This window comes from Staurois parvus, unplaced genomic scaffold, assembly GCF_062004578.1.
Source record: "Staurois parvus isolate SC_StPar_1 unplaced genomic scaffold, SC_StPar_1.0 ptg000438l, whole genome shotgun sequence".
NCBI lineage: Eukaryota > Metazoa > Chordata > Amphibia > Anura > Ranidae > Staurois > Staurois parvus.
This window is the reverse complement of record NW_028318234.1, coordinates 502,288-1,618,312: the sequence shown is the minus strand read 5'-3', so window position 1 is coordinate 1,618,312 and position 1,116,025 is coordinate 502,288. Positions and strand designations below refer to the sequence as shown.

Below are 1,116,025 nucleotides of genomic sequence, written 5' to 3'. Positions count from 1 at the left end.
CTGCGGACATAGTAGAGGAGATGACCAGAGACTGCGGACAGTACAGGAGATGACCAGAGACTGCGGACAGTACAGGAATGACCAGAGACTGCTGACAGTACAGGAGATGAACAGAGACTGCGGACAGTACAGGGGATGACCAGAGACTGCTGACAGTACAGGAGATGACCAGAGACTGCGGACAGTACAGGGGATGACCAGAGACTGCGGACAGTACAGGAGATGACCAGAGACAGCGGACAGTACAGGAGATGACCAGAGACTGCGGACAGTACAGGAGATGACCAGAGACTGCGGACAGTACAGGGATGACCAGAGACTGCAGACACAGCACAGGAGATGACCAGAGACTGCGGACAGTACAGGGGATGACCAGAGACTGCGGACAGTACAGGAGATGACCAGAGACTGCGGACAGTACAGGAGATGACTGCTGACCTTTGGGGAGGGAGGGGGAGCGGGTACCTCAATTTGACAGGTACCTGCTCTTACTTCCGCGGAGTTGTTCTTTCATCTTACCTGTTCCTCTATCCAGCCACGCGCTGTCTACCCGGCTTCTGTAGTGTGGGTGCTCGGCGGACAGCCGGATGCCCAGTGTGCATGAGCGAGAAGCACTGCGCTTTGTGATTGGTCCGGTGGCTTCTGGGATCTGTCATGTGTCCCAGGTACCGCCTTACCATTCACAAAGAGCACCGCTTCTTGCGCATGCGCACTTCTGACCCGGCTGTCACGCACAATACAGAAGCCGGGAAGACAGCGCGCCGCTGGATAGAGGAACAGGTAAGGTCCCACTGCAGAGCTGAGCGCCCGGCCCGGTATTCTAACACGGCGGTGGTGGAAATACCGGACTGGCCGCTCCATATTCACTCCATAAGACGCACTGACATTTTCCCCCCTTTTTGGGGGGAAAAAAGTGCGTCTTATGGAGCGAAAAATACGGTAATGCCTCGGTTTACAAATTTGAAAAAAAAATTTTTGCAATACAAAGTAAGTTTCCCTAGGATGCATTGCGCCTGAGAGGTTTATAGCGCCACACCTGTGCATGCTGTGGGAAACCGCGTTTCGGTTTACGAATTTTTCGCAATACGAAACGTCCCGGAGAACGCATTAAATTCGTAAACCGAGGTACACCTGTATATTGTACTTTCACATCAGTCCCTGTCCTCATTTAAAAATAAGTTTCTGATGCAGCCAGTTTTTTTTTTAATTATTTATTTTTTGGATACATTGGTAAAGGCTTGGAGAATCTTTTTGGTTTTTATTGCCCACTGTGTCCATATTAGGGAAGTTTCCCCATCTTTTCCTATCACAGACAACAAAAACTCATTATAATAATGTGATCAAGGGTTAAAACTTCTGAGAATTATTTTATCGATGTCTGTACATTCCTGTACTGCTTCCCACTTTTCTTCTTCATTGTGACATCAACAGTTCCTTTGTTTTACATCCAGCGGTGCAATTCTCCCCTGTCCTGTCCACCCTTGTGCATTAGTGTCCTATACATTTCTATGGGACTGTGTCCCAAGAGATGGTTAGACAGTCTCATAGAAGTCTGTGGGGCACTAATGCGCAGGAACTACTGCTGTCCATTTTGAGATAAGTATGCATCAGTTGAGGGGGAGGGTTAGGGTTAGTTCAGGAGAAGGGGGCAAAAAGGAAAAGTACGCTTTTGTTTTATAGAGAATTTATCTTTTAAATTGGTTTGGTCTTCAGCAGTCTCTAGTGAGCAATAAGAATCAATGTGGTTCAGCCCTTACTGACCATCTCTAGCTGCAGGTACAGTAGAGTAATTCATCCTCATAGTTCACAGCAGAAGCAGTGAAGTCCTTTTTTAAAGTTGGCTATATACTGATTTAAAATTTTGGCTAGATCAGAAGGGACTGCATGAATTTTGATCAGTGTTTAGCCATCCCTGCTGGAATGTTTGATTGACCTTTGTTGAAGGGGCATGCTGGCAAACTTTAGCGGATCAGCAGCTGCAGCCACTGTTCAGTGTATTCTAACAACAGTGGGTCCTGCTGTGAATACAATGTTCCAGTAGGAGAGATTCTTCTATCCACCTTGTTTGTGTGGATGGAGGAACCTGTTAGTTTTTTTTTTTCATTCACAAAGATCTCTCGTCCTGGGAGAACCCATTAAAGTTACTGGCTAGAGGAGCCAAACTGTGGTTATCCCCATGTGGAGGTGATGAGTGACTAACTGGAATGAAACCTTTCCACACTGTCCTTCCTTTTATTTTAGGACTGAAATACCACCAGAGCCTCAGTTGTCAAGGAGTCACTTTAAAATATAAGAATCCAGTATGACCCTAAAAGAAAGGGATTCAAAAGATTAGAAAGACATGAAGCAGACCAAAGACTGTGTATTGGGTGGAATCTACACATACTTTGTACTCACTCCACCCTCCATTGACCACTCCTTTTAAAGGTGCACTAAAAACTCTAAAAATATCAACTAAAGTGACTAGAACCCATCTTTCCAGAAATCCCACAAAAGAACTGCTCCCTGAGATGAATGTTCCTGAGACATACAGTACTGTGCAAAAGTTTTAGGTAGGTGTGAAAAAAAATCTTTAAATGAAGAAAGCTTTTAGAAATAGAAGTAGTTTATTTTTTATCAATTAACAAAATGGAAAGTAAATGAACAGAACAGCATCAACTTTTCTAGGTACACTTGCACACAGCTTTTGAAGGCACTCAGCAGGTAGGTTTTTCCCTAACATCTTGGAGAACTAACCACTGACCTTCTGTGAACATAGGCTGCCTCAAATCCTTTTGTCTATTCATGGAATCCCAGACAGACTTGATGTTGAGATCAGGGTTCTGTGCGGGCCAAACCATCACTTCCAGGACTCCTTGTTCTTCTTTACGCTGAAGATAGTTCTTAATGACACTGGCTGCATGTTTGGGGTTGTTGTCCTGTTGCAGAATACATTTGGGGCCAAACACACCCCTTCCTGATGTTATGACATGATGGATAAGTATCTGCCTGTATCTCTCAGCATTGAGGACACCATTCATCTTGACCAAATCTCCAACTCCATTTTCAGAAATCAGCCCCAAACTTGCAAGGAGCCTCCACCATGCTTCACTGTTGCCTGCAGACATTTATTATTGTACCAATCTCCAGCCATTTTTCTGCACCCCAGTTCCTATGCTTGCATGCACAGTTGAGTCCCTCAGCTTTGTTTCCGTGTCAGAGGTAATGCTTTTTGGCCATAATTCTTCAATGAAGACCACTTCTGGACAGACAGTACATGCTTGTGCCTGGATCCTACTGGGTTCCACCAGTCCCGTGCTGATGGCACTGCTGGATATCTTATGATGTCAAAAGGAAGTAAGCATGATGCATCTTTGATCTGCTGCATTAAGTTTCCTTGACTGACCACTACGTCTACGGTCTTTTTTTGCTTCAAAAGAGCTTGATGAATTAATGCTGGTATGAAGCCACAGGGTAGTCACACCAAATATTGATTTAATTTCGATTTTTCTTCTGTTCACTCACTTCTCCATTCCTCAGTCAGCAACGGAACCTTTGACTTTAGAAAAACAATTTATTACCATTCAATTCCATATCAGTGCAAAAGGACCCATATTAGTAATAACTCTTCCATATTCGCAAGGGTTTATATGTTATGGGATGTTATTGCATAGGCTTTTCACCAGTCCAGACAACCTACAGTTGGAGGTGGTGTATCCAAAATTTAAATTTAGTTTTGGACAAAGTAGGGAATGGTTAATGTTCTGATGTTGGTGCCACATTGGGCATATATCTCTTCATTTACTGTACTGTAAGGAAACAGGAAGTGAGAGGGTATTTCCCATCAGACAGTTGTCACCAGAGAAGGTCTCCCCATCTGAAGAATTTCTTGCACCATTTGTTTTTGGAGAAACAGAAAATTTAGACTTTCTTATCACTTTTTGTCTCCATGATAATGGTCACCAGGACCAAGAGAGAGGGCAGATCTCTCGAAAGGGGGCCCAGACAGTGATAATAATTTGTCAGGGGTCTCAACCCTTCCCTACACTATCCAGACCTCAAAATGCCTTTTGTGGTGTGTGACTTAGACATCCTATGAGGCAGTACATGAGATCTTGCGCATGTGCAGACACACCGCGGGGTCTCCAGCATAGTCTGCACATGAACAGAAGATACGGCATATGCACAGATGTGTCGTGGGTCTTTCTGTCAAGTCTTATAGACCTGGCAGGCCTGGTTGTGTGTCTGTATATCTACTGGCTGTTGACTGAAGATGGTGTAGTGGGAGAAGAGTGGAGTAGGAATAATTTTGCCTGCAAGCTAGACAACGCTGGACTCCATGTACTAGTAAGTATGTGGTTTTTTTGTAGATAGGGTCCAGTGTTAGGAACTTAAATTTTCATTTTGAAAGGTAGGGTGGAGTTTGTCTATTACGGGTCTCCAAACTGTCTAAACAAAGGGTCAGTTTACTGTCCTTCAGACTTTAAGGGGGCTTTACTGTGGCTATTGGTGTCAGTGGAAGGAATATCTCCCCATCATTGGTATCAGTGAAAGGAATAGCACCCCATTGTTGTCAATGAGAGGAATTGTGCCCTATCATTGGTGTCATTGGGAGGAATTATACCTCATTATTAGTGCCATTGGGCCTCATTGTTGGTGTCATTGGGAGGAATTGTTCCCCTTCATTGGTGTCAGGAAAGGAGTGATTATGCCTCATTGATGGTGACAGTAAATGAAAGTGCACGAGGGCCAGATAAAAGCAACCAAAGGGCCACAGTTTGTAGACCACTGGTCTATAATATTAGTGACTATTGCTAGTGCTGGATCAGATCTGCTGTATGTTGTACCATGGGTTGCCACTAGAAGGCAGTCCTGTGACATGATTTTTGAGCATCTTTTGAATCACTTACAATTCCTCTATTTTCCCTGGATTGACAGGTGGTTCAGTATTGCCGTAGTAATATGTGATGACTCAAATCTAACATTCAGCCTAAGTTAAAGGAAATATTAGGTAGGTATAATGCTCAAAACAGTTTCTAGCACAAGATAAAATATTTATGACTTCTGTCAATTTCCAACAAATGCATTAGTTTAGAAAGTTGGGCAATCATAGTTCCAGGATTAAAGTGAGACTTTACCTAAGTGAAAAAAGAAGGAACATTTTATTATATTGTAGAGAAGACAGATTGGGGTTGATTTACTAAAGGCAAGTAATCTGTTCATTTTGCAAGGGAAGTTGCCCCAGAGCTTATTGAACTATCCAGCATCTAAATATTTTAAGGAATATGAAAACCCAATCAATAAAACCTCATGTAAGCATTATATATTTACACAGTCTAGCCCATAAAAAGCAAAAGTCCATCCAGTTCAACAATTAAAAAAAAAAAAAAAAAAAAAGGTTACAATCCTACACCCACTGTTGATCCAGAGGAAGGCAAAAAAACACAGCAAAGCATGATCCAATTTGCTCCTGTAGTGGGAAAAATTCCTTCCTGATTCCCCGAGAGACAATCGGATATTCCCTGGATCAAATTTACCTATAAATGTTAGCATCCAGTTATATTCTGTGTGTCTAGGAAAGAATACAGGACTTTTTAAAGCAATCCACTGAGCTGGTGAGATCGGCTTGGAAGTTGGAGACATCCTGTAAACACATCATTCTACTGCACAGCTTGGTGTCATCTGCAAAGACTGAAATTGGATTTTTAATCCCAGACCCTATATAGTTTATAAATAAGTAAGGGTTCCAACACTGAACCATGGGGTACCCCACTGACAACCCTAGACCATTCAGAGAATTAATCATTAACCACTACTCTGAATTTAGCCAGTTTTCTATCCATTTACATATGGATTTTTCCAAGTCTGTAGACTTTAACTTACATGTTAGCCCTGTGTGGGGAACTGTGTCAAAACGCTTTTGCAAAATCCAAGTATACCACGTCCACCGAAACCCCTCTGTCCAAGGTTTTGCTCACCCCCTCATAAAAAGAAATCATATTTGTTTGACAACTTCTGTCTTTCATGAATCCATGCTGTCTGTTGCTTAAAATATTTTTTCCCAGCAAGAACTCATCTATGTGGTCTTTTATTAAACTCTCCAGTATCTTCCCAACTATAGAAGTTAAACTAACGGTTCTATAATTACTTGGTAAAGATTTTGACCCCTTTTTAAATATTGGCACCACAATGGTCTTACACCAACTCAGTGGTACTATGCCAGTCATTAAAGAGTCCCTGAAAATTAGGAATAATGGATTTGAAATGACAGAGCTCAATTCTTTAACCTCCTTAGCGGTTTTCCCGAGTGTAGCTCGGGGTAACATTTCAGTACCAAGAGCGGTAACCCCGAGCTACACTCGGGCTTACCATGCGGCGTTGCTCAGGGGGTCCCTGCAGCACTTACCTTGTCCTTCGCTCCCGCGATGTGTCCCCTGCAGCATCCCCGGCCATCTCCTCCGGCCGATGCCGGCATCTGGCTTCCGTGTTCCAGTCCCTGTGACGTCGGGACGTACGGGCGCCAGAACCGGTGGGAAATTTAAAATTTTTAAAAAATGTCATTTTTGCTGTCATTGCTGTTTCAATGCATTTCACATATATTTTGTCCCTACTGCTTTGTCCTGTGCCCTGCCTGCATTTTGACTGTTCTTTCTGCCTGGAAACTTAGAAAAGTCCATGGCGTCCAAAAAGCGTCCCATTACGTCAAAAGCGGTTTTTAAACAGCGATAGTAAATCAGAACCACTTGCAGAATTGAGTGATAATGATTCGTGGGGAAATTCGTCATCAGACACTGAAAACGATTTTGCGACTTTGCTCAGCGATGTGCGAATTTTCCTCTGTATTTCAAATTTCAGTGTTTTTGGTTTGAATATATTATTGAATTAAATTTATTATTATTATTATTATATTATTTTTTATGATTATTTATTAAATTATAATTTATGATTTCGTGTTTCAAGTTTTATCATACCCGGGATGTTTACTAGACTCTTGTTCGGACAGATTTCAGTGAGTTATTCCTAAAAATTACAGGCCTACAATAAAAAAAACTACATATTTCCATGCAAAAAAATGGTACCGCTTTCAGCACAAAAAATCAGAAAGAATCATACCGCCGAGGAGGTTAAGGACCCGTGGGTGTATGCCATCCAGTCCCAGGTGCTTTATTCACCTTTATACTGTCTAAATATTTTTGGATCATATCAATTGTGAGCCAATGTGGATCATCTGGAGCTGTGTCAATACCATGCCCATTATGGACAAGAGCTCCCCCATGCTCCTTTGTATACACAGAGCTGAAGAAAGTATTTTATAAATTTGCCTTCTCTTTGCCCCCAGTTATCCACTCTAGATTATTTTGTAAAGGACCTACATGCATGGACCAGACCTTTTTGCTAATAATATATTTGAGGAATTGTGGGGGTTTGCCCTGCTATCCTGTCCTGCTGCTGTGTTTGTACTGGAGATGTATGGACTGATCCTCAGATCAGACACTGCTGACCACCCAGGGTCCTGGGCTAATGTCATCACTTCCCATCCTAGAGGGAACCAACTCTTCACTGTTACATGAAATACTGTCATGTATATATAACGTATATAAATATATATGTACTAAATGGTCATGTGTGTGGACAGGCTGTGGGACAATTGTGCAGAGTAAAGATACCATAATTCCCTCATCATTCCTTGTGTATAAGGAGAGGGGGACGCTGCAAAGAAATGAAGAATTCATACCGGAAGTCCATCGGCCACACAGAGAGAGTGCAGGCCTGTGCTGTGCCCAGGCGCCCCTAAGTGGCAGTATACCCTAGGCGGTTGCCTAGTTTGCCTAATGGAAGCACCAGCCCTGGCTACAGTGCTGCTTTCATTGCTTCCTTCACCTACCAGTTTACAGTTAGTGATAGATCAAGGTGAATTTACATACCTGAACTGAACCCGTCAGAGCTATTACCCTTTCCTTATCCAAGGGCCCAGTACAAAGATTCAGTGAGACACAGCCGTGTATGAAAGGAAGCTGATTCTGCTGTGCTGTCTCTAACAAACCCATATTCTTTTTTTTAATGCTTTGTCATACAGTATATTTATATATAAAACAAGGATTGTATACACCAAAACCATATAAAACCGTTTAAAATAATTAAAATAAGGTTGACCCAAAGCCAATATTATTTCCCTTTTAACGGGTATTCCAGGCAATAAGGGAAATTAATCCCCAACCTATAAAAGAGGGAGTTTTGTATAATGCCTTACATCCAGTTCCATTGGGCATTTTCCCTCCCATGCTTCATTGTTTGTGGGTGAGGCCCATTGAGCTCAGAGAAGGTCACACGTGACCTATGGTTTCTCTGCCGCAAATTCACAGTTACATAAGGATTCCGAAAGCCATTAGGTATAGCTAGGGGCCGACAAATGATACAAAATTAATACCAGGATGAACATTTGAACCATTCAACAAGATTAGTTTCCCTGAGTCATTTTAAGGCCCAAATCAACCAAAATGAAGACTTTTTGGGGGAAGTTTATAATTTTTTTTAAGAAATGCTGGGTTTTGTCAAATAACTGTATTTTGTTTTTGGACAGTTTTATGTTTGCAAGCTTACAAATGAATGCTCTAAGGGTCTGTTCACATCAGGCATGGGGGGGGCTGTGTTGGATGATTATTTTGGTGTAGTCCCATTGCAAGACCAGGCAAAATGCACTGTCCCCTATGTGCCCAGTTCATACCACCAGGTTGCAGTGGTGTGCGCTGAAAAAACACAGTGCAGTGCAAGGCAATCTACTGCCTCTGTAAGAAACAAAAATCTCTGTGCTAATAAACAAAAAAACCTACTCACAATGTGTGAAAATGTGTTCTAAATCGCAACTCAGCATTAAATGAAGTATAAACGGAAAGCTGCCAACATCAATATCCTCATACAAATAATAATAATGTAAAACCATGCCTGTAAAGCGCTATCCTTGGTGTTCACAAACATAGGTAGTATTCCTTTAAATCTACTGCCTTGCACGATGCAGTGGCCAATACAACTTAAATAAATGTTACTGTGTGACATTTCAATAATGTTGGTTTAAAAAAAAAAGTGAACAGTACGAAGTATGCTTTGGCACTGCATTGATCCCACTGCATTGCACTGCAAGCCAGCTGCTGCCTTGTAATGGTTAGTTTGAATAAACTCAAAAGGGGTTATTTACTAATATTGCATGGTGCAAAATCTGCTGCAGCTCTGCATAGAAACCAATCAGCTTCCAGGTTTTATTGTCAAAGCTTAACCCCCCTGGCGGTATTCCCGAGTGTAGCTCGGGGTTAACTTTTAGTACCAGAAGCGGTAACCCCCGAGCTACACTCAGGATTACCCTGCAGCGCTTCTCCAGCGATCCCTTGAGCACTTACCTTGTCCTGCGGTCCCACAATGTCCCCCCTGCAGCGTCCCTGGCCATGTCCTCCGGCCGATGCCGGCATATGTCTTCCGGGTTCCATTCCCTGCGAGCATCAGTATGTACGGGGGGCGGAACCAGCGGGAATTTCAAAAAGTAAAAATTTGATATTCACTCAATACACTAAAATCTGATAGTATTACATTACTGTATCAAACCATTTCACATACATTTTGTCCCGAGTGCTTTGTCCGGCGCCCTGCCTGCATTTTTACTGTTCTTTCTGCCTGGAAAATGAGAAATGTCCATGGCGCCCAAAAAGTGTCCCTTTAGGTCAAAAGCGGTTTTAGACCAGCTAGAGAACAGCGATAGTAAATCAGAACCACTTGCAGAATTGAGTGATAATGATTCGTCGGGAAATTCGTCACCAGGCGCTGAAAATGATTTTGGGACTTTGCTCAGTGACGTGCGCACCTGGCGCTCTATTTCAAATTTCAGTGTTTTTGGTTTGATTATATTATTGAATTAAATTTATTATTATATTGTTATTTTTTATGATTATTTATTAAATTATAATTTATGATTTCGTGTTTCATAATTTAACATGTTTACTAGACTCTTACTCGGACAGATTTCAGTGAGTTATTCCTAAAAATTGCAGGCCTACAATAAAAAAAACGACATATTTCCATGCAAAAAAATTTACCGCTTTGAGCACAGAAATATGGACATAATCAGACAGCTAGGGACGTTAATAAAGAAAAAAAACATTGTGGATTCCATAGGGTTGATTTACTAAAACAGAAGAGTGCAAAATCTGGTGCAGCTGTACATGGTACCTAATCAGCTTCTAACTTCAGCTTGTTCAATTAAGCTTTGACAAAAAAACTGGAAGCTGATTGGTTTCTATGCAGAGCTTCACCAGATTTGGCATTCTCCAGTTTTAGTAAATCAGCCTCCATGTCTTATGCCTCACGAACTATGCTGGTGAGATCTCTTGAATCTTCTTTCAATTACAAAATGTCTCGCTTACCATGTTTCATTTTAGAGTCACTTGCCTTATATTACAAATGCAACAGGAGGAATCCAAACACTATGAAAAACCAAATGGGACAGACAGGGAGAGAGAAAGAGAGAGAATGCAAAAGAGTCCATCAGACTCCACCTGTAATGAAAATGTCCCATTTGGGTGGTCTAACCCTTATGATGTAATGTTTCTGGTTCTTTCACTGGACTGCACCTTTAACATTTGCGAATTAGCAAAAGAGCAGCATAGAGGTTACTTCTGTAGAAGGCTGGAGCATTAATATCCTTGGCTGCTGATATTCAAGACATACTGCCAGTACAGGAAATACTTCAGGGTTTCTCCATACTTCAGGCTTCATTTGGGAAATCAGAAGGAGATGTCACATGTCTGAGCCAAATGTGTGGTTACCAGTCACATGACTCCTATTGCTGAGAAACACAATCTGCTGTTTTTTCCCCTAATGACAAAAAGAAATGAGGTTTATAGCAATGTATATAATAAGAATCGGTGGGACATTTATTTTATTGTAAGAAAGTATATGAAAAAGAACTGTTTGTGCTGCACATAGCAGCTAATCAGAACCTCTCATTTAGATTTCTAGTGCATTGAGGATGTTTGGTTGCCTTTTGACAAAACAAATTTAAATCATATTTCAAAGTTACAAAGGGGCTGCGCTACTTTCATGCTATAACAAAGTTTGTTTGGTGGTTTGGTGGTATATTACAGTCGAAATTCTTAATGAAGCCTAAAGATGCATAAAGGAAGCATATCCGTCTTGCTGTAGTTAACCAGTTCACCCCGCGTTCTTTGGTGGTTGGTGGCCTAGAAATTCCATTTCTTTAACTCTTTGTGATGCAGAGGATGTATGACCACAAACATTCACTCTACTCTTCCTTCTCAACTCACATTTGGGAAGCTTGTAAATTGTCGGTACTAGGATGTTTCTAATAGCCAAAGACACCCCATAATGTGTTGCTAGATTTAGGCTTGCATTAAGCTGGCCATAAATGGATCCAAATTTGGACAGTTCAGCAGGCCGAATTTTCACCTTTGTATGGCCATTCCCGCTTGAAAGAAGTCGATCTAATGATCAACTTCTCTTAAACAGGATCATTAGAAAACTTTCATTTGATCAGTGCCTGTACCCAATTGGCTGCAGTGCTAATCAGTGTATTCTGACAATGGAGAAGTCCTCACTGTCCAAATACAATGGCACAGCAGAGAGGATTCCTCTATCCACCTTGCTTGTGTGGATGGGGGAATCCATAGATTTTTGTTCGACCAGCTCGTCATTTGATAAAATGATCCCTGTATGGCCAACCCTAGACGGTGGTAGATTTCTCACTAAAATGAACATATGGTGAAGATCCTGCATCAAGCTTATTGCCTTATTGGTTGGACTTCCAGCAATATTTTCTCTGAATCCTCCAAAGTAGGAAAAGTATAGTGATGGTAATGACCAACAACTGACCTTCATAGATTACATTGCTTGCAGAGATCCAACTGTTTATATGCTCCCATAGTGATTAGTGCTATAGTTTTCAGGAATAAGCTCTTAGGCTCCGCTCACACCAATGCGGTTTTTAGTGCTTTTTTCAGAAACGCACTACAGTCTATTTAATATGGTTTCCTATGAAACATGTTCACATCTATGCTTTTTTGAAGTGCTACATGTTTGGAAAGGGTTATGGACTTTTTTAAAAGCAAAAAGCAGCGTTTTTGCTACAATAGAGTTCCAAGGAGAAAGCATTGTAGTGTGTTTTTGCCACGTTTTGCAGTTTGCATTTTTATTCTGCCCAGCAACAAAAAAATTTGACTTTAACCAAAAAAAAAAGAGAGCTGAATAAAACGCATCAAAAACTAATGTAAACAAAACGCAAAAGAAAATGCAAAAAGCACTGGAGAAAGCATCAAACACAAAATGCATATATGTAAACCAAGCCTTAAGGTCAGGTCCCACCAGGGATGATATCAACATTTTTTTTTTGCTTTGTTCCAGTTTCTTACACTCCAAAAATATCCTGACAGGTTAACAATTTTCTGAATGCACAATTTCTTTGAACCAAAGTTTTGCACAAAACTTGCAGTTTTGTTTTTGACAACATTTTGTCCTATAATTTTGCCTTGTGGAACTGCAAAGCAAAATTAGAAAAAAATGCAAGTAAGAAAAAATCCCTGATTGCTCCATGCACTAAAGTTATCATTTATATAAGTCCAGGTACTCCCCTGGCTGTGCAATGATCTCATTATGCATGTTCCTTTCCTCGTAACTCCACAAGACACCTCTGTCAAGCTGGAAAAGGTTTCTTATTTTTGGTTTCATAATATGTTTGTTAAGCAATTTCTATAAAAAATACAATCATAGAGCCAAAAAGAAAAGACGGGAGAATACCTTCCAAACAGTAAAGGATTATCCAGTTATTATATAGATAATCAATCAATAATAAGTAACAAATGAAAAGAGGAAAGAGAACAGCCACATTTCCCCCCTGACCATAAAACTCTCAGGTACACCCAGGGACAACCAATCCTGAACAGTGTGGGCAAGAAGAAACAAACAGGTACCAGCAGGGCTACTGTTAGAAACTACGGTGCCCCATACAGTCAACCTTGCAGGCCCCCCCCCTAAAAAAAAACATAGTTTACTATGCTTTAGTTATGAATGCACATAGTTATTGATTGGTACCAATCACTCACTGTGTTCATTCATGAAAGGAAGGGGCTGGTAAATGTGATGTATTTACTGGACCCCTTCCCCACTCTCCATCCAGAAAGATCTTATTGTGTGCTTGCCACTGCTGAAGGGAGAGGAGGGAAGCTGGCAGCACTGTGGGGGTGAGCGCACAAAGGGAGCCTGGGCAGCAGGGGGGGGGGTAAGTACTGGAACCGATCCCCTGTATGGCTCTCTGCAGCAGCTGAAGGCCAGCAAGAGGGAGAGAAGAAGTCAACTTTCAGCTGCTGCAGAGAGAGTCATACAGGGGATCCAGTAATTACCCCCTCCCACCATACCAATCACCCTCCCTGCCTACATCCAATTCACCCAGCTGCTTGGGCCCCCCTGGTAGCCTGGGCCCTATACATGAGGACTGGTGGTACCCCCTTATACATGGCCCTAGGTACCAGGATGATTCATACCCTTAAAGTACTGAGAAATGACAGAGCACACAACCATTATTGGAGCCACAGATTATCAGCAAGACTATCGACAAGCGAATCGCTCTGTGTTGGGCATTGGGTCCACACTCTCTGGCCTAACAAAGGGGTAAGGAAGGGAAGAAAAAAAAGGTGTGTGTGTGGGGGGGGGGAGGGGTGGGATAGAAGAGGAGGGAGGGAGGATAAAGGGGAGCTAGGAATGGAGGAAATTAAAGGAGAGAGGGAGAGGAGGAGGGGATAGCAAAGAGAATAAGGAGAGAAGAGGAAAAGAAGTGGGGGTCTCACATCAGTAGGGAGGTAAAAAGGCAAAAACTGGGCTCCTGCAAAACCCCCTGCCTTTTGGTAAGAATAGGGTGGCACCCAGACTTCTGAGCAAATCCAAGCCGGGCTGGCAAAGGTTTCTTGCTCTGTGCCAACTTTTTCCCCAAAAATAGCTTTTTTCGTGAATCCATCTATTGTAAAATGGGGCCGTAAGATCTATTCATCTCATATACTACCATCCATGTGCTAAAAAGCTTTTTTAGTGAATCTGCCTACTGTAAAATGAGTCCATGAGACGCATTCACCTCATGTTCTACCATCTACAGTATGTATTTGTGCTCTTCAGACTGATGATAAAAATACTTAATTGATCAACTCTAGGCCAAATTGTTATGAATGGAATATTATGTAACTGGCCTGTTGAGTACATTGATTAAACACAGAGAAGGTGAAATTAGAGCATGGTGGTTGATTACTCAACATCATTATTTTAATATATAGGTGCAGAATACAGAAGCTTCTCCATCTAGACTGTTGGAAGGCATCCACTGGATTCTTAGTGAAGCTGGGAAGAAATGACAAACACTAATAAAAATAGTGTATTTTATCTGCCTAAACGTAATTATTTTAACGTCTGATTTTTTAAAAAAATTGTCTTAAAGGATAAGTTCAGCTTTTGGAACATGTAACATGTTCCACCTATATTTAGGGTGGAATGTGGAACGTGTTCCAGCAGCTTCAGCCTCTCCCCTGCCAAAGTGACAGCAAGCAGCGATCGTCTCCCTCTGTCACTATTGGAAAAAAACGTGGCCATGAGGGGCTCCGCCCACACAGCCTCTCCTTCATTCACAGTTTACAATTACTTGAACTACAAGTAGAGTCAGTCTTTGCAGCTGACAGCTTGTAGTCCTGATTGGACTGCCAAGTTGCTGATGAGCTGCCTTGTAGTTCATTCACAAGCCCTGCAGTTTGTAAACAGCCAGCACGTATGAAGGTATGAGGTGAAAACTGCAGGAATTGTCTGCAGGAGTTTTGCATTGCACCCCTCATCTACTAATCATGGGTGCAATCAGGGACGGACTGACCATTTGGAAACTCGTGCACTGCCCAAGGGCCCTGGGTCAGTAGGGGGCCCCATGAGATGCCCCTGGTACCTTTTTCATAGGCTTTTTTGAGTTTGGCAAGGACACAGGGGCCCCATGATCCCCTATTGCCCGGGGGCCCCATGAGTTGTCAGTCCGCCCCTGGGTGCAATGCTTATAGAAAAAATTATAAATGCACTTTTATTTCCTGCAAAAATATGTGCATTTATTATTTTTTTTCCCAAAACGTATCCTTTAAGAACAAGTCTCTTGTTTTCTGGAACTTGTAGGTGCAAATGTGGAGAGATTGGTCCAATGTAGGAACACTTTAAGAAAGCACCAGGGAACATTTTAGGTGTCTTGGCTATCTGACTGTTGGAATTTGTTCAAACTTATAATATTATTTTCTTTCAAGAACAACTATTGTGAAAGAGACTTTTTTTCACCTCTGCAGCATGTACATGTACTGATATGTTTGATTATTTTTTCAGTTAATAATTCTGTGGTTTGGCCTTGTCTGTAATGTAATGCCCACTCCCCTTTGGTTTGGCCTTGTCTGTAATGTAATGCCCACTCCACTTTTCAAGGGATAATAACTGTAACTCATACCTTGTTTTTTTTATTATGTATCAGTGCTGTCCAACTAGTAGCCCCTGGCACCTTCTTTTGTGGCCCACTCTGTTCCTCTTCCCCCATTATTCTTGCTGGTAAATCCTGGCTGTCAAAGTGACAGCAAGTACTTGCTCCATATCATATGGCGGCAGCTACTGCTGTGTAAAATAGGCAGTGTAGGGAACATTGTTGTGAAGTCTCCTTATTAAGGAATGCCTTTAAACAATATTATTGTTGCATGCTATTTATTTATCAACAAATTTATAGGGGTGACCTTTGTGCTCCATATGTTAACAGCAAGCTTTTTTTTAATTAGCTGTCCTGTCCTTGTTCTGCTAATTTTTTTTTTCATTTCCATTTTTTTAATCATTAATATTTAAACTCTTTTATTTCATTGTATTCAGTATTTTTTTTATTGTCCCTTAAAAAAGTACAAAATTGTAAAAAAAAATTTTTATTTTTCTTTAGCAAATTACTTTGTACCAGAATCTAATGTAGTGAAAATAACAACTTTAGTATCATTATAAGCAGGACAAATCACAGAATAAATATATATATACCTAGATTGTAAGCTCGAAAGAGCAGGGCCCTCAATCCCCTCATGTTTTGTATTGTATTGTTGTTGTTCTGTCACATGTTCTGTCCCCCATTGTAATGTACAGCGCTGAGCGAACTATTGGCACTTTATAAATACTGTATAATAATAATATATATTTTTAACAATGACACTATGGCGTTTATGCAGGGCTGATGCTTCCACTAGGCAAACTAGGTGCGCACTGCCACCTAGGGGTGGCTGGGCGCAGCACAAGCTGGCACTCTGTGTGGGATGCCACTACATCATGAATGATCCTTAAGCTGAGAGGAGGGGCAGCAAAGGGGAGGAAGAAAGGACAGAGGAAGATGATGGGTGTCTGGGACCAGTGTAGCAGATGAGCTGCCACTCTTTCCAGTGTTTCTCTCAGACTCTGTCCCTTACTGCAAGCCTGTGGAGTTCCAGTCCTTCTCTTCCCATTCATCAGTGGAGGCGGAGCTGCACCTGCGGAGGAAGGTAATGTCTGACTCTGATGTCTCCTGCCTGTGTGAGTGTGACCTGGCCGGCCGGACATCCATTACATGTGCAATGTGTCAGTGAGTGATGAAATCATCACAATTCCACAGCCTGCTCTTCTAGTGTCTGCTGGGCCTGCTGATCTGTGTCGGTGTTGGTGTGTTGTGTTGGATCTGTCACTGTGTGGGATCGATCAGTTCAGTTGCATGCTGTCACAGCATTTTATCTCCCCCAATTGCCTGGGATCTGTCAGAGTGTGGATCCATTACCCTCCACTCACGGCAACTGTCACCCTGCCACTGCCAGCCACAGATACAGCTGTCCGTGACACTGATTTTGTCTTGAATATTAGAGCTGGTGGCATCTTATGCCACTTGTTTTTGCACATTAAAAGAAATTTAGTAGTTTCATATTTTGTTGATTTAATATTATCTACTGTTTTCTTTCAAGAAAATGTTAATTTATTTATTTTTTTTGGTGGGGGGGGGGGGCGTCTATGCACAAAATGACCTCCAGCAGGCCGCTGGTGTGCATGTCTCTGATCAAGTTTATTACCCCTTAATAAAATCACAAAAAAAACAAGCTTAAAGACTGGTTACTGTCTCCTGTGTGCAAGGTCTGAGGAAAATGAGTATTGCCTGGCTGTGCAGGATTATAGGGGACCCAAAAACTCAGAGACTCCTAAGGAGGTAGTGTTACATATACATGGACCATTCATAGACTATGGGTCTCAGCGAATGCGTGAAAGAGGCCTAAGTCCACCTTGATTGATGAAAGCTTCTGTACTGAGCCATATAAACAAATTCTACATGCTGTGGTCTAACCAGGATTTATGAAGTATATATTTCACGTACAAGCATGGTCTGGGGCGACCTGTTGGTGCACTGAATATCGGTTTATTATTGGAAAATGTCAGAAGCTGGTATGAGCCACAACTGAGCCTCCAATCTGAATAGTACTGTCCTCTCCATGTTACTACAACACAAACTAATTGGCTGGAAAAAGCTAATATGGGTCCAAATTCTTAAAGAGAAAAAAAAAACCAAACAAACAAAGCATATAGTGAGTCCTGAATGTAAATGTACTATATACTATGCTCTGAAGAAGGGAGTATGTCTCCCAAAACGCGTTAGCCTACCACACCAAGGGTCTACCGTCACTTTGCATTGTCATTACAGACTCCTCTGTTTTTATCCCCCTTTGGTTTGTGAGTATGCATTTTTATGCTTTTAAATAAATTTGTGTTTCACCACCATAATGCACGAAAAGAGTGCGCCCTGTTTTGCTTTTGTTCACTATAGATGTCAAAAAGTCATATTTAACAATCAATGTCCGTTAAAGGATAAGCATGCTTTATTTAGAAATTCAGCCCTTCTATAGGTATCTGACGTGTGGTCCAACTGTGAGAATACAGTCAACCCTTTTGTTAGCAGAACACTGTTCCAACAGCAAGACCTTAATGAGACTGTGCAGTGCTACAGAGAAAGATGGTTGGGGGATGATGGGTATAACATAGCTGCCAAGTGTCCCTTTTTTTTCTGAAGGGCATTATCTCTGTTTTGTGAATATAAATATGCTAATACCAATATTCCCAAAAGTATATATCACACAAATATATTAAAAGAAAAAAAAATCAAAATGTAACAGTCCAAAAATAGATAAGAAATCAAATTAAATAAATAATGTTATAAAAAGTCACTCTGTGCCAACTTCAATCATCAGTCTTCATATTCAGCCTTTCAATGGCTCAAAGAAACATCATGATTCCTCTTTAAAATAGCCTTTATCAGAATATCCAAACCTCTCAGAGTTCCCTGGTTCCTCCACATGGACTTCTATGAGGTTTTATCATAAGATCTCTTATGATTAAGTCAGGTGACGAAACATGTCAAGGGAAGTGATGTCAGACGTATAGAGGAACTGAAAGTGATCTGGCAGCCATTTTAGAATCTGGTAAAACCTCATAGAAGTCCATGTGGAGGAACCAGGGAACTCTGAGAGGTTTGGATATTCTGATAAAGGCTATTTTAAAGAGGAATCATGATGTTTCTTTGAGCCATTGAAAGGCTGAATATGAAGACTGATGATTGAAGTTGGCACAGAGTGACTTTTTATAACATTATTTATTTAATTTGATTTCTTATCTATTTTTGGACTGTTACATTTTGAATTTTTTTTTTCTTTTAATATATTTGTGTGATATATACTTTTGGGAATATTGGTATTAGCATATTTTTGTATTCACAGTTTTTACACTTTTTGGGGAAAAGTGTATCTTTATGCTATTTCTAGCCTTATTGTACTGAATTATTCAAGGAATACCGTAAAATTCACATATATTATTATCTCTTTTTTGCAGATTGTAATGTCCAAAAGACTGTTTCCCCAGGTGGGGACAGAATGCATGTTCCTGCAACAAGGGCATGCGATATACCCCTCTCACATCCATATTCCCCAAGACAAATTTCTGGCCATAAGGAGTCCCAGAAGACATAAATTTTGCTATAGTCTCATACTGACAGGACACACGACCAGCTATTTGACAGGACACACGACCAGCTATTTCTGGTAATTAGGAGGACCTGTACTGCTGCTTTAAAGAAAAACACACATTAAAGTGGAACTAAGCCCATCAATTTTTTTTTTCAAAACATTTATATTAAAGGCATGTCATAACTGATAACTATCCCAGTTTCTTGTGCTCTCAACTGAACTGTCACACCATCAAATGGCTGGTGTAATAACTGATCACAGGTGCAGCACTATGGCCAATGGAGATCAGAGGCTAAAATCACAGCTTCCTTGGCTGAAAGGAAGAGGAGTGTTTAGTTCCACTTTTAGGACAGGCTTTTCTGTCAAATGCAGGCTTTTACATTTGCCTGCAGTACCAATGCATGTGTTTGATTGCAAAAGGCTGCATTTGATCTGCTTTGTTTGCAATGCCAACCAGGGGCGGACTAACAACTCATGGGGCCCCCGGGCAATAAGGGATCATGGGGCCCCTGTGTCCTTGCCCAAACTCAAAAAAGCCTATGAAAAAGGTACCAGGGGCATCTCATGGGGCCCCCTACTGACCCCGGGCCCTCGGGCAGTGCCCGAGTTTCCAAATGGTCAGTCCGCCCCTGATGCCAACGCATTTCCAATGGAACTTTAAGGACAGGCTTTTCTGTCAAATGCAGGCTTTTACATTTGAATGCAGTGCAGATAGAACACCACTTTAAGAACAGAACCCAGTGTTGGCTCCACACAGCGGTAAAATGCCAGACCAATGTTGAGGTATATGGTGGAGAGCAGTTCCATTATAAATAGGACCCAAAATGTGTCTATTTATAGGTGGTTGTTGTATTAACTGCCTATTAAACAGGTACACTTTAAACTGGGAAAGTTTGTACAAAAAACTCATGAATGAGTGAATTTGTCCTTATTCCATTCTATTTGAAGGAGATTTATAGCTGACACTTTCCTTGGATACAACCTGTGAAATTATATAATGTGCTATATTTGTCTACTTTTTCTTGTTTTTGTTCAGCTTAGTTTAATCTATTTTAATCTGATTTTTTTTTACATCTTTTCAGTGCTATTTGCACCTATACTATTTGTGAATCTTATTTTCAAATATTTTTTACTGTTACATTTGTAAATATGTGCAAATGTTTCTACAGTCATGGCCAAAAATATTGACACCCCTGCATTTCTATCAGATAATGAACCACTTCGCCCAGAAGATTGTTGCAATTACACATGTTTAGGCATTCTTATGTTTGTTTCTTTTGTTTGTATTGATATGACACAAAAAGTGGAGAAACAAAAAGCCAAATCTGACACATTCCACCCAAAACTCCAAAAATGGACTGGACAAAATTATTTGCACCTTCTTAAAATTGTAGGAAATAGTTGCATTCCATGTTTTTGATGCTCCTGTAATTTGTGATTAAACTCACCTGTATCAATTAACAGGTGCTGACAATATAGAAATCACACTGACAATCACTGAAAATGGTGAAAAAATGACTCAACCTTTCTGTTGTGTGTCTCTGTTTGCCACATGGAGCATGGAGAAAAGAATTGTCTGAGGATTTGAGAACAAAAATTGTGGAAAAGCATGTACGATATCAAGGTTACAAGTCCATCTCCAGAGATCCTAATGCTCCTGTGTCCATTGTGCACAACATTGTCAAGAGGTTTACAGCCCATGGCACTGTAGCTAATCTCCCTGGATGTGGCCGAAAGAGAAAAATTGATCAAAGATTGCAACAAAGGATTGTTCGAATGATGGATAAAGAACCTCAATCAACTTCCAGACAAAGTCAAGCTGACCTTCAGGCACAGGGCACAAGTATGTCAGTTCACACCATCTGAATGAAAAGGGACACTATATGGAAATATAAAAAAGCTAGATTGGAGTTTGCCAAAACTTACCTGAGGAAGCCAAAATCCTTTTCGGAGAATGTTGGGTGGACAGACGAAACAAAATTACAGCTCTTTGGTAAAGCCCATCATTCTATTGTTTTCAGAAAAAGAAATGAGGCCTTTAAAAAAAAAGATTACAGTCCCTACAGTCAACCATGGTAGAGGTTCACTGATGTTTTTGGTTTGCTTTGCTGCTTCAGGCACTGGATGTCTTGGAATTATGAAATCTAAAGACTACCAAAGAATTCTGGGGTGCAGTGTAGGGCCCAGTGTCAGAAAGTTGGGTCTCTGTCATGGTCATGGGTCTTGCAGTAGCACAATAACTCAAAGCACACATCAAAAAACACCCAGAAATGGTTTCAGGCAAAGCACTGTAGAGTACTGAATTGGCAAGTCCAGATCTAAATCACATAGAGCACCTGTGGAGAGATCTCAGAACAGCAGTTGGGAAAAGGAACCCTTCCAATCTGAGAGCCCTGGAGCAGCTGGAGAAAGAAGAGTGGTCCAAAATTCCAGTAAAGAGGTGTAAGAAACTCATTGATGATTACCGGAAGCGGTTGATTTCAGTTATATTTTCCAAGGGGTGTGCTACCAATATTAAATTGAGGGTGCCAATCATTTTGTCCAGTCCTTTTTTGGAGTTTTGGGTGGAATGTGTCAGATTTGGCTTTTTGTTTCTCCGCTTTTTTGTGTCATACCAATACAAACAAAAGAAGTAAACATAAGAATACTGAAACATTTGTAATTGCAACAATTTTTGTGGGCGAAGTGGTGCATTATCTGACAGAAATGCAGGGGGTCCAATATTTTTGGCCATGACTGTATAAATGATGAGAAATACATTTCTTGTGTAAATCTTGTGTACAAATATAGTCTGCTTAAAGGGGAATTCCACAAAGCATGTTCAGTAAAATGGATCTTAGCATGTACGCGTGGATTGCTTCTTTGATGGTAGGGATTGATGTAAATGGTATTGTGTTCAGTGAAGAGAATACAGACTATGTCAGTACTAAGGCCCCTCACACTGGGCTGTCTAGGTGCAGTGCATCCATGGCGCGACGGGTGCAGTGTCCAGCCCTGCATGGTTAGGGTCTTGTGAATTCAGGGACGTCTGCACTGAACACAGGTTTTCTGCATTCTGGGCATTTGTCCCTGAGCCCATAAAGCCCTAAACAATGGTACTGCTCAGTACAGCATTCAGTCCTGTCAAGACTGCCTGCAGCTGGGCTGGACACTGCACCTAGACAGCCTACAGTAAATTGAGGCATCATTCACACTGCAAGCGTCAAACTTGCATTAATTGTGTTTAGAGGACATTTCTAACTACATAAAAATGCATGTAATGATTTCTTATTGGTGCCATTCACACTGTGCATTTAAGGGCCCATTCACACCAAATGTAGTGGGATGTTTTGTTTTAATGCATTTCCACTGTGTAGACCAGCGGTCTCCAAACTGCGGCCCCGGGGGCCAGATGCAGCCCTTTGCTTGCTTTTATCTAGCCCTTGGGGTACTATTTAATCCACTGACACCAACAAATTCCCCCCAATGATACCAACGATGTGCCACAATTTCCACCAATGACACCAACGATTGGGCACAGTTCATCCCAATGATACCAAGAATTGGGCTCAATGACAACAATGATGGGGCACAATTTCTCCCAATGAGACCATCAATGGGGCACAATTCCCTTCACTAACACCAGAAATGGGGTATTGCTGTCTCCCACTGATGCCGGGATATTTTCTGGTCCGGCCCCCCTAACGTCTGTAGGACAGTAAACTGGCCCTTTGCTTAGAAAGTTTGGAGACCCCTGGTATAGACCATTCAAAATCAATGTTGGGTAATAGGCATAGTTCACACCAGTGCAGTGCAGAGAAAAAATGTACAGCAAGCCGCAAACATGCATAAACACATAAAAACATTGTACATAAACTGAACAAAAAAAAAAAACTGACTCCTTTGATGACCTGTCCTTTCCCATGCCAAAAACACTTGAAATAACACATTGCAAACATATATAAATGCATGTCAAATGCATGTAAAGGATCATGTGGAAATGCATTAAATATGCATGGTTTCTTGTGTGAATGGGCATGTAATACAGGAATATCTAACTGCAGGAAAAAGTCTGGGAGGCATTAAAACTGGTTTGGCCTTTTGCACATGGGGATGTCTTGCTGTGTTTTAGTTTTCCTGGGAGGGACAGGTACAATGTCCAACCCTGCTGTTTGCAGCCTGTCAAAGTCTATGGCAGGCTGTGGCTGGATGAGGCTGAACGCTGTACCAAGTGATACCCCGATGCAGGGGCGGACTGGCAACTCATGGGGCCCCCGGGCAATAGGGGACCATGGGGCCCCTGTGTCCTTGCCCAAACTCAAAAAAAGTCTATGAAAAAGGTACCAGGGGTATCTCATGGGGCCCCCTACTGACCCCAGGCCCTCGGGCAGTGCCCGAGTTTCCAAATGGTCAGTCCGCCCCTGCCCCGATGTTATGGCCTTATATGTTCAGAGGCAAATGTCCAGAACGCAGAAGGCCTGATAAAGTCCAACTAGCAAAAATACAATTGTTATTTAAAGTGTATGCAACCCAGATACTAACATTGTGTGAATAGCTGTGCAAGGTTTTTTTTTAAAATGTGAATGCTTACTAAATATCTGCTGACGCTGCCAGCTTTTGCTCCTTCCAAGCCCTTCCCACAATAATGTGACAACACTATCCCCTATCCCACCAGCTCACAATGCTGCTGGTGTTGTCACCCTCCCATATGAATTACAGGCAGCAGGGCTTCATCCAGTCTTCTGCAGTGAATGCCGCTGATTGACAGACAGGCGCTCTGATCATGTAGAAGACCTGCGTCAGTGATATCCTGCTTCAGTGATGTCAATGGCATCAAGTAGCTTCTCACCTCCCACAGCCCAATATACAGGTGAAACTCGAAAAATTAGAATATTGTGCAAAAGTTCATTTATTTCAGTAATGCAACTTAAAAGGTGAAACTAGTATATGAGATAGACTCATTACATGCAAAGCAAGATAGTTCAAGCCGTGATTTGTCATAATTGTGATGATTATCGCTTACAGCTCATGAAAACCCCAAATCACAATCTCAGAAAATTAGAATATTACATGCAATCAATAAAACAAGGATTGTACAAAAGTATAAGCATGCATATGTACTCAGTACTTGGTTTGGGCCTCTTTTGCAGCAATTACTGCCTCAATGCGGCGTGGCATGGAAGCTATCAGCCTGTGGCACTGCTGAGGTGTTATGGAAGACCAGGATGCTTCAATAGCGGCCTTCAGCTCTTCTGCATTGTTTCATGTCTCTCATCTTTCTCTTGGCAATGCCCCATAGATTCTCTATGGGGTTCAGGTCAGGAGAGTTTGCTGGCCAATCAAGCACAGTAATCCCACGGTCATTGAACCAGGTTTTGGTGCTTTTGGCAGTGTGGGCAGGTGCCAAGTCCTGCTGGAAAATGAAGTCAGCATCCCCATAAAGCTCGTCTGTGGAAGGAAGCATGAAGAGCTCCAAAATCTCCTGGTAGACGGCTGCATTGACCCTGGACTTAATGAAGCACAGTGGACCAACACCAGCAGATGACATGGCTCCCTAAATCAACACAGACTGTGGAAACTTCACACTGGATTTCAAGCATCTTGCAGTGTGTGCCTCTCCATTCTTCCTCCATACTCTGGGTCCTTGGTTTCCAAATGAGATGCAAAAGTTGCTCTCATCAGAAAAGAGGACTTTGGACCACTGAGCAACAGACCAGGTCTGTTTTTCTTTAGCCCAGGTAAGACGCTTCTGACGTTGTTTGTTGTTCAGGAGTGGATTGACAAGAGGAATACGACATTTGAAGCCCATGTCCAGGATCCGTCTGTGTGTGGTGGCTCTTGATGCATTGACTCCAGCCTCAGTCCACTCCTTGTGAAAGTTCCCAATACTTTTGAATGGCCTTTTCCTGACAATCCTCTCCAGGCTGTGGTAATCCCTGCTGCTTGTGCACCTTTTTCTTCCACACTTTTCCCTTCCACATAACTTTCTATTAATGTGCTTTGATACAGCACTTTGGGAACATCCAACTTCTTTTGCAATTACCTTTTGAGGTTTTCCCTCCTTATGGAGGGTGTCAATGATGGTTTTCTGCACAACTGTCAGGTCAGCAGTCTTTCCCATGATTGTGATTCCTACTGAACCAGACTGAGAGACCATTTAAAGGCTCAGGAACCCTTTGCAGGTGTTATGGCTTAATTAGCTGATTAGAGTGGGACACTTTGAGCCGAGAATATTGCACCTTTTCACAATATTCAAATTTTCTGAGATTGTGGATTTGGGGTTTTCATGAGCTGTAAGCCATATTCATCACAATTATGAAAAATCACGGCTTGAACTATCTTGCTTTGCATGTAATGAGTCTATCTCATATATTAGTTTCACCTTTTAAGTTGCATTACTGAAATAAATGAACTTTTGCACAATATTCAAATTTTTTGAGTTTCACCTGTATATATATAGTACTGTGAAAAAGTGTTAGGCAGGTATGAAAAAATGTTGTAAATTAAGAATGCTTTCAGAAATAGCTCATAGAAAGTGTTCATAGTTTTATTTTTATCAATTAACAAAATGGAACGTAAATGAACAGAAGAGAAATCCAAATCCAATCAATATTTGGTGTGACCACCCTTTGCCTTCAGAACAGCATCAATTCTTCTATGTAGACTGACACACAGTTTTTGAAGGAACTCGGCAGGTAGGTTGTTCCAAACATCTTGGAGAACTAACCACAGATCTTCTTGTCCACAGATCCTTCTGTCTCTTCATGTAATCCAAGACAGACTCCATGATGTTGAGATCAGGGCTCTGTGAGGGCCAAACCATCACTTCCAGGACTCCTTGTTCTTCTTTACACTGAAGATAGTTCTTAATGACATTGGCTGTATTTTTGGGGTCGTTGTCCTGCTGCAGAATACATTTGGGGCCAATCACACGCCTCCGTGATGGTATGACATGATGGATAATTATCTGTCTGCCTGTATTTCTCAGCATCAAGGACACTATTGATCCTGACCAAATCTCCAACTCCATTTAAAGAAATGCAGGAACAAATGTGCAAGGGACCTCCACCATGCTTCACTGTTGCCTGCAGACACTCATTATTGTACTGCTCTCCAGCCCTTCGTGAATGAACTACCCTTTGCTACAGCCGAATATTTCAGTTTGGCTCATCAGTGCAAAACACCTACTGCCATTTTTCTGCACCCCAGTTTCTATGTTTTTGTACATAGTACATGGCAACAAGGCTAAGTGACTCAACTATGCATGAAAACATAGGAACTGGGGTGCAGAAAAATAGCACCAGGTGCTCTGGACTGATGCGTCAAAATTTGAAATATTGGCTGCAGCAGGACAACAACCCCAAACATGCAGCCAATGTCATTAAAAATGATCTCCAGTGTAAAGAAGATCAAGTAGTCCTGGAAGTGATGGTTTGGCCCCCACAGAGCCCTGATCTCAACATCATGGAGTCTGTCTGAGAATACATGATGAGACAGAAGGATTTGAGGCAGCCTACATCCACATAAGACCTGAGGTTAGTTCTCCATGATGTTTGGAACAACCTACCTGCCGAGATGCTTCAAAAACTGTGCAAATGTGTGTAGAATTGAAGAATTGATGCTGTTTTGAAAGCAAAGAGCGATCACACATGATATTGATTTCATTCATTCATTTACTTTCCATTTTGTTAGTTGATAAAAATAAAATATGAACACTTCTATTTCCTGCCTAAGACTTTTGCAAAGTACCGTATATTAACTACTTGTCTAACGGGCACTTTCAGCCCCTTCCTGCCCAGGCCAATTTTCAGTTTTCAGTGCTTTTGCACTTTGAATGACAATTACACAGTCATGCAACACTGTACCCAAATGAGCTTTTTTTTTGATATTTTTTTTGGTATTTACTCGCCACTGGAGTTTTTATTTTTTGCACTATAAACAAAAAAAGAGCAAAAAATGTGAAAAAAGGTTTTCTTTGTTTCTGTGATAAAATTTTGCAAACAGGTAAATTTTTCTCCTTCACTGATGTGCATTGATGAGGCTGCACTGATAGGCAGCACTGAAGGGCACTTATAAGCAGCACTGATGGGCACTGATGAGGTGGCACTGATAGGTAGCACTGATGAGGCTGTGCTGATGAGGCAGCACTGGTGGGCTTTGATGAGGGGGCACTGATGATGCACTGATATGCAGCACTGATGGGTACTGATGGGCGGCACTGATAGGTGGCACTGATGGGCACTGACGGGTGGCACTGTTGGACAGCACTGATGGGTGTCACTCCTGGGCACTGATGGGTGACACTGCTGGGCAACACTGCTGGGCACTGTTGGGTGGCACTAATAATCAGGGCACTGATTATCAGTGCAGATCTCCTCTATCACATTTGCCGGTTACCAGCAGTATTTTCCTCACACTGTGACAGCGTCAGAAAAGTGCTGCCGATATCCGGCAACTGTCTTTACTTTGTGATCTGCTGTGTCATTGGACACAGCTGATCATGTGGTAAAAGGCCGCTGTGATTGGCCTTTTACCTCATCACATGATCAGCTGTGTCCGTAGGACACAGTGATCACCAACAGCGCCGGGTGCACACCGCTGGCGGCGGGCAGGTGGTGCATTCTGGGAGGACGTCCATGGATGCTCTCCCAGAGCTGGGCAACCACATTGTAGCCATTTTTCGGCTATAGCGTGTTTGGGAAGCGGTTAATTTCTTTAAAGTGGTTGTAAACCCTTACATATATCCAGTGAAGTGACCAGCCTCAGGTGAAATACAGAGTTGAACAAATCCTCCTACATAAGTTGTACCTGTAAGGTGTACAACCACTCTAATCACAAAAACTATAGGGTAGTAATATTGTATGCCTGCACTGTATTCTGCATCATTGATCAGTGCTTGACTGTGCCTGCTTGAACATTTGATTGGCTTTTGTTGAAGGGGCATGCTGGAAAACTTTTGTTGATCATCAGCTGCAGCCACTGGTCAGTGTATTCTACCAGTGTGATGGATTTGGTAAAATGCCTATTCTGTTTTCTGTTTAAAATATACATTTTATACATATTTACTTTTATACATTTTTATATTTCTAAATGTATGTGTTGTGTATATTTGTATGTATGTATATGTATATGTATATATATACAGTTGCAAGAAAAAGTATGTGAACCCCTTGGGATTACGTGGAGTTTTGCATGAATTGGGCATAAAATGTGCTCTGAACGTCATCTAAGTCACAACAATAGAAGAACACAGTCTGCTGAACATAATACTACACAAACATTAGATGTTGCCATGGTTTAATTGCACATAACATGTAAACATTCACAGTGCAGGGAGGAAAAAGTATGTGAACCTTTGGACTTAATAACTGGTTGACCCTCCTTTGGCAGCAATAACCTCAACCAAACGTTTCCTGTAGTTGCAGATCAGACCTGCACAACGATCTGGAGTCATTTTGGACCACTCCTCTTCACAAAACTGTTTCAGTGTAGCAATATTCTTGGGATGTCTGGTGTGAATCGCTCTCTTAAGGTCATGCCACAGCATTTCAATCGGGTTGAGGTCAGGACTATAACTGGGCCACTCCAGAAGGCGTATTCTGTGCTGTTGCAGCCATTGTTTTGTTGAATTACTTGTATGCTTTGGGTCATTGTCCTGTTGCATCACCCATCCTCTGCGGAGCTTCAGTTGGCGGACAGATGGTCGTACGTTTTCCTGCAAAATGTCTTGATAAAGTCTGGAATTCATTTTCCCATCAATGACAACAATCCGTCCAGGCCCTGAGGCAGCAAAGCAGCCCCAAACCATGATGCTCCCTCCGCCATGTTTCACAGTGGGGATGAGGTTTTGATGTTGGTGTGCTGTGCCTTTTTTTCTCCACACATAGTGTTGTGTGTTCTTCCCAAACAACTCAATCTTGGTTTCATCTGTCCACAGTATATTTTGCCAGTAGTGCTGTGGAACATCCAGGTGCTCTTTTGCAAACTTCAAACGTGCTGCAATATTCTTTTTGGACAGCAATGGCTTCCTCCGTGGTGTCCTCCCATGTACTCCATTCTTGTTTAATGTTTTCCTTATTGTAGATGTGGCAACAAAAATGTTAGCATGTGCCAGAGATTTCTGTAGGTCTTCAGCTGACACTCTGGGATTCTTCTTTACCTCATGCAGCATTCTGCGCTGTGCTCTTGCAGTCATTTTTACAGGACGACCACGCCTAGGGAGAGTAGCAACAGTGCTAAACTTTCTCCATTTGTAGACAGTCTGTCTTACCGTGGACACATGAACATCAAGGCTTTGGAGATACTTTTGTAACCCTTTCCAGCTTCATGCAAGTCAACAATTCATGATCGTAGGTCTTCTGAGAGCTCTTTTCTGCGAGGCATGGTTCACATCAGACAGTGCTTCTTGAAACCAGTAAACCCAAAACAGGTGTGTGTTTTTTAAGGGCAGGACAGCTGTCAGCAACACATCCAATATCATCACACTGATTGGAGTCAAGGTTGGCTCACTCCTGGCTCCAATTAGCTCTGGGAGAAGTCATTAAGCTAGGGCCTCACATACTTTTTCCTCCCTGCACTGTGAATGTTTACATGTTATGTGCAATTAAACCATGGCAACATCTAATGTTTGTGTAGTATTATGTTCAGCAGACTGTGTTCTTCTATTGTTGTGACTTAGATGACGTTCAGAGCACATTTTATGCCCAATTCATGCAAAACTCCACGTAATCCCAAGGGGTTCACATACTTTTTCTTGGAACTGTATATGTATATATGTGTGTATGTGTATATATATGTATATATATGTGTATGTATATATATATATTGTCTGCTGGGCTTTGTAGTCCTCCTTAACTTGTTTTGCTCAGAGCGATGCTCTCAACCCCTCCCTTCGCACTGAGACGTTTTCACTTAGACTTTGGGAATGTGAGGAGGAGTGAAAAGATAACGGGATGAGAAGCAAGCATCAAGTTTCTACATTTCTCCTATATTTCAACCAAGCAAAATGTGCCTTTCAGAATGTGACTGTATATACGTAATAGTGACGTATACTCTATTGTTCTCTATGTATAAAAGGTTAAGCACCGCCCTGCAATAAACAGAGATGAGATGATGTGAAAGTGGTTGTACTGGACAGTTGTCCGTGTAATTATTTTCCGGCGTGCACGCAATCCATATCTCAAAATTAGGAACAGCAGCAGAAATCCTACCCTGAGCCCAATTGTGGTCCTCCCAACCTTTTTAGCTGGCGCCCAACGTGGGGCTCGAGGTTGTGACCGATGGAAGTCCGCACGTGAGACTGAGCGGCTGGCCAGGACAGACCAAAAGGGATTTGCGCACCCCTGAGAGTACGGTAGGTACTTTTTATACTTACCACTGTACGATTTGTTTCTGTCCAGCCTTGGCGCCAGTTTTGTCGGCTTCCAGAGGTCATCAAGAGCGGCAGGTAATTTTTATTGCTCGCCTGGGGCTGTTTAACGAACCTGCCACTGGATTTCTGCTGACTGTGTATTTGTTCAGTGTCTGTCGTCCTGTGCGACTGTGATAACTCAGTAGACTGATAGATAAGTTGCAATGAGTGTCCTGACCAGGTGAGCTGTTGGCCCCTGGAAGACGGAACCTTGCAATATGTTGCAATGAGTGTCCTGACCAGGTGAGCTGTGGGCCCCTGGAAGACGGAACCTTGCAACAAGCGTCTACGGACGGTGACTCGGGGTTGACGGTGTGAGACCCCTGAGGGTTTAGTTCAGCTGCTGAGGCTTCACGGAGCGAGGGGCGGCAGGTGTAATGTCCTGTTCTGAGTGTATTTGTGGATTAGTGTTTGTTCTGAGATAAGACAGAAAGCAGCGGAGTAGGGATATTAATCTAATAGTTGCCCTCGCTGCCTCTGAAACCGTTAGCTGAGACTAAGGTGAAAGAACAGAACAGATTGAGAAGTTGGGTGACCCAGAGAGAGGGGGGAAGATGGGTCAGAAGACAGTCAAGCCACAGAAAGGATTATTAGTATGTGATATTGTAAAAAGGAGAGAAGGAAGTGAAGCAGTTAAAAAGTTATCTAAAGTAGCGAAAGTTTGTAAACTGAAGGTCAGGATTGGCATAAATTATTGCAGGAACAGAGAGGAATGTTATGTGATGAAGGTTTGCTGAACGTGACAGAAGTTTTGTACAGAACTGGAAAAGTGTTGCATAAAGAAGGATAGTTGGAAGAAATTCAAGAAAATGGCAATTGTATAATGTATTTGTATCACAAAATTGTAAATGGAAGTGTGTGCTAAAACCACCGCCCTATGTTGGAATGTGGGGTGGAGGAGGGGAGGGACAGCCCTGCCCTTCATCTAACGCCTACTTTATGCCCACCACCCCAGCCCAGTACACTTCCTGCTAGCAGCCATCTTGCTACACCTGTGTTGTCACTTCCTGCCCTGCCCAGTACACTTCCTGCTAGCAGCCATCTTGCTACACCTGTGTTGTCATTTCCTGTCCAGCCCAGTGCACTTCCGTCCGGCGGCCATCTTGGTACACCCGGAAGGCCTAAATAAGGCATATACCCAGTTCTCCCTGTTCTAAACCAGGATGGTTCCTACCACACTCCCGTTTTCCCCAATATGGAAGCGTCACATTCACAAGCTGGATATATGAATGACAATGCGTTTGAGCCGGATGATCAACAACCTCAAGCAGGAAGGATGCCGATAGGTATGACTCCCAAACCTATGTCAGATGTCCAATTGAATGACGATGCATCTGAATGGAGTGATCAACAGCTGCAAGCGACAAGGGCGCCAATAGATTTGACTCCCAAACCCACGCACAGTGGAGTACAACCTAAACAGGAACAGTACACAAGACAACACCGTCATTTAAGATTACCGGAAGGGGCACCAGTAATGTATGTCGCTTTTACCCCATCACAAGCAGCAGCCTTAGTGACGAGTCTGCCTGACCCAGAGAAACAGCCAATGCCCTTTTACCGCAGGGTAGTGCAGATACAAGAAACTTACTCAGCTGCTTGGAAAGACCTGCTCAGTCTATGTCAAAGCAAAGCAGGACATGTTTTCTGGCCAGTTACGCAGACGGCCTTCAATGATGCCTGCCTGACAAGTGTTATTTCCTATTCTTCAGGCGTGGAGTTTTGTGCCCAGCTCCATGACTGGGCAAAGGAGAAATTGGCGGATCAGACTACCATGTTTCAACACATCACCCAAGATAAAGGGGAGTCTGTGGAGAAGTATTATGCCAAACTCATACAGGCCTTTGATGATCTTGGCTTCTCTCAATATGAAAAGGCACACACACACATGCTCTCAACTGCTTTTGTCTCATGGCTCAAAGAGGATATTAGGAAAGGTCTGATGGTGGCCCGCCCTGAATACCGCTCTATGAAGATGTCTGACTTACTGTTGGTGGCCAGAGGCATAGAAAACCAAAAAGGGGAAAAAAAAAAAAACCCAGCGCCCCTTATGGTGGTCAATGACGAAGATCCCACCTACACTCGTCCACCACCATTGCCCAATATCAGGGAAAGGATCACCTGTTATAACTGTGGGAAACGGGGACGCTTTAGAAGAGAATGCAGAGCCCCAAAATATCCAAGACAAGACAGGGACCCCCAGGAAGGGCAGTGCAAATATCAACCACCACGCCTCAACTCTCGTTAGGAAAAGGGCAAACCCGTGTCACCCCTTATGGCAGTATCTTCAAACAAGACTGGGGGACCGTGTAGCTGTAATCCAGGATATTCCCCAACCTAAAGCAGCTAAACAACTGCATGCCTTTCTTGGACTCATATCCTACTGCAGGGCATGGATCCCTGATGCATCGATCCTTATGCACCCACTTTACGATGCTCTCAAGTCTGTGCCATTTACTTTGTCAAGTGAGGCCCTGGACAATTTTATTCTGCTGAAGCAAGCAATATCCACCGCTCCTGCCTTGGGACTTCCAGATTATGAGAAACCTTTCAAACTGTGTCAGAAAAGCAAGGCCACGCCACGGAGGTCCTAGCTCAAGAACATGGAGGGCAAACCAGACCCATTGGGTACTATTCTTGCCATTTGGACCCCGTAGCTAGGGGTGGTTCTTCATGTCTAAGAGCTGTCTTTGCTGCTCAAGCTCTGCTGGATAAGACCTCGTTTTAGCACACCCCTTACTTCTTCTGGCACCGCTTGACATTGCCGCCATCCTGAATCAGGTACAACCCCGACACCTGTCCACAGCTAGACATCTACGGTTGCAAATCTCCCTCCTCATTCCTGACAATGTGACCCTCCAAAGGTGTCTTACCCTCAACCCAGCCACTCTTCTGCCATTTTTCGAGGGGGGAGAAGAAGGCGAAGGTGAAGAAGGAGACCCCTGCACTACTCCACATGACTGCCTTGAAATGATGCGCATGGAAACCACACATCTCCCTACAGTGAGTGAAATTCCTCTGGAAAACCCTGATTACACACTTTTTGTGGATGGCTCCATATATGCAGATGAAAGAGGAAAGTACCACACAGGTTATGCTGTGACCTCGGAATTTGAAATCCTACAATCAGGAGTATTATCACCAACTTTCTCTGCCCAGGAAGCAGAGCTTCAAGCCCTCACTACAGCGTGTAAGATGGCAGAAGGTAAAAGAGCTAATATTTACACAGACTCAAGGTACGCCTTTGGAGTAGCTTATGACTTCGGTATCATCTGGAAAGCCAGAGGCTGGAACACTGGTAAAACACGGCCCAGCCATCAAGGATTTAATGGATGCACTGCTCCTGCCTGACCAAGTGGCTGTCTTGAAGGTTAAAGCACATGGTAAACTGAATTCTCAAGAGGCCAGAGGGAACCACTTGGCGGATATAGCTGCCAAAGAAGCAGCGAAAAACCAACGAAAAACGTCTGAGGTGGCAGAAGAGGAGAGTGAGACCTCAGTACAGATACTTTTGGCAGTGCATGTGCCATCTGACAAGCAATACCTGATTTTTATGTAAATGGCCGCTTATACAGAAGAAAGGCTGGAATGGATTGATAAAGGAGCAGACTACGATGGAGAATTGTATTAGATGAAAGGAAAAACTTGTTCACCAAAACATATGCATCCAGCAGTTGTCCAATGGACGCATAGACATGCACATTTCTCTAAGAACTTAATGAACTCACCGATCAGCAAGTATTACTGGGCTCCAGGGATAACCACCTTAACCAGAAATTACTGCGCCTCGTGTGTAGTATGTGCAAAATGCAATCCGGGGAGGACGGGAAAGACACCGCAAAAACATCTGGCAAAACGTCTCTATCCATTCCAGAGGATACAAATTGATCATATACAGATCCCAAAAAGTGGCCGATATGAATATGCCCTAGTGGTGGTGGACATGTTCTCTGGTTGGCCGGGAGCCTATGCTGTTACAAACATGACAGCCAACACCACGGCTAACAAATTACTGAGTGAGGTAGTCTGTAGATTTGGGGTCCCAGAGGTGATAGAGAGTGATCAGGGTCCAGCCTTCACAGCAACCCTTACGAAAAAGAGATTTGGACAGCACTGGGGGTCGAGTTGGCCTAACACACCACCTATCACCCTCAAAGCAGTGGGAAGGTAGAAAGGATGAATGGGACTCTAAAAAACAGGATGCTAAAGATGGCCCAAGAGACTAACATGAGTTGGCCAGACAGTTTGCCCATTGCTCTGTTTAGTGTCAGACACACCCCTGGGGGAAACATGCCCTGTCCCCTTAAGAAATTTTGTTTGGTTCAGCCCCTAGACTTGGCTGTTACTTTCCGCAACAGTTGCAATTACAATCTGATGTGTTAACTGATTATGTGACTGCATTATCACGTGAATTAACCCGTATCCATGTCCAAGTGTTTTCTCCATTCCAGATCCTGAGTCAGATACAGGAACTCACAGTCTATTACCTGGAGATTGGGTATTAGTAAAGACATTTATGAGGAAACATTCCCTTTAGCCAAGATATGATGGTCCATTCCACGTTCTGCTGACCACAGCCACTTCTGTCAAGGTGGCCAGGAAGAACACTTGGATACACGCCTCCCACTGCAAGAAAGTCCCAAACCCTGAGGAAAAGGTGTCATCTACACCATGACAACTATGTTGTATATCCTTTTTCTTTATAAGTCTGACAGAGGCTCAACAGGTGGATATCACCAAAATAGGTGACACCACTATATTTTGGTACAACTCATTCAACACTCATGTAGTTATTTTCACCTTTGATTTCTGTAGTATAGATCCCATGTGGTGCTATGACCATAATTCATATGATCTTGACACAACGAGCATGTTCCGATAGTAGTGACCAGGTATATATATGTGTCATGAATGATTACTGGGGACCAAAAGATTAGAATCAGATTGGAAGGGATTTGGACTGGTGAGTGTGCCCTTGCAAAGGCCATTATGCCTCTCCACATCCTAGCAGAAAATACCCCTGACCCAACGCCTGGCCGTAGGAGGAAGCGAAAAGCTCCTTCTGGAAGTTTTGACCCTCGTGTATATAGATGCCATTGGAGTCCCAAGGGGGGTGCCTAATGAATTTAAAGCCAGAGACCAAGTAAAAGCAAGCTTTGAATCCCTGATTCCCATGATAACTGTTAATAAAAATGTAGATTGGATAAATTACATATACTACAACCAACAGAGGTTTGTGAATTACACCAGGGATGCCCTCCAAGGAATCGTTGACCAGCTAGCCCAGCAATGGGCAAACTACGGCCCGCGGGCCGTATACGGCCCGGCGGACCTTTTAATCCGGCCCGCGGAGCTAGGCTCCCGCTAGATCTGAGGATCTGTCCCCCTCGACGTATCTGCGCATGTGCCGGAGATCGCCGATCGGTTGCTAATGCCTGAAACTGGCACATGCGCAGATACGTCGAGGGGGACAGATCCTCATAGGAGACAGATTTTCATGCTACACCGGAACGGCGCGGGACATGCGAGAGGAACGCGCGGAGCAAAGGTAAGTGAATTGACACAGGGGGGACTTGGGGACTTAATATGGGGAATGAATTACTATAGGGGGGATGAATTACTATATGGGGGATGAATTAATATGGGGAATGAATTACTATGGGGGATGAATTACTATAGGGGGGATGAATTACTATAGGGGGGATGAATTACTATATGAGGGATGAATTACTATAGGGGTGATGAATTACTATAGGGGGGATGAATTACTATGGGGGATGAATTACTATATGGGGGATGAATTACTATGGGGGATGAATTACTATATGGTGGATGAATTACTATGGGGGATGAATTACTACATGGGGGATGAATTACTACATGGGGGATGAATTACTATGGGGGATGAATTACTATATGGGGGATGAATTACTATAGGGGGGAATGAATTACTATAGGGGGAATGAATTACTATAGGGGGGAATGAATTACTATAGGGGGGATGAATTACTATGGGGGATGAATTACTACATGGGGGATGAATTACTATATGAGGGATGAATTACTATGCGGGATGAATTACTATATGGGGGATGAATTACTATAGGGGGGATGAATTACTATAGGGGGGATGAATTACTATATGGGGGATGAATTACTATGCTTACTATGGGGGAATATTACTATACTTACTATGGATGACACATACACATAATTCATCTACTCTTGGTCCGGCCCCCGGGTCCAATATATGAACCCATTGCGGCCCTCAAGTCAAAAAGTTTGCCCACCCCTGAGCTAGCCCCTACATCCTACATGACATTCCAGAATAGGATGGCTCTGGACAGGATTTTAGCAGAAAAAAGAGGTGTCTGTAAAATGATAGAAGGAACTGGAACATGTACATATATTCCTGACAATACTGGCCCGAATGGTAAGGTTACTCTGTCTATAAAGAAATGAGAAGATCTGACAGTGGAGCTGAAAAAGAACTCAGGTATCTCAGACCGGTGGGATCAATATTTTAGCTGGATGAGTGGGTGGCAAAAAGTGCTCGCCCAAATAGGGGTAACGGTATTAATAATTCTAGTTCTTGTAGCTCTGATTGTATGTTGTATTCTACAATTTGTAAAGAAGTTAATAAGCAAGGTTGTAGACAACAGCACACCTACATTTCTCCATCAAGAAGAGGAGGACCCTTTTGTGATGGAAGAGGATAAACCTTTCACTCCTCTACGGTCCCTCCCCGCCAATAGTAATTTCACAATTTTGTAGGGATAGCATCTGACTTCCTTATGTACAAAGTCTGTGGCAAGGGGGGTGATGAAATAGTCATCACCCGTCTAACGTACAGCATAAAAGAGTTCCAAGGTACATAAGGACAGATGAGCTAGGCTTTATAGGGACAGAGTAAAATAGTCATTTTAAGGGGGGACTGTGATGGATTTGGTAAAATGCCTATTCTGTTTTCTGTTTAAAATATACATTTTATACATATTTACTTTTATACATTTTTATATTTCTAAATGTATGTGTTGTGTATATGTGTATGTATGTATATGTATATGTATATATATATATATGTATATATGTGTGTATGTGTATATATATGTATATATATGTGTATGTATATATATATATTGTCTGCTGGGCTTTGTAGTCCTCCTTAACTTGTTTTGCTCAGAGCGATGCTCTCAACCCCTCCCTTCGCACTGAGACGTTTTCACTTAGACTTTGGGAATGTGAGGAGGAGTGAAAAGATAACGGGATGAGAAGCAAGCATCAAGTTTCTACATTTCTCCTATATTTCAACCAAGCAAAATGTGCCTTTCAGAATGTGACTGTATATACGTAATAGTGACGTATACTCTATTGTTCTCTATGTATAAAAGGTTAAGCACCGCCCTGCAATAAACAGAGATGAGATGATGTGAAAGTGGTTGTACTGGACAGTTGTCCGTGTAATTATTTTCCTGCGTGCACGCAATCCATATCTCAAAATTAGGAACAGCAGCAGAAATCCTACCCTGAGCCCAATTGTGGTCCTCCCAACCTTTTTACCAGCAAAGGGTCCCGCTGTGAGAAGACAGTGTCCCAGCAGGAGGATTCCTCCATCCACTTTGTTTGTGTGGATGGAGGAACCTTTTAGTTCTTTTTGTTCACCCTGCCGGCCAGCGTAAATCAGGCAGGGGGAGCTTAGCTGCTTGATTTCCTCAACTTCAATTTTATATGTAATATCCATAGAGATGAGCAATGCCCATGTACAAATATAGGGATGTGGTATTTTTCCAAATTCCGAGAGATTTAGTCGGCTTAGTTTCTGACTGGTTTTCTCTAAGCATGTGATATGTAGAGCTTGCTCCAGCTGGAGTCCTAGAGATAACATCCTATGTCATGTACCCAGAAGGGGAAGTTCCACTTTAAGGATTGGTCCCCCGCTCTCCATTAAGGGTTGGCACCTTTGAGGAGTGGGGGAGGGGAGGTGGGTACCTGAAATTGAAGGTACCCGCTCCCACTTCTGCTGCGATTGCCTAGGCGATCGGAAGCGGAAATGGTCCCCCACCCCTCCTTGTAGTCTTCTGGGACACGTGACAGGTTCAAGAAGAGTACGGTGACAAAGTGCAAATCTACTCGCTCATGTGCAGTGAGCACCCGGCTGTGAAGCAGCAAGCTGTCACAACCAGGTGCCGGTGCCGGAAACACAGGGTGCCGTGTGAAACGGACTGCGGGGGACACCACAGGATCGAAGAACAGGTAAGTATCCATTTTTTAAAAGTCAGTGGCTACAGTTTTTGTAGCTGCTGACTTTTATTTTTTTTTATTTTCACTGGAACTCCGCTTTAAGAATATTTATTACCTGGTCAATCAGCAGGCTTTAGGGGCCGGGCTTCTGATGCATGCTGGGATTGTTATTAAAAAAGTAAATTTCTGGCACATGGTCTTTTTTGTTTTTTTGAATTTCCTTTAGGGCCAGTTCACACAACATGCGTTTCAGTTGATTTTTTCTACATCCAAAATGCACAGAAAGTAGGTTATATGGTTGTCAATGAGTTCACATCAATGCTTGCAGTTCCAGTGCATTCCAGTTGCAGAAAAAAGTACAACATGCTGCATTTTTCCTGCACAGAACTGTACTGGAACATGGTTAAATGCATCAGAAACGCACCAGAACGCACCAAAAACGCACAATGCATATGTCCCTATTTAAACTGAAGCAAAAGAGAGGGAAAAAATGAATCAGAACACATCAAAAACTCAGGTTACCAGTTTAGAGTTACACAAGTGGTCTGGTGCTAGAACTATTGCTCTTGCTCTGACATTCATGGCAATACCTAACATGTGTGGTGTGATCTCTGTTTGCATATGCATGTGGGACCTATGTACGCATTTGCAATTGCACATGAACATGGGGTGGATGAGGCACTGTAAACATTTTTGGTATTATTATTTTTTTTTTTTTTACATTGTACCTTTTTTTTGGGATCAACTTTATTGCTATCACAAGGGATGGACAACATCCCTTGTGGTAGCATTGGCCATTACAGGTCCTCTTTATGGAGAGATCCATAGCATTGGCCGTTACACATCCTCTTTATGGAGAGATACATAGCATTGGCCGTTACAGGTCCTCTATTGGAGAGATCCATAGCATTGGCTGTTACAGGTCCTCTTTATGAAGAGATCTATAGCATTGGCCGTTACACGTCCCCTTTATGGAGAAATCCATAGCATTGGCCGTTACACATCCTCTTTATGGAGAGATACATAGCATTGGCCGTTACACATCCTCTTTATGGAGAGATACATAGCATTGGCCGTTACAGGTCCTCTATTGAAGAGATCCATAGCATTGGCCGTTACAGGTCCTCTATTGGAGAGATCCATAGCATTGGCTGTTACAGGTCCTCTTTATGAAGAGATCTATAGCATTGGCCGTTACACGTCCCCTTTATGGAGAGATACATAGCATTGGCCGTTACAGGTCCTCTATTGGAGAAATCCATAGCATTGGCCATTACAGCTCCTCTTTATGGAGAGATCTATATCATTGGCCGTTACACGTCCCCTTTATGGAGAGATACATAGCATTGGCCATTACAGGTCCTCTTATGGAGAGACCCCAGATCTCTCCTCCTGGCCTTCAAAGCATCTGGTCAAACTGAGTTTGGTTTTATCGGATGCTTTCAAGAGCTGATAATGGCTTGTTTACTTGAGACCGAAACTGGAAGTGACAAAATCCTCGTTTCCGGTTTCTGATGTCACAAAGTGGAAGGAACAACATCAGTGTTTTGTCCCAGGAAGTGGATGCCGCTGGTCACTGTCTTACAGATGCGTCATGGGCAGGGCTGGTGTTAGAAACCACAGGGCCCCATACAGCCAACCTGACAGGTCCCCCTTCCCCACAGTTTACTATGCTTCAGTTATGAATGAACACGGTGAGTGATTGGTTCTAATCACTCATTGTGATCATTTAGAAAAGGATGGAGCTGATAAATGTGGCATATTTATGGGACCCTTCCCCCATCCTCCATCCTGAAGGATCCTGTTGTGTACTTGTAGCTGTTGGTGGTAAGGAGAGGAGGGAAGCTGGCAGCACTGAGGGGGTGGGGACACATGGAGGGCCTGGCCAGCAGGGGGAAATGTAGGGTGCAAAGTGAGGGTGATGGGTGCAGTGCAAGGGAAATGACTGGTACCGATCCCCTGTATGGCTCTCTCTGCAGCAGCTGAAAACCTGTGGGAGGGAGAGGAGAAGAAGCCTGTTTTAATCTGTTGCAGGGAGAGCCATACAGGGGAACAGTTCCAGTAATGCCCCCCCCCACCATCACTGTGCCAATCACCCCCCCACACACTGTGCCAATCACCCTCCCTGCCAACATACGATTCACCCAGCTGCCTGGGCCCCCCTACTGGCCTGGGCCCCATACAAGAGGACTGGTGGTACCCCCTTATCCACAGCCCTGGTATGGAGTCTCTCTGGCAAGTCCTATAGATCTAGCAGACCTGGGTGTGCATCTGCACATGTGATGGCGATTCAAGATGGCAGAATGGGAGAAACGTGGAGACTGGAGAATTTTTCCTGCAAGCAAGTAAACACTGGACTTCATGAAGTCGTAGCTATGTGTTTTTATTTGGTATATAGAATCAATTGTTAGGGATTTTTATCTTTCATTATGAAAATTAGGGTGGAGAACTTCTTTAACAATAGTGACTGTACTGCTCCTGTCAGATCAGAGCTGCTGCTCTGTGTAGTACCATGAGTTGTTCCTAGATGGCAGTCCTGTGACATGAAGCTTGTTGAGCATCTCTTGAATCACTGATCTCCTTCCCTGGAGTGACAGGTGGTTCAGGTTTGCAGTAGTAATATGTGATGACTCAAATGTTTTTCAACATTTAACCAAGGCGAAGGAAATATTAGGTAAGCAGAATGCACAACAAAGTTTGTAGCACACAATAAAAGATGTATGTTGTGTCCATTTCCGACATGTGCAGTAGATTAGAAGGTTGGGTAATCATAGTTCCCGGATTTACCTAAGTGAAAAAAGAAGAGAGGCTTTTTTTTTTTTTTTTTTTTTTTTTTAAGACATACTGGGTTTGATTTACTGAAAGCAAATAGACTGTTTACTTTACAAAGGAAGGTGCACTTTGCAGTGGGAATTGCCCCAGAGCTTACTGAACTTCAACTGATCATCTAAATTAACCACTTGCCTACAGGGCACTTATACCCCTTCCTGCCCAGACCAGTTTTCAGCTTTCAGCCCTGTCGCACTTTAAATGACAATTGCACGGTCATGCAACACTGTACCCTGTACCCCTTTGAAATATTTATCTTTTTTTTACACAAATAGAGCTTTCTTTTGGTGGTACTTAATCACCAGTGTTTTATTTTTTGCGCAAAAAATTAAAAAAAAAAAATTTTTGATTTTCATTTATATAGCAAAAAATAAAAATCCCAGTGGTGAATAAATACCACCAAAAGAATGTTTTATCATCAGGCGATCGGAAGTGGAAGTTGTCCTCCCTCCCGTGATAGGTCCCGAAAGACTACGGGGCCATTCACAAAGTGCAGTGCTTCTCATGCATGTGCAGTGGGCACCCGGCTGTGAAGCCGGAAGCTGTCACAGCTGGGTGCCCACACTGAAGGTGCCAGCGTCAGGGAGAGAAGATGGCCGATGAAACCAGTGGTGGTGAAGACACCACAGGACCGAGGGACAGGTAAGTGTCTGTATTTTAAAAGTCAGCAGCTACAGTTTTTGTAGCTGCTGACTTTTTTTTTTTTTTTCCGGCTGTAACTCCGCTTTAATGTACATGGAAGGAAATGCATTTTCAGTTAAAAAAATTACCCAAAGGTCATTTTTTGTATTTAAAATTTCTGTTCCAAATTTTCAGAATTGTATTACAAGCACAGAGTTGTAGATTCTCCCTCTTTGAGTATCCATTCTTAACCACACTGAACCCTAGATTACCTCCAGAGGTTGCTAGGAAATGTTTGAGCAGTGGCAGATTGACCTCCCATGTGAATGTGCCTGCGTGGTTTTGGGGCCCCCATCACTTTATAAAGACAAAGGTCTGACACCAGTGATATTTTTCATCTTTCTTCCCACTGAACATCGGTGTTGGGGGCAGATGTTAATCTTAGTCACTGAACACAACTATGAGACTCATTCTTCCACTCACTGAATATACTGTAAGGATGACCTTTCCCCATCACCTGCAATGCAGCTGTGCGTTCTTCCCTCTGATCTACAATGTAAGGGGAGTTTCTCCCACTGACCTCCAATGTAAGGGACATACTTCCCACTGACCTCCAATGTAAGGGGCATTCTTCCCACTGACCTCCAATGTAAGGGGCATTCTTCCCACTGACCTCTAATGTAAGGGGCATTCTTCCCACTGACCTCCAATATAAGGGGCATTCTTCCCACTGACCACCAATATAAAGGGCATTCTTCCCACTGACTACCAATGTATGGGACGTTCTTCCCACTGATCTCCAATGTAAGGGGCATTCTTGCCACTAATCTCCAATGTAAGGGGCATTCTTCCCACTGACCACCAATGTAAAGGGCATTCTTCCCACTGACTACCAATGTATGGGACATTCTTCCCACTGATCTCCAATGTAAGGGACATTCTTCCCACTGACCTCCAATGTAAGGAACATTCTTCCCACTGACCTCCAATGTAAGGAAAATTCTTTCCACTGGCCTCCAATATAAGGGACATTCTTCCCACTGATCTAAAATGTAAGGGGCATTCTTCCCACTGACCTCCAATGTAAGGAACATTCTTCCCATTAACCACCAATATAAAGGGCCTTCTTCCCACTGACCTCCAATGTAAGGAACATTCTTCCCACTGACCACCAATGTAAGGGGCATTCTTCCCACTGACCTCCAATGTAAGAGACATTCTTTCCACTGACCTCCCAATGAAAAAATTTGTGAATGAAAGTGAATGTCGAGTTTCTGGCTGAAATTAACATTTAAGAAAGGCTAAGTTTATATTTTAAAGTAGCATTTGTTTTATTAGATTTTCCTAAGATTTCTTCTTGCCGTCTATACTTTTTATTGAGGGCTTGCTAGTTAATTAATTTATTTAAAAACAAAACGGTGGTGGCAGGTCTTTAATTTCTTTGATGTGATACAGGTAGATCTCCACTCCTGAAAGGTTGCCTACCCCTGTCCAAGTGAATGAAAATCATTCATGACCCTTTTTTAACAATGCAACACACCACAACATATATATTGTGGAGCACTGCGGTGTGTTGGGCTCCACTGTACAATGCAGACAATGAAGGCCATCATGACGCACCACACACAGAGCAGTAGCTATGCCATGCATTGTAGCAAGAAGTGTTAATGTGAGCATTCTAGTGTGAATGAATCCTAAGCCCTGAAGATTATTCCAAGGGTCCGTCTGCTGTAAAAAGGTTGAGAGAGACTGGTCTAGAGGCTGTAAATCAGGCTGTGAGTGGTCATTCTTGTCATGTAGAATAAATTACATAGAGAATACATTGTTCTCAATCTGTCTGAGAAAACTGAAATATTTGACAGAACAGTAAAGAACATTCACTATACAAAAATACCTATACAGTGCTTCTATGTAAGTAGGAATGATAGCCTGCACAGATACTGAGCAAATATGCTGACCACATACTACACATGCAAAGAAGCCTTGTTTTTTTTTTTTCGATTTGAATCATGTGGAAGTATTAGGCCTTGTTCGCATGATTGTTCACTACAGCTGTACCTTGGTTTATGAACGCCTCGGTTAACGTAATTTTCAGTTTACAAATGAAAATCCATTGAAAATAATGCCTCGGTTTCCAAATTTTTTATGAATTTTTTTCGCAATACGAAGTGTATGTCGGTGCCGATTTTTAAATGCAATTGCCGGCTTTTTTTTCTTCACTATAGCTCACAGAATTAGCTGTCACTTTCCCCGAAGCTAAAGGATACTTTGTTTCTTTTAACTCCGGAAATAAACTAAAAGGAAACTTTCTCTCTTTTAGCTGGGGAGGAAAGTGACAGCTGATTCTCTGAGCTATAGTGAAGAAAAAAAAAAGCTGGTAATTACATTTAAAAAACGGCACTGATCTATAGTGACAGCGACTTTCTTTTTACTTTTTTCTTACCTCCAGAATGGATTAATTGGTTTTCAATGCATTCCTATGGGAAACCAGGTTTCGGTTTACAAATTTTTCGCAATACGAAACGTCCCGAAGAAAGCATTAAATTTGTAAACCAAGGTATACCTGTATAGTGTTAACACACACAGATGCACAGGTCTTCCATGCGTCCCTGTGCAGGTAGTCCCATTTGTTTCAATTAGGATAGAGCAGCTACACGGACACAGCCGCTGCTTCTGAATTGATAGCTGTGTGGATGTGGGTACATGGCCATAAATGCCCATGCACTCATGGCCATGTGAACGAGTCCTTAGAACCCTCCTCACTTTCTGTGACCCTTATAAGACAAATCAGGAAGTCAGGGGAATCCCCCAATGACAGCCATTAAAACACATGTTCTAGTAAAGTTAGGAAGGCTCTATCAGTATTTTGGTGCTACATTCCCATGAGGGAGATTTATCCTCAATTCCTGCCCAGGTGACGGGTGTCAGCACAGGAATAGAAGAGAAATTTCCTCTTTAGGATCAGCATTTAAAATCTGACAAAAATATCCTCAATGGGGACACAGATAGTATTGAAGTTGTGAAAAGCATTTTAACCCTTCCTCACTTTATTCAAAACTAATAAAATATGTTTTTGCTGGAGCTAGGGTTTCATGCCCATTTCCACCACCCCCTGTCTTTTTGTGTGTGTTCACACTGCTCCATTGAAAAATGCATTAAAAACACATATGCGTTTCTGGTGCATTTTCCTAGCATACACCTGTGAAACATCGACAATGTGACTCATAAACAATCAAAAAATGCAACCGCAGAGCATTTCTAATGCATTTTTTAGGTGTTTTTCATTAATTTTAATAGGGAGATGGGTTTGTGATGTGGTTTTGAAAAGTGCACCAAAGATGCAGCATGCAGGACTTTTAGTCCTCATGCACACTGGACATTTTTAGCCCTGGTTCACATATATTCGGCCGTGTGGTCTGCGTTTTACGCGGGCATGAGAGCCCATTCACTTGCACTTCATCTGAAAACGCAGCCTGCACGGGAATCTCTGTTCCCAGTACGGTTGCGTTTTCCAGTGCAGGCGGTGTGCCACTAGAATTAATGGCACCTGCCCATGGTTCCATGTTCCTCTGCGAGTGTTGCGGCTGCACAGATTTGTGTGCGGATACGCAGCGGCACCACCCGCACAGATGTGCACCTAGCCTTACAGCGGCTGTTTTTGGCTTTTGATGTTTTTTTCTACAGCCAGTAAACCCCCCAGCATGTTATCCTGTGTGTCCATCCACACATAGACTGTAATAAATGTTTTTTGGCTGGAAAAAAACCCCCAGGACTAGTAGGTTTCTAGAGGAGTTTTTTAGCTATAAAAACGATCTAACGCTGAAAAACACGGCACAATACCGATAAAATGGCACTAATCGCTAATACAAAAACTCAGAAAAACTCACATTTTTAACGTGACTTTACACAGCTAATGTTACCAGCGTTATCAAAACACCCCGTGTGAATGGAGCCTGAAAAACACACCTCACATGCAGGTGCCCCATAGGATTTAAAGACAAGCTAAAAACACAGTATACATGCATTAGTGTGAAAGTAGCCCTATACTTATCCCTATTCTGCCCAGAACCCTTTGCCCTGTGTGCTGGACTTATGCCTATTCTGCCCAGAACCCTTTGCGCTGTGTGTTGGACTTATCCCTATTCTGCCTAGAACCCTTTGCGCTGTGTGTTGGACTTATCCCTATTCTGCCTAGAACCCTTTGCCCTGTGTGTTGGACTTATCCCTATTCTGCCCAGAACCCTTTGCCCTGTGTGTTGGACTTATCCCTATTCTGCCCAGAACCCTTTGCCCTGTGTGTTGGACTTATCCCTATTCTGCCTAGAACCCTTTGCCCTGTGTGCTGGACTTATCCCTATTCTGCCTAGAACCCTTTGCCCTGTGTGCTGGACTTATCCCTATTCTGCCTAGAACCCTTTTCCCTGTGTGTTGGACTTATCCCTATTCTGCCTAGAACCCTTTGCCCTGTGTGTTGGACTTATCCCTATTCTGCCTAGAACCCTTTGCCCTGTGTGTTGGACTTATCCCTATTCTACCCATAACCCTTTGCCCTGTGTGCTGGACTTAACCCTACTCTGCTCTGTTTGCCCTGTGGACTACCTGCCCTCTGCTGCCCCATACTGCCACCCTGAGTATAATTTTTCATTGCTGTGTCTTGTGTTGTTCTGTGGACTCGTTTTTCTATTCTCTGAACCCTGAGTTTCCCCAATAAACGCCCTCATGTTGGGTTTTGTGTAATCTGCCTCCATGTGCTCTCTCTCTCTCTCTGTGCTCCTAGGTCATCACACTGGGCAACATTTTTAAATACAAAAGATGACTCCAGCTGGGCTTTAAGTAATCATTCATAACATTAATTTCAGTATTCATCCAGACACTTACCACAGAAACTTTAAAAGACTATACTTTTTCTCATTTTACCTGCACAATCTGTAGGGAACTCTATAATAGCAACATTACATTTGTGTAGTATAATTGAGGATAACTCAGTAATAACAACCTTGTATGTTCTGACTCAGAGTTTAAGGACAATTTTGATGGTAGCAGATGCAGCTCTATTGGAATACTTGAGGATGATTGTCAGTATTAAACAAAACAAATACTATTCAGCGCAACTCGGAAATGAAGAAAAACGTTGTCAATATATAAAAAAAACTAATAATTTCTATGTGGGAGGAAATTGCAGACAAAACAGAAAGAAGAATACTTACAACCAATGCTTTTATCTAATTCAAATGAATGGTAAAAATTTCATCTAAATAGGGACAGTTATGTACTTGTTATCTAAATTGCAAGCAAATGCTGTGAGCAATCATGGGTAGGATCACCTTTTGTACCTGAATAAAAAAGAACTCGGTGTTTCTCTCAAATCTAAACACAGACAGTTTTGCATATACAGTATAAGGGATGCAGTTATTTTTGTAATATTTTGAAATATTATTACACTCTGCTTCCATATTAAATGCCTTTTTTTTTCAAATTCCAGCAATGCAAGTACATGAATTTGACTTTGTATTGGAGTACTAGGGTCATTGGTTTGAATAACCAACCACGGCACTACCTGCCTGGCGTTTGCATGTTCTTCCTGTGCATGTTCTCCCTGTGCCTGCGAAGTTTCCTCTGGGTACTCCAATTTCCTCCCACACTCTAAAGACATGCTGGTAGTTTAATTGGCTCCTGCCTAAATCAGCCTTAGCATATGAATGTGAGTTAAGGACTTTAGACTGTAAGCTTCTTGAGGGCAGGGACTGATGTGACTTTGCTATATATGTAAATTGCTGCATAAATAGATGGGGCTATATAAGTACCTGTAATAAATAAATACATCTTACAGTCCCTATACAACATATATTACATTTGGAGAGGGAGAAGCAGCACAAAGAGTCAATCAAGTGTTCTGCAGTGCACATATGCTAGAAAGCAACATGCTGATAGGATGGGAGGGCAAAGTCACAGATAGATGAGCCAATCAGTGTTGTGTATCTATTTTCACTGTGCAATCACAGGCTGGGGTGAGGAAGAGACCTGTAAGTGTTACTTAACCCCTTCACGCCTACGGGTAAAACACATCTAAATGCCTAAGCACAATTTTTCAATGTTGACATGTGTTAGTAAAACCGTACATATCATCACAACTACTCTGTACATCCAGGTGGATTATACCGTGTTTTTTTCAGGACAAATTGGGCCTTCATTTGGTGGTAAATGGTAATTGATATCTCCTGATTTTTTTTTTATTATCAAAGGAAAACTGGCCCAAAATAGTAAAAAAAAATTTTTTTTTATTTAGCTGTGTGTTTCTTGTTACTACCATAACCTACAACCAAAGAACAACCCAAAATAAATTCTCCAGCTCTTGACGATCGCAGCGATACCATATATGTGTATGTTATTTGTTGTTTGTACCCGTAGTACAGCCCAGAAACAATAGTGCGCATTTTGTTTTCGTCTTTTTTTTTTTTACCTAAAACACACTGACACTGACATTGACCCTAACTGACACTGATACCAATTTTTTTTAAATACTGACTTTTTGACATTGACTTTTGACCCTGACCTTGACCCAAACAATAACCCTGGCACTGAACTAGACCAAACCTTGATCTAGGTATTTTTTCTTCATTTTTTATTATATTTTTTAATATTTATTTATCTTTTTTTTTATTACAAATTTTTTTTTCTCTCTCTATGCCTGGAGTTAGAGAGATACAATGTATCTCTCTTCTCCATTCATAGAGAGAGAAAAATACAAGGGGGCCGGTCTGCACAGTGACTGATCACTGTGATAGCCAATCAAAGGCTATCACAGCGATCATGTGACCTGGAATCGGGAGTTCTGGGTCCCGATCGTTAGAACGGGACCCAGGGCTCTCAGTGACACCGTGGTCTTTGTGCTGGGAGCATGACGTACAGCGCGCTCTCAGCACACAGACAGATACGCAAATATGTGGCCTCACGGAAAAAAGCCCACTTCTGTGAGGCCGCATATTTGTGTGACGTCAGCGTCAAGCGGTTAAAGTGATATTAAAAGTTATATTTTGAAAAAAAATAACAAACATGTTATACTTACCTGATCCTCCTCTTTTTGGGTCCCCTGCCTGTGCTTCTGGCTCCTCCTTTTCAGAGCCTGGGGCCACTCAGGCACACTTGCTCCAAAGCTCCCGATCCCTCCTCAATGGCTGTGGTTGACAGCAATGGCTCCTGCTGCTGTGTCTCAGCCAATGAGGAGGCAGAGATCCGCTACCGTGCATCTCACTGGATCAGGCACGGGTAAGTACTAGGGGGGTTGCATACTGAAGTTCTTTCACCTTCTTGCCTAGAATGCATGAAGGTAAAAAAAACACTCTAAAGCAGACCTTCACCTACAAACCAATGTGGGTGTACCTGGCTGCTACCCTCTCCAACAACTGGATATATATTTATTTAAGTGCTTTCTTTTTTTTTTTTGGTGCTGCCAGACAGCACTTCTTCCTTTCTCACCTAGGCAAGAATGATGTTGCACAGATGTGCTGAAGGCCAGAGACCCTTGGTACACGTGCGGGTTTCCTTGCGCATGCGCGAGAACGTGCAGTGAAGATGGCCCAGGACCTCTTTTCCTGTGTATACATGAGCACAGTTCTGCATGTGCGCAGATGCATCACAGGACTCTGCTAGGCCCAGAAGGTTGAGCTGAGCCCTTTGGTGCATTTATGCATGTGCTGGACATGGCACAGTGAAGGGGCTGTAGCCACAATCAAGGAGACTGGAGTTCTTCTTTTGCATCAGAGAAAAAATCTATTTCCTTTCCTGCCATAAAGGGCTGTGCTTTGTGGCAGAGCTGTGTAAATCTCAGAACTGGATGGACAGAAATACAAATCCTTTTGGCAGGTAAAGATGCTCCCTTATTTATCCTCCCATATTTTATATATTTAACTGTTTGTATTGAGTTCAGCTTTAATCATTACTCTGAAATAGGATCTAATCAAGAAGCTTTGGTGATAATTGATTACAATAATTATTACATTTCTACAGTTGTGTTCACAAGTTTGCATACCTTTGTAGAATTGATAATATACATACCATTTTTAAAGAAAACATGAGTGAGCAGGCAAAACACATTTGCATGCACTCTTTTGTAATAGATGTCTATGAGACCCCGGATTCTTGCAGAGGCCATAGTTGCCCGTTCATCTCGGCAAAATGTCTCTAGGTCATGCAAAGAGTTTGGTCATCTTGGATGAACCGCACACGGCTCGATGATATTAAGGTCAGGAGACTGTGATGACCACTCCAGAACCTTCACCATTTTCTGCTGTAACCACTGGAGGGTCAACTTGGCCCTGTGCTTAGGGTCATTGTCATGCTGGAAAGTTCAGGAGCTTCCCATGTGCAGCTTTCATGCAGAAGAATGCAAATTGTCTGCCAGTATTTTCTGATAACATGCTGCATTCATCTTGCCATCAAATTTCACAATATGCCCTGTGCCTTTAGAGCTCACACCCCCCCAAAACATCAGTGAGCCACCACCATGCTTCACAGTGGGGATGGTAGTCTCTCCAAACATAGCGCTTCTGCTTGTGACCATAAAGCTCTATTTTGGTCTCGTCACTCCAGATAACAGTGTGCCAAAAGCTGTAAGGTGTTGTCAGGCATATTGTAATCAGACTTTTTTGTGGCATTGGCACAATAAAGGCTTCTTTCTGGCAACTCAATCATGCAGCTCATTTTTTGTTCAGGTATCATAGCATTGTGCCCCTGGAAATAACTACCGTATTTTCCGGCGTATAAGGCGACTGGGTGTATAAGACGACCCCCTAATTTTCCAGTTAAAACATAGGTTTTGGGCTATACTCGCCCTATAAGACTACCCCCCTTCTGAGGCAACACCATTTAAAAACATCAGATTTTTTAATTGAAATGGTTATGACTTAACTTAAAATCCTTCAAAATCCTCATGTTCATCCTCTGACATCATAAGTTCATGAATGACATCTTGTGATACATTTGTAAGACAGTCATCATATGGATCAAATTCCAAATTACATCGCTCGCCGTGATTGGCCCAGTGTATACTGTATGTAGCCGCAGCTACCGTACATACACATCCAGCGGGCTGATTACAGTAGGGACGTACCGGTACGTTTTGAAACCGCTTGGCTCAGCGCAGTATACTGTATATACCGCACATCCAGCGGGCTGACAGATTCATCTGTCATAGGGACATTTGTGTTGAGCCAGCTTGGCTCAGCACGGTATACTGTATGTACAGTATTACCACACATCCAGCCAGCTTGACCCAAACAAACTCAAGGTTCACATTTTATACCCCGCGTATAAGACAACCCCCAATTTTTTATTGCCATTTTAACCCGTGTGTGTCACCTTGTGTGTCTGTAGCTGTCACAGTTCCATGCACATTGATCCAGTGCCGGCTTTTGCCTCCTGTCTGAGTTGCTCGGATTCCTGCCAAGCCGCTTTGAACCTAGGTATTATTAAGCCTTTGCACCTGTGGGTTAATGTTCACGCTGTAGCTGGACTCCCCTGGTTCCTGTGGTGTTTGCTGCTGCTTGAGTATTCTTCTATTCTGTTCTGTGTGTTGTTTGGTCTTGTCATTGTTCTCAGTATTATATTCTCTTTGGCTTCTGTCCGTGCATCCCTTCATTTTCTGTTGCTGTGGATGTCCTCTTGTTGTCATTCCTCCTGAATTCCTTCCCAGTCCCTCTGTCTCTGCACTATTGCTCAGCTTCCCCCCCTCTGCTGCGCGTCACCCTTGTTCCCTGCGTCCTTCCCCCTGGTGTCCCTCCTTTGCTTGCTGCAGCAGGTTACCTTGCTACCTTGTATCCTGTGTGTACCCCAAGTCCTTCCAGTGTACTATTTGTTGGCACTGTGCCTGCACGGGTGTGTTAGCCACTTTCTTACCGCCCCTTAGCAGAAATACTGCTACAGGGTGGCAGGAGTGCGCAAAACCACCATTGGCGACCTTGGCTGTCCATCACAGCCCCGCCCAGTGATTCCACGATGGCACCCGGCAATTACTGAGTATTAGGGACAGGGGAGAGACCTGTATGTAAACAATACAGATCTCTCCCGTCAGCTCCTGCACACTGCTTTGTATGGCTCTGCATAGCATAGCAGAGCCATACAAAGCAGTGTGCTTACAGCGTAAAATACACACAGCACACAGTGAAACAGCACTTTGATCACCCCAGATGATAACCCCTTCCTGCCCAGTGTCATTAGTACAGTGTCAGTGCTTTTTATTAGCACTGATTACTGTATTGGTGTCACTGGGGATGTCAGTGACAGTCAGTTCCCCCCCCAGTGTCAGAATGCCCGCCACAGTCCCGCTATAAGTCGCTGATTGCCGCCATTACTAGTATAAAAAATAAAAAAATTTCAGTATACAGTCAGGTCCATAAATGTTGGGACATCGACACAATTCTAACATTTTTGGCTCTATACACCACCACAATGGATTTGAAATGAAACGAACAAGATGTGCTTTACCTGCAGACTGTCAGCTTTAATTTGAGGGTATTTACATCCAAATCAGGTGAACGGTGTAGGAATTACAACAGTTTGCATATGTGCCTCCCACTTGTTAAGGGACCAAACGCAATGGAACAATTGGCTTCTCAGCTGTTCCATGTCCAGGTGTGTTTTTTTCCCTCATTATCCCAATTACAATGAGCAGATAAAAGGTCCAGAGTTCATTTCAAGTGTGCTATTTGCATTTGGAATCTGTTGCTGTCAACTCTCAAGATGAGATCCAAAGAGCTGTCACTATCAGTGAAGCAAACCATCATTAGGCTGAAAAAACAAAACAAACCCATCAGAGAGACAGCCAAAACATTAGGCGTGGCCAAAACAACTGTTTGGAACATTCTTAAAAAGAAGGAACGCACCGGTGAGCTCAGCAACACCAAAAGACTCGGAAGACCACGGAAAACAACTGTGGTGGATGACCGAAGAATTCTTTCCCCAGTGAAGAAAACACCCTTCACAACAGTTGGCCAGATCAAGAACACTCTCCAGGAGGTAGGTGTATGTGTGTCAAATCACCTACGCCCTTGTTTGGTATGGGACAGATGCTGGCTGCTTTTTAGTTAGTTTTTTTATTCACCACTTACCATAAGAGCGCAGGAGGATTTTTTATGTGATTTAGTTTATTATTCTTACCAGTTCACTTTCTGCTGCAGATTATGGATGTATTTGGTTTCATTGATAGTAGACCCATTAATATTGATGAGGTTTTTTCCAAACCTCCGGTTGATCCTAATAGTGACTTAGATACTCAGTTTAGGAGACTGGGTCACCTCATGGAGAAAAAAGTTACCACTTGGTGGGACATGATTACGCATGAGAGGTATCTCAAGGACAAATTAGTCCCGAGACGTCTCAGATGGGATGTCCCCATTAGTGATGGGTTACTAGATACGGAGGACAAAGATGAGTGGTTTAATTTTTTCCAAGAAAGAGGGTTGGAACTGGTTAAATTCCTCCTTAAGAGGAAACAAAAGAAAATGAAACATCTAGAAACCTTGATCTCTGATATTAAGTGTAAACTAGATCCCCTCAAGGATAACCCAGAAGTTATCAATCTCACTAATAGATTATATAAAGACTTGGAAAAAGTGGATCAGGAGGTGAAATGTAGGAAAATCAAGAAGTATCATAGGGATCTTAATGACTTCCATATAGATCAGGTCTTTAAGTGGCAAAGTACTATAGCTGAGACTGAAGCAGCATCTATTAGGACTACACCAGTGAAGGAAATTAGATTTTCAACTAACCCTGGACCGTTTAAACCTTCAGATAATGGTCCCAAATCTCCTTATAATTTTCACCCTATGAGCCATTCCCCCAAAAAAGGCTGGCAACCACGTAATGGGGGACAGCCTAAGAAAAAGCCTTTTAAAAGGGGGAAACAATGGAAAAATACTAACCACACACAGGGAAATAATTACCAACAACCCTACCAGAATTATGCTAGACGTGATAATATATCCCAGAGATACAATCAATATCCATATGAAGTTCCATCACGACCATACTATGGTCCTTCACAAGGCAGAAGCCCTGGGCCTTCACATGGCAGAAGCCCTGTTCCACACTATGGCCATAGGGATTATCACCATCCTTACACCAGCAGCCCTGTATCCACTCACAATAGATATGAACCCTTGAGAACACAACATACTGAGTTTCAACAGAATGAAGGTTTTTTAGAGAGGGGCAGAACCATTCTCAGCCCAGTCCAGAGAAGTTTCGACAGAGGAGGGGATGCAGAGGGGGTTGGAAGGCCAAAAAGAAAAAGAGAGTTGTAGGGGAAGGAGTGTTCAATCTCAGCCCAGTCACACTTACTACTGAAGAACTTTTGGTGTTAGACAAAGGCCTTAAATATGCCCCCCCCGTAACTGCAAATGGATTTAATATGTATATAGATACCCTCAAATATGTGAGAAAACTTAACATTAAGAAATACTTCCATAGCCTGCCAGGAGCTAAGAATGTGATATCTAATGCAAGTAGTGATGTTTTTGCCCATACGGGATTAAGGAATAAATCTTTATTTAATCCTCAAGTAACTAACAACAATCAGCTAGAGGTTTTTAAGAAAATGGTCATTAATGACATGAAAAAACTTGATCTTGGTAAAATGAGGCAAAATAAAGCATTGTACATTGGACAGAAGCGACTGTCCAAAAGGGACAATATAGTTATCAGACCTGCTGATAAAGGGGGGAGTATAGTGATACTTTCAAAGGAGTATTACGAAAAAGAATTGGAGTCACAATTAGGTGACACCAATACATATCTCCCCTTATCAAAAGATCCGACCAGTCAATTTAAAAAGGATCTTGTTGCATTAGTCAAGAAGGGAAAGGACACTAAGGTACTTAACAAAAAAGAAGACCTCATTCCTTCCTTTACCGCAGACTTTCCCTTCTCTTTCATCTTCCTTCCTCCTCCTTCTTCTTCCCCTTCTCCCTTTCTCTTCCCTTCACATTCCTTTCAATTCTGCATAACTCTTAGTTGTTTTATAAATAATCCACTCCTCCCATGTTTTTCTAAATTCTTTGGTTTTATCTTCTCCAATATGGTAAAGCTCCTCCATCCTATATACAGTACATATTCCACTCTGCTAATCCAATCTTTTAATTTAGGGGTTTCCTTACTCTGCCAAAATTTCAGAATCAACCCTTTAGCTGCATTTATTAAGTGAACTATTAACGTATTGTTATATTGCTTCACCGTGAAATCTCCTTTATGAAATATATACACCTAAGGCAGGGGAGGACTGACCATTTGAGCACTCGGGCTCTGCCTGAGGGTCCAGGGTCAGTAGGGGGCCCCATGAGATGCCCGTGGTACCTTTCCTTGGCTTTTTAATAGGCTTTTTTTGGGTGTGGGCAAGGACACAGGGGCCCCATGATCCCCTATTGCCCGGGGGCCCCATGAGTTGTCAGTCTGCCCCTGACCTAAGGGTTATTTGGTGCTCTTCTTGTTATCACATGAATTTGTTGAATTATTTCTTGCCAAAACTCTTGAATATAAGGACAATCCCACCATATACGTGCCATAGTTGCTTCAAACCCACATCCCCTCCATCCCTTTGTGATCATTGTTTATGTGCTATACTCAGTGTACCATCTTACGAGACATTTATAGTTCATCTCTACTATATTCAGATTTATAGCACTATGAGCCAGTCTAAATATTTTCTTCTTATCATGCTCCTCTAGTTTTGTTCCAAGATAATAACTGGCTTGACATGATTACAGTCCTTAAATAATGGCACGACTGATAATGGCATGATCAGTCATATTTTCAATATCAATGCCAAAATGTCATGATTTCTGCCAGGGTATGCAAGCTTTTGACGACAACTGTAAAATGTACAATTGCTTTGATCTCCACCTTTTTTGTTAGTGTAGGGTATTTTAGTTTGCTGTACATTCTATAAGAGGATAGCTCCTTCAAAGCCTCTGGAGTAGCTGCAATATTTCCAATAGAGGAAATGACAGCAGACCACTTCTAGCAGTAAAAGCACAGAGAGAAGGGCACTAGACTTGTATATTGCTCGTACATTTACAGCACCACAACCTGTCAAGTACCATTGCCATCTTTCAGATCCAAGCAGCCTCTCTCCAAGACTTTTTTCTGTTCTTTCTAAGCACACTAGTTCATAGATCTTTGAGATGTCATATAAAACTACTGAACTCTATTGATATTATTGCCGTTTCACAGGGAGCCAAATTTCATTGGATGTTCTGCCAATCTACAGCTGTGGAATGACTACTGGTTTTCATTTAGGTGATGCAATCTTTCTTTTCTGTTCCATGGTCAGGGGATGAAAACACTAGTAAAAGCCCTCCATGGGACCATGATAGCTATGCCATAAATAATGGAGAGCAAATTACAGGCTTGATCTACCTTTTGTGAAAACAAAAAAAATATAAATGCACTTTTGTTAATTTTCTTTTACCTTAATGCATTCTATATAAGTGATCACATATTCTCTGTTATCAGCTGCATAAGAGCTTGGGGAGAAGAAACAGCAGCACACTGATCTTCCCAATGAAAGGTTTTGTGTGTGTGGGGGGGGGAGGGGTAAGGACAAGTCTGATTATTGGAGGAGAGCACACTGAGTTCCCAGCACAGATAGATAGAGAAATTACTGACTATGCTGTGCGCCCATGCTTAGGGTGGTCAGGGGGTAGGACAAGTCTGATTATTGGAGGAGAGCACCAGGGGCGGACTGACAACTCATGGGGCCCCCGGGATATAGGGGATCATGGGGCCCCTGTGTCCTTGCCCAAACTCAAAAAAGCCTATGAAAAAGGTACCAGGGGCATCTCATAGGGCCCCCTACTGACCCCGGGCCCTCGGGCAGTGCCCGAGTTTCCAAATGGTCAGTCCGCCCCTGGAGAGCACACTGAGTTCCCAGCACAGATAGAGAACTGACTGAATATGCTGTGATTTTATGCCTAGTGTGGTCAGGGGGTAGGACAAGTCTGATTATTGGAGGAGAGCACACTGAGTTCCCAGCACAGATAGAGAACTGACTGACTATGCTGTGCTCTCATGCTTAGTGCGGTCAGTTTTTAATAGGTAAGCAGGGGGACTGGCAGGAATTCACACATTGATTTCACACAACGGAAGCAATACAAAAAGAACAAGATATGTTTTCATACCAGTACATGGTACATGAGGCACATATCAGGAATATGAAATGCTGGGTTTGCATATTCCTTAATGGCCCTGTAATTGATTTTTCATTAAATTGTTTTTACTGTATTTTTTGCCTCCTTGTAACATACTTCTGTAATGTAAAATAGATTTTTAAAAATATTTGATTTACAAGAAACTTTGATTTTATGTGATCAATTATAGTACGTATACAGGTAATTGTGGTGCATTATAGGTAATTTTGTACTGCTTCTCACCTGTGTATATATCTACAGTATATATCTATGGTTATTTCTGACCCTCTGAAATTACTATATGTGTCATCACATTCCTTTCTACAGGTAATTGTGGTGCATTATAGGTAATTTTGTACTGCTTCTCACCTGTGTATATATCTACAGTATATATCTATGGTTATTTCTGACCCTCTGAAATTACTATATGTGTCATCACATTCCTTTCTGTTTTCACTGTTGTTTGGTGAAAGGTGGTTAGAATAATCTTCTATTCAAGGATCCTATAGTAAAATAGGTATATATAGTATATACAGTAGAAAACAAATGACTAACTGAGTTCACCCAGGGCTAAGGACAGGACACCTGGAAACAGAGGACTGTCTATTCCAGGAATTTCAAATTAAATTACAGGCTTCTCTGGATTTGAATGGTGCTGCATTTCTCTGTTTTATCATCTATAAAAACTGTTTTAAAGCAGAACTCCGGGGGGGGGGGGATGTTGTCACATGCAGTGGGCCTGCACACACACTGCATGGGTTAACTGCTTGTTTTGTCTATGGGGGAACACAGACCTTATACTCACCTGATTCTCTGGAAAATGGCGCTCCCCCATGTCCATTGGTGGACTGTTTCTGCCTTTTTTACGTCCAGAGCCGGTTTATGGGAGGGATGACCAGAAACAGTCCACTAGCAACACCTCTGGGAGACAGGAGTGGCAGGGACCAATCTCAGGCTGGGATGAACAGCAGATTAGATAAGTATATCTCCCCTCTCCTCATCCCTAGACAAAGAGAGCAGTTAACCCATGTAGTGCAGGCACAGCCCCACTGCATGGAAAAAAATCCCTGAGTTCTGCTTTAAACCAACCTAAGTAAATGCCTTTATTATTGTACTACTTTTGAGTTGTTTAAATTATTGTACTACATCCACATATCTGAAAGGTTAAACATAAAATTCTGGAAGTGACAAAGTTTAACCTTTTATTGTAACATGCATGCGGCATACATTCAAGGTGGAGAACAGCTGGGGGGAGTCAATGGTGGAGAAGGATCTGGGGGTTCTGGTAGATCACAAACTTAATAATGGCATGCAATGCCAAGCTGCGGGTTCTAAAACTAGCAAAATACTTTCTTGTAATAAAAGAGGTATAGACTCCAGAGAGAGAGATATCATATTACCCCGGTACAAATCATTAGTAACACCTCATCTGGAATATGCAGTTCAGTTTTGGGCACCAAATCACAAATAGGATATATGTAATAACACCAGAGATTATTGATATAAATATCTGATTGCATTCAAGGGATCATGAAAAAATTAGTTTTTCCCCCACTGGAACAAATTGAACAGCTGTATCAGCTATGGGTATACGGTTCTGTATATGGGGATTTTCTATTTTTTGTTTTGTTTTTTTCTATTGGTTGAACTAGATGGACTTGTTTCTTTTTTCAACCTGGGAATGCTCTATCTATCTATCTATCTATCTATCTATCTACAGTATCTATTATCCTTCTGTTCATTCTGAGGTCCATTATCATACCCACATCCAGGAATGCTGGCTATGGTTCCATGGACCTTAAACTTCTCGATAATATCAGCAACCATATTCAAAGGAGAATGAGGCTCTTTATATGGTTTTGTAGCCTTTACCTTACCATGCCTGTCTATTAGTCTCTTCCATTCATCATAGGGCAGTTCTTTACTTATCTTTCTCTTGTCCAAGTTGACTATGCTCCACATCATGACACATTTTTTTTAAACTTCTAAGGAGCACCAGTAATTATGTTAATATCATTTTCATTTGTGTTATGTACAAGAATACAGTATATTAGGTCACCAAGCAAAAGCAATGTTTGGTCTATGGACTATGGAATAAAGAATGTGGGTGATATTTACTTTTATCAGTTTCAACTTATTTCCCAAAAAAATTAGATTATCTATCTATCTATCTATCTATCTATCTATCTATCTATCTATCTATCTATCTATCTATCTTTATTCTATTTGCATTATCTGTCTATCTATCTATCTATCTATCTATCTATCTATCTATCTATCTATCTATCTATATTCTATTTGCATTATCTATCTATCTATCTATCTATCTATCTATCTATCTATCTATCTATCTATCTATCTATCTATCTATCTATCTATATTCTATTTGCATTATCTATCTATCTATCTATCTATCTATCTATCTATCTATCTATCTATCTATCTATCTATCTATCTATCATTGATTTATTTAATCTACAGTATATGCAGGGACTACAAACTTCAAAGCACGGTTTCTCAGAGGGCGCTCTCCAAAAGCATTGTTTTAAGTGTTTTTTTTACCTTTTTATATGGCAGTCATCATCTTCTGGGTGTACAGACACATCAGTGAAGTATTTCATCAATGCAGTAGGTAGTGAGCAGGCAAGGAGGTATTGATGTATGGGTAAGCCTTAGCACAAATCTTAATGCACACAGAGAATTGCAGCAATCTTGCTTCCACACTTCATCAATAATATCCATTTTGCTTACCAATTTAGAGAAAAATAGGTTTTGTTGTGTTACTATAGGTTACATCTGAATACAATTGACGCAGTACAAAGCATACAAAGGATTTTAGTTTTAGAAAATTGCATTTGTTATCTCAGTGTATTGTTCTGTTACAGCTTTTATTCCTGACATATCTGTATTTATCTTGCTGGCTTTTCAGAGATGAATTATTTTTCTTTTCCTGAAATATATGAGAAATGATTTTACTCTGGAGAAAAACAGGATACTCCTCATAACACAGTAATGAATTCTGAATAACAAAACAATTTGTGGTGCTACCCCTGCAGGGGTTACTGGTAATAGCTGGTTCTTCCCTAATAGTACAGAGGCTGCCCACCAACACAAGCATCTGTCCATTCACTCCAACTCCAGTAACTCAGTCTGGAAGATGTCTATTTGAAATGTATTGCTTGCAGAACTTTAAACAGGAGAGGGTTAGGGTATGGAATAATCCAAGATGCTGCACATAAACAAGAGGCCACTCTTCTCTAGGGTCACACTCCAGGATGCTGCTGAGAACAGGGCAATGGCCAGTACTCTGAGACTCTGAGATTCGCCTCAGTCCTCAGCTACCTCTGGGACTTACATCCCAAAAGCACACACAGACAGCAGGAATAAATTCAGAGTCATTACTCACAAGTCCCTAGGACCGCTTCCTCTGGACACTACACTGAGAAGGACAATCCTTTTCAGACCCAATCCCCTATGGTGAAGTCCCACAGCTCCTCAGAAGATCACTCCAGGCCCTCAGCCTTGACACAGATGAAACTGAATAACAGCTACACAGTCCACAGACTACCTCAGCGAGGGGCAGCAGCTACCTAGGGCTTGGAACCCTCCTGAGGAGAGAGCAATCTCTCCTGGTCTTCAGACAATTTATCAACTCCCCAGCCACCTTCTGGATACTCATCTCCAGGGATTGGCCAGGCCATTAGAAATATTCAGGCTGGCAATCCCTATGTTCTGTAAGCTTCTTTCAGAGACAGAGGAAAGCAATAAAACTCCCAGCCTGTGAACCCCTGAACAGACCAGAACAGATAATCACTGCTCCCTTGACTGCAGAAGGAGCCAAGAACTAAATTTACCTAGCATCCTACACTAGGAGCGTGCTACAAATTTATGCTAATTTATAAAGATTTGGCAACATTTGGATTTGGGTAATGAGAAAATGTTAAAGTGGCATGTGCAGAATGTTGGGGATAAAGTAGAGAGTGCAGATGGTTTGTATCAAAAAGTATTGTATTCTGGTAACTGTAAGGGATTAATACATGCAATCTTAACATTCAGTCTTTGAATATCATATTTATATTAGGTCTTTATGTTTTTCTCTACCATTACAGACTAAGCTCTACATGAAAGTAGCAGTGACTGGGTTGGGACAAACTATAACATTGCCATCTCTGCATGGAAATGTTATGCTCAAATCCCATGTATCATGTGCAAGCCAGGTCCCTTGGAATACAAGACTGGATAAGATCTGTTCCTGTCTACAGGCAATTTTAAAGTGAACCTGAACTAAAAAAATGAACTGGAAATGCCTAAGCAGTACCCTGAAAAATCTAACTTTTGTGTTGAACTCCTCCTGAAAAATAGCAGTGCACTCCCTGTTCCTGTAGCTTTGTTGCTGTATATCTGCAGTGTGAGATCATCTAAGGCATTGCTGACTGCTAGTGGAATTCACTAATGTCACTACTGTTAGGCAGCCCATAGATGAGTCTTTTCTTTTTCGTTCAAACACTGTGTTGAATGCCAAAAAAATACTTGGTTTCCCCATTTACACACTCCATGTGCATGGGGGAATCCTCCCCGCTGAGCTATACAGTTCCTGCAATCAGAATATACTAATCATTGTTGCAGGCTATAGCCTGCGGCACTGATCAAGCAGGGAAGATCCGACAGGATAGCGGTACAGAAGTTGAGCGGTAGTAAACAATGCCTTTCGTCTTGCTATCTCATTTAACTGCCTTGTGGATAGAGGCTGTTTTTAGTTTTTTGTTTCCTTTCTTATGTCATAGCATTTTAGCAATCTCTAGATAGCAGCTGTGAAAACTTTGTATAAAAATTCATTTTGCTTCATTTCATTTTAATTTCCATCATCACTCTTTTTCCCATTGGCTGGAATATTTTTTTTTTTCCTATCGGCTGATCCAAGTAAAAACAATGATAGTTCTAGAGCAGGGGTGTCAAACTGGTAGCCCTCCAGCTGTTGCAAAAACTACAAGTCCCAACCTTGGACAGAGGGGTGGCAGTGGACGTGGTATACTTGGACAGAGGGGTGGCGGTGGACGTGGTATACTTGGACAGAGGGGTGGCGGTGGACGTGGTATACTTGGACAGAGGGGTGGCGGTGGACGTGGTATACTTGGACAGAGGGGTGGCGCTGGACATGGTATACTTGGATTTTGCAAAACCGTCTGACACAGTTCCCCACACACGGCTAATGTGTAAGGTAAAGTCTACAGGCTTGGAAAAATCCATATGTAAATGGATAGAAAACTGGCTAAAAGATCGTATTTAGAGAGTAGTGGTTAATGATTCATACTCTGCATGGTCTAGGGGTGTCAGTGGTGTACCCCAAGGTTCAGTGTTGGGACTCTTACTTTTTAATATATTTATAAACGATATAGGGTCTGGGATTATAAATCCCATTTCAGTCTTTGCAGATGACTCCAAGCTGTGCAGTGGAATAACGTCCTTACAGGATGTCTTCAATTTACAAGCCGACCTCAATGCACTGTGTAAATGGGCAACTATGTGGCAAATGAGGTTTAATGTTGATAAATGTAAGGTTCTGCACTTGGGGGCTAAGAATATGCATGCATCATACATACTGGGGGGGGTACAACTGGGGGAATCAATGGTGGAGAAGGATCTGGGAGTTCTGGTAGATCACAAGCTTAATAATGGCATGCAATGCCAAGCTGCGAGCAAAATCCTCTCTTGTATTATAAGAGGTATAGACTCCAGAGAGAGATATCATATTACCCCGGTACAAATCATTAGTAACACCTCATCTGGAATATGCAGTTCAGTTTTGGGCACTAACTCACAAAAAAAACATTGGGGAACTGGAGAAAGTACAGAGAAGGACAACCAAACTGATAAGAGGCATGGAGGAGATCAGCTATGAGGAAAGATTAGAGGAACTGAATTTATTCTCTCTTGAGAAGAGGAGATTAAGGGGGGATATGATCAACATGTATAAATACATCAGTGGTTCATATTGTGAACTCGGTGTAGAGATATTCATCCTGAGGTCATCACAGAGGACAAGGGGGCACTCTTTACATCTGGAGGAAAAGAAATGTAATCTCCAAACACGGAAAGGTTTCTTCACAGTAAGAGCAGTGAAAATGTGGAATAGACTCCCAAAAAAAAAACGAATTTTAAAATACATTTCACCGATGTTGTATAAGGATAATTCTCATAGTACTGCCCAGTGACAGACCATGGAGAGGGTCATTGTGATGAAGATGTTATTGTGATAATGCCCACCTGCCAAGCTCATGCTCCCTGCTGAAGAACCCTATCTGGGGATGTGGCACAGCTCAGCAGAGAGAAAGCTGATTCCACCGAGCAATGGTCCTGCTCTGCAGCATGCTGGCAAGACACAGGCTTTTCTACTCAGGCTGTGACTGCTTTCTAGTGAAACAAACTGTAAAGTTGGCCATAGATGTCTATATTTCTTTTGTTCAGCCCGCGAGCTAAACAAATGAAAGCTAACAGATTCCTCCATCCATACTGACAGCACAGATGGATGAATCCCACCTGTCATGCTATTGTATTTGACACCCATGGCTGTCAGAAATTAATATTTGAATTGTGCTTGCTTCTGACTGGATGCAGGCGCTGCTCGGCCAACATTTTTCCAACAGGCTTCTTCAACAAAAGTCAGGCCAGCAGGAATTGCCTGAAATTCGAGCATTGTTTGACCATCTTACATCTTAGTTCCCATCTGTGTGGGCATGTTTGCGCACACATATCCCAGGTAGGGCAATCTATTCATTTCAGTAGGCTGCCCGACCCTTTATTGAAATCATGCTGCCCCATGAACTTCTGCAGATACATGTAGGTGCCATTCAGCACTTGTTGCACCCCTGTGCATCTACTAAAGTGCAGTGCATTTTTCTGCATGTTGGGAATGCGCACAGTTTTTCATGCATTCCCAGCACACAGCAAAGTGAATTGAACCAAGTCTTAGGTTCCATTCACACTAGGGTGGTTTAAATCGAGGGCACCTGAAAACGCAGGGTGTTTTTCTGCACAGCAAATGAACTGCAATCGTGAAAACGAAATTGTGTGATGCACAACGCCCCAAAAAAGATATTGTTTGCGTGATCGCAGCATGTTTGCCATGTGGAAAAATGCGCCACATACGCTGCAAAAAAGCCCTGCGTTTTCAGGTGCTATTGAAATGAAAAGCTCCTGACCACACGATCGTGTGTTTTCACACTTTCACATTGCGTTTTCAAATTGCGGGCAGAATCGAGGCAATTCCGCCTGAGATTTTAAACACCCTAGTGTGAATAGAGCCTTAGACTTTACACCCTTTTTGTTTAAGCACCTGGAATGCATTAAAGTGATATTAAGTCCAAAACCCCAAAATTTAATATGTTGCAGCTTACCAATACTTATATATGGTGGCTGCATTAGTTTTCTTTTTTAGGCTTTTCCCCTCTATTTTCACCTATTGATCTGGCCAGTAACACACCTCCTGTATTGCACTCTGGATGAAGGAGCACAGGGGGCACAGCAGGCATCAGTATTGTCAATCAGGGGGGACAGGAGTGTTAGATGTACCAGCAGATTTAGATACACTAACAAATTGAAGCCAAACTCCAGCTCACACTGCAATTACAGAACCAGTTACAGCAACAGTTTGTTTTCTTTTGGGGTAAAGTCTTTGCAAGAATAAATACAAATTGATCATTGTAAGTGATGCTGTCAGTGGTAAATGGTTTGTCTTATCTGTCTAACTGATACATTTGCAGGAGAGCTTGTTCTGTTGAAAAACAGATTTACTGGCTGGATCACCAGGTGAAAATACAGTAAAGAGAGCGTTAAAAAAAAAAACTAATGCAACTGTCACATGTAAGAACTGGTACGCTGCAATGTAATAAATGTTTGCTTTTGGGGATAATACTGTATTAAACTTATTGAAACTAAAAGTTAAGTTCTGCTATAATGACAATGTAGATTTGAAGACTGATTTCCATTTATAAAGAAAAGATTCAGCCTGGGTTCACACTGATGCGGTGTGGAATTTGCAGAGGTTTTTGTTCGAATTATGCACTGCATCACAATCACACCCCATTCATGCAAACCGCTGCAGGTGTGTATGTTAAATTAACAACACCCCGAAATTGGTCCACAAAACGCGGTGCGATGTGCAGAATCAGATCGTATGGTTGTGAATACCCATGCGATCCGATTCTAGTGCAGACATTTTTGGTGCGGATACGGTGGGATTTGAGCCATACAAAATGTATGGCTCCAATTGCACCTCACAGAATTCGCGTGTGATTTGCACAGGAATGCGGTGCAGTTACTGTACAAATCACACGCGATATACCGCACCGCACAAGTGTGATCCCGGGCTCAAGGAATAATTACAAGTCAATTTTTTAATTTACACAATAACAAACAATTCCAGGCTCTCTGCTTGTAAATTGGTGTTTAATTCATAACAAAGTATCAGAATCTCCATAACGTTACATGGAAACATTTTCATTTTGATAGAATAATCACATAATATCAAAGTCATAAAACATGCTCCTTTGTGTTGTGTATGTGAATTCGATTCACTTTTGATATCAGCTCCGATTTATTAGTTTCCCATACATTATTATAGCAGAAAGGAAGCAAAAGAGGAAATTAATAACGTTTTTGCTTGAAAACCATTCATCTATGTCTGAAAAAATAATAAAGCCACAGAGGAAAGATGAAATCACATCTTCACACAGCCCGGCAGAGCTTGGTCGAATATGTAAGAATAGTACAGCTCCTATTTCATGTATGTCCTACAAAGATTTATTTTTATTAATACATTGGAGGCAATCTGCCACCCACACAGCCTAAATCTACTTGTGGATGTTAGATACTGGCTGGAAGTGATATATTGGGTGTAATGGACACAACCCCCCATCTGCTCCATCTTAAAGTATAAGTTTGCGGTATCGGCATTGGTGCCAATACCATGTATTTTACTTGTACTCGTGAAAATGATTACCTTGATCGATACTTTGCAGTGCGATTTGCGTTAGTGGATACAAATTGCACCGCAAAGATTGGCATGCGATTCCAGTCTGAATCGCATGTGATTTCCCCACTGCTCTTGTGTGAATCCAGGTTTGTCATAGCCCGGGTTCACATAGAAGTGGTGCGGGAAACCTCCCTGCAGGCATTCCATGCTGAGTCTCAGTGGTAGGAGAGGAGAGAAACCCGCAGGCATTTGCAATCCCAATGGCTTTCTCTCCTCTCCTACCACTGAGACTCAGCATGGGATGCCTGCAGGGAGGATTCCCGCACCACTTCTGTGTGAACTCGGGCTATGACATGCCTGGATTCACACTGGAGCAGTGGGGAAATCGTATGGGATTTGGACAGGAATCGCATTCCTGTTCAAATCGTATGCTATTCTTTGCGGTGCAATATGCATCCATTAACGGAAATCACACCGCAAAATATTGGTAATCGGTATTAGCGAGTACTTGACCGAAAGTATCAGTACTCGTACTCGCCAATAAAAAAACACGTATCCGTGCATCCCTACTTTACACACAACTGAGAAACAAGAGAACACAGAAATAAAAGGTAACAACTAGAAAATATATTCAAGTTAAAGAGGATCTTTACCCTGTAAACAAACATTTAAAAATCAGCAGCTACAAATACTGTAGCTGCTGACTTTTAATGGAAGAAAAATATATTTGAAATTTATTTTAAAAATATTCTTCCCAAATATATTGAAATATATTTGAAATGCTACAATTTTGGCCATATTCTATATATTTCAAAATATATTTCAATATATATCTATCTATAGATAGATAGATAGATAGATAGATAGATACTGCATGTTGAAATGCGTTTTTATTACAAAATATATGACAAATATTTTTAAAAATACATTTCAAATATACTGTATGTCTTTAAAAATACAAATCTACATTTTTGGAATGCATTTACAAATATATGTAAAAATATATGTTAAAATGAATTTTTTATATTTAAAAAAAAATCGGAAGAATATATTTAAAAACAATTTTTTTTTAAATATATATATTTTATAAATATATTCTTCACTTTTTTAACATATAAAAAAGTCATTTTAACATATATTTTTACATATATTTGTAAATGCATTCCAAAAATGTAGATTTGTATTTTTAAAGACATACAGTATATTTGAAATGTATTTTTAAAAATATTTTTCATATATATTGTAATAAAAACGCATTTCAACATGCAGTATATATATATATATATATATATATATATATATATATATTTATTGAAATATATTGAATATTGCCAAAATTGTAGCATTTGAAATATATCTCAATATATTTGGTAAGAATATTTTTAAAATATATTTCAAATATATTTTTCTTTCATGTGGTCCCAGGATCCAGCGATGTTCTCACCCAACCCAGCTCTTTACTGGTGTTTGACCAGGAATTGGCATATTAACTGTGGGCAGACAGCTTCAAAGGCTGCTGCTCACTGAACATGCGTGAGCCACAACTACACCCCATGAATGGTCCCACAGTCTCCTGGGACCTATGACATGTCCAAGAGGCTGAGGGGAGAGGTGGGGGAGATGAACGTATGCTGCAATTGCCTAGGCAGTTGGAGCGGAAGTGGGGGAGAGTACCTGTCAAAATCAGGTACCTCCCCCCCCCCAAAAAAAAAAATAATTCCAAATATGGGAGCAGAATGGGGGGGGGGTAACTTCCCCTTTTAGATGAAAATCAATTTTAATTAACTCTAATTAATATAACGGGATGTAACATTTAATTAGTACACTAAACAGATCTGAACATTGCCCTTTCTAAACACAGCAAAACTAATATAACTGGAAGTGCATTGTTTATGGGAAAAACTACAGGAGGCTTGCTGAAGGGAAAACCAGGGGGCTTAGGCAGATAACAGGACTTCATATCATCAGGAAATGACCTTTAATTGTTTCTGTGTCAAGAATATAAATATTAAAACTCCAATCAATAAATGCTCAGCATCCAGCTTTATTTCTATACAGGCAGAAAAAAAAAATGATGGTAATAGATTGAGGTCATTTACTCATAACAAGAGGAAAAAAAGCGGAAATTATGGATTTCTTTCTTGCAATTTATTTAAAAAAATGTATTATCAAGAATGTTCATGAAAATGTAAATCTCAGCCACAGATCAGCCACTAATGATATTCATATCACACAACAGGAAAAAAACATTCTATCACCATAAAAATAGATCTCAGATAGGTTATCCGTTTTATGGTGTCACAGATTATTGTGTCAGAACGTCTCAGCACTATGGGTCTGCGCATTTATTACCAGCATTACTAGCTGGAGAGAACATATTACGGCTTTTACAGAGGACTTGTCTTCCATCCCGGTGGGATTCTGTACATGCTTTCCTGGCAGAATCGGCTTGTTTGGAAGGAAGAGTCACCAAGGCACTTAATTAATTTAAACCATGCAGAACTGATTCTGTTTGTTGAAGGTGCGCAGTGAGTAATGTGTTGTGGAAGATGGGTGGGCATACTGTCTGTGCAGTCTGTACTGATGCACATGTGCCAAAAAAGCTAAGAGAGACATTGTAGTCAGAGGTCAAGATAGGGAAGGATCCACCCTACGCTGACCATCTGAACACTTCTTCATACAGACCAAACCCCATACACAATATGATGTACAAGATGTCCTAAAAGGTTAATAAGACATAGTGGTTAGAGGTCAAGATTGGGAAGGATCCACCCAAGCTGATGATCTGGGCACTTCTTTATAAAGACCAAACCCAACAACTCGAAAGAGACACACTGGTCAGAGGTCAAAAGTTTTCTTTTTCCAAGCTTTGCTTTATTTTCACCCGGTACTCCACTGAATAACATGCTTCCTGTCCCTGGGCGGTTACTCCTTCACTGTATCTATGGAGGGAATCACGGTTGCTGCTCTCCTGATGTGGACTACATATATGACCATATCTGCTCATCTCCATTGCCAAAGAGGCAGTGCAATTAGTAGATTACAGAAGTTAGCTAGGAAAGAAGACATTCTTTGGTGCAGTTTACAGGGAGTGACAAGGACACTACATTTCTGGCAAGATTAGCAGGTATTTTCTGTAACTGCAAAATGTTCTTAGCGTGAAAAAAAAAGAAAACGAATTCAGACACCATGTCTAAGGACAAAAATCTGCAAGATTTTGTATTTTTTGCTTTTGTTGGGTTTAGTTATCCTTCAAAGCAAATGTAAAAATCTTACACTGAGATGGATCGCCTGTCACGCCGAATTGGTGATTCCATCAGAGAACTGCTTCCTTGCTGCTGGTGCACAGGACCAAGGTATTATAGCTTGGCATCGCACCCAGGAGCCAGACAACACTAGCTTAGGTGCAACTGGAACTGTTTGTTAAACAGAAATACAGGTGGGCCAAAATGCCTCCTGAGATGTGTGCAAACCTGGTGGCCAACTACAGGAAACGTCTGACCTCTGTGATTGCCAACAAGGGATTTGCCACCAAGTACTAAGTCATGTTTTGTGAAGGGGATCAAATACTTATTTCCCTCATGAACATGCAAATCAGTGCATAATTTGTTAGTCATTTATTTCTTTTGAATTTTTTGTTGCTATTCTGTCTCTCAGTGTTACAATACACCAACCATTCGATGTTTAGACTGATCATTTCTTTGTGAGTGGGCAAACATTCAAAATCAGTAGGAGATCAAATACTTATTTCCTTCACTGTATATGTTCAACCGTCTATATATAAACTGATCCTTTAAAGGATAAGTTCACCTTTTGGACAAAAATAATAAATACACACTTTTTTGCAGGTAAAAAAAATGTGCATTTATTATTTTTGTATAAAGGAGCCTGGAAAGTATTGCACCAGTGATCAGTAGATCATTGATGTCTTGCAGTTCTCCTGCAGACCTGTCAGAATATCTACTTGCTGTACGGGATGTATGGGATGTATGGCCAAGCAGATATTCTGACAGGAAGCATCAATGAACTACCATGATTCTCCACAGCTCCGTGGTCTTTCATTGAAAACTACAAGTCCAGAGCCGCTAAGGCTGTTGGGACTTGCAGTTCGTTCATTTACGGAAGTCCGTGAATGAAGGACACTGCCGCATGGGCGGAATCCCACCCGGCTGCATTGTTTTCAAATCTGACAGATAGTACAGGGAAACTTCTCCTTGTATTATCTGTCAGAGGGAGGGAGGCAGCGCGCGGCTGCAGCTATGGGAACATGTTACATATTCCACCCTAAAAATGGGTGTAACATGTTCCCAAAGGTGAACTTATCCTTTAAGTAGACACATCTAGGCAGGTACCAGAGACACTGATTGTCCTCTTTTCTTTGTATGATACTGTTCCAAAAAATCCAGAACATAATCATGAAGACTTACAATCTCTACCAGAAGAGACATTTGTACTCTTGTATTACTATATTGATGGCCCTTTAAACTATGATACAACTTTTTGTATGGGCTGTTATTTCAAAAATGTCCTTCACTGGATGCCACTAAAGCTTTTTGTACATGGATATATCTGTAACGGGTGCTATGATTCCTCTCCCACTTACTCTCCCTGTCAGGCAGAACACATACCGTGTCACTGTGACAGGAATGAGGCGGGCTGTCAGGGCCCCCCCCCCCCGCTCGCCCCCCTTTCTCTTCAGTTGCGCGGGAGATTGAGAAAGCTCTCTGTGAACTCAATCACTGCCTGCCCTGTTTTTCCCATCCCCTCCTCAAAAAACTCCACTCTCTTGGCCTCCGAGACTCTGCTCTCTCCTGGTTCTCCTCCTACCTATCACAGCTCTCCTTCAGAGTTACCTATAACTCTGGCTCCTCCTCTCCACTCCTTCTTTCTGTAGGGGTTGTTCTGGCTCTCCAATCTAAGCATTGATAGTGTGATCTCTGTAACTCACAGTTGTGATGAGATAGCGATAACTTCAATCTCAGCTGGATACCACAGTCAGTGACTCAATCGATAAGACATCTTGTAGATCTTGTGAAGTTTATTCCATAAACTGAGAAAATCTTACAACAATGAACATTCGATAGATCAAAAGATCATAATGTTTCCTGCTCCATGACATGAGGCTAGAGCTGCAATGCCTTACTGGGAAAAGGGGTGGGCTATCTATACAGCATTAACTAAACCAAAGGAAAGGGAGGAGCAGAAACAAAATATAGAAACTCTTAAAGGCATAGAACAGTCAATATTACAGTCATGTGAAACATGACAGGGTCCCTCAAGGTTCTGTCCTTGGACCCCTACTCTTCTCCATCTACACCTCCTCCCTTGGTCACTTGACAAACTCCCATGGCTTTAAGTACCATCTCTATGCTGATGACACACAAATCTATCTTTCTACTCCTCACCTCACCCCTTCAGTCTCCTCTCGCATTACTAACCTACTAAGCAACATATCGGCATGGATGTCACTCCACTTCCTCAAACTCAATCTTTCCAAAACTGAGCTCTTAGTATTCCCTCCAGCCCGTGCCCCCCCCCCGACTTCTTCTTCAGGATCAATAACACAACCATCATTTCCTCCCCTCATGCCAGGGTACTAGGTGTAATCCTAGACTCCAATCTGTCCTTTCAGTCCCAAATCCAGTCGCTGTCCAAACCTTGTAGACTTCACGTCCGCAACATCTCCAAGATACGCCCACTCTTAACCTCTGAAACTTCTATGCAACTTATTGACTCCCCGGTTATCTCTCACCTTGACTATTGTAACTCCCTCCTCATTGGCCTACCTCATCACAGGCTATCCCCTCTTCAGTCTATCATGAATGCTGCTGCCAGACTCATCTACCTTACTAACCATTCTGTATCAGTCACCCCTCTCTGCCATTCCCTCCACTGGCTTCCCACTGCCCAACAGATAAAATTCTAAACATTAACAATAACATATAAAGCCATTTATAATTCTGCCCCAAATTACATCACCAATCTTGTCTCCAAATATCATCCAAACTGTCCTCCCCGCTCCTCACATGGCCTCCTGCTCTCTAGCTCCCTTGTCTCCTCCTCCCATGCTCATCTCCAGGACTTCTCCAGAGCTTCCCCCATCCTCTGGAACTCTCTACCCCAATTTATCAGACTATCTCCTACTCTGCTCACTTTTATATGATCTCTGCAAACCTATCTCTTCAGGGAAGCCTATCCTGCCCTCAGCTAATAATGGAATCTTCTACTCCTGCCAGTCCATCCCCCACAGTTACTACCTTTTGTACCACTAGCCCCTGCCTCCTAGATTGTAAGCTCCAAGGAGCAGGGCCCTCCTAACCCTCTTGTATTGAACTGTATTGTTGCTGTATTGTCTCCTGTTATATTGTAAAGCGCTGCGCAAACTGTTGGTGCTATATAAATCCGGTATAATAATAATTATAATAATTGGCTGCATGTAGTCTCGAGGAAACAGGGGGCCCCATTCTAAGCCCAAGCTCCCAGCTTGCACTCTGCTGAAGAAAAAAAGTACAGCCAGAAGCCCAGGAAAGGGGGCAGACAGGGAAAGAGAGAGGCAGGATGTGGGTGAGAGCTGAGGGCGTGTTCAAGAGGCTTTAGACTGGATTGGACTGAACCGGAAGGCTGAGAAGGGGATTTCCAGATTGCTGATCATACTAAGAGAGGAAGGAAAGTCGAGCCTGCAGGTAGGCAGATTGGGACGTCACCACCGCCACCACTACCTTCCCATGACGACAGCAAAAATGGGGGCCCCCTTTTAACAGCAAGCCCATCGCTTCGCATAGCCATTTTAAAAGACCAGGTGAGAGGGTTCTTAACCCACAACACACCACTACATGTTACAAATTCAGTTGTTGTTGCTGTCAGCTATTTAAGTCCAGGATTCTTACAACAGTCACGTAGAAACACAGACTCTGTAGCCCACTCACTGCTGAGGCCTATCTACACCAGGTGCCCATTTAATTACTGCGCACAGTATATCAGCCTTAATACTTCTTGTTTGGCTGCATGGGTCTGAACTGTAAAAAGTAAAGGCATATGACCTCAGGCCTATTCTACTCAAAGAAGCAACAAGTACCACCAGCCAAGCCCTGTACCTGAGAATCACTGCACTTAAATGGACATATTGCTACCAAATTCAGTCCCACTCCCTTACCAGTTTAAGCACCCTCTATCATCATCTGTTGTCCTAAAGATGACTCCCCAAATTTGTCGCTATTTGCTATTTCACCGTCTTTGGGGAAGTGCCATCCAAAGGGACTATACCTTCCCTGTGTACCAACGTAAGGGCCCCATTAAGCCGGCAGAAGAGTCATTCCTATATCTTATGTTTGTTTTTTCATGAGATATTTCTTATTCACTTCATCAGGGAGTTAAATCCTGACTCTGGTTACTGGAAGCTAGCCTAATATCTCTTGCTCTTTTCTTCTCTTCTCCCTAGGGAGAGAAATATCTCAGTAAGAGAGGTAATGTTTAAGTTCTGAGTCTTGCAGGACAGCTTGAATATACTTAAAGTTGAATTGGATAGTGTTGCATTGTTTATTCCTATATGTTGTTTGCTTTTGTGTACAACAGACTTTGATCTTTCTGTGATTATACGTTTGCTAATCTGACTTTAATATCAACTGAAACATTATATAGCAAAAAAGTGTTTGTTTTTTTCCTTCGGTTGTGGGTCTGTCCACTATCATAGTCCACAGCCAGGATAAAGGTATTTCTAACTTGTGTCCTTATTCATATTTGCAGGGATTTCCATTCAACCAGTTGTGTCAGAGGGCCTGAGGTTGTTCTTGTAGTTGAAGTGCGAAACAGGGAACCCAAAATTACCAAGCGGATCCTTCAGGGGTGGTGCTACCAATCAGAAGCTAACATTACTTTGAAATACTTCTACATCTAATAGTACATACAGTATAAGGTCTCTATAGAATGTTTACAAGGTTTTTTGAATGCAGCTTAACACGGGGAATTTTAAATATGTTTGCTTACCATGGTTATATGTCTCTTTGTGTCTAATAAACTTCTTGCACAACATGTGAGAAGCATATAGAGTCACACAAACAATTCGTATATTCCATGATATACTTGTTTGATAGCTGAAAAATATGTTTGCTGATTTTCTCAGAAACCCAAGGTGCTAATAATGTCCCATGCCCTCTGCCTGCACTGACTGTTATCAGTTAGCATTGTTCTCAGCTTTACGTCTCTTTAAGTCACCTCTCCCCTATGTTATGCAGATGACAAGTGGGATACAGTACAATGAAAGAGCAATGTCACCCTAGGACACAAAGTATATTACCAGCAGGAAAAATAGAAATAATATAAAGTGGAAAAATGCCCTAACAGGGAAAACTAATGAAGCTAACTTATCTAAGGACTAGTAAGCTATCAGATTTGTTGGAACTATTTGTTGCTCACAGAATTAAAACTGAAAGCACTGAACTTATCATATCTACATAATGTCATACTGACATGCTGGAAGCCATTTTTTCTGTATATTTTATTAGTATACAAGGTTTCTGAATACATACCTTAACAGCAGACATTCCCAGGTTCTTGCAGCATACTTTCCCAGGTTGTAAATTTGGGGGGCATGGTTGTATAAGATAGCTACAAAATAAAGACTGGACACCAGGGCTTTTTTTTTCAGCTGGAACTTGGTGAAACTCTGTTCCACCACCTCTGGGTCAGGCCCTCTGCTCCTTGCTCTCCACTATCACTTGTAAAGACAGAAGTCCAACTTCTGTGTTTATAAGGACAGCTTGTCTCCCAATGGCTCTGACAGATCTGATCTCCTGAGCAGCTCCTGCTGAGTGCAGGATGGGGACAAGGGAGATGCTGGTGCCCGGGGTGCAGTGTGGAAGCTGACACCCCAATGGATGACCTCTCTGCAAGTGAGAGAGGCGAAGCCACCTACAGTGTTCGGGAAGGTAAAAGAGAAGGAGAGGGGTGAAAGTTAGATGTGGATGGAGGATACAGAGGTTAGCAGCCGTGGAATAAGGCTGAACTCTGCACTATGTACATAGCACCCCCCTCATCTTTGCATGTAGCACATCCCTGAACTCTGCACTCTGCATGTAACCCCACTGAACTAGTCTGCACTCTGCATGTAACCCCACTGAACTAGTCTGCACTCTGCGTGTAACCCCACTGAACTCTGCACCCTGTGTGTAACCCCACTGAACTCTGCACCCTGTGTGTAACCCCACTGAACTCTGCACCCTGTGTGTAACCCCACTGAACTCTGCACCCTGTGTGTAACCCCACTGAACTCTGCACCCTGTGTGTAACCCCACTGAACTAGTCTGCACTCTGTGTGTAACCCCACTGAACTCTGCACCCTGTGTGTAACCCCACTGAACTCTGCACTCTGTGTGTACCCCCACTGAACTAGTCTGCACTCTGTGTGTAACCCCACTGAACTCTGCACCCTGTGTGTAACCCCACTGAACTCTGCACTCTGTGTGTAATCCCACTGAACTCTGCACCCTGTGTGTACCCCCACCGAACTCTGCACTCTGTAACCCCACCGAACTTTGCACTCTGTAACCCCACCGAATTCTGCACTCTGTGTGTACCCCCACTGAACTCTGCCCTCTGTGTGTACCCCCACTAAACCCTGCACTCTGTGTGTAACCCCACTGAACTCTGCACTCTCTGTGTACCCCCACTGAACTCTGCACTCTGTGTGTAACCCCACTGAACTGTGCCCCCTGTGTGTACCCCCACTGAACTCTGCACCCTGTGTGTAACCCCACTGAACTCTGCACCCTGTGTGTACCCCCACTGAACTCTGAACCCTGTGTGTAACCCCACTGAACTCTGCACTCTGTGTGTAACCCCACTGTACTCTGAACTCTGTGTGTAACCCCACTGAACTCTGCACCCTGTGTGTACCCCCACTGAACTCTGAACCCTGTGTGTAACCCCACTGAACTCTGCACTCTGTGTGTAACCCCACTGTACTCTGAACTCTGTGTGTAACCCCACTGAACTCTGCACTCTGTGTGTACCCCCACTGAACTAGTCTGCACTCTGTGTGTAACCCCACTGAACTCTGCACCCTGTGTGTAACCCCACTGAACTCTGCACTCTGTGTGTAATCCCACTGAACTCTGCACCCTGTGTGTACCCCCACCGAACTCTGCACTCTGTAACCCCACCGAACTTTGCACTCTGTAACCCCACCGAATTCTGCACTCTGTGTGTACCCCCACTGAACTCTGCCCTCTGTGTGTACCCCCACTAAACCCTGCACTCTGTGTGTAACCCCACTGAACTCTGCACTCTCTGTGTACCCCCACTGAACCCTACACTCTGTGTGTACCCCCACTAAACCCTGCACTGTGTGTGTAACCCCACTGAACCCTGCACTCTGTGTGTAACCCCACTGAACTCTGCACTCTGTATGTAACACCCCCACACTCCCCAACTCTGTACATAATGCACTTCTAGTATTTAATGCCACATTAAGACCCTTCCACTGTTAGTGAAATTTGGCATACCCACTATTTAATGCAGTTTGGAGTGGAGGTGTGCTTGGGGGGGGGGGGGGGGGGTTGGGGGTCGTGGTTCGTTCACTTAAAAAAAAAAAAATCCCTGCTGCACATGATACCAAGTTGCAAGATTAATTAGGAGGTCGATGTGTCTGACTGAAAAGGACAAAGAACTATTCACAATTTTTTTTTCTCTTTTTCTATGAACCTCTGGAAAAGAGTTCATATTAAAATGTATGTTGCATATGGTGCTTAGTATTATTTGATAGGATTATTTTAATCAAAAATGTAAATTGTATTATTATTATTATTGCATGAAGTGAGTATTTGCCTAGATTAGTATTTTGAGTTCATTATATTACAACATCTGTATGCTACAGAAGTTAGATAATTTAGAAAGCACAGTACAAATGACCTCAGCGAATGTCTATAAGATGTATAGATAGAATTTTTTTTCTCCAGAATCACTTAGGTAGGTTAAGAGGATCTGTGCTGGGGGGGGGCACTTTTGGAGGGGAGAAGACCTATGCTAGAAGTGGGGGTTGGATTTGAAATCCACCCCCCCCTTCCTCACAAGAGCACAAGCCCTCTCCCCTCCCAAAGCGACCCCGCAGCTCATTTCCAACATGTTTGTTGCAAAACATGTTGGCCCATTCTTCCAGTGGCTTAATGTCTATCACCCCCCCATAGGACCTTCCTGGTGGTTATAGTATGTCTTATCATTGGTTTTGTTCCATACAATATGGTGGGCTGTGGGACATTGTCTGTGGAGACATTGTACAATGACTTTAAACAGAAAGATATTTTTTCATGACTTATTGTCAAAATAAAGTACAAGTGATTTTACTAATATGTGGTTATGGTTTCTGTGCCTCTAAAGTCCATCTGCACTTCCTCCCCTTGTTTTTTCCTCTTTTTTTGTCTCATTTCCAACCCACCACCTCCCTACTAGCACAAATGTTGAGGGGGTTCTTTACTGAGGGAGGGGAGGTCTATGCTGAGGAAGGGGGGATCTGTACCGAGGGAGGGGGGTCTATACCAAGGAAGGGGGGTCCGTATTGAGGAAGGGGGTTTATACTGAGGAAGGGAAGTGTCTTTACAGAGGAAGGGGGGTCTGTACTGAGTGAGGGGGGTCTGTACTGAGGGAGTGGTCTGTATTGAGGAAGGGGGGTCTGTACTAAATGGAGAGGGGGTCTGTACTGAGGGAGGGAGATCTGAACTGAGGAAGGGGGGGGGGTCTGTACTGAGGAAGGGGCAGTCTGTACTTAGTGGAGAGGAGTCTGTACTGAAGGAGAGGGGTATGTACTGAGGGAAGGGGGTCTATACTTAGTGGAGAGGAGTCTGTACTGAGGGAGAGGGGTATGTACTGAGGGAAGGGGGTCTATACTTAGTGGAGAGGAGTCTGTACTGAGGGAGAGGGGTATGTACTGAGGGAAGGGGGTCTATACTTAGTGGAGAGGGAGTCTGTACTGAGGGAGAGGGGTATGTACTGAGGGAAGGGGGTCTATACTTAGTGGAGAGGGAGTCTGTACCGAGGGAGAGGGGTATGTACTGAGGGAAGGGGGTCTATACTTAGTGGAGAGGGAGTCTGTACCGAGGGAGAGGGGTATGTACTGAGGGAAGGGGGTCTATACTTAGTGGAGAGGGAGTCTGTACCGAGGGAGAGGGGTATGTACTGAGGGAAGGGGGTCTATACTTAGTGGAGAGGGAGTCTGTACCGAGGGAGAGGGGTATGTACTGAGAGAAGGGGGTCTATACTTAGTGGAGAGGGAGTCTGTACCGAGTGAGAGGGGTATGTACTGAGGGAAGGGGGTCCATACTTAGTGGAGAGGGGGTCTGTACCGAGGGAGAGAGGTATGTACTGAGGGAAGGGGGTCCATACTTAGTGGAGAGGGGGTCTGTACACTTGAGAAATTTGTTGCTTGAAGATCCAAAAACACTCAAGCTTAAAAAATAAATTGTTTTCCATGGTGCCTGTTCGCTTGATCAGGTGTGAACAGGCACCATAGAGAACAATTGATTTTTTTAAGTCTGAGCATTTTTGGAGTTTTGCGCTTCAAGCTTCAAATCGTGCAAGTGTGAATGCAGCCTTAGCGGAGAGGGGGGTCTGTATTGAAGGGGGAACTATACTTGGTGGAAGAGAGGGTGACACCATGTTTTACCCGCACTGGGTGACACCAACCTTAGTGATGCCACTGGACATGAGTCAGGGGATCAGACCCTGATCACATACAGCTTAAAAAAACGTATTTTAATTCAAAATGGAAAAACAACTGATGACAGTGAAAAACCAAGGACCAGCTTCACAATAAGAACTTATTAGCTTGTGTTATTATAAAGACCTTAAAAAACTTTTTGAGTTTATTTTAGGTACAAGGTACAATGAAATCATTAATATAAAAAAGATTTTGAACAAAATATGGGAGGCTCTTTTTACTGTTACCATATTTCTTGTTAGATTTGAGAGGCTTTTAAGCTCATGTATTTGTACAAAATAAATGTCATCCTATATTAAAGTAATTAAATTGCCTGGACTATAAACCCATGATTGAGGAGTTAATGTATTTATGTGGAATGGGAAAATGCATTTAAACTGATTAAACCTTGTGTTGTTAAAATGGAAAAAAAAGAAAAAATAACCCATGAGTACTCGTTTAGAATTATTACTTTAAATCTGATACGACACTCAAATTTTTACATGTTTGTTATTCCCAATTATTTGTATATCAGAAACAAGGTATTTAAAAAAATATGAGATACAGGGTAAGACGCCAAAAGTAAAAAAGTTATTAGAAAAAAGTTTTTTTTTTATTAGCATTAATGGGTAACTTCACTTTCATGGGAGAAAATAGCAAATAAAAAGAATATAATATAGAGTATACAATTGATAAACAAGTCATATTGTAATTGATTGTTGTTAAAATTACCTTTCCTTGTCTGTCTGCAGCTCTGTAATTTTCTGGAAAATGTAGTGCAATATGGCTAAAGAGAGGCGTTCTGTGTGGTGTACAGAATGCCCTCCAGAAATTATATTTCCTGCTTGTGTGATTGGCTGACTGATTTTCCCTGAAGTCTGCACTAAGATTCAAGTCACATTTTTATCATCCCCTTTCCAAAGGGAAATCACATCTAAAGGGATGCAGACTCTGCCAATTTCCTTATTAGAGCCCTGCAGGTAGCTGATTGATAATTAAATTACTCCCATACAGATTGTTAAAATCCTTGCAATGTCCATAAGTCTCCCAGAGGGGAATATTTTTTTCTCAACAAAAGTGGAGTTATAAGTGGAAAATAACCCAAATCAGTATTTATTATTTTGCCTGTAGGAAAGTTATAGAGTTCACAAACTATGGGATATATCTGAAAATTGATCAATTCTGAAGTACTAACAGCCAATCTAATTTCTTGAGGCCCCAAAGTGTTAGAACAGTACAGATATCCCCCAAATGGCCCCTTTTTGCAAAGTAGACAGTCCGACGTATTTCATAAGAGGCATGGTGAGTTTCTTGAAGTTGTAATTTTTTTTTCATAATTTGTTGGAAAATGAAGAAATTAACAAACAAATTTCACAAATTTTTTTTACATACTGTCACCAGTGCAGTACAGCGTCATCATATAACTGGAGTGGTGGTGATCAGGGACACTGACTGGTGACAGTACGAAAAAAAAAAATCGATCATTTGTTTTAATTTTTTTATTATTTTTTATTAATTTTTTCTCCTTTTTTAAGATTTTATTTTTCATATTACACTATGATCAAAGTAGTATAATGTTACCATAGTAACCAGGGGCGGACTGACAACTCATGGGGCCCCTGTGTCAAGAGGCAATAGGGGAACATGGGGCCCCTGTGCCCTTGCTCAAAGAAGCCTATGAAAAAGGTACCGGGGCATCTCATGGGGCCCCCCACTGACCCCGGACCCTTGGGCACTGCTCGAGTTTCCAAATGGTCAGTCCACCCCTGAGAGTAACATTGTACTACTTTGAAGAAGTGATCAGTATTTTTTTTTTTGATTGCTTATAGCAAGCATGTAACTGAATTAAATTGATTCATTCAGGTTTTTTTGTTCTGATTAGCTGTGATTGGCCCAGCTGCACATGTGATTACTGTGACCATGCACAGCTAGACACACTTGTAAACAATGGATAGCATAAAAGGAAGCCATCCATTGTTTACAACTGTCATATGATCTGCTGTGATTGGTCTCAGCAGTTCACATGGTACTGGCAACGGGGCGGTAAACAGATTTGTCTTTGGTACACAGCTGGTGACAGATCTCGCCACAGCACGGCCCTGTGGGCACGCACAAGGCGCAATCCGGGAAGGACGTCATATGACGCCCTCCCGAATCGACAAGAGTCGCACCTGGCCATCATTTTCCTATAGGCTGGGCGGGAAGTGGTTAAATTAGATCTATGGTCACAGTGTATACTTTCAATATACTGTATAACATCAGAATTATAATAACAATACAAAATAGAGGATTTCTTAAAAAAAATCAACTTTCATGCTGTGGATTGTTTGTCTGCTGGCCATCTGTTTCCACAAATTCCTGGATCTCCTGCATGCTCTGCAGCCTCTCCTCTATTTCTCAGAACTATATATCCCATGGTACCTTGCTGCATGCAAGCATAATTCCTGTACTGACTTCACCTCCTGAAGCTCCTCCTCTCAGCACTGCTGTAGTTTCTAAGGCAGGCCCTGTGAAATGTGTGACACCAGTGCCTACTCACAGGGCATAGTGACTACGTGTCACAGAATTCAAGGAAGTAAATGTGTGGGGATCTTCACAAAGTAAGTTCAAGATTGTTCATAGTAATAAGGGTAGGCTAGAAATAATTGAAATACAATGTGGAAATGAATATAGGAATTTTTATTTACACCATAGATACACTTTTAAAGAAATACTTTAAAGCATTGCTCCTGCATTAGAAGACTAAATATTTACCTTTCTTTTCCAAGTAATTATAGACCTGTTAGTTTAACTTCTATAGTTGGGAAGATACTAGAGAGTTTAATAAAAGATCACAGAGATGAGTTCTTGCTGGGAAAAAATATTTTAAGCAACAGACCAGCATGGATTCATGAAAGACAGAAGTTGTCAAACAAATCTGATTTCTTTTTATGAGGAGGTGATCAAAACCTTGGACAGAGGGGTGGCGGTGGACGTGGTATACTTGGACAGAGGGGTGGCGGTGGATGTGGTATACTTGGACAGAGGGGTGGTGGTGGTGGACGTGGTATACTTGGACAGAGGGGTGGTGGTGGACGTGGTATACTTGGACAGAGGGGTGGTGGTGGACGTGGTATACTTGGATTTTGCAAAAGCGTTGGACACAGTTCCCCACACACAGCTAATGTGTAAGGTAAAGTCTACAGGCTTGGAAAAATCCATATGTAAATGGATAGAAAACTGACTAAAATATTATATTCAGAGAGTAGTGGTTAATGATTCATACTCTGAATGGTCTAGGGGTGTCAGTGGTGTACCCCAAGGTTCAGTGTTGGGACCCTTACTTTTTAATATTTTTATAAACAATATAGGGTCTGGGATTATAAATCCCATTTCAGTCTTTGCAGATGACACCAAGCTGTGCAGTGGAATAACGTCCTTACAGGATGTCTCCAACTTACAAGCCGACCTCAATGCACTGTGTAATTGGGCAACTATGTGGCAAATGAGGTTTAATGTTGATAAATGTAAGGTTCTGCACTTGGGGGCTAAGAATATGCATGCATCATACTTACTAGGGGGGTACAACTGGGGGAATCAATGGTAGAGAAGGATCTGGGGGTTCTGGTAGATCACAAGCTTAATAATGGCATACTATGCCAAGCTGCGGTTTCTAAAGCGAGCAAAATCCTCTCTTGTAATAAAAGAGGTATAGACTCCAGAGAGAGATATCATATTACCCCGGTACAAATCATTAGTAACACCTCATCTGGAATATGCAGCTCAGTTTTGGGCACCAATTCACAAAAAGAACATTGGGGAACTGGAGAAAGTACAGAGAAGGACAACCAAACTGATAAGAGACATAGAGGAGCTCAACTATGAGGAAAGATTAGAGGAACTGAATTTATTCTCTCTTGAGAAGAGGAGATTAAGGGGGGATATGATCAACATGCATAAATACATCAGTGGTTCATATAGTGAACTCGGTGTAGAGTTATTCACCCTGAGGTCATCACAGAGGACAAGGGGGCACTCTTTACATCTGGAGGAAAAGATATTTAATCTCCAAACATGGAAAGGTTTCTTCACAGTAAGAGCTGTGAAAATGTGGAATAGACTCCCTCAAGAGTTTGTTCTGGTCAACTCAGTGGATTGCTTCAAAAAAGGCCTGGATTGTTTCTTAGATATACAGAATATAACTGGGTACTAACATTTATAGGTAAAGTTGATCCAGGGAATATCCGATTGCCTCTCGGGGGATCAGGAAGGAATGTTTTCCCCTGCAGGAGCAAATTGGATCATGCTTTGCTGTTTTTTTGCCTTCCTTTGGATCAACTGTGGGTGTAGGATTATAATTCGTTTTGGTTGAATTGGATAGACTTTGGTCCTTTTTCAGCCAGACTAACTATGTAACTTTCTGGCTGGTTACAAGTTCAGATTTGGTTGTCATCAATTGGACTCTGGTAAGGTCTTCAGCATTCTGTACTTCCAGAAAAGTCAAATGCCTGCAATCTCATCTGCATGATTATAAAAATATTGTTTTATATCACCTTTTCCCCTATTTGTTTACAATCTTTGCTTTATATATAAATATTTAATACATGACAAAGAATTCCCAGGGCAATATGGGTTAGCTAAAGAAATAGCATTGCAGACTGAGCTGTCCAATAAAAGTGGAATAGGTGTGGTGAGTGAATTTCAGCTTGAGCCACTAATTTCTAAAAATAGGCATTTCAACAGGGAGAGCCTAGAAAATATTAAAAAAAAAATTACCTGTTTGCTGAAAAGAAGAATGCAAAATGATAATATGAATGTTTTTAGATTTACTGGATTAATATATATATTTATTTTAATTACTTAGTTGTTTGTACTGACAATAATTAATAAAGAAATTGGGGCAAAAAAACCCCTCTAAAGTCCCTAATAACTGTCATGGGGAATCTGCTGGCAAGACTTCAAAAATTACCTGCTTGGAACTGGCGTTACAGAAAAGGAAGAGGAGTCTCTCTTTATTGTATTTTGTTATGTGCATAATAATTACATAACATAGAATGAAGGACTGCCATGATGGCGGCAGAGCTAGAATCATCAAATTTCAAAGAAAAAGATTCACATCACAGTTCTTCACCATAACTGAAATACCATTATGGTTTGAAAGATCCTGATCATGATGGTGACAACACTGCACCAAGTCTGTTTGATGGTTTTTTCAAAATGGTTGCTTGTAGACTTCATTGGAAGAACATGCGACAGGGTGAAAACACAGAAGCACAATTGAGAGACAAGGACAGAGCGTTGTCAGCCTTTAACAGGTAGTACTTAACTACTTGCCAACCGCAGATAGCCAAATGACAGCTACACTGCGGCCGGCCAGTTCTGGGAGGGCGTCATATGACGTCCTCCCAGAACGCGCTCTCCGGCGCGCCCCCGGCAATCTCCGTGATCATTGTGTCCTACAAACATGTGATGTGGTAAAAGGCCAATCACAGCGGCCTTTTACCACGTGATCAGCAGTGTCCAATGACATGCTAATCCCCGGGAAATGCAATTGCCGGTTCTCGGCTGCACTTTCCTTGCTCTGTCAGAGCGTGAGGAAAGTACTGCCGAGAACTGGCAGTTGTCAGAGCAGGGATCGGCACTGATCATCAGGGCACTGATAATCAGTGCCCTGATGATCGGTGCTCAGCAGTGCCTCCCACCTGTGCCCATCAGTGCACCCACCTATGCCCACCAGTGCCACCCAGCAGTGCCACACACCTGTGCTCAATAGTGCCACCTACCTGTGTCCAGCAGTGCCACCCACCTGTGCCCACCAGTGCCACCCACCTGTACCCACCAGTGCCACCCACCAGTGCCCATCAGTGCAGCCCAGCAGTGCTGCCAGTCAGTGCCACCAGTCAGTGCCCAGCGGTTGTGCCAGTCAGGGCCCAGCAGTTGCGCCAGTCAGTGTCTAGCAGTGCAGCCAGTCAGTGCCCAGCAGCGATGCCAGTCACTGCCACCTATCAGTGCTGTCTATCAGTACCCATCATCAGTGCCACCTATCAGTGCCGCCTATCTGTGACACCTCATTAGTGCTGCCTATCAGTGCCGCCTATCCGTGCCACCTCATTAGAGCTGCCTATCAGTGCCCTTCAGTGCTGCCTATCAGTGCCCTTCAGTGCAGCCTCATCAACGCACATCAGTGAAGGAGAAAAATTACCTGTTTGAAAAATTGTATAATAGAAACAAAGAAACTTTTTTTTTTCAAATTTTTTTGTTTATAGCGCAAAAAGTACAGTCAGCATAATTCTCATGGTATCAACTATTAAGAGTACAATTCACATTTTATTGCACAAACCTCCTAATGATAACAGGATTTTTGTTAAACATAAAAACTTACAATGCACTGTTCCAAATTATTACGCACAGTAAGTTTCAAAACACTTTATAGATTGTAAAGAACTGAAAATTGTCATTTGTTATGTTTGTTATGTTTACTGAAATCAAAAGCTATTTTAATCAAACTTTTAACAACATTTTAACATTTTAAACATTTTAACAGGTCACGTTACATTGTAACATAGGACCCCTTACTTGATAGCAGCTTCACAAGTCTTGCATCCATTGAACTTGTGAGTTTTTGGACAGTTTCTGCTTGAATTTGTTTGCAAGATGCCAGAATAGCCTCCCAGAGCTGCTGTTTGGATGTAAACTGCCTCCCACCCTCATAGATCTTTTGCTTGAGGATGCTCCAAAGGTTCTCAATAGGATTGAGGTCAGGGGAGGATGGAGGCCACACCATGACTTTCTCTCCTTTTATCCCCATAGCAGCCATTGATGCAGAGCTATTATTTGCAGCATGAGATGGTGCATTGTCATGCATGAAGATGATTTTATTACGGAAAGCATAGTTCTTCCTTCTGTACCAGGGAAGAAAGTGGTCAGTCATAAACTCCACATACTTTGCAGAGGTCATCTTTACACCTTCGGGGACCCTAAAGGGGCCAACCAGCTCTGTTCCGGCCCAAAACATGACTCCACCACTGCCTTGCTGACGTCGCAGCCTTGTTGGAACAGGGTGGCGGTCCACCAACTATCCACTACTCTATCCATCTGGACCATCCAGGGTTGCACGGTACTCATCAGTGAACAGGACTGTGTGAAAATTAGTCTTCATGTATTTTTCTGCCCAATGCAGCCGTTTCTGCTTGTGAGCATCGGTTAGTGGTGGCCGAATAGAAGGTTTATGCACAGTTGCAAGACTCTGGAGGACTCTACACCTTGATGTCCGTGGGATTCCAGAGGCACCAGCAGCTTCAAATATCTGTTTGCTGCTATGTAATGGTATTTTAGCAGCTGCTCTCTTGATCCGATGCATGGATCTGACAGAAATCTTCCTCAATGTGCCTTTATCTGCACGAACCCGTCTGTGCTCTGAATCAGCCACAAATCTCTTAATAGTGCGGTGATCACGCTTACGTTTTCATGAAATATCGAATGTTTTCATACCTCGTCCAAGGCATTGAACTATTTCACTCTTTTCAGCAGCAGAGAGATTCTTTTTCTTCCCCATATTGCTTGAAAATGGTGCTCTGCTTAATAATGTGGAACACCCTCCTTTAGTAGTTTTTCCTTAAGTTGGGCTCACCTGCCAATCTAATTATCACACGTGTCCGAGATTGTTTTCAGTGATCAAAAGAGCCCTGACACACAATGCCATCCATGAGTTACACTGAAAAACAAAATATTTAATCTTTGTGACACTTAAATAGAATTTGCATAATAATTTGGAACACGGTGTATTTGTGAGAAAAAAATGATAAAAATTTCATATGGGTACAATCTTGCATGACAGCGCAATTGTCATTCAAAGTGCGAGAGCGCTGAAAACTGAAAATTGGCCTGGTAAAGAAGGGGGTATAAGTGCCCGGTAGGCAAGTGGTTAAACAAGGACCTGTATGGCAGGATCCCCAGATATTATGTTAAAAACATGCACATTTAAGAAAATTGAAAATTACTTTTTTTCTTTTTAATGGTTGAACTGGATGGACTTTTGTCTTTTTTTCAGCCAGACTAACTATGTAACTACTTCTTTTAAATTACATTATTGTGTTAATGATTATGAGATTTTAGTTGTTGGGTTTACATATACTTTAAAGTGATCATAAAGGCTTTTTTTTACATTATAAGCCAGCACTGTCCATTCCTTCTTCTTCTGAATGCCTCCTCAGCATGTCGGCTGCCAAGAGGGCACTCGTGTGGGTGTGCCCCAGAACCGGGCTGTGTGTGTCCATAAACACACACAGCGTAGCACAGCCACAAATCCCCTGAATCCTCCATACAGGGTTTGACTGACAGCAGCTGTTCTTGGTGTCTCCCATGAGGAAAAAAAAGAGAACAGCAGTGCTGCAGCAAGGACAGCGCTGGATCGGTGGAGGAGTTAGGCAAGTTATCAGGGATGGGGGGGGGAGCATTTTATACTTTAATGCAGGGATGATAATAAAGGGATGGTAAACAACACTCAGACTTTAGAAAACAAAAAGTAAACATTTATTATATTGCAGCTTACCAATTCTTCTATTTTCATCCGGTAATCCAGCCAGCAAGTCTGTTGTTTTTCAAAAGTCCTCCAGCAGCATGTATCAATTTTTTATGGATGAGAAAATCCATTTAACACTGGCAGTGATGGCTAATCTGCTTTTATTTTTTTACGTAAACCCTTATTTATCCAAAAAGGAAACAAAAATCTGTTTCTATAATTGATTATATAGTGTAAGCTAGAGTTTGGCTTCAGTTTGTTAGTGTATTTAAGAGGTTGATTTACTAAAGGCAAATAGACTGTGCACTTTGCAAAGTGCAGTTGCCCCAGAGCCTAGTAAACGCGGTAAACTTTAACTTTGCAAAGAATACCCAATCTCATGCAAGAAAAATAAAAACAGTATTTTTGCTTGCACATGATTGGCTGATGAAAGTCATCAGAGCTTCTGCTCATTTACAAAGCTCTGGAGCAACTGCTCTTCCAGAGTGCAACTGCACTTTGCAAAGTGGACAGTCCATTTGCCTTTAGTAATTCAACCCCTAAATCTGCTAATACATTTAGCAATCCCCTCCTTCCTAGACTGACAATACTGTTGGCTGTTGTGCCTCCTATGGTCAATCATCCAGAGTTGTGTCTCACCAATACAGTATAAGAGGTGTGGTATTGCCAGATCACCAGATGAAAAGAGGGAAAAAAAGCTAAAGAAAAGAAAACTGATGCAGCCACCCCATCTAACTATTGGTAATCTTCTTTATCTGTCAGCAGGGCTTTTTTTTCTCAGGGAATAGGTGCAGGAACTCCCCCTTTTTGAATCATCCCTTGCTTCCACCCCCTACCCACCTCCCAGTACCGCCGCTTTTATGGAATACAGAACCAAGTATCATTTTGTGGTGCTAAGTAATTTGTATGGAATTTGCTAATGATAACAAGAAAATACCACCTCAGCAATAATAAATCCACCCCAGCAGCAACAGACCCCCAGCAGCAACAACAGATCTCCCAGCAGCCATTATCAATAGACCTCTCCCTCAACAGTAGATCAATCTCCGCAACAATTGACTTCCCAGCAACATAACTCCCCAGCAACAATAGACCCGCAGCAGCAACAACAGATCTCCCAGCAGCCATCATCAACAGATCACTCCCTCAACAGTAGATCAATCTCAGCAGCAATTGACCCCCCCCCCCAGCAACAAAAGACCCGCAGCAGCAACAAGAGATCTCTCAGCAGCGATCATCAATAGACCTCTCCCTCAACAGTAGATCAATCCCAGCAACAATTGACCCCCCACCAACATAACCCCCCCAGAAACAATACACCCACAGCAGTAACAACAGATCTCCCAGCAGCAATCATCAATAGACCTCTCCCTCAACAGTAGATCAATTTCAGCAACAATCGACCCCCAGCAACAATAGATCCGCAGCAGCAACAACAGATCTCCCAGCAGCCATCATCAATATACCTCACCCTCAACAGTAGATCAATACCAGCAACAATTGACCCATCAGCAACATTAGACCCACAGCAGTAACAACAGACCTCCCAGCAGCCATCATCAATAGACCTCTACCTCAATAGCAGATCAATACCAGCAACATAACCCCCCCAGCAACAATAGATTCTCCACCAGCAACAACAGACGCCCACATTAAAGTATATCCCCCTCCAGTGACGAGATCCCCCAGCAGCCAACAACAATAGACCCTCCAGCACACCCCAGCACCCCTTGCTATTACATACATTCAGTGCTGGAGGTGCCGGAACTGTGTCCCCCTGCGTTCCTGCCGAATAAAAGCCCTGTCTATCAGTGTTGTTACACTGAAACTTATCTGCAGATAAGTTTTTTTGTTTTGTAAATACTTCATTACATTTTGTTTTTTCTTTTTCATGTATTCTATATACTACAAAGCAGTGTCCTGTTTGATGGTCCAGTAAATAATCTGACTACACCAAGTAAAGATACAAGCAATAAGTAACTGTCAAAATGGCAAAAAAAACCCAAAATATTGGTTGCCTTCTGAGATGCATGTTTAGTATGGCGTCCTGACAGCAGAACACAAGATCCGTTTGTAAGTTGTTGTGTTACAAAGTCACAGATGAAATAATTTATTAGCATGTAGATCTTTCCCTCCAGGGCTTTGTGATTATTCCAGTAACAGCAAACTCCAAGATGAAATTTGGGGCCCCCATAGGCAAACAGGTAACACGGGGCTGAGGAACGGCTCTAAATATAGCACTGAAGTGACATTTGCTAAACTGTACAAACACCAGTCACTACGCTTTAAAATAGTCTGCTTGTGGATAGTGGAAAAGGTTGTTCAGCCCTACATGAAGGCATGTGTATGTTCTGATTGCTGGGGCCCTGGAGCTTGTTGTTTATACATTAAAAGCAAAATGATGACTTTCCATGGGAGCCACAGGCAGTCTGAAGGTATTTATAATGTCCCCTGAAACCTCTGGCATCCTTCATAACAAACCAAAATGATTTTTTTTATGAGCAATGCTGACTTGGAAATGACAGCCAAATAAGAAAATACCCCTTAGCCCGGGTTCACATATATGCGGTGCAGTATATCGCATGTGATCCGCACAGGAAACGCACCGCATTCCTGTGCAAATCCCATGAGAATTCGGTACAATTTGAACCATACATTTTTCTATGACTCAAAACGAACCACATCTGCACCAAAAAGGTGCAGGACCCTTTTTTTGGTCCGCACTAGAATCAGATCGCATGGGTATTCACACCTATGCAATCTGATTCTGCACATTGTACCGTGTCTTGCAGACCGATTTTGGGGTGTTAATTTAATATACACAACTGCAGCGGTTTGCATGAACGGGGTATGATTGTGATACGGTCGCACAGAAACTGCAAATTCCGAAACGCATCAGTGTGAACCCAGGCTCAGTGCTGTTATGATTTTATTAAAGCTAAACTGCAGTCAAAAGTTCACACTACATGCATTTCAGTTGCTTTTTTTCTGCATCCAAAAAGCACAGAAAGTAGGTTATATGGTTGTCAGTGCTTGCAGTTCCAGTGCGTTTCGGATGCAAAAAAAAAATTAAATCAAGAAGCATATGTGGAGGATGGATATTTATTAATATCAGGTACGTATATAGCGCCGTCAATTTACACAGCGCTTTACATATATATTGTACATCACATCAGTCCCTGACCTTCAAGGGGTGTACAATCTAAGGTCCCTAACTCACATTCATACATCCACATACTAGAGCCAATTTACCTACCAGCATATCTTTGGAGTGTGGGAGGAAACCCACACAGGGACAGGGAGAACATGAAAACTCCAGGCAGGTGGTGTCATGGCTGGGATTTGAACCCACGACCCTAGTACTGCCAGATAGAAGTGCTAATCATTTAGCCACTGTGCTGCCCATATGGGATTAATATTCCCTCTGGAGGTACCATCCCTATATATTAAATAGAACCACAACACTTATAATTGGGGCTATAAATGTACCTCCTGAGGTATAATACAAAAGAGAATATCAGTGCATAAAAACAGTATTTTATTGTTACCATATACATGTATCACAAACAGGGGCGGACTGACAACTCATGGGGCCCCCGGGCAATAGGGGATCATGGGGCCCATGTCCTTGCCCAAACTCAAAAAAGCCTATGAAAAAGGTACCAGGGGCATCTCATGGAGCCCCCTACTGACCCCGGGCCCTCGGGCAGTGCCAGAGTTTCCAAATGGTCAGTCCGCCCCGATCACAAATAAACATCATAAAAAAACATATAAAATGAATAATGTTGCTAAAAATATAACCATGTATCTGTTCATAAGATCCTAGTCTTAATTGGCCGTTGCGTTTCGTGGAAAAAAACACTTCCTCAGGGCCTTGGATCTTGTTATTCACAAACTAGGACAGAATATATATAGTTAATGACATCAGGTAGCAATCACAGCACTATAAACAGTCATATACACCAATTGTATGACATAGAGATAGTTAAGATAATTAACCCCAATTGGTAAATACCCACTCTGAATTGTGAGGAAAAATGAGAAAGGTCACATAGAAAGAATGGAGAGAGAAAAAACAAAAAAGGAGAAATAATGTATATGTATATATATTTATATGTTTGTTATCTTATGTTCACATATGCGACAATGTGTGTCCAATGACAAATGCCTGCCAGGCCTGTGGGGAGGGGCTTAATCATGGAGCACCACGATCTTTGCAACACTTCCAAGGGACTACTGTATAACAAATGGTTTCTATAGTGTGAACCGGCTATAATTGGTATTAAACTCAAAAGCAAACATTTCTTATATTGCAGCACAGCAGCAAGCAGCATTAGATGTGATGTCAGTAATAAAGGAAAAATAAAAAAAGGGTGCGAAAGTCAACTCGCCAGCCAGCTTGCCAACAACCAAATTAACCTGTCTAACAGTATGCGTTAAAAACAGGGGTTTAGTTAGCACACATTTGCAAATACATACATAAGCCACAGAGCCTCATCACAGCACCCTGATAAACTGTGGTCCTTACCAGGGGCGGACTGACAACTCATGGGGCCCCTGTGTCCTTGCCCAAACTCAAAAAGCCTATGAAAAAGGTACCAGGGGCATCTCATGGGGCCCCCTACTGACCTCGGGCCCTCGGGCAGTGCCCGAGTTTCCAAATGGTCAGTCCGCCCCTGGTCCTAACTCTACAAATTTGAGAGTCCCCATAGTAGAGGCACATGTATTTAAAAGATAGACATGGGGCAGGTGCACATCAGGGAGCCCACCCATCTTAAAGGTACAGGACTGCAAAGAACACCCAGCATATAGCACAATGGCAGCATTAGATGTGATGGCTGCATTTTTTTTTTTTAGGCTTTCTTTCTTCTTTTTTATACTGGTGATCCAGCCAGTAAGTCTGTGGCTTCTCAAAAGAACAAGCTCTGCAACAAAATGGGGTTGATTTACTAAAACTGCATGGTGCAGAATCTGTTGCAGCTCTGCATAGAAACCAAGTTCCAGGTTTTATTGCCAAAGCTTCAGCCCTCATACACATTTTTTGATAACACTGGTAACGTTAGCTATGTAAAGTCACATTAAAAATCTGAGGTTTTCAGCTTTTTTTTAGCGCTTTTGCATTAGTGTTTAGCGGAGGTTTCCCACAATTAGCGGCATTTTCCCGTGTTTTTCCGCGTTTGCATTTTTAGCGTGTTTTTTTACCAAAAAAAGTTTTTTTGGGCCAAAAAAATGTCCAAAAACTCCGGTTTGCAGTGTTTTACCGCGTTAGAGCATTTTTACAGCTAAAAAAACACCTCTAGAAACCCACTAGTCCTGTGTTTTTTTTCCAGCCAAAAAATGTCCCAGTCAAAACATGCTGATTACATTCTGTGTGCATGGACACATAGGATAACATGCTGGGGGGTTTACTGGCTGTAGAAAAAAACATCAAAAGCCAAAAAACAGCTGCTGTAAAAACATCCCGTGTGCATAAGGACTCATTGAACAAACTGAAGTGAAAAATGATTGGCTGCCATGCCCAGCTGCACCAGAATCTGAGTGCACAGGTTTTAGTAATCTTTGCTCTCAGTTACAGGGCTGAGACAAGCCATTTAACACTAACGGGGTGCTTACAATGATCAACTGTCATTTATTTTTGTAAGGGTGATCTTCTCCCCCCTCACTAGCTGTCAAATTTGTAAAAAAATGCCACTCATGTCACTCATTCGCTGTCATCTGTGAATGAGAGACTACAAGTCCCGGGAGCCTTTGCGGCTGTCGCCTTGTAGTCCTCAATGAACTAACACGGCGTTGTGAAGCACCACGGTAGTTCATTCATTCTTCCTGTCAGAATATCTGCTTGTTTGTACATCCCATATGGCAAGCAGATATACTGACAGGTCTGCAGGAGACCTGCATGGCACCAGTGATCTACTGATCGCTGGTGCAATGCTTTGCAAGCTCCTGTAGACAAAAATAATTACCTGCAAAAAAATGTGCATTTAATATTTTTTTTCAAAAAGGTGAACTTTAAAATAACATTAGGTGCCCGTTCACACCAGGTGCGACTTGCCATTCGATTTGCCATGCCATGCAAGTTGAAAATCACATGGCAAGTCATACCCTATTGTCCACAATTAGAGCAGTCATATCCAGGGGCGGACTGACAATTTGGAAACTCGGCACTGCCCGAGGGCCCGGGGTCAGTAGGGGGCCCCATGAGATGCCCCTGGTACCTTTTTCATTGGCTTTTTTGAGTTTGGGCAAGGACACAGGGGCCCCATATTCCCCTATTGCCGGGGGCCCCATGAGTTGTCAGTCCGCCCCTGGTCATATCGGAGCGATTCGGACTTGGACAGAGCCGCAGCAATTTCTAAAGTTCTGAATGCACTACTTCAGGTGCGACTTGCATAGACATCTGTGTCTTGTAAGCCACAGATGTCTTGCAAATTGCACTTCAAGTGAGGTGATTTCAAAGTCGGATCAGTGACCAGGGTGTAAAGCCTCAGTTTTTTTTTTTTAATAATAAACATATCATACTTATTGCACCTGCTCTGTGTAATGGTTTTGCACAGAGCAGCCCCAATCCTCCTCTTCGGTCCCCTGCCACCACTCCTGGTCCCTCCCCCCTGCTGAGTGCCCTTATAGCAAGCCTGCTTGCTATGTGAGCACTTGTGCGTGGTCATTCCCAAGCCCCACTTATAGACACATAAAGCACGGCTGTGATTGACACACTTGACCCACTCCTGTGTCTAGGCCAATGAGAAGAGGGAGACCCGGGAGAACCACTGCTCTCATGCACAGCGCTGGATCGAGATCGGGTTCAGGCAAGTATAAGGGGGGACTGTGGTGGGAGCAGCACACAAAAGATTTTTTACTTTCATACATAGAATGCATGAAGGTAAAACCTTCAGCCTTTAACTGTATCTGAGCATTACAAACTGAAAACATTATTTAATTCATATTTAATATTCAAAGCAAACTCAGCCACCCATGTCTCCATGCTTTATATTGCTGAATAGTCACTTTGAAAAGCATTCTCTAGCACTTATAGCAATGGACTTCTTGAGTAAGGGCAGATGATTCATGTGGAATCCATCTGCCCTTAGCTCAGGCATGCAGCCAGGAGGGCCTCCTCCCCTCCTCCAGATAAAAGAAAAAAATGCTCATGAAGACTCCAGGACGTATGACATCATTTTGGTCTAGACTAAAAACCAGGAAGCAACTAAAGGAATGTAGAAAAAAGTTTAAAGCAAGTAAATATAATATACTTTCCTATCTATTTACTAAGGTTGGCAGCATAAGAATTAAACATAGTTAAAGTGTTACTAAACCCAGGACCCTGCATTCACTATATCTGGTCTCCCTCAGTACACAGAACATGGAAATGCAATTATTTTAGTAAATATAAACTGCTAAATACATTTTTTCTTCAACAGTTACAGCAATCTTGTGACTTCTAACAGTGTCTGGTCAAAACTTGTAGGATGAGTCATTCTCCCTGACCCCTGACCCTCTGTCTGGACAGTGGTGATTGGCCCTGTGCTGATCACATTCACCGTCCCATAAATAAAAAAACCTCTTTAGTATTACACACCAAACTGAGCATGTGCAGAGTGCATCCTAAGGCTCTGTACTATCAGCAGATGGATTGGAGACTGCGGAAGAAGAGGAGGATCAGAGAAGACAGGATCAAACAGCCTTTTTACACATTGTGGAGGATTAACCCCTTAAATTTTCACAGTGAGTATAACAAGCACGCTTTACTGCATATACAGACTGATTTTACTGTTGTGGGTTTAGTAACACTTTAATGTTGAATGGAAGAGTTTAGTCTTGTTTTAATTATAGTCTGATCATAGTGCACACCCAGATGGCAGTTGTATCAGAAAAATTATTATTAGCTGGCAGCCAATATTAGAAATGGTAACTATGAGCAGTTGGACAGCTAGGCTGGGGATTGAAACCACTGTCAACCAGGCTTGAAACATGTACAATAAATATTCTGATGTATTTGTTATATGATCTCCTTTGAATTTATAGGCTGTTTTCTAAGCTCATAAGTGTTGATATGTTACATTTATTTTCTTGTTCAATATCTTCATTGGGTGTCAATTAATAAACAAAAGTTGAAGTATAAACACAACTACCAAGGGTCTGTTTAACCAGCCAACGTGTGTACAATGTATCAGAGTAAAATAAAGAACCCGAAACCATAATGTAAGATAGGCAGTTGTTGATTATTTGTACAGTTATGAAGACCGAAACATTAACAAAGAAACTAAATGTAACATGTCACGGATGTTAAGCAGAGACAGTCAACAATTGAAAAAGTAGTGCTGGGCTTTCTTGTTAAAAATTCTGGCCTTCCCTGGTAAACTGCAGTATACTTCATTTTTGTATTTGGACTTAGAAACACTTTAACCACATGCCGCCCAGCCACTGTATAAATATGGCGGCAGGGCGGCACGGCTGGGCAAAACCACTTTTTAAAACGTGTGTTTTGTAAACAGGTAGGGGGCGCGCACGAGGCGCGCCGCCGCCCTACCTGTCCCGCCGATCACAGCCACGGATGTCAGTCGCCGGGTCACAGCCGGTCGTTACCGGCTATGTCCCGGCGATCGGCGGCAATCGCTGACAGAGAGCACAGCTTCAGTAGCTGTGCTTTCTGTCACTTCCCTGGCAGCTCCAGGACAAGCTGATCGGGACAGAAGAGTTTCTCTCTCCCGATCAGCGGTGTCCCGTGCAGTACACCCCCCCGCCCCCTAGTAAAACACTCCCCTCACACAGTTAACCCTTTCCCTTAAAACTAAACTTAACCCCTTCCTCCCCAGTGCCATTAGTACATTGTCAGTGTTTTTTTTTTTTGTACTGATCACTGTATTGGAGTCACTGGGGCTTTCAGTGACCCCAAGTCAGTACCCCACATTATCAGAATGTCCGCCGCAGTCCCGCAGTCCCGCCATAAGTCGCTGATCGCCGCCATAAGTCACTGATCGCCGCCATAAGTCGCTGATCGCCGGCATTATTAGTATAAAAAAAAACTAAAAATCCCAGTATCTTTCCTGCCATTTGTAAACGCTATAACTTTCACGTAAACCAATTAATTTACACGTATTGGGTTTGTTTTTTTTTAGCAAAGACATGTCGCAGAATGCATTTTGGCAATCCTCTGGAGGTCAAGTGGTTAAAGAAACATCTGGAGATTGTGTTGTACTCAATAAAAATTAGATTAGATCAAAATATAGATTTTGTAAATAGTTGCACAAATCTTGTACAACATAAAAAATTAGGACTTGTGTGTGTGTGTATATATATATTTATACACAGTGCATCCAGAAAGAATTCACAGCGCTTAACTTTTGCCACCATTTGTTATGTTACAGCCTTATTCCAAAATGGATTAAATTAATTTTTTCCTCAACATTCTGCAAACAATACTCCATAATAACAACGTGAAAGAAGTTAGTTTTGAAATCTTTGCAACTTATTAAAAATAAAAAACAAAAAACCCACATTTCCTCAAGTATTCACAGCCTTTGCCATGACACTCAAAATTGAGCTCTGGTGCATCCTGTTCCCACTGATCATCCTGGAGATGTTTCCACAACTTGATTGGAGTCTACCTGTGGGAAATTCAGGTGATTGGACATGATTAGGAAAGGCATAAACCTGTCTATATAAGATCCAACAGTTAACAGTGCATGTTAGAGCACAAACCAAGCCATGAAGTCCAAGGAATTGTCCGTAGACCTCTGAGACAGGATTGTATCAAGGCACAGATCTGGGGAAGGGTACAGAAAAATGTCTGCAGCATTGAAGGTCCCAATGAGTACAGTGGCCTCCATCATCTGTAAATGGAAGAAGTTTGGAACCACCAGGAATCTTCCTAGAGCGGGCTGCCTGGACAAAATGAGCAATCGAGAGAAGGGCCTTATCCAGGGAGGTAACCAAGCACCCAATGGTCACTCTGAAAGGTCTCCAGCATTTCTCTGTGAAGACAGGAGAACCTTCCAGAAGAACAACCATCTCTGCAGCACTCCACCAATCAGGCCTGTATGGTAGAGTGGACAGACGGAAGCCACTGCTCAGTAAAAGGCAAATGGCAGCCCGCCTGGAGTTTGCCAAAAGGCACATGTGGGACTCTCAGACCATGAGAAACAAAACTCTCTGGTCTGATCAAACAAATATTGAACTCTTTGGCCTGAATGCCAAGCATCATGTCTGGAGGAAACTAGACACTGCTCACCACCTGGCCAATACCATCCCTACAGCAAAGCATGGTGGTGGCAGCATCATACTATGGGGATATTTTTCAGCAGCAGGAACTGAGAGACTAGTCAGGATCAAAGGAAAGATGAATGCAGCAGTGTACAGAGACATCCTTGATGAAAACCTGTTCCAGAGCGCTCTGGACCTTAGACTGGGGCAATGGTTCATCTTTCAACAGGACAACGACCCTAAGCATATAGCCTACATAACAAATGAGTGGCTCCGGGCCAACTCTGTGAATGTCCTGGAGTGACCCAGCCAGAGCCCAGACTTGAACCCGAATGAATATCTCTGCAGAGATCTGAAAATGGCTGTGCACCAATGCTCCCCATCCAACCTGATGGAGCTTGAGAGGTACTACAAAGAGGAATGAGAGAAATTGCCCAAAAAAAGGTGTGCCAAGCTTGTAGCATCATACTCAAAATGACTTGAGGCTATAATTTGGTGCTAAAGGTGCTTCAACAAAGTATTGAGCAAAGGCTGTGAATACTTATGTACATGTGTTTTTTATTTTTTTTTTATTTTTAATAAATTGCAAAGATTTCAAAACAAACTTCTTTCATGTTGCCAATATGGGTTATTGTTTGTATGTTGAGGAAACAAAATTATTTAATCCATTTTGGAATAAGGCTGTAACATAACAAAATGTGGCAAAATGAATACTTTCTGGATGCACTGTGTGTGTGTGTTTATATATATATATATATTATTTTTTTTTTTTTTTATTTATCTATAGGCTGATATTAGGGACTAGGAAGAAGCCAATATTAGGAATTGCAACTATGAAGAGTTTTAGGGGACATATCTACAATAAATGTTCTGTCATCATTATGCTCATAAGAGACTTTTAATAGAGACAGTCAACAATTAAATAGGTAGTGCTGGGCATTCTCTGGATGAACCTGTTTTAACTCCTTTACTATCCCTGCCATAACTATTGTGGCAAGGCAGTCAAAAGTGGAAGACACTCACTACTGCAAAAGCAGCCGTAAGCTTGTTGTAAATGGACCTACTGGCTTTCCCCTTTTAAGCAGAAGTGATTTGGTGGTACAGCCACTCAAGCACTTCTTCAGATCAGCAAGTTGCAGCCTCACTGATCCCTGTCCCTCTCCATCTTGTTCTCAGAGTTCAACCTTCTTCCCAAGAGCAATGCAGAAGGATTCCTGGTGGTTACTGTGATGAATTAGGCTAGGTTCACATATGTGCGGGTGGTGCCGCTGTGAATCCGCACAAAAATCCGTGCAGCCACACCACCCACACAGAAGAATGTGCACCCACGGGTGACCACCATTAATTTTAATGGCACGCCGCCCGCACTGGAAATCGCAACCGTACTGAGAACCGAGGTTCTTGTGCGGGCTGTTTTAAGAAGAAGTGCAGGGACTTCTTCCCTGCGTGTCCCAGGGCACGGGAGTGCATTCAAATGAATGGGCTCTCGTGCCCGTGCAAAACGTGGCCCGCAGGAATGCACATATGAGAACCAGGGCTAAATCCAGAAGCCAACTCCTCTGAGCATTCCAGGATCAAAAACCCAATATAACTGTAGTGATAAGCAGTTAAGCTGCACATTGGGGACTCTCTGTCCTAAACTACATGAGATAGAGGCAAAGGAGGCATCAGAGGTCTAATAGTCTAAGTACCTATCACTGCTTCTGTACTATCACATGGAGATTTATCAGTGCTCTTGTGAAAGTAATAAAGCCAAATAAAACAAGGAAAACATAAAAAAAATAAAAATAAATAAAAGACCTCCTACACACACATACTAAAGTTAGCACACACATGTACATACATAAATGCCTATGTTACAATACATTAGGCATCTCCCCATGTTACCAGTAGTGTGAGTTATCATTCTAACACTAAAGTCATGAGATTTATAATGCATTGCCCATTTTGGGTATTGGAGTTCTTCATACTTTGTACATATTATTTTGATGCTAGATATACAGTATTTATTATTTATTACCATAGCACAGACTTTAATTATATATTTAAAGTGTATCTAAATCATAAGGAGGTTGTAAACATTCAATTTAAAAAAAAACAAACAAACATGTCATACTTACGCGGTGGTTTTGCACAGAGCATCCCTGATCCTCCTCTTCTTGGGTCCCCTGCTGGTGCTCCTGGCTCCTTCGCTATTGGAGCTCTTGTGCAGGCTCGCTCCCAAGCTCTGCTTTGTATGTCCGTAGACACACAGAGTGCGGCTTGGTTCCTCCCTACTACTTGTGATTGACAGCAGTAGGAGCCAATGGCTCCCGCCGCTGTGTCTGAGCCAGTGAGGAGGGAGAGAACCTAAATAGCCTCAGCTCTCATGCACAGTGCTGGCTTGAGATCAGGCTCAGGTGTGTATAGGGGAGAAAAAAATGGCAACTGCCCCAGTCTATAATTGGCCTTTGCAGCAAGGAGCACATGGAAGGGCGTCCCATGTCAAACAACAAAAAGAAAAATTCCCAGCTCAACTTACCGACCAGCCTGCATCCAACCGAACTGTCTTGTTTAACAGTTTGCTTTAAAAACATGGGTTTAGTTTGCATATATTTGCATGTGCATGTGTAAGCTGCAGAGCCCCTTCACGGCACCCCCATTATTTTTGCATTCCTAACTCTATAATTTTGTGAGCCTCCATAGTAGAAGCACATGTATAATAATGGATAGACTGAGGGCAGGTGAGCCTGGAGGGAGCCCATCCCTCCTTAAAGGTACAGGAGCGCACTGGACACCCAGTATGTAGCACAATGGCAGTCAAGGTGTCCAGTGCGTCCCCTCACCAGTATATCAACAGTACAAACAAATGGCAACTGCCCCAATCTATAACTGGCCTCACATCAAGGAGCACATGGAAGGGCAATGCATGTTGATAGCCAGGGGCTATCGACAACCTTTCAAGGTACGACGCGTCGGGGAGATTGACTTCACATGTCACACAACAACAAAACAAAAATTCCCAGTTCAACTTACCAACCAACCTGCAACCAACCAAATGATTGTCCTGTATAAGGGAGATACTGAAGGTTTTTTACCTTAAAGTGTTACTAAGCCCACAACAGTAAATCAGTCTGTATATGCAGTAAAGCATGCTTGTTATACTCACTGTGGAACCTAAGTTAATCCTCTGCATTGTGTAAAATAGCTGTTTGATACTGTCTTCTCTGATCTTCTTTTTCCAGTGTCCCCCTCTTATCTCCTGATAAGACATATCGTGTGGAGTCAGTCTGCACATGCTCAGTTTGGTGTGTACTGGTAGAGAGGTTTTTTTTTTTTTTGCTTGGGAGAGTGTATGTGATCAGCACAGGGCCAATCTGCATTGTCCAGATAGAGGTCAGGGGTTCTGCATCCTCTTAGAGCAGAAAGAAAACTCTTCCTACAAGCTTTAACGTGTGCTCAGCTGAACACTGATATAAGTCACAAGACCGCTATATATGGTTGATGAGAAAAGGTATTTAGCAGATTATATTTACTAAAATAATTGCATTTCCATGTTCTTTGTACTGTGGGAGACGAGATATAGTGAATGCAGGGTCCTGGGTTTAGTAACACTTTAATGCAGAGAATGGATCAAGAACAGTTGTAGGTAAGTATAAGGGGGATACTGAAGGTCTAATGCAGAGAATGCATTGGGACAAAAAAAACCTTCAGCCTTTAGAACCACAAAAAAATTGACATCGCAGCTTAATAGGCCTTATGTGGTGGCTGCATTAGTTTTTACTTTTCAAGCTAAGGACATTTTCAATTGGTGGAGAAAAGACTTGATCTTGCCAGAAATGCAGTATCCTTGTAACTTCCTGTGAGCTTAAAAGAAAGTACAAACTCATTTTTTGTGTAAACTACGAGCCTCATTGATCCACCACGTAATGGAGAGGAACAAATGCAGACAAGTTTAATGTCCAGCCTGTGTGACAACAAAGACTCCTTCCATGGATACCATGGAGAAAATGTGTTCACATGAAGGGGCAGGAAGTGTGTTATTATTCAAAGAATCGCTAAGTGAAAAAAAAGGAAAAAATCCTAAAAAAGGACTGGTAAGCTGCAATATATAAAAATTTATTTTGTTAGTTTAGAAAAGCTTTTTTGAGAAAAATGTATATATTGTGTTGTATGCACTATATTAATCAAGACTTCCATTTTTTTTTTCAATTCTATAGGTGTTCTGCTTTCGGAAAATGTATCACTTAAAGTAGTATTAAACCCTTAGGGGGTTTTAACCACATTGGGCACATTAAAATAAACACCCCCAGTAAATTATTTGTTAAAATTCTTAGCCCAGAACTTACCGTTTACATCTTTCCTTGTTTCTGGTTCCTGTTCTCTCATTGCTGTTTTTCCTAATGTCCAGTCTTCACAGGAAAGAGTTAACAGTCAGGGGCATATTTACCACAAGGCAAACAAGGCCTAGGGCAACTTTTTTCAGAGGGGCAGTGGCATTTTTTAGGGGGGCATCACCATCCCCCAGAAGAAGGGGGACACATAGCATGGGGGCCAAGTGGGATCCGAGAGAGACTGCGAGCTGCTTGATGATATATGCACAGCCCACTTCTTGTCCCTGGGGATATCCAGAGCTGTGAAGGTGAGTGTCTTTTTTTCTCTCGCTGGGGTAGGGGGGTGGCCAGTGTATGGGGGGCGATGGTAGCAGAAGGCTCTCTCGGGTGGGGGCGGGGGCTAGGGTGTTGTTGATCAACGTCAGGCTCTCTTCATGGGGTTGGGGGGTTTTGGTCGGTGTCAGGGTCTCTCCATGGGGGGGGAGCCAATTGTTTTGTTGCCTAGGGCAGCAGGAAACCTAAATACACCACTGTTAACAGTGCAGCCTTGATCTAGCTTGAAGGGAGAGGGGAGGAAGAGGGAGGGACAGGGGAGTGCCTTGCCATCCTAGTCTACGATGCTGTGCATTTCTTTTTTTTTTTATTTAAATATTTATTGATTTTTCACATTATTACAAATATTCCATAAAAAGAGACACAATACATAAAAATATCACTACATTTCTACTCTGTTCCTTCTATTTACCTCTTTTCTTTCCCTTCCCTCCCCTCCCATCATTTCCCCCCTTCCCCCCCTCCCTCCCCTCTGCAAAATCTCCAATCCCTCTGGGCCCAGTAACTTCGAATAACTTCCTAATTTAGAGTTTTCTATATTTCTCTTTCAATCCCGATTTTTCCCATCGTAAATAATATATTTTCATCCTATCTTCCTGAATATGATAAGATTTTTCCATTCTGCTAATCTGGTTTACCCTATTGATCCAATCCTCCTCCGTTGGCACCTCTATCCTCCGCCAAAACCTGGGGATCAACCCTTTTGCAGCACTCAAGTAGTACCATACACCTGATTCTTTATATTTATTTACTGTTGTCTCAACACTATGTAGGAGACACATGGTTGGGTCTAATCCTATGTCATTTCCAGTTATTATTTCTATTAATTTGACTATTGTCTTCCAGAAAACCTGGATTTTTGGACATTGCCACCATATGTGAAACACCGTGCCCTCTTCCCCACATCCTCTCCAACACATTTTTGAATTCTCCCCCCTCATCCTGTGCTCAGTGCTCGGTGTAATATGCCATCGTGTCAAACATTTATAGTTAATCTCAACTTCTCTCATACTAACACACTCGTGAATTAGTCTAAATATCTTATTCTGTTGATCTTCATCTATCCCCACCCCCATATCTCTTTCCCAATTTGTTATAAAAATTAACTTTGTGTCTGTGTCTAGTTCTGTAAGTATTCTATACATTTTTGTAACACCATGTTTCCCATCTCTACGTGTTTCTAGTAGCCTTTCAAACATATTCCACTCCTTTTTTAATCTCAAGGGTTTTGGGAGAGTTCCTATAAAACATTTCAATTGATGATATTTCCACTCATCTATTTTAGTAAACATATCTCCTCCCATCTCATTTAATTCTTTAAATGTTCTCAATTCCCCCTCTACCAATACGTCTCTCAATTGGATATCTTCCTTTTTAAACCATCTCCCTGATATCTCATCTTTTCCTGGGGGGAAAAATTCCGTGTTTGCAAGAGGCATTAATATAAAGTTGAATTCCCATTTCATGTGTTTGTGTAAATTATCCCATACCCTTAAAACCATTAAAGTGTAAGTGCTTGTGCCCTCTTTAATTCTTCTATAATGTGCTGGAACCCATATCATCTTACTCAAATTAATTCCACTCAGATCATTCTCTATTTTTACCCAACTTTTCCCCTTGTGATTAAAAGTCCAGTCATAGATTCTTGCTAAAATTACTGCTTTGTAATATCTCTTGACATCAGGTAGTCCCATCCCCCCTTTCTCTTTAGTCCTACTTAGTGTTTCATATGATACTCTTGGCTTTTTATTCCTCCATATATATCTTGTTAACATTTTTCTCATTATTTTAAAAAACACCTCTGGGAGTTTGATCGGGATCATTTAAAATCTATACAATATTTTAGGGATAATTACCATTTTAATTAGGTTCATACGTCCTAACCATGATGGATTTCCTCCTTATAATCTTTTTAGTTCGTCCTTAATCTCATTTATCAGAGAAATATAGTTTAATCTATACAGTTGTTTATATGAGGTAGCAAGTTTTATTCCTAGGTATTTTATATCTTTTTCTCTCCAAATAAAGGGGAATTCTTTTTGTAGCTTTTCTTTTTCGCTCTTTGGTATATTAATGTTCAAAATCTCAGTTTTTGTTGGATTAATTTTTAGATTAGATAGTTCACCATATTCCTTCAGGGTCTTCATTATATTTGGTAGAGTTATTCGGGGGTTGCCTACATAAAACAGTAAGTCATCCGCAAAGGCCGCTACTTTGTGTTCTATATTTTCTATCTGGATTCCCTTTACCGCTCCACTATTCCTTATTATTGATAGCAGGGGTTCCAATGTCAATACATACAGCAAGGGGGACAATGGGCATCCTTGCCTTGTTCCATTGGACATCCCAATGGATTCCGACCTCTCCCCATTTACCGTGATGATTGCGGTGGGCTCCTTATATAGTTTACCTATCCATTCACGCATTCTCTCTCCAATCCCCAACACTTCCAAGTTGTCCATCATAAAGCCCCAGTCCACTCTATCAAACGCCTTTTCGGCATCAATTGACAAAAGCATCGGGGGCTTTCCCTTTTCTACTTTTCTGGATAAGCATCAGAGTTCTCAAACCATTATCTCTACCCTCTCTCCCCTGGACAAAGCCCACCTGGTCTCCATGGATCCATTCGGGCATTAGATCTTTCAGCCTGTAACTAGAGCACTGAGAGGGATCTTTTCCCTCCTTATGGATGAGAACTACATGGGCCTGAAGGGATTCCCTCCTCCCCTCCATCCCACCTCCCAATTCATTCATATATTTCTTTAACTTTGGTAACAGTACTTCACTAAATTTTTTATAGTACTTAACAGTATAACCATCCGGGCCTGGGCTTTTCCCTCCCCCTGTACTTCTTAATGCTGCTTCTATTTCTTCCTGGGAAATTTCTGCATCCAAAGAGTTCAGTTGTGTTTCACTAAGCTTTGGCAATCCTGCGTTTTTTAAATATATCCTCCTTTTTTCATTAATACCTTCTCTAATTTCTTTTGATGTTCCTAGGTGGCTGATGTTATACAACTTTCTATAATACTCCGTGAATACTTTAATGATTTCTTTAGTTGAGTGGACCATCTCCCCCTTAGGGCTTTTTATCTTTTCTATATAATTCCTGTTCTTCTTCTTATTCAAGGCTCTCATTAAGTATTTTCCTGGTCTATCACCCCATCTATATCTTTCACTTAATACTTTATTATATACTCTTCTCCTCTCCTCTTCTACCAATCTCTCTAATTCGTCTTTTTTATCCCTTAACTTCTGTCTTGTTTCTATTGTTATTTTTTTCTTATGTATCTGCTCCAATTCCAGGATTTCCTTTAAGAGTCCACTAACCCTCTCTCTTCTTTCTTTTTTCTTTCTTGCTCCCATCGCAATCAGGATTCCTCTTATATATACCTTGTGACTTTCCCATATTGTAGCTGTCGATACTTCCTCTGTCTCATTCTCCTGGAAATATACCTTAATCTCTTCACTGATCTTCTGCACAATATCCTCATCCAAGAGAAGAGCCTCATTTAATCTCCATCCTAAACCTCCCGTCCACCTTTTTCCCCATCCCATTTTCATTACGACTGGGGCATGGTCCGAGAAAGTTCTTGTCTCTATTTCTATTTTAACCAGCATTTCAATAAGTTGATGATCTATTAGAATGTAATCCAGTCTCGAGTATATCTCATGTGCATTAGAGAAGAAGGTATAGTCTCTGTCCTTCATATGCATTATTCTCCAGGTGTCCACCAGCTGGTACTCGTGGATCACCTTCCTCAATGCTCTCAAGGACCTACCCCCTTCTCTCTGCACAAGGGAGGTTGCATCCATTTGTGGGTCCATACAGAGATTCAAATCTCCTGCTATTATCAAACGCCCTTTTTTAAAATCTATCAGTTTTTTTAGCAAACCCTTCAGGAAGATCTCGGGTTTCTTGTTGGGGCAATATATATTGGCTAGTGTGCATTCAATTCCCTGTAGTTTACCTTTCAAAAACAGGAATCTCCCTTCCGGGTCAGTCCTTCTATCTTCCAACTCAAATCTCATATTTTTTGCCAATCCTATTGCCACCCCCTTTGCTCTTTTAATTGGAGAGTCAGCGTAATACCATATAGGATAATATTTGGATTTCAGTTTCACATTAGATTCTATCTTAAAATGTGTCTCCTGCAAAAATACCACTGACATTGCCCTGTGATGTAACTCTTTAAACAACTTAAATCTTTTCCCAGGGCAATTCAACCCATTCACATTATATGTTATAAACTGTATTTCTTCCATCCTTCTTGATTTTATTTATCTCTCTTCTAATTCGTCTCCTCCTATTAGGCCCGAATGACTTGCAGAATATTAACCCCACTCCCCCTGTCCACCTATTAGGACCGGATATCTTGCAGAATATTAGCCCCACCCCCCCCCCTTCCCCCCACCTACCACCCCTCACACCCTCTCTTTTTTTTCCCGTACCCATTTTTAGGCGTATAAACTGCCTACAAATCATTTTTGGATCCATTTCCACCATAGATTAAAATTTAGGGCGTAAGCTCCACCCATGTACGGCTCACCTCTTCTCCGACCCCCCCAATTCCCTCTCTCTATAGTCTAGTCTCAGCGAGAGTCTTTACTCTTTACCTCCCACCCTTAACCATAGCCTCCAAGCGGGTCTCGGCCTCTGGAGGAGGAAGACCAGAGGCGAGAGAGTGAAGAAAAAAAAAAAACTCATTCTCTACTTTATTCTCCCTCTCTTCCCTCCCCAACCCCAGGGCCTCCCTCCCCCCTCCCCCCGACGTGCTGCCAGTCCTCTTTTCTTGCATTAGTTATATTTCCTTTGTCTTCTTTTTCTTCTTCCCACCCAGCTATCTCCATTCTATGCAAGCCCAGTCTATCACAAAAATCTCTTAAGTCCTCCGGAAATCGCAAATACGCTGTGACCCCATTTTTCCAGCCAATTAGAAATACTGAGGTACCCCATCTATACTGCACATTCTGTTTTCTCATTTGCTCCAACAGGGGTTTCAGGGATCTCCTTCTCCTTAGGGTCTCTACTGTTAAGTCCGCATAGATTTGGATAGTCAAGTCTCCAAACTTAATTAATGATCTTCCCTTAGTCTTCTTCCAAATCTCATCTTTGACCCCAAAATTTTAGAACTGGACAATTATGTCCCTCGGTCTTTCCTTCTCTATATCCTGATTGAGCTTTCCTATCCTAAACACTCCATCTAACTTGATCGCGTCTGTTTCAGGTCTATCTCTTATGGAGTTTAGGATTTTTTTAACTAGTTCGTATAATATTTCCCCTTTAGCAGTCTCTGGGATTCCTCGTATTCTAAGGTTACACCTTCTTTCTTTATTTTCTTGAACTTCCATCCTATAGATCAATTTTTTTCTGGTTATTTTCTAATTGGCTTATTTTTTTCCTTAGATTATCTACATTCTGGGCCTGGGTTTTAACTTTCTCATCCGTTTCTTCCACTCTTGATAGCAGATGTCCTAAATCGTTTCGAATAGCTGTCATTTCATGTTTTATCGTTTTTTCCAAATTTTGAAACATTTCAGCCATCTCCTTCTTATTTGGTATCTGTAGTTCACCTTCAGATCCTTTCCTTCCCAGGTCATCCACTATTTGTTGGCTACTGCTGCTATTCAAGCCCAATGATAATCTAGGACTACTTCCTGAACTAGTGTCCATTTCCCCCTTTGTACCTTGGACCCTTTCTGGCGTAGTATTGCCATATGATGTATATTTCTTTATTGTTCCTGTTTGGGACCCTTTGGGCCCTGCTCCCTTGGGACCTTTATTCTTCATATCTTCTAAATATCTTGGTAGACTTGCAATTTTTCCTATATCCTTTACTCTCCTAAGACACCTGGGCCTCCTCTCTTCTTATCTTCTAACCCCTGGGAATCCTCCCCTTCTTCACCCCTTAGTAGCCCATGTCACTCAGGGGTTCACCACACAATAAGCTCCCAGCATTTATCACTCACCCTTCCCTTCTCAGGACGGTGACTCCATACTTGTGTGGGGGGTCTTCACTGCTGCTCAGTCCTGGAGGGGGATTCCTCAGGGTTTCCGATACTATATTTCTTTCTTTCCTCCTCCTTTCTCTTTCCTTTCTTGATCCTTAGAAGTCACCTCAGGGAAGGAGAATGGATCTTCTAATATTTATGGGTCTCCCTGACCCAGGATCAAACAGCCGGCCAGGGGGTATAGGCAGCTATACGCCAGCAGCACCCTGTCACATCAGGGCGCCAGCCAGCATCCACTTTCTCTCAAGGGTCCTCCATAGCTGGGCCTTACTCCTGCAGCCTCTCTCCTCCTCTCTCCGCACGGGTTTCCATTCATGTGGTGCCAGGGGAGCCAATTTGTCACTGCCGCTCAACGAGGGAACCGGCCGGCGTTTCTACTTCCCAGTCGTCCTTTGCGGCGAGCAGCGTGCTCACACCGCCCTGCTTCGTTTCCCCGGCAACCCGACAGCTGCACTGGGATCTCCACCGCAAGTTCTCCTCCGGGAGGTCCGTGTAAGCTCCGCTCTCCCCTCTCCACGCCCGCCTCTCCCTCCACCAGGACCCTCCACACTCAGGTAGGGCTTCACTCCATGAGGGTCTAGGGATGGTCAGATTTGAGGTTATCGGAGAGCACTCACATCGTGCTCTCCGACGCCGCCATGTTTAGGCTCCACCCTCCCACTTTGAGTTGTGTGCATTTCTATTGATGCACACAATGTGGGGAGACACAATTCTAGTCTCCGTATGCAAGGGTGTCTCCATAGGATGCTCCAAGAGGAAGGAGCCACCCTGGGAGAGGAAACCTGTGGGAGCAGCCATGGAACCAGCTTAAACAAGAACATAGGCATTGATTAATAGATAAAGAATCTACATACTAAGTAAGTAATTAATACTAAGCACACACTGTTTGATTTACATTGTCCCTTCTCTTTCTGTGTGTGGATGATGGCACTATAATTATTTTAATATAAAAAAAAAAAATCTAAGTACCTTTTTTCTTAATCAATATACAGCTATCACGACCCAGCTATTTCCCAGCCTATCTGCAATACAACAGGGGCAGGAGGAGTGTATAGTCCACTACTGCTGGTCACATGTTCACAATAAAAATAAAAACTGTCTTTGGGATACAAAGTAAATATGAACAGTTAATATCAATAACATGCTGTAAATTGCTATACAAATGTATATTAGAAATCAATTATTTTCTTATTTTTGGCACAACATGGTGTAGGCAGATTTCTGCCAGTCACAGCTTGTATGTTAGAATAACAGGGAGGTGAAGCCACAATCAATCAAGATGTAATATTCCCCCCCCCCCATTGTGTTTAGCTGATTAGTGGACATGGAGGATGAGGGAAGGACAGGGCTGTCATTTACAATGATGTATACACCCACAAGTATGACTCTGTAGTCACCTGGGTTACTCAGATGTGATGAGGAGGAACTGCTCAGTGTAGAAAATATACTGAAGACTGAGCATGTGCACCAACTGCCAATATTGCTCTGCAACTGCAGTGGGAACATGAGCAGGAGGGGGAGACAAAGAACAGAAGGCTAATTCCGTTTTTTTTTGCAGCATACGGAAAACAAATCCCATGGTGATTGAGTGAGTATGAACAGCATGTAGTACAGCATTTATTGATAGTTTTAAATAATGTGGGTTTATTGACACTTTAAATTAGCAAGTTTGTGAAATGGAAATAGTCCAGCAGCAAAGTATTTAAATATAGATACCTAAAATATAAGCAATGATAAAAAGATCAGTTTACAAATATAAAATCATCCCATGAAAAATGTTAATTTGACCAAAAACCAAAAAGTTCCCATTCAAATAATACACACTTACACATTACATTTTATACTTGTGTATGAACAAGTTATTGAAAGGGCTAATGGGTGGGTGTATGTGTACATATGTTAAGGTTGATAGAGTGCAAGCTCTCTTTGACGAATGTGACTATGAAAGGGGGATATAAGAGCTGTGGTTCTTTTCTTGCATAATGTAGATCATCAGAGAGGTTGAAATGTACAAAAGACTCAATTCACAAACGCATAATGCATGCATAAAACTGAAAATTGAAAATGGATTTTTCAGTGCAGTAAAAGCACGATGGCAAAGGTCAACTGAATGAATCCTGGGTATGCCATTAGATGGATTTTCTGTTTGAGATGTGAGTGCTTAACCCCTAATAGACCCTCTTCCTCCCCCCCAGCTTTTGTGTAAGTGCCTACCTACCTATCATACCTACAATCCCACTGTGCAAAGATCTTTACTGTGTGACCTCATAGCATCTTCTACAAAAACCTTCCATTCTGCTAATGCATGAAATGAACATACACACTATGTATTCCAATAGAAAGCCCATGCACTGTCCATCTGTGCCTTCATTGCTTGTATTCTGACTCTCAGCAGAGGTTCTGAAAAGTAGTGAGACAGTCACGTGTTGGACTTACCCCAAAAGAGCCGCTGTTTCTTCAGGTCCCTTGTTCCCAGAGCCCATGACTCTACAAGCAGCATCACACTCAGGCTGTAATATATATATATATATATATATATATATATATATATATATATATATATATAAATAACACACTGTTTATAAAAATAGGCATCCGCTCTTCAAACAAATACTCACCGGCCACTTTTGTTAGGTTCACCTGTTCAATTGCTTGGTAACACAAATTGCTATCAATCACATGGCAGCAACTCTATGCATTTAGGCTTCTAGACATAGTGAAGACGATTTGCTGAAGTTCAAACTGAGCATCAGAATGGGGAAGAAAGGAGATTTAGGTGACTTTGAATGTGGCATGGTTATTGGTGCCAGACGGGCTGGTCTAGGGATTTCAAAAACTGCTGATTTTCACACACAACCATCTCTACGGTTTACAGAGAATGCTCCGATAAAGAGAAAATAGCCAGTGAGTGGCAGTTGTGTGGACAAAAATGCCCTAATGTCAGAGGTCAGAGGAGAATAGGCAGACAGGTTTGAGATGATAGAAAGGCAACAGTCATGTCAATATGGACCAAAATCTCTGAAAAATGTTTCCAACACCTTGTTGATTATATGCCACAAAGAATTAAGGCAGTTCTGAAGGCTACTGAGGGTCCAACCCAGTACTAGCAAGGTGTGCCTAATAAAGTGGCTGGTGAATGTACTGTATATAAAACAGTAGCAAATAGAATATAGTGTTGGCAGATAAATATATAAACAGTAGCAATTAGGGTATACAGTTGGCAGCAAGTCAATGGTGCATAGAATAACCCTACACTCTTTACTAGGGAAGGTCCTGCCTAAGAGACAATGTTGCAATAGCAGTCTGTATTAAACCTTTTCCCTACTGGCCAACACATTGGGGCTTAGATCCGGCATTGGAGCTCTCAAGATAAGTTACTCCTAACCCTGGTATATACTGTTCCTCTTTAATAGGGTGCAGTGGGGTTTAGCCAGTGGCCTTTCACCAACTCCTGGGGTGGCAGCTGGTCTCCTTCTGTTCTTCTTTGGCAGCTCAGTGAAATCAGTGGCAGCGGCATTCTCCCCAATGATCAGAAGCAGCAGTGGTCACAGACACTGGTGGTCTCCCCAACAATCAGGCGGCAGTCCCAGTCAGTAACATTGGCTTTTTCATCTACAAAATGCTCTGCTAACAGTCTGCAGCATGCTCTGTCTCCCACAGTGTCCTCACCACATTTCCCTGGAGCCTGAGAGCCAAACGTCTCCACAAATGTATGGTTCCATTGCCAATCTGTAATACAGGCTCAGTCTAGGGACTACATCTCCCACATGTCCCAGCAGACTCTATCCTTCCACCAATCCACAGTGGCTCAGTTTCCCCTTCCTCTTTGTGTTCCTGTGTGGTAGGCAGAGCTTTCTGCCAGCTCTTTCTGTGGCCGCATACGCTCCTTAACAGCTTTAGAGAAGGAGGGGAAGTGCAGAGCAGCAGCAAGGATAGTAGCCCAGTCCTTGCCAGGCAGAGCAGGTTTGTAACAGATACAACACCTCCTGCACTCGGAGACCCAGATCAGAAATCAGCAGGTGGAACAATATTATTATTATTATATAGGATTTATATAGCGCCAACAGTGTGCGCAGCACTTTACAAAATGAAGGCAGACATTCCAGTTACAATACAATTTGGTACAAGAGGAAACAGAGGGCCCTACTCGTTAGAGCTTATAATCTAGGAGGAGGGGTTGAGTGATATAAAAGGCAATAGCTGTGGGGGGGGATAAGCTGATGGAGGAAATAAATGACAGTTTACTACGTAGAAGCAGGACAGACGTCTTTAAAGAGAAAGGTTTTCAGGGATTGTCTGAAGGTGAATAGATTAGCAGACAGCCGGACAGATTGGGGTAGGGAGTTCCATAGGATGGGAGAAGCTCGGGAGAAGTCCTGGAGGCGAGCACGGGAGGAGGTGACACGGGAACTAGAGAGCAGAAGGTCTTCAGAGGATTGAAGAGAGCGGTTTGGTTGATATTTTGAGACCAGGTTGGTGATGTAGCTGGGGGCAGAGTTGTGGATCGCTTTGTAAGTTTTTGTTAGTATTTAGAATTTTATTCATTGAGCAAGTGGAAGCCAGTGGAGGGATTGGCAGAGAGGGGTAGCAGACACTGAATGGAGGCCAGTGGAGGGATTGGCAGAGAGGGGTAGAAGACACTGAATGGAGGCCAGTGGAGGGATTGGCAGAGAACGGTAGAAGACTGTCAGGGCTCCAGGGTATGACCAGAGGTATGTGACTGACGCAGGGAAACGCAGGCTTCAGATAAGTTATAAACAATATAATTTATTAAAGACTAACAATACAAACATAAACGCAGTGCACCAAACCCCAAGCTAACACAAATACATACAAGGTGAAACAAACCCAAACCTAACTGATACAGATACACGGTACATACACATATAGAGCACAACGTGATCAGGCAGGCCGGGTCGATAACTATCGGGCAGGTAGGTACAGGAGGAGCAGGCGGAGAGAATGGTCAGGGTCACAATCCAGGGATCAGAACAGGAGAAGTCAGCAGAGGTCAGGATCAAGCAGGGTCAGCAACAAGACAGGAACAGGAACAGGAATGCAGGAACAAGATACAGGGCCCAGGAAAAACACACACACCAAGGCAGAGACTGCAGGTCTGGCCATTCCTTAAATACACCTGCATGATCAGGTTCAGGTGTTTGGCTGGCTGCAGGGTTGAGTCTCTGATTGCTGGGAGCACCCGCTGGCCAGCCCTGGTACTGCAGCCCACAAGGCAGGTGAGTCCCACCATTACTGGCAAGTCCATTCCTGACAAAGACACTGAATGGAGGCCAGTGGAGGGATTGGCAGAGAGGGGTAGAAGACACTGAATGGAGGCCAGTGGAGGGATTGGCAGAGAGGGGTAGCAGACACTGAATGGTTGGTAAGGTGGATGAGCCCGGCAGCAGTATTCATGATAGACTGGAGGGGGGATAGCCTATGTAAAGGTAAGCCAATGAGGAGACTTACCTTTAAGTTTATCCAATAGCCGATCAAAGGTTGTGCAGCTCAAACACAAGGCTGGGGAAGCCCAATAAAAACTGTAACAAAAAACAAAAACAGAAGTGCACCAATCTTGCGCATTACCTCAGTACCGCCCCCAAACTCAACCCATTTAAGATGATGTCGCCATGTTACAACTGTATGCAAGGCACACGGTTGCGGTGCTGTGGATCAGCTTTTTTTCAGTTAAATCAGGTGGTCAAGAGGTGACATATTGCATTCTCACCACCTGTCAAATGCTCTCTGAAGAGCGATTTACCAGGAATAAGCACTGCCGCATGTAAGAACGAGCCCTTGGAGTTACCTAAAGAACAAGAAGTGGGGGAAAATCATCCAGTGAGGACACCTGTTCTAGTGACAATCATCTAAGAGAGGAAATTCCCAGATTTTTGGGGGATTTCCTCTTCTTGTTGTGTCTCTGGTACAGGAAGTGAAGAGAGAACACCCCAACTGGAAACAGAAAGTGAACACTAAATTTACAGTTACTGTTGCCCTTACCTACTCTATAAAAACAAACAAAAAAATTGGGGTATTGTAATGCCTATGAAATGTGTTGGCTTTCGACCCTTTGTTTCTTGGGTCATTTTTACAATAAAGCATCATTGCCCAAATGCCAGGGGCATGAGAGGTGACTGATGTATCATTTCTCCAGGTCAAAGCAATAAAGTCACAAGATATTCTGCTAAGAGCAAGATAAAACCTTGTTTATGGAATAAACCGTGTTTATGACATCTAATAACCTCACATTAGGAGATAAAAACCTGTTTAAGGACATCTAAGTTAGAAAGTCTGGGGGAGATGAGAAGAGGTTTTGGGGTAGATAAGAAGCAAAAGTGTGACTTTTCAGATAACGAACATGGTGGTTGAAGGTGACTCTGTTATCCTCGCTTCTGCTAGCCCCTCCTATGCTGGGTGTGGCACCGCCCACTATTGGACAGCTTCCAGAAAATGGGTTTGTAAGGTGGCGGTCTGGCGAGACCAGTAGAAGCCCCCCCCCCTTAGTGCTCAGAGGACGCTCTGACGCTGGGAATTTTGCCAAAGCTATATGGGCTAATCGACTGGTCGTGCCTACGGCTTCCCCGTGACCCCTTGGGCAGTTTGGTTCCGATGGTATTTGTTCTTCCCAGCTTCCACATAGCTTTGGTATTGTATTAATTCTATGCTGTTATGCTGTCAAATGATGTGTCTATTTCATGCTGTAATGCTCACACTCTTACTGGTGTGTGTTATTATGCAGATTGTGATGACTATAAGATATATCCTCCTGTGTGTTGTGTGATAATAAAAGTGGAGGTTTTGATAGTGCAAGAATTTTGCAGTTGGATTCTGTTATTTCTTGGAGTGCCGGGTGAATGCTATGATGTGCCGGGGCAGGTATTTATTTAGTAGTTGGTTTTCAACATGCATAGAACATTTAATGGTTTAAATGCTGACTAAAAGTACCTGCATGTCTACATGTTGATTGTGTGCATGTATAAGACTTGTTTTTAGTTATTGCACCCAACATTTTTTATTACAGGTATACATATACTTTAATCCCTTCTTTACTATTTAGAATGTAGGGTTGTGGAGCTGAGGGATGGATTGTTATTAGGCTGGCCAATTCTTGAGCACAATACAGTTTGTAGTCCTTGTTTTTTTTTCATTTCTATTTTCAAGTAAAAGCAAAATCAGTGCATTTTATTTTCAATAGCAGCATCCTGTTATTTACAAAATGCAGTAATTTGAAGTCCAATAAAAGGTTCCGCATTGAGCATGGAGAGACTCCTATAATCTAGCACTTTCAAAATAATCAAAATGATTGACTATAAGTGTGTTTACTTGCTGCCTGTGCTCATTTTAGAATAAAATGTAATTTTGTTTTTATTACTAATGTTCAGCATATAATTAAATTTATTTACAAGGTTTGGCATGAAAAATTCCGGGTCAACAATTTATAACTCAAAAACAAAACAATTTTAAAGTGGAACTGAAGTAAAAAAAAAGCAACAATTTGTCATGCTATTGGGAACATCTAGAAATGGGAATTTACATTACACATAACATATGTGCATATCCTCTATACAGTCTCAAAGATTCAACACGTTTTACCATAGATTATAATCCCAGATCTGTAAATCAAACATTAAATATGTGCATAATCGCTACACCATCACAGAATTCACAACATGATTGCCATTATAGTCCCAAATTGTGAAATAAGGTGCCTTTGCTCGTGTTCCAACTTTATTACAGTCGTTCACTTATTCAACGCATTCATAGTGCTCCATACATCAGTGCTCAGAGTGCCCCACATAGACTAAAACTCACCCTCAGTAGATGGCCATCTATTTCTAGAGTGGTCTACAGCGCTTGTGGGGCATTTCCCAATGAAGTTGATCAATGTCTCCAGGTCTAGCAGTCTCGGAGAAGATGTATCACAAAAAGAACAGGAAGGGGAATCCCCTAATGTAAAACCATAATATATTTTATTTTGTTTAAGATAAGTATAAAAAACACATTCACAAATATAGTGCCTCTGCCCGGCACCTGGTGTACTCAGCCTTATTTGTGTAAATGGAAGCTGCTAGGCTAAGTGCTCCTTGGAGCATCAGTGGAAGTTGTGTCATTGAACTTCGACGCGTTACGATCAAAGATAGTCTTCAGGAAGTGAAAATTCCGCCATATTGCTAGTGGTATTTATTACCCACCAGCTGGACGTCCATTTTAATCATGTAATGACACAATATTGCTGGGTACATTTGGTGTTACATATTGCCACGTGCTTAAATCAATCAATTAGTTACCATTAGCATGGCATATCAACCATATAGAGTCAACCTTAGATGTATGTTCACTTTAACCCCTTGGCGCCTGTGCCTCCCAACCCTTTAAGGGTTTCAGAAGCCGGGAGGTGGGGAGGGGGTGTTAGGGTCATGTAACCGCCGTGATTTGCTGTCACGGCGGTCACATGATCGGTAAAGGTCCTGATCGAAAGAGGAGATCGGGACCTTTCCGTGAGTACTGGACATGTGTGCTGGGAGTGTGCAGGGCATGCACTCTCAGCACATATGTTTTTCTTAATTGCACGCAAATGTGCAGCCGCTCGGCGTCAAGGCCCAGACGCTGGCAGGCTGCACAATTGCGTGCGCCGGCGCCAAGAGGTTAATCATACCCTATATCTACCCTGCTTACCCTGCCCCCTAGTGGGGAATGAACTATATACATCCTAATTGTAAAGAGTATTTATATTACCTGCCTATCCCATTAGTGAGTAGACATACATAGCTAAAAAAAATATAAATATAAAAAATGTAAAAATTATATTACCAGAGCCTACTTTGTTAAACACACAGTGGCCTCAAACATTAGAAAAAAGGGGAAAAACAAATTAATTAAGCAGAATTTAACATAATAACAGTCTCCTCTGCTAAAAGTCTGTTAGAATAAGACATAGTAAGTCAATAATGGGGAAAAGATCAGGTGCAGGGAGGCCACAGGAAATATTCGAGACTACTTCTTTTCCCCCTGCCTGGCTTTTTTTTGGCACAGCTTCTAGAGTTCTGTTCTTTTTCAGACTTCATGCAGACAGAGTGTTTAGCCCCAATGCATAAGATCGTGGCATTTTGGTGTGGGTTAAACTGTAAAACTCTGTGAATAATGATACTAATGTTTAGGGCAGTATGCGTTCAGGGATGTATACCCAGAACGCAAGCACTTCAACCCCCCATGTTTTTTTTTTCATTCATACATTTTTTTCACTGGGTTTTGACAAAAAACATAGTGACATGCAAGCATTTCCAGTGGTGTTTTGCAGGAATCTGACCATCATCAGCTGGTTACTTAGTCCTGCGCCACCATCTTCTTCTATGATATCATTGGAAGCTGACTATCTCTTCTGTGTTCTTGTAGCTAGTCCCCTGATGATGCACATAAGCATCATAAGCATGTTTCCAGAAAAAGACAGTTGACATCTAAAGTCTGCATTACGTGTGTTGCATAGTGCCCCAAAGCCTTCTGGGATGCATAATGTAAGTATCCCAGGAGATTGCAGCCAGCTGAATATGTTATTCTCACTTAGGCGAGAACCCAGGAAGCGTGGGGATGTGTTCCCCTAAATAGGAGGAGAGAAGAAAAAAAAAAAAGTCAGATTTGTGAAAGAAAGAAAGAAAGAAGGGAGGGTGTAGGAATTGAATGACGAAAAAGAGGTGGGGAGGGTGAAGGTCCACTTTATACAGTATACCTTGCATGATGTCAACTTTTTATACATCCAGTCTTCCTGTGATGTTATCAGATCATTTGGTTGCAAATACTGATCAGTACCGGAGAAGAAGCTACCACTCTATTACAGGAAAATTACTGCTGTTTGGGATAGACACAGATAATACTTTTGGTGCCTCTATGGATTTTTTAGCCACTGGCTGTATACAGTTGCTGAAAGCTGCACAGTATGATCATCTGTTTTATTATATCCTCCAGTATTTTTTAGAAGAATATATTCTACTGGTTTTCTTGGTCGATGTGTTAATACTATTAAAACCATAGCCAGTAATAATACTAACAATTTAGAGCCCAAAGCAATGGTAGTGAGTGCATGACTGACAGCTTGGCATGGACTTAATGCGTTTCATTCACCCGGGCAGAGTCCTTGATCCAGCTGTAAACATCACTTGACCGCTCTACTGGGAGCTAATCATAAGTTCCCTGGACAGAATGTGTCAAACATCTGGACACAGAGAGATGTTTTTACATGGCTCCAAACACTGAAAAATATTGGAAATGCTAATTCTGCTAATATCATCAAGAGAGGCTCCCAGGTGGACTCTATCCATGAACTATTCCTGCAAATATTATCCAAACCCTCGTCATTGTTATAGTGTATGTAATTGTATTCTGCCTATTTTCCATTAGGTTTTGGATGGGCTGCCATGCTTACGTTGGCAAAAGTTTCCTTTTATTTGGTGCTACATAATTTAACAACAGACACATGAATAGTCAGTTTTACTGTACGCCTAAATTGACATGTTGTACATTTGTATGCTTTCAGTATGTATAAAATTTAACAATGAGCTTTTCTTACTTGCTCTCTTTTGTTCTGCTAAATACCCTACTGACAGTGTTTTGTTATATCTTATAAGTGCAAAAATTGCCTGTTGATCCTTCCAGAAATTTTGTGAGCTGATAATTGTCGTTGCTCTGCTTGTGCTGACTCTTGTCAGAAGAACCCCACCCCTCTATGATATGGGCCATAGGAGAAGGATAGGGTTCTATTGTCCTACTTGTCTTCTGTATTCTGAAGGGTGAGTGAGTATTGTCATCCTGGAACAAAAAGTATGTATAATAACTGGCAGAATCCCTAGGGAAAAAAAAAAAAAGATGTCATGTTGGGGGTTTTGTACTGTTCTGATTTTTTTTTTTTTAACCAAAGGTAAGTGCCATTTTTTTATTTTAAATATTATATTTTCTTTTTTTCCAGTGAGGCGTGCATGTGTACCACCAGCTCCAGTGGTGTGTGTTAACCTGCATCTCTCCCAGTGGCCAGAAGATTAACCCAGTGTGCCGTGAAGAATATGCACAGTCCTTGCCCATGCTTACTGGACCATATGTTCCTGGTCATGGACGATAAGAGTCTAGTAGGTATTTTGTGGGTCTCCATGATATTTTTTACAAAAAAGTCAGGCAGCAAGTAAAAGTAAATCACCATCCCTAGTATGGAGGCCCACAACAATACAATTAAATCCCTGAATATCCATCATTGGCTCACTAAAATGGCAAGCAGGGCTTCTTCTTATTCATGAATGCAGAGAAGGTGTTTGATACAGTTGCCTGAGACTACATGGTGACAGTCTCTGCTCATAGTGGCTTCTGGGGAAAATGCGAGAGGGAATATCAGCTCTGTACACAACACAACAAACCAGAGTGAAAGTCAATGGACACCTACTGTATCAAATGTCTTGACAATAAATAATGGCACCAGACTGGGATGCTTCCTATCTCCAAACCTTTTTGTCTTGACATTAGAGTCCTTCGATGTATCTGCTTAAGTGCTGACATTAAAGGAATTACAATTGCGGAAAAGGATATAAAACAGCAGCTTACGCAGATGACATAGTGCTATTCCTTTCCAAACCTCATGTATTCCCAATATATTAAGAGAGCTGAAGTTATTTGGTGCTAAGTCAAACCTGAAAATTATTTATTCTACTGTAAGTCACATGCCCTTTCTGTTAGTTTCACGCTGTCAAGCTAACTTTCCATTCATCTGGAAGATAGAAGCTATCACATATTTAGGGATACAATTTCCTCACAACCTCAAAGATCATGGAATTACCTACCCTTACTGAAGACACTGCAACAAGATATAAAAACTTACGATAGACTGTTTTTTTAAGGTTTGGCAGGAGAGCAGCATTAAAAATGACTGTAACACCCAAATTCCTATACATATTGCAAGCCATCCCTATCAAACTACGTTTTTTGCTGTATTATGTAAAACATTTAGTACCTTTTTCTGGAAAGCAAAGACCCTGAGAATTAGCTCTACACAGCTCTCAATTTCCAAGGCAAGAGGAGGTACTGGCCTCCCAGACATGAAATGCTATTATAAAGCCTGCCAGCTTGTCAGACTTGTGGACTGGCATTTAGATATTGCTTCTAAAGACTGGGCAAACCTGGAGAAATCCTTTACTCCAGGCTTTTTAGAAATAATACCATGGACAAAAATGCAGAGATGCCCATATTGACTTAACTGACTATCCATTCATTGAATTGATCTTGCATTGTTTCTGCACTATTGCTAAATTGTCTACTTTGTTTATTGTACCATGTCTGATGACCTATATATCTTCTAACTCACCTGGATTGCAACACTTTTTTGTCTTAGACAATGTGGCTTTAGTACGATCTCCTGAGCAGGCATTTTTTATGAGCAGAGGACTTTTCTACAGAGACGGACTTTTAGTGTCCTGCCCTCCAAAGCCCTATTTCCCTTATGGCCGTACTTCCAGAGACACTTTTTGAATCACTCGAAAAACCAGGCAGGCTTTAGCAGCCTCATAACACCTTTGACAAAACTGTGTACTTCACAAAACCCACAAAGCCATCTCATTAAACCATACTGTATGCAATGTACTTATTTCACAAATACCTATCAAAACAGCCGCAGTTGCAAACACCTGGGGAAAAGATATAGAATTGGGCCTTTTGACAGAGGACTGGTGATCTGTATATACATCTATTCATAAAGGCTCATTGAACATTTCCACTCAGGAGCACAACTACAAATTATATTCTAGATGGTATGGAATACCTGCTTTGCTTCACAAAATAAACCCCTAAGTATTGGATCGCTGCTGATGTGGTGGAAAAGGGTACTCAGTTGGACTTGGTTGCAGTTGGTGGACCTACCCCTATCCACAGACATTTTGGACTCAAGTTCATAGTATAGTTTCTAGAGTCACAAGCTATACTATATTGCTAAAAGTATTGGGACACCCCTCCAAATCATTGGATTCAGGTTTTCCAATCATCTCCATAGCCACAGGTGCATAAAATAACTTTTGGGATGAATTAGAGTGGAGACTGCGAGCCAAGCCTTCTTGTCCGACAGCAGTGCCTGACCTCACAAATGTGCTTCTGGAAGAATGGTCAAACATTCCCATAGACACACTCCTAAACCTTGTGGGCAGCCTTCCCAGAAGAGTTGAAGCTGCTATAGCGGCAAAGGGTGGGCCAACTCAGTATTGAACCCTACGGACTAAGACTGGAATGCCATTAACCACCTCCCGTCCGGCCGTTGTATATAAACGGCTGGACGGTAGCAGTGCAGGGTCAGGCGGCCTCCCCGCACCCTGCTTGTGCAGGCTCCCTGGGAGCACGTAGCACCGTGATCCGGTTCACAGTGGAACACCGATCGTCAGATGGGACCTCTCTGCGAGGTCCCGATCGTATGATCACTGATTGGCCAATCAGTGATCACATGCAGAGTAGTAAGCAAGATGTCACTTCTGACATCATTGCTTACTACGTGTGAGGTCACATGGTAAAAGGCTATTCACAACAGCCTTGTACCATGTGACAAGCTGTGACCAATCACAGCTCACACAGTAGTTCTCAATGGCTGCAAGAATGCAGCTAGAAAGAAGGAGAAATTATTGCTTTTACAGCCTTTATGGGTGTAAAAGCAATCAGTGTAAAAAAAAAAAAAAAATCTTCATCACCCCCCACAAGTAGTACAGTGTCACCATGATGACACTGTACTGCTAGGGTGACAGTATGTAAAAAAAAACCCAACATAAATAATAATATAAAAAAATAAAACAAATCTTTAAAAATTATCATTTTTGGTTATAAACTAATTTGGGTTTTTTTTTTTTTACTAAAAAGATAACGGAATAAATGTTGACCAAAATTTATGGTGAAATATTATTTATTTGCAAAATGTTGTAAGAAAAACACTTTTTTTCCAAATTTGTGGACTTTTTCATTTACAGAGCAAAAAAAATTAAAAAATCCCAGTGGTGAATAAATACCACCAAAATAAAGCTTTATCTGTCTCAAACAAATGCTAAAAAATTCATATGGGTACAATGTTGCATGACCGCGCAATTGTCATTCATTTGTGATAGCACTGAAAGCTGAAAATTGGCCTGGACAGGAAGGGGGTAAATGTGTCCGGACTGGAAGTGGTTAAAGATCATGTGCATGTAAAGGCATGTGTCCCAATACTTTTGGCAATATAGTGTATCTCCTTGACTTCTCCACGACCCAATATATACTCCATTACTCAATGGTTCTTGGTAAATCTTATAGTACGTATCTGATCATGCACATGGTGGCAGCTCAGATGTGTATACCCGTCTATTGGATGCAGCAATGCAGCCCAACCCTTAGGGCTGGGTCACACCAGATGCAGTCCAGTGCATTTTTTTTCTGCATCAAAAATGCATGCACAGTGTTTTCCATATATTCCAATGACCCTAGTTCACATCAGTACAGTCAGTTTCAGTCAGTTTCCGGTTCAGAAATTGCTGGATTTTGTCTGCACAGAACATAGCAAAACACATCAAAAACAAACCAGAACAGAGTGTGGTGTGAACTGTAAGCAAAAATGTATCCGGAACGCACCCGGGGCCAATTTATGTGGTGTGAACTGGCCTTAAAGACTAGTGTACAAGACTGAACGATGTGACTGACATGGAGGAGCTTATCCATATTTCAAAAAGTAGAATAGAGTCCTTATACAAAACATAGTACTTCTGGAGACATTTTACGACACTACAGACTTTAGTGATATTATTTCAATCATGCCCTCTTTTGGAGTGCACGTGACATGACAGATTCATCTTTGTGGTTACTCTAGTACCAGACCTCATAAATGTAGTATCACTCCCTGTAAGATCTCGAATAATCAAAGTTTCCACCTCCTCTTACTCTAAATGTATCTTCCACACTGCCCTCCCAAGTTGTTGGGGTGTGGACCTTTTGATAGTCTGCATCACAGTACCTCCAAATCTCGTTTCCAATTCTTCCTGTAACCCATCTTCCCCTCCCCCTTCTTTTCTTCTTTCTTTCTCTCTTCTTTCTTTTTTTTTCTCTTTCTCTCTGTTTTCTTTTTCCTTAATTTCTGTTGTTATAGTTTAATATTTAGTTCAGTGGCAGCTTTCTTCTTTGCTTCTTAGTTAGGTCTTCCATGACCCATCTGACTGCTTATAGAGTCGTGTTCCTCCCTCGGGGTGCATACTGACTTATGGGGAGGCTGACTCTGCACTGCCTAGTAAACCCTTTTACTGTACTTTTATGTTCATTGATGGCTGGCGGTGGAGACAATTATTTAGGTGATCATAGTCCCTGCCAAGATGTATATTATAATCTTTACTGGTTTGTTTGACCCTGGTAGTTGTTTCTGTATCCATTGGTGCTTTACATAAACTTTTTACTCATACTTTATGCTCTTGTACCTCTTGGTTTTAAATTTAATGCATATCTTATTGTATGCAAAACACTTTCCTGTAAGGCTATCCCTGCCTTACAAGATCAAGATGACACAAACATATACAGGGATGGAAGGGCTTTTTATTTGTTCCAATGGACTATTGGGTGTGGAGGATGTACCACTGGCTGTAGATGGCCCAGTATGCACTTGAGGTACTAGCCCTCTCTGCTGCACATGTCAGAGAGGAACATAACTGCAGCGGGGAGGATTTGTGCCTAAGAAACTGAATGTTAATAAAATGAATCAGACATTTATTACAGGGGACTACCAAACACTCACTGCAGATGCTACCAATAAAACTAATATTTTTCATATACTGTATTTAATGAGGAAAAGGGCAAATACTTTTTGGATATATAGAATACAGTGGGGGGAGTTGCAATGCACCTACTGTGAGCAGTGATGTATTTAGGCTTTGTGCTGCCTAGAAAAAGTGGAGGAGAGGAAAGAGCCAGGAGGAGGTGAGCTGTGTTCTGTTCTTTTGGGCTCTCCCTCCTGTCGTCCGTGCAGCATATGAGAGCGGCCACTCAGGAACACCTGGGTACCCCCTCCATCCGGCCAGGTCTGTCTCTCCCTCCAGCAGCAGAAAGCTGATGGGAGGGAGAGGGGTAATAACCTGAATCCGGCTTTCAGCTGCAGGAGGGAGAGATACACAGTGCATTCTTCTGCAACTGCTCTCCCCCACCACACCGATCCTCCTGCTGTCCGGGCCACCTACAGGACTACTCGTGGTACCACTCAGATGGCGGCCCTACATGGCTCTGTCTGCCGCTGCTCACCAGGCCCCTTCTTCAGTGTCCCCCCCTAAAAATTGCTGCCCTAAGCAAATGCCTTGTTTGCCTCCTGGTAGATGCGCCTCTGATTGTGAGGGTATGCTGTGTTAAGCTGGAAAAAACAGACATTCTTAATCAGACTGTCAGCAAGATCTGCTTGATACGCTCTAATCACCCCAATCTAAACATTAAAAAAGGAAATTACCCCAATTAAAAGACAAACGTAACTAAGATGTTGGCAATTGAATAGCTAGCTATCAATCAGTTGTTGCAGACAGATATCAGCCTATAAAAGGATTTTCAGATGTATGGATCTCTGCACACAGACAGGGCACAAAGGAAAATGTACCCCGGCACTGCAATTCACAGAACTTAATTTAATAAAAGCTTTAACATGTTAATATCATGTGTGTCAGGAACATCAATTTAGGACCCTCTTCCTGCATACAATGACATACAGTTCAAAGTACTTTGGGAACACTGCAACACACATTTCTTAAAATGAACCTAGGTTCTGTTTAACCCCGCGAGCTCCCAAAGCTCCAGTGGTAAACTGCTCGTGCTACCGCAGCACAGATTTGAGGGCTTTATGTTTGATAACAGCAATAGTACGGGGTTTGTGTATGGCTTCTAAAAGATCATTTACTAAAGATGCATGAGAAATACCTTTTCTATCTGCTGTAACAAATCCCCTTCGCTGCCAAATCTTAACAAAGTCATGTACTACACCAAATGCATATTTGGAATCTATGTAAATGTTAACATATTTCCCTTCAAATAATTCACAGGTATGGGTCAGGGCTTTGATTTCTGCAGCTTGTGCTGAGAGATAAGGGAGGAGCTTTGCTTTCCATACCTTACCTGGGAATTGGACAATTGCATATCCTGACAAGTAGACAATGTCTACTTTCAATGTGTACTTTCAATATGTAAAGCCTTTTTTTTTTAATTGCTAGCTTTTATGAAAATACCAGCTGGTGATACTGATATATATTCCATAGCCGTAAAGGAGCCGCTTTGTATATCAGGTTCTCAATTCTTATGCCACAATGCTACAAATACCTAGATATGCACAAATATCAGTGTTCTAACCTGCTGTTAGAAAGACCAAATTCATGTCAGTTCTCAAAGAACTGCGCATGCGCACAGAACAGACTACATAACTGTGCACAGAATCAGGGTTTGTGTAGATGTGCACATGGTCCTGAATCTGTGCATGGTTCTTTGGATAATTCTGTGCACATGCGCAGTACTTTGAGCACAGGCATGAACTCTTTATGACATCTGTACACAACTGCGATAAAGTAGCAGGAAATAAACAACAGACTGCTTGACTGCAGGTAAAGCATGTATATTGGCACAAATTAAAGGTAAATAATCATGCATGAATGAATAAGTCAACGGACGTTGCCAGGGGCAGACTGACAACTCATGGGGCCCCCAGGCAATAGGGGATCATGGGGCCCCTGTGTCCTCACCCACACTCAAACCACAACCCAAACAGCTTATGAAAGGTACTAGGGGCATCTCATGGGGCCCCTTACTGACCCTGGGCCCTCGGGCAGTGCCCGAGAGCCCGAATGGTCAGTCCGCCCCTGGACTTAGCCCTTTTTTACTCTCAATAACTTAACAGCTATGAGAATTGAATTGTAGCAGCTCAATCTTAGTAATTGTACCACAAGAGCATAAATCTGACAAAAAACAATATCTGCAATGAACAGTGTTAATAAAGATATACAATTGCTTCTCTGCAGTCAGTAGTCAGTAAAGGCCTCAAAGTTCCACTCTGTAAATATATATAAAAACTACAAGGGGTACCTTTTGACTATGAGCAACTAAATGTATGGCCTGTGAAGCAGTCAGCAAATAGTTGTTCCCTGGTTCTCGACCTTCTGCCAGCTATTCGGTGGGGCCCATTCTTTAGGGTGGTGCAGATAAGTACCATTTCTTTAAAGCTCTGCATGCAGTGGTTTGAAGCTACTAGGTAGATGGTCAGCCCTCCCCCCCCCACCCACACTTTCTGCTAGCAGTGGCAAAATGAAAACACCACAAGTGGCCGCTCACCAGTTCCAGGCACACAGCAAACCCCGATCTGGATATTTGGCTGTCAGCAATCCCTCTGGCTCTGTGTTCAGGGCAAATATTTCTCTTGGCGACTCCAGCACCCAGCTGTCCGGTATGTGGTTTCTGGTTTCAGGATGCGGATGGTAACAGCACAAAGTGCAGCAGAGTTGTGTACCGTTCTGGTTCCCTCTCGGCAAAAGAGCATCCGCACTCACGTCCTCTTAAGAGTCACTCTCTGGGGATTGCTGTTTGCCATCCTATTCATTCACATAGCTCAGTCTTTTCCCCAGACGTCATCTCCAATAGTTCAGTATGGTTTGCCTCAAAGTCTCTAGATTCCTTTATGCCTGCTAGCTCCCTCTGCTGACTGGAGGCTGGACAACATTGACTGAGTCAGCATTAAAGTCCGATAGAAGCATAGAGCTAAGCAACACAGTGTCCTTGTAGTTGCTCCCTCATCTAGCCAAGCACCTGGCTACAAATATAAAAGTTCTGGCTTGGGCACTGTGTTGTAGGGTGACTATGCTCCTTCCAACTTTAAACTTCTGTCCTGATGCACATTGCCATGAGAAGGTCTACTCTATTGAAACCCCCCAACCCCCAAAGTGCCTACAAAGGCAATTTAAACATAAAGCTGTTGCAAAAAAAAAAAACCTTATTTTGGCTTTCAATGTTTCCAGGAGGTGCCAGTGAAGTCACCATACCTATCTGCTCCCTTTTTGGATAGCTGTGAGATGTACACAGTCAGTGCTACACTTAAGTACTTTACAACCAAGGATAAGGTTCGTGTTCACCATTTTCATGGGCTTGCTCAATATACAGTATAGTGGATATTTGCGGGTTTGCAAGTTAGAAACATTTGGTCAAAACCTTTACAAGATCACTGCCAGCTATAACTATCCATAGTGCAATGCATATCTTTTGTCTAGGGTCAGCTAAATCACAAGAGCCAAAAAACTGAAGATATGGATAACCCAATCCCCTCACTATCATAGGGTGGCCACCTAGCAACCATGTTGTCAGAGTCTATTGTTATTTGGGAAAGTTGAGGGTTTGTTATAAGTAGAGATACTGTGCTCCTGACTGATGAGCTTTATGACTTAGCACTATAGAGCAAAACATGTCAAGGCTTTCATACTGCTGTAAGGTGCCTTTTTGAAAAAACGTTTTTAATAGGGGAATAATAAAACCTGTCCTTGTGGATTAAAGAATATGTGAACCCAACATTTCACATTCCTGATATGTGCCTGCTGTACCATGTACTTTATGAAAAGTATCCCGTGTTTGTATTGTCTTTGTATTGCTTACTTTGTGTGAAATCCCTGGTGTTCCCGCCAGTCCCTCTGCTTTCCTAATAAAAACTGACAACACTGGGCATGACAGCACAGCATGGTCAGTTTGCTGGCTGTGCTAGGAACTCAGTGCGTTCTCCTCCAATAGTCAGACTTCTGCTGACACGCCCCTGCGCAGCCATTCCCTGGGAAGATCAGTGTCCTACTGTTTCTCGCCCCCAAGCTCTATGTTCTCAGCTGCATAATGAGCTCAGAGGGTATGTGATCACTTACTAAAAATAATGCATTTATAATGTTTTTTATATGTATACAAAAATATTTTGCCTTTCATTCCTATTTGAAACTGAATGGGTTGTTTTACAAGGTGAGGATTTACATATACTTTAAGCTGATGAACTTGAGTTCTTTCAGGAATTTATAGCCAATAAAGAGAGAATCTACAAATCAATGTATGATGTAAATATGATACAGAACAAAAATGCACATCACGTCACTAAATTAGTTCAAGGTAATATCAATTACTCAAAATAAGAAGTCACTAAAATACTATATATAATAATTAGTATTTAATATAAGATCTCTATACTGCAATTAAAAGTTAACAAAGATTCAAAACTCCTATCTTTTCTATAATAGGGTGAATCCTATCTCACTTTGTAAAGTCACTGTATGACTCCTCACCTTAAAGTGATACTAAACCCAACACCCTGCGTTCACTATATCTGGTCTCCCAAAGTACACAGAACATGGAAATGCAATTATTTTAGTAGCTATAAACTGCTAAATCACAAGTGTAATAAAAGCGCCACACCCTTAATACTTTAAAGCAGCAATTCCACCTCAAAGAAACCAATTAAATTTCTTAGTGCTATAACTTAAATAAAGGAATGCGCTAAAACCACAAACTATTCCTAATTTAGTGTAGAAACATTAGTGCAAAAGATATATATATCTATTCTCAATTAATATCAAAAAATATCAAAATTATGTGCAAAACTATTTTTTAGTGCATAAGTAATTTAAATAATTAAATTTGTGAATATAAAAATTGTCCAATTCTGAATTTCTTCAAATGTCCAAACAAATCCTTTTCAAATTCAGGTGCTCTCAAAGAAATTGTGCCAAAATCCACCACCAAAGTAAAGTTGGGTAACTCACCAGAGCTCCATGCCGATCAATCTCTAGATCAGCAAAAAACGCTTTTTGCTCTGGGAGCAGATGCAATAAATCAACTTCTCAGGTGTGATGATCAATAGCTACACAATCATCCATAAGGTAGGTATCCACCACTCAATATAATGGTTCCAGGAGCATTATATCACTCTCTCTTTTTATATCTCTCCACCGAGGTCATGTTTGGGAATGAAAGAGAAAATCATGGTGCAGCCAGTTTTTTTATGAAAGTATCCAACAATTTAATAAAGATTTACACTCACAAAAAGGGTGTCTTCACCGCCCCTTGAAGACGTCATTCATGACGAAACTAGTAGGGCTTGGCTTACTGGATGCTGACGTCTGTGGAGAAGATTGAGTCACGAGCGCTGTAGTGAGTGTGAGGGGAACAGGAGACTGTTATACCATTTGCTGTTTTATGCTGTTATACTGGTGTCGGTGAAGACACCCTTTTTGTGAGTGTAAATCTTTATTAAATTGTTGGATACTTTTATAAAAAAACTGGCTGCACCATGATTTTCTCTTTCATTCCCAAACATGACCTCGGTGGAGAGATATAAAAAGAGAGAGTGATATAATGCTCCTGGAACCATTATATTGAGTGGTGGATACCTACCTTATGGATGATTGTGTAGCTATTGATCATCACACCTGAGAAGTTGATTCATTGCATCTGCTCCCAGAGCAAAAAGCGTTTTTTGCTGATCTAGAGATTGATCAGCATGGAGCTCTGGTGAGTTACCCAACTTTACTTTGGTGGTGGATTTTGGCACAATTTCTTTGAGAGCACCTGAATTTGAAAAATATTTGTTTGGACATTTGAAGAAATTCAGAATTGGACAATTTTTATATTCACAAATTTAATTATTTAAATTACTTATGCACTAAAAAATAGTTTTGCACATAATTTTGATATTTTTTGATATTAATTGAGACTAGATATATATATCTTTTGCACTAATGTTTCTACACTAAATTAGGAATAGTTTGTGGTTTTAGCGCATTCCTTTATTTAAATAAACTGCTAAATACCTTTTCTCATCAGAAGTTAGAGCAGTCTTGTGACTTCAGTAGATCACTGGTTAAAGCTTGTAGGAGGAGTTTTCTTTCTGCTCTAGGAGGATGTGAAACCTCTGACCTCTGTCTGGACAGCGCTGACCTCTGTCTGGACAGCGCTGACCTCTGTCTGGACAGTGCTGATCACATGCACTTTCCCAAGAAAAAATATAACCTCTCTAGCAATACACACTAAACTGAGCATGTGCATGTGACTACGGATTCAGTCTGTATCAGGTGGTCATTTCAACAAGAGGAGGGGCAGAGAAGAAAAGATTGAACAGCCTTTTTGCACAATGAGGAGGATTAACCCCTTAGGTGAGTATAACAAACATGCTTTACTGCATATAAAGACTGATTTTACTGTTGTGGGTTTAGTAACATTTTAATAATGTGATTTCTGCTAGAGAATCTTGGAAAACATTAAGCCAGTCAGCCTATCTAACATCAGTCCAACTTGATCTCTAGAATTAACAAAGACCGTGTGACCAATGCCAAGGGCACTATAGCAAATTAGGGTTCATGCAAGTTCATGCTATGCATACACATCATTATGTATTTTACTCTGGCTAATGGCTAATGTCACTTACATGAGGTTGTTTACAAAACTGTTCAATGTTCCCTCGAAAATGATAATTTCTGTTTTCCACACATGTACTAGTAATGATGAATTCTGTTAATGGAATTTAGCACATCAACACAGCTCTGTAGTGTAGAGCGGGTCAATTCATTTTAATGTCAAGGTTAGTCTGTTTTTTGAAGAACAGCATAGCTATATGTCAATGCATAGTAAGGTACGCAACAGATTTTAACCTTCACTTTAACCACTTCAGTATCGGGCTCTTTTACTCCCTTCCTGCCCCGGACAAATTTCAGGTTTCAGCGCTCTCACACTTTAAATGACAATTACGTGGTCATGCAACACTGTACCGAAACTAACATTTTATCATTTTGTTCACACAACTAGAGCTTTCTTTTGGTGGTATTTAATCACCACTGGGGTGTTTCTTTGGTGAAAATAACCCACATCAATATTCATTATTTGCTCTGTAGGAAAGTTCAATCCTGAAGTACTGACAGCCAATCTAATTTCTTGAGGCCAAAAATGTCAGAAAAGTATAGATATCCCCCAAATGACCCCTTTTTGCAAAGTAGACAGTCTGACGTATTTCATAAGAGGCATGGCGAGTTTTTTGAAATTGTAATTTTTTTGTCATAATTTTTCGGAAAATGAAGAAATAAAAAAAATAATTTTCACAATTTTTTTTTTACATACTGTCACCAGTGCAGTACAGCGTCATCATATCACTGGTGTGGCGGTGATCAGGGGCACTGCCTGGTGACAGTACGGAAAAAAAAAAGTGACTTTTTTTTCATTTTTTTTATTTTTCTATTATTTGTTTATTTTTTATTACTTTTTTTTAAGATTTTTTTTCATATTACACTATGACCAAAGTAGAATAATGTTACCACAGTAACATTGTACTACTTTGGAGAAGTGATCAGTATTTTATTTTTTTACACAATTTGATTGCTTATAGCAAAGAATTTCTTTGCTATAAGCAAGCATTTAACTGAATGAAATCGATTCATTCAGGTTTTTTTTTGTGATTAGCTGTGATTGGTCACGGCTAATCCCATGACACAGATGGGCTGTGATTGGCCCAGCCTGTGCATGTGATCACTGTGACCATTCACAGGTAGACACACTTGTATATAATGGATGGCATGAAAGGAAGCCATCCATTGTATACAACTGTCATGTGACCTGTTGTGATTGGTTGTTGCATGTTACTGGCAACGGGGACAGTACACAGATCTGTCATCGGCCGTGTCCGAGGTACACAGCTGGTGGCAGATCTCGCCACAGCGCAGCCCTGCGGGCACACGCAAAGCGCGTTCCCGGAAAGTTGCCATATGACGCCCTACCGGAGGGATGAGAGGCTCGCCCGGCTGTCATTTTACTATAGGCCGGGTGGGAAGTAATTATTAAGATACTATGATCTTAAAATAAGTTCAAAAAGAAGGATCTACTAAATAACTGGATACATCATGTGGGTCTTTCAGCTTTGCCCTATACTTTAGAAACCACCACCAATACCGTAAACGAAATATAGCCAACAAAAGCTTTTCGATAACTCTGAAAAACAAAAAATAAGCACACACATAAATGTGTAGGATAAACAGTGCTTATTTGTGACCCAAAGAGCAATCCTTTGTATGGATTCCAGTGGTGGGGCTTCACTAAAGTGCGTTCAGGGATGCCAGGATCAGCAAGAACAAGTGGAACCTAATGTCAAGCTGTTCTGGTGCAGCGACTCACAGCTCAGAGGAAAGAGTTTTCCCTGCCAACACATTTCAGGGTTGGATACCCCTTTCTCAGGTCTGATTGACAAAGTACCAAGTTCTTTATTGATAGCTATATTGCAGAAACATTTACCAGGTAAAAGAACTAAACATTTTTCAAAACACGTCTACAAAATCAATGGCATAAATAATATTAAAAAACAAACTTTTTTCAATAATATGAAAAAAAAGGTCACACGCTATTTTGAATGTGCAACATATTATTTTTAAATAGGATTGTGAAGATGACACTGTAAAGATGCTTCACAATGTTTCTCCATTTGGACCTCAAATGACAAATTTCTAATGTTTGTTGCAGGGTAAATCCTGGGTTGAGTTTCAACATTTGCAGCCTACACTGGTGTTCTAGCACTCAGAAATTATATGTGGCTTTCGTCTCTCAGAAAATACACACTAAAGTTTATTTCAAGATAAAACATACCTCGTCTCTCCCTCTAAGCCTGGATTCAATCTTCAGCATTTTCATGTCATTTTGGAGTGATTTTTGAGCATTTTGTGCCCATTTTTCATGTGTTCCTAGGTTTGAGCATATTTGTTTTAGCCAATGGAAAGCTACTTATTAGAAAGAGGAGATGGTTGTTAGCTGCAAAATCACATCAACAATGGGTGTTATTCTCATTTTTCAGGTGTTCCTGTAGAAGTCTGTTGAGGCCAATTATGTGCGATATTTTTCAGAAAAGCTCTGCCCTGCAGGAGATTTACCCCCCCCCCCCACCTTCATGACCAGGCCATCTTTAGCTATGAGGCGTTGCGCTTCTGTAACTGACAATTACACGGTCATGCAACCCTGTAAAAAATTAACTTATATCATTTTTTTCATACAAATAGTATTTTCTTTTTGTGGTATTTGATCACTAATGGGTTTTTTTTATTGTTTGCGCTATTAACGAAAAAAGACCAAAAATCAACAACATTTTTTTTGCTATAAAATATACAGTATCACATAAAAAAATAAATTTCTTCATAAATTTAGGCCAAAATGTATTCTGCTGCATGCCTTTGGTAAAAGAAAAAATTAATTGGCTTGCGTGAAAATGATAGTTTCTAGAAATGACAGTAAATATACTGTACTATAATTTTTTTGTTTAATACTAATAATGACAGCGATCAACAAGTTATAGCGGTGACACGAATACAGTGGTCATTGCTAATAAAATGCACTGACACTGTACAAGTGACACTGGGCAGGAAGGGGTTAAGATCTTGGGCAATCAAAGGGTTAACTGTGTGCCTAACTATGCGTAATGTGTTGACTGTATGCTGTTTTACTAGGGGATGTGACAGATTTTGCCTCCCTGAACAGCAGGGTGACAAAAACTGTCACATCCCCACTGTCAGCAGAGAATGCTATGTTGTTTACCAACACAAATCTCTCTCCTGTCACTACCTCAGACAATCAGTCGGTCCTGGCCGTAAATCACTTGCCAGAACCTGCTGATCGGCATGTCAGAGAGCCAATCGCAGCGTGGGTAGACCCCCTGGACGTCCCCTGGATGTGGCGTCACCGCGCACATCGGGAACACTCGCGGCATTGTGACCCGGAGCGAGATCTTGATACATGTTAAAGCTGGTTATACTAGTGTCGGTGATGACACTGAAAAATGTGAGTGGCTTTTAATATTCATTTTATTAAAGCAGTTTTGAAGTTTTCAAACTATGCAAACTCTCTTCTTCCTTTTTTCTTGCTGTTTATGACGGTATTCATATTCTGATGATTCTGGAGTTCCTGGATAAAGAGCCGGTGTTCCGACGCTGATAAGGGTAACCCCCAGAAGGGAACTCTTGGTGGCTGGTTTATAACGTATAGAAATATATTTTGATGAGTTGAAGCTAGCACAATTTGGTGGTGGATACACAACTTGGTGATGATTTACGGTGTCGCAGAGTGATTCTCCATAGAGGAGGAAAATGAGTTCGTTAACAATACTTGATTCCTTGAAGGATTTTTGAAATACATAATGGCGGTACATATGAGTAAAGAAGAGCTACAATAAAAAACTGTGGACTTTGCAAATACATAATTTTTTGTTACAATCGGTTGTTTGTTGAATATGTAAAATGGTGACACAGTTTGGTAATTTTTAGTTATATATGATTTTGATTTGTCACTTTATGGGTATGTTATATCTGCCGGGACAATGATAAAGAACTGAGCCCAGCTCTGTCCTTTGTAAGCTTGCTACATGTGGCAGTTTTTCCACTTGTGGATCCCTGGGTGTTCTGATGTACTCACTCTGTCCTCTTTGCTCCCACTGCTCCAGGTCCCAATCCCATTCATGCTGCACTGCTGAATGTATCCTCCTGAGCCAGCCTGAGCCCAGCCTGGAGGCCCCCCCTGACCTAGGGAACCCCTCCCAGGCACAAACAGTCTCCTCAGCACTCCTTCTTCCAACCGACTCCCCTGTCAACCTGACTCTCCCATATTTATGGGCCAGTCCACCTCTCTACCAGGGCCTCCAAATATGGGATTGGTCAGACTCCCATAAACATACAGATTAGGTCTCCACCCCTTCCTGATTACAAACTTCTGGAAGCTTCCACAGTCCTCCAGAGTCAGAAGTCAGGATAGAGCCACAACCTGTTAGGTCATCCAGCTGAATTGCAATAACCCAACCTCAATCACAGACTCACACAGTCATACACAATGATTTTACCTGCAGTACACTACACTACTCTAGTAGCACACTAGAAGGTGCTACAGAAAAAAGTTTTGGAGCTTCTTTGGGGATTGCTCCTTTCAAGTGAATGGACTGCCCTTTGGCAGAAAGGATCCAAAATGCACAAAAAAACTGTGTGTGCGGGAATGCGAGTTCTGCTACACTGAGATGTGAACAGGGCCTTAAGGTGACCTGTAACTGTCGCCTTTCAGGCAGGTTGGCTTATATTAAAACCTGGGACTACACCATATGATAAAAGTATGAGTCATGGCAATGAAAATTTGGCTCTGTGTTTAAAATTTTGCAACCCATTTTTCAATCTGCTTACTTAAAAGAGAATACAAAATAGTCATATATGATTCATATATGTAAATATTTGTAACATTTTCTCTTTTTAGTCCTTAGTGTGAGTATGGTAAATAAAGAGAAAAACATAAAATGATGATGGTGCAGATTGATTCTTGTTATTGTGCAAGCTCACTTGTCTCATCTTCTGACAGAGCCCATAAACTTTAACCTTACCATGCCAGGTTTTTTTTAATTCATGCTCATTCTTTTGCACAGCATAGAACAAAATATGGATCTTCCACTGTCTGGCTATACTGTTTGGCAGGGGTGTCCACACTGTCCACAACAAGATGAATTGAACAGGATTTACAAATCATTTGATGCATAAAGCAGTTTTACTGAAGTTCTGCTTTAAGGGAACCAAAGATCATAACTCATCAGTATAATCAACAGCAACAGCTTGAAACAAACACACATTACCATGTCTTTGGGGAAAAACACAGTTTCACATTTTAAACAACAAATCTGTAATTGGAGCCTTATTCAGCCAATTTACCTATAAATTATTGACTATCACCTTGACTAAACCATTATGAGGGTGCAGGAAAAGGTCATTGTCTAAAATGATAGTCTTCCTGGCAAAGGCTTTATTGACTTACTGGTTTTTGCTCTGTTCTGGTGCGTCCTGACAGCTGCCCTAAACTTCATTGTGTGGAACATTTTGTGCTTTTTTAAACAGGGATAGCAAAGTTTCTCAAAAATGCTAAAACACAATACAAACTGTAATGCAAACATGATGGACAAAGAAACTGTAAAATCCACCTTGTATGGTATTGTTACATAGTTACATAGTTAGTCTGGCTGAAAAAAGACAAAAGTCCATCCAGTTCAACCATTAAAAAAAAAAAGTTATAATCCTATACCCACAGTTGATCCAGAGGAAAGCAAAAAAAAAAAACCCAGCAAAGCATGAGCCAATTTTCTCTTGTAGGGGAAAACATTCCTTCCTGATCCCCAGGAAGAATCTAGGCCTTTTTTAAAGCAATCCACTGAGCTGGCCAGAACAAACTCTTGAGGGAGTCTATTCCACATTTTCACAGCTATTACTGTGAAGAAACCTTCCCGTGTTTAGAGATTAAATTTCTTTTCCTCCAGTTGTAAAGAGTGCACCCTTGTCCTCTGTGATGGCCTCAGGGTGAATAATGTATATAAATTATAAGTACTCAGATGCTCACAGCCTCCAGTATGACCCACTTCATAACCAGAAATATTAATCTAAAGAGGAAAAGAGTGTACTTGTTTGCAGGTGCAGTTAGCGTACTTCTCACTAGATGGCTCTGTTCCCCACATAGACTGGTATAAGGAAAAGTGGTAGTTGGGTGTTAGGCCCCTTTAAGAAAAACACATCCTCTAGTGATGGAATGGATGGAGTTAGTGCTCATATAAATGCCAGGATAGGAGGGGCCTTGTGAATTGGGGCAAGGGAGCCGACCCTCCCCCCCAGAGCTTTCCAGATATAGTCAGCTACTGTAACAGGGCCTTTAACAGAGCTGCAACCCTGGGTGAGGTGGTTCTACACCCAGCAGGGCCAGCTGTAGTCGCCTCAACTCTGTTACAGTTGTTTGTAGGCCATGAGTAGGATGCAAAAGGCCTTCCAGTCCAGACCAGATTCCTCTGAAGTACAAGTATACTTGGAAGTGAGTGTGCCAACTGGGAGTCTGCCCGGCTGGGCAGAGCTATGGAGGGGACATTGAGAGAGACAGGTATACTAATGAGGGCACCTTGATTATATTTGGTGATGGAAGCTGAAGGCTGTTGACTTAGTATACATGGGGGAAGTAGTCCTAACTCTGTGGTGCTCCCAAGGAGAGGAATTGATAAGAGATGGCTTACAGATTATGTGCTGGTGTTCAGCTACAAAATGTCTGCTCCTCTAATGTAAATATACACAAGATGTTTTCCATCTATTTGAAACCATATTTAGAGTCCCTATTGTGATTTTGAGGAGGAATTATCCCACAGTCCATGTAGCTACAGGGATCAGTGACTGCTTGTTTTAAAGATCTTTTACTGCTTTTTAAAAAAAACAAAGTCTGGGCACAGGTACAATTTAGGATTGGTCCCACTTCAGCTAAGTAATAAAAGGGTAATGCCCACCATACCCAGCATTTTAGTTGACCTAAAGGCTCCTTTCACATACACAAAATGCTTTTTAGAGTGTTACCACATGCACATTATTATGAATTATTCTGTGTGTTGTGTTAAAGCAGTATTTTTGTATGGGCTATCAACAAACCATGATGCACCAATAGCTGGATATGTATCTTTTTGAAGCACACAGATGGGAACAGATAAGTATGTTGCAATGCATATGCCTTTGGGTCAGTGGTGTCCCGAGGCAGGTGTGGGGAGTTCGGTCCGCACTGGGTGACACTGACCGCACGGGTTGACACCGGACCCGCTCTACAAAAAGGTAAATTGTAAAGCAAGCCAACGATCCCCGCAGGATGGATCGGATCCATCCTGCGGGGATCGTCGGCTTTCTTTACAGCTTACCGGTGTATCGGTAAGATGTGTCTCCCATGTAGATATGTCCCCCTGAAGCAACTGCGCATGTCCCAGTTTCAAGCACGATCAATCGATGATAGAACTACTGCTATCATTGATTGATTGTGCCTGAAACCGGGACATGCGCAGTTGTCCCGGACCCACTCCAAGAAAAGGTAAGTTGTAAAGAAAGCCGACGATCCCCGCAGGATGGATCGGATCTGCGGATTGAGCATAATGGATCGGAATCCAATCCATTATGCTTAATCTGCAGATCCGATCCATTCTGCGAGGATCGTCGGAGGGGGAGTCACCAAGTGTTACCGCTCTGGGTGACACCAACCCTAGGGACAAAACGAATATATAAAGAGGACCTCCTGCGCTCAGAACCTAATATAACTATAAAGGCTGCTAACACCTGCACCTTATTACCTAGGGACGCCTCTGCTTTGGGTTCATTAGCAAAGTGCATTAGGGTGCCATTCAAAATGAAAGGCAAAGCAATGCATCTCACTGCTGGTTGTGTGTTACTGTCTGCTATGACTACGTACAGCTAGAATGGAGAATCAAAGCACAAGTGTTCAATAATAGGGGTCACTACTCACTGCTGCTGGTATAATACTGTTCAAAGTGAAGTATACTGGCCCAAGAAAACAGCGCTGTGAAAATGTAGTAAAACAATATCCACCCGAGCAAGTTAACCACAGGCCCCAAAAGAGATATGAACATTTGTTCATATTTCGACAATAGAACTGGCATTTTTAGGTGTAAAAAGAGAGGCTGTCTTACCTGCCAATTCATTACACATGGTCGTTCAGATGTTACTGACCAGAAGGGCAACCTTTTCCATATAAAACAGTTTATAACTTGTTCCACAGACCATGTGATCTATGTGCTTTCATGCCCTTGTAAGATATTGTACGTGGGCCGCACTATACACCATCTACGTAAGCGTATAGGAGAATATTGCAGGTTGATCAAAGATGTTTGTAATAAACACAGTGTTCCCCGCCATTTCCTGCATACCCATAATAAAGATTTTGGGTGTTTGGAGGTTATGGCGATTGAACACGTAGAAAAAAGATCCTTGACAGAAAACGAAAGATTTTCTCTTCTATGCAAAAGGGAAACCTTTTGGATTTTTAAATTGGGCTCAATGGCCCCAAATGGATTGAATGAAGATCTGGAGATCCACAGTATTGTCTGATTATGTTCTATATCAGGGTTTCATTAGGCACGTTTAGTTTTTGATGTTTGTTTTTTCTTTCAATTTTTTAATTATTTACATGTTTGCACTATTTAATATTAAATTTTTTTAATATTTGTTTATCTATCTGTAGGCGTTAATCTCTAACGGAGTGTAGTGACTCATTTCATAGTTCCTTTTTGATGAGCAATAGTAGTAAGTGCCTCTATTTTAATGTTACTATTTTCCATTGTTGGATCTAGTTTTATAATATGAATAAATCAAAGAGTGCGCTAAATATAAGTAAATACAAAAATTATTAGTTTAAAATAATGATGTCCGTGATAGAAAACATTTTATATAAAAGTCCATCCACCATAACAAAGTAATTAAACAGTTCTGAAATCTTGTATAAATCAAACACTGTGCAAAAAAAATCCACCACCGAATGAAATGGGTACACTCACCAGAGCTCCATGCTGACCAGCATTTCTGATTGGCTGCAATTAGTCTGCAATGAAGGCTGAGTGTGTGATATATAGTTGTGTAGAGACGTCTATCATCCATTCCGCCCCGTGAGGACGTCAGATGACGAAACTAGTAGGGCGGGGCTTCTTTTGGATGGACGCTCCTCGTAGACTGTCGGCTGTGATATCGCGGTGGGCGAGGCTCGTCCCTGTTTTCTTGAGGCTGTCATTGCTGGTGTCGCTAGACACCCTGTTTGTGAGTGCATTTCTGACGTTTTAATAAAACATTTTGGTTTTATGATTTCCTTTTTTGATTCCCCGAACATGATCTATGGTATGGAGACGTCATGACTACCTGCTGTTAGGGCTATTCCATATTGTGCTGACTGGCTGCTTGCAGTATATTGCTCCCAGTTTGGATTACTTCTGCTGATCATCGCTCCCAGAGCAAACGCTATCGTTGCTGATTTATAATCTGGTCAGCATGGAGCTCTGGTGAGTGTACCCATTTCATTCGACCGCCACCCCCCCACTTTCCTGCCCCAATAGTACTGCCCCCCTGAAAAATGCTGCCTCATGGTAAATATGCCCCTGCTCTCAGTACAGACCCCCCTCCCTCAGTACAGACCCCTCTCCACCAAGTATTGACTCCCCTGCCCACCAAATATAGTCCCCCCTCAGTACAGACTCCCCCTCCCTGAGTATAGACCTCCTTCTCCACTAAATATAGATCCCCCTCTCCCTCAGTATAGACCCCCCTCCCACTAAGTACAGACCCTTCTCCATAATTATAAACCCCCGTCTCAGTACAGACCCCCCTCCACTTGTCCTGGTAGGGAGGTGTGGGGGTCAGATATGTGCTGGGTGGGGGCTCTTTGGGAGGGGAGAGGACTTGTGCTCTTGTGTGGGGTCGGATTTTAAATCCAACACCAACCTCTAGCATAAGTCCTCTCCCCTCCCAAGGTGCCCCCCAGCACATATCCTCTTAACCCCCCCAATCCCTAATTTTTTTAACTTGCCCCCCTTCCCAGTCACTCTGTCCCCCTCTTCTGCCCAGGAACAATATAAGAAACTTGGTATAGACCTCAGATCAGCACAGACATGCACAGCGGTATCTCTCCTCCTCTTGTACATGTAAACAGTGGAGGAGAGGGAGGCAGCTTTGGTGCGCTCTGCTGGGAGCCACCCGGGGACAGAGATGCCCATGCCGATGGGTGTCACCCTGGTTTGGTCCACACCCCCCACACCCCCATAGCAACATCACTGCACACACAATGAGCTTCTGCTCTCTACTGGCTCTGACCTGGCTGTGTGTGCCCTGCAGATAGCAGCTCTTGTGTGCACTGCCACTTTCTGTGTCACTTCTGCCAGGGGTCAGCGCCGCCCTCTTGAAAAATTCTTCCCTAGGCAAACGCCTTGTTTTCCTCGCGGTAAATACGCCCCTGCTAATAATCTGATCATTCGTGCACAGCTTTTTCATGTGAAAATATCTGAATAAACAAGCACAAAAATGTTCTTATGAGATAACAAAATCAAGGATTTTTGTGTAATTAGTATAGCATTTATACCAAAAAAAATAGTCACCAAGACTGAGCATGCTCGGAAACGAAAGAATACATTACATCACTTCTAGAGTTGTGTTCTGGTTTACGAGAACTTTAGTAATCTCTTCATTTTTTATATGAAAGTGGCATGCATAAAAAAGGACGATCATTTGTCTGATATTCTCATCATGTGTGTGAGGCTTAAGGCACAGGCAGAAAAAAATATCTCCTCAAGGCTCTAACATTTTTTTTCTATTGTGTTTTGTAGCTGTCTTTGTTCCATAAAAGATATTTTCTATCGCTACTTACTTAATCCAAATCAAATATAAAGGTTTTCACTGGTGTTGGGCATTAAGCTACAACTAAAGTAAAACTTTTTTTTTTGGATACAACTGGGAGGGATTTAGCCTTTGTTAAAGGCTAAAAAAAGTGTTACATTTAATTCTATTTTATGGATTGTAGGGACCAATCCTTAAGGATGAACATTGGGGAACTGGAGAAAGTACAGAGAAGGACAACCAAACTGATAAGAGGCATGGAGGAGCTTCGCTATGAGGAAAGATTAGAGGAACCAAATGTATTCTCTCTTGAGAAGAGGAGATTAAGGGGGGATATGATCAACATGTATAAATACATCAGTGGTTCATATAGTGAACTCGGTGTAGAGCTATTCACCCTGAGGTCATCACAGAGGACAAGGCGGCACTCTTTACGTCTGGAGGAAAAGAGATTTAATCTCCAAACACGGAAAGGTTTCTTCACAGTAAGAGCTGTGAAAATGTGGAATAGACTCCCTCAAGAGTTGGTTCTGGCCAGCTCAGTGGATTGCTTTAAAAAAGGCCTGGATTGTTTATTGGATACACAGAACATAACTGAATATTAACATTTATAGTAAAGTTGATCCAGGGAATATCCGATTGCCTCTCGGGGGATCAGGAAGGAATTTTTTCCCCTGCAGGAGCAAATTGGATCATGCTTTGCTGTTTTTTGTTGCCTTCCTCTGGATCAACTGTGGGTATAGGATTATACCTTTTTTTTTTTTTTTTTAATGGTTGAACTGGGTGGAATTTGTCTTTTTTTCAGCCAGACTAACTATGTAACTGTGTGTTGCCAAAGAACCTGCATGGCACATGGAACACCTGTGAGTTGGAGTTAGAATATAGTTTGAGCACTCTATATTTTCTTCTTATTATGCATCAAAGATGTGCACTGGGAAGCTTTACTCATAAAGAAAAAATGTTAAGGATAAACCTGATTTAGTCATAATAAAATATTGTTAAGAGTTTTTAATTAAGTGCTTTCCAACTCAAGGACCCCTCGTAATAGATACAATCTCTTTTCAAGATTACAGGGATTTCTATCACAGTGAGTCACATAGGGGTTGATATACTAAAGACAAAAAGGCTGCACTCTTAGCAAGTGCATCAGAACTTAGTAAATGAGGGGAAGCTCTGCTGACCTCTTCACTAGTTTTACTAAGTTCTGGAGCAAATGCCCTTGCAGAGTGCAACTGCAATTGAAAAGTGCACCTTCTATTTGCCTTTAGTAAATCAACCTCAATAAGTCAATCCTAAAGGTAGCATGGAAACAGCTGAAAGCTAAACCCCTAGCAGATAAAAAAAAAAAGAGCACAAAATAGTGCAGTTATGTTATTAATCAATAAAAAACAGTTGCATATACGTTTAATGCAATTAGTATAACACCTTCATATTTCTTAATATGTCTGGGCAATATTAAAAAAAGCAATACATGCATATTTTTAGCTGTTTCATCTCTTTAAAGACTCTGGGTTTGGATTGTTCTTTAGAGAGCATTTGTCAGGTGGTAAGGAGGTGTTTTATCACCTCCTCACCACCTACTTTAACCTGCAGTAGTGTGCTACAAATTCATATATTGTATGAGATTTTGGGGCACTTGCAGAGTGGCCCCATTCAGTACTTCTACCAAAAGTGACGGGTGTAAATCCTGCCACAGCCACAAAGCATCATGGGCGCAGCATGTGCACACTCCTGGCCGCTGCCTCTGTAGCTAAAGGAGGTAGAAGTTGAGGGGTAGTAACCACTCAACTGCAGAGTTTTACCCCCATCCCCAACCAACTGCTAATGTGAACAAGCTTATACTGCCAGTAATGCACAGTAGTATGCAAAAGTTATAGGAAGTTGTGAAAACAATGCTGTAAATTAAGAATGCTTTCAGAAATTGAAGTGTTAATAATTTATTTTTATCAATTAACAACAGAAGAGAAATACAAATCAAATCAATATTTGGTGTGACCACCCGTTGCTTTCAAAACCGCATCAGTTCATCTAGGTACACTTAAACACAGTTTTTGAAGAATCCCATCAGGCATGTTGTCCCAAACATCTTGGAGAACTAACTACAGATCTTCTGTAAATGTAGGCTGCCTAACACCTTACTAACAAAAGGTAAGGCTTTGCAACAAAGTTTGTTAAAATCCTTGCAAGGTCCATAGATCACTCAGAGAAGAATGTGTTTTTCTCAACAATAGTGGAGTTACTATTTAAATATGGAGGTGACTAGTGCATGGTTTAGAGAGTTAGGGAAGATGCCAGAAGAGAGGGAGAGATAGAAGATGTGAGTTAGAGAGTGTAGGATAGAGCCAGAGGGTGACCGTAGTACTTGCAACAGAACAGCGTCCAGGGGGCACATGGTTTAGCAACCTCATCTATAGTAGTGGGGATGAATGTGGGAAGTAGAGATTGTCTCTTTGGATGTGGAGTGTTAAGGAGGGAAGGTATCTGTGCGTCAGATCTCCTCACGAACTGTATCAATTTTTTTATTTTTAAGTGATTGGCGATCTCCTGGGCAGTGAGTGAGTTAGTGGTGGAGGACAAAGTAGAGAGTTAAAGGTAGAGAAGAGCTGATGGGGACTGGATGAGAATTTGTTAATAAGTGTGATAAAATAGGTCTGCTTGGCAATGTGAAGGCAAGAATTGTATTTTTGGGAGGCAGATTTCCAGTAAATTTGTTGATGTCTTTCTAAGACTTAGACTTATGTCATGAATGCTTAAGAGAGCCGCTACTTTTTTTTAGACTTCTGGTGTCATCTGTTTGCCAGGGTTGTAAGGGTCAGGGCCTGATTTTGTGTGTAGTGAGGGGGTGAGAACCTCCACAGTGGAGGACAGGGATCTATTGTAAACAGAAGTGGCTAGATTGGGGCAGGGCAGGAGTGAGCTTTTGTCATAGAGGTGGTTAGTAGAAGAATAGAAAAGCCAAAGGTTAAAATGGCGAAGGTTTCTATGGGTAAATGTTAGGCAGTTACAGGGAGAGGTGGCAGAAGAGAGGGAGAGAGTGAAACTAATAAGGTGGTAATCAGAGAGAGGAAAAGGCTTGTTAGAGAGGTTGCACGGAGTGCATAGGTGAGAGAATACAAGATCAGGGGTGTTGCCTTCAGAGTGAGTAGAAGCATACATCCATTGCTTCAGGTCAAAAGAGGTTAGACTGAGAAGTTTAGAAGTAGCAGGAGTGTTAGGCTCCATGCACACTGGGTGTTTTAATAACGCTGGTAATGTCAGCTGTGTAAAGTCACGTTTTTCAGTGTTTTTTTAGCATTTTTGCATTAATGTTTTTCCGTGTTTTTCTGCGTTTGTGGCTTTTAGCATTTTTTAATGAAAAATTTTTTTTTTATTTTTGCTCAAAAAAAGGTTCGAAAATGCAGGTTTGCCACGTTTTACCAAATTTTGCCACAGTTTACAGCATTTTTCAGCATTAGAGCATTTTTACAGCTAAAAAAACTCCTCTAGAAACCCACTAGTTCTGGGGGTTTTTTTCCAGCCAAAAAATGCTGATTACAGTCTATGTGTGCATGGACACATAGGATAACATGTTGGGGGGTTTACTGACTATAGAAAAAAATGTCAAAAGCCAAAAACTGCCACTGTAAAAACATCCAGTGTGCATGAAGTCACTGAGAATGATTATGGGAATATCAGAGGAGAGAAAGTAGGACAGCCAGGAAAAGAAGTCATCAAGAAACGTTGATATCTGTCCAGGGGGTTGGTAGATTACAGCAATTCTTAAATAAATTGGAGAAAATAGATGTATACAATGAGCTTACAAAAAAGGAGAGGGACAGAGAGGGAGGAGAGTGAAGAACCTGAAAGGTGCTCTGTGGGAATAGGAGGATTCCCTCTCCACCTCCCTTCCGTCTACTGGGTCTGGGGGAGTGAGTCCAGAGAAGGCCACCATGGGAGAGGGAAGCAGGAGAAGCAGTGTTGGATTTATGAAGCCAGGTTTCAGTAAAAGCAAGTAGATTAAAGGAGCTAGTGACAAAGAGGTCATGGACAGAGGTAAGTTTGTTGCAGACAGAGCAGGCGTTCCAAAGAGCACAGGAGAAGGGGAGGCTAGTTTTGGGTAGAAGAGGAATGGAAACTAAATTGTGTGGATTGTGGCTGCTGCCATAGGGTGCAGGGTAATGGGTGCATTGGGTACCATTAAATGATGGAGGCCCAGGGTTTGGGGATATACAGTATCTCCAAAGGTTGGGAGAAGCAGAAGGGTGAAGGAGGTAATATGTGAGTGTGATTTATATAAAGGGACATGCCTAGGTTTTATTAGTATTAGTATTTTATTAGAATAAGGTGGAGGTGATGAGTGCAGTAATAGGGAGAGGACAGAAGTAAGGATGATATATACAGATTGTGGGGCGGAGAAAAGGGGTGAAAGAAACAGAGTTTAAGGAGAGAGGACACAACTGTGAAAAGAGGTAGAGAGTGCATGTTACAGAAAGGAAGGAGAGCTGAATGGGTAAACGAGGTCATCTGCAGTCTGTTTGGTGTCTTGCAAGTAGTTTGCTGTAGATTTTTGCTTCATGCAATCAATGAAGTGCAATAGCAGAAGTGCCACTTAAATAAAGATCACTGCTTTGTTGAAAGAATTCCAGTATGTGCCCCCCATAAAGGTGGTCTAGCTTTATACTGTGATAGATGGGAGTGGAATTTACAATTATTCAATCAGGAGTTATTAATAAGCACACAGCTAGCAGAGCAAACGTTTCACACCTCAATCAAACTGCAACACCAAGAACCAAGAGGGCAGAGTTGTAAAGATTAAGATCAGCCCATAATTTAGGTAAGACACTAAAGAACAAAATAATGTGAACAGGGCTACAGATGGATGTGAAGCAGTGGCATATATGCAAAGTTACCGTAAAGACATTGAGAGCAGTCCGTCTGTGTTCAGTTTGCATGCTTATGTGGAAGGGAAGTAAGCATGATGTGTTTTTCATCTGCATTAAAGTGTTACTAAAGGAAAAAAAATATTTTAATGGAAATAACAAACATTTTATACTCACCTGCTCTGTGCAGTGGTATTGCACAGAGCAGCCCCGATCCGCCTCTTCTCAGGTTCCAGGTACTCAGGTTCTCAGGTACTCTCAAGCTGTCTATCTATCAAGCCATGCTCCATAGACTCGCACAGTGGGACTTAGCACTGCCCCCCACTTCCTCCTCACTGCATTTGATTGACAAAATGGCTCCTGCTGCTGCTACTGCTCAAGTCCTATGTGAAGAGGAAGAGAGAATAAAGGAGATGTAGCCTTGCACAGTGCTCTCCCCTTTACACAGGAAAGGGGGGGGGCAGAGAAATATAAAACATTTTTTACCTTAATGCAAGAAATGCATTCAGCTGAAAATGTTTTTAGTTTTAGTATCACTTTAATTTTCCTTGGCTGACCACTGCATTTACGGTCCTCAATATTGCCTTTTTCTTTGTGCTTTTTAGAAAGAGCTTGATGAATTAAATTAATACTGGTTTGAAACCAAAGGGGAGTCACACCAAATATTGATTTGATTTAGATTTTTCTTCTGTTCGCTCACTTTGCATTTTGTAAATTCATAATAATATACAATTAAATCAGCGCTGAGCGAACTATTGGCGCTTTATAAATACTGTATAATAATAATAATAATAATATATTTTTTTAAAGCATTCTTACTTTACAGCATTTCTTCACACCTGCCTATAACATTTGCACAGTACTGTATGTCATACATCACTGGCAGTTGGTCGGTGGAGGGTTTTCACATACCTTGAGTAAATCTGTCAACTTTCAGATGGAAGCGATCAGGTGGCTGTACAGCCACCTGATTACTTCCATGGATCCCTGTACCTTTGCCCCCATTCCCCATTGGGATATTTGTGATTCGTATAGAGCCAGTTCGATTTGACTGACGGATTGCTGACGCTCTGGCTTGCTCCAGTCGCAGGATAGATCTTGGTAAAAGTTTTATCTCTGTTTTTTATTCCCTTTTATTTTATAGTGAATGGTCATGTGTGTGTCTTCTTGTATTTTTTGTATTTCGGTAACTTTTTATATTTTGTACATATTTTATGCACTGCCCACTTTCGGGAAATTAAATCTTAAAATTAATTAGTGACTTCTGTGGATTTAAGCACGTGCTCATATCTTCGGAGAGATTAGATTGGAGAGATTAGATTGGATTAGATTGTATTGTATTTTAGTGCCTTTAAACACTCGGTCAAGCTCATTGCCAATCTGTATGCAATTGCACTATGTGTGGGCAGATTACGTGCAGATTGTAAAAGGTAACAGATCGGCCAGACGGAGATCTGTGTGTGTGGGGTGTCCCAGCAGACCGTTCTGCGGATAAACTGTTGGGTGGTGGCAGGCTACCTTTTGTGGTGTGTCTGGTGCAGGGGGGTGTGTGGACAGTGGAAGGGTGATTAACACCGGGCTTCAAGCTGTAGGTAGCTGGAGGGACCTTAGAAGGGTGTGTAATTACTAAGCTGGTCCTCAACTCTAGTCAGTGCACCAGATTGTATATAAGATTTGTATCTTCCAGTGTGTGGTCGACCAGCTGGATTGGAGTGGAGTCTCCATCTGGTGGTGGCCAAAGGTAGTGCGGACTGTGAAAGGGTATCACTGCTGATCTTTTATACTGTTTTATATATTCAAAGTTAAGTCCCCTTTATTCCCTCTTACCCCCAAGTCACGGCCGCACATGCGCACCTCGGTTAGCTAGTCACTGTGGGCGTGGCTTGTGGGGGATCCATGACAGATCACGACAGTACCAAACACCATTCGCATGAGCACTTTAAAAACACATTTCTCACTCCACACCCCTTCAGCTAATCAATAGAAAGAAAGCTAAACTATAAACACACATATTACTAGCTTGAAAATTCAGTCTTGTGGCAGGCCATATTCAACTCTTCTACCTTGGATGCTGGGCATTGGCTGGTTAAACTGTCTATCGTAGATGTCTCCACTGGACTCTTTAGTGTTAAAGTGGTGGCTTCATGAGGAGGGTAAGAAGACATGGCTGATAAGCCAAGAGAAATGGGGAACAGCCACCACCAGAAATGCAGCTGGGGGGGGGATGTTGTTGAAAAAATCATTTCTCTTTTGTCTGGAGTTGGGCTTTAAGTCTATATGACCATTATTACAGTATCTATGGAGGAATTGCCATATAGTCCTGTACATTCTACAGCAGGAGTTTCTAAACTTTCTGAAGCGAGGGTCTGTTTACTCTCCTTCAGACTTTAGGAGGGCTAGACTGTGTCCAGGGGCAGTAGAAAATGCCCCAGTGTCAATGAGTAAACAATGTCCTATCATGGGTTTTAGTTCGAGGAATTTAACTCCATCAATAATATCAGTGTGAAGAATAGTGCCTCATTGTTAATATCAGTGGGAGGAATAGTAGCTGATTGTTGGTATCTGTGGGAGGAATAGAGCCCAGTCATTGGTATGAGTGGGAGGAATGGTGACCCATCATTGAAGTCAGTAAAAGAAATGGTGTCCCATCATTGGTGTCTGTGGAAGGAATGGTGCCCCATCATTGGTGTCAGTGGAAGAAATAGTGCCCCATAATTGGAGTCAGTGGAATAAATGGTGCCTCCTCATTGGTTTCAGTGGAAAGAACAATGCCCCATCATTGATTCCAGTGGAAAGAATGGTGCCCCATCATTGGTATAAGTGAAACAAATAGTGCTTCATCAGTGGAGTCCCCATCATCGAAGTTATTGGAAGGAATGTTGCCCCATCATTGGAGTGAGTGGAAGAATTGGTGCCCCATCATTGGTGTCAGTGGAAGGAATAGTGCCCCATCATTGGAAGGAATTGTGCCCCATCATTTGAGTAAGTGGGAGAAATGGTGCCCTATTATTGGAGTTGATGAAAGAAATGGTGCCCCATCATTGGTGTCAGTGGAAGGAAAGGTGCCCCATCATTGGTGTCAGTGAAAGGAATAGTGCCCTGAGGGCTGGATAAAGGCAATAAAAGGGCAGCATCAAGCCACCAGACTGCAGTTTGGAGTCCACTGTTTTAAAAAATAGTTCAGCCAAGCGTAAGAAGCATGATTCACCACAATGTTATTTAAACCAAAATGAAATAAACTAAAATGAAATATCCTTTAATTTTGTCTCTTTTTGCTAAAATTCCTGTAAACATTCCATTGGTTGATCTCCGTGATATGGTGCTCGGTATCACTTTACCCTAAAAAGAAATGAGAACACAATTTAAGTTTAAAATGGCTTCAGGCAAAACCCAGTAAAAGCAAACTGCTTTGCATATATAGTAGCAGCACATTACAGTTCAAAAGCATTAACAATTCAAATAGATATTTCCTTCCATTGAATTATGAATGACTACAATTTCAGTCCTAATACACTCTTAGCGCTTTCACACGTTCCTTAAGGCAATCATTCAAATGATGTAGCAACAAATCTGACTAGCCGCAGGCTATAAAGATATAAATGAACCAAACTGAAAGTTAAAACCTTATACAGCGCTTTCAACACAGAACAACAAGAGGTTCTTTAATGGAAGCATGTTAAACTCAAATATAAGTGAGCACTATATTTTTTTTAGTATGAGTTTTTAAACTGATGTTTTATTTATTTTTAATATTTATATAAAATATTTTATTTACAAAAAAATATTGAGTCCACTCATAATGCAATGATCCCAGAGCATTATGTGCTTTCTCAAGAGGGCGCCTATCAGAAACTGATATGTTCAGACCTGTTTTCTCTGGCTGAAACTTCATATCCCCTGTCCTTTGAAAACAGAAGACAGAGATAGGTAAAGACAGGAATTCATTCCACTGACTCTTTCAGCTGTGTGCAAATTTCAGCTTGAGCTATTGGAATCTGTAAACAACTATTACGACAGAGCAGTTAGGTGTAGACATGGAGATATGTAACTAGGGTTCCATCTGATGTCTGCAAATATAGGTGCAGCCTCTTTCTTAGTAATTTTTTGTATTCACATTACTAAGCAAGAATAGAAAAAATTTTTAGTCCTGAATTAATAAATAAGTCAAGGAAATATTAAGCGGGATTTCCCTAACTCAATCCCCCTTCCATCCCTAATTCAACCTCTTCTCTCCAACTCTGTCTTTCCTTTGTCTGGTCCCTACCCTTCCCGTTGAAAGCTGCAATGGGCTTCTTTGATTGCCTACAGCACAGGAGTCAAACTGGCGGCCCTCCAGCTGTTGCCAAACTACAAGTCCCATGAGGCATTGCAAGATTGACAGTTACAAGCATGACTCCCAAAGGTAGAGGCATGATGGGACTTGTAGTTTTGCAACAGCTGGAGGGCAGCCAGTTTGACACCCCTGGCCTACAGAATTCTAAGGGTCTGGCCACACCCTTTTTTATATTTTCTATTGCCCAGTACTGTAGTACATGACTACTGACATTCCTTGGGATATACAATGTCTGTGTGTCAGTTGTTCTTTTGCAATTTCTGATGGGGGTGTCTGCCTAATCGTTCTTCTGTTTACTATGTTAAAATCAATAAAATCTATTCCTCATACAAAAAGTCAATGAAATATACATATACTATATGGTCATAAATTTGTGAATACCAGGATTATGAGTTTATTTGATATCTGGTTCCAAAACCATAGGCATTAGTATGGAGTTGGAGGCTATAACAGCCTTTACTCTTATCGAAGTTTCCCCACAAGATTTTGGAGCGTGTCTATGTAAATGTGAGCCCATTCAGCCAAAAGAGTATTTGCAAGGTCAAGTGCTGATATTGGACAAGAAAACCTGGCTTGGCGTTACAGTTCCCAAAGGTGCTCAATAAGGTTGGAGTCAGGGCTTTGTTCAGGACTTTACCTTAGTCCCAGGGACAATAACTATGAACTTTGGATTTGAATACATTTTAAGTACACAGTCAAGGAAGTTGAAGCCTTACTGGCAAAATCAAAGAAATCTCTGATGGGACAGTAAAGCAGCCATTGGAGGTAATAGCATATTGAAAGTAACAGCAGGGTTCTGATGATGCCCACATTTTGACTGCATTGTAGTTTCAGAGCTTTAGAATGGACAACAGGTTTTCTTTACATATTGCTTTTTACCATCTCAATTGAAAGACATGATATTTTATATTCCTCCTATAAAGTTTTCATTTGTAATATATTATGTAACAAAAAAAAGCAAAATCATTTTTAAACCAATTTGAAATAGACCAAATGAGAGCGAAAGAAAAAAGGAGAGATGAATGTAGATAAAAATGTTTTATTCAGGTTTATTATGTTCAATCATCCCAAATCAGAGGCTGTTAGAACACCAGAATGCAGGAAGGTTATATTATTAACTAAAACACCTTATAACAATGTGAATATGTTTTTCTATTATGTCACAGAGAAACATACAGATAATGATGGTTATTTTATGTTCTTGTCCAGACTATATATACTCTGAAAATTATATTAAATGCTTAAATTGACAGATGCCCATACATTACCCTATCTTAAGGTTGCTTCACAGGTTAAACATTTGCTTTTAAATCAAAATGTATTGATTGAAATGCATGCATGTTTAGATTTATTTTGTTTTTTTTAATTATTGCAGTACACTATTGCTTCAATAAAGCTGTTTACTTAATTATTTTAGAATGGACCTTTTATTACCTTTTAAGTTCATATGTCAGCATGAATCCTTTGAGGACACTTGTGAAAGTTGCCTCTTCAAGTTTAAACATGTTTTAGTAAACTATATACCAGTATTTTCTGGCGTATAAGACTACTTTTTATACTTAAAAATATACCCCAAAAATTGGGGGTCGTCTTATACGCGGGGTATAAAATATGAACCTTGAGTTTGGGTTAAGCTGGCTGGATGTGTGGTAATACTGTATATACAGTATACCGTGCTGAGCCAAGCTGGCTCAAAACTAATGTCCCTATGACAGATTAATCTGTCAGCCCGCTGGATGTGCGGTATATACAGCATACTGCGTTGAGCCAAGTGGTTTCAAAACGTACCGGTACGTCCCTACTGTAATCAGCCCGCTGGATGCGTGTATGTACGGTAGCTGCGGCTACATACAGTATACACTGGGCCAATCATGGCAAGTGATGTATTCTACTAATGAATACAAAGCCTGCTTGGATTGGCTGAGTCAGAGAGGTGGGCTGATGATGTCACAACCTCAGCCAATCCAAGCAGGCTTTGTATTCATTAGTAGAATACATCGCTTGCCGTGATTGGCCCAGCGTATACTGTATGTAGCATCAGCTACTGTACATACACACATCCAGCAGTCTGATTACTGTAGGGACGTACCAATACGTTTTGAAACAGCTTGGCTCAGTATACTGTATATACCGCACATCCAGCGGGCTGACAGATTAATCTGTCATAGGGACATTTGTTTTGAGCCAGCTTGGCTCAGCGCAGTATACTGTATGTACATTACTGCACATCCAGCGGGCTGTATATATACTGTATATATACTGTATGTAGCCGAAGCTACCGTATTACCGCACATCCAGCGGTAACCATCTGGTTTGGAATTTGATCCGTATGATGACTGTCTTACAAATGTATCACAAGATGTCATGCATGAACTTATGATGTCAGAGGATGAACATGAGGATTTTGAAGGATTTTAAGTACCGGTAAGTCATAACCATTTCAATTAAAAAATCTGATGTTTTTAAATGGTGTTACCTCGGAAGGGGGGTAGTCTTATACGGCGAGTACAGCCCAAAACCTATGTTTTAACTGGAAAATTAGGGGGTTGTCTTATACACCCAGTCGCCTTATACGCCGGAAAATACGGTAATATTAATTAGAAAAGACAAATGGACCGCGCATAATCATAAACATGTGTATACAGTATATTCAACATATCACAAAACAGTCCCATATTAGTGAAACAAGTGCATATGCTTGTGCTCGGCTTATATTCGATATCCTGATTAATGGATCATCTCCAAAAAAGTGCTCCACTGTGCTCGAGAGATCCTTAGCCTGTGACCATTTTTATAAGGTACCCCCAATAAAATTACCAACCAGTTTTACACTATGGGATCCCCCTTCTCTTTCTTTGTATATGTTGATATACATTACCCTTCGTGCAGAGGTGTGGAGATAGCTGGTACTTTGAAAACTGTCCTTTAAATATCATGGACCACCCCAAGGATAGATGGTCACAGGCTACGGATCTGGAGACAACTGGCTTACTGGGATTGTCCCGCAAGCATTAAGGATCTAGAGATAGATGGTCATTGGATAAGGGTGAGTGTCAGTCCATGTGGGGCACTTTTTCGAGCACAGTGGAGCACTTTTTTGGAGAAGATCCATTAATCAGGATATTGAATATAATCTGAGCACACACATACACACACAGAAACATGTACACACACGCACAGAGACACATGTACACGCACACACATACAGACACATGTATACACACAGGCATGTACAGACACGCATACACACAGATACAGTCAGGTCCATAAATATTGGGACATCGACACAATTCTAACATTTTTGGCTCTATACACCACCACAATGGATTTGAAATGAAACGAAAAAGATGTGCTTTAATTGCAGACTGTCAGCTTTAATTTGAGCGTATTTACATCCAAATCAGGTGAACGGTGTAGGAATTACAACAGTTTGCATATGTGCCTCCCACTTGTTAAGGGACCAAAAGTAATGAGACAGAATAATAATCATAAATCAAACTTTCACTTTTTAATACTTGGTTGCAAATCCTTTGCAGTCAATTACAGCCTGAAGTCTGGAACGCATAGACATCACCAGACGCTGGGTTTCATCCCTGGTGATGCTCTGCCAGGCCTCTACTGCAACTGTCTTCAGTTCCTGCTTGTTCTTGGGGCATTTTCCCTTCAGTTTTGTCTTCAGCAAGTGAAATGCATGCTCAATCGGATTCAGGTCAGGTGATTGACTTGCCCATTGCATAACATTCCACTTCTTTCCCTTAACCACTTCCCGACCGGCCGTTGTATATAAATGGCCAGACGGTGGCACTGCAGGGTCGGGTGGCCGTTTATAAACGGCCTCCCCGCACCCTGCTTGTGCGCGCTCCCCGGGAGCGCGCAGCACCGCGATCTGGTGCCCGCTGTGTCCTCCGGACAGAGTGAAACACTGATCGTCGGACGGGACCTCTGTACGAGGTCCTGATCATGTGATCACTGATTGGCCAATCAGTGATCACATGCAAAGTAGTAAGCGAGATGTCGCTTGTGACATCATTGCTTACTACGTGTGAATTCTGTGAATGATCACAGAGGTCACATGGTACAAGGCTATTCACAACAGCCTTGTACCATGTGACAAGCTGTGACCAATCACAGCTCACTCAGTAGTTCTCAATGGTTGCAAGAATGCAGACAGAGAGAAAGAGAAATGATTGCTTTTACATCCTATATGGGTGTAAAAGCAATCAGTGTAAAAAAAAAAAAAAAAAAAAAAAAAATCTTCATCACCCCCCAAAAGTAGTACAGTGTCACCATAACAGAATAAATGTTGGCCAAGATTTATGATGAAATATTATTTATTTGCAAAATTTTATAAGAAAAACACTTTTTTTCAAAATTTTTGGACATTTTCATTTACATAGCAAAAAAAATTTAAATCCCAGCGGTGAATAAATACCACCAAAATAAAGTTTATCTGTCTCAAAAAAATGGTACAAAATTCATACAGGTACAGTGTTGCAATTGTCATTCAAAATTTTATAGCGCTGAAAGCTGAAAATTGCCCTGGTCAGGAAGGGGGTAAAAGTGTCCGAACTGGAAGTGGTTAAAAAACTCTTTGGTTGCTTTTTCAGTATGCTTTGGGTCATTGTCCATCTGCACTGTGAAGCGGCGTCCAAAGAGTTCTGAAGCATTTGGCTGAATATGAGCAGATAATATTGCCCGAAACACTTCAGAATTCATCCTGCTGCTTTTGTCAGCAGTCACATCATCAATAAATACAAGAGAAGCAGTTCCATTGGCAGCCATACATGCCCACGCCATGACACTACCACCACCATGCTTCACTGATGAGGTGGTATGCTTAGGATCATGAGCAGTTCCTTTCCTTCTCCATACTCTTCTCTTCCCATCACTCTGGTACAAGTTGATCTTGGTCTCATCTGTCCATAGGATGTTGTTCCAGAACTGTGAAGGCTTTTTAGATGTCGTTTGGCAAACTCTAATCTGGCCTTCCTGTTTTTGAGGCTCACCAATGGTTTACATCTTGTGGTGAACCCTCTGTATTCACTCTGGTGAAGTCTTCTCTTGATTATTGACTTTGACACACATACACCTACCTCCTGGAGAGTGTTCTTGATCTGGCCAACTGTTGTGAAGGGTGTTTTCTTCACCAGGGAAAGAATTCTTCGGTCATCCACCACAGTTGTTTTCCATGGTCTTCCGGGTCTTTTGGTGTTGCTGAGCTCATCGGTGCGTTCCTTCTTTTTAGGAATGTTCCAAACAGTTGTTTTGTCCACGCCTAATGTTTTTGCTATCTCTCTGATGGGTTTGTTTTGTTTTTTCAGCCTAATGATGGCTTGCTTCACTGATAGTGACAGCTCTTTGGATCTCATCTTGAGAGTTGACAGCAACATATTCCAAATGCAAATAGCACACTTGAAATGAACTCTGGACCTTTTATCTGCTCATTGTAATTGGGATAATGAGGGAAAAACACACACCTGGCCATGGAACAGCTGAGAAGCCAATTGTCCCATTACTTTTGGTCCCTTAACAAGTGGGAGGCACATATGCAAACTGTTGTAATTCCTACACTGTTCACCTGATTTGGATGTAAATACCCTCAAATTAAAGCTGACAGTCTGCAGTTAAAGCACATCTTGTTTGTTTCATTTCAAATCCATTGTGGTGGTGTATAGAGCCAAAAATGTTAGAATTGTGTCAATGTCCCAATATTTATGGACCTGACTGTACATGTACATACACAGAAATACACACACACAGACACATGTACATACACACAGACACATGTACATACATACACAGACACATGCACAGACACATATACACACAGACACATGTACTGTACGTACATACACACACATGTACATGCACACACACACAGACACATGTACACACACATACATACATACATGTACATACATGCAGACACATGTACAGATACACACATGTACATACACACAGACACATGTACATGCATACAGACACACACAAACACACACACACACACACGTGTACACGTACACACACCCATAAAAAGTTGCAGCACTTCGTTGTTCACTCACAGAGCCGGGTACTGCAGGGGGAGGCAGAGAGCACAGCACACACTTCTTCCTTTGCTTTCATTGCGCTCAGCTATTGAGCAGTCTGACGGCTCCCAGTGCCAATGGCAGATCCGGCCTGAGCTCCGAGCCTGCTCAGCAAGATGGCCCTGGGGGACACACTCACCCCACCATAATTTCCACTCGCCATTGGCGAGCAGGCGAATAGAAATTTCAAGGCCTGTACTACACCAAACCAAAATGTATGCATCTATACATACTGTATATGTCTATACATGCACTTACATATATTCATACCATATCAATACCTCCGTCTTCAAATGATTACAAAAAAAATCAATTACAATCATAAGGAAGTGCTTAACGTCACCCATACCATGATCACATACAGAATATCTGTGAAAATATATATATAAACAAAAAAATCATATATATCATAAATTAAATACAAAGTGAAGTAATGTAAACTTAGTTGACATTTATAAATAAAGAATATGTCATTCTTCATCCTTCTTTTGTCCCACATAAATTGGTAGTTGAAGAATGCTGTTTTATATATATATGTAGTATGTAGACTTAATTTATATCACTTCACATTGTATTTATTTTTAGTTCTTAGATTTATATTCATTTTTTTGTATGTGTATTTTTACAGTAACCATGTTATGTAATGGACACTTCCTTATGATCTAAATGTATTAAACTAAATTTCACTTGTTAAAATGGAACTTAAGTACGCAATACTTAACTTAAATGGTCTGATACCCACAAGGCCCCTTGTTAGCACCAGCACCTTCTCCCTGGCTTCTTCCAGGTGCAGGTCTTTGGCCATCTTGATTGGCTGGTGTGGGGTGACATAACTCCCATGCATGTGCAGGATTTTAGGTATCTTGGCACATATGCACAGTGCCGGAATGTATACTGAGCTGTGCATGCATTCTAAGGAAGACTGTAAGCATGCTGGTAGGTTTATGTTATTGTAGAAGAGATATTGCAGAACTTCAGACTGATGTGTCCAGCTCTTTACCACTCTGCTCTCTCCTCCTATCAACATGCTCCTTGCACAGAAGCACAACTAATTGGCTTCTTATGCTGCTTTTCTATTCCCTACTTCGATCACTGATGTAGAGTAGACTAGAGTAGTCCAATCTACGTACTTACGCTGCTTTTATTAAAAAAAATGCATTTAATGAGATATTAATTGAAATAGAACCTGCAATAATTTGTGTCTTTTTTTTACTGCCTGGAGTTCAACTTTAATTATACTACCGTAGTTTGTGTGAGCTAAAAAAGTGACACTGAAAAGGACTGCTTTGAATGAATGTTGATGTATTAAAGTTAAGTACTTTCTTTTATTATTTTCCTGCCTTTTCTCTATAATAAAAAGTTTATTTTGAAAATAGTTTTTTTCTGATTATCGTTAATAAACCATGTAGAACAGAAAAACAGCATTATTTCAGACCAGTGGTATTAGCACCATTCTAATCTCACCATGAAGAGGCTTCTCTGAAATTTTTCATTTTCTATCAAATATCTTTTGAATGGTAATAAATGAAGATTGGTTTTGCAACACTTTTGCTTTGTTTGCATTGCTGTCTGCCCCTCAGCCTTATTTTCAATAAATTATTGAAAGAACCTGGAAAAAACGTGTCGTACAGAATTGTCAGATAATGCTCTGTATATGTAGCACTACCCCCTTAGGAGTTACTGGATTGTTTTGGTCCCCCTGTAGTGCTGTACAGCCAGGCAACACGCATTTCCACTACGACTTGCATCCAAGAGTCGGAAATCAGTCCTTGAGTTTGTTTTTGATATTTTATTAGGGGTATATGGGATGCCCAATGGAACTGATGAACTGAGGACAACTTTCTGTAACTACAGTTGTGTCCAAAATTATTCAACCCCCAATGCTGTAAAGGGGTTTAGGGACTATAGTGTACATTTGGAATTGTATTCAGAATCAAATCCTACAAGGACGTTGTAACTACCCAAATGCAACTAAAATGACATCAATTGTTTATGTAATACAGTAGTAAATGGTTCTTATGTGGTTTCTTCATTGCCACAATTATTCAACCCCTTAAAGACTACCACTCTGAAGAACAGAGGTTCATACAGGTGCTTTCCATCAGGTATTGAAAACACCTGTGGATGTCACCGAGCAGCAATCAAGCATAATAAGCACCAATTAGGCAGCTTTAAAATGACTGTGATACTCAGCTCCTTCTAGACATTTACTGGTGTGGTTACAAACATGGTGAAGGCAAGAGAATGGTCCAGGAAGACAAGAGAAGAGGTGATTTCTCTTCACAGGAAGGGCAATGGCTATAAGAAGATTGCAAAGATGTTAAACATACCAAGAGACACCTTAGGAAGCATCATTCGCAAATTCAAGGCAAAGGGCACTGTTGAAACGCTACCTGGTCGTGGCAGAAAGAAGATGCTGACTTCGACTGCTGTGCGCTACCTGAAGCGTAGAGTGGAGAGAAGTCCCCGTGTGACTGCTGAGGAACTGAGAAAAGATTTGTCAGATGTGGGTACAGAAGTTTCAGCCCAGACAATAAGACGCACACTGCGTAATGAAGGCCTCCGTGCCAGAACTCCCAGGCGTACCCCCTTGCTGTCTCCAAAGAATAAGAAGAGTCGACTGCAGTATGCCAAAAGCCATGTGGACAAACCACAAAAGTTGTGGGATAGTGTTCTGTGGACTGATGAAACAAAATTAGAACTGTTTGGGCCCATGGATCAACGCTATGTTTGGAGGAGGAAGAACAAGGCCTATGATGAAAAGAACACCTTGCCTACTGTGAAGCATGGTGGAGGGTCAATCATGCTTTGGGGCTGTTTTGCTTCTGCAGGTACAGGGAAGCTTCAGCGTGTGCAAGGTACCATGAATTCTCTTCAGTACCAGGAGATATTGGATGGAAACGTGATGCAGTCCGTCACACACCTGAGGCTTGGGAGACGTTGGACCTTTCAACAGGACAATGATCCCAAGCATACCTCCAAGTCCACTAGAGCATGGTTGCAGAGGAAAGGCTGGAACATTTTGGAGTGGCCATCGCAGTCACCAGACTTAAATCCGATTGAGAACCTCTGGTGGGACTTAAAGAAAGCAGTTGCAGTGCGCAAGCCTAAGAATGTGACTGAACTGGAGGCCTTTGCCCATGAAGAATGGGCGAAGATACCCGTAGATCGCTGCAAGACACTTGTGTCAAGCTATGCTTCACGTTTAAAAGCTGTTATAACTGTAAAAGGATGCTGTACTAAGTACTAAGATTGAATGTCACTTGGGGGTTGAATAAAACTGATAATGCTGTGAGCACAGAAAAGACATTTGTGGTTATTTCATTATAACTGTTATGTTATATTTGTCTGACCTACAAGTGCCTCTTTAATGTAAATGTAAGCAAGATGACTGAATGATCAAAAGCAATGTCAAACTGGCCAAAACACTCAATTTCAGTGGGGGTTGAATAATTTTGGACACAACTGTACTTACAAGTCTACTGCAACACAGTCTCTTTTGGAGAGCTAGCCAGCATCTCCCAGTGTACCTCTCCAGACCGCAAATATTCCTCGATCTGGCTGCCTGAAGGAAATCCCTGGACAGGGGTTTCAGTCCTACCACTTTAAAAGAAAGACAGTCCCAGCAGGTTGCTAATCTGATTTCCCACCAAAGTGCTCCTTCCCCTATCTGGCCCAGGGGGGTGTAGGTTTACTCACTTGTCTCTCTTCTGTGCTGGTATTGATTCCGTGGTTGCTACCAGACCTTCTAGCCGCTCCTCCTCTGCTGCTCAGGTGGTCCTCTCTCAGGGGGCGGGTGAGAGTGCAAGCTTTCTTCTTGTTCAGCTCCTCTGCCTGTAGGTGAGCCCCTCTCCCATCTGGGCTCCTCCCAGGCACCTGCACTCCAGCCTACTTCCATTTTCCACACGATCTCTCCTCCAACTCTCCTGCTCTCTCATATTTAAGGGTTATTTTGTCCCCTTGCCAAGCCTCCTCTTGGGGATTGGTCAGAATTCCTTGAATATGCAAATAAGCCACTCCTTACATCCGCCCACTGCTTCTAGAACCCTCTCTAGTGCAGGGGGAAGTCTCAGAGAGCTTATTTTGCAGACCCTTTCAGCCCTGACCATAATTGGACCCCTCTAGCTATTGCACCTGGACTGCTATCCAGCCACTTAGCTGAAAATGTGATTCTAGCTCCCCCTAGCTACCTAGGAGGGTGCTACATATATAAATATATTTTTTTGCCCAACCAAGAGCTGTGTTAAACTCGAGGCTGATAGAGGGAAAACACAATTTAATTCAGTTATGGCTACATAATAAAATCCTAAATGTGTTTTTATGTTTTTTTGGACATAGAACTAGCATACATTTCTGAATTTTTCCAGATATCAGCCTTGCTGTTGTAGCACCTCCTAGATAGATTTTTGATACTTTTCATTGTCCTCAAGCCAATGAGGACATAGAATATTTTTGGCGGGGTGATGACTGTAGCACCTTCCAAGATAGATGCTAGGAGCAGATAGATTTAGCTCTGGCTCACTGTAATAAGTGTGGCTACAATTATGGGTTAGGCTAATTTAGTTCTAGATCACTGTAGTCAGTCATCTGCTATTGGTTAGGTCTGTTCTGTGTCTCACAGACTGCAGGTTTATTTTCTCTCTCCCTGTATTTTCAGACCTTCTGGTCAGTTCTGGAACATAGGTGTGGTATAATGTAAATGGCCAGCATGAATATTTATACTGTCCCAGCCAATCTGTGTGAGTAATGCACAGGTGGCTGCTGGGAAATGGGTATAAATACTCTGAAGCCTGGGGCAGTCTCGTCTTGTCCTGTAGGGAAGAAGTCCAGCCTGGACAGTCCTGCTATGTGCTTGCTGTTCTTGAGGCCTCAGCTGAGCTAGCTGAGAGGCCTGGATGCTCAAAGTGGCTAAAGCTGACTGAGGGGCTGTCGTCTGAGGATCTAGTCTGAGGTCACTGTAAAGGTGTCTGTAAGATTTTGGCTGGAGGCACCCATCTTCTGAGGACATTTGTGAGCACAGACTGGTATGAGAGATCCTAGATACTGTGGACTGCCCATCTCTCTGGTGCTAGAGAGTAAACTGTGTGTGCAAAGGGGATACCAACTCATGTCCTGAAGATCTCAATCCATCTAGTACTTTGTGAAGGGTCTCTGCTCAAGTTGCTCAAAGAAGAAAGTTTTTGTGCCCTTTTTAACTACTGCAAAACAGCAGTTTTTATTGTCAAAGGCTCAATGAAGCTCAATTCATCTGTCTCCCTAACCAAGTTATCCCTAAAATAACACCAAAAAGAACTCCCCTAGACTGTTCAATGAGAAAAAGAGTGACTGTGACTGTGTGTCTGGCTCCGGGGAAAATTTGGGAAAAGACCTCAGGGACCTTTATAGCTGCAGGCTCCTAACAGGGTACCATTACACTGTAATCCCCTGCAAAGAGCACTGAGCGAAGATGGGGGAGCACTGTAAGCCATTCAGGCTCTACTGCAATGCACAGTGCACTAAGAATTGTCCAAGAGCAGAATTATGGGGTTTTGGGTTGATTTACTAAAGGGAAATAGACTGTGCACTTTTGCAAGTCCTAGAAGCCACCACCCCACTGCCTAATGACTTGTTTCAAATTGCAAACAAGCCAGCTGACATCCAGGGTGACATCATCTACCACAAATGGTCATGGCCATATCTGGTGAATATCAGCTAGTTTACATGCAGCTGTGGGGCTGGGGTAATGTGTTGGCAGGATTGCTTTTGTTTTCAGTGGGTCACGAAGATCATTGTTCAGCATGATTGACATGGATCTGCTTCACTGGGCACTGTGACTGATGATGGATTTACATTGTGGAGCATTTTTTGTGTTTTCTAATAATGGACTTTTGTCACAGTGTGGTGTGTTTTAATTGATCTTTTTTTACAAATGACTAACGAACTTATTCAATGGGGGGAGGGGGGTCTGACATCCTATTTTAAAGGGCGTGTCCTGATTCTGATAAGTCCCCACTTGCATACCCCCAAAACCACTGGGCCAGGGTTGTGAAGAGGCCCTTGTCCTCATAAATATAGGGACAAGGTGCTTTGGAAGGAAGTGCCTGCCCCATAAAGTTTGATCTTTTTTTGCGGATCACTAACCAGCTTACTCACTCACTTGGGGGGTGCTGGTATTTTAGAGTGGGTACCCGTAGACCCCCCACAACCACTGGGCTTGGGTTGTGGAGAATAGTCCCTTATCTTCATCAACATGGGGACAAGGTGCTTTGCCAGGAGGTGTCCTCCCCATATTGAAAGCATGTAGTCTGGTATGGTTTGGGAGGGGTACAAGCTTATTGCCCCCCCTTTTTTTGACCAGCCAGGCCACATTCTCAAATAAGGGTCTGTTTTTGGGGAGTTCCATTCTTTTTTCTTGTTTTTTGCATGGAATCCCCTCCAAAAAATCCATGTCAGTCTTTTATCCAAGCATGCAGACTTGCTGGCTTGTAAATAGAGGCCGCAAGTGTGCAGTGCCTCCCTGCTGAACCGTATCAGGCCAGATACCCTCAACATTATGAGGGGGACCAAGCTGATGTCAACAAGCACCTCTTCCCCACAACCCTATCCTATAGTTGTTAGGGTGTACAGCTAGGCTTATCAGCTTTGGAAGCCCAAGAAAATAATATCCTCCGATGTACTGTATATGAGTAAGGGTTATTCATTTACAAAAAAAAGATCAGATAGTAAATAGACAGACATACATTGTGACAAATGTCCTTTATTAGAAATAAATAAATAAGTATATATATATATATATATATCAGTCAATCATGATGTTATTCCATCATCAATCACATCATACAGCAATGTAGATCTATGGCAAATCAGTTGGTGTTGTTCATCAAGATTGACTTGGATCTACTTTTTTTTTTTTTTTTCAATAAAGGACTTTTTCCAACGTAGGTGTGTTTTTTACTTCAATTGTTTTGTGAATGTATAACCAGAGGTAGTGTATACAACCTTACTCATTTACATGAGGGATTATATCTAGGGTCCACTTATTTTAAAGGCAAGTTCTATAGTCTGTCCCCTTTCCAAAGTCCCCCCTGCCCCCCCCCCCATCTACGCACTGTTGTTGTGCTAATCTGAAGGCCACACAAAGTTTGGAGGTCTTTATCTATTGACTCTGCAGACAGTTGGCAACTTCTGCACAATGTGTGTCATTTTACGTGGCCTACCACTTTGTGGCTGAGTTGCTGTTGTTCCCATTTGCTTCCACTTTGTTATAATACCACTAACAATTGACTGTGGAATATTTAGTGGCAAGGAAATGTCACGGATGGACTTATTGCACAGGTGGTAACCTATCATGGTACCATGCTTGAATCCACTGAGCTCCTGAGAGTGACCCATTCTTTTTACAAATGTTTGTAGAAGCAGTCTGCATGCCTAGGTGCTTGATTTTATATACCTTTGGCCATAGAGGTGTTTGTAACACCTGAATTCAATGATTTGGAGGGCTGGCCCAATACTTTTGGAAATATAGTGTAGATCACACCTTTAGTCTGCCTGGAATGAAAAGACGGTCCAGAAATTGCATTGTTTTGTAAGTAGTTTTCAAACAAAACAATACTGTCAGCCCAGTGTTTTAAGAGACTAGATCTTTCAATGGAATGAAAGTATTGTTTATGCATTCTTTTCTACAGCTATTTTTTGCTTTTCAAAGATGAGATATTAGACAGCCAAAATAATCCCTTTCTCTATGGGCTCTGTCCCTGTAGTCAGTTCTTGTTAAGCCATCTGTTCCACAACAATAACTCTGGAATCTGCACATGTTTCTGTCATGTATGCATCATTTATAATAACATTATTTTGATTACTGTACATTTTTAAGCAAGTACACAGGTCCCACAAGCTATATATTCTGGAAACCATTTGTAAATCCCCATAGACCTGGTGCATCGTGCTGTGGTTTGTCTTGCCACATCCTACAAGTGGACAGGTAAAGCCCAATTATGGTCTTGGGATCTCCACCACTCAATGCCCTCCTTTATTGAAGCAACATAAACATCAAGGGATAGTATGCTTACCTTTTTCCAGTGCCCTTCAACAAAGAAGTCACTGGTCCTACTTACCTTCTTCTTTCTCTGGTGGTTGCTGGATACTATATGCTGCATGAAGCGTGTCAGATAATGAAGTGGCACCTCTCTCTGCACCATTCTTCTGTGAGTCCATGGTGGAGGGGCGAACACCTGACACCCTGGGCCTACAGGAAGTCAGTTACATGATGCTGGGTACACTATATGAGCACAATTATCATATTATTAATGTTATTATTACACTTAGAAATTTTCTTCTTCTGGTTTATAACAATCATTTAACATGGTTTTGGGTTAAAAAGACAAATTTAGGCATTCAGATCACATACCATCCAAGTTACTATTGCATAATCTATCATGATTTATGTTTAACAGAAGCGTTCATTGACTTGAAATATGGTTAATTTTGTGCTGCCAAAAGACAAAAAAAATCCCCCTCCACCCCATCAAGGATAACATCATGCCACACCAGGTTTGCATGCTGTAAGGCCAGTGAGCATGTAGGTCCCTCCACCATGCTGATCTACATGGCTTTTTGGTTCTTGAGTAGAGACTTGAGAGGAGTCCCGAGAAAAGGAGAACCTCTCTCAATGCTGCAGTTCCTTATACTGACAGGCAGTGGGATTTCAGCACCTCCAGTGCAAAGGAGAGTCAGTGGCAAGAAATAACGTTTTAAAGCCCAACTTCATATTGGGTCCCCCTTTTCCTGCCTTGCACCACAACCAACCGCCATCCCCAGGAACATCCATAAAATATCTTTTTTTTCTTACTTCTTTGGTCTGGTTATGTGATGTGTCCTTTTCCTCATCCTTCCCCAATGGTGGGCAGGTGTTGAATGCTGCAGAAAGTAATGCCATGTAATGATGTGTACCACACAATCTAAAAGTGGACAGGCGGGGGGAAAAAGTGCGATGAGTATGCGAGGGACAGCACAGGAGAGGAGGTGAGTATTGCAATGAAAGCTGACTTTTTATTTTAACTTTTGCAAGGCTATTTTTAAAAGAAAATCTCAAGCTGGAATTGGACTTTACCTCTAAGACAACAACTCTTTGAAAGCAGCTACCTCGCATCTTAATAAACACTTTACGCAAATAATCTGGGTTTTTTTTTTTTTAGAAAAAAAATGGAGGGTGGAAGGTTCCAATAGTTAGGTTCTGATTGGCTTGGTTTTGTGAATACAATACAGAAAGTATGGAGTTAAAGTTGTAATACAGTGTGATTAGATTTTATTTTAACCACAAAAAGGTGTGATAAAAAAAATTAAGCTTAGCAGAGCTGATCCTGTGGCATTGTAGACTTGGCATTGTGGACAGTTCACATACTATCACTAATGCTGATCATAGAGCAATATTAACCACTGTGAGAACTAGCATAAAGGGTAGAACTTTTACAGCACACTGCCACTCGCTTTCTTTGTTTTTTTAGGGCTGTTTAGCCAAATTTTATTTAAAGGAAAGTTCCATACAATATGTTTCCCACGCAAGGGTATCCACCATCAATAGAAACAAAACAAATATTCAGCCTCCTGGCTCTCTCGGGTATACAGCTAGCAGCCCCTTGCTGCTCTGGCTCCCACCTCTCCTAAGTGGAGCCCTCCTGACTCCTGGTCAACGACCTCCTGTCTGCCGGGGTGAAGCCCAGAACCCTAGTCAGGTTATTATTTAAAGCCCTGCACGCATCTGTACAATTAGTGTGCTGGGGGTTAAGAAAACATGGACCCTATACGAGAATGGTTTGCTAGGATCGACAAAATTGAGGAAATGGAGGAATTGATTTCTGTAGCTAAGGAACATCCCGAGAGATTCAGAAAAAGATGGGCATGCTGGAGTCATTTCAAATCCACACCTACCTATCACCTAATAGTACACGATCAACAGAAACCCTCTGGCTGAATGTCTATTTACAATGCTGTAGGGGGAAATACCCTGATAACTGAAGACGCCTCTCTCACACATAAGGATGGTCTGTGGATCTACACCTCAATATGCCTTTTGGGGTTCGTGATCCACGGGTTACCCCACTGAACGATCCTATACGTATATTTTAAGCTCTAAAGTACCTGTCTGGCTTGTCTAATACATGAAGAGGTAACCCCTTCTCTACACCCTCCCCCCCCCCCTTTCCTATACCCTAGTTTTGAATATGTAAACAATGACCGTCACAATATCCAATGCTTTCCCCACCCCTCTCATCACACTACCTTACCATTAAAAAGTTGACAAGAGTCAAGATGAGATAACATTCACCAACACTACTTCACCCATTTGCCTCTTGTTATCCACCATTTTGCATTGTTTGATTGATGTAATGTTTTACACCACTTCATCTTGTATGACTGTTTACAATTTGCCCTGTCTGCGAAACGGGAAGCAACATGTTATGTCGCTGTTTTGACTGTGATTTATGATTGTACATGCTATAAATGCTTTGTTTTTGTCTTTTCTTATAAAAATAAAGTATTTTTTTGGAACAAAAAAGAAATCATGGACCCAGGATTAGAGATTTCATCCCTCCTAGATCACTTTGAAATCTCCAGGCTCCAGATCCATAAACGGACTTTGCGAACAAATGAAGAAACTTAAAAGCCAGTTTCCTCTGCATTAAGTAAACCCTCTGGAGCCCCTCAACCTGTTTAGTTGAGAATCCTGGGATATAACTTTGATTCTCACAGTGACAGTGCCCAGAACTACCACACCACTTTAAGCTCTGGTTCACACTTCTATGACTTGTGATGTGACTTTGACCTGTTGCACCCTATTTGTGGCTATGGTACTGTTAAAATCGGTGCAACTCAACGAAAATGGTTCCTCCACTATCTTTTTGTGATTTCATGTGCGACTTGCATGGACATCAGTGCATGAAGTCACACAGATATCGGCAAGCTGCACATGAAGTTGCACTGATTGGTGGCTTTGAAATCGTGCTGAAGTAGCGAAATTTCAAAATTGCATTTGGTGCGAACCAGGGCTGAATCAATGACATGAAGGTAGAATAGATCAAGGCAACCTACCACATTATTAATTCTTTAATCAAGAAGGATCAAGGATTAAGATGATTTCATTAATGAATTAACTATCTTTCATTGTACTATCAATAAAGATAAATTCCCTTCCAATGCTTCGCATAGACAAATATGTAAATAAAGACATATACGTATAAAGTATGAACATAGAAGCACACTACAACATTAATAAAATAGCCTATAGAAATACACCCCACCCACTGCCATTGATGCTCTTCTTTTATATACAGCAAACCCTTTGGCACTATATAAACTCGATGTAATAATGTAATAATAATAATAATAATAATAAATACCTACAGAAGAGATTCAAATTTCAAACTATCCTTCTAAAAAGGTTATGTATAATAATGTATAATCTATCATAAAACCATCAGACTGGTACTACGCCTCATTCCTCATCAAATGCTATGTTACTAATGATCAATTGCATTTATACACTCGGCTGCAGGGGTGTATTTAGGCTTTGTGCTGCCCTAGGCAACTCAAAAATCGGCGCCACCTGCAGAGAGAGCCTGACATTGACCAACAACACCCCTGACTCCCACCCAATAGAGCCTTCCACTACCACTGCCCCCCATACACCAGCCACCATCTGCCCATGGCGAGAGAGAGAAAGACACTCACTTTTACAGCTCTGGACATCCCCGGGAACAAAAGTTGGGCTGTGCATACACCATCATAAAATCCGCAACCTCTCTCGGAACCCATCAGGTCCACATGCCACATGTGTCCCTTCTTCTGTCCCTTCAGTGCTGCCCCCCTGAAAAAGTCCGCCCTAGGCAAATGCCTTGTTTGCCTTGTGGTAAATGCTCTAGCGATAACAAGCTGTAAAGATTTTTGAAAATGCCTGACCACTGCCATGAGTATGGCCAACTTTATCAGATTTAGATAGAGCTGTCTATGAGCTGTACTGGAGGAAATCGGCTCACTTCCTGTCTTGTTTACAACACCCCTAAATAAATAACTCCACTGTATCTAAAACTAAAAATAAAAAATAGGGTGCTATTTTACATTTACTTAACCACTTGCCCTCCAGAGGATTTACCCCCCTTACTGACCAGGCCAATTTTTGCGATACGGCGCTGCGTTACTTTAACTGACAATTGCGCGGTCATGCAACACTGCACCCAAATGAAATTTATGTCCTTTTTTCCCCACAAATGGAGCTTTTTTCAAGGGTATTTGATCACCTGGGCGTTTTCTATTTTTTGCACTATAAACAAAAAAGGCCGACAATTTTGAAAAGAAAAACAATATTTTTGACTTTTTGCTATAAAACATATCCAGGAAAAAAATTTAAAAAATCAAATTTCGGCATAAATTTAGGCCAAAATGTATTGTGCTCCATGTCTTTGCTAGAAAAAAAATTCCAATACGTGTAAACTAATTGGTTTACGTGAAAGTTATAGTATCTACAAATGGTGGTGTATATACTGGAATTTTTTATTTATCTTTTTATACTAGTAATGGTGGCGATCAGCGACTTATAATGGGACTGCGGCGGGCAATCTGACACTGGGGGGGGACTGACTAACTGTCCCTGACATCCCAATGACACTAATACAATGATCAGTGATAATAAAAAGCACAGACACTGTACTAATGGCAGGAAGGGGTTAACATCTGGGGCTATCAAAGAGTTAACTGTGTGCGTTTATCTATTTTGTCTATGTGTGCGTTACTGTGTAAGCACGCTGCTTTGTATTGCTCTGCTATGCAGAGCAATACAAAGCAGCATGTTGGTGCTGACAGGGGAGAGATCTGTATTGTTTACACACAGACCTTTGCCCTTTCTGTGTTCCTCAGCGATCGCAGGGTGTCGGCGGGGAATCTCCGGTTGGGACCCAGCGATTGACAACTGTACCCACCAATGGTAGCGCAGGTAAGGTGCGCCCCCTACCTGGCAATACAAAGTCACGTATATATACATGATTTTGCACAGCCCTGCCACCCTGTAGCAGTACTTCTGCTATAGGGCAGTTGGGAAGCGGTTAAACAATGGCACTTGTATAAAGTGAACCTGTCAGATATTATATCTAAAGATCACACATCAAAAATATTATGTATAATATTATGGCTAAAGTTTAGACATCAAAAAGGTGCATGCAAATTGTAATTACCTTTCCATTACAGAAAAGACTTCAGGTAGCCTGACGTATAGAGATGTATTAATAAAACATTCAATGCACCAATGCCAGAAGCATTTGTGGGAACTAATTGATATATAACCGTAGGTTAAAGTGTTAATAAACCCAGGACCCAGGACAGGTACAACTTATGTAGATTTGTTTCATCCCTGTGTATCACCCGAGGCTGGTAAATAGGTATATGTAAGGCTTTGCAACCACGTCAGGCTTTAAAGTGTTACTAAACCCCGGACCCTGCATTCACTATATCTGGTTTCCAACAGTACACAGAACATGGAAATACAATGATATTAGCAAATATAAACTGCTAAATATCTTTTCTCATTAGCAGTTAGAGCAGTCTTGTGACTTCTATCAGTGTCCAGCCCAGCGCTAGCTAAAGCTTATAGGAGCAGTTTTCTCTAGGAGGATGCAGAACCCCTGACCTCTGGCTGGACAGTGCTGATTGGCCCTGTGCTGATTACATGCACTCTCCCAAGAAAAAAAAAACCTCTCTAGCAATACACACCAAACTGAGCATGTACGGTTCAGTCTGCCTTATCAGGAATAAGAGGTGGTTGCTTGAAAAAGGGGAGGATCAGAGAAGTCAGGATCAAACAGACTTTTAAAAAAAATGCAGAGGATTAACCCCTTAGGTTCCACAGTGAGTATAACAAGCATGCTTTACTGCATATACAGACTGATGTTAGTGTTGTGGGTTTAGCAACACTTTAATTCCTATTTCTTCAGCTCAATCTAGTGACCAAATTGCAGTATAGTTTTCTCATTGAGGTATTTCGGAATGTTATACCACATCTTGGCCACTAGATGAAGCTGATGATACAGACGTTATTCTAAAAAAAATGGTGAACTTTTGGTCAGCTTGCAAGAATGCTTCTGACATTCGTGCAACAAATATTTTATAAATAGACCTCATAGTATAGGCTTTTCCAGCTTACGCTTTGTGCGATCCCTGCTGGTGCTAAGGCCATGTCTAGGATTGTCACATTATCCTTTTAATTACTGGCACATCTCAGCATTCTGTGGATAAATGGATTCAGTCCATTCTTTATCTAGATTTAATCACCTACATAATCTGTGCAATTCATGTGTTTTAGTATTTAGCCATGTAGCGCCCACCTGCCCGCAATGTACAGCAGATGGGCGGCGCTGTAGGCAAAGCAATATACCCATACGTAGATGCCTACTTCTGGGTTTTGTACATAGTGGGAGCCTGTCAGCAAGTCCCGGCCAATAATTCACACCCGGGACCTGCTCATCGACTGTGTACAATCACAGCCCAGAGCTCTGTGTTGACAATCAACACAGAGCTCTGTACAGAAGGAACAATCTCTGTGTTTCTCATCCCTGCAAAGTAGGAATGAGAAACGTAGAAATCTCTTAGGCAAAGCATCACACTTTACACATAGTTAGGCACACATTTAACCCTTTGATCACTCCTAGATGAAAAACCCCTCCTAGCCAATGTTACATAGTTAGTCTGGCTGAAAAAAGACATCCAGTTCAACCATAAAAAAAAAAAGTTACAAACCTACACCCACAGTTGATCCAGAGGAAGTCAGAAAAAAACCTAGCAAGGCATGATACAATTTGCTCCTGCAGGGAAAAAAATTCCTTCCTGATCCCCCGAGAGGCAATCGGATATTCCCTGGATCAACTTTAACTATAAATGTTAGTATCCAGTTATATTCTGTGTATCTAGGAAAGAATCCAGGCCTTTTTTAAGTGAATCCACTGAGCTGGCCAGATGTCAGTGTATAGTGTTATTACTGATTACTGTATTCATGTCACTGGTGATGTCAGTGTCAAGTTAGTCAGTTCCCTCCAGCATCAGTTAGTGTCAGATTGCCCGCCACACCATCACATTAGCAGCATAAAAAAAATTTAAATAAAAATTCCATTATATATCCCATAGTTTGTAGACGCTATAACTTTCACGCAAACCAATCAATATACACGTATTGGGATTTTTTTTATAAAAGACATGTAGCAGAGCATAATTTATGAAGAAATTTGAATTTTAAAATTTGTTTTATTGGACGTGTTTTACAGCATAGTAAAAAATATAGGGTTTTTTTTCGGAATTTGTATTTTTTTTTCTGTTCACGTATCACAAACAAACCCAGTGGTGATCAAATACCACCAAAAGAAAGCTCTGTTTGTGTGAAAACAAAAATGGTAAAAATTTTGTTTGGGTACAACGTTGCATGACTGCACAATTACCAATTAAAGTAGCGCAGTGCAGTATAGCGAAAAATGCCCTGGTCATGAAGCAGCTAACATTTTCTGGAGTTCAAGTGGTTAAAGTATATCTAAAGCCAAAATGTCTTCTCTTTTTTTGGCTGAAGTATCCTGTAAGCCCTGACATGTTTTTTTTTATTTGCAGTCTGTGTACCACTGGGGAGCGTTTGCTGCACTACTTCTGGGTATTCTGGGTAGTGGAGCCTGCTCCCTGTGCCAGAGTCTGTAGCATGCTTAGTGAAACATATCTGTAGCACTGCCCCTTGGGACAAGCTGGAATATATTATGGGCCCTGCGCTCAATAGATCCAACCCTAAGCAAACCCAATCCCTCTGGCACAACTGGTAATGAATAGCAAATACCCCGCCAAGAAATTTGCTGACACAGGGTTAAATGAAACAAGAACAATTTTATGGAGAATGAAATGCAGTGTAGAGGGGTGGGGTTCCCCTTTCAACTTCAAAACTTACTTTTCTTCTTTTATGCAATGCAGTAAATTTGGTCTGCCACTAGAGGGCTTCACAGCCAAGAGTCTCCGGATGGCAGAGCCGCACTTTAACCCCTTGACGCCGACATAACACAAATATGCGGCCTCAGGGACCTGGGCTTTTTTCCGTGGGGCCGCATATTTGCGTACCTGTCTTTGTGCTGGGAGCGCGCCGCTCGGCGCGCTCCCAGCACCAAGACCGCGGTGTCACTGAGAGCCCCGGGTCCCGTTCTAACGATCGGGACCCAGGACTCCCGATTCCGGGTCACGTGATTGCTGTGATAGCCTCTGATTGGCTATCACAGTGATCAATCACTGTACAGCCCGGCCCCCTTGTTTTCTCTCTCTCTATGAATGGAGAAGAGAGATACATTGTATCTCTCGAACTCCTGACATAGAGAGAGAAAAAAAAAGTTTGTAAAAAAAAAAAAGATAAATAAATATTAAAAAATAAAAGAAAAAATAAAGAAAAATACCTAGATCAAGGTTTGATCTAGTTCAGTACCAGGGTTAGTGTTTGGGTCAAGGTCAGGGTCAAAGGTCAGGGTCAAGGGCAAAGGTCAGGGTCAAAGGTCAGGATTTAAAAAAAAATTGGTATCAGTGTCAGTTAGTGTTAATGTCAATGTCAGTGACAGTGTGTTTTATGTAAAAAAAAAAATAAAAAAAAAGACAAAAACAAAATGCGCACTGTTGTTTCTGGACTGTACTACGGGTACAAACAACAAATAACATACACATATATGGTATCGCTGCGATCGTCAAGAACTGGAGAATGTATTTTGGGTTGTTCTTTGGTGGTAGGTTATGGTCGTAACAAGAAACACACAGTTAAATTTAAAAAAATGATTTTTTTTACTATTTTGGCCCAGTTTTCCTTTAATAATAAAAAAAAATTAGGAGCTATCAATGACCATTTACCACCAAATGAAAGCCCAATTTGTCCTGAAAAAAACAAGGTATAATCCACCTGGATGTACAAAGTAGTTGTAGACGATATGTACGGTTTTACTAACACGTCAACGTTGCAGAATTGTGCTTAGGCATTTAGATTTGTTTTACCCTTAGGCGTGAAGGGGTTAAGCAAAATACAACTGATATCAAACAAATAAACGTACTTATGCTCTATCAATGAAATGTATTACCCACACCGATGTATGATTCTGCTTCTGAGGGGCGTTAGCCAAAAATCACCTCAGAGTCAGAACAGAATGCAATAAAGAGGTACCTCTAATAAAGCTACTAAGCCAGATTCCCCCACTTCAGTCCTTGTAATGGTGGAGCTCTAGTTGGTGCACGTTTAGTCCTTACAATGAAGTAAATAGCAGCTGAAGGCTTCTCTGGAGTTTCAGCTGGTGTGGGTTACATCAGATTTCACTAGGTTTCTAGGCTGAGAGGGTCCAACCTCAGTGTCTAAAGGCAACACAAAGCACCCCAAGACCAGGGGCAGTCGCAGGATGCAATCTCCCAGTATGTGTCAGTCCCCAGGGCAGACAGTCTCAATTATACTGGTGGTGAGGGGCAAAGCAGGCAGAGGGATCTGTGGCTTGCACAGGGCCCCGGATGGGTGAGATCCCAGCAGTGGGGTGTGGATGTCCCAGTCTATATGCAAAGTGTAAATGGTGTGTCTTACTTTCTCCACTGGGACAGCTCACCAGACTCCGAACACACAGCAGGGTCCCTCTATCCGCGCTGAGTGCTGTAGTGCCTCCTCCTCTGCTTGGACGGGCTCCACATGTCCCTGTCTTTTCTCCAGCCTCGTGTCTCTCTGTTCTCCCCTTCACTTCCTGCTTCCTCCTGCTGAGAAGTGGATGAGTCATGAACTTGGCAGAATGCCCAGGTTTTACAAATAGGGGAGAGAGAGGAAGGACTGACTGCTGAACATGTGATAAATCCTCTTGTACAAGGAGCCTGTTACATATCTGTGCTAAATGGTATTAATACTTAGAGCTCTGGAACCCAACCTATCAGCTCGAAGCCCCCCCCCCAAAAAAAAAAAATCTTATTTTTTATGTAAGGACACTAGGATCATGCTATGCAAATTTCATAATGGCCAGAACTATTTTATTTATTAGAAATATACTGCAGAAAAATATAAATAGATGACTATTTTTTCTGCCCCTCTTATATGTATTTTTATGTGTTGTATTGAACTGCATCAAGTTATTATTATTTTGTAATATGCTGACATCTTGTGGCAGTTCTTGGCCACTACATCTTGGTTTCTTCCTCTGTCTTTCCCTCTTGTTTAGTGTTAGTTACTTTAGTCCTAGTTAAACCCTACCTGTTTCTTCGATGTTATCTTAGCCAGTGTTAGTACTTTACAGAGACAGGACTTAGGAAAGTCATTGACTTCTGAAAAAATCTGTCCTGTCCTGCAATTGTCTGAAGTAAAATTGTGTTTGATTCACCTTTCTGTGTCTTATTGAAGAGTTAGGCTGCCTGTGGATGGTGCTCAGTCAGCAGGTGATCATACTGTCTAGACCATGGATGTCAAACTGGTGGTCCTCCAGCTGTTGCCAAACTAAAAGTCCCATGAGGCATTGCAAGATTGACTGTTACAAGCATGACTTCCAAAGACAGAGGCATGATGGGAATTGTAGTTTCGCAACAGCTGGAGGGCCGCCAGTTTGACACCCCTGGTCTAGACAGACTAGGTCTAAGGAAGCATGTCAATGAATAAAGCGGCATTTGAAACAGAACGCTATCAATATAGAATGAAAGTGCTGGCATCACCCTCAACTGTCCTTAAAGTATAGATAAAAGTAAGTTTTTTGTTAGTTTTGGATAGAGTGAACAGGGGGAATAGCACATCAGGCTTTTATTGCTGACTTTGCCCCTGTTATGGATATTCACCCTCTCTATTTGTCCTGTTTACTATTATCACAGAGAGTGGAAGGGAAAGAAAATACCAAATTTGTGGGTTGTCACCAGAACAGGAATAGAGGACAAGTCTGTTCCTGTTTTTTTCTATGGAACAGGAAATGAAGGGAAATCTTCCCTATAGAACACAGATTGCCAAAAAAAAAAAAAGAATTCAAAATGAAGTAAAATGTTTTTTCTTTATTTTGTAAAGACATAGGTGCTCTCAGCTATTAGAGTCTCCCCAGTGGAGTTTCCTTCCTAGACCAGGACTAGTTCCACCTAAACGTAAGTCGGTTCCAGGTTAAAGGTGATATTAGGTGTGGTCTGTGATCAAAATGTAAAATATTGATCAAAAGTGGGGAGTTTGTAAAGGAAATTTGTAAATTCTAAATAAAACTGTATTCTATTGGGTATGCTTTGCCTATGTATTGCACACTGCACTCCTTGTGCATGGCACTAATAATGTTTTCATTACATTTGCATTCCTTCCAGTTCTGATTAGAATTAGCTTGTCTATATAATGCCCCTTGTTACCATAAAAGTACAATTGTAATATCAATACTATGTAATCATGCATACAAAAAACTTCAAATGCTCCGAATAAACAGAACAGTGATTTGGAAAGATGCTGAGTGTATCGTTTTGTGTCTGTTCCCTACTGCAGTAGTTATTAATTTGGAATCACTAATCAATATGAGGATAGGAGTTGCCCATCTACAAAATTTTAATTATTAATGTCCAGAACAATTTCTACTTAATTTACCAAGCTGTTTTAGAATGTAAAATCCTAATAAATCAATAGTTTGATGATCTAAGCAATTTTTTGCGTTAATTGCATTTACTTTTTATTACAAGTACTTATTTAGTCCTGTCAATTTATTTTATTTATTTCTTTCAGGTACTTATATAGCGCCATCAATTTACACAGTGCTTTATATATATATTGTACATTCACATCAGTCCCTAACCCTCAAGGGGTGTACAATCTAGGGTCCCTAACTCACATTCATACATACACATACTAGAGCCAGTTTTAGACAGGAGCCAATTAACCTACCAGCATGTCTTTGGAGTGTGGGAGGAAACTGGAGTACCCGGAGGAAACCCACGCAGGAACAGGGAGAACATGCAAACTCCAGGCAGGTGGTGCTGTGGTTGGGATTTGAACCAACAACCCTAATACTGGCAGGTGGAAGTGCTAACCATTTAGCCACTGTGCTGCCCATGCATTTATGCAGTGCTTTACATATATATTGTACATTCACATCAGTCCCTAACCCTCAAGGGGTGTACAATCTAATGTCCGTAACTCACATTCATACATACACATACTAGGGACAATTTAGACATGAGCCAATTAACCTACCAGCATGTCTTTGGAGTGTGGAAAGAAACCCACGCAGGTACAGGAAGAACATGGAAACTCCAGGCAAGTGGTGCCGTGGCTGGGATTTGAACCAATGACCCTAGTACTGCCAGGAGGAAGTACTAACCATTTAGCCACTGTGCTTCCCATGCATTTATGCAAGCATTTATGCACAGCTTTACATATATATTGTACATTCACATCAGTCCCTAACCCTCAAGGGGTGTACAATCTAAGGTCCCTAACTCACATTCATACATACACATACTAGGGCCAATTTAGACAGCAGCTAATTAACCTACCAGCATGTCTTTGGAGTGTGGGAGGAAACCTACGCAGGCACAGAAAGAACATGCAAACTCCAGGCAGGTGGTGCTGTAGTTGGGATTTGAATTGATCACCCTGGTACTGCCAGGTGGAAGTGCTAACCATCTAGTCAGTGTGCTGCTACTTGTTTAAGTTTACTACGCTGGAAGATTTATGGAACCTTCATCTGCTTGTATAATAAATAATACGATTGAAGCCCCCTAGTGGAGAGATTGGTAGATTTAGTAATTCAGCTGGTTGCTCTACCTGTTTTTGATTTAGAAATGAAATGTTTGTATTGTAAAACAGAGTTTCACTATTGTACTACTGCCAGAACTATAGAAAAAGCATATAACTGCTGAATTTGTCTACTTTTCTGTGTATTGATCCACGTGTGCTGGGTGTACATGCAATGAATGTCTTTGGAGGCTAAAACAGGACTGTATCTAAACTCTCCATCCATGGATCCTTAGTTCAACTGGAATCCTGTCAACTGACGGGAGGGATGTATTTATTTGTCAGCATACACACATTTATCAACACCTCTTAACCATAGCTGAATTCCTCAGAGCTCAGTGGAAAACATGAACCAGCATGAACCAGCACCCTACAAAGTTTCTCACATAACCATACGCATGAAAGTCTGTTCCAGTTGGGAAACACTTCAATGATTTTGGCCAGTGCAGTAAAGTAGGAGAACAAGTATGCTTCATGACCCTTCATGGGCTAGTCCACTGCATATATATATATATATTCGAAAAATTAAAGAAACACTTTGAAAACACATCAGATCTCAATAGGGAAAAATATCATGCTGGATATCTATACTGATATGGACTGGGTAATGTGTTAGCACCGTAAGGATGCCCCATCGTTTGATGGAAATGAAAATTATTAATATGCAGAGGACTGAATTCAAAGACACCCCGAAAATCAAAGTGAAAAAATTATGCAGCAGGCTAGTCCATTTTGCTAAAATTTCATACACACATGGGTACACAGTTTTTGAAGGAACTTGGCAGGTAGGTTGTTCCAAACATCCTGGAGAACTAACCACAGATCTTCTGTGGATGTCGGCTGCCTCAGATCTTTCTGTCTCTTCATGTAGTCCCAGACAGACTCCATGATGTTGAGATCAGGGCTCTGTGGGGGCCAAACCATCACTTCCAGGACTACTTGTTCTTTATGCTGAAGATAGTTCTTAATGACTTTGGCTGTATGTTTGCGGTCATTGTCCTGCTGCAGAACAAATTTGGGGTCAATTACACACCTCAGATGGCATGACATGATGGAAAAATATCTGCCTGCGTGCAGAAGCACTGTGTGTATCTAGAAGAATTGATGCTGTTTTGAAGGCAAAGGGTGGTCACACCAAATATTGATTTGATTTGGATTTCTCCTCTGTTCATTTAATTTCCATTTTGTTAATTAGTAAAAATAACATATTAACACTTTTATATCTAAAAGCATTCTTAATTTACAGTATTTTTAACACCTGCCTAAAACATTAGCATGGTACTTTGGTAAACCTTCATCTGACTCAACAAATACAATTATCTGCAGTATCACCCTACCTAGGGCTGGCACAGTGATTCAGATCCCTGGTGCAACCACTCTACGCTGAAGTCTGATCCCATGGTGGTGTTCCTGGCACATATTGGAGCCATTGTCCTATGGAGTTTGTCAGATTTCAAAACGTACTAGAGAAATGGATCACTGTGTTAGACCTAGACAGGCTGTAGGAGTAACATTTAACTCTGTTATGTGATTTTACCAGAGTTTGTGGACACCTAATGATATGGTGCCATTCCCTGCAGCATTCTCCTATGAGTCAAAGTTGAACTAAAGGCAAACTTGATTCATTGGATAGAAAAAGGGAGCATCATAACCCCTGTCTCTTTTTTTGCCACCTGTGTTAGGCTAACATAGAGCTGCTTCTACAGGCCGAAGAAAAAAAAAAACTCAACTGCCTGTATAAGCAGCATTTCTTATGTCCAAAGTTCATGGACCCTAAAGCTCCAGCAACCAGCATCTTCAGGGGAGGGGTAGTGCTTCCTTTCAATCCTCACAAGGTCCTAGAGAGAGAAAGATCTTTCACAGTGACATCATCAAAGGGCTGAACTGGACGTATCCTAAATATTAAGCAATTTCCCCAGCATGCGTGACCAGCGAAATCATTGGGTAAATTGTTGGCTAAATCGTTAAACATGTATAACACAAAAGAGCACCCCTCTAGCCAGGGGCGGACTAACAACTCATGGGGCCCCCGGGCAATAGGGGATCATGGGGCCCCTGTGTCCTTGCCCAAACTCAAAAAAGCCTATGAAAAAGGTACCAGGGGCATCTCATGGGGCCCCCTACTGACCCCGGGCCCTCGGGCAGTGCCCGAGTTTCCAAATGGTCAGTCCGCCCCTGCCTCTAGCACACCTTGCTGGAACATGCTCAAACAGCAAGCAGAAGAGAAAATACATCTGAGATCACTTCTTCGAAGGTACAGATAGGAAGCTTTCAGCCCACAGCTTTTATAGAACAAATATATATTTTTGTATAAAAAGGAATTAAGCAAAAACACCCCATGTATACATATGCAGATGTGTATGTGCACAGGTTTGTACTGTTCTCCTGTCTCAGGTGAATTTTCTTCCGCACATCTTCCTGTAGAGAGGCCCTGCGGCTACACGATTCCTGGATCCACCCTTGCCACTCTCTAGGAAAACTGTCTTTCTAATGTCAGTGTGAGAGATAATTGTTAATAGTTGGGTGTAGTCCAAGCCTGGTATATTAAGACACCTTCATCTGCTCTATGTATAATTAACCTTAGACAGAACAATACATTCACGTGTTCAGACTGGTTTTACATGCACATCTTTCCTATATCCTTCACACTCAAGGTATGGATCTCTTTTCCTCTTTATGGAGCAAGTGCTATATGGAAAGGCTTTTACCTGAGAATTTTTATTGTTTCTCTTAAAAGGACAAACAGGATAAATGTGTGATAAATCCCTTCAAAAGAAGGCCATCAAGAATATCCAAAGGAAGCAGAAATGTATCTTGGTAACACAATCCTCTGATGATGTTCTGTACAGCACTTACAACAGCTTGTAAGAGGACAAAGTGAGAATTGTTAATGGTAATCACAGTTCTGTAACTCCGTCACTCCTAGGCAGCTACAGACCAATGGGCAGAGTGCGTTGCCAAAATGTGAGGCAGCATAAGAGGGTGTGGTTAAAAAGAGCCGGGGCTAAGCATATATATTGCAGCTACTGTATTCATATTTCAGAGTCTTACCAATATACTGTAAATCCAGAGTTATAGCACCCATAAAGTATTTCGATAAAGTTGATCTCCAAGACCAATAGTAATATGTGACTTACATAAATCACAATTCACAAAGTTATAACACAAGGATAAGGCTCTCCATGTGACTATAATTTTAAAATTTCATGGGACTCATCTGAAAATAAATGTCTCTTTTCTGAAAATAAGTATACTAAGTACAAACGTGCCTTGGTTAACATAATTTTCGTTTACTAATGAAAATCCATTGAAAATAATGCCTCTGTTTACAAATTTTTTTCGCAATATGAAGCAAGTTTCCCCAGGATGCATTGTGCCTGGGAGATTTATAGCGCCGGCCCCGTGCCTTTAAAGTGCACTCTATAAAGAGTTTTGAACAGATAAGACTTTTTTAACTTTTTTCTGACCTCCAGAATGGATTATTTGTTTTTCAATGCATTTACGCATTTTTTTCGCAAGCAGGTTTCCCCAGGATGAATTATGCCTGGGAGGTTTATAGTGCCGGCCCTGTGCATGCTGGAGTCTGTGGGTAGCACGTGGTGTCGAGTGTGGAGGTGTTGGAGTGGTTTTTGCATCAAGTTTTGGAGCCGTTCTGGAAATTTTTAATCATGTCTCTGTACAGTATTTATGCCTTTAAAGTGCAGTTTATAAAGAGTTTTGAACAGATAAAAGACTTTTTTTTACTATTTTCTGACCTCCGAATGGATTAATTGGTTTTCAATGCATTCCTATGGGAAACCGCGTTTCAGTTTACGAATTTTTTATCCAATTGCTGACTGCTTACTGTAGCTTTACTGCTACAGTACAGGCTGGCTGTTCAAAATAATATATATATGCATGATTTTGCTTTTCCATGTAGGGGGCCGACCAATCATCGAGCTAGCTTCAGGAGAGAGATCTGTGTTGGTAATCAACACGGATCTCCCTGCTTTGCAGGGAGACAAAAACTGTCACTTCCCCTAGTAAAACAGTACACAGTCAAGACATTACACATATTAGCACACAGTCAACCCTTTGATTGCCCCAGATGATAACCCCTTACCCCACACAAACACCCTCTGCCTGCCCTGTGTAGTCCTCTGTCCAATGAGCGACAATCCATAAATTATAAGGGGCTGTCCTCCCTAATCACAAGGAAGTATGTTGTTGTCATCCATTAGGGAGCAGTGGCACATTGCCATCAAAATGCCTTGACCCAGGTCAACATTCCAGTGCACATCTGGTTCATTTGATCTTATATCAGGCCAGTACATCAGTCATTTTAATCTCTGTATCACCAGGAGGTCTGACATGAGGCTTTCCTATCTCCCATTCCCCACCACCAGTGGGCATGCGTAAATCCTCTCCGAGATAAAGACCTGATGTGCACCCTTCTGCTATACACACCCTGCTGGGTAGTCTTGCTCTGCTGGCATTCCAGGCTACCCCCAGCCAAATCCGGATGGCTTCAGTCTAATCATTTCTCAACAGTCCAAAAATGTGTGTATGTATATATATATACAGTCATGGCCGAAATTGTTGGCACCCTTGATATTTCTCCAGGAAATCATGTATTTCTCACGAAACGTATTGCATTAACACATGTTTTGCTATACACATGTTTATTCCCTTTGTGTGTATTGGGACAAAACAAAAAAAGGGAGGAAAGAAAGCAAATTCGACATAATGTCACACAAACCTCCAAAAATGGGCTGGACAAAAGTATTGGCACCCTTTCACAACTGCGGATAAATAAGAATGTTACAAGCATGTGATGCTCCTGTAAACTCACCTGGGGCAAGTAACAGGTGTGGGCAATATAGAAATCACACCTGAAAGCAGATAAAAAGGAGAGACGTTCACTTAACCTTTGCATTGTGTGTCTGTCTGTGCCACACTAAGCATGGACAACAGAAAGAGGAGACGAGAACTGTCTGAGGACCTGAGAACCAAAATTGTGGCAAAATATCAACAATCTCAAGGTTACAAGTCCATCTCCAGAGAACTAGATTTGCCTTTGTCCACAGTGCGCAACATTATCAAGAAGTTTGCAACCCATGGCACTGTAGCTAATCTCCCTGGTCGTGGACGGATGAGGAAAATTGATGAAAGATTGCAACGCAGAATAGTCCGGATGGTGGATAAGCAGCCCCAAACATGTTCCAAAGACATTCAAGCTGTCCTGCAGGCTCAGGGAGCATCAGTGTCAGCGCGAACTATCCGTCGACATTTAAATGAAATGAAACGCTATGGCAGGAGACCCAGGAGGACCCCACTGCTGACACAGAGACATAAAAAAGCAAGACTACAGTTTGCCAAAATGTACTTGAGTAAGCCAAAAGCCTTCTGGGAAAACGTCTTGTGGACAGATGAGACCAAGATAGAGCTTTTCGGTAAAGCACATCATTCTACTGTTTACCGAAAACGGAATGAGGCCTACAAAGAACAAAACACAGTACCTACGGTAAAATATGGTGGAGGTTCAATGATGTTTTGGGGTTGTTTTGCTGCCTCTGGCACTGGGTGCCTTGACTGTGTGCAAGGCATCATGAAATCTGAGGATTACCAAAGGATTTTGGGTCGCACTGTAGGGCCCAGTGTCAGAAAGCTGGGTTTGCGTCCAAGATCCTGGGTCTTCCAGCAGGACAATGACCCCAAACATACGTCAAAAAGCACTCAGAAATGGATGGCAAAGAAGCGCTGGAGAGTTCTGAAGTGGCCAGCAATGAGCCCAGATCTAAATCCCATTGAACACCTGTGGAGAGATCTTAAAATTGCTGTTGGGAAAAGGTGTCCTTCCAATAAGAGAGACCTGGAGCTGTTTGCAAAGGAAGAGTGGTCCAAAATTCCGGGTGAGAGGTGTCAGAAGCTTATTGATGGTTATAGGAAGCGACTGATTTCAGTTATGTTTTCCAAAGGGTGTGCAACCAAATATTAAGTTAAGGGTGCCAATACTTTTGTCCAGCCCATTTTTGGGGTTTTGTGTGACATTATGTCATATTTGCTTTTCTGCCTCTGTTTTATATTTGTTCCAATACATACAAAGGGAATAAACATGTGTATAGCAAAACATGTGTTAATGCAATACCTTTTTTGTGTGAAATACTTGATTTTCAGGAAAAATATCAAGGGTGCCAACAATTTCGGCCATGACTGTATATATACAAATGTTGCACCTTCCATCAAACCACATGTTAAAACTAAATATTCTGACTAAACCCTCTGCTGTTTATTCTCTCTAGCAAATTTTGCACAAAAACTGTTGGAATACATTGTTCATGTATTTTTGTGCAACAACTACAGTACATCAGTGTTCAGTAGAGATATATATTCAGCCAGTAGATGGCAGTGTTTATAGGTTTGTACCTGCATATATGATAGAACTCTATGTCTTTTCTGTATAGTACAAATTTCCTATTTCCTGTTTGCAGCAAAGAAGCAGATAATAAGCACATGTGGACTGCACAATGTCTGTTCTGTAGAGATATATACAGAATCTCTAACAAAAACAGGGATTTTTTTGTTTACATACATTACAATACATGGTTAACCTGACCAAATGCATCAAAGCAAACTTTCTTTGGCCAGTCATATTCTGCTCTGCAAAATGTAAATTCTACAATGGAGAGCTCCAGGTTCAGGCCTGGTAACTGACCTGCACTGCAATAGGAATAAGATATACCTGTGCTCACATCCACATACTCTTACATACTTAACTAAACCATCAGGTGCTAAAGGGGTGCTAAACATTCAGAATGAACCCTCTGTACACTGGTATACAACAGGGATTTGTGTTCACATATTGCAATACATGTTAAAAGGTTTAAGGCAGGGTTCTTGTTATTGGTTGGTAACTTGGCAGTCTGGTACCAGCAGTGTAGGAGACTTGGTCTGGACCAAAAAATAAGAATGGGGACCAAGAATCCTGTTGTCATATAATGTATAGGTCAGAGTAATAAGTATGGAAGGTTTGATCGATTTGATCCAATTTATGTACCTGTACTTGTGAAGGTTGTATTTTTAGGGATAGAGGTACAATCATGGCTAACTCTGATGGAACAAGCCAAAGATAAACTGCTCTTATCTCTGTGTTCATAAAGGAGCTGATGAAGGGTGTGACAGGCACGGCATCAGACCCCAGCCCTTCTCACCAAACTCGTGACCGAAGGACTAGCCAATCTAAAACCGCGCTGTCACGTGTGTAACAATGCCACGCCCACCCTGCACCCTGCACAACGATTTTCCAGCTAATTGGACCACAGTCGATGTACCTGCAGCCTGGGAGCGTTTGTTACTGGGTCAGGTTAATTACGCAATTAACCCTTCACACTGCCACCACCTCCTTTTTATACAGAGAAAGAGGAAACGCAGCAATACGCTAGGATGTTTGGTTAACCGTCAGTATCCCGCTATCTCTACAGACCGGTTATACAGAGGGTTAAATACTCATAGTAGCGCTCTTCGGCGGCAGGGATTCGTAAGTTACATTCAGGAGCTATAGAAACAGTTCAGCACTTTTAGAAAGTAAGATTTATTACCAAAAGGTCAAAAGGGTGCAGTAAAAATATTTATAGAAAGAAGGTGTAACCAATTGTGAGGGACCGCCGAGCGGCACCACTAGCACTCCACCGGTCAGGCGTGCCCAGAGCGCGGAGTCTAAGCCCCAGGGTACTTGTTCACCAGGGCCCCTGATGGTGGGGATGGATTTGTAGTACCCCGGGACCAGGTCGCCACTACTGAGCACACCTGTCAGTGGTAGAGGTGTTTGCCAGGGGCTCCAACCAGGGAGAGCCAGATGTGAGGAGGTCGGGTGACCCCGATGGGATGGATGGATGGCTGAGCAAGTGCGAAGTCAGACAGGCCGAGTTGGTAACGTAGAGGACGGTAAGGTACAAGGGAGCAGGCAGAGAATCGTCGGGTCACACGCCAGGTCAGCAACAGTAGGTCAGATCTAATGAGGGGCATCCAGGGAGAGAGGTCAGGCAAAGCAAGGGTCTGGGCAGGAGAAATCAGCAGGTCAAGAACAATCCGGGTCAAATAACTTACAAGGCACAGGTTCAGAATCACAGGAAGGAGGTAAGACCAGAAGGCAACGAAATTACAGCTCAGGGACATTTAAATATCCTGCCCTGCGCTGCCATTGGTGCCCAGCGGGCGGCCGCGGCTTCTACTGCGCATGCGCGAACTCGAACGCCGCGGCCGGCCCGGACCTAGTGCCCGTGTCCCTGCACAGGGCGGAGCAGTGTGCCTGCGCCGGGACCATTGCGGCAGGGATCGAGGGGATCCCTGACATTGCCCCCCAACCTCCGGATGCCCACCCAATCTCTCCACCACGGGTGATCACAAAGAAACCTCCGGACAAGTCTAGGTGCATGGACATTATGGGCTGGTTCCCACGAATTGTCCTCAGGGCCGTAGCCCTTCCACTTGATGAGAAATTGGGTCTGGCCCCCCCTTCGTCGGCACTTCAGGATTGTCTCCACCTCAAATTCTTCTTCCTCTTCGACTGTTATGGCCTCCGGGGGCCTGGATTCCCGTTCCGGGAAGGCATCAGGGACTGCCGGCTTCAACAGGGACACGTGGAAGACAGGGTGGATCTTGAGTGTCTCAGGGAGAACAAGTTCATAGGCCACTTCATTGACCATCCGTTTGATGCAAAAAGGGCCTATAAATTTAGGTCCCAACTTTTTTGACGGGCAGAGCATCTTCAAGTTCGATGTAGCCAGCCAAACCTTCTCTCCGGGCCGCAACACCAGATCCCCTCTTCGCTTCCTATTAAAAGCCCTCTTGTAGTCTTCTTGGGCTTGACGGATGGCTTCCTGTAGTTTTTTATTGTTTGAAGTGAAAAAGGTTAGTGCATCCTGTGTCGCTGGAATTGGGCATTCCGGGACTAAATCCGGGAGGAAGACAGGGTGAAACCCATAGTTGGAGAAGAACAGGGACTGCCCTGTTGCTGAATGGCAAGCGTTGTTGTACGCGAATTCCGCCAAAGGGAGAAGTGGCACCCAGTCGTCCTGAGAGAATGATGTGTAGCATCGCAGGTATTGCTCTAGGGTCTGATTGGTCCTTTCGGTCTGACCATTGGTCTGAGGGTGAAATGCCGAGGAAAGGGATAGCTTGATATCCAGGGCTTTGCACAATGCCCTCCAAAATCTCGAGGTAAACTGCACCCCTCGGTCCGAGACGATGTCTTCGGGGACCCCATGCAGTCTAACAACCTCTCGGATAAAAGCTTGCGCCGTCTCGGCTGCTGATGGAGTCTTCCGTAAAGGAATGAAATGGGCCATCTTGGATAAACGGTCCACGACCACGAGAATTGCTGTGTGGTCCAGTGAAGGTGGAAGCTCGACTATGAAGTCCATAGAGATTTTCTGCCAGGGCCGTTCAGGGATGGGTAATGGACGTAGCAGGCCCCACGCCTTATTTCTTGAAGGCTTGTTCCGCTGGCAGATGGCACAGGAGCCCACGTAACTTTTACAATCCTTGGCCATGTCCGGCCACCAGAAGGAACGTCGGAGAAGTTCCAGGGTCTTGACCGGGCCAAAATGTCCTGCCATCGGGTGGTCATGGCAATGTCCCAAGACTAGGGTTCGGGCTTCCTCCGGCACCACAATCCGGTCCTCCATCCATAGGAGTCCCCCCTTGTTCTGGAGGGGCGCCCCATCGGAGGTAGACATTGCTGTGCACGCTCTCAGTATCTCGGAGCAAAGGTTCGTCAGTATCTCGGAGCAAAGAAGCTTCCCGCAGGCAGAATAGTGTCAGGTACCGGGATCTCCTTGGCGTTCTCGTACATACGTGACAACGCGTCTGGCTTCGTGTTTTTTGATCCCGGCCTGTATGTGATGTGGAACTGGAACCTCGAGAAAAACAATGCCCATCTTGCTTGTCGTGGGCGCAAACGTTTGGCCGTCCTCAGATATTCCAGGTTCTTGTGGTCCGTGAATATCAGGATGGGATGTGAGGCACCTTCCAGCAGGTACCTCCATTCTTCTAATGCGGTCTTGATAGCCAGTAGTTCTCGATCCCCAATGTCGTAGTTCTTCTCCGCAGGGGTAAGTTTCCGTGAGAAGAATGCTACTGGGTGAAGTAATTCCTTGGCGCCCTTTCGCTGGGAAAGGATGGAGCCAACCGCGTTTTCTGATGCATCTACTTCTAAGATGTAGGGCAGGGAGGCGTCGGGATGACCCAGAATGGGTGCCGAGGTAAATAACTTCTTTAGTGCTTCAAAAGCTTCCTGTGCCTCTGGCGTCCATCTGAATCACGTCCCAAGCTTGGTTAACTGAGTGATGGGGGAGACCAGACCCGAGAAGTTCTTGATGAACTTCCGGTAGAAGTTTGCGAACCCGATAAAACGTTGGACGCTTTTCCTGTCCGTGGGTTCAGGCCAATCTAGGATCGCAGAGACCTTCTGAGGGTCCATTGCGACCCCCGTGGTGGAGATAATCAGACCCAGAAATGTAACACTAGCCTGTTCAAAGCAACATTTCTCTGCTTTAGCGTACAACCCATGCTGCCGTAACCGCCCCAACACCTTTGTTACATGTACCCTGTGCTCCCCCAGGGAGGATGAGAAAATCAAAATGTCGTCTAAGTAGACGATGACAAAGATATCCAGGAAGTCCCTAAAGATGTCGTTTACAAAGTGCTGGAAGGTGGCCGGCGCATTGCACAACCCGAAAGGCATGACCAGGTATTCGAAATGGCCGAAACGGGTGCGGAAGGCCGTTTTCCACTCATCCCCATCCCTTATGCGAACCAAGTTGTAGGCTCCCCTTAAGTCCAGCTTGGTAAATACTACTGCAGCTTTTAAGCTCTGGAATAATTCTGGTACCAGTGGTAATGGGTAACGATTTTTGATTGTGACCCTATTCATTTCTGCCAAAGAAGATCCCTGCACCTGCTGGGGAAGTGGAGGGACGGATGAATCCCTTCCGGAGGCTGTCCTCAATATAATCCTTCAGGGCCCCTAATTCTAGCTCAGAAAGGGGAAAAATTTGCCCGAAGGGAATTTCAGAACCGGGTAACAGATCAATAGGACAGTCATATGGGCGGTGGGGGGGTAGAGTATCTGCTCCCCGTTCACTGAACACATCAAGAAACTTATGATAGGCTGCAGGAATCACTTGTTTTAGGCTGGCATCCCCTTCAGAGCACAGGAGGACCTGGGGGACCTCTGGGCCCAAAGTTCGGCACAGTTCCCGACAGTATGGGGAAGGGAACGAGACAACCCCAGTTTCCCAGTCAATTTGGGGGTTATGGGCCCGCAACCATGGGAGCCCCAGAATGACTGGGAAAAGGGGTGATGCAATAGCATCCAGGCGGAGGAGTTCCCGGTGCTGACCGGCAATGGAAGTCACAATGGAAGGGGTCTCCTGGTTAACCACCCCTGACTTTATCCGGGAACCATCAACCAAAAAGATGTGAAACCCCTTCTCCTTTGGACGGAGGGGGATACCCTGCTGGTAAGCAAAATTGATATCCACAAAACAGCTGCATGCCCCCGAATCAACTATGGCCGTCACCTCCACGGTCCTTTCTGAAAGCTGAAAGGAGAGGGGGACAACTAAGTATTGGGACGGATTCATATTGCCAATAGATAAAGAAGATGAGGTGAACTTACTCAGTTTCTGCGGGCAGGAACGTACCATGTGACCAGCTTCACCGCAGTAGAGACACAGGTTCTGGGAGCGTCTGCGCTGGCGTTCCTCTGGCGGTAGTTTAGGCCGTGCCAGGCCTAGCTGCATGGGTTCGGGAGCATCTTCAGACGGCAGGTTCTGGATGTTTGGCCTAGTATGTTGACTGGATCCTTGGAATGACCCCCAGGTATTTCCGCGACCCTGACCAGACCTCTCCAATCTGCGCTCCTGTAGCCTACGGTCAATTTTAATGGTGAGTGCAATCAAGTCCTCTAATGTCTCGGGCACCTCCACCCGGGCGAGCTCGTCTTTCAGAGCCTCAGATAGGCCCATACGGAACTGGTGCAAAAGTGCGAACTCGTTCCAGCGAGTGTCTCCCATCCAGCGCCTAAAGTCAGAGGCGTATTCCTCAGCCGCTCGCCGACCTTGTCGGAGTGCGTATAATGTGGCCTCGGCCGAGGCCTACCGTTGTGGGTCATCGTATAAGATGGCCATAGCGTTAAAGAAGTTGTCAACCGTAACCAGATGGGGATCATTATTTCCCCTTAGTCGGTGGGCCCAGTCGTGGGGTTCACCCTGCAACAGGGAGATAACAAACCCCACTTTCACCGATTCTGTCAAAAAAGTCCGTGGTTGCAGTTCAAAATAGAGCAGACAGGAGTCACGGAATGACCGAAAGCGTGTGCGATCCCCGTGGAAGCGCTCGGGTAAGGGTACTCGGGGTTCCGCCATAGGGAGTGATGCGGAAGGCCCAGGAGCCGGCTCGTGGGCTGCTGCGACCGGAGGTGCAGGAGCCGGGGCCTGTGAAACAGGAGCAGATATGGTGCAGGCCTGAAACCGATTCTCAATCTGCAAACATCTGTCCTGTAACGTGTTTACTGCTTGCGTCAGGGTAGCCAGGTGCCTGCAAACCTCCTCCAACGGGGAGGGTCCTCCTCGAGGCTCAGTCATAGCCTTCTGGTACTGTGAGGGACCGCCGAGCGGCACCACTAGCACTCCACCGGTCAGGCAAGCCCAGAGCGCGGAGTCTAAGCCCCAGGGTACTTGTTCACCAGGGCCCCTGATGGTGGGGATGGACTTGTAGTACCCCGGGACCAGGTCGCCACTACTGAGCACACCTGTCAGTGGTAGGGGTGTTCGCCAGGGGCTCCAACCAGGGAGAGCCAGATGTGAGGAGGTCGGGTGACCCCGATGGGATGGATGGATGGATGGCTGAGCAAGTGCGAAGTCAGACAGGCCGAGTTGGTAACGTAGAGGACGGTAAGGTACAAGGGAGCAGGCAGAGAATCGTCGGGTCACATGCCAGATCAGCAACAGTAGGTCAGATCTAATGAGGGGCATCCAGGGAGAGAGGTCAGGCAAAGCAAGGGTCTGGGCAGGAGAAATCAGCAGGTCAAGAACAATCCGGGTCAAATAACTTACAAGGCACAGGTTCAGAATCACAGGAAGCAGGTAAGACCAGAAGGCAACAAAATGACAGCTCAGGGACATTTAAATATCCTGCCCTGCGCTGCCATTGGTGCCCAGCGGGCGGCCGCGGCTTCTACTGCGGATGCGCGAACTCGAACTCCGCGGCCGGCCCGGACCTAGTGCCCGTGTCCCTGCACAGGGCGGAGCAGTGCGCCTGCGCCGGGACCATCGTGGCAGGGATCGAGGTGATCCCTGACACCAATATATATATATATATATATATATATATATATATATATATATATACAGAGCACAACAGCACAGCAAACAGATAACAGAAAGAAGTTTAGGTAAATAAGTACTTGCCAAATAAATGCCTGGGGTTAAGCAGTTTCAAGTCTGATGAGCTAAAAAGGGATTTCTGGTCTCGCACTCGATTTCGTTGTTGCAGCGAGATTCTCCTTTGCTTTCTGTCCGATAGATGTTATATCGCAGACAGTCCTCACTTCTCTGACTACACCCAAAACATAACAGCTTCTTTTTCTACAGAACATCAACTGGTATCTTCACTACCTTATTTGGCAAGAGGATTGTTTAAACAGCTACACTGAATGCATTCCTGAGGGAGGGGGTGGAATGAGGGGATACAGAAGACTTTTTAATACAGGGAGTGCCTGTGCCTGGCTCTTGTATGCACAATACTACACCTCCCCCCCCCTCAAGTGATGACATATGAGTTTAAGAGCAATACCAAAATGTAGAAGTTTGGGGTAAAATGGAGAACCGCACCTCTCCCTGTGGGCATGATTGTGACAAAGGGTCTCCCTATGTCTCAGGCAGCCTTGGTCAAATATTGCTGGAAATTTAGAATGTTTTTGGACTCTGGAGTAACTCCTGAGATATAGCTTTAGCAAATGTTGCATTGTGAGAGTGTTCTAGAATATGGATATCTTAGAGAAGTCTAGTAGGGCTGCTGATTTCTCCACCTTTGTATGTTATTTTCACTGTTCTGAGGCGTGGGGGTGTTTTGTTTTAGTCCTCACAGCATGTGTTATCATGATCATGTATGAGGTGATAAAAAACATAAGTGTATGGGAATGTAGTGGTCCTAAGAATGTAAGCTGTTAGGGTAGGTAGCTTAGGGAGTATGCAGGCATGTACCAACAAGCGGAATGTTTTCTTTTAGCACGTTAGACTTGCTTTGGTTAGGGAAGGGTTAAGCTCTGGGTTGCTGGTTTCCTGGGCTTTTGTGGGTCCCACCTTCCATCCTGGTCAATATATATAGAGAGAAGGCCAGGCTTGAGAGAGACCCTGGGTCTCTTGGGAAGCAGGAAGGTCCGAACCACCATGAAGAATGTAAATAAACCTTCATATACCACCCTTAGGGGACCCTCCAAGTATAGACTTTGCCAAGCATGAACTCTCACCTATACAGGTATGTCTGGACAGCCACCGAAGAGTTAGTTAGGGGAAGACTGTAATGCACATCTGGACTGCATGCATTTCGTAAAAGTTATTAATCCTTCAATGGCCTGGTCTGAAATCATTGAAAAGGGTACATGGTGGTTACTGACATATTGAAAGAACAGTGCCTGTATAACATACATGGGGTACAGAAGTAAGGCCACTACAGAGGGTTAACTTGGCAGAAGAATTAGAGGAAGAGAACAGTTGCCATGGGTAACCAGGAACTGGTGGGAAGCGAACAGCAGCAGGTTCATATGGTATTTGACATGGGTGACGGGACCTCTGGTAGTGAGGGGGGCAGTGTTCTGGCCTCCCCACTAGCGGTCGGTTCCCCCCAAAAGTGTCTGGCAGTAAACTCACAGTAAAAAGACCTCATGTACCCAGCCGTAAAGTATGGAAGAGTAAAAGGAGGTAAATTGATGTGCATGTATCAGGTCCGCACTAGTGCACGCCTGGACCCTATTCTGTCACTGGGAGTATGGTGACAGAGGTACGCTGGACAGGTGGAGAGGGCATAGGCTCACAGACGGTGTATAGTAACATGGGACAGTATGTTTTACAGAGACTCTGTACATTAAAACTATTACACACGGTGAACTGTTTGTGTCTAGGTCAAGGTTCCTCCATAATGTTGATTTCAATTGAAAGCAGCCCCATCTGGTCCAGAGCATTGACGAGCGCACGCACACTAGTAAGGGATCCCCATGTGCAGGGCAAGTAGGCTCCACCCACAACTAACCTGCACTGGGTTTCGGTACTAAGCTTTCTGGGAGTTGTACAATAATTGATGTACAGTTGTGTTCAAAATATTAGCAGTGTGTTGAAAAAAGTGAATAAAGCTCAAAATCCTTCTAATAGCTTTTATTTCCATACACACAAATGCATTGGGAACACTACACATTCTATTCCAAATCAAAACATGAAGAAAAATATATCAAATTTCTGTTGTTCCTCTGAAAAAATTGAAGAAAAGTGAATATTAGACTGTTCAAAAAAATAGCAGTGTTTGTATTCTTCTTTACAAACTCAAACATTCATTATATAAACTGAAAAATGTTTGAAGATTTTGCTTTCCTTTGAATCACTTAATGAATATTTAGTTGTATAAGCACTGTTTCTGAGAACTGCTGTACATCTGTGTTGCATGGAGTCACCCAACTTCTGGCACCTGTGAACAGGTATTCCAGCCCAGGATGATTGGACTACATTCCACAGTTCTTCTCTATTTCTTGGTTTTGCCTCAGAAACTGCATTTTTGATGTCACCCCACAAGTTTTCTATTGGATTAAGATCCGGGGATTGGGCTGGCCACTCCATAACGTCAATCTTGTTGGTCTGGAACCAAGACGTTGCACGTTTAATGGTGTGTTTGGGGTCGTTGTCTTTTCCTCTTCAGCATAAGGCAGCATGACCTCTTCAAGTATTCTGATGTATTCAAACTGATCCATGATCCCTGGTATGCGATAAATGGGCCCAACACCGTAGTATGAGAAACATCCCCATATCATGATGGTGGTGCAAGCAAGCACCACCTTCACTGTCTTCACAGTGTACTGTGGCTTGAATTCAGTGTTTGGGGGTCGTCTGACAAACTGTCTCCGGTCACTAGACCCAAAAAGAACAATCTTACTTTCATCAGTCCACAAAATGTTGCGCCATTTCTCTTTAGGCCAGTCAATGTGCTCTTTGGCAAATTGTAACCTCTTCAACACATGTCTTTTTTTCAACAGTGGGACTTTGCGGGGGCTTCTTGCAGATAGTTTGGCTTCACATAGGCGTCTTCTAATTGTAACAGTACTCACAGGTAACTTTACACCTTCTTTGATCTTCCTGGAGCTGATTGTTGGCTGAGCCCTTGCCATTTTGGCTATTCTTCTATCCATTCGAATGGTAGTTTTTCACTTTCTTCCACGTCTTTCAGGTTTTGGTTGCCATTTTAAAGCATACTTATTTTAAAGATATTTGCGATCATTTTAGCTGAGCAGCCTATCAATTTCTGCACTTCTTTATATGTTTTTCCCTCTCCAATCATCTTTTAATCAAGGTACGCTGTTCTTCTGAACAATGTCTGGAACGACCCATTTTCCTCAGAATTTCAGAGAGAAATGCACTGTAACCAGCATGTACAACATTTGCTGCCTTCCTTGCTTAAATAAGGGCAATAATTGCCACCTGTTTTTCAAAGAATGAATGACCTCACTAATAGAACTCCACACTGCTATTATTTTGAACTTTCCCTATTTCAATTAGTGATTCAATTACACAGAATCAGCAGCATGCATGTCATGACTGTTGGGTCTGTTGGATTTCTATTACTCTGCTACACCTGCTAGTAAATTATTTGCCATGTAGAAATATCATTTCTACCAAAAACAGTGATTGATCAGGTTAGTGATGTCTGACTGCTATTATTTTGAACACAACTGTACTTACAGTTGCAAGAAAAAGTATGTGAACCCCTTGGGATTACGTGGAGTTTTGCATGAATTGGGCATAAAATGTGCTCTGAACGTCATCTAAGTCACAACAATAGAAGAACACAGTCTGCTGAACATAATACTACACAAACATTAGATGTTGCCATGGTTTAATTGCACATAACATGTAAACATTCACAGTGCAGGGAGGAAAAAGTATGTGAGGCCCTAGCTTAATGACTTCTCCCAGAGCTAATTGGAGCCAGGAGTGAGCCAACCTTGACTCCAATCAGTGTGTTGATATTGGATGTGTTGCTGACAGCTGTCCTGCCCTTAAAAAACACACACCTGTTTTGGGTTTACTGGTTTCAAGAAGCACTGTCTGATGTGAACCATGCCTCGCAGAAAAGAGCTCTCAGAAGACCTACGATCAAGAATTGTAGACTTGCATGAAGCTGGAAAGGGTTACAAAAGTATCTCCAAAAGCCTTGATGTTCATGTGTCCACGGTAAGACAGACTGTCTACAAATGGAGAAAGTTTAGCACTGTTGCTACTCTCCCTAGGCGTGGTCGTCCTGTAAAAATGACTGCAAGAGCACAGCGCAGAATGCTGCATGAGGTAAAGAAGAATCCCAGAGTGTCAGCTAAAGACCTACAGAAATCTCTGGCACATGCTAACATTTTTGTTGACACATCTACAATAAGGAAAACATGAAACAAGAATGGAGTACATGGGAGGACACCACGGAGGAAGCCATTGCTGTCCAAAAAGAATATTGCAGCACGTTTGAAATTTGCAAAAGAGCACCTGGATGTTCCACAGCACTACTGGCAAAATATACTGTGGTCAGATAAAACCAAGATTGAGTTGTTTGGGAAGAACACACAACACTATGTGTGGAGAAAAAAAGGCCCAGCACACCAACATCAAAACCTCATCCCCACTGTGAAACATGGCGGAGGGAGCATCATGGTTTGGGACTGCTTTGCTGCCTCAGGGCCTGGACGGATTGTTGTCATTGATGGGAAAATGAATTCCAGAGTTTATCAAGACATTTTGCAGGAAAACGTACGACCATCTGTCCGCCAACTGAAGCTCCGCAGAGGATGGGTGATGCAACAGGACAATGTCCCAAAGCATACAAGTAATTCAACAAAACAATGGCTGCAACAGCACAGAATACGCCTTCTGGAGTGGCCCAGTCAGAGTCCTGACCTCAACCCCATTGAAATGCTGTGGCATGACCTTAAGAGAGCGATTCACACCAGGCATCCCAAGAATATTGCTACACTGTAACAGTTTTGTGAAGAGGAGTGGTCCAAAATTACTCCAGATCGTTGTGCAGGTCTGATCTGCAACTACAGGAAACGTTTGGTTGAGGTTATTGCTGCCAAAGGAGGGTCAACCAGTTATTAAGTCCAAAGGTTCACATACTTTTTCCTCCCTGCACTGTGAATGTTTACATGTTATGTGCAATTAAACCATGGCAACATCTAATGTTTGTGTAGTATTATGTTCAGCAGACTGTGTTCTTCTATTGTTGTGACTTAGATGACGTTCAGAGCACATTTTATGCCCAATTCATGCAAAACTCCACGTAATCCCAAGGGGTTCACATACTTTTTCTTGCAACTGTATAGACACCTTGATTTGACTGAAATTATGGAAAACTTAATTTTTTGCACAGTAATGTAGCAGAGAGATCTGGACTTATAAACCTAGACAAAATTGGCAGCGCCTATCCCTCACTATCTGATTTTAATAGTACTGAGCCCCTTGTTTTTAATTGATCTTTTTTACAGTCACAGCTGTGATGGAGTTCCTGCCAGGAGGAACTGATGGGAAGACAGTCACATCTGGTGGCTAGCCTTAATGTCCATTTGGCACCCACCTCTGCTTCACAGTGGCTGCTATTTTCTTCAGACTTCTGTCTACACCAGAATGTTTTATGTTGTTGGCAAAAGATAAAGAATACTAAAGACAGATCTGATTATTCCCCTTTTCTATGACATGTTTTTTCTAATGTCATTTATTGCTATGGTACTGTCATACTTTTTGAAGTAATACTGACCTGGTTCACATCTGAAGTCCTACAGTAGGATTTGAAACTAAATATCACTATCATGAATTGTGGCAAGGTTGCTATTTGAATAGTAAAAAACCATTGGTAAGAATTTTCTGTTTAGGGAATAACTATATGTGGACAGTGGGCATAAAAGACTGAATACACCCTGTGCCCTTTCCCTCTCCACCTCCTGACTAGGTTGCTATCTGCACAGAGTTTGTATGTTCTCTTTGTGCTTGCCTGGGATTCCTTCCAAAGTTTCTCTTGTTACTTTGGTCTACGGCTTTTGATGCTTGGCAAGCTTTCTCATAGATGCTTCCTAGTTTCCACTTTAGCCTTCCACATATCCCCAATGTGACGCAGGAGAAGTGTGGTAAGGTGCAGTTTCAAAGGCCAAGTCCAATGGTAATCTGGCTTCCCGCCCAAATATCAGTAAGTATAGGGAGTACGCATGCACCCTGGCTTGTCCCATTTCATGTTCTGAATAACGCCCAAAGTAAAGACCCGCAAGTTCTTGAACCATCTTTGTTTATGGTATCAGCTACCTCCCACTCCTCCATTGCTTGAATGACCCGATCAATTCAAGTATCAAAATCATCTTCCCAAGAGGGGGTGGGAGTCTTGCTGGAAAAGAACCTCAGATTGCGATACCTGTAACTGGTAGTTGAGATGGAGTTCTTCAGTAGATTTTTGGCCAAGTTGGTGACCAAAGGTCCCTTAGGAGCGGTAGCCAAAGTGGAAGTGGAGGTTGAGGTGGGAGCATCAGGGTCAGGTGTGGCCGCCCAGAACTTTTTTGGGTTTAGTCCTGATCTGTCAGATCGTATGAGTTGGGATTTCACCATTTCAATCAAGCAGAGGCTCCCCCATTGTATGGAGGGGATCCCTTTCTTCCACTTGGTCAGAACATAGGTGTGGATCGCACCTGGATTGGACCTGAAGTCCAAGATGTACACTTGATGGCCTGGAAGCTGCATGGCTAGCACCTGTTTGACCTGCTCTTCAGTCCAGCATCCACCAGGGATGTCGAGCACCAAGTCTAGTTGCCCGTTTTGTTCTCGACACCACTCAATGACAGCTTTAGGCTCCATTTCTTCTAACTCATAGGCCTGTTGAATAAAGGAACCCTGAACGAGTCCCCACTTGTAGCGTTACCCGTGCAGGAGCCATTGGTAGTATTGGGTCCTCTGCTCTTTTCCTGGCTGTTGGCAAAACCTCACTCCTGCTGACACCACCATCAACACCTTGGCTAGATCCCCCCAGCAGTCACACGAGAAAGGCACACACTGACTGTTATAAAATAAAAAGATTTTATTGGCAGACCAGAGTGGTTGGGCAATAGAGCAGTTCAATGATATTTAGTTAACACATGATAAAACCATGGAATACAAATACAATGCAATTAACTTTGGTACCTTTAAGGTGAAGCTAAACAGTTACTGCAGTAACAAGAGCATAAACAATAGTTCTCTGACCAAGAGATCACGTCCGAAGTGATTTCAAATAGCTAGCAACAAGAACAGCAGGCACTTCACTTGAGGGCTTGAGGGCTCTTAGTTGGGAGAGTCTAGGTTTAGGCCTAAAAGTTTGCTACATTTCCTGCAAAGCAGTGCTGCTACCAGGCAGGTTCTTGTGTATGAACAGTCCTTTAGTATAAACTTCTGCCAGCTTAGTTGGGGCCCTTTAAAGTTGGCACGCAAAACATGGTAATGTAGTGGAATGTGGTGTCAAGAAGGAAGTTCAACAAAAGGTTGGTTGGACTCAGTCAGTGGGTATGCCCCGTTAAGTGGGCTAAGCAAAGGCAAATGTGATCGTAAAATGTGAAGTAAATCCCTCTATACGTGAATGGCTCACCCGAGTGGGTAAAGCGGCGGACATGGAAGAACTGGTTGCGACTGTTCTCGACACTCCTACGAAATTCTCTCACGTATGGGCCTGTTGGACCCATTTTCTGACTACCCCGGAGTATCGATCCCTCATGGACCAGCCTGTCTGAACCTGATATGGACTTCTCGATAGTGTCATTTAGTAGTATTTGACCTGAGGGTGCTGTCATACTCCCCCCTGTGTTACATGCGCATTCTTTCGACGCCGATGAAAGCGTATGTTCCACCCACTCCCGTTACTGTTTGTATTGAGGATAAGATATTTTTGACAGTTGTCCCCTCTCTTATTTTACCCTCCATATTTGCTTCCCTTCCTCCCTCCCCCCTTCCCTCCCCCCCTCCCCTCCTTTTTTTTTTTTTTTCTCTCTCTCTTTCTTTCTTTCCCTTTTTTCTCGCCTTCTCTTGTCTTTTCTTTTCATATGCTTACACACGTCTCGGACAATTTTTCCAATAGAACATTGAGTAGGTGGTCAGCATCACCTCCCGCAATTCGTCAGCGGTTCCCACGACAATTACTCCTACATTCGCACAATTCCATCATCGTATTCTGTAGTATTGACTTCTACTTAGGTATCGTATTTGCTCGTCTTCCCCCTACAGATTTTTACCGCAAGACAATATGGTAGGAGGCCAAACGTCTCTTTCTTTTTAGCACTTGACAAGCCTACCTAAATATTACAGGCACAACCCTGTCGTGGCCTAGTTCATCCACACTGTTTGGTTTTGCGTTGGACCTCATTTACCTTTGTATGATACATGCTTTGCTGTATGTCCTATGTACACTTCATCTGTACATTTTCGTGTGATCACTTATATCTTGTTTTCAATAAACTTTGTTTTTTGGAAAAAAAAAAAAATGTGAAGTAAAAAGTATGCAATGCAGAAATAGGGGATGGGGGGAGGAATAATCCAATTTACAGTCTGAGTTCAGTGTCAGTTTTGGTGTTAAGGGCGGCAGCTTCCAGTAATAGATGGCAGAAAGGTGTTTAGCTCCTATCAGGTATAGTGTCAGTGAGTGATTATAGCCCAACTAGGCCTGTATGGCAAACAAGAACTAGTCCAAATTAAAAAAATAGTGTCTGGGTCAGTAACCCTCTCACCCAATCCTTCTGAAGCAGTCTGGGAAGAATGTGAGTTGTCATACAGTGGGGGAATCTGGATAAATGCACCTCATACAGGATGCTGGAAGATCTCCCAGGGTTCAACGCTCGGCACACCAGTTTGCTCCTTAGCTCGACAGCAGGTCAATAGAGTGCAGCCTGGTCCGATCCAGTTCAAACAGCATGGCTCAACACAGTCACACACACATACTCCAGTTTACATGTCTCTCCCAACTGCGCAATCTCCTTCCAGGGCGATGGAAGTCATCCATCCCCTTGGCCGGTGCTTCTGGGCCTTGTAGTCATGACATCAGCTTTACTGTATGGAAAGTTCTTCTTCAAGACTACATCTCCCAGAATGCTCTGAGCACTTGTTTTAGGGCTATCTATGGCAAGGTAAAGTGCTAGAAGCTGCCATCTTTTGGGCAAAAATAAAATATTTTTTTTATTGTGCCTTCCTTAATCAATAACATAGTGCAATGACATGACAGGGAACCATTAATATTATATTAAATAATGGTTCACAGTTGTGTCATTGCACTATATTACTGACTATGGAAGGCGCAATAAAAAATGTATTTAATTTATGTATTTGGATTGTGGGAACACTGTCATTTGTTTGTAGCCACTCGGTATTGTTATAAACACTGTAAAAGCCAGAGGAAGTTAGCTTTTAGGGTCACTATAGTTGGTAGCACAGTGTAACATATAATTATTTAGTTCATCTTTTGGGCAAATAGAGTTCTACGTCCTCAGTAACAATGCCCAGTGTAACACATCAGACACTCCCCTCCCCTAGCACTCTGTAAAAGTAAGAAGAGCTAGCCTGGCCACCGCACACCTCACCTGGCCCAAGTGGTTAGCAGGTAAAAGCAGCCTCAGCTCAATTCATCCAAACCATGCCCCCGACATGTTTCGTCTTACCCACAGGGCTTAATCATGGAGGACCTCCATAATTAAGTCCTCGAGAGGGGCAAAACATGGGCTGGGCGAGGTGCGCAGTGGCCAGACTATCTCTTCCTACTTCTATAGCATGCTTTGCGATTGGACGAACCCTTCCCCAGCCTGCACCCTCGCTAGTCAGCGGCATACAATTCATTGGAGCTTGTTAGTCTGAGCAGGGGCCACTAAGCATTTATCGTGGGTCCCTCACCTCCCCCAGACTGACAATGCTGCTGTCCAAAGGTGTCTCTGTGCTCCTTCATCCAGAGTGGAGGTTCTTACTGGAAGTGTGTTACTGGCCAGCTCACCAGGTGAAAACAGAGGGAAAATGCCTAAAAAAGAAAATGAATGCCACCACCACATCTAATGATTAGTAAGCTGCAATATATTACATATTTGGTTTTGGGTTTAATACCAAGTTTGAAGCATTATTGAAAAGGGGAAGTTTGTTAAATAATGAAGAGCTGACTTTACAATATGTGGTGTTTGAAACAAAAGCTGCTTATTAATTTTCCCATTGATGAGGTGTACTTTGAAAATAAGAAGAGACTGAAAACAAACCCTTGTGGTACTGCAGCTATAATAGGCAGAGGAAATAAAACATAGATGTATATTTATCAAGCAATGAAGGTTAAAGTGCAGGTGGCTGCATAAAACTGTAACCAGATCATGACCTTCAGAGATTGAGTTGGCCAGAACTCACACCGACTGTGAGCATTACTAATCATAATCACAACACCACAAGAAAGCACGGCATAGGAAAGCCGAGTCACCTTGCTTCAAGGCACACACTCTGGAAAGAAATTTGTGTGTCCAGAGCCTGGGCTTGTGCTTGCAGGCACATTGCTGGGGGGCAAATAGATGACTGATCTATGGAAAGACCAAGCCACGGTTCCAGGAAGATTCCACTGATCAAGGAGACTGAAAAGATGTTCTCTCCTAGACAGGTGCTGTGAGCGTCACGTACCCATAACCCTCCAGGCTAATTTAATCTGAGAGTTAGCTGATCAGTCAGGTTTTGAAGTGTCAGACAGCCATTTATTTAAAAAAAAGAGCGAGCGTTTATTAGAACAGAATGTTTTCATTGTAAAGAATTTTAAAATGTGATGAATTCCAAGTATGGCAATTTTTACGTAGTTGCATTGGTCCAGCTTGTGCTATACCTGTGCAATCCCTGTGCAAGCCGGAAATACAGTGGATATAAAAAGTCTACACATCCCTGGTAAAATGTCAGGTTTCTGTGATGTAAAAAAATGAGACAAAGATAAATCATTTCAGAATTTTTTCCACATTTAATGTGAGCTATAAATTGTGCAACTCGTTTGAAAAACAAAACTAAAATCTTTTAGAGGGGGGAAGTAAACATAAAAAACTAAAATAATGTGGTTGCATAAGTGTGCACACCTTCTTATAACTGGGGATGTTCAGAATGAAGCAATCACATTCAAAATCATGTTAAATAGGAGTCAGTACACACCTGCCATCAGTTTAAAGGAGCTACAGGAATATCTGGCAAGTACTGGCTGTGTGGTACATGTGACAACAATCTTCATATATCTGGACTATGGGGTAGAGTGGCCAGAAATATCCAAGCCCAGCTAAATTTTGCAAAAAGCACATCTGAAATCTCCCAAAAGCATGTGGGAAAATGTGTTTTGGTCTGATGAAACCAAGGTTGAACGTTTTGGCCATAATTCCAAAAGATATATTTGGTGCAGAAAAAACACTGCATGTCACATCGCAATCCTTCCTCTGGATCAACTGTGGGTATAAGATCATAACTTTTTCTTTTTTTTTTATGGTTGAACTGGATGGACTTTTGTCTTTTTTCAGCCAGACTAACTATGTAACTATGTAACACCATACCCACAGTGAAGCATGGTGGTGGCAGTATCATGCTTTGGGGCTGTTTTTCTTCAGCTGGAACTGGGGCCTTAGTCAAGGTAGAGGGAATTATGAACAGTTCCAAATACCAGTCAATATTAGCATAACACCTTCAGGCTTCTTCTAGAAAGCTGAACATGAAGAGGAATTTCATCTTTCAGCATGACAACGACCCAAAGCATACATGCAAATCAACAAAGGAATGGCTTCAACAGAAGATTAAAGTTTTGGAATGGCCCAGCCAGAGCCAAGACCTGAATCCAATTGACAATCTGTGGGGTGGTCTGAAGAGAGCTGTGCACAGGAGATGCCCTCGCAATCTGACAGATTTGGAGTGTTTTTGCAAGGAAGAATGGGCAAATATTGCTAAGTCAAGATGTGCCATGCTGATAGACTCATACCCAAAAAGACTGAGTGCTGGAATAAAATCAAAAGGTGCTTCAACAAAGTATTGGTTTAAGGGTGTGCACACTTATGCAACCATATTATTATTTTTTTTTTTTTTACTTCCCTCCACCTAAACGAGTTCAGATTGTTGTACAGTTTATAGGTTACATTAAAGGTGGAAAAAGTTCTGAAATGATTTATCTTTGTCTCATTTTTTTTACATCACAGAAACCTGACATTTTAACAATATATAAATAATGGAAATGTGTAATGGTTTAGGGGAAGTTTTGTTTTGTGAATTTTTTAAATCAAAGACTGATGATTTATATCTATTTTTGACTATAATATAATATTTTTTTTTAAAAAACAAACACTTGATTCTCAGAACACTGGCACAGCAGAGCAGTTTTCTTTGCAGCTCCTTTGTCTGATAGTGTATAGAAAACCCTCAGCGCTATGGACCTCCTAAAAAACTTCTGCGGCTAACATATAATGTGTTCCCACATGTACAACATAAATAAACAAACTGAAAATGCAGTGCAACAATATATATACAAAATATAGTGCTAAACAATAAATACGTGCAAAAACAAATGACTTTACTTGTGAAAATCAATGTGTGCTATACCAGAGGTCTAATCAATACATTATTATTATTATTATTATTATACAGGACTTATATAGCGCCGACAGTTTGCTCAGCGCTTTACATTATGGAGGGAGACAATACAGTAACAATACAGTTCAATACAAGAGGGATTAAAGGGCCCTGCTCCTTGGAGCTTACAATCTAGGAGACATGCATATAGGACTCCATATACTGCACATAACCAGTGCTTTACATGAATTGTGCACACAAATACCGAATAATTGTCCTTAACTTCTTGCCGACCGCGCATAGCCGAATGACGGCTTCACCGCGGCCGGCCAGTTCTGAGTGGACGTCATATGACGTCCTCCCAGAACGCGCTCTCCTGCGCGCCCCAGGGGGCGCGCACCCGGCGATCTCCGTGATCGCTGTGTCCTGCGGACACAGCTGATCACGTGATGTGGTGAAAGGCCGATCCCACCGGCCTTTTACCACGTGATCAGCGGTGTCCAATGACACGCTGATCACAGGGAAATGCAAGTGCCGGTTCTCGGCTGCACTTTCCTCACGCTGTCAGATCGTGAGGAAAGTACTGCCGAGAACCGGCAGTTGTCAGAGCGGGGATCGGCACCGATCATCAGGGCACTGATGATCAGTGCCCTGATGATCGGTGCCCAGCAGTGACACCCGCAAGTTCCGCCCAGCAGTGCACCCACTAGCCCCGCCCACCCGTTCCCAGCAGTACCCCCACCTGTGCCCAGCAGTGCCCCCACCTGTGCCCAGCAGTGCCCCCACCTGTGCCCAGCAGTGCCCCCACCTGTGCCACTCTGCAGTGCCACCTACCTGTGCCCAGAAGTGCCACCTACATGTGCCCAGCAGTGCCACCCACCTGTGCCCACCCACCAGTGCCACCCACCTGTGCCCACCAGTGCCACCCACCTGTGCCCACCCACCAGTGCTGCCCACCAGTGCCACCCACCAGTGCAGCCCAGCAGTGCTGCCAGTCAGTGCCACCAGTCAGTGCCCAGGGGTTGTGCCAGTCAGTGCCGCCAGTCAGTGCCCAGAAGTGATGCCAGTCAGTGCCGTCTATCAGTACCCATCATCAGTGTCACCTATCAGTGCCGCCTATCAGTGCTGCATATCAGTGCCGCCTATCCGTGACCCCTAATTAGTGCTGTCTATCAGGGCCGCCTATCCGTGCCACCTCATTAGTACTGCCTATCAGTGCCCTTTAGTGCTGCCTATCAGTGCCCATCAGTGCCGCCTATCAGTGCCCATCAGTGCCGCCTCATCAACGCAAATCAGTGAAGGAGAAAAAATACCTGTTTGAAAAATTTTATAAAAGAAACAAATAAACTTTTTTTTTTTTTCAAATTTTTTGCACTTTTTTTAATTTATAGCGCAAAAAGTAAAGCGCCCAGTGGCGATTAAATACCACCAAAAAAAAGCTCTATTTGTGAGAAAAAAATGATCAAAATTTCATATGGGTACAATGTTGCATGACCGCGCAATTGTCAATCAAAGTGCGGCAGCGCTGAAAGCTGAAAATTGGCCTGGTAAGGAAGGGGGTATAAGTGCCTGGTAGGCAAGTGGTTAATAGTGAACTGTCCCTTTAAATCTTGAATATCAGCACATGGACTTGTGTGGTATATATCTCATAAATTTTGATCCACATACACCAATTATAAGTGTCATTAGAATATAGTCTCAAAAATTGGTGAACCGTCCCTTTAAATCTGCTATAGCCGGAAATACAGTGGATATAAAAAGTCTACACACCCCTGGTAAAATGTCAGGTTTCTGTGATGTAAAAAAATGAGACAAAGATAAATCATTTCAGAACTTTTTCCACATTTAATGTGAGCTATAAACTGTGCAACTCAGTTGAAAAACAAAACTAAAATCTTTTAGAGGGGGGAAGTAAACATAAAAAACTAAAATAATGTGGTTGCATAAGTGTGCACACCCTCTTATAACTAACCCTCTTATAACTTGAAATAGACCACACTATTATATACACATGTACGGTGCTCCTGTGTCACCCCTAAGTGCTCATCCGCTTCCAACACTCAATTGCGCTCACCTCCAAGTTTGACCTGTAATGACAGGTCAAAGTACATTTTCCCCTTTAACCCGGGAGGGTATACTGGTACATAAATCTTCACCACCGTTAGCCAGCACTTTTAAACATCTCCAGATTGCTCCACATCCATGTGAAAAAAAATGCTCCATATAGTGTAATATTGCCACTCAAAATAGCCTTTATTTAAATCATTCTAGTAAACCTCACATTAAAATGTGTCCTCTTGGGACACTACAGGGTTAAAAACTTACTATACAGTGTTTGCTGTGAGAAGTGTGCAGAAATCCCTTATCCAAAATGGCAGCACGTACACTTCTGGTTTACAGCCTGATGCCATCGGCGCACCCTACGTGTTACGTCTGTCAGGGATGCGGGTGTGACCAGAGATGTGTGTACTGACACAGGGAAACGCAGGCTTCAGATATGGTATAAATAAGACAATTTATTAAGACTAACAATACAAATATAAACGCAGTGCACCAAACCCCAAGCTAACACAAATACATACAACAAGGTGAAACAAACCCAAACCTAAACTGGTATAGATACACAGGTACATACACATATAGAGCACAACGTAGTCAGGCAGGCCAGGTCGATAACTATCGGGCAGGTAGGTACAGGAGGAGCAGGCGGAGAGAATGGTCAGGGTCACAAGCCAGGGATCAAACAGGAGAAGTCAGCAGAGGTCAGGATCAGGCAGGGTCGGCAACAAGTCAGGCAGAAACAGGAATGCAGGTTACAAGGTACAGGGGCCCATGGAAAACCACACACCAAGGCACTGACTGCAGGTCTGGCCATCCCTTAAATACACCACCTGCAATCAGCCCCAGGTGATGGCTAATTGCCAAAGTGAACCTCTGGGTGTTGAGAGCACCCGCTGGCCAGCCCTGGTAGTGCAGCCCACAAGGCATCATGAGTCCCACCACTATTGGCAAGTCCATTCCTGACAACGTCATATCATGTGACTTCATTGTCTGATAAAAACCTCAGACTGAGCCACCTCATAATGGAGGAGTCATGACTCTGATACATCATATAGTCCTATATAGTTCTGAAGAATAATCACCCTGAAGCAGACCTTATGCTAAAATCAGAATGTTTGCTAATTTACAAACAACCTTCTCCCCAAGTCAAAACCGTGCATTACAATAAAAAATAACAGCAGTACAGTATTGTACTGTGTAGGTCACCAATTAAAGCAGAAAGTTTATGAATTATACCCTTATAGTAGCGCCATTCTCTGCATCATCATGTTGTAGGATGCCGTAATGACATGTACAGGGAGGGGGTCCATGGTGCCCTGGCTAAGAGAAAATGGGTAGAATGCCATTGGCCATCTTTCAATCCTTCAACCCTGAAGAACACAGCCACTGGACCACAGATCATAAATCTTTAGGCAACAGCTGATTTGTACACCAGCTAAGCTTTTTTTTTCTTAAGAAATACTAGACATTGACTTTTGTTATATTTAATAATTTTTTACAGTTTTTTTTAGTTCAGAAATACAAACAAACCACAGTTGCCAGAACCCCCCTTCCCCTTCACCCCACCCAAAAATTGTCTTGATGTGACAGGAACACCATTTGCTAAACAATGTGAAAAGCCATTGTGATCGAGGTATGGTGATCCCTATATTTTTCATATAAAGGGTTGTCAATCTTCTAAATGTATAATGTAGCCTTTCCTCCTGGGAGCATTCTTCATAGAACTTAGCCCATCTCTTTTACATGTCACCTGATGACCCCATTCTTAAACTCCACATGCCTTCATGGCTGAGGTAGGGAGGTGATATAGATCAAATATGGTGGAAATGGCAAACCGCCTGGGCTTGGTCGCAAATCTTTCACAACCTTTAATAGATATATCCTCTCCTGATCTTTCTCCTAAACATCCATCAGTGTTTCCTTGGTCACCAGACTGCACATTGCATCTAGGGGAACATTTCCAGCTCTGTCAATAAATGGAGTTTTCCATAGAATCAACCAAATAACGGCTTTCCAAACAACATGTGGTAAAGGACGCTATGGATACAACATGGGCCTAGCAACTGTGGGTTACATGACTTGGCCCCCCCATAGTAGCAAATAGCTACACTCCAAATTCAAATAATTCACCAAATTTATGAGTTGGTAGAAATTAAAGTAATCTTGTGCTCTTCTATTCACTGTATGTATTTGTAAAGTCCTGTTCTGTATTTTTACAATTGCTTTTAAACCTAATAGAATATCTGAAACCAAATTATAAAGGGGACTATGCTGCAGCTGAACACACCTAGTGTGTTTAGGGAAGTATGTGCACCGGGATGAATGAATTGACTGAATACCCTTCTTAGTGTTCATATAATTAAATACCCTTCTTAGTGTCCATATAATCAATATAAAAAATCAAAATGTAATCAAAATAACAAAATAAAGTCCATAAACAATTTCTTCCAAAAAAAAAAAACAACTCGCCATGTAAATCCAGTATGTGCCGTGTACCTCAAAATAAAAAAAAACTCAGTAGTGCATTATCCTCACATAAATTCATCAAAATATCCTAAATACTTAAACAAAAAAAAAACCTTATAGGTCTCATGCAAAAATGCATAAATTGTGCAAACACATGGTGACCTGTGAAATACATGATAGTGAACCACTCTGTGTATTTATAAAGTACTTCAGTGAACACTCAGTGTACACATCTAATGTGGCTGAATTTCATACCCTTACTCAAAATAAGTGATAAGCCAGCCTTTATATATATCCAAAGGAGGGTACAGATATAGATCTGCTAGGACTGGCCCTTCACCGGGATGAATGGCCAGAACACAAGCAGTCTGCACTCTGAACATTCATCCCTGGGCGCATACTGCCCTAAATGGAAGTACTGCTGAGTTCCACACTCAGTCTCTATCAGATTCTTATAGAATTTGACAAGCTTTCTGGATGGTATGCTTGTGCCCTCCAGCTAAACACCCGAGACTCATGCACCGGGGTCTGAACACCCCATGTATATGAGGCTAAACATGATGCACTTTACAGCTGTTTTCCTGGAGGTAGACTTTTACATACAAACATTCCTTTAAATAGTTCTGGACATACACAGTACAGTATATCATATATTCTCTTATTTATTCAGTAAACATGGCATGCTTTTTGCACAGAGAACACTTTTTGCTGTATTATTGAACATTTTGAGACTCTTGCTGACAAGACGGTTGTCTGTTAATTAGAGGGGAAAGCATAGATAGTGGAAACATTGAGGCCAATGCAGAATTTTCAATTGCAGACATTATTTCATTTGGATGCCATGACTGTTTAATTTGTTAAAATGCCATAGAACCTTCTCTGTGATTCACAATTTGGCTTTACCAGAAGCTCAAGCAGGGCAAGCTGCCTCTCTGGAGGCCAAGGCAGTCAAGTGAAGGTCATCTTGGGACACAGAGCCTTTAGGTGGAAATGTCACTGAAAACATAGTCAGGCCTAATGTGCTAAAGTAGGACTAAGACAAAAGCTTTAATATGTTAATGTAGTATTAGAAGTTGTTAAAGCTGAATTTCAAACACAGGTATTGTGAATCTTTACTACTCACATTAATCCTGTAATATTGTTATTGCTCCATAAGCTGAGCTCTCTGTAAACTCCACTCAGTACTGTTGGTATGTACAGTGGGAGCTGTACTTCTGGATCCCCAGGCCTTGCAGTGGGGTCTAGGATCAATACTAGTTCTGGTGCTGTACCCCCACACCCTTGCTCTGCTGTGCCATCCTCAGGGTACAGCACAGTTATGATGGTGTAGCCATGCTTTGTGAAGAGGAGCAGCACCGAAACTGGTTTCAATCCTAGGCCCCACTCCAATGCCATAGGGAGCCAAAAATACAGCTAGCTCCTGAACTAATAAAAACATTAAGTGCACAAAGATGTCATCAATCATGAAATGCGTTGGTCAGAGTCAACATCGTCATGACGTCACCATGGATTGGGAGTCCAAAAGCATTCCACACTATTCCCGGGACTGGCTTTTATTTCACGGTGCTGTTGTTGTTTTTAATAGATATGAGTATTGTGACAGTGTGGTGATCTGTCATGAAGTTAAATGGATATTATGTCGCCCAGGATTCTCAACAAGGCAGGTTGAGGGGTTCCAGGGTGCTTGCTTAATTTGGAGGAAACTGTGTTTTCTGCTTCCTTGGTGCTTGGTAAACTCTGTTTGGGATCTGGAGCCTGGGTGGGAGGATATCTCCAATCCTGGAACCAAGTTATAGGACCGGCCAACACATTGATTATGCAGGTTGGTTCTGGGATTTTTGTAGAAACAGGACCAGGGTTCTGAGCTCCATTCTCCAGAGGAGTCTAGGTGTGTGCAAGGGAGAAGCCTGAGGGATGCTTGTGTGCACTGGAAAGGACAGAGTCCCAATCCTGAGGACCAGAGCAGGAAGGGGCTGCCAGCTGTGTGGACAGTGTTGGAGAGGAAGTGGTCTGTGGGAGACAGACAAGAGCCAATAGTGGAAGGCCTGAGCAGAACTGCTGTACGTAAGCCAGGGAGCTGATTAACTATTTTGATGCATGTGTAACCCAAGAGACTGAATTGGCTGTTATTTTGTGTTGATGGTGGAACTCCCTGTGTGGGAAACATACATTGTATGGACTTTTTTTTGTTTTCTTTAAAAAAAAGTGGGCCAACAAGCCCTTTCTGGCATGGACTATGCTCACTGGTGAGCTCTGCCCTGAGCTAAACAACCCCCAAACATTACAGTACCTTTATTTATATTAATAAAATCAGCTTGGATGATTTTACTCTACTATATTTTGGTGGGTAAAGATAGTTCTAGTCATCCATTTTTCTAGCATAAAAAACGTTTTGTGATAAAAAAATTTGATTGAATTTGAATGACATGAATTATTATGATTAGACATGTGCGATTCATTTTGTTTTCATTCTTTTTTCGGACAAAAATTTTATTTTCGGACATTCAGATTTATCCAAATTTCTAAATGGCAATGAATCTGAAAAAGCATATAACGAAAAAAACAAATGCATTTGTTTCATTCAGATTTTCGAATTTGGTCAAAACATATCAAATTCATTGTGAATAGCTGATTGTTAAGGAGCGGAAGACCACTGCATCCCTAACAAACCTTGACTCATCTGCTGTCAGCAGGATTCCCCATTGATACACAAGGGACCCCCTCCAAACCATGCCAGGCCCTTCTGGTCTGGTATGGATTTTGAGGGGAACCCCAGGCCAAAATTAAGGAAAAAAATGGTCTGGTATAGATTTTAAGGGGAATTAAATGGCAAAAAAAGTCACCCCCCCCCCCCAATCCTTACCAGACCCTAATCCAAGCATGTAGCCTGGCAGGCTAGGAAAGGGGGGAATGAGTAAGCGCCCCCCCCTGAACCATATCAGGCCACATGCCCTCAACATGGAGGAGTGCTTTGTGGGAAGGCCCCCCCAAAGCAGCCTGTCCTCATGTTGATGGGGACAAAGGCTACTTCCCCACAACCCTGGCTGGTGGTTTTGGGGGTCTGTGGGCGGGGGGCTTATTGGAATATGGAAACCCCCTTTAACAAGGAGGCCCCCAGATACCAGTCCCCTCATGTGAATGAGTAGAGGGTACACAAAAAAAAGTATATAAAAACACAGTATTTTTTACATGTCCTTTATTAACTTCCCCCTCCAAAAAAAAAAAAATGTTCCTTGAAGTAGATCCAATGTCAATCATGATGAATGCCGACCAGCACAAAAAGAAAAAAAGAGCCGCCCACCAAACACGATGTGCCTCGTCCAGGGATACACGCCAAATGACAGGTAAACATGGGGGTGGGGTCACCCAATGACAAAGGGGACTTCTCATGAAGAAACTCATTGGAGGTGGAGCATACCCCCGCAGGGGTGTGTATGGAAGATGGGCAGGGCTTTATGAATGAAGGACAGATGAATGAATAAAAGGTCCACCTTCTCCCATTCATAGAGCACTTTTCATTGCTAGAGGCTATGGCACAGTTTCTATGAATGGAAGAGATGGACGGGCATAGTTGGCACTCTTGACAAGTGCCTATGACAGGTCCAGTGGCTGTACTAACCTCTACAGCACTGAAAGATTACTGCTGCGGGTGTATGCGGGGTGGGGGAGCAGAGGATTGAACATTTACTGTAAAAAAAAGAGCAGACATCAGCACCAGGAAAACGTCACATTCAATGTAAGTACTGTCCCTTGTGCTGATTAAAAAAAAAAGAGAAAATAAAAAACTAAACTTTAGTTTAAGCGTTAAAGCAGAGCTCCACCCAAAAGGGGAAGCTTTAAAGACTGTTCCCCCGCTCCTCATTAAGGATTGGCCTCTTTGGAGAGCGGGTATCTGAAATTGACAGGTACCCACTCCCACTTCCGCTATGATCACCTAGGCCAGGGGTGTCAAACTCCATTTGATCTTGGGCCGTATCAGCATTATGGTTGCCCTCAAAGGGCCAGTTGTATCTGTAAGACTAGATGTCCAGAGCACCCCTCCCCCTATTAGATCAGATGTGAAGAATCCCACACCCTCCCTGACATCACTGTGCACCCCCATTTGGGGCAGAGCTGGAAAGCAGAAAGTGCGGGGTCTGGAGGAGGACCAGAGGAGGAGTGGAGTCAGTTACCAGAGTCAGCTGAATGCTGAGACCAGGGGAGGCAGAGATGAGGGGGTGCTGCAGCTGCACTGAGAGGTGCAGGATTTGGCAGAGGAGTTCTATTCTCTCTGCTGCCGATTGCTGAGACAAGGTGGGGGCGGAGACAAGGTGGTACCTGCAGGAGAAGTGCAAGGGCCACAGGAAGTGGCCTTGTGTTTGACACCTGTGGCCTAGGCAATTGGAAGCGGAAGTTGTCCTCCCCCCTCCCTCCCCGTTGTCATCTGGGACATATGACAGGTCCCAGAAGACTACAGGACCATTTACAAAGCGCAGCGCTTCTCGCACATGCGCAGTGGGCACCCAGCTGTAAAGCCGCAAGTTGTCACAGCCGAGTGCCTACACTGAAGATGCCGGCTCCTGGAACACTGGATGGCCCATGAAATGGGCTACAGGAAGGACGCCGCTGGATCGAGGGACAGGTGAGTGGCTGTTTTTTAAAAGTCAGCTACAGTTTTTGTGGCTGTTGACTTTTATTTTTTTCAGTGTAACTGGAATCCACTTTAACCGCCTCCCACCCGCCATATAAGGAAATGACGGCGCAGGGCGGTTCTCTCGTTCTGGGAGGATGTCATATAACGTCCTACCACTCTAACCGCGTATGCACAGCTCTGGGGGCACGCAGTGTGGCGATCGGTGGTGCGCTGTGTCCCAGGGACACAGTGGATCACTGATTGACATAAGGAGCCGAAGACTTCGGCTCTGTCATGTGATCAGCTGTGTCCAATCACAGCTGATCACATGTAAATAAGGAAATGCCGGTTATCGGCATTTCTCTTCTCACGAGCTGTCACGCTGACAGCTCAAGAGGAGAGGAGAGCCGGTAATCGGCATTCCTCAAAGAGGACATGTACACTGATCATCGGGGCACTGATGATCACTGTGCTCTGATGATCAGTGTAGCCCCAGCAGTGTCACCTGTCAGTGCCCATCAGTACCACATGAATGCCACATATCAGTGCCTACCAGTGCACATCAATGCCAGATATCAGTGCCCATCTGAGCTGCCTTTCAGTGCCACCTATCAGTGTCAGTCAGTGCCACTTATCAATGCCAGTCAGTGCCGCCTATCAATGCCAGTCAGTGCCACCTATCAGTGCTGCCAATCAGTGCCACCTATCAGTGTCAGTCAGTGCCGCCGATCAGTGCGTTTCAGTGCTGCCTATCAGTGCCGTCTATCAGTGCCAGTCAGTGACGCCTATCAGTGCTAGTCAGTGCTGCCTATCAATGCCATATATATACACAAACTAAAAAATCCCAGCGCCAATCAAAGAAAGTATACAATTATGCAGCTGTGCACCAGTGAAAACCACCAATAATGAATAACACAAAAAACAGCGCAAAAATTAAATAAATAAAAATAATCACAAATAAATAAATGTCCGTGCAAAAAAAAAAAAAAAAAAATATATATATATATATATATATATATATATATATATATATAATATAATATTTCAAACATAAGTCCTTATTTTCTCAAAAGGATTTCCAAGACAATGTTCCAAAATGTGCTTCCACCTAATCACCACGTGAAAAATAATATTGACCGCACTCACCAGATGGAGGTGAGTAATAAGCCTCATAGGATATAAGGGATCCTATAGCCCCTCAGGAGGAACTCAAATCGCCTTCTTCACTCTGCTTAGATACAGCAATCGACTCCACTCTACTTCTCCATGGAATCCTCAATAATGTGCAAGGGAAGAAAGGCTACATAGTGTAATACTGCCACTCAATACCATATAAATCCATAGAATAAGGACACTCACATGTTTCAATAAAATAACAGGCCTTGTTTAATAGCCTCAAAGGCTTCAAAGGAACAAGTTTCCAAATTGTAAATATAGGGATCTCACGCTTTAAGAATCACTGTAGAAGATGACCAGCTTTCCACCTCTAAAATGGCCGCTTGAACCGCAAAAGTCGGCGTGCGTTCCAAATACCGGAAGTGGCATAGACCAAGATGACGGCAGACCGGAAGTGCATCAACGCGTTTCGCCCCACCCACAGGGCGTTCTCAAGGTCTTGAGAACGCCCTGTGGGTGGGGCGAAACGCGTATCACCCGAGGCTGGTCAATAGGTATATGTAAGTCTTTGCAACTACTTCAGGCTTTAAAGTGTTACTAAACCCAGGACCCTGCATTCACTATATCTGGTCTCCCACAGTACATAGAACATGGAAATGCATTATTTTAGTAAATATAAACTGCTAAATACCTTTTCTCATCAGCAGTTAGAACAGTCTTGTGACTTCTGTCAGTGTTCAGCACAGCACATGTTAAAGCTTGTAGGATGAGTTTTCTTTCTGCTCTAGGAGGATGCAGAACCCCTGATCTGTCTGGACAATGCTGATTGGCCCTGTACTGATCACATGCCCTCTCCCAAGAAAAAAAAAACTTTCCAGCAATAGTCACTAAACTGAGCATGTGCAGAATGGCAACGGTTCAGTCTGTCTTATCAGGAGATAAGACGTGGACATTTGAACAAGAGGAGGAGCAGGAAGTCAGGATCAAACAGCCTTTTTATACAATGTGGAGGATTAACCCTTTAGGTTCCACAGTGAGTATAAAACCCCTGATCTCTGTATGGACAGTGCTGATTGGCCCTGTGCTGATCACATGCCCTCTCCCAAGAAAAAAAAACCTTTCCAGCAATACCCACTAAACTGAGCATGTGCAGAATGGCAACGGTTCAGTCTGTCTTATCAGGAGATAAGACGTGAACATTTGAACAAAAGGAGGAGCAGGAAGTCAGGATCAAACAGCCTTTTTATACAATGTGGAGGATTAACCCTTTAGGTTCCACAGTGAGTATAACAAGCATGCTTTGCTGCATATACAGACTGATTTTACTGTTGTGGATTTAGTAAGACTTTAAAGCCTGGAGCTGAGCTTTATATACCAACATTTTTCAGGCACACCTTGCTTAAACTACCAATACCTTCACATGAAGGCACATCCATTTTCAATAGGCCCTGTGCAACTTGCATGTATTTCATTACACATGTACTGTATATCCTGTTTTATGCATTTTATTGACCATCCTTATGGAACACGTTTATATTACAGGATCGTTTTTATCCAAGTGGAATATATCTGACTGTAGAGGTTTTACAATATTACAATAAATAATGCAAGTCTACAGTCTGCAGGAAACGCACGCAGATGAATGCTGGGTATGTGGAGGTCTGAAATTCACAACATTGCCTTGCAGTACTTTTCCTTTCTGGCTCCTTTCTATATAGAGCCATTAATTCTGAGTCTGACTGGGAGACTTGCAGCATCTGTTTACATTCTTAGCAGGACTGCACAGGATTCTACTCTATAATAACGCTGCCTATATGATTAACCCCTGAATCACCATGAAAAAGGCTCATGATTAGAGCCATACTGATGGTAGCCACATACTAATCAGCATTTAGTTTTTGCTTAAACTGTGTGATAGTTTAGTTTAAAGGATTCACCCCACAACTTCCTTTTTTCCCTTTAAATGATGTCCTTTGTTTTACTTTTTACTTTTCATTATGTTCCTTTACTCTTAAAACTTTGTACATGAGAAATAGCTCTCATTACTACCTGTGACATCATCACCAGGCTTGTAAAATTCTAGGAGGGGTAGCAGCTGAATGGTCAGTTTTTATTAACATAGGTATGCCCCAGAACTACATCTGTCAAGAGCCCTTTTCATGCACACATTAGGAGAAGTAATGCTTGTACCATACTTCATAACATAAAAAAAGAAAGCAGATGCTGCTCCTAATTAAAGCGGAATTAAACTGGTTCTAAAGGCTTTTTTTTTTTTAAATAACAAACATGTCTATACTTACCTACTGTGTACAGTGGTTTTGCACAAAGCAGCCTGAATCCTCCTCTTCTTGAGTCCCCCAACAAGGCTTCTGGCCCCTCCCTCCTGTTGTGTGCCCCCACAGCAAGCAGTCATCAATCTGCTATAGGCTGAGTGGGATGCTCCTCCTTCTGAGTGGATGTCACATGACGTCCTCTCAGAAGGCGTTGCTCACGCCACCATGCAGTTCACCAGACACAGCTGATGACTGATCACTACACTGTGACCAATCACAGCAGATCACATGACAATTGTAAACAAAGGATGGCTTCCTTTCTTGCTGTCCATTGTATACAATTGTGTTGTTAGCTGTGATTGATCGTCTATACCATGTGATGAGGTTTGGCCAATCATATCTAATCACAACAAAAGACACTGAATGAATCAGTTTCATTCAGTAAAAAGGGTTACTAATATCAATTCATTGGTATAAGCAATCATATTGTGTAAAAAAAAACAAATTAAATCCTGACCATTTCCCCAGAGTAGTACAATGTTACTCTGGTGTGTTGAAAAAAAAATCTTAAAAAAAAAAATTGTAAACATTTTTTTAATTAAATGTATTTATTTATTTATTATTTTTTAAATACTGTCACCAGCCAGTTTCATTGATCACTACTACACCAGTTATATGATACCGCTGTACTGGACTGGTGATAATAAGAAAAAAAGATTGTGAAAATTCTAAATATTCGCCATGATTCTTACTAAATATCTTGGACTGTCTATTTTCCAATAATGGGTCATTTAGGGGGCATTTGTACTATCCTGGCATTTTCGGGCCTCAAGAAATGAGATTGGCCATCAGTACTTTAGGATTGATTGTCAGACATAACTACCATAGTTTGTGGATAATTTTCCTACAGACTAAATAATATATACTGATTTGGGTTATTTTCACTAAAGAATTGTAGTAGAATACATTTTGTCTGTCTTTTTTTGTTTATTCAGCAGAAAGTAAAATACTCGGTTGTGATTAAATACCACCAAAAGAAAGCTCTATTTGTGTGAAAAAAATATAACTTTTTTTTCTGGGTATTGGGTGTTGCAGGACTGCGCAATTGTCATTCAAAGTGCGACAACGCTCAAAGCTGAATATTGGCTTGAGCAGGAAGGGAGTAAAAGTGCCTGGTATTGAAGTGGTTAACCAGTGCTCTGCTGGACACAGATAGAAGTCACAAGACTGCTCTAACTGCTGATGAGAAAAGGTATTTAGCAGTGTATATTTACTAAAATAATTGCATTTTCATGTTCTGTGTACTGTGGGAGAGCAGATATAGTGAATGCTATAGTAACACTTTAATTGAACAAGTTGAAGTTAGAAGCTGATTGGCTGCCATGCACAGCTGCACCAGATTCTGAGTGCTCCACTTTTAGTAAATTCCCCCCTATCTATTTTAGGGTTTCTCCCCTATCTATGGAAAGGCAATGGAGACACACTTTCATAGCAGCACCATCTAGAGAGGACAGTTTTAGATGGACTTGACTAACAAATTTAAGCTGAACTCAATCTAATAATTGTAAAGCCGATATAGGTGTACGTTTATTATTTATCTCATTCAAGTTCTCTGCAGTTCTCAAGAAATATCATCTCCTTTGTCCCCGTTTATAAAGCAGAGAACATTTGTTCCCAGAAGGAGAAGAGAGAGGTTTTTCCTCTGAGATCTGTGTAGAAGGGAGAGGGGCTGCATGTGATCTGGGATAATTGTGTGATTACACATCACCTGAGTTTAACCTCCTTAGCGGTAATCCCGAGTGTAGTTCGGGGTAAAATTTCTATACCAAGAGCGGTAACCCCGAGCTACACTCGGGTTTACCATGCGGCGTTGCTCTGGGGGTCCCTGCAGCACTTACCTTGTCCTTCTCTCCCGCGATGTGTCCCCTGCAGCGTCCCCGGCCATCTCCTCCAGCCGATGCCGGCATCCGGCTTCTGTGTTCCGGTCCCTGTGACGTCGGAATGTACGGGCGCCGGAACTGGCGGAAAATTTGAAATTTTTAAAAAATGTCATTTTTGCTGTTATTGCTGTTTCAATGCATTTCACATATATTTTGTCCCAACTGCTTTGTCCTGTGCCCTGCCTGCATTTTGAATGTTGTTTCTGCCTGGAAACTTAGAAAAGTCCATGGCGTCCAAAAAGCGTCCCTTTACGTCAAAAGCGGCTTTAGAACAGCGATAGTAAATCAGAACCACTTGCAGAATTGAGTGATAATGATTTGTGGGGAAATTCGTCATCAGACATTGAAAACGATTTTGCGACTTTGCTCAGCGATGTGCGAATTTGCCTCTGTATTTCACATTTCAGTGTTTTTGGTTTGATTATATTATTGAATTAAATTTATTATTATTATATTATTTTTTTTAATGATTATTTATTAAATTATAATTTATGATTTCGTGTTTCAAATTTTATCCTACCCGGGATGTTTACTAGACTCTTGTTCATACAGATTTCAGTGAGTTATTCCTAAAAATTACAACCTACAATAAAAAAACTACATATTTCCATGCAAAAAAATGGTACCGCTTTCAGCACAAAAAATCAGAAAGAATCATACCGCCAAGGAGGTTAAACAGTGAAACCAAAGTTAAAAAGACCATGCAATACATGAAAATAATAAGCACTGACCACTGGTACTTTTTTACGCACATTTTTGCACTTACATGTTGTTTCAGTGTAGTTTTTTTTCTACAGCTAAAACACACAGAAAGTAGGTTATATAGTTGTCAATGTCAAAGTTCACATCGGTGCTTGTAGTTCCAGTGAGTTCCAGTTGCAGAAAAAAAGTAGAACATGCTGCATTTTTTCTGCACAGAACTGTACTGGAATGCGGTAAAACGCATAAAAAATGCACCAGAATGCACTGGAATGCACCAAAAATGTACTGGAACACACATGTCCCTATTATTGGGGCAGCACAGTGGCTAAATGGTTAGCACTTCCACCTGGCGGTACTAGGGTCGTTGGTTCAAATCCCAGCCAGGGCACCCCCTGCCTGAAGCTTCCATGTTCTCCCTGTGCCTGCGTGGGTTTCCTCCAGGTACTCCAGTTTCCTCCCACACTCCAAAGACATGCTGGTAGGTTAATTGGATTCTGTCTAAATTGTCCCTAGTATGTGTATGTATGAATGTAAGTTAGGGACCTTAGATTGTACACCCCTTGAGGGTTAGGGACTGATGTGAATGTACAATATATATGTACAGTGCTGCATAAACTGACAGCGCTATATAAGTACCTGAAATAAATAAATACATTTAAATTGTAGAAAAAGAGAGGGGAAAAAATTAACTGGAATGCATAAAAAACTCACTGGAACACTTGAAAAAAAGGCATCAAATACACACCAGAACACATCAAAAACATGCATGTGGAAATGCATCCAGAACACATCTGGTCTGCATTTCTATAGTGTGAACCAGCCCTAAATGTGTAAAAAAACACACCAGAACATGTCAAAAACATGCATGTGGAAACACATCTAGACTGCACTTCTATAGTGTGAATTGGCACTAAATGTATATTTGTATTGCGCATTTTATCATGATTTACATGCATTTTGCCGCTTTTTAACATGCTGTATACACATTTAGGCACTTTAATGCACATTTTGGCACAGGCTATTTTAACATGCATTTTGGCGTAGTTTGTAATGCACATTTTGCGACTTTTCTTAGCACGTATTTTGGCACATTTTTAAAGTGCATTTTGATTTGGTTATTATGCATATTTTGGCAAACTGCACATCTGCTAGCCACTTTTGGATTCCATTAACAAATAACGACATACATTTTGCATGTGTTTCCAGAACACACACAAACACACAGTTAAAAAATGAGCCAAAATATATGTTAAAGAGCACCAAAATGCACATAAAAATTTCAACTCCCATTTTTTTTTAAATTTGTGTTGAAAAAAGCAGCAAAATGTTTGTTAAAAACTGCACCCAAATGTGCATTAAAAAGGCCCAAAAAAGCCAAACTGAACCTTTTTTGGGAATGGAGTGTTGTGTGTTTTTTCAATGCGCATTTTAGTGCGGTGATAGTGTATGGGTCAAATGACAAAATATGCTGCAAAATGCATGTCTGCTAACAGCATTTGGGGTGCCATTAACAATGAATGGCACCCAAAAGTATACTGCGTATTTTAACACAATTTTAGCACAATTTGGAATTGCGGCAAGAATTGTGCAATTCTGCTAACAATTCTGCATTGCTCAGGTATGAATGGGTCCTAAACAACAATACACTATAACTATACTGTATGTGTGTGTATATATATATATATTGTGGGAACTCGCTTCAACGTGGTAGACGCACACAGCTACTCGCTTTCTTTTTCAGGGCCTTTTTAGCCCACTTTTATTTAAATGAAAATGTCCCATAACATAATGCTTCCCACGCAGGGGTATCCACCAACAAAACAAAGATTCAGCCTCCTGGCTTACACACCGTTCAATGTCTGTCTCCTGCAGACTCTTCCCAAATTATAGCCACTAGCACACAGCTAGTCTGGCTTCCACCTGACTCCAAGGCAGAGACCTCCCGTCTGCCAGGGTGGAGCCCTGCTGACTCCTAGCTGCCGGGGTGGAGCCCAGAACCCTGGTCCTGACCCTACAAAAGAGCCGCGCACACCTGTGCAATCAGTGTAATGGCCATTCCCAAAACCTGGTCCCAGGATTGGAGATTTCATCCCTCCCAGATCTCTTTGAAATCTCCAGGCTCCAGATCCCAAAACAGACCTTACAAACAAAGGAGGAAAGTGAAAAGCCACTTTCCTCCGTATCAAACACTTACCCTGGAGCCCCTCAACCTGCCTTGTTGAGAATCCAGGGTGACAGATCGCCACACTGTCACATATCCCCCCCCTTTGTTTTGATCCCGTAGGGGGCAGAACACACCACTTATACCTTCTGGCACCTCTTTGCCAGCTCTCATTTACAGGGGTCCAATCTGGTCTAACCATACCTTTCCTAAAGGGGAACTCTACCCAATGATTCCTTTGGTGTCTCTCCCCAAGCCCCATTGTCACTCTGCTATGGGCTCTACTCAGACTTTCCCTATTCTTTTTCCGGGTGCATTTCCATAAAAACTTTCTCTCCTGAGATCTTAACGGGGTCCCCCTGGCCTTTTTACCGACCTTTCTGCCCTTTTGCTTCAGGTGATCAGGTTTCCTAATACCTTTCTCAGTATTACTGTCCCAAGGCTGTAGGGGAACTATTTCTACTGTATTTGTACCAGGACCACCCCTCCTATTTCTGGTACCATTGGATATCAAACCTGCATGACTCGTCACCACAACATTCAGTTTACCATGAACAGATATATACCAGTCAATATTACACCTCTCAATATCTTTTCCAGCATTTGTTAGGACAGTGTCTGGAGAGGGCACACACACCATAGGGCAGCCATCACCCACGTGAACCTCACAAAATGCCACTTCACCTGGTGTCATGCACTCTGCAAGCAGCTGTCCAACCATTTTAACTTTTCCTACACCACTTGGATCTGTATCCAAATCCGGTACAGATGAGCTCTCTTTTGATCTATTTTGCCAGTTTTCACATACCATTTCTCCCTGTATTTCAGGTGTCTTATCAGAACTGCTACATAAACCTCTTTTTGGCCCAATGACCCTGATTTCTTTATGCACATCCGTTTGAGCCCTGGTCAGGATTTCTGCTGTTCTCTGGTCCATGCTCGGCCCTTCCATCTCATGTGGTTTGTCCACTGGTGCAGTCAACACACCCTTCACTGACAACTGACCAGCACCATCCTGGACCATAGCAGCAGAAATGCTTCCCACCTGGCTGTTAGGAGGTAAAACCTTTTTTGACTCTTTTTCCATTTCTCCAAAACATTTCTCATATATCACATTTACAGGTAATCCAGTGGCGTACCCTGATACAACTTTTAACACCATCAACAAATTCCGAAACAAACAACTTTCTTGTTCCCATTTGAACTGTACAGCCAGCCATTTGGTGCTCCACCTAGTGGTACTCCGCAGTACCAGACCATCTGACTGTGGAGGAGACACCCCAGTATACATTGGTTGTACATTCCAAAGTTCAAGCATCTCCTTTAATACTTTGGATACAACCCAACCACTTGATTCTAAACCTAAGAGCTTCCTGACCATATTTAGGGCACTGGGAACGCTGAGAGACTCACCTGCTGAGACTTGAGAAGTTGAAATTTTTAAAGGGACCTTCTCCAAGCTGGAGACAACCACAGCCTGGTGCTCCACCAGAGCGCTGCCATGTGCTGGGCTCACTCTCAACATCTCAGACTCAGCATCCACAAGCTGCTCCTGATCATTCCCAGTGACAACATTATTTTGACACTCCATGCCAACATCACTTTTGTGGGTCACAGACAAAGTCTCTGCTGTATGCACGCCCTTATCTATAGGCCGTTCTATAGATCCTCCAATTGGCACAGCAGAAACAGTGTCCACATTTTTTTGTATAAAAGCCTCATCTAACAACGAGATTAGCCTTTTACCCCAACTATCCCAGTCCATTGTATATGTGCTCAATTCGCCAGTGCTCCTCAGCACCGATCCATCCGCCCAAGGAGACACACAAGAATAGACGGGCTTAGTTGCAGATCCATTGCACAAATCACTCTGGATCACATCAGACTTAGGTAACACCTGTTTTCCAACTGCAGGTTGCAATACCTCACATCCACCACTTTGCTCTGGTGGTGCTTCCTGAATTACACACACATTTGCATTTTTGCCAGGCTGCATTAACCCGCTGTTCACCTGAACACTTTCAGTAATATTAGGCTGCAGCAACACACTCCTATGACAAGGTGCAGTTCCACTCTGCTCCACCAGAGTGACATCGCAGTTGTCCAGGGCAACCTCCGGCTCCAATACACGGAGACCCCTAGAGATGTCTAAGGACACCTGTGCTGTCTTACCACCAGTTGCTATGGGAAACGACCCATCTTTAATTACCGCTTTTGCACTGCAAGAGCTCAGGGTTTTCCCAACAGCAGAACATTTCACATCAACATTAGCATTTTTAGCTCTTGTGGGCTGTACTATCCCACTACCAACCTGTGACTGGCACACATTAGTGACATCACTTCCTTTTTGAGAGCCATGCACAGGTTTTACTTTAATTCCTACCTCCCCACTGTACAAGGCACTGCACAGGGAAAAGTCACTTTCAAAAGCACGTTCAGTGGCCCAACTAACTGGGGTCACTCCTACATCAGAATGGACAGTCTCATAACCAGTCCTTCTCAACATGACAGTCCCAGCCATGGTTTTATCACACACGGTCTTACCCACCACAGTTGTAGGTGTTGCCATCTTCATTTGAGTGCGTCGTCTCATAAACACATCCTCAACTGCACTTTCCTTGGCAATGTTTCCTTTGCCCCAAGGTGAAGTAACAGACGCCCTCATAGGCTCCATGGACTCTCTGACACCCCCTGCAGGCCCAACAGAAACTTCCTCCCTGTTGCCAGAGGTGGTTGTTGACATTTTAAAACCAGAATCTGGGCTTGCAGTTGTCGACATTTGCCCAATATCAGCAGTATTCCAGAGTGTAGGACAGGAAAAGATCCCATGACCCCACTGACCACATTCCAGGCAGGGTACATTTCCACTCTTATCTTTGTTGGGACACTGAGCCACATCTTCAATGCAGCTCCTCCTTCCAGGCACTACTTTTTCTCCAGTCGCCATGGGAGATTGCACTCTCCAAGCAGAACTTTGCTGGCTCTTTCCATCACGCTGTATTGGCTCCTCTTGATACCACTTGCCATGATCCTTGTGCGACATGACACCCCATACACAGACAGCCCGACTGGCCTCCTCTGTGTTGCTATGGGCCTTCACTCTTGGTCCTGGCCTCTGGTCAGTCCCTCTCCTTGCACATAGCATACGCTTCTCTCTGCTGGACCAACTCTCAAGCCGTGACACATTCACATTTTTCACAACAGCTACTGGTTTAACTGCAGCAGTGTTGCCAGGGGCAACAACACCCCTCTCCCAGGTACGGACATCCTGCAGCTCTCTCCTTGCACTGAAGGTTGGCTTGCTTTCCTCTGTAGGTTGGTTCAATGCTGCCAGGTGCCGCTTGCACCAGTCCACAGCAGACTCACCCACATCTAAATTTCCCGGCTTGGCTGGGGCATGCGGTGTATAACCCCCTAGCCACAGGGCTCTATCTCTCGCTTCAGCAAACATTGCTTCCTTTTTCTGTTTTGACCGCCCCATCTTTGCAGTCATGCACACAGCAGTGTGTTACACAGTTCAGCAACACCATTGAACACTGTCTCTTTAAGGCAAAGTCCTTTTCACTAGCAGGTTCTCCTCACCTGCACACACAGATAGTGCAGACTTATGCACCAAACAGTTCATATAACTGATGAACTTACTTCAATCGCCGGGATCTCCAATTCTGCCCGCATCCTCCACCATATGTGGGAACTCGCTTCAACGTGGTAGACGCACACAGCTACTCGCTTTCTTTTTCAGGGCCTTTTTAGCCCACTTTTATTTAAATGAAAATGTCCCATAACATAATGCTTCCCACGCAGGGGTATCCACCAACAAAACAAAGATTCAGCCTCCTGGCTTACACACCGTTCAATGTCTGTCTCCTGCAGACTCTTCCCAAATTATAGCCACTAGCACACAGCTAGTCTGGCTTCCACCTGACTCCAAGGCAGAGACCTCCCGTCTGCCAGGGTGGAGCCCTGCTGACTCCTAGCTGCCGGGGTGGAGCCCAGAACCCTGGTCCTGACCCTACAAAAGAGCCGCGCACACCTGTGCAATCAGTGTAATGGCCATTCCCAAAACCTGGTCCCAGGATTGGAGATTTCATCCCTCCCAGATCTCTTTGAAATCTCCAGGCTCCAGATCCCAAAACAGACCTTACAAACAAAGGAGGAAAGTGAAAAGCCACTTTCCTCCGTATCAAACACTTACCCTGGAGCCCCTCAACCTGCCTTGTTGAGAATCCAGGGTGACAGATCGCCACACTGTCACAATATATATATATATATATATATATTTTTTTTTATTATTATTATAATTATTATTATTATTTCAGGTACTTATATAGCGCCGTCAATTTACGCAGCACTCTAAATATATATAGTACATTCACATCAGTCCCTAACCCTCAAGGGGTGTACAATCTAAGGTCCCTAACTTACATTCATACATACACATACTAGAGCCAATTTAGACAGGAGCTAATTAACCTACAGACATGTACTGTACACTATGTATAAAATACAAACAGGGTCGGACTGACAACTCATGGGGCCCCCGGGCAATAGGGGATCATGGGGCTCATGTGTCATCGCCCACACCCAAAAAAGCCTATCAAAAACCCAATGAAAGGTACCAGGGGCATCTCATGGGGCCCCCTACTGACCCCGGCCCTCGGGCAGTGCCCAAGTGCTCGAATGGTTAGTCTGCCCCTAAATACAAATATACATAAACATATATAGGTATAATTTATATCAATGTTTAATCCCACCTGTGCATATTAGGAAGAAAGAAGCCTTTTTCCTCACATCACAGCAGCTTCTCATCAAGATTCTCCAGCTCTGGGCTGGAGAATCTGGGACGGGGATATTTTAACCTCTTGGCGCCAGACGCACGCAAATGTGCGGCATCCCGGCATCTGGGCCTTGACGCAGAGCGGCCGCACATTTGCGTGCAATTAAGAAAAACATATGTGCTGAGAGCACGTGCCCTGCATGCTCCCAGCACACATGTCCGGTACTCACGGAAAGGTCCCAATCTCCTCTTTCAATCGGGACCTTTCCCGATCATGTGACCGCCATGACAGCAAATCACGGCGATCACATGACCCTAAAACCCTGCCCCGCCTCCCAGCTTCTGAAACCCTTAAAGGGTCGGGAGGCGTTGGCGCCAAGGGGTTAAAGAGATGGCCAGTGAGATCTTCGAATTTCACCTTCATAAACTGACCATCTCTATAAAAGTGAACGACAGAAGGATGTGTCCTGTGATGAGAAGTGAAGAAAATGTTCTCCACTCCTCACCTCAGCTTCATAAACTGGCACACCTGAGAGATCAGCTGGATTATCAGGATCTCTGCTTTTCTCTTTCATAAACAGACATCATAATAACTTTTTTCTTTTGAGATAAAGGTATTAACTAAATGAGTAAAACGTTGACCATTGTAAGTTTCCCTGTCAGTGGTAATTGGTTTGTCTCAAACCTCTACATGACACTTTTGCTGGACAGCCTGGTCTATTAAGTTGAAAAATAATAGCAGGATCAAGAGGTTAAAAAAAAGTTAAGTTACAGGGGGGACTAAGAAAAACAAAGAGTGCTTTGGTAATGCTAGCGCCAGACTGGATCATATATGTCATTTATAATTTTGTCTTTAATGCCAATTTAAACTTGTTTGTGTTCTACTTACTATAAATAGTTAAAAGCACATAGGAAAAACAATATTCAAATATTTTAGAGATTTACCACCTGCTAAAATACTTCTCATCAACTTGACACCTTGACACATACTCTGAAACTGATCCAACAATATCTAGTGTCCATGCTACCCCTACACAGTATTCCAGGGTTCAGGAGTTACTGACAGCTACCGAACACCAACACATTCCTACCGACAATGCATAGCACAGAGATGCATATCGCTGCAGTGCTTAAGCAGGCCATAGACTTGGAGAAAACCGTCCGTTTTTTTTAGAAAATCATAAAATCGGTCGTTCAGTCGGCCGACGTTGCTACCATTGTAAAAAAAAGTCGTCTGGTTTTCGTCCCATCTACGGCTGGCAATTAATATAATAGCGGTGTCCCTGCATAGAGCCCTGCTATTATATTTGACAGAAGAAATAGATTATGCAGAAGAAGAAGAAACAACATTGTATCTATTTGTACTTGAATAGAAACATCTGTTTCCGAAATGGATACAAATATATACAATGTTGCAACTTTTTCTTCTTCTTCTTCTTCTTCTTCTTCTTCTTCTTCTTCTTCTTCTTCTTCTTCTTCTCCTGCAAAATCTATTTCTTCTTCTGCAAAATCTATTTCTTCTTTTCCTGCAAAATCTATTTCTTCTTCTTCTTGATATTCTATTTGTTCTTTTTCTTCATATTCAATTTATTTGAAAATCTGAAAAAAGAACGGCCGATTTGACCATAATTACCGTGAAAATCGTCCAAACGACCAAATCGGCCGACGATTTTCCAGCAGGGCAGATTTTATAAATGTCTTAAAATTACGAAAAACGGCCGACTGATTTCCCCACTAACGATCTGAATGTCGGACGATTTGTTTATAGTCTATGGCCTGCATTACCGACCATTCTGGAGTCACACAACATAAACCTAAGAATTGCTGACAGAAACAAATCAAGAATGTATCCCTTTTGGTGCATAAAAGGTACGACAATATATATGAACTTATTACAACATTAACGTAAGTAATATATTATATTTCATTATAATATTAAAATAATAATGTAAAACTGTCTAAAAGCGATCATCTAAAAGCAAACAATCATTAGAAATAGTGTTTGAAATCAGCTATTTTATTTAGAAGAAATACAAAATATAATGTATAACTTTTTTTTTTCTTAAAAGGGGTTTCATCTCCTCTTGTAGAGTGATTAGGACTGCAATGAGCTGAGTCAGCCATACCTCTCTCCAGAAGGTGGCAGTTGTCCAAGGTCAAAGCTATGTCACTCTGAAAAAGAACAAGTGGATTTGGGAACCCCTGGAGAATCAGGGGCTGATTTGCTGATGTTAAAGTGTTAATAGACCCACAACAGTAAAATCAGTCTGTATATGCAGTAAAGCATGCTTGTTATACTCACTGTGGAACCTAAGGGGTTAATCCTCTACATTGTGCAAAAGACTGTTTGTTCCTGATTGCTTCTTCTCTGATGCTCCCTTTCTTCTACTGCCCCCAATCCATCTGCTGATAGTACAGAGCTCTAGGAGTCACTTTGCACATGCTCAGTTTAGTGTGTAACCTAGAGAGGTTTTTCTTTTTCTTTGGGAGGGTGCATGTGATCAGCACAGGGCCAATCGCCACGGTCCAGGAAGAGGGTCAGGGGTTATGCAGCATCATAGGACAGTCAGAGCAGAATGAAAACTCCTCCTACAAGATTAACACATTCGAATGTGTTAATCTTGTAGGAGGAGTTTTCATTCTGCTCTGACTGTCCTATGATGCTGCATAACCCCTGACCCTCTCCCTGCACAGTGCCGATTGGCCCTGTGCTGATCACATGCACTCTCCCAAAGAAAAAGAGGGTAGATGTCACAAGACTGCTATATACTGCTGATGAGAAAAGGTATTTAGCAGTTTATATTTACTAAAATAATTGCATTTCCATGTTCTGTGTACTGTGGGAGACCAGATATAGTGAATGCAGGGTCCTGGGTTTAGTAACACTTATAGGCCATTAACTTTGAAAGGGACCTTTCACTTTTCAAGGGAATTTTCCCTTACCTTAGTGAATGAAGTGAAGCGCTGATGACTTCTATCATCCAGTCCATAGATGCCAATATTTCAAAACAATTTTTAGGGATGCTTTTTTTCCTGTATGCCCAGAAAGACAGTGTAGGCGGAGCAGTATGTTAATTAGAGGCAGGGAATTTATTCATGGGTGTGGCCTAACACAAAACAGAATGGTGGGGAAGCGTGCCACAACAGAAAATGGGCGTGGTTTAAATTACACTAAATATTGGGCGTGGCTTAAATGGGGTGTAGTTAAACAGAGTCTGAGATTCTCTTGGGCTCCCCGCATGCAATATTGCTCTCCACCCCAACATTCCAAAAAACAAATAAACACAAACATAGACTTATCTAAAAAAAACTTAATGTAAACATAAAGAACTGGTTCACACTCACTAATTGGTTGCTAGAGGTTACAGCACATCATTACGGCTCACTGATTGGTTTCTAGGGGTTACTGCAGTTAGTACGGGACTATGGTCTGAGACTGCAGACGTAGTACAATAGTTGGTCAGGGACTGCAGGCATAGTACAGGAGTTGGTCAGGGACTGCAGGAGTAGTACAGGAGAGAGTCAGACTGCAGATGTAGTACAGAAGAGTGTCAGACTACAGGGGTAGTACAAGGGAGGGTCAGAGACTGCGGAAATAGTACAGGACTTGGTCAGAGACTGCGGGAGTAGTACAGGAGAGGGTCGGAGACTGCGAGAGTAGTACAGGAGAGGGTCAGAGACTGCAAGAGTAGTACAAGAGAGGGTCAGAGACTGCGTGCGTAGTATAAGAGAGAGTGAGAGACTGCGGGAATAGTACAGGAGAGGGTCAGAGACTGCAAGAGTAGAACAGGAGAGGGTCAGAGTCTGCGGGAGTAGTACAGGAGAGGGTCAGAGACTGCGAGAGTAGTACAGGAGAGGGTCAGAGACTGCGGGCGTAGTACAAGAGAGTAAGAAACTGAGGACGTAGTACAAGAGAGAGTGAGAGACTGCAGGTGTAGTACAGGAGAGAGTCAGAGACTGCGGGCATAGATAGTACAGGAGAGGGTCAGAGTACAGGAGGTGGAGAAGCTGGTGAGGGTTGTCTTGTTTGGTTGTGTTGGAGGAGTGTCCAATCACAGTACAGAGCCCTGTGTCTACAAACACACAAGGCTCTGTGCACTGATCATCAATCTGGATGTTTCTGGAAGCTTGGGGAAAAAACAGCCAGATAAAAGCAGCATGCATTGCACATTGTTAGATGTCCTTTGCCATCTTTATAAAGTTCCATTACCTTGTTACGCAGATCCTTTGACAGTTATATTCTGCTTCCAATGGCTCAGTATGGAGCCTGCTCAGTGCATTTACATGAGAGCAAACAAACTCAAGTTTTAAATTAACCCTTAATTGCCATTTTAACTAGTGTCACCTTTTGTGTCTGTACCAAGGCCAAACATTCCAGGGGATGTAACCTTTTGATCAGGGTCATTTGGGTGATTTCTGTTTTCATTATGATTTAAAAAAGAGCCAAACAACTATGTGATAATAAATGGCTTCATATGACCATCATCCTTAAATAAAATACTTTTTTGGCATGATCAGTCATATTTTCAATATAAATGGCAAAAGTTCACAATTTCTGCCAGGATATGAAAACATTTGAGCACAACTGCCCTGGAAATCCACAAGGATCTACATGAAAACAAAAGTACAAATATATATATATATACATATATATATATATATATATATATATATATATATATATTCATATGGAAGAAACATATATTTGAAGTATATTTAAAAAAAATCTGAAGAACATATTTAAAAAATATATATTTTATAAATATATTGTTTTTAAATATATTCTTCAGATTTTATTAACATATAAAAAAGTAATTTTAACATATATTTTTATGTATATTTGTAAATGCACTCCAAAAATGTAGATTTGTATTTTTAAAGACATACAGCATATTTGAAATGTATTTTTAAAAATATTTTTTCATATATTTTGTAATAAAAATGCATTTCAACATACAGTGTATGTATATATATATATATATATATATATCATGTTGAACTGCGTTTTTAATATATATATAAATATATGAAAAATATTTTTAAAAATACATTTCAAATATACTGTATGTCTTTAAATATACAAATCTACATTTTTGGAATGCATTTACAAATATATGTAAAAAATCTGAAGAATGTGTTTAAAAATATATATTTTTAAATATATTCTTCAGATTTTTTTAACATATAAAAAAGTAATTGTAGCATTTCAAATATATGTCAATATATTTGGGAAGAATATTTTTAAAATATATTTCAAATATATTTTTCTTCCATGTATGCCTAACTATGTGTAATACGGTCAACAACAGTAAGAATGTGTCAGTGTAGTAAAAAAAAAGGGGGAACACCATTTAAAAATCACCTGAAATTGTAACCTTATCCTCATGGGTCCTGAACACAAAACAAGCATTTCACCATAACTTTGATACCTTTACATAGGCTATCCCTTCTTCAGCCTATCATGAATGCTGCTCCAAACTCATCCAGTTTACCAACAGCTCAGTGTCTGCCACCCCTCTCTGCCAATCCCTCCATTGGCTTCCGCTCACCCAAAGAATGAAATTCTAACAACCTACAGAACATTGCCCCCCAGCTACATTACCAACATTGTCTCAAAATACCAACCAGTTCTCTCCGCTCCTCTTAAGACCTCCTACTCTCTAGCTCCCTTTTCACCTTTTTTCATACTTGCCTTCAGGACTTCTGTAAGTCTCCCCCATCCTTTGGAACTCCCTACCTTATTCTGTCTGACCATCTACTCATTCCTAAATCTTTTAAGTTGATGTCCACCTTTGGAAAATCCCCGAAAACCCATTAAAGTCCTATCCTGCCTCTAACTAATAAACTGTAATATTTTTTTTTCCATCAGCTAATCCCCCACAGTTATTACCTTTTGTATCACCTGCCCCCCCCCCCCCCCCCATTTTATTGCCTGCAAGCTCTAACAAGTATTGCCCTCTGATAATCACTGTTGTATTGTGACTTTTTAAAGTGCTTTGCAAACTGTTGGTGCTATATACATCTTAAAAATTAATATTAATAATTTTAACAAAAAAAAATCAAAATATGCATATCATTTCAGGTTGTTGTTGTTTGAAAGTCTAAAATTGCAATGATATCCAATACCATTTTTCCATCACTAAGAGCTAAAATGTTCTCTTAAAGACAATTGCAGTCTACATTAAAGAATATGTAATCCCAACATTTCATATTCCTGATATAAGTCTGAAGTACTATGTACTTGTGTAAAGACGTCTCCTGTTCTCTTTGTATCGCTTCCTTTGCATGTAATCCCTGGTGTTCCTGCCAGTTGTTTGCTTTCCTATTAAAAACTGACCACACACCTTGGTCATATCTCTAGCCATGCTGGAAACTTAACCAGCCCTCCTCCGATGATCAGACTTGTCCTGACACACACACACACACACACACACACACACACACACACACACACACACACACACACACACCCACACACCCTGCACAGCCATTCACTGGGAAGACCAATGTACTGCTGTTTCTCCTCGACTAGCTCCTATGCAGCTGAGAACAAAGGGAATGTGATCACTTATAAAAAAGGGGAAACGTGTGTTTAATGTTTTTATATGTATGCATAAATGTTTTGCTTTTCAGTTCTGTTTTAAACTGAATGGGTTGTTCTACAAGGCAAGGATGCACATTTTATTTCGCCCGATGCCCAGGACATACAGTTCTGGGCATTGGGCAGGCATTTTTTTGTAACAGTTAGCCCTGCTGTGGGCAAGCAGCATGGTTTACTTGTCAAGTTGAAGCATTCAGGCGCCTGCGCTGCCACCAGAATGCTTCCACACACTCCAGTAAAGTCCCCCCCCCCCCCACTATGTATCCCAGGCTTCGCTTGCCCATCTGTGGGCCTAGGACTGGGTAGAGGGGATGGAGCAGACTGGACACATGTCCACTCTTATCCCCATCTTGTTTTTCACCCGGAAGGGACGTGTATGATGTCACTTCTGGGTTCCCCAGTTTCCCAAGCCATCAGGGCCAGGGAAAGAATGCAATACAGTTTGATCTTCACTGCATTACATTCATTGGACCACAGAAGAGACATGTAGGGTCTTTTAGACTCTGGATAACACTTTATTTGTTTTTTTACATAAATGTGTTACATTAAATCTTCTTCAAAACACTCTACAAGACCAGCCACTCTATGCCCAACTGTCATCCACCAGCAAGAGCTAAAGCAGAGATAAACTCCATGATACTTACCTATCCTTCAACAGTTCAATGCCTCTTGCCAACAGCTTCTTCGGGGTACTGGGCTCTAGCTGTCTTCACTGGCTGTTAGGGTTTAGTTCTTCTTTAACCACTTGCCCTCCTGAGGATTTACCCCCTTAATGACCAGGCCTCTTTTTGCTACTTGGCACTGCACTAATTCAACTGATAATTGCGCGGTCATGCAATGCTGCACCCAAACAAAATTTACGTCCTTTTTTTTACACAAATAGAGCTTTCTTTTGGTGTAATTTGATCACCTGTGCACTTTTTATTTTTCACGCTATAAACAAAAAAAGGCCAAAAAGTTTGAAGAAAAACAATATTTTTTACTTTCAGCTATAAAAAATATATAGTAAACTCAGAGTTGGTTATAAATTTAAACCAAAATGTATTCTGCTACATGTTTTTTGTAAAAAAAATCCAATAAGTGTATATTGATTGCTTTGTGTGGAAGTTATAGCGTCTACAAACTATGGTATAAATACTGCAATTTACGCCATTTTTCTGCTATACAGCGCTGCGCTAGTTTAACGGACAATTGCGCGGTCATGCAATACGGTACATATATTAAATTTACATCCTTTTTTTCCCCACAAATTGAGCTTTCTTTTGGTGGTATTTGATCTCCTGTGCGGTTTTTATTTTTTGCACTATAAAAAAAAAGGCTGACAATTTTGAGGAAAAAAACCCAATATTTTGGACTTTTTGCTATAAAACATGTCCAGTAAAAAAAAAATGCAAAAATCAAATTTAGTCATAAATTTCTGCCAAAATGCATTCTGCGACATGTCTTTGCTAAAAAAAAAAACCAATACGTGTAAATTAATTGGTTTACGTGAAAGTTATAGCGTTTACAAATGGCGGGAAAGATACTGGGATTTTTAGGGTTTTTTTTATACTAATAATGGTGGCGATCAGCGAATTATGGCGGTGATCAGGGACTTATGGCAGAGACTTATGGCGGGACTGCGGCAGACATTCTGACATTGGGGTCACTGACATCCCCAAAAACACTAATACAGTAATCAGTGCAAAAAAAAAAACACTGACACTGTACTAATGGCAATGGGGAGGAAGGGGTTAACTTTATTTTGCAGGGAAGGGTTATAGGAGTGAGGGGAGTGTTTTACTAGGGGCGGGGGTGTCTACTGGGCGGGGCAAGGCTGATCGAGAAAGAGAAACTGTTCTTTCTCGATCAGCTCATCCTCGAGCTGACAGGGAAGTGACAGACAGCACAGCTACTGCAGCTGTGCTGTCTGTCACTGTTTGCCGCCAATCGCCGGGAAACAGCCGCTAAGGACCGGCTGTTACCCGGCGACTCACATCTGCGGCGGTGATCGGCGGGACAGATAGGGCGGCGGCGCGCCTCGCGCGCGCCCCCTATTAGTTTACAAAACACGCGTTTTAAAACGTGGTTTTGCCTGCGAGTGCCGCCCTGCCGCCGTATATCTACAGTGGCTGGGCGGCAAGTGGTTAAAGATTGATGAAAGAAAGGGCCTCGGTCTTTAGGGCTCATGTACACTGCAGCTGATAAACTGACGTTCAGGAGCTTTTCTGCATATTTTTTGCAGCCCCTGAACTCACCCTAATGTTTTCCTATGTGTCCATGTACACATCGTCGTTTACAGTTGTTTACAGGCAGTTGAGTTTACAGTAATTTTTTTGAACACACCAAACTTGCGTTCAGGAGTAGATTACATCAGCGTTTCAAACGCCAAACGCTTGTAAGCATGGCTAACCATGTTTCTAAACGTTTGCGTTTAGAAGCGTTTTTTAACTGTTCCATGCCCAGATGCTGTCCAGAGACTTTTTTCATCATCAGAAATGCATGCAAAGCGTTTTCTAAGTATTCAAATGGACCCGATACACCAGAGCAATCAGTTCGAAGTTTTGCATGAAGGAAAATATGGTAGAACGTGCCGCATTATGCTCATGATGGGATCCATAGTGAATACAACCAGAAAAGGCAGGTCATCTCAACACATACTGCTCTCTCTGCCTCTGCTCTCTCTATTTCTCTCAAAATGTCTGAAATAGTTAATTGTTTTACTGTTTTTCAGTGCATTCTGGGCATTTTGGAAGGTCTCCTGAGGTTATCTTTAAAAACCGCTTCTGATGCAAACGCTCATAAACTCGCATAAATGCGGTATGCAAATGCAGCTAAACAGACATTTTTTAACCTACGTTTTCCAGCAGTCAGTTTCCATCATTCAGAAGTGTTTTCCAGATGTCCCGTGTACATGGAGCCTTACATGTTAGTAGTTATGTAACAAAGGTCATGAGAATGGCTCTAGTTATAGTATAATAAGCATTTACATTCCACAGTGATATGGGAACCAAAAAAACCAACATGCTATATAGTTCTGTTTATACCAAATGACAGGACTGACTGCAGCTGCAGTGTTAATGGCTCTATTTAGTCGTCTAGCAGACTTCTATATTGCACCTAGAATATATAGCTTTGACCTGTATTTGTTTTTCATGCTGCCTTCGCTATCCAAAGACCCAAACATATTAAAGAATATACAAACCTTTAAAAATGTAAAGAAAAAACTACTTGTCCAAGGGACTAATTTGGGGTCCCAATCTACTTGTCTGAATAAAGAAAAATAACTTTAACCAAAAACGTTTTTAAATCTGAGGTGCTTTTTGGAATGTCTGGGGATTTTAAAAATGAAAGAGACTTTGTGTCGGTTCACACTGATGCGAATTCTATGCAGGTTAGATGCAACCCAAAAAGATAGAAGATAGAAAAAATAGATTTGCATGTAATCTACAAAAGCATTTATTCCAATGCAGGCTGATCACATATTGTTCATGGTACTTTTACGTGTTAGTGTTTTCTTTTTCAGGCTTTCTTTTCCTTATTTTCGCCTGGTGATCCAGCGAGCGAGTCTGTTGTTTTTCTAAAGAACAAATTCTCTTGCAGATGTAGCAGTTAGACAAATGAGACAAACTGGCTTTTATTTATTTCCAAAAGAAAGAAAGCTGCTTTACATTACTTTCTGTAACTGCTTATAAAGTGTTAGCTGGAATTTAGTTTCAATTTGTTAGTGTATATAAATTTGCTAGTACATCTAAAGTCTTGTACACTCGATGAGAATATCGGACGAATGATCGTCCGGGTTTTTTTTTGCATGTTAGTCTCATATCGAAAATGAGGATGTTACTAAGGTTACAAAAACTCTCATACAACAGAATACAATGTCAGAAGTGATGTCATGTATTGAATTGTATTGTAATGTATTCCTTCATTTCTGAGCGTGCGTGGTCTTGGTCACTCAATTTTTTTCAAACAAATACTGTACTGACTAAACGTTCATTTTGGTATCATACAAAAGAAAATGATCGTGTTTGCCTCTTCGGATACTTTTGCATGACCTGTCATGATCGGCTCTCAAAAGCTGTGAACTAATGATCAGATTATCGGACGATCACTCCGAAAGTGGTATTTTACGTCCAATTTTCTCATTGTGTGTACTAGACTTTACACTCCCCAGATTGCTGCTGTCTGCTGTGCCCCCTGTGCTCCTTCCTCCAGAGCGGGGGCATTCTAATATAGGAGAAGTGTTATTGGCCAGATCACCGGGTGAAAACAAAGGGGGATAAAAAGCCTAAAAAAAAGACACTGAAAAATACAGAACCCTAGCACAAGAAACTAATGGGACTTTTAAGGTACCATACCAACAATAGTCATAAATAGTTTGTAAAAAAAATTACACAGTAATAAAACACATGATTTTGAAATATATTTGAAATGCTACAATTTTTGCCATATGCAATATATTTCAATAAATATATATTTTTTATATATATATATATATATATATATATATATATAAATATCTTTTTATACATATATATAAATCATGTTGTTTTAAAAATACATTTCAATGTCTTTAAATATACAAATCTACATTTTTGGAATGCATTTACAAATATATGTAAAATTTAAATAAATGTATTTAAAAATATATATTTTTAAAAATATATTTTAAATATATTCTTCAGATTTTTTTAACATATAAAAAAGTAATTTTAACAGATATTTTACATATATTTGTAAATGCACTCCAAAAATGTAGATTTGTATATTGAATATGGCCAAAATTGTAGCATTTAAAATATATGTCAATATATTTGGGAGGAATATTTTTAAAATATATTTCAAATTACCTTGTTACGCAGATCCTTTGACAGTTATTTTCTGCTTCCAATGGCTCAGTATGGAGCCTGCTCAGTGGATTTACATGAGAGCAAACAAAATCACGTTTTAAATTACCCCTTAATTGCCATTTTAACTAGTGTCACCTTTTGTGTCAGTACCAAAGCCAAACATTCCAGGGGATGTAAACTTTTGATCAGGGTCATTTGGGTGATTTCTGATTGCATTATGATTTACAAAAGAGCCAAACAACTATGTGATAATAAATGGCTTCATATGATCATCATCCTTAAATAAAATACTTTTTTGGCATGATCAGTCATATTTTCAATATAAATGGCAAAATTTCACAATTTCTGCCAGGGTATGAAAACTTTTGAGCACAACTGCCCTGGAAATCCACAAGGGTCTACATGAAAACAAAAGTACAAATCTATATATATTCATATGGAAGAAACATATATTTGAAGTATATTTAAAAAATATATATTTTATAAATATATTGTTTTTAAATATATTCTTCAGATTTTATTAACATATAAAAAAGTCATTTTAACATATATTTTTACATATATTTGTAAATGCACTCCAAAAATGTAGATTTGTAAATTTAAAGACATACAGTATATTTGAAATGTATTTTTAAACATATTTTTCATATATTTTGTAACAAAAATGCATTTCAACATACAGTGTATGTATATATATATATATATATATATATCATGTTGAAATGCGTTTTTATTACAAAATATATGAAAAATATTTTTAAAAATACATTTCAAATATACTGTATGTCTTTAAATTTACAAATCTACATTTTTGGAATGCATTTACAAATATATATAAAAAATCTGAAGAATGTGTTTCAAAATATATATTTTTAAAAATATGTATTTTTTAAATATATTCTTCAGATTTTTTTAACATATAAAAAAGTAATTTTAACATATATTTTAAATATATTTGTAAATGCATTCCAAAAATGTAGATTTGTATATTGAATATTGCCAAAATTGTAGCATTTCAAATATATGTCAATATATTTGGGAGGAATATTTTTAAAATATATTTCAAATATATTTTTGTTCCATATGGGTAGGTCCATCACAAGTAGTCCTCAATTGCCAAAGCTCAATTTTTTCGTAGTTTCCGTAAAGGGACAGTGTGGCTAGTACAGACAATATACCATGGAGCCAAGCTGTATACTTGTGATGGACCTATATTTAACCTTCCCCTCTTTTTATATATTGATAAAAAAAAAAATGAATGCAGCCACCACATCTCATGGTTGGTAAACTGCAATATATAACATTTTTGAGTTTGGGTTTATTACTCCTTTAAAGTGGAAGTAAAGTCCACATTTTAAGTTGCAGCTACAGGTGAGGCTATATTACAGTGAATACCTCCTCAATGTGCACCGTTTAGGAGATATTCACACAGCGTGTAGCCGGTGATGTCATGAGCTCTGAACTGACGACACAGCGCACTGCAATTATGGGCTCCTGTGCGCATGTGCAGGAGTGACGTCATCATGGATCTGGCCATTCATACTGCCAAAGCTTGCGAACCCGGAAGGAAGACTGGGTGAAGATGATGGCACCGGGGAGTTGTGGCAGCAAGGCACTGGGGGACACCATGTACAGGCAAGTCTGTCATAATGTCACAATGTGCTACTATGCGGTGCATACTAGTACATTATGACCTAACACTGCAGGGGGCCCATTATTTAGGATTTTTTGTGGGCGGTTTATTACCGATTTAAATAACTGTTGTGCCTCTAGCCACTGCCTAAAATTACTTACAAAATAACCAAACATTTCTACAAGTGTTCGGCCATTTTATAGATGACTCGGTGAAACATGTTGTTTATTGAAAAAGTTCCAAATGTATCTTCTGTTTCTTTTTCCTATCTATATGTCCAAGACAATTGGGTTTGGCTCTGCCATATGGGAAGGTCTATTCCATGTAGGATTCGGAAGGAAGGAATTTATTCTCCTCTCTATGATTAACATTTGACCTGGCTTCAGGAAAAAAGGAAGCAACCAGAATTTCACCTTTGATCAATAAATATTTCCTTGTGTTCTCCCTTTTCCTGTTGGTAATTCTGTTTCTTCCATTAGGGATTGTATTTACATTTTCTGCTTTTGAGGGCTGTGATATTCCTCTGGTGCTGGGTTTACATACACTTTATGTCATCCATCTGTTTATAGGTTTTGTGGCCTTGAGGCATGTTGGAGACAAATTCAGATGACAGAGGGTTCATTTTCTCACATTTTTCCGACTATTATGCTTTTTGTATTTTCAGCTAAATTTGGGTTCTAGACACAAACAGATTGTTTCTTCTATGACACCAGAGCAGTGGTGATATAATGCTAACTGATAATTATTCATTTTAATTTCAGATTTTATAGTGATTGTAAACCTCTGAAATGAAAAATGAACAAAGCATATCTCTCTATAGCAGTGTTTCTCAAGTAATGGGTCGCGACCCAAAAGTGGGTGGTGACCAGGAGAGGACTGAGCCACGGCGCAGGTGCCCCCCCATACCTCTATAATTCCCCTACCATCACCCCAGACTTTGAGAAACTTATCAAGAGCAAGAAGCATCCCCAGTTTTCCCATGAGTTCTAATTAATTTCATATTACCGTTTATTTTATTGGGTTTTTACCTCAACAGCACTTTCATTTTCACAAGTTGTTTTGTGGAATAAATTATAATGTTTCAGAAATTAGATTATTTTTGGGTCACGACTTAATCACCAAGGTCAAATGAGGGTCCTGAGGTTTCACAGGCTGAGAACCACTGATCTATAGTGTGTAGGTCTGTGCGCCTCTATCCAAAGCACCTAGTACGATTTCTGTCTCCTCTCTCTGTAGGCAGATGTTGTCTTCACTGCTGGTGGAGCGCATCTTAGCCTGGAGAGGCCCAAGAGAAACAACATTTCCCTATGGTTTCCAGGGTGAATGGGGCAGCGTTCCGGTTGGCTACGCTGCACCCATGTGACCCTCGGCAGCCATCTTGGGTCAGCAGGGTCTATTTAAGTCCCTGCCCCTGGGTTTTGGTGTGTGTATAGTATAGGGAGAGAGACCCCTAGTGGCAGAGAACATTTCCTGGTGAGGAGGGAAAGATTAGGGGCTCGCTATCTTAGAAGAGAGTGTCAGGGAAAGGATCACTGCTGGTGGTGCTGTGGCTCACTTGCTCTATGGGCTGCAGTACTGGGACCTACGAGCGAGTGCTTTTCAGCAGCCAGGATCCCACCTCCTGCAATCAAGCTATCACCTGAGGCTGATTGCAGGAGGTGTACTTAAACAGTAATCATGCCTGTAATCAGTGCCTTGGTGTTTGTTTCCCATGAGCCTGTGTTATCCTATGATCCTGTTTCCTTGAACCTGTTACCTACTCCTGTGATCCACGCTGGGTCCTGTCTTTCTCCCTGCGCCCCATGCTTGATCTCCTGTGTATGACCCCAGCTAGCCCTGACTATGCTTTTATTCCGTGTCCTGTCTTCCTCCCTGCTCCCCATGCTTGATCTCCTGTGTATGACCCCGGCTAGCCCTGACTACGCTTTTATTTCTGTACATGTATATATTGGGTGCAGGTTTTGGTTATTTGGTTTTTGTTTGCACTGTACATTTTGTATACTGGTGTATCTCACAATAAATTATATTACCTACATCACTCCTGAAGCCTGATATTCCCTGTGTCAGTCCACACATCTCTGGTCATATCCGGATTACTGACAGGGAGCTTCTGTCTCAGGACCGAACTGGCCAGGCTGCAATTCACCCTCTGAAACAGATGTTGTTGGCACCTCTCCTTTGTCACATCTGACTACATTGAACTGTGAGTTGTTTCCCTAGTGGTGTTCTCCTGCCTGGGTGTCTGTAAAGTTGGCATTCTGTTTAATACAAGTTTCAAGTTTTGCAGCAACCAAACCTGTATTTACTACCCGCACCACGCTTCACCTACCCACATCTCCATCCTCTTCTGCTTGAGTCACTTCTGACAGTCTATGCTAGGACCAGACAATCCTGGAAGATGGTCCTGCCCCCCCCCCTCCAGCACACAGCCTGTGATTGGCAACCTAAGCTGTGCATGTTTCCATATGAGATGTGCAGTGTCCATTCCCTCCACTCAGCTCAAAGATTACACTCAGCACCCTGATCTATGTTGTGCAGTGTGGGACATCAGATCCCCACCCCCCTATCTTCTGAAGCTCAGAAATGCTGTGCAAATTTTGAACTTTGAACTGCTGCAGAGGAAAGAGGGCTCGAGATAAACAGGTACAACTTATGCAGGAGGGTTTGTTTATTGCTTTGCATTACATTTTAATGGACAATGACCCAGTATCATCCGTTTGACCAGTAAGCAGTAGAGCAATTGCCTTAGCTGTGCAGATTAATGTATGTTACAAGACTGGCTGAACAGAACTACAAATACTTTTTCTGGTAAAATAGTAATCATATACTGTATGTATTTCAGTTCTGTACTTACAGTCATGGCCGAAATTGTTGGCACCCTTGATATTTCTCCAGGAAATCATGTATTTCTCACGAAACGTATTGCATTAACACATGTTTTGCTATACACATGTTTATTCCCTTTGTGTGTATTGGGACAAAACAAAAAAAGGGAGGAAAGAAAGCAAATTCGACATAATGTCACACAAACCTCCAAAAATGGGCTGGACAAAAGTATTGGCACCCTTTCACAACTGCGGATAAATAAGAATGTTACAAGCATCTGATGCTCCTGTAAACTCACCTGGGGCAAGTAACAGGTGTGGGCAATATAGAAATCACACCTGAAAGCAGATAAAAAGGAGAGACGTTCACTTAACCTTTGCATTGTGTGTCTGTCTGTGCCACACTAAGCATGGACAACAGAAAGAGGAGACGAGAACTGTCTGAGGACCTGAGAACCAAAATTGTGGCAAAATATCAACAATCTCAAGGTTACAAGTCCATCTCCAGAGAACTAGATTTGCCTTTGTCCACAGTGCGCAACATTATCAAGAAGTTTGCAACCCATGGCACTGTAGCTAATCTCCCTGGTCGTGGACGGATGAGGAAAATTGATGAAAGATTGCAACGCAGAATAGTCCGGATGGTGGATAAGCAGCCCCAAACATGTTCCAAAGACATTCAAGCTGTCCTGCAGGCTCAGGGAGCATCAGTGTCAGCGCGAACTATCCGTCGACATTTAAATGAAATGAAACGCTATGGCAGGAGACCCAGGAGGACCCCACTGCTGACACAGAGACATAAAAAAGCAAGACTACAGTTTGCCAAAATGTACTTGAGTAAGCCAAAAGCCTTCTGGGAAAACGTCTTGTGGACAGATGAGACCAAGATAGAGCTTTTCGGTAAAGCACATCATTCTACTGTTTACCGAAAACGGAATGAGGCCTACAAAGAACAAAACACAGTACCTACGGTAAAATATGGTGGAGGTTCAATGATGTTTTGGGGTTGTTTTGCTGCCTCTGGCACTGGGTGCCTTGACTGTGTGCAAGGCATCATGAAATCTGAGGATTACCAAAGGATTTTGGGTCGCACTGTAGGGCCCAGTGTCAGAAAGCTGGGTTTGCGTCCAAGATCCTGGGTCTTCCAGCAGGACAATGACCCCAAACATACGTCAAAAAGCACTCAGAAATGGATGGCAAAGAAGCGCTGGAGAGTTCTGAAGTGGCCAGCAATGAGCCCAGATCTAAATCCCATTGAACACCTGTGGAGAGATCTTAAAATTGCTGTTGGGAAAAGGTGTCCTTCCAATAAGAGAGACCTGGAGCTGTTTGCAAAGGAAGAGTGGTCCAAAATTCCGGGTGAGAGGTGTCAGAAGCTTATTGATGGTTATAGGAAGCGACTGATTTCAGTTATGTTTTCCAAAGGGTGTGCAACCAAATATTAAGTTAAGGGTGCCAATACTTTTGTCCAGCCCATTTTTGGGGTTTTGTGTGACATTATGTCATATTTGCTTTTCTGCCTCTGTTTTATATTTGTTCCAATACATACAAAGGGAATAAACATGTGTATAGCAAAACATGTGTTAATGCAATACCTTTTTTGTGTGAAATACTTGATTTTCAGGAAAAATATCAAGGGTGCCAACAATTTCGGCCATGACTGTACCTGTTTACCTGATGTTCCACTTTACTTATTAAAGTAAAAATCACAAATGCTCTGGCACATTAATACAGACAAGAAACATGTACACTTACAGTATATGGAATTACATGGTTTTTACTAGTCAAGTAAAAACAATTCTGTTATATTTTTAGACATTTGCTTTTCGCTTCATTATGATTTTTTCTTTTGGATGAAAATGTCATTTTCACAGATTTGGAAGTATTTGAATCTCTGAACTGACATAGTAATGAATACCAACGAATCAGAAAAAAGTTACAACTAGATTAATGAATGCTTCATTTGGATGATGTCACTTGATGTGTTAGTAGTTTGGGCCCATGGGGAAATGAATAAAATTTTAAAATTTGTTCAATAATTTGGATTTGGATAACAAATGGATACGAATTTTGCTCTATTCATTAATTTGGATGCACATGGTGCCAGCTGATATTGTCCAATTAGCTCATGCCATTTTCTATTGGGGGGTTGGACTAGAGTCCAAAAACATTGAATCCTTTTGATTTGAATTATTCTGATTTGATAATATATTGAATACATAACAATCTTCTGGAAAAATTGTAAACATTTTTTAATCCACCTGGACCAACAAATATACGAAATGAATGCTGAAGATACATAATGAATTCTGATAATAAATCGGTTTAACATATGGAATATGACAAAACAAAATTCCTCAATAAACAAATGCATCTGAAATGTAAAGTGTAAAGGCATATTTAAAAAAACAAAAAACAAAACAAACATATCAAAATTACCATGTTTTTGCACAGAGAAGCCCCGATCCTCCTCTTCTTGGGTCCTCCTTCCTGTCGGGTGCCCCCGTAGCAAGCAACTTGCTACGGGGGCACCTGAGCAGGTGCTCCCCAGCCGCAGGTCGGGGTGTCCATTCACACACGGGGCTGTGGCTTGGCAACGTCCCCTCTCTACTCATTGGCTCACTGGCTGTGATTGCCAGCAGTAGGAGTCAATGGTTCCTGCTGCTGTCTCAGCCAATGAGAAGAGGGAGTCCCAGGATAGCCAAGACTCCAACGCACATCGCTGGATTGACAGGGGGCTTAGGTAAGTATTAGGGGGGCTGGGGTGATGCTGCACACAGAAGGTCATTTACCTTTGTGCACATTTTACTGTGTTTAGAAAAGAAAAGTTTGGCATTGTCTTTGTGTTGGGACAAGGAAAACAATAAAAACATCATAGACAATGTCACAATATAACACTCATTCAAAACTAAAAGAAAGAGTTGTTACACAGAAAAATCACTTTTGTTAGCTATTCCTGTAAAAGACAGCGGCTCCTATTCAATCATAAATTGAAACATAGTAAACACAGCTAACTATGCTTCCATTATGAAAGAACACAATGAGTGATCAGTACTGTCAGGAATGGACTTGCCAATAGTGGTGGGACTCACCTGCCTTGTGGGCTGCAGTACCAGGGCTGGCCAGCGGGTGCTCTCAGCAATCAGAGACTCACCCCTGCAATCAGCCAAACACCTGAAGCTGATTGCAGGGGTTGTATTTAAGGAATGGCCAGACTCACAGTCAAGGCCTTGGTGTGTGTTTTTCCATGGGCCCCTGTACCTTGTATCCTGTATTCCTGTTCCTGTCTGACTTGTTGCCGACCCTGCCTGATCCTGACCTCTGCTGACTTCTCCTGCTTGATCCCTGGCTTGTGACCCTGACCATTCTCTGCCCGACCCTCTGTACCGCACTGCCAGTGAGTTACTGAACCCAGCTTGTGACCCCGACCACTGTCCCGCCTGTTCCTGGTACTCCGTTTGCCCGTTTGCTACTGACCCGGCCTGCCTGACTACTCTTTGTATTGTATGTATTGTTATCGGTGGGTGGTTTGGTTTGTTTGCACTGTGTTTATGTTTAGTTTTGCACTGTGTTTTGTATTGTTAGTCTTAATAAATTATATTGTTTATGCCATATCTGAAACCTGCGTTTCCCTGTGTCAGTCCACACACCTCTGGTCATACCTGGAGCCCTGACAAGTACCAATCACTCACTGTGTTCATTTAGAAAATAAAGGGGCAGGAAAATTACATATTTACACGCCCCTTCCCCCACTCTCCATCCTGAAGATCCCATCAGCAGCTGGTGGGATTGGAGAGGAGGGAAGCCTGTGGGGAGGGGGACAAGGGGCCCAGGCAGCTAGCGAAGAGCAGTGCAGTTGATGGGGGAAATGACTGGAACCAATCTTTTGTGGCTCTCCTGTCTGTCAGCTGCTGCAGTGAGAGTCTCACAGAGAATCAGTTGCTGTTATTTCCTACACCCGCGCACTGATTATCCCTCCTGTCCACGTGACATTCCCCCTGCAGGGGCCCCCCCATGTATCTTGGGCCCTATGCCTGATGCTGCTAATCTTCAGGAGATCTTTAGTACCTGGCAGAGGCCTGTTACATGTCTACGCATGCATGGGATATTCCAGGATGGTGGTGTGGAAGCAGGAGAGCAAGCAAGGGAGAGCTTTAACTGCAAGGAAGATAACGTTGAACCCCATGGACTAGTATTTTTTGTATGAAAGTGGAATTCAGGGCTTTACCTAAATATCTCATATTAAAATGCTCTTTCCCCCTTTACACATTATGACTAACCTATGTAAGAAAGATGCATATACTTGTCTATTTTCAGCCCAATCCAGTGTGGTCATGTAAGCTCTCCTGTGTCAACCAGCACCAGCACAGGGGAGAGGAGGGAGCGCTCGACAACAGCTGGTAATTCCAACAGCGGTAATGTCATCCATAGGCTCCATATGGTCCATAGGCTCCACATGGTCCATTTGTTGTTGGCCCTTCATCCTCTCCTCTGCAGCTTTTGCTGGCTGACGCAGGGGAGCCGGGTCATGTGACCAGACTGGAGAGGGCTGAAAATAGGTAAGTATATACATTTTTCTTATACAGGTTGGTCAGAAATTGTGTTAGGAGGGGGGAGGGAGTGTTCTTAAGAATATTTAGGTAAAGTCTGGAATTCTGCTTTAACATACAGGGACAATTATTACATGGTCATAGAGGGAATTTAGTTAAACCCAAGTACGGTGACATTAAACACAACAAGATCCACTGCTCATAATTAAAGTTTAGAGCTGCTTCTGTGTTGACATACAAACCAAAGTACAAGAAGGGAAATAACGAGAAATTCTGGTTTTTGATAGCGTACATAGAGGATTTATGACGGAAAACACACCTAGCCCTTAGTTATAGATCTACATACATTCCCCTATGCAGCTTCATACGCAACAAACTGCAATGCACTGTGTGTTCTGATACCTTTCTAACTTTTCAGGAATTTGAGCTACATACAGTAGCTCTTCTTTTGGATCAGACTACACGGGCCAACCTTTGCTCTCCACATGCATCAATGAACCTTGGTCACCCCATCGCCAGTTTGATAGTTTACCTTTCTTGGACAATTTTTTTTTCTAGGTCCTGATCACTGCAGACTGGGAACATCCCACAGCAATGAACCTTGGTCGCCCTATGCCCTATCGCTAGTTCGATGGTTTACCTTTTTTGGACCATTTTTGATTTACTTTAACTGACAATTGCGTGGTCATGCAACGCTGCACCCAAATGAAATTTACATCCTTTTTTCCCATGAATTGAGCTTTCTTTTGATGGTATTTGATTGCCTGTGTGTTTTTATTTTTTGCACTATAAGCAAAAAAAGACCGACAATTTTGAGAAATAAAACCTATATTTTGGACTTTTTGCTATTAAACATGTCCATGAAAAAAATTTTAAAAATCAAATTTCATCATAAATTTAAGCCAAAATGTTTTCTGCTATATGTCTTTGGTAACAAAAAATCCCAATACGTGTAAATTAGTTTATGTGAAAGTTATAGTGTTTACAAATGGCAGTATAGATAATGGGATTTTTTTTTACTACTAGTAATGGCGGCAACTTTTAGCGGGACTGCGGCGGACATTCTGACACTGGGGGGACTGACTTGGTGTCACTGACATCTCCAGTGACACCAATACAGTGATCAGTGCTAAAAAAAAGCACTGACACTGGACTAATGACACTGGGCAGGAAGATGTTAATGTGAAGGGTGATCAAAGGGTTAACTGTGTGCTGGAAGTGCTTTACTAGGGGGCGGGGGTGTGTGTGCTTCACTGTAAACACTCTGATCTTGATGGCTGTACTGTGCACAGCCATCCAGAGCAGTGTGCTCGAGCTGACAGGGAGGAAGATTATTTGTAAATAAAACAGTTCTCCTACCCATCAGAGATGCTTGGTAATCACCGGGCGCCAATGGGTAATTACCCGTTGATTGACATCTATGGCCATGAATGGCGGCGTGGATAGGGCACGTGTGCATCTTGCGTGCCCGCTACTCGGAAATGCAAAATCACGTATATATACGTGATTTTTTCGCACAGGTGCCACCCTGTAGCAGTATATCTGCTATAGGGCGGTCCTTTAAGCCGTTTAGTTATATAGGTTTCAAGGTGGGGTTCCATGGATCAGACTTGTTTTTCCAGCACATCCAACAGACGTTCAATTGGATTGAGAGCTGTAGAATTTTGAGGCCATGTCAGCACCCCAAATGTGTTATTTGTTTTCAAGAAACCATTTTTTAATTCATCAGACCAGGCCACCTTCTTTCATTGCTCCTTGATCCAGTTCTGATACTCATGTGCCCATTGTGTCATGGGAACCCTGACCGGTCTGCGGCTACGCAGCTTCATACGCAACAAACTGCAATGCACTGTTCTGATACCTTTCTATTGGAACCTGCATTAACTTTTCCAGTAATCTGAGCTACCAACAGTAGCTCTTCTTTTGGATCTGTCAGGGATCCGGGTATGACCAGAGATGTGTGGACTGACACAGGGAAACGCAGACTTCAAGTAAGGTGTAAACAATATAATTTATTAAAGGCTATACAATACACAAACGCAGTGCAAACAAACCAAACCTAAACTAATATAAATATGTACAACGAAGTTCAAACAAAACCCAAACCTTAACTGATATAAATATGTATGGAGCACAAACGTAGTCAGGCAGGCCGGGTCAGTAGCTAATGGGCAGACAAGGTACAAAGGAGCAGGCAGAAGAGTGGTCAAGAACAGCCGGGGTCGGTACAAGCAGAGTTCAAGCAGTGTCAGAGTCTAGCAGGAGCGTCAGGCAGGCAGGAGGCAGGATACAGGAGGCAGGGCACAAGGGACCAATACACCAAGGCACTGACTGCAGGCCTGGTCCTGCTTTAATACACCTCCTGCAATCAGCCTCAGGTGATGGCCTGATTGCAGGAGTAAGACACTGGCTGCTGAGAGCACCCGCTGGCCAGCACTGGTACTGCAGCCCACAGGGCAGGTAAGCCCCAGCACTACCAGAGATAAGACCATTCCTGACAGGATCAGACTACATGGGCCAGCCTTCGCTCCCCACATGCATCAATGAACCTTGGTCGCCCTATTGCCAGTTTGATGGTTTACCTTTCTTGGACCATTTTTGATAGGTCCTGACCACTGGAGACTGGGAACATCCCACAACAGCTGCAGGTTTGGAGTTGCTCTGACTCAGTCGTCTAGCTATTACAATTTGACCCTTGTCAAAGTCGCTCAAATCCTTACACTTGTTCATGTTTTCTGCTTTCAACTTCAGGGACAACATGTTCACTTGCTGCCTGATATATCCCACCCACTTTCAGTTGACATTGGAAAGAGATAATCAATGTTATTCACTTTACCAAAGTACAAGAAGGGAAATAATGAGAAATTCTGTTTTTTGATATTGTAGACATAGAGCAGTAGTCTCCAAACTGCGGCCTGTGGGCCAAATGCAGCCCTTTGCTTGCCTTTATCTCTCACAGGGTACTATTCCTCTCAGTGACACCAACAAGGAGGCACCATTTCTTCCACTAGCACCAACTATGGGACATTTTTCCTTCCACTGACACCAATGATGGGGCACAAGTCTTCCCACTGATATAAACAATTAGGTACTATTCCCTCACCTACTAGCAAGGATGGGGCACTATTCCTTCCTCTGATACCAATGATGGTGCACTATTCCTCCCCCTGACACCAATGATGGGGCACTATTTCTCCCAATAACACCAATGATGGGGCACTATTCCTCTCACTGTCACCAATAATGGGACACTCTTCCTCCCCCTGCCACCAATGATGTGGCACTATTCCTCTCACTGTCACCAGTGATGGGGCACTATTCATCCCACTGACACCAGTCATGGGGCATTATTCATTCCAAATATACCAATGATGGGGAACTATTCCTTCTAGTAATACCAATGATGGGGCACTGTTCCTCCCACTGATACCAATGATGGGGCACTGTTCATCCCATTGATATCAATGATGGCTCACTGTTCATCCCACTGACACCAATGATGGGGCACTGTTCATCCCACTGACACCAATGATGGAGCACTGTTCATCCCACTGATACCAATGATGGGGCACTATTCCTCCCACTGATACCAATGATGGGGCACTGTTCATCCCATTGATATCAATGATGGCTCACTGTTCATCCCACTGACACCAATGATGGGGCACTGTTCATCCCACTGACACCAATGATGGAGCACTGTTCATCCCACTGATACCAATGATGGGGCACTGTTCATCCCACTGAAACCAATGATGGGGCACTATTCCTCCTTCCACTGACTATAAGCACTATGTCATTTTTTTTACTCTTATTGACGCTGGGACATTTTCTGCTCCCACTGAGCCTTCCAGCCCTCCTAAATTCTGAAGGACAGTAAACCGGCCCTTTGTTTAGAAAGTTTGGGGACCCCTTTCATAGAGGATTTATGACGGAGCACACAACTAGCCCCTAGTTATATATCTACATACATTCCCCTTTGTAAATAAGAATAGAGAATTCTGAAAAATCATTCATCAGAGCATTTGATCTTGCATTCATAAAGTCAACTATTTCTGTTCAAAAGCCCTTAAAATTTCACCCAGACCTACTACTTGAATGGAATTCCGGACATATTGAACAGGTCTCTTTTCTGCTTAGAACATGCGTATCACAATATGTACGCTTATCCTTGAATGAAAACCACTTTCACATTTAGAATTTTAGAATAGAAACATTTTCCACCCTGCTCCTTTTAATTTTCTTCATCACTGTGGCTTTGGCCTCAATAACCTTTAGAAAATTAAATATTACAAAAAAAAAAAATCCAATCAAAATGTTACTAGTGTATGGCCAACGTTTATATAGAAAGCTATACTACACTGGTCAGCCATACAATTATGACCACCCAGCAAAACCTGTCCAGACATGGGCTTCACTAGACCTCTGACAGTATGCTGTGGCATCTGGCACCAAGCCATCAGTACCAGATCCTTTAACCACTTTCCCTACAGAGGATTTACCCCCCTTTTTTTGTGTGCTGTGTTACTTTAACTGACAATTGCGCGGTCATGCAACGCTGCACCCAAAGGAAATTTACGTCCTTTTTTCCCATGAATTGAGCTTTCTTTTGATGGTATTTGATTGCCTGTGCGTTTTTATTTTTTGCACTATAAGCAAAAAAAGACTGACAATTTTGAGAAAAAAAACCTACCGTATTTTCCGGCGTATAAGACGACTTTTTACCCCTTGAAAATCTTCTCAAAAGTCGGGGGTCGTCTTATACGCCGGTAACGGCATGCTGACACTTTTTAGGGGGGCGGCGCGGTGCCGCCGCCGCCCCCCCCTTCCAATAAAAGAGAAACTAAGTACAGGGGTGGGCAGGGGCTGCTGTCTCTTACCTGGCTCCGGTCCCACAACGATCCGGTCTAGGAAGTGCGGCTGCTCCTTCATTCGGTTCGTCCACTGGATGTTTGCGCGGCTGCTCGGCTCCGCCTCCTCACCGGTGATTGGCCGCCAGAACTGTAGCTCAGGAAAGGCACACAGGCGGCCAATCACCGCCGAGGAGGCGGAGCTGAGCGGCCCCGCGAAAATCGAGTGAAGGAGATGCAGGTAAGTGTGCTGTGCTTAGGTGCTGCTGCAACCACATATGCTGGCTGCAGCAGCACCATACTGGAACAGGGGTCAGCAAGTGTCAGTTGGAAGAATAGTGCCCCATCATTGGTGTCACTGATACCAATGATGGGGCATTATTCCTCCCACTGACACCAACGATGGGGCACTTTTCCTCCCCCCCCACTGACACCAACGATTGGGCACTATTCCCCCCCCCTCACTGACACCAATGATGGGGCACTATTCCACCCCCCACTGACACCAATGATGGGGCACTTTTCCACCCCCCACTGACACCAATGATGGGATACTATTCCTCCCCCCCACTGACACCAACGATGGGGCACTATTCCTCCCCCCCCACTTACACCAATGATGGGATACTATTCCTCCCACTGACACCAATGATGGGACACTATTCCTCCCACTGACACCAAAGATGGGGCACTATTCCACTGACACCAATGATGGGGTGCTATTCCCCCCCACTGATACTAATGATGGGGCACTATTCCTGTCACTGATACCAATGATGGGGCACGATTCCTCCCACTGACACCAATGATGGGGCGCTATTCCTCCCACTGACACCAATGATGGGGCACTATTCCTGCCACTGATACCAATGATGGGGTGCTATTCCTGCCACTGATACTAATGATGGGGCACTATTCCTGCCACTGATACTAATGATAGGGCACTATTCCTGCCACTGATACCAATGATGGGGCACTATTCCTGCCACTGATACCAATGATGGGGCACTATTCCTCCCACTAATACCAATGATGGGGCACTATTCCTCCCACTGACACCAATGATGGGGCACTATTCCTCCCACTGATACCAATGATGGGGCACTATTCCTCCCACTAATACCAATGATGGGGCACTATTCCTCCCACTGACACCAATGATGGGGCACAATTCTTCCCACTGGTGTGCACTGGAAGAGGGTTAGTCTTATACGGCGAGTATAGCCCAAACACTACATTTTAACAGGAAAAGTAGGGGGGTCGTCTTATACGCCGGAAAATACGGTATATTTTGGACTTTTTGCTATTAACCACTTGCCCTCCTGAGAATTTACCCCCCTTAATGACCAGGCCTCTTTTTGCTACTCGGCGCTGCACTAATTCAACTGATAATTGCGCGGTCATGCAATGCTGCACCCAAACAAAATTTATGTCCTTTTTTTCACACAAATAGAGCTTTCTTTTGGTGGTATTTGATCACCTGTGCGCTTTTTATTTTTCACACTATAAACAAAAAAAGACCAAACATTTTGAAGAAAAACGATATTTTTTACTTTCAGCTATAAAAAATATATAGTAAACTCAAAGTTAGTTATAAATTTAAGCCAAAATGTATTCTGCTACATGTTTTTGGTAAAAAAAATCCCAATAAGTGTATATTGATTGCTTTGTGTGAAAGTTATAGCGTCTACAAACTATGGCATAGATACTGCAATTTACGCCATTTTTTTGCTACACAGCGCTGCGCTAGTTTAACGGACAATTGCGCAGTCATGCAATATGGTACATAAATAAAAATTACATCCTTTTTTTCCCACAAATTGAGCTTTCTTTCGGTGGTATTTGATCGCTTGTGCATTTTTTATTTTTTGCGCTATAAAAAAAAAGGCTGACAATTTTGAGGAAAAAAACAATATTTTGGACTTTTTGCTATAAAACATGTCCAGTAAAAAACAAAAATGTAAAAATCAAATTTAGTCATAAATTTCTGCCAAAATGTATTCTGCGACATGTCTTTGCTACAAAAAAACCCAATACGTGTAAATTAATTGGTTTACGTGAAAGTTATAGCATTTACAAATGGCGGGAAAGATACTGGGATTTTTAATTTTTTTTTATACTAATAATGGCGGCGATCAGCGACTTATGGCGGCGATCAGTGACTTATGGCGGCAATCAGCGACTTATGGCGGGACTGCGGCGGACATTCTGACACTGGGGGGGAACTGACTTGGGGTCACTGACATCCCCAGTGACACCAATACAGTGATCAGTGCAAAAAAAAAACCACCGACACTGTACTAATGGCACTGGGGAGGAAGGGGTTAACTTTATTATTCAATGAAAGGGTTAACTGTGTGAGGGGAGTGTTTTACTAGGGGGCGGGGGTGTGTACTGCACGGAGACACACTGATCCGGACAGATAAACTCTTCTGTCCCAATCAGCATGTCAGGAGCTGTCAGGGAACTGATAGAAAGCACAGGTACTTCAGCTGTGCTCTCTGTCACTGATTGCCACTAATTGCCGGGACATAGCCGGTAATGACCGGCTGTGACTCGGTGACTGACATCCGCGGCCAAGATCGGCGGGATAAGTAGGGCGGCGGCACGCCTCGCGCGCGCCCCCTACCTGTTTTGAAAACACACGTTTTAAAACGTGGTTTTGCCCAGCCGTGCCGCCCTGCAGACGTATTTCTACAGTGGCTGGGCGGCACGTGGTTAAACATGTCCATGAAAAAAATTTAAAAAATCAAATTTCATCATAAATTTAGGCCAAAATGTATTCTGCTACATGTCTTTGGTAAAAAAAAATACCAATACGTGTAAATTAATTAGCTTGATTTAGCATGAAAGTTATAGTGTTTACAAATGGCAGTATAGATAATGGAATTTTTTTTTTACTACTAGTAATGGCGGCAACTTTTAGCGGGACTGCAGTGGACATTCTGACACTGGTGGGGAACTAACTTGGTGTCACTGACATCTCCAGTGACACCAATACAGTGATCAGTGCTAAAAAAAAAAAGCAGTGACACTGTACTGACACTGGGCAGGAAGGGGTTAATGTGAGGGGCGATCAAAGGGTTAACTGTGTGCTGGGAGTGTTTTACTAGGGGGCAAGGGTGTGTGTGCTTCACTGTAAACACACTGATCTGGATGGCTGTACTGTGCACAGCCATCCAGAGCAGTGTGCTCGAGCTGACAGGGAGGAAGAATATTTGTAAATAAAACAGTTCTCCTACCCATCAGAGATGCTTGGTAATCACCGGGCACCAGCAGGTAATTACCCGTTGATTGACATCTGTGGCCATGAATGGCGGCGTGGATAGGGCTAGTGTGCATCTCGCGTGCCCTCTACCTGGAAATGCAAAATCATGCATATATATATATATATATATACGTGATTTTGCGCACAGCTGCCGCCCTGTAACAGTATATCTGCTATAGGGCGGTCCTTTAAGCCGTTTAGTTATGTAGGTTTCAAGGTGGGGTTCCATGGATCAGACTTGTTTTCCCAGCACATTCAACAGACGTTCAATTGGATTGAGATCTGTAGAATTTTGAGGCCATGTCAGCACCCCAAATGTGTTATTTGTTTTCAAGAAACCATTTTTGAATTCATTAGAACAGGCCACCTTCTTTCATTGCTCCTTGATCCAGTTCTGATACTCATGTGCCCATTGTGTCATGGGAACCTGACCGGTCTGCGGCTACGCAGCTTCATACGCAACAAACTGCAATGCACTGTTCTGATACCTTTCTATTGGACCTTGCATTAACTTTTTCAGTAATCTGAGCTACCAACAGTAGCTCTTCTTTTGGATCAGACTACATGGGCCAGCCTTTGCTCCCCAAATCCATCAATGAACCTTGGTCGCCCTATCGCCAGTTTGATGGTTTACCTTTCTTGGACCACTTTTGATAGGTCCTGACCACTGCAGACTGGGAACATCCCACAACAGCTGCAGGTTTGGAGTTGCAATGACCCAGTCATCTAGCTATTACAATTTGGCCCTTGTCAAAGTCACTCAAATCCTTACGCATGTTAATTTTTTCTGCTTTCAACCTCAGGGACAACATGTTCACTTGCTGCCTAATATATCCCACCCACTTTCAGATGACATTGGAAAGAGATAATCAATGTTATTCACTTTACCTGTTAGTGGTCATAATGTTATGGCTGACCAGTGTATTGTGACTTATAGAATGTTATCAGACAATGTACTAAACTGCCTCATTTCATCACCTTCTCTGTCATACCTTACACATTCTTTTTACAGACATTATAAAGTATAGTGATAGCAGATGTTTCATCCAGACACACTGTATACCACCCACTAACAAAATCATGGCATGATCTAGGGATGTGCTGGGGAGGGCTATGCCCCCTCCAGGATTTCAGTGTCCCTCTGTATCCTGCCCTGCTTACCCACTGTCCTTAGTCCTGCTAACCCCTGTCCTTTGTCTTGCTGACCCCCTGTCCTCTGTCCTGCTGACCCCCATCCAATGTTCTGCTGACCCCCTGTACACTGCCCTACTGACCCCCTTTCCTCTGTACAGCTGACCCCCTGTCCTCCGTTCTGCTGACCCCCTGTCCTCCATCCTGCTGACCCCTGTAATCTTCCCTACTGACTCCTATACACTGCCCCACTGGGCTTGCATCCTCTGCCCCCCTGATATTTTTTCATGCACTCCCACATCAGACAGGCTAGATCCAGCCTTGAACAAAATCCAATACTTATAAAGCCATTGTATTAAAGATCTATAATATTAATCACTTTAATTATTGAAATATAAATTGATCACACATTTTGTCAGTGATATAAGGCAGTCTTTAGTTTGTGACAGTGAGCGAAGAGATGTTCTAATTTTTTTCTTTCCTGATCTGTCTCTGGATCTCGGATTGTGCTCACTATACCTATGTACTCTATGACTATATCACATGCTGAAATGTTAGTCATCTGCTTCATGCATGACTAGTTGTGTCCAAATCACAGATCACTGCCAATGACACATAATAAATAGTTATACATAATGAATCCTCCTTTCTTTCCTGTGTTTATGTTTTTTATTCCCCCTTCCTTTATTTAAAGGATAGCTAAACTCAAGAACAAAAATGTAAAATGTTGCAGCTAACAGTCCTTAGATGTAGAGGCTGCATTAGTTTTATTTTTTTTAAGCCAAGAACATTTTCAACAAATACAGAAAATACCTGTAGATTGTCCTAGAAATGCCATGTTCTTGTCACTTCCTGTGAGCTGCATTGAAAAATATATTCCTTCTCAGCTACCTTCTTCAATCTGCCCTCATGGAATGAAGATGAAGAGATATGTTTGCAGTCCTTATCAGAAGAGCAGCCTATGGGGGCAACTATGGCTCCCTCCAAAGATACAGTGGAGGACTAAGGTAGCCACCCAGAGACATGCTATTTGCAGGATTACCAAGTGAAAATAAAGCAGAAACAAAAAACTGTAAAAAGGAAATTAATGCAGCCACCACACCAAGGACTAGTAGGCTGCAATATATAAATTTTTTTTGTTTGGGGTTTAGATATACTTTAACCCTTTCCCTTCCTCTTTTCCCCTCCTCCAACCACTCACTTCTACGGACATTATGGACTTAAGCTACATTTATTTTGGTGATGATTTTGTCATATACAGTAGCTATTATAGCTAATATAAATCATTTTATATATACAGTATATATAATAGTATTGTAAAAGTGATACATATAGATATATATATACAGTTGCAAGAAAAAGTATGTGAACCCCTTGGGATTACGTGGAGTTTTGCATGAATTGAGCATAAAATGTGCTCTGAACATCATCTAAGTCACAACAATAGAAGAACACAGTCTGCTGAACTTAATACTACACAAACATTAGATGTTGCCATGGTTTAATTGCACATAACATGTAAACATTCACAGTGCAGGGAGGAAAAAGTATGTGAGGCCCTAGCTTAATGACTTCTCCCAGAGCTAATTGGAGCCAGGAGTGAGCCAACCTTGACTACAATCAGTGTGATGATATTGGATGTGTTGCTGACAGCTGTCCTGCCCTTAAAAAACACACACCTGTTTTGGGTTTACTGGTTTCAAGAAGCACTGTCTGATGTGAACCATGCCTCGCAGAAAAGAGCTCTCAGAAGACCTACGATCAAGAATTGTTGACTTGCATGAAGCTGGAAAGGGTTACAAAAGTATCTCCAAAAGCCTTGATGTTCATGTGTCCACGGTAAGACAGACTGTCTACAAATGGAGAAAGTTTAGCACTGTTGCTACTCTCCCTAGGCGTGGTCGTCCTGTAAAAATGACTGCAAGAGCACAGAGCAGAATGCTGCATGAGGTAAAGAAGAATCCCAGAGTGTCAGCTAAAGACCTACGGAAATCTCTGGCACATGCTAACATTTTTGTTGACACATCTACAATAAGGAAAACATTAAACAAGAATGGAGTACATGGGAGGACACCACGGAGGAAGCCATTGCTGTCCAAAAAGAATATTGCAGCACGTTTGAAGTTTGCAAAAGAGCACCTGGATGTTCCACAGCACTACTGGCAAAATATACTGTGGACAGATGAAACCAAGATTGAGTTGTTTGGGAAGAACACACAACACGATGTGTGGAGAAAAAAAAGGCACAGCACACCAACATCAAAACCTCATCCCCACTGTAAAACATGGTGGAGGGAGCATCATGGTTTGGGGCTGCTTTGCTGCCTCAGGGCCTGGAAGGATTGTTGTCATTGATGGGAAAATGAATTCCAGAGTTTATCAAGACATTTTGCAGGAAAACGTACGACCATCTGTCCGCCAACTGAAGCTCCGCAGAGGATGGGTGATGCAACAGGACAATGACCCAAAGCATACAAGTAATTCAACAAAACAATGGCTGCAACAGCACAGAATACGCCTTCTGGAGTGGCCCAGTCAGAGTCCTGACCTCAACCCGATTGAAATGCTGTGGCATGACCTTAAGAGAGCGATTTACACCAGACATCCCAAGAATATTGCTACACTGAAACAGTTTTGTGAAGAGGAGTGGTCCAAAATTACTCCAGATCGTTGTGCAGGTCTGATCTGCAACTACAGGAAACGTTTGGTTGAGGTTATTGCTGCCAAAGGAGGGTCAACCAGTTATTAAGTCCAAAGGTTCACATACTTTTTCCTCCCTGCACTGTGAATGTTTACATGTTATGTGCAATTAAACCATGGCAACATCTAATGTTTGTGTAGTATTATGTTCAGCAGACTGTGTTCTTCTATTGTTGTGACTTAGATGACATTCAAAGCACATTTTATGCCCAATTCATGCAAAACTTCACGTAATCCCAAGGGGTTCACATACTTTTTCTTGCAACTGTATATATATATATATATATACACACACACACACAGTTGTGTTCAAAATAATAGCAGTGTGTTGAAAAAAGTGAATAAAGCTCAAAATCCTTCTAATAGCTTTTATTTCCATACACACAAATGCATTGGGAACACTACACATTCTATTCCAAATCAAAACATGAAGAAAAATATATCAAATTTGTGTTGTTCCTCTGAAAAATTGAAGAAAAGTGAATATTAGACTGTTCAAAAAAATAGCAGTGTTTGTATTCTTCTTTACAAACTCAAACATTCACTATATAAACTGAAAAATGTTTGAAGATTTTGCTTTCCTTTGAATCACTTAATGAATATTTAGTTGTAGTCGCACTGTTTCTGAGAACTGCTGTACATCTGTGTTGCATGGAGTCAACCAACTTCTGGCACCTGTGAACAGGTATTCCAGCCCAGGATGATTGGACTACATTCCACAGTTCTTCTCTATTTCTTGGTTTTGCCTCAGAAACTGCATTTTTGATGTCACCCCACAAGTTTTCTATTGGATTAAGATCCGGAGATTGGGCTGGCCACTCCATAACGTCAATCTTGTTGGTCTGGAACCAAGATGTTGCACGTTTACTGGTGTGTTTGGGGTTGTTGTCTTGTTGGAACACCCATTTCAAGGGCATTTCCTCTTCAGCATAAGGCAGCATGACCTCTTCAAGTATTCTGATGTATTCAAACTGATCCATGATCCCTGGTATGCGATAAATAGGCCCAACACCGTAGTATGAGAAACATCCCCATATCATGATGCATGCACCACCATGCTTCACTGTCTTCACAGTGTACTGTGGCTTGAATTCAGTGTTTGGGGGTCGTCTGACAAACTGTCTCCGGCCACTAGACCCAAAAAGAACAATCTTACTTTCATCAGTCCACAAAATGTTGCGCCATTTCTCTTTAGGCCAGTCAATGTGCTCTTTGGCAAATTGTAACCTCTTCAGCACGTCTTTTTTTCAACAGTGGGACTTTGCGGGGGCTTCTTGCAGATAGTTTGGCTTCACATAGGCATCTTCTAATTGTAACAGTACTCACAGGTAACTTTACACCTTCTTTGATCTTCCTGGAGCTGATTGTTGGCTGAGTCCTTGCCATTTTGGCTATTCTTCTATCCATTCCAATGGTAGTTTTTCAATTTCTTCCACGTCTTTCAGGCTTTGGTTGCCATTTTAAAGCATTTGCGATCATTTTAGCTGAGCAGCCTATCATTTTCTGCACTTTTTTATATGTTTTCCCGTCTCCAGTCAACTTTTTAATCAAAGTACGCTGTTCTTCTGAACAATGTCTTGAACGACCCATTTTCCTCAGAATTTCAGAGAAATGCACTGTAACCAGCATGTACAACATTTGCTGCCTTCCTTCCTTAAATAAGGGCAATAATTGCCACCTGTTTTTCAAAGAATGAATGACCTCACTAATAGAACTCCACACTGCTATTATTTTGAGCATGCCCCTTTCAATTAGTGATTCAATTACACAGAATCAGCAGCATGCATGTCATGACTGTTGGGTCTGTTGGATTTCTATTACTCTACTACACCTGCTAGTAAATTATTTGCCATGTAGAAATATCATTTCTACCAAAAAGAGTGATTGATCAGGTTAGTGATTTCTGACTGCTATTATTTTGAACACAACTGTGTATATATATATATACATGTAGCACACCCTTGGGTGATGCTTGGCTAGATATATAGGTTCAGCTCCCACCTGAATCTGGTGACACCTCTGATTATACCCAGAACACTCCTACACTCTGAGAATATTTTTTATGGGTTTTATTGAAGAAGACAAACCCTGAAAAAGAACCAGCTGATTTAACACAGGTAATGTACATAAAACGCAGATACCACTTTGCATAACACAGTTAGTAAGAAATCACTCTTCACTCGCCAAAGACTCCAAAAACTGACAAGTATCACACTGACTAGGGTGGCACATGAGAGTGACATTGAAACATGAAACAATAACTGTTAATGAAGTTAAGCAGCTTATTGACATTTGTTATAGCAATACGATCTAGAGCAGAAATGTCCTACCTAACCACTGGCCAGTGGGATGAAACTTAAAGTCTCTCAACGTTGGGGCCCTTTAATCAATGGAAGAGCGCTCACTCTCTGCATGGGAGAGTATTTGTAATCCAGGGGTAGCAGGATAGCACAATCTACTTTAAGCAGAATCTTCCAGTGAACATTGCAATAGAAGAAAACAACACTTCAACAAAGTATTTACCATACAGGTGAAATCCTGATATACTGACACTTGCTCTGTATATTTAAAACAGCAAGCTTCTGTGGGGACTTGGAACTAAACACACTCTTCAGCCACAGCACAAGTTTTGAGGAGACAAACCAGTAATATACAGAGACAGAGTTCTCTCATCAATCAGCAACAGGAATAGCTAATTCTGAGCAGCTTGGGCTTTCCAAGATATGTGTCACTCTGAGAATTAGAGAGCAGGCTTTCTCATGACCATTCTCCAGAGATGAACAGCAAATGCAGCAATATCAAAATCCCCTTTCATCACAGAGTACTCACTGTTTCTGGATTGTCCTCTAGATAGCATTAGACAGCAATAGAAATCCTCTCTCTTTCAGCAGCTCCAGACTTTGAGAGACACATGCACTTGAGTGGCTGTAATCCTGAGTGTCAGCAGGACAATCCTTAGTTTGCACACTGTCCTCCTGCAACAATTTTTCTGCTACACACTCCCAGCCCAGTCCATGGGCTCTAGCAGCACAGAGAGTGAGACTTTGTGACTTTACACCAGGAGCCCTTGCTCCATGTGGTCCCCTGAAAATGTCTACCTCCCCACATGTGCTTCTTCTTACTTTTTTTCCTCTCTCCTTTCCTCCACAGCCAATCATAAGTTCAGCTGCAACAGTGCTGCTATGGGTGGATCCTTCTCAGCTGTAGCAACCACCAATCAGAGCATAGTCTTGCTTTTCCTGTCTGTCACTCACAACGAGAGAAAAGGTAAAAAAAAGGCTTTGCAACTGCTGTTTAAGATTTAAAGCAATCAGCACATCTCTACATACAGTATCTCACGGAAGTGAGTACACCCCTCACATTTTTGTAAATATTATATTCTATCTTTTCATGTGACAACACTGAAGAAATGACACTTTGCTACAATGTGACGTAATGAGTGTACAGCTTGTATAACATGTAAATTTGCTATCCCCTCAAAATAACTCAACACACAGCCATTAATGTCTAAACCGCTGGCAACAAAAGTGAGTCCACCCCTAAGTAAAAATGTCCAAATTGGGCCCAAGTAGCCATTTTCCCTACCCGATGGCATGTGATTCGTTAGTGTTACAAGGTCTCAGATGTGAATGGGGAGCAGGTGTGCTACATTTGGTGTTATTGCTCTCACTCATATAGGTCACTGGAAGTTCGACATGGCACCTCATGGCAAAGAACTCTCTGAGGATCTGAAAAAAAGAATTGCCGCTCTACATAAAGATGGCCTAGGCTATAAGAAGATTGCCAAGACCCTGAAACTGAGCTGCAGCACGGTGGCCAAGAACATACAGCGGTTTAACAGGACAGGTTTCACTCAGAACAGGCCTCGCCATGGTCAACCAAGGAAGATGAGTGCACGTGCTCAGCGTCATATCCAGAGGTTGTCTTTGGGAAATAGAGATATGAGTGCTGCCAGCATTGCTGCAGAGGTTTAAGGGGTGTGGGGTCATCTTGTCAGTGCTCAGACCATAAGCCGCACACCGCATCAAATTGGTCTGCATGTCTGTTGTCCCAGAAGGAAATGTCTTCTACATGATGCACAAGAAAGCCCGCAAACAGATGACAAGCAGACTAAGGACATGGATCAATGGAACCATGTCCTATGGTCTGATGAGACCAAGATCAACTGATTTGTATCAGATGGTGTCAAGCGTGTGTGGCGGCAACCAGGTGAGGAGTACAAAGACAAGTGTGTCTTGCCTACAGTCAAGCATGGTGGTGGGAGTGTCATGGTCTGGGGCTGCATGAGTGCTGCCAGCACTGGGGAGCTACAGTTCATTGAGGGAACCGCGAATGCCAACATATACTGTGACATACTGAAGCAGAGCATGATCCTTCCCTACTGAGACTGGGCCGCAGGGTAGTATTCCAAAATGATTATGACCCCAAACACACCTCCAAGATGACCACTGCCTTGCTAAAGAAGCTGAGGGTAAAGGTGATGGACTGGTCAAGCATGTCTCCAGACCTAAACCCTATTGAGCATCTGTGGGGCATCCTCAAAGGGAAGGTGGAGGAGCGCAAGGTCTCTAACATCCACCAGCTCCGTGATGTCATCACGGAGGAGTGGATTATTTTAAAGGGGGGTGATTCTTTTCTATACCCAATATGTACCTGCAACTATTATAGATTATGCATACAAACCAGTGGTAACCTGTGAAGCTCTGGTGAACTCCCTGCCCAAGAGGGTTAAGGCAGTGCTGGAAAATAATGGTGGCCACACAAAATATTGACACTTTGGGCCCAATTTGGACATTTTCACTTAGGGGTGGACTCACTTTTGTTGCCAGCGGTTTAGACATTAATGGCTGTGTGTTGAGTTATTTTGAAGGGACAGTAAATTTACACTGTTATACAAGCTATACACTCACTACGTCACATTGTAGCAAAGTGTAATTTCTTCAGTGTTGTCACATGAAAAGATAGAATAACATATATGAAATATTTACAAAAATGTGAGGTGTGTACTCACTTTTGTGAGATACTGTGTATATATATATATATATATATATATATATATATATATATGAATATATATATATATATATATATATACTGTATATTAAAATTACAAAACTGGGGATTGGGGTGTACTTATTTAAATGTCCATCACATAAAAATAGTCCCAATACTGTATTTTCCTACATATTGAGCCTGAAAGGCTCTGTTTGCATGCATAATCTATGAATGATAGTTGCAAGTGCTGTTGAACCTTATTTAAATATATATATATATATATATATATATATATATACATACATATACAGTTGGTATAGAAAATAATCACCCCCCCCCCTTTAAAAAAAATCACATCTTGTTGCTGATGAAGACAGACACAGTTTTTGTTTTTTTCCAGCTGTATTTACGCAGTGCAACTTATAACATCCAAGTGAAAGATGTAACACCAACATGTCAGAGAAAAAAATTTCAAAAATCAAAAACAGAGTCACTGAGTTGGAAAAATGATCACCCCCTCAATGGCACACAAACCAATTGACTTGATCAACTGTGATCAGCTGTGGTCATTTTGCTTAGCTTAGCATGAAAATAGCATTCCTGGAACATTTCTGTTCCCAGTAGTGCAACTGAAGCAAACAATCAACTATAGGTAGCAAGGCACTGTTAAAAGATCTCCGGAACAAGACAGGAGATGGATACAAAAAAAATTTCAAAGGATTATTAATGCCTAGAAGCTCAGCAAAGTCTATTTTTAAGAGATGGAAGGTATTTAGTACATCAGAGACCCTCGCTGGATTAGGACGTCACTCCAAACTGGATGAAAGGGCCAGGAGAAAACTGGTCAGAGGGTCTACCAAGAGACCTACAGCAACTCTGAAGCAGTTGCAGAAGTCGATGACAAAGAGTGTTCATTGTGTGCATGTGACAACGATATCACAAATTCTCCACAAATGTGGCTTGTATGGGAGGGGTGCAAGAAAAAAGCCGCTCCTCAGGCAAGGCCACATGCAGTCAAGACTGAGCTTTGCAAGGTGCACCTGGAAGATTCTGAGGCCACATGGAAAAAGGTGTTATGGTCAGATTAGACTAAAATTGAATGATCTGGCCTCAACACTAAACAATATGTCTGATGGAAATCTACTACAGCTCACCATCCAAATAACACCATTCCTATAGTAAAGCATTGAGGTGGTAATATCCTGTTATGGGGGTGAGTGTCCTTGCATGACCTAGTCGGAGCCCAGACTTAAACCCCATTGAAAATCTGTAGAATGGCTTGAAGACTGCAGTCCACAAACGGTCACCAACAAATTTAACTGAACTTGAGCAGTTCTGCAATATTGCAAAGTCTAGATGTGCAAAGATACATATCCCAACTGACTAAAGGCCGGAATTAAACCAAAAGGTGATTTAAAAAAATACTGACACAAGAGGGTGATCCTTTTTCCAATTCAATGATTCTGTTTTTGAATTTTTTTTATTTTTTCCTGACATATTGGTGTTATATCTTTCACACGGATGTTATTATACATTGCACCAAGTACAGCTGGATAAAACAAAAACTGTGTCTGTCTTCATTTCAGGGTACACAGCAACAAAATATGATTATTTTAAAGGGGGATTTTTGCTATAGCCAATATATATATATATATATATATATATATATATATATATATATATAAATATAATATTATATGCATATCATATATATTATATATTATAATGTCTCCTAGATTCTAAGCTCGAAAGAGCAGGGCCCTCGAACCCCTCGTGGATTGTTTTGTTACTGTATTGTCTCATGTTCTGTCCCCCGCTAAAATGTACAGCGCTGAGCAAACCTTTTGGCACTATATAAATACTGTATAATAATAATGTACACTATATTGCCAAAAGTATTGGGACACCCCTCCAAATCATTGGATTCAGGTGTTCCAATCACCTCCATGGTCACAGGTGTATAAAATCAAGCACCTAGGCATGCAGACTGCTTCTACAAACATTTGTGAAAAATGGGTCGCTCTCAGGAGCTCAGTGACTCCAAGCGTGGTACCGTGATAGGTTACCACCTCTGCAATAAGTCCCTCCATGAAATTTCCTTGCTACTAAATATTCCACGGTCAACTGTTAGTGGTATTATAACCAAGTGGAAGCAACTGGGAACAACAGCAACTCAGCCACGAAGTGGTAGGCCACGGAAAATGACAGAGCGGGGGTCTGTGCATGATGAAGCGCTCAGTGCGCAGAAGTTGCCAACTGTATGCAGAGTCGATAACTAAAGACCTCCAAACTTCATGTGGCCTTCAGATTAGCACAACAACACTGTGTAGAGAGCTTCTTGGAATGGGTTTTCATGGCTGAGCAGCAGCGCCCAAGCCTTACATCACCAAGTGCAATGTAAAGCGTCAGATGCAGTAGTGTAAAGCACGCCACCACTGGACTCTAGAGCAGTGGAGACGTGTTCTCTGGAGTGACCAATCACACTTCTCTGTCTGGTAATCTGATGGATATGTCTGGGTTGGTAGTTGCCAGGAGAATGGTACTTTGCTGACTGCATTGTGCCAAGTGTAAAGTTTGTGTTTTTGTTTGTTTTTGAATGTTTTTTTTTTCCTAAGATGTTGATGTTATATCTTTTACTTGGATGATATAAGTTGCATTGAGTAAATACAGCTGGATAAAACAAAAACTGTGTCTGTCTTCATTTCAGGGTGCAAAGCAACAAAAATGTGATATTTTTTTTAAGGGATACATATATACAGTTGTGGCCAAAATTATTCAACCCCCACTGAAATTGAGTGTTTTGGCCAGTTTGACATTGCTTTTGATCATTCAGTCATCTTGCTTACATTTACATTAAAGAGGCACTTGTAGGTCAGACAAATATAACATAACAGTTATAATGAAATAACCACAAATGTCTTTTCTGTGCTCACAGCATTATCAGTTTTATTCAACCCCCAAGTGACATTCAATCTTAGTACTTAGTACAGCATCCTTTTACAGTTATAACAGCTTTTAAACGTGAAGCATAGCTTGACACAAGTGTCTTGCAGCGATCTACGGGTATCTTCGCCCATTCTTCATGGGCAAAGGCCTCCAGTTCAGTCACATTCTTAGGCTTGCGCACTGCAACTGCTTTCTTTAAGTCCCACCAGAGGTTCTCAATCGGATTTAAGTCTGGTGACTGCGATGGCCACTCCAAAATGTTCCAGCCTTTCCTCTGCAACCATGCTCTAGTGGACTTGGAGGTATGCTTGGGATCATTGTCCTGTTGAAAGGTCCAACGTCTCCCAAGCCTCAGGTGTGTGACGGACTGCATCACGTTTCCATCCAATATCTCCTGGTACTGAAGAGAATTCATGGTACCTTGCACACGCTGAAGCTTCCCTGTACCTGCAGAAGCAAAACAGCCCCAAAGCATGATTGACCCTCCACCATGCTTCACAGTAGGCAAGGTGTTCTTTTCATCATAGGCCTTGTTCTTCCTCCTCCAAACATAGCGTTGATCCATGGGCCCAAACAGTTCTAATTTTGTTTCATCAGTCCACAGAACACTATCCCACAACTTTTGTGGTTTGTCCACATGGCTTTTGGCATACTGCAGTCGACTCTTCTTATTCTTTGGAGACAGCAAGGGGGTACGCCTGGGAGTTCTGGCACGGAGGCCTTCATTACGCAGTGTGCGTCTTATTGTCTGGGCTGAAACTTCTGTACCCACATCTGACAAATCTTTTCTCAGTTCCTCAGCAGTCACACGGGGACTTCTCTCCACTCTACGCTTCAGGTAGCGCACAGCAGTCGAAGTCAGCATCTTCTTTCTGCCACGACCAGGTAGCGTTTCAACAGTGCCCTTTGCCTTGAATTTGCGAATGATGCTTCCTAAGGTGTCTCTTGGTATGTTTAACATCTTTGCAATCTTCTTATAGCCATTGCCCTTCCTGTGAAGAGAAATCACCTCTTCTCTTGTCTTCCTGGACCATTCTCTTGCCTTCACCATGTTTGTAACCACACCAGTAAATGTCTAGAAGGAGCTGAGTATCACAGTCATTTTAAAGCTGCCTAATTGGTGCTTATTATGCTTGATTGCTGCTCGGTGACATCCACAGGTGTTTTCAATACCTGATGGAAAGCACCTGTATGAACCTCTGTTCTTCAGAGTGGTAGTCTTTAAGGGGTTGAATAATTGTGGCAATGAAGAAACCACATAAGAACCATTTACTACTGTATTACATAAACAATTGATGTCATTTTAGTTGCATTTGGGTAGTTACAACGTCCTTGTAGGATTTGATTCTGAATACAATTCCAAATGTACACTATAGTCCCTAAACCCCTTTACAGCATTGGGGGTTGAATAATTTTGGCCACAACTGTATATATATATATTGTAAGCTCCAAGGAGCAGGGCCCTCCTGACCTTCTTGTATTGAACTGTATTGTTGCTGTATTGTCTCCATTTATATTGGAAAGCGCTGAGCAAACTGTTGGCGCTATATATAATATATGCAACCAGGTGAGGCCCCAATAAAAAGAACAAAATTAATAAAATACAAGGTGGTTACAGCGCAGCGAGCATAAAGCGTTGCCAAATCATAAAAGATTACAGCAACTGTTATTATGTAGTATTGTAGCTATTGATGTATCATTTTTTTCATGCAGCAATAGGTTATGCTCACTGCTGTAGCGCTCTCTCTCCCCCCCCTCCTCTCTCTCCCCCCCCTCCTCTCTCTCTCCCTCTCCTCTCTCTCTCTCCTCTCTCTTTCATCTCTCTCCCCCTCGCCTCTCCTCTCTCTCTCCCCTCCCGCTCCTCTCCCCCCCCCTCTCCTCTCTCTCTCTCCCTCCCTCTCTTCTCTCTCTCCCTCCCCTGTCTCTCCCTCTCCTCTCTCTCTTTCCCCCTCTTCACTCTCTCTCCCTCCCTCTCGTCTCTCTCTCCTCCTCTCTCCCTCTCTTATCTCTCTCTTCTCTCTCCCTCTCTTATCTCTCTCTTCTCTCTTTCTCCCTCCCCTCTCTCTCTCATGAATATATTATATATATGTATATAATAAAATATTCCATACATACACCAATACTATATATATATTATATGTATATACATGCTGGATAGATTTGTATTCATATTATAATATATATGTGCTCATGTTATATTCCTAGTAAAGTACATGACATGTGTAATAAATGCATGTATATATATAACAGATGTATATATATAACAGATGTATATATATAACAGATGTATATATATAATAGATGTATGAATAGATATTTTGTTGTTTGTTGTTTCCTGTCAATGACAATAATAATAATAATAATAATAAACCGTCCAGAGTGCCCCCCCTCGCCCCCCGTCCTGCAGTCCCCGAGGTTGTCCTGTAGAGGGCGGCTGACGGTCCCAGCAGAGTGCGGCGCTCGGGCTCCGCTCGCCCACCAGTAGAGCCCCATCCTCCGGAGTATGAGGGGATCGGAGCGGACGGAGCGTGCTTGTCGGATCCGGTAGGAGTGCGGGACATCCCGGTGTGAGGGGCGGAGGAGGTCCCGCTGCCATAGAGGGGAGCCCCCCGCGGCAGGCAGAGTGCGGGCTGACAGCTGGAGGGGAGGAGGGAGGAGATCAGCCCGGACACCGAGGACTCCGCCAGAGCCGGCCGATCCGCCGCCTGCACGGTAAGTTGGCAGCAGAGCGTGCAATCTATGGTCGGGGAGGGCGGTGCTGTGGCCGGGACCGGGGTGGGTATGATCCTGGAGCCGGGAAAGTTTCCTGTGCCGCCCGCCGGGCTCGGGGATCGCTCTTCTCTCTGGTCGCCTCTCTGTAACTGTTTGTTGTAACTTTGTGCCCGATCTGATCGGTGGGGACATCCATGTGATCTGTGCATGAATGGCAGCTCCGATATATCTATTGCCGGGATTTGGATGGGACAGAGCTTTACATTCACACCAGTCCTTGTCCAAGGAGCTTACAATCTGAGGTCTCTGTGCACATACACATACAAGAGTCATTAACCTACTAGCTGGCTGTGGAGTGTGGGAGGAAACACCAATACCCTGAGAGCCCACAGGAGCACAGGGAGAACATGCAAACTCCATGCAGCTAATGCCCTGACTGGGGTTAGAACCCAGGACCCCAGTGCTGCAACTCCAATGTGCTACCCACCCTCCATAAATATCTTTACATGACGTGAGATACTTATTGCAGGGATTTATATAGTACCATATTTATACAGGGCTTTACATGCTGTGCATTCACATCTGTCCTTGCTCAAGGAGCTTACAATCTAAAGTCCCTGCCTATATATATTATGGTCACTTTAGGCAGGAGCCAATAACCTACCAGCTTGCCTTTGGAGTGCGGGAGGAAAACCATGCAGGCACAGGAAGAACATGCAAACTCCATGCAGATCATGTCCTGACCAGGATTATTATTAATACAGGTACTTATATAGCGCCGTCAATTTACGCAGCACTTTACAAATATATATATATTTTGTACATTCACATCAGTCCCTAACCCTCAAGGGGCGTACAATCTAAGGTCCCTAACTTACATTCATACACACACATACTAGGGCCAATTTAGACAGTATCCAATTAACCTACTAGCATGTCTTTGGAGTGTGGGAGGAAACCGGAGTACCCGGAGGAAACCCCCCCCCCGCAGGCACAGGGAGAGCATTCAAACTCCAGGCAGGTGGTGCCGTGGTTGGGATTCAAACCAACAACCCTAGTACTGCCAGGTGGAAGTGCTAACCATTTATCCACTGTGCTGATTCAAGCTCTAGTGCTGCATGGCAGAAGTGCTGACCACTGAGCCACCAGGTATAGGTGTCTATCCCAGGGGCTATACATTACATGACATTAGGGACTCATTCAGGACAGGTCAGCCCCATTGACCAATGCAGTCCCATCTCCTAGACAAGGCAACTTGCCTTAAGTTCTATTTTTTCGGATCCATGCTGCATTCGTCTGCACTGAAACAAGTAGGACAGATTGCATTGTATGCGGTGTATTGCACCGTGCTACAATGTATCCCAACACACTGCAATGCATAGAGGCAGAAGAATTGCTATTTCATGACTTTTTAATAAAGTTTAAAAAAAAAGTGACAAATGCATACACAACACACACCAGCAGGAAAGCAGTATAGAGAGCATTATGCACGCCTGCTGGTGTGAATGGGTCCTGAGAATGGTGGATGAGTGGAGAACTAATGGGAACTGATCAGATTTTAATATTTTGGTGGTGGAGAAAGAGGAACGTTAGAAGATTTAGATTTTAGAGTTAGCACTGGTTCACACCACAGAAACGCAGACCGGGTGTGTTCGAGATGCATTTCTGCATGTGCTTTTTTAATGCGTTCCGGTGCATTTTTTTTTTATTTGCTTTTTTTTTTTTTTTACATTTTCTGGCAATTGCATTTTGGGGTGTCACTAATTTATCATTTACACCCGCACCAGATCGCATGAACAAGATGCGATTGCAATGCGGTCCAGGAAACGCTGCAAATCCTGTGCGTTTCCCATACTGCATTTTCTACATTTTCTGGTGTAATGCATTCCTGTGCATTTTTTATGTGTTCTGGTGCATTTTAGATGCACTCTGCTGCGTTCCAGTACAGTTCCATGCAGAAATAAGGCTACGTTCACACTAGCATTGTGTGCAGGCGGCAGAGAGGCGTTTGGGAAGCGTTTTTACCGCTTCCCAAACGCCTCTGCCAATTCTGCACATTACAGCACATGGTGCTGTTCTAACGGGAGCGTTAGCATCGCGGCAAAACGGACGCCTCTGGTCGAGTCAGGAGGCGTTGAAGTCTCCTATTCTAGTCTATGGTGCCGCTCCACAAACGCCCGGCTGGCGTTTGCGGTGCGGTTGGGACGCAGTTGCGGGGCGTTTGCAGAGCGGTAACACCATTCAAACTGCATTGTAGGCATTTGTGGGGCGTTTTTAACGCTCGGCAAATGCCTAGCAACTGCCGCTAAACTGCGCATGCGGCGTTTGCGGAGCGTTAAAAAATGCTTCGCAAACGCCAGACCAACGCTTGGCAAACACTATAGGGGCGTTTGGCAAGCGTTGGTAAAACAGCCAAGTGTGAACGAGCCCTAATACAAATAAAACATGTCCTACCTTTGTTGACTGTACTGAAACGCACTGCAATGGTGTGAACTTTGCCATTGGAATCCATGTAACCTACTGTCCATGCCTTTTTGATGCAGAAAATAAATGCATCGGACTGCATGTGGCCCTTGTGCGGTATATTGCATGTAATTTGCACAGGAACCGCGTCGCATTCCTATGCAAATCAAATGCGAATTGTGTGTGGTGCGATTTGAGCCATACATTTTGTATGGCTCAAATCACACAACATCTGCACCAAAAAGGTGCAGGACCCTTTTTTTGGTCCGCAGTTGAATCGGATCGCATGGGTATTCACACCTATGTGATCCTATTCTGCACATCACACCACGTTTTGTGGACCGATTTCAGGGTGTTTTCAACTTAACATACCCGCAGTGGTCAGCATGAACAGGTTGCGGTTGTGATGCGGTGCAGAATTCGCACAGAAAACGCTGCAAATTCTGTACCACATTAGAGTGAACCCTAAAGTTCAGGTCTGGATGGTTGCATTTTGTTGCGATGTAACAATGTATTTACTATAACTGTGGGATACCCTGGAAGCTAGAAATCACTGATCCCAGGTTCACACTATGCGGTGCGGGACACCGCATGCAATTCACACAGGAATTGCACCACATTTGTGCGGTGCGATTTAAGCCATACATTTTGTATGGCTCAAATCGCAACACATCCACCTCAAAAAGGTTCAGGACCCTTTTTTAAATCTGCACCTGATTTGCATCACATAGATATTCTTACCCATGTGATGCGATTTCTGGCAATTGCATTTCGGGGTGTCATTAATTTATCATTGACACCCACACCAGTTCACATGAACGCGATGCGCTTGCAATGTGGTGCAGGAAACGCACAGAATTGGCAGCGTTTCCTGCACCTCATTGGTGTGAACCGGATCTGAAGGTGACATCACTCCTCCAGTAATCTCCAATTCCATGTCCTGTGCCAAGCGGCTGCCCTGTTGCATTCTGAACATAGGAGGTCGCTCGCTTGGCACAGGCACCGTTTATGGCCCATTCACACCACATGCAGTTGGATGCATTTTTTGACTGCATTCAAACTACATAGACAGTCAAAATGCAGATTATCCTATAGGCATAGTTCACATCATTACAGCAAGCTTTCATTTTTCTGCACCGCTCACACGCAAAAATGCGTGCAAACGTATGTAAGTGCTCCACAACGCATCACAGTGCACATAAAAGCCCAAAGAATGACAGAAGGAAGCGATGTCACAGGGCAAACGCAGATGGAAAAATGCACGTCAACAGCATGTAAAGTCGCAGAAAAATTCACATCAAACGCATGCAAATGTGCATGAAAGAATGCGCAGTAGATGCGCGGTTTCTGGTGTGAATGGGCCCTTTGCATTTTCACAATGAATGCAGTATTCTCTGATTGGATGAGGTGGAGATCGTGACGTCACCTTACTACCTTGTTCAACCAGAGAATGTTGTGCTTTCATTGAGGAAAAGCAGAGTGTTTCCTGAATGGTGGCCATTCCAAGCAAGCGATCTCCTGTGTCCAGTACGCAGCAGGGCAGCCACACGGCATGAGCCTGGAAGCTAGCAGCAATCACAGTAGTAGTGGTGCTCACTACAATGATTTCCAGCTTTTACTAAGATCCCACACTTATGGCACATGCATACTTACATTGGACCAATCTGGAACAGTGTGGCTGTGTAAAACTATCCATACCTGGAATTCATCTAGAAAGTAGAACTCCATGTAGTATGTTTTTTATTATTGTTGGTTTTTCTTGTAAGTAGCTGGAGTTCCACTTTAAACAAGAATTCTGAAGGGAAATAACCTCCATTATGTGCTAATTGTCTTCTCTTCGATTTTAATGGCTCAGCCTTGTAGCTTCATAGTATAGTTAAGGATTTAAAGACCGCTCTATTGCTGCTGGCTTGGAGCTTAGAGTCCCTAGACATGGGCTGCTGGCTTGCTGGGGCTTGTAGTCCCTAGAAATGGCATGGGGCTGTACTGCCCGAATACGGGCTGCTGGCTTGCTGGGGCTTGTAGTCCCTAGAAATGGCTTGGGGCTGTAGTGCCGGATACGGGCTGCTGGCTTGCTGGGGTTTGTAATCTCTAGACATGGACTGGGGCTTGTAGTTCATGTACACATGCTGCTGGCTTGATGGGACTTGTAGTCCCTAAACATGGGCTGCTGGCTTGCTGAAGCTTGTAATTCCTAGACATGAGCTGCTGGCTCGATGGGACTTGTAGTCCCTAGACATGGGCTGCTGGCTTGATGGTACTTGTAGTCCCTAGACATGGGCTGCTGGCTTGATGGTACTTGTAGTCTCTAGACATGGGCTGCTGGCTTGATGGGACTTTTAGTCCCTAGACATGGGCTGCTGGCTTGCTGGGGCTTGTAATTCCTAGACATGAGCTGCTGGCTTGATGGGACTTGTAGTCCTTAGACATGGGCTGCTGGTTTGCTGGGGCTTGTAGTTCCTAGACATAAGCTGCTGGCTTGTTGGGGCTTGTGATTCCTAGACATGAGCTGCTGGCTTGATGGGACTTGTAGTCCTTAGACATGGGCTGCTGGTTTGCTGGGGCTTGTAGTTCCTAGACATTAGCTTCTGGCTTGATGGGACTTGTAGTCCCTATACATGGGCTGCTGGCTTGCTGGGGCTTGTAATACCTAGACATGAGCTGCCACCTTGATGGGACTTGTAGTCACTAGACATGGGGTGTTGGCTTGTTAGGGCTTGTAATTCCTAGAAATGATCTGCTGGCTTGATGGGACTTGTAGTCCCTAGACATGGGCTGCTGGCTTGCTGGGGCTTGTAATTCCTAGACATGAGCCGCCAGCTTGATGAGACCTGTAGTTCCTAGACATGGGCTGCTGGTTTGCTGGGGCTTGTAATTCCTAGACATGAGCTGCTGGCTTGATGGGAGTTGTAGTCCCTAGTCATGAGCTGCTGGCTTGCTGGTGACTTGTAATTCCTAGACATGAGCTGCTGGCTTGATGGGACTTGTAGACCTTAGATTTGGGCTGCTGGCTTGCTGGGGCTTGTAGTTCCTAAACATAAGCTGCTTGCTTAATGAAGCTTGTAGTCCCTAGACATGGGCTGCTGGCTTGCTGGGGCTTGTAATTCCTAAACATGAGCTGCTGGCTTGATGGGACTTGTAGTCCCTAGACATGGACTGCTGGTTTTCTAGGACTTGTAGTCCCTAGACATGGGCTACAGGTTGTAATGGCTGGATTAAAGGCACTGTAAAGTACAGTGTAAGTGTAATGATTTCAGTGTGCTGTATATAATGTGATTGATAAGAAGAAGTTAAATTGTCAGTTATGTGATATTAAAGTCTTCCATGGAATGATACCAAAGCGGTATGGCAGCACCAGCCATGTTTGTTTGAGTGATCATGTAACTGAGAATTGTGAAGGATCCCTAACTCTGACAGTATCCCCAGACCTGGTATATGCAGTGCTGGTAGCCCAGGGTTTGGAACCTAGATGATACTGTGTAACAAGTCTGATGGGGGTCATAGTTGTAGAGGTGAGCGATCATGTGAGAACGCAATCAAAAATCGCGCTAGTAGCTGTACTGTAACTGCGCAGTAAGTTTTGGCTGACGTGCTGGGACTGGAATTATGTGTAGCTGTGCCTGTGTGATTGACACGGGATCAGGTTCACACTCTGTGTATGTGGGCTGCTGGGTGCACACTGTGTTCTTGTCTGAGCAATACAGGACACTGATCACCCATGGCTGGGTCATGTCTGTCTACAGCTTTTTGTCAGAGTTAGTAAATGTTCATCTATTCCATATACCGGGGTGTATTCCTCCTCACAGCTCAGTGCAAGGAACTACACTGCTCACCTTTCCCTCTGTCCTTTCCTTCTATTTTTCTGTCTTCTCTCAGATTGATTTACGAAAGGAGTTATGTTCATCCTGTCTGAAGAGAACTCAGTATGAAAATAACTCCTTTAGTAAAGGAGTTATTTAGGAGAATCAGATTCAAGAGAATAAAAAAAAAAATAGAAGCCTTCCCTGAATTGGAGAGAAAAAAGATTTCTTATAGAAATCAGCCCATGTGTACTTTGTTTCTTTTCATATTTTTTTTGTTATTGCTACACATTCTCTTCCATCTTTTTTTTGCTTTCTTTTCTCTACTCCTTTTTACTGTAACTGCTTTTCTCTGCCTAAGGCTCCATATACACGGGACGTTTGGAAAACTCTTCTTAACGATGAAAACTGACTGCTGGAAAATGTAGGTTAAAAAATGTCTGTTTAGCCGCGTTTGCATACCGCATTTATAAGCGTTTGCATTTAAAAGCGTTTTTTAAAAATAACCTCAGGAGACCTTCAAAAATGCCCAGAATGCACTGAAAAACAGTAAAAAATTAACTATTTCAGACATTTTGAGAGAAATAGAGAGAGCAGAAGCAGAGAGAACAGTATTTGTTGAGATTAGCTGTCTTTTTTTTTTTTGTGGTGTTTGGATGTGTTCCAGCTCATTTCTGTGCAGAAATTATTTCAGCAGTGTCTGACATATTTTCTTTTATGTGAAACCTCAAAGTATGGTGTACCGGGTCCATTTGAGTACCGGGAAAATGCTTTGCATGTTTTTTTCATGATGAAAAAAGGCTCTGGACAGCATCTGGAAATGGAAGAGTTAAAAAAAAATTCCAAACGCAAATGCTTATAAACGCGGTTAGCAGCATTTCACAAGCATTTGGCGTTTGAAACGTTGATAAAATCTATTCCAGAACGCAAGTTTGGTGCGTTAAAAAAAAGACTGAAAACTCAACTGCCTGTAAACGACGATGTGTACATGGACACATAGGAGAACATTAGGATGAGTTCAGGGGCTGCTGAAAAAAATGCAGAAAAGCTCCTAAACGTGAGTTTATCAGCTGCAGTGTACATGGAACCTTATTTAAGTCCCTCTGTTTTTCCTTCTTTCCTTCCATTCTGTTCCCTACCTTCCTTTTTTTCCCTTTTTTCTTCCATCCTTTCTCTCCTTCCTTCCTTTTCTCTCTTCCTTTCCTTTGTCCTTTTTCTTACCTTTTGCTCCTGTCCCTACTTTCATTTTTTCATTCCACCCTTTCTCCCTTCCAATTCCCTTTCCTTTCCTTTCCTTTCCTCTCTTCCTTTCCCGTTCCTTCCTTCCTTTCCTTCCTTCCAGCTGTCTTTTCTTTCTTACCTTTCATTCCTTTACCTACTTTCCTTCCATCCTTTCTCTCCTTCCTTTATCTCTCCTTCCTTCCTCTTTTCCCTTTTCTCCTTTTACTTGCCTTCCTTATTCACTTCTTTCTTTCTTTCTTTCTTTCTTTCTTTCTTTCTTTCTTTCTTTCTTTCTTTCTTTCTTTCTTTCTTTCTTTCTTTCTTCCTTCTTTCTTTTTTCCTTCCTTTTTTCCTTCCTTCCTTCCTTTTTTCCTTCCTTCCTTCCTTCCTTCCTTCCTTCCTTCCTTCCTTCCTTCCTTCCTTCCTTTTCCCTTCTTCTTCTCCCCTTCCTTATTTCCTTTTTCCTTCTTCTTCTTCTCCCCTTCCTTATTTCCTTTTTCTTCTTCTTTCCTTTTCCTGTCTTCTTCCTTTCATCCTCTTTCCTTCACTCATTTTCTCTTTTCCCCTTTTAAGTCTTATTTGTAATTCTAGATTTCCTTCTCTTCCCTTCCTCCACTCCTCAGTGTTTTCTTTTCTTGGTTTATTGATATACAGCACAGAGATGTTTTTATACTTTTTGAAGATGTTCATGCTCATGTTTATCCTTATTTATATAACACAAGCTTTATGATCAGTGGAGCGATCACAGCCTGTTATCTACAATTCGATCAGAGAGCTTTTCACAGTAGGTCTTTTAGTACGAAATGTTTACTCAAGTTGAAAAGAGATTTCGCCAATCATGTATTGTGCATGTTTATGATCACGCTGTAAATATCTGCAAATGTACTGTAGCAAAGTTTTGTTCCCGCTGAGAATTGCCACATTAGTTCATCCTTTACTGTGTAAATTAGTTTTTGCCATTGGCAAAGCTGACGACCAGTACATAGCCTTTATTCTGTGTGGAGATGAAGAAATAAATGTATGTAGTTCAGCATCCCCAGCATCTCTATGACCTATGTCCTAGTGCAGGGGTCTGCAACTTTTAAGACATAAAGAGCCACTTGGACCCGTTTCCGAAGGGAAAAAAAAGACTGGGAGCCGCAAAACCATTGCAACATTTAAAACAAATCCGCCACTGCATATATTGTTTCTTACCTTAATGCTATATACAGGATCGTGCAGTTAGCTTCATCCCCCATATAGTAATTCATCCCCCATAGTAATTCATCCCCCATATAGTAATTCATCCCCCATAGTAATTCATCCCCCCTATAGTAATTCATCCTCCATAGTAATTCATCCCCCATAGTAATTCATCCCCCATATAGTAATTCATCCCCCATATAGTAATTCATCCCCCATAGTAATTCATCCCCCCTATAGTAATTCATCCTCCATAGTAATTCATCCCCCATAGTAATTCATCCCCCATATAGTAATTCATCCTCCATATAGTAATTCATCCTCCATAGTAATTCATCCCCCATATAGTAATTCATCCTCCATAGTAATTCATCCCCCATAGTAATTCATCCCCCATATAGTAATTCATCCTCCATAGTAATTCATCCCCCATAGTAATTAATCCTCCATATAATAATTCATCCCCCATAGTAATTCATCCCCCCTATAGTAATTAATTCCCCATATTGTCTCAATTCACTTACCTTTGCTCCGCGCGTTCCTCTCGCTGTGTTCCCGCGCTGTGTTCCGGTCTTCAGGGCGGACTGTGAGAGCAGTTTGTCACGCTGCCCCGCCTACATCCTGGCTGCCCCGCCTACATCCTGACAGCTAATGTTCCACGCTCCGCGGGCCGGAATAAAAGAGTCCTGACTTTTGAGGCGGCCGCCCGAGAGGAGGGAGGGGAGCGGGCGCCCGGCACACAGAAGAGCCGCATGTGGCTTGCGATCCGCGGCTTGCCGACCACTGAAACCCTATTGCCTGTCACCTGGTGGGCAGTGTGCTCCGGAGCCGCAGCAAAGATGAAAAAGAGCCGCATGCGGCTCTGGAGCCGCGGGTTGCCGACACCCTTCCTAGTGCTACAGATTATGGACTTGCTATAGACACAGCACCATCTAGTGGCTGAGGATAGACTTACACCTGTAGGGAGCCTAGGAGCGCCACTTTTCATCTTTTTTCAGAATCCAGTGATGTGTACAGGAAATTGGGGAGACGCAAAGGGGATGATTTACTGAAACTGGAGAGTGCAAAATCTGGTGCAGCTGTGCACGGTAGCCAACCAGCTTCTAACTTCAGCTTGTTCAATTAACCCCTTCACGCTGGCGCCTCCCTGCCCTTGCTTCAATACAGGGCACTTTTACCCACTTCCTGCCCAGGCCAATTTTCAGCTTTCAGTGTTCTCACACTTGAATGACAATTGTGCAGTCATGCAACACTGTACTCAAACTAACATGTTATCATTTTGTGCACACAATTAGAGCTTTCTTTTAGTGGTATTTAATCAACACTGGGGTTTTTATTTTTTGCTAAATTAACAAAAAAAGACCGCAAATTGTGAAAAAAGCACGTTTCTTTGTTTCTGTTATAAAAGTTTGAAAATAAATAATTGTTCTTCATAAATTTAGGCCAAGATGTATTCTGCTACATGTCTTTGGTGAAAATAACCCAAATCAGTATTTATTATTTAGTGTGTAGGAAAGTTATAGAGTTCACAAACTATGGGATATATCTGAAAATTGATCAATCCTGAAGTGCTGACAGCCAATCTAATTTCTTGAGGTCAGATGTCCCCCAAATGACCGCTTTTTGCAAAGTAGACAGTCTGACGTATTTCATAAGAGGCATGGTGAGTTTTTTGAAGTTGTTATTTTTTCGTCATAATTTTTCGTAAAATGAAGAAATTAAAAAAATAATTTTCACAATTTTTTTTTTTACATACTGTCACCAGTGCAGTACAGCATCAGCATATAACTGGTGTGGCGGTGATCAGGGATACTGACTGGTGACGGTACCAAAAAAAAAAATTATAATTTTTTTATTTTTTATTACATTTTTCTCTTTTTTTAAGATTTTTTTTTTCATATTGCACTATGACCAAAGTAGTATAATGTTAGCATAGTAACTTTGTACTACTTTGGGGAAGTAATCAGTATTTTTTTTTACACAATTTGATTGCTTATAGCAAAGAATTTCTTTGTTATAAGCAAGCATTTAACTGAATTAAATCGATTAATTCAGGTTTTTTTTGTTGTGATTGGCCACGGCTAATCACATGACACAGATGGGCTGTGATTGGCCCAGCCTGTGCATGTGATTTCTGTGACCATTCACAACTAGACACAGTTGTATACAATGGATGACATGAAAGGAAGCCACCCATTGTATACAACTGTCATGTGACCTGTTGTGATTGGTCACAGCAGGTCACATGGTACTGACAATGGGGCCGGTACAGGGAGTGAATAAGTTGCTTAATGGATTCCATGGTTAGGAACGGGCTTATCTTGGAGATGTTATGGAGGTGAAGTCTACAAGATTTGAACAGCGATTGGATTTGGGGCTGAAAGGACAGATGGGAGTCTAGGATTGCACCTAGTACCCTGGAATGAGAGGAGGGACTGATGGTTATAATATTGATCTTGATGGAAAAGTCAGGGGACACGGGCTGGAGGGAATAGTATGCTCAGTTTTAGAAAGATTGAGTTTGAGGAAGTGGAGTGACATCCATGCCGATATATCACTTAGTATGTTAGTAGTGCGAGGGGAGACTGAAAGGCCCCAGCACATTGATCTCCCTGGTGGCACAGTGAAAGAGAAGTGCGTAAGCACTTCTCTTTTGGCAGAGCTTGTGAAAGGGAGATATTTCCCATTTCTCCGCAGGCACACAGAAGCTGATGTGCACATAGTGATTAGGGTGTGCCCAGGCACAACCGGCACACCCTGTGCGCCCAGGCACAACCGGCACACCCTGTGCACCCAGGCACAACCGGCACACCCTGTGCGCCCAGGCACAACCGGCACACCCTGTGAGCCCAGGCACAACCGGCACACCCTGTGCGCCCAGGCACAACCGGCACACCCTGTGCGCCCAGGCACAACCAGCACACCCTGTGCGCCCAGGCACAACCGGCACACCCTGTGCACCCAGGCACAACCGGCACACCCTGTGCACCCAGGCACAACCGGCACACCCTGTGCGCCCAGGCACAACCGGCACACCCTGTGAGCCCAGGCACAACCGGCACACCCTGTGCGCCCAGGCACAACCGGCACACCCTGTGCGCCCAGGCACAACCAGCACACCCTGTGCGCCCAGGCACAACCGGCACACCCTGTGTGCATGCCTATGATGTTAACTACATTCATTCAGTGGCCCAGGCATTCCTCTGTGAGCTGATAGTCCATGTAGGTAAAGTCCATTCCTGGTGTTCCTCCGGAACCCCCAGCGTCTGTAGCGGAGTTCTAAACACAGCAGTACTTACTCCAAATCGAGTCTAGGCAGGAAAATTGGTTCTCCGGACCTCAGCATTCCCCCTTTTTATAGCACAGTTGGGCTGGCTGAGACCCAAAAGCTCGGGAATACAGAATATATGCTTAACCCCTTCTTGCCCAGCCTGGGTCAGTTGCTAACTTACTAAAGCAGTGTTACAACCTGCTTACATTCTGATGCTGGACAATAACATTATATACAAAACATATTCATCTTCTTTCCTTTATATGCTTCAGTGCTACATTCTTTTACTATTCTGTGACTTATTTACATTCTGTGCAATGGTATTGAAAAATCAATAAAAACGTATTGAACCATAAAATGCTAACTAGGTTTCGTAGCGAAAATATTACAGGACCCCCCCCCACCTTCCCGGAAGTACTCCTATAGCATTGTTGAAGGTGATTTTTTTTTTTTTGTGGATGTCCGTGACCCAAAAATGCACAACCCAAACTATTATGTCTGAAAGATGTGTTTGAGTATTATAATAAATCCCATTGTAAAGTATTGGCTAAATACTGTAGATGCCTGGATTTATTATCCTGACTGCAGTTCTGTAATGGTGTGAAGGGGTCTCTGTAGACTTCATCTGAGAGGGAAAAGGAGAGGTTCGGGAGCTCACAGAGGACATTACAATGAGGCAGAAAAACACAATAAGAAACAATTTTGCTGAACAATAGATTACAGGGCCATGAGGTAGTAGAGGTGTATGTAATATTTGGGGGGAATAAGCTTATTGGTTTTTGGCAAAGTCTAATTTGACTTTTCTATTCTTCAGGCTTATGAATGGTTTGCACCTTGTAGTGAACCCTCTGTATTTGCTCTCGTGAAGTCTTCTCTTGATTGTAGACTTTGACAATGATACGCCCACCTCCTGGAGAGTGTCCTTCACTTGTCTGGATGTTGTGAATGGGTTTTTCTTTACCATAGAGAGGATCCTGCGATCATCCACCACTGTTGTCTTCCGTGGACGTCCATGCCTTTTTATGTTGCTGAGCTCACCAGTGCGTTCTTCTTTCCTCAGGATGTACCAAACTGTTGATTTGGCCACTCCTAATGTTGCTGCTATCTCTCTGAAGGATTTTTTTCATTTTTGAAGCCTTACAATGGCCTGTTTCATTTGCATGGACAGCTCCTTTGAACTCATGATGTAGGTTCACAGCAATAGATTCCAAATGCAAATACCACATTTAGAATCAACTCCAGACCTTTTACCTGCTTAATTAATGAAGAAATAATGAAAGAGTAGCCCACACCTGGCCATGAAACAGCTTTTGATTCAATTGTCCAATTACTTTTAGTCCCTTGAAAAAGGGGGGATGGCTACTCTTAAGAGCTGTAATTCCTAAACCCTTCTTCCAATTTGGATGTACATACCCTCAAATTAAACCTGAGAGTGTGCACTTTCAGCCCATATCCATTATCGAACTATAGCTTGAAAATGTTTTGGTAAATACCTGAAAAAATCTAAAATGGTGCCTGTGTCCAAATATATATGGACCTAACTGTATGTTCAAGAATTTTAATTTCAAGAATATTCGTTTGATTTTCTAATCGTTAGCGGGGTCAAACCCATGTTAATTGTCAGCAGCAGTGATGGGAAAATTCGAAAGGGCTGGAAGGAAAACTTTTCTCAATCAAACAAATTTTTGGCCAGTGTATGTGGTTATTGTTTAGAAATTATACTCATTTTAAAGTTGAATGTTAAAAGCAAAGACAATTTTCGAACGACATTCGTCCATACATTGAATGTTCAATTAATTTTTGTATAACTTTTCTTACGAATATTCTTGTACTAATATCTACAAGTGTATAGCCTCCTGTCTACTTTTTTATGGAAGTGATTAATTTCAACATGTGCAGTAAAATGTCCCCCCCCCCCCCCCCCGCCCCTTTCCCACACACACAAACGCTTGACCTCCCTTATTCCCGGGTGCCCGGGACATTGATGGCAGGTATCAGGGAGAGCAAAGGGAGTCCAGTAAACATTTGTTAGCTGTTTTCTCTCATCTAGAATGAACCTGGAAGCTGCAAGCTCTGATGGCTTCCAGGTTCAGAGCTGTTTAGAGTTGACATTAGGGGTCCAATAGATCCCTGATGATACACTCTACAGGTTGTAAGCTCTAACTAGCAGGGCTCTCTGACTCCTGTATTGAATTGTATTGTCAATGTACCGTTTGCCCTACAGTTGTAAAGCGCTGTGCAAACTGTTGGCGCTGTATAAATCCTGTATTATTATATTATCTCTTAAAAGAATATCTGCTATTACATAGGGGGGTTGTCAGCTTTGTCACCACCTTTGTGGTAACAATCAAGTTAAATTAAATAAATAAATAAAAATAATTTTAGGGCCCCTTCACACTGGGACGCAGGGCATCACATACGAACACACTGCCCTTGTGAGATGTACACGGTTGTGAATAATTGTTAATGGCACTCCAAACAAATCCGTGTTTGTGGCCACCAGACCGCACAGAAAAATAAATGGAATGCGTGGGAAATCACAGGTCCACATGGGAACCTGTACAGTCCAGTGTAAAATAGCCCTTAAAAGTTATTATTTAATAATAATAATAATAATAATAATAATAATAATAAAAAGAGCCACATACATTTAAAATCCCCCGCTCCCCGACAATGGCGCCACACATATTTTGAATTGCCGCCCACTCCAAAGTGAGTGCAATAATTCTAGGGCCATCATTCACTGTTCATTCTAAATTGATGAGCTGGAAAGGCTGAAATTGTAACATTGTGGTTGATTTACTAAAACTGGAGAGTGCAAAATCTGGTGCAACTCTGCATAGAAACCAGTCAGCTCTCAGGATTTATTGTCTTAATTGAACAAGCTGAAATTAGAAGCTGATTGGCTACCACGCACAGCTGACCAGATTTTGCTGTCTGCAGGTTTATTAAATACATTTTTTGCTGTTTTATGGGTGCATGCAGTTTTGAGGCTTGATATGTTTGGTATCTATTTACGTAAGGCAACCTCATCTTTTATATTTTATCAAAACTACTGATTTTTATAGTGTGTTTTTGTGCACTAAAATGAACTTGAATGCTTTTCTACTGGAAATATGGGCTTGCTGTTGAGATAATATCATGGAACTTAAACATTTCAACTGCCACCATTTTATTTTACCTATTTGGGGCTTTTATGTTATTTTCAAACTGGGTTTAAGTTTGCTCCTAAGTCCTCATGCACACGGGACGTTTTTAGCTTTTGATTTTTTTTTCTACAGCCAGTAAACCCCCCAGCATGTTATCCTATGTGTCCATGCACACAGACTGTAATCAATGTTTTTTGGCTGGAAAACCCTCCCAGAACTAGTGGGTTTCTAGAGGAGTTTTTTAGCTGTAAAAATACTCTAACACTGAAAAATGCAGCAAACCGGGGTTTTGGGGCATTTTTTTGAGCAAAAAAATGCTAAAAAATGCAAACGCAACAAAATCGCCGCTAAATGCTAAAGCAGAAACGCTAAAAACCACTGAAAAACTCACATTTTAACTAACGTTACTGGTGTTAATAAAACGCCCCGTGTGCATGAAGCCTTAAACTTGTATTGTTTGTTGTCAGGATTGGAACAAACTGCAGGCAGTCCCCGGGTTATGAACAAAATACGTTCTGTAGGTTATGTTTTCAGTTGAATTTGTATGTAAGTTGGAGCAGGTATATTTTTTTAAAGTGTTACTACACTCACAACAGTAAAATCAGTCTGTATGTGCAGTAAAGCATGCTAGTTATACTCACTGTGGAACCTGAGGGGTTAATCCTCTGCAATGTGTAATAAGGCAGTTTGATCCTGACTTCTCTGCTCCTCCTCTTGTTCAAATGTCCACATCTTATCTCCTGATAAGACGGACTGAACCATAGCCATTCTGCACATGCTCAGTTTAGTGTGTATTGCTAGAGGGTTTTTTTTTCTTGGGAGAGTGCATGTGATCAGCACAGGGCCAATCAGCACTGTCCAGACAGAGATCAGGGGTTCTACATCCTCCTAGAGCAAAATAAAAACTCCTCCTACAAGCTTTACCAGTGCTCTGCTGGACACTGATAGAAGTCACAAGACTGCTCCAACTGCTCATGGGAAAAGGTATTTAGCAGTTTATATTTACTAAACTAATTGCATTTCCATGTTCTGTGTATTGTGGGGGACTGGATATAGTGAATGCAGGGTCCTGGGTTTAGTAACACTTTAAGTGTAACTCCAGCCAAAAAAAATATTTTGACGTTTTGGATAGCATAGGGGAGGGTTAACTGGCCATGCATTAATGTGATTTTGCTGACAGGTCAGCAGTACAGTGGGTGGCAGCATGCAGTGAGCAGCAAGAGGCTGCCTGGTTGTTTCTGGGACCAGCATGACAACATGCTGCCTCCATTCTTAAATGCGAGTTGTATGTAAGTTGGATGTTTGTAACTCCGGGACTGTCTGTATAGCATTTGATTGCTGTTGTAAGTACCCCGGCAATATTATAGTTTATCCCAACTCATGTCACCGTTGTCGCTTGCTCTACATGGAACTGTGGAGAAAAATATTAGGTTTTTAAAAATATTTATGCAGTGCTTTATTTATATATATATTACACTCACATCAGTCCCTAACTTTCAAGGGGTGTACAATCTAAGGTCCCTAACTTACATTCATACATACACATACTAGGGCCAATTTAGACAGGAGCCAATTAACCTACTAGCATGTCTTTGGAGTGTGGGAGGAGGAAGCTGGAGTACCTGGAGGAAACCCACACAGGCACAGGGAGAACATGCAAACTCCAGGCAGGTGGTGCTATGGTTGAGATTCAAACCAACGGCTCTAGTACTGCCAGGTGGAAGTGCTAACCATTTAGCCACTGTGCTGCCCCGCATTTCTTTTCAATAATTTTTTTTTTAGTTAAATTGGATGCAAATTAAAATCATCTCAATTTCAACTGCAGACATCATGGGGTTTATTTACTAAAGCTGGAGAGTCCAAAATCAGACTCCCTCCTGCATAGAAACCAATCAGCTTCCAGGTTTCATTGCCAAAGCTTCATTGAACAAGCTGAGGTTAGAAGCTGATTGGTTTCTATGCAGAAGGGAGTCTGATTTTGGACTCTCCAGCTTTAGTAAATAAACCCCTATAGGTCTATAACGTTACAAAGCTACAGTTGCACATTTATACAAAATTATATATAAGACATATTTACCCCGTGATTGGGGTTCACAATTGTAATGCCAACAAAAATAAAGTGCAAGCTTCTTAATTGTAATCTATTTCACTGTTCTCATTTTTGACTAAAAAACTTAGTTCAGTCCAAATGTGACAGGAATAAGCCTTCTCCAGCAATCAGGGTAATGAATCATCACTAAGTCATGTTCTGTCCACATAGTGAAAAGTATTGTCAATGTAGAAGGTCATCAGCCACTATTGACGGTATCAAAAAATAAGCATGGTGAAGCAAATGGAGGTGAGATTTAGATTGAAATCATAAAGTAAAATAGAGAGAGGAAGGTACAGAAGAAAGAAGTAGAAAGAAGAAGAGGAAATGACAGAGAACGAGTTCTCTACGATGTCATCGAGCCAAATCAGGGGGTCCCATCACACATGCAACAGGTATCTATCAAGGTCTCTTGGGAGATGCTGTTCTATCCAGGGGAACCAGATCCGCTCAAATTTACAGGGTTTATCAGGAAGTATTGAGTATTTTTTCATGAATCACGTAATCTTTTACATTACAAAAAAATAAAACAGAACATATGCAGGTGTACCTCAGTTTACGAATTTAATGCGTTCTGCAGGACTTTTCGTATTGCAAAAAATTTGTAAACCAAAACGTGGTTTCCCGCAGAAATGCATTGAAATCCAATTAATCCGTTCCGGAGGTCCGAAAAGTCTGAAAAAAAGTCTTTTATCTGTTCAAAACTCTTTATAAAGTGCACTTTAAAAGCATAAATACAGTGCAGGGACATGATTAAAAAAATATTCGTAAATGCATTGAAAACCAATTAATCTGTTCCGGAGGTCAGAAAAAAAAGTATAAAAAAGTCTTATCTGTTCAAAACTCTTTATAAAGTGCACTTTAAATGCATAGTACTGTACAGGGACATGATTAATAAAAATTAGTAAATGCATTGAAAACCAAGTAATCCGTTCGTATTTTCATTAAAAAAAAAAAAAAAAATTACGTTAACCAAGGTGTTCGTAAACCGAGGTACACCTGTGTGTGTGTGTGTATGTGTGTATATATATATATATATATATCCAAATGTGAGAGAGGTAGTGGGCAGGAGACAGAGGAAAATACGTTTTTGTTTAGGGTGAAGGCCCACTTTAACAACAAAGGGGTGAAGGTTTACTTAAAGAATGGGTAAGAAGGCCCACTTTGAGGATGGGGATGAAGGCCTGCTTTAAGGAAGATCTGTTTTAATCAAGGATTGAAGATCTGCTTTAAACAAGGGGGTGAAGGTCCACTTTAAAGAAGGGGGTGTAAGTCCACTTTAAAATAGGGGTGAAGGTCCACTTTAGGAAGGGGTGATGGTTCGCTTTAAGGAAGGAGGTGAAAATCTGCTTTAAGGAAGAGGGTGAAGGTCCGCTTAAAGCAAGGGGGTGAAGGTCTGCTTTAAAGTGTTACTAAACCCCGGACCCTGCATTCACTATATCTGCTCTCCCACAGTACACAGAACATGGAAATGCAATTATTTTAGTAAATATAAACAGCTAAATACCTTTTCTCATCAGCAGTTAAAGCAGATTGGTGACTTCTATCAGTGTCCAGCCGAGCACATGTTAAAACTTGTAGGAAGAGTTATCATTCTTCTGTAGGAGGATGCAGGACCCCTGACCTCTGTCTGGCCAGTGCTGATTGGCCCTGTGCTGATCCCATGCACTTTCCCAAGAAAAAAAAAGCAAACTGAACATGTGCAGAGTGACTCCACACGGTTATGTCTTATCAGGAGATAAGAGTGGGACACTGAAAGAAGGGGAGGATCAGAGATGTCAAGATCAAACAGCATTTTTACACAATGCAGAGGATTAACCCCTTAGGTCCCACACGGAGTATAACAAGCATGCTTTACTGCATATACAGACTGATTTTACTGTTGTGGGTGATATTGTAAGGAAGGGGGTGAAGGTCCACTTCCAGGAAGGGGGTGAAGATCCACTTTAACTACAGCACTAAAAAATCAGGTCTCCTTTCCTGCCATACAGGGATGTGCAGCATAACTGTGTAAATCTCAGGACTGAATGGACAGAAATACAAATCCTATGGCAGGTGAACCAGCTCCTATACAAGTATTCCATCTGTGTGTATATAGCGGTTCTTCTGGAATTGAAGTGTAAATGCCTTTGTGTCTCCATCAGTATAGGATCGTTTCTACGTACAGTAGTTGTGTATTTTATCAGTAATGCTTTCCTATAATATGTACAATGTAAGTTTCTGTTTTGTCGTATTGTGACCCTTCGCAGATGGCAATTAGGATCACTTTATGTTAGAGCGTATCTTGTTTACCAGGACTTTTGATGGTTCATCTGAGACGTCACCAGTAAATATGAGATGTAAATAAGATGAAATCAAAGTGCTCATGTCTTCAAAGCCTCTCAGCTGCTGGCGTCCTTGGTGTTCTGTTTTATTTACCTTCGGCTTGCCTTAGGTTTCCATTGAAAAGGCAGACATCTGGTACCAAGCCACTGTTCACGGGTATTCTAGAGAGGTGGAGGAAGGGAGGAGTGTCTGCAGTACTGACGTTTCTAGTCACTTTCTTTATTTCATCTTCGCGTTTGAGAAAAGTTCCAGCTGGAAAGTGATTATTTGTTATGTTGGTTTTGTAGATTACCCCTATGGGATATTCTGTAGGTATTTCACAAAGTTCTTTCTGAAGACATTTAACCACTTCATTCCCCGGACTTTTTTTTTCCCTAAATTCCCTTGAGTCCCAGAGAATTTTTGGCCATTTGTCAATTCTGCACATTATCTTTGTAGACTACCCTGACATATTACATATTGCTTTTTTGTCAGGACAGAAAAGGCTTTCATTTTTTTAATCAAATTTAGGTACACTTATTCTTATTTCCTTTTTATTTGTGAATAAATAGTAGGAAATTGAAAAAAATAGCATTTACCCATTGCAAAATTTACATAATTTGCCCCCCCCCATTTATTTTCCCCAAAATATTATCAACAAAGCCTTCTAAAATAATATCACATTTATGCGACTTTTATGTAGTATAGTGGTAAGGTAAAGCTCAAAGTGAGCATACACATTTTGTTTTAGGAGATTTAAATTCTACTGCATATCTTTAAAAACAGTAAATGCACTTAACAACAAGCCCTCACTTACCCCTGTAGCTGCAGGCACTCTGGAGCAATTCATCTTCAAAGTTTGCAGCATAGACAAGTTGCTCTCTCAGCAGCTCAGCACTCCCTTCCCTCAGCTTCTTTTCTGTGTTTACATAAGACATTTGAAGGCTGAAACACTTCTGAGATACAGCTGGGAGGGAAAGACAGAGGGGAGATATGCTCTTGAGTTACCACAGAGAGGGGGGCTGAGCTCCTAAGTCACTGCTGAGAGGGGGGAGCAGGGGGAGCTGAGCTTCTGAGTCACCACTGAGAGGGGGGAGCTGAGCTCCTGAGTCACCACTGAGAGGGGGGAGCTGAGCTCCTGAGTCACCACTGAGAGGGGGTAGCAGGGGGAACTGAGCTCCTGAGTCACCACTGAGAGGGGGGGAGCAGGGGGAACTGAGCTCCTGAGTCACCACTGAGAGGGGGGAGCTGAGCTCCTGAGTCACTGCTGAGAGGGCGGAACAGGGGGAGCTGTGCTCCTGAGTCATCGCTGAGAGGAGGTAGCAGAGGGATCTTAGCTCCCGAGTCACTGCTGAGAGGGGGGAGCAGGGGGAGCTGAGCTCCTGAGTTATCACTGAGAGTGGGTAGCAGGGGGAGCTAAACTCCTGAGTAATCCTTGAGAGGAGGGAGCAGGGGGAGCTGAGCTTCTGAGTCACTGCTGAGAGGAGGGAGCAGGGGGAGCTGAGCACCTAAATGATCCCTAAGAGGGGGGGAGCAGGGGAAGGTGAGCTCCTGAGTCACTGCTGCGAGGGGGGGGAGCAGGGGGAGGTGAGCTCCTGAGTCACCGCTGAGACTGGAGAGCAAGGAAGGCTGAGCTCCCGAGTCACTGCTGAGAGGGGGGAGTTGAACTGCTGCAGGAAAAACTTGAGCAGCTTCAGAGCTTCTGCTATAAACTTTGAGAGTAAATTGCTCCACAGTGCCTGCAGTTACATAAGTTAGTAGGGCTTGTTTTGAAACTTAAGTACTGCGTGATAACGGAAATAAACCTTTCCTGAGAGAAACACAAGGGTGCTATTCCTAACCTCCTTTGCAAAATGCTAGTTGCTTGGCCATAATGCTGACAAACTGACTTTAGTACTTTCTAATTCTCTTTGCTGCAACCAGTATACTGATGAGAAATATCAAAGCCCCTTTTTGAATTCTACATTTGAGTTAGTTACTCGAAGTATTGAAGCCAGAGGGTCAGCATGAGAGCATTTTCCGAACAAGAAGCAAAAATATCAGAATCTGTGTTTCTCTCAGTTTTCTTGAACAAATGGGCCTAGTGACAGGAAGGACACAGGTCAGACATATAACAGGAAGCATGGTGAGAAAAAAGTGATAGGAACAGAAAATGGGAGTCTCATTCTTCAGGGTTGCAGATAAAAGATACAAATTAACAGATACTATATTAATTAATACTTTATTAAACATGTATTTTTCAGTGCAAGCAGTGTAAGTACCCGGCATGAGCCGGGTGCTGTCCTTGTACAGCAGGGCTGGAATGTGAGAGGAAGAAGCAGTACAACGAACCAATCAGTTCATGTGGTGACAGGAAGCATGCTGATAGAAGAAGAAATCCGAGTGACAGAGAGATGAACTCATCAGTCTGCTGCTTCTCTTTTCCATGTCCAGTCACAGGCTGAACCTGAACGTTCTTTGAATGATGTTGGCCGGCAGACTGAGGACATCCAGGAAGATATTGCAGGGCAGATTTCTGTTTGGAAGGCTAAAAGCCAATTGTTACTTTAAATCCTCATGCACACGGGACGTTTTTACAGCGGCTGTCTTTGGCTTTTGACGTTTTTTTGTACAGCCAGTAAACTCCCCAGCATGCTGTCCTGTGTCCATGCACACATAGACTGTAATCAGTGTTTTTTAGCTGGAAGAAAGAACCCAGGACTAGTGGGTTTCTAGAGGAGTTTCTTAGCTGTAAAAATGCTCTTAACGCTGAAAAACACGGTAAAATGCTTCACACCGGCATTTTTGCAAAAAAAAAATGCAAATGCTGGAAAATGCTGCTAATCACGGCAAAATGCCGCTAAACGTTAAAACCATTTGACCAGAATATGAAATAATACGAGGGAGACCTCTGTACTCTTTACAAAGGAGATTCCTGTGCCCACCATACAATACATACAATGCGATACAGGACTGATACAATGTTGTAGAGATGGAATGTTTTTTGACAAGTGTTCCAGACTGAAACCCTCTGCAGATGAGAACAGATCACCTCAATTTTACATTGGCTGTTTTTGGCTTTTGGCAGTTTTTTCTACGGCCAGTAAACTCCCAACCATGTTATCCTATGTGTCCATCCACACATAGGCTGTAATCAGCATTTTTTGGCAGGAAAAAACCCCCCAGTGTTCTAGAGGAGTTTTTTTATTGTAAAAACGCTCTAACACTGAAAATGCAGCAAAACGTGGCAAAGCAGAGTTTTTGGACGTTATTTTTAGCAAAAAAAAATTTTTTTTGGGGGGGGTAGAAAAAAACCACTAAAAACCGCAAGCGCAGAAAAACGTGGCTAAACGCTAATGCAAGAAATGCAAAAAAAGCTGAAAAACTCACGTTTATGTTAATGTGACTTTACACAGCTAACATTACCAGCGTTATCAAAACACCCCGTGTGCATGGAGCCTCATATTATTAATGGTCTGTTCTTATTTGATCTAATTTTTGTGGAGTTCTGCTTTAGCCTGAGAACATTTTTTCCTTATTGATTAAAGTGGCTCTTTTAATGAGATCAGGTTATCACAGCCAGTTCTTTTTGGATAGTAGAGTTATTGGCTGGGATGTGGATAACCTGCGTTTATTCCCTGGAGTCAGTGGACTGTGCGCTGTTGGCTGAACTTATCAATAAATGTCTTGTTAACTGAGCGACTCCACTGCTTGGTACAACAATAGTAGCAGCATAGCCGTCCTTAAAGAGCGCTCTATCTCGGAATGAATCGGAGACGGCCTCTCACAGCCCGGTGTTTATAGTGTGAGGTTTTGGGGGCTTTGCGCAGGGCTTGCAATTATCTGACCATCCATCTGACAGGTTGTACAGTTTTTCCAAGGAAACTTGTATTTCACATGTGTACAAAGCTGTCCTGTTTGCACAACCTTCTAACATGCCTTTCCATTTAAACAGCTTTTATTCAGTAAATGTGCTCAAAGTGGTGAAGAAATCTAAACAGACAGCTGACTCCTAGGGGCCTATTTAAAAAAAAAATGCATTCGTGCAGAAGTCAGGAATCATAATCAATAATATTTGTAATATGTGTGAAATGTCAGTTTCTATTTGCTGCCTTTCGCAGGGCGAATGTAACAATTCCGAACAATCGATCCTAAGAAATAAACCTTAACAAGGATTTTAATCTTTAAAAAAAAAATACTGTAGCTGCTGACTTTTAAAAAAATGGACACTAACCCATTCAGAGATCCAGTGCTGATCTCCGGTCTTCAGGTCCCCAACGTGTCCAAAATCACAATGAGAAGCTGGCTGTGACTCTTTGCAGCTTCAAAACCAGCTTCCTAGTGGGCATGCATGAGCCGCCCTGCACTGTATGAATGGTCCCACAGCCTCCTGGTACTTGTGACGTGTCCCAGAAGGCTGCGGGCACGGGAAGAGTGGAAGCAGGTACCTGCTAAAACTAGGTAGCCGCTCCTCCTAAAATGAAAAAACAACCTGTATAGGTGGGAGAGGAAGGCAGAAGGGGGTGTTAAAGTGGAACTTCCCTTTAAGGGTAAAGTTCCACCAGTTGACAAAATAGCCTAATGCTATACTGTATATAGAAACGCTATAGGCTACAACCATTTTACCAGAAGATGAAATAATACGAGGGAGACCTCTGTACTCTATAGAAAGGAGATACAATGTGCCCACCATACAATGTGCCCACCATACAATACATACAATGCGATACAGGACTGATACAATGTTGTACAGACGGAATGTTTTTTGAGAAGTGTTCCAGACTGAAACCCTCTGCAGATGAGAACAGATCACCTGTAAGTCCTCATGCCCACTGGACATCTTTACAGCGGCTGTTTTTAGCTTTTGGCCTTTTTTCTACAGCCAGTAAGCTCCCCACCATGTTGTGCTATGTGTCCATGCGCACATAGGTTGTAATCAGCGTTTTTTGGCAGAGGCGTTTTTTTGGCTGGGAAAACCCCCCCAGAGGTGTTCTAGAGGAGTTTTTTTGCTGTAAAAACGATCTAGCACTGAAAACACAGCAAAACGTGGCAAACCAGCAATTTTGGACGTTATTTTTAGCAAAACAAATAATTTTTGGAGGGGGTTAAAAAAAACACTAAAAACCGCAAACACGGAAAAACGTGGCACAACACAGCTAATAGCTAATGCTAGAATGCAAGAAATGCAAAAAAATGCTGAAAAACCCATGTTTTTAATGTGACTTTACACAGCTAACACTACCATGCCCCGTGTGCATGGAGCCTAAACAGTGGAATGCATCAATGTATCGATTCTATGTTGTAGCTGATCCATTACAATAATGGTGGTGAGCACAGGAATCTTTATACACTTTGTACAGTGTGGGAAGATACAATAAATATAGCTACAGTTTTCTAAAAAGTATACAGTGCCTTGACAAAGTATTCATACCCCTTGAAATTTTCCACATTTTGTCATGTTACAACGAAAAATTAACATCTCACGGAGCACTGTTCAATCCATCATCCGAAAATGGAAAGAGTATGGTACAACTGCAAACCTACCAAGACATGGCCAACCACCTAAACTGACAGGTCGGGCAGGGAGATTGAACAGTGCTCCGTGAGATAATAAAAGCTTGGGATTTTTTTTTTTTATACCTAACCCTGCTTAAACCTCTACACCTTTATCCCTGACCTGTTTGGTGTGTTCCTTAGCTTTCATGATGCTGTTTGTTCACTAATGTTCTCTAATAAACCTCTGAGGGCTTCACAGAACAGCTGTATTTATTCTGAGAGTAAATGAAACACAGGTGGACTCTATTTACTAATTAGGTGATTTCTGAAGGCAATTTGCACCACTAGATTTTAGTTAGAGGTATCAGAGTAAAGGGGGTTGAATACAAATGCATGGCACACTTTTCAGATATTTATTTGTAAACATTTTTCAGTGTCTGCAAAAGACTGGAGACTGGGGGTGGAGGTTCACCTTCCAGCAGGACAACGACTTGAAACATACAGCCAAAGCTATAATGGAATGGCTTACAATAGATCAAAGCATATTCAGAATGACTCTGTCAAAATCCAGACCTAAATCCAATTGAGAATCTGTGGCAAGACTTGAAAATTGCCGTTCACAGACACTCTCCATCCAGTCTGACAGAGCTTGAGATATTTTGCAAAGAAGAATCGGCTAACATTTCACTCTCTAGATGTGCAAAGCTGGTAGAGACATCCCCAAAAAGACTTTCAACTGTAATTGCAGTGAAAGGTGGTTTTACAAAGTATTGTTTCAGGGGGGCTGAATACAAATGCCGCCACACTTTTCACAGATTTATTTGTAAAAAATGTTGAAAACCATTTATCATTTTCCTTCAACTTCTTAATTATGTGCCACTTTGTGCTGGTCTATCACTAAAAATCTCAATAAAATACATTTATGGTTGTAACATGACAAAATGTGGAAAATTTCAAGGGATATGAATACTTTTTCAAGGCACTGCATATGAATAAATAAATAAATATTATATATATACATATATATATATATATATATATATATATATAATATTTTAGCTTGAATAAAAAAAAAATAACAGTAGATAGAATTTAAAAAAAATAACAGTAGATAGAATTTAAAAAAAATAACAATTGGCAGGTGTTCAGGAGGCACTATTAAGGCCAATTTTACATTGCGGGACAGTCGGCTTGTGGTTGCAGTACGTCCCCATTGAAGTCAATGGGTGAGTTTGACAGGCAGTGCTGGCTGTGAAACTCTGCACCCCATTTTTTTTTCCAGGTCAGTAGTTATTTTTCCTCTACTTGCAGCATTTTCTGGAGACAAAACATGAGGAATAATGCATTTATTGGAAATACTTTAAAGTAAACCTGCCATGGTGTCACAAAAAGCAAAATCAACCCACGGCTAAATAGTGGGCAGCTTCCAGTGACATGCAGTGCCTTAGGTGTACTTTGTGACTAGTTCCCAAAAATGCCTGAGCACTGCATTATAGGATATGGACCAGACTGTCCATTTTTACCCCTCTGTCTGGAATTTTGGATATTTTGGGTATATAACGTAACTGCACAAACATGTAAGTACAAAAAACTTATGGTGGGTTAGAGATGAGCGGTGAGGGGGAGTTCAGAGTTTGGCTTTAAAGGATAAGTTCACCTTTCAACAAAAATATTAACTGCACATTTTTTGCAGATAAAAAAATGTATTATTCTTTGTTATAGGAGCTTGGAAGGCATTGCACCAGTGATCAGAGATCAGGGGGGTGGTCATTTCATAACATGTTATGAAAGGTGAATTTATTCTTTAAACTGTCAGCACTTTGTGAATCCGTTGAGAATCCCCCCCCCCCCTTAAATTTTTTGTAATTACATTTTTGTGAAGTTACGTGACACGGTACTTGTAGTTTCTCATTCGTAGAATACTGTGAATGAGTGACATGGCCAGATTCACTTTGTGAATCCATGGAGAAAAAAATATTTGCAGAGTTAGGTTGTGATTCATTAAAGTGGTTGCAAACCTCAGACGTGAAATATGAAAAAGCATATCCCTCCACCAAAAGGAAAATGGTGACGGGAGGAACCTCCAGCATATTGATAGCCTTGTTCCCGTAAGCTATATGGAGAGGGGTGTGCCTCTTCCCTCCAATCAGCTGTCAGAGCTCTCCTCACTGAGTTCTGCAGTGTGTAGTTTCAGCTCTCCATCCCCCGTTTTCTGAGACCTCAGACAAACTTTGTACAGATGTAGAGAAGAGAAGACGATAGATAAACAAGTACAACTGATGTAGAAGGATTTATTTCCTTTCTCTATATTACCTGATGCCAGTCTTGTCAATGACTATATATGTAAAGGTTTACAACCACTTTAATGACTCACAGTAATTACTTAATGTTGTTGCTCAAAACTCAAGTCTTCTGACTACATTTTTCAAATGTTTTTGAATCCCTGAATTATGTAGTAAAGCATCACTTTCAGAAAACAGAAGGTAAATGTGGAATAAGGAGCTTGTTTGGATCTGCAATGGAAATGATGATATTTAAACCCATACCGTTCTAAGAAGACTGCGCTGCCTGCTAGCTTCTTATAGTGTATAAATATTTTACTCTAATTATAGCTTTGGCAGTATTCGATGTTAAGCTGTGATTTTAATGGTTACTTAGCTCTATCTAATAATAATGTTGTTACCCTATTGAGCGTAAAACAGATTTCAGTTGGATGTTCAGGTACGATCACATCACCAAAAGTTGTTCAAATTAAAAATGTATGATGAATACTGTACTGTAGATAGATTCAAGTGCATGCCTGCACTCTCTTGTGGTGGATAATTTAAAGTGGGGTCAGACAGATAATACAGCCATCCATTTCGACCCCAATTAATTAATAAAAGTATTGTACAAGTCTCAGTTCTATTCAGGCTGGAAGTGAAGGATGTGCTTGTTGTCTGACATGTATTACAGAGCAGGAGCATGGTTAGGACTTTAAGAGATATGCCTCCCACATCTTACCTGCCCTAGAAGTGAGCATTGTACAGCTCTATATGACAGGAGGGTCAACCACCAGCCTGAACCACATCTAGAATAAGCTTCCCAGAGGACCCTCGTGAGTGGCACTGTTTGCACAAATGGCGCATCATCCCCTAAGCAGAAGAACATTACTGGCACCAGCTTATCTTGTAGGAACATGTGATTGGTTGGGTAAATCCAATCCCAGCAAGCAAGTCTTCACCAAGATTAGTTGGCCAATGGATATCTGGAATGTGTTGGAGAGTGCTGATGCTTATATTTTTTTGTTTTCTGATCCAGTCATAATTTTCTTGGTCATTTAACCAGGATCTTATGTGTGGGAACCATTGGGGCCCCTTCACATTGTTGCATTGTGGTAAAACATCTGTTTCTGCAATGCACATACCGCTGTACATTGGGATGCCATTCTAAATGAATAACCGTTTCAACACAACGTGCCTTGATTTTTTGCTGCATTACCGAAATAATTAACATACTTCATAACACACATTACAGAAGGAAGTCAAGGTGTCTCCTCATTGTTGACCTGTGTAGAATAATGCCCTTAATTTTGTACATGAGGGCTGTGAGTAGGAGTTGCAAAGCGCAATAACATTTTTGTGCATGTACCTGGAAGATTTATTAAAAAAATAAGCTGCTTCTGTGTCTTTTTTAAAGCAGTCCTTTCACTGAAAGAATAAGTAGGCAGCTAGGTACTTAGTAGTCTCTGTCTTTGGGGACATGTAAATGGGCATTGTTTTTTCGCATTTGATGTGCGCTTAAAAAGAAAATCAAACGCAGGTCAGCAGGTTCCTGTTGGTGCAGTGTGGATGACTGTTCTGTTTCTGCATTTGACCTATTTTGCATTGTGTTTTTTTGGGCACTATGGGGATGTGTTTGCAGTGTAGGTTAAGCAGGTCAAACTCTTCCTTGCTCCAATGCATTCAAAGGAAAAGAACAGCGCTTGAGAAGAACTGTCTACATGAGCTCTTTAATAGCTGGTGTCATTAAACTAGAAAATGTATGAAGCATTTGAAGTAAGAACATTTGTTTTGCATATTTTTGTTAGGTGAAGGCACTGGAATCCACAAATGTGAGCAGAACCTACAATTTTGTTACTGAAGGTATTTTAAAAATTCTATCCAATATCTTACAAGCAGCCAGTTGGACAGCTAAGCCCAGATTTTTAATGTCCAAAAAGGAAATAATGAGAGGAAAAAAACATAAATGTCACATGCTATCACCAGAGTATGGTGTAAGAGCAGGGGGGGGGGTTCTCCAAGCTTTTACTAAACATCATAGGCCAGTGAAGACTACACCCATATCCAAAAGAGGATTGTTGTGAAATCCAACCAAAAAATCAGATCCAAAAGCCATTGCTTTTTACAGGATTTTCCTGGTTGATTGCTATTGTTTTATTGGGATAAGGTTGGAACTTGGCAAAACCATTCACTTTTAGCAAAAGCAACTGTGCATATTCTTGGATAGATCATTTGCAAAAAATCTCTTTTTGGCCATTTGATCTTCTAAAGGTAACTTCTAGTGTATTTATGGATGGATCATTTGTGAGAAAGCTCATTCAACCATTGGATCTTCAGAAGGCCATTTCCAGTATATCTGTGGATAGATCATTTAATTTATGAGAAAGCTCTTTTGGTCTTTGGAGCTTCTGTAGGCCATTTCCAGTATAATTATGCATTGATCATTTGTGAGAAAGTGCTTTTGGTCTTTGGATCTTCTGAATGCTATTTCCAGTGGTTCCTTTTAACAAACCCAACAGCAAAAATCCATACTGCCTTCTGCAGGTCACAGGGAAATGTTTCCAGTTTTAAATGCTGTCACAAATGGTCCGTTATTGTAAGCATAAATACCTATAGACCAGAGGACTCCTGGTTGATTGCTATTGTTTTGTTGAGATGAGGTTGATCTTTCGGCCTGTAGATCTTCTCAAGGACATTTCCAGTATATTTATGGATTGATAAACAAATTAGTGCAGCACCTTCCTATTAATTACCTAAAAATTCATAAATAATTAATAAGTATATACACATTTACAGAAAACTCATATGCACAGTAGTATATATCTTGATGTAGATTTTCTGTTTCACCACTTTATCTTCATAACGCATAAAAAAAGAGTTCCTCCACCAACACTCAAATTTTGCTCTCACGTGGAGTTTTTTGTCCTCACATTATACAATGCTTTGGTTACACCATGCTTATGTCCTCTATATGGGACAAAATAAAATTTGGATTCCCCTGTTAGCACTCCTTTTCCCACAGCAGGCTTTAGATCTTGCCCTCCTTCTCCTTCTCTCCCCAGCGATCCGTAAAAAAAATGGAATAGGCAGAAATAGTACTTTATCATTTAAACACTTTATTAAAATAAATAAAAAATAGCTACTCATATGCTTTTGGTGCTAAATGGCACCAGATATATACTGCATAACAGCAATACACTGCCTCCATTATTCTATACTCTGATTTCGCATTGCGTCATGACGTCAGCTGGTTCTAGAGTTTCTATTGTTGTTGACGGCGCCCATTTTGCCTAGGTGCTGCACTAATTTGCTTAGTTTTGAGACACATTGATGAGTATCTGTAGGGTGTAAGTGACTTTAATTGGAGTGATTATTGATTTTTAGTATATATATATATTTCGTTTTTTTGGTTGCTTGCAGGATTTTTATACATATTTATGGATTGATATTTTGTGAGACAGCTCTTTTCAGCCTTTGGATCTTCAGAAAGACATTTCCAGTATGCTTATACATAGATCATTTGTAACAAAGCTCTTTCGACCATTGAATCTTCTGAAGGCCATTTTTAGTAAATTTATGGTTAGATAATTTGTGAAACAATTCTTTCAACCTTTGGATGTTCTGAAGGAAATTTCTGTTATATTTTTGGATTTATAATTTGTGAGAAAGCTCATTCAGCCTTAGTATCTTCAGAAGGACATTTCCAGTGGTTCCTGTGAACAAGCCAAGAACAGAACTCCCTACTGCCTCCTGTAAGTCTTGGAAAGATGTTTCCAGTTTTACGTCCTGTCACAAATGGTCTATTTATTGTAAGCATAAAGGCCTATAGACCAGAAGACTCATAAAAAAAATGTTCTTTACATCTTCTTTACAGTGTGAGTTATCTGATGCTGTCTCCGCATATCTTGTGTCTATGTGTGAAGTTTTTGGATGTCTGTGTATTCCATTTAAGCTGACGTAGCCAAACCATGTCAACGCCCACTAAAGGAATAGAGTGGACGAGCAAACTGTCTTGGCAGCATTACAAAAATCTGTTCTAATGTGATAAAAAGCATTTCACATCACTATAGTTTCCTGTCTGCAACTATAGGAGACATTCTCCTCCCCGGGACTAACGCACATAAGGATTTATTTCCTAAAGCTGGAGAGTGCAAAATCAGGCTCACTTCTGCGTAGAAACCAATCAGCTTCTAACCTCAGCTTGTTCAATTAAGCTTTGGCAATAAAACCTGGAAACTGATTGGTTTCTATGCAGAAGTGAGCCTGATTTTGCACTTTCCAGCTTTAGAAAATAAACCCCATAAAGTCTGAAAGTCTATAAACTGCATTCTTACATAACAAATATATTTATCTATTCTAATCTCTAATTGAAATATACTGGTCGTATAACTCCAAGATGCATTCAGGTGTATGTATGGCCATGGAATGCTGAATAGTTATCATAAATGTATAGGTTTTATTTCTGTATAACGTGCTTTCAGCTATGTTGGAATAATGCACTGTGTTGCATTGATTCCCAAGGCATTATCTGGGTTTCAGCTTACAGTATTGAGTCAATGATGGAGAAGCATCTGGATGTTCTGTTAGATCATAGACGTAATGAAAGCAAGCAATTCAAATTTGCATCCTACTGAGCAGGATACAGTTTTGAATTTAAAGAAGACATATTCGTACCCCTGTAGAAAGCATAACTAAAACCTCATGCACACGATGAGAATATTGGACAAATGATCGGCCTTTTTTTGCATGCTAGTCTCATTTTGAAAACCCAAAGCTGTGTACTAATGCTCAGATTATGGTACGATCGATCCAAAAGCGGTATTTCACATCTGATTTTCTGATCATGTGCGCTAGGCTTTAAACTAATATGCAGTTCAGTTTTAGGTACCAACTCAGAAAAGGTTGCTGCAGAGAAGGGCCACTAAATTAATAAGAGAGATGGAAAGCCTCATCTATGAGGAAATATTAAAGCGGAGCACCACACAAAAGGGGAAGTTCCGCTTTAAAGACTGGTCCCCCGCTCCCTGTTAAGGATTGGCACCTTTGAGGAGTGGGTACCCGAAATTTACAGGAACCCGCTCCCACTTTTGCTGCGATCGCCTGGGCGATCAGAAGCAGAAGTTGTCCTCCCTCCCTCCCTGTAGTCTTCTGGGACATGTGACAGGTCTCAGAAGTCTACGGGACCATTCAGAAAGCGCAGCACTACTCATGCATGCACATTGGGCACCCAGCTGTGAAGCTGCAAGCTGTCACAGCCAGTGCCCACACTGAAGATGTCGCGCCTGGAACACAGGACACAGCCGGTGAAACGGGCTGTGGGGGGGACACCGCGGAATTGAGGGACAGGTGAGTGGCTGTTTTTTAAAAGTCAGCAGCTACAGTTTTTGTACAGTTTTTTACAATTGTACTGGAACTTGGCTTTAAGGGCTTGTGGATGTGCATTATGCACCCTTGTGTTCATTGTGCACCAGTGCGTTGTAACAACACCTTGCAGTGTTTACAGTGTTCACACTTTTCCAACTTTGTACCCAGCAGCTCATTGCATTGCACTGCCATGCATTAAAATGCATTGTGCGTTGATTAGACTAATTGTTAGAACTTTATGATAATGAGACGGTCTTGATATTGCAAACCTTGAAAAGATCAAAATATTCAGACTTCTCAATCAGTGATATTAGAGAGTATGTAAACCCAACATTTCCTATTACTGATATGTGCCTGCTGTACCATGTACTTGTATGGAGAAGTATCATGTTCTCTTTGTATTGATTCCTTTTGTGTGAAATCCCTGTTGTTCCTGCAAGTCCCTCTGCTTTCCTATGAACATCTGATCACACTAAGCAGAACACACCATGGTCAGTTCTTTAGCTATGCTTGAAACTCAGCCTGCTCTCCTACAATGATTAGACTTGTTCTTGCACCCCCCCCCCCTGCACCTCCATTCACTGGGTAGTTTAGTGGACTGCTGTTTCTCCTTCCCCAGCTCTTATGCAGCTGAGAATGTAATAATGTGGTCACTTATAACAAAAGGGGGAAAGAAGAGTTTTATAATTTTTTTTTTTTATATCTATACACAAATGTTTTTCCTTTCATTTCTGTTTTAAAGGCAAATACGTTTTTTAGCATTTTTTTAAGAGAAGTAATGTTGAGAGAGAGGTACATGAATATATATTATTATTATTATACAGTATTTATAAAGCACCAATAGTTCGCTCAGCGCTGTACATTATAAAGGGGGACAGAACATGTGACAGAACAATAACAATACAATGCAAAACATGAGGGGATTGAGGGCCCTGCTCTTTCGAGTTTACAATCTAGGAGGGAGGGGATGGTGGCACAGGAGGAGAAAGCTGTGGGGGATGGAGTGGTAGGAAGAGTGAAGGAGGTCGGCAAGTTAGCAGGGGGTGGGGCAGGCTTCCCTGAAGAGGTGGGTTTTCAGGGTGTGCCTAAAGGAGAGGAGAGTAGGTGATAATCTGATGGGTTGGGGCAGGGAGTTCCAGAGGATGGGTGACACCCTGGAGAAGTCCTGGAGGCGGGTAGAACAACATTGCCACATAAATATACAGATTGGGTGTCATAATAAAAATGAAGCCAAAAGGAATAAGTATCCTAAGGTGTCATACACAGAAATGGTACACATAGTAAGGACAAAACGTAATGAGGTGTTGTTTAAACTCATTATCCAGTAATGCAGTTAGTGCACCAATATGTATGGACTGCCGTAAATGTATATTAGCAGAACAGCAGAGTTTAATAAAAGCAATGCCATTTCTCTGTATACTAATGATTATGTAAGTGTAAGAAAAATAAAATTAGAAGGGAATGATAAGAAAAAGAGTAGGGGGGATCTGGAAGGCATACCCAAATGAGTGAAAATGGTAAACTGCATGATGATGAGGTGACTTACTAAGAATATCTTATAGGAAAGTGGTGACTCTATATTGTATCTTCAGGAGTGGAGTTGAGGGTACGTAAAATACTTCTTTTTTGGGAGGCAATAGAACCTGGTAGGATGAGAGAGCAAGGGTATATTTGGGGATTGAAGTAGAGATTCGTTATAGATCCTTTTGTATATTGCAAACATCGTGGACCAAAATGGTTTGATCCATGGGCAGTCCCACCAATTGTGTAAATAGGAGCCTCTCGCCACCACAGTGCCAACAGGTAGCTGGAGTAGAAGGAAAAGCATGGTGGAGAGACATCTGGTTCCTATACTTTCGTGAGATGATCTTGCAGTTTTTCTCCTGAGCATGGCTAGAAATGGTTGATGTATGAGTAAATAAGAAAGGTTTCAACCAATCCGATTCAGAGAAATCACAACCCAATTCAGTGGACCAAACTCTAGTATATGTGGGCAACTTGTCTTGACAGACTGTTTGGAGGAGTCTATAGGAGGTGGAGAGTACATGTCTGGGTGTTTCGCTAAAAGAGCACAGCTTTTCAAATTCCATAAGTGGGCATCTCACAGACCCAGTCAAGCATAATTTCTTGTAAAACTTTGCCAGTTGAGAGTCAGTTAACCAGTCTATTGTGGGTAATCCCCTTGTATAAGGAAGGTCGGTGCTCTCCGAAGGTGGATGTGTTAGGGTATGGGAGACAGGCCAATTGGTTCTTAGGTAAGGAGTGAACATCTATCCCTTGAGGTAGGTCCAAGTTATCATAATAGTGGCATTAATGAGGATGGGTCTGACGATAAGTGATGGATGAAGACTGCCTTGTAACATGTATGAAGGGCTGCTAAAGTCAGGGGTGAGATGTCTTGTAGACAAGATAAGATACGCTGAAAGCCCCAGGGAAGGGCACGCAGGTCAGATGGAGAAAGGTCTTGTTCTATTTGGACATAAGCTTTAGAAATAGGACGGGGGAACCATTCTGACAAACTAGAGAGGAGGGCAGCCGAGCGGTATAAATCTTCATTTCTATTTTAAACTGAATGGGTTTTTTCACAAGGTGAAGGTTTACAATCACTTTAAGTGTTCTTTCATGAAACTAGGGAAAGAATGTTAAAGGGTAAGTTCACCTTTTCTAAAAAAAAAAAAAAAAAAAAAATGACCCCGGAGGGTCAGGGTAAAGTCCTACTTCTTTGGGAGGTGAACTAGAGACACACCCTTAAGTGCACTTTTTATGTGCATTTTTCTCTTTTTTGTACACTTAGGTGTTTAGTTTTTGCGCTCCACCACGAGTTCAAAAAATGAAAAAAAAAAAAAAATTAAGGTATCTTGCCCACCGCTCCAGACCCCTCTGCACATAGGGACCATGGCCTGTGCCGCCAGTGTAGTGGTCCATACACTACAATACACAGCCGCAGAGTGGGTATCCATCATAATGCTTGCAATGGTTAGAGTGTTAACACGCTGATCAATGAAACGTGCTTGTTTCTGGGACACCTTACTGGAAGAAGCCTCAGATACACTTCTTATTGGTCAGAATTGTCATGTGGCTGCACTGGCCAATCAATGCTTGCCACTGTGAGTGTTATGATGAATACTTACTCTGAGGTTGTGTATTGTGGAGGTACAGAATTATGGCCACTATAAGTAGCGGAGTCTGGAAAAGTGGCCAGGATATTTGAAGTTTGTGCCTATTTTCATTTTTCTTGAAAAGGTGAACTTATCCTTTACGGTTAGGTGCACTCGTTTGAAACTGCATTTTTGTAATCCTCCTGTCATGCATTGTCGCAAGTTATCATATGTTGTCGAATGTGCAGAAAGTTGCACAGGTGTGAACAGGGATTTTGAGTACCACAAAGTTTCTACAACCCTGGCCAAAAATTTTGAGAATGACTCAAATATAAATTTTTATAAAGTCTGCTGCTTCAGTGTTTTTAGGTCTTTTTATCAGACGTTACTATGGTATACTGACGTATAATTAAAATCATTTCATAAGTGTCAAAGGCTTTTACTGACAATTACAATAAGTTTATGCAAAGAGTGAATATTTGCAGTGTTGACCCTTCTTTTCCAAGACCTCAGCAATTTGCCTTGTAATGCTGTCAGTCAACTTCTGGGCCACATCCTGACTGATGGTAGCCCATTATTGCATAATTTGTTCACCCTCGTCTTGAGGATTGACAACAAGTTCTCAATGGGATTAAGGTCTGGGGAGTTTCCTGGCCATGGACCCTAAATTTTGATGTTTTGTTCCCCAAGCCTCTTAGGTATCACTTTTGCCTTATGGCAAGGTGCCCCATCATGCTGGAAAAGGAATTGTTTATCACCAATATGTTCTTGGATGGTTGGGAGAAGTTGCTCTTTGGGGATGTTTTTGTACCATTCTTTATTCATGGCTGTGTTCTTAGTCAAAACTGTGAGTGAGCCTACTACCTTTGCTGAGAAGCAACCCCACACATGAATGGTCTCAGGATGCTTTACTATGGCCTGACACAGTTCTGATGGTAATGTTCACCTTTTCTTCTCTGGACATTACCTCAGTCCTCAGCAGTCCGATCACTGTATCTTTTGCAGAATATCAGTCTGTCCCTGATTTTTTTCCTGGAGAGAAAGTGCTTCTTTGCTGCCCTTCTTGACACGAGGCCATCCTCCAAAAGTCTTCACCTCACTGTGCGTGCAGATGCACTCACACCCGCCTGCTGCCATTCCTGAGCAAACTCTGCACTGGTGGTGCCCCGATCCTGCAGCGGAATCAACTTTAGGAGATGGTCCTGGCCAGGGGCGGACTGACCATTTGGAAACTTGGCACTGCCTGAGGGTCCAGGGTCAGTAGGGGGCCCCATGAGATCCCCCTGGTACCTTTTTCATAGGCTTTTTTGAGTTTGGACAAGGACACAGGGGCCCCATGATCCCCTATTGCCCGGGGGCCCCATCAGTCCGCCCCTGGTCCTGGCACTTGCTGGACTTTCTAGGGCGCCCTGAAGCCTTCTTTACAACAATTGAACCTTTCTCCTTGAAGTTCGTTTTGATCCGATAAACGGTTGATTTAGGTGAAATCTTAGTAGCAGCAATATCCTTACCTGTGAATCCCTTTTTATGCAAAGTAATAATGACTGCATTTGTTTCCTTGCAGGTAAATTAATATGCAGTTCATTCTCAAAACGTTTGGCCAGGGCTGTACACTTTAAGAAAAGACGTGATCTTTTATTGTAGCCTTAATATGTATACACATGATGGAGATCGATTGCGTTACATTAGGCATAAAAACAACAATCTATTTTTGTATAGCCAGCATTGCGACAGAAGAAAAATAAAAGAAATAAATGAGGCTGAAATAGACTGTATCGTGCTTGTGGGATCAGCACTGTAAAGGGTAAATTTCCCATCAGAGGAAGGTCGTGCTGTGTTTCATGTGGACTCTACAGTATATTACATAACCTGTAACCTGATCGTCATCTCACTGATTCACTGTACAAGTGCATTTCAAAAATGATCATTCTAGAAAGAAATGATAAATAAAAGTGATCTTTTAATATTTGCGTTACGTAAAATCTAAACATTTCTGCAGATATGCGAACTTTGCAAATTGTAAAAAAGACACATTGCTGGTTTACAGGCCTATTTATATTAAATATGGAGCACATTTGAATCATTTCAACATAATTAGGTAAACCACTTTCCATAAATCATTTTAGAAAAGGTCACCGAAGTTATATTCTTAAAGGTCTGAGAGGTTTTCAATCTACGTAAATGTAAAGTGCATGTTTAGTGTTGTCTAAAAATTGGACTTGAATCTAGAACAGAAACGGTAATGGGTACATTCATTTTTTCAAGAAATATAAAAAGGTGAACTGACGTTGGATATCCTGGCCACCCCACTGCACATAGGAGCTATGATGCCCCCTGCTGCCGGTGCAGCGGTCCGTACCCTATACACTGCAATACACAGCCCCAGAGTGAGTATCCATCTTGCAATGGCAAGCACTCATTTGTCAGTATGTAGTACATAGAACACTATTTAGTGCATTTATGTATTCATTTAAAGTAGTTCAATGTATTCTTGGTATTTTTTAATGCATCTTGTTTATGTACTCTAATATTACCTAGTATGAGCATTTGTAGCACCTTGTACAACAGCCTGGTTGAGGAAAGGGCAGCTGTAAGGGCCAATCAGGTTTCCTGAATGCATGTGTAAAGACAAGGAATGTGCTGATGAGAAGAGCCAACAAAGTGAGAGGAGGAATGAGCTTCTGCTGCTCCTTCGCTGTCCATTGACAACTTTTTCAAAGTTCTGTCCATGAGGTGACAAAGTACATGGTGTTGTCCCATGTTCCTTCATACTTTTTAAGTCTAGCTACAAGAATGGACATGGCGCCCCTTTCCCCGCCCCCACGGCTTTGTTCTGACAGCAAGGCTCTCTGGAGGGACCGCTGTGAATCAAGCTGCTGGAGTCGCCTCACAAGCCAAGGAAGAGATGGTAGCCGGTATACTGCAGTCTTTGTGCATGTAGCACCATTCACTGTAGCACTGCTCAGAGAGTCTGGCCCACTGTGTGAAATTTACATTACACAGAGCTGAGTTGGCACTTGGTTTCCTTGTATTGTACATCAGCTCTGCCTTCATATGGCTGCTATTTCCACACGTGAGCTCATTGGGCATTGTGCTATTATTCTAATAACTGGAGCCTCAAGCTTAATGTCCCCCCATCAGTCACCTTACAGAATAAAGCAATGGAAATGGCAACGATAAAACACTTTGAGCTGGTTAAATGGTTCTCACTTCTGCCTGGCAGTACTATGGTCATTGGTTTGAATCCCAACCACGGCACCGCCTGCCTGGAGTTTGCATGTTGTCCCTGTGCCTGCGTGGGTTCCTCTGGGTACTCTGATTTCCTCCCACACTCCATAGACATGCTGGTAGATTAATTGGATCCTGTCTAAATTGTAGTATATAATAGTATCTGTATGCATGAATGTAAGTTAGGGACCTTAGATTGTACTCCCCTTGAGGGTTAGGGACTGATGTGAATGTATAATATATATATATGTAAAGCACTGCATAAATAGACAACGCTATATAAGTACCTATAATAAATAAATTAAAATAAATAATAAATATTCTCACAGAAAGGTGGAGGAATTTGTCCATCATGCATGGATTACCATAACCCACTTGGTGCATGCGCCAGCATTCCTATAACTTTGACAGTGTACAAAGGAAAAAAAAGGAATCTTGGGGCTTTTTTAGGCAGCCTTTCTCAACCAGGGTGCCCAGGCACGCAGGGTTGCCTTGAGGTTTCCTCAGGGATGCCTTGGCAAAATGTCTAAAAATTGCCCAAACCTTGTATACAAGCCAGCGGGTGTATGAAGTCTGCCTTTTAGTTACACAAAGCCACGGGTTTTCATTGTGCACCATTACGACCTTCTAGACACAGCATCCTGACAACCAATGACATCATCAGTTGAAAAGGAGGATGTCAGTTGCCTGCACAGCATCCTAGTTTGATCCTTGAGAAAGACGAGCGCCATCTGGGTGTAGTAGTAAAACAACCAATTTAATGCAATAAAAGCAATTCACTCACAAAGGTAAGGTAGTCATAAGGCATGGATAATAAAGGTGGCCATCAGTAAAGGTCCGCAGTGGTAGTGGCTGTGAGACAAGTCGCTATCTTTGATCGTCAGTTCCTGGTGTGGACACCACTTCCGCCTTTGGCTGTGTTTCACGCCGACCAGGAAGCCCTGGGAGCGTCCAGAGCAACCTGGCAGCCGGCTCACAGACACTACCACTGCGGTCCGGGATCTTTACTGATGGCCATCTTCATTATCCATGCCTTATGACTACCTTACCTTTTGTGAGTGAATTGCTTTTATTTCATTAAATTGGTTGTTTTACTACTACACCCAGATGGCGCTTGTCTTTCTCTTGCATTCTTGACAGTCTTCTCCTGCTCTTACTACACGCTGCCTTACAGTGGACACTAAAGACTGTAACATACTATGGACTCTCTCCCCTATTAGCAATACTATTGGTGGTATCTAGTAGCACTCAATTGTATCTGTTCTACTAGTTTGATCCTCCCCTGCCCCTTTCCGTCAATGTTGGGGTCACATTAGCTAAGTAATGGAGAAAAACTGAGGGAGAAGAGAACACTGGAATACTACTTAGTACCAGTATACAAAAGTGTATTTGCTTTGGAAGAAAAAATCACCTCGCCCTTCAGAGCATGGGCTAGTGTGAACCCCTAGCCTTGGGGCTCGTTCATACAACAATGTGTGCAAAAAATATGGCAGGCACGACTTTTAAAATCCCACCCCACCAAACAGCATGCTACTGCAGTACTATACACTATACAGTACTATGATGTTGTTGCGTTATATAAAACTATTAGCATAGTTTTTCACATTTTAGAATGGGGTACCATTTTAAAATTATGGGCAGTCTTTAGGCACCCCTTTTTAGAATGGGGTGCCTCAAGACTATCTATAATTTTAAAGGGTGCCTCGGGACTGTCCATAATTTTAAAGGGTGCCTTGACTGAAAAAAGGTTGAGAAACACTGAGGTAAAGAAATAATGTCAGTGAAAATTTCCTTTTTTTTTTAACTAATCTTTAAACCCCATGTGAAAACAAGCTGGTAGATATTATATATAACCTTGACATAAACTTCACAACTGACCTATATACTGTGTCAAAGTTACACATCTCAACACATTTCACGAAACAACGGTCCACTTCTTCAGGAGTGAATGGAAGATAGGGATCTTGAATATACAGTATAAATTATTAATTAGAACCAACATGCAATGTAAAAAATAGGTTATATAGTCAGGTTGAAGGTACAATATATACATACCCTTACTCAGTAACTTCATAGGTAACACCATGCAATACAGTTAAAAATGTCCATGTCACTCATGCGCCTGGGACTTGAGATATCCAAGAGGAAAAGTCTACAGAGGATATTACATTGAGCTCACTTCACCCAGATCAATTTCTCTCATTGGTTAGGACAGAGCTTGATAAATCCCAGATGCCAGGTCGCCATGTGGACTAGAAATTGCATCCTGATGCCTGGGCTTTTGAAAAGAGAAAAAACCCCATCTACAATACACAGGATAACACTACCGTATAGTAGTAAAGTCCATACGTGCCTATGGCTCTTCCATTACACTGTAAGGAGCGGAGTAATTTCTTTGAAGACCAATGGCATGGAACTCCGCGGCTGCTCTCTGGGAAGATGTCTGTCGCACTGGAGACAAAGCAGTACTGTGTGAGTGTCCTTTAGTATGCGAGGCTGATGACAGGTACACAGAGATCTGTATGAGCTGACTTATCTGCCAGGAGGGATAAGCGGACAGATGTCAGGGGTGTCTTTCCAGAGCTGGGGTTGGTCCTCACTCTGCGGGCTCTACCTCTGGCTTCATGTGGTAAGAGCGAGCCCTGGGACGGTCTGCCATGGTAAGTGATGGGTGGAGGGAGAGGCCATACAAAGTCTGTCATTCACTAACTTCATTCCAGCCAACGGATCTACAAGACTGCAGTTCCAACCAAGTTTTCTGTTTATTTAATGTTTTCTGCTTCCACTTCATGAACCACTCTCCTCCACTCCTGTGTTCAGCTGCCCATACATATTTTACAATCTCTGGGCAATCTCCTGTAGAGTTACCAAAATTATATAAAATGAGGACCTACCTAAACAATGCTTTCTAAATAGGCAGACCCTTGCAGCACATAGTTGATTGAAGATCTAAGGAGATTATACAATCCAATTGTATAGTGTATGATGAGCTTTAAAGTTGGACTTCATTGTCCGTGTTGGACAGTCGCACTCTTTTCTCAAGCTTGGCAATAAGCACTCCTGCCCAACACGGACATCGCACATGCTCAGAAACGCGTTGCACATTCTTGCCTCCTAACTTTTTTAGCTGTTTCCTAGACTCAAAGCAAATCTGTCAAGCCCAGGGTTAGGAGAATGGCAGTATGAAAATTTTAGCCATGAAGTCAAGACAAATTAGGGCAAATAATTAAAATATATCAAAGAAGGTGCAGAAAAAGCTATTTTATGGCCACTAGAGGTAATAGCAGATATCTCATTATATTGTACCAAATCATACACTTACTTTAAAATTCAGTACATTAACGACATCCAAACAGCCCCTTGAATTTAACATAAACTTATCATAAGACAAAAACAGGAGACACCATTGTTCATCCATACCTGAAGGCATTGGTTTTCTGACTGATATGTTGACACATTAGTACGATCTGCGTCGCTGACCTGGAACAAGTGTGCAGGTTTGAAATGTCAGAGTCCTTTTCTGCATACTTTTCTGGTCAGGGTTAGTGACTTATTGTCCAATGAAGCAAGGTAGCATGACAGCCAGGCAGATCACATTTTCAGAAAGGAAAACCACAATGGCAGTCCCATATATTTTTTTAAAGCCATGTGTTGAGGGAAACATGTAGGCTGCCATTACTGGTCCACCTCTGCAATGGAAGGTGTGAAACAGAGATGGTAATCCATGAAGCTGGTTGCTTCCTGCATATCGGTGAGCTTCTGTATTTGGGGGTTACAAGTAACTCTAGAAGAAAATCTCTTGAGGGTGCAGGAAATTGGAGATGCTTGCTATCCAGGATAGAAGTATTTCACTTTTTTTCCTGGCAGTAGGTTCACTTTATATCTATGTTGTCCTCCAATTGCCTGCTAGCTGTTATTAGAGTATCTTCCGAAACCGTACTCTCTAAGCTCCAAAATGTGCAATGTAACATCCAGAGAACATATGGGGAAACACTGTAAGGTGATGATTGTGGTACACAACTGATTGCTATGATGAGCACAAAAGGGCATTCTTCCCCAATAAATACCCATTGGAGCACTGCCCACATAACAAAGTACGACAGAAACAATTAGTCCCCCATAGCAAAAAAAAAAAAAAATCAAAACCACAGTTTCCAGCGGGCATGCCTAGATGAGGATGACAACACTAGGCCTTCTTGGGGGATCCTGGGAAAGCTGAGAATCCCAAATCCTTTGCAAATGATATCTTGCACAGTACTGGAGGCTTGAGAATTCTTAGTATCCTAGGATCCCACAGTGGGGTCCACTAACATCACCAGCACCAACAGGAAGCGTCCACAAGATGTAGTGTTAGGCCTGGTTCACACCAATCTGTTTTTTAGTGTTTTTTGCAGAAACGCACTACAATTCATTTAACATGGTTTCCTGTAGGACACGTTCAAATGCTTTTTTGAGCAGTTGCTTTTTTGAGCAGTTGCATTTTTGGAAAGGGTCAGGGACTTTTTTACAAGCAAAAAAGCAGTGTTTTTGCTACAATAGAGTTCAATGGAGACACCGCTGAAACGGATGAAGTGTGTTTTTTGCCGTGTTTTGCGTTTTTATTCTGAAATGCTTTTTAGCTGAAAAACGCAATCCGCGGTAAAAGTGCAGCAAAGAAACACGTGTAAAAATGCAAAGTGAAATGCAAAAAACAGTGCAAAAATGGCTCAAAAGGTTTGAACCAAGACTTACATAAGTATTTTTTACAATTATCTTTCAAAGATTTTTATTTTTGCCATTTACTGAGCAGGGTGGAGCTCCTAGTAAATTACCAAATTGCATTTACTTGACAGGCCTGCTATAAAATCAGTTGAGTATCACGGCGTAAGAAATCCAGTTCTAATTTTTTTTTTTTATAGCAAATTAGACTGAGGAAAGCTGTTTTTGTAATCCACTGGGTAGCACTAAAGAAGCAAAATTATGAAATGCAATAAACTAAAATGTAATAAACCTCTAAGCAAAGCATATTTAAGCACTTTATTAGTCTTATTAAATGCTGTTTTCACAAATTAATTTGTTCACAATGGCTAATCTATCCTTAGATACATTTTAAAATGACAGAACATTGTAATTACAGTTTTACTAAACCCAAGACCCTGCATTCACTAAATCTGGTCTCCTACAGAATGCAGAACATAGAAATGCAATTATTTTAGTAAGTATAAACTGCTAAATACCTTTTCTCATCAGCAGTTAGAGTAGTCGTGTGGCTTCTATCAGTGTCTGGCCGAGCACTGGTTAATCTTGTAGGTGGAGTTTTCATTCTCCAATGAGGCTACAGGACCTCTGACCCTCTGTCTGGACTGTGCTGTTTGGCCCTGTGTTGATCACATGCACTCTTCCAAGAAAAAACAAACCTCTCTAGCAATACACACCAAACTGTGCATGTGCAGCTTGCCCCCAAGGCTCTGTTCTATTAGCAGGTGGATTGGGGACAATAGAAGAAGGGGAGGATCAGAGAAGACAGGATCAAACATCCTTTTTACACAATGCGGAGGATGAACCCCTTAGGTTCCACAGTTAGTATAACAAGCATGCTTTACTACATATACAGACTGATTTTACTGTTGTGGGTTTAGTAACATTTTAAGGGCCCATTCACAACATTTCCCTTGAGCTGCACTGGGCAGCTTTGCTCAGTGCAGTTTCTAACTCAAAGACAAGGCAGTTTGCCTTGTTTCTATAAAGCCAGGTTAAACCATTGCTTTTTCTGTGGTGTCTGCGAAAAAAAAGTACTGCATGCACTACTTTTTTGGCAGTGCAGCACGTTGCAAACTTCTGCATCGCAACGCAGCTGCAGTGAATTGAACTGGATGAAATGTCACTTGTGGCATTTCAAAAAGTTCTAACAAAAGTAAAAAAAAGTTAACTGTACAATGCCCTGGGATCGACGGATCGGTACTGTTCCTCCCAACGCACACCAGCTGTGTGTTTGGCATGGGTTGTTGGTGTGAACAAATTCTAAAGAGAGCCGGTCACTAAGGAAATCAATTATTTTTTTGGATATGGATGTGATCAGGGAAATGTAAATAATTCTACAAATTAATGAAAATATTCAAGCTACTAAGGCGTCTTTCACACGGGTGGCCAAAGGTATGGCGTTGTGTGAAAAACAGACAGCTAAGCCGTGTTTTTTCAGCCCCCAGCACCCCACAACTGTAAAATACAGCAAGAAAAGGCTGTCTTCTTGCCTCAGAAAATTTAAAGTGGACCTAAATATAAAAATATATTTATAAATACATACATATATACATTATTTATATATATATATATATATATATATAATATTAAAAAACTGCTAATGGGCAGGCTTTTTATTGCAGAAGCACTGCCAGTCTAAGTTGTCAATTCAGCCAATGGGGCCATGCGATCGCCCTTTAGAGCATGGGCTAGTGTGCACCCCTAGCCTTGCTGTTCATACAACAATGTGCGCAAAAAGTACAGTAGGCACGACTTTTAAAATCCCACCCCACCAAACAGCATGCTACTGCAGTACTATACATTTGCGTTTGCGATGCTATTAACAATTAATGGCACCCACGTGCATTTAACAGCCATCTTTGGATAAATTCCCCCACATGGGGTGTATTGGGGAGAGTTGGAAACAGGCATTTGAGGAATAGATATAGGGGGAGATTTACTAAAACTGGTGCACACATAATCTGGTGCAGCTGTGCTTGGTAGCCAATCAGCTTCCAGGTTTTATTGGCAAATCTTCATTGAACAAGCTAAAGTTAGAAGCTGATTGGCTACCATGTACATCTGCACCAGGTTCTAAATACACCAGTTTTAGTAAATCAATCCCATAGTCTGATCAGAAAAAAAACACAAATTCATAAGGAGGCTTGCTGTCATAAAATAACTATTTCATTTGAAAGAGAAAAAAAGTTGCACACTCATGCAGTATTTTATGTATGCGAAGTGTGTGTTTTGATGAGTAATAATTATTGCAATTATAATTGCTCATGATACTGCATAATATCATATGCGATTGTGGATGGTCAGGCCAAGAATATGACCACAAGATACATGAACCCTGGAGCAAGACTTTGGTCCTCTCCATCTTACTCAGTTGTGTTTTTATCATACGCTAATGTATTGCTTGGTTTCCACCCCTCCTCCATCTGCTTTTATGTGGTTTTATCTATACTAGTAAATAATAATAATTTGTGTTCTTGATTTTAATCTTTGATATTTTTCATTAGGAATCGTTCTGTTATTGTCACTTTTGTGGGTTCATGTATGACATGCCCCCCATTACATTATACCCCCGCAGGCAGACAAATTGTACAAATATTTTTTTGGTAATGGGCTGTGCTGTCTGTGATAGACACACTTGTGCTGAATTGTCTTGGCAGTCTTCGCATTCTCTTTCATGCTCCTTCACAGTTAAAGGAATTTAATCCTTAATTACACCGGTAATTATAGTATATTTTCATTTGAAAAAATGTATGTCTGTACTCTATGAACTCTTAAAACAGAAAACTCTTGTGCTACGCATATATTAGGAAGCTGAATTCCTCGTCTACATTTTATGTGCATTTTATTTAATATAGAAAATCAGCTTGGTTCTGCTTTTATTTAATATACTGCAGTAAATTAGATTTGTGGGTTCAATGGCTGACATTATGGTGAACTGGGGGCTGAAATATATGTTCTGCAGCACAGTGCGGCCTTGTCCTCTTATAGTACACAATGAACCAGGGCCAGATCTAGCCTGTCTGATTTGGGGGTGCAGTGAAAAATATCAGGGGGGCAGAGGATGCAAGGTCGACAGAGCAGTGTATAAGAGGTCAGCAGGGCAGAGGATAGGGTCAGCAGTTTGTAGGGCAGTGTACAGTGGGTGATCTAGTCAGTGTGCAGTGGTTAGCATGGCAGAGGACAGGGGTTAGCAGGGCAGGGTACAGGGGTCAATAGGACAGAGAACAGGGGTCAGCAGGGCAGGGTACAGGGGTCAATAGGACAGAGAACAGGGGTTAGCAGGGCAGGGTACAGGGGTCAATAGGACAGAGATCAGGGGTTAGCAGGGCAGGGTACAGGGGTCAGTAGGACAGAGAACAGGGGTTAGCAGGGCAGGGTACAGGGGTCAATAGGACAGAGAACAGGGGTCAGCAGGGCAGGGTACAGGGGTCAATAGGACAGAGAACAGGGGTCAGCAGGGCAGGGTACAGGGGTCAATAGGACAGAGATCAGGGGTTAGCAGGGCAGGGTACAGGGGTCAGTAGGACAGAGAACAGGGGTTAGCAGGGCAGGGTACAGGGGTCAATAGGACAGAGAACAGGGGTCAGCAGGGCAGGGTACAGGGCTCAATAGGACAGAGAACAGGGGTTAGCAGGGCAGGGTACAGGGGTCAATAGGACAGAGAACAGGGGTTAGCAGGGCAGAGTACAGGGGTCAATAGGGCAGAGAACAGGGGTCAGCATGGCGGAAGACAGTGGTCAGCAGAGTTGAGGACAGGGTCACTGCTGGCAGGGCACTTAAAGCGGAGTTCCACTCACTCTGTAAAAAAATAAGTCAGCAGCTACAAAAACTGTAGCTGCTGACTTTTAAAAAACAGCCACTCACCTGTCCCACGATCCCGCGTTGCCCCTGCCGCAGCCCATTTCACCAGCCGCCCCGTATTCTAGGTGCCGACATCTTCAGTGTGGGCACCCGGCTGTGACAGCTTGCGGCTTCACAGCCGGGTGCCCACTGCGCATGCACGAGTAGCGCTGCGTTTCCTGAATGGCCCCGTCGTCTTCTGGGACCTGTCACGTGTCCCACGAGGCTTCGGGGAGGGAGGACAACTTCCGTTTCTGATCACCTAGGCAATCGCAGTGGAAGTGGGAGCAGGTACCTGTCAATTTCGGGTACCCGCTCCCCAAAGGTGCCAATCCTTAATGGGGAGCGGGGGACCAATCTTTAAAGCGGAACTTCCCCTTTTGGGTGGAACTCCGCTTTAAGAGATTTCCTCCTCCCGACACACAGCACATAGCTGAGAACGGTATCCCTCCACACAGTGTGTAGCTGGCTACTGCAGCTGCCAATCCAGTCAGGGGAATTGCATAGGTCAGAACTGCAGCATAGCAGCCAGCTACACATTGTGTTAGGGAATCTGATCTCAGCTACATATTATGTGGGGGGGAGAAGATCTGTTAAGTGCCTTGTGTGCAAGCGGGCAGTTCCAGGACAAGATCATCTAGAAAACTGCGCCCCCACCTTCTACCCCTCCCTCCAAAAAGAAAAAAACAGCTCTAAGCAACATATTCACCCCTAAGCAAGCTCAAAATCTACCCAACCAAAAATGCAAAAACTCTCCATCCTCACAGTCCATGTCCTCCTCCCAGCAGAAATCTTTGCCCCCCAATCCCACCTTCCAGCTCAAATCCCCCCAATTTCCCACAAATCTTCCATGGCCAAAAAAATCAAACTCTTCCTCCCAAATTCCCCCTTCTAGTGCTTCCCCCAATCCCCCCCAGTACAAATCCCCAGTCCTAGTGTAAATCCTCTCCCCAAATCTCCCCTCGTAGTACAAATTCCCCCCCCCAAACCCCCCTCCTAGCACAAATCCTCCCCCCAAATCCCATCTCTTTGTACAAACCCCCCCCATTCCCCTCTCTTTGTACAGATTTTCCCACTTAATTCCTCCTCCTAGTACATATTCCCTCCCCAATCCCCCCAACACAACTCCCCCTAAATCCCCACTCCTAATGTAAATCTTCTCCCCAAATCTCCCCTCGTAGTACAAATACTTCCCCCTAAACCCCCCTCTTGGTACAAATCCTCCCCCGCAATCCCCCCTCTTAGTACAATTCCCCCCCTTAATCTTCCTTCGTAGTACATAGCCCCCCCCAATCCTCCCTACAGTACAAATTTCCCCTTATCCCCCCACCTAGTACAATCCCCCCCCCCCCAAATCCCCACTCCTAGCACAACCACATGCATATTATCCTTCCCGGCACAAATCCCCGCCCCCACCAAATTCTCCCTCCTTGGCACAAATCCCCCCTCTTAGCACTAATCCTCCCTAATTCCCCCCTCCTAGCACTAAAAATTCCCACTCCTAACACAAATCCTCTCCAATCCTGCCTACTAACACATTCCTCCCCCCCCCAATTACACTTGCCAGCACACACAGCCCTCCACCACCCCTCCTTCACAAGCTCCCCCTCCCCCAGTCTTGTGGGGACTACAGGAGTAGTGAGGAAGTTCAGGTTCTCTGTGATCTCCCTCCTCCTGTCATAACAGCGATCCTCCATACAGAAGGTTACATAGGATCGCTCTTATATCTGACAGCACACAACTTGATTTACCCGCCCCTACCCACATTTTTAGGAGCTGACAGTCTTTGGAGGAGATGGGGGCGAGTAATCAAGCCGCGTACTGTCGGATGTAATAGCGATCCTATGTAACCTTCTATATGGAGGATCACTGTTATGACAGGAGGGGAAGATCACAGAGAGCTCGCACCTCCTCCCCACTCTCTGCCACTGTCACTTCTCCTGTCTGGACTGTATACTGTAGTTCACTGCGGCCGACTGAGTGCAGGGATGAGGGCACAATGTACATAGGGGGCACCCTGCTTGTGGGGGGGGGCACATCTGAAATCTGGGTGTGGTCATGCAATGAACACGGGTGAGCAAACATTATATGCAATGACCTTTTGTTTCTTCTATTTTTAGAGTATGAGAATCTCTACTTTCCATATATGATAAGGATTTTTAGGAATGATTCTATAGCAAACACCAAAAAGGTGCTCTAAAATAAATCTAATTCAACGACTAAAAACTCATATACAGTTGTGACCAAAATTATTCAACCCCCAATGCTGTAAAGGGGTTTAGGGACTATAGTGTACATTTGGAATTGTATTCAGAATCAAATCCTACAAGGACGTTGTAACTACCCAAATGCAACTAAAATGACATCAATTGTTTATGTAATACAGTAGTAAATGGTTCTTATGTGGTTTCTTCATTGCCACAATTATTCAACCCCTTAAAGACTACCACTCTGAAGAACAGAGGTTCATACAGGTGCTTTCCATCAGGTATTGAAAACACCTGTGGATGTCACCGAGCAGCAATCAAGCATAATAAGCACCAATTAGGCAGCTTTAAAATGACTGTGATACTCAGCTCCTTCTAGACATTTACTGGTGTGGTTACAAACATGGTGAAGGCAAGAGAATGGTCCAGGAAGACAAGAGAAGAGGTGATTTCTCTTCACAGGAAGGGCAATGGCTATAAGAAGATTGCAAAGATGTTAAACATACCAAGAGACACCTTAGGAAGCATCATTCGCAAATTCAAGGCAAAGGGCACTGTTGAAACGCTACCTGGTCGTGGCAGAAAGAAGATGCTGACTTCGACTGCTGTGCGCTACCTGAAGCGTAGAGTGGAGAGAAGTCCCCGTGTGACTGCTGAGGAACTGAGAAAAGATTTGTCAGATGTGGGTACAGAAGTTTCAGCCCAGACAATAAGACGCACACTGCGTAATGAAGGCCTCCGTGCCAGAACTCCCAGGCGTACCCCCTTGCTGTCTCCAAAGAATAAGAAGAGTCGACTGCAGTATGCCAAAAGCCATGTGGACAAACCACAAAAGTTGTGGGATAGTGTTCTGTGGACTGATGAAACAAAATTAGAACTGTTTGGGCCCATGGATCAACGCTATGTTTGGAGGAGGAAGAACAAGGCCTATGATGAAAAGAACACCTTGCCTACTGTGAAGCATGGTGGAGGGTCAATCATGCTTTGGGGCTGTTTTGCTTCTGCAGGTACAGGGAAGCTTCAGCGTGTGCAAGGTACCATGAATTCTCTTCAGTACCAGGAGATATTGGATGGAAACGTGATGCAGTCCGTCACACACCTGAGGCTTGGGAGACGTTGGACCTTTCAACAGGACAATGATCCCAAGCATACCTCCAAGTCCACTAGAGCATGGTTGCAGAGGAAAGGCTGGAACATTTTGGAGTGGCCATCGCAGTCACCAGACTTAAATCCGATTGAGAACCTCTGGTGGGACTTAAAGAAAGCAGTTGCAGTGCGCAAGCCTAAGAATGTGACTGAACTGGAGGCCTTTGCCCATGAAGAATGGGCGAAGATACCCGTAGATCGCTGCAAGACACTTGTGTCAAGCTATGCTTCACGTTTAAAAGCTGTTATAACTGTAAAAGGATGCTGTACTAAGTACTAAGATTGAATGTCACTTGGGGGTTGAATAAAACTGATAATGCTGTGAGCACAGAAAAGACATTTGTGGTTATTTCATTATAACTGTTATGTTATATTTGTCTGACCTACAAGTGCCTCTTTAATGTAAATGTAAGCAAGATGACTGAATGATCAAAAGCAATGTCAAACTGGCCAAAACACTCAATTTCAGTGGGGGTTGAATAATTTTGGTCACAACTGTAAGCTTTAGTATGCTAATGTAATTTAGGATGTTCCATCCGGGCCCTATAAACCCTGTCATGGCCATGAAACAAAGCATTGTGGCTACAATATGCAATCTCCCCCTGTCAAGACCGAGGTATGAACCCAAAACCCCTGCTGTGTCTGGCAATGGCTCTTCTTGTGGTGCCACCTGAGATGCTGGACAGCACCCTGTCTGACCTCTTAGGACAGTCTTGCCTTGTTTCTTGTTTCTTGTTTCTAGAGAGCTTTGAACTCTTTGTTCCTCCTATGTATTTCCTGATTTAAAGCGGCGTTCCACCCAAAAGGGGAAGTTCCGCTTTAATGCTTTGTCCCACGCTCCCCATTAACGATTGGCACCTTTGGGGAGTGGGTACCCGGATTTGACAGGTACCCACTCTCACTTCTGCTGCAATCGACTAGGCGATCGGAAGCGGAAGTTGTCCCCCTCCCCGTAGTTGTCTGGGACACGTGACAGTTTCCAGAAGACTACGGGGCCATTCACAAAGCGCAGCGCTTCTTGTGCATGCGCAGTGGGCACCCGGCTGTGAAGCCGCAAGCTGTCACAGCTGGGTGTCCACACTGAAGATGCCGATGCCAGGGAGAGAAGACGGCTGGTGAAACCACTGGTGGTGAGGACACCGCTGGACTGAGGGTCATTTTACATGGAGGAAGTTTTCAAACTCATTCTCAAAATGGTAATTTTACATGGAAGAATTCTTCAAATTTATTCTCCAAATGGTAATTTTACATGGAAAAATTCTTCAAACTCATTCTCAAAATGGTAATTTTACATGGAAGAATTCTTCAAATTTATTCTCCAAATGGTAATTTTACATGGAAGAATTCTTCAAACTTATTCTCCAAATGGTAATTTTACATGGAGGAATTCTTCAAACTCATTCTCCAAGTGGTGTGGCAGTATTTATAAAAAAAAATGTAAAATGTAAATAAAAGAGAAGCGAAGGGTTAATATCACAACACTGACCAAATAAGCTACCCCAGTTGCTCAGTGCAGCGTGAGCCCTACTTTTCCTTCTCTCTGTACTGTGTATCCTGGAGGTCTCGGGTTGTGTCTGTTGAAAAAGTAACATCCCCAACTAAGCCTTCAATAGAACTTTATAGTAATTTAAAGAAAGCATCAATTGTGGTTCCACCCTGTAATTCACGGTGATGCAGATGAGGTCATGATTTTACTGCCAAAAAGTATTATGTTTTACTTGCAGCCTCATAAAGGCTGGTCTCCACTCCCCCTGTAATATCTCATGTATAAATAGGACTCTGAAGTTTATATTGTCTCTTGCTTCTGACATTAAAACAAAGTGGCTATCATTTCATAAGCGCTTGCAGAACTATTGTTTGAATCTTGCAGAGGCTTGCTAGGGTCAGAGTTGCAATCACTGTTGGTGGTCCAGAAGACTTGTCAAATAGAATATTCTGAGTACACAGCAAACACCATGCCAGGCGTACCTCTTGCTCACCCTGTCTAGCCCTCTTGTTCCTTTTTTTTCTGTTGGCTGCATTAGTTTTCTTTTTTTCTGCTGATTCTGTCAGTAACACAAATCTCATAATATAACACAGCGCAAATAATACAACATAAAAAATAAATTATAATAAATAAGTCCAAGAAAAATCCAAAATAAAGTCCAAAGTCCCAAAAAACGTGATGAAAAAAGTGAAAGAAAAAACTATTTCATAAATTTTCCAGCTTGCTCACATTATCAGTGGTGAATCATTTCTCCCACACTCACCAGATAGAGTGGATTCTCAAGCTGATACGGCTTTGAGAATCAAAACAGGCTTAGAGGTAGGGTGTAGTTACCTCAGATATCTTTCCTTTTATCGATTACTTAATGGATCTCCCTCCAAAAACGATTCCATACAAGGCGATAAAAAATATAAAAGAAAATACCAATAGTGTGATACTGTATGAGGCTCAAACAAATATTAAATGACCATCATTACACTCACATTGGGTAGATTTATGACAAGTTTACATATATATGAAACCTCCCAAACAACTGATGGTGATCCCTCCTTAACTTCCTCCAAACTCTCATTCATGGGTGGATGGATGAGGGTGATTAAATGAATTTATAACCAACTTAGATAGACATGAGAGCCTCCCAAACCGCCACTAGTGATTCCTCCCTTATTTCCTCCAAACTCTCGCTCACGGATGGATGGATAAAAAATGCAAAAGAAATAGCATAATACTGCATAAAAAACATCTTAATATTGTGGTGAGGCCCCTAATGCACATATTAAAATTGCATAACAAGCCTTTTGAATAGATGAAAACTCCATCGGCAGGCTAAAACAGCCCCTCTGACATTTTCAGTAAAGTAGACACAATTAACCAGCATTGCCAGAGATGAGCTAGCAGTAGTGGGGAAATTAGATTGTCCTCCCCACACTAAAGATGGCCGCGAAACACCGCATCAGCCTGCGTTCCACTCACCGGATGAGACATCACTCATTCAAGATCGGAATCGGAAGTTACGTCAACGCGTTTCACCCCTCCTACAAGGCAAACAAAGGTAACACTAATTTAGTCCTGGGATGACAACTCAATGGCCCTAAAACCAAAAATTAGATATAAAGTTCCTCCTGCGCTCCTATATTCATGATAAATATATTGTAAGCTGCTAACACTCAAACCTAAACCTTATAAGTGTGCATGCAAAATGATATAATAAAATAGTGTAGTGCTAATAAATAAACATGCATATACCATAAATGTAAAATAATACAAAGATATAAAAATCAATGAATAAATAAAACAAATCCAAAGTGATCTGATCCAATCGGGATCTACCTTGTGACACATAAACACGGGATATGAACAACGTGAAATAACAAAATGGTCCTAAATAGGACCCCGTGTGGTGAAAAATCAAATAACACCAATGAGAACCCCCAAAATCCCTAATTGGGATCAATTAATAGAAAACACAGACTAGTGCAAACAACCGTGAATCCCCAGAATTGGGGGATAATCAACTTAGTCAAAGTGACAGGTGCTTAAATAATCAACAAATATAGATAAAACACTCAATTAAAGACCATAAGTAAATATAAATAAACACAAGTGTTCCAATAAATAAATGAAGTGAAATATATATCAAATAAATTGTACATAAAAAAGTCCACAAATTATCTTCAATGAAAAAGATTCATGCTGGTGATGAGGTGAACGTGCGTTACATATAGTGTAGTAATATCAACACTTAATATCGTAAAATCTGCGTTTTCTCAAACAAATGTGGACCGGACCTCATCCAAAATGACCGCCGGCCAACTTCTGGTTGGCATGTGACATCACTTGCTGACGCGTTTTGTCATTACGACTTTGTCAAAGGATCACCTCTTATCTCCAGACCGAACCATAGGCATGCACATGCTGAGTTTGGTGTGTATTGCTAGAGAGGTTTTTTTTTTTGTTCTTGGAAGAGTGCTTGTGATTAGCACAGGGCCAGTCAGCACTGTCCAGGCAGAGATCAGGGGTCCTGCATCCTCCTAGAGCAGAAAGAAAACTCCTCCTACAAGCTTTAGCTAGTGGTGGGCTGGACACAGGATTTGTTTTTGGTAAACGCTAATGCGAAAAAGCTGAAAAACTTGCATTCTTAATGTGACTTTACACAGCTAATGCTACCAGCGTTCCTAAAATGCCCTGTGTGCAATGGAGCCTTAGGCACAACAGAAAATTGGAGAAAATGTCTCCAATGTGAGGGAAAACTCCTCTTGGACAGTTGTCACTGGAACAAGTGTCCCCCCCCGGATGGTGTCCCCTCGATTGCTGTTCTGGTGAAAACTTTAAATTATTTATTTCCTGAATTTTCAGTGGCCACCAGGACAAATGGAGTAAATCTCACTAGAGGATGCAGCAATAAAAACCTGGCAAGGGTTCTGACCTCTCGCCGCTTTATTTAAAACCAAAAAAAAAGTTTGGGCTGTAGATACACCTCAAGGCTCCATACACACGAGGCCTTTTAATAATGCTGGTAACATTAGCTGTGTAAAGTCATGTTAACAATGTGAGTTTTTCACCGTTTTTTAGCATTTTTGTATTAGTGTTTTGCCGTGTTTTTTGCGTTTGCGCTTTAAGTTTTATTTGACCTAAAAAAATTGGGGGGGGGGCAAAAAAAGTCCAAAAACGCTGGTTTGCCACAATTTATTGCACTTTGCCGCGTTCTGCAGTATTAGAGCGTTTTTACAGCTACAAAAACTCCTCTAGAACCCACTAGGTCTAGGTTTTTTTCCAGCCAAAAAACGGCCCTGCCAAAAACTATTGCTTAAGATCTATGTGTGCATGGACACATAGGATAACATGCTGGGGGGTTTACTGGCTGTAGAAAAAAACATCAAAAAACAGCCGCTGTAAAAACATCCAGTGTGCATGAGGACTAAATAGTAGATACATCTCATTCTGAACCCTGAATTGCGAAGTGTGTGGAGGGGGTTGGGAACTCCTTTCTGCGTATTAGAAATTGAAAGTACTTGGAGAAAATAATCGGAATTGCTAGCGTCAGCTGTCTGACAAACCATTATCAGCCTCTTCACTCTTCATTAATTCTGTGACTGTTATTGTAAGTGCTAATGATGTTCTGTAGGCAGAATCCCATCTGCTAATACTAGAAAGAACTTCCAAACTTGCTGATGAATGAAATGCAAACGGTATACGTAGCTATAACATTGACTTGGAAGATAAGAGCACACATTATATACATTGTAGACAAAATGCTGGCCTCCCTGCAGCAGTATCTGGAACATGCTCCTGTGATTTAATAGGGATCTCCACTTCTCGGAATAAAATGGGAGAGTATACCGGTTATGGTGAAAAAGGACTAAAGCAATCAATAAGCATAGCACAGTAAAACTTACTTATGCTAGTGCTAGCCCTCTGAAGAGCGATCTCATATGCGGGGTGGTTGCAGGGCAGTTGCAACATGTTCCCATTCATTGAGGGGATCATTTTTGGCATGCTGCAATGCAAAAGGGTGGGGGTGGGAGGCGGTAAAAAAAAACCTGGGATTTTACCATGGCTAGAAGGTTTTGGAGACTGCTGCAGGTATTTGCGCCTCTGAGTGCCTGCAATTTGAAGTGGAACTACACTTTCCTCTCCTTTTCAGCCAAGGAAGCTGCCATCTTAGGGGTTGATTTACTGAAGGCAAATAGACTGTGCACTTTGCAAAGTGCAGTTGCTCCAGAGCTTAGTAAATGAAGTAAAGCGCCACTTTGCAAAGAATACCCAATCACGTGCAAGGAAATGAAAAAAAACAGCATTTTTGCTTGCACGATTGGATGATGGAAGTCAGCTGAGTTTCTGCTCATTCACTAATCTCTGGAGCAACTGCTCTTTGCAAAGTGCACAGTCTATTTGCCTTCAGTAAATCAACCCCTAAGTCCTCATGCACATTGGACGTTTTGATAACGCTGGTAACGTTAACTGTGTAAAGTCACGTTAAAAACGTGAGTTTTTCTGCTTTTTTTAAACGTTTTTGCATTAGCGTTAAGCCGCATTTTTTTTTACCAAAAAACCCCAATTTTTTGGGTCAAAATATTCCAAAAACGCCGTTTTGCGGCGTTTTACCGTGTTTTTTTGCGTTTTGCAGCGTTAGAGCTTTTTTACAGCTAACAACTCCTCTAGAAACCTACTATTCCTCGGTTTTCTTTCCAGCCAAAAAACGCTGATTACAGTCTGTGTGCATGGACACATAGGATAACATGCTGGGGGGTTTACTGACTGTAGAAAAAAAACGTCAAAAGCCAAAAACAGCCGCTGTAAAAACATCCCGTATGCATGAGGACTAAGATGGCAGACAAAAGCTGGTTTCATCCCGCATGGTTTCCCATACCTGTGATATTTGTGTTATATATAGATTGTAATATGACATCTGCTATTGTGCTTAGTCCTCATCCTGAATGTGTGGAGGAAGCAATACTTGTATATAATCTTTCTGTTAATTGGCCTTCGTTTGAAGGATGTTCATTTGAATTATTGTTTCATTCAGAAACAAACATTGACATACTGTACAGACAATAAATACACTGAAGCAACATGCTGTATCTCAAGTGTCAGAATAATTGGAGCCTTTCATAGACTGAACATGGTAATTATCAGTGTTCAGTCTGCTTTCAGCAAAATTGCTCATGAAAAGTGTGTCACTTAAAGTGTTACTAAACCAACAAAAGTAAAATCATTCTGTATATGCAGTAAAACATGATTGTTATACTCACTGTGGAACCTTAGGGGTTAATCCTCTGCATTGTGTAAAAAGACTGTTTCATCCTGTCTTCTCTGATCCTCCACTTCTTCCGCAGCCCCCAATTCATCTCCTGATAAAACAGAGCCTTGGGGGTTGGCTGCACATGCTCAGTTTGGTGTGTATTGCTAGAGAGGTTTTTTTTTTTTCTTTCGAAAGTGCATGTGATCAGCAGAGGTCCAGTCAGCACTGTCCAGACAGAGGGTCATGGGTCCTGCAGCCTCATAGGACCATCAGGGGAGAATGAAAACTCCTCCTACAAGCTGTAACCAGTACTGTGCTGGACACTGATAGAAGTCACAAGACTGCTCTAACTGCTGATGAGAAAAGGTATTTAGCAGTTTATAAAATAATTGCATTTCCATGTTGTGTGTACTGTGGGAGACCAGATAGCGTGAATGCAGGGTTCTGGGTTTTGTAACACTTTAATCATGTGTGTTTTACAGGACATGTGACTCCAAAAAATGCACCAAAAATGCAACACCGGTGCGTTTTGTATGTGTTTTTGCCATGTACTCCATTGATTTCAATGAGGAGGTGCAGTTTTGGTGCTTTTTTTACCACACAAAACCTGCATCAAAAATGCAGCAAGCAGTATTTTAAAAAACACACCAGACCCGAAATAAATACATGCAGGGGTGTCCCTAGGGTTGGTGTCACCCGGTGTGATAACACTTGGTGACACCCCCTCCGACGATCCCCGCAGAATGGATCGGATCTGCGGATTTAGCATAATGGATCGGACTCCGATCCATTATGCTCCCTAATCCACAGATCCGATCCATCCCGCAGGGATCGTCAGCTTTTTTTACAACTTACCTTTTCATGGAGCGGGTCTAGTGTCACCCCATATAGGTTGCATGTCGATGATCCCCGCAGGATGGATCGGATCTGTGGATCAGGGAACATAATGGATCAGACTCCGATCCATTATGCTCCCTAATCCACAGATCCGATCCATCCCGCAGGGATCGTCAGCTTTTTTTACAACTTACCTTTTCATGGAGCGGGTCTAGTGTCACCCCATATAGGTTGCATGTCAATGATCCCCGCAGGATGGATCGGATCTGCGGATCAGGGAGCATAATGGATCGGACTCCGATTCATTATGCTCCCCAATCCACAGATCCGATCCATCCCGCAGGGATCGTCAGCTTTTTTTACAACTTACTTTTTCGTGGAGCAGGTCTGGTGTCACCCCGTATAGGTTGCATGTCGATCCACAGATCCGATCCATCCTACGGGGATCATCGACATGCAACCTATACGGGGTGACACTAGACCCGCTCCATGAAAAGGTAAGTTGTAAAGAAGGCTGACGATCCCCTCAGGATGGATCGGATCCATCCTGCGGGGATCGTCAGCTTGCTTTACAACTTACCTTTTCAAGGAGCGGGTCTGGTGTCACCCCATGCGGTAGGCGCCACCTGGTGTGAAACGCATCCCCCACACCTGCCTCGGGACGCCACTGGATACATGGAATACATGGTCACACGTTTTTCTTCCACTTTTTTTAATGCAAAATCAGAAAACAACTGCGTGAAAGCAACCTTACTGATGGGCTAGACCAGGGGTGGGCAACTGTGGCCCTGCAGCTGTTGGTGAACTACAAGTCCCATGATGCCTCTGCCTTTGGGAGTCATGCTTGTAACTGTCAGTTTTGTTTGCAATGCCTCATGGTACTTGTAGTTCTACAACAGCTGGAGGGCCACAGTTGCCCACCTCTGGGCTAGACCCATAATTGAGCATCCGTTCTCTGTGTACGTTTTGTGGAGTCCGGGACATTTTTCACAGAATTGCCTTAAAGTAAATGATATGTTTAAAGTAAATCGTCTTTGAAATGAAGCCAGCAAACACAGATGCATACAATCACAAAATATGTCCAAGCCTCAGAAAGTTTGCAGTCTAGAGGATATATAATAGGAGAATTCCTTATCAGTATTATTAGCATAATAAAATCAAATCTCCAGGGTGAGACACACTTATCACGGTGAAATTTCCCCACAGACTTCCCAAGGCTGTCCAGAAATAACGATTTCTATGCAAGCCCCATTACTGTGGCTTCATTAGCAGTAATGATCTGTAATGAGTTGTATGTACAGTTCTAGACTGGGGTCATTGTAAAGATGCCGCTACTGCTACACCATCGAAAAAAGGCAGAAGAAGCTGTAATTATCCAACAGCTGTAATGCCTTCTGTCTATAAAAATATAAAAACAAAATGATCAAAGTTGTTCTTATGTCTTTAAGCGTTCTATAGGAATGTCATGTTCTTCTTTTCATCTTTTTTCTTGCTAAATACATCGCTCACTTAAAAAAAAAAAAAAAACTGCTGATTTTAAATCTGAGTTTCTGTTTCTTATGTTTAAAGCAGTATTAAACCCAAAAGCAAACATTTATTATATTGCAGCTTACTAATTCTCTGATGTGATGGCTGCATTTGTTTTCTTTTTTAGGCTTTGTTTTTTTTGGTTTCATCTGGTGATCCAGCCAGTAAGTTTGTTGTTTTTCTAAAATTCATGCTCTCCAGCTGAATGTATCACCTTAAATGGATGAGACAACCAATCTACTACAGGCAGGGGTAGTTAAAATGATCAGATTTTATTTATTGTAAAACCTTTATCTCAAAATGAAAAAAAAAACTGTTGCTGTAACTGATTATAAGTTGTGAGCTGCAGTTTGGCTTTAGTTACTGTGTACAAATAAAACTTCAGCGCAACAAATAACTCCTCAAATTCCTGTGTATACCAGTGCTGCTGACACTTACATGCGTTTCCACACACAAAAACATATATCATAAAATAGTGCCGCGCATATATCTCTATAACCTCATATATGAATTGAAGCATCCAGACCATGTGATTATGCCACAACGGTGAATACACTCAATACAACTTCAAAGTCCATAATGTGTGCTTGATGCATGCGTTTATAATTTGTTATATTGTATATTTGTACAAGTATCTCTCTATAGTGGAATAGTGTACCACAACTCCAGTGTCTGCCAGATCTTTCTGGAGGGATCGTGCAGTCAAACGTGGGTTTTGAATTGTTTTTCTCACAATCCTGCGAGCTGTTCTGTCTGATATTTTTCTTGGTCTTCCAGATCTTGCTTTAACTTCCACTGTTCCTGATGACTGCCATTTCTTAATTACATTCCGAACAGAGGATATTGACATCTGAAAACGCTTTGCTATCTTCTTATAGCCTTCTCCAGCTTTGTGAGCGTCAACTATTTTCAGTTTCAGTTTTCTAGACAACTGCTTAGAAGAACCCATGTTGCTGATTGTTGGGGCAAGGTCAGATGAGTCTGGGCATTTAAAACCTTTGAGATTGACATCACCTGGTCTTCCCAGACGATGATTGAGAACAATCCATGACACTGGCAGGTCTCAGCTTTGCAAAGGGGGCAGTACAAGATATTAACTCTGCAGGGTGCCCAAACTTTTGCAGACGCCATTTTTTTGTTTTCTGTTATTTTGAAAGTGTAAATGATGGAAATAAAATCTAACTTTTGTTGACATATTATAAGAATGTCTAATCTGTAATTTGATGCCTTTTGGAGATTTTTCCATCTTTCCTTGGCTTCTTTATGCACATTAATACAAATTTTTAGCTGGGGTGCCCAAACCTTCGATCCCCACTGTATATACTCCCTCCTTTTATGACCCAAATTGCATAGGTCAGATACCGCTTTTCCCTTTTAACCCGGGTAGGTATACTGCATAGATGATTCCACTTTCCTCCTCACTTTCCTCCTTGCCATAGTGTAGTATATAAATATAGCGTGATTTATTTAAAAACCAAAGTGCACTCACATTTCAAAGTGTCCTACTGGGACACCACAGTAAAAAAAAAACCTTGTTGTAATGTATTTTCAATGTGTTCAGGAATTTCCAAGATGGCGGCTCGTAAACTTCCTATTTAGCAGCTTGACGTCATTGGCCCACTCTACGCGTTACATCACATCACGTGACTTCCTGAGGAACTCCTGAGGAAGTCAAGTGATGTCGGGTTCTGCATCCTCCTAAAGCAAAATGAAAACTCCTCCTACAAGCTTTACCCAGTGCTAGCCTGGACACTGATAGAAGTTACAAGACTGCTCTAACTGCTGATGGGAAAAGGTATTTTGCAGTTTATATTTACTAAAATAATTGCACTTCCATGTTCTGTGTACTGTGGGAGACCAGATATAGTGAATGCAGGGGCCTGGGTTTAGTAACACTTTAATACTGCTTTAAGGAATGTCATATGTAGTGATACTGTGTTCTTATTAACTGTAGTTAGATATCACTTCTGCACCTCATTAGTCACATTACTTACCTGTAATGAAGTAAATCCCATTATGTACAATCTGCTGGATTCTGTAGAAATCTTCACTGCAGGGCTGCCCTGTCCTCTTCCTGCTGATCATCCAGCACTATGGGGGTTAACAACACTGGGTTCCACTTCACTAAAGGTGATCGACGAGGACACATCTCCTCCTTTCCTCTCCACCATTGAGAAAAGTTCTTTCACTGATTACACCATTTGTAACAAGATCTGTGAATGGAGGAGAAAATCCTATAACTTATCAGACTCTTCCCCCATTCATAGATCATATTACAGGCAGTGTAATCATTGAAGGAGGAGGAAGGGTGGCGTATCCCTGTCAGACTGTCTGTAATGCGGCTGAGACCTGAAGCTGTGAACCCCACAGTGCTGGAAGTGCAGCAGCAAGAAGAGGACAGGGCAGCCCTGCGGTGAAGATTGCTACAGACTCCGGCATCCTGCACATCATGGAACATACTTCATAACAGGTAAGCAATGTAACTAATACTGTAAAGAGAAAAAGGTTTTTTTGTTTAACTAAACTTCAGGTTTAGGGCCGGATCACACTAGGAGTCATGTACGAATACGCTGCATGTTCCTGTGGGATTCACATGTTTCAGTGTGGTGCAGTTTCATTCTGTTCATTTTGAATAGGCTCAAATTGCATTGCACTGTGCCAAAAGTAATGCATGCACTACATTTGGAAACTCACTGACCGGATCACATGGTACTTCTGCGTTTGCCACCGGCATTTTTGGTGTTGTTAACTTTGACACCCGCTGCAGATCGAAACTGCAGTGCATTTTAACCTGTTGGCGCCGGCTGCATGAAAATGTGCGGCCTCCCAGCGTCTGGGCTTTGGTGCCGAATGAATGCACATTTGCATGCAATTAAGAAAAACATATGTGCTGAGAGCGCGCGCTCCCAGCACACATGTCCAGTACTCACGGAAAGGTCCCGATCTCCTCTTTCGATCATGACGGTGAATCACGGCGGTCACATGACTCTAAAACCCCGCCCCGCGTCCTGGCTTCTGAAACCCTTAAAGGGCCGGGAGGCGCCGGCGCCAAAGGGTTAAACATGCAGGAAATGTATACAGATCGCGGGTCTTGACTGCATCCTGGTGTCAACAGGGCCTTAAATTTAAACTCGCGTTCACACCTGAATGATTTTTCAAGTGTTTCCCCAAGAACAACAACACTCGTGTCCTCATGCACACTGGACGTTTTTACAGCGGCTGTTTTTGGCTTTTGACGTTTTTTTCTACAGCCAGGAGACTCCCCAGCATGTTATCCTATATGCCCATGTACACCTAGACTGCAATCAACATTTTTTTGGTTGGGACTTTTTTTGGCTGGAAAAAAAACCCAGGACTAGTGGGTTTCTAGAGGAGTTTTTTAGCTGAAAAAACGCTCTAACGCTTAAAAATACTGCAAATCGCAGCAAACCAGCATTTTGGACTTTTTTTTTACTATTAAAAACACTAAAACGGCAAACACAGAAAAATGCTAAAAAAACCCTGAAAACTCACATTTTTAACGTCACTTTACACAGCTAACATTATCAGCGTCATTGAAATGCCCAGTGTGCATGGAGCCTGAAGATTCCCATTAAATTCAATAGTACCCATTCACACCTGAGTGTTGTGATGCGAAAAAAACTACCAGCGCTTCTTTTCATGCAGAATTGTGTGGTTTTGGCCCCACAGACAGGAACACCTGAAAACACACAACACAAGCGTTTTAACATGTTTTGCGCACATTTTAGCACCTAAGAGCCAGCTTTCTTCTCCTAGCAACCTCAGGTCTGTGAAAAAATGAAGGCTTCTGAAGTGTCCATGTTGGATGAGGAGACTTTAGTCTGCCTGGTGAGGGTCCACAGGAACCTCCAGGAGCCCAGCAATGCTTATTTCAAGAACCGTGGCTAGCAGCAGAGGGCCTGAATAAATTGTCATAGCAACTATAGCTCAACACCACACAGAAAACCAGGAAGCAGATACAAGGACAATAAAAACTTCTTTTTATTCTGATGGTCTGTAGCTGGCCGCACAGTTGGGCCATGTCATACAAGTGATAGTGTCACCGAAGACAACACACCAGCAATGGGATCACTAAGAGACTACTTACCGGTTTCTATGGAGGTGCTCTCTTCCAAACCAGACCATTGAGATATCGCTCCATGGCTGATCTCCCAACCCCCTCACTTGCAAAGGAGATTTACAGTAGCAGCATTCCAAGCCAGTGAAGGAGCAATTCCATAGAGGTAAATGAAAGACTCCTGAAAGTGGTATGTTATCAGCAGCAGGATCGCGCTTGGGACATGGTCCTCTGGGACAACTGACTACTGTGTCTATGAAGCTACAAATTGCTGGCTAACATGTTGTTACTGACAATGATGATTCCTTAGTTAGCCAAGAATGTCAATCTAAACGTCCTTCGCTCAGCTTAGCCACCCATTGGCCCACTTCTGTTGCATACAGTGACATTTTAAAAATCCAGTTTCTTTGGATTTAAAAGGTGCCCTGACATTCCTTCCCCACACTTCCCCTGCCCAATGTGCTGGAGGAATATCCCGTACATTTGGCTATAGGGCACCCGTGACTTAGTTTAGCTCTTTGTATGCAAGTATCCAATCAGCAGGCCTGATTATTGACATATGGTGGAAGCTTCCTTAGCCCTGGGCAATGTTTTAAACCTGGAACTTGCACAGGAATTTTTGAAAGGTCTGGTGGCAGATTCAGGTGGTGGTAGGTAATGCAAGGAAGGTATCTACTGGATAATTATGGCACCTAAATAAGTCTCTACTTTTAAGCCCGTTTTTTCTCAGGGTAGACTCCAATGAGATGTGTGGAATGATCCCCTGCTGATCTGAGCAGAGCGGGCAGATGACTCCGTTTATGGCTCAGTTTATGCAGAGTGGACATGCACAGAGTCTGCTCTGATCTATAAGTGGCCTGGAGTAAATGGACTCCGTTGTCCATTTACACCCGGTTACCTCTGCTCCACGTAAACGGAAGAGGAAAAGCTGACAAGTGGACCTGATCGGAACGCTCATCTGAAATGGGCCTTTTTCTTCATGGTACCTACTCGACAGCTTCTACTTTTTTTTTTATGGCTCCAACACGACAATCTATTTTATTTTTTATGGTGCGTACAGAGCAACCTTTGTCATTTTTTCATCTAGTATGGTTTAAGGTTACCAGGGGGAAAATAGACTGTGCACCTTGCAAGTGCAGTTGCACTCATCTCCTCCAGAACTTGGTAAACGTGGAAAAGCTCTGCTGATTTCCATCAGCCAATCAGGTGCAAGCAAAAATACTGTTAAATTTTCTTTGCACCTGATTGGGTATTCCTTACATAATGGAGCTTTACTATATTTACTAAGAAAAATGAGTGCAACTGCACTTGAAAACTGTGCAGTTTAATTATCTTTAGTAAATCCACCACATGGTGTTTCTTTAAAGATTCCTTTGTAGTGCATAGCATATGCAGAGTGTGGGTTAGGCAAATCCTTCTTTTCTAGGCGCTTCCACAGATTCTGGAGGAATACTGCAAAATGAGTGAGGATTTCATCTTCTTGTTGTCTGTGGATGAAGAATATTCACCTCTGAGACTGTCACATTCTCCTCAAACAGACCCTCCAGGTGCTCCACAATCTGTTCTAGGCTAGAGCGGGAATCATCTTGCAGCACCATCACTGCTCTGTGGAATTCATCCTCCAAGGAGATGATGGCTAGCTCCGCATTCAGTCAGCCTGGGACCTGGTACAGGTGGGTGGCACTCTTTGGTCTCAGCTCCCACTCCGACAGGGAATATTGGACCCATTGAACGTAGGCACCAAAGCCAATGCCGCTCCTAATGGTGCCATAACAATTCCCACTCTGCATCCACTGCGAATAGGGGCATAGCCTGCTGACTGGCGCCAAGTGTGGGTTAGATGCGTGGTGCGGCTGCAGAAAACACAAAGTCCCAGATTGCGGTAAACAGTGTATTGTAGAACTTGTAAAACTGTACAACTGCCTGGTGGGAAGGAAAACCTGACTAGAAACCAGAGTCAGCAGTGTGTAGGCCCGAGTTGGATACAGTGCCTGTCCAGGAGAGCGGAGTGCGACTTGGCCGGTTCAATCCAAGGGGGAGCTTTCTGAGATGCAGATAAAGGCCCTACGCTTTCCCTACTCCTCCGATACTTCTCCCTACTGTTATTGCTGTCCCTGACAGATAGATGCTCTGTCCCTACGTAAGCCCCTACACAAATGTGCTCCAAAACCCAGGGGCAGGGACTTTAAAAAAAAAAGAAAAACTCTCCTTAATGCAAGATGGCCACCAGGATCACCTGGATCTAGTGTAGCCAATCGGAAAGCTGCCTCAGGTGACCAAGGGAATCCTAGAAAAACTCACTTTCCTTTGACTTCCTCTTCCAGTTGCATTGCCATTCTGGAGGAGCGCCACCTGCAGTGGAGAGTGTAGACTGCACCTGGCTACAAGTGCACCGAATAAAATAAGCAGAATGTCAGAATAAAGCCATTTGCATGGAGAACGAGACTTCCGCTACGAACGGCATGTTTTCCTGCAGATTGCAAGAAGCTATTATGTGCAATTATGTTTCTGGTCAGTCCATTTAGTAGATAATGTATGTAAACTGTAAACTATAATTGCATATAAACGCATGTACACTGAAGTACAATGATACATGAAAAAAAAAAGGTGGATAAAGAAGGGTTTTTGCTTCCTTTAACATTCTGCTACACACGGCGACCTACTATAGGTTCAGGCTAAGGTTAATGCATACAATAGTAGTATCTTGTAGATGATCAATGCACAACCAATGTGAGTGGATCTGTGTACTCTGTGACCCACTGATGGTGCTATATAAATACACAAAGTAAATAGGCAGAAAAGATACTGTATTTTACCTCAGCTATGATTTTCCTGCCTACATTCACTGTCATACTTACCAGCATATTTATCCCAGCCCCCAGGACACTGCCAACCCCCTTCCCCACAGCCAACACATATCGCACCTAACTAGCAGTCAGCTCATATAGTGAAACATCCATTGGGTGATCTCTGGTTAGATATCATTGGGTATGGTGAAAACCATTTTCTATCGATTGCTGGGTATCAGATGATAGAGTTTGTATATCATTTGATGGTTTGTATGACCACAAGTTGATTGAAAATGATGAAAATTGCCTGAATAAGCAACCCTGAATGATAGGATTCAGAAACTCGCTGTAGTTCTAGCAACAGAACCTTCATTAAAGTGATGCGGACACACACGCGTTGTTAGGGCATGTCAAGGAAATCACTGACAAAGCAAAAAACAGTTCAGTGTGCTTGTACTGGTGATAAGAGATAGACTTTGGAGCTTAATTCCTCAGAATTAGCTTCCTCTTAGGTGTTTGTTTCATTATCAGAACAGGGATTCTACCAGATCACGTGCATAACAGAACTTCTCAAAGTGCTCACCAGTGTAAAGGTCTCCGGGGCTTTCTAATCATACAGTCAAAGCACTGTCATTATGGCAATTACCTCTACACACAGTCCTTTGTTTCCATCTGACATAGAGCTGTAAAGCTGGCCAGTGCACACAGGTCGGGAACGGCAAACTGCACACTGGGTTATCAGGGAAAGACGTAATATTAAGTGGATAAGGCAACCTGTCCAATCACTGTTTTCCTTCTGCTTAGCCTGGACAGCAGGACATGTACAGTAGACCAGCCATTCTCATCCAAAGGTCCTCCAGAGGTTGCTAGGGGTTACTTGAGCTTAGATCATTGACCTCCTATTTTATGGTACCTGCATAAATCTGGGTCCAACAGCACATGGCAGAGCCAGTGGCTTTACGCCAAAGATCTTTTCAGCTATCTGTAGGGTTGACATTAAAACTACCACTGTAAGGGGGCCTTCCTCTCACTGATCTCTAATATAAGAGGCATTCTTCCCCCTGACAACCAATCGAAGGCATTCTTCTTACTAATAGTCAATGTAAGGAACTTTCTTCCCACTGACCACCAATTTAAGGACCTTTCATCCCTTTAGCAGTCAATGTAAGGAACATTCTTGTAAGGTTCCCATCTGTACCGCCCCTTGATGATGTCGGTGTGACGAAACCGGTTGGGCGTAGCCTACTTGATGTGGACGTTAGAGAGCCTTGCTGTTCTGTGCTGTATGGGAGAGATCTGTGGTGAGCGTTAACTGTATCTCAACCCTTTTTTGCGATTGAAGCTGGTGTCTGTTGGACACCTTGTTTGTGAATTTCCTTATACCTTTTTTATTAAAGAGATAAATGAAAAAAACGTATTGCACCATTATGTTCTCTTTTTTGCCCCTGAGTGTACTGCATGCTCTCATGGAGGTATGAGAAAGAGTGGAAAAGTTCATCATAAGAGCTTGGGCTGCAAAGTTGTTTGGCTGTGATTATTATTATCTGGAAGTATCTGAAACATCACCATATCTATTTGGACATTGGGTTCATTGCTCCCAGAGCACAAGCGCTGTTGCTGGTTTATTATCTGACCAGCCATTAGCTCTGGTGAGTTCATTTAATCTCCTTTGGTGGTGGATTTTTCACAATTGGTTCAAGTCACTGAAGATATATATATTTTTTGGACACTAATTTATGTTTGGACACTATAATTATTTATTTAAAACACTAATGTTTTTTGGATGATGATATACACTTTTGTATAAGTTTGTTATTAGCGCATACCTTTTAATTCGGATTAATGTAAGGAACATTCTTTTCATTGACTCCTCATTCTTCCCACTAAACACCAATGTAAAGGAAATTCTTTCCACTGACCATTAAAGTAAGGAGCATTCTTCTCACTGACAGCTCATCCCTACTTACTTAGTGTGTATATATCCACTTGCAAAGGTGCATTTATTTATTTATTACAGATACTTTTATAGCACCATTCATTTACACAGCGCTTTACATGTATATATATATATATATATATATATATTGTACATTCACATCAGTCCCATCAAGGAGCATACAATCTAAGTTTCCTAACTCACATTCATACATACTAGGGCCAATTTTTTATTTTAGATATGAACCAATTAACCTACCAGCATGTCTTAGGAGTGTGGGAGGAATCCGGAGTATACCCACGGAGGCACAGGGAGAACATGCAAACTCCAGGTAGGTGGTGCCGTGGTTGGGATTCAAACCAATGACCCTAGTACTGCCAGGCAGAAGGGCTAACCCTTTAGCCACTGCATTTTAAGCATCCAATCCAATTCAAATTTCAATAAGATATTGTGACACAAGTTTTTTTTCCTCAAAGGTTATTCCAGCACAGCACAGTCATTTTCCAGCCTCCAGGTTATTTGTAGCACAACTTTGTCTACTCTTTCAGCCAGACAAAACTGCTCTAAACACAACCTCTTTGCTTAATTGGTTCTATCGATGTCTTGGTTAGACTTCCAGTCTGGTTCTCCTATATCAGTGAGTGTCAGTATGCAGGCACTGACACTCGGGTCACACATCGGTCCATTCAGGGCCAGGCAGGCCTGGACATGTGCTCTCAAAATGTCCTCAGATGCATCCTCAGCTACAACAGATTCCACAGGAGAGCCCTGATCAAGTGCAGCTTCTTTTATTTGTAGACAAAACCACCCTGTCTCTAACTAAACCCCTTTGATAAGCTACCTGTTCAGAGGTAGTATGTATTCTTTCTTTGCCAAAACTGGTTCTTCCAGTGTAATATACATATTTACACAATGAGAACCAGTATGTTTACCACAAAATATAGATATATGTGTAGTCATGGCCGAAATTGTTGGCACCCTTGATATTTTTCCTGAAAATCAAGTATTTCACACAAAAAAGGTATTGCATTAACACATGTTTTGCTATACACATGTTTATTCCCTTTGTATGTATTGGAACAAATATAAAACAGAGGCAGAAAAGCAAATATGACATAATGTCACACAAAACCCCAAAAATGGGCTGGACAAAAGTATTGGCACCCTTAACTTAATATTTGGTTGCACACCCTTTGGAAAACATAACTGAAATCAGTCGCTTCCTATAACCATCAATAAGCTTCTGACACCTCTCACCCGGAATTTTGGACCACTCTTCCTTTGCAAACAGCTCCAGGTCTCTCTTATTGGAAGGACACCTTTTCCCAACAGCAATTTTAAGATCTCTCCACAGGTGTTCAATGGGATTTAGATCTGGGCTCATTGCTGGCCACTTCAGAACTCTCCAGCGCTTCTTTGCCATCCATTTCTGAGTGCTTTTTGACGTATGTTTGGGGTCATTGTCCTGCTGGAAGACCCAGGATCTTGGACGCAAACCCAGCTTTCTGACACTGGGCCCTACAGTGCGACCCAAAATCCTTTGGTAATCCTCAGATTTCATGATGCCTTGCACACAGTCAAGGCACCCAGTGCCAGAGGCAGCAAAACAACCCCAAAACATCATTGAACCTCCACCATATTTTACCGTAGGTACTGTGTTTTGTTCTTTGTAGGCCTCATTCCGTTTTCGGTAAACAGTAGAATGATGTGCTTTACCGAAAAGCTCTATCTTGGTCTCATCTGTCCACAAGACGTTTTCCCAGAAGGCTTTTGGCTTACTCAAGTACATTTTGGCAAACTGTAGTCTTGCTTTTTTATGTCTCTGTGTCAGCAGTGGGGTCCTCCTGGGTCTCCTGCCATAGCGTTTCATTTCATTTAAATGTCGACGGATAGTTCGCGCTGACACTGATGCTCCCTGAGCCTGCAGGACAGCTTGAATGTCTTTGGAACATGTTTGGGGCTGCTTATCCACCATCCGGACTATTCTGCGTTGCAATCTTTCATCAATTTTCCTCATCCGTCCACGACCAGGGAGATTAGCTACAGTGCCATGGGTTGCAAACTTCTTGATAATGTTGCGCACTGTGGACAAAGGCAAATCTAGTTCTCTGGAGATGGACTTGTAACCTTGAGATTGTTGATATTTTGCCACAATTTTGGTTCTCAGGTCCTCAGACAGTTCTCGTCTCCTCTTTCTGTTGTCCATGCTTAGTGTGGCACAGACAGACACACAATGCAAAGGTTAAGTGAACGTCTCTCCTTTTTATCTGCTTTCAGGTGTGATTTCTATATTGCCCACACCTGTTACTTGCCCCAGGTGAGTTTACAGGAGCATCACATGCTTGTAACATTCTTATTTATCCGCAGTTGTGAAAGGGTGCCAATACTTTTGTCCAGCCCATTTTTGGAGGTTTGTGTGACATTATGTCGAATTTGCTTTCTTTCCTCCCTTTTTTTGTTTTGTCCCAATACACACAAAGGGAATAAACATGTGTATAGCAAAACATGTGTTAATGCAATACGTTTCGTGAGAAATACATGATTTCCTGGAGAAATATCAAGGGTGCCAACAATTTCGGCCATGACTATATATATATAAAACAAAGCATTTAGGACAGCCTACTACATTTTGTACAGTAGATACTGAACATAGGTCATGGCATTCGGATATATTTCAAAATCCGTGTCGAGCTGTTCCATCCATGGGCCTCCCAGGACTAGAGCTGGAATGGCTCCTAGACTTCCCATGCTTCTTTAGATTGCTCCATAGGAGTGGACTGTAGAAGTGAATGTAAACACTATGCTTCTGTATTGCATAGTGACGTCATGGTGCTTCCTGTCAGTGCAGAGGCTTGCAGCTCTGTCCAGTCAATCCCTTCAGTAGATTGCTGCTGTAGTGATCTATTGCTTGCTGATTGCAGCATCCTAATATAAAGTACCTGTCTGTGATTAGTTCACAGTATAGCAAATTGTGACAGGGTCTTTTTAAATCCACATAAACGTTTTACATGTTAAACATTGCATTGCAGGACCCACTTGGAGGCGACTTCCATTAAAGTCTATGGGCACAAGTTGGATAGAAGTCGCCTGGAAGTAGTACAGGAATCTTTCTAAAGTCGGAGCGACTTCAGTAGTGCTAAGACAGCTCTCATTGACTAACATGGGATTTCACATGTCATGCGACTTGGGGTCTCACAAGTCGGATCCCAAGTCATGGCCAAGTGAACCGAGCCTTAGGGTGCAAAAGCAGCACACAGCTAATAATAAATATTGTGCTTTTTACTGTAGGTTTGTCTCATTTACTGTACACAATAACATCTGCGAGGGGCTGGAAAATCTTAGAGAATGTGAAGTCTTTTTATGGATCTCTCATCGCAGCCTTCCTTGTCATGTAAAGTATGTGAGCTGATTCCTGCAAATCCTGTTTTACAGAACATACAGACAGTGGATTGATGTCCTGAGGAAGTCGCGTCAATGACAACAGCAAGGCCTTGCGATACGGAGCCCGGCTGCAGTATGTACATTTCCCTTTCCTCTACAAGTCAGATGTTATTCTGTATCAGCGATTGCAGCTGTGTTACCAAGTTGAAATATAGTACATCTACATCAGGGGATGGCGACATGTTGTGAAAAAGAGTGAGATCTTATCGGTTCTTGACTAAAACTGAATTCATTGTGAACCACCCGCTAAGTAAGCCAAGGCTACCAAGTTTGCCCAGAGTTTTAAAGACAGCATAAAAAAATTAATCATGCTATGAATAACATGCAGTTGGAAACCGCATTCTTGGTATTGTTGGGGGGGGGGGGGTTATGGGCTTACAGCTAGGGTTAAGGTTTAATTTAAGATGTATGCAAAACCAACTTAGTGAGTAAGGACAGTTAGGGCCTCTGTCCCGTCAGTGAGATTTTCCTTCACTTCCTGTCCTAGGGACGCAGCAAGAATTATAAGAGGAGCTCTTACCAAAGGTGAGGAGCTACCATGTCTAAGATAGTGGTTTCCCCATTGGAATTCCCCATTTCTTCTTGCCTCTAGTTCCTGTAAAAATATTTTAGATTTTTCATCCTTTTCTGTACTGGTTACAAACCAGGGCCAATAGTTGGTTTCCAACCAGGACCAATAGTTGGTTACCAACCAAGACCAATAGTGAGGGTGAGTCTCTGCAGCTGGGACACAGACAGCAATAAAATCCTGACACATGTTCTAAGCTATCCACAATCTATCCAAAACAAAAAAAGTGAAAGCTTTGGCTTTGTATACACTTTATTAATACATGATGATTAAAGCCCAACTCTAGGCTGATAAAAAAACTATCCCCTGCAGTGGGGCTGTTCCCACACTGCAAAGGTTAATAGCTCATTTTGTCCAGGGGAGAGGAGAAACTATGTTACTTACCGGATTATCCGCTCATCCAGCAGGCAACACTCCCCCACAATCCAGAAATGGACTGTCCCTCATCATCCTCACGTCAAGATAGGAAACTATGGACCCTTAAACTGCTTTGCCCAAAGCTGGGCTTTAAATTTTGTGGATCAGGGTAAATATTAAGGGTTAAGGTAAGGATTGAGTGGTAAGTTAAAGTAGATCTTTAGGCAAAACTTTTTTCTTCAGTTTGGATAAAGCAAGGGAGGGTAATAACCCCTGTAAGATTTTTTTTTTTTTCTCCATCAGTGTCTCATTGCAGAGATTTCCCTTCACTTCCTATCCCGTACCCAAACAGGAAGTGAGAGGAAATTCCTGCAAATTAAGGGAATTCCTTGGGGACCCCGAGGTTACTAAAATTACTGTTCCCATTGGAAGATTTTCCCTCTATTACTTTTCTGGAGACAATCCAAAATTTGGGATTTTCTTTTACCTTCACCTTCAATCATAATGGTAAACAAGAGAAATAGAGAGGGTGAATCTCCATAACGGGGACACAGGAAGCAATAAAAACTGACAGACATTTTAATCCCTCTCCACTCTAGAAAAAGTTTTGCTTTTAGTTATACTTATAAGGTTACATGTTAAGGTTTCAATTTAAAGTGTGCCTATGCTGGTCTCCTTTATGATAAGCAAGCATAGTCATTCAGAACAATCTTCTCTAGGTGCCAGTATGTAGGGTCAACTTTGTCTCAGAGGGACCCAAGAGCTCTGAAACATGAGGCAGGTTTCCACTTTGCCTAGGAAAACATTGCTTATCACCACCTACCTATTAATCTTCCTCGTTGGGCCAGTAGCAAGGTATGGGAATTGGGGGATGGAGCTAAGCACCAATGTTGTAATCCCACAGGTGGTCAGGAAATGGGAAAACAATGAAGCAACCAAAATTTTGAATGTCGACCCTACTAACCTTCTTCTGCCTTTGGCACTGGCCCCTAGGCTTGTGTAGTGTATGGTAAATATGGCTTTGACTGGTTTCTGATGTGGAAAAAAGGGGTAAAGCAGGTGTATTGTAAAGCATGTGGTCAGTAATATTGGGCTGAGCATGGATGACTCCATCCACTCTACTGTTATATTCTGGCAGCCACGGCTACCTCGGCTGCTGGTGCTGTCAAACAGTAACTGGATCTGATAGGATGCAGTCACTGTTGAGCTGATAATTTTCTACCTTGGCTCACTCGGTTTGAAATCAACTTTTGTCAAGTCTGGTTGTACCTGCAGGGCCATCCATGGCTCAAATTTTCCTCTAATTCAGGAATCAGCCAGAATTTGACCTGTCTGTGGGGACCTTGACTTGTGCACAACACTGTATGCTAGAGTTTAGAGAGACAGATAATTAGACAACATACAGAGGTCATGCAGAGGTCCGACATGTCATGAGGCAGATCAAAGACCTCTAACAAGAAACCATGCAAAAGTCCTTCTCTTCATAATCAAGTAGGACATTGAAGGTGCTCTTTTAATCACATAACCCATGCTTCTAAGTAATGAACCTTGTCATCATTCAAGTAAATTGATTGGGGAAACCGTGACTGGTTACATAAAGATCCAAGGATGAACACTGATTTTACAGTTTATAAGTCTGTCCTTTCAAGTACCACAAAGTGTTTACATAGTAATTGAATTCACTCTTGAAAAATTGTAGAGGTTCTTAAACAGATATTTTACGGGAGCAGATAATGAGGCATCAGCTTAGCTGTCTGCATGGAGTTTTGAAGTGGATAGTGAAACAATCTTTAAATTCCTTTTCCTCTCTTTCTCACATTTATCAGTAGAAAGGCTGAGTGCCAACATGCTGTGCGAGGACCTGTGCCAACCAATCACATGGCAGATTTTGAAGCTGCCCCCATGGTCTTGTTTCCCAACACACTACTAAAGTCTAAGCATCCTGGTTGATGAACATTTAGGAACTTTTCTCTAAAAGGGCAGAGTTGATAAAGATACAGAAGAGGGCAGCTGTGTTAAATAATGGCTAATCAATCCAAACTAAATTTTACTTTTTAACTTTTTGTATGTTTTCTCTAGTAATGAGGTCTTTGTGTTTGATGTAACAGTCCCATGTCTGAACATCTCCTGCCGCATATATGGCATGCCAGTGGAAGGAATAGCATCAGTGGGTCAAGGAATGCTTCCCAAGCATTGGTGTTTAGTGGTCACTTACCTTTGAATATGTGGTCCTGTGCTGTTCCTCTACTGGCTGTCTAACTTGAACTATACAGGCACCATCGGACTGGAGATCACTTAGCCTGACTATGCCCGCTCTGGTACTTTGCTGGATGTTGGACCATTCTTCTCTCACAGCAGTACTGTACATATTTTTGGGGACTGCTGGTATAAGTAAATTTAAATGTAGCCTGGACATCCTTCTTACTAGAAATGGCAACTATTCATCTTACCTGTTTCTGCCTGTATTGTCTGTACTGCCTGCATTTAGTGGTTTTCCATTTCTTAGATAGATAGATAGATAGATAGATAGATAGATAGATAGATAGATAGATTAAAACCCATTTACGGTAAAATAAGTTTTACTTGCCTGATCCTTTGCTCACCTTAGCAGGTGGTGCTCTCCTCTACTCCCATGTGCTATGACAGTGGCTGTCCCTTGACATCCTCATGTCCAGTTCGGGGCTGGGGGCATGGCATTGGAATTGATGATATCAGAGGACATGCGAACGTTAGAGTGTAGGGGAGAAGAATTAGTATTACAGCCTTATGTGATTCCGCTAGACCCAAACAAGCACTTAATCCTTGCAATGTTGGGGCGGCCCCACCAAAAAGAAACATTTTTCCTTCCCTGGAGTTAGATTTATAGCAAGATTAAAACAAAAATGGAATATTTTGCAGTTTACAATCTTTAAATGGGGTGGCTGCATTTGCTTTCTAATTTATAGGCTTTTTTCTTAAATTTTCTCTGGCAATCTTTACCTCTCAGGATGAGCAACGGAGATACCTTCGTACAGTAGCATTGTCAGTGTGGGGAGAGGGTAGTGTTAGATGTACTAGCATATTTAGATGGACTTGACTAACAGTTTAAAGCTGAACCCCAGTTAACAGTTTTTAAGCAGTTACAGCAAAGTTTTTTTTTTACTTTTGGGATAAAGGTTGTAAGCACCCCTGTCAGTGGTTTGTCTCCACCCTGTAACTGTCACTTTTGCTGGACAGCTTGGTCTGGTAAAGCAAGTTGAAAAATAAAAGACTTAAATGATCGGATCACCAGGTGAAGATAAAAAAAAAAAAAACTCTTAAAGAAAAGACACCTAATGCAGCCACCACTAAGAATTGGTAACTGAAATATATATAACATTTTTGCTTTTGGGTTTGGATATGCTTTAATTTTTATAACATTGATGTGCTGGCTAGCTTATTAGTATGACATAGAAATTCTAGAAGGGAAGTGCAGGAGTCTTTTTATGACTTTAATCGTTTTTACTATCAACAGAAATAGGAATGCAATGAACATTAGGTTTTCTTTCTTTACAGAAAGTTGTGTTTTAGAAATAGTGCAATAGCCTTATGTTTATATGGGGAAAGTGTTTAGCAGAGTTCCTTTTTTTAACATGAGCAATTCATTTATCTTGCAGCCTGTGTTCTCACAGTGTGCAGCACAACATTGGCACCGCAGACTTGCCGCTTTTTAGGCTGGGTAAACTAGCCGTGGCTTGGAAGCAAAATGACATTTTCCTTGCATAACCAACCGCACACTCAGCGCTCGCACTGTATGGACTCTATTCAGGAGGGATTATTATGGTTTTGTTCTGCACCCAGTCCCAAGATGTGAAAGAGCCTTCTGAAGCAGAAATATTATATTTTTCTTGGTTATAAGGGGAATCAAATCTTTTCTGTGTACTTCACATCTCATCTAGTAACTTTGTTCAATCATGTTGCAAATCGCCACAAATTTGATATATTTCCAGAGTTTAATTATAAGAAATTAGCCGCCATTATGAAGATACTATTGTTATGTGGACAGCAGGATTCTTTTATTCAGTGCAATTAGATTTCAGTCTATTGGGACATTCAGTGGGTGGTAACGAATAACATGACACTAACATTTTGTGAGGGAAATTTTTTTCCTTTGTAATAATAATGCACCAAGGGAAAAATAATCCATTGACAATATACAATATTGGGGGGTACACTGTTGGCCAGAACTACAGAGGAAAATGACTTGGGGGTATGTATTTCAGATGATTGCAAAATGAGCAAACCGTGTGACCAGGCAGTGAGAAAAGCGGATAGAATTCTAGGATGCATCACTAGAAGGGTAACCAGCAGGAGGAAGGAGGTCCTGATTCCCCTATATCAGGGGTGGGCAACTGTGGCCCTCCAGCTGTTGTAGAACTAGAAGTCCCATGAGGCATTGCAAAACTGACAGTTACAAGCATGACTCCCAAAGGCAGAGGCATGATGGGACTTGTAGTTCACCAACAGCTGGAGGGCCGCAGTTGCCCACCCCTGCCCTATATAGATCTTTAGGTATCACTAGAGGGGTCACCAGCAGGATGAAGGAGGTCCTGATTCCCCTATAGAGATCTTTAGTTATCATTAGAGGGGTCACCAGCGGGAGGAAGGATGTCCTGATTCCTCTATATAGATCTTTAGTTATCACTAGAGGGGTCACCAGCAGGAGGAAGGATGTCCTGATTCCTCTATATAGATCTTTAGTTATCATTAGAGGGGTCACCAGCGGGAGGAAGGATGTCCTGATTCCTCTATATAGATCTTTAGTTATCACTAGAGGGGTCACCAGCAGGAGGAAGGAGGTCCTGATTCCCCTATATATATCTTTATTTATAACCAGAGGGATCACCAGCAGGAGGAAGGAGGTCCTGATTCCCCTATAGAGATCTTTAGTTATCACTAGAGGGGTCACCAGCAGGAGGAAGGAGGTCCTGATTCCTCTATATAGATCTTTAGTTATCACTAGAGGGGTCACCAGCAGGAGGAAGGAGCTCCTGGTTCCTCTATATAGATCTTTAGTTATCACTAGAGGGGTCACCAGTAGGCTGCTCCTTCACTGCTTGCGCATGAAGCAGTTGTTAAGTTATAACTAAAGGACAAAACCTTTTTTTTTTGTCTCAGATATAGTGGAGAGGAATGAGAACACCTGTCTGGCTTTTTTTCTGCAGTCTGTGACCCCGTTAGGGAGATTTAGCCTCTCTTTTTGTCCTGTTTACCACGATCAGTGAAAGTGAAGGAAGATCCTACATTTATGGATTGTCACCAGAACAGAAATAGGAAATCCTCCAATGGAGACACTAGTTCTGGTGACCCCTGTGACAACTAGGGATCCCCTGACTTTGGACGGGTTTCTGCTCACTTCCTGTTTTTGTTATGGGACAGGAAGGGAAAGAAATCTCCCCAATGGGATCCAGATAAAAAAAAAAAGTTTCCTTAGAAAAAAACACTCATATACAGCCTTTTTCTACACGCATTTAGGGGAATTTAACTTTTTTCAGGCAGAAAGCTCCTCTCAAAAATGCAAACCAAAAGGGTTTTTTTCTGCTTCAAAACACTTAAAACAGGGGTCCTCAAACTTTTTAAACAGGGGGCCAGTTCACTGTCCCTCAGACCGTTGGAAGGCCGGACTATAGTTTTAAAAAAAAAACTATGAACAAATGCAGACACAGTACAGGAGATGACCAGAGACTGAGGACATACAACGGCGGCGGGTATACTGGGCCGGCCGCTCCATAAGACGCACAGACGTTTCCCCCCCAAGTGTGTCTTATGGAGCGAAATAGTGCCTCATCATTGGTATCAGTGGGAGGAATAGTGCCCCATCATTGGTGTCAGTGGGAAGAATCGTGCCCCATCATTGGTGTCAGTGGGAGGAATAGTGCCCCATCATTAGTGTCAGTGGGGGGAGGAATAGTGCCCCATCATTGGTGTCAGTGTGGGGAGGAATAGTGCCCCATCGTTGGTGTCAGTGTGTGTGGGGGGGGGAAATAGTGCCCCGTCATTGGTGTCAGTGGGGGAAGGGGATAGTGTCCCAACATTGGTGTCAGTGGGAGGAATAGTGTCCCATCATTGGTATCAGTGGGAGGAATAGTGTCCCATCATTGGTGTCAGTGGGAAGAATAGTGCCCCATCTTTGGTGTCAGTGGGAGGAATAGTACGTCATTGGTGTCAGTGGGGGGGAATAGTGCCCTGTCATTGGTGTCAGTGTGGGGGGGATAGTACCCCATCATTGGTGTCAGTGGGGGAAGGAATAGTGTTCCATCGTTGGTGTCAGTGGGGGGTGGAATAGTGCCCCATCGTTGGTGTCAGTGGGGGGGAGGAATAGTGCCCCATCGTTGGTGTCAGTGGGGGGAGGAATAGTGCCCCATCATTGGGGTCAGTGGGAGGAATAATGCCCCATCATTAGTATCAGTGACACCAATGATGGGGCACTATTCCTCCCACTGACACCAATGACACTTAACTTGCTGACCCCTGCTCCAGCATGGTGCTGCTGCAGTCAGCACAGCACGCTTACCTGTCAGCTGTGCTTCTTCACTCCGGCCTCTCCCTCACTCGATGTTCGCGGGGCCGCTTGGCTCCGCCTCCTCGCAGGTGATTGGCCCCCTGTGTGCCTTTCCTGAGCTACAGTTCTGGCGCCCAATCACCGGTGAGGAGGCGGAGCCGAGCGGCAGCGCGAACATCGAGTGAGGGAGTGGCCAGAGTGAATGAAGGAGCAGCGCTTCCTGGACTGGATCGTCATGGGACTGGGACACGGAGCCAGGTAAGATACAGCAGCCCCCTGCCCACCCCTGTACTTAGTGTCCCTTCATCGTGGCAAGTACGCCCCTGCCGGCGGGCCGGATATATGTCCTCGGCGGGCCGCAGTTTGAGGACCCCTGACTTAAAGTATGCCTCTAAGCGTCCTAATATGCATGGACACATTGGATAACTTTGAGCTGCTTCTACAGGCGAAACAAAAAACTCCTTTAGAGGCAGCGTTTTTTTAAGCCCAGTGTACATGGATCCTAAAGATTGCGTTCTTTCCCCCTGTTGTTAGAACATAACTTTGCGCATGGGAGATAATATTATATACTGTATATTTTATATATAATAAATGAAGAATGACTTAGGCATCAAAATATGTTTATGGCCTGAAAATGCAATGGCATTTATAATGGGCTGACCCAAACTTTATCCACAGGCAACAAACCATTAAAGCAGTAGTAAACCGCCCAAAACAATTCAGGAAAAATGGTCCCCTTCAAAATAACAGCATAATGTGCTAGTATGCATCGCATACTAGCACATTATGAAAGACTTACCTTAGAACGAAGCCCTCCAGCAGCACGCTGACACCACTGACAGGGCTTCCATCTTCACCTGGTCTTCCTTCCGGGTTCAACGGCTTTGGCTATTTGACTGGTCGAGCCATGATGACATGCCGCAGGAGTCATGGCCATGGCACAGCTTTCTCCATGAATGTCACGCCATCTGTTGAAAACTCAGTGAGCATGCGCCAGTGCTGTCACCGACTGCTACTATAGTAAATATCTCCTAAACAGTGCACCTACAGGTAAGCCTTATTTGGGCAGAACAGTGGCTAAATGGTTAGCACTTCCGCCTGGCAGTACTAAGGTCATTGGTTTGAATCTTAACCACTGCACCACCTGCCTGGAGTTTGCATGTTCTCCCTGTGCCTGCGTGGGTTTCCTCTGGGTACTCCGGTTTCCTCCCACCCTCCAAAGATAGGCTGGTAGGTTAATTGAATCCTGTTTAAATTGTCCCTAGTATGTGTATGTATGAATGTAAGTTAGGGACCTTAGCTTGTACTTCCCTTGAGGGTTAGGGACTGATGTGAATGTACAATATATATATATATATATATATATATATATATATATACCCCACAGATTAAATTGATGCTGCTATACAAGTACCATAAATAAATAAATAAATTTCAGGCTTACCTGTAGGTACAAATAAGGTAAATTTACCACCACTTAAAAGGAAACACATTAAAAAATCTTCTTCAGATCCTGGCGCTATCATGTTTTATTGTGGATTTTGCTTCAATAAAGATTTTTGGAATTTCTGTATTTCAGTGTGCGGCCATCCTCTTTATTGGAGATAATGGAAACCCATTTCATTTGCAAGCTATGGACTATGTCTATTCAGACCTAAGCTGGGCAACCAGCCCCCCTGCTAATACTAAGTCTGGGGATGTAAACCTATCCATTAGGAAAGGTGAGGTGGGAAGCTGATACCAAAATTACATACAAGGACCTACTCAGCCTCTGTCAACAGCATCCAAATTTAAGCCATCCACAGCCAAGACCCATAAACCCGTTCACACTGATACCATTAACATGTTTGTAACCATGTGGGAGAACAAGTAAATCATATACTGAATCATCCAGTCTTCAAAGAGAATTCAGGGGGAATCAATAGATACTGAAAGCAGATCCAGACCGATGTCTAGCAACATACTGCCACGCCGCTGATAATACAGGAGAGGGTTAGAGGTTCCTTTAAGCCTCCATCGCTCACTAACCTACCTAGACACAAATCAGGCTGCCTCTCATTCACAAATAATTTTTCTGTGTGACCATTGCTCATGGATTCCTCGGCATCAACCTGAGACAAAGGTCTGGGAGAGATTTAAGTCTGATGCAGCTAGACTGCAGCGCTCAGATGTGGCAAAATTCTGCATCTGGATGCAGCAACACTCTATGCTAGGGCCACATACAAGCTAGACAATTAGATGCATCCAGTTTCTGGTTTCAGGACACAGTCTGTTCCCAGAGTCGCTCAGAACCCCTAATTGCATGTAACCACTGGGAGTGAGGTGCAGCCAGGAGCGGACTGACAACTGATGGAGCCCCGGGCAATAGGGGATCATGGGGCCCCTGTGTCCTTGCCCAAACTCAAAAAAGCCTATGAAAAAGGTACCAGGGGCATCTCATGGGGCCCCCTACTGACCCTAGGCCCTCGGGCAGTGCCCGAGTTTCCAAATGGTCAGTCCGCCCCTGGGTGCAGCATAGTATGGCACTAATAATAACACCACTAGATGCAGAAACTGGTCTGTTATAGAACCTGCAGAACCGTCTCAACAACCTGGTGGGCGAAACGCACTTCCGGGAACTCACAGTCATTGTATAGAGTCAGCGGTAGTAGGCCCAAGCTGAATATAGCACCTGGAGAGGGAGGTGGAATGAGGCATGGCTGGTCCAACCCAAAAGGGAGCTTGCAGAAGTATAGACATAGGTACTAAGCTTTCCCTACTCCTCTGGGACCTATCCCTACCACTAGTACTGTCTCTAACAGATGGGGTACCTCTCCCTACACTAGCCACTTAGCAAATGCATGCCAAAACATTGGGGCAAGGACCTAAAAAGGCTATACTTGGCTGATGGCCACCAGAGTCACCTATATGCAGAGTAGCCAACTGCAACACTGCTCAAGGCGACCATGGAAACCATAGAGAAACAAAGTTTCTCTTGGCCTCCTGCCCACTGCTGTTCCACTCCAGGCGCGCGCCACCTACAGTTGAAAAAACAGACTGCACCTGCCTACAAGTGATTACAAGCAACCTGTGGCTGTACAGGCCATTAATTTGTACTTTGTGCAGATCTGGCTGTGCCACTGCTGACTGGGGCTGTTTGCACAAACTTCACATGGAGGTTGTTTTTTCCAATCAGCAAGAATTACAGATTCTCACAGATGCCTTAGTACTGAAGATGAGACCATTTCATTCAAAACAGTCACACAATTAAGAAGTAGTCAGAGGCGGGATTTATTGTGTTGTAGAGGTATAAGAGCTGAAGAGGGAGGAATTTATGAATGAGGGTCAACTCTTCAGTCTGATTCACACTGTTGTGGTGCCTTACCGCACACATGTAATGTGCACTTTTTATACGTTAACAAGGGTTCTTTATACAAAGCGCTTACCAGGCCTAGGGCAAGGACAGTAGTAAAACACCTGCAGATTTGCACTGGATTATATAAAATTGCACATAAATATATAAGAATGCATGTAAAAACTTTCATTATAGTGCATGTATGTTTGTAAATTGCAAATTGTCAGTTTTGTTTTCATTTTTAGAAATGTTTGTAGATTTTCTGGTCTTGCGGTGACAGGTTTATATTATCATTTTATATGCATTTTCAGTGCTCATGTAAGAGAGATCTGCAGGGAACTAGGGCTAAAGGTTTGATTCCCAATAGAGTCTTTTGCTTAGTATAGCCCATAGTGACTCTTCTAAGTCCATGAAGTATTTTTAGCCACAGGTGACATTTTCATCCACACAATCAGTGAGAACGCCGGAGAGTCTTCTGATCACCGAAGAGGAAATACAATGTGACACTTTTTGCTCGCTAGTATCTCCAATATCCCATCCAGTGTGATGACAGCCTTGCCGTGCCTTGTGCTGTTAAGTAGGTTGATGGCAGGGCTGAGGACTGAGGTTGATGGCAGGGCTGAGAAGACATGTCTAAGGGCACAGTAGTTCTGAAAAATTAGGGGTTTTCAGGAAATCTATAAAACAAATAAATCACTGAACTGCTCTATAAATATCCTTTCAGGCTCCATGCACACTAGCGTTTTTTTTAAGCTCCTAGAAGCTATTATCAGCATATTTTTTTCTGCTCCTAGAAGCTAAATCATGTTATCCTCTGTGTCCACGCACACTACTTTAGGCTGTTAGCGTTTTTTGAGCTTCAGGTTCTAGGAGCAGAAAAAAAAAGTTTTTGTATAGTTTTTTGGAGTGTTTTTCCAGCAGAAAAAAAACGCTAAATCCTGCTAAACCCCACTAGAAAGCTCCTAACAACTTTTTATTCTATTTTTTTTCCCTCTAAATGTACTTTAAAAATGCTAATAAAACACTTATGCTCCTAAAATGTTACTAAAAAATGCTATTACCAGCGTTTTTTATCCAGCGTTTTATGAGCTAAAAAAACCAGCCATCAGTGTGCATGGAGCCTTACTGCAATCTAGTCCAGGAGTGCAACCGAAGATTTATTTGAAGTTGTCAAAATTTACATAATTTTACCAGCCTCAGGCAGACATGGCACCTCCTGGAGAACTGTCTGGCTTGGATTCTACCAAGGACCACCATCTACATGACGTTGTATGTTTTCCCAATGTTTACAAATGCTTTTTCGAAGTGTTGTTAAAGCGGAAATTCACTCTTTCAGTCTAGGGTTACACTTGTGCAGTGTGGGACATGGTTTGTGATTCGCACAGGTATCATCACATGTCTGATGAAGGAGTCCTGCAAGGCTCCGAAACGTTGCTCCTGCTGTAACAATGTGATCGCTTAATAAAGCTTTTGGACCTAGTTTAGAGATCCATGGTGTGCAGGTGACATTCTTCTTTGACTACACTCGGTTCCAGCCAATGGTTGCTGCAGCACTCACACAGCAAACGCTAAAAACAGGAGTGTGTGCGTTGGGATTGTGCATTCGCATTCCTGTGCACATCACATGTGATGTGTGTGTGGTGCGATTTGAGCCATACAGTTTATATGACTCAAATTGCATCACATGCGCACTAAAAGGGTTCCAGACCCTTTTTTTCTGCACCTGATTCGCATTGTATGGGTGTTCACAACTAAGTGATCCAATTTCTGGCAATCGCACTGTAGTTTGCAATCTGTTTCAGGGTGTTGTTAATTTAGCATTGACACCCGCAGCAGATCGCATGAATGCCATGCAATTGCAATGCAGTGCGGGAAACACATTTATTGCATCGCATAAGTGAACCAAGACTCAGTCAATATTGACAGATATTAATCCTTATGCTGCTAGCATTAGTAAATAGATAGGAAATTATATCATAGTTCCTAAATTTAAACTTTGATTCATACCTAGGCAAACAATGCCATACATACCAGGAGTCTTTGGGGGGGAGGAGGGGTTTTCTCAGCTAAGTACACCCTCCTGTCTGCATGTCTGAGCTAAAGGCAGATGAATCATCTGCCCTTGCTCAAGATGGCCACAACCAGAAATGCTAGGGGTTGTTTTTCAAAGTGTTTTCTCTGCAAAATAAAGCATAGAGATATGGATGGGTGAGTGAGTTTGCTTTGAATATTAAAAATTAAATATGTGGTGTCAGATGCATTGCAGTTTATTTATTTCAGGTACTTATATAGCACCATCAATTTATGCAGCACTTTACATGTATATTGTACATCACATTAGTCCCTAACTCTCAAGGAGTGTACAATCTAGGGTCCCTAACTCACATTCATATATAAGGGCCAATTTAGACAGGATCCAATTAACCTACCAGCATGTCTTTGGAGTGTTGGAGGAAACCACCGGAGTACCTGGAAGAATCCCACGCAGGCACAGGGAGAACATGCAAACTCCAGGAAGGTGGTGCTGTGGTTGGGATTCGAACCAAAGACCCGAGTACTGCCAGGCGGAAGTGCTAACCATTTAGCCACTGTGCTGCCCGTTGTAACATTGCAAGATTTTCTAAGGACGTACTCATACATGCAGCAGCCCTTGCCACCCCTCTGAATAGTAATGGCTTTTGACAGGCAAATGGGGAGTCAATATGTCACCTTCTCACCACCCAATTTAACCCTAAAATTGCTAACCTACCTCACCACAACAGCATGCATTGCATGCGATTGCAGGTGGGTTTCAGTGCAGACCCACTAACTTGAATGTGTCACGTTTGGCAGTGGTTGTGTCTGACAAATGAGACAGAGGGTTTTAATTTTTGCTTCCCGCATTACGTCAGCAGCTTGTTTAGGTGAGTCGTCGTTGGTGTGTGTGTTTTGGGGGGAGCAGTGGAATTGTGGTAAAAATGTGGCTCAGCCACCTCCTATTACAGCCCCCTCCTTCCTGGCCGTACAACTAAGCCCTTAGAGAGGATATAACGTGAATGGATTACCCCTTCACTTCCCCTGGTGATATGATGAGCTGTAAGGGGAAATCTCTCTAACATACTGTACCTACCAATACATTTATGACATATGTTCTAACCCTTCCCCAGCCTATCCAGACCAAAAAAAAAAATAAAGTTTTTGTTATCCACTTTAAGGGTTACCTCTGCAATAATCGCCTTCCTGCTACCATTTCCACAATATACTGTAGTTCCTAATTATAGTAAATTAGTTTCCTCTCTAACGTAATAGCAGCAATCTGCAGGCTTCAGCTGCATGTCTATGAAATTCTATGTTTTGGTTACAGGACAGCTCCGTTTGCTACTCCCGAAAGAGCCACTGTTGTTTGGATTCCCCTGTTCCTAGTGCCAATGACTGTCTAGATCAGGCTTTCTCAACCTTTTCAACACAGAGGAACCCTTGAAATATTTTTAAGGAATCTTTGCTAATAACTACTATATCTATGGCTCATTGTACATTTGTGTGATGGTCATTGAGAAGAATGATCCTCACATTTCTGGTTAGTAGGAAGAAACCCCCCCCCCCCCTTACAGATAGCTAAAAAGAGCATTGTGTCTATGAGAACTTATCTGAGAGCAGGGGCGGACTGACCATTCGAGAACTCGGGCACTGCCTGAGGGCCCGGGGTCATTAGGGGGCCCCATGAAATGCCCCTGGTACCTTTTTATAGGCTTTTTTTGAGTATGGGCAAGGACACAGGGGCCCCAGGATCCCCTATTGCCTGGGGGCCCCATGAGTTATCAGTCCGCCCCTGTCTGAGAGGCAAAAATTGTCCCTTGGTCAAGGAACCTCTGACAACCTCTAGAGCAGGGATATCAAACTGGCGGCCCTCCAGATGTTGCGAAACTATAGGTCCCATCACACCTCTGCCCTTGGGAGTCATGCTTGTAACTGTCAATCTTACAATGCCTCATGGGACTTGTAGTTTGGCAACAGCTGGAGGGCCGCCAGTTAAACACCCGTGCACTAGAGGTACCTTGGTTGAGAAAGGCTGTTCTAGGCAGTACTGCACTCTGACACAGCAATGCTGAAAGAAAGGTGTTTTATTCAGTCGACAGGCCCAACAGAGCAGATAACAACACCACTAATAACACACAAAGGCAACAATTGCATGAAGAACACAGTTTGAAAATGGGATATGGTCAAAAATACTTATAAACAGGTACCTGGAACCTGTTTCTAGGGGGCAGAGGCTATGCCTCCTAGGCCCTGACTAAAGGGTTGCCTTGAGTATGGGAGATAGAGATATGGACTGCACTGTGGCTAAATGGTTAGCACATTTGGCTGGCAGCACTAGGATTGTTGGTTCTAATCCCAGCCATGCACCACCTGCCTTGTGTTTGCATGTTCTCCCTCTGCCTGTATGGGTTTCCTCCCACACTCCAAAGACATGCTGGTAAGTTAATTTGTTCTTGTCTAAATTGGCCCTAGTATCTTAGATTTTATGCTCCTTGAGGGTTAGGGACTGATGTGAATGTACTATATATATATATGTGCTACGTAAATTGACTGCGCTATATAAGTACCTGTAATAAATAAATAAAATATACACACAGGAGGCTATCGAACCCTTATAATCCTCCCTCCCACTGATCAGTTCATCTCCATTGGTGGCCAGCATTGGGGTCCAAGACTATATTGGAGTGCTCTGAAAAGAGTTTTTGTAAATCCCAGGAGAAAAGAAACACTCCTTAGAATAAATCCCTGGGGATACCAAAATAGGAGTAGTGCTTTTCCATTAAGAAGTATTGCAAAGATGGCGGTCTCTCACCACTCTGATGACTGTCACGAAATTCCTTTTTCTTTCATGGGCATCCAGACCACTAGAGACACGGGCTGGCGTTCTCTGAAGGTGATGCAGTCATGAAAGTTGTAGCTGGGAAATGGGATGAAGCAGTCTGGGATGTTCTCTCTCACAGCACGCTGGGCCTTGCGCTCTGAGCAGAAAATCAAAAAACACTCTCACCCTCTCTCTGTCCTCTGCACACACTTGGCTATCTCTCCAGCAGAAGCAATGTCTGAAACACTGTAGCAGTTCAGACTCCATGCAGTAACACACACAACAACAGCGTTTCCCTTTGCTGCTCTCTCCCTGGCTTTCCTTGTGTGTTTCCTTGAGCAGCAGTCTGGGTTTCTTCTCTGCCTGCATGCTGCTTCTCCTTTAGCACTCCCCATCTTAAGGGACTTGTGGTCCCACAAAGTTTCATCTGCCCTTGAGACTTTAACTCCTAACAGCCCCTGTCCTCAAGGGTCAGCAGGTTGGCTTTTCAGCCATGCAGCAGCCAATTGTTCTTCTATCTCCTAACTGTAGAGAGGTGGGCTTGCTTTCTGATGGCCCCTGCTGTAGCCAGCAACAGCATCCTTTCTACCTCCTCTTGCCTTGATACCATTCTGTTCACCCACAGCTGAGGAGGGAGAGGGATGACAGCCGCGGTAGTATGTGTGAGCAGCTGTCACTAACTTGGTTCACATGACTGCCAAGCCACTGGTCCTGCTGGTAGGGCTTCACATGTCATACACGTAAGGTGGTCTTGTACAGCTCAAATTTTGACCAATTCCTCCTGATTTAACAAACGTTGGAGCTGTGGTTGGTGCTATCAGTTGGTTTTTCAGTTGACGTTTGTGGAAAGAGCTGGGTGGAAAATTGCTGTTCGAACAGTTACAATACTGCATCCAATCAGATACAGCTTGTGTTCAGAATTCAGTAGCCCCAGGATCCACTGGCTCCTGAATACAATAGCTGGCTGGGAGATTCCTTCATCCATACTGTTTAGCATAGGTAAGGAGATCTAAAGGTGCATGCCTAGCTTTAGGCACCGTACATACAATGAGAATATCAGACAAATGAACGTCCACTTTTTTTTTTTTTTTTAAATTTTAGTTTCATATCCAAAGTGAAGAGGTTACTAAAGTTATAAAAATTCTTGTAGAACAGAATAAAAATTTGAAAGTGATGAAATGTATTGTATTTGTATTGTATTTTCAAATTTTCTTCAAATAATTTCGGATGATAGCTGTGTACTAACAATCAGATTATCGTATGATCGCTTTGAAAGCGGTTCTTTTCGTACGATTTTCTGTACTAGGCTTTAGTCCCATTATATACTTTAGAAATATTGTGCAGTTTTATCTGAACATATGCTTTTATTTAAATTACTATTTACATAATACATTCCTTTAGGACTAAATAACATGTTTTCTTTATACCTAGAAATACAGTAATGTATCCATCTCCCAGTACTTTCATAATTCATTAGATGTCAAAGCTTTATGACTGTAGGTCAAGTGGCACCAATTTCCAAGGATCATGCAGTGTAAACATATAATTATGTGAAATATGGCACAAGAAGCTGTTTGGCTTAGACTGTAAATCCAATATAGGGTGCTGTATTGAGTGGTGTCATTTCATCATATAGTGCTATTTACCTAATGGCTGAGGCTGTAAATTGATACTGATAAATCTAACACGTGGAGTTGTTAGCTTCACAACTAAGACTGTAAATCCAGTAGAGAATGCTGTGCAATTTAAAATTAGTCCACATAGATGTAGAGGTCATGGCATAGACCAGACATTCTCAGCCAAGGTTTTTCCTGAGGTTGATAGGAGTTCCTTGAGCTGTGGCTGGTTGACCATTCATCTTATAGTGCCTCCATATTAAAAGAGAGGGCGCATCAGTCTAGCGCCTTATCTCTTAAATGGTTTATTCAAAAATTGGTAAATATATCTGCTCAAAAACGTCATAACTGACAAACCACATTAGAGCAACACCATCAGTTCTTCCACTCCACTTGCTCCTAGGCTTGGGAGGACATCACCTAGGATCCAAATTATTTGATGTTTTTCAAGGGCAGTACCCTCTTCCTCAGAGCCACAGTGCCAGGACCAACACTACTTGGCAGAGCCATCTGCCTAAATCCATTGTCCTTTTTGACTGTTCTTAAGGGGGGCATTCTGACCTCCACTGTAACTGGCCACCACTGTAAGGGGCATTTTTCCCAGTGACCCCAACAAATGGGTTTTAGCAGGGTGTCCCTTAGACCTGAATATCATTTTAAGTGTTCCTTTGGGACAAAAAGGTTGTGAAAGGCTGGCTTATACCCTTGGTGCTAAGCCCTCTTTACTCCTATTACGCACCCCTCTGTGCCCCTGCAGACACTATCCTGGTGTTTTGGTGCTTACTCAAGCCAATGAAGGAAAATATTCTTTAGACTGTGTGGTTTGGTTGATAATTTCATACAATCTTACTTGTCTTTTTATGTTTCTTTTTTTTTGATCTTTTAAAATGCAAATTGCTGAAAGAAATAATAAATAGGGTGCAAGAAAATTTTAAGGTGGGTGTAAGGAGCACAAGTGTGGAAGCATGGATTTGTAAAGGAGCTGTAATAGCAATGATCTCTAGTAGTTTGATGTAACGGGTCTGATTTACTAAAGGCAAATAGACTGTTCAATTTGCATGGGAAGTTGCACTTTGCAAGGTAATTTTCTCCAGAGCTTAGAGAATGAGGTAAAGCTCTGATGACTTTCATTATCCAATCATGTACAGTAGTTTTGTTTTATTTCATTTGCACATGATTGGGTATTTTTTGCAAAGTGAATCTTCACCACATTCACTAAACTCTGGGGGAAAATCCCTTCCCTTGCAAAGTGAACGGCCTAGTTGCCTTTAGTAAGTCAACCCCAATGTGTCTCCCTTCTATGACTGTCTTCTGAAGCTATTCCCCAGTCTCCAACTCCTGTATAATGGGGTTGATTTACTAAAGTTGGAGAGTGCAAAATCCGGTGCAGCTGTGTATAGAAACCAACCAGCTTCCATTTTTTTTTGTCAATGCTTAATTGAACAAGCTGAAGTTAGAAAGTAAGTGGCTACCATGGACAGCTGCACCAAATTTTGCACTCTCCAGTTTTAGTAAGTCAGCCCCAATGTTGGCAGTCTCTGACCATCCCTTTTTGTATGCTAGTAGTCTCTGACCATCACCTCTTGCATGTCAGCTACAGTGCCTTGAAAAAGTATTCATACCCCTTTGAAATTTTCCACATTTTGTCATGTTACAACGAAAAGCGTAAATGTATTTTAATAAAATCTTATGTGATAGACCAACACAAAGTGGCACATAATTGTGAATTGGAAGGAAAATAATAATGGCTTCCGATTGCCCAATGGATCAAATTCAAAATCCTAACACTGACGTACAAAGCTGTCCACCATACTGCCCCAAATTACATCACTGACCTAATATCCAAGTACCACCCAACACGCACACTCCGCTCCTCACAAGACCTCCTTCTCTTTAGTTCCCTGGTCTCCTCCTCCCATGCCCGCCTCCAGGATTTCTCCAGGCTGTCACCCATCCTCTTGAACTCCCTACCCCAACCCATCAGACTATCACCTACTCTCCTCTCCTTTAGGCGCACCCTGAAAACCCATCTCTTCAGGGAAGCCTACCCCACCCCCTGCTAATTGCCGACCTCCTCCACCCTTCCTACCACTCCATCCCCCACAGCTATCTCCTCCTGTGCCACCACCCCCTCCCTCCTAGATTGTAAGCTCCAAGGAGCAGGACCCTCGAACCCCTCGTGTATCACATTGTATTGTTATTGTACTGTCGCATTTTCTGTCCCCCATTGTAATGTACAGCGCTGAGTGAACTGTTGGCGCTTTATAAATACTGTATAATAATAATAATAATAAATGGTTTTCACATTTTCACATAAAATCCCAATAAAATACATTTACATTTTTGGTTGTAACATGACAAAATGTGGACAATTTCAAGGGGTATCAATACTTTTTAAAGGCACTGTATCTAGTATTACATTTTCTGAATATCATTTGCAGCGCTGTGATGATATCAGGGGCCACACTTGAGGCTCCGTATATCAAGTAAGTTGACCATGATTGGCTTAGATGGTAAAACTAATACAGAGGGATGTGCTGTGATAAGCTAATCATGGAGCCATGGAGCTCCTGATACACATTATGACGTCTGTATAGATAACTGAACTTTAAATTGTAAATCCAGCCCATTAAAATGTCTGGCTCATGGCAGAGGCTGTAAAACCATTACATAGTGCAGTGATGTGATGTGTAAATTCAACACATCAAACTAGAGAGCTCAGATGACGAAGCCAGTGGAGGGCACTATACCTTGAAATTATATACCCTGGATCTCAAAATGTTTGGGTCATGACTCAGTCTCTAAATCCAATACAGGCCACAGTGACATGAGATATAAATCAGGCATCTGTTGGAATAACACATATCATAAAACAGACATCTAATGTCTATGGGAATTTTCAAAGGAAACAACAAAGCAGTTTTCATTATTAATCTTAATGGAAACTTTCTCTGTGCAAATTTAGGATTCGGTTTTCATATTTTTACATGCTTACTGTGCAGCATTTTCAGTGGATTTCAGTGGATTTTGCCATTCTGTTATTTCTTCACTAAATGACCATTGTGCACAAATTACAAATGAGGCAGTCTGCACATCAATATACAGGGATTAGACGAAAAAAAAATGGATTTTCAGGTGTGAAAGTGACAACATGTTTTGCGTTAAAAGCAAAAGTGATGTAATGTTCTTTTGTGTCCACTGTGTGATGAGACACCTAGCTAACAGGTGGGAAGCCTCACTTTTATCATTCACTGTATGCGTTGCTAGTAATATGAAGTCATGTCAGAGCTTACTGAGCTTCAAAGAGGGCAAATTGTTGGTGCCGCTCAGCTGGTTCCTCTATGACTGAAGGTGCCAATTTATTTGCTGTGTTTCAAGGTACATTATCAAAGTTTATGATGGCATATACAGTTTTCAGGAAATCGTCATCTGATAAGCATAAGCGCGGTTGACATGGTCAACTAACCAAAAGAGACAAAAGGCCATTGCGCAGGATACTGTCATCCAAAGCTTTGGATATCTTTGTATATCCTTTTTAATCTTTATATGGGTCCATTACCTTGTTATGCAGGTCTTTTGACACTTATTTTTTGCCCCCCATGGCTTAGGATCTAGCCTGCCATGTAAGAGCTAACAAAGCTTACAAGAAATAGTCACATGGGGTGGCTTGTAGAGGAACAAAGAGGAAGTGGATAGATCCTTGCTATTAAGTGAATAGCTTCCTTGCTGTGAACATGCAAAGTATGCGCACCAGGCCTCTTGCACAGGGGCATAACATTTACCGATGTTTAGACCTCTTTTACATGGTCGTAACAAAATGCAGTTAAAATCATTTTTTTTTTACAGAGCCAAACGCAGCTGCATTGTTTTAATGGAGGCATTCACACAGGTGCGTAAACATGCACTGTCTTTTGGTTCATAACCAAAAATCTGCATCAGAGGACATGTGTGTACACATATACCATTGAGAAAAAGAAAAGGACAATCTTATGTATTAAAGCAGATTTATTTAGGCCTGTTGCACACTGTACTGATGTATGGGTATCAGACATTCCAGGCAGAAAAAAAAATGTAAGGATGGTCTGTATATTACTTGTGCGCATTAATGACAGAAATGTGGCATATGTGCTTATTTTGTGTATCTTTGTGAGTATACACACAAATATACTGACCGGCAACTTAGATTTCTAAATTTTTTTTTTAGTAATCTATACGAAGGACATGTTTACACGCCTGTGTGTACAGGCTCATTTAAAACAATGGGCTACATTTAGATCAGTTAAACAAAAAACACCACCTGTATGCTTGAAAACTGTATGTTTTCAGGCAGCAAGTGTGCAAGAGGTCTTGCTGATCATTATATAGGAACTTTTTGCTCTTTGCCTTAAAGTGATAGTAAAGGCAATTTTAAACTAAATAAATAAAAAAATAAAGATGTCATACTTGCCTGCTCTGTGCAGTGGTTGTGCACAGAGCAGCCTCAATCTTCTTCTTCTCGGGTCTCCCGCTGGTATTCCTGGCCCTTTCCTTTTGGCAAGTGCCACTAGAGCAAGCAGCTTTCTATAGGAGCACCCAAGCAGGCTCGCTGAACAGGCGCTGCTCTGCTTGTCCATTCTAATGCAGAGTCGCAGCTTGGCCCTGTCCCTCCTCTCCTCATTGGCTCACTGACTGTGATTGACAGCAGCAGGAGCCAATGGCTTCTCCTGCTGTCTCAGCTAATGAGGAGGAAGAGTCCCTGAAGAGCCGAGGCTCTTGTGCATATCACTGGATTTCCATGAGGCTCAGCTAAGTATTAGGGGGGCTTGGGGGGCTTTGGCACACAGAAGGTTCCATAGACAACAATGCACCTGTGTTCAGATCAGTAAAAAATGTGGTTGTGTTTTACTCCTGTGTGCAAGAGCTGTAAAGGTGGCAACACACAGCCAGAGGAATGGCTGTAAATGCATTGCCACATACAATAAGGAAGTAAATGGAAACAGCAGGATCAACCAGGTATTCACTAAATCAGAGACCGTAAAAAGGTTAACAGCTAAAAGGCAGAAAACTTAATCTGAAATAAAAAACACTTAAAAAAAGATTTAAGTTTAATGACACTTTAAATTAAATGTGATCAGGCAACTTTGTTTTAATTTAAACATAAAACTTATATGATGGCAAAATTAGAGTGAAACTTTTACAAAAGATAGAACAAGCTATCAAATGTCATTTTTTGAGGTTGCCAGTTTATATCACAGGCTTGTCATCATTCTCAGTAGCCCCCTGGGGTGTGCCTGAGCCCTGAACTGGAGCTGACATCAACATGCATGCTGCAGTGCATCCACGTTTTTAAAGGCTCACACGCTAAGCAACGGAGGAATTTTAGTGTGATTTTGGCATATGTTGGTTGATGCTATTTTTTTTTCCTTTGTAGTTTTTACGTCAATTAAAGAACTTAGAGGGTTTAGCTATCTTTAAAGCAAACTGGTGGTCAGAATAAAAATTTTAATCTGCCACTCACTGATGTCATAACAGGCATCATCAGATGCTTGAACATTTGTTTTACTTTTTACAAAGTCCCAAAAAAACAAATATATTAGTAACCAGCGTCTGTGGTTGTGGATTTTGGCCCACCTTTTACAACTTCACATGCCTTGCTAATGATTGAGGCCACCCACTATAGTAGTGGACCAATAGTGAGGTGTAGAAGATGGGAGGGGGCAAGCTAGAGCCCACAACTTCATGAACTAGTCAATATTTTGGGCCTCCTGGGTTTAGCTCACAATTGAAGCAAGCTGTATGTGGTTTACACCCTGCATTCAGAGGTATAAAGGCAATTTAAGGGATTATCAGAAGTAATTACAGATGTAAGAAAATTCCCCCACTTTGGCAATATTGTCAGTTTTTAACCTGTGCACATTGGAGGGAAATTGACAAAGAGTGGTGCCGGCATAAGGCCTGTTCCACTCTCATAAACTGAGAAAATAGAGCAGATCCTGTTTGCACCCTATTTTTAATTAGGCACAATCTGTTTTGTTTTCTATGCTTTGTCTGCACCAGACACAGTACTGATAGCAGGAGAGCTGGAGCTGCTTGCCTCGGCCTCCTCTGCCTGCTTCTGCCTCCTTCTTGTTCAGCAGAGAGAGGCTGTTAACTTTTTGCCCTGGGTTAACTGATGATCTTATAGGCAGGGAAAGAATATTTCTCTTCCTATATTTATGCTTCGCCATGTAGTATAATTACTATATAGGCAAAGAGAGGCATGTGGGCTTTCTGCCAGGTTACTGGCAGACAGTTCGCATCCTTTACGCCAGGTCCAGTCTGCTGGGGATCTGTGTCAGTTTTCTATATAGAAAGCTGCTCTAACCATTTTGTTAATCAGGCGTGGAACTCAGGCCAGTTTCTATTTCACTTAAAAAATTGGCTTGTTCGGTTGAGTATACACTAGTAAAATTTCAGGTTAACCCCGGCAGGTTAACAGAAAAACATATGCATACATGGGCGGACCGCCAGATCAGAAAATAAAGGAGTCCTAATTAATTTATTGGTATTGTGCTAAAAAAAAAGCCAACACGTTTCAGGGGGACAACAGAACTTCCACCTAATCAGGGCTTCAGGTAAAATTAAAACCTTGAATGGACTTGTCTGTGCAAGGAAGCAGGGAAGCTCATTTCTGGATAAGACAAATTACTGGCCAGCAACATGTGCATGAGCATTCAAGATCCTTGCCTTGGCTGGTTTTTAGCACAATACAAATAAATTATTTTGGACTCCTTTTATCTTTTGGCCTGGCTCTCCTTCAATGTATGCACTATAATAGTGCAGGAAGCTTTGTTAATTCTTTCCATTCTGTACCTGCCAGGTTTACTTTAATAAAATAAGCAGTAAACCTGTGCATTGTTTGAGATTGAGCAATATCCTTTTTTTTAACAAACTGCATCTTGTAACCATAATCATGAGATAAATGTGAACAGGCCATCGAATGTCTTGTCGTGTCTTGTGGCGGTTATATAGTCCTGTTCACAATCTGTATTTGGTTTCCTTTACATTATAAGAAATACTGACTGTGATACTGTTTTCATATAATTCAAAAGTTATGTTGGTGGATGCTATGTAGTCATCGTAGAGCTTACAGAGGTGTAAATGACGGTTTCCACTGGAGTAACTATCTGTCACAGCGCTTGGTAGGAAAATTATTATGGAGACCCCTGACCCTCTTCATCTTGATTGAAATCTTACATGAAACATATGACATTTTAAATCAATAACAATTCTTGCTAGCAGTCTGAAAAAGGGGTCCAAACTATAAAGACAAGCTGTTTTTCCCTGGATCAGTTGCTATGGCTATATCTAGTAGTATTCTATAGATCCTAAAGATGAATTGTTGCCATATACACAATTAAAATACATACACTATATTGGCAAAAGTATTGGTCGGGCTGCCTTTACATGCACATGAACTTTAATGGCATCCCAGTCTTAGTCCGTTGGGTTCAATATTGAGTTGGCCCACCCTTTGCAGCAATAACAGCTTCAACTCTTCTGGGAAGGTTGTCCACAAGGTTTAGGAGTGTGTCTATGGGAAGGTTGGACCATTCTTCCAGAAGTGCATTTGTGAGGTCAGGCACTGAGGTCAGATGAGAAGGCCTGGCTCGCAGTCTCCGCTCTAATTCATCCCAAAGGTGTTCTATAGGGTTGAGGTCAGGACTCTGTGCAGGCCAGTCAAGTTCCTCCACCCCAAACTCGCTCATCCATGTCTTTATGGTCCCTGCTTTGTGCACTGGTGCGCAGTCATGTTGGAACAGGAAGGGGCCTTCCCCAAACTATTCCGACAAAGTTGGTAGCGTGAAATTGTCCAAAATATCTTGATATGCTGACACTTTGAGTTCCCTTCACTGGAACTAAGGGGCCAAGCACAACCCCTGAAAAGCAACCCCACACCATAATCCCACCACCACCAAACTTTACACTTGGCACACTGCAGTCAGGCAAGTACAGTTCTCCTGGCAACTGCCAAACCCAGAAACATCCATCGGATTGCCAGACAGAGAAGGGTGATTCATCACTCCTGCGAACACGTCTTAAATGCTCTAGAGTCCAGTGGCGGCATGCTTTACTCCACTGCATCTGACTCTTTGCATTGCACTTGGTGATGTAAGGCTTGGATGCAGCTGCTCAGCCATGGAAACCAATTCCATGAAGCTCTCTATGTACTGCTGTTGTGGTAATCTGAAGGCCACATGAAGTGTGAAGGTCTTTAGACAATTGGTCACTTCTGTGCAATGTGCGCTTCAGCATGTGCTGACTCCGCTCTGTCAATGTATGTGACCTACCACTTCGTGGCTGAGTTGCTGTTGTTCCCATTTGCTTCCACTTTGTTTTAATACCACTAACAATGACTATATTAGTAGGAATATTTAGTAGCAAGGAAATTCACAGATGGACTTATTGCACAGGTGGCAACCTATCACGGTACCATGCTTGAATTCACTGAGCTCTTAAGCAGGACCCATTCTTTCACAAGTGTTTGTAGAAGCAGTCTGCATGCCTTTGTTCTTGATTTCATACACCTGTGGCCATGGAGGCTATTGGAACACCTGAATACAATGATTTGGAGGAGTGTACCAATACTTTTGGCAATATAGTGTACGTAGGAATCTGCTAAGAGATTGTGTATTCAGATTTGTGATCCATACACTTCTTCCATACATGGCAGCCAGATCTTTGATCTCTACTACAGCAGCACAGCTTGGTCAAGACCACACCCCAGTCTGCTTGTCAGCAGCAGTAAAGTGATTAGGTCATCCCTCTCTTCAAGAGTTGTCCCTGAGATCACAAAAGCCTGCCCTGACATGTTTAAAGGCTTCTTCAGAGGGAAAAACTTGTCAAGGCTGACCTGCTTTTATGAGGACCCTCCATTGCCCATGTTAATTTTTTTTTATCCATGAATGGTTTTTATTCTGTGGAACTTGGTGGAGATTACAAATTCAACCCTGATCTTTGCGGCACCTATATGCCTTTCCTGGCTGATTATCACAAATATGTCTCTGCACGTGTGGAGGACACGATTATCAGCTACATACTGTTTGACATATGCAGAGCAATGGGAATTATGCTTGCCATGTATTTAATTAGATTTCCTTTTTTGAGAACTTCTTAATATATTGCTCTCATCCATTACAGTTTACTCTATCAAGCCATGCTTTTACCTATATTTGGGACTGTATATACCATAAAAAATTTCATCTCTTGCAACAGTAGATATGTGGTTTATATGCTTGAATGCACCTGCCACAAACAATATGTGGGCCGTACAAGCAGGAGATTAAGGGACCGCCTACGTGAACACGTTTACAATATCAAAAGAGGTTTTAAGGAACATTCACTGTCAAAACATTATAGATTTTGCCACAACAGGGACCCCACCACCCTTAAATTTGTGGGGATTGATGTTGTCACTCCACACTGGAGAGGCATATACAAAAAACGGGCTGTTTCACAATTGGAGACCAAATGGGTCTTTGAACTAGGTACCCTACACCCTTTAGGGCATAATATAGAAGTTGACGTGAACTGCTTCATAGACAACAGCTAAATCTGCTTTTTATTAGTACACATACTACTTTATTACCAATTTTTACCAGATTTTTTGCACTTTTACCCATTTGACAGACCTTATCCATGATTCATGCCTATTCTGCTCTATATCACAAGTTTATTTTATTTATATATTTTCACATACAGTTTTTATGCATAGAGCGTATTAACTATTTGGATTTTACTGATATTGATATTATCTCATGCTATTTCTGGATTTTGTGCATTCTATTCTATATTTTTGAATTGTAATTTTTTATTTCTGTTTACCATGTATGATTTTATATCACGGCGCACAATTTACCATTGATTATTATTCATTGTCTTATACATCAATTTTTATAATTTTACCACATCGCACCCCCTGTAACATTTTATATAATCTTTTATCTATGGTGACTCTATTTATTATTTATCTTTTTTACTTGTACTTTTTCCATTGACAAGAATTATCATGCCTAGCAATCCCTGTAATCATATACATTCTATGTCATTAATTAATCCTGATCGGGTGCGATATAATCAGTGTGTCCCATTACATAACCACTTAACTTTATTTCCCCCTTTTTTCACACAAGGCTTCTGATATATAATGTAATTGCCATTTTTAGTAAAAGATTTTCCGGATTCTAAGTTTGTCAATCTTAATTACGTCTTCACAGCTGTTGTTGTGACCCCAATCCACGGCAAAATGGCACCTATACGAGGCGCATGCGCACTTTGCACTCTTCAACAAAATAGCGGCGATGCAGAGCGCCTGCGGCACTTTCCCAATATAAGGAATTAATGTCTGTCACGGCAGTGTTGGTCTCCCCTCTGACGATGTGCGTGGCACGAAAAGCTTTAGAAGGAACCAACACACCGTGACGTCACACCGCTGGAGCCACGTGCAGGTTGGGCGGCCATCTCGGTCAGTGCTGCGTTCACTCTGCAATACTGTTAACCCTTTTTTAATCAAATTTCCATGGAATAAAGCTTTTGAAATTACTACACTATGGGCACTTCTTCTGTGGCTCTTTCTTGGAGCTATTAATTACAGAGCCTGCAGATGATCCTTACCTATCCAGCACCCAGAGGAGGGAATCCCTGTAACCAGTCTGAGCACCCATCCATCCTAAAGGGGACCTCTGGATGAGCAGATTTCACTTAATCCTAAAATCCACTGCTGTGCTGTTCCATACCTAAAAGGAAGTTTGCCAGATGCCTGACATACCCCTCTTCCCTAAGTGGTCCATGGTGGATATATTTATATGCGCATATACTATGCGCTTCTGGTGAGTGCGTCATTTTACCGTTACTTCCAAGCACAAGCATTTGAATGCTGCTACAGTTGGGATCATTTATCATCATTTATTATTTATGAACTTTTATTTGTCCTTTTATTCATCATTTTATCAGCGCTGCACTTTATTTATACAGTTTTATTGAGGTTTATATGGTTACCTTTAGTGCTACAGCTGCTACACCTAGAGCGCTCACTTTGTCTTATCCCAAAGTTGATCATCACAACATTACAAGAATTTTTGTGAATATACAGACTTTCTTTCTTCATTTATATGATTACATGTCATAAGGCAATGCCTTTACGTAGAAGCGGATGCATGCGGCACTCCTCACTGCTTTGCAATATACTATTTCTGCAGATGGTTTATGACCCAGTTATAAAAATATTATTGTATTTTGTGTTCACACCAGCGATCCCACCTTGCCCTTAGTTCCTCCAGCCCTATAACAGTAGTTCCGTACCTCCCTGCGAACAGCATACTTTTCTTGGGTGCAACACTCTGCAAGCTTCAATGTAAAAAAGTAGTATGTACAGAACATTAGTTCTCTATGGGACATTTTGTGTGCCATAGTAATCAACATCATATTGAAATCATATGTTAAAATCATATTGTACACTTAAAACCATAATAAACAAAAATTGTTAAAAAATTATTCGGTTGCAGCCAAGTTTTTAGTGTTCAAAAATGTGGGTGTTATTTACTAAAACTGGAGAGTGCAAAATCAGCTTCTAGGCTTTACTGCCAAAGCTTAATTGAACAAGAAAGTAGAAGATGATTGGTTACTATGCACAGCTGCACCAGCTTCTGTATGCACCAATCTTAGTAAATCTTCCTCTCTGTCCCACAGCATTAATCAAAGTGCAACACTTGTATATGTATAAATAAATAAGAATTATATAGCACCAATACTGGGCCAGTACATCAAGGTGTGTATTGGTCGGTATAACAAGCGAAGCAGTGGCAATTGACTTCAATGCATTTTGCACTTGGCTTTCTCAGAAACACAAAGTAACTTAGAGTATGTTTAGAACAACCATAAGCAAAGGTGGATAAGCAGATAGATTATACTAAATAAATGAAGCTTACATGAATTCAGACTAAAGCAGCCCTTCTTAGCCAGGGTTCCTCTAGAGCAGGGGTCTCCAAACTTACTAAACAAAGAGCCAGTTTATTGTCCTTCAAACTATAGGGGGCCAACAGGAGTGGAAATTTTCCTGGCATCAGTGGGTGTAAACATCACCATACTTGGTATTAGGGGGAGGAATAGTTCCCCATCGTTGGTATCATTGGGAGGAATAGAGCCCCATTGTTGGCATCAGTGGGAGAAATAGTGCCCCATTATTGATTTCAGTTGGCAGAATAGTATCTTGTATCAGTGGGTGGAATAGTGCCCCAAGGGTTCGATAAGGCCAAGCAAAGGGCCACAGTTTGGAGACCACTGCTCTAGAGGTTGCTTGGGGTTTCTTGAACAGTGATATATTTCTGCATTTCGGATAAGTTGCCACTGACAACAATGATCTTTTTATCTATCTGTAAGGAGGGGAGTCTGCCCAGTGACCAGCCTACAAATGTAAGGAGCATTCTTCCCACTAACCATACCACTAATGTACTGTGAGCTGTAGATAAAGTAAACATTATCAGGGATTCCCTGAGATCATAACGTTATTTCATGGATTCCTCCATATTAAAGAGGTTGATCAAGGCTGGGCTAAAGAATGACATGTGGCGCAAGCCGAGAGCTAAAAACCTTCCCTGTTTGGGAACCACAGGGGGAGACAAGAGGACAGCCAGATCACAAACAGTAGGATGTAGATCTATGAAATCTTAATTTTACTTTAGTACTAGGTGGACCATCTCATCCCAAAGCCCCACCTTTTATCATATTCTTTGGGAGTTTTTGGTGACTCCTATTTTATATACCTGATATTGATATAATAAACCTGAGACAATTTTATCATTATATTTTTTGATGCATCCTGTTCTGCCCAGATCTCAATTCTATTCATTACTATAACTCTATATATGTTCCACTCTGGGATCTCTTTCAGATGTACAGTACCATGAGCTTGGAGCATGCTCAAATTGAAATCTGTGCTGAACATAATTGATCTCACTTCACAATTACCGAGTATTCTGAGTATCTATATTTGACATCCGGTTATGCAAGCCTTCGGGTGTCATCCAGATCATTTTTACTGGGTGCACATTTGCATGATCCTTTGTACAGTTATTGTTCAGCCTGCTCCTGGAAGTCTTATTCTAGGAACTTTTCATGGCACAAGCACGAGGGAACGCAGCAACTTCCAATAATAGTACTGTGGTCTGGCTGTAATGATAACAAACTGCTTCCCAGTTTTCGCCAACAGTGGGCACTCTCCTTTCTGCTTATTTACATATTTAGAGTATTTAAATGTGTACCAGTTGATGAAAGCATTGAATCTGGTGCCTGCACATGTCTTTTATGTTTTCTTGTGTACTCCAAGACTACTGAACCCCAGATTACAAAGCAACATTACTGTTAGCCCACCTGTTTTCTGTCATCTGCACCTTATTGACTCGTATGGTTGTATTAAGGAGAAACTTGTGAAGAGATAGTGGGAGGCAACCCTACCCACACCCTATGATACAAGGGGCTTTGTGTTCTAGAGATAAAGAGCTCCATATCTGTTATACCAAAAAAAAATGTGCCCATCCCGGCAGGGGCGGACTGACAACTCATGGGGCCCCCGGCAATAGGGGATCATGGGACCCCTGTGTCATTGCCCAAACCCAAAAAAGCCTATGAAAAAGCCAATGATAAGTACCAGGGGCATCTCATGGGGCCCCCTACTGAGCCCGGGCCCTCGGGCAGTGACCGAGTGTTCAAATGGTCAGTCCGCCCCTGCATCCCGGTTGTGTTGTATGTTACATTTGCTGAGCCAATGCACTGTACACTGTGCTGAACATAACACACTTTCTAGACTTTTCCCAACCTTTATGTTGTGCAGTACGTTACAAATTTCACACTGAACGCTGTGCTGTATATCATATACTCCTATATCACTTATCATTATAGTATTCTTATTTAGTAGTTCTTCTTACCAGAAAATATTCATACCACTTTTTAGCAGATGTTTTTTCATATAACTAGGATTTCTAAATTTCACCCTTTTTAAAGAACTCTTCCTTCAATTTTTTTCTTCTGTTTTGATCTGTTGGACTAGGAAGAAAGTCAGTGTTTCCAACCTCCTGAAGCAATTTTCTTTTTTTTTTCTTAAAAAACATGGAAAATTTACTGACAGCATTTTTTACTGACAGCTTGAACAATGACATTAAAAACTAAGACTATCAATTTTTAAACAGTGCAAACACAATATGGAAACACTGACAATACCCATAACAAGCAATTTAACTGGTTTACACTAAGTCCTCATGCACACTGGACGTTTTTACAGCTGCTGTTTTTGCCTTTTGCCGGGTTTTTTTTCTACAGCTAGTAAACCCCCCAGCATGTTACCCTATGGGGTTTATTTACTAAACCTGGTTGACTCAGAATCTTGTCCACTTCTGCATAAAAACCAATCAGCTTCCAGGTTTTATTGCTGAAGCTTAACTGAACATGCTAAGGTTAGAAGCTGATTGGCTACCATGCACAGGTGCCCAAGATTCTGAGTCAACCAGTTTTAGTAAATCTCCTATTATGTGTCCATGCACACGTAGACTGTAATCAACAATTTTTGGCTGGAAAAATAACACAGGACTAGTGAGTTTCTAGAGGAGTTTTTTTAGCTGTAAAAATGCTCTAATGCTGAAAAACATGGCAAAACGCTGTAAACTGGCATTTTTGGACTTCCCCCCCCCCCAAAAAAAACGCTAAAAAGACACAAACACGGGAAAATGCCGCTAAACGCTAATGCTAAAACAGCTGAAAAACTCACGTTTTTAATGGAACTTTACACATCTAACGTGACCAGCGTTATCAAAACACCCCGTGTACATGGAGCTGTACAAACGTCAACACAGCATGGCAAATTATTAGCCCCTGATATTTACAGACAGCTGTAAAAATCACTGATTTTTACAAACTGTCTGTAAATTTACTGACCGTTGGCAAGTACATGCAGTACCTAGGCCTATGTTTCCTACATGCTTTTCAAGTCTAGCTATGAGGGCACCCTCCACAGACGTCCAAAAATGTAGCTAGCCAGAAGATGGCTGTTAGATAACTGGCACTGGTCTCGGCTGCAAGCACTTGCCCGAAACAAGTGGCAGCAAGGGGGACAAAGAAGGACAGGAAGCTGACATGCCTATCCATTCCTCTGCATTCCTCTTGCCAGTTTGTCTGGGAAAAGTTCTTGGAACCAAGAGATACACCAGTTCTCAAGCAGCTGTCGCTCTGCTAGCTATGCCCTGTTAGCCTCATAGTTAGACTTACAAAGCGTAACTTACAAAGCATGTAGGTACATGAGTAATGTATTTTTCCCCTTATGAAACAGTGAAACACTGAGAAAAAAAATGTGAGTTCAGTGAATGTTTGCTATTTGGTCCTTAAAATAAATCTGTGGATTGTACATAGTAGGCAAGTTGGTATGTAGGCAAAGAACACTTCCCCTATTTTTAAGACCATGAAGTGTATTTCTATCCAAAATGCTTTGTAATACCAGAATACAAATACAAGATAAACTTATTTTCTTTGGGGAAATTTCAGAGGGTTTTTACTATTTCCTGTCTAGTAATCATGTAATTAACAACTGGCATTATTATACAAACAAGGTTATTTTGGAATGTATTTGGCAGAAGTAACAGCTAACATAATCTTCTAAGGAATTCTTTTGCTTTGAGATTGGTCTTCAGGATTTGTTTAAAATGCGTCTTTACTCAACTTTTCAAAACACAGTGTGGTTTGCAATTGTTGAGATTTTCTTCTTTGGACCCTAATGAAGGCAAAAGCAAAAAAGTGTCCTATCTCATTGTCATTAGCACTTGTGTGGCTCTCAATTTAAAAGAGATTTTCCTTTTTATAGGGAACATCTATAAATGTTTATTGCATGGTAAGTGGTATCCTGAATGTAAATTTTGCCTACAATCCCTTTTAAAAAAAAATTAGAAGTGCACGTTCTCTGCCTAGGCCCCCCCGTTTCTGTATCCTAATAGCTGTAAATCTGCAGCGTGGGATCATCTAAGGAACTATGCCTCTGACTGATAGTCTTATAAGGTTTGGCGGGCGGATTCATGATGTCACTACTGTGCTGCTCACAGTTCTACTTGCTGGAGAGAAAGCTGTATCTGAAGACCTGCATTGCAAAAATCTACATAATGTGTGTATCTATGTTTCCTCTACATATCCTGTTTTTCTTTATCCCATCAGTTATCAGATCACCAGTGATAAGAAGGAAGCTGTGACATGATAAATCAAAGCCTTGCTCCTTTAGCAAGGTGACCACCTCCTAGAGACACAGTGCAGAATAAAGCATTGTAAGTCAGCAATGGGGAAAGCTCACTGGCATGGAGCTCACAGACATTCAACATTCTGGAGTGTGTCATAATTAAAACCTGTCACAATTTTGAAAGCCAGCATATAAATGTGAAGCTGCACTTGCTGCCCTGTTATTCCAGTTCTGGAGCTCAGACAGGATATGTACCCTGATCTCTGCTAGGAGACAGTGAAGTAGTCAGATCAGTATACACCCCAAGGGCCTTGCAGTGAAACAGTGCAGGTGCCCATCCATGAACTCCCATAGACAACCGGCCAGAAGCCCACTAAGTATCCCGGTTAGGAGTCATACAGGAAGTCATATAGGGGCACTAGAAGCAATAATGATGCACAAATACACAGTTTGCACTGTTATGTTGCTCTTCTTTAAACTGAATATAAAATTACATTTTGATGATAACTAATGCTAATTTAAAAGACTAAGTATACATATAAAATCAAGAAGTAACCTGATAGACGTTTTAACCCTTCCCCACTCCATCCACAAAAATGTTTGTCTATAAGTACACTTTAAATTAGATGGACTTATCTTTGTAGTTGATACTTTTACTGACCAGTGTTACCTTGCCTCCAGAAGTATGAACTTCAAGATAGTTTGAAAGGATCTATTGTGTTGGATGCTCTAAGCTATAAAAATCAGTGAGGAGAGCATCAAAGGGAAAGAGAAAGCTTAGAACTGTATGAGAATGTAATGGTGGTGGTGGAGGTGGTGAAAGGAGGTGAAAATGGAAAATAAAAACTTCAGAAGATACATAGCCATTAATAAAGACATCTGACAAAGGAGATTTTGTTTAGAAAGTGGAAGTATCAGCTACAATTGGTCAGCTGATTTTACATACACTATAGAAGTAAGCATCTTTACTGTTCTCAAAAATAAAGCATAGACTTCTTGAAAAAGTAGACTATTTGAGAAATTGGGAGAAATTTGTATGAGCACAGATCCTGTGTTCTGTAATTTAATAAAATGTCAGCTATTATCCGTCTACCGTTTTACAAAGTAGAATATGTTGGCAAAATGTTGCATGGCAGAAAATGTCTTTGGTGGCAATTGGTACCAGATTACAGCTCAGCTTTGTCCAAAGATTGTAGACCAGTGGTCTCCAAACTGCAGCCTGCGGGCTAAATGCAGCCTTTGATAGCCTTTATCCGGCCATTGTGGCTCTATTCTTCCTACTGAAACCAAGAGTGGAACATAATTCCTGCCTCTGGCATCAATAATTCCTGCAACGCAATGGGGCACTATTCCTTCTACTGACCAACGGTGGTATGTAATTTCTATACTCCCGCTGACCATGAAGCCTGAGGCATTGTTTATTCCCATTGAATGCAGGATATCCTCTACGCCCACTGGTCAAAATCCGGCCCTCCTAAAGTCTGCAAGATAGTAAACTGGCCCTTCATTTAGAAAGTTTGGAGACCTCTGCTGTAGACCATAGGTTGTAAGAGCACATTTATGGCTATGCAGATACAATCTGCAGAGCATGCCAGCATTGGTTTACCATGAGTAAAACATTAGTTATCAGAGCCTCTTTTTTTCCCAACTTCCCTTGTCAAGGATTGTCCCAAGCTTCCCAAATATACAAGATGTTTTTCTTATCTAACCAAAAATGGAAGGTTCAGGAAACTGTCATCTCATGTATTCTGGGCTATAACTTTCCAACACTATCGATTTTGGTAAGGCGTTTTGGATTGAAAAAGCTTATGGCTCGTACCAGGCTGATGCCATCTGTCTTGATATGGCTACAGTGGAATCTGTGATCGTTGATATGTCTATTTTTCATTCTTTCAGGTTTTGTAGGTATCTGATGATGTAAATGGTAGTTGCTTGAATTTGCTAACAAGTTTTATCTATTTGTGTAGTTAAAGACCATCAAAACCTGCATTCTTAACTGTAACATTGTATGTGTATTTTGCCCAAGTGAAATTATAACTGCAAACGATAAACTGCTTTTTAACAGGAGGAATTCTGTCTGTGCGCTTCACAGTTTTGTTAGCAATTTAGTTTCCATCAGCTTTAAACCACAGCAATCAGTCATTTACACTTTATTTTGTTTTCCAAGGTTTGAGCAACGGTGGTGAAAACATATCATAATCTTTTCATTGCAAAAAAATTCAACCACTTCATTTTGTTATTGATTTTCATACAAACTGTGATAATATAATTACTTTAAACCTAAAAACAATTTGGCAATTTGTGACAGATTTCTATGATTAAAAGATAACATATATCTCCAAAACTGTGAAGTGGACAATTTTAAAGTGTATCTAAACCCTAGATGAGATGAGATCAGATAGCTGTATTCGTTTTCTTTTTTTAGGCCTTTCTCCTTTATTTTCACCTGGCAATCCTGTGAATAGCACACTCCTTGTCCCTAGGTGGCTATGCTCACTCTTCTACTGTATTTATGGAAGGAGCCATGTGGCAGGAATCAGCAGCAAGGATGATCACTTAGGAAACTGTAAATAATAAACCTTTTTAGTGTCAGTGAAATTATTTCAAAAACTCCCAAAATTATTCTTCCAAATTTTGATCCATAATCATCGTGTGTCTCCAAGAATGCCGTATACCTCCAAAGAATAAAAAAATAGAACTGGATAATGTCTTTTCATATTTTTTTGTGTGGTTTTGTGTTTGCACAGAAAAAGTATTTTTTATTATTTAAAAAAAAAAGTTTTTATATATGATTTAATAACTGTTCTACTGAGGATAATACACTATCCAGTTCTATTTTTATATTCTTTGGAGGTATACGGCATTCTTGGAGACACAAGGTGATTATGGATCAAAATTTGGAAGAATAATTTTGGGACTTTTGAGGGTGTTTATTGTATCAGTTTGCTATGTATTTTTTTTTGGGATCCAGATTTTGTATATTAATATATATATATATATATATATATATATATATAAATATTAAAACAAAAGACATCTAAACACCAGCACCTACCTACATGACCTAACAGAAATACTAGCTGCTAAACTAACTATATACAAATGGGGAATGCAGGGGGAAACTGGAGTTACAGGCAACATATAGGAAGGGGGAACCAAAACAGGAATCAGGAACGAGAGGGAGTGGAACAAGGCAGCAGAGTTCGGTGTAAAGGTACTAGGCAGAGAGCCTGATCAAAGAACAGTATCAGGCAGCAAGCAAAGCAAAACACTGGAGCAAGATATATCAGCAGAAGAGGGACTAAATGCCCTTCCACCAGCCAGCATCAGGTGGAGACTACATGGATCTGCTGGCTGCTGGGAGCCACCAGTTAGTGGACACCAGAACTAAAACCTTCCAAGCTGGGAAGCACAGGGCCATTAGCAGGTGATCCAGATCTTGACACTATGATTGTCCCACAAGCTGAACTTCAGACATGAGAGTTGAACAGCCAGGTCGCCATTGTTTTTCACCTATACCATAGATGTTTACAAATCATGTTTGATGCAAAGTATACATGTGTGCTATATATTTTGTTAGGCTTTTGTTAATGGCAAACTTGTGCAGGTATGATTATTAGTTCCTTTTGAAACGAACTGCCAGGAGGGCAACCCTGCCCTTTTTTTTTTTTTTTGTAAAAAAATAGTGATGCCCAGAATTTCCTCGCATCTCTATGTTGGAGTGGGCAGCACTCTGGTTTAGTTAGAAAACATTTCAGAGAATCGTCCTACAGTAACAGTGAATGTTTTTCGACTGGATCTGATGGCTCTTTTACGTACAAGTGGTTATAACATGTTATTACAGGTGTTTAAATACATTTCCCCTTTTGATGTAGGCATCTAAGTGGATTGACATATTACCTTGAAATGCTTCCTTTGAACTTGACCAAATTTGCATCAGACTTTCAAATCATCATAAAAGGCATACCATTTTTTCTGTCCACTAAGTTGGCCTGTCTTGTGATTTAGCTTTAGTTTGTCGATCAGGGTATTTTCAGTAGTTTCACTTGACAGATACTGAGTTTTGTGATCACAAGCCTTCATCTGGTGGTGTTTTCTTCCAAGAATTATTTTATTTTCCATGTATTTAACCTTTACTTTAGGTAAAGCACAGCAGTTGTGCATGGTGTTTAAAATGGCTGAGCAGTCTAATAGTTAAGCTTGCCATATACAGCTCAGATTTCGGCCAATTCCTCTGCTTCTTTTTAGTAGGAGTTTGTGTGGAGAGTCACAATTGTGCTTAGGGGGAGTGGTTGTTACTCAGTTCTTCCAGGACAGGGCACTGTAGTGTTAGCCCTCATTTACATTTGTGTTCCCCTCTGAAGAGCCATCTGTGTTTGGATATCTCTTCAAAGGGCATTTAACAAGCAATGAAGAGGTGTTTTATTCATCTTCTCACTGCCTGTTTTAACCTCTGAAACAGAGATGTATTCAGTTGACTTGGTCATGTTTGGTGGGTTTGGAGCCATGGCATGTGCACACCCCCCTTCACTGCCTTTGTAGCTTAACCCTCTGCACCCGCCCCTTGTCCTTTTAAGAGGGTCTGTACACCCAGGGGGCAGGAAGGATCGGCAATTAAATGACCACAGTGATTGGCTGTCACAGTGGTCAAATAATTCGGAGCCTGTCCTGCTGGGTGCTGATTGTAAGTGGGGGCCGAGAGCTGTTTTTGTCAGCTCAATCTCTGTGCTGGGAGCATGTAGCGAGTGTGCTCTCAGCATTGGCTGTACAGTGGCGCACATATGCAACACGTGGCCAGTAAAACCCGTCTATTTGCTGCTGCACATATGTGTTATTCCGGCAGCAACAGGTTAAGGGAGAGTGATTGGGGGGGCAGTAAAAACACTTCTTATCCACACATTTTCACAAACTCTCAACCATAAGTGTAAATGAGGCCCAAGGTTGGTGTGAAAAGCGTATTAAACATGACCGCTGAGAAGCCTAGGTACATTTTGACCACTAACGTAACAAAGAACCTTGTCCCCCAAAAAGACACAGAGGCTGATTAAGTTGGAACTTGGGCAAGGCCACAGCTTTATTGAACTTTCCAAAATGTAACAACATTTAAAGAAACCATATAACAATGCCAGTCATGGTTATACCGTGAGCATCCATAACAAAAACACAGATAGTCTAAGAGGCCTGTCTTCACCATCAGTGACAGACAGGCATTAAACTGACCCCAGAATTAAAGTTGAGGGCATAGCCCATAAAGCAATATCAACCACTGGCAAGGTAAAACTGCCAATAAAGCTGTGACAAAACTCACAATGGGGGGGGGGGGGAGGGTGGGCAACTCTTGTGACATCTGAATCTCCTGCCCCTGCGTAGCCTTTTTCTATAGTTCAGGCTCCATCTAGTCATCTCATGTCTTGGTGGCCAATCCTATCCGAGCCACTGAACATCCCTGTTATAGGTTTATGCCCACGTAGCTGCCAAGCTTCCAGCAATCAAGGCTCCCTTTCCCAAGGAGATGGGGGGGGGGGGCAAGGGGCTTGAATTCAGAGATAGCCAGTGGCTAGCTTTGTCTGAAGAAGGTAGACAGTGGCAGCCTACATATTTCTCTTACTACAGGTTTCATATCCTCAGGGGAAAAAATCTATAAGAAATACTGCTTAAAGCCGAACTATACTCTCTCAATAAACATGAACTATTTTTATTTCTTATGCCGCTAGCCTTAGTATAAATAGATGGGAAGGTATATTATATTTACTTAAACTTTTTTTTTCTTTTTTTTTACATTTCATCAGTTTTTTCCTGGTTTCTGGCCTAGGCCAAAATGATGTCCTGCATGCCAGGAGTCATGGGAATCATTTTTTCTTTCATCTGGAGGAGGGTGTTTCTCAGCTAAGCAAACATCCTGCGTGCATGCCTTAACTAAAGGCAGATATATTCTAGTAAGTAAATTTTACGTGAATCGTCTGCCCTTACCCAAGATGGGTGCAGCTAGAAATACTAGGGGAGTTTTTTTTAAAGTGTTTTCTCAGCAAAATAAAGCATGGAGACATGGAAGGCTGGGTAAGTTTGCTTTGAATACTAAAAATGAATTAAATAGCATTTTCAGTTTGTGGCCCTAGATACAGTTTTGTTCCACTTGAACTGGTCAACATGCTTTTATCAATCAATCACATATGGATAAATTCTAAAATTGTGACCTTTTGTCTGTCCATTCCTTCTCAGCATGTCTTTGATGTGAAGATCCAATGCTGAGAGCTCTTAGAGCACTTTACTATGAATGGTGGCACTCGATTATAAAAGAAGCTATGATGTGAGCAGATAATGGGCACTTTGAAATCTTGAGTTAAAAACACTGCTGTAGAGAACCTATCTGAAGATGTCAGCTTCTCAGGGCAGCACATTAAAATCTACCGGCTTAGCAGAGAAACAAAGTGATTTTAAAGGATTTTTTTTTAATAACAAACATGTCATACTTACCTGCTCTGTGCAATGTGGCACAGAACAGATTCGATCTTTCTCTTCTTGGGTTCCCTGATGATGCTCTTGGCCCCTCCCTCCTGCCTAGTGCCTCCAGTGCAAGCAGCTTGCTATGGGGACACCTGAGCAGTCTTGCTCCCAAGCCACTGCTCCATGTGTCTATTCACACATGGAGCACGGCTCAGGCCTGCCTCCCTGACTGACAGTAGTGGAAGCCAATGGCTACTGCTGCTGTCTCAGGCAATGAGGAGGGAGAGACCCAGGAAAGCTGAGGCTCTCATGTACATCGCTAGATCGGAAGGGGGTTCGGGTAAGTTTCAAGAGGGGCTGGGGAGGCTGCTGCACACAAAAGGTTTTTTTACCTTCATGCATAGAGTTTTTACAGCCACTTTAATAGACACATACAACAGTCAATATAGAGTGCATGTGTGTATCTCTCTCTCTCATCTGTTTTGTCCACAAAAACATCTAAATCAGCTTGCTATAGGCAACAACATTAATATTAAAGTAGAACTATAGGCAAAACTTTTTTTTTCATTTTGGATAGAGCAAGGGAGGTTTATAACCCCTGTCAGATTTTTTTTTTCCGTCTGTTTCCCATTATGGAGATTTACGTTCACTTCCTGTCCCATAGCCAAACAGGAAGTGAGAGGAAGTCCCTGCAAACTTTTTGTTCACATGAAAAAAAAATCAGTATTTTTTGCTAGGAAATTACTTTGAACCCCCAAAATTATATCTTTTTTTTAATTCAGACACCCTAGTGAATAAAATGGTGAGTGCTGTAATATTTTATGTCACATAGTACTCGCGCAGCGATTTTTCAAACACAATTTAAAAAAAAAAAATACACTTTTTTTACTTTTAATTCACAAAAACACAATATATTGGCCAATTATTTGGTAACATATAAAAGATGATGGTATGCCACGTAAATAGATACCAAACATGACATGCTTTAAAGCTGCGCATGCCCTGTGCAATGGCGACGAACTGCATACATTTTTAATGTCCATAGGCAACGCTTTAAAAGCTTTTACAAGATACAATTTTAGATTTACAGAGGAGGTCTAGTGTTAGAATTACTGCCCTTGATCTGATGTTCGTGGGGATACCTCATATGCATGGTGCAACCGCTGTTTACATACTGGCACAGGGCCAACGCTCGTGCACGCAAGTGAGGGTCCTTTTTTTTTTTTCTTCAAGTTTGATTTTTTTTTGTTATTTTTACACTGTCTCTTTCAATTTTTTTTTTTGATCACTTTTAATGCTATCACAAGGAATGCAAATATCCCCTAGAACTTCAATGGGCATTGTCATATATTCTTTTTTGAGAAATCTGGGGTCTATCAGACTCTAGATATCTCCTCTGCCCTTACATTATCTGATCTCACCAAGATTGGTGTGATCAGATGCTTTCCCAATTTACAAATGGTGCTGTTTATATCCTGCGAAACTGAAGTGATGAAATGCTCGTAGCTTCCGATTTCTTAGACTATAGAGATGATTGGCACCATTCCGGACTCCAATCCACTCTGTGGTCAGCTGGCAGAAACACCGGCTGCATTCTCAGGTTCCCCCCATGGCACGGGACTGTCCGAGAAGGCCGTGGAAGGCAGCGGGGGAGGGGGGGCATCATCTCCTGCTGCTTGTAAAAGCAATCCTGCAGCTAATTAGCCACTAGGATTGCTTTTACATGAAAGCCGATTGCTGGCTGAAAAAAAACGATACCAGGATGATGCCTGCAGTTGTTACTGTACTGTCTCGTGTACTGTCTCCCATTGTAATGTACAGCGCTGAGCAAACTGTTGATGCTATGTAAATACTGTATAATAATAATAATATTATAATATATATATGCCGAAGCATAGGGGCCATCCACCCACTGGCCACCCCAGGCCCCCATGCTTCAGCATATATGCTCTTTTTTTTAACTGCGGATGAAAAATCTCATCCAACAGCGCTGCTTATACTGACTTATGTATATTCTGAGAGCAAGTTCCTGTTGCTGTCAGAATAAACAGATTGGTGCTGCAGCTGAATGACATTCCTGCAAAGAAAACAGCAATGGTTAACAATAAAACAGTAAAATCATAACAGTAGAACAGTATCAACAACGACAACTATTTTTGCTTTTTTTTTTTTTTTTAAATTTCCCCTAAACTTCAACTTTTTAAAACAAATTGTAGGGTATCTCAAAATGCGATAGCCAGTTTCCTGACTACCTAACATCTTTCAAGACCCTGTGTAAATATGTGCCCTGAACTATGCCTTGCTGTACCCTATACTAATACTCCACTGGTAGCGACAGAAGCAGTCCTTGAGGCAGAGACCAGGTTGGCCAGGACAGGAGGGACAAAAAAAGCGTGTGTCGCATCTTATTCCGTGTCTGCTACAGACATGACATCTTCTTTGGGGTGACCTTTAGGTTGGGCTTTGACATCCGGAAAATGCCTCTCATGCAGCCGGCTAGCTGCATCTGGATTTGAGGATTGGGCCACAGCACCTTCTGGATACAAAAGGGCCATGATGATCTCTTCCTGGAATTTTAGAAAGGATCCACTTCATCCAGTTGCTTTGTAAATTACGTTATATATAGCCAATTGAAATAAATAAACAGACACCTTTTTGTACCAGTGTTGAGCTTTCCAGGAAACTAGTAGTTACGGATTCATCATTTGGTCGTTGAAGTGGACACAGAGGGGTTTCTCAACAACGCCAGATACCGTGTTAATTTGGACTGTCGTGTCTGCGTGAATGGAAGAAGACAGGATGAAAACATCCCTTTTGACCTTCCACTTAACTGCGAGCAATTCATCATTCCTCAAGCAGGCTTTCTTCCCCTTTCGGGTATTTACAAGCCATTGGGGGAATCCCCAGCAATTAGGTCACACGGTACCACATGCGTCAAATACAAGATTGTACAAATGTCTAAATAGTGGCACGCTTGTATACAAGTTGTCCACGTATAAGTGGTACCCCTTACAGAACAAAAACGACACCAAGTCGCAAACTATCTTGCCAATGCTACCCATGTAGTCAGGGGGCTCTACTTCGCTGTCTCTTCACTCATAAACCCTAAATTTGTACGTATAGCCTGTGGCCCTCTCACAGAGCTTATACAGTTTGACCCTATATCTGGCACGCTTACTGTTTTAATGCAAGGCGGCCAGAAAAGTGAATGAGGGACTCATCCATGCAGATGTTTTGCTGGGGAGTATACACATCTGCAAATTTCTCAGTGAGGTGGTTTATGGATTTGTAGCTGCTGACCTTTTTTTTTTTTTTCGTGAGGGAAGAACCACTCTAATGTCTAATTATCACTTAAACCATAGTCTTAGTTCCTCGCACGACCGCCTGCTCTCTAGCTCCCTTGTCTCCTCCTCCCATGCTCATCTCCAGAGCTTCCCCCATCCTCTGGAACTCTCTACCCCAATTTATCAGACTGTCGCCTACTCTGCTCACTTTTAGTCGATCTCTGAAAACCTCTTCAGGGAAGCCTATCCTGCCCTCAGCTAATAATGGCATCTTCTATTCCTCCTACCAGTCCATCCCCCACAGTTATTACCTTTTGTACCACTAGCCCCTGCCTCTTAGATTGTAAGCTGCAAGGAGCAGGGCCCTCCTGACTCTCTTTTACTGAACTGTATTGTCTCCCGTTATATTGTAAAGTGCTACGCAAACTGTTGGCGCTTTATAAATCCTGTATTATAATAATAATAATAATGTGCTTTACTAAACAAAAATACTATAGATACACAAACTACTTGCAATAGTAGGAAAACAATACAATACATAGAGAAGTATCACAAAATATGCATACAGTATATACATGCACAAGCTATCTATCTGTTCTAGCATAAGAATGTATGTGATAGGGATGCACCAAACATTTTACACAAAGGGCCAGTTTACTGTCCTCAGGCTTTAAGGGGGGCCAGACTGTGGCCAGTGTGAGTAGAAAATTTCTCTGCATAGGTGGGAGTAAACCCTGCCCCATCATTAGTTTTAACAGGAGGAATAGTGCCCCAGCGATAGTGTCAGTGGGAGAAATAGTGCCCCAGCGATGGTAACAGTGGGAGGAATAGTGCCCCAGGGATGGTGTCAGTGGGAGGAATAGTGCCCCAGCGATGGTATCAGTGGGAGGAATAGTGCCCCAGCGATGGTATCAGTGGGAGGAATAGTGCCCCAGGGATGGTATCAGTGGGAGGAATAGTGCCCCAGGGATGGTGTCAGTGGGAGGAATAGTGCCCCAGGGATGGTGTCAGTGGGAGGAATAGTGCCCCAGCGATGGTATCAGTGGGAGGAATAGTGCCCCAGCGATGGTATCAGTGGGAGGAATAGTGCCCCAGTGATGGTATCAGTGGAAGGAATAGTGCCCCAGGGATGGTGTCAGTGGGAGGAATAGTGCCCCAGGAAATGATGTCAGTGGGAGGAACAGTGCCCTAGGGGTGGTGTCAGTGGGTTGAATAGTACCTCATCATTGGTATCAGGGAGAGGAATAGTGCCTCATTATTGGTATCAGTGGGAGGAATAGTGCCCCACCATTGGTGTCAGTTGGAGGAATAGTGTCCGAAGAGCCGGATAGAGGAAAGCAAGAGCCGCATCTGGCCCCTGGGCTGCAGTTTGGAGACCACTGCACTAAACCGTTACTTAATCTGGGTGGTAGATTTAGTGTAATTCCCAGGTAAAGTTCCCTTCTTTGTTCTGGAGTCGTCTTCCTTCTATCCATGATCTCTTCCAGACTGCTCCTTGCTTCTTGGAGTCCTCCAAAACTATTGCTTGCACTCTGTTCAGCACATGGCTTTATTCAAGTCTTCTGTTCCCTCCCCCTACTTCCTGCCAACATCACTTCCTGTTCCATGGGCTCTGTGAACCAATCAAATGAGTAAATTAGCATATGAATAGAAGAAGCCCAGCTTCTAAAAACAATAAATGGTAACTAAAATGTGTTATTCCATTTATTGATGCTATAAAAATCATGAAAATATCCACAGTAGCACATACGTTGATCCATTAATACATTTTGTTCTGCTGTAGTTCTGTGAAATTCTGCGTGCAATGGGATTTTGTGCACTTTCCAGCACTGTACACACCTGCTGTAAATACCAATCATACCTTGGGATGGTACAAGTGGTGCATTTACTCCTAATCTTGGTTGCAGAGAATAGATTATGTGATAACTGGCAGCTGTCACTTTTCTTCTGCTGTCTTCTGAATCTGGGAATGGGGGCAGCTGTTTTCAGAGAATGTATTCCGTTTTCACATGAACCAGACAGAAAAATATTTCATTAATCCCTGCTTGACAAGAAGAACAAATAGCGCTGGTTACAGATTTTATGCAGTCCTTGTCTGCCTTTACAGCATTTGAGTTCGGAGAGTGAATGATAGTGTGGAAAAAAAATAAAGTTCCTTGGGTATTATATTACTAATAATACAGTATACTTCCAAAAGACCTTTCAGCTAACTTGGCTTGTGATAGCCACTGACTTTGCAATTCTTATTTTTTTTAATTGTTCACTGCAAGCTCAATCCAAAGGAGATCATTGATATGCTAGGAGAAGATGTATGGGTGCTGAATTTGCACGTACATCCATCCACATTTTCAAATAGGTTTGCAAATTTATTGCACGGGAGGAGTTTTTGCAGCTTGTAGATTAGATACAGAATAGATGGCACTGTTACAGTTGCAGTAAATGGCATTCTTTTTATTAGAGTGTAAAAAACAGGTTGCGCTTCAGTGTAAACAAACATCAGACAAATAATATCAAAATGTGCAAAACAAGTAAAAAAATATATATGTAGAAATAAATCAATAAAGTCCAAAAAAAAAAAAATTGTTCAAATAATCAGTGAATGTCCAAAAACTAATATCACCGAGTGAATACACCACCAAAAACGGTTACATCAAACTCACCAGAGCAATATGCTAATATGTGATACACCAGTATAAAGCGCTTTTTGCGCTTGGAGCAGTGATTAGTATGATGACAGCAACAATAAGAATTTTGCAGGGTGAAATCCAAGAAGTAATAATCTGCAGCACTGAAAATCCACTTCACAGTTATCGATATCCTCAATAAAAGATGTTCAGACCGCCACTCAGGAGAGAAAAGGACAAACTCATGGTGCAGTATATCATAAAAACATTGTATCTTTAATAAAAAAAATCACTCACAAGTATGGTGTCCAGACTGACACCAGTAACAACAGCGTGTGTAAAGCAAATGAGACCAGCTGAGCTTGCACATGCACCGTGCAAGCAGACCAGGAACGTGCTGACGTCACATCCAAAAGCTCCACCCTACGCGTTTCGTCATCGACGTCCTCACAGATCGGATGGATGTGAGACGTCAGCACTTCATTAAATACCGGTAAACAGCTGACAGGTAATGAGAGAGGACCGCCCGCGCAATCCAATCACAGGATAAAGCCGTCACATGGAGCAGAAGAATGTAGTACCATAAAACCAAGTACTGGAATGACATACAACTATATCATAGGCATAGGGAGAAAGTAACAATGTAAGAAAATCTGTCATATAACAATATGGCAATATAGATATATGTAATGTATCATAAACAAAATACAGTAATAAAAAGGGAAATGTTAACACTAAATAGTAAATGGCATCTCACACTCTAATCTTAACAAATAGAAGGTGGGTACTGAAGAAAATAATCTGTCATATAACAATATGACGATATAGATATATACAGTGGGAATCAAAAGTTTGGGCACCCCAGCTAAAAATTTGTATTAATGTGCATAAAGAAGCCAAGGAAAGATGGAAAAATCTCCAAAAGGCATCAAATTACAGATTAGACATTCTTATAATATGTCAACAAAAGTTAGATTTTATTTCCATCATTTACACTTTCAAAATAACAGAAAACAAAAAATGGCATCTGCAAAAGTTTGGGCACCCTGCAGAGTTAATATCTTGTACTGCCCCCTTTGGCAAGTATCACAGCTTGTAAACGCTTTTTGTAGCCAGCCAAGAGTCTTTCAATTCTTGTTTGAGGTATCTTTGCCCATTCTTCCTTACAAAAGTCTTCCAGTTCTTTGAGATTTCTGGGCTGTCTGTCACGCACTGCTCTTTTAAGGTCTATCCATAGATTTTCAATTATGTTGAGGTCAGGAGATTGTGAAGGTCATGGCAAAACCTTCAGTTTATGCCTCTTGATGTAATCCCCCGTGGATTTCGAGGTGTGTTTAGGATCATTATCCATTTGTAGAAGCCATCCTCTGTTTAACTTCAGATTTTCACAGATGGCATCAAGTTACCATCCAAAATTTGCTGAAATTTTATTGAATCCATTTTTCCTTCTACTCATGAGATGTTCCCTGTGCCACTGGCTGCAACACAACCCCAAAGCATGATTGATCCAACCCCATGCTTAACAGTTGGACAGAGGTTCTTTTCATTAAATTCTGTGCCCCTTCTTCTCCAAACGTACCTTTGCTCATTCCGGCCAAAAAGTTCAATTTTAACTTCATCGGTCCACAGAACTTCTTTCCAAAATGCATCAGGCTTGTCTATATGTTCATTTGCAAAGTTCAAACGATGATTTTTGTGGTGAGGACGTAGAAGAGGTTTTCTTCTGATGACTCTTCCATGAAGACCATATTTGTACAAGTATCTCCTTATAGTGGAATAGTATACCACAACTCCAGTGTCTGCCAGATCTTTCTGGAGGGATCGTGCAGTCAAACGTGGGTTTTGAATTGTTTTTCTCACAATCCTGCGAGCTGTTCTGTCTGATATTTTTCTTGGTCTTCTAGATCTTGCTTTAACTTCCACAGTTCCTGATGACTGCCATTTCTTAATTACATTCCGAACAGAGGATATTGACATCTGAAAACGCTTTGCTATCTTCTTTAGCCTTCTCCAGCTTTGTGAGCGTCAACTATTTTCAGTTTCAGTTTTCTAGACAACTGCTTAGAAGAACCCATGGTGCTGATTGTTGGGGCAAGGTCAGATGAGTCTGGGCATTTAAAAGCTTTGAGATTGACATCATCTGGTCTTCCCAGACGATGATTGAGAACAATCCATGACACTGGCAGGTCTCAGCTTGGCAAAGGGGGCAGTGCATGCTATAAATTCTGCAGGGTGCCCAAACTTTTGCAGACGCCATTTTTTTATTTTCTGTCATTTTGAAAGTGTAAATGATGGAAATAAAATCTAACTTTTGTTGACATATTATAAAAATGTCTAATCTGTAATTTGATGCCTTTTGGAGATTTTTCCATCTTTCCTTGGCTTCTTTATGCACATTAATACAAATGTTTAGCTTGGGTGCCCAAACATTCGATCCCCACTGTATACCATAAACAAAATACAGTAATTAAAGGGAAAAGTTAAAGTTATATAGTAAATGGCATCTCACACTCTGATGTTAACAAATAGAAGGTGGATACTGAAGAAAATAGTCCAATCAAAGAACAATACCATAAAAAAAAAAAGAAATTGAAAAATATGAATTAAAGTGTATGTAAATGAAATAAAAAATATAAAAATTAAATCACGAAAAAAAAATAAAATTAAAAAATAATTAAAAATTGGTGAGAAAACAATTTAAGTCAATATCCACATTCATTCTATGAGGTTTGAGGGTATTCAGTTCGTAAATCCAATAGGTTTCTTTCTTAGAAATTTCATTAATTAAATCTGTGCCTCTCCAATGTGGTTCACCAAATCAATAGCATAAAATGTCAATAGGCTGGGGTCACAATTATGTTTTAATTTAAAATGCCTTGAAACGCTATGTTTCTCAAACCCCTTTTTTATATTTCCAATATGTTCTCCTATTCGTGTTTTCAGACATCTCCCTGTCCGTCCCACATACTGAAGGTGGCACGGACATTCTAAGATATAAACCACATTAGAAGAGTTGCAGGTAATCAACGATTTGATTTTATAATCCTTCTTGGAACAAAAAGAGCTAAAGGTTTTTCTTAGACTCTTTACAAACTGTTCTGCAACATATACATTTGTTACAATAAAAGAAACCTTTTAGGTCTGGAAATAAATCTATCCTTTTAGGAGGATCTAAAACATTCCAAGCTATCCTAGTTCTTAATGATTGATTCTTCCTATAAACAAATCTCGGTTTATCGGGGATGATTTTTTTCAAAGTATCATCCTGTAACAAAATCTGCCAATATTTTTTGAAAATGCGTTCGACATTCTTGAATTGCATGTTGTAATTAGTGATAAAACTGAAGGTATTATCAAACTTCTTAGAAATCTTGTTGTCCAAAAGGAGCTCTCTATTCCCATCAATAGACTTTCTTTCTTTAAGAAGAAAGGTCCTCTCATAACCCTTCTCCACAAATCTCTCGATAATGGTATCAGTTTGATTAATATAATCTATATTCTTACTGCAATTTCTTTTTATCCTTGTAAACTGGCTCCTCGGTGTATTGATAAGCCACCTAGGATGGTGTCCACTTGTAACAGGAATTAAACTATTTTTATCAACTTCTTTAAAGAAGGTTTTCTTCAAAATACCACCATTACTTTTATATAACATGGGGTCCAAAAAGTTTATCTCGTTCAAATAACTTGTCCCCGTAAACTTGAGTCTATACATATTATTATTAATGTGTTTAATAAAATTGTCAAGATGCCCTTCCATATTATGATGATGTCGTCAATGTACCTTCTGTATAGCGCCATCTCTGGCCACCTATCAAAGATACATTCCTCCTCCCATTTATCCATCACCAAATTAGCCACACTGGGGGCATACTTGGCCCCCATTGCAACACCCCTACATTGTTGAAAAAACTGATTCTTGTACCAAAAGAAATTGTTCATCGCTAACTTCAGTAGTTCAATAATCAAAATTCTTTGGGCTTTTTTTTAGGGAAGATTTGCGTCTCAGAGCCCATTTCACAGCCTTAATCCCAGCCTCCTGGTTGTTGTTGTTAGTGTATAGCGATTCTTCTATAGTGACTAACAGGCAGTCACCTAAATTATCCAAATCTTTTAAGATATTAATGAGCTGACCACTATCTTTCAAATAGGCCTTATTATTAATAACTATATCTTGGAGAAAAAAATCAATATATTCGCCAACTCTGGCGAAAAGGGAATTAATCCCACTGATAATGGGCCTACCAGGAGGTTTTTCTTGATGTTTATGTATTTTGGGTAAATAGTAAATGGTTGGTATTTTAGGGTTTTTTATCACCAGATATCTAGCCTCTTTCTCACTTAGAACCCCTATTTCTTTCCCTTTTTTAATAATATGTTTCAACTGTATTTTAAGTTTCTTAGTGGGATTACCTGTAAGACGTATATATGTATCTTTGATATTTAATAACCTATCCATCTCTGCTTCATAATTATCTTTGTTGAGGATGACAATGCTCCCTCCCTTATCTGCTCCCCTAATCACTATATCCTTCTTTTTTTCAAGATCTTCAATACCCATGAGAATATCTTTAGGAGTGTGATGAAAACCTTTAATATTCATATCTTTCAACTCTTTTTCTACCATATTTTTAAATACTTCCAGAAAGGAATTACCCAAATTCTTGGGGTTAAAGGTGGAAGCATTCCTTAAACCACTATTTTTAAAACCATCAGATACCAAAAGAGATTTGTCGTTTTTATGTTTATTAAGCTCAAAACATTTTTTATATTTCATTTTCTCACAAATTTTTGCAAATCTATAACAACATCAAATTTATTGAGATTGGCCTTGGGAACAAACTTAAATCCAAAACCTAAATCCAAAACTTTCAATTCACGTTCAGTGAATGTGACATCACTCAAATTGTAAATACCCATACTTAATGCATCCTTTTTCTTTTTTTGTCTCCTGCCTCCTCTCTTTCCTCTGTATCTTCTATTCTTTTTTTTTTTCGTGATTTAATTTTTATATTTTTTCTTTTCATTTACATACACTTTTTTAATTCATATTTTTTAATTTTTTTTTTTTTATGGTATTGTTTTTTGATTGGACTATTTTCTTCATTATCCACCTTCTATTTGTTAACATCAGAGTGTGAGATGCCATTTACTATATAACTTTAACTTTTCCCTTTTATTACTGTATTTTGTTTATGATATATATATCTATATCGTCATATTGTTATATGACAGATTATTTTCTTCAGTACCCACCTTCTATTTGTTAAGATTAGAGTGTGAGATGCCATTTACTATTTAGTGTTAACATTTCCCTTTTTATTACTGTATTTTGTTTATGATACATATATCTATATTGCCATATTGTTATATGACAGATTTTCTTACATTGTTACTTTCTCCTTTAATGTATACATTTTTGTATTTGCCTATGATATAGTTGTATGCCATTCCAGTACTTGGTTTTATGGTACTACATTCTTCTGCTCCATGTGACGGCTTTATCCTGTGATTGGATTGCGTGGGCGGTCCTCTCTCATTACCTGTCAGCTGTTTGCCGGGTGCAGTGAATATTTAATGAAGTGCTGACGTCTCACATCCATCCGCTCCGTGAGGACATCGATGACGAAACGCATAGGGCGGAGCTTTTGGATGTGACGTTCCTGATCTGCTTGCAGGGCGCATGTGCAAGCTCAGCTGGTCTCATTTGCTTTACACACGCTGTTGTTACTGGTGTCAGTCTGGACGCCATACTTGTGAGTGAATTTTTTTATTAAAGATACAATGTTTTTATGATATACTGCTCCATGAGTCTGTCCTTTTCTCTCCTGAGTGGCGGTCTGAACATCTTTTATTGAGGATATCGATAACTGTGAAGTGGATTTTCAGTGCTGCAGATTATTACTTCTTGGAATTCACCCTGCAAAATTCCTATTGTTGCTGTCATCATACTAATCACTGCTCCCAGAGCAAAAAGCGCTTTATGCTGGTGTATCACATATCAGCATATTGCTCTGGTGAGTTTGATTTAACCGTTTTTGGTGGTCTATTCACTCGGTGATATTAGTTTTTGGACATTCACAGATTATTTGAACAATTTTTTTTTTTTTTGGACTTTATTAATTTATTTCTACATATATATTTTTTTACTTGTTTTGCACATTTTGATATTATTTGTCTGATATTTATTTGTTTACACTGAAGTGCAACCTGTTTTTTACACTTTGTTACATCCTATATATCTTTATAGGTTAGGTTTTGCAGCTTAGTGTGCTTTTTTGTATATACATTTTCCGTGGCGCTGGTTCTACTCATTATATTGATTCTTTTTATTAGGTCACATAGAATAGAAGGGAATAAGTTGGTTTCTGGAAGCCCGTTATCTGAAAAGTCTTCATTAATCAAAACGAAAATAAAAGCAGTTATAGCAAGTATCATTTATATTTTATTACTGTGTTTGGTTCCTAGAGGGCAAAATACATGAAGTGTTTTGTCCCATTGTCCTGTGTCCTGTGGATGGCTAGCTACGTGATCAGGGAGGATGTGCCACCCTCTCCCCCCACAGCTGTCCGACAACATAGCTAGAAAGGAGATGGCTACATTGATAGCCGGCCCATATTTCTGGCTCCAAGCAGTTTCTCAAGACAAGTGCTTGATATATGGGATACTGACCCCCCCACCCCTTCTTTCTTTGATACTGACCCCCCCATCCCCCTAAGCATTTCTGTTACTGGCACTTGTCCTGGGGAAAGTACTTAACCGGAGATGAACGCCAGCTATCAGTGCAACCATCTCTTTGCTAACTGCATTGTTGGACAAATGTCGGGGAGAGAGATGTACTGTCTCTCCTGGCTCCCTTCTCTCCTCACTGGCTCACACAGTAGCGGGAGGCACTGGCTCCTGCTGATGTCCAACACAGTCAGTGAGCCAATGAGATGAGAGCAGGGGTGGGGCTGAGCTACACTTTGTGTGTGAATGGACACACAGAGTGCAGCTCAGGAGCGAGCCTGCTCAAGTACCCCCATAGCAAAAGGCTTGCTAATAGGGGCACATGGCAGGGGGATGAGCCAGGACCACCGGCAGGGGACCCAAAAAAAAAGAGAATCAGGGCCGCTCTATGCAAAACTATTTCACAGAGCAGATAAGTATACATTTTTTTTTTTTAATCTTTCTTTTAGAATCACTTTAAAACAAGCCATCACTGACCTTTGTAGAGACAGGTACTGTGGATCAATGCATCCTCAAATTCATAGCAGAATCATTGAAATCATTCAAGTCTTTCACTCAGCAGCCCTGCTCCCCCTCCCAGAGATCCTGCTCTGTGTGTGCATTAAAGATTAGAAGGATGGAAGACTGCTGAATCACTGCTGGGAGGAGCGAGCATGGATCGAAATGTGGACGGTTCAGTAGGGACCTGAATTTTGATCCTTGTTTGGGTGTCCCTACTGGACAAAAGTTGATTGTTAGAACTGGACTGTTGGAAATGTTTTCCCGATCAGTTGGCTACAGCTGCTGATCAGTGTATCCAGACAGAAGAGAAATCCCAGAATACAATGGTACACCATGGAGGATTGTTACATCCACCTCACTTGTGTAGATGTGGAAATATTTTCATTTTTTTTATCAGCCCACTGATCAGTTATCATTAGCTATGCAACTGTTTCTGGGATTGCTAATTATATAACTAATCAATTGTTGTAAGCAATGCATCACAGCAATTCCCAAGTGCATGCTTGGCTGGGGAGTTTTGTAGGCAGCTGGTAACAGAAGCAATCTTTTCACTTAACATCTGTTGAACACAATGCTTCAGTGAGCTAGCAACACTTGTTGGAATGAGTGATGGGGTGCATGGTGGTCATTCCAAGAATCCAAAAATTTTCCACTTATAATAACTTGGAGAAAAGCCCTTTCAAAAATCATCGTAGCTATATAGCTAATAATGTCATGTTAAAATCTTTGTAATGTTCTTAGCGAGATCTCAGGAGCTGCACAAAGGAGGAATGAGTTCACAAGGAAATATATTCTGATATCTCACAGCAAAAGAAGGTCAGTGGAGTGCCTTGTAATTTACTTCTATGATATGAGTTATCTTCAGTAATCATCAGAGAAGAGTTGAAAGAACTCCAAGCTGGAAGTTAACAAGACCTGCATACCAAATGTAGCGTTCCCTCGACATCAGAATACAGGAATAAATAACAAACCTTTCCATCTATTATGAATTTCAACGTGCTCACCTGTTTAAGGGTTCACTTTACTCTACTGGGACCTGGCTGTAGTCATAGTTACATAGTCTGGCTGAAAAAAAGACAGAAGTCCATCCAGTTTAACCATTAAGGTAAAAAAAAATTATAATACTACAGCCAGAGGAAGACAAAAAAACCCCAGCAAAGCATGATCCAATTTGTTCCTGCAGGGAAAAAAATTCCTTCCTGATCCCCCGAGAGGCAATCAGATATTCCCTGGATCAACTTTACCTATAAATGTTAGTATCCAGTTATATTCTGTGTATCTAAGAAAGAATATAGGCCTTTTTTAAAGCAATCCACTGAGCTGGCCAGAACCAACTCTTAAGGGAGTCTATTCCGCATTCTCACAGCTTTCACTGTGTCATGGGCCATATGAGAGATGGACTTTCTTCAAAAAAGGTTTGTTACAAAATGATATCATTTATACTTAGCTGTCATGTTGCAATGCATTTTACTTTTTCACTTTATAGATCATACCAGTTGATTAAAGCGTATTAAAAGACTTTATTTGTTTTGGATAGGGTGGTGAGGATTTAGAACCCGTGTTAGGTTTTTATTGCTGTATGTGTCTGCAGTGGACAGCTTCACACTGTCTATTTGTCTTTATGACCATTGTAACTGGGACTGAAAATGAGGGAAAATGCAAAATATTAATTGTCCCCAGGTCATGAATAGAGGGGAAATCTTCCAAAGGTGACACTTTGCATACTTTTGCGTCTTTTAGGTTCTTTGCAGTATAAGCAATGAAGCTTAGATACCTCTGTAGTGTATGATTGTTTGTTTTACTAAACAGAAAAACTGCCCATAACACTGCAGGAAAAACATTTGACTGCATACAAAGTATCAAAACATATGCAAACAATTTACATATGTCCAAACGATCTAACTCTCCCATCAAATTAGCATGGGCAATGTATGCAATAGGTATACTGAACATCTACTTAACTTGGGCCTCCGTTTGATGGAGTCCTCTTATGGCTCCTTTCTTCTTGCCTTCCAACACATGGATTGTTCAAGTCATTCTTCCCCCCACACTTCCTGCACATCATTTCCTGTAGCATAATTTCTTGTCCTGAGCTTCGCATTTCAATAGGGGAGGCATAGCTTCTAAAACAATACATGGTCTTAAAAATGTTTATCCATTTTTATACCATAAAAATAACTAAAATTGCTATAGCAACACACACCTATTCTGGGATAGACGATCCTTGATTTGGAGAGATTTACTGTCACATTTTGTTTTGTCTCAAGACAGGACAATCTCATCTGTGGGACACAAACAGCAAAAAAAACCCTTGACAGTGGTTTTAATTATTCTCTACTGTGCCCATAACTAAAATAAAAAGAGGTTTTTGCTTAAGATAATCTTTACAAAAAAATATACAATACAATGTTGAAATATAACATTTATAAACTTTATTTTGTTAAACTTTGGATAGAATGTAAAGTTAAAGTGATTCTAAAGCTAAAAACTTTTTTACCGTAATGCATTCCTTGCATTAGAGTAAAAAACATTTTATATTGTTGATTAAGCACGAGATCGTGTGAAACGCGTTAAGTCCTGTATTCCTGTCCTGGTGTTTTGTGTGTCCTATGGATCAATAAATATACACTATATTCATTTATCCTCCGATGTGCGGCTGACCCTTCTTCCTGTTGCATCGTGGCAAGCCATTGCCTGCACCTGTTGTGGATTGATCTGGATTGTTTGCCTGAGCGGTATACCTTTTGTTCTTTGGGTACAAAAATATTGCCAGGTAGTTCAACAGGTCCCCCCACAGGTAAAGGCAGAGGGCAGTATTCAGTGTGCTGCAGGAAGGGCACACAAGGCCAAAACCTATGTTAAAGAAAATATCTGATGTTTATAAATGAATAAATAAACCATAATTCTCTGAGAAGGGTCTCAATGAGCTCTGCATCCCAAAGAAACAAGCCACCCAGCCACAGGAGTAGTTACAGGGTTGTTATCCTACATTGGATTATTGGTTTCCAAAAGAAAACAGTCTGTACATCATGCAGATAGGAATCAGCAAAGAAAGGGCTGAAAAACCATCCATCTGAAAGGAAAAATCACAAAAAAGCAACTCAGTAATTGAATATATAAATACAGAGATATCCCAGATGTATATTTAGCAATAGTTTTTACAAATGTATGGCTCTTCATAAACTATCCAATATAGACTTCTCTTAAGAGAACCAGCAATAGATTGACAACATTGCATTCCACCAACACTGAGTGCCCCACTAGGTTCTGCCTTATATATATATATGTGAGCTCCTCCCACCCCACCCAACACAGTAATGTCTTGGCGGGATGCAGATACAAAAATTAGCACCATTCTGCCCATCTCCCTCCTCCCAGTCTGTGGGTTCTGATCTGCCCTGTTGAGCGTAGTGATGTCATGCTGTGAATCGCATCATGACATAACGATGTGACGCCACACAGGCTCAGTGCACCACTAAGTTCCGCCCACGGCAACAACAACCAGGTGGGACATGGATATCACCTTCAGCGACCAAACTCCTCAAACCAAGACATCACCAACAGAGTAATTGCACATGCACGTCCACTACTTTACCAACACAATCATCCAAAACCTTAGGTGCCCTAACCAGCACCATCTAGTGGTATCTATTTGTAAAGCCACTTACTGCAACCAAAGCCCAACATAATTGTGTATAGAAACATATATAAACTCTGGAATAATAAACTAATATTAAATCAAATAAAAGATACCTCAATAAACTCCCAATGACATTCATGAATATCCATCTTGTTGTAGTAATAGTTGGTCAACATCCCCCCTCTTTCGGGGAGGGGTATGTGTTCCAACCCAGAGAAATGTATTTTAGCTCAAAATAGATTGTGATAATGTCCAACATGTCGACTTATTGCAGTCTCAAACTTCTTTTTGTTGATCAAGGATACGTGCTCACAAATGCATTTGTAAAATGCTAATTTAGTCTTCCAATGTAGAAAGATCCACAGTCACATTGCATCAAATGAACAACCCCAACAGATTGGCAGTTGACACTCGTGACCTGTTGACAATAATTGCATCCACCACAGGATGACGTACCTGACCTCCGAGCGGGTGATGCAATTTTTCTAATGTAATGGCTTTGTACCAATTGGTCCTTTAAGGACCTAGATCTCTTGAATGTTATTTCCAGGTGGGTGCCAATATATTTAGAAACAATGTCATCTGCTTGTAAAAGGTACCAGTACTTTCCTAAGATATGTTGTACTTGTTTGTGCTGACCAGTATACTGAGTGATAACCCTTGTGGTACTAGGCACACCCCGCACTTTCTATTGACGAATTAAAATAGGTCTATCTACTTTGGTATGATTGTACGCTTTTCTCAAGCAAGATTTGCTGTATCATCTCTGTATCACCTTTCTTTTAAAGTGGATGTGATCAGTGCAATTATTTTTAATCCTCAAATATTGAGTATATGGAATACTCGAGATCAAAGAGAACAGATGGGATATTGTGGCAAAGAGAATTGTATTTACCGTCGATGGTTTCCTAAACAGAGATTACCCATCACTACCACTGGGATGAATGTAGATTTCCACATCCAAAAACGTAATACATTTTTGATATTAAGTCATAGTAAACTTTCAAGTAAAGTAATTGGTGACTATATTTGACAAAAAACATCTGTAATTCCTGATGGGTACCACCCCAAATAAACTGTCATCGATAAAACAATGCCAGGTAATGATCTTGTTTAGGTCATCTTGTAAATCCTCACTAGCAAACAAATTGCTCTCCACCTCCCCAGGTACAGGTTGGCATAAGCGGGGGCACAACTGGTCCCCATAGCCACACCCTGCATCTGGAGGTAGAGGGAGCGCCTAAACATAAATACATTATGTGTGAGGATAAAGTGTAGTAGTTCAAGTATGACATTTGTAATCAATGGCAGATTGGTGACATTTAAAGAGAAAGGTACAGATTGCTTCAATTCCTAAATCATGATGTATTGAATTATACAATGCTTCAACATCAACTGCGACCAACCAAGTTCCCTTCAGAACATGCATCCCATCCAAAATCCTCAAAAGATCTATAGTGTCCTTCACATGTGAAGACAATAAATTCACATGTGGATATAAATTCTTATCAACAAGCTGACTAGCCTTCTCTGTGAGGAAGCACCTACCCGGTACAATTTGGCACCCCAGGGGAGCTACTACATTTGGTAACGCATACAATGAGAGTGTCTTTCCTATCACTTTCTGTCCTGTCAGGCAGTGGGGGTATATCTCCCCATTAGAGAAACAGATTGCAATAAAAACCTGACTCTCTCTTTCCTGCTGTCTCCTAAACATAATATGTTTTGTCTGGAGTTGTGACTTAATATGTTGTTAATCATTTCTTTTTTTTTCCAAGTTGTTTTTGGATCAAACATGATCCCTTGTTTTTTATTTTACTTATTTTTATTGCCACTATCATACTGTCTTTGATTGATTGAGATTTTTTTTCCATATTTTTTTAAACTTTATATTATTATTTTTATTATTTCTTTTAGGGCTAGGTCACACCAGAACACTGTGCAGGAAAGACACGTTCCGTTTGCATTTCTCGCACTGCGTTCACAATGCATTGCCTTAGTGATATGCTGCGGGTGCCAGTACATTGTTAGCAACACCCCAGTTGTGCAGTTGCGAGCACCATACTGGGCAATTTGGTGCAACGTGTTTTTCAAAGGTAGTGCATGCACTACTTTTTCATGTATTCTGGTCCACATTCTTGTGTGCTTCCTGAGCGTTCCCCTGCTTTGCAATTTTGCAGTCCATTAATTTGAATGGGCTGCAAATCGCATTGGAACGCACACAAAGTAGTGCCTGCACTACTTTTGAAAGGCACGCAGCACCAAATTGCTGCAGTACCATGCAATCTGGTGCCAGAAAACAGTGGACTTGCAATCTGTGTTTAGGGTGCCATTAACAATGTATTGGCACCCACAGCAGATCACAATTGCAGTGCATTTTGAACACAGTGCTGGATATGCGCACAGAATGCGCCTTTCCAACATCACGTTCTGGTGTGAACCAGCCCTTACACCGCATACAAAGAGGATTAAACGAAAAACAATGAAATGAGATTAACAAATATCAGTTGACTTAAAAAAATCTGTATTCAACACACTACAAGGCATGGTAGCAGTTGTTTCCATTGTAGGGAGAGAGAAGGGATGTTCCTCTTGTAGAATATTGAATTAATTTTGCTACGGATATTTTACAAGCCCCATAACACCCCTGTGAACTCAGGGGTTTCCCAGGTCTTTTAGAACCCTAGCTATGTACTGCATACAGAACAGTGTAAAATGTATTATTTACTATCAAAGCTGAACTTCAGGTAGATAGTAAAACACCGATGAATGCCATTATGTGACTGTAAAAAAAAAAGAAAAGAAAGAAAAAGAAAAAATATATATATATAATTTTATTTTATTTTTTTTTAATACAGCCAGTATAAACAGAAGAATTTGACTTACTTTCCAACTTCTGTACAGCAGAACCTGATCCATTCTGCTACGTAGCAGTGTATGTGTGCTGGTAGGGAACATGCTGAGAGGAGGAGAAAGCAGTCCTTATCGGTCTGCTGTTGTTCCTTCAATCTAATTACAGGTTAAGGGATGGAAGGTGACTAAGTGGTGCAGGTTAAATACAGCAGAGAAATGTCAGGTCACTGGGCTGGCTTTACTATGTTGTAGGGTTCTGTAGATCTCAAGAGTGGAAGAACAGAAAAACAAATCCTTTATCAGATAAGACAGATCCATATATGAATTTTAATTCTGTGTTTAGCTTTCCACCTCTAAAGCCTGTAGGTTCTAGTCATTTGTTCCCCAAAGCAACACCTCTTTGCTAGGGATATATTTTTTTCTGAATAATATGACAGTGTAATAAGCTTCTATGAGATGACTTTGTTTCTAACGATGGGGAAAAATCTGTGTGGTCAATAACTAATAAGGGAAAGTTATCTCTTTTCCTTTGTTGGTGTGCGTTGCAGTGCGTTAAAAACTGCTGCATATCCAATTTCTTGTCTTTTTCTGCACATTGGCAGCCCCTATTAACATAATTAGGCAGCCTTTGCAGCATATGTTAACATGTAAATGATCACAAATGCCTGAAGGTTGTCCTTTAAGTCATGGTCCCACCCACCTGAGTGCAGCCCAAATAGTCTAATACTTACTTCTACCCCCATTTCAGCTATGTTTGCTGTGTGGCCCATTCCAGAGCCACAGCAGCTTTTCTTAAGAAAGCACCCTTGCCAGGGCACCTTCCCTCTACGCTTGCATGCTGGGGTCACATTTATTTCTATGGAGAGCCAAACTCATGGTAGGGCCTCCAGTGGTCCTGCAGACTACAGCTTTTCTATAGCCTACCCAGCCCTCACCTAATTGCTGATCTCCTCCGCTCTTCCCACTACTCCATCCCCCACAGCTATTTCCTCCTGTACCACTCTCCCCTCCCTCCTAGATTGTAAGCGCCAAGGAGCAGGGCCCTCGAACCCCTCGTGTATTGTATTGTTACTGTACTGTCTCGTGTACCCATTATAATGTACAGTGCTGAGCAAACTATTGACGCTATATAAATACTGTATAATAATATAGAAGTGAATAGGACACAATGTCCATGTGCCGAATTTTTCTAGTGGTAGAGAACCCAATGGGTTCTTCCTAAATCACCATTGCCAGGGCACCTTTAGTCGGCACATACATGTTGTGGCCCTATTCATTCCTACTTATGGTAGGGCCTCCAGTGGTCCTGTAGTGTACAGCTTTCCCATGGAAATGAATTGGGCGCAGCAATAATGTGCAGAATTTAACCATTGGAAGAAAACCTAATGGGTTCCCCCTGAAGCACTCTTGCATCCGCACCATTCACTTCTATGAGGAGCCATACTCATTGTGGAGCCTCTAGTGGTCCTGCATTGTACGGCTTTTCCATGGAAATGAAGGGGGCACAATACCCATGTGCTGAAATCACCTAGTAGAAGAGAACCCAATGGGGGCTTTGTGACTGCAGACAAGACTGCATGGTGAGCATTTCAGGGCTGGGTCAGAGATACAAGTATCAGACCATAGGGGCTGCACGTATTAATAATCTGTAACATAGAGTCAGTGAATAAATGTTATAGCAGCTGCAACTAGATAAGTGATGTATTGACCTCACATTTAGGAAAACATAGATTTATTTCTAAGGAAAGCAGTAGTACAGTCAAAATCTGACGTTAATAAAACATCTTTGGGTCAGCATGACTTTATAGCTCCTCTGCGCATTATACAATAAAAGTGAAATATATGTCAGTAAAAACTGCATCTAAACCAGCCAGATATATGTGCTTTATGTCTATCTTGTATTGAAGCCAAAATTGCAGAAAACACTAAACAGGGCTGTTGGGCAATATAAATTTTACATCACCTTGGAATTATCATTGAGACTGTAAGCTTGATTGTGATTGCGACTCATGTTTGGATGGTAGCAATGAGAATAAAAGTGTTGGCTTGAAAATACACCTCGCAGTTTTTTAAGTGTTTGAAACTCCAGGAATAAAATGAAAGCACCTAGGGGTGTCTGCACATTGTTTTGGATATACATACATTTTGGTGCTTTACAGAAGTGCCATAGTGTGCCTCCCACATTCCTATTGGCCTATCACATGGGAAACAAGAGGGGTCATAAAGCTTGATATATGTTCATCGGGACTTCCCAGCATTCATGGCTGCTGTGGTGTTTGAGAAGACAGTCAGAGGTATGTGAAGGTACACCTAGGTGCTTGCATTTTAGCTCTGGGGTCAGTTTAGGAAGATGAAAGGACTGACCAGTAAACTTTAATCCTCATGCACATAATGGCTTTAGTTTTGCCGCTAGATGAATTCTTGTGATGCGGTTTTGATATCTTGCCGTTTTTGATTTTGATTGCTCCCATCCAGGCAGCAGTCATAATCACAACCAAAACCTTTCATATGACTTCAACACACTGTAAAATGGAATGGAATGTGGAATTACAAACTATGCATAGAAATGTTTTTTTAAGACTGCAATTATATCATTATCATCTGCCTTCAAGGGTACATTTACTAACCCCACAAAAAAGAAAACTGACAGTGGGAATTCTGCATCTGGAGAAGCTTACACATACAACCCAATTCAATGAATCCAATGAATTGCAATATTGTGCACAGAGATTTCTCCAGATTCTCAGATTCTTTTGATGATATTATATAATGTAGACGATAACATATTTAAAGTCTTTTGCAAATTTACATTGAGGAACTTTATTTTGCAATTGTTTTATGCCTTTTTTTTTACCTAATCGTGTTACTGACCTGTTGTTAACCTAATTAGTTGCAAAATGTTCTTCTAGCTCTTCCTTGTTGGTACCACTTAAGCCTAGTACACACTATAAGTTTTTTGTTCAACCCAGCAAAAAAAAAGCTGACAGATTGCCGTACTAATGCAAGCGATATTGGTGCAGCGATCTCCCCTACTGTGCTATTCTGTTCTGACAGGGGGATTGCCAGCTGATTTCGACCGATATTCGGCTCATGTGTACTTATCATTACTTTGCCAGCTTTTTGTTGCCATGTCCCAACTTTTTTTAAATTTGTTGCTGCCATCAATTTCAAGATGATCTTATTTTTTCTAAACATTTGATTGGTTTTCTATTTTACAGTGCCTTGAAAAAGTATTCATACCCCTTGAAATTTTCCACATTTTGTCATGTTATAATCAAAAACATAAATTTATTTTATTGGGATTTTATGTGATAGACTAACACAAAGTGGCACATAATTGTGAAGTGGAAGGACAATGATAAATGGTTTTCAAATTTTTTTACAAATATCTGAAAAGTATGGCGTACATTTGTATTCAGCCCCCTTTACTTTGATACCCCTAACTAAAATCTAGTGGAACCAATTGCCTTCAGAAGTCTCCCAATTAGCAGAGAGTCCACCTCTGTGTAATTTAATCTCAGTATAAATAAAGCTGTTCTGTGAAGGTTTGTTAGAGAACATTAGTGAACAAACAGCATCATGAAGGCCAAGGGACACACCAGACAGGTTAGAGATAAAGTTGTGAAGAAGTTTAAAGTAGGGTTAGGTTATAAAAAAATATCACAAGCTTTGAACATCTCATGGAGCACTGTTCAATCCATCATCCGAAAATCGAAAGAGTAGGGCACAACTGCAAACCTACCAAGACATGGCCGTCCAACTAAACTGACAGGCCGGGCAAGGAGAGTATTAACCAGAGAAGCAGCCAGGAGGCCCATTGTAACTCTGGAGGAGCTGCAGAGATCCACAGCTCAGGTGGGAGAATCTGTCCACAGGACAACTATTAGTCGTGCACTCCACAAATCTGGTCTTTATGGAAGAGTGTCAAGAAGAAAGCCATTGTTGAAAGAATGTCATAAGAAGTCCCTTTGCAGTTTGTGAGAAACCATGTGGGGGACACAGCCAACATGTGGAAGAAGGTGCTCTGGTCAGATGAGACCAAAATTTTACTTTTTGGCCTGACAGCAAAATGCTATGTGTGGCGGAAAACTTACACTGCACATCACCCTGAACTCACCATCCCCACCACGAAATATGGTGGCAGCATCATGTTGTGGGGATGCTTTTCTTTAGCAGGGTCAGGGAAGCAGGTCAGAGTTGATGGGAAGATGGATAGAGCCAAATACAGGGCAATCTTAGAAGAAAACCTGTTAGAATCTGCAAAAGACTTAAGACTGGGGCGGAGGTTCACCTTCCAGCAGGACATCGACCCTAAACATACAGCCAGAGATACAATGGAATGGTTTAGATCAAAGCATATTCATGTGTTAGAATGGCCCAGTCAAAGTCCAGACCTAAATCCAGTTGAGAATCTGTGGCAAGACTTGAAAATTGCTGTTCACAGACGATCTCCATCCGGTCTGACAGAGCTTGAGCTATTTTGCAAAGAAGAATGGGCAAAAATGTCCCTCTCTAGATGTACAAAGCTGGTAGAGACATCCCCGAAAGACTTGCAGCTGGAATTGCAGTGAAAGGTGGTTCTACAAAGTATTGACTCCGGGGGGCTGAATACAAATGTCGCCACACTTTTCACATATTTAGTTGTAAAAAATGTGAAAAACCATTTATCATTTTTTTTCCACTTCACAATTATGTGCCACTTTGTGTTGATCTATCACATAAAATCCCAATAAATTGCATTTACGTTTTTGGTTGTAACATGACAAAATGTGGAAAATGTCAAGGTGTATGAATACTTTTTCAAGGCACTGTATATTGTAAATAAAATATGGGTATGAGATTTTAAAATTATTACATTCTGTTTTTATGTAGACTTTACACAGTGTCCCAACTTTTTTGGAATTGGTGTTGTAGAATGCTCTTCTGGAGCCCCCAAAATCTTGGTTTGGAATGTCAAGTTCTGCCCCGTCTGTTCCTCCTCTTGCACTGCTCTATTGGTCCCCTGTAAGTCTGCATGACCGCTGACCTTCTGTCTGGACAGTGCTGATTGTCCTTGTGCTGATCACATGCACTTTCCCAAGAAAAAAGAAAAACCTCTCTAGCAATACACACCAAACTGAGCATGTGCAGAGTGTCTCCACACGATATGTTCTATCAGGAGATAAGAGGGGGAGGATCAGAGAAGACAGGATCAAACAGCCTTTTTACACAATGCAGAGTATTAACCCCTTAGGTTCCACAATGAGTATACCAAGCATGCTTTACTGCATATACAGACTGATCTTACTGTTGTGGGTTTAGTAACACTTTAAATTCTGGGTCAGAATTTTTTTAAATACAGATTTACCTTAAATGCAGCCTATCCCCCATATAGTGTGTATTACATTGAATTATTAAGTTATGCATTAAAGCCCAGTTTCTTCTTGGTCCAAATAAAAAGTAATGAAAAAAAAGACCAGCATCATTCAACCCACTTTATTAGGGCATCAAGGCTCTACTCCTTGCCCTGAATCCCAAATAAAAGAAAAAAGCCCAGATTTGGGCTTTTTAAAGTAAGTATGCTTTTAGCTATTTAAACTTGACCTAGCATCAAATCCACTTTACCATCAAGTGCATGCCTGCTATCGAATGTACAAGTTGAACATTTACAAGTATTTATTACCTCTCAGAGGTCACAGTGCTCCTTCTGACAATAGGACTGGGGGATGCGTTGACTGTGAGTCATATAAGTGACGTGGTTTAGGTGCACACTGTTCTTGCATTTAGTTTTTTTTTTTCTTTCAAACGATGTGGCAGCGGGCTGAGAACGAAAGGTAAAAGAACAGGTAACAGGTGAATGCAATGCTTTCAGCACACAAAACCCACAAAACAAACATTGAATCTAACCTAAAACATTATCTAAATCAAAACACATTGTTTAAAAGAAGGCCTTGCAGCAAATCAACCACAAAATAAATTGAAGGGCAAAAAGAACCCCAATAATAACAAGAAGGTTGCAAAGGGATTGGTTGCCCCTCCAATGGCTGCCCCATTTTATAGTGAGGGGGTTAGTTTAAACTGTAATTCCATTTTTACAATCAGGTTGGAATAACACCTATTTTATATTTGTTACATATCCCCTTCACATAGCATGACTATGTGGATTACTTTTTTTTAGATGCTTTGTTCTGGACCCTCCAAGCAAGGAAAATCCTACATAGTTCTCTTTGTTTATGAGGCGGGCAGGGCAGCTGTGTTTGCTATAATTATCCTTGTCTGTATTGTACAGGCAAATCTTCATTATTATTATTTTTAGATGTTGAGCAAAGAACTCTGGGAAATCATCTATGTGCAAAATTGTAAACCTACAACTGTGTGTCAGCCATAAATCATGTTAAGGGCAGCACAATGGCTAAATGGTTAGTTCTTCTGCCTGGTAGTACCAGGGTCATTGGTCCAAATCCCAACCACAGCACCACCTGCCTTGGAGTTGCATTGTCTCCCTGTGCCTGCGCGGGTTTTCTCTGGGTACTCCAGTTTCCTCCCACACTCCAAAGACATGCTGGTAGGTTAATTGGATCCTGTCTAAATTGGCCCTAGTATGTGTATGTACGCCCCTTGAGGGTTAGGGACTGATGTGAATGTAATATATACAGTGGGGCAAAAAAGTATTTAGTCAGCCACCAATTGTGCAAGTTCTCCCACTTAAAAAGATGAGAGAGGCCTGTAATTGGCATCATAGGTAGACTTCAACTATGAGAGACAAAATGAGAAAAAAAATCCAGACAATCACATTGGCTGATTTGGAAAGAATTTATTTGCAAATTAGAATGGAAAATAAGTATTTGGTCACCTACAAACAAGCAAGATTTCTGGCTCTCACAGACCTGTACCTTCTTCTTTAAGAGGCTCCTCTGTCCTGCACTCATTAACTGTATCAATGGCACCTGTTTGAACTTGTTATCAGTATAAAAGACACCTGCCCACAACCTCAAACAGTCACACTCCAAACTACACTATGGTGAAGAGCAAAGAGCTGTTGAAGGACACCAGAAACAAAATTGTAGACCTGCACCAGGCTGGGAAGACTGAATCTGCAATAGGCAAGCAGCTTGGTGTGAACAAATCAACTGTGGGAGCAATAATTAGAAAATGGAAGACATATAAGACCACTGATAATCTCCCTGGGGCTCCACGCAAGATCTCACCCCGTAGGGTCAAAATGATCACAGGAACGGTGAGCAAAAATCCCAGGACCACACAGGGGGACCTAGTGAACAACGGCTACCATCAGTAGCACACTACGCCACCAGGGACTCAGATCCTGCAGTGCCAGACGTGTCCCCCTGCTTAAGCCAGTACATGTCCGGACCCGTCTGAAGTTTGCTAGAGAACATTTGGATGATCCAGAAGAGGATTGGGAGAATGACATATGGTCAGATGAAACCAAAATAGAACTGTTTGGTAGAAACACAACTCGGCGTGTTTGGAGGAGAGAGAATGCTGAGTTGCATCCAAAGAACACCATACCTACTGTGAAGCATGGGGGTGGCAACATCATGCTTTGGGGCTGTTTCTCCGCAAAGGGACCAGGCCGACTGATACATGTACAGGACAGAATGAATGGGGCCATGTATCGTGAGATTTTGAGTGCAAACCTCCTTCCATCAGCAAGGACATTGAAGATGAAACATGGCTGGGTCTTCCAACATGACAATGATCCCAAACATATGACCCGGGCAACAAAGGAGTGGCTTCCTAAGAAGCATTTCAAGGTCCTGGAGTGGCCTAGCCAGTCTCCAGATCTCAACCCCATAAAAAACCTTTGGAGGGAGTTGAAAGTCCATGTTGCCCAGCGACAGCCCCAAAACATCACTGCTCTAGAGGAGATCTGCATGGAGGAATGGGCCAACATACCAGCAACAGTGTGTGCCAACCTTGTGAAGACTTACAGGAAACGTTTGACCTCTGTCATTGCCAACAAAGGATATATAACAAAGTATTGAGATGAACTTTTGATATTGACCGAATACTTATTTTCCACCATAATTTGCAAATACATTCTTTCCAAATCAGCCAATGTGATTGTTTGGATTTTTTTTCTCATTTTGTCTCTCATAGTTGAGGTCTACCTATGATGCCAATTACAGGCCTCTCTCATCTTTTTAAGTGGGAGAACTTGCACAATTGGTGGCTAACTAAATACTTTTTTGCCCCACTGTATATATATATATATATATATAAAAGTCAAGCACTGCATAAATTGACAGCGCTATATAAGTACCTAAAATAAAATAAATGCTACAATGGGGCATAAAAGCTATTCAGACTCCATGGGGTTCTCTGTATACGGTACTCATGGTGTTTGGCTGCAGGCGGCAATCACTGTTATACAAGTTTGCTCGTGTGATAAATAACTGAAGGTATATTGTGTCTAGAAATATCCACACAGAGAACATACTGTACTGCAGGTATGTAGGACCATCAATCTCTTCCACATATATTATGCAGAAAACATTTGCACGAAGATTTATGATGTGTCAGTCATGTAAACCTAGTGAGACAACGTTACCTTCTCCTCTTCTGTTAGTACTTGCACATCTTCAGTGATCAGCTGCTGGGATTAGTATAGTCTTGTTTTCCATAATTTCCTGTAACATCAGACTGTGCTGGGAGACTATGCGTAACTGTAAGAAGCAAAGCCGCCTGATGGAGTGATTAAAAGCTTATTTTGTTCCATTTAAAGCAGAGCGCAAAGCTTTAATGTAGTTATAACTTTGTTAAAGATGAATAAAGCTGAACTCCAGCCCTAACTTCAACTGCAACTCAACGCATTTAGGCATCTAGACATGGGGAAGATGACTTGCTGAAGTTCAAACCAAGCATCAGAATGGGGAAGAAAGGGGTTTTAAGTGACTGTGAACGTGGCATGGTTGTTGGTGCCAGATGGGCTGGTCTGAGTATTTCAAAAACTGCCGATCTACGGGGATTTTCACGCAAAACCAACAATAGGGTTTGCAGAGAATGGTCTGAAAAAGAGAAAATATCCAGTGAGCAGCAGTTGTATGGACAAAAATGCCACGTTGATGTCAGAGGTCAAAGGAGAATGGGCAGACTGGTTCGAGATGATAGAAAGGCAACAGTAACTCATGTCAGTATGGACCAAAATCTGAGGAATGTTTCCAACGCCTTGTTGAGTTTATGCCACAAAGAACTAAGGCAGTTCTGAAAGCAAAAGGGGGTCCAATCTGGTACTAGCAAGGTATCTAATAAAGTGGCGATGAGTGTCATTTTTGTTCTTTTTCTGTCCAATTGTGTCAGACTATGCTCACCCTTTCCTCCCCACCCTGCCTTTCATAGAAACCAATGCTATAGCTTCTATAAATTAAACATGGATCTAAGATTGGAGGACAGGTGGATGCTTTGCCCCTCCATTCATATGAGTAGGAAGAACGGGTATAGTTGGGCATTTTTGATGAGCCTGTGACAGCCCCTTAGTTCTATTAAACCCCACCACACCTGAATATTATGGCAGTAGGGGGAAATCATGGATGGAGAAGGAGATTGCCTAACAAAAGAGGCATCAGCACAAGGGACAAATCCTACTGACTGTAAGTTATGTCCCTTGTCCTGATTTTCATGTGTTTTTCTTTTTTTTTTTTTTTTTAATTGAACTGAGGCTTTAACTTCTTGTTCCATAGATGCACAGAAGTTGAGAGGAATTCATATTGAGGTCTTCACACTCCATCTTAAGAGAAGTAAAAGTTTTGGCTGTATATTTTAAGGGCTTGTGTAAGTCTCACGCTCAAAGTCAAGTCAAATGCAAAATACTTTCAAGTGTTTCTGACTTGTTTTTGAGTTGCTTTGATTAGCATTTTATAGATACAGTATGATTCTCAGTTGCTTCAAGCTGCTTTAGGCTACTTTTACATTAACTCTGAACTGGGAAGAAAAGCGGCTCAGATGCAAACAAAACTCATTTAATAGGAGAAACCCTGGTATTATCACAAAATCTAAAATTATGTGTCCCCTATAAACATATATCGTTACCTGCACCACTGATCCCCACTGTGGTGAAGAGAAACTTCCATTTAAAGAACCTGCGTAATTCAAAAAGTCATAGATGTATGGCTTTTCATGACAATCGTCATCATTGATCGTGTTATCGGTCAGTGGTTGATGAGATGTAACTTTCCTGACACTCTAAACAGAAAAAGTGGCTTGGATAAGCTATAGAACTACTTCAGCATTACAGTTGAATGTGACTAAGTTCTACAGGATGTAATTTTTTTATTGTCAAGATAATAGAGAAAATGGCACAGTACTTACAGAATCCACAATGACATTACTGCAACAGCAGGATCACACATAAACAGAACAACGTGGATACGCAGATCCCGTAATGAACAGAACAGAAATGGTAATCAAACAAAACAGAGGCCACAAGGATCCAAAACTTTCTTGACAATATCTTGCTTTTTTCCTTTTTACGTCTTATTCCTTCCCGGCCAGATGTAAACAGAAATGGGAGAAAGGAACAAAGCCCAAAACATGTCTTCAAACAATAAAAAAAAACACATCAACAGCAACCTCTGGTTCTCTCAAAATGTCTCATCAAAGAGAATGGGAGATGCACATGAACTTCCCCATGGGGTGGAGTGGAACCACACACCTGATATAAAATATCACACGTGCAGAAGTCGGTCCACTATCAATTGAGTATGGGCAAGCACAGGTGTATTCAGCCAACCCTGCCATACCTGCTGAAACTTACGATAAACATTGGGATGTTGATACCTGAGTTTAAAGAAGTGGAAGTAAAGAATTAACATAATCTAGCCATTGCTTACTAGTCGGAGGAGCCAATGATAACCAGTACCTTGCTATCAACTTGCTAGCCAGATATGAAAGTCTATATACCATAATATACCATCCTGCTTGGAACAGTTCTTGGTCCAGTGTCCCCAACAGACAATGCAAGGGATCCTGGGGAACAGTATACTAGAGAAAAAAGTTGGAGAACTTCACTCCAATATCTATGTATCTTGGGGCAATGCCAGAGCATTTGAATGAAATCACCCTGTTGGAGCCTACACCTCGGACAATCAGGTGAATCCCGCCTGCCCCACCGATACAGTTGCACAGGGGTCCTATACGCTCGATGGAGAATAAACAATTGAGGCAATTTATGAGAGGGAGAAAGAAATTCCCAGAACAGATTCCAGGGCAGCATCCCAGACATCTCCAGCAAACTCTCCAATATCCCGGGACCACTGCGCCCTGCTCCAGAGACTAGCGTGATCCTGTACTGTGGACAATAGCTGGGAGTATACCTGAGACTACAAGATGTAATGTGAAGAGTTCCTAGATTGGAAGCTCTAATAAGCAGGACCCTCTGTTTCCTCTTGTACCAAATTGTAATGAACTGTAAAGTCTACATTCATTTTGTAAAATGCTGTGCAAACTGTTGGCGCTATATAATATCATAATTTACTATCACATGATATCCCATGACAAAATAAAAAGAAAAGAAAAAAAACTTTACTGTCCATAGAAAGTTAACAAGGTTATTTGTATCTTTTGATTTTAAATTAAAAGTGTTTTGATAGCCAAAACTTTTTTTTGTAGTTATGAATAGAGTAGGGAAAGTGGGGATGCAACACTAAATCTGTCTAACAAGTAGGGCAGGCGGTGTCAAACTCAAGTCCATCACGGACCGCATCAGCATTATGGTTGCCGTCAAGGTACTGTGAGACTAGATGTCCAGAGCACCCCACCCCTCTTACATCAGATGTCAAGAGCCCCCCCCCACTGTCAGAAGCCAAGAGTCCCCCACCCTCCCTTACATCATAGTGCACCTCCCTTACTTTGTGCTGCTGCTGGAAAAAAGTTGGGGGTGGAGCTGGGAAGTAAAAAGTACAGAGTCTGGAGGAGGATTAGAAGAGGGCGGGAGTCAGCTGCTAGTCTGCTGAATGTTGAGACCAGGAGAGGCGGAGGCAATGGGGCGTTGTGGCTTCTATCGACTTCTGAGACGGGAAAGGGAGAGAAGAGATTAGCCTCTTCATGGCTGCACAGTGAGGTGCAAAATCTGGTGGAGGAGTTCTGTTCTCCTCTCTGCTGCCCACTGCTGAGACGAGGCGTGGGCAGAGACAAGGTGGGTGCCACAGCTTCATGAGAGGTACAAGGGCCACATGATATGGCTTGGTAGGCTGCGTTCGCCTTGTGTTTGAAACATGTGGAGTAGTGGTCACTGGGGGTCAAGGGCGACAGATGAGATTACATGGTGTACATTAGGAGTTTTCATTAATCACATAAGGCTGTTTGAACAAAGATACATACAGAAAGATAACATTAAAAAAAACACAATCTACACGATTGCAAACGCATGACCTGTTTTGCACTTTATTGTGGATTTTACTTTCAACCAATATTCATACTCATACTGAGCACTATCCACTTGCAGTTAACACTTTAATGTTATTGTGTATTATGTTTACTGTGCATATATTGTATTTTGGCACGATCTACTCAGCAAATGCATGACCTGTTTTGCACTTTCAGTACTTGGCACTTATATATTTTTTGGGGGGATTATTTAGCACTAGTTATCTATACCTTTCAATACAGTGTGGTCACTTTATACTGTATGTATTTTTATATCATTGCACCTACTTATTTAGTTTTTCATGTGAAGCGCTTCACCAATATTGTTTTTTTTTATGTCATACATCCTGTGGTATTGGGAATAGGTGGTAGCAGCTTGCATGTATTTGGGGTTGTGTTTGTTCTTACCAGTGGAGCGCAGGGGGATTATTTTTTTATTTTTATAGAAAGATAATATTGCCATTAGACATAGCTAATAGAGGTTCATGTGAAATGAGGAGGAGGTAATGGGAAAAGGAACTAGGCCTTTTTTCTTACCAGCAGAAATTGGCCACTTAATTATTGCCACCAACCGCACCATAGCCAGAGTCTGGAAATAGCTTGCTTTCTCATTTGCAGAGGTGAAGAGCATCTTGATGACCCTAATGATTCATGAAAAGATGACCAGTATCCTCCATGACTCCCACCCTACATTTCTCAAGGTGTGGGCCCCATGGTGGTCCTACATTTTTCTTTCTCTGCATTCATCCAATTTGGGCATCCCTGGCTGGTCCCTCCTGCCCCGTAGCCTAAGGGAACGTTCTTTTCTTCCTCTTTGCTCTCCCCCTTTCTCTATTTTCTGTCTTATTCTTCTCGCTCCTTCCTTCCCTTTTTTCCATCCCTTCCCACCCCCCCCCCCCTTTTTAATGGTTTGCATTTTTAAAGTAGACTGGTGAGTCCGCGCCCCAAACCCTTTTCCAGCCCCTGGGTCTTAGGGCATCTTGTGTTGACCCCTTACCTTGCCAGAGAGTTACTGTTGTTTGACATTTCATTTCTTTTGAGCATTTTACGTTATCCATGCTATTCTACAATGTGCCTATTACCTATGTCCCCTGCATGGGAATACTGTGATTGGATTTTCTCATTTGCATTTCAATAAAGATATTGTATCAAAAAAATTACTTCCAAACGATGACATCGATGTGTTAAAGCTGATATGTTATGTTAGTGATTGGATCTGCTTCTATTAAATCTACTTAATATTTTTTATTACCTGTAGCCATGGCCACTAGGGATAATAAGCTACTATTGCAAGATGGTGAATCTCTCTCATTGGACTGTGGCATCCTAAAGCTTAAATTATCTCCAGATAATTGCTTTAGGTTTGGCAGGGAAATAGTTACAGGCCAGCCGTAGTAGTAGGCGATGAAACAGATCCAGCTATTCTTCAGATGGAAGTACGCCAAGCTTACTGATATTAAAGAACAGAAAATAGGTAACAAGGACTTTTAGTGGCCTTTTAGTCATCTACATGCAGTGTTGTAATACCAACTAATAAACAAGGTATTACTCATGGTTTTATTAGTGTTTTGTAGTGCTCTCTAATGTGCTAATCATTGGGCTTTCAGCAGAACTATTCTTCATTTAGAAACATAATTAAAAGAGAGTACATTATTAATTAAAGGCTGAACTATGGTTGGTGAAGCAGATTCACAGACTTAGCTTGGGTCCTGGCCAGAAAGGTTTAACCTCTGCAGTACAGCAAATTGCTACTGGAGCTTATGGAAAACATGAATGCTGTGTGAAAATGTTATGCAGTGACATACCTCTTGCAGTGGCGAAAACTGTGATCACAAACACAGGGAAATTCATAAACGGGTCTAAGACACTCTTTAGAATTCCAACGTGCCTCCACATGGCAAATGTCCATGCAGGCGATACTCCACCTTCATCACAGTTGCTGCAGCTGTCAGACAGCACAGCGGTGGGGAGCTTTGTACCTTGGGGTGGTGGAGTCTGGGAATTCAGGCACTAGTTCCCCATCAGGTCCTCTCCCCTTGTGATTGACAGCAGGCAGTGGCTGGCTTCTTAGCCAATAGACAACCTGCTATTGGCTATAGAATCTGCCTGCTGCCAATCACAAGGCAAGAGCAAGGCAAGATGGGGAACTAGTATCTGTAAATACCCATCAGGCTCTGCCCACTGAAGCATCATTGGTTGCTGGGAAGCCAACAGCGTCCTTAATATCCAGAGATATGGAGAGGGTAGCGGCAGGAAATGTGCCGCTCTGCTACTAGGGTTGCCACCTCATCCCTTTAAACCCGAACACATTAATTACACAGGTTCTGAGGCTAATTTAATGCAGATAAGGCATCTAGTGAGTTTAACCACTTCAAGTCCAGACACTTTCACCCCCTTCCAGTCCAGGACAATTTTCAGCTTTCAGCGCTATCACACTTTGAATGACAATTGCGCTGTCATGTAACACTGTACCCATATGAATTTTTTTATCTTTTATGAGACATATAAAACTTTATTTTGGTGGTAAAAATGTTTAAAAAAAAGTTTTTCTTATAAAATTTTGCAAATAATCTTTCTTCATAAATGTTGGCCAAAATGTATTCTGCTATCTTTTTAGTAAAAAAAAATAACCCAAATTAGTTTATAACCAAAAACTACAATTTAAAAAAAAAATATATTTTTTTTATTATTATTATTATTATTATTTTTAACATACTGTCACCCTAGCAGTACAGTGTCACCATGGTCACATTGTACTACTTGTGGGGTGTGATGAAGATTTTTTTTCTTCTTTTTTTACACTGATTGCTTTTACACCCATAAAGGCTGTAAAAGCAATCATTTCTCCTTCTCTCTGGCTGCATTCTTGCAGCCATTGAGAAATACTGTGAGAGCTGTGCTTGGTCACAGCTTGTCACATGGTACAAGGCTGTTGGGAATAGCCCTGTACCATGTGACCTCTGTGATCATTCACAGATTTCACAAGTAGTAAGCAATGATGTCAGGAAGTGACATCTTGTTTACTACTGTTCATGTGATCACTGATTGGCCAATCACTGATCACATGAATCGGGACCTCACACAGAGGTCCCGTACAGCGATCAGTGTTTGGTCCTCCGGTGATCGGTCCTCCGGACACAGCGAGCACCGATCGCAGTGCTGCGCACTCCCAGGGAGTGTGCACAGGCAGTGAACGCAGGTGACGTTTAGAAATGTCAACCCACTTCGGCAGCACTCCCCTTTATCTGCATGGGCCGGATGGGAAGTGGTTAATTACCACCTTAATCAGCCCCAGAACCTGTGCAATTAATATGTGTTCGGGTTTAAAGGGATGAGGTGGCAACCCTATCTGCTACACTGTGTACAAGGACGAGTGCTCTGTACAGAAGTTAGTGAATGTTTAGGGTAATTCTCATTTACTCCATGTTAGGAATATGTGCATACCCTGGCCAATAGTTCATGTAAACTCCCACATGTACCCAGTGAAGTGACTGGCCTCAGGTGATACACAGAGATGAAACAAATAAGTTGTACCTGTTTATCTGAAGTCTTCTCTTCTTTACATCCATTCAAAGTGTGGAATTTATAAAGCTGTCTGAGAATTCAGAAAAAAGGGGGCAAAGAACTGAAATTACACACTGCGGAGCTCAGTTAGGAGAGCTCCGAGAGCTGATTGGAGGTAAGGCCCCCTCCACACAGCACACAGGAACAGAGCTGAGGCTGTCAATCTGCAGGAGGTCTGTCCCCTGTCATAGGGTTGCCACCTCATCCCTTTAAAACTGAACACATATTAATTACACAGGTTATATGGCTGATTAGGTGGTAATTAACCTCCCTGGCGGTATTGCCGAGTGTAGCTTGGGGTAAACTTTCAGTACCAAAAGCGGTAAGTCCGAGCTACACTTGGGAATACCATGCAGCGTTGCTCCAGGATCCCTGTTTCACTTACCTTGTCCTTTGCTCCCGCAATGTCCCCCTTGCAGCGTCCCCGGCCATCTCCTCTGGCCGATGCCGGCATCCGTCTTTCGGGTTCCATTCCCTGCGAGCGTCGGGACGTACGGGGGACAGAACGGCGGGAAATTCAAAAATTTTAAAAGTGACTCACTAAATACACTAATATCACATAGTAAAACATTACTGTATCAAAGATTTTCACATACATTTTGTTCCGAGTGCTTTGTCCTGTGCCCTGCCTGCATTTTTACCGTTCTTTCTGCCTGGAAACTGAGAAATGTCCATGGTGTCCAAAAAGCGTCCCTTTAGGTCAAAAGTGGCTTTAGACCAGCAAGAGAACAGCGATAGTAAATCAGAACCACTTGCAGAATTGAGTGATAATGATTTGTGGGGAAATTCGTCATCAGACACTGAAAACGATTTTGCGACTTTGCTCAGCGATGTGCGAACTTGGCGCTATATTTCAAATTTCAGTGTTTTTGGTTTGATTATATTATTGAATTACATTTATTATTATATTATTTTTTATGATTATTTATTATATTAAGCTCCAAGGAGCAGGGCCCTCCTTTCCCTCTTGTATTGAACTGTATTGTTGCTGTATTGTCTCCCGTTATATTGTAAAGAGCTGAGCAAACTGTTGGCGCTATATAAATCCTGTATAATAATAATATTATAATTTATGATTTCGTGTTTCAAATTTTATCATAATCGGGATGTTTACTAGACTCTTGTTCGGACAGATTTCAGTGAGTTATTCCTAAAAATTACAGACCTGCAATAAAAAAACAACATATTTCCATGTAAAATAAATTTACCGCTTTGAGCACAGAATTACTGACATAATCAGACCGCTAGGGAGATTAAACTCACTTAATGCCTTATCTACATTAAATTAGCCCCAGAACCTGTGTAATTAATATGTTTTCGGTTTTAAAGGGATGAGGTGGCAACCATGAGGTGGCTACACTGACACCATTTTTCTCTTGGTGTCAGGAAAACTTGTCAGACGTGATTCATGTTGATAGCAGAGGAATAAAGCAGCAGACAGAGAAGACACTCAGTGCTCTTAATTGAGGCAAGTACACACTATAGAGGGATATGCTTTGTTCATATTGTATGTCTGAGGTTTACAACCACTTCAGGGCATTACAGCTGTCTCAAAATTGCCCCTGCCCTGTAATACACTCCATAAGCAGGGACTGGAAGCACTGGGTAGAGCCGATCATAATTCATGATGTCTTGATTGGTAGCAATGAAGCTGGGAGAAGAGTGATTTACCGCAGCTGCCTTGAATGCACACATTTACTCCTGGAGTTAACACATATAAAGTAAAAGGAGTCACTTACCATAGAACCTGAAAGTGTTTGAGATAGCAGAATCTGACATAAAGCTAATGTAACACATGAAATTTAATTTCCCTGCTGACACTTTTACCTTAGAAATCCCTCAAATGCAGACCTATAATAAAAGTGAAATACTGGCTGTAAATGCATATATTGTAGGTAGCCATGAGACTTGTCTTCCTTTGGAAATGCTGTATTTCTGAGTGTCTGCTATTGCCGAGGCTCAGAAGTATAACATGGGGGAGGTAGCTGCCCTAAACACAGAACAGGCAGAGGGTGTAATATCACAGTATAAAAATACTGATTCTTAGATGTGATGGCTGTATTAGTTTTCTTTTTTAGGCTTTCTTTCCTTTATTTTCATATGGTGATCCAGGCAGTAATTCTGTTGTTTTTCAACAAGCTCTCCTACAAATGTATCAGTTGAAGGGTTGAGATGAACAATTTACCACGTGACAGGGGGGCTTATAATGATCAGCTTTTATTTATTCATGTAAAATTGGGGTGAACAACCTGTTGATTGCGATCTACCCATCAATCCCGGGCAGGTGACGGGTAGATTGCATCTCTTCCTTGCTGGCTTCAGACTGCTCCTCCCACATGTGCAGAGTAGCACAGGGAAGTACAACTTCTTGGCTATGCTGCTGACAAGAAAAAGGAAGGGGATCCTAGACAGGATAGGCAGTGGGGGTGGCATTTACTGGAACTGGTCCCCTGTACCCCTCCCCAGCAGCTGAAAGCTGACTTCTCCTCTCCTAGAGGGGGGACATACAAGGGATCGGTTCCAGTAAATTCCGCCCCGGCTGTCCAGTTTCCCCGTCCTTTTGCTGACAAGGCACCACCCATGTGCTGCCCTGGTCCAAGCACTGACGCCCCCTCTGGCTCCTGGGGGATCATTTCAGGATGGAGAGTGGTGAAGGGGCTGGTAAATAAGTAATTTACAGGCTGTTCCTTTTCTGAATGAACAGAGGGGGGTTGATTTCCTAAATCTATACATAGAACCCAATCAGCTTCCAGGGTTTATTGTCAAAGCCTAATTGAACAAGCTGAAGTTAGAAGCTGATTGGCTACCATGCAGATCTACACCAGATCTAGTACTCTCCAGTTTTAATAAATCAACTCCAGTGAGATGTCTCAAAAATGAGACATCAGGGGCTTGTTTAGACCCCTGATATTTCACCTAAGCCCCCAACAGGGTTGTTTAAAAAATTGTTAAAGATATTTGTACAAAATGTAAAAAAAAATAAGAAAATCATATAATAAGAATAAAAAACTCCTTACATCATCCTCTGCACTACAGATACTGTCCTCTGCTCTACTGACTGACACTGTCCAACTGCCTTACTGATACTGTCCTCTGCTCTACTGACTGACACCGTCCAACTGCCTTACTGATACTGTCCTCTGCTCTACTGACTGACACCGTCCAACTGCCTTACTGATACTGTCCTCTGCTCTACTGACTGACACCGTCCAACTGCCTTACTGATACTGTCCTCTGCTCTACTGACTGACACTGTCCAACTGCCTTACTGATACTGTCCTCTGCTCTACTGACTGACACTGTCCAACTGCCTTACTGATACTGTCCTCTGCTCTACTGACTGACACCGTCCAACTGCCTTACTGATACTGTCCTCTGCTCTACTGACTGACACCGTCCAACTGCCTTACTGATACTGTCCTCTGCTCTACTGACTGACACCGTCCAACTGCCTTACTGATATTGTCCTCTGCTCTACTGGCTAACACCGTCCAACTGCTTTACTGATACTGTCCTCTGCTCTACTGAGTGACACCGTCCAACTGCCTTACTGATATTGTCCTCTGCTCTACTGACTGACACTGTCCAACTGCCTTACTGATATTGTCCTCTGCTGTACTGAGTGACACCATCCAACTGCCTTACTGATATTGTCCTCTGCTCTACTGGCTAACACCGTCCAACTGCTTTACTGATACTGTCCTCTGCTCTACTGTGTGACACCATCCAACTGCCTTACTGATACTGTCCTCTGCTCTACTGACTGACACCGTCCAACTGCCTTACTGATATTGTCCTCTGCTCTACTGAGTGACACCATCCAACTGCCTTACTGATACTGTCCTCTGCTCTACTGAGTGACACTGTCCAAAGGCCTTACTGATATTGTCCTCTGCTCTACTGACTGACACCGTCGACTTTAAAAAAAAGAAAAAAGAAAAATTGCCGCTCTCTTGTGATCTGTGATGTCTTTCATGTTGTTCAAGTAGATCTCCACCTCTCGAAGGTTGCCTATCCCTGATGTATAACCTTTATCCCAAAATTAAGAATAAAATTGTGTGCTGTAACTGCAGTGTGATCTAGAGTTTGGCATCAATTTGTATATAATCTGCTAGTACATCTAACACTCCCCCCCAGAATGACAATGCTGCTGTCCAAATGTGCCCCCTGTGCTCCAGAGTATACACCGTGTTCCAAATTATTATGCAAATTATATTTTTCTCATTTACCTAAATAATTGATGTAAATAACAGTCAGCATAATTCTCATGTTATCAACTATTAAGAGTACAATTCACATTTTATTGAACAAACCTCCTAATGATAACAGGATTTTTGTTAAACATAAAACACTTACAATGCACTGTTCCAAATTATTACGCACAGTAAGTTTCAAAACACTTTATAGGTTGTAAAGAACTGAAAATTGTCATTTGTTGTGTTTGCAGCATATTTACTGAAATCAAAAGCTATTTCAGTCAAACTTTTAACAACATTTTAACTTTTTAAACATTTTTACAGGTCATGTTACATTTTAACATAGGACCCCTTACTTGATAGCAGCTTCACAAGTCTTGCATCCATTGAACTTGTGAGTTTTTGGACAGTTTCTGCTTGAATTTGTTTGCAAGATGTCAGAATAGCCTCCCAGAGCTGCTGTTTGTATGTAAACTGCCTCCCACCCTCATAGATCTTTTGCTTGAGGATGCTTCAAAGGTTCTCAATAGGATTGAGGTCAGGGGAGGATGGAGGCCACACCATGGCTTTATCTCCTTTTATCCCCATAGCAGCCATTGATGCAGAGGTATTCTTTGCAGCATGAGATGGTGCATTGTCATGCATGAAGATGATTTTATTACGGAAAGCATAGTTCTTCCTTCTGTACCAGGGAAGAAAGTGGTCAGTCATAAACTCCACATACTTTGCAGAGGTCATCTTTACACCTTCAGGGACCCTAAAGGGGCCGACCAGCTCTGTTCCCATAATTCCGGCCCAAAACATGACTCCACCACTGCCTTGCTGACGTCGCAGCCTTGTTGCAACAGGGTGGCTGTCCACCAACCATCCACTACTCTATCCATCTGGACCATCCAGGGTTGCACGGCACTCATCAGTGAACAGGACTGTTTGAAAATTAGTCTTCATGTATTTTTCTGTCCAATGCAGCCGTTTCTGCTTGTGAGCATTGGTTATCGGTGGCCGAATAGAAGGTTTATGCACAGTTGCAAGACTCTGGAGGACTCTACACCTTGATGTCCGTGGGACTCCAGAGGCACCAGCAGCTTCAAATATCTGTTTGCTGCTATGTAATGGTATTTTAGCAGCTGCTCTCTTGATCTGATGCATGGATCTGGCAGAAATCTTCCTCAATGTGCCCTTATCTGCACCAACCCGTCTGTGCTCTGAATCAGCCACAAATCTCTTAACCACTTGCCTACCGGGCACTTATACCCCCTTATTTACCAGGCCAATTTTCAGCTTTCAGCACTGTCGCATTTTGATTGACAATTGCACGGTCATGCAAGATTGTACCCATATGAAATTTTTATCATTTTTTTCTCACAAATAGAGCTTTCTTTTGGTGGTATTTAATCGCTGATGGGCACTTTACTTTTTGTGCTATAAGCAAAAAAAGTGCAAAAAATTTTGAAAAAAAAAAAGTTTTTTTGTTTCTATTATAAAATTTTTCAAACAGGTAATTTTTCTCCTTCACTGATGTGCGTTGATGAGGCAGCACTGATGGGCACTGATAGGTGGCACTGATGGGCACTGATAGGCAGCACTGAAGGGCACTGATAGGCGGCACTGATAGGCAGCACTAATGAGGTGTCACGGATAGGTGGCACTGATATGCGGCACTGATTGGTGGCACTGATAGGCGACACTGATAATGGGTACTGATAGATAGCACTGATAGGTGGCACTGACTGACATCACTGCTGGGCACTGACTGGCGGCACTGCTGGGCACTGACTGGCACAACCGCTGGGCACTGACTGGTGGCACTGACTGGCAGCACTGCTGGGCTGCACTGATGGGCACTGGTGGGTGGCACTGGTGGGCACAGGTGGGTGGCACTACTGGGCACAGGTGGGCGCACTGCTGGGCACAGGTGGTGACACTGCTGGGTGGCACAGGTGGGCGCACTGCTGGGCACAGGTGGGTGCATTGCTGGGCACAGGTGGGCGCACTGCTGGGCACAGGTGGGTGGCACTACTGGGCACAGGTAGGTGGCACTGCTGGGCACAGGTGGGTGCATTGCTGGGCACAGGTGGGCGGAACTTGTGTGTGGCACTGCTGGGCACCGATCATCAGTAACCCTGATGATCGGTGCCGATCCCCGCTCTGACAACTGCCGGTTCTCGGCAGTACTTTCCTCACGATCTGGCAGCGTGAGGAAAGTGCAGCCGAGAACCGGCATTTGCATTTTCCCGGTGATCAGCGTGTCATTGGACATGGCTGATCACGCGGTAAAAGGCTGCTGTGATTGGCCTTTTACCACGTCACGTGATCAGCTGTGTCCGTAGGACACAGCGATCATGGAGATCACCGGGTGCGCGCCCCGGGGGGCGCGCAGGAGAGCGCATTCTGGGAGGACGTCATATGACGTCCACCCAGAACTGGCCGGCCGCAGTGCAGCCGTCATTCGGCTATCTGCGGTCGGCAATTAGTTAATAGTGCGATGATCACGCTTAAGTTTTCATGAAATATGGAATGTTTTCATACCTCGTCCAAGGCATTGAACTACTTCACTCTTTTCGGCAGCAGAGAGATCCTTTTTCTTCCCCATATTGCTTGGAAATGGTGCTCTGCTTAATAATGTGGAACACCCTCCTTTAGCAGTTTTTCCTTAAATTGGGCTCACCGGCCAATCTAATTATCACAGGTGTCCGAGATTGTTTTCAGTGATCAAAAGAGCCCTGACACACAATGCCATCCATGAGTTAAACTGAAAAACAATATATTTAATCTTTGTGACACTTAAATAGAATTTGCATAATAATTTGGAACGCGGTCTAGAGACTGTAATACAAGAGGTGTGTTACTGGCCAGATCACCAGGTGAAAACAGTTGGAAAAAAGCCTAAAAATGAAAACTAATGCAGCCACCACATCTAATGATTGGTAAGCTGCAACATATTAAATTTTTGTTTTGAGTTTAATACCGCTTTAAGGACAAAATCACATTCAAAAGTGGGAATAAAGTCTCAGTTTAATAGAACTATGAGCAGGTAGGTTCTTTATTGCAGAAGAGACATGCTTTGTCTGTTCTATAATAAAATCGACATTCCTGCCAGCTCGCAGTCTCCTATGGAATGTACACTGAGCTTCACAAGCACAGCTCCATTTACATTCTGGCACAGATTCATGTGTTCCGGTATGACTATACTCTTGCTCATGCGCAAGCATGACATCATCTTGTGCCAGCCAATGAAGGCAACTGCAGCCTGACACCCACAAGAAGCCAGGTAGAAGATGCCAGCGAGGGATGTCAGACCTTTGAAGGAAAGGTAAGTATTGTGTACTTTATTTCCACTGTATAGTTTATCTCAAGCAAAAGGAAAAATGCTCCCTTGTGGCTGTCTTTGCACTTAAAAGAATGTTTATGCATGGAAGGAGCGCCAGACCGAAAGATAAGAGTCCAATTCATTTATTGGCATTGTGCTAAAAGACAGCCAATACGTTTTGGGGGTCAGAGGAACTGCCTCTTCATCAGGGCTTCAGTTAGAAATGAGAACCTCAAATCAGGTCAAAGTAAGGCTGTCTTGTGCAGGGAAGCGGATTGCTGGATTAGAAGAATTTCTGGCCAGCAGTATCTGCATGAGAAACCAAGACGTTTCAGATTCTTTAGTTAAGTCAATCAGTTGGTTTCCTCATATTTGTTCGGAAAGAATGATTCGTTTTTGGAATTTATTTCATATATTTGGATTCATTTCCTATATTTGCTGTTTCGAATCGATTCATAGTTTCAGAAGTATTTACGTTACCTCGGCGACTTGCTTACGACTTCGATGCAACCTGCTTGTGACTTCTGTGTGACTTGCTTGTAACTTCAGTGCCCTTGTTTGTGACTTTGATGCGACTTGCTTGCGACTTTGATGCGACTTGCTTGCGACTTTGATGCGACTTGTTTGCTGCTTTGATGTTTGGAAACTTTGGCATTGTCCAGTCATAACAATACAGAGTGTGACGCATATTATTGATCTTTCAAAATCTAAAGTCGCAAATGAATGAAATGAGTGAATAAAATGAGTTTGTTGTTTTTGTTATCATTTATTTTGTATTTTGTATACATTCATTACTATTGTGATTCCAAGATACATCAGAATCTGTCAATAACAAAAATTTTGTCCGAATTTTGATTAGTAAAGAAACAACTCTCACATGTCTGTCTGGCGCCCCTTCCATGTCTGCATGTTTTTCTCTGGTAATCTGCTGGCATACCCACTGGAGGGTAGCCTTGTCTGTCAGCAGACTAACCTGAGCCACCAAGCTCTACAAATGTTTCTGCCCTCTCATCACTTTGTATAAACTCATACCAAAGTCCCAGCACCTCTTGGATGCCTTTTGTTTTTTCATTGAAACAATGGTTCAGTCCTCCACACCCCTCAGCAGCCAGCACTCTCTTCTAGTCCTCAATGTTACGGAAGTGAACTGTCCCTTGGTGTAATCACTACTTGATGTCAGAGGACCTGCAACCACCAGATTTTGGCGGAAAGGGGGGGGGGACACACACAATCTCCCTCCCCTACGCTCTGGCGATTGCAGGTCCTTTGACATCATCAAGTCATGATTACATCAACTGCCACAACGTAGGGAACTAGAGGAGAGTTCCGGCTGCCAGAGGGTGTGGAGGATTGGATAGGAAAAAACTGCTTTTTGTGGCCTCCTAGATTTAAACAAGTATGGGGGCAGCCCCACTGCAAGGGAGCATTTTTCGATTTTGCCATTTGAGTTCAAGTGTTACTAAACCCAGGACCCTGCATTCACTATATCTGGTCTCCCCGGACCCTGTATTCACTATATCTGGTCTCCCACAGTACACAGAACGTGGAAATGCACTTATTTTAGTAACTATAAACTGCTAAATACCTTTTCTCATCAGCAATCAGAGCAGCCTTATGACTTCTATCAGTGTCCAGCTGAGCACATGTTAAAGCTTGTAGGAGTTTTCTTTCTACTCTAGGAGGATGCTAAACCCCTGACCTCTGTCTGGACAGTGCTGATTGGCCCTGTGTTGATCACATGCACTCTCCCAAGGAAAAAAAACTCTAGCAATACACACTAAACTGAGTATGTACAGAGTGACTCTGTTTTCAGTGATCAAAAGAGCCCTGACACACACTGCCATCCATGAGTTAAACTGAAAAACAATATATTTAATCTTTGTGACACTTAAATAGAATTTGCATAATAATTTGGAACGCGGTCTAGAGACTGTAATACAAGAGGTGTGTTACTGGCCAGATCACCAGGTGAAAACAGTTGGAAAAAAGCCTAAAAATGAAAACTAATGCAGCCACCACATCTAATGATTGGTAAGCTGCAACATATTAAATTTTTGTTTTGAGTTTAATACCGCTTTAAGGACAAAATCACATTCAAAAGTGGGAATAAAGTCTCAGTTTAATAGAACTATGAGCAGGTAGGTTCTTTATTGCAGAAGAGACATGCTTTGTCTGTTCTATAATAAAATCGACATTCCTGCCAGCTCGCAGTCTCCTATGGAATGTACACTGAGCTTCACAAGCACAGCTCCATTTACATTCTGGCACAGATTCATGTGTTCCGGTATGACTATACTCTTGCTCATGCGCAAGCATGACATCATCTTGTGCCAGCCAATGAAGGCAACTGCAGCCTGACACCCACAAGAAGCCAGGTAGAAGATGCCAGCGAGGGATGTCAGACCTTTGAAGGAAAGGTAAGTATTGTGTACTTTATTTCCACTGTATAGTTTATCTCAAGCAAAAGGAAAAATGCTCCCTTGTGGCTGTCTTTGCACTTAAAAGAATGTTTATGCATGGAAGGAGCGCCAGACCGAAAGATAAGAGTCCAATTCATTTATTGGCATTGTGCTAAAAGACAGCCAATACGTTTTGGGGGTCAGAGGAACTGCCTCTTCATCAGGGCTTCAGTTAGAAATGAGAACCTCAAATCAGGTCAAAGTAAGGCTGTCTTGTGCAGGGAAGCGGATTGCTGGATTAGAAGAATTTCTGGCCAGCAGTATCTGCATGAGAAACCAAGACGTTTCAGATTCTTTAGTTAAGTCAATCAGTTGGTTTCCTCATATTTGTTCGGAAAGAATGATTCGTTTTTGGAATTTATTTCATATATTTGGATTCATTTCCTATATTTGCTGTTTCGAATCGATTCATAGTTTCAGAAGTATTTACGTTACCTCGGCGACTTGCTTACGACTTCGATGCAACCTGCTTGTGACTTCTGTGTGACTTGCTTGTAACTTCAGTGCCCTTGTTTGTGACTTTGATGCGACTTGCTTGCGACTTTGATGCGACTTGTTTGCTGCTTTGATGTTTGGAAACTTTGGCATTGTCCAGTCATAACAATACAGAGTGTGACGCATATTATTGATCTTTCAAAATCTAAAGTCGCAAATGAATGAAATGAGTGAATAAAATGAGTTTGTTGTTTTTGTTATCATTTATTTTGTATTTTGTATACATTCATTACTATTGTGATTCCAAGATACATCAGAATCTGTCAATAACAAAAATTTTGTCCGAATTTTGATTAGTAAAGAAACAACTCTCACATGTCTGTCTGGCGCCCCTTCCATGTCTGCATGTTTTTCTCTGGTAATCTGCTGGCATACCCACTGGAGCAGTGGTTCTCAACCTTTCTAATGCCGCGACCCCTTAATACAGTTCCTCATGTTTTGGTGACCCCCAACCATAAAATTATTTTCATTGCTGCTTCATAACTGTAATTTTGCAGTGGGAGGAGTAGTGCCATGTCATTGGTGTCAGTGGAAGGAGTAGTGCCCCATCACTGATGTCAGTGGGATGAATAGTGCCCCATTGTTGGTATCAGTGGGAGGAATAGTGCCCCATCATTGGTATCAGTGGGAGGAATAGTGCCCCATCGTTGGTATCAGTGGGAGGAATAGTGCCCCATCACTGATGTCAGTGGGATGAATAGTGCCCCATCACTGGTGTCAGTGGGAGGAATAGTGCCCCATCACTGGTGTCAGTGGGAGGAATAGTGCCCCATCACTGATGTCAGTGGGATGCATAGTGCCCCATCGTTGGTATCAGTGGGAGGAATAGTGCCCCATCACTGATGTCAGTGGGATGAATAGTGCCCCATCACTGGTGTCAGTGGGAGGAATAGTGCCCCATCACTGGTGTCAGTGGGAGGAATAGTGCCCCATCGTTGGTGTCAGTGGGAGGAATAGTGCCCCATCGTTGGTGTCAGTGGGAGGAATAGTGCCCCATCGTTGGTGTCAGTGGGAGGAATAGTGCCCCATCGTTGGTGTCAGTGGGAGGAATAGTGCCCCATCGTTGGTGTCAGTGGGAGGAATAGTGCCCCATCGTTGGTGTCAGTGGGAGGAATAGTGCCCCATCGTTGGTGTCAGTGGGAGGAATAGTGCCCCATCGTTGGTGTCAGTGGGAGGAATAGTGCCCCATCGTTGGTGTCAGTGGGAGGAATAGTGCCCCATCGTTGGTGTCAGTGGGAGGAATAGTGCCCCATCGTTGGTATCAGTGGGAGGAATAGTGCCCCATCGTTGGTGTCAGTGGGAGGAATAGTGCCCCATCGTTGGAGTCAGTGGGAGGAATAGTGCCCCATCATTGGTGTCAGTGGGAGGAATAGTGCCCCATCATTGGTGTCAGTGGGAGGAGTAGTGCCCCATCATTGGTGTCAGTGGGGGGAGTAGTGCCCCATCATTGGTGTCAGTGGGGGGAGTAGTGCTCCATCACTGGTGTCAGTGGGGGGAGTAGTGCTCCATCACTGGTGTCAGTGGGGGGAGTAGTGCCCCATCACTGGTGTCAGTGGGAGGAGTAGTGCTCCATCACTGGTGTCAGTGGGAGGAATAGTGCCACATCATTGGTGTCAGTGGGAGGAATAGTGCCCCATCATTGGTGTCAGTGGGGGGAGTAGTGCCCCATCATTGGTGTCAGTGGGGGGAGTAGTGCCCCATCATTGGTGTCAGTGGGAGGAATAGTGCCCCATCACTGGTGTCAGTGGCGGGAGTAGTGCCCCATCACTGGTGTCAGTGGGAGTAGTGCCCCATCACTGGTGTCAGTGGGAGTAGTGCCCCATCACTGGTGTCAGTGGGAGGAATAGTGCCACATCATTGGTGTCAGTGGGAGGAATAGTGCCCCATCATTGGTGTCAGTGGGAGAAATAGTGCCCCATCATTGATGTCAGTGTGGTGGAGGGGAGAATAGTGCCCCATCATTGGGGTCAGGGGGGGGGGGGGGAATAGTGTCCCATCGTTGGTGTCAGTGGGGGGAGGAATAGTGCCCCATCATTGGTGTCAGTGGGAGGAATAGTGCCCCATCATTGATGTCAGTGTGGTGGAGGGGAGAATAGTGCCCCATCATTGGGGTCAGGGGGGGGGGAAATAGTGTCCCATCGTTGGTGTCAGTGGGGGGAGGAATAGTGCCCCATCGTTGGTGTCAGTGGGGGGAGGAATAGTGCCCCATCGTTGGTGTCAATGGGGGGAGGAATAGTGCCCCATCGTTGGTGTCAGTGGGGGGAGGAATACTGCCCCATCGTTGGTGTCAGTGGGGGGAGGAATACTGCCCCATCGTTGGTGTCAGTGGGGGGAGGAATAGTGCCCCATCGTTGGTGTCAGTGGGGGGAGGAATAGTGCCACATCGTTGGTGTCAGTGGGGGGAGGAATAGTGCCACATCGTTGGTGTCAGTGGGGGGAGGAATAGTGCCCCATCGTTGGTGTCAGTTGGGGGAGGAATAGTGCCCCATCGTTGGTGTCAGTGGGAGGAATAGTGCCCCATCGTTGGTGTCAGTGGGAGGAATAGTGCCCCATCGTTGGTGTCAGTGGGAGGAATAGTGCCCCATCGTTGGTGTCAGTGGGGTGGAGGGGAGAATAGTGCCCCATCATTGGGGTCAGGGGGGGGGAAATAGTGCCCCATCGTTGGTGTCAGTGGGGGGAGGAATAGTGCCCCATCGTTGGTGTCAGTGGGGGGAGGAATAGTGCCCCATCGTTGGTGTCAATGGGGGGAGGAATAGTGCCCCATCGTTGGTGTCAGTGGGGGGAGGAATACTGCCCCATCGTTGGTGTCAGTGGGGGGAGGAATACTGCCCCATCGTTGGTGTCAGTGGGGGGAGGAATAGTGCCCCATCGTTGGTGTCAGTGGGGGGAGGAATAGTGCCACATCATTGGTGTCAGTGGGAGGAATAGTGCCCCATCATTGGTGTCAGTGGGGGGAGTAGTGCCCCATCATTGGTGTCAGTGGGGGGAGTAGTGCCCCATCATTGGTGTCAGTGGGAGGAATAGTGCCCCATCACTGGTGTCAGTGGCGGGAGTAGTGCCCCATCACTGGTGTCAGTGGGAGTAGTGCCCCATCACTGGTGTCAGTGGGAGTAGTGCCCCATCACTGGTGTCAGTGGGAGGAATAGTGCCACATCATTGGTGTCAGTGGGAGGAATAGTGCCCCATCATTGGTGTCAGTGGGAGAAATAGTGCCCCATCATTGATGTCAGTGTGGTGGAGGGGAGAATAGTGCCCCATCATTGGGGTCGGGGGGGGGGGGGAATAGTGTCCCATCGTTGGTGTCAGTGGGGGGAGGAATAGTGCCCCATCATTGGTGTCAGTGGGAGGAATAGTGCCCCATCATTGATGTCAGTGTGGTGGAGGGGAGAATAGTGCCCCATCATTGGGGTCAGGGGGGGGGAAATAGTGCCCCATCGTTGGTGTCAGTGGGGGGAGGAATAGTGCCCCATCGTTGGTGTCAGTGGGGGGAGGAATAGTGCCCCATCGTTGGTGTCAATGGGGGGAGGAATAGTGCCCCATCGTTGGTGTCAGTGGGGGGAGGAATACTGCCCCATCGTTGGTGTCAGTGGGGGGAGGAATACTGCCCCATCGTTGGTGTCAGTGGGGGGAGGAATAGTGCCCCATCGTTGGTGTCAGTGGGGGGAGGAATAGTGCCACATCGTTGGTGTCAGTGGGGGGAGGAATAGTGCCACATCGTTGGTGTCAGTGGGGGGAGGAATAGTGCCCCATCGTTGGTGTCAGTTGGGGGAGGAATAGTGCCCCATCGTTGGTGTCAGTGGGGGGAGGAATAGTGCCCCATCGTTGGTGTCAGTGGGGGGAGGAATAGTGCCCCATCGTTGGTATTAGTGACACAAATGATGGGGCACTATTCCTCCCACTGACACCAATGATACTTACTTTGCTGACCCCTGCTCCAGCCTGGGCTCGCTCTCTCACTTACCTGTCAGCTGTCTTCCTTCTCTGGCCGCTCTCCTCTTCACTCACTCCGGCAGCTCCCTCGGTCTTCTTTGATGTACGCGCGCTGCCGCTCGGCTCCTCCTCTCCAAGCTCCACCTCCTCGCCGGTGATTGGCCGCCTGTGTGCCTCTCCTGAGCTACAGTTCCGGTGGCCAATCAGCGGCGAGGAGGCGGAGCTGCTGAGCGATCCCGGAGGTGTGGCCAGGTGACAGGAGCAGCGTATCATCCCGCCCACACATCGCGGAGACAGCAGCGGTGTCTCGGTTCCTAAGACCATCGGAAATATGTGTTTTCCGATGGTCTTAGGCGACCCCTGGGAAATGGTCGTTCGACCCCCAAAGGGGTCGCGACCCCCAGGTTGAGAACCGCTGCACTGGAGGGTAGCCTTGTCTGTCAGCAGACTAACCTGAGCCACCAAGCTCTACAAATGTTTCTGCCCTCTCATCACTTTGTATAAACTCATACCAAAGTCCCAGCACCTCTTGGATGCCTTTTGTTTTTTCATTGAAACAATGGTTCAGTCCTCCACACCCCTCAGCAGCCAGCACTCTCTTCTAGTCCTCAATGTTACGGAAGTGAACTGTCCCTTGGTGTAATCACTACTTGATGTCAGAGGACCTGCAACCACCAGATTTTGGCGGAAAGGGGGGGGGGGACACACACAATCTCCCTCCCCTACGCTCTGGCGATTGCAGGTCCTTTGACATCATCAAGTCATGATTACATCAACTGCCACAACGTAGGGAACTAGAGGAGAGTTCCGGCTGCCAGAGGGTGTGGAGGATTGGATAGGAAAAAACTGCTTTTTGTGGCCTCCTAGATTTAAACAAGTATGGGGGCAGCCCCACTGCAAGGGAGCATTTTTCGATTTTGCCATTTGAGTTCAAGTGTTACTAAACCCAGGACCCTGCATTCACTATATCTGGTCTCCCCGGACCCTGTATTCACTATATCTGGTCTCCCCGGACCCTGTATTCACTATATCTGGTCTCCCCGGACCCTGTATTCACTATATCTGGTCTCCCACAGTACACAGAACGTGGAAATGCACTTATTTTAGTAACTATAAACTGCTAAATACCTTTTCTCATCAGCAATCAGAGCAGCCTTATGACTTCTATCAGTGTCCAGCTGAGCACATGTTAAAGCTTGTAGGAGTTTTCTTTCTACTCTAGGAGGATGCTAAACCCCTGACCTCTGTCTGGACAGTGCTGATTGGCCCTGTGTTGATCACATGCACTCTCCCAAGGAAAAAAAACTCTAGCAATACACACTAAACTGAGTATGTACAGAGTGACTCCTAGAGCTCCATACTATCAGCACATGTATTGGGGACAGTAGAAGAAGGGAGGATCAGAGGAGTCAGGATCAAACAGCCTTTTACACAATGTTGAAGACTAACCCCTTAGGTTCCACAGTGAGTATAACAAGCATGCTTTACTGCATATACAGACTGATTTTACTGTTGTGGGTTTAGTAACACTCTAAGATTTAAAGTGGAACTAAATTCTGCAATACTTACCACTCCTTCAGCCTGGGTTCACACTGAAGTGCAGAATTCGCAACGATTTCTGTGCGATTTCCGCACCGCATCTTATTCAAACCCCCTTCATACAAACCGCTGCAGGTGTATATTTTAAGTTATCGACACCCCAAAATCAGTTTGCAAAGCTCGGTGTGATGTGCAGAATTGGATCGCATGGGTGTGAACACACATCCAAATCTGGTGCGGACTAAAAATACAGTCTTGCACTTTTTTGGTGCGGATCTGATGCGATTTGAGCCATACAAAATGTATGGCTCAAACTGCACCGTACAGAAATCACATGTGATTTGCACAGGACTGCGGTGCGGTTCCTATGCGAATCACATGCGATGTTGCCGCACCGCATCAGTGTGAACCCAGGCTTAAAGGTCTGACATCCCTCGCTGACATCTTCTGCCCAGCTTCTTCTGGGCTGCAAGGGAGGATTGTTCCTTTCTGTAGAGTATGGCTGTGACGTATATGTAAACGCACAAACAATATGATTACATTGTAGCCCACCAGTCTGTAGATGGGGTGTGTTCTATGACAATAATACATTTTATAGAAGTCATATATCCGTATGTCTTCACCTTCAGTGCACACATCTGTACTTATCCCATCACACTTGTGCTATATCTTTTCCTCCCAATTGGTGTGATGGATGAAACAATACATGTACAGTCAATGCTTGTTCTAGTGGAAGATGCAGAACTGTGTCACCGAGCTAGCTGACCTAACAAAACCTGACGATTGTGCTCCCAGCACTCCTAGGGGCCATCATACTAGGAGTGGATTCAGCCTGCATGGAGAGCTGAGACATCAGGCTTTTCTATTTTTGGCAAATTGGAGTTAGATAATGTTCTCGACTCTTCCTTCTCTTACTTCATCGTAAACAAGGGTGTTTTTATTTGACATTTTATGTTTTTCTTGTCCTGTTGCCAATTTTTATTTTTTTTCCCTTTATTCCCGTTTTTGTGTTTATTAAAAGTCAGCAGCTACAAAAACTGTATCTGCTGACATTAATAAACACGCACTTACCTGTCCGGGGTCCAGCGATGTACTCGCCCGTGACGTCCCTTCTCTCCTTCTGTCCTCCACGGCGCCGCCATCTCTATTATGGGCTCCGGGCTGTGACCGCTTGCAGCTTCACAGCCTGGTGCCCACTGAGCATGCGCGATTCGCACCGTGACTCCTGATTGGTCCGGCAGTTCCTGGGACCTGTGAAAGTTCCCAGGAGACTGCAGGAGCAAGGAGGGGGCCAAACGTCCGGCTCACTTCGCCACGGCAAACTGAGCTGGAAGTGGGAGCGGGTACCTGTTAAAACCAGGTACCCACTCCCTCCCCCAAAAGGTGCCAAATAGGTCAGTGAAGGGGGGGAGGAGGCAAATAAGCGGAGCTTCCGCTTTTCAGTGGAACTTTGCTTTAAATATGTACCCCAAATTTATTTTTAGCCTTACACAGTTGTTCAGGCTTCTCTTCTGTACTTAAAAACATTTCAGATTCACTGGGCTTTTCTCCTGCTAGTCTTGATCTGCCTGCATTGCATGGAGAAGCACAGAGACCCGGTGATAAAGTCACTAGGTCTAAAATGAGATATGTAATGGAGAAAAAAACAAAAAACGTTTTTTAAAAACCGTTTCCATGCCGCCTTGTAGCAGAAATACTGTTACAGGGTGGCACAGATGCGCAAAATCACGTGTATGTGTGTGTATACGTGTGTGTGTGTGTATATATATATATGATGTGATTTTACAGTTCGGGTAGGGGCCGAATATGCGCCCTACCCACGCTGCCATTCCCGGCCTCGGCTGTCAATCACCGGCACCCGATGATCTCTGATTATCTCCGATGGGGGAGAGACCTGTGTATAAACAACACAGATCTCTCCCCCTGTCAGCTTCTGCATAGCAGAACCATACAATGCAGTGTGGTTACAGTGAAACACACACACAGCCCCCATAGTGAAATAGCACACAGTTAACCCTTTGATCACCCCACATGTTAACGTCTTCCTGCCCAGTGCCAATAGTACAGTGTCAGTGCTTTTTATTAGCATTGATCACTTTATTAGTGTCACTGGGGATGTCAGTGACACCAAATCAGTCCCCCCCCAGTGTCAGAATACCCGCCACAGTCCTGCTATCAGTCACTGTTCGCTGCCATTACTAGTAAAGAAAAATAAAACATTCCAGTATATACTGTATATTGCCCTTTGTAACTTTCATGTACACCAATTAATTTACACTTATTGGGATTTTTTTTTTTAGCAAAGACATGTTGCAGAATACATATTTGCCTAAATTTATGACAAAATTTGATTTTTTTTTACCGGACATGTTTAACCATTTCAATACCGGGCAATTTTACACCTTCCTGCCCAGGCCAGTTTTCAGGTTTCAGCGCTCTCACACTTTGAATGACAATTGCGCGGTCATACAACATTGTACCCAAACTAAAATGTTATCATTTTCTTCACACAACTAGAGCTTTCTTTTGGTGGTATTTAATTACTGCTGGGGTTTTTACTTTTTGCTAAATTAACAAAAAAAAACCCAGAAATTTGGAAAAAAACACGTTTTTCTTTGTTTCTGTTATAAAAGTTTGCAAATAAATAATTGTTCTTCATAAATTTAGTCCGAGATGTATTCTGCTACATGTCTGGTGAAAATAACCCAAATTAGGATGTATTATTTAGTTTGTAGGAAAGTTATAGAGTTCACAAACTATGGTATAGATCTGAATATTGATCAATCCTGAAGTACTGACAGCCAATCTAATTTCTTGAGGTCCAAGAATGTCAGAACAGTACAGATATCCCCCAAATGACCCCTTTTTGCAAAGTAGACAGTCCGACGTACTTCATAAGAGGCATGGCGAGTTTTTTGAAGTTGTATTTTTTTTGTCATAATTTTTCGGAAAATGAAAAAATTAAAAAAATTAGTTTCAATATTTTTTGTTTACATATTGTCACCAGTGCAGTACAGCGTCATCATATAACTGGCATGGCTGTGATCAGGGACACTGACTGGTGACAGTATGAAAAAAAAAAAATATATATATATATTTTTATTATTTTTTATTCAATTTTTTTTCTTTTTTTTAGGATTTTGTTTTCATATTTCACTATGACCAAAGTAGTACAATGTTACCGTTGTAACATTTACAGAATTTGCTTATAGCAAAGAATTACTTTGCTATAAGCAAACATTTACCTGAATGACATCGATTCATTCAGGGTGGTTTTTTTTTTTTTTTTTTTTTTTATTTGTGCTTAGCTGTCATTTGGCCACAGCTAATCACATGACATGTGCATGTGATCGCTGTGACCATTCACAGCTAGACACTAGTATACAATGGATGGCATGAATGAAGCCATCCATTGTATACAACTGTCATGTGACCTGCTGTGATTGGTCACATGGTACCGGCAACGGGGGCTGATACTCAGATCTGTCATCGGCCGTGTCCGAGGTACACGACCGGTGACAGATCGCGCCGCTGCGCGGCTCTGCAAGAGCGCAATCTGCGCATGTGTGGGAGGACGCCATATGGCGTCCACCCGGAACGCTGATGACATTTGCCGGCCGCCATTGGGCCATAGGGCGGGCGGCAAATGGTTAATAGCAAAAAGTAAAAAATATAGTTTTTTCTCTCAAAATTGTCGGTCTTTTTTTGTTTATAGCTCAAAAAATAAAAAATGTACAGGTGATCAAATACAGAAAGAAAACTCTGTGGGAAAAAAATTTGTATGAATAAAAAGTTTTAAGCACCCCTGTAAAATGGTTTGTACCAACCACTGTAACTGATACAGGGGTCTCCAAACTGTGGCCCGAGGGCCAGATGTGGCCCTTCGCTTGCCTTTATTCCAGCCCTTGGAGAACTACTCCTTCCACTGATATGTGGTGCTATTTCTTTCAATGACACCAAAGGCAGGGCACTATTCCTCCCATTGACACCATCAATGGGGTACTATTCCTCCCACTGACACCATAGACGGTGTACTGATTCTCCCACTGGCACCAATAATTTAATTTTTTTTTTGTTACTCCCACTGACCACCAAGCCTATGGCATCGTTTGCTCCCACCAATGCCAGGGCATTTTCTACTTCCTCTGGACACAGTCCGGCCCCCCTAATATTTAAAGGGCAGTACACTGACTCTTTATTTCGGAAGCTTGGAGACCCCTGCTCTTAGAGGATAGCTTGGTCTACATGTAAATGTAGAGAAAAATATAAATAGAGTGAAATGAAAATAAGTAGTTTATATGCTGAATACTATCAATAGTATCATTTGTACCAGAATCCAAAATTTTTGTGCGCCTTTAAAAAAATCATAATCCTGGGCATGTCAAACAAAGTCTGTAATGAAACTATACATAAGGGGAATTTACCTTTAGTGAAAACTGTATGTCTAAGCAATCAGTAAATGCAATGAAATAGGCTTCTGCTGCATGGATGCAAACCTCAATTTTGTAATTCTTTCATTTACATTTTCTTAAGAAAGTACAACAAGACATGGATGAGGTCATAATAATCAACACATTGGAAAACAGAACCAGCTACTGTCTTCAGTTTTTACTGGAGTTTTTACTTTGTTCGGGTTTTGAAACATGCACTGACCGGCCACTTTATTAGGTACACCTGTTCAATCTCTTGGTAACACAAATTGCTAATCAGCCAATCACATGGCAGCAACTCAGTGCATTTAGGCATCTAGACGTGATAAAATTGACTTGCTGAAGTTCAGAATGGGGAAGAAAGGGGATTTAAGTGACTTTGAACATGGCATGGTTGGTGGTGCCAGGCGGGCTGGTCTGAGTATTTCACAAACTACTGACCTACTGGGATTTTCACGCACGACCATCTCTAGAGTTTACAGAGAATGGTCCAAAAAAGAGAAAAGATCCAGTGAGTGGCAGTTGTGTGGACAAAAATGCCTTGTTGCTGTCAGAGGAGAATGGGCAGACTGGTTTGAGATGATAGAAAGGCAACAATAACTCATGTCAATATGGATCAAAATCTCTGAGGAATGTTTCCAACACCTTGTTGAATTTATGCCATGAAGAATTAAGGCAGTTCTGAAGGCAAAAGGGGATCCAACCCAGTACTAGCAAGGTGTACCTAATGAAGTGGCCGGTGAGTGTATATCACCCTGATACTTGTGAAAAGGAGTTAGACCTCTGGTGCTGCACCAGTTGAAGGGCTGCATGCGGCCGTTTGGTATATGATGTGCAGTCCTTGGAGCTCAGTAGCCTGTAGTGGAAAAATTAGGTTGATAGAGTTGATCTCTAGTAGCCTCGTGTAACATTTTGCCAGTTTTTAATTGTCTTCTGTAGCATATCCCTAGCCAAAAATGGAGCATGTCCACACTCTCTGACCCTCATTTCCTCTATTAGGTCTGCAGTGTCTGACATTCCTCTCAAGCATTACATATATTGAACATTATGTGCGGCTCTTTGGTGAAGTCAGGGGCCACATTTGAGGCCCTCTTCAGCACATAAATTGGCAACCACTGAGTTAGACCCTAAATTGTCACATAGTTAGTCTGCTGAAAAAAGACAAAAGTCCATGCAGTTCAACTATAGAAAAAAAAAAGTTTTAATCCTATACCCACAGTTGATCCAGAGTAAGGCGAAAAAAATTTGTGAGCCAGGAAGACTAGGAGGAGGTTGATAACAGGGGTTGAGGCATTCCTTGACATACATTCTGAGTAGTATGCCCTCTATGGAAGGACAGCGAGTATGACTGATAAGATTGGTAGAACTTCTCTCCAGCTGGGTATGAGGTTTGGGTGTCTAGGATTAAAAAGTCAAGAAACAGATAAAGAGAGGAACAAAGAGAGAGAGAACAAAAAAGAGGGGAAAGGGGGAGAGAGAGGGATGTGTCCTTAAAGTGATATTATACTTTCAGTTTTCTTTTTTAAGTACTTTTAATAGCTACTGAGCATTCAGTCTCTTTTATCTTTTAATTGTTCCCTGAGTTTCTGTCTAAGCTGCTGCCATAACTGGTGCCCCAGGTTTTCTGTTTCAGGGTGGCTCCTTTCTCTTGCAGCATCCTACAAAGCCACCCTTGCATGCAGGGACTAGAGTTGTGTCCTTCTACACTGTGCACCTCAATAGAAACACATAGCCCTGGAGCCTAGGATGCCCAAGCATTTTCCTGCTCCTTCCTCCTCCTGCCCCCTACCTCTGCCTAGCTAACAGACCGACTGCAAACTGTACTGTCTACTGTTAACTTTCCCCTGTGAAGAACAGAAGTTCAGGGAAGCAGCACTGACAGAGCAGGAGCCAGCAGCACTGGAAGTTTTAAACCGAAAGTGCTGGGGTAAGGTTTTTTCTGTTTTTTTGGATTTAAAGATATAATCATTTAGTGAGAGTGAGAAGTATTTTAACAAATAGTTTACTGGAGAACATTTATTTTATTGTGCTCAATGTGTTAAGGAAAAAAATGCTGAGGATCTAATGCTACTTTAAAGTGGTTCTAAAGCCTTAAGGCTTTGCACCTTAATGCATTTTATGCATTAAGGTGAAAAACCTTTTGTGCTGCAGGATTCCCCCCCCAAGCCCCCCTTATATTTACCTGATCCCAATCTGATCCAGCGATGTGCATGAGAGCAGGCGCTCTGGCCGCTGTTTCCCTCCTCACTGGGCAAATTGATAGCAGTGGGAGCCATTGGCTCCTGATGTTGTGCCAAGTGAGTGGGGGGCTGTGTCAATGGAAGCAAACAGGGCTGCATGGGAGCGAGCCCACACGGGTACCCCCATGGAAAGCGGTTTTCCATGGGGGCACCTGCTGAAGGGGAGGAGCCTGGAGCACCAGAGGAGGACCCCAGAAGAAGAAGATCAGGGCTGCTTTGTGCAAAACCATTGGACAGAGCAGGTAAGTATACCATGTTTGGTAATTTAATTTAAAAAAGGAAGCTTTAGTGTTGTTTTAATCTAATGTTTTTTAATTTGCTCCCTCCTGTGCCTCCCTATTGGGTCTTTAGAAGTAAAAGGAGGTAGAACCTAGACTGACTTTGATAAGAAAAGTTGAACTTTTCATATTTCAGCTGCTGATATCTTTATGGTGTTGCAGTTTTTACTAAAGGTAACCTTTAGAGATGTGCACAATGGAAAAATGTGTTTGTTAATAAATAGTTAATAATTGTTTTTCATCATATCCGTTATGTTAGAATAATTTGTTTCAGAATTTATTTTGTATATTCAGATTTGTTTTGTATGTTTGTTATTTTGAAATAGATTACAAATTTTAATTTTGAAATTCGAATTTTGAAAGACGGATACATTTGTTCAATTTTATTCTATTCTAATCTATTTTTTCTATTCTATGGTTTTCAATTCTATTCTAATCTATTCTTTTTCATTCTATTTAATTTTTCTATTCTAATCTATTCTGTTTTATTCTGTTTCTTTCTATTCTGTTTTGTTCTATTCTTTTTTATTCTATTGTGTTCTATTTCATTTTATTCTATTCTATTCTGTTTTATTGTAGTAGTGTAGGGTATTGCAGGGAAAATTATGTGCATGATAAGAGTGTGGAGGGTATTATGGGGGGAAATAGGTGCAGAAGTTGGGTGTGGAGGGTATGAGAGTGGGTACTATGTGTAAGACAGGAGTGTAGAGAGTTTGACAATAAATGCAGGAAGGGAGTGCGAAGTATATGACAATGAGCAGTATTTGCAGGAGAGGAGTCCAAAGGTATGACAAGGGGCCATATGTGCAGGGCAGAATTGTGGAAAATATGACAGCAGGCAGTATGTGCTGAAGAAGAGTGTGGAAGACATGACAGCAGGAATAACTGTTTATATTTGAATTTACAAATGGTGGTTACTGATCTTTCCATAAGCACATGCACCAGGCACAGAGGGGTCCAGCAATGACATTTCTCAGGATAGGTTTCCTGATGGTGACAATATTAGGCCATTGGATATGGCTACTTGTAGTCTCCATGTGACAGGTTGATAATGTAGGAGTACAGATGGTGGACAGGACAGAGTGTTGACTCTATTACAGGAAGTAACCTAACAAAGACCTTTGTGGTAGGATCAGTAGCGGTTATTGTAATTAAAGCTTCATATTTAAAAATTACATTAGCATGTCGCAGGTCATATGAGATTTTATTGATTGGGTTTGCATATACTTTATGGTGCCAATTTATCAATGTTTTTACCTGAGACTGACACATTTTATTAAACTGAATCTTAGGTGTGAATCTTGTGGGAAAACACTGAAAAAAAGACTTCTAACTGTTACTGCAGCAACAACAGTATGCACTTTCATATGTAAATGCTTCCTGCCTACACACCCAGCATAACAATTAGTGACCTTTATTATATTCTCAGAGACTTGATTATGCTGGAGCTGAGTTCAAACACTTGATTTTAGTCTGATCAGCACATAGTTATTTGTCTCAACTAAAGTTTTCTGCAAAGCTAAAAGTGCTTGATAAATCGATTATTTAAATTAATGAAGCAAAAGATGATGGCCTTAAATCAAATGAAGTCATTCCAGAGTTTCTGCAAAACGGAAATTAAAATACATTTTGGTTGATTTTATTTTTATTTATTAATTTATGAACATTTACACGGTTGTTTTCTGCATGTGTTTCTTTACTACAAGTACAATGTTTTAAACATTGTAATACATGTTAAAGGATTTTCAGAGCACCATGGGTTAGCAAAAAAAAAAAAAAAAACATAATAAACAACACAGCAGTAATAGTTTCTTTTTGGGCAGGATCTCTTTCATTGAAACCTCAGACTGAGCTATCCAATAAATTATTTTTACATTCAACTACTGTGAGTGCCATTATCCTGTTTTCTAAATTGCACTGAATCTGAACTTGCGGTGTTTAAGCCACTACAGCTTTGCACCATCTAATCTGAAAAAGAGATTGCAAAGTACAGAATTATATAACAGAAGGCTGTTTATCTATGCAGAAGCAGTGAAATGGTAGATTAAAGGTAAATTAGATGAACTTTCTGATTTCTTGACAACATACTAAATATATGTTTATTGTGGTTTTACTTGTTACGTGTGATTACATTTAAGTCTAATTTCAGTTTCATTATGTTATTTATTTCTATAGATTCAGATTTGCTTCCAATGGAATATTTCCTTCATGTCTCCGTGGACCACCAATAGATTCACGACAGCTGGAGGTAGGAAATATTTTCATGAATGTCTTATATTTCGTTTAGCTTCAGAATGTGAATATAGGGGTCAGATCTACTTGAAAATGATATTTGGTGTGAGGTGGCTAAGTCACTCTTTTGTAGTCTTATATCTTTTATGGGTTAAGCAGCAAGACCATGCAGTCATACATAGTTGACCACTTGGACCCTGTCCACTTTGCTGCCCAAAATGGAGTCTTAGTTGGCTTCTGCCCATCATGAAGTCTTATTTGGTTCCTGCCCACCATGGAATCTTAGTTTCTACCCACTATTGAGCCTTAGTCAGTTCATGTCCACCCTGGAGTCAGAACCAGTTCTTGCCCACCATGGACTTTAGTTGGTTGCTTTCTGCCATGAAGTCATAGTCAGTTCCTGCTAACCATAGAGTTTTATTATATTACTGCTCATCATGGCTTCTTATTTGGATACTGCCCACCTTGGAGTCTTTATTGATTCCTGCCCACCTTGGAGTACCAGTTTATTCCATGTAGTCTCAAACTTCTTGCTACAGGGCTGAACCCCACTGCCCCTGTTGCATGCAACTACCGTAAAAATATCGTAAACAGAAAGACTGAACTTGTTTTATAATTGGCAGAATGGCGGAGAGCTAGGAATTTAGGAGCAAAGATCTAGCTAGTGAGTCCCTGAGAGACTGAAGAATCTGTCAGATGTTTCTACCACCAGGAACATCAACTTTACACCTTGGCATCCCTTCAAAAGACCAATACCATTACTATAAAATTCTTTGCAAAAGGATCTGCCTTCTAATATTTCCAGTATGGGAGATTACAGGATAAATCAGCCATTCGCTTCTGAAGAGTGATCTATAATCCAAAGTTTTCTGTTGTGATGGAACCTCATAATGGGAGATAAAAGATATATCTAACGAGGAGGGTGGAGTCCCAATGCTCTGGTTATGAAAATCAGAGATCTCCTCACCAAAATCCTTGAAAGGTTAAAGGGAAATGGTAATTGAGTAATTCTATTAACATATTTTTAAAACTAGATTACTAAATGTGGATGCTGTGAGACTGATTTTTATAGTTTTAGTAATGCCTAGTACACAGGATCAGAAAATCAGATAACAAAAATCGCTTTTAAAAGGATCGCACAATAATCTGATCGTTAGTACACAGCTTTCAACAGCTGATCACCACAGTTCACAGTGTCTGTATCGAAAGGGAAAAGAACAAAAAAGTTATACGATAACAGAGCGAACAATTTTTACATAGTTAGTCTGGCTGAAAAAAGACATCCAGAAAAAAATCCATCCAGTTCAACCATAAAAAAAAGTTATAATCCTATACCCACAGTTGATCCAGAGGAAGGCAAAAAAACCCAGCAAAGCATGATTCAATTTGCTCCTGCTGGGAAACAAATTCCTTCCTGATCCCCCGAGAGGCAATCAAATATTCCCTGGATCATCTTTACCTATCCAGTTATATTCTGTGTATGTAGGAATGAATCCAGGCCTTTTTTGAAGCAATCCACTGAGCTGGCCAGAACCAACTCTTGAGGGAGTCTGTTCTACATTTTCACAGCTCTTACTGTGAAGAAACCTTTCCATATTTGGAGATTAAATTTCTTTTCCTCCAGATGTAAAGAGTGCCCCCTTGTCCTCTGTGATGACCTCAGGGTGAATACCTCTACACCGAGTTCATTATTTGAACCACTGATGTATTTATACATGTTGATCATATCCCCCCTTAACCCCCCTAGCGGTATTCCCGAGTGTAGCTCGGGGTAAAATGTCAGTGCCACAAGCGGTAACCCCAAGCTACACTCGGGCTTACCATGCGGCGCTGCATAGGGAGTCCGTGCAGAGCTTACCTTGTCCTTCGCTCCCGCGATGTGTCCCCTGCAGCGTCCCCGGCCATCTCCTCCGGCCGATGCCGGCATCTGGCTTCTGTGTTCCGGTCCCTGTGACGTCAGGACGTACGGGCGGCGGGAAATTTGAAAATTTTAAAAAATGTCATTTTTTTCAAAACAAATTTTTCATAGTAAAACATTGCTGTTTCAACCCATTTCACATACATTTTGTCCCTACTGCTTTGTCCTGTGCCCTGCCTGCATTTTTACTGTTCTTTCTGCCTGGAAATTGAGAAACGTCCATGGCGTCCAAAAAGCGTCCCTTTAGGTCAAAAGCGGGTTTAGATCAGCTAGAGAACAGCGATAGTAAATCAGAACCACTTGCAGAATTGAGTGATAATGATTCATGGGGAAATTCGTCATCAGACACTGAAAACGATTTTGCGACTTTGCTCAGCAATGTACGAACTTGGCGCTCTATTTCAAATGTCAGTGTTTTCGGTTTGATTATATTATTGAATTAAATGTATTATTATTATATTATTATTTTTTATGATTATTTATTAAATTATAATTTAGGATTTTGTGTTTCAAATTTTATCATACCCGGGATGTTTACTAGACTTTTATTCGGACAGATTTCAGTGAGTTGTTCCTAAAAATTACAGCCTACAATAAAAAAACTACATATTTCCATGCAAAATAATGGTTTCAGCACCAAAAATCTGAAATAATCATACCGCTAGGGAGGTTAATCTCCTCTTTTTAAGAGAGAATAAATTCAGTTCCTCTAATCTTTCCTCATAGCTTGAGCTCCTTTTTTCATTTAATCAGTACAGTATTGGTCCGAAAAAAATCAAGAGAACAAGACTGCGCATGCTGGGAAAAGAAAAAATACATTACAATACAATACAATACATTACATCACTTCTGAAGTTGTATTCTGTGATTCGAGAATTTTCAGAACTTTAGTAACCTCTTCATTTTTGATATGAGACTAGCTTGGAAAAAAAATAAATAAATGGATGACCATTCGTCAGATATTTTCATCGTATGTACGGGGCATTAGGTCCTGGCATATTCACTCACTCGCCGGATTGGTAAACCAGAGGGTGAGACCCTTGCTTGACTGTTGTAGCTATAACATACCACACTAGTTTGTTTTTGCATTGCAATGTTGACACCCTGTGCTGGATTCTACATATATGCTCTACATACAGTATACTCATGTGTCAATCCAGCAAGGTCTGTTTGGCGGTGGCATTTTTTCAACACAAAATAACTGAGCTATAGAGGCAGTGTAGGAGCTCATTTATCAATATGTTTTGGCCACAAGCAAAAGTTGATACATATTTAGCTCCTGTGGATGTCTATTATCAGAAAAACCAAAGGAATTTAGCCATGGGTTCCAGATTTTTATAGCTGTTCTTGTGTATCTAGTATCGAGTCAACAGCCTTCCGACCTTCTAATAGTTAAAGTGTATGTCTAGCTAAACCTTTTTTTGTTTTGATATAATAGGATGGTTTAAACCCCTGCCAGTTCATTTTTTGCTACCACTGGGTAGCATTTCCATATACGTCTTGTAAACGTGCAACAGGAAGTTAGAGAAAATCTCCCAAAGTGAGGGGAGCTCTCCCTAGCTTTCCCTATATGAAGATATTCCCTCACCACTTATTCTGCGGACAACTCCAAAAATTTTGGATTTCTCTTCATTCTTTCTAGATGGTAAGGGTCACCAGTACAAATAGAGGGGTGAATCTTCCCAATTGGGATACACAGACAGCAATAAAAAATCTGGCCCTTCTCCACTGTATCAAAAACTATAGAAACTGTTTAAAGACACATTTTAGGCACTGAAAACTACAACTCTGAAGCCACCAGGATGCATGTCTTATGGAAGAAATGGAATGTGCCCCATCATCGGCTAGGCTCCAGTTAGGAAGCGGGAACTGCATCAGTGTGCAGTGCAGGCATGGGTAGAGAGAAGATCATCAGTTTTATACATATAACACCAAGTACTGCTGAAGTACATTGCTTGTAGAAAACCACAGGTGGGTTGGGAGAAGCTGCATTGGCATAGCAGATCTGAGGACAATTTGGAGAGACTTTTCTGGTTACTTGCAAAACCTCTTTACATTGATGGTCAGTGGGAAGAATGTTCCTTACAGTGGTGGTCAGTGGGAAGAATGCTCCTTACAGTGGTGGTCAGTGGGAAGAATGCTCCTTACAGTGGTGGTCAGTGGGAAGAATGCCTCTTACATTGGTGGTCAGTGGGAAGAATGCCCTTTACATTGGTGGTTAATGGTAAGAATGCTCCTTACAGTGGTGGTCAGTGGGAAGAATGTTCCTTACATTGGTGGGCAGTGGGAAGAATGCTCCTTACAGTGGTGGTCAGTGGGAAGAATGCCTCTTACATTGGTGGTCAGTGGGAAGAATGCCTCTTACATTGGTGGTCAGGGGGAAAGAATGTCCTTTACATTGGTGGTCTATTGGAAGAATACCCTTACAATGGTTGTCAGTGGAAACAAAGCTCCTTACATTGGTGATCTTTGAAAGAATATCCATTACAATGGTGGTCAGTGGAAATAAAGCTCCTTACATTGATGGTCAGTGGGAAGAATAGCCATTACATTGGAGTCAGTGGGTAGAATGCCCCTTACATTGGTGGTCATTGGGAAGAAAACCCCTTACATTGGTGGTCAGGTAGAAGAATTCCATTCTTACAGTTAGTGTAAAAGATAATTGGTGTCAGTGGTTACTTATCTAAGATTAGGAAATGGCTCTTTGATAATGTTTGGAAACCATAACAACCTCTGGAGGAACCCTAGGATTCCACAGAACCTTGGCCTAGAGAGGCTGCTGTAGATGGCATCTAAATAAATAATCTGAAGAACAAGCAAGCAATTTGATGCAAACATGTTACTTCAAAATGTCTTTATCAATCGGGTAAAATAACTTTGAACTACTTCTTATGTAAACACTTTAAAAGGTTCCTAATAAAAATTATCAAGGAGCATTCTGCTAATGAATTGAATGGTACTGAATGTTTTATTGACTGTACCACTATGAAACAGTTTATTGTTATGTTCTGCTTCCTAATCAACTGATATTAACTGTTCTTTTGTTAATACGTTGTTGCAATATGTTTATTAATTGGTTACAATGGACAGCGTAGTTTGAAGCTGATTGATGTGGACATTGGGTTTATTTAGAGAAGCAGGGACTTAATCACCGGACTAATGCAGACTGATGTCTTTATCTATTAAATTATTGTTTATACCATACAGTATTGTTCCTTGTAATTACTCTCTTAAACTACAGAGCAGTTACACATGTCTGTATCCTATTAAAGTGGAATTATGCTATGTTGCAAACAGCACCCCTTGTAATTATGTATACCATTGTTGCTTCTTCCTAATCATTAAATACATTTATTTGATTTGTAATCTAATGTATACTATATTCCTAAAGTGGAAAGATGCTACTTCCCAAACAAAGATGCATGGCTGCATGACACAGTTATGTGTATCCTGGTGCCTGTGCAGATTTGGGCTATGTTCACAAATGTCTGTCACTGATCAGCCTCCTGGAACAGCCTATATTGACATGCAGACTATAGTGTTGCATTCTGGGTGGGTGGTAGGAAACTGAAGACATGCTTTCTTTTGCTTGCAGCAGAGTGCTAATGTCAGCCTAGACACAGTCATCAGAATGGAGCGCAACAACTGCTTTAAAAGGATTAAACGTATCTGGAACTATGCTGCCATTGAATATTGTAACATTTCAAGAATTTGTTCATGTAGAAAAGTTACTAAAAGGTCCATTTTAAACTGGGTAAGCCTAATTTGCCTTCAGCTAGTAGGAAGGAATGACAGCAGACAAACTGATATCACAAAGGTGAGACTCAGAGTGGGAATGAGGAAACTAGATCTATCTATACAATGTCGAGCACTGACCCATATACAGATTTGAGGGTCTTGGCCTACAAAGCGTCAGGATAAAAGCCCCTGACCCCTGAGCTAGGCATCTAAAGGTCAATGATCAGCACTAGCTCACCATGTGGGACGCAGAGTGTGTGCTGCATGTAGTCAATGGGAGGAAACTTTTGCACGAATGCATCAATGCTCATTTGTTTCCTAGCAATATTCTACTCAATGCACACATTAGCAATAAGGTGCCGGCTATCCTTTAAAGCGGAGTTCCGCCTAAAAAAACCCCAAAAAACAAAAAAACCCCTAAAAGTCAGCAGCTACAAAAACTGTAGCTGCTGAATTTTAAAATACAGCCACTTACCTGTCCCTCGATCCAGCAGTATCTTCACCACCGCTGGTTTCACCGGCTGTCTTCTCTCCCTGGTGCCGGCATCTTTAGTGTGGGTACCCGACTGTGACTGCTTGCAGCTTCACAGCCGGGTGCCCACTGCGCATGCACAAGAAGCGCTGCTCTTTGTGAATGGCCCCATAGTCTTCTGGGACCTGTCCCAGAAGACTAAGGGGAGGGAGGGGGAGGACAACTTTCGCTTCCGATCGCCTAGGCGATCGCAGCTGAAGTGGGTACCTGTCAAATTCGGGTACCTGCTCCCCAAAGGTGCCAATTCTTAATGGGGAGCGGGGGACAAAGACTTAAAGCGGAACTTCCCCTTTTGGGTGGAACTCCACTTTGGTCATTATTCTTATGGGCAGCTCTGCAACTAGCAGTCCTGTCTCTGACACCTTGTCAAAATCGCCAGTGGCAGGAGGCTACCTGTTTGTCCCTATGGCATCACTCCCTCTGTACCTGAGGCAGGGAAACGTTGCCCTCATTGCTAGCGATCGAGATTCACCAGCCTTCAGCAACAGAGCAGCATTTCACTATATCTGGTTACACAGTCAGCTTTTTTATGGATCCTGTCTATTTGTCTCTAGCCCATGTGTCATCAGCATTACTGTGACAACGTCTTTAAATTATTGTACTAAATGGAAAAAACACTTTAAAGCACTATAGCTGATATACGACTACAGTGCAGCTCTCTAGTTTTGGGAGGACGTCCCTGGACACCCTCCCATGGACACGTATCAGGGGCGCTCTGTGACCGCTGTGTGCCTTGGAAACAGCGGATCACAGATCAGGGTAAAGGGCCAATCACAGCAGCCCTTTACCATGTGATCAGCTGTGTCCAATCACAGCTGTCACAGAGTAAACAAACACTGCTGGTTCCTGGTTATTGGCTCTCCTTTCCTCACACAGAGACCTGTAAGGGGCACAGTGAGTACAATGCTTACATTGATACACAGTGCCCTGATCACCAGTGCAGCCTCATCAATGCCCTAATTATCAGTGCAGCTAATCAATGCTCAGTGCCTATCAGTGCCTCTTCATCAGTGCAGCCTCATCAATGCCTATCAGTACATCCTTATCAGTGCTTATCAGTGCAGCTTCATCAGCACACATCAGGAAAATTACTTATTTGCTAAATTTTATAGAAACAAAGAACACTTATTTTCAAAACTATCAGTCTTTTTTCTGTTTATTTAGCAAAAAATATAAAACCCAGTGGTGATTAAATACCACCAAGAGAAAGCTCTATTTGTGTGAAAACAATCATACAAATGTCGTATGGGTGCAGTGTTGCATGACTGAATACCGTATATACTCGAGTATAAGCCTGTGCTGAAAAACGGCCCCCTCGGCTTATACTCGAGTCAACGTCTGCAGATGGCTCCCCCCCCCCTTCCAACAGAAGGGAAACTACGGTAAGTACAGGGGTGGGCAGAGGGCTGCTGTCTCTTACCTGGCTCCGGTCCCACGACGATCTGGTCCAGGAAGCGCGACTGCTCCTTCATTCGGTTCGTCCACTGGATGTTCGCGTGGCTGCTCGGCTCTGCCTTCTCACCGGTGATTGGCCGCCAGAACTGTAGCTCAGGAAAGGCACACAGACGGCCAATCACCGGCGAGGAGGCGGAGCTGAGCGGCCCCACGAAAATCGAGTGAAGGAGATGCAGGTAAGTGTGCCGTGCTTAGGTGCTGCTGCAACCACATATGCTGGCTGCAGCAGCACCATACTGGAACAGGGGTCAGGAAGTTTCAGTGGGAGGAATAGTGCCCCATCATTGGTGTCACTGATACCAATGATGGGGCATTATTCCTCCCACTGACACCAACGATGGGGCACTTTTCCTCCCCCCCACTGACACCAACGATTGGGCACTATTCCTCCCCTCCCCCCCACTGACACCAATGATGGGGCACTATTCCACCCCTCACTGACACCAATCATGGAGCACTATTCCACCCCCCACTGACACCAATCATGGGATACTATTCCTTCCCCCCACTGACACCAACGATGGGGCACTATTCCTCCACCCCCCCACTGACACCAGTGATGGGATACTATTCCTCCCACTGACACCAATGATGGGACACTATTCCTCCCACTGACACCAAAGGTGGGGCACTATTCCTCCCACTGATACCAATGATGGGGCACTATTCCTGCCACTGATACCAATGATGGGGCACTATTCCTCCCACTGACACCAATGATGGGGCGCTATTCCTCCCACTGACACCAATGATGGGGCACTATTCCTCCCACTGACACCAATGATGGGGCACTATTCCTCCCACTGATACCAATGATGGGGCACTATTCCTCCCACTGACACCAATGATGGGGCACTATTCCTTCCACTGACACCAATGATGGGGCACTATTCCTTCCACTGATACCAATGATGGGGCACTATTCCTCCCACTTATACCAATGATGGGGCACTATTCCTCCCACTGATACCAATGATGGGGCACTATTCCTCCCACTGACACCAATGATGGGGCACTATTCCTCCCACTGATACCAATGATGGGGCACTATTCCTCCCACTGACACCAATGATGGGGCACTATTCCTTCCACTGACACCAATGATGAGGCACGATTCTTCCCACTGGTGTTCCCACCCTCGGCTTATACTCGAGTCAATAGTTTTTCCCAGTTTTTTGTGGTAAAATTAGGTACCTCGGCTTATATTTGGGTCGGCTTATACTCGAGTATATACGGTAATTGTCATTCAAGGTTTGACAGAGCTGAAATCTTAAAATTGACCCGGGCAGTTAGGGGGTGAAAGTGTCTGTTATTGAAGTGGGAGGCATGCACGTGGGAGGACGAGCCCACACTGTACCTGTCTATTGGCTATAGTGCAGGTGGAAAGTGCTTAATCTACTTAATCCCTTACCCTCCAGATTTACCCCTCTTACTGACCATGCCATTTTTTGCAATACGGTGCTGCGTTATTTAACTGACAATTGCGCAGTCATGCAACACTGCACCCAAATGAAATTTGTGTAATTTCTTTCCCATACATAGACCTTTCTTTCGGTGGTATTTGATCACCTGTGCGTTTTATTATTTTTTGCGCTATAAACAAAAAAAGACCGACAATTTTTGACTTTTTGTTATTAAACATATCCAGTAAAAAACTGTAAAAATCTCATTTCTTCCTAAATTTAGGCCAAAATGTATTCTGGTACATGTTTTTGTTAAAAAAAAAATCCCATTACGTATATAATAATTGGTTTACGTGAAAGATATAGCATCTACAAATGGCAGATAAATACTGGAATTTTTTTTTATGCTGGTAATGGTTGCGATCAGCAGCGGCGGGCATTCTGACACTGGGGGGGAACTGACTAACTGCCACTGACATCCCCAGTGACACTAATACAGTGATCAGTGCTAATAAAAAGCACTGACACTGTACTAATGACACTGGGTAGGAAGGGGTTAACATCTGGGGTGATTAAAGGGTTAACTGTGTGCTATTTTACATGATGTGCTGTGTTGTGTTTTACTAGGGAGACATGCTGCTTTGTATTTCTCTGCTGTGTAGAGAAATACAAAGCAGCATGTCCTTGCTGACAGGAGATAACTGTGTTGTGTACACACAGATCTCTCCCCTCTCAGCCCTGCTGACAATCATTGAATCCTGGCCCAGAGTCACCGGCGGGACCCAGTGATTGACATGTCCAGCAGCCAATAGCAGTGCAGGTAAGGCAGCGTACACGCGCATGTGCCCCCTACCCGCAAATGCAAATCACATATATGTGTGTGTGTGTGTATATATATATATATATATATGTATATATATATGTGTGTGTGTGTGTGTGTGTCTATATATATATATATATATGTATGTGTGATTTTGTGCAGCCCTGCCGCCCTGTAGCAGTACTTTTGTCATGGGGCGTCGGGAAAGTGCAGCTTTCCCCCCAAGAAATTCAAAGTCAGCTGCTACAAATACTGTAGCTGCTGACTTTTAATATAAGGAAACTTACTCGTCCAGGGGTCCAGCACCATCTCCCCCCGGGATAGTTCTTCACTAGCCTCTGTGTTCCTAGTGCGGGTATAGCAAGTAAGGGAAACCTGAAGTGAAGCCTTGCGGCCTCACAGTGGGTTCCTACTGCGCATGTGTGTATTGCGCTGTGCCTTGCGACTGGTCCCATAGTCTTCTGGGGGGGAAGGAGGGGGCCCAAACTTCTGGCTCAGTTTGTCGTGGCAAACTGAGCAGGAAGTGGAAGCTGGTACCTGTCAAAACCAGGTACCCTCTTTCTCCCAAAAAGTGCCAATGGCAGTGAAGTGGGGAGGGTGCAAACAAGCGGAGCTTTCCTTTTTGGATGGAGCTCCGCTTTAAGAAAAAAAAAGTGTTTTATTTTTGTTTGTTGCTGTCCCAGATTTTCCTGCACTTTCTATCTGGTGAAACCATTGTCACCAGGAGAGGAGGAGCCCATTTACACCAGTCAGGTTCCTCACAGAGGGTTTAATGCACGTGTGTTTAAATGGGGTGCCTAATGCACCACTACAGACCAAAATGTAGCTGCTGCAACTTTTTATTGCAACGCACAATAGTAAGTTATCGTGTGTCATGGTGCTCTTATATGCAGTTGTGTTGTGAAGGTGCATTGGAGTGCCATTCAACTGTGAATGGCACCACAGCATGCCAAACCCATGAAACACAAGGAAATGCAGCGAATGGTTTGATTGGGCTGTAAGGCCTCACGCACTGAAGCTAAATCTGCCCGTTTTATAGGCATTTGACTTTTTTTTTTTTTTGCTGCCCCTAAACGCCCCCTATGTTAGCCTATGGGGTTATTTAATAAAACTGGAGAGTGCAAAATCTGGTGCAGCTGTGCATAGAAACCAATCAGTTTCCAGGATTTATTGTCAAAGCTTAACTGAACAAGCTGAAATTGAATTTTGTACTCTCCAGTTTTAGTACATCAACCTCTCTGTGTCTGTGCACACATAGGCATTTACAGGTGTTTAGAGGCAGGAACGTTTAAGGGCGGAAATCTGAATGCACCAAAATTTGGTTCAGGGGAGGAGCATTTGGCAAAAAAAATAAAAAAACATTAAGTTGCTTAAATGCTAGGCACCTTGTAGTGCTTAGGTGTTTATTAATTGCAGTAGCCAGAATAAATTACTATTCTGGGCAGTGAAATTAATGAATGCATCTAAATGTGCCTAATTGCGTTTGAAAAATACGCCTTTAGGGCAAGTTCACACTAGATGCGTTTCAGTTGATTTTTTTCTGTATCCAAAATGCACAGAAAGTAGGTTATATGGTTTTCAGTGTCATACATCAATGCTTGCAGTTCCAGTTGCAGAAAAAAAAGTAAAACAGATTGCATTTTTTCTGCACTGAACTGTACTGGAGCGCGGTAAAACACATCAGGAACGCACCAAAAACGCACTGGAACGCATGTTTCTATTTAAATTGAAGAGAAGTAGAGGGGAAAAAATTAACTGGAATGAATTAAAAAACGCACTGGAATGCACGTCCCTATTTAAATTGAAGAAAAATAGAGGGGAAAAAAATGAACTGGAATATATAAAAAACGCACTGGAATGCATCAAAACCGCACTGAAATGTGCCAAAAACTCATTCTGGACTGCGTTTCAATATTGTGAAGCAGCCCTTAGGCGCATTTTTAACACTGCTTTTTTCCTGTCAGAAGAAAGGCTTTCAGACGAGTTGTGTGTGCATGAGGCCCAAGGCTCCATTCGCATCTCCACATAGTGGAAACATGTTTTTATGCAGTAACACAAATCGCGCATAGGGCAGCCCATTCACTTGAATAGGCTATCCTACGCGAGAAAAATGCCCCATATAAGTTGTTGTCGTTTTTTTAGAATAAAGCATGGCACTTTTTTACAGCACTTTTTGGTGCATTTGCAGCACATTTGTTGCATGACAAAACGCACAGCAAACACGAGCCCACTACCCATGCGTGGGGTGCCATGAACATGTGCGATGCATGTTTGCAGTGAGTTTCTACATGATCGTGATGGGGCCTTAGGGGAAATGTCTTTAATGGAAATCTGGACTGCAGACAAACAGAGTTCAGATCCTTCTCTACTCTATCCAGACCTAAAACAAAGATTTGGCATTCACTTTGCTTTATTTTATTTTTGTGTCTGCTGGATTCAAACTCCAAAGGCATGGACAGCAATGGATCAATAACAAGAGAAATGTGCTGGTTTGCACACAGCTCTTGTGAACAGCAGGACCTGGCGCGTTCATTGCTCCAAGCCGATAATAGCACAGCACGCTACTTCTGTTCCTTCTTTTCTTCATAAAATAGAGAAGTATCACCTCCACCACTAAGGAGAGTTTCCAACTTGTGTGATAACAAATTGTAAACTCTTCAGGCGTTGGTTGAGAAGCTCAATATTGGTCTTTTAAATGGCCTGATAATGTCACAAAAAGGTGAGAAAGTCAGGAAAATCACTTGATCCTTCCATCTATGGGCCATGATATAAAAAAGAGAAAGTATGCGTTTTGGAAAAATCCGAGAGCAATCCTTGTGCAATCTCTGTCTTATGGTGGCTCTTTGTCACTAATATTACTGGTCCTGTAATGGGCCTTCATCCCCTGATTTACTGTCGGACCCTCCATATTCCGATGTGGCGTTGTACTGCCGCATTCACCTTGGGTTAAGAATGCTACTGAAAACAATTCAAGCCAGCCATCAAGACAGATATATGGCCCTCATTGTAATTCATAGATGAACTGCAGTCCCCTAAGCTGCAGATCTGCAGCCGGATCAGACTTCCCCTGCAGAGGATCACAAGCCACAGAAATACCCCTTGAACACCCTTTGTGCTCGAGAGAGAGAGCGGGGATTCTTGGAGCTGTCGCTTCTCTCACCACTTTGTGTTGATTACTTTGTTGCTCCTTGAGAAGACAAATAAATGATTTTAATTGCAGAGAGTTAATGGTAACACATCCCATTTATCATTGTGTATGATATGAACAGTAAATGTGGAGCTGCTATGAGGGCCCATTCCATGTTCTATGTGCGTTTCCCGCATAGCATTCAAAATGCACTGCAGTTGCACTCTGCAGCAGGTGTCAATGTTCTCTTAAAGTGTTACTAATCCCCGGACCCTGCATTCACTATATCTGGTCTCCCCGGACCCTGCATTCAGTATATCTGGTCTCCCCGGACCCTGCGTTCACTATATCTGGTCTCCCCGGACCCTGCATTCAGTATATCTGGTCTCCCCGGACCCTGCATTCACTATATCTGGTCTCCCCGGACCCTGCATTCAGTATATCTGGTCTCCCCGGACCCTGCGTTCACTATATCTGGTCTCCCCGGACCCTGCATTCACTATATCTGGTCTCCCTGGACCCTGCATTCACTATATTTGGTCTCCCCGATCTCTGCATTCACTATATCTGGTCTCCCCAGACCCTGCATTCACTATATCTGGTCTCCACGGACCCAGAATTCACTATATCCGGTCTCCCCGAACCCTACATTCACTATATCTGGTCTCCCCGGACCCTGCATTCACTATATCCAATCTCCCCGAACCCTGCATTCACTATATCCAATCTCCCCGAACCCTGCATTCACTATATCTGATCTCCACGGACCCTGCATTCACTATATCTGGTCTCACAGGACCCTGCATTCACTATATCTGGTCTCCCCGAATCCTGCATTCACTATATCTGGTCTCCCCAGATCCTGCATTCACTATATCCGGTCTCCCCGGATCCTGCATTCACTATATCTGGTCTCCCCGGATCCTGCATTCAATATATCTGGTCTCCCCGGATCCTGCATTCAATATATCTGGTCTCCCCGGATCCTGCATTCAGTATATCTGGTCTCCCCGGACCTTGCATTCACTATATCTGGTCTCCCACACTACACAGAACATGGAAATGCAATTATTTTAGTAAATATAACCTAAATACCTTTTCTCAACAGCAGAGCAGTCTTGTGACTTATATCAGTGTCCAGCAGAGCACTGGTTAAAGCTTGTAGTTGGAGTTTTCCTTCTCCCTTGATTGTTCTATGAGGCTACCGGACCCCTGACCCTCTGTCTGGACAGCACTGATTAGCCTTGTGCTGATCACATGCACTCTCCCAGAAAAAAAAAACTCTCTAGCTATACACACTAAACTGAGCATGTGTTAAACTTTAAAGTGTTACTAAGCCCACAACAGTAAAATCAGTCTGTATATGCAGTAAAGTATGCTTGTTATATTCACTGTGGAACCTAAGAACCTAAGGGGGTTAATCCTTTGCACTGTGTAAAAAGGCTGTTTGATCCTGTCTTCTCTGATACTCCTCTTCTTTTACTGTCCCCGATCCATCTGTTGATAGTATAGAGCTCTGGGAGTCCCTCTGCACATGCTCCGTTTGGTGTGTATTGCTAGAGTTTTTTTTTTCTTTGGGAGGGTGCATGTGATCATCACAGGGTCAATCTCTCACCATTTAAGCTGACGTGGGTTTACAGTGGAATTTGTGTGATCACTGTGTACAGAAGTCACTGTGAGTTAGAACAGTGCAGTCACTGCCACGCCCCCATCCCTCATCCATGGTCTCATTACATTTACAAACCATGAAGTGGGTGTTACTAAGTGGGTGGAGCATGGTTTCTGAATCCCTCCCCCTAGGTCTTTTTTATCACTCTGCAGTATGACTGCTTTTCCAGAGCCAATTTATGAACAGTAATTAGAGGTGATGAATTTACAAGACGGCAGTGAGTGCCCTCTCCACACAGAAACCTTGATTGCCATGGACATATATGCGCGGCATGTCGCCATTAAAGTGTTACTAAACCCACAATCGTAAAATCAGTCTGTATATGCAGTAAAGCATGCTTGTTGTACTCGCGGCGGAACCTAGGGGGTTAATCCTCTGCATTGTGTAACAAAGGATGTTTGAACCTGTCTTCTCTGATCCTCCCCAGTGTCTCCTAAATATCTCCTGATAGAACAGAGGCTTGGTGGCAAGCTGCACGTGCTCAGTTTGGTGTGTATTGCTAGAGAGGTTTTTTTTTTTTTCTTGGGAGAGTGCATGTGATCAGCACGGGGCCAATCAGCACTCTTCAGACAGGTCAGGGGCCCTGCATCCTCCAAGAGGAGAAAGAGAAAACTCCTACAAGCTACAACCAGTGCTCTGCTGGACACTGATAGAAGTTACAAAACTGCTCTTACTGCTAATGAGAAAAGGTTTTTAGCAGTTTATATTTACTAAAATAATTGCACTTCCATGTTGTGTGTACTTTGGGAGACCAGATATAGTGAATGCAGGGTCCGGGGTTTAGTATCACTTTAAGGCCCACCCTCCCTGCCACCGCTCATGTGCAATATATGGTCAGCAAGACCTTAACACCAATTTGTTTATTGTGAGCAATGACTACATATAAAAAGCAGAAAAATGCACAATAAGACTGCGATATTATCAATAAAAACATGTAGTATTATCAATCTCAGATTGCAGTGATGCCCAGAAAAGAAATACCATACTACAAAAAATAGCAGTAATAATTCAGGGGATGCAGAATTTGTCTCACAGCATCATAGAGAAATCTATTTCCTGCTGTTATTAATCAGCATGGTATATTGAAGGAGTGTGTGAGAATGTCACATTCTACATATGGAAGCATCTAGCTTTGCTGTATAGGGGTTTACAGGATTTTAAAGGCCATTTCTAGCCAAAACTTTCTTTCCTTTTGTTTTGGATAGTTTGGAAAGTATTAGCCCTGGTTCACATCTATGCGGCCGTGTGGGCCGCGTTTTGCACGGGCACGATAGTCCATTTATTTGAATGGATTCCCGTTCCCTGTGACATGCGGGGAAGGAGGTCCCTGCACTTCTGAAAACACAGCCCGCATGGTAACCTCGGTTCCCAGTACAGTTGCGTTTTCTAGTGCGGGTGGCGTGCCATTAGAATTAATGGCACCCGCCCGCGGGTCCGCATTCCTCTGTGCGGGTGGTGCAGCTGCGCGGATTTTTGTGCGGATCCGCAGCGGCACCACCCGCACAGATGTGAACTTCACCTTAGAGCCCGTGTCAAGTGTTATCTGTGCCCCCCTGACTTTCTGTTATGTCTCACTGCCATCACCTGGTTAGGAAGTAAGGGGAAATCTCCCCAGTGGGGATAAAAAGAGGTTTGGCAGTAGTTGGGCTTTAACTTAGATTTCATCTGACAGTGAAGCAGAAGCATACAGGCGTTCCTCGGTTTACGAACGCCTCGATTAACGTACTTTTTGGTTTACAAATGAAAATCCATTGAAAATAATGCCTTTTGTTTACAAATTTTTTTCCGCAATGCGAAGCGATTTTCCCCAGGATGCATTGCTTCTGGGAGGTTTATAGTGCTGGTCCCGTGCTTTTAAAGTGCACTTCATAAAGAGTTTTGAACAGATATGACTTTTTTTTTACTTTTTTCTGACCTTTGGAATGGATTAATTGGTTTTCAGTGCATTTACAAATTTGTTTTTGCAATACGAAGAAAGTTTCCCCAGGACGCTTTGCGCCTGGGAGGTTTATAGCCGGCCCCGTGCATGCTGGAGTCTGTGGGTAGCACGTGGAATCGAATAAGGAGGTGTTGGAATGGTTTTTGCATCAAGTTTTGGAGCCATTCTGGAAATGTTTAATCATGTCCCTGTATTATTATTATTATTATACAGTATTTATAAAGCGCCAATAGTTCGCTCAGCGCTGTACATTACAAAGGGGGACAGAACATGTGACAGAACAATAACAATACAATGCAAAACATGAGGGGATTGAGGGCCCTGCTCTTTCGAGCTTACAATCTAGGAGGGAGGGGATGGTGGCACAGGAGGAGATAGCTGTGGGGGATGGAGTGGTAGGAAGAGTGGAGGAGGTCGGCAAGTTAGCAGGGGGTGGGGTAGGCTTCCCTGTACAGTATTTATGCCTTTAAAGCGCACTTTATAAAGAGTTTTGAACAGATAAGACTTTTTTTTTTTTTTTTTACTTTTTTCTGACCTCCGGAATGGATTAATTCGTTTTCAGTGCATTCCTATAGGAAACCATGTTTTGGTTGACAAATTTATCCCAATACTAAACGTCCCAGAGAACGCATTAAATTCGTAAACCAAGGTATGCCTGTACTTTTAAATTGACAGCATATAGCAGCCAAGATAGAATAAACAGGGTGCATGGGTTTTGATTCTTCAGTAGCTCTCTGCAGCCCTCTATGTGGATCACACCTCTCCCAAGATAAGAAGATGTGAGCCCCCTGATTGACAGTAATGGAACGCTGTTTAAATGCCATAAAAATAGACACTGAGCAGTGACACACATCAGTGGATATAGATATACTAATGTTAACCCTTAACAACCAGCTAAGGGTGTTTTATATCTTGCCTGTGCATTCTCTTCATCCTGATTTTCAGTTGGGTTGACCATACCTTTAAAATCTCATGATCAGCAGTAGGGGTAAGAATATTTGCATCTTTGTGATTGTATAAATGTGCATACAGGAGAAGAGATTATCACTTGTATGGTAGCAGTTCATATCACTTTAAAATTAAGTCCCCAGTGCCTAATAAAACGGATACATTAAATGTGCGAGGCAGGGAGGCTCAGTGCTCAGTTTTATAGCTCTAGATTGATGTACACCCACAATCCTCACTCATTACAGCTAATGGTAAAAGCTATCTAGCATGTTTTGTGTATTTATTATGTAAAGACAGCTTACACATAGCCAATGTACCAACAGAATCTGTGCTCTACGGCTTCCTTTAGGAAACTAAAGGGGTTTAGTTATCTACTTAGGAATGATTTTATTTAATTTTTTCATGAATTAACACATACATATGAATAATTAATTTTTTTGTTAGCTAAATAAATATAGCATAGTGAAAATTTGCAGTCCTCTATCTAGCCAGCAGATGGTACTCTAGTCTCTTTTTGACCTATTAAGCTATTTCAACTGTCAGCTGTGCTGAAAGAAGCCAATCATGTGCAGAACTGGAATGAGTAATCACTGCAGGACCTAATTCCTAATAATTGGCACAGTAAAGGCTTCTTTCTGACAACTCGAACATACAGCTCAATTTTGTTTAAAGTGTTACTAAACCAACAACAGTAAAATCAGTCTGTATATGCAGTAAAGCATGCTTGTTTTACTCACTGTTGACCCTAAGGGGTTTATCCCCTCTGCATTGTGTAAAAAGGAAGTTTGATCCGGTTTTGTCTGCCCTTCTCTTGTTCAAATGTCCACCTGATAAGACAGACTGAACCCATAGCCACATGCACATGCTCAGTTTGGTGTTTATTGCTAGAGAGGTTTTTTGTTATTTTCTTGGGAAAGTGCATGTGATCAGTACAGGGCCAATCAGCACTGTCCAGACAGAGGTCAGGGGTTTTGCACCCTCCTAGAGCAGAAAGAAAACTGCTCCTACAAGCTTTAACCTGTGCCCTGCTGAAGTCACAAGACTCCTCTAACTGCTGATGAGAAAAGGTATTTAGCAGTTTATATTTACTAAAATAATTGCATTTTCATGTTGTGTGTACTGTGGGAGACCAGATATAGTGAATGCAGGGTCCTGGGTTTAGTAACACTTTAAGAATTGTTGTATTGTGCTCCTTTTAAAAATCCACGCTGTCTTTTTCCAGAGCAGTCTGTAATTCTCCTGAGGTTACCTGTGGGTTTTTCTTTGTATCCTGAAAAATTCTTGTTGTGGCTTCAATCTGTCTTGGTCTAACTGAGTTTAGCTTGGTATCAAGAAATCCAAAAACTTTACACTTCTTAATAGGTGATTGAACAGTACTGACTGGCATATCCAAGGCTTTATAAAGTTCCATTACCTTGTTAGCAGGTCTTTTGACTGTTCCTTTCTGTTCCCCATGGCTTAGTATGTAGCTTGCTCAGTGCATCCACGTGAGAGCTAACAAACTCATTGACTATTTATATGCAGACACTAATTGCAATTTAAAAAGAGGCAGATGTGGGAAATTAACTTTTAATTGCCATATTAACCTGCATGTGTCACTTTGTGCATCTGTACCAAGGTCAAACATTCCAGGGTATGTAAACTTTTGATCAGGGCCATTTGGGTGACTTCTGTTATCATTATAATTTAAAGAGTCAAACAACTATGTAATATTTAATGGCTTCATATGATCACTATCCATAAATAAAAGACATTTGTTTGGCATGATCAGTTATATTTTCAATATAAATACCAAAATTTCACTATTTCTTCTGGGGTATGCAAACTTTTGAGCACAACTGAATATGAACCCAAAAATAAAAGAAAAACTAACAATAGTAATAATCCAAAATCATTAGTTTCTATTTATCAGACAGATTGCAATACAGATTGAATATATTCTGAAAATTCAGTTTCAGCTTGGCTAAAATTTGATCTGCAAAGCACAAAACATCCCCACAAAGAATAAAAATATTTGGTTGTGTGCCAGTAGAAAATGGTTAAGATCCTGACAGTTTTTATGTCCTACTGGGGAGCTTTCTGTTTACTTACTCTTCACTTTGAGAATCTTTCCAAAGTAAAGGGGAAACCTCTTATTAGCCCTGGTTCACATATATGCGGCTGTGCGGGCACGAGAACCCATTCATTTGAATGGACTCCCATGCCCGTGACACGCAGGGAAGAAGTCCCTGCACTTCTTCTGAAAACTGGGCCCGCACAAGAACCTCAGTTCCCAGTACGGTTGCCTTTTCCATTGTGGGCTGCATGCCATTAGAACTAATGGCACCTGCCCGCGGGTCCGCATTCCTCTGTGAGGGTGGTGCAGCTGCATGGATTTTTGTGCGGATCCACAGCCACACCACCCTCACACCTAGCCTTACTCAGTTGTTGCCAGAACAGGTGTCCCCATTTGGAGATTTTCTCTCACTTGTCTTGTCACAGTGGTCATCAGGACAAGTAGAACAGATAAATCTCCTTAACATAGACAGAGGCAGCAATAACATCTGATAAAACAACACAAATTAGCTAGAATACCCTGTAACCCTGGTAGTGACCCAGTTCTTCTGATGCATCTATCTGTGTTCATTGGATTTAATAAATTCCCATTCACTTCTCTCCTATAACCAAAACCAACGTCTTTTCATACACCCCTTACTTTTGTGGATGACTTTTAAGTTTTAGCTTTTCTTTTCTAGATAAGGGAATTTATTTTACTTTGAAATAAACATTGCATAAAAGCTGGCAACTTCACCAAGACTAACAAAAAATCACAGCAAACATTTGCATGCCAGACTGGCAAAAATGTGCATGTCTGGATTACTGGTCGATATAGGGCAAATATTGAAAGGCAAAAGATAAAGAATTGCAAAAAAATTCACCTGAAACCAATCAGGTGCCCTTTATGCAGACTAACCTTACCTAGTTAAATTAGGGTGCACTGTCTCTGGGATAGTTTTTTGGCATAATTATTGCTCATTCAATGTCGCCAGACACATCGCAGTCAGTAAACAGGTGAAGCCATATTGCAAAGTATTTGAAGAACTTGCGGAACAGTTTGCGCAACAGACACTTTCCTGTGGATATTGTATAAAAAATAACTTTTGGAGATATGTGTCTGCCCAAGGTATTATACAGGAATAATATTGTTTAAGTCCCAAGTAAGGGTACACTATATGACCCAAGGTATGTGGACAATCCTCCAAAGTATTGATTTGAGGTGTTTCCTGCGAAGGGTATGGTTAATTCTACAGCATACAAAAACATTTTAATTAATTGTGTACTTTATGCTAGAGCATACAAAAACATTTTAATTAATTGTGTACTTTATGCTACAGCATACAAAAACATTTTAAACAATTGGGCACTTCCAACCTTTCGTTAACAGTTTGCAGAACTGTTGCCAATAAATGTACTACAAATAAGCTCTACCTGAAACCTAAATATGACAAACTTAACAGCCACAATATTGGTGTGATTCACTACAGTCCCCAAGAGTGAAAAGACGGGCCAGAACCTTGGGACACTTGACCATCACTCCTGTCAGCTGTTTGGACATTCCTTTCCAAACCATGGTCAGCCTGCTGTGAAGGCTTTCAACAAGATTTTAGAGTTTATCTGTGGAAATTTATGTCCATTCAGCCAGAAGAGCATTTGAGATATCAGGTAATTATGTTGGACAAGAAGACGTAGCTCACAACTGGTGTTTCATTTCATGTCAAAGGTGTTCAGTCAGGTTAAGGTCAGGGCTCAGTTGAGTTCCTCAACACCAAACTCCTCAAACAATATCGTTATGGAGCTGGCTTTGTGCACAGAGACACAGTTATACTAGAACAGAAAAGGGCCTTCCCCAAACTGTTGCCAAACAGTGTAAGTACACAATTGTCTAAAATGTCTTTGTATGCTGTAGCGTTAATAATACCCTTCACGGGAAATTCCTGAAGGGGTGTCCCCATTCCCTTGATGTAAGCTCTGGTGTCCTCAGCATCTGTGTTAGGCCTCTTTCACCTGGGCTGGAGTCCATTCTGATTAGCATAAGATCTGTGAGCTGATCCCCTCCTGATCGGAGCAGAGTGGGTGGATGACCCATTTGTGTCCGCTCAGTTTCTGAAAAGCGGACATGGACAGTGCCAGTTCTGCTTTATGGCCGACTGGGAGTAAATGGACTCAGCAATCTGTGTACGCCCGGCTTTCTCGGATCTGTTCCGCCTAAATGGAAGAGGACATAGGGCCTGATCAGACCCAAAGGTGGGCAGGCACAAACAAACACAAGTCCTTTTTCACCCGCCTTTCCATAGGGGGATGAATGGACCTTCCGACAAGGTCCACCCTAGAAAATGACAGGTGGACCTTATTAGAACTCCCATGTGAAAGTGGCCTTACAGGTTCTTCTCCTACTAAAGCTGCTCATCATAAATATTTATATGCAGATTACCAGCTATTGGTTGAGCAGAGAAGCAAAGTCCATTCATATTGGATGAGTCGCAAAGGATACCAGGTCTCATATATTTTTGTTTGGGTCAAACCTGCCAGCAGTGACTGGAGAGCAGCAGAAGTAGTCGCCCATGTATTTTGGATTTTTGAATGATGTTGTATTTCAGAGACTATGAGAGGCAGGCAATCCCTCAACACAGTAAATGTTTATATACAGAGAGGGTTCCTGTTTCTCTGAACTTGCAATGGGATGTTAAGGGCTCATCTAAATGAGAACTAAGTGGCTGTTGATTAGAGCTGACATACCCATTCCAAATGACAAATATCAATGGAACAGATTACCCGTTTCAGTACCTACTTGTTCATTTAGACATCTTTATTGCACAGCCTAATGTCATCTCAGCCTTTCAAAATAAAGCACATTCTCAGTGCTTTCACTCTTGATTGAAATACAACAGCCATTAATTGTTCATGACAGTTGATGGTGATCCTTTTTTTTTCAGAAGTGCTGTAGACCTCATCCCTACTCCTAATCTAGTAAGCATGAAACATGAGATGCCACTAACCATCCTCTCAATATAATATATGCAGGACAGCTGGGACAGTGATCACATGGCCATGGTCTGTAATGGCATCTCCAGAATTGAGCACAAGACGATTTTCGGTAATCAGAGCCAGGCCCCATTACAAGGAGCTGTTCTGTTCAAATAAACAAGACAGCTCGTAAAAAGGGTTTATATGCAGACTTACAGTGTACGGTAGCATTTTCTTGCTAAATGGCTGTATTAGAGAGGAATGCACACTTGGGACATTGGGCAGATATTATTTCTTGAAAAGCTCACAGATTATTTTGCTTTTTCTGTGGAGCATTTTAAGGGGAACACAACACATGCTTTTAAATAATAGGGGAGATTTGTTAATTCATAGGACCCCTGTGCGCTTAGCGAAACAGGCAGGTCTTGTTTCTGAGCCCTCTTCTGAAAATGTTTTTTTGCCTGGATGTCATCTAATGGGTTCAGTTCTTTTTGAATTCCTTACCCAAAGCAGGATGCAAATCAGGAATTCAGATTTACCTGTTATTTCACTTGCCACATTCTTGGTCTTGATAAGTGACTTGGATGGTATTGAAGTCATAGAATCAGTATGACAGCCAAGCAATTTTCAGAAGGAGGTATACAAAGAACAGCCTATAAATATATACTGTATATAATATATACAGCGGGTAAAATAAGTATTGAACAAGTCACCATTTTTTCTCAGTTAATATATTTCTAAAGGTGTTATTGACATGAAATTTTCACCACATGTCAGTAACAACCCATGCAATCCATACATACAAAGAAACCAAAACAAATACGTTCAGAAATTAGGTTATGTGTAATAAAATGGAATAACACAGGGAAAAAGTATTGAACACGCTAACTGAAATGTATTTAATACTTTGTACAAAATCTTTTGTTGTAATCACAGCTTCAAGACGCCTCCTTTATGGAGAAACTAGTCGCATGCATTGCTCAGGTGTGATTTTGGCCCGTTCTTCCACACAAACAGTCTTCAAAACTTGACCGGGATGCCATGAAAGTTCATGTGCATGTAAAGGCAATATTAGTGTATTTACTGAGAAAAATGGTGATGTGTTCAATACCTATTTCAACTGCTGTACATACAGTATATGTACACATTTTACATTTTCCCCCAGGAAACAAAGCATTGCAGCTGTGCAAACATAAGAGAAACCAAATTTTTTCAATTCTTTGTTTTATGTCATTAATTGCAGATATGTCCTCTAGAGCTTCTCACATGTACATTGGTCAGATTCACACTCTAAATGTAAGTTGGAATCTGAAAGGTGTCTGATTTCTCATAGTTTGATACATCAGGCACTTGTACAAATGAGAGACAGCAAGGGGCCTATAACTGTGAAAACCTCTCTTGCATTGTCCATGTGAGAGACAGCAGGGAGTCTATAAATGGCAATAACTTTTCTGTATTACAGATAGGCAAGCAAAGGGGCTCCCATGATCGCAAGGTTACTAGTTAAAAGTAGAGGGATGGACTAAGGTAGAAGATTATACCTGGATGAAAAAACGAAGGTCTAATGCTGACCGTACAATACTGAAAAATGTATGCACATTCACCTTAAGGTTTATAAAATTATACAATATAATGATAAACCTAAATAATTTATTTGCGCCATTAGGCAGGTCTTGCACTGCATAGTTGGTGGTAGATTTAAAAGAGATTGCACAATCTGATTGTATAGTGTATAGTCATCTTAAAGCTTAATTCCAAGAATTCAGCAACTTTACAAAAAGTACAGGTCCAATTAGGTACATGTCCCCTTCGGGACTTGTCTCTATTACTTATATATGAAAGATTTATTGCAGTACAGGAGGATGCACAGGATGCTCAAGGCTGTGATAGAGGAGAAAAGCACACAGAGCAGCTATGCTCTCCGCTTTCCTCTGCTGCACATTCACAGATGCCTTTGTATTTTGTGATTGATTTCTCGTAATACAAAGGCTTCTGTGAGTGGGCAGAAGGAGGGGAGGTGAAGGCATAACAGTTGCAGTGACTCTGCTCTTGAAGAAACATTGACTCACAGAAAGCAGCATTGGAAATGCATAAGTTATCTTCCTAAAGCATGATAAACCTGTCAGATGTGAATAATAGAGATAAGTCTAGGAGGTGGCAGGCACCTCGGTAAACTTAACTCATGGTATGCCTTTTACAAAGTAGCTGAATTCCTGCAATTTAGCTTTAAGCATGCTGCTAATAAGCAACAGGGGATAAGGTCCTAAAGTTGCTTTCTATTGAGGACTTTTCTAGGGGGGCATGTCTGGGGAGGGGATTGGGAACCTTTGGCCTCAGGGTCAAACACAATCAACTATCTTTTTCCTAGTAGGGACAGATTTATGTAAACAAAAGAAAGTGTACCTTACATACAGTAGTGTGCTTTGGTACTTCCGTCTTTGGTGGACATTGTAAAAGGCTAATGTTTTTCTAATGGATATGGTTTTTGTGGCACACCTTGTCAGACCTTCCAGTATCAACTTTCTTTGCGGCTCTTGACATTTGGCCTAGGACACCTCAGAGCCACAAAGGGATTTGGTGCTGGATCACAGGACTGAACAAGGTAGCTTTTTAATGTCTAGCATGTGTCACTGACTGTGGATCCTTCTCATGTTTGAATGTTGAAATGTCTCCACTCAAGGCCATCAGCCCAACATCTCATAATACCAGTTTGGGGGGCAAATGCCCCTCTTTCCCACCAGCACAGTCCTCCCTTGACCATGACCCCTGCTACAACAGGGATGAGCTGTAATCAAGTACCTATTTTCTTGACAATCACCATCAAGCATTCTGGTTTGCATTGCTCATGAGGTTGCTGATCCTTAATGTAGAACAGAAATATATTTTTACTGTTTATAGAGCTTTAATAATACAAACTTTATTACTCAACAAGGGTTTTTTAATAGGTCAACTAGGGATCCAGAATATATTAGAGGGCTTGCCAAGATCATTTCTTCTAATCTGTATTTATCACTTTAATAAAGAGTGCTAGCCTCATCAATTAACCTTGGGGCTATAGCCATTATTTCCTTTGGTAAAACTGCCCTAATGTGAAACCGAGGTGCGTAATGTGGATATACAAGCAGCTGTAAAGTAGCAGCATAGCAGAGACGGTTTCTCTGTGTCTACCCAGATGGTGGTTTTTGGCAGGTTGACAGCATGACTTGTATAATTGTGTTGCTCTGGGCTATGTATAAGCAGCATTATTAGATAGGAAATGTTACAGCATTAATCTCAGTAAGGCTGCCAAGTAAAGTAGCAAGTGTGATATCTACACTGCTCTTCAGGGCCACAACAAGACCGTAAAACAGCCTTAGAATATTAAAGGGCATCTCTGCCCACAAAATGTATCCTTGGTGCAGTTATCTTCACCAGAATTCATGTTGTGCCAATTTGTTGCCATCATCAATGGTGCCAGCTTCCATTATGGATTATCAATGATGTAGGATGCATCAGTAATCAAAGAATACAGATGTGCCCCCACAGCAAGATGTTCATTATGGCCGTAAAGAGAATGTGTTAGTTTGCTTCTTCATGGTAAAGTTACAGGTTCTCCTTGAAATACAACCTCCCCCTCTACCTTTTCAAAACTCAGCTTTCCACTCATGCCCATGCTTCTCCGTTCCTCTTATGGAAACTTTACATTGCATGGTACCATAGCTTACACAGGGAACAATAGAAGGTGCATGTTACTACATACAGCAGGGACCATGGAGAACGAACATAGCCACCTTCTAACAGAAAGTCAGATCACAGCAGCAGAAAAATGATTTGGACATTTGGAGGAGGCTGAAAGCAATAGGAGGTACTTTTTTGAGGAACACATGATTGAATAGACGTTTTTTAGTGTCACTTTAACTTCATCCTCCTGCTAACAGAAAGGGAGGCTATGGTTAATATCAGGGGTTGTCCTAAGAAGAGAAAGTAGAGGACAACAACACAATTTACTGTATAAGAATCTCACCACTGGAATTTAAAAGAGATGATATAAGCAGCTGGATAATTTAAGCCCTGAAAAGCAAAACATCAATCTTGGTTGGAGTTGGCCTTTAAAGAGATATTGTCCCTCTTGCCCATGCAAAGTGACATTGTTCCTACAGAGGGCATCCCCCAAACCTTTTATTCTTCACTTTACGTGGGCTCCCTCACAGCTCCTTTCTATCTGCAGCCAACAAGAACACCTGGCACTTCTGGGTATGGGGGAGCATGTGAAAAGCTCCCATGAGATGGGGAGCAATGTACTACGCTTGAGCTCTGTCACATGACTGAGTGACATCACTCCACCCCTAAGTCACCAACATAGTCAATTTCAGCACTCACTACAGAAGGAAAGGAGAGAGTGCAGGTACGGTGAGTGCAAGCGGGTGGGGGTGGTTGCCCTCTGCAGAGATAGTGGGGCTGATTTTCTAAAGGCAAATAGGCTGTTCACTTTGCAATAGAAGTTTAGAAGTTGCACTTTGCAAGGCAATTTGCCCCAGAGATTAGTGGTAACGTTTCACTTTGCAAAGAAAACACAATTGTGTAAAAGGAAGAATAAACATTTTTGCTGGCATGTTTGGATGCTGTAAGTCAGCAGAGCATCACCTCATTCACTAAGCTTTGGGGCAAATTCCTTTACAAAGTGTAAATTCCCTTGCAAAGTGCACAACCTTTAGTAAGTCAACCCCACTGCCACCGTCAGTCTCTCTTTAAACCCGTTTCTAGCAGCATAAAGCTTGGCTAAATAGGTGCAGCTATTTCTTTTTTTGGAGGATCGGTAAAGGGAAAGAAAAAATTATACGGTGTTAAAAGTCACTGTGTCTGCGAAAGTTCTGGCTTGAATGTAATTTTACCATTTTTTTAAATGAAAGACCTCTGTGCAGATCTCACATAGACTCCCTGTATTCAGGATAATTAGGAGAAATGTTTCAAGTGATATTAAAGGCATTTTTTTTTAATAACAAGCATGTCATACTTACCTGCTCTGTGCAGTGATTTTGCACAGAGCAGCCCCTATCCTCCTCTTCTTGGGTCCCCCTGCTGGCACTCCTGGCCCCTCCCTCCTGCTAAGTGCACCCAAGCAGGCTTGCTTCTGAGCTGCTGCTCTGCGTGTTCATTTACACACGGAGACGTGACTTTGCCCTGCCCCCTCTCTCTCCTCATTGGCTCAGTAGCTGTGATTGACAGCAGTTGGAGCCAATGGCTCCCGCTGCTGGCTCAACAAATAAGGAGGGAGAATCCCAGGAGAGCCAAGGCTCTGGTGCACATCACTAGATTGCAATGAGGCTCAGATAAGTATTAGGGACGGCGCTGCACCCAGAAGGTTTTTTTACCTTAGAATACATAAAGGTAAAAAACCTTGAGCATTTGCAACCATTCTAAATGTAATATACACAGATACTAATTATTAAGGGTATATTTATATGGCCATAATGAAATGAATAATGATCTATGCAGGAGCATGCTGACAGAAATATCCTGCTTAAAGTGCTTGCATTTACGTGTATAGATGAGTAAACGTCTGTACAACATTTAGATGCATGCACGCGTTTACGTGTATGCTGACCTTGGACACAGATTTATCTATTTTGATTTTATAGATCTGATCTCAGCACCAGCTTACTGATATTTATGCAGTGTTAGCCTTTAGGAAACAATAGAACTATGATGAGATCTGTGGAAAAAAAAGTACTAATAAAAATGTTGCGTATTTGCATCTATGTGTATGAGCAATAGAAAAAAAAATGTAAGTTAAATTAATCAAGCTTAGGTTGTTTCCATCACCAATTATAATTAAAGTGATGCACAGAAATTATTATTATACAGGATTTATATAGTGCCAACAATAAATAACTAAATAAATTAAGAACTCACATGTGCTAAAAAAAATTAAAAGTATGAACATAATTTTTATATGTAAACCATAAAATGTTATTAGGTAAATAGAGTGCAATAACTGCAACATTTTGTCTTACTTTAACTGCAAACGTTTTAAAAATTGGCAGCATTCTTCCTGGATTTATTGAACAAAAATTCTGCTATCCCGCCAGCTACAGTCATGGCCAAAAATATTGGCACCCCTGCATTTCTGTGTCAGATTTGGCTTTTTGTTTCTCCACTTTTTTGTGTCAAACCAATACAAACAAAAGAGATAAACATGAGAATGTCTAAACACTTGTAACTGCAACAATTTTCTGGGTGAAGTGGCGAAGCAGAGGTGGCATTATGTGACACAAATGCAGGGGTGCCAGTATTTTTGGTTATGACTGTATGCCACTTTTACTGAAACACTAAATCTAATCAGACCTGTCTGCGGTTTGTTTTAACGTTCTTTTTTCTATGCAGTCATAGCATGCTTTTTCCATGCTCCTGTTGAGTATGGATTTTACTCCCTGAAAATTGAGACTTTTATTCTCTGAGACTGCAAGTATTAATTCAGGAGTATAAACTCGGCCTCCTGATACATATGTGAGCTCTGTCTGTCTTTGTGTGCCACACAACACCTGTACATGTGAGATGACATTACCAAAGCTACATGGAGGAGAGACTGCACATTTTTATAAAGCCTGTCTCAGTTCTCAAATTTCAGTAATTCAAATTTCAGCTGAAAAATGTGCACATTTAATTTGAAGACAGATTAGAGGTAAAAGAAAATGGGAAACTGTTCTATTTGCAGCCAACAAAAAATGTACACTGAAGGGAAAGATCACTTTTTGTGCTCAAAGTCATATCCAACAGAAACAAATTTGCAGTTTTTGAAATTAAAGTTTGCAGTTTTTAAAATTAAAGTGATATTTTTTTTTCATTTACTTAAAATAACAAACACGTCTATACTTACTTGCTCTGTGCAATGCAGGGGTCCCCTGCCGGCACTCTTGGCCCCTCTTTGACGGGTGCCCCCATAGAACGCCGCGTCCATTGCTCCCATGTCACAGCATTTGATTGACAGCAGTGGGAGCCAATGGCTCCTGCTGCCATCAATCTGCTTAATGAGAAGAGAGACAGCAACTACGACTAGAGCCACTGCTTTCGTGCACATCGCTGGATCGGATCGGGGTCAGGCTAGAAAGGGGGGGGGGGGCTGCAGCACAAAAGGTGTTTTACCTTAAGACATAGAATGCATTAAGATGAAAAACCGTAAGACTTTAGAACCACTTTAACTTTTGTATTATTGGTAATATTTTTTAGGCTTATGATATAAGCAGAGTTCTAGGTAAATATTTTAGAAAATATATATGTAAGCCATCTGCCAAGGTTAATGAATTTGCTGATAACTCACACTTTTATGTTTCCCATTGGTTTGGATGGCCTTGTTGAGGAACACCGTGACCACACCATGTTCCTCAACAAGGCCGCTAAAGTTTCAGAAGTGCTAGATAGGTATTTTTCCACTACAATTCAACCCTTCCTGTGCCTATTTTCTAGTCGTTTCCCTCCAAACTGTAAGCTGAAACCAGCAATTGAGAATCTGAAGTAGTCTACAATAGTGGCTGTTCTTATGCTTTTCCCATGCAGAGTAGCTGTCTACAATGGAGATGTCCATGGACTAAGCATAGGAATAGGATAGAAACAGGGTTTATGTAGACTGAAAAATGGGCAGATGAAAAAGAGCAATTAGTTTCTCGTTTCCATAAAATTCTAGGTTTCCTTGTTTATCCTTACTGTCTATTATTGCTTTACTTTGCATCAGCGTGTGATTTATGTTCTACCAAGTGTTCTTTAGTCTGCTACTGATTACACAGTACACATCCAAGACGTTACAAATGGGCTTGGGAAGCATTTGCTGCATATTCTTATTCAGTTGTGCAAATATGAACGTGAGACCTAAAGCCACACAAAGATATTACAGTATTTGCAGGCGGGTGCTTTTAAAGGGCATCTATAGGATTTTTCTTTGTAGAAATATGTGCAGTGTCCTCCTTGGGCTCATAGGTCTGTCTGTACCACCTTGGTTCATTTTCCAGGCTTTGTGTGCTCAGTCTGTACAGGCTCAGGGCCTGTCTATCTTTGGGGTCTTGTAGCATCTTCAGGTATGGGTTCAGTTTGTAGTTTGTCTGTAGTGACTGGTAAGTAGTTTCTGGGATTTTATTTAATTTCTCCATTCTCTGAACATGCCACATTGTTGGAAGTTTGGAAAGAACTAGGTGTTGATGAATTGTTGCAGGCCACGTTTGGCCTGGTCCTTGTTGGCCAGTAAGTCTTTATAGTGGTATGAGTTGAGGCTACTGTTTTGTAAGTGGTCCCAGCATGATGGTCCTCTCTTCTGTATTGTAAGCGGCAAAGGGAAACTGCCCAGCTCAGCCTAGCAAGCGTTGTAGGTGCTTCAGTCGAATTGGAGGAGGGGCTTGCAGATTTCCAGATGGGATATTTCTTTTGGACTAGACTTCCATTTGGGTGGGTGCCAGGGTCCCAGACTTCCCTGGAAGAAATAAATATGGTTAGGAGATAGGATAATGACACCATTAAAGATTTTTAGCCAGACTTACATCTCCTGATGTCACAGAAGCTGCTCAATACCTTGGCCTTGAAACTTCCTGATTGGTTCATTTCTAGGCTGAACTATCTGTAGCCATTAGATAAATCATAAATCTATTGTACAGCGCTGAGCAAATCCTTTGGCGCTATATAAACTCAATGTAATAATAATAATAATAATAATAAAAGTGCAGCTTAGCAAACTTGATCTGTGCTTGATTAACTGCAGTGGAAGGCAGAGGTAACATTAAGGGGTCTAATAGACCCCGGATGTCTCTATAAAGTAAACCTATCCCTTGGCCATACTATCACATAGAGATAATAGCAATGCATTTAAATGAAAACAGTGTTAAAATAAAATGATAAAAATCAGATAAACATAATTTAAGAAAAAACATGAAAGCACCCCTTTTATCCAAGATAACAAGCATGCCTGATATGTTTGGTATATATTTACACAACACCAAGCAATCTTTTATATTTTACCAGAAAATGTAGTATTTTATTGTGTTTGTGTGCACAAAAATTCATTTTAGTATTTTTTTCTGAAAGTATGCATTTGATAAACAGTTGCAACATAAAAAAAAATGCAACTGCTACCATTTTATTCTACAGGGCCTTTGCTTTCAGAAAATACAGGATTGTTTAAGAATTTTAAATAATTGTCTAGCAAAAATGCAGATTTTACTATGCATGTGAAACATTAAACTGCTGAGGATTTCAAGTGATTAAACAGAAAAACTCCAAGCAGCATAAAAATAACCAATAAACTTGCATAACGATTACATGATTACATACCAGGTGTGTAGTATTTTCTTCTTCAGGGCTGTTCACAAACCACTGTTAGCAAGCAGGATATAAAAACACAAAAGTTATTCAAAGGTTATTATTATTATTATTATTATTATTTTGCCATTTATTTAATTTAATTATATCATTTTTCCAGCTAAGACCAGTCTACTTCTAGCATTGTAAATAGAGATGATTATTGTGTGAGAATGGAATTCCAGCTGCTGATTATGTAACATTTAGAACAGTTAATGTGACATTCAGCACAGACATTTATGAATGTAAGCATGAACGCTGTTAAATTTTACAAGCTGTTTTACACTAAATTCATAAAAAGTCATAGAATGTTTTCCCATAAAATCATACTCTGCTGTACCAGGGTCTAGTAGTCAGCAAGCAAAGCCAATGCAAGATTTCAGAATAATGTAGTTAAAGCACATGAATGCGTTCTTTTTGAACAGAGTGTGCAGTGTAGTAAAATGATATGCTGAACAAAAAGAGAAATCAAGTTAATAGGTCGATCCAGCCAAGCTGCTGCATCAAAAGATCATTAAAATGCAATGTACAGTTGTTTAGCAGAGCTGCACTCCCATATCCTCGCCTGGACACTGGTGCCCTCAGTGTGCACAGTGCTAGAGTGCATTCTCATGAGATTTGAGATCCACGGCTCTCTCAGGATTCCACTGGACAGGTGAATAATATCACCCGTGTGAGGATGCTAGAAGCCAGGATGTCCTCATTTTTTTTCAATTGCTCATGATTTTTGCACAATAGGTGGAGCTCTGCTAAATAGTGGTTCCTTGGATTTTGATGCAAGGTCAACTTTAAATACAGAGTTGTGTGTAAGCAGGGTGACAACACTTAGGTTCTGCTGACGGTTTAATGCTGCCCTACTATCTACCTACTATGAACTGGTACTGAGCAACATTATAAGATCAATAGCACTCACACTGGTTTCCTACAAGCCATAATCATCTCCCCTTTGGACCAATAGTTTACAGGGCAGGCAATCCCTCTACAAGTCTACAAGTTTTCAACATCACAGCTGTCATTTGGCAACTCAGTATGTACAAGAATTAGGTTTTTACACTGGCTGCATTAAAAAAAAATGTAAAGCCCAATTCCTATTGTCAGTTGTGATTGATTTTTGCTTGAAAATGCCTAACTGTTGTTCTCGGTGGAAATGAGCTTCATGGTGTCCCACTCCAGTGCTCTATGCTGGCAGAGCAGACTAATAGTGTGTTCTCACATAGACTTGTATCACCAAGGAAGAGAGGGCCAATTTTGTTACTGTGTGGCATCTGACCTATTTCTGTGAATTCTGTTGGACTTTAAAAGAAATTTCACCCAACCACCCCCACCCCAGATTAACTTACCCTCCAGATACTTTTTTCACTGGGTTTTGGTCAACTAACCTTTTTGTGACCTTTTTTCCCTGAATTTTGTCCCTTATCTTAACCTTGGCTCTAACACTGCACTAGATCGAACCTTGATTTATTTTTTAATTAATTAATATTTTTTTATTACTTAATTATTTTTTTACACAAGTTTTGTTTGTTGACATTTTTCTCCCCTGCAATTAGAGAAAGATATCCTGTATCTTTCTCTGAATTCAGAGGAGAAAAAAAAACACAAGGGAGGACTGCACAGTGACTGATCACCGTGATAGCACCGTGATAGCACATTACAGGCTATCACAGTGGTCAGGTAACTGAGAACCAGGAGTCACAGGTCCCAATCGTTAGTATGAGACCCGTGGCTCTCGTGAGACCTGGTCTCTGAGCTGGGAGCACTCTGTGTGGCGCAATCCCATCACAAACACAGGAATGCATATATGCGGCCTCATGATAAAGACCCACTTTCATGAGGGTTAACATACTCACATGCCCCAGGAATCCAGTGTTTTTCTTTGTGTCATTGGGTGCCTACTGTCACTTTCAGGTTTTTGTAGTTGGCCCCCTGACACTCAACTGGGTCCTTCATCATCCAACTGCTGGGTTGAAGCCAATACCTTCTTGGATATCTGAAGTAGATGTTCTGTGGGGTGCTGGAATAGGGTTGGCGTCATTGTCACCTAGGCAGGAATGGAAGCAGGGGTGAAGTGGAACAAAATTTCCCCCGAAAAATGGTAAACAAGCAAAAAAGTATGACATTTTCAAGTGTGTGGAGGAGGGAGGGTTGCAATGCTGCAAAGGTGGTTTTTGCTGTGTAGGTCCACTTTTAAGCCCTGGTTCACACTGATGTGGTGTAGAATTCGCAGCATTTTCAGTGCAAATTCCGCACCGCATCAGAATCGCACCCCGTTCATGCGAACCGCTGCGGGTGTATATGTTAAGTTAACACCACCCCGAAAGCGGTCCGCAAAATGGTGTGCAATGTGCAGAATTGGATCACATAGGTGTGAATACCTATGCGATCTGATTCTATTGTAGGACTCAAAAAAGGGTTCTGCACATTGTTGGTGTGGTTGCGGTGCGAATCGCACCGCACACAAATAGCATGTGATTTGCACAGGAATGCAGTGCGGTTCCTGTGCAAATCACATGTGATATACCGCACCGCACATATGTGAACCCAGGCTAAATGATAAATGAACAAGAGACTGTTTCTTATATGTTTACATGGATTTGTTTTTAAAATAACTACAGTGTTTCTATGTAAAGACAGCTGTATTTACAGTATAGGATTGGAAGAGATTTATATTGCACCACCATTCATAAATTACATTTACTCTGTATTTAATGTGGCTTTTATTAGTCCCACTTCTGCACAAAGTGACCCTGTACTGGTCCTTTAAATACAACCATATGTTGCAGGATGGGGAGGCAGTATAATTATATCCTACCATGAATAAGTAGGACAAGGCTTTATATTTGCACACTGAAAGTAGGCTGTCTGTTTCTACCAATCACCTATTTTCTCTACACTTACATCAATGGTACATTTTTGTAGACCTACAGAGAGCTTCTGTGTAAAATCACTCTCTGCTGCCCTATGTATATCCAATTACATTTTGATGACTTTTACAATGTTTTGTCCAATAATCTTTCTTTTGCTGGAATACACTTCACACAACTCTTACATAGGCACCGGTGGTTGGTATAGTAAGATATTACAACACTCAAAGATTTAAAATATTACTAATAAAAATCATTCTGGAGGAAACACCCAGAGAAACCCAATAAGTTTAATAACGTTGAACACGTGTAGTTCTACATCAACATTAGTCATCAAACCTAGTGCCTCGAAAGATGGATCATTACCTCCCCTGCTTTGTGGCTGGATACAACTCTTACCCTCCAAGGATCCAGGTCACTCATGGCTCCCAACTCTTTTGAAAGACTGTCCCATTTTTGGTACCAAATCCCTCTGTCCCTCTATATTCCTCAATTGTCCCTCATTTTTGGTCAGATGTCTACACCTATATAACAAATGTTCTATTCACCTACCAAACACATCTTACGTTACTAAATCTTTCATACAATCTCTAAATTATAGCGTTAGGTTTACAAATATAGGAGAGGATGCAGGGAACTTGGAAGATCCAGGCACATATGGTAGTATTGCCCAAGAGTACTATTACTTTGGGAGGAGATTACTAATATTATACAAGACAACTGCAGATGGACCCCTGGAGGTTTCTGTTTCACTTTTCAAAAATACTAGTGGTCCAATATAAGAGGTCTTTATCGCTCTACCTGTTGAACGTAGCCAAGGGGTTGATCCCTAAATATTGGAAATCACAAAAGATACCAAGTATTGAGGAAAGGATCAGGAAAGTTGATAACGTGGTATAGAAGAGATAATGCATGCATGTGAAGACACCCTAGATAAATGTGTAGCTATATGGGAAAATTGGTTACAATTAAAGAAATCGGAGAAGTATCAGAAGAAGTGTCTGTTGGATAAATAAAAGAGATGTAATGTGAATAGTAATTTTGTTTGTATTTGGATTTTTTTGGAAATGGAAAACAAAATAAAGTGAGAATAGTTTTTTTTTTTTTTTGCAAAAAATGTGTATATATATATATATATGAAAGAAGCCATTTGAAAGGGAACTTTTATGTTTAATCAGTCATTTTTTGCATTTTTCCTGGTCTGTGTAACTGGGGGTGCAATAGAGATTTATCCTTTCTTACATACTTTGTGCTAAAAGATATCCCTCTTCCTGATATCAGAAAGTTGTGGGATATGAGATTACTTGCATTAGCCACCTTTCTTGATCCCAGGGAGCCCCCCCCCCTCCCATTTTCTTCCTCTACCAGGGATCTTCCTTTTGTATCCCTGTTTTTTTTTTCTTGCTTGGTCTTGGTATCCAGAAAAGATTGCTTTCAGCATGCTCGAGTCTTGCAAATTCCAGTGCCAAGTGTAAATTTTAATAATCCTCATCTGTTAAAGCTATTTGGTTAAAAGGACTTTCTGCTCCAAGCTGCTCCTTCCTGGTACCACTCAAACTCTGGATGCAGGAAGCAGGCTGAACTGTCCACATTCTCTTATTGGCAGTGAAAGAAAAGGCAGCCGCACACTGGATAGGTCACAAGCATCCACATTTATTGTAGAAACTGTCCACAGACATGGCAATGGCGGTCCCCGCCCTAGGACGACCCCACTAATGCATTTCACACAATCAGGGCCTAAACGTAAAGCCATTAAAGCCAATAAATAACACATTTTTTTTTATACCAGGAGCCAAGCAATTACTTTGGTAGTATTTTTGTGTCTTGTCACTAGGAAAACCAGTGCAATTGTTTAATTTTCATTGAAATAAGCCATCTTTTGAGTTGACCCTCTTCTATCCATGGGACCAGGGAAGGAGTTCATAGACCTGTGTAAGTTCCATCAAGTCACTTTGAAGCTTGCTCAGGGCTCTTTTGCCTGTTTCCAGCAGTGGAATGGAATGGCATGGGAATGAGCAATGGTGAGAATATGCAGCTTTGACAAATAAGGTGACCCTATTTCTTTGCCTTGCAAAGGAAAAGGTCACTTTAAATGAGAACACATTTCTATGACTCCATAAAAAACATTTCTTTTTTCTTTATATGGTTACTAAATGCATTCACTATCTCTGGTCTCCCACAGTACATAGAACATGGAAACGCAATTACTTTAGTAAATATAAACTGCTAAATACCCTTTCTTATCAGCAGTTAGAGCAGTCTTGTGCCTTCTATCAGTGTTCAGCCAAGCACTGGTTAAAGCTTGTAGGAGGAGTTTTCATTCTCCCCAGATTGTCCTATAAGGCTGCAGGACCCCTGACCCCCTGTCTGGACAGTGCTGATTGGCCCTGTGCTGATCACATGCACCCTCCCAAAGAAATACAAAAAACTCTCTAACACACACCAAACTGAGTATGTGCAAAGTTACTCCTAGAGCTCTGTACTATCAGCAGATGGATTAGGGATAATGGAAGAAGGGGAGGTTCAGAGAAGTCAGGATTTTTTACATAATGCAGAGGATTAACCTCTTAGGTTCCACAGTGAGTATAACAAGCATGCTTTACTGCATATACAGACTGATTTTACTGTTGTGGGTTTAGTAACACTTTAAGAAAATGGTGATGTTTTTATTGGCATAAAACAGATTCCATCTGTCCACTTAGGGATCCACAAAATAATTGACCTTCATGGTCTTGGCCTTTTGTGTTAATATTTAAAACTGTAATTTTGAAATTTGGGTACCATAGTCTCACTGACTTCAAATCTATCATAGTAAATCATCATTGATAAGGCAGAAGCAAATTACTTTTTTGCACAATAAGTAAACTGATTTTGCTGTCTTGGTTATCACATCTCTAACTTTTTTTAGTTGGAAAAGTTAAAGCAGTTCAGTGAACCATATTACAAATGTGTCTTGTGAAACATGTTGGTTTTACAAAATCAGATGCCTGATCGAACTGGCCTGGCCCCAGAATGCTGTTTACCTCCTATTTCTGATCATTTTTTTTTTCTCCACAAATTTCAAAGCATGGATTAAACATTTTAATAAATGTGAATATTTAAGGAGCTAGGAAGTCACACTTCATGGCTGTAAAATCATTTTTGAATCCTTTTCATTTCAAATTTGTCTTTCAGCTCCATAAAAGGGGGAAACTATTATTTAGGTTAGAAGTATGGGAATTTTGCTGAGTAAGTCTTTGTTTTGTCTCTGCGTAAGCTAACACAAGAAGATAGAGCATGAGATGGTAAATATAGGATAAGGGCTATATATTATAAGCTCTGGAGGAGTTAGGTGATTTTTTGTTGTTTTCTGTTTGCATGGTGCGCTCAGCTACAGGACTGTGTTTACCAGCAAGGACTGCATGTTCTCGGGAAATATGTGTGAATCTTTATATTCCCTTTTGAGATACGAGGGCAAATTACTTTTTCATAAAGGTTTGATAAACTTGATATAATTTTTTTCTAAAGATTCTTAAGAATATTTAGTGTGTCACTGGATTATAAAACATTGATAAAAGTGATGGTGGTGAACAAATTGCAAGAAACAGTAAAAAATAATCAGGAGACGGTAAACCAAAAAGACTTAATGCATTGAAAAAAAACAAGAAGGGTATTTAAAGGTTCTCCATCTTCTCCACATGGAAAGTTGTAGAGCATGATTCAAATGGAAGATTTCTTTGGGTTTGGACACCCTGGGTTGACAACCTGCAATCTTCAGGATTAAATTCAGATTTTGTAAGAATTTAGAATACTTGAATTTACCTATGCACCAGCTTCTGCCTTTCCCCTCCCAACTTGCTTTTTTTGCTTTCTCTTGGGCTAAGACAGCTTCCAATATTTTCTGCTCAACCTTCCTTAAAGTTTTGTCTCATTAAAGGGTTGACGATTCTTTATAATAGGGTGACAGTTAACTGGTTCACTAGCACTTCTCAACTTTTACATTCTATTTTACTTAGGAAATTTTTATGGCAAAACAGATTAAAAGAGAAGTTTGGGAATTAAAAAGTACAAACATACATACTCACCTAGATGACTGCCAATCCCAGCTGAATCTGTCCCCTGACGCTTCTAAGACTGAGAACTAAGTGAACAAAGACTGCTGATTGCTCAGTTCTCAGTCTTCAATGAGCACAGGGCAGTGATGTCAGTCACCAGCTTTATGCTCTGCCCCTGCAGCACTCATTGGAGTGCCGGGCTGTGAAGAGGGTAGGAGCAACTGGCTCAGGCTCTCAGCAGGCCACTGAGAAGCTGAGTCAGCTACCGGTCCAGGCATCTGGGTGCTTCTCGACTTTAAAGTCGGGGTCTCTCCAGAGCCTGGACCAGCTCTGTTACATCAGCCGTCAATGGGCTTTAGCCCGCTATCTGCTGATAATGGGTCAAAGGAGTGTACAACAAAGTTGGTAATTTAAAAGCTATAGACTTTATCAAGACATAAAGCCTTTGTGAATGAAGTATGATTCATCACTGTGTAAGACCCCATTCACATCTGAGTGTTTTGTAGCTCAAAACTCCAAAATTCTAAGCAACCCATGGTTTTCAGTTGTGCCCGTTTACATCTGAGCATAGTGTTGCTAGAGGCATGCAGCTCCAAAAAAGATACGTCAGTCTCTTTTGAGCTACAAGCCTAAGGATTGGTTCACACTTATGCAGTTTGTGGTTGATGCATTTTACTGGTGCGTTTTGCATTTTTTCACGTGTTTTTGACACTTTTTTTATGCGTTTTGTGTTTTTTGGTATCTGTTTATTATTGCTAAGGGTCTGTTGTCATATAAGAAATGCACCAAAAACGCATGCACATATCTGTTTTTGACACTTTTTTATGCGTTTTGTGTTTTTTGGTATCTGTTTATTATTGCTTAGGGTCTGTTGTCGTATAAGAAATGCACCAAAAAAGCATGCACATACGGTTTTCATGTATTTTTGATGCAGTTCCATTGAAGTCTATTACACACAAAATGCAATCTGCTGCCTGGAAAAATAGTCCCTGACCCTTTCAAAAACCATCACTGGCTCAAAAACACACAAGTGTTAACTAGATCCATAAGAAATCATGTTAACTGGACGATAGTGCATTTCTGCAAACTGGAAACCGCACTGAAATGTGCATGTGTGTGAGCCTAGGGTAAGTGTTTTGGCCCCAATAGACTTTATTGAGAGCGCCTGAAAAATGTGCAAACACACATGAAAAGAATGCCCAAAATACACATTTTTCACCCTAGTAACTAGTTTTCTATTGGCTAAAAAAACCTCTCCATCCACAGACGCCCACTAAAACATGCAAAACAAACCGGGAAAAAATGCCCCAAAAAAGCCTATAAAGTGGCCAAAGATGCTCAGCTCAACTGTGAATGCAGTCTAATATGCGTTGGCTTGTGGTTCATGTCACATATATTTCAACAATGTACATTAGAGTGATTGTACAAACATTGCACGTTTTGGTGCGTTTCCTAGAGAAACCACCAAGAGCAATACTGACATACTGTTGATTTACTAAAGCTGGAGAGTGCAAAATCTGGTACAGCTGTGCATGGTAGCCAATCAGCTTCTAACTTCAGCTTGTTCAATTAAGCTTTGACAAAACATCTTGGCTGCTGATTGGTTTCTTTGCACCAGATTTTCCAGTTTTAGTAAATCAACCTCACTGTTTATAAGTATCAGTTTTAATGTTGGCCACAGATGTCTTCTTCTCTTTTAAAAAGCTGCACCCACATGTCCATACCTAGATGATAGCAGATGCTTAATTGTATTCTTTTTTTAAATAGTATTCCCCCAATAGAAGTGCATGGGGTGGGGTGGGGGGGGGTAGGGCGTCTAGAAGTCCGTATAGGTTTACGACCCTACAGGTGAAACTCGAAAAATTAGAATATCTTGCAAAAGTTCATTTATTTCAGTAATGCAACTTAAAAGGTGAAACTAATATATGAGATAGACTCATTGCATGCAAATCAAGATAGTTCAAGCCGTGATTTGTCATCATTGTGATGATTATGGCTTACAGCTCATGAAAACCCCAAATCCACAATCTCAGAAAATTAGAATATTACATGCAATCAATAAATCAAGGATTGTACATAGAACAATATCGGACCTCTGAAAAGTATAAGCATGCATATGTACTCAGTACTTGGTTTGGGCCCCTTTGTCAAGGTCCTACCTTTCCTCAGACCTTGTGCTGCTCCATGTGCTGGCATCCATCTTAGGTGTCTGCAAAGCATTGTGGGATCCTTTATGCTTTCAGCCCTCTGCGGCTCCTCCCCCAGGAGGTGGAGGCTTATCACATATAAGTCTGCTGTTTGTGGCTGTCCATTGCATTCGTGTCCTGTCTGTTGCACAACAGCAAGCTCCTGTTTAGCTACTCGTTGCTTTCCTGGATACTGACTCGGCTTTGGCTAAGATTCCTCCTGGCTGCTGACCCCGGCACTGGCAACCATTCTTCCTGGCTCCTGATCCCGGCTCTGGCGACGATTCTTCCTGGCTCTTGACCCCGGCTTTGGCTACGATTTCCGCTGTTGGACTTGCATAGACTCTTGTCTTATTTTGATATTAATAAACCTACCTTTTATTGCACCTCCTTGTGTGTCTGGCTCCTCGCTCCCTGACACCCTTGTGCAGCAATTACTGCCTCAATGCGGCGTGGCATGGAAGCTATCAGGCTGTGGCACTTCTGAGGTGTTATGGAAGACCACGATGCTTCAATAGCGGCCTTCAGCTCTTCTGCATTGTTCGGTCTCATGTCTCTCATCGTTCTCTTGGCAATGCCCCATAGATTCTCTATGGGGTTCAGGTCAGGCGAGTTTGCTGGCCAATCAAGCACAGTAATCATGGAACCAGGTTTTGGTGCTTTTGGCAGTGTGGGCAGGTGCCAAGACCTGCTGGAAAATGAAGTCAGCATCCCCATAAAGCTCGTCTGCGGAAGGAAGCATGAAGTGCTCCAAAATCTCCTGGTAGACGGCTGCGTTGACCCTGGACTTATTGAAGCACAGTGGACCAACACCAGCAGATGACATGGCTCGCCAAATCAACACAGACTGTGGAAACTTCACACTGGACTTCAAGCATCTTGCAGTGTGTGCCTCTCCATTCTTTCTCCATACTCTGGGTTCTTGGTTTCCAAATGAGATGCAAAAGTTGCTCTCATCAGAAAAGAGGACTTTGGACCACTGAGCAACAGACCAGATCTGTTTTTCTTTAGCCCAGGTAAGACGCTTCTGACGTTGTTTGTTGTTCAGGAGTGGCTTGACAACAGGAATACAACATTTGAAGCCCATGTCCAGGATCTGTCTGTGTGTGGTGGCTCTTGATGCACTGACTCCAGCCTCAGTCCACTCCTTGTGAAAGTCCCCAACACTTTTGAATGGCCTTTTCCTGACAATCCTCTCCAGACTGCGGTCATCCATGCTGCTTGTGCACCTTTTTCTTCCACACTTTTCCCTTCCACATAACTTTCTATTAATGTGCTTTGATACAGCACTTTGGGAACATCCAACTTTTTTTGCAATTACCTTTTGAGGCTTTCCCTCCTTATAGAGGATGTCAATGATGGTTTTCTGCACAACTGTCAGGTCAGCAGTCTTTCCCATGATTGTGATTCCTACTGAACCAGACTGAGAGACCATTTAAAGGCTCAGGAACCCTTTGCAGGTGTTATGGCTTAATTAGCTGATTAGAGTGGGACACTTTGAGCCGAGAATATTGCACCTTTTCACAATATTCTAATTTTCTGAGATTGTGGATTTGGGGTTTTCATGAGCTGTAAGCTATAATCATCACATTTATGGCAAATCACGGCTTGAACTATCTTGCTTTGCATGTAATGAGTCTATCTCATATATTAGTTTTACCTTTTAAGTTGTATTACTGAAATAAATGAACTTTTGCACAATATTCAAATTTTTTGAGTTTCACCTGTATAATCCTGGGGGCATCCTTTAAGGTAAGGTGACATTTGTCATCCAAATTCTTGGGAAAAAAACATACTTCAAAGTATAGCTTTAATATGAATGAGTCACAGGATAATAACATTCTAATTAGCTCCTTTGAACTGTTGCTTAATATGTTCTGTAAAATTATCTGTTAACCGAATAGAAACTTTGAAATAGTGCTTTTTTTTTTCCCTGTTTGGAAACTGTCTACCTGTGAAGTTTTCTGGAGAATCCCCCTCCTTTATCTGCTAGACAGATGAGTCATTAGCAAACAGGTCTCAGTAGTCTTTTACTCTGATTAATGCTTTGCAAGCTAAATAGATTCAGAATAAGCTAGATTTCAGAATGAAAGGAAAAAGGCACAGACTTTATCATTTACATGTTTTGTAAACAGTGATACAGCTTGAAGTACTAAGGCCTAGTGAATGGGGTCATGCTGACACTGTCCTGCAACCATGTGCAATGCTTGTAGTTGTAGTGCAGTGGTATGGGCTTTTGAGAGTTTAAACAGGTGGTAAAGAAGCGATATATCACCTCCCAGACAGCTGTCAACCATCCTCTAAAAAACAATCTACCATGGATGGATTCTCAGAGGTATGCCTTGGGTGGCAGCATTTGTAAAGAAGCCCTAAAAGTGTTGACTGTTTAGTTGCCTTAGTGAATGTTCTCCTAGCTAAGTGACCAGCCCTAACGTCATTAGTAAATCAGTCCTCTAGCCTTATGATGCAGAACTAAACTAAGTGAACAGAAGAGAAATCTAAATGAAAGCCATATTTGGTGTGACCACCCTTTGCCTTTAAAAAATCATCAATTCTTCTAGGTAGACTTGCACACAGCAGGTTTTTTTCAGTAGGTAGGTCATTCCAAACATCTTGGAGAACTAACCACAGATCTTCTTTGGATGTAGACTGCATCAAATCCTTCTGTCTCTTCATGTAATCTCAGACAGACTCCATGATGATGAGATCAAGGCTCTGTGGGGTCCAAACCATAATTTCCTGGACTCCCTTTTCTTCTTTATACTAAAGATAGTTCTTAATGACATTGGCTGTATATTTGGGGTCATTGTCCTGCTGCATAATAAATTTGGGGCCAACCACACACCTCCCTGATGGTATGGCATGATGGAATAGTATCTGCCTGTATTTCTCAGCATTGAAGACACCATTGATCCTGACCAAATCTTCAGCTCCATTTGCAGAAATGAAGCCCCAAGCTTGCAAGGAACCTCCACTATGCTTCACTGTTGCCTGCAGACACTCATTATTTTACCGCTGTCCAGCCCTTCACGAACAAACTGACTCCTGCTACAGCTATATACTTCAAATTTTAACTCATCAGTCCAGAACACCTGCTGCCATTTTTCTGCACCCCAGTTCTTATGTTTTTCTGCAAAGTTGAGTCGCTTACCTATGTTTCAAAATTGGAGTTATGGCTTCTTGGCCACAATTCTTCCATGAAGTTAACTTCTAGCCAGACGTCTTCAGACAGTAGATGGGTATACCTGGATCCAGCTGGTTTCTGCCAGTTCTGCTGGCACTTTTGGACATCTTCCAATGTGAAAAGAAAGTAAGCATGATGTATCTTTCATCTGCTGCATTAAGTTTCCTTGGTCAACTACTACAACTATGGTCGTCAGCGTTGCCCATTTCTTTGTGCTTGAACAGCACATCTTGAAACCCCAGTCTGTTTTGAAATGTTTGCCTTGTGTCTTGTTGTTATGCTTGGTCTTACCATGGTGTATGACCTGTAACATGAAACTGACTTTTACAACCTAACCTTAGTAGCAGAGTTTGGTTGTTCCCTACTCAGTTTTAAGCCTCATACACAGCTGTTTCTGTTTCAGTTAATGATTGTGTTTCAACCTATATCTGAAATTGGTGATCATTAGCACCTGCTTGGTATAATTGGTTAATCATTCACCTGACTCTAATCATACAAAATCCCTGACTTTGTGATAGTGTACAAAGTGTGCAAGTGTAAGAATTGATGCTGGTTTGAAGCCAAAGGGTTTAGTCACACCAAATATTGATTTGATTTAGATTTGACTTCCGTTTGCTCCCTTTGCATTCTGTATATTGATAAAAAACTGAAATATATATTTTTGAAAGTATTCTTTTTTTTACAGCATTTCTTCACATCTTCACAGTACTGTGTGTGTATGCATATACATACACACATACACACACACACACACACACACACACACAGTGATGTATTTGGCTTTTGTGCTGCCACACTAAAATTGGCCGCTTCCCACCACCATCAACACTGACTCAACCCCTCCACGCCCAGACTCCCAACCCCCACTAAAATTGGGCACCCCACCACCACCAGTGCCCCGCCACTAAAATCAGGCGCCCAACACCACCGCCAACCCAGCCCCCCCCCTCCAGCCGTCGCCACACTAACCTTAACCTCTCCAGAAAGCAGCTGGCCATCCCCGGAGCCAAGCCCAGGTGTCTTCCATTTTTGTGCGGAAAGCTTATACCCTCCAGCAGCGCACAGCCTCCTCAGATTCCCAGGGACTTGAAAAGGCGCATGCGCACAAAACATGTCGTCATGGTAACCGGCCTCCACTCCTGCTTGTAGCCACAGTGTTGGTTCCTCCCATCCGTCTCCCGGACATCTCGGTGACGCCAAAATCATGTGGTCCCTACCTGACAGGCGTTTCCTACCACCATGCAGACTTCCATCATAGCGGATGGGCCATCCATCCTGACCCAGGCTTCCCCTAAAGCCACAGGCTTGTGACTTTCGTTTTTATCCATTGTCTTTATCAATAAAGGTACACCTCTTGGTGAGATTCTTTCATCATTAAACTCTCCACAGTGCTTTGGTTTCTCTGGAACTTTTTGGATTCACTATGGGAATGTTTGACCATTCTTCCAGAAGAGCATTGATGGCACTGATGTCGGATGAGAAGCTCTGGCTTCCAGTCTCCACTCTAATTCATCAGAAAGGTATTCTATTGGGTTGGAGACAGGACTCTGTGGAGGCCAGTCAAGTTCCTCGCTTGCTTTATTCACTAGTGCGCAGTCATGCTGGAACAGGAAAGGGCCATCCCAAACTTTGCCACAAAGTTGGGAGCATGAAATTGTCAAAATTGTCTAGGTATGCTGATGCCTTAAGAGTTTCTTTCACTGGAAAGAAGGGCCAAGCCCAACCCCTGAAAAACAGCTCCACACCATAATACCCCTCCACCAAACTTTACAATTGGCACAATCTAGTCAGGCAAGTACCATTCTCCTGGCAACCACCAAGCCCAGACATGTCCATCAGATTGCCGGACAGAGAAGCATGATTCGTAACTCCAGAGAACACATCTCTACTGCTCTATAATCCATTGGCAGCATGCTTTACACCGCTGCATCCAACACTTTGCATTGCACCTGGTGCTGTAAGGCTTGGATGCAGCTGCTTGGCCATTCCATGAAGCTCTCTACGCACTGTGGTGCTAATCTGAAGGCCACACAAAGTTTGGAGGTCCTTAGCTATTGACTCTGCAGACACTTGGCGACTTTTGTGCTGCAACAAGTACTGACCCTGCTCTGTCATTTTACATGGCCTACCACTTCATGGCTGAGTTGCTGTTGTTCCCTGTTGATTCCACTTTGTTATAATACCACTAACAGTTGACCGTGGAATATTTAGTAGCAAGGAAATTTCATGGATGGACTTATTGCACAGGTGGCAACCTATCACGGTACCACGTTTGAATTCACTGAGCTCCTGGGAGCGACCCATTCTTTCACAAATGTTCGTAGAAGCAGTCTGCATGCCTAGGTGCTTGATTGTATACACCAATGGCCATGGAGATGATTAGAACATCTGAATCCAATGATTTGGAGGGGTGTCTCAATACTTTTGGCAATATTGTGCATATAAACCAAAATTTTTTTTTGTTTTGATTACAGTATGGACTAATTAATACCACTCTGAAAGGAAATATTTGCCTGGTGGCCGGATAAATAAGAGAGTGTAGACCGTTGGCTCAGTTGATCCTCTACACATTAGGAGGTGGTTCAATCCCTAGAACTAAATGCAAGCTACTCTTACTATTGTATTGTTCCATTACCACAGCTGATCTGTGGTATAAACATGTAATGAGGATTTTGGATGATCAGTAATGGCAAATGCTTCTAATAATGGAAAATATCAGAAGTGTGCTTCTTGGACTGGGGGATTACAGGCTGGTGGAGCAGCAAACGCTTATATATTATACATGATTGCAGCCTTTTTTTTTTTCCAAAGAATAAGAATTTATTCTAAGTATAAAACATAAGTATTAAGTATAGGGGTACCTTGGCAAAATGCCTAAAAATTGCCCCAGATTTATCCACAGGCCAGCAAGTGGATCAAGCCTGCCTGTTTTTGTTACATAAAGCCAAAGGTTTTTATTGTGCAGCATTACAACGAGCTGCTAGTGTTCTAACAACCAATGAAGTCATTCATTGATAAGCATATTGAGTGTTCCTTTTTTGTCCCTGTACTGCTCCTCTCCGTCAGCACTGGGGTCACATTAGTTAAGTGAGTGTGAAACAGGGGGAGAAGAGAAACACTGTAATACTAGTCATCACCAGTGTGCAAAGGAGTATTTGCTTTGTAAGAATAAATTACCTCTAATGTTGGGTGTCCTACGTGTGTGGATCTTGCTGCTTTATGTAAAACTATTAGTTTTCTTTTTTACATTTTAGAATGGGGTGTCTTGAGATTGTGCAAAATTTTAAAAGATGGTGCGAAAAAAGGGCGAGAAACCCTGACTTATGGTTTATAAATATTTTATGGATATTGAGTGTTATGTCACACACATTTGTTCCTGAGCTGAACTTTAGGGGAACATGCTCCTGAAGCATTAATATACTACGTGTTGTTTCAACATATTTGCATTCTATGCAAAGCCGCATGTATACATGGCAAGTCATACATCTATGGAAGGGATATTTATTGACCTTTCTGAGATTTGTGAAATATGAGTCAAGCCTTTTGACAAGTACTTGTACATGATTCCATTATATCCAGAATCAATACGAACTTTATAAGTAAAGGCATGTGAAATAGGCATCTCTATCTATTCCATTCCTCTATATAACAGGAATATCTGTTTGTAAACAATATATGAATTAGGTGACTAAGCCATTGACTTGCTAATCGCTTACATTGATCACCTGTTTTACAAATGAAGACGTTTTGTGGACTTTGCGCAAATTGGAAAATCTTGTTTTAAATCCCCTCTACATCAGTGTAAATGTGTGGACCAACCAGACTTCACGCTTAAAGGAAATTTAATGTAAAACAGTTAAAAATGTGAATCTTTTCAAAAGATATATTTCAGACATTTTTCAAGATTTTCAGATGTAGCACCTTCCTAGATAGATGCTAGGTTTACATTTAGTTAGATTTAGTTTGTATTTTGATAGGTGAATTTAGTTGTCACACTGTAGTCAGTGTGGTTATAATTGTTAGGTAAAAGCATAACTTGCACATTGCAATCAGTGTTGCTGTGCTCTGCTAGTCAGGTCTGCTCAGTTTGCTCAGCTGCTGCCAGCCTAATAGCTCCTTCTGCATCCAGAGAGCTCGAGACGTTTCTGGATCATCAGGTGTGAAGCTATGCAGATGGCAGCATGAATAAATTCCCAGCCTATCCCAGAGAGGCTGTGATGGCATGTTAGGTACCTGTATATATTCAGTGACCACACGGGTCTCGGGGTCTTTCCTGTATAGAATTGTTCCAGCCTGGAACTACTGCCGTGTGTCTTCAGGTGGGCGACCTGAGTGCCTGAATGCCGAGACCTGAGTTCCATAAAGCTGACTGAGGGGCCGTCCATTGAAGATCTGGTCTGATATCATGGAGGAAGGGCCTTGTGAGTAAAGACATCCCTAAAGGATCTTTGTGCTGCTTAACCCCCCTCTGGTGCAAGGAAGTCAGTCGTGGGTCTAGTAAAGGGACACCAGCTGGTGTTCTGAAGAGCTTTGTTCATCTGTCCTCCTTCTTAAAGGAATACTGCTCTGGGGCTCTAAGAAAGAGTGTTACTAGTACGTAAAGCTGAAGTCCACTGTTTGTTTCAAGCACGGACTCTAACATAGCTTGTTCTGAAGTTTAGATGAAGTCCTCAAGTGTACATAGTTTTTATTTTTGGAGTATCCCACTTATCTCCCTCATCCCTATCCAAGTTCTCCAAAAATAAAAACAACAAAAACAACATCCCTGACTGGTTATTGGAGAAACATGTCAATGAGCTTATGTGCCTGGCTCTGGAGCAAAGCTTTTGAGGAGGATCTGGACACTATTCCTGCAGCTTCTACAGGAGTAACGCTACACCTATATGCGCTGACCACCAAAACTATAAATGTTTTATAGCTTTAAGTACTGATGTACTTGATTCCTCGGTCAGGATCAATAGCACAACTATAAACCCATCCCAGAATACCAGGGTGCTAGGTGTAACCCTGGATTCTGAACTATCCTTTCAGGCCCACATCCAATCTCTGTCCAAATCATGCTGCCTCAACCTTTGCAACATCTCCAGAATACGCCCCTTTTTAACCAACGATACCACAAAGCTCCTAATTCACTCCCTGGTTATCTATCGCCTCGATTACTGCAACTCCCTCCTCATTGGCTTACCTTTACATAGGCTATCCCCCCTCCAGTCCATCATGAATACTGCTGCCAGGCTCATCCACCTTACCAACTGTTCAGTGACTGCTACCCCTCTCTGCCAATCCCTCCACTGGCTTCCGCTTGCCAAATGAATAAAATTCAAAATACTAACAACAACTTACAAAGCCATCCACAACTCTGCCCCCAGCTACATCACCAACCCGGTCTCAAAATATAAACCAAACCGCTCTCTTCGATCCTCCCAAGACCTTCTGCTCTCTAGTTCCCGTGTCACCTCCTCCCGTGTTCGCTTCCAGGACTTCTCCCGAGCTTCTCCCATCCTATGGAACTCCCTACCTTAATCTGTCCGGCTGTCTCCTTATCTATCCACCTTTAGATGATCCCTGAAATCCTTTCTCTTTAAAGAAGCCTATCCTGCTTCTACCTAGTAAACCGCCATTTGCTTCCTCCATCAGCTCATCCCCCCACAGATATTACCTTTTGTATCACTTAACCCTTCCTCCTAGATTGTAAGCTATAACGAGCAGGGCCCTCTGATTCCTCTTGTACCAAATAATTATGTAACTGTAATGTCTACCTTCATTTTGTAAAGCGCTGTGCAAAATGTTGGCGCCAGGGGCGGACTGACAACTCATGGGGCCCCCGGGTAAAAGGGAATCATGGGGCCCCTGTGTCCTTGCCCAAACTCAAAAAAGCCTATGAAAAAGGTACTAGGGGCATCTCATGGGGCCCCCTACTGACCCCAGGCCCTCGGGCAGTGCCTGAGTTTCCAAATGGTCAGTCCGCCCCTGGTTGGCGCTATATAAATCCTGTATAATAATAATGCATTATTTCTGTCAGAGACCTACAGATATTTTTAATAATTTTTTAGGTTGAAAAGTTTATTTTTCCCTTTTTTTAATTTGTTTTCCCTTTTTTATGTGTGTGTTTGTCTTAAATATGTTGATAATAAATTAATAATGTAGTTAATAACGTGTCCAAATTTTTTTTTTTTTTTTTAGATATATATTATACATTAGTAGTAGACCTTTATTTAATTTCCCCTAATGAAGCTATTAAGACATGACAAGGGGTTGTAACCATTTTATACTTTATCCAAAACTAAAATAAAACACCCTGTCCTGTCTCTATAATACATAAAAAAAACTGTTGCAGGCATAACATACAGGCACAGAGGGGTACCTACATATACCTAGTGCAGCTTCAAAAAGCTTGCAGGTATGGCCGAATGCACTTTTTCATAGTGTCAAAGCTTGCCCACCTCTTCCTGCCTCCTGCACATTACATGTTAGCTATAGCGATGGGCATATGGGAATGTGCAGGGCTTAGTGGCAGCTTTTGACAATGCCGAAAGTGTCAGAACCATCCCCTGTCACAACAGCGCTAGGCTTAAACTCTGCTGATATACAGGAAGATCGAGTACACTATGCGTAACCACCTCCATACTGGAAACTTTCACCCAATTCCTCCTCAGGTCAATTTTCAGCTTTTAGCACTGTCACACTTTGAATGACAATTACAAAATCATGCAACACTACCCAAATGAAATGTTTATAATTTTTTTTCACACAAATATACCTTTCCTTTGGTTGTATTTAATTACCCCTGGGTTTTTTTTATTTTTTTTCTAAATAAAGGAATAAAGATAAAAAAACACGTTCTTTTCTTTCTATGTTATAAAATTTTGCAAATAAATAATCTTTCTTCAGTAACCTCCCTGACGGTATTCCCGAGTGTAGCTCGGGGTAAGGTTTCAGTACCAAAAGCAGTAACCCCGAGCTACACTCGGGCTTACCATGCGACGCTGCTCCGGGATCTGTTCTTCACTTACCTTGTCCTGCGCTCCCGCGATGTCCTTCCTGCAATGTCCCCTGTAATGTAATCCGGTGGATGCCAGCATCTGTCTTCTGGGTTCCGTCCCCTGCGAGCGTTGGGACAGAACGGCGGGAAATTTGAAAATGACAAAAAGTGACATTCACTAAATACACTAAAATCACATAGTATCACATTACTGTATCAAACCATTTCACATACATTTTGTCCCGAGTGCTTTGTCCTGTGCCCTGCCTACATTTTTACTGTTCTTATTGCCTGGAAACTGAGAAACGTCCATGGCGTCCAAAAAGCATCCCTTTAGGTCAAAAGCGGTTTTAGACCAGCTATAGAACATAGTAAATTAGAACTACTTGCAGAATTGAGTGATAATGATTTGTGGGGAAATTCGTCATCAGACACTGAAAACGATTTTGCGACTTTGCTCAGTGATGTGCGAACTTGGCGCTATATTTCAAATTTCAGTGTTTTTGGTTTGATTATATTATTGCATTAAATTTATTATTATTATATTATTATTTTTTATGATTATTTATTAAATTATAATTTATGATTTCGTTTTTCAAATTTTAACATGCAAGGGATGTTAACTAGACTCTTGTTCGGACAGATTTCAGTGAGTTATTCCTAAAAATTACAGGCCTACAATAAAAAAAATACATATTTCCATGCAAAAAAAATGTACCGCTTTGAGCACAGAAATATGGACATAATCAGACCGCTAGGGAGGTAAATTTAGGCCAAAATGTATACCGCTACATTTCTTTGGTAAAAATACCCCAAGTCAGTGTATATTATTTAGTCTGTAGGAAATATAGTATATTTTTGAAAAACGTTTTTGGAAAGTACAGTCGAAAGTATTTAGTAAGAGGCATGGTGAGTTTTTTTGAAGTTGTAATTTTTTTGTCAGATAAATGTGGGAAGCTTGCAACTTGGAACTTGTGTGTTAAATCTTTATCTTCTACAGGATGATAACAGGTAAAAACAGCTGTTATCACATTGTAGCAAATAAAGATTTAACGCAGATGTTCCCAGTTGCCGGCTTCCTACATTTATCAGCATTTGGTATAAGTGACTTATGCAGGCTATACATGGGTCGAATTTCGAATTCATTTTCTTTAGAAAATTGAAAATTTAGTGCGTTTTTTAATCCGATGGTTCCATCATTGGTTTTGAAATTCAAACAACCAAGCATTCAATTTCACCTCATTTTGTTGCAGAAAATAATTTTCGTGTCCAAGAATTTTCGTTTATATTTCTCGCGCGATTCTCCCATCATTGATTGGAAAGTCGCTCGACTTTCAAAAACTTTCCAACATGCCCGATAACTCAAATTCGATGATCATACGAAAATTGGCCATTTCTGTGACCCACTAATGGTGCGAGATTCGAACGAAAATTCTTAGAAAAGATTGTAGAAAAAATATTCTTTTGGAATTCGACTCATGTTTGGCTGGCTTAAGGGGACACTTGAAGCCTGAGTGACGATACTTGCAAGACTCCAGATTATGATTTACCAGGACCCTGATGTGAACACTGCTTTCTTTTTTCTATTCATGTAATTTTTTGTCACTTTTTTTGGAAAATGAAGAAATAAAAACATTTTTTTTTTTTTTTTACATACGGTCACCAGTTCAGTACAACATCATCATATAACTGGTTTGGCAGTGATCAGGGGCACTGACTGGTAACAGTATGTAAAAAAATATTTTTTTTTACATTTTTAAACTTTTTTTTTCATTTTTGTTACAATTATTTTTTTTAATGGTTATTTTACACACCATGACCAGATCAATACCGTGTTACCATAGTGACCTTTTTTCTACTCTGGGGAGGTAATCAGATTTTTTTTTTTTTCCATACTGTGATTTCTTATAACAGTGATAATTACTGTTATACAAAAGGGATAACAGGCGCATGGTGTGGCAGTCCGTGTATGTTTGATGAGTTCCAAATGGGCAGGGGTAGAGGTAGTCCAGTAGGCACTAAGGGCAAGCTGTGTAGGAGCGAAGCATAACTCTGCAGAAGGCAGCCTGATGAAATAGCGTGCCCGGACTCCTCTCATCCTGCACATGCTCAGAAACACTTCGCATTTTGATGACGTCAGACGCCACATGTGCTGATCCTGTACAGCTTGGAGACTCTGCCAGGCTTCACCATCTATACTGCATATGCACAGCACCATCTGCTGGCAGATACCTTGGAGATTCCACCATGTTGCACATGCACAGCACCACCTGCTGGCGGACTCAATCGATCTCCTCTCTGGATCAGTTACGCAACAACATCCGGCTACAGACATCTCACCCTCTTACCCATGAGCCTGTTTTTAAATTCAAAGATGTGAGTTACTACTTATCTTTCTATTAAATACCTTCACAGTACACACTTAGAGGCGCTATAATTACTGTTATAAACAACCATTTTTTATGACTGGCATTCATTCATCCAGTGTGTACTATTGTGAAGCTGTGATTGGCCAGCTGTCTATACCATGTGATCACTTTTTCCAATCAGAGATCAACATAATAGCAAACAATGATTGGCCATGAAAGCCATTCATTATGTACAATTGCCATGTGCTCTGCTGTGATTGGTTACAGTGATCACATGGTACCTGCAGTAGCTCAGTAGACTAATCTGTCATCCACTGTGTCTGGTGGATACAGCACGCGACAGATCGTGCCACAGCGTGGCCTGATCCTTGGAGGACGTCATATAATGTCCACCCAGGATGGCAACCCTCTCACTCAGCCATCATATTAGAATAGGCTGGATGGGAAGAGGTTAAATATGTGAGAGTGCTCACTCCTGTTATACTGGGGGTAAATACTCAATGTATGCTACATCCTAATAACTAGCCAGGACGTGTGAATGCTGACAGGTATAAAAGTTCCATTATTATGTTACAAAACTTCACAGTGTATTTAATCTACTGAGGCCCATTGACTATATTGTTCATTTTATTAAAAAATGCGGCCTTTGAAGCAGAAACACAATTAAAGCTGAACCCATGCTGCTCCTTGCACTGGCCAATAGGGAGATGTCATGCGTAGGAGAAGAAGGCAGTTAGATACCAGGAATATTTACTGTATGAGAACCCATTCTTGCCACCTCTAGTAAGTTTATGCAACAGATGACATTTTTTTCTTAACTTCTGATAGGCATACCTATGATTCTATTTAAAATATCACTCTTTAATGGACACTGACAGCTTTGGATGCATTATTTGGTCAAAATAATATGTTTATTTGCTAGGTGTAGAAAAAATGACTACAAGAATTCAAGTCAACCATCTTGTGGAGAACCCTCAGAGATACAATGCAGCCTTCTCTTGATTGCTTCAGATGAGGTTTTCTTCTTGCTTCTTAGGAGGGATGTCCATGGTTGTGTATGAAGGATCTTTCTTAAGTTGACTATAATAGTGTGTTGTGGAATCTCTTGTATTAATATGTTTGTCCCAAAGCATTTCAAAGAAATAACTTTAAGGGCCTCCTTCTGTAGATGACACTCAAGAGATGAAAGACACAGGAGGACGTCTGTAGGTGGCTGGCAGTATGAAAATTGTTTTTTTTTGGGTGCCCAAGGAATGTTTTGTTTCAGAGGAAATGGGCTTCTTGCTCCATGGTAATTGTCCTATAAAAATGTAAATCTTTTCTTTCTGTTAGTGCAAAGCTGACCCAACTAACCAGTCGGGTCAAACATATGTTTGGTTAAAAGAGAAAGCCAGCATTTGTTCCAGATTTTTTTTTAACTGAGTCAATTGATGATCTTTACTTCACCAGATAGCAGACGGGCAAAGTCATGGCTTTTCCCTGGGTTTCATGCTGTGCCAGACAATTGTCAGATAACTCCATGTGTCTGCTATTCATTTTGATGCCAAGTTCAAAAGGACCATTAAAGTCCGTGTCTATTTGTAGACTATTTCAGCAACTATTGATGCCCTTGAAAGTCTGAAACAGGAACTCACCTCTGAAAGCGGTGCCTAGAAAAAGACAAGCAGAGGGCAACGCTCAACAATATTGCCTATGGTTTTCCTGCAGCAGATCTTTCCCTATTACTTACTAAACTTGCTCTGCACGCTGTATGGAGGTGGCCATCTTGGTAAAGGCAAGACTTTTGTTTTCTTATGTCACAGCCTAAAGTAAGGAGAACAGTGAGCAGTATTGTAGCAAACCTCACTGCAAATCTTCTGAGACCAGCTGTCAGAGAGCAGTTCATTAAATTTCACACTACAGATATACAGCTACAAGGCCACATGAGTGCCTAGGTACCCTCACATATCAGGAGGTGCACTGCTATTTTTCAGGCAGAATTCCAGAAAAAAGGGTATATATTTCAGGGTACTTTTTCAGCTTGTGCATCATATAGTTCCTTGTGGAAGGTTCCAGTAGACATTCATATAAGAATTTCATGAATAATAATTGTATTAAAATATCAACGATGTAGTGGAAACTCGAGACGACTTTGAAGCTGCAAGAAAGTAACAGGCAACTCTTAAAGCATATCTAAATCACAAAACAAAAGTTTATTATATTGTAACTTATCAGTGTTTAGATACGGAAGCAATTTTAGTTTTCCTTTTTTATTTGCTTTTTTTTCCCCTCTATTTTCACCCATATTCTGTGAATAACACACTTCCAGTCTCTTGATGACTACACTCCCCCACTGTATCTATGAGGGAGCCATGGTTGTCACACATTATTGCGGAGCTATGTAGGCAGCTATGGATAGCATTTTGCTTTTGGAATACAGTTGAGTTTGTCGTTTTGATAGTCAGAGGGGCTGATTTACTAAAACTGGAACATGCAAAATCTGATCCAGCTGTGCATGGTAGCCAATCAGCTTCTAACTGCAGATTGTTCAATTAAGCTTTGGCAATAAAACCTGAAACCTGACTGGTTTCTGTGTACAGCTGCACTGAGTGTTTCACTCTCTAGTTTTAGTTAATCAACCCAAGAGGGACATCCACCGATAGCTAGATTTGAAGCAGCAGAAAGGAAACCTTCGACATGTCCCTCAAGTGCCCAAGTCTAGCTACACCTATGAGCTGTAAGGTTTTCTGGAAATAGTAAATGTACTATTCAAACTACTCACTCTGACCTACAAAGCCATTCACAACACTGCCTCTAACTACCTCACCAACCTGATTTCCAGGTACCACCCTACCCGTACCCTTCGCTCTAAACAGGACCTCTTTCTATCTTGCTCTCTGGTCTCCTCCTCCCACGCACGACTGCAAGACTTCTCCAGGTCCTCCCCCATCCTCTGGAACTCACTACCCCAATCCATCAGACTGTCACCTTCCCTCCTCACCTTCAGGCGCTCCCTGAAAACCCACCTCTTCAGGGAAGTCTACCCCACCCTCACCTAACAGCCGTTCTCCTTCATTCCTCCTACCACTCCATCCCCCACAGCCACTTCCTCCTGTACCACTACCCCCTCCCTCCTAGATTGTAAGCTCGAAAGAGTAGGGCCCTCTAACCCCTCGTGTGCTGTTTGTTGTTGCTGTACTGTTTCATGTATTGTCCCCCCTCTATTGTACAGCGCTGAGCAAACCCTTTGGCGCTATATAAACTCGATGTAATAATAATAATAATACCAGCTTGGACTATTTTAGAGTAAATTTGTATATACCATACCACTACTCCAATGGTCTCCACTTGCTTCTGGGTCCCATGCTGAGTGGCTGGTCTGATGCTTCTTGAAAATAGGAGGTCAGCTGCTTAGCACAGACACTCTGTGAATGAGTGCAAAGTGTTCTGTGATTGGACAAGATGGAGAAGCAGGACAGTGTTGTCTTGCTCTCCACTTTGTCCAATCAGAGAATTATTTGCATTCATTCAGAAAATGCAAAGCATTCTCTGAATGGCACCTTTGCCAGTTGTTCAACCTCCTGTGTTCACAATTCATCAGCCCAGCTGCTCAATGCTGGACCCAGAAGCAAGTGGAGATCATTTGGGTGGCAATGTCAACTTCATTGATTACCAGAGACATTGGCCAGGTATGGTATATACATAGTTAAATTTGTCTAAGCTGGATCACTATAACTATGTCTATTATAGCCATGCCTGGAATTCTTGAGTCTTCATTTTCAGTCTACAACTGTATGAGAAAGGTCTGTATTGTGTTTCTTATTTCCATTAAAAGGGTAATTACATTTTTCTTTTCTTAAAACCCTTTAGGTAGCTATAAGAGAAATAATCAAGAGTCATGCATGGTATATACAATGCATCTTTAGACCCTGGAGGAGAAAGTGTCACCGTTATTGGTAGGTCAATGACAGGCCAGCTTTTATTGCTTAGGATGTAAATGAAATGATGTGTTTGACTTCACACTGACTCAACAAAAGGCAGTCCTCTGATGCCATGGTCTGTCTTAGCTTTACGCCAAGGTCAATATGTGGTAAACAAAGTTCTTTTAATCTATATACAGTGCGGTGTGACATGTTCAGTCACATCTACACATTCCTGTGACATTTAACCTGTATATATTGAAACAGACTGCATACCTGAGAGGCAGATTCTACACAACACGGCTTTAAAGGTGAACCCCAGCATACAGCTAAATAAACAGATGAAACAGATATGTAGAGGTTGTTTTACCTGCCATGGATTTGTATTTAAGTTCATACTTTTTTCAGAATTATACAGCTCTGCCAAAAATATAAATACAGCTAGGCCTTGTTTCTGCCCTCAGTCATTGACTGGACAGTGAAGGGAGAAGCAGCAGACTGACAAGCTCATCTCACCGTCATTCTGCTCTCTTCTCTTATTGGCTTGTTTCTTATTAGAATATAGGTACTACAGGACAACTGATTGGCTACTTGTGCTGCTTCTTCCTTTTCCAAGGCAGATCTCTGCCGTACTGTACTCTGAGACTACAACAGGCTGAAACCAGGAGAAATTTAGGTGCTTAGTGTAGACATTAGTCAGCAAGTTCGGTCCCGCTAAATCACTTCATGCTGGCCCATTTTGCAGGTATAGATATTTAAAACATTAAAAATAAGTGCCTGTACTTTTTTAAATCAAGCAATAATTCTGTCTCACACTGCTCTGCACATTCTCAGTTGCTCTTTTTTTTGGCACTGTGCCAAAAATGTGGAGGCCAATCTACTGACAGTGGTGCACATGCTCTTACAATCCATCTGTCCTTGCTGAGCAATATGGCTGCATAGTGTGAGAATACTTTCTAATGCCTGAAATTCTGCAGACTATGTGACATTGTCTCTGCTTTCTGATTGGACACTATTATATATTGTTGCATCGGTGTCATACGCCTTGAGCATTCATCCCCTGTAAGGCCATATATGCACTTCCTCTTTCTGCCCAACAGTCACTTCTAATTCATGTCTTATTTCAGCATAAAGTATTTACCCCCAGAATTCCTCCCCCCCCCCCCCAAGAGCATATCCCAGCGGTATATTTTTTTCCTCTAACAAGAATCAGTTTTTACTACTTCCTGTAACATCACTATGCTTATGAAATGCTTGCAGAGACAGTTGCTGGGAGGTCCGTTTCTACTGACATAAGAAGCCCCCAGAACTATGTATCCCAAGAGCTCTTTCCCTGCAGGCAGTGTGTTGGTAGGCTTCTGGAAGTCAAAACAGCAGAACTGTTTTTTCAGCAAAAGAAATGTATATACGAAGAGAGGGACAGGGAGGAGTGGGAGATAGGTGAAGTTCTGTATTCCAGCAAGCAGGACTAGCAATGCTGGTTGGGATGGTCAGTGATAAAAAAACTCTGCATTGTTAGAACAAGCAGGAAGTTAGGTGCATACTGGATTTCTCTTGAGTCAACTTTTTTTTTTTGTATTTACAAAATTTTTAAAAGGATGCATTATGAAAATGTGATTTCCAGCAATAACAGGTTAGCGATAGGGGCCTTTTAAAGTATAAACATGAAACAAGATTATATACAAGGAAATATCTGTAAAGTACAAGAAAATCCCTCTTAGAGAGTTGTTATTGGAAGAAGGGATCAGGATTGGGGCTTAGCTCTAGCAGGGATCTGCTGTCAACATAGGGACCTGTACTTTGACATTATTGCTGGATTTTTTGGTCTGATGTTCATAACCAAGTCAATTTGAGAAGCCTTTAAATCCCTATTACGAAACAGTGTACACCCGACAAAGCTTTGATGATGCAGTAAAAACAAATAAATAAACTTGTGAGCCACTGAGGTGTACTTAAAAAGTATGAGTATTAGATCGCTGGTTAATATGCCCACTCTCCTATAATGTGCGTTTATAAACAAAATATTTAAATAATTACCGCGCTCTGATACCATCAAAAAGTGCAAACAAAAAAGTGCAAAGTGCTTATAAAATAATATAAAAGTAATAAATATAAAGTGACTGATGTGAGTAAATAAATAAAAAAGGTATAAGAATTAAATAAATTGATACAATGATATCATATTGTCAAATCACTATATGTGCCATCCTTATATAAATGTACAACTATTCCATCTGTAAACCACAAGAGAATAAATATACTATAAATAAAAATAAAAATGAAAAATTAAAATTAAAAAACTGCTGTGAAGAAAGCAACAGTACTGTCCCAAATGTGTCCAGCAAAGACGGATATGCTCTCCTTCAGTGTGTATATCAGGTCTTTGCAATAATGTTGTAAACCTGTGTGACTGCAGGGCTGTGAGGGAGGAGTATCCTGATCCTTGCAAAGACCTGATCTACATACTGAAGGAGAGCATATCTGTCTTTGCTGGACACATTTGGGACAGTACTGCTGCTTTCTTCACAGCAGTTTTTTAATTTTTAATTTTTATTTTTATTTATAGTATATTTATTCTCTTGTGGTTTACAGATGGAATAGTTGCACATTTATATAAGGATGGCACATATAGTGATTTGACAATATGATATCATTGTATCAATTTATTTAATTCTTATACCTTTTTTATTTATTTACTCACATCAGTCACTTTATATTTATTACTTTTATATTATTTTATAAGCACTTTGCACTTTTTTGTTTGCACTTTTTGATGGTATCAGAGCACGGTAATTATTTAAATATTTTGAGGATGCAGTATTTCAGAACACACCTCAGTAGACTCTAAAATCCAAACGTGTCAATGTGCTCTACAACATGGGGACCCATCAACTGGAAAATTCCATGGCGTTGGGTTGCCATCTTCCATGCAAATAATACCTATTGGATTTCCTGTATATGGCATCAGATAATAATCTGATCCCTGGCTGACCTAGCTGTCGCACATGGTGAAACTTTGATCAATAGTTGTGGCAGCATCGAAATGAACATCTATTCTCAGTATCCCTGAACTGTGCCAGTTAAAGAAGCTGACTGATCTTCATATTCTTCCAGTAAGTATATGTATGGCCACTTAAAACAAAATCCATGCACTTCACTTAAAGCAATCTACAGACAAGCAACTTCCCAGCCATACAAGTTAAGTATTATTAAATCCTGAAAAAACAGTTTGGGCCTTGTAGCAGCTCCAAATCTCTCTGCTTATTTTATTCGGGAATTCATAGCTGGTTACAGAGTTGCTGCTATAGCTTGCTACAATTCTCATCTGTGATGCTGCAAATCGCTAGTGTGCTATGATCATCATCATCATCCTGATGAACGACTAATCTAAAAATCTCTTGGAATTTCAGTGGTACAGACCTTTTGGTGACCACAATTTATTTTGTCTAGCAACGAAAACACCAAAAAGCGCGATTCTGTAGCTACTACAAATCGCTTTTACAAAGTCACCAGTGTGACATGAGCCAAATGTTATGTGGCAAAATTTTTATCCATTGAAAATGAAAGCAGCTATCTTTGAGGGATGAGGTCATAGCTAATCCTGTTTGTAATACTTATATATTATTTTTTTTTACATTTTTAGTATTATATTCCTGAGAACGAATAGATATAAAAATATCCATACATTTCTGTTCATGGTTAGAGTAAGTTTCATGGGGTCTTTTTGAAAGATATATTACAATTTAACATATGCATGAGAGCGCAGGCAAGAGTTAGGGATTGCCTTGGCGTCAGGCCATGTTTTTCATTACACTGTTTTTGTTGGTGTCAAAAACTCTGTGCTGAACACTATCAGTTCTGGGTGCCATATATTAAAGTATCATGATTAATACAGTGAAATAAATTAGGAAAATATAGATACCTCTTGAAACACACATTGAACAATACTAGTCTTGATAATAACTCTAACTGTGGAATGTTAGAGTCCCTTTGAAGTTGAACTGGGGCTAGACTTTTTGGCATACATAGTTACATAGTTAGTCTGGCTGGAAAAAGACAAAAGTCCATCCAGTTCAACCATAGAAAAAAAAAAAGTTATAATCCTATACCCACAGTTGACCCAGAGGAAGGCAAAAAACCCCCCAGCAAAGCACGATCCAACTTGCTCCTGTTGGGGAAAAAAATTCCTTCCTGATCCCCCAAGAGGCAATCGGATATTCCCTGGATCAACTTTACCTATAAATGTTAGTATTCAGTTATATTCTGTGTATCCAAGAAAGAATCCAGGACTTTTTTGAAGCAATCCACTGAGCTGGCCAGAACTAACTCTTGAGGGAGTCTATTCCACATTTTCACAGCTCTCACTCTGAAGAAACCTTTCTGTGTTTGAAGATTAAATTTCTTTTCCTCCAGACATAAAGAGTGCCCCCTTGTCCTCTGTGATGACCTCAGGGTGAATAACTCTACACCGAGTTCACTATATGAACCACTGATGTTTTTATACATGTTGATCATATCCCCCCTGAATCTCCTCTTCTCAAGAGAGAATACATTCAGTTCCTCTAATCTTTCCTCATAGCTGATCTCCTCCATGCCTCGTTTGGTTGCCCTTCTCTGTATTTTCTCCAGTTCCCCAATGTTCTTTTTGTGAAATAGTGCCCAAAATTGAACTGCATATTCTAGATGAGGTATTACTAATGATTTGTACAGGGGTAAAATGATATCTCTCTCTGGAGTCTATACTTCTTATAATACAAGAGAGGATTTTGCTCGCTTTACAAACTGCAGCTTGGCATTGCATGCCATTATTAAGCTTGTGATCTACCAGAACCCCCAGATCCTTCTCCAGTATTGATGTATTATACATGCATATTCTTATTCATCTTGTAAGGACATTATTCCACTGCACAGCTTGGTGTCATCTGCAAAGACTGAAATGGGATTTTTAAACCCAGACCCTATATCATTTATAAATATATTAAAAAGTAAGGGTCCAACAATGAACCTTGGGGTACACCACTGATGACTCCAGACCATTCAGAGTATGAATCATTAACCACTACTCTCTGATTACGATCTTTTAGCCAGTTTTGTATCCATTTACATACAGATTTTTTCAAGCCCGTAGACTTTACCTTACACATTAGCCTTGTGTGGGGAACTGTGTCAAACGCTTTTGCAAAATCCAAGTATACCACGTCCACCACCACCCCTCTGTCCAAGTATACCACGTCCACCGCCACCCCTCTGTCCAAGGTTTTGCTCACCCCCTCATAAAAAGAAATCAAATTTGTTTGATAACTTCTGTCTTTCATGAATCCATGCTGTCTGTTGCTTAAAATATTTTTTTCCAGCAAGAACTCATCTATGTGGTCTTTTATTAAACTCTCCAGTATCTTCCCAACTATAGAAGTTAAACTAACAGGTCTATAATTACTTGGTAAAGATTTTGACCCCTTTTTAAATACTGGCACCACATTGGCCTTATGCCAATCCAGGGGTACTATGCCAGTCATTAAAGAGTCCCTAAAAATTAGAAAAAATGGCTTTGAAATGACAGAGCTCAATTCTTTAAGGACCCGTGGGTGTATGCCATCTGGTCCAGGTGCTTTATTCACCTTTATACTGTCTAAATATTTTTGGATCATATCAATTGTGAGCCAATATAGATCATCTGGAGCTGTGTCAATACCATGCCCATTATGGACAAGAGCTCCCCCATGCTCATTTGTATACACAGAGCTGAAGAAGGTATTAAATAAATTTGCCTTCTCTTTGTCCCCAGTCACCCACTCTAGATTATTTTGTAAAGGGCCTACATGCTCGGACCAAACCTTTTTACTATTAATACATTTTAAGAATTTTTTGGGGTTGGTCCTGCTATCTTTTGCAATCTTTTGCTCGTTTTCAATACAAGCATTTACATTTGCTTAAAGCACCTCTAGGACAGTTGGACCTACAGGTAAACTTACAATAATGCTTACCTGAAGGGACAAGGAATATCTCTTAATCATGCACATATACTGTAGGTATATGAACCAAATGAATCCCCAGAGGGGAAAGAAGAAGAGGATTTTATTGGTACTGAGAGGAGACAAGGTATATTAAAAATACAGCTTTATTTACAAAAGATTGGGCAGACTGGTTTCTACGACATTCAGATGGTAGGGTCTGATTATGGCTTAAACAACATGGAAACATGGATCCATTCTTCTTTGTAGCAACAATTCAGGCTGCTGGTGGTGGGGTAATGGTGTGGGGGATATTTTCTTGGCATTAGCAAAGTGTACCTAATAAAGTGGCCAGTGAGTGTATATGGGATGTGGTACTCAATTTTGGCAGTATTCAATTTTTTGAGTTGCCATATAGCTTCATCAGGGTAGAACAGTTGATTGAAAGGGGCAAAGAGGTGTAGAGTACAGGCTTGAGAGTTAAATGGTCTGGAGTGTAAGGGTTGGAGGCAAAAGGGTATGGGATGTAACCAACAGTATACATGAGCATGGATTGCTTCATGTCCTGCCCCTTGCTTTTCTGTTCAAATATAAAAATAAACCAGTGACATACACAATTCTACATATCACACAAACACACAGCAGATGTATCATATACGGAACAATTTTATAACATCCATATTCTAGGATAATTTTGAGAATAGTGAAAAAATAACCATTCAGTATTAGCTGTATGCAATATTGTCAAACAAGCGGGCAAGAAAAATACGAGAAATTATGTAGTTTCTCCCTCTATAGGTCAACCATGGTTCCCAGTGTTGGTAAAGCTTATGCTGTGTACCATCTTTGTAGGCCATTACCTTTTCATACCGTAAAATAATACCAATCTGACATTTCACTTCAGATACATTTGGTATTGAGGAAGATTTCAAGTATGAGACCGGCCACTGCCAAAATGTTAACAACTATGGATCTCAGTTGGGGTGGATACTTGTCTACATTTATGTTGAGAATCGCTTACTCTACATTGGCTTTTACCAAAACACCTGTTACCTCAGCAAGGAGTCTATAAATTGAAGTCCAGTAGCTCTGGATATGGAGACTTGACCAGAGCATGGGAGACAGCGTGCCTACCATCCCACATCCTCTCCAACAGGGATTGTTTTTACCGTTAGAGAATTTGGCTGTAGAGTACAGGGTGAGGTACCACCTAAGGTGGATCTTTTGACCAATTACCCAAAAAGAGTGGTTATGTAAGATGGTTTTTTCCACTGCTCCTCAGTTTAGGATGTCTGTAGTTCTGTTTCCCATTTGATTAATGGTGGGCTTTTAACAAACAGTAGTTTGGAATTAATTTTGTGGTAGAAAAAAAGAGATTCCCTTGGTGTATTTGGAAACTGAATTCCAGTAGGAAGCCAGCCTGGCATATGTCAAATATTCAGTAGAGGGAACTTGAAATTTGTGCTGTAGTGTTTTGAAGGCAGAACATTTCCCATTGATAATGAGATCGTCGATAACTGCCCCCAGCTTTTCTTGTGGTGCCTGTCCTCCCCTCCTGGTGAGCATTTCACAGCAGGTCAGACCTCTGTTTGGAGTCATGAACTCTTCATTACAGTCCCTGTAGTGTCAGCTGGAGAGAGATTTCCCTGTTTCTCTGCTGATGTATTTTTGTTCTAATGTCCAAATCAGAATGGAGGTCAATATTGAGAAGGGAAGACAAGACGCTTTGTCAGGTTGGGAAGGAAGCAGCAGTAACCTTCAGAACAATGTTTGTTTTCATTATTTTCAGCCAAGTCAGAAAAGCCTGCCAGAGTTATTTGCAGCTGCCAAAAGATAACGTTACTCAGCAGGAGTTCTTTCAATACTTTTCTGAGCTCCATCATGGCACATAAAAAAGACAGTGTTTTCTATTGAAAACTGAATGCATGAAAATTGAACTCTGCCATTCAGCATGTCTTCCAAGCAACATTTGGGATTTAACTGTTTAGAAGGAAGCAGGCCTATTTACAGCTCAGTACTGTCCCGATTTACAACCATAACCTAGTATAACAACAAAAATTAACCACCTGTGGACCAAGGACATACTAGGTACACCCTACAAGACCTTAGGCCAGTGGTGGGCAACCTTTTTTTTCAACTGAGCCAAATCTCGCCAAAACCACGATTGAAATTTATTTTGAGAGCCACATTTTTAAAACTGAAGATACATCCCCCATATAGTAATTCATCCCCCATAGTAATTCATCCCCCATATAGTAATTCATCCCCCATAGTAATTCATCCCCCATATAGTAATTCATCCCCATGTAGTAATTCATCCCCATGTAGTAATTCATCCCTCATAGTAATTCATCCCCCATAGTAATTAATCCCCCATATAGTAATTAATCCCCCATATAGTAATTCATCCCCCATAGTAATTCATCCCCCATATAGTAATTCATCCCCCCTATAGTAATTCATCCCCCATATTAAGTCCCCAAGTCCCCCCTGTGTCAATTCACTTACCTTTGCTCCGCGCGTTCCTCTCGCCGTGTTCCCGCGCCGTTCCGGTGTAGCATGAAAATCTGTCTCCTATGAGGATCTGTCCCCCTCGACGTATCTGCGCATGTGCCAGTTTCAGGCATTAGCAGCCGATCGGCGATCTCCGGCACATGCGCAGATACGTCGAGGGGGACAGATCCTCATAGGAGACAGATTTTCATGCTACACCGGTCTTCAGGGCGGACTGTGAGAGGAACCTAGCGGGAGCCTAGCTCCGCGGGCCGGATCAAAAGGTCCGCCGGGCCGTAGTTTGCCCATTGCTGCCTTATTGCCTGTCACCTGGTGGGCAGTGTGCTCCGGAGCCGCAGCCAAGGTGAAAAAGAGCCGCATGCGGCTCTGGAGCCGCGGGTTGCCGACACCCGCCTTAGGCCGTTAACGCATAACCTATATGTCCTATATTGCCTCACTGTGTACGGTTCTGACTGCACCCTTGCCAGTACGTACAGACAGTAAGGATGAAACACTGTATATGCTTGGGAGTGGGAGGTAATCATCGGTAGACATAATGTAACTGTGTTATTATATTGTAATTGGCTGCAGATGCCTGAAATCTGCTCTGTAACTTCAGTGAAAGGATCCTGCAAACTGAAACAAAGGAGTTGTTTTATATATAATTTCCATTTTACTTCACATAAATCAATTAGGTAACTCTAATTAGCCCTAGTATAAGATTTTATGCATGGCCACACTGGCTAACAGAGATGGGCATTTAAAGGCTGAAAAATAAAACATCAAATATGCTCAAAAGTGTGTTTTTTTTTAATGGCCAGTGTGCATGAGGCCTAATATTTTTCTATGGTAATAATTGTTTTAAAAATTATCACTGGCCTAACGGAAAAAAAAAATCTTATTTAAAGCAGACCTTCCATGAAAATGGAAGGTTCACATTATTGCCAGCCATCTGTTCTCAAAACACAACTGGTTTTTCAAACTATTGGTCAACAAACTGCCCCACCCCCTTCTTCCAGGAGGCATGAGTGCTCAAAATCTAGCTGTTTGTTTTTGGGGGACCATATTCCATGAAAGGTCTGCTTTTAAAATCTAAGAAAAAAGGTAGCAAAAGAAATACCCATTTATCTCTTCAATATCAGTTATTTTATACATTGATAACTGAATCAGTAAGCCCACAGTGGAAATGTGCTCTGGTCTATAGGTGATCAAGAGCTGCAAGACCTGAGGTGGTTAAAACCTATTTCTAGGTTTCACTATTATGATATTATATTGATGGATATAGATTGTAATGATATTATAGATGATTTCCAAGGACTATATCATACTTCAGAATAGAATAAAAAATTAAAGTGTGCAGGATGGGATGGAGAGGGTGGGGGTGGGGGGGTAATTTTTACTTGCAGATGGGCTTTAGCTGAAACCCTTGTCACCATATTTTTGACTGTTGAAGTTTGATTTATTTAGAAATAAAAATATAAAATGTAAAACTGTAAAATTTAGTAGTTAAAATTTATGTGGTCCATCCTACAATTAAAATGCATATATTGGCATAATAAAAGAAAAAAAGAACATTCAGGCCATCTCTACAATTCATACACATTTCCCCCTGTTTTATCTGTTTCAAAAATGCTGCAAGTGCAGAAAAATATCTGATCCTTCCAGAAATCAAGTGAATTTCTTACTTCCTAGGCCAGTTCCTATTGACGTAGACACTACTCCCAAATAACAAATTGTAAGATACTTTGTCTGTGTGTGTCCATGCCTGGGTCACTAATTTTAAATGAATCCAAGAGATGGGGGGAGTAGATTGGGAATAAAAGGCTGAATGATGAGTCTACTGTGGATTGTAACAACATTGACGAGGTTCAAGTGCCTGTGAGATGACACGTGCATTATGACAAGGTCCAAAGCAGCATACCCAGCTGCAGATGTGCATAAATTTAACTATAATGTGTATCCAACTAGTTATTGTCATTACCCTTCTCAGCCCAGATTCCCAAGCCTTTGTAAACTAGACTCTAAATCTGCAGTGTCTTGGGAACTGGCTGTGATATTGATGATACACAGCTGTTAGCATACACAGAATCCTACCAGAACTCATTCTATCATTCTACTTCTCTTCCTCACCACTGCAGAAAGGTGAATGTGTATACACTTTGTATATATATATATATATGTACATACACACTATATTACCAAAAGTATTGTAAAGTCAGGCACTGACTGGTGCAGTCTCCGCTCCAATTCATCCCAAAGGCATTCTATCAGGTTAAGGTCAGGACTCTGTGCAGGCCAGTCAAGTTCCTACAACCTAAACTCACTCACCCACGTCTTTATGGACCTTGCTTTGTGCACTGGTGTGCAGTCATGTTGGAACAGGAAGGGGCCATCCCCAAACTGTTCCCACAAAGCTAGGAGCATGAAATTGTCCAAAATGTCTTGGTATACTGATGCCTTAAGAGTTCCTTTAGTCAAGCCCAACTTTTGAAAAACACCCCACACCATAATCCCCCCTCCACCAAACTTTACACTTGACACCGTGCAGTCAGGCAAGTACCGTTCTGCCAACTGCAAAACCCAGATGTGTCCATTGGATTGCCAGACAGAGAAGTCACTCCAGAGAACACATCTCCACTACTCTAGAGTCCAGTGGTGGCATGCTTTACACCATGGCATCCGACGCTTTGTATTGCACTTGATGATGTAAAACTTGGATGCGGCTGCTTGGCCATGGAAACCCATTCCATGAAGCTCTCTACGCACTGTTGTTGTACTAATTTGAAGGCCACACGAAGTTTGGAGGTCTTTAGCTATTGACTCTGCACACAGTTGGCAACTTCTGTGCACTGTGTGTTTCAGCATACGCTGACCCCGCTCTGTCATTTTAAGTGGTTGTTGTCCCCAGTTTCTTCCACCTTGTTATATCACTAACAGTTGACTGTGAAATATTTAGTATTGTTTGTAGAAGCAGTCTGCATGCCTAGGTGCTTGATTTTATACACCTGTGGCCATGGAGGTGATTGGAACACCTGAATCCAATGATTTGGAGGGGTGTCCCAATACTTTTGGAAATGTAGTGTGTGTGTGTGTATATATATATATATATATATATATATATATATATATATACACACACATACACATACAGTATATACACCTCTTGCAGAACATTCTAGTCTACAGCTGAAGTATGTCCTTGTGAAGGTGTAGAAATACTGTAATGAAAAACAGAAGAATGTGTAATAGGATTAAACATTTTAATGTGAAAACTGTGCTTGTTTTCACTGCACAAATATTTAATTCTCTTGGAACAATATATTTGCATTGGCATTCAGTAAATTTTCATTTGCATACATTTGCATTTGTGTTTAGTGGCAATGAGTTCCCTTCCCATCCTATGTGATTTATCTCCACAGCTGCTCCACTTGTCCTGTTCTGCTTTTGCTCACTAGTTATGTCAGGTGCCTGAACTCTAAAGGCACAGTTAGGCAAAACTCAGCCCACATTATAGATAGCCAGTGACAGAATGTAAAGACACAATCCAATGCATATCAGTCCACTGTGATGTTGGCCAATGGGGTCCTGTGAGGTAACCCCAGTTTGGAAACCCTTGATTTGACTTAATGTGTCTCCAAACTTTCTAAACAAAGGGCCAGTTTATGGTACTTCTGAGTTTAGCAGGGTCAGACAGTGGCAAGTGGGAGTAGACAATGCCCAGGTAGGAGGAGGAATACTACCCCTTCATAGGTATTAGTGGATAGAACAGTGCCTCATCATTGGTATTCTTGGGGGGAATAGTGTCCCATCATTGGTATTAGTGGTAGGAACAGTGCCTCATCATTGGTTTCACTTGGAGGAATGTTGCCCCACTGTTGGTGTTGGTGGAAAGAATGGTGCCTCATCAACAGTGTCAATGGGAGGAATAGTGCATCTTATCAGTGGGAGGAACAGTGCCCCAAGGGTCAGATAAAAGCTAGCAATAGGCCCAGGGGCCGCACTTTGGGAACAAATATTTTTTTCTTAGTCAGTGGTCTCCAGTTTCATGATGTTTTATTGCTGTCTGTGTCCCCACTTGGGAGATCTTCTCTCATTCTCTGATAAGGGTCATGCAGACAGAGAGTCAGCTGTGATCTCTTTAAATGGGGCTTCAGCAACAGTAAGAAAACTTGTCAGGAAAGTCCAGGATGATTAAATTCTCTGCTAAGTTTGTATTGCCATCTGTGACCCTTTAGGAGTTTTTTGTCACTCCCTGTCCCAGGGGACTCGTCATCAGGACAAGAAGTGAAAAATCTTCCATACAGTAACTTTTTAATAAAAAGCAGTTATAACCCTTGCCTACTTTTTCTAAAACTAAGCAAATCTTTGGCTGGTGTTACATTTACAGTGAAACTAAACTTTGATTTAAAAAAATTAAATTTATGTATTCTTAAAGAGGAACTTTACTATTAACAACTTGATAAAAAATAATGTTCTTTAGTAGTTCTGAGCAGCAGTAAATCTTTAGGCTTTCAGCAGATTGGCCTCTAGTGGCTATGATTTTCGGCACAGTACCAAAAAATAGAGAGCAACTGCGCATGTGTAGAGCAGGGTTAGACAGTGTATTATTGGAATTTACAGTAACAGTGCCTATAAACAATATACCTGCAAAACGAACCAGCATGAAGTAATCTAGCAGAACTTAATTCTATGACTAAAGTTCTACTTTAACTCAGAAAAGTCCCTTCTATTGCTCTCAGCCATCTACAAATCTCCTTTTTGGTTTTTGCTACTGTGATCCGACTTTCTGTTAGAGGGTGGCTGCCTTCATTATCCATGGTCTCTGCTGTATGTAGGAACATAGCCACCCCTTCTTGCTTGCTCCCAAGATGGGCTATGGGATGTGTAGTGTGCATAGAGCAGTGGGTATGACTGCAACTAAGGTGCACTACTCTTTCCAAACAAAAGGAAGAAAGGAGTAAAAGGAGAGGTTCAAAATGTCATGGAGAACGTTACAAGGAGGCAAAAAAAAATGCAAGAAACAACTTCATGAAAAATAGATTATAGGGCTATTAGGTAGGAGAGGTGTATGGATTATTTTTGGAGAATAAGGATATTGTTAAATGTCACCATGCTCTAAGCAGTATTGGTATGAATAGGAAAGCTGAACTAAATGAATTTGGAATTACTAAAATCTAAGAAAATGCAAATTGCTTTTACAACAGGAAAAAAGTAGAGTGGAGACCTTTCAATATATCTTTCAAAGTGAACACAAATGAGGATAACCTCCTAGGATTTAAATGTCAGCCTCTATCACTCATAATTGAACTAAACCCACCTATATTTTACAGCCAAGGAAGCTGCCATCTTAGCCTTTGTTTGATCTGCATTTTCCATTGTGCTGCACATGTGATCAGCTATTACACCAGCCATTTGATAGCTCGACAGTTCTCAAGAGAGTTAACATAAGCACACTAGTAACTGCAATAGTAAAATTCAAGGCATGCTTTGAATGTAACTGTTTTGGTAAACAGTTAAATTGGTGTGTCTTATTTCCCCTTTAATGCACAAATTAGAGTTCCCCGCCACCATGCATGGTGCATGTCCATCCTAGGAACGGAGGAGGACACTATTTTAACATAGCATTAAGGAATATTTTGTATGATGCCTGGCTGCTCTCCCTTTGGGATGACTTCACCATTTGGATACATCTAAAACGGAGGAAGTATACTGATCTTATTGTATATGTCATATCCTAAATGTTGGTAAGTCTACCCATCATAGCAGTGTTGCCTGGCTATAGTGATAAATTATGTATTTGGATGATGACACCATAGTTCCGATTAAATAAATCCCACAAAACACGTAGACTAATTGGATGTCCTCAGTCTAAATAAAAACGTATGAAAAGTGAATCAAGGGATTGATATTGTATAGTATATTATAGATTGTATTGTATAGTATAATACTATAGATTGTTTATGATATGTTAATGTTTTTTAAAAATTCATGATGCATTAGATGTATGTCTCTAAATTTGAAATACTCAGATAGCCTGGCATTAAAATCCCAGGAAGTATATCCTCATTTGTGTGCATGTTGATGTAGAACTTAAAAAGAAAAACTAAAAATGCCACTAATCAAACATTTTCTGTGTAAAACGGCCATCATCACCTTTAGTGGCCTTTGCACCAAGTTTCAAAGATGTCTTTGTGGAAAAACTGACAACTTACCCAACAGAAAAAGAGGAGTCGATCAATAGTGCACAAAACGGGCACATTTCATGGGGAATAGTAGTGTTAGTCATCAAAAGGAAATATTATACTGCAAATATAACTCTCAATTGCATTGGCTTACATAATTTTGATGAAGCTTCAGCATGGGGTCAAGGGGCCTGAGACCTGTTGATCACTGATATAAAACATGCTGAGAAGAGGAAGTAGCTCAAAGCACCTTTGGGAATATCATTAGAGAGGAGGATACAAGGGACACAAAACTGGTTAGCATATGTCATTCAGGGTATTGTCTCTAATATGTACAACAAACATTGCCTTAACCCCATGTTTCTAACCATCTTCCTATAACGTCCACACTTCTATAACACATTTGTATCTTTCTAAATATTTTTCTAAGCGTTTTTCTTCGGGCTCATGGACATGGACACATTGGAGCACATAAAGTAAACTATGGTCATATTTACACACCTGAGAGTCACAGGTGATGCTTATAGCCACCTATACCAATAACTCACAGGATATGGCTGTATGAAACTGTATATGAGTGTACACAGTGTACAAGGTGTCACAATTTAATTTCCAGAATGGACTGTAAAAAAAACCCCAAAACATTAACCACTTCCTGTCCAGACACTTTCACCCCCTTCCTGTCCAGGCCAATTTTCAGCTTTCAGCATGATCACACTTTGAATGACAATTGCACGGTCATGCAACACTGTACCTATATGAATTTTTTTTAGACAGATAAAGCTTTATTTTTGTGGTATTTATTCACCCCTGGGATTTTAATTTTTTTTGCTATTTAAATGAAAAAGTCCAAAAATTTTGAAAAAAAGTGTTTTTCTTATACAATTTTGCAAATAAATAATATTTCATCATAAATCTTGGCCAAAATTTATTCCGTTATCTTTTTAGTAAAAAAAACCCCCACAAATTAGCTTATAACCAAAAATTATAATTTTTAAAAAATGTTTTTAATTTTTTTATATATATATATATTTTTTTTTACATACTGTCACCCTAGCAGTACAGTGTCACCATGGTGACACTGTACTACTTGTGGGGTGTGATGAAGATTTTTTTTTTTTTACACTGATTGCTTTTACACCTATATAGGATGTAAAAGCAATCATTTCTCCTTCTCTCTGGCTGCATTCTTACAGCCATTGAGAACTGTGAGTGAGCTGTGATTGGTCACAGCTTGTCACATGGTACAAGGCTGTTGTGAATAGCCTTGTACCATGTGACCTCTGTGATCATTCACAGATTTCACACATAGTAAGCAATGATGTCACAAGTGACATCTTGCTTACTACTCTGCATATGATCACTGATTGGCCAATCAGTGATCACATGATCGGGACCTCACACAGAGGTCCCGTCCGACGATCGGTGTTCCACTGTGTCTGGAACAGCGGGCACCGGATCTTAGTGCTGCGCGCTCCAAAGGAGCGCGCACAACTAGAAAATGCGGGTGCCGTTTATGAACGGCAACCCGCCCCTAGAGTGACACCGTCCAGCCGTTTAAAAACAGTAGGCAGACGGCAAGTGGTTAAACACCTCTGCATTCTTCAAAAGAACGGATGACATTTGAAGACAATGTCCTTTCTGATCTTCTGTCAACATTTGAGGCACCATCTTTGCAGAAATCTTTCTCCTTCCCAAATCCTCTGTTAGAATCTTCCGCACTGTTTTCCTGTTGATGTTCAATTCTTCTGCCATCATTTGCACACTCAGTCTTTAATCTGAGTGTACAAGGGTTTGCACTCTGTCAACATTTGCTTCTTCCATTGCATTTTTGGCTGCCCACTTGCGCCATCGTGGACATTTTCCTGCCACTCCATAAACTTCCTATGCCATTCAAAAACACTTGATTTCTTCATGGACTGTTAATTATAAGCCTGTTGTACCAGAGCTAAAGTTTCACTTGCATTTTTGCCAATTTAGACGCAAAAGTTGATATTAATCTGCTGCTCCAGATTCCTGTCACTCATTTTCCACCAACAGCATACCACACACACACGTTTAATTTCTTCTACTACTCTGTAAAGACTGAGTCAACTGGTCTGCGACCCAGGTGAGTGCAGGTTAGAACATGTTCGAGTGCGAATGGCTGTACGACTCACCACCATAGTGCTACACTGCAGCTATTTCGGGAATTAAATTGTCACACTTTGTAAGCTTGCATACAAGTATACATATGTGTATATGCCTAAAGATGTTTACACCCACGTACATTCACATATGACTAAGCATGTTTATACCAATGTACAGCCATATCCTGTATTATATTTGTACAGGCTGCTGTACACATCACCTGTGGCCCTCAGCACCAAAATAAGACTGCATTTTATGTTTTATGCCCCAGTATGCCTGTGTGCATTCTCCTTTTAGCCCCTCCTGAAGCAGGGAGTGGAGGAGAGGTCAACTAATGCTAGCTTGGAGGGTTGGGTATTAAATAATTAGTAAACTTTAAAGTTTATATGAGATTTAGTGATTTGTCTTACATATATTGTAACACTGAGTCCTAATACAGTTTGTTGGTAACTGTTAAGTGTGCTCAAAGTATGACAGATCAGCAGAGTAAAGTTAGAGAAGGGAAAGTAGGGAGAATCTGTGGGCCCCTATAGTCAGGACACCCTTCAGAAATTTTGGGGCCCCTACACGGCTTTAGGCCTGTGCCCCCTTGGGCCTAACCACCAACATTCCCCAGGGCACACCCACTGTCTGTCCCACCGAATCCCATCCCATATCCTCCCCTCCTCCTCCAGTCCCACCTCCCCCATACCATGTCCTCCTCTTCCAGCTCCTCTTCCAGTGTGACAGGGGTAGAGGGACAGGTTGGGGGCAGCAGGACAGAAGGGGGGTAGTGGGACAGGTGGGAGGCAGCATCACAGGAGGGGGAAGCATCACAGGATGGGGGCAGTGTCATAGGTGGGGGTAGGGTCACAGGAGGGGGGCATCAAGACAGAAGGGTGACAGAGGGACAGGTGGGGGGCAGTGGCACAGGGGGGGGGACAATGTGACAGGATGGTGGGCAGGACGGGGGCAGCAGGACAGGTGGGGGGCAGAGGGACAGGTAGGGGGGCAGCATCACAGGAAGGGGGCAGCAGGAAAGGATAGGGGAGCAGGACAGGTTGGGGGCAGCATCACAAGAGGGGGGCAGAGGGACAGGAGGAGGGCAGTGTCACTCTAATCACACACAGCTTGGGAAGCACCAGTCCTTCCTCTCACCTGTTTTGCAGTGGCTCCTCTAGATATTTTAGTAGAGAGGTTCTGGTACCAGGAGGGGTGGCTCAGCCTGTGTCCCTCGTACACCAGGATCTTCCACGATGGCTTCCTTGTCTTCTTCCTCCTCCTCCACGGGGCCCTTGCCGGCACCCCCTGGCCTTACCCACCCAGCACAGGCGCACAACCCTGTTGCTAACGAGAACCATCTTGACAGCGGGCCCCGACTGCTCCCTGCACACACATGGGATCCACCCGCTGCTCCACCCTGCTCTGCTTCCTGGCAGCTGGTCCACTCTGACAGCAGCTCCCCAAGGCAGCTGTACTGCATTAAAGATTGCCCTGGTTAGGGTCCAAGCCCTTTTGAGACACCCAGGCCCCCTACTTGTGTTTGAGCTGTCCCTCCCTCCCTGATGGCGGCCCTGCCTATGGTTACCAGAGAAAGTCTGGCCAAACACAGTCGACCACCCCCTCCTCCTCAAAAAACTACACTCCCTCGGCCTCAGAGATTCTGCTCTCTCCTGGCTCTCATCCTACCTGTCACAACGCTCCTTCAGCGTTACCTATAATGCTACCACCTCCCCCTCACTCCCCCTCTCTGTTGGGGTCCCTCAAGGCTCTGTCCTCGGGCCCCTTCTCTTCTCCATCTATACCTCCTCCCTTGGCCAACTCATACACTCTCACGGCTTCAACTACCACCTCTATGCCGACGACACACAAATCTATCTCTCAACCCCCCACCTCACCCCCTTGGTCTCAGCCCGAATCACACACCTACTGAGCGACATATCAGACTGGATGTCGCTCCACTTCCTTAAATTGAACCTCTCCAAAACCGAGTTTCTTGTCTCCCCCCAGCCCGGACACCACCCCCCATTGATTTCTCCGTCACATCCAACAACGCTACCATCAAACCCGCCCTGCAGGCCAGAGTACTGGGTGTCATTCTGGACTCCAACCTATCCTTCCAGCCCCAAGTCCAATCTTTAACAAACTCGTGCAGACTCCACCTCCGCAACATCGCCAAAATCCGCACGTTCCTAACCCCAGAAACCACTAAACAGCTCATCCACTCCCTCATCATATCACGACTCGACTACTGCAACTCCCTCCTCACTGGCCTGCCTCGCCGCTGGCTATCCCCTCTTCAGTCCATCCTGAACACGGCTGCCAGACTCATTCACCTTTCCAACCGCTCTGTCTCTGCCACCCCCCTCTGCCAATCCCTCCACTGGCTTCCGATTGCGCAACGGATCAAATTCAAAATCCTAATGCTGACGTACAAAGCTGTCCACCATACTGCCCCGAACTACATCACCGACCTAATATCCAAGTACCGCCCAGCACGCACACTCCGCTCCTCACAAGACCTCCTTCTCTCTAGTTCCCTGGTCTCCTCCTCCCATGCCTGTCTCCAGGACTTCTCCAGGGTGTCACCCATCCTCTGGAACTCCCTGCCCCAACCCATCAGATTATCACCTACTCTCCTCTCCTTTAGGCACACCCTGAAAACCCATCTCTTCAGGGAAGCCTACCCCACCCCCTGCTAACTTGCCGACCTCCTCCACTCATCCTACCACTCCATCCCCCACAGCTATCTCCTCCTGTACCACCATCCCCTCCCTCCTAGATTGTAAGCTCGAAAGAGCAGGGCCCTTGATCCCCTCATGTTTTGCATTGTATTGGTATTGTTCTGTCACATGTTCTGTCTCCCTTTGTAATGTACAGCGCTGAGCGAACTATTGGCGCTTTATAAATACTGTATAATAATAATAATAATAAAATAATAATTTTGAGCAAACATGCATAAGAATATTCATATGAACATTAGTATGAAAACTTTCAGTACATTCAATGACTTGGCAAATGTCGTTCGAAAATATTTCAACATTTTATTTGCTTTTAACATTGGATTTTTGGAATGAATGTACTTTCCCAAATGAAAACTATTAGTAATGTATTAATTCAAGAAAAAATTTCCATCCTGCTCTTTTGAATTTTCTTGGAACTACTATTGAAAACAAACGTCAATTTGAACCCACTAATGAATGAAAAATAGAATGAATGTTTTGAACAAATTTCTACTAGTGTATGGCCAGCTATTAACTGTCAGTGGTTGCACTAGTTCATTCAAAAATTGAACCAAGAGACCCAAATGGTATTCCGCATTCTTGTAGAAAAAAAGGAACGGTCAAGAAGATAACCAACATTTTCTGCTAAGATTTCTGTTGTGTTAGTACTGCTGTTATTCCTACAAGCATATTGAAAGGTTGAATTACACTTTGATCGCCTCAGCCAAGATTCCGGAAGGGTAGCAGATAACAGTACATAGCATTCAGTGTGATTTTTCAAGTATTTACTTGAATAAAAATCTTAAGAACTGCATACCACAGAAGACTGCAAGTCTGCACTGTCAGCTAGGTAATGCCAGGGAAAGGAAGGGGTGCCAGTAGAAAGAAATGTTTTCTTTTATATAGCATACACAGGCAAATTCTACATTGTTCCTACTGGTCTGGAGTTTGTTCACATTGAGGTGTACTGTGGAATTCGCATTACTTTCCTCACTTATAACTAGAGCAGTATTTGAATGCTCATTATATAACAACATATAGATGTAAAAAAAACTGAATCAATACCACTAACTACTTAAAGTGGTTCTTCAGCCTGATTTCCAAAAATTAAAAGCCAGCAGCTACAAAAACTGTAACTGCTGACTTTTAATAAACAGACACATACCTATCCAAGGATCCAGCTCCATCCTCACCCGGGCCAGTTCTTCACTGGTCTTTGGGTCCCTGGCGTCAGCATCTTAACTGTGGGAAGCTAACTCTATGCAGCTTCACAGCTGGCTCCCCACTGCATATGCGCGAGCCATGCTGCACCATGTGAGTGGACACATGGCCTTCTGGAACCTGTGATGCATTCCAGAAGATTGTAGGTGGAGGAGGGGAGAACTTCTGGTGGAATCCCCTAGGCAAAGAAGTGGAAGCGGGTACCTCTGAAAACTAGGTACCCGCTACCCCCCCCCCACCCCCCCCAAAAAAAGTAGTGTGCCAAATATGGCAAAGGGGGAGGAGGAAGAAATGCGGAACTTCCCCTTTTTGGGTGAAGGTCCGCTTTAAAGCATAAGATTTATTTTTTTCTTGGGAAAAAAATCAAAAGTACAGAAAATATCTGTTGATCCTAACAGAAATGCACTGGATGTCTTGAGGATGTGCATGGCATTATGAAATCTGAAGACTACAAAAGAATTTTGGGGTGCAGTGTAGGGCCCAGTGTAGCAATTGTGCACACAGCTATAGAGGCAAACCTCCATTTTGGCAAAGGCCTCCATCTTCTATCATTTTCTACTCCCAAAACAGCTTCCTCATCCCCCCTCCCTCTCTGTTGAGTGACACGTGGTCCCTGGTTGCTGAGTTCAAAAAGGCATCAAGGCCCAGCGGGAGAGCTCATGGCTATAAACCCCAATTAGCCTGCTAGACTCTTGCTGACAAAGGATTGTAAAACCATAAACCAAGTCCTTCACTGAGTTCAAAGACATTCCAGCTAGCTGTGAAACATACTTACATTTAAAAACCCAGTTTCCCATATAATTTTATATCTACAAATAGGAAATAATTACACAAATATGGAGCACATATTCGGATGGCTCACTTTAATACAAATTGTCTGGACACGGGGGAGGAGCCTGAACATGGCGGCTGTGGGGAGCGAGTGGCTCTAGCTCGCTGCTAGGACCCGCTTCCCGACCTCCCTAGGGACCCGCTAAAGAAATCGCCTCACCGGAGTCTGGAGGGCAGTGGAGCTGAGCCCGGAGAGCCGGGGATGGCCGTGAGACGGAGGCTGTAGAGACGTGCCGGTTCCCCCGGCGCTGTGTAGAGAGAGAGATCCAAGCGGCTGGGAAGTGAGGTGACGTGGAGGGCGCACGTGACCAGCCGCGGAGGATCTCTGGGGGAAACCAGAGACCGGCCGGCGTCCTGATATGACAGGGAGCTGCCGCTCCTCTGTTACCGGCTTTTTAGGGCTCATAACCCCCGGCTTGCTGCTGAATATAACCCTCGGCCGGCTGATTGATCCTGGGCCAGGGAGACCCGGGAATACCAGAAGACCCACCCTGCGTCCCTGGGGCGAAATTTAGAGAAAAAAGCGAAGCACAGCGTTGGAGACCCAGAGGACTCCCCCCCAGGATTGAGCTGATGTGAAGGACCTACATCCAAGCCTGGAGCCGCAGTCGGGGTGAGTGAGAGCTGATGTGAGCTTGTGGCGTAATAGACCCCTAAGTGACAGTGGGGGACAAAGGGGCTAAGGAGGTGAGGGGAGGATTCCCTGGGTCTAGAAGAGAACAAAAGAAGAGCCCTAGGTGCTTTAGGAGAACAAAAAATAAGGAAAAATCATAAGTATATCTGGTCCACAAATCATAAAGGAGCGGTATAACCCCATCTAGAGAATATAGAAGACAAAAGACATATAGAGAATATGAAGAATAAAGGCCCCAAGGGAACAGGGCTCAAAGGGTCTCAAACAGGCACGATAAAGAAATTTACATCACATGGAAATATTACGCCAGAAAGGGCCCAAGGCGCAAGTGCAAAAGAGGAAATGGACACTAGCTTAGGAAATAGTCCTAGATTATCACTGGATATGAATAGCTCCTGTAACCAACAAATAGCGGTTGGCTTGGGGAAACAAGATCGTGATGGTGAACTACAAGTATTAAATAAGAAGGAGATGATAGAAATGTTTCAAAATCTGGAGAAAATGATAAAACATGAAATGACAGCTATTCGAATTGATTTAGGGCATTTGATATTGAGAATGGAAGAAACAGAGGAGAAAGTTAAAACCCAGGCCCAAACCATAGATAATCTATGGAAAAAAACAATCCATCTGGAAAAAACTCAGAAAAAAATGCTCTATAGGATGGAAATTCAAGAAAATAAAGAAAGAAGGAGTAACCTTAGAGTACGAGGAATCCCAGAGTCTGCAAAAGGGGAAACATTATATGAACTAGTTAATAAAATTTTAAATTTCATAAGAGACAGACCTGAAACAGACGGGATCAAACTAGATGGAGTGTTCAGAACAGGAAAGTTCAAACAAGCTAATGAGAAAGAAAGACCGAGAGATATAATTGTCCAGTTCCAAAAATTTGGGGTCAAAGAGGAGATATGGAAGAAGATTAAGGGAAGATCAGTAATTAAATATGGAGACTTGACTATCCAAATTTATGCGGATTTAACATCAGAGACTCTTTTGAGGAGTAGATCCCTGAGACCCCTGTTGGAGCAAATGAGAAATCAGAATGTGCAGTATAGATGGGGTAATGCAGCATCTCTAATTGGATGGAAAAATGGGGTTACAGCTTATCTGAGATTCCCGGAAGAACTGAGAGACTTTTGTGATAGACTGGACTTGCAAAGAGTGGAGATAGCTGGGTGGGAAGAAGAAGAAGAAGGAAAAGGAGTTACGGCTGATACAAGAAATAGAACTGGCAGCGGGTGGGGGGGGGGGGGGGAGAAGGAGGGAGGTCCAGGGGTTGGTGAGAGAAGGGAGGGAGAATTAAGTAAATAATATGTTTTTTCCTTTTTTTTTTTTTTTGTTCTCTCCCATCCACCCCTGCCCCACCCCTGTCGTTGTGGAAGCCCTTCAGGAAGCTCCGGTTAAGGGGGGGAATAAAGGTTATTGTCAAGCCCAATTGACAGAGAGAGGGGATCTGGGGAGGTCGGAGGAGAGGTAGCCGTCCATGGGCGGAGCTTACTCCCAAAAAATTTAAATCAATCGTGGAATTGGATCCACAAATGATTTGTAGGCAGGTTGTAAGCCTAAAAATGGGTAGGGGAAAAATAAGGAAGGGGGGGTGGAGGTGGGGGGGGTGAGATGGGGATTGGGGGGTGGGGGCGGGGGTGGGCAAGGGAGTTAGGGTGGGAGAGAGCAGGGGGAGGGGAGGTTGGGCTAATATTCTGCAAGATAGTAGCGCCTAAAAGGAGGAGGCGAGTTAGAAGAGAGATAGACAGAATTAAGAAGGATGGAAGAAATACAGGTTATAACATATAATGTGAATGGGTTGAACTGCCCTGGGAAAAGATTTAAGTTGTTTAAAGAGCTACACCATAGGGCAACATCAGTGGTATTTTTACAGGAAACACATTTCGAGATAAAGTCAAATGTGAAATTAAAATCCAAATATTATCCAACATGGTATTATGCTGACTCTCCAATTAAAAGAGCAAAAGGGGTGGCAATAGGGTTGGCAAAGAACATCAGATTTGAGGTGGAAGATAGAAAGACCGATCCGGAGGGGAGATTCCTGTTCTTGAAAGGTAAATTACAGGGAATAGAGTGCACGTTAGCCAATATATATTGCCCTAATAAAAAACCGGAGAGCTATTTGAAGGGTCTGCTGAAAAAATTGATGGACTTTAAAAGAGGGCGTTTGATAGTAGCAGGAGATTTAAATCTCTGCATGGACCCACAAAAAGATACAACCTCCCCTGTGCAGAGAGAAGGTGGTAGGTCTCTGAGAGCTTTGAAAAAGCGATCCACGAGTACCAACTGGTGGACACCTGGAGAATAATGCATATGAAAGACAGAGACTATACCTTCTTCTCCAATGCACATGAGACATACTCGAGACTGGACTATATCCTAATAGATCATCAACTTATAGAACCGTTGGTTAAAATAGAAATAGAGATGAGTACATTCTCAGATCATGCCCCTGTCATAATGAAAATGGGATGGGGGAAACGGTGGACGGGAGGCCTAGGATGGAGACTAAATGAGGCCCTTCTTTTGGACGAGGATATAGCTCAGAAGATTGGGGAAGAGATTAAGGTATATTTTAAAGAGAATGAGACAGGGGAAGTATCGACAGCTACAGTATGGGAAAGTCACAAGGTATATGTAAGAGGAATCCTGATCGCAATGGGAGCAAGGAAAAAAAGAGAAAGAAGAGAGAGGGTCAGTGGGCTCCTAAAAGAAATCATGGATTTGGAGCAGATACAAAAGAAGAAAATGACAAGAGAAACAAAACAGAAGTTAATAGATAAAAAAGATGAGCTAGAGAGATTGATGGAAGAGGAGAGGAAAAGAGTATATAATAAGGTACTAAGTGAAAGATATAGATGGGGAGATAGACCAGGAAAATACTTAATGAGAGATTTGAATAAAAAGAAAAATAGAAATTATATAGAAAAGATAAAAAATCCGAAGGGTTAGTTGGTATATTCAACTAAAGAGATTATTAAATTATTTACGGAGTATTATAGAAAGTTATATAATATTAGCCCCCAAAGCTCGTCAAAAGAAATTGGAGAGGATATTAAAGAAAAAAGGAAGACCTAAAAAACGCAGGATTACCAAAGTTAAGTGAAATACAACTGAACTCCCTAGATGTGGAAATTTCCCAAGATGAAATAAAAGCAGCAATAAGAAGTACGGGGGGTGGAAAAAGTCCAGGACCGGATGGGTACACAGTTAATTACTATAAAAAATATAGTGAAATACTGTTACCTAAGCTAAAGAAGTATATGAACAATCTGGGAGGAGGGATGGAGAGTAGAAGAGAATCTCTTCAGGCCCATGTTGTACTCATTCATAAGGAAGGAAAAGACCCCTCTCAGTGCTCTAGTTATAGACCAATTTCATTATTGAATATCGATACTAAGCTGTACGCAAAGGTGCTAGCAAATAGGCTGAAAGATCTAATGCCAGAATGGATCCATGGAGATCAGGTGGGCTTTGTCCCAGGGAGAGAGGGTAGGGACAACGGGTTGAGAACTCTGATGCTAATCCAGAAAAGTAGAAAAGGGAAAGCCCCGGTGGTGCTGCTGTCGATTGATGCCGAAAAGGCGTTCGATAGAGTGGATTGGGGCTTCATGATGGACAACTTAGAAGTGTTGGGGATTGGAGAGAGAATGCATGAGTGGATAGGTAAATTATACAGGGAGCCCACCGCAATTATTACGGTAAATGGAGAGAGATCAGAATCCATAGGGATGTCCAATGGAACAAGACAGGGCTGTCCTCTGTCCCCCCTGCTATATGTTTTGTCATTGGAACCTTTGTTGTCAATGATAAGGAATAGTGGTGCTGTAAAGGGAATCCAGATCAAAAATATAGAACACAAAGTAGCGGCCTATGCAGATGACCTATTATTCTATGTAGGTAACCCCCGAATAACATTACCAAATATAATGAAATTTTTGAAGGAGTATGGGGAACTATCAAACTTAAAAATTAATCCAACAAAAACAGAGATCCTGAACATCAATATATTAAAGAGTGAAAAGGAAAAGTTACAAAAAGAATTCCCCTTTATATGGAGAGAAAAAGCTTTAAAATACCTAGGGATAAAACTCGCTATCTCTTATAAACAACTGTATAGATTAAACTATATTTCCTTAATAAATAGACTAAGGAAAAATTGAAAATATTAGGAGGAAACCCATCATGGATAGGACGTATAAACCTAGTTAAAATGGTAATTATACCTAAAATACTGTATAGATTCCAAATGGTTCCGATCAAACTCCCAGAGGCTTTTTTTAAGATAATAAAAAAAATGTTAACAAGACATATCTGGAGGAATAAAAACCAAGAATATCATACGAAACACTGAGTAGGACTAAAGAAAAAGGGGGAATGCGACTACCCGACGTCAAGAGATATTATAAAGCAGTAATTTTAGCAAGAATTTATGATTGGACATTTAACCAGAAGGGGAAGAGTTGGGTAAAAATTGAAAATGCACTGAGTGGGATTAGTTTGAGTAAGATGATATGGATTCCAGCACATTTTAGAAAAATTTATGAAAACACAAGTAATTACACTTTAAATGTTCTAAGGGTATGGGATAATTTACACAAAAATATGAAATGGGAATTCAACTCTATATTAATGCCTCTTGCAAATACTGATTATTTCCCCCCAGGAAAAGATGAGATATCAGGGAGATGGTTTGAGAGGGAAGATGTCCAACTGAGAGATGTACTGGTAGAGGGGAAATTGAGAACATTTAAAGAACTTAAAGAGAAGAAGGGAGATATTTTTATTAGAATAGATGAGTGGAAATATCACCAACTAAAATGCTTTATTGGGAAATTACCAAAACCCTTGAGATTAAAGAAGGAGTGGAATATGTTTGAAAGGTTGTTAGAAACACGTAGAGATGGGAAACATGGTATTGCTAAAATTTATAGAATACTCACAGAATTAGACACAGACACAAAGTTAATTTTTATAACGAAGTGGGAAAGAGATATGGAGGTGGTGTTAGATGAGGATCAATAGAAAAAGATATTTAGATTGACACATGAGAACGTTAGTATGAGAGAAGTGGAGGTTAATTATAAATGTTTGACACGATGGCACATTACACCAAGTATTGAGCACAGGATGAGTGGGGAGAATTCAAAAATGTGTTGGAGAGGATGTGGAGAGATAGGCACAGTGTTTCACATGTGGTGGCAATGTCCGAAAATTCAGGCTTTTTGGAAAACAATAGTTAAATTGATAGAAATAATAACTGGAAATGACATAGGGTTAGACCCAACGATGTGTCTTCTACATAACGTTGAGATAACAGTAAATAAATATAAAGAATCAGGCGTATGGTATTATTTAAATGCTGCAAAAGGGTTGATACCCAAGTTCTGGCAGAAAACAGAGGTGCCGAAGGAGGAAGACTGGATCAACAGAGTAAATCAGATCAGTAAAATGGAAAAATCTTACTATATGCAGGAAGATAGGCTGGGAACATACTATTCGAGATGGGAAAAATGGGAAAAATCAAAAGTGAAAGAGAAATATAGAAAATCTTAAATTAGGAAGTTATTTAAAGTGATTGGGCCTCGTGAGACTGGAAAACTTGCAGAGGGGAGGGAGGGAGAGAGAGAGAGGAGGGGAATGGGGGGGGGGAGGGGAGGGAAAGAAAAGAGTTATTAGAAGGGGTAAAATAGAAATGTTAAGACTACTTAAATGTATTGTGTTTCTTTTTATGAAATTTTTTGTAATAACATGAAAAACCAATCAATATTTAAATTAGAAAAAAAAAATAAAATACAAATTGTCTGATATATTACATTCCCTAGCTGACATATACAGGAGAGCAGAAAATGATATCTCCTTAACCATCACAGCAGGTATGTCATATTTCATACCTAGACGTTAAGCAGATGCGCCTGCATATTAATCTACTAGTGGCAAGGCTGCTTAACACACCTAGGGTAAGTTATGGGTCATGATATCAACTTGTGAGGGATTTTGGTCTCCACCTACACCTCCCTCCCCAAATGAGGCGATTGGTTCTCTGCTTCAGGGAGACACCCTGCTGAGTTCCTAGAAAAAGGCTGTTATGCTTGAAGCAGAGCTAAGCTGAGTTGAGCTAAGTTGAAGTTTCTCCCTTTTAACATCGGCACTAACTTTGGGAGATAAGGCGCCCTTCTGCTCTGAAACTTGATCTGCTTAAACCAAGGCTGACAGCAAGTACTTTACCTACCTAAATTTCTTTCTGTTATCACTTTGCTGTGTTATTGCTCTCTGTGTATATATATATATATATATTGGCTACATCTTTTTCTGTAAATATTTTTATTGCACCCTTTTGATCTTTTAGTAATAAATCTTACTTTCTGAAAGTCTTGAACTGTTTCTAAAGCTCTTTTATGCAAACTAAGAACCCCTGTCTCTGAAGAGCTCTACTGTGTGTGTTTAAACCTCTGTATACCCTGCCTGCGGTGACAGTGGTATACAGACGATTATACAACCATCATAGTGTTATTGCTGATATTGCCGAGTTTCCTCTTTCTCTGTACAAAAAGCAGGTGGTGGCAGTCTGAAGGGTTAATTGTGTAATTATCCTGACCCAGTAACAATCGCTCCCAGGCTGCACGTACACAGATTGTGGTCCATTAGCTGGAAAATCTTTGTGCAGGGTGCAGCTGGGCGTGGCATTGTTAGGCACGTGACAACGCGGTTTTAGATTGGCTACTCCTTCGGTCACAAGTTTGGTGAGAAGGGCTGGGGTGTGATGCCGCGACCGTCACACCCAGTGTAAGAAAGCAGTTGGTGTAAGAAGAATGGTCCAAAATTCCAGTAGAGAGGTATAAGAAACTCATTCATAGTTACAGGAAGTGATTGATTTCAGTTTTTTTTTCCAAGGGGTGTGCTACCAAATATTAAATTGAGGGTGCCAATAATTCTTTCCAGTCCATTTTTGGCGTTTTGTGTGGAATGTGTCAGATTTAGCTTTTTGTTTCTCCACTTTTTTGTCTCATACTAATACAAGCAAAAGAAATAAACATTTGTAATTGCAACAATTTTCTGGGCAAAGTGGTGCATTATCTGACAGAAATGCAGGGGTGCCAATATTTTTGGCCATGACTGTAGGTCCCATTTGAGTTTTCTCTGCTGGATTATAGAATACCATCCTCCTTATGTTATGAGACGAGGGAGAGATGTTTTGTAGTCCATGTGAAGGGAATTGGGCAGAGCTGACAAAATTGCTTGTAATTTCAAGTAGAACTAAAGGCATAACTTTTTTTAAATTTTTGGAAAGAATAAGAGAGGGTTTTTCTGCCATCTGTGGCACATTGGGAGTGTTCCCTTTACTTCCTGTCCAACGCCTAAACAGGAAGTGAGAAGAAATCCCTCCAACGTGAGCGAATCCCTGGTTGACATCAGCATCACCAGAACTAATGACCCTAATGGAGGATTTCCATTTCACTCCTGTTCTGGTGAGAAGCAAAATATGGCATTCTTTATCTTTAACTGTTAATAGAAATGGTAAACAGAACTATCAGGGAGGGTGAATCTCCCAAGGGTAAAGTACAGAAACAGTAAAAACATGAAAGAGGTTCTATCCCTCTCCACTGTATCCAAAACTGAAAAAGTTTTGTGTTTAGCTATACTTTCTAAAGGCAAATAGACTGTGCACTTTGCAAGTGACGTTGCACTCAATTTCCCCAGAACCCATTATTTCCCCAGAACACATTGCATGTGGTGAAGCTTAAAGAATACCCAATCAGGTGCAAGGAAAATAAAATTTTAAAAAACAGTATTTTGCTTGCATATGATTGGATGATGGAAAACAGTGGTGCTTTTAGTAAATCCACCCCACTGTATTGTCAGCTCAAGCAAAAGGATAGAAGCTCATGGATTTCGAGCAGATGAATGGATATTTTACTGTACTTGCGGCATTTTTAAAAAGACAAAATAGTAAAATGTTTGTGTGCTGAGACATTGCTGAGATGTACTGAATATTTATTTATTTTTGCCCAGACATACTGACCCATGTGTATGTGTCAGATCTAAAGATATTGGTTGCATATTAAGTAGATAACAGTACTCTTCCCTATACTTTTATTTTGTTACTCCCAAGAAAGCCATCTTCTTCTTTATTCTTGCATCTTCCAGAGTTGGCATTTACTTACTGGACTGAGATGCCATCCCGGGATGATGCAGTCATATTAACCGTCATATGTCTGTGGAGTAGCCTATATGTTCTTGGCTTTTTGTGGGCCTGAGTATTCGGCTAAGTTTCCCCCCACCCCTTGCTGTATCTCACCTTGTGACTTGCACAAAGGGCTACAATGCACTGATACTGTGGGAGAGTACATGGAGAAATTGCCTCTTCCTGCCTGCAGCAGACTGATGGCTTCAGTCAGCAGTGCAACTGGATGAACTTTAGCAGACTACATGCACTGGATCAAGCATACTGAGGCTTTGACCTCTCAGACCTCCATACAGAAAACCTCAAGACCAAAATGGGTTTATCTCATTACAGTTTTGATCAGGTGCCATCTTGTTTGGAGTTACAACCAGTGAGAATGACACCATGTTTGGTATTCAAAATATACTGCTCAAAAAAATTAAAGGAACACTTTTGAATCAGAGTATTGCATCACGTCAGTTAGACTCCTGGGATATTGATCTGGTCAGTTAAGTAGCAGAGGGGGTTGTTAATCAGTTTCAGCTGCTTTGGTGTTAATGAAATTAACAACAGGTGCACTAGATGGGCAACAATGAGGAGATGACCAAAACAGGAATGGTTTTACAGGTGGAGGCCACTGACATTTTTTCCCTACTCATCTGTTTTGACTGTTTTTCACTAGTTTTGCATTTGGCTAGGGTCAGTGTCACTGTTGGTAGCATGAGGCGATACCTGAACCATACAGAGGTTGCACAGGCAGTCCAACTCCTCCAGGATGGCATTTCAGTATGAGCTATTGCCAGAAGGTTTGCTGTGTCTCCCAGCACAGTCTAAAGAGCATGGAGGAGATTCGAGGAGACAGGAAGTTACTCTAGAAGAGCTGGGCAGGGTCGTAGAAGGTCCTTAACTCATTAGAAGGATCGGTATCTTCTCCTTTGTCCAAGGAGGAACAGGATGAGCAAAGCCTTACATAATGATCTCCAACAGGCCACTGGTGTGAATGTCTCTGACCAAACAATCAGAAACAGACTTCATGAGAGTGGCCTGAGGGCCCGACATCCTCTAATTGGGCCTGTGCTCTCTGCCTGGCACCATAGAGCTCGATTGGCATTTGTCATTGACCACCAGAATTGGTAGGTCTGCTACTGGCGCCCTGTGCTTTCCACAGATGAGAGCAGGTTCAGCCTGAGCACATGTGACAGGCATGAAAGGGTCTGGAGAAGCTGTGGAGAACATAATGCTGCCTGTATCATCGTTCAGCATGTCTGTTTTGGTGGTGGGTCAGTGATGGTCTGGGGAGGCATATCCATAGAGGGATGCACAGACCTCTGCAGGCTAGACAATGGCACCCTGACTACCGTTGGGTATCGGGATGAAATCTTTGGACCCATTGTCAGACCCTACACTGGTGTAGTGGGCACTGGGTTCCTCCTGGTGCACGACAATGCCCGGCCTCGTGGCGATTTTATGCAGGATATCATTTTTTCGGTCCATCCGACGCTGCCAGGTTTTACCCCATACTGTATAGGAGCTCAGTGATGTCCTGGACCAGATCTGGGAGGAAATACCCCAGGACACCATCCATCATCTCATCAGGAGCATGCCCCGACATTGTCAGGCATGCATACAAGCACGAGGGGGCCATACAAACTACCGAGTACCATTTTGAGTTGCTGCAATGAAATTTCAGCAAAATGGACTACCCTGCTGCATAATTTTTTCACTTTGATTTTCAGTGTGTCTTTGAATTCAGTCCTCTGTAGGTTGATAATTTTCATTTCCATCAAACAATGGAACATCCTTACGTTCCTAACACATTATCCAGTCCATATCAGTATATCAGATATCCAGCATGAGATTTTCCCCATTGAGATCTGATGTGTTTACAAAGTGTTCTTTAAATTTTTTTGAGCGGTGTACTTGCCAGAAAATTGATGTTTATACTCAGATGCTGAATTTTAGGGATTTTTTATCATGGATCATTTCACATAGTTTTAAATAGTGTGTGTGTGTGTGTGTGTGTGTAGGAAATACTATGTTCAGAATTTGAGTGAACTGGCTTGTTCCCATGCAGATCATTGAGGGCTCAAAGTTCATGTGATTGTTATTGTCTTTTCTAAGATTAAGACTTCTGACATACTTATGCAGGTTTTTTTTACAACAGGACAGTGATCTCATCTCAACCCTGCCAAGCTTACCAGATCGTTATCTACAAATTGTGAATGTAGGGTAAGTCTTTCAAACATTATTCATCAATGTATAATTTTGCTTTTCAATGTATTGTGTGTTTTATGTGTACTATTATTGGGTATATAGATAGTGTGACAGTGCTGTGCCTTGTCATGGTGTGAAGAGGAGTTAGTGGCACCCAGGTATATCAACAATGCAGGTTGAGGGGCTCAATGATACTTGGAGAAGGCTGGATTTTAATTTGTTTCCAGGAATAAAAATTACTGATGGGTCCTGAAGCCTAGAGGCTTTGTAGAGTATTGGTTGAGATGAAGCCTCCAACCCTGGGTCCTCAGTTTGCTGACAACCAGTATATTGGATGATTAGGTACAGCCCCTTTAGTATAGGTGCTGGCATTAGTCCAGGGCTCCACCCAGGAAGTAGAGATTTCCACTCCAGGAGTTGGGATGAGAACCAGAAAAGCTGAGTAAGTAACGTCTAGAGGATACAAACAAGGACCTGAAGCTTGCAAGGCCACATAAGTGGTACTGCAAGTGGAAGTCAGAAGGCTGGTGAAATGTTGGTGTTGCTTATGGAAGATGCTGAAATAACCCTGCAAGAATAACTCATGTGTTTTTCGGAACATTCTTTAAATAAAAGTTGGCAAGAAGCCACAATAAAGAAGATTTTACAAGTGGCTGAAACCATTAAAGCTCTACATATGATGCTAATTCCCACGACAGAAAAAGTTTATTAAAGTGGTCTCTAATTATTACAATCCAATCCAATTACCAGCCTATATTTTTAATATAATGCCACTAGAAGGCAGGGAGGACGAACTTTTAAAGCCAAGGTATTATGCAGTGGTTATCTAAAAATGGATCTAAATCCTCCTATGTGCCAAGGTGATGCAATCTTAGCTTCTCTTTCGATCCGCAATGGTCATGGACTTGTGATCAGCAATGGCACCAAGCAACTGAGGACCTAAAAGACTGGCATCACACTGGTATCTGTGACAGTTACTACCAGAGGTATACTTTGTATGTAGCATGCACTGCCCATGTGCTAGAAGGCAGAATGTAAATGATTACACTGCGGAAAACGATATTGCTATATTTGATTAAAGCATAAATAACATTTACTGAACCTTTCTAACTTGAACTTTCTTTTGCGAAACAGATAAATCAGTGGGTTTAGTCCAGCTTTAATGCATTTATGTTCAAAGTTAATCAAAGCTTAGATATACAGACCAATTTTATCAGTTACATGTGCATCAACTACTTTGATTCTATCTTTATGATTAAAGTGGAACTAAAGTATTGGTTATGACAGACTGTGAGCAACCCAGCTATTATCACAAGAGAGACATACAATGTACCTTCTGCAATAATATGTACCTCCACACCTGCCCACAGCAATCTCCAGCATGTAAACTGAGCTGCGCATGCTCAACTCAGCTTACAGTGCTGGTCCGTTTCCTGTGTGCTGGGATGAGTGACTTCTGCACACATGCAGGACTGATGTCATTCTGCTCTGGCCAATGAAGATGGCCAAAGACCGGTACACAAAAGAAGATGATGGCATTGCCATGGACAGGGACATTGGATCCCTTTAGCTCCACTTTAAATTGCCCGCATATTGTTTATATTTTTGCAAGGACATATAAAGATTCCATTTGGTACAACTGTTTTGACAAGTGGACAAAAAAATGTTCATATTAAGTTGACTTATAATTTTTGTAATACTATACTTGTGCCAGACAATTAATGTATTAAACAGAGACACACTGCTAAGATTGGACCTTTTTTTCTCAGTGAATCCTTCATCTTGCATGTGGTCTTTATACCATAGCTCACATAGTGATTGGTTCCCAGATGTTAGTGAAAGCTGTCAGGGAATGCTGGGTTTGACATCTAGCAGCCATGATAGGTGTTGGCTGGTAGCTGTCAAACAGATAACATAGACTGACATATCCTCAGCAGTGGGCATTACCCTGTCCCAAAAATCTTTAGAGGCTGCTATGAGTAAGCACAGGTATAGGGCAAAATGCGTTAGCTGGTTACCTCCCTCCTCCACTGCTCTTTTCAAGATGTTTTTTACCTGTTTTGTTATACCTTTTTCCAATAAAAGTGGTTCTCAGTAGTGTGGCCATTTAGGCTCATTCAGCTTGCTGGTGTAAGAAAAAAAACGTATTAATGTTTGCCCTGCCTTTTGCTACATAGTTATTTCTTAGATCTAAAGGAAATTGGACAATCTAATTGTAACTTTTGGTGAACTTTATATGTATATCTTTCCCTTTTTCCTTGAACAACTTATTATGTAAGCCCAGAGTGTCATTGTAATTACAATGACTCAAGCCAACAGCTGATCTTTTACTAATTTCTTCCCTTTATTATGGTGTTAGAATTAAGATTGCTGTGGTGCTAAATATTAACTAATGTTCCTTCTAATCAGACATCCCTTATCTACAACACACGATATTAGCGATAAATGTTCTAAAACAGCCTGACAATAGAATATCTGTGTTCCCTGGATACACCTAGTTATGGCTGACAGTGAAGAACAACTTGTGCTATTCAGAGTTGAGTATCTTATCACAAGTCTTGTTGGCTGGTTTTGCCTTTATGTTTAAAGTAAACTTTGCAGATGGGTCTGTGTTTTTCTTTTGCAATATATTTATCAGAGCTGCTGCGCAAAATCCAAAAGCAAATATGTAATATATTTTAGCTTACTAATTCTTGGTGTGGCGGCTGCATTCGTTTTCATATTTTTCTCTTGTATTATCACCTGCCAGGAAGTTTGTTAGAGGGTTGAAACAAATCATTTACCACTGACAGGGTGCTTGCAATGATCAGCTTTTATTTATTTACGCAAAACCTCAGAAGAGAAAAAAACAGTGTTGCTCTGCTTAAAGTATAACTAAAGGCAAAACTTTTTTTAGTGTTGGATAAAGTTTAGATGGATTAGAACACCAGTTGGGTTTTTATTGCTGTCTGTGTCCCCGTTAAGAAGGTTCCCCCTCTCTATTTGTCCTGTTTATCATTATCATAGAGCTTGAAAGTGAAAGAACCCAAATTTTGGGTTGTCCCCAGAAAAGTAATAGAGAGGAAATCTTCCAATGGCGACACTAATTCTGGTGACCTGGGGGTCCCCAAGTGATACCCTTAATTTGTAGGGATCTTCTCACTTCCTGCTTTGACTGAGAGAGAAAGTGAAGGTGAATCTCCACAATGGGAAACAAAAAGCAGAAAAACCTGAAAGGGGTTATGCCGTCCCTTACTCTATCCCAGTGGTCTCCAAACTGTGGCCTGGGGGCCAGATGTGGCCCTTTGCTTATCTTTATCCGGCCCTTGGGGCACTCTTCTTTGATAAAAGGCACTATTCTCCCCACTGATAACAACAGTGGGCCATTTTTCCTCCCACTGACACCAATGATGGGGCACTATTCCTCCCACTGACACCAACACTGGGGCACTTTTCTTCCCCCTAATACCATAGATGGGGCATTGTTTACTTCCACTGACACCAAAACATTTTCTACTTCCACTGGCCACAGTCTGGCCCCCCTAAAGTCTGAAGGACAGAAAACCGGCCCTTTGGTTAGAAAGTTTGGAGACCGCTGCTCTATCCCAAAAGAAAAAAAAAAGTTTTCCCCTAGTTCTACTTTAAGTGTTAGCTGGAGTTTGGCTTTAGAGCCAGTTCACACTAGGAATCGCACAGGAATGTGGTGCATGTATTTCTGTGCAGTGCGATTTCAGCCCGATAATACTGAATGGGCTGAAGTCACACGTCACCACGCCATGCACCATGTTATGGAGCATGTGTAATCCTTTCTCAGACCTTCGAGGAAGGAGCACGCATGCTCCGTGACACGTAGCCACATTCACACACAGCTCTGTGTCCCTGGACAGACGTCACTCCCGCCCCAGCATTGGCAGTGCACTCCAAGCTGGGTTGCAGTACTCTTCCACCTCCTGGCTCTGGTTGTTGGCTCTGGCTGCTGCAATATCTATACAGAGACACAGCAAAGGCTGCTTTTGCACAGTGGGATCCTGCAGCTAGGAAGGCAGTTGTGTTTACCCTTTTGATAAGCAAGTTGCAGTTTTTAACATGTGAGTTGCCAACTTATGAGCTTAATAAAAATTGTTGCTTTTCTGCACTTAGATGGCGCTACCCTTTTTTGCTTCCACTTTAAAGATAATTTTTTTTAGTCTCTGTATGCAATGTCAAAGTATCTCTACAACAGCAATATACAGTATGTTGTGAAATTGCATTAATATACTATTTTTCTACAAAAAACATAAGGAAGGGATGTAGAGGGGATTGAGAAGGAAGAATAAGGATTCATAGTACAGTAGGAGCTCTGTATGGGTTATGAAGGTGAGATAAAACAAATCCACAGGTCCCAAACAGCTTTAACTTTGGTCTGTGAGTTATTCAAAATGCTGAACAGCATGTCATTCACCATGATCCAGTTAAGTTTGTCCTTGACTAAGTGCAGGGGGATCTATAACTTTTACCAGCTCCTAGCTACAGCTATTTCAACAGCCAGAAACATATGCAACAATAATTTTCTTGATCCCCTGAGGGTGATGACTCAAGGTTACACAGTGTAGAGGAGGGTATAAACCCTAGTCCAAAACCTTTGAACTTTCGGGCACAACCACTATATGTGAAACATAGTGCCCTCGACTGTGCATCCTCAAAAACATTTTGAAGATATCGCTGAAATAAATTGAGCAATTTTTGTAGTGACTAGATACTATTTGGGTGTTAATTTATTATTTGCTTCTATTGCGGTTGTGTTAATTGAGACTAGATATACAGTATTGTGCCACATAGAAGATCCAACGGTCTTTTTCAGATCGTTTCCCAAAGCATCGTGTAGCACAATTTCTGGGTTGTCTCATGTAATAGGATTGTGAAAATGTGGCCTTTCACCCTGGATAAATTTTTCTATACCTTTTCATGGAGTGTCTACTCCATTGCTGGGTCATCTATGATTAGTTGCTGCAGTTGGTGGGGTCTGCGTCTTTAGGCCATATTTACACGGTTAGAATTTTGTTAGAAAATGTTAATTTCTTTTTTTCGTACCGTGCATTTATTTTTATAATGGTTAATTGGAACAAATTATAGAAAGATGGAGCGTTTCTTGTTTTTTATCTGAACAAACAAGATTCTAAGTGTGAAAGCGGTTGGAAAATGTAGGAAGAAAATGTACTTATTGTAGTGCACGTTATTTCATCTGGAATTAGAACTTTCATTGTTACAAGCATTCATTCCTTTAAATGATTATGTATGTTATCAGAATATATGAATTATCTATACACTAGATTTATAAGCAGACACAAGTGTATATATAAATGTAATATATAACTTTAAATAAACTTCACTTTGCATTATTCTTCTGTTAATTTTACAAGCAATTAAAGAAACCTACTTTAATATGCCTGGAAATCCATTCAAGTAGCTGGTCTGGATGAAACATTTTAGGTCCTTCTAACAAAATTAGTAGGTTCAATGATGGCAAGATTGAATACTCTTATGAATGATTTTTCAGAGTGTTCAACCAAACATGCAACTATGTATGGCCAACTTAAAGCGGAACTTCACTCTCTCAATCAACATGGATTTGTTCTAATCATTATGCTGCTAGCCTTAGTAAATAGATAGGAAAGTATATCAAATTTACTTACTTTAACCTTTTTCGTAGCATTTTTTCATTTACTTCCTGCTTATTCCTTGCCTAGGCAAATGGTGTCATACATCCCAGGAGTCTTCAGGACGGGAGGGAGGGTTCTCAGCTCAGCCAATGCCTGAGCTAAGGATAGATGGATTCCAGGAAGCAATTGCTACATGAATCATCTGCCCTTACTCAAAATGGCAACTGCCAGAAATGCCAGGAAATGTTTTTCAAAATGATTCAGAATGATAAAGCATGGAGACATAGATGGAGGAGTTTGTTTTGAAAATTACAAATGAATTATAGCATTTTTAGTTTGTGGTACCCAGATGCAGTCCAGTTCCACTTTACGTTACAAAGACTAAGGCAGCATACAGTGGATATAAAAAGTCTACAGACCCCTATTAAAATGTCAGGTTTCTGTGATGTAAAAAAATGAGACAGATAAATAATTTCAGAACTTTTTCCACCTTTAATGTGATCTATAAACTGTACAACTCAGTTGAAAAAACAAGTTAAATCTTTTAGGGGGGGGGAAGTAAACATTAAAAAACAAAAAAAGTGTAGCTATGTTCAGAATTAAGCAATCGCATTCAAAATCATGTTAAATAGGAGTTAGTACACACCTGCCATCATTTAAAGTGCCTCTGATTAACCCCAAATAAAGTTCAGCTATTCTAATAGGTCTTTCCTGACATTTTCTTAGTCGCATCCTACAGCAAAAGCCATGGACTGCAAAGAGCTTCCAAAGCATCAGAGGGATCTCATTGTTAAAAGGTATCAGTCAGAAGAAGGGTACAATTTCCAAGGCATTAGATATACCACGGAACACAGTGAAGACAGTCATCATCAAGTGGAGAAAATATGGCGCAGCAGTGACATTACCAAGAACTGGACGTCCCTCCAAAATTGATGAAAAGACGAGAAGAAAACTGGTTTAGAGGCTGCCAAGAGGCCTACAGCAACATTACTGGGCAGCACAGTGGCTAAATGGTTAGCACTTCTGCCTGGCTGTGCTAGGGTCGTTGGTTCAAATCCCAACCATGGCACCACCTGCCTGGAGTTTGCATGTTCTCCCTGTGCCTGCGTGGGTTTCCTCCGGGTACTCCGGTTTCCTCGCACACTCCAGAGACATGCTGGTAGGTTAATTGGCTCCTGCCTAAATTGGCCCTAGTATGTGTATGTATGAATGTGAGTTAGGGACCTTAGATTGTACATCCCTTGAGGGTTAGGGACTGATGTGAATGTACAATATATATGTAAAGCACTGCGTAAATTGATGGCGCTATACAAGTACCTGAAATAATAATAATTAAAGGAGCTGCAGGAATATCTGGCAAGTACTGGCTGTGCGATACATGTGACAACAATCTCCCATATTCTTCATATGTCTGGGCTATGGGGTAGAGTGGCAAGGCGGAAGCCTTTTCTTACAAAGAAACCAAGGTTGAACTTTTTATCCATAATTCCAAAAGATGTGTTTGGCGGTAAAACAACACTGCACACCACCAAAAGAACACCATACCCACAGTGAAGCATGGTGGTGGTAGCATCATGCTTTGGGGCTGTTTTTCTTCAGCTGGAACTGGAGCCTTAGTCAAGGTAGAAGGAATTATGAACAGTTCCAAGTACCAGTCAATATTGACACAAAACATTCAGTCTTCTGCTAGAAAGCTGAACATGAAGAGGAACTTCATCTTTCAGCATGACAATGACCCAAAGCATACATCCAAATCAGCAAAGGAATGGCTTCACGAGAAGAAGTTTAATGTTTTGGAATGGCCCAGCCAGATCCCAGACCTGAATCCGATTGGAAATCTGTGGGGTTATCTGAAGAGGGCTGTGCATAGAAGATGTCCTCGCAAACTGACAGATTTGGAGTGTTTTTGCAAGGAAGAGTGGGCAAATATTGCCAAGTCAAGATGTGCCATGCTGATAGACTCATACCCAAAAAGACTGAGTGCTGGAATGACATCAAAAGGTGCTTCAACAAAGTATTAGTTTAAGGGTGTGCTCACTTATGCAACCATTTTATTTTATTTTTTATTTTTACTTCCCTCCACTTAAAAGATTTCAGTTTGTTGTTCAACTGAGTTGTACAGTTTATACATTATATTAAAGGTGGAAAAAGTTCTGAAATGATTTATCTTTGTAATTTTTTACATCACAGAAACCTGACATTTTAACAGGGGCGTGTAGACTTTTTATATCCACTGTACATACAGTTTATCAGTCATCTGGCAAACACAAGACTATGAGATTGGCATTTAATAAGGCTGAAAATTATAACTGAAAGCTGGCTAATGTCCGTAATGAGGCACATCAAATATCCATTGTTTGACTTTGTTAGAATCTAGTGTCAGTTACGACATCTATTTACTACTTGAAATCTCTATAAAATTTATTTTTGCAGTGGATCTTCGGCAAGGGGGTTTATTGGTGAATTTGAATTTTTCAAGCCAATAACAGGTGGCCAAGGTGATGCAGAAATATGCAGAATGCATAGATATGGTCACTTGTACATGTGTGTTTGAGACTGTTTCAAAGGGATTTTGTTGACTGTAAACAGGATTTGCATTCTCATACTAGATTAATGCAAAACCCACTTGAAGCAGGTCAACTGCTGGTTAAAGGCACATGTCAATAGATTCTGAATATTCTCAGAAGGATCTCAAACTGATGCCATCATTACAAGCCAAAGCCTATCTACACAGATCCAATGACAGTTGAATTGTAGGTAATGGTCAGGCATCAGTTAAAGGGTAACTTCAACTACAGCTTTTCTTTTCTAGATTACAGATAGTGTGATAAGGGTTAAAACCAGTGTCAGATTTAAATATTTTCCTGAACTTTTAATTTGCATAGATAATGGGAATTAAGTGGAAATCTCCCGAAATTAGGAGAAATCCTTCCTCTGAGAATGAACACCAGACAGGTGTTCCCTCTGGACAATCATGGTGACAACTGTAAATAGTAAGATTACGTCTTCCCAGTGGTCCCACAGGCAGCAGTACAAATCTGGCAGATGTTCTATTCCTTCTCCACTGTATTCAAAACTAGAAATATAAGTTTTTCCTCCAGTTATACTTTAAAAGTTTAATGACAGAAATACATTTTTTGGTACAACACATGAATACCTACACTAATGATCACACATGCTTGAATTTTTGTGTCTTCTGCATACACCCGAACCATTGTTGTTCTTTCAGAAGGACAGTAGACATTCGCAAATTTAAGGAGAGGTCAACTTAACCCATCATCTACCTTCAAAGATACCCATAGATTGCCCAAACTTAATTTAAATAATTAGTTAATTAAGTTAAAGGATAAGTTCACCTTCAGGAACATGTTATATGTTCCACCCTTTATAAAGGGTGTTCCTGCTCCTGCAGCGGCTCGGCGGTCCAAGTCCTCTGTGTGATAGCAGTATGGAGAGAAGTTCCCCATTCCAGCTGTCACTTTATGAAAAGAGCCCAGCCATGCAGGGTTCTGCCCACATGGCCACGTCATTCATTCACAGACTTCTGTGAATTAATTAACTACTGCTTCTTTTTGAATGTTGGCTTGTAGTTCTCAGTGAGCTATCAGGGCGCTGCTGAGCACTCTGGCAGTTCATTGATTCTTCTTGTAAGTATGAAACTGCCTGCCTGTATGATATATGAGTGTACGAGCAGACAGCTTATATTGACAGTCTGCAGGAGTCCTGCATGGCACCAGTGATCTGCTGATGCTGATGTCCACTCTTCTCCCTCCCCTCTAGCCAACGGTGAGCCGGGCCCGCAGATGGGCAAGCGGAGCCCAGGAGACCTCACACTGGGGGAGAGGAGAGGCTGGCACTGTGTGAAGCAATCAGCGGCAGCGCTGCCACAGATTGCTTAACCTGACAGATGAGCCCTGCTGCTTGCCCGCAGCAGTGCTAAAGGTAGAAACAAACTACCTGCCCGGCACCCGGAACTACATGTCCCAGGTGTCGGGCGATAGGATTCCAACATCCCTGAGGTAAACCATTTCCAACATAGCCAGTAAAGTCTAGTAGAGAAAAGTAAAAAGGAGGGATAAGAGAGCACTACTGAAACCGGAAGGGAAGAAGAAGGGAAGAGGCAGGGGAAGAAAGAGAATCCTAAAAGAAGAAAGGAAGAGCTTAAAGTGGGAGCTCACTCAATCGACATTGCCTATTTTTAATCCTTATGCTGCTAGCATTAGTAAATAGATAGAAGAGTATATCATATTTACTTGTTTTAACCTCCCTAGCGGTCTGATTATGTCCATATTTCTGTGCTCAAAGCGGTACATTTTTTTGCATGGAAATATGTATTTTTTTTTATTGTAGGCCTATAATTTTTAGGAATAACCCACTGAAATCTGTCCGAACAAGAGTCTAGTAAACATCCCGGGTAGGATAAAACTTGAAACACGAAATCATAAATTATAATTTAATAAATAATCATAAAAAATAATAATATAATAATACATTTTTTTCAATAATATAATCAAACCAAAAACACTGAAATTTGAAATATAGCGCCAAGTTCACACATCACTGAGCAAAGTCGCAAAATCGTTTTCAGTGTCTGATGACGAATTTCCCCACGAATCATTATCACTCAATTCTGCAAATAGTTCTGATTTACTATCGCTGTTCTCTAGCCGGTCTAAAACCGCTTTTGACCTAAAGGGACGCTTTTTGGACGCCATGGACGTTTCTCAGTTTCCAGGCAGAAAGAACAGTAAAAATGCAGGCAGGGCACAGGACAAAGCACTCGGGACAAAATGTATGTGAAATGGTTTCATACAGTAATGTTTTACTATCTTATTTTAGTGATTTTAGTGAATGTCACTTTTTGTCATTTTCAAATTTCCGTCCCCCGTACGTCCCGACGCTTGCAAGGGACAGAACCCAGATGACAGATGTCGGCATCTGCCGGATTACATTGCCGGGGACACTGCAGGAGGGACTAAAACTTTACCCCGAGCTACACTCGGGAATACCGCCAGGGAGGTTAAACTTATTTTTTTTTTACATTTCTTCAGTTACCTCCTGGTTTCTTGTCTAGGCAAATTATGTCATACATCCCTGGAGTTTTCAGGAGGTGAGGAGAAGCTTTCTCAACTAAGCACACCTTCCTGCCTGCATGCCTGAGCTAAGGGCAGATGGATTCCAGCAAGTAAATGCTACATGAATCATCTGCCCTTACTCAAGATGGCCATGGCCAGAAATGCTAGGGGGGTGTTTTTTAAAAGTGAATTATCAGCAAAACAAAACACGGAGACTTGGATGGATGGGGGCGTTTGCTTTGAATATTAAAAATGAATTAAAAGGCATTGTTGGTTCCTGGTGCTCAGACGTGTGGTAATTCTGCTTTATTTACCAGTAACAACACCATGCACAGCTTGAAAATGAGCTCCAATCCACATATGTTACAGATAGAATTGTGTCATAAGGGAACCTAAAAGATTCTGTCATCATTCGGAAAACCAGCATCAATAAGGAGCAAAGTTAGCCTTTAATATCACTTTAAGGATGTTTGTTCAATTATATAATCATTAGTGGGGTCAAATCAACATCCATTCTTGTCAATGGTGAGCAGGATGGAAATGTTTTCTCGAATAAACAAATTTCTATTGTGATTGAGGTTCTTGTTCAGGAAACTCCATTTGTACCAAAATCAAATGTTAAAAGCAAACTAAATTTTGAAGTACTATTGAACAATATTCATCCAGTCATGAAATCTACAAAGAATTTTCAGACGAATATAATATTGTAAATCTACTAGTGTATAGCCAGCTTCAACCTCACCCTAGGACAGATAGTATGTTACTAAAAACGAATGCAGCCACCTCAGCACTAGTAAGCATCAGCGTCGTACATTTTTTTTCTTGGATGTGGATACACTTTAATACAACATAACATGCAAGATTCTGATTAACCACTTGCCTACCGGGCACTTATACCCCCTTCTTTACCAGGCCAATTTTCAGCTTTCAGCACTGTCGCACTTTGATTGACAATTGCGCGGTTATGCAAGATTGTACCCATATGAAATTTTAACCATTTTTTTCTCACAAATAAAGCTTTCTTTTGGTGGTATTTACTCGTTGCTGGGTGTTTTACTTTGTGCGCTATAAACAAAAAAATGTGCAAAAAATTTGAAAAAAAAATAGTTTCTTTGCTTCTATTATAAAATTTTGCAAACAGGTAATTTTTCTCCTTCACTGATGTGCGTTGATGAGGCAGCACTGATGGGCACTTATAGGCAGCACTGATGGGCACTGATAGGCAGCACTAATGAGGTGGCACGGATAGGCGGCACTTATGATGGGTACTGATAGACAGCACTGATAGGTGGCACTGACTGGCATCACTGCTAGGTATAGACTGGCGGCACTGTTAGGCATTGACTGGCGCAACTGCTGGGCTCTGACTGGCACAACCGCTGGGCACTGACTGGTGGCACTGACTGGCATCACTGCTGGGCTGCACTGATGGGCACAGGTGGGTGGCACTGGTGGGCACAGGTGGGTGGGCACAAGTGGGTGGCACTGCTGGGCACAGATAGGTGGCACTTCTGGATGGCACTGCTGGGCACAGGCAGGTGTGTGGCACTGCTGGGTGGCACTGGTGGGCACTGCTGGGCACAGGTGTGTGTGGCACTGGTGGGCACTCCTGGGCACAGGTGGTTGCACTGCTGGGCACAGGTGGGTGCACTTCTGGGCACAGGTGGGCGGAGCTGGTGGGTGGCACTGCTGGGCACAGATAGGTGGCACTTCTGGATGGCACTGCTGGGCAGGGGTGTGTGGCACTGCTGGGTGGCACTGGTGGGCACTGCTGGGCACAGGTGTGTGTGGCACTGCTGGGTGGCACTGGTGGGCACTCCTGGGCACAGGTGGTTGCACTGCTGGGCACAGGTGGGTGCACTTCTGGGCACAGGTGGGCGGAGCTGGTGGGTGGCACTGCTGGGCACCGATCATCAGGGCACTGATCAACAGTGCCCTGATGATCAGTGCCGATCCCTGTTCTAACAACCGCCGGTTCTCGGCAGTACTTTCATCATGATCTGAAGGCATGAAGGCATGAGGAAAGTGCAGCCGAGAACCGGCAGTTGCATTTCCCTGTGATCAGTGTGTCATTGGACACGGCTGATCACGTGGTAAAAGGCCGCTGTGATTGGCCTTTTACCACATCACGTGATCAGCTGTGTCCATAGGACACAACGATCACGGAGATTGCCGGGTGCGTGCCCCCGGGGTGCGCAGGAGTGCGTGTTCTGGGAGGACGTCATATGACGCCCTCCCAGAACTGGCCGGCCGCAGTGTAGCTGTCATTCGGCAACTGGTTAAAGTGATTGGAAAGGATACATTTGCCCACCAAGCGCTTTTACTCCCTTCCTGCCCAGGCCGATTTTCAGCTTTCAGCACTTTTGCACTTTGAAATACGATTACTCAGTCATGGAACACTGTAACCAAACTAAATTTTTATCTTTTTTTTTTGACAGATAGAGCTTTCTTTTGGTGGTATTTAATCACCACTGGGTTTTTTATTTGTTGGCATTGATGTGCACTGGTAGGCACTGATATGTGGCATTGATGGACACCGTTATGTAGCATTGATGGGCACTGACAGGTGGCACTGATGGGGCTACACTGATCATCAGGGCACTGACCATCAGTGCCCTGATGATCAGTGTAGATGTACCCTCTGAGGAATGCCGCTTACCGGCTCTCCTTTCCTCATGCACTGTCAGTGGGAGGAGAGGACTGTTGATAACCAGCATTTCCTGCTTACTTGCGATCAGCTTTGATTGGAAACAACTGATCACATGACAGATCCTGTGTCATCAGCTCTTTACTGTGATCTGCTGTGTCCCAGGGACACAGCGCACCACCAATTATCACGCCATGCGCCCCCGGGCGTGCGCATGCGCAGTTAGAGTGGGAGGACATCGTATGACATCCTCCCAGAATGAGAGAGACGCCACCCGCCCGTCACTTCCTTGTATGGCAGACGGGAGGTGGTTGAAATAACAAACATGTTATACTTATTCGCTCTGTGCAGTGGTTTTGCATATAGCATCCTTCTCTTCTTGGGTCCACCTCTCCTGGCTCCTCCCCCCGCCAAGTGCCCACCTTAGCAAGCCAGTTGCTATGGGGGCACTTGTGTATGCTCAGCCCCACCCCCCGCTCTCTCCTCGCGGGTTGTGATTGACAACAGCAAAAGCCATTAGCTGCTGCTGCCGCCTCCATGCCCAATGAGAGAGGGAGCCATGAGAGCTGCTGCATAATGGTGGGTCAAGATCAGGCTCTGGAAAGTTCAAGGCAGGGCTAGGGGGGAGCTGCACACAGCTGCCTTTCCAACCACTTTAAGTCATTTTACTAATTGATTGTGCTTTGTTCTGGGGACTCCTGCCTGCTTCTGTTCTGAAGATAATACAAAAACCCCTCTGTTCTGGGGATATTATTATTGTGTGCTGATTAAACATGTATTGGTAGGTTGTAGCAGAATGATGATCTCAACAATGCAGTAGCCCTATATTTGTCAATAGAGTTGTATTTCCTATCATCATTCAGTGGCCTTGGGCTGTTGGACATGAGTCATTTAGATAAACAAGCTGTAGGGTGAATTGAGCCGTCTTATTAGATCTCATAAATGTGTCCAGGATAAGATAGTATGTTGTCATTGAAAAGGAATTGACACGGCCTAATTTTAGTTTAATCCTATCTTCTCACAACTTCCACTGCAGAGCTTGTTAATAGGAAGAGCAGACCACTCTAAGAGTGTATCTATACCCAAAATGTATTTTTAGTTTTGGATTGAGTGGGGAAGGATTAGCCCTGCTGTCAGGTTTTACTGCATTTGGAGATTCCTTTACTTCCTGTTCGATAAAAAAGTTGTCCACAGCACAGGAAGTGAGGGGAAATCTCTCTTACTGAACCTTGGATTGAAGTAAAAACTGACAGGAGTTTCCCTATTCTGTCCAAAAAAAGAATGTATGGTTATAGCTATTCTTCGATGAAGACTCCTGATTACCACAAACAGGGAGCATAGATATTTTCATGGAGCTAGGTGCAGACTGTTATTAATATAGTAACAAGCACTGTGTTCACATGGATGTACTTAAAGGGAGTTTCAGTCACACTGTAAATAAATACAAGTCAAAAACTGTAGCTGCTGACTTTTGAAAAACAGACACTCATCTCTCCCTCGATCCTGGGGTGTCCTCGCACCGGTCAGGTGGACCGACCATCCTGTCTCCTCAGCACTGGCATCTTCGGTGTGGGCACCCGCCTGTGACCGCTTCACAGCCAGGTGCCCACTGCGCATGTGCGAGTAGTGCTGCGCTTTCTGAATGGTCTCGTAGTCTTCTGGGACTTGTCATGTGTCCCAAAAGACTACAGTGGGAGGGGGGAGGACAACTTTCACTTCTGATAACCTAGACCAGTGGTCTCCAAACTGCGGCTGTTTGCCTGCCTCTATCCAGCCCTTGGGGTACTATTCCTCCCACTGACAGCCAACAAGGAGGCACCATTTCTTCCACTGGTGCCAACTATGGTGCATTTTTCCTTCCACTGACACCAATGATGGGTCACAAATCCTCCCACTGATATAAACAATTAGGTACTATTCCTCCAACTAATACCAAGGATGGGTCACTATTCATTTCTCTGACACCAATGATGGAGCACTATTCCTCCCACTGACACTAATGATGGGGCACTATTCCTCCCACTGGCACTAATGATGGGGCACTATTCCTCCCACTGACACCAATGATGGAGCACTATTCCTCCCCTTGACACCAATGATGGGGGCTCTTCTTCCCCTTGACACTAATGATGGGGCACCATTCCTCCCACTGGCGCCATTGATGGGGCACTATTCCTCCCACTGTTCTTCCCCTTGACCATTCCTCCTCTTCCCCACCTTCCACTGACTACAAGCACTATGTAATTTTTTTACTCTTACTGACGCTGGGACATTTTCTACTCCCACTGGCCACTCCAGCCCTCCTAAAGTCTGAAGGACAGTAAACATGGGAGTGGGGACCTGTTGTTTTTCAGTACCTGCTCCTCCTTTCCCTCCCGCTACCCAAAGTTGCCAATCCTTAATGGGAGCGGGGGACAAGTTTTTAAAGCAGAGCTTTTGGGTGGAACTCCGCGCTTTAAGCATACACCTGTGCCAGGGTTGTTTTTGCCTACTTGGGATGCACAAGTGTTCAGGTCATGTGTGTGCAGGCAATCCCATTCATGCCTATTGGGAGAAGCGGCTGCATGAACACAAATCTGTGTCCCTAAATGCAGAAAGTTTGAGTTCGGGGACACACACCCACACGGTTGACACGTTTAACACAGAGCAGCACAGAAACTCTACAAAACAGGCAAGTGTGTATTATAACATTTCTTTACAGTTAATATTCCAGTTGTGATTCAAATAATGGTTTCCCTAAAAGATGGAAATACAGTTTAGAACAGCAATGGGCAAACTACGGCCCGCGGGCCGTATACGGCCCGGCGGACCTTTTAATCCGGCCCGCGGAGCTAGGCTCCCGCTAGGCTCCTCTCACAGTCCGTCCTGAAGACCGGTGTAGCATGAAAATCTGTCTCCTATGAGGATCTGTCCCCCTCGACGTATCTGCGCATGTGCCGGAGATCACCGATCGGCTGCTAATGCCTGAAACTGGCACATGCGCAGATACGTCGAGGGGGACAGATCCTCATAGGAGACAGATTTTCATGCTACACCGGAACGGTGCGGGAACACGGCGAGAGGAACGCGCGGAGCAAAGGTAAGTGAATTGACAGAGGGGGAACTTGGGGACTTAATATGGGGGATGAATTACTATAGGGGGGATGAATTACTATAGGGGGGATGAATTACTATATGGGGGATGAATTACTATGGGGGATGAATTACTATATGGGGGATTAATTACTATATGGGGGATGAATTACTATATGGGGCATGAATTACTATGGGGGATTAATTACTATATGGGGGATGAATTACTATGGGGGATGAATTACTATGAGGGATGAATTACTATATGGGGGATGAATTACTATAGGGGGGATGAATTACTATGGGGGATGAATTACTATATGGGGGACGAATTACTATATGGGGGATGAATTACTATGGGGGATGAATTACTATGGGGGATGAATTACTATATGGGGGGTGAATTACTATATGGGGGATGAATTACTATATGGGGGATGAATTACTATATGGGGGATTAATTACTATGCTTACTATGGGGGAATATTACTATACTTACTATGGATGACACATACACATCATTCATCTACTCTTGGTCCGGCCCTCGGGTCCAATATATGAACCCATTGCGACCCTCAAGTCAAAAAGTTTGCCCACCCCTGGTTTAGAACCTATTAGGGATGCACAGATGCCGATACCAAGTATTTTCATGAGTACTCGTACTTTTGAAAATACTCCTGATACCTTAATCGATACTTTGCAGTGCGATTTGCGTTAATGGATGCAAATTGCACCGCAAAGATTAGCATGAGATTTGAACAGGAATTTCGAACTGCTCCTGTGTTTGTTATTGCCCTGGTTCACACAGGAGCGGTGTAGGAAAACTCCCTAAAGACATCCCATGCTGAGTCTCAGTGGTAGAAGAGAAAGCGGTGGGGATGTGATGTCCATGTGACGGTGCTGACCAATCAAATGTCCTTTAGCCTGAACTGTCATTGCTGCAAGGAGAGTGGATTTCAAATCCGCACTGCTTTCTCTACTCTCCTACCACTGGGATGCCTAGGATGCCTACAGCTACAGGTTGAATGGGAGTATTTTGACAGAAGCTGTTTTTGTATTGCAGACATGCCAGGCAACAGATTTTAAAGCAAAGTGAAAATTAAGTTCAGTTTTAAAGTGCCAGATACAGATGTTAGTCAAGGTTCTATTGTGTACTGTTGGTTTTGAGTCTCCTAGAGTTGTCTGTATTTTGTATCATTTACAAATGAACATATTTTAAGGTAAGTCCAGGTACACTTTAAGGCAGGGCCTAAAATGTCAAGTTCTGAGCTACTAGCCAGGCCTTGAGAGTTACTCGTCACTAGTTGCCCCACCCAACCCTTACCCTGCTACACCCCTAATTCTGCCCCTAAACATGCCCTCGTAAATTATTTCATGAAATGGCACTGTTAAATGTTACCCACATTACATCAGGGTCCCCAGAGTCCCCCCATATTACATCAGTGTCCCCAGAGTCCCCTCACATTACATCAGTGTCCCCAGAGTCCCCTCACATTACATCAGTGTCCCCAGAGTCCCATCACATTACATCAGTGTCCCCAGAGTCCCCCCACATTACATTAGGGTCTCCAATGTCCCCCTAAACACTCCAGCATACTTAGACCATGCACCTCATAGAACCATAACCCCCCATAATCTTTCACTCACAAAACTATAACTCTACCAAGCATAACCTACCTACTATCCAATCCAGCAATGCCTCAAATGCCCCATCCTCTACCACCCATAATAACCACATAATCCTGAACCTGACCAAACCACCCATACATGTAGGTTTACATACAGACACATGTACATACACACACACAAACAGAGACAATTGTACACACACATGGACATGTACATACACACACACAGAAACATATACACACACGCACAGAGACACATGTACAAACACAAACATACAGAGACATGTATACACACACAGACACATGTACAGACACACATACATGTACATACACAGAAATACACATGCACAGATACATGTACATCAGGGGCAGACTGACCATTTGGAAACTCGGACACTGCGGGTCAGTAGGGGGCCCCATGAGATGCCCCAGGTACCTTTTTCACAGGCTTGTTTGAGTTTGGGCAAGGACACAGGGGCCTCATGATCCCCTATTGCCCGGGGGCCCAATGAGTTGTCAGTCCGCCCCTGATGTACATACATGCAGACACATGTACATACAGACACACAAACACACACACGTACATGCACATGTACACGCACACAGCCACATGTACACCCACACACACATGTACATACATACACACACACGTACATGCACACACATATGTACACACAGACACATGTACATGCATACACAGACACACAAATACACACACACACACACATGTACACACACACATGTACACACACACACATGTACACACACACACATACACACACACGTACACACACACACACACGTACACACACACACGTACACACACACACCCTATAAAAAGTTGCAGTACTGCGTTAACTTCACTCACAGAGCTGGGTACTGCACTCTAGGGGGAGGCAGAGAGCACAGCACACACTCCTTGCTTTGCTTTCACTTTGCAGTCAGACGGCTTTCAGTGTGAGTGCGACAGATCCGGCCCTGAGTTCCAAGCCTGCTAAGCAAGACGGCCCTGGGGACACTTGCCCCCCACTATAATTTCCACTAACCAATGCGAGCAGGCGAGTGGAAATTTCAAGGCCTGCTTTAAGGTTTAGTTATTTAAACCGAAACTGTTAAAGAAAAATATAAACTCAAAATGTTACTTTTATTCCTTCTTAGCTAAACTTCAAGTTCCTTCTGATTGTCTCTCCTCTCACTGCCTTGGGTTATCTGGGTCCTTCTCAATATGCTGCACAGGGTGAAGAGTTCATTGGAATGAGGCTAACAATATGAGTCTTTCAAATTCGTAACTAACCATCAATGAAGAGTTGTCTCTCTGCTGGATCTCTAAGAGATCAGATGATTCCAGTACTGGAAGTATATTTTTGGGTGGACTTGGTAGTAAATTAATACGGTCATAGTCATTGGGCACGATTCCAGCCAGTATCATCTAGTCTGTAATATTTAATCTTGCCGACTAAATACTTAAGCTCTCATAATCCACGATCTTATATCCACTATATTAATCCATGATATTAACATACTTATGTTTCCTACAATGATGCAGTACACTAAGGGATTTATTTATAAAATCATTTGCAGAGCTGTTCGACTTGTGAAACCCCATGAACATTCGTAATCAAAATTCTGTTAGATAATTTTTTCTCCTGATCAAATGGTATTCCTTTGTAGAGAATAGAGTAAATCAGGATATTACTTACTTATGTACTATGATTGTCAGCTTAATCTAGTGGCCATAAAGTGAGAGTGAGTGAAAATGGACAAGGCTACATGACTAAAGGAGTAACAGGTCAGAGGAGTCAAATGTGAGTTCTGTGTTTAGGGGGTGTAGGTCTTGCCTGACTGGAGGCTGATGGGCAGGATGGAGCCATAAGGGTTGTTCACATGAAAGGTGCTGGGTATTAATTCCAGAAAGCTCAGGTGAAGACATTTCCCCACCCAACCTCCCTTGACTTGCAGTCAAGGGTTGTTGGGAGGTGTTCACATATAAAATAAATAACTATGTAATATATAATTTTTCTCTAAGCAGTTTGGCGGATGAGGGGGTATTTGGGGGCATCAGATTTTACATGAATGTTTACAAAACTGGGGGACCCATCTAGGGTAAGGCACTTCCACATGGTTGGTTATTAGTGTTTCTCCCAGGAGCTTGGTCCCCTGGGGGGGAAAAAAGTAAGTATGTGAGTTCATAACGACTTTTAGTTGGTTGGGGCCTGGCTGAGGACATAGGTGATTCAAGTTATGAATTGTGCCTTTCAGGACACCCCAAAACCCCTCCTAATTGCACTGTCAAAATTGTTTATTTTTTATGTTAATGTTATGTGTTATTTATTTTGTTTTGTAAATAAAATAGTTGTCATGGCTGTTCAGGCTCCAATAACTCTAGTGCAATTTCAGATGCGACTTGAGAACAGAATCACAGAGTTGCATGACAATGGAATTCACATTGTTTTTAATGGTGCTTGTTCATGTAAATGCAATTCTGCACAGCGCAATTTTGGAAAAGGTTCCTGTACTACTTTGGTGAGATTCCAGCCCCTTAGAACATGGAAACCGTATCCAAAGTCAGGACCAAGGTCTAAAGCTGTGACCTCTTCAGTGTCTGGCGATTTCTCTTTTTGCTGATCCACCTGAGATGCTGGACAGCAACCTCTATGATCCATTGGGCAATCCTGCCTTGTGCCTTGTTTCTGCTGAACTCCTTGCTCCTTTAATCAACTTCCTAATGAAGCCATGTCTTTGCTCTTCTTATTTGCCTGATAATTGTGCTCTCTCCAGCCAATAATTTGCTCTTGTCACTCCTGCTGCTGTCTGTATCTCCGCTACCATTCATTACCAACTTTTGGCTTGTTACTCAATTACGCTGCTGCTTAACCCCAACCTGCTACCACTTGTTACTGACATTTGGTTTGTTTACTGACCACACACTCACCTCCTGGTGGGGTACACTTGAGAACCGCATCCCAGTAATAACATGGAGCAAAATCCATCTCCACCATCAGGAGCTCTGGTGAGCAGTGGTTAGTGCTTAGATTCTGCACCTCAGTGAGCCTGAGTTGGATCAGTAAAGACTTGGGATAATGTCTTTGAGAAAGAGGTGTTAGCAAGACCTTGGTGAGGTTGTCACAGAGGGAAATGTCTGTAAGTTGTATTATATGAAGGACCTACTGCCAGAACATGCAGATGGAAGGGCACCTCCAGAATACATGTAATAGTGTAAGCCCAATAACTTTTTATTTGTGCCCCATTTGCACAGAACTAATGTACATGCAATTTACAGGAAGTATATCTCTGGCAAGTTTTTATACAGTGGCAAAAATAATTATTTGATCTACTGAAGATTTTGTAAGTTTGTCCACTTACAGAGAAATGAAGGGTTTATATTTTTATCATAGGTGCATTTTAATTGATAGAGACAGAATATCAACCAAAAATCCAGAAAAAACACATGATACAAATGTTATAAATTGAGTTGCAGTTCAATAAGTACAGTATTTGATCCCCTACCATCTAACAATACTGCTGGCTCCCACAAACTGGCTATGTACTCATATGGTACACAGATTAGTCCTGTCAATTTAAGAAGGTGCTCCTAATGAAAATTCATTATGTGTATAAAAGACACCTATCCACAGAATCTCTTTCTTTCATTCAAACCTCACCACCATGGGCAAGATCAAAGAGCTGTCAAAGGACATCAGGGACAAGATTTTAAACCTGCACAAGGCTGGAATGGGCTACAAGACTATCAGCAAGAAGCTTGGTGAGAAGGAGACAACTGTTGGAGCGATCATTCGCAAATGAAAGAAATACAAAATAACCATCAATCGCCCTCGGTCTGGAGTTCCATGCTAGATTTTGCCTTATGGGGAAAGGATAATCATGAGAAAAGTGAGGGATCAGCCCAGAACTACACGGGAGGAGCTTGTGAATGATCTCAATAGCAGTTAAGACTACAGTCACCAAACAAACCATTTGTAACACAATACGCCACCATGGATTGAAATCCTGCAGTGCCCACAAGGTCCCCCTCCTCAAGAAGGCACATGTACAGGCCCGTCTGATGTTTGCCAATGAACATATAAATGATTTGGAGAAGGACAGGGAGAAAGTGCTGTGGTCAGATAAGACCAAAATTGAGCTCTTTGGCATTAACTCGACTCGTCATGTTAGGAGGAAGAAAAAAGCTGACTATGACCCTAAGAACACCATCCCTACAGTCAAGCACGGAGGTGGAAACATTATCCTTTGGGGCTGTTTCTCTGCTAAAGGTACCGAGCGACTTTGCTGCATTGAGGGGCCAATGGAAGGGGCTATGTATTGTAAAATCTTGGATGAGAACCTTCTTCCCTCACTGAAGATAGGTCGTGGATGGGTCATCCAGCATGACAATGACCCAAAGCATACCGCCAAGGCAACAAAGGAGTGGCTCAAGAAGAAGCACATTAGGGTCATGAAGTGGCCTAGTCAGTCTCCAGACCTTAATCCTATAGATAATTTATGGAGGGAGCTGATACTTCATGTTGCCAAGCGACAGCCAAGAAACCTTAAGGATTCGGAGATCTGTAAAGAAGAGTGGACCAAAATCCCTCCTGAGTTGTGTGTAAACCTGGTGACCAACTACAAGAAACATCTTACCCCTGTGCTTGCCAGCAAGGGGTTCTCCACCAAGGACTAAGTCATGTTTTGCTTTGGGATCAAATACTTACTTTACTCACTGAACTGCAACTCAATTTATAACATTTGTATTGTGTTTTTTCTGGATTTTTGGGTAATTTTCTGTCTCTAGCATTTAAAATAAACCGATGATAAAAAAAATTAGACCTATCATTTCTTTGTAAGAGAGCACAAAATCTGCAGAGGATCAAATAATTATTTTCCCTACTGTAAATACACCCCTATGAGTTACTTTGTTTTAAATGCCATAATTGGACCAATTTGAATGGGAACTATGGACCCCAGCCTTCAAATTGCCCCCTATCATTGAGCATCATTCAACCTGTCATATGAAATATGTCTATATTCACAAAACTGCCAAAGTATGGGCCCAAGTTACTTTGTGAACTTTTCAGTTTTGTGTGCTCAGGGATTGGATCCAAGATGTACATACAAAGTGTGTCGACTTCTGTCTCACTTGAAGTTAGCCCTTAGAGCTATGGCCACTGGGGCTTTAGGACTGTTAAAGACACAGGATATAGCTTTGGGAAGATGAAAAATATACTGGTATAACCGTACTGACATTTGCTAGTAACATGGCTGTTTGGTATTGTGTATCTTGTAGTTTTTTTGACATACTGAGGTCCACTGATTGCCCAAATCCATCTTGAACTTTGTACTTACACCATAGCAGTGTCCATATGACAAGTGCCACTTTCAGCACATTTCATTTTCAGGACAAGCGTGCCTTGTACTCTATGGAAACTGATAAAAGCAGGATCAATAACAACCATTTAAGCTGTGAACCATCTGTTTACATATAGTTCATACAATTTATGGTGTTCTCTGCTTAACGAGGTCATTTCATAGAAATAGGGGATAGTGGTATAGCGCACACGGTAGCTAAATTGCAGCTTATATAGTGAAGGCCACTAATGCATCTGCTCAGCACATAGATAATTATACACTAAAATGGAAAAGTTGCCTAAAATATTTTCTGCTCAGGGTGCGTGAAGGGATAATGTGTAGGACTAAAACACCACTCTGCACAAAAATATACATACTTAATGGATTTGACTGCTTCACCTATTTTAAAGAAAGGGAAAAGAATAGTTATAAAGGTAAAATTTTAGAATTTCTCTAAGATTTCTCTAACATTTAAAACAGAAAAGGTATAGTACAGTATGACAATCTGTGTGCATTATGTCATGTTATCTTTTGTAGAGTGGTTTATATAAAAATACATTAAAGCCTAGTGATCCCTTTTGATCTATTACTCGCTGTAAATATAAAATATGGGTCAATCACAGATGTACAGATATTTAAAGCCCAACTGAACCCTCATGATTTGCATATACAGTAAAAAATATGATCTTTTATTCTTTAATCACTTGCTGTCCATAGATGGTATATTAATGGCCTGGATTCACGTGGTTAAAACCATCTCACTGCTCCATCTATGAGCATGATGCTGTTTTTTCAGCCAGCTCACGGTTTTGCAGTAAAAGTGATCCAGGCAGCTGTGGAGCGATTTGCACAACTCTCTTGTACTCCACAACTGAAAAGATAATTCTGCCAGTGTGATCATGCTAACTCTTTGTCCAACAAGCAATCTGGTAACAAACATTGTAGTGAACATTGAAACAGCAACACTGGCTGAACAGAATTTACAAATGTCATGGCAGAAAAATCAGTTCACGTCATATTTTAAAATAGTTGTATACTCTTTAATATACCCGTTAAAGTGACTAACCTCAGGGGATGCACAGAGATGATTCAAATCCTCCTTCATAAGTTGTACCTGTTTATCTGCGGTGCTCTCACCTCTACAGTCATTCAGAGTACACCGATCAAAGGCTTCTTAGCAGTAGAAGTCAGGGGGTGGGGATCTGATGTCACACATTGCAAAACATAAAGCAGGGAGTTAAGTGTAATCTGAAACCTGAATGGAGGGAATGGACACACCTCTTCTACACAGTCTCATACGGAAACATGCACAGCTAAGGCTTTCAATAAACTGCTGTGTGTCGGAGGGGGGCGGGGCCATCTCCCAGGATTGCTTAGTGTGGGCATAACCTGTCAGATGTCACTATGCAGATAGCAGAGGAATGAGAGATGAGACAGAAATCACACTTGGTGCTTTGGATTGAGGCAAGTAAACACTATACTGTAGTACAGGGGTGTCCAACCTTTTGGCTGGGCCACATTGGAAGAACAAGAATTGTCTAGGGCCGCACATAAACACATACACTAACAATAAAGATAGCTGATGAGCAGAAAAAGTCAGACAGGTCACCGATATAGATAATGTACCTATCTGAGTAATAAAACTTCATTTTCTTGGTAATATTCTTTATTATAAAAGTGAAAGATGGCAACATAAAACTAGTGCGATATTTGACACTGTTTTTTATAAACTAACGCATCAATCTCTGGTTTGGTGGCTGTAGTAGCAATTCTCAAGGTGCTCATCAGATATTTTGGTTCTGCTGTTCGTGTGCTTCATCCTTAAAAATAGTTTCTCACAAATATGGGTGCTGCCAAAAACTGATGACATGAATAAGGCACGATTGTGAAGAGTGGAAAATATTTCTTTGAGAAGATAAAAATTATAAAAGTCCAGTAAAGAGACTGTCAATTTTTTATTCCGCTGTAAGCGTTTACACATTTTTGCAGAAAAAAAAAATCAACATTTTTAAGCAAGGTTATGATATTGTGTTGGGCCGCATTCATAGCCATTGTAGGCCACAGGTTGGACACCCCTGCTGCAGAAGGATACGTTTTGTCCATTTTTCATTTCAGAGGTTTACAACCACTTTAGCTACATCTTTAGCATTCTTCTACAATTGCCACTCAGTTCTGTTGGACTTTATGTGCAATTGTGATTCACCTCTAAATGATGCAAGGCTATAGAATAAAAATTAGCATCTTTTCAAAAACAATCCTCATCTCCATCTCATTCTGCACATAAAATTCATATATGCAATACACAGGGAGAGCACAGGTGTCTGCTTCTTGTTACCACTTCTATCATGTCTTGACATATGCGGCTCATCCTGTATGCTCATATTGGTGTGTACAGGGCAATCAGCCAAGGATATTCCTACTGGAGAAGGCTTCCTTCCCTTTCAGCCAAATTCTGACATTCATACATCTCCTCCTTACACATTTAATTATCCCATACAGAGGAACATAGAGGAAACAGGCTGTCACTTTTAATCTTCTGACTACCTTACTGTCCCATAGGCACGCTCCTAGGAGGAGACCTTTCTGTGCACTTTAGAACTTGCCTGGCCTTCCAATGAACAGCAAAATATAGTGTCTGCTCTAAATACATTCAGACAGGCTTATTTAATAAGGCGTGGTGATGTGTAACTAGGATAATCTTGGCAAACAACCAGAATTTTATCACTGATAATTGTATCTAATTTTTCTTTTTTTTTTCTGTTGAAGTATCCGATTTATCTTTAGCAGAGTCGTTTCCATAGGTTTCAGAAGTTTGAACATCATCAGTGCATTGGCAAAGCTGTTTTGGCTGTAATACGTCTTTGGCAGGCCACAAAAGTTGAGAGGAGACTTGCTGGAAAATTGCTGGATTCCTCCATTAACACAGTCAGTGTTGATGGTGAAATCCCTCCCCCCTCCCATGCAGTGCTATTGTTTTCTGCCAGCGGAGGACCCTTACCTGCTGGTAGAACACACTGATTAGTGTTACTGGCTAAATCCGGCAGAACTAATCATTCAGGAAAAACCCAGTAGGTGGGTTGTACACAAGTCTATTGATAGATGCAACCAGGGTGCCCATACATGGATTGAAAATCGGCTGGTCCCTGCTGAACTGGCCGAATTTGAAACCATGTATGGGCCGGCTTTTGTCTCCAGGAGGGGTATGCCTTAGTAAATTTAGCTGGATATAATTAGCTGGATATAATGGTGGCCAGACACATAGCGATTTATACAGTTCTTCAAATAATATAAAAGAAAGGTGTATAGGACCTCTAGTGGAAAGGACTATAAGATCGCATTAATCGGAGAAGTGTTTTTTTATTCCTTGTAAACTGATTGATCATTAGTCTGATTGGCTGTGGCAGCAAGCACAATCACATTAAACATGTATATCAATAAAATCACAGTGTATGGTCTATTAAACGATCTGTGGAAGTGGAAATATCATAGAACAGACTCTGCGGAGGGGGAAACTACAACCTGCTTCATTGGGATTAGTTCCAAGCAGTGGAAGCTGCCATGATAGAGAAATAAGCCGGATCCTCCTCTATGACGTCACTTCCATTATCAGTTTTAGGTTTTAGTTTTTAGGTACCAGTACTCATGCAGATGCTTAGTATCGGCACTGATACAGTTGTCAGTATCGGTGCAAACCTACTAAACACCTACTGGATTATAGACAGCTTTTCACGGCAAAATTGTCATGAGAAAATTTTTTCTGACCAACTTCTGAAAATGTTGCTGCTTGGCTGTTTTGCTGATCCTTTTGTTCCCAGTTGCTAACAGTAACTGAGCTGAACTCCAGGAGTGATATGTATTGAATATTTACATTGGTCCAACCTTGCATATTATAGATATGCATATCGCATTCCGCTGGGTGGGTAAAGTGGAAATCACTAGTAGTTGGCATTACTACAGTGATAGATACAATCTTCCAGGTCCTGCTTGGATTCTGTGTGAGAGGCTTTCCCCCCTGCACATTAAACACAGGGGTGCTCACTTGGCACTACCACCAAAAATATAGCCCCTTGTATTTTTTTCAATGAAAAAAAGGTATTCTCTGATTGGACGAAGTGGAGAAGAGTAGTAGTGACATCACAATTTCCACCTTGTCAAATCTGAGAATGTCTTGCATACATGGCGTTCTATGAATGGTGGCAGTCCCAAGCCAGGAGCCCACTGTGGTCAGTGTGCAGAGGGAAAGCCAATTGCACAGAACCTGGAACATCACAAATTTCCCTGTAGTAGTGCGAACTACTACATAGATAAGGTAGGAGACATGCATATTGTGCCAAGCTGGACCAATATACACTCACCGGCTACTTTATTATGTACACCTTACTATTGCCTAGAAAATACTCCCCCCCCCCCCCCATTACACCACCTCCAGCCTGAACCGTTGATACAAGGCAGGATGGATCCCTGCGTTCATGTTGTTTATGCCAAATTCTGACCCTACCATCTGAATGTCATATCAACCACTCTGCCCATTTTCTTCTGACCTCTGACATCAACAAGGTATTTTCGTCCAGAGAACTGCCGCTCACCTTTCTCTGTAAACCCTAGAGATGGTTGTGTGTAAAAATCCCAGTACTGTAGATCAGTAGTTTTTGAAATACTCAGACCAGCTTGTCTGGCACCAACAACCATTCCACGTTCAAAGTCACTTAAATCCCCTTTCTTCTCCTTTGTTCAGTTTGAACTTCAGCAAGTCATCTTCACCATGTCTACATGCCTAAATGCATTGAGTTGCTGATTGGCTGATTAACAATTTGTGTTACCAAGCAATTGAACAGGTGGACCTAATAAAGTGACCGGTGAGTGTAAGTATGCAACACAGATCATTCCAGGAGTTCAGCTTTAAAAACAGCTCAAAATGTAGACTCAGTACACTAGGCCTCAATACTTTAGTCTTTTTCCTATAAATGATATATGTTTCATATATTGTAGTGGATAGTATTTGTATGATCTCTAGTAAAATCAAATACTACTGATACGCTGCAACATTGAAATGACACTCAGGGATTTGTGATAACAAGGATTAAGCCCTGAATACCAGGAAATACACCATCTGACTTGGAAACAAGAGTGTTACACAAAGCATAGATTGCTTTTGAAGTAATGACTTTCCACTTTGTTTGTTTTGCCATCACAACGCGTTTAAGCCTGAAATTTCGGCAATTTGTGTTCCTCTCTCAGTTTATATTTCAAAGTCTTTCTACCTCACTCAGCATTCCAAAGCTCTGCCGTGTTTCCTGACATTAGTAGACTTTCAGGAAGCTTGGAGCTTTGAGATAACAGTTCTAGTCCTGATATTCACAGGGTACTTTGAACAATCATGGAGGATCAGGCCTGGGTAGTTTATGTGCCTTTCTTTGTCACAGAAGGATCTCCGAAGCACATAATTCACTAACATATGTGTAAAGCTGAACTTAGACAGGTGCAAAAGATTTGCATTTCTTTCCATTTAGTCCTGAGATTTATGATCGTTCACGTGGGCTGGAGAAGTTTGGAAACCACCAGTCACTGAAGTAATACTCCACATTTCCATTCCTAAGGTATTGACTATTCAAACCCAGAACCAAGACACTGAGGACGCACCCTGTCTTTTCCTCTGCATATAATAGCATTTCGGAGGGTGATGCAGAACATGATGCATTCCTCACCAGCCACTCGTGTCTCACTTGACACACATCTTGTGACAACAGCATCAATGTATTTATTGTATTTACTCTGCCTTATAGGCACTTTTCACAGGGAGCCATCACACTTTCTATGTCACAAGGCCTTTCTCTTGTGACTCCCCAGATCAGCTCCCTAGACCACTGTAGGCTCCAATATGGGAACGAGCCCTGAGATGAGGGACCTGTCCTCTCACCAACCAGGGCTGCAGTCTCCTACCCAGGCTGGCCGCTATGTCATGTACATCTGTCCCAACCTTAAAGGTTAAGATGTGCTACACACAATATATGCTTGACCACAAGGGTTAACCTGATACAAATGTTCTCCAGCAGCACAAGGCTGCCTAACTCAGAGGGATGCATAGCTTAAACTCCCAATGTATACTTCTTTTGGATACAAGGTTACACTAGAGTTTGACTTGAATACTCCTCTCAGTAATTGACATGAAAAACTTCGTCAAGTTTTTTTACTGATAAACTTGAGAGTTGCATATACTGTACACTTCACATCATTCTCCAGAAAATCTTCCACGTACATGTACAATTGGTTGTGTACAGCTCGGCTGTGCTATTTGTTGAGGTGTAATTGGCTGTTCCGCTGTACTGGTTCACTGTCCCTGCCTGTGACATTGGGTAAGATACAGAGAGAACTAAGCGTGGCCCATACCTGCACTGGATAAAGTCCATAGCACTGAAAAGTCAATGAAACTTGGATTATCTGTAGAAAGGGCCCATGGAAGGGGTAGATAGTAAAGAATAGAAATTATATCACAGCAGTTGGTCCTCACAAACCTATTCCCATAGGATTCCCCCAGGGTCAGTCCTGTGCAGCTATATATACCCCAGAAAGACAGGATATGACATTCCTGCAGAGGAAGAAGTCACTCATACGACCCAACTCCTTCAGCAATCAGCCAGGACATTTAAAGTCTCACAACACCATAAAAGGAGAGGTACAGCCAAAGCTTCTTTGACTGTACTTTTTCCTGTAGCTCACAGGAGTGCAGTTCGTTCTGCACTCCTTTGACCCATTTTCAGCTGATATCACTCAGCCAGTCCAAGCTGGGGAAAGATCCTGACTTCTCAGCGAGCCACTGAGAGCCTGAGCCAGCTGCTCCCTACCCCTTCACAGCCCAGTGCTCCAGTGAGGGAGCAGAGCAGACAGTGGTGAGAACTCAGTGATCAGCAGTCATGTGATCACTCAGTGCTCACACTTAGAGCCGGCGGGGGGACAGATGCAACATTGGACCAATGCTGCATCCACCTAGGTAAGTATAATTTAGGGGGGAAAAAATCCAAACGTCTCATTTAACACAGATAAAATACAACAAAATAATGACATGCAGCAGGCACATGCCTAAAGGTGGCCAATTCTTTTGCACTTTACTTTGAGGATTAATTGCTGCACAGTGCCTGCAGTTACAGAGGTCATTGGGGACTTTTTTAAAAGTTAATTTGCGTTTTGTTGAGATTATTTATTTACTGCAAATACATGAGTTCCCACAGTCTGCCACACGTCCACTTTCATTCATTCTTCTTCATTGCTTACTGATGCTCTAACATCGGTAACATCTTGATAGATGTAACAGAATGGGGAGGACCTCTTAGACGAGGCTCTGTTCTTTGCTACAGATTTAATTTAGTCCTACAGAGTGCAAAATCTGTCTTATCTGGAAGGTGTGTCTGGATCTCCAATCCTATGACAGTTCACATATACATACTGTGTGTAATGCAGTAAAGCTGTAATGTGTAAAGCTGTAATGCAGCATCCAAAAAACAGAGTTTTTAGGTTACAGCTTGTCAAAAAATGTAAAACCAGTCTTTATAACGTGAGGATGTGAAGTGAGGATAAGGCTCCATGCACACTGGGCGTTTAATAACACTGGTAACGTTAGCTATATAAAGTCCTGTTAAAGACGTGAGTTTTTCAGCATTTTTGTAGTGATTTTGTATTAGCGTTTAGCCGCGTTTTGCTGTGTTTTATAGTTTTTTTTTTAACCAAGAAAAGTCCCTGCCAGAAACCGTTGATTACAGTCTATGTGTGCATGGACACATAGGATAACATGCTGGAGAGTTTACTGGCTGTAGAAAAATGTAAAAACGTCCAGAGTGCATGAGGACTGACAGCTGGCAGTAATGTGGAGGGGAGTGTTGCTGGCATGTGCGCAAACCAGACACAGCACAGTCTAGACCAGCCTTGCTCAACCAAGGTTTCGGGACACCCTGGGGTTCCTGTAGAGGTTACTAGGGGTTCCTTAAGCACTTAGCAATTTCTGCCTCTCAGATAAGTAACCACTTTTTTGGCTATTTGTAAGCGCGGAAAGATTGGGATGGGTGGGTTCTTCCCAATGGTCACAGGCATTTTTTCTGCTGAGGCTAATGTACAGTGAGCTGTAGATAAAATAATTATTTGCAGGAGCTCGCTGAGACCGAAAAGTTACTTTAAGGGTTCCTCCATGTTAAAAAAGGTTGAGAAAGGCTGGTCTAGAGCAGTGGTGGGCAACCTTTTTTTTCAACTGAGCCAAATCTCGCCAAAACCATGATTGAAATTTATTTTGAGAGCCACATTTTTAAAACTGAAAATACATCTCCCATATAGTAATTCATCCCCCATAGTAATTCATCCCCCATATAGTAATTCATCCCCCATAGTGTAATTCATCCCCCATAGTAATTCATCCCCCATATAGTAATTCATCCCCCATATAGTAATTCATCCCCCATAGTAATTCATCCCCCATATAGTAATTCATCCCCCATAGCAATTCATCCCCCGTATAGTATTTCATCCCCCGTATAGTATTTCATCCCCCATATAGTATTTCATCCCTCATATAGTATTTCATCCCTCATATAGTATTTCATCCCCCATATAGTAATTCATCCCTCATATAGTATTTCATCCCCCCATATAGTATTTCATCCCTCATATAGTAATTCATCCCTCATATAGTATTTCATCCCCCCATATAGTATTTCATCCCTCATATAGTAATTCATCCCTCATATAGTATTTCATCCCCCCATATAGTATTTCATCCCTCATATAGTAATTCATCCCTCATATAGTAATTCATCCCTCATATAGTATTTCATCCCCCCATATAGTATTTCATCCCCCCATATAGTATTTCATCCCCCCATATAGTATTTCATCCCCCCATATAGTATTTCATCCCTCATATAGTAATTCATCCCTCATATAGTAATTCATCCCTCATATAGTATTTCATCCCTCATATAGTATTTCATCCCCCCATATAGTATTTCATCCCTCATAAAGTAATTCATCCCTCATATAGTAATTCATCCCCCATATAGTATTTCATCCCCCATATAGTATTTCATCCCCCCATATAGTAATTCATCCCTCATATAGTATTTCATCCCCCCATATAGTATTTCATCCCCCCATATAGTATTTCATCCCTCATATAGTAATTCATCCCTCATATAGTATTTCATCCCTCATATAGTATTTCATCCCCCCATATAGTATTTCATCCCTCATATAGTATTTCATCCCCCCATATAGTATTTCATCCCTCATAAAGTAATTCATCCCCCATATAGTAATTCATCCCCCATATAGTATTTCATCCCCCATATAGTATTTCATCCCCCCATATAGTATTTCATCCCTCATATAGTAATTCATCCCTCATATAGTATTTCATCCCCCCATATAGTATTTCATCCCCTCATATAGTAATTCATCCCTCATATAGTATTTCATCCCTCATATAGTATTTCATCCCCCCATATAGTATTTCATCCCCCCATATAGTATTTCATCCCCCCATATAGTATTTCATCCCTCATAAAGTAATTCATCCCTCATATAGTATTTCATCCCCCACAGTACTATTCCCCCCCCCCCCTTCTAGTAAGCCAAGTCCCCCGTGTCAATTCACTTACCTTTTGCGTTCCTCTCGCTGTCTTCCCGCGCCGTTCGGGTCTTCAGGGCGGACTGTGAGAGGAGCCTAGCTCCCCTCCCCTCACGTTCGGCACGCTGCCCCGCCTACACACATCCTGACAGCCACATCCGCAGGCCGGATTAAAAGGTCCGCGCGGACTTTTGGGGCTGCCAACCGAGAGGAGGCAGGGGAGCGGCCGACCGAGAGGAGGGAGGGGAGCAGGCGCCCGGCACACAGAAGAGCCGCATTAGACTGGGTAAAGAGCCGCATGTGGCTCGCGAGCCGCGGCTTGCCGACCACTGGTCTAGAGGGACATCTATGTCATTTTCTAAACTCTAGTCCATCTACTGCCCCCTGCTGCTTGTCTGGTTATTTAAAGTTACAACAGGAAACTGCCTTCTTTATGTAGATATACAGTACATGAAAGAAATGGCTGCTTCATTTTTTTCTCTGGGTTTTTAAGTTTTCCGAGGGACAGTAGTAATATTAAAGGGAAGTGAAAAATTAGTAAAAAGCAAAACATACTGAAAAACAAAAAATTAGAGAAAATTAGGATAAAAAAATTTCACCACATTACTCTAATTTAGAAATAAAGCATTCAACTTGCTTTTGCATGGCGTAAAATGTCGATGTATGATTTTGTAGTGAAGGAAGAGCAGCTGGAAATCTGGCGTATTCATTGATGACACGGATTTTGGTGGCTTTTTTTTTTTTTACCAGCAAAGGAATTGCTCAGGACACAATGGGGTGGATTTACTAAAGGCAAATAGACTGTGCACTTTGCAAGTGCAGTTGCTGCAGAGCCAATAAATGAAGAAAGCGCAGCTGACTTCCATCATCCATCGTGCGCAAGCAGAATTTTTTTTTCTTGTATGTGATTAGGTATTCTTTGCAAAGTGAAGTTTCATCTCATTTACTTGACTCTGGAGAAACTGCAGAGTGCACAGCCTATTTGCCTTTAGTAAATTCACTCAATTATTTTAGATTCTTAAACATATCATAATAACTATTCTAACCTTTAGAAACACAGGCAGTTCTCTTTATTTTATTCTTGCTGTAGAAGGAAAAACAGTGGTGCTGTGAAAAAAATTGCCCAATTAAATACACATGGAATAGAAAGCCTTAAAATGGAGCCATTATCGAGTGACAGTATTTGCTCACAGAGGCCAAGGGGCACGCACTGTTTGGTTAAATCATTGCTCTTTAGTACATGGGATAGAAGACAGAACACAGTGGAGGGAGAGATACTTGGTGTCTGGGGAACATACTGCTGTGTGATTCTTTGACTGGAATTGACTTCACATTCACAGGTTCTATTTTCTTTTATGGGTTTTTTATATCTTCAAGGCACTTTTTGTTGTCCTATTAGTTTATTTGTTTGGTGTGTTTTTTGATCCTGAAAGGACTTGTAAAAAATTTGAACTGGAATTTTGAGACGCCAGCTTAGAAAACAGCAAGTTATCAATGAATGCAGGTAGTTATACACCTATATGTAGTCATGGTATACTGAGGTCTGCTACTAACTAAGGCAAGTGTAAGATGATAAAAATCTATGTTCTGACATTCATGGTGTTCTGCAAATGTGACTTTCAAGTGTCATTTGAAATTGTTGTTTGCTGTTTGGTTTCTTTTCTACTTTTTCCCCACAATTGTAATATACTGTATCTGTGTATAAATATATATATATATATATATATATATATATATATACACACACACAGTGTGTGTGTGTATATATATATATATATATATCTATATATATATATATCATCACCGGCTACTTTATTAGATACACCTGTTCAGTTGCTTGGTAACACCACTATTGGTAACATTGCTAATCAGCCAATCACATGGCAGCAGCTCAATGTGTTTAGGCATCTAGACTTGGTGAAGTCGACTTGCTGAAGTTCAAACCGAACATCAGAATAGGGAAGAAATGGGATTTAAGTGACTTTGAATGTGGCATGGTTGTTGGTGCCAGACGAGCTGGTTTTATTTCAAAAACTACTGACCTACTGGGATTTTCACACACAACTATCTCTAGGGTTCACAGAGAATGGTCCGAAAAAGAGAAAATATTCAGTGAGCAGCAGTTGTGTGGACAAAAATGCCTTGTTGATGTCAGAGGAGAATGGGCAGACTGGTTCGAGATGATAGAAAGGCAATAGTAACTCATGTCAATATGGACCAAAATCTCTGAGGAATGTTTCCAACACCTTGTTGAATCTATGCCATGAAGAATTAAGGCAGTTCTGAAGGCAAAAAGGGGTCCAACCCGGTACTAGAAAGGTATACCTAAAAAAGTGGCCGTGAGTGTACATACAGTATATATTTTATATAGATGATTACACAGTATATATTTTCTTTGTAAAATGGTCATTGACTGTACATGCAGGCTCATATATGCATTCCTTGGGCCCTCCTTGCTGGCATAAAAAGCAGCATTGTGCAACTAACAGCTGGGGTTATCCTTGTGTCTTTGATATCCCATGGGAAAACATTCTTTACCTTGAACCACAGTATTATTGATATTTTTACGCAGGTGGAGCTTTGATTGAATTTGGAATCTTTAACAGAGCTGCGGTGTAATAGTTACTATGTATGAAGCTTGTAACTATGTGTGATTGGGCCCATAGCAAAATCATTAGAGTTCGCATCCTCTCCCTTGGAAAGGTAGTTTCTTTAGTGATACAATGGCTTGGTTAGCAATCATATACCTGTTCCTAAGCTATATATACTGTATGTGCTAGTTGTATTCCAACAGATTCACCAAATTCCAATTCTACCTGCATAAGTCACAGTGTTAGCCAGACATCTTTTGGCCATTGTGCTAAGCTAGGATGTTTGCAACTTACAAGGTCTACCTCCTCACCTTGAAAGGGTACTTTATTGTGAATACTGAAATTCCATCCCAGAAAACAATTTATGGGAATAATCCTTTTTTTTCTTCAGTCTAGTCTGGACCAGCTTTTTGCCTTGAGTACCATCATATGTCGAATCTGGACCTTAGCAGTTCTTTTTCAGATCCTGCTTGATTCTAATTCCTTAGTGAAGGCCTTCATACAGGTTGTCACTCACATTGTTCCTACTGTACATCCCAGAGTGACTCTGTGGAATCTAAACCCAGTCCTGTTGTCTTTCAGAGAGTCCCTATTGGGAACATTCCTTTGTCTACTGTTTCTTGTAGGGTCGCTTTTCTCGCCACCATTACTTCAGCATGGTAAGTTCCTGAGTCAGTGGCCTGTAAACTCTTCAAGGAGAATGTTGATTTAGGGCCTGTGGTCTCTTTTTCTCCTCAAGGTGCTTTATTTTTTCCAACTTAAACAGGACATTGACTTGCCATCTCTATGTCCTATACCTAAACAGCCTAAAGCCTGTTTTTTTTTTTTGCATGCTAGTTTCATATTGAAAACGAATAGGTTACTAGAGTTACAAAAATTCTCGAAGACAGAATACTACTTTGCCAGATGATGTAATGTATTCTTTAGTTTCTGAGCATGCGCAGTCTTGGTCACTCAATTTTTTACAGTCGAATACTGTACTGATTAAACAAAAATCGTTCTGTTATCTTAAGAGAAAAAATTTTGTGCTTGTCCCTTCGGATAATTTCGCATTGACTGTCGTGGGCTCTTGTAAACTGTGTACTAACAATCAGATTATCAGACGATCGCTCCAAAAAGCGGTATTTTTTGTTCAATATTCTCATTGTGTGTACCAGGCATAGGGAGTTTCACATGTGGTGTGTGCAGTTCAAGTTTATCTTTCAGCTACGGACCCTTTTCATTAGTCTGACGCTGTCACTTCTGAAGGTCCCCGCAGGGACCTGTTTGCTTCTCATACAACTTTAACTGGGTGGATTCATCAAATCTTTCTTCAAGCTTATGCCCTCAAGGACAAGGTTCCCCCTTTCTGATCAATGTGCTCTCCACCAGATAATTTAGTGCTTGTCAGCATTGGACTGTAGTTTTTCAGATTTGAAAGGCTGCCGCCTGGTCTTCAGTTCATTAACCCTTACCAGGTGGACATTCCATGTGTCATTTATATCAGACTAGTCTGGTATATCCCAAAAAAATTTTACATTTGTGGCAAGTTTCCTTATAATGAAGGTCCTCCAAAAATATACAGTGAGGAACAGAAGTATTTGAACACCCTGCGATTTTGCAAGTTCTCCCACTTAGAAATCATGGAGGGGTCTGAAATTCACATTGTAGGTGCATTCCCACTCTGAGAGACAGAATTTCAAAACAAAAATTCAGGAAATCACATTGTATGATTTTTAAAGAATTTATTTGTCTTGCACTGCTGAACATAAGTATTTGAACACCTAAGAAACAGCAAGAATTCTGGCTCTCAAAGACCTGTTACTGTGCCTTTAAAAAGTCCACCTCTACTCCTCTCATTAATCTAAGTTAGTAGCACCTGTCTGAGCTCTTTAAAGACACCTGTCCACCCCACAGTCAGTCAGACGCCAACTACTACCATGGGCAAGACCAAAGAGCTGTCAAAAGACACCAGAGACAAAATTGTGGACCTCCACAAGGCTGGAAAGGGCTACGGGGCAATTGCCAAGCAGCTTGGTGAAAATAGATCAAATGTTGGAGCGATTGTTAGAAAATGGAAGAGGCTAAAGACGACTGTCAGTCTCCCTCGGACTGGGGCTCCATGCAAGATCTCACCTCGTGGGGTATCACTGATGATAAGAAAGGTGAGGAATCAGCCTAGAACTACAAGGGAGGAGCTGGTCAATGACATGAAGAGAGCTGGGACCACAGTTTCAAAGGTTACTGTCGGTAGAATACTACGCCATCATGGTTTCAAATCATGCATTGCACGGAAGGTTCCCCTGCTCAAGTCATCACATGTCCAGGCCCGTCTGAAGTTTGCCAATGACCATCTGGATAATCCAGAGGAGGCATGGGAGAAAGTCATGTGGTCAGATGAGACCAACGTTGAACTTTTTGGTCTAAACTTCACTCGTCGTGTTTGGAGGAAAAAGAAGGATGAGTTGCATCCCAAGAGCACCATCCCTACTGTGAAGCATGGGGGTGGTAACATCATGCTTTGGGGGTGCTTTTCTGCAAAGGGGACAGGATGACTGCACTGTATTAAGGAGAGGATGAAAGGGGCCATTTATTGTGAGATTTTGAGCAACAACCTCCTTCCCTCAGTCAAACCATTGAAGATGGGTCGTGGCTGGGTCTTCCAACATGACAACGACCCGAAGCACACAGCCAGGATAACCAAGGAGTGGCTCTGTAAGAGGCATATCAAGGTTCTGGAGTGGCCTAGTCAGTCTCCAGACCTAAATCCAATAGAACATCTTTGGAGGGAGCTGAAACTCCGTGTTGCTCAGCGACAGCCCCGAAACCTGACAGATCTAGAGGAGATCTGTGTGAAGGAGTGGGCCAAAATCCCTGATGCAGTGTGTGCAAACCTGGTCAAGAACTACAGGAAACGTTTGACCTCTGTAATTGCAAACAAAGGCTTTTGTACCAAATATTAACACTGATTTTCTCAGGTGTTCAAATACTTATGTTCAGCAGTGCAAGACAAATAAATTCTTTAAAAATCATACAATGTGATTTCCTGAATTCTTTTTTTAAATACTGTCTCTCAGAGTGGGAATGCACCTACAATGTGAATTTCAGACCACTCCATGATTTCTAAGTGGGAGAACTTGCAAAATCGCAGGGAGTTCAAATACTTCTGTTCCTCACTGTATGTCTCCAAGTGAGGACCTGACCCACAGCTTGCATTCCTCTGTACCAAAGCAGCAGAGGACTAAATTGGTATTATATTATACAGGGTTTATATAGCACCAACAGTTTGCTCAACGCTTTGCAATATAAAGGGAGACAATACAGCAACAATATAGTTCAATACAAGAGGGTTATGGGGGCCCTGCTCCTTGGAGCTTACAATCTAAAAGTGAGGGGCTAGTGGTACAAAAGGTAATAACTGTGGCGGATGGACTGGTAGGAGGAATAGAAGATTCCATTATTAGCTGAGGGCAGGATAGACTTCCCTAAAGAGATCGCCAAAAAGTGAGCAGAGTAGGCGATAGTCTGATAATTGGGGTAGAGAGTTCCAGAGAATGGGGGAATCTCTGGAGAAGTCCTGGAAATGCGCATGGGAGGAGGAGACGAGGGAGAAGGGAGCTAGAGAGCAGGAGGTCATGCGAGGATCGGAGAGTACAATTTGGGTGGTATTTGGAGATAAGATCAGTGATATAATTTGGGGCAGAGTTATAAATAGCTTTATATGTTATTGTTAATGTTTTGAATTTTGTCCATTGGGCAATGGGAAGCCAGTGGAGGATTTAGCAGAGAGGGGTGGCAGATATGGAACGGTTAGTAAGGTGGATGAGTCTGGCAGCAGCATTCATGATAGACTGAAGAGTGGATAGCCTGCGATGAGGTAGGCCAATGAGGAGGGAGTTACAAGTCACGGTGAGAGATAATAAGGGAGTGAATAAGTTGTTTAGTAGTTTCAGAGGTTAAGAACAGGCTAAATAGATTGAGCATCATTTGGCTGTCACCCCTGTCTAGATATACATGATATTTGTTAGTCTATGGATTAGCGGTGAATACTAGAGTGCATAAGTCCAAAATAAACACAGTTTAGATGTTAACCAGAGATGCAGACTGGCTAATCCTGGGAGATCAGTGGGGCTTTAATGATTCAGACAAAGAAACGAATGCCATTTGGTCTTATTTTGCATTGTAATGTAACTGATGACAATTTGTAGAATACCATCAGTGTTTGCATTATCGAAGTTAATGATGCAGAGAAGCAGAAATTTTGCTTTCCCCTTCCTCTAGATTTGCAGTTTCAGAAGCAGATGCCTTCTTCTGAAGCAACCATTTTTGCCAGCACAACCCCCCTTAGCAAATACGGGCTCAACATCACTGTGTCTGTAACACAATCAGTGCTGTACTCAGTGATATTGAGCCTTCATTGTTAGCAGGCTCCGTGTCAGTGAAGAGGGTCAACCACTGTTCCTGACTGTGTGTCAAGTGCATTGACCAGGCAGGGAGCTCAGTAAAGCTTATCAGGCTCTGCATTACTTTGCTGTACTTGGAACAGAGTGTTATGGACACCTAGACCTGAGTGTCACCCCCAAACCTGGCTGCCTAATGAACTTTTCCTATTAACCCGCAGGTGATTGGTTACTAAGACCGACCTAGCAACCAATCACCTGCTGGTTAATATGAAAAGTTAATTTGGCCAGCTCCTCTTCCCACCCTCCATCCTGAGCCATGCTGTCCCACATCACCCCCCCTTACAGTAGTGTCCTCTGCTCCCCCCTTTTCCCCCTTAGCAGTGACCTCTGACCCCCTTCTCCCCACCCCCGAGCAATGTTCTCTGCCCCCCTTTTCCCCATAGCAGTGACCTCTGGCCCCCTGCTCCTCCCCCCAGCAATGTCCTCCGCCCCCTTTCCTCCATAGCAGTGACCTCTGGCCCCATCTCTCCACCCCCCAGCAATGTCCTCTGCCCCCCTTTCCCCCATAGCAGTGGCCTCTAGCCCCCCTACCAGCCGTGTTCTCTTCACCCCCTCTCCTCCTTCCGTCCCATGGACAGGTCTTTTAAAAATCTTAAATTCCAGCAAGTGGCTGGGGATCGGAATTTTTCTGCCCCCCTACACTAGTGCCCTAAGGCAGCTGCCTAAGCAGCCTTATGCTGGCGCCCAGTATATGGCTGATTAGGCAGCCGCTTTAGGGCACCAGGGTAGCTGGGGGAAAGCAAAAATCCCGATCTCCAGCCACTTGCCGGGAGTTCCGATTTTTAAAATACCTGCCTTCCAACGATCCCATTTATTATCCTCCTGGAGCAGCTGAAAGTTAACATCTCCTCCTCGCCCTCCCACCAGCGTACAGCTGCTGCAGGAGGAAAATCCAGAGGATTGGTTCTATTAAATGCTCCCCCCGCTGCCCGTCCCGTCCTTGTTCCTCCTTTTTTTTCTGCTGCTTGGCCCCTTCCCCAAGTGCTCCCCTTTCAACTGGGCTCCTAAAAAAATTGTGAAAAATCTAAAAAAATAAAAAAGTACAATTAAAAACTACAAACACCATCCACTACCCTACTGACACTGTCCAGTGCTGTATTAACACCATGCAAATGCTTTACTGACGGACTCCAACCTCTGCCCTACTGACACCGTCCACTGCCCTACTGACTGATACTGTCCATTTTTAAGGTAGGCTAAGTTTGTATTTTTACAGTGATATTTGTGTGTTCTATTTTTCTACATTTTCCTTGCTAGTTTTTTTTTTTTTTTTTAAATGTCGCTGAACCCTGGTGATCTTTGATGTCTTCCATGTTGTTCAGGTAGAGCTCCACTTCTCAAAGGTTGCCTACCCCTGTCTTAAACTAATGCCTAGAACAATTAAGTTTTCTTGCCCTTGATGTCACCACTTGTCCTCCAAGTTGTTAGTGATTTCTGGCTGCCAGGGGAAGGGCTCAGCAGGACTGCATTGCTAGAAGTGAAAGGGGGCAGTAACAGGACTGCAGAAGGTGAGAGTGCAACAGTGACTAGTCATCTCTACTGGAAACTACTGCCCTATGTAAGGCATTGAACTAGCAAGGTTTACGGATGTGCTATGGAGGCTCTACTGCAAGTTTAGTTAGTGGCTCTTTAGTTCACGATGATAGATATTTAGTTAGGGACCTTCATGCTGACCTCAGTAGTCTTTGGTGGGAATGGGTATGGATGGGAACCTATAAAAGCACAAAAAATGTGGACACTGGGGAGGGGGAATATAATCTAGGTAGGAGACCTTCAGAGCTGAAGCAGAAATATGGCATAGCATTTATTGCTGGGCAGAGATCATCTCCTTATGTAAGAATTGAAAAATGTCTTTTGTGCTGCAGTAAATACTACCATGAGGCAAGGAGAGAGGAATGTGGGTTGGATTTTGTTGGAAATAAATATAGCTTGTATGGAGCAGAAATATATCCATGTGTACTTCTATTATACGGGCTGGTGATCACCAGAGATTCATAATTTGTTCTCCTCTAAAACTCCTCATTTCAAGTATTGTAAATAAAACTGTATATGGAAGAGGAATAAAGAAAGAACAAAAGTCTCTTCTAAACTTTTTATAGGGCAATAAATTTATAATGTATCAACCTGTAGAGAAAAAGATGTATTCTCATGTTAACATAGTGGGATTGAGGAGTAGAGCTTGTCAAAGTAAATTGTCATATAGATTAAGTTGCCGTTAAATACAAATTCACTTTTCATAAACCACCCAATCATGTGCAAGGAAGATAAAAAAAATAGGATTTTACATACAATGGGGAAAATTTTTTAATTATTTGATCTCCTGCAGATTTTGTAAGTTTACCCACTTACAAAGAAATGAAGGGTCTATAAATTTTATCATGGGTGCATTTTAAATGATAGCGACAAAAATCCAGAAAAAACACGATACAAATGTTATAAATTGAGTTGCAGTTCGGTGAGTAAAATAAGTATTTGATCCCCAAGCAAAACATGACTTAGTCCTTGGTGGAGAAACCCTTGTTGGCAAGCACAGAGGTAAGACGTTTCTTGTACTTTCTGGTTACTTGGTTACTAAGTTTGCACACATCTCAGAAGGAATTTTGGTCCGCTCTTCTTTACGGATCTTCTCTAAATCCTTAAAGTTTTATGGCTCTCCCTTGGCAACTTGAAGTTTCAGCTCCCTCCATACATTTTCTATAGGATTAAGGTCTGGAGACCAGCTAGGTCACTCCAGGAGAGATCCCTGCATCACATATTGTTGTGTTGATGTGGGGATCTACCCATTTAATTTTTTTTTCATTCAAACCACTGGTTGAACTGAAAAAAATTGCACATGTATACCAAGCTAAAGCCTAGTCTAGGGGTGCTCAACCTTTTGAAGAATGAGGGCCACTTAAATGATTTGGTAACCAGTCATACACCACAATAAAATGAAATGGTTCAGAATTTCGAATTTTATTTTTTCAATAGCATAATGAATATTTTCCTCCTGCAGTCGCTGAATGCTAGTGGGAGGGAGAGGAGGAGAAGTTACAGGAGGAAAATAGAAATGATCAGTTCCTGTATATGCTGCCCCTGTCACCTCTCCTGTCCAAGCATAAAACAGAATGTGACCAGGAAGCTGCACGGGCCCCATGGATCATAGGGTGGGGTTGCCACTGTGACCCTTACACCAGTGGTTGGCGGGTGTTGTAAAAACCACCTGTCCCTCAAATCACAAATATAAACAAGCCCTTACTGTTCTGAGCCCCTTCTAAGGCTGCTTTCACATTGATGTGCTGTGGTTTACCCACACTGCGAGTGCAGAGCAGTGCACATGTGGCTTTTCTGCGCTTTGCCAAAGACTTCTATCATATCTTGCAAGTGTGGTGCACGTTCTAAAATAGAACAAAAACTCCTGCATTTAATTTGAGGTCAAGGGCGACATCAGAGGGCTCTGAGGGCCACATGTGGCCCACAGGCCAGAGGTTGGGCACCCCTGGTCTAGTCCTTTGGCAAATCAACCCATTGTCTCATGTAAAGCAAATAATATCAGGGAGCATTTCCTTATATTTACCAATTATAGACTGTCATAAATTTTAAACTATAAGTGAAAAACATTGCATCCTTTTCTGAAACATTGTTAAAAGAAAGAAATAGGAAATTATAGCCAAAGTTAAATTATAAAAAGATTATTTGATAATTTAAAGTGGTTATAATTGCTTTTTTTCTTAACAAAACAAACATGCAATACTTGCCTTCTCTGTGCAGTGGACTTTCACAGAGAAGCCTCAAACCCCCTCTTCTGTGGTTCCCTGCTGGTGCCTTTGGTTTTCCCTCTTCAGTGTCTGCCACCATAGAAAGCTCCTTGTTATGGAAGCAGACATTTGGGGCTCTCTCCTGAAATGGGCCGTGTGCCTCCAAATACACACACAGAGTCAGGGGTGTACCTACAGGGGTCCCAGGTCCCAGGTGTCACAATTACGTGCGCCCCCCCCTTTATACCTGGATAGGAGGAACAGCAGGGGTGGCTGCATATAGGGGAATCGATCTCTCCATGTTCCTCCTGCAGCCGCTGAATGTCTGCAGGGGGTAGAGGAGGACATGCCGGCATTCATTGGCTGCAGGAAGAACATGGGGAGATCAGTTCCTCTATATGCAGTTTCCCTCCTATCCAGGTTTTTTCTGCTGCCCCCCATGTGCTCTCTAGCCACCCTGAGCTGTTTCATGACCCCCCTGCTGTCTCCTGCCTGCCCCCTCAATAACCTGCAGCAGCTGGCAGAAGATGGCAGGGGGAACCCGTCAGCGCTGCGGGGGATCTGTCAGGATGGAGAGCCCCTTCCTTTTCTGAATAGAGAGGCAGTGATCCGTACCGATCACTGACTCTGTCCATTCATAACTGAAACATAGTAGTAAACTGTTTTTACTATATTTCAGTTTGCGAATAGAGGGGGAGCTCTGTACAGAGCTATTCCTATCCATTCATTCAGTGCAGCTGAGCCCGCAGGGAAAGAGATCGAGGGCGGTGTCCTCAATCTCCTTTCTCTTTCTTAAAGGTGGAACATCAGAGGTCTGTTTAGACCCCTGATATCTCACCAAAGCCCCCCAATGGGGCTACTTAAAAATATCTTGAAAAGAATTTTTAAAAATCTTGTAAAAAAGAAAAGAAAAAAAAATCCACTGGGCCGTGGATTTCCGCCACCAGGCTCAGAGGGAAGGGCGCTGGCTGAGGGTTAGGGGGGGCATTCATGGTTTCTTGCATCAGTGCCCTGCAGGTTCTAGTTACGCCATTGCCCAGAGTGGTTCGGCTCCACCCCCACTTTCTGCTCACAGGATTTGATTGACAGCAGCAGGAGGCAATAGCTGTGAATGCAGGAAAAGAGCCACTACAGATGGGCACAGCAATGGATTGAATGAGGATTCAGGTACATATTTAAGGGGTGAGGGGGCAATACTACAACTGGGACATTTTTAAATGAATGCAGGGAATGCAATAACGTAAAAAATATCTTGGATTTAGAACCACTTTAAAAGAATTATTTGAATTGCAACTTACTCAGAGGCCAGATCTGTACAAATGAATAACATTTGTGTTCCCAATATAATTATTTCAGAATCATTATATTTTCAATTTCTGTATCCTGTTGTATGTGCAAGAAGATTACATATAGAGATCTCTGATATTTAGGTATTTGTAGAGTACATGGACTAAGGAAATCTTAATTACATTTTTATATCTAAATATAATAGAAGATGCATGTGTAAATTCTTTATATTCACCCAGTAATAATATTTACATGGAAAATCCCATGCAGATGGATCTAGGCACCTCCAGCAAGTTCTTGGGAAATTTGTAATTGTAAATTCTGAGTTAAATACCATCTGGTAATAATAAATTCCCAGACTTGTCATTTGTAGCTGCTTTCAGACTATTAAAATTAACCCATTTATTTTGTTTTGTAGTTAATGAGATTTGTAATTCTTTTTCTATTCATATGTGAAAGTGCTGAAGTACTCTGTTCCTTTTCCAGTTTTTGGACCTCTCATCCCCTATTTTATATACTTTAGGCTCCATTCACACTTGAGTGACTTGTTATGTGACTTTGGACAAATAAAGTCGCATTACGTTATTTTCAATGATACCCGTTCGATTCTAAGTTAATTAAAATAGCAAACATGTTATACTTACCTTCTCTGTGGAATGGTTTTGCACAGAGCAGCCCTGATCCTCCTCTTCTCGGGTACCCCGCCAGCACTCCAGGCTCCTGCTCTTCGGTGAGTGCCCCCGTGGAAAGCCGCTTTTCATACCCATATGTTAAAAAAAATCTGAAGAATATATTTTAAAAATATATATATTTTTTTTTAATATATTCTTCAGATTTTTTTAACATATAAAATAGTAATTTTAACATATATTTTTACATATATTTGTATATGCATTCCAGAAATGTAGATTTGTATTTTTAAAGACATACAGTATATTTGAAATGTATTTTTAAAAATATTTTTCATATATTGTATAATAAAAATGCATTTCAACATGCAGTAAATCAGTTGTGTTCAAAATAATAGAAGTGTGTTGAAAAAAGTGAATAAAGCTCAAAATCCTTCTAATAGCTTTTATTTCCATACACACAACTGCATTGGGAACACTACACATTCTATTCCAAATCAAAACATGAAGAAAAATATATCAAATTTGTGTTGTTCCTCTAAAAAAAAATTGAAGAAAAGTGAATATTAGACTGTTCAAAAAATAGTAGTGTTTGTATTCTTCTTTACAAACTCAAAAATTCACTATATAAACTGAAAAATGTTTGAAGATTTTGCTTTCCTTTGAATCACTTAATGAATATTTAGTTGTATAAGCACTGTTTCTGGGAACTGCTGTACATCTGTGTTGCATGGAGTCAACCATATTTTGGCACCTGTGAACAGGTATTCCAACCCGGGATGATTGGACTACATTCCACAGTTCTCTATTTCTTGGTTTTGCCTCAGAAACTGCATTTTTGATGTCACCCCACAAGTTTTCTATTGGATTAAGATCCGGGGATTGGGCTGGCCACTCCATAACGTCAATCTTGTTGGTCTAGAACCAAGATGTTGCACGTTTACTGGTGTGTTTTGGGTCGTTGTCTTGTTGGAACACCCATTTCAAGGGCATTTCCTCTTCAGTATAAGGCAGCATGACCTCTTCAAGTATTCTGGTGTATTCAAACTGATCCATGATCCCTGGTATGCGATAAATAGGCCCAACACCGTAGTATGAGAAACATCCCCATATCATGATGCTTGCGCAACCATGCTTCGCTGTCTTCACAGTGTACTGTGGCTTGAATTCAGTGTTTGGGGGTCGTCTGACAAACTGTCTCCGGCCACTAGACCCAAAAAGAACAATTTTACTTTCATCAGTCCACAAAATGTTGCGTCATTTCTCTTTAGGCCAGTCAATGTGCTCTTTGGCAAATTGTAACCTCTTCGGCACGTCTTTTTTTCAACAGTGGGACTTTGCGGGGGCTTCTTGCAGATAGCTTGGCTTCACATAGGCGTCTTCTAATTGTAACAGTACTCACAGGTAACTTTAGACCTTCTTTGATCTTCCTGGAGCTGATTGTTGGCTGAGTCCTTGCCATTTTGGGTATTCTTCTATCCATTCGAATGGTAGTTTTTCGCTTTCTTCCACGTCTTTCAGGTTTTGGTTGCCATTTTAAAGCATTTGCGATCATTTTAGCTGAGCAGCCTATCATTTTCTGCACTTCTTTATATGTTTTCCCCTCTCCAATCAACTTTTTAATCAAGGTACGCTGTTCTTCTGAACAATGTCTGGAACGACCCATTTTCCTCAGAATTTCAGAGAGAAATGCACTGTAACCAGCATGTCCAACATTTGCTGCCTTCCTTCCTTAAATAAGGGCAAAAATTGCCACCTGTTTTTCAAAGAATGAATGACCTCACTAATAGAACTCCACACTGCTATTATTTTGAACATGCCCTTTTAGTTAGTTTAGTTCAATTACACAGAATCAGCAGCATGCATGTCATGACTGTTGGGTCTGTTGGATTTCTATTACTCTACTACACCTGCTAGTAAATTATTTGCCATGTAGAAATATCATTTCTAACATAAACAGTGATTGATCAGGTTAGTGATGTCTGACTGCTATTATTTTGAACACAAGTGTGTGTATATATTATATAGATTGGTAGTTGCATCCTGTCAGTTCCACTAAGGTCAGAAAAGACAAAAGTCAAGTAGACAATGGGGTTGAAAACTGGAAAGTACAAAATCTGGTGCAGCTGTGTATGGTAGCTTCTACCTTCAACTTGTTCAATTACACTTAGAAAAAAAAAAAAGAAAAAACCTGGAAGCTGATTGGTTTCTATGCACGGCTGCACCAGATTATGCACGCTACAGTTTTAGTAAATCAACCCCATTGCATGTTCAAACCACTCCTCTTAAATCAGACTTTCATCTACCAGATCACCAGAAGCTCTGTTCCAGGCCACTACCCCCCGTAATTTAATTCTGCACCTTTTTTGGGCTCCTTATTTTTTTTCCATTTTACACTTGGCTCCACCCTCTCGACGCAATTCTCGATGGCACAATGATGTGTCCCTGCTGCCACAGCCTCCTGGGATTCCATGTCACATATTCCAAAGGAAATAACAGTGGCCGTTGCATGGAGCTGTGGTTGTCATCAGGAGTTGGCAGCCTGAACACGGAAGAGGCAGGCTTTTTATGATGAGAAGGACCCAGATGGCAGCACGGGACCCGGGCTGTTGCACCTGATCAGCGGATTACAGCAGGACAATGCTGGATCCATTGGGCAGGTGAGTATCTAAATCCAAGACAACAATGCATGGTTACACTGCACTGGGGAAAAAAAATCTGTATACCGATAAGTCAAATAAAAAAAAAAAAGAATTATGTGGTATTGAATACAGAGTTACATGAACTTGTACTGTACCCTTTATACAGTATCTGCCTGGAGTTCAGCTTTCATGTAAAGTACCATCCAGCACTAAGCTACGCAAGCATGCTCCAAGCTGGAAAAAGCGAAAAAGTGCCAGCAATTGCTCCAAACATCACTCCTGCTATGTATTGATGAAGACATTTTTCTGCTTGCTGCTGCCTTTTAAAATCAATTTGAATAAAAGAGCCTTTGGGCGAGGATTTCTTTGTAAGGACTGTTTATAAGCCCTTAAATGCCAAGAGAGGTGCTGATCCTGGCACCAGGCGATCTTTAAATATTTCTAAAGGTTTGTGCTACCTTCTGTGGAACACTGTCCATCCATTCCTATCTTGAAATTCACACAGCCCATGAGATGCCGACCCCAAGAGTTCATAAACTCCTTTGCGCAGCTGTATATCTAAAGCTTGGTCTTGTGGCTTTTTTAGCCATTATTGTATAAATAGCCTGTTTTGTTTTACTGCTTTTTTACATATTACCTGTTGTATTGGGATCTTGTGCTGTACATTTTTTTCTGAAAATCTCAATAAATACTTTGTAGCAAAGCCAGTTGGATGACACCAGGAATACAGTGGAGGTCCTCTTTTTACCCCAAGTCTTCTGACTGGTCAATGAAAGAGCTGTAGAAAGCTGAATAGGTCATCCCTCTGATCACTTTGCTCTCTCCTATTAAAACATATTTGAGTGCAGTAGACCTGATTGTCTCCCAGTCCTACCCCTCTCTCTCCCTGTGTTGCTGTACAGGGGACTGCAGAAGGCTGATACCAAGTCAAATTCAGATAGTTATACGAGTTACATTTCAGAAATACATTTAAAGTTCAAACGTTTCAAAGTTTTATTTTTTTAACTTAATCTCTGCATTAAGGTAAAAAGCATTCCACTGTCCTAGCCCCCCTAGTCCCTAAACACTTACCTGGCTCCTGACAAAGCTCCAGTGCTGTCTCTGGTTCCAGCGCCGCTCCTCGCACTTCCTGCTTTCACAAGATACACTGAGGGCAGTGGGAGCCTTCTGCTGCTGTCAGTCAAACTCCTGTAAGAAGGGAGCGGATGTGTAGCATCTGGAGCGGGAAGAAGGGGACATTGCCATCTGGAGACCACTAGAAGTGTAATATTGTTGCACAGAGCAGGTAAGTATGATCTCTTTTCTGTGTTTATTTATTTCTTGTGTATTAGACCTTAGCATTGCTTTATTGATTTTAACTGCTTCCTCACTGCCCTGTAGCCACCCTATACTTCTACAGGGTGGCATTGGCGGCTACATATGTCCATCACCGGGTCCCAGCCAGAGATTCCCTACCGGACGAGCGCCGAGAAACAGTGACAAGGGAGAGACAACACCGGTGTAAACAACACAGGTCTCCTGCCAGCAGTAACATGCTGCTGTGTATTTGCACAGCAGAGAAATACACAGCAGCATGTTTCCCTAGTAAAACAGTCAGGGCTGCTGTTAGAAACCACGGGGCCCCATACAGCCAACCTTAACCTATAGCAGATTGACGGCCGGGCGGGACACTCGCCGCTGTGACTGGGCGTCATATGACGTCCTGTAAAAACTAGCCAGGCGATCTGTCACCAGCTGTGTCCACAGGACACAGCCGATGACATATCACTACAGCGGTCTGTTGCCAGTGTCATGTGACTGCTGTGACCAATCACAGCAGATCACATGTCAATTGTATACAATGGATGGCTTCCTGTCATGCTATTCATTGTATACAATTGTGTTATTAGCTGTGATTGGTCAAAGCGGTCACATGGTACAGACAGGGCCAATCACAGCCCATCTGTATCATGTGATGAGCTTTGCCCAATCACAGCTAATCACAACAATGATCAGTTTCATTCAGTAACAATGATTGCAAATATCAATGAAATACATTGGTATTAGCAATCATAATGTGTAATAAACAAAAAAAAAAAAAACCTGATCACTGCGCTTCTTAATTCACCTACAGTGTCAAAATTCACTTCAAAACTCGTGCACCCCTACCGGTTTTGCTCTCACCTCACATATATGACCAAACCATTAAGTGAGGTCATGTACAGCCTGTGTCCCTGTAATTGGGCCAAGTGTGGATGGGATGTTGTCCTGCTGAATGGGATCCCTTTCGCTCACCTAATGGCTCTCCTCCAACGGTGGGTATGTTAGGAGAATAACCAGATCATAGTGCTTTATCCTTAAGTTGATTGTAGCCGTATTAGTGCATTTGCCACAGAAACAATTGAGTACTGTCCGTGATACTTTTTTTATTTGCACTAACAAATAATTTTAAGGACAAGCTTTCAGGGAGTGTCCCCTTGCTTGTCCTTAAAATTGTTTGTTAGTGCAATAAAAAAATTATCACGGACAGTACTCCATTGTTTCTGCTTTATCCTTAAACACTCATTTATTAATATAAAATAGTACACTCACATGATCAATGTACAAAAAGAACTTTGTGGAGAAATTGCCTCCTGAATTTTAGCAGTGATGATATCCTGTGTATAGCCAGCTGGTGTCAGTATAAAACCATCGAGCGTTGTGACATAAAAGCCCCTCCCCTACACGTTACGCCTCCAGGCCATCAGGGGAAAATGATTGGACGACATGCCACTCGTGCATCCTTGTATAAGGGACGCTTCAGCGCCATTTTGTAGAAGCCTGCATGGCATTAGCCATGTTACTAAAATCTGCTGTGCCTAAACAGAAATCTAACAGGATCGCTACAATTAATTTATTGTGCAAAGGTTTTCTATACTTACCGGACCCTTCTCCCTCTCTCCATCCTAAAGAATCCTATTGTGTGCTTGCAGCTGTCAGTGTAAAGGAGAGGAAAGACGGCAGCACTGGGGGCACACAGGGGGTGTAAGTGCAGCTGGGGGCAATTACTGGAACCAATCCCCTGGTATGGCTCTCTCTCCAGCAGCTGAAAGGGAGGGGGAGGAGTGGAAGCCAGCTTTCAGCTGCTGCAGAGAGAGTCATACAGGGGATTGGTTCCAGTAATTGCCCCCTGCTGTGCCGATCACCCTCCCTGTCCACATCCAGTTCACCCAGCTGCCTGGGCCCTCCTGTTGGCCTGGGCCCCGTACTGGATGACTGGTGGTACCCCCTTATCCACAGCCCTGAAAGCAGCACACAGTTAACCCTTTGATCACCCCAGATGTTAATCCCTTCCTGCCCAGTGTCATTAGTACAGTGTCAGTGCTTTTTATTAGAACTGATCATTGTAATAGTGTCATTGGGATGTCAGTGGCAGTTAGTCAGTCCCCCCCCCAGTGTCAGAATTCCCTCCGCAGTCCTGCTATAAGTCGCTGATTACTGCCATTACTAGTATTAAAAAAAAAAATATTTAATTCCAGTATATTTACCGCCATTTGTAAATGCTATAACTTTCACATAAACCAATTAATTTAAATGTATTGAGATTTTTTTTTATTAAAGACGTAGCAGAATACATTTTGGCTGAAATTTGATTTTTAAATTTTTTTTTTACTGGATATGTTTTATAGCAAAACGTCAAAAATATGTTTTTTTATTTCAAAATTGTCTGTATTTTTTGTTTATAGCGCAAAAAAAAAACCTGCATAGGTGATCAAATACAACCAAAATAAAGCTCTATTTGTGGGAATAAAAGGACATTTATGTACAGCGTTGCTTGACCACGCAATCAGCAGTTAAAGTAAAGCAGCGCCGTAACGCAAAAACTGGCCTGGTCGGGAAAGGGGGTAAATCGTCTGAAGGTCAAGTGGTTAATGACTGCAAACTGCAATGATTTTTGTCTTTTCATAGCTGCCCAAAGATCAGCTTTAACCCAGAAATAGGGCATGATGATATTTTCATTTTTGCGAAATTATTATTATTATACAGTATTTATAAAGCGCCGATAGTTCGCTCAGCGCTGTACATTACAAAGAGGGACAGAACATGTGACAGAACAATAACAATACAATGCAAAACATGAGGGGATTGAGGGCCCTGCTCTTTCGAGCTTACAATCTAGGAGAAATCACTACAAATACAAGCATAACCCCATATGCAGCCACATGGCCATGGCAGGACCAATTGCTGACTGCAAAAATAAATAAATACAATAGAGTAGTGGCCATTTAAAAGGTTGTTCTCCCTATTTCTTGTCTGACTATTGCTAGAGGTGCCCTGATCAGTTGCCTTGCTGATACAATTTGGTAAATATCTAACCAGCATTGGGACTGATTTTCTAAAACTGGAAAGTGCTAAATCTGTTGCAGCTCTGCATAGAAACCATTCAGGTTCCAGGTTTTTTGTCAAAGCTTAATTGAACAAGCTGAAGTTAGAAGCTGATTGGCTACCATGCAGAGCTGCACCAGTTTTTGCACTCTCCAGTTTTAGTAAATCAGCCCCATTACGTCCTAACAGCCTTTATAAATCCTGCTATCCCCTACACCCTTCCTGTAGTATTGGTTTAGCTAAATCCTGTGCCTCATTATCCCCGTCTCTAGAATCCCAATCATTCTCTGCCTGCACTTGATGTAATAAGATTTCAGTTTAATCTTGTAAAGTAGCATTTAATTGCCCTATTTATTACTTTGGCACATGCTTAGGAAAATAATTTGTTTAATACCATGCTTCTTGTTCTTTGTGTAGTTAAACTAATTTGTCACTCAGACAAAAAGAAAAAAAAAAGTCTAATTAATAATTCCAAAACAACATAGTGTGTGTGTGTTCTGCCTCTGTAACATACAAGGTTGGCTATCAAAAGAATCATTGAAGACGCTAAAGGTCATTTAGCGTGCAGTCATTTGTGAGACTGAAGAATGGGCTGGATGTCGGCATATAAGCAGAAATGAGAATGTCACTTTTTCTTCCAGATGACTGATTATAATTAAACACAGACCTTCAGTTTTTGCTTTCAGCATACTGCCTTTGTAGTCTAGTTTAGAAGATCAGCACCTCCCTTTTGGCAAATTAGACATTAGCCAGATAATTAGTGTTGTAGTTATGCATCACTGGATGTGCATGATGGCTTGTCTACATCGGGTCCTCGAAGAGTTAATTCGGTAGGGTATAATTCCAGCTTCCAAAATGGTGAACCCTAGCTTCCTGAAGACGTCCAAGTACAGATGAAACTAGTTGAAACAGTGTTCCCAGGGCTGTGGATAAGGGGGTACCACTAGTCTTCCTGTATAAAGCCCAGGCCAGCAGGGGGGCCCAGGCAGCTGGGTGAATTGGATGTGGACAGAGAGGGTGATTGGACAGCAGGGGGCAATTACAGGAACCAATCCCCTGTATGACTCACTCTGCAGCAGCTGAAAGCTGTCTTCTTATCCTCCCCCTCCCGCTGGCTTTCAGCTGCTGCAGAGAGAGCCATACAGGGGATTGGTTCCAGTAGTTGCCCTCCACTTCACCTGCACCCCCCTGAGTGCACCCATCCCTATAGTGCTGCCGGCTTCCCTCTCCTTTCCACTGACAGAACACAATAGGATTCTTTATGATGGAGAGAGGGAGAAGGGTCCGGTAAATATGTCACATTTACCAGCCTGTTGCTTTCCTGAATGAACACAATGAGTGAATGGCACCGATCATTCACTTTGTTCATTCATAACTAACTATTTGGGGGGGGGGCTGTCAGGTTGGCTGTTTGGGGCCCTGTGGTTTCTAACAGCAGCCCTGAGTGTTCCCCAGCCGATAAGTCACATCCTATCCCTGGAGCACAAGCCAGCTTCTTGGCTTGGGGTGGTGGCAGCCATCTTAACCATAAATGTTGTATGTACCTGCTGCTGGTCCTTAGGCACATACACATGAGTGTGGTCTGATTGTAAAGTGTTATATGGTTTATTAAAGTCAGCTGCTTTGCGCAATAAACCTTTTCCCTGATACCGGTTTTTGAGTGGTGGGGTATTGCATTGGAAGAAATTGTATCCTGGTACCTATCAATGGTCACAGTGGTGGCAAGACACACAGTGGGTCCAACCAAAAAAGCACAGTGAGACCTATCCAGTAATAGAAGGTCCATCCACTGTGGTGAGCGTAAATCCATGTGGGATCACCTGGAGCATCTGGAAGTGGGCACCTGTTTATCTGGTACTAATGGCACCAGCACCTGTTCACCTATCTTTTGGTTTTCAAACAACTATCATTAGAATGGAATTTATTGATACATTGGACATTAGTTGGATTTTCTGATGTGGTTTCATTTATTTATCTAATGTTTGCATTTTTACATGTTTCAAACTGTTTAGTAACCTTGATTTACATTTTTGACAGTGCGGTCTATACACATTTATAGGGTTCACAGATGTGGAAGTTAGACACATTTTGAAGACTGCAGCAGCCATAACCACATTCATCCTTGTTTCCTTATTTTTGGTTTCTTTTGGTTTTTATTGTTATTTTTTTCTTTTCCTGTCTCTGATCAATCAAAATGTTCTTCTTGGAGGAGGAGAGAGCAGCCTGCACCTCCTCCCACTCTTTTCTCCTTCCCAGGATTGACTTGCTTCATCTTCTGCTTTCAGACAGGAGAAGGAACTCTGCCATCACTGCTCCTTTCAGTGTCGCGGTATGGGCAGGAAAACCTGTTTGCAGTCATGATGGACCTGTTGCGAACCCTGCCATAGAAAGTTAGTAATGAAGAGGGCCTGATAGCAGATGGTAAATTCAGTAACAATGAGAGAAGGGTTCACAGTTCTGGTAGTAGTATGAGACTCACCTGCACATCTATGTGCCAAATGTTTCCAGTTTAGAGATCAGTCAGGGGTTGATTGAACCCACAACAGTAAAATCAGTCTGTATATGCAGTAAAGCATGCTAAGGGATTAATTCTCTGCATTGTGTAAAAAGGCTATTTGATCCTGTCTTCTTTGATCCTCCCCTTCTTTTGCTGTCCCCACCCATCTGCCATAGCACAGAACAGCAGTGGCAAGTCTGCACATGCTCTGTTCAGTGAGTATTGCTAGAGAGATTTTATTTCATCTTGGGAGGGTGCATGTGATCAGCACAGGGCAATTATCTCTGTCCCAGACAAAGGGTCTATGATTATGCAGCCTCATAGGACAGCCAGAGGAGAATGAAAACAGGATATAGTGAATGCAGGGTCCGGGGTTTAGTAACACTTTAAGGAAAAATAAGAGGAAGGATAGATCATTTTTCAGATGACTTTTGAAGTCTTTAGAAAAGAGATGGAAGTTAAAATATTTTAAGCAAACTAAAATCAAAGTTAAAAGATCCAACTTAAAAAATCAGGTATTTTAAATGCTTAAATACAGCTTTCTTCTTTTCCATATACAACATTTTTCTCCCTTGCAATGTGTCTTTGAACCTTTTTATACTATAAATTTGACATTTCCAAGAGCACAGCCCCCTTTCTCTGTATAGATCATAGCCCTCTCCTCTTCTGGAAGTGTCTAACTGCTCTCTGTGCTGGTCTAGCTCCTCCATCTCCCTCCCCTCACTCCTCAGTAACTTTTTCTAAGCTTCTTGGGGAAGAGCAAAGAGGTATACTATAGATCAGCTGTCTCAAAATGCGGCCCAGGGGCCAGATATGGCCCTTTTCTTGCTTTTATCTGGCTCTTGGGAAACTATTTCATCTACTGATACCAACAATGGGGCTTAATTCCACCCACTGCACCAGTGAAGAGGAACAATTCCTTGTAATGACACTAATGATGAGGCACAATTTCTCCCAATGACTCCAACCATGGGGCCCAATAACAGCAACCATGGGTCACAATTCTTCCCACTGACACCAAAGATGGTGTCAGTGTTTTTTTTTACCCTGGCGTCAGGATGTTTTCTACTCCCAGTGGCCACATTCTGGCTCCACTAAAGTCTAGAGGACAATAAACTGGCCCTTTGTTTAGAAAATTTGCAGACCCCTGTTATAGATCATCCTTTCTGAACCTTTTCTTCACAGAGGAGTCCTTGACATAACTTTCCAGTCTCAGAGAACCCCTGCTAAAAATGACTTTATCTACAACTCATGATATATTAATGTGATCAGGTCAGTGGGAAGAATGCTCCTCAAACTTGAGGTCATTGAGAACAATTACCCCCTTACAGATAGCTGAAATGATCAATGGTGTCAGTGGGAACTTATCTGAAAGACAGAGATTGCCCAAGGAACACCTAGCAACCTCTGGAGGAACACTAGGGTTTCATGGAAGCCTGGTTGAGAAACCCTGCTATAGAGTATCACTTGAATGACAGCTCACGTAGCATCCAAGATGGCAGGCACAGCTGCAGTCTCAGGCCTTTTGGATTTCTACAGGGGAAGCTTTTATAGATAAACAACATGCATAAACTTTGTTAAATATACATACAGTATATGAGAAGATTGTTGCTGAAATTAATGATCTGGGGACAGGGTTCACTTTGCACTGAATGGGTCTTCTCACCCTTTCTGCTTTATTATACCACTCCATTGACCTATGAGAGCTGTTGGATTCCCAGTGTTGTTGGGTATGTGGAAGCATTTAACCTCCTCCCATTATGCATTGTTTGTTTGGGCCTGAGCGGCCATCCTCTAGGGCCAAACACTGTCATGTGACAGAAGGGGTGACATTAAAAACCCCATGGAAGCATCAACACCTTTCAGTGCATTGCTGATAAAAGGTGAGGACTACAGAACAACAGAGTGGCAGGAGAACCCGGGGAAGGGGAGTACAAGTGGACGTGGGTGGGTTTTTAGGAGACTCCGAATGGACGATGTTTGACAGTTTTTTTAAAGTGTAAAAGATATAATGTTTATTAATTAAATAATGTCTTTCCTGCTAAGCTAAATTAGTGATGTCATCCTCGCCTTGGTGAGGACTGAGGAAGCGGGAGTGAGTACTGTCAAAAAGCTACTCGCCCCCCCAAAAAAAAGATAGAGGCTTGGGAAGGAAAACAGTCAGGGCAATTTTTGTTTTAGGTAACCTATGCAGAACTTGGTATGAATATCCTGAACTTAGAAGGATACAGAGGGATTTTCTGAGATGCCGTTCTCCAAGTTTGACTCTCACAGAAGTGTTATCTCAGTTTCTCCTAGATTGTAAGCTCTAATGAGCAGGGCCCTCTGTTTCCTCTTGTACTAAGTTGTATTGTAACTGTAATGTCTACCTTCATTTTGTAAAGTGCTGCGCAAACTGTTGGCGTTATATAAATCCTATATAAGAAGAACAGAAAGAAAAAAAATGCAATGCAAAGGCGACATTGCAGGATGTTGTAAACCAAGATGAAAGCGACTACAATATAAGTGCATTTTATGAAGAAAGTCGGGAACAATACCCAGAATCCTCTTTAAGGAAAACAACATGGACCCACTTGTTCTGTCATTAGTAAAGCACTTCCCAAGCCTTGTCAACAGCCTGTAAGGCCAAGCAGATGTTAGAGAATAATTGTGTTTAGTAAAAGGGATCTATATATGTTAGGCCTTCTGACGCTTTAATAACCTCCCACAGGTCTGCTCATTAGCCAAGTGCGATTCACTCTTTATTCCCCAACCTTCAGGTCAAAAAACAACTAGATAACAGAAATGGTATTGGCTTCTCTGTGGCGACCTGGGTTGTCAGCGTGGCCCTTCCTGTTTCTTCTTTGAGGCTAATGATTATTAAAACTAGACTAGGTTTTATCTTGAAACGTGATGGAAGGATGATAAGAAAATGTGGTCGATGTCTCCTGGAAATGTGTAAAGGTCACTCCTGTCTGTGCTGGGGACAGAAACATTTTATGAGGTCACCGTCTGTCCTTAATTATTTTTATATCACTGCTCTGCATACAAGCCAGCAAAGATAACTAATAATGAAATAAAACGACCTAAGGCTGCAAGTCAGTCAGATACAAAAACACAATTTGAAGTGCAGATACAAAAGCATCATTTGAAACACTGTCACCCTGCCACCACAATGTAGTTACACCAGGGGTGGACTGACCATTTGAGCACTCGGACATTGCCTGAGGGCCCGGGGTCAGTAGGGGGCCCCATGAAATGCCCCCGGTTATAGGCTTTTTTGAGTGTGGACAAGGACACAGGGGCCCCATGATCCCCTATTGCCCGGGGGCCCCATGAGTTGTCAGTCCGCCCCTGAGTTACACCAGCATTTTCCATCTCCTACACATAGCCCTACAGCCCCATTCATACCTTTGAGTTTTGTTGAAGGAAGCTCCCTGAAAAACATAACCTTGAAAATCCTATGGTTTTCAATGTGCCTGTTCATACTCGAGTATTGCTTGAAGCTTGAATCTCAGAAAAGCACATGACCTGCTTTTGGTTACAAACTTCAATCGTTTTTTAACCCAATAGATGTCAGTGAATGAAAAATGTGCAAAATGCATGTATTGAACTTTTTTCCCTAGAGACTAGCTTTCCATTGGCTAAAAATAATTAAAATAAAAACACCTGCAAAAAAGGTGCATGCATAGGAGTAATGGGCTAGCCATGTACTTCAGGAAGTAGGTCAGTAATGGCATCCTCCATGTTTTTCTCAGGAGAGGTTTACTTTAATCATAAACCTTAACCCCTTGGTGCCCATGCCTCCCAGCCCTTTAAGAGCTTCTAGATGCTGGAAGGTGGAGGCCGGCATTCGGGTCATGGGACCACTGTGATTGGTTGTCACAACGGTCACATGATTGGAAGGCTCCCGATGGCATGTATGCATTGGGAGCTTACCGATCCCATGTGCTCTCAGCACTGTAAGTTGTTTATACAGGGCCACATACATGCAGCCGCTCAGAGTTGAGGCCCATCCACTAAAAAGCCACATATACACTTACTGGCCAGTTTATTAGGTACACCTTGCTAGCGCCAAGAAAATATCCCCCATGCCATTACACCACCACCACCAGCCTGAACCATTGATACAAGGCAGGATGGATCCATGCTTGCACGTTGTTTACACTAAATTCTGATCCTACCTTCTGAATGATGAAGCTGAAATCGAATGCCCATCCTCTGACCTCTGATATCAACAAGACATTTTTGTCCACACAACTGTCGCTCACTGGATATTTTCTGGACCATTCACTGCAAACACTAGAGATGGTTGTGCGTAGAAATCAGCCGTTTTTAAAATATTCAGACCAACTCACCTGGCACCAAAAGCCATGCCACGTTCAAAGTCACTTAAATCCCCTTTATTCCCCATTCTGATGCTCGGTTTGAACATCAGCAAGTCGTCTTCACCACATCTAGATTCCTAAAGTTGCTGCCATGTGATTGGCTGATTAGCATGGTAATGGCCGATGCAAAGTGGTTTTAATACTGAATTGCAGATGGGAGATGTAAAATAGCCAAGACAATAGGACATAATTGGAGCATCAGAAATTAATCTGTAAGCATTAGGTTCACACTTGTGAAAAGCGCTGTGTTTTTCTGTATAAGAAAACTGCAGGTCTCCACAAGGGTGCATAGAAAACAATGGTTTTGTGGGTGCCTCATTTGCACTTCCTCACAGCTGTCAGGTTGTGAGTGGGGCCTACTCACCCTGAGCATAGGGGTACCTCATCTCGTGTATGTGCACACTAATGCCTGGGACCAGGTGGGGCCGTGGTCATGTGGATTCAACATTAAAGTGGTTGTAAAGGCTCAAGGTCTCTTGCCTTCATGCATTCTATGCATGAAGGTAAAAAACCATCTGTGTGCAGAAGTGCCCCCAGCTTCCCCTCTATTTACCTGAGCTCCCTCTTGATCCAGCAATGTGCACAAGAGATCCCTCCTCATTGACTGAGACAGCATTCAGAGCAATTGGCTCGTGCTACTGCCAGTCACAGCCAGCTAGGAGAGTGCGGGGGGGTTGGTATGCAGATGTGCTCTGTGTCTAAATGAACAGAGAGAGCAGTGTTTCAGGAGCGAGCCTGCTCGGGTGCCCACTTGGCAAGCTGCTTGCACTGGGGGCACTCGGCAGGAGGATCGGGGCTAGGAGAATTGGGGCTGTTCTGTGCAAAACCACTGCAAAGAGCAGGTAAGTATAACATGTTTATTATAAAAAAAAAAAAATATATATATATATATATATATATATATATATATCCTTTAATACTCTTTAATATCACTTTAAGGCGGAACCCCAGCTTAGAAATGGGCCGTACACCCTGTGCAGCTGTGTAATAACCCTCAACTTCCTCCTGTGACACACTTCATCTCATATTGTTGCCCACCTTGTCTTTCCAGAATGTGGCATAAAAAGTGGGATCTTGCTGAGCCTGTCCAGCATTGCTCTGCCACCTCACTCCCAGTGACAGAATAGGGTCCTGCCGTGCACTAAGCACGGAACTTATTTACTGCTTACTCTCCTGTACCTGCGGTGGAGTACATGAAGTCTCCATACCACGGGTTCAGTCCTGATTACTTCTGGGGAACCAACCACGAGGGAAGAAATCAAAGTACCAATCCCCCTCACTACTGCAGTACTTGTCACCCATGCCTGGTACCACTCTCCACTGTCTAGCTGCTATTATATTCCCACCAGTTCATGGTTAACCATAGCTACTACATACTTCCCGCCACCGTCTATGCTCAGTAAACCCTTTGTGGTGGCCTTCCGTTTCTTCCTCTTCATCCCTGTATGTGCTTACAGGTCCTGTTCTTCTAAATACGACATATACTACTATGCACCTCCAACATTACTGGACATTTTCAACAGTACAGTCTCAAGTGCATAAACAGTCTTTCCTAGCTATCTATCCGCAGGCTTCCCCTTTGCAAACCTTCCCCAAGTAAAGTTCATGGTCTGGAAGAGTTCTCTCCCAGGTGGATTTCTGGGTGTTATGCAAGCTATTTGTTACATCCTTGTGATGGACCTCTTGATATATTTTCCATATGGCCATGGCAAAGAGCCCCTGAGCAGAGCCTTCTCCCTTTTTATTAGCAACACAGGGCATAGGGCAGAGCCCAGAAAACTGTGGGAAAATGCAGAGCCTGGCTAAACCCCTTCCCAATTGGGCAGACTGAAAAACTATCTTAACAAAACACTAATACCCGTAAGCACCTGCCTAAAATCTGTGTTGCAGAACTGTGCAGAAAACTGCCATTATTTTTCCACGGGTCTCCTTGAGACTTTGAGTTTTTATGCTTAGCAATTGAGCTGCCATGCATAGAAGTGAATGAAATATATCTTTCCATTAAAGTTTAGAAGAAAAAAAAAGGGAAGCAGCGCAGGAAAAAAGTTAACTTTTTTCACTCTATTGAAATGTCTCAAAAAATTGTATTCAACTTTATGCAGCAGAGCACATTGTGATGCGGTGTAGTGCATTGCAACATGCTGTACAGCATAAAATGCATCCTACCCAACTTTTTTTTTTCAGCTCATATAATGCAGCGTGACTGTGTGAACTGAACTAGTAGGACATAAGGCAGGTTGCCTTGTCTCTGAGTATGGGCTGCATTGAGCAATGCCCATGATGTGAATGAGCCCTTATTACAGCTCACAAAGAAGATGATCATCTTTATCAAATGAGCTTTGTTAGAAATATGGAGACAAGCGGAATCACAGTATACACACTATGCTCACAATGCAGTCTTTTTCTAGACTAGTCCTGCCTCTGCATCTGGAGGGACAGGAAGGTCTGTAAGACATTAGCAATGACTGATTAATGCAATTACATTGTCCAAGACATGCAACCAATGTAAAGATCGATTTTTTTTTTCGCTGTATGGGGAAGCACGATAGCAATGGCACAAAACCAACAGTTCTGTATTAAAGGAAACTTGGACTGAGACAAATGCAGGGCCTGCTATTGCTGGGCTTCTTCTGAACATGCTGGTTGCCTGGCTGAGCCTACAGAGTCTACTATTGACTTTCATGCTGGTTACTTAGACGTCCCTGGCCTGAGCACTTTCTTGATCACTGACTCGGAACAAGTATGCAGCAAGTGGATTTAGAAGAAAGATAGAACCCTGATCTCCAGATTTCTTGATTACCCTGGATCAGTGTTGAAGCCTCTGGATTGGCATAACAGCTAGGCAACAATAACAGTTGCTGCTTTTGTTTTCTCCCAGTACAGGTTTATTTTGACGTTAAAGTGTTATTAAACCCACAGCAGTAAAATCAGTCTGTATATGCAATAAAGCATGATTGTTATACTCACTGTGGAACCTAAGGGGGTAATCCTCTGCATTGTTTAAAAATGGTGTTTGATCCTAACATCGCTGGTCTTCCCCTTCTTCCAGTGCCCCTTTTTATCTCCTGATAAGGCATATTGTGTAGACACTCTGCACATGCTCAGTTTGGTGTGTATTGCTAGAGAGGTTTTTTTTTTTTTCCTTGGGAGAGTGCATGTGATCAGCACAGGGCCAATCAGCACTGTCCAAACACAGGTCAGGAGTTCTGCATCCTCCTACAGCAGAATGAACACTCTTCCTACAAGCTTTAACCAGTGCTCTGCTGGACACTGATAGAAGTGAAAAGACTTTTCCAGGGTCGGACTGACAACTCATGGGTCCCCCGGGCAATAGGGGATCATGGGACCCCTGTGTCCTTGCCCAAACTCAAAAAAGCCTATGAAAAAGGTACCAGGGGCATCTCATGGGGCCCCCTACTGACCCCGGGCCCTCGGGCAGTGCCCAAGTTTCCATATGATCAGTCTGCCCCTGGACTGCTCTAACTGCTGATAAGAAAAGGTATTTAGCAGTTTATATTTACTAAAATAATTGCATTTCCATGTTCTGTGTACTGTGGGAGACCAGATGTAGCAAATGCAGGGTCCTGGGTTTAGTAACACTTTAAATAAATGCTTTATCACTCAAGGAGGGCTAAACACAGTGCAATCTGATTTTGTGTAAGTGTAATTAAGAATCTGTAATTTCTATTTTAGAAGTTGGTATATCTTCAACAACACTGCAAGAGGGAGGGTTAACACTAGAAACCAATCACATATTCTCCATGCACATGTGCTGACAAGAGACACACTGACAGAAGGAGAGAGCAGTGTAAGCAGAGGAGTGAACTCCTGCTTCTCCTGACCAATCACAGGATAGGAGTTAGAAGAATACCTAGCTTCAACACAGCCAGGCACCTAGCATTTGAGAAAGTGGACTGCAATATCAGCCCCCATTGCAGTCACTTTAAGAAATTAAAGCAGAACTATAGACATTTTTACAACTGACTGCACACTAGGGTTGCCACCTCATCCCTTTAAAACCAAACACATATTAATTACACAGGTTCTGAGGCTAAGTTAATGCACACAAAGCACTAAGTGAGTTTAATTATCACCTTAATCAGCCCCAGAACCTGTGTCATTAATATGTGTTTGGTTTTAAAGGAATGAGGTGGCAACCCTACTGCACACACAGTTCTCTACATATCAATTTATCTGAATTACCGATCGAAAATTGTGAAAGAAATTAGCTGACAAGCAAAAGCTGGCCCAGTTCGTCCACTGCTCTTCCCACCTCCTACATAACCTTTAATGTAGCTACTGGAGTTCAGTGAAGGGAAATGCTATAGAGCAGGGGTGTCAAACTGCTGGCCATCTAGGTCCCATCATGCCTCTACCTTTGGGAGTCATGCTTGTAACTGTCAATCTTGCAATGCCTCATGGGACTTATAGTTTGGCAACAGCTGAAGGGCCACCAGTTTGACACCCGTGCTATAGAGTGTTTTGAATCTAATGGGCCGGCTGACATCACATACAAGATGGCGCACCCACCTTCTCAAAACAGTTGGATGGTTACACATTTTTTACAAGTAAACAGCATGAATAACATACATTAAATGCACCCCGGTGCCACCAGGTAGAGGGAAGGGAACCCAGCAACTGTCTGTTTGTCGTACTCACCTTCCTCTTACTGATACAGAAGTAACATGTAAAACGTCATTTCCGGGTCCCTGTGTCACTTACGAAGAAGTTGACGGAGTGCGATCTGCATTACATCAACTTAATTGGAGGACAGGTGAGACATCAGGGGTCTTTTAGACCCCTGGTGTCTCGTTAAAGAGAACCTTTCACCACAGATCAACACATTGGGGACTTACTGTCATCTATGTAATGACAAAAAAGGTAAGTAAAATAAATGTTGCAAGAAGTTAAGTAAATAAAACATTATAAATCACTTAAAGTTCCAAAAAAGCACTTAACCCCCCCCAAAAAAAAAATTTTGAACCCCCTTCTACCCCCAAATACATTCAAGTATGAACATACATGTACACGCCAGGGGCACTTATGCACAAAAACAGCATTTGTGCTACATGAGAGCAGTAATTCTACACCCAATATTTTTACGGTTAACTCTAAATTGAAGATCTGTAGGAGCTTTTAAAGCATCCCCCATGGAAAATATAGGATAATGAGATTTGTCGCTGTTTCACAGATGCATGCAGTTTTAAGGTTTGACATGTTGGGTATCTATTTACTCAGCACAACCTCTTTTATATTATACCAAAAAGTGTGTAATTTATTTCATTTGTGTGCCCTAAAATTAACAAGTGTATTTTCTACTGAATATTGAGCCAATATCATGTGAACTAAAAAAAACCGAACTACCACTATTTTATTCTCTGCTTTCAAAAAATATACAATATTTGGAGGTTTTATGTAATCTTCAGGTCTAAAATTACTTTTTTAAACGTGTGAAAAAAATGCAAAAACAGCACTGGAAGTGAAAGAGTTAAAGCTAAGCCAATAGCTCATTTGATAGTATGACCAAAACATGGATAGAGAGGAATTCCCAAAAATGTTTTAGAAATTTGAGTCATTTTTCTTTGTTTTGATCAGAACTTAGACCAATCGAATTGTAACATTCACTTGTAGTAGGTGGACTGGAATTGAGCACTAGGCTGGAATTTAATTGTTACTTTCACAGGTTTTCCACTCTGAACCTTCCAGGAACTTGACAGCTGCGTATTTCTTGGGCTCATTATTTATGTCTCCAACCGTTCAGGTTAATAAGCTCACATTTAAATTGTAGAGGGTGTTATACGTGAAGCAACAAGGATTTCCCTGGACAATATAGGGCAGTATGAGGCAATTCTTTCACCTTTATAACTATTTCCTTTACCTTATACAATGTATTATATATTTGCTCAGTCTTTTTGTTTTCTCAGGTATATTAAAGCAGAATTATGCTTTTCCCATTAAGGGGTGTTTTAATGTGTATAATGAGGGAGAGTAATTACAGAGAGACTACAAACTTGCCCGATTCCTGGAGATGTTAAAAGACCCCAAGCCTGGGGTCTGAGCCTGTACAAAGTGAGTGCCCACAGCCTGGAAAACGAATCAGGCCTATAAACAGACCTATAAGCCCAAGAAAAGTAGACTTTGCAGGCAATGTGGCCAGGGGATCCTGGAGGATGAGACCCACTACCTGCTACAGTGCCCAAAATACTCAGCAGTGAGGGATACACACTTTCAGAGACTCTTCACTCTCATCCCCATCAGTAGTTAGAGATACTTACTTTCAAGGACTCTGCACAACTTTATTTCAGTAGAGGAGAAGAGGAAACCCTTGCCCCTCATCCAACGCATACAGACTCCTCATTCGCTTTAGCAATGCCAAAAGAGCTTATTTTGAATTTGAGAGAATAATCAGAAAGAGAATAATGCAAGAGAGAGAAAAATAAGAGAGAGAAATTGCATAAGGTGCACTTATGAGCCTTATGGCACCTTTGTGGTGCAACATTACTAGAAGTTTGATGCACGGGTACTATGGTACTCTTAAAAGGATAGGTATTTTTTTTAAATAGTTTCTTTTATTATTTAAATATACGCTCCATATTTTTATTCCTGTTGTGGCTATGGGACAGGGCAAAGGGATAGAAAAAAAAAATTGAGACCGGTATAATGCGGGCCATAGATGAGATGAAAAACAACCGAAAATCGGCCTATTTTCGGATCGTTAGTGCGGTAATCGGTCGGCCGTTTTTTCGTGATTTTTTACCTTTTAGATTATCAGTCCTGCTGGAAAATAATCGGCCACATTTGTCGTTCTGCCGATTTTCGCGGCAATGATGGACAAATTTGCCGATCTTTTTCCGATATTTAAAAATGCGCATGACCAGTGACATGAAAGAAGAAGGAAAAGAAGAAAAGGAAAATAATAGAATATAAATGAAAAGAAATCGAATTTGATGAAGAAGAAGCAATAGAATAAGAAGAAGAAAAAAAAAAGAATTTCAGTCCGATATTATATTGGACATTTAAAAGTATAGCAACATTGTATCTATTTGTATCCGAATAGAAACATCTGTATCCGAAATGGATACAAATAGATACAATGTTGCAACTTTTTCTTCTTCTGAATATTCTTTTTATTCGTATTCTATTTCTTCTTTTCCTTCATATTCTATTTCTTCTTCTGCATATTCTATTTTTCTTTTTATTCGTATTCTATTTCTTCTTTTTCTTCATATTCTACTTCTTCTTCATATTCTATTTCTTCTTCTTCTGCATATTCTATTTCTTCTTCTACTGCATATATTCTATATAATTGCTGGCCGTAGACGGGACGAAAATCAGCCAACCTTTTTTTTACCAATAGTGGTAATGTCAGCTGATTGAACGACCGATTTTTTTGTTTTAAAAAAAAAAAAAAACGTCCGGTTTTCTCCCTGTCTATGGCCTGCATTACCCTCTCTAAAGCAGGCCGTAGACGAGTTGAATAATGAAAGTTCTGTCAATATAAAATTGAAAATCACTCATACGATTGTGCCATCAATTGTTTAGATTTTCTAAAAAAACCCAGCATGTTGGATCTGGCACTTTCAATTACTGCAAGGTCGCGTGTCACAGCTGGCACAGTAATGATGAGAAACAAATGATTCCACGATCAACACAAATTTAGTTTTTCAACTCATCTGTGACCTGCTTATTTCTATCCAAAATGAAAAAAAAAAGATTTGTTTTTAGTTTTACTTTAAACATAAGACTTCATTCACCTCTGTATCTATAGACATTGCTAAACCAATGCATAATACAGCATTTGATTAAATGCTGTTGGCTGCAGCGCAGTCCCAAAGCACCAGATCTGAATGGTGTCTGTACATATTGATTTTGGAGGTTCTGGGGGTGTTCTGTTAATGCTGACCAGGTTCATTCATTCATACAAAAGTGAGTGTGGGGAGTGTATACTCCAACACTATGGGGACTTGTACAATAGGTAAGGCAAATGGATGGCCGAGCCTTCATTTATTGGTTGTTTCTTCCCTACCCATGATGGAGCATCTACTACCATATACAGGTCTACCATGGGGAAGAATTAAAATTAAAAACATATGAAACTAAATATTTCAACCAAGCTAAGTTGGCTTCTGTTTATTCTACAAACCGCAAAGTATGTGAAAACTCCAGCTGTTGTTGTTTTCGTGGCCAGGACCCAGTTAAATAACTGTACAGAACTCCCAAGTATTGTGCAATTATTAATTTAATTTATTTTTGCATTACCACACAGCACAGGATATTTGTTTCAATGATGTGTCAGCCACATGCTGTGTAAAGATAACTGGTCATAACAGAAAAGTGGAAGCCCTTAGGGGGATTATTGCTAATCCGCTTACATTTCCTCTATGTACATCTACTTGTATTTAAAAATGAGATCAACCCGATTTAAAAAATGCCAGCCATTAGAAAAGTGTTTCTGGAGCTGGATCACAGAAGTATTAGCTGCTGTAGCACCCCATAATCCCAGAAGGCTAATAGGGATCCCCAGTGGTCAGGTGGGCTGACGTTTCTCTACAGAGTAGCATTCTTGTAGTAAAGGTGTGAAGAGATGGGCACCAGTCAATTTTGGAGAGTTAGAGTTTATTCAGGCCAATAAACTCCAGGCTAGGGCACAGGACACCCAAAAACACGATACTCGTACTCCAAAAACCTACTCCAAAAAGACACTAAAAATATTATTTACAGAAAAAAAGGATCTTTAAGGGTTGGTTTACCTTTAACGGACATTTTCCAAAAAATCCTTCATGCATTCCAGCATCCCAAGTACATTTCATACCTATGTTCAAATAATTGATTGTTCACCTCCATACATGTAGGCTGTATGCAGCCTGTCCAAATAAACCCCTTAGTAGCTGATTTCCCTCTTCTGCTGGATGAGCCGGATGTTAGGACTGCACCCCAAAGGCTGCTCTGGCTTGTTCAAGCACTCCCTCTGTAGCAGCAGTGGCTGAGAGAATACACTGTGTGTGTGCATTGATAAAAAAGTTGGAGCGGTCTATGTGGGTGCACTTCTAAGTCTGGCCTGTCCTACCATTACTGTAGGTCAAGGTAGAGGGGGTCAGTTACTAAGGAGTTTTTTCAAAGGTAAGCCTGCATATTTATTTTTATTTGAAACTAAATTTTGAAATTCTCACATAAGCACATTCATGACTTGTTCTCCTTCAACAAGTAATCATGCACAGCAATCCCAGCTTTGACGTTCAGCTTCAGCACTCCTGTGGAATGGTTTCCCCTTGCCGAAAGGTTTGGTCCCCCTCAAATTGGCATTTCTATTTTAGGTGGACGCCAGCTTCTTGTATTTCTCTAGAACTCCAGCAGTGAGATCTCTAGTCCCTCTGGACCTCCCGCATAATTTTTATTTATTTCAGGTACTTATATAGCGCTGTCGATTTATGCAGCACTTTACACATATATTATACATTCACATCAGTCCCTAACCCTCAAGGGGTGTACAATCTAAGGTTCCTAACTCACATTCATACATACACATACTAGGGACAATTTAGACAGGAGCCAAATAACCTACCAGCATGTCTTTGGAGTGTGAGAGGAAACTGGAGTACCTGGAGGAAACCCACACAGGCAGAACGTGCAAACTCCAGGCAGGTGGTGCCGTGGTTGGGATTCGACCCAACGGCCCTAGTACTGCCAGGTGGATGTGCTAACCATTTAGCCACTGTGCTGCCCCATAATACAGCTGATACAATAGGAGCTACAGTTAAACTACACAAATTGGGAGGCAGAGAGGGGACAGCTCCTTGCTAAAGATCCACAGCAATATAAAAAGTCAAAGTTCAACTTACCAGCATCCATCTGTAACTAAAATCAGTTTTATAGACAACCCCAGTCACTGCTCTCCACCATCTGATGGCTGCTGGATCCAGATGGTCCGTGATCCATACACAATATCAAAAAAAGAAAAAGCCACTCTCCTTACTTTTTTCTTGCTTGTTGGAGAAAATGAGCTTTGGGTGAAGCCTTTGCCATTCCTCTATCATGAAAGCCACAACCACCAATTCAGACTTTCCCTGGGGTACTCTGAACATGGAGCCACCTGTACCTGACTATGCATTCTGGCACTACACCCCTAGTATTGAGCTAGAATCTTATTTCTGAATAAATTTGGCTTCTGTTCAGGATTGATTATCTGCAGTCTTCTGCTATATTTATAGAGCATAATCACCTACACAAATAAACATATTCTTTATTTTGTGCAGGCCCCAGAGAAATGGCTTTTTGGCTGCTGCTGACAACACTGATGCTGGTCTGCCAAGGTGGCTTCAGCACCACAAGTCAAGGTAAGACCTGTTATTTATATAGCAGATGCATACGTTTTATATAACACGAAAGATCCGTCAATGATTGTCATTTTTTAGTGTTTTCTGAGTTGAATTATTTTGCACAGACAGATAGATGGACATTATATTGATTTAGACTGTTTGTGACCAACATGTGTGAACTAACAAATATGCTATTGGAATGGAAACGCTCTTTATGTGTTCAGACACCTTGCTAAGGGAAGCCCAGTTTGTCTGATATACTGTATCTCTTTTCATGACAATATTTTATTTAAACTAATGACTTTTGTCTGTTGTATCTGGTCTGTGCTTTATTGCAAGAGGTGTTTATATCACTTCCATTACTTAAAGGGGACCTATCAGTGTGTTTTTATTTACCATTAAAATGCAATTCTACACATATTCTGTCAAGGTCAGCATGCTGGGAGAGAACAACATCTTCTGAATATGCTAAAGGCATTGGGAAGCATTTCCTCAGTCTTCCCTCCTTCCAGTGATCACTCAGACTGTACATTATAACAGGGGGTCTCCAAACTTTCTAAACAAAGGGCCAGTTAGCTGTACTTCAGACTTTAGCTGGGCTGAACAATAACTACCAAGAGTAAAAAATGCCCCTGCATCAGTATAGGAGTAGACAATGTTTCAGACTTAATTGTCAGAGGGAGTAATAGTACCCGTCATTGGTATTTGGTATTAGAGGTAGGAATATTGCTCAGTTGTTTATATCCATGGGAGGAATTATACTAAACTGATTATTATATGCCCGTGCTATGGTAAATATATATTAGAATCAATATTAATAATAATGAAAGTGCACTATACAGTAAATAGCAAAACAATCCTGGAACTGCTGCTGTTATAAAGGATGAACCTTCCAATTAACAAATTACATATATTAACAGTGCTGCCCTCACTAGATGTGTCTTATTAAATAACATATATTATGAAGGCCTTATGCGCAATAATCCAATCAAAATGAATAAAGGGAAGTAAGTGCAGTCCCTGGAATAAAGTGCAATACTTATAATGGTGCAGGAACCACAGTGCTGTGTTCCCCGCCTGTGTTCCACCACTCACCAGATGGTGTTGATCCTTAAACACTAAGGGCTGCTTCACACTATAGAAATGTAATTTGGATGCGTTTCTGCATGCGTGTTTTTGATACGTGCTGGTGCATTTTTGATGTGTTCCAGATGCCTTTCCTTTTCTCTTTTTTGGGTAATTTGAGACCCACTGCATTATTTATGCATTCCAGTGCAATTCGGTTAATTTTTGAAGCGTTTTTGTGCATTCCAGTGTTTTTTTCTGCGTTTTACCACATTCCAATACAGTTCTGTGCAGGAAAAATGCAGCACAATCTACTTTTTTTCTGTAACCGGAAAGCACTGGAACTGCAAGAACAGTTCCAGTGCTTTCCGTTGACAACCATGTAACCTACTTTCAGTGCAGTTTGGATGCTACAAAAAAAAAACACACTGGAACGCATGTAGTGTGAACCAGCCCTAAGGGTCAAAATGCGCTTGAATGGAAAAAATCTAAACTTGGGCTCCATCACTCCTCAAATCAAAAGTGGAATTCAGAGATGTATATTCATTGTATGTAAAGAGGATTACAAAATAGATCTACATAGCTTGATACTGTTTTTTTTTAATTAAAAAATCATTAAAATCTAGTTACACTCTCAAGAAAATAGATGAGAAAGGTACAGAATGCTGAAGCGGAAACACTGCCGCACCATATGTGACGTCACCGAATGTCCCCGCCTAATGCATTTTGCCCCTTTCACAGCAGCTATGGCTGCTGGTGATTTGTTCGTCTTATATGTCACTCGCTACTCCCACTCCTTCCCAGTCACCACCCAGTACACCTTACTTATGATCTAATTTCCACTTTCTCCCTTGTCCATATTGATATCTATTTTGGTTAGGGTGGATAAAAATCGATTTTTTTTAAAAAAATTTAAAAAATCGGATTTATTTTATTTAAATTGGATTTTTCTCAAATTTATTTTAATAAAATACTTTTGGAGTAAAAAATCTATGTAAAGATAGTTTTCTATTTAAGATACATTAATAATTTAGTTTATTCAGCATGAAATGGAGCTTAGCTATGTAGCATGAGGCTGTATATTCTGCAATATTTACTTTTTTGGTAAACTCATTCATGAATCCAAGCTCTGCAAGCTGAGATAATATGCACTGCATTAATACATTGACATAATTTCACAGTAACCATGAGAAAAAACATGAAATAACAGAATTTAAGTATTTCTCCAACTATGTGTGATTAACCTAAAATCGGTTCTGATATCGCTGTTTTACTAACCTTACCGCTTATTATTCTAAGAAGGAAACCTTCATTTGGTCTGCAAATTTTAAAGATTCTAACTACCAGCAAGAATGAGTTGGATTCCTTACATTTAAAGAGCACCTGTCATTTTAGATCCATCATGGCAGCGTCTGTTAGCGGGCATCCACTCACCTGATGCCACCACGTCCCTCACCTTGTGTCACTGCTGCATCACCAGCCGTCCCATTAAAGTGAATGGGACTGTCAGTGAGTCAACAGCAGGTCAGAGGAGGAGCCGCTGTGGAACAAAGATGACAGTTGCTCTTTAAAAATTCTGATTTAAATCGAGCTTTTTCACTAGTGAATTAAATCGTGATTTAAATCAACTTGATTTAAATCAAATCCACCCTGATTTGGGTGTATACTGGTTCACAGTGTGATTGGGACAAGAGCGATCACCATATTACTAAACTCAACTCATAATACATTGATAAAAACCACATAAAATAGCTACATAGAATACCTTCATTTAATATGAAATAATTACTTTAACAACATATTATTTCATAACCATTAACTCCTATATTACATAATATTTCCCCCTATAGGGCCTTACTATACCAATCATAATACTTAAAGGGCATCCTATATTAACCATCATACATCTCATGAAATTCATAACTAAAACTATAAAAATCTGTAAATATTAAATTTATAAAATAATAATAATAAAAAAGGACTTAATATTACATTGGGTATAGAAAAGAATCACCCCTTTAAAATCACATTTTGTTGCTTGCAGTCTGTATTTACTCAATGCAACTTATAACATCCAAGTGAATGATATAACACCAACACGTCAAACAGAATCACTGAGCTGAAAAAAGAATCAGCTCTTTGTGTCAGTATTTTGTTGAACCACCCTTTTCTTTAATTCCAGTCTTTAGTCTGTTGGAATATGTCTCTACTAACTTTGCACATCTAGACCTTGCAATATTTGCCCACTCTTCTTTGCAGAACTGCTCAAGTTCAGTTAATTTTGATGGTGACCATTTGTGAACTGCAGTCTTCTAATCATTCCACAAATTTTCAATGGGGTTTAAGTCTGCGCTCTGACTAGGCCATGTAAGGAAATCCACCTTTTTGTCCTTCAACCACTGTGAGGTCATTTTTGCTGTGTGCTTTGGGTCATTGTCATGTTGAAAGGTAAACCTCTTCCCATTGACAACTTTCTGGCAGAAGGCAGCAGATTTTCTCCAAGAATTTGACGGTATTTAGCCCCATCCATTTTTCCTTCTATCCTGACAAGTGCTCCAGTCCCCCATAATACCCCCATAACAGGATATTACCATCTCCATTGCTTACTGTAGGAATGGTGTAATTTGGATGGTGAGCTGGATTGGATTTCCGCCAGACATATTGTTTAGTGTTATGGCCAAATAATCCAATTTTAGTCTCTTCTAACCATAACACCTTTTTTCATGTGGCCTCAGAGTCTTCAAGGTGCGTTTTGGCCTTTCTTGAGGAGTGGCTTTTTTCTTTCAACTTTCCCATACAAGCTACATACGTGGAGACTTTGTGATATTTTTGTCACGTGCACACAATGACCACTCTTTGTCATCACTGCCTGACACTGCTTCAGAGTTGTTGTAGGCCTCTTGGTAGCCTCTGACCAGTTTCCTCCTGACGTCCTCCAGGGAGGGTCTGTGTTGTACCAAATACCTTCCACTTCTTAATAATAGACTTCACTGTTCTTCTAAGTATTGATAAAGTCTTTGATTTTTTTTTGTAGCCTTCTACTGACTTGTGCCTGTCTACAACTTTATCCCAGTGATATCCCACCCATAGTTGATTGTTTGCTTCAGTTGCACTATCAGGGACTGAAATGCTCCAGGAAAACTCTTTTCATGCTAAGCTAATCAAAATGACCACAGCTGATTACATTTGAAAGTCAATTGTCTTTGTGTGCCATTGAGAATGTGATTTGCTGTGCCTAATTGAGTTTACAAGTCATTTTTAGGGGGGGGGGGGGGTGATCCTTTTTCCAACTCAGTAATTCTGTTTTTGAATTTTTGAATTTTTTTCTCACATGCTGGTGTTATGTCTTTAATTTGGATGTTATAAGTTGCTGAATAAAAAAAACTGCATCTGTCTTAATTTCAGGCTGCAAAGCAACAAAATTGGATTATTTAAAGGGGGGATTCTTTTCTATACCCACTGTATATATTATAAGTTATTTAATAAGATGCATTTGGTGAGGGCAGCCCTGTTAATAAATGTAATTTTTCATTTCATCATTGGTTAGTGGAAGGAATATTGCCCCATCATTGGTATCAGTAGGAGGAATAGTTCCCCACTGTTGATGTCTGTGGAATGAATGATGCCTCATCGTTGGTGTCAGTGGAAGGAATAGTGCCCCATGGTAGATGTCTCTGGAAGGAATGATGCATCATTGTTGGTGTCAGTGGAAGGATTAGTGCCCCACTGTTGGTGTCAGTGGAATGAATGATGCCTCACCATTGGTACCAGTGGATGGAATAGTGCTCCATTGTAGGTGTCTTTGGAAGGAATGATGCATCATTATTGGTGTCAGTGGAAGAAATAGTGCCCCATTGTAGTTGTCTTTGGAAAGAATGATGCATCGTTGTTTATGTCAGTGGAAGTATTAGTGCCCCAATGTTGTCCGTAGAATGAATGATACCTCACCGTTGGTGTCAGTGGAAGGAATAGTGCACCATCGTAGGTGTCTTTGGAAAGAATGATGCATCATTGTTGGTGTCAGTGGAAGGATTAATTCCCCACTGCTGGTGGTAGTGGAAGAAATTATGCCTCATCATTGGTGTCAGTGGAAGGAATAGTGTTGCATCGTAGGTGTCTTTGGAAGGAATGATGCATCATCGTTCATGTCAGTGGAAAGATTAATGCCTCCCAGTTGGTGGTAGTGGAAGGAATGATGCCTCATCATTGGTGTCAGTGGAAGGAATAGTGCCTCATCGTAGGTGTCTCTGGAAGTAATAATGCATCACTGTTGGTGTCAGTTTAAGGATTAATGCCTCCCAGTTGGTGGTAGTGGAAGGAATGATGCCTCATCATTGGTGTCAGTGGAAGGAGTAGTGCCTCATCGTAGGTGTCTCTGGAAGTAATAATGCATCATTGTTGGTGTCAGTTCAAGGATTCGTGCCCTACTGTTGGTGTTACTGGAAGGAATGATGGCTCATTGCTGGTGAGAGAAAAAGTGCCGCAAAAGCTGGATAAAGCCAAAAAAAGGGTTTCCTTCAATCTGCAGGCCGCAGTTTGGAGACCACTGCATTATAACATCATTTATGGTTAGGGACGAGAGCCAGCAGTAGGGGGCATATGTATGAAGAGCCAGTAATGTAAAGGTCCAAACTGGATCAATGTAACTCTGCAATGCAAACAATACCTGGAGTTAACAAAAAAATTAACACTCAAGGCTATGTCTGGTTTAAAAAAAATTGGACTTGTGTGGACTATTTCAGTACCTTTAACTGATTGTAATGGGTTGATATTGTTATGTTTTTGACATTGATATTGTTGAAATTTCTCTCAGTATGTAAGAGCCAAGGATACCTAAGATAGTGAATGCTGTGACCCTGCTTTTTATTATTATTAGTAATATTATATCAGATGATGAATCCACTTCCAAAATAATAATACTAGTGTTATTAGTACAGAAGGCCATCTTATGAAAAGAAAACCCTATGAGATTGGATTATTTATTTATTTTACAAGTTGATGTAGGGCCAAATGTTTGATAAAATGTAGCAAAATAGTTGTTATTCCAAGTATTTATTTGAGCTAAGAAAACTCTCAACAATGTTGAACATTTTAAAAAGAATATACAGTAGGCGACATGCTTTTATCATAAGTTTCCAAAAAACTCTTTCACTATCATTTAAAGGATAAGTTCACCTTTTGGACCTTTTGGGCACGGCTCCAACTATGGGAACATATATTCCACCCTAAAAACGGGTGGAACATGTAACATGTTCCAAAGGTGAACCTAACCTTTCACATAAGTCATTTTTTATATGAATTAACATAAATCAATAGTCAATAAAGAAAAACAACAAATTAAGTCACAGGAAGAACAGCATAAGGGATTGGTATGTTAATTGTCATAGTGTCTATTATACAAATGTGATGAACATCTGTGGCCTGTCTTTATACGGATCACCCTCTTCATAGAGAAAGAAATTTCCTGTTCAGAACTCTCTGAAATAATAGGACATGTGTCAGGATATTATCGGTGATTGTGTCTGATTCGCAGTTCAGTACTCATGCCAACATTCAGTCTTGTGTAGAAAGGAGACGGAGGACCAGTGCAGCAAAAAACAACAGATATAGCTTGAATGTTAACAGGGATGTAAATATGAATATTGGGGCCCCACAGCAAAATTTTGATGGGGCTCCCTGGCTAACCCTCTGTAGCAGTTTTGTAGCATCAACTGTTCCATAGTATGCCGACATCTAGCCCATCTAATTTTTCATCTTAGCCTAGTTTTAGGCCACTACAACTCAGTTGCTATGCGATTTTGGTTTCTTACTCTGCTTCCCTCCCCATTTATTCCATGTTCCTTCAGTCAGTAATAGTACTTTACAGAGACAGGGCTTAGAAAAGTAATTGGAGGATATTTACTTAAACAGGTATACACTGAATTTGGTGCATCTGTGCATAGTAACTAATCAACTTCTAGTTTTTATTGGCAAAGCTTAAAGTGGTTGTAAACCTCAGTCATGAAATCTGAACAAAGTACTTATATCTGTAGTGTTTACTGTTGTCAGCATGTGTCATTTTTGACAAGTTATACTGACACCAGAGATAAAATGGTGACCTGGAAGAGAGCTCAGCACACAGCCTGTTTATTCACAACACAGCGCTGCACCATTCCTTTGTTTCTGTGCTGTGTGTGAAGGGGGGTGGGTCCCTTTCCTCCAATCAGCTTTCACAAATTGTACCAGAGCTCTAACTGCAGCTCCCCGCCACCTCCTCATTGCTACTGGCAGATGCAGAAGGATTTTATCTATATTCAGCACTTTTGAAGGGATGTAGAAAAGAGAAGACTGCAGATAAACAGATAAAACTTATAATAGGATTGATTTCATCTCTGTGTATCATCTGAGGCTATTCACTTCACTGGGTATGTGAGAGGGTTTACAACTACTTTAATTGAAGAAGCTGAAGTTAGAAGCTGATTGGCTATTAGGCAGAGCTACACCAGGTTCTGTGAGCACCAGTTTTAGTATATCTCCCCCATTGTCTTTTTACAATTTAAAGGACTTGGAAAAGCATCCTGTATACTGTAATTAGCTGAAGTAAAATTGTTCTGGATTCAATTATTTTATTAAAGAGTTAAGCTGCTTGTTGATGATGCAAGGTGAGCAAGTTACCATACTGTCCAGACAGACTGTGTCTAAGAAGGTATGTCAATGCATATGTCAGCATTCAAAACAGCTGTCCTACAAGGTTTTTAGCTGGAGAGGAACTCTTGTGACTCTGACTGGCTTAAGCTGGGTATACACACACAGGTTTTTTTTTTGTTTCTTTTTTTTTTTTCAACCAGCATGTTGATTGGAAAAAATACTGACAGATCCTCTCATCAACACAATGATGTGTAATGCAGGTGTAGCACTACCCCCTTAGAAGTCGCTGAGTTTTTGGGCCGACCTATAGTTCTGCACAGCCAGGCAACACACATTTTCTTCCACAGTGGAAAGAGTAAACAGTTCTTCAGCTTGTTTTTGTAGTTTTATTAAGGGATATTAAACTTGGATGGGGTTGAGGGGTAGGGGTATATGGGATGCCCAAGGAACTGTAGAAGCTTGAGGACAAACTCCTTAGCAAGTATGTACAGATGTGGACAAAATGAATGAAAGCCTCTCCATTGAAGAACTCTCCAGCCCTCCTGGTGTACCTCCCCAGATGCCTGAGGGAATCCCTTGGCAAGGGGACCTAGAAATTGCCACTTCAGCAAAGCAGACCTAGATGAGGAGCTATTTGGGTTTGCCACCTGAGTGCCCTCTCCCCTTATCTGGTCCAGGGGGTGTAGGATTACTCACTCAGTCCTCTCCGTTGAAGTTGATGGGTTGGTGGCTGCCTTTAGGCCTTACGGTGGGCCGGCTCTTTCCCTGCTCCACAGGTAGTCCTCTCTCAGAGGACAGTGATGCTGAGAGATCCTCCTCTCCAGCTCCTGCCTACAGATAGGCCCCTCTCCTGGGCCCCCTCCCAGGCTCCACAGTCCAGCCTTCTCACACCATCTTCCACCCAACTCTAACCTTCTCTTCCCAGGCTCTGCAATACTTAGGGGTTGCCTTGGTCACCATGCCCAGCCTCCTGCCAGGGGATTGGCCAAGGTCCCTTAAATTTGTGGATCTAAGCTTCTTCCCCTCCTCCATCCCTCCTACCCCAGGCTCCATCAAGCTGCTGTGACTATTGTCACACCACTGAGTTTTATATAGCATGAGCTTAAAAAAGGGATGTGACTTTGTACATAGCCTTGTGGATTATCTGCTAATTGGAAAAAAAACTATAGAAATCTGTGTGCATGACATAATGGTTGCAGTATGTTTAGTCTCAGAGGGTGATGAATGTTGTCCCATAGGCTGCGGTGTTGTCAGAATAGAAAAAGTTTCATGATGTGTAGGAGACCTCTATACAGTCTGGAAGACAGCCGAATTCAGAGGAACTGACAAGGGAAAATACAGTAAGGGTTTGGTTACACATACTGTAGTTCTCTGAAGAGTAATCCGGGATGGGTCGCTTTTCAGAGTGTGTTTGAGAGATCGTGAGGTGCCATTATGTCTGCTTCTCGCTGCCTATTTTAACCCCACAAAGCCCACAGCACCATGTCTCAACCATGTACATTACAGGGAGGTTGCTGTGCTGTCCTATTTAGTTCTACTTGCCAAAGACGTTCTGTTTGAAACCACCAAGGGGATAATTTTCGCTGTTCCATGATGAATAGTATCATGGCCATGGCATGTGTGTAGCTCCCTATGGATGCCTTTGCAGCCTGGGAAAGGCAGTAAAAAAATGGAATAACCGTCTGTTTTTACTGCCCCCCAAACTGTAAGTGTAAACTAAGCCTAAGGGAAACTTTGTAGCAGAGATTTATATTAGTTAAAAATGTATCAGTTTTTTTTACCATTCTTCTCTTGCACTCCTTTTGCACTTTTGTGACCCAGAATTAGCCGACAGTGGGCCAAAGTCGACTGTCTACTGATGTTACAGAGCTGCTCTAGTCCCTGGATGTACCCTGAAAATAATGTCAGGATCTACCCAGATGCCTGACCAGCAGCTTGCTCAGCCTCTCAGTGCACTGCTGAGAGCCTGAGTTAGTTGCTCCCACCTTGTCCACAGCCTGGAGCTCCAGTGAGGAATGGAGGGGCAGACCAGAGAGCTGGTGACTTACAGACACTGTTCAGGCAGACCCAAGAACTGAGTGACCAGCGATCATGTGATCGATCAGTTCTCAAGCTAAGAGCAGTCGATGCTGCAGCCATATAGGTGAGTATGTATGTTTGTGTTTTTACTTCCCACACTTCTCCTCTAATGATTTGTAGCTTGTAGAGAGTTGCTGCTGACTACATTGCTTATCTGGACAGCCACAGATCTCTAATGTGCCGTGGCCATCGGCAGCTGCATTGGATAACATGAACAGCTACTGAAGATGGCAAATGTTTTGCTAGCAAAAGGTCAATCACTCAGCAAAGAGCTACAAATTGCTTGGAATTTCAGCAACACAACATTGACTGTAACTCATTTTTGTCTAGCAATAAAATTAATAAGGGCTGCTATAAAACCACTGCTAGAAAATCACTGTCGTGACATGGGACTAAAGAAAGCCAATGCAAGAGGTGCTGGAACCTTCAATACCTGTTGATTCAGAATAATGAAAAATACATTCATTTAATTGGCTTACTACATTCAGTAAGGCTGCTCACATCAAACAAGGATCCCCTAAAGTGGGTGCAGAACAAAAAATACAATAGAAGCAATAAGCCAAAAGAGTCGAATGTGTTTTCATGATTTTTAAGCAAAACTAACATAAAACATCCATTGCGCTTTAGGAGCTCACATCACACTTTTCTCTTCAGGCTACAAAAATATAAACATTATAAATAGGGGAAAGCCAGTATTTTCATTCTGTTTTTATTTACTTTTGTAGCCCTGATGAAGGAGGTGTGCTGTGATTCCCTGAAATGAGTTGGCTGTTTTATGTCAATTTTTATAAAATATTTTGGACTCTTTTGATTCGGTGCTCCTACTGTATGTTTTTGCTTTGAATGGGACAGAAAACACCGCTCACCATAAACACACAAAGTATTCATAATTAGGGCTTTTTTTCTCACCGAGAACGCAGTTCCAGTACCACCAGCACAGAATGTATGTAATGGCAAAGTGGTGTGGGTATGCTGGGGGGTCTATTGTTGCTGGCTGCTTTGGGATGTATTGTCACTTGGGGGATTTATTGTTGCAGGAGGGTCTATTGTTGCTGGTGGGGGATCTGTTGTTTCTGGGGGAGGGTCTACTGTTGATGGCTGCTGGACGATTTATTGTTGTTGGTGGGGGTCTATTGTTGCAGGGGTAGATCTATTGTTAGGGGTATTTTGTTGTGGGGGGTAAATTGTTACTATGGGGAATCTATTGCTGCTGTGGAAGTCTTTTGCTGCTGAGGGTTCTGTTATTGCTGGGGGGGGGGGGGATAAACACTATGGATAAAAGCGCACAGATGTGTCCCAAAAGTAAAAAGTGAATCATGTCAACTGTCAGTGGTAAAAGCTCAGTGCTGCCATGGTAAAAACACATAGGTATATGAAGAGTATAGACAGGAGCCAGGCGCTGTGTAGTTTTGTGGTCATATAAAACACCTTAGGTGGAGGTGAGCCTTTAATAACAACATCACAGGATAACAGAATAAAACACCAGCCTGTGGCTTTAAGAAGCCAGGTTCCTAGATGGATGGCCCGTCCACTCAGAGGGGAGCAGTGGAAGAGATGAACGCCTGTCATTGCAGGGACCACGTATTCCCGACGTCCCCAGGTGACGTCACTGCAATGTGAAGGAGATGGAGGGGAGGAACCCATGCTGGAGCCGCAGCTTAGGAGGAGGAGGCCGGTTGCCGAGACAACATGTTTCACGTGCATGCGTTTTTTCAAGCCCTGGCCTCCTCCTCCTAAGCTGCGGCTCCAGCGTGGGTTCCTCCCCTCCATCTCCTTCACATCGCGGTGATGTCACCCAGGACGTCGGGAACACGTGGTCCCTGCACTGACAGGCGTTCATCTCTTCCACTGCTCCCCTCTGAGCGGATGGGCCGTCCATCTAGGAACCGGGCTTCTTAAAGCCACAGGCTGGTGTTTTATTCTATTATCCTGTGATGTTGTTATTAAAGGCTCACCTCCACATAAGGTTTTTTATATGACCACAAAACTACACAGCGCATGGCTCCTGTCTATATTGCTGGGGGGGGGTCTGTTATTGCCTGCAGGGAATCTATTTTACTGCTTTTCTTGTTATTAACACATTCAATATAAGGCTCCATGTACACTGCAGCTGATAAACTCATGTTTAGGAGCTTTTCTGCGTTTTTTTCAGCAGCCCCTGAACTCTCCCTAATGTTTTCCTATGTGTCCATGTACACTATGTCATTTACAGTCGTTTACAGGCAGTTGAGTTTACAGTCATTTTTTTTAACGCACCAAACTTGCGTTCAGCGGTAGATTTTATCAGCGTTCCAAACACTTGTAAATGCATCTAACCGCATTTTTTTTTTTAAGCGTTTGCGTTTGGAAATTTTTTTTTAACTCTTCCATTTCCAGATGCTGTCCAGAGCATCATCATGAAAAATCCATGCAAAGCGTTTTGCCGGTACTCAAATATACCTGGTACACCATACTTTGAGTTTTCAGAAATGAGCTGGAACACATCCAAACACCACAAAAAAAAAAGAAAAAGACAGCTAATCTCAACAAATACTGCTCTCTCTAGCATTCTGGGCATTTGGGAGGTTCCCCTGTGCTTATCTTTAAAAAACACTTCTGAACGCAAATGCTTATAAACGCTACTAAACGAGCATAAACACGGTGTGCAAACGTGGCAAAACTGACGTTTTTTAAACCTGCATTTTCCTGCTGTCTATTTCCAGCGTTCAAAGAGTTCTCCAAATGCACCGTGTACGTGGAGCCTTTATTACTTAGCACCACAAAATGATACTTGGTCCTGTATTCTCTAAAAGGGACCGAACAGGGAGGTCGGTTGAGGGTGGAACTAAGAGATGGTGCTTGGGGATGGGTAGGGGGCAGAGACAAGGGGTGACTTGGAACAGGAGAAAAACTCTGAGAAAAAAGCCCTGATAATAATTATACAGTTAGCCTGTTCAGATGGGATTAGCAGATGCTGATGTTGTTACTTATCACCTTGTAGATGGTTTCTGAGAATCATTTTGCTCGTCTGAAATAATGAACCCCAGTCGGTGTGGGTTCTGCATATATATGATGCTGTATGCCTTTAAGTAGGTCTTGTAAGGTTCCTTTCACACATTTCATATGTGAAGGATTGGCTAAGAAAACGTCATTCCATGTGTCAGTTGTTGATATGACTTGGTCTAATGCCATTCTTTTGTCTCCAAGGAGGTTTTTGCTGTCATCCATGGGATGTCATCCATGCTTGTTAGAGATGTCTCTACAGAATTGTCTGTGCCTCATTAATGGATCACTCCACCCAGTACTGACCTTCAGTTCTGAGCACATCAAGGCACGCTGAATTTTCATCTTATATCTTTTTGGGATCCCAGCTGTGGGATCTTCACATCTGAGCTCCTAGGTCAGGGGTGTCCAAACTATGGTCCTCCAGCTGTTGAAGTACTACAAGTCCCATCATGCCTCTACCTCTGGGTGTCTTGCCTGTGGATGTCAGAGTCTTGCAAGGCCTCATGGGACTTTCAGTTCCTCAATACCTGGAGGACCATAGTTTGGACACCCCTGTCCTAGGTGCATCTATCTGTGGTTGTTCAACCTTTCAGTCTCCATTTTTTTTTCACTGTACAGAATGTGGCATGATGTGAGACTCATTGGAGAAGCAACACAGTGATAAGTTCATCCCTCTGTTACTCTGCTTTCTCCTCCTATCAGCAAGTTTCTTGGCAGCACATGTACTATTTGGCTGCTTGTGCTCCAGGGACTGCAAGAGGCTGACACCAGATCAAATTCAGTTACTTACACTGTATGCATTTAAAAAATACATTTACTAATGTATTAATGATTAAAAAAACTGTGTTAATGCACTGTATGTGTTTTATATCCTCTTGCATTAGGGCATGGCCACCAGTACCTTTTTGAGTAGTAAATAAGTACCTGTAATTCCATCATTCTGTATAAGCTTCAGATGCTATATGTCAGCGGTTTATACTGGAAGTTCACAGGATTCTTCAGGAAGCTAGTCTGCTTACAAGTTCACCTCCAATGCCCCATACACACGATGAGAAAATTGTCCGAAAACTTTAGCGGAACCACTGATCGAACGATTTTCTCTTCGTTGATGAGCAGGATGTTTTAACCGATAACGATATAGTGAACGAAAAAATCTGGTTGAACAACAGTGAAAAATGTTGTCGTTTTGCATACGAGCGACCGATTTTCTATGCGGTGGTATGACGGTCGTACGAAATAAATCTGTCATGCATGAGAAGAAACAGAAGATGACTCGGATGTTTATGTCCAAGGAATCTTTGTAACCACGAACGAAAAATACAAATGTTAAATGTAGATTGGCCTAATGAGATAAGTAATAAAATAATATTTTATGTATCATTATTTATGTATATAGATAATGTAATAAACTATATTATACTCATTGCTGGTAATTGTTGTGTTTATCGCTCGTTCTGGCCGGAAGGGCATGGCTACAAGGTCACACGGACACTGCATCACTTCCACTTGTACGGAAGACGTCAACACTGCATATTGCCCAACGAACAATTTTTTTAGATTGGTTAATGTGGGCCACAATTTCAATGAACGAACGCCTCTCGGTCGTCGGATGACCGATTAGTTGATTTTATAATTGTGTATTCCCACCTTACCTTAATCCTTGCAAATTACAGTTGTGGCCAAAATTATTCAACCCCCAATGCTGTAAAGGGGTTTAGGGACTATAGTGTACATTTGGAATTGTATTCAGAATCAAATCCTACAAGGACGTTGTAACTACCCAAATGCAACTAAAATGACATCAATTGTTTATGTAATACAGTAGTAAATGGTTCTTATGTGGTTTCTTCATTGCCACAATTATTCAACCCCTTAAAGACTACCACTCTGAAGAACAGAGGTTCATACAGGTGCTTTCCATCAGGTATTGAAAACACCTGTGGATGTCACCGAGCAGCAATCAAGCATAATAAGCACCAATTAGGCAGCTTTAAAATGACTGTGATACTCAGCTCCTTCTAGACATTTACTGGTGTGGTTACAAACATGGTGAAGGCAAGAGAATGGTCCAGGAAGACAAGAGAAGAGGTGATTTCTCTTCACAGGAAGGGCAATGGCTATAAGAAGATTGCAAAGATGTTAAACATACCAAGAGACACCTTAGGAAGCATCATTCGCAAATTCAAGGCAAAGGGCACTGTTGAAACGCTACCTGGTCGTGGCAGAAAGAAGATGCTGACTTCGACTGCTGTGCGCTACCTGAAGCGTAGAGTGGAGAGAAGTCCCCGTGTGACTGCTGAGGAACTGAGAAAAGATTTGTCAGATGTGGGTACAGAAGTTTCAGCCCAGACAATAAGACGCACACTGCGTAATGAAGGCCTCCGTGCCAGAACTCCCAGGCGTACCCCCTTGCTGTCTCCAAAGAATAAGAAGAGTCGACTGCAGTATGCCAAAAGCCATGTGGACAAACCACAAAAGTTGTGGGATAGTGTTCTGTGGACTGATGAAACAAAATTAGAACTGTTTGGGCCCATGGATCAACGCTATGTTTGGAGGAGGAAGAACAAGGCCTATGATGAAAAGAACACCTTGCCTACTGTGAAGCATGGTGGAGGGTCAATCATGCTTTGGGGCTGTTTTGCTTCTGCAGGTACAGGGAAGCTTCAGCGTGTGCAAGGTACCATGAATTCTCTTCAGTACCAGGAGATATTGGATGGAAACGTGATGCAGTCCGTCACACACCTGAGGCTTGGGAGACGTTGGACCTTTCAACAGGACAATGATCCCAAGCATACCTCCAAGTCCACTAGAGCATGGTTGCAGAGGAAAGGCTGGAACATTTTGGAGTGGCCATCGCAGTCACCAGACTTAAATCCGATTGAGAACCTCTGGTGGGACTTAAAGAAAGCAGTTGCAGTGCGCAAGCCTAAGAATGTGACTGAACTGGAGGCCTTTGCCCATGAAGAATGGGCGAAGATACCCGTAGATCGCTGCAAGACACTTGTGTCAAGCTATGCTTCACGTTTAAAAGCTGTTATAACTGTAAAAGGATGCTGTACTAAGTACTAAGATTGAATGTCACTTGGGGGTTGAATAAAACTGATAATGCTGTGAGCACAGAAAAGACATTTGTGGTTATTTCATTATAACTGTTATGTTATATTTGTCTGACCTACAAGTGCCTCTTTAATGTAAATGTAAGCAAGATGACTGAATGATCAAAAGCAATGTCAAACTGGCCAAAACACTCAATTTCAGTGGGGGTTGAATAATTTTGGCCACAACTGTATATGGCAGAGAAAGCCCAGCTCTTGCCACTCCGGCCATAAGCACTGCATGTCTTATGGGGCTTCAGCACTATAGTTGCATCTCCGCACCCCTCTCCTCTTGGTCATTCACAAGATGAGGCCTAGAGTCATGTATTCTGGGAATTGTAAGGAAGAGAGATGCGACCATAGCACTGGAGTTTATGAAATTGCAATGTTTACAGATAGGGGGGCCAGGAAGTACAGTGGAAGTTGGACTTCCTCCAAAAGATAAGCTACCTCAGTATTCCTCAACCTTACAGAAAGGAGCAGAGAGGAGGCATGAGCCGGGAGGAGGTGTAAGCTGTGCTCTCTCCCTCCTCTCTGTATACACGAGTTAGACGGAACACACTGACATTGGGATGTACAGGCAGATTTTGTCCTTTTCCTTCACTGCCCCAGAGGATTTTCATAGTTTAAAAACCCCTGAGCTAAATGATTGCAGGACTTAAAAGTATGACTGCATTACAGCGAGGCCCTCTTAAGGAAGGAGAATGTTTGCCTGCTTTAAGCCTGTGAAGGTAATCCTGCCCAGAATTAGGATTTAATATTTCCAAACTACACTGAGAATGAATCAGGGGACATTTTTTTTAATTAGATTATTTACGGAAATAATTTTTCAGTTAAGTACAGAAAAAAAAACACAAGTATTTCTATATGAATTAAAAAACTTAGTACAGAGTACAAATAAAAACAAAAACATGAAAGTGTTAAGGGCACGGGACATATTTATAAAGTAGTGAATCTGACATGAACCAAACATTCACTGTAGGTGAATCTTCCAGGTGCCGGTGTTTAAAATGACAGTGATTGACTCACCACCAGTGAATGTTTGGTGAAAATCACATTCACTGCTTTATAAATAAACCCCTTTTAAAACTTTGACTACTTTTACCTTCATTCTCTTTTGAAACATGGGGCTAAAATGTAACATTTAAAATATTCTCAACCTGTAAAGCGAATTTGTTAACTGGAAAAGGTTTTCCAAAAAAAGGCAGCTACAAAAGACCGATCATACTTACCTCTCCTACAGGCGCTGCCCTGGATCGTCACTTGCTGAAAGTTAGGGCTACCAAAGACATATTAGCATCCAACACTGTTCGGGATTGGATGTCTGGTGCCTTGCAGTGAGCTGTGGTTCATCTTGATGGCCGCAACATCACTACAGGACAAAACTGCGACATAGCGAATGACAAGAGAAACCACATCTCACCATGGCAGCCGTAGCACTTCCACAATTGATGATCTGAGGCAGCGCTTTCTAGAGATGTAAGTATGAGCAGTCTTTTGTAAATGCCTCTTTACTTTTAGGAAACTTTTTTGAGGCAACAGTGTCTTTAAAGTAAACCTGTCATACCCCAGGCAACCAACTGAGCATAAAAATTGAAAATACATAATCAGGCATTATCTTCAGCCCCTTGGTGGGGCGATAGAGAAGTCCAGGACCTGGTGACAGTTACCCACAAAGTAATCCGGGACTACTAGCTTCTCTGGCCCAGCTCTGCCTTTAATAGCTCTGGTGAAATTCAACTCTTGCTTAGACCCCATACCTTGGTTGAGCTCCATGTCAACTACCAGGGGGGTACATATTCAGGCATTATCTTAACTCTGAGGAAGTCACCTGGATCGTGACGTAAACGCGTTAAGGTACGCACTGACATCATTTCCGGTGGCGCGGTGACGTCATTTCCGGCGTCGGCGCCATTTCTGGAGGGATTGTGGAGCTGCATGCATTTCTTAGCGTGAGAACCATCGAAACACACCCATGATATGGGAAAAAGCTGATCTTTGTCATTTTACATGTGAGTGGGCATTTTATTTATATTCATGTTATTATTAAAACTGGATTACACTATGGAGGATCTTCTTTGTTTTTAATGGTATCTTAAACGGTTTTGTGGAATCGAGTACCTAGGAGATAGGAGAAGATATTGGAGGGATCTATCCATATGTTCCATCCTTTGATGATGCCTTATTGGGTGTATAAGGTCACCTACATAGCTGTTTGGCCCAGTGGGTCGCATCAAGGAGGTGAGGGGCCATCTTGGCCATCTGTGGATTGACCGCACACTGAGTGGCACTGTGATCACCTCACGGAGGTTTGCTGTGATTTTTCACCATCATTGGCATTTATGGACTGCTGCACATAGTATTCATTTTATGAGCACCTAACACTGAATATTTATTGTGCATTCTATATGTGATATTTCCATTTATCTCATTTGTATTTTAGTATAGGTTGTTAGCGCTGCACTATTTTTTGTATTTTTATGTTCTTTCCTTGTGGTTGAGGCGAGTGTGTGCTGCTTATTAATAGGTGTTCCATTGAGCGCAGGAGTTTTTTTCATTAATCCAGGACTACTAGGGTCTCTGTCCCAGCTCTGCCTTTAATAGCTCTGGTGAAATTCAACTCTTGCTTAGACCCCATACCTTGGTTGAGCTCCATGTCAACTACCAGGGGGGTACATAATCAGGCATTATCTTTAGTAAAATCGGTATATCAGAACAATAGGTTGATCCAGAGATATAAGCAGTTGAAATTACACCTCTATTCCAAATTTTCCTGTAAAGTCATTCTTGGCTTTATGAACAGTCCCACGTCATAGCCTATCCATTCTAGCCATCCTCTTGGTCGTGCGATAGTGAAGTCCAGGACCTGGTGACAGTTACCCACAAAGTAATCCAGGACTGCTAGGGTCTCTAGCCCAGCTCTACCTTCAAAAGCTCTGGTGAAAACCAACTGCTGCTTAGATCCCATACCTTGTTGAGCCCCGTGTCAACTACCAGGGGGCGCCATAACTTTTGCTATGACTAGAGAACATAGTTTTATGTTTCTGCATCAATTATTTGTCTGTCCATACTGTTTTTATTTATGGCAACCTCTGCCTGTACATTATTTTCATCATATGTTCAGAAATAATTGTCAAGTTCTGTAAAAGGTTTACTTTAATGGGTATTGTTTCTCCATAAAACATTTGTCATCCATTTATTCTATAGAGGGGCACATAAGTCCATTAGCAAGATTTAGCTCATACTACATACTGTAAATTATACGTGAAAACCCTGTGGGAGGTAGGGGGTATTTACTTAAAATGCCTGATTTCTTTACATTGTGATGAAAGCAGTCCTGGAGGGATCCCTTTATATAAATGATTAATGGATACCCCACCCTGAATGTAACTGAGTTATATCCTGAGTAGATAGCACTCCTAGGAAATTACAGTGAGTGAGCGATTGACCAATTCTTACTGGGACGCAATGAAAGTAAGAAGTAACAGTACAATGAAACTCTGCCTGTAAACAAAATAGAAAAGAACAGGTACTATACACTCCATTCTAACCACCCCTTGGTGGGGTGATAGTGAGGTTCAGGACCTGGTGAGTCTTGATTTCTCTAGAGATGGATGTGTGTGAATATCCCAGTAGATTAGCAGTTTTGAATACTCAGACCGTTTCGCACCAAAACCACGCCACGTTCAAAGTCAATTAAATCCACTTTCTTCCCCATTCCGATGCTCAGTTTGAACTTCAGAAAGTTGTCTTCACCACGGCTAGATGCCTAAATGCATTGAGTTGCTGCCATGTGATTGGCTGATTAGCAATTTGTGTTACCAAGCAATTAAACAGGTGTACCTAATAAAGTGGCCTGTGAGTGTATGTAAGGTGCTAAACTGCTTGAAGGACCTAAAGGGTAACTCCACTTTTGTACAAAAAAAAAAAAACCTAGCAAATTTAAAAAAAAAAAAGCATATACAATTGCTACACAAACCATGTTGTAATTTAATGTTGTTAAAAATTACCTTTCCTTTTCAATCTGCAGCCGATGTAGTTTTCTGTAAAATTCAAAGCGTTATGGCTGCCTGGAGGCAATCTGTATATAATTAGTGTACAGAATTTCCCCAGAAATTTTTATTTTTTGCTTGTGTGATTGACTCGCTGATTTTCCAAAAAGTCTGTACTAAGATGCAAGTTATATATTAGGCATCCCCTGTAATATTTTTAGTGAGACACTCCATAGGGGTAATTATATCTAAAGGGATGCAGACACTGCAACTTTCCTCATTGGAAGACTGCAAGTACATCAGCTAATTATAATGGACACAGACTCTCCCATTCAAGAATCAGCACTACAAAGACATAATTGAACATTCAGCTTTTCTTAAGAACAGAAATAGGTAGGTACAGTACGTTGCAATTGTTGGGAATTGTGTACAGTACATTGCAATTGTTGGGAATTGTTTTTTTTTCTCTCAGCAACAATGGAGTTATTTTTTACCAGCTGACACATTTTAAGCAGTCACAGTAACTTTTTTTCTTTTGGAAACTTTATGAATAAAAGATGACCATTGTAAGCACCCCAGCAGTGTTGTATGGTATGTCCCAACCTCAAACAACTGTCACTTTTGTTGGACACCTTAGTGACAGTTAGAATATCAAGCTTCTAGTTCCCTTGTCTTCTCCCCCAACAGTTTGAGGTGGAGTCCTTCCTGTTGTGGTTTGTTCTGTTATGAAGCTAATTCTTAGGAAGCGGAATCTTGGCAGATACAAAGAAGCTGGACTATGGTGTGAGCATTGCCTGGCTTACAGAAACCATTGCATGTTTCTTGGCTGAGGAAGAACATGACTCACTTTGAGTTTTTTAGGACGGGTCCAGTTTAATGTGATTAACTACAACTATCATGTCCTGGATAAAGAAGAACCTTCACAGACATTTTGGCTTTACATAAACTTCAACAGCTAAACTAAGATAGCATAACAACTTCAAGTGATTATAAAGCCATATTTTTTTTCGCTTTTTTTATTGGGCAGCACAGTGGCTAAATGGTTAGCACTTCTGCCTGGCAGTACTAGGGTCGTTGGTTCCAATCCCAACCACGGCACCACCTGCCTGGGGTTTGCATGTTCTCCCTGTGCCTGTGTGGGTTTCCTCGAGGTACTCCAGTTTCCTCCCACTCTCCAAAGACATGCTGGTAACTGAATTGGATCCTGTCTATATTGGCCCTAGTATGTGTATGTATGAATGTAAGTTAGGCACCTTAGATTGTACATCCCTTGAGGGTTAGGGACTGATGTGAATGTACAATATATATGTAAAGCGCTGTGTAAATTGACGGCGCTATATAAGTGCCTGAAATAAATAAAATAACAAATATTTTATTCTTACCTGCTCTGTGCAATGGTTTTGCACAGAGTAGCCCAGATTCTCCACTTCTGGGGTCCTCCACTGGCGATCTTGGCTCCTTCCCCCTACCGAATGCAACTTGTTATGGAGGCACTCCTGCAAGCTGGCTCCCGAGCCAGATCTGGAGCAAGCCCCCCAACTGGCTGTGATTGACAGTAGCAGGAGCTACTACTACTCTCTCTGAGCCTATGAGAAGGGAGAGAGTTGCTGTTCTCGTGCACAACTCTGGATTGAAATCGGCTCTAGTAAGTATGGGATGGGGGAGCTTGACAAAGAAGCTTTTTTTCCTTAATGCAGAGAATGCATTAAGGTAAAAACCTTCAGCCTTTAGAATCACTTTAAGCGCTCGCCAGCACAAGCCGATAAGTGAGTCCCAGCCAATGATTGCCAGCTGAGACCAGCTGATCGATGTAGAGGAAGACAGGATAGAGCTCTGTGAATGTAAACAACACAGAGCTCTGTCCTGTCACCGGGGATGTGCCAGTTTTTGTTTCCCTGCAAAGCAGGGAATAAAAACTGGTACATCCTTTAGTAAAAACAGCACACAGTGAATTTGCCAAGCACTGTTAGGCACACAGTTGACTCTTTGATTGCCCTAGATGTTAACCCCTTCCCAGCCAGTGTCATTAGTACAGTGTCCGTTTATACTATTAGCACTGATCACTGTATTAATGTCACTGGTTCGCACAATGTCCCAAAAGTTTGCATTAGTGTCAGATTGCCAGCCACACTATCACAGTCCTACTATAAGTCGCTGATCAACGCCATTACTAGTATAAAAATAAAAGTATAAGCGCTGAGCAAGCTATTGGCGCTATATAAATCCTGTATATTAATAATAATAAAAGTATTTTTCTATTTTCATTATAAGAAAATAGTTTGTAGTGGAGCCATTCCTTAAGCTAAAATTGTTAGTTCTGTTGTTAGTTTAGCTCTTAGGAAGCAAGCTACTAGTAGATAAAAAGAAGCTGGACTTGCTGCATTGCCTGGATTAAGCAGCCTATAAATTAAGGTAGTATCCAAGACGATCAATGGATTGATTTATGGATTGGATACAACCAGTCTGCCCATAGAGGGATTGAATCTCGGCTAGTCCCTGCTGAACCTGCCAAGATTCAATCCATCTTTGGTTGGCGTTACAGCTGCCATGTTTTTTGTTCAGGAGAGACTTGACTCACTTTGACTATACAAAGCTACATCTGCCACTCTTGTGCAAAGTAGATGAGACAGTACTTTAGATGTCCCAGAATTTCATTCTAAGCCACTGGCATGTCCCTAAGGCCCCTGCTGTGTGCCCTTCCCTGAGCTTCATTGTACCGAGTGGTACCGGCATTTAGAGCACTGTCTAACAGGAATGAGGTTCTGGAACATAGGTCTTCTTCCTTCATGGAATCCCGTCCCTAACTGACCAGGGCTCTAAACACCGGTACCATTTGGTACATCGTTCAACCTGGTCCAGCAGGGCTGGAAACTGCACCTGTTCCTCCCTGGCGCACTAAAGAGCTGGTAGGAATACACTGCAGCTGAATGGCCCCATGTGCAGTGGGTCTATTGTGTTCAGTGCACGCAGTGCACATAAGGCCCAAGGGGGCCAAGTTTGCACTAATTGCATACGTTGATAAGATTCAGTAAGTGCTTCTTACTATGACACCATCTTTTGATGCTTGCATTTGCAGCTCAAAGGAGATCTGCGTATGCCAGTGCTGCACCTGCCCACAGAAGGGGTGCTGACAGTATGCTGTTAAAGTGTGCACATAATACATTCACATTCACATAGGGCAGCACAGTGGCTAAATGGTTAGCACTTCCGCCTGGCAGTACTAGGATCGTTGGCTTGAATCCCAACCATGACACGACCTGCCTGGAGTTTGTTTATTCTCCCTGTACCTGCGTGAGTTTCCTCCCACACTCCCAAGACATGCTGGTAGGTTAATTGGATACTGTCTAAAATTGTCCCGAGTATGTATGAATGTAAGTTCATATCTTAGATTGTACGCCCCTTGAGGGTTAATGACTGATGTGAACGTACAACATATATATAAAAAGCGCTGCATAAATTGATGGCGCTATATAAGTAGCTGTAATAAATAAAATAACACTCACTGGCCACTTTATTACCTACACCTGTTCAATTGCTTGGTAACAAAAATTGCTAATCAGCCAATCAGATGGCAGAAACTCCGTGTATTTAGGCAAGTTCAAACCGAGCATCAGAATGGAGAACAAAGGAGATTTAAGAGACTTTGAATGTGGCATGGTTTTTGGTGTCAGATGGGCTGGACTTAGTATTTAAAAAACTGCTGATCTGCTGGGATTTTCATGCACAACCATCTCTAGGGTTTACAGAAAATGGTCCAAAAAAAGAAAATATCCAGTGAGCGGCAGTTGTATGGATGAAAAATGCTTTGTTGATGTCAGAGGAGAATGGGCAGACTGGTTGCTGTGACATTCAGATGGCAGGATCAGAATTTGGTGTAAACAACATGAAAGCATGGATCCATCCTGCCTTGTATCAACGTTTCGGGGCTGGTGGTTGTGTAATGGTGGGGGGGGGATATTTTCTTGGCACTAGCAAGGTGTACCTAATAAAGTGGCCGGTGAGTGTACATGCACCAGTCACTACAAATGATTAAAAAAACTAAAATGTATTTATAAAACCTATATTAGTATGCATTCCAAAGGTGTGAGGGATGGCATGACAGGTGTTCACTGGGTACAAATGAATGGCTGGTGCTGGCACTGATCATATGTAACTGCTCACACAAGTGGTTACATGTGATCAGCGGCTGTACCTGAACCTAGACACATAGGGGTTTATTTACTAAAGCTGGAGAGTCCAAAATCAGACTCCCTTCTGCATAGAAACCAATCAGCTTCTAACCTCAGCTTGTTCAATGAAGCTTTGGCAATGAAACCTGGAAGCTGATTGGTTTCTATGCAGAAGGGAGTCTGATTCTGGACTCTCCAGCTTTAGTAAATAAACCCCAGATGGTCTGCATTGAGGGTCACCGGCTATGGCCAGTGTACATGCACCCATAACATAGAGTGATGGAACGTAATGTCTGGAGGAAGGGGGCCCAATTTGACATTCAGAAGACACCTGTTTTGATCTTTGTCTGGGGGACGAAGCCAGGAACTCTGATGAGGAGATCTCCTCTCTGGAGTCCCAAGGAGATATACGAAGCCAGGAGATAAATCTGTTTTTGAGCGTCCACCCATATTTGTAATAATTATGCTTTCATTCTTTTCATGCATGTCATGTAATGACAGCTCTCAGGCTACAAAGAACAAAATCCCAGTTGTCCCAGGGTCCCATCCCTCTGTCTGATTTATTTTGACATACATTTCAAATGAAAGTCTGACTTGTTTCCATGCCTTTGCTGGACCTCTCTGGATCATAGGAGGCAGATTGACAGAGGAGCAGCATGCTGAAAGGTTGACAGATATGTAACAGAAGAAAGCACTGTGGACCGCTGGGGCCACAAAGGTAGCAGTGGTGTGATATTACAGCGTTCTCCCATGCTACTGAAATGATATGCCTCGTCTGCCATGCATACTAAGGCATTGCTCATTCCCATACAATGTGCTGTAACATTACGTAAATGTGTTTTCCAGTCTCAGGCATTGTAGAGTCCGTTGCACTGGCTCCCCTGACCTTGGTGGCTGACCCTTTGTAATAGTGGTTAGTTCATGACACTCATTGGACGTGATGAAAACACAGGCAGCAAAGTTTGTTGTCTGTTCAGGTCACAAGGGATCATGAGGTCCCGCCAAGGAGACATTTCATTTATTTTGGAAGTACTTATTTTCAGCAGTGATGTGAGTCAGAGAGTCAGGATGTACAATGTCAATGAAGATTTGGAGTGGGGAGGGGGTTTTGTTGATGTATTTTAGAGAATCATTGACGGTTGGGAATTCGATGGAAATGGAATATTAATATGATTAGGGTGACGTATAAAAGATTTATGTTTGCCACTTATTTAGCTTTACTAATTTAGAGGGCTCTGCTGCTACTGTTATGTGCACTCAAAAGCTGGATGAATGTATAGGGTCCAGCAGTTGACAGAACTTCAGCAAGTGACCTCTGGCAGCGAACTCTCATGCTGAAAGGTCAGACCCAGACGAAGTACAGGCAGTCCCCGGGTTACAAACAAGTTCTGTAGGTTTGTTCTTCAGTTGACTTTGTATGTACGTTGGAGCAGGTACATGTTTTAAGTGTGACTCCAACCGAAAAAAGTATTTGCAAGTTTTGGATAGCATAGAGAAGTGTTAACACCCCTGTAATGTTTGTTTTGCTGTCTGTCCCCCTGTTCAGAAGATTTCACCTCACTTTCTGTTCCTGTGACAAATGAATTTTGAAAATGTTGGGTTGTTGTGGAACAAGGATTGGTGATAAAGCTTCAGTGGAGACTCCTTTTCCCCATGATAACTCTTACAGGGGTAAATTTCCCTTCCTAGGGGTAGATTTCTTCCCATTTCCTGTTGTCTCGGGGACAGGAAGTGAGAATAAATCTTTCTAATGAGGATACAGACAGTAGTAAAAACCTCACAGTGGCCGTACATGCTTTGTGGTGCACTACGTTACCAACAATGTCCATTGACTTCTTTGGTGCGACTTGGTGCGTTAAATGGGCAGCCCATTTAAATGTATGCTAATGTGCATCAACGCACCTGTGTTACTGCAATACATAAATGTATATGCAGTAAAGTATACTTGTTATACACACTGTGCTTTGTGTAAAAAGGCTGTTTGATCCTACCTTCACTGATCCTCCCCTTCTTTTACTGTCCCCAATCCATCTGCTGATAGTACAGAGCTCTAGGAGTCACTCTGCACATGCTCAGTTTAGTGTGTATTGCTAGAGAGTTTTTTTCTCTTTGAGAGTGCATGTAATCAGCACTGTCCAAACAGAAGGTCAGGGGTTATGCAGCCTCTCATAGTACAGTCAGAGCAGAATGAAAGCTCCTCCTGCAAGATTAACCAGTGCTCAGCTGGACACTGATAGAAGTCACAAGACTGCTATATACTGCTAATGAGAAAAGGTATTAAGCGGTTTATATTTACTAAAATAATGGCATTTACATATTGTGTGTACTGTGGGAGAGCCATGGCTTTTTTTCAGCGGGAACGTGGAGGAACGCAGTTCCGGCACCTCCAGTACTGAATGTATATAATGGCAAGGGGTTGGGGGTGTGCTGGAGGATCTATTGTTGCTGGCTGTTGGGGGATCTATTGTTGATAGAGGAGATCTATTTTTGCTGAGGGTGGGGCCGTTATTGTTGGGGGTCAATTGTTACTGGGAGAGATCTAATGTTGGGCGGGGGGTCTATTGTTCCTGGCTAGGTCTATTAATGTTGGTTGCAGGTAGATCTGTTGTTGCTGCCGGGGTCTGTTGTTGTGTGAGGGGGGTATTTTATTGCAGGCAATCCATTTAGCTGGGGTATCTATTGTCACGAGGAGGGAGGGGGTATTGCTTCTGGCTGCAGGAGATCTATTTACTGCTTTTCTTGTTATTAATTTCTGCACAAATTACTTAGCACCACAAAATTAAACTTTAATCTGTATTCTCTACAAAGGTGGTCCTGGGAGGTGGGTAGAAGGTGGAATCAAGGAATGGTGCCTAGAGGTGGGTACAAGGCAGGGGTAAGTGGTGACTCTGAAAGGGTGGGTTCCAGCACCTATTCTCTGAGCCCTGGGGACCAGATATAGTGAATGCAGGGCCATGGGTTTAGTAACCCTTTAATAGTCATTTCAAATTACCATCTAGCTTCATTTTGTGGACATTTTCCTGCTCCTGGTGATAACTGTCAATGGGACTGAAAGTGACTTTTACTTGGCAAGGGAACAAATATTGTGGTGACAACTGTCTAAGGACCTGTGTTGATGGGCTTTTGTTCACTTTAAATGGGTTTCGCATTTCCGTATGGCTGCACACTGATCAGTTTTTCTTTCATTTTTGCATTTAAAAAGGGGAAGAAAAGTACATGGCCATTAAATCCTATGAAACTCTTCACACTGGTCAGTTGTGGGTCTGTAGTGTTCTTCAAAGTCCTGCAAACTGCATTTTTGGTGCATGTTTGGTGCCGTAAAAAAAATGCACCAAAAATCACATCTCCATTGAAATGAATAGAAAACTCATCAAAAACGTGGCAAAAACGCACCCACAGTTTTTTGGGGGGTTTTTTGGTGCATTTCTTGAGTCCTTTTTTTCACAGGTGCAAAATGCACGTGGCAAAAATGCATATGCCTTCTTTATCACGTTTTTGCAAGTAACTTAAAGAAGGTCTAATGCATCTGTCAATGAACTCTGAATGATCTCAGAAGGCTCTTGAACGAATGCCTTGGACACAAGCCCAATGTCTGCCGACAGAGAAATTCCCTCACTTTGGAGAAATTCCCTCTCATTTCCTGTTGTGTCTATGGACAGGAAGTGGATAGAAATCTTTCAAATGGGACACAGATTGCAGAAGAATCTGAAAGGGGCTAACCTTTCCTCTCTATTCAAGACTAAAAAGTTTTGTCTTTAGATATACTGTAATAGAAAAAAACTAAAATTGAAGTCCATTCGTGCTTCCTCCAGCTTCATAACTGAAGTCTACAGGAGCCATAGCATTGCACTCTTTATCCACTGATCACTGTTGCAATGCTTTGCAGGCTCAAATGGAAAAATGAGTGAATGCGCATTTGTTTGCATTATTTATTACAGGTACTTATATAGCGCCATCAATTTACGCAGCACTTTACATATATATTGTACATTCACATCAGTCCCTAACCCTCAAGGGGTGTACAATCTAAGGTCCCTAACCCACATTCATACACACACATACTAGGGTCAATTTAGACAGGAGCCAATTCACCTACCAGCATGTCTTTGGAGGGTGGGAGGAAACTGGAGTACCCGGAGGAAACCCACGCAGACACAGGCGGAACATGCAAACTCCAGGGAGGTGGTGCCATGGTTGGGATTTGAACTGACATCCCTAGTACTGCTACAGGGAAGTGCTAACCATTTAGCCACTGTGCTGCCCCATTACAGATACTTTAATTATTTCTTGCAAAAGGTGAAATTCTCCTTTAAAGAATATGTAAACCCAACATTTCATATTCCTGACATGTGCTTGCTGTACCATGTACTTGTATGGAGAAGTATCCTGTTCTTTGTATTGCTTTTTTATGTGAAATCCCTGGTGTTCCTGCCAATCCCTCTGCTTTCCTATTAAAAACTGACCACACTAGACGCACCATGGTCAGTTCTCTAGCTGTGCTGAGAACTCAAGCTGCTCTCCTCCAATGACCAGACTTTTCCTGAAACCCTTCCCTGTGCACAGTCATTTACTGGGATGATCAGTGTACTGATGTTTATCCTTCCCCAGCTCTCATGCAGCTGAGTACTGATGGAATGTGATCACCCATAAAAAAGGGAAAATGGTATTTTTAAATTTTTTTATATCCATACATAAATGTTTTGCCTTTCATTTCTATTTTAACCTCCTCGGCGGTATGATTCTTTCCGATTTTTTGTGCTGAACGCGGTACCAGTTTTTTGCATGGAAATATGTCGTTTTTTATTGTAGGCTGTAATTTTTAGGAATAACTCACTGAAATCTGTCCGAACAAGAGTCTAGTAAACATTCCGGATATGATAAAACTTGAAACACGAAATCATAAATTATAATTTAATAAATAATCATAAATAATAATAATATAATAATAATAAATTTAATTCAATAATATAATCAAACCAAAAACACTGAAATTTGAAATACAGAGGCAAATTCGCACATCGCTGAGCAAAGTCGCAAAATCGTTTTCAGTGTCTGATGACGAATTTCCCCACAAATCATTATCACTCAATTCTGCAAGTGGTTCTGATTTACTATCGCTGTTCTAAAACTGCTTTTGACGTAATGGGACGCTTTTTGGACGCCATGGACTTTTCTAAGTTTCCAGGCAGAAAGAACAGTCAAAATGCAGGCAGGGGACAGGACAAAGCACTAGGGACAAAATATATGTGAAATGCATTGAAACAGCAATGACAGCAAAATTGACTTTTTTTTTAAATTTCAAATTTGCCGCCGGCGCTAGTACGTCCCGACGTCACAGGGACCGGAACACGGAAGCCGGATGCCAGCATCGGCCTGAGAAGATGGCCGGGGATGCTGCAGGGGACACATCGCGGGGGCAAAGGACAAGGTAAGTGCTGCAGGGACCCCCTGAGCAATGCCGCATGGTAAGCCCGAGTGTAGCTCGGGGTTACCGCTCTTGGTACTCAAATTTTACCCCAAGCTACACTCGGGAATACCGCTAAGGAGGTTAATGGCTTGTTTTACAAGGTCAGGCTTTACAAGGGGAGGGGTGCTAGAATGTGCTAGAGAGTCTATTGATACTGGCTGCTGGGGGATCTGTTGTTGCTGGAGAGGGATCTGTTGTTGGTGGGGGGGGTCTGCTGTTGCTTCGGAGGTCTGTTGTTGCTTGAGTACGGGTCTTATGTTGCTGAGGGTCAATCCTTGCTGGGAGGGGTCTATTGTTGCTGGAGGGTCTATTGATGCTGGCTGTTGGGAATCTGTTGTTGTTGGGATGGATCTGTTGTCACTAGGGGGTTGATTGTTGCTGGGGGGGATCTGTTGTTGCACGCTACTAGGGATCTATTGTACTGTCTTTCTTGTTATTTCCAAATTCCATACAAATTATTTAGCACCACAAAACTTTGTTCTGTATTCTCTAAAAGTGGTGGTATTGGGAGGTGGGTACAGGGTGGAACCAAGGAACAGAGGGGAATAGGGGGTGGAGACACGTGGAGATTTGGAAGGAGGGAGTTCTTGAACCTATTCACTGAGAAAAAAGCCCTGCTTTAAATATATTTTGATGTCTAGTTGTTGAAAAATGACATATATTCTAAAAACAGGAACTCCTTTCTACAAAACTTGTGAATTGCTAGTTAAAATTTATTAAAAAACTCTATGAATTATATGAACCGTATTATAAAATATATAGAGAGTATGTTAACTTTACCATCCACACCACACAAAGGGAGCCCTGCAGGTATAGTCCTATAGGTTGTTATTAGACGTGGCATTTTATATATCTCTTCTGCTGTGGTTTATTAGACGTTCATGTGTTATTTTATTTAAAGCAACCTGGATCTAAATGCTGTCTTGATATCATTCCATATTAGACAGACATTTGTTTAAACCATTTGGATCTTGATGAAAAAAAAACAAGCAGGCAATATAAAAAAATAAAAAAAAAATTTCTTCATAAACAAGAAGAGTGTTTGGGGCTGGGCTGCCCCCGTGTGCTGACTTGTATATTTAGGCCCTGAGCTAGCCAGATTGGGTCAGATGAGGACAGGGACAGAATAATCTAGGAAGAGGTCCAAGAAAATGGAACAAGTTAAAAGCAAGGAACCGTGCTCCAAAACCGACTCTCTGTAGTGGAAAAGCAACATAACACATTGCGGCTTGTTTTTTTCATGGTACTTGGCCATTTTTAGCTACTTACTTATTTTTTTGGTTGCAAAGGCATAGTATATGTGTTAAAGAACATTTCTAAACTGAATAAAGGTTACTTCTGTGTTGTAGCTGTAACAGGGTGACAGTATTCTGGCTTCTTATCTCCTGGTTTGGTTAACTTCTGGTGGGCTATGTGTGTAATTGGAGGGCAGACAGCAGGAATGAAAAAGTCCCTCAGACTGTCTAGAATATGGGACAACCTTTACAGTGTTGTATCGTGTATTTGCCGATATAGACGATTAAAGTAAACATGCTGAGATGATTTTTTATATATAAGCTCTGCAGTGCAGTGTGCACGCTCAAAACTAACACAAGGTGCAAAAACAGAGTGAGCACACAAAGGTGAAGCACACAAAAAAGTGTACACTTGGTCCGTCTTCAAAGAGAATTGACCCTGGCCCTAACACCCAGGGTGCAAGACTCCTAATGGGGAAATCAGGCATACTGCATTCTTCAGGGGACCTTCCGAAGCAAAGTCCACTCAATACTAGATGGGGCTCCCTTGAAAGGAGATCCCATGGAATGGGGAGAACCAGATTATAAGGCCACGTGCCCTCTCCCCAAGACTTTTAAGGCAAGTTCGAAGGCCTACACCCTTCTAATCGAATGAATACAGTGCCAAAGTGCTGTTATAAAAGTGTGAAAAACAAACATAAATGGGGTAAAGGAGAAGAGCTTTGTGCCCATGTACAATCCAATGGCAGGCCTGCTGAGATAAATATGGGGGCTGCCACTGCTTACCCCATTCCTGAAATTCTAGTTGCCTAGCTGTTATGTGGCTTATTGGTTAGCACTTTTGTCTTGCAGCAGTGGGGTCCTTGGTTTGATTCCTGGCCAGGACACTGCCTGCATGAGGTTTGCATGTTCTCTCATGTCCTCCCATGTTTGCATGTTCTGCCTGTGCTTTCATGTGTTTCCTCCATTTTCCTCCCCTACTCCAATGGTTAATTGGCTCCTGTCTAAAATTGCCCTTAGTATGATATTCTACTAATTGTATCCAAGATGGCTGCCCCAACAACAGCGGATAAAGAGTCTCCAGTCAAAAGAATGCAATAGAAATATACATAAGAATTAAAATTAGACCAACCCACTGGCTTTAATACTTTTTTTCATTCCCTGCCCCTGAAGTCATACATAACACGCAAGTCAAAGAAAAGTCATCTGGGTATTTGGGATCAGTTACTCCAAACTTGGCATGGCAATCCGGCACCCAGCATTTTGCAATGGCAGTCTCAATGTTTCTTTCATCATTGGTGTTCTTTATGGCAGAAATGCACTAAGCACTGTCAGGAATATTTTGTAGACCAGAGCAAAGACTAGTGATAATGTGTTACTTGCAAAACTGCTTGTACTCATATAAACCAATTCCCAGAAATCACATCAGTGAAAGACGAGAACTGAGTGTTTAGTATGGGTTACGGTATTCTGCATGCTATCACTGCTTTGACCCCGGAACCTAACCATTGACCACATCCCAAGTCCTGCTGGATTCACATTAATGCATTGTATGTTTCACTGTGCGATACTGTAATGCATAGTGATGCACAAACTTCAATGTGTTAGATTGAAATTCAGTTTTAATGGCACATCAAAGCACTGTTCTAGTAGCATTAACACACTCGCATTGCATTCAAACATGGTGATGTCCAAGTCGTTTGCTGTGGGCCATAATAAATGAGCTACCATAATGCAACAAACATTTAGCCCCGTTCACACTGGTGAGACTTAGCATGTGACTTGTGTCACATAGGGGTTTATTTACTAAAGCTGGAGAGTCCAAAATCAGACTCCCTTCTGCATAGAAACCAATCAGCTTCTAACCTCAGCTTGTTCAATGAAGCTTTGGCAATGAAACCTGGAAGCTGATTGGTTTCTATGCAGAAGGGAGTCTGATTTTGGACTTTCCAGCTTTAGTAAATAAACCCCATAGAGTCGCATAACAAATGAACACACATTTTTTCAATGGCGGGCATTCCAATCAATGCAACTCAAGTCGCAGCAAATTTTAAAAAGGTTCCTGCGCTACTTTGATGAGATTTCATTGAGACGTAGTCAAATAGTTACATGAAAGTCGCAAGCAAGTTGCACTGGAAATCACATGACAGTGGGCTCACAGCAGTGTGAACTGAGGCTAAGTAGTACCGGAAAAAAAATGAACAAATAAAACAAATTAATATAACATATACAATTGCTACGCAAGCCATATTTTAATTTAATGTTATTAGAAATTACCTTTCCATTAATATTTATTTCAGGTACTTGTATAGTGCCGTCAATTTACACACATATATTGTACATTCATATTAGTACCTAACCCTTCAGGGGTATACAATCTAATGTCCCTAACTCACATACATACACATACAATTTAGACAGGAGCCAATTAAACTACCAGCATGTCTTTGGAGTGTGGGAGGAAACCCACGCAGGCACAGGGAAAACATGCAAACTCCAGGCAGGTGGTGCTGTGGTTGTGATTCGAACCAATGACTATAGTACTGCCAGGCAGAAATGCTAACCACTTATCCACTGTGTTGCCCATGTTGCACTATTGTAATGTTCTGTAAAATTCAATACAATATGGCAATTTGGAGGCGTTCTGTACACAGTGTACAGAATTTTTCCAGAAATGTCATTCCCTTCTTGAGTGAAGAACTCTGCACTAAGATACAAGTCAGGTTTTAGGCATCCTTTGCAATAGGAATTATATTTTTGTGAGATACTGCCCTACCCTAGGTTCAGGTTTTTTGCAGGAACGCAGTACAGTCCATTTAATATGATTTCCTATGGGATAGGTTGACATCTCTGTGTTTTCCCCGGTACGTTTTTTAGAAAGGGTCAGGGACTTTTTTTAATGCAAAACATTGTGCTTTTGGTTCTATAGACTTCAATGGGAACGTTGCAGAAAAGCATGTGTTGCATTTTTGCTGCATTTTTGTATGCATTTTTTTAGGTATTTTGCATTTTAAATCTGCCTAGCAACAAGAAAAATAAAAAAAATGAAAAAAAAAACGCATCAAAAACACAAGTGCAAAAACACAATGCAAAATGCAATGCAGAAACGCCTCAAACGTAACCTGCATAAATGTGAAACTAGACTAAGAGTTATTCACTTCTAAAACGATGCAGACCCTGCAACCTTTCTCATTAGAACACAGAAAGTACATCAGCTGATTAAAATGAAATAGTCGTGCCCGATCAGAATCAGCTTTTACTTCAGAGCAGAAACAGGTAGAAGTCTGCAACAAAGTTTATTAAAATCCTTGAAATGTACATTAATCGCACAGAGGGGAATTTTTACAGCAAAAGTGGAGTTACTCTTAAAATCTCTATTTTCCATGTTTTATAGCTATGCGTGAAAAGAGATCATTATGTAAATCATGTTAGGAATGTGCGGTAATATTTAAAAAAAAAAAAACAACTTGTTTGTATATATAGTATGCAGTGAATAGGGTTAGTGTCCATATACAGACTCTGCATCTTTCTTTACACTGCTATAAAAACTAAAATAAAATAGCTGCCAACAAAAGAAGAGGTCACCTTATCAATAAAATAGGTTTAGGGACTTGAGCATCAAATTTAGTATTCTCTTTATTTCATCCAGCACATTATTATGAGATTTCAGTGTGACAAAAACATAACTCCATCATAAACTCATTTTGGATTTGAAAGAACCCTTTCTCAAGTGGGAGCAGAAGCCAGGGGCGGACTGACCATTTGGAAACTCGGCACTGCCCAAGGGCCCGGGGTCAGTAGGGGGCCCCATGAGATGCCCCTGGTACCTTTTTCATAGGCTTTTTTGAGTTTGGGCAAGGACACAGTAGTCCCATGATCCCCTATTGCCCGGGGGCCCCATGAGTTGTCAGTCCGCCCCTGGTTGAAGCACAAAACATGCTAACCAGGGCACATTATAAACCCACAACCACCAACCAGGAGAAGGTGTAGTATCCAAGTGCAAAAGAAGAGGAATAATACTTCCCTTCCCGATCTTTTCTGCACCAAATAAATAACCTTGCCAGTGTTCTGTATTGGCTCATAGTTGCCAGATGTCCCAGATCATGTTGGACAGTTCCAAGATTTTGCACAATGTCCCCCATTTCCATGTACCGTGAGCTGGCCCACAGGATTCTGGACACCTGGCATTTGGCAACGTGACAGCAGAGTGCTGGAATGCTCTAATGAAATAAATCTGGTAGTGTCCGTCAGTGTGACCTTTACCCAACAGTAGCCCTATAGTTCCAGCCTGATGTGGAGAAGCAGGTACATGCAGTTTTCTTCTTGATCCCTTCAAGGTGTCGCTCCTAATTATTTTCAAATGTTGGCAACTATGGATGTAGGAGCTGGTGGTTGTAACCACAGGGTGCAGCGGGAAACCCAGGCCTTTCAATGCACCTGGAAATGTGTTGGATGATAAGGATTCTTCAGCTGCTGTAGCTCTTAAAGGCAGTAAAGATCAAAGACACTCCTGCAAGAGCGATAAGTAATATACATTATTATTATTATACAGAATTTATATAGCACCAACAGGAGACAATACGGCAACAATACAGTTCAATACAAGAGGGATAGGAGGGCCCTGCTCCTTGGAGCTTACAATCTAGGAGGGAGGGGCTAGTGGTACAAAAGGTAATAACTGTGGGGGATGGATTGGTAGGAAGAGTAGAAGATTCCATTATTAGATGAGGGCAGGATAGGCTTCTCTGAAGAGATAGGTTTTCAGAGATCGCCTAAAAGTGAGCAGAGTAGGCGATCATCTGATAAATTGGGGTAGAGAGTACATCTTCATTCTTCTTATACATCTTCATTTTCAGGCAGCTTTTTTATGCCTTTTTCTTTTTGTAGCAATGTCGTCACTTTAAAGTGATCCTGGGGTAAAAGCCAGCATGTAAAAAATACATTTAGGTGGGCAGAGTCCGGTTTATTAGGAGGCGCAGCCTTACCAGAATGCCGAAATAGGAATCATTTTCTTTAAAATAGCAGGGGAGAGCTAGAACACCTTTTAGATTTTTTCATTTATGTCTGTCTGCCCATCTTGCAGGTTTTACCGCACTTCCTGTGACCTGAAACTTGCATCAGAAGGACAGAAAAGGAGGGTGGATCTCTCTAATAGAGCCTCAGGTAGCAATAAAAACCCAACAGGACTTCTAATTTTTCCTAACCCTTTCCAAAACTAGGAAAAAATTTTTGGCTTGATATACACTTTAAACTTTCTATTTTCAAACCCGAATACGGTTGCACACATAGGGCAGAAAGTAAGCCCTTTAGCCATGTATAAGCTCCGACCTGGAAAGGAAAAGTACAAGTACCTTGACTATGCGCCCATTTGCTTCCCGAAGTCTGCACAGCTGTGAAATGAGTGCATTTTATGACAGATGCAGTACAGGATTAATACCCATTCAGGAGATATTACAGCTAAAATGCACATAAACTTCCTACTTTAGGAACACGGTCATATCAGTTTCCTTTTCTGTTTATTCTAAATGAAGATTATGCGTTAAGGCTGGTATATTTAGAAATACATTTTTGGTCTAGCCATCTACAAAGCCAACAGGTTTAAAACTCACCAAATGAATGTATTCATTATTGCTACTTGTTGGCAGTAAATGTTTAGCTATAATTATTACATTTCTGACTCTCGGCTATAGACTTTAACAACAGACCCATAATTTGTGCTGAACGCTGCAATGCATAGAGGAAATTGATTAATGTTGCTATTATGGGAAGAACAGTGCATTCTGGGTAGTCTTGTTATAGCCATAAGTGGTTATCAAACAATAATGATATTTCTCTTTGCAATGGTATTTGAAGCATGGTTGAAAAGAAGTGACTGCCTATGAATCCTTAATTAAGGTAAATTGACCTTGTTTTAAGTAGAGAATTCAACAAACGTTCAATAAGACCCATCATTCTTGAGGCATTCTTTGATGGAGTCTCGCTCTATAAATATATGGAGATAATAATACAGTTGGCTGTTTTTGTTGTATTGATTGCATTCTCTTCTCCATATCAATGGCCAAGATATATTTAGGCAAACACAAGATCTGTTTGAATGTATTCCAGCTTACAGGTCATTTTGCTATTATAATTACATATATCAAGTTAGAGCAAGGTTCCACAAATTCATCAGCTCATCAGTCCCCCTTCATGAAGCTTCAGATAGTTAATCAACCCCATCAAACATTTATTATATGAACATAATCCAATAAATACTATAAATGCTATAATAGTACTCCAAATAAGAATAATAATGATTATATTTTTGTGTATACTGTCAACACCTCTGCTTGGTTTTAGCAGCTCCCATAATGATTGTTACAGTGCTGAAATGTAAATATATTCATATATTATATATTGAGTTACATTAATCAGTTCTAGAACCTTTTTTATTGCTATATGTGTACTCACTGGCTCCCAAGAGAGTCTGAGGTAGGTAATCTCATTGGCTTCCCAACAGAATTTGTGGTGGGTGTACTCTTTGGCTCTCCAAGAGAGTTTGAGGTGGGTGGTGTAGTATGCTTAATATGGGAAGTAAACATATACACTGCTCAAAATAATTAAAGGAACACTTTTTAATCAGAGTATAGCATCAAGGTAGTTAAACTCCTGGGATATTGATCTGGTTATTTAAGTAGCAGAGGGGGTTGTTAATCCTTTTCAGCTGCTTTGGTGTTAATGAAATTAACAACAGGTGCACTAGATGGGCAACAATGAGACGGCCCCCAAAACAGGAATGGTTTTACAGGTGGAGGCCACTGACTTTTTTTTCTCTACTCATCTTTTCTGACTGTTTTTCAATAGTTTTCCATTTGACTAGGGTCACTACTGGTAGCATGAGGCGATACCTGGATCCTATAGAGGTTGCACAGGCAGTCCAATTCCTCCAGGATGGCACATCAATACATGCCATTGCCAGAAGGTTTGTGGAGTCTCCCAGCACAGTCTCGAGAGCATGGAGGAGATTCCAGGAGACAGGCAGTTACTAGGAGAGCTGGACAGGGATTTAGAAGGTCCTTAACCTATCAGCAAGACCGGTATCTGCTCCTTTGTGCAAGGAGGAACAGGATGAGCACTGCCAGAGCCCTACAAAATGACCTCCAGCAGGCCACTGGTGTGAATGTCACTGAAGAAAGAATCAGAAACAGACTTTATGAGGCTGTCCTGAGGGCTCGACGCCCTCTAGTGGGCCCTGTGCTCGCTGCCCAGCACCATAGAGCTTGATTGACATTTGCCATTGAACACCAGAATTGGTGGGTCTGCCACTGCCGCCCTGTGCTTTTCACAGATGAGAGCAGGTTCACCCTGAGCACAGAGCGTCAGACGTGAAAGGGTCTGGAGAAGGTTTGGGGAACGTTATGCTGCCTGTAACATGGTTCAGCATGACTGTTTTGGTAGAGGGTCAGTGATGGTTTGGGGAGGCATATCTATGGAGGGATGCACAGACCTCTACAGGCTAGATAATGGCACCCTGACTGCCATTAGGTATCGGGATGAAATCCTTGGACCCATTGTCAGACCCTACGCTGGTGCAGTGGGTCCTGAGTTCCTCCTCATGCATGACAATGCCTGGCCTCATGTGGTGAGAGTATGCAGGCAGTTCCTGGAGGGTTTAGGAATTGATACCATTGAATGGCCCAACGCTCGCCTGACCTAAATCCAATAGAACACCTCTGGGATAGCATGTTTTGGTTCATCTGACGCCACCAGATTGCACCACAGACTGTCTCAATGATGCCCTGGTCCAGAGCTGGGAGGACACCATCTGTCGTCTCATTAGGAGCATGCCCCGTGGGAGCCATACAAACTACTGAGTACCATTTTGAGTTGCTGCAATGAAATTTCAGCAAAATAGACTAGCCTGCTGCATCATTTTTATACTTTGATTTTCAGAGTGTCTTTGAATTCAGTCCTCTGTAGGTTGATAATTTTCATTTCCGTCAAACGATGTGGCATCCTTCTGTTCATAACACATTACCCAGTCCATATCAGTATAGATATCCAGCATGCTATTTTTCCCCATTGAGATCTGATGTGTTTTAAAAGTGTTCCTTTAAATTTTTTGAACAGTGTATTTACAGTATATCCTTCTCAGAAGAAGGATGGATTGTCATAGCCACACAACTGAAAGCACGCTAGTAAACAATAAAAAGTAACAAAACACGACTGATGAAGACAACTCAAAGCTGCTCTCACTGGTGGCTGACCATGAAGCCCTGGCTAATACTGTTTATTGCTTGCAAGCCAACTCCCCTTAATGACTTAGGGACCGGCATGGAGCTCCACCAAGACCTCCAAAAATAATTGACCCCAATTACCCTTCCATCATCAATCGATTACTTTTTGACCCCAAGAAATGTACTGACCCTCTTTTGACCCTCATCCATCTGGATACCCCCATCAACCCCTTGGGATAACTGTTGACCACTTTGGGTAGGAACCTTTGTTAGGTTTCATTTCTGTATGTACCCCCGTTTGGGGGAATCACCTCTCTATCTGTCCTGATCATTATTTTCACCAGGACAGGAAGTGATGGAAAATCTAAAATGTTGCAATTTTCATAGGATCAGAAGGTGAGAGAAGATCTTCCAATGAGAACAATTGGGAGTGATAACTGTCTCTTCCTACCTCCACCATTGCATCATTGTGTTCAAAGTATTCAAAGTATAGCAAAGAAAGCTCCTATTGGTTTATAGGAGCATATTTTTTGTTACTGGTTTAGATCTTCTAATCTTTGAGAAGTTAAGCAGAAGGAATACCAACAGTCTTTTCCTTTTGTGATAATGGTTTTACCCAAATGGGTTAAAGTATTGTAAGTACATCTGTCAGTGTTAAAGCCCAGGGCCATAGGCAAACTCTGGGCAGACCTAATTTTTTTACCCAATCCTGACCGCCTACTCCCCTTTAATCAATCCTGCCAGATGTTATGGTCTTCTTATCTGCTGAAGCCAGTTATACTCATCTAAGCCCCCAACCCCCCCATCCAGGTCTCTCCATGACATTGTTTTTGCCTGTGGGGACCGCTAATCCAATGTTACTTCTCACTGGCCAGTCTCCTCCACTCCTCTCAGTTTGATATTCTTTTTTCCGGAACCTAAGAGAACCCCTCCACTCTCAGGCCAATGATAATTGTCCATGTAATGATGAAGAAAGAATGGCCTAGCCTAGGATGATCACGTTACTTAAGGTAAAATATAACAGGTTACTTCTATCCCAGAGTTGGGCTTTAAATGGTTTGTCTCAACCCTCTAACTCTCCCTTTTGCAACTTTAGGAACATATCTATATTTAGACAGCCTATTCAGTACATTTGGGTAAAGTGAGATATTGATTTGCAATAACAAATGGCCAAACTTCAAAGTCATATTAGATAAAGCTTAATTTTAGTTATTTGCTATGGGTCATGGCATCTTGTGCTATGCAGTACATGTTAAACACTAATATGTGCGTTATTTATGATGTCTATGGAAAAATCACTCATCTCCATTCTTTTACCTAATTGGCTTTTCAATAAGCTCCACCTCAAATAGATCACCGTGTGCTGTACTCGTTACAAAATACATGATGGGGTCACATAAATGGAAAATAACCAGCCCTCAACTTTGACATGATTTGTGAAAGCTGTTGTGTGCTTTCTAGAATAAGCCTACCGTTAATTTGCAAATCCTCTCAATTATGTCAGATTGTAAGTCACTCTTCACCTCATTCCAAGGCAGAACTTGGCTCAGTACACTGATATGAGCACAGTTGCTTTTTCTAAGTAAAAACAATTGTGAGAATAAAATGTGTTATTATAAGAATGAATCCAATGTAATAAAGCCCCATTTATTCATAATTGAATACTGCATATAGAGCACAGAATAGGCATGGAAAAATATGGTAAAAACAAGTTATTTTGATACATTAGGAGGACGTCATAACCAGATGCAGAATAGTAGATAGGCCATTGAGCCTTGGAGTGGCAAAACTTTAAAGTGGTTTTAAACCTCTGAAGTGAAAAATGAAAATAGTAGAAAGGCTTTATTTTTATTTGCCTGGACATACTAATAGAGGTTTCATGATTAATAAAGAAAACCCTCTATTAAAATATTAATAGAGGGTTTTTAAAAAATGCACTTATATTCTAAGCTTTAAAATTATATTGGCAACACCCTCAAGGATGTAGTGAGATTTACCCAAAAGTTTGAGTAAGTAAAAAGGTAGCGCTATCTTCAGAATAGATAAATATGTTGGGTATTATGATATATGTATATACCAGCCTTTTTCAATCTTTTCAACACAGAAGTACCAATGAAATAACTTTCCAGTCTCAGGGAACTCCTGCTAAAAATTACCTTATGTGTAACTCGTGATACATTAGTGTGATGGTCAGTGGGAAGAATTGCTCCTTACAGTTTTGGTCACTGGGAAAAAAATTACCCCCTTGCAAAGAGCTAAAAAGATCAATGGTGTCAGTTGGAACTTATCTGAGAGGCAGAAATTGCTCATTGCTCAAGCAACCTCTGAAAGAACCCTAGGGTTCCATAGAACTCTGGTTGAGAAACCCTGGTATATACTGTGGCAGGATGTGTAATGGCCAGTAGTTATTCATTACCTCTTTGAGGAACTCATAGAACTCATCCAATGCCTGAACAAGTTTAGCTTGTTTGTGTCAGTCTGACTACTGCCTTTTCGATTTGCTTTGTGGATTCTAATCTCGGCCTGATCTTTGGATTACTCTGCTGTCTGCCTGTCTGACCATGCTTGTAGGCAGGGCCATTAGAACATGGGCTTATGTTTCCTTTCCTGGTACCACTAACAAGCCTTTTACCATAAGTTTACATTAGGCTAGATTCAGACCTATGCAGTTTTCCTGAGGCCTGCGTTTGCACAGGCACAGCATCCCATTCATTCAAATAGGCTGCTGTACCTGGAGGAAATGCAAGGAAAAGGTCCCTGAACCTTTTTATAAAACCACAACCGCCTGCTTTGATACCAGACATGTTTGAACACACATCTGTCTGCTGCCTGCCTTAATTCCTGGCATGCCTGACCACATCTCTCTCTCTCTCTCTGCCTCCTGCCTGGACCCCCAGTCTGTCTAAACATGCTTCTTTCTCTGCCTGCTTTGTCACCTAGCTTCTCTAATCACTCAACTTTCTGCCCTCTGCCTTGACCCCTTGCCTGTCCATTTTGCTTCTGCCTCTCGATTTGGTAAGGCCTTAGGAGGAGCCAGCAGAGCGTGACATCGTAGCCGCCCGGAGCCACGAGGAGGCCCGGCGGCCATATTACTTTTGGTCAGTCACACTATATATTTTTATTATTCACTGATTAAGTGTTTCTGCCCTGTTTTACCACTACTAATTTTGGAATAAATGTTCTTGATTTTACTTACTACATTATGAGGTGTTTTTTGGCTCCTATTTGGAGCTAACAATTTTTAGGACACCTTATCTATTTTGGCCACCGGAGGGAGTTCCTCGCTCATGATTCACCTAAGCTAAAGAGGATCTCTGGATTTGGAAGCTGTTCTTCTTTTTTACCAATAATCGCCTGCTCCCGGATGGTTACCCACTGTACCCGCTTGATGAGGGATTTCCAGGGGTCATACTACATATGCGCTTTTATATAGCGCGTCCGGTGAGTGCGCAATTTTACCATTTGATCCTGGGCTTACTAGCTTCTATGCAAGATCCTGCGTTTATTCGCCTGGACATTACTATTTACATTATTTATCTGAAGTACTGGTCATTATTTCTATATCACAGTGTGTTTTAGACTATCTGAGACCTTTATGGGCCTCCGAATCTTATGTCATATTTATTAGCGCCGCACTTTATATTTTCTATGTATTTCTGAAGGTTTTGCTGTGATTGCCTGGGGTGCATTGGCTGCTGATGTGGGAGCGCTCACTTTCTTGTTTCTCTTCACCTGTCAGTGTTGCCCATCAGTTCCGCATATCAGTGCAGCAACATCAGTGCCTCATCATCAATGCCCACCAGTGCTGCCTCATCAGTGCCACTTCATCAGTCCTGCCTTTCTGTGCAGCCTCATCAGTGAATGAGAAAAATTACCTATTTGCAAAGTTTTATAATAGAAACAAAGAAAAACTTTTTTTTTTGCTTGTTTTTTGTTTATAGTGTAAAAAATAAAATCCCCCAGTGATGATTAAATACTTCCAAAAGAAAGCTCTATTTGTGTGAAAAAAAAATGATAAAAATTTCATACGGGTACTGTGTTGCATGGCTGTGCAATTGTCATTCAAAGTGCGACAGCACTGGAAATTGTCCTGGGCACAAAGGGGGTAAAAGTGCCCGTAAGGCAAGTGGTTAATGTGGGTAGGGGGATTTAAATAGCATTGCTACTGAGCACCAGTGCAGGAGCTGAAAGTGTGTGTGTATGGGGGGGGGGGGGATACTGCCAATGCAGGGGGTTATTAGGGTTATTATTGTGTCCACTGACACCAATGCTGGGAGTTATTACTGCAGTTATTGACAGCAATTCTGGGGTTATTACTGTGTACACAGAAACCAATGCTGGGGCTATTACTGCTGTCACTAGCGCCAATGCTGGGGCTTTTTACTGTGTCCATTGACACCATTGCTGGGGTTGTTTATTGCTCTCACAGACATAAGTTTATTGCGTCCACGGATGACTCAAACGTTCTCCTCCATGTGCAATGCAATACATTGTAAAAAATGTAACAGGATCACCATTCTCAGGCAGAAAATGCCTGTTGTGCAGTGCTTTGGAACTGTCAGGGGTCACATTTCAGGCCTTCCAATAGTTTGAAGTTGACCACCACTGCTTTATAGTCTTTGTTGTGATCTTTGTGGATCTTAAATAATGAATACCTTTAAAATAAAAGCAAGCAAAGAAATCAGGAGTAGTGCTTGTTGAGAATATTTAAACAATTCAGTATCCATCATCTGGGTAAAGGTACACTTTAAGTAGAGAGCTGCTGTCCTTCTGTTGGAAATTTTGATTTATTTTAGAGATGTGCACACAACCTGCCTATATAGTGGAAATATTGATTCTTTGTCCTATAATTTATTCTTCATTTTGCTCTTAGACTTAAAATTTATTAGGCGTAACCCAGAGCCTGTGCCTGTTATGCGTATTAATGGCTGCATTGTAATCTTGGTAGTGCTGACGTGTTTGTTTTTGGCATTCAGTATATCTAGAGATACATCAAAGAGATAAATGTAATGTATGCATTTTATATACAGTCACTCACTGCAGCGCTCATTAATCCAGATACGTGGTGTAAATTTCCCCTGTAGTCTACAAATCATAGCAAATTTCTCCTCAATAGCTCTATGTTATTTTCTCTGTGTCCAAGTGAGTATTGATTCTCTTCAATCCAACTTGAGCTGGGAATATTTCTTCTGAGTTATCCCATAACATCCTCATCACAAGCTATGCTTAATAATGTATTAAAAAGAACCGTTTTCATTATATTACAAATATCTTAAACCCAAGATCTTCTGTTATTTATTCCCTAGATTTCTGTGTTTTTTTCTTCATATTCCATACCAACAAATAAATAGTGATTTCAGTCTTTCAACTTATGTTTATTCGTTCATTTTTTTGCTTATATGTCTTGACATTTTTAAGGAAAAACTCCAACCAACAAGTGAGATTAGTGCATTAATGCTATTGATTGCTTTTCAGGAAACATTGTTCCGTTTCTATTCCCCCCAAGAAGACTTTGTCATTGGACCATACATTTCAACTTAAGGTTATACGTTCATTTAACATAAAGGTGATAAAGTTGAGAATTTCATGCAATAAGCAAATTTCAGCTCATTTTGAATACCTAATCATGTGCACATGTTTTTAACAACAACTGGAGTAAATATTTCCACAACTTTTTTTTAGGAAGAGTCTCAACTGTAGTAAATCAGCCTCAGAGTCTACATTGGATCCATACTAAGTTCTGCCTCTTTTCCAACACAATTTCACTATTAGATTAGCATTGAGATTAAAAATGTTGCCAATTATAGGCATGAATTACCTAAAGCAGAATTAAACCCAAGTAGTAGTTTCTAAAAAGGGGAAAAAAAAACCCTTAACCGCATGTTTTACATCCCAAAAACATGATGCAAGGCTTAGTTCTGAAGAAAGACTTTTCTTAATCGATTTAACCCTGGGAACACAATGGGTATTGTGAGAACACAATCCCAGCAAAGATTTCGGCACTTCTTAGAAGGCATGAAGGTTGCACAGTGTGCATGTGCTAGTTAATTATTAGTATATGGATTTATATAGCGTCAACAGTTTGCGCAGCGCTTTACAATATAAGGGAGACATTACAATTACAATACATTTCAGTACAGAAGGAATAGGATGGCCCTGCTCATGGAGCTTACAATCTAAAGGAAGGGGGAGGTGATACAAAAGGTGATAGCTATGGGGATGATCTGGTGGAGGTGATTTAAGTACAGTTCTTAGGTGGAGGTGGGGTAGGCTTCCCTGAATAAGTGAGTTTTCAAAGATCGCCTAAAGGCAGACTGGTGAGGGCTGACCGGACATACTGTGGTAGGGAGTTCCAGAGGATGGGAGAGGCTCTGGAGACGTCCTGGAGGTGAGCATGGGAGGAGGTGATGAGGGAGCTAGAGAGGAAGATCTCTTGGGAGGAGTGGAGCTGGCAATTTGGGTGATATCTGCGGATGAGGGTGGTGATGTAGCTAGGGGCAGTGTTGTGGATGGCTTTGTAAGCTGTGGTTAGTATTTTGAATTTTATACATTGGGTTAGTGGGGGCCAAAGAAAGGATTGGCAGAGAAGGGCAGCAGTTGCCAATTGGTTTGTAAGGTTGGTGAGTCTAGCAGCAGCATTCATAATAGACTGAAGGGGGAATAACCTGTGTAACGGTAGACCAGTGAGGAGGGAGTTGCAGTAATCAAGGCGGGATAAAATCAAGGCATAGATAAGTTGTTTTGTTGTGTCATTGTTCAGAAAGGGGCAGATTTTGGAAATGTTCTAGAGGTTGAGGCGGCAGGATTTAGCCAGTGATTGGATGTGGGGCCCAAAGGAGAGATCAGAGTCTAGGATTACCTAGCCTAGCACCCTGGCATGAGGGGAAGGACCATTGGTTGTGCTGTTGATCTTAATGGTAAAGTCATGAGTGGGGGATCAGGGGGAAAGAAATATTACAAGATTGAGTTTAAGGTAGTGGAGTGACATCCATGCCGATATGTCACTTAGTAGATTTGTGATACGTGAGGAGATTGAGGGGGTGAGCTGGGGAGTCGAGAGATAGATCTGGGTGTCATCAGCTTAGAGGTGGTATTGGAAGCCATGGGAGGTTATCAATTGGCCCAGGGAGGAGGTGCAGAGAGAGCAAAGGAGGGGCCCAAGAACAGAGCCTTTGGGGTACCCCAACAGAAAGAGGGTGTAAGGGACCGCCCGGCGGTACCACTAGCACTCCACTGGTCGGATGTTCCCAGCGCACGGAGTCTAAGCCCCAGGGTACTTGTTCACCAGGGCCCCTGATGGTGGGGATGGACTTGGAGCACCCTAGGACCAGGTCGTGACTACTGAGGACACCCGTCAGTGGTAGGGGTATTCGCCAGGGGCTCCCACGGGAGAGAGCCAGGTATGAGGAGGTCTGGAGACCCCGTAGAGAGGGACGGATGGATGGATGGATGGATGGCTGAGCAGGAGCAGGGTCATACAAGCCGGGTCGGTAACTATGGGGACGGTGCGGTACAGAGCAGCGGGCAGAGAATAGTCGGGTCACACGCCAGGTCAGCAACAGCAGGTCAGATCCAATAGGGGGAATTCAGGAGAGAGGTCAGGCAAGCAAGGGTCAAAACAGGAGAAAACAGCAAGGTCAGGGCACAATCCGGGTCAGCAACTTACTTCAGACAGGGTCACAGGTTCACAGGATACAAAAGACCAAAAGGCACTGAATGACAGCTCAGGGCCGTTTAAATATCCCGCCCTGCGCTGTCATTGGTGCCAGGCGCGCGCCCGCGGTCAGCACTGCGCATGCGCGAACCTGATTGCCGCGGTCGGCCAAGTCCCGGCGCTCGCGTACAGGGAGGTGTACTGCGCCTGCGCCGGGACCAGCGGCGCGGCGATCTCCGACATTGCCCCCCCCCTACGGGCAACCTCCGGATGCCCACCCGATCTCTCCACCACGGGTGATCACGAAGAAACTCCCGGACTAGTCTAGGTGCGTGGACATTATGAGCCGGTTCCCAGGAATTGTCCTCAGGACCATAGCCCTTCCACTTAATTAGGAATTGGGTCTGGCCCCCCCTTCTTCGGCACTTAAGGATCGTTTCCACCTCAAATTCCTCTTGTCCTTCGACCGTTATGGCCTCAGGGGGTCTGGATTCTCGTTCTGGGAAGGCATCTGGGATCACTGGCTTCAGCAGAGATACATGGAAAACTGGATGAATTCTGAACGTGGCCGGAAGGATCAGCTCATATGCCACTTCGTTGACCATCCGCTTTACCTGAAAAGGCCCCACAAATTTAGGTCCCAATTTTTTCGAGGGACAAAGCATCTTTAAGTTGGTTGTGGCCAACCACACCTTCTGCCCAGGCCGCAACGCCAAATCCCCTCTTCGTTTCTTGTTAAACTCCTTCTTATTGTCCTCTTGGGCCCGAGCGATGGCTTCCTGGAGTAATTTGTTATTGACGGAGAAGAAGGCCAACGCATCCTGCGTGGCTGGAACTGGGCATTCAGAGACCAAGTCAGGGAGAAAGACAGGGTGAAACCCATAATTCGAAAAGAATGGGGACTGCCCCGTTGCCGAATGGCTTGCGTTGTTATAAGCGAACTCCGCCAGGGGTAACAGAGACAGCCAATCATCCTGCAGGAAAGACGTGTAGCAACGCAAGTATTGCTCCAGGGTCTGGTTCGTCCTCTCGGTCTGACCGTTGGTCTGAGGGTGGAACGCGGAGGAGAGGGACAACTTGATGTCCAGGGCCTTGCACAGAGCCCTCCAAAACTTAGATGTAAACTGGACCCCTCGATCAGAGACGATGTCCTCGGGTACTCCATGAAGTCTAACGATCTCCCGGATAAATATTCGCGCCGTCTCAGTTGCTGACGGAGTCTTCCTTAGTGGCACGAAGTGAGCCATCTTGGATAGGCGATCAATAACCACCAGAATTGCTGTGTGGTCTTGTGACGGTGGGAGCTCGACTATGAAGTCCATCGCGATCTTCTGCCAAGGCTGTTCGGGAATCGGCAAAGATCGCAACAGCCCCCAGGCTTTGCTCCTTGACGGTTTGCTCTTCTGGCAGATGGTACAGGATCTCACGTAGCGCTTGCAATCCTTAGCCATGTTTGGCCACCAAAACGAGCGCCGGAGAAGCTCCAGAGTCTTGACTGGGCCAAAGTGACCCGCCAGCGGGTGATCGTGGCAATGCCCCAAAACCAGGGTCCGGACTTCCTCAGGTACCACGATAGAATCCTCCTTCCACAGGAGTCCCCCTTTGTTCTGGAGGGATACCCCAACTGGGGTTGGTGTGGCCGTAGATGCTTCTATTAACTTGGAGCGAAGGTCCGTCTGGAGCGCCAAGAAGTTCCCTGAGGACAAGATAGTGTCGGGTACCAGTTCTTCTTCGGAGTCCTCAAACATACGAGATAGCGCGTCAGGCTTCGTATTTTTAGATCCGGGCCTGTAAGTAATATGAAAATTGAATCTGGAAAAGAACAGGGCCCATCTTGCCTGCCGTGGGCGTAGACGCTTGGCAGTCCTCAGATATTCCAGATTCTTGTGGTCTGTGAAAATCAATATAGGGTGTGAGGCACCTTCCAGCAGGTATCTCCATTCTTCTAGCGCTGCTTTGATAGCCAGCAGCTCTCGATCCCCGATATCGTAATTCTTTTCTGCTGGGGTGAGTTTCCTCGAGAAGAATGCTACGGGATGGAGTAACTCTTTGGTGCCTTTCCGCTGAGACAGGATGGATCCTACCGCATTCTCCGATGCATCTACCTCCAAGATGTAGGGCAGGGCCGCGTCCGGGTGGCCCAGGATGGGTGCCGAGGTAAACAGCTTTTTCAGAGCTTCGAAAGCTTTTTGAGCCTCTGGTGTCCATTTGAACCGGGTTCCAAGTTTGGTTAGTTGGGTAATGGGGGAGACCAGACCCGAGAAGTTCTTGATGAACTTCCGATAAAAGTTCGCGAACCCTATAAACCGTTGGACACCTTTCTTGTCCGTGGGTTCAGGCCAATCTAAAATTGCAGAGACCTTCTGGGGGTCCATCGCGACCCCCGCAGTGGAGATAATCAGGCCTAGAAACGTGATGCTAGTTTGCTCAAAGCAACATTTCTCCGCTTTAGCATATAACCCATGCTGCCGCAATCGCCCCAAAACTTTCGCCACATGTATCCTATGATCCTCTAGAGAGGGTGAAAATATTAGTATGTCGTCCAAGTAGACGATAACGAAGACATCCAAAAAATCCCTGAAGATGTTGTTCACAAAGTGTTGGAAGGTGGCTGGTGCATTGCACAGCCCAAATGGCATGACCAAGTATTCAAAGTGGCCAAACCGGGTACGGAAAGCCGTTTTCCACTCGTCCCCCTCTCTTATGCGTACCAGGTTATAGGCCCCCCTTAAATCAAGCTTTGTGAAAATAGCCGCAGCCTTTAGGCTCTGAAACAGTTCTGGTACCAATGGCAATGGGTAACGATTTTTTATCGTGACCCTGTTCAGCTCCCGGTAGTCAATACAAGGCCTCAGGGTTTTGTCTTTTTTCTCCACGAAGAAGATTCCCGCTCCTGCTGGAGAAGTGGAGGGGCGGATGAATCCCTTCTGGAGGCTGTCCTCGATATATTCCTTCAGGGCCCCCAATTCAAGCTCAGATAGGGGGAAAATACGCCCAAAAGGGATTTCAGAGCCTGGTAACAGGTCGATTGGACAGTCATACGGGCGGTGGGGGGGCAGAGTGTCGGCTCCCCGCTTACTGAACACATCCAGGAACCCATGATAGGCTGCGGGAATAACCTGTTTCAAGTCGGAGTCTCCTTCGGAGCAAAGGAGAACTCGGGGCCCCACGGGGCCCGAAGTGCGACAATGTTCCCGACAGTATGGGGAAGGGAACGAGATTGACCCGGTCTCCCAGTCAATCTGGGGGTTATGGGCCCGTAACCATGGGAGCCCCAGAATGACTGGGAAAAGAGGTGATGCAATAGCGTCCAGGCGGAGGAACTCCTGGTGCTGGTTGGCAATGATAGTGGCAATGGGGGGAGTTTCCTGATTAACCACCCCCGATTTTATCTGGGAACCATCAGCCAAAAAGATGTTGAAGCCCTTCTGTCTGTGTTGGAGAGGGATACCCTGCTGGTGAGCAAACTCTAGATCCAGGAAACAGCTGCATGCCCCCAAATCAACTATGGCTGTCACCTCCACGATCTTTCCTGGAAGCTGAAAGGAGAGGGGCACTACTAAGTATTGCGAAGGACAGGTATTGCTAATAGACAAGGAAGAAAAACGGGTGCACTTACTCATTTTTTGAGGGCAGGATCGCACCATATGACCAGCTTCACCGCAGTAAAGGCAGAGGTTCTGGGCTCGTCTGCGCTGGCGTTCCTCCGGTGATAATTTAGGCCGTGCCAGACCTAGCTGCATAGGTTCCGGAACATCTCCTGGAGGTGGGTTCTGGATGCTTTGTCGGGTTGGTGGGCTGGGGCCTAGGAATGGACCCCAGGTATTTCCGTGACCCTGGCCGGACCTCTCAAGCCTGCGTTCCCGCAGTCTTCGGTCAATCTTAATTGTCAGGGCAATAAGGTCTTCTAGAGACTCGGGAACCTCCACCCGGGCCAGCTCATCTTTCAAGGGATCGGAGAGTCCCATACGGAACTGGTGCAATAGAGCGAACTCATTCCAGCGTGTGTGTCCCATCCACCGCCTGAAATCAGAGGCGTATTCCTCTGCCGCCCGCCGGCCCTGTCGGAGCGCATATAAGGTCGCTTCGGCAGAGGCTGCCCGCTGTGGGTCATCATACAAGATGGCCATTGCTTCAAAGAAACTATTGACCGATCCCAGGTGAGGATCATTGTTTCCCCTTAGCCGGTGGGCCCAATCCTGGGGTTCCCCCTGTAGGAGTGAAATAATGAATCCTACCTTCACGTTTTCGGTCAGGAAGGTACGGGGGTTGTAGCTCAAAGAACAAGAGACAGGAGTCGCGGAATGACCGAAAACGTGTGCGGTCCCCGTGAAAACGCTCCGGTAGGGGTACTCGGGGTTCTACCATAGGGAGCGGGGCGGAAGCCCCTGAGACTGGCTCCTGAGCTACCAGGGCCGGGGGTGCAGTAACCGGGGCCTGTGGGGCAGGATCAGAAATAGAGCCAGTCTGGATGCGATTCTCCAGCTGCATGCATCTGTCCTGCAGGACCGTTACGGCCTGCGTCAAATTAGCTAGGTGCCTGCAAATTTCCTCTAACGGGGAGGGCCCTCCTCTAGGCTCAGTCATGGCCTTTTGGTACTGTAAGGGACCGCCCGGCGGTACCACTAGCACTCCACTGGTCGGATGTTCCCAGCGCACGGAGTCTAAGCCCCAGGGTACTTGTTCACCAGGGCCCCTGATGGTGGGGATGGACTTGGAGCACCCTAGGACCAGGTCGTGACTACTGAGGACACCCGTCAGTGGTAGGGGTATTCGCCAGGGGCTCCCATGGGAGAGAGCCAGGTATGAGGAGGTCTGGAGACCCCGTAGAGAGGGATGGATGGATGGATGGCTGAGCAGGAGCAGGGTCATACAAGCCGGGTCGGTAACCTTGGGGACGGTGCGGTACAGAGCAGCGGGCAGAGAATAGTCGGGTCACACGCCAGGTCAGCAACAGCAGGTCAGATCCAATAGGGGGCATTCAGGAGAGAGGTCAGGCAAGCAAGGGTCAAAACAGGAGAAAACAGCAAGGTCAGGGCACAATCCGGGTCAGCAACTTACTTCAGACAGGGTCACAGGTTCACAGGATACAAAAGACCAAAAGGCACTGAATGACAGCTCAGGGCCGTTTAAATATCCCGCCCTGCGCTGTCATTGGTGCCAGGCGCGCGCCCGCGGTCAGCACTGCGCATGCGCGAACCTGATTGCCGCGGTCGGCCAAGTCCCGGCGCTCACGTACAGGGAGGTGTACTGCGCCTGCGCCGGGACCAGCGGCGCGGCGATCTCCGACAGAGGGAGAGGAACGAAGGAGGAGGAGTTGTATGTGACGCTGAAAGTGTGCTGAGAAAGGTAAGAGGAGAACCAGGAGAGAGCAGATTCATGGAGACCGATGGAGTGGAGTTTACCGAGGAGGAGCGGGTGGTCGACTGTGCAGTTTAAGGTTAAACCACTTCTCGTCCAACTTCATAGAATACGACCTGAAATTGAATAGATTTCTCCCTATGCTAGAATCACCATTTAGATATTTGTATATTGTGATCATATCTTCTCTTAAGCATCTGTTCTCAAGGGAGAATTCATTTAATGTTTGTAGTTGTTCCTCATAATTAATGTCCTCCAGCCCCCTTATTAGCTATGTTGCCTTTCTCTGGACTCTCTCCAGTTCCAGCACACCCTTCCTGAGAATTGGTGACCAGAACTGGACGGCACACTCAAGATGTGGTTGAACCTCCTATTCCTTCTGTATTGTAATTGTTCTGTCCCCCATTATATTAAAAAGCGTTGCACAAACTGTTGGCGCTATATAAATCCTGTATTATAATAATAATAACCAGAGTTTTGTGGTAGAATTATAATCTTATATATTGAGTGGCTTCCCTTTTTAATGCACGCTAATAGTCTTCTAGCCTTGCTTGCTGCAGCTTGGCATTGTATGCTATTGCTGAGCCTGTGATCTACTAGGACCCCCGATCCTTTTCCATCCTTGATTGCCACAGAGGTTCTCCCACTAGCAAGTAACTTGCATTCATATTTTGAGCCACCAAGTGCATTACTTTACATTTTTCAATATAGAACCTAATTTGCCATGTAGTTTGCCAACCCTTTATTTTATCAAGGTCTTCTTGTAAAGACCTCAGTACTGTGATTCCAACTTTGAATGCTGTTTTTCAGTTGCAAAACAAATTACATATTGTAATGTGCATGTTTCCACCCAAAACTGACCATAGCATTCAAAACATTGGCATGGCAATCAAGCAAGATATTTCAGGGTTTTCATATGAAATATGAAATCTGTCAAGTTCATAACAGTGCTATCAAAAACTCTGAGTTCTGAACAGTTTTTCTAAATTTCTATACGGATGTTAGAACAAAATTCTACTGGTGTATGGCCAGTGTTTTACCTGTATCAAATAAAGGCCAGCACTCACTCTCCATGAACATGTTTCCCTCTGTTATTATTTAGATTTGTGCATTTTGGGGATTTCAGGACTCCAAAATGTGTTTTTGTTTTTTAATGCAAACTTTTAAACTTTGCCATTTAGTGAATCAGGGCTCTTGAGGGCACCTAAAAATACTAGTGTATGCCAATGTCTGTCTGAATCCTGTAATTGATTTTTATCTCGGGCGGCACAGTGGCTTAGTAGTTAGCACGTCTGCCTTGCAGTAAACAGGTCATGGGTTCGATTCCTGACCATGGCGCCTCCTGCATGGAGTTTGCATGTTCTCTTTGTGCTTGCATGGGTTTCCTCCCACACTCCAAAGACATGCTGGTAGGTTAATTGGATCCTGTCTAAATTGGCCCTATTATGTGTATGTATGAATGTGAATTAGGGACCTTAGCTTGTTCACCCCTTGAGGGTTAGGGACTGATGTGGATGTTCAATATATATATATATATATATGTGTGTAAAGTGCTGTGTAAATTGACAGCACTATATAAGTACCTGAAATAAATAATAAATATTGGCCATACTATATATGCACGCTTTACAACCCCTTGTGGCTGTGTGCATAAGCTCTTAAATTGGTCACACACTTTGCAGTCTGATTGTATGGTTTCAGTGTGATCCCTTTTAGATCTACCAAAAGCCATGTTTTTGCATTCAGTATTTTTTATTGTCAAGATTGAAAGAAAAAGTACAGATACATATATTAGAAAACACAGATGGTGTAATTGACATGGCAATCAAGCAAGATATTTCAGGGTTTTCATATGAAATATGAAATCTGTCAAGTTCATAATAGTGCTATCAAAAACTCTAAGTTCTGAAGAGTTTTTCTAAATTTCTATACGGATGTTAGAACAAAATTCTACTGGTGTATGGCCAGTGTTTTACCTGTATCAAATAAAGGCCAGATGGTGTCATATTTGGCTCTACGGACTTCATATGCATGTACGTCTACTTTTTCCAGAACAACTGGGCTTAATGCTACTGTGATAAATATTTATATATCAGAATATAAGATGTGCTTGTGAGGCTAACACATTAAATAGAGTCTATTACACTGGATTGGCTAACAACTGAACTACAGAGTGCAGGGCAACATCTAAAAACTCACATGATATATTTAATATGTTATAATTGGGGGCCAACTATCATAGTAGATGTATATAAAAATGTATAACGAGGATTTATAACAGCTATCAACATAGTAGTAGGTCCAGATCTAACATGGGTGGAGTAATAGATACAGTATATAATATGGAGTATTGGTGGTCAACTTTCTTAATATAGGGGACCTCAAGTGCGGCCCCTGACATTATCAAAGGGCTCATATAATATTCAGTTAAGATAATGCTACAGAAAGATGCCAAAGACTTTAAACATACAACAGCAGATGCTCAAGGACTACAGGCTGCAGGACTACAGGCATGCTACAAGAGAGGATCAGAGAGTGCCTTGCTACAGGAGATGGTAATAGACAACATACCACAGGAGTTGTTGGGAGACTGGGAGCAAGCTTCAGGAGATATAGACTAGAAAAATAATGCATGGGTCACACAAAAAGTGTCAATGTTGGGCGCCATAGAGGTGAGGACTCACTGTCCACCCAACAAATAGTGTCTTAGCACTCACTTTTACTCATGGGATCCAACAGCTCTGACTGTAATACTTATGACTATTAGAATGATTAGGTGCTGCATCCAAAAAGAATGTGGTTAGCCATAATTGTGTCTTTGTTAGTGAGCGAGAAATAATTAACTGTATTCTTTTTCTCCCGAAATTTCAGTGCAGCAGATGTATCTAGTTATTGTGAAGTTATTAAGAAGCGATGTTGCGCAATCCTGAGCAATGACTTGCAAAATCCATGCCAGGGTAGATTTATTACTGTCATAAATATGAAACCACACCAGGTTATGAGTAAGAAAAAACAACTAAATATATTCAATATGGGACCAGCATTATTGGATCATGGTATATGTGGGCCTTGCTTTCTTTATAGTGCGGCATAAATGGCATGGCAAATTTGCCCCAATATTCGCAATGTCTGGACGCAAGTTATTGATAACTATCCATATACTGATACTACCTTGATACTGTTCTTGTGGATGACCTGGCAGCCTGTCTGTTGCATGTTACTCCAGTGTCAGTCAAGCGATATAAAAATTCTCTCTTCAAGTTTCTTCTTAGTGCAGCCAAATCTATCCCGGCCATGCGGAAGGAATCTTCTCCACCAACTATTAAGCAACGGCTGGACCGGGAGTCTGATCTTCAGTTATTAGAGCAATTTTGGATAGAGTAAAGAAGCGTTTTAACCCCTGCCAGATTTTTTTTCCATCTTTGTCTCATTGTGGAGATTTCTGTTTACTTCCTGTCCCATAGCCAAACAGGAAGTGAAAGGACATTGCTTCAAATTAAGGACATTTCTTGGAGACCCCCATGTCACCAGAACTAGTGTCCTCATTAGAAGATTTCCCCTCTATTACTTTTCTGGGGACAACCCAAATATTTTGGATTCTCTTTTACTTTCACTTTAAATGTTAATGGTAAACAGGACAAATAGAGAGAATGAATCTCCTTAACCGGGGCACAGACAGCAACTCAAACTGACAAGCGTTCTAATCCATCTCCACTCTATCCAAAACTAAATTTAAAAAATTGTCTTTAGTTATACTTTTATGGCTGATTTGAAAGAACAGAGAGACATTTCAAAAGTTGGATCCCTTGGTTTGTATACAGGGATCTTGAAGGTGTGGTAATAGGTCCATAAGAGACTCGATGGTGCTGCGAGTTCGAGAAGGATTAATTCCTCTCCCCATTATTCCCCCTCCCCCACTCCCTTCACTCCTTTTTCCCATCCTTTTTTACGGACTCTCCCTATGTTGACTTTAATCTATTTTCCCCTGTGAAATTGGAATATGTGAGGTGGATTGACAGGGTCTTGTAGCGCCCTGAATAACCATGAGATGTATAGTGGTTGACTCGTGTTAGTCACAGATTCTGTTCATTTATTATATACCTTACTGGAGTGCTGTTTTATACTTGTCCTTGCAAGTCACGTTAGTCATCCTGTTTGTTCCACTTTGTTGGAATTTGAAATAAAGAACTTATAAAGAAAAAAGACATGGCAGATAACAGGCTTCTCTAATAATATACACTTACCGGTCACTTTAATAGGTGCACCTTGCTAGTGCCAAGAAAATATCCCCCCCACCATTACACCACCAGTGGTTATTTGAGTTACTATTGCCTTTCTCTCATCTCAAACCAGTCTGCCCATTCTCCCTTGACCTCTGACATCAAGAAGGCATTTTCGTCCACACAACTGCCACTCACTGGTTATTTTCTCTTTTTTGGGCCATTCTCTGTAAACCCTAGAGATGGTTGTGCATGAAAATCCCAGTAGATAAGCAGTCACTTAAATCCCCTCTCTTCCCCATTCTGATGCTTGGTTTGAACTTCAGCAAGTCATCTTCACCATGTCTACGTGCCTAAATGCATTGAGTTGCTGCCATGTGTTTGGCTGATTAGCAATCTGTGTTACCAAGCAATTGAACAGGTGTATCTAATAAAGTGGCTGGTGAGTGTATATTGCCCACAATGCTTCTGGAAGCCAGAGCAATGTAGGCTTTTGTTATATGAAGCCGGGCAACATACTTTTTTTTTTTACTTTTAGTTTTTCAAGCAGAATGTACTTTTTTTATGTAAAATTATAAAACAATTTGGTAGTGCTGACATATACACCTCCGTAGTGATTCATGTGAAGTGTAAGTTTTAATGAAAAGGCCACATTAATATTCCACAACAGCCTCATGAGGATTTTACTCTGCCTCCTATTACTGTTGTTTTTATAAATTTATACTGAGGTGTGATTCATCATGTTGAGTCCTCATTAGTTCAATATCATTTTCCTGCTTGCAAATACATGGAATTAAACTTAAGTGCGTACACTTGCCTCCTCAATAAATGTATATATATATATATATATATATATATATATATATACTATATTGCTAAAAGTATTGGGATGCCTGCCTTTACACACATATCATGAGCTTTAATGGAATCCCAGTCTTAGTCCATAGGGTTCAATATTGAGTTGGCCCGCCCTTTGCAGCTATAACAACTTCAACTCTTCTGGGAAGGCTGTCCACAAGGTTTAGGAGTGTGTCTATGGGAATGTTTGACCATTCTTCCAGAAGAGCATTTGTGAGGTCAGGCACTGATGTCAGACGAGAAGGCCTGGCTCACAGTCTCCGCTCTGATTCATCCCAAAGGTGTTCTGTCGGGTTGAGGTCAGGACTCTGTGCAAGCCAGTCAAGTTCCTTCACTCCAAACTTGCTCATCCATGTCTTCATGGACCTTTCTTTGTGCACTGGTGCGCAGTCATGTTGGAACAAAAAGGGGCGATCCCAAAACTGCGAAGTTGGGAACATGAAATTGTCCAAAATGGCTTGGTATGCTGACGCCTTAAGACGTCCCTTCATGGGAACTAAGTAACCAAGCCCAACTCCTGAAAAACAACCCTACACCATAATCCCCCCTCCACCAAACTATACACTTGGCACAATACAGTCAGGCAAGTACCATTCTCCTGGCAACCGCCAAACCCAGACATGTCCATCAGATTGCCAGACAGAGAAGTGTGATTCATCACTCCAGAGAACACGGCTCCCTGTTCTAGAGTCTAACGTTCTTTACACCACTGCATCCAATGCTTTGCAATGCATTTGGTGATGTAAGGCTTGGATGCAGCTGCTCGGCCATGGAGAAGCTCTCTATGCACTGTTGTTGTGCTAATCTGAAGGTCAAATAAAATTTGGAGGTCTTAAACTGTTGGCTATGCAGACAGTTGGCAACTTCTGCGCACTGTGTGCTTCAGTATACACTGACCCCAGTCTGTCATTTTACATGGCCTACCACTTCGTGGTTGAGTTGCTGTTGTTCCCAGTTGCTTCCACTTTGTTATAATCCCACTTACAGTTGACCGTGGAATATTTAGTAGCAAGGAAATTTCACAGATGGACTTTTTCTACAGGTGGCAACCTATCACGGTACCACGCCTGAATTCACTGAGCTCCTGAGAGCGACCCATTCTTCACAAATGTTTGTAGAAGCAGTCTGCATGCCTAGGTGCTTGATTTTATACACCTGTGGCCATGAAGGTGATTAGAACACCTGAATCCAATGATTTGGAGGGGTGTCCCAATACGTTTGGCAATATAGTGTATATATACGGGTATATTGATTTTGTTATGTTTTCCTTAAGCTGGCCTTCACTTGAAGGAAAAAAAAATGTTTGTCCCGCAGGATCAAACACGATCTTTAGCGGTGATAAAATGATATGTTTTTACATGAGTTTTCCATCACTTTACTGCTTTTATTTAAAAAATTAGGAAAATTGCAATTAGCCCTTAGCTTGTTATTGCAAAGCCAAGTTGACATGCTTTGTTTAGATTGTCTTTGGTATTGTCTGTTCCTCTGTATTTCCTTTTCATTTTGTATCCCGAACAGAAGTCAGTTCTAAGTCATTCCCTGTTATTGTATAAAATGTTCTCCTATCTCTTAAGCCGAAAATGATTTTTTCTGTTTAACCAGCCTGCTTGAGATTTAAAGTACAGTTGATGAGGATTTGGATGAAATCTAAAGGTTTTCATTAGAGCACATGCAATAGTGAACAGCGTTTTATTATAAATGTTTTCGAGAGCAGGCTATTAATCAGGCGTGTTTCCTAAGTGGTTATGCTTGAAATGTTGGTAATGTGCTGTTATTAAGGGGATATTGACAAGCAATATATGAAAAATATTTAAATCATGTACCCTAGATTAAGGAAGGAAAGCATCAGGTACACTGTTACTGGGATTATTTAAAGAGATTCCCTCCTGAAAATGGGTAAATTGCAGGGATTGGTGACATTGACCTTTATGCTTAAAATATATAAATTCAAAACTTTTTTTAAACCATTTTGGATAAAGAATTGACAGGTTAAAGTATATGTCACCTTGTAAAACAACCCATTCAGTTTAAAATAGAAATGAAAAGCAAAGCATTTGTGCATAAGAGCTAGGGGAGGAGAAACAGCAGCCCTCTGATCTTCCCAGTGAATGGCTGTGCTGTGCAGTGTGGAAGAGGCATGTCAGCAGCAGTCTGATCTTTGGAAGTGAGCAAGCTGAGTTCCAAGTACAGCCAAAATACTGACCAAGCTCTTATGCCTAAGGTGGTCAGTTTTAATAGAAAAGCAGAGGGACTGGCAGTAACACCAGAGATTTCACGCAAAGGAAGCAATACAAAGAACAGGATACTTTTCATACAAGTACATGGTACAGCAGACACATATCAGGAATATAAAATGTTGGGTTTACATATTATTTAAAGTAGAATTCCATGCCAAATGTAACTACTCTTATAAATGCATCCCTCCCTCTCCTATCACCTATGGTGACTAACCTGTGTAGTGCAGATGTCTATACTTACATATTTTCAGCCTGGTCCTAACCCATCATGTGATCCCTTGTGTCAGCCAGCGGTAGCTGCATGGGAGAGGAGAGAGCGCTCCAACAACAGCAGGTAAAGTCTGGAGTGGTGACACCACCCATAAGCTCCTATGGTTAATCCATTGTTGGCGCTCTCTCTTCTCCCCTGCAGCAACTGCTGACTGACACAGGGGAGCCGAATAATGTGAACGAACCGGAGTGGATTGCAAATAGGTAAGTATATACATCTTCCTTACATAGGTTAGTCAGCCTGGGTGTTAGGAGGGGGGAGCGGGCATTTTTAAGACCATTGCAAGGGTTCCTTTTCACTTCCTGCCTTTTCTGGAGACAAGTCATAATTTTGGATCTTCCCTTTCATTAACAATTCTTAGGGGTTTAAGAGCACACACGGCCACTCAATGAAGTTGTAGGAGAAGCAGATTAACAAAAAAATGCGTAAGGGGTACTTTACTGTCAAAGCAGTAAGGGTAGGAAACTATCTTCCACTAATGCTGGTGTCAGCAGGAAGTTTTGATTATTAAAAAAAAAACAACTCTTATATGGGCATCTTAACAACCACAATATACAGGGATATGGGAAATGTTTTTAACATAAACATGCCCATACCCACACAGGTTGAACTGGATGGACTGGTGTCTTTATTCAACCTTAAAGTGGTTGTAAAAAGGCCTGAGGTTTTTTACCTTCTGTGTGCAGCACCCCCCCCCCCTTCCAATACTCACTGGAGCCCGATCTCGGTCCAGCGATGTGCACAGGAGACTCGGCTTTCCTAGGTTCCCCTCCTCATTGGCTGAGACACAGCAGGGGGAACCATTGTCTCCTGCTGCTTTCAAACACAGCCTTTGAGAAGGGAGCAGGGGACAGGGCTGGGTCCCGCTATACTGTGTCTTATGGGGCTTGGGGACGAGCACATACCAGTGCCCCCATAGCAAATGGCTTGCAGTAGGAGCACTGCTCAGGAGAGAGGAGCCAGAAGTGCCGGCGGGGGAACAAAGAATAGGCTGCTCTGTACAAAACCACTGCACAGAGCAGGTAAGTACGACATGTTTGTTATAAAAAAAAAGAACCTTTAGTATCGCTTTAACAACTATGTAACAATTGTCACCAGGACAAAATAAGAGGGTAAATCTTTCCAATGCCAATAGCAATAAAAACCTGTCAGGGAATGTTCACCTCACTATTTAATCTAAAACTAGAAAAAAAAGCATTGTAGCTGTAGTGACACTGTATAGTACATTGGTGCCTTTCTGCTTGGCACTGACTCCATTCTCCCCACAGTCAGCATATTACCCCCCATCACCCCTTCACAATAACATGTTCACTTCTCCTCCCAAAAATATTTGACTGGGGTTTCATTTTAAAGATTTTTCTTTACAGTGTCAGTACCCTAAGGCTAAGGCTAGGTTTACACCTATGCAGTTTGTGTTTGATCCATATCTGCAGTGCATTTTGCATTTTTGCACATATGTTTTTGATGCGTTTTGTGTTTTTTTTTTTCCCTGTCTCTAGGCAGATTTAAAACACAAAACTCATCAAAAAGGCAGCAAAACACATCAAAAACACACTACATGCTTTTCTGCAGCGTTTCCATTAAAGCCTATTGAAACAAAAACGCAACTTTTTGCATTTAAAAAAGTCCCTGAGCCTTTCCAAACAACGCATCTGTTGAAAACCTGGTGAAAAAATGTGAATGGGTCCCATAGGAAATCATGTTAAATGGACTGTAGTGCGTTTCTCCAAAACATTGCGGAGAATGCTTAGGTGTGAACCTGGGGTAAAGCAGAACTAAACTCTTTTTTACATTTCTTGTTGTTGCCTGGTTTCTGCCCTAAGAAAGCCAAAATGATGTCATACATCCCAGGACTCTTCCTGGGCATTTTTTCTTTTCATCTGGAGGAGAGGCTTTCTCAGCTAAGAAAACCCTCTTGCCTGTATGCCTAAGCTAAGTGCAGATGGATTCTAGGAAGTAAATGCTACATGAATCATCTGCCCTTACTTAAGATGGCCGTGGCTGAAAATGCTAGGAGGGTGTTTTTTAAAAGTGATTTCTCCAAAAAAAAAAAAATCATGAAGACATAGATAAATGCCTGCGTTTGCTTTGAATAATAAAAATGAATTAACTTCAAGTCACAGACTGGGTCTGGTCCATATATAGTACTGTGCAAAATTTTTAGGCAGGTATGAAGAATTGTAAAGTAAGAATGATTTCAAAATATATATTTTAATTGTGTATTTTTATCAATTAAAAAAATCCAATGTGAGCAAACAGAAGAAAATGTTAATTAAATCAGTATTTGGTGTGACTAATTATTGGCTTCAAACTAGCATCCTTTCTTACACTTGCACACTTTATACATTTGCACAGTCAGGGATTTTCTGGGATTAGAATCAGGTGTATGATAAACCAATTATACCAAGCAAGCGCTAATAATCATCAATTTCATATGTAGGTTGAAACACAATCATTAACTGGAACAGAAACAGCTGTATAGGAGGTCTAAAGTGATTGTAAAGGCTGAAGGTTTTTTACCTTCATGCATTTCATGTATGAAGGTAAAAAAAAAACCTTCAGTGTGCAGCTTCCTCCTCAGTTGCCACAAATACTTACTGGAACCCGCACGAGAGCAGTTGCTCTCCTGGGTTTCTTCCTCCTTATTGGCTGTGGCACAGCAGCGGGAGCAGCTTGCTCTGAGGGCACTCGGCAGGGGGGAGGAGCCAAGAGTGTTGGCAGGGGACCCGAGAAGAGGAGGATCGGAGCCTATTTGTGCAAAACCATTGCAGTAAAGTATAACGTGTTTGTTATTTTTTTAAAGCTGAACTTTTAGTATCACTTTAAAATTGGGTGGGGAACAGCCAAACTCTGCTACTAAAGTGAGGTTGTGAAAGTCAATTTCATGTCACAGATCATACACCATGGCAAGACTGAACCCAAAAGGTAGTTATACTGCATCAGCAAGGTCTCTACCAGGCAAAAGTTTTCAAAGCAGTAAAAAAGCATGCCCCTTTTTGATTTAGTGTTGTTGCAGCCTGACTTTTCCCAACTTCTTGGCTAAGCTTCCCAAACTGTCTTTACCCTGACTAAGAGATGAATTAGTGATTAAACTGATTGGGTCAACTTGGCTAAGAGATGACTGTTGATTGGGATAGGTTTATGGTACCAAATGGATTGCAAGATAATAAATTAGGCTGGCTATATTGGAAAAAAAGATGACTCCCCACTCAAGCAAGGTAGATGGAGGAATCCTCCCCACTGTGTAATTGTATTCTAACAGCAGGAACTCCTACACTGTCAGGATACACTGAATAGCTGCTGCCCCCGCTCATCCACAACAGTTTTCCAACAGATCCATTCAGGGATTGAAATTCAGCTCTCCCTGCTGAACTGGCTGAATTTCAATCAATCTATGGCCATCTTTAGTATGGTCATCTGGAATGAAGCACATAAGTTTCAGTAATATAGCCATATTAGCACATTTTTATGTGTGTGTAATATGTGAGTGAAGGTCAGGGGCAGCCAGCAGTGTTACTTTAGGGTTCATTTAGCATAGTTGACTTTGCAAAGTGAATTTTCACCTAGCTTAGTACCTAAGGTCGTTTGAAGTGAAAATTCACTGTGCAGAAAAAAAATGTACATTTTAGAATTTTTTCTTGAAAATGATTGCATGTTTGAAAATGGCCATCTGCCCCTGATATGGCCCTATGTATATATACACTCACCAGCCACTTTATTAGGTAGGCCTGTTCAATTGCGAGGTATCACAAATTCCTAAACAGCCAATCACATGGCAGCAACTTAATGCATTTAGGCATCTAGACGTGGTGAAGACGACTAGGTGAAGTTCAAACCGAGCATCAGATTGGGGAAGAAAGGGGATTTAGGTGACTTTGAACGTGGCATGGTTGTTGGTGTCAGATGGGCTGATCTGAGTATTTCAAAAACTGATCTACTGAGATTTTCACGCACAACCATCTCTAGGGGTTACAGGGAATGGTCCGAAAAAGAGAAAATATCCAGTGAGCGGCAGTTGTGTGGAGGTCAGAGCAGAATGGGCAGACTCGTTGCTGCGACATTCAGATTGTAAGGTCAGAATTTGAAGTAAAAAACATAAAAACATGGATCAATCCTGCCTTGTATCAATGGTTCAGGCTGGTGGTGGTGGGGGTAATGGTGTGCGGCATATTTTCTTGGCACTAGCAAGGTGTACCTCATAAGTGGCTGGTGAGTGTATATTTATATATAATATATACATGGATTGCTTATCCATAGACATTGTTTCCAGTATTCAGGACCCAAGGCAGTCAAGCACAATTTTCTTTAAGGCTGGAATTTCTTGCATAGTCTGCCATTACTTTGTGAGATATCTCATTACACACATGCACAGTGTGACAGATTCCAGAATTATTTTCTGATAACAATATTAGCTGCTCTATTTCCATGCAGAAATCAATGCCACATTATCCTATTACCCTTCTACTGTACATACTATGTGCATCTGTAATCCATTGTCTACAGCCGTGTCTGAAACTAGAATCATGTACAAAATATCAATGTTATTCCTTCCAATGATTTGCTTTGCCGACTTCCCTTTAACATGTAATCATATCTGATTTTGTCGATTTAATGGATTGTAATCACTCGATTCCTTCCATCATGTTTCTTGCAGGACAGTTATAACACTGTATGTTTTTCCCATGTTAAATAAATGGTCATTTATACATAATAACTTGCAAATTAATATTGATTTCAATATTGATAATATGGATTTTAAGATGTTAAATATATGCCATTATCTTTACAAATGTTAATAATACAGCTCAAAATTGAACTTCCAGGGTCAAGCTTCTTGTGCCATCACTGTATTAAAAATGCAGTTCTGTAATATAAAGTGTCTGTAAACCCAAATGCTAAAGTGTAACTTGTGCCCCGTTTGACTTAAAGTGATTGGAAATGATTATTTTTTTTTAAATTAAAATAACAAACGTCATACCTGCTCTGTGTGATGATTTTGCACAGAGTGACCCTGATCCTCCTCTTCTCAGGTCCCCCGCCGATGCTTCTGGCACATGCCCCCTGCAGAGTTGCTATTTGCTGTGAGGGCACCCATGCATGCTCGCTCTCGAGCCAACTCTGTGTGTCCATTGACATACAGAACAGGGCTCACTCCCTCCTCACTGGCTGTGATTGACATCAGGGAAAGCCAGTGGCTCCTGCTTCTGTCTGTGAGCCAATGAGGTGGAAGAGACCAAGGAGAGCCACTGCTTTCGTGCACATCGCTGGATCAAGATCAGGCTGAGGTAAGTACAAGGGGGCAAGAAGGAAGCTACATGCAGAAGGTTTTTCACCTTAATGCATAGAATACATTAAAGTGGTTCCAAAAGCTCAAGGTTTTTTACCTTAATGCATCCTGTGCATTAAGGTGAAAAAACCTGCTGGGTGCAGCTCCCAGCCCTCCCTTATGAGCTTCATCTCAATCCAGTGATGTGCATGAGAGCAGTGACTCTCCCTGGTCTCTCTCTCCTCATTGGCTCACACAGTAGCGGGAGCCATTGGCTCTTGCTGCTGTCAATCACAGCCTGTGAGCCAATGTCTATACGCAGAAGTGCAGCTTGGGAGCGAGCCTGCTCGAGTGTCCTCATAGGAAGAGGCTTGCTAATAGGAACACTCGGCAGGGGGGAGGAGACAGCAGTGGACCCAAAAAGAAGAGGATCGGGTCTGCTGTGTGCAAAACCATTGAGCAGATAAGTATAACATGTTTGTTTTTTTTTTTTTTAATTCTTTCAATTTTAATCACTTTAAGGTGAAAAAACATCTGCCCTTGGAACCACTTTAAATATAGTTTTGTGGGTTTTTTTTATTTTGGTGTGATTAACTGTTTAATAAATGCATGTTGAGCCTCCACCACATTTTTTTTCTTATGGGCCCCCAGGAGGTTTATGTCCCATGCCCAGAGTAGTAGCACATTATGACAGACTTACCTGTCAAACGAAGCCCTCCAGCACTACGCTGTCACCACTCCAGCAGGTCCCAGGCACTTCCATCTTCATCCAGTCTTCCGTCCAGGTTCGTGCTGCTCAGCCGCTTAAATGGTCAGGCCATGATGACATCACTTTGGTGCTCAGGTTACATTTCCACTGACAGGCTCGGGGGGTGCGGGGCACTTATGACAGAAGAGACCTCTCGAGTCAACTTTGTGTGTCCATTGACATACAGAACAGGGCTCTTTCCCATCCTCACTTCCTCCGATTGACATCAGGGAAAGCCAGTGGCTCCTGCTTCTGTCTCTGAGCCAATGAGGTGGAAGAGACCCAGGAGAGCCACTGCTTTCATGCACATCGCTAGATCAAGATCAGACCTCTAAGCTCTCTTCTCCTATAAAAACCCTGCCTGTCAGCAATTTAAAAAAAAATATAGCACTTGATTAGGGTGACCACCAGCTTCCTACATTGCAGGAGAGTGGTCACCCCCTGTGTGAAGTGTGTTAATGCTATTGGCAGATGACATCATGTATGTCATTTTTTATGTTGCCCATAGCTTCTACTGTAAATAATACTTAGATTGGGAATGGCTTTGCATGTTCCATGTGCTACACTGTTTGGTCAAATCTAAGCCGGGGTTCATATACGTGCGGCTCAGTATAACCGCACCGCATTCCTGTGCAAATCACATGCGATCTGTGTGCGGTGCGATCAGAGCCATGCATTCTGTATGGCTCTATTCGCACCAAACCCGCACCAAAAACGTGCAGGACCCTTTTTTGTGTCCGCACTAGGATCGGATCGCAAAGTTATTCACACCTATGCGATCCGATTCTGCACATCACACCGCGTTTTGCAGACCGCTTTCGGGGTGTTGTTAACATACACACCCGCAGCGGTTCGCATGAACAGGGTGCTATTCTGATGTAGTGCAGAATTCGCACTGAAAATGCTGCGATTTCCACACCCTATCAGTGTGAACCAGGGCTAAAGGTGGATCACGGTATATATAAAAAGCGGAATTTAATTATTCATCACAAAAGTACATAACAGTATAACTTCTAGAGCTGGAATCTGAAGACTGGGTATTCATAAACAGTTAGTTGGTGGTGACCGGCCAGCCCAGGAGTAAAGAAACAGTTGGCAAGCAGCTTAATTTCAGGCAGCTACTTCCATAGTGTATGGCTGTCATCTCCCCATAATCACTAATACCTGCTCCATCTGTTCTCAATCTTAAAGCATTTAAAAATTTATTTCCTAACCATTTTGTAGGTATTTCTCCATCACTTGGGATAACTTTACAGCAGACTGAGGATGGGAATGTGACCTGTAAAATATTACTTAAAGTACATGTGAACCATACCTTGTAAAACAACCCATTCAATTTAAAATAGATATGAAAAGCAAAACATTTGTGTATAGATATAAAAAAACATTATAAATACATTTTTCCCTTGGCCTCACATGCCCTCTTTTCTCAGCCGAATAAGCAGCTCAGAGAGCTAGGGGAAGAGAAACAGCAGGACACTGACCTTCCCAGTGAATGGCTGTGCAGGGGTGTGTGTCAGCACAAGTCTAATCATTGGAGGAGAGCAGGCTGAGTTCTCAGCACAGCCAGAAAGCTGACCACACTGTGCTCTAATGACTAGTGTGGTCAGTTTTTGTTTTGATAGGAAAGCAGAGGGACTGGCAGGAACACCAGGGATTTTACACAATGGAAGTCATACAAAGAGAACAGGATAATTGTTCATAACAAATTCATGGTACAACAGGTACATATCAAGAATATGAAATGTTGGGATAACATATTCTTTAATTGTTAAAGAGAAAAAAGATATCACTCTTCTGGCTATGCGGTGTGGCAGAGGTGCATAGCTAGACAGAGTAACATTTTTAGGGTCCATGGCTTTAAAAGAAATGCCAGTTCTTTTGGCAGAAAAAAAGCTTATATGGAGTATTTTGTACAGGCATTTAAGATTGTTTAGTGTTTTTTTTTTACTTTCTGCCTGAAAACTCTCAACAAAAATGTTTTTCTCCTAAACGCTGAGCTTAGAATGTGGCTCTAATGTCCTAATGTGCATGGGACACATAGGATAACATTGAGCTGCTTCTACAGGCAAAACACAACACGCCTGTAGAAGCAGCAGTATTTAAAGTGTTACTAAACCCCGGACCCTTCATTCACTATATCTGGTCTCCCCGGACCCTGCATTCACTATATCTGGTCTCCCCTGATCCTGCATTCACTATATCTGGTCTCCCCTGACCCTTCATTCACTATATCTGGTCTCCCCGGACCCTGCATTCACTATATCTGGTCTCCCCTGATCCTGCATTCACTATATCTGGTCTCCCCTGACCCTTCATTCACTATATCTGGTCTCCCCGGACCCTGCATTCACTATATCTGGTCTCCCCTGATCCTGCATTCACTATATCTGGTCTCCCCTGATCCTGCATTCACTATATCTGGTCTCCCCTGACCCTGCATTCACTATATCTGGTCTCCCCTGATCCTGCATTCACTATATCTGGTCTCCCCAGACCCTGCATTCACTATATCTGGTCTCCCCGGACCCTGCATTCACTATATCTGTTCTCCCCGGACCCTGCATTCACTATATCTGGTCTCCCAGGATCCTGCATTCACTATATCTGGTCTCCCACAGTACACACAACATGGAAATGCAATTATTTTAGTAACTATAAACTGCGCTGAGCAAACCTTTTAGCGCTATATAAATACTGTATAATAATAATAATAATAATAATAATAAATACTTTTTCTAATCAGAAGTTACAGCAGTCTTGTGACTTCTATCAGTGTCCAGCCCAGCACTAGCTAAAGCTTGTAGGAGGAGTTTTCTTTCTGCTCTAGGAGGATGGAAATCCTCTGACCTCTGTCTGGGCAGTACTGATTGACCCTGTGCTGATCACATGCACTCTCCCAAGAAAAAAAACCTCTATAGCAATAAACACCAAACTGAGCTTGTGCATGGCTATGGTTCAGTCTGGAGATAAGTGGTGGTCGCTTGAAAAAGGGGAGGAACAGAGAAGAAAGGATCAAACAGCCTTTTTACATAATGCAGAGGATTAACCCCTTAGGTTCCACAGTGAGTATAACAGGCATGCTTTACTGCATATACAGACTGATACTGTTGTGAATTTAGTAACACTTTAAGCCCAGTGTTCATGGACTCTTAGATGGTAAAGCAGCTCATGAACATAGATTGTATGAACTAAGGACTCGGAGGGGGGGATTGTAGTGTTTGGGACCCGGGGCACTCCACAGAAGGTGCCCTGGGTGCCCGATGCTAGCGCAACTCTGCCCTGCAAGGATTTTGCACCCAGGCCAACTGTCCCTGTGGCCCCACCTATGCTACACCACTGTGGCGGCAATTACTGGCAGGATCATTGTAATATTTCTCATTAAAAAAAGAAAATTGTTAGGAAGGTTTTCCTTTTGGGTTTACCAACATTTTTGTGATTAGATGATAACTTTTGACAGGTCACATGACTGGGCTCTCCTAGTGTTTTCTTTTTATCTCTCTTCCATTCAGAACAGTAGCACAAATCACATCAATTTTATTCCTTTTTTAAGCAGCTTTTTAAATTGGCCAATGTGTTTAGCCTGTTGCCTGGAGTTGTGTTTAAATAGCCTTTCATTCTGTCTGCTATTGAAGAACAGGGACCTGCATTTGTGTAGCTTGCTGAACGCAAACTTGGCATGAAAACTGTCCTGTTTCCAATAAGACACTTATGTCTGTTATATTCTGCTCACACTTATGTTGTAATGTGATTTAGAACTGCAATAAAACTTATGTTTTACAACTATCCAGGGAACATCATAACTTCACGGAAACCCATTTATCTAGTTTTATCAAAGGCATTGCAGGCATCATTCAGTCTCTTCATGCTGTTTCCTATGGGGGCACCAATCTCATATCACATGACTCTGTGTTCTGATTCTCCTGGCTGTATGGGTAAAGCAGGTTTGGACTCTAAGAGTGCCATCCTGGAATCAGAGAACACAGTGCTCTTTATTTTCACATATATAAGGATTTCGATAAAGTGACTCGCTCATGAGAGAACTATGGAGCTGTCATTGCTTGCTAAATGCCTGGCTGTAGCTGACCTAAAGTGGAACTAAACCCATCAATTTAACAGTTTCCCAAAACAGTTACATTCAAGGTATGCCAAAATGATAACGGTTACAGTTGCTTTATTTATTTATTACAGGTACTTATATAGCGCTGTCAATTTACGCAGCGCTTTACATATTGTACATTCACATCAGTCCCTAACCCTCAAGGGGTGTACAAGCTAAGGTCCGTTACTTACATTCATACATAAGGTCCAATTTAGACAGGAGCCAATTAACCTACCAGAATGTCTTTGGAGTATGGGAGGAAACCGGAGTACCTAGAGGAAACCCACGCAGGCACAGGGAGAACATGCAAACTCCAGGCAGGTGGTACCGTGGTTGAGATTGGAACCATCGACCGTAGTACTGCCAAGCGGAAGCCATTTAGCCACTGTGCTGCCCTGTAAACTGGACTGTCAAGCACATTTGCAGCACCATGACAATTCCAGATCAAACTGAGGCTAAGATGGCCACTTTCTTGGCTGTAAAGGATAAGATGGTTTAGTTTTGCTTCAAAGCAGAATGTCAGCCCCCCTCCCCATTTTTGTTTTCAACCCCTGCTTATCTGATGTCGTGTTCTGCACATTTGATACTGACCCACCAACTGGATTCAGCATTGTATTGCTGAGATCCTCTTCTGACCAGCCCCCGCTTGGTTCTGCGCCGCCATCTTTTTGTGTGACATCATGGGGAGGCTGCTTGCTCTTCCAGGTTCAGCCAGCGAGTCTCATAAAGATACACCGCTAGGTCCACCCCCTTCACCTTTGTTAGTGAAGGGCTCTTGGGATATGTGACATGCATGATCCAGGATAAACAGCAAGCATAGAGCATTCGTCAGGGTGAGTTATGTGAATGAGGGGGGGGGGACCTTTTTACTGAAAAAAAGTCAAATTTAAAAAAAAAATCCCCAATTTGTGTAGCAGAGAGGTGAAGGGGTGGATAGGAAGGAGACTTCATTTCAGTATGAAAATCCACTTTAAAGTGTTACTAAACCATGACCCTGCGTTCACTATATCTGTTCTCCCACAGTACACACAACATGGAAATGCACTTATTTTAGTAAATATAAACTGCTAAATATGTTTTCTTGTACACAATATATAGCAGTCTTGTGACTTCTATCAGTGTCCAGCCAAGCACTGGTTATAGCCTGTAGGAGGAGTTTTCATTCTCCTGTGACTGTCCTATGAGGCTACATAACCCCTGACCCTATGGCTGGACAGTGCTGATTGACCTTGTGCCAGTCACATGCACCCTCCTGTGACTAGTCCTTTAACCATTTGGTGCATACTTAGCGGCTGCATCTACAAGGGGCCACTAATATGACCAGAGCTCACAGACACTATCGCCGTCATTGCCTTTCACTCACTGAATCGTGATCTTCGTCAGGACATTGAGCGATATGCATGTGGGTATGACTGTAGCATGTCACAGCCTGGTGAAATGGGGAAATACTGAGGTGACAACATTATCAGCCCCTATTTTAAAAGTGGTTTGGGAAAATTCAGTTATATTGGCCTTTTAATGATGATTTTTATATGTGATCTGTATTTAATAAAGGTTGTTTTTTTACTTCTTTTCACAATATACTGCAGTTGGTTTCCTTGTGAGGCTGCTTTCTATAGGTTAGCGCCTCTTTAGAGCTTTCTATTTACATTTTTGGTTGGTACTGTACATAGTTTTATGGAACCCCACCCTATTTGGTGTCGGTTTTTGTGAAGCTGTTTCTAAAAAGGGCCACCTTATTAGTGATCACTAAATCACTGTATTGGTTCAAATTGGATTTAGAACCCAAGACACACAAAAGTATTTTATTTTTATTTTTTTGGTTGGTTGAACTTGTAATCTAACAAGGAAAGATCTGCAGCCTCCATTCATCTCTCATGACATTTCCCCTTTGAAGAGGAGGGCAAGCAAGATAAATGTCTGTATACAGCTTATAATTATTTGGTCTGCAGTCAGTGTTCCTTGAATCAGATACCAATAGAGCTCTTGACTGATAAGTTAATATAGTTTTTGCCTTTTCTAATAGTTTAGTAGCATGCTGAAGCACAAGCAATTTATTCTTCGCCGCAGTATTTTCAGTGTTCAGATTCCTAATCTTGAACAGAGAATTGTTAGAGAATTTAATTTGCTATGAAGTGTTTTATATCAGTTGTTCATTACCATTTATATAGAATGGAACTTTTTTTTTTTTAAATTTGTGCCTAAGAATATATATGCAGCATCAGATATTCTAGACCAGGGGTGGGCAAACTTTTTGACTTGAGGGCCGCAATGGGTTCATATATTGGACCCGGGGGCCGGACCAAGAGTAGATGAATGATGTGTATGTGTCATCCATAGTAAGTATAGTAATATTCCCCCATAGTAAGCATAGTAATTAATCCCCCATATAGTAATTCATCCCCCATAGTAATTCATCCCCCATATAGTAATTCATCCCCCATATAGCAATTCGTCCCCCATATAGCAATTCGTCCCCCATATAGCAATTCATCCCCCATATAGTAATTCATCCCCCATATAGTAATTCATCCCCCATAGTAATTCATCCCCACATAGTAATTCATCCCCCATATAGTAATTCATCCCCCATAGTAATTCATCCCCCACATAGTAATTCATCCCCCACATAGTAATTCATCCCCCATATTAATTCATCCCCCATATAGTAATTCATCCCCCATATAGTAATTCATTCCCCATATAGTAAGTCCCCCATATAGTAATTCATTCCCCATATAGTAAGTCCCCCATATAGTAATTCATTCCCCATATAGTAAGTCCCCCATATAGTAATTCATTCCCCATAAAGTAAGTCCCCCATATAGTAATTCATTCCCCATAAAGTAAGTCCCCCATATAGTAATTCATTCCCCATAAAGTAAGTCCCCCATATAGTAATTCATTCCCCATATAGTAAGTCCCCCATATAGTAATTCATTCCCCATATAGTAAGTCCCCCATATAGTAATTCATTCCCCATATAGTAAGTCCCCCATATAGTAATTCATTCCCCATATAGTAAGTCCTCCATATAGTAATTCATTCCCCATATAGTAAGTCCCCCATATAGTAATTCATTCCCCATATAGTAAGACCCCCATATAGTAATTCATCCCCCATATAGTAAGTCCCCCATATAGTAATTCATTCCCCATATAGTAAGTCCTCCATATAGTAATTCATTCCCCATATAGTAAGTCCCCCATATAGTAATTCATTCCCCATATAGTAAGTCCCCCATATAGTAAGTCCCCCCTGTGTCAATTCACTTACCTTTGCTCCTCCGCGCGTTCCTCTCGTATTCCCGCGCCGTTCTGGTCTTCAGGGAGGACTGTGAGAGAAGAGTTCGTCACGCTGCCCCGCCTACATCCTGGCTGCCCCGCCTACATCCTGACAGCTGCAGAGTCCTGACGCCCGAGAGGAGGGAGGGGGCGGCCATCCTAGAGGGGGGGCGGCCATCCGAGAGGAGGGGAGGGGAGAGGAGGAGAGGAGGTCGCCCGCCCGCCCGAGAGGAGGGAGGGGAGCGGGCGCCCGGCACACAGGAGAGCCGCATCTATTGTAAAGAGCCGCGGCTTGCCGACCACTGGCCTTGCGGGAGCCTAGCTCCGCGGGCCGGATTAAAAGGTCCGCCGGGCCGTATACGGCCCGCGGGCCGTAGTTTGCCCATTGCTGTTCTAGACAGTAGTAATGGATGAAGCGTGGGCATTCTTGGCCATAGGGAGTCTTTGGATGAGGATGATGCATTTGTTCTTAGCTCTCGTAAGCCGTAACCGAACTGGTGCAAGGTTGCCAGGTTTGAGAACTGTAAGCTTCCTAGTGTTTCCCTCACTACTAAAGTATCCCCTAAGTTTCACACCCTCCTAAAACTTAACTCCACTCATACATGAACACTTAAAGTGCATGTAAACTCAAATGCATTTCTCCCTTTTGATCCATTAACAGTACTATTAAAAGTGTGTTTGTTATATCTGTTAGGTAAGTGCCCAAAATGCAGTGCCTGTTACCTGCCAAAAATCTTATGCGTTGATAATTTCCTCTACTCTCTGACTTTGCTGCATTTCTATCAGATACTTTTTTGCCAGCTCTGTCTGTGAACCAAAAACACTCCCCCCTATATTATAAAGCACTGACACCAGTGAGGGGGCATTACTTCTCCCACTGACACCAATGGTGGGGGACTATTTTTCTCACTGACACCAACAATGGGGCTCTATTCCTCTCACTGACACGGACAATGGGTCACCATTCTTCCCATGGGCACCGATGATGGGGCACTATTCTTTCCATTGACAACGATGATGGGGTACTATTCTTCCCACTGACACTGACGATGAGGCACTATTCCTTCCACTGACACCGACAATGTGGCACTATTCCTCCTACTGACAACAATAATAGGGCACTATTCCTCCCACTGACACCAGTGATAGGGAACTTTTCCTTCCACTGACACCGACAATGTGGCACTATTCCTCCTACTGACACCAATAATGGGGCACTATTCCTCCCACTGACACGGACAATGGGTCACCATTCTTCTCATGGACACCGATGATGGGGCACTATTCTTCCCATGGACACCGATGATGGGGCACTATTCTTCCCTTTGACACCTATGATGGGGTACTATTCTTCCCACTGACACTGACGATGAGGCACTATTCCTTCCACTGACACCGACAATGTGGCACTATTCCTCCTACTGACAACAATAATAGGGCACTATTCCTCCCACTGACACCAGTGATAGGGAACTTTTCCTTCCACTGACACCGACAATGTGGCACTATTCCTCCTACTGACACCAATAATGGGGCACTATTCCTCCCACTGACACCAATGATAGAGAACTATTCCTCCCACTGACACTAAGGATGGGGCATTATCTCCTTTCCCTAACACCAAAGATATGGCATTGTTTACTCCCATTGACACCAGGACATTTCCTTCTGCTGTCCACAATCCAGCCCCCCTATAATCTGAAGGATAATAAACTGGCCCTTTTGTTTAAAAAGGTTGGTGACACTTATTTTAGAGAAAAGAAAAGGATAAAGTGGTCCTTATAGTCCTGTCTTAGGGTGACAATGCTGTTCCTCCATAGATACTGTATGGTAAGAACGTTGTCACCCTGGAGCAGGAAGTATGTTACTGGCAGGGTCACCTGGTGAAAATAAAAGGAAAAAAAGCTTGACAAAGAACTAATGAAGCTACCATATCTGAGGACTGGTAACCTACATTATGTACATTTTTTAATATGTGCTGTAGATACACTGTAGCACCAGCCACCAAAAAACATTCCTTAAAGTAGACCTTCACCCTACTGACCTACTTTCTGGTAATCCACTCCTACCTCCCCCCTCTCTCACAATTGGATTTTTAAAATAGTTTTTAGCACCCTTCTTTTGAAAAACCAAGAATGACATTTCAGTTGCCCACATGTGCTGTGGAATACCTAAAGGCGTTTTGGGATGCATAAGGCCAGTAGGCCTCAGTACATGCGCTGCAACACGTAATCATGGGGCTGGCTGTCTCTTCCTGGAAGATAATGCATTGGGACCAAGTAGGCAGCAGTGGAGTAGCAGTTCAATATGAAACACTGTCGGATTCCCTTGGCATGTGAGAATACTTTTTGTCCATAACCCAGCAAAAAAGGTAAAGAGGGAAGAATTCAGGAAACATGAAGTTCTTTAATTCATAACTTAGCCCCCTTCTAATGCTAAACACCTAAATTAACACTTAACCTCAAAAACCCTGACCCTTAATACTTATCTTTTTCCCTGAAACTCCAAAAAAATTAAAAGCTAAGCCTATCCAGTAAACTAAGCCCTACCACCAGTTAAAGCTTATTCTCATACTTATCGCTTTCTGTGTTGTGTGAAAGCCTGGAGCAACAATATCTTTGAACTACAAAATGGATTCCGAATTAGCATTGCCCAGTTAATACAATGTTACCCTCAATATGTACCGTGTATCAGATTTTTAAAAAATTGCCCATTTGTGGGAGATTAGCAAAGAATCATGCAGGAAAAACTCATGCAAAAGAAACAGGTTGCTGAATTATGCCCTAAAATGTACAACAGAATATCAGCTGGTACTATGCACATACATATGTATGGGTTCTTTATTTCCTCACATTTACTAAATGAAAATCAAAGTGCAGTAAAAGTCAAACTAAAATAACTCTTTGTAAATGTTCAGTGCTCAGAAACCGTATCTGTGTGCATGACATCAATAGGGGACTAAAACCATTACTTCCATTTCTGATAAGGGTGTTTTTAAACTTTCTGGATAACTGGTTTTCAGACAACCAATTCCAAACCTCCGCAAACAACCTGAAAGTGAAATATTAGTAGCCCCTCTCCACCATATGTTTCCAATTGTCAGGAAAAGATGACCTGTGAGTTTGTACATCATGCTAGTAGGCATAGCTTTTTGTCAAGAAACCCAACAGAGATAATGATGGATTCTGTTAGCACTCACAAAGGCTTTGATTTAAGACGTGCTTCAAGGTGCTGCAATATAATACTATGTTCAAGTGTTTGGCAGGTGAACCAGTTCTTTCATGTGTGTACCATATGTTTTTATAACTTATCAATAACTGAGTCTGCTTAGATGTTCTTTTGTTCAGTAGCTCTATCTCAAGTTTGTATATAAATGTTGTTGTAGCGAATCATGCCATTTCCCCTAAAAAAAATATAAAAAGTCTTTTAATCCTCTCCCCAGCAGCACACACTCATCCTTCCTTAACTCCCCACCATTCTATTGAGCAGCCAAGAATAAAGAATATTTTGGGTATGTCCAGGTATGTTGGACCATGTGATGCACTCCATTGACAGCTCTGGGCCAGTCACCAAGCACCAGAGATGTCACTTGGGAAGGGTCCATATTTCTCTGTAAGCTATGACTTGAGCGGTGCAGAGCTTACATGGGGCAGCATGTAATGCTTCCAGCAGAGGAACAGAAGGGCAAGGAAGGAAAGGTAAGTGTTGGGCTGGATATTAAAGCAGTACTAAACCTTCCAATTCTCTCCTCCACTCCAGGGATGCAGTGTCTGCGAGCTCCCTCACTGGCACCAACATCTTCTCCCTAGTTTCTTTTCTTATTACCATAAAAGTGATCAGGTGGCTGTAGAGCCACCCATGTCACTTATACTGAATAACCAATTGCCAGCTGACAAAAATAACACTAAGTTTATGGCAGCAGCTGCAGCCATGAGCATTTTTTAGCCACTCAAAATCCAGGATGTTTTAAAATGGCCTAAGAACATCAAGTGGTTAAACTGTCAGTTTAGTAACACTTTAAATTAGTTCTACAGGCTGAGACTTTTACTTTAAAGTTTAATTGTAATGCCTCATATTACCTCCACTCTATCATCCTCCAGCTTCTTTGGGTTCAGATGCTGATCTTTTCTGCACACATCCGTTAAAGTGATTGTAAACGTTGGATTTTTTCTTTGTAAACAACAAACTTGTCAACTTGACAAACTTGCTCGATTCTCCTCTTCTGGGGTCCTCCACCGACACTTCTGGCTGCTCCTGCTTTCAGAGTGCCTTCTATAATATACTGTACGTTGCCCCTATAGTAAGGTAAAAAAACATCTGTCTTTAGAATCACTTACTTCCTTCTCATGCCCTGGACTACATATCCCATGAGGCATCGCTCCTCACACATTCACAAGCTCTCAGGCACTTATTAACATGTATGGAGGGTGTACTGAGCTGTATGTGTGCTGCACTGTATTTTCTGATATGTCAACAAATAATTCATTGTGTATGCAGGCCAACTAATCAGCTGACCAACTAATGAAAATTTAGGATGCACCAATACTGTTTTTTTTTATAGGCGAGCACAAGTACCGATACTTTCAGTCAAGTACTCACCTATACCGAGTACCAATACTTTGTGGTGCAATTTGCTTTGATGGATGCAAATTGTACCTCAAAGAACAGCATGAGATTTGAACAGGAGTGCGATTCCTATCAGTGATTCTTCTAGTTTCCCTTTCCTCCATGTTTTCTTTCTGATTCCTTTTTTTTTTCTTGTTTTATTTTCTTTCTCCTTTCTTCTAACCTTTTTTCTTTCCTTTTGTTTTTCCGATAATATGTTGGATTACTGCTGCTATTATTTGGTTCGGGTTTTTTGCCGCCCCTCCTTGATGTCATTGGACATTTCGTTATTTGGCTAATACAGGTCAGCAGGATGTATCTGTTCATGTGTTATTGTTCTGCTCTGCCCCTGCGTGGGCGTATCTTGAGCTTGTTGTATTCTTAAAACAAAACTTTCTTAATAAAAATATTGAAACAGAACAGGAGTTCGATTCCTGTCCAATTCGCATACGGTTTCCCCACTGCTCCTGTGTGAACCCAGGCTTGTCATAGCCCGAGTTCACACAGGAGCGGTGCAGGAAACCTCTCTGCAGGCAACCCATACTAAGTGTCAATGGTAGGAGAGGAGAGAAAGTGGCACGGATTTGAAAACGCCTTCTGCTTTCTTTTCTCTACTTGCAGCAATGACAGTTTGGGCTAGACGGCATCTGATTGGTCAGCTGCTGACCAATAAGATGCCGTCTGGCCCAAACTGTCATCACTGCAAGGAGAGGAAAGAACTCGAGGGATTTCAAATTTGCATTCCTATTCAAATCATTAACGCAAATCGCACCACAAAGTATCGGTTAATGTGTCAGGAGTATTTTCACGAGTATAAGTACTCATGAAAATACTCAGGATCGGTACCATTACCGGTATCGGTGCATCCCTAATGAAAATAGTTGAAAACTATTTTCAGAATTGATTATGTCGATTAGTTTCAGCCCTACACTCAATAGTGATATTGTATATACAGGTGGAGCTTGATGGGCGGAGTCAACCTGTGGTTCCTTAATGTCTTATATACTCCAACAGTGAAACTCCTCTGCCATAACTCCTGGCTCTGTTTCTTTCCACCTGGGAGGTTTGGATAATCCTACCTACTTCTGAGTTTCAATATCTCCTGTCCCATTCACTACAAAAAAACCATAAATTTAATACCCCAGCAGACAGAGCAAGTCCCCTTCATAATGACTGTAACGATTGTGCGCAATAGAGACAGTAAGCTGGACGCAACAGTCATCTTGTGAGGGTCTCATGAGAAGTGTTCCTAACCCCCCCCCCCCCCCTTGCAAACTATGGAATTTGTAGCTGTAACTTTTAACAAACTTCAAAAGAGCCTCTTATCTTAATTAAAACACAAAGCTGCCCGGGCTGTAAACAACTAATTAGTCTTGGCAGGATGTCTGTTTCCACTAACCATGGAAAACACTTTCCTCTACCCTATCATAAAACAATAATAACACTCCTTAGATATCATAGACAAGGGACTGACTGGATCTAGTATAGAGCTCTTGCTTAGCATTGACCAAGGAACATCTTAATGGACTTGAGAGCCACATCAGCATTTTTTGCTTGGACAACTGGACTCTGCTAAAACCAGGACTATGCAAGTATTCTGTCTTCTTAACTTCTTTCTTTTATTTTTCTGTTGCATTATTGTTCTCTTTATATCTTTGTAACATCCTTTTCTGTAAATATTTTATTAGTTGCATCATTTGACCTTTTCATTAATGAACCCTATTTTGAAAAGTGTTAAAAATTATCTCTAGGGCTTTCAATGCAAACTAATGAATCCCTGTCTCTTGAAGAGTGCTACTGTATATAATAATCCTCTGGATATACTTGTGCGTGGTGGCAGTGTGTGTTCACATTTGTTCTTGCTAACATTGTGAAGGAGTGATAGGTCCAAAGCTATCTGGTGGTAGTTTGGAGTTTGATGGGTTAATTGCGTAATTAATTAACCCTGTGACAATTGCTCTCAGGCTGCTGGCCCATAGATTGTGGTGGACAATCTTTGTGCAGGGTGCAACTGACATTGACATTGTTATGCAAGTGATAGCGGGGTGTGAGATTGGCTGGTCCTTTGTCACGAGTTGGTGAGAAGGGCAGAGGTCGGGCATCGCGTCCATCACAATGACCATAGAAGGCCTGTAGACTCATTAAAAGCAAACTCACCCATCCATCCATGTCTGTATGCTTTATTTTGTTGAGCAATGACTTAAAAAAACCCATCTCCCTAGCATGCCTAGCTGCATCCATCTTAAGTAAGGGTAGTTAATTCATGTAGCTTTTGCTCCCTGAAATCTATCAGCCCTTAGGCCAGGCATGCAGGTAGGATGTATGCTTAGCTAAGAAAGCCTAGGGATACATTCATAGGTAAAACAGCTGACATTTATGCAATGCCAACTGGGAAAAAGGTGGCAAGGGGCAGGGCCAATTGGGACTACTCCATGTGCACCCACAGCGGTGTATAATTCAGGTTTATTATACACTGCTGCGGGTGCATATGCAGTAGTTCCAATTGGTCCTGCCCTTTGTCACTGTCTTCCCTGGCCACCAATGTATAAATGGCAGCTGTTTGTCTATGTAGAGCTTGCTTGACAAAGGGGATGGAGCCCCTGAAATGTATATCGGCCTCCCCATCCCAGACATTACAGGTTGGAGTTGACAGCTGCACATTTTCTCTCATTGTGGCTGAATGCCCCGCTGGCTTTCCCGCCCATCCCTGGCTGTGCTAGATGTGCACACTGTTCACACTGCTGCAGGTCCTGCTCAGCTGGAAGTTAGCATATAAAGAATAGATAGACTAATGCGGGACAAAGCCCCTGTACACTGGGACCGCGGGACAAAGGTGAGAATGCGGGAAAGTCCCACCCAATCCGGGACTGTTGGGAAGTATGCTTTAATGGCTATGGCTGAGAAATCAGTAATAGACATCTTTCCTTTAATGCAAAATGTGTACGATTCAGTCTTCCAGAGTCGATTTACCTGTTTTCCATAGATTTCCATACGTTGTCTACATAGAAAATATATAAATAGTCATTAGAATATGTATTTAGTATTTATCATGTCACCCTAGAGAACCCCTTGCATTGGGTCAGGTTTAAAGTTCTATGTATAGGTTCATTTGTGATATGTCTGATGGGAACTGGAGCAACGCATTGACAGCATCATGTCATCTGCCTGTCAATACCGAGTTGTTGACCCTTGCTGAATGTGTCAGGAGACCAGGGACATTGAGTGGTGAATCTTGACAGATAAGGCAGCACAGTAGTGAATTATTTACAAGCACTGGAAGGTGTTTATCTAGGGCATCCATGTATACTTTTCCTGCATATGACAGCAGATGTATCAGCTTGTATGGTGCTTTGGTAAATGTTGGTACTCTATTAAACAGTGATACCAATAATAATTGCCAGAGAGGCACATGGGGCAGTGATAGCATGTGGGTTCCTACACACCGGGTCCAAACCTAGTCACAAAAAACAAGCTGCTGGCTCGTTCTGTCGACCTGAGACACAGCAAAAAAAAAAAAAAGCCTATAGAGGTACCAGTCTTACCCTATGCTATAAAAAAAACAGTAAATAATTAAATAATAGTAATTCCCATCTGTATTGCCATTGGAGATTTAGCCTCATTTCCTGTCTGATGAAAGTGTTGTCAATGTAAATCCTTCTAATGAATCCAATAAAATCTCCCCAATGAAGCCCCAGATAGCAGTAAAGCCCTCACAGGGTCTGTAGTTTTAAATGGGTGTCAGGGTTGCCAAGCATCAGTAAATTCACGGACAGTTTGTAAAATCAGGTATGTCTACATTTGTCTGCGAATATCTATTACGGAGCTGAAATCTGCATGTCCGTAAAGGACATTCATGGACAGATGTAAAAATTATGGATTTTACAAACTGTCCGTGAATTTACTGATGGTTGGCAAACATTGGTGGTGTCATGGGGTCATAACATGAGAGGTGGTAACAAGGCAATTTGTGCTTTGAATATGTGAGTGTTTTTATCCTTGAGTACCAATAAATGTTATATACAGAGAGCACTGTTGGTCCCATTCTTTGTTTTACATGCCATATAATCCTCTGAGAGGTGCAAGCAGTGGAGACAAACAGTGTGTTTGAGAGTCAGTACCTTTAATAGGAGGGCACATAAAGCACATTTTGACCTCAAGTCCCTTTTAGAGGTCAAAAGTTGGAGGTGAGCATTTATTATCGGCATGAGGTTAAAGTATGTATGACACCATTGATGCATGATTTCATGGAAGATATTGAGCATGTTGGTTGGAAGCACACATTTTTATGGACTTTATTGTGTTATATAGACTTTTGTTTTTTTTCACATGATTGATAGAATTTTATGTTAAATTGCACAACATCATTTTGTATATTTATGTAATTTTGAGGGTGTGGTGGCACCACTTTAACTGTGTATGAGCAGCAACTTGTGATCTCACATACAGTGCTTAGCATAAATGAGTACACCCAAACAGATTTGTCAGAAAACCTTTACTTTCAGAATCAACATTTTCTATGGGACACTATACTACAAAATACTCCCACAAATGCGGGCCATTGATTGCAAACAAGATTTGTTAATTTGCACACACAAAAAAGATTTTTCCCTAACAAATTCATTTAATAGCAACATCCTAATTAACAAGAATTCAACCACAGAGTCTAATTATTCATTAAACAGGTGTCCAGCAGACAGTTGATTATAAAAGGACATTACTTAACAAAGAAAACTCCTCATTTCATGCCATCAGCAATAGCACCACATGGAAGAGGAAAGTCACAAGGCCTGAGAAAGAAAATAATTCTTTACACAAGAAAAGTGAAGGCTATAAGAAGAACAACAAAGCTTTACTTATCAGTCAGAATAGTGTAGCAAAAGTGATACAAAAATTTAACAAAGATGGAACTGTAACCATCTCACAGAGACATCCAGGCCATCCATGGACATTAACACCTCGGCAGGAGCATCTTGCATCTAGATTGGGGTAGAGAGTTCCAGATGATGGGGGAGGCTCTGGAGAAATCTTGGAGATGAGCATGGGAGGAGGAGACAAGGGAGCTAGAGAGCAGGAGGTTGTGGGAAGAGTGGAGAGGACGGTTTGGGTGATATTTGGAGACAAGATTGGTGATGTAATTTGGGGCTGAGTTGTAAATTGCTTTATATGTTATTGTTATTGTTTTGAAGTTTATTCATTGGGCAATGGGAAGCCAGTGGAGGGATTGACAGAGAGGGATGGCAGATATGGAACGGTTGATAAGGTGGATGAGTCTGGCAGCAGCATTCACGATAGACTGAAGAGGGGATAGCCTGCGATTAGGTAGGCCAGTGAGGAGAGAGTTAAAATAGTCAAGGCGAGATATAACAAGGGAGTGAATCAGTTGGTTAGTGGTTTCAGAGGTTAAAAACAGGTGTATCTTGGAGATGTTGCGGAGGTGAAGTCTACAAGATTTGGACAGTGATTGGATTTTGGGCTGAAAGGACAGATGGGAGTCTAGGATTACACCTAGCACCCTGGCATGAGGGCAGGGACTGATGGTTGTATTATTGATCTTGATGGAGAAGTCAGGGGAGGGGACACGGGCTGGAGGGAAAAATATGAGCTCAGTTTTAGAAAGATTGAGTTGAGGAAGTGGAGTGACATCTATGCCGATATGTCACTTAGTAGGTTAGTAATGAGAGAGAAGACTGAAGGTTTGAGGTGAGAAGTAGAAAGATAGATATGTGTGTCATCAGCATAGAGATGGTACTTAAATCCATGGGAGTGACCAAGGGAGGAGGTGTAGATGGAGAAGAGAAGGGGTCTAAGGACAGAACCCTGAGGGTCCCCTACAGAAATAAGAAGTAGCAAGGAGGAGACAGAGTTATAGGTAATGCTGAAGAAGTTCTGCGATAGTTAGGAGGAGAACCAGGAGAGAGCAGAGTCTCGGAGGCCAAGAGAGTGGAGTTTGTTGAGGAGGAGGGGATGGTCAACAGTATCAAAAGCCTCAGAGAGGTCAAGTAGTAAGAATACGGAGTAGTGGCCATTGGTTTTAGCAGTTAGAAGATTATTAGTGAATTTTAGTAGTTTATTTGGTAATAAGACTAGTCTACTGCATAAAGGGCAGTTTCTGGCCATTGCCAAGAGGCGCACTGCAGGTTCAGTACTTTAGAAGCTAGTGAAAAAAAAAAAAACATAAGAAAAGCATAGATTGGGTTGGAGTGGATGAGAGCTTTTTTTTTTTTTTAAATTGTGCTCTAAGCTTAAAAATAGTGACCACTTTATTAATGATGTATTTTTCTGTATAATGGTTGCATGAGGAAATGGGGCTGTCACTAATTGCTTTTCTTGAAGGAATAAGCTTTATATCAGACATTTTTGGCCAGGGTTCCGTGGATTCTATGGAGGTTGCTAGGGGTTCCTTGAGCTGAGGCTGACTGTCCTCCCATCTAATGGTGCCAGCATAACTCCAAGTCTAATGCCATTTGGCAGATCTTCTTAGCTGTCTGTAATGGTGGTATACTGACCACCACTGTAAGGAGGGCTTTTCCCAATGACTATCAATATCAAAATCATTTTTCCCATGACTCCCATTGAATATCTTATAGCAGGGGATTCCTAAGACCTAAGAATTATTGTAAGGGTTCCTCTGGGTTAGGTTGAAAAGGGGTGCGTTAGAATCTCATCTTTGTGTCACCAATGGCATCTTCCATTTGTTTATGTTGACAAGTTTGCTGTCAAAATTACTTTAATTGTGAAAAAAGCACATAAAAGCATATTCAGTATTTTCATCCTTTTGTAGCTAAAAGTTAAAAGTAACAATTCTTGTATTGACACATGGCACATCATACTATACAGGTGGTATGCCAGAAGCTTTAATTAATGTACATTATGGGCATTTTATGCTGTGTGAAGATTGCTGTCAGCATCAATACACTCCATTTTTTTCTGCATGTATCAGGATACTGCCATTAATCTGCTTCCTCATCAGAGCCTTCCCTGTGGCTTCCACTGTAGCTGCGGTCAACCAAAGGTCAGGCAAGAGCGTCTTCGTAATTATTTAACGCGATTGTTATTCAGACCCTCTATAGTGTAAAGACCTGTGTCGTATTTCTTGGCCTGAGAAACCCAGCTGTCCCGCTTTACATAAAGGCCTCCTGATGCATGTTATGTATTCCAGCACTCTGATTAAATATGTGGATGACTTGAAATTAAATGTAATGATTGCTGAAATCAAAAGATGTTGTTTTTATTATAATCCTTTACCAGTTGTGTCTCAGATTCTGAAACTGGAAAAGCTACTGATATATAGACTGGATGATCTGCTGAGCAAGGATACCTGGGATAAATTGTTGTCTGTGTATGGCCTGTTATAGGATCATTGGCAATTGTGTCATTAACAGCTCTGACATTATTTATTAATAATGTTGCAGCGCTTTACATATATATTGTACATTCACTTTAGTCCCTGCCCTCAAGGAGCTTACAATCTAAGGTCCCTAACTCACTTTCATTCATACATACTAGGGTCAATCTATACAGGAGCCAGTTAACCTACCAGCATGTCTTTGGAGTATGGTGGATAACCAGAGTACCCGGAGGAAACCCATGCAGGCACAGGGAGAACATGAAAACTCCAGACAGGTAGTGCCGTGATTGGGATGTGAACTAATAATCCTAGTGCTGCCAGGCAGAAGTGCTAACCACTTAGTCACTGTGCTGCATAATAATATAATATAAGTAGATGTGGTCACACACAGCTCCTAATTTTAATTCAATTATATTAATATTTGATGTCATCTAAATTTGAAGTGTATTTGTTATTGAAAATACAATATCCGCAAACTTTCATTTGATGATTCCACAAATACTTTTTGATACAGCGAGGCTGATTTACTAAAACTGGAGCACTCAGAATCTGGTGTAGCTGTGCATGGTAGCCAATCAGCTTCTAACTTCAGCTTGTTCATTAAGCTTTGACAAAAAAACCTGGAAACTGATTGGTTTCTTTGCAGAGCTGCACCAGATTTTGCACTCCCCAGTATAAGTAAATTGACCCCACTGTGTCTGCATGTCTCTAATATTGCAGAGAGTTCTAGGCTTTCCAAATGAGAAAGACCAGCACTAGCTGCAGACTTTCTGACTTCTGCATTATCTAACTGGGCACAGTACAAATTTGCTGCTTACCATTTTACTTGCTCCTTTCTGAAACTCCAAAACTGAAGTTTTCTTCTGCTATGAAGAGGGGGCTAAGGAGTTTACCAGAAATAACTCTGTCTATACTGTGCTTGTAGTTCTCATTATCAGTGGTAATCTAGTTGTCCACACTGTCAATCCTAACAAATGGTTAGAAGCCAGCCTCCGTTCTATGCTGGGAGTGCACCCAGTTGTGTACCCCCAGACCTGTGACTGCACTGTCCAGTCACTGTTTATAATCAGAGGCTGTTAGGATGGGCTCCTGAACATTACCATTGTGACATTCAATCACAGTGGTCACATGATCGTGAAGCCCCAATGTTAAGATCCCCTTAAAGGGCCTAATAGCTTTATATGTATTCTGCAAGAACTATGTGAGTAAGGGGTTAAAATATACTGTATGTCATATTGAGAGAGGATGTACCTTATGTTTTAAAATACAGGAGAAGGTTTACATACCATGTTCACTATTTTGGAACGTTTCCAAGATCCCTAAGTGTTGGAAATTCTGTATATCATCCTACACAACAGACAGTGCGCAGTCCACATGTATTTTTCTGCGTCACTGCAAGAAGGAAACGGGAAACTTTATTAAGAGAATAGACATAGAATGAGCGAACTATTGGCGCTTTATAAATACTGTATAATAATAATAATAATAATAATATACCAAAGATGCATCTACAAACACTGCCATCTACTGGTTGAAGAATATATCTCTACTGAATACTAATGTAGTTCTTGCACAAAATACATGAACACTGTATTCCAACTCTAGAAAGTAGCTGGTTGAATCCCAGGAAACGTTTTAAAGTTGATACATAGTATAAGTGGTGATTTTTCAGAAATTGTGTTGCTCTGAGAGTTACACAACTTTCAGGGAAATGCTAATGTTTTGATCAAAAGGATTAATACAATAATATAACAACCTAACAACTAACCTCCTCCACTCCACCCACCACTCCATCCCCCACAGCCATCTCCTCCTGTGCCACCTTCCCCTCCCTCCTAGATTGTAAGCTTGAAAGAGCAGAGCCCTCGAACCCCTCGTGTAGTGTATTGTTACTGTCTTGTCTCATGTTATGTCCCCCTGCTACAGTACAGCGCTGAGCATACCCTTTGGCGCTATATAAATACTGTATAATAATAATAATAATAATAATATACAACTCCCATGCTGATATGCATAATCTATGAAAAAGTGAATAACAAAATGAAATAAATTAGAAATATCAAAACAGAAAAAAAAGACAAGAATATAGCTGCTGTCATTAAGAAAATGTAAAAAATAAAGTGAGCTCTTTTCTCATGCAATGATCTCAGTATGGCTTCTCATTATCTTTCTTAGATGCTCTTTCTTAGATTCTTATGCTCTTTCCCCGTTAGATGGGCAAATATGGCTTTTCTTTAAAAATAGTTTTAAAAGACATTCCCGGTTTGTCCATACAGAGCAAAGCAATTTCCCTGCAAAGGGTTGATTATACCATCCTCTGCCTGCAGAACAGTTTGTTTAGAAGCACTTTTGAGTGCATTTAACTTTCTGCCATTTTACCCAGCCCTGATAAAGGGGAACTGTATGTCCTCCAAAACACACTGACTGTCTTTTGCCATGCTTGTTGTAACCTGTTAAACAGTAAAGATGTTGGACTCCTATGAATGTTTATTTGCCATTCTTTTCATTTAGTGCTCTCTTTGCTGTATTTTTCAACTCACGTGAATGCCCACTCCTTGGGGATCCCCTTCATTTTGGTTAGCTGCCAAATACAGGCCAACTGGGCTCAAGTAATGACTTTGTCCACATTTTGAAACCTGTAAAAATCCGTGTCCAATGCCCCTTTACCACTACTTTTTGGACTTCTGCATGAAAATGCTGACAATGTCCCTTTAAATATGTTCTTAGACGCTAGGTGTTAGGTATATATTCATCTTCTAGAAGCAGAAAAATACACAGTCTTGGCACTGTAATTATGTTCTTTCACAGTACATTGAACAGGGGACATAGGAAGATGAGATGCAAGTCATTCACATGTTGCGTGTTTTTCAACTTGCTGGACCCTGTTAATGAATAACCTCTATATGTTGGTCAATGTGTAGAATAGTTCAAATTGTTTTGTTTGCAGTGTGTAATTTCCAAAATGTACAGGTCAGCATGTTAATATGTAACTACCTATTGAAATGCATACCTGTTTTCAGAACCTGATGTACATAGCTACCTTTGGAGATTACTGAGCCATTCATCATGTGCACCTTCAATTAACTGTTAAAGAAAAAAATTAAATACAAATAAAAGCAGTCTTTCTCTGTAATATACACAGTGAATCCAGAAAGTATTCACAACGCTTAACTTTTGCCACATTTTACAGCCTTATTCCAAAACGGATTAAATTAAATTTTTTCCTCAACATTCTGCAAACAATACACCATAATGACAATGTGAAAGAAGTCTGTTTTGAAATCTATTCATCAAAAATAAAAAAACACATGTACATAAGTATTCACAGCCTTTGCCATTACACTCAAAATTGAGCTCTGGTACATCCTGTTCCCACTAATCATCCTTGAGATGTTTCCACAACTTGATTGGAGTTGACCTGTGGGAAATTCAGTTGATTGGACATTATTAGGAAACGCATAAACCTGTCTGTATAATGCCCCACAGTTAACAGTGCATGTCAGAGCACAAACCAAGCCATGAGGTCCAAGGAATTGTCCGTAGACCTCCGAGACAGGATTGTATCAAGGCACAGATCTGGGGAAGGGTACAGAAGACTTTCTGCAGCATTGAAGGTCCCAATGAGCACAGTGGCCTCCATCATCCATAAATGGAAGAAGTTTGGATCCATAAGGAATCTTTCTAGAGCGGGCCGCCCAGCCAAAATATGCGATCGAGGGAGAAGGGCCTTAGCCAGGGAGGTAAGCACCTGATGATCACTCTGAAAGAGCTCCAGCGTTTCTCTGTGGAGAGAGGGGAATCTTCCAGAACAACCATCTCTGCAGGACTCATCATACAGGCCTGTATGGTAGAGTAGCCAGACAGAAGCCACTCCTGGCAGCCCGCCTGGAGTTTGCCAAAAGGCACTTGAGGGACTCTCAGACCATGAGAAACAAAACTCTCTGGTCTGATGAAACACAGATTGAACTCTTTGGCCTGAATGCCAAGCGTCATGTCTGGAGGAAACCAGGCACCGCTTACCACCTTGTCAATAACATCTCCACAGTGAAGCATGGTGATGGCAGCATCATCCAATGGGGCTGTTTTTCAGCTGCACATACTGGGAGACTAGTGAGAATCGAAAAGAAAGATGAATGCAGCAATGTGCAGAGACATCCTTGATGAAAACCTGTTCCAGAGTGCTCTCGACCTTAAACTGGGTTTCAACAGAACAACGACCCTAAGCACACAGACCACATAACAAAGGAGTGGCTACGAGCCAACTCTGTGAATGTCCTGGAGTGGCCCTGCCAGAGCCCAGACTTGAACCCGATTGAACATCTCTGGAGAGATCTGAAAATGGCTGTGCACTCACACTCTCCATCCAACCTGATGGAGCTTGAGAGGTACTGCAAAGAAGAATGAGAGAAATTTCCCAAAAATAGGTGTGCCAAGCTTGTAGCATCATACTCAAAATGACTCGAGGCTGTAATTGGTGATAAAAGTGCTTCAACAAAGTATTGAGCAAAGGCTGTTAATACTTATGTATGTGGGTTTTTTTTTCATTTTTTAATTTTAATAAATTGCAGCGATTTCAAAACTATCTTCTTTCATGTTCTCATTATGGGGTATTGTTTGTAGAATGTTGAGGAAAAAAATGAATTTTTATCCATTTTGGAATACGGCTGTAACATAACAAAATGTGGCAAAAGTTAAGCGCTGTGAATACTTTCTGGATGCACTCTATGCTCATTTCTCCCATTATCAGCCCTGCCTAGGTTCTCCAACGTTCTTCCATAGAACGTCTCCCCCATGTACTAAAGATGAGGAGAGATGGAGGGGCAGAGTACCTCCTCTTTGGTTTCAAGATAGACAGATGGTCCTATGAAGCCACTCCTCATCTCTGATCATGTGGTCACTTCTTAGCTGATGTCATAATCTACAAAATGAGAGCAAAGGTTCTACATTATATCTGAGGATGTCAAGTACCCAACCACATTCATAGGCAGGAGCAGAGAAAGGAGCCATTTGTGTCGGATTTGAGAAATAAGGTAAGTATTCTTGTATTTCACAACCAGGAAGGATGAGGAGGACATCCACATGTTTTTATTGTAAGCTTATCAGAGTTTATCTGCCTTTATCTGTGGCTTAATGAAGACTTAGTGAAGGCTTAGTCCTGGGAAGACTGAGATTGAGCTCTGCAGTCATTTTTACAGCAGTTGTTTTCTTTTTCCAGGTCAGAATCCTGCACAACGTCCTCTTGTCTTTTTCGGTCAGTTGACCATGTCGACCGCGCTTATGCTTATTGGACAACATTTTCCCAGAAACTGTATACGTATGCTGTCATAACCTTTGCTACTGTACCTCACTACATGGCAAATAAATTGGTAACTTCAGTCATAGAGACACCAGCTAACTGGGCACCCACTTTGAAGTTCAGTAAGCTTTGACTTGACTTTCTTTTACTAGCAAGGCACACAGTGAATGACGAAAGTGAGACTTCCCACCTGTTAGCTAGGTGTCTCATAATTCAGCTGAAGCAAAAGAATGGTACATCACTTCCAGTTTCAACACATAAATGTGGTCACTTTCACACCTGCAATTGTGTAGTGTTTCCATTTTTTGTCTTACCTCTGTATGTCTCGAATACTCCAAAAGCGAGACCTGGTTGCTGCTGCCCACCTGGGAGTTTGGGGTGTTCCCATCCATTTCTGCATGTTCCAGTATCTCTTGTTGTATTGTCCATGTTAATAAAATAAAAAGAAATACAACGTAAAGAGTGGGAACCTCTTATAATGGCAACAATCGGCCTGCAGATGCAGAGGTGACAACAGGAGTCTTCAAGAAATATAACAAACTGGCTGGTATGTCAGCTGTCCAACATTTGTGAAAATCTGAAGTTAGATTAACCTTTTAAAATACTTTTTGTTCTACTCATTTAGGTGATAATGGCCATTTTATGTGCCTGTCAAAGAATTAAAATAGGCATCAGATGTTCTGATACATCTTTGTCATACCCAAGCATACAAACAAATTTATATATAAATATATATATATATATATATATATATTATATACCCATACTGATGGACTGCTAAAGGTTCTGATACCTATTTTGTTATTTTTCTACCGACGATGAGGGGTGCAGCAACGGCATGTTTTGCGTCACATTTTGAAGCTAAAGGCATCTGTCTTTCCCATCTCAGATGGTTGGTGGTGTGTGTTGGGCTGTTTCCTCTTCAGGAGGCAGAGTGGGTCTTCCAGGAAGCAGAATTGTTATTTCTTCCAGAGCAAAGGTTGCCCTTCCAAGCAAATTCTGATTGTTAGGAGGTTATTACAGGAAATGTAATCAAGAGTTGAAGGGCTGCTAGTTTCCTAGTTAGTCTGTTGGGGATCTGTATTTTTTCCTGCATATTGCTTCAGAAAAAAAAAATTGTGGCATGTGGCTGCAGCATGTGAGTGAACAGATTTACAATGGATTTATCAAGTACTATTGAATTATGAAGATTTAAATTGCAAGCAATGTGTTTGTGACTGCATAGTTATTTAGAATGGTTTGAACCAACTCTGTAGTCAGCATTAATGCATACAAACATATCACCTACTTGTGCTTGTGTGTGTTCTGGGATGGAGATTAGTTTCTTGCTAGTTGCCAACTACAGTGCATGCATAAAGTATTCAGACCCCCTTCACTTTTTATAATTTTGCTATGTTGCAGCCTGATAGTACAATTGTTTAAATTCATTTTTTTCCCTCATTAATCTACACTCCGTACCCCGTAATGGCAGATAAAATTAGAATTTTGGAAATGTTTGAAAATTTATGAAAAAAGGAAAAACAAAAATATAACATTGCCAAACATTTTCAGACCCTTTGTGACAACACTTGTAATTTAGCTCAGGTGCCTCCTTTTTCTCTTGGTCTTTGCTGAATTTTTCTACATCTTGATTGGAGTCCACTGGTGGTAAAATAAATTGATTGGACATGATTTGCAAAGGAACACACTTCTCTATAAAAGGCTTCTGAGCTGACAGTGCATACTGTATCAGAGTAAAAGCCATAAGGTCAAAGGAATTGCCTGCTTAGAGGCAGAATTATTGCAAGGCACAGGTCTGGAGAAGGCTACAAAAAATTCTACTGCACTGAAGGTTGCTGAAGATGATCGCTCTGACTGAGCTCCAGGGATTCTGTCTGGAGATGGGACAAAGTTCCAGAAGGACAACTATCACTGCAACCCTCCACCAATCTGGGCTTTATGGCTCCACGGAAGCCTCTCTTCAGTGCAAAGCACATGAAAGCCCGCTTCGAGTTTGCAAAAAGGCTTTTGAATGTACTTTATGAATGCACTGTATGTACAAAATAGTTCTTACTGTTATCATTATTTACCTCTAAGCAGAAAAAGCACAAATGAGAACTAACTTCATTGTGTATATCATCGGGCCATAGTTAAATTTGAGTCCAGTAAATACAAAATATTACATACAGTGAGGAACAGAAGTATTTGAACACCCTGCGATTTTGCAATTTCTCCCACTTAGAAATCATGGAGGGGTCTGAAATTCACATTGTAGCTGCATTCCCACTCTGAGAGACAGAATTAAAAAAAAAATTCAGGAAATCACATTGTATGATTTCTAAAGAATTTATTTGTCTTGCACTGCTGAACATAAGTATTTGAACACCTGAGAAAATCAGTTTTAATATTTGGTACAGAAGCCTTTGTTTGCAATTACAGAGGTCAAACGTTTCCTGTAGTTCTTGACCAGGTTTGCACACACTGCATCAGGGATTTTGGCCCACTCCTCCACACAGATCTCCTCTAGATCTGTCAGGTTTCGGGGCTGTCGCTGAGCAACACGGAGTTTCAGCTCCCTTCAAAGATGTTCTATTGGATTTAGGTCTGGAGACTGGTTAGGCCACTCCAGAACCTTGATATGCTTCTTACGGAGCCACTCCTTGGTTATCCTGGCTGTGTGCTTCGGGTCGTTGTCATGTTGGAAGACCCAGCCACGACCCATCTTCAATGCTGTGACTGAGGGAAGGAGGTTGTTGCTTAAAATCTCACAATAAATGGCCCCATTCATCCTCTCCTTAATACAGTACAGTCGTCCTGTCCCCTTCGCAGGAAAGCACTCCAAAGCATGATGTTACCACCCCCATGCTTCACAGTAGGGATGGTGTTCTTGGGATGCAACTCATCCTACTTTTTCCTTCAAACATGACGAGTGAAGTTTAGACCAAAAAGTTCTACTTTGGTCTCATCGGACCACATGATTTTCTCCCATGCCTCCTCTGGATCATCCAGATGGTCATTGGCAAACTTCAGACGGGCCTGGACATGTGATGACTTGAGCAGGGGAACCTTCCGTGCAATGCATGATTTGAAACCATGACGGCGTAGTGTTCTACCGACAGTGACCTTTGAAACTGTGGTCCCAGCTCTCTTCATGTCATTGACCAGCTCCTCCCTTGTAGTTCTGGGCTGATTCCTCACCTTTTGTTATCATCAGTGATACCCCACGAGGTGAGATCTTGCATGGAGCCCAAGTCCGAGGGAGACTGACGGTCGTCTTTAGCCTCTTCCATTTTCTAACAATTGCTCCAACAGTTGATCTATTTTCACCAAGCTGCTTGGCAATTGCCCCGTAGCCCTTTCCAGCCTTGTGGAAGTCCATAATTTTGTCTCTGGTGTCTTTTGACAGCTCTTTGAGAGCCAGAATTCTTGCTGTTTCTTAGGTGTTCAAATACTTATATTCAGCAGTGCAAAACATCTTTGGAGGGAGCTGAAACTCCGTGTTGCTCAGTGACAGCCCCGAAACCTGACAGATCTAGAGGAGATCTGTGTGGAGGAGTGGGCCAAAATCCCTGATGCAGTGTGTGCAAACCTGGTCAAGAACTACAGGAAACGTTTGACCTCTGTAATTGCAAACAAAGGCTTCTGTACCAAATATTAACACTGATTTTCTCAGGTGTTCAAATACTTATGTTCAGCAGTGCAAGACAAATAAATTCTTTAGAAATCATACAATGTGATTTCCTGAATTTTTTTTTTAATTCTGTCTCTGAGTGGGAATGCACCTACAATGTGAATTTCAGACCCCTCCATGATTTCTAAGTAGGAGAACTTGCAAAATCACAGGGTGTTCAAATACTTCTGTTCCTCACTGTATGAGTATTTTTTATGTATTACTGGCTGACAGGAATTAGGAACTCCAAGCAAGATCAATAGCTTTGTCTGGTTTATTTTATGGCTGTTTTGTAACATAAAAGAGAGGAGTGGAAAAGATCAGATACGCTGGACTGCTGAATGTTTAGGAGGACCACAACCCCTTCTCTTATGGCAAAGACAGGGTTGCCTGCCTGCTTTAGTCAATTATATAATGGCTGCCAGATAGCAGGTAGACAATGCTAGGGTTGTTTTTTATTAGGAATCCCAGCATACTACAAACAGTGTCAAGGATGCATACTGTATTAAATTATTATTTACTGTATAAAAGAATATATATAATAATAAAAAAAAATAAAGTAAAGCTCTTATACTTCGATTTTTGCTTCTGGCAGTTTAAAGAAACTGGGCTAGGCTAAGGGGCATTATGGCAACCCCGTTGCTGTATGGGCACCTGACGGCTTTAAGCATGCTGTGCGTACCTTTCCTGCATTCCCTTGCCATTAGACTGCCCAGGTGCCAGTGGGCCTATAGCTTCCATCAATAAAAAGTGATCTATGAATGAAGGACCTTTAATTCAACCCTGTGTCCTCAATTCATAGATCGCTTTGATTCATAAATGGCTTTGTAAGTTGTTGTTAGTATTTTTAATTTTATTTGTTGGGCGAGTGGAAGCCGGTGGAGGGATTGGCAGAGAGGGGTAGCAGACACTGAATGGTTGGTAAGGTGGATGAGTATTCATGATGGACTGGAGGGGGGATAGCCTATGCAAAGGTAAGCCAATGGGGAGGGAGTTGCAGTAGTCGAGGCGAGAGATAACCAGGGAGTGAATTAGGAGCTTTGTAGTATCATTGGTTAAAAAGGGGTGTATTCTGGAGATGTTGCGGAGGTTGAGGCGGCATGATTTGGACAGGGATTGGATGTGGGCCTGAAACGATAGTTCAGAATCCAGGATTACCCCTAGCACCCTGGCATGCAGGGATGGGTTGATAGTGGTGCTATTGATCCTGACCGAGAAATCAAGGGAAGAGGCACGTGGGGGAGGAAATATTATGAGCTCTGTTTTGGATAGATTGAGTTTTAGTAAGTGGTGTGACATCCAGTCTGATATGTGAAGGTCAAATTTTGACAACTCTTGACACAAGGTCACTGTGCTATCCACAAACCTATGGTATCCATCTTTCATAACCATTTTATAGAATAAAACTTTTTCTAAGGTCTAAATATTCAGTCTCAAAGTATGAAAGCCATCTCTTATAATGAAATATACTGCTGTTGTAATGTAAACCCTTCACATACATTTCTCTTTGCATTGCACTTCCTCCTCCAGGAATTCTAGTATTTGTGGAATGTATTTTATCCACAGATGTTGACATATTTCAGATTTACGCACTGGTGGGTGAGACTTTGGCCATTATGATGTAACTCAGTGAAGGCTGTCATTCTCCATTACCGTTTGTGGTTACAAAAAGAGGCTGGAAATGCATAGTAGAGCTCAGAAGCTTAAAGCTAAGCTCAAGCTGCAATATATAATAAAATTTATAGCCCAACAATTTTAAAAATAAAAAAATAAGCTTTTTCTGCAATATTCACTTTCAACCCAGAGCTGAACCCTATAGTCATTCTTTTCCACAACTAGATGCCCTCAGTCACATGGGTTCAATGAACACAGACTACCTTGAACCCTCCTTCTATGTAGGAATCATTACACTGCCTGGGCTCAGAGCATCACTGCACTATATGAGCACTGTTCACTGCAGTAGTAAGGACTGCACTGAACTGCTGTTTTGATGCTAGTGATAGGTTGCGTCATATATATAATTTTTCATTTTACCCATAATTCTACTTTTAGGGCTCGTGCATGCATTACTGCACCGCTTATGATGTACACTCAAAAGCATCGTTACTGATGCGCTGAAAACAGTGCATCACACTGTTTACTCATTTTTTGTGCAAACTTTATTGAAATGTTACAAAATTGACATTTTGTTAAGTGCTATTGGATGCAGCCCAATGTGATACAGTGGACAGTGACACATCATGCTGCACTAAAAAATATGCTGCATTCGGTTTTTTTGTTTTTTTTCAGCACACGCCACTGATAGGGAACAAGGTGTTTTGCCTTGTGCATATATATTTGCTCATCTAATAATATAATATATATATATCTATATATACACATTTATTGTGTGAGTGTGTATATATATATATATATATATATATAAATATTTATATATATATAGTGTATGTATACTGTGTGTGTGTGTGTGTGTGTGTGTATGTATGTATTTATATATATATACACACATATATATATATATATATATATATATATGTATATATATATATATATATATATATATATATATATATATATACCATGTGACCAGAGGCCAGATAATACACTGTTACTATGTACTGTATATCTGCTGAGCTTTGTTGAATAAAGACTGAGACTCTTCGCATAGTCTTGGTTTCTTTTTGGAGCAACATACTAACTGCAACATTGCCCTCTAGAGAGAGAACAGGTAGGTGCATGTGCACCCATTGGCATCTGAAGTTAAAGTATCCCAGTCAGTGATACTGTATTATAAACTTTCTATACACACAAGACTAAAACATTGGCTTTCCCCATAGCTTTGATATTCTGTTCACTATGGGATCCCCAAATTCCAGGGTTGCTAATATATAAATTGTGCATTTTTTAGCAGCGCCATTGTCTTTCCCATCCGACATCCTGGATTTTGCATGTTTTGGGACATAGCATTTGTAAATCAAGTGTTTGGTATATGACTATTTTGCATTCTTTTTTTTAAATATTTTCACTTTTTTTTAATAGAAAACATTACAGACATTTCCACAAATGACCTTCAAAAATTTAAAGTACCGTAATAGTGCTTCTTGAGACATACAGTCTAAAGAAATGCTTCCATCAAGAACAATCATTAGAGATATTGCTAAATATTAATTTCAGATGTTAGAAACTGTTGTGTTTTTTGAGTGCTCTGCAAAGTTTACTAGAGGGGCCCGGACTCAGGCCTCCTCATATTCTACCAAGGAGAGGAAGCGCTGAACATGAAAGCGAATATTAGCAAGTAGAATTAATGGAGTAAAAGCAAAAGGGGGAAAGAAATAGAAAAAAAAATGGGGGGAGGGGGGTTTGTAAAATAAGACCCCCTTCCATCTCCCAAGAAGAAAACAGAAATAAGAGCCAGTATAAAACTCAACTGATCCCCAGTCGACCAGTCTCACAGTAAAAATTGCAAAATCAGGTCTCGGCTATGTGAGCTTGTTTAATTATTGTATTAGTTGCTTGTAGAGGAGGTGAAGTCTATCCACAATATTTTGCATTCTTTTTGGTGGTCAACCTCAGCATTGTTTTTTTTGTGGTGGTCATAGATCTGCAGTTTTAGTATTGATCCTTGCTTAGTTGTAACTGTTTATTATGTACTTTTTTTATATGTTTTATGTCAACCATTCTCAACCAGGGTTCCTCCATAGGTTTCTAGGGGTTCCTTGAGTTTGGTTGATTTTTCCCCTATTTGATGGTGCCTGCATAGTTCAAGGGCCTGCACCACTTGACTGAGACAGTGGCATGGCACCAATAATCTTTTTAGCTATCTGTAGGGATGGCATTCTGACCACCACTATAAGGGTCATTCTTTCCATCAATTTAAGGATGAATTGGTTTTATAAGGGGTTCCCCTAGGATCTTAACATTTTTTCAAAGGTTCCTCTCAGGTAAAAAGACAAGAATGAGGAGAAAGACTATTTAATGTAGGTTGTTGTATGTCGTACACTAGGTATATTTTTCTGCTTTGTACATGTGACTAGCAATCACTTTAAAAGGACCATGAAGCAAAGGCACAGTTTTTTAATATTATGCCATTGCAGCAGCAGAATGTGTGATGTGTGGCTGGAATGGTAGATTTTTCACAATTACTAAATAAAGAGCAAATCACAGAAATTGTGTAAAAAAAAAAAAAAAAAAAATCAACGATCAGTCTGTTATGTCAATCATTGCTTCTTTTTCTATACAAAAGGACCATGGTAGAGGTGATTACAATGAACCATGATTTTTTTTTTTTGGAGCAAGGGAGAAACCTTATTTTAGGCTTTGTCAAAGTCAACAAAAAGCTAAAGTCACTCTAGCAAATTACAGATTGCCTTTTCACGGTCCATTGCATTATATCTGATAATGATGTTGGTTCCCTTGAGTTGAGTTGGTATTCATCAACTTCAATCACAGAATGCACCCTTTTAGAAATCGGTATACAGTATATTAAGCACCTCTTGGCCATTAACATTATCATATTGCTTTTGGCTAACCTGTGCTATTGCTATTGTTTAGCATTCAGAGCCCTGTATCCATCTAACATCTATCATCTTTGCTTATATTTACACTAGCCAACCTGCACATTTGCCTTGCTGTCTGATGGCCATGACCTGCCCTCATATGACTTTATTTGTCCTGACAGCTACTATAGTATTAGGGCCCCGGAGACTGGTCATCAGACATCATTGTACTTATGACAAGGGCTGAAGGGGCTCCTTGGCACAATAAAGGCCATACCACGTGAGAGAGGGGAGATATGTGGAGAACTTCTTCAGTCTTTAAAAGATACTTAAGTAAAATAAAATCTGATTGGTTGCCAGAGGCTTCTACATTAAGTACAGCATTGCTGCATAAGCATATACATGTAGGAAAATATTTCCTCTACATTTGGAGCCCGGTTTTGTGATTTTTTTTTTTAATAAAATGTATTAAATCAAATTACATGTCATATAAAGGCAAGTTATGCAGAAAACATAGTTGAACCAACATGGACCTGCAACAGTGTATGGTAGATGAAGGATTCAAAGTTATATGATTGCATTCATGCAAAGAAATGAAATGAGCAATAAAGAAATGTGCTTCTGACTAAGGAGAAAAATAAATGTCTGCTTTGTGTGCATATATCTGAAGGCTGTTAATAGCAGAAGGTAGTAAGTTATTACCAGTTTTTTGCGAGTGTTACTTTTCCTTGCTTTGGGATATTTTGTGGGGTGTTTTTTTTCTCTTTTTGATCAATGAAAAGGAGACATAATACAAAGGGAGATATAGTCGCCAGGAGCTACAAATAACATTAATAAATAGGGTCCCGATAGTCACAGGAATGAGGGTGGAAAAGTCAGTCTCCCCAATATTTTTTTTAGAAATATAATTACATTAGGATTTGGATACAGATAGTCAAATGCATTACACAAATAGTAGATAGTAGAACATGACATAATGGTAACATTCAAGAGTAATATAGTGAAGTAGCAATATTGTTTTCAAAGTTGCTGAGAGAACACGTGTAACCATCCTCCTGATTCTTCCAATTTAAAGTACAGAAAATAGACGATCCCCCCATATGGTATAAAAAGATAGGTCAAGAGGGTATTCAACGGGTCTGCAGGGGTGGGGCTGGTCCCCCACTCCCCTTATTGTATTAAATTTTGTTGGACAGTCTCTTAGTAAGCTAGTCTATAAAGAGGTAATACTTTACAAACTAATTACTTCCAGGCATTAACAGTTAGGACCGCATTGGATGTCCAATTTAAAATGAAAGTTCTTTTTGCATAAAACAGAAGATGCTAGAAAGTTTTTGTAGCTGCGATAAGATCTCTAGTGCCCCGTTTTGTGATGTTTGGTTTTATAGGTGGTGTGCCTTTTTTTTTTTTAATTTATCAAGTAATAAACTTTTATTAGAAATAGCAGGAGTATACATGAGAAGTGCAGCTTACATCTCCATTCATCAAAAGTAGTTTAAAGAGCATAGATACATTTCATTACAAATCTCATTCATAGACAGCATCACAGGGATAACATGAGACATTTACAGTAGCAGTTAAAGCAGAATGCAAGGGGTATCACACTTTTACATATACTCTTGAGAGTATGTAGCGGTGGGTATTAAAGCATTGAAGTAATGAACTCTCGAAAACCTAAAAGATTAGATATCAGACTCCCATTACATATAAAAGCTAGATCAAAATAACAAGGGTATGGGAAAGTGTGTGTGTGGGAAGGGGGATGGGGGAGAAAGGTAGAAGGAAAAGGGAAAAGAGAGGGGGGATGAATAAAGTAAGGAAAGGACAACAAAAAATATTAAATTAGGGACTAAACTATTAAATAAGGGATGTAGTAGCATGATATTCACAATACCATCACCCCTTAATGCATATGGAGTAAGGAAAGGAAACTGCATTGAAAGGAGCATAAAGGTTCAAAGATATAGGGTAGCGAAAGGTAGGGTTGTGAAGAAGGATACAACCAGTCCGCTCCAACAAAGAAAGTCAAGGGTAAGATGGAACAGCCAGTCGGCCTTAGTCGTTAATCCGTGCTGTCCAGATTTTATCAAACTTTTTGTGACAGTTCTTACTTTCATAAGCCAACATAAAGTGTGGCAGGACCTTACCAAGCGACCTAGTTCCACATCAATCAGGATACCCAGGAGCAACACCCTGGGGTCAAGGCTAAGGGCCAGGCCATGAACACCATTTATTTCCGCTACCACTGCTTCCCAAAAGGGATGAATCGGAGAACAGGACCATACTATATGGAAAAATGTACCCTCAACCAAATGACATTTTCCACACAGGGGGCTAACCGTGGAGTATATGGTGGCCAGACACTGGGGGTAAGATACACCCTATGATGGAACTTTATTTGTATAAATCTATCTTTGGCAAAATGCATATGCATGATATATTTGCATACAGAGTCATTTCAGCCATCTTCCAGTAGTGCCTTTAACCTCCCTGACGGTATTCCTGAGTGTAGCTCGGGGTAAAGTTTCAGCACCACAAGCGGTAACCTCGAGCTACACTCGGGAATACCTTGTAGCGCTGCTCCGGAATCTCTTCTTCACTTAGCTTGTCCTGCGCTCCCGCGATGTCCCTCCTGCAGTGTCCCTGGCAATGTTATCCGGCCGATGCCGGGATCTGTCTTCCGGGTTCCGTTCCCTGCGACGTCAGGATGTACGGGGGACGGAACTGGCGGGAAATTTTAAAATTTTAAAAGTGACATTCACTAAATTCACTAATATCACATAGTAAAACATTACTGTATCAAACCATTTCACATACATTTTGTCCCGAGTGCTTTGTCCTGTGCCCTGCCTGCAGTTTTACTGTTCTTTCTGCCTTGAAACTGAGAAACGTCCATGGCGTCCAAAAAGCGCCTCTTTAGGTCAAAAGCGGTTTTAGACCAGCTAGAGAACAGCGATAGTAAATTAGAACCACTTGCAGAATTGAGTGATAATGATTCGTGGGGAAATTCGTCATCAGACACTGAAAAAAATTTTGCGACTTTGCTCAGTGATGTGCGAACTTGGCGCTATATTTCAAATTTCAATGTTTTTGGTTTGATTATATTATTGAATTAAATTTATTATTATATTATTATTTTTTATGATTATTAAATTATAATTTATGATTTTGTGTTTCAAATTTTAACATACCCGGGATGTTTACTAGACTCTTGTTTGGTCAGATTTCAGTGAGTTATTGCTAAAAATTACAGGCCTACAATAAAAAAACTACATATTTCCATGCAAAAAAATGTACCGCTTTGAGCACAGAAATATGGACATAATCAGACTGCTAGGGAGGCTACAAGGTTTGTTGTTTGTTTAAAAAAAGATGACAGGCTGCTTTTCAAACATGCTATTAAGAAATACAAAAAAAGTACTTGTGGAAACACAAGTCATTAAAATCAAACACTGTTCAACACATCATTTTTGTTTTAAAAAAGTACATTGTTGTATTAAAACTACATAACTAAACTGTGAATATGTCAGCCTTTTTCCACAGTAAAACAAAATGCTAGCCAGCTTTCTGGACTATTTATTTATATTTATATGTTATATTTTATTTTCACACTTTCTTGCTTTATTGCTTCATGCAATGTCCGTTTAAAGAGAGAGGACAATTTGCTGTCCAAGGTGTCTCCATTGGTCCTATATCCAGAGTAGAGACACCCTATGGCAGTAATAAATAAAGTAAAAAGAAATGAAAACGAATGCGGCCACCACATCTAAGAATTAATAAGCTGCAATATACAGTTATATCCATGTATATTTTGACACAGGCACAATTTTCATACTTTTGGCTCTTTATGCCACCAGAATAAATGAAAACGAAACAATCCAAATGAATTTGAAGTGCAGACTTTCAGCTTTAATTCAAGAGGCTGAACATAAATATCAAGTACAAATTTTAGGAACTGCAACCATTTTTATACACAGTCCCACCATTTTCAGGGACTCAAATGTAATTGGACAAATGAATATAATCATAAATAAAATGTTTTTTGTTGAGAATCCTTTACTAGCAATGACTGCCTGAAGTCTGGAACCCATGGACATTATCAAAGACTTGATGTCCTCCTTTCTGATGCTTTGCCAGGCTCTAACTGCAGCTGTCTTCAGTCGTTCTTTGTTTGTGGGTCTTTCTGCCTTTAATTTTGCCTTCAGCAAGTGAAATGCAAGCTCAGTTGGGTTGAGATCAGGTGATTGACTCGGCCATTGCAGAAGATTTCACTTCTTTTCCTTGAAAAGCTGGGTTGCCTTTGCAGTGTGTTTTGGATCATTGTCCATCTGTACTGTGAAGCGCCGTTCAATCAACTTTGCTGCATTTGGCTGAATCTGGGCTGACAGTATATCTCTAAACAGTGCAGAATTCATCCGGCTGCTTCTGTCTTCTGTCACATCATCAATAAACACCAATGACCCAGTGCCACTGGAAGCCATGCATGCCCATGCCATCACACTGCCTTCACCATGTTTTAAAGATGACGTTGTGTGCTTTGAATCATGAGCTGTTCCAAGCCTTCTCCACACTTTTTTCTTTCCGTCATTCTGGTACAGATTAATCTTAATTTCATCCATCCAAAGAATGCTTTTCCAGAACTGGTCTGCCTTTTTTCGCTGTTTTTTGGCAGTCGAATCTGGCTTTTCTATTCTTCAGGCTTATAAATGGTTTGCACCTTGTGGTGAACCCTCTGTATTTGCTCTCGTGAAGTCTTCTCTTAATTGTAGACTTTGACAATGATACGCCCACCTTCTGGAGCGTGTCCTTCTCTTGTCTGGATGTTGTGAATGGGTTTTTCTTTACCATAGAGAGGATCCTGCGATCATCCACCACTGTTGTCTTCCGTGGACGTCCATGCCTTTTTATGTTGCTGAGCTCACCAGTGCATTCTTTCCTCAGAATATACCAAACTATTGATTTGGCCACTCCTAATGTTGCTGCTGTCTTTCTGATGGATTTGTTTAGTTTTTGAAGCCTTACAATGGCCTCTTTCAATTGCATGGACAGCTCCTTGGAACGCATGATGTAGGTTCACAGCAATGGATTCCAAATGCAAATACCACACTTAGAATCAACTCCAGACCTTTTACCTGCTTAACTGTTGAAGAAATAATGGAGTAGCCCACACTTGGCCAAGATACAGCTTTTGATTCAATTGACCAATTACTTTTGGTCCCTTGAAAAAGGGGGGATATCTACTCTTAAGAGCTGTAATTCCTAAACCATCTTCCAATTTGGATGTACATACCTTCAAATTAAACCTGAGAGTGTGCACTTTCAGCCCATATCCATGGTATAACTATTGCTTGAATATGTTTTGGTAAATACCTGAAAAAATCGAAAATTGTGCCTGTGTCCAAATATATATGGACCTAACTGTGTTACAGTTTTGGTTTTGGTTTAAAAAACCGCTTAAATGTTACCTTTACTTTATAGGTTATGAGAAAATGACTCCCAGAGCTAAAAAGCCAGAGGGCCCCTGAGACTTTTAAGCCACTGCTCTGATGACCTGCTAGAACCTTTGTTGGTAACATACTCTACTGTCCAGCTCCTCAGTAATCACAACAGTATCAAACACTTAACCCTGAGGTTACATTCCTATTTTTTATAGGCTCTCTTATGTAATCTTCTTATGCATACAGTACATAGGAGACAACATATGTTATCAGCACGAGTTCATACAGTTGGCAGAGCATCAATATTTTTACTTCAGGATAACTTTTTCCTCTATAGCCCAGGGGTTTGATTCAAACCCAATAAGACAGGAAATATAAATCTTTCCAAGGTAAGCAGGCACATGATAATTTAATACATATGATCATTTATTACTGAATTTTCAAATTCTCTCTTCAGCCCAATCATTCAGGACCTGGCACAGACATAGTAGTTAGCTCGTAGGCCTTGCAGCACTGGGGTCCTTGGTTTGAATTATCTCTAGGGCACTATCTACATGGAGCTTGCATGTTCTCTGGAAGTAGCTGAAAGAGGCTGGAGAAGATTAGCAGCACTAAGTAGCATAAAAAGATTACAAAAAACACTGTGAAGACCATATTTTATGAAAAAAATGGCAATTGTTTATGAAACTGCGCTTTAGCAAACTAAATGTCGCCCTGTTAGTGTTTACTGCAACTTTAAGTTGTTTTACAGCAGAGGTTAACCGCATGCCGCCCAGCCACTGTACATATACGGCGGCAGGGCGGCACTCACGGGCAAAACCACGTTTTAAAACATGTGTTTTGTAAACAAATAGGAGGCGCACCGCCGCCCTATTTGTCCCGCGGTTCACCGCCGCAGATGTCAGTCGCCGGGTCACAGCCGCTCCTTAGCGGCTAAGTCCCGGCGATCGGCGGCAAACAGTGACTGAGAGCACAGCTGCAGTAGCTGTGCTGTCTGTCACTTGCCTGGCAGCTCGAGGATGAGCTGATCGAGAAAGAAGAGTTTCTCTTTCTCGATCAGCCTTGTCCCGTGCAGTACACACCCCCGCCCCCTAGTAAAACACTCCCCTCACTCCTATAACCCTTCCCTGCAAAATAAAGTTAACCCCTTCCTCCCCATTGCCATTAGTACAGTGTCAGTTGTTTTTTTTTTTGCACTGATCACTGTATTAGTGTTATTGGGGATGTCAGTGACCCCAAGTCAGTACCCCCCAATGTCAAAATGTCCGCCGCAGTCCCGCCATAAGTCGCTGGTCGCTGCCATAAGTCCCTGATCACCGCCATAATTCGCTGATCGCCGCCATTATTAGTATAAAAAAAAACCTAAAAATCCCAGTATCTTTCCCGCCATTTGTAAATGCTATAACTTTCACGTAAACCAATTAATTTACACGTATTGGTTTTTTTTTTTAGCAAAGACATGTCGCAGAATACATTTTGGCAGAAATTTGACTAAATTTGATTTTTGCATTTTTTTTTTACTGGACATGTTTTATAGCAAAAAGTCCAAAATATTGTTTTTTTTTTCCTCAAAATTGTCAGCCTTTTTTTTTTATAGCGCAAAAAATAAAAACCGCACAGGCGATCAAATACCACCAAAAGAAAGCTCAATTTGTGGGGAAAAAAAAGATGTACATTTATGTACCATATTGCATGACCACGCAATTGTCCGTTAAACTAGCACAGCGCTGTATAGCAGAATAATGGCGTAAATTGCAGTATTTATACCATAGTTTGTAGACGCTATAACTTCCACAAAAAGCAATCAATATACACTTATTGGGATTTTTTTTACCAAAAACATGTAGCAGAATACATTTTGGCCTAAATTTATAACCAACTTTCAGTTTACTATATATTTTTTATAGCTGAAAATAAAAAATATTGTTTTTCTTCAAAATTTTTGGCCTTTTTTTGTTTATAGCGTGAAAAATAAAAAGCGCACAGGTGATCAAATTACACCGAAAGAAAGCTCTATTTGTGTGAAAAAAAGGACGTAAATTTTGTTTGGGTGCAGCATTGCATGACCGTGCAATTATCAGTTGAATTAGTGCAGTGCCGAGTAGCAAAAAGAGGCCTGGTCATTAAGGGGGGTAAATCCTCTGGAGCTCAAGTGGTTAAATTTGTTTCTGTACATCTTTTTCCATGCATCCTTTTTCAGAGCTCTATTATTACAGCATAGCTCTTGTTAGGCATGGGTCACAAAGCTAACCACATAAAAATTAGGCACATGATTGGTAACAATGATGGACTCTTTGGGACCCAAAGCCAGGTGACGTTTGTATGCTAATTTGAGCAGTTCAAACAAAAGTGGATTGGGGTTGCTACTGTTTTTAGTTGTGTTGGCTTCAGCAGCTGAGAACCAATCTGTGTTACTACACACAGGAGCCCAAAGCCAACTGGGGACTTTCGTGTAAATTGGAAAGTCTCTTTAAATGTGATCAAGCCTTTAAATTCTGAGGAACACCTTTCAGTTATTATCGTCGGAAGAACCATCACACCTTGTAGTGGCATGGCTGGGCTACGAGGTTTGAGTGGTGTCATCTCTGTCTATCCTATTTACATTTTTTTCCAGTGCATCTTATCCATCCATTTCCATGCAACATTTATTACTTGTAGGACTTTCCACTCGATCGTCAGGTTAGCGAGCTGGGAGGTATGGCACATCGGTGTTCAGTGTGTGCCAAACCCAATCCTTCTTCGTCTGTCAACACACTGTACATCTTTATCATGGCTGAGTACCCAGACTGAGTGAGGTTTATAGAGGCATCACTAAAAAAATCAACATGAGTCTGAATACAACTTTGCTATGTGGTTATATACTTAGAGTGAGTTTAGCAGCTCTTAAAGGGACACAGTCATTTATTCATTTAGGTCTCCATAATTTGTCATATATACTGGTAATAATAAGATACTAATAATAAAAAAGTGATATTTTAAAGGCTTTGTATCTGTGTAATTAAAATATTTGAGAACAGTCATCTTAGTCCTTTGAGATAGAAGGAACAGCTTTGCGTTACAACTTAAAACTGTTACTATCTCACTTTTTGGTATAGTCAGTATGACAGTTTGAAATCTACATAGTGGCTTACTTTTAGTAGAGTCTGCTTTCCAAATGTAGTATCCTGCCACGCTGTCTCAGCTGGTACTGAATCTGGGGGTGGAATCAGGCAAATCATAGCACAATAATGTTATCCTTGTCCCCTGTACTACATCACCAGTCAAACCTTTCTGTACCTTCGTGAAGTTGGAATATTTAAAGAGTAAAGATATTCATCGATGCCCATCCTGTCACTTAGCTCTGATGACTGATGACTAGCGTTTCAGTAGTTCAGTCAGTCACCACATTTTACTAGACAGCGGTGAATATTATATAGATTCTTCACCAACTCAGTAATGCCCCCACCAAACTCTGCTTGAATAAAGAAGCAGGACTATGGGCACAATTCACTAAGCTGTATCTTACCACGTCCGAGTATGCGGTAAGATACTGCACAATGTTTTTTAAAAAAACGTTTGGATTCACTAAAAAACGCTACTAAAATACAGCATGAGTTATTTTATCAAGTCATGCAGTATTTTAGTAGTGAAAACCATGCGTTAATGTTTCAGCTGTCAGCGGGGTTCGCCACTTTTTATTTTAGTACATTTCAGAACAGAACTCCTAAGATGAGTGCCAGCATATCTCAGGTTTTAAAGAACAGTGCCAGTATCTCTCAGCTACTAGAGAACTATGAATAACAATGGAATGTATTGTCTTTGTCCTCATGCAAAGAAGGATTCAACCCTGTACTAGAATAGAACACATGTAATGTGCTTGTCAGGTGACAAGACAACTCGTAATTCCATTGTGGAAGATTTAACTACATATCCTTAATTGTCTGCAGACAATAGCTGGAGACTATTTTTTTTTCATCTTCATAAAGTCAAACTTGACACATAATGAATGCTGTTCAACAAAAAGCAGGAGAGTGGTTAATGTACCATGGGACTCTTTGATAAAAGATAACTATTAAAGGCTCATATCAACACTAAAAACCAATTAATTTATCTTTTATAATGTTGAAAGGAACTCTTATAAAACAAAACACTTACGTGGTTAGCCTCTCATTGAATCAGCTTCCTATTGATCCACAGTTTTGAAGCAGTTAAGTAAAATTTTACTGAAAATAGCCCTGTGCCATGCATGAGAAAGTGTTGGGTTTACTTTAAAGCCAAACAACAAGGGCAAAAAGGTCAGCCTTGTAACCTCCCATTGGGCATCTTTTTGCCTTTGTTGCTTGGGTCACAGTTGTGAGTTACGCGGATCACACCATTTATTTGTATTATTTTGGGTGAGTTGGCGTCATCTCACGTGGTTGTTTGTACTGTCACCACATATTAGGGCAGTGGCTATGGTTGATTCCTTGGCATCATTTTTATCTTTTTTGACTTTACTTTAAAGCCAAACCCATGTGGTATCTAATACTTGCCTTCCCTTTGTTACTCTTCCCCTCCATTCTCTGTCAAAGAGTGAGGAGAAGGAGTTGATCCCAGTGGAAGCTTACGCAGAGATAAGGATTCTTTATTCAATGTGATAACGCTAAGCCCATCATCATGCATCAGCGCTGATACGCAAGGAAAGAGAGTATCCTGTACTCCTTTGTACCCAGATTTTCTGGGTATTTCTTCACACTACTGGCAAGGGAAAGAAAGGAGAGTTTATACAGAAAGGGTCAGCATTCAAGCTAACCTTCAAAAGAAAAAGTAGATGGCTGCACACTCCATTGTAACAAAAAGCCAATGAAAGACATGACAGCATGAGGATATACAGGAGACTGTTGACGAATTTCACGCTACAGAGACCTTACTCATAACCATAATTGTTAAGCGTAAGCACTTTGTAGCATGAAGATTTTGGAAATGTCCAATTGGAGTGTGCGGACATCCATTTTTTCTTTTGAAGTTTTCATTGTTGCGAGCCGGACAGGCACCATTATGTAAGGACCTGTGAATGGATATTTGTGGACCTACCTAGAGCGGTACTTTACTTGTGTTGGACTTTTAGGATCATGATTTATCATTGTTAAACTGGTCCAGCTTAGATAAATGTTATTATACATAGCTAATACCAGATGAGCCACTGGAGAAGATGACATTCACTATAGTAGTTGGCACTACTACAATGATAACCACAATGTTTTGGGTTAAACTGCTCCAGCTTAGATCAATGTTATTATACTTACCTGATGAGCCACTGGAGAAGCTGGCATTCACTATAGTAGTTGGCACTACTACAATGATAACCACGATGTTTCGGGTCCTGGGCCAAGCAAGCTTCTAAACTGCACACTGACCACAGGGGGTTGCTTGCTTGGCACCACCACCATTCAAATAACTCCATGTATTTTTTCAATGAATACAAGGTGGTCTTTAATTATGATGGTGGACAGGAAGGTCCAATCTGAAACCACCTGATATTCATAAACAAAATTTAAAAAAATATTACGATTGCCAGCTTCCAAAGTTGTTCCGCAGGTAGAAATATGCATACTTACATTGGTCCAAGATGGACCAATATAAGTATGCAATAAAGAACATACCTAGAGTTCAGCTTAGAAGTAAACCTTCTGCTTTTCTTAAGGTACAGGTTCACTATACATCGTGGCCCTTTATAAGGCTGGGCTCTCTTACAGTATATTTATCATATTTTTTGCAAGTTATTTCCTAAAAAGAAAGCTCAATCATTCTGGAAATTTCTTAAAAGACTTTCTGTCTTTCCTTCTGACACACATAATGTTGTTTTAAGCTTGTCATTAACCTTGGTATCCACAAAACAAACATCCTAATTTCACTGCTTCTGTGTAGAACCTTGAAGAAATATTGAACTTCTCGTCTGAAACATGAAAAGATTCCCAGAGGTCATTTGTAGTCTGGTATCGCATCTTGGATACATAGATCGTTGGTTGCCAGGAACACAGATAGTGCCTTGTAGACAAGCCGAAGAATGGAATGTTTATCATCAGTGTAAAGTTTGCTGATGCTCTGGGGAAACACTCCACATTTCTGAGCTCCCTCTTGCGTTTTTTCCACTTCAAGTGCCGATTACTTCTAATAAGTTCCATAAGTTTCTCTGGTTAATTTTAGATCAAAAATATTTTTTATTACAAGTAACTCAGAACGCTATAAGGTTTATGCGTCAAAAGAAGCCTCCAAGTAATGTTAAATTTCTATATACTTCCTCAGGATGCTATCAAGAATTTTTCCAGATGATTCAGTTTATTAGTAAAATATTTACAAGATCACAAAAAAGAGACAGCAGAGAAAATTAAATGTATATCTAGTAGCAGGAGCAGTAATCTTATATTAATTAAAAAAAAGATTTTAGCTTCTGCATCAGTGAAAAAAAATCATTCTTTTTGCCCCTGTGATATCATCTAAGGGGGCTGCTGAGGTCTTCACATCAAAAGAGGTAAGATCCAAAAGGGTGCCCTTCATCTGGAGGAAGTGCCACAGGGTGCCCTCTTGGATTCCATTTCTGAATTAGTTTCAGCTCAGCTATGATTGGCATGCAGCCACCGATAAATTTCCTCCTTGGCATAGGTGGCAATGCAGCCTCGAGCAGGGTTATGACACTACAGGAAATTCACCATAGTCCTTTCAGCATTGTCACCCTGCAAAAACAAGTTGGAGTCCCTGGCAGAATCACCAAGTATTTAAATATGGTAATCCGTATCAAATGAAACTTTTGTTAGTTCTTTTGAACAATGTTTGACCTGCATTTTTTAAATTTGGGTATAGCTGAACATTAAATTAAACACATTTGAATGTGTTCAATATATAAGAGCAACTCCAACCAAAAAATGTTTTTGATAGAGTTTGAAATTTTAGAGCCACTGCCAAGTTTTGTTGCCAAACGTGTCTTTATTGGAGAGCTGTGCACATATTCGCCAGCACACTAAGGATGTTCAATGTTGTCTCAAACTTTTATTGCAGAAAGATCACATCAGAAAGGTGCAGCAGGAGCTGCACAGGACCCCTTTGTCAGGCATGTGATATTATTGGAGAGCTACCCCCTATTTTTTTCTCTTTGTATTGGATATATGTCCAATTTTTCCTGAACTGACAGTCCTGAAGTGTGGTAGTGCTGTGTAAATCACAACACAGGCTGGACAGAATTACAGATCTTTTGAAAGAAATAAAGTTTACTTTACTGATACGATAAAATGTTCAGACAGGAATGGTGTGAGTCTTGCCAGACCTTTATGGTAAGTCTGCTACTATGTGCTGCTATGCTACAATAACACTGTAACTCTGTAGCCCTATTCTTGTCTGTATGAAAATCCTTGAAATGAAAAAGTTTACTTAAATGTAAATCAGCTTTGTTTTAGACTTTCTGTCCAGTGCAGAACGGTAGGGTGTTTGATTTCAATGTACAGTATGTTTTTAAAAAGTTTGGTTGCAATTATGCAATTACTCATCATGGTCCTGTGGAACAATCATGTTGATAACTTAAATCCTTAGATTAAAAACTATTTAAAAATGTAAAATGGTGACCTTCAATGAATAAATGGGTACAGTATACAGCTTAAAGTGGAATGCAAGACTTTTAACTGTACTCTGAAATATGTTCCCACCTCCCTTCCAACTCATATTATAGCTACCCTGTAAAAGGAAGATGCTTATACTCATTCTCAGGGCGCTCTGGTCTGGTCAAAAGATCTCCACAGCAGCTGGCTTCAGGGGAAGGAGAGAGCACCAACAACAGGTCTAATGCCTGGATGGTGATATCACCCATAAGTTTACTATGGGGCCTCCGTTGTCGGCTGACCCTCCTCTTCCCTGAAGCCACCACTGGGAACCAATCATGTGACCACCCCTGAGCGCTCTGAGAATAGTGAAGTATAGGCATCTTCCTTCTACAGAGTAGTTAGAATAGGATTTAGAAAGGAGATGGGAGAATATTTAAGATTAGACAGTTATAACCTGGAATTCCACTTTAAAATTTTAATTTTATAGCTCTTGACAGTGAAGACATTGAGGGTGATTTACTAAAGGCAAATAGGTTATTTGCTTTGCAAGGGAATGTGCCCCAGAGTCAATGAGTTGAAGTAATGCATACTATTCAATCAAGTGCAAGCAAAAACAATTTTTTATTTGTTTTTTAATTTCCTTGCCTGTGATTGGGTATGCTTTGCAAAGGTTAATGTTAACACATTTGCTAAGCTCTGGGGAAAATACCCTTGGTAATTTCAACTTCCCTTGCAAAGTGTATAACCTAGTTGCCTTCAGTATTACAACTGCTTTGAATCAAACGTGAAAGAAATGTCTTCCTTGTTCTCAGTCTTCATCTGTAGTAACAGTCCAGGCTGCAAGTCAGGTAAATGTAAACCAAGCAGTTTTTGTATCGGCCTGGTACTGTGATGATAGGAAAGAAAAGGCAGGTACAATAGGTCATATTTCCAATTATGCTTGATATCCCTGTATTAAAAAAGCAAACGTGTTTTAAATGTATAGTTATACTGCTGCTTAAAGAAATTAATAATACATAGTGATATTTAAAAAAAAAAAAAAAGTTTAAATTCCTGTATGTCAAAAAGCAGCATCAACTACTTCTATGAGGTCCATACAAAGCCTTGACCTTTTAGTTTGTTATGTCCCATCTCTCACTTTAGTAAAGGATGAATAAAAACTTTGTCCTGGCTCCCTGAAGGCTGCGGCTGCCCTGCAGGCACACTGTGTGCAGATCATATTTTATTCCCTCGGGATACGATTACTGTGAAATTCTTTTCTGAGTGTCTATGAGGACCTGTGCCAGTGCAGTTCTCAATGTGCCAGGCTGTATAAAAGTCACTGGGCAACATGCAGAGAACTGTAACTGGTGGCCCAGCGTGTAGCCAGTGATGAATTCTCTTTTTCTTTTTTTTTTTCTTTTTTGTTTTTAGCAGAAATTAGAGATTTTTTTCTTACTGGCTGTTTTTTATATATATATATATATATATATATATATATATATTTTTTTTTTTTTTTTTTTTTTTTTTTTTTTTAATTTTATAAAAAATATTTGAAGACTAATGTTTCTAGTTTCTTAATTTACAAGTATGACAGACTCTTATAGCCTTAATGTAGCGATGTGCATTATACCACACAGTACAGAACATTTTACATGCCATTCCTTTTGATCCCAATCGCAGTGCACAAATAAGCACAATTTGCAGTGCTCTGCAAAAAAAGTATGAATTATTTACTAAATTTTATTACATTGAGGGATTGTTACAGACCATTTATTTTTAATAGATAGCCTAACACGCCTTGCATTGCAGTGCAGTTGGATGTAGCGGGAACAAAATCATTGGGGTTCACTTACTAAGGGCAAATAGACAGTGCACTGTTGAATTCCATCATCCAACCATGTGCAAGTAAAAATGCAGTTTTTTTTTTTTGCCCATTTTTCTTACATATGATTGGGTATTCTTTGCAAATTGAAGCTTTACCTCATTGACTAAATCTTGGAGCAAATGACCCTTGCGTGCCTTTAGAATATCAATCCCTGTACATTCACACACCAATGCACACAGAAAAGTGTGAGTGAGGATTTTAGCTTTCCTTTATATACTGTAAAAATATAGGATTTTCTGTAACGCTAAACAGAAGTATTACTCGAGACTTGTCAGTTATTTTGGTTACATACTGCCAGTTGCAACGTTTTATCTTAAACTGAATGATATCACAGAGTGTTAGATTATAAAGCCTACTTTGTTTCCATAGTTTTTCTTTGGAAAAAATGGTTGTGTTTCATTATTTTTAAACTGTTATTATTTTTATATTTTTAGAATTATTTTCAATGTAACTTAAATTACTTTAAATAGTGGTTCTGTGGTTCAAAAGTAGTCACTTGAAGAGTTATCCAACCCAATCTGTCCCTTTGTTTTATCAAGCTTCCTCTAAAGTGGTAGTAAACTCCATGACTAAAACAAAAACGTGGGCTCCCAGTTGGTTTAAACCAGTGGTCTCCAAACTGAGGCCCTTTGCTTGCCTCTATCCGGCCCTTGGGGTACTATTCCTTCCACTGACACCAACAAGGAGGCACCATATCGTCCACTAGCACCAACTATGGGGCATTTTCCCTTCTACTGATACCAATGATGGGGCACAATTCCTCCTACTGATATAAACAATTAGGTACTATTCCGCCAACTAATAGCAAGGATAAGGCACTATTCCTGCCCCTGCCACAAATGATGGGGCACTATTCCTCCCCCTGCCACAAATGATGGGGCAATATTCCTCCCCCTGCCACCAATGATGGGGCACTATTCCTCCCCCTGCTACCAATGATAGAGCACTATTCCTCCCCCTGTCACCAATGATGGGGCACTATTCCTCCCCCTGCCACCAATGATGGGGCACTATTCTTCCTCCTGCCACCAATGATGGGGCACTATTCCTCCCCATGCCACCAATGATGGGGCACTATTCCTCCCCCTGCCGCCAATGATGGGGCACTATTCCTCATAGCAAACCCAATGATGGAGCACTATTTATCCCTCTGACACCAATGATGGGGCACTATTCCTCTCCTTGCCAGCAATGATGGGGCACTATTCCTCCTAGTAAACCCAATGATGGGGTACAATTTATCCCACTGACACCAATGATGGGGCACTGTTCCTCCCACTAATACCAATGACTGGTCACTACACCCTGCTCCAAATTATTATGGAAATTATATTTTTCTCATTTACCTAAATAATTGATGTAAATAACAGTCAGCATAATTCTCATGTTATCAACTATTAAGAGTACAATTCAAATTTTATTGAACAAACCTCCTAATGATAACAGGATTGTTTTTTAAACATAAAACACTTACAATGCGCTGTTCCAAATTATTACACTCAGTAAGTTTCAAAACACTTTATAGGTTGTAAAGAACTGAAAATTGTCATTTGTTGTGTTTGCAGCATATTTACTGAAATCAAAAGCTATTTCAGTCAAACTTTTAACAACATTTTAACTTTTTAAACATTTTAACAGGTCACGATACATTTTAACATAGGACCCCTTACTTGATAGCAGCTTCACAAGTCTTGCATCCATTGAACTTGTGAGTTTCTGGACAGTTTCTGCTTGAATTTGTTTGCCAGATGTCAGAATAGCCTCCCAGAGCTGCTGTTTGGATGTAAACTGCCTCCCACCCTCATAGATCTTTTGCTTGAGGATGCTCCAAAGGTTCTCAATAGGATTGAGGTCAGGGGAGGATGGAGGCCACACCATGGCTTTATCTCCTTTTATCCCCATAGCAGCCATTGATGCAGAGGTATTCTTTGCAGCATGAGATGGTGCATTGTCATGCATGAAGATGATTGTATTACGGAAAGCATAGTTCTTTCTTCTGTACCAGGGAAGAAAGTGGTCAGTCATAAACTTCACATACTTTGCAGAGGTCATCTTTACACCTTCGGGGGCCCTAAAGGGGCCGACCAGCTCTGTTCCCATGATTCCGGCCCAAAACATGACTCCACCACCGCCTTGCTGACGTTGCAGCCTTGTTGGAACAGGGTGGCCATCCACCAACCATCCACTACTCCATCCATCTGGACCATTCAGGGTTGCACGGCACTCATCAGTGAACAGGACTGTTTGAAAATTAGTCTTCATGTATTTTTCTGCCCAATGCAGCCGTTTCTGCTTGTGAGCATTGGTTAGTGGTGGCCGAATAGAAGGTTTATGCACAGTTGCAAGACTCTGGAGGACTCTACACCTTGATGTCCGTGGGACTCCAGAGGCACCAGCAGCTTCAAATATCTGTTTGCTGCTATGTATTGGTATTTTAGCAGCTGCTTTTTTGATCCGATGCATGGATCTGGCAGAAATCTTCCTCAATGTGCCTTTATCTGCACGAACCCGTCTGTGCTCTGAATCAGCCACAAATCTCTTAATAGTGCGATGATCACGCTTAAGTTTTTGTGAAATATCTAATGTTTTCATACCTCGTCCAAGGCATTGAACTATTTCACTCTTTTCGGCAGGATAGAGGTCCTTTTTCTTCCCCATATTGCTTGAAAATGGTGCTCTGCTTAATAATGTGGAACACCCTCCTTTAGTAGTTTTTCCTTAAATTGGGCTCACCGGCCAATCTAATTATCACAGGTGTCCGAGATTGTTTTCAGTGATCAAAAGAGCCCTGACACACAATGCCATCCATGAGTTAAACTGAAAAACAAAATAGTTAATCTTTGTGACACTTAAATAGAATTTGCATAATAATTTGGAACAGGGTGTATTCCTCCTTCCACTGACTACAAGCACTATGTCATTTGTTTTACTCCTACTGACGCTGGGACATTTTCTATTCCCACTGGGCACTCCGGTACCTCCTAAAGTCTGAAGGACAGTAAACTGGCCCTTTGTTTAGAAAGTTTGGAGACCCTGGTTTAAGCCATAATGTGCTAGTATGCACCACATACTAGCACATTATGGCAGACTTACATTACCTTAAAATGAAGCCATCCAATGGCATGCTATCACTGCTGACAGGGCTTCCATCTTCACCTAGTTTTCCTTCTGGGTTTGCCATTTGAATGGCCGAGCCGCAATGACATCACTCCCACACATGTGCATGGGAGCCACAACCACAGCACAGAGCTCTGAATTGATGGCATACTCAGTGTGCTGTCAATTCAGGGAGCAGTGTGCATGCGCTAGTGATGTCCCCGGTTGCTTCCAGTGTGACTATATCCTAAACAGCACAAGTTTAGAAGATATTCACTATACTTACAGGTATGCTTATTATAGGTACAAGTTCAAAAGTTGAGTTTACTACCACTTTAACTCCTTATAGCTATCTTGTGCATTCTGGGACTTGTAGTATCTGGACAATATGAAGCATAAAATATATAATTGTGTACTATTGGCATAAATATACAGCTAACACACCTGGATAAAGTAAAAGTACAACAATGTAAACACTTGGCGAGTGTATGTTGGATAGCCCACAGCTCATAATCCTATTTAGTTTGGCAGAATATTCATAAACAGGGTATTTGCTCTTCTATAAACATACAAGGCTTTCACTGATGGTGTAGTAATCAGGTGAGACATCTAAAGTACTTCACAGAATGTGGATACTGTCCCGTGAACATAAAACCACAGGGCACAGCTCAATAACCACAATACACATCTCTCATGTATCCTATATTACTTCCCCTCTAACTGTACAGATGACATGTATAAGACTCTTCCATTTTATTTGGCTTTTTTTGTTAATATATATTTTGAAGGTTTTTCAGTTTTGATGATTTTAGAAATAAATGCAATATAACTATGCTGGAATATTTTATATATAACTGGCTTACATTTTCGGACATTTTTTTTTTCACTGATAGACATCTTCACTACCACTACTACTCCTTGTTGGTTGAGATTCTCTTTGTTTCTTTTTTAATTGACTGAGGTTTTGTTTTTAATTTTTTTTTTCCATTTGTTTTTTGATTCTTCGAGCCATGTCACACTAAGGGAAGATTTAGGCATGGGTCTAAATCTTACTTGCCTTTGAAGCCCAGTCTGTGTTTGGTTCACGCTCCGGAGTCTACTGACAGTCGATGTGACACCTTCTCATTGCCTGTTTTAACCCCATTGTTGCCAAAAATTGCGCCTCAAACACATGCATTGTGCGAAGTTGCGGGGTGTTTGCAGTGCTTTCCTTTTTACTTGAATGTGTACCGTTCAGTTGCCTTACTGCCCACCAATCACTACATGTTGGGTGAACTTTACCATGGGTGCGAAGCAAAGCACTATGTCTGCAGCATGTAAACATCCATATTCCAGCTTAAAAGATAAGTTCACCTTTAAAACTTGTTACATGTCCACTCATTTTAGGCTGGAACATGTAAAATATTACAGCATCTGCACCCTCTCCACCCGATCCCCCCTTCCTGTGACAGCGCTGAGCTACTGATCGTGGGTGCAACGCTCTGCAGAAAAAATAATAAATGCACATTTTTTACCTGCAAAAAGTGAACTTCGCGTTTAAGGGGGGAGGGGGGTTGGCAGTCAGCAGAAATGAGGCTCAACTGAACATTTTTGCCGTCCCCCAACTATAAAGGAAGCCTAACTTTTTTTTTTTCCTGCTGGCGATGACTTTCCAGCAGCAATTAGTTGTGAATAATAATGTTATTGATACTTTCTAATACAGTTGTAACTATGCAGGCACCATAGATGCTTTTGCTGTTTCAGAAATGATCTTTCTTGCCTTTTTTTAAAAGGTTAAAAAGTTCTGTCATGTGATCATGCATCTCTTCTTTCTGATAGTGGGGGCAGGGTAAAGGATGCTGTGCAGACACAAAGTGTGCCTGTATGCCATGATCAACCTGAGGCAAGATGCCTGCTGTGCTTGAGCAGGGGGTGTATTCAAGAGGCAAGCTGTGATTGGTTGGGGGGTGTGGTGGCTAAACAAACAACCCAATACAGGCATGCTGTGTGTCTGCACAGGGTCCTGTACCTCTGAATGACCAGCCAAAGGATACAAACTAACCACTCTAACATAGATCAGCTTCTGTGCTTAGTGTGGTCAGCTTACAACAAAGAAAAAAGGTGACTGGCTGGATCATACAGGTACTTTAGATGGAAGAAGTACATGAAAATGATAGAGATTATGATTTATGTAAAACCCTCCTAGTTGGGTGCTAGGATTTGTATAGTTAGGATAAGTATAGCTGTGTTTCTCTGCTTAACAGAGAGACTGTTAGAAAAATTGAATTGGTATTCTGCTTAACAGAGTGCTGCAATGGATTAGTAAGGTCTGGTCATGATGCTCTGATGCTGCCTTGTGTTCTGTCTGCCTTCTCAAAGCAATTAGAGCCTTCCAGAACCTGGGTGGGAACTAGACAAATGAGCAGCATGAATATGGAGACAGCCCTGGCCAATTGCAAGGGAAGGTGGCCCTATTGCTTGCTGGGAGTGGTATTTATGTTTTGTGAGCACATGGGTTCAGTGTCTTTCCCAGGAAAGGATTGAACCAAACCAGGCTGGCGGCAGGCTTGCCTCCCCTGGCACAGGCTACCATGTGGCCTCAGGTGGGTTGACCTGAGGGCCTGAAGTTAGAGAAAGTGACCCTTGTTCTACAGTAAGCTTAATGAGGGGAGCTGTCTGACAAAGTTCTGTCTGGTATCACTGGAGGGTTTCGCTTGGGAGATTGGAAGGAGGCAACCATTCTGTCCTTGGACTTGTAAGTACAAACACTGAGGAATTTGGGGAGTTGTGTGCTTGCTACTTCCCCCTGGTGCTTGATAGTCAGCTTTAGTCTGAAAAGGAAAGGGAACATTGGTTAGTGTTCTGAAGAGCTTGTCCAATTGTTGCTACTACAAAGGACTTTGCTCAGCCATGTTACTTTTGGGCTGTCATAACTGGCTTGTACCTGAGGAGTTCAGTCCTGTAACTACTACTACTGCAAAAAGTTACTTTGGTCACTCCTAAACTACTTGCTGCTACAAAGTAAAGGGAAATCTGCTATCTGCTTCAGCCAAGACTTCAAAAGCGCTTAACTAAGAGATCAGCTAGATGTCTTCAGTGTGACTAGTTCTGAATTTGGAGTATCCTACTACATTCCCCATCCCTATCCCTAGTTCTACAATAAAACTCCAAAAACAAACATCCCCTAGACTGGTCATTAAAGACAATGAGCGGAAGTATGTACCTGGCTGTGAAAAATACCTGGTGCCTGGCTGCAGGGCGAAGAAAAGGGAAACCTTGGCAAAATTACAAGCGGCCCTTATGAGAATGGCACTACATTTATAAAATGCACATATGTGAACACACAACTAGAAAAAAATAAATATTTAGGGTCTTAGATTCTCACTCTCTAGTAGCGTTTGAGTGACATTTCACAAGTTCATCCAGCAAGGGAGCAAAGCTGTAGGTGAGTGTTATCTGATCTCTTAAAAATCTTGTTGCTGGCATGTTGGTGCTATCAACAGGATTGTTAGTGTGACAAAAAGCATTGTTTTCAACTATCACTAGTTATACTGAATGATTTTTAGAGTTTGCATTTACAGATCCCATTACAGCCACCCTAACTCAGAAACCAATACCAGTTGACCCCTAAAATAATCCTGGGGTCAGGGGATGTCTGTGGAGTTTATAATGCGTGACTTGCACAATAAACCCATACATGTGTATGCACTACTCACTTGAAAAGAAAAGATTTCCTGGTTGTCAGATGATGCAGACATGACCAAACTCCAACTGATGCCTATGGCAACTTTTCAGTTTCAGATTCACAGCTATAATAACAACTCTGCAGATATGGTGCATGCAACTGAGGCATTTTATTTATAGAGTCTTGTTCGGCAACTGTCAACGCAGGCGGTTCATGGAAAAGGGAAGCGCATTTTTAATCTTAAGAATTTGTTTTTTACTTAAATTACTAATGTACCATTAAGAGCATAGATAGAGCACATTAGTTCTGGCTTGCCATGATACATTAGAAAGCTTTTTTTTGTTTTGTTTTCTGTGTGTGATCGACCTGATAGAGGATGAATAATTCATACAATTCCTCTCTTCATAGTCAGAGTGAAGTTTAACAAAGCTGAACACAACTGATGCCTATGCAGAGCTGGCATTTAAAGTGGTTGTAAACCTCTGACATGAAAACATGAACAAAGAATATCCTTTTATAGTTCGTACTTGCCTCAATCCAAAGCACCAAGTGTGATTTCTGTGTGCTCCCTATTCCTCTGCTATCTGTATGAGTAATTACTGACAGATTGTGCTGACTCCAAGGGATGGAAGACGATGGGCAAAGGAAATTCAAGCACACAGCTTCTGATTGACAGCCTCAGCTGTGCATGTTTCCTTATAAAACTGTGTAGAGGTGTCAGGACTCCAGGTATGACCAGAGGTGTGTGGACTGACACAGGGAAACGCAGGCTTCAGATATGGTATAATAATATTTATTATTAGCTGCACAAATAAACAAACACAGTGCAAACAAAACTAACCTTAAGCTAATAGGTAACACAGTGCAACAAAACAAACCAATAGGTAACAGTGCAAACAAACAAACCAATAGGTACACAGTGTAGTCAGGGCTGGAGAGGTGGAGTGGTCAGGCAGGCCAAGCCCACAGCATGGATTTCCTCAGGGCGTGGGGTCTAAGTCCCAGCCTGCTATTCACCAGGGCCCCTGATGGTGGGGATGGACTTGGTGCAGACTGGAACCAGGTCGCGACCCCTGAGTGCGTCCGGCTGTGGTAGAGAGTGCTGGCAGGTCCAGGTCCGAGCGGGATGGATGGATGACAGTCAGGAGCGAGCGTGGTCAGACTAGCCGGGTCAGTAACGGTGGGGACAGGCACGGTACAAGCAACAGACAAGAGTAGTCAGGTCACATGCCGGGTTCAGTAACTCACGGGCAGCACGGTACAGAGGATCAGGCAGAAGGATGGTCAGGGACGAGCCGGGGGTCAGAGCAGGAGAATGTCAGCATGGATCAGAACAGGCAGGGTCGGCAACAAGGAACGCACTACAGGAACACAGGTAACAGGAATCAGGAACAAGATACAGGGGCTCATGGGCAATATACACCAAGGCCCTGATTACAGGTCTGGCCATTCCTTATATGCACCTCCTGCAATCAGCCTCAGGTGTTTTGGCTGATTGCAGGAATGAGCCTCTGGTTGCTGAGAGCACCCGCTGGCCAGCCCTGGTAATGCAACCAACAAGGCAGGTGAGTCCCACCACTATTGGCGAGTTCATTCCTGACAAGAGGGGTGTATGTCCATTCTCTCTACTCAGGTCTCAGATTACACTCAGCTGTCCTCTCTGAGCTGTGCAGTGTATACCATCAGCTCCCCTCTCCCTGCCTCTGGAAGATCATGCCCTCCTCCTGCCTCTTGAAACTTTCTTTTGGTCTTTAAGTGTAAAAGTCAGCCTTATTGACCAATAGGGAGGCTGAGAGGAAGGGAGCAGGCCAAATGCAATTTGTACTGGAAAACTTTGGCTGCCTGTATTTCCAGGATGCCAGTAGTAAACCCCACCTATGGATTTTGTGTGTTACGCATTTTACCAAAAGTAGCAAAGACTAGTATAGCATCTTATAGTGAAAGGAGACAGGCACAGTACCAGTGGTCTTTTTGCTAACAACAGGTATTATTTCAGGCAGTTTATGCCCCCCCTCTGTGGTACCCAGACCTGAACTGATCTCTCTGTTCTTTTGTTCTTTGCTATGGAGATGATTGTCCTACAGTGCAAAACCAAGCATGTGTTAGGCTTATTTTTACTTCGTGTTTCCTGAATATGCAACAAATCACACAGGAAATGTATGTTTTTCAGCACGTTTCGGAAAGGCCCTGCAAACACATGTAGCACTTGTGGTGCTAATAATTAACAGCACCCCAAAACGCGGTTAGAAGATGCATGGTTTGTCATGCAGCAAACCTGCTACAAATGTGCAAAAAATGCAACGATCTATACCCAAAAAGGTTGTGGAGCATTTGGCATGCATAGGGCAGCTCATTCAAGTGAATGGGCTGCTCTCTGTGTGACATGCAGAAATGCGCAAAAAGCACATGAGCGGGAGTGAGCAATCCTGCTACGTGCTGGTGTCAATACGACCTTAGGGGCAAACGACACGCCAATGCATGTGCTCTTAGTGACTTTCAAAACTGTCGATTTACATACCTGGTTGGTCAGGGTTCTGGATAGTGCTAAGGGGACAGAATGTTATGGCTGCCAGGTGAACCACTATATTAAAATATAAAATACACGTATGTGAACAATATGTAATTCTTGTTACCAGTCTTCTGATCAAGGCATTGTAGCCAGATTATGGACCTCCCTCAAGGCAACCATACAGTATTTCAATGCATGATCCAGGACCTGCCCTATCTGTGATTCAGCAGTGACGGTGCTGCACACTGATAGGGTCTCCCTGTGCTCTCCCCTCCTATGTCTATGTGTATGTGAAGCAATAGAACCCTACTGTAAGTACTGTCCTCCTCTCCCAGTATAGGAAGCTGGTATTCAGATTTAGGTGCTTACAGTGAGGAACAGAAGTATTTGAACACCCTGCGATTTTGCAAGTTCTCCCACTTAGAAATCATGGAGGGGTCTGAAATTCACATTGTAGGTGCATTCCCACTCTGAGAGACAGAATTTTAAAAAAACTAATTCAGGAAATCACATTGTATGATTTTTAAAGAATTTATTTGTCTTGCACTGCTGATCATAAGTATTTGAACACCTAAGAAACAGCAAGAATTCTGGCTCTCAAAGACCTGTTACTGTGCCTTTAAAAAGTCCACCTCTACTCCACTCATTAATCTAACTTAGTAGCACCTGTCTGAGCTCTTTAAAGACACCTGTCCACCCCACAGTCAGTCAGACGCCAACTACTACCATGGGCAAGACCAAAGAGCTGTCAAAAGACACCAGAGACAAAATTGTGGACCTCCACAAGGCTGGAAAGGGCTACGGGGCAATTGCCAAGCAGCTTGGTGAAAATAGATCAACTGTTAGAGCAATTGTTAGAAAATGGAAGAGGCTAAAGACGACTGTCAGTCTCCCTCGGATTGGGGCTCCATGCAAGATCTCACCTCGTGGGGTATCACTGATGATAAGAAAGGTGAGGAATCAGCCCAGAACTACAAGGGAGGAGCTGGTCAATGACATGAAGAGAGCTGGGACCACAGTTTCAAAGGTCACTGTCGGTAGAACACTACGCCGTCTTGGTTTCAAATCATGCATTGCAAGGAAGGTTCCCCTGCTCAAGTCATCACATGTCCAGGCCCGTCTGAAATTTGCCAATGACCATCTGGATGATCCAGAAGAGGCATGGGAGAAAGTCATGTGGTCAGATGAGACCAAAGTAGAACTTTTTGGTCTAAACTTCACTCGTCGTGTTTGGAGGAAAAAGAAGGATGAATTGCATCCCAAGAACACTATCCCTACTGTGAAACATGGGGGTGGTAGCATCATGCTTTGGGGGTGCTTTTTTGCGAAGGGGACAGGACGACTGCACTGTATTAAGGAGAGGATGAATGGTGCCATTTATTGTGAGATGTTGAGAAACAATCTCCTTCCCTCAGTCAGAGCATTGAAGATGGGTCGTGGCTGGGTCTTCCAACATGACAACGATCCGAAGCACACAGCCAGGATAACCAAGGAGTGGCTCCGTAAGAAGCATATCAAGGTTCTGGAGTGGCCTAGCCAGTCTCCAGACCTAAATCCAATAGAACATTTTTGGAGGGCGCTGAAACTCCGTGTTGCTCAGCGACTGCCCCGAAACCTGACAGATCTAGGGGAGATCTGTGTGGAGGAGTGGGCCAAAATCCCTGATGCAGTGTGTGCAAACCTGTTCAAGAACTGCAGGAAACATTTAACCTCTGTAATTGCAAACAAAGGCTTCTGTACCAAATATTAACACTGATTTTCTCAGGTGTTCAAATACTTCTGTTCAGCAGTGCAAGACAAATAAATTCTTTAAAAATCATACAATGTGATTTCCTGAATTTTTTTTTAATTCTGTCTCTCAGAGTGGGAATGCACCTACAAAGTGAATTTCAGACCCCTCCATGATTTCTAAGTGGGAAAACTTGCAAAATCGCAGGGTGTTCAAATACTTCTGTTCCTCACTGTATGTAAAAATAAATGTAATTCTTTTAACCAACAAATCATAGGATTAAATATTTTTTTTCTGCCTGGAGTTCCATTTAAATTTTTTCATATAACATTTTTTCACAAAATTCCTTTGTTGAGAGCACTCATTGCTTATATCTGTGCAAAGTTTTGTATTCATTACAGCTCCGTCCACCAAGCTGAAGAAGTGGCCATGCCTTTTAAAACCTTTAAAGATTGTTTGGCAGAAGGAGTTACAACAGGGCAGTTTCGGGGGCAGTAAAGGGTGCTATTATACAAATTCAGAAAACTGCAGTGAGATCACAAGCAGGCGATGTTTGTTCCTTTTAGTACACTCCTAATGTAGTTAATGAAACCACTAACACATTTTTATTACTACCCCATTTCTATACTTAGCAGCCTGGAATTTAGCTTGAAAAAAGGAAGTCATAATATCTGCTGCTGATTACTGCGTTTTACATCATCATTGCTCTTTGCGCAGCATTATAGTACAACCTAGTAGCATGTTAATTGAGAGAGAGTTTACAGAAAGTGGACCCATATGCTCGAAATGCATTAACCACTTGAGCTCCAGAGGATTTACCCCCCTTAATGACCAGGCCTCTTTTTGCTACTCGGCGCTGCACTAATTCAACTGATAATTGCGCGGTCATGCAATGCTGCACCCAAAAGAAATTTACGTCCTTTTTTTCACACAAATAGAGCTTTCTTTCGGTGTCATTTGATCACCTGTGCGCTTTTTATTTTTCACGCTATAAACAAAAAAAGGCCAAAAATTTTGAAGAAAAACAATATTTTTTACTTTTAGCTATAAAAAATATATAGTAAACTCAAAGTTGGTTATAAATTTAGGCCAAAATGTATTCTGCTCCATGTTTTTGGTAAAAAAAATCCCAATAAGTGTATATTGCTTGCTTTGTGTGGAAGTTATAGCGTCTACAAACTATGGTATAAATACTGCAATTTACGCCATTTTTCTGCTATTCAGCGCTGCGCTAGTTTAACGGACAATTGCGCGGTCATGCAATACGGTACATAAATGAAATTTACATCCTTTTTTTTCCCCACAAATTAAGCTTTCTTTCGGTGGTATTTGATCGCCTGTGCGGTTTTTATTTTTTGCACTATGAAAAAAAGGCTGACAATTTTGAGGGAAAAAAAAACAATATTTTGGACTTTTTGCTATAAAACATGTCCAATAAAAAAAAAATGCAAAAATAAAATTTAGTCATAAATTTCTGCCAAAATGCATTCTGCGACATGTCTTTGCTAAAAAAAAAAACCAATACGTGTAAATTAATTGGTTTACGTGAAAGTTATAGCGTTTACAAATGGCAGGAAAGATACTGGGATTTTTAGGGGGTTTTTTTATACTAATAATGGCGGTGATCAGCGAATTATGGCGGCGATCAGGGACTTATGGCAGCGACCAGCGACTTATGGCGGGACTGCAGCGGACATTCTGACATTGGGGGGTACTGACTTGGAGTCACTGACATCCCCAAAAACACTAATACAGTGATCAGTGCAAAAAAAAAAAACACTGACACTGTACTAATGGCAATGGGGAGGAAGGGGTTAACTTTATTTTGCAGGGAAGGGTTATAGGAGTGAGGGGAGTGTTTTACTAGGGGGCGGGGGTGTGTACTGGGCGGGACAAGGCTGATCGAGAAAGAGAAACTGTTCTTTCTCGATCAGCTCATCCTCGAGCTAACAGGGAAGTGACAGACAGCACAGCTACTGCAGCTGTGCTCTCTGTCACTGATTGCCGCCGATCGCCGGGAGATAGCCGCTAAGGAGCGGCTGTGACCCGGTGACTGACATCTGCGGCAGTGATCGGCCGGACAAATAGGGCGGCGGCACGCCCCCTATTTGTTTACAAAACACACGTTTTAAAACGTGGTTTTGCCTGTGAGTGCCGCCCTGCCGCCGTATATGTACAGTGGCTGAGCGGCATGCGGTTAAACATACAAAACTAAAATATATATATATATATACACAGTTGTGTTCAAAATAATAGCAGTGTGTTGAAAAATGTGAATAAAGTTCAAAAATAGCTTTTATTTCCATACACACAAATGCATTGGAAACACTACACATTCTTTTCCAAATCAAGACATGAAGAAAAATATATCAAATTTGTGTTGTTCCTCTAAAAAAAAGTTGAAGAAAAGTGAATATTAAACTGTTCAAAAAAATTGCAGTGTTTGTATTCTTCTTTACAAACTCAAACATTCACTATATAAACTGAAAAATGTTTGAAGATTTTGCTTTCCTTTGAATCACTTAATGAATATTTAGTTGTATAAGCACTGTTTCTGAGAACTGCTGTACATCTGTGTTGCATGGAGTCAACCAACTTCTGGCACCTGTGAACAGGTATTCCAGCCCAGGATGATTGGACTACATTCCACAGTTCTGCTCTATTTCTTGGGAAACTGCATTTTTGATGTCACCCCACAAGTTTTCTATTGGATTAAGATCCGGGGATTGGGCTGGCCACTCCATAACATCAATCTTGATGGTCTGGAACCAAGATGTTGCACCTTTACTGGTGTGTTTGGGGTCGTTGTCTTGTTGGAACACCCATTTCAAGGGCATTTCCTCTTCAGCATAAGTCAGTATGACCTCTTCAAGTATTCTGATGTATTCAAACTGATCCATGATCCCTGGTATGCGATAAATAGGCCCAACACCGTAGTATGAGAAACATCCCCATATCATGATGCTTGCGCAACCATGCTTCACTGTCTTCACAGTGTACTGTGGCCTGAATTCAGTGTTTGGGGGTCGTCTAACAAACTGTCTCCGGCCACTAGACCCAAAAAGAACAATCTTAGTTTCATCAGTCCACAAAATGTTACGCCATTTCTCTTTAGGCCAGTCAATGTGCTCTTTGGCAAATTGTAACCTCTTCAGCACATGTGTTTATTTAAACAGTGGGACTTTGCGGGGGCTTCTTGCAGATAGCTTGGCTTCACATAGGCGTCTTCTAATTGTAACAGTACTCACAGGTAACTTTAGACCTTCTTTGATCTTCCTGGAGCTGATTGTTGGCTGAGTCCTTGCCATTTTGGCTATTCTTCTATCCATTCGAATGGTAGTTTTTCCCTCTCTTCCACGTCTTTCAGGTTTTGGTTGCCATTTTAAAGCATTTGCGAATCATTTTAGCTGAGTAGCCTATAATTTTCTGCACTTCTTTATATGTTTTCCCCTCTCCAATCAACTTTTTAATTAAGGTACGCTGTTCTTCTGAACAATGTCTGGAACCACCCATTTTCCACAGAATTTCAGAGAGAAATGCACTGTAACCAGCATGTACAACATTTGCTGCCTTCCTTCCTTAAATGAGGGCAATAATTGCCACCTGTTTTTCAAAGAATGAATGATCTCACTAATAGAACTCCACACTGCTATTATTTTGAACACAACTGTATATGTGTGTGTATATATATATATATATAGTGTATATATAATTTTTTTTTCTTTAGTTATTATTCTTTAAACTTTTTTATAATTATATATTTTATTTATTGTTTATTTTATTGAAAGAACCATATATTCTGTATCACATTGAGTGGACATATTCATCTTAACGTTCATTAATTAATAGTACAGAGAGCTAGCAAATTACCATTCAAGCTGCAGATAATTCACACAAGGCAGTTCCGATGGAAAACCCACCTTATAAATCATATTCAGCTTTGAGTGAAAGTCATTGGTAGTCTACAGTAATTTCCTTTTAATTATTAAAGCACAGAATATAAATCTCATGCCTGAAAATATATTAATCTTGGTTATGGATGGCCAGAAGGGAAGAACCATCTGAACACAAGATATGTGCTTTGGAACTGGATTTCAGTGAAGGTCAATGCAAGAACTATGCCAGTGATTAGGTGAGATCACAAGGCCAAGATTGACCAATCAGATGTTTCATTTGCCTATAAAGCAAATGGTCCAACGTGTCCAGCTGTAAAATTCTGTATTTTAGTTTCATAAACATTAATAATAAAATCATATATGCAAACATAAGTTGAATGCATTATTTTATTAGCACCACAAACCAAAAATGCTATTTAATTTATTGTTATTATTTAAAGTAAACTCACCCATCCATCCATGTCTCCATGCGTTATTATTGAGAAATCATTTTGAAAAACTCCCCCTAACATTTCTGGCAGTCGCCATCTTGAGTAAGGGCAGATTATTTATGTAGCATTTACTTCCTGGAATCCATCTGCCTTTAGCTAAGGTATTGGCTGAGCTTAGAACCCCTCTTCCTCTCCTGAAGACTGCTGGGATGTATGACATCATTTGCCTAGGCTGGAAACCAGGACGTAACTAAAGAAATATAAGAAAAAAGTTTAGAAAAAGCAAATCTGATATCCTTTCCTATCTATTTACTAATGCTAGCAGCACAAGAATTTAAAATAGTCAATGTTGATTTAGAGAGTGAAGTTCCACTTTAACTTTGGAAACTGTGCCCGAAAACTGTAGGAAGTTGGCCAAAGGACTAGTTACCATTATCTGTGTTTTTTTCTTAAAATGTCTTGTTCTGCACTGTCTCTCTTAGTGGAGGTAGCCATATTGGAAGAGGAACAGGATTTTGCTTCAAGACTGGTGGTCTAATGATTGTAGGGGAGCATAGAATGAAATAAGCAAAAGCAGGGAGATCCTTTCACTACAATTCTCTGGGAACAGCTTCCTCCCCAGCAAGGAGAACAGTGGGCAGCACATCAGTGACATTTAATTTCACTCCAAATCTCATGAGACTAGCTGTGCCTTAGATGGTCCTATACTGCAGATATACAGCAATGGGCACAGGAAGTCCAATGCTATTTTTCAAGAGCATATCAAGACAAAACGTAAATATTGCGTAGTCACAATTACCACTTTTACATGTTCCTTATAAGATAGTAGACTTTTAATTTTTGTGTTCAGATCCACATTAAGCACAACTAAATATAAAATAAACACTTTCAGTTTCCCTTGCAGTATTTTTAGGCCTCATGCACACAAGATGTTTGTAAACTCTCCTAGAAGCCATTCCTCCTGAAAGAAATGTATTGGAAGAAAAAACTCCTGCGTTTAGGAACATTTATAGGCGTCAAGTGTTTGGGCGTTAATTCATTTCATTGGCCAGAATAATAATTTAGACGCGTTTACAAGCGTCAAGCATTTTTTTCTGTCAATACTTTGCTGCTCCTGGACGCACTGACCCTGGGTTTTTTTTCCTGCCTGTAAATGCCCCTGCCACTAAAAGCTTCTAAAAGTCTATGTGTGTATGGACACATAGGATAACATAGAGGGGTGTTTACAAATGCCCCTAAAAGTGGCTGCAAAAACGTCCTGTGTACATGAGGCCTTAATATGAAACTGAGACCAAGAAGATAGGAACATGACCTCAAACTAGCAGAAGCAAAGTTCAAAACTAACCTTATAAAGTATTGTTTGCCGGGAGGAGTAGGGGATGCTTGAATGAGAATTCCAGCAGAGCTAGCGATTCAGTCAGCAGTAGGTGAATGTTAACAAACTTGGGATAAACATGGTGTAGAAGCAAAAACTAAAGGTGAAAAATGACTGGGGGTGGAGTTGGGAGAAGGGGTGAGTCTCCCCAGGGTCTCATGAGTTTGGGGTCAGTGAGTAACAATACACTGGGAATCTGTGATAAATATTATACTGATTGCACATCGGTGATGTGTCACAACGTTTGACACCTTTTAGGTGCAATCCTGTACCGCTTCCCGTCTGCCCTATAGCAGAAGTACAGCTACAGGGTGACCCGGGTGCTCAAAATCATGTATATATACTTGATTTTGCATTTCCAGGTAAGGGCCGTTCGCGGCCGCGGCTGTCACTCACCGGGTCCCAGGCAGTGATTACTCGCCGGTGCCCGGTGATTGCCGAGCATCTACAATGGGGGGGAGAACTGTTTGTAAACAAAACTGTTCTCTCCCTTGTCAACTCCTGCACACTGCTTTGCATGGCTGTGCATAGCACAGCCATGCAAAGCAGTGTGCTTACAGTGAAGCACACCGACACAGCCCCTAGTAAAACAGCACACAGTTAACCCTTTGATTACCCCACATGTTAACCGCTTCCTGCCCAGTGCTATTAGTACAATGTCAGTGCTTTTTATTAGTACTGATGACTGTATTGGTGTAACTGGGGATGTCCGTGGCACCAAGTCAGTTTTCCCCAGTGTCGGAATGCCCGCCGCAGTCCCGCTATACGTCGCTGATCGTTGCCATTACTAGTAAAAATTAAAATAAAAATCCCAGTGTATATACCGCCATTTGTAAATGATATTACTTTCACGTAAACCAATTATTTTACACGTATTGAGATTTTTTTTAGCAAAGACATGTAGAATACATTTTGGCCTAAATTTATGAAGAAATTTGATTTTTTTAATTTTTTACTGGACATATTTAATAGCAAAAAGTAAAAAATATAGTTTTTTTTCTCAAAATTGTTGGTCTTTGTTTTATAGCGCAAAAAATAAAAAACACACAGGCGATCAAATACCACCAAAAGAAAGCTGTATTCCTGGGGGGAAAAAAAAGGACCGCGCAGTTGTCAGTTAAAGTAATGCAGTGTCGTAACGCAAAAAATGGCCTGGTCAGGAAGGGGGGTAAATCCTCTGGAGGACAAGTGGTTAAATATGTTTCACCTATTAACCCCTCCCTCTAATCTGCCCTTGTCCCACCCCCATGGCAAAGGGTACAATATAGAAATAGAATGCCAAGGGGTACCTATGTGAAAAGCTTGGGAACCACTAGTCCAGATTGTTCATAGAAAAATCATTTAAAGGAAGTACCAGAGGCAATTAACAGAGAGGGAATATTTGTGAGCCACAACATAGCGATAGAAAATGAACTCTCACATTGGCCCCCAAGCTTTGTTATTTTGTGTATTATTATAATTTGTATTCATTTTGTATATCAAAATATGAAACACTGAATTAAACCTGGGCAAGAACTAGGAAAATGACAGGCAGAGCCAAGTAGAAAGAAATGTGATCTTTCATGACTCGTTTGTTGCTCAGCTGTTTTTAATGCGGTTATTATTTAATATTTACCAGCTCACGCTGTTCAGTGTCAGTGACAATTCATGTACATCTGACCTCTACATTTAAAGGAGGATTGAAACCTAATTAGAGACGAATGTTCCGCTGAGTGTTTTGCAGCTGGATCCTAATTTTTGGCCGGGGCTCAGTTCTCTCTACAGAACGCTGAAAGCAGATCTTTCTCAGAATTAGCACTGTGCAGTCCCTCTCTGTCACTCGCCTCTAGTCCTTGAAACATGAGAGTTGTGGTCATTGTTCTCCCGCTTTTCACCACTGTCTCAGTTACAGATATGACAAGCTTGCTCTGTCCTCCGGCCTGTCATCGCTCAGAGCCCTGAAGTGCCGCTTTTGGAAATGGACACTCAGGAACTGATTAGGAAACTTTGGAGTAAAGTTAAAGTAAGATTTCTGCCCTAATGGAAGAGTGCAAAAACACCGCTGCAGGCGAAGCCACACCAGGAATGCCAACCCAACTGTAGGAGTGCCGGCTCAACTCACCAATGATAGCATTACGAGAAGATCTGGACAGCCACACATCCTGAGAATCACCCTTATTCTTAAAGTGGAGCTTTCCTCTTAAAGGGAAGTTCCACTTTTCTGTATCCTACCTCCTTTTTAACTTTTTGGCGGGGGGGCGGTACCTGGTTTTGACAGGTACCCACTCCTGATCCCACTCCCAGTTTGGCTTCCCATTCCCCCACCCACAGCCTCTTGAGTCTGCTACAGTCTTTGTAGCTGTGTAGCTGCTGAATTCTATTTTTTTGGAGGAGGAGGGGTGACTTAAGAACTTCCTTAAACTCTGCGTAAAGCGTGAAACATGTTATCCTCTTTACCAGCTCACTTTGCTTGATGCCTGTGTTGCTATTTATCATATTTAAAGCTATATTTACCTAATGTTAATTCAAACAAAGGTGGAGTCATCAACATAATATTTCAATAAGGGCAATTGAAACAAATACCAAAAGAAAAAAAAATATATATAGGGGATAATTTAAATATGTAACACAGTGGGTAAGTGGTTAGCACTTCCACCTGGCAGTAATAGGGTCATTGGTTCGAATCGCACCCACGGCACCTTCTGCCTGGAGTTTGCATGTTCTCCCTGTGCCTGCATGGGTTTCCTCTCGCACTCCAAAGACATGCTGGTAGGTTAATTGGATTCTGTCTAAATTGGCCCTAATATGTGTATGTATGAATGTGAGTTTTTGTACATCCATTGAGGGATAGGGACTGATGTGAATGTATTATATTTATGTAAAAGCGCTGCGTAAATTGACGGAGCTATATAAGTACATGTAATAAATAAATGTACCTCCAGAACTAATAACAATACAACAATATTAGTAGCTAACATGTGCTTTTATTGTATACACCTCAAAAAATAAAATTACTGACATATGATTAAAAAAATTATCTTTTAATTTGCACTAAATGTGTTCTTCAATGTTTAAGACATCCCAACATAATATTTTGCATTCAGTCTATGCGTTTTGCTGTCGTTCCGCTTCTTCAGGACTGGGGATGTGCTTTAACATACACACTGTCAAACTAAGATCTATCCATAAAAAGAGATAGATAATAAAATTTCAAAAATAATATTATTATACAGGATTTATATAGCGCCAACAGTTTGCGCAGCTCTTTACAATATAAAGGGACACAGTACAATTACAATACAGTTCAGTACAGAAGGAATAGGAGGGCCCTGCTCATGGAGCTTACAATCTAAAGGAAGTGGGAGGTAGTACAAAAGGTGATAGATGCAGGGAATGATCTGATGGAGGTGACTCAAGTACAGTTCTTATTTGGAGGTGGGGTAGGCTTCCCTTAATAAGTGAGATTCAATCAGATTGCCTACAGGCAGACAGGGTGGGGGCTGACCGGACATACTCGGGTAGGGACTTCCAGAGGATGGGAGAGGCTCTAGAGAAGTCCTGGGAGGAGGTGACGAGGGAGCTAGAGAGCAAGATGTCTTGGGAGGAGCAGAGTGGGTGATTTGGACGATATCTGCGGATGAGGTTGGTGATGTAGCTAGGGGCAGTGTTGTGGATGGCTTTCTATATTGTAGTTAGTATTTTAAATTTTATACATTGGGTTAGTGGAAGCCAATGAAGGGAGTGGCAGAGAGGGGCAGCAGTCGCTGATCAGTTGGTAGGGTGTATAAGTCTCGTAGCATAATTCATAATAGACTGAAGGGGGGATAGCTTGTGTAACAGTAGGCCAGTGAGAAGGGAGTTGCAGTAATCAAGGCGTTATATAACCAAGGCGTGGATAAGTTGTTTTTTGGTGTCATTAGTCAGTAAGGGGCGGATTTTGGAAATGTTTTGGAGGTTGAGGCTGCAGGATTTAGCCAGTGATTTGATGAGGGGCCCGATGGAAAGGTCAGAGTCTAGGATTACACCTAGCACCCTGGCATGAGGGGTAGGACCAATGATTGTGCTGTTGATCTTGATGGTAAAGTTATGAGTGGGGGATTGGGGAGGAGGAAATATTACAAGCTTGGTTTTAGAAAAATCGAGTTTGAGGGAATGGTGTGATAGGCCAACATCAAAAACATATATTATAGTTTAAAAGTCTTTAGCAATTTCTCTAGTATAAGTATTTCAAGCAATCTTATGTTTTATTCATAAATATTTCAAATTAACATGTCCTCTAAAACAGCCTTCCTTTTTTTTTTTTTTCCCCAGAGGAACCCTTGAAACAATTTCAGGTCTTAAGTTACCCTAAGGGAAAACCAATTAATTGGTGATCAGTGGAAAAACTGCCTCTTACATTGTTGGTCAGTGGGAAGAATACCCCTGACACTGGTAGTCAGTACAAAGAATGCTTCTTATATTGTAGGTTAGCGGAAGAATGTCCCTTACATTAGAGGTCAGTAAGACGAATGCCCCTTACATTGGCGGTCAGTGGGAAAAATGCTCCATACATTGGTGATCAGTGAAAAGAATGCCCCCCTCTTACAATGGTGATCAGAATGCTACACATACAGACAGTTTAAAGGATCATTGGGTTTATGCAGCTGGCTCTGCCAAATGGTGTTGGCCCTGGAACTATGTAGGCACAATAAAATGGGAAGCCAATCAGCCACATCACAAAGAATCCCTAGCAACCTCTGAATGAATATCTTGTAAATATTAATAATTGATGAGAACTGAATTTACCAATACTATTATGACACTGTTTAAACCAAATATATTTCCAGGACACATCTTTAAAGGTACATTTACTCATTAGTAGTGCTCTTTGAAAGCAAAAGGCTCTGTTTGTGACTCACTTTTCTGATTTTAGCAGTTGTTCCAGAAGGAAGGCCAATGAGACTGTGTGATACGCCAATGGACACTTTAGACATAATTTACAAATCTGTATAGGAAATATCCTAATATGGAGCAGAAAAAAAATATCAAAATGAGATGTATAAGTCACACCAGAAGTTACTTTCCATGAAAAAATAAAGTAATTGTATATTCATTGACCGTACACATTAATTACAATAAGTGTAGGGGTCTGGTTATTCCTAATGTTACCAGCTTGAGCTTCTTAGTGCACTAACCAGTGGCTGGGAATAGTATTAGGCCCAACTTTCAGCTTTGGTACCTCAGCATTGTGCAACATACCAGTACTTCATACTGCTGTTGGGATCCCTCTGTATCTAATGCCTAAGAATAATTGCAGATTGATTTATCTGTGGTCCCTGAGCTACTGGTGTTTCACAGGCATATGTCAGGTGGCCCCCTAACCATTTTTCTTCACTATACCATGATGGGTTGGTTTTAGTCATTGAGAGCAGCAAATAGGCCACTTCAGAGTGACGTGCCTTTAGCTGGTGATCTTTACTGGAAAGAAATGGACCAAGGTATAGATGGACCACTGCAATCTGTAGCCTTGATTCAAGTGGTCCATAGATGATGAAGCTGTTAGAACCAGAGCTATCTCCAAAGTAAAGACTCACAGCGAGCAGAAGGAACTGCTAGTTGTCAGCTGGAACCCACAGTAACAAAAACATGTCAATTAGAGCATAAAAGCTTATATTAATACATTATATAGTCCTTTGTGTTGGAGAGCAAGTTAGTTGCTCGCATTAACTTCTTGTCCTTCAACCCCACCACTTTCCATCAAAGGAGAGTAATAAAAGAATGTTCCGTGTGGGAACTGGAAGTCTAGTGGCACACTTTACAGTAATATCTTGCCCAAAAAGTACCTCTTACCAAGTATACTTGACATCCACTTTGTTGTCTGCTGTGGTATTTTGCAGCTTCAGGTTGGTCATCAAGAACTGCTTTGTCTGATGTCACTAGATGGCCAATCAATATTTTCATGCATCAACTGTCAGGGTTGGTTGAACACTAACCAAGAAAAGGTTGCTCCCATCAATTTTTCTCTGCCTGGTGATGTATCACCACTGGACAGTGGGCAAGGGGCAGGCTGTCTACGCTTTGGTGATTGTTTCATGTAGAAGCCTCTAATGCTTTTTAACAAAGCTTAACTTTTTTCTGATTGTAATTATTATATATGCTAACAATGACAATACTTTTAGAAGAAGAAAATATAAATCTCCTAGCAGAGATAATGCTAACCTATCTGAGCTCATCAATATTCATAATTTGGCCACAGAAACAGCAAGGGCACCACCATCTGGCCCAAGCAAAAACTGCTTACCCTCTCATGGAATTCCAAATGATTTATGAATGTTTCAAAGTTTCATATGGGATAGTCTTGTTTTCCTGTCTTTTTACGCTTAGGAGCACATTAGGCATCGGTGATGTTTTATGCTATCGTGTGGCTTAGAGATCATATCCAATTTTAATATTTGTCTAATAGTACCAAAATTGTATACTTGCTAGTATAGCTGTGTTTTTCCACGGCGTTCACAGAGGAGGGATTCTGTGTATGAAGGTCAATAACTCATTGTTTACACAGTCAGTAAACAGTGAACTCCCTCCGATGAAGGCTGGAGCATTCTTTCCCTTTCGGAATGTGTCCAACTTGGACTTTTCTTGGCAACGATTGTCTGGCTCATCTCTGGCCTCTTCCCTTCCTGTATATGAATTCACAGTTTTGCCATAGATCTCTGTCACTTTGCTGCTTTTTTCACTTTAGCCAGTAAACGTTTATCTGTGTGAAAGCAATTAGAAAATCAGTGGCCTGTTGGAAAGGTGCACTTGATTTTTAACCTTTTCTCTGCAAAGCCCTGCGTCCAATTTTGTACCTCTTTTGGCCAAACCATTTTATGCTATTTTTTACATTCATGAACTTAAAAGTTTGTAAAAGACCCCTCCAGAATGGAATAGTAGAATTAAAGTATGGTACAGTCCATTACAAACATCCCATGACAGTTGAGCAAATGTTAATAAAAATACCCTAAAAAAACATTAGGGCGCACTAATATAGCATAGTTTTCAAAACATTTAATAAACATAAAACATGAAACTGCATTGGTTTATTAACAAATATTTATAATTTTATTCTTGTGCTTTTTTTTTTGCAGGTATATAAAAGCTTAAATAAGCACCTTACAGTAAAAGTCTTCAAATGTTATATTCAACCAAAAAAAAAGGAAATTCCTGAGCTCAGTGTATCACCACACAGAAAAGCAGCACACTAATCATTTGAATACATGAACATAAAAAAAAACTTAAATTAAAATAGTCTGCTATATTTTTAAATAAATGAAATTAAGAGATTACATTCTTAAAACTCAATATGGTCAGTGAAAATAGTATATCACAAAATATCAAAAAGATGTAAAACAATATAAAAGTTCAGTGCAAAACAGCTTATAGTGCAAGTCCCTATTTAAAAATGTGAAAAATTGTTGCGCAAAACCAGAACGCACGCACGCTGTGAAAATGGTGATGTGCCCAGAATCACACTGTGTCCCCTTCTGAGTGCCCACTAGAGCTCAAACTCCTTGCCGGATGGATAAGGTCTCAATATCAGAGAGAACAATAGTGCCGGACTGCCATGCAGCTCTAATCTCCACAGGTACATCCGGTAACTCGGCATCTCAAACCAAAATTTATTTGGATTATAAGGGGAACAAAAAGACAAATCCTATAGTGTAGTATATTAAAGCACAATTGTAAAATATAATAAAATGCAGCGCTAGTATATCTGTGACACTCACAGAGTAACTCAATAAAAATACAGTAGATATAAAGTTCCCAAGTATTGATAAGTGCAGAATAAAGTGAAGGTTCTGTGACTCCTGTGGCGGTGAAGAGGAGTATAGATGTACACTAACCAGATAGATGAAATGCTTGCGCATGGAGTATATAAGACCTACTCCAGGTACTCGCGGTATGAATCACTGGAATAGGTAGTAGTTCTCTAAGCCACAGCCACCAGGTGTCATGGGTCTGTAAAACATCAGGGGTCTCCTGGAATGCCGACTTCCGCCACCAGAGGGGGTTCTTTAAAACTTTGACATCAGACTTTAAGTAGGCAGGAATCAGGTAGACCTTCAAAGAATGGGGCTCCCATGGAATAAACAGGGCCCATGACAAAGCTTCTGATAGTGTAGTAACTTTAATGCAGTAAGTGATAAGCATACAAGGAAAACCCTTACATTAAAAAATCCAAGATGGCTGCCGGCTGTGTATGATAAGCCATGCGGTGCAGCAATCAATATAGTCCAGTAGAGGGCACTCACTGACGCGTTTCGTGTATAATACACGTTATCAAAGGGCTTTCTAAAGCACAATTGTGTTTATTAAAAGAGCAACACTCACATGAGATATGTAGAGTAAAATGAAAACTCCGCCACTGATCCACCAGAAGGTGTGATGATGTCAAGGACCATGCCAATGTGTTTCTCTGCTAAAAGGACATCGTCAGGGGAAAAGGGCTCTGTATATTTAACATTATAGTTAAATGATGACCCTAAAGCTCCACATGTAGTTGTGCATTAACGCGTGTTATAAATGTGCATTTTTAACTTTGTTTTAATGTTTTATCACTTATGGGAAACATGTCTTTTTATACTGGAGATGGAGATCCAGGAAACAAAATCCCACACCTCCTTCTCCCATTTTTGCGGCTTACACTGAGTATGAACCTGAGCATGTAAAGCATATTCCTAGGAAGCATCAGCACAAAAAAAAAATCTGTCAGTAGTTCGATTGTTAGAGGTGCCCTATGTGGTTTGTTCAATGGATAGGCATGAATAGTCTACTTTAGTAAAACATCCAATTACTTTATTTCAACGAATAAATTGCGTTTTATGACTTTAAATTGCCACTTCCTCAGTTCAAGATGATCAAATTGGTGCAGAGTTGGTGGCAGTGACGTCATCTAGGTGGATCACATTTAGCAGGGTGGGCTGCTGTTTGTGCTGCTTCTAAGTAGCTTACTATACCTCATTACCTGTCGAGGAGACAGGAGGTATCCTACACATCCTTGGCAGTCAGAAGGTAAAGCTAAATGCTGGACAGGTGGTAGCAAAACAAACAAGAAAAGCCAACAAATGCAGTTATGTATACATAAAAAATAATCCGATTTATTTTAAATGTAGCTAGTATAAATACCTCTTGTAGTCTCCTGTACAGCAGAACTCAGACAATGAGAGGAATGGGGAGCACTGGGTGCCAATCAGTTGTACAGAGAGACCACTTGAGTCTGCTGCTGTTTCCTACATATCATGTATTCATTATTGTACATCAGTGTTCCTCAACCTCTTTTTAGTCACGGCACCCTTTAAAATTGTACACAATCTTGAGACAGCCCCAGGGCCATCATCAGGGGGACAGCCAATACAAATGTAGGGGGCCTGAGTGTTCCGAGGGGCCCAGCCATCGGCAGGGATGGGTGCAGGCAAGCTACATGGTGCACTACAGAGGAAAGGTCGGCAGCTGCTGCAGCTCTGTGTCACTGAGCTTAAACATCGAGCTCATTACTGCCACCTCTGGTTACTTCATGCACTCCATGTGGCTGCTTCTTGCACTGTTATGTGCTATGATCGGCTGCAGCTCTTCTGTCTGAGCGATGTGTCAGCTGGGACAAGGAAGACCTCGTTTTGATAGGGGCTGTGTGTGCAAGTGAAGAGGGGGGGGGGGTGTTTGTGTACAGGGGGGAAAGGAGCTGTATGTGTGTGTTTAGAAATGAGTGTGTGTGTGTGTGTGTGTGGGGGGGGGGGGGGGGGTGAGTGTGTACAGGTGTGTACGTGGGGGGGGGGGTGAGTGTGTACAGAGGTGTACGTGGGGGGGGGGGGGTGAGTGTGTACAGAGGTGTATGTGTGGAGGGGGGGGTTTCTGAGTGTGTAGAGGTGTGTTTACAGGTGTGGGTGGAGGGCTGAGTGCATACAGGTTTGAGGGGGATGGGTGTGTACAGATGGGGGGGGGGCTGAGTGTGTAAAGGTGAGGGGGGCTGAGTGCGTACAGGTGAGGGGGGCTGAGTGCGTACAGGTGAGGGGGGCTGAGTGCGTACAGGTGAGGGGGGCTGGGTGCTTACAGGTGAGGGGGGCTGGGTGCTTACAGGTGTGGGGGGGCTAAGTGCATACAGGTGGGGGGGCTGAGTGCCTACAGGTGTAGGGGTGTATACAGGTGTGTGAGAGCCATGGGTATACAAAAGTGTGTAGGCCCTGGGGAATGATGGGGGTCAGGTCAGGGGGGCTAAGCCTTAAGCTGTATATGTGGCCCAAAAAATATCTAATAGCTGCCCTGGGCACCCCATTCTAAAATGTAAAAAAAAAATAAACTAGTAGTGTTACATAACACAGCAACATCCACACATGTAGGACACCCAACATTAGAGGTGATTTATTGGTTAAGTTGGTGTTGTTTACATTGCGCTAAATATTGGGTATGGCTTAAATGGGGAGGAGTGTAGAGTATGAGATGACTTACAGTGCAAAATGTGGTAATGTTATATAGGAAATGTACAGCACAGAACAAGGGGGCAAAGATGCCAAGTGTGAACCCTTCTCTAGTGTACAGGGGTCAGTAGTATGTATGGGAGCCCCCAGAGGTGTGTAGTATGTGAGGCAGTGTCCAGAGGTGTGTAGTATGTGAGGCAGTGTCCAGAGGTGTGTAGTATGTGAGGCGGTGTCCAGAGGTGTGTAGTATGTGAGGCAGTGTCCAGAGGTGTGTAGTATGTGAGGCAGTGTCCAGAGGTGTATAGTATGTGAGGCAGTGTCCAGAGGTGTGTAGTATGTGAGGCAGTGTCCAGAGGTGTATAGTATGTGAGGCAGTGTCCAGAGGTGTGTAGTATGTGAGGCAGTGTCCAGAGGTGTATAGTATGTGAGGCAGTGTCCAGAGGTGTATAGTATGTGAGGCAGTGTCCAGAGGTGTGTAGTATGTGAGGCAGTGTCCAGAGGTGTGTACTATGTGAGGCAGTGTCCAGAGGTGTGTAGTATGTGAGGCAGTGTCCAGAGGTGTGTAGTATGTAGTAGTCAGCAGGAGAGAAGCCTGGGTGACAGAAGGTCAGTAGGGGGGTCAGGAGGGCAGAGGTCTGGGTGTCAGTAGGGCAGAGGACAGGGGGGTCAGGAGGGTTATGTATGGGGGTCAGGAGAGCAGAGGACTGGGTGTCAGTAGGGCAGAGGACAGGGGGGTCAGGAGGGTTATTTATGGGGGTCAGGAGGGCAGAGGAGTGGGTGTAAGCAGGGCAGAGGACAGTGGGGTCAGGAGGGTTATGTATGGGGGTCAGGAGGGCACCATACAGGAAGCTTGGGAAGGCACAGTACAGGGGGGCACAGTCTCCATGTGCACAGTGGCACAGGTAAGGTGCTGTCCCATATCTACCTGTTTGATGTTTGCCAGCTAACAATACTTTCCAACTTCTATCTGAAAGTCTAAACATGGAAGTAAAAAAGTTGACAAAGAACAGGATGGCATCTCCTTTTTCATGTAGCACTGTCCTGACTGTAAAACCCCATGTACACGAGCATCTTCTAAACTCGAGTTTAGGAGCTTTGGCATTTTTTTTCCAAAGCTCCTAAACTTAACTCCATAAAAGCCTATGTGTCCATGTACATACAGGCTTTTAGCAGAGTTTAGGAGCTGGCGTGTTTAGGGGAGGTTAAACTTCCCTCTCCTGAACGTGGAAGAATCACATTCAGGATAGGAACATTTTGACCACTGGCCGTGGGAAAACGCAAAATCACTGTACTGCGGTAGCCGCGATTTGCGTTTTCTAGCAGCTGGCGGTCAGGGTAGGTTCATGTACATGGAGCCTTAGAAATTGGGCAGAGCAGTTTTTAACCCAATTTCTCACAGTCCAATTGCAAGATTAGAAAAAAAAAAAAAAACTGGCATTTGCAGAAACTTTTTTTTAACTCAGCAGTGAGCAAGCAGGTAATGACCAAAGGAGTTGCAGTCATCTTACAAATAATGGAGCACTCTGCCCCCACAGTCACTTACCTCCATGCTCCTCCTTCTCCAAGTAGAAATCAGACTGGGCGTGATCATTCTTGAGGCCGGCTGCACCGCCACCCCACCCCAAGTGAAAGGGAATCACCCCTTGGCTGGCCACTCTCCTTCACAAGTCCTGACCAATGAAAAGGAAGGAGGCAGGCACCAGCTGACACTTCCTCGGCATCAATCAGAGTCCCGCAGCCGCTGAATGGCACTGCTGAGGGGGAAGCGGGAGGAATCTGTGACTGTGTGTACACCGCATGTGATGTTACTCGCCCTGCCAGCAGGGGCACACTTCGTAGTGAGCTCAGTTTTCCATGACAGGGCATCGTTTTTCGGGAATCAGCTCAGGACGAGGTCACACCGGGACAACAGTCAAATATTTGTGAATGTCCTGGGCAATATAGGGCAGTTGGCAACTATGCTGTTATGTCCATCATTGAAGGAAATGTAACCTATGTACACAAGTGCCTTGTTTCATTTTTGTGAAACTCCATAAAAATCTATAGTAACCGAAAAGCATAATATACTATAGTTTGTGATCATTTACATGCATACTAAGCTGACCAGTAAAAGGAACAGGGATTGGGGCAAACCAACAAAGCTGCCAGTGTTGCTTGAGTAGTTGCAGCCATGTTTTTACTTTAGGCTGCATGCACACGGGGTGTTTTGATAACGCTGGTAACATAAGCTGGGTAAAGTAACGTTTTTACGTGAGTTTTTCAGCTTTTTTTTAGCATTTTTACATTGGCGTTCAACGGCGTTTTGGCGCATATGCGTTTTTTAGGGTTCTTTTGGTAAACAAAAGTCCAAAAATGCTGGTTTGTGGTGTTTTGCTGCATTTTGCTGGGTTTTTCAGTGTTACAGCATTTTTACAGCTAAAAAAGCTCCTCTAGAAACCCACTAGTCCTGGGGTTTTTTTCCAGCCAAAAAACGTTGATTACAGTCTATGTGTGCATGGACACATAGGATAACATGCTGGGGGGGTTTAATAACTGTAGAAAAAAACATCAGCACAGTGGCTAAATGGTGAGCGCTTCCGCCTGGCAGTACTAGGTTCGTTGTTTCGAATCCCAACCATGGCACCACCTGCCTGGAGTTTTCATGTTCTCCCCGTGCCTGCGTTGGTTTTCTCTGGTTTCCTCCCACACTCCAAAGACATGCTGGTAGGTTAATTGGCTCCTGTCTAAATTGGCCCTAGTATGTGTATGTATGAATGTGAGTTACGGACATTAGATTGTATGCTCCTTGAGGGTTAGGGACTGATGTAAATGTACAATATATATGTAAAGTGTTGCGTAAATTGACAGCACTATACAAGCACCTATAAAAAATAAATAATAATAAAAACAGCAGCTGTAAAAACGTCCAGTGTGCATGAGGACTTAAAAACTGTAGCATCAACCCCTCCGGAGTGACTGCAAATAAATGAGTTTTTCTTACCTGCTCAGAGGCCTTCAACCCTGGTACCAGCTCCAGCAGCACCCCAACAAAAAGCAGGCTCAGTCCAGGGGTGTCTTTTGAAGATTTATTGCAGCATGTGAACGTATGCAGGAGAGAGGGATGAGGGTTCAGGATACCCGAGGTAATCGCAGCTGTATTAGTGCACTTGGAAAAAGAACAATTGAGTACTGTCCGTGATACCTTTTTTTTTATTCGCACTGGTCTGCATGTAGCTGTGGAGAAAAATATAAATAAACGTATGTGAAATAAAGAAATATATTGAGATACTGAATTTATAATTCATCAGAATTTCATGTTAGTGTTTCATAAAGTTGTATTAAAACCAAAAACAAAAGATTAGTTTATTGTAGCCTACCAATTTTTGGGATATGATAATATAACAGCATTAAGTTTTGTTTTTGTTTTAGTTTATATTCACCCAGTAAGTATGTAATTTTTCTAACAGGTCAAGCTTTCCATCAAAAGTGGCAGTTAGATGGTTGAGATAACTCATTTAACACTGACAAGGGTGATTACAATAGTCTGCTTTTATTCATGTATGTATAACTTTTATCCCAAAGGGGAAAAAAAAACATCCTGCTGGAACTGCTTAAAAAGTGTTAGCTGGAGTTCAGCTTTAATTGTTAGTCAAGTCCATGTAAATCAGCCAGTGCATCTAAAACTAACCAATCCACAGATTGACAATGCTGCCATCTAAAGGTGACACCATTGCTTTTACAATGGAGTGGAGACACCCTAAGACAGGAAGTATTACTGGCTGGATCATCAGGTGAAAATATGGGGGGTGGGGGGAGCAAACAAAATAAAGAAAAGAAAACTATGCAGCCTCCACATTGGACTGATAAACTGAAATGTATTACATTTTTACTTTTGGGTTTAATACTGCTTGAACCACTTGCCCTCCAGAGGACTTACCCCTTCCTGACCAGGCCATTTTTTGCGTTATGGAGCTGCGTTATTTTAACTGATAATTGCACAGTCATGCAACGCTGCACCCAAATGAAATTTACGCCCTTTTTTTTCCCAAATAGAGCTTTCTTTTGATGGTATTTGATCACCTGTGCTTTTTTTTTAATTTTTTGCACTATAAACAAAAAAACTGACAATTTTGAAAAAAAACAATATTTTTGACTGTTTTTGCTATAAAATATATCCAATTAAAAAAATTTTAAAAATCAAATTTCGTCATGAATTTAGGCCAAAATGTATTCAGCTCCATGTCTTTGCTAAAAAAAAATCCCAATACGTGTAAATGAATTGGTTTGCATGAAAGTTATAGCGTCTACAAATGGCGGTATATACTGGAATTTTTTTTTTTTATATACTAGTAATGGCAGTGATCAGCTACTTATAGTGGGACTGCGGCGGGCATTCTGACACTGGGGGGGAACTGACTAACTGCCACTGACATCCCAATGACACTAATACAATGATCAGTGCTAATAAAAAGCACTGACACGGTACTAATGACACTGGGCAGGAAGGGGTTAACTGTGTGCTATTTTCTGTTGTGCTGTGTGTGTTTTACTAGGGAAACATACTGCTGTGTATTTCTCTGCTGTGCTGTGCTGTGCTGTGCAGAGAAATACACGGCAGCATGTTACTGCTGGCAGGAGAGAGACCGGCGTTTTTTACACACAGGTATCTCCCCTGTCAGTGATACTTGGTGATCGCCGGGTGCCGTCAGGGAATCTCTCGCTGGGACCCGGTGACCGACATTTGTAGCCACCAATGGCAGCGCAGGTAGGGCGGCACGCGCGCCCCACCTGGAAATACAAAATCACGTATATACAGTATATATATGTGATTTTGCGCAGCCCTGCTGCCCTGTAGCAGTACTTCTGCTATAGGACGGTTGGGAAGCGGTTAAAGTGAACCTTTGCTTTGTCCCTCCTCGCCCCGGTTTGCTGCTACATATAGAGGCATTTGTTAATAAGACATAAGTTACTGTAAACTTTATGTAGAAATCAAGCTTTGTTTCTCCTTCCCTGCCTCTATTCACCTGTCAGAAAAAAGAAGACCTATGTGAATTCCAAATCAGGGCTTACACCATGCTAAGGTTGGCCAATCAGGCATCCATTTCTGCATCATTGGAGGAAGGGGAGAGAGTCACATGCTCCCCCCCCATAATTGGAAGTACCGGTACCTTACAAGGCTTTGGTGGGCTTAAACATTTGGGTTGCAAAGGGAGCATGAGTTGAGCAAATAGGAGAACCTGTATGGACAAGGCATGGGTTCTTTTAAAACCTTTTAAAGGCAGACCAATTTATTTTTGTAAGCCATTTGCTCCCAGTTGGAATAAACCGTGAACCAAAATACCTGCCAGGCATATGGTTTGTTCATAAATCCCATGGTGTTTGCGTGGGTTTAAACAGCAATAACCCTGCAGTCGAGTATCCAACATACATAACATGGAGCCATTCCACATAAGACAGTTGCCAGGCAATTAATGTCAAGAATGACTTGTAGAAGCTTTATGTGTAGGACATCATTAATCACCCAGCATGCTGTTGGTTTAATAGGAACCCTTTGCTCCCGTGTAACTCGCGTGTGGCAGTACTGCAAAACCATTGCGATCACCTTAAAGGGGAATTTTAACCGTCTTATAACTGGTAGACACTTGGCTAGCAAAAGACAGCAGAAACCCTGATCTTTTCATGAAACAAAGAGTAATGTGTTGCAGTCCAGATGCATGGAATTGGAATGTATTGGTTTTTCAGCAGCAAACTGCTTTTAGTGTATCTGCACAATCATTGCTTTTTTTCCATATGACGGTAAGGCTAGCCACTTCTATGGAATCATTCTGCTGTTATTATCCATGCAGGCACATACACGGGCATTTGTTAGGAAAAGAAATTGATAATTAAGCAGATCATTTTTTTTTCTCTCTTTCTTATATCTGCATATTGCTGAGTGAAGCTAGGTTCACATCTAGGCAGTTGATGTGTTTTTCCAGTGCGTTTTGCTTTTTCTTTTTTTTTTTGGCTAATAGGAAAGTATGATAGTTCTGTTCATGGAGAGTGACTTTGATGTGACTTTACACTCTCTGGCATTTAAGTAGCATCAAAGTCACATCAAAGTAGTGCAGGAACCTTTATATGTCCAAAGTCACATGTTATGTTTAAGGGTTAGGGTTAAGAGCAAGGGTTAAAGTGTTACTAAACCCCGGACCCTGCATTCACTATATCTGGTCTCCCACAGTACACAGAACATGGAAGTGCAATTATTTTAGTAAATATAAACTGCTCATCAGAAGTTAGAGCAGTCTTGTGACTTCTGTCAGTGTCCAGCAGAGCACTGGTTAAAGCTTGTAGGAGGAGTTTTCTTTCTGCCCTTGGAGGATGAAAAACCTTTGACTTCTGTCTGGACAGTGCTGATTGGTCCTGTGCTGATCACATGTACTCTCCCAAGAAAAAAGAAAACCTCTCTAGCAATACACACTAAAATGAGCATGTGCAGAATGGCTATGGCACAGTCTGTCTTATCAGGAGATAAGATGTGGACATTTGAACAAGAGGAGGAGCAGAGAGAATCAAACTGCCTTTTTACACAATGCAGAGGATTAACCCCTTAGGTTCCACACGGAGTATAACAAGCATGTTTTACTGCATATACAGACTGATGTTACTGTTGTGGGTTTAGTAACACTATGATATAAATATCAAAACATGGTATTATTATTATTATACAGTATTTATATAGCGCCAACAGTTTGCTCAGCACTGTACATTATAATGGGAGACAGTACATGAGACAGCACAGTAAAAATACAATATACGAGGGGTTCAAGGGCCCTGCTCCTTGGAGCTTACAATCTAGGAGGGAGGGGAGAGTGGTACAGGAGGAAATGGCTGTACTTCCAACAACAACACCCCCCTTCCATTCTACTTGTGGCCATGGTGGCATTCATTGATGCTTTGTGAAATCCAGGATAGTAAAACAAAAGTCTCTTTTCTTTTATCAAGAGTATGATGTTTAACACAGGTAAAAAAAATGCCTTGAAAGATGCCTCAAACCCGCCCTGCAGGCCAGAGTACTTGGTGTCATTCTGGACTCCAACCTATCCTTCCAGCCCCAAGTCCAATCTTTAACTAACTCGTGCAGACTCCACCTCCGCAACATCGCCAAAATCCGCACGTTCCTAACCCCAGAAACCACTAAACAGCTCATCCACTCCCTCATCATATCACGACTCGACTACTGCAACTCCCTCCTCACTGGCCTGCCTCGCCGCTGGCTATCCCCTCTTCAGTCCATCCTGAACACGGCTGCCAGACTCATTCACCTTTCCAACCGCTCTGTCTCCGCCACCCCCCTCTGCCAATCCCTCCACTGGCTTCCGATTGCGCAACGGATCAAATTCAAAATCCTAACACTGACGTACAAAGCTGTCCACCATACTGCCCCGAACTACATCACTGACCTAATATCCAAGTACCGCCCAACACGCACACTCCGCTCCTCACAAGACCTCCTTCTCTCTAGTTCCCTGGTCTCCTCCTCCCATGCCCGCCTCCAGGACTTCTCCAGGGTGTCACCCATCCTCTGGAACTCCCTGCCTCAACCCATCAGATTATCACCTACTCTCCTCTCCTTTAGGCGTACCCTGAAAACCCATCTCATCAGGGAAGCCTACCCCACCCCCTGCTAACTTGTCGACCTCCTCCACTCTTCCTACCACTCCATCCCCCACAGCTATCTCCTCCTGTACCACCATCCCCTCCCTCCTAGATTGTAAGCTCGAAAGAGCAGGGCCCTCGATCCCCTCATGTTTTGCATTGTATTGGTATTGTTCTGTCACATGTTCTGTCCCCCTTTGTAATGTACAGCGCTGAGCGAACCATTGGCGCTTTATAAATACTGTATAATAATAATAATAAACATGGTCAGGACCTCTTACACAGCTTTTGGTTGTGTCCACCCCTTGAGCAACTATGGTAAAACATCTTCCAGTTGTTCTGGAATAAATAAGTTCATGGCACCAATTAGCCCATCTCTGGTAGTTTTGGGGTTACCCTGAGCTTACTAGGCAGTGGGGTAATAAATCAAAAACCCTGGATATAGCAGAAACTGCTTGCTGCTGCCTAGGAATGCTGAGCTCCCAGCTAGACCGACCTTCTTCTTCTTCTTGGGATTTTAAAATTGTCATCTAATGTCTATAGCATGAAGACGTGCACAAATAATGACTGTCTTAAATTCAGAAAAGATGTTCTAATCCTTGAGAAAATGTGATATTACACAGACACAGATTGGCTGGCAGGTCAAAATTCTGTTGGGCTTCTTCAACCAGAAACAAAGATTTCAAATCATTTAATAAGAAGGGTATTAGAATACCACATTCTGAAAAATGTTTACTGATTCCAGTGGTAGGGAGGAGACTCTGATAGAGGAATACAAATGCTGCAAAACTCTCCTGCTTCAAGACTACAAATACAGATGCTTTATCTGCAAATTAAAAGTGACAGAAATAAAGAGGTTTCCAGGGAAATGTTTATTGAATCGCATGGGAAAAGAAAGAAATGTTTACATTTGTAAGTTTTTTTGGTTTTCCTAGGTAACCCTAGCTTTCATCTTAGATTGTGAGCTCTAACGAGCAGGGCCCTCTGACTCCTACTGTATTGTAATTGTACTGTCTGCCCTCATGTTGTAAAGTGCTGTGCAAACTGTTGGTGCTATATAGTTACATAGTTAGTCTGGCTGAAAAAAGACCAAAGTCTATCCAGTGTGTGTCTACGTGTGTGTGTATGTGTACATGTGTATGTGTACGTGTGTACGTACATGTGTGTGTGTGTATGTATGTGTACATGTGTTTGTGTGTACATGTGTATGTGTGTTTGCGTACTTGTGTACGTATATGTGTGTGTATGTCTGTGTGTGTGTGTGTATTTGTACATGTGTGTTTGTTTTTATATGTGTGTATATGTATTTTACTTTTAACCTCGACCCCCTATGTATTGTCCTTTCAGAATTGCTATTTTAGGACTTGTTTGTAATAGCAGCAAGGACTGCTCCTCCTCTGAAAAGCAATCCATGCTCAGATCGCTTTTCCGAGGCATTTGACAGGTGGTAAAGAGGCATAATGTTGCCTCCTCACTACCTAGTTTAACCCTGTAAAAAGCAACACCAATCCCCTCACCACAACTGCATGCCATGCAATGGGGGGTGGTTGTAGTTCAACCCCATTCACCTGGAGGTATACTTCCAGCTGCGGCAACAGCATGTGTATACACCCAGCTGCTGTTTCTGCAGCTAAAGGGGAGCAGTTGGGGTGGTAAAAGGAGCTCAATTGTGTGGTTTTACCACCCTCCAACCTCACAGGTGAAAAGGCCCTTGGTTCACATCTGTGGGGCTGTGTGTAGGGCTGTCCATTCATTTCAGTAGGCTGCACATTCATTTCAGTAGGCTGCACATTCATTTCAGTAGGCTGCTCATTCATTTCAGTAGGCTGCCCATTCATTTCAGTAGGCTGCTCATTCATTTCACTGGGCTGCCCATTCATTTTAGTAGGCTGCTCATTCATTTCAGTGGGCAGCCCATTCATTTCAGTGGGCTGCCCATTCATGTCAATGGGCTGCCTTGCCAGCAGAAATGCAGGGAAAGTCATCCCTGACCTTAGTTTTAAAATTGCACCCCACCAAAAACACCAAGTTTGCCAATGTTTGGTGTAACCCCTAAAGAGCAGAGCATTTGCATGTCAGGAATGAGCGCGATTTTGTGTGCGCTCCGCGACACACAATATCGTGAACCAAGTCTTGAACAGGGGTACTTCATGACTGAAAATATTTTTCAAGGGCGCCCCGACTGGAAGGAGGTTGAGAAACACTGCTCTGATGTACATAATGCACAGTACTGAATATTGCAGTGAGATATATGTTACTGCACTGGAACTGTGTGAATGGGCCCCTAAAACATTTTTTGGTTGGAGATACGCTATATTGTGAAGCCAAAGATTTCCAACGTCTTTCTGCAATAAATCAGCTAGGAGGATGGAAATAATAGGATTGTCTAGAATTATTCCATAAGTACATTACCGCAGTGTTTACTTGAAACTTGCTTATTCTACCTTAGACTTTGTAGCCCCTCCAGAACAGGCTGTTCACAAATCTCAGCTCCTGCTGTGACCTCCAGAAGTGTCGGTAATTGATTTTCATAGTAGGCCAGTAAAATAATTTTGTTTTCGTACATACACACAGCACGCATTATTGGATCCAAGTTAACAAAATCACCAGCTGCCTGGGGAATATACGACGGCTGGGAATGGCTCACTGTGGAGCAATGTTGCTTTATAAAAAGATTTTAATATAGAAATAGCTGACAGCAATGTGTGAGTCGATGTCTGCGTCCTGTTCACAACAATTCAATTAACCCCGTTGTTCTGTTCTCTTTAGAAACTTCGAAAGGGCCTAGAATCACCCGCTGCCAATCACAAGAGCTTGAGACAATAACGTGTTATTGGACTTATGGAGATCTTCAGAACTTGTCCAATTCGATAAAGTTCCAGTATAAGACAAGGTATCAAAGCTTTTTTGTATTTGTTTTAGGGCTCATGTACACGAGACATTTGGAAAACACTTGTGAACAATGGAATCTGACTGCTGGAAAACGTAGGAAAAAAAAAAAACATCAGTTTAGCCGCGTTTGCATACCACGTTTATGTGCGTTTGCGTTTAGAAGCGTTTTTAAAAGATAACCTCAGGAGACCTTCCCAAATGCCCAGAATGCACTGAAAAATAGTAAAAAATATTTCAGACATTTTGAGAGGAATAGAGAGAGCAGAAGCAGAGAGAGCAGTATGTGTTGAGGTGACCTGTCTTTTCTGGTTGTATTCACTATGGATCCCATCATGAGCATAATGCGGCACGTTCTACCATTTTTTCCTTCTCGCGAAACCTGGAACTGACTGCGCCGGTGTACCAGGTCCATTTGAGTACATGGAAAACTCTTTGCATGCATTTCTGATGATGAAAAAAGGCTCTGAACAGCATCTGGACATGGAACAGTTAAAAAACGCTTCTAAACGCAAACGCAAAAGTGCACATCCATACAAGGTGGTGGATTGCCATGTTGGATCATGAGCACTTTTGAATATCCCACTTGGTATCGCTGCACCTTGTAGTTTCACAGATTTCTTCACTAGCTGGAGAGCACACAGGCATCACCTGGCATTTCTGTGACTTGTACTGCCACTGACAGTTCATATTTACCATATAAAATTATTGCTGAGATTTGTAATGACACAGAAATTTTTATAAGATTTGATACAGTATCGCTCAGAAGTGAGTACACCCCTCACATTTTTGTAAATATTTTATTCTATCTTTTCATGTGACAACACTGAAGAAATGACACTTTGCTACAATGTGACGTAGTGAGTGTACAGCTTGTATAACAGTGTAAATTTGCTGTCCCCTCAAAATAACTCAACACAGCCATTAATGTCTAAACCGCTGGCAACAAAAGTGAGTACACCCCTAAGTGAAAATGTCTAGGTTGGGCCCAAAGTGTCAATATTGTGTGTGGCCACCATTATTTTCCAGCACTGACAACCCTCTTGGGCATGGAGTTCACCAGAGCTTCACAGATTGCCACTGGAGTCCTCTTCCACTCCTCCATGATGACATCACGGAGCTGGTGGATGTTAGAGACCTTGCGCTCCTCCACCTTCCATTTGAGGATGCCCCACAGATGCTCAATAGGGTTTAGGTCTGGAGACATGCTTGGCCAGTCCATCACCTTTACCCTCATCTTCTTTAGCAAGGCAGTGGTCGTCTTGGAGGTGTGTTTGGTGTCAATATCATGTTGGAATACTGCCCTGCGGCCCAGTCTCCGAAGGGAGGGGATCATACTCTGCTTCAGTATGTCACAGTACATGTTGGCATTCATGGTTCCCTCAATGAACTGTAGCCCCCCATTGCTGGCAGCACTCATGCAGCCCCAGACCATGACACTCCGGGGAGGGAAAATGGCTAATTGGGCCCAATTTGGACATTGTCACTTAGGGGTGTACTCACTTTTGTTGCCAGCGGTTTAGACATTAATGGCTGTGTGTTGAGTTATTTTGAGGGGACAGCAAGTCTATACTGGTATAAAAGCTGTACACTCACTACTTTACATTGTAGCAAAGTGTCGTTTCTTCAGTGTTGTCACATGAAAAGATATAATAAAATATTTACAAAAATGTGAGGGGTGTACTCACTTCTGGGAGATACTGTATATTTTATTAGATTATGTCACACTGATATTGTATGATCACAATATTCACATAAGCACCTTATGATTGCATTTGACATGTATTTCTAGCGCTACACTTACATTTGTACTCATAGAATGAACAGGGTTGACTTCTCCATTGACTGTAGCAGGTTTTTTTTGTTTGTTTTTTATCTATAGTATGGATGCATTATATCATTGAGGCTGTGTGAGCTAGGTGTCAGCCCAGTGATGGACAGCTGTGGAGAAATAAAAACCCTGCTGAGTCCTTCAAAGCAAAGCTATAACCTCATTTACATTTCTGACATGGGTTTTGAAGGATATGGAATGCTATGTTTGGAATTGGATTTTATGAAACCAAGAACTTTCAAACTGACCTCAACCTGATTTGCAACTGACCTCAAAATGATCTTAAGTGTCTTTGTGCACTGACCCTTAATGTGGGCCAGAATTTGAAAAGTCAAGATGCTATAGGGATCACTAGAAATGTTAATTGTGCCTGAAAAATGTACTTTTATTTTCAACTCCTCTAGCAGTGACTGTTCTGTACCTTGAACTTCCAAGCTGTGTAACTACAATGTGAGATCTTCTGAGACACTGCTGAGCAAAAAAAGTCATAGCTGGTAGAATAATTTAGTTTGAGTACGCATAGTAAAATGGACCTGAACTTAAAGTATATTAGTATATTATTGTATTACTCTTTATAGGGAACATCTAGAAATGTTAAAACAAAAAACATAAAACTAATTAAAAAGGGATCACAAATAAGGGTTAAGTGTTGAAAAGAGCACATAAAAAAAACAATCCCTCCATAGAGAACAGGTAAAGATATGTAGAGACTTACCACCTAGGTTAACTTCTCCTTTAGTCATCCATACTAAAAAAAACAAGCTTAACCACTTGCCCTCCAGAGGATTTACCCCCCTTTCTTACCAGGCCATTTTTTGTGATACAGCGCCACATTATTTTAACTGACAATTGCGTAGTCTTGCAACACTGTACACAAATTAAATTTGTCATTTTTTCCCCACAAATAAAGCTTTCTTGTGGTCATATTTGATCACCTCTGTGGTTTTTATTTTTTGCGCTATAAACAAAAAAAAGACTGACAATTTTGAAAAACAAACAATATTTTTGACTTTTTGCTATAAAACATATCCAATAAAAAAATTAAAAAAAATCAAATGTCTTCATAAATTTAGACCAAAATGTATTCTGCTAAATGTCTTTGCTGAAAAAAAATCCCAATATGTGTAAATTAATTGGTTTACGCAAAAGTTATAGCATCTACAAATGGCAGTATATATACTGGAATTTTTTTTTTTTTTTGCGGCTTATGTAAGGGTGGCGATTAGCAACTTATAGTGGGACTGTGGCGGGCATTCTGACACTGGGTGGGAACTGACTAACTGCCACTGACATCCCCAGTGACACTAATAAAGTGATCAGTGCTAATAAAAAGCACTGACACTGTACTAATGACACTGGGCAGGAAGGGGTTAACATCTGCAATGATCAAAGGGTTAACTGTGCTGTGTGCTGTGTTTTACTAGGGAGACATGCTGTTTTGTATCTCTCTGCTGTGCAGAGAGATACAAATCAGCATGTCCATGCTGACAGGAGAGAGACCTGTGTTGGTTACACACAAGTCTCTCCCCTGTCATCTTTACCCAACGATTGGCGAGTGCCGGCTGGGAATCGCTGGGTGGGACCCGGTGATTGACATCCCTAGCCGCCAACAGCAGCATGTCCCCTACCCGGAAATGCAAATCATGTACAGTTGTGTTCAAAATAATAGCAGTGTGTTGAAAAAAGTGAATAAAGCTCAAAATCCTTCTAATAGCTTTTATTTCCATACACACAAATGCATTGGGAACACTACACATTCTATTCCAAATCAAAACATGAAGAAAAATATATCAAATTTGTGTTGTTCCTCTAAATGGAAGAAAAGTGAATATTAGACTGTTCAAAAAAATAGCAGTGTTTGTATTCTTCTTTACAAACTCAAACATTCACTATATAAACTGAAAAATGTTTGAATATTTTGCTTTCCTTTGAATCACTTAATTTAGTTGTATAAGCACTGTTTCTGAGAACTGCTGTACATCTGTGTTGCATGGAGTCACCCAACTTCTGGCACCTGTGAACAGGTATTCCAGCCCAGGATGATTGGACTACATTCCACAGTTCTTCTCTATTTCTTGGTTTTGCCTCAGAAACTGCATTTTTGATGTCACCCCACAAGTTTTCTATTGGATTAAGATCCGGGGATTGGGCTGGCCACTCCATAACGTCAATCTTGTTGGTCTGGAACCAAGATGTTGCTCTTTACTGGTGTGTTTGGGGTCGTTGTCTTGTTGGAACACCCATTTCAAGGGCATTTCCTCTTCAGCATAAGGCAGCATGACCTCTTCAAGTATTCTGATGTATTCAAACTGCTCCATGATCCCTGGTATGCGATAAATAGGCCCAACACCGTAGTATGAGAAACATCCCCATATCATGATGCTTGCGCAGCCATGCTTCACTGTCTTCACAGTGTACTGTGGCTTGAATTCAGTGTTTGCGGGTCGTCTGACAAACTGTCTCTGGCCACTAGACCCAAAAAGAACAATCTTACTTTCATCAGTCCACAAAATGTTGCACCATTTCTCTCTAGGCCAGTCAATGTGCTCTTTGGCAAATTGTAACCTCTTCAGCACGTCTTTTTTTCAACAGTGGGACTTTGCGGGGGCTTCTTGCAGATAGCTTGGCTTCACATAGGCGTCTTCTAATTGTAACAGTACTCACAGGGAACTTTACACCTTCTTTGATCTTCCTGGAGCTGATTGTTGGCTGAGTCCTTGCCATTTTGGCTAATCTTCTATCCATTCGAAAGGTAGTTTTTCGCTTTCTTCCACGTCTTTCAGGTTTTGGTTGCATTTTAAAGCGTTTGCAATCATATTAGCTGAGCAGCCTATCATTTTCTGCACTTCTTTATATGTTTTCCCCTCTCCAATCAACTTTTTAATCAAGGTACGCTGTTCTTCTGAACAATGTCTGGAATGGCCCATTTTCCTCAGAATTTCAGAGAGAAATGCACTGTAACCAGCATGTACAACATTTGCTGCCTTCCTTCCTTAAATAAGGGCAATAATTGCCACCTGTTTTTCAAAGAATGAATGACCTCACTAATAGAACTCCACACTGATATTATTTTGAACATTCCCCTTTCAATTAGTGATTCAATTACACAGAATCAGCAGCATGCATGTCATGACTGTTGGGTCTGTTGGATTTCTATTACTCTACTACACCTGCTAGTAAATTATTTGCCATGTAGAAATATCATTTCTACCAAAAACAGTGATTGGTCAGGTTAGTGATGTCTGACTGCTATTATTTTGAACACAACTGTATATATACATGATTTTGCACAGCCCTGCCGCCCTGCAGCAGTACTGCTGCTATAGGGCGGAGGGAAAGTAGTTAAAAAAAATTGTTATTGAAAATTCAAAAATATTACTTACAACAAAATGTTGTATTATAAAAAATAAGACAAATTGTCTTAGACACACTCATACACCAATATGTAACAAGCAATCAGGTTGTTAAATAAAGGGAGACCATGGCAACCCAGGGCAGCAGTACAGGTCTCTGAAGGAACCCCCAGTATAAAGTGTTTCAAAATAATCTTAAATCACATTGATTACCAGAATTCATCTCCCTAACAGCTTCCCTCATCACTTAGTTGCCAAAAAGTAGCCACCCACCAGGTCCTAATGACCCTTTCAGAGTTTTGTCAGTCCAAAAGATGTTTAAGAATAAAGATGACATGGTTTGCAGCATAGAAAAGCTCAACAGGCAAGAGCCAAACACTGTATAACTACAGTAAGAGATCTTCTAAGGCACTGCTAACCGAAGAATAATTTAGTAAAAAGAAGAACCGCACTGCATGGGTTGACTGCTCGTTTTGTCTAGGGGAGCACCGAAACGCTATACTTACCCTTTCCTCCAAACCTCCAGAAATCTGCTCCCCCCCACGTCCAGTGGTAGACTGTTCGAGCCATCCTCATGTCCAGAGCTGGTCTATTGACATCAAGAACAGTCCATTCACAAGACTGCTAGCGTGCAGGGCAGGAGGATCGGTGGGGACCAGCCATGCACTTGGAGGATCAGCGGATTGGGTGAGTATAAAAACATTTAACCGATGCGAAAAAAAGAAAATAAAAATTTTGCACAGAGTTTTTCTTTAAGTACAGAAAGTAAAATGGACCTGAACTTATTTTAGCTGTGCCTAAGATGTACCCTAAAAAATGTGTTCTTTGTCTTGAATTTCTCTGATATATAGCAGTGCACTCCTGTGCCTGGAGCTTTAAAGCTGTATACCTGCTGTGTGAGATCATCTAAGCCAGGGGTAGGCAGCCTTAAAGAGGTGGAGATCTACCTGAACAACATGGGAGAAGTCAAAGATCACCGGGCACAGTCTCACCTCCTCACAGCTGATTTAAACCTCTAATTGCAGTACTACCGTGTCACAATCGCATGCATTGCACAGCAATCATGGGTTTAAATCAGGTGATGAGGAGGCAACATATTGGGGGGTGGTAAAACTGTGCAGTTGAGTCACGGTTTAACCCCCCCTATCCCTGCTCCCTTTAGCTGCTGAAGCAGTAGACAAAGGAGTACACATGCCACAGCAGGAATTACACCCCCTGTTGCTTTTGGTGGTGCTACCGCCTGTCAATCGCGTAAATGGGGCCACTCTGCAATTGCCCCGTAACTGCATGCTTCTGCAGGGTTCAAGGGGTTAAAGCAGGTGAGAAAGCAACACACCACTGCCTTTTTAACCCCTTGTTTGCTGTACTGCACAATGTTGCAGGGCACTTGCAGAGCGGCCTCATTCACCTAAATTGGTCGTGCTTGGCAGGTGCTACACCCACCAACCATGACAGGGCATATGAGCAGCACTACAGAGGAGACATCAGCTTATGTGGTTCTTGCTGCATACTACAGCGCCAACTTTACAAGTAGCCTCTTTGCATTGCAGTCTGCTTGATGCTCTGGGATGGCGGGTCAGCAAGCCCTGACCATGATCTAACAGTCACCTGGCCGAGGTCTACTGGTAAATCACGATCTACTGGTTGCTGACCTCCACCTAAAGCAATGCTGCCTCTGATTGCTAGTCTCATAAAAGTCTCATAAAATTTGGGGTGAGATTGGCAATATCTCTGTGCTGTCTACTGTTTATATCACTGGACAGAAAGATTTACCTACCGTACTTGTTTCTGCTTCATTCATTTTGTGAATCTGTGCTTCCTATACCTCTACTGTGCTTCTTAAATATTTTTACACCAGTCGTGATGTGCAGCTCTAACATGAGAAAGCAAAGCCTCACTCCTCTACCAAGTTGGTCCCATCCCCACAAATACATAGAACAGAAAAAAGGCATGGTAACTCAGTAAAGGTACTGCGTAGGCACAATTAAAATGTTACCTATAAATAGCAGATCTGCCCCAATATTAGATAGGACATTAGGCTGTACGGGTGCTGTGCATGCGGGATCTGGGTTTGTAAGTCTGTGTCTGAATGTCCTCTCAATATTGCTTTTGTAGTGACCATCAATGGAATGACTGCCTCGATACCAAGTCTGCAGGTAGAAACAGCTGTTATTTCAGCAAGGAACACACCTCAGTCCAGTGGAATTATCACATCCGCCTTATTAGTGAAAATGTTACATTTGATGAACGTTCATTCATCATCGATGAAATTGGTGAGTCCATGCAAACTCCTGACGATGCCTCTATTTGTACAAGTATGGTCAACCTACTACACATAGTATTCCAATGCAGCTTCAATTTACAAAACATGGATGGTTTACTTTTCATCTACAAGAATAATGATAAACATATACATAAGATTGCTGTGAGGAGATCAGATAATTGTAGGATCATTCTGACATGCTTTTATTGTTGAAGTGTGCATGTATAGCCCCTGTACAGACACTTCCAGGTCTTGTCTATTTTTAGAGGGCCCAGTCAGTTGGTAGAGTTCTACGGGGTGGACACAGAGGAGCCAGGTATACACAGTATGATGTTTATCGACAAGCTTGTGACAACATGTCATGTCTGTAGGTACTTTAAAGCCTCATCGTTTTTGATAGCTATGGAAAGGTTAGATCCATTGTTTTTTTCATCTATTCTCTATACAGTATTATCCATAGTCACTCGTGAAGTCTCCACAAAAATGCAGAATGAGTGCCAAAGAGGCTAAACATGGAGTGTAGCTTAAACTAATGCACTAAATGCATTTAAATAACAACAGTATATTTTTCATGCCTACTTAACCAATCAACCTCCATTCAGATCCACATTTTACATTTGGAGAGGCTTTACTAAGAGAACATACTAAAAACAATTACAGCATATTTCCCACAGCGTATTTTCGTACAATACTCTAAAATTGAACCTGTAGACCATTTTAAATGTTAGGTTTATTAGCCATAAAACCACTCTCTCTGTCCTTTTCTAAAGCTGGTATATTATTATTAGCTGCTTGACTTCCCTTGCATCAGCCCACCCACCATTGCCCCTATTGACCAGTGTCCCTGTTGATCTGTTTGGCACACTGATTGGACTGGGTGAATGGCTGAAAAGTATTTAGCTCAAAGCAAATCTCCAGCTTTCTTGAAATGCAAGTATGGCCTATTTTATCATGTATAGTTATGCATAGAGCACCAACAAGAACAACATTTCCCAAAATGTGCATAGTATACCAATGGTGGTACTTGGCGAGGATGAGAATTTATTTTGAGTGCATATGTTTACTGAAGTAACAGGTACCTTTACCAGGAACTAAAAGGAGTTTCTGACATAAACCATAGAATAATAGTGTCTTATTTTATAGTTTTCAGACTGTCTGGTCCACAGCTTTCTGCCACCCAGGGCTGTGCCTGAACTGCTAACTTTAGATGGTGGTGATCCCTCAGTTTTATCATCTCCACATTGCAGTAGTAGGATAGGCTCCAGATCCCACATCGTAACAGTTTCAACTCTGTGTACAAGCAGAAGGCTGCTATAGACCATGAGCAAAGGAACAAACAGGAACCCAGCACAAACTATACTCTGACAGCCAATGCAACAAAAGAATATTGTAGCAGTTTAGGTTGGTGGTGTATGTGTAGGATTCATTTGGACTTCTTGTGATAGTTCTAAGGAGCTATCCAACTTCAAAAAAATTTAACTGAAACTAACAAAAAGTTTGTATATCTGACATTAGTTGTAAATCATTTTTGTACTGTGTGTATCAGACTATTTATATTTCTTATTTTTTTTTATTTTTTTTTTTTTTAGAACAACCTGCATCTAACTCAGAAAAACGGCTAAGCTCTATGGCACAGAGCACCAGAGACCCTTTGCAGAAGACCATGAAAAAGACTTGTAATTTAGTTATTATACTTTAATGTTTTATATATTTGCACATTACTTGCTATTTGTTACATTAGCCTGATGTTTTTGATGAAGATAACCAGGATATATCATAATACCTCCCAGATATCACTACTTTAATGGGACCATTGCGGTTTTTTAATCGAAAAAGAGGTGGGACTTGAGTATAGCGGGTTTGGAATCATCTGGATATGGTCAGATTTGGCCTGAGATCAGGCAAATCAGTTTAAGCCTTCGAAATTATATAGAGTATATATGTGTCAGGCGCTTCCATGCACTAGCTCTGCTTTTAGGAGCGGAGTTCCTCAACATTCTGCAGGACCAGGTTGTCAGAAGGTGATATTATTATTATACAGTATTTATAAAGCGCCAACAGTTCGCTCAGCGCTGTACATTACAAAGGGGGACAGAACATGCGACAGGATAGGATAGAACATGTGATAGGATCAGCACAAACACATGCTGCAAATCACATTATTTTCAGCAAGAATTAGTGTTGTGTTCATGTTTTTATAGCAATTCTGCTTAATATGGTCTTTCTACATTACACTCCAAGCATCCTGTAGTGATACCTTTGTGACAGAGCCCTAAGCATTATAAAAAAACTAAATATTTTTTGTAGATTTTGATAGTGTAGGAAAAAGATAAAATCTATGAAATTAAGGGACGTCTTCTGTTAGATAGTTGTCACCAGAACAACAGGTGTCCCCATTGGGAGATTCACCATCACCTGTTGTCACAATGAAAGCTGTATTCTCCCACGCAGGTCCCCAGGACAAATAGAGAGGGTGAATGTACACAACAGGGACACAGTGATAAAACCTAATGGCATTAGATACACTTTCAATTTCTGATCTTTTATATTAGGTAGGTTACAGAGACCATACCTAAACAGTTTTAGAGGCAAAAGAAAGTGCAGCTTTAATAACCAAAATAAATTAACAAAAACATATAAAGAGCACCTTAAAGCGGAGCTCCACCCAAAAGGGGAAGTTCCGCTTTAAGGACTGCTCCCCCGCTCCCCATTAAGGATTGGCAGCTTTGGGGGGGGGAGCAGGTACCCAAATTTGACAGGTACCTGCTCCCACTTCCGGTCCGATCGCCTAGGCGTCCTCCCTCCCTCCCTGTAGTCTTTTGGGACATGTGACAGGTCCCAGAAGACTACAGGACCATTCATGAAGAGCAGCGCTACTCGCAAATACGCAGTGGGTACCCGGCTGTGAAGCCGCAAGCTGCACAGCCGGGTACCTACACTGAAGATGCCGGCCTCCTGGAATACAGGACGGCCGGTGAAACGGGCTGCGGGGGACACACTGTGGGACTGAGGGACAGGTAAGTGGCTGTTTTTTAAAAGTCAGCAGCTACAGTTTTTGTAGCTGCTGACTTTTATTTTTTGACAGGGTGAGTAGAACTCCGCTTTAAGCTAATGATCAGCGCAGAAAAGGTTTTGCTTGTCTTCCATTGTATGTTGACTAGATAATGAATTTGTCTACAGTATTTTGTGTAATGCACACTAGTGGCTTAGCATCATGATTGTGAACTGTTTTTAAAACATTATTTTTATTAACACATCTTTTGGTGGCCTTTAGATCCTCCTGGGTGGCCAAGAATCACAGAGTGCCGATCATCTCAGCTGGAAACCTTTACTTGCCACTGGACCTATGGAGATTTTCATAACTTAACCGGCTTGTTAATGCTGCAGTATATAAAACCGTTAAGTACCTCTTTCATATTCTTCTATATAGGAAAGGATTGCACAACTTAAAACCAATGAAATTGTTTAAAGATATAATTCCGTCCTCGTTGTATTCAAGCTATGCAGAATGTATGCATTAATCTGTTCTTTTAACCTAAATATTCCCATTTTTGATAATCTGATTCATTTAATTTTCTTAATAACATTATTTAGGTAGAATTTTGTATCATTAAATGCTGACATGCCATGTATACTACCTATTAACATGGCATAGCCAAAAAGCTTGTCCTTTAACATAATAACATTAATAAATACACGCTTCTGTTTTCAGTACTAAATCTCACAGACTTATTAGAAGGCAAAGAGGGTCATAACCATTAGAGTGTGTCTCCATATTAACTAGTAAACGTGGCATAGCTGAGCTTTCAAAGAGTGTCACTGAAAAGGGGAAGGGGCAGATCAGCAGTTGCAGGTATAGGGGAACAATACTTATTGGATCAGGTAGTTGTATCTTCCTAAAAACACCGAAAGACATGAAATTATAACTAGTTCAGATCACTGTCTTCTCATGTCTTTGAATACCTTAAGTGTCAAGGGTTAGCCACCCTAGGATCGTGACATCTGAAAACCCTGTTGCCCAATCTGTGTTGTCTGTGTTTCCATGAAGTGATCAGCAAAGACATGGATCCCAAACATGATGTGTGTTTTTATTTATTTTTGCAATTTTTTTGGTGAATGAGTAGGGGTACAATGTACCCTCTACTCGTTCACATGGGGGGCAGGATCAGGGGGCTCCCTTGTTAAAGGGGAAGAAGCCCTTGTCCCCATCATCAAAGCACACCCCATGTTGAGGGAATGTGGCCTGGTATGGTTCAGGAGGGGGCTTGATGCTCGGATAAGGGTCTGGATTGAATTTGCAGGGGGGACCCCCACGGCATTTTTTTCCCTATTTTTAATTGTGGCATGGGGTTGCCCTCAAAATCCATACCAGACCTAAGGGTCTGGTATGGATTTGGGGGGGGGGGGGGCTTGCTTTTTTTTTTTTTTTTGGCGTGGCTGTTTTCTTAAATTTCAATTGTCAGTAATTTTTTTAATGGGGGGTGGGGGCTTGCTTTTTTTTTTTTGGCGTGGCTGTTTTCTTTTCTTAAATTTCAATTGTCAGTAATTTTTTTGTTTACATTCAGCTGTCAGTAGGGACCCACACTTACAGCAGATGAGCCATTGGCTGGTTGTTAGGGACGCAAGCGGCCAGCTTGCCACAAAAACTAAAAAACTCTAGGAAAAAACGCTCATATGAACGTTTTTTTTTTATCCAGCGTTTTTCCAGCTCTTACTGCGCATGGAGCCTTAGATGCTGGGTCCTACCTAGTAATTCTCTGTTGTCTCTTACTAAGAAACTCATGATCCTTATAGCTTGCAGTAGACTATGGACCTGTGCAAATGAGCTAGTTTTCACATCAGAACTGTTTATTTTTCCATGCAAGTAAATAGGAATTTCAAAACCAACTTAAGCACTTGACCTCCAGAAGATTTACCCCCCTTCGTGACCAGGCCATTTTTTGCGATTGGGCACTGCGTTACTTACTGATAATTGCACGGTAATGCAAGGTTGTACCCAAATAAAATTTGTCATTTTTTTCCCACAAATAGAACTTTCTAAAAGAAACAGCTTTTTAAAATGTTTTGCGCTATAAACCAAAAAAGACCAACAATTTTGAAGGAAATAAACATATTTTTTACTTTCTGCTATAAAAGATATCCAATAAAATTTTTTTCAAAAATGTAATTTTTTCATAAATGTCCAGTATGTATTCTGCTATATATTTTTGTTAAAAAAAAATCCCAATAAGCGTATATTGATTGGTTTGCAAAAAAGTTATAGTGTCTACAAATTATGGTATATATACTGGAGGTTTTTTTTTATACTAGTAATGGCAGTGATCAGTGACTTATAGCGGGACTGCAATGTTGCTGTGGACAATCGAACACTAACTGACACTTTTGACACTTTGTGGAAACCAGTGACACTAATACAGTGATTAGTGCTAAAAATATGCACTGACACTGTACTGATGACACTGGCTAGGAAGGGGCTAAACATCTAGGGCAATCAAAGGGTTAACTGTGTGACTAGCTAGTGTTTTTAACGTAAACTGTGTGCTGCTTTTACTAAGGGAAGGGATGGATCTTATTCCCTGCTTTGAAGAGGCACACGATCCATCACTTCCCCCCTGTCAGAACAGAGCTCTGCCTTGTTTACATAGGCAGAGCTCCATACTGTGTCTCTGCCCGATGATCTGTGGGTGCTGGCAGACATCCGTTGGCCGGCACCCGCAGATCAGTTTCTGCAGTGAATAATCACAGCCGAAGCAACCCGTTGGCAGTGTGCATGCGCGTCCCCTAGGCGGAAGTGATATATATCCATGATTTTGCACAGGAGTGCTGCCCTGTAGCAGTATATCTGATATAGGGTGGTCTTTAAGTGGTTTTAAAGTAGGTTGATGTAGTTTAGGAGGAGGTCAAATTCAGGTGAAAAGGAGGTCAGTTGCAGGTCAAATGCATTTAAAAGCCAGCTGCATTTGCTGATCTACAAAATCCACAATTTCTTGACACATGTCTCCGTGATAAGAAGTGTTTATAATTAGGCTACAGAGAGACCTTCGATGGTGAGTTGAGAATCATTGGTCTGCAAACTTGGAATTAAATCCAGAGCACCAAGATACCAATAACTTGGCCTGAAAAAAAACAAAACCCGGGGCAGAAGAACTAAGTACATTTCTCTGTAAAATGTTCAAGTTTAATCAATAGACTTTACTCATAGATAATATATTTTGATACACCTTAACACTCCTAATGTTATAAAACTATATTTATGTTTGTTTGATTTTCTATGAAATAACTTATCATGTGTGTCCTCTTCGCAGAGGCCTGAATTGGACTGATTGCCCTGACCCAGTATCTGCTGGTGAAAATGGATGCTATTTCAGTAAGAACTACACATCGATGCAGGTTCTTTATCATGTTCGCCTTGTCAGTGACAATGTCACCTATTATGAATACAGCTTCACCATTGATGAAATTGGTAAGCAGTTGTTTTTCTATAAACTGAAATTTCGAATGAACTTAATTTATCCTTCATCTAAAGCTTATGAATTGAGGGCATGCATAAACATGAGGCACCTAGAGATGCCATCACATTCAACTTCTTTTAGGGTACTTGATGCCTCCAGGGTGTCTTATTGTGTAAACAGCAATTTCAGCTTCCCTGGCCCTCAGACTCCACCTGTCAACCCTCACGACTGGATCACAACTATGATGGATGGGCTCAGGTATGAATAATATGTATGGTGTCTCCAAGCTTAGCAGACATAGGATCATGGTATCTAGAGAGACTTGCACAGGCATTTAGCTATCAGTTTATATGCTCCATATTTACTGCAGGTACACTTTGAATAGAATATGTACTCCAAAATCATCCAAAATGTACAGCACATGTTCAGGTCATGTATGTGCTGTAAGGATGTCCAAATACACTCTATTTCCAAAAGTATTGGGACGCCTGCCTTTACACGCACATGAACTTTAATGGCATCCCAGTCTTAGTCTGTAGGGTTCAATATTGAGTTGGTCCATCCTTTGCAGCTATAACAGCTTCAACTCTTCTGGGAAGGCCGTCCACAAGGTTTAGGAGTGTGTCTATGGGAATGTTTGACCATTCTTTCAGAAGCGGATTTGTGAGGTCAGGCACTGATGTCGGATGAGAAGGCCTGGCTCACAGTCTCCTCTCTAATTCATCCCAAAGGTGTTCTATCGGGTTGAGGTTAGGGCTCTGTGCAGGTCGGTCAAGTTTCTCAACCCCATCCATGCCTTTATGGACCTTGATTTGTGCAATGGTGTGCAGTCTTGTGGGAACAGGAAAGAGCTTTCCCCAAACTGTTCCCACAAAGTTGGGAGCATGACATTGTCCAAAATGTCTTCTTATGCTGACACCTTAAGTGTTCCATTCACTGGAACTAAGGGCCAAGCCAAGCCCCTGAAAAACAACCCCACACCATAATCCCCCCTCCACCAAACTTTACACTTAGCACAATGCAGTCAGGCAAGTACCATTCTCCTGGCAACTGCCAAACCCAGACATGTCCATCGGATCGCCAGAGAAGCGTGATTTGTCACTCCAGAGAACACGGCTCCACTGCTCTAGAGTCTAGTGGCAGCATGCTTTATGCCACTGCATCTGACACTTTGCATTGCACTTGGTGATGTAAGGCTTGGATGCAGCTTCTTGGCTATGGAAACCCATTCCATGAAGCTCTCTATGCACTGCTGTTGTGCTAATCTAAAGGCTGCACAAAGTTTGAAGGTCTTTAGCTATTGACTTTGCAGACAGTTGGTGACTTCTGCACACTGTGTGCTTCAGCATGCGCTGACACCGCTCTATCACTTTATGTGGCCTACCACTTCGTGGCTGAGTTGCTATTGCTCCCAGTTGCTTCCACTTTGTTATAATACCACTAACTGTTGAATGTGGAATATTTAATAGCAAGGAAATTTCACGGATGGACATATTGCACAGGTGGCAACCTATCACGGTACCACGCTTGAATTCACTGAGCTCCTGACCCATTCTTTCACAAATGTTTGCAGAAGCAGTCTGCACACCTGGGTACTTGATTTTATACACCTGTGGCCATGGAGGTGATTGGAAAACCTGAATCCGATGATTTGGAGGGGTGGCCCAATACGTTTGGCAATATAGTGTATATTGCACTAAACATTTGTGTACCTGAATATTCACCAAAAGTGCATCATATTGTGGTATATCACTTAGTGTTGCCATGCTAATATTGACAACTCCAAAAGTTGCCAAACATTTTTGTTAACTATGGCATCCTTAGCATCCCTGTCAAATGGCTTTCTTCTGTTTTTACTGCAGATCATATACAAGCTTTATGCACGGCAGCATCTATCTGCTGAAAAGTGAAAACTTAACCCATTCACTTTGGAAGGAATGCATGTCTGTTTTGCCATCTAAAAATATTAAATCAGACGGGCCCGGACATGTGCTGGCTTAAGCAGGGGGACACGTCTGGCACTGCAGGATCTGAGTCCCTGGCGGCGTAGTGTGTTACTGATGGTAGCCTTTGTTACGTTGGTCCCAGCTCTCTGCAGGTCATTCACTAGGTCCCCCCGTGTGGTCCTGGGATTTTTGCTCACTGTTCTTGTGATCATTTTGACCCCACGGGGTGAGATCTTGCGTGGAGCCCCAGATCGAGGGAGATTATCAGTGGTCTTGTATGTCTTCCATTTTCTAATTATTGCTCCCACAGTTGATTTGTTCACACCAAACTGCTTGCCTATTGCAGATTCAGTCTTCCCAGCCTGGTGCAGGTCTACAATTTTTTTTCTGGTGTCCTTCAACAGCTCTTTGGTCTTCACCATAGTGGAGTTTGGAGTGTGACTGTTTGAGGTTGTGGACAGGTGTCTTTTATACTGATAACAAGTTCAAACAGGTGCCATTGATACAGGTAATGAGTGCAGGACAGAGGAGGCTCTTAAAGAAGAAGGTACAGGTCTGTGAGAGCCAGAAATCTTGCTTGTTTGTAGGTGACCAAATACTTATTTTCCACCATAATTTGCAAATAAATTCTTTCCAAATCAGCCAATGTGATTGTCTGGATTTTTGTTCTCATTTTGTCTCTCATAGTTCAGGTCTACCTATGATGCCAATTACAGGCCTCTCTCATCTTTTTAAGTGGGAGAACTTGCACAATTGGTGGCTGACTAAATACTTTTTTGCCCCACTGTATTCTCTTTGAAAAAAGCCCTGGTTATAACCTTTGGCAGTTTTTTTTTCTTCTTTTCCCATCTGTGTCCCACTGGGGAGATTTACTTTCACGTCCTGTCCCACAGTGAAAAGAAGAAGTGAAAGGAAATCCCTGCAAGTTACAGGAATTCTTTGTGGCCTCCAAATCACCAGAACTAGTGTCCCCATTGAAAGATTTCTCCTTCATTATTTTTCTGGGAACAACCCAAAACGTGGGATTATCTTTTACTTTCACTTTTGGTGATACAGGACAAATAGAGTGGGTGAACCTAATGGGGGCACAGACAGCAATACAAACCTTATAGCTGTTATAATCCATGCCCACGATATCCAAAACTAAAAAAAAAATTGCCTTTAGTTATATTTTATTATTGACTTTTTCTTTCAAAAATGTCCTAACTCTTTCTTTCTTTGGTTATTCTTTTTTTTAGAACTAAGCTCTATGGCAGTTAGCACCAAAGGACCTTTGCAGAGGTACATAAAGAGGACATGTAAGTTTGCTAATATACTTTATTTTATGTGTTTTCACATCACTTTCTATTTCTTACACCATCCTAATGTTCAATTTAAAAAACGGCATCCAAGAGGTGCTGGGACTTAGACATGAGTTTCTACAAAGTAATTTGAGGGCAAAAACATTTTAAGTACCCATTGGCTTAGGTAAGGCTGATCACAACAGACAAGGCTACCCTCCAGTGGGTACTCCAGCAGGTCACTCAACAAAAACATGCATACATGGAAGGAGAACCAGAGCAAAAGATAAGAGTTTCAATTCATTTATTGATATGTTGCTAGAAAACAGCCAACATGTTTTGGGTGTCAAAGGTACCAACCCCCCACCTTTCATCAGGGCTTCAGTTAAAAGGGAGAACCTTGAATGGACTCAAAGTAAGCTTTTCCTGTTTAAATCTATGCAGGGAAGCTCATTGCTGCATTAGAAAATGACTGGCCAGAAGCATCTGGAGTCAAAATTCTGATTGCAGATGCTGCTGGCCATGAATTTTCTAATCCAGAAATCAGCTTCCCTACACATATTTAACCACTTCAGCTCTGGAAGATTTTACCCCCTTCATGACCAGGCCATTTTTTGCTATTTGGCACTGCGTTATTTTAACTGGCAATTGTGCGGTCATGCAATACTAAATACAAATTAATTTTATATAATTTTTTTCACACAAATGCAGGGGGGGGGGGGGGGAACTATACTTTTGTATCCAATCAAAAAAATCGAATTTCTTCATAAATTTAGTCCAAAATGTATTCTGCTACATATCTCTGTTAAAAAAAACAATAAGTGTATATTCTTTACTCTGTAGAAAAGTTAGCACCCACAAACTATAGAATATGTATCTGAAAAGTGATCAATCCTGATGTACTGATGGATTATCTCATTTCTTATGGCCCTTAAATTGCCAGGACAGTACAATTACCCCCCAAATTATCCCTTTTGGAAAGTAGACAATCTGAGAAGCATGGAAAGTTTTTTGAAGATTTAATTTTTTGGAAAATAAAGAAATTAAATACTTTATTTTATAATATATATTTTTTTACATATCATCACCAGCACAGTACAGCATCATGATATAAAAGGTGTGGCGGTGATCAGGGACACTGACTGATGACAGCATGTTAAAAAACAAGTAAATAAATAATTGTCAAATAATTTTTATTCAGTATTTGAAAATGTTTTTTATGTTTATATTTTTTTTTTAAATAAATCATTTTTTAAATAATTTCATCAGAGTAATTCAATGTTATCATAGTAACATTGTACTACTCTGGATGGTGATCAGGGTTTTTTATTTTTTGAAACTCTGATCTTATGCTTTGAACTGTCACGAATGGGTTAAGTTCATGACAGCTGTGAATACTAGTGATCTGTGATTGGCTATAGCTAATCACATGGCGCAGGGTGCTGTGATTGGCCCAGGTACCATGTGATATCCAATCATGGCTCACTAGTAAAGGTAGCACAGCTTTTATGAATCTTTGTTGACGTTGTGATCATGTGATTGCTTAGCGATCATGTGATCACCGGGCCCCATGTACCAGGATCTTCATTTCGCTGTGTCACTGCATGACACTGTGTGGACCGGGTCACCGGGTGGGGGTGGGGATAGGGATGTTGTGTGTGCGCCTAAGGGGCACCCCTCTGAGCCTGTAAAGGCAAAATTACGTATGGCTACATCGTTTTGCCTGTCCATAAATTTTGGAACTGCCTCATTCTTTCAATATTCTAGACAGGCAGCCCCATCTGTTGAGAAACATGGGAACTAACTCTGAATAGATTCATTTTTGCGCCAAGTGAAGAAGCAGAGGTTTCTGAGCGTGAACCTTTGTATTATCAAATGAGTGAATCCTGGGTGAAAAGTTTAATAGATTTACTCTTTATGGTTTGCATATAAGTGTCAGGTGCTTCCATACACTTGTGCTTGGAGTTCCTCAGCATTCTGCTGAGCCAAATTGGGAGAGGTATCTAGAAGAATGACAGTGGCAGCATCAACACAAACACGATGCACACCACATTATTTTAAGTATGTAGGAAAGTAAGGCCCGGAGCGATAAAAAAAAAAAAAAAATAGCGGAAGGCAGACATGACAGTGTGAAGAGGGGGTACAAGCCTGGAAGAGGTTAATAGGAGGCTGTTTGCATTTGAAGCAAGAGGCTTTCCTGATTGGGGGGTGGTGTTTGGCTGGGTAGGGTCCTGGGCCAGCTTGAGGAGGGGTGGTTTAGACCAGGTGTCCATTAGAAATCAGAGGACAACGAAGACAGCCTCCCACCCAACCTCCCTGTGTTTGTCATTTTGATGCTGGCAATTGTTGCTTTAGCTGATGTCATGGCAGCTGGGCAGTTGTTGGTCTTTGGAGGTGGTAAAAGTTTAGGCTAAGAAAATGGTTGCAGTTGAACACAGGCACAATTTTAGATTTTTCAGGTATTGACCAAAACATATTCAAGGTATAGTTATACAATGGATATGGGCTGAAAGTGCACAATTTCAGGTTTAATTTGAGGGTATGTACAGTGGGGATCGAAAGTTTGGGCACCCCAGCTAAAAATTTGTATTAATGTGCATAAAGAAGCCAAGGAAAGATGGAAAAATCCCCAAAAGGCATCAAATTACAGATTAGACATTCTTATAATATGTCAACAAAAGTTAGATTTTATTTCCATCATTTACACTTTCAAAATAACAGAAAACAAAAAAATGGTGTCTGCAAAAGTTTGGGCACCCTGCAGAATTTATAGCATGCACTGCCCCCTTTGCCAAGCTGAGACCTGCCAGTGTCATGGATTGTTCTCAATCATCGTCTGGGAAGACCAGGTGATGTCAATCTCAAAGGTTTTAAATGCCCAGACTCATCTGACCTTGCCCCAACAATCAGCAACATGGGTTCTTCTAAGCAGTTGTCTAGAAAACTGAAACTGAAAATAGTTGACGCTCACAAAGCTAAGCTGGAGAAGGCTATAAGAAGATAGCAAAGCGTTTTCAGATGTCAATATCCTCTGTTCGGAATGTAATTAAGAAATGGCAGTCATCAGGAACAGTGGAAGTTAAAGCAAGATCTGGAAGACCAAGAAAAATATCAGACAGAACAGCTCGCAGGATTGTGAGAAAAACAATTCAAAACCCACGTTTGACTGCACAATCCCTTCAGAAAGATCTGGCAGACAATGGAGTTGTGGTACACTATTCCACTATAAAGAGATACTTGTACAAATATGGTCTTCATGGAAGAGTCATCAGAAGAAAACCTCTTCTATGTCCTCACCACAAAAATCATCGTTTGAACTTTGCAAATGAACATATAGACAAGCCTGATGCATTTTGGAAACAAGTTCTGTGGACCGATGAGGTTAAAATTGAACTTTTTGGCCGGAATGAGCAAAGGTACGTTTGGAGAAGAAGGGGCACAGAATTTAATGAAAAGAACCTCTGTCCAACTGTGAAGCATGGGGTTGGATCAATCATGCTTTGGGGTTGTGTTGCAGCCAGTGGCACAGGGAACATCTCACGAGTAGAAGGAAAAATGGATTCAATAAAATTTCAGCAAATTTTGGATGGTTCCTTGATGCCATCTGTGAAAAAGCTGAAGTTAAAGAGAGGATGGCTTCTACAAATGGATAATGATCCTAAACACACCTCAAAATCCACGGGGGATTACATCAAGAGGTGTAAACTGAAGGTTTTGCCATGGCCTTCACAATCTCCTGACCTCAACATCATTGAAAACTATGGATAGACCTTAAAAGAGCAGTGCGTGACAGACAGCCCAGAAATCTCAAAGAACTGGAAGACTTTTGTAAGGAAGAATGGGCAAAGAAACCTCAAACAAGAATTGAAAGACTCTTGGCTGGCTACAAAAAGCTTTTACAAGCTGTGATACTTGCCAAAGGGGGCAGTACAAGATATTAACTCTGCAGGGTGCCCAAACTTTTGCAGACGCCATTTTTTTGTTTTCGGTTATTTTGAAAGTGTAAATGATGGAAATAAAATCTAACTTTTGTTGACATATTATAAGAATGTCTAATCTGTAATGTGATGCCTTTTGGAGATTTTTCCATCTTTCCTTGGCTTCTTTATGCACATTAATACAAATGTTTAGCTGGGGTGCCCAAACTTTCGATCCCCACTGTACATCCAAATTGGAGGAAAGGTTTAGGAATTACAGCTCTTAAGCGTAGCCTACCCCCCTTTTTAAAGGGACCAAAAGTAATTGGACAAATGAATATAATCATAAATAAAATGTTCATTTTGAATATTATGTTGAGAATTCTTTACTGGCAATGACTGCCTGAAGTCTGGAACCCATGGACATTACCAAAGACTGGGTTTCCTCCTTTCTGATGCTTTGCCAGCCTTTCCATGCTTATATGTATTTATAATTGTACTTGACGTGTTTTCTGGATATCATCCACTTCATCACTTCATCAGGAGCTAATATGAAGACACGACTAAGAAAAACAACAGTAATTTTATTAACACAACAGTTTTTACATAATAAACAAATCATGTCCATCATCACCTTGCCAATTTGGCTATCTGAGAACCACATGCATGTGAGCTTTGCTGTAAACCACTAGAGACTCAGGAAGGGAAAAAATGGGACCCAACCAACAACCAGGAGCAGCCAAAACCCCGACCCTCACATAGCTGGTATCACTGAAATTGGTTATTATTATTATTATACAGGATTTATAGCACTTTACAATATAAAGGGAGACAATACAGCAGTGATACAGTTCAATACAAGAGGGTTAGGAGGGCCCTGCTCCTTGGAGCTTACAATCTAAGAGGGAGGGGCTGGTGGTACAAAAGGTAATAACTGTGGGGGATGAACTGATAGGAGGAATAGAAGATTCTGTTGTTAGCTGAAGGCTTCCCTGAAGAGAGAGGTTTTCAGAGATCGCCTAAAAGTGGGTAGAGTAGGCAATAGTCGGATAGATTGGGGTAGAGAGTTACAGAGGATGGGGGAAGCTCTGGAGAAGTCCTAGAGACAAGCATGGGAGGAGGAGGCTAGAGAGCAGGAGGTCGTGCGAGGAGTGGAGAGGACAGTTTGGGTGATATTTGGAGAAAAGATTGGTGATGTAATTTGGGGGGAGTTACAAATGGCTTTATATATTATTGTTAATGTTTTGAGTTTTATTCGTTGGGCAATGGGAAGCCAGTGGAGGGATTGGCAGAGAGGGGTGGCTGATACAGAACGGTTAGTAAGGTGGATGAGTCTGGCAGCAGCATTAATGATAGACTGAAGAGGGGATAGCCTGCGATTAGGTAGGCCAATGAGGAGGGAGTTACAATAGTCAAGGCGCGATATAACCAGGGAATGAATAAGTTGCTTAGTGGTTTCTGAGGTTAAGAACGGGCGTATCTTGGAGATGTTGCGGAGGTGAAGTCTACAAGATTTGGACAGTGATTGGATTTGGGACTGAAAGGACAGATGGGAGTCTAGGATTACAGCTAGCACCCTGGCTTGAGGGCAGGGACTGATGATTGTGTTATTGATCTTGATGGAGAATTCAGGGGAGGGGGCACGAGCTGGGGGAATAGTATGAGCTCCGTTTTAGAAAGATTGAGTTTGAGGAAGTGGAGTGACATTTATGCTGATATGTCACTTAGTAGGTTAGTAATGTGAGAGGAGACTGAAGGGGTGAGGTGTGGAAAGATAGATTTGTGTGTCATCAGCATAGAGATGTTACTTGAAGCCATGGGAGTTTATCAAGCGACCAAGGGAGGAGGTGTAGATGGAGAAGAGAAGGGGTCCAAGGGCAGAACCTTGAGGGACCCCTACAAAAAGAGGAAGTGAAGAGGAGGAGGCAGCGTTATAGGTAACACTGAAGGAGCGCTGCAATAGGTAGGAGGAGAACCAGGAGAGAGCAGAGTCTCAGAGGCCAAGAGAGTGGAGTTTGTTGAGGAGGAGGGGATGGTCAACAGTATCAAAAGCCGCAGAGAGGTCAAGTAGTAAGAGTACCGAGTAGTGCCCATTGGTTTTAGCAGTTAGCAAATCATTAGTGAGTTTTAGTAGGGCAGTTTCAGCGGTTCTTTAAGCAGTCTTAACCTTTTCACTGCCAGAGCCATTTTTGCGTTTTTTTGCATACATGTTTAAAAAATCATTTTAGGCCCAAAGATTGCATAAACTCCCAAAACATTATATATTTTCTGAAAGCAGACACCCTAGAGAATAAAATTGTGGTAGTTGCAATTTTTTTATGTCACACAAGATTACCACAAAAGTCTAGGAAACGCAAACTTTCAGTAACAAAAAAACAAAGTAAAGTTAATAAAGTTAATTTTAGGGCACACAAATGCAATAACCCAATTTTTAATAAGATATAAAAGATGAGGTTGTACTGAGTAAAGAGATACTCAACATGTCAAACCTTTAATTTGTGTGTGCCTGTGAAATGGCGACAAACTTCAGTACCATATATTTTCCTGACAGTGAAAAACCACTACGCAGTTTAAGAGTAAGGTGCTTCTCCTCCAACAATTTCATTGAGTGGCCCCGTGTCTTCTTACACTGCCTGAGAATGGATAGTTTATTTCCTATGCTAGAATCACCATTAAGGTATTTGTATATTGCTATCATATCTCCTCTCAAGCATTGCTTCTCCAGGGAAAAAAGTTTATATTTCAATATATTTATTAAGGATTTTTATAAAACATTATACAGAAAAACAGAAAACGCAACCCACCAACATGACGAGTTGCAGAACATCAAGCAATAAAACAGTACATTCAAGTACAATGTGTAGCAACACAACAACAAAATCGACCAATAAAGCGTAATGAGGAATTTGGGGAGAAACGTTTAAATGCCCCCTATAGGTCATTAAATGTCATTAAATTGGTGTTACAGTTCTGTACTTTAACATGCATTGCAGTATCCCGCAACAGAATTTCCATTTTACTGCAATATAATAGTCTAAATCTGACTGTTTAGGCATAGTAAACATTTATGGCTTAGCATCATTTGATTGTCATATATACAAAATAAAAATGTAAACTATACGTTTATAAACTTATCCTTTTAACTCTCTTATAGATCCTCCTGGGTGGCCACAAATCACAGAGTGTCGATCCCCCCAGCAGGAAACCTTTACCTGCCACTGGACTTATGGGGAACTTCATAACCTAACTGGCCTGATAAAGCTGCAATATAAAAAAGGGTAAAGTACATTTTTCTTCAATAACAAAACATTATGTACTGTATGGAATGGACATATAAAAAAATCTAATGAACAAAGGTCTGCACCAAATGGACTGAAGGTTCTCCATCTAAGCTGCAGTCATACAGTGACAAAATGTCTTAAAAATATATAAAGAATTGTGACTGTGCTATGACAGCTAAACTACATTGAGTATGTTTACAAATAAATAAAATGTGATGTAGTGATGCTTGCATAATATTACATAAACATCAATCCATCGTGGTTGAACAATTTGAATAAACTGGATACAAAGTGTTCATAATACCTAAATAAATTCTAATGAATTAATATAGGTGTCATCAATTACTTCACAATCAAAGTGAACTGATATCAAAGTGGTCCAAAAAACATGTGTAAAGTTCATAGGATTCCAAATGTAACGTAATCCAACACCACAGAATGAAAATCTATGCTTAATGTGAATTCCATGCATTAATCGGTGCTCTCAGAACTCTCATCTCCAACGCATGTAAAAGTGCGTGTTTGATGAGACATCTCCACAGCTGATCATTATCTCCTTTGGCCATTAGGGGCTATCCACTCCTCCTCCCTTATGGTAGATGTTAAAGTAGCCTTAAGGATCCACCATTTCACTGAATAACAGTTGCCTCACCCAAGAGGGAATATTCCTCATATAGTGTAGTAGATGAATAAAACTTCCAATATTTATTAATATTGCACTTACATTCAAAATAAAAGTACAGTAATTTGTTTTACAGATAAGAATTTGCAGCTTGTACTTCCTTTATCTGCCTTCGCTTACGCCCGACGCGTTGTGTCACGATCACGTGACTTCATCAGGGAACAATAAATATGTATATAAGTGCTTGCAAAAAACATCTAGGTAAATAATATGTGCAAAAAAATGTAGGATGTCAATAAATATATGAGTGAATCAACTAGTGTAAAAAAAATATCAAAATGTTCTGATTACCAAAATATATTTCGTTCTGAGTACAAAAAAAAAACAAAATCAGATCAAAAATGTGTGTTCTCCATGTATGTGTGTACCATCAAATCAACATTTCCATTAATATCCCTCCAACATTTTTTAAATGTATTTATTTATAACTAATTTAAACTTTTTAAAATTAATTAATTTATAAGTTATATGTTAAAAAAAAGTTGGGATATTTAATGGAAATATTGATTTTAGTGTACATATATACATAGTGAACACATTTTTATTTGATCTGGGTTTTTTTTCATATTTTGGTACTCAGATCATTTTGATATTTTTTTAAGCTGGTTTATTTACTCATATATTTATTGACATCGTAGATTTTTTTTGTGCACATATTATTTACATAGATATTTATTGCAAGCACTATACATATTTGTTATAGTTTAACTGTCATAGCACAGTCACAGTTCTTTATATATATAAAAAATCTGGCTTTCAGACTGGTCCACTCTCATTGCTGCTGTTCTGTGTAGGAAGGTATTGCACAGTGTTACTTAAAGCAGAACTACACTGTATCTGAGCAGCCCAATCAAAAATGCTATTTATTTCATGTTTAATATTCGGAGCAACCCCCCCCCCCCCAAACAACCAACCATCCATGCTTTATTTTGATTAGAAATCACTTTGAAAACCATCCCCTAGCATTTCTGGTCATGGCTATCTTGAGTAGGGGCAGTTGTTCAGTGAAACAGTAGATCCTTAAGGCTACTTTAACATCTGTCTGCATGCCTGAGCTAAGGACAGATGGTAGTGGAATCCATCTGTCCTTAGCTCAGCATGCAAACAGATGTGTGTGCTTAGCTCAAAAAAACCCTCCTCCCCTCCTGAAGACGCCTGGGATGTATGACATAATTTTCCTAGGCCTTGATACCAGGAAGTAACTACAAATGTAAAAATAAAATTAAAACAAGTAAATATGATATACTTTCAATCGATTTACTAATTCTGGCAGCATAAGGATTAAAAATAGTCAATGTTGGTTGAAAGAGTAAAGTTCCGCTTTATTATCACTGAACTGATCAGGAATATACATACCCTGGCTACTTTATTAGGTACACCTAGCTAGTGCCAAGAAAATATCCCCCACACCATTATACCCACCACCAGGCTGAACCACTGATACAAAGCAGGATGGATCCATGCTTTCATGTTGTTTACGCAAAAATACTGACTTTACCATCTGAATGTTGCAGCTAAAATCGAATGTCCATTTTCCTCTGACCTGTTCAATTGCTTGGTAACACAAATTGCTAATCAGCCAATCACATGGCAGCAACTCAATGCATTTAGACATCTAGACGTGGTGAGGACAAATTGCTGAAGTTCAAAGCAATCATCAGAATGAGGAAGAAAAGGGATTTAAGTAACTTTGAATGTGGCATGGTTGTTGGTCCCAGACAGGCTGGTCTGAGTATTTCAAAAACTGCTGATCTACTGAGATTTTCACACACAATCATCTCTAGGGTTTACAGAGAATGGTCCAAAAGAGAGAAAATCTCCAGTGAGCGGCATGAAAATGCCTTGTTGATGTCAGAGGAGAACGGACAGCCTGGTTCGAGATGATAGAAAGGCAACAGTAACTCAAATAACCACTTGTTACAACCAAGGTATGCAGAATACCATCTCTGAATACACAACATGCATAATGCTATCATGTCAATATGGACAAAAATCTCTGAGGAATGTTTCCAACATCTTGTTGAATCTATGCAACAAAGAATTAAGGCAGTTCTGAAGGTAAAAGGGGGTCCAACCCGATACTAGCAAGGTGTACCTAATAAAGTGGCCGGTGAATGTATGCTTGCTTGACTTTCTGTAACATACCTTACTATGTACATTTTCTCTTATTAGAGATTTGGATTGGGCTGACTGCCCTGACATGGTGTCGGCTGGTGAAAACACATGCTATTTCAGTAAGAACTACACAGCGGTTTGGGTGACATATCAAGTCCGTCTCGTCTTTGACAATGAGACATTTGATGACTATCACTTCAGTGTCGATGACATTGGTAAGTTGTTTTCTTATGAACTAAAATTCATAATGAGCTTGTGGTAATTATAACTCTTATACAGTCATTTATGTTTACACTTTTAGTTAAAGATGGACTCCAAATTCAGCCAAAAGTAGGATGCTGTAAGGACATTCTAATATATTAAATATCTGTGTACCATTTTAGAACTACCTGAATATAAATTAGATGCCCTGAGAAAGAAGGGGCAGCACAGTGGCTAAATGGTTAGTACTTGCGCCTGGCAGCACTAGGGTCGTTGGTTCGAATCCCAGCCACAGCACCTCCTGCCTGGAGTTTGCATGTTCTCCTTGTGCCTGCATGGGTTTCCTCCTACGTGCCAAAGACATGCTGGTAGGTTAATTGGATCCTGTCTACATTGGTCCTAGTATGTAGGAATTTGAGTTCGGGATCTTAGATTGTACTCTCCTTGAGTGTTAGGGACTGATGTGAATGTACAATATATATGTAAAGCGCTGCATACATTGACAGTGCTATATAAGTACCTGAAATAAATAAAGGAAAGAAGCTTTGTGAACTATGGCATCAGCTTTTGGCTTCTTCTTGTTTGTGCTGTAGTTTTTATACTTGTTCAGCATCATCTATTGACTGAAGGGAAAATGCCTAGCCCATTCTTTTTGGAAGGAATGCATGGCATGCATTGTTTAGTATATACAATATATTATATGACCAGCCAGCAGGCTGCAGCTGTCACTGTTGATTTCAATGGGGGTTATTTACTAAAACTGGAGCGTGAAAAATCTGGTGCATGGAAACCAGTCAGCTTCCAGGTTGTATTACCAAAGCTTAACTGAACAAGCTGAAGTTAAAAGCTGATTGATTTCTACGCACAGCTGCGCCAGATTCTGAATGCACCAATTTTAGTAAATCTCCCCCAATGTGTAAAAAAAGTTACTTAAATAATATGTATGTGTAAAATAGCAAAAATATATTTTCACATTGTAATATACTAATCAACGTATTAAATAAAAACACTAGCAAGGTATTTATTAACCAAAGTCATTATTGTCAAGTTAATCAGCACTTATTCCTTCTGTTGCACTACATTGTAGCATGTTGGAAAGAAAACATTTCATGTATTGGCTACATATTGGAATAAATGGCAAAACGCGTATGAATGTGCGCATGAGTAGGAATTCCACAAAGTTAGATTTCTGCTGTCATTGCACCATGTCATCTATTTGTATTCTGATTTGTAACATTTTACAATTTTGTTTATTAAGTGCGTCCGGACCCTCCCATGGCTTTGAGCTGGACATCTCTCAACGTCAGCGTAACCCATTTATACATGGACATTGAGCTAAACTGGCAGCCTCCAGCCACAGCTGATGTTAAACGTGGATGGCTCACACTTGACTATGAAGTACATATAAAACTGGCCAGTGCAGCAAAATGGAAGACGGTAAAGATATATTGATCATGTTCACAGGCAGGCAGAATTCAAGATAGATTAGAGATGACTAGGGAAGTCCAAGCCAAAAAGAAACATATACAGTATAGTATGTTCCAAGGGGAATTAAATATTTGATAAAATGTTTTAAAAAAAATGTGCCAGAACTATCACTATATAATGTACACTACAAAGCCAAACGGTTGTGGACGCCTGACAATTACTCCTGTCTACAGTATATGGCCTTGCGTATGTCCATACCCCTTCAAATAATAGTGTTCACATGTTTCCAGTGAAGGGTAGTAATAATGCCACAGCATACAAGGACATTTTAGACAATCATCTGACAAAAGTTTGGGGAGGTCCTTTTCTTTTCCGGCTTGAATGTTTCCCTGTACACAAAGCCACATCCAAAAAGACATGGTTTGATATGGAGTAACACTAGTGACCTGCACAGAGCCCTGACCTCAACCCTACTGGACACCATTGGGATGAATTCAAATGCTGGTTGTTAGCCATATTTTCTTGTCTAGCACCAGAACCTGACCTTACAAATGCTACAGTATTTTAGTCAAATTTCCATCAGACATTGTTCAAAATCTCATGGATGGCCTTCCAAGAAGAGTGGAGGAAACAAAAAAGAGGGGCACAACTCCATATTAATGCCCATGGTTTTAGAATGGCCTGTCCAACAAGCTTATATAAGTATATTAGTCAGAGGCCTACAAACCTTTGGACCTGTAGTGTATATGTTGTTAAAGAGGAACTGAACGTTTGAAGCTGTGCCCAAAAACAGGTCGACAGAAGTCAAAAGAATAGTCTGCAGTATTTGCAGTCCTTTCCCTGCAGCTGATCTTTTCTTTCCCCATTACTGACCTACTATGCTTTGTTTTGCACTGTGTTTTGCTTCCTTGTGTCAGAGCCCCCAGCAAGGAGAACAGTGACCTGCACAGTAGTGCCATCACCAAGTCACACTCCAAATCTCCTGAGACTAGCTGTCAGAGACAGCAATGCTTCGCACTGCAGATATACAGTTATGAGACTGTAAACATGGGAGTGCCTAGGCACACTCACATACCAGGATGTGCACTGTTATTTTTCAAAAAGAATTGCAAAGGTACATTTTTCAGGATACTGCTTAGGCACAATTAATATTTATAAATGTTCACTACAGCAAAACAAACCTTCACTTTTTGAATTCAGTTCAGCTTTAAAGCTGAACCACAGCCTACAAGTGCAAGTACCTGAATCTCTCTTGATATTGGCCTCCTATTATCCCCTGTAGAGTGACAATCATTCAGAGAGAGGAAGGTCCCACGTTAGAAGCCAATCTGACTCCGTTACCTGTACTAAGCGTTGACATGCTGACAGAAAGGAGAGCATACATATTAACTGTAAATGTAAATATGGCTGCCTCATGCCCATAATTAAAGGATAAAATCACCTTCCATAAAAAATAGTGAAAGCGCATTTTTTTGCAGGTAAAAAAAATGTGCATTTATTATTTTTTGTGTAAGGAGCCTGTAAAGCATTGCACCAGCCATAAGCAGATCTCTGATGCCATGCAGGTCTCCTGCACGCTGTCAGTGTATCTGCTTGCTTGTACATCCCACACGGGCAAGCTGATACTTGCTGACAGGAAGACTGAATGAACTACCACAGCGCTCACAATGCCATAGTAGTTCATTGAGGACTATAAGCTGTCGGCTGCTAAGGCTGTCAGAACTTGTAGTGTGTTGATTCACAGAGAACTGTAAATGAATGACGCAGCCGTGTGGGCAGAGCAGCGCTGTTTTTGAAAAGTGACAGTTAGTACGGGGAACTTCTCCCCATACTTCTGTCAAAGCGGGTGGCTGCAGGATCGAGAACATGTTGCTAACAACGGGTGGAACATGTATCATTTTCCCAAAGGTGAACTAATCCTTTAATTACACATAGAATATTTTTAAAACTTTAAAGTGGAATTCTAGTCATCATCTAGAGTGCTGTGAAAAAGTTTTTTCCCCCTTCCTGATTTTTTATTTTGTTGCATATTTGTCACACTTAAATGATTCAGATCATCAAATAAATGTTGATATTACACAAAGATAACCCAAGTTAATGCAAAATGCATTATTTCATTTATTAAGGGAAAAAGGTTGTCCAAACCTGCCTGGCCCTATGTGAAAAAATAATTACCCCCCTTGCTAAATAATGAATGAATTGTGATTAACAAATGTTTTTGGAAAGCTGAGGTAAATTTCACTTGCCACACCCATGCCCATTATTGCCAGACCTGTTGAATGAAGAAATCACTTAAATAGAAGCTGCCTGACAAAGTGAAGCACGCTAAAAGATCTAAAAAAGCAACACATCATTCCGCCATCTAAAGTAATTCCAAAACAGATGAGAAACAAAGTAATTGACATGCATCAGTCAATGCCATTTCTAAGGTTTTGGGACTCTAGCGAACCATGGTGAGAGCCATTATCCACAAATAGAGAAAGCTTAGAACAGTAGTGAACCTTCCCAGGAGTGGCCAGTCTATTAAAATTACTCCAAGAACACAACAACGACTCATCCAGGAGGTCATAAAAGAAAATGGCGTCCATGGGAGAGTTCCAAGGTGAAAGCCAGTGCTGACCAAAAAGAACACAAATGCTCCTCTCACATTTGCCAAAAAACATCTTGGTTATCTCCATGACTTGTTCAAATATTCTGTGGACTGATGAGACAAAAGTTGAACTTTTTGGAAGGTATGCATCCCTTTACATCTGGCATACATCTAACACAATCAAATAAAATATCCACGCTATGGACTAATTCCCAGGTGTATATTAAAGCAGCCGCTGACACACAACCCTATGGGGACATAAATATGAAAACAACAGATTTTTGGTGTGGCGCTACAAAACACCTTCCCCTTATTCAAAAGGAGAAGTGTTTTGTAGTGCCACACCAAAAATCTGTTGTAAAATTAACACAGCATTTCAAAAAAAGAACATCATAGCAACAGTCAAACACAATGGTTGTAGTGTGATGGTCTGGGGCTGCTTTGCAGCTTCAGGACCTGGACGACTTGCCATAACTGATGGAACCATGAATTCTGCGCTCTACCAGAAAATCCTGAAGGAGAATGTCCGGATATCAGTTTGTGACCTCAAGCACTTGGGTTATGCAGCAGGACAATGATCTGAAACACACCACCAAGTCCACCTCTGAATGGTGCAAAAAAAGCCAAAATTAAGTTTTGGAGTGGCCTAGTCAAAGTCTGGACTTAAATCTGAGATGCTGTGGCATGACCTTAAACAGGCCATTCATGCTTGAACACCTTGCTGTGTCGCTGAGTTAAAACTATTCTGCAAAGAAGAATGGGCCAAAATTCCTTCACAATGATGTGAAAAACTCATTGCCAGTTACCACAAACTCTTGATTGCAGTTGTTGCTGCCAAGGGTGGCACAACCAGTTATTAGGTTTAGGGGGCAATTACTTTTTCACATACGGCCAGGAAGGTTTGGAAAGCTTTTTTGCCATAATAAATTAAATCATTTAAAAGCTGCATTTTGTGTTTACTCGGGTTACTCGGGTTATCTTTGTGTAACAGTAAAATTTGTTTGATGATCTGAATAATTTAAGTGTGACAAATATACAAAAAAGAAAAAATATCAGGAATAGGCTGAATACGTTTTCACAGCACTGTAACTAACACTAAACCTACTTCCTTCAGCACTCTAAAGCTATTCTATCTAACCCTGTAAAGAAAAGATCGCTATACTTACCTATTCTGAAGCTGCTCCGGTCAGTCCAAGGCTGAGCTGTCAGAGGTTGCTTCTGTGTGCAGGACAATTGATGCCCATAGTAAGTCTCTGGGTGACATCATCGCCAAGGTTTTTCTCAGCCGTTGTTGGCTTTCTTTCCTGCACAGATGCTGCTACTGGAGATCGGACAAGAGTGGCTTCAGAATAGGTAAGTATAGCGATCTTTCCTGTACAGGATTAGATAGAATAGCTAAAGAAATGGGATTGGGAGTAGTTTTAGCCTTAGTTAGGTAATGACTGGAATGCTACTTTAAAACATATTGGTAATATTGTTTACATTTTTATTGAGAAATACTTTAACAAAGAATAATGATGACCGTGATCTTGTTTAAATATTTAAAGATGTATGGATAGTGGAGCGAGCGCTGATATTGGTATCAGTAATAAGCAGCTGAACACACTGAAGGGTACACCAAAAAAAACCTCAAATGAATCAATATAAAATAGTGCAGCGCTAAATAAATGATTGATGTCATCTACCAAACGCATGTATATAATAGATGCGTTTTGTGCCACAAATAATACTGAAGAATATTACTCAGAAAATGAGCATATAAAATAAAAATGAAGTAAAATGCAATCCATAAGAAACGTATCGTCATGATGAGTATGTTGATATAAAATGTCCAAAATTATTTAAACTTCTTAAAACTGATGCAATCTTCAAAAAACTTCTATATAGTCCCAGAATACTGATTCCACTTGATAGAGTGTGTAGATAAACATATAGAATGCACACTCACCAGAAGCGCTAATGAAAAGCGCATTGTATCATAAGTTCCTGAACATGCCCCGGTCCTTCGGGTGTAATCAGGTGTGTAGCCAGGGATTGGATGATCTTCCCAATGGTACTGGTTGTTGATAGCCAGTGCCAATAATCAAGCTTTTCCGGGGTGCTGGGATATTCACTGAAGATGGTACATTCACTGAAGATGGTACTGAGGGATTTAAAGTGCTCAATACAGAGCAAACATTAGGAATATCCCATAGTGTAGTATTTTAAAAGATGCTTTATTATTGGTGCCTAAAATATGATATAGAAAAACATACAGCACTGCAATATGAGATAACAGATGCTGCAATATAAATCACATAAATGTGCATGAAACTGACCAGCTGGAAAAATGTGGTGGCCGTCGGATCCCCGGCTTGACGTCAACGGCTAACAAAAGGGCTCCTCCTTAACGCGTTTCGAACACAACGTTCGTTGTCAAAAGGGGTATGCATACAGCCCTTTTGTTAGCCGTCTATTATATACATGCGTTTGGTAGACGACATCAATCATTTATTTAGCGCTGAACTATTTTATATTATTTAAATATTTAATACATTGGGCCACGTAAGAGAATACACCTAGAAGAATCATGTAGTCCATTTGAGTGTAATAAAGTCAATGAGGACTTTTTACTAAAACTGGAGAGTGCAAAATCTGGTGTAGCTCTGCATAGAAACCAATCAGCTTCCAGGTTTTATTGCTAAAGCTTGACTGAACAAGCTGAAGTTAGAAGATGATTGGCCATCATGCACATGTGCACCAGATTCTGAGTGCACCAGGTTTAGTAAATCTCCCCCAATATGTTAATTTCATTGTTTTATCTTAAAAGCTAATTCCACAAAATAATGTCTCTTTATTATTTGCTTCTTCTAGTATGATTCTGTGAAAACCACATATTTATCGATCTATGGCCTATTGATGGAGAATGAGTACTGGGTGAAAATCCGCTGCAAGCGGAAAGAAGGTTATATGTTCTCAGAATTCAGTGAAGTGCTAATAATCCAACTTCCAATGAGATGTAAGTATCAGGAATTAACACTGACTGGGGGCCAACCACTCACTAATAAGTCCTTATTAGATTACAAACACACATGAAAATGAATGGGTGATAGTCAAAGGCAAGGAAAAAAAAAGGAAAACACCAGCATTACCATTACTACTACCATGACCCCTTGCAGTCTTTGCGAATTTCAAGCTTGACACCTTACTTCTACCATTGCTTCCCATTTGACCTCATCTTTTGCCGGAATAATGTTGTGTCTTTACGACATGGCTGGCTGCATTTCTTTTTTCTTCTTCCTTTCCCTTTCTTTTGTGCACACTGTTTTTAAAGATAAGCTTTCTAATGAGAATACAAATTGTCTGGCAGTCACTGACCCCACATATTAAAGCCAGAGGGTTGGCATTACAGTCAGACAACTAACATCTATAACACCTGCTATCAATGACCTGGAATCCAATCCAGAATCCAAAGGTATCGCTTGTGCAAATGCCAACTAAATGCCTAGAGGAACTTGGACTCATCAATTTATCAAATTCTAAACTTTCAAAACCTGAAATAACAGTCCTCTCCAAAGGCCTCACATTCTGGCCAACCACCAAATTGGATAATTTGCAAATATTGTCAGATATGGAGGAATTCTTCAGGAGACTTAGGCTCAAAGAATATTTTCATAGTAATGAAAGGAATCCAATGACAATGGAATGCGACAAAAAGGAAAAGAATAGCAATTCACACCTCCACAAGGACAGAACCCCAAACTGAACACCTATATTGACAGCTTCAGACTGCGAGTTACATTCCTGATGTCCACCCAGCAAAAGAAAATGTTACACAATCTGTCACCACTGGAGTAAAGGGCTATAATTGATCTACACAATAATTAGGCTATCAACATCAAACCAGTGAATAAAGGGGGAGCAGTTGTTGTGATAGATACAAATACATACAAGAGGGCCAGAGGCAGCTGGCAAATGGCACTTACTATAAAAAACTGGATTATGGTCTGACCCAGGATTTTACTGAGCAATTAAAAGGTCTCATTAAAACACTACCAACCCACCTACATTCAGAGCTTATCAGCGCGATACTGGATAATCCAGAAATTGGGAACTTCTGCATGCTGCCCAAGATCCACAGGCCAGGAAATCCAGGCAGACCCATCATAACAGGTATGAACACACTTCCCGAACAAATCTCAGGTCTTGTAGAAAAAATTTAAAAACTGTTAGTCATGAATACTGCTAGTATCCTGCAAGACACAACTGATTTTCTGAACAAGATCAACAACATTTACCACCAAATACACTTCTAGTCAGTATGGATGCAGAATCTCTGTACAGTAATATCCCTCACAAGGATGGGTCAGCCGCATGTCAAAGATCCTTATCATCCTCACCAAACGTTAAGGATGTTACACAGCTCATTGAATTCATTCTTACACACAACTAATTCGCTTTCAATAATAACATCTATCTTCATTGTATGGGTACTGCTATGGGAAGTAAAATGGCACCCCAGTATGAAATTTTATTTATGGCTGACCTGGAGGAAAAATTCCTGAACAGCATACAATAAAAGCCATACAGATACTATCGCTATATCGATTATATTTTCACCATATGGACAGAAGGTGAAGAAAATTTAAAACTTTTTTTACTCATTGTAAAGTGACAAATATTTCTGCGCCAATAAAAAACTACAAATTCTAAACTGCCTCTGTGCAATGTGAAAAACACAAATAATACCAAATATACATAAACAGCGCAAAAATAGACCTCTAAATAAAATAAAACTTTTTTACATAAAGTGAATAATCCTATTAAATTTATCATAAACCATAAATTAATAGTGGATGTCCCCAATAATAATAAACACCAAAAGTCCGTGTATGATGAAAATAGAAATTTCCAAAAATTCTTCAAATGTAAAGAAGCTTCCACCTTCCACCCGTGCAAACCAACATCAAATGCACTCACCAGATATTGGTGAATGAGAAGCCTTTAGGGATTTTAAAGGGATCCTAAACCCTCTTTAGCATCCACTCTATGGAATTCTTCACCCTCAGAATAGGCTCCACCGTTCAACCGGGAGAGAAAAACCTCAAATAGTGTAATATTGCCAATCAACGATATAATTAAAAACAAAGATTAAGGGCACTCACATGTCAGCAGCTTTAAAAAACACATGTATTGTTTTTAATTATATTGTTGATTGGCAATATTACACTATTTGAGGTTTTTCTCTCCCGGCTGAACGGTGGAGCCTATTCTGAGGGTGAAGAATTCCATAGAGTGGATGCTAAAGAGGGTTTAGGATCCCTTTAAAATCCCTAAAGGCTTCTCATTCACCAAATATCTGTTGAGTGCATTTGATGTTGGTTTGCACGGGTGGAAAGTGGAAGCTTCTTTACATTTGAAGAATTTTTGGAAATTTCTATTTTCATCATACACGTACTTTTGGTGTTTATTATTATTGGGGACATTCACTATTAATTTATGGTTTATGATAAATTTACTAGGATTATTCACTTTATGTAAAAAAGTTTTATTTAGAGGTCTATTTTTGCGCTGTTTATGTATATTTGGTATTTTTTACTCATTGATCAACAACTTTCACCCTTCAATCACACTAAAAATTGATTATTCAAACACACATGTCAACTTCCTGGACTCTACAATACACATCTGAGATGACAAGTTGCAAACCTCAATATACAGGAAATCCACTGACAGATGTAACTATCTCCATAGTTCCAGTTTTCACCCCCAACACAGTAAATGGGCCTTTGTGCACAGGCAGGCCATCTGATACCACCAAATATGCTCAGACCCGGAAGAAAGAGATAAACATCTCAGGATACTAGCAGACCCCTTCCATAAGAAGGGTTACAAGAACAAAACCCATCAATATCGGCATAAACACAGCCTTGAAAATCCAAAGAGTAAATCTGCTTCAATACAAAAAGACCGTGTATCTCTAGTAACCACATATAATCCAACACTAGAAGGGATAAGAAAGATCTTCAAAGATTTACAACCCATCATTATAGAAGATGAAACCCTAAAAGAAATATTCCAGCAACCCCCAATACTGGCTTTCAGACAACCACCCAGCTTCAGACATAAACTAACCAACAGGAAACTTCATTCTGATCATGAAGTCACATATAATGAAGCAAACCCTGCAATAAAAAATGATGCAAACTGTACTACCAAATCAATTCATCTAAAAGTGTCACACACACAAAAGGGACCTTTACTATCACTGGATCATACAGCTGCACCTCCAGTAATGTTGTATAATAAATGTAGCAAAGGATCTTATGTTGGTGATAAAGGAGAGAAGTTACAAACAAGGATGAATTTGCACAGACACACCATCAAGGAACATAAGGAAGATATTTTCTACACACATGTGAGACATCATTTCTCACAGATAGGCCACACTATGGAAGACCTCAGTGTCTTAGTTCTTAAAGAGAATTTTAAAACTATTCAAATAAGAAAAACTTTTGAACTAAGAATTTTAGTTCTATTTGACACAAGAGATATTGGCTTAAATCTGTGACTCTATTCCTGCCCTCCCCCCTTGGTCCAATCCATAGTTCAATTACCATTGCTGTGTACATTTGTTTTTGTTTTTTTGTCTTATTTTAACATTCTGCTAGAACTTTGTGCTTTACTACTGATGGGACCTTGAAGAAGGGGACACACCCTGAAAGCTTGTCCTGAAAAATTGTATGTTAGTGCAAATAAAAAAAAGTATTGCGGATGTTACTCAATTGTTTGTGCACTAATATGGCTACAGTCACCTCAAGTCAGACAACTAGCAATTTTAGAGAAAGGCCAACAGCAACCTATGTAATTCTCTGATGACAGGTTTCTTTTAAACGTTCCAGTTTAAATTTCAGTATTTTGGGGGTATAGGGTACTTGTGAGTGCTACCTCTTCTCTCCCACAATGCAGTGCTTGGAATGTGAGAATTTCACATGGAGAGGCAAGGAAGGAGTGCCCAGAAGAATGCATGTACCTAATATAGGATCTTAACATGGAATGCAGCGGGGATCAGAGGGGTAGACAGGTGTAAAAAAAAAAAGAGGTGAGAACAAAGGACGTCCGATATAGACTGGCAGGTAGTCCCCCACTGTATTTCCACTGTCTGAATTTGATTTTATCTTGGTTCAGTAAAGTGGACTGTTTGGAGTGTAGTCGATCAGACGTCTTTTGTTCTCATCTGTGCAGCACACGAGCTGGGCTAGCACCTGAAGGAGGAGTTGTGATTGGAGATTAGGAGTCTCTCTACCTTGAGCAGCAATAAAAATATATGTAAGAAAAGAAAGTAGAGGCATCAAAAGGTGCCTTCTAAACAGCAGGGGGTCTATTTGATTAAATCTAATACAGGTTTAATTTAAAAGACAGGAATCAAACAGAAATAACGTGTTTTCACCAGCTGCATGTGCTGTGTGGGTGATCTAACATTAATGGATGTGATATGATATTATTGATGTGTGATATCCTGCTTTCTTATTCAGTGGGTGGAGTTTGACATATAGACTACATACTAATATGTTCTTAAAATATTTTTGTTTTAGTGCCAGATTCTCCATGGCCATTGTTTGTGATCACTGGAATATTTGCTGTTGTGGTGGCATTGGCATTTTTAATATTTTGCAAAAAGAAAAGGTGAGTTTATTATTTGCAAAAGGTGCATGTGCAAAAGAAAATCCAATACAAGTACACTAGACACATTCCTAGCATTCATCTTCTGTTTTTTACTTTTTACAATGGAACACAATGAAGCCTTCATAACTCGCTTGCATTGCAAATCCAAATAAGAGGGTTGTTCCTAACTTTACTCGCTCTACTCAAACCGACTTGTTCTACCAGCTTTGCCTTTTTTAACTTTGGCGAAGTACAGTGAAAGGTCAATGTGGTTGTATGTTAGATATGTATAATTAACAAATATAGCTGGATTTTATGCAGTAGACTATAGTAAGGTAGTATATTGTTTCATCATGGATCCTGATCCATTCTTAAAATTTGATAATCACCGTTTAAGATCTTATTACATCCTATTTCCATACACAGTTATATATTTATTTCCTGCTGTATTTAGCCTGTAAATTGTATTGGTAAGGTGCTACAAAAACATATAGGGGTATATGCTATTCTATTGAGATTTGTAATGTTGTAAAGGTCAAGGAGAGGTTTTTTTTTTTTTGGTCATTCATACATAGTGTTGTATAATAAAGATTCTCTATATTTATATATATATATATATATATATATATATATATATATGTATGTATGTATTTTTATATCCTGTGTTTCAGAGTGGTACTTCTTGGTTAGGTGGTCATTTATACAACTGGTGTGTACATTTGTTGATTTTTTTTTATTTATTTTTTTATAGACAATTATGGGCTTTATTTGCGAAGCAGTATCTACTGCTTTAAGACCCGTGGTAAAATACTTTTTAGTGTTTTTCAAAAATTTGTTTGCAGTTCACTACTGAATTACCGCATGAGATATTTTATGAAGTGATGCAGTGTTTTAATAATGAAAACTAGCCAGTGGCCGCCGTATCCTTGACAGCCATGGCTCATCTGCTGTCAGTGGGATTCCCCGCTGACAGCAGAATGTAAACAAAAGAAGTGCCAGCAATAAATTAAAAAGAAAACAAAATAGCATGGGGTTCCTCCCCAATCCTTACCAATCCCTTCAGTTCTGGTATGGAATTTGAGGGGAACCCCAAGCCAAAAATAAAAAAATAAATGGTGTGGGGTCCCCCCAAAATCCATACCAGATCCTTATTCGAGCATGCAGGCCAGGAAAGGGGGTGGGACGAGTGAACAGCAGGTGACCCCATCCCCTTATGACATCATTGACTGAGACATTCTGGGTCAATGACTTCATAGTAGGCAGGTCATACGGTGACATCGAGTGGCCCCGTCCCTTAGTTTATTTAGTGTCATATAGGCTGCGGAGCAGTCATTTGACCAAGCGTCGGTGCAGGTCAGGGTTTTTTTTTTTTTTTTTTTTTTCGTGTAGGTTGGCTTCCAGCATTCCTTGTGATGGGTGTTAGAGCTAGTTCAGGGGACTTTTTTTTTTTTTTTTGCTTTTTTGAATAAAGTACTTGTCAAAAACTGTCTCTGGGTTTTTATTAACTTTGCACATTTTTTTTCGTAAATGAGGTACTATGTACCCTATACTCATTCACATGATTCCGATAAGTCACCCCCCAACCCCATAACCGCTGGGACAGGGTTGTGGGGAAGAGACCCCTGTCTTCATCAACATGGGAACAAGGTGCTTTGGACAGGTGTGTCAGAACCTAAATACCGCATGCGATGATTTAGGGAATGGAGCACATTGTCCTGTTAGTTTGTTTTCTTTCGTGATTAGCTGCCCATGAAAATGCATTGGGTTTGATTTACTAAAGAGAAATAGACTGTGCACTTTGCAAGTGAAGTTGCACTCTGCAAGGGAATTTGCTCAAGGGCTTAGTAAGTGAGCTTAAGCTCCCTTGACTTCCATCATCCAATCACGTGCAAGCTCGTTTTTTTCCTTGCATGTGGTTGGGTATTCTTTGCAAAGTGAAGCTTTTCCTCATTTACTAAGCTCTGGAGCAACTGCACTTGCAAAGTGCACAGTTTATTTGCCTTTAGAAAATCAACCCCATTGTGAGCAATTAGCAAGTGCGGAGCATGCGTTTGCAGTATCTAACCTATACTTGAGATACTTCTACAACAATGTATAAATTAAACAATCAAGTATCAACTGCTTATCAAACGCATAAAGCTCAACCACATTACAGACTCATAATAAATACATGTCAGATGTATAAGCATAACCTTAATGTAGTCCATATCTTCCTTGGCTTTGGAAAAGTAGACATTCTCATAAGCCCTTACAACCTTGACAGTCCTGAACTGACATCAGAAAGAAGCATATTTTACATAGCAACATGGAGTTCTCTGATGCCCAGGACCATAGCAAGAGATGCTAAAATCGAGTACGGCAACTTTTCATGCAGTACATAATGGAGAAAGGGCTTGTGTAGAAACGCTTTGTGTACAGATTAGAACACATCACTGCTCAGACACATGCTTTTGAATGCAAAACAAGCGGGTTTGCATGTGACCTGCTTAGCCTGCAGCACAAACGGATCTCATTCTGATCCACTGTGTCCAAAGAAATGTAAAGTATATCAAACACAGCTACGAGTGGCCATCCATACTATACAATAAAAGTAGATGAAAGCCTGCAGACTAGCTATTAGAGTGAATTTCATATGCATGTAAAATAATAATTGATCAGTTGTAAGATAATTTACAGGATGATGACTTGACCCTGTGCTTGGAAATTGGATTTTATATGGCAGCCTAAAGAGTACCATAGAAAAAGAAAAGAATTACGATCTCGGACAGTTTGTTTTTTTTTAATGGAAAATGTAAAGAATATTCAGCTTGCTGGGTGACCTTTATGACAATGTGATGCTTTCTAACTTTTTTTTTTATTACATATTGTTTCAAACTTTAATAGTACATATTTTTGGCTAGTATAATCTTGCTTCTCTTTCATCTCTCAGGCTGAAGATGTTGATTCTTCCCCCAGTGCCAGCTCCAAAGATTAAAGGAATTGACCCTGCTCTGCTACAGGTTAGTATGACACCAGTGATGTTTACTTACAGTAAATTAGATAAGCAGAGAGATTTGTACAGTATCATAATGTTTTTTTCTTGTCCATTGAGGGACACCGGAAGTCTTTAACCTTCATGTTATATTTCCATTTATAGGAGGATTGGACACTGGGAAACTTAAAAAAAAAAAACTCTAGGCCAGCCCAGACTACTACCAGCATGCCTCAGCTGTTTGCTTGTGTCTTAGGAAGATTAATGACTTTTCTTCAGCTCTGCTGTGTTAAAGACTATTGTATGTTTGCTAGAACTTTTTTTCCTACTCTGACTTTTTTTTTCTTCAAACAAGACTGTTCTCTATATCAAAGCTAGAGTTTGTTTTTGAGTGCAGCTATGCTGTGCGTTGTCCTCAACTTTGGAGTGGCACGTCCAGATGCTACTGGAGTGGAGATTGTGAGGATAGTCTGGAAGTGACCTTCAGGCACTGGGAAGTTCTTTCCAGACTCTGATCAGGTAAAAGCAGCAAAGCACTATCCAGGGCCAGATCCACTGGCGTTGCCTCAGTGCTTGCCCTATCTTTAAAGACTCACTTTGTGATTAGGCCCAATAGGCTGGGCTCTGGCAGCTATATCATTTACATAGGGCGAATGGCAACTTTTAGATTTCCCTTTTCTTAACGGTTGCTACCCCAGAAGTGGTCAACACTGTGGGAATGGGCACTGATCATCCATTGGGTGGAGTGTTGTGCACACATGATCTTGCCATCTTCTTGTTTGATACAACAAGCCATTTTGTTGATTTTGATCTTTTTGCCATACAACATCAAAGAAGCATCTCCCTGATGCTGCTCATGTCTGCAAAGAGCCACGTGGAACTCCAGTCTTCAGTCAGCTGTTGCTGCCTTCCTACAGTGACTTTGGTTACCTCCAGTCACCTTCACCTGGTGCAGCTGTTCAGGTTTCACTTCATCTGGGGCTCCAAGATGGACAGAGTGAAGCGGGCAGTCATGTTCAAGGAACCCCTCAAGGGCGGTAAGGGCGTGCCCGACATCGCCACCCAGCTGAGGGTGTTCTTTGCTTGCAACTGCGTCCGCAGAACTTTGCCCAGACGGATTATGGACTCTGGCGGGAACGCAATGTCTCGCTTCTTCCTGTTGCCTCTCTGGAGGTCCCTGGGGTGGGACACTTGGGATAGTTCCATCCCCTACAACTGGGACACTCCTTGGTACTACTTGGATACCTTCAAGTTCATCAGGGAGCAAGGGCTGCAGGGAGTCAAGCCTGACTTGTGGAAGCCAAAGACTATCTACAAGCTCATCCGAGCCAGCGACATTTCGGAGTCGGTTCCAGGCCTGCCTTCAGACACCTGCAAGGTGGTCTGGAGGAATGTTTCTTCCAACATTCTTACCAACAGGCACAAAGACCTGGCATGGATGGCAATCCAAGGGGGGTTGCCTCTCAGGACATTTATGCATGCCAGGAACCTGAGCAGATACAGACACTGCCCCTTCTGCATCATCCACGAGGAAACGTCTTACCACGTTTTCTGGGAGTGCTCATTTGCTCAGGCCCTGTTGGGGGCCCTGGAACCTGAACTCAAGGACTTTGTACCACAGACAGCCATCACTCACTTTGGGGTGTTGAATGGACTGTTCTGTGGAACCTTTTCTCTGGAGGACATTGACGGCGCCTGGCGGGTGCTGTGTTGTTTTAAGGACGCTTTATGGTGCGCCAGAAAGCGCCTCATCCACCAGCGGGAGAGGATGTCCATTGAGGACTGCCGCAGACTGATCCTCAGTCTGCTCAGAGACTATTCCTTGATGGACTTTAAGGAGGAAGAGGACATCTGAAGATTTCCCCCTTCCCCCTACTCCCCCTTGCGTGTCTTTGTCTTTTCAATAAAGCTTCGGGCCTGTGTTTCTTCCCCCCCCCCCCCCCCTTCCCCTTCCCACACACACCCGATGCCTATTGTTGATCGCAATATCCGGTTTTCGTCTTTGCATGCACTAGTATTATTAGGAAACGCAATGTGTATTAGAATGTTACAGTTTTTGGGGTAAGCGGCGTTATGCATGACGTGGCGGTCAGGGGATTCATCCTCTGCACATCACGTCAGGCATCATACCGCTGAGCGACTGTATTTATTTCTGAATGTATTTATTGTATGCTTGGAACTATATTGCCATGTGGTGCGCTGCGTCGCAGTATATATACCCCGATTACACGTATCATGTTGTTTTTGATGCTTCTGTAATAAAAGCTGTTCAGGTTTCATGAGTTCAGTTTCTTACCCTGAGCCTTACACTGCCTTACTGCAGTGTGGTAGCAACATATCTGATTCTAAACATGGGGAAAATGTCCTGTTCTGCTGGGTGCCCTGAGCTCACACTCTGCTAACATCTCTGGGAATACTTGCTATGAACCAATTGACAGTGTTGACATCTTCAGGCTGCAGTCATGTTGCCCTCTGCTGCTAGAGGCAATTCCATCATCCAGTTCCTCTTTAGCTCTTTTAGGTGTGGCAGATTCTTCTATTCATTTGGCTGAGGCTTTTACTACAACCAGCCAAGACTTTATGGCCCAAATCATCCAGTTATTTGCTGACTGTGACTACATAGGCCACAAGCATGCTCCTGCACCTTCTCTAGCAGATCCTCTGTCTGATTTTCCCTAGGCCTTGTCGGCTTGTAAGCCATAGGCTGTAGAGATTCTGCTTCAGCAACTGTTTGACAGACTTGCCACTGAGGTGTGGCAGTCTACTGCTATGACTCCCAACTTAATAGAAACTCTTACTGATGTGTGTTGCCTCCAGTCTTGAGTTCTTTAAAGCTCCTAAGGCTGCAAAGACTTTCCCATTGCACCTGCTTATCCAGCTCATTCTCTGTGAAGGTTAGATTGGATACAACCTGACAAGCTTCCCCCCACCCCGTGGATCAGACAATGTCCAGCCTTGACAAGGTGCTTACTACTCCAGCAGAAGACATGCCTGCCTTTATGGACCCAGCTGTTAGGTGGTTGAAAGACCTCTCTAGAACTCTGTTCTGGCTAGAGGGCCCTACCTTACACTCCATCCTGGCTGTGATTTTACTTTGTTGGCCCTTCTTATTATGTGTTATACCAGTTCTCCTATACATGTATGGTATGTTGCTTCTGAGTGTGGCTTTTCTATGATTCAGTATTGTAAGGGGTCTTCCTTGAGGATGTTGTGTTGTGTCTTTGTTTTCCCCCTTTTTCCCTACGATATTTTGTATTCTGCTAAAACTTCTAAATAAAGAATTAAAAAAAAGATGGGGGGGGGGTCCCTAGTTCCTTGTTCCTTACTAATCATCAGACTCTGTGGGATCATTTTACAGCGGGCTTAGGTACCCATGCACATTATTTAATCTTAGCTTTTAAAAGTCTTAGTCTGTAGAGCGTCACACTCAACAAGCATTTTAAAAGCTTCTAAGAACCCTTGAGCTTAAGCCTTAATAGAGGTCTTAATGGAAACACTGTTGTAGTTCTAATGCATTTAACAAGCTTCAACAGAGATTTCGCAAGCTATGGGGGAACCTGAGCTCTGTAGATGATTTGTAAATTCCTGCTGAAGCTCAATTGATTTCTTCAACAATTTCTGTTTTTCAAGCTCTTGTTTACAAGCTAAACAGAATAAGAAATATCTCTGTGTACTTAGCCTAACAAAATGTATGTTAAAAAATGGCACTATATGCACATTTGTTCAAAGCTAACACTGTGTATGCTTGATTCCGCACTATGCACACAAAGGGTAGTAAACTCAACTTGTCAAAGTGTCCAGTAAAAATAGTGTCAATGTTTCCCTTAGCAACCAATCAGCTTCTTAATTTTCATTTCTAATCTGGGTCTTTTTGAAAGCCAATAAACAGCTGACTGATTGCCTTGGAATACAATGGCACATTTCCTTTATGACAGTTTCATAAACAAGGTTAGCTTGTGAATTGTGTTCTTTTAAGTATTAAAAATTTCTTTTTGTGCATTTATGATCAAACTTTCTTTGCAGAAAGGAAAACTGGATGAAGTTAGCTCAATACTTGCCAGCCATGACAGTTATAAGCAACAGCTGTGCATCGATGACCCTTGGGTAGAATTCATTGAGCTTGACCTTGATGAGCAGGAAGAGAAAAATGAAGGAACGGACACTGACCGACTCTTAGGAGAAGAATACCCCAAGACACATAGTTGCCTGGGTGTCAAAGATGATGATTCTGGCCGGGCCAGCTGTTGTGAACCTGATATTCCTGAAACTGACTTCAGCAACAGTGAAACGTGTGATGGAACATCGGACACTGGACAGACTCACAACACAAAAGACAACCAAGCCGATCTCCTGTGCCTTAGTGACAAACCCAACAATGGAGGAATGGCCACGAATTCCCACATGCCAAATGTTGAAAAACCAAGCACAAAGCGTGAAGATGGTAAGTTAAATCCGTTACTCACTGATGGCACGCCAAATGTGCCTGCTTCAACCCAGCTAAGGGGTTCAAAGCCGAGCATGGATTTCTATGCTCTTGTAAGCGATATCACACCAGCAGGACGACTTCTGCTCTCACCAGGGCAAAGAATAAAGATGGAGAATGAAGAATGCAGTGAACCAGCACCCACCCAACATCCCACAACCCTCAACATGGACAATGCTTATATCTCTGAGTCGGCGGTGACAGCATTCTGCCCTGTGAATTTCCCAACAGAGAATGTCCCACAAAACCCAAGCATGGATAGTTATTTCACACCTGAAAGCCTTACAGCTGCTGCCATGAGCTCTCGTGCCTCTGAAAAAGCTTCAAGCTACGAGGCGCCCGTGGCGGACTATACCTCCGTTCACATAATGAACTCACCACAAAACCTTGTGCTTAACACTACTGCTCCACCAGGGAAAGAATTTACCCCACCCTGTGACTACATGTCCGCAGATCAAGTGAACAAAGTAATGCCATAAGACAGATCATGTTCCTTTGAAATCATGTTTCAAAGCATGGGCTTGTATGTTGAAACCAAAAAGATACAATGTCTGCAAGCTTTTATATGTGTTTTTTCCTTGTAAAGCTTAAGCTAATATATTAAGTGTAAAAAACAAATGCCAAAATGTTTATCAAATGATTTCATTTATGTTATAGAATGTAGCACAGGGAAACCTGTTTTGGTTACTGTTCATTGTGATGTTAACCTGGAGTAGGTATCCTCTGGGATTTGCAGGTTACATCTTTGAGGCTGATGCCAGCTGCAACTCTCCAGTGGTATCAAATGTTGCCTGTTTTTTCTGATTTAAAGGGGTTGTTTATTTTTGGAAAATCTGTTTAGCAATCACTCTGGATTGACTTTCAACCTGATTCCAGTAAAACTTACAAGCTGGGATATAACAGTAACTTCAACTCAAAGAGATATGAAATTGCTAAAAACCGGATCCTTCTCTGCTTTTCCACCATTTCGCCACACCCCTCTCCCAAGAAGCGTGAAGGAGGGAATGCTGCTCCACATGTTCAGTGTTTGCAAGACGTGGTGCATGGAACTTACACAGGCTTAGAGTTTAATTTGTTCTTAGCTCTGCCCTCTCCAGCGTGGCACCATGTCTGACAAAATTCTCCTTTCACCTCCTGGAATAAATGATTGTACTTATCATTATTATTTACATTACATTGATGTGATATTGCATCAGATGTGAATGAGCAGTTGTGGTGCCTGTAGCCTAATCGGTTTCCTTTTGTGCTGCAATATACAAGATTTAACATCCCTTGTGTACATGACTGTCTGCTGGACGAGAGTCTTTAATCAGACCATTCTACTTGTACACACACCTCTGGTTCCATCAGTCTGGTCCACACTTTATGCAGTCAGTCATAATGGAAAGGAGCCCATGATACGCAACAGTTGGGCTTTTAAGTGGGACCTCTACTGGAATTGATACAGTATATGACCAGAATGTTGTGAACACCTAACCATCACACCTGTATGAGTTCATCAAACATCCTATACCAAAACTTTGGACATTAATATGGAGTTGGCCCCTCCTTTGCAGCATTACTAATCTTGACTCTTCTGGGAAGGTTTTCCTCGATATTTTAAAGTATGTCTGTCTGAATTTCTGACCATTTGGCCACAAGCGATGAGCAGAAGAGATGAGTTCCACCTCACTAAACTCATTAAACTATTTCTGTATGTAGCTGGCATTGTGCACAGAGGCACAGTCATACTAGAACTGAACATGGCCTTCCCCAAACTTTTGCACAAGGTTGGAATCTCACAATTGTCTAAACCGTCTGTTGCATTAACAGTAGCCTTTAATGGAAACTCCTGAAGTGTTGTCTATATACTCATGGTCATATAATGTACATAGGCAGAAGTGCCTACCTAAATCATAAACTTTATCCAAAAGTGGACAACTCCTTTAAAAGACAAACTCCAGGCATACAGCTAAATACATGGGTAAAATACATAATTGTTTTACTTGACAAAGGATTTGGGTAATTTTGGTAGGCCATTTTGGCTTTGCTGATCAGCAAGATCACTGTGCTACTTCCTAGTTAGCAGCATTACTGCTTCCTTAAGCCAGCCATAGACGGTTCAAATCTCAGCTCATTCGCCAGCAACCGACAGAGATTTGAACCATTAATGGGCAGGGTGAATGTACCCAAGTTGATCAATCGATAAACCAGGGTATGACCAGCCTGCTGGATTTTACATGTGATTATTGCTAGTGGCTATTATAGCCACTAGCACTGATTACTGTGTTCTCCCTGCAGGGGCGGCTTCCCCTACCCCCTCACCAGGAGAAAACAAGAAAATAACCTGTAAGACTTTGTTTTGATGCTCCTGGAATGTATTTAGCTGATTTAAACTGCCGTTTCAATAGGGATTTAACTAAGTACTACAAGTGTCACCTTTCTGGTTATGCAGTGAAAAAGTTGTGTATAAATCACAAGATTGGCTGTGCAGAATTACAAATCCTGTGGCTTCTAAAACAGTAATATTCATATTAAGTGTTAATTGAATTTGTTTAATGTAATCAGGGTTTACAGTAGGTTGGATTTGCAATTCTTTTTTTTTTTTTTTCTTATTTGCATACTTTCATTGATTGTGTGGATTACTGACTTTTGAACAAGTAATCAAAAAATGGACAGTTCAGGATAGTTAAGAACACTAAAGAAAATTATTAATTTTAGCTGATATATTTTATTATGATAAGATTTAAAGCATGAATTATTTTCTATAACACTGCATGTTGTAAAAGCCGCATCACGTGACCATCCTGCAAATGTAGCCGCTGTTCTTTGTAAGATCAGTCTCTCATTCAGTCGTTGTACACAACGACTGAATGAGAGACTGATCTGAAATTTCACTGAAAAATCTTTTCAGTGAATTTTTCTACAGAATCATTTTTTTATGTCCAGGAACAAGACTCACAACTTTTAATTCCTGTGCAGTATGTATACAGAAAAGAAAGATACACAGAAAATCATTGTATAACATATTTTTCATAGTGAGGAAATATGAATTACTGACTATTTTTATGAATAAATAATGTTAAACTGCCTTTAGCCTGACAAGTAGGGAATAAATGGCCCATTTATCAAATAAAGCATTACAATTTATGAAGGCCTGACCTACCAGTTGGGCTCTTCCTATTCGTAGGTAAGATGGGCATCTTGTCCCAATCATTTTTATTAAAGAAAAGCAGTATATTTGAACTAGGACACTCTCCTCTTTAAAGCAAACTCTTCATAAACCTGGGTTGTTCCAACTGAGCATATGATGAAAAATGCATGTCAAAACAATCAGTAGATCTACAGATGTAGGCTACCCGAAGTGACCATCTCTGTTTAAAAACGTAAATAGAAACCTAGCCTGCAAAGAAAAGCATTCAAAATTCCCCTTCCTGCCACCCATTCTGCTGTCTTCAAAGCATAGGCTTTCTGGAAGAATTTCCAGCATTTCCAGCTATGTTGGATGCATGGTCCCCAACTGTTCTCTGTGGTTCCTTCATCAATACTGTGTCTTGTGACACACCAGGAAGTGTTGAAGGCTTTAAATCTTCGTCAAGCCTGTCTGTTGATGAAGATGAATTCGGTGGCATGGGCAGGTAGATAGGTAAGTTTTATTATAGCCAACAAGAAAACCTTGGGTGAGACTCAACTTTTAAAGCTTGGAGATTTTCATATAGTCAGCTTCATTTAGCTATGAATTTACCTAATTTTGCTAGTCACTAAAAATAAGCCCAATGCATAGATTGATGACCTTTTTTAAAGTAGGTATTTAGCTTAAAAAAATAAACCGTATTTTAAAAAAAAAAGAAAGTGTGAAGAAAATCACCACATTTTGGTCACCTTTATAGTATCTGCATGTCTGTTTGTCCCCCGTTATCCCAATTATACACAACTTCATTTCCAAGTTGCTAAAAATGAAAAATATACCACCAACAATTTGACTAATCTCTCTGGTGCAAGGGGAAACAACTTAAAAAGTAAAAAATTGAAATAAATGATAGGACTTTACTCCTGCTGTACACAATCCAAGCAACTGTAATGACTATGCCAGGAATTAAGATCTTACTACATTAAATTAAAATTAGCCATTGTTTGTCTCTAAATCAGATTAATGTAGATTCACCTAAACATATGAAAATGCAAACTCAAACTTTATAAAATTCTGTTGTTTTTTTTTTATTTAATGTTATTTAAAAATCAAATTATTGAAAAAAAAATTCCAGAGCACTTTCACAAATTGTGTTACTATAAAACCCAATTCAATTAAAATTAAAATACATATATAATAATGTGAAATTCTAAAATTTTATTATATAAAGTGCTAAGTCTATTCAAAAAGTGTCCAGTGATGTAAACATAAAAAAAATCATTCAAATCATCAATATTTAAATTTCTTCAATATAATGTCTCATGCAAAAAAAATTAGTATATCAATAAAGTATATATATATTATTATTATTATACAGTATTTATAAAGCGCCAACAGTTTGCTCAGCGCTGTACATTACAATGGGAGACAATACATGAGACAGTACAATAACAATACAGTGCGATACACGAGGGGTTCGAGGGCCCTGCTCCTTTGAGCTTACAATCTAGGAGGGAGGGGATAGTGGTACGGGAGGAAAAGCTGTGGGGGATGGAGTGGTAGGAAGAGTGGAGATCGGCAGTTAACAGATGGTGGGGTAGGCTTCCCTGAAGAGGTGGGTTTTTAGGGTGCACCTAAAGGAGAGGAGAGTGGGTGATAGTCTGATGGATTGGGGTAGTGAGTTCCAGAGGATGAGTGATGCCCTGGAGAAGTCCTGGAGGCGGGCATCGGAGGAGGAGATCAGGGAACTAGAGAGAAGGAGGTCTTGTGAAGAGCATATATATATATATATATATAAAATGTATTTTAATTGGATTGGGTTATATAGTAACACAGTTTGTGATAGCATTGTCGGAATAATATTTTAAATATTCACTGTATCAATTAAGATAGCAGTTGCACTGTTTATTTAGAGATTACATCACTTTTATACGGTCTATGGTGCAGTTCTGGTTTAGTTAATATAAAATAAAAATAAAATGTTTTTTTAAAAGCTATTAATTTATTTCGTAAATAGCTGAGGTCAAAGGAAATAAAAATTCAATGTCCCTTGAAAGTAATGGATATCATAACCCTTAGCTTAAGATTTTACCTTTTGCTCCACCTGCAGCTTAAATTGTGGTACTGCGACCTGACCATTGAAATATAATGAAATGCTAACATCCATATTCTTATTATTATACGGGATTTATATAGCGCCAACAGTTTGCGCAGCGCTTTACAAAATGAAGGTAGACATTACAGTTACAATACAATTTGGTACAAGATGAAACAGGGCCCTGCTCGCTAGAGCTTACAATCTAGGGATATTAAAAGGCAAATCAAATAGCAAGACAGTGTGCAAATGTTTTATGGGTTTTAGTGGGCTATTAAACTTTGTACATTACTTCCTGCCTTATTTAGGTGACTCTATCATTTAAACAAAAAAAAACATAAAAAAAGACAGCCTGTAATAGAAGATTCTTCTTTCCTATATTCAACAGGTAGCAAGTCCTCACTTTCTTTGCATTCTTCAAGAGCCACGACCTTCGCCAAAATCTTTAGCAATTGACACCTCTTGGCACTGTGGCTCCTATTACTGGCCCCTACATCCCTAAAAGACACAGTAGTGACGTAGTGGCTGGCAGAAGTAAACAAATCAGAAAACGGGGACCAGGCACCAACACACCCAGAAGTTTGTTAGATGTGAAGGTTCTGACAAAGGTCTTAGCACTTAAACAGAGCAACATTTGGACTCACTGCCCAACTAGGAGGAAAATATGAGTCTGCTATTGGAGGCAGTTTTTCTTTTGTTCATTTTAAAGTAGCCTTCTCCTACTACATCCCAACATGATCAGCAAGTAAGCATCAGAGCTCTGACCTAGCAGGAGTGCAGGAGGAGAGTGCCCTTCCATGTGACTGCTCAGGTGACTTTCTGGAAGGGATTAGGTGGTAATTTAGACTAGAAACCCCTTTATGGTTTACTGTCAACAGCATTAATCTTGCCGTTCATGTTTAAAAAAGCTTGATAAATGGGCCAACTTATCGTCAGTAGCATCGAATCACATTATATGCAGGTTACATGTATGTTCTAAGACACGAAAATGTGCAGGGAAATCAGATACACGTTAAATGTTAAGTCATATATTTTAATGAGATAAAAAAGAAACCTATGTGCATATCTCCTTTCCAACAAGCCTAGATAAGGTTCGGAAATGTGACTTGTGAATACCATAGAGTGGTTGTGTATGTGTATGCTCCAGGGGTGGACTGACAACTCATGGGGCCCCCGGGCAACAGGGGATCATGGGGCCCCTGTGTCCTCGCACACACTCAAACCACACCCAAAAAAGCCTATGAAAAGGTACCAGGGGCATCTCATGGGGCCCCCTACTGACCCCGGGCCCTCGGGCAGTGCCCGAGTTCCCAAATGGTCAGTCCACCCCTGGTATGTTTTTAATATTGGTTCTTAGCACAAACTAAAGGACATGATGAGTACATGTGCAGTAAAGCTGACACTATTGTAGTGTTTGACGTAAAAGGCAGCACACAGAAAAAAGGACAGCGGATGTTGTTATTGCAGAGAATCAGCTGCTGATATAATACAATTCCCATCAGCTCTCAACTAAAAAAAAAAACAAAAATGAGCCTCTTATGTTAACTACTGGCAAGATTTAAAGCCCAATTGTAGTTTAACCCAATGACGCCGATGGCATGCAAATAGGCGGCCTCTCGGCTTCTGGGCCTTGACGCCGAGTGGTCGCATATTTGCGTGCAATTAGAAAATACATATGTGCTGAGAGCGTGCACCCTGCATGCTCCCAGCACATATGTCTTCGACTCCCGGAAAGGTCCCGATCTTACCTTTCAATCGGGACCTTTTCTGATCATGTGACCGCCGTGGCGAAGTGCTGGTGCCAAGAGGTTAATTTCAACCTAGATAGATACACTTAGGCTAGGTGTAGATCTGTGTCCATGTTTGGAACACTTTTCAGAGCAGTTTGACAGGAGATGAGAAGGCGATGTGACGCCTCCTCACCGCCCATTTTAATCCCATAATTGCCACACAAACGAGGTGCAACGTGTGCCAAGCACATGGTTGAAGGGCGTTTTCTGCGCATCTTCATTTGCATGATGCCCACTAAACGTGACATGTTGGACAATTTTTGTCAAACTAAGCTGCTGCCATTGCAGCTTAAGGGGGGTGGTTGGGGTGCACTAAAAACACAGCTTAACTGCATGTTTTAAGACCCCCCCCCCAATGGCAAGTCTAATAGAGTCTGTAGGGTGCAGTATAGGGTGCAATGTTCTATTTTTGTGTGTGTGCAAAGCATTCTCAAGCAGAAGTCTACAGAAAAGACGACTACTCTGTGTGACAGCAGTCATCTCTCTGCATATGTACTCCCATTCACACGGCATACCTGAAAATATTTTTTAAAAATATTCCTTACCTTTTTAGTTGTTTTAATTAGACTCATACATAGGACACAGCTTCTTTTGTTTTGAGTAGATGCCAATGTGAAGATAAGGGACAGACTGAAGCAGTCCATAGATTATGACATTTTCTTTCCTTCCACAATCAATGATGGAATCCCTTCTGCAGCACTACTGTGTTCTGCCAATGTTGAGTTTTCTCTGCAAGCACATAATGATCACCGCTGGCAGCTATAGCCAACAGCAGTAATCGCATGAAAAAAATCCGATAGGCTGGTTGTACTGAAGACGATCAATGGATCAGTACAACCAGCCTATCCATAGATAGATTGAATCTCAGCCAGGCCCTGCTGAACCGGCTGAGATTTGTTACATTTTTAGCTGGCTTTAGAAACATTTTAACATACAGTAAAGTGGACAACCCAGTCCTTGAGATCTTTTGCCCTTTGTTAGGACAGACAGCCCTGCGAACCTAGTTAACAACTGATAATGAGATCTGACAGCATATTACAGAGAGGGTTAATTACAGCAAACAGAACTCCCCAGCGCACTCATAAACATTACATAGAAAGGGAAAATTATTTAGGGAGTTTTCAGAAAAGACAAAGCAAAAAAAGGTAAGCAGAAATTTTAAAACCTTTTTTTAAAGCCATGCTAAGTGAATAGGAACATATAACAAATATAAAGTAGCTGTAATTTGGCTGCTAAAGTGGAAATACTCTGTACATTAATGAGGCCAGAAGTATTTGGTGGTGCTGCTCCAGGCTGAGCAAGATAATAGGGATACCAGCATAAGAAAAACTCATCCAGCGAGCAATGAACATTTTTGCTTGAAACCACTGCAGGCCTTAGCCAATCCTAGTATGGATGTGTACATGTGAAAGCCTCAGTCAATACCGCCCCACGGGTCATGTACCCTGACATGTTTTTCCCCACCCACCAGGGCTTAAGTTGTAATTTAAACTACAATTGGGCTTTAATAATAGAAATCACAGAGCAAAAAAACATTTATCAAAAGTGAAATGGTTACTAAACCCAGTGTCGTCCCTAGGCAGGTGCGGGGGGTGCGCGCCGCACTGGGTGACACCCATCGCACAGGGTGACACCGAACCTGCTCCACGAAAAGGTAAGTTTTAAAGCAAGCCGACAATCCCCGCAGGATGTATCAGATCTGCGGATTGAGCATAATGGATCGGAGTCCGATCCATTATGCCCCCCAATCCGCAGATCCGATCCATCTTGCGAGGATCGTTGGCTTGCTTTAAAACTTACCTTTTCGTGGCGCTCGTGGAGAGATCAGTTAACCCCATATAGGTTGCAAGCCAACAATCCCTGCAGGATGGATCAGATCTGTGGATTGGGGAGCATAGTGGATCAGACTCTGATCCATTATGCTCAATCCGCAGATCCGATCCATCCTGCGGGGATCGTCACAGAGGTGACACCAAGTGTTACCGCACCGGGTGACACCAACCCTAGGGACACCCCTGACTAAACCCACAACAGTAAAATCAGTCTGTATATGCAGTAAAGCATGTCTTGCTATACTCACTGTGGAACCTAAGGGGTTAATCCTCTGCACTGGGTAAAAAGGCTGTTTGATCCTGTCTTCTCTGATCTTCCTTTTCTTCTACTGTCCACAGTCCATCTGCTGATAGTACAGAGCTCTAGGAATCTCTCTGCACATGCTCAGTTTGGTGTGTATTGCTAGAGAGTTTTTGTTTTCTTTGGGAGGGGACATGCGATCAGCACATGGTCAATCAGCGCTGTCCAGACAGAGGGTCAGGGGCTATGCAACCTCATAGGACAGTCAGAGCAGAATGAAAACTCCTTCTACAGGATTAACCAGTGCTCAGCTGGACACTGATAGAAGTCAAAGACTGCTATATACTGCTGGTGAGAAAAGGTATCTAGCAGTTTATATTTACTAAAATAATTGCATTTGTATGTTCTGCATACTGTGGGAGACCAGATATAGTGAATGCAGGGCCCTGGGTTTAGTAACACTTGGAAGATGAAAATTTTGAGATCAGTCCAACTTGCACTAACATTTCATCAGAGACTTTCCTCCCAAACTAAGGACAACTGAGACATTTGGAAGCAATTAGATGCTCTGTTTTTTGTGACAGCTGGAATATTCTTACAACAGGCATCATCTCCAGATTCTCCTGCTCTAGTTTTCATAAACAAGGCAAGCCGCTGCGTTTAGTTGAGAGCGTTTTAGTGAAGTCCGACCTACTAGAGCACAGAACACAATGGGAATTGTTGAGCGGCACAAGCACTGCCAGGCTTTGTTACAACAGCAATGAGAACGCATTGCAGAAATATGAGAACGCATTGCAGAAATATGAGAACGATGTTTCAGCTGTGCTAAGTGAACTGGTTTTTTTATTGTACCACATAACATGGTACACCACACTAAGCTACATATGTATATGAGGACTAATACTCAGTACAGTTCTGCCAGCATTAGAAATTAATTATAAAAACTATGATAGAAGTTTTGTCTCTAAGGTAGTAATGGTAAATAGCTTCTAACTTGCTGCTAAAATTGTTTTACATCTATATTATTTAGTGTTATGTTAATATTTGTCATGCTGGACACTAATGGATCTGTTCAAAGGAAATGTCTCTGTGGTCGTTATAAGCATTATCTATAAAGTGCGGCCACCCACAGTAACCAATCAAAATGGATCATTCAGCTGATCTGAATATGGTGAATTGACATCTGATTGCTTCCTATGGGTTGCACACTATCATTGATCTGTGCGTTGTTTTGTCAGCATATTTAATTTAGTGCATTGTTTTGGTAAGCATGGTTGAAAATTTCTTGTCACTGAATTCTTTTTCTTTTTCACTGTTGATGCTGTTTCCACTAACCCTAGGTTCACACCCAAGCGTTTTCTTTAGCTTTTTGCAGAAACGCAGTACAGTCCCTTTAACATGATTTCCTATGGGACAGGTTCACATCTCCACGTTTTCACCCGGTGCATTTTTTTTGGAAAGAGTCAGGAACTTTTTTGAAAACAAAATGTTGCTTTTTTGTTTCTATGGACTTCAATGGAAACGTTGCAGAAAAGCATATATTGCATTTTTGCTGTGTCTTTGATTTGCCTAGCAACAAGAAAAAAAAAAGCAAAACGCATCAAAAACACAATGCAGAAATGGCTCAAACACAACCTGCTTAGCTGTGAACCTAGCCTTAAAAAGCATTTTGCTTAAAAAAAATAATGCCAATAGATTTTTCAGTGTGTCAAAACATAAAAGATTCACCTCTTGGTCTTTACTGATAATGGGATCAACAGCTCCAATTCCTCATGCAGTACCACTTGCTGGTAGTCAGAGATCACAGCCCATTTGTTCGGGGGTAATGTTGCTCTATGAGCACCATTATGATAGAGCACCGTTTCGACTCTGTTTATGGATTTGAGACCACAGAGTAATCCAAGCAGTTCCAGGACTATAGAACCCTCTGCTGTTTACAGGCTCCCATGGGAAGATCCCTTTATGCCAGTATTATAGGTGGAGTGCCAATTAGCAGGAGTGAGGGAACACGTTTAATTAATGGAAGCCCCCTTTAAAAAGCACAAATTTGCAATGTACAAGTATTTCCTGAACACTGGTAAGAAAAGCAGTGCAATGCATGTTATACCAGTTGATAAACCAAATATGCTGTCCATGCTTATTCGGTAACAAGAAAAAATGCCTATGGAGCAAAACACAAATTTCAAAGTTTAGTAGCAACCAAAGTAACCAATCAGAAACAGGCTTTGGCTAAAGTAAGGAAATAAATACTGGCTACTGTGAGTAATAGTAAGGCTGGCCATAGACTACTTTTTTTTTTTTTTTGTGGCCAGTGGGGTGATCAAAAAAAAAAAAAAAAAAACGCATTCCTCCATCCACTAGCAAAGTGAATGGATTAATCCTCCCCACTGTACCATTGTTATTCTGACAGGACTCAAAATACAGTGATCAGAGGCAGCAGCTCCTGATTGAGAAAAATTTAACAACAAGCCAGTTCGACAAATGTCAATCGTTAGATCGACTTCTTTTGAGCAGGAGCGGCCAGACATGGATCGAGAATTGTCCGGTCCCTACTTAGGTGTCCGTTTATGACACAGAGAATAGCTGCGATTCAACAGATCTCAGCTATTCTCTGGTCATTCACAGTTTATGACACTCAGGAGATAATGTCAGCCCTTCTCTGGAGATCTGTGTTCTCCCTCCAGATTCTCCAGCCCAGAGCTGGAGAATCAGAGGGACCGAAAACTAAGCAGAGATAATTTACCTCTGCTTAGTAAACTGATCTTTTACTGTAATCTCGCGAGATTATAGTAAAATGAGCCGTTTTTCAGAGTTTGTAGACCGTTCTCCAGCGTTTGGAGACCGTTCTCCCTTCGTTCGGAGAACTGCTTCATAAACTGCATTCACAGGAGAACTGTGTTCTCCGAGAATGCTGGAGAACTGAGCAGAGATCTATTACCGCTGGTTCATGAACGGACACCTTAATTAGTTGAATTTCGATCCATCCACAGCCAGCTTTACTGTATTTAGCATTTTGCACCTTTCCTTATTTATTGAATAAGGCTGTTTCTTCATGTAAGATACTATACTGCCAGTGTAGTTGAACACCATATGTACCTAGACATGTTGCACACATGTCAAGAATGTAAACATTAATTTGCAGTTCCTTATATAATGACAGTACAAAAACCCTTCAACTGATTGGTTTTATCATCTTTTATTTTCCCTTTGTTTCTTCTCCAATTTTCTGTTTCTTTTGCTTGATATCCTTCATGTATCTTCTAATCTTTGCCTTACTTTCCCCTTTTTTGGAAATGTTAGTAAAGTAAAGCTGTCTTCTTCTTAAAGTGAATAAACTGTAAGTATCTAAACATGTGCATGAGTGCCCAGGCAGATATAAAACCCAGGAGCTTCATTATACAAATTCTGATTTCTGCTGACCCACCATCTGTGCAATTGAGCAAAGTGATTGGCCAGCAGTGAGATGTGGGAAGGGAAGTCCTTCTTCAGCTTCTGTTCAGAATTTGCACCATACAGCATCCTAGGTTTTGATGTTTTTGGCTGTGCAAGATATAGGCACCTCTAGATGCCTACATTTTATTTTTTCCTAACGTTTTAAAGAGAACCTGAACTATGAATGTTGCACCCAAAAAGGCAAGTAGAGGACAAAGGGTTTTTTTTCAGCAGTATTACGTATGGTCTCCCTGCAGTTGATTTTCTCCCTATTACTGGCTTACTGTTCCTTGTTCTACTGTGTGGAGGCAGCCAGCTTATTAGAGGCAGGCCTTTACTTCCTCATGTCTGAGGACTGGTAGAGGAATATTAAAGAAGTAGAATTAGAGATTGAAGAAGCAAAGACCCACAGAATGAATGAAACAGAAGCAGGGAGATTCTTGCACTGCAGGTCCTCAGGTAGAGCTTCCTCTCCAGCAATTGGAGAACAGGGAGCAGCACAGTAATGACATCACCAGATCTCACTGCAAATCTCAGCAGACTAGCAGTCAGAGTCAGCAGTGCCTTAGATGATCTCAAATTGCAAATATACAGCTATGAGGTTCAGAGCTCCCAGGCACAGGAAATGGTTATTTTAGGATACCTTTATGACAAAAGGTAAATCATTTAGGATATTGCTTATCCACATTTAATATTTCAAGATGTTTCCTATAAAATAGCAAATCACTATGAGTTCAGGTCCACTTTAAGAGCTTTCTGGAGATGACAGGGAAGCTTTAACTTTCATCAGAATGTATAAACAAAGCACTTGTGTACATTTTAATATTTCTAGTTCAAAATAAGAGCAATGTAATAATTTAATAATATATTACATATTTTTAAATATAATATTGTTTAAAATAAATAAAACTAATTAGAAACTACCTGTGAAGTTTAATTTGCTGCCTACACCAAAAGTGTTTACCATCCTCTATATCTCATCTACAAGATCTTCATTTCTCTTGTACAGATCCTCATAGAAAGTATATATTTTATTATGAAAGCAATGTTTCTTATGCTATGTAAGGTTTTTTAGCCAAAAAAAATAGTTAAATACCTCAATCAATTTCCGAATGTCAGTTTGGTACTTTGTCTGGTTACACAAGCCATTATAACCCATTAAAATGTGCATTTCAATTTATATTTGATGTTCATCATTGTTATATCTGTGTTCTCTTATTTTCTTTCAGTCTTAAATAAATTTATTTTCTTGGACGTTTTTTATCCCGAGTGTTATTATCTAAATTGCTGCTGCAATTCTGATGAGAAATTAAATGAAAACAAATTTGTTCCATTTAAAACAGCCGCATTTGATTTTGTAACAACACCATTAAGTTAATGGGTTTGTGACAGGCTCAGTATAATGTTTACCTGTAATTGTACCTGATAGTAAATGTAATGGTAAGATTGAATATGGAATATAAAAGAGCCTTCGCAGAAATAGGAAATCATTTTATCTGACATTTCAATGCCACTTTATATTTAAAGTGTCTGTAAATCCTAACAATGAACTTCTCTTACTTGCTTCCCATTGGTCTTTTAAACATACCAGTTAAATTGTTTTGCCAATCTGTTTAATAAGTGTAAAAAACAGTTGGATCTGACAGAAATGTAATGCTGTCCTGTGCACTCTGCATGATTATCTCAAACAGTGTTACTAGCTCTGTCCAATTTTCCCTGTGAACTACAGTACACCTCCTATGTTATTGAGATAAGGAGAGTGGGGGGCGTTCTCTTGTCCCAGTACACTTCCTTTCCTAAGCTAGGGCTGCTTCTCTATAGGTACAGTACAGTAAGTGAGCGTTGTCCTGAATAGGAAGTGTGTTACTGGCAGGATCACTAGACGATGCAACCACAGCATACTTACCTTTCTGGTGGCCTGTGTCTTAAAATTCTGCTGTGTTGCAGATCTTTTTCCACTGCAGTTATTGGAAACTTCTAGTTGTGATGAACATGTGTTCCTCCGCCACATGTTACGGTCGTTCACTATGGGACATGGGGACACATTGTGCATGGCAGGGAAGCAGAAGTTTCAAGAAGCGTGAAATATTAACCCCGTGGAGCCTGCGCCTCCCGGCCCTTTAAGGGTTTCAGAAGTCGGGAGGCGGGGTTTTAAGGTCATGTGTATGCTGTGATTCGCCGTCACGGTGGTCACATGATTGGGAAAAGTCCCTATTGAAAGAGGAGATCAGGACCTTTCCGTGAGTACCGGACATGTGTGCTGAGAGTGGCGTCAAGGCCCTGCTGAGAGCGGCGTCAAGGCCCAGACGCCGGGAGGCGTGCAGCCGGTGCAAAGAGGTTAAAGAGAAAAACACCAAATTAACTGGCTGCATGTGATCTGATCTGAAAGATGTTCACTTTCTGGATCTTATATCCTTATTCTTTAGTATCTTTAATCTTTAAGTCCATCTTAAGCCACTTGGCTGTATTGCTAAAGGAGTAGAGTCTGTCCATTTAACAAAAGTAAATAAGTTATTTTCATTTTTTAAACAAGTTTTATTAAGCATTTTTAGATGGCACAAAGACAAAGCCTAGCAGCAGAATATTACATGCCATTATAACATGGCAACTAACTATAATTTCACAATACAAACAAGCATACCAACACCTATTACTGGAATTGGAGAAATGAGCAGAGTTGTGTGTACCCCAATAAACATGTATTAGGATTGAGAGCCTTAACCAATAATGAGTGGGGATTCAACAAAACAAAATGGGAAGATAGGGGTATGTAGAGCTGCTTATATCACATCTATATTTATCTGATTGGGCTTATGAAGCCTTCCATGGTGTGATTTTGTGTTTGCCTAGGGTGTAGCCAGGTGCTTGGCTAAAAATGAAGAGTGAGAGAAACACTGGCTGCATCTGCACTCTGTAGCTGCTGCCCTGCGATGCTAAACTGGTTAACAGCTACTGTATATCATAAATAAATCAATAAATAAATAAATCACAGTCCAGTAATGGTGCTCGTTGATTCCCAGTGCAAAAGTTAGAAATGCGCACTAACCAGAATCAGTATATTAATAATACGCATGTGTATATGATATCATGGAGATTCCCCTCTCTTTTCTGGTCTGGTAATGGGCAGGAGCTGGAGATAGTAGAGATGAAAGGGAGGTCCAGCAGGTCACAGAAATCCTTACAGAAGTGTGTGAAGTGGAAAATTCCTCCTCTCAAAGGCTGGTGCAGGGATCAATCTGGGTCTGCAGAAGCTGAAAAGGCTCATCGCAGAAGACACAGGAAAGAACCCATAGTGTAGTAGGTTGATGAAAATGATTTTATTCAAGAAAAACAGGAGTGTTCAGAAAAAACTCACAATGGTGCCAGGTTTAATCAAATGACTGACCCTTTAAGATTAAAGATGGCCGCCGAGCCTCCACGTGGCACCAGCGGCGTAGTGTCAATGGCGTCCTGGGCTCCATCTGACGCGTTTCGTGTGCACGCACTTCTTCAGAGGTAGAGCTGCTGCCCACCAGACCAGAAAAGAGAGGGGAATCTCCATGATATCATATACACATGCGTATTATTAATACGTTTCTGATTAGTGCGCATTTCTAACTTTTGCACTGGGAATCAGCGAGCACCATTACTGGACTGTGATTTGATTATTTATTGATTGATTTATGTATTCATTTGCTTTGGTTTCATTTATTATTTATATCTGTCCGCCATATAGTAACATCACACAGCGCTGCATTTTCTTTATAAATAGACTGAATGAGGCAGCACTGCATTGTGTGAATTGTAGTTCAGAGGACTGACACTACTGTAATCAAGAGCTTTTGAACTGCATTTTCCAAGTAGAGAGTACCAGGAGGAGGAGAGAGAGTTGCATTTTCTCACGCTGTACAGGACACAGCTTTCCCTTGACATTATGGAGATCAGAGAGTGCACACTAGAGTCTAGTGTGCACCATCACTGCTGCATATCGATGGCCCAAGCGGGCTCCAGAGCTCTGAGTTTGGGGGTACCGACAGCCATGTGGGTACAGACTAGAGAGTGGGCTAATTGCTTTGTGTGACCAGATGGGGAGCTGATGTGTAGGGATCTACTATCTGCTGCCAGAAAGAGAGACTGAGCCCTTTAGGAACTGAGCATACGGCCATCTAGTAGCCTTATTGCTGCTTGCATATTTGAAGGGACTATTCTCATGTGCACCTACGGTACCATTGGCTCCACTGCTAGCCGACTAAAGAGTTAGGGCTAAAGGCTGCCCCTTAACACCTGCTAAACAGAAACATTTTCCTATTGCTTATGCTAAGAGGTATCTCTCAGGGGGCATTGTTCCATATCCTAGCCATTCTCCTAGAGGGCACTCTAGACTAGTTATGCACTATTTGCTGACTTTAGAACTATTTGCTGATTTGTTTATTGCTGACTTTGCTGAATCATGAGTTAATTCCAGTCTAGTGGTACAGAATTCTAAGTTATTTTGGCATAGTGTCTAGCAGACCGTGTCTGAACCTACATTCTGTGTGCTCATTTATGCCCAAACCATCGTTTGCTCTAACCTAAACCAATGCATTAAGTTAATTTACCACTAAACAGTCTTGTGTCTATTTCCTCTATTTCCTGATACTAATTCACAGTCGAGTTAGAGGCATTCATACTTATGTTCCTATAAGTGCCTGCAGTAACTGTCACTCAAACAAGTGTGCCAGAGGGGCTGAAGTTGTTCTTGAAGTTTACACACAGAACAAAGAACTCAAATTACCAAGTGGATCCTTCGGGAATAATGCCACAATTGGTTGGATCAGTTTTGGCACGCCACTCCCTATAAGTAAGCATAAATTGTGTTTCTGTCAGCTCTAGTGTGGTCTCAGCCACAGTGGGGGTAACATTTGTGATTTCAGTGTCCTATAACCGCTCTACGTTTTAGAAGAGCAGATACGAGTCCACTGTGGGTGGCTTTTTCCTGTTTGAGATGTTGTTTAAAGCCTAAAGAGGAGCATCAGAGGGTCCTTCTGGATAGTTGTATTTTACCTGTTTGAATGAAGATTATCACTTGATCCCAAAAGAAAAATATTTATGCATGACCATACTTGGTGAGCTAAGGTGGGCCGATGGTATTCACATGTTGGACACTGCGAAACAACAGGAAAAGAGGAATGAGCTATTATTGTTTGATCAAACGTATCTGCATCCTATTTACCAAGTTCAGTGAAAATTCACTTTAAGTGAACAGTCTCTGTATCTTTAGTAAATCAGCCCCTTTGTGTTACCTGCAGTTGCCGTAAATCTGCTCAGATGTCATCTGATGAATCAAACCTGCAATCTGCTTTTCAGGCCAAACTCAGTATTTTACTGGCATAAAAGCTGAATTTCAGACACATAAAAATACAGGTTACTGTATTTAGGTATTTTACTAAAAATTAACTGCTCTTGGTCCTTCACTGTCCAATCACAGACTGGGGGCAATGGAAATGCTTTGGCATGTAAACAGCTCCTTGAACCTCATACTGTTCCATGTCCAAATACACCACCCCCAACCCGTTCATTGGAGGTCACTAAATGATTAGGTCAGTAGGCAAAGGCGAATTTATACTGAGAATGTATTGCACAGCGTGTGCCATACTTCACTAAGTCCTTATTTGTTGGTCCCCAAAGATGGGAGAGGAAGGGACCATGGATACATATGTATACAGCAAATGAACTGCTAGGAGTGCAGTTGAGGCTGATGCAGCAGAAAGGTGAGGTGGTTAGTGCTGCCCATGCCTGACATATTGCTGAGAGTACAGGGCCTGCTCCTAACCTTCTCCCTATGCCCTTCCAGAACCAAACCAGTTGACTTTCCTCTGCAAAACCCAATACCATCCTTTTCCCCAGCCATAGAGCACCCAATGGACCCTTGTCCTGTGAAATATCTACCAGAAGAATTCATACTATCTGAGAATATCTTGGCCCATATAGGAAATGTATTCTTGCAGCAAGAGGTTGGCTATAGATGCACCAGGTTTGGAGGACAGGCAGATAGTTATGCAGAGCATACCAAAGTCTTGTGCCATGACCTAGATATTGAATGCATTGAACCTTGCTCTTTTCAATGTGGGAATAAGCTGTGTATCATGTACACAGGTACGTTGTGGTACTACTTCTTGGGCTGCTTCAGAGAAGATTGCTTCTGCATGGAGCATGTAAGCACCACTGTGAGCAATTTTCTCACTCTGGGAGGTCTGGGTATCTGCTGGTTTGCAGAGGGCTTATATCTAGCAACAACAGCAACAAATATACAATTGATGATATATATTATCCATGGGGACACTGCAATCTGATACAAAGGCAAAACACTGAATGGTTTTCCCAACTGCTGCCATATGTAAGATAAAATTATGTAAATACATTATACATTATATCACAAATATCTTAAATTGAACTATAATAATCGTAAGAAGAATGTTAATAGTTTTCAGTTGAATAGACTTAACAAATGGAGCAAATCAGTAGTAATCTGATAATCACCATAAACTGGGGTTTATGCTAACTGATTTGTTTATCAGCAGCAGCAGCAGCAAGGCCAGCAGAAAATGCCAACTCCATAATGTGCAACCAGGGATTTTCAGTATCAGCAATGTACATTAGCTAGCAGTGCTGGGAGGAATGATCTGCTTGATGGTGCCTGTATAGTTATGGCTGAGACAACATCAAGCCTCTAAAGGAGCAAAATAGAGCAAAGGGCGCACACAAAGGTAAGTGACCATATGCACCAATGCAGCAGAGACTTTTCTGATTCCACTAATACCTATGACAGAGGAGATACCTTTATATAAGAGCACTAGAAAAAGCACATATGTGGGACAGGGAACATTTTGCTTTCATGTTCCAATGCTGAAGTGATAATAAACTTTTTTTTTTTTGAAGAGGTCCACAGGAGGAGATTATGAGTCTTCTTTAAAAATTGTCTAATTTCTTCTCCTCCAGACAGTCCCCAAATCGCAAGCCCCCTGACAGTTTCTGGGTGTCTCCTTTAGCTAGCTGGCTGTTAAGGTGACACCAGTGTGTGCACATTCCTGGCCGGTGTTGTGTTTGCCCATTGACACACACAGCGCCTGGTAAGCCACGCCCATGCACCCCCCTCCTCCCAGCATTCAGTACCCTCCTCTACAGCTTGGAAGAGTGGAGAAGCAGCCCTTGACCTAGAGATGGGGATAAGACACCACAGGTAAATGTTTGTGAACACGGGAATAGAGGACGGTACTGGGGTGTGTTTTTGTTTTGTTTTTTTCACCTTAATGCAGAGAATTCATTAGGGTAAAAAATGCCTAGTGCTTCGTACCACTTTGAGTATGCCAGCAACCACAGAGATTGAGCAGGCAGGGCAGCAACTGTAGAGTAAGATGGAGGTCATGAGGTTATTTAACCTACTCAGCAGGTCACATGTGTCTCCTGAGCGACCTTCAATGCACATTTTCATAATTAAGGCCCCTTTCATACGGACTTCCGATCGGGTCCGCCTGCCTCTTTTTGAGGCGGACCCGATCAGAACCTCTATTCTTTATGGAGTGGAGGGTGTAAACGGACATCCAATCTAATCCGCTAAAAAGAAACAGATGGGGATCCGTTCCCCTTCCGTCCATCAAATAGGATTGGATAGCAGTCAGATGGAAAAGGACAGGCAGTCCGTTTCCATCCGACCGCACATAGAGGACAGCGGGCTGTGTCCGCCCTGCAGCACCGGAGCAGACACGGACCTGTTATCTGCTTGCTCAGCGGGGATCAGTGGACAGATCCCCAATGAGCAAGTGGATCCGCTGACAGGTCCACCCTGTGTGACGGGCCTTAGGCCTTACAGGGGTGTGTTAAAGTGTATACCCGAGGATGGCAATGTTTACTTGCATGGGGATGCACAGGTGTTTCATGCATCCCTGTGCAGGCAGTTCCATTGATATCAATTGAGAAACAGTAGCTGCCTAGACAAAGCTGCTGCTCCCAACTAAACATGTAAGTGTGTGTCTTTGTTTTCCAAAACAAAGACACACACCTATAACCACACAGCTGTCAAATTGGGAGCAGCAGCTGTGTTCATGCAGCCACTGCATCCCATTTGACATAAAAAGGGACTGCCTCCACAAGGATGCACAAAAGACCTGGAACTGACTGCGCTGGTGTATCGGGTCCATTTGAATACATGGAAAACACTTTGCATGCATTTTTGATGATGAAAAAAGGCTCTGGACAGCATCTGGAACAGTTAAAAAAGGCTTCTAAACGCAAACGCTTATAAATGCAGTTAGCCGTGTTTACAAGCGCTTGGTATTTGAAACGCTGATAAAATCTACTCCTGAATGTTTGGTGCGTTCAAAAAAACTACTGTAAATTGAACTGCCTGTAAACGACTGTAAATGGCATTGTGTACATGGACACATAGGAAAACATTAGGGAGAGTTCAGGGGCTGCCGAAAAAAATGCAGAAAAGCTCCTGAACATCAGTTTATCAGTTGCAGTGTACATGAACCCTAACATGCTCTCCGTGTTTTGTGATGTTTAGGAGTTGGCTGTGGAATAATGTTTAAAATATTAAACTCTGTCTGTACTGTGTGTGTTCACACTTCTTCATTCCCACCTGTAAACTAAATTTGAACACTGTCCTAACGAAGGGTTAAAGGAGACGTTTTAGGTTCCAAAAAAACAAAACACATACCTCTTTGCTGCAGCTGTTCCAAGTCGGCCTCTTTGCTGCAGCTGTTCCAAGTCGGCTCTAAGACCAAGAACTGAGCGATCACATGACTTCTGATTGCTTAGTTCTCGAAGAGGAGAGCAGTGACTGCCAGTTACAGCTCTCTGCTCTGTCCCTCCAGTGCTCATTGGAGCAGGTGGTTACAGCTGGCTCTGGCTCTCAGCCACTTGCTGAGAGGCAGAGCCAGCTGTCAGTCAAGCACCTTGATGGGTCCCAACACAATGGTTGGGATTCTTCTAGAGCAGGGGTGTTAAACTAGTGGCCCTCCAGCTGTTGCCAAACTACAAGTCCCATGAGGCATTGCAAGGCTGGCAGTTACAAGCATGACTCCCAAAGGCAGAGTCATGATGGGACTTGTAGTCTGGAGGGCCGCCAGTTTGACACCCCTGTTCTAGAGCTTGGAGCGTCTCTGTGATGTAAACCGACAACATACTTTAGCCCCACCGATGGCTGATTCTAGGTCAGAGGAGAGTAAACGTAAATGCACTCCTCTGACCCAGAAGGGAAGTATGGCCAGCTTCTCTTTTAGACATTTAGAAACTGCCCTCCTGCACTGTATGTGGATGAGGGATATTGTGGGGACAGAGCCACTTAAGACTGTCCAGATTTCTTAGAATCAGACTCCTTAGAAACATCTGTAGCGCTATCACCGTAGGAGCCGCTGGATTGGATGGGTCCTCTTTTCTTTGCCTTGAACTTCTCCGGAACCTCAGCCCCTCTGACACACCAGGTTGAGTGTAAAAACATACAAAATCACAGGAAATCACTGAAGGTAATACTTAGTACCCAATAGAAGTGCTATATCAAAAAAGTCCAAACCAGGTAATAAATGCAAACTTAATATACTGTCACCCAATAGGGTTGGTAACTAGACAAGCATTAAATGGAATAACAATGGTAATAACACAATTTAGCATACAAAGTGATTAACAGTATGGACTAGGCATAAGATAAGATGACATTCAGTGTTCAGATTAGCATAAACAGTAGCAAGGCCACCTCAAGCGCAACAGTGAGCAATAGTAAAGTTTACTCTACTGAGCGCTGGAACTTTACTCCCAGAGTGCATTTATGGTGGTGATGCACGTCCTAGACCAACTGGGTATACTCTGTCCAAAAGAAAAGGAAGATAGTAGCGAAGAAGGCAGGGGGACAAACGGGGTTTGCAGAATAAATATGGGAGGGGCATATCTTTTGAGATATTCTTCTGCTGGCTATTGTTGGGGCCCTTTAACAGTGACTTTGCACTTAACGACAGTCCCAGTTAACCTACATACAGTATATGCACAGTATACACTCACCGGCCACTCTATTAGGTACACCTTGCTAGTACCGGGCTGGATCCACTTTTGCCTTCAGAACTGCCTTAATGCTTTTGTGACATAAATTCAACAAGGTGTTGGAAACATTCTGCAGAGATGTTATTCCATACTGACATGTGTAACTATTGCCTTTCTATCATCTCAAACCAGTCTGCCGATTCTCCTCTGACATCAACAAGGTATTTTCATCCACACAACTGCCACTCGCTGGATTCACTGGACCCTAGAGACGGTTGTGAGTGAAAATATCATAGATCAGCAGTTTTTGAAATACTCAGACCAGCCCGTCTGGAACCAACAACCATGCCATGTTCATAGTCTTTTAAATCCCCTTTCTTCCCCATTCTGATACTCAGTTTGAACTTCAGAAAGTCATCTTCACCACGTCTAGATGTCTAAATGCATTGAGTTGTTTCCATGTGATTGGCTGATTAGCAATTTGTGTTACTAAGCAATTGAACAGGCATACCTAATAAAGTGGCTGGTGAGTGTTGCCTTGGAAGAGGTGCAAGATAGATGTGATTCAGAAGCGGTAAAGGTTCGGTATATTGAAGTAAAGGGTTGGTATAGGTGCAGTCTAGGTTTACAGTAAGTGCAGTTTAGAGTGCAGTATGGGTGTGGTATGGACTGTGTACATTTGATGTCCTGATCTCAGAGGCTCAGTCTCTGCTAGCAGAATCAGCAATGGGTGAAAAGGCCTCTCACTAGTCCCAGGAATGTTGTGGTAACCTCTCACTGTGGAATGGGGGGCCCCCATTCAATCTCAATCCCAAAAGCCTCCAGTGATCAGCCTTGTGAAGCAGAGGGTCAGTGGGTGCTCCAGTCTTCCTGCAGCAGCAGTGCAGGTGATGTGATGTGGGCAGTGCAGCACGGCCCCCGGGTGTCCTCCCAGTCTCAGGTTCAGATCTCCGCTGATATGGACTCCAAGTTGGAAGGGAATATCCAGACAGAGGTGCTCTCTCTTTAACTTTCTTGGTGCCAAGAGGAAGAATTTTCATGAGCAGTTTAATAAAAATCCTCTATCTGCTCCTCCTACTGCACAGTGCATATTGGGATTTGTAAGGTAAGGAGTCTATTTTCCCTTTGTGTGACTGCTATCTCAAACTACCACTCCTAGGAGTGGTCTGTGAGCTTGTTTGGTTTTAGTTCTCCCCCTGCTGGCTGGAGGAAAATGCTGCAGCATAACAACAGTATATCCGTAGAGGGAAAAAAGAATAAAAATCTCCATGTCCATATTGCTGTAGATCAGCATCTAAAAGGTAAGAAGTACTTTATTTTTTAAGGTATGCCAAGGTTATGTTATGGAAACACATAACGAACGTTGTATTTCTCATATTGCAAAAGTAGAAATGCTCTTTAACCGCTTCCCGACCACCCTATAGTAGAAATACTGCTACAGGGCGACACGGGTGCGCAAAATAATGTATATATACGTGATTTTGCATTTCAGGATAGGGGGTGCATGTGAGGCAAGCGCGCCCTACCTGCGCTGCCGTTCGCGACTGTCAAACACCAGGTCCTGGCCGGTGATTACTCGCTGGCTCCCGGTGATTGCCGAGCATCTCCGATGGGGAGGAGAACTGTTTGTAAACAAAACAGTTCTCCTCCTGTCAGCTCGTGAACACTGATTTGGATGGCTGTGCACACTGATTTGAATGGCTGTGCACAGGCTGTACACAGTACTGTGCTTACAGTGAAGCACAAACACACGGCCCCATAGTAAAACACACCCAGCACACAGTTAACCCTTTCATTGCCCCACATGATAACCCCTTCCTGTCCAGTGCCATTAGTACAGTGTCAGTGATTTTTTTAGCACTGATCACTGTATTGGTGTCACTGGGATGTCAGTGACACCAAGTCAGTTCCCCCCAGTGTCAGAATGCCCGATGCAGTCCCGCTTTAAGTCTCTGATTGCCGCCTTTACTAATAAAATTTTTTAAAAATTCCAGTATATATACCGCCATTTGTAGATGCTATAACTTTCACGTAAACCAATTAATTTACACATATTGGGATTTTTTATTTTAGCAAAGACATGTAGCAGAATGCATTTTGGCCTAAATTAATGATGACATTTTATTTTTTAAATTCTTTTACTGGACATGTTTAATAGCAAAAAGTAAAAAAATGTTTTTTTCTCAAAATCGCCTGTCTTTTTTTTTTAGAGCGCAAAAAATAAAAACCGCACAGGTGATCAAATACCACCGAAAGAAAACTCAATTTGTGGGAAAAAAGGACGTAAATTTCATTTGGGTGCAGCTTTGCATGACCGCGCAATTGTCAGTTAAAGTAACGCAGCCCCGTATCACAAAAAATGGCCTGGTCAGGAAGGGGGGTAAATCCTCTGGAGGGCAAGTGGTTAAAGTGGTTGTAAACATCAGACATGAAATATGAAGAATGCATATCCCTCTATAGTGTGTACTTGTGTAAATTGAGAGCACTAAGTGTCATTTCTCTCTGCTGCCTCCTTCCTCTGCTATCACCATGAATCAGTTCTGACAAGTTTTCCTTACACTAAGAGGAAAATGGTGACAGGGGAGGTACCTCCAGGAGATTGACAGCCTTGGCTCTGTTCCTGTGAGCTGTGTGGAGGGGAGTGTATCCCTTATCACCAATCATCTCTCGGAGCTCTCTTCACTGAGCTCTGTAGAGTGTAAATTCAGCTCTCCGACCCTTTTTTCTGAACTCTCAGACAAGCTACAGTGGATAGCTAATGATGGCAGGTGTGTACTGACTCCTATTTAACATGATTTTGAATGTGATTGCTTAATTCTGAACACAGCTCCATCCCCAGTTATAAGAGGGTGTGCACACTTATGCAACCACATTATTTTTTTTCAATTGAGTTGTACAGTTTATAGGTACCATTAAAGGTGGAAAAAAGTTCTGAAATGATTTATCTTTGTCTCATTTTTTTACAGCACAGAAACCTGACATTTTACCAGGGATGTGTAGACTTTTTATATCCACTGTATATAAATTCAGTACTTTAAATGGATGTAGAAAAAAGGAGACTATAGATAAACAGGTACAACTTATGAAGAAGGATTCATTTAAACTCTGTGTATTACCTGAGGCCAGTCAGTTCATTGGGTATAATTAAGAGTTTACGACTACTTTAAATCCAAATTCCACCTTTGTTATAATTTTAAATTGTTTCTTTGGGCTGAGCTGGTCCAAATGAATTATTTAAAATGATAGAAAAGCTGGAGACGGGCTTTACATACATTAGTTGAACATTTAACTTTGGTTGGTTGCTATGGATAACACAAGCAGTCCTTCCCCTGGTCACTTGTTCAGCCCCAGTGTCTGGAATGGAAGAATAGACCATTCAGAGATCCATTATCAGGATAACACACTATAACAGCAGCTTGTGTTTAGCATATGAATTCCATGTCTGTGTGATAATGTGATGGGTACAGAGTAGTTCAGCACATCAATTATGTTAATTTGTTATTACCAAAGCAGATTGGGCAGCTGAGAACTGTGAGATACATGATTACTCTGAGGACTGAGAATAACAACCGCCATGTGCCTGTATGATCTTGATTGGCTGAATCATGGGAACAATGTGTCACTGTGCTAATGGTATGCAGAGAGATGCACTAATCCTCCCGTCAACAGAATAAAAAGCCACAAACAAGACTTTCAAAGGTATTTTCTTTTTACATGATGAGTGGATCTACTCAATCCTAGCTTGTTATAATTAAAGGGTCAGTCCCTCTACATTTGATATTTCTGTTTTTATTAGGTGCTGGAGAGAAAAATCTGAACAATAAACTCTGGCTGCATAACATTTATAAAGCAGTGACATTCACTAAACATTCTCCCTGGTGTTTGTGATTAAAATTAGGAATCTTTCAAACAGGAAGCCAAAGAGTGATTGCACCCTATCAGAGGCATTTACTGTTCAGGTATTCAGACAGCCACAGGTGCCATGGCTAGCTGAATACAATACCTGACGAGAGATTCCTCTATATACGATGTTGAGTGTGGATAGGGGAACCAACTGATTTTGCTGATTCAGCCCACAGGATTGAAGAAGAGTATTTGGGCTGTGTATGTCCAGCTAAAGCCAGACAAGATCTGTCCAATGACAGGCAGGAGGCAGAAAGAGGATAATGTTCTATTGCCTTATGCATTGTATGATATGCATGAATTGTGAGATATTCTGAGAAAATATTGTCTAAAGGCAAGACACGTGTACTCCTTCTTGAATCTTGGTGTGCCTTGCTTATTTCTTCCAGATCTGTGCAGAAATCCAATGTAAAACAATATTCCAACATGATAATGACCCCAAACACACCTCCAAGACGGCCACTGCCTTGCTAAAGAAGCTGAGGGTAAAGGTGATGGACTGGCCAAGCATGTCTCCAGACCTAAACCCTATTGAGCATCTGTGGGGCATCCTCAAACAGAAGGTGGAGGAGCGCAAGGTCTCCAACATCCACCAGCTCCGTGATGTCGTCATGGAGGAGTGGAAGAGGACTTTAGTGGCAACCTGTGAAGCTCTGGTGACCTCCATGCCCAAGAGGGTTAAGGCAGTGCTGGAAAATAATGGTGGCCACTCAAAATATTGACACTTTGGGCCCAATTTGGACATTGTCACTTAGGGGTGTACTCACTTTTGTTGCCAGCGGTTTAGACATTAATGGCTGTGTATTGAGTTATTTTGAGGGGACAGCAAATTTACATGTTATACAAGCTGTACACTCACTACGTCACATTGTAGCAAAGTGTAATTTCTTCAGTGTTGTCACATGAAAAGATAGAATAAAATATTTACAAAAATGTGAGTGGTGTACTCACTTCTGTGAGATACTGTACGTGATTTTGCGCACCTGTGCCGCTGTGTAGTGGTATATCTGCTATACGGCGGTAAGCGGTTAAAGTGGTTGTAAAGGCTCAATGTTTTTTACCTTCATGCATGCTATTCTGGCTTCCAAAGAGTTCAATTTTGGTCTCATCTGACCAGACTCTATTCTTTCAGTGTTTCACAGGCTTGTCTAAATGTTGTGCAGCAAACGTTAAACGAGCTTCAACATACTTTTTTTTCAGCAATGTACTCTTGCATGGTGAGCATGCATACAGGCCATGGCGGTTGAGTGCATTACTTATTGTTTTATTTGAAACAATTTTACCTGCTAATTCCAGGTTCTTCTGAAGCTCTCCACAAGTAATATTTGGCTCCTGGACAGCTCTTCTAATCAATCTTTTCACTTCTCTGTCAGAAATCTTGCGAGGAGCAATTGGTCGTGGCCGGTTTATGGTGAAATGATGTTCTTTCCACTTCTGGATTATGGCCCCAACAGTGCTCACTGGAACATTCAGAAGTTTAGATATACTTCTGTAGCCAATACCATCAGTATATTTTGCAACAATAATGTTGCAAAGGTCTCGAGAGAGCTCTTTGCTTTTACACATCATGAATGTTTCTTGTGGAACACCTTGGTAATGAGACACCTTTTTATAGGCCATCAGTTGAGACTGAACCCGCTGATATTAATTTGCACTGACAAGGGGCAGGATTGCTTTCTAATTACTGATAGATTGCAGTTGGTGTCTTGGCTTTCCATGCCTTTCTTCACGTGTTCAATACTTTTTCCCTGTCATTTCATTTTATTACACATAAATACATTTCTAAACTTATTTGTTTCTTTGTATGGATTGCATGGGTTGTTACTCACATGTGGTGAACATTTCATGTCAGTAGCACCTTTAGAAATATATGTACTGAGAAAAATGGTGACATGTTCAATACTTATTGTACCCGTTGTATGCTTTGTTCATATTTCATGTCTGAGGTTTACAACCACTTTAACAACAAAATTAAAAAAACATTCTCACATTTAAATACTATCTTACAAAATAAAGACCTTTTTTTTGCTTATTAACGGATCTGAAATCCAGCACTGTATCTTGTAAAAAGGCAGAGCTCGGCCTTTGCCAGTCCTGCACCTAATGATTTCCTCCTGGACAACACAACAGATCAAGGCAGAGTGCAATCGAATGGCCTTGTGCCACGCTCTGAGTTGAATCTAATTACACAGCCAGCGCACGCATATGAGGCAGTCAATATCAGTTCCCTGAAGCCAAGCGCTGTTTATAGGATTTAGGAGGCAGTAAGCATGCCTAGAGCAGCTCAGCCAGTTATATAGTGATCACATCTGTGTGTGTTATGAGCAAAATGTGTCTTTGGACCTGACTTCGGCATTATCCGGAATATCCGTGGCCCTGTTAGAATTGTAATGCAATCGTACAAGATAATAATGGGGCTACAAACATCAACCAGTGATAATGATTTTTATTACCTGTTTAATCATTGAAGTGGGATGTTTGTTTTCTTGTCCCTTAATAAGAACATTGGGTTCTGCAGGGGCTAGCTCTGTAGCCTGTGAGTCAGAGCCATTATTATTGTTCAAAACACATTTTTTGTGTCTCTAGACTGATAGGTAGTTGAAAAGGTTTTAAACTCATGTTTAGCTTTCAGATATCAGATAACTTGTCAACCCCTTCCCATTGCTGCTTCCCGGCCCTTTAACCACTTCAAGTCCGGGAACTTTCACCCCCTTCCAGTCCAGGGCAATTTTCAGCTTTCAGCGCTATCACACTTTGAATGACAATTGCGCGGTCATGCAACACTTACCCAAATTAAATGTATTGCAGAGACAGATGGGATATTGAAGGGATCTTCAATATTTCCGGATCATACAGCTGCACCTCCAGTAATGTTGTGTACCTTATCCAGTGCAGAAAATGCAGCAAAGGATCTTATGTTGGCGAAACAGGACAGAAGTTGCAAACAAGGATGAATTTGCACAGACATACCATCAAAGAACATAAAGAAGATGACCTCTGCACACCTGTAGGACACCATTTCGCACAACCAGGCCACAATATGGAAGACCTCAATGTTTTGGTTCTGAAAGGAAAATTCAGATCTATCCAGGAAAGAAAAACTTTTGAACTAAGAATGATAATTCTATTTGACACAAAAGATAACGGCCATAACTTGGACATGGGATTCATCAACCATTATCCGACAGCTTTATGACTATCTATTAGCTGAAGCTTGACCCCCTCTGTGTGAGTGTAGTATCCCCCTCCCCCCCTCACTCTTGATGTATCTTATCTGTAGCCTTTTTTTTTTTTTTCTCAATCCCTTCTAACATTCTGCTTAAACTTTGTGATTTGTAATAGTACTGTTTGGACTTTGAAGAAGGGGACATACCCCGAAAGCTTGTCCTCAAAATTGTATGTTAGTGCAAATAAAAAAAGTATCACGGACAGTACTCAATTGTTAGAGACAGATAAAACTTTCTTTTGGTGGTATTTACTCACCACTGGGATTTTTATGTTTTTTGCTCTATAAATGAAAAAAAACAAAAATTTGGGGGGAAAAAAGTGTTTTTCTTATATAAATTTTGCAAATAAATAATATTTCTTCATAAATCTTGGCCAAAATGTATTCAACTAGATTTTTGGTAAAAAATAATCCCAAATCAGTTTATTAAAAAATATATACTTTTTCGAAAATGTTATTTTACATTTTCATTTTATTTTTATTTTTTTTTTTGTACTACATTGGGGGGTAATGTTTTTTTTTTTTTACTGATTGCTTTTACACCCTTAAAGGCTGTAAAAACAATAATTTCTCCTTCTCTGGCTGCATTCCTGCAGCCATTGAGAAATACTGTGAGAGCTGTGATTGATCATTCACAGAATTCACAAGTAGTAAACAATGATGTCAGGAAGCGACATCTTGTTTACTACTGTTCATGTGATCACTGATTGGCCATGAATCGGGACCTCACACAGCGGTCCCATACAGCAATCATGTTCCACTGGACACAGCGGGTACAGATCATGCTCCCAGAGAGCGCACACAAGCAATGGATACGGGGGACATTTTGAAAATCCCCAGGGATCGGCAACGCTCCCTTCCGGCAGTTTATCGGCATGGGCCAGACAGGAAGAGATTAAGAGATTATAAATGCCAGGAGGTGGAGGTGAGCATTGTGATCATGTGATCTGTGATTGGCAGTCACAGCGGTCACATGATTGGAAAACTCCCAATCACAAGTATGCAATGGGAGCTTTCTGGTACTCGCCAGTTACTGGGAGAATACAGCACAGTAATGTGTTTACACAGGGACACATATATGCGTTCGCTCGGCGTTAAAACCCACCCACTGAGAGACCGCATGTATGCGTACCTACAACGGGAAGTGGTTACGGATGTAGTGTGAGCCATTAAGGCAGCTCCTCCTAGAGGCAGGGGTACGGCTACAACAACATGTTACCACCCTTCAAATACAATGTTGAATCAAAGATGGAAACAGATCTGGGGGTCCTAGTAGATGACAGGCTCAGCAATAGCATGCAATGCCAAGGTGCAGCAAGCAAGGCCAGCAGACTTCTAGAATGAATCAAAAAGGGTATTTACTTAAGAGATAAAAATCTCATTTTACAAAACTCTAGTTTGGCCAGATTTTGAGTATGATGTCCAGTTCTGGTCAACAGTCCTCAGGAAGGATGGAATGGGAAACTGTTCAGAGAAGAGCAATAAAGCTAATAAGGGGACTGGAGGACAGTTATGAGGAACAACTTCAAGCATTAAACGTATTCTCCCTGGAGAAGAGGCAGTTAGGAGTAGATATGATCGCAATATAGAAATGGGGACTGTATCACTAGGAGAAAAGTGAAAAAGAAATGTGGCCACACAATGAAGTTGGGTGAGAGGTGGTTCATTCTTAAACTGTGTAAAGGGTTCTTTACTGTTAAAGTGGTAATGATGTGGAACTCCTTTCCACGGTTGGTGGTTTCAGCAGGGAGTGTAGATAAATTCCCAAATATAGAAATGGGGAATGTACCACTAGGAGAAAACTGAAAAAGAAATGTGGCTAAACAATGAAGTTGGGTGACAGGTGGTTCAATCTTGGACTATGTAGGGGGTTCTTTACTGTTAAAGTGGTAATGATGTGGAACTCCCCTCCACAGGTGGTGGTTTCAGCAGGGAGTGTAGATAAATTCCCAAATATGCAAATGAGGACGGTATCACTAGAAGAAAACTGAAAAAGAAATGTGGCCACACAATGAAGTTGGGTGAGAGGCTGTTCAATCTTGAACTGTGTAAGGAGTTCTTTATTGTTAAAGTGGTAATGATTTGAAACTCCCTTCCACAGTTGGTGATTTCAGCAGGGAGTGTAGATAAATGTGTTTCTTAGTGAACACATTGTACAAGAATATGGAAAATGGTAGTGACACACACACTCTCAGGTTGAACTGGATGACCCAGTGTCTTTATTTAACCTTACCAACTATGTAACTATGATGTTAAAGCGGAACCACATTCCCGAATACACTCACCTCCACCTTCAAGCGATGCGCCTTTTACATCCCTCACTGGCTGCTGTTATCTTCTCCCTAGGTGCTGGGTTTTCAGGCCCTTTGCCTGTCCAGTAGGGAATGACATCATCCTGTGTTTTCCTCTGCTCCGTGTACATTCAATAGCAAACTACGAGTAGACAGGTGTGTAGCATTGCATTTTAGTGGCTCAAGAGAACCACGCATAGAGGATTTATGTCCAAATGCAAGGTGGCCTATGTGGCAATTGTGCGTATAGATATAGATGCTGACAACCCTATTTGTATCATACTCTACAAATATCATTCTCACTCCGTCCAGTCCCCCCATTCCCCCTTTGAATGGAATGTGGTCTGTGTGTGTGCACTGGGGTCACAAGTGCATAAGGCACAGCTGGATAAGCTTCATGGTTGTAACCCCAATTAAGCCTGGTGCCAGAGGCTCTGACAAACACTTTAATCTGCCCTGTCGTAACTATAACTCAGTCGGTCACTTGACATGTAACCCTTACGTCAGAGTGGCCATAAAATGCACATTCCACAAGTCACTTTTCATACAAATTCATAAACTTCAACAGGAACAGGGCACATTAAAATAAAGCATATATTCAGATAGGTAATTTTAATACAAGTCACCTGACACCTTACACCCCTAGGTAGCGTCTACAAGAGAGTAGAAAGCAATATATTTTTATCTGGAATGGTAAGATATGACATATTTGGTGTCTGGACGTTCAGAATATGATTCTGCATATTAATCTGCCAGTGGCTATGATGCTACATGCACCTATTGAAGGTTATTGACTATGGTATAAACTTGGGAGGGATTTGGTCATAGCCTGGGTCCCCGCCTAACACCCCTCCCCAAATGAGGCGATTGGCCCTTGGCTTCAGGAGACACCCCCTGTTGGGAGACTACAAAAAAAGGCTGACCCGCATGCAAAAGAAAAGAGATTCTCCCTTTTAACACCAGGAACCATCTTTGGGAGAAAAGGCAACCTTTTGTTCGGACACTTGGACTCTGCTTAAACCAAAGACTTCTGCAAGTATCCTTTCTTCTGAAACTTCTTTCTTTTATTTCTCTATTGTTTTATTGCTCTATTTATATATATATATTTGCTACATCTTTTCTGTAAATATTTTAATTGCACCATTTTGACCTTTTTAGTAATAAATCCTATTTTCTGAAAAATGTTGAAACTGTCTCTAAAGCTTTTAATGCAAACTAAAAGAAACCCTGTCTCTGAAGAGTGCTACTGTATGTTTTAACCCTCTGCATACATCTGTCTGCGGTGGGCAGTGTGTAAACAGACGCTTATTCAAACATCATAGTGTTACTGCTAAGATTTGTGAGTTTCCTCTTTCTCTGTACAGAAAGGAGGTGGTGGCAGTGTGAAGGGTTAATTGCATAATTATCCTGACCCAGTAACAATTACTCTCAGGCTGCTGGCACATAGATTGTGGTCCAGCGAGCTGGAAAATCTTTGTGCAGGGCGCAGCTGAGAGTGGCATTGTTACGCAAGTGACAGCGCATTCTGAGATCGGTTGGCCCTTCGGTCTCAGTTGGTGAGAAGGGCTGGGGTCTGACACCACGCCCGTCACAGCCTACAATTGTATGTGCATGCATATGCGACCACATTATGGCATTTTTGTGTGACTGTTGTTGAGAAAGTGAACTAACTCCATAGTTATCGATAGGTTGGTGAGAAAAGTCGATTACTGAGTAGCCAGCACCATCCAGGGGAGACAACTATCTACACTCAGGGCCCCTGTGTTAGGTGGCTCTGAGGAAGAGGGTTTCCCTCGAAACGCATCAGCCTTTACCTTGGTCGGCTCCTTTCAGGCACTATAGGGCCCATTGGGTCTCAGTGGTTAATACACCAAGTGGTGATATTTGCTATGCGGTCATTCACTTATCCGTTGGTCTATTCACGCTATCTACACACTCCATGTGATACATCTAGGACAGCTGCCTTTAGGCCTCCTCGCTCATGCGCAGGAGATTTGATATTTCTAGTTGGACTTTATTAGGTACATCTGTTCAATTGCCTGGTAACACACATTATTAATCAGCCAGTCACTCAATGCATTTAGTTATCTAGACGTGGTGAAGACGACTTGCTGAAGTTCAAACCGAGTATCAGAATGGGGAAGAAAGGGGATTTAGGTGACTTTGAATGTGGCATGGTTGTTGGTGCCAGACGGGCTGGTCTAGGGATTTCAAAAACGGCTGATCTACTGGGACTTACACGTACAACCATCTCTAGGGTTTACAGGGAATGGTCCAAAAAAGAGAAAATATCCAGTGAGAGGCAGTTGTGTGGATGAAAATACCTTGTTGATGTCAGAGGTTAGAGGAGAATGGGCAGACTGGTTGCTGTGACATTCAGATGATTGGGTCAGGATTTGGTGTAAACAACATGAAAGCATGGATCCATCCTGCCTTGTATCAGTGGTCCAGACTGGTGGTGGTGGTGTAATGGTGTGGGGGATATGTTTTTGGCTCTACTAAGGTGTACCTAATGAAGTATTTTGCTGAGAAATCACTTTGAAAAACACCCCCTAGCATTTCTGGCCATGGCCATCTTGAGTAAGGGCAGATGATTCATGTAGCATTCACTTCCTGGAATCCATCTGCTCTTAGCTCAGGTATGCAGGAGGATGTGATTAGTTGAGAAAACCCCTTCTCCCCTCCTAAACACTCCTGGGATGTATGATATCATTTACCTAGGCATGGAAAGCAGGAAGTAACTGAAAAAAGTTTTAAAACAAGCAAATATAATATACTTTCCTATCTATTTACTAGCACCATAAGGATTAAAAATAGTCAATGTTGATTAACACGTTCCCGCCTGGCCTACAGCAGATTGACGGCCGGGCAGGACACTTGCCGTTGTGACTGGGCGTCATATGAGGTCCTGTCAAAACGAGCCACTCAAGCAGCCGCGGGGCTGCGGGGAACGCAGCCTGTCACCGGCTGTGTCCACAGGACACAGCCAATGACATATCACTACACCGGCCCATTGCCAGTGTCATGTGACCGCTGTGACCAATCATAGCAGATCACATGCCAATTGTATGCAACGGATGGCTTCCTGTCATGCCATCCATTGTATACAATTATGTTGATAGTTGTGACTGGTCAAGGCAGTCACATGATACAGACCGGGCCAATCACAGCCCATCTGTATCATGTGATCAGCTTTGCCCAATCACAGCTAATCACAACAAAAGACAGAATGAATCAGTTTCATTCAGTAACAATGATTGCAAATATCAATGAAATACATTGGTATTAGCAATCATAATGTGCTAAAAAAAAAAAATCCAGATCATTTGCCCAGAGTAGTTCAATGTTACTATGGTAATATTGTATTGCTTTGGTCACAGTGTGCTGAAAAAAAAAAAAAGAAACATTTGAAAAAAAATATATATAAATTCAATTATTATTATTATTTTCACCAAAGAAATGTAGCAGAATACATTTTAACTTGAATTTATGAAGAAATTTTATTTATTTGCAAAATTTTATAACCGAAACGAAGAAAAGTGTTTTTTTTTTAAACTTTCATGTGCTTTTTGTTTTTTTAGCAAGAAAAACTCAGTGGTGATTAAATACCATCAAAAGAAAGCTCTATTTGTGTGAAAAAAATGATAAAAATTTCATATGGGTATAGTGTTGCATGACCGCACAATTGTCATTCAAAGTGCGACAGCGCTGAAAGCTGAAAATTGACCTGGGCAGGAAGGAGGTAGAAGTGCCCAGTATTGAAGTGGTTTTAACCTCTTCACGACGGTAACACACAAATGTGCGGCCTCCCGGCGTCTGGACCTAGACGCCGAGCGGCCGCCCATTTGCGTGCAATTAACAAAAAACATATGTGCTGAGAGCGTGCACCCTGCGCACTCCCAGCACACGTCCGGTACTCCCGGTCTGATCTTTCGATCTTGACCTTTCTCGATCATGTGACCGCCGTGATGGCGCGTCACGGCGGTCATATGAACCCTAAACCCTGCCCTGCCCGTCCTGCCTCCTGGCTTCTGAAACTCTTAAAGGGCCAGGAGGCGCCGGCAGGAAGGGGTTAAGAAAGTGAAGTTCCGCTTTAAGGTCTAAATCCGGCCCTGACCATATAGTTATGTAATGTCTGAGGTAAACACTGCAATGCACCCATATAAAAGAAAAATATATTTGAAATATTTTTTATATATTTTAAAAATATATGTTAAAGTGACTTTTTTATATGTTAAAATCTGAAGAATATCTTTAAAAAATATATATTTTTTAAATATATTCTTCAGATTTTTTTTTACATATAAAAAAGTCATTTTAACATATTTTTACATATATTTGTAAATGCATTCCAAAAATGTAGATTTGTATTTTTAAAGACATACACATATTTGAAATGTATTTTTTAAAATATTCTTCATATATTTTGTAATAACGCATTTCAACATGCAATATATATATATATATATATATATAAAGAATATCGCCAAAATTGTAGCATTTCAAATATATATCAATATATTTGGGAAGAATATTTTTAAAATATATTTTTCTTCCATATGGGCAGTTCCCCACTCCCCCTGCTATATCACATTTAATAATTATTACCAATACAAATACTGGCTGTGAACGTTCTTGTCATGAGAGGACAAGAAATGATATTGCTGTGATAAAAATGAAGGTTTCATTTTATTAGTAATGTTCTGACAAGAAATGTGGAAGCCATTTGAGGGGAATTCATTACAGGCCGGGCCTGTACTGACTTTATAACCGTGTCACATGTTCCGGCCTGCAGTGTGTGCTCGTCATACAGACACTGACTGACACAGGAAAGGTCCCAAAATCTCTGTGACAGAGCAGATATTCTGAGCCCGCCATACTATGAATGAAGATATGAATCAGGAAATGAAGAAACACTCTTCTGTCAACCTTGATACGCTTCTGGAGGAATATTCACATATCGAGAAGGTAAATCTGAGACTGGGCCCAAGATTTGTCTCTGCAAATTCAAACACTTTCAGCCATTTCTGGGGTTATGTATGAGGAGGGAGATAAGAGGAACAATTATAGTTTGATCAGAATTTACATCTTGGATAAGGAGAAGATTTTGTCAGGATTTGTTTTGGGTCTGTGACCCCATTTGAGGAGATTTTCTCTCATTTCTTGTCCCTGTGACACCAGAATATTAAATGGGGAAAGTGGTTTTTACCAGAAGAGGAGGACACAAAAAGAGCTAAAAACTAAGAGGCCTAAGATGTTCTAAGGCCTCATTTACACAGACGTACTACAGTGTACACCCATCCGAGGGCCGTGTTTACAATGTATCGGGATTCACAGGTGTTCTGTGCATCCTTGTTCAGGCAGTCCCATGTCAATTGTGACGCAGTGGTTGCACGGACACAGCTGCTGCTCGCAATTTGACATCCACTTAGGTTTGGGTGCATGGCCTTGAATGCACACTGTCTGCGTTCGGCCCTGTGCCTGCACCAGGGGTGGACTGACAACTCATGGGGCCCCCGGGCAATAGGAGATCATGGGGCCCCTGTGTCCTCGCCTACACTCAAACCACACCCAAAAAAGCCTATGAAAGGTACCAGGGGCATCTCATGGGGCCCCCAACTGACCCTGGGCCCTCGGGCAGTGCCCGAGTTCCCAAATGCTCAGTCCGCCCCTGGCCTGCACCCGCTCAGACCTTAAATTTGGAGCAATGGCTGTGTCCTGTTGCAATGAGATAACAATCTCCCTTTCTCACTTATTGCCTGTGCACATTCCCTGCCATTTATTGGGCACCCTGGTCTTTACTTTCCTCTCTATACCAGTTTTTTGGTTGTTGGTTCTCCTCAGAACACAGTGTGGGAAGGACGCTTTCCCACATTTTCTGCACCTTGTTCAAAACGCACTGCCTTTGCGATCTGCTGCAGGTGCCAATACATTGTTAACAGCACCCCAAATGCACATCGCAAAGGCAGTGCATTTTGAACACGGTGCAAAAAATGGTCACGGAAAGCATCCTTTCCACACCATGTTCTGAGGCACCAGATCACATAATAGTGCAGTACCATGCAATTTGGTGTGGCACACTTTTCAAAAGTAGTGTGCATAGTACTTTTTGTGCAGTCCAGTGAGATTTGCAACCCATTCGAACGAATGGGCTGCCAATTCACACTACAGGGGAACATACAGTAATCGCACAGGAACGTGGTCCATGTCCTGGTGTAAAACGGCCCTAAGTCTGTTTGTATAAACCACTTGCCCTGCAGAGGATTTACCCCCCTTCCTGACCAGGCCATTTTTTGCGATACAGCTCTGCATTATTTTAGCTGACAATTGCACGGTCATGCAACACTGTACATAAATAACATGTATGTCCTTTTTTTCCACAAATAGAGCCTTCTTTCAATTGTATTTGATCACCTCTGAGTTTTTTATTTTTTGCACTATAAACAAAAAAAGACCAACGATTTTGAAAAAAAAAATTTTTTTTACTTTTTGCTATTAAACATATTCAATAAAAAAAATAAAAAAATCAAATTTGGTCATAAATTTAGGCCAAAATGTATTCTGCTACATTTTTTTGCTAAAAAAAATCCTAATACTTGTAAATTAATTGGTTTATGTGAAAGTTATAGCGTCTACAAATGGCGGTATATATACTGGAAATTTTAATTTTTTTTTATACTAGTAATGGTGGCGATCAGAGACTTATAGCAGGACTGCGGCGGGCATTCTGGCACTGGATGGGAACTGACTAACTGCCACTCACATCCCAATGACACTAATATAGTGATCTGTGCTAATAAAAAGCACTGACACTGTACTAATGACACTGGGCAGGAAGGGGTTAGCATATGGGACAATCAAAGGGTTAACTGTGTGCTGTTTTCAGGGACATGGATAAGGGGGTACCACCAGTCCTCCTGTATGGGGCTCAGGCAGCTGGGTCAATCGGATGTGGACAGGGAGGGTGATTAGCATAACAGGGGGCAATTACTGGAACCGATCCCCTGTATGACTCTCTCTGCAGCAGCTGAAAGCTGGCTTCTTCTCCTCCCCCTCCCCCTGGCTTTCAGCTGCTGCAGAAAGAGCCATACAGGGGATCAGTCCCAGTAATTGCCCCCCGCTGCACTTGTTGTGTGTGTTTCACATTATGTGCTGTGTGCTGCTTTACAAGAAAGACATGCTGCTTTGTATTGCAGCCCTGTTAAAACTACACCCCGGGTGGAGAACATGCTCCTTGTATGCTCCCAGCACACCAGCGGTGATCAGCAAGCTCCTGATGCATACTTTTGATCAGGAGCTTTCTAATCATGTGATTGCTGTGACAGCCAATCACAGCGGTCACATGACCCAAAGGCCCGCCTTTGCCTCTCAGCTTTTAGAAAGGACTGAGAGGCAGTTGGTGCCAAGGGGTTAGACAAGCCGGTTTGGCATCACTGAGTAGGCGTCCCTGTATGGCCACTGCATCTGTCACACAGGTGGCAGCCATGTGCTAAGTGACACTGAACCTGCACTCTTTAATATACTCCATGCCAGGGGCGGACTGACCATTTGGAAACTCGGGCACTGCCCGAGGGCCTGGCGTCAGTAGGGGGCCCCATCAGATGCCCCTAATACCTTTTTCATAGGCTTTTTTGAGTTTGGGCAAGGACACAGGGGCCCATGATCCCTATTACCCGGGGGCCCCATGAGTTGTCAGTCCGCCCCTGCTCCATGCCATTGAGGACAGGCCCAGTGGTCAGGTGGGGAGCTTAGTAAAGCAAAGCATGTGGTTATCAGACTCTGTAATTTGCATCAAAATCTCCCCTTCCTCTGAGCCCAATCCATATTCAGGTAGCACCTTCTAAGCTACTGACAGGCAGTAAGGAAGCAATGTGACTCCTCCTCAATGCCTGTTTTACCTGCATTTGTTCTGACAAACGTGCTGCAACCGAGTGCATTGCACATGGTTGCAGGGTGTTTGCAGCACTTCCCCATGTCAGGGGAACTTTCCCGAAGGTGTGAAGTGAAGCATTGTGATAGCTGCATGTAAACACCCTTCACCCGCTGCCTGTTGCAGCTTAAGGGGGGGGCAGTTGGCGGGCATAAAAAAACGTGGCTCAACTGCACATTTGAGCCTTAGTTTAGACCACTGCAGCCCCCGCAGCTTTACTGAGCTGCACTGAGAATGGTACGTCCAGAGGCGGACTGACCATTTAGAAAGTCGGGCACTGCCCGAGGGCCCGGGATCAGTAGGGGGCCCCATGAGATGCTCCTGGTACCTTTTTCATAGGCTTTTTTGAGTTTGGGCATAGACACAGGGGCCCCATGAGTTGTCCCCTATTGCCCGGGGGCCCCATGAGTTGTCAGTCCGCCCCTGGGTACGTCTGTTATAGACATTCCAGCCTCAGTATTGCCCTGCACTGTGCCGCCTCCATGAATGCCGCTTGTGGCAAGCTCCTTAACCACTTCCCATCTGGCCCATGTATATAAACGGCTGGTTGGTGGCAGTGCAGGGGCAGGTGGCTGTTTATAAATATCTTCCCCGCTCCCTGCTTGTACGCGCTCCCTGGGAGTGCGCAGCACCGCAGTCCAGTGCCTGCTGTGTCCTTCGGACACAGTGGAACACCAATCGTTGTACGGGACCTCTGTGCGAGGTCCCGATTATGTGATCACTGATTGGCCAATCAGTGATCACATGAATAGTAGTAAGCAAGATGTCACTCCTGACATCATTGCTTACTATGTGTGAAATCTGTGAATGATCACAGAGGTCACCCGGTACAAGGCTATTCACAACAGCCTTGTACTATGTGACAAGCTGTGACCAATTACTGCGCACACAGTATTTCTCAATGGCTGCAAGAATGCAGCCAAAGAGAAGGAGAAATTAATGTATTTACAGCCTTTATGGGTGTAAAAGCAGTCAGTGTAAAAAAATAAAAATCTTCATCACCCCCCACAAGTAGTACAGTGTCACTATGGTGACGGTATATAAAAAAAAAATAAAAATGTAAAACAAATTTGGAAAAATTATAATTTTTGTTTATAAACTAATTTGGGTTATTTTTTTTAACTAAAAAGATAACTGAATACATTTTGGCCAAGATTTATGAAGAAAGATTATTTATTTGCAAAATTTTTTAAAGAAAACCACTTTTTTTCAAACTTTTTGGACTTTTCATTTATATAGCAAAAAAAAAAAAAAAAAACCCAGTGGTGAATAAATACCACCAAAATAAAGTTTTATCTGTCTCAAAAAAATGCTAAAAAATTCATATGGGTACAGTGTTGCATGACCGCGCAATTGTCATTCAAAGTGTGATAGCACTGAAAGCTGAAAATTGGCCTGGACAGGAAGGGGGTAAAAGTGTCTGGACTTGAAGTGGTTAAAAGGCCTCAGGGGTAGCACAGTCCTGCTGACAGCAAACAACAACATGATCAGATCTGCCCCTAACAGTTCTGCCACCCTAGGCCACAGCCTGTATTGGCTGTGCAGAATTACAGGCCACTTTGGCAATGACGTACCTGAGGCCTGCAAACACCAAAATCTGGTACCAGTCAATGAAGCAATTGGGAAAAAGAACAGCAGATAGAACGGCAGGAAGAATGTAGCAGGAAAAGTGAGAAAATGTGAAAAGGGAGTGCAGGCTTTGAAGACATGTTTGTGGCCCTTTAATTCAGCCGAGGGAAAAATAATGAAAACAAGTTCAAAGTGGGAACCTTCTGCAGCTGTTTAATGGAAATGGATGCAGCTGTGTTTTGTAATACACATATTAATGTCCTGAGAGCACTAAGCAGCATTATCTATCAGCAAGTACAGATCATTATATAAAACAAGCTATTATTCTGTAAAATAATTACCCATCGTGTTCAGTGTGTTTTGTACAATTGCATTGTTTGTTTCTGTACAGAAATTTTCAGAGGTTAATGGAAAGAATAACCTGCTCGAGATTCAGCTGGAGCGATTAAATAGATTGTGGAAAATAAGCCAGGCAAGAGAACAGAGCTCTGCAGAAGGTATGAAAATAATGCTGTCCAGTTGTTGTTTTTATTGCACAGTGTTGTCATAAAGGGCTCTGCCAAACCTAAAGAGGAAGACCACAAATGCAGGTATGAAGGGCAGACCTTTGGCTCTGAATGCAGAGGTCTCCAGATGCCAGTACCATTCAGCGTTCAGCCTCATCCAACCACAGCCTGCTATAGCCTTTGACAGGCTGCCTTCATTGCAGCCACTGCTCCTCTCTCTCCTGGACGCATTGAAATGCCAGGAGAGACACACTACTACTAGACGACCCCGTGTGCAAGTAAGCCCTCTGTACTTGAGAACACTTATACTGGCAATGCACTATTTCCACCACAGTGAAATGTGATGGAAGCAATCTTATAGAGTGGCTATCCCTTCAAGTAAGAACAGGCTGTGTAGTAGTAGGTGATGCTGTAGATATAGCAAATATAAGACCTGTAGCACCAACAGGATACGAATCTATAACAACCATTTTCAACATTTTCAACACAGAGGAACCCTTGAAATAATTTTCCAGTGTGAGGGAACCCCTGATAAAAATGACTATATCTACAACTTATGATACATTGATTACTGTATCTACTTTAGTGTGATGATCAATGGGAAGAATGCTCCTTACCCTTGTGGTCATTGGGAAGAATTCCCCCCTTATAGATAGTGTCACGTACCTGATAGAAGTCTGAATTGACGAGGTCAGCCTCTCTTGTATCTCCACCCCAGGCCCCACTGAAGGTGGAACAGATGGTTACAAGGGACGAGAGAAACACGAGTGCCTGCGGATGTTGATTGCAGAACTTGCAGCTGGAGGTGTAACCTCGGTAAATCAAGCAGGCATCCAGTCAGGAACAGAGGAGATGCCGGAACGGCCATCTGAGGTTAAGGAAGCACTCCACTGGAACTGCAAGATCTGGGTACATGGCTTTCTGAAACGTCTGATAAGCAAGAGGGTGGAACACACCATGATGACAACCAGAGCTGATATAATATTTAGCCAGGACAAGCACTCGGCAGGACTGTATAGCCAAACTGGAGCCGAAAGCGTAGTCAGGGTCAGCAACAAGCAGGCGATGAGGTACCGGAACATCAGACAGGGATGAGGTTAGGAGGAAGCCAGGATCACAAACCGGTGAGCAGAAGCATAAACAGAATCCAAGAGCAGGTCAATAGCAAGCTGGGTCAGTAACGGATACACACAGGATACAGCGGGACACGGAATTAGCTGAAGACCAGTCAGCACTAAGAGAGAGTAAGAGCCTTCTTTAAATAGTCCGTCTGGCGCCAGAAACTGTGGGCATGCACCCGTGTGCGCGCATTTTTGCACGCATGCGCAAGCCTATGCTCATTTTCATTAGCAATGCGCCCGTGCTCATTTCTATGCACAATGTTGCGCGCATGTACATTTCTATGGGTCAGTCGCCGTACAGGAATTCCCTTACAGATAGCTAAATAGATTAATGGTGTCAGTGGGAACTTATCTGAGAGGCAGAAATTGCTCATTGCTCAAGGAACCCCCAGAAATCTCTGGAGGATCTTAGATTGTACCCCCCTTGAGGGTTGGGGACTGATGTGAATGTACAATATTTATGTAAAGCGCTGCGTAAATTGACGGCGCTATATAAGTACCAGAAATAAATAAATAACCCTAGGGTGTCATCAAACCCTGGTTGGGAATTCCTGCTCTATAACACAGAGTCTAGATAGTTTACTGAAAGGTCTAGTTCACCTTTCTAGAAAGAAAAAATTAAATACCCTACCCACCCTCTTGTCCCCCACCTCACTGTACTTACCTGACAAGTTGTCAGTGCCCACGCAGTTGGTGTAGTGGTCTGTGGATTTGAAATGGCCACTCTTCTTACAATTCTTTCTGTGGGGCTTAGGGTTGAGGTTTACTGAATCAATAATGTGAAGTACAAAATAACCTCCTACAAGGGGCAACAGCACACAAGGGTACAAACAGATTACAGCAGAGTTCATTTTGCGTTAAGAGGAAAGCCATGTACCTAGATTAGGGGTGTCCCAGAGTACAGCATCCCCAAACAGAGTCCCAAACCACAAGGGGGAAACACGATGATCAAAGCCTTGCAATTACATTCTGAGTCCTGATGGTTCAACACAGACAATGCAGGTGACCATTTCTCCAGTATTTTTCAGTTCTCCAGTTATTATTCTTTGCTAGCTTCCCAACAAGCTGTTGGTATCAATCACCTACTTTCTATGGTACCCTTTCACCAGGGCAAGGTAGCAATTTAATTCCAGTGGCTTCTAAAGTCATAAGTAACACTCCACCTATAGGGACACACTGTAAAGTCCCTGACCTACCCTACATCCTCAACCGAGTAAGTGAAAGCAGGAAAACCGGAATCCTGCATGATTTCAAACTTTTCTTGTTCAATATATTTTTTTTAGCAAACAAATGATACAAAAAACTATGAAATATATCAGGACAATATAAACAGCAATATCTGATATAAAATAACATTCATCAGAATGCCTGATCAGCTGGTAGAGCAAGTGAGTATATCGTTCAAGCTGTGAGAGGGTAACCATTGTTTTAAATCATTAGGCTACTGAAATGAGTAATAAGAATACATTCAGGAGGAGTTGGAAAAGGAAAAGGGAGGAAAATAGTAGGGGTTTCCAGGGGTCATTGTGAGCAACGAAGAGAGTGGACCGTATCTTAATTGGGTCTGAACAACCTTCAATTAAGGTTCATGGAAAGAATCATCAACATTTGGGAGATTAAGGTGAGAGACCATGGATGCTATACTTTCAGATATTTCAAAACTTTATCCTATAGTGTTAGCTTATATTTTACAATGTGTAGGCAGGTGCAGTTAGCTACTTTGCCACTAGGCGGCTCTGTATGAGAATAGTGTCTGGTTAGAGCAGACAGTGTCATCAGGTGCTAGGCCCCTTTTAGGTAGAGCCCTCCTGCAGTGATGTCATTTGTGAGTCAGCACCCACATATAAGTCAGGTTGGGAGAAGCACATACACGCTTGGGGCATGGGCAAAACACTTCACACCTATGTGCATGTAACCAGAATGTGAAGGCCATGGATAGGGCAGGAGACTGGGAGGAGACCTGCACTCAGGAAGAGCTGGCTGTAGTCTTTGTCCTTTATGGAGGTGGGGGTCTAGGGCAGATTGCAAAAGGCCTTTTAGGCCAATACAAGAGTTCCCTGTGTGAGGCTACTTCCCTGGAGGTTCCTGGGACTGCTGTACCTAAGGAGGAGGTGACTACAGAAAGCACAGTCCTGTGAATGCTAATGACCCTGGGGAAAGGAGAGACAGAGGGAAGCTTAAGGTGCTGCATGTGCTTTCACATGTGACTACGGCAGACTGTCCACTAAATGTGATTGACTGTGGGATGTCAAGTGACTCCAGATTGTATGTTGATGTGCTGTGACGGTTATGCCATATGCAGAAATCCATCGGTAAAGTGCAACAAAATACTTTGTGCGTAGACATTTCTTCTGTTGGGTATGCAAAGATCAATGGCCAGGAATGTCATGTGGAGGCTTCTGGCATGGAGTGGGGCACAAGATGGCGGAGGGTTCAGCCTCAACAATAGGGGCAGTGTTCTAGTAGGACAAGAGCAGGGGCAGGGACTTGTACATTTGGTGCCGCTTCCAGCCAATGACAAAGCCAATGTCCTTCTTACATGTGTATGATGGCTTGTGTAATACGGTTTTTGGTCTCGACTATGCAAACAGAGGTTTGTTTAGCTTGAGCCATCATCTGCTTAGATTCCATAGTTATCTGTAGCAATAATTTAAAATGAGATAGGGTAAGCTCCTCTGGATGTTTATTAGCAAAGCAGTAAGGGGATCTTGAACTCAAACTTTTATCCTTTTATTGTTTATAAATTCAAAAGGGCAATAAATGAATGATAGCGGACATGTGCGTTTATGCTTTGCGGTAACCTGCGGTAAAAAGCGGTGTTTTACCACATATTATGGTATTAAGGCACTGCAGCACTATTCCCTTTGAATAGCATCCTAGTATGCTGTTTCGGTAGGGGGTAAAGCAGCCACCCAGCATTATAGCACAGCCATACAAAGGAGTGTGTTTACAGCATAAAGCACACACAGCCTACATAGTAAAACAGCACACAGTTAACCCTTTGATCGCCCCACATTAATCCCTTCCTGGCCAGTGCCATTAGTACAGTGTCAGTGCTTTTTATTAGCACTGATCACTGTATTGGTGTCACTGGGGATGTCAGTGACACCCAGTCAGTTTCCCTCAGTGTCAGAACGCCCGCCACAGTCCTGCTATAAGTCACTGATTGCCGCCATTACTAGTAAAAAAAAAAATTCTAGTATATATATATATATATATATATATATATATCACCATTTGTAGATGCTATAACTTTCACGCAAACCAATTAATTTACACATATTGGGATTGTTTTAAGCAAAGACATGTCGTAGAATACATTTTCGCCTAAATTTATGACAAATTTTTTTTTTACTGGACGTTTAATAGCAAAAAGTAAAAAATATAGGATTTGTTTTTCAAAATTGTTGGTATTTTTGTTACTAATGCAAAAAATTAAAACTGCACAGGTGATCAAATACCACTAAAAGAAAGCTCTATTTGTGGGGAAAAAAGTATGTAAATTTCATTTGGGTGCAGTGTTGCATGACTGCGCAATTGTCAGTTAAAATAACGCAGCGCTGTATCGTAAAAAATGGCCTGGTCAGGAAGGGGGGTAAATCCTCTGGAGGGCAAGTGGTTAACACATGGCACCACAATGCTTGATGGTGAAGGTCCCCAAACCAGAAGTAGAAAATCACTTTAATACAGTAATATTTTTTTATGTTCAGGTATATGAGATTTGTCTGAAGCTGAATTAATTCTACATTCATTTACATAAAAAAAGAATACTATGCCTTTGTGTTACAACAATAATTTGTTCATTGTGTTTATGCTACATGCACACATTCATAGCTGTGTTACTGCTTATTAATGTGCAGAGTGTGCCGCTTTACAGAATATGATAAAAGGGCTGCAGGAGACAATGGAAGCACAATGTAACATGAAAGGTAAGCCAATCTTTAAACCCTCTGTAAAGATATGATATACAGCAGCATGGATCTGAACTTCTTTGGTTTCAAGTTTGAATGATGTTTTCTCTGAAATTCCAATATTAAATGTCCTTATCGTTTGTTTCAATTGTTAGGGTGGCTTTGTTCCCTTTTCAGGGTCCCCTTTATGAACAGGCTCCCTCAGCCAAACGTAACGACAGCTTACTCCTTTAACTCCTCCCCTGGGTAGTGATTGACAGGTGTGGGCGCACATGCTTTTTGCAGTAATGGCTTTAAGAATGATGGGACATGTAGTCCCAATCTCGTGTCTTTATGACATTTACCATGCACCTTCCCTTCTTACCAGAAATTCAGGGAAGCGATGCTGGCAAAAAGGAGCCAGGGGTTTTGAAACCTATAACTAGTAAGTGACTACAGACATAATTTTTAAACATATATTGTGTTATATGCTTCCTATATGTGCATGGATACTTTATTGTTAAAATGATGGGGGTTTACTAGTACTTTAAAATGTTAGTAAACTAATTTTTTTAACTTTTACCTACAGCTAAGCTTATAATAAAGCTTACCTGTTGGTAAAATGAATATCTCCTAAACCTGCGCCGTTTAGGAGATATTATTCCTGTTTATTAGAGCTGGCGCATACCTGTGCCATTCCTTCAGAGTACTGTGCCATGTCCCGGGACTCCTGCGAGCATGTGCGGGAGTGACTTCATCGCAGAGTGACTGTCAGGGCTCCCAGGTATGACCAGAGGTGTGTGACTGAAGCAGGGAAACGCAGACTTCAGATATGTGATTAACAATGTAATTTATTAACACTAACAATACAAACATAAACGCAGTGCAATACTAAACATAATACAGTGCAAACAAACCCAACCAACCACCCACAGATAACAGTACATACAAGCAAGCGTCGTCAGGCAGGCCGAGTCAATATCAATTGGGCAGGTAGGTACAGGGGGAGCAAGCGGAGAATGGTCGGGGTCACAGGCCAGGTTCAGCAGGTAGCAAGCAGCGTAGTACAGAGGGTCAGGCAGAGGGATGGTCAGGGTCACAAGCCAGGGATCAGAACAGGTAGCAAGCAGCGTAGTACAGAGGGTCAGGCAGAGGGATGGTCAGGGTCACAAGCCAGGGATCAGAACAGGTAGCAAAGGAACAGAAACAGGATTCAGGACAGATACAGGGCCCAGGACAAACACAACACCAAGGCAGAGTCTGCAAGTCTGGCCATCCCTTAAATACACCAGTATCATCAGTTCCAGGTGTTAGCTGGCTGAAAGGTTGAGTCTCTGATTGCTGGGAGCACCCGCTGGCCAGCCCTGGTACTGCAGATCAAAAGGCAGGTGAGTCCCACCATTGCTGGCCAGTCCATTCCTGACAGTACCCCCCCCCCCCTCAAGGAGCGGCCTCAGGACGCTCCAAACAGTCCTAGCTGGGAAAAATGTTCCACTGCCCGGGTCTGGTAACTGGCGGGATATCAAAGACTGGCACACCGGGCAGGACTCCGGGCAGCGGTACACCGGGCAGAGGCACATCGGGCTGGACTCCGGGCAGAGGCACACCGGGCAGAGCCACACCGGGCAGAGGCACATCGGGCTGGACTCCGGGCAGAGGCACATCGGGCTGGACTCCGGGCAGAGGCACATCGGGCTGGACTCCGGGCAGAGGCACATCGGGCTGGACTCCGGGCAGAGGCACATCGGGCAGGACTCCGGGCAGAGGCACATCGGGCAGGACTCCGGGCAGAGGCACATCGGGCAGGACTCCGGGCAGAGGCACATCGGGCAGGACTCCGGGCAGAGGCACATCGGGCAGGACTCCGGGCAGAGGCACATCGGGCCACCAGGCGAAGCGGCAGGCAGCGGGCCACCGGGCGGAGAGGCAGGCACCGGGCCCCCGGGCGGAGCGGCAGGCACCGGGCCCCCGGGCGGGGCGGCAGGCCTCGGGCCCCCGGGCGGGGCGACAGGCCTCGGGCCCCCGGGCGGGGCGACAGGCCTCGGGCCCCCGGGCGGGGCGACAGGCATCAGGCCCCCGGGCGGGGCGACAGGCATCGGGCCCCCAGGCGGAACTACAGGTCTCGAGCCCTCAGGCGGAGCGGCGGGCGCCGGACCCCCGGGTGGAGCGATAGGTCTCGTGCCCTCAGGCGGAGCGGCGGGCGCCGGACCCCCAGGTGGAGCGACAAGCATCGGGCCCCCGGGCGGGGCGACAGGCATCGGGCCCCCAGGCGGGGCGACAGGCATCGGGCCCCCAGGCGGGGCGACAGGCATCGGGCCCCCAGGCGGAGCGGCGGGCGCCGGACCCCCAGGCGGAACTACAGGTCTCGGCCCTCAGGCGGAGCGGCGGGCGCCGGACCCCCGGCTGGAGCGACAGGTCTCGGGCCCTCAGGCGGAGCGGCGGGCGCCGGACCCCCAGGTGGAGCGACAGGTCTCGGGCCCCCAGGCGGAGTGACAGGTCTCGGGCCCTCAGGCGGAGCTGCGGGCGCCGGACTCCCAGGTGGAGCGACAGGTCTCGGGCCCTCAGGCGGAGCGGCGGGCGCCGGACCCCCAGGTGGAGCGACAGGTCTCGGGCCCTCAGGCGGAGCTGCGGGCGCCGGACTCCCAGGTGGAGCGACAGGTCTCGGGCCCTCAGGCGGAGCGGCGGGCGCCGGACCCCCAGGTGGAGCGACAGGTCTCGGGCCCTCAGGCGGAGCGGCGGGCGCCGGACCCCCAGGTGGAGCGACAGGTCTCGGGCCCTCAGGCGGAGCGGCGGGCGCCGGACCCCCAGGTGGAGCGACAGGTCTCGGGCCCTCAGGCGGAGCGGCGGGCGCCGGACCCCCAGGCGGTGCGACAGGTCTCGGGCCCTCAGGCGGAGCGACAGGTCTCGGGCCCCCAGGCGGGGCGGCGGGTGCCGGACCCCCAGGTGGAGCGGCGGGCGCTGGACCCCCAGGCGGAGCGACAGGTCTCGGGCCCCCAGGCGGAGCAGCGGGCACCGAGTCACCAGGCACGACAGTGGGCTCCGAGTCAACTGGCATGACCGCTGGCACTAGGTCAGACATTGGATCGTCTGGCTGGACAGCGGGCATCGGGTCACCAGGCATCAGGTCATTTGGCTCGACAGCGGGCACCGTGTCATCTGGCAAGGCAGTGGGCTCCGAGTCAACTGGTATGACCGCGGGCACTGGGTCAGACATTGGATCATCTGACCGGACAGCGGGCATCGGGTCACCAGGCATCAGGTCATTTGGCTCGACCGCGGGCACCGCGTCATCTGGCAAGGCAGTGGGCTCCGAGTCAACTGGTATGACCGCGGGCACTGGGTCAGACATTGGATCGTCTGACTGGACAGCGGGCATCGGGTCACCGGGCATCAAGTCATTTGGCTTGACAGCGAGCACCGCGTCATCTGGCAAGGCAGTGGGTTCCGAGTCAACTGGCATGACCGCGGGCACTGGGGCAGACATTGAATCGTCTGGCTGGACAGCGGGCATCGGGTCACCAGGCATCAGGTCATTTGGCTCGACAGCGGGCACCGCGTCATCTGGCAAGGCAGTGGGCTCCGAGTCAACAGGCACGACAGTGGGCACCGGGTCATCAGGTACCGGATTGTCTGGCTCGACAGCAGGCATCGGGTCACCAGGTATGACAGCGGGCACTGGGTCACCAGGCATCAGGTCATTTGGCTTGCCAGCGGGCACCGCGTCATCTGGCAAGGCAGTGGGCACCGGGTCACCAGGCATTGGATCGTCTGGCTCGACAGCGGGCATCGGGTCACCAGGTATGACAGCGGGCACTGGGTCACCAGGCATCAGGTCATTTGGCTCGCCAGCGGGCACCGCGTCATCTGGCAAGGCAGTGGGCACCGAGTCACCAGGTACGACAGCGGGCTCTGAGTCAATTGGCACGACAGCGGGCACCGGATCAGGTACCGGATCATCTGGATCAACAGCGGGCATCGAGTCAACTGGCCTAATAGGATCGTCAGGCTGGATCAGTTCATCATGCTGGGTAGAGGCATCAGGCTGAGTAGAGGCTTCAGGCCGAGTAGAGGCATCAGGCCGAGTAGAGGCTTCAGGCCGAGTAGAGGCATCAGGCCGAGTAGAGGCATCAGGCCGAGTAGAGGCTTCAGGCCGAGTAGAGGCTTCAGGCCGAGTAGAGGCATCAGGCCGAGTAGAGGCTTCAGGCCGAGTAGAGGCATCAGGCCGAGTAGAGGCATCAGGCCGAGTAGAGGCATCAGGCTGAAGAGAGGCATCAGGCTGCATACAGGCATCAGGCTGAAGAGAGGCATCAGGCTGCGTACCGGCATCAGGCTGAAGAGAGGCATCAGGCTGCGTACAGGCATCAGGCCGAGTACAGGCATCAGGCCGAGTAGAGGCTTCAGGGCGAGTAGAGGCTTCAGGCCGAGTAGAGGCATCAGGCCGAGTAGAGGCATCAGGCCGAGTAGAGGCATCAGGCCGAGTAGAGGCTTCAGGCCGAGTAGAGGCATCAGGCCGAGTAGAGGCATCAGGCCGAGTAGAGGCATCAGGCCGAGTAGAGGCTTCAGGCCGAGTAGAGGCATCAGGCCGAGTAGAGGCATCAGGCTGAAGAGAGGCATCAGGCTGCGTACCGGCATCAGGCTGAAGAGAGGCATCAGGCTGCGTACAGGCATCAGGCCGAGTACAGGCATCAGGCTGAGTAGAGGCTTCAGGCTGAGTAGAGGCTTCAGGCTGAACCACGGAAGGCAGGCTCACCGGTTTGGATACTGGCAGGATGGTATTGGTTGGAAAGAATTTTCGCTTTTTTCTGGTTTTAACTACTGGAGCACTGCAAGTAAACGCAGGTCTGCAAACGAATGGAGCAGCTGGAGACAGAGAAGAACTGGAGGATGGAACAGGAGAGGGAGCAGTTGCTACAGAGGGCTTTTTTACAGGGTTAAAGGCAGGATAGGTGCAGTGAGTGGGAACAGGGTACTGACATGCGGTAGATAGCCAAGTATACTGGGCTGTAACTGGAGGAGCTGTTGGGAATACAGGAGTAGAGTTAGAAGCAGGACTGGGTTTTTGTAAGCTGACTGAGGCTGGGTGCAACAAGTCTGTCCATGTCTGCAGTAGGGGTTGAACAAAGCTGAGCTTACACAAAGCCTGTCTGGTCAATGACTGCACTGCGTTTATACAATCTCTTAGTGTCTGTGGTGAACATGTGGAATAACGCTCCAGAAAGTAACCCACATCATCCTCTAATAACCACACCAGGGACTCTACCTGGTCTGCACTAAATGGTGGCAAAAATTCATCCCTGCATTCGGGGGAACCAGATGAAACCAACTCAGCACAAACCTCAATCAATGGCTGCACCTCAGAGAACTCTGTGCCCTGATCTACTAGAACATGAGCGAGCCGTATACATTCTAGCAGTTCATCCCAGGTATACTCCTTCAGAGTTTGATAAGCATACTCCCTGTCATCAAACACTAGCAGATATAAATACGCAACCTCATCCAGATCCATCCTTCCCATCAACAAGCCAAGATGGCTTCCCTGTGCAGCCACTTCTGGTCAAGATTGGCCTTGGTGTAATGTCAGGGCTCCCAGGTATGACCAGAGGTGTGTGACTGAAGCAGGGAAACGCAGACTTCAGATATGTGATTAACAATGTAATTTATTAACACTAACAATACAAACATAAACGCAGTGCAATACTAAACATAATACAGTGCAAACAAACCCAACCAACCACCCACAGATAACAGTACATACAAGCAAGCGTCGTCAGGCAGGCCGAGTCAATATCATTTGGGCAGGTAGGTACAGGGGGAGTAAGCGGAGAATGGTCGGGGTCACAGGCCAGGTTCAGCAGGTAGCAAGCAGCGTAGTACAGAGGGTCAGGCAGAGGGATGGTCAGGGTCACAAGCCAGGGATCAGAACAGGTAGCAAGCAGCGTAGTACAGAGGGTCAGGCAGAGGGATGGTCAGGGTCACAAGCCAGGGATCAGAACAGGTAGCAAAGGAACAGAAACAGGATGCAGGACAGATACAGGGCCCAGGACAAACACAACACCAAGGCAGAGTCTGCAAGTCTGGCCATCCCTTAAATACACCAGTATCATCAGTTCCAGGTGTTAGCTGGCTGAAAGGTTGAGTCTCTGATTGCTGGGAGCACCCGCTGGCCAGCCCTGGTACTGCAGATCAAAAGGCAGGTGAGTCCCACCATTGCTGGCCAGTCCATTCCTGACAGTGACTGTCAGACAGCCGGAGCTCGAGAACCCAGAAGGAAGACCGGGTGAAGATGGAAGCCTCTGCAGTGGTGACAGCACGCCGCTGGAGGGCTTTGTTTTAAGGTAAGTTTTACATAATGTGCTACCATGTGATGCATACTAGCACTTTATGACATTACCTTGCAAGGGACTTTTTTTTCCTGCGGTTTACTACCGCTTTAATTTTCAAGTGAGCTTAAAGTGAACTTGTCCAGTTATCAAACCATCAATAGCATCAAAAGGCCATGTGGACCTTGCCTGTAAGTATGCTTATTACTCCTCCAATAGATTTCTCGGAGCCCAGCAATCACAAGGCCCCCTCTACATGTTGGGACTTCTGACTGTTCTGACTGTCTGGGCAGTAAACTCCACTCATTTCAGATGTAAACCACATCCCTACCATTCCTATTCAACAGACTAAGTACTGAAAGCAGGGTCCAGGTGCATTCTGTAGACATGTGGGTGGGGCTTAAGGCACCCTATTGGGGATCACTAAGAACTACACTCGCTAATTAACTAAACACTAGGCAGGAGTTTGCGGTCATGCAGAATCAGCAATAAGACACTACTCCAGACTTAGAAGCAAGCAACAACTAACACCACTACGAGTGAGCAACACTCTAGACACCACTACAGTTGGAGAACACCAACAGTATAGGCCTTTACATACTGTAGTCACATAGTTAGTCTGGATGAAAAAAGACAAACGTCCATCCAGTTCAACCAAAAAAAAGTTATAATCCAATACCCACAGTTGATCCAGAGGAAGGTAAAAAACCCAGCAAAGCATGATCCAATTTGCTCCTGCAAGGGAAACAATTCCTTCCTGATAACCAGAAAGGCAATCGGATATTCCCTGCATCAACTTTACCTATAAATGTTAGTATCCAGTTATATTCTGTGTATCCAAGAAAGAATCCAGGACTTTTTTTTTTAAAGCAAGCCACTGAGCTGGCCAGAACCAACTCTTGAGGGAGTCTATTCCACATTTTCACAGCTCTTACTGTGAAGAAACCTTTCCGTGTTTGGAGACTAAAACTCTTTTCCTCCAGATGTAAAGAGTGCCCCCTTGTCCTCTGTGATGACCTCAGGGTGAAGAGCTCTACACCGAGTTCACTATATGAACCACTGATGTATTTATACATGTTGATCATATCCCCCCTTAATCTCCTCTTCTCAGGAGAGAATAAATTCAGTTCCTCTAATCTTTCCTCATAGCTGAGCTCCTCCATGCCTCTTATCAGTTTGGTTTCCCTTCTCTGCACTTTCTCCAGTTCCCCAATGTTCTTTTTGTGAATTGGTGCCCAAAACTGAACTGCATATTCCAGATGAGGTCTTACTAATGATTTGTACCGGGGTAATATATCTCTCTCTGGAGTCTATACCTCTTTTAATACAAGAAAGGATTTTGCTCACTTTAGAAACCGCAGCTTGGCATTGCATGCCATTATTAAGCTTGTGATCTACCAGAACCCCCAGACCCTTCTCCACCATTGATTCCCCCAGTTGTACCCCCCCTAGTAAGTATGATGCATGCATATTCTTAGCCCCCAAGTGCAGAACCTTACATTTATCAACATTAAACCTCATTTGCCACATAGTTGCCCAATTAAACAGAGCATTGAGGTCGGCTTGTAAATTGAATACATCATGTAAGGACGTTAATCCACTGCACAGCTTGGTGTCATCTGCAAAGACTAAAATGGTATTTTTAATCCCAGACCCTATATTGTTTATAAATATATTAAAAAGTAAGGGTCCCAACACTGAACCTTGGGGTACACCACTGATGACCCTAGACCATTCAGAGTATGAATCATTACCCACTACTCTGAATACAATCTTTTAGCCAGTTTTCTATCCATTTACATATGGATTTTTCCAAGCCTGTAGACTTTACCTTACACATTAGCCATGTGTGGGGAACTGTGTCAAGCGCTTTTGCAAAATCCAAGTATACCACGTCCACCGCCACCCCTCTGTCCAAGTATACCACGTCAACCGCCACCCTTCTGTCAAAGTATACCACATCCACCGCCACCCCTCTGTCCAAGGTTTTGGTCACCTCCTCATAAAAAGAAATCACATTTGTTTGACAACTTCTGTCTTTCATGAATCCATGCTGTCTGTTGCTTAAAATATTTTTTTCTAGCAAAAACTCATCTATGTGGTCTTTTATTAAACTCTCCAGTATCTTCCCAACTATAGAAGTTAAACTAACAGGTCTATAATTACTTGGTAAAGATTTTGATCCCTTTTTAAATATTGGCACCACATTGGCCTTACCCCAATTCAGTGGTACTATGCCAGTCATTAAAGAGTCCCTAAAAATTAGAAACAATGGCTCAATGGCAGTGAAGCGCTTGTATCTCATGAATACAATCATGTGTCTCCATAAAGTATAATAGTAAATCAAAGTGACCACGATATATATTAAAAATATGTGAACTCCCTCTAGTGGATAGAAAAAATAATGTCAACCGAAATGACTATATTGGCTAAATATCACACATTAAGAACCTAAATAAGTAGTGCATAAATCAGATATACTAAACAAAGTATATATACATGAAAACAGAATAATTGGCCACATACAATGGTGTCTAAATCAAACATAACTAATATATGCCATAAGTGAAAAAGACAATATCAAAGGTGAAAAAATATTCCATGCATGTGACTGTGCTTTAAGCTGGAACACACACGTGATCTCCACTTCTAAGTGCAAGTACTCTCCTTCAAATGGCAGCAATGCCTGCTCACCTCCCTTCCTCGACCCACACAGGGCCTCAAAGCAGTTACCACCTCAGTGGTGTATTCCTGATGAAGTCAAGACGCACGTGACGCAACGCGTCGGTTTGTCTACTTCCTGGTGACGTATGTCCGGACACAGTGGCCATATTGGATTCCCCCAGGTGCATGCATATCTACCCACAGGCTGGGAAAAACGCTTGTTTATGGAAAGGAGCATGTGAGTGGTTTACTTTGTCACTTTTTACTTTGCCTATTAAAACTTACTACACTATGGAAGGCTTTCTTATCTTTTTATGAGTTGCATAAGAGAGGAGGAGGATTAAGGAGTCTGCCAGAGGAATACACCACTGAGGTGGTAACTGCTTTGAGGCCCTGTGTGGGTCGAGGAAGGGAGGTGAGCAGGCATTGCTGCCATTTGAAGGAGAGTACTTGCACTTAGAAGTGGAGATCACGTGTGTGTTCCAGCTTAAAGCACAGTCACATGCATGGAATATTTTTTCACCTTTGATATTGTCTTTTTCACTTATGGCATATATTAGTTATGTTTGATTTAGACACCATTGTATGTGGCCAATTATTCTGTTTTCATGTATATATACTTTGTTTAGTATATCTGATTTATGCACTACTTATTTAGGTTCTTAATGTGTGATATTTAGCCAATATAGTCATTTCGGTTGACATTATTTTTTCTATCCACTAGAGGGAGTTCACATATTTTTAATATATATCGTGGTCACTTTGATTTACTATTATACTTTATGGAGACACATGATTGTATTCATGAGATACAAGCGCTTCACTAATTTTATGTTTATTTCTTGCACTTATTGGTATTAGTTAAAGTGACAGCAGCTGTACTGTGTCAGTTATTCCCATGAGCGCAGGAGGATCCCATACTAATGGCTCAATGGCAGAGCTCAATTCTTTAAGGACCCGTGGGTGTATGCCAACCGTTCAAGGTGCTTTATTCACCTTTATTCTGTCTAAATATTTCTGGATCATTTCAGCTGTGAGCCAATGTGGATCATCTGGGGCTGTGTCAATACCATGCCCATTATGCACAAGAGCTCCCCCCATGCTCCTTTGTATACACAGAGCTGAAGAAGGTATTTCATAAATTTGCCTTCTCTTTGTCCCCAGTCACTCACTCTAGATTATTTTGTAAAGGGCCTACATGCTCGGACCGGACCTTTTTACTATTAATATATTTGAAGAATTTTGGGGGGTTTGTCCTGCTATCTTTTGCAATCTGTTGTTTGTTTTCAAATATTTTCAGCCTCAATTTCCTTTTTACATATTCTTTGTAACGTTTAAAGATAGCGTTCCTTCATTTTTATATTTAATAAAAGCTCTTTTCTTATTTATAGCTTTTTTAACTTTGGCCGTAAGCCACATGGGTTTGATTTTTAGCCTTTTAAATGTGTTGCCCATGGGAATATATTTTGCAGTGTGTTCACATACAGTCTTTTGGAAGAACTCCCATTTCTGTGTTGTGTTCATCGATGCCAATATTCCCTCCCAGCCTAAGTCTTGGAGAGCAACCTTGGAAAATTAGCTCTCTTAAAGTTGAGAGTTTTTATTTGTACTGTTTGTGCTTGTTGTTTACAGCAGGAAAGGAATAAACAAATAAATTAATGAAATCATGTTATGGTCACTGCTACCCAGATGTTCTTTTATATGAACATTAATAATAAGCTTTGCATGGTTTGAGATTACCAGGTCCAGCACAGAGCATCATTCCTAGTTGGGGCCTCTATGAACTGTACCATAAAATTGTCCTGTAGTAGGTTTAAAAATGTTTGCCCTTTACCTGTTCCTGCAGTACAATTACTCCAGTTAATTTTCGTGTAGTTAAAATCCCCCATTATTATCCCTGCCCCAGCCCTTGCAGCCCTTTCGATCTGTGCAAGGAGCTGAGTCTCCACATCCTCATTAACACTGGGTGACCTATAACAAACTCCAGTGATTACCTTTGTAGTACGCACCCCCATGTGCAGTTCCACCCATTATGCTTCAGCCTTATCACACTCTCCATCAACTAGGTCTCCTTTCACACTCGCACTGAAATCACTTCTCACATAGAGACAGACACCACCACCTTTCCTTTCCCTGTCTCTCCGAAAGAGAACATAGCCAGGAATATTAATGGCCAGTCATGTGAAGAATTAAGCAAATATTCAGCAATACTAATTAAATCATAGTTCTGTTCATGCACCAAAGCTTCCAACTCACCTATTTTGCTTGGCAGACTTCTGGCATTGGTGAACAAACACTTTAATTCATTGACACCGTGTGCACACGTATTTTGCATATTTTTTACTTTCATAAAAATGGTACCAATTCCAATGGTTGTTTGTAACATGGGAAACTTCTTATCTGCCAAAGCCTTCCCCTCATCTTTCCCCATTCCACTCACCGATAAGTACTGACCCCTGTCTGATCTGTCTACCCCGTTATAATCTAATTCTCCCTCCCCTCTCGATCCTAGTTTAAATACTCCTCCAGCCTCCCCATAAACCTCTCCCCGAGCACAGCAGACCCTCTTCCATTTAGGTGCAAACAATCTCTAGCATATAGGTTGCAGATCAATGAAAAGTTGGCCCAGTGCTCTAGAAACCAAAATGCTTCCCTCTTACACCAGGTTTTTAGCCATGCATTGAGTTCTCTAATCTCCCCGTCTTTCCTGAGTTATGCATGGCACAGGTAATACTTCAGAGAATATCACCTTGGAGGTACTTCCCTTCAAATTGCAGCCTAGTTTTTTAAATTGATTCTTAAGGAGCCTCCACCTTCCATGTCCAACATGGACCAAGACTGCTGGGTCATACCCAGTCCTTCCCAGTAATTTATCAACCCGGTCCACCACATGCCGAATCCTGGCACCAGGGAGACAGCAAACCATTCAGTTGAAGCGAGCCTGGTGACAAAATATTTTATCAGTCCTTCTGAATATAAAATCCCCTACTACCACCAGCTGTCTAGGCCTTCCTGCACTACCCTCACCACCCCTCGCAGATGGTCTGCTCTCCCGGATGTTAGGGATAGCAGTGACATCCAGGGCTGCTACCCCTGATCTTGCCACCCCTACATCTTCATCCAACTTGGCAAATCTGCTTGGGTGATCAAACCCAGAGCCGGCCTACCTTTTCTGTGAGCCCCTACCACTCCCTCTTGCTACAGTAAACCATCTGTCAGGAATGGACTGGCCAGCAATAGTGGGACTCACCTGCCTTGTGAGCTGCAGTACCAGGGCTGGCCAGCGGGTGCTCCCAGCAATCAGAGACTCAACCTTGCAGCCAGTCAAACACCTGGAACTAATTATACTGGTGTATTTAAGGGACATTCAGACCTGCAGACTCTGCCTTGGTGTTGTGCTTTTCCTGGGCCCTGTATCTTGTTCCTGCATCCTGCTCCCTGCTCCTGTTCCTGTCCCTGTCTTGTTGCTGACCCGGCTTGATTCTGACCTCTGCTGACTTCTCCTGTTCTGATCCCTGGCTTGTGACCCCGACCATTCTCTGCCTGACCCCCTGTACCTACCTGCCTGTTAGTTGCTGTACCCTGCTCATGACCTCACTATTCTCCGCTTGCTCCCCCTGTACCTACCTGCCCGATTGATATTGACCCGGCCTGCCTGACGCTTGCACTGTATGTACTGTTATCTGTGGGTGGTTTGGTTTGGTTCGTTTGCACTGTGTTATGTTTTAGTATTGCACTGCGTTTATGTTTGTATTGTTAGTGTTAATAAATTGTTTATAACTTATCTGAAGTCTGCGTTTCCCTGCGTCAGTCACACACCTCTGGTCATACCCGGGAGCCCTGACATTACACCAAGGCGAATCCTGACCAGAAGTGGCTGCACAGGGAAGCCATCTTGGTTTGTTGATGGGAAGGATGGATCTGGATGAGGTTGCGTATTTATATCTGCTGGTTTTTGATGACAGGGAGTATGCTTATCAAACTCTGAAGGAGTATACCCGGGATGAACTGCTAGAATGTATACGGCTCGCTCATGTTCTAGTAGATCAGGGCACAGAGTTCTCTGAGGTGCAGCCATTGATTGAGGTTTGTGCTGAGTTGGTTTCATCTGGTACCCCCGAATGCAGGGATGAATTTTTGCCACCATTTAGTGCAGACCAGGTAGAGTCCCTGGTATGGTTATTAGAGGATGATGTGGGTTACTTTCCGGAGCGTTATTCCACATGTTCACCACAGGTACTAAGAGATTGTATAAACGCAGTGCAGTCTTTGGTCAGACAGGCTTTGTGTAAGCTCAGCTTTGTTCAACCCATACTGCAGACATGGACAGATTTGTTACACCCAGCCTCAGTCAGCTTACAAAGACCCAGTCCTGCTTCTAATCTATCTCCTCAAAGCTCTACTCCTGTATTCCCAACAGCTCCTCCTGCCCTGCTATCTACCGCATGTCAGTACCCTGTTCCCACTCGCTGCACCTATCCTGCCTTTAACCCTGTAAAGAAGCCCTCTGTAGCGACTGTTCCTTCCCCTGTTCCATCCTCCAGCTCTTCTCTGTCTCCAGCTGCTCCATTCATTTGCAGACCTGCGTTTACTTGCAGTGCCCCAGTAGTTAAAACCAGAAAAAAGTGAAAATTCTTTCCAACCAGTACCATCCTGCCAGTATCCAAACCGGTGAGCCTGCTGTCTGAGAACCTGCCTTCCGTGGTTCAGCCTGATGCCTCTCTTCAGCCTGATGCCTCTACTCAGCCTGATGCCTCTACTCAGCCTGATGCCTGTACTCAGCCTGAAGCCTCTACTCAGCCTGAAGCCTCTACTCAGCCTGAAGCCTCTACTCAGCCTGAAGCCTCTACTCAGCCGGATGCCTCTACTCAGCCTGATGCCTCTCTTCAGCCTGATGCCTCTACTCAGCCTGAAGCCTCTACTCAGCCGGATGCCTCTACTCAGCCGGATGCCTCTACTCAGCCGGATGCTTCTACCCAGCATAATGAAGTGATCCAGCCTGATGATCCTATTAGGCCAGTTGACTCGATGCCCGCTGTTGATCCAGATAATCCGGTACCTGATCCGGTGCCCGCTGTCGTGCCAATTGACTCAGAGCCCGCTGTCGTACCTGGTGACTCGGTGCCCACTGCCTTGCCAGATGACGCGGTGCCCGCTGGCGAGCCAAATGACCTGATGCCTGGTGACCCAGTGCCCGCTGTCATACCTGGTGACTCGGTGCCCGCAGTCTTGCCAGACGACTCGGTGCCCGCAGTCTTGCCAGACGACTCGGTGCCCGCAGTTCCGCCAGTTGACTCGATGCCCGCTGTTCCGCCAGTTGACTCGGTGCCCGCAGTCTTGCCAGACGACTCGGTGCCCGCAGTCTTGCCAGACGACTCGGTGCCCGCAGTCTTGCCAGACGACTCGGTGCCCGCAGTCTTGCCAGACGACTCGGTGCCCGCTGTTCCGCCAGTTGACTCGGTGCCCGCAGTCTTGCCAGACGACTCGGTGCCCGCAGTCTTGCCAGACGACTCGGTGCCCGCAGTCTTGCCAGACGACTCGGTGCCCGCTGTTCCGCCAGTTGACTCGATGCCCGCTGTTCCGCCAGATGACTCGGTGCCCGCAGTCTTGCCAGACGACTCGGTGCCCGCAGTCTTGCCAGACGACTCGGTGCCCGCAGTCTTGCCAGACGACTCGGTGCCCACTGTCGTGCCTGGTGACTCGGTGCCCGCCGCTCCGCCTGGGGGTCCGGCGCCCGCCGCTCCGCCTGGGGGCCTGAGACCTGTCGCTCTGCCTGGGGGCCTGAGACCTGTCGCTCCGCCTGGGGGCCTGAGACCTGTCGCTCCGCCTGGGGGTCCGGCGCCCGCCGCTCCGCCTGGGGGCCTGAGACCTGTCGCTCCGCCTGGGGGCCTGAGACCTGTCGCTCCACCTGGGGGTCCGGCGCCCGCCGGTCCGCCTGGGGGCCCGAGACCTGTCGCTCTGCCTGGGGGTCCGGCGCCCGCCGGTCCGCCTGGGGGCCCGAGACCTGTCGCTCTGCCTGGGGGTCCGGTGCCCGCCGCTCCGCCTGGGGGCCTGAGACCTGTCCCTCCGCCTGGGGGTCCGGCGCCCGCCGCTCCGCCTGGGGGCCCGAGACCTGTCGCTCCGCCTGGGGGTCCGGCACCCGCCGCTCCGCCTGGGGGCCCGAGACCTGTCGCTCCGCCTGGGGGTCCGGCGCCCGCCGCTCCGCCTGGGGGCCCGATGCCTATCGCCCCGCCTGGGGGCCCGATGCCTGTCGCCCCGCCTGGGGGCCCGATGCCTGTCGCCCCCCCTGGGGGCCCGGCGCCCGCCGCTCCGCTTGGGGGCCGATGCCTGTCGCCCCGCCTGGGGGCCCGATGCCTGTCGCCCCGCCTGGGGGCCCGATGCCTGTCGCCCCTCCTGGGGGCCCGGCGCCCGCTGCTCCGCTTGGGGGCCCGATGCCTGTCGCCCCGCCTGGGGGCCCGATGCCTGTCGCCCCTCCTGGGGGCCCGGCGCCCGCCGCTCCGCTTGGGGGCCCGATGCCTGTCGCCCCGCCTGGGGGCCCGGTGCCTGTTGCCCCGCCTGGGGGCCCGGTGTCTGCTGCTTCACCTGGTAATCCGATGTGCCTCTGCCCGGAGTCCAGCCCGATGTGCCTCTGCCCGGAGTCCAGCCCGATGTGCCTCTGCCCGGAGTCCAGCCCGATGTGCCTCTGCCCGGAGTCCAGCCCGATGTGCCTCTGCCCGGAGTCCAGCCCGATGTGCCTCAGCCCGGAGTCCAGCCCGGTGTGCCTCTGCCCGGTGTGCCGCTGCCCGGAGTCCTGTCCGGTGTGCCGCTGCCCGGAGTCCTGCCCGGTGTGCCAGTCTTTGATATCCCGCCAGTTACCAGACCCGGGCGGTGGAACATTTTGCCCAGCTAGGACTGTTTGGAGCGTCCTGAGGCCGCTCCTTGAGGGGGGGGTACTGTCAGGAATGGACTGGCCAGCAATAGTGGGACTCACCTGCCTTGTGAGCTGCAGTACCAGGGCTGGTCAGCGGGTGCTCCCAGCAATCAGAGACTCAACCTTGCAGCCAGTCAAACACCTGGAACTAATTATACTGGTGTATTTAAGGAACATTCAGACCTGCAGACTCTGCCTTGGTGTTGTGTTTCTCCTGGGCCCTGTATCTTGTTCCTGCATCATGCTCCCTGCTGCTGTTCCTGTTCCTGTCCCTGTCTTGTTGCTGACCCGGCTTGATTCTGACCTCTGCTGACTTCTCCTGTTCTGATCCCTGGCTTGTGACCCCGACCATTCTCTGCCTGACCCCCTGTACCTACCTGCCTGTTAGTTGCTGTACCCTGCTCGTGACCTGACTATTCTCCGCTTGCTCCCCCTGTACCTACCTGCCCGATTGATATTGACCCGGCCTGCCTGACGCTTGCACTGTATGTACTGTTATCTGTGGGTGGTTTGGTTTGGTTCGTTTGCACTGTGTTATGTTTTAGTATTGCACTGCGTTTATGTTTGTATTGTTAGTGTTAATAAATTGTTTATAACTTATCTGAAGTCTGCGTTTCCCTGCGTCAGTCACACACCTCTGGTCATACCCGGGAGCCCTGACACCATCTTCCTACCTGATAATCCTGACTCCACCTGCCACATCAATCCCATTAGCTACCTGCTCAGAGAGCAGAAGACCCCTTTTAAGGTTGTTGGTGCTGCCCAGTGTTCCAACTTGCTTCTCCAGATCTTTAACTCAAGCTTCCAGAAGGGCAACCCGCTCACATCTGTCACAGCGGTATCCATCCTAGAGCTGATGCTCCATTGTTGCATACATGCGGCACACTGTACACTGCACAAAACCTTCCACCCTGCTATCACTTATTAACCCAGTTACAATATTAACAGGAAATATCAGTTGTCACTTAAAGGTTAGTAGACACCTGTTATTATCTCCTGTTTTCCATTCCAGTTTTTTAACTCCACTTAATCAAATGTCCACTTTGTCAAAGGTCCAGTAAGCAATATACAGGAAAATTCAAGAATGAGCAAGCTCAGAGTGAGCTCTACAGAAATTTATATAGTACCTGGAGCACCTGTGACCAATTAACCCCTCCCCTTAATCAGCAAACTGAAGGAATGTAAGGAAATATATATTTAAAAAGTGATAGAAAAGGTAATTTAAAAAAGTAAGAACCTGGTGGAAATAATAGCAGTAGAAATATTTATACTTTTTTGGGGGGAAGGGGGTTATTTGCATCTCATTCATAGCAGAATATAGAATCCAAAATGTGTTCAGTGACCACAGGAGTGTTCTCCAGTAGCGGCACAGGTGTTCCTGCAACCTGAAGAATGCAATCAGATCTTGTTCCTGTCCACATTTAAAGTGGAACTAAACCCTCCTATCCTTTACAGTCAAGGAAGCTGCCATCTTTGCCTCTATATGATCTGCAGTTGACATCATGCTGCACATGTGAGCAGTTATGACACCAGTCATTTGATGACTTGACAGTGCAGTTGAGAGAGCAAGCGACTGTGAGAGTTATCACTAGTGGTATGCCTTGAATGCAACTGTTTAGAGAAACCATTACATCATTGGGTTTAGTTCTACTTTAGTGGACCTAGCATTAGATTTTTTTCATCCTAGGACTACACAAGCAATTAAACCTTGTTGTTACTGAGAAATGCTGAGCTGCTTGTTGAACTTAATGTCATTAGAATCATATTGATTTCAGTACGCAGCAAAAGAGGTGGCTGCCAACAAGTTGATAAAGTGGTTGTAAATTCAATATAAGAAAATCAGTTGACAGGCAGGGCTTTTATAAGAGAAAAAATCCTAGAGGCCCTAAAGGTGTCTTCTGTCTTGAATGCCCCCCACCCCCACCTGTCAGCGGGTAATCTAATCTGAGCCACACAAGTGCAGCTCTGACCCCATTTAGGGAACACTCTGCATGCTTTGGCAATGTGGCTCCTATGCACAGAAGTGACATCACCTTGGTCCAGTGCGGCTGAAGATAGGAAACATGGAAGGAAGACCAGGTAAGATGGCAATACCAGGGGCTGCAGTGACAACACAGCACTGGAGGGCTCCATTTTCAGGTAAGTCTGTCATAATATACTATTATGCAATGCATACTAGTACATTATGGCTTAAATCGGCTGGGGGACCCATTTTTTTCTTTATTAGCAAGAGTTTACTAACACTTATCATTGTAGCCCTATTGTTTGCCCACCTTTATTTCTTTTTGCACCTCTTCACTAAACAAGCTAATAAAAGTGTAACAAGACCCAAAACGTTTTCGTTTTGAATGGAGTGTTAATGTTCCCATGGTAGAGTGATAAAAACCTGATAGAGGTCCCTTGCCATTTTTCAATAATTATTGACACTGGAATAGAGATGGAATCTACCCAATAATGGATGTAACAATAAAAAAAAACTTAAGAGGAGCAATCTCTCCCCACTCAATTCAATACTAAGGAAAGCTTAAATTAGAGCCCCACTTTAAGTAATGTTTGCTCAGTCTCCAAAAAAAGAGGTTTGCCGTGCTTGTACTGTATAGATCAGTTTTCTGAGGCAAGGTGTGGTATCCTGATAATGTTCTGTTTTCTTTTTTTATGAACATTTATAGGCATTCACAGCTTGTATAACCAGTGTGTTGCTTTTGTTTTTATTCAGCACAAAATGCCAGCAGAATAAACTTGTTATCCATGGCCAATAATGTAATTAATTGCATTTGCTGAGATGCAGTAACTATTCATGTTTAAATTAGAATTATTGAACACTTCTTTTTATATTTAGATGAAAACTGCAGTCAGAAAAAGACTATAAATGACTTAGAGGACAAACTACAAGGTGTCACACAGGTAAGACTGATTAAAAGTTTGCAGTTTGTGCAGTTTTTCCAGGATCAGTTTTGGTCAGGGTGCTTTTTATGGACAACATTCTAATTGGGGCCAGACTGCCTCCCAGTGTAGAGGGCCAAAGCATGAACTGAACGTTGAGTTCTAGCTTTTTGACTCCTGTTAAGCATCTGAAAACCACTGGCAAGAGCCACTGTGTGAACAAGGTTTAAAATGGCTCTAAACCCTAACCTTTTTTTCCCCATCTGTAGGCAGCTGCAGTTAGCTAGTTTGCCACTAGATGGCTTGCTGACAGAATAGTTCTGGTGACAGTGTCATCAGGTGCTAGGTCCCTTTTAGGTAGAGCCCTCCTATATAAATGTCATGGGTGAGTCAGCACCCACATATATACCAGGTTAGGAGGAGCCCTAGTTGCACTTGTGGCATGGGATCCAAGCACCCCACACCAGCACAGATGTAACAGCGCATGGAGGCCTTTTTCAGGGTAGGAGACCTGGGATAAATAGACCTGCACCCAGGAGAACTGGCAGTAGACTTTGTGACCCTTATGAAGGTGGAGGCTAGGGCAGATTGCAAAAGGCCTCTTAGGCCAGGCCAAGAGTTTCTTGAGTGAGGCTATTGCCCTGGAGAGTTACAGGAGACGTGTACCTATGGAAGAGGTGTTTACAGAAAGCCCAGTCCTGTGAGTACTAATGACCCCAGGTGGAAGTAGAGACTGTTAAAGGGAGATGGCCGCTTAAAGCGCTGCATATGCTTTTACATGTGACTACCGCAAACTGTCCACTAAATGTGATTGACTATGTAATGTCATCTGGAATGTATGTCGAGGTGATGTGACTGTTATGCCATACCTCAGTACCATCAGTAAAGTGCAACAACTCCATGTGTGGGCATTCCTTCCTTGGGATATAAAGGTCAATGTCTGGGAATGTCATGTGGAGGCTTCAGGCATGGACTGGGCACAAGTATGGCGGTAGCCAGTAGCACAAGTAGGTCATTGTGCCTGTTTGAAATCTCAGATCCAAGCATATAAACTATTTTGGGATTATTATTGGAAAAGGCAGTTTGCCAATACTGGTTTCTACCACCCATCAATACTCTTCCATAGAAAAAGACTGGAGGGTTCTTACATTGAAGATTTTATTGAAATTGTTTGACTCTCACAGGCAGCCTGTGCAGCTGCTATAGGGACCAAGGAGCAAAGGGGGCCAAGTCCTTTTTTGAAAAGGAATTTAAAATTGCTGGCTCAAGGAATGCGAAATGCAGAAATTTCTGTGCACTGTTCGCAAATCAATCCACCAGCCCAAACCAGCATAGATTCAGATGACCACCAAGGAGAAACTCCACTGCTTTGTTACATAGCTCAGGCAGTAATTCACAAAAAGGAAACACTCACTAAACAGCTCCACATGCAATTGTAGACACTGGAATAACTAAATCAAACTGCCAGGCTACAATGATTTTTTTTTTTAAATATTTATTAATTTTTCAGATAAACAAGTTATACAAACATACGCATTAAAACCTTAGCATATTATCAAAACATTTATCGTTTAATCCCCCCCTGTCCCCCCCCACCTATATACCACTCCCCCCCCCCATCCAATCCCTAACCCCTTCTGCTCTGTATTTTCCTGTTCATTTCTGGAGATCGTAATCCCTATAAAGGAAGAACAAATTATGTTTCCATATTATTCTATGTTAATCCCCCATAACCTCTAAGGCTGGCCTTGACTTTTTGAATTCCTCCCATTTGTTCCATCTTGTATGGTGACTCTCCATCTTTTCTTCATTCAAATGATAAATTTCCTCCAATTTACATATTTGATCCACCCTATCCACGCAGTCCTTTATTTTCAGAACCTCCTGTCTCCTCCAATACTTGGGTATCAGTCCCTTTGCTGCATTCAAATAGTACAATAAACCAGATTCTTTGATTCTTTATAATTTTTAACTGAAAGCTTAGTACTATGAAAAAGGCAAATCTCTGGGTCTACTTGAATATCAACCTATGTAATTTTCTGAATCAAGCTTACTATTTTCCCCCAATACTCTTGTATTTTAGAACACTCCCACCATATGTGATACATTGTGCCTCCACATCCACGCCAACATGAAGGTGAATTATCTCCACTCAATCTGTGTGCCACACTCGGTGTGATATACCATCTTGCCAAACACTTATAATTCATTTCTACTTCCTGCATATTTATATTTCTGTGGATTATTCTATACATTTTCCTCTGTTTTTCTGCATCTATTGTTACTCCTATTTCTCTTTCCCATTTTTTTTATATATGGAGGACTTATATCTGTATTTATTTCAGTGAGAATCTTATATATTTTAGAGGTTCCGTGTTTCCCATCTCCCTGGGCTACAATGATTTAATTATATTGCCCCCTAACTTGGTTAAGGGTATAAATAGTTGCCTTGTAGATTGTCCACTACTGACCATGATTTTTAACGGGGTTTGACAAAGAGTGCATTAAAGGCCACCCAACTCTGGCCAGCAATATTTATGGGGTGTATAAAGAACACTCTGTCACTAATAATGGCTCCATTACCATTATGGTTCTATTGAGCCTTGTGATTTTCCATTATGCCTCTGCTGCACTGGCTTTGGTGAGCCCCATAGCTGGCTTTTCCAAAGACAAATCTTAAAGTGATCTTAAACTTTTATTATCTCAGAAGAGGGGGTTCACACGTACTGTACATTAGATTGTTTTTCTTCTTTTCAATTGTCCCACTCCTTCATTTCTTACCTTCCCAGCTAACGGCTGGTAATATGAGACCTAAGCCAAGCTCTGTCCATCCACAGACAAATAGCGCCCAGCAGGTCATACCCCTGCTCCCTCCTCCTAGTAATTTGATTGGTGGCAGCAAAAGCCTATTAAGCAGTAGGTATATGCAAGCGCTAATATAAAATGACAGCAGCTTGGACACTTAAAGGTACCGCAGAACCCTTGGAATAAATAGTATACAGAAAATAGTGCAGCGCTGTGTATAGAAAATTAACCTGACGTGTTTCGTGCAAAGCACATAATCATACGGTGTAGGTAATTTTATTCCAACAAAGATAAAATTCATACAAGGAAAGGATAAACCAAGAAACTGACCATGTGTATAAAGATGGCCGCCAACGGTGGTGGGGACGTCAGAATGCTGTAGCCCCTTACCCTGACGAAACGCGTCAGGGTAAGGGGCTACAGCATCCTGACGTCCCCACCGCCGTTGGCGGCCATCTTTATACACATGGTCAATTTCTTGGTTTATCCTTTCCTTGTATGAATTTTATCTTTGTTGGAATAAAATTACCCCATTGAATGCAGTATCACGCTATGTGGCATTATTCTTTGGTTGCCTGCGAGTCTCATCACTCGCAGAGACCAGTTTAGAGGTGTCCTGAGATCTTGATACCAGTGGAGTTGTCCTCAAAGACACAAGCGTGGGAACCTGAATACGCCTGGAAGTGATTATCCTGACTGAGCCGATGAGACGATTATGATCTCAAATGCATTTTGATAACGCACTTCTGGTGAGTGCGCAATTCATTCATTTATCTCTACAATTTTTTCATACCATCATATAGTATGAACTACAGTCCTCGAATTTTGAACTGATAGGACTCAGAGTTTACAACCTGAAATTCTATGACTTTAACCACCCACATGTGGTAATATACCATTGTCTGTAATTATATTCATAACATTTTTGTATTTATATGATTACTTTTCTATACACAGCGCTGCACTATTTTCTGTATAGCAAAAGCCTATTGCTCTGCTTCCCTCACTTACTCTACCCTACAACCAGTTTAGGTAATGGCGCTGATTGTTCTGGAACCTGAGGCAGTCACTAATATTTTGGGATGGGGGGAATTTTTGTCATTTTAAATTTTGTTCAATCTCTAACCTCATAATCAGCTGGCACTATGAATACCAGCATCCTTTGAATAATTCCTTATTAGCCAATAAATCCAACCCATCTAAATCTTTGTTTTTCAGGCTACTGATTGAGGGACTTGCAAGGGGAGATTTCAATTGTTTTCCAGATGGGACAGTCAATTGGGAATGAACGTCTTACAGGTGGAGTGGGAGGGGGCTTTTTTTCTGAATAATAAATGATCTATGTCTACTATTTTCCAAGAAAAAAAAAGCTTTAAAATATTGTTTATACAAATAAAACCATCCATAATGGATTACAGAGATTTGCAAGTATGCCAGGTGGCTCATTTAATATGCTCACAGCACAGATTTCACAACTAGCATGTTGATACCCCCTTTTCCAATGTAGCCCTTACAATCTCCTGTTGCAGTATATACATATGAAAAGGGATGTTACAATACTACATGTTTTGTAACGCAACACCCAGTTTTTTTAATGGCCACCAATCATTGTGACACTTGGTCCACAGAAAACTGTCCCTACCATGGGCTAGTTGGTTGTGTGTGCCTCCCAAACCAAATTCCATGGTCTTTCCTGTGCTGTAGACAAGGCCATGGATGGTTGTATGGCATAAGATTAGGTCATGCTTGTTCTGTGTTGTAAAATAAAAAGTGCCTCCAGCAGAAAAGTCAAGTGTGAAGCATTATTGTCAGCTAAGGAAATTGTTCTTATTTCTTTTTTAATATGAATGGATGTTTTGTTTTATATTTCACTTGGTTAAATATGGAAATACATTTTTTTAATGAGGCCTTTTTTAATGAAGCCTGTAACGTGGACAGAAATGTCAGTTATTCTGCCATTTCTGATTAACAAGGTACAAGGTCTGGCTGAGCTGCAAAGAGCAGGAACTCATCAACTTTGTTCTGTATGGAGATAATCCTCTTATTGTCATGCTCTGAGTACATGGAAATGCATACTCAATCCCTGTGTTTATTTAGAACATTTGCAATGTTTTTAATTGGGCTCACTATAAGATGCATCAATTCTAAGAACATTTTTGTTTAGAACAAACTTATTGCCTATGCTGTGAAAAGTGCCTTGTTCTCTAGAGAGCAATTAGCTATATAAACAAGTCAAATAGATCTGACATTATCCACTTATCCATTGCGATGAAACATAACTGTGGTCTGAAACCAAAACGAGATATCTCCCCAGTCACTTTTTAATTGTACTGGGTCTTCTGCGTGTTTAGCATGTATAAACATTTTGATATGAAAAAATGACAATCATAATACTCCTATGAGATTATTTAAAGATGACCTGTCATACGACTTCACAATAAATGTAAATCAATAGGGAACATGTCAGCATTAACAAATCACTTGTTTCTTGCCATAGATTAAAAAAAGACACTGCTTCAGGGCTTCCAGATGAGATGTGTAGCCTACACAAAGATCACATGGCCCCTGGCTACTTGGAGCACTGTGGGTGTTTTTCAACAATAGAGGATGCAGACAGTTAATTGCTTTCAGTTAGAATGGCCCTGTCCTGTAGACTTGCAGTAAGGTTCAGAAAATATCATATGTACAAAAAATGCCATATAATAGGCAGTGCAGAAAGCAGTAGTCTAAACCAACCATCTTCCAGTTTATGGAGACCAGATCACTTATCACTAATGACCTCTGGTTGCAATGGATTACTGTACTTTGGACATCATCACTGTTCTTTACACTGTCTTGGTAAATAATAATACAAGTAGAGGGATAATGTCAGTACTTCAATGTCATTGCAGTTAACCTAAAAACAGTACAGTTGGTATATTAAAACTGGAATAAAATATTCCACATTGTCAAACTCATTAAAGTATACCCTCACCTTGTAAAACAACCCATTAAGTTTAAAATAGAAATGAAAGGTAAAACATTTGTGTATACATATACAAAATGGGAAAAACAAGGTATTTATAATGTTTTTATAAGTGATTACATACCCTCTGTTCTTAGCTGCATAGAAGCTGGGGAGGAAAAACAGCAGTACACTGAGCTTCCCAGTGAATAAAAGGATAAAAGGAAAAGCAGCAATAAAATATGGAGAAGTAAATCTACAGATCTTTGCAGATTTATCAGTGGAAACACTGACAAGAAGAAGAATATTGAAATCATTGTTGGGACAGATGAGAAAGCAGAATGTTCGATGTCCGGAAGACTTGAGAGACTTTTGTGAGAGACTTGCACTACAGAAAATAGTTATCCCAGGTTGGTAAGAGGGGGTAATGGAGATGTGGGGAATAGAAAAGGAGGGATGGCAGGCAGCCCCAAGTGGGAAAAAACATTAGAGATTTCCTTTTTTTTTCTCTTCCTCTTGCCCCCCTACATCCTCCCCTTGTCCCCCCCCCCCATGCGGGGGTGGGGGTTGGAGAGAGGAATTCTTTTTTCTCTCTTCGCTGTCTCCCTTAGAAAGGCGGGACATGGGAAGCTGGACAGATATCTGGAAACGCAACCAAGGTATTGGGAACGCAGATTGGAGAGGCATATGTTGTCAGAGCCCCACCCTATGGCTGAATCGATGGTAGGTCAGAGCCCCACCCTATGGCTGAATCGATGGTGGGACTAGGACCACAAATGATTCGTAGACAAAATAAAAGCCTGGGGGGGTTGGGGAAGGCTATGGGAGGGGTGGTTGGGGTGAAGGGTGGGGAATGGATAGGTGGGTAGGGGTTAGCTCTGTGTTCCTCGTGAAAGATGCTGGCACTCTACTCAGGAAGAACTCTAGTGGAGGAATTGAAATATGTATGGGAAATGGAGGACGTTAATTTTGCAACCTATAATGTCAAGGGGTTGAACAACCCAGGGAAAAGGCATAAGAATCTCAGAGAATTACAACAACGATCTATTGCATTGGCATTTTTACAGGAAACTCATTTACTGCAGGAAACAAATGTGAAGCTATACTCTTGGTACTATCCAACCTGGTTTTATGCAGACTCACCGATTAAGCATGCAAAAGGAGTGGCAATTGGTATAGCTAAAAATTTAAGGTTTAAGTTGGAAGAAAAGGTGGAGGACCCTGAGGAGGGCTCCCTGTTCTTAAGAGAGAAATTACAGGAAATAGAATGTACATTGGCAAATATTTACTGCCCCAATAGAAATTCCGTGGTTTATTTGAAACATATTCTGAGAAAACTCCTGGATTTTAAAAAAGGCAAACTAATTGTGGCAGGAGACTTTAATTTTTGCATGGATCCTCAGACTGATATGACGTCACTTGTGCAGAGAGAGGGAAGTAAATCTCTGAAATCCATACGAAGAATGTTGTTTCAATGTCAACTTGTAGATATTTGGAGAAACAAATATCCTAAAGACAGGGATTATACGTTCTACTCTCCGGCACATGAGACATACTCGAGGTTAGATTACATAATGTTGGACCATAGACTTTTGGAGTCCCTGGTTAAAGTAAATATAGAAGTTATAACAATATTGGATCATGCACCTGTCACAATTAAGTTATTATGGGGAAGAGAGCAAAATAAGTTAAACACGTGGAAATTAAATGAGACACTCCTTCAGGATCATGAAACGGAACGGAGAATAAAAAAAGATATAGAACAATACTTAGAAAGAAATTAGACTGAAGGAGTTTCAATGGCAACAGTGTGGGAAGCCCATAAGGCTTATATCATGGGAGTCTTGATAGCGATTGGGGTAAAGAAAAAAAAGGAAAGAAAAGAGACAATTAATACACTTTTTAGGGATCTATATGAATTAGAACAGCTTCATAAAAAGAGAATAACAAAAGAGATTCAGCAGAGTATAATAAATAAACGAGAGGAACTATGTAATCTAACGGAGGAAGAAATAAGGAGAGCATTTAACATGATGGCAAGTGAGATATATCATTGGGGGGGGATAGACCAGGGAAATATTTAAAGAGAGCACAGAGAAAAAAGAAATCAAGGAATTATATTGAGAAAATTAGAGATGATAATGGAGAACTGGTTTATTCAACCAGATATATTGCTAAAGTATTTAAAAAATACTACAGTAAATTATATAATGTCACCCCCCAACGGCCCATAGGAGAAGAGGGAGAAAACATTTTAAAAAGACTGATATATTTAAAAGAGGCGGGATTGCCGAAGTTAAGAGAAGAACAGTTAATATGCCTAGAGAAATCGATAACGCAAGAGGAAATCCAGGTGGCGTTGAAGGGTACAACAGCAGGGAAAAGTCCGGGACCTGATGGGTATAGTGATATATTATAAAAAATTTAAAGATCAATTAATACCTAAGTTCTGGTTATATATGAATGCATTGGGAGAAGGGATAGAAATGAGGGAGGAATCTCTGCAAGCTCATATTACAATCATACAGAAAGAGGGAAAAGATGGAACTCTATGTTCCTGTTACAGACCTATATCACTGTTAAACACAGCCACTAAACTACAGTGGGGCAAAAAAGTATTTAGTCAGCCACCAATTGTGCAAGTTCTCCCACTTAAAAAGATGAGAGAGGCCTGTAATTGGCATCATAGGTAGACCTCAACTATGAGAGACAAAATGAGAAAACAAAATCCAGACAATCACATTGGCTGATTTGGAAAGAATTTATTTGAAAATTATGGTGGAAAATAGGTATTTGGTCAATATCAAAAGTTCATCTCAATACTTTGTTATATATCCTTTGTTGGCAATGACAGAGGTCAAATGTTTCCTGTAAGTCTTCACAAGGTTGGCACACACTGTTTCTGGTATTTTGGCCCATTCCTCCATGCAGATCTCCTCTAGAGCAGTGATGTTTTGGGGCTGTCACTGGGCAACACGGACTTTCAACTCCCTCCAAAGGTTTTCTATAGGGTTGAGATCTGGAGACTGGCTAGGCCACTCCAGGACCTTGAAATGCTTCTTACGAAGCCACTCCGTTGCCCAGGCAGTATGTTTGGAATCATTGTCATGTTGGAAGAACCAGCCACGTTTCATCTTCAATGCCCTTGCTGATGGAAGGAGGTTTGCACTTAAAATCTCACGATACATGGCCCCATTCATTCTGTCCTGTACATGGATCAGTCGTCCTGGTCCCTTTGCGGAGAAACAGCCCCAAAGCATGATGTTGCCACATGCTTCACAGTAGGTATGGTGTTCTTTGGATGAAACTCAGCATTCTCTCTCCTCCAAACACGACGAGTTGTGTTTCTACCAAACAGTTCTATTTTGGTTTCATCTGACCATATGACATTCTCCCAATCCTCTTCTGGATCATCCAAATGCTCTCTAGCAAACTTCAGATGGGCCTGGACATGTACTGGCTTAAGCAGGGGGACACGTCTGGCACTGCAGGATCTGAGTCCCTGGCGGCATAGTGTGTTACTGATGGTAGCCTTTGTTACGTTGGTCCCAGCTCTCTGCAGGTCATTCACTAGGTCCCCCCGTGTGGTCCTGGGATTTTTGCTCACCGTTCTTGTGATAATTTTGACCCTACGGGGTGAGATCTTGCGTGGAGCCCCAGATCGAGGGAGATTATCAGTGGTCTTGTATGTCTTACATTTTCTAATTATTGCTCCCACAGTTGATTTGTTCACACCAAGCTGCTTGCCTATTGCAGATTCAGTCTCCCCAGCCTGGTGCAGGTCTACAATTTTGTTTCTGGTGTCCTTCGACAGCTCTTTGGTCTTCACCATAGTGGAGTTTTGATTGTGACTGTTTGTGGTTGTGGACAGGTGTCTTTTATACTGATAACAAGTTCAAACAGGTTCCATTGATACAGGTAATGAGTGCAGGACAGAGGAGCCTCTTAAAGAAGAAGGTACAGGTCTGTGAGAGCCAGAAATCTTGCTTGTTTGTAGGTGACCAAATACTTATTTTCCACCATAATTTGCAAATAAATTTTTTCCAAATCAGCCAATGTGATTGTCTGGATTTTTTTTCTCATTTTGTCTCTCATAGTTGAGGTCTACCTATGCCAATTACAGGCCTCTCTCATATTTTTAAGTGGGAGAGCTTGCACAATTGGTGGCTGACTAAATACTTTTTTGCCCCACTGTATATGCAAATGTTCTGGCAAATAGGTTGAAAGACCTAATGCCGGAATGGATTCATATGGATCAGGTGGGTTTTGTTACTGGGAGGGAGGAAAGGGACAATGAACCGAGATCACTGCTTTTGATACAAAGAAGTAAGAGAGAGAAAGCTACTGTACTGCTCTTGTCAGTGGATGCAGAGAAGGCTTTTGATAAGCTGGACTGGGGGTTCAAGTTAGACACGCTGGAAGTTTTTGGGATAGGTCCCAAAATAAGAGAATGGATAAGGAAGTTATACTGTATAGTCAACCCTCTACTTCAGTGAAGGTTAACGGAGCGTTATCTGAATTTTTTAAAATGTATAATGGGACAAGGCAGGGATGTCCATTGTCACCTTTACTGTTTGCATTATCTTTAGAATTTCTCTTAGCAACGATAAGGAATAGCATAGCCATAAAAAGGATCCAGATAGGAGAGACAGAGCACAACATAGCAGCGTTTGCTGATGACATACTATTCTATGTGGTAAACCCCAAGTTGACATTGCCCAACTTAATGAAAAGAATGAAAGGTTATGGAGAACTGTCAAACTTAAAAATTAATCCAACCAAAACTGAGATGTTACACGTTAATGTTCCAAAAACTGAGAAGAAAGAGAATTTCCCTTTTTATGGAAGGAAAGAGAATTAAAATACCCGGGAATAAACCTAACCGCGTCCTTAAAGAACCTATATAAAACAAATTATATCCCATTAATAAATGGGATCAAGGAGGAATTAAGGAAACTAGTAGTAGGATTCCTATCTTGGATAAGACAAATAAATTTGATAAAAATTATAATTGTTCCAAACATTCTGTATAAATTCCACGTTACCTATACAGCTTCCAGGAATGTATTTTAAAATAATAAAAAAATGCTAACCAGGTATATTTGGGTGAATAAAAAAATGAGAACAATTTATGAAAGTGTATACAGTGTTCAGCGAGCGCTAAAACAAAAGCAGCTATTGCACTTAAAAGGAAAAACCATATGCCTTTAAGAAAATCAATAAATAAGGTAATAGTGCAGCGCTGCACTATTACCTTATTGAGAATAAATTATGAAGTGCTATGAAGAGATAAGGAAAATGGGGGTTTAGGTGTACCAGATTTTAAGAGATATTATTATTCAGTATTATTATCACATATTTTTGAATGGACATATCATGCATGTGGGAAAAGTTGTGTAAACATAGAAAATATACTAAGTGAGACACAATTGAGTAGGATGGTGTGGTTGCCACCTCAATATTGTAGGCTAGCAGAAAGCATGAGCACTTACACACGAACTGTATTAAAAACTTGGGATATAGTTCACAAACAAATGGCATGGGAATCTAACTCCATGTTGATGTGATGGTGGCTACAGATTTCTTCCACCTGGGAATGAAAACATTTCGGGTAATTGGATAAGAAAGGGAGATTAAGTTAAAGGATATAATCAATGGGGAAGAAATCTGTTCCTTCCAGGAGCTGAAAAACAAGAAAGAGCTGTTTACTAGATTAAATGAGTGGGCTTTGTTGCAAAGCTCCCTAGGCCTCTAAGGACAAAAGTTGATATGAACCCATTTGAACAATTACTTAGCACACATAGAGACGGGAAGCATGGGACTTCCCCAATTTATAAAATCTTTACCAGAATTATAAAAGTCACTGCCCCTTTGTATAAGGAGAAATGGGAAAGGGAATTGGGAATATCATTAGCCGAGCAATAGAAAGAAAAATGTTTTAGATTAGTGCATGGGGCTGTAGATATGAAGGTGGTGGAAATGAACTATAAATGTTTAGCACATATGCAATATGGAGATAAATCACTTATGTGTTGGCAGGGATGTGAGATTAAGGGCACAATGGCACATATTTGGTGGGAGTGTCCAAAAATTCAGGAATATTGGGGGGGGGGGGGAAATAATTCACAAAATTCAGGAGATAATTGGGTTAGAATTCCGAAAGACCCAGGGGTATGCCTATTCCACAGAACTGAGCTTTCCAGTGGAAAATTTGGTGTTATTCTATTTTATAACCACAGCAAAAGGACTGATACCCATTTCTGGAAGGAAGAAGAGGTACCAAAATAAAAGATTGGATAGGAAGGGTGGATTATATGTATAGAATGGAGGAACTTTATCAAATGGAAGAAGATAAAATGGAGAGATTCTGAGAAAGGTGGGAAAAAATGGGATGAGTTTAAGAGATCAAGTAAATATGATGAAATGAGAGAAATAGAGGAAAAGGAGACAAGAGGACCTGTATAATTAAAAGTAGAAAGTAAGATAGGAAGAGGACGAAGGGAATCCTGAGGACACCCAGGAAGGTTGAGGAACAGGAAGCTAAGGGAAAAGAAAGTGGAGTGGGAGTAAGGGGGAGGGATGGGGGGGTGGGCTTTTTGGGGGGAAGTTTAAATAGGGGAATGTAATTTTTATTTTTATGTTGAAATGTAATGATGCAACAATTTATTTTTGCTGTTTGAAATATAGACAGGATACTTTTTCATGCAAGTACATGGTACAGCAGGCGCATAACATGAATATGAAATGTTGGGTTTGCATACTCTTTAAAATATCTTGGAATTGCCTTAGTTAGGGCCTTCATTGATTTTCTGTCCATCTCAAGAGGAGACAATCTGGCAATAGTGGCATTATTCAGAAGACCTTTGTTGTGCCTTATAGTATATGTGGGTTCCCATTTCATCCAGCATTGGTACTTTTGTTTAGCATCTGAAACCAAGCAAAACTAACCTGAATCTACTGTCACCTGACCCACTCTGGTGGTGGTGACCTGTGATCACAAGTTGCTCTCCTATGCTCAGCCCACTGGTCAACCCATCTTCATACTTGAAGGCTTCAGGACCCTACGAGGACGCTAGTGAGAACCTGGTAATGGATTCTTCTTAAAGCCAATAGGCAGCATCCATGTCACCAATGCAATCTGGGCATTGGAGCGTTAGGTGAGTAATTGGGGCCTTTAATTACAATTTTTAAAATTAAATATATGGATTAGGTACAGGTGGGTGGAGTGGGAAAATGGTATTTTTTTCCTCCCTAGGGATCAGCGATAAGGTCATAAACAGTCTTAGTGACCAATAGAATAGGGAAGAATGGGGTGCTGGAGGGAGAGGAAAAGCTTGACTTTTATCGAAAAAGTAAAGATTTACATAGAAATTCAGCTGCCAGTATCAATGTGTTTGATGTTAAGTTTTCACTCATAACTTATGGTTCTGCATTTTTTTCATGATATGTTTGAACTGCCCAGTTTTTTATCATAGGAATTTCATATTACAGTACATAATATATTTTAAAACATATACAGTATCTACATCAAAGACTATTTAATAACCAGTCCCACTTCAGAACATAAAGTATCCTTGGTGCTGGAATGTGGAGGAAAAATTGTGTTATGTTCACTGATAGTCCGTAGAAGTATCTGCGCAGAGGTGATCTTTACTATTGTTGGTTCTACAAAAGAATTATTCTAATCAGCCTGAGTGGGCCTATGTGAAAAGGATTAGTAATGATGAAAAAGTTATTCAATTATGGGATTCTCAGAAGACTAAGAAGATAAGAATAGTACTACATTTTACTAGTGTCATTTTTCAAGGAAGTGTGTAGAACAGCTTCCTATGTAGCCTTTCAGGCAGATAAGAACATCATTCTGATAGAAGGTCAGTCTCAGGAACATTCATTTAAAGCTTCTGATTTTGTCTCTATACCTCCACATTTATTTTTGTGCGATCAACTAAGTTTACACCAAGCCAGGCCTCAACAAAACCTGCTCAGTTCTCCATTTCTGTCCATTCTTCTATAAGGAGCCAAAGATGACAACGGTGGTCTCTTGAACAGTTCCCATCTGAGCTTCCTTGGAAGCTCAGGGCTGGCAAGGAATCTGCCCAGGTGTAGGAGCTGGTAATACACCAAGGATACACCAGGTCCAGATACAAGTAAAGTCAAGTTAAGGACCGGGGTTGGTAACAAATGAGCAGCAAAGTACCAAATCATAATTAGAATCAAGGTCGGGAACAAGTAGACATCATCAGGTCAGCCAAAGCCAGGTCAGTAACAAAAGTCACAAGTTCAGGATTAGAGTTCATGGGTCACAGGGATACAGCTGAAAGATCATTCAGCACTGCCCATAGGTAGCCCTCAGTTGTACTGTAAATTGCCCATTTGATGCCAATGTTCCTAAGAGACTTGAACCCATATTGCAGGGGGTTACTGCCCCATTAGTGTGTCCTGCCTTTCTGGGTGTTTAGTCTCCTATCTTTTATGGGCCTTAAGTGTTGGATGGGATTCCCAAAGGACTAAACCTGCAACCACTGTAGAAAGTGATGGAAAATCCAAAATGTTATCATTGTCCTATGTCAGCTCCCTAAGATAGTAATTGCATTCACTTTGGAATTCATGTCTATTTCCTGTTGCATCTCCAGGAAAAAAAAGTGAAGGTATATCTTCCTAGTGAGATACAGGCAGTAAAAAAATAACCTGAAGAGGGTTTTAACCCTTCCCTACTCTATCCAAAAGTTAAGAAAAAAGTTTTGGCCACACAAGCAAGAAACATATCGGCTTCTTTCACTACATTTGCAAAGAAAGGAAGTGTTGATTAATTGGTTGGTTGGTTATATAAAGTTTACTAACTTGCATTTTGGATTATTGCACAGTTATTCTTTATTTACATGTATTTATTTCAGGAGTACAAGAACAAGATTGAATTACTAACGAATGACATGCGAGACAAAGAGGAAGAGTTCAAGGCACAAATGGAGAATAAGTGTTGTGAGGTGGAGGCCAAATGTAGGTTTCACAGCATTTAGCAGATGTGTATTGAAAGTATAACTCCAAGCAGATATAGGCAGACTTTAATTTGGAGGACAACTCCACTTTCACTCTCAAAAAATGATATGACACATACAATTCACTCTGCAGCCATCTATGGTTTCTAAAACTGCCAAAAAAGTTCTAACACTATGTTGCTCTCATGACAAAATTGCCACTCTCCCCACCTGCTCCTACTCACCCTCTCTTCATTCCCCCCTCTTCTCCATTACGGACTCTCTCCCTGCCCCCATGTGTAAGCGGAGGGAAAACACCAGGAATTTCACTGGGAAAGAAGAGAAGTGAGTCATATTCTCCCCAATACCTAGAAATACCAAATATGTCACTTTGCTGCTGGAAGCTAATCAAGCGATAATGGAGCAAAGGAAAGGTAAGTACATAAAGCTGAGTAGAGCAGCAGTTAAGTAATTATTGCTATTTCCTCATAGGCAACATGCAAGTTCATGTAAAGTGTGTATTTTATCTTAAGTTTCTGACGTGTTTAACTGCATGAAAATAGGAATGTAGTAACTAACCCTCAATGACTTTCCCCCATCACCTTCAACTCTGTTAAACTCCTTAAAGTATGTGAAAAACCAAACATTTTGTTTGCTAAAGCACTAACATAAACACCAAAGTTACCAATTGCCCCAGGTCCTGTGAGACAATCCCGGGGGATTTGGGATACTATCCTATGGTGCGCATGACACAGGACACTCAGCCCACACCAGTGCAGAGTGGCAGTGTGGTGCTGGGTAGTCAGACACTCTCTGTCTTTCAGTAACCGGCTCTGAAAGAACGGCGTATTGTAAGGTCAAACAATCTCAGGCCAACAGTGGAATTCCTGGCCCAAAGTGCTGAGATTAGGGGCAGTGGTGCGGGAGCGTGTGATCAGGTAAGCAAAGCCATTGACCTCCAATAGGGGGGTTATTATTACTACCACTGACCTCCTATAAAATGGGAGTGTGTTAATTATCAGTGCCACTGATCACCAATGAAAGTCAGAAGGGGGTTAATATGGCTGCCATTGACCACCGAGGATGTGGGTTATATATCCCTGTCAATGACCACCAATGAAAGGGCAGTTAATTATCACTACTGTTCTGTCTTGGCATCGGTTGTACTTGTGGCGAGATTCGTTTAGACCCAGTCTGTCAGAATGTGTGCAGCAAGTTGAATGATCGCCTTAACAGATAGTTTACTCAATGAATAACAACTTCAGAGGTATTTTCCAATGCTTCTTTATGCTTCAAGGTAACAAAGGTATGAACATAAAAGGTGTTTTCATAGGTAAATTTCCAGTGATGTCACATAGCCTCCTCACTCTACAGCATCTTGATAACTACTAAACAAAATGAGTTACAACAGGAAATGGAGAGTGGAAGCAACCAACTAGTCAGAAACAGCAGGGGTGTGTGGATGATACCAAATAACATTATAACATAACATGTAAATAACAACAGCTAAACAGTAAAGCTGCGTGGCAGCACACTCCCCGTCTGGTATCGAGAGATACCACTACACAAATATTTTCTTCCTTTTAAAATACTATTAACATTGCATACAGTAAAATACTATCTAACCTTCTCAATTCTGCAAGTTAGCTATATTGGAGGTCTTAAGTGACTCCCTCACATAACACTGAATCAGAATTACTAGAAGCAGGCATAATTAGGACAATCTCAGTAACTGGTCTGAGGAAGGTTTTTGAGTCTCCGTCCTTAACGATCCTAACTTCCACACTTCGGACTCTTCCATCATCACTGGCAATGGCTTTTGTAATAAGTCCAACTGGCCACTGGATCCGATGAGTTTGCTGGTCTTTTAGCAGGACCAGGTCCCCTTCCTTTAGGTTGGGATTCTGGGTTTGCCACTTTTTACGTCCTTGGAGAAGAGTGAGGTATTCCTTCCTCCATCTGTCCCAGAAACGATCTGCAAGGTATTGTGCGTATCTCCACTGACGTTTATATATGTCCTTTTCATCGAAAATACCTTTTGGCGCTGGAATCTGTCCAATCTTCTGGCTCAATAATGTAGCTGGAGTTAAGATAGTCGGAAATTCTGGGTCTGTAGATACGGCAGTCAATGGTCTTGAGTTGATTACTGCTGCAACCTCAGCAAGGAATGTGGTGAGCACCTCATGAGTAAGGCGTGAAGAACTCACGTCAAGCAACATTGAGTCCAGTATGCGCCTTGCCATCCCAATCATGCGTTCCCATGCTCCGCCCATGTGTGAAGAGTGTGGTGGGTTGAATTTCCATACGCAGCCTTGATCACTCAAATAATTTCCAACTTGTTGTTGGTCTATCTGTAACTCTCTGCAAGCACCAATGAAATTAGTTCCACAATCTGATCTCAACAACTTCACAGGACCTCTTAGAGCAAGAAATCTCCTTAGAGAGTTGATAAAACTTGAAGTGTCCATTGACTCAATCACTTCGATATGTACAGCTCATACACTTAAGCAAGTGAACATTACAGCCCATCTTTTGCTGTTGACTTCACCACCACGAGTTCTTCTGGCCATTACTATCCATGGTCCAAACACATCGATCCCAACATATGCAAAGGGTGCATCTTCACTCAGTCTGTCTGCGGGTAGGTCAGCCATCTGTTGATACTGCTGTCTACCTCTTAACTTCTGACATTTGACACAGTTATGGATAATCGTGGCTATTTGTCTTTTCACTCCAATTATCCAGAACCCTGCAACTCTGATGGCACCTTCGGTATAGTGTCTTCCTTGATGTCTGACTCTCTCATGGTAATGCCGGATAATCAAGGTTGCCAAATGGTGGTTTCTTGGTACTATCAAAGGGTTCTGTTCCCTTCTTAGCAGGTTTGACTTATTCAGTCGTCCCCCAACTCTAAGCATGCCTTCATTGTCGATTATTGGGTTCAGTTTGAATAGTGGGCTACCCCTTGAGACTGGTCTATTGCCTCTCAAACACTTAATCTCTTCTGCAAAGACTTCTTCTTGCACACGATGTATGATAAATAACTCTGCCTTCTCATACTCTAACGCATTGGGTAACTCCTTGCAGGTGTGCCATCCATGACAAGACAATGTCTGGTTGGACTTGCGGAAAATCTGTGCAATATGACTCAGTCTTGCTATAGTCTTCACCAATCTTTTCCAAGAAGAGAAATGTTCAAAACGTCTTACCTCCAAGTTTCTTCTTGAGCAGATATTAGAACTCAATGTTATAACTTCAGGGCGGATTTCTTGATCAGTGTCTGGATCCACCAGGTAGAAATCGATATCTTCTTCTGAGTTTGTAGAAGACTGATCTGTTAAAAACTTGGGTCCTGTAAACCAAATGGTTTGCGTGAGGACAACTGCTGGCACTGAGCTCGTGGCAATGTCGGCGGGATTCAAACCAGTCGGGACATAGTTCCATTGTTCAGGTCTACTGATTTTTCTTATTCGTTCTACCCTGTTAGCCACGTACACATAGAACCTTCTTACACTGTTGCATATGTAGCCAAGTATGACCTTGCTGTCAGTGTAGTACTTAACCTGATCAATTTCAGTGTCCATTTCATTTTGTAGGAATTCTGCAACTTCAACAGCTAGGGTTGCTCCACACAATTCTAATCTTGGAATAGTGTGAGCCGGTTTTGGAGCTAACTTGGCTCTTCCTAGAAGAAACCCGACATGGGATCTCCCGGAGGAATCTATGATCTTGAGATAAGCCACGGCCGCTATAGCCTCGGTGGACGCATCACAAAAGATATGAATCTCTTTCCTCTGACTTCTTGAAGTTGAAGTAGGTGAATAGCAGCGTGGGATATTAAGTTCTTCCAGTACTTTCAAGGAGTCTCTCCATTTCTCCCATTTAGGTAGTAGGTCTATTGGTAGAGGGGCATCCCAATCTGTCACTCTCTCAGTAAGCTGACGAAGTATGGATCTCCCTTGGACGGTAACTGGAGTCACGAAGCCTAGGGGATCGTAAAGGCTATTGACAGTTGACAGGATTCCTCGTCTGGTGAATGGCTTCTTGGTGTCAGAGACCTGAAAGGTGAATTCATCTGAAGTTACATTCCAGAGAAGACCGAGACTCCTTTGCATGGGTAGGGCATCTACTCCCAAATCCAAATCCTTCAAATCTTTAGCATGATCTTCTGGATTAAAAGCCTTCATTACTTCACTGCTATTAGATGTGATCTTATGAAGCCTTAAGTTAGCAGTCAACAGGAGCTGTTGAGTTCCTTTTATCAGATTGATGGCTTCTTCAGGTGTTGGGAAGGATTTCAGACCATCATCTACATAGAAATCTCTCTCAATGAATTGCCTGGTGGCAAATCCAAATTCCTTTTCACCTTCCTGTGCTGTTCTTCTCAGTCCATAAGTTGCCACGGCAGGAGATGGACTATTGCCAAAGACATGGACTCTCGTGCGATAATCTATCACCTGATCATTAATGTCATTGTTGCGGTGCCATAAGAATCTGAGATAATTTCTGTGGTCTTCTTTGACTACGAAACAGTCGAGAACATCTGTTGGATGTCAGCTGTCACAGCAATGGGTTCCTTCCTGAACCGTATCAACACTCCTACAAGGTTGTTCGTTAGATTTGGACCTGTTAGAAGAACGTTGTTTAAAGAAGTTCCCTTGAACTGAGCGCTTGAGTCGAAGACGATTCTGATTTGCTCCGGTTTACGAGGATGGTAGACTCCAAAGGATGGAAGGTACCAGCATTCTTCGCCTTCTACAAGGTCTGGTGCTGGCTCGGCATGATGGTTATCTAGAATCTTCTGCATGAATGCTAGAAAGTGATCTTGCATCTCAGGTTTGTTGCGTAGAGTTCTCTTAAGTGCAGCAAATCTGGTTAAAGCTTGTTCTCGATTGTTAGGGAGAGTAAGCCTTGGTACACGAAAGGGTAATGGAGCTACCCAACTGTTGGAGTTGTCCTTGAAGAACTCTTCATTCATAATCTTGATGAACTCGTCTTCGACCGAAGGAGCAATCTTGTTGTCATCACAAGTAGTCTGGTACACTGCATCACCAAGATCCTTGTGAGAAGTGAGCTTGCAAGTAATGCCTTGGAGTACTTGATATGGAACTTCAGGATTGAAATCAAGTCTTTCCTTCACATAATAGTGCAATGGACATTTCATCGATCGATAGGTGTATGATCCCTCCACATTAGTTTTGTAAGAAGCTACATCCAAGAGCTTGTGAGATCGATCTAAACAAACTTCTCCTATTATCACCCATCCAAGATCAAGTTTCTGGGCATAAGGAGCATCATCTGGACCGTTACATAACTCTCTTATTTTATGAACTCTAGGAATGTCTCTCCCTAGAAGAATCAAGATCTTCGCATCCTTGCTAAGTGTAGGAATGCATTTAGCAATGTGGCTCAAATGAGGGTGATGACGTGCAACCTCAGGTGTGGGGATCTCTTCTCTGTTGTTCGGTAATTGATCACATTCGATTAGAGTAGGAAGAGGAAACTCTATGTTCTCATATTCTGATGCCACTATGAAGCCATGGGCCCTTCTTCCAGAAGTACTGACCCTTCCTGCGCATGTCTGCAAGGTATAGGACCAGGCCTCTCCATGAATGTTGAATAAGTCAAAGAATTCTGTACTTGCCAACGGGCGATTGCTCTGATCGTCGAGTATGGCATACATTTTTATGGCATTTTGTGGATATCCTTCAGGAAAAACCCTTACAAGACATATCTTGCTGCAAGACTTGCTATGAAGCCCTTCTCCACACACCTCTGTACATCTTGTGGTTACGGGGTTGGCATGTTGCTCAGTTCTCTCCCCGCCATCATCTGAGGTGGTCTTGGGGTTGCTGCCGGGTGAAGGTTTCCTTTTGAACAGGTCTGCATGGAGTGCGTCCACATGCCTCACACTGTTGCACAGGGAACATCTGATGGCGATCTTACAGTCTCTAGCGAAAAGATCGGAGGATGCACAACACTTATAACAGATATTATGTTCTTTGAGAAATGTCTTGCGTTCTTTGATAGGCTTGTCCTTAAATGCACGACATTTGGAGAGAGAATGTGGTGCATTATGAATGGGACATTGTTGATCAAGATTGCTTGCCTTGGTATCTTGTAATTTAGTGTCTGTAGCCAAGACGTTGGACGTGATAGCGATCTTCCTCACGGCAATAGGATGCCTTAAGTCCCTGAATTTACTGTTGGTGGCAATACCCTTTGAAGTAGTTGAAGGAAAGATGGTTGTATCTGGATATAGGAAGCTTGGGTCATTCTTGGTTCTTGCGATCTTCCTGACGAACTCTGCAAAATAGGAAAAGGGGGGAAAGGAAACATGGTGTTCATATTTATACTTCGATCCTACGCTAGTCCACTCTCCCTGGAGATAACTAGACAACTTTGCTACAATAGGATTTACACCCTGAGCAGTGTCTAAATAGCTAAGACCTGGCAAACTAGGATCTGACTTAGCAATTTCAAGTTCATGAAGGAGGTCACCTAACTCTCTAAGCCTATGATTGTCCTTAACAGAAATCTTAGGAAAGTCTTTTAGTCTCTGGAATAAGGCAGATTCAATGACTTCGGGGCTCCCATAGTCTTGTTCCAGACGTTCCCAGGCAGCATTGAGGCCTGCTTCAAAGTTGTAAATGTAGACGGATTTAAGTCTCTTTACTTGTTCTGAAGATTGACGCCCCAACCACCTTATTAGTAAGTCAAGTTATGCTTGAGGTTCAATATCCAAGTTCTTGGTTACCGCCTTAAATGTAGATCTCCAACTCCTATAGTTCTCTGGGTGGTCGTCGAATCTAGACAGTCCAGTAGTAATTAACTCTCGCCAAATCATGTACTTACTGAACTCTGCAATATCAACCCTTTCAGTTTTTACATCCACAGGTGATACTGATGGTGCACCATCTTGAATCATGGTTGGTATCTGATGCTGGCTGATAGGTGGAGAGAAAGGTATTGCAGATGGGTTCAATCCAGGTAAGGGTCTGATGTCTGAAGATCTCTGTGTGTTTGAAGTTGAAGTTAACTGTATTACAGGAGGTATAGAGTTCACTCTGTAGTCTTCTGTTGTGCCCTTGTAATCTCTGTTCACATATGGTTGTGGTGGCACATGAGCTGGATAAGTTGGTACACTTAATTTTGTGGCACGCGGTAGTTGTGGAGTGTCTCTGTTGGAAGGTGCGTCTGGTTGATCAGCTTGCTTTGACGACATGTTGCCTTCTGATTGACTTGCTGGATGATTATGGGAAGAATCTCCAACTGTAGGTGGAACTGTATCATCGTGGTTCTGGGTTAAGACAAACTGTAGGGTCCTTTCAACAGGGTCTTGACAAGCAGCCAAGCTGGGACAATATGCTCCTTCTTCTTCTAAAAGGGCTTGTTCCAAGACGGATAATTCTGCTAAGGCTACTTCCTTTTCTCTATTCTTCTGAAGGATTTCTAGCTGAGCCTCTGATTCTGCTTGTATTCGTTTAGCTTCTGCCTTGAAGGCTGCTTCCTTGCTTTTAGCTTCTGCCTTGAAGGCTGCTTCCTTGCATTTAGCTTCTGCTTCCTTGCATTTAGCTTCTGCCTTGAAGGCTGCTTCCTTGCATTTAGCTTCTGCTTCCTTGCATTTAGCTTCTGCCTTGAAGGCTGCTTCTCTTTCAGAACAGGTGGCTTGAACCTGGGCTACTGCAACCTTTTGGCGAGCTTTGAGTATTTGGTCGCTCAATGTTGACCTTACAGAGCAGGACCGCAATGACTTAGAAGATGATTTATGATATGAGCGGGCAGATCTATTTGATTTTCCTGAGTGTCTGGAAGAAGCAGATATACAGGATGTAGTTTCATGTAGTTGTGCTAATCTACCCTCTATCTGTGTCTTTGCTTCAATATAAGTGATATGTCTCTGCTGGTCAGTAGCAATAAAGTTCTTTAACTCTAGTGAAGCTTCCTCTAAATTGGAATGTGACAAAAGGGAAGAGTACTTTTCAGAAAGTCTTTTATAATTCTCAAATGCCTTCTTAACCCTTGAGAGGGCAGTGTTCAATTGCTCAGAATTGTTGCTAGTTTCATTACTGGCTGTTATACAACTTAAAGTTTTCTCCCATAATGCAGTCAGGTTACTGTATGTCTCTTCCTTACTTGCATCATAAGCCTCTCTTGCCTTCAAAGATGGATGAGGGGCTCTAACAGGACGAGCAGAATGCAGCATGGTGTCTGTTTTATCTTGATTACATGCAGGTGACTCATAAGTGGGATCTCTGTCAGACATAATGACAAGTGCTGTAGTTTTAATGTCTTGTTGGAAATCTGCAGAAGCTCAGCTCTGTAGGTAGTTACTTTTATTTGCAAGCAGGCTGAGCTGGTGAGCTGAATATTTGTATCAATGAGGCAGCTAGAGCAGCAGCCTGGCTCACACTGGATGCTTCACTCAGTGCACAGACAAGATTACTGTTCTTCATACAGGAGAATGGTTACTCACAGTTCTGAAGCTGCAGAGATGGCTGTGTGATGAATTCTCATGGAGATTTACTGGAAATTTACTGTTCTGTCTTGGCATCGGTTGTACTTGTGGCGAGATTCGTTTAGACCCAGTCTGTCAGAATGTGTGCAGCAAGTTGAATGATCGCCTTAACAGATAGTTTACTCAATGAATAACAACTTCAGAGGTATTTTCCAATGCTTCTTTATGCTTCAAGGTAACAAAGGTATGAACATAAAAGGTGTTTTCATAGATAAATTTCCAGTGATGTCACATAGCCTCCTCACTCTACAGCATCTTGATAACCACTAAACAAAATGAGTTACAACAGGAAATGGAGAGTGGAAGCAACCAACTAGTCAGAAACAGCAGGGGTGTGTGGATGATACCAAATAACATTATAACATAACATGTAAATGACAACTGCTAAACAGTAAAGCTGCGTGGCAGCACAACTACTACTGATCAACAATGAAGGGGGTTAAATATGCCTGCCACTTATCACAGATTAAAGAGGAGCTTATTATCCCTGCTACTGACCACCAATGAAAGGGGGTTATTTATCAATGCCACTGACCACCATAGAAAGAGTGGTAATTATCCTTGCCACTGTCTACCAGTAAAAGAAGAGGTTATTAGTACTGCCACTCCAATGAAAGTGAGGTTAATTATCCTTACCACTGCCCACTAACGAAAGAGGGAATAATTATCAATGCCACTGACCACCAATAAAGGGTTCCCCTCTCATTTACATCAAATTGCATCCTGAACCTTGTGCTTCTGCTGGGAAGAAGCCTGGGGTAGAGCTGGGAAGCAGAAAGTGCATCATCTGGAGGAAGACCTGAGGAGGGCGGAGTCAGCTGCCAAAGTTTGCTAAATGGTGAGACCAAGGAAGGCGCAGACGAGAGGGTGCTGCAGCTGCATAGAGAGGTGTAGGATCTGTAGTTCTGTCCTCCTCTCTGATGATGACTGCTGAGACGAGGGGGGATGTGACGAACCTCTTCACGGTTGCATGAAGAGGTGCAGGATCTGGTGGAGGAGTTTTGTCCTCTTCTCTTCTGCCAACTGCTGAGACAAGGTGAGGGTGGAGACAAGGGGTGTGCTGCAGCTGCAGTAGAGGTGTGAGGGCCATATGAAATGACCTGGTGGGCCTTGTGTTTAACACATCTGATTTAAAAGTAAGCTGCACATTCAAGAACACTGAAAATAACCTTTAAAGTGATATTATCCACTTCACCACTGGAAGGTCATACCCCCTTGATGACCAAGCCATTTTTTGCTATTTATCACTGCACTACTTTAACTGATAATTGTGCAGTCATGCAACACTATACCCAGTGACATTTCTATATTTTTTTCACACCAATAGAGCTTTCTTTGGGGGGTATTTGATTACAACTGGGTTTTTTTTAATAAATTTTAAGATTTTTGATCATTTAGTAAAATGACCAAAAATTTTGAAAAAAACCTTATTTTTTTACCTTTTGCTATAAATCATATCCAATAAAAATTTTTTAAAAATCAAACTTTTTAAAAAATTTAGGCCAAAATCCAAATAAGTGTATATTGATTGCATTGCATGAAAGTTATAGCTTCTACAAACTATGGGTTATATACTGGAATTTTTATTTATTTTTCTACTAGTAATGGTGGTGATGAGTGACTTATAGTGGAACTGTGATAGTATAATCTGACTGAATAGAACAATCTGACACTAACGGACACTGCGTGGGAACTAACTGACACTGATATCACCAGTGATATTAATACAGTGATCAGTAATAATACTATACACTGTCACTGTACTAATGACACTAGCTGGGAAGGGGTTAACATCTCCAGGTGCTCAAACGGTTTAGTGTGTGCCTAGCAAGTGTTATTGTGTGTATTATGTGCTGCTGTTTACTAAAAATCTCTTTGTTCCTTCTTCCTGCTTTGCAGGGAAAAGAAACAAAGAGATTGTTCCCTCTGTACAGAGCCCTGTGTTGATTGTCATCACAAGGTTCTGGGCTATGATTGTACACAGCGGATCAGCAGGTTCCAGCCTTGAAACATTGGCCAGGACCTGCTGACTGACTCCCGCTGTGTACAATCACAGTGGGAGTCGGCGTGCGTGCGCTCCCTGTACCTGGAAGAGGTCTGGTAAGTACATCTCTGTGCCTGTACAGGCTGCCCCTTCCATCCACAGTACATTGCGGGTGGGCGGTCCAGAAGTGGTTAATATGATAAAGCTTGTATGATATTTGAATGATTGGACTGACATTTATTTTAACTCCAAGACCTTTTTTGAGTTTTCCAGGTACTGTCATGGCCAAAAATATTGGCCCCCCTCATTTCTGTCAGATAATGCACCACTTAGCCCAGAAAATTGTTGCAATTACAAATGTTTAGGCATTCTAATGTTTATTTCTTTTGTTTGTATTGTATGACACAAAAATGTGGAGAAACAAAAAGCCAAATCTGACACAATCCACGCAAAAATGGACTGGACAAAATTATTGGCACCTTCTTAAAATTGTAAGAAATAATTGCATTCCAAGTTTGTGATGTTCCTGTAATTTGTGATTAAACTCACCTGTATCTAATAACAGATCTTAATGTTCCTGTGTCCACTGTGCACAACATTATCAAGAAGTCTACAGCCTATGGCACTGTAGCTAATCTCCCTGGATGTGGATGAAAGAGAAAAACTTGATCAAAGATTGCAACAAAGGATTGTTTAAATGGTGGATAAAGAACCTCAATCAACTTCCAGACAAATTCAAGCTGACCTCCAAGCACAGGGTACAACTGTGTCAGCTCGCACTATATGTCGTCATCTCAATGAAAAGGGACGCTATGGTAGGAGACCCAGGAGGACACCACTGCTGACACAGAAACATAAAAAGCCAGACTGGAGTTTGCCAAAATTTACCTGAGCAAGCCAAAATTATTTTGTGAGAATGTGCTGTGGACAGACAAGACAAAATTACAGCTTTTTGGTAAAGCCCATCATTCTACTGTTTTTGGAAAACGCAATGAGGCCTTTAACCACTTGCCTACTGGGCACTTATACCCCCTTCCTGCCCAGGCCAATTTTCAGCTTTCACACTGTCAGCGCTGTCACACTTTGAATGACAATTGCGCGGTCATGCAACACTGTACCCATCTGAGATTTGTATAATTTTTTTGAGACAGATAGAGCTTTATTTTGGTGGTATTTAATCACCTCTGGTTTTTATTTTTTCTTAAACAAACCAAAAACCACTGAAAATTAAAAAAAAAAAGCTTTTTCTTAGTTTTTGTTATAAGATTTTGTAAATAAGTGATTTTTCTCCTTCACTGATGTGCGCTAATGAGGCTGCAGTGATGGGCACTGATAGGCTGCACTGATGGACACTGATAGGTGGCAATGATGGCCATTGACAAGCATCACTGATGGGCACTGAAAGGCAGCACTCATGTATGGCACTGATAGGTGGCACTGATAGGTGGCGCTGACACTGATAGGCGGCACTGACTGGCACTGTTAGGTGGCACTGACTGGCACTGTTAGGCGGCACTGATAGGCAGCACTGACGGGCACTGATAGGCGGCACTGACTGGCACTGATTGGCATTGATAGGTGGCACTGACTGGCACTGATGGGTGACACTGAAAGGCAGCTCAGATGGGCACTGATATGTGGCATTGATGTGCACTGGTAGGCACTCATATGTGGCAGTGATGTGGCACTGCACACTGGCAAGTAGCATGGATGAGCACTAACAGCTGGCACTGATGGACACTGATAGGTGGCACTGCTGGGGCAACAAAAATCATCAGGGCACACTGATCATCAGTGCCCTGATGATCAGTGTACATGTCCCCTCTGAGGGATGTCGATTACCGGCTCTCCTCTCCTCTTGAGCTGTCAGCGTGACAGCTCGTGAGGAGAGAAATGCCGATAACCGGCATTTCCCTATTTACATGTGATCAGCTGTGATTGGACACAGCTGATCACATGACCGAGCCGACATCTTCGGGTCTTTCCGTTGATCGGTGATCCGCTGTGTCCGAGGGACACAGCGCACCGCCGATCGCCACGTCCCAGAACGAGAGAACCACCTTGCGCCTGTCATTTTACTATATGGCGGGCGGGAGGTGGTTAAAGAAAAGAATACAGTCCCTACAGTCAAACATGGTGGAGGTTCACTGATGTTTTGGGGTTGTTTTGCTGCTTCAGGCACTGGATGTCTTAATCGTGTGCATGGCATTATGGAATCTGAAGACTACCATAGAATTCTGGGGTGCATTGTAGGATCCAGTGTCAGAAAGTTTGGACTGAACACACACGTCAAAAAGTACCCAGAAATGGTTTCAGACAAAATGCTGGAGAGTACTGAAGTGGCCAGCAATGAGTCCAGATCGCAATCCCATAGTGCACCTGTGGGGAGAACAGCAGGGAAATGGAATCCTTCCAATCTGAGAGACCTGGAGCAATTGGCGAAAGAAGAGTGCACCAAAATTACAGTAGAGAGGTGTAAGAAACTAATTTATGGTTACCGGAAGCAGTTTGATTTCAGTTATTTTTTCCAAGGGGTGTGCTACCAAATTTTAAATTGATGGTGCCAATATTTTTGTCCAGTCCATATTTGGTGTTTTTTGTGGAATGTGTCAGATTTGGCTTTTTGTTTCTCCACTTTTTTGTGTCATACCAATACAAACAAAAGAAATACATATAAGCTGTTGTAATTGCAACAATTTACTGAGAGAAGTGGTGCATTATCTGATAGAAATGCAGGGGTGCCAATATTTTTGTCCATGACTGTAAATCTGTTTCTTGATCAATAACATTTTACATTTGTAGTTTATCCTAACATACTATACATTATTATTTCCAGCACAGATACAGATTCATATTTGTAGCAGGTTTTGCTCTTTTCTATATTCTGTGGTTTAATTGGGAAGATTTGATGAAACACCTGAGTAATGTGGGGTCTATATGTACAGTAGGTACACAGTTTAATTGAATTGTGTTAACCGGTTGCTGACCAGCCACAGTACATATACTATGGCAGGGTGGTACCACTGCACAAAATCACATATATCGCACGCCCACCCTACCCGCGCCGCTGATCGCTGCTGTGGGTGTCAATCACTGGGTCCCGGCCGGTGATTACCCGTCGGGTCCCAGCAATAACTGACAAAGAGGATGGCTGCAGTATTTACACTGCAGCTCTGCTCCCTGTCAGTTCCCAACACACAGTTCCTGAGAGCCCCCTAGTGAAACACTCCCCCCACACATTTAACTCTTTGATTGCCTAAAAATTTTAACCCCTTCCTCCCCAGTGCCATTAGTACAGTGTCAGTGTTTTTTTTTGCACTGATCACTGTATTGTGATACTGGGAATGTCAGTGACCCAAGTCAGTTCCCCCGCAGTGTCAGAATGTCCACCGCAGTCCTGCAGTCCCACCATAAGTCGCAGATCACCGCCATAAGTCGCTGATCACCGCCATAAGTCGCTGATCGCCGCCATTATTAGTATAAAAAAAAAATCCCAGTATCTTTCCCGCCATTTGTAGATGCTATAACTTTCACGTAAACCAATTAATTTACACATATTGGGATTTTTTTTTTTTAGTAAAGACATGTAGCAGAATACGTTTTGGGCAAAATTTATGATGAAATTTGATTTTTAAATTTTTTTACTGGACATGCTTTATAGCAAAAAGTCCAAAATATTGTTTTTTTTCTCAAAATTGTCAGACTTTTGTTTTTATAGCACAAAAAATTAAAAATGTACAGGCGATCAAATACCACCGAAAGAAAGCTCAATTCGTGGGAAAAAAAGGACGTAAATGTAATTTGGTTGCAGTGTTGCATGACCGCGCAATTGTCAAAGTAACGCAGTGATGTAGCACAAACCGCTTCTGTAACCGCTTCCTGACCGCCCTATAGCAGAAATACTGCTACAGGGCGGCACAGGTGCACAAAATCACATATATATGAGCCGGCGATCGGCTTTCATGTAAAAGCAATCCTAGTGGCTATTTAGCTGCAGGATTGCTTTTACAAGCAGCAGGAGATGATGCCCCCCCTCCCCTGCTGCCTTCCACGGGCAGTCCCGTGCCATCGGGGGAACCTGAGAATGCAGCCGGTGTTTCTGCCAGCTGACCATAGAGCTGATTGGAGACCAGAATGGTGCCAATCATCTCTATAGTCTAAGAATTCGGAAGCTACGAGCATTTCATCACTTCAGTTTTGCAGGATATAAACAGCGCCATTTGTAAATTGGGAAAGCATCTGATCATACCGATCTTGGTGAGATTAGATAATTTAAGGGCAGAGGAGATCTCTAGAGTCTGATAGACCCCAGATTTCTCAAAAAAGAATATATGACAATGCCCATTGAAGTTATAGGGGATATTTGCATTCTCTGTGATAGCATTAAAAGTGATCAAAAAAAAAAGAAAGGCACAGTGCAAAAATAATAAAAAAAATCTAAATAACTTAAAAAATAAAAAAATAATAAAACTTGCCCCTCCCATGCGCTCACACCTGTGTGCAAAAGCATTGACCCTGTGTCGGTATGTAAACAGCGGTTGCACCATGCATGTGAAGTATCGCCATGAACGTCAGATCAAGGGCAGTAATTCTAACACTAGACCTCCTCTGTAAATCTAAAATGGTAGGTTTTAAAGGCTTTTAAAGTTGCCTATGGATATTAAAAATGTATGCAGTTTGTCGCCATTGCATGGGGCATGCGCAGATTTAAAGCACGTCATGTTTGGTATCTACTTACTCGGCATGCCATCATCTTTTATAGTTTACCAAATAATTGGCCAATATATTGTGTTTTTATGCATTAAAAGTAAAAAAAAGTGTATTTTTTTTTTAAATTTGCTTTTGAAAAATCGAGTACTATGTGACATAATTAATTGTAGTTCCCACCATTTTATTCACTAGGGTGTCTGCTTTAAAAAATACATAATGTTTGGGGGTTTAAATTAGTTTCCTAGCAAAAAATACAGATTTTTTTCATGTGAACAAAAAGTGTCAGAAAAGACTTGATCTTTAGATGGTTAGAAGAGTGAGTGATGTGTGGCATAAACTTCTAATGCTGGGCATAAAATGCCCCCACCCCCCAAAACGACCCCTTTTTGGAAAGTAGACACCACAAACTATTTGCTGAGAGGCATGTTGAATCAATAGAATAATTTATTTTTTTAAAACAAGTTTTTGGAAAATGACAAAAAATTTTTTTTTTTTTACACAAAATTGTCACTTAAATGATTTACTGCTCACACATGCCATGGTTATATGTGGAATTACTCCCCAAAATACATTTTGCTACTTCTCCCGAGTATGGGGGTACCAGATGTGAGAGAGGTTTTGGCAAGCTAGCCAAGTACAGGACCCCAAAATCCAATAAGCACCTTCAAGCTTTTAAAGGTCCTCATTTCCTCATTACACTTCCAGACAACCTATCACAGTTTCAGAGGCCCTGAAATGCCAGGATAGCACCAAATCCCCCCAAATTACCCCTGTTTGGAAAGTAGACACCCCAAGGAATTTGATAAGAAGCACGGTAAGTATTTTGCAGATCTCATTTGTTGCCGCAAGTTTTTGGAATATGAAGAAAAAAAACAAAATCATATTTTTTATTTTTTTATATTTCAAAACCTTGTAAAAAAATTGAAATCTGTAAAATACTCATCATGCCTATTTTTAAATTCCTTGGGGTGTCTACTTTCCAGAAAGGGGTCATTTGGAGGGGGTTTGAGGCTATCCTGGCATGTCAGGGCCTTCGAAACTGTGATAGGTAGTGAGGAAGTGAAATGAGGAAGTTACGCACCTTCAGGCTTTCAAAGTGGTCATTGGATTTCAGGCTCCTGTATGTGGCTAGGCTCCCAAAAAGTCTCAGACATGGGGTATCCCCATACTCGGTAGAAGTAGCAGAATGTATTTTGGGGTATAATTCCACATATACCCATGGCTTGTGCGAGAAATAAATAATTTAAATGACAACTTTGTGTAAAAAAAAAAATGTTTTTATCATTTTCCAAAAACTTGTGGAAAAAAAATAAATCTTCCATGGACTCAATATGGCCCTCAGCAGATAGCTTAGGGTGTCTACTTTCCAAAAAGGGGTCATTTGAGGGTGTTTGTACTATCCTGGTATTTTAGCACCTCAAGAAATGTGATGGGCAGTCAGAAAGTAAAAGCTGTGTAAATTCCATTATCTATACCATAGTTTGTAGACGCTATAACTTTCACACAAAGCAATCAATATACACTTACTGGGATTTTTTTTAACCAAAAACATGTAGCAGAATACATTTTAGCCTAAATTTTAGGTTTTTTGGATATTTTTTATGACCAAAATGAGAAAATATTGTTTTTTTTAAAAAAAAGAAACTTTTTCTTCAAAACTTTTTTTGTTTATAATGCCAAAAATAAAAAGTGCACAGGTGATCAAATACCACCAAAAGAAAGCTCTATTTGTGTGAAATGTACCGTATTGCATGATCGCACAATTGCCCAATAAACTAGCACAGCGCTGTATAGCAAAAAATGGCGTAAATTGCAGTATCTATACCATAGTTTGTAGACGCTATAACTTTCACACAATGCAATCAATATACACCCTTTGGGATTTATTTTTACCAAAAACATGTAGCAGAATACATTTTGGCCTAAATTTATAACTAACTTTAAGTTTACTATATATTTTATATAGCCAAAAGTAAAAAATATGATTTTTCTTCAAAATGTTCGGCCTTTTTTTGTTTATAGTGTGAAAAATAAAAAGAGCACACGTGATCAAATACCACCAGAAGAAAGCTCTATTTGTGTGAAAAAAGGACATAAATTTCGTTTGGGTGCAGCATTGCATGATCACGCAATTATCAGTTGAATTAGTGCAGCGCCGAGTAGCAAAAAGAGGCCTGGTCAGGAAGGGGGTAAATCCTCTGGAGGGCAAGTGGTTAATTGGTTCTTACACTAGACAGTTGTTTGTAAACTTTGATTGGGCTGTGTTTTGGCCAGCTGGTATCACCTGTCCCTAGTGTCCACAATGTGGTCTTAAATTGTAATGTCCCAGTGCTCGTAGCATGGCTCTGCAAACATACTTATCAAGTGTGTGCCATTTATGTCATTTCAAATACTGTTAGTTCTCCCCAGTGATACCATTTTTCCCAAGCAGTTATTAAAAAAAGGCGTTTTTTTTTTTAATTTAGCTGTACATTGAAATAAAGTCAGTTTTTGCTCATTATGTCATTTCTACATTTTATACATAAACAGTGTTGCTTAAAGAAGAGGAAAAAAGTAAGCTGCTTTCTAAGAAGGAGATGGAAATATCTGAGCTAACACGACAACTGCAAACTCAAGAGAAAGAAAAGCAAAGTGAGCTGATCAAACAGCAAATAGAGGTAATAATTAGTCAGTATATTAATTGCAATTGCACAAAATAGAAGTCAAATTTTATTTGATTAAATATATATTACATAAAGCTAGGGAATTTCAATATTTTATTTTGTCACAGCAACTTAAAACTTAAAGCTATATATGTTATTTTATTTATTTATGTATTAATTTTTTACAAAATCATGCCAGTTCTAAAGATACACGTTCAGCTAGTGAAAACATAATTATTTGATTTGTTTGTATTTATATTTCATTGGAAAAGAGTAAATATTACTATTCATGAGATTAATATTATATCTCATGGTGTATGTAAATTCTAACAACAAGCATCTCTTATTTGATCACTTTTGGGCTGGGTTCACACTGATGCGGTGCGGAATTCGCAGCGTTTTCTGTGCAAATTCCGCACTGCATCAGAATCGCACCCCATTTATGCGAACCGATGCGGCTGTGTATGTTAACAACACCCCAAAATCGGTCCACAAAATGCAGTGCAATGTGCAGAATCGGATAGCATAGTTATGAATACGCATGCGATCCTATTCTAGTGCGGACCCAAATAAGGGCCCTGCACCTTTTTGGTGCGGGTGAGGTTCGATTTGAGCCGTACAAAATGTATGGCTCCAATCGCACCGCACACAAATCTCATGTAATTTGCACAGGAATGCAGTGCGGTTCCCGTGGGAATCACATGTGATGTACCGCACCGTATTAGTATGAACCTAGCCTTAATCTGTTAATTACAGTATATATTTTTCTTGTTTTCACTTTATATCTGTTTGATAAATGCAAGAAACTGCCTGCAATGCTGCCAGAAATGATCTGAGTTGATAATAGTCAAAAGAGGAAGAGAATGTACACTCGGCTATCTCTGTGAACTACAGAACATTTCCACCTGTGTTATGGAGAAGCAGAGAGTGGGAGGTTTCCTGTAGTCCAGGTCTAGGGTGACAATATTGTGCCTTCATAGATAATACAGTGAGAGAGTGTTTCCACCCTAAAACAGGAATTGTGTTCCTGGCAGAGTCACTAGGTAAAAATAAGCCAAAAACAGCCAACAAACAAACTGCAGTTGCAATATATTATATTTTTGTTCTTGGGTTTAGACATGCTTTAAAACAAAACTATAATGCTTTTCAGTGATCACTCATTTCAAAAAACAGTAATTTATGAATGAACGATCAGCGATGTTGGGCTGTGTGTATCATGGCACTGCCCCAGCATTGAAGATCACTCATTCATAAAAAGTGAAAGCGCATACTGTACGCAGTACTGCAGCTCTCTCTGATCCAAGCCAGCATCTCAGTCCAGAAAGTAGATGGTGACTTTGGATGATGTCTGAACAAAGATGGCACCAACCTTCTGGAGAGTTGAAAGCATTGTCAGGGGGTGTATTGTAATCTCAGAGGTAATAAATACCTGCAAGTGTTACATTTTCAAACTGTTTATTCTTATTATTATACAGGATTTATATAGCACCAACAGTTTGCTCAGCGCTTTACAACGTGAGGGCAGACAGTACAATTACAATACAATTCAATACAGTAGGAAACAGAGGGCCCTGCTCTTTAGAGTTTACAATCTAAAAGGGAGGGTCAGTTGATACATAATTGTGGGGGATTAGCTGATAATAAAGTACAGATATTAGGTGGGGGCAGGAAAGGCTTGTCTGAAGAGAAGAGTTTTCAGGGATTGTCTAAATGTAGACACAGTAGGAGACATTCGGACAGATTGGGGTAGGAAATTCCATAGGATAGGAGAGGCTCGGGAAGAGTCCTGGAGGTGAATATAGGAGGAGGTGACAAGGGAACTAGAGAGCAGGAGGTCTTGGGTGGAACAAACAGAACGATGTGTTTGGTATTTTAGCATGCATGCACTTGGCACAAAGTTATATTTTACACCCTAAATACTGGTGTAACATATAGCATGGTATAAAAGATGGATTTGGCCTTTAAGCATACCAGCGCAGTTTACCAATCCTTAATATGATGGCTGCATTAGTTTTATTTTTAAGGCTTTTTCTTTATTTTTACCTATTGCTTTGGCCAGTAAGTATGTTATTTTTCAACTTTAACAAAAAAGCTGTACAGCAAAAGTGGCAGTTAGGCTCCTTTCACACTGCCAATTTGTTGCAGGCTCTGGATTCCTGCGGCAATAATCTGCGGATTCTTGCTGTAGGAATGACTGGATTATGCAATCAGACGTATCCAGACTCTGAGATCTGTCCCAGAACTGCAGCTAATAACTCTGTGCGGTTACATACAGTCAGCAGCAGCCACTGTCAGCCTGCTATTAGTTTAAATGAGCAGAGCGGCTGATGCGGATTGCATAATCGGTCATTGCTGCTGCAAGAATTTTCAGATTCTTGCTGTAGGGATCTGGAGGCCGCAACAAACTGGTCATGTGAAAGGGGCCTTAGGGGGTAAAGATAACCCACGGGAGTGCTTACAAAAGTCAGATTTTTTTCTTTTATCCAAAAGTGAAAAAAAAAGAAAACGAAAGCTAGCCTAAAAAAGAAAACTAATGTGGCCATCAAATCTAAGGTTTGGTAAAGTGCAATGTATTAAATTTCTGTTTTTGGCTTTAGAGATGCTTTAAAGTTGAATTCCAGGAAACAAACTTTGGTTTAAAAACATCCTTTAAATGACCACAAAAAATATAAATCTATGTTGTCTACACAAAATGTATTTTCAAACCCAGGTATTACCTTGTAAAAGTTGTAGCGACATCATTACCATGCTGCACATAGCCTATGCAGAGAGCAGAACACCCACTACGGACTGCCTAAAGAAAACTGTGGGCGGATACAAGACCAGTCACCCTGCACAAGGAGAGAGAGCAGTAATGACTGGGCTTTATGACAGGAAGCTCCTGCACAGAGGTAAAGTGTAGAAAATATTTTATAATTCATCACAGCACAGATATGGAAATATACCTAGAGGACAACAGATTCAAGAGAGTATTTTGACATGACACTAGTATTTCATCAATAATTGTCTTGCCTGGAGTTCAGCTTTATATGTTTGGATATAGGTGCACTTTAATGAAGATAAAAATGACCCTAAACCATTATAATTTCCTCTTACAGTCTCCTGTCTTACAAAAGCACAGTTCCAATCCAGTGTCTTCTCTTGGCCAGGTTGATGAAGCTCCGCCATAGTGATGTGCTACAGTCTGTAGATGGAGACAAGCCATTAATGTTCAAACAAATATAGTGAAATGAAAATGAGCCAGTTTGCCTAATACAAACCAATTATTCCAAACCTGCCAAGACAAAATACAGGAATTAAATGCTTAAACTGGTTCTAAAGTTAAAACTTTTTTTTATCTTAATGTATTCCCTGCATTAAGGTAAAAAAGTTTTACCACTTGTTATGATTCCCAACCACTTACCTGAGTCCTCTTCTCTCCCTTCTTCACAGGAGACAAAAGCAGCAACAGGATCCATAGGCTCCTGCTGTTGTCAATCAAATCCTAAGAAGGAAGCAGGGGTGTGGCCAAGCCATGCTGTGTGTTTATGGATGCACACAGTCTGGCTTGGGAGCATGCCCGCATTTGTGTCCCCTCAGCATACAGCTTGCTATGGGGGCACACACAGGAGAGGAGGAGAGGACAGCACCGGAGGGGGACTCCAGAAGAGGGGGTTCAGGAATACTTTGTGCAATGCCATTGCACAGAGCAAGTAAGTATAACATCTTTTTTATGTCGTAGGTTTAATTAAAAAATAAATGACTTACAACTGCTTTAAGTCAACAAATTATATAAATCTCTTTTATTTTAAACAAACACTAGAAAGCTGAACCACAGGAATTATCTATTTTTTTTAATTTACAATAGGCCAGCTTGGTTACATGTGCACTGAACTCAGGGAGTCCCTCAACCCTGTATCTCTGCCATTCTGCAACTGCCTATTTGTATTTTCTAAGTGAATACAAGGTTTTCCCTGTGTGGAGGCAGACTGGTGGGCAAATGACATCACAATCACCACATCATTTGTTTTCATTCATATGTTGCTCAAATGCAAGGGTTCAGGCAAATTCAATATACATTATATTGTCAAAAGCATTGGGATGCCTGCCTTTCCACGCACATGAACTTTAATGGCATCCCAGTGTTAGTCCGTAGGGTTCAATATTGAGTTGAAAAAAAGGGGGAGAGAACAATGTTCTTGGACAACTTGCCAGCCAGCTTGCCAACAACCGAATTAACCTGTCTAACAGTATGCGTTTATAACAGGGGTTTAGTTAGCACACATTTGCAAATACATACGTAAGCCACAGAGCCACGACACGGCACCCTGATCATCTGTGGTCCTAACTCTAAAATTTATGAGTCCCCATAGTAGAGGCACATGCATTTAATGGATAGATCAAGGGCAGGTGGACCTGAGGGAGCCACCCCTCTTAAAGGCAAAGGAGTGCACTGGACCCCAGCATGTAGCACAATGGCAACCAGGGCCCTAGTGCACCCACGTACCAAAAACTCAAACATGCATAAAAGTGGCCACCCGCCCAAGTCTATAACTGGCTTATGAAGCAAGGACACATAAACAGGCATCACATAGTGAAAAAAAGGGGGAGAGAACAATGTTCTTGGACAACTTGCCAGCCAGCTTGCCAACAACCGAATTAACCTGTCTAACAGTATGCGTTTATAACAGGGGTTTAGTTAGCACACATTTGCAAATACATACGTAAGCCACAGAGCCACGACACGGCACCCTGATCATCTGTGGTCCTAACTCTAAAATTTATGAGTCCCCATAGTAGAGGCACATGCATTTAATGGATAGATCAAGGGCAGGTGGACCTGAGGGAGCCACCCCTCTTAAAGGCAAAGGAGTGCACTGGACCCCAGCATGTAGCACAATGGCAACCAGGGCCCTAGTGCACCCACGTACCAAAAACTCAAACATGCATAAAAGTGGCCACCCGCCCAAGTCTATAACTGGCTTATGAAGCAAGGACACATAAACAGGCATCACATAGTGAAAAAAAGGGGGAGAGAACAATGTTCTTGGACAACTTGCCAGCCAGCTTGCCAACAACCGAATTAACCTGTCTAACAGTATGCGTTTATAACAGGGGTTTAGTTAGCAATAATATTGAGTTTCCCCACCCTTTGCAGCTATAACAGCTTCAACTCTTCTGGGAAGGCCGTCCACAAGGTTTAGGAGGGTGTCTATGGGAATGTTTGACCATTCTTCCAGAAGAGCATTTGAGCTCAGGCACTGATGTCAGATGAGAAGGCCTGGCTTGCAGTCTCCGCTCTAATACATCCCAAAGGTGTTCTATCGAGTTGAGGTCAGTCAGGTTCCTCCACCCCAAACTTGCTCATCCATGTCTTCATGGACCTTGCTTTGTGCACTGGTGCTCAGCCATGTTGGAACAGGAAGGGGCCATCTACAAACTGTTCCCACAAATTTGGGAGCATGAAATTGTCCAAAATGTCTTGGTATGCTGATGCCTTAAGACTTCCCTTCACTGGAACTAGGGGGCCAAGCCCAACCCCTGAAAAACAACCCTACACCATAATCCCCCCTCCACCAAACTTTACACTTGGCACAATTCAGTCAGGCAAGTACCATTGTTCAGGCAACCTCCAAACCCAGACACGTCCATCGGATTGCCACACAGAGAAGTGTGATTCATCACTCCAGAGAACACGTCATCCTGTTCTAGAATTTAGTTCTATACACCTCTGCATTTGATTTGCACTTAGTGATGTAAGGCTTGGATGCAGCTGCTCGGCCATGAAAACCCATTCCATGAAACACTCTACACAGTGTTGTTGTGCTAATCTAAAGGCCACATGAAGTTTGGAGATCTTTAGATATTGACTCTGCAGACAGTTGGCTATTTCTGCTCACTGTGCGCTTCAGCATGCTCTGACCCCGCTCTGTCATTTTACTTGGCCTACCACTTGGTGGCTGAGTTGCTGTTGTTCCCAGTTACTTCCACTTTGTTATAATACCACTAACAGTTGACTGTGGAATATTTAGTAGCAAGGAAATGTCACGGATGGACTTATTGCAGAGGTGGCAACCTATCACGGTACCACGCTTGAATTCACTGAGCTCCTGAGAGCGACCCATTCTTTCACAAATGTTTGTAGAAGCAGTCTACATACCTAGGTGCTTGATTTTATACACGTGTGACCATGGAGGTGATTGGAACACCTGAATCCAATGATTTGGAGGGCTGGCCCATTACTTTCGGCAATATAGTGAATGTTACTGTATAATATTTTAGAGGCAAATCCCAAACTGAAGAACTATTGAAATAGCAGGAATGGATCTCAATAGGACTGGTTGCATCCAAGAAAATACGAAGTAAAGTAGGTTAAATGAATCCTGGGAATGATCATCCATACTTCACAATCAAAGAAAGCTGAAATCTTCAGACTTGCAATCAAAGGATGAATCCAACTCAAGTCAAATGCAGATAAACCAAGGCAGTGTACACTAACCATTTCTAATCTTAAAAACTTGTGTACACAGGTCCTTGTAAATGAGAACCATCACAGTCTAATACAGCCTTTCTCAACCCTTTTACCACAGAGAAACTCCTAAAATATTTTTCAGGTCTTGGGGAACCCTTACTAAAACCAATTTACTTGGGGTTATAACACATTTATTGGGGGTCAATGAAAATGTCCCTTACATTGGTGGTCTTTAGACATATTGCAAGCCTTACAGTGGTGGTCAGAATGTCAGCCTTACAGACAGCTAAAACAATCATTGGTGTCATGCTTATGGCTTTACCAAGGGGCTTTGGCCCCAGAAATTTTCAGGGACCATTAAATGGGAAGTCAATCAGCCACAGCTCAAGGAACCCCTAGCAACCTCTGGAGGAGCCCTAGGGTTTTACGGAACCCTTGAGAATGGCTGGTGTAATCTGTGTAATAAATTAATGGAACTTTTTTATTCTATTCTCTTTTATGGTAATTTTACACACACACAGCTTTATAGACTGTACTCTTTTTTTCCAGTTCAGTGCGAAGCTGGCAAGAATACAAAACAGAAGCAACAAAGGTTACCAAGATACAAGCACTTTATCACAGAACATCTACAGAATGGTAAAAATGTCCTAACTTTCTTATGTAGTGAAAACCTGAATGGGTTACGTGATAGATTTAATCATAACTGTTGTATGCTTACATTTAAAGTGGTTCTAAAGGCAAAAGGTTTTTTACATTAAAGTGGTTGTAAACCTCTGACATCAAATATGAACAAAGCATATCCCTCTATAGTGTGTACTTGTCTCAATCCAGAGCACTAATTGTCATTTCTCTCTGCTACCTCCTTTCTCTGCTATGTGTATGACTCACTTTTCCTGTCACTAAGAGATAAAAAGGTGACAGGGGACGGATATCCCGCACACAGCCTGTGATTGACAGCTTCAGCTCTTTTCCTATGTGCTGTTTGAAGGGGGAACGTGTCCCTTCTCTCCAGTCAGCTCTCCTCACTGAGCTCTGCAAAGTATAACTTCAGCACCCCGCTCCCTGCTTTCTGAAATTTCAGACTAGTTGTATAAATTCTGTACTTTAGCTGTGAAAAAGAGAAGACTGCTGATAACTAGGTACAACTTATGTAGGAGTATTTGTTTCATCTCCGTGTATCACCTGAGGCCAGTCACTTCCCTGGGTATATGTAAAGGTTTACAACCACTTTAATGCATTGAAGTGTTGCCAAACCCACAAAAGTAAAATCAGTCTATATATGCAGTAAAGCATGCTTGTTATACTCACTGTGGAACCTAAGAGGTTAATCCTCTGCATTGTTTAAAAAGGCTGTTTGATCCTTTTGTCTCTGCCCCTCCTCTTGTTGAAATGACCACCTGATGCAGACTGAATCCGTGGTCACATGCACATGCTCAATTTGGTGTGTATTGCTAGAGAGGTTTTTTTTTTCTTGGGAGAGCGCATGTGAATAGCACAGGGCCAATCAGCACTGTGCAGACAGAGGTCAGGACTTTCACATCCTCCTAGAGCAAAAAGAAAACTCCTCCTATAAGCTTTAACCAGTGCTCTGCTGAAGTCACAAGACTGCTCTAACCACTGATGAGAAAAGGTATTTAACAGTTTAGTTACTAAAATAATTGCATTTCCATGTTCTGTGTACTGTGGGAGACCGGATATAGTGAATGCAGGGTCCGGGGTTTAGTATCACTTTAAGGTAGAAAACCTTCCACTAACTGCTGCCCTCCCCCCACACACACTTACCTGAGTCTTCTATTGATCCAGCACTGTGCTCGGCTGTAACTCTCCTTCCCCCCTACAATACCATTGCACAGAGCAGGTAGGTAAAACCACTTTTTAAGTTAAATTTTTTAACAAATTGACTTTACAATCACTTTAAAGCGGAGTTTCAGTCGGTTTATTAAAAGTCAGCAGCTACAAAAACTGGGCTCTGAGGAAGAGGCAAGTCCTCGAAACGCGTCAGCCTTTTGGATGTCTACACTCCCTATTGCGGACTGTTACTCAGCGCGGTGTTGACCCAGCTGTCCTTATGATGTGCCTTGACTATATTGTCGTTTGTGAGTACAAAACATACTTTATTTTTTATTAAACATTTTTTATGGTAATGCACCAGGCCTGTGCGCCCTCTGTTTTGTCTTTCCTCATTCAGTATATTTGGATTTCCCCGGTCCATTTGAGGGCAGCAAGGTGTGCATGTTCCAGGACATTCTTAATGTGGTTGTAGCCTGCATCGAGTCCATCCCCAAGCGCAGGAGCATTTGTGTTTGCTGGTTCTTCGCTACAAAAACTGTAGCTGCTGACTTTTAATAAACACACACTCACCTGTCCCGGGGTCCAGTGATGTGCTCACCCGCGTTGTCCCTTCTCTGCCTTTTCTCTCCCCTGCGCCGACATCACAACTGTGGGCACCAGGCTGTGACAGCTTGCGGCTTCACAGACGGGTGCCCACTGCTCATGTGCGAGTCGCGAATCAGGAGGGGTTGGGACTCCGTGTTGCATTTTCCTTATTATCGAGTTTCTTAAAAAAGAGTTGTGATTTGCCAGTGTGAGGAGACACTGAACGAGGGCTTGCTGTGACACTGAGGCCATTCTGAGATTTAATGACCAGAAGAATGGGGGTCCTAATAATTCCCGAGGGTTATATAATGCCCGGGAAGGTCATTATAATATTTTACTTTTGCTTAAGAGATTTTTTTTATTTTGTTGGGTGGTAATTTTTTTAATTTGTAGATCCCTGGAAAAGATGTAAAGCTAATTCAACCTTCAAGTGTTACCAAACCCATAACAGTAAAATCAGCCTGTATATGCAGTAAAGCATGCTTGTTATACTCACTGTGGAACCTAAGGGGTTAATACTCCACATTGAGTAAAAAGGCTGTTGGATACTTCCTTCTCTGTTCCTCCCCTTTTTCAAGCGACCACCAGTTATCTCCAGACTGAAACGTAGGCATGCACATGCTCAGTTTGGCATGTATTGCTAGAGAGGTTTTTCTTTTTCACTTGGGAGAGTGCATGTGATCAGCACAGGGCCAATCAGCACTGTCCAGACAGAAGTCAGGGGATTTCCATCCTCCTAGAACAGAAAGAAAACTCCTCCTACAAGCTTTAGCTAGTGCTGGGCTGGACACTGATAGAAGTCACAAGACTGCTCTAACTTCTGATGGGAAAAGGTATTTAGCAGTTTATAGCTACTAAAATAATTGCACTTCCATGTTGTGTGCTGTGGGAGACCAGATATAGTGAAAGCAAGGTCCTGGGTTTAGTAACACTTTAAGTGATAAAAAAGAAATGTTTTTTTCCAAAACTGTCCCTCTTTTACCTGGCCTATTATGGGCAACCTAAACGTGTTAAATTACACCGTTTTAACCATATTCACTTTTAACACCACACTCATATTACTCCCCACCACTTAAGGGCCATTGACACCAGTGTGCTGTTGTATCAAACACGTGGGAAATGTGCAGTATTTGAGCAGGTATTGTATTAGGAGCCTATACATATTGAAAAGGCTGTCAAAGCTCCGCAATGCACTTACTACTGGCAACATTTTTTAGCACAGTGGATACTTTTATTATTATCATTATTATATAGGATTTACAGTTGCAAGAAAAAGTATGTGAACCCCTTGGGATTAGGTGGAGTTTTGCATGAATTGGGCATAAAATGTGCTCTGAACGTCATCTAAGTCACAACAATAGAAGAACACAGTCTGCTGAACATAATTGTACACAAACATTAGATGTTGCCATGGTTTAATTGCACATAACAAGTAAACATTCACAGTGCAGGGAGGAAAAAGTATGTGAACCTTTGGACTTAATAACTGGTTGACCCTCCTTTGGCAGCAATAACCTCAACCAAATGTTTCCTGTAGTTGCAGATCAGACCTGCACAACGATCTGGAGTAATTTTGGACCACTCCTCTTTACAAAACTGTTTCAGTGTAGCAATATTCTTGGGATGTATGGTGTGAATCGCTCTCTTAAGGTCATGCCACAGCATTTCAATCGGGTTGAGGTCAGGACTCTGACTGGGCCACTCCAGAAGGTGTATTCTGTGCTGTTGCAGCCATTGTTTTGTTGAAATACTTGTATGCTTTGGGTCATTGTCCTGTAGCATCACCCATCCTCTGCGGAGCTTCAGTTGGCGGACAGATGGTCGTACGTTTTCCTGCAAAATGTCTTGATAAACTCTGGAATTCATTTTCCCATCAATGACAACAATCCGTCCAGGCCCTGAGGCAGCAAAGCAGCCCAAAACCATGATGCTCCCTCCGCCATGTTTTACAGTGGGGATAAGGTTTTGATGTTGGTTTGCTGGGCCTTTTTTTCTCCACACATAGTGTTGTGTGTTCTTCCCAAACAACTCAATCTTGGTTTCATCTGTCCACAGTATATTTTGCCAGTAGTGCTGTGGAACATCCAGGTGCTATTTTGCAAACTTCAAACGTGCTGCAATATTCTTTTTGGACAGCAATGGCTTCCTCCGTGGTGTCCTCCCATGTACTCCATTCTTGTTTAATGTTTTCCTTATTGTAGATGTGTCAACAAAAATGTTAGCATGTGCCAGAGATTTCTGTAGGTCTTTAGCTGACACACTGGGATTCTTCATTACCTCATGCAGCATTCTGCGCTGTGCTCTTGCAGTCATTTTTACAGGACGACCACGCCTAGGGAGAGTAGCAACAGTGCTAAACTTTCTCCATTTGTAGACAGTCTGTCTTACCATGGACACATGAACATCAAGGCTTTTGGAGATACTTCTGTAACCCTTTCCAGCTTCATGCAAGTCAATAATTCTTGATCGTAGGTCTTCTAAGAGCTCTTTTCTGTGAGGCATGGTTCACATCAGACAGTGCTTCTTGAAACCAGTAAACCCAAAACAGGTGTGTGTTTTTTAAGGGCAGGACAGCCTTCAGCAACACATCCAATATTATCACACTGATTTGAGTCAAGGTTGGCTCACTCCTGGCTCCAATTAGCTCTGGGAGAAGTCATTAAGCTAGGGCCTCACATACTTTTTCCTCCCTGCACTGTGAATTTTTACATGTTATGTGCAATTAAAACATGGCAACTAGAGATGAGCGAAGAAATGAAAAATTCGATTCGGCTGATTCGGCGAATTCCAGTGTGAAATTCGATTCGATGCGAATTTCTCCGCTACGAAGATGACTTATTTAAAGGGTTTCTAGGCTTCAGAGAGCCTTTAAATTAGTGCAGAACACTGTACCTTTAATTTAAATGCCCTTGGAGATGAGGAAGGAGAAGGAGAAGGAGAAGGATGAGAAGAAGGAGAAGGAGAAGGATGAGAAGAAGGAGAAGGAGAAGGATGAGAAGAAGGAGAAGGATGAGAAGAAGGAGAAGGAGAAGGATGAGAAGAAGGAGAAGGAGAAGGATGAGAAGAAGGAGAAGGAGAAGGATGAGAAGGAGGAGAAGGATGAGAAGAAGGAGAAGGATGAGAAGGAGAAGGATGAGAAGGAGAAGGATGAGAAGAAGAAGGCTGAGAATAAGGAGAAGGATGAGAAGAAGGAGAAGGAGAAGGATGAGAAGAAGGAGAAGGATGAGAAGAAGGAGAAGGAGAAGGATGAGAAGAAAGAGAAGGATGAGAAGGAGAAGGATGAGAAGAAGAAGGATGAGAAGAAGAAGGATGAGAAGAAGGAAAAGGATGAGAAGAAGAAGGATGAGAAGAAGGAGAAGGATGAGAAGAAGGAGAATGATGAGAAGAAGGAGAAGGATGATAAGAAGGAGAAGGAAGAGAAGAAGGAGAAGGAGAAGGATGAGAAGAAGGAGAAGGATGAGAAGAAGGAGAAGGATGAGAAGAAGGAGAAGGATGAGAAGAAGGAGAAGGAGAAGGATGAAAAGAAGGAGAAGGATGAGAAGAAGAAGGATGAGAAGAAGGATGAGAAGAAGGAGGAGAAGGATGAGAAGAAGAAGGATGAGAAGAAGGAGAAGGATGAGAAGAAGGAGAAGGAAGAGAAGAAGGAGAAGGAGAAGGATGAGAAGGAGAAGGATGAGAAGAAGGAGAAGGATGAGAAGAAGGAGAAGGAGAAGGATGAGAAGAAGGAGAAGGATGAGAAGAAGAAGGATGAGAAGAAGGATGAGAAGGATGAGAAGAAGGAGAAGGATGAGAAGAAGGAGAATGATGAGAAGAAGGAGAAGAAGGAGAAGGATGAGAAGAAGGAGAAGGATGAGAAGAAGGAGAAGGATGAGAAGAAGGAGAAGGAGAAGGATGAGAAGAAAAAGGATGAGGAGAAGGAGAAGGATGAGAAGAAGGAGAAGGAGAAGGATGAGAAGAAGGAGAAGGATGAGAAGAAGGAGAAGGATGAGAAGAAGGAGAAGGATGAGAAGAAGGAGAAGGAGAAGGATGAGAAGAAGGAGAAGGAGAAGGATGAGAAGAAGGAGAAGGAGAAGGATGAGAAGAAGGAGAAGGATGAGAAGAAGGAGAAGGATGAGAAGGAGAAGGATGAGAAGGAGAAGGATGAGAAGAAGAAGGCTGAGAATAAGGAGAAGGATGAGAAGAAGGAGAAGGAGAAGGATGAGAAGAAGGAGAAGGATGAGAAGAAGGAGAAGGATGAGAAGAAAGAGAAGGATGAGAAGGAGAAGGATGAGAAGAAGAAGGATGAGAAGAAGAAGGATGAGAAGAAGGAAAAGGATGAGAAGAAGAAGGATGAGAAGAAGGAGAAGGATGAGAAGAAGGAGAATGATGAGAAGAAGGAGAAGGATGATAAGAAGGAGAAGGAAGAGAAGAAGGAGAAGGAGAAGGATGAGAAGAAGGAGAAGGATGAGAAGAAGGAGAAGGATGAGAAGAAGGAGAAGGATGAGAAGAAGGAGAAGGATGAGAAGAAGGAGAAGGAGAAGGATGAGAAGAAGGAGAAGGATGAGAAGAAGAAGGATGAGAAGAAGGATGAGAAGAAGGAGGAGAAGGATGAGAAGAAGAAGGATGAGAAGAAGGAGAAGGATGAGAAGAAGGAGAAGGAAGAGAAGAAGGAGAAGGAGAAGGATGAGAAGGAGAAGGATGAGAAGAAGGAGAAGGATGAGAAGAAGGAGAAGGATGAGAAGAAGGAGAAGGAGAAGGATGAGAAGAAGGAGAAGGATGAGAAGAAGAAGGATGAGAAGAAGGATGAGAAGGATGAGAAGAAGGAGAAGGATGAGAAGAAGGAGAATGATGAGAAGAAGGAGAAGAAGGAGAAGGATGAGAAGAAGGAGAAGGATGAGAAGAAGGAGAAGGATGAGAAGAAGGAGAAGGATGAGAAGAAGGAGAAGGAGAAGGATGAGAAGAAAAAGGATGAGGAGAAGGAGAAGGATGAGAAGAAGGAGAAGGATGAGAAGGAGAAGGAGAAGGATGAGAAGAAGGAGAAGGAGAAGGATGAGAAGAAGGAGAAGGATGAGAAGAAGGAGAAGGATGAGAAGGAGAAGGAGAAGGATGAGAAGGAGAAGGATGAGAAGAAGGAGAAGGAGAAGGATGAGAAGAAGGAGAAGGAGAAGGATGAGAAGAAGGAGAAGGATGAGAAGAAGGATGAGCAGAAGGAGAAGGATGAGAAGAAGGAGAAGGATGAGAAGAAGGAGAAGGATGAGAAGAAGGATGAGAAGAAGGATGAGAAGAAGGAGAAGGATGAGAAGAAGGACAGTTCTGTGACAGTTTCTGTCTATTTCTGACAGTTCTGGGACATTCACTCCATACAGCGGTTTCAACCGCTGTATGGAGGGAATGTCATAGAACTGTCAGAAATAGACTATTAATGACAGTTCTGGGACTGTCCTTCCATGCAGCGGTTGAAACATTGTATGTATTTGTTTCCATAAATGGATCCATTTATGGAAACAAATACATACAATGTTTCAACCGCTGCATTGAAGGACAGTCCCAGAACTGTCATTAATAGTCTATTTCTGACAGTTCCATGACATTCCCTCCATACAGCGGTTAAAACAGCTGTATGCAGTGAATGTCCCAGAACTGTCATAAATAGTCTATTTCTGATAGATCTGGGACATTCACTCCATACAGCTGTTTTAACCGCTGTATGGAGGGAATGTCATGGAACTGTCAGAAATAGACTATTAATGACAGTTCTGGGACTGTCCTTCCATGCAGCGGTTGAAACATTGTATGTATTTGTTTCCATAAATGGATCCATTTATGGAAACAAATACATACAATGTTTCAACCGCTGCATTGAAGGACAGTCCCAGAACTGTCATTAATAGTCTATTTCTGACAGTTCCATGACATTCCCTCCATACAGCGGTTAAAACAGCTGTATGCAGTGAATGTCCCAGAACTGTCATAAATAGTCTATTTCTGATAGATCTGGGACATTCACTCCATACAGCTGTTTTAACCGCTGTATGGAGGGAATGTCATGGAACTGTCAGAAATAGACTATTAATGACAGTTCTGGGACTGTCCTTCCATGCAGCGGTTGAAACATTGTATGTATTTGTTTCCATAAATGGATCCATTTATGGAAACAAATACATACAATGTTTCAACCGCTGCATTGAAGGACAGTCCCAGAACTGTCATTAATAGTCTATTTCTGACAGTTCCATGACATTCCCTCCATACAGCGGTTAAAACAGCTGTATGCAGTGAATGTCCCAGAACTGTCATAAATAGTCTATTTCTGATAGATCTGGGACATTCACTCCATACAGCTGTTTTAACCGCTGTATGGAGGGAATGTCATGGAACTGTCAGAAATAGACTATTAATGACAGTTCTGGGACTGTCCTTCCATGCAGCGGTTGAAACATTGTATGTATTTGTTTCCATAAATGGATCCATTTATGGAAACAAATACATACAATGTTTCAACCGCTGCATTGAAGGACAGTCCCAGAACTGTCATTAATAGTCTATTTCTGACAGTTCCATGACATTCCCTCCATACAGCGGTTAAAACAGCTGTATGCAGTGAATGTCCCAGAACTGTCATAAATAGTCTATTTCTGATAGATCTGGGACATTCACTCCATACAGCTGTTTTAACCGCTGTATGGAGGGAATGTCATGGAACTGTCAGAAATAGACTATTAATGACAGTTGTGGGACTGTCCTTCCATACAGCGGTTGAAACATTGTATGTATTTGTTTCCATAAATGGATCCATTTATGGAAACAAATACATACAATGTTTCAACCGCTGCATGGAAGGACAGTCCCAGAACTGTCATTAATAGTCTATTTCTGACAGTTCCATGACATTCCCTCCATACAGCGGTTAAAACAGCTGTATGCAGTGAATGTCCCAGAACTGTCATAAATAGTCTATTTCTGATAGATCTGGGACATTCACTCCATACAGCTGTTTTAACCGCTGTATGGAGGGAATGTCATGGAACTGTCAGAAATAGACTATTAATGACAGTTCTGGGACTGTCCTTCCATGCAGCGGTTGAAACATTGTATGTATTTGTTTCCATAAATGGATCCATTTATGGAAACAAATACATACAATGTTTCAACCGCTGCATTGAAGGACAGTCCCAGAACTGTCATTAATAGTCTATTTCTGACAGTTCCATGACATTCCCTCCATACAGCGGTTAAAACAGCTGTATGCAGTGAATGTCCCAGAACTGTCATAAATAGTCTATTTCTGATAGATCTGGGACATTCACTCCATACAGCTGTTTTAACCGCTGTATGGAGGGAATGTCATGGAACTGTCAGAAATAGACTATTAATGACAGTTGTGGGACTGTCCTTCCATACAGCGGTTGAAACATTGTATGTATTTGTTTCCATAAATGGATCCATTTATGGAAACAAATACATACAATGTTTCAACCGCTGCATTGAAGGACAGTCCCAGAACTGTCATTAATAGTCTATTTCTGACAGTTCCATGACATTCCCTCCATACAGCGGTTAAAACAGCTGTATGCAGTGAATGTCCCAGAACTGTCATAAATAGTCTATTTCTGACAGTTCTGGGACATTCACTCCATACAGCGGTTTCCGGCAAAAAGTGTATGTGCAGAGTTCCTCTATTCTGCAGATACACTTAGAGGAGCTCTGCAGATACACTTAGAGGAGCTCTGCACATACACTTTTTTCCGGTTTGGAATTATTCTTATTTTCATCCTACTTCTTCTTCTTCTTCATCCTCATCCTCATCCTCTTCTTCTTCTGAGGATGAGGATGAAGAAGAAGAAGAAGAAGAAGAAGAAGTAGGATGAAAATAAGATTAATTCCAAGCCGGCAAAAAGTGTATGTGCAGAGCTCCTCTAAGTGTATCTGCAGAGCTCCTCTAAGTGTATCTGCAGAATAGAGGAACTCTGCACATACACTTTTTGCCGGCTTGGAATTATTCTTCTTTTCATCCTACTTCTTCTTCTTCTTCTTCATCATCCTCATCCTCAGAAGAAGAGGATGAGGATGAGGAAGAAGAAGAAGAATGAAAAGAAGAATAATTCCAAGCCGGCAAAAAGTGTATGTGCAGAGTTCCTCTATTTCTGACAGTTCTCTCACAGCTTCTTCACATGTACAGCGGTTGAAATATCTGTATCCTAAATGGAAACTAATAGATACAAATTGTATCTATTAGTTTCCATTTAGGATACAGATGTTTCAACCGCTGTACATGTGAAGAAGCTGTGAGAGAACTGTCAGAAATAGAGGAACTCTGCACATACACTTTTTGCCGGCTTGGAATTATTCTTCTTTTCATCCTACTTCTTCTTCTTCTTCTTCTTCTTCTTCTTCTTCTTCTTCATCCTCATCCTCATCCTCTTCTTCTGAGGATGAAGAAGAAGAAGAAGTAGGATGAAAAGAAGAATAATTCCAAGCCGGCAAAAAGTGTATGTGCAGAGTTCCTCTATTTCTGACAGTTCTCTCACAACTTCTTCACATGTACAGTGGTTGAAACATCTGTATCCTAAATGTAAACTAATAGATACAATGTTTCAACCGCTAAACATGTGTTCCTTCTGTCAGAGAACTGTCAGAAATAGCGGAGCTCACTGCAGGGACACTTTTGCCGGCTGATCGGGAAATGTTCGATTCGCGCACCCGAAGTAGGCAAAATTTCGGTTTCGACACGAATCGAATATTTCCTGAAATTCGACTCGAATTCCGGTTCGCCTAGTTCGATTCGCTCATCTCTAATGGCAACATCTAATGTTTGTGTAGTTTTATGTTCAGCAGACTGTGTTCTTCTATTGTTGTGACTTAGATGACGTTCAGAGCACATTTTATGCCCAATTCATGCAAAACTCCACGTAATCCCAAGGGGTTCACATACTTTTTCTTGCAACTGTATATAGCGCAGCGCTTTACAAAATGAAGGCAGACATTACAGTTATAATACAATTTGGTACAAGAGGATTCAGAAGGTCCTGCTCATTAGAGCTTACAATCTTAGAGGCAGGGTCAAGTGATACAAAAGGTAATAACTGTGGGGGGGTGAGCTGATGAGCAAAGTATATTAGTTAGAAGCAGGATAGGCTTCGTTAAAGGGAAGGGTTTTCAGGGATCACCTAAGGATGGATAGATTAGGAGATAGTTGGACAGATTGGGGTAGAGAGTTCCACAGGATGGGAGAAGCTCAGGAGAAGTCCTGGAGGCTACCATGGGATGAGCTGACAAGGGAGCCAGAGAGCAGTAGGTCTTGGGAGGACCAAAGAGAGCGGTTTGGTTGATATTTTGAGACTAGCTTACTGATGTAGCTGGGGCAGAGTTGTAGATGGCTTTATAAGCTGTTGTTAGTACTTTGAATTGTATTTGTTGGGTGAGAAGAAGGGATTAGCAGAGAGGGGTACTAGACACTGAACTGTTTGTAAGATGAGACGTGAGGAAACTGATGGGGTGAGCTGAGGGGTAAGGATACGCATAATATTTACATCTGGGTATTATGCAGTACTGCAATGAACATGCATTTTGGAGCCCTAGGAAAGAATGTTTGGGTGCCATTTAAACAATGGCCCCAAAACAAATCACACTCTTTCATGCATTTCTGTGTGTTATAGGTTTTACTGCGTATTACAGCAATGCTATGTTACGAATGCGGCTGGTGCTGAAGAAGCAAAACCATATCCAGCTGTTGCTCTTCCTTTTCCTTTCTTCCAGCTGTGACTCTATGGTGTCAATGAACAATACTTAATTAAAACATTCTGAACCAGAAACTAAATTCCTTCTGCTTCCTCTGCGTTGTCAGCTACTTTTCGACAACCCTAATAAAAAACAGAATATACTGCTAGTAATAATGACTGCAGTAGCTTTTCATTCAATTGACTTTCTGTATTGTACATTTTTAAAGCGTAAATACTAAAAAAAACACTGAATAGCATGCAAAAATCATGTTTGATTTCTCATTCTACAATAGGTAAAATACCTTCCCTTCCAAAAATATTATTTAACACTCAATATTTTTTGTGCTTTCGATTCCGATTAAATTTAAGCATATACAGTAATATGCATTTTTGGTGCAGGCAAAAAGTGTCTAAACATACTTTTGTGCACTTTATATACATATTTAGGCAATATCTTCTGAATTTTAAAAACATTACCTTTCATGAAAGGTGTTTTGTGCATTTACTATTTATTTCAATTGGCCTGCTTATTCCATCACAGCTCTTTTACACCATTGTGTTATAATGTTCTGCACAACAATAATAATAATAATAATGTTAATATAATAATAATTATATATAATAATGTTAATAATAACATAATAATAACAACATAATAATAATAACAATAATAATAATAACATAATAGTAATAATGTTCTGCATAGCGCCCCAACACACCTTTTCAGTGTGCATTGCACAATAAATAAATAAATTACATGTCATACTTCACTGCTGTGCTGTGGATTTTTCACAGAGCAGCCCGGATCCTCTTCTTCTCAGGTCCCCCGCCAGCACTCCTGGCCCCTTCCTCCTGCCAAATGCCCCTAAAGCAAACAGCTTGCTATGGGGGCATCCAAGCAGGCTTGCTCCCGAGTTGCTGCTCTGCATGTCCATTCACACATAGATCTGCAGCTTGGCCCCACCCCCTCTCTCCTCATTAGTTCACTGGTGGTAATTGACAGCAGAGGGAGCCAATGGCAGAGAGATGAGTGATCACTGTGCTGCTTCAGCGTTCACTCTCCAGTCACAGGCTGGCGCTGGTCCAGGATGACCTGGGCTCAGGGAATGATGAGGCCACCAGACTGAGGACGTCTAGCAGCAGAGTAAAGTACAGAGAGGAAAATCTCTGGAATGAAGATAAATATAGCAGAAAAGGATGGTGTTCTTATGTTATCTATCAATCAGCAATTCATTTTATCTTTTTATTTTAGACCAGCGTTCTACTTTAATTTAAGGAATGAGTTTTTTAATCCAACACAAGGAACAGGCAGTAACTAGTTTGCTCTGGCAATATGATTTTATACATGTAGTAGTGGCCTCTAGAGGGCAAAAACAGAACGCGTTCCATATTCATTCCTGAGTGTTATTTGCTAAATTATAAAACTGAAAACCATCTTTTCATTTTACTAATGGATATTCCCATGGTTTAGCTGAATTTACTACATGTTTGATAGTAATGAACTTTGCAGCATTCGTATAGCAAAGACATTTCACTGAAATTACAGCTGTCTTCCACTCCTTAGCCATATAATGCTTGGAGCTCATTGAAGCCTAAACGCCCAGACTAAATTCAGTGGCATTCAGTTACCTTGTTAGTGACTCATTTTTGTCACCCAAATAATTTTTACATTAAGGACATAGAAGCATTTTACTTTCTACATGGTTTTAATATATTAAGCTGTCAAAGAAACCAAAACATTTTGGAAAATGCAATTGAGACTTAGGCCAGGTTCACACCTGTGCGTTTTTTAATGCATTTAAAAACTTCTTTTCCCACAGCATTTGCATTTTTAGTCCAATAGACTTAATTGGAACCGCATATAAAACGCAAGTGCTGCATTTTGCATGCATTTTTTACATGTTTTTGAAGTGTTTTGCATTTTTAATCTGCCCAGCAATAAGTTGGCCAAAAAATAAAAAGACAAAACGCATCAAAAACACATAAAAAATGCATGAAAAAAACGCATCGCAAAAAGCACCGCATAAAAGGATCAAACGCAAACTGCATAGGTGTGAAGTTAGCCTAGGACCAGTTCACACCACAAAAACGCACTCCGGATCCATTCCAGATACGTTTTTGCTTACAGTTCACACCGCAATCTGTTCCGGTGCAGTTTTGATGCAGTTTGCCATGTTCCAGTATGGTTCTGTGCAGAAAAAATGCAGCATGTTCTACTTTTTTTTCTGCACCGGAAACTGACTGGAACTGACTGCACTGGTGTCATCTAGTGCCATTGGAAGACATGGAAAACACTGTGCATGCATTTTTGATTTAGAAAAAAAAAAACGCACTGGATTGCATCTAATGTGAACTAGCCCTTAGTGCTGATTCACACGTGTGCGGAGTGGATTGAAGCTCAGGTTTCACAGCTAATTGACACAGTAGCTGTTCAGCGGTTCAGGTTAGGTTTACATCAGGGTCAGAACCGGATCAGGTCAGGATTTTATCACTGTTCATACATATGCGGTTTAGAAACAGTTCCCATAGAGGTCAATAGCCTGTAATCCGCACCTGAACCTGAAGGCACTGCTCAGAAATTGGACAGGACTCTTTTTTAAACCGCACTGAATCTGCTCCGGCAGTGCATCAGACATATGTGAACAGGCACCATAGGAAGCAATGTTATTTCAAATTTCATGCGGATTGGATGTGGTTCAAACTGCATTATATCCTCATACAGTGGGGCAAAAAAGTATTTAGTCAGCCACCAATTGTGCAAGTTCTCCCACTTAAAAAGATGAGAGAGGCCTGTAATTGGCATCATAGGTAGACCTCAACTATGAGAGACAAAATGATAAAAAAAATCCAGAGAATCACATTGGCTGATTTCGAAAGAAATTGTTTTCAAATTATGGTGGAAAATAAGTATTTGGTCACCTACAAACAAGCAAGATTTCTGGCTCTCACAGACCTGTACCTTCTTCTTTATGAGGCTCCTCTGTCCTGGACTTATTACTTGTATCAATGGCACCTGTTTGAACTTGTTATCAGTATAAAAGACACCTGTCCACAACCTCAAACAGTCACACTCCAAACTCCACTATGGTGAAGACCAAAGACCTGTCAAAGGACACCAGAAACAAAACTGTAGACCTGCACCAGGCTGGGAAGATTGAATCTGCAATAGGCAAGCAGCTTGGTGTGAACAAATCAACTGTGGGAGCAATAATTAGAAAATGGAAGACATACAAGACCACTGATAATCTCCCTCGATCTGGGGCTCCACGCACGATCTCACCCTGTGGGGTCAAAATGATCACAAGAATGGTGAGCAAAAATCCCAGGACCACACGAGGGGACCTAGTGAATGACCTGCAGAGAGCTGGGACCAACGTAACAAAAGCTACCATCAGTAACACACTACGCCGCCAGGGACTCAGATCCTGCAGTGCCAGACGTGTCCCCCTGCTTAAGCCAGTACATGTCCGGGCCCGTCTGAAGTTTGCTAGAGAGCATTTGGATGATCCAGAAGAGGATTGGGAGAATGTCATATGGTCAGATGAAACCAAAATAGAACTTTTTGGTAGAAACACAACTCGTCGTGTTTGGAGGAGAGAGAATGCTGAGTTGCATCCAAAGAACACCATACCTACTGTGAAGCATGGGGGTGGCAACATCATGCCTTGGGGCTGTTTCTCCACAAAGGGACCAGGACGACTGATCCATGTACAGGACAGAATGAATGGGGCCATGTATCATGAGATTTTGATTTCCATCAGCAAGGGCATTGAAGATGAAACGTGGCTGGGTCTTCCAACATGACAATGTTCCCAAACATACCGCCCGGGCAATGAAGGAGTGGCTTTGTAAGAAGCATTTCAAGGTCCTGGAGTGGCCTAGCCAGTCTCCAGATCTCAACCCCATAGAAAACCTTTGGAGGGAGTTGAAAGTCCGTGTTGCCCAGCGACACCCCAAAACAACTGCTTTAGAGGAGATCTGCATGGAGGAATGAGCCAACATACCAACAACAGTGTGTGCCAACCTTGTGAAGACTTACAGGAAACGTTTGACCTCTGTCATTGCCAACAAAGGATATATAACAAAGTATTGAGATGAACTTTTCATATTGACCAAATACTTATTTTCCACCATAATTTGTAAATAAATTCTTTCCAAATCAGCCAATGTGATTGTCTGGATTTTTTTTCTCATTTTGTCTCTCATAGTTGAGGTCTACCTATGATGCCAATTACAAGCCTCTCTCATCTTTTTAAGTGGGAGAACTTGCACAATTGGTGGCTGACTAAATACTTTTTTGCCCCACTGTATATGTGAACAGGCATTTAAAGTGATATTTTAAAATAAAAATTACAAACATGTTATACTTATCTCCTCTGTGTAATGGATTTGCACAGAGCAGCCCCAATGCTCTTCTTTTTTGGGTCCCCTGTCTGCGGTCCTGGCAACTCCCCCCTGCTGAGTGCCCCCAATAGCAAGTCCCTATGGACATTGTCAATTCACACACATTCATACACGCGGCTTGGCCCCCAATGGCTCCCGCTGCACCAGGTCAGTGGGCATCAACTTAGTGAGATGCTCTCTGCAATGCCCGCACTTGATCCAGGCACTGACCAAGGCGACTGGCTTCCTGCAGGGCAAATCGGACAAAATCGCTTTGTCCCCCCCGATCAACCCAAGGGAAAAGCCTCTGCAATGCTCTAGGTGGACTCCCATGTCCATCAAGGTGACCGCCGGCATATCTGGCTACAAAAACTTCAGCACATCTTGAAAGACTCCATCCATCTTGCTCCTCTCTCTCATTCTCAGCACGCTGGGCATACAGGGCAGACTGGGTGTATATGCCCCTCCTCCAGAAATGTTGACGACAGGGAGACTGTTATGCAGGATTTTTCCCGCTCTTGTGTTAACCACTGCTTCACCAAGCAGGAGTGTGCTGACTGGTTTGCAGGCTTGTAGAGCACTGAATCTGGGCAGTAACACAAAGACAGTTCGCTGACAGTAGCAGAACAACTGGACATTTGTAATCCACAGATAGGTGTAATCCACAGATGTGGTGCAGCTGTACATAGAAATCAATCAGCTTCCAGGTTTTATTGTCAAAGCTTCACTAAACAAGCTGAAGTTAGAAGTTGATTGGCTACCGTGTACAGCTGCACCAGATTTTGCACTCTCTAGTTTTAGTAAATCAACTCCAATGCATCCATACTCTTGCGAATATGCTATGCTAATAAGCAAGAGGTTGGCAATCTCCAAGGTAGAGTTGTGACTGGCCAGAGAGGGATCACAAATTTGACCAGTTTGAAAATGTATTGTAATAAATGTAATAAAGATCCCCTTTTTTTTTTTTTAAGCAAACGTTTGCTATGAGTATGTAAGAGATAAAGTCCAACTCTGGGCAACTAAAATGTTATCCCTTGCATTGGGGCTATACCCGGACTGCAAGAATTAATTGCTTATTTTGGTCTAGGCTAGGGGAACAAAATACTGCAAGATTTACTTACTCGATCCTACACTTCTTCTAGCAGTTAGACTGGTCCCTGAAGCTTCTTCTCCGCCACATTCCAGCAGTTTAGGGTCATGATGTCAAGACCAATGCTGGGTCCATAGTAAACCACAAAAACAAAAGGGCCCCTGCAGGATAATGTCAGATGGTGCTAGTATGCATTGCATTCTAGCATCTCATGACAGATTTACATTAAAATGAAGCCCTCCAGTGGTGCGCTGTCACCGCTGCCAGGGCTTCTATCTTCACTGCTATATGAATGTAACCACATGCTGATGTCATCTTTAAAGACTATTTGGTTTTAAAATGTGATGTGGACTTGTTTTTTAATGATGACCCAATAAAAGTATATATATTTTTTATTACTGTTATTCGATGTGATATTACAGATTTATCCTCCCAGTGTCTGACACGTACAAAGTCCCATGTTCACTGGAGATTGAACAGGACCACCCGGTTTCACCGGATGCAACTGTACATACTGGTCAGGGGCGGACTGCTCATTTAAAAACTCGGGCACTACCCGAGGGCCCAGGGTCAGTAGGGGGCCCCATGAGATGCCCCTGGTACCTTTTTCATAGGCTTTTTTGAGTTTGAGCAGGATACAGGGGCCCCATGATCCCCTATTGCCCGGGGGCACCATGAGTTGTCAGTCCGCCCCTGATACTGGTTTTCTGTTTTCTGTTCTTCCATCTCTATCCGGTCTTCCTTCCGAGTTTGTGGGCTCCGGCCATTTAAATGGCCAAGCCGTGATGCACTCAAGACTCATGGCTGTGATGGCATAGTCCATTCAGAGCCCAGTGCCCATGCACCAGTGACGTCATGGGCTGTTACTAAAGTAAATATATCCTAAACGATGCACATTTGGGAGATATTCCCTGTACCTACTGACAACCCTTTTTAGAGGCTTACTTGTAGGCAGGGGCGGACTGACAACTCATGGGGCCCCCCAGGCAACAGGGGATCATGGGGCCCCTGTGTCCTTGCCCAAACTCAAAAAAGCCTATGAAAAAGGTACCAGGGGTATCTCATGGGGCCCCCTAATGACCCCGGGCCCTCGGGCAGTGCCCGAGTTTCCAAATGGTCAATCCGCCCCTGAGCTTGTAGGTATAAATAAAATATCAGACTTTGCTACCGCTATAAAAGGGAAGGGATGCCTGTAATTGCTGGTTTATTCTTAAATAGAGCAATGAATTATGTTCTTGTTTCTGTAACCCCCTTGTGTTTTGTTTGTTTTGGTGGTTTGGGGACACACCTGGATTACGTGCATTGATAACTATCTTTGCTGTCCACCCTCTTAAATGTCTATCTGTCAATCTAATCATGCGAAAATATTTCACACCTATAGAATATATGTACATGCTTGTACATTTTATATTTTTGTGAGAAAATTGTAATGTGATAAAATGATGGACACTTGAAACTACTCCTGTGTCTTAGTGAATTAACCCCCATTGTAGGCATACAAAGTGTTTTCTCTAGTCTAGAGGATGAAGCTTCTCATTGTGGGCAACAGCACCCTCTACTGGTATGTTTTTATGTATAATGTACATTTTTCTATGTATTACATTTGGACGTTTCCTTAACCAGTTCCGCGCCACTCTATAGCAGAAATACTGCTACAGGGTGGCACGGGTGCGCAAAACCACACACACACACACACACACGATTTTGTAGTTCTGGGTAGGAGGCATGCAAGTGCAGCACGCAAGCCCTACCCGTGCCGCCATTGGCAGCCTTGGCTGTCAATCACCAGGTCCTGGCCAGTGATTACTCGCCGACACTCAGTGATTGCCGAGTATCTCCAATGGGAGAGAGACATGTATGTAAACAATACAGATCTCTCCCCTGTCAGCTCCTGCACACTGCCTTGTATGGCTCTGCATAGCAGAGACATACAAAGCAGTGTGCTTACAATGTAAAGCACATACACAGCACACAGTAAAACTGCACACAGTTAACCCTTTGATCACTCCAGATTTTAACCCCTTCCTGCCCAGTGCCATTAGTATATTGTCAGTGCTTTTTATTAGCACTGATCACTGTATTGGTGTCACTGGGGATGACAGTGACACCAAATCAGTTCCCCCCAGTGTCAGAATGCCCACCGCAGTCCCGCAGCCCCTCTATAAGTTGCTGATCGCTGCTATTACTAGTAAAAAAGAAAAAGAAAAAAAATTAAAATGCCAGTATCTATTTTTCACGTAAACCAATTAATTTACACTTATTGGGGTTTTTTTTTAGCAAAGACATGTAGCAGAATACATTTTGGCCTAAAGTTATGATGAAATTAGATTTTTTTTATTTTTTACTGGACATATTCAATAGCAAAAAGTCAAAAATATTGTTTTTTTTCCACAGAATTGTCTGGTCTTTTTTTGTTTATAGTGCAAAAAAAACAAAAAACGCACAGGTGATCAAATACCACCGAAATGAAGCTCTATTACTGGGAAAAAAGTTGTAAACTTCATTTGGGTGCAGTGTTGCATGACCGTACAATTGTCTGTTAAAGTAACACAGTGCCATATCGCAAAAAATGTCCTGGTCAGGAAAAGGGAGTAAATCCTCTGGAGGGCAAAAGGTTAATGTAGGTGAACCAGCAGAGCTGTACTTTCCTCATTGAAGCCTGTAGGGCCAAAGCAACATCACACTGCTAGGGTCACCTCTTTTATGCACATCAGTTCCATGTGTTAAGTGGTCTAATCTAGTTAGGAATATTGTGAATAGGAGATAACTACATTTCTAGTGATGATGGATGTGTGAGAACTTTACAAAAAGATTTTATTGCTTCTGATGTCGCTGGTCACACAATCAGTACTGTACTAAAACAACCAAAAACCCAAACCTGTTAAACAAATATATTATACAATACATTCAATTCCTGAGTGACATGGACACATTCTCTCAAGCTCCATGGGACTCCAGCTGGGTGTTGACATTACACTCAATGGCCAGCAAGGACAACTGTAGTGCTGGATCACCAGTTTCCTCTCCCAGAAGAGACTCTTATTTAGTCTGTGTGAAAATTTTAGAGTCTACAAACTTTGGGATATATATTTGAAAACTGATCAGTCCTGTTGTACTAACAGCCTATCTCATTTCCTGAAGCCCTAAATTGCCAAGACAGTACAAATACCCTCTAAATGACCCCTTTTTAGCAAGCAGACAGTCCAAGGTATTTAGTAGGATGCCTGGCCAGTTTTTTGAAGTTGTACGTTTTTGTCCAAATTTTATGGAAAATGAAGAATTAAATAAAATGTTTAATCAGTGCAGCACAGCGTCATCGTATGACTGGTATGGTGGTGATCAGAGATATTTACTGGTGAGAGTATGTAAAATAAATACATTAATTAAAAAAAATAATTATATATATATATATGAATTAAAAGAGCTGCAATATTCACCTTCAATCCAGAGCTGCCTCCTATAGTTTGTTTTTTTTTCAGCCACAAGCCTCATTCTTTCATGTTCACTTATGTGTAGCATTATGCAACCAACTTCTGAGCCCAGGCTGTCATGTCCCACCCTTGGGCTGTGACAGGACAGGGGCGAAGAAAAAAACAAAGTGGTAAGCTCATCCCTCACTCTCTTTCTCCTATCATCATGCTTCTTGTTAGCACATGAACTGATTGGCTCCTTGTGCTGATTCTTCCTCTCACACTCCAGCCCTACTATACAGAGACTGCAGGGGGCTGATACCAGGTCAAATTCAGGTACTTGCCAAACATGTATTTAATCGCCTCCCGCCCGCCATATAACGAAATGACGGCGCAGGGCGGTTCTCTCGTTCTGGGAGGATGTCATATGACGTCCTCCCATTCTAACCGCGCAGCGATCAGTGGTGGGCTGTATTCCTGGGACATAGCAGATCACCGATCAACGAAAAGAGCTGATGACGTCGCCTTTGTCATGTGATCAGCTGTGTCCAATCACAGCTGATCGCATGTAAATAAGGAAATGTCGGTTATTGGCATTCCTCTCCACACGAACTATCACGCTGACAGCTCATGAGGAGAGGAGAGACGGTAATCGGCATTACTCAGAGGGGACATGTACACTGATCCTCAGGGCGCTGATGATCAGTGTGCCCTAATGATCAGTGTAGCCCCATCAGTGCCACCCCTCAGTGCCCATCAATGCCACCTGTCAGTGCCCATCAATGCCACCTGCCAGTGCCCATCAGTGCACATCAATGCCACATATCAGTGTCTACCAGTGCACATCAATGCCACATGTCAGTGCCCATCTGAGCTGCCTTTCAGTGCCACCTATCAGTGCCCGTCAGTGCTGCCAATCAATGCCACCTAACAGTGCCAGTCAGTGCTGCCTATCAGTGCCACCTAACAGTGCCAGTCAGTGCTGCCTATCAATGCCATATATGAGTGTTGCCTTTCAGTGCCCAACAGTGATGCCTATCAGTGCCACTTACCAGTGCATCCTATCAGTGCCCATCACTGCAACCTCATTAGTGCACATCAGTGAAGGAGAAAAATCACTTATTTACAAAATTGTATAACAGAAACTAAGAGAATAACTTTTTTTTCAAAATTTTCAGTTGTTTTTGGTTTGTTTAGCACAAAATAAAAAACCCAGAGGTGATTAAATACCACTAAAAGAAAGCTCTATCTGTCTCAAAAAAATTATAAAACTTTCATATGAGTGCAATGTTGCATGACCGCGCAACTGTCATTCAAAGTGCGACAGCACTGAAAGCTGAAAATTGGCCTGGACAGGAAGGGGGTATAAGTGCCCTGTAGGCAAGTGATTAGAAATGCATGTAATGATGTATTGATGTTTACAGAGCTGCATTAATTATGCTTTCATGCCACTTTAAAAATAAGCAAATAAAATAACTGAGTTATGTATTTTTTTTCAAGCATAAAGCAATTCTAGGAAAGCATAAATACACACTTTAGGGGGTACATTCGTTAATTGACATGCAGCAGGGATTACTTGGTAAACATTCGATGTGACAAAAGAATATCATTTCTAATAATGCTGAAACACTGCTTTAATGCATTCTGTTCTCTCCAAAGACACAGGTACATTTAAGGGGTTTTTTGCCAGAGGAGTTGTAAATCGCACATCGATTCACTTGTTTGTTACACATCAGTATGAATGTCATTTTTCTGTGAAATTAAAGGAAATCTGTATTGAGTTAAAGGCCGACTCTGGACACCCCCTGGGTCTCTTTTTTGAGGCCCCCCACTACACACACCCACACATTATGCAACTTCTTTTTTTTTCACGTTACCAGAAGTCTTTAGGGAGCAAGCCCATTATGCCGTGCACTCACACCATGCTCTTGGTCTTTGGGGTTCAGTGATTCTGAACGTCATTTAACCCAGAAGAATAAGGATATCTTGTAGTGGATATGAAATACTGTAGAGGACAGCTCTGGATTAAAGGTAAGTATTGTAGCCAGGCATTCATTACAAAAATCAGCTCAGAGTTGGATGTTAAATGAGTGAGCTGAGATTATTATTATTATTATTATTATTATTACATCGAGTTTATATAGCGCCAAAGGGTTTGCTCAGCGCTGTACAATAGAGGGGGGGGAAAATACATGAAACAGTACAGCAACAACAAACAGCACACGAGGGGTTAGAGGGCCCTACTCTTTCGAGTTTACAATCTAGGAAGCTGACATCTTCTGAAAATGTTAGTGGCTTTGCTGTCATGCTGATCCAAAGGCTCAAATATTTTTGAGTTACTGATCTAAAACAAATATGTAGATCAGGACTTTATTCTTTACCTTTCCATATGCGTTCTCTGTGTTCAAGCCAGACACAACCAGGCAGCCAGCATATTCAGAAGAAGATCAACAATGGAGGCTTATAGATTTTTTTCATTAGCAGCCTTCTTAAAACTACGTTATTTATCTGAGGTTCAAAGAAGATGGTAGTGTGAAATAAAAGTTTTTGCTAGGGACATGGAGTGCTCTCACATTGAATTTAATTATTATTTTTACTCTCCCAAAAAACCTCTCTTTGCTTAACCAGAAGGTATCCACAATCTACAAAATAATATTTCCAAGTCCCAGGCACAAGGCCAATTTTTATACAAATAAAATATATTTTTAATTCGCATTTTTTATTTTCTACATTTGTACAATGATTTAGGCAAATTAGTCATTGTCAAATTAACCAACTCATATTGCTGTTGCTAAATTTGGTTTGAGCATCTAATCATCAATGACCTCCTTTGGTAGAACCAGAATCTGAAGCCACAACCTCTGCTGCATCTGGTAGTAGCTCTTCTTGCTGAGCCACTTGGAATGCCATATCTCTGCACCTCCTGTTTGGCAGATTATTGTGCTTTCTCTTTGCTTCTCTGTGTACCTACAGCTGTCCTTCTCTCCACCACTCGTAACTGACCTTTGGCTTGTTTCTCGACCACGCTTTCACTTGATCCCAACTTGCAACCACTTGTTACTGGCCTGTGGCTTTTTTAATGACATCACTTCTGCTGGACCCCACCTGCTATACCTGCTACTGGAGCCCAGCTTGCTCACCTCATGGTAGGGCGATCCTGAGGACTATGACCTGGTACTAATATTCAGAAAAACCCTCTACACCTTCAGGAGCTCTGGTGAATACCAATTAGTGCTTAGACCAGGAGTCCTCAGACTTTTTAAACAGGGGGGCAGTTCACAGACCTTCACACTGTTGGGGGGCGGGACTATAGTTTGAAAAAAATATGAACAAATTCCTATGCACACCGCACATATTTTATTTGTAGTGCAAAAACAGGAAAAAACAATACAATATTTAAAATGCACTGTACACTGTAATGCACTTGACACCGCAATGCACTGTACCCTGTAACGCACTGAACTCCGCAATGCACTGTACGCTGTAACACACTGGACACCGCAATGCACTGTACACTGTAACGCACTGAACACCGCAATGCACTTTACACTGTAACGCACTGGACACCGCAATGCACTGTACACTGTGACGCACTGGACACCGCAATGCAGTGTACACTGTAACGCACTGGACACCGCAATGCACTGTACTCTGTAAAGCACTGGACACCGCAATGCACTGTACACTGTAACGCACTGAACACCGCAATGCATTTTACACTGTAACGCACTGGACACCGCAATGCACTGTACACTGTGACGCACTAGACACCGCAATGCAGTGTACACTGTAACGCACTGGACACCGCAATGCACTGTACTCTGTAACGCACTGGACACCGCAATGCACTGTACACTGTAACGCACTGAACACCGCAATGCATTTTACACTGTAACGCACTGGACACCGCAATGCACTGTACACTGTGACGCACTGGACACCGCAATGCAGTGTACACTGTAACGCACTGGACACCGCAATGCACTGTACTCTGTAATGCATTGTACACTGTAACGCACTGGACACCGCAATGCACTGTACACTGTAATGCACTGGACACCGCAATGCACTGTACTCTGTAATGCACTGGACACCGCAATGCAATGTACTCTGTAACGCTCTGGACACCGCAATGCACTGTACACTGTAACGCACTGGGCACCGCAATGCACTGTACACTATAACGCACTGGACACCGCAAAGCACTGAACACCACAATGAAATGTACTCTGTACCGCACTGGACACCACAATGCACTGTACACCACAATGAAATGTACTCTGTACCGCACTGGACACCACAATGCACTGTACACCACAATGAAATGTACTCTGTACCGCACTGGACACCACAATGCACTGTACACCACAATGAAATGTACTCTGTACCGCACTGGACACCACAATGCACTGTAATCTGATACACTGGACACCGCAAATGCACTGTACCTGGTGCCTGGTGTGCTCTCCTCTTGTCCTGTTGCTCCTCTGGCTGCAGAAGGGGAAATCCGGGATTGCAGGCTGCCACTTGCTGGGTCCTCGTGGACCCAGAGAGCAGCCTAGCTATTTTCCAGCCGGTGCTGGTTTCTTTTTTTTGTCCCGGCTGGCCCAGCGGACCTTGCACCTCGGGTAAGCCCCAGTCATCTGCCAGGGTAACCTGCTTGCATACTTATCCAGCTGGTCAGATGGAGCCTCTCCACTGCTATAGCTACTGGTCTCCTAGCCTAACACATGACTGGTGTTGGTCTGTGCAGAGTCGTTCAGACAGCCTGTTTAAATCAATGTAAGGTGGACAGTTGCACAGACCTGCACAGATCTCCAAGCGCATCCAGTAATGTACATCTGTGTAGGTCCAATGCACAGACCAGGATGCAGTCTGTACATAGTTACATAGTTGGTAAGGTTGAAAAAGACACCAGTCCATCCAGTTCAATCTGTGTGGGTGCATGTGTATTTATGCCACTACCATTTCCTATATCCCTGTATATTTCGTAAGAGACACATCTAAAAGTAATTTGAAATTATTGGCACTCCTTGATGACACCACCAAGTGTGGAAGGGAGTTCCACATCCTTACTGCTTTATCAAGAACCCCTTGCCCAGTTTAAGGTTAAACCACTTCTCGTCCATCATCATTGAGTGGCTGCGTGTTCTCTTAAGCAACCTTAGACTGCATAGGCTCCCTATGCTAGAATCACCATTTAGATGTTTCTAAATTGCAATCATATTGCAATCTACATATTGCAATCATATCTCCTCTCCTGTCAATGCTTCTGCATAGTCTTGTTTTCATGTAAATGTGAAAAATAATATAAAGAAGTGAAATTAAAAAAAAATGTACATGCTGAATTCTATCATTGCTTGTTCCAATTACATACAGTTATTGGGGATGAGCAGTGTGATCTCGGCACAACAGTGACATTTCACAGAAGCAGACATTTTCAATTTCACTTATTAAGCTGCTTAAGTTAAATTTGCTTGAATAAACAATCTAATTCTTCTTTTTTTAGTTTTATATTTTGGATGTATTTAGAGTCATTTAGTTTATTTCCTGTAGTGTTCTTTGAATTTGTTTTTTTTTTCTTTCTTGTGTATTTGATGGTTGTTTATTGTCATTTTAAACGTTTCATTTTCCTTTTTTAGTCTTTTTTTTTTCAGTAAAATAACAAGACTAATGAGGGTCTGTTTTAGGCACAAGAAGAGTCCAGAACAGTTGAAAGGGTCATCCTTAATTCCCAGCAGCCATTTAAAGCCTATTGCTCCCTAACTCTTTATGACACATACAGTTGCAAGAAAAAGTATGTAAACCCCTTGGGATTACGTGGAGTTTTGCATGAATTGGGCATAAAATGTGCTCTGAGCGTCATCTAAGTCACAACAATAGAAGAACACAGTCTGCTGAACATAATACTACACAAACATTAGATGTTGACATGGTTTAATTGCACATAACATATAAACATTCACAGTGCAGGGAGGAAAAAGTATGGGAACCTTTGGACTTAATAACTGGTTGACCCTCCTTTGGCAGCAATAACCTCAACCAAACGTTTCCTGTAGTTGCAGATCAGACCTGCACAACGATCTAGAGTAATTTTGGACCACTCCTCTTCACAAAACTGTTTCAGTGTAGCAATATTCTTGGGATGTCTGGTGTGAATCGCTCTCTTAAGGTCATGCCACAGCATTTCAATCGGGTTGAGGTCAGGACTCTGACTGAGCCACTCCAGAAGGCATATTCTGTGCTGTTGCAGCCATTGTTTTGTTGAATTACTTGTATGCTTTGGGTCATTGTTATGTTGCATCACCCATCCTCTGCGGAGCTTCACTTGGTAGACAGATGGTCATACGTTTTCCTGCAAAATGTCTTGAAAAACTCTGAAATTCATTTTCCCATCAATGACAACAATCTGTCCAGGCCCTGAGGCAGCAAAGCAGCCCCAAACCATGATGCTCCCTGCGCCATGTTTTACAGTGGGGATGAGGTTTTGATGTTGGTGTGCTGTGCCTTTTTTTCTCCACACATAGTGTTGTGTGTTCTTCCCAAACAACTCAATCTTGGTTTCATCTGTCCACAGTATATTTTGCCAGTAGTGCTGTGGAACATCCAGGTGCTCTTTTGCAAACTTCAAACGTGCTGCAATATTCTTTTTGGACAGCAATGGCTTCCTCCGTGGTGTCCTCCCATGTACTCCATTCTTGTTTAATGATTTCCTTATTGTAGATGTGTCAACAAAAATGTTAGCATGTGCCAGAGATTTCTGTAGGTCTTTAGCTGACACTCTGGGATTCTTCTTTACCTCATGCAGCATTCTGCGCTGTGCTCTTGTAGTCATTTTTACAGGACGACCACGCCTAGGGAGAGTAGCAACAGTGCTAAACTTTCTCCATTTGTAGACAGTCTGTCTTACCGTGGACACATGAACATCAAGGCTTTTGGAGATACTTTTGTAACCCTTTCCAGCTTCATGCAAGTCAACAATTCTTGATCGTAGGTCTTCTGAGAGCTCTTTTCTGCGAGGCATGGTTCACATCAGATAGTGCTTCTTGAAACCAGTAAACCCAAAACAGGTGTGTGTTTAAGGGCAGGACAGCTGTCAGCAACACATCCAATATCATCACACTGATTGGAGTCAAGGTTGGCTCACTCCTGGATCCAATTAGCTCTGGGAGAAGTCATTAAGCTAGGGCCTCACATACGTTTTCCTCCCTGCACTGTGAATGTTTACATGTTATGTGCAATTAAACCATGGCAACATCTAATGTTTGTGTAGTATTATGTTCAGCAGACTGTGTTCTTTTATTGTTGTGACTTAGATGACGTTCAGAGCACATTTTATGCCTAATTCATGCAAAGCTCCAAGTAATCCCAAGGGGTTCACATACTTTTTCTTGCAACTGTATGTCCTTTAACACTCACACACTGCATATATGGGTCGCTGGGCTTCCGTTGTTAATGTTCTAAAAGCGAACTCACTGTGTGCACAAACGCTGTGCTGTCGCAGACAGCTCTTAGTCTCGGCAACAGATCGGTAGCTGGCAGGACCTGCTTCTGATCATGTGACTGTTGTGACCGTGCAATCGTCTGATTGCTGAGCCTTCCTGCCCCCAGGGTATTCTGAACTGTTTAGTGGTGGCTGCATTAGGCCCCTTTCACATTAGCGGACTAACTGGGTCCGCCTGTCTGTTTTTCAAGTGGACCCAATTGGAACACTCCATTGCTTTCGACACATATGTCGGATTTACACCCACCTACATCCGATCTGATCCTGTCCACTAAAAACAGGCGCATGGGTATCCGTTTCCCTTCTGTCTGGCAGATCGGATGACAGTCAGATGGAAATGGACAGGTTGTCCGCCGTTTCCTTCCGACAGCCCATAAAGGACAGCAGGCTCTGTCTGTGTCCACTATACATAATCGGAGCTGACATGGACCTGTCATCCGCTTGCTCAGTGGGGATCAGCACTAAGATCCCCCACTGGGCAAGCGGATCTACTGACGGGTCTGCCCCATGTGAAAGGGGCCTTAATTTCCTTTTTTCAGGCAATTCTCCCCTCTGTTTTTACCTGGTGATCTGATAACACACCTCCTGTATTAGAGTAACTACAAGGAGCACAGGGGGCTCATTTGGACAACAGTCTGTAGAGGAGTTATTGTCAGATGAACTATAAGATTTAAAAACACTAACAAACTGAAGTCAAACTCCAGCAAATACATTATAAGCAGTTACTGCAGTTTTTTTTTATTGATCATTGTAAGAATCCCTGTTAGTGATAATGGTTTGTCTCATCCCTGTAAACTGATACATCTGGATGAGAGAGGTTTTTTGAACAACAACAGACTTACTGGCTGGATCACCAGATGAAATAAAAGAAAGAAAGCCTCAAAAAGAAAACAATACAGCCATCACATCTAAGAATTGATAAGCTGCAGTATAATAAATGTTTGCTTTTGGGCTTCCCCGCTCCCTATAGTAGAACTACTGCTACAGGACGGCAGGACTGTGCAAAATCACATATATACACGTGATTTGCAATTCCGGACAAGGGGCACATGCCACCCTACCCATGCCACTATTGGTGGCTATGGATGTCAAATACTGGGTACTGGCTGGAGATTCCCCGATGGCACCTGTTGATCGCCATGTGGAACCGACAGGGGAGAGACCTGTATGTAAACAACACAGGTCTGTCTCCTACCAGCAAGGACATGCTGCTGTGTATTTCTCTGCACAGCAGAGAAATGTATTTATTTATTTCAGGTACTTATATAGCGCTGTCAATTTATGCAGCGCTTTACACACACATAATATATTGAACATTCACATCAGTTCCTAACCCTCAAGGGGTGTACAATCTAAGGTCCCTAAATCACATTCATACATACACATATTAGGGCCAATTTAGACAGGATCCAATTAACCTACCAGCATGTCCAGCATGGGAGGAAACTGGAGCACCAGGAGGAAACCCATGCAAGCATAGGGAGAACATGCAAACTCCATGCAGGAGGCACCATGGTCGGGAATCAAACCCATGACCCATTTACTGCAAGTCAACATGCTAACCACTAAGCCACTGTGCCCACCCACTGTGTGAGAAATACACAGCAGCATGTTTCCCTAGTAAAACACACACAGCACATCATGTACAGCACAAAGTTAACCCTTTGATCGCCCCAGATGTTAATCCCTTCCTGCCCAGTGTCTTTTGTACAGTGTCAGTGCTTTTTATTAGCACTGATCACTGTATTAGTGTCATCGGGATGTCAGTGGCAGTTAGTCAGTTCCCACCCAATGTCAGAATGCCTGCTGCAATCCCACAGTCCCACTATAAGTCGCTGATCGCCGCCATTACTAATATAAAAAAAAATAAAATTCCAGTATATATACCGCCATTTGTAGATGCTATAACTTACATGTAAACCAATTAATTTACATGTATTGGGATTTTGTTTTAGCAAAGACATGTTGCAGAATACATTTTGGACTAAACTTCTGAAGAAATTATATTTTTTAAATTTTTTTACTGGATATGTTTTATAGCAAAAAGTCACAAATATTGTTTTTTTTTTTTTAAAATTGTTGGTCTTTTTTTGTTTATAGTGCAAAAATTAAAAATGCATAAGTGATCACCAAAATAAAGCTCTATTAAATTTAATTTATGTCCAGCTTTGCATGACTGCACAATTGTCAGTTAAAGTAATGCAGCGCCGTTTGGCAACAAATGGCCTGGTCAGGAAGGGGTATAAGTCCTCTGGAGGGTAAGTGGTTAATACTGCTTTAAGTCCAGTACAAAATCTCCCTTTTCTGCTAGTTATATAATATACCTTGCTAAATGTCATGGTGTCCTTGTGTGAATTCAAGGATCATAGAAATTCTTGTACATAAAACCTGTCTCATGTGCTCCTGTAACATTGTTGAGGTTAATTATTGCCAGAAAGTTTGCAGAATAAACCCAGTTACTTCCCTGTGTCTGTTAGCTATTCACAGCTGGCTCTCTTCCCACAGAAACTGCAGCATTTGCAAGAGGAAAAAAACAAAGAAATTGAAAACCTCCGAAGCACAATTAAGGAATTAGAGAGAAGACTCAACAGCGAAATGGATTCACGCTTAAAAAGGAAACGTTTCTAAAAGCACAATAAAATTGTGTTGTTTAAGAATTCATGCAGTAAAATGATTGGATGATTTGTCCATGCAGGACAAAGCAACAGGTTCACTTTAATAACAACCCTACCAGCTACACATATTTACCTTTTTTTTATCCCTCCATTTGCCCCCATGGAGTAAGATCATCCAATGTAAACTCCAAGCAGCAAAATGTGACATAGTTGATTACCTGAGTGGCCAATGGCTATGTTATGTGGGAGGAAGGGAAACTAGTCATGAGCTCGCTGATACCTGAAAGTACCGGATAATTACCCCTGACAGTGAAGTGGTGTAGGAGTGAAGGGAAGGTCAATATGGGGTGGCACTAAAGTACACCTGTTGTATGTTCTGCATGAGCAAAACACAGGTTTCCTTTAAAGGACAACTGTACTCTTGTATAGTTTCCTTTCATCAGTTCCCCCCACCACACTGCTTTCTTACCTCTCCTTGCAGGGATGACAGTTTGGGCTAGAGGACTTTTGAGTGGTCAGCAGCACCGTCACATGGACAGTGCTGACCAATCAGATGCTGTCTAGTCTGAACTGCCATCACTGCAAGAAGAGGAGAGAAAATTCTTCACAGGTCTGGAGATTTGAAATCCACACGGCTTTCTCTCCTCTCAGGGATGACAGTATGTGCTAGATGGCATCTGATTGGTCAGCACCTTTCATGTGATGATGCTGAGAAATCAACAGCCCGAAAAATCAACAGCCTCTAGCCCGAACTGCGATCCCTGCAAGAAGAGGAAAGAAAGTGGCGGAGATTTCAAATCTCCACTGCTTTCTCTCCTCTCCTACCACTGAGACTCAGCATGGAATGCCTGCAGGGAGGTTTCCCGCACCGCTCCTGTGTGAACTCAGGCAATGACAAGCCTGGGTTCACACTGGAGCAGTGGGGAAATCGCATGGGATTTAGACAGGAATTGGATTCCTGTTCAAATTGCATGCTAATCTTTTGGTGCAATGTTTGTCCATTAACGCAAATTGCACCGCAAAGGTTTGGTTAAGGTGTCAAGAGTATTGGCAGCAATACTGGTATCAATATCGGTGCATCCCTAATATAAACCTCAGGTTCTTTACTCTAATGATACGACATTCTACCCCTTCAGATCATTCAGAGTGACTTCTGCTGTCACGTACACAGCACTCTCACTCTCAGAGCTGCTTGGCCACATTACTTAGTAATGCCACTAAAGAGTATAGTAGGAAGGTCTTGACAAAGGGATGTTTATATGGCAAAGAATAGAGTTCAAGAGAGGATTTCATTAAATATACAAGGAATCATAGGAATGTTTAGGAGGATAGGGGAAGCATCAGAATATCTATTGTTCAGTTGATGTTTACGCTTTTGAGTATGCCCCATATTCTGAAGGGGCTGACGACTAGAGTTGCCAGATTGGCTTGTTTAGATTTGCCTGTTTTTTTTTATACCAGCTTTGGGTTTAAAGCCTCTGACATGAGTATTTGTTAAGAACCTGCCCATTGGTTAGCTTCCACTCACCCTTCACAGTAGAAAAAATGAATAATTTGACTGACAGCTGATAATAGTAAAGTCAGGAAAGTAACCAGCTTACTGTGAAGTGAAGTGAGAATTTTATAGTCTGGAAGGACACAGTGTTGGACGTAGCTCATCCCTTTCCTTACAAATATTGCAATGCAATGCAGGTAAAGGCACCCTTTATATGTTTTGGAAAGACGTGTATTTAAATGCGTAAGATGTGTTTTGAAAAGATTATATTTATGCTTTTGTTTAGTTAAATAAAATGTCTTATTAGGATGTTGACAATTAGCAGCACATTGCACATTGTACATTCCAATTATTCTGCGTATTCCATGAATTTCAGATACTTGAATGTAAGGTCTTTTTAATATTTCTTAAGACATGCATGTGAAACAGAGCAGCTTGAAGTAAGTAATATTTTAATGTGTGTTAATATATCGCCTCTATGTACAGTTGTGTAATGATATGTGTAGATGGAAACATCTATGTTTGCTCATTACCTCTGTAGGCTTTGCTTTCAGTTTTGCAGGGTGGTTGTGCTTTACTGCTCCAAGTGTGGGTAGGAACCAAGCAAGAGTATACAAATGGCATAAGAAGAAAGCAGAGTCTCAGCCCACCAGATTCTGCCCATTAGTGAAACAGCACTCTGGGCAGATGTACCTTTTAAACAGTTTTAGCTTTTTGTATGAAGACACAGGCCAAGAATGCCTGTCTAGTGTAGGAATTCTTTGTAGTGTAGTCAGTCTTACCTTGCTAAATGAATTAGATCAGTCCAAGGGTAGACTGACCATTTGGAAACTTCGGCACTGCCCGAGGACCCGGGGTCAGTGGGGGGCCCCATAAGATGCCCCTGGTACCTTTTTCATAGGCTTTTTTGAGTTTGGGCAAGGACACAGGGGCCCCTTGATCCCCTATTGCCCGGGGGCCCCATGAGTTGTCAGTCCGCCCCTGGATCAGTCTAGCAGGTTTTAGAAATATCGCTGTAGCAAAAAAAACTATCTATTGTAATCAGCAAAAACAAAAAATAGTCCTGTATTTTGTATTGACATCAGGTAAAGTTTAACACTGACACAATATAATTGATTAGGGACCCAACTAATAGGAAAGCAATTTCTCTATATTTTCTCCAGCTCATGTTTATCTCCAGACCAATTTCCCGAATTTTTACTTATCAGATGATTGTAGCATTAAATCTTCCGTGTGACATGATGCTGGATACCAGCTCAGTTGTGTCTCCGGGCACTCTGCCTTAAGCTCTGCCCAGCAGAGCAATAGTGTAAGAAAGCTTTATTATATCTTCATTCATTGGAGATCGCCTTTTTGGCTGTTTGCTGTAAGAAATCATTAAAAATTCTCACTTCTCGGGCCTCCGTTGATTCAGGGTCACTGGTCTATGGAGGAATACAATCAATATCCTGGAGTTATGAACAATGTATCTTGCTTCACCTCACTGGACCGTCCTTCTGACCAGTTATTCGATCCAATAGCCAATGTCACAGCTGCGGCCTACATCAGTCATCATGGGGGCACCAAGAGCATTTCAGCGTTCATAGAGGTAGAGTTTATCCTGTCCTGAGTGGAGTTTCATGTTTCAACATTCTTTGCAGTGCACATTTTCATTGTAGAGAAGTGGCAGACAGATTTTCTTAGAAGACAATGTCTGGACCCAGTGGTGCCAGTGGAATGGTCTTTTCTTTATGAGGTGTTGCCTGACATACTGTATATCTGCATTGGGGAACAGTAGATGTGGACTTGCTAGCTTTCAATCTAGCTTTGGTTTCAAGAAGTTGGTCAGATTTGTCCCTAGGATGCAGGACCCGACAGTGAATACAGCAAATGCACTGGTGATGCTGCATGATCAGTCTACCCTGATCTATGCCTTTCCTACACTGAAGCTTTTACCTCATCTACTTTGAAGGATAAATGCAGAGGGCATTCCAGTTATTCTCATAGCTCTGAATTGGACTGGAGATTGGAGAATGAGGTACACCAAGCTTACTTGTCTGTTGTCCAAAGTTTTTTTGTCTTCTACCAGATCTGTTATGTCAAGGACTGAACTTCCACCTTGCTTTGCATTCTCTGTCAGGCTGGCTTTTGAAACCCAGGTTCTGAGAGGCAGGAACGTTTCAGATTCAGCAATACCGACAATGCTCAAAGCTTATCTACTTCCCACAAAGTTTATCACTGAACTTGAAAGACCTATTTTCACTGGTTAGTCTATGTGGGTTTCTGCATGTGCCTTTTCTGTGGGCCATGTTGAGTTCCTTCAACTGGAGGTAGAACAAAACTTGGACCTTATTACCACCAAGGGTCAGGTGTCTGCCCTGTCTGATGTTTCAACATCCTCTTGCTAATTATTCCCTGATATTAAGCATGTTGCTCCCCCTCTTTAGGACATTTCCTTGGTGCCGAGTTTCTAATTTACGCATGGTGTTCTGTAAGGAGCCTCATTTGCTTTTACAAGACCAAGAACTTAATTTTCTACCTAAAATGGTATCTGCTTTTTACCTTAATGAGGACAGTGTGCTGCTTTCCCTTTGTTTAATACTGGCTCACTCCAAGAAGATTGCTCTCCATTGCCTTCTTTCAGATCCACTATTTCAGGATTCAACAGCCCTTAAAGTATACTCCATTAGAACAGGGATGTCCTTTTTTTGTTTCTTTTTCTTGTTTGGCTATTTTGCCTCTGTTTTTAGGTTTGCCTGCCCCTCGGTTTTGACTGTTTTTGTAATTAGGAATGAAAGGGAGTGGCCTGTTATTTTTTGGGAGTGCCACGTTCAAATTGTAATACCAAAATAACAAGAATAGTGGACTTTTTAGGTACCAACACAGAACATAACATCATCATATTATAAAATCAGTTGACTCCTGTAACTTTCTGGTGCTATAAAGTTTGTTTTGGTATCAGAAAAACAATCAACATTTATTAAGGTCACATTAGATCATCTTAAAATTCTATAGATCACAATTACATTTTGGATGCTACGACTCTTCAATACTTACAAATCACCTCCTTCAAGTGGAGTTTCAGTTGAATTAAAAATAAAATAAAAGCAGCTACAAAAAACTAGCTGCTGACTTTTAGAATACAGACACGTACCTGTCCCAGGATCCTACGGTGTCCTCACCATGGCTGGTTTCACTGGTTGACTTCTCTCACCTGGCTGTGACAGATTGCGGCTTCACAGCCAGGTTCCCACTGTGCATGCGCAAGTAGTGCTGCGCTTTGTGACTGGTCCCGTAGTCTTTTGAGATCTGTCACGTGTCCCAGAAGACTATGAGGAGGGAGGGGGGATGACAGCCTTCACTTCTGTTTCCATTAGGCGATTGCACCGAACGTGGGAGCGGGTACCTGTCAAATTCGGGTGCCCGCTCCCCAAAGGTGCCAATCCTTAACGGGGAGCAGGGGACAAAGCCTTAAAGTGGAACTTCCACTTTTGGGTGGAGCTCCACTTGTCTTTATTGTTATTACCTTAACATAGACTATATGGAGTTTATTTACTAAAGGCAAACAGGCTTTTTATCTTTTAATGGGAACAGAGCTTAGTGAATACCGTGAATTTTCACTTTGCGAAAGATGCAAAATCATATTATTATTATTATACAGGATTTATATAGCGCCAACAGTTTGCTCAGCGCTTTACAATATAACGAGAGACAATACAGCAACGATACAGTTCAATACAAGAGGGTTAGGAGGACCCTGCTCCTTGGAGCTTACAATCTAAGAGATCATATGTAAGGAAAATTAAAATATATAGCATTTTTGCTTGCACATGATTGGATTATGGAAGTCAGCAGAGCTTCACTTTATTCACTAAGCGCTGGGGCTAATTCATTTGTAAAGTGCAATTTCTTTTGCAGAGCCTAATTGCATGTAGTGGGAAGGAATTTAGCCTCAGCAGGGGTGGCCTTCAGTTTTCTATGTGCCTAGTGTCCACTTCTCCTTAATATTAAGGGGCACTCTGATGGGCACATTTTATGTTGAACCCATCAGAGTGCTCATTAACATAAAATGTGCCCATCAGCATGCCTCTTAACATAAAATGTGCACATCAGAGTGCCCCTCAACATAAAATGTGCCCATCAGAGTGCCACTAAAGTAAAATGTGCCCATCAGAGTGCACCTTAACATAAAATGTGCACATCAGAGTGCCCCTTAACATAAACTAAGGGGCACTCTGATGGGTACTTTTTATGTTAAGGGGCACTCTGATGGGAACATATTGTGGAAAAGGGGCACTCTGGTGGACACATGTGATGGAAAGAGGCACTTTGATAGCGGAATATAGTGAAAAGGGGCACTCTGATGGGGAAATCTCATCTCACCCCACTGCCCCTCACCTATCCCTCTGCACTCCTCCTGTGCTACTGCCTTGATCCTGTCCCATGTCCCCCGTCATGCTGCTCCCACCTGTCCCTCTGCACTCTTCCTGTCTCACTGCCCTTTACCTGTCCCTCTGCGCTCCTCCTGTCCCACTGCCTTGATCCTGTCCCATTCCCCCCATCATGCTTCCCCCCACCTGTCCCCCTGCGCTCCTCCTGTCCCACTGCCCCTCACTTTTCCCTCTGCGCTCCTCCTATCCTGCTGCCTCGATCCTGACCCATGCCCCTGTCACGCTGCCCCCGACCTGTCCCTCTGCGCTCCTCCTGTCCCATTGCCCCTCTGCGCTCCTTCTGTCCCACTGCCTCAATCCTGTCCCATGCCCCCCATCATGCTGCCCCCACCCGTCCCTCTGCACTCCTCCTGCCCCATTGCCCCTCACCTGTCCCTCTGCGCTCCTCCTGTCCCACTGCCTCGAAACTGTCCCATGCACCCCGTCATGTTGCCCCCCACCTGTCCTGTCCCTCTGCGCTCCTCCTGTCCCACTGCCTCGATCCTGTCCTGTGCCCTCTGTCACACTGCCCCCCACCTGTCCCTCTGCCTCCCCACCCATCACGCTGCCTGGTACCCTCCCACCTGTCATGCTGCCTCCCTCTTCTCCTGGTACCCTCCCTCCTGTCATGCTGCCTCCCTCTTGTCCTACTACCCTCCCACCTGTCCCAATGGCCTACTCCTGTCCAGACATCCCCCATCACGCTGTGCCCCCTTCCTGTCCTGTGGACCCCCATCACGCTGCCCCCCTCCTGTCCCTCAACCCCCCCCCCCCCCCATGGCACACTGCCCTCCATCACGCTCCTGTCCAGCAGAGGTGGATCTTAAAACAGCAAAGGGAAGGACAAATTTAGATGGGGGGTTTCAATTGTAATCTTGCCTAGGGCAGCACAAAACCAAAATACACTACTGCCCACGGGGAGCCAATCAGTTCATGTGCCAACAAGAAATGTGCTGATAGCAAGTAAAGAGAAAGTAGAGTGACCAAGATTAGCTTGGCACGGTGTGGCTTCTTTCATTGTCCAGACACAGGCAGGGGTGGGTCTGGGACAACCTGGACAGCATCCTACCCCTGAGCCCAACAGACAGATATCTGTGGCAAAAAAAGAAAAAAAAAAGTACTGTGGGGAAATCTCTGGATTGAAGCTGAACATTGCAACAAAAGCCGGTTTTGTAATTTTTAAATGGACAATTTCATTTTGTTCCTGGAGTTCTGCTTTTTAAAGTGTTACTAAACCCCGGACCCCGCATTCTCTATATCTGATCTCCCACAGTACACAGAACATGGAAATGCAATTATTTTATTAAATATAAACTGCTAAATACCTTTTCTCATCAGCAGTTAGAGCAGTCTTGTGACTTCTATCAATGTCCAGCAGAACACTGGTTAAAGCTTGTAGGGGGAGAGTTTTCCTTCTCCCCTGATTGTCCTATGAGGCTGCAGGACCCCTGATCCTCTGTCTGGACAGTGCTAATTGGCCCTGTGCTGATCATATGCACTCTCCCAAGAAAAAAAAAAACCCAAACAAACAATGCACACCAAACAGAACATGTGCAGCTTGCCCCCAAGACTATGTTCTATCAGGAGATGGATTGGGGACAGTAGAAGGGGAGGATCCGATAAGACAGGATATAACAGCATTTTTACACAATGCAGAGGATTAATCACTTAGGTTACACTGTGAGTATAACAAGCATGCTTTACTGCATATCCAGTACAGACTGGGTTTAGGAACACTAAGTGAGCACAGTGGCTAAATCGTTAGCACTTCTGCCTGGCAGTACTAGGGTCATTGGTTCAAATCCCAGCCACGTCACCACCTGCCTGGAGTTTTCATGTTTTCCCTGTGCCTGCATGGGTTTTCTTCCGGGTACTCTGGTTTCTTCCCACACTCCAAAGACATGCTGGTGGGTTAATTGGCTCCTGTCTAAATTGGCCCTAATATGTGTATGTATGAATGTGAGTTAGGGACCTTAGATTGTACAACCCTTGAGGGTTAGGGACTGATGTGAATGTACAATATATATGTAAAGCGCTGTGCAAATTGACGGCACTATATAAGTACCTATAATGATGGACATCCTATTAGGTTGCTCTATTTATTCCAAATTCTCCTGAACATAAAATGTTATTCTGCAGTGAATACACACTCTTTATTAATACTTCCTAATTGTTTTAATTCTGTAAGAAATGTATGCAGATTCTTTTCTAAAGTACCTGATATAAAGATATTAAGGGATGGATATCAGTGGATAAGACCACCACATCCTAGTTAGTTATATATGTACAAAAAATTGTTTTACTTGACTTACTCAAAGTACACCACTCAAACAAATTAAAATGAACAGTTTTTAATCAGAGTATAGCATCAATTAAACTCCTGAGATATTGATCTGATAAATTAAGTAGCAGAGGGGGTTGTTAATCAGTTTCAGCTGCTTTGGTGTTAATGACATTAACAACAGGTGCACTAGATGGGCAACAATAAGATGACCCCCAAAACAGGAATGGTTTTACAGGTGGAGGCCATTGACATTTGTTTCCCTATTCATCTTTTGTGACATTTTTTCATTTGGCTATGGTCAGTGTCACTATTGGTAGCATGAGGCAATACCTGGACAGGTATCTGCTCCCTTGTGCAAGGAGGAACAGGATGAGCACTGCCAGAGCCCTACAAAATGACCTCTAGCAGGCCACTGGTGTGAATATCTCTGACTAAACAAACAATCAGAAACAGACTTCATGAGGGTGGCATGACGGCCCAATGTCCTCTCGTGGAGGAGCACCATATAGCTCGATTGGCATTTTCCTTTGAACACCAGAATTGGCAGGTCTGCCACTGGCACCCTGTGCTTTTCACAGATGAGAGCAGCTTCACCCTGAGCACATGTGACAGATGTGAAAGGGTCTGGAGAAGCTGTGGAGAACTGGAGAAAGTACAGAGAAGGGCAACCAAACTGATAAGAGGCATGGAGGAGATCAGCTATGAGGAAATATGAGAGGAACTGAATGTATTCTCTCTTGAGAAGAAGAGATTAAGGGGGGATATGATCAACATGTATAAATATATCAGTGGTTCATATAGAGAACTCGGTGTAGAGCTCTTCACCCTGAGGTCATCACAGAGGACAAGGGAGCACTCTTTACGTCTGGAGGAAAAGAGATTTAATCTCCAAACACAGAAAGGTTTCTTCACAGTAAGAGCTGTGAAAATGTGTAATAGACTCCCTCAAGAGTTGGTTCTGGCCAGCTCAATGGATTGCTTTAAAAAAGTCCTGGATTCTTTCTTGGATACACAGAATATAACTGGATACTAACATTTATAGGTAAAGTTGATCCAGGGAATATCCAATTGCCTCTTGGGGGATCAGGGAGGAATTTTTTTTCCTATCAGGAGCAAATTGGATCATGTTTTGCTGGGGTTTTTTTTGCCTTCCTCTGGATCAACTGTGGGTGTAGGATTATAACTGGATGGACTTTTGTCTTTTTTCAGCCAGACTAACTATGTAACGCTGCCTGTAACATCCTTCAGCATGACTGTTTTGGTGGTGGGTCAGTGATGATATGGGGGGGCATATCCATGGAGGGACACACAGAGCTCTACAGGCTAGGCAATAGCATCCTGACTGCCATTAGGTATCGGGATGAAATCCTTGGACCCATTGTCAGACCCTACACTGGTGCAGTGGGTCCTGGGTTCCTCCTAGTGCCTGACAATGCCCGGCCTCATAGCGAAAGTATGTAGGCAGTTCCTGGTGGATGAAGAAGTTGATACCATTGAATGACCCCCACACTCGCATGACCTAAATCCAATGGAACACCTCCGGGATATCATGTTTTGGTTCATACAACGACACCAGGTTGCACCTCAAATTGTCCAGGAGCTCAGTGATGCCCTGGTCCAGATCTGGGGGAGGAGGGAATACCCCAGGACACCATCATTCGTCTCATTAGGAGCATGCCCGATGTTGTCAGGCATATATACAAGCATGTGGGGGCCATACAAACTACTGAGTACCATTTTGAGTTGCTGCAATTAAATTTCAGCTAAATGGACTAGCCTGCTGCATATTTTTTTCACTTTGATTTTTGGGGTGTCTTTGAATTCAGTCCTCTTTAGATTGAGATTTTTCATTTCCATCAAACGATGGGGCATCCTTACATTCCTAACCCTTTACCCAGTCCATATCAGTATAGATATCCAGCATGATATGTTTCCTCATTGAGATCTGATGTGTTTTCAAAGTGTTCCTTTAATTTTTTTGAGCAGTGTATTTAGTAGTTTTTCTACACAACACCAGGAGATATTTAAAAAAAAAAAAAACACACAAAGACACTGAACTTTAATGGAACCTTTTATTGTGGTTGTTTAGAGATATTCGACTCTTTTACTGACCTGGTAACATACTACACTCTTGTTCCATAGCACACTTGTAAAATGTACTTCAGGCTGACTAGGATTTTATTTCCCTATAAACCATCATTGGTTTACAACATTTGCTATAGAAGCAACAAACACATTAAAAACAAACTGCGAAAATCTCATCACAAAAGAAAAAAAAAAAGAAAGTGGAGTAACAAAAATGTTTTCATAATAACCTAATGTCAGAATTGAGACTTACTACAGTTATCTATACAAGAAAAAAAAAATATGCAATTTGACTTAAAGAATTCATCTCTAGTCCGATCTCTGGTTATGATTGCAAGTTATCAGTCAAAAGCCCCTATTTTGTAGTTTATGCTTCAGCCTTCATTAATGCAACCACAGTATCAGGAGATGAACAAGAGAGGCACAAAAACTGGAGCTGCATGAAAGCATTCTTAGATGTTAAAATGTCAACTCTGGGATATGCAAATGTCTACGGTGGTGTAAGGGTCAATTACCTGTGTGCTCCTGGTCTAGCAATTGGTGTTTCTTGAAAAATAATGCTAAATTTCTTGAGGTAGGTCCTGTAGCAATGTAGCTGGGTGTTAGAAAGTCCATATAGGCTTCATTGGTGAGAATGTAACACACAAGCTCAAGCAGTAGCTACAGCAGGACCCACAAGGTATGCTAAATGTACTACGTTTATAAAGATTCTATTGTCTGCCAGAAGTCACACATGTAAATGACATTAACCACCTCCACATACATGCACATCACCTTAGCAATCTGCCTATTCCAGAGGACTCCTATAAATGGCTTTGATGGTAGGCCTGCATGGTTATACCCATGAAATCTGGAGATTCAGCAACTAAGTGCACTGCAATTACCTGCCAAGCTCTCCAGAAGAGTGAAGTCTAACCATGGTGATCTTAGGTGACAAGATTACTGACTTAGCTAGAGAACAGGTAGCTATCCAGCATTTCTAGAACTTCAAATCCTGCAACTGATAGCAGATTACGTTGGTACAACTAGTTCAATCACAGCTGGAAAGCCACATGTCTTGCATTTTGTTGATACTTTAGTGCAATATTTTAGCAGCTTACTGGTGCTTATTGCACAATTCACGTCACTGTCAGTTTTCTGTCCCCTTTGATCAGTCTCAAGCGACACGATGCTCTGTGACTGAGGAGTGCTTGTCATCAGGATGACCTGCACTGGATGTTTGTCATGCAGCAGATGGAAGACGTCACTGTCAGGATTCTGAGGGGCTGTCCACCAGCAGTTCCTGTCACCGGCAGGAAGCTGGGAGAACCCCCTTACACTGTCAAGTGATTCCGTTTAATGCCGTCTCGAAGGACAGCTGTCTGCAGTGTCAGCATCAGCTATTGGTGGTCTTGACTGACTCCTCCTCCCAGTCTCAGAGATATTGCTTTCGTCAGCTCCTAACCTTCTTTCAGAGTTTGTTTCTTATGACTGAGGTGTCTGACTCAGCTACCCTGTTCTCTGTAAGGTGTTCTACCCTGACATCTTCAACGTCTCCCTCTCCTTCTCCCTGTTGGCGGTCATGTTTCCTGTGCACATTGGTGTTTGGACCACTGCCTGCCAATGTGTCCTCCTCCCGCTGCCGATGGCCATGTCTGTGATGGTGGCGATGATGATGGGGACGATGTTTAAGTGCCTCCACTGGCTCTTCCTCAACTTTATCCTGTGCTGGTACTTCCTCTTCTTTCTTGCACACATCGGGAATCTACAGAACAGATATTTTTAGTGTAACCCCTAAAGTGGATTTTAATGATCAGATTATGTTTGTACATGTCCTTTTCAAATTTTTTTTTACTTAATAGAAGAATGCCTTGGTTTATTTGTATCATTAGAATATTTTTGAAAATATTAGAATTACAAATATGTACATTTGCACTGTGAACATACACTTTTTGCCCTATGGAAGAAGGAAAGGGGATAATCTGAGCACTAGTTTATTTTAGGGAAACCAAAAGCAATCAGCTGAAAAGCCATCCTGGCAACTTTTTCACCAAGGGTGCTTTATCATGTTTAGTTGGAAAATGTCAGGAAGGATATAGAAACACAGTTCCCTAAACTGACCAAAACAGCCAAATAGGGGAACATTCTCTGTAGGAAGGCTTTGGACATTTTAAGCATCAAGTGAGCTTTAAATACGTCCTTACTGACCTCTATAGCTACAGGCACTGTGGAAATTCATAATTAAAGCTCATAACTAATCAATGAAGTTACAGCTCATCTCTCACAGTGGTAACTTGCAGCCTTCTGTGTAGGTGCTCTAACCTGTTGAAAAATGCTGCCCTGTGTGCCTCTGTTGGATGAATTGCTCAACTGCGCTACAACTAATGATGTCAGTGATCGGATCTTGTTTAAACGCTCATTTACTGCATGTAAAGAATATGTTGTGCTCAAGTTAAAAATATGTGAAAACTTGAATGACCAGGAAAAATCCTGGTTAACTTCTGTTGTGATGATGCCTAGGGGGGCACATAAAATCTAATCTTAATCTCAACTAAAATTTAGAACTATATACAACCATTTGGAAGTAAAAGGTTTTTGACTGAAAAGTTTACGCAGGCAAAATAATAATGTAGCTTTGGTTGTAGTTGAGAAAGTTACATAGTAACATTATAGCAGTTATAGTTCTAAAATATTTATGTCATTTAAAAAATATTAATTTCCTTGTGTATTGCCCTGGTTAGATGATCCCTTTCAAAAAAGGAAACATTTTCTCATCTAATTACAGTTTTTACCACACAAGTGGTAGCAGGAATACCTGGTGTTTGCAGTCTCCACAGGTGTTTTCACAATACACTGACTTTATTGCATCCTCCACATAACTGAACTGCAAAAATGCATAGGGAAGCCCGATGTGTTTCACCAAGCACCCACACCTGAAATAAAATATAGAAAATGAAAGCATCTGCCCTAAAGGATTTAGCACAACCATACAATCCTAATACCAATGTTATTTTTATTATTATTAAGCTGGCAATGCCTAAAGGCCTTTGTTTTATAGTGTTTTACACAGCTCTAAACAAGTCATGTCTGGGAACAGTTGACATTTTTCTTAAAAGCCATTTCCCTGTGCAGTCATCTGAACTCCTTCTCAACATTTTGTGACCGACAGTCGCAACTGCCTGTCCACAGGGACAAGGAGAAGGCTTAAGCTGGCCATACACACATAGATTTCTTTCATTCAGCCTGTGGGCCAAGCAAAGGAAATCGAACAGATTTCTCCATCCATGGCAAACAGTGTGGACGGATGAATCTCCTCTGCTGAGTTTTGAATTCTGACAGCTGGCACTTGTGGCTTTCAGAATACATAAACAGATACTGTAGCTGATTGGCTGAAGTCACTGTTTGCCTGGCAATTTTCACCCAGCTCCTTCAACCTTCATTTAAGTTTGTTGAGCCAGGTAATGCCAGCAGGGATACCCTGATTGAATCGATTCCGAAGGAATTGGCTGAAATTGGATCGTGTATGACCAGCTTTAATGCTGCACGAAAGCTATTTCAGCCCAGCTCTGATGTACTTATTTCAGACATTGATAATATAAGGCCCACTGTGTTAAAAAAATAAATAAATAAAAATAGTCCTGGATCTGTGGGATTTAAATAGACCCATCCAAAAATTCTGGTACCTTTGGGAGAAAAAAAAAAAAAAAACACAAAAAAACTTTAACAATTTTCATGGATGCCCAGGCATCTTGATAGCTAGGCGTGCTCTATTATGTAAATTTTTCTGTTAAGGTCAAGTTCTGCCTCACTGCTGTCTATACCGACTGCACCTCTCCACTGGTCAGTGAAGGTGTCAGTCACAAGGATGGACCAATAGCGATCAAGAAGATTCAAGCATTTTATAGTGTGTGTGTGTATATATATATATATATATATATATATTTTAGGAAAGAGTGGGTTTTTGTTAAGCAAAAACGTTTCATAAAACAATGTGGGACTACCAAGATAATATGTTCTAGCTGTTGTCAATGAAATGTAACTGTTTGTACAGGCCACACTTTAACAAGCAAGCAAATTCTGAACTCTGGACACACTGGAAAGCAATTCAGGGTTATTTGCTAATAAATGTATGGTTTTCACAGCTGTCTTATGCTACTGAAAATGAATGTACATCAATCACCTGTCATAAATGAAAAAGTCATCTTTATTCCCCTTCAGTAGTTTCCAGATATCTGGTTGTTCCTCCTCTTGCTGATATACCGGAATGTGTTCGGAGACCCTGGACTTCAGCTCGTGGTATTTCAAGCGTGAGCGTTCCTCTTGGTTGTTGATGACCATAAAGGACACATTTGTATAGCGTTCATTCTCCAACTTCAGCCGCAATTCTTCCAAGCTGATGGAATTAAAGTTACAAGTTTAGACAAAAAAAATTATTTTATGGTACAATATAAGTACGTACAAGTATTTATGCTTTTTTTCTAAGAACTGTACAAAACTGATAGCATTGTGTCCCACCTGGAAGCTTGCAGCAGGCACAAGTATCAGCTTGCTTGAAGAAGTGCCACAACTGTGACTGTTCCATCTGCATCCAGCATGGGATTCTGGCTTCCTATCTTCCAGTCTGGTGGTTTTTTACACAGCGTTCGGTGACCCTGGCTCTCTGCCCCTCCCCAAGGGAGAAGGCAGAGAGCCAGGGCAATAGTAAAGCCCTTCCACATGGTGGGGCCTCACCTGCAAAAGACAAGAACATGGTCAACAGTAATGTCATGAGCCATCAAAGAAACAAAGGAAAAGTCTCAGCTACACACAATGGGGTGAAAAAGATTAATGAATATCATGCAAAGCTGGATTTCACAGAAAGTTGAATATACATCAAGCTATAATTTCTGCATAGCCAACCTCTGAGCAGATATAAAATGTTTGTCCTTGACCTGTTGGAGATATTTCTTCTTTATTTCCTGGATGGGATCTGAACCACCTGTTTCCTCTCTTTAAACTGTTGTCTCTATGTAATCCTTTGTAGACTGTACTAGGGGGTTGATGTCACTGGCTTCCTAGTAGATGTTTCATAAGACGTTTGGCTCACAGCAATGGCTTGCTGGTCACTGGGACAGAAAGCCAGGGGAAAAGCTCTACATGGATAACAGTAACACACAGATAGGACTTCATGTTTTTTTCTTTTACACTTTCAAATTTTTGTTCTCCTGTAATTTTATTTATGTGACTTTGTAGGTTACCATTATTGGAAATGGATGGATTTTGCCAAATTTAAAGTGGAAGTAAACTCCCACTGGACACTGTACTTACAGGTAAGCGTATAATAAAGCGTACCTGTAGGTACAAGGAATATCTCCTAAACATGCAGCATTTAGGAGATATTCAGTGTCCCTGCAGCTGATGACATTAACGACACATGCACTCTGAAGGAATGGCATACCCCTGCCATTCTTTTAGAGCTCTGTGCCGTGGCAGAGACTACTGCAATCATACGCCAGAGTGACATCATCGCAGCTCAGCCAATTAAGCGGCAAGAGCCTATGAACCAAACCAAAAGACCAGGTGAAGATGGAAGCCCTGTCGGTGGTGACAGCACATCGCTGGAGGATTTCATCCTAAGACAAGTTTTTCATAATGCACTAGTATGTAAAGCATACTAGCACATTATGACATTTTACAGGGGAATTTTTTTTTTGGCTGTTTACTACCAATTTAGCGTCCGTTCCTAAAGTGACTATGGGTTAAAGAAATGGGTCACCATCCCCCCCTCCCCAGCAGCACATACAGTTGTGCTCAAAAGTTTGCATACCCTGGCAGAAAATCATTACATTTTGGCATGGATATTGAGAATTTGACTGCTCATGCCAAAAGACTGTCTTTTATTTAAGTGATCATATGAAGCCATTTATTATCACATAGTTGTTTGACTCCTCTTTACCCACTAGCCTACTGGGCACTTATACCCCCTTTCTACCCAGGCCAATTTCCAGCTTTCAGCGCTGTCGCACTTTGAATGACAATTGCGCGGTCATGCAACACTGTACCCATATGAAATAATTTTTTTGTGACAGATATAGCTTTCTTTTGGTGGTATTTAATCACCTCGGGGTTTTTTATTTTTTCTTAAACGAACCAAAAACCACTGAAAATTTTGAAAATACGTTTTTTCTTATTAGTTTTTGTTATAACATTTTGTAAATAGGTGATTTTTCTACTTCACTGATGTGCGCTAATGAGGCTGCAGTGATGGGCACTGATAGGCTACACTGATGGACACTGATTGGTGGTACTGATGAGGAGGCACTGGTAGGTGGCACTGATGGCCATTGACAGGCATCACTGATGGGCACTGAAAGGCAGCACTGATACATGGCACTGATATATGGAACTGTTAGGCGGCACTGATAGGCAACTCAGATGGGCACTGATATGTGGCATTGATGTGGCACTGGAACTGACAGCTGGCACAGATGGACTTTGACAGGTGGCACTGCTGGGGCTACACTGATCATCACTGCCCTGATGATCAATGTACATGTCCCCTCCGTGGAAAGCCGATTACCGGCTCTCCTCTCGAGCTGTCAGCGTGACAGCTCGAGAGGACAGGAATGCTGATAACCGGCATTTAGGTGTTTACATTTCATCAGCTGTGATTGGACACAGCTGATCACATGACCGAGCCGACATCTTCGGCTCTTTCCGTGATCGGTGATCCGCTGTGTCCGAGGGGCATGTGCGGTGAGAATGGGAGGACGTCATATGACATCCTCTCAAAACGAGAGAACCACCTTGCGCCCATCATTGGACTATATGGCGGGCGGGAGGTGGTTAAATCAGAATGACAACAGAAATCACTCAAATGGCCCTGATCAAAAGTTTATATACCCTGGAATGTTTGGTCTTGGTAAAGACACAGGTTAAAATGTCAGTTAAATGGTTATTGTCCCACATCTGTGGTTTTATAAATTGCAATTAGTGTCTGTGTATAAAGAGTAAATGAGTTTGTTAGCTCTCACGTGGATGCACTGAGCAGGCTAGATACTGAGCCACGGGAGCAGAAAAAGATCTGCATAACAAGGTAATGGTACTTTATAAAGATGGAAAAGGATATAAAAAGATACCCAAAGCTTTAAATATGCTAGTCAATACTGTTCAATCACTTAAGAAGTGGTAAATTCAGGGATCTCTTGATACCAACCCAAGGTCAGGAGGAGCAAGAAAGATTGCAGCCACAACTGCCAAAAATAATTCTTGGGGATACAAAGAAAAACCCACTGTACTTGGTTTTCCTCACTCCTGTGTTACTCTGTATGGCCACCCTACATAGTAGCACAGTGAAATGAAATACCTGGCACTTCTAAGTATGGGTAAGCATGCAGAGCACTTCCTTTTCCATGCAACAGTGGGGTCCAGCCTTGTCTGATTGTGTCAAGGAAGGGGTCCATAGCCCTGTGTAAGTGTACAGATTCTTTATTGACTATGGGTGAAGCACAACTACTGTATTGTGTGGGGATTTGGAGATGTCACTACTGTGTTGCTCACTGTTCTCCTTATTGGAGGCTCTGAAATGAGGAAAGAAAACCCCACCTCCACTGAGAAGGCCACCTCCACTGAAGGACACTGTACAGAAGAAGCGCCATGTCACACCACTGTGCTGGGGTAATGCATACATTACATGCATTGGTGTGAGGAGATGCCATTAGTCATAAATTAACAATAAGCCATTTATAACTCTGCCCCAAATTACATCACCAATCTTGTCTCCAAATATCACCCAAACCATACTCTCAGCTCCTCGCACGACCTCCTGTTCTCTAGCTCCCTCGTCTCCTCCTCCCATGCTCATCTCCAGAGCTTCCCCCATCCTCTGGAACTCTCTACCCCAATTTATCAGACTATCGCCTACTCTGCTCACTTTTAGGCGATCTCTGAAAACCTCTCTCTTCAGGGAAGCCTATCCTGCCCTCAGCTAATAATTGAATCTTCTATTCCTCCTACCAGTCCATCCCCCACAGTTATTACCTTTTGTACCACTAGCCCCTCCCTCCTAAGCTCCGAGGAGCAGGGCCCTCCTATCCCTCTTGTATTGAACTGTATTGTTGCTGTATTGTCTCCCGTTATATTGTAAAGCGCTGGGCAAACTGTTGGCGCTATATAAATCCTGTATAATAATAATAATAATAATAGGCACCACAAAACACCTTAACACATTGGCATTGCAGCACAACTCTGACAAAAACTCTACATGCACCTTTTTGATGCATCTTGGTGTGTTAGGCATCCCAATCAAATAGCACAACTGTGTGAATGGGGCCTAAGGCATGGTGAGTCAATAGCGAGGAAAAGATCAACTGCAAGGTGACCAAGAAGGGGACTTTGCCCTCTGCCTTTTTCTGGACACAACTTCCACAGTTTAGTTCTTTCACTGTAGGTAACACAACGTTCCAATCTATGTTATTTACACACCTGCCCTGGCAGGTACCCAGAGTACAAAACAAACACTGTACTGATCGCATAATACCTTTTCATACAAGAACAGTCAGCTGACCAAAACCAGATTAAAAGAGAATGCCTATTTCACCCATAGGTTTATTATTGCCGCATGTACTGTACAGGTTGTTTTCCCCATATCAGTTTTCAGGTTTATAGTCTCGCTGCTCTAGTAGATGTATTTTTCCCTTTCCTCACATTAAATGTTCTGCCAAGCAGTAAATGGTAGAGGTTGACTAGACCCAGACCAAAAAACGTCAGTACGCAGAGTCAAAGTGAAGTCAGAATTTCTTATCTGTAGGCCTTCTCTAGGTAAGTGACTCAAAGCATTTTAAGTAGTAAACTATTTTTACTTACAGGTAAGTTTATAATAAAGCTTACCTGTAGGTTAAATGAATATCCCCCAAACATGCACCATTTAGGAGATATTCTAGTGAGCGGCAGCCGGTGACGTTACCCCGTGCCGGTCCTTCAGAGCTCTGTGCCGTGATGACGTCGTGGCTCGGCCATTCAAGCGAACGCAGCCCATGAACCCAGAAGGAAGGCTGGGTGAAGCCTCTACAGTGGTGACAGCATGCCTTTGGAGGGCTTCATTTCAAGGCAAGTCTTTTAAAATATGCTAGTATGCAAAGCTTACATTATGCCTTTACCTTGCAGGGAGAGTTTTCTTTAATGTTTATTACCGCTTAAAGCTTCTGAATTGCCATGAAAACCAGGGAACCAGCATTTTCAGAAGATCAAAAAATACCAGTCCCTCTATCTCCTTTTGAGGAAACATTGTAGCTTAAAAAAGAAAATATCGTTATGTTGTATGCTTCTCATTTATCATGGAAGTTAGAGTCAATATTGTGCATTGGAGTAGAATACCTCAGCACAATGCTGGGTTGCACTGAAATCCTAAGCAGTGCAGTCAGCCCTGCCCAGTTCACTTCAGCTGGACTACAGAACACCCGCTCCATCTTTATAACATAAGTTGGTTTTTTGTAGTCCAGCAGGAGAGAGCTCAGACAGGGCTGACAATAGTGCTTGGGATTTTATTATAACAGAGGCAGAGTTGTCAGCTCAAACAGAAAAGTCGAGAGCGCCCTGGATGTCCGTCAGGATCAACAGGTATGAGCCCGAACATAGGGGGATGTGCTTGTATTGATGTATGCACCATTTCTTTTCTTTTTTTACTTTGCCCAGGCATCCATGTTAAAGTGGATCTGCATCTGAGCACCACAAACCAAAAATGACATTTAATTACTTGTTAATATTCAATGCAAACTCCCCCAATCATCCATGTCTCCATGCTTTTTTATGCTGAGAAATCATTTTGAAAAAAACCTCCTGGCATTTCTGACATTGGCCATCTTGAGTAAGGACAGATGATTCATGTAGCATTTTCTTCCTAGGATCCATCTGCCCTTAGCTCAGGCATTGGCTGAACTGAGAACCCTCTCCTCCTGAAGACACTTGGGATGTATGGTATCATTTACCTAGGCATGGAAACTAGGAAATAACTGAAGAAATGTTAATGAAAAAAAAAAATAAATATGAAATACTTTCCTATCTATTTACTAACGTTAGCAGCATGAGCATTAAAAATAGTCAATGTTCATCCAGAAAGTGAAGTTCCACTTTAAGCTCTATAGTAAACCTTTTTTTAAAACACCTAATATTATTATTAACAGCATGGTGCAAAGAGCAGAGTTGGGCAGTAATCAAGAAGAAATCAAAAAGCCAATTTTCAACAATCCAAACAAAAAGGAAAAAAAAAACAAAAAACCTGACAGCTTAGGAGGAGCCGCTGTACTAACTATCCAATGTTAGTACAGCAATCTCCCCTGTTGTGCTACTATGTCCTAACAGGGAAGATGGCCCCCGCCAGAACACTCTGGTCGGCGCTGTCAGCCATTGCCTGAGTGCTGATCAAGAGCCGATTTGCAGACCTTTTTCGGTCATGCCCCTTTGACAGAAGCCAGATTCTGTCGGACCGGCTGCCTTACACACAGGCTGAATGTTGGCCGCTGCCGCGAGACATTCAGCTCGTGTACACTAGGCTTTAGAGTGGATTCCCTCACTTAGTCTAGGTTCACACCTGTACATTTTCTGCTGCGTTTTGCGTTTGTGGAAACGCGCAGCAGTCCATTTAACATGATTTCCTACGGGACATATTCACATTTTCGCGTTGTAACCCGGTGCACTTTTTTGGAAAGGGTCAGAGACTTTTTTAAAGGCAAAACACTGCATTTTTGGTTCTATAGACTTCAATGGAGATGCTGCATAAAAGCTTGTAGTGTGTTTGATACATTTTTAATGTGCCCAGCAACAAGTAAAAAAAAAAACAAAAACGCGTCAAAGACACATGTGCAAGAACGCAAAACACACTGCAGAAACAAATTAAACACAAACTGCATAGATGTGAACCTAGCCTTTGGAAGATTTCCTCTAACTTGAAGTTGCCTCTCTAAGATATCCTTTAACCCTTTCCTACTCTGTCCAAAAACTAAAATATACATTTTGGCTATGCACACACTTTAATGCCCCGGTGTGTCAGCCGCATCATTTAGTGTAATGATTATAGAATGTGGATGTTCTATGGGAAGGACAAACAAATCCTCGAATTACTTATGGCCTGGTCATAACAAAGAGGGGTCATCAACTCTCACAATGCCTTGGTTAGTGACAATGGTACATGACGCACGGAGTGCTGGGCTCGGCATCCTGAAGCATGATCCTAAAGACACAATTGTTCCCATATAAAACCCCCCTCTATTTCTCCAGGAATTCATGTAAAAGCAGAAAATAGGAGTCCAGCCAAACTTATTTCTGTTTTCTTGAAGTTTTAAAATATTCCTCAATAATAAATGAGCACAAATATTTAGAGGAGGCAATTTTTAAGTAATCAGACCACTATTTATACTATTTCAGTTGTTTCTTTGAGAACTTGCAATGTTCTAAAAAATAGTAGAAGTCTTTTTAGCAGCAGCCGGGGAATATTTAAAAGAAAAAAAAAAAAATAGGAATTTCCGTATTTCCATTTCGCTTATCTCTTCACGTCAGCAGGGTGGCCAGCAGCCAGGAATAGGGAGTAGGTGGTTTTTCAAGATAAAATGGCTTATCTCATATTTACAAATATACACTGACTTATGTAACAGTTTACAGCCTTATTTACCAATAAACAGGTGACATCACCTGTCACACTCCACTATCGACATCATTGCGGCCACACTGCATTTGTAGTTGCAGCATGGTGTAAAAACTGCTGTTCGGCAATTGGGAAAAAAAACAAAAAACACACAACAGGTGCGAGAAGTCCACAGTGGCACCTTCTGAATGCCTGTCAGCTGCTGCTCCTTTGCCTCTGAAAAGCAATCCACCATGGGACACTTTTCAGAGGGCAGTAAGCACTGCCACCCGTCTGAAAGAGATCTTATTCTGCTGAATGCCTCTCCTGGGAGACATTTCATTCAGGCCTATGCAATGCAATGTCTTGTGACACAGTGTGGTGTGAACAGGGCACACAGAAAACAATACATGCCCTTGCCTTGATATATCTGTGCGGTTTCACCCGGTGCGTTTTTTGGAAAGGGTCAGGGACTACTTTTAACGTAAAAAGTTAGGTTTTTGTGTGTTCTATAGACTTCAATGGAAACGCTGCAGAAAAGCATGTATTGCGTTTTTTATGTGTTTTTGCCACGTTTTTACATTTTAAATCTGCCTAGCAACAAGAAAAATGAAAAAAAAAACAAAAACCAAATGCAAAACGCATTAAAAAATGCAGCAAAATGGCAATGCAGAAACGGCTCAAATGCAACCTGCATTAGGTGTGAACCTGGCCTTAGTCTTTGGGGAACAATTTAGATTCTCCATTATGCAAATATTAGGGATCATTTACAAAGCGCAGTAACCCATAGCAGTTAGATGGAATCTGATGAGAAGACATGATTTAAAGAAGTTTGCACATAGCAACTGCACTTTGCACCCCAAAATTGTCCTGCTAATGTCCTATCATTGCATTCTTCGGCGCAGTGGCTTAGTGGTCAGCTCAGCTGCCCTGCAGTACTGGAGTCCTAAGTTCACATCACAGCCAGGGCTGTCTGCATGGAGTTTGCATTGCGTGCAATGGGGGCTATTTACTAAAAATAGAAAGTGCAGCTCTGCATAGAAATCAGTTTCCAGGTTTTATTGCCAAAGCTTAACTGAACAAGCTGAATTTAGAAGACGGTTGGCTACCATGCACAGCTGCGCCTTATTCTAAGAGCATGAATTTTAGGGCCAATTCCCACTGACTGGTGCTAATGCATGTACATTTTCATCCATTTTAGTCATGTTTTGATGTGTGTGCTGATGTCCATCGACATACATTATATCATTCATCGACATACATTATATCATCCATCGACATACATTATATCATCCATCGACATTCATTATATCATCCATCGACATACATTGTAACATTCATCGACATTCATTATATCATCCATCGACATTCATTATATCATCCATCGACATTCATTATATCATCCATCGACATTCATTATATCATCCATCGACATACATTATATCATCCATCGACATACATTATATCATCCATCGACATACATTATATCATCCATCGACATACATTATATCATCCATCGACATTCATTATATCATCCATCGACATACATTATAACATCCATCGACATACATTATATCATCCATCGACATACATTATATCATCCATCGACATTCATTATATCATCCATCGACATACATTATAACATCCATCGACATACATTATATCATCCATCAACATTCATTATATCATCCATCGACATTCATTATATCATCCATCGACATACATTATAACATCCATCGACATACATTATAACATCCATCGACATACATTATATCATCCATCGACATACATTATATCATCCATCGACATACATTATATCATCCATCGACATACATTATATCATCCATCGACATACATTATAACATCCATCGACATACATTATAAGATCCATCGACATACATTTTGCATTCTAGTGCAATGCAATGACATGAATAGGACACATTGGAAATGATTGTTTTTCAGATGTCCTTCTGTTGATCTGCGTTTCACAGCTGCCCTTAGGGCCAATGCACAGCGGTGTGCTGATCTGTGTTTTAGCGTAGCTGTAAAACACAGATCAATCGAAAGACATCTGAAAAATAATAGTTTCCAATGTGTCCTAATCACACCATAACTCTGCACATGCATATGAATGGACGTCAAAATGTATGTCAATAGACATCAACATGCATTATTTATTTCAGGTACTTATGTAGCGCCATCAAGTTACGCAGCGCTTTACATATATATTGTACATTCACATCAGTCCCTAACCCTCAAGGGGCGTACAATCTAAGGTCCCTAACTTACATTCATACATACATACTAGGGCCAATTTAGACAGGAGCCAGTTAACCTACCAGCATGTCTTTGGAGTGTGGGAGGAAACCGGAGTACCAGGAGGAAACCCACGCAGGCACAGGGAGAACATGCAAACTCCAGGCAGGTGGTGCCATGGTTGGGATTCGAACTAACGACCCTAGTACTGCCAGGCGGAAGTGCTAACCATTTATCCACTGTGCTGCATTAAAACGCATCTAAAATGGATTTAATGTACATGCATTTTCCATACATTTTAGCACAAGTCAGTGTGAATTGGCCCCAAGTAAATCCCCCCAATGCATCTTAGTGCCCGCAAATGCATTGGGGTGCCATTACCAATCATTGGCCCCCGCATGGGTCTGCATACAATGCCCCCTACATATTTCAGGTAACACGCACAGAAACACATTCTCATACTACAACTGGAGCGAGCAAACCCTAAAAAAAAAAAATAAAGCAGCTGGAGCACCCAGTAAACAAATGCTGGGTGTGCTGGAAGGGCCCCCAACTGCTTTCTATAGCTGCCTAAGCATGGTCACAAAGTGTCAATAAAGTTTTCTAGGCGGCAGGAGAGCGGAGTAGAAGTTGCAGAAGAATTAAAGCTGTACAAGCGGCTTAGAGGAGATCATGGAAACTCTTACTCTGCCCCTTGGTCCTCCGCAGACTGCTCTGCACAATGGGCCGTCTCCTCCCTATTTATACTCAGCTTGTTTATCATCCAGCTCACAAAGTCCAGGCCAGTCATGTGGGACGGCCCCAGAAACACAGCTATTGCCTCACAGGCTTCTAAAAGGGAGAAAATGCCAAGGCTGCAGCCACAGCCCCCAGCTGAGCCCCCTTCTTCAGGAATACCCCGATAGAAGAAATATGTCTGCCTGCCCCTATAGAAATAACACCAATTCCGCATGGTATTGTCCCCCGTGTGCTGCAATGGATCGATCCACACAACACAGGGCGTATCCTGACCTCACATTCCTCCTGTGCCCTATGTCTTAGGAAAGATGACACTGCTGAGTTTGTTGTTTTGCTGCCTTTTATGATCTTTTTACAGCCTATTCAGTGTAACAAAAAGTATTCTAAAGATAGAGGACACACGGGGGCAAATTGAAAGGATGAGTTCACCTTTAAGGAAAAAATAATAAATGTGTATATTATTGCAGAAAAGAAAGTTCATTTAGTTTTTGTTCCTACAGGAGCCTGCAAAGCATTGCACCCGTGATCACTGGATGGTGGATGCAATGTCAGGATCCTGCACACTATCCCTCCAGCTTTCTGCCCGTACTACCATACAGACCAGGGGCGGACTGACCATTTGGAAACTCAGGCACTGCCCGAGGGCCTGGGGTCAGTAGGGGGCCCCAGGAGATGCCCCTGGTACCTTTTTCATAGGCTTTTTTAAGTTTGGGCAAGGACACAGGGGCCCCATGATCCCCTATTGCCCGGGGCCCCATGAGTTGTCAGTCCGCCCCTGATATAGACTACTTATATAGCTCCATCAATTTTACACAGCTCTTTACATATATATTGTACATCACATCAGTCCCTAACCCTCAAGAGGTGTACAATCTAAGATCCCTAACTCACATTCATACATACACATACTAGGGCCAATCTAGACAGGAGCCAGTTAAACTACCAGCATGTCTTTGGAGTGTGGAAGGAAACCCATACAGGCACAGGGAGAACATGCAAACTCCAGGCAGGTGGTGTCGTGGTTGGTATTCAAACCAACTACCCTAGTGTTGCCAGGTGGAAGTTAGAGAGCTGGAGGAGGGGTGACTGGTCTAGTGCAGAGTAAATCTGGTTAATGAGAAATACACACACATAACTGTGTGTATGTATATATATATATACACACTATATTGCCAAAAGTATTGGGATGCCTGCCTTTACATGCACATGAACTTTTTTAACTTTAAAAAACTTAGTCTACAATCGCCTAAGCTCCCACCTCAATGACAACAACCTCCTCGATCCCCTAGTCCAGCTTCCGTCCCCTTCACTCCACCGAAACTGCCTTACTCAAACTCTCCAACGACCTGCTAACTGCCAAGGCGCACCCTGAAAACCCACTTCTTCAGGGAAGCCTACCCCACCCCTTGCTAATTCCCGACCTCCTCCACTCTTCCTACTACTCCATCCCCCACAGCTATTTCCTCCTGTACCACTATACCCTCCCTCCTAGATTGTAAGCTCCAAGGAACAGGGCCCTCGAACCCCTCGTGTATCGCACTGTATTGTTATTGTACTGTCGCATGTTTTGTCTCCCATTGTAATGTACAGCGCTGAGCGAACTGTTGGCGCTTTATAAATACTGTATAATAATAATAAAATTACATCCCAGTCTTCGTACATAGGGTTCAATGTTGAGTTGGCCCACCCTGTGCAGCTATAACAGCTTCAACTCTGAGTATTTGTGAGGTCAGGCACTGATGTCAGACTAGAAGGCCTAGCTTGCAGTCTCCGCTCGAATTCATCCCAAAGGTGTTCTGTCGGGTTGAGGTCAGGACTCTGTGCAGGCCAGTCAAGTTTCTCCACCCCAAACTCGCTCATCCATGTCTTTATACACCTTGCTTTGTGCACTGGTGTGCAGTCATGTTGGAACAGGAAGGGGCCATCCCCAAACTGTTCCCACAAAGTTGGGAGCATGAAATTGTCCAAAATGTCTTGGTATGCTGATGCCTTAAGAGTTCCCTTCACTGGAACTAGGGGGCCAAGTCCATCCCCTGAAAAACAACCCCACACAATAATCCAGGCCCCCCCCCCACACCAAACTTTACACTTGGCACAATGCAGTCAGGCAAATACCGTTCTCCAGGCAACCACCAAAACCCAGACACGTCCATCGGATTGCCAGACAGAGAAGCATGATTCATCACTCCAGAGAATACGTCTCAATTGCTCTAGAGTCCAGTGGCGGCATGCTTTACACCACTGCATCCAATGCTTTGCATTGCACTTGGTGATGTAAGGCTTGGATGCAGCTGCTGGGCCATGGAAACCCATTCCATGAAGCTCTCTACGCACTGCTGTTGTGCTAATCTGAAGGCCACATGAAGTTTGGAGGTCTTTAGCTATTGACTCTGCAGACGGTGACTTCTGCGCACTGCGCTTCAGCATATGCTGACCCCTCTCTGTCATTTTACATGGCCTACCGCTTCATGGCTGAGTTGCTGTTGTTCCCGGTTGTGCTGTTCCCCTCATATTTGTTATTTAACTGTGCATTGTATCACCAATTCTTATTTCACCATGTTTGTTTCTATGTCTTGATCTGTTGCTGCCATCTGCTGGCCAGAATTTGCATGCTGCATGCCTTTGTTAAAGCTAGTAAGTGTTTTCTCTGCTGGGCGTGGTTTTAGGCAAGCCTTGGTTCTGGTCACTTCCTGCAGCCATTTTATCTGCTATATAGCTGTGTGACAGGACATTCAATACCCTGGGCTTGTGAAGGCATCAGTTTTTGACCAGCAGTTAGCCTCAGGAAAGATATCACAGGACAGCATCAATACCTCTACTACCTTACAGTATTGTATCACTGTTTGTCGCTGTATTTTGGACCAAATAAACCCACGCTGATTTCATTCCCGTGTATACGTTTGGATCCATCTAACCTGAACATCTGCCGGTCCGGTCTGCCCCACTGCTTGGATACGAAGGTAGGAAGTTACACAGCCATTATCAGATATACCTTCATTCGCCTTCATGTGGGGACAGAACAGTCAAAAACTGCCTTAATGTCCAGTACCACACTCAGGAATCTCCCTAGCAACAGGCCCACTTGCAGCAAATCTGCCCGGCTACAGTGCATGTTCCACAAGCCTATGCGGAAGCACTGCACATACGCAGTATCTATAGTCTCGCCTGGAAGTCCTCCACAACTCGCCAAGCCATTCCTAAAGTCCTATATTAACTTTTCCTCGCATAATAGAAGTACTGTTTATGCACGCTCCTTACATTGCTGTGGCCCGCAAAACCCCACAATTCACTTTAAACATCTTAGAAATTTTGTCAAGGTGCCCTATCGGAGCCGTGCTGCGATTTTCAGCGCCCAATTCAAAACTTCATTTTCTTAAAGGGACAGCGCACCTTAAGTCAAAATGGCCGAAAAGGACCTTGCACAGTTCCCCAGTGATGAACTAAAGCAAATACAACCTGATACTGATCATTATGAAGGGCAGGGAACAGAATCCACACTTCCAGCAGAACAAGTCGTACGACCAAGACGCTCTCTCAAACCGACAGTAAAAGTCATTGAAAATTATCACACCACGAAAGATGAGCTATGTGATAACCTGGAGGAACAATGGGAACGAGTTTCCTCCCTCATGTCCGGACTTAAATCCTCCTCAGGTGATGCCACAAGCTTACAAGTTGCCATCGGGCGGCTGGACACAGCTCAAGAAAGATACAATAGACTGTCCACAAGGTATATAACCTTTCTAAAAGACTCTAATATCGATGAAGCCCTACCAGAACTGAGCAAGGCAGAATCAATAGCCAGACAAAGAGACGTCATGGTGCTGGATGTTAAAGGTAAAGCGGAACTCCGTATCTCGCATTTGCAAGAAACTAAATCACACAGATCAAATTCATCTAAACATTCCTCTCGGTCATACAGATCATCGTGCTCAAGAAGCTCAGCCTTGAGCGACAGATTACTAGAGGCCCGCATAAACGCAGAGCAATCCAAAGCGAGACGCTCCTTCACAGAAAAAGAAGCTCTTGCAAGGGCAGAGGCCAAGAGGGCAGAAGCAGAGGCAGAGGCCAAGAGGGCAGAAGCAGAAGCAGAGGCCAAGAGGGCAGAGGCAGAGGCCAAGAGGGCAGAGGCAGAAGCAGAGGCCAAGAGGGCAGAAGCAGAGGCTCGAATAAAGATTTTCGAATCAGAGATGCAGGAGGAAATTGCATTAGCTAAAGTAAGACTACTTGAGCAAGCATTGAGCCAAGGTCTTGATCCAGTCTGCTCGCTACCACAGGAGATAGATGATCCAGTTGATCGCACCAGTGACTATGTACTGAATCAGTTATCTGCGCCACCCCCAGTTTGCAGTACCGTCCAAGCCGAGAACACTGAAACCTCCAAGTCAGCTCTACCTGCAGTACCAGTGCCACCCACAGCACCCGAGCAACCTAATAACCGTTACCCGGAAGTGCCCTCTCAAGGACGGTTGTTACAGAAAGATCGCTATCAGGTGTTTTCTGGCCTACCTCCACAGCTCAAGCAGCAGTCATCACAATATACAGAGGCTAAACGAAAGCTTAACCCTGCAGCTACATCATTCTACCCGGAAGCATCTCACCCCTTCACGCCAGGCAGCCAATACGCCCCAGGGGCATCACAAGTCGTCATGGCAACAAGCAGTGAGAAATCAGATATGTCTGAGTTTGCCAGGTTTATGGTGAGCAGAGAGCTAACCAACACCAGTCTCTCAAAATTTGATGACCGTGCAGAGAGCTACAGAGCTTGGAAGGCAACCTTCAAGGCCGCCATCGCTAACCTCAACCTAACCGCAGAGCAGGAGTTTGACCTCTTGATCAAATGGCTGGGCCCAGGCTCCACAAATCGTGTCAAGAGCCTCAGAACTGTCTATGTGGGACAAGCAGAAGCAGGTCTTGCTGTCGCCTGGCAGAGACTCGAACGTACCTTCGGCAGTGCAGAAGCAATAGAGAAGGCCCTATTCAAGAGACTGCAGAACGTTCCAAGGATCAATCTCAAGGATGTCCAGAAGCTTCAGGATTTAAGTGATCTGCTCATGGAACTGGAGCTTGCCAAGGGTGACCCTCGTCTGTCTGGGCTGTGCTACCTGGATACAGCTCATGGAGTGAACCCAATTGTCGTGAAGCTACCATACAGTCTGCAAGAAAAGTGGGCGGCATCAGTCTCAAGGTACAAAAGAGAGCATGACATCACCTTTCCCCCATTTATTCACTTCTGTAGATTTATCGATGAACAGTCCCAGATGAGGAATGACCCCAGCCTCGACTTCCTGGAGTTCAACACTACAGCTTCAGCAACATCATCAAGGTATGAAAGCATCACGCATAAACACAGAGACTTTAAGAGCAGCGTGAGTGTTAGAAAGACTAACCTACCATCTCCTGCAGTACCCACGGGTAAACAGTACACCACCTCATCAGGAGATAAGACCTTCAATCGTGAATGTCCCATTCATAAAAAACCACACTCTCTGAACAAATGTAGAGGGTTTAGATTCAAAACCATACTGGAGCGCAAGAAAATCCTCACCGAGCTCGGGGTATGTTTCAGATGCTGCGCTTCATTGGAGCACATGGCTAAGGACTGTAAATCTGTCATCAAGTGTGAGGAGTGTCATAGTGAAAGACATGCCTCAGCTATGCACCCAATCCCACTCTCCAGAGATTCACCCACTGCCGTCACCACCAGTCCTGCTCCAAGTCATGGCGGGGAGCCCCAAAATTACGCTAATGCAGCGACTGCTGTTTCCTGCTCATGCTTGGATGTATGTGGGGAGGGCCAGTGCGAGAAATGTTGTGCCCGAATATGCCTGATCAAGGTCTACCCAGAGGGACTACCAGAAAAGGCAGTAAAAATGTATGCCATCATTGATGACCAAAGCAACCGGTCCCTAGCAGGTCCTAAATTCTTTGAAGCCTTTGGAATAAAGGGACCATCCGAACCCTATACCTTAAACACCTGCTCGGGCCGCATAGAGACTAGCGGCAGAAGGGCACAAGGATTCATCGCTTCTCCTGTCAGTGGGGATACGGAAATACCCTTACCGACGCTGATCGAATGTGATCAAATACCCAACCATAGAGATGAGATTCCTACCCCAGAAGCTGCATTTCACCAACCTCACCTAAGGCACCTAGCCAACGTTATCCCACCTATGGACATCAACGCCGAGATTCTACTCCTGCTCGGCAGAGACAATCTAAGGGTACACAAGGTGCGTCAACAGTGTAATGGTCCTGACTATGCGCCATATGCCCAGAGACTGGACTTGGGATGGGTAATCATAGGAAATGTATGCTTAGATCAACCAGGAATTGACTCCTTCAAAACGTACGTGCGTGCAGATGGACGCACAACTTGCATTAAGCCGTGTCCTCATCACTATGAGGTGAAGGAGAAGTCTCCAGGCCTCATACAACCACCTGACGTCATTACTCCCCTCTTTGCCGACAACTTGGGGAGATCAGTGTTTCAAACAACCAAGGACGACGATAAAGTAGCCTTGTCAGTAGAAGACAGAGAATTTGTCAAGATAATGGACAGTGAGTTCTTTAAAGACGAAACCAATCACTGGGTTTCTCCATTACCCTTCCGAGCTACCAGGGTAAGACTCCCGAACAACCGGGAACAAGCTCTGTCTAGATTTAACTCTCTTCAGCGTACCATGAACAGCAAGCCTGAAAGGAGAGAACACATCGTTGTCTTTATGGATAAAATATTCCGTAACAACCATGCAGAACCAGCTCCATCCTTAAGGAAGAACGACGAGTGCTGGTACTTGCCTTCATTCGGAGTATATCATCCACGAAAACCTAATCAAATTAGGGTTGTCTTTGATTCAAGCGCCAAACATCAAGGTGTATCTCTTAACGATATTCTTCTCACAGGTCCTAATCTGACTAATAACCTAGTCGGAGTGCTGATGAGATTCAGGAAAGAGCTTGTCGCCATCACTGCTGACATTGAACATATGTTCCATTGTTTTGTAGTCCGAGAGGACCACCGGAATTTCCTCAGGTTTCTGTGGTACAAGGACAATGACACCAACGCAGAGATGATGGAGTATCGTATGAGGGTACATGTGTTTGGAAACAGCCCTTCACCAGCCGTAGCGACTTACGGGCTTCGGAGAACTGCAATAGAGGGGGAATCTGAGTATGGTACAGATGCCAAAGACTTTGTGGAAAAAGACTTCTACGTGGATGATGGGCTCAAATCGCTACCAACTGAAGAAGCGGCTATCGATCTGCTCAAAAGGACTCAAAATATGTTATACCAAGCTAAACTTAGACTACACAAAATTGCTTCAAACAGCCTAACCGTAATGAGAGCCTTCGAGCGAGGTGATCATGCACCTGGATTCAAAGACATTAACCTGGGACTGGACAGTCCACCTGTGCAGAGGAGCTTGGGCCTCAGATGGGATCTCTCGGCTGACTCCTTTGGTTTTCAAATAAGTTGTGCAAACAAGCCATTCACAAAACGTGGTGTCCTATCAGTGGTAAACAGCCTATTTGATCCGCTGGGATTTGTAGCGCCCATCGTCATACAAGGTAAATCCCTACTGAGACAACTTTCTGAAACCATCAAGGATTGGGATACCCCACTTCCCTCCGATAAAGAGCAAAAATGGGAAGCCTGGAAGCAATCTTTGTGTGCTTTGGATGAGATCCACATCCCAAGATGCTATATTAAAACCTCACTTACTTCTAGCGTAAAGAAGGAACTCCACGTGTTCTCGGACGCCTCCACAGAGGCCATAGCAGCGGTCGCCTATCTGAAGGTCACAGAACCCAACAAGCAAAATCACGTTGAATTCGTCTTTGGTAAGGCTAAATTAGCCCCCAAGCCTGATCATACTATTCCCAGACTTGAACTCTGTGGGACTGTGTTAGCAGTGGAGATTGAAGACTTCATACAAGAAGAACTAGGTGTCAACATAGATGAAGTTCAGTATTACACGGACAGTAAGGTCGTATTAGGTTACATCTACAATCAGACGAGACGATTTTTTGTTTACGTCAGTAACCGCATAGAGAGAATCAGGAGGTCCTCCAAACCTGAACAATGGTACTATGTACCATCCGAACTTAATCCAGCAGATCATGCCACTAGACCTATGTCTGTAGGTTCCTTTACTAACTCTACTTGGCTTACAGGTCCGGAGTTTCTGCTAAAACAGGCAGACGAATGTGTACAGGAAGTTTTCAGCATCCAGGATCCGGATAATGATCCAGAAATCCGCGCTGAAGTCAGTGTATTGGTCACTGGAACAAAGCAAATCTCCAGCCTCGGTAGCCAGCGCTTTGAATGTTTCTCCAGTTGGATGAGACTCGTCAGGACTATCGCAAGGTTAGTGCACATTGCGAAATGTTATCACAATACTCACAAAGATAAGGATTGTCACGGTTGGCACGTCTGCCATAAACCCTTCTCTGCGGAGAACATCTCTCATAGTGAGTCCCTCATAATACGTCACGTCCAACAAGAGGAATTCAATGTAGAATGGAAGTGCTTGTACAACAAACAGCAGATTCCAATAAAAAGCCCTCTTGCCAACTTAAATCCAGTTATTGACAGTTTTGGCTTGCTCAGAGTTGGTGGTCGTTTGAATCAAGCCCACCTAAGAGTTGCAGATCAAAATCCTCTCATCATTCCCAGCAAACACCATATCACCGTCTTGCTGATCCGACACTACCACAAAAAGACTGAACACCAGGGCAGGCAAATCACTGAGGGCAAGTTACGGTCTGCTGGCCTTTGGATTATAGGTATGAAAAGACATGTGGCCCAAGTACTGCATGACTGTGTTCACTGTCGCAAAGCTAGAGGAAAACAACTACACCAACAAATGGCTGATTTGCCTGCGGACAGACTATGTACAGAGCCGCCTTTCACCTACGTTGGCCTAGACGTCTTCGGGCCATGGATGGTGTCCGCACGCAGGACCCGTGGCGGTCACGCAAACAGTAAGCGTTGGGCTGTACTATTTACTTGCATGAGTGTGCGAGCCGTTCACTTAGAGGTCATAGAATCCATGGACACATCCAGCCTTATTAATGCCTTAAGACGGTTCTTTGCAATCAGAGGACCAGTGAAACAGTTGAGGTCTGACCGTGGAAGCAACTTCATTGGAGCCTGTAGAGAACTGAACATAGACACCAAATCCATTCAAGATCACTTGGCGGAAAAGGGTTGCACCTGGATTTTCAATCCTCCTCATAGTTCCCACATGGGGGGCTCCTGGGAGAGAATGATCGGGATCTCACGCAACATCTTGAATTCTATGTTGATGGATGTAAACTCTTCAAGACTCACACATGAGACTCTAGTCACTCTTCTCGCTGAAGTTTCAGCCATCATCAATTCTAGACCCCTCGTGCCAGTATCTATGGATCCTGAAACACCAGCCGTACTGACTCCAGCTATCCTACTTACCCAAAAAACTGAGATTACGCTATTACCTAGTGGAGAATTTACTCATGGGAATATCTACCAAAAACACTGGAAACGTGTACAATACCTAGCTGATTACTTCTGGAACAGGTGGCGAAAGGAGTATCTCAATATTCTTCAAGGAAGAAGAAAGTGGCAACACCACAAACCAAACCTAAAAGAAGGCGACCTCGTGTTAATGAAGGAGCAACATACCGTACGGATTGACTGGCCTATGGGACTAATTACAAAGGTTCTTCCTAGCAAGGATGGCAAGGTCCGTAAAGTGGAGTTGAAGATCTTCAGAAAGGGTGAGCTTAAAATATTCGCAAGGCCAATTAACGAACTCATTTTGATACTACCCATCGAGAACATTCCTGCTGGGTGAACTCTCCTGAACTTGAACTTTGTGGTTCTTCTCTATTCCAACTCGGAATCTACTATATTGTTATGTTTATTGCATTCTAACATGTTCTTTGTTACAGGTTGTTTTATATTTTATGGACATTCGTCATAGTGAAATCCCTTATGGAATTTCAGACGGGGAGTGTGCTGTTCCCCTCATATTTGTTATTTAACTGTGCATTGTATCACCAATTCTTATTTCACCATGTTTGTTTCTATGTCTTGATCTGTTGCTGCCATCTGCTGGCCAGAATTTGCATGCTGCATGCCTTTGTTATAGCTAGTAAGTGTTTTCTCTGCTGGGCGTGGTTTTAGGCAAGCCTTGGTTCTGGTCACTTCCTGCAGCCATTTTATCTGCTATATAGCTGTGTGACAGGACATTCAATACCCTGGGCTTGTGAAGGCATCAGTTTTTGACCAGCAGTTAGCCTCAGGAAAGATATCACAGGACAGCATCAATACCTCTACTACCTTACAGTATTGTATCACTGTTTGTCGCTGTATTTTGGACCAAATAAACCCACGCTGATTTCATTCCCGTGTATACGTTTGGATCCATCTAACCTGAACATCTGCCGGTCCGGTCTGCCCCACTGCTTGGATACGAAGGTAGGAAGTTACACAGCCATTATCAGATATACCTTCATTCGCCTTCATGTGGGGACAGAACACCGGTTGCTACCATTTTGTTAAAATACCACTAACAGTTGACCATGTAATGTTTAGTAGCAAGGAAATGTCACGGATGGACTTATTGCACAGGTGGCAACCTATCATGGTGTCACGCTTGGAGTCACTGAGCTCCTGAGAGCGACCCATTCTTTCACAAATGTTTGTAGAAGCAGTCTGCATGCCTAGGGGCTTGATTTTATACACCTGTGGCCATGGAGGTGTTTGGAACACCTGAATCCAATGATTTGGAGGGACGACCCAATACTTTTGGCAATATAGTATATATATATATATATATATATATATATATATATATTTAGTATACTAACACTGACGTATAAAGCCATTTATTACTCTGTCCCTTATTACATCACCGACCTTGTCTCTAAATACCACCCAAACCGTACTCTCCACTCCTCGCAAGACCTCCTACTCTCTAGTTCCCTGGTCTCCTCCTCCCATGCCCGTCTCCAGGACTTCTCAAGGGCTTCACCCATCCTCTAGAACTCCCTACCCCAATCTATCAGGCTATCGCCTACTCTCCTCACTTTCAGGAGCACTCTGAAAACCCATCTCTTCAGGGAAGCCTACCCCGACCCCAGCTAATATTGCAATCCTCTACTCTTCCTACCACTCCATCCCCCACAGCTAATTACTCCTTGTACCACTATCCCCTCTCTCCTAGATTGTAAGCTCCAAGGAGCAGGGCCCTCTAATCCCTCTTGTATTGAACTGTATTGTTACTGTAATGTCTCCCTCCATTATGTAAAGTGCTGAGCAAACTGTCGGCGCTATATACGTCCTGTATAATAATAATAATATTTCACACTAAACAGATTCAATGCCTTTTTTCGTATTATTGAGTTTGCACATCACTGGTTTGATGGTGTATGTGGGTTTGATGTGTAGATCACATATGGTGGGGGATTAGTTACTATAGATAGCTGCAGGACTCACATATTATTTGTTCACTCAGTTGTCTTCAAGTTCCAGAGCTGGCAGCTGTGCTGTTCATTTAGACGGGTCATAGATGAGTACATTTTTCAACAAAACAGACTTCATTCCCCCATGCACACATTCGAGGTGGATGGCAGAATCCTCTTGCTGTGTCTTTGTATTGCAATGGCATGGAGCACTGATTGAATGTATTTTTTCCTACAGGGTGTTTAAACAGAAGTCGATCAGTAGATTGACTTGTGTTTAACCATAGTGGCCATACATGGATCACACTAGCCCTATCACCTAAAGCTGGCCATAGATGGATTGAAACTCGGACAGTTCAGTAGGGACTGGCCAAATTTCAATCTATCTATGGCCAGCTTTAGGAGGTAGGGCTATTGTAAAAGGATCTTGGCTAAAGAGTTTTTCTTTTTTTTGCTAAGAGATTCTGAACTCATTTAAACCTCCTCTCTCTCCCATGCTGGGAACTTGGGGATAAAGCCTGGTACATATTGGCCGAAAATCAGCCGGTTTAGCAAGAACCAGGTGACTTTCAGTTCTTGTGAACGGCTGTCTGTTCAACAAAAGATGGTGGTGGTTAGATTGTCAAACTGGCAGGTTGGAAAACCAGTATTAAATCAGTACTTGCAGCCAATGGTTGCAAATGCTGATCAGTGTATTCTGATGAAGGGGATACAATGTCTCAGTGGGAGAGATTCCTGCTTTAACATTGTTTGTGGAGATGCAGGGATCTGTAATTTTTTCCTTTCAGCCTGCTGGTTGATCAAGTTGATTGCAAGATCAACATGTGTACAATACAACCAGCCTGCCCATACTTGGATTTAAATTTGTCCAGTCCAGGGGCGGACTGACCATTTGGAAACTTGGGCACTGCCCGAGGGCCCGGGGTCAGTAGGGGGCCTCATGAGATGCCCCTGGTACCTTTTTCATAGGCTTTTTTTAGTTTGGGCAAGGACACAGGGGCCCCATGATCCCCTATTGCCCGGGGGCCCCATGAGTTGTCAGTCCGTCCCTGGTCCAGTCCCTGTTGAAGTTTGATCCAAATATGGCTGGCTTAAACCAAGTGTCACCATGGGACTTGTCACCCCCAATCCCCCCCTACTCACACACACACACCTCTTTTCCTTCTTGTATTGTCTTCATGGTTAACTGCTTTCATTAAATTAGTACGATAATACTGAATCTTTGTTCTGCTTTTCTCTGATCTTTTCACATCCTGATAAGAAGTCACAGAAAACAGCTATTAGTTCTCATGCGTACTCAAAGCTGTTGCTTTTACAGGTGTTAGAGCTTTTTTTCCTCTGCCTGTAAACTCCCCTCCATGCACACTATAGGTCAGGGGTGTCAAAATGGTGGCCCTCCAGCTGTGGTGGAACTACAAGTCCCATCATACCTCTGCCTTTGGGAGTCATGCTTGTAACTGTCAGCCTTGCAATGCCTCATGGAACCTCTGTCACTTTGACACCCCTGCTATAGGTGTTTACAATAATTTAGAGGCAGAAAAAAACCATCACTTGTTTGTTCAAGAAACTTAATGGTAGGCGCTTTTAGCGCTTGAGCATTTTTTCATTTCAAGGGTCAGAATAAATGAATTTTCTAGCCAATGAAATGAATATAATATATGCCAAAACTCTTGACGCATCTAAACGTAATTGGAAAAATGTGGCATTTTTGCAGCTTCTTTTCTCCTGCCGGAATTAAGGTGTTTCGAAGAGTCCCAGTGTGCTTGAATCCTTACCAGAAGATCCTCACTGCTTTGATCCAGGCAGAAAATAAAAACAAGTGATCAGAAGCTGAAAGTTGTATGTAAATTAAGCAACCAATAATGGTAAAGTGTTTTTGATTATAGATTCCAACATTTGTAGTCTGCTACAATAGTCTGAATCTTCAATCAGACTATCATCTCACACCTACTAGATAACATGAATAGCTTCCTGCAAGACCTTCTAAGCAGACCAAATTGTCCAGGAGGGGAAGACTGGCTTAGAGGTGAAGGAAGGGCAGAGATGTCTGTGACTAGTACATTTGCTAATTGGTTACTGGCTTTTTTCATCTATGCAAACAAATGGCAACCACTCCAACCTATAACTGGTCTTTTGCAGCAAGGAGCACATGGAAGGGCAACACATGTCAAAAACAAATATAATTTCCCTGATCACTTACCAGCCAGCCTGCAACAAAACTGAATTGACCCTGTCTAACAGTTCACGTTAAAAACCAGGGATTTAGTCACACACATTTGCAAATATATAGTTACATAGTTAGTCTGGCTGAAAAAAGACAAAAAGTTCATCTAGTTCAACCATAAAAAAAAAGATATAATCCTGTACCCACAGTTGATCCAGATGTAGGCAAAAAAAAACAGTTAAATTTGCTCCTGCAGGGACAAAAATTCCTTCCTGATCCCCCGAGAGGCAATCAAATATTCCCTGAATCAACTATAAGTATCTATAAATGTTAGTATCCAGTTATATTATGTGTAACTTCCTAGATTGTGAGCTCAAAAGATCAGGGCCCTCAAACCCCTCGTGTATCGCATTGTATTGTTATTGTACTGTTGCATGTTCTGTCCCCCTTTGTAATGTACAGCGCTGAGCGAACTGTTGGCGCTTTATAAATACTGTATAATAATAATAATAACAAGGAAGGAATCCAGGCCTTTTTTAAAGCAATCCACTGAGCTGACCAGAACCAACTCTTGAGGAAGTCTATTTTCACAGCTCTCACTGTGAAGAAACCTTTCTGTGTTTGGAGATTAAATTTCTTTTCCTCCAGACGTAAAGAGTGCCCCCTTGTCCTCTGTGATGACCTCAGATGTTACTAATGATTTGTACCGGGGTAATATGATATCTCTCTCTCTGGAGTCTATATCTCTTTTAATACAAGAGAGGATTTTTCTCGCTTTACAAACCGCAGCTTGGCATTGCATGCCATTATTAAGCTTGTGATCTACCAGAACCCCAGATCCTTCTCCACCATTGATTCCCCCAGTTGTACCCCCCCCAGTATGTATGATGCATGCATATTCTTAGCCCCCAAGTGCAGAACCTTACATTTATCAACATTAAACCTCATTTGCCACATAGTTGCCCAATTACACAGTGCATTGAGGTCGGCTTGTAAATTGGAGACATCCTGTAAGGACGTTATTCCACTGCACAGCTTGGTGTCATCTGCAAAGACTGAAATGGGATTCTTAATCCCAGACCCTGTATTGTTTATAAATATATTAAGGGTAAGGGTCCCAACACTGAACCACCGACAGACTGGTTGTACAGAAGTTGATCTCTCTATGCATGACCAGCACGTTGAAAACTTTTTGCTTGATCACTGCCACTTGCAGAGATATGGCATTATATGGCAGAGCAGCCCCCCCCCCCCCGCTGTCAGAATGCAATAGCTCTACAGGAGGGATTTATCCACTCACCTTAAATGAGTGAATAAGGTAATCAATTAATTTTCTTTCATTCAACCTGCTGGTTGAACCAAAATAAATTAATCATGTATGGCTTGCCTTAGATTTTTGGGAATCTCAAATAGTACAGTTATAATGGAATTTAGGGTACCCCCAGAAAAAAATGTCCTTTAAGGAATCTTCTACAAGACCATGTGTCATATATGTATCACGGTCTCTAAAGCTGGCCATAGATTAATCGAAATTCATCCGGTCCAGAAAGGAACGGATGAATTTTGATCCATCTATGGCTGTTCCCTTTTGAAAGGATTTGACCTAATGATCAACTCCTTTCAAATGGGAATGTTGGTAAATTTTTGTTTGATCATAACCTGCAGCCAATGGACTATGTATTCTGACAGTGGAGTAGTCACTGCTGGCAGAATACAATAGCGCAGCTAGGAGGATTCCACTGTCCACCTCACGTGTGTGGATGGGGGAATTCTTTTTTTCTTTTTATCATCCTGATGGCTGAGTCATCTATGGTCAGCTTGAGATGGCAGCTTCTTTGGCTGGAAGAGTTTAGTTCTACTTTTATAAAAACCACACAAACCCAACTTCCCTTGTCTGAACTTATATATAATAAGAACCCTTCTGCAGACAGACCCAGCTGTTATTTTCATCCTTTTCAAGGTTAAGTTTTCTTCAACTCACAGGGAGTCCTCAAACTCGAACGGGGACATATTCCAAGACTGGTCTTCTTTATAAATCGGATGAATTTGGTCACTTTCAGCTAAGCCAGGTTGAAGAAAAGAAAATTGCTCAATTCAACACTGACTGTTGGTCTATTGTATTCTGACAGTACAACCAACCTGTCCAAAGTGCCCATAGATGGATCGAAATTCAGCCGATTCCTTTTGAACCAGCTGAATTTCAGTCCATCTATGGATGGATTTACATAAATGTTGCAATTTTTTCAGTTATTATTATTATTATACAGGATTTATATAGCGCCAACAGTTTGCTCAGCGCTTTACAATATAAAGGGAGACAATACAGCAACAATACAGTTAAATACAAGAGGGTTAGGAGGGCCCTGCTCCTTGGAGTTTACAATCTAAGAGATAAACTGTTAAAACCAGTTTTGTGCAGTGCAACATATTATTAAATATTCATCATTATTATTCCTTCTTATCACCAATTCAGGTCAGAGTACACAAGCTTGTAATGTGAACACCGTGATTGTTTCTTAGAATTGCTACGTGATTTGTGCAGATTATAATCTGGTTAGCAGCAGACAAAGCAAACTTGCTTGAAGCCAATATAGATCTGATAAACAAGAGAGCATAATCCACTCTTTAGGTTTGAAATAAATGGGTGTCAAAAAGGGACACTATTGACCCATTGAATGCTCTTCAGAATCCTTAAACCAATGGAATAATACAAATGTTACACTACATGCTAAAAAATTGCTTAGAAAGATGACGGTATGAAAGCTGCATTCAGTTTTTCCAAAACCTTACTGAATATTGAAAGGAATTATATTTAATTTCTACTTTAGTCTCATGTGCCTCTATACTATTTGCTTTTATGCACAGTATTGAAGCAAGGTTAAATCAGAACCTTAGTTTAAAATATAAAAACAAAAATAAAATTACTAGAATTTGCTGCAAAACTCATCTTCAGTTCAGAGCTGTCGTCCTACTTCTTCTCTGCCACTAAGGGGTTTATTTACTAAAGCTGGAGAGTCCAAAATCAGACTCCCTTCTGCATAGAAACCAATCAGCTTCTAACCTCAGCTTGTTCAATGAAGCTTTGGCAATGAAACCTGGAAGCTGATTGGTTACTATGCAGAAGGGAGTCTGATTCTGGACTCTTCAGCTTTAGTAAATAAACCCCTAAATGTCTCCAAGAAATTTTTTTAAAAAATGGCCAGACTGGCGTCTTGTGCTGCTTCTACTCACTCTCTACCACTCTGAGAACTGCTGTACAGGTACTGCAAGAGACTGATATTTGACAGCTTTCAGGTGCAGGTGCGTTGCTATCCAATTGTAACCAGCAGCTGTATTTGTGCAGCTGCTGCATTCCAATAGACATGAATGGATTTACATAGGGTACTTGTTCATCCAATGTTAGTGAAGATGGCCCCTCATACAGATGTATGGGTAGGTATGTCCATGTGAATGAGACCTTAGCTGTTACTCAGTGGCTGAACCATTTTAAAAGTAAGGTGAATCTGTAGCATAACTCTAAAGGATCTCTAAATTGGAGGGAATATACCGCTTTTAACACCAGTTCCTTCTGTCCCTTATTCATCCTTACAGATCTAGTATAGGAATCTGTATAAGTAAATGTAATATTATCTGTCAAAGTGGTTTTAAAGGACCATTCTTTAATTTGTCATTATCTACATAATGGAGAGATGTGGCTAGGTTCCTTTTCTTAAATGTTCTATGTTAAAACTTGTCCCGCTATCCCATCTCATAAAGTTGAGAGGAATTAAGTAGGAATTAAGTAGGTTGTAAGCACAGTCTAAAGCATGGGTGTCAAACTGGCGGCCCTCCTGCTGTTGCCAAACTACAAGTTCCATGAGGCATTGCAAGATTGACAGTTACAAGCATGATTCCAAAGGCTCCAGTTTGGCACCCCTGCTCTAAAGTTTGGTACACACTACTATTTTTTGTTTTCGTTCGACCCCGTGGGCTGAACGAAAAATAACCTGACAGCTCAAGAGGAAACGCTGTTCTAACTATCCGATGTTAGTACAGCGAACGCCCTTACTGTGCTATTGTGTTCTGACAGATGGGACAGGTGGCTATTGGCTGAGAGCGCTGATCAGGAGCCGATCGGCAGACCTATTCTGGTCATGTCCATTTGATTGGCCGGCTTATGTCGGACCGGCTGCCATACACACAGGCTGAATGTCGGATGGTTTCTATTGAACCAGCTTATGCCACCTGACATTCGTCTCATGTGTACTAGGCTTAGATGTTAATGTGTTGATTATATGCGTGGTTTTAGACATTTTAGTTACCCCTGTTAGATGTTTTTAATGGCTATACATTTTTATGCAGCAAGCATGTCTCCTTTGTCCTGTATACAAGAGTCAAGCATTGAAATAACATATGTGACACCAGACTCTTCAGTAATGGAACCTTTTAGAGCAACCTTTAAAAAATGAACAACACTTAATGTGGGTGCATGGGGTGTATGGAAACCTTCAGGGCTAAAAGAGACACAGCCAATGCTACCCTACTGTTCTTGCAGCATACTATTTTGACAAAAACAACATTTACACATTTTAGCATAGTGCTACATATTTGTAGATTACCTCCTACGGAGAGCTCTCAATACTAGATGGAATGTCTCTGTCTCAGCTTAAAGTGTATGTGAATCCTCACCTTGTAAAAACAACTCATTCAATTTAAAATAGAAATGAAAGGCAAAACATTTGTGTATACATGTAAAAAAAAATGATAAATACCTTTCTCCCTTTTTATTAAGTGATCACATTCCCTTTGTTCTCAGTTGCATAAGGAAAAACCTGGGGGTGGAAACACTGGTCTTCCCAGTGAATAATTTCTGGGGGGGGGGGGCAGGACATGTTTGATCATTGGAGGAGAGAAGGCTGAGTTCTCAGTACAGCTAGAGAACTGACATCCCAACCACGGCACCACCTGCCTGGAGCTTGCATGTTCTCCCTGTGCCTGCATGGGTTTCCTCCAGATATTTCAGTTTCCTCCCACACTCCAAAGACATGCTGGTAGGTGAATTGGCTCCTGTCTAAATTGGTCCTAGTATGTGTATGTATGAATGTGAGTTAGGGACCTTACATTGTACACCCCTTGAGGGTTAGGGACCGATGTGATTGTACAATACATATGTAAAGCGCTGCATAAATTGACAGCGCTGTATAAGTACCTGTAATAAAAAAATAAATAAACTGACCATGCTGTGTTCTCCAGCCTAGTGTAGTCAGTTTTTAACAGGAAAGCAGAGGGACCGGCAGTTAAACCAGGCATTTCACACAAAGGAAGCAATACAAAGATAACAGGATATTTTTTCATACAAGCACATGGTACAGGAGGCACATATCAGGAATATGAAATGTTGGGTTTACATATTCCTAAACCTTTCAAATGAGATACCAGCTACAAAGGGTTACATTGTTTTTTATGAGTCAACTAACTTATAAACTTGCATTGTGCGGAGGATCAGTAAAGTACAAGCATGGTGTAGTATTGCATACAGGAAACAAAGGATGCATAACTGTAGTAGGTGTTGGCTATATCATAATGTCATTCAGGGACATTTACAGATGAGACTATTGTAATGTACATGTGACATAAATGTACAGATTTAAGTAGATAAGATGTGATCAGTAGCAATATGTAATCGTAAATAGTTTCAGTCCTTGTCATTAAAGATGTATTCAGGCAGAGGTACTCAGACACAGAGGGTCAGCAATTAGCATCTGAAAAGACTTCCAGCTTCCTCTGGATGTGACACCTAAGTGCTAATAAGGTTTTGTCACCTTCTAGGGAAATGACTGCAGACAGGTTGTCTACCTGACATTGGAAGCTCTAAAAGGAATATACATACATCAAAGAAGTATGTTTCATGCCTCATAAAAGCTAAAATATTAGTTGCAGAGAGATGAAAAATACTTCCTTCTAATAGTGCACCCTGTGCGTCACACCGACACCTAAAAAACATATTTGTGGATTAGGTAGAAGGCCAGGAAAATGCAGGAAATGGTTAGGTGGCGCTGGATGGCGACAGTCGAATGGTGTTTGGTACTGTCGCGATCGGACTGATGTACTGGGGTTGGAAATCCAATCCCCGACTTGGTGTTTCAAGCCAGTCTTGGCCCGATTGAACTTGGGCAGGTCAGCACCCAGAACATCCTGTGGGCAGGTACAGGAACACCCCCCCAGGGTCAATTGGCCGAGGACTAATGTCCCGCCTACGTCCATATCCCCATAAATGGAATACCCGGCAATTGGGACATTGTGATTTGTATGGAGCTGGTTGATCGACCAACGGATTGCTGACTTTTCTGACTTGCTCCAGTCACAGGGTAAATCCTGGTAAAGTTTTACTTTTACTGTCTTTAATTCCCTTTTATTTTATAGTGAATCGTCATTTGTGTGTCTTCTTGTATTTTTTGTATTTCTGTAACTTTTTATATTTTGTACATATTTTATGCACTGCCAACTTTTGGGAAATTAAAGCTTAGAAATTAATTAGTGATTTATGTGGATTTAAGCACGTGCTCATATCTTCAGAGAGATTAGATTGGAGAGATTAGATTGGATTAGATTAGATTGTATTGTATTTTAGTGCTTTTAAACGCTCGGTCAATTTCATTGCCAATCTGTAAGCAATTGCACTGTGTGTGGGCAGAGTGCGTGCAGATTGTAAAAGGTACCAGATCGGCCAGACGGAGATCTGTGTGTGTGGGGTGTCTCAGCAGACCGTTCTGCGGATAAACTGCTGGGTGGTGGCAGGCTACCTTTTGTGGTGTGTCTGGTGTGGGGGGGTGTGGACAGTGGAAGAGTGATTAACACTGGGGTTTAAGCAGTAGGATAGCTGGAGGGACCTTAGAAGGGTGTGTAATTACTAAGCTGGTCCTCAACTCTAGTCAGTGCACCAGATTGTATATAAAATTTGTATCTGCCAGTGTGTGGTCAACCAGCTGGATTGGAGTGGAGTCTCCATCTGGTGGTGGCCAAAAGGTAGTGCGGGCTGTGAAGGGATATCACGGCTGATCTTATATATGGTTTTATATATTCAAAGTTAAGTCCCCTTTATTCCCTCTTACCCCAAGTCACTGCTGCACGTGTGCGCCTCGGTTAGCTAGTCGCTGTGGGCGTGTGTGTGTGGGTGGATCCGTGACAACTATGTTAACCCTTTTTCCTCCTAGTGCCCAGTACTGGGACTGCTACATCACTTCCTGTTAGCAGAGTGGATCCAGTTCTTCTGACAGCAGGGGATTATGGGGCCTGTAGTCCTATAGCCAACACATACTGTATTTCTGAGTGCTGATTGAACTACAACTGTCAGAGAACTGGGGAACCACAAGGTTGCTGGGAGAGCAAATATATTCTACAGTAAGGGACTGGCTCACTCTCTTGCAGCATTCAGAGCTGAACACAGAAGGACTACCGTTCTCTTCCAGACACAGATAGCTGGCTACTACTGCAGGACTCTGAATACCAGTTTAGCACAGTGGTGACACCTATCGCCACACCAGGATCGTATCAGCTTCTCTGCATCTATCCAGTCGTCAGGAAGTCACCTCTGCTTGCCACGCTGACAGGAGGTAACTTCTCTGTGAGCAACCAAGAGCCTGTGCAAGAACCCTGCTCCTAGGAGGCTTTGCTATCCATGGGATTGGTGACAGGGTGGATTCCCAAACTCTTTTTGGCAACACTCTAGAGACATTGCATTCAAACACCTTTACACCTCAGTACCAAGAGAACTTTGCTTCGAGCGTTTATCATAGCCTATATGTTATCTTCATTGCATTACCATTACTCACTACTGTATATGGGCCCCACCATTGTTAGCAGAAGACAACAGTTACTATCACATCAGGATCTTTAAACATCTCAGGACTCAAGGTGATATTTCTAGTTAAAGCGGAGCTCCACCCAAAAGGGGAAGTTCCGCTTAAAGACTGGTCCCCTGCTCCCCATTAAGGATTTGCACCTTTGGAGGGAGGGGTTACCCTAATTTTACAGGTACCTGCTTCCACTTCCACTGCGATCGCTTAGGTGATCGAAAGTGAAAGGTGTCCCCCCTTCCTCCCTCCCCATAGTCTTTTGGGACATGTGACAGGTCCCAGAAGACTACAGGACCATTCAGGAAGTGCAGCGCTACTCGCGCATGCGCAGTGGGCACCCGGCGGTGAAGCCACAAGCTGTCACAGCCGGGTGCCCACACTAAAGAGGCCGGTGCCCAGGGAGAGAAGACGGCCGGTAAAACAGGCTGCAGGGGACACACCACAGGACCAAGGGACACATGAGTGTGTGTTTTTTAAAAGTCAGCAGCTACAGTTTTTGTAGCTGCTGACTTTTATTATTTGACAGCGTGAGTGGAACTCCGCTTTAAAGGGACCTCTTCGCATCTTAGCCATGGTTTTCAAATTAGGGTGTCTATGCCCATTTTTCCATAATTCTTTGCATTCCCTATTGTGATGCCAGCGACCCAGAGGGAGATTTGTCTTCCACCTCCTGCTGCTGGTGTTGTGGTTACAAAGTGACAGCATACCATTTGTGACTGTATAATCTGTTAACTGTTGCTATTTGGTAATTTCCATTTTATCAGTGTTTTGCGTTTATGCATTTACTGGGGATGTACCTCCTAAACCTTTATTCTGTGGTCTACTCTTTTGAACAAGCCTAATATAAAGGTGTTACTAAACCCAGAGTGTCAGAGGTGTCAGGAGGCTTGCTGTCAAGGAGGGTGCATAGAGATGCGCGGGCGCAAGGCTCCTCTCAGCTCCATTCACGGCCAGTCAACGAGTGTGCATGCGTGACGGCACTTTGGCACCAGGTGGGCTATTTAAACTGAATTGGGACTCTGCCTCAATGCCATTTGGTCTTTACCCCTGTGCATCCTGCTACCTGTTTTCCTATTACTGATCTGATCTGTCATTGACCTCACTAGAATGCCACCTGCCTCGACCTCTGCCTTCCCTCCGGACTATTCTTCTGGCTGCCGATTCTGTCTGACTTGCTCGTTTGTTGCTGAACCGGACCTCCTGACCTTGCTTACGCTGATCCTTCTCCTAACCAGCGTACCCTGCCAGTATCCTGCACCTGCACATCTGCCTGAGCACCAGCTGCCTAACCATCCCTGCACTTCTGCCAGTGTGCCATCATCCAGCAGCTCCTACATCCCTGATGAACATCATTCCCACAGAAGTCCTATCAGGCACTTGTGCACCTCTGTGCTCCGGCACTCCCTGTCACTTTACCAGGGCCCCTAAGCCAGCAAGGGAGGCCGTCCTCTACATCTCAGGTTCTACCATCAGGTATGTGACACTTGCAAGTTCAAGCAACAACTGGGGACAAGCGTCATCAAGCGGCCCCTGTGGGGGTAGCACTACATATTTAATTATCACTTATGGCTGCATTCATACATACGGTACATACTGTATATTATTACATTCTATAAACAGAAACAAGGTGTTAAAGCAATTACACATTGATAAAATTTACACCAAACTAATTTCTTTTACCAGTATACTTACAAAAAAATAAAAAAAAACCAATAGATTACCTTTTAAAAAATGTGTTTTCAATAATCGATCCAATATTGTCCTTCTAATATAAGTTGAAGAGCAGGTCTCTTTTTGGCAGGAGCTGTGCTTGATCCTAATCTAGTTTTGCATCAGTCTGATTGAATTCATCCAAGCGGAAGGTGAGTACAGCTTGTGCCAGAATGCACGTTTCGGGAAACAAAACCTGTACCTGGGAATCAAAGACAGCTGGCGGCCAGTGATTACCATAAAACCACTGAGCTTTAGGTGGCCTTTCCTTTCAGTCTGTTTACTCTTAATCAATGTTTTTGTAGAAAATTTCAGAAATTACTGTTTTTAAAGGTGTCAGCGAGTGGATAGCAGTAATAACTGTAATATGGAAACTGTGCAGGTGCCTAGAGCTGGGCAGCTTGCAGTTACGTTAGATTATACATTGTTGTTTGAAATGGAAAAACAATGACTGACCAGAGTCAGCATGTGATGCGTGGGTTGCTAACCTGTTAATCGGCATTACTGAATTATGTCTTCTTCTCTCCTCCTCTACCTGTTCTTTGAGTAGACCAAAGCAAAGTAGGCCTCATGTACACAGAAATCTAGGGACTAAAATTCCCAGCGCTTTCCCTCATCCAGAGAGTCACAGGCGGCACATAGAGCCACCCATGGCTGTATGAGTCTGTACTCATGCATATGCCAATCACTTGCGTAAAAAATAAATTAAGTAAAAAAAAAATTGAATAAAATAAATTTGAAAAAAATTTAGATTAATGCTCTCCTGTGCATACATAAACACCATGTGCACAGCACATTTTGGTATCACTAAGCGTGCCAAAGTTCTTGGAATAATTTCAGGGCCAAGTCTAGGACATTTACTTACAGTTAACTTTATATTTATGAGCTGTAAATGTTTTTAAAGCATTGCCTTCGTACAGTTTTAGTTATAAACAGTTCCAAGGGTAGCCACGGCACTCGGTATGTTTGAAGTAAATAATAAACCAAAATGTAAAAAGTGCAGCGCTATTAGACAATATACACGTGAATATGCCGGAGGCTGACCAAACCTCATAGATATCAAATGAACTAATATTACTGTCCAGACTTAAACATATACAGTTCTCCGTTAATATAAGATGGATTCAAAATAGGTGACTTCGTTAATCCCGGTGAGGCATGAACATGGTGTCGTGCAGGAAATGTTAAAAATGCGCACTCACCAGATGCGCATTATATAAGCGCAGTGATCTAAGCCAGAGGTCCCCTCTTGTCCTGGAAAAGGTGCAGCTCACACAGGATGAATTCTCTCTCAGTAATGGGATGTCGCCTTTAGAGGTCTTCTCTAGTGGTGGGGCTGTGGTGGGGGTCAGCAAAATTAATCACCCTCCTCTGGGCCTCAGGGGTAGTCACCATAGGCTCCTAGGGGGATTTTTTCTCCACGCCGAGCATTTAATCTCCCTAGGATCCTATGGTGACTACCCCTGAGGCGCAGAGGAGGGTGATTAATTTTGCTGACCCCCACTGCAGCCCCACCACTAGAAAAGACCTCTAAAGGCAACATCCCATTACTGAGAGAGAATTCATCCTGTGTGAGCTGCACCTTTTCCAGGACAAGAGGGGACCTCTGGCTTAGATCACTGCGCTTATATAATGCGCATCTGGTGAGTGCGCATTTTTAACATTTCCTGCACGACACCATGTTCATGCCTCACCAGGATTAACGAAGTCACCTATTTTGAATCCATCTTATATTAACGGAGAACTGTATATGATTAAGTCTGGACAGTACTATTAGTTCATTTGATATCTATGAGGTTTGGTCAGCCTCCGGCATATTCACGTGTATATTGTCCATTAGCGCTGCACTTTTTACATTTTGAAATTTCTAAAAGGTTTTTAGGTTTCCTTTTTAGTGTATCAGCTGCTCCTATTTGATTGCTCATAAGTGCTCGCCGGACCACTCTTTTGTTTTTAAATAATAAACCAACTTGTGCAGCGCTACATAAAAATAAATGACAAAAAAACTCATGGAAATAAACAAAGTGAGATTAAAGTCCAAAATTCCATATATGTGACTCACCAAGTGAGTGAAATAAAATAACAGATGAGAGACTGTGACCCTAATATAAGAAATCAGACAGTATTTATATGTTGTCAATCCAAAAGGGGATCACCACCCAGCTTGGCACCTTCCTAATGGGTCATCTCTCATTTGCATTTGATATATTAAGATGAAACAAAAAAATGCTCCAATAGTGTAAATCCGGTATATTTTTAATATCAAAAGAGGTTAAAAAACACCCTTTTTTTTTCTTTGTATATATACATATCTGAAGTAAATTCCCAGGTGGTCACCCACAAAGAAATTTCTATAACTAAAACTGGTATAGAGGCACTCATGGGTCTTGCAGAGGAGGTAGAACAAAAACAGCAGTGTATTTATTATCAACAATTCGATGAAGCTTAGTCAATCAAGACGTCTTGAGAAAGATAGGCTAAGCTTCATCAAAACGTTGACAATAAATACACTGCTGTTTTTGATCTACCTCCACTGCAAGACCCATGAGTGCCTCTATACCAGTTTTGGATTTATACAATTTTAGATATTGTGGGTTGCACAACAGAAAAATTTGGAACTACCATCTATTTATTTCACAGGTCCTCTGCTTTCATAAAATATATCACGTGGGGTCATCTTAGGTAATGTTTGGACCTAAAATATGAAAAAAAATGTAAAACTGGTCTGGCAGCAACAAAATTAAAAGTTCAATAAATCTGTTTGGTTTCCTTTGGATGCTGATCGGTTAAATCGCTTTCTTATCTCTGTCTCAGCTGGCGAGACATTTTCCATTGATTTTCTAAGCTGCTTTATCTGCCTTAGCCATTATTGTTGGTCTGACATTACCTGTGGGGTTTTCATTTATTGTAAACCTCTGCAGTGTCGATATCGCATCACTACAGCCTCAGAAAGCTAGAAGAGGACTCCCGTACAATTTACATCAACACTATCCACCCATAACTGATATAGGAGTTGTCAGTGGCCTGATCCACTAGTTTTTGCTTGTTCAACATTTTCAGATGAACCTTGCCCTGCTTTGTCCTGTGTACACAATCTGCTTTTCTGCAACAGTTCCTCATCGCAAGGTCAGCTTCTACTAATGGTTATGAACTGCTGTGCTATCAACTTTGTTTACAGTGGAAATGTATCTGTCTAACATAAGGAAGTGAGATTACGTTCTTCCATCTCCTCGCATATCAACAAGTGTATGATACACCTTACTGGGTTATAGAGGGCAGTTATCTAAGCATTCAGCCTTGCAAATTCACATCACTCTGCAAATATTTACAATGTGTCTTTGCCAAAATTAACTCAAGAAAAACATTTATTACAGCCCTATCTAGCTTCTGATCTTTGTTTTACTGACCCAATATTCAATGAGAGTGATGTGACGCTCTCAGGTTTCATTCACACTGGCATATTTTGTGCAAGGAATACAGGTTCTTGCTGAAAGGTTAGAATTAGGGGTTGAGGGTTAGAGTTAGGAGTTGGGGGTTTGAATTAGGGTTTGAGGGTTAGAGTTTTGGGCTGAGGGTTAGAGTTAGGAGAATTAGGGTTTGAGGGTTAGAGTTAGGGGTCGAGGGTTAGAATTAGGGGTTGAGGGTTAATGTTAGGAGTTGGGGGTTAGAATTAGGAGTTGGGGGTTAGAGTTAGGGGTTGAGGGTTAGAATTAGGGGTTGAGGGTTAGAGTTAGGAGTTGAGGGATAGAATTAGGGGTTGAGGGTTAGAGTTAGGAGTTGAGGGATAGAATTAGGGGTTGGGGGTTAGAGTTAGGGGTTGAGAGTTAGAGTTAGGAGATGATGGTTAGTGTTAGGAATTGAGGATTAGAATTAGGGTTTGAGGATTACAGTTAGGGTTTGAGGGTTTGAGTTAGGGGTTAAGGGTTAGTGTTAAGAGTTGACAGTGTTAGGAGTTGGGGGTTAGAATTAGGGTTTGAGGGTTAGAGTTACTGGTTAAGGGTTACTGTTAAGAGTTGAGGGTTAGTGTTAAGATTTAAGGTTTGTAGGCAGATTTCAATCAAGCTAGTTAGGCACTGCCCCAGATGGGAGGGTTAGAGTTAATGTTTTTTCCTGGGAGCTTTACTTGGCATGTTTATTTGGGTCCGACCCACTGGTCCTGTGATACAAAATAGGGACAGTGGTCCAGAACAGAGAACCCTGGGCTTGTGGAAAGAGAGTCTGAAGCTAACTTCTGGGAGCCTGCCATGATGTAGGAGGTCATCTGGACCTGGGGTTTGCCCCAAAGACACCAACCACTGGAAAATGCCAGTGATGGACCTTTTTATACTCTATCTTTGCATGTGTGCCGGACCTGAGTTAGGATTAGGGATGTACGGAAAATAACTGTTTTATTATAGACTTTGTATCCTTGGTGTCTTTCATAAGTAAAGCATTGAAACTGTGCCTTCTGCCTGGTCTGAAGTTATTTAAAGGAGTATAATACAAGTAACTGGAGCCTTTCTACAGTTTTTGGGTCACTAGCACATTGGGGTATGAAGATAGTAAATGGCTGCCCTGGGTAACAGAAGTCTACAGTCAGTGAATGCAGCCTGTTGTGTGCCTGTGCCTGTCACAGGTGGAATGGCCTCTAGCAGGAGGATGTTGTCAGCACTCCTTCCACCAGCAGTCTGTCTCCCATAGCAATGGGAGCGGATCTGTGCCACAGGGATCCCCTTCCTGTACAGAAGTACGGAAATTTAATAAGGAAAAAATATACAACATATCCAATTGGTTTTGAGGATACTCAAGAGCTGTAGCCTCATTAATTACATGAAATATTACATTATTTACAAAGGAAAGGGATAAACTAAAAATAGTGTAATTAGCAAAGGTAAGATGCTTGTGTCCTACTAATTAAAAGGTTCAAATTAGGCTAAAATTTAATTCCATGCAATGATGCCCCATAATAACATGCTGACTGTGCCTCGAAAGCTGGGACTAGGTCTGCCTTGATGTAAGCAGGTTAAAGATCATCCCTACATTCTTTCTTAGCTGTTTTTAAAGCTGATCTCCAGGAGGATGTTAAAAACATGAATGCATGCTATTATGCAATTTTAAAAAAAATCATTAAGGGGTATATTTATTGATGATGTACTAGCCATTTAACTTAATAAATAATTAATAGTTATTTATTTCAGGTACTTATATAGTTATTCTAAGTGACACACGGCAGGATTCACCCTGAATTGCACAATTTTTATGTGGCTATATTAATGTTTAGATAAGGATAAATGGAGCTACTGGCGACTACCTATAAAATCTCAAAAGCACGGTATCAGTAAAGATTCCCATAGCTTGTTGGTGAATCTGCCACCAATTGCTCTCCATGATGCTAGAACTATTTTTTTTTGTCACAGTTAACATTAACATTAAACATCCCCCTCACTCCAGAGCTAACCAGGCATATAGGCTGGGATCCCCATAACAAGGGAGTTGTGAGCATGCAGCCTCCCTGTTATGCTGATCCCTTTCCAAATGATTAATGCATGGTGCTGATGGGCACCAGGATCGTTGGCACCTGCAGCAAAGAACCTATATACTAGCTATAGTATATGTCTCCTCATGTAGGGCAAGTAGGTGGTCACCAGTGAACTGGTTTTAGAGGCTATGTAACTTTGAGAGGAAGGAAGAGCATGTCCCCCCTCAGGGGCGTATTTACCACAAGGCAAACAAGGTGTTTGCCTTGGGTGGCATCTTTCAGGGGGGCAGCGCCACCCCTCGTCAGAAGTGACACAGGACGTGGCAGTGCACACAGGAGCCACTATCTGCAGGGCACACACAGCCAGGTCAGAGCCAGTAGAGAAGAGGTGCCGGGCGAGGAAGGAGCCTCCACTGATCAGAGTGATCGAAGTGCTGAAACTGGGAGCGGCCGGAGCTCAGCTCTGCTCATTGTCTGTGCGGGCAGTGGCATTGCTATGGGGGGGCAGGGGGTATAGACCAAACTAGGGTGGCACCCATCGGCAGGGGCACAGGTGCTGACACCGCACCAATGACACTGATCCGCATCTCTGTCCCCGGATGGCTCCCAGTAGACTGCACCAAAGCTGCCTCCCTCTCCTCCGCTGTTTACATGTACAAGAGGAGGAGAGATACCGTTGTGCATGTCTGTGCTGATCTGAGATCTGTACCAAGTTTCTTATATTGTTCCTGGGCAGATCCCCCCACCTCCCTACTAGCACAAGTGGAGGGGGGGTCTGTGCTGAGGGAGCAGGGTCTGTACTGATGGAGAGGGGTCTGTACTTAGTGGAAAAGGGGGTCTGTACTGAGGGAGGACTATACTTGATGGAGAGGGGTCTGTACTTACTGAGAGGGGGTGGTCTATACTGATGGAGAGGGGTCTGTACTTACTGAGAGGGGGTGGTCTATACTTGGTGGAGAGCAGGGGTGTATTTTTGTGTTGCCTAGGACAGCACAGAACCGTAATACACCACTGGCCCCCCCTTATTCCCTGCCCAAAATCCTATTTGAACAACAACGAATTTCCAATATGGTTTTACACCCACACGTATGGTGAACTAGTAAGATGTCCCATAACCCCCCCCCCCCCAAAAAAAAAGAAACGCAACCATTCAGTGTTGAAAGGCATGCGGGCCGATATGAGCACAGAAGTGTGCTGTATGTTACAGTAAAAACCTTTTCTTATCGAAGAACAGAAGTCATTGAATGTCATGGAATGTAATTTTCACTGTCTGAATCTTGGGGCAAGTTGTGGGTGAAGCTCTACTATTTTGGTTTAATATATAGCATGCACATCTAGTTTTAAGTAAATATTGGGCAAAAATTGGGTGCAATCTTTGATAAATATACATTAAAATTTATTTAAATGGAACCATTATAAGTACCTGAATTGGACCTGATTTCAGCCTCTTTAATCCTCTGTACAGTAGCATTGACTGGGGGCAAAGATGAGGCCTATCTGATTTGCTTATCTGTGGTAGAAGCAGTCTGGTACTCAGCCTGGCTATGTCATTTGTCAGGACTGTATAAATCTCAGGACTGGATAGACATAATACAAATCCTTTGAAAGGTAAAATAATTCATATATGTTATTTTCAACACAGTAATCTATTGTTTGGTTAGAGTTCAGCTTTAAACACCAGCTGAAAAGGAAAAAATATAGTGCTGCCCATTGTAGCCCATCAAATGGATGCTACCATGTTCTTGTAAACCTGATGGATTTTGTCACTCAGGACTATATGGAATGATGGTAAAGTGAAGCCTCTGCCATTTGTTTAAACATTTTGTTGCTAAAAAAGGGACTCTCTACCACTGAAGGTGTATAATAGGATGACTAGCCCTGAAGACTTGACCTGATGCTGGTAATCTTTAATTATCTATTCCATGCTAATTTATGCTATGTGGGCTTCTGTGACTGAACTTTGTACACAGCTGAGTGAACAAATTAACTGATAGATGAAAACTGCTGAGAAGGAAGTTTTTATCAGATGAGAAGTTCTTGTCATTGTTATTTATGATCTCCACAGACATGTCTGCAGCTGCTCCAACATTTGTCCTCATAAATAGCAAGTGGAGAGGTTCTGGGTACTACTTCCCCACATTCATTGCAGTGAATATAATTTACCTCTGATTTGCATTTCAATACAAGTCTACTTGCATTTGCAGCTGTTAATGGTGTGTGGCTACTGGAGTGGGCCAAGTTTATAGCTGTTTGGTGCTCCTTGACACGTTCTTCTAGGGCCCTGACTGCTCAAGGACAAGGTTCTGGAATGCAGAATTTTTGTATTCTGGATCCTTGTCTTTGAACACATATACTTGTAGCGCTACCCCTAAAGGAGTGGCTGAGAATCAGACGGTTTCTCCCCTTTTTACACAGCTGCTGCCAGTCACACAAAAAACAGTCCATCCACTCCGGCTCCATTAAACAGACTAGGGGATGTCTTTTTAAGATATATTGCTTACATAACTTCATCAGGAGAGGGATAAGGGGCATAGGATACTCCAAAAAGAGAACACTCTTCCCAAAATCATACTCTAGCTCTCACAGCTTGGAACCATGAGGTAGTTTACAGAATAGCCTATTTTCTCATAACTTGGGGACCATGAGACAGCTCTGGAATAGTTACAGTCTCATAGCTGAGTGGACCATGAGGCAAGTCTCTTGGACTGTGCTGTTGTAGGGGTCAGTCAAGATCTCTACTCACAAGTCCTAGAGCAGCTACATCCTCAGACTGGATCCCTTGATGGAGAAGTCCAGCATTCCACAACTTCTTCAGGGGAAAACATCCCCCTGAAGCCCACAGATCCAACCCTGGCAGGGAAAAAGACAATCTCCTTAAGCCTTCAAGCTATTTACCACCTCTCAGACCACCTTCTGGGCACACCTCCCCAGGGATTTGCCATGGCATATTAAATATTCAGGCTTATTAAAATTTCCCACCCTGAGCTCTGGAAGCTTCTGTTGAGCTCCTAGCCTGTGAAACCATGAGCAGACTAAGGCAAGTGATCACTGCTCCTCTGATTACGGAGCAAAACAAAATAAAAAATTAACCTAACATCCTATACTACATATACACATCTATAACTCCATTCTCCATCAGTTATGTTTAGAAGTAATTTAGAAAGTTTGCATACAAACCCAAAGAAAATGTGACCACAAGAAACTTATTGTTAACACAACAAATGTATGTTTAATGATGTATTCTATTGTCAAACACAGGGAGCAGCAATGGGTATTATATGTGCCCCAACCTAATATAGGTACATCAATGATGTTCTGATCCTATGGATAAGTACAGTGAAGGCAGTACATGACTGTTGAATTATTGGGGGAGAAGTTATATTGAAATTTACCAGTACCTATGATGAAAAGAAGACTATGTTTTTGGACCGGAGATGACAGGATTTTAACCAAATTGTTCAGCAAACCAACATTCATTACATATGGGGAGTTTTTAGTCAAGACCACTGGTAGGACAATTTTTGTGGTGCACAGAAATTTTAGCCAACCGAAAGAATTTGAGGAAGAAGCCAAAAATGTGACAACCAGATTTTTGAAAAAGGTCTATAAGAAAGTCTTAAAGAAACGTTTCAAAGGGTGATAGACTACATATTACTTATCATATAAATCTAATCCTAAGAAGAATAAGGATACAACCAGACTATGAATACGATATACTAATGTCGCTGATAAAATATGAGGGATATATAAAAAATCTTGGTATTTCATTTAAGAATTGTGGCGAACACTCCACACACACACACACACACACACACACACACACACAAATTTAGTGTATAAGAGAGCAAATTATTTTTGTGCCATGGTCTGCGATGATGCTGCGGACGCAGCTACAGGTGAAGGGTCGGAGGCTTGAACTTCAATATGAGAGGTAATCATGACACCCGTCTGGATCCAAATTTTCAAATACAGCATACTGATAGCAACCTATGATGCAGCTGGGTCGGACCAGCTCAGGTGCCATTGGATGGTCCGTCTGTATCTCAGATCTGTGCATATTGTACTTGCTGATGCAAATATTTGTATACTTGAACAGCAGCTATGTATCCAGTATCCTAGGAAAAGCCCACTATATGTATATTGGGGGCAAAAGATGCACATTAGCCTCAAGTTATACATTTTCTCCAGTATGGAACACTTCTTGGCAGACATTCTTGCGCGCATGGGGTTGCAGGGTTCTTGTGCATATACAATTCCACTATCTGTTTCTAAAACACCTTTCATGTGGTTACCAGTATTACCTAACCTGGAAACTCTGCACAGCTTCTCCCACAAAGAAGTATGACAACATCACCAGTGCATTGCAGGGCAGTGTGCGAGTGTTGTCACCCTAGAACAGGAGGTAATCACAATACTTAAAATACATGGATTACAAGGTAAAACTTGATAAATCACCAGAGAAAAAAAATCTTCTTATGATTATATATATATATATATAAAATTATTTATTATTATTTATTACAGGTACATATATAGCGCCATCAATTTACGCAGCCCTTTACATGTGTATATATATATTGTACATTCACATTGGTCTCAAACCCTCACTGAGTGTAAAATCTAAGGTCCCTGACTCACATTCAAATACTAGGGCCAATTTAGACAGGAACCAATTAACCAACTGGCATGTCTTTGGATTGTGGGAGGAAACCGGAGTTCTCAGAGGAAACCCACAAAGGCACAGGGAGAACATGCAAACTCCAGGCAGGTGGTGTCGTGGTTGGGATTCGAACCAACGACCTTAGTACTGCCAGGGGGATGTGCTAACTATATATATATATATATATATATATATATATACACACACACACAAAGGGTTTATTTACTAAAGCTGAAGAGTGCAAAATCAGGCTGGCGGGTCGGGAGCAAAACAGGAAAGCTTGAGAACCTTTTCGGTTTCCTCCTTCGAAACCAAGTCCCCAGGACTGCAAGTAGAATATATGATGTGATAAAATATGTTCTATTATACTTTCTGCTCACAGCATGCAAAATTAAGAAAATTGCTGTCATCGGCACTTCCTTGCTTTCTATGTGAATGTTTTATCATTTTTGCAATACTGTAATAATGTTGTTACCACAGGCTATTGTCCCAATCCACATGAACTGCACTGTCAAGTGATACCAGAGGAAGGTCACATGATACACGTTCTGCCAAAACCGCCCAAAAAAGCAGAACTTAAGTTACTGATCATGCACTTTCATCCCTGCCAGCTGTCATGTGACAGACTAGAATGCTTATTATTTTTTTTCTTTGTTATTGTCTTAAAGGCTTACTTTGTTAACCATTTGGCCTCCTGAGGATTTAGTCATGCAACACTGCACCCAGATTAAATTTATGTCCTTTTTTCCCCCACAAATGGAGCTTTCTTTTGGTGGTATTTGATTGCCTGTGCATTTTTTATTTTTTGCGCTATAAACAAAAAAAGATCAAAACTTTTGAAAAAAACAATATTTATGACTTTTTGTTATAAAACATATACAGTAGGAAAATTTAAAAAATCTAATTTCATCATAAATTTAGTCCAAAATGTATTCTGATGCATGTCCTTACTAACAAAAATCCCAGTATGTGTAAATTAATTGGTTTATGTGAAAGTTATAGCGTCTACAAATGGCGGTATATATACTGGAATTTTTTTTTTTTTTTTTATACTAGTAATGGCAGCGATCAGCTACTTATTGCAGGACTGCAGTGGGCATTCTGACACTGGGGGGAACTGACTAACTGCCACTTACATCCCCAGTGACACCAATACAGTAATCAGTGCTAATAAAAAGCACTGACACTGTACTAATGGCACTGGGCAGGAAGGGGTTAACATCTGGGGCGATCAGAGGGTTAATAGTGTGCTGCTTTACTATGTTGTCTGTGTGTGCTTTACTATGTAAGCATGCTGCTTTGTATTGCTCTGATATGCAGAGCAATACAAAGCAGCACGCTGGAGCTGACAGGGGAGAGATCTGTATTGTTTACATACAGACCTCTCCCTTGTCAGTATTCCTCAGTGATCGCTGGGTGCCAGCGGGGAATCTCCAGCCGGGACCTGGTGATTGACAGCTGTAGCCGCCAATGGCGTATATCATGTGTATATATAAGTAATTTTGCTCTGCTACAGTAGCTCTGCTATAGGGCAGTCGGGAAGCAGTTAATGCAGAAACATTACCCGGACCTTATAAAACTAATTATACCCACATTGACAATGCAGTCATCTTAACCTCTTCACGCCTGCCGAACGCAAATGTGCGGCCTCCCGGCGTCTGGGCCTAGACGCCGAGCGGCCGCACATTTGCGTTCTATTAAAAAAGGACATATGTGCCGAAAGTGCGCCCTGCGTGCGCCCAGCATACATGTCCGGTACTCACGCAAAGGTCCCGATCTCCTCTTTCAATCGGGACCTTTCCCGATCATGTGACCGCCGTGATGACCCGTCACGGCGGTCACATGACCCTAAACCCCGCCTCTCGGCTTCTGAAACTCTTAAAGGGCCAGGAGGCGCCGGCATGTTGGGGTTAAAGTAGAACTATGAGCAAGACTTTTTTTTTTCATTTCGGATAGAGTAAAGGAGGGTTAATACCCCTGTCAGATTTTTTTTTGTTTTTGCAATCTGTGCCTCATTGGGGAGATTTACTTTCACTTCCTTTGCCATAGCCAAAACAGGAAGTGAATGGAAATCCCTGCAAATAAAGGAAATATGTTGGGGTCCCCCCCCAGGTCACCAGGACTAGTGTCCCCATATAAATGTGACAAAAGGAGGAAAACATGTCCTTGCCTTTATTGCACAGCTCTAATAATTATATAACTATTCATAAACCTATGAATCTTGTTAACAACATTAAGCACAATCATTTTAATGGGATATTGGTATGATAGTGTTTATTATGAAAAAGAGAATGATGCCACAGTAATGGGGTACACAAATCCCTTGTTCTCAATGGAGAATTATGATGGCAGCACATTTATGAAAGCAAAGAAATTGATTTGATAATAGAAAACATATTTAATTAAAGTGGAACTTCACTCTCTCAATCAACTATTTCTAACTCTTATACTGCTAGCATTAGTAATAGACAGGAACATATATCATATTTATTTGTTGTAAACATTTTTTTTGCATTCCATCATTTACTTCTTGGTGTCCTTGCCTAGGCAAATGATACATCCCAGGAGTCTTCAGGAGGGGATGGAGGGTTTTCAGCTCAGCCAATGCCTGAGCAAAGGACAGATGCATTCCAGGAAGTAACTGCTACATGAATCATCTGCCCTTACTCAAGATGGCCACTGCAGAAATGCCAGGAGGTGTATTTCCAAATGATTTCTCAGCAAAATAAAGTATGGAGACATGGGTGGATGTCATTACTAGATGGATGGAATTTTTGTCATTACTAGAAAAATGGGAGAATGGAACCCTGCAAGTCTGTCTGAGATCAGGATTGTGGTCAGAGAAATGAAAAGTGGAGCAAAATGGAAAGTCCCAAAATGTCCTCAGAAAGTGGATACGACCAAAGGATCTTGATACATTTCTGACCAGACCTGCATGACAGATTAAAGAATATATAAACCCAACATTTCATATTCCTGATATATGCCTGCTGTACCATGTTTGTATGAAAATGTATCTGTTCTCTTTGCTTCCTTTGTGTGAAATCCCTGGTGTTCCTGCCAGTCCCTCTGCTTTCGTATTGAATACTGACCACACTAGGCATGAGAGAAAATTGTGGTCAGTTCTCTAGCTGTGCTGGGAACTCAGCCTTCTCTCCTATAATAACACTGTTCAACAGGTAAAAAGTTTTGGGCATAAAATTAGCTAATCTTACATAATTTTGGGGTGCTGAAAATGAAAATGACCCTAAAAAATGTTGATTGGCTCTAGTTTCCATGATATATTCACCCATCTAATGACGTAAGCCATTCAAAATTATGATGCAACTTCAGCTGCATATTGCGCAATTGATACTGGTGACCAATAGAAAATTGCATGTATACTGAGATGATGCAATATTAGCCTTTAATTGCATCACTTCACTGCATAAAAGCTGCAGTATCTGTAGCTGATTGTAGTTCGACAGCGTCTTTACATTTCGTTTTATGCTTATATAGGCTACTCAGTAATGCCTCGAACTTGTGTGAATAAAGCAGATAATTTCTGCTATATCTGCAGTGAAATAACTTTTATCTCACAAAAAAGGAGGATAACAGGAATGATTAAGAAAGCCTACAACTTGTATTTTGGCTGCAAGATAGGAGACCAGGACAAGAGCTGGGCACCACATATATGCTGCAATTCTTGTGGGACAGCACTGGAGCAATGGTTGAATGGAAAAAAGGCATCTATGCCTTTCGCTGTGTCAATGATTTGGAGAGAGACAACAGATCATGTTAGTAATTGTTACTTTTGTATGGTGCCTCCAATTGTAAAAGGGCTAAATAAGAAGAAAAAGTTATCTGTGCACTATCCAAATATTCCATCGGCAATACGTCCAGTTCCTCATGGAGAGGGGCTACCAATTCCTAAAGCACCAGAATCCTTCGTGGTTGAGTCAAGTGAGGAAGAACCTGAAGCGTGTAGTCACGTGCAGTTGTAAGAGATAGCCCTTTCCTCGAATACAAGAGAAAAGCCAAGAGAAGCAAAACCGACACAAACTGAAGACAAAACTAGTGAGAATCCTAAGTATTAAAATGATTCAACTTAGCTTATGGCTATAATTTTTCTTGGTAATCCTATGCAATATATTATGCCATTTAGGCTTTGTTATGTAGTCAATATCACTTGCTTTATATTTGTGGAAAGACATCTATCTATATAATTATTGTGCATTATGTAGTCATTACGCCTATAGTAGAAAACTTTCCGTTTACAGAAAAACTAGAGCCAATTGACAAATTTCATTGTTATATTTGAACTCAGAATGTGAAATTCATTAAGAAATGGATCCTTTTGTTTCCAAAACTGGCAAAAAATAAAAATTTGTTGAACAGTGTAATCAGACTTGCCCTGACACACTTCCCCCATTCACTGGGAAGATTAGTGTACTGTTGCTTCTCCTACCCTGGTTCTCATGCTGCTGAGAATACAGAGTATGTGATCACTTAAAAAAATGGAAAAGGTGTATATAATTTTTTTATATCTATGTAGCTCTACCCTTTTGAGGGCCTCTGTGCTTCTGGGTCTCATTAAAGCTTCACACAGTCAGGCAACACATACTTTTTCCACACTTGCATCCACAGTCAGTGAACAGCTTGGTTTTTGTTATTTTATTAGGGGAAATAGCTTGGATGAGATAATAGGGATTATGGGATGCCCAACTTGACTGAATACGGAGTACAGAGACAACTTCCTTCCTATTTGCAGAAAAAGATCCTGGACTGTTCTTCTCCTTGAATGTGGTCAGTCTTTATGGATCAATAGCAAAAGCCTCTTATGGACTAGGGACTCTCAGCCCCTCTGACAGTTAGCACTGATTGTTGCAGAAGTATCTCCTCTCTCCTGCCAGTGGTATATTTTGGTTTTGTGTTGCCCTAGGCATGACTAAAATCAGGCACCCCCCATCTAAAATGTTTCCCACCCCTTCCTGTTTAAGATCCACCCCTATATTTGTAAACTCCACCCCTTCCTCTCACATCCCACATCACACCCCACCCCAAGTCGCACCCCAAATCTGCAAAAGTAGTGCAGGAAGTACTTTTCTAATCGGTGCAACTCTGATTAAAACAGTTCCATTGCCGATCATTGGATGCAATTTGAATGGTCAAATCGCATGACAATTCACATCAGTGTGAATCAGGGCTTAATCTGTAAATACACATTCTCAGCATGGTGTCCTCCAGAAATGTCCCCCCTTTGATAGCCAGCAGTTTACACTTTGGGCAGCTGGTGGCTTTCGATTCCAGCTGTCACAAAACATCACGGGTCTCTCCACCAATGATTAGGCACCAACCAGAGTGGTTATGAATCATGTGATCACTGATGTTGGATATTATAGTGATCACATGCAGGTGGAATGCTTTATTGAAAAAATAAAAGCCTTCAGTCTGCAGATAATTACTGCTACCTTCAGGCTGCAGTGGTTTCTGTATTGTCATCTGTTCAATATTGCAATTGTCAGGTTCAATTATGGATTTAAAAAAACAAGAATAAATAAATTCAATCATTTAAAGCTGTTAAACTTTTTTTTTAAATGTTGTGCATTTTTCACCCTATAATGAGAAATACAGAACAGTTTTTATTAAAACAGTTTACCAAAAAAAAGTATTTAGGTATGTAATAGAGTTATTGTCAAGTTAACTGATGCATGCTGATGAAGATGATGATACATTTGGCTCAAGCATGTAGGCATCAGTGACCTCTGGTCATAAAGAAATAACCAAAGAGCTTTTTTTAATGTCACTGTATGAAGCATCTCTGTAAATGAGCAGCAAATGAAGCCAAGCATAACCATTCATATTTAACAAATAAGGTTGAGCCTTTGTCAGGTTTTTATTTTATTTTTCATTTTCACTCTGGCAGGTGTTTATTATTTGTTCATTTTTTTTTATTTAGTTTAATTTTTTTAAAGGAAATTCATAAAGTGGTTATATATTATTTGACTAGGACCTAGAGGACACATTTTATTACATGTTGTTCAAATATTTGATGGCTATTTCCTTGTTGTCTATACATGTTCTCAAGCATCTAGTGACTACATTTCATAATATAGCGTCTTGCCTTGTGAAGATCACTACTAATTTTTCTATCCAGATCATCTCTGAGGATTATTGAGGGAGATCTATAATTATTACTTACTGCAGTCTGTTGTCTCATTATTTATCAGGAAAAGGTTCTTTAGGCCTAAACGGCAAACTGGACCTGATTGGGTGACTGAGGGAGTACCCAAAATTTATTCTCAGATATATCACAGACATGTTAATTGCATGGTAAGTAGGTGGGACTTTCTCCACATTCCCAATCCTTGCTGGGTGCCAAGTGTGGGTCACATAAGATGCTTCCCCAAGGATGGGTTCTTCTGGGCTACGCTGGGCACCTTGAACAGGATGACTCAACTTGCACATAGGATACCTTGGTTGTTCCATGCTCATCAACACCCAAGACAAGAAAGAGGGTTGCTTTCAGGCATAACTCAACCGTAAGGTGGAACCCAACTCAAAGATGGCCGTATACAATGTACACTTAAGCAATAAATTGTCCTCTAATCATCTCTCTTGTCCCCGTGTCAATGTACACCTTCTGCACAGGCAAGAGTCCATTGGTGGTAGAGTCCATTAGGGCAGTATCTAGAAAGATGGTGTCTTCAGGGTAGGTTGCAGGTCCCAGCAGTCCCCCTACATGGGCAAAAGGCTTGAGATGAAGATCTACGGTAGGACGGGGTGACCTCAGCGGGAATGAGACTGTAATAGCCCTCTTTTAGTGCACAGTGTTATATGCTTTGGTTTGTATGGGTCCTTCTTTCCCATGCAGCAGACTGCGTATAAACAGAGCCCTCCCCCCTTTTGTTTACAGCACAGGGAGAGTGGCAGAGCTCAGCATAAAGTACGGGAAACTGGGTTAACGTATTTCCTCCCAGCTGGGGCAGCAGCTGTCTCACTAACCAGCATTTCAACCTGCTTATATTCCCCCTCCTTTAACGCAATGCATCCTGGCTGTGTAACACCCCAAAATGCAATACTTGAACATAGTAAGGCACATAGTGTAAATATAACATTACATGAAAAGCAACATAAACCAGGAGCAGTCAAACACAATTTGCAGTGTTCACTATACTTCAGTTTAAGAATGAATGGGAAGCTCTGTACAGAGCTATTCCTCTCCATTCGTTCTGTGGAGCTGAAGATGCAGAGAAGGAGATTGAGGGCTGTGCCCTCAATCTCCTTTCTGTCCCAAAGATGAGATGTCAGGGGTCTATTTGGACCCCTGATATCTCACTAAAACACCCCAAATGGGGCTCCTATTGAAAAAAAAAGTGTAAAAAAATAATTAAAAATAAATAAATAAATAAAACTACTGACACCAGTGGCAGAACTACGAGGGCCACAGAGGTCACACTTGCTCCTGGGCCCAGGTGTCCTGCCACCAGGCTCGGGGCTGCTCAATCTAAAATGCCCAGGCCTATTTTTGTCCCAGTCTGGGCCTGGCCATACACCGTGTACACTTATGCAGTAAACTGTCTTCCAATTAACCCTCTTGTCCCAGGTTCAATGTACACCTTCTCTGTTGCTGCATTTAGGAGGGACATGCTGAGCCAATGCCCAATCCACCTGTCCAGCGTATCTCCGCTACCTCATTCCCAGTATTGTAATGGAGCCCCGCTGAACACCTTGCACTGACTCCATGCATCCTCTCTGTTAACTCTTCCCCTTCTGCACCTGTTTACAGGCTGGGGACCTCTGAGTGCTGATCTGCTCTCATTGCCATAGGAGACTGACTGCCAGGGGAGGTAATGCCAACAACAACTCCCTTGCTGCAGGAGAATTTCCCACCTTTTACAGGTACGCACTTCACGACAGGCTGCTTGCTAGACCTCCATTTCCTTTTGTAACCACTTGCTGTCTTCATACCCCAATATGCTTACTAACCCAGGCTGGATACCACATGTGTGCTGGTTATGTCAGGCCAGGCAAAGGCAAATTTCCAAAACTTTACTGTAGGACAGGGGTCTCCAAACTTTAAAAAAGAAGGGGCCAGTTAACTGTTCTTCTGACTTTAGAGAGGCCAGACTGTGCCCAGTGGGACTAAACAATGTCCCATCTTTGGTATTAGGGAGAGAAATAGTTGATATCAGTGGAAGGAATTATGCCCCATTCCTGGTGTTAGTGGAAGGAATAGAGCCTCATTGTTGGTGTCAGTAGCATGAATTATGCCTCAAGGGCTGGATAAAGGCAGGCAAATGGTCACAGTTTGGAGAACACTGCTGTAGGATCTGTAATACAGCAAATTAACATACATAGTATCTTCCCTAACCAGGGGCGGACTGACCATTCAAGCACTCGGGCACTGCCCGAGGGCCCGGGGTCAGTAGGGGGCCCCATGAAATGCCCCTGTTACCTTTTTTATAGGCTTTTTTGAGTGTGGGCAAGGACACAGGGGCCCCATGATCGCTATTGCCCGGGGGCCCCATGAATTGTCAGTCCGCCCCTGTCCCTAACTAACCCTTACTACAGTGGCTGCCCCAGCATACCTGCACAGGCAGGAGTCCATTAGTGGCAGAGTACATTACGGCAGTATCCAGAATTCTGGTGTCTTCAGGGCAGATTACAGGTCCCAGCAGTCTCTCTACATGGGCAAAAGGCTTGAGATGCAGATCTCTTTTAGGACAGGGCAAACCCCAGGGGGAATCAAGCTGTATAAACTCTCCTCTGCTGCTACATGCTGTGGCTTGTCTGTGCCCCTCCTTCCCATGCAGCATACTGTGTGTGATCAGAGACCCCCCCCCCTTTTTTTTTTTTTTGTTTACAGCACAGGGAGCGTTAGAGTTCAGCAGAACGAATGGGAGACTCAATTTACTCCTGACTGGGGCATAAACTGTCAGAAGCATTTCATCCTGCTTAAATGTTGCCTGTTGTGGTCTCAACCAGTTGACTGGCTTGCAGGTACAGCAAGGTCTACCACTATGCACAGCACAGGGGGTACGTTGTATTTCATACCAGCTCAAACTGACAAACATCTTTTTTAGAAAATGGCAGTCGCAGTATGTTGAAAGCAATGACCAATATGAAAGTGATGACCAAACAAGTTTCAGAGACTACAAATAAAAAGCTCAGGTAAATCACAGACATACACTTATAAAAAAAAACCCTTAAAACCCTCACCCAGCGGCTCCTCAAATTCCAGCAATCCATAAAGGTTCAATTGCTTTGAACTGTACAGATGTTCAGAATTCTGCACAATATGTCTCAAGTATGTGAAGTCTAATCTGACGGAAAGAAGAGCAAAGTGGATGGTGACTGTATATGTAACATCAAAACCCTTTCTGAACCTTTCAAAATCCCCCCATTTCAGATGGCTATCCATGTGAAGGTCTTTACTTATTTTACGGCTTCTTTCAGGGTACATTTGCTCCTTGCAACTCAGAATTACATCACAAACTTCTTCACCAGATCTTCGAGGGATTACTTTTTATTTTATCCAGCTCTAGCGGTAATAACAGAGTGATAAAGATAAACTTGTTTTTCTATAATTATAGCATAAAAAAATAGAAAACTAAAACCTATACAAACCGTCTGTGCTTCTCCATGACAGACGTCTCCATTGTCTGAAGGTGATAATACTCATTGCAATAATATACAGGTATTTCAATCCTATAAAAATGTGCAAAATGTGCGCCAGAGGAAAAGCTTTATGCCAGAGAAAAGCATATTACCCTTTTAGTTATGAGACAAGCTATGGCATGTGTATTCTTGTAGTTTGTTGAATACCCTGATTTGTTCTTTGTCCTTTTTATTTATTTATTTCAGGTACTTATATAGCGCTGTCAATTTACACAGCGCTTTACACATATATATATTGAACATTCACATCAGTCCCTAACCCTCAAGGGGAGTACAATCTAAGGTCCCTAACTTACATTCATACATACACATACTAGGGACAATTTAGACAGGAGCCAAATAACCTACCAGCATGCCTTTGGAGTGTGGGAGGAAAACAGAGCACCCGGAGGAAACCCATGCAAGCACAGGGAGAACATGCAAACTCCATGCAGGAGGCACCATGGTTGGGAATCGAACCCATGACCCATTTACTGCAAGGCAGATGTGCTAACCACTAAGCCACTGTGCCGCCCGTTCGTTCTTAATGTATTTGGAAAGGTGAATGGTGCAATAAAGGTGGCAGATCCACAGATTAATCCACTGTACGCCACTCAACGCACAACCCACCAGGTTGTGCACAGCCATCCAGAGCAGTGTGCCCAAGCCGACAGGGAAGAGGATTGTTAGTAAACAAAGCAGTCCTCCTCCCTGTCGGAAATGCTTGATAATCACCAGGTGCTGGCGGATAATCACTGGGCAGGACCCGGTGATTTACAGCCGCGGCCGCTAATGGTGGTGCAAAATAACGTGTATATATATATATGTGTGATTTTGCGCACCCCTGCTGCCCTGTAGCAGTATATCTGCTATAGGGCAGTCGGGATGTGGTTAAACATTGCAGGACTCAAGTCCCAATCTCTCATTAAAAAGGCCTTTGTTATTTAACCTAGGGTACTTACTTAGAGAACTTACTCTATTTGTGCCAGAGTATACATTTCCATAATTCTCTGCATTCCTCATTGTGGCGCCGGTGACACGGAGGGAGCTGATAAGACAACAAGCCTTTTCCTCCCCACTGTCAAGGTCCTACCTTTTCCCTGAGGTTATGTTACTCCATGTGCTGGCGTCCATCTTGGATTCTGCTGTGCATGGTGGGAATCCTTTTATGCCTTCAGGTCTCTGAGGTCCATCCCCCAGAGGGGCGTGGCTGATGACATATAAGCCTGTGGCCCGCACATGCTCTTTGCACTTGTGTCTTGTGTCTTTGTGTTGCTATTACTCTGTTCTGACTCTCGTGACTCTCCTGGTATCTGATTCGGCTTGTGACTTGACTATTCTTTGTATTCTCCTTTGATCTGACCCTCTGTTGCTGAACCCGGCTCGTGACCTGTGATTCTCGTCTGCTGTCCTGTACTGTTTTGTCCTGTTGTTGTTGACCCCGGCCTGTCTGACTACTCTTTTGTCTCTTCCACCAGCTACACGCCATTGGCGGCGGCCATTACCGCAGCTGAGGTGTCTCGGGGGCCGTGACCTGGTTCCTGGCTGCGTCAAGTCCATCCCCACCATCAGGGGCCCTGGTGAAGGGCAGCCTGGGACTTAGACTCCGCGCCCTGAGGGACTTCGGTCTGTGGGTGGTGGTTGTCGTCAGCCAGTGCGTTACATTGTTAGGCCTGCCTGTCCGTTCCTCGGCTCCTGCCCTGACACCCCTATTCCTGCTGGTGTTGCAATTAAATAGTTGAATCTTATTAGCCATGCCTGTATAACGTGTTAAACATTGCTAATTGATTATTCCTATTCTACCAGTGTTCTGCTTTTATGAGTTTACTGGGGTTGTCTATCCTAAACCCATTACTCCTGTAGACTAGTCTTTTGACTAAGTTTAATATAGAGGTCTTACTAAAGAATTGTGCCTCTTGCATTATCATTCTATACTGTTGAAATCTGTCTGAACCTCGAGTATCAGAAGTGTTGGTAGGCTTGCAATGTCAGGGCAACCACTGGGAACAAGCATTTTCAAGCAGCCCCTGTAGGCAGGGCTGCTGTTAGAAACCACGGGCCCCAGACAGGCAACCTGACAGGGCCCCACCAAAAACACAGTTTACAGTGCATCAGTTATGAATTAACACAGTAAGTGATTGATATTCATCACTCATTGTGTTCATTCAAGAAAGTAAGTGGATGGTAAATGTGACATATTTACTGGACCCTTCCCCCACTCTCCATCCTGAAGGATCCCACTGTGTGCCTGCAGCTGCTGGTGGGAAACACTGTGGGGGGTAGGGGCACTCAAGCGGGCCTGGGCAGCAAGGGGAAAGGTATGGGGCACAGCGAGGGTGATGGGTGCGGTGGGGGGGGACAATTACTAAAACCGATGACCTGTATGGCTCTCTCTGCAGTAGCTGAAAGCCAGCTGGGAGAGGAGAAGAGTCCTGCAGCTGCTGCAGAGAGAGTCATACAGGGGATCGGTTTCAGTAACTGCCCCCACCCCCTTCCAATCACCCTTCCTGCCCACGCCTGGTTCACCCAACTGCCTGAGCCCCCCCCTAGCTTGGGCCCCGTACAGGAGGACTGGTGGTACCCCCTTATCCACGGCCCTGCCTGCAAGGGTAAAGCTACACTTGCATTTACATAGGTAGAGAGAGAATGGGTGTTTTTTTTTTTTAAATGTAACCAGTGAAGAGTAATTTATTTTATATTTCATTCTGTTTATTAAAGCTTCTTTCAGGGTAAATTTGCTCCTTGCAACTCAGAATTACATCACAAACTTCTTCACCAGATCTTTGAGGGATTACTTTTCATTTTTTCCAGCTCTAGCAGTAATAACAGAGAAATAAAGATAAACTTGTTTTTTTATAACTATAACATAAAAGAATAGAAAATTAAAACCTGTACAAAATGTCCGTGCTGCATGAGAGACGTCTCCATTGTCTGAAGGTGATAATACTTGTTGCAATAATAGATATACAGGTCAACAAACCTCACCCCCCCCCCCCCCCGCTACTGGTGTTGCAATTAAATAGTTTAAAGTGGTTGAAGAAGGCTAAAGGTACAAAACCTTGTATGTGCAGCAGCTCCTCCAGCCCCCTCAATACTTACCTGAGCCTCATCGTGATCCAGCAATGTGAATGACAGCCTTGGCTGTTTCGAGTCTCTGTTTCCTCATTGGCTGAGACAGCAAGCAAGAGCCATTGGTTCCCCAATGAATAGAGAGAGGGGCAGTGCCAAGCCACAGCTCTGTGTGTGAATGGACACATGGAGCAGCGGGTGACCCCATAGCAAGCTGCTTGCTGTGGGGGCACCCGACAGACAAGAGGAGCCAGGAGGGCCTGAGGGGGACCCGAGAAGAGGAGGATCCGGGCTGCTCTGTGCAAAACCATTACACACAGCAGGTAAGTATAGATATGTTTGTTTTTTTCCAAAAACAAAATAGAACCTTTAGAATTGCTTTAACCACTTACCCTCCAGAGGATTTACCCCCCTTCCTGACCAGGCCATTTTGTGCGCTACGGCGCTGCGTTACTTTAACTGACAATTGAAATTTACGCCCTTTTTTCCACATGAATTAAGCTTTCTTTCGGTAGTATTTGATCGCCTGTGCAGTTTTCATTTTTTGCGCTGTAAAAAAAAAGACCGACAATTTTGAGAAAAACAACAATATTTTTTACTTTTTGCTATTAAACATGTAAAAAAAATCAAATTTCCTCATAAATTTAGGCCAAAATGAATTCTGCAACATGTCTTTGCTAAAAATCCCAATAAGTGTAAATTAATTGGTTTACGTGAAAGTTATAGCGCTTACAAATGGCGGTATATATACTGGGCTTTTTTTTTTTTACTAGTAATGGTGGCGATCAGCGACTTATCGCGGGACTGTTGCGGGCATTCTGACACTGGGGGGGAACTGACTTGGTGTCAATGACATCCCCAGTGACACCAATACAGTGATCAGTGCTAATAAAAAGCACGGACACTGTACTAATGACACTGGGCAGGAAGGGGTTAACATCTGGGTGATCAAAGGGTTAACTGTGTGCTGTTTTACATGATGTTCTGTGTTTGTGCTTCACTGTAAGCACACTGCTTTGCATGGCTGTGCTGTGCACAGCCATGCAAAGCAGTGTGCCAGAGCTGACAGGGAGGAGAACTGTTTTGTTTACTAAAAGTTCTCCCCCCCCCCATTGGAGATCCTCAGCAATCACCAGGCGCCGGTGAGTAATCACCAACTGGGATTGACAGCCGCAGCCGTGAATGGAGGCATGTGTAGGACGTGCGCGCGTGCGCCCCGTACCCGAATGTGCAAAATCACGTATATATATGATTTTGCGCACAGCTGCCACCATGTAGCAGTATTTCTGCTATGGGGCGGAGCTGAAGCAGTTAAGCTTGCTACTCATGACTGTATAACCTGTTAAACATTGCTAATTGGGGTAGAGCTACACTCGCATTTAAATACATAGAGACAGAGTGAGAATTGCAGTGAGAGACACTTTTTTAAAAAATTGTAACCAGTGAAGGGCAATTTCTTTTATATTTCATTCTGTTTATTAAAGTTTTTTCGTAAAGAGTTACCAACAGAGGTCAGTTACATTTACGGTTCCAATATTAGTATTCAGCTTGGACATAAATTAGAGCATCAGGTTCCATAGCAAAATCAAGAACATGGTTCTGTTATCACTTTATAGACTGCAAAAGTGATTATTGCAGTATCTTATGCACAGAACTGGCCAGCTTGGTCTCTGTCGCTCACATTTATGGAGAGAGGAAATAAGGGCAGATGAGGAGACTTGCATTAGTAGATGATAAAACTAAGTTGTAAAGAAGTAAACACTTAATTTAACACTTGGTTTAATAGTGTAATTTGTGAAAGTAATTTTTTTGCAGTTTCACACTTCAATGTTTAAGAAAATGTCAAAACACAGTGCACAACCCCCCCCCCCCCCCATAAAATTTGAAAACCACAATCTCATATTCCCCAAAACCCCTCCCATCCCTATATCCCCAAATACTCTGGCAGGGGTGCTTACAATGATCAGCTTTAAGTCACGTAAAAACTTTATTCCAAAAGGGAAAAAACAGTAACTGATAATAATGTACTAGCTGGAGTTTGACTTCAACGTGTTAGTGTATTTAAATCTGCTAATACATTTAACACTCCTATCCCCGCCCAGACTGACAATGTTGCTGTCTGCTGTGCCTCATGTGCTCCTTCATCCAGAGTTGTTTCTCACGAATACAGGAGATATGTTACTGGCTAGATCACCAGGTGAAAACAGAGGGGAAAAAAGTCAAAGAAAAGAAAATGAATACTGCTTTAAAGCTGATGTTTAGTAGGATTTTTTTGGGGATACAGTAGCAAACACATTAGTTTCCTGTAATGGTGTGTATTCCATGTCCTGCAGGTTTGTGCTTTATGTAAAAATCCTTCCTTCATACCACTGGATACTGTTCAGAGAGGTGCAAAATTAAAGAGAAAATAAAAGGGTGGGATTTTCTAGGCACCAATCCACAACACAGAGTAAAAAAGTTTGGTATTTTTATTAACAAAGTTAAAAGAAGGAGTAAGACATATGGACCAATGTACAATTGTACACATAAGTTGATAACTGCATTAGTTGAGTCCCATCTGGCAAATGTTCTTCAGATGGCAACTTGAATCCCAACGCGTTTCAGCTCTTAAGGAGCCTTAATCAGGAGGAGAATGGTGCTGTCCAATATAGTATAATAAACATATAGATAGATGCATGTCCTATGTAAAACTCCTCAAATGGGATCAGGTGAAGTGCAAGGGAGAAAAACCCATTGCCATGGCATAGAAGAACAAAGAGCCTGCCAGAGTTGAAACACCAGGATATGGGGCTTACCGGATCGCCTCGATAGCACCAAACAGATCCGTGGTTTTTATACTGTATTGGAGCACACTATTCTGATGGAGGCTCTTTAAGAGCTAAAACGCTTTGAGGTATCAAGTTGCCATCTGAAGAACTTTTGCCAGATGGGGATGGGACTCAACTATTGCAGTTAACAACTTATGTGTATAATTGTACTTTGGTCCATATGTGTTATTCCTTCTTTTACCTATGTTAATAAAAATACCAAACTTTTTTACTCTGTGTTGTGGATTGGTGCCTAGAAAATCCCACCATTTTTTATTCTTGTTAATTATGTGCATTATGGGATGTGGTACCAGAGTTATGTTGCTAGTCAGGACTTTCAAATTTGAATTTTCTAGACAAGCATTTCAAATATTCTGCACAGAGTGGTAACCATCCTGTCCTGCAGGGGTGAATAGAACCAGCGTGAATGTCAAGTCTGCACCACTCACCTGCCCCTTCCTGTCCTACAGTGTGATACATTCTGTGAATTTGCAGGGAAGATCCAGTCATTCGTCCACTCCTCCTCCATTCCCAGAGTGTGCTGCATTATGGAGCAATAGTTCTGTGAATGGTGGAGGGGACAATGAAGGAGCAGGCAAGTGTCACAAGTCCTCCATACTCCCAGTCACTGCTGTTAATCCCTGTAGCATAGGATTCCACACCATTATAGGTAACTAATGTGTTTGGTGCTGTATATAATACTTAAATTCAGCCACTGAAATTAAGCCATTTCCTTGGCTGTAAAGGATAGGAGTACTGTACATGTACTGAACAGGGGTGGACTGTCCATTTGGAAACTCGGGCACTGCCTGAGGGCCTGGGGTCAGTAGGAGGCCCCAGGAGATGCTCCTGGTACCTTTTTCATAGGCTTTTTTGAGTTTGGGCAAGGACACAGGGGCCCCATGATCCCCTATTGCCCGGGGGTCCCATGAGTTGTCAGTCCGCCCCTGGTACTGAAGATAGCCTATGGGGTACATCCACAACACCTTTGTACATTTTGCTTGATATACTGTTTTGTTGTTTGCAATGCAATGTAAATTGTGCTAAAATGACTTGTGTATAGCTTGTAGTGTGTGGTAGGGTGGTGGCTGTTTGTTGCATCCTCCATGCTTTCAATTAACTCATTGGGCGCCAAGTCTGGGAAACATGAGAGGCCTACCCCCTGGATGGGTTCATTTGGGCTACGCTAGGCACCTTCTCTAGGATCTCTCTCTGCTTCACACACATGAGGTACCTTTACTCTGCTGTTTTCACCAATGCCCTGGCACACGGCTGAGGTTGCAATCAGGGAATACTCGACCTTAAGGCAGGCCTCTACTTTTAGAGATGAACGTACATCATGTTCACTTGCACAACAACTGTTCTTCAGTTACTCTCGGGTCCCTATATAAATGTACATCTTCCCACTGTAGCTTGCAATTAGGCAGGTTGTGCCAAATAGTGACCACATGTACTTGGCCAGCGTTTCCCACCATCGGTCCCAGTAGCATCATGGAACCCCACCATGCACATAGCATGGGCTCCAAATGTGCACTTTAACCTCCCTAGCGGTATTCCCGAGTGTAGCTTGGGGTAGAGTTTCAGTACCAAAAGCGGTAACCCCGAGCTACACTCGGGCTTACCATGCAGCATTGCATAGGGAGTCCCTTCAGAGCTTACCTTGTCCTTCGCTCCCGCGATGTGTCCCCTGCAGCGTCCCCAGCCAACTCCTTCGGCCGATGCCGGCATCCGGCTTCTGTGTTCCGATCCCTGTGACGTCGGAATGTACGGGCGCCGGAACCGGACGGCAAATCTGAAATTTTTAAAAAAATTTCATTTTTTGAAAAATTATTATTACATAGTAAAACATTGCTGTTTCAAAACATTTCACATAAATTTTGTCCCTACTGCTTTGTCCTGTCCCCTGCCTGCATTTTGACTGTTCTTTCTGCCTGGAAACTTAGAAAAGTCCATGGCGTCCAAAAAGCGTCCCTTTATGTCAAAAGCAGTTTTAGACCAGCTAGAGAACAGCGATAGTAAATCAGAACCACTTGCAGAATTGAGTGATAATGATTCGTGGGGAAATTCGTCATCAGACACTGAAAACGATTCTGCGACTTTGCTCAGCGATGTGCGAACTTGGCGCTATATTTCAAATTTAAGTGTTTTTGGTTTGATTATATTATTTAATTAAATTTATTATTATTATATTATTATTTTTTATGATTATTTATTAAATTATAATTTATGATTTTGTGTTTCAAGTTTTATCATACCCGGGATGTTTACTAGACTCTTGTTCGAATAGATTTCAGTGAGTTATTCCTAAATTACAGTCCTACAATAAAAAAAATACATATTTCCATGCAAAAAAATGTAACCGCTTTCAGCACCAAAAATCTGAAATAATCATACCGCCAGGGAGGTTAATGTGACTTTAACGTTTGAGTTCTGTACCTCTGTACAGGATTGCGACCTCTGCAGTGCAGTTCTATTCCAGTTGCTAAGGGAGACAGAGAGTGCGTAAGGAGTACCAACAACATCTGCCTCTCGGCTGGAGGCAATTTCACCTATAACAGGTACACTCTATGGACAGGCTGCTCGCTGACTCTACCTTCAATGCTCGTGACAACCACATGTGTAACTTTCATTAAGGTGACTTTTATCATGTTTACCCTTCATACCCCATGTGCTAGTAACCTGAATAAGTGCGACATTGCAAAGTCCAACAAAACTTCAACAGAACAGTCCATTTTTCCAAGTCCCAAGTCCCTAATCCTAAACAGGCTATGTGTTGTCCCGACATACCTGCAGAGGTGAGTCTGTGTTAGTTCTGACATCCAACAGAGGCAAGTTCAAGAAGTTGGTCTCTACAGGGCAAACCCCAAGTCTTTAAAATGTACAGTATAGTTCCTACACCTTTTCCAGGTGTCGTTATCTTCCAGGTAGAAGGCCAGGGCTGGGGAAGTTAACCAGCCTTCTCTCACAGTAGATCTTTAGGGTACAGGCCACCAGCCACCCGCACTCTCTGACCAAGCCCACTGCCCCTATTTATACTCACAGGTGCAGTGGGTTGAAATCCCACAAAAGGACCATGAGAACATTCACTTCTACCCTCCCGGCCGGGACAGCATCTACCTAGCTAATTCTAACCTGCTTACATATGACATCTTTTTACCATGATCTGCAAAGAATCAGTAACTTTCCCAAATAGTGGTGAGCTTGCTTATCAACACATTGTGAGATCACTGCCCTGAGCTTCCTGTTACTGTGAGTCTGGAAGGGCTTACTTATCCTTACTGAAAGTTGACATAAAAAAAATGTAAAAAAACTCATACAAGCCTGCAATGCACTTGTACATCTAAAAAGCCAAGCATCTAAAACAGTATTTGTTATACAGTATCTGACTGTCTGAAAAGCTGAAGAGCCTAGGTCTGAGGGCCTGTTCACACCAGAACGTAATGCAGGAAAACCAGGTTCTGTGTTTCTCGCACCACTTTCAAATCGCACTGTAGTTGCAATCTTCAGTGGATGTCAATGGACAGGCTGCTCGCTGACTGTACCTTCAATGCTCGTGACAACCACATGTGTAACTTTCATTAAGGTGACTTTTATCATGTTTACCCTTCATACCCCATGTGCTAGTAACCTGAGCTGTAGACTAAGTGCAAAGTTGTGCCGGTTACTTGCTTATTTGAGTAACATCAGACCAGGCAAAAGGCAAAGTTGCAACACTTAACTGAATAAGTGCGACATTGCAAAGTCCAACAAAACTTCAACAGAACAGTCCATTTTTCCAAGTCCCAAGTCCCTAATCCTATTTATACTCACAGGTGCAGTGGGTTGAAATCCCACAAAAGGACCATGAGAACATTCACTTCTACCCTCCTGGCCGGGACAGCATCTACCTAGCTAATTCTAACCTGCTTACATATGACATCTTTTTACCATGATCTGCAAAGAATCAGTAACTTTCCCAAATAGTGGTGAGCTTGCTTATCAACACATTGTGAGATCACTGCCCTGAGCTTCCTGTTACTGTGAGTCAATGGAAAGTTAACGACACTCAAGTCACAGTGCGTTTGCCTAAACTGGATTGCATAGTACAGAAGTACCATGTGATGCAGTTGCGGTGCACTTGTTTAAGTAGTGTATGCACTACTTTATGGTGTGGTCCACTGCCATTCAGCCCATTCAAAATGAACTGCACTGCACCGCATGTGCGCACAGCGTGTTCCTGTGTGATTCCTGGTGTGAACAGGCCCTGAAGATCCTATCTCAGAGAAACTGACTCTAATTACTACAGCCAGTCAAAAGTTAATCAGATAGCTCAGACTTATCTATAATTCAAATTCCAAAGCAGCAATTCCACATCAATAAAACACAACAAATAAAACCTTTTTTTTTTGCTTTATGGCTTGTATTGTTCAGCTAATAACATACAAACTCAAGTGAACCCTGTTTATTGGTGGCTATTGACTTGTTAATATCTATGTAATATAGTTTTAGGCTGGGGACAGATTTTTTTTCCTTAAATATTCCAAAATATTCCCCTCTAATAAAAATTTGCTATCAGAAAACATAACTTACAGATACCAGCACTGATACATAGGAGTGACAGAGAAAGGCCCTCTACTTGTCATGTGAGAAAAAGGTATATTTCAGACACCCTACAGGCCTGACTTACTAAAGTGTGAACCTGCTTTGCAGGTCTCTCTTCAAAAATTCAGTTAAGTAAAAGTAGACTCTCCCATGTAATGTAGAGTCATTTTGGTATACTTCACCCTATCTGTACTTGCATTGATAAGGTCCCAATACTACACATTTCAATATTCATGTTGGAACTACTAGCACCCAATATCACAATCAAAATAAAACGCTAGTGGACATATTTGTATATATACTTATAATGGCCAGATATTGGGGGGTAGGGCTGAGTTTTAAGCTGGCCATACATGTGGCCAATGGCCAAAACCTTCTCAGGACTTATAGTCTTAATGCGTCTTGAGAAGGAAAAATAAGTGATGCTAGACTTCTCTGGAGCTGCATTTTCCCATGGGACAACAAAAGCAAATAGCTGAGAAAATTCAAACTCACCAATCATTTCTTCTTCTGAGAATGATCAACCACCAAGGACCTGTAGACATTTGAATGGTGACACCATAAGCAGCTGAACAAGGCAGTGATCATATTGTTAGGAGTATCTTAAAGTGGTTCTAAAGGTTGAAGTTTTTTTTACCTTCATGCATCCTATGCATGAAGGTAAAAAAACATCTGTATCCGCTCCTCCCCAAAAAGCCCCCTTATACCCACCAGAGCCCCATTGCGTTCCAGCACTGTGCATGAGAGCAGTGGCTCTCCAGGCTCTGTTCCACCTCACAGGGCAGATCCATAGCAGCGGGAAGCATTGGCTCCTTCTGCTGTTAATCAAAGTTTGTAATGTGGGAGCAGGGAGTGTCTGTGTCTATGGATGCACAAGTGCCCCCATAGGAAGCATCTTCCTATGGAGGCACTGGATGAACAGGAGGAGCCAGGAGTGCTGGTGGGGCGCCCAAGAAGAGAAGGATCGGGGCTGCTCTGTGCAAAACCATTGCGTAGAGCAAGTATAACGGGTTGGTTATTTTTGTGAAAAAAAATTACCTTTAGAAACACTAAGTGGCAAGTCATTATTTTGATAAGTTACCTCCATATCAGAAGATAAGTCATGTTATCTCTACAATGTGTCCAAAGTGTTTCTACCAGTATATACGCGTACTTTGACACATGGGAAGAGTTCAGCTGGTAACTCCTTTCAGCCTGACTGATAAAGGACTATTTGACTAAATCACATTTGTATAGTACATATTAAGGGTGGGGACACATATTTAACTAAACACATCAGCCTAAAAAAAACTAGCCCTTATAAAAAGAAACGTTGTCATCCCTATTTTCTTACTTCATTAATTATTTAAAAATGAGTTGCTATAAAAAGAAACTCGCTTTTTTAGATCAACAAAAAGATCAGATTCTTTGATGCACTTATACAACGTCTATTTCTAGTAAAGAAGAAAGTCAGAAAAGTGGATTCAAGATAGTGGCACGCTTCAAAGATTCCAATGACCCTACAAAAGATTTTTCCACAGTGCTCCCCCTTCTGCTGGAGATACCGACAACACAGGAGTTCCATACTGCACGTATTTTGTGAACGTTTTGGAACCAAGTGAGGGACATGTCCAGGATGTATTCATGCAGACCTATTAAGTTAATGAAAGATCCACTTAAAGCGGAACTATACACTGTCAATCAACATTACCGTATTTGCTGGCGTATAAGGCGCCTAATTTTCCAGTTAAAACATAGGTTTTGGGCTATACTCTCCGTATAAGACTACCTCCCTTCCGAAGCAACATCATTTAAAAACATCAGATTTGAATAAACATCAGATTTGATTAAATATACACCCACTAATCTGTCAGCCCGCTGGATGTGCGGTAATACTGTATGTACGGTAGATTCGGCTACATACAGTATACCACGCTGAGCCAATCACGGTGAGCGATGTACTCTATTAATCAATACAGAGCCTGCTCGGATTGGCTGAGTCAGAGAGGCGGGTTGATGATGTCACAACCTCAGCCAATCTGAGCAGGCTCTGTATTCATTAATAAAATACTTTGCTCGCTGTGATTGGCTCAGCATGGTATACTGTATATAGCCGAAGCATACAGTATTATCGCCAGGGACTGACCATTTGGAAATTCGGGCACCGCCCGAGGGCCCAGGGTCAGTAGGGGGCCCCATGAGATGCCCCTGGTACCTTTTTCATATACTTTTTTGAGTTTGGGCAAGGACACAGGGGCCCCATGATGCCCTATTGCCCAGGGGCCCCATGAGTTGTCAGTCCGCCCCTGATTACCGCTCATCCAGCGGGCTGACAGATTAGGGACGTTTTTTTGAGCCAGCTTGGCTCAAACGAACTAAAGGTTCACATTGTATATCCCGCATATAAGACGACCCCCGATTTTTGGGGTATGTTATTAAGTATAAAAATTTGTCTTATACGCAGGAAAATACAATAACTATTTTCAAGCCTTAATCTGCTAGCCTTCATAAATAGATAGGAAGGTATATTATAATTACTTGTTTTAACCTTTTTTTTTTTTTTTTTTTACATTTCTTCAGTTGTTTCCTGGTTTCTGGCCAAAATAATGTCATACATCCCAGGAGTCTTCGTGGGCACTTTTTTTTCCTTTTTTCTGGATGAGGGGAGGAGGGGCTTTCTCAGATAAGCACACCCTCCTGCTTGCATACTTGAGCTAATTCCAGGAGGTAAATCCTACGCAGCCTTTCTCAACCCTTTCAAAACAGAGGAATCCCTGATCAGGGGCGGACTGACCATTTGGAAACTCGGGCACTGCCCGAGGGCCCGGGGTCAGTAGGGGGCCCCGTGAGATGCCCCTGGTAACTTTTTCATAGGCTTTTTTGAGTTTGGGCAAAGACACAGGGGCCCCATGATCCCCTATTGCCCAGGGGCCCCATGAGTTGTCAGTCCTCCCCTGTCCCTGATATAACTTTCTCAACAACTCATGATACATTAGTGTTATATTCAGTGGGAAGAATGCTCCTTACAGTCGTGGTCAATAGGAAGAATTATACCCTTACCGAAAGCTAAAAAGATCAAGGCTGTCGGTGGGAACTTATCTGAGAAACAGAAATTGCTCTGGAGGAACCCTGGTTGAGAAACCAGGAATCATCTGCCTTTACTTAAGATGGCCATGGCCAGAGATGTTAGGGGGGGTGTTGTTTAAAGCATGGAGACATAGCTGGATGGGTGAAATTCCTTTTACTATTAAAAATTAGTTATTATTTATTTATTGTACTTATAAAGCGCTGTCAATTTACACAGCGCTTTACACATATATATATATTGTACATTCACATCAGTCCCTAACCCTCAAGGAGTGTACAGTCTAAGGTCCCTAACTCACATTCATACATACACATACTAGGGACAATTTAGACAGGAGCCAATTAACCTACCAGCATGTCTTTGGAGTGCGGGAGGAAACCAGAGTACCTGGAAGAAACCCACGCAGGCACAGGGAGAACATGCAAACTCCAGGCAGGTGGTGATGTGGTTGGGATTCTAACCAATGACCCTAGTACTGCCAGGCGGAAGTGCTAACCATTTAGCCACTGTGCTGCCCATAGTTAAATTGCCTTTTCAGTTTGTGGCGCTGAACTACAGCAAATTCCATTTTAAAAGTAGTATTTGGAGAATCTGCAGTATGTAAGCTTATTCTGAAGTATCTATCATATCACTGGTGACTAGCATTGTTTGCACTGTAGGTCTGGGTTCAAATCCCACCAAGGAAACATCTTTGGGAGTTTCCTTTTTACATGCCCTGAAAAGCATTTCAAAACATGTCAAATCCATATACTGTAAGTACTGGGAATAAACAGTGGAATTTCCATATATTCTTGGTGGCAGGTTTTTCCTAATACATTTGGAGGAAGTTTATAATTCCTTTCCAATATCAAGGAGCAATCAAGGTCAATTAGGACAAGAAGGGACCCTTATAAGAATAATTCGTACTGCACAGTTCAGGAATTACTATTGAATGTGTGTCTGGATGTATTTAATTTACAAGTATAGCCTCCATAATTAGTAACTATGAAAAAAGTAAGCAGCATTAACATCTTTATAGTATGGTATGAAAATATATTTCAGACAGCATAAATTATGTTGCATAAATTCTATTACCATAAAAAGCTTTTAGATGTTCACTATTCATCAGGTCAATCATGACTGGTGAATATGAGCTAATTGCATGAGCTATACATCGTGTTCCAAATTATTATGCAAATGATATTTTTCTCATTTACTTAAATAATTGATGTAAATAACAGTCAGCATAATTCTCATGTTATCATAAGAGTACAATTCAAATTTTATTGAACAAACCTCCTAATGATAACAGTATTTTTTTTAAACATAAAACACTTACAATGCACTGTTCCCAATTATTACATACAGTAAGATTCAAAACACTTTATAGGTTGTAAAGAACTGAAAATTGTCATTTGTTATGTTTGCAGCATATTTACTGAAATCAAAAGCTATTTCAATCAAATTTTTAACATTTTAACTTTTTAAACATTTTATAAGATCACGTTACATTTTAACATAGGACCCCTTATTTGATAGCAGCTTCACAAGTCTTGCATCCATTGAACTTGTGAGTTTTTGGACAGTTTCTGCTTGAATTTGTTTGCAAGATGTCAGAATAGCCTCCCAGAGCTGCTGTTTGTATGTAAACTGCCTCCCATCCTCATAGATCTTTTGCTTGAGGATGCTCCAAAGGTTCTCAATAGGATTGAGGTCAGGGGAGGATGGAGGTCACACCATGACTTTCTCTCCTTTTATCCCCATAGCAGCCATTGATGCAGAGGTATTCTTTGCAGCATGAGATGATGCATTGTCATGCATGAAGATGATTTTATTACGGAAAGCATAGTTCTTCCTTCTGTACCAGGGAAGAAAGTGGTCAGTCATAAACTCCACATACTTTGCAGAGGTCATCTTTACACCTTTGGGGCCCCTAAAGGGGCCGACCAGCTCTGTTCCCATGATTCCAGCCCACAACATGACTCCACCACCGCCTTGCTGACGTTGCAGCCTTGTTGGAACAGGGTGGCGGTCCACCAACCATCCACTACTCTATCCATCTGGACCATCCAGGGTTGCACGGCACTCATCAGTGAACAGGACTGTTTGAAAATTAGTCTTCATGTATTTTTCTGCCCAATGCAGCTGTTTCTGCTTGTGAGCATTGGTTATCGGTGGCCGAATAGAAGGTTTATGCACCGTTGCAAGACTCTGGAGGACTCTACAGCTTGATGTCCGTGGGACTCCAGAGGCACCAGCAGCTTCAAATATCTGTTTGCTGCTATGTAATGGTATTTTAGCAGCTGCTCTCTTGATCCGATGCATGGATCTGACAGAAATCTTCCTCAATGTGCCTTTATCTGCACGAACCCGTCTGTGCTCTGAATCAGCCACAAATCTCTTAATAGTGTGATGATCACGCTTAAGTTTTCGTGAAATATCTAATGTTTTCATACCTCGTCCAAGGCATTGAACTATTTCACTCTTTTCGGCAGCAGAGAGATCCTTTTTCTTCCCCATATTGCTTGAAAATGGTGCTCTGCTTAATAATGACACCCTCCTTTAGTAGTTTTTCCTTAAATTTAGCTCACCGGCCAATCTAATTATCACAGGTGTCTGAGAATGTTTTCAGTAATCAAAAGAGCCCTGACGCACAATGCCATCAATGAGTTAAACTGAAAAACAAAATATTTAATCTTTGTGACACTTAAATAGAATTTGCATAATAATTTGGAATGTGGTGTACAGATGTAAAAGGAGAATATAAAACGACAGTACTAATGAATAATTAGAGCAACAAAGGGTGATTTCTAATGTATGCCTGGAATTTACATAAATATATACACATTATGTACCCGTTTTAAAGGGAACGTGTCAGGATGGAAGTATGGGGCCTACCATTGATGACTTGTTCTTGCAGATGCATGTTCCAGGTTTTTCATTTCTATTCTTCCTTCATTAATTAATAAATCATTGACCATAACTGCCCACTCTGCCCCAATACTCCATTCATAGAAGCCATACTATCAGTTCCCACCAGGAAAAGCTTTCTATAATTAGAAGAGATGGACCTTTCATTCATCCACCTATCCTCCATTCATAGAATGCTTTTAACTGTAGGTAAGGCTTCTATGTATGGAGCATGTTGGCAGAAAGGATGATCACATTACCATTGCAAATTGGCTGTCACAGTGTTCACATGATCATTGATAGAAACTAAGCACTGTCTTTGAAAGTTTGGTCACTGTGCACGCTCTCAGCACAGAAAGCATACGTGTAGTATGTTGGCATTAAAGTGATTGTAAATGTTCTGAATAAAAAAAAACAACAAACATGTCATACTTACAGTATCTACCAATGGATTTGCACAGAGCATTCCTTACTTCTTGGGTCCCCCATTGATGCTCATGGTACCCCTTGCAAAGTGCCCCCAGAGCAAGCATGCACTCGTGCATGGTCATGGTCGTGCCCGAGCTGCCTTTGTGTGTCTATGAGACACACACAGTGTGATTCTGCCCTTCCCACCACTCTCTCCTCACTGGTCAATGGCTCTCGCTGATGTGTCTCAATGAGGAGAGAGACCCAGGAGAGCCTCTGCTCTTGTCCACATTGCTGAAACTGGATCAGTCTCAGGTGAGTAAAAGAGGGGCTGAAGGGGGAGCTGCACATAGAATGCATGAAGGTAAAAATGCTTTCAAGCCCACCATCTTTGTTGCCATTATGTCGGTGGCAAGAGGTTGTTAGGAATCGCACAGTGTGACAATAGCGGCGTCAGACCCCTGCCTCGTGACCAAACTCGTGACCGAAGGACTAGCCAATCTAAAAAACCACGATGTCACATGCATAACAATGCCACGCCCAACTGCACCCTGCACACAAATTTTCCAGCTAATGGACCACAACCTCTGTGCTTGCAGCCTGAGCACGATTGTTACTGGGTCAGGTTATTTACGCAATTAACCCTTCACACTGCCACCACCTCCTTTTTGTACAGAGAAAGAGGAAACTCGGCAATATCAGCTGTAACACTATGATGGTTGAAATAATCGTCTGTATACACAATGTCACCGCAGGCAGAAAGGAGTTTAAAGGGTTAAAGTACTTGCCAATCAGCCTTGGTTTAAGCAGTTTCAAGTCTTATGAGTTCAAAAAGGATTTCCTGTCTCTACTGCTATTTTCGATGTTAAAAGTAGGAGACTCTTCTCTCACACCCCCACACCTAAGCATAACAGCCTTTTTCTACTAAATCCACAGGGTGTCGCTCTGGAGCAGTAACCAATTGTCTCCTTTTGGGGAGGGAGGTGTAGGTGGAGACCTAAGTTACAACCAGAATCTCTCATAGCTTATATTTTGGCCCATAACGTTTCCTAGGTACATTTGCCTGCCTGGGTACTAGTATATTAATACTCAGCCGCATCTGCGGAATGGTTAGAGATTAAACATGTCATATACATTTGAATGGTTCAGGAGATATACTTTTCTGCTTTTCTGTGTATGTCAGCTAGGGGGTGTAACATACCAGGAGAATGGTCTCAAATTGAGCCTTCCGAATATGGGCTCCATGCTTAGGTAATTATGTCCTATGTGAATATATCAACTTATATAAAAAAGGGAGTTTTTAAAAGTAAGTCTTTTTTTATGACCCCTTGGAAGGTCTTTTGAAGTTCAGTGAGCGACTTGGGATACACTTTTACGATCCCCAAATTGCACAGTTTCTTAGACAGCTAGGCACCCAGCTAGTGAGGTTTTATAGCTCGGAGCTTCCTGCTGTGTTTTGGCTGCCTGTGACCTCTCTCAGCACTCAGGTCACATGTCACCCAACAGAGGGGGGAGGATGGTTGGAGGGGGCAGCCTGTTCTGGAAGTGAGAAATGGTTTAACCTAGAAAATTCTTAACAAAATGGAGGGCAGCGGCCGTCTCTGTGTACACGATTGCTACACACAGAGCCACTGAGAGTTCCCTCTAGTGCTAATCTAAATATTTATATAGTAAATAGAATAACAAAGATGTGAAATTGCATTCTTGAAATAAATGTAAAAAATAATAATACCGTATTTTCCGGCGTATAAGACGACTTTTCAACACAAGAAAAACTTCTGAAAAGTCAGGGGTCGTCTTATACGCCGGTATACGGCGAGCCGGTGTCAGGGCGGCACTTTTTGGAGGGGCGGGGCGGCGCGGCGCCGCCCCCCCCTCCTCCTTCACCGGACACTAAGTACAGGGGTGGGCAGAGGGGCTGCTGTACCTTACCTGGCTCCGGTCCCGGTCCCACGACGATCCGGTCCAGGAAGCGCAGCTGCTCCTTCTTTCAGTTCGGCCGCTCGATGGTCGCGCGGCCGCTCGGCTCCGCCTCCTCACCAGTGATTGGGCGCCAGCACTGGAAAGGCACACAGGCAACCAATCACCGGCCAGGAGGCAGAGTCGAGCGGCCCCGCGAAAATCTGAAAGAAGGAGCAGCCGCTGCTCTCCCCCACTGACACTAACGATGGGGCACTATTCCTCCCCCAGTGACACTAACGATGGGGCACTATTCCTCCTCCACACTAACACCAACGATGAGGCACTGTTCCTCCCCCACTGACACCAACGATGGGGCACTATTCCTCCCACTGACACCAACGATGGGGCACTATTCCTCCTCCCCACTGACACCAACGATGGGGCACTATTCTCCCCACTGATACCAATGCTGGGGCACTATTCCTTCCACTGATACCAATGATGGGGCACTATTCCTCCCATTGACACCAATGATGGGGCGCAATTCCTGCCACTGATACCAATGCTGGGGCACTATTCCTTCCACTGATACCAATGATGGGGTGCTTTTCCTCCCACTGACACCAATGATGGGGCACTATTCCTCCCACTGACACCAATGATGGGACACTATTCCTCCCACTGACACCAATGATGGGGTGCTATTCCTCCCACTGATACCAATGATGGAGCACTATTCCTCCCACTGACACTAATGGGGCACTATTCCTCCCACTGACACCAATGATGGGGCACGATTCTTCCCACTGACACCAATGATGGTACACTATTCCTCCCACTGACTAATGATGGGGCACTATTCCTCCCACTGACACTAGTTATGGGACACTATTCCTCACACACTGACACTAATGATGGGGCACCATCATTGGTGTCAGTGGGAGGAATAGTGCCCCATCATTAGTCAGTGGGAGGAATAGTGCCCCATCATTGGTGTCAGTGGATGAAATAGTGCCCCATCATTGGTATCAGTGGGAGGAGTAGTGCCTCATCATTGGTATCAGTGGGAGGAATCGTGCCCCATCATTGGTGTCAGTGGGAGGAATAGTGTCCCATCATTGGTGTCAGTGGGAGGAATAGTGTCCCATCATTGGAATACCATACTGAAATAGCATACCATATTGAAATCAAATCTGATGTTTTTTCATTTTTATTTGGTGTGCGTTGGAAGAGGGGTAGTCTTATACGGCGAGTATAGCTCAAACACTATATTTTAACAGGAAAAGTAGGGGGTCGTCTTATACGCCGGAAAATACGGTAATTCATTTAAGGTAAACACTACAATAAAAAAAAAATATACACTTTAACTTCTCTTTGAGGGAGCAGGTTCCTTTCTGACTATAGTTTTTATTTCAGGTACTTACAGTATATAACACTGTAAATTTACACAGCACTTTACATATATACTATACATTCACATCTGTCCCTGCCCCCAAGGAGCTTCCAATCTACCGTTCCTGTTTCACATTTATACATACACATACTGTACTAGGGATAATTTAGGCAGTAGCCAATTAATATACTGGCATGTCTGTGGAGGAAACCCACACAGGGACAGGGAGAATGTGCAAACTCCATGCATGTAGTGCTGGGATTTGATGTGACTACTCTAGTGCTGCTAGGTGGAAGTGCTACCCACTTTGCCACTGCAGTCTCCATCTTTTTATCAAATTGTCTCCAGCATTAGAATTTTTCTATCAATGAGTTCTTATTTTGTATTTTCCACCACATTTTTCTCATACCCACTACTGTGCTTAAGAAATGCCATGGAGATATTTTAATGGGCTATAGTCAGGGAATATATTAACTCCTTCCCACCCAGCCTATTGTAGGATGATGGCCGAGCAGGATCCCTATTATCCTGGGGGGACGTCATATGACTCCGCACTCTGGCGTGATCTGTCACCGGCCATGTCCACCGGACACAGCTGATCACAGATCGCTACACCAGCCCACTTCCAGTGTCATAGGATCACTATGACCAATCACAGCTTCTTTTCATGCCATTCATTGCTTACAACTCTTCTGTTAGCTGTGGTTGGTCACAATGGTCACATGTACAGACTGGGCCAACCACAGGCCAGTATTACTATGGTCACATTGTATTTCTCTGGTCACAGGAGTAGAAAAAAAATCATAAAAAAAGTTTGTAATAACAAATGTTTAAAAATGAAAAAAAAAAAAATATATATATATATATATATATATATATATTAACATACTGTCGCCAGTCAGTGTCCCTGATCACCTCCGCACCAGTTATATGATGACATTGTACTGCAGTGACAAAAAAAAAGAAAAATTTATTTTTAATTTCTTTTATTTTCCACAAAATTACGACACAAAAAGGACAACTTCACAAGACTTGCCATGCCTCTTACTAAATACCTCAGACTGTCTACTTTCCAAAAAACAGTCATTTGGGGGGTATTTGTACTGTCCTGGCATTTTAGAGCCTCAAGAAATGAGATAGGCTGTTGTTACATCAGGATTTATAAATTTTTAGATATATTCCATAATTTGTGGACTCTAACTTTCCGACCAACTAAACGATAAACACTGATTTGGGTTATTTTCACAAAAGAAATGTACCAGAATACATTTTGGCCTAACTTTTTGTAGAAAGATTATTTATTTGCAAAGTGTTATAACATAAACAAAGAAAAATGCTTTTTTTCCCCACATTTTTGGTCTTTTGTATTTGTAGTGCAAAAAATGAAAAACCCCAGTGGTGATTAAATACAACCAAAAGAAATCTCTGTGTGTAAAAATGATAAAACATTTCATATGGGTACAGTTATGCATGACAGTGCAATTGTCATTCAAAGTGCAACAGCACTGAAAGGTGAAAATTGGCCTGGGGTAGGCAAGTGGTTAATTCAAGAATTCATAAACATGCATTTACCATTCTTCCAGCTTTATCTGTTTGGAGTTTCTGTCAAATATAATCTCAGTACAAAATACAGCCATAATTTAATACATAATCCTCTCTATATTCTGGTTTTCTGATTAGCGTTGGTCTTATTAGCTCTCTCTGCAGAAGTCAGAATGTTCTGACCTTTAGTTCTGATAATGACGAAGGATACTGCAGAATTAATGCCATTCCCAGAAATGTATTGTGCTTTATGTTTCATGATACACTAGTCAGTAAAGTCACAAACATTCAAGGAGCCACAGCACACAGATGACCGCAGCAGCAAATATCTACCAAAATAAGATAAGAACGTCATGTTTATTAAATACCTATTACTGATGTTTTCAGCACCAAAACATTTAAAATGAAACTCCAGCTTTAGTTAAAATCCATCTCTGGGCAACATTCACCCCCTCCCACCTATTCCCCCAATGTAGAAACAAAACCCTTTAAGAGCACCACTTGCTTTCCCAAGTACATGGTCACTTGACCTTCTACTGAGCTTCAGTTGTGAGTGACAACTTGTAAACTCATCCTCCCCTCCTACCCATTCCCCAGTTAAAAACTCTAACAGTTTTAGTTACAGTGAAGGAGACAAGTATTTGATCCCCTGCTGATTTTGAATGTGTGCCCACTCACAAAGAAATGATCAGTCTAAAAATTCGAATGGTAGGTGTATTGTAACACTGAGAGACAGAATAGCAACACATAATTCAAAAGAAATGCATGTCTAACAAATTATGCACTGATTTGCATGTTCATGAGGGAAATAAGTATTTGATCCCCTATCATTCAGCATCATTTTTGGCTACCATGTGTCTTTCATACAGGTAACAAGCTGAGATTAGAAGCAGTCTCTTAAAGGGAGTGCTGCTAATCTTATTTTGTTACCTGTATAAAAGACACCTGTCCACAGGAGCAATCAATCAGATTCCAAACTCTCCACCATGGCAAAGACCAAAGAGCTGTCCAAGGATGTCAGGGACAAGATTGGAGACCTACACAAGGCTGGACTGGGCTACCAAACTATCGCCAAGCAGCTTGGTGAGAAGGTGACAACAGTTGGTACAATCATTCGCAAATGGAAGAAACACTAAACAACTGTCAGTCTCCCTAGGTCTGGTGCACCATGCAAGATCTCACCTCGTGGAGTGTCAATGATCATGAGAACAGTGAGGAATCACCCCAGAACTACACGTGAGGATTTTGTCAATGATCTCCAGGCAGCTGGGACCACAGTCACCAAGAAAACAATTGGTAACACGCTACGCCGACAAGGATTGAAATCCTGCAGTGCCCACAAGGTCCCTCTGCTCAAGAAAGCACATGTCCAGGTCCGTCTGAAGTTTGCCACTGTACATCTGAATGATGCAGAGGAGGACTGGTTGAAAGTGTTGTGGTCAGATGAGACCAAAATCAAGCTCTTTGGCATCAACTCAACTCACCGTGTTTGGTGGAGGAGGAATGCTGCCTATGACCCCAAAAACACCATCCCAACTGTGAAACATGGTGGTGGAAACATTCTGCTTTGGGGGTGTTTTCTGCTAAGGGGACCTGCACCGCATCAAAGGGACAATGGATGGGGCAATGTACCATCAAATCTTGGGTGAGAACCCTTTTCCCTCAGTCAGGGCATTGCAAATGGATCGTGGATGGGTATTCCAGCATGACAATGACCCAAAACATACGGCCAAGGCAACAAAGGAGTGGCTCAAGAAGAAGAACATTAAGGTCCTGGAGTGGCCTAGCCAGTCTCCAGACCTTAATCTGATTGAAAATCTGTGGAGGGAGCTGAAAGTTCGAGTTGCCATACGTCAGCCACCAAACCTTAATGACCTGGAGAGGATCTGCCAAGAGGAGTGGGCCAAAATGCCTCCTGAGATGTGTGCAAACCTGGTGGCCAACTACAGGAAACGTATGACCTCTGTGATTGCCAACAAGGGATTTGCCACCAAGTACTAAGCCATGTTTTGTGAAGGGGATCAAATCCTTATTTCCCTCATGAACATGCAATCAGTGCAAAATTTGTTAGACATGCATTTCTTTTGAATTTTTGTTGCTATTCTGTCTCTCAGTGTTACAATACACCTACCATTCGATTTTTAGACTGATCATTTCTTTGTGAGTGGGCAAACATTCAAAATCAGCAGGGGATCAAATACTTATTTCCATCACTGTACTTATGTCTGTTGTTGTGTGACCCTCCACTGTGATGACCAATAAATCAGCATTGATGTCCAAGATCACCATTGAGAAGTCATAATTTTGCTGCAGGTCTTCAGGACCTGGGATGACCATGCTAATGGACAGCCAATGAAAAGGGCCCACATCTGCCAGGCAGGAACATGGGCACCTGAAGAAGGACTCTCTTGTTCTGCAGTACAAAGGATATAAAATTCAGGACCAAGAGCATCATGTTGATTTAGGTAGGTAAATAGGTCAGCAAAGTCAACAATTAGTTACAGGGTGGAGTGGCATGTGCTCAGCTTTAAACAAAAACACTCTCTCGCAAGAGGTTCTGGGATGTTCTGGAGGGTCTATTGATGATGACTACGGAGGATCTATTGTCACTGGGAAGGATCTATTGTTGAAGGAGGGGTCTTTTGTTACTGTAGAGTCCTATGTTTTTGAAGAGTAAAATGTTGCCAAGAGGGGCCAGTATTGTTGCAGGTTGCAGGGAGATCTATTGTTGCTGGGGTGGATCTTTTGCTGCTGGGGGAGGGGGGTTCTATTGTTGATGGGGTGGAACCAGGGGACAGTGCAGATAGGTGGGTAGAGGGCAAAGACAAGGGGGACACAGAAGGGGGGGTACCTGTACCTATTCTCTGAGAAAGATAGATAGGTAGGTTATTGGGGGGTTTTTGCAGGTGGAGTAAAAGGAGCAGGTACTAGCACAGGTATGCGGAAGCCTAAAACTCCCACCTGACAGCAATATACTTGAAGATTACAGCAGGCCGATCCTGCTCTTGCAGCATCCAAGAAAATAAAATGCAATGGGGTTGATTTACTAAAATGTGAAAGTGCAAAATCTGGTGCTGCTCTGCATAGAAACCAATCAGCTTCCAGGTTTTTTGGTCAAAGCTTATTTGAACAAGCTGAAGTTAGACTCTGATTGGCTGCCCTGCACAGCTGCAAAAGATTTTGCACTCTACAGTTTTAGTAAAATCACCCCAATGAGCTCACCTAGCCCATCAGGATCTCTTAATATTAACCTCCTTAGCGGTTTTCCCGAGTGTAGCTCGGGGTAAAATTTCTATACCAAGAGCGGTAACCCCGAGCTACACTCAGGCTTACCATGCGGCGTTGCTCTGGGGGTCCCTGCAGCTTGTCCTTCGCTCCCGCGATGTGTCCCCTGCAGCGTCCCCGGCCATCTCCTCCGGCCGATGCCGGCATCCGGCTTCTGTGTTCCGGTCCCTGTGACGTCGGGACGTACGGGCGCCGGAACCGGCGGGAAATTTGAAATTTTTAAAAAATTTTATTTTTGCTGTCATTGCTGTTTTAATGCATTTCACATATATTTTGTCCCTAGTGCTTTGTCCTGTCCCCTGCCTGCATTTTGAATGTTCTTTCTGCCTGGAAACTTAGAAAAGTCCATGGTGTCCAAAAAGCGTCCCTTTACGTCAAAAGCGGTTTTAGAGCAGCTAGAGAACAGCGATAGTAAATCAGAACCACTTGCAGAATTGAGTGATAATGATTCGTGGGGAAATTCGTCATCAGACACTGAAAATGATTTTGCGACTTTGCTCAGCGATGTGCGAATTTGCCTCTGTATTTCAAATTTCAGTGTTTTTTGGTTTGATTCTATTATTGAATTAAATTTATTATTATATTATTATTTTTTATGATTATTTATTAAATTATAATTTTTGATTTCGTGTTTCAAATTTTATCCTACCCGGGATGTTTACTAGACTCTTGTTCGGACAGATTTCAGTGAGTTATTCCTAAAAATTACAGCCTACAATAAAAAACGACATATTTCCATGCAAAAAAATGGTACCGCTTTCAGCACAAAAAATCGGAAAGAATCATACCGCCGAGGAGGTTAAAATACAGTGTTAATATTGGGTGGACTGATCCTTTAGGCTAGATCTATGCAGTTTCAGTGGCTACATTTTTTGCAAAGGATCAGGGACTTTTTTGCCGTCAGCAGGTTGTGTTTTCAGTTCCATAGACTTCAACGGAAAAGCATGACCACAGACACCTTCCCCTAACAACATTAAAGTATAACTAAAGCCAAAATGTTTTTTAGTTTTGGATAGACTAGAGAGGGATTAGAACCCCTGTCAGTTTTTACTGCTATCTTTGCCCCTGTTAGGGAGATTCACCTGCTCTATTTGTCCTGTTTACCAATATTATTGAAAGTGAATGTAAAAGAAAAATCCCAAATTCTGGGTTGTCCCCAGAAAAGTTATAGAGGGGTAATATTCCAATAGGGACACTAATTCTGGTGACCTGGGGATCCCCAAGGAATTCGCTTATTTAGCGGGTATTTTCTCTCACTTCCTGTTTGAGACACAGATGGTGAAAAAAAAAATCTGTCAGGGGTTATAACCCTCCCTTACTCTATCCAAAATGAAAAAAAAACGTTTTGCCGATAGTTCTATTTTAACACATCCCAAAAACCCATCAAAAACACGTGAAAAAAAACACAAACCATGCAAAAAAATGCACTGGAAAATGCATCAAGTATAACCTACATAGGTGTGAACCTAGCCTGAACCCCAAACCAAAAATGTAACATCTGCAGCTTACCAATCATTAGATGTGGTGGCTGCATCAGTTTGTTTTCTTTGGCTCTTTCCCTTCTGCTTTCACCTGGGGATCTGGCCAGTAACACACCTCTTGTATTACTGAGACACAACTCTGGATGAATGAGCGCAGGAGGCACAGTAGGCAGCAGCATTGTCGGTCTTGGGAAGGGGAGGAGAGTGTTCGATGTACTAGCAGATCTCTCCCACAGGCACAGTTAGAACTTAGGACTTGATTTTGCATGAAAGTCTATGAGACACAATTTTGCTTTGATATCACTAGAGGGTGTTTTTGCATGAAAGTCTATGAGACGTGACTTTGCATGAAAGTCTGTAAGATGCGATCTTCCATTAAAGTCACTAGAGGGTATTTTTGCATGAAAGTCTATGAGACGTGACTTTGCATGAAAGTCTTTAAAAAGCGATTTTGCATTGAAGTCACTAAAGGGCATTGTTGCATGAAAGTCTATGAGACGCAATTTTGCTTTGAAGTCAATAGAGGGCGTTTTTGCATGAAAGTCTATGAGATGAGATTTTGCATTGAAGTCACTAGAGGGCGTTTGTGCCTGAAAGTCTATGAGACGCGACTTTGCCTGAAAGTCTATGAGACACGACTTTGCCTGAAAGTCTATGAGATGCGACTTTGCCTGAAAGTCTATGAGACGCGACTTTGCCTGAAAGCCTATGAGACACAACTTTGCGTGAAAGACTATGAGATGTGACTTTTCGTGAAAGACTATGAGACGCAACTTTGCATGGAAGTCTATGAGACACGACTTTGCCTGAAAATCTATGAGACGCAACTTTGCATGGAAGTCTATGAGACGTGACTTTGCATGAAAGTCTATAAGACTCGATTTTGCATTGAAGTCACTAGAGGGCATTTTTGGATGAAAGTCTATGAGATGCGACTTTGCATGTATTAGCACCATTATTGGCACCTTTTTCCCATTGGCAAAATGCCAAATGCACTATATTCAGCCAATATGTTTCGGCCGCCAATATATCGGTGCATCACTAATTTTTAGGCAATAAAACACAGGGAAAAGTACATGTATAGAAGAAATTATATTTGTTTTTATTTAACCTTCCATAATCAGCTCCTCCTTTTACCTATCTCGATCCAGCACTGTGCCCAGGAGCAGTAGCGCTCATCTCTCTCACAGGCACAAAGACAATTCAATCATGTGATCACAGAGCAGGGGGTGGAGCTGAGCCAAAAATCAAAACATTTTGTGTTACAGAAGTAAAGGATGAGATAAAGAGGGTAAGTGGAAAAAAAGTGTGATGCCAACACCACAGAACAGTCGTATTCAGGCCTGAAAACATGTCCAGAAAGACAGCATAGGCAGAGCGGCATGATAGTTAGGGGTGGGGCATTCCTGTGTGGGCGTGGCTCAGCTATAAAAAAGATGGCTTTGCGTGCTGCGCCAAAAAATGGGTGTGGTTTGGATTATGCTAAATATTGGTCGTGGAGGTTAAATAGTCTGAGATTTTCTTGGGCTCCCCCATGCAATTTTGCTCTCCACCCCAACATCCAAAAAACTAGATAAACACACACATAGACTTATGTAAAAAAACTTTAATAATGTAAACATTAAGAACTGGTCCACACTCACTGATTGGTTGATAGAGGTTACTGCAGTTAGTACAAAGGAGGGTTTAAGGACTGCAGGCGTAGTGCAGGAGTTGGTCAGAGACTGCAGGAGTAGCAGAGGAGTTGGTCAGAGACTGCAGGCATAGTAGAGGAGTTGGTCAGAGACTGCAGGAGTAGTATAGAAGAGGGTCAGAGACTGCAGGCGTAGTGCAGGAGTTGGTCAGAGACTGCAGGAGTGTGCAGGAGTTGGTCAGAGACTGCAAGCATAGTGCAGGAGTTGGTCAGAGACTGCAGGAGTGTGCAGGAGTTGGTCAGAGACTGCAAGCATAGTACAGGAGTTGGTCAGAGACTGCAGGAGTTGGTCAGAGACTGCAAGCGTAGTACAGGAGTTGGTCAGAGACTGCAGGTGTAATACAGGAGTTGGTCAGAGACTGCAGGCGTAGTACAGGAGATGGTCAGAGACTGCAGGCGTAGTACAGGAGATGGTTGGAGACTGCAGACATAGTACAGGAGATGACCAGAGACTGCAGACATAGTACAGGAGATGACCAGAGACTGCAGACATACTACAGGAGATGACCAGAGACTGCAGACATACTACAGGAGATGACCAGAGACTGCAGACATAGTACAGGGCATGACCAGAGACTGCAGACATAGTACAGGAGATGACCAGAGACTGCGGACACAGTACAGGAGATGACCAGAGACTGCGGACATAGTACAGGAGATGACCAGAGACTGCGGACACAGTACAGGAGATGACCAGAGACTGCAGACATAGTACAGGAGATGACCAGAGACTGCGGACATAGTACAGGAGATGACCAGAGACTGCGGACACAGTACAGGAGATGACCAGAGACTGCAGACATAGTACAGGAGATGACCAGAGACTGCGGACACAGTACAGGAGATGACCAGAGACTGCGGACATAGTACAGGAGATGACCAGAGACTGCGGACATAGTACAGGAGATGACCAGAGACTGCGGACACAGTACAGGAGATGGTAAATAGGAGGGAGTGGACAGAGACACTCAGTTGTCAGGCCCCATTCACATCTCCATGTAGTGAAGACTCACATTCTTGCATGCGTTTGTTTTGGGTGTTTTGGAGCGTTCTCACTCGTAACGCATAAGGCAGCCCATTCATTTGAATGGGCTGATATACACACACATCAATTGTCCCCGAAAAACTACAGAACTCTGAAGTTTTTGGTGCGTTTGCCACATTTGGAGTGCCTTTAACATGTTATGACAACACAAACACAATGTACATTTGCTGTGTGTTTCTGAAACGCATGGCAAAGCATACATTTTCTGTGCAGATCGCCATGTGTTCGGAAACACACAGATATGAAAAAAGCCTCTTTGTATATATCATATACAGAGAGTAGTGGTGAATGATTGATTATCTGAATGGTCTAGGGTTGTCAGTGGTGTACCCCAAGGTTCAGTGTTTGGACCCTTACTTTTTATAAACAATACAGGGTCTGGGATTATAAATCCCATTTCAGTTTTTGCAGATGACACCAAGCTGTGTAGTGGAATAACGTCCTTACAGGGTGTCTCCAACTTACAAGCCAACCTCAATGCTCTGTGTAATTGGGCAACTATGTGGCAAATGAGGTTTAATGTTGATAAATGTAAGGTTATGCACTTGGGGGCTAAGAATATGCATGCATCATACATACTAGGGGGGGTACAACTGGGGGAATCAATGGTGGAGAAGGATCTGGGGGTTCTGGTAGATCACAAGCTTAATAATGGCATGCAATGCCAAGCTGCAGTTTGTAAAGCAAGCAAAATCCTCTCTTGTATTATAAGAGGTATAGACTCCAGAGAGAGAGATATCATATTACCCCGGTACAAATCATTAGTAACACCTCATCTGGAATATGCAGCTCAGTTTTGGGCACCAATTCACAAAAAGAACATTGGGGAACTGGAGAAAGTACAGAGAAGGGAAACCAAACTGATAAGAGGCATGGAGGAGATCAGCTATGAGGAAAGATTAGAGGAACTGAATTTATTCTCTCTTGAGAAGAGGAGATTAAGGGGGGATATGATCAACATGTATAATACATCAATGGTTCATATAGTGAACTCGGTGTAGAGCTATTCACCCTGAGGTCATCACAGAGGACAAGGGGGCACTCTATGTCTGGAGGAAAAGAAATTTAATCTCCAAACATGGAAAGGTTTCTTCACAGTAAAGGTGGGAATACACGATTAGAAAATCGACCGATTGATCATCTGAAGACCGAGAGGTGTTCATTCGTTGGTTGAATTGTGGCCCACATTGACCAATCGAAAAAAATCGTTCATCAGGCAATACGTAGTGTTGACGTCTTCCATACAAGTGGAAGTGATGCAGTGTCCGTGTGACCTTGTAGCCACACCCTTCCGGCCAGAACGAGCAATATACACAACAATTACCAGCAATGAGTATAATATCGTTTATTACATTATCTATATACATAAATAGTGATACATAAAATATAATATGCAGAATTCTGCTTTCATTATCTCCTTGGATATAACCATCGCCTTGGAATCTCCTTGGATTCCTTGGATATAACCATCCGGGTCATCTTCTGTTTCCGCTCATGTGTGATAGCGCTTGATAGATTTTTTTCATATGACCGTCATACCACCGCATAGAAAATCGGTCGTTCATATGTGAAACAACAACATTTTTCACTGTTGTTCAACCGGATTTTTTAGTTCACAATATCGTTATCGGTTAAAACATCCTGCTCACCAACGAAGAGAAAATCGTTCGATCAGTGGTTCCGCAAAATTTTTCCGACGATTTTCTTTTCGCGTATACGGGGCATAATGCAGCAATCAAGGGTGAAGGGATACACCTAGAAGGAAGTTTGCAATGGGACCATGCAGCTTAATCAAAAATGGCTTTATTGAAAAATATATATGAAGAAATTATATACAAATTGAGCTAAAACCACTAACCGCCACCACACTAAATGAATTGTCACCCAAGCAGCTGCTCACTCGGCCACATTCATAGATGGGGGGTGGTAAATTGTATGATAGTGTTACATAAAGCTATAGGAGGCCTCGGAGGATAATACGGTAATAGATGGATAACGTCCAAGGTGGTTACAGTGAAGGATATCACTTATGCCGTTCCTGGATATCTAAGTTGCTGACAGATGGATGATGTGGAACACATCACAATTCAGGGGCATATGAGGTAACATGGTCACAGATGGACAGATGGTGTCTAAGTAGATGGTCCGCTAACATAGTTATGTGGCAGGAAGTTCAACAGAATCAACAACAATCCAGAGATAAGATGTTAGTGAAATATTAATAACACACAATTGCCACAATCGAATCACCTCATTGACCTCTCAAGTATTGCATTAGAGGGCTGGAGCACCACCAATATAAGCAAGTCATTACACCCTTCCTTTAGTGACATGTTTTTACCATCCGCATCAGCAGTCCTTCACAGTATGGCAGCAACATCGCCGCTGGCCAGGTGGCATCACAGTCTCGCCTGTACAGTGTTCACAATGCTGGCGATATGGATAGTCCAGGCTAGAGTAGCTTGTTAGCCCATGAATGGAATGGAAGTCGAGTTGAGACAGCCATTGTGCGTGGTGACGTCACATACGAAACGTAGGTGAGAGCATGCAATCCTACATGTTTCGCCCAATGCGCTTGGGCTTCTTCAGGGAAGAATGTAGGATTGTAGAATTGCTGCATGATTTATGAGTTTTGGTAACCACACCTAGTTTTTCTTAATTTGGGTGGAGTCAGCAACAATTTGGTGTTTGATGTGAGTGCAGTTAATTTTGCATCTATCAATTTTTTGTACTGGCTATAGAGGCCCTTGGCGTATCCTTTTAAACTCTTCGGCTGTTTCACAGTAAGCTGTTTATGTGCTTTCAACTGTAAGCACACTGCTTTGTATGGCACTGTCATGCAGAGCCATACAAAGCAGTGTGCTGAAGCTGACAGGGGAGAGAACTGTAATGCTCCCCCCGTCGGTAATACTCGGCGATCACCGGGTGCTTGCAAGTAATCACCAGCCGGGACCCAGTGATTGACAGCCGAGGCCGGGAACAGCAGCGCTGGTAGGGCGCACACCCCCTACCCGGAAATGCACGTATATATACATGATTTTGCGCACCCCTGCCACCTTGTAGCAGTATTTCTGCTATTGAGTGGAGGAGAAGTGGTTAATAAGGGACTGAACAGTACTGACTGGCATATTCAAGGCTTTGGATATCTTTTTCTATCTTTATAAAGTTCCATTAACTTGCTATGCAGGTCTTTTGACAGTTCTTTTCTGCTCCCCATTTGCTCACTGCACCTACATGAGAGGTAACAAACTCATTCACTATTTATACACAGACACTAATAGCAATTTTAAAAACCACAGATATGGGAAATGAACCTTTACTTGTTATTTTAACCCATGTGTGTAACCTTTGTGTCTGTACCAAGGCCAAACATGACAGGGAATGGAAATCAGGGCCATTTGGGTGATCTCTGTTATAAGGAGCCAAACAACTATGTGATAATAAATGGTTTCATATGATCATTATCCTAAAATAAAAGACAGTTTTTTGACACGATCAGTCATATTTTCAATATCAATGCCAAGTTCATGATTTCTGCCAGGGTATGCAAACTTTTGAGCACAACTGTATGCGTACTTGTTTTACCTTTAGCCTGGGTTCACACTGATGAGGTGAGGAATTTGCAGCGTTTTCTGTGCGAATTCGGCACAGCATCACAATCGCACCCCGTTCATGCGCACCGCTGCGGATGTGTATGTTATGTTAACAACACCCCGAAATCAGTCCGCAAAACGTGGTGCGATGTGCAGAATTGGATCGCATAGGTGTGAATACCCATGCGATCCAATTCTAGTGCGGAGCAAAAAAAGGGTCCTGCACCTTCTTGGTGCAGATGCAGTGCGAATAGAGCCATACAAAATGTATGGCTCCAATCGCACCGGACACAATTCGCATGGGATTTGCACAGTAATGCGGTGCAGTTCCTGTGTGAATCACATGCAATATACCGCACCGCATGTATGTGAACCCGGCTTAAAGCTACCAGTGAGTAAGTGCACTTAAACTGAGGACATAGAAGCTGGAATTTCAGCATGTGGTGGGGGAGACAATATTCGACACAAACATCCAAAAAACAACCAGCACTGCTTTTTGGATGTTTATGAGTTGAAACACCAGGGGATGTTATTTTACCAGCAGCTTGGGGAAGCAGAGCTGAGAGCAGGTAAAGTGGGTTAAATATTCGACATCCCCAGAAGTGTCAGAAACAGGCAGCTGGAGATCTGCAACACAGCAGAGTTCAAAAACACAGGCCATCTGGAAAGAAATTATACATCTCTTCCTTTACCAGCCCAAACTTCTATAACTTGACAAAGTTACTGGATTTTGAGCATTTCCACAGCTAAATGGGGCAGTCCAGGGTCCTTGCACCAGTTTACAGTCTACTCTAGAGCTCTGTGCTCCCTTCATGTCACCAGCATGCCTTCAGCTAAGGAGGTCATCTGCTGTCCCCTAGTGGAAATACAGCATTATGTCGCATGGCTGAAGTCAGTGGACATCATATTGTTGTTCTGGACATTAATACTGAAAGTTTTATAAATAGGCAATATCCTCATATTGATTAGTTGTTCCAAATTAATAAAAACGACTGCAGTAGCGAACAGACACAAAAAGATACACTCATCATCTTTCCAAATCACTGTTCTGTTTATTCAACACATTTGAAGTTTTTTTTATACACATGATTACATAGGTATCACATTAATATTACAATTGTACTTTTATGGTAACAAGGGGCATAACATAGACAGGCTAATTTCTAACCGCTTCAATACCGGGAACTTTTACCCCCTTCCTGCCCAGGCCATTTATCAGATTTCAGCGCTCTCACACTTTGAATGACAATTGAATGACAATTGCGCGGTCATACAACATTGTACCCAAACTAAAATGTTATCATTTTCTTCACACAACTAGAGATTTTTTTTGGTGGTATTTATTCACCACTGGGGTTTTTATTTTTTGCTAAATTAACAAAAAAAGACCAAAAATTTTGAAAAAAAAACATGTTTTTCTTTGTTTCTGTTATAAAACTTTGCAAATAAATAATTGTTCTTCATAAATTTAGGCTGAGATGTATTCTGCTACATGTCTTTGGTGAAAATAACCCAAATTAGGATGTATTATTTAGTTTGTAGGAAAGTTATAGAGTTCACAAACTATGGGATAGATCTGAAAATTGATCAATCCTGAAGTACTGACAGCCAATCTAATTTCTTGAGGTCCAAGAATGTCAGAACAGTACAGATATCCCCCAAATGACCCCTTTTTGAAAAGTAGACAGTCTGACGTACTTCATAAGAGGCATTGCGAGTTTTTTGAAGTTGTAATTATTTTGTCATAATTTTTCGGAAAATTAAAAAATATTTTTTTTTACATACTGTCACCAGTGCAGTACAGCGTCATCATATAACTGGCATAGCGGTGATCAGGGACACTGACTGGTGACAGTATGAAAAAAAAATTATAATTTTTTTTATTTTTTTAAATGTTTTTATTAGTTTTAATTTGTTAGTACATATTTTAAGATTTTTTTTTCATATTTCACTATGACCAAAGTAGTATAGTGTTATCATAGTAACATTGAACTACTTTGGGGAAGTGATCAGTATTTATTTATTTTTTTTACACAATTTGTTTATAGCAAAGAATTTCTTTGCTATAAGCAAGCATTTACCTAAATGACATTGATTCATTCAGGGCTTTTTTGTGCTTAGCTGTGATTTGGCCACAGCTAATCACATGACACAGATGGGCTGTGATTGGCCCAGCTTGTGCATGTGATCGCTGTGACCATTCACAGCTAGACACACTAGTATACAATGGATGGCATGAAAGGAAGCCATTCATTGTATACAACTGTCATGTGACCTGCTGTGATTGGTCACAGCAGGTCACATGGTACCAGCAACGGGGCCGGTACTCAGATCTGTCATTGGCTGTGTACGAGATACACGGCCAGTGACAGATCGCATCGCTGCGCTGCTCTGCGGGCATGCAAACTGCACATGCCTGAAAGGACGCCATATGACTTCCACCCGGAGGGACAAGGGGTTTTGCAGGCTGCCATCTGGCTATAGGCCAGGCGGGAACCTACTAATCAGGACTTGAAGGAATGCAAACTTAATGAAAACATTATTAGTGCCGTGCACAAGGAGTGCAGTGTGCAATACATAGGCAAAGCATACACAATAGAATACAGTTTTACACAGAATTTACAAATTTCCTTTACATGGTGATGACAACATATATACACAGTAATTAACAACGTGGGTGATTTTTTAAATATTAAATAACAAAGCCAAAAGAGCCAGTTAAAGTAGCAATAAACACACATTGAACATGATGCGTCCCACTAGTCCTAATGGACTTATATTTTAGATGGTCATTACAGTTAGGAGTTCCTAGGATGTGTAGTGAGTACATTTTAAGGTTTTGTTGAGTATAGTATAATACCCCACAGCTAAAAGCAGAACCAAAGTCCTACACACGGAGAACATGCAAACTCCATCCAGATATCGCTCTGACCAGGACCACGGAGCCCAATGCTGCAAGGCACAAATGCTAACAACTAAGCCACTGTGCTGCCTAGGAAATCTCCTTAAAGCCGAGTCTTGTAGAGCTTGTTGAGTAGTAAAACATCTAAGGACAAATAGACTGTGTACTTTGCAAAGTGCAGTTGTACTCTGCAAGAGCAGTTGCTCCAGAGCTTAGTAACTGAGCAGAAGCTCTGCTGACTTTCATCATCCAATCACATGCAAGCAAAAATGCTGTTTTTTTTTGACTGGGTGTTATACAGGATTTACCGTATTTTTCGCTCCATAAGACGCACCTTGGTTTTAGAGGAGGAAAACAAGAAAAAAATTATTGTGAACCAATGGACTGCAGACATAGTACAGTAGATGACCAGAGACTGCGGACACAGTACAGGAGATGACCAGAGACTGCGGACACAGTACAGGAGATGACCAGAGACTGCGGACATAGTACAGGAGATGACCAGAGACTGCGGACACAGTACAGGAGATGACCAGAGACTGAGGACACAGTACAGGAGATGACCAGAGACTGCAGACACAGTACAGGAGATGACCAGAGACTGCAGACATAGTACAGGAGATGACCAGAGACTGAAGACATAATACAGGAGATGACCAGAGACTGCAGACATAGTACAGGAGATGACCAGAGACTGCAGAAATAGTGCAGGAGATGACCAGAGACTGCAGAAATAGTGCAGGAGATGACTAGAGACTGCAGAAATAGTACAGATGACCAGAGACTGCAGACATAGTACAGGAGATGACCAGAGACTGCAGACATAGTACAGGAGATGACCAGAGACTGCAGAAATAGTGCAGGAGATGACTAGAGACTGCAGAAATAGTACAGATGACCAGAGACTGCAGACATAGTACAGGAGATGACCAGAGACTACGGACACAGTAGAGGAGATGACCAGAGACTGCGGACACAGTACAGGAGATGACCAGAGACTGCGGACATAATACAGGAGATGACCAGAGACTGCGGACATAGTACAGGAGATGACCAGAGACTGCAGGCTTAGTACAGGAGATGACCAGAGACTGCGGACACAGTACAGGAGATGACCAGAGACTGCGGACACAGTACAGGAGATGACCAGAGACTGCGGACACAGTACGGGGGATGACCAGAGACTGCGGACACAGTACAGGAGATGACCAGAGACTGCGGACACAGTACAGGAGATGACCAGAGACTGCGGACATAATACAGGAGATGACCAGAGACTGCGGACATAGTACAGGAGATGACCAGAGACTGCAGGCTTAGTACAGGAGATGACCAGAGACTGCGGACACAGTACAGGAGATGACCAGAGACTGCGGACACAGTACAGGAGATGACCAGAGACTGCGGACACAGTGCAGGAGATGACCAGAGACTGCAGACATAGTACAGGAGATGACCAGAGACTGTGGACACAGCACAGGGGATGACCAGAGACTGCGGACAGTACAGGGGATGACCAGAGACTGCGGACACAGTACAGGGGATGACCAGAGACTGCGGACACAGTACAGGGGATGACCGGAGACTGCAGACATAGTACAGGAGATGACCAGAGACTGCAAACCAAGTACAGAGACTGCGGACCTTTGGGGAGGGAGGGGTAGCGGGTACCCGAATTTGACAAGTACCTGCTCCCACTTCCTTCAAGCTGTCACAGACGGGTGCAACACTACAGATGTCGGCGCCGGGAGAGAAGACTGTGAGGACACCGCTGGACCAAGGAACAGGTAAGGTTCTGCTGCAGAGAAGAGCCGAGCGGCCGGCCCAGTATTCTGACACGGTGGCAGCAGGAATACCGGGCTGGCCGCTCCATATTTGCTCCATGAGACACACAGACATTTTCCCCCATTTTTTGAGGGGAAAAAGTGTGTCTTATGGAGCAAAAAATACGGAATATCACGCCAACGGTTTGCGCAGTGCTTTACGATGTGTTCCTTGCAAAGTGCAGCTTCACCTCATTTACCAAGTTTTGGAGCAACTGCACCTGCATAGCACAACTGCACATTGCAAAGTGCACAGCACTATTTGCATTTAGTAAATCAACTGTTCTTTGTTGTATCTGATGCATTTCAGCTCCAGCAGCAGCATAACATCTACAGCCCCAGAAAATAAACTGCAGAGAAGCAGAGGTCCAACTGCAGGGAGTGTGCCTGACTGCTGCAGATAGACCCCTGCTTCCACACAGAGAGCAATGGCCCCTCTCTGCAGCCCTTCTGCCCAATGCTCAAGCAGCTGATCCATCACACACAACAATTAGCCCTCGTTCACAGTTGAGTGTTTTCAGCTGATTTCCCAAGCCAGACTACACTTAACATAGTGAATCCTATTCTTTCTTATTGTCCCTGTTCACACTTGTACACTCAGTCGCCTATGCTCAAAAACGTACATGAGCTTTTTTGGAGCTTATTCAGGACTTTTTTGGCCTCATAGACTTCAATGGAAGCACCTGTAAAATGCACAATACGTGTTTCTGCATCTCCTCTAGAACTGATTTGATTTAATTTCAGGAGAATGTTTTTTAATTTTCTTGAAGACAGGTTTTTGTGACATTCTTATTTTTGCTTTTTACTGATCATCCCTGATGCTGAGAATTAGTATAGACACATCTGCAGACATGACTATTGCACCAGAGATAGGCTCGTCCACTTCCCCATTACCACCATTACCGTTCCGCACCAACCCCCTTCCCCTTAACCAATTATACTAACAAAAGACATAACACCAATTTTGGAGTAAATAGCCAACATGGCCTTTTATTAACAACTCAAGTTACAATGCACCAACCATTCCTTATAACAGAAACCCACAGAATTGTTGTTGGTCTTCGAAGGCACCCCAAAACGATCCGAAATGCACCTTTGGACAACCATATAAACTAGGCCTCCAGCCGCAACCAACCAGCTCGGAGACAACCATACCGTCCGCAGTGCACCTGCGGACAACCATATACACTAGGCCTCCAGCCGCAACCAACCAGCTCGGAGACAACCATATAAGAACCGCCTCCAAAGACCAACAACCGCCACCAACCAGTCCTTATAACAGAAACCCACAGAATTGTTGTTGGTCTTCAAAGGCACCCCAAAACAATCCGAAATGCACCTGCGGACAACCATATACACTAGGCCTCCAGCCGCAAACAACCAGCTCGGAGACAACCATACCGTCCGCAGTGCAGCACCACCACCTTCCAGTTAAACCTTGGTTAACTGGGAATGTCCCCGGGCATCCCATACCACGGATGGGTCCCACACCATTGTTGTTTACCTTCCAAAGAAGAACCGCCTCCAAAGACCAACAACCGCCCATGAACCAACATAATCCCCCCCTCTACCTGGAGGGACCCAAAACTCACCCAAACAGGGAGGGCGGGAGGGAAGCTCACACTCTTGCCGTCCAGCTAACTGACGCCCCCTCACAGAACCTCCCACCCTAAGGTGCAGCAAAACCCCACCTACACCAACCTCTACCAATCAGCTACCCCCCCACTAACAATAACAAATCCCCCTGGAGCTACCTTAACCCTTTCTGCTCTTCCTTCCCCCACTCTGGGCCTAGTCATGTATGCCCTGCGCTATTTCTTCTTTATTTCGCTATGGGCATTTCTTGACTATTGCACCAGAGATAGGCTCGTCCACTTCCCCATTACCACCATTACCGTTCCGCACCAACCCCCTTCCCCTTAACCAATTATACTAACAAAAGACATAACACCAATTTTGGAGTAAATAGCCAACATGGCCTTTTATTAACAACTCAAGTTACAATGCACCAACCATTCTTTATAACAGAAACCCACAGAATTGTTGTTGGTCTTCGAAGGCACCCCAAAACGATCCGAAATGCACCTGCGGACAACCATATAAACTAGGAATCCAGCCGCAACCAACCAGCTCGGAGACAACCATACCGTCCGCAGTGCAGCACCACCACCTTCCAGTTAAACCTTGGTTAACTGGGAATGTCCCCGGGCATCCCATACCACGGATGGGTCCCACACCATTGTTGTTCACCTTCCAAATAAGAACCGCCTCCAAAGACCAACAACCGCCACAGCACGCTGGGTAAGCCCTTACCCATGCGTGCCACGCCACAAACGAACAGCCCGCTGTATGCCATCCTGCAGATCCAGGGACCATAAAATCTGTCCCAACCGCATTCAAATGCACCCCATCGCACCTGAGATACCGCCAAGTATCCACCTCCAACTCCAAGTGCCGGACCACCAACCCCCCATGGTGACTAAAGAAACGCCCCACCTCTCTGTTAACCTTGATCCGAGCCTTGTTGAGCCTCTCCACCGACCGCGCCCAACGCCAAGAGGTACAGGCGACAATGTCGGACCACACCACCACCATCCCCGGTAACCCCAGAGAGCCTGCCGAACCCAAAAATCTTCAGTGAAATCCCGACACCCTTGCAACTTAAAGAAGAATGCCAAATCCGTCGGCGATCCACCGCAGCAGCCGACACCCCCCACCCAAAATTCCGCGCCACAAAGTACAATACCGCCAAAACCACCTCCGGCCCCCAGGGATCAATCTCAACCCGCTGTAGCAGATCCAGCCACTCCCGCCAGACCCTAGAGTATGCAGACCAAGTCGCCTCACCGAACGCCGGATCCAGCCCGCAAGGACTCCAAGGCAATCTCCCACAGCCCGTCGGGACAAGGAACCCCGTGCTGCTCCGCCGCCGGCGCCACCTCTCGGAATTTGTCCCACTAAAAGCGAGACAAAGCGTCAGCCACGGTGTTATCAACCCCAGGGAGACACACCGCATGGAGAAAAACATGCAGACGCAGACAACGCAACACTAAATGGCGAAGCAAGGCCACCACCGGTCGTGAAGAAGCTGAGACCCGATTGATGACCTGAACCACCCCCAAATTGTCACAGTGACAACGCACGTTTAGATTTCGAAAATTCTCTCCCCAAACCTCAACCGCCAACACCACCGAAAAAAGTTCCAACAACACCAAGTTGCAAAGAAAACCCGCCTCCCGCCAGGAAGCAGGCCACGAGGCCGCACTCCATCGACCCTGGAAAAAGCCCCATAGCCCGCCGACGCCGCCGCGTCCGTGAACCATTCCAAGTCAAAAGTGCTAACAGGGCCAGACATCCAGAGAGCCCGCCCATTAAACGAATCCAAAAAGGTGTGCCACAAATGCAAGTCCTCCCGATGATCCCGAGTCAACCGAATAAAATGTAAAGGGGAGGTAATCCCTGCCGTCGCCGCCGCCAACCGGCGGCAGAACACCCGACCCATGGGCAAAATCCGACAAGCGAAGTTAAGTTTTTGCCCAACCACGACTGTAAGGCCCGCAGCTGAATTTTACGCTTGCCCCAGCACCCCACGGAGTTCCCCTTGTAGAGCCACCAGCTTAACCTCAGGCAAGCGGCACTCCATCGTGCCGAATCCAAAACAATGCCCAAGAAAGTCATCACCGTAGCCGGGCCCACAGTCCTATCCACCGCCAGAGGAATCCCGAAATGTTCCACAACGTGTTGCAAAGTGGCCAGCAAAACTGCACATACTCCGGAATCCGGCGGACCCACGCAAAGAAAATCATCCAAATACTGGATGACTGAATTCACCCCTGAGACATCCTGCACCACCCACTCCACGAATGAACCGAACTTCTCGAACAAAGCGCAAGATATAGAACACCCCATAGGAAGGCACTTATCAACGTAAAAATAGCCCTGCCAATGACAACCCAAAAAACGAAAACTGTCCGGATGGACTGGCAACAGCCGAAACGCCGACTCAACATCCGATTTTGCCATGAGCGCACCGCGCCCATACCGATGGACCCAGAAAACAGCCGCATCAAAAGACGTGTAAGACACCGAACACGACTCCGAATCAATAGCATCATTCACCGACCCCCCCTTTGGGAAGGACAGGTGGGGAATTAACCTAAACGCATTCGGCTCCTTCTTGGGCACAACCCCCAAGGGAGGAACAACCAAATCCGAAAACGGAGCGCAAGCAAACGGACCCCCCATGCGTCCCAACCCCACTTCCTTACGCAACTTAGCCGAAACCCCCTCCTCATGCCGCAAGGCCGACCGCAAATTCCGAGCCAAGGGAGGAATCAAAGTCAAAGTACACGGGATGCGAAAAAACCCTCCGAAAAACCCGCCGTGAGCAGCACTGCAGCTGCCCGATCAGGATACCTTTTTAAGAAAGGCCCCATCCTTTCCACTCGCACCGGAGTCGTCCCTCATACCAGCATGCTCTCCGGGAAGGCCTCGACCCCGCTGGAAACAGCGCGACAAGGGATGGGAGCCCCCGCACCCGGAACATTCGTGCCTAAAACGGCAAGACCCACCAAATCGCCACGTCCCCTCTTGGAACTGCCAGCAGAACCCCTGATGCCTGGAGGCCGATTGTCCCGGGGAGAACGAACCGCCGGCCCCGCTCTGAAAAAACGAACCAGGGGCCCTCGCCGGTGTCATGAGTCACATCCAGAGGCCAATGTCCCTATGATCCCCAACGCAACGACTGGCGAACCACCCTCCGCTGCCTAAACTGCTCATTGTACCGAAGCCACGCAGTACCCCATAAACCCTGTGAGCCTCACCAATGGCATCAAGGTAACAGAACAGTGCCGAGCAATGTTCAGGAGCCTTCTCCCCACTCACACTAACCATGATCGCGAACGCCTGCAACCAATTTACAAAGGTACGCGGGATAAAACGAAAACGCCGCTGCTCCGCTTCCACCCGCCTACTCTCGTCAACCCGGGACCCTTCAAAAGGAAAACGCTCCAAAGGCAAGAGTGAGAATATATCAACGTACTCCCCACACCAAATCTTCTCCCATACCTCCGACTGTAAGTGCGCACCCAAAGGGCCCTCAAAGTCCGCCAAGCCGACAGGCCCGGACACCCTCGAATCCGCACCCAACACCGCGGAGGGGGCCGCAGAACCCCGATCACCTGTCGTGGCCGGAACAACCCCTAGCCCAGACCCCGGAGGAGAAGAGACCCCCGGACGCCGCACGTCCCCGCTGTCCTGTACAAGAACCCCGAAACCTTCCCCACCAGCCGGCGGGAGCCACGCAGAAGCAGGCCCAGGCGCCCCACCACTGCCCCACTCAAGACGCCGCAACAGGTCCCGCAAACCGGAAATCACATCACCGAGACCCCCACCCATACCAGACGGGGGAACGCCGACAGTGCACGCCCCAGAGGCCGCGCCCACCGTAGCGGCCCTACCACACCCCCAGCAGGTCCCGTAACGCAGAAGAAAAAGAGATAGACCCCAGAACAGGTAACTCACCAGGCTGCCCAGGAGATGCCCCTTCAGCCGCGCGCTCACGATCCACCGTTGTAGAGCGGCCAACCGTCGCCCCCGCATCGGGTTCCGACAGCTCGCCCTCCGACCTCTCGTCCTCCGCACGCTGTTCAGGTGGCCTCCCGGTCCCAGGAGCCACGGGTCCTGCTGGTCTGTGCCGCTCACGACTCCGCCTCCCGGCACCAGACACGCTCACCGCCGTCCCTGGGCTCCGACGTGCAGCATTTCCAGCTGCCCTCCGCCCAGCTCCAGTCTTCCGCTGATGCTGCTGTGGAGCCAGAGCACCAGACCGTCCAGGGGGCCCGCCGGCCGCAGCAGTAGACAGCCCAGCAGCTGCAGAACTCCCTGCTGCACTCCGTCCAGTGCCGATCCCACGCTGCTGCCTCACTGGAGCCAGAGCCCCAGACTTCTCAGGGGGCCCGCCGGCCGCAGCAGGAGACAGCCCGGCAGCCGCAGCTGTGCGCCTCCCACGCAGGGCTCCCACCCTGACCGGCACTGGTCAGTGGAGGAGCCGCAGATTCTTCTTCTGCCTCCATGCCGTGCGGGCGGGGGGGAGGGGCTTCCCCCACGCGAGGCCCCGCCCACCGAGCTCCGCCGATGGCGGGGATTCCTCCCGACTTCCCCGCTAGCAGAGGCAAAGGAGCGCCCTGCAAGCGGAGCCGGAGGGGCCCGAGCGGGGCTCCCATGGTGGCGCTGAGCTCTGGGAGGGGGGGGGGGGGAGCCCGGGCTAAAGCGCTCCGGAGGCCTAGACCTCCGAGCACGTGGGCCCTCCCGCCCCCCTGCTGCAGGTGATGAGCCCGGATCCTGCAAGGGATCCGAGACACGGCTCTGCAGCCAGTCCATCCCCCTGTCCTCCGCTGCCTCCCGCAGCTGAGCCAAAAGGCCGTCCATGGCAGGGCTAAAGGTGGCCTGAAGCAAGGTGTGCTAAACAGACACCAAGCTCACACTCTTGCCGTCCAGCTAACTGACGCCCCCTCACAGAACCTCCCACCCTAAGGTGCAGCAAAACCCCACCTACACCAACCTCTACCAATCAGCTACCCCCCCACTAACAATAACAAATCCCCCTGGAGCTACCTTAACCCTTTCTGCTCTTCCTTCCCCCACTCTGGGCCTAGTCATGTATGCCCTGCGCTATTTCTTCTTTATTTCGCTACGGGCATTTCTGTATGGTTAGTTTATGGAGCAGACAAATACACAGTTATGGTGTTTTTTACTCTCTGTCTATTCCAGGATGTTTTTTATTTATTTTAACCTCCCTGGCGGTATGATTATTTCAGATTTTTGGTGCTGAAAGCGGTACCATTTTTTTGCATGGAAATATGTATTTTTTTTTTTATTGTAGGCCTGTAGTTTAGGAATAACTCACTGAAATCTGTCTGAACAAGAGTCTAGTAAACATTCTGGATATGATAAAACTTGAAACACAAAATCATAAATTATAATTTAATAAATAATCATAAAAAATAATAATATAATAATAAATTTAATTCAATAATATAATCAAACCAAAAGCACTGAAATTTGAAATATAGCGCCAAGTTCGCACATCGCTGAGCAAAGTCTCAGAATCGTTTTCAGTGTCTGATGACGAATTTCCCCACGAATCATTATCACTCAATTCTGCAAGTGGTTCTGATTTACTATCGCTGTTCTCTAGCTGGTCTAAAACCGATTTTGACCTAAAGGGACGCTTTTTGGACGCCATGGACTTTTCTAAGTTTCCAGGCAGAAAGAACAGACAAAATGCAGGCAGGGCACAGGACAAAGCACTCGGGACAAAATGTATGTGAAATGTTTTGAAACAGCAATGTTTTACTATGTAATAATCATTTTTAAAAAAACGACATTTTTTTAAAAAATTTCAAATTTGCTGCCGGTTCGGGTGCCCGTACGTCCCGACGTCACAGGGACCAGAACACGGAATCCGGATGCCAGCATCGGCCGGAGAAGATGGCCGGGGATGCTGCAGGGGACGCATCGCGGGAGCGAAGGACAAGGTAAGCGCTGCAGGGAATCCCTATGCAACGCTGCATGGTAAGCCCGAGTGTAGCTCGGCGTTACCGCTTTTGGTACTGAAACTTTACCCCAAGGCTTTTACCATATTTTTCGCCGTATAAGACGCACCTGACCATAAGACGCACCTAGGTTTTAGAGGCAGAAAACAGGAAAAAAAATTCTGAACTAATGGACTGCAGACACAGTACAGGAGATGACCAGAGACTGCGGACAGCACAGGGATGACCAGAGACTGCGGACAGTACAGGGATGACCAGAGACTGCGGACAGCACAGGGATGACCAGAGACTGCGGACAGCACAGGGATGACCAGAGACTGCGGACAGCACAGGGATGACCAGAGACTGCGGACAGCACAGGGATGACCAGAGACTGCGGACAGTACAGATGACTGCTGACCTTTGGGGAGGTGGGGAGCGGGTACCTGAATTTGACAGGTACCCGCTCTTACTTCCGCAGAGTTTTTTTGTTTGATCTTACCTGTTCCTCGATCCAGCCGCGCGCTGTCTTCCCGGCTTCTGTAATGGCGCTCGGCATGACAGTCGGGTGCCCAGTGCGCATGAGCGAGAAGCACTTGCGCTTTGTGATTGGTCTGGCGGCTTCTGGGATCTGTCATGTGTCCCAGGTACCGCCTTACCATTCACAAAAAGCACCGCTTCTTGCGCATGCGCACTTGGCACCCGGCTGTCATGCCCAGTGCCCACACTACAGAAGCCGGGAAGACAGCACGCCGCTGGATAGAGGAACAGGTACGGTCCCACTGCAGAGCTGAGCGGCCGGCCCGGTATTCTGACACGGCCGCGGTGGAAATACCGGACCGGCCGCTCCATATTCGCTCCATAAGACGCACTGACATTCCCCCCCCCAGTTTTGGGGAAGAAAAAGTGCATCTTATACGGCGAAAAATACGGTAATTTTATTCAGAAAAGTTTTTTTAAATTTTTCAAGACAGGGTTTTTTTATTTTATTTCAGGACAAGGTTTTTATTTTATTTCAAGATAAGTTTTTATTTTTTTTTAGGATTAGGTTTTTTTATTTAATTTCAGGACAAGGTTTTAATTTTTTCAGGACAAGGTTTTTGACATTCTTATTTTTGCTTTTTACTGATCATCACTGATGCTGAGAATTAGGATAGACACATCTGCAGACAGTATGGTTAGTTGATGGAGCAGACAAATACATAGTTATGGTTTTTTTACTCTTTGTTTATTCCAGGATGTTTTTTTATTTAATTTTAGGACAAAGCTTTTTATTTTGTTTCAGGACAAGGTTTTTTTATTTTATTTTGAGACAAGTTTACATTTTTTTTTTTAGGACAAGTGCTTTTATTTTATTTCAAGACAAGTATTTTTTATTTTTTTTCCAGGACAAGATTTTTTTCTATTTTTTTCAGGACACGGTTTTTAATTATTTTCAGGACAAGGTTTTTTTATTTTATTTCAGAACAAGTTTTTTTTTATTTTATTCATTTATTATTTATTTTAGGTACTTATATAGCGCCATCAATTTTATGCAGCGCTTTACACATACATATATTGTACATTCACATCAGTCCCTAACCCTCAAGGGGCGTACAATCTAAGGTTCCTAACTTACATTCATACATACACATACTAGGGACAATTTAGACAGGATCGAATTAACCTAGCAGCATATTTTTGGAGTGTTGGAGGAAACCGGAGTACCCAGAGGAAACCCACGCAGGCACAGGGAGAACAGGGAGAACACTCCAGGCAGGTGGTGCCATGGCTGGGATTCAAACCAACGACCCTAGCACTGCCAGGAGGAAGTGCTAACCATTTAGCCACTGTGCTGCCCACAGGACAACATTTTTTATTTTATTTCAGGACGTTTCTTACTTTATTTCCGAACAAGGTTTTTTAATTTTATTTCAGGACAAGGTTTCTTATTTTATTTCAGAACATGGGTATTTATTTAATGTCAGGACAAGGTTTTTTTATTTAATTTCAGGACAAGGTTTTGTTTTTTTTTAATTTCAGGACAAGGTTTTTTTATTTAATTTCAGGGCAAGTTTTTTTATTTATTTCAGGACAAGTTTTTTTTAAATTTTATTTCAGGATGAGGTATTATATGTAATTTCAGGACAATGTTTTTTATTTTATTTCAGGACAAAGTTTAAAATTTTTTTTCAGGGCAAGGTTTTTGACGTTCTGATTTTTGCTTTTTACTGATTATTATTATAATATAGGATTTATTTAGCACCAACAGTTTGCTCAGCGCTTTACAAAATGAAGGTAGACATTCCAGTTACAATACAATTTGGTACAAGAGGAAACAGAGGGCAGTGCTCGTTAGAGCTTACTGATCATCACTGGTGCTGAGAATCAGAATAGATACATCTTCAGGCAGTCAGGTTAGTTGATGGAACAGACAATTACACAGTTATGGTGGTTTTTTTTTTTTACTCTTTATTCACAGATTGCATCTATGACAATGACTGCGTCTACTTTGACATCATACATCACCCACTCTACAAGAAATGGATCGTCACCCCATACAAAATATTGTTGTAAATATGATCACTTCAGTACAGTTTCCATTTATGTTTTCTTGAAAAAAAAATGATGTTATATGCTGCAAGTACTTTCTAGAAAGAAAAATTACTTGTGGCAAAAAAAATCCTAAACTGTTTGAAATCACATTTCTATCAATTTCCTTTTCAATGTGATGTATTATTAGCTCATCATACAGGGTAACTAATGTATATGTTCAGGAAGCTTTCTTCTCTTTGTACATGGCCAAACATTTTTTGTTTTAATGTTTTATGTTCTTGTTGTGCCATATTTTCCTGTTAATATCGCACATTCAAGCATGCAGCATTAGGGGGCGCACTTATTTGTATATTGACACAGTCTTGAAAAATGACAGTTATAGGAAAGTCACCTGTAAGGTAGGGTACCTGGGAGAGGTTATTGTTTCCCCAACCTGAGCTGAGCCTTTGAACATTTTAAAGTGGTTGTAAACCCGTATATATACCGAGGGAAGTGGCAGAAACAAATCCTCGTACATAAGCTGTACCTGTTTATCTGCAACTTCCTAAAGCACACACTTTGCAGAGCATTTCTGAGCTTCAGTGGGCAGGGGGTGGGATCCTTATGTCACACATTGCGCAGCATAGAGCAGGGAGCTGAGTGTAATCGGAGACATGAGTGGAAGGAAAGGACACACCTCCTCTACCCGGTTTCATAAGGAAACATGCACAGCTGAGGCTGTCAATCATATGTTGAGTGCTGAAGCTGGGGGGGGGTAAGGTGTGTCCCCCATAATTTCCTAACGTGGCCATAGACTGGCAGAAGTGACTCATGTAGACAGCAGGGGAAGAACGCAACAGACAGAAATCATGCTAGGTGCTTTGGATCACAGCAAGTACACACTATAGAAGGATATGCCTTGTTCTTTTTTTATTTCAGAGGTTTACAGCCACTCTAATGGCACTCCCATGATGGCGTTCAATGAATTTCTGTGCTCTAAGTCATCTGCAGGCCATACACATTGTGCTGCTTCTAAAACTGTAACCACAGGGAAGAGGATTAGCAATGTATGTATTCCTATCCAAAGTAAGCATAGTTTACTAAATCTGGCCATACCCTGAGCGAAGTTTGATTGGTAGCTGATATACCGAACAAAATTTGCTTCGTGGATGAACCTGCTGGAATCCTCCACCCCATATTCTTTGAAAAACCGAAGGAGCCAAGTGGAAAATAGAACAGCGGGTGAATCCAAACAGATGGAGTATCCTAACAGCTGCCGGCACCAGCTGTCAAAATATAATATTTGGCACTGCATATTCATCCAACCGTGCTGTATGGCAGGCTGAATGAGATAGATTCTATCAGTGTATGGACAACTGAAAGGGACCCTAAACCCACATTTTTTACATCAATGGTTCTAAAATATAAGGTTTTTCTTTATACGCTCCCGATCCTCCACTGTTGCTCCTCACCCCTACAATGCCTATATTTTCTGGTCATATGTTTTGCTCTGTGTACTACAATTCCCATAGTGCTGAACGCATCTGTATATAGATGAGTAGTCCATCTCAGGGGTGAGCAGGAGAGGGTGGCTACATTCACATACACAAGTGAATAGAGAACGCATAGAGAAAAAAGGTAGTCACCCTAAAACAGGAAGTCTAGGCATAGCAGAAAACAGGTGGAGCCCAGGACGTCGTTGACATCACGCCGCCGGTGCCACGTGGAGGCCCGGTGGCCATTTTTGAAATTGGAGGGTCAGTAATTCACTTGTATCTGGCACCACTGTGATTTTTACTTACGCTTCTTTGCATAATAAAGTATATTTACATACTACACTATGAGTTCTTCCCTGTGTCTCCTGTGAGGAGCCTTTCAACTTTTGCAGCCTCTGAGTGACCCTTGTACCAGCTCTAGAGAGGGGGAACTATTTACTTCATACATCTCTGCAAGGATATCTCTGGCTTGTGGGACCTCATCTTCACCACACGAGAGCGCTTCATCTCCACATTTTCCAGTTCCAGTTCCTATCCATATTCTGACCAGAAAGAGAGGGGAATCTTCAGGATATTTGTACACATGTGTATTATCAATACGCTTCTGGTTAGTGCGCATTTCTACCATTTGCACTGGAAAAACAGCGAGCACTATTTCAGGACTGCATTTCATTTGTGATTTTAATTATATGTCTGGTTTTTATTTCTGTATTACAATTGTTGCTCACATTGGGTAATATCACACAGCGCTGCATTTTGTGTTTATATATAGCAGAAAACAAACTTGCATTTGAGAGATACTGTATGCAGCTCTCACCCCCTGAAAGGGCTCGCCAATTTGTCTCAGGTTCTCTTCCCATGTTAGTCTAATGGCAGCCAGGCACACAACAACTGCCATTGTATCTGGCTTAATAACTGTCAATGTATTTTTAAGATTTATCACTGACTAAACTTGGATGGGAATCAGGGAGCTGTGGGATACTCCAGCAACACTGAATAACAATAGAAGGACACATGTCACTTAGTAAAAGCATCTTAGTACAGTCCCTCTAGTAGCAGCTAAAGGAATTAGCAACACTGAGACACCATAGGAAATGTCCCAACTCGAGCAGGCTCTGGCACTAATGCACAAGGGACAGTAGCAACAGTCACTAGGACCCTACATTCAGGCCTGTATCCACAATGCCCCTGGATATTTGGATGCATCCTTCCAATATCAACTAGCCATTCCTGTGAAGTCTCAAAACCGGATCCTCAGTGAAATCCCTTAATCAGTTCCAGATGCTTCAGCAGAACAAGCCCCCCAGTGCTTAACATAGCTGGGACCTCGATGAGAACATATGGGACTACAGCTGGACTGCCTAGAACACAGGTGTCAAACTGGCGGCCCTCCAGCTGTTGCCATACTACAAGTCCCATGAGGCATTGCAAGATTAACAGTTACACAAATTACTCCCAAAGGTAGAGGCATGATGGGACTTGTAGTTTCGTAACAGCTGGAGGGCTGCCAGTTTGACACCCCTGGCCTAGAAGGACAAACTATATGCACTCCCCAGTCACCTACTGGGCTTCCTCCCTTAAGCATTGACTGAGACTTGCCTCATTCAAGCTGTGGATTTGCCTCCTTCAGCTAGAGATGTGCAAGAAGAAAAGATTTGTTTTGTTTTGCTTTGAAACCAATTATTCTGTTAATAATTTCATTTCCTCATATTTGTTATGTTAGAATGATTTGTTTTCAGAATTCAGTTCATATATTCGTTATTTTTAAATCGATTCAAAATTCGAGTTTTGGAAGACAACTATATTCCTCTATTCTATTTTTTGTTTTATATTCTGTTCCTCTCTATTCTATTCTTCAATTTTCTATTCTATTCTATTTTTTCAATTCTTTAATTTTTTAGTTCTGTTTTTTCTATTCTATTTTTTTATTTTCTATTCTATTTTTTGTTTTATATTCTATTCCTCTCTATTCTATTTTATTCTTTTATTTTATATTCTGAGTCTTTTCTATTCTATTTTACTCTAGTCTTTTCTATTCTGTTTTAGTCTATTCCTTTATTTTCTATTCTGTTTTATTCCAAATCTTGTCTTATCTATTCTATTCTATAAAGCATCCTAAGTAGGAATCTACATTTTATTTCACTTTTACACCTTACTGTATTTACTGCAATATGCTTCCATTTCTAATTCAAATTCAAACTCATATTCAAATTTGGATAATTAATTTCATTATAATTTATTAAGGATTTATTGAAATTCGGTATTATTGTGATTCAGATGTTCGAATACATCCAAATCTTCGAATGAAATTTTCGTCCGATTTCAATTCGCAAAGCGAATCGCACATGTCTACTTCCAGCCTGTTACATTCCAGAATCCTCCAGAAAGCAGAGGGAAGCAATCAAACCTACAGCCATTGAAGCCTAGAACAGCCCAAAGCAATCATAAACTGTTCCACTGATTACAGGGGAGCCAAAAATAACTAAATTTACCTAATCATCCTAGCAACCTATTGAAGAAGGTACTACAGATGAAACGAAGTAAAAGATGAATAGGATTATTATTATTATTTCAGGTGCTTATATAGCACTGTCAATGTACGCAACGCTTTACATATATATATATTGCACATTCACATCAGTCCCTAACCCTCAAGGGGTGTACAATCTAAGGTCCCTAACTCACATTCATACATACACATACTAGGGACAATTTAGACAGGATCCAATTAACCTACCAGCATGTCTTTGGAGTGTGGGAGGAAACCAGAGTACCCGGAGGAAACCCACGCAGACACAGGGAGAACATGCAAACTCCAGGCAGGTGGTGCCGTGGCTGGGATTTGAACCAATGACCCCAGTATTGCCAGGCAGAAGTGCTAACCATTTAGGCACTGTGCTTCCCTATGGTATTCTATGATATTCTAGGATGATATTCTATGTAAACATACTGCATTTATTTTATAAAATAATTGTGAGTTTAGTATCACTTTAAATAAATGTGTAAAACAAACCATCAATAACAAGTTTGACCACCATGTGGTACTATAAAGCCATTTTGTTCTGTGGTTTCTACATTGTAGCTAGTTGGCTACTATAACCCTGTGTATATGTAAAATGCCATCAGATCTTTCTGAGTAACCTATCAGAATTCACCGTTCATTGTATTTGAGTAGTTAGAATAATACAGTGCTCAAAAAAATTTAAGAAACACTTTGATAACACATCAGATCTCAATGTGGAAGAATATCATGCTGGATATCTATACTGATATAGACGGGGTAATGTGTTAGGAATGTAAGGATGCCCCATTGTTTGATGGAAATGAGAATTCTCAACCTACAGAGGACTGAATTCAAAGACACAATGAAAATCAAAGTGAAAAAATGATGCAGCAGGCTAGTCCATTTTGCTGCAATTTCATTGCAGCAACTAAGAATGGTCCTCAGTAGTTTGTATGGCCCCCACGTGCTTGTATGCATGCCTGACAACGGCAAGGCATGCTTCTAATAAGACGGCGGATGATGTCCTGGGGTATTACCTCCCAGATCTGGACCAGGGCATCACTGAGCTCCTGGATAGTGAGGTGCAACCTGGTGGTGTCTGATGAACCGAAACATGATATCCCAGAGGTGTTCTATTGGATTTAGGTCAGACGAGCGTGGGGGCCATTCAATGGTATCAATTCCGTTATCCTGCAGGAACTGCCTGCATACTCTTGCCACATGAGGCTGGGCATTGTTGTGCACCAGAAGGAACTCAGGACCTACTGCACCAGCGTGGGGTCTGACAATGAGTCCAGGGCAGGGGCGGACTGACCATTCGGGCGCTGTCCGAGGGCCCGGGGTCACTAGAGGGCCCCATGAAAGGCTCAGTCCGTCCCTGTATGTGCCGCTGCTGAAAGGAGGAAATAAGCAAGCCTTGAGCGGACGGACAGTGAGGTCTGGTTCATGCAGTAAGTGCAGAGAAGAAGCGGAGCACTAATATTGGCCTGGATCAGAAAGTGTTGGTGGATGGGGCAGCGCCACAGCAGACACTTCAAACAGCTCTCCTCCTCGGAGTTTCAGCAGAGGGGGGCGGGTCCACATCCCTGCCACAGGTGCTGAAGTTGGAGAAGCGGGTAAAGCACAGAGCAGAATCCTAATTTAAGTGGTCTGTCTTGTTTCCTGTAGCAGGTCAGTGTGTAATCCCTCGACCCCCGGTGACAGCACTGCAGCTTCATGTAGGAGGGAGGGAGGAAGATAGAGGAGGGGAAGGGGGAGAGAGAGAGGGGGAGAGCGAAAGAGAGAGAGAAGGGGGAGAGAGGGAAAGAGGAGGGGAGAGAGAGAGAGAGAGAGAGGAGGGGGGGAGAAAGAGAGCAGGGGAGAGAGGAGGGAGACAGGAGAGAGGGGGGGGGCAGAGAGGGGAGGCAGGGAGAGAGGGAGCTAGGAGGGAGAGAGAGAGGAGGGGGAGGGAGGATGGGGAGAGGGAGAGAGCAGGGGAGAGAGGGGGAGAGAGAGCGAGAGGGGAGGGGGAGGATTGAGGGGGGAGAGAGAGGGGAAAGGGGAGAGGAGGGGCAGGGAGGGAGGGGGGGAGAGAGAGAGAGAGGAGGGAGGGGGGAGAGAGGGGGGGAGAGAGTAGGGGGGAGAGAGAGAATGTAATGTAAATAACACTTACAGTCAGGTCCATAAATATTGGGACATCGACACAATTCTAACATTTTTGGCTCTATACACTACCACAATGGATTTGAAATGAAACAAACAAGATGTGCTTTAACTGCAGACTGTCAGCTTTAATTTGAGGGTATTTACATCCAAATCAGGTGAACGGTGTAGGAATTACAACAGTTTGCATATGTGCCTCCCACTTATTAAGGGACCAAAAGTAATGGGACAATTGGCTTCTCAGCCGTTCCATGGCCAGGTGTGTGTTATTTCCTCATTATCCCAATTACAATGAGCAGATACAAGGTCCAGAGTTCATTTCAAGTGTGCTATTTGCATTTGGAATCTGTTGCTGTCAACTCTCAAGATGAGATCCAAAGAGCTGTCACTATCAGTGAAGCAAGCCATCATTAGGCTGAAAAAACAAAACAAACCCATCAGAGAGATAGCAAAAACATTAGGCGTGGCCAAAACAACTATTTGGAACATTCTTAAAAAGAAGGAACGCACCGGTGAGCTCAGCAACACCAAAAGACCCGGAAGACCACGGAAAACAACTGTGGTGGATGACCGAAGAATTCTTTCCCTGGTGAAGAAAACACCCTTCACAACAGTTGGCCAGATCAAGAACACTCTCCAGGAGGTAGGTGTATGTGTGTCAAAGTCAATAATCAAGAGAAGACTTCACCAGAGTGAATACAGAAGGTTCACCACAAGATGTAAACCATTGGTGAGCCTCAAAAACAGGAAGGCCAGATTAGAGTTTGCCAAACGACATCTAAAAAAGCCTTCAAAGTTCTGGAACAACATCCTATGGACAGATGAGACCAAGATCAACTTGTACCAGAGTGATAGGAAGAGAGAGTATGGAGAAGGAAAGGAACTGCTCATGATCCTAAGCATACCACCTCATCAGTGAAGCATGGTGGTGGTAGTGTCATGGCGTGGGCATGTATGGCTGCCAATGGAACTGGTTCTCTTGTATTTATTGATGATGTGACTGCTGACAAAAGCAGCAGTATGAATTCTGAAGTGTTTCGGGCAATATTATCTGCTCATATTCAGCCAAATGCTTCAGAACTCATTGGACGCCGCTTCACAGTACAGATGGACAATGACCCAAAGCATACTGCAAAAGCAACCAAAGAGTTTCTTAAGGGAAAGAAGTGGAATATTATGCAATGGCCAAGTCAATCACCTGACCTGAATCTGATTGAGCATGCATTTCACTTGCTGAAGACAAAACTGAAGGGAAAATGCCCCAAGAACAAGCAGGAACTGAAGACAGTTGCAGTAGAGGCCTGGCAGAGCATCACCAGGGATGAAACCCAGCGTCTGGTGATGTCTATGCGTTCCAGACTTCAGGCTGTAATTGACTGCAAAGGATTTCCAACCAAGTATTAAAAAGTGAAAGTTTGATTTATGATTATTATTCTGTCCCATTACTTTTGTTTCCTTAATAAGTGGGAGGCACATATGCAAACTGTTGTACTTCCTACACCGTTCACCTGATTTGGATGTAAATACCCTCAAATTAAAGCTGACAGTCTGCAGTTAAAGCACATCTTGTTCGTTTCATTTCAAATCCATTGTGGTGGTGTATAGAGCCAAAAATGTTAGAATTGTGTTGATGTCCCAATATTTATGGACCTGACTGTATGTCTGTACACTGAGTGCCATTCCCTACCCGACCCTATATCTAAAAATCCTGATTTCTGTACACACTGATATTTGTACAGTGGTACTCAATGTACAGTACAATGTAGAGATGTCAGTGTATACGTCAGTATATTTAGGAAAAAACATTAAATGTAAAGATATCAATGTTCTATAACACAGATATCTGTACACTTAATGTTATTCCCTATATACAGTTAAGTCTATATATATTTGGACACAGGCAAAATTTTAGGTTTTTTTTTCAGGTATTTACCAAAACATATTCAAGCTATAGTTATATAATGGATATGGACTGAAAGTGCACACTCTCCTAAAGTTGCTGCTATCTCTCTAATGGATTTGTTTGGTTTTTGAAGCCTTACAATGGCCTGTTTCACTTGCATGGACAGCTCCTTTGTACACATGATGTAGATTCACAGCAATAGATTCCAAATGCAAATACCACACTTAGAATTAACTCCAGACCTTTTACCTGGATAACTGAAGAAATAACAAAGGAGTAGCCCACACCTGGCCATGAAACAGCTTTTGTTTTAATTGTCCCATTACTTTTGGTCCCTTAAAAAGGGGGGGATGGCTACTCTTAAGAGCTGTAAATCCTAAACCCTTACTCCAATTTCGATGTACATGCCCTCAAATTAAATCTGTGAGCCCATATCCATTACTGTATATAACTATAGCTTGAATATGTTTTTGTAAATACCTGAAAAAAACTAAAATTGTGCCTGTGTCCAAATATATATGGACCTAACTGTATATCACTGACATCTGCACACTGAGTGCAACTCAGTGTTCAGATATCAGTGTTTTATATAGGAAATAGCATGCAGTGTACAGATATTAGTGTTATATACAGTGCCTTGAAAAAATATTCATACCCCTTGAAATTTTCCACGTTTTCATGTTACAACAAAAAACGTAAGTGTATTTTATTGGGATTTGATGTGATAGACCAAAATAAAGTGGCACATAATTGTGAAATGGAAGGAACATGAGAAATGGTTTTCAAAATTATTTACAAATAAGTATCTGAAAAATGTGGCGGCATTTGTATTCAGCCCCCTGGAGTCAATACTTTGTAGGACCCCCTTTTGCTGCAATTCCAGCCGTAAGTCTTTTTGGGGATGTCTCTACCAGCTTTGCACATCTAAAGAGGGATATTTCTGCGCATTCATCTTTGCAGAATCGCTGAAGCTCTGTCAGATTGGACAGAGAGCGTCTGGGAAGAGCAATTTTCAAATCTTGCCACAGATTCTCCATTGGATTTAGGCCTGGACTTTGACTGGGCCATTCTAACACATGAATATGCTTTGATTCCATTGTAGCTCTGGCTGTATATTTAGGGCCGTTGTCTTGCTGGAAGGTGAACCTCCTCCCCAGTCTCAAAACTTTTGCAGACTCTAACAGGTTTTCTTCTAAGATTGCCCTGTATTTAAAGTTCCATTTTGGTATCATATGACCAGAGCACCTTCTTCCATGTTTGCTGTGTCCCCCACGCCTTCTCACAAACTGCAAAAGGGACTTCTTATGGCCCTCTTTCAACAATGGCTTTCTTCTTGCCACTCTTCCATAAAGGCCAGATTTGTGGAGTGCATGACTAATAGTTGTCTTGTGGACAGATTCTCTCACCTGAGCTGTGGATCTCTGCAGCTCCTCCAGAGTTACCAAGGGCCTCTTGACTGAATTCTCTGACTAATGCTCTCCTTGCCCAGCATGTCAGTTTAGGTGGACGGCCATGTCTTGGTAGGTTTGCAGTTGTGTCATACTCTTACCATTTTCAGATGATGGATTGAACAGTGCTCCGTGAGATGTTCAAAGCTTGGGATATTTTTTTTATAACCTAATCCTGCTTTAACCTCCCTGGAGGTATTCCCAAGTGTAGTTCGGGGTAAAGATTTAGCACCACATGCGGTAACCCCGTGCTACACTCAGGAATACCTTGCAGCGTTGCTCCGGGATCCCTTCTGCATTTACCTTGTCCTTCACTCCCGCGATGTCCCCCCTGCAGCGTCCCTGGCCATCTCCTCCGGCCGATGCCGGCATCTGTCTTCTGGGTTCCGTTCCCTGTGAAGTCGGGACGTACAGGGGACAAAACGGCGGGAAATTTAAAAATGTCAAAAAGTGACATTCACTAAATACAGTAAAATCACATAGTATAACATTACTGTATCAAACCATTTCACATACATTTTGTGCCGAGTGCTTTGTCCTGTGCCCTGCCTGCATTTTTACTGTTCTTTCTGCCTGGAAACTGAGAAATGTCCATGGCGTCCAAAAAGCGTCCCTTTAGGTCAAAAGCAGTTTTAGACCAGCTAGAGAACAGCGATAGTAAATTAGAACCACTTGCAGAATTGAGTGATAATGATTCGTGGAGAAATTCGTCATCAGACACTGAAAACGATTTTGCGACTTTGCTCAGCGATGTGCGAACTTGGCGCTATATTTCAAATTTCAGTGTTTTTGGTTTGATTATATTATTGAATTAAATGTATTATTATACTATTATTTTTTATGATTATTTATTAAATTATAATTTATGATTTTGTGTTTCAAATTTTATCATACCCGGGATGTTTAATAGACTCTTGTTCGGACAGATTTCAGTGAGTTATTCCTAAATATTACAGCCTACAATAAAAAAACGACATATTTCCATGCAAAAAAATGTACCGCTTTGAGCACAGAAATATTGACATAATCATACCGCTAGGGAGGTTAAACTCCAAAACTTTATCCCTGACCTGTCTGGTGTGTTCCTTGGCCTTCATGATGCTGTTCGTTCACTAATGTTCTCTAACAAACCTCTGAGGCAGCAATGGGCAAACTACGGCCAAGCGGGCCGTATACGGCCCGGCGGACCTTTAAATCCGGCCCGCGGAGCTAGGCTCCCCTCACAGTCCGCCCTGAAGACCGGTGTAGCATGAAAATCTGTCTCCTATGAGGATCTGTCCCCCTCGACATATCTGCGCATGTGCCGGAGATCGCCGATCGGCTGCTAATGCCTGAAACTGGCAGATGTGCAGATACGTCGAGGGGGACAGATCCTCATAGGAGACAGATTTTCATGCTACACCAGAACGGCGCGGGAACACGGCGAGAGGAACGCGCGGAGCAAAGGTAAGTGAATTGACACAGAGGGGACTTGGGGACTTAATATGGGGGATGAATTAATATGGGGAATGAATTACTATATGGGGGATGAATTACTATGGGGGATGAATTACTATATGGGGGATGAATTACTATGGGGGATGAATTACTATATGGGGGATGAATTACTATGGGGGATGAATTACTATATGGGGGATGAATTACTATATGGGGGATTAATTACCATGCTTACTATGGGGGAATATTACTATACTTACTATGGATGACACATACACATCATTCATCTACTCTTGGTCCGGCCCCCGGGTCCAATATATGAACCCATTGCGGCCCTCAAGTCAAAAAGTTTGCCCACCCCTGCTCTGAGGGCTTCACAGAACAGCTGTATTTATACTGATATTAAATTACACACAGGTGGACTCTATTTACTAGTTACTGAAAAGTTTTAAAAAAAAAATTTCTACTTTCTGCTATAAAACATATCCAATAAAGAAATGTAAAAAATAAAATGTCTTCATAAATTTAGGCCAACATGTATTCTGCTACGTCTTTGGTAAAAAAAAAAATGTGTATATTGATTGGTTTATGTGAACGGTAGAAGTGAGTACACCCCTCACATTTTTGTAACTATTTTATCTTTTCATGTGACAACACTGAAGAAATGACACTTTGCTACAATGTGACGTAGTCAGTGTACAGCTTGTATAACATGTAAATTTGCTGTCCCCTCAAAATAATTCAACACACAGCCATTAATGTCTAAACCGCTGGCAACAAAAGTGAGTACACCCCTAAGTGAAAATGTCCATATTGAGCCCAATTGGCCATTTTCCCTCCCCGATGTAATGTGACTCCTGTTACAAGGTCTCAGGTGCGAATGGGGAGCAGGTGTGTTACATTTGGTGTTATCGCTCTCACTCTTTCATACTGGTCACTGGAAGTTCAACACGGCACCTCATGGCAAAGAACTCTCTGAGGATCTAAAAAAAAGAATTGCTCTACATTAAGATACCCTAGGCTATAAGAAGATTGCTAAGACCCTGAAACTGAGCTGAAGAACAGTGGACAAGATCATACAGCGGTTTAACAGGACAGGTTCCACTCAGAACAGTCCTCGACAACAAAAGTGAGTACACCCCTAAGTGAAAATGTTCAAACTGGGCCCAAAGTGTCAATATTTTGTGTGGCCACCATTATTTTCCAGCACTGCCTTAACCCTCTTGGGCATGGAGTTCACCGGAGCTTGGTGGATGTTAGAGACCTTATGCTTCTCCGCCTTCTGTTTGAGGATGCCCCACAGATGCTCAATAGGTCTGGAGACATGCTTGGCCAGTCCATCACCTTTACCCTCAGCTTCTTTAGCAAGGCAGTGGTTGTCTTGGAGGTGTGTTTGGGGTCGTTATCATGTTGGAATACTGCCCTGCAGCCCAGTCTCCGAAGGGAGGGGATCATGCTCTGCTTCAGTATGTCACAGTCCATGTTGGCATTCATGGTTCCCTCAATGAACTGTAGCTTCCCAGTGCCGGCAACACTCATGCAGCCCCACACCATGACACTCCCACCACCATGCTTGACTATAGGCAAGATACGCTTGTCTTTGTACTCCTCACCTGGTTGCCGCCATACATGCTTGACACCATCTGAACCAAATCAGTTTATCTTGGTCTCATCAGACCACAGGACATGGCTCCAGTAATCCATGTCCTTAGTCTGCTTGTCTTCAGCAAACTGTTTGTAGGCTTTCTTGTGCATCATCTTTAGAAGAGGCTTCCTTCTGGGATGACAGCTATGCAGACCAATTTGATGCAGTGTGCGGCATATAGTCTGAGCACTGACAGGCTGACCCCCCACCCCTTCAAACTCTGCAGCAATGCTGGCAGCACTCATACATCTATTTCCCAAAGACAAGCTCTGGATATGACGCTGAGCACGTGCACTCAACTTCTTTGGTCAACCATGGCGAGGCCTGTTTTAGAGTTTATCTCTAACAGAGTATTTATGTCTAGCTATTCTATCCTTTACCTTTTGGGTGGTCTCACCAATATATAACAAACCACATGGACATATATAATAGGTGTGACATGATATTCTGACATTAAATACATTGTATTATCATTAGTGACTTAGAATCCTTATCCTTGTTTAATACTTATTTGAATTGTTTAATATCAGGACTTAAGTCAATGAGCACAACGGAAATTTTTTTTTTGGATACTCTTTTGAGAACATGCAATGAGCATATTGTTAGTGATTTATACATTAAGCCTACAGATCGTAGCCAGTTTTTCTTATTTTCTAGTTTTCATCCCCCTGGGGTTTTCAAATCTATACCCCGTAGCCATCTAACACATTTAAAGGATTGTCAATGACCCACAGGTTAGGGAGATTAGACTCAACGATGGAAGACAGGCTCTGTGTACAAGGTTATCCCCCTGATATAGTTAAAAAAGAAAGGGATACTTTGTCTCGACAGAAAAACAGATGGTTTAATTCCCGCAGACTGCCTTTCATCTCTGTTTCACCCGTACTTAAATCGGATTTTAAATATATTTAAATAACATTGGTCAATTTTGAGTACTAATTTTCCCTCTATACCAAAATTGAATCTCTTTCCGTTACCTTATCGCCAGAGAAGGACATTAGCTTAGTAAGATCAGATCAATATAATCCACCTTTATTTCCTTTAACCTTTTTGGGTCCTTGTAACTTTGGCTCTTATCCATGTCTCAGTTGTATACAATGTAACAATACGATAAAGGGAAAATCTTTCTCTCATCCTCATTTAGGTTACAATATATCCATCAAGGAACACTATAAAATGTCCATGTGGTTTGTTATATATTGGCAAGACCACCCAAAAGGTAAATGATAGAATAGCTAGACATACTCTATTAGAGATAAACTTGCTAAGTAACCGCTAGCGAGACATTTTGTAGAAAAGGGTCATACGGTTTCTCCTCAGATTTATGGTAATTGATGGAATTCTTAGAAATAGACGTGGAGGTAACAGGGAATTACAACTTAGACAATGGGAGGTTCAATGGATCCACCGCTCGGGCACATTAACCCCTAAAGGGTTAAATTCGGATTTTGATCAGTATTTATTTCTTTAAAATAATTCTTTTGTTTTTCTATTTTTCATTTCTTGGCTTTTGTATATACGTGTGTGTGTATACATACAGTTGCAAGAAAAAGTATGTGAACCCCCTGGGATTACGTGGAGTTTTGCATGAATTGGGCATAAAATGTGCTCTGAACGTCATCTAAGTCACAACAATAGAAGAACACAGTCTGCTGAACATAATACTACACAAACATTAGATGTTGCCATGGTTTAATTGCACATAACATGTAAACATTCACAGTGCAGGGAGAAAAAAGTATGTGAGGCCCTAGCTTAATGACTTCTCCCAGAGCTAATTGGAGCCAGGAGTGAGCCAACCTTGACTCCAATCAGTGTGATGATATTGGATGTGTTGCTGACAGCTGTCCTGCCCTTAAAAAACACACACCTGTTTTGGGTTTACTGGTTTCAAGAAGCACTGTCTGATGTGAACCATGCCTCGCAAAAAAGAGCTCTCAGAAGACCTACCATCAAGAATTGTTGACTTGCATGAAGCTGGAAAGGGTTACAAAAGTATCTCGAGTCTTGATGTTCATGTGTCCACGGTAAGACAGACTGTCTACAAATGGAGAAAGTTTAGCACTGTTGCTACTCTCCCTAGGCGGGGTCGTCCTGTAAAAATGACTGCAAGAGCACAGCGCAGAATGCTGCATGAGGTAAAGAAGAATCCCAGAGTGTCAGCTAAAGACCTACAGAAATCTCTGGCACATGCTAACATTTTTGTTGACACATCTACAATAAGGAAAAGATTAAACAAGAATGGAGTACATGGGAGGACACCACGGAGGAAGCCATTGCTGTCCAAAAAGAATATTGCAGCACGTTTGATGTTTGCAAAAGAGCACCTGGATGTTCCACAGCACTACTGGCAAAATATACTGTGGACAGATGAAACCAAGATTGAGTTGTTTGGGAAGAACACACAACACTATGTGTGGAGAAAAAAAGGCGCAGCACACCAACATCAAAACCTCATCCCCACTGTGAAACATGGCGGAGGGAGCATCATGGTTTGGGGCTGCTTTGCTGCCTCAGGGCCTGGACGGATTGTTGTCATTGATGGGAAAATGAATTCCAGAGTTTATCAAGACATTTTGCAGGAAAACATACGGCCATCTGTCTGCCAACTGAAGCTCCGCATAGGATGGGTGATGCAACAGGACAATGACCCAAAGCATACAAGTAATTCAACAAAACAATGGCTGCAACAGCACAGAATACGCCTTCTGGAGTGGCCCAGTCAGAGTCCTGACCTCAACCCCATTGAAATGCTGTGGCATGAGCTTAAGAGAGCGATTCACACCAGACATCCCAAGAATATTGCTACACTGAAACAGTTTTGTGAAGAGGAGTGGTCCAAAATGACTCCAGATCGTTGTGCAGGTCTGATCTGCAACTACAGGAAATGTTTGGTTGAGGTTATTGCTGCCAAAGGAAGGTCAACCAGTTATTAAGTCCAAAGGTTCACATACTTTTTCCTCCCTGCACTGTGAATGTTTACATGTTATGTGCAATTAAACCATGGCAACATCTAATGTTTGTGTAGTATTATGTTCAGCAGACTGTGTTCTTCTATTGTTGTGACTTAGATGATGTTCAGAGCACATTTTATGCCTAATTCATGCAAAACTCCACATAATCCCAAGGGGTTCACATACTTTTTCTTGCAACTGTATATCTACATTCCACATCTTTAATATGGGGAGGTTTCTTCCTGACCTGGTGGTTTCACTCTTAAACCACCACCTTTATTAGCAGATGTTCATCTGACGTGCATTCAATTTGTGGTTAATTATAGAATTGATTCCAATTATGATGTATGTAATATATTGACCCAAGTAGCATTTTGTATTTCAATATGTGTTCTGATCTGAAGAAGGGCGTTAACATAATAGCCTGAAACTGTTTATTGAATACTATAATGTATGACGTTGTCCATTTTTATGGATCACCCTTTTGTATTGTAATTTTACAACAATAAAAGTTTTTTTTATTTGCAGCAATCCAACTTTCTTTTTTCTATACAGGTGAAACTCAAAAAATTTGAATATTGTGCAAAAGTTCATTTATTTCAGTAATGCAACTTAAAAGGTGAAACTAATATATGAGATAGACTCATTACCTGCAAAGCAAGATAGTTCAAGCCGTGATTTGTCATCATTGTGATGATTATGGCTTACAGCTCATGAAAACCCCAAATCCAGAATCTCAGAAAATTAGAATATTACATGCAATCAATAAAACAAGGATTGTACATAGAACAATATCGGACCTCTGAAAAGTATAAGCATGCATATGTACTCAGTACTTGGTTTGGGCCCCTTTTGCAGCAATTACTGCCTCAATGCAGCGTGGCATGGAAGCGATCAGCCTGTGGCACTGCTGAGGTGTTATGGAAGACCAGGATGCTTCAATAGCGGCCTTCAGCTCTTCTGCATTGTTCGGTCTCATGTCTCTCATCTTTCTCTTGGCAATGCCCCATAGATTCTCTATGGGGTTCAGGTCAGGGGAGTTTGCTGGCCAATCAAGCACAGTAATCCCACAGTCACTGAACCAGGTTTTGGTGCTTTTGGCAGTGTGGGCAGGTGCCAAGTCCTGCTGGAAAATGAAGTCAGCATCCCCATAAAGCTTGTCTGCGGAAAAAAGCATGAAGTGCTCCAAAATCTCCTGGTAGACGGCTGCGTTGACCCTGGACTTAATGAAGCACAGTGGACCAACACCAGCAGATGACATGGCTCCCCAAATCAACGCAGACTGTGGAAACTTCACACTGGACTTCAAGCATCTTGCAGTGTGTGCCTCTCCATTCTTCCTCCATACTCTGGATCCTTGGTTTCCAAATGAGATGCAAAAGTTGCTCTCATCAGAAAAGAGGACGTTGGATGACTGAGCAACAGACCAGGTCTATTTTTCTTTAGCCCAGGTAAGACGCTTCTGATGTTGTTTGTTGTTCAGGAGCGGCTTGACAAGAGGAATACGACATTTGAAGCCCATGTCCAGGATCCGTCTGTGTAGTGGCTCTTGATGCACTGACTCCAGCCTCAGTCCACTCCTTGTGAAATTCCCCAACACTTTTGAATGGCCTTTTCCTGACAATCCTCTCCAGGCTGCGGTCATCCCTGCTGCTTGTGCACCTTTTTCTTCCACATAACTTTCTATTAATGTGCTTTGATACAGCACTTTGGGAACATCCAACTTCTTTTGCAATTACCTTTTGAGGCTTTCCCTCCTTATGGAGGGTGTCAATGATGGTTTTCTGCACAACTGTCAGGTCAGCAGTCTTTCCCATGATTGTGATTCCTAGTGAACCAGACTGATACACTATTTAAAGGCTCAGGAACCCTTTGCAGGTGTTATGGCTTAATTAGTTGTTTTTTTTTTTCAAGAAAATTTATTAGGGTTGGACAAGGTAGGACAAGTCAAAATGATGAGGCAGTTATGACATAAATATTACATCAAATGTAGCAAATCATAGAGGTTAGCTGATGGCAAATAAAAAAAATTCAAAGAAACCGAAGCAGGCGTGACAGACATTTGAGGAGTGCTAGAGTATAGAGCTTGCATAAGTAGGTGACGGAAAAAGAATACGTGAAAGTAGTGAAACGTAGGTCTTACATAAAAACAGAGGTGATACAGGCCAAGTGAATTTGCCCATCATTATCATGGCGAGGAAAGATCAGAAAGAAAGAAAAGACCCGAGGGTGTAAGAGTTGGAAGTATAGAAGAGAAATGGAAAGCTGGAGAGGGAAGAAGGGAGTATGGGGGGGAAGAATCGTGAGCAGAGAAAACAATCAGAGTGGATGGTATGAATGGAAACTGTTGTGGAAAAATATTAGGTGGATGTGATTGCTGGGGTAAAGGAATGAAGGGGAGAGGGGAGTGTTACCCAGGGACCTGTCCGACCAGAATGAAAAGAAAGAAAAAGTAGTAGAGAAGCTAAAGAAAGGGAAATGGAGGCAGAAATCAGGATTTGTGGGTTCCGTCATGAGAGGTGTCTAGGAGAATTCACATTCCAGGTGACGTATGTGAGCCTATGGATAAAGAGGAGGAAATCAGTGGAGAAAAACATTGTACCATATACAGCCTAGCAGTGTAAAACCAGTATCAACCAATCAAAAAGATGACTGTCCCAATGCCGACAAGTTTACAGGATACATTGGACGGTTCGGGAAACAAGGATCTTGAAGAAAGAAAGTGTGTTCGTGTACGGATAGAGATCCTGTGATATAGGAAGTCCATTTGCCAAAGTATTGAGACTCTTTAGAGGTAGTCGGAGACATTATTAAGTTGAGTTTGTCAAGACGTAGAAGGAAGTTGAGTTCCTGCTTAATTAGTTGATTAGAGTAGGACACTTTGAGCCGAGAATATTGCACCTTTTCACAATATTCTAATTTTCTGAGATTGTGGATTTGGGGTTTTCATGAGCTGAAAGCCATAATCATCACAATGATGACAAATCACGGCTTGAACTATCTTGCTTTGCATGTAATGAGTCTATCTCATATATTAGTTTCACCTTTTAAGTTGCATTACTGAAATAAATGAACTTTTGCACGATCTTCTAATTTTTTGTTTCACCTGTATATGGCCTGTGGGAAAGACTGTTTGCTATGCACTGTGATTGATCATTGTTGTGCACTCCACCCATATTACTGCTTTATATATATATGTATATATATTTAAAAAAAAAATTAAAAGGAACACTTTGATGTCAATAGGGAAAAATCTCATGATGGATATCTATACTGATATGGATTGGTTAAAGCGGTATTGTGTTAGAAACATAAGGATGCCCCATTGTTGATGAAAATTATCAACCTACAGAGGACTGAATTCAAACACAACCCAAAAATCAAAGTCCATTTTGCTGAAATTTCATTGCAGCAACTCCAAATGGTCCTCAGTAGTTTGTATGGCCTCCACGTGCTTGTATGCATGCCTGACAACATTGAGGCATGCTCCGAATCAGACGACGGATGGTGTCCAGTGGGGCAACACTGAGCTCCTGAACAGTCTGAAGTGCAACCTGGCAGCGTCAGATGGACCAAAAGATGATATCCTAGAGGTGTTCTATTAGATTTAGGTCAGGCGAGTGTGGGGGCCATTCAATGGTATCAATTCCTTCATCCTCCAGGAACTGCCTGCATATTCTCGCCACATGAGGCCAGGCATTGTCATGTACCAGGAGGAACCCAGGACCCACTGCATCAGCGTGAGGTCTGACAATGGGTCCAAGGATTTCATCCCGATACCTAATGGCAGTCAGGGTGCCATTGTCTAGCCTGTAGTGGTCTGTACATCCTTCCATGGATATGTCTACCCAAACCATCACTGACCCACCACCAAAACGGTTATGCTGAACGATGTTACAGGCAGCATAATGTTCTCCACAGCTACTCCAGACCCTTTCATGTCTGTCACATGTGCTCAGGGTGAACCTGCTCTCATCTGTGAAAAGCACAGGGCGCCAGTGGTGGACCTACCAATTCTGGTGTAGAATGGCAAATGCCAATTGAGCTCTATGGTGCCAGGCAGTGAGCACAGGGACCATTAGAGGGCGTCAGGCCCTCAGGTCACCCTCATGAAGTCTGCTTCTGATTGTTTGGTCAGAGACATTCACACCAGTGGCCTGCTGGAGGTCATTTTGTAGGGCTCTGGCAGTGCTCATCCTGTTCCTCCTTGCACAAAGGAGCAGATACTGGTCCTTCTGATGGGTTAAGGACCTTCTATGGCCCTGTCCAGCTCTCCTAGAGTAACTGCTTGTCTCCTGGAATCTCCTCCATGCTCTTGAGACTGTGCTGGGAGACACAGCAAACCTTCTGGCAATGGCATGTATTGATGTGCCAAGTTTAACGCCAAGTTTCCTCTTTTTCTGTACAAACAGGAGGTGGTGGCAGTGTGAAGGGTTAATTGCATATATAACCTGACCCAGTAACAATCGCCCAGGCTGCCGGTACATCGATTGTGGTCCATTAGTTGGAAAATCGTTGTGCAGGGGGCAGCTGGGTGTGGCACTGTTACGCACGTCACATCACGGTTCTAGATCAGCTAGTCCTTCGGTCACGAGTTTGGTGAGAAGGTCTGGGGTCTGATGCCACGATCGTGACAATCTCCACCTTTAAGAACCACTCGTTTTGGGGGTCATCTCATTGTTGCCCATCTAGTGAACATTATTAACACCAAAGCAGCTGAAACTGATTAACAACCCCCTCTGCTACTTAACTGACCAGATCAATATCCCAGGAGATTAATTGACTTGATGTTATACTCTGATTAAAAAGTGTTCCTTTCATTTTTTAGAGCTATATATATATATATATATATATATATATATATATATATATATATATATAAATAAAATGTTTCAGGGTTCTGAGTCATTTTCTAGCAAAAAAAATATTTTACAAGCAGAGAAATGCCGGAATTGAACAGAAGTGGTTAAATTGTCACACCTTAGATGTGTAAGGCTGCACGTCCCACCTGCGTGTTCCAGGAACAAGCACAAAAACACGCACTTGCAGAACATATAAAAAAAATATTGTTGCGCTTTGCATTCCCCATTCACACCCGTACGTTGCACTAACATGCATTTTTTCCACTCAGCTGCATAGGGCAGCCCATTCATTTGAATTTCCGGCTCCTTTATTGGGGGGAGGTAGGGGGAAGCTTTCTGCCTATCTTACCCATGTCACAAAATGCTTCCTAGCTCGGTTTGAAGTGCCATTAGGGATTAAGAGCAACACGCGGGTATATACATGTGTGAATGGGGCCTAATTCTCAATGGCACCGCAGAAGAACTCTATAAACACAAAAAACCACAAATTTCTAAAACCGCAAAAAGTGCAGCAGCTTAACTGGCGCATTTCAAACAAATGGTCTGCCCTTCGCACACCATATAACACCCCTTGCTGCCGCTGCACTAGAGGTGAATGGGGCCTAACCGTCATAAATAAGAACTTAAAGCAGCTCAGTCACTAAACTCACACCCTCCCATCACAGCTCACCCTGCAAAGTATAGGGAGCTAACAGCGCCAACCACAGGCCTGGAAGGGGAATGTCAGTAGTGGTCAGCCTCCATTATCAATTATATATAAATACTAATGGCTCTGCACACCGGGCCTGACACATCCCAGCGCCCAGCCATCTCCCAGCGCAGCATTTTAGCTGCTCTTCCGGTAGGTCAGGGGCTGCCATGACGTTGCTTCCGACGCAGGGGCCGCCGGGAAGCCGAGTCGCCCGCCCTTTCCCCACAGCCATCCATAGACGGGAGGAGGAGGCCGCGGTTGCCAGTCTCGCCGGGTACGGTGAGTAGCGGGACAGTTCCGTTCCAGAGAGCTGCCGCCGGGACGGATGGTCGCTTCGCGTTCACCCACCGGCCGGGCGGGAGGCCCTGGGGGATGAGGGGGAGATTTTTTAATGCGCGATTTGATGACGTAATAACGGTTGGCGCTGCCGCTGACAGGACTGGAATGAGAGGGGTTCGCCGGGGCGGTCTGAGGGGAGCGGACAGCCTGGTTTAGGAGTGGTAGAGGCGTAGGGAGGGACGGGGCCGCTGGCTGATTTTGGCGGAATGCCGGCTTCCCGCTTGGGACCTTGGGGGGGTCCCGGATGAAGAGGATGGCAGGGGAGAGTAGGCCTTCCGGTTCTCCGATCCGATGTGATTGGGTGGAAGCTGAGGCCGGCAGCGAATGAGGGATGAGTGGGCGGGGCGAGGATGGAGAGGAGAGCAGTGACAGCTGATGGAAGTGTACCCACGTGTGGGATGAACATGACGGCTCCCGACTTCCTGGGACACGTCCTCTGCAGGCATAAACGCAGGGGGGCCCGGGCTTCCAGGGACGCGTACTCTGCAGGCATAAACGCAGGGGGGCCCGGGCTTCCAGGGACGCGTACTCTGCAGGCATAAACGCAGGGGGGCCCGGGCTTCCAGGGACGCGTACTCTGCAGGCATAAACGCCAGGGGCCCCGGGCTTCCAGGGACGCGTCCTGCGCAGGCATAAACGCAGGGGGGCCCGGGCTTCCAGGGACGCGTCCTGCGCAGGCATAAACGCAGGGGGGCCCGGGCTTCCAGGGACGCGTCCTCTGCAGGCATAAACGCAGGGGGGCCCGGGCTTCCAGGGACGCGTCCTCTGCAGGCATAAACGCAGGGGGGCCCGGGCTTCCAGGTACGCGTCCTGTGCAGGCATAAACGCAGGGGGCCCCGGGCTTCCAGGTACGCGTCCTGTGCAGGCATAAACGCAGGGGGCCCCGGGCTTCCAGGGACTCTGTGCAGGATTTGTTTTTGGAAATTATTAAAAATGTCAGTGTTCATAGTTACATAGTTAGTCTGGTTGAAAATAGACAAAAGTCATAATCTTACACCCACAATTGATCTGGAGGAAGGCAAAAAAACCCAGCAAAACTTGATCCTGCAGGGGAAAAAATTCCTTCCTGATCCCCAGAGAGGCAACCGGATATTCCCTGGATCAACTTTACCTATAAATGTTATATCCAGTTATATTCTGTGTATCTAGGAAAGAATCCAGGACTTTCCTACAGCAATCCACTGAGCTGGCCAGAACCAACTCTTGAGGGAGTCTATTCCACATTTTCACAGCTCTCACTGTGAAGAAACCTTTCTGTGTTTGGAGATTAAAACTCTTTTCCTCCAGATGTAAAGAGTGCCCCCTTGTCCTCTGTGATGACCTCAGGGTGAATAACTCTACACCGAGTTCACTATATGAACCACTGATGTATTTATACATGTTGATCATATCCCCCCTTAATCTCCTCTTCTCAAGAGAGAATAAATGCAGTTCCTCTAATCTTTCCTCATAGCTGAGCTCCTCCATGCCTCTTATCAGTTTGGTTGCCCTTCTCTGTACTTTCTCCAGTTCCCCAATGTACTTTTTGTGAATTGGTGCCCAAAACTGAACTGCATATTCCAGATGAGGTGTTACTAATGATTTGTACCGGGGTAATATGATCTCTCTCTGGAGTCTATACCTCTTTTAATACAAGAGAGGATTTTGCTCGCTTTAGAACCCGCAGCTTGGCATTGCATGCCATTATTAAGCTTGTGATCTACCAGAACCCCCAGATCCTTCTCCACCATTGATTCCCCCAGTTGTACCCCCCCTAGTATGTATGATGCATGCATATTCTTAGCCCCCAAGTGCAGAACCTTACATTTATCACTATTAAACCTCATTTGCCACATAGTTGCCCAATTACACAGTACATTGAGGTCGGCTTGTAGGTTGGAGACATCCTGTAAGGACGTTATTCCACTGCACAGCTTGGTGTCATCTGCAAAGACTGAAATGGGATTTATAATCCCAGACCCTATATTGTTTATAAATATATTAAAAAGTAAGGGTCCAACACTGAACCTTGGGGTACACCACTGACACCCCTAGACCATTCAGAGTATGAATCATTAACCACTACTCTCTGAATACGATCTTTTAGTCAGTTTTCTATCCATTTACATACAGATTTTTCCAAGCCCGTAGACTTTACCTTACACATTAGCTGTGTGTGGGGAACTGTGTCAAACGCTTTTGCAAAATCCAAGTATACCACATCTACCACCACCCCTCTGTCCAAGTATACCACGTCCACCGCCACCCCTCTGTCCAAGTATACCACGTCCACCACCACCACCCCTCTGTCCAAGTATACCACGTCCACCGCCACCCCTCTGTCCAAGTATACCACGTCCACCGCCACCCCTCTGTCCAAGGTTTTGCTCACCTCCTCAGAAAAAAATCAGATTTGTTTGACAACTTCTGTCTTTCATGAATCCATGCTGTCTGTTGCTTAAAATATTTTTGTCCAGCAAGAACTCATCTATGTGGTCTTTTATTAAACTCTCCAGTATCTTCCCAACTATAGACCTTAAACTAACAGGTCTATAATTACTTGGTAAAGATTTTGACCCCTTTTTAAATATTGGCACCACATTGGCCTTTACGCCATTTCAGTGGTACTATGCCAGACATTAAAGAGTCCCTACAAATTAGAAACTAATGGCTTTGAAATGACAGAGCCAATTCCTTTAAGGACCCGTGGGTGTATGCCATCCGGTCCAGGTGCTTTATTCATCTTTATACTGTGTAAATATTTTTGGATCATATCAATTGTCAGCCAATGTGGATCATCTGGAGCTGTGTCAATACCATGCCCATTATGGACAAGAGCTCCCCCATACTCCTTTGTATACACAGAGCTGAAGAAGGTATTAAATACATTTGCCTTCTCTTTGTCCCCAGTCACCCACTCTAGATTACTTTGTAAAGGGCCTACATGCTCGGATCGGACCTTTTTACTATTGGTATATTTGAAGAATTTTTGTATGTGCAATATCACTATTTTTGTTTCTTAAAACTGAACATCCAGATAGCATTACATACATTTTAATACAGCTCTGTATTCATTAATACATCATTAAATGCATCACAGAGGAACTTTTACAGGCTAAAAAAAAGCAAAAACAGCTCAACGCCTGTAAAAGTGGAGGTTTTTTTTAAAGTGTTACTAAACCCACAGCAGTAAAATCAGTCTGTATATGCAGTAAAGCATGCTTGTTATACTCACTGTGGAACCTAAGGGGTTAATCCTCTGCATTGTGTAAAAAGGCTGTTTGATTCGACCTTCTCTGATCCTCCCTTTCTTCCCGTATCTCCCTCTTATCTTCTGAAAAGACATGTCATGTGGAGTCACTCTGCACATGCTCAGTTTGGTGTGTATTGCTAGAGTTTTTGTTTTTTTCTTTGGAGACTGCATGTGATCAGCACAGGGCCAATCAGCACTGTCCAGACAGAAATCGGGGGTTCTGCATCCTCCTAGAGAAGAATGAAAAATACTCTTACAAGTTTTAACCAGTGCTCTGCTGGACACTGATAGAAGTCACAAGACTGCTGATGAGAAGAAGTATTTAGCAGTTTATATTTACTAAAATAATTGCACTTCCGTGTACTGTGGGAGACCAGATATAGTGAATGCAGGGTCCTGGGTTTAGTAACAATTTAAGCTCCATGTACTTGAAGCCTTATAAGTTCCAATAATACCTCTCAGCCCTGCCAGAAAATAAGCAAGCTCCCAGCTTTCTGCAGTTAGCTGATAACACAGTGCCTCTGCAGCACTGAAATCCTTAGCAGTGTTATCAGTTCTGCTCAGTTCTCCCTCTTTTGCTGGACTACAGAACACCTCTTTGTTGTGAGGAGGAGCGGTTTTGATGTCCAGCTTACAAAAAGCAGCCTTGGGAGACAACATTGCTCCTTCATACAGTAGATACAGTACAGCGAGTGGACTTGGAGTGTGTTACTGGGAATAAAAAGAAAACTAATGCAGCCACCAAGGACTGATCAGCTGCAATATAGTACATTATTCTTGGGTTTAGATCTACTATACCTAGTCCATGACCGCCATATAGCAGATGTACTGCTACAGGGCGGCCACTCTGTGCAAAATCACGTGTGTGTGTGTGTGTGTATATATGTGTATATATATGTATTTGTGTGTGTGTGTGTGTGTGTGTGTGTGTGTGTGTGTATGTATATGTGTGTATATATGTATATATTGATTTTGCACCTCTTGGTCGAGGGGGCACGCCGCTTCTGCTATTGGTCACATGGCAGAGCTCTGTCCTGCCAGTGGCGATGTGCAGGATTTTGTTTCCCTACGAAGCAGGGAATAAAATCCAGCAGATTACACCACCTAGTAAACAAAAAAATCAATGGTTAGTCACACCGTTAACCCTTTGATCAACCCTAGATGTTTAACCCCTTTCCAGCCAGTGTCAATAGAGTGACAGTGTATATATGTAGCACTGATCACTGTATTAGTGTCAAATTGTCCCCTGCTATAAGTCGCTGACCACCTCCATTACTAGATTAAAAAAAAAAAAAAATTCCAGTATACAGTAGATAGAAAAAGTCTACACACCCCTGTTAAAATGTCAGGTTTCTATGATGTAAAAGAACGAGACAAAGATAAATCTATTCAGAACTTTTTCCACCTGTAATGTGACCTATAAACCGTACAACTCAAACTGAAATCTTTTAGCGGGGGAAGTAAACATAAAAAACTAAAATAATGTGGCTGCATAAGTGTGCACATCCTCTTATAACTGGGGATGTAGCTGTGTTCAGAATTAAGCAATCACATTCAAAATCATGTTAAATAGGAGTCAGTACACACCAGCCAACATTTTAAAGTGCCTCTGATTAACCCCAAATTAAGTTCAGCTGTTCTAGCAGGTCTTTCCTGACATTTTCTTAATCGCATCCTACAGCAAAAGCCATGGTCCTCACAGAGCATCCAAAGCAGCAGAGGGATCTCATTGTTAAAAGGTATCAGTCAGGAGAAGGGTACAAAAGAATTTCTAAGGCATTCGATATACCATGGAACACAGTGAAGACAGTCATCGTCAAGTGGAGAAAATATGGTACAACAGTGATATTACCAAGAACTGGACGTCCCTCCAAAATTGTTGAAAGGACGAGAAGAAAACTGGTCTGGGTGGCTGCCAAGAGGCCTACAGCAACATTGAAGGAGCTACAGGAATATCTGGCAAGTACTGGCTGTGTGGTACATGTGACAACAATCTCCCGTATTCTTCATATCTCTGGGCTATGGGGTAGAGTGGCAAGACGGAAGCCTTTTCTTACGAAGAAAAACATCAAGCCCAGCTAAATTTTGCAAAAACATATCTGAAGTCTCCCAAAAGCATGTGGGAAAATGTGTTATGGTCTGATGAAACCAAGGTTGGACTTTTTTTCCATAATTCCAAAAGATATGTTTGGTGTAAAAACAACTCTGCGCATCACCAAAAGAACACCATACCCACAGTGAAGCATGGTGGTGGCGGTATCATGCTTTGGGCCTGTTTTTCTTTAGCTGGAACTGAGGAGGGAATTATGAACACTTCCAAATACCAGTCAATATTGGCACAAAGCCTTCAGGCTTCTGCTAGAAAGCTGAACATAAAGAGGAACTTCATCTTTCAGCATGACAATGACCCAAAGCATACATCCAAATCAACAAAGGAATGGCTTCACTAGAAGATGAAAGTTTTGGAATGGCCCAGGCAGAGCCCAGACCTGAATCCGATCGAAAAATCTGTGGGGTGATGTGAAGAGCTGTGCACAGGAGATGCCTTCGCAGTCTGACAGATTTGGAATGTTTTTTGCCATGAAGAGCGGGCAAATATTGCCAAGTCAAGATGTGCCATGCTGATAGACTCATACCTCCACCTCCCTCACCCGCTCAACACCCTCCCGCCTCCACATCCTACTGCAACCCCCACAACTTAGTATCTGTCCCCCTGCTCCCTAAAATCTCCCCCCCGTTTTCATGTGCACTCCTGAACGCCCGTTCGGTGTGCAACAAGCTTACCGCCATCCACGACCTCTTTGTTTCCCGCTCCCTCAACCTCCTAGCGATCACGGAAACCTGGATCCAGCCCACTGATTCTACCTCCCCTGCTGCACTCTCCTACGGAGGTCTCACCTGGACCCACTCACCCAGGCCTAACGGTCGTAAAGGTGGTGGGGTTGGTCTGCTCCTGTCACCGCAGAGCACCTTCCGAGTCCTCCCAAACCCCCCCTCCCTATCCTTCTCCTCCTTCGAGGCCCACTGCCTCCGACTATTCTCCCCAACCCCCCTGAAGATTGCTGTGATATACCGGCCTCCTGGATCCATACCACGCTTCCTGGATGACTTCTCCTCCTGGCTACCCTTCTTCCTCTCCTCTGAGCTACCCACCATCATTCTTGGGGATTTCAACATCCCTGTCAACCTTGACAACCCGGACACAGCCCGTCTCCTCCACCTAACCTCCTCCTTTGCACTTGCACAGTGCATACAATCCACCACCCACTCCGACGGAAATATCCTGGACCTTGTCTTCTCCAACCGCTGCGCTCCCCACAACCTCACTAACACCCCCTTCCCTCTCTCTGACCACAACCTGATCACCTTCTCTATCTCCTCGTCCTCCAACGCCTACCCCTCCAAATGTCACACTACTACCAGCCGTAACCTCCGCAACCTTAACCCTGCCTCCCTCCACTCTGCAGCTGATCAACTCCACGACCGCATCCTCCCCCTGTCCTGCCCCGACTTGGCTTTGACCGCCTACAACAATGCGCTCTCAACAGCCCTTGACTCACTAGCGCCTTTAACCACACGCAACATCAGACCCCGACCGCTCCAGCCCTGGCAGACTGATCACACCAAAACCCTCAAACGACACAGTCGTGCCCTGGAGCGACTATGGCGCAAAATCAAATCCCAACAAGCCTTCACCCGCTACAAATCTGCCTTCCGCACCTACACCTCCTCCCTCCATGCTGCCAAACAGGCCTACTTCTTGACCCTCATCAAGGCCCTCTCCTCCAATCCTCGCCGACTCTTCTCTGCCTTCAACTCTCTACTCTCTCCACCCCCACCTCCACCCAGCACCTCACTCACTGCCCTTGAGATTGCCAATCACTTCAAAAACAAAATTGACACAATTCGCAAGGACATTGCCGCAACTCACACGCCCTCTCAACCCGTCCCCTCTCACACAGCTACCCCCCTATCCCCCCTCCCCCTCGACATAGCCCGCAGGGACTTCGTCGCTGCTCAAACTCTCTCCAACCCCCTTCACCCTCACTCAGCTACCCCCTCATCACCCCTCTCCCACGGCTCCACCACTGCTCTGACCTCCTCTTCCACCCCACCCTACATTCCTCATACTGAAGCTCCCCCAACACTCCACACCTTTGACCTTACTACCATCGAGGAAGTCTCCAAGATCCTCTCTGATGCCCGCCTCACCACCTGCCCCCTCGACCCTATCCCCTCACAACTCCTACGACCTTCCTCCTCCTCCATCCTACGCTCCCTCACCCACATCTTCAATCTCTCCCTCTCCTCAGGCACTTTCCCCTCCCCTCTGAAACATGCACACATCACCCCCATACTTAAAAAGCCCTCCCTGGACCCCAATAACCCGAACAACCTCAGACCCATCTCCCTGCTCCCATTTACATCTAAACTCCTCGAGCGCCTAGTCTACACCCGCCTATGCTCTCACCTCAACGACAACAACCTCCTCGATCCCCTACAGTCCGGCTTTCGTCCCCTACACTCCACCGAAACTGCCTTACTCAAACTCTCCAACGACCTGCTAACCGCCAAAGCTAATGGCCACTATTCAGTGCTCCTACTCCTTGACCTCTCTGCGGCCTTCGACACAGTCGACCACCCCCTTCTCCTCAAAAAACTACACTCCCTCGGCCTCAGAGATTCTGCTCTCTCCTGGCTCTCATCCTACCTGTCACAACGCTCCTTCAGCGTTACCTATAATGCTACAACCTCCCCCTCACTCCCCCTCTCTGTTGGGGTCCCTCAAGGCTCTGTCCTCGGGCCCCTTCTCTTCTCCATCTATACCTCCTCCCTTGGCCAACTCATACACTCTCACGGCTTCAACTACCACCTCTATGCCGACGACACACAAATCTATCTCTCAACCCCCCACCTCACCCCCTTGGTCTCAGCCCGAATCACACACCTACTGAGCGACATATCAGACTGGATGTCGCTCCACTTCCTTAAATTGAACCTCTCCAAAACCGAGTTTCTTGTCTTCCCCCCAGCCCGGACACCACCCCCCATTGATTTCTCCGTCACATCCAACAACGCTACCATCAAACCCGCCCTGCAGGCCAGAGTACTGGGTGTCATTCTGGACTCCAACCTATCCTTCCAGCCCCAAGTCCAATCTTTAACAAACTCGTGCAGACTCCACCTCCGCAACATCGCCAAAATCCGCACGTTCCTAACCCCAGAAACCACTAAACAGCTCATCCACTCCCTCATCATATCACGACTCGACTACTGCAACTCCCTCCTCACTGGCCTGCCTCGCCGCTGGCTATCCCCTCTTCAGTCCATCCTGAACACGGCTGCCAGACTCATTCACCTTTCCAACCGCACTGTCTCCGCCACCCCCCTCTGCCAATCCCTCCACTGGCTTCCGATTGCGCAACGGATCAAATTCAAAATCCTAACGCTGACGTACAAAGCTGTCCACCACACTGCCCCGAACTACATCACTGACCTAATATCCAAGTACCGCCCAGCACGCACACTCCGCTCCTCACAAGACCTCCTTCTCTCTAGTTCCCTGGTCTCCTCCTCCCATGCCCGCCTCCAGGACTTCTCCAGGGTGTCACCCATCCTCTGGAACTCCCTGCCCCAACCCATCAGATTATCACCTACTCTCCTCTCCTTTAGGCGCACCCTGAAAACCCATCTCTTCAGGGAAGCCTACCCCACCCCCTGCTAACTTGCCGACCTCCTCCACTCTTCCTACCACTCCATCCCCCACAGCTATCTCCTCCTGTGCCACCACCCCTTCCCTCCTAGATTGTAAGCTCGAAAGAGCAGGGCCCTTGATCCCCTCATGTCTTGCATTGTATTGGTATTGTTCTGTCACATGTTCTGTCTCCCTTTTGTAATGTACAGCGCTGAGCGAACTATTGGCGCTTTATAAATACTGTATAATAATAATAATAATACCCAAAAAGACTGTTGTAACAAAATCAAAAGGTGCTTCAACAAAGTATTAGTTTAAGGGTGTGCACACTTATGCAACCGTATTATTTTATTTTTTTCTTTTTACTTCCCTCCACCTAAAAGTTTTCAGTTTGTTGTTCAACTGAGTGGTATAGTTTATAGGTTACATCAAAGGTGGAAAAAGTTCTGAAATTATTTCTTTGTCTCATATTTGTTTTACATCACAGAAACCTGACATTTTAACACGTGTAGACTTTTTATATCCAATGTATATACCATAGTTTTGTAGGCTTTTTTTTTTTTTTTTTTTTCTTTTTTTACCAAGCCTAAAAATACATTTTGGCCTAAATTTATGAAGAAACTTGTTTGTTTTTTTCATTTTTATTGGATATTTTTTTTGGGGGGGGGGGGTTCAAAATTGTCCCTTTTTTTTTTTTTTTTTTTTATTTATAGCTCAAAAAATAAAAAACCCAGAGGTGATCAAATACCACCTAAAGAGAGCTCAATTTATGTGAAAAAAATATTTCATTTATATACAGTGTTGCTTTACTGCACAATTGTCAGTTAAAGTAACGCAGTGCCGTGTAACTAAAAATGGCCTGGTCATGAAAGGGAAGTAAATCTTCCAGAGGTCCGTTGGTTAGGCAAGCCTCAGATATATGCCTCCTGTGAATGCACATACAGTTAGGTCCATATATATTTGGACATAGGCACAACTTTCATACTTTTGACTCTGTATGCCACCAGAATTAATTAAAATGAAACAAAATGAATTTGAAGTCCAGACTTTCTCCTTTAATTCAAGGGGTTGAACATAAATGTCAAGTACAAATTGTAGGAACTGCAACTATTTTTATACACAGTCCCTCCAGTTTCAGGGGCTCAAATGTAATTGGACAAATGAATATGATCACAAATAGTGTTTTTAATATTTTGTTGAGAATCCTTTACTGGCAATGACTGCCTGAAGTCTGGAACCCATTGACATTACCAAAGACTGGGTTTCCTCCTTTCTGATGCTTTGCCAGGCTGTCAGCTGTCATCATTTGTTCTTTGTGGGCATTTCTGCTTTTAGTTTTGCCTTCAGCAAGTGAAATGCGTGTTCAGTTGGGTTGAGATCAGATAAATGACTCGGCCATTGTAGATTATTCCACTTCCTTTCCTCCAAAAGCACCTAGGTTGCTTTTGCAGTGTGTTTTGGATCATTGTCCATCTGTACTGTGAAGTGGCGTCCAATCATCTTTGCTGCATTTGGCTGAATCTGGGCTGACAGTATATCTCTAAACACTCCAGAATTCACCTGGCTGCTTCTGTCTTCTGTCACATCATCAATAAACACCAGGGACCCAGTGCTACTGGAAGCCGTGCATGTCCATGCCATCACACTGCCTCCACCATGTTTTACACATGACATTGTGTGCTTTGAATCATGAGCTTTTCCAAGCCTCCTCACTTTTTTTTTTTTCTTCCCGTCATTCTGGTACAGATTAATCTTAGTTTCATCCATCCAAAGAATGCTTTTCCAGAACTGGTCTGGCTTTTTTAGATTTTTTTTTGGCAAAGTCTAATCTGGCTTTTCTGTTCTTCAGGCTTATGCATGGTTTGCACTTTGTGGTGAACCCTCTGTATTTGCTCTTTTGAAGTCTTCTCTTGATTGTAGACCATGACAATGATACGCCCACCTCCTGTTGAGTGTCCTTCACTTGTCTGGATGTTGTGAATGGGTTTTTCTTTACAATAGATAGGATCCTGCAATCATCCACCACTGTTGTCTTCCGTGGACGTCCATTTGACAGTTGCAACACCCATTTTATTCTCTAGGGCCTCTGCTTTAAAACAATATATAATCTTTGGGGGTTCTAAGTAAATTTCTTGCAGAAAATACTGATGTAAACTGTCAGAAAAGGCCTGGTCTTCAAGTGGTTAGTGAATGAGTGATTCATTCATGTATTGGTTTCCTCTGTTATAGGGAGGAAGGGGAGAACTCTTCAATTTAAACACAAGTGTGTTTACATTTGTTAATGGTCATCACAGGTAGTCAGATCACCTCTGCATACTGTGTCTGTCAACCGAGACATCCAACAGCCTAAATTGATACCTATTAATGGATGCACTTCTTACCCAAGGGTATTTTCTGTGCTGCTGCTGATAAATGTAAGTGCAGAAAAAGATTGTCAGTTGTAAACATCCGGCAGTAGTTAGTGTTACTAAACCCAGGACCCTGCATTTACTATATCTGGTCTCCCACAGTACACAGAACATGGAAATGCAATTATTTTAGCAAATACACTAGTCAAAAAAATTAAAGGAACACTTTTTAATCAGAGTATAGCATCAAGTCGATTAAACTCATGGGATATTGATCTGGTCAGTTAAGTAGCAGAGGGGGTTGTTAATCAGTTTCAGGTTCTTTTTGTGTTAATGAAATTAACAGGTGCATTAGATGGGCAACAATGAGATGACCCCCAAAACGGGAATGGTTTTACAGGTGGAGGCTATTGACAGTTTTTTCCCTACTCATATTTTCTGACTTTTTTTTTTTTTTTTCTCTCTAGTTTTGCATTTGGCTAGGGTCAGTGTCACTACTGGTAGCATGAGGTGATACCTGGACCCTACAGAGGTTGCACAGGCAGTCCAACTCCTCCAGGATGGCACATCTGTACGTGCCATTGCCAGAAGGTTTGCTGTGTCTCCCAGCACAGTCTCAAGAGCATGGAGGAGATTCCAGGAGACAGGCAGTTACTCTAGGAGAGCTGGACATGGCCATAGAAGGTCCTTGACCCATCAGCAGGACAAGTATCTGCTCCTTTGTGCAAGGAGGAACAGGATGAGCACTGCCAGAGCCCTACAAAATGACCTCCAGCAGGCCCCTGGTGTGAAAGTCTCTGACCAAATAATCAGAAACAGACTTCATGAGGGTGGCCTGAGGGCCCAACATCCTCTAGTGGGCCCTGTGCTCACGGCACAGCACCATAGAGCTTGATTGGCGTTTGCCATTGAACACCAGAATTGGTAGGTGCGCCACTGGCGCCCTGTGCTTTTCACAGATGAGAGCAGGGTCACCCTGAGAACATGTGAGACGTGCAAGGGTCTGAAGAAGCCATGGAGAACGTTATGCTGCCTGTAACATCGTTCAGCATGACTGTTTTGGTGGTGGGTCCATGATGGTCTGCAGATTAGGCAATGGCACCCTGACGGCCATTCAGTATCGGGATGAAATCATTGGACCCATTGTCAGACCCTACACTGGTGCAGTGGATCCTGGGTTCCTCCTGGTGCACGACAATGCCTGGCCTCATGTGGCGAGAAGATGAAGGCAGTTCCTGGAGGATGAAGGAATTGATACCATTGAATGGCCCCCATGGTTGCCTGACCTAAATCCAATAGAACATCTCTGGGATATCATGTTTCAGTCCATCCGACGACGCCAGGTTGCTCCTCAGACTGTCCAGGAGCTCAGTGATGCCCTGGTCCAGATCTGGGCAGAAATACCCCAGGATGCCATCTGTCATCTCATTAGAAGAATGCCCCGACGTTGTCAGGCGTGCATACAAGCATATGGGGGTCATACAAACTACTGAGTACCATTTTTAGTTTCTGCAATGAAATTTCAGCAAAATGGACTAGCCTGCTGCATCATTTATTCACTTTTATTTTTGGGGTGTCTTTGAATTCAGTCCTCTGTAGGTTGACAATTTTCATTTCCATCAAACGATGGGGCAATCTTATGTTCCTAACACATTACCCAGTCCATATCCGTATAGATATCCAGCATGATATTTTTCCCCATCAGGATCTGATGTGTTTTCAAAGTGTTCCTTTAATTGTTTTGTATAAACTGCTAAATACCTTTTCTCATCAGCAGTATATAGCAGTCTTGTGACTTCTATCAGTGTCCAGCTGAGCAGGTTTCAGTGGATGATGCAGGAGCCAGTAAGTCCAGTCTGAGCTTTCTGAGTTATGACCAATTTTGTCATTGTGTGCTATGCTGTAGATGTTTTGTTTTCTCTAATTTGTTGTTCGTACTGACTGTTCAGGTATGGAAGCTGAAGAAACGATGGGCTGTATCCAGGAATTTCCAGATCACTATAAAGTAATGATGGACAGGCTAAATGAGCAGCGGGAACTTGACCAGTTTACTGACATCACTCTAATTGTGGATGGTAAGTTTCAGGTTCTGTCCCTTAACGTGTGTGCATGATTGTAAAATAATTGTCTGGGGCTAACCGTGTTGCAGTCTTGCCAGTGAGCCATATTTTGACACTTGTCTTACTTTTTTTTTTTTTATTATTCTTTAGAAGACATGGCATTAAAGCAAATACATTACAGAGTACAAAATCAATACATAATTCTGTAGGTGGACACTTGTCATTCTTTAAAGGATTCGTTCACCTTTTGTAACATGTTAAACCCATGCCTGGCTCCACCCGGCCACATTATTCATTCACAGTGTTCTGTGAATGGGAAAACTACAAGTCCCAACATCTTTTGCGGCTGACGGCTTGCAGTTCTTGAACTGCCAGGGCGCTGTTGATTGCTTTAGGCAGTTCATTGAGCTTTCTGTCAGTGTGTAACTGCTTGCTGGTATTGGAGGTACAGGCAGACAGATACAGTCTGCAGGACTGTGGCATTACACCGTGATCTACTGATCCTGGGTGCAATGCTTTATGTCCGTAAAACTAATAAATGCATATTTATTTATTTTTTTTACCTACAAAAGAAGTGCATTTATTTATTTTGTTTTTTAATGTGAACTTATCAACTTATCCTTTAATGCCTCATGCACACAGTTTTAAAAACATACCTTTTAGGTCTGCAGAGTGAACATTCTTAAAGTGATTCCAAAGCAGGGGTTCTGAATTAAAATTCACGGGGGTCCTGTCAGAAAAACCTTCTTCTAGCGCAGATCCGAGTTTCATGTTGATGTTATGACTCAGATCCTTCATATCACAGCCTCCCATGCACCCCCCATTACAGACACCTCATCACTGACCATCAATCACACATTCCACCATCACAGTCCCTCCCCATTCACAGACCTATGATCACCTCTCATAAATGACCCCCCTATCACAGAAACCTCCTACATAGACCCCCATCACAGATCACACCCCACTCCCCCTGGTCTCCTGGTTTTGTCATCACAGCACTCACCCCTTCCTCCCTCCCTCCTTCTCCACACTGTCCTACCTTATTCACACAAGAAGGGAACAATGGCAGGTCTGGAAATAAGGTGAGACTTTTCAAGTTAAGAAGCAGATTCTTGATTGCTAGGCAGCGGGGCAGTCCAAGCAATCATTCACCCGCCCTTTGTCCAGACCTGCCGTGCTTCCCGTCTTGTGTGAATAAGGTAGGACAGTGTGGGCAGGTGGGAGCAAGGGGGGAGTGCTGCGATGTTGTGAAAGGGACAGACCTGCCACTCCTCCCATATTGTGCCCTGCCTTGAGGATGACAGGCAAGCCAGCGGCTAGGAAAGGACACTCAGGCAACTATTTGGCAAGGCTGCGTTCTGTATAGGACTGTTACTGGGTCCTGATCCGGACCGTGGCTGTTCTAAAGTTTTAAGGTTTTTTCATCTTCATGCATTTTATGCATGAATGTACAAAATCCCCTTATACTCACCTGAGCCTGATCTCGGTCCAGCTATGTGCAAAGGTCACTCGGCTTTCCCAGGTGTCTCCCTCATTGGCTGAGACACAGCAGAGGGAGCCATTGGCTCCTGCTGTTGTCAGTCACAGCCTGTGAGGAGGGAATGGGGGGGGCAAGAGTGGGGCTTGGGGACAAGCACGTACCAATGCCCCTATAGCAAGCAGCTTGCTATGGGGGTACTGCTCGGGGGAGGAGCCAGAATCGACAGCAGTGGAACCGAGAAGAGGAGGATCAGGGCTACTCTGTGCAAAACCACCGCACAGAGCAGGTAAGTGTGACATGTCTGTTGTTTACAATTAAAAAACAAAAAAAACGAGGCTTTAGTATCACTTTAAACAGATCTAAATGTGTCCTCTTGTCTTCTCTCCACGTTTGTACACTTGCTGTTCACAACCCTTTTATAAGCTCATTTGTAAATGCACTTGCCACAGCAAGAAGAATTTACATTCATGGTCTTAGTGTTGGTTATGTGTAGTTGAATGGATCTAAACATGTCTAATCCTGGTTTAAAGCCGGAACATAAAAATGTGCTCTAGGAAGCAAAGTGGTGTGTGTTGTGGTTTTTTTTTTTTTTTTTTTTTTTTTTTTTTTTTTGGGGGGGGTGGTTTGTATCTTTCAAATAACTTTAAAGAAGCTACAGTCATCAGTTGTCTATTGATCCCATGGTGCAGCCAACAGGATATCATTCCAATAAACATCAGGGTGTAGCGCTAAAATGACCTTAATGCTGATAAAAATAAGTAAAACCAATAAATAGTAAGCACATACAATAATAAAATGACTGAGTAATAACCTATGACTTGTGTCATTGCAACCAACTCAATAAGCATAAGTATTATAAATCACAAAGTGAGTGATCAAAGTTACATAGGGCTTGCATATACAAAATAACGTGATTCAACAGTGGTGTGATATGCCACTAATCGGTGACTAGTGCACAATGCCAGGTATGAGTCCAAGATTAAGGTGCGTGGGAGACCGTGACGATCTTCAGGATCCAATAGTCTGATCCAAAACAAGTGGTGATAACTCTCAAAGGTGAAAAGACTGCGCACTCACCAGATACGCAATCAATCTGCGCATTTAGAGATATCAATCTCAAAGAACCAGGGGTCCCTTTAAGGTCTGGTATCCCTCTTTTTTCCCTGATATCCGCTGCCAGTGATGGTGCGCCTGCTCTGTAGATGGTAACTTGGAATGGAACTTCATTACTGGTCAGTGTGTTTTACTTCTGTTTGGCTTGAATAAATACCCTCTGGTAAAATGGTATCACGCTATTAGCCTCCTTTTTTTGGAGCTCTTTGATAGCGCTTACCATCTACAGAGTAGGCGCACCACCAATTGTTTTGCATCAGACTATTGAATCCCGAAGATCGTCACGACCTCCCACGCACCTTAATCTTGGACTCATAGCTGGCACTGTGCACATTGCTAGTCGCTGATTAGTGACATATCACACCACTGTTGAATCACTTTATTTTGTATATGCAAGCCCCATGTCACTTGGATCACTCACTTTGTGATTTATAATACTTATGCTTATTGAGTTGGTTGCAATGACATTATTCATAAGTTATTACTGAGTCATTTTATTATTGTATGTGCTTTACTATTTATTGGTTTTCCTTATTTTTATCAGCATTAAGGTCATTTTAGCGCTACACCCTGATGTTTGCTTACTTGGGAGGTCTTTTTGGTACCTTTTGGTGTTTAGCAGCTTACTGACTTTTAGTGCTCACTTATTTTTTCCCTTTTTACAAGGATATCATTCCAGCCTTCTGGGTTGTGGTATTTGTTCTTGTAGCGTATTTGCCAGTGAGACAACTGACAGGAAGTTAGAAAATTCAGAAAGTTCTGTCACATTCACCATGGTGGCTACTACACGGCTGACAAAGATTTGATCCCGTCCACTGGTACTTATGGAATTAACATGGGAGAGTAACCCTTGAAAATATTGTAGTTTTCTTGCAAGAGCTAGAATTGATGATCACCCCAAAGAACTGAAAAAGAGAGATGTGGTGTTAATCAATTGCTACAGCTTAAGTAAACACCATGTAGACTGCTCTTGGGCCATGTAAGCAATAAACTTGGTGACAATAGATAAATGATTGGTGATAACAATAAACCACTATGATTGGTTGGTGATAACAATAATACCACGTTGCATACTGGGATAAAAAAAAGCGCATTTGATCAACCTAGAGATAGGTGGTCATGGGATGATGGTGAGTGCAGATCCATGTGAAGCACCTTTCACTTTTAATACGGAGTTCACAAACAAGGATTGAGCACCCTTGCACTTTATTCAGATACTGGGACTGAGTACTATTACCAGTATAACTTCTGTTTATTGTTCTCTTTAATCATTTATCTATTGTCACTAAGTTTGTTTGCACGGGCCAAGTGCTGTCTATATGATATTTACTTAATATTTTTTGTATATTAGTTCAGAATCAGGACTGCTGCTACAAACGGGTGTTTGGTATTTTTTGCCTTTTATTCCTAAGTGCACCAGCATTCTTTCTTTCGCGTTTAATTGCTACAGCTTACAAATGTTTTTATTTTCCCCATTGTTATGTGTAGGGCACCAGTTCAAAGCCCACAAAGCCGTCCTTGCTGCCTGCAGCCATTTCTTCTACAAATTTTTTCAGGATTACACTGAGGAACCCTTGGTGGAGATAGAAGGTATTTAGAATTTGTGTTTTGTAAAAGCTAGCAAATTTTGCTGCCTGAATTTTACTTGCTGTTTTTGGTTTGTCTGATGCAAAAGCCATATAGAAATAGTTTAAACAGCGGCCCCCAACCTTTTAGGCACCAGGGACTGGTTACGCGGAAGACCATTTTTCCACTGACCCCGGGGGTTGATGGTTGGAATGGTTTTGGGACGTGCCAATATAAAACCTGCCACTAAATGCAGCTGTACAGTTGAAGTACATTAACTAGCTTGTCAATATAAAGCCTGCCATCAGATGCAGCTTTACAGTTGACGTAAGATGCTCGCTAGCCGCTATAAGTTCTGCCAAATGACGCAGCCTAACTTCCTCTTACCACTCACTGCTAGGGTTTTCAGAAGTCTCTGTGCAAACGTCTCAGCTAATGATCTGTATTTGCAGCCACTCCCCAGCGCTAGCATCACCGCCTCATCTGTACCTCAGATTATGAAGCATTAGATTCTCATAAGGGGTGCTCAATCTAGATTCTGCACATGGCGTTAATGCAAGTGATCAAGCCTCACTCATTTGCCTGCCACTCACCTTCTGCTGTGCTGCTCGGTTTCTAACTGGGCAGCCAGGGGTTGGTAACCTCTGGTTTAAAATACTTTCTAAAAGTTTCCAGATATATTTTCTGCATGTAGGCATGTAAAGGAAAGTCATATCGATATATTAATCTGTTGTTAATACTGTCATATGCATTATTTGCTGCTGAACCTATGCAAATCGAAATGTGAGAGCTGCAATTGTTTTATTTTGTTTTTATTTTAAAAGCTCAGGCTCCGTGACTGTCTTCATCCTGGCTTCGCTGTCTAATGCATCATTGAACTGGGACAAGCATACAGTCATAGAAGTCTAAGAAGTCCGAACCTCTATCCTGCATGCCTTTTTTTCCAGATCAGGGTTTCACGAGGTAGTTAAGCCAGGATCAGGATAACAGCCATTTTTAAAACAAGTCTGGCTGCTCCCACATTATCCCCACAGGTTATGTTTAAAGAGATTAATTACAAAGATTGATAGAGAGCTCTGAAGATTGTCATCTATATTTTTCCTGGTTCAGTGACCTGTGCATCTACAAAGTCCCTAAATAAACATTTCTTCCTCCCAGGAAATGTCTCTTTTCAACAGGACTATGTACTCATGTTTTTTAGGGTATATCGGTGTATACTAAGACCAGAGTTGTTTAACTCCAAAGAGTCTATAGCACTTCTGTACTCAACATTATACTTACAATTGAAATTTGTTGAAATTATTCCACCAAAGAAAGCGGTCCTAAAGAACCTCTAGGAGGAGTTACCAAGATTGCAAAATTATGACATGAAAGTTTAATTTATATTAACCACTTGTCCTCCAGAGGATTTCCCCCCCCCCCCTTACTGACCAGGCCATTTTTTGCATTAATGCGATACGTTATTTGATCATCTGTGCGTTTTTTTTTTTTTTGTGCTATAAAATAAAAAGTGACAATATTGAGAGAAAAACAATATTTTTTACTTTTTTGCTATTAAACATGTCCAGTAAAAAAATCTAATTTGGTCATAAATTTAGGCCAAAATGCATTCTGCTACATGTATTTGGTTAAAAAAAAAAAAATCTCAATATGTGTAAATTAATTGGTTTACGTGAAAGTTATAGCGTTTACAAATGGCGTTATATAATGGTATTTTTTATTTTTTTTTACTAGTAATGGCGGCGATCGGCGACTTATTGCGGGACTGCGGCGAGCATTCTGACACCGGGGGGAACTGACTTGGTGTCACTGACAGTGATCAGTGCTAATAAAAGGGTTCAAAGGGTTAACCGTGTGCTGTTTTACATAGTGGGTTGTGTCTGTGTTTCACTGTAAGCATACTGCTTTGTATGGCTGTGCTATGTACAGCCATGCAAAGCGGTGTGCAGGAGCTGACGGGAGAGAGCTGTATTGTTCACGCGCGCCCATTACCAGGAGATGCAAAATCACGTGTGTATATATACGTGATTTAGCGCACCCGTGCCACCCTGTAGCAGTACTTCTGCTATAGGGCCGACGGGACGCTGTTAAATGTAAAATTGATGGTACCTACTTAAGGCCGGCCATACACTACAATTTTCTGTTCAATTTCTGCCCAATTTTCTTTAGATTTACCTTCAACTATGTAGTGCAAGAGCCTGCCCAATTGGATACAATTGAAAGTGTTGTTCGTTTTGACCTCATATGGTTTTTGGTAAATCTAAACCAAAAATCTCAAGAAAATTGTATCGTGTATGGCCAGCCTTAATCACAGGAGCCGTCTCTCAGGTTTTTGCCCCTCGGGTGTTATCTGACCACGCCCCATATTGGCTGACACTTCGACAATCTTCTTCCTTATCTACGTATATGTGGAAACTGAACCCTTTTTGGTTGACTGTTCGCCTTGATTTGGAGGGCATACAGGCCGATTGGGACTATTTCTTTACCAATAAAGAGGGGTCAGACGATTACCGGATAGCATGGGACTCCTTTTAAATTGCATGCCCAAGGCATTTTGGCGTCCTGAATCTCTAGGTACAAGACCACATCCAGACTAGTTGTTCAACAGGGGGAGGAACAATTGCTAGACTTAGAACACTCTTTTCAGGCAAACCCCTCAGTTGAGGCTGCTTCACTAGTGAAACTACAGGCTCGCCTGAGAAAAAAGAAAACCTAATTTTCAGTAGACAGAGAATATTTGAACATAGGGAACGAGCTGGTCGCTTGTTGGCTTACCTGGCACATCTGGATCTCAGGCCCCCTACTGTAATTTCTCTGCTTGATGCCTCTGGTGCCATCACTGACCCAGACCTAGTGGCAGGGGAGTAACGTCTTTTCCACACTTTATTCATCCACAGGTACTAGCTCTCACACTGAGCTTATCACTTTTTTACAAACAATACCTTTTCCTACCCTTACCCTATCTCAAACTGCTAATTTGGAAGCCCCCATCTCTATTGAAGATATTACTGAAGCCATAGCTCACTTATCCCCCTCTAAAGCATCGGGTTCTGATGGACTCCCATTGAAGTTTTACACTTCTTTTCAGGACTCTCTTATCCCTCGCCTACACAAATTGTACCAACATATCTACAAATCCGCCTCTCTTCCTCAATCCATGGGAGAAGCATTAATAGTCCTCATACCTAAACCAGGTAAGGATCCCCTATTCCCCGAGTCATACTGACCCATCTCCCTCTTACAACTTGATATTAAGATCTTGGCTAAGGCCCTGGCCCTGCGTTTAACAAAATGATTTACATTTAATCCACCTAGATCAGGTCGGATTCATGCCAGCTAAAAACACGGAGTTCAATCTACCGAGGCTCTTCATGAACCTGCAGGCTTCCCATGACCATATGGGTTCCAGAGTTGTCAGTTCACTTGATGCTGCTAAAGCTTTCGACTCGGTACAATGGGGTATTGATGGGAATGTTTAAGTAGATTTGGATTTGGGCCCAAATTTCTTAAATGGCTTTGATTACTCAATCATGCTCCTACAGCTAGGGTCCTGGTTGGTGGCTGGGTGTCTGATTCCTTTCCCCTTTCTAGAGGCATGCGTCATGGATGTCTTTCCCCCTTCTTATGCACTGACAGAGGAACCCGTAGCCATAGCTCTCCGTACACACCCCGAAATTCGAGGTATGTGCTCTGGTCAGTTAACGGAAATGGAGGATGCGGGCCCCTCTTAGGCCTGCTCTTTTTTAGATTATTTTCGAAATTTTTTTCCGGCCTCAGAATAAACTGGGGAAAGTCCCAGATTCTCCCTCTGGACATTGGTGTTCCTACTGAGGAGCAGGCCACTCTCCATTTTAGTTAGAATCAGCACTATTACATATCTTGGGGTTGTGGTTTCTCGCGTAGCCGAGGATTATCTTTGGCTTAACCTGGAGCCTCTGTACCCTAGGCTGAAATCCAAATTACAGGCTTGGGCTCGTCTTCCTTTAGGGGTTATGGGGCGTATTAATTTGATCAAGATGGTGCTTCTGCCTAAACTTCTTTTATATACTTTGGCAGGCACCGGTATATTTACTGTTGCGCATTTTAAAATCTCTTGATTCCATGTATAACTCCTTTGTATGGGACAATATGAGACATAAACTGTCGTGGCGTGCTCTTACAAATCCCACGCATTTGGGGGGGGCAGTGCTCCCAGATTTTAGCCTCTATTATTTAGCAGCCCAATTGTCTCATTTTTTCCACTTAGACAAAGGGGATAAAGACCGATATCTTGCCTTGGTGTGTGCTCCAGCCTTCTCTTGGGCTACCCACCCCTTTCAACTTTTTATTAAAGGGCATGCAGGGCCCCTCAATTATGGGTGGCCGCAGGGGATTGTTTTACCACCACTGGAAGATCTAGTTCTTGGCCTCCAGTAAGTTGCAGGTTTCTTGCATAAACGCCCACACCCCCTTATGGGACAACCCGAACCTCCGTGAATTGCTTACTCTCCTCGATTTTCATTTATGGATCAACAAGGGGATTTTGTATGTTTCCCAGGTGTTAACTAGTGCTGGTATTAAATCCTTTTAGGACCTTAAATCGGAATTCGACCTCCCTAACTTTATGCTCTTCTGCTATCTCCATCTTCACCACGTGCTGCATGCCCCATTTGGAGACTACATCACGTAGCTGGACTCTACATACCCTATGGATGTGATTCTTGGTACGGACTCCCAAAAAACTTCCGCATTCTACCCCCTGCTTCGACATTGGCATATCAACTTAAAACCCAATCCCGAAATTGTCGGACTGCCTCACCTAGAGATACACACCACCACACACACACACACCCCCTATCTAATGCCTGTTCGGTTCTCTAAAAACAGTCCACTCTGTACTAAATGTGGGGCTTCCAACGGTACCTTTTCATCTCCTATGGTCTGGTGCCCTCATTCAGGGCTGTTGGATTCAGGTGGTCCGGTTCTCCATGACAAAAAAGGCTCCCCTCTTACTCTATGCCCTAAGCCATGTTTACTTCTTAGTTCAGAAACCGACGAACTTCAAACTATTTTCTTACAGGAAGCTCTTTTTATGGCCAGATTATTGCTTGCCCATACTTGACTTCGAGCACTGCCACCTACATTTCCGCAGTGGGTCGCTGCAATAAACAGTACATTACCATACAAGAAGGCCATTTTATATGCATAGAGGATGCCCTGCTAAATGTCATAAAATTTGGGAGAAGTGGCTTGACTCCATGTTCACTTGTGGTGAGGAGGATGTGTGATTTGTGGTGTGTTTATTTTTGCCCTTTCCTTGTTCTGTTTATTTATCCCTGTGGTAGAGGCACCATGTTAGTGGAACTCTGTTAGTTTTTCCTTGCCCACGGCAAGTGTTTTTTAGTTTGTGTACTTATAATTCTATTTGCCAATATTTTGTCTCTGTATCTATTGGATGTATGATGTGACTACATGTATTCTTCTCTGAATAAAGAGTTTGCTTGTTAAAAATAAATGATACCTCGTGCAGTTTTAATATTTAGATCACGAACATCTGGATGCAGCACAAACAATGCCAGCTTGAAACACCTGCCCTAGTGCAAGCACAATTTTGTAAAGTTTACCTTTTTAAAATGGGGGGGAAAACAACTTTTTTTTTTTTCCAAACTAAGGCAGTAAACCAATTGCTGCAGTCATAGCACGAGAACCACTTTGGCTCCTGTGTGGTAGATAACTAAGGCTTTTAGGTGCTAATTCAATCTCTCAGTGCAAAGGGTGTGTCTAGAGTATCATATTTTAATTTTTGTCTAACGGTTTATGTATAAATACTCTCTTACACTTATGTTTTTTTTTTTTTGTAATAGGTGTGAGCAATATAGCATTCAGGCACCTGATAGAGTTTACATACACTGCTAAATTGATGTTACAAGGTGAAGAGGAGGCCAGCGACATCTACAAAGCAGCCGAATATTTACAGATGCATGAGGCCATCAAAGCACTTGAGATCAGGTATTGCAGGGAGTGTGTGTGTGGTCTACATTATTCATTCTAAGCCTTTAAATACAGCCTGTCACTACCATTGCATTATTATGCTGTTATATAAAGCTACAACTCACAGTAGAATAGATGCAGTTCCTTTTTTTTTTTTTTTTTTTTTTTTTTTCTTCCCCCTTTCCTTTCTTTCCTCTTCTCATTCAACATTTCCTGCAAGATCTGCATTCTATCCTGATGCCTCCACTCCCCCTCTTTGGTCATGACATCACTCATATTGCTGGCAGAGGCTATGGAAGCCTTGCATGACCTGTACATATTCCTCTTACTTCCCAACAGAGACTATACCGTCTTCAGACAGTAAACCCCTGCAATAGAAGGCACCGTATATTCAAATCTAGAAAAAAGTGGCTTGTTTCTCCTACCTCTCCTGAATTCGTGCTACAGCCTCATAAAATTAGTTTGATACTCGAGGAGCATGCCATGCATGTTTCCCTGCCTAATGCTGGTTCTTTTCTTCAACCTCCACGTCGCAGGACACAGCAGTGGTAAAAGGGAGGAACCACAGTACACAGGTGGGGACACAAGCATCTAAAACACCTGGAGATGTCAAGTGATAAGAGGCTTTCTGAGGCTGCAGAGGTAGAAGAAACCAGCTGCCAAAGAGATGAGTGTACACTGACTTCTTCTGCAGGTTGTAAATCTTTAGACACCTGACAAGGTCTCGTTAATCCCTGTTAGGTAAGGCAGTGAAATCAGTCTGCTGGCTGAAAAAACTCATTTTATTTATTTATTACAGGCACTTGTATAGCGCCGTCAATTTACGTAGGGATTTACATATATATTTTGCTTTCACATCAGTCCCCAACCCTCAAGGTTATCTAAAGTCCGTAACTTGCATTCATACATACACATACTAGGGCCAATTTAGACAGTATCGAATTAACCTACCAGCATGTCTTTGGAGTGTGGGAGGAAACCGGAGTACCCCGAGGAAACCCACACAGGAACAGGGAGAACATGCAAACTCCAGGCAGATGGTGCCGTGGTGGGGATTGAGCCAACGACCCTAGTACTGCCAGGTGGAAGTGCTAACCATCTAGCCACTGTCTTCTTTTTCTTTTATTTCTTTACCATGCAAATTACTCTCTGCTAAGGTCTCTGATACCCATAGACAATTTTATTTTCACTTCCTTCTGCCAACTTTGATAGGTCTGTACATTTCTGGTGAAGAGTACCAAAATAAAAAGATCCCTATGTGCTCACAGGTGCAGTCATTTATCCTGTTCTACCTTCAGTGATTTTTATACATGTTTTCTAGGAACAAAGAGACTATTTTAATTGAAGGGAAACTTGATGAAGATGAAAGCATTAAAAAATGGAATGTGGAGGATACCTCTGGCGTCCTTTCAGAGACCTTACCGTCCTCAGAAGGTGAACCAGTGGAGATTGAAGTTGAATTAGCCGAAGGAACAATTGAGTTAGAAGATAATATTGAGGCTTTGGAAGCAGTGACCTCGTCTGACCAATCTGTCAAATATATCCAGAGTACCGGCACATCGGATGACTCGGCTTTGGCCCTCTTGGCAGACATTACAAGCAAGTACCGCCAGGGGGAAAGAAAAAGGCAGCTTCAAGAAGACTGTGCCAATGAAAATGATGCTGCTGGCAAACAGGTAGAAGGCATTGAAATTATGGAAGTTCATCTGTCAAATGTCAACAACATGTTCCATTGTCAGAAATGTAATCGTTCATTTAAATTGTTTTACCATTTCAAGGAACACATGAAAACACACACGGCTGACAATTATAAGTGTGAAATATGCAATAAAAGCTATGTACGGGAGGTTGCCTGGAAGCAGCATCTAACCTGCTATCATCTGGACGAAAGTGGGGCCGCCAAGAGGCCAAAGCCTGGGAAAAAAATCCATGTTTGCCAGTACTGTGATAAACAGTTTGATCATTTTGGCCATTTTAAGGAGCATCTGCGGAAACATACAGGTAACATCCATTGTCTTCATGGTGTTGTCCAGTAGAAGGCTTTTTTCAGCAACTGTAAGTCAAGCTGCAGAGCACCCTGCTAACTGCTTACAGCAACTTTTTTTGCAAAAGTAAAATAGTAAAGGACTCGATGGAAAGAAGACATTCAATACTCCCCTTTCATGCTGCTGATCTCTGCAGTAGTGAAAAGAAAACACAGGCTGAAGTTCCTGCAGAATCCAATGCTTTTGAGTATGTTTGTAGCGTGGTCCCCTGACCTGTCCAGCACTACTGTCCACTGTGGGGTGCCAGTGGGATTAGACAAAATGCACAATGGGGACCAGCAAATTGACATTATGGATTCTATAGGATCTTCAGCCCTTATTCTAGCAACTGAGGTGCTTTGTTGTGTCTGCAGATAATGGGATTGCAAGGGTTTCCAGTCACCTGTACTGACCTGGTGGGTTTATTTGGTGATCTTTGATGACTGTTGTTCCGGGTGTGCCTTAACCACTTGCCCTTCAGAAGTTTTACCCCCTCTTTCTGACCAGGCCATTTTTGTTGCAATATGACGCTGCATTACTTTAACTGACAATTGCGCAGTCATGCAATACTGCACCCAAATGAAATTTTATGTCCTTTTTTTTCCCCACACATAGAACTTTCTTTCGGTGGTAGTTGATCGCCTGTGCATGTTTAAATTTTTTTTTTTTTTGCACCATAAACAAAAATAGACCGACAATTTTGAGAAAAAAACATGTTTTTTTACTTTTTGCTATAAAACATTCAGTAAAAACATTTAAAAATCAACTTTTGGCATAAATTTAGGCCAAAATGCATTCTGCTACAGGTCTTTGCTAAAAAAAAAAAAATCCCAATACGTGTAAATTATTTGGTTTACTTGAAAATTAGTGTATACAAATGGCGTTATATATACTGGAATTTTTATATTTTTTTATGCTAGTAATGGTGGCGATCAACTTTTAGCGGGACTGCGGCAGGCATTCTGACACTGGAGGAGAACTAACCGCCACTGTCAATAATACAGTGGTCAGTGCTAATAAAAAGCATTGACACTGTGCTAATGACACTGGGCTGGAAGAGGTTAACATCTGGGGCGATCAAAGGGTTAACTGTGTGCTGTTTTACTAACTGTGCTGTGTGTTTTCTACTGTGTAAACATGCTGCTTTGTATTGCTCTGCTATGCAGAGCAATACAAAGCAGCATGCTGGTGCTGACCGGGGAGAGATTGTTTACTTACAGACCCCTCCCGTCAGTGTTCCTTGGTGATCACTGGGTGCCAGCCGGGGATCTCCAGCCGGGACCCGGTGATCGACAGCTGTCGCAGGTGGCACAGGTAGGGCGGTGCACGCATGGCTCCTACCTGAAAATGCTAAATTATATTTTTATATGTATGTATGTGATTTTGCGCAGCTCTGCCGCCCTGTAGCAGTAGTTCTGCTGTAGGGAAGTGGTTAATTTTTGCACGAGGCTAATTCAATTAAAACTTTTTGATTTGGATAGTTCTTACTTTTGGAATAAAAATTTTTCGCTGCCTCTGCTTTTATATTATGAAGATTTCTCCCTACTTTCCTGTCGTGGTAATGGTCAGATTGAACAGCAAATTACTTAAAATTTCCCCTCCAAAGACACCAACAGCAATAAAAGTAAACCTTGGCTGGCCATACATTTTGTACAATTTTCCTTTAGATTTACCAAAGCCATATAATATGAGGTCAAACCTAAACACTTTCAACTTGTCTGCAATCAGGCAGTCTCTTGTACTACATAATTAAAGGTAAATCTAAAGGAAATTGGATAAGAAAATTGTATAATGTGTGGCCAGCTTTACTCTCTTTGCTGTCTGAGGTTCTGACCCTTCACCACTCAACTAACAACAATGTTAGCAATATAATAAGAGTAAGTAAAAGGCATTGTAATCTGATATGACTGTCACATTTATTATATCCCACAGACCCCAGAATAGCATAAACTGTGTGTAACTGAAGGTTGCTTCAAGGCAGCAGTGCTAATCGATGCGACACAGCCAGTGCAATTCACCAGTATTGATTATAGCTTTCAAGGTTATACCTAAAGTCCATCTCCACTTTTCAGTCAAATCTAAGAAACGCCCTGCTAGAATTGTGTTTTTGTCGTCCATCAATGGATCGACTTCTTAAGTACAACCAGCCTGCCCAAACATGGATCGAATCTCAGCCAATCCCTGCTGAATCAGCCAAGATTCCATCCATATATGGCCAGCTTAACAACCGTTGTCTTTCATGCACATTGTTTACCTGAGCTTTTGTTCAAAAAGAAAACTGCTACTACAACTGGTCAGCAGCCCCTGGCAGTGTTATTGGTTTCCCTGGTCTCTGTCACTCTTGCTAGTCAACTTAGTCTGAATGCTGACAATTTAAAATCCGTGAAATAACAATAATATTTATATCAATTCCTTATTTTAGGTAAAGTGTCTGTATACAGTTATGAAGATACAATATTTTTCATGATCGTTGTCTTTTAGTAACAGAACACATAGGAATACTTAAAGCGGAGTTCCACTCACCCTGTAAAAAAATAAGTCAGCAGCTACAAAAACTGTAGCTGCTGACTTTTAAAAAACAGCCACTTGTCCTTCGGTCCCGCGGTGTGTCCCCCGCAGCCCGTTTCACCAGCCGTCCTGTTTTCAAGGAGGCCGGCATCTTCAGTGTGGGCACCCGGCTGTGATAGCTTGCGGCTTCACAGTCAGGTACCCACTGCACATGCGCAAGTAGCGCTGCGCTTTGTGAATGGTCCTGTAGTCTTATGGGACCTGTCACGTGTGCCAAAAGACTACAGGGAGGGAGGACACCTTCCAATTACCTAGGCGGACCGGAAGTGGGAGCGGGTACCTGTCAAATTTGGGTACCCGCTCCCCCCCACCCCACCCAATCCTTAATGGGGAGCGGGGGAGCAGTTCTTAAAGCGGAACTTCCCCTTTTGGGTGGAGCTCCGCTTTAAGAGGTGAGACCATACTCTCAACTGTTTTAATGTGAACATTGAGGTTATTTCAAATGCCCATTGTTGACTAGTTCTGCCCAATCCATATATTGGCAAAGAAGCTTCACCAATGTGGATGAGAGCTATAAAGGTTACCTAATTCTGCTTTCTCTTCCTGAAAATGCTAAATGCCTAGATGTCATGCTGACGCTCTGATCTCAATATTTTAATCAATGACCCAGGATAAAAATGCAGCAAGTGAAGTTGGCTTTAAAGCGGTAGTAAATACCTTCTAAAACCTGTATCTACACGTAAGCCTATAATAGGGCTTATCTGAAGGTATAGTGAATATCAGTAAATATCTCCCTACATTTTCACCATTTAGGAGATATTCGCAGTTATAGCAGCCAGTGACGTCAACCGCCCCTGTGCACTGACGTATCCAGAGTGCTGTGCCGAGACTTCCATGTGCAGGAGTGATGTCATCACACCCCAGCCAAACGGTTGAAGCAGCTTAGGAAGACTGGGTGAAGATGGAAGCCCTGTTAGAGACAGGGTAAGTCTGTCATAATGTGCTAGCATGCACCACATACTAGCACATTATGACATTAACCTGCAGGGAGACCTTTTCTTCTTTTTTTTTTTTTTTTTTTTTTTTTTTTTTTTAAAAAGAGTTTACTACTGCTTTTTATACATTCTGAATCACTGATCCAAGAATACAGGTCTGGTGTTAACTATAGTTGCTACATGCTTATGGCTGGATCAATGACTTTTGAAGTAAGAGGGGGTCAGTGCGATGACCAGGAAACTAGAATTGTTTGGAGGATGTCAGCGATGTCAATATTCCTGTTTCTGATAATAAATAGTAGACTATTTTGAATCCAATAAGGACATTATTTTGACGTGAATGTCGATGATTACCACAAATAATTGATAAAGGGTCGAGCATTGAATTACCAGTTACTTTACATGTCCTATGATTGCATTATTTCATGGATGCATTTCTTTTCTGACCAGGAGAAAAACCATTTGAATGTCCAAACTGTCATGAGCATTTTGCCAGGAACAGTACTCTTAAATGTCACTTATCGGCATGCCAGTATGGAGTTGGAGCTAAGAAGGGAAGGAAGAAGCTGTATGAATGTCAGGTGAGTTTTCACTGCACTAATAACTGCAAATGGCTCCAGCTTTCCAGCGTTCCTTTAAAGAGGGACTGTCCCATTTGAGGACATCTTCTAGTGCATCATGTCTCTTATGCAGTAGGGAATAAGTATAAGTGATGTAAGGGGAAGAAGTAGAGATGTGGAACCCATTTAAAGCTAAAGTTTAATTGGCTTATATGTTGCCTTCTCTGGTTCCGCAAGTTCTACAAGGAACAAGTGGCGGTGTATATATACTGGGTTTTCTTATTTTATTTTTATTAGTAATGGTGGTGATCAGCGACTTATAGCGGGACTGTGGGGGGCATTCTGACTTTGGGGGAAACTGACGGTGTCACTGACATACTCAGTGACACAAATATAGTGATCCGTGCTAAAAAAAAAAAAAAGCATTGACACTGTACTAATGGCACTGGGCAGGAAGGGGTTAATATCAAAGGGTTAACTCTGTGCAGGGAGTGTTTTACTGGGGAGCGGTGTCTGTGTGCTTCACTGTAAGCACACTGCTCTGGATGGATGGCTGTGCTGTGCACAGCCATCCAAAGCAGTGTGCACGTGGTGACAGGGAGAACTGTTAGTAAACAAAACAGTTCTCCTCCCCATTGGAGATCTTCAGAAATCACCGCCGCCGGCGAGTAATTACCGTCCGCGACCCGGTGATTGATAGCCGTGGCCGCAAATGGCGGCGTGGCCTTGACCTGGAAATGCAAAAACACGTATATACAGGTGTACCTCGGTTTACAAACGCCTCGGTTAACATAATTTTCAGTTTACAAATGAAAATACATTGAAAAAAATGCCTCGGTTTACAAATTTTTTTGACAAATTTTTTTCACAATACGAAGTGTATGTCGGTGACGATTTTTAAATGCAGTTGCCTGATTTTTTTTTTTTTTTTTTTTTTTTTCGCTATTACTGTTTAAAGGGGGCTTCCAGATTCCGATAAGCCCCCTGCCTGCCGACCCCCACAACCACTGGGCAGGTGCTTTATGGGGGGGGGGGGGGGAGAGAGCCCAAAAGCACCCCCGCATGTTGAGGACATGTGGCCTGGTATGGTTCGGGAGGGGGGGGGGGTGGGGGCGAAGGTGCTCGTTCACCCTTTCATGACCTGCTGGGCTGCATGCTCAGACAAAAGTCTGGTATGGATTTTGGGGGGGACCCCCACGCCAATTTTTTTTTTTTTTTTTTTTTTTGGTTTTTTTTTTTTTTTTTTGGCGTGGGAGTTCCCCGCAAAATCCATACCAGACCCAAAGGGCTTGGTATGGATGGGAGGGGGGACTCCGCCGGTTTTTGTATTTTTAATTTCCAGCAATTCTTTTACATTCAGCTGTCAGTGGGGAACCCCGCTGACAGCTGAAACATTAACACATGGCTGTCACTACTAAAATACCGCTTGACTTGATAAAATAACTCATGCTGTATTTTAGTGGCGTTTACTTTTTTTCTGACCTCAGGAACGGATTAATTGATTTTCAATTCATTCCTCTGGGAAACGGCGTTTCAATTTATGAATTTTTTGCTATATGAAAAATCCCGCAGAATGAATTAAATCCGAAGTATGCCTGTATACGTAATTTTGTGCACCCGTGCCTCCCTGTAGCGGTATTTCAGCTATAGGGCAGTCAGGAAGCAGTTAAGTCTGAGGTGCTTTTAGGAATGTCTAGGGCTTTTAAAAAACAAAAGTGGCTTTGATGATTTATATGTTTAATATTTTTAACATTGCGCTGTTTATCCCCTCCTCCCCTCGCTGCCTATTTCCAGCACCAAACCCGGGAACCAGCAGAGAGGGGAGAGACCTTGTAGTGTAATGAGCACCAATTGGCTATTTGTCAGGCTTATCTGTTATCCCTTTCACTGCCAGAGCCATTTTTGCATTTTTTTTGCACAAGTTTAAAAAATTGTTTTAGGCTTGAAGATTACACAAAACCCCCAAAAATTAAGAGAATAAAATTGTGGTAGCTCCAGTTTTATATGTTGCACAATATTACTGATTATTACCACAACATTTCAGTAAAAAATCCGCTTATTAATTTCAGGGCACAAAAAAAGCAATAAACGACTCCTTTTATATTTTACAAAAAAAAAAAGGAGGGGGTTGCACTGAGTAAATGGATATCCAATATGCCAATCCTTTAACTTGCGCTCGCTCGTGAAAAGGCTACAAACTTCAGTGTCCTAAAGGCGACACTTTTAAAGCCCTTTATAAGTCATCAGTATAGTATTACGGAAGAGGTCTGGTGCTCAAATTATTGCTCTCATTTTGGCGTGTGTGGTGATATGTAACGTGTATTGCAATCGACGGTTTCATGCGTAGGCATCCCAGAGTGTGCTTTTACGTTTATATGTGGGGGTGGGGCCACAAATTTTTTTTTTTTTTTTTTTTTTAGGGATGTTATGTGCTTGGCTGGGACTTAAATTTTTTACTTTTTTTTTTTTTTTTTAATTTTCATCGCAACAGAAGTCCTCTATGTGGTGATTTTTGGTGACTGGTTCTCTTTATTGAGACATCCAAGGTCTAAAAGACCTTGCATGTCTCCCCTGTACTCAACTGAATGTAATGCAGTGCACATCGCACTGCATTACATTTTTTCCCAGCCTCAATTGTCTGTAAATCTTTCAACAGGGACCCGGAAGTGTCACTTCCGGGTCAGGACAAGAAGGGAAGGGGAGCGGACATGTCCGCTTTCCTCCCTCCCCTCTAGCCAACGACGGTGAACTGGTCCCGGGCCTGCAGATGGGTAAGCGGAGCCTGGGAGACATAGTGGGCGGGGGGAGGTTCTCATGGAGGTTGGAACTGTAGTTTGTGTGAAAGCAATCGGGCAGCAGCCTGGCCACCCTACTTGCTATCACCTGACAGGTGAGCCCTACTGCTTGCCCGCAGAAGGGCTAAGGGTTAAAGAAAATATAAATTCAACACTCCTGGTGTCAGAATAACAGTGTAAATGGTAATGACTTGGAGAGGCTCAGTTTTGCTGAAAATGAGAGGATGAGTATGACAAATGCATTTGGCAGTGCTCAAGGGGAGCCACAAGTTGTGTCAAGTACCGTCTGAGGTGGAGGTTTCTTTAAATGGCTCTGCCTCTTTAGCCTTAACGAATGAGCCCTTCCGTCTCTAGTAATGGAAGAGTTCCTGAAGTTCTGTTTTAGATGTGGGGTGTATTGAAATCACTGAGATGTTGGAATTGGTGAAAACCCCTTTTGCTGTACACCTGTGTATCCACCGCAGATGGTCGACCTGCTACTGCAAAGCATCGGTAAGTGGGGACAGGTGGTACAGGGGATGTTAAGCAATGTTGGTCAAAATTGGTAAAGGTTACTGTCTTGCTGGTTACTTGTATGGAGAATGGTTTCACGGTTGTCTTTGAAAGTGCTTTCAGTGGTGGTTTTGTGCGGAAAGCGCTCAGGGGAGCTGCTAGAATTATCAAGTGACAGATATGTTAGAAGTCTCTCTGTCTGATGGGGTGCATTACTTTTGTTGCGGCCCAAGGTGCGGCTGAGCAGTGGTTGGTACATGGTGCTTGTACTGTCTCACCCGTTAGACCTCCTGAGAAGGAAGGGCCCAGAACGAACACGGCAGGAGTAGGAATTCTGTCCGTCACCCGCAAAGAGGTGCAGATTAAGGCACCCGGAGACACTGACAGGAATTAATAATCCTGTTGGTAACAGGGAAGCAGATAAACCCATGTTGAAAGTTGTCTCCCAGTGACTATGATCTTGGCTATGAGAGGCACGCTGGAGCACTGTTGGACAGGTCAGAGGTATTGTAAGTACCAGAGGACACACGGTTAAAGAGACTAGTGTATGAAAATGTGTTGAGAAAGGTCAGTGTGTAGAACAGTCTATTGTTGGACAACGGGGCAAAACTTTGGGAAGGTCCCATAGGGGGGATAATCGCTGGCCTGTATGTGGTCCCTCCTCCGATACTGTCCTAGCAAACAATGGGACAAGAGTTCCGCATGATTGTGACCATCATGAGCTGAGTAATCCATTGTGGAATATTTCTGTTGATGATAAACAAAAGAATGTGTTCATCTCAGATGATTTGGTTGCCAATGGTAACCACACAGGGGTTAGCAAACCTGAAAAAATAGATGGTGCTGGATAAGATTGAATCAGGTAGTGAGAGAGCTTGGTCCCTGACAGTCGTCATAGAAGTAGGCCCCCTACAGTCCTGGGAGAGTAGGTCTGTAGGAGGTAAAAAGAAACACAGGAACTCAAGGCCAAAAGGAAGAAGGGGTGGTAAAGAGAGCAGTGGGACTCCATAGTGCAAGAAGTGCTTGTGGAAGCACACCTGGAAAAAAAGATGTGGGCAGAGTTCCCCTTTATAAACAGTCAGGCTAGGTCTCTGCCAGAGTGAGCATTTGTGGAAACCTACCCAGAAAAAGAGTTGGGCCTACGCAGCTATCAGCTGGCACAGAGATGTTCCAACCACAGCGACGAGTTCATGTGTGCCTCCCTCTGGTTTGAAACAAGGGGAGATATGACAGGACAAGACTCTGTCACAGTGAGAAGATAGGAAAATGTGAGTGAATGCGACATTCCAGACTGTTTCTGAGCAGAGAAAGCTGTGGAATGGGCTGGGTTTTCCAGCCCTGGCTCAGAACATTCACCCCTTAGTCTGGGTTTTGCTAGACAACTGCAATCTGGAGTACAGCGATGTGAGGTGTCATTATATACTTAGGTTTGAGAAGAGCTCAGGGCTCCCAATTGGAGACCACTCCCAGTGAGGGAGACAGAAGGTCTCATTGAAGGGTCAGAGGACCCAGCCAAGAGATAGGGGTCTCCATTCAGTCAGGTCGACTCCTATCAGGGTGTCAGAAGAACCCCCCCCCCCCTCCTTCTCCATAGGCCATCTTTACAGCAGGGTGCTGTGTCTAAAGGCTAGAGGGCCAGGTATCCAGGAGAGGTACTGCAAGCGAAGCTGAATGAGCTTATGAGCCAGGTGGCTTGGCATTTTCCATTGTATTTATGGATTTCTCTTGAGGTTGGAGAAGATCCCCTGCATGGGAAACCATTTGTTTGTGAACCTCTAATTTCTTTTAAATAAAAGTGGGCTACCAAGCTCCTAAAAATAGTGTGTGTGTGTGTGTATGTATACGTGTGTGTGTGTGTGTGTGTGTGTATGTATATGTATACGTGTGTGTGTGTGTGTGTGTGTATGTATACGTGTATATGTGTGTGTGTGTATGTATACGTGTGTGTGTGTATGTATACGTGTGTGTGTGTATGTATACGTGTGTGTGTGTGTATGTATATGTATGTATACGTGTGTGTGTGTATGTATATGTGTGTGTGTGTATGTATATGTGTGGGTGTGTATGTATATGTGTGGGTGTGTATGTATATGTGTGTGTGTGTGTGTGTATGTCTCTCTCTCTCTCTCTCTCTCTCTCTCTCTCTCTCTCTCTCTCTCTCTCTCTCTCTCTCTCTCTCTCTCTCTCTCTCTCTCTCTCTCTCTCTCTCTCTCTCTCAGAGCTCGATCTCTCTCTCAGAGCTCGATCTCTCTCTCAGAGCTCGATCTCTCTCTCAGAGCTCGATCTCTCTCTCTCTCTCAGAGCTCGATCTCTCTCTCTCTCTCAGAGCTCGATCTCTCTCTCTCCACTGCACTGCACAATAAGAGATGTTCCCCTTTTGACAAAAAGTAATAAATGCACATTTGTTTTGCAGATACAGTGCATTAAATCAGTAGATAGCTTGTGCCATGCACGACTCCTGCAGACAAGTTGGTACATCTGCTTGCCCTATACGAGCAAGCCGATATACTCAGGAAGACAGGACGAAGACATTAACTACCACAGCACCGTGGTAGTTAAAGCCAATAGCTGCTAAGGATGTCGGGACTTGTAGTTTTCTCATTCACAGAATACTGTGAATGAGTGACACAGGCACACATGGTGGTGGTTTTTTTTTTTCTTTTTTTTTTTTCATTTTGGCAACTAGCGGGAGAGGAAGAACCCTGGCTAGCTGTCAAAGCGGGGGGCCAGTCCATTCTTTATATGTTACACCCTGGAGAGACCTGGGACAGCCGAGGCTCTTGTGCACATTGCTGGATTGAGATCAGGCTCAGGTAAGATTTTTGAGTGGGGGGGGCTGCACACAGAAGGTTTTTTACCTTCATGCATAGATTGCATGACGGTAAAAAAAAACCTTGAGCCTTTACAACTACTATTAGACAAAATGTAAATCTTTCAGGGTTTTGCTTAGGCACAATCAACATTTCAAAACGTTCCCTGTAACATAACAGATCTTCACATTCTGAGTTCAAGATTTCTTCAAATTTATATGGTGATTTTTGGTGCAAATGAATTTCTTAACAAATATTTGCTTGTTTTCAGGTTTGCAACAGCGTCTTCAATTGCTGGGACCAGTTTAAAGACCACCTGGTTCTTCATACAGGAGACAAGCCCAATCACTGTACACTGTGTGATTTGTGGTTTATGCAAGGCAGTGAGTTGAGGAAACACCTTCGGGAAATACACAACATCTCAGAAAGAATAGTGACAGAGGTCATGCTTCCTTCTGAATCGGGAGAAATGGAGACTGTGCCTTCAATGACCTTTGTGGAGCAGGTGGAACAAGTCCATGTGGTGCCAGTAGATCAAGTTATCCAAGTGCAAGTGGATCCTCCTCAGCTGACGGTAGGTCAGTTGCACCAAGATCTTCTGGAAGTGAATCAAGTGAAAGGCGCCCATATACTAGACTTACAGACCCAGGTACATATGGGTCACATAGAGGTGGAACATCTTCAGATAGACCCTGGTACGGAGGTTCATGTTGAGGAATTACATGTAAACCAGATACACATGGAGGAAGTTGAGGCTGAACTTCTGGATGAAACCAATATTCATCACATTGAACATGCTATCGAAGAACAGACCTGCCACACAGAGGAAGCAGAACTTCATCAAATTGTCCACACAGGAGCTGAAAACTTACAAATCAGGCAGATGGAGATAACACACATTGAAGCTGCTGCTGAGTAGAACATTGCACTGAGAAACCAGGGACAGGCAACAAGTGTTGAATAGGGTTGGCTTTGTTTCTTGATACTTGTTTTTGATTTAGAGAAGTGATATGTTTGGCAGACAGCCATCAGATACTCCCTAAGTTTTTATAAGCTGTAGACTTTCTGTAGAAAGTATGCGAGCCCCAAGAATTAAATTGCCTTGAGAGGAAATACTTTGGATTGAATAAACAACCAGATTCTACCTGTCAAGTTTACCATCCATGTCCCCTGATGGTACCTGCTTCTGATATGAACCTACTTAACAATTAGGACAGGATATTGTGTTCCAAAATCTGTGCCATAACCCAATTAATTACCTTTTTTCCTGCCCCAAGGAGTAGATTTGAGGTAATATCTGTCCATTTTGGGACAGCTCGCCCTTGGTTAAGACCAGAATATCTAAGAGCTTCCACTCCTGTATTGATACTTCATTTATGGCAGGAGCAAAGTTCTCTCCCAGCACATTTTGTGGTAAATATCTTTGTTGGATGTTGTTGAAGTACACCTGTTGCATATATACAGTTTCTCTGCAGAGGCCTGATACACCCCGCTTTTGAGTCATACCTGTAGCTGTGCAATCAGCAAAGCTCATGCTGATTGGAGAGTTGTAGCTCTGACTCAGTAAGAGTGTGTCTGACCTCTTCAAGGAGACCACTTTCCAGTAGTAAGGGTCCCACTCTGCAGCATGCTTTTCTACTAGGGTTGGGGCCGTACACATTTTTGTTTTGATGCACCTGGAATGTATTTAGCTGGTTTAAGCTGATGGTTCAGTTGGACTTTAATACAAGTCCTCAGTGGCCTCTGTAGCTGCAGGTACTGTGGAGTAGTTCATCCTCAAAGATCAAAAGTCTGGTTGCAGGTTTTTTTTTTTTTTTTTTTTTTATACCACTTAGAAATCCCTTCTGTTGTATTATATTAGCAGGGCATTGGGTAGCAAAATCTCTGCTGCCAGAGAAAATAAAGAGAAAAGGTGCAGTGATTTTAATGCCTTTTATTATGAGCTTTGGCCTGCAACTCGAGAAGTTGGTGAGGGCTTGTTTTAAAGCTTTTACTGCTTGTAAAAAATATGTAAATACTTTTAAGTGGTGTAAACCCAAAACCAAAAATTTTATATTTTGCAGTTTACAAATCCTTCGTTTTTTTGTTTTTAGGCTTTTCTCTGTTTTCACCTGGTGATCTGGCCAGTAACACACCTCCTGTATTAGAGTGCCCCCACTTGGGATGAAGGAGCACAGGAGTACCTTTTAGACAGCACTATTGTCATTCTGGGAAGAGGGGAGTGTTAATTGTACTATCAGATTTAGATACACTAACAAACTGAAGCCAAACTAACACTTTATAAGCAGTTACACAAACAGTTTTTTTTTTTTGCCTTTTTGGGATAAAGGTTTTCAGTGGTAGATGGTTTATCTCATTCCTGTAACTGCTACATCTGTAGGACAGCTTGTTCTTTTGAAAAACAACAGACTTACTGGCTGGATTATTAGGTGAAAATGAGAGCCTAAAAAAGAAAATGAAAGTGTCCCTGCATTCACTATATCTGGTCTCCCACAGTACACACAACATGGAAATGAAATTATGTTAATAACTTTAAACCGCTAAATTTTCTCATCAGTAGTTAGAGCAGTCTTGTGACTTCTATCAGTGTCCAGCTGAGCACTGGTTAAAACTTGGAGGAGGAGGTTTCATTCTGCTCTGACTGGTGTATGAGGCTACATGACCCCTGACCCTCTCTCTGGACAGTGCTGATTGGTCCTGTGCTGATCACATGCACCCTCCCAAAGAAACAAACAAAATCTCTAGCAATACACAAACAGATTGTCTCCTAGAGCTCTGTACTATGGGTAGATGCATTGGGGGCAGTAGAAGAAGGGGAGGATTAGAGAAGACAGGATCAAACAGACTGATTTTACTGTTTAACCACTTGCCTACTAGGCACTAATACCCCCCTTCCTGCCCAGGCCTGCACTTTGAATGACAATTGCGTGGTCATGCAACATTGTACCCATATGAAATTTTTATACTTTTTTTTTCATACAAATAGAGCTTTCTTTTGGTGGTATTTAATCACCGCTGGATGTTCTATTTTTTGCACTATAAACAAAAGAGCAAAAAAATTTGAAGAAAAAAGTTTTTGTTTCTGTTATAAAATTTAGCAAACAGGTAATTGTTCTCCATCACTGATGTGCGTTGATGAGACAGCACTGATGGGCACTGATAGGCAGCACGGATGAGGCATCACGGATAGGCGACATTGATAGGTGGCACCGATGGGCAGCGCACAGGTGGGTGGCACTGATTGGTACAGGTTGGCGGTACTGCTGGGCACTGATCATCCGTGCCCTGATGATCAGTGCCGATCCCTTCATTGACAATTGCCGGTTGTCGGCCGTACTTTCCTCACGCTGTGACAGCTTGAGGAAAAAACCGGCAACTCTATTTACCCGGTGATCTGGTGTGTCATAGGCGGTGCCGGGTGCACGCTGCTGGGGGTGCGCAGGGGGACATGTTCTGGAATAACGTCCATGGACGTCAACCCAGAACTAGACAACCATGCTGTAGCTGTCCATCGGCTATAGTGTGGTTGAGAACTGGTTAAAGTGTTACTAAACCCACAACAGTAAAATCAGTCTGTATATGCAGTAAAGCATGCTTGTTATACTCACTGTGGACCTCAAGTAGTTAATCCTCTGCATTGTGTAAAAACGCTGTTTGATCATGACTTCTTTGATCCTCCCCTTCTGCCAGTGTCCCCCTCTTATCTCCTGATAAGACATATGGTGTGGAGTTACTCTGCATATGCTCAGTTTGGTGTGTATTGCTGGAGAGGGTTTTTTTTATTTCTTGGGAGAGTGCATGTGATTAGCACAAGGTCAATCAGCACTGTCCAGACAGAGGTCAGGGGTTCTGCATCCTCCTAGAGCAGAATGAAAACTCCTTCTACAAGCTTTAACATGTGCTCGGCTGGACATGGATAGAAGTCACAAGACTGCTGTACACTACTGAGAGAAGGTATTTAGCAGTTTATATTTACTAAAATGATTGCATTTCCGTGTTGTGTGTACTGTAGGAGACCAGATATAGTGACTGCAGGGTCCTGGGAGACCAGATGTAGTGACTGCAGGGTCCTGGGAGACCGGATGTAGTGACTGCAGGGTCCGGGGAGACCGGATGTAGTGACTGCAGGGTCCGGGGAGACCGGATGTAGTGACTGCAGGGTCCGGGGAGACCGGATGTAGTGACTGCAGGGTCCGGGGAGACCGGATGTAGTGACTGCAGGGTCCGGGGAGACCGGATGTAGTGACTGCAGGGTCCGGGGAGACCGGATGTAGTGACTGCAGGGTCCGGGGAGACCGGATGTAGTGACTGCAGGGTCCGGGGAGACCGGATGTAGTGACTGCAGGGTCCGGGGAGACCGGATGTAGTGACTGCAGGGTCCGGGGAGACCGGATGTAGTGACTGCAGGGTCCGGGGAGACCGGATGTAGTGACTGCAGGGTCCGGGGAGACCGGATGTAGTGACTGCAGGGTCCGGGGAGACCGGATGTAGTGACTGCAGGGTCCGGGGAGACCGGATGTAGTGACTGCAGGGTCCGGGGAGACCGGATGTAGTGACTGCAGGGTCCGGGGAGACCGGATGTAGTGACTGCAGGGTCCGGGGAGACCGGATGTAGTGACTGCAGGGTCCGGGGAGACCGGATGTAGTGACTGCAGGGTCCGGGGAGACCGGATGTAGTGACTGCAGGGTCCGGGGAGACCGGATGTAGTGACTGCAGGGTCCGGGGAGACCGGATGTAGTGACTGCAGGGTCCGCGGAGAGCGGATGTAGTGAATGCAGGGTCCGGGGAGACCGGATGTAGTGACTGCAGGGTCCGGGGAGACCGGATATAGTGAATGCAGGGTCCGGGGAAAGCAGATATAGTGAATGCAGGGTCTGGGGTTTAGTAACCCTTTTTATGCAGCCATCACACCTAAGAATTGGTAAACTGCAATATAACAAATGTTTGCTTTTGCATTTAATACACGTTTTCATAGGAAGCACCTACTTTATTTACAAATTTAGGGTTTGTTTATGGTGGAAATTTCTTTCTCAGGATTTTCTAAGGCAGATGTTAGAGAATTCATTGAAAATGGTCTTTTCAGGCACTTCTTCATGGAAGCTCCTATTTTCTTCCCCGTGAATATCTCTGAAGATGTGTTTGGACAGGACTTCTTGTATTTTCTGCTTTTTCCAGCCAGCAGTTGGGGAATAGCTCTCACGTGGTGCTGTCATGTGACATTTATGGAAAAGTGATGACCAAGAAATGTCATTTTTAATCTCCTAGTGAATGTTAGAAGATGATTGGTTGCTCTGGACAGCAGAAGCTTTCCTCAAGCGTTTTCTGCAACAGCCAACATCTCTTCCTTCTTTACTACAATTTATTGACTAAAATATGTAAAAACTTGTAATAAAGAACACCATCCAAGCTGTAGAGAGGTGCTGATGGGTGAAGCAGACCACACAATGAAGATCACTATTTGGATGGCCTCATTTTCTGAGGTGTAAAACAGTAAAAACAATAGCTATTCAGTTCTCATTGTGCCATGTAAGCATTCCAGGAACTGCAATTTAGGAAAATCAGTGGCTTGCCTGCTGTATACTTTTTTTTTCTCTTGTATATCTAATAATAATGCAGTGGCTCATAGCAAAAGAAACAAAAGCACAGCCTAATCTCTACTCCGTGTTTTATTCCTTCACTCACTGTTTTTGTTTGATTTTTCATTATTCCTGTCACAATTCCTGTCTCTTTGGGCTTGTTAACAATCAGTGGGATCACTTCTCAGAGGTGTTTCACAATGGTGAGGAGGTGATATCTTGCCACCTCACCCTCTGTTTCACCCTCCTAAATTCCACACCAGCGCGCTGCATCTATGTGCATTGCATGCAGGTGTATAGTGGCCCTATAAGGAGGTTAAGTTTTGTTGATGTGTTCAGTTCAGATTACAGAAAGTTACGCAGGCCATAGACTGGCCGTTTATTGGCCGAATTGTCTGCCGATAAAACGAAAAATCGGTCGGCCCCGTTGCCGATGCTGCCACCCATGTCCATGAAAAACGGCCATTTTTCGTGGATTTTCCAGCATGACCGATAAAAATTAACGAGAAGATCCGCAAAAAATGGCCGACGGGCTGGCCCCACTAACTGCGTAAATATATCGGCCGATTGTTCGTGTTGATGAAAATTCGTCCGATAAACAACCCGTCTATGGCCTGCATAAGTGTATGCATTGAAAAACTATTTTAATATTGGATAGAGTGGGGAAGAGTTAAATCCTTTGACAGGTTATCTTTTGCTGTCTGTGTACAGTTTGCTATGTGTCTCCTTTCACTTCTGGTCCCTGAGATACAACAGGAGGTTTGAGTAAATCTTCTAAATTGAGTGGCATTCCCCTCTTAAGGCATTTGTCCATAGAACAGGTGTTCTTATTGAAAGATTTCCCCTCGCCTTCTGTTCTAAGGACAACTCTAAAATACTGGACTTCCCCCTCACTTTTGGTGACAGTGGTCCCCCCGAGCAACTTGAGCGGTGGATCTCCCTAATGAGAAACACGCAGAAATTAAAACTTGGCAGAGGGTCCAACCATTCCCTACTCGATCTTTCTTTTGCCTTTACATGCACTTAAAGAAAGGACATGGAAGGATCAACAGGTGCCTAGGCTGAAAAAAGAAAACTAATGTAGCAACCACATCTAAGGACTGGTAATCTTCTTTTTGGGTTTAGATATCCTGTACCAAAGAGGAAAATTTTATCAAAACTGAAACAGTCAGAATCTGGTGCATGTGTGTATGGCAACCAGTCAGCTTCTAGCTTTCATTTTCAAAGCTTAACTGTAAAAACTGAAGATAAAATCTAATTGGATGCCGTGCACAACTGCTCCAGATTCTGTCTGCTCCTGCTGCCAAAATCCCCACCTTCCTATGAAAGCAGATGGGGATCTTCTCCCCGTACTTTCTGCCACATTTCCAAGTCAGCATGGCTGTTTGGTGTTCCGCCCACACAGCCACGTCATTCATTGACTGCAATCTGTGAATGCGAAAAGTACAAGTCCCATCTGCCACTGCGACAGATGGCTTTTAGTTTTCATATGAACTGCGGGGTGCTAATGAGCACCCTCGTCGTACATCCACATGCACTGCAGCTTTCAAACTGACAAGCCGTACAGAGGTATAGGTGGAAAGTTGTAGGGCTTGTCTGCAGGAGCCTGACATTGCACCCACAATGCTCTGCAGCCTCCTGTGGGTAAAAAAAATTGCACGTTTTTCCTCCAAAAAATGTGCCTTTCGTGGTGTTTTTTTTTTTTTTTTTTTTTTTTCCACAAAGCTTTTAATCGTCAAGGACCGCAAATATTTGCATATGGTTTAGCTTTAATCTGTATGGTTATCCCTTCTTTTGTTGACCAAAGAGCATACATAGGGCACAGTGGCTACGCTGAATCATGGTTGATCTATTGCGGCCTTTCTAAACCTATTTACCCCAAATAAATTTCAAGTCTTGATGAATTCCTGCTGTAAAAACAATCAGAGGTCCATGAAAAAAATGTCTCTTTGCATTGGTAGTCAGTGGGAAGAATGAAACTCTTACAGACAGTTAAATAGTAATTGATGTCATGTTGCTGGCTTTGCTGAGTGGCCTTCGAGAACTATGTAGGTGGCAGGCAGGGGTGGACTGACAGCTCATGGGGCACCCGGGCAATAGGGGATCATGGGGCCCCTGTGTCCTTGCCTACACTCAAAAAAGCTGAAAAAAAAAAATACCAGGGGCATTTCATGGGGCCCCCTACTGACCCCGGGCCCTCAGGCAGTGCCCGAGTGCTCGAATGGTCAGTCCACCCCTGGTGACAGGAGATCAATCAGGCACACCTCAAGGAACCCAGAGCAACCTCTGGAGGAACTTTGATTGAGACTGGCTGATCTGTTGACTTGGTTCACTGTAATGAATAAAAAATCTGTGCATTAGCTTTAAAGCAGGGGCGGACTGACCATTTGGAAACTCAGGCACTGCCCGGGGTCAGTATGGGGCCCCATGAGATGCCCCTGGTACCTTTTTCATAGGCTTTTTTGAGTTTGGGCAAGGACACAGGGGCCCCATGATCTCCTATTGCCCGGGGGCCCCATGAGTTATCAGTCTGCCCCTGCTTTAAAGGATATGTAAACAAACAAAAAATTAGAAATGTTAATAAATTACAGGTTACTCATTCTTACATGTGGTGTCTGCATTAGTTTTCTTTCACTATTGATTCTTAAAGGACAAGTTCACATTTGGGAACATGTTGCAGCCTCTGCCCAATTTATTACCCTACCCCCGTAACAGCAGTACGGAGAGGAGTTCCCCGTACTAGCTGTCACTTTTTGAAAATGGCAAAGTCGTGTGGTGCTTCAGCCACTTCACTCATTCGCTGAGTTCTATGCAATGGATGAACTACAAGTCCCACCAGCCTATGCGGCTGTCTGCATGTAATTCTCAATGAACTACCACAGTGCTGTTGAGTGCTGTTGTAGTTCATGAAGTTTGCCTGCCAGACTGAATCTGCTTGCCCATATGGGCACACAGATGCACTGACCGTTTGCAGGAGCCATGTATGGCACCAGTGATCTGCTGACAGCTGGTGCAATGCTTTTCCTCCAGGAAAAAAAATTGTAAATGCACATTTTCTTACCTGCAAACAAAAGGGAACTTGTTTGTTTTTTTAAATGCACTTATCCTTTAAGAGAAAACTTTGTTTGCAAAGGCAACTTTTGTGGGAACTGTAGCTGACCTGGAGAAACATTTTGGTTATTCAGTACTGAGACCAAATTAGTAGACTTTCCTTATGTTGCACATTTTTACTATGTTCTCTTTCACGTGTCTTAAAAGTGAGGCCTATAAAATGTATTTACATATTCTTAACAAGTAGTAAACAAGCTTTAGACCAAACACTCACTGCCCTCTGTGACTGCAGGCACTATGGTGCAAGTCATCCTCAAAAAACGCTGCATAAGCTCTGGTATAGTTCTTTGAGCAGCTCAGGCTCAGAGTCTCATCCCAGCAGTGACTCAGCAGCCTTCTAATCTTGAATGCAAACAGAGAGCTGGAGCTGAGTGATCTGTTAAGCTCCTGAAAGAATGACTGAAGCAGGCTGTAGACAAGTCAAAAACCGATCGAAAATTCTTGGTTGTTTTTATGCATCATTAGTGTGCCAGCTGCAACATTTGATTTTCTGTGTCACAGTTGAAAGTGCCTGATTCAACATGGGTTTTTAAAAAAAAATGAAACTAATGATGGCACAATCGTATGCACCATTTTAGTTTTTCAATCGACAATGTTCTGTTTCCGACTCTTCTTTTTTTGGCCTTCCTTAGTGAAAACTCAGTGAGAGCGCACACTAAGCCCAGGCACGGTTCACACCCTTGATGTGGTTTGTTTGTGTAGTATGAATGCTCTGAACCGTGCCCAGGAACACTTGGAAGAGGAGGTCCTGGGCACGGTATATTTGTGGTCCAGTATGGCTCACTTCAGTGTTAGTGCAAACCATGCCAGTGCCCAAAGCTCTCCATAGAGCACTGAGCACAGATGCAGGGATCGCTGTGGTCTGGTAGGAGGTGCAGGGATCGCTGTGGTCTGGTTGTAGGAGGTGCAGGGATCGCTGTGGTCTGGTAGGAGGTGCAGGGATCTCTGCGGTCTGGTTGTAGGAGGTGC

At 42.2% G+C, this 1,116,025-nt stretch overlaps 5 protein-coding genes and 1 long non-coding RNA gene across 8 annotated transcripts; 3 read left to right on the top strand and 3 right to left on the bottom strand.

Annotated features, from left to right (window-relative positions):
- The first annotated feature begins 268,212 nt into the window (after positions 1–268,212).
- GHR (growth hormone receptor) lies at positions 268,213–803,302 on the top strand. Its single transcript, XM_089687808.1, has 18 exons — positions 268,213–268,457; positions 340,623–340,704; positions 441,143–441,215; positions 531,067–531,131; positions 600,896–600,976; positions 751,640–751,763; positions 759,059–759,216; positions 760,796–760,882; positions 762,481–762,604; positions 765,512–765,669; positions 768,843–768,902; positions 775,956–776,079; positions 778,937–779,094; positions 780,339–780,517; positions 785,952–786,096; positions 790,673–790,763; positions 793,672–793,741; positions 797,737–803,302. Exons 5-18 carry the CDS (start codon positions 600,907–600,909, stop codon positions 798,673–798,675), a joined length of 2,487 nt encoding a protein of 828 aa, XP_089543934.1. The 5' UTR covers positions 268,213–268,457; positions 340,623–340,704; positions 441,143–441,215; positions 531,067–531,131; positions 600,896–600,906; the 3' UTR covers positions 798,676–803,302.
- Positions 396,080–405,964, bottom strand: LOC149454091 (uncharacterized). Its single transcript, XR_016314371.1, has 2 exons — positions 405,826–405,964; positions 396,080–396,743 (listed from the first exon to the last, which is right to left on the bottom strand). It is a non-coding gene; the product is annotated as an uncharacterized LOC149454091 (long non-coding RNA).
- Positions 803,303–834,979: 31,677 nt separating the features above from the next.
- On the top strand, positions 834,980–934,048 carry CCDC152 (coiled-coil domain containing 152). Its single transcript, XM_089687790.1, has 8 exons — positions 834,980–835,076; positions 839,999–840,104; positions 845,095–845,163; positions 863,858–863,922; positions 878,545–878,647; positions 896,367–896,494; positions 903,480–903,566; positions 933,897–934,048. Exons 1-8 carry the CDS (start codon positions 834,990–834,992, stop codon positions 934,017–934,019), a joined length of 768 nt encoding a protein of 255 aa, XP_089543916.1. The 5' UTR covers positions 834,980–834,989; the 3' UTR covers positions 934,020–934,048.
- LOC149454089 (uncharacterized) lies at positions 884,925–886,913 on the bottom strand. The gene has a single exon (XM_089687789.1). The coding sequence runs from the start codon at positions 886,889–886,891 to the stop codon at positions 885,347–885,349; it is 1,545 nt and encodes a 514-aa protein (XP_089543915.1). The 5' UTR covers positions 886,892–886,913; the 3' UTR covers positions 884,925–885,346.
- A 10,204-nt stretch (positions 934,049–944,252) lies between the features above and the next one.
- On the bottom strand, positions 944,253–958,950 carry SELENOP (selenoprotein P). The gene is made up of 5 exons (XM_089687807.1): positions 958,797–958,950; positions 948,774–948,989; positions 948,439–948,651; positions 947,074–947,191; positions 944,253–946,023 (listed from the first exon to the last, which is right to left on the bottom strand). Exons 2-5 carry the CDS (start codon positions 948,974–948,976, stop codon positions 945,436–945,438), a joined length of 1,122 nt encoding a protein of 373 aa, XP_089543933.1. The 5' UTR covers positions 948,977–948,989; positions 958,797–958,950; the 3' UTR covers positions 944,253–945,435.
- A 111,629-nt stretch (positions 958,951–1,070,579) lies between these two features.
- On the top strand, positions 1,070,580–1,107,520 carry ZBTB35 (zinc finger and BTB domain containing 35). 3 transcript variants are annotated; one of them, XM_089687806.1, is made up of 8 exons: positions 1,070,580–1,070,657; positions 1,083,942–1,084,067; positions 1,088,137–1,088,238; positions 1,094,058–1,094,202; positions 1,095,506–1,095,860; positions 1,095,963–1,096,185; positions 1,100,162–1,100,292; positions 1,106,640–1,107,520. In XM_089687806.1, exons 2-8 carry the CDS (start codon positions 1,083,944–1,083,946, stop codon positions 1,107,285–1,107,287), a joined length of 1,728 nt encoding a protein of 575 aa, XP_089543932.1. In that variant the 5' UTR covers positions 1,070,580–1,070,657; positions 1,083,942–1,083,943; the 3' UTR covers positions 1,107,288–1,107,520. The 3 variants fall into 3 exon arrangements, with proteins under 3 accessions (XP_089543932.1, XP_089543930.1, XP_089543931.1); XM_089687804.1 differs by having other exon boundaries at positions 1,095,506–1,096,185; XM_089687805.1 differs by lacking the exon at positions 1,070,580–1,070,657 and adding an exon at positions 1,083,766–1,083,837 and having other exon boundaries at positions 1,095,506–1,096,185.
- The last annotated feature ends 8,505 nt before the right edge of the window (positions 1,107,521–1,116,025 follow it).

Coding starts and splice junctions, on each gene's coding strand:
- CCDC152 (XM_089687790.1), top strand. CDS start 834,990: ATGAATGAAGATATGAATCAGGAAATGAAGAAACACTCTTCTGTCAAC. Junction 878,648..896,366: donor TTGTGAGGTGGAGGCCAAAT/GTAGGTTTCACA, acceptor ATACATAAACAG/TGTTGCTTAAAGAAGAGGAA. Junction 903,567..933,896: donor CACAGAACATCTACAGAATG/GTAAAAATGTCC, acceptor CTCTTCCCACAG/AAACTGCAGCATTTGCAAGA.
- ZBTB35 (XM_089687804.1), top strand. CDS start 1,083,944: ATGGAAGCTGAAGAAACGATGGGCTGTATCCAGGAATTTCCAGATCAC. Junction 1,084,068..1,088,136: donor CATCACTCTAATTGTGGATG/GTAAGTTTCAGG, acceptor TGTTATGTGTAG/GGCACCAGTTCAAAGCCCAC. Junction 1,088,239..1,094,057: donor ACCCTTGGTGGAGATAGAAG/GTATTTAGAATT, acceptor TTTTTGTAATAG/GTGTGAGCAATATAGCATTC.
- LOC149454089 (XM_089687789.1), bottom strand. CDS start 886,891: ATGTCTGACAGAGATCCCACTTATGAGTCACCTGCATGTAATCAAGAT.
- GHR (XM_089687808.1), top strand. CDS start 600,907: ATGGCTTTTTGGCTGCTGCTGACAACACTGATGCTGGTCTGCCAAGGT. Junction 600,977..751,639: donor CTTCAGCACCACAAGTCAAG/GTAAGACCTGTT, acceptor TGTTCTCTTTAG/AAACTTCGAAAGGGCCTAGA. Junction 760,883..762,480: donor GAAGACCATGAAAAAGACTT/GTAATTTAGTTA, acceptor GGTGGCCTTTAG/ATCCTCCTGGGTGGCCAAGA.